At 53.9% G+C, this 1,136,609-nt stretch overlaps 11 protein-coding genes, 3 long non-coding RNA genes and 1 other non-coding gene across 57 annotated transcripts; 8 read left to right on the top strand and 7 right to left on the bottom strand.

Moving 5' to 3' along the window:
* The first annotated feature begins 6,402 nt into the window (after nucleotides 1-6,402).
* LOC109460340 (membrane-spanning 4-domains subfamily A member 6C) lies at nucleotides 6,403-19,038 on the top strand. 4 transcript variants are annotated; one of them, XM_019755595.2, is made up of 8 exons: nucleotides 6,403-6,528; nucleotides 7,277-7,479; nucleotides 7,847-7,976; nucleotides 9,456-9,590; nucleotides 10,104-10,160; nucleotides 11,531-11,734; nucleotides 16,702-16,803; nucleotides 17,499-19,038. In XM_019755595.2, exons 2-8 carry the CDS (start codon nucleotides 7,475-7,477, stop codon nucleotides 17,634-17,636), a joined length of 771 nt encoding a protein of 256 aa, XP_019611154.2. In that variant the 5' UTR covers nucleotides 6,403-6,528; nucleotides 7,277-7,474; the 3' UTR covers nucleotides 17,637-19,038. The 4 variants fall into 4 exon arrangements, with proteins under 4 accessions (XP_019611154.2, XP_019611157.2, XP_019611155.2 ...); XM_019755598.2 differs by having other exon boundaries at nucleotides 6,427-6,528; nucleotides 7,371-7,479; XM_019755596.2 differs by having other exon boundaries at nucleotides 6,438-6,528; nucleotides 7,304-7,479.
* LOC141572302 (uncharacterized) lies at nucleotides 12,255-16,251 on the bottom strand. The gene is made up of 2 exons (XR_012497676.1): nucleotides 14,936-16,251; nucleotides 12,255-12,506 (listed from the first exon to the last, which is right to left on the bottom strand). It is a non-coding gene; the product is annotated as an uncharacterized LOC141572302 (long non-coding RNA).
* A 6,750-nt stretch (nucleotides 19,039-25,788) lies between the features above and the next one.
* On the bottom strand, nucleotides 25,789-55,799 carry NADSYN1 (NAD synthetase 1). Of its 4 annotated transcripts, none has more exons than XM_019755672.2 (21): nucleotides 55,628-55,799; nucleotides 54,360-54,420; nucleotides 51,525-51,641; nucleotides 49,376-49,429; nucleotides 48,864-48,953; nucleotides 45,546-45,597; nucleotides 44,406-44,494; nucleotides 44,141-44,258; nucleotides 43,188-43,319; nucleotides 40,365-40,439; nucleotides 39,344-39,468; nucleotides 38,798-38,846; nucleotides 38,210-38,312; nucleotides 37,590-37,758; nucleotides 35,950-36,085; nucleotides 34,742-34,848; nucleotides 31,437-31,568; nucleotides 30,994-31,063; nucleotides 27,799-27,927; nucleotides 27,118-27,294; nucleotides 25,789-26,042 (listed from the first exon to the last, which is right to left on the bottom strand). In XM_019755672.2, exons 1-21 carry the CDS (start codon nucleotides 55,710-55,712, stop codon nucleotides 25,992-25,994), a joined length of 2,121 nt encoding a protein of 706 aa, XP_019611231.2. In that variant the 5' UTR covers nucleotides 55,713-55,799; the 3' UTR covers nucleotides 25,789-25,991. The 4 variants fall into 4 exon arrangements, with proteins under 4 accessions (XP_019611231.2, XP_019611233.2, XP_074192997.1 ...); XM_019755674.2 differs by having other exon boundaries at nucleotides 54,327-54,420; nucleotides 55,628-55,751; XM_074336896.1 differs by lacking the exon at nucleotides 55,628-55,799 and adding an exon at nucleotides 55,398-55,569.
* Nucleotides 55,800-58,820: 3,021 nt separating this feature from the next.
* On the top strand, nucleotides 58,821-77,970 carry DHCR7 (7-dehydrocholesterol reductase). Of its 2 annotated transcripts, none has more exons than XM_019755651.2 (8): nucleotides 58,821-58,955; nucleotides 66,946-67,049; nucleotides 67,623-67,845; nucleotides 68,738-68,828; nucleotides 70,270-70,483; nucleotides 72,782-72,986; nucleotides 73,877-74,008; nucleotides 76,567-77,970. In XM_019755651.2, exons 2-8 carry the CDS (start codon nucleotides 66,952-66,954, stop codon nucleotides 77,029-77,031), a joined length of 1,428 nt encoding a protein of 475 aa, XP_019611210.2. In that variant the 5' UTR covers nucleotides 58,821-58,955; nucleotides 66,946-66,951; the 3' UTR covers nucleotides 77,032-77,970. The 2 variants fall into 2 exon arrangements, with proteins under 2 accessions (XP_019611210.2, XP_074192995.1); XM_074336894.1 differs by having other exon boundaries at nucleotides 58,951-58,971.
* Nucleotides 77,971-87,088: 9,118 nt separating this feature from the next.
* Nucleotides 87,089-112,760, top strand: LOC109460363 (actin-5). Its single transcript, XM_074336895.1, has 10 exons — nucleotides 87,089-87,414; nucleotides 89,775-89,911; nucleotides 91,548-91,676; nucleotides 93,744-93,854; nucleotides 97,725-97,809; nucleotides 101,297-101,458; nucleotides 103,314-103,522; nucleotides 104,589-104,730; nucleotides 111,138-111,245; nucleotides 112,465-112,760. Exons 2-10 carry the CDS (start codon nucleotides 89,798-89,800, stop codon nucleotides 112,560-112,562), a joined length of 1,158 nt encoding a protein of 385 aa, XP_074192996.1. The 5' UTR covers nucleotides 87,089-87,414; nucleotides 89,775-89,797; the 3' UTR covers nucleotides 112,563-112,760.
* Nucleotides 112,761-183,697: 70,937 nt separating this feature from the next.
* On the top strand, nucleotides 183,698-640,906 carry SHANK2 (SH3 and multiple ankyrin repeat domains 2). 15 transcript variants are annotated; one of them, XM_074336892.1, is made up of 28 exons: nucleotides 183,698-184,170; nucleotides 213,140-213,244; nucleotides 243,441-243,660; nucleotides 257,903-258,106; nucleotides 261,545-261,616; nucleotides 263,937-264,045; nucleotides 275,828-275,979; nucleotides 276,937-277,104; nucleotides 289,875-289,991; nucleotides 299,547-299,624; nucleotides 337,009-337,075; nucleotides 337,531-337,701; nucleotides 391,245-391,560; nucleotides 397,689-397,858; nucleotides 402,316-402,429; nucleotides 468,782-468,857; nucleotides 505,469-505,551; nucleotides 507,113-507,237; nucleotides 610,550-610,685; nucleotides 611,752-611,833; nucleotides 612,015-612,034; nucleotides 613,547-613,567; nucleotides 619,495-619,625; nucleotides 619,981-620,092; nucleotides 620,986-621,006; nucleotides 622,398-624,810; nucleotides 632,629-632,650; nucleotides 635,319-635,457. In XM_074336892.1, the coding sequence occupies exons 3-27, from the start codon at nucleotides 243,454-243,456 to the stop codon at nucleotides 632,642-632,644; spliced, it is 5,181 nt and encodes a 1,726-aa protein (XP_074192993.1). In that variant the 5' UTR covers nucleotides 183,698-184,170; nucleotides 213,140-213,244; nucleotides 243,441-243,453; the 3' UTR covers nucleotides 632,645-632,650; nucleotides 635,319-635,457. The 15 variants fall into 15 exon arrangements, with proteins under 15 accessions (XP_074192993.1, XP_074192983.1, XP_074192986.1 ...); XM_074336882.1 differs by lacking the exon at nucleotides 632,629-632,650 and having other exon boundaries at nucleotides 183,699-184,170; nucleotides 611,752-611,832; nucleotides 612,026-612,034; nucleotides 635,319-640,906; XM_074336885.1 differs by lacking the exon at nucleotides 632,629-632,650 and having other exon boundaries at nucleotides 183,699-184,170; nucleotides 619,981-620,065; nucleotides 635,319-640,906.
* Nucleotides 324,053-324,126, top strand: TRNAV-GAC (transfer RNA valine (anticodon GAC)). Its single transcript has one exon. It is a non-coding gene; the product is annotated as a tRNA-Val (tRNA).
* Nucleotides 343,258-345,262, top strand: LOC141572301 (uncharacterized). Its single transcript, XR_012497675.1, has 2 exons — nucleotides 343,258-344,062; nucleotides 345,055-345,262. It is a non-coding gene; the product is annotated as an uncharacterized LOC141572301 (long non-coding RNA).
* On the bottom strand, nucleotides 604,043-613,588 carry LOC141572300 (uncharacterized). 5 transcript variants are annotated; one of them, XR_012497673.1, is made up of 7 exons: nucleotides 613,454-613,588; nucleotides 613,138-613,309; nucleotides 610,345-610,543; nucleotides 609,254-609,551; nucleotides 607,133-607,323; nucleotides 606,562-606,897; nucleotides 604,043-605,457 (listed from the first exon to the last, which is right to left on the bottom strand). It is a non-coding gene; the product is annotated as an uncharacterized LOC141572300 (long non-coding RNA). The 5 variants fall into 5 exon arrangements; XR_012497674.1 differs by adding an exon at nucleotides 612,980-613,018 and having other exon boundaries at nucleotides 613,138-613,571; XR_012497672.1 differs by having other exon boundaries at nucleotides 612,980-613,571.
* Nucleotides 640,907-659,517: 18,611 nt separating the features above from the next.
* CTTN (cortactin) lies at nucleotides 659,518-689,070 on the bottom strand. Of its 2 annotated transcripts, XM_074336876.1 has the most exons (18): nucleotides 688,826-689,070; nucleotides 685,826-685,922; nucleotides 683,958-684,044; nucleotides 683,759-683,832; nucleotides 681,773-681,902; nucleotides 678,146-678,256; nucleotides 677,210-677,264; nucleotides 676,313-676,423; nucleotides 674,656-674,766; nucleotides 674,014-674,124; nucleotides 673,096-673,206; nucleotides 671,704-671,759; nucleotides 669,689-669,758; nucleotides 667,693-667,841; nucleotides 664,861-664,950; nucleotides 662,839-663,010; nucleotides 661,954-662,025; nucleotides 659,518-660,685 (listed from the first exon to the last, which is right to left on the bottom strand). In XM_074336876.1, exons 3-18 carry the CDS (start codon nucleotides 684,042-684,044, stop codon nucleotides 660,549-660,551), a joined length of 1,647 nt encoding a protein of 548 aa, XP_074192977.1. In that variant the 5' UTR covers nucleotides 685,826-685,922; nucleotides 688,826-689,070; the 3' UTR covers nucleotides 659,518-660,548. The 2 variants fall into 2 exon arrangements, with proteins under 2 accessions (XP_074192977.1, XP_074192978.1); XM_074336877.1 differs by lacking the exon at nucleotides 673,096-673,206 and having other exon boundaries at nucleotides 688,826-689,044.
* Nucleotides 689,071-700,648: 11,578 nt separating this feature from the next.
* PPFIA1 (PTPRF interacting protein alpha 1) lies at nucleotides 700,649-784,204 on the bottom strand. 7 transcript variants are annotated; one of them, XM_074336869.1, is made up of 32 exons: nucleotides 784,071-784,204; nucleotides 782,551-782,814; nucleotides 750,237-750,338; nucleotides 749,727-749,891; nucleotides 749,237-749,311; nucleotides 748,771-748,872; nucleotides 748,334-748,555; nucleotides 746,011-746,157; nucleotides 744,566-744,700; nucleotides 743,456-743,530; nucleotides 743,056-743,139; nucleotides 741,920-742,051; nucleotides 740,541-740,603; nucleotides 739,406-739,485; nucleotides 736,587-736,722; nucleotides 732,690-732,913; nucleotides 730,395-730,626; nucleotides 728,195-728,224; nucleotides 725,371-725,522; nucleotides 723,727-723,899; nucleotides 723,275-723,368; nucleotides 717,258-717,339; nucleotides 716,955-717,155; nucleotides 715,102-715,164; nucleotides 714,595-714,621; nucleotides 709,873-710,048; nucleotides 709,683-709,780; nucleotides 707,709-707,884; nucleotides 706,957-707,025; nucleotides 705,918-706,083; nucleotides 702,925-702,994; nucleotides 700,649-702,035 (listed from the first exon to the last, which is right to left on the bottom strand). In XM_074336869.1, the coding sequence occupies exons 2-31, from the start codon at nucleotides 782,812-782,814 to the stop codon at nucleotides 702,936-702,938; spliced, it is 3,804 nt and encodes a 1,267-aa protein (XP_074192970.1). In that variant the 5' UTR covers nucleotides 784,071-784,204; the 3' UTR covers nucleotides 700,649-702,035; nucleotides 702,925-702,935. The 7 variants fall into 7 exon arrangements, with proteins under 7 accessions (XP_074192970.1, XP_074192972.1, XP_074192971.1 ...); XM_074336871.1 differs by lacking the exons at nucleotides 702,925-702,994; nucleotides 784,071-784,204; XM_074336870.1 differs by lacking the exons at nucleotides 728,195-728,224; nucleotides 784,071-784,204.
* Nucleotides 784,205-789,908: 5,704 nt separating this feature from the next.
* Nucleotides 789,909-816,698, bottom strand: FADD (Fas associated via death domain). Of its 2 annotated transcripts, XR_012497669.1 has the most exons (10): nucleotides 816,223-816,644; nucleotides 812,028-813,830; nucleotides 806,475-806,576; nucleotides 804,400-806,164; nucleotides 802,138-803,940; nucleotides 800,165-800,210; nucleotides 799,281-799,381; nucleotides 792,664-793,510; nucleotides 791,590-791,688; nucleotides 789,909-790,174 (listed from the first exon to the last, which is right to left on the bottom strand). XR_012497669.1 is itself a non-coding variant. In XM_019755614.2 (2 exons), the coding sequence occupies exons 1-2, from the start codon at nucleotides 816,506-816,508 to the stop codon at nucleotides 813,478-813,480; spliced, it is 639 nt and encodes a 212-aa protein (XP_019611173.2). In that variant the 5' UTR covers nucleotides 816,509-816,698; the 3' UTR covers nucleotides 808,841-813,477. The 2 variants fall into 2 exon arrangements, 1 of the variants encoding a protein (XP_019611173.2); XM_019755614.2 differs by lacking the exons at nucleotides 789,909-790,174; nucleotides 791,590-791,688; nucleotides 792,664-793,510; ... (3 more) ...; nucleotides 804,400-806,164; nucleotides 806,475-806,576 and having other exon boundaries at nucleotides 808,841-813,830; nucleotides 816,223-816,698.
* A 7,893-nt stretch (nucleotides 816,699-824,591) lies between these two features.
* ANO1 (anoctamin 1) lies at nucleotides 824,592-980,073 on the bottom strand. 10 transcript variants are annotated; one of them, XM_019755675.2, is made up of 28 exons: nucleotides 979,903-980,073; nucleotides 902,388-902,560; nucleotides 893,820-894,152; nucleotides 881,813-881,911; nucleotides 880,972-881,123; nucleotides 879,221-879,275; nucleotides 876,927-876,978; nucleotides 874,545-874,610; nucleotides 874,012-874,067; nucleotides 871,027-871,068; nucleotides 865,715-865,779; nucleotides 864,728-864,862; nucleotides 860,600-860,760; nucleotides 854,420-854,502; nucleotides 852,444-852,455; nucleotides 851,789-851,860; nucleotides 849,555-849,632; nucleotides 848,516-848,590; nucleotides 845,273-845,474; nucleotides 845,024-845,135; nucleotides 843,608-843,665; nucleotides 841,585-841,685; nucleotides 840,749-840,894; nucleotides 838,202-838,354; nucleotides 833,173-833,225; nucleotides 832,431-832,615; nucleotides 828,125-828,230; nucleotides 824,592-826,382 (listed from the first exon to the last, which is right to left on the bottom strand). In XM_019755675.2, exons 1-28 carry the CDS (start codon nucleotides 979,994-979,996, stop codon nucleotides 826,137-826,139), a joined length of 3,165 nt encoding a protein of 1,054 aa, XP_019611234.2. In that variant the 5' UTR covers nucleotides 979,997-980,073; the 3' UTR covers nucleotides 824,592-826,136. The 10 variants fall into 10 exon arrangements, with proteins under 10 accessions (XP_019611234.2, XP_019611236.1, XP_019611240.1 ...); XM_019755677.2 differs by lacking the exon at nucleotides 979,903-980,073 and adding an exon at nucleotides 963,716-967,397; XM_019755681.2 differs by lacking the exon at nucleotides 979,903-980,073 and adding an exon at nucleotides 902,919-903,049.
* Nucleotides 980,074-1,081,061: 100,988 nt separating this feature from the next.
* On the top strand, nucleotides 1,081,062-1,088,749 carry FGF3 (fibroblast growth factor 3). Its single transcript, XM_019755612.2, has 3 exons — nucleotides 1,081,062-1,081,399; nucleotides 1,083,690-1,083,793; nucleotides 1,087,845-1,088,749. The coding sequence occupies exons 1-3, from the start codon at nucleotides 1,081,183-1,081,185 to the stop codon at nucleotides 1,088,205-1,088,207; spliced, it is 684 nt and encodes a 227-aa protein (XP_019611171.1). The 5' UTR covers nucleotides 1,081,062-1,081,182; the 3' UTR covers nucleotides 1,088,208-1,088,749.
* Nucleotides 1,088,750-1,114,668: 25,919 nt separating this feature from the next.
* FGF4 (fibroblast growth factor 4) lies at nucleotides 1,114,669-1,116,490 on the top strand. The gene is made up of 3 exons (XM_019755605.2): nucleotides 1,114,669-1,115,008; nucleotides 1,115,623-1,115,726; nucleotides 1,116,258-1,116,490. Exons 1-3 carry the CDS (start codon nucleotides 1,114,669-1,114,671, stop codon nucleotides 1,116,432-1,116,434), a joined length of 621 nt encoding a protein of 206 aa, XP_019611164.2. The 3' UTR covers nucleotides 1,116,435-1,116,490.
* The last annotated feature ends 20,119 nt before the right edge of the window (nucleotides 1,116,491-1,136,609 follow it).

Here is a 1,136,609-nt window from a genome sequence, read left to right as displayed (position 1 = left end):
GACCTCTGTTCTTATTTTCTTTTATTAGTTCCTTCCTTGTGCTTGCTTTGGATTTGATACCTGAAAGATAAACTTCTAATATATTTCATACACTATAAATGATTGTACATTACGTATTTGTATGGATTCCTTGGCAATGTCTGATTGAATGCCAGATATCAAGTATGAAACATCGTGGAAGAGGTGAACGATGTTATCTTCCTGCAGAGGTAACTGATTTGTCCTCTGTCAGCAGTTGGGATGGGGGTGGGTAACACAGATCCAGTCAGGAGTTGACATGACAGGAGGCAGATGTTATTCCTCACCAGGAGTCTGTCTTCCTGGCCTCACTGTCTCCCAGGATTTAGCCTTTAGGCATCTCAGTAGGAAGCCTTGCCGTCCTACCACATTCGTCCTTGATAGCTTCTGAAACCAAACTTTCATCTTTCGATAAGGCAAAACTACCCGAAGTTCTGCTTCACTTTTAAGGCTCCTATTTGATGCTTTCTGCTTGGTTTCTTGCCTTCTTGCTCCAAGCAGTTTAATAATTGGCAGATATTTCAAGGGCAGAAATTACAGAATATCAGGCTTGCTTCTCCCCGGTGCCCTTTTCTCTAGCATGTGTGCCCTGCGAGCTCTGGCTGCTTTGGTAACCTCCAGTCTGGGCTTGGTCTCTAAGCCCCATGGAAGTGCAGAAACACCTAGCTGTACTTTGGTTAATGCCTGCTAATATTTCCAGCAGCTGCTTCCTGCCTGTCCCTTGGTATCTCATTCTCTCTGCCACTAAGAAAAGGGCAGGTGCCATGGGGAAAGGCAGAGGCATATGTGGGCACTTGGCTGCACTTCCCCTCTCACCAGGCTCCAGACACCTCATGTCCTGGGTTCTCTCCTGTGCTTTCAACAGCTGTTTTTGTGTATTTTTTCTATCTTTCCCACTTGTTCTCAGTGATTTAGTTGGTCTGATATAAGCTCTTCTATCATAGACAGGAGAGGAAGCTGCAATACATTAAACATAAATTAATGAATGACCCGTGAATTAAAAACAACTCAGCTTTCTAGAAACGGCTTATTTATGTTTTGATTTGTTAAATCTGGACTACGTCAAAGGAATTCCCCTGCCCCCACCAAACTTTTTTTTTTTTTTTTGCAGGTATACATAATCTCCCCCTACCACCACCACTCTGAAAAGGTCCGCTAAATTGGATGGAATCATCATTTTATTTTAGCTTTTTATTATGGAAAAAAATTAACAATGAAAAAATATACAAAACTAGGTAAAGCAGCATGCTGAACCCCAATATACCCATCAGTCCCCAGCCAGGTTTGCTTCATCTAGGTCCCTACCCACTCTGTCCAGTATTACTTTGTAACAACTCCCAGGTATGATGTAATTTAACTTATACTTCCTTTAGCATGAATCTGTAAATGGCAAGTAACGGCTGTCAGAAAATCATAAACCCAATACCATTTCCACACCTAGAAATTATCAACAATTTCTTACTATCATCTAGCATCCAGTCAGTGGTCCACGAGGACCCTCCATGAAAAGCATTTTCCTTGGGTGAAGGACAAGCCCACGGGAGTCCGTGGGTATTGCAGGCGGGGTCTGACAGCGCACGAGTCCTTGGCTGGGGTGGGGACAGAGGCAGGAGTGCAGTTTCCAGGCTCTCGCCCTGACGTGGAAAGGTGCTCACTCGGGTAGTAAATGGCCATCAACTGTGATTGGATGGCCATCAGCTGTGGCTACTTGGCCCTCAGCTGTAACCAGTGAGCCATTGGCCACTAATATAATTGCCGTGGCTACGCCAGCAGAAAATGGAGGCTAGCAAGAAGATGGTGGCTGGCAAGTGGATTGCAGTTAGCAAGTGAGGTGGGTTGGCAGAGAAGTGGACGGCAGGCTGTGGATCGTGTGGCTCCTGCTTCCTGTGTCTCCAACCCAGCCGCCAGCGAGACTATAGTGGTGTGACTCCCCTATCTATGGCTCCATGGGTGTTCCCTTTTGGCGTCACCATGTCCTGCGTTCTTATGTGGGGAGCGGGACCAGAGACCCTGCATGACAACTGGGCTTCCAGCCTCCGGAGGCTTTCAAAAGTCCAATCTGAGAGTCTGTATAAAAAGTGCAAGCAAAGCAGACTTAAAAAGAGCCCATAGGGTCATCAGCCTTCTCACTGCCCCCATGTAAGTAATAGTGAGATTAGAGTTATTGTGCAAACACATTAGTCTGACTTTGTTTGTCTTTGGTAGGCATGGGAATGTTTGTCATGGGGGAGAGGTTGCTTCCACGGAACACTGTAACACACCCTTGTGTGCTCCCCTTGTGGGCTAATCCTGTTCATGGTTTCTAAGGTTTCGTAAACAACTGGATCTTGAATTCTTCTAGTTTCCTTCAAAATCTAGCTACACCTCCCCACCCACATGAACGTTCCAATTTTTCTCCCTTCTGACCTGGAATCTTTGGGAACAAAACGGCCCTTTGCCTGCCTAAAGCCTTGCACACTGCTGCTGACAACTTGATACAAACTCCTGGAAGTGGTCACAACAGCTCAGGTATGACAACCTTCACGCCTCCTGCTGTGTGGGCCACTCAGAAAGGTTAACGGACATGGAAGCTGCCAGCCAGGAGCTCACTGTCCTTACTCCACCATCTTAAGATGCTTTGAGCCTGGACATCTGGAAACACCTGGAAATCTTCTCAACCGGCTGCCTTCTAGACTCAGAACTGGCGTTTTTTGTGTTGTTGTTTTTTAAACGATTCCTCTTTGTTTTTCTTTTATTTTCATAGACACTCCCCTTATTAAATGCCTGACACCTAGCACCATCCTGCACATACCCTCTACTACCACGTCGCAAAGCATGGTCCAGCTGGTCCGAAATGAACAAGAGGCGACCGATTGCGAAACAATGTCTTTCCTCGAACGAGACGGGGGCTTGACAGAGGTTCTTTGCTTGACCAAACTCTAGTCAGGCTCCTAAACCTTCTCCTAGGCACACCTGTGCACTTACCTGTACAATCCAGTTTTAGCCAGAACCCTAAGTCACATGGCCACAGGCTGCTCGGCTCACAGCAACAGAAATCTATTAAGTCACCGCCATCCACCTGTCCACCCCCTTCCCCCTTCACACCTGCGTATTCCATTGACCCATTGAAGCTGCAGACATCAGCACAGCTGCTCTGAGACCTCAGTGTGCCGTCATTAATCGCAGTTCAGTGTGTACCTCAGTGTCTTGTGAGGCACATGCAGTGACTCACCTCCAAAAGTTCCCTAAGGCCGCTTCCCAGCCAATCTCTGTTCCCACGCCAGGGGCAATGACTGTTCTGATTTTTCTTACCAAAGATTAGTTTTGCCTGTTGGAAAACATCGCATAAGTGGGACTATATGGTATGATGCTCTTTTTGATTTACAATTTTATGAGTTTTGACAAAATACTTTGTCATATGATGATGGTAACACTCAAAATGCAGAATAAACCCCCCCCCCAATTCCTCCTTTGTAGTTACCTTTTCCCCCACCCCACGCCCTGGCTCCTGCTGACGGTGATGTGACATAGAGGCTGAGCTTGGGGTCCTGTGGCTGTGTGACTTCAGGCAAATGGATTCACCGTTCTGTGCCTCAGTTTACCTATCTATAGAATAAGGATAGGAAGAGCACTGGGTTGAATTGTGTCCCCCAAAAGATGGGTTCAAGTCCTACCTCCCTGTAACGCAGAGTCTCAGCTCCCGTTCCCCGCACAAGAACGCAGGACATGGTGAGGCCAAAAAGGAACACCCACAGAGCCATAGGTAGGGGAGTCATACTACTATATTCTCGCTGGCGGCTGGGTTGGAGACACAGGAAGCAGGAGCCACACAATTCTCAACCCTCATTGCTCCGCTTGCAGGCTCAGCCGCCATCTTCTTGCTAGCCCCCATTTTTTTCTCTCTCTCTGCTAGCGTAGCCACAGCAGTTATATTAGTGGCCAATGGCTCACTGGTTACAGCTGATGGCCAACTAGCCACAGCTGATGGCCATCCAATCACAGTTGATGGCCATTTACTACCTGAGCCAGCACCTTTCCACGTGAGGCCGAGAGCCTAGAAACTGCTCTCTGGGACTCCGTCCCCACACTCCCTCTATCTATGAATGTGACCTTATTTGCAAAAAGTGTAACGAGTTGAGATGACATCACACTGGAGCAGGGTGGGCCCTGCCTCCAATGACTGGGGTCCTTATAAGAAGATGAGACGAGGATGCAGGCAGACATTAGGGTGATGTGGGCACAAACCAAGAAACACCTGGAGCCCCCAGACGCTGGAAGAGGCAGGAAGGGCCATCTCCTGGAGGCTTCAGAGGGAGTGAGTTCCTGCCCACACCTTGATTTCCTACTTCCGGCCTCCAGACTGAGAGAATGAATTCCTGTTGTCGAAGCCCCCCAGTCTGTGGTCCTTGGTTAAGGTGGCCTCAGGAAACCAATATAACCACAAGGGTTGTCAGAAGGATTAAGTGAGTTAGCACGTAAATGGCCAAATGCAAACACAATGTCGCTGACTGTTACTATTATTAAAACTATTAAGACTCTGCAGATAAAGCAGCGTGAACATGTGGATGCTCTTGCCATTGGGGTTCCGGGATGCCTGAGGCTGCTGCATAGAGCTCACGGTTTACAAGGGCACGAGTGTGTGTGTGTGTGTGGGGGGGTAGGGGGTTGGGGGGAGGGGGGGCAGTGGAGGAAGCCATAGTGACCCTGTCATTCCCATGATAAGGTCTCAGGTGCCTAATTTCCTTTTACTTGATACCCTTTCCCCCAAGGTAGGAGGGCTCAGATGACTGGGCACTATTGTGTGTATGGTACTTGTCTGTATTAGAGAATTACATATATTACGAAGATGTAGTGACCGCTTGAGAGTGCTGTTGTCCAAGGATGGATAAAGAGACCGATGGGACAGAGCAGCGGGCCCAGAAACAGACCCACGCGCGTCCCAACACGATTTATAACCAAGATGCAGAGCCGTGGGAAGGACCCTAGTTATAATCAACGTGCCAGCACAGTTGGACAACCACCAGCTCAGATGGCCAAGTGGCCTTTGGTTTAGGCTGAAGTAGGGTAACAATAGGTCCGACTTCAAAGAGTTGTTAAAATTACCTGGCTAAATTTACAAACTGGTTAGGACGGTACTGAGAGGCAGGAAACAATGAATAAAGAAACACCTGCTACTCTTTAATTTCCCGCATCACCACGTGGGTTGTCTTAGGATGGTGATGACTCGAGCGCCCCCTAGTGGGGGCAGGAGGCATCACGGGGGAGATGGTCGACCCCCGGTTGAGCAGCCCAACTAAGGTTAGGAAGGAGTAGTGGAGCCCTGATAACAGCCAGTCCCTTCCCTGGTGGCAACACCCACAGCTCTGCTCCACTGAAAGGCTAATTGTCGAGTATCATCAATTTTGAAAAACCCAAACCAGGGAACAGGGGGAGGGGGGTACCCCCACTCCTTATACCTCATTTCCATGTGGGATTGCCCCCTGAGAAGTGGTTCTCGGGGTGTGGCCCCCAAGACCCTCCAAGGGTAAGAGACGTGAAAATTACCTTCACATAATACACGTTATCAACCTGCCTCACTGGGGTTTTCCAGAAGCTTCCAGGTGCGGGATGAAGCCGCCGATGGAATGCAGACGCAGATGTGCGGGTCCAGCCCTCTCCTGTGACGTCAGGCGTTAAAGACATCCGCAAACACGCAAAAGCATGTCGCTCTGCACACTCCATTCCTTTGGAAAGGACTATAGAGTTCTTTTTCATAAAAATAGGATTAATGTTTACATGGAATGGGTGTATGGTCATTTCAAATGATTTGATCAGTCCACATTTCAAAACTTCTGAGTTAGTTTCTAGTACAGGAAATATCGAGAGGTATCACACACATCGAGGAACGTTCTTTGGGCTCCTCAATGATTTTTAAGACCGAGGTCGAGGTCTCCCTGTCTGTCAAGCCAGCAGGCTCTTCCCACTGCTCCCCTTCCTCCCAGGGAAGAAGGGAGGGCTTGGGGGTGACAACTGGATTGGGTGCCGGTGGCTGTGGGGGGAGCAGAGGGGACCGTGGCAACTTCCTGAATACACCTGATGACAGTGGTGGTTAGGGGCAGCGGGGATGCAAGCAGGTGGTGAGTTTGACAGGTGGGAGCCTAGGAGGTGGGTCAAGGTGGGGTGACCAGGAGCTCAGAGCCATACAGAGTGGGGCATCCTGTCAGTTAGACAGGAAGGAATCTAAGACCTGGGAGCTTGAGACACTCCGCCTACCCACACGGCTTGAAGGAAGTGCCATCAGACAGGTTGCTGAGCAGGCAGCTGGCTTTCTCATTTAAATTAGTTCTACTTATGGCCATCCATTCAGAACTCAAAATGGGGAAGAAGGAAGCCATGCTCATTTCACAACACCCCGTCCCCCTTGAGAAGGGCCAGCACCACTTCTTGTGCAGTAACAGTGCCAGTTCAGAAGGGAAGTTGTTCGGGCCAGACCAGCTGGGGAGGTCCTGCACACCCTACCCCGACTGCAGCTCTGCAGAAGCCCAGGGACAGGTAGGCATCCAGGCATCGTCCTGGGCTGGGAGTCCCTTGTATTTTGGAAGTGCACTGGGGAGGGAGTGGCGGAGCTGGGCTCCCTCGTCTCTGCGTCCAAGGAGCTTCAGGAGTCAGTGAAGGTCTGCTCACCCGCCCGTCCAGTGGCCCCTGCAGCCCCAAGGGTCTAAGGTGCAGTGTGCTCTGTGCCTGTCATACACAGATCCAGGATCTCGCTGGCAATCTAGACTTGTGTTTGTGACTGTCACTTGCACCCGGTGGCCCTCTGCCTGGAGCCTGGTGTTATTTCCACTAGACTCCACCAGGCACCTAAGCTGGGGGTTCCTTCCGAGCTGTCCATGTTGCCTCTTCCAGCCTGGAGGTCTGGGGCGCCTGAAAGCTCTGAGACAGGTAGACAAAAGCCAGGAAGCAGAATGATGGCTTCTTGGGACAACCTCAGGCTTTTCTCTAACTGTGCCTGCTGTGCTGAGCTCTGGGGCTCCCCTGCGGGCCAAGGTCTGCCGTCAGGACTCATCAGCTGGGAGAATCTGACTAAGACTTGAAACTGAGACTGCTAACGTTTGTTACATGTAATTACGTGGCATTAGCCCATGTAAATTACATTTGGGGTGTAGCTGCTCACATTTACCCCGCAGTTATCATGTGCTACGTACTACGCTAGGTGCTTATGTGCTACAAGCGTTTCATGTCACTCAGAACCCGGAATTTCAACTCTCTGATTTGGGTTGCTGTGCTGGGGCTGGCACAGTACAGCCCAGAGCCTGGCACATCGCAGGGGCTTGGTAACCTGACCCTGAGAGCTACCTCATCAGTAAGTGGTACTATTCCCATGAGGACCACAGAAGCAGGACAAAGCTAAGGGTAGCACGTCCTGAGGGAGCCGGCCTCGTCTGAGAGAGGGAGGAGACCAGACTCGGAAAGCATCGACTCTCACTCGTGGGTTGGGATGAGGTGCGTCTGTCCTTATGCTATTCAGACTTGGTGGGAATTCCTGACGCGGATGGAGGTGGGGCTGGGGAGGGCGGGGAAGGGGAGTGGGAGATGGACGGAGCTGACCGGCCGGCTCCGTCTGGAACCCTTGCCCCTGACGCTCCTCCTGGCCAGGTTCTGACATCCAGGGAACTCTGATTACTGAGGTGACGGTGCTGTGAGAATTCTCACTGTCCCTGGATTTGAGGTGCCCTCTGTTCCAGGTCCCTTCCCCAAACCCAGGTCGCCCTGAGGTGAATGCAGGGTTTGGATCCAGGGGCACCTGAAATATGGGGCTTTGCCACGTGAAGGCCCTGGGGCCTCAGCCCGGTGTCCTGGCCTCTTCCAGGAGTATGGTGCCCCATAACATGCTTGGTGGGAACTTTGTGGTCCTTCCCCCGGCGGACGTCCTCATGCCCCATGCAGAGAACCAGGACAGCAGGAAACAAGGGCTGAAGGCTGAGGCCAAAATGCTTGGGGTAAGTGCAGCTGCCAGAGTGGACGGGCTGAGTGTGGGGGCACGTCCTCAGCGTGGCTCTGGGACCCAGGCTGCTCCAGAGGCTTGGGGGTGGGGGCTCTGAGACCGCCCAGGTCTTTTCCATGGCAGCCAGGGAGTTCCTACCTGTGTGTTCATGGGGAATGTTTAGCTGAGGTCTTTTATGAAACTTTGCTTTCTTAACTCATTTTAAATGAATGACAGCAGACGATATGGTATATTTGCACACACTTTATATTGGGGGTGCTCAAAATTCTGTTGAACAAACTCTTTTAGATTTTACCTCCCAGGGACATTTTCTTTCGAAAACTGTAGAAACTTTATCACCAACACCCCACTTGAAACTATTAAGTATTTTGAGAACAGAGGTGACATTTGCCCTTTGTCTGCCTTCTGACATCTCTCTCCGTGATTCCTCAATGAGACACCACTCCACTGAATGAGGGAAGGGGGGCAGGGAGAAAGGGGACTAGTGGCGGGTGGCAGCAGGGACCAGGAGTGGGGTCCTAATGCCTGGTCCCCCTCAGCGCCTCCTTGCCCACAAGAGCTGCTGTGGTTGCCTCATTCTCAAAATAAATCCGCCTAACGTTGGGTTGAAAAGGGCTTGCAGGCTGACTCATCTCTTACAAGTGAGAAATTGCTTAATAAATGTTATGTAAGAGTGAGAGCTTGTGGTGGAATTATTTGGGGGCCACTGGGGGCCCCATCACAGCTCCTGCGGTTCCTCCCAGCTAGGCAGCCATGGCCTGAACACAGGTCCGTGTGCCCATGCGTGTGGGGGAAGGTGGGAACCAGCTTCGGCACACCAGCTGTGTGCACAGAAAGGAGGCCGGGAAGCACAGAGCTTGGGGCTCCGCGGGCAGGGCCCACGGCCCTTGCCAGGAACCCGGGAAGCTGCACCCACCCAGCTACTAAGGAATGAGATGTCACCGTGCATGTCTCTGGGCCTTAACCTGGGGCAGTCCCCACACTGCTTGCCAAGGCCCCAGAGCCGCTAACAATTCCCCCGGGGTTACACCCAAAGTTCTGACCCTGGCTGCTTTGGCTGGCTCACCTGGTGTGTTGGGGTCCCCTGGCTGGTAACAAATGACCTCAAAGTGGGGGCTTAAAAGCTTAACCTCTCAGCCTTCTGGAGGCCACAAGTCGCCCATCGCGTGTCGGCGGGCTATGTTCCGCACCAGTGGCAGATGCTGCCACTTTACCTGGTTTGCAGCTGCACAAGCCCCGTCCTGCCTCCATGTTCTCCTGTGTATGGTCCGTCCCTGGGGCTCCCTCCTCTGCTTAGAACCACATCCATCATATGGGATTCAGGGCCCACCCCAGCTCACTGAGACCTCGACCACACCCACAAAAGCTCTAGTTGCACAGGAGTCACATTCCAAGTCCTGGGGTCAAGGCTGAAACACACGTTTCTGGGAGGATACAATTTGGCACCTGGTAACCCCCTTTTCTCTTCCGACAGACTGTCCAGATCGTCTCCAGCGTCATGGTCATGGTCTTGGGGCTCCTTATAGCGTGTTCTCCCTTCCCCTATCAGTTCAGCTCACTCATTGTCACCCTGGTGAAGTCTGGCTACCCGTTCGTCGGTGCCAAGTGTGTGAGTGAGTGGGCACTCATTGGGGGGTGGTCTCTGGGTTGGAGAGGGCGGGCTCAGGCTGCTCACCTGTGTCCCGGCAGAGTCTGTTGTTTGGAAAGTAAAGAGGACGCAGGTGTGGGACTTGTTTGGTGGTAAGATGGAGGTCCGTCCCCCCCCCCCCCCACGGGAGTGGCTCTGCAGGGGGCCAGTGTGACTCACTGGCTCCAAGGTCCGGTCTTCTGACATGATTGTATTGTCGTCCCCTGGGGCTCGGGGAGCGCAGTGGCTTCTCTCTGGGGGGACTGTAAAATTGGTAGCCCCAATAGGGATAGTTTTAAACATAAAAGGGTGCTATTGATCATAAGCTGTGACACAGGAATACCTGACTGTCCCTGACACCCCAGGACAGGCCCCAATGTCCCCAATGCCTTCAGTCCTACAGGAAAGCAAGGACGTGTCAGCTGGGTGGTGGGGACGTCGGGGCTGCCTCTTTGCATAGAAACCACCCTGCCCTGTTTCCCCTTTTCTGAGTAGTTTATCGTCTCCGGATTGCTGTCCGTCATCATGGAAAAAAGAACAAATAAGCATATGGTGAGTGCAGGCACGATGGCACCTTGCTGACTTCTAAGGGGCTTTGGAGGGTACTCGACTGAGCGGACCCCCAGGTCGGAACAGGTGCCCTCGGTCAATGGCCCAGGATGACCAGCCCAGAGCCGGTGCGTGCTTCTGCTCCTCACGCAATACCCACTCGGTAACCAGCACCGAGCCGTCGCCAGGCTCTGGGCCGCTTTATGGAGCAACCCTGCCCGGTCACGACATGCTGTGGTGCCAACTGGCCACCTGAATCTAGGTCCTCAGTGACCATAGGGGACAGGGCACGTGGAAATGATGAGGTGTTTGTAGCATGCGACCCGTTGGGCAAGAAAAGCAGAGACCACAAGAAACGCCCCTCCCTCAAGATGGAACACAGAACGGGGACTTGTTCAGGCCCAGGCTCACACTTGGTCACTGGCGGTGGCCCCGGCAGCAGGTCCCTGCATTCTCGTATAGCCAGGCCAGACAAGAATGGGGTAAAGGAGGGCACGGGGGCTGTTGAGGGATGGGACGCTTCTAAACTGCAAAGACTTCCCTTTTCTTCAAGACGCATGGGTGGGGGCTAGAGGTAGGTAAACTGAGTCTGAATGGCCTGAGACTAGAATCCAGGCTTCCTGCTTCCAGGGGCTTCCACGCCCGGAGTGCAGCTATGGTCTCTGCCCTCCTCTGGGCTCACCCCGGGGCTGGGCTATAAACGTCCACGTAGGGCCCCTCCCCTGCGTGGTCCTCGGTTCCCTCACCTGCCGAGGCGTGTCCCTCAGGCACCTTTTGGTTTGTGCAGGGGAATGGATGGAAAGAATCGGGGGAGCCCCAATTCTATTGCATCCCTGTGTGGGGTATCCATTGGAGACCCCTCTGCCTCTAGCCCTGCCGTGCGGGGGCCCCTCAGGCTGAGCTGGGGTGATGGTGCAGAATGTGCCCCCATGTGATGCCAGCCCAACCCTGGGACAGGGCTTCCTGCAGGCTTTGGGGAGATGGGGGAGGTGGGAACCTCTTCAGGGTGGCTGGGAGGGGCAGGGCAATGCCAGTGGGGAGACCTGGGGGACTAGGGTGGCAGTGGTTACCAAGCACTACGGGCACGTCGATATCCTACCTGCTCGGGTGGCCCAACTGGACATCGGTCCTGTGTGTGTTGCCATCCGGTCCTGCCCAGTCCTGAGTCCCTTGGTCCCACCCGGAAGCATATGCTTCACTCTCACATTCGTGCATTCTGCAAGCATTTCCCCGTGGGCTCGGGAGCTCTGCGGAGGGCAAACGGATCCTATCACGTGGACCCGTCCTGCCGTGGGACCCCGAGGTGGAAGCCCACGTTGGCAATGCAGAGGGGACGTGCTGCGCAGAAGCCCTGACCTGGAATCCCCCCGCAGGCCTGGGCAAGCCTGGCTACCAACCTCCTGAGTCTCGTCACTGCTTTTGTGGGCTTCGTGCTCATTACCTTCCACATGGCCGAGGTGCTTGTCGCCCGGGGACAGTGTGAGCTGGATGTGGTGCCCACACAGCCATCCGGGAGCAGCTTCTACAGTTCAGGAAGCACAATCCCTAAGTGTGCCTTCGCCAGCTCCATCTTGCTGGTGAGTATGTTCAGACAGAATGTTCCAGACTGGAGAAATCTGAGCGATTCCCAGCTTCTTGTCATCTGCACTTTCTTCGGAGGGAGAGGGGCTCTGGGGGAAGGTCCAAAGAGGCAGAGGAAAGGCAGCCAAGTGGGCTGTACGTAAACTAGCCTTTATCTATCAAAGGTTATCCCAGATCACGTGAACTTGACAAACATTTGGGTTAGTTTCTATCTTTCTGAGAGTTTGAGGAACACTAAATTTGTATAAATGCTTATTTTTCTTTAAGCCAATTAAATGGCTCTCAGCTTCACGTGGAAAGGTGCTGGCTCGGGTAGTAGATGGCCATCAGCTGTGACTAGTTGGCCATCAGCTGTTACCGGTTAGCCGTTAGCCACTGATATAACTGCCATCGCTGAACTACCATATCTTGTGTTCTTGCGTGGGGAACAGAGTCCCTGCATGACAAGCTCTTTTAAAAAATCACATACATAATACACACACAGATATAGAACAAACATATGTCCAGACACAGACGTCTTATAAACTTACGTTTTAAAATTGTAGCCATGTCTCAGGTACAATGACAGAGCTCAGACGAGCAGCTGGATCCATGGTGTGTTTCTGGCAGGCGGACAAAATGTTTCACTGAAGTTTTTTCATTGGTGCTGTAAGGATGCTTTGAGGGGAGCAATGTCTGGAGTCCCCCTGTCTTTCAGAGGCTTCTGCACAATCACAGAACGCAGTCCTTTGTCTCTGACAGGCTTGGGGTCCCTCTTCTCAAGGGTACCTGTCATGCGGGAGACCCTGCTCGCTGCGCCATTTGTCGTGTGGGGCAGCCTGCAGGGTCTCTGGTCCCGCTCCCCATACAAGAACGCAGGATATGGTGAGGCCAAAAAGGAACACACAAGGAGCCATAGATAGGGGAGTCATACTTAGTATATTCTCGCCGGCGGCACTATACTCTCACTGGAGGCTGGATCCACACTGTCCGCAACCAGCCATCCTAACTGCAATCCGCGCTTGCCAGCCCAGCCACCATCTTCTTGCTAGCCCCCATTTTCTTCTCTCTCCTCCTCTCTTCGTAGCCACAGCAGTTATATTGTGGCCAATGGCTCACTGGTTACAGCTGACGGCCAACTAGCCACAGCTGATGGCCATGCAATCACAGTTGGCCATTTACTACCTGAGCCAGCACCTGTCTATGTGAGGCCGAGAGCCTGGAAACTACTCTCTGGGGCTCCGCCCCCACACTCCACCCCTACAGGCTCTCGCCTCATAATCTACGCGACAAGCGTCTTCCGCGAGGGGACCTGTGCGAGGAGCCTGGGGGTGAATGCAATATCCTGGACACAGCCAGGCTCTCTGGGCACAGCCAGGGTTTCTCAGGGCACCACCAGTGCTTCTGGGCACGGCCAGACTTCCTGGACTTCTTAGGGTACCACCTGTCTTCCCGGACACAGCCAGGGTTTCTCAGGGCACCACCAGTACTCCTGGGCACTGCCAGACTTCCTGGACTTCTTAGGGTACCACCTGTCTTCCCGGACACAGCCAGGGTTTCTCAGGGCACCACCAGTACTCCTGGGCACAGCCAGACTTCCTGGACTTCTTAGGGTACCACCTGTCTTCCCGGACACAGCCAGGGTTTCTCAGGGCACCACCAGTACTCCTGGGCACAGCCAGACTTCCTGGACTTCTTAGGGTACCACCTGTCTTCCCGGACACAGCCAGGGTTTCTCAGGGCACCACCAGTACTCCTGGGCACGGCCAGACTTCCTGGACTTCTTAGGGTACCACCTGTTTCCCCGGGCACAGCTAGGATTTCTCAGGGCACTGCCACTTTCTCTGGGAACAGCCACACTTCCTGGACACAGCCAGGGCTTTCAGGGCACTGCCACTCTCTGTGGGCACAGCCACACTTCCTGGACACAGCCAGGGCTCTCAGGGCACTGCCACAGCCACACTTCCTGGACACAGCCAGGGCTCTCAGGGCACTGCCACAGCCACACTTCCTGGACACAGCCAGGGCTCTCAGGGCACTGCCACTCTCTCTGGGAACAGCCCGACTTCCTGGGCACAGCCAGGGTATCTTCAGGGCTCAGCCAGACTTCCTGGACTCAGCCAGGGCTCTCAGGGCACTGCCACTCTCTCTGTGCCTCTCAGGGTACCCTGCTGGAACAACAGCGACTCACAATCAAGGTGCTTACATATTCTCAATGGCGGCCAGTCAAGAGACAAAAGCAAATATCCCCCAGTTCCACTAACAACAGTTCCCAAACAAACAGTCAAGCGGTCCATTAAATTAGGGATGGAAGGCAATTCCCCATAGTCCATAGTCATTCACCAGGGCTGTCCTGGGGGTGAGGGATGACCTTGACCTCACCCTCATCTCCCACGGAGGACTCAGCAAGCGTTACCTCCTGGGACTATAAGTCCTGCATCCGGGCTGCCTGAGCAGGAACTTCCCCGGCCCACAGGGCTGCAACGACCTTTGCTTTCTCCGGCCTGTGCTGGTTGGGGAACCGTCCACATCTTTCCACCTCTCCACGGGGCTCCATCTCTCCAGCAGCTGCATGGCTTTTCCTGTGCTGGTGGAAGAACCGTCCACGTCCTCCCACTCCTCCACGGGGGTCCAGCTCTCCGGCAGCTGCTCCTCCTGGTCTTCCTCAGACTGGGTGTTCATACGCACAAACTGCTCCACCGTCCTTTGGAGAGCTTTGGCCGGCACCATATCCTGCTCGCTGTGCCATTTGTCATGCGGGAGACCCTGCTCGCTGCGCCATTTGTCGTGTGGGGCAGCCTGCAGGGTCTCTGGTCCCGCTCCCCATACAAGAACGCAGGATATGGTGAGGCCAAAAAGGAACACACAAGGAGCCATAGATAGGGGAGTCATACTTAGTATATTCTCGCCGGCGGCACTATACTCTCACTGGAGGCTGGATCCACACTGTCCGCAACCAGCCATCCTAACTGCAATCCGCGCTTGCCAGCCCAGCCACCATCTTCTTGCTAGCCCCCATTTTCTTCTCTCTCCTCCTCTCTCTTCGTAGCCACAGCAGTCATATTGTGGCCAATGGCTCACTGGTTACAGCTGACGGCCAACTAGCCACAGCTGATGGCCATGCAATCACAGTTGGCCATTTACTACCTGAGCCAACACCTGTCTATGTGAGGCCGAGAGCCTGGAAACTACTCTCTGGGGCTCCGCCCCCACAGTACCCCTTAAAGTGGACTATCTTTCCTAAGTCCAAGTTTCCCCCAAAGTCGCCACTACAGTTCCAAATTGTCCTTTAGAAAGTCCACCCATTTTCCAAGAAGGCACAAGATCCTGGTCCGTGGTGGGTGGACACACGGGAAGCCAGAGTTTTTTGGGAGGCGGAGAGATAGTCGCAGACCCGGTGGAAGGACCTTTGCCTTGGGGTTCCCTAGGACGTCTGCCCTCAGAGGCGCCCTGATTCTGAACAGCTGCTCCCACACCCGAGGCATCACGTGGTTCCCCTTTGGAACAGAATAGGGTGACTTACCGAGAAGCTTCAACAAACAAAGTACAGGCGCCCACAATAAAGCCAGAGAGCTCAACACGCAGAGTGTGGAACCGCGGGGGGCTATCCCGAGACAGGCTTTTACACTCTCACTGGCAAGCGGAACTTTACAGAAATCATGGAGGCTGCATCGCATTCCAGTTGTGTCAGGAAGCCTTTTAGTGGGTAAACTCAGGAGAACAGGTACAAGCCCACAGACACTGAGAAAAGGAGCTGGGACGAGGAGGACGGAGGCTTCCGTCCTCACAGCCAGGGAGGACGGAGGCGGCCGGGAGGGTGAGACGCGCCCAAGGACAGTGTCCCAAGGACAAATCTCAGGGCCTCATCCCAGCTCAGGCCTCCCCAGAGATGAAGCCAGCCGATAATGGGAGCTGCTGGGGGTGGTGCTGTGAGCGGTTTGGATGAGGTTTGTGCAGAGGTAAAGGGTGAGCTCACTTGCGGGGCATTTTCTCAGGGGTTGGGGGTCAGCGGCATCCCCTCCCCACTTGGTCCTTGAATGCAAAGGATCCCATGCTGGGCAGATGAGCGCAGCAGAAATTCATTCTCTCACCTTTGGAGACCAGAAGTCAGAAATCAAGGGGTCGCTGGGCTGTGCTCCCACTGAGGGCTCTGGTGAGGGTCTGTCCTGTCCCTTCCAGCTTCTGGGGGCTCCAGGGGTTCCTTGGCTTGGGGCCGCATCACCCCAGTCTCTGCCTCCATCCTCACCTGACCTCCTCTGTGCGTTTTTATGTTCTCTCTTTTTATAAGAACACCTGTCGTGGCATTTAGAACTCACCCTAAATCCAGGATAAACTCAGCTTAACTAATCAGCTGTACAAAGACCCTATTTCCAAACAGTGTCGCATCCTGAGCTTGCGGGTGGACATAGATTGGGGGGCACCATGCCACACCCTCAGTCATGGTCAGCATGAATGGATCCGATAGGCTGCACACCTGTGGCCTCACCTGTCCTACCTGCTGGCTCTCGCTCGGAGGCAGGTGACCCAGGGCTGGGGAGCTGTGGTGGTCCGCGTGGGCATTGACAGCTACACCAGCCGACCCCTTCTGCAGGTCACCGTGTGCCTTGCTGCCGGAGGGGAGGGGTGAGTAGAGGGTGATGGCACCAGTTTGCAAAGGTCTCCTGCACTTTCCACCCGTGTGGACCTGAGGGCGAAGCATCGGCGTGCCCACTTCACAGAGGGGGAAACCAAAGTTCAGACAAGTAAAGAGACTGGCCCTGGAGGCTCCACGCGACCCCCGGGCATCTGCCACCCGCTGTGGAACCCAGGGCTCGCCCCTGTCTCCCAGGAATCAGGAACAGGTGGGGGCAGGTATACCGCGAGCAGATTAAATGACGCCCACCCGCAGCAGGAGTGAGGGCAGCTGGCGAGGCTCTCTGAGGTCCGAGTCGGCGTGCGGCCCTCTGGCCATCTCAGTACCAGCCCCGTGTGCCCTGTGTTTCAGGGGGTGCTGTCTGCGATGCTGCTGTTCACGGTATTGGAATTCTGCATTGCCATCCCGACGTCCCTCCTCTGGTGGAGACGGGCCCGTTTAGGCGTCCCTGGGGTGAGTCTGGCGGGGCCCGGGGTTCGTGGTACAGGTGGCTTCTCAGGGGGTGGTCATGGGACTGTGGCAGGTGGCACTGGGCAGGCCCATGAGCGGGGGTCCCACTGAGAGTGAAGCAGCTGCTGGGAGGGCAGGACAGCGAGGGGGCAGGGGTCCAGGGCTGGGGGGCGGTGCTGCAGCTGAGGACCTGGTGGGCCTAGACAGCCGCTGTACAAACCACTGGCTTAGCAGAAGAGGAAACTGAGGCTCTGGAGGCCGGGCGACTTATCTGATGCCTAAGGTGCCTGAGTCGAGATGAGCCCCTCCCCCGGGAGGCTCAGGTTCCCCACCTGGGCTGGAGCAGGTGCCGGGCCCCCAGGATTTCCTCATCTTGGAACCCCTCCTCCCATGTCACACTTATTAAAAAGACCTTAACGCACCCCCTGAGAAACGAGAGCAAAATCATACTCAGACCAAATCCCACGGCTCAAACATGGAAGGAATGAACTGATTTGATTCACTCGAGACCTTGTCAAGGAAGAGCAGTGGGAGTCCTGCGCGCTCGCTGCGGCTGGACGGGCTCCTCTGCCGTCGCTATGGTCAGCCTGGGCCGACGACGGCTCCCTGTGTCACTCTGCGGGGTGTGGCTGGGCAAGACACGTGCCTACATCTCGGAACTGAGTTCAACGGGGGCTCACATGCTCTGTCTTCTCCAGGATGTGCGCTTCCGGACTCAGAATGAGACGATAACCATCAACGTGCTCCCGGAGACTTTTGCTGATCCTGACCCTGTATCTGCTCAACTGGCCACCTTGGTGGAGAGAGAGCAGGAAGGAAAGAGGGAGAGAGAGTGAGGGAGAGACAGAGAGTGAAAGAGAGAGATGTCAAAAAAAATACATGTGGAAAAGGAGCCACTTTAAACGGGAGCTGCTGCTCCAGGGGAAATGTCTGGCACGTCTTATACCTCGAGCCTTTGAAATGTCCAAACAGCAAACAACCTTTGCACTGGGCCTAAAGCAACCTTGCGCCCCAACGACCCGTTTGCAAAGATAGCAAGAGAGCACATATCATGACTACCAGACTGAAAACATTAATATTGTGTTTACAATTAGTGTCACTATGTTATCTGCACCAATGGCCTTTCTTCTACTGATGTAATTGCCCCCTTTCCTTTCTCGTAAACACCCCTGGCTTTTGTCTCCCCATCAGAACACTATTTGGGCTTCTGCCTGAATGAATCGGTGCTTCCCGAATAGCTGTTCTTTGATCTCAAATAAATGCTCATTGCCTCTCACTCAGGTGTCCCCAGGGTGAGTCTGGTGGGGCCCAGGGCTCATGGCTCAGGTGGCCACACAGGTGGTGGTGATGGGACCGTGGCAGGTAGCACTGGGCAGGCCCACGCGCGTGGTCCTGAGTTAACAGTGAGTTAGGGTGACCTGTGAAAACCAGTGCTCCTTGAGAGGGTGTGTGGACCTCGCTGAAAACTTGGGCCCAAGATCCTAAGGGACTTATGAACAAGTCTGTCTTCTAAGCGAATGTGTTCAGCGTGGGTCTCCTGGTTGCCTCACATGGATTCAGAGAAAATATGTTTGTGACAAATCCCTCAGGCCACCAGGATGCAGATGGGTCATGGCGGACCCCAGGAAGCCAGAATGGGACGTTGACATGGATGGGGACATCGGGGTGACACACCCTGTATTTTGAACTCCCAGACTCTGTACCCCCTGAGCATGCAGAGTGCTCAGCCCGCCCGACTGGGGACACTGCCCCCTTCCTGGAGACAATGCAGAGCTTTCAAATGTATCATTTGACTGTACAGTCGGGGGTTGGCCCAGCCCCCACTTTGGAACCTTGGTCTGTGGGGTAAGAGCGTCTGTCGAAAAGCCAAGTAGAAGCTGGAATGATCCCACCTTGACCTCAGCCAAGGCAGTTAATCAAATCACATCTCAGGGGGATGGCAGAAATTGGTGCCACCCTTACAGGCTGAAAGGATGCAGGGTCATTTTACGTTTCACTGTCTGAGGGTATTTCCTCCCTTCTCTGTTTTCTCACATACTCACCTCCAGATAAACTTCAGAACCGGCTTTCCAAGCTCCAAGCTTGTTACAAGGTAGAGATTAATTTCCACGTAGAGATTAATTTAGGATAGCGTTGATATTTTCAATTTTTGATTCTTTCAACAGAAGACCCTGGGAGAATTCCAGATCTTACTTTAAGTTGTATTTTTAAAAATAAACTTCTCTGTCTCATCCGAAAGTCTTGCCAGTTTGTTTCGTCCTGTTCAGTTTTTCTGATACCCATTTTCAAATATCATCTTCCAGTGGCTAGATCGTTGTACAACATTTCATGTTGGCATCAATAGTGAACATCTTCCTCTTGTCCTTGATTTTAATTGCCAAGCTTCTGATGTTTTAGCTTTAGCATGACCCTGGGGCCACTTGTACTATTACTTATTTGACATTTTTCTTTAAATCAACTTGCTTTTTTTTTTTTAAGATTTTTTTTTTAATTGGGGAAGGGGAACAGGACTTTATTGGGGAACAGTGTGTACTTCCAGGACTTTTTTTCCAAGTCAAGTTGTTGTTCTTTCAGTCTTAGTTGTGGAGGGTGCAGCTCAGCTCCGGGTCCAGTTGCCGTTACTAGTTGCAGGGGGCGCTGCCCACCGTCCCTTGCGGGAGTCGAACTGGCAACCTTGTGGTTGAGAGCCCACTGGCCCATGTGTGAATCGAACCGGCAGCCTTTGGAGTTAGGAGCATGGAGCTCTAACTGCCTGAGCCACCGGGCCGGCCCTCAACTTGCTTTTTCACTCAGCTCCACTCTAAGCAATCGATCGTCATGGGTTTTTTGTGCTGAATATGTTTTTATTATATGTCTACACACATTAAAACAAATACCTATTTAAACATCCTGTTTGAAAAGGTGCATTCACGCTCTGTGTTCTATCTGCACACAGGCAGAAAGAGACAAACATACTGAACAGTTTTGCCAGTTTCGTCCAGAGCATTTCAGTGCCACGTTCTTCCTCAAACAGTCAGGGTTCACCCTGAAATGTCTAAATATACTTTTCAGTTGCCAAGCATGGAACATACTATATATTGGTTGTAGAAAACCAAAAGTGCTCACTTATAAGAGAAGAGGGTTAACCTGGCCACTTGCAGTAAAAGGAAGCGCTTCTAAGCTTGAGAACCCCAGGCCTGGGTCCAGTTTTTCTCCTTTCTGGTTGCACAAGTCGGCTATAATCTGTGGCTTCCGCCGATTGAAACCCATGATCGGAAAAGTTCCTGTTTTGCTCACACTTACGTCACAGCCTCTGCGTGTTCCTACAGTAAAACATCCCGGGAAAACAGCCTTGTTTCTCGCCCCCCGGGCTCCCATTGTGAATGTCTTGTTTTTCTCCTCTGTGTACATAATGAGACGATAGTCTTTGTAGGCTGCCCTTTGTCTAGTTTTTGGTGTCAGAAATACACGAGCATCTTAAAAGGGGCTGATACATTTGATGTCCCTTTTCTAGGCCCTAGAAAGTTTTGTGTGGTGATAGCTATCATACGAGGTCTGACAATTAAGTTCACGAACTCATCCTAGAAAAACTGCTACAGACCTCATTGCTGAATATCCCTACAGTCACCTTCTAAGTACTCCCCTTGGGAAGCTATGCACCGATGCCAGTGCCTAGTCCACCCTTCAAAGCAATTTTGGAACTCTTTCTAGAATGGCCATCAGAGCTGTCATCATATTACCCTTGACGTCCTGAATGTCATCAAAATATCTTCCTTTCAATATTTCCTTTATCTTTGGGTAAAGAAAGAAGTCACTGGGGGCCAAATCAGGTGAGTAGGGAGGGTGTTCCAATACAGTTATTTGTTTACTGGCTAAAACTCCCTCACAGACAGTGCTATGTGAGTTGGTGCATTGTCGTGATGCAAGAGCCATGAATTATTGGCAAAAAGTTCAGGTCGTCTCACTTTTTCATGCAGTTTTTCAACACTTTCAAATAGTAAACTTGGTTAACTGTTTGTCCAGTTGTACAAATTCATGACAAATAATCTCTCTGATTTCAAAAAAAGGATAGCAACATTGTTGCCAAAACTTCATGAACTTACTTGTCAGACCTCGTAGGTGTATTGTAATTGTAAGTCGAATAGGAATTACCTACTGTTGACAGTTCTTTATTTCCATCCTGTGACGTCCAGCCCCCAAACTCCAGGATCTCAGTTGTGTATCAGTCAAGACATTAACTGTGAGTAACAAAAACAAAACTTAAAAAAAAAAAAAAAAAAAGAGAATGAAGTGTGGTTGAAACAGAGGAAGAGTTCATTTTCTCTTACAAGTGTGCAGGGGTTGCTGGCCCGGGGTGTCAGGTGAGTCGCCAATTTCCTGCCACTTTACTGCTGTGAATCACTACAAGAGCCGCAAGAGAAAAGGAGGAAAGCCAGAAGGAGGGAGGGACGGACCGCCAGCAGAAATCGCTGGCACCCATCGGGGGCAAACGTTACCTGCGAGCCCTGCAGATGCCCCAGGAGTGTCTGTGTCCTGACCTCCTACGTGACCGCCATCCCAACACAGCACGCGCTCATCTCTGGTGCGACTGGAGAATCTTCTCTCCCGCTCTGTCCTCTGGAGCAGTTTGTACGGAAAGAGTTGATGTGTTACCGTACTTGGAGGATTTTTCAATTGCCCTGAAATCAAGCAGGCCTGGGAACGCTGAGTTTTGAAACGACTGGTTTTGATTTAATTTAGTGATTCTAAGTCTGGTCCACCTATGTCTCCTGTGTGTGTATGTGTGTGTGTATATGCAGCTTCCACACATTTTTAATTCCCTCCATATTGACATCTATGCCGCCAGGTCTCCAAACACTACCTCACAAATCAACTTTTACAGCAGAACCACTTGAAGAAACTTTGTTTTGTCGGTGACAGAAAACACACAGGGAGCGGGCGTGAACTTGACATCATTTCTCTAGACTGTCTCTGGGAGAACTCATCTACTTACATATCTTCAGTTTATGCCTCCGAAAGTGACAGGCTTAACCTTATGTCGCCTAAGCTATCAACTGCAATTTCTAGATAACGCCACTTTTAACGTTCAAGCAGGACCTTGTTACGGGCTGAGTTGCATCCCCTCAAAGTTCGTGTGTCCAACTCCTGACCCCCAGCACCTCAGAATGTGACCACATTTGGACATAGAGAGAGGTGATTCAGGTGAAATGAGGTCACTGGGGTGGGCCCTCATCCACTGTGACTTGGGTCCTCATAAGCAGAGGTCAGGACACAGATACACACAGAGTGATGACCATGTGGGGACACAGGGAGGAGACGGCCGTCCACACGCTGAGGACAGAGACCTCAGAGAACCAACCCTGCTGACACCTGGCTCTCGGACTCCAGCCTCCAGGGTTGGGGACAGTGAGTGTCTGTGGTTTAACAAACGCTGTGGCATTTGTTATGGTGGCTAAGCAGATTCATACAGCCCTCAAACTCAATAAGGCCACCGTGGAACTCACCGTCTTCCCCTCAGCATGTTTCTTCTGCTTTCGTTAGGGTGTTAGTGTGGTCTCCCTTCCCGTCACTCGGCCTCTAAAAGTTCACATCGCCTCCCACCCGCTTCCTTCCTTCCTTACGATGAGATGGCCTAATAAGAGCGTTTTCTTCTGGGCTCTTCCCTTTTCACTTCTCATGTGGGGTAAGGCTGGCCCATTTGTGCCCTCCTACTCAGTCAGCATCACGCCATTTCACCCCCACCTGCACGAGGCAGTCTAGTGGTCATGGAGTCTAGACCTTTCTGCCGTCTGGAGGATTTACCCTTCTCTACTGCTCCTTCTGCAGCCTCATCTTCCTCAGATCCGGTGGGTTGTTAGTTTCCATACATACCTATGCTTTCCCCCAGATCACACTTTATCTGCATTGTACCCAATTCCTAAAATAGCTTCCCTTCCAGCACCTGCCGTCTTGTGTCCTACCCATCCTTTAGGACCCCTTCCTCCAGGGAGCTGTCTTTGATTGCACCTGCCAGGTGTCGTTACCCCAGCCTCTAAGGTGTGTGTTTTGCTCCCTCCCTATAAGAATGGTTTCATGCTAACTTGTGCCGTACACATGTGTTTTCTTTCCTCTCTCCGCAGCTAGCCTTGGGGACAAGGGAACATTCATTTGACAGAGCCTTCTGCCAGCCAGCATTGCTTTGCACAATACCAACCAAGAACCACCCCACATTGTCTTAATTTTGCATTTGAGGAAATTCAGGCTGGAAGGTGGGTGCAGTCATGAGTAACCGAGTCAGAGGACTTAAGTCTCATCTTCTAAATCCTTACACAGCAGGATGAAATGTAGTCAGAATGACAAACCTCGAAAACATGTTCCATGAAAGAAGCTGGATTTTGAAAGACCACATGTTGTCTGCTTCTATTTCTATGAAATGTCCAGAACGGGCAAATCCACAGAGACAAAAAGTCGGCCAGTGTTTGCCAGGGACTGGGGGAGAGGCGACGGGGAGGGACCACTAGCAGGTCTGGGGTTTCTTTTTGGGGTCATGGAAACATTCTGGAATGAGATAGTGGTAATAGCTGCACAATCTTGTGAACATACTGAAAACACTGATTTGTATAATTTAAAATAGTGAATTTTATCATATGTGAGTTATAGGTCAATAAAATAAAAGAAAGCCCATATCATTTCTTACCGCCGAATAGTATTCCATGGTGTATATGTACCACAACTTCTTTATCCATTCATCTATCGAAGGACATTTTGGTTGTTTCCATGTCTTGGTCACCGTAAACAAAGCTGCAATGAACATTGGAGCACACGTGTCTTTATGTATAAATGTTTTCAGACTTTTTGGGTAGATACCCAGGAGAGGGATTGCTGGGTCATATGGTAATTCTATTCATAATTTTTTGAGGAACCTCCACACTGCCTTCCATATGATATAGGAACATTTGTGACAACATGGATGGATCTTTAGAGTGTAATGCTGAGCGAAATAAGTCAGACAGAAAAGGCAGAGAACCATCTGATTTCACTGATATTTGGTATATAAACCAAAAACAACAAAAGAACAAGACAAACAAATGAGAAACAGAAATTCATAGACACAGACAATGGTTTGGTGGTTGCCAGAGGGTAAGGGAGGTGGGGGGTGGGAGATGAGGGTAAAGGGGATCAAATATATGGTGATGGAAGGAGAACTGACTCCGGGTGGTGAACACACAATGGGATTTATAGATGATGTAATACAGAATTGTACACCTGAAATCTGTGTAATTTTACTAACATTTGTCATCCCAATAAATTAAAAAAATAATAATAATAAAAAAGAAAGCCCAGTGCCTTCCTGGACTACGAGAGCCTTCCTTCCCGAGCAGGCTTCCTGCCATGGCTTGCTGTTCTGCACCTGGCCTCCCGTCTTCTCCGCAGGCTGCCCTTCTGCCCGAAGCCCTGACCCCTGCTCTCTGCATCCTTTCACTTGGGGTGCCCTCCTGACCCTGCTGTCCTCAGCTCAGGAGTCACCGCCCCAAGAGGCCTCCTACTCTCCACGTCGGGTTGTATTGACCCACGTACATGCTGTGCTTTTTTGGGTGCAGAAATGCTCCCTGACCTGACAGCTGTCTGCTCCCCTCTCCCCCCACCCCAAACTGCTCACCTCTCCCCTGACTTCTTTGATTGGGGCGCCCAGGTTCTAGAATTCAAGTGATGGAGTTTTTCAGAGCAAACACATATGCTTGATGGGAAGGTCATTGTCCCAAATAGCAGACCATGGACCCCAGACAGGTGTCTCCAGGGGTGACACGTGGAATGATTGACAGCTTGCTATATCCCTGGGTTAAACTTCCCATGAAGACCTCACAGGGGGAGTTATGGCAGCTTCCAGGACCCACCTTACGGCCCATTTCACTGGCCTTGTCCTACTTCTTGTTTTCACTTTTGGAGGAGAATATACAGAGGGTGCCAAAAAAAATGTATACACATTTTAAGAAAGGAAAACTGTGTTAAACTTATAATACTCAATATATACCGATAACAAAAGGTGATTACATGTTACACTTGACTTCTGCAATGACAAGAGGTGCTCAAAGTGGTTGCCATCAGCGTCCAGACACTTCTGATTACGACGAACTATTGCTTGAGCAACACTGACCAAAGTGTCCACTTATCTACATTTTTTGGCACCCCCAGTATTTATGGTATATTCTTCTAGACATCCACACTTTTCACATTTAGCAGTTAAGCCATGCTTGTCTAATTACGGCGGGTTTTCTGTGTTTTGTTTTGGATTTAGTGTTTCTACACCACTTGCCTCTCCCCGCCACTAGTTTTCCATTCCTTGCCTTCCTGTTGGCGTCTGCGTCATGACTGGTACCTTGAGCTCGTATATTAATATAGGACAGGACACCTGGAGGGGCAGGGACTGATGACGGCACAGCTGGTCCTGGGGACACCATGCGTTGAAGCCTTCCCCAGTGGCGTGGGATGGAAGAAAATCTGTGTCACTGCAGGTTTAGGGCCTTGGATGGATGATGACAATGACTGAGACAAATCAGGGAAGCAAGCCAGTTGAGAGGAAGGGGGACAGTGAGGTGAGTCATGAGCAAGGACAGAAAAGATAAGCAGAGCCGCGGTGCAGAACTGCCAAGACTGGGAGGGTGGGTGACGGGCGGGGTGAGCCAGCCTAGACCCCCACCCTGGGATCTCCTCCATCCCATCCTGTCTGCAAGTCTCCCTGGGCTCCGGACTGCGTCCACAGGGGGCTCTGCCGAGACTCAGGAGCATGACAGGCAGAGAGCCGGGGAAGCGCTTGCTTCAAGAGTGAGTTAAGGCGGGTGGGGGGTGGGGGGTGGGAGATGAGGGTAAAGGGGGATCGAATATATGGTGATGGAAGGAGAACTGACTCTGGGTGGTGAACACACAATGGGATTTATAGATGATGTAATACAGAATTGTATACCTGAAATCTATGTAATTTCACTAACAATTGTCACCCCAATAAATTAAAAAAAAAAAGAAAAAAAAGAGTGAGTTAAAAATCATTCTCTTTATTTCAGCCTTTTTTTGGGGGAAGGAACTAGACTTAAAAGATCCCTCTCCCTTGAAATGTGAAACGAGACTCGAGACTCGTTGACATTCCTCCAGGTAGGGAGTGGCTGAGCTCCGGCTCCAGGTCACCAGTGAGGGGCACACGGGGTCCTGGAGGGCGGGCCCTCCCCACGGACCCGGCATCAGTCCATGCCATCCAGGTTCTGCCGCTCCCGCCTCTCCAGCTGGAGAACCTGGGAAGAGAAGTCACGTGAAAACAGCGTCCACGGCAGACGTTTCACCACTACACAGTAGTCACGGACCTGAAAAAGCAGGTTACGAACGGTGTCTACAAGGCACTAAACGTGGTTGAATGCAGACACGTGCATGGAAAAGTCTGGAAGGGGCTGCCGCCACATCCACGTGGTCACTCCGGGGGGAAGACCACAGGCGATTTACACCTTTATCTCTCTGTGTCTTCTCGGGTTTCTACATTTGTTGATCTGGCTGTAGAGCCTCTGAACCCCATTCCTGGTTTGGGGGAACCCATCGCTGAGCGCATGCCGAGGGAGCCAAGCCCCGCCTGCTGCTAACTCTTCCCTGGGGGAGGGGGTGTCCCGCACTCTGCAGGACACAGAGGCGCCAGGGGCACAGACCCCATCCCCCAGGTGTGACAACCAAAAACATCTCCAGACATGGCCTGATGTCCCCGAGGTGACAACACCTCACCCTGAGGACTCGCAGTGCTCCCTTGTGCATCTCCCGTTTACATGTCGCCTCCTCAGACACCCCCTGACCACCAGACAGAAAGTGGGCTCCTGCCAGCCCCCAGCGTTCTCGAGCTCAGCGTTGCACTGCCCAGCTTATCACTTTCGGTGTATCCCTATGTCACTCATGGGCCGTCCTTCTCCTCCCAGCAGGTTAGCACTGGGGAGGGGGCTGCATGTAACTTGCTGTCTGTCATGCAGAAGGGAAGGGGGGAGGCTCTATACCTGCTTTATTAAATTGGTTTTATTAATCCTTCCTTTATTCTATTGTTCATTCACTAGAAAAAGGAAAAGCAGGGTGGTTTAGAAGATGGCACAGCCAGTTGTCTGGAGAGGATGGGAACTGGCCTATGACATAGCCCACCCCACCACCACTTTGGGGGCTCAGACCCAGTAGGTACAGCACAGCCCAAAGTGCACGTGCCAAATTCTGACCGGCTTTAAACATGCTGGTCCCTTTGCAGAAATAAGGATGGTATAAAAATGCCATCCTCAATGGAAAGGAGCTGCTATTTCCTCCATGGGTCTTTCACGTGAGAGGAATGGTTTTTGCCGGATTTACCTGATTTTCTATGCACCGAAACTGCCACGGCCAGCCAGCGTTGTACAGAAACGGCCGCAGGTCGAACCTGTTGTCGTCGGGGCTGTAGTTTTCGGCGTGATACGCGGGGGTGAGCGTGGTCATTTTGTGTCTGTTCATGGAGTACTTGGAGAAAAACCGCTTCACTTTGTCAGCCACCTGGTGGGCGGGGAACACACAAGGCGTCACATCCGCGAAGCGGGAGGGATCTGAGGCCGGGGTTCTTCCCCGTGTCACTCTGGGCCGTGCGAGCTCACGGTTCCCTGTCGCACCTGAGTGTCCAGAAGGCAGGACTGGACACAGCCAGAGCTCAGGCCTGGGCGGCTGGGGGAGTTACAACACTGTGGGCTTCTGACAGTAGCACCCCAGGACACTGCATCGGGAGACCTGAGCGGGGTTCCAGGAGGCTCTGTGGGGACCACCATGTCTGCAGGCTTCCGCTCTAACAAGCTAGCAGAAAAGCAGTGATCTTCCGACCTCAACGCTTATACTCTGCCCCCCCCAAAAGAAGGGAGCAGCTTGCTTGCTACGGGGTGGTCGAGCTCCGGGGCCGGGGGAAGGCCTGGGAGCGGGCAGTAGTCAGAGCGTTATGGTTGGGAGGTCACACCGCACATACTTGCCCCTGCGAGTCGAAGCCCCTGTGGAACGTCAGGTGCCGTGTACCTGTCGTGGGCTGCAGCTGTCTTTCCACATGTGGAGCAGCTTGCAGAACATGCTGTAGGGCCCCGTCTTGGCGACCTTCCGGAGCCTTCCGTAGACCGACAGCTCTGCGTATGTCATCCCCATGTCTTCCTGTGGAGCAAAGAGTGCTGAAAGCTTTGTGTGGAGACGGGAACCGAGACCCAGGGGACAGGTCAAAGGGCCAGGAGCAGATGCTGAGTGAGGCCTCGTATCCCCACACCAATGGGCCGACGAGGAGGTGGCACTCACAAAAAATGACAAAGAGCCCGACATTTGGTTTTGAGGACTGGGATGGGCGGAACTGTGGCCCCCACAAAAGATATGTCCACGTCTGAAGCCTCAGAACCTACAAATTGTGAATTTATTTGGAAAAGGGGTCTTTGCAGATGTAATTACGGATCTCAAGATGAGATGACCCCGGCTGGATTCGAGGTGGGTCTTAAATCCAGTGACAGTTATAAGAGACAAAAGAGGAGAAGACGCAGAGAGGAGACCAGGTGAAGAAGGCCACGAGCCCAGGGACGCCAGGAGCCCCCAGAAGCTGGAGGAGGCAGGAAGGACCCTCCCTGGAGCCTTAGGTGAGGGGAAGGGGAGTGAGGCCCCACAACACTTTGATTCCGGACTTCCGGGCCTCAGAACCGGGAGAGAACGCAGTTCTGTGGGTTAAGCCGTCCAGTCTGGGGTGTTTAGTTACAGCAGCCCCAGGAAACCAGCACAAGCCTCCATGTCCGGCCCTGGGCCTGCCTCAGTGAGCCCACCTCCCTGAAGGATGGAAGACGCAGAGAAAAGGGACCGGGCACATGGAAAGCTGGGCCACGTCAGAGGCTGAGGGAAGCCTCAGGCCTACTCACAAGTCAGCATCACGCTGAGGTTTACGCGAGCAGAACCCTTTCTCAACATTGGCTCCAATCCTCTCTCAATTCCTGCCCCGGAACAGACAGCCAGAGACTTCTCAGGGAGACACAGACGGTGATGCTGGCACTTGGTGACACAGCAGGACAGCTCTGACCTCTGCCTGGGGGCCTCCTGTGACCGGGCCCAGCCTCCTCCCACTGCCACCCAGGTCTTCCCTCAGGCCTCAGCTCCAATGTCACCACCTTGGGAGGCCTGTCCCGATCCCTTTCTAAGGGACACTGCCACCATCGGGTCACCCGGGTTGGTTTTGTGGACGGACTCATAGCTACCTGGGGCCATCACGGTTACTTCCTGATTGTCTGTCCCCTCCAGGGGACGGCGAGCATTTTGGGGAAAGTGACCATATGTGTCTCGCTCACCACTGAGCTGGCAGCACGTGATGGGTCCTGGCACAGGACCTCCTTTACTGCTTCCTTTTGCATGAAATATTTTCTAGTGTGACACTTTAATTCCTTAAATCCAACAATAATAGGTGGAAAGTTCAATTCCCCACTTTTAACAATGGCTAGAACAAGACAAAAAAAAAAATCACCCAGGGATGGAAGGCCTGCACACTACAAACCAACTGGACCTAGCAGACATCTACACAACACTCCAGTTGACAAGCACACACGTTCTTCTCACGGGCAGTGGACAATCTCCAGCACAGACCACAGGCTCAGCCATAAGACAGGCCTCAGTACATTTCAAAACACTGAAATCACACAAAGTGTGCTCACTGACCATAATGACACAGAATTAGAAATGCAGTAACAGGAAGACATTTCAGAAATTCACAAGTATGTGGAAATTAAGAAGCGCCCTCTGAAAAAGCCAATGGGTCAAAGAAGAAATCATAGGAAAACCAGAACATACTTGAAATGCGTTAAAATGAGGACGCAACACACCAAAACCTATGAGCTGCGGTGGAAATGGCACTGAGAGAGAAACTTTCAGTTGTAAACACCTATATCTAAATCAGTAACGGAAACTCCCATCTTCCAACATACGGAAAAGAGCAAACGAAACCTAAAGCACGTAAAAGAAAGGAAATAAGAAGGATAGAGGGGAAGTTAGTGACATAGAGAATAGAAAAACAGTAGAGAAAATCAGTGTGTTTCTAGACACTGGCAATGAATACTCAAAAATGAAATTAAGAAGAAAGTTCCATTTATAATGATAGCACCTACAAGAATAAGTTACTTAAGAAATAAATTTAACAAAAGAAGTGTACCATATACTCTGAAAATTAAAAACCATTGTTGAAGGACATTCACAAAGATTGAAGTAAATGGGAAGACACCCCACGTTCATAGGTCAGAGGTCTGAAGAGTATTAAGACGGCAACAACCACCAAACTGATCGACAGATTCAATGGAATAAAAATCCAAGCTGGATTTTTCTGCAATAACTGACAAGCTGATCTAAAAATTCATATAGAAATTCAAGGGACACAGAATTTCCAAAATTATCTTGAAAAAGAACCAAGGAGAGGATTTATACTTCCTGGTCTCCAAACTTACTATAAAGTTACAGTAATGAAGACTGTGGTTCTGAAAAACAAACACAGACACACAGGTCAGGGAACAGAATCCAGAAATAAACCCTCACATTTATAGTCAACTGATGTTCAACCAAGATGCCCAGACAACTCACCAGGAGAAAGAACTGTCTTTTCAACAAATGGTGCTGGCACACTTGGATTTCCACAAGCGAAAGGATGGACTCTGGATCCCTTCCTCACACCATTCACAAAAGCTAACTCAACTAGGTCATAGACCTCAATATAAGGGCCCAAACTATCAAGCTCTTGGAAGAAAATACAAGAGTAAATCTCTGTGACTAAAGGAGCTGGAGGCAGGAAGGTCAGTTGTCACGGATCTTATGACAGTCCACGGTCACTTCCATCCATGTCCACTACAGCTGCAAACTGCAGTCTATGACCCCAACCAGCCCGATCGTTCAAGGCCACCACGGGATAGAAGGGCCCACAGAGATTCTTCTCTGAGGTCACCCAACAGCACATGCGGACACTCCCCTCGTCCACGCTCTCCCTCCCCACTCACCTCATCCCCTCCTCCTCTCAGGCCTCAACCTCCACATAGCTGAGTGCAAAGGTCAAAGGCCAGCAGTGGACTGATGCTGAGCCCGGCTTCCAGGCCAGGAACCCAGCAATGGAGCACGGTTCCCCAGGGCAGAAGGGAGGTTGTGGAGGAACCCAGCACAGACACATCAGGAGTAGGGAGATGGGGAGAAGCATGGTGACAAAGCCACCACCATTACCTCGTCAGTCTGGGATACTTGTCCGTCGGTCAAGGGCTCCAGCTCTGCGGTGGCCGGCGCTGCCAGAATGCTACAGCCAAGACACACAGTCAGTTACGGCAACTGGGTACTAATCAATCCAACAGATACTATTAAAACACCAGACTCTCTGTGCAGCTTGGAGACGGACAGCGGCATCAGACTTCCCAGCCCGATGGAGGATGGGCGGTGAGGGGACGAGGGAGGCAGCGGCTGCCTGATCTGGCCAGAGCCATGGGACTGGGGAGCAAGAACAAGGAGGAAGGAAGGGGGTGGCCTGGGTGTGGGACCCCAAGTGCCTGCTGAACGGCAGGACTGCTTTCATCAGCTGGTAGGGAGAGATGGGAGGTGGCTGAGTGGGGTGAGGGGAGCCTGGGGCTCTGCGGGGACATGGCCGCATCTCTGGCCTTGAGGGTGGCGCTCACCCCTGCAGGGCGGGGAGCTGGAAGTGCTCAATGCAGTACTGGATGAAGGCTCTCAGGTCCGTCTTGCTGATCCCGCCTATGGGGTTGATGTCAGCACTGGAGCTGTCGTACTTGGTCAGGTAGCCGAGGAGGCTGCAGCGAGAGAACACGTGGTCTGGGCAGTGGGCCCGCCAACCTGGGGGCTGGGCCGTCCAGCCCCCCATCATCCCAAGACTTGCTTCCCCCAGAGTTTGGCCAACCGGAGGGTCTCGGAGACGTGTGGTACGGCTGGGCAGACCGTGACAAGGGCAGAGCTGCCAATGACCGAGGGGAGGTGTTCGGGGCCAGACGAGACGTGGGGCCGGGAAACAGGTCTGTCCTGAGCAGGGCAGGGTGGAGCCCAGCGCCAGGGCCACCTGCACACCTGTCCACTCCTAGATGCCTCCTACGGTGGGCGAAGAGTGGCCCCCAAAGATGCTCACGTCCTACCCCAGAACCTGTGACGGTGTGACCTTACAGAGCAAAAGGGACCTGCAGCTGTGATCAGGTGAGGATCCTGAGACGAGGCTTTTGTCCTGGATTTCTGGGTGGGCCCTAAGTGTAACCCGAAGGGTCCTTAAACGTGGAACAAAGAGGTGGGGGGGTCAGGGTCAGAGGGAGCTGTGACCACAGAGGACAGGCACAGACATGCTGCAGCGCTGGCTTTACAGACGCAGGAGGGGCCACGAAGCCAAGGGATGTGGCACGTCCAGAAGCTGGAAATGGCCAGGAACAAACCCTCCTCTGCGCTGCCCAGAGGAACCAGCCCTGCGACACGCTGCTTTTAGCCCAGTGAGACCCATGACGAACGTCGATCACACAGAAGTGCAAGAGGACACTAGCCACTGACTGGGCATTAGCTGCAGCAGCCGCAGGACACTCGGCCACCTTTCAGGGGACGCACCCCTCCCCATCTCCCACCCCCTAGCACCACGCAGGCACCATGTTCTCTCACAGGACCACTGGGTTACTGCAGGTCTCCATCCCCATCCCAAGCCCACCCACCTCCAAGGCCATCCCTGGCCACACCCATGTGGCTGTCTGAATCTCCTCAGTGCGGTCCTTCTTTACCAGGCCTTCCGGTGTCTGGCCCTGCTTATCTCACCAGGTGCCTTTCTCAACATTTTCAGAGCTCACACTTAAACACCGGCATCCCAGACAGCCGCTTCCCACTACCTGAAACACTCGCCTACACCTGATCTGGTTGAAAAGGCACCTGCCCTGTGAGCACCACTTGGCAGGAGCTGTTTCACGGATAAAGCCTTGAGAGAGGAAGGGTCTCACCTCAGGGCCTTTGCACAGGCTGTTTGAGCTGCATCTGCCCTCCTCACTGCCCGCAGACCTTTATAAACCAACAGTTCTCCGAGAGGCCTTCCCTGGCACCCCATGTACAATCCCACACTCCCAAACTCCCCCTTTCAGTTCTCTGTGCAATTTTCACATAATATGGGATTTGTTTTGTTATTATCTGTCTCCTTCCACTAGAGTAAAATGGGAATTATTTTTCTCTTTTGTTCACAGCACCAGGAATGCCTGGTACGTGGTAACTGTTTGATGCTTATCTGACGATGAGTGAATGGAACACAACAGGACCAAAAGCAGAATTAGAAGCAAGTAAGGCACAGAATTAGAAGCAACTTTTAAAAACAAATCAACATGATAGAAAACTATAAACCTGAGATTCTACCTCAACATGTAAAGGAAAAGAAGAAATGGCTATGACCAATGAGAAGACAGGGACGCAGCAAATAAAAATCGACCGGACACAGATATGATACAAATCGGACAGAAAAAGCACAATTACAATAATAGACAAAATGTTTCCCCAACGTGAGGAAGACTTCTGTCTACCCATGAGAGGCTTAGTAGCAAAGAGCAAAGAAAGAGGTGAATATTTAAGTGGGTGTCATAAATTTATTTTCTAAATAGACATCTAGAAATTTTAAGCACCTGGAACACAACCACTACCCAGAGAAAAAAATTTTTTTGCTAAAATATTAAATATCAGAAAACAATGGATAAGACTTGTGAAGGGGAATTGTTACAGTAACATAATTATGTAACAAATAAAATTCTTGTTCATTTACAAAAGCGAAACAAAGCAAAACACGCCAATATTCTCAACTACATCAGGGCTCAGAATACACACCAGCCATCAGACCCCTCCTGAAAAGTCATTCCCTTACAATAGCACCACAGGCAACAGACAAGCAATGAAATCTAACAAAATATGCATGGAGAGGGTGAGAATTGTTACCAGCTATAGGACGCTGATTTCAAATTTTTCTAATTAGGAAATAAAGTAGGAAATCAAAAGTCAAAAATATTTAACAGAGAACACATTTGCAGACACGCAAGGACGTAGAAAGATTAAAACACCCATACTATAGAGAGATGGATGGATGGATAAATGGTGGATGAATGGGTGGGTAGGTGGGTGGATGGATGGATGGATGAATGGATGGATGGATGGATGGATGGATGGATGATGGATGGATGGATGGATGATGGATGGACGATGGATGGATGGGTGGGTGGGTGGGTGGATGGTGGATGGATGGATGGATGGATGGATGGATGGTGGATGGATGGACCGGTGGATGGTGGATGGATGGATGGATGGTGGTAGATGGGTAGATGGCTAGGTGGATGATGGACACACTGATGCATATAATAGAGGAATGAATGACAAATAAAGTTTCTGAAATTTCTCAGGTAACAAGGAACACCTACAAGCATCAAAGAGAACAACTGAGAGAAGCGGGGTTAGGAAATGGGGAAACTGAGGCTGGAGAAGTTCTCGCAGCCTCCACTGCTTGGCTTGAAGGTCAGATGAAATTTATCTGGAAAAACCTGAATTGTTTTTCAACCAGGGTGCAATATGAGAAAGAGAGCACTTTCTGTGCCCATCACAAATGATCTACCTGGTTTGGAGGTGACAACTTGGCACAGAGAACAGATGTAAGAGGCAGTGGAATTGCCGAGGACAAAAAGGTGATCCTAAACACGCAGCTCAGGGGTGGGGAGCGGGTTCCAGACACACGTGAAGGAAGAACCACAAAGCTGGGTGAGGGCAGGGGCGGGGGAGGGGAGGGAGCCAGAGGAAGGGCCAGTCTTCACAGCCACTGCGAAGTGCTGGAGAAGAGATGCTACCGCAGGAGCCACACATGTCCTGCCAGACACGAGATGACAGATGCTGAGAGAGTCGGTGAGGTGCTGTGGAAGCACTCATGCTCTAAGATTCGGGGCACTCAGGACCCTTCCCGCTGCCCACCAGGCATACACACCTCTCGTCCACATTGGCGGACCCCAGCACCAGAAGTCCACCTCGAGCACCCCGAGACCAGAGGCTCAGCTGGGCAAAAAGATAGGCGACGACCATCCTCAGCCGAGCCTGGACGACAGGAGGGGAAACGTCACCCTGTGCAGGGGACACACGTGGGGGACACGTGTACTAACACCATGATCCCATCACAGCTCGAAAGAAAGGGTCTCCCCAAGCAACCTCTGGAAAACAGGAAAGTTAGAGGCATTTAGCAGCTTTCTGGTGTCCAAAGAAGACAGAGTAAGGTGTCCTGTGCATGCGCCTTGGGATGGCCCATCTCCATGGTGCCCGTGTGCGCTCAGCGGTAGCCGTGTCAGAGATGGAAGGACCTGGAACCGGGCACTGAGAGCGTGTCAGTGGCAGGACTGGGCTGCAAAGCCAGCTGGGAGAAATCTCGGCCACCTCATCCCTTTACCACTGGAGTTTCTGAAGAAGGGGAAGGCCACCCATGTCCAGCAGAAAGGGGACAGAGAGAGGACAGCTCTGAGCAGCTGGATGGAGCCCAGGGCCCCTTTCCCTCCACCAGCTGACCAGTGTCCAGCTCCCCTGCCGTAGCCCGGGGGTAGGGCAGTATTTGAGCCTCTCACCGAAGATATGGGAAATGTACAGACACACAAATGAGTGTGCAATGCACACCTCACTCGTACCAACGCACACATTCTCACAGCCACATACACACTCATTCCTGCGTGCACACTCATTCACTCACAAATCTTCCCAACCCACATGTACTCTCACTTATAGCCCCATCTCACTCACAAACTTTCAAATTCACATACACAGTCATGCTCACACATGTGCACCCAACACATTCTCATAAACACCTCACGTTCTTACACATGCACACACATGCACCCACACTCACATACTCACACTCACTCCCATCTCACTCTCACAAGTTTTCATACTCAGTTATGCTCACACATACTTTCACTCATACACTCTCAGACACCTTACTCTTGCACTTACACACTCCAACTCCTGTACATGCTATCTCGCATCCCCTTACGCTTGCACGCTCACGCACGTACACATACACACGCAGACCCCTAACCTGTCCAGGAGGCTGCAGGATCAGAGTCTCTGATGAGGCACACGGGCCGCTGGCCCCAGCACCGGCCGTCCCCAGGGTCCCCCCACGTGGTGAGAATGGCAGGCGGGGAGCCACACCTGTACGTTCTGCAGGGCCAGGTTTTCCCTGCTGCTTCCTCCGTGAACGGCAAACAGAGGGCTTCTCCCCGTCACCAGGCTGAAGATGCCTATGACGGCCCTCACGGCGGGGTCGATGCTGAGACTGATGTGATAGCTGAAGGACAAAGGGTGGGCATGGCAGGTGTGTGTGTGTGTGTGTGTGTGTGTGTGTGTGTGTGCGCGCGCGCACAGGGAAGCACACATCACACAAAACCTACCACTTTAACCACTGTAATGTGCACAGTTCAGTGACAGTAGATTCACAAGGTTGTGCAGCCAGCACCTCTGTCTAGTTCCAGAACATTCCTATCACCCCAAAAGGAGGCCCTGTGCTCACTAGCAGTCACTCCACACTGTCCTCTTCCAGCCCCTGACAATAATTACTCCACTTCCTATCTCAACGGATTTGCCTGTTCTGGACATTTCACAGAAACGGAATCACACAATAGGTGTCCTCCTGTGACAGGCTTGTTTCACTCAGCACAGTGTCCTCCAGGTCCAGCCACGTCGCAGCAGGTGTCAGGACGTCCTCCTTTTACGGCTGAATATGAGGTCGGACAATGAAGTTCATGAACTCATCCTAGAAAAAGTGCTCCATACCTCATTGCTGAATATCACTACAGTCACCTATGAAGGACTCCCTGTGGGAAGCTGTGCACCGACACTACTGCCTAGTCCATCTTTTAAAGCAACTTTGGAACTCTTTTTCTGGAATAGCCATCAGGGCTGTCGTCGTATTACCCTTGACGTCCTGAACGTCATCAAAATATCTTCCTTTCAATATTTCTTTTATCTCTGGATAAAGAAAGAAGTCACTGGGGGTCAGATCAGGTGAGTAGGGAGGGTGTTCCAATACAGTTATTTGTTTACTGGCTAAAAACTCCCTCACAGACAGTGCCGTGTGAGCTGGTGCATTGTCGTGATACATGAGCCATGAATTGTTGGCGAGAAGTTCAGGCCGTCTGACTTTTTCACGCAGCCTTTTCAGCACTTCCACATAATGAACAATCCCTGATACAAAAAAACATTAGCAACATCGTTGCAACAAGTTTGCGAACTTAATTGTCCGACCTCCTACGACTACACTGCTACTATCCGTTCCTCTGTGGATGGACACCTGGGCTGTATCTACCTTGTGGCTGCTGCGAATGCTGCTGCTATGAGCATGGGGGTACAGAGTCCCCGTGGTCAGTCCCTTTGGGTGTAGACCCAGGAGTGGGCTTGCTGGGGGGCAGCTTTCAGCTGAGCTCAGCAAACAGGATGAGCGCCTCATTTTTTCCTAAGAGGCAGAATAAATGGAACACTTGGAATGGAACTACCTGTCCCTCTCTAGGGAGATGCCCTCTCGCCACCTTCCCCAGGCACACAGCGGGCTGCACCTCGTCCCGTGCACATCGCCCTGGCAGCCTGTGCCTGGATGCAAGGGGGGGAAAGGCTGGGATCAGACAGCTAGGACTCAGGGTGGAACCGATGCAGTTTCCCTAAAATCTGGCTCAAACCAAGAAGGAATGAAAACCAGCTCCACTCCTGGATGTGCATTTTACCACAAACATCGTCACAGGCGGAGCTTCCCGTGCTTACAGCCACCGGGTGTGCCCAACACCAGTGACCAACTCTACCTTCCAATCTGCTGGGCCAAGTCTCTGGCCCTGTCGTTCGTCTCCCAGGAGGAGTTCTCGCTGGCCATGTAGCACGTCGTCAGTACGCGTCCACACAGCTCTCGGGGGTCCTCAGGGGTGTAGTTGATCTCGTTCACAATGGTCCGGACATCAGCCAGCACTTCTGGATCTGAAAATGGCCGGACAGAAGGGTGGCAGCCAGCTGCTGTGCGCAAGGCGCCTGCATAGCTAGTCTCTCTCCATCGCCCCAGGAATCTCGTCAGACAAGTAGCGTCAGCCCCGGGTCCCAGGTGTATATACTAAGGGGACATTCGATGGCACAGCGGGAGGCTTTGCCCGACCCCAGAGCCCTTGTGCCGTCCGTCGGGCCAGGCTGACAACAGACAGCAACAGCATGCACCTGTGGCTTCATGGACGCAGCCACATGGACCCAAACCCTTGGGAAGGGACGTTAATGGCCTTGCTGTCCCCAAGCCCCAGGACTTGGGCATGACGTTATGACATCTGAGTACGTCTGCAAAGCCTCCTCCGCCCACGACCTGAGTTTTTCCTCTGCTCCTCCCACAGGCGGCCCAAGGGCTGACCCCTGGGGCCTTCCTCAGGCCACAGATGTCACCTACTTCCGTTCTTCACAGCCTCGCAGACCTGGCGGCACATGGAGTAGACGAGGCAGGCGGTGGCTGCGCTGTCCACCCCACCACTCAGGGGCAGGAAAAACCCCGCCTGCAACAGGCCAACCAAACGCAGGTGTGAGCAGAGCCTCGGGAAAGCAACGTGCCCAAAGAGTAGCCCAGCTCCACCCGCAAACCCTGATGAGTGCCCACAAAAATGCTCGTGGGCATCCAAGCTCTCACTGAGGGAGCAAAAAAAGATGCCCTCCACATCCCACTATGATTTCTAAAGGGCAGAGACCTTTCCCTGTGGAAAGCAGCCACGTCTGACTCTGCATGGCAAATACAGATGGGCGTGATCCCAAACTAGCAGGAGATGGTGTCCCATAACTCTGAATGTCAGCGGCAGGAGACCCTCCCCCATAGGACTCCACGATGGCCCCTGGCTGGTGGAGACCAAGCTCCCGACTGACTCAGAGTGAAGAAATGCTTTTGGTTGCTTGCATTTAAAAAACAAAATCGCTAGTCTGCCATGGAATCAAACGCAAACCAACCAGCAGAAGGAGCAAGTCAGCTAGTGAGACGCCAAAGTCTTACCTGTTGGCTGCGTCTTAGGAAGTCCCAGAGCCAGCAAGCAGGTCCAAGGCTGGGGAATGATGGAAAGCGTTAGGTGTGGGAACCGTTGACTCGGTGAGCAGCTTCCCTGGGGCAGGTGCCGAGGTGGAGGCCGTGAGAGCCGCCAGCAGAGCTGGGCTCCCACGAGGCGCCAGCCTCTGTTTTAAGGACCTCACGTGAATGAACACATTTTAAGTCTTAAAAGAGCCCTGGCAGGTGGGTACTGTCATTAGCCCCCTTTTGAAATAGGAAAACTGAGTCACAGAAAGGAGAGGCAGAGCCTTTGTCTCAAGGTCTCAGTGCAGGGAAGCGGTGGGGCTGGCGTGGCACCCGGTGGTGTGGGTGCAGCGTCCTCACCCTCAGCCCCGACGACGTGTGGCTGCCTCCTGACCAAGTGGCTGCCCGGGCAGGTTCTGAAAACCAGCCATCACGCCTGCTCCATGCGGTCCCCAGTGCAGAGCGGACAGCTGCAGCGCAGGGTGAGGGGGAGACCCGTGGGCCCCCGCCTGCCCTGAAGGGGCCGCCCACCTGATCTCCTCGCCAGCACTGTGGTACTTCCACTCCACGGGCTCAGACAGTGGCTCTAGCAGGTCCTCGTGGCACGAGAGGGCAAAGTCCACCTTCACGCGGGGGTAGGGACTCACCCTGCTGGCCTGTAGATGGACAGGACGACACAATGACAACCTCTCTGTACCAAAACCCTCACAGGGTCCCGACACGGGCGGAGGAGCAGGACTCTGTCAGCCAGTGGGACGTGCACGTCTGACCTGCCGTGGGAGACCCTTCACGCCCACTGGGACGGCTAGACTCAGAAAGATGGACGGTCACAAGTGTTGGAGCAGACAGAGGAGTAGGGACCCTCAGACGCACGTCACTGGTGGGAATGTAAGATGGGGTGTGGGAATGTCTGGCAGCTCCTCAAAAGATGAGGACATAGACCTACCACATGACCCAGCAGTTCCACTCAAGAGAAATGGGAAAATGTATCCCCCAAATACCTGGGCACATGTTTGCAGCAGCATTAGTCACCACAGGCAAAACATGGTAACAACCCAAATGGTCAGCTGCAGATGAATAAACACACACACGTCCCATCAATGGAATATTATTTGGCCATAAAAAGGATGATGCACTGACACATGTGACGACATGGATGGACCCTGAAGACACTGCGTTTGGTGAAAGAGGCCAGACACACAAGAGCACATGTTGTGTGATTCCCTTTACATAAAACATCCAGAACAGGCACATCCATGGACGGAAAATAGATCAGTGGTTGCCAGGGACTGGGGAAGTGGGACGGGCAGTGACAGCCAATTGGTACCGGGTTTCTTTTCGGGATGCTAAAATGTTCTAACTGCTTACGGTAATAATGGCTGCATGGTACATGCGTGACTATGCCAAAGCCCACTGGGTCATGTGCTGAAACCAGTGAACTGTATGGTACGGGAATGATATCTCAATGAAGCCGTTATTTACAAAAAAAAAAAAAGGGGGGTTTCTGGGTCCTCGACCAGTGTCCTACATGGGTGTCTACTAATGTACTTACTGACAGGTTTCGGGATGAAATCTCCGCCCTGTAGCTTCTGACATCCTCCAAGTCCAACGTGGCGGTGAGAACTTCCTGCAGGAGTTTTCAAAGAGAGTGTGACTTCTTGTTTTTTATTCTCATGCGTGCAATTTGACTACTTTAGTAGGTGTGCCAAGTTGCACACAGCTGAGTCTCAGCTTCTAAGGCTGGGGCTGGGGACCTGTGGATTCCTAGGGGCCCAGGGACAGGGGAAGGCCAGTGCTGCTGACGACCCAATGCCCTTCCCTCTTACTGCTGCCACAGAACCTCCACTGAATCCAGACACTTCCCAGTGACCTGTCATCACGGCACAGGACACAACAAATGTCTGCTGGGGGCTTCTGAGACAGTGTCTCTGTTCTGAAAGACCCATGGGAGCAAGGGCCCCTTTTCTGCCTTGGAACGTGGCTGTGTGGGGATGGGAAGGGCTGGAGCGGCTGCAGCTGTCCTGGTGAGGCGAGGCAAGCCGAGAAGGAAGGCCAAGCTGGCGAATGGCAGACAAGCAGAGCCAGAGCCCCAGTGACCACGCCAGCGTCCTGGCTTGGACATGCTGCATGTGTTACAGGACGTGATGCTTCCCTGCCTTTGACCCCAGATGAGGTGGGGGAGGGGAGGTTCTGCTGCTTGCAACACATAGCAGAAAAGAGAATGGCTTTAATTCACAGATGTTATTCCTTTATGAAAAAAAATTTCCTAATCAAATCATGTTACTAGAATACTGCCTCACTACACGCAAGTGTGGGGCACCAGTGGGTGACATAGGACAGCCGTGGCCACTCTGCTCCTGCCACTTGGCCTGTGGACGCCTGCCTGTGTCAACACTGGGCCTCACTCAAGCTCAAAACCTCTGCAGAGAGAAAGAGAACAAGCATATGTGTCCCCTGGTTCTCCTGTCATTTCCCAAAGTGACGGGTCACCAAAGCCACCGTACTCCTTGTGTGACAAAGCCAAGGGAAACCTGGAGCTGCACACACAAAAATGAAAACCTGTGGAAAGTGCGGCTCTTTGCATGAGAATAAGGCCCCATTCCACTTCTTCCCCAAACTAGGTCGGCTTCAACACAACGTCTGATGGAGACGCCGAGAAGCACGTCCCCTAGAGAGGGCAGTGGGCTTGTGCTCAGAGAGGCAGGGCTGGGGGGGAAGGGCAGCTACGAGGCAACTCCCCACACTGATTTCTCTGGTCTGGTCGTTTGAGGCAGATTATACAGGAAATGGCAGAACGGCACTGCCTTCGGCCTGAGGACAGTGATGCCACCCCACGCCTGAACACTCGGGCAAAATCAGGGAATTCTAGCTTGAAAGCCCCCTCTGGGGAACGTGAGGCAGAAGCCCTCAGGTGTCAGTGTGCTGAGGAATCATGTGGGTGCGTGCTACACATCCAGGTCCCTAGCGGTCCGATGTGGGGGGCCGGGTGGCCCCGGCACCTGCACGGACCCGCACACCTGCTTATCCTGCTGCAGCTGACCCCCACCCCACCTGCCAGTCAATCCCATCCCCAGGGTGCCTGTGGCTTTGCGTCTGGCCGAGTGTCTTAGCCAAACCAACCTGGACTGACAGAAACGCGGCCATCTCTCAGAGCACAGGAATAAATACACTTAGCGACTCGCGTCAACATGACCTTTCCCTTAACCCCCTTCCGTCTTTCTTACGGTTAGTACTGAGCAACGGGAGGCCTTGGGGACACTGTCACTTGGACAGCAGAGCCTGGAGGACCATTAGGAGGACATCCACAGGGAGACGAGTGTCCCTGCTGCCGTAGCTCAGGCTGCCGAACTCTCACCTTCCCTCTGTGCTAGGAAACATGACAGGGCTCTTTTCAAGGTCCCTTTCGCTCGGTCCACCTTGCAACTGAAGTTTGGTTTCCCAACCACTTCCTTGCTGACAAGCCGCTCTGACGGAACGCCAAGGACGTGAAACAGCAGGAGTTATGCCAGAGGGTCCTGGAGAACTTAGTATCAATTCTGTGACTCGAGCCTGGCCCCCTCCAGCAGAGTCGCCCCTGGAAACTCATTTCCTTAGCTGCCAGCTGCCTCTGTGAAGGGGCATTTCCAATACTTGTTCCGTCCCCCAAAAAACAAGAGGTGAAAGCAGCTGAATCCAAAGATGAGAACAGCAATGCCCTGTGAGGGACCACTGTCACCCTTGGCATCTGAGCCATCGACAGTGACCCTCTCGCTCCAACCGACGTCCAGGCAGAACCAAAAGTGACTTTTTGCTGTATTTGCACAATCGGAATTCATGTTCATTTTGGCAGTGACAGCCGTTTTCCTTCTTTTTAGCTTCACAAAAACAAAAGTGAGGGCGACACAACTTTCTACAAGGACCTTTTCATCTTCTTATTCCCGAGTCGTGGCTTCCGGTCCCCACCAGCCATGGAATCATTTCGACACACCTGTCACATGCTCCTGGCGGAACCAGGGGTCACCCACCCTCTTGCTACTATAAAGCCTCCTCCTCCCACATCTCCTGCTTGTTCACTCTGCTCCCAAGTGCCACCTCAGGGTGACCCTGCGTGACGTGGTGTCCTCCTCCCGGGCGGTGTGCGGGTGTGACTGATAAACTGCTGTGGGTCTCATCTGTCCAGTGTCGGTGCCGCGTGCTGTGTGGGGACCATCCCTGTACACGTGGGTGGGCACCCCTCCCTCACCAACCGGGTGAGGAGGAAACGAATGGGCAGGACACCCATGGGGGCCACACTACCTACCCTGGTAAAGGGGGGGGCACAGGAAATGGCCTCTGAATGAGAACCGGCTTGGAAAGGACCAAATGCTGCTCCCACAGGGGCACGCGAGCTCCTTACCACGTCGTCCAGAGAGAACTGGGCCCCTTGAGCGAACACGCTGCCATTCATGGCGATCATGGCACAGCCGTCATAGTATAGCCGGTCCCCGTCACAGCCCTTCTGATTGGCCAGCAGGTAAATCCCACCATTCTGGAAGACGCAGAGTGGGCAGTGGGGTGTCACAAGTGCCACTCACCTCTGCTCCCACCAGCCCACAGACAAGAAGCTTGGCCGAGGTGGCTTCAGACCTGCCCCACCCCCACTAGGTCATGAGTGCCCCCCCCACCAGAGGAGATGCATGCATATGGGGTCACACACAGCCGTGCAGTGATGGTATACTTGGCCTCCCAGGGTGGCAGGAGTTATGTCAACGTCTATTTCCCCTCCCAGCAGCCCCACAAGGCAGGCGCTGTCCTCTCCGTCACACAGGGAGACACGGAGTGCAGAGAAGACAGACAGACCCCCACCTGACGAAGCTGAGAGCCAAACCCAGCTTTGCTGATGCAAATCTATCTTGCAAGTAACAAGCCACATGGCCCGCGCTGTGTCACGCTGCCCAACAAAAGCGGCAAACTCGGGGGTGTTCCCTGCACCCCACCACGATGCCAATGGGTTCCTAGTCACCATGTCACGTGTCCAGAGACACAGCATGGTGGTCGAGGGCCCGGATGTTGGGGTGTGAGCCCAGCAGCCACTTGACTGCCATGTGCCCAGTGTCCTGCTCTAGAGAGGGGATGACAACAGTGCCCGCTCACAGGGTGGATGCGAGGGTGACTGAGGTCGGCTGGGCAAGGGATCCCCGGGAGGAGTCAGTGCATGCTTGCTGGGCCCTGGCCACATCGAGGGGCACCAATTAGCCACCGTGTGTGGGCACACTGTGTGCGAGGCCCTGGGGACCGGGAGTGTGCAACACAGCAAGGTGCCAGGCCTGGGTGTACACGCACGCTCCGGCGTCCCAGCCTGACGCCTACCTTGGCGGTGGCCATGGTCACCAGGTCCACCCTGGCGTGGGCTTTGCGCAGCACGTGGTGGCTGCCCGAGGCATTGGTGAAGATCTCCACGCCGTCCAGGCCCATGTCCACGTGCGGGCTGCAGGCGGAAGTGGGTCAAGAGAAGGGACCGCTGTACCCCCCAACCTGCCCTCCCAGGGCATCTCCACAGCCCGAGGTCATGACTCCAAGCCCAGGATGTTTGCAAATCCCAGACCTCCTGAGAGGCTCGGAGGGGCGGGCTGACCTGTGGGGCGTCCAGAGCTCCTCGCAGATCTCACTCCCAAGGCAGGTGTCCCGCGTGGCCAGCACTGCGTCTCCAAAGGGCACGGTTTCCTGCAGTTGGGAGACCAGAGCACATGAGACCCCCTGCCATCCCCGTCTGGGTTACTTACTGACCTAGGAGCCCAGACGTCACTCAGAAGGGTTTCAGGAAGGCCTGAACGTGTCCTTCCTCCACTTGCAGCACACCCAGCCCAGGTGGCCCGGCGGCCGCTGGCATCTCCCTGCTCATCCTTATGGCTCTCTGCTCACACTTTCACCAGCCAGGACTTGCGCTCTGAGTGGCCTCGGAGCTTACTGTGGCTGGAAGAAACCGGCACAAATCGCCATCGTGGCTGGCGTTGTAACAGCTCTCATTTATCCAGGGTTACTCTAGGCTAGATATGGCGCTAAGCACTTTTCCCACGTCATCGATGCACTTGGCGGAGTTACTAGGAAGTGGTCCCGTACCTGCATCAGAAATGACCTGAGGCTTACAAAGTCCCAGAAGCCTGACAAAGGTCACCCAGCTCCTACATGGCAGGATGGGAAGCAGAAAGCAGGTGTGTCTGTCTCCGAGTCACATTCATAAACCCCAGTGGTGGCAGCTCCCAGGGCAGGGACAATGCCTCTCATCCAGAGCTGCCTGGGATCAATTCGTGCAGCCTGTCCCCCCACAGCTGGACCAAGCAGGATCCCTCAAACTGCAGACTGCACCCACCTCAGTTTAGTGGGTCACTGCTGGGTGTTTTTTAGGAAACAATAGGATCCTAGAAGACTGAAAAGGAATGCGGCTCACGGTAAGAGGATTGCTACTGAAACAGTCACACACACAGACACACACATATATACACACACACACATATACACAACATATACATGCACACAGATGCACACACGTGCAGACCACACACACACGCACACACTGTGCTCTGGGCTATGATGATTTCAACATGTGCTCAGTGCTGCAGTTCATGGTCAGAACTTTCCAGGCCACTTGGGAGGTGACCAGACCTGGCTGGGAGTTTGTTCCCCAAGTCTCGGCTACCTGCCCCTCATGGCCCACCCTCAGCCTGGAATAGTGACATTCGACTGAAAAGAATGCGCTTTCTTCCCCGAGACTCACCTGCTTTGTCAGGTCCTGGATCATCCGAGGGAGGAAATACTCCTCTGTTTGCCTGGAAAGGAAAGCAGCACAGGTTCGAGGACCATGTCAGAAGAATGGAGAGCGGCATCTAAAAACCAAACTGAACGCACGGACTGGAGTCCCCACCCTCTGTGTCAGTTTCCCCACGCCAGACAGACAGCGTCCCTTGGAGACGTGTCACGGGATCACCATTCCTCCCCACGGAGGATCAAAGCTCCTGCCTCAGAAAGGTCATCCTGCACACGCCCCACATACACTGTGTCATCACTGAAATGCTGAAATAACGTTCCAAATTTTGTAAGAGGGACAGAAAGGTCAAATACACAACTTGAGTACAGGACACCCCAAGGTGCTGCACGGAAAGGCAGAATCTAAAAAGGAGATGGATGGTTCACAAATTTGACCTCCAAGAAGCTGCTACCAGGTGCACACTGACACAGTTAATTAACTCTTTTTTCTTTTTCAGGATTCACAAGAGCTTCCGAGAGGATTTCTTGGCTCTCTTTCATTCAAGTAAAATTTAAAAGCTGAGAAATGGAGATGGCGATGCCTGGTCTCCCTCACTAATGATGGGAACAGGGCGTGCCGACCCCGCTGACCCCCGGACGGCCTGCGGACGCCGCTGACCCCCGGACGGCCTGCAGACGCCGCTGACTGCCAGGCGGCCGGGGGCCCACATGGAGCGTTCAAGTCCCCATCTGCAGGTTTGTTGATGGTGACGTAGCTCCTTTTGTTCACCATTGTCGTTCTGAGGTTTATCCAGGTTCACGCTGGGCTGTTGACCTTCCTGCACGGGTGACACTGGCACACGTCCCCTGGCACCTGGGGAATCCATGGCAGCTGGCAATGGGTGCATCTCTCCCTGTTCACACTGTTTTCTGAAGCGTTTTGTCCAGCAGCGGGGGAGGGGCTCTTTTGCTGGCATCCAGCCTCCATGCATTCACCACCTTTTTAATTCATTTACCCCGTGGGGCAAAGCGATGTTTCACTGTGATTTCAACTGACAGTGTCCTGAATTTTAATGATGTTGAGTCTTTTCGCACATTTATGGGTTTTTTTCTATTAAACGTGTATTGCCCTTTGTTTCTTTCATCTTTCTTCTTCTGTTTCTTTTATTGGATTTTTTTCCCGGTGACTTTTTCTTATTATTTTTTTTTTAAAGATTTTATTGGGGAAGGGGAACAGGACTTTATTGGGGAATACTATACTTCTAGGACTTTTTTTCCAAGTCAAGTTGTTGTCCTTTCAATCTCAGTTGTGGAGGGTGCTGTTCAGCTTCAAGTTGTTGTTTTTTCAGTCTTAGTTGTGGAGGGTGCAGCTCAGCTCCAGGTCGGTCCAGTTGCCGTTGCTAGTTGCAGGGGGCACAGCCCACCATCCCTTGCGGGAGTCGAACCGGCAACCTTGTGGTTGAGAGGATGCGCCCCAACCAACTGAGCCATCCGGGAGGCAGCTCAGCTCAAGGTGCCGTGTTCAACCTTAGATGCAGGGGACAGAGCCCACCATCCCTTGCGGGACTCGAGGAATCGAACTGGCAACCTTGTGGTTGAGAGCCCACTGGCCCATGTGGGAATCGAACTGGCAGCCTTCGGAGTTAGGAGCACGGAGCTCTAACCGCCTGAGCCACCGGGCCGGCCCCGACTTTTTCTTATTGATTCACAGTCCCATATAATCTACATTCAACACATGATGTTTACTCAGCGTCTACTACGTGAAGCACTGAGGAAAATAACTTTTCTCAGGACGGGGGAAAATAACAACAAATACAGACGCAGTGAGAACAGGCACCAGGCGCTGTGCTCGGTGCTCCACACACACGGACGGACATAACCTCAGCCCCACAGGACGGTGGCTGTAATTGTCCCTAAGGCACAGGGAGGTTGGGTCGCTTTGTTGGCCCAAAGCTGCTCAGCTGAGAAGTGGCAGAGCCAGGATTCGAGCCCGGGCCGCCCAGCTCCGGGGCCCCTGCCATTCTCCATCCCTCTCTCCCACGTCCACTACACGTTAGTGGGTGAAACAGACACACCTGCTCCGTATGAGCAGCAAAGGCTCTTCCCCGCGTGCGGCCAGCGCTGCGGGCTCCCTCGTGAGGGTGTCTCCCGATGCCACATTCTGAAGGCTGAATTTACCAATCTTTTACTTTATGGGTTGTGCTTCCTGTGTCTTGTTTACACATTTCTTTCCTGTCCCAAGGTTACCAAGATAGTCTCTGATGTTACCTTCTGAAAGATTGGCACTTGGACCTTTCATGTGTAAATGTTTGAGGCTTCCAGAGTTGTTCTGGGCCAATGATTTAATCATCACTTGTGCCTATGGAAGGAAGGCTCCATAAAACCCCAAAAGGATGGGGTTCGGAGGGCTTCCGGTTGGTGAGCACGTGGAGGGGTGGGAGAGTGGCACGTCTGGAGAGGGCAGGGAAGCTCTGCCCGCCCCCACACCTTGCCCTGTGCGCCTCTCCCATCGGGCTGTTCCTGAGTTCTATCCTTTTACAATCAACTGGTGACCTAGCAAGTAAGTGTTTCTCTGAGTTCTGTGAGGCGCTGTAGGAAATGAATCGAACCCAAGGAGGGGGTCCACATGTAGCTGTTCAGTCAGAAGCACAAGTGACAACCGGATTTGGCATTGGTGTCTGACATCTTGGGGGCAGGTGATCTCATAGGACTGAGCCTTTACCCTGTGGGGTCTGATGTGATCTCAGAACTGAATTAATTGCTTGGTGGCGTCAGAATCGTAGGAAGCTACTGGAAGCTGTGTTCCAGTGAATAAGCAAGTGACAAGAGAAAGGCAATAGACGCAGGGGCTAATCAAACCTGGGGGAGAAGGAAGAGCAGTCCCCGAGAGAAGTGACAGAAGGGGACGACTGTGCAGCAGGCCCGGGGAACATGAGACAGACTGGGCTGACAGTCTGCCGAACGGGAAGAGCGCTGGGTGAGTGTCCAGACAGCAGAGGTGGAAGGTGACGGGGATGTGACCGCTGGGTGATGCCGGGAGGAGGAACGGGTGTACAAGCCTGACTCGGCCGTGAACTTGCTCAGACGTGACTCCTGTGAACACCGAGCTGTGACCTAACCAGACAGCTGAGGGTCCATGTAGGTGAGGTGCAGAGACTGGAGTGGGGGGCTGCGTGCTAAACCTGACCTGCCAGAGCAGGAACTCACGAGATGGCAACACATGCACATTCCTTACAAATATGGACCCCGAGTTCTACGCGTCCCCCCCACAACCTGAACCAAAGCTGTGGCCGGCGAAGATGCATAACAAACATGGGGAGCGGTCACACACTGTGTGTCGGGGACTCACCGGCTCCTGGACCACGGCGTGAACCAGCGCAGCTCATGGTAGTTCCCTTCATTGGCCAAGGCCATCTTGGGTCTGATGAGCAGGATCTTCCTACAGGTCGGGGGACAAGAGTGTCCCTGAGATGGACACGCCAGGTAATGAGGTGCAGCCCCCCGACAGCGGACGATGTCAGAGCAGCTGAGACCCAGCAGGTATGTACCCTGCGGGTGTGCGAGGGGCACATTACAAGCCCACATGCCCTCAACTGACCTCCCAGCAACCCCACTGTGTGTCCCCAAACCCCACCCTCTGCTTTCTCTCTTTCTAAACTGGACGATGCCGTGTCAGTGGCAGCAGGAAGCTGGAGAAGCATGTCCCATGCATCGTCTGCCTGCTGCACCGGCCCTCGCGAAGGACTGGGTATTTCCAGAAGCCACCAGTCAGGGACCAGGTGACAGGTCACCAGCACAAGTGCGTGCAGCCCCAGAGCCTGAGAGAGCACACGGGTCGCTGCCGTCCCAGAGGTCACCTACCTGTTGAGAAATATCACCCTGCAGTTGTAGCGGACGTTTCGGTGCATCACGGGCCTGCAGAGAGAAGGGACGTACACGCCTGTCTGCAAACAGCAGTCATTCGTGTAATGTGAAGCATCCTCAGGTCCTTTAAGGGAATCAGAAGGCTGCCCTACAGCCTCTCAAATCCAAGTGAAACACGAGCAGAAAGCATCTGCCTCAGTAGAGGCTCTGCAGCGGGTGAGTCTCCTACATGGAGCACGAAGTCAGCCCTGCTCAGGGCTCCTCCTCGCCTCCTGGAATGTTCTCAGATTTCTAGTGGCCCCTTCCTCCCCATGCTCATGTCTAGCTGCCTTGTCACCTCTCCATCACCTATTGGCCTGGTGCACAGCCCCTGTGCCTTCCCAATTCTCCTTCAGAGCACCTTTCCCCATGGGAACTGGGAGCTGGAAGCCGGAAGAGGCAGGAAGGACCTTCCCCCCCGAACTCAGGCTGCAGGGCAGTGGCGATGGCCGTGCAGTGCTGGGCCCACAGGGCTGGGGCTCAGGCTTAACAGACCTGCTCACGCCTTGATTGGACGCTCTCAGCATAGCCACTGTGCTCACATCTTCCTGTAACCACGTGGCATCGTCCCCCTCTGTGGGAGAGGGGCCACAGCTGGAGAGCCTGGATGGCTGAGCCCGGCCCAGGGCGAGAACATGGGCACTCAGGGCCTAGTGTGGCCTGACCTACAGCTGTGGAACTACACCGTATATACCTACACCTGTGGAACTACACCGTATATATCAACACCTGTGGAACTGCACCGTATATACCTACACCTGTGGAACTACACCGTATATACCTACACCTGTGGAACTACACCATATATATCAACACCTGTGGAACTGCACCGTATATACCTACACCTGTGGAACTACACCGTATATACCTACACCTGTGGAACTACACCGTATATATCTACACCTGTGGAACTACACCGTATATATCAACACCTGTGGAACTGCACCGTATATACCTACACCTGTGGAACTACACCGTATATATCAACACCTGTGGAACTGCACCGTATATACCTACACCTGTGGAACTACACCGTATATATCTACACCTGTGGAACTACACCGTATATATCTACACCTGTGGAACTACACCGTATATATCTACACCTGTGGAACTGCACCGTATATATCGACACCTGTGGAACTACACTGTATATACCTACACCTGTGGAACTATACCGTATATATCGACACCTGTGGAACTACACCATATATACCTACACCTAGGGAACTACACCGTATATACCTACACCTGTGGCACTACACCGTATATATCTATACCTGTGGAACTACACCGTATATACCTACACCTGTGGCACTACACCGTATATACCTACACCTGTGGAACTATACCGTATATATCGACACCTGTGGAACTACACCGTATATACCTACACCTAGGGAACTACACCGTATATACCTACACCTGTGGCACTACACCGTATATATCTACACCTGTGGAACTACACCGTATATACCTACACCTGTGGCACTACACCATATATATCTACACCTGTGGAACTACATCGTATATATCTACACCTGTGGAACTACACCATATATACCTACACCTGTGGAACTACACCATATATACCTACACCTGTGGAACTACACCGTATATATCGACACCTGTGGAACTACACCGTATATACCTACACCTAGGGAACTACACCGTATAGATGTACATTCAGGGAACTACACCGCATATATCTACACCCAGGAAACCTACACCATCTGGAACCATATGGTTGGCATGTCGATATGGAGTGACGTGGAACCACCCCACACTTGCCATTAAGTGAAGAGAATGCTGTGCTTGTCACAGAGGGAACACTGTGCTCGCACTTGTGCAAAGTGTGTTCACAACACACAGGCGCTTCTGGAAGAACACACAAACACTGCTTCCAAGAGCTGCCTCTATTGGGGGAAATTAGGTGTCTGTGGGGCTGGAGCGGACCCAAACCCACTCTGCAAAATAAGGCCTTTGTATCTTTTGAGGTGTGCAGATCCCGCGTCCCTGACGCTGGCATGGTGCGGGCTGCATCCGTCCTTGAACTTCCCTCTCGTCTGAGCTCGCCATTCATCACTCGTGTGGGCACTGCACTTACATTCCCACATCACAGATGATGTCCTGCGTGACTGGCGATTCCAAGAGGGCAGCCAGGACTTGGAGCGAATGCAAGAGGGTGTCCGACTCATGATAGTGGTCCCAACATCCGTAGCCACTGTAGACAGAGGGAACGGGAAGTGAGCCCCTGAGACACAGCAGGGGAACCCAGGGTGGGGTGGGAGGCAGGGGCCTATGGGCCACTTGAGTCAGACGTGCAGGGGTACAACCCAGGCCCTGGGACCTTTTGAAAGCCTCCCAGGTGATTCTAGTACGCAGCCAGTGGTAGAATCACTGCTAAAAAAAAAGTGCTGCATTTTACTGGAAATTAAGACGCACTGGGCCCCATCCCTTTAGCTTAGTGTTAAGTTGCTATGAGACATTCTCTCTCATGTCAAAAAGTGTCTGCCTGTAGATTTTTTAAACCTTTAAGGTGGCCAAAATCACACCGATCTACAAGAAAGGAATGCAAAAGAAACAAGGCTGGACCCACAGAAAAACACTCCTCAGGCAAGGGAGTGCATTAGTAACCAACCATTCGAGTGCCCACTCACAGAGCTTCTCCTGAGCTTCTTGCCACAGATGCTGGTAGTGGGCTGAACGGTGTCCCCCAAAAGTTATGTTTGCATCCTAACCTCAGAACTGGTGAAATTGACCTTATTTGGGAAATGGGTTTTTATAGACGTAATTAAATTAAGGCTCTTGAGATGAGATGACCCTGGATGACCTGGGCGGGTTCTAAATCCAATGACAAGTGTCCTCACAAGAGACAGAGAAGGAAGAGACTCAGAGAAGAGGGGAAGGCAGGGGTCGGAGTGACCCAGCCACAAGACGAGGAACTGGGAACTGGAAGCCGGAAGAGGCAGGAAGGACCCTTTCTGGGAGTCTTCGCAGGAGGCACGGCCCTGTGGAACCCTGAGTTTGGACCTCTGGCCTCCTGATCTGTGAGAGAATCTATTTCTGCTGTTTTAAACCACCCGTTTATGGAACTTTGTTCCAGTGGCCCCAGAATGTCAGCAAGTGTGAAGACTGTGCTGAGAGCAATTTCTTAGTGTGGTGTTCCAATAATAAAATGCACAGTATTTGTCAACCCCTTTCAATCTTCACAAAGCTCTGCTTCCTATGGTGCAGCCTGGAAGCGATGTCTCGCTGCTGAGCAAACTGCACACACAAACATACACCCCAGAGCTGGCATTTGCCACTTTTACTGCCTGGAAAAGCGTTCCTCGTGGCTTCCGGCTCTGGTAAGAGGGAAAGCCCCGGTTCTCAGATGAAAACGGGGTCAAGAAGATGCCCCGTGAGGGAGGGAGACCTGGGATGACCTTTCCTCTCCAACAGACAGACTCCTGCCTCATGGCTTCTCATCCCCTGGAAGCTCCCAGGCCCCATGTGACACCAGATAAATAACGATACAATGCCAGATGGCCTGTGTCCAATGTCCAGCCACTGGCTGACCTCTCACCCTTTGGCTGGCCAACAGCTGGGAGAGTAGAAAGCCTACAAAACTAGCTCAAAGAAAACAGCGACGTTTCCGGGGTGGGGGAAGGGCCTCTAGGTCCATGACGCAGCGTAACCTGGGGGCACTGGCCCCTTATTCTCCTCCCAGGTGCCCCTTCTGGGGTGGGAGCTGGACTGCCCAGCAGGGACAGGAAGAGGCTGTGCTCGGAGTGGTGACTTGGCTCCTCTCCTGCCTCAGTTTCCTCTCTGTGAACTGCTGGAAGTAATACATGAGAGCCTGCTCAGCACGCTATAAACAGTTGGAGCCCAGCTCAGCGGGGCTCTCAGCCCTGCTGGATACAAATACACCTGCTGGGATCCTTTAGTTAAAACGTCCCCCTTTTGAATAGACTGGTCCAGATTTGGAGGCAGAGGTGAGAAAAAGAACAGGACAAAGAAAGGGGTGAGGGCCTAGCCTCAAAGTGTCTGGAGAGCAATTACGCCAGTGGGATGGGGTCAAGCCCTCCAGGGGGGGAGGGACAGACCAAACACAAAGGTGAAGCCGACCTCTGGAGGAGAGGTCACCACAAGGCACTGGCCTTGGCTCTAGGACCCCGAGGCTGGCCGTCAGGGGAGAGACTTCCTGAAGGACAAACTAAATGAGGGCATAAACACTCCTGGACATTACGGGAGACACAGCCCTCGCTGAAGTCGGGATTCTAAGGAGAAAATCAACCAAAGGAAGAAAATGAACTGGAAAGGACAGAGAAAGCTGCCTCGAGGACTAAAATGGAAATGCCGCAGAGAAGGCGGTGTCTGCTTACACTAAGTCCAGAGACAGAAGGAATGAAGGCGGGGGCCTGGACGGAGGGGGACTTGCAATGACACGAGTGGGCCAGAGCCCAGAGACATACAGTAAACTAGGGAAGTACAGACGGCAGTTGGCATCCACAGTCAGAAAAAAACCATAGGTTGTAAGAGACTTAGTGTGGCAACTAATTGATTGTTTTGAACAAGGGACAAGAGAAGAATCAAGGAATTAGCACTCTTGATTACTGCAAGACGGCAGAGCAGAGCTGATAAGCCGCTTGCTTGCAGAAAGGTGCTGATACCACCCACTGAAAGCTGTTCAAGGCCAAATATGGAAACAATCCCCTGACAGTTCAACAGAAGCAGCCAGCCTGGAAAACTCAGCTCCTCTAGTCACCTGACAGGGGATGCCAGGACACCCCAGCCTTGCCAGGCGTGCTCCTGCACAGGGGCGCTGAGCACGCCCCCTCGCGGGCTTCTCACAATCTCCTCCCTGGGTCGGCCCCTCCTTCCTCACCCTTTCAGCTGAGGGGAGCTGACACACACCTCCACCTACCCACTTTGGGGTCTTTGCGAGTTCTGCTCTCACCATATTTCCAGTTCTGGTCCAAGCCTGTATCTTGCTCCCTTCTGTTTGGCAATTTCAATGCCTACATGTACAGAGAGAGAAAGGCAATTTCAGCACCTATGACTTGTTCAGGCAGATAAAACACCCTGCAGCAGTAGGTATGATTTAAAAACCCAAACAACAAACAGAAGCATTCCAGGACCTCGCTGCCCCATGCAGCCAAGAAAGGCATGTCCCAGATCACGCATACACCTGCAGGAAATAACAAACGGGCAGGGCCCGCCCTGAGCACCACCAGGCGAGGAGGAGGTCACACCCTGGTAGTTGATTAACAAGCAGGTGCAGAAGACTAAGTGCAGGGGAGGCAGGACCTGGAGGCACCGGGTGAGCGCCAGGCCCCATCGACCCCGGGTTTGGGTAGCAGCTCCCAAGTGCATCCTGGCGGGGAGAGGCTAGCTGAGTGCAGACAGCTCTGGCCACCGGACAACGCCCTCTGCACCCCTACCAGCTCTGCTCAGAGCTCTGATGAGGTGAAAGCAGGTCAATATCAAAAAAATACATATTAATAAAAAGGATGAAGGTCCAAGGCACCTGGCCGATAAGATGTCCTCACTTGTACCATTCTGTTTTTACTGCTCCTGGCAAGCTTCGCGCAGGAAGCAGCTGAATACAAGACAACCCTACACCTGCAGGGCTGGCAGGGCAACCCTGCTTTAGGTGTAGGTAGGAACTGCAAACTTTCACAGTCAAAGGTGAGACAGTGCCCGTGATAACTCTGGAGAGCCCACCACACGCTGGTCTCTAAGCTCGCTGGCTCACCCTTATTTTACTTCACTCTGGGCCGCTTCTCCTAAATTCACCCCCAGGAAGGTCGTGGGGCACCAGAGACATCCACTGTAGCACACTTCACAGCACCCTCGCCACGGGTTGCCCCCCCCCATAAACACCTCCGAGGATGGGCAGCTCAGCTCTAGATACGACACAGGTGACCCCAGAGGTATATGAGGGCTGGTACCCCCAACCCTCCCATCTCCACCTCCACAGCCAGGTTTTTCTTACCATGCTGCACACCACGTGTCCCCAGGCAGTGTGAACCTCCGCTTCCACCACGCGAGAGGAGGACCTGGGCACTTACACGAGCGTGGTTATCATGCATGATCTTATCTGTTCCCCACGCCCACGACTGCGAGTTTCTCCAGGGCAAAGCTGTGTGTGCGTCAAGAGCAAGCCAGGCCAGCCAGAGGGGACCTTTGCTCCTCCCTCTGACCCCCGCGCTGCCCCAGACTCACTCTTTAAAATCCTTTGCAAATTGCCCTCAAAGTCCAGGGCCCACTGGTTGAGTGCGCAGGTGGCTACGGTCACTTTCCGGCCCATCGTGGCCACAATCGCCTGGACAGGAGGCTGCCGAACTGTGGGTCCTTCTGTTCTACAGAGAGCGACTGCGCCGGCGCAGGCCCCCGGGTGGTCACGCCCCGCAGGGCCGGGCCTGGCGGGGACTGGACTGCAGAGCCCGGGGTCAGGCCCCGCCCACGGATCGCCCCACCCCTCCCGCGTATCGCCCCGCCCCGCCCCGCCCCGCCCCGCCCGCGCAGCGACGGGGCTTCGCCAGCCGCGGATCAACGCCGAGGGCCCCACTCCTGCGGGCTCCACCGCGCGGCCCCAAAGCTAACGCAGGCAGGTTGGATAGTCGCCAGGTCCTGGAGTGCAGATGTAAGGACAGGCTGCCCCGACCCTCTATTTTATTCCACGTTCCCCCCCACACTGCACCTTAATGTGCTTCTGCCACTTGATATTTCCCCTGTAATATCAGACACATTCTTTTTATGATTTTTCTCCTTTGTAGGAATAAAGCACAATTTCTCCGTTCATTAACGGATGGTCATTGAAGATAGTCGCGTGCCAACACACAGGGGCTTCCACACACGCACTGCTGCTATTTACAGGCGTCTCCGTTGGGGCCACCGACAGTGTCTCCAGACCTGTCGTTGCCAGTTTCTCCGGGTCTATGCGCACGTACCTGCATCTTTGCCGCAGTAGTGACATGCACGCGTGCAACTTTACTAAACGCTGCCGAATTCCCTCTCTGAGTGTTTGACCTATTCACTACCTGCAGTTTTTCAGTTGTTCTTTTCATAGTTCACTCTTTAGTCCACTTAGGGTAGGAACCCAACATTTTTCCATATAAGAACCGGTTTACCATCATTGAATAGTCAGTCCATCCTTTTCTCCAGATTTGCCATGTACCTCTGTCGGACATATACATGTTTTCACATTTTAAATAGCTTTTTTCTTGTTTATAAAGTAATGCTTGTTCATGACAGACAATTTGGGAGCCCCAGAAAAGCACAAGAATGTTTGTTTATCTGATAATTCATTTAATCCTTCTGTCAACACTGTGGGGGAAATTTCCATTCCCAGAAACCCCTCAGTTCTTCCAGATCTCTGCTCAAATATCTCCTGTCAACAATGGATGACTCTAGGCCTGGAGCTAGGAGGGGGAGAATCCTCCAAAATCTAGTTGTAGCAGAAAATAAGTGCTCTAAGAATGTGGGGTGGGGGGAGCATGTTATTTGAAAAAAGGAGTCAGTTTGAAGGGGCTTCCACTGGCCAAATATGGGACAATTTGATGACTTCTATCCAAAAGATGACTTTTTAAAAAGAAGTTAATGACAGTACAGGATCATAAGTCAATGAGCAAAAAAATCTATTAGTCCATACTGACAAAAACCTATGTTAAAAAGGAGAGGGAAATTCTTTACAGAAGAATGTCAACTTACAGATTTTGAAGGAATGACAAAATTAGAAAATCACCCTTTTGCACCAAGAAGACAATGATTCAGGCAAGAGTCATCATTCAATGCGAAAGGTTGTTTGTGAACAAAGTGTGTTTACTCGGTCTCAAAGTATCACTCCACAGATTACTTATTAATCACCAGAGGAAAACTGAAGACTTCTGACAGAAACCACCTGAAACACACAGTCACACTTACCATCAACAATGGGACAGAGTGACATCGTGTTGCCTCCTGATGTGATGCAGGAAGACATTACATCATCTACGCAGCATATTATCCGGCCCTGAGTTGCACAACCTAAATGCAAGGGTTAGGAAAACAGCCCAACCCTAATCAAGAGATACAGTGCAGAAATCTAGCTTTGGCTCTGAAAACTGTCATGTCTGGAAGACCAAAAAGATACAATAAAACAGGATGTCAAGGCGGGGTCAGTGCTCTGGGTTAAGGAAAGCTAGGCAGCCATGACAACTAAATGCTCTGTGTGGTTTCTCAACTGGATCCTGGGTTTTTAAAAAGAGCTATAAAGGACATTACTGGGACGATTGGGGACACTGAATATGGACAATATATTAGATAGTAGCATTGAATTGTTGTGAGATTTCCAGAGTATGGTCATTTTAATTTAGTAAGGTAGGAGAATGTCCTTGTTTTTATGAGATGGATACTGAAGTATTCAAGCGGGAGGTGTCACCTATCGCTAATTCATGGTTCAGGGGGGAAATGGGGGAGTTTACACATACACACAGACTGAGGGAGAGAAAAGTTGACAGCTGCTTAATCTAGGTATATGGATGTCCTTTTACTATATATTCAACTGGTTTGTATGTTTGACATTTTTCACAATAAAAAACTGCAGGAAAAAATAAATGTCTGTGAGGGACACAGAAATGTGCCAACCAGACCCCTCTGCCAGGAACCCTGATGCCTCAGCTTAGGGAGTGGGGTCTACACACACCTTCAGCTGCCCACCCCTCCAGGGGTTGCCCGGGTTGTACGAATGCCCGGCCCAAGGTCATGTCCTGCAAGGGTGGCCCGTGTCCAATGACTGACGGAGGCAGGAGTATACATGCCCACGTGCCCACGGAACAACTCGGGGGCTCTCTTATCACTGGAGCTCCCGCGCGCGGTCGGCCAAAGCTGAGGGGCTCGCATTGCGCCCCAGCTGCTCCCTCTGTGCAACCCTGCTGCTTCCTCCGCTCCCATCTCTGCACAAGTGTGATCCCTGCCCTAAACTCCCTGCCCAGGTGACTTCCTGGGGAACTGACCTGTGACGGCCTCCTAGCAGAGCCCTGCCTGACACCCCTAAATAAAACTTGCTACCCACACTCTCAGTCTCCTGCCTTGCTTTAACCTTCTCAATACCACCACCTGACGCCCAACATACCTACTTGTTTGCTCATTATTGCGGGGCGCCCCTCTGCCCCTCACCGCAACCAACGTGAGCCCTAGGAGCAGGGATTTTACAACCCTCCAGTTGACCAGTGGCGGAGCCGCCGCGTGATCACGTGGCCGTCAGGGCACTCCTAGTTCCCCGCCCCCGCCCAACAGGCTGCCCATCACCCGTCAATCTCGCGCCCCGCTGCAGCGGAGTGGCGCGCGCGGTGGCCTGGAGTCAGCTCAGGGGGTGGGGCGAGGCGCTGCGGCCAATCGCCGGGCGCGGGGACGCCGGCCGCGCAGGACCCGCCTCGGATTGGTCGTCCACCGCAACACGTTAGCGTGGGGCGGGGCTACGACGGGGCTACACTACCCGTGTCCGGGTGGCTGCAGAGCTGGTGGGTGAGGTGAACGTTCGAGCGGTGTCTGCAGGTGGCGGAGCTCGCAGGTAGTTGGGCCCGCAGGTGGGGTCGCGTGCGCAGGTCTGCGGTGGGGTCGCGCTCAGGTCGAGGGGCCGGGAGCGGGTGAGGAGGCGGTGGGTGCGTGCGCGTGGGCGAGACTGGGGCCGTGGCTCTGGAGCCGCGCTCAGGTGAGGAGGGGGCGCGTGGGTTCAGGTGAGGAGAGGCTGGAGGGGCAGGGGCGCCGTGGGCCTCCCCGAGGCGGCCCTTCGGGGCTGCTCTGTCCCGCAGGCGTTCGGGAGCGCGACGCGGGCGGCCGTGGAGGGGCGGAGCCGGTGAGCGCCGCCTGGGCGCGGGGGCCCACGCCTTTCCCCCGGGCCCGCGCGAGCGGATGCAGTTTTCTGTTTGAGGAAATAACTGAGCAGCGGTCTGCACGCGGAGCAGCGGGACGCAGGTGGTGGGGACGCCGAACTGCTTTCCCAGAAATGTGTCCTTCGGCGGCGCCGGTGGGGGGAGGGGTGGGGGGCTGGGTGGGGGGAGGGGCGCGGGTGGACGCGCAGGAACTGTGCCCACGGAAGGCCCAGCGGGTCGTCTCGCCTTTGCCAGCCAGTCTCACTTTCCAGCTCCTAGCGGAATGATGCACCGCCCCGCTCCTGGATATATTATCATCTTATTGCGAAGGTTTAAAGGATGGGAATTGCTCTGGTGAGATTGCTGACGAAAGGTAAAGAAAGGACGGGAAAGCCAGAGGTGAAGAACGTTGTTCGTGACCGTGGTGCGTGAGCACTGTCGTTCACTGGGCGTGTCCTGTGTCAGGCGTGACGCTCAGTGCTTTAACCTGAATTCCCAGGACAACCTGCGATGTAGGCGTCGCCCCCGTTTTACAGGCTGAGGCTCCCGGAGGAGAAGTGGCCGGTAGAGTCACGTGCTTAGAGGGTGGCAGAGCCCAGGGTCACACCTACAACACTGCGAGCGACCCTGCTTTGTTTTGGGGGAACAGCTGCATCTGCAACGCCTTTAGGGGTGTGGGCGTGGGGGCTTTCGCACCCTGCAAACCCCCACACTGATGGTTTGAGGTGACTGGAGAGCAAAACTCCACGCTGACTGCCTGGTTTCTTTTGCCTAAAAGGTTGTGCTTCTCAACTGACTTTCTTCCCAGAGCTGAGAAGGAGCTGGGTGGTCTGCCCTCGGATGCACCTGACACCCCAGCACCCTACGCTTAGGGCGGGGTGCCTTCTTTGTGCCCATTTGAGCTCTTTTTACAGCTACTTAGGTACAGAAGCAGGAGCCAGGCCCACGGCACGCCACGTTGGGTGCCCAGATTTAAGACGTGACATCTGGGGGCTTCACAGTGGAGTGAAAAGGACCCTTTTGTCCACTCTTGGTGGAGCAGAACATCACCCGCTGTTTCTGAGTATGATCTGGCAAATCCCCTTTCAGTAGACTTTTGAAGTGTCCTGTTTATTCTGCCCAATATGTGGATGGCTGGGGTGAGGGAGCTGAGAGGCTTGGGGGCTGGAGAGGCCAGGTGTTTGAAGGTCCCCCAAGAGCGGGGCAGTCCTAGGGGGTGGAGTCCTTCCGCCTGCAGGATACTTCCACTGACAGACCAGGACGATTTGCAGGCAAAACTCAGAAACCTCCAAGCCCAATTAAATCTTGGACAACTTCTAACACAATCCTCTTATGTAACTTACAGCCCCCCCAAAAAAGTGGTAGGTTTATGTAGGAGATCTCTGTCAGAGGAAGCTGCATACCCAGGTAGGATAAAGTGAAGAATCAAGCTTGCAAACGAATCTGAATACGAAACAGCTCTTGAAAAACAGGGAGGGAGTGTGGGTGTGTATTGTGTAACAACTCATGAAACGATCTGGAAGAACACACACGAAAGTGACTGACTCCTGGGGACGGATTGGAGGAGAAAGGCGAGGGACTTTTAAACTTGTGTTACAGTGAGCGTAGATGGCACAGCTTTCACAAAGCAGACCCGTGCAGCTGCTTCAACGCTGCAGTTTACCCTTTAGAAGGAGAGGTCAGCGTCCCTGGGCATTTCCTTCCCCCAGCTGTGCATACCTATGTCTGGAGGCCTCCGAAACTGCCCCAGCCTGGACCCCAAGCCGGTCAAGGTCAGTTGGGCCAGAGCTGTCTAGCTCTACAAAGAGCTCAAAGGAGCCGCACACCTTGGGAGCAGCCCCTGCATTTGGCAAGTAAGGCTTGCGAATTGCTTGTGGGAGTGACCACACAGCCTGCAGAGGGCGCCAGGGAGTGGGGAGACAGAAAAGCTGCCTGGAAACCCAAGAATCACCCCAACGATCTTCTCGCTGACCCCGTTAGAGCTGCAAATATTCCTAGAATTCTGGATCTTATGACTCCCGGAGCTGTTAAAAAACTGTTGGTGTCAAATTATTTTATTATACAAGCACATTTCCACCAAAATTATTAGGAAAAGGGGCAGGGGAAAGAGGGATGTATTTTCAGTTAAAGGTTTTGGTGCTTAGCTTTTTCAATAGTCTTTCTAACGGTAGATTGTCTTGTAACTTGCCCTCATGCTGTGACATGTCAGGGAACGTTTTTCCACGCTGAGCTCATTTTTATAAAAAAAGGCTGAGTATTCCATTGTATGGGTGTGTCGTTATTGACCTGGTTTTATTGATGGTTATTTAGTTGTTGCCAGTATTTTGCAAATATATGCAGGAAACTACAGTGTAAGTTCTGACATCTGCGTGTTGACTCAGCCAGCTGTATATGGCCCCCGGACAAATTCCCATGGGAGATGCCAGTCGGCCTGGCTTCCAGAATGGTCTTCGCACCAGGAGAGAGATGCCCACCCCCTCACTGATTCTGAATTTTATCATTCATGTTCATCTGAGGTCCATTTCGGGACATGTCTGTATTTCTCAGTCTCTACCCTCCTTTGACGAACACATTGCTGAAGCAGGCCCCCTGCTGTTTGGTAATGTTCCAACAAAATGTGGCTCGGGGTGTATATTACAGTAGTGCCTGGGGCAGCACTCAGAACCGTTAGCGTCAGTCACCATCATCCCCATTAGTCTGAATTTTACTGCACGGCCTCCCAAGTGTGTCATGGAGGGTGGGGTTCCTGTGGGCCCAGCTCCATCCCGGGAGGTCTGTGTGAGCGGAACACAACTCATTCCACCTTCCTGGCCTCAACCTCTTCATCTGTAAAATGGACTTGATAACACCTACTCTCCAGGGCCAGTGTGGGAATTCAGTGAGCTCATGGGTGGCTGGATCTTGGTAGGCGCTCTATAAACTGGTTGTTATCTGTGATGGGTTGTATCATCCAGTGATGGCCCCGGCCGTATCTTGTGTTCTTCTAATGTCCTGCCACTCCTTGAAGGGCGGGGGCTTGTGACTCTGTAACCAGCAGAATGTGCTGGGAGTGGTGGATGGCGTGTGCCTTCCCAGGCCTGGTCAGAAAAGGCGGTGCACCTTCTGCCTTGTTTGCTGGAACCCCGCTGGGTCCTGCCCTGCCTGACCTGAGGCCATCATGCTGGGAGGAAGCCCGACAGCCCACGCGGAGACCACGCAAAGAGCTGGCGCTCCAGCACACCCCCATGCCGTAGCTACCGAGCCAGGGTCTCCCCAAATTCCTGACCCACAGAAACAGTGAGAGAGAACAAGACTTATTTCAGCCACTAAGTTGAGGGGGATTGGTAACCAGACACTCTGGGTTTGGGCACTGTGGGCGCGTCCCCCCTCAGACCTGGGGGCTGCTTGGTTTTGTCACCACCTCTGCCCACCAGAACCACACACTGCTGCCCTGCGTGAGCCCCGCTGCGCCTTCCTGAGGCCGGCATAGTGCCGACCGCTATACTGGTGACAGCTGACTCTCCCGTAGGCAAACTCGGGGGGTTGCAAGCACTTGGCACCGTGATCTCATTTCCTGTGCAGATGAGGAAACTGAGGCCTAACAAGTATAAAGAGTAGGAGCTGGCGGCCTTGGTGGTGACATTGAGCCTCCCGGGCCTTCCCCCAGCCCTCCCTGCGTGGTCCTAATACCTTCCCCCCGTTACCAAGCCCTCAGGGTGCCAGATGCTGCCATGGGGCTGACGGCACCAGTTATCTTGGTCCCAGCCTGTTGGTGGTGACGGGGGCCCTGGGGCACTTGCCCACAGGGCAGTGCTGGGGCCGGGCCAGCTCTCATGGTTCTTATGACCATAGGACACACTTCAGCACAAACCATAGAGGAGCTTTGAGGACAAGATTTGTTACTGATGGGTCCTGGAGGGCACCCGGCAAGCCCAGGTGCATAGTGAGGGCACGTGGGAGAGGGACAGAGACCTGGGCCTCTGCCTTTGCCACGGTCAGCAGTGGGGTGTCTGGGGTGTCACGGGTTCCCTCGCAGCTAATCCAAAGTATAGGAGTGGTCATTAGGGCACCAGAGGGAGACGCAGGGTCACCCAAGTGTCCGTAATCTAGGTGACCCTGGTTTCCGACTGCCGCTTTTGCTGGCAGCTGTGTCTTGAAGCTGGCAGTATGTTTACTTAAGATGGATGTCTTTGAAACGCTGCCTCAGCAACCAAAAGCTTAACGTCAGGCATTGGCCCTACAATCAAAACTTTACCCTCGGCCACTCTCACTATCTTGTCCCCAGACCCTCAGGGGCCGTGTTCCTTTTGTTTCTGCCTGTGGGACTCAAAAGCCAATGCAGGGAGCTGGTCAGGGTGCCGCACAGCCCACCCATGTCCCTGGCCTGTCTCCTTCCCCCCTGTGGTACCCTGCACCTCCTTTGTCCAGCTGTAGCGACAGCCGCAGGGCCGCGTGTGCGGAGGCTGTCGTTCCAACACTCAGGAAGGTCACTGGGCTCTGAGTGTACAGAGAGCCAGGCCCCGAGTCCAGACTGTCGCTGCCGCTCGTGTTCTCAGCCTCCCCGTGGCTCCTAGAAGGTGCTGATGGGAGTGAGCGCGCTCTGGAGGCCTTGAACAAGCTTCTAGAAAAGTCTCAGAGCGAGTCTGCAAAGAACACGCCGCGCGGTTCGTGGCTGCTGCTCAGGCCTGCCTCTGACTGGTATTGCTCACGGCAAGGCGGCCCGTCCATGAAGCCCTCTGCCCAGTCCACCTGTTGTGAGTAAGCGCTTACCGCGTGCCAGACCCTGTGTGTGCCGGGCAAAGGGGCTGTGTGGTCAGGTTGCCTATGGCGACGCCCCCTCTACGGGGTTTCCTCTGCTTTGGAATCCTGAGCGCCAAGCATGTACCTCTCCCTTGGTTCTCACAGTGGGCCGTGTGTAAATATCATTTGGGTTCTTCCCTGCCTTCCATCCTGAAATGTCGGCTCCCTGAGTGTCCTCCCCAGCTTGGTGTCCCCCTGCAGGCCTTTGCTCAGCGGGCTGAGAAGGACCACGCACGCCTTTGGATCATAAGCGTCTAGAGATTTTAAAGGGACCAGTTCAAGAAGGGGCACCTCCGTGCTGCTCTCAGTCCTCTTGACGAGAGGTTGGAAGCAGGCACTGTGCTTCATGGGAAACCTTTCCGCTTTGGAAAAGTCAAGGCAGCTGGGAACTCCGCTCTCGGTGTCAGCTCCTGTGTGGGAGCTACGGGAAAAAAAATAGAATTCACCCAAAATGCCTCCCTCCCCCCTAATTCCAGCCATCATTGCTGAGAACGTTACACGTATATTACAAAATTCAGTGCTTGCAACGCCTGGGTGAATGAGCGCTGTGATAAGCTCAGAATATGTATTTGGTGTCATTTTAATCCCTCGAAAGTACACTTTTTCCTTTTAGCAGCGTTCTCTGTTTGGCTTTCCCACACTTGGCTCCGAGGCTGTCCATTTCCTGGCCTTGTGCAGTCTCCCAGCGTGGAGATAACCCGGCGAGGATATTGGTGCTAGGCGTTGTCTCCACCAGGCTTATCCGTCCCTTGGGGCACAGAGCGTGCCAGTCCCTCTGCTTCCCCTTCCTCTATGGCAAACGCCTGTGTCGGTGCTCGAGTGGACCCAGCGTGGTGTGGAAACGGGGTCGGAGCGGGTGGGTGCTGAATGGGCCAGCTCTGGTTGGGGGATGGCAGGTGGGGCTGTACAGAGACATCAGACCTGAAGCGTGTGGGTGCCACTGCCCTGCCAGCGGCTTCGGAGCATCAGGCGGGGGCTGAAGCAAGGCAGGCGACGTGTCCAGGAGGCTCTGATCCTGAGATGGTTGTTGCTGGAGTGCAGCAGACGCTTCCCGGGGCGGTTGTCTTCTGTCCACTTCAGTTCTACAAGTAGAAGCAGCGTAATGCGACGCAGCCGGCTCTGTATTCTGTGTTTGGGGCTGAACACGTGGATGGTCCCTTCCCGTACAGAAGTCTTTATCCTGCTCGCATTGTAGACGCGCCACAAACTAACCTGTGTCGCTTAAATTAAATGATGTGCTGCGGGGCCCACACTGCAAATGCAAATGTCTTTCATCGTTGGACTTTTCTAACTGAATGTACATTCGTATTAAAGTCACGCACGTGCATGTTAAACAAATCCGTATTTAAAGGTATACATGTATATGTGTGTATACATATGCACGTATGTATAATTTTCTCTCCCCTACCTCCTCCCGTAGTTCGCTTCCCAGAAGCAAATATTTTCATTCCTTCAGCTACTTTCGTGTTGTTGTTTCTACCTGCTTATTTCTAAATAACTAGCTTTTACCACTCTCAGCTTTGCACATTTACCTGTGCACACCCAGTAGTCAGTGGAGATTCTATTGTTATGGCAAAGCTACTAATATTTACTGGTAAGCGAAGTAATGTACTTTCACTATGGGGTTTCTCCCGTGTGTGACTTTATTTTTCCTGGAGTTAAGGCTTGCCTCACTTTTTCCATTTGCTTCTGTGCATCACAGTATTTTTTTCTGAACGCTCTAAGAGCTATCACACGTATCAGTCCTTTTTCTTCTTCGCCACAAAATGTATCATTTCCATCCCCTCCCGCCATAGTCATTTTTGTCCCCATGTGGACTGTCCCTTCTACTTCACAAGTGTCGTCCTGGGTCTTCCCCTTGTGCCTTCACTGGGCGTTACCAGCTCTCTTGGCTCTTGGGTCTCCTCTGAGCAACAGCTAACCCGGGAATAGAGTTCTAAGTTTTCCTTAGAATTTTCAAGGTTTTCCATCATAGTCTTCCACAAGCCAGCCGGCTGTGAGCACGATTCTTAATCCAGGATTTTCTCTGAAAGCTTTTAAGATCATCTTCTTTTCATCCGTGATATTTTGAAACTTCACAGTTATGAACTGGTTCTGGGAGTGGGGCAGGTCACTGCTCCCCCGTATATAACCCTTAGAGCCGTGCAGGCACTCACACAAGTGTGTAGCGTGCTCACTGGTCGCCCACGCGTCTGTACCAGACACTGCCGGGCCCTGGCAGTAGAACGAGGACTAGGACACGTGAGTCCTGCCCTCGGGAGCTTATATTCTAAGGGCACAGACAGACGGACATGCACTGAAATCAAGACAAGAATTATTCACGGCGACAAGAGTTACTACGAAAGTGAAGTAGCAGGCAGGGCAGCTTGGCAGGGCACCTGGCTGTGAGCAGCGTCGCTTGGCTGGTCGGCCTGAACCTCGGCACAAGTATCGGCGATGGGGGGGGAGGGGGGGAATGACGCATTTGGTGGTGTTAGAGTGCGTAGAAAACCGGTCGATGCGTGTGACAGCTCTGTTAGAGCATTCCGAAAAAGAGTGCATAGAAACCGTAGCTACTAATAAAAAGGACAAGTAGTAATGGAAACGTACACCGTCGTGCTGAGGGAGGGGTCGCTTACATGAGACCTGAACGGGCAGCGAGAAGCATGTTCTGCCGCCATTTGGAGGCTGGGTTGAGACGAGCAAGAGCAGAAGCAGGAAGGCCAGGTGGGAGGTTGTCACGGGTTCCAGAAGAGAGTCTTGGTGTGGTGGTCTCTCCCCTGCCTGCAATCTGCTGTCCGGGACGAGGTTGAGAGAAGGTGAGGGATGGCGGCCAGGCCAGCAGGGCCCCTGAGCGCGGTGGATGTGGCAGGGACACGCGGTGTCTGGTCTTCCTGGGACAGTCTGACAGGGTGTCTCTCCTTCCCTCAGGGCCCAATGGCTGCAAAATACCAGCCCAACGCCCCCAAAACCAAGAGTCCGGGCAGCGTGGCCAATGGCGGGGCTGTGCCTCAAGGACAGTGGGGCCGTGCCTGGTAAGATCTCGTCCACGTTGCCAGCTAGAAAGCGATAGGGGGTAGGGAGGGGGCTTTGGTGAGGGGATGCCAGCCTTCAGGATTGTATGGACCTTAAATTGGTTTTTGTTGTCAATACTGATGAAAGGTAGGTAGCTTCCCACTTTAGAAAGTAAAGAATTAAAACAAGAAGGCGCTGAGAAAGCTGAGAGGCCCGCCGGTGCCCTAGCTCTGTACGTTGCCGTCGTGGTTCTCCCGGGCCATCGAGCAGTGGGCACTGGCACGTGGACGCGCGTCCCCCACAGCCTGCAGCGGGAAGCCTCAGCAGGCCTGTGGGCCAAGCAAGGCCTGCTTGTGGCCTGTTGTGGGCCCGGGTGTTCTGTGGGCCCGCGGCTCAATCAACCTCCCTATTGAGCTCAGTAGAGTGCGTGCTAAGTGGTTCTCCTGGCAACAGGGAGGCCTGTGCCCCAAGAGCTGGCACCTTCTGTCACGAGGTGCGGGCTGGCTTGACAAGGGACCCGTACGCACAAGCTCAGCATTGTGTGCGAGGTCAGAGGCACGGGGGCCGGTGGGACCGTCTGCCGCCTCTTCCAGGGAGGTGGACTGGTTTTCCTTGGCGAGCGTCATCTTCCTGCTGCTGTTTGCGCCCTTCATCGTCTACTTCTTCATCATGGCGTGTGACCAGTACAGCTGCTCGCTCACTGCCCCGGTGGTGGACCTCGCCACTGGGCATGCTCGACTCTCAGACATCTGGGCCAAGACGCCGTCTGTGACGAAGAAAGCAGCCCAGCTCTACACCTTGTGGGTCACGTTCCAGGTCAGCCTTCCCGGCCACCATGGTCAGGGCGTGGTGGGTGTGGGGTGTCCCCTCCTGCCACGATGGTCCTGGCCGTTTGTCTGGGAAGCGGAGTCCTGGCTCGGGTTGGCATTTTCATTCCCGGGACCTCGCAGGACAGCACCTGGAGCCAGGTGGACGTGGCCTGTTTAGGTGGAGGTCAGGATGCAGCTGGTGGCAGCATGGTGTCTGTCGTGCCTCCCGCAGCGCAGGAGGTGTCCAGCCCCACAGCGTCAGGCTGAGCAGTGGGAACCAGCCCTGCGGGAGGGCAGGAGGGCACGGCCAGCCCAGGGAGCTCCGTCCACAGCAGGGATCTTACCCCACAGCGGCCTGTGAGAAGGAGCACCCACCCTCAAGGGGAGCTCGGCTGCAAAGCCAAGGCCTGGGTTCCAGCCGGGGGTCGGGCCTGGCCAAGGGTGTCCTCAGCTCTGTTGAATGTCCTGGAACTGGATAGTAGTGATGGTTGTACAGCCTTGTGACTGGGCTGGATACCCCTGAATTGTGCTCCTTAAACGGAACATATTCTTGTGAATATGTCAATTGTTTCTCACTTTTAAAAAATGGCCCCAAAAAAGTGAGGGGGAAGGACTCGTGGGTTCTCCTGAGGGAAGTGCGTGAGCCCCCACGGAGAGGGCTCTGGTGCTCAGACCGCCGATTTCCTACCCGGCACCGCTTCGAAGCCCGCAGTCAGCCTGCAGCCACAGCTCCTGCCCACCGCTACAGACTCTTCTGGAAAAAGCAACTGGGCGTGATCAGGATTTCTGGCATTTGTACGGTGCCTTCACGTCTGTCACCTCAGCTAATAAGAGCAAGGCTGTGTCATCACAGCGAGGCCCTCCAGGCCTCGGGTAATTGAGCTGAAAATCTCTTTCAGGTGCTTTTGTACGTGTCACTTCCTGACTTCTGCCATAAGTTTCTGCCGGGCTACGTGGGCGGCGTTCAGGAGGGCGCCGTGACTCCCGCAGGTAACCTCCTGGGGCCAGCCTGCTGCCATCCCTTGTTGCTCCTGTGGCCAGCTGTGTCCTGTCCTTCATCCCTTGGGTCCTGCCCTCCCCTGCGCTTATGTCCAGAGCCAGCTCGCCACAAAATGAGCTGTGCTGGGGGGTTTTCCCAGAGCCTGGCCTCGTGACAACTGAGGGCAGTCGGGGACTGTCCCAGACGTGAAGTTGATCACATTCTTTGATTCAGAGGGACCGGAATGGCCCCTGGCCCCATGGCCAGTTGCTGTAACTGTGCTAATGGAGCCTGTCCCCACAGAAACACCACGTGTCCACCAGTGGCGTCGGGATCGACTTTGGTTCTGGGGCTGCCTGGTCCACTCGTTCCCCACAGTGTCTGAGAACCCGGGACCCTGGCAGGTGGAAGCCCGCCCCATCCCTGCCTGCAGAGAGCGCTGGGTCTGGGGCCCATTGGGGGCCAGGGCTCCCCGACAAGCCCCCCAGGGCCTCCTTGCTCCACTCCTGCTGCAGCCCAGCCCCAAACTAAGGTTACTCAACCCTGGTTGTGACTGAACTGAGGGTCCACCTGCGTGATGCATGTGAACCCGAGGTTTGCGGTGGAGAAATCAGGGCCGTTTATCTGCAGGGCACCAAGCACAGAGAACGGGGCGCTATCGCTTCAAACCCAAACTCCCTGATGGCTTTTAATTGGTTTTTGAGGGTCACAGGTGAAACTGTTTGGTTAGTTTTTGTGCTTTAGTGGTTTTCCTCGTCTGATTAATTTAGTTCCTGGTGTCATTGTGTCTGGAGCCTTCATAACTGGTCGGGTGATCTAACAGGTGAGGAACCAAGATTCTGCAAAACATCTCATGATCGTGCGCCAGCGGCGTTATCTTTAAAGCAAGAGACAGAAAGAAAACATCTTGTGACCTTGTGATTGCTTTATGCTCAACTAGCTACAGTTTTCTGTGACCTCGAGCAAAGTGTCCTTTTAAATACTTTTTTCTGGAACTTGCTTTCTGGGCTGGCCTCCAGGACCTGAAGGACGTACTTGAGCTCGGACTATAGACTACATGACAACCAAAGCGATGGAAACAGTTACATCTCGTGGTGAAACACTTAGTTATCCGCACCTCTCTAGACTGATCAATGCGTCCCCACGTTTATTGTTAATTGCCGGTTTCACGGCCAGGTCCGGAGAATCACAACCAAAGGAATCGTCTGTGACCTTTTCCTTTTCCCAGACTCAGCTGGAAGGAGCAGTTAGTCCCTAGATTAGCACTGTGAGGGGCACGCCTGGCATTTTGACCTGGGGCCCAGAATTGCAGAAGAAGCTGACCTGCTCTCCGGGCTGGAGCCCGGGGGGAGCCCAGACAAGGGCCTGAGCAGCTGAGACCCTGAAAGCAAGTGACTCCCAAAAGTTGTTACGGTCGGAAACACTCTTTGATTTTTAATCTTCCCTCCTCAGGGGTCGTCAACAAGTATGAAATCAATGGCCTGCAAGCGTGGCTCATCACGCACGCGCTCTGGTTCGCAAACGCCCACTTCCTGTCCTGGTTCTCGCCCACCATCATCTTCGACAACTGGATCCCGCTGCTGTGGTGCGCTAACATCCTGGGCTACGCTGTCTCCACCTTCGCGATGGTCAAGGGCTATTGCTTCCCCACCAGCGCCAGGGACTGGTACGTCCTGCAGTAGCTGCTCTAAAGTGGGAGCATTTCCACCCCTTGCCTTTTCTGTGACCTTGGGGCCAAGAGCTGGGAGAGCTCGAGGATGACAGCCCTTGATGGAGGAGCTTAATGGAACTTGTTTGGCTCAGAGAAGCATCCTTTCTAAATGTCTGGGTGGCTTCTGCCCTAGGAAGAATGCAGTGGAAGATGGCCAAGTCGGTCTTTGGTGGCAGAGTCATCCCATGTAGGGCTGTCATGGGAGCAGGGAGGTGGAACAGGCAACTTCTGGCCAGGACGGCAAAGGCAGCCCATTGCCTCTTTCTCTGGTACATGAGTGTGGCCAAAACAGTCTTAGTGAGGAGTCTGGTTATTTCAGCGGCTTTAATATAGCAGCTTCCCAGGGAGAGCCAACTGGTGGTTCCATGCTCATGGAAGCCTTGGGTTGTGTGGTTGTCATCCATCCATCCATCCATCCATCCATCCATCCATCATCCATCTGTCTGTCATCCATCCATCCATCCATCTACCCATCCATCCATCATCCATCCATCATCCATCCATCCATCCATCATCCATCCATCATCCATCCATCCATCCATCCATCCATCATCCATCCATCATCCATCCATCATCCATCCATCCATCCATCCATCTACCCATCCATCCACCCATCTACCCATCCATCCATCCATCCATCCATCCATCCACCCATCCTCCCACCCACCCACCCACCCACCCATCCATCATCCATCCATCATCCATCCATCCATCCATCCACCCACCCACCCACCCACCCATCCATCATCCATCCATCATCCATCCATCATCCATCCATCCATCCATCCATCCATCTACCCATCCATCCATCCATCCATCCATCCATCCACCCATCCACCCACCCACCCACCCACCCACCCATCCATCATCCATCCATCATCCATCCATCCATCCATCCATCCATCCACCCACCCACCCATCATCCATCCATCATCCATCCATCATCCATCCATCCTCCATCCATCCATCTACCCATCCATCCATCCATCTACCCATCCATCCATCCATCCATCCATCCATCCATCTACCCATCCACCCACCCACCCACCCATCCATCATCCATCCATCATCCATCCATCCATCCATCCATCCATCCATCTACCCACCATCCATCCATCCATCCACTCATCCATCATCCATCCATCCATCCAAACATCCAAAAATCCATTCGTCATCCATCTATCTACTCTCCCTCCCTCTCTTCTTCTCTCCTTCCATCCAGTTATCAACACACATCGGTTGGGTTCCTCCTGTAGACAGGTGTAGACGTGGGGCTTTGGGTGTGAACAAGGTTCTTGTTCTTGGGGTGCTTACATTTTAGTCTGGGGCCCAAATGAAAACAGCATGTTTCCTTTCACTCTTGCGTCCAGGCCCCTGGGACACGTCTGGGTGCTGGAGCGTTGCAGCGTGTGGTTACCGGGCGATGAGGCCTCCTGTGGCGCCTGGGGCTCAGTGCCGCTGCTTCATAAGCAGATCGCCTGTTGTAGACTTGGGCTATTTTGCTTCTGTCTGCTTGTCTTGAGGGAAACAGACACGCTGTGTTTTTCTAATTAACACAGGAATCCGTGTGTGTATACAGGAAGTTAGCCCTGTGTAGGTCTCCACAGGGGTTACCTTGGCTGACTCTGGGCAGCTCTGGAGGAGGCTGTGGGGTCAGGTAACCAGGGCAAAGAATGGTTAAGAAACTTGTCTGTCAAGGGAAGATGTGATCCGTGGAGCCAGACGTCTGGCTTGAGCCTGGTGCTTTTTATTACTCCTTGTGTGGCTTAGCTTATAATGTCCCTTGTCCACGGGAGGCGTACATGCCGTGTGAGTCCACTGCAAACCACATGTGTGGCTGCAGAATAAATCTGGGTCCAGTCGAGTCAGTGTTGCCCTCGCCCAGGCTGTGCCTCCAGGGACCCTGGAGAGGGGTGGAGAGAAACCCGGGTGCCGGCCCACGGAAGCCTTAGGCACGGGGACAGCGTTCCCTTCTTCCCGGGGCTGGAGCGAGCAGGTCCAGCGCTGCTTTCTGAGGGTGTCCGTGCTGAGCGGGAGCCGAATGGCAGAGGGAGTGGCCGGTTGTGTGTGGGGGAGCGGGCAGGATGGCCGCGTCCTCTGGCGGCGTGCTCTCTGCGGCGTACACCCGCCCTTGCCCCGTCACCTGTGCCGTGGGCACCGAGGCCGGGTTGAGTACCTGTATCCAGGCCGCCGACCCGGCCACGGCGAGTGATGGATCTTTGACTAAATGGATCTTTTCTTTACATTTTTAAGCAAATTCACAGGCAATTTCTTCTACAATTACATGATGGGCGTGGAGTTTAACCCCCGGATTGGGAAGTGGTTTGACTTCAAGCTCTTCTTCAACGGGCGCCCTGGCATCGTCGCCTGGACCCTTATCAATCTGTCCTTTGCCGCAAAGCAGCAGGAGCTCCACGGCCACGTGACCAACTCCATGGTCCTGGTCAACGTCCTGCAGGTAACTGTCTGGCCAGAGGGTGGACGCTGGGGAACCCCAGAGCCACGTGGTTTTCGAAAGACCTTAAGCCTCCGCTTTTAGAAGAGGGGTCGGCCCTTCCCACCTGTCTGTGGGGCACGGGCCGGCGAGCATGTAGGGCACAAACCCTGTTGGTGCGTGCCAGGTGGTGTGCTGGCCGGGGGACGTGGCCAAGGGACGCCTGCTCACGGCCAGAGCACATCCGTGGTCCTGGCGTCACGGCTCTGACTTCTCTGGAAAGGCCTAGAAAGGCCCAAATGCACAGTGCTGGCCACAGTTACGGCTGAGGGCCTTGGGGCGTTACCCCTCCCGTCCCTGTGGGTCTCAGGGGACCCCCCCAATGTGTGGAATGAGGAGCACGATTGATTGTCACCTTTGTCCCATCTGGATAAATGAGTATGAGTCTCCTCCACCCCCCAGGGCACAGCGGTCACCCGTCCTGCTGGTCATAGGGGCAGCTGGCAGGGCACACACTGGGACACAGCCCGTGGTAGAGGGCTTCCGTACGGGCGTGCGCTGAGGCGTGGATGCCCCCTCTTCCGTGGGCCGTCCCGAGCCCTTCTACCCTGGGCCATCTTGCTCTGCTGCGAACTCCACAGCCCTGGCGTCAGCTCCCGAGCATTGCGGGGTACCCCTCTTTCCGTCATCATTTGTGGGCCCTCCTTGCTGTCTCAGACCACAGACTCTCTGAGGACAAGGATGCCCTGCCCGCCCCTCACCCCCTGTGTCCCAGGCCGGGTGGGAAGTGCAGGAACAGCCCCGTGGTGTGTGTCACCGAAGGAGCTCAGTGTCACCTCTGCCTGCGCGAGTGGTTTTCCAGAGGCCCCCCGCCCCCGGTGCTGCCCGTGCTCATGGCCGCTCCTCTTTTGTAGGCCATCTATGTGCTGGACTTCTTCTGGAACGAAGCCTGGTATCTGAAAACCATTGACATCTGCCACGACCACTTTGGGTGGTACTTGGGCTGGGGGGACTGCGTCTGGCTGCCGTACCTTTACACGCTACAGGTGAGGAGTGGGGCACTCGGCTGTCCGGTTCCCAGGCACGGCCAGGGCTGCCCTCCCAGCAGACCCAGCCGAGCACATACTGAGCTCTGCTCCTGCACAGCTGTGTCCTGGAGGGGTGCAAAGCTGGAGAACAAGGCTGCTCCCCTGTTTCCAGGGAGACTTCGTGTATGAGTCAGTTCAGGCAGCTGTAGCAGAGTCCCACAGGTGGCGGCTTACAACGCAGACACTCACTGTCCCCAATCCTGGAGGCTGGAGTCCGAGAGCCAGGTGTCGGCAGGGCTGGTTCTGAGGCCTCTCTCCTCGGCGTGTGGACGGCCGGCTCCTCCCCGTGTCACCACACGGTCGTCCCTCTGTGCATGTCTGTGTCCTGACCTCTGCTTATGAGGACCCGTGTCACAGTGGATGAGAGCCCACCCCAGTGACCTCATTTTACCTTAATCACCCCTTTAAAATACCGATTTCCAAACACAGCCACATCCTGAGGTCCTGAGCATTAGGGCTCCCACATAGGAATTTGGGGGACACAGTTACACTTAGAGAACTGGATAAAAAGGAATGATTTGGGAGAACTGGATGGATGGAGGGGAGGTTTATGTTCTTATATATGCAAACCTCAATGCCTAAAGGACGAGAGGGAGTCTTTCTTACCTTTGTCTGCTCCTTGAATACGTCCCAAGGGTCTGCGCAGCACCAGGTCCGTGCTCCATACAAGAGTGAAGGAGATGGCAGGCCCTGCCCTCTCGGAGCTCACGGCTGGTGGGAAAGGCTCCCCGGAGTGGGGAGGGGGTGCTGACCCTGCGGGAGGGAGCCCCCCAGCTGCATTGGGGTCGGCCAGAGCATCAAGGGGCAGCTGCAGCTGGGCTAAGAGTAGAATAAGGCTGGGGTAAGAACATTCCAGAAAGGTGGAGGGGCAGGTGCAGAGTCTTCCAGGCGAGAGCACACATCAGGGAGATGTGTGGCTAGCAGAGTGGGCACGAAGCAGTTCATTACGGCCGGGACGCAGAGTGTGAGGGGTGGCAGGCGGAACAGCAGATGGGAGGCTGGAGAATAGAACAGCTAAACCCCAGTTGGGCAGGAGGTGATGTGGGAGGTGTGCGGGGGCGGGAGGTGATGGAAAAGGGCACTTACTGAGTGAGAGGGGGACTGGGTAGGGGCTCAGAGGATTAGATCCCGTGCCGTGCCTCACGAAGCAGGCTGAGGCAGGCCCGAGCGCTCACCTGAGGCCTGGGAGCCCGGTGTGCACCTCGGTGGGGCCACCAGCCGGGGCCAGGGCTGGAGCACTGAGCCAGCTGCCTCACTCCTGCCCTGAGCTGTGCGCTGCGACGAGAGAGGCCTCGTCATCTGGCTCCCCGTACCCACCCTGGCTCCCACGAGAGCAGCCCGGCTTTCATCTGTGGGCGTGCTGGGCTCCTATGTAAGGTGGCTGAGTGGAGGGCCTGGCCACCTGCCACCTGCTTGTTTCGTCAGGGACGAGGAGAGAACTTGTTCTAGGGACCTGTTTAGTTAGCACGGGCCGGATGGCCTGCCTGAACAGGTTGTACAAGAATGGAGAGAGCCCTGGAGGCAGACTTCCTAGGCTGTGCGGGAAACGCACTGGCCAGGCTAGCGGTGTTGACAGTCAGTCCTGCAGGGGGTGCTGGCACAGGTGATGTTTGCTGCCCGATCCCGTGTGGCTTTCTGAAGCCAGGGTCACAGCACAGGGAGCATGGGCGAAGGGCAAGACGTCCTGGGCTCCGGTGCCCATGCTGGATCCTCTGGGGGGTGTCCTATGCCCCCATTTCTCCACTGGCTGGTGGCAGGCTCACTGGTTCCCTGATTCTGTGAACTCCATTTTCGAGGTATTGTTACTGCAAAACTGTAACAATAGATTTTATGTACTATATATATGTTATAGTGTGTGTGTGTGTGTGTGTGTGTGTGTGTGTGTGTTTATGACTGTGGTCCTAGCAAGTCCAAGCTGTTCAGGGCAGATGGCAGGCTGGAGGTCCAGGGAAGAGTTGGTACTGCAGCTGGGTCTGAAGGCTGGAGCAATTCACTCTTGTTCTGGGGAGGCTGGTCTTTCCCCCCCCACCTTAAGGCTTTCAACTGATTAGATGAGGCCCACCCACAGTATGGCGGGCGACCTGCTTTGCTCCAAGTCTTCTGATGGAAATGTTAATCACATCTCCAAAACACCTTCGTAACATTGAAACTAGTGTCTGACCAAATATCTGGGTACCGTGGCCCAGCCCTGGTGACACGTAAGATTAACCATCACCAAATACACTGGAACGGTGTTTTATACTATATCACATATTTATATTATACATATTCTACATTTTATATTCTGGATAATATACGTGTGCATGTAGATAAGTAGATAGGTGGACAGACAGGAAGTAGATACACAAATTTGTGTATTAACTCATTTGATCCCCACAACAAGTCTCTGAGGCTGGTGCTTTGATTTAAAGAAGAGGAAACCGCAGCACCACACAGATAGGCAGCTGGTCAGGGGCAGAGCCAGGGCTCGAACCCTGGCCCGGGCCGCGCCTGACCTCTGCCCTCTGGCCCTGCAGGGCCTGTACCTGGTGTACCACCCCGTGCAGCTGTCCGTGCCCCACGCCGCGGGCGTCCTGCTGCTGGGCCTGTCGGGTTACTACGTCTTCCGGGTGGCCAACCACCAGAAGGATCTGTTCCGACGCACGGGCGGCCGCTGCCTGATCTGGGGCCGGAAGCCCAAGGCCATCGAGTGCGCGTACACGTCGGCGGACGGGCGGAAGCACCACAGCAAGCTGCTGGTGTCGGGCTTCTGGGGCGTGGCCCGCCACCTCAACTACACGGGCGACCTGATGGGCAGCCTGGCGTACTGCCTGGCCTGTGGCGGGGGCCACCTCCTGCCCTACTTCTATATTGTCTACATGACCATCCTGCTGACGCACCGCTGCCTCCGGGACGAGCACCGCTGCGCCAGCAAGTACGGCAGCGACTGGGAGCGCTACACCGCCGCCGTGCCTTACCGCCTGCTTCCCGGAATCTTCTAGAAGGTGGTCCCCTGGGGAAGCCCCCCCGAGGTGCTATAAGGAGCGTGCAGAGCCAGTCTTTTGGTGCAGACATTCCAGCTCTACCCTCCAGAAGCCTCAGTTTCCTTCTCTGCAAAATGGAAAGCCTGGCACTCGGCAGGCGTCTCGGAAACGTGGGCGTGCTTCCCATCCCCTCGTCCCACCCACACCAGCTGCCTTGTCACCAGCAGAAATGACCAGTGTGCAGTCTTCAGTGTTCTGAGTGTGTGAGGATGACCCGTCACCTTTGACAGCCCACTAATGACTGTTCCTCTTCTGTACTGGGGGCTGCGCTGCCACGCTGCCCGGACAGACTCGTGTCTGACGCTGAGTGGGACGCCCTCCAGTCCCGGGTCAGGACTGCGCGTGTGCTGACAGGTGCATGTGGAGGGTGTGCCGTGATCAGCTCCAGAGCCCCTGTCGTCACCTGCTCTGTGACAGTGGCTGCACCCTGTCTGCATTCCTGCTTCCAGGGCACACGCCGTTGATTTGTTGGGATTGCTGGGGGACAGTGCACGGGGGCGGGGCGTCTCCTGGCCCAGCGATTGATTCCCTTTTGTTTTCCTTGTTGTCGTGGCTGCCAGGGGTAAGGCGAGAGGGCAGCCAGGGCTCTGCCTGTGCGTTGGACCTGACATGGCTCCCAGCGCCCGACTCCCTCTGAGCACCCGCCCGTCAGCCTTGGGAAGGGCGTGTCCTGCTCACACGGTGACTGCACAACCCAGCGAGCCTGTCTACCCTCCAGGGGCTCACCCATGCCTTCTCCATTGAGGTCTGGACCCCAGCCTTAGGGACGGGACCCCCCTCAAGTGTTTGTGTATCTTGGGTACGCTCCTTCAACCCTACAGCATTCTGGAAAACTCCCTTTCGACGTGACTACCTTTGTAGAGTAAGAATTCTTTATATTAACCTCCCAAGTTCAAACTGCTGTGTGGTTTCTGTGTCTGCTTGCGCCTAGACATACATAAGGGCTCGGTTTCCAGGGCGTAGAAAGGATGCCCAGGCAATGTGGGATCAGATGCTGGGGCGCTGCCTCAAAGCTTTGGGGACCCACTGGAGGGACTCGGGGGGAGCGGTACCATGCTCCCCCGGCGTCGACCCTCCACTGGGGCCAGTCTTGTGCTGGGTGTGGGAGTCCGTTCCATTTGCCAAAGAAGAAATCCCAGCTTGGTCACAGCCCCCAGCAAGTGAAGGGAAATGCCAGGAAGCTGGTGCCAGGCTTACCTCACATCTGGAGAAACAAGAATGGAACAAGGTGGTGCCCATGCCCTGAGCAGGGAGGGGACAGGCAGGGCAGTGCCATCTGCATCAAGTAAGAACGGGCTGAACACGCACGTGGACCCTGGGCTTGGCCTCACCCAGGCCGGCTTTCGACCAGTTTTCCAGTACTGGTGCCCCACCCCTGCCCATTGGCACTCGTGGGCCTGAGCAGCTCCCAGGCACCTGTATTTGGCACAAACTACATGAGTGATTCAAATGCTGGCTGGACCAGGGACCCACTGCCCTGGATGGACCTGAGTACATGGACCCTACCTGTTCTTCCTCCTCAGATACTGGGCAAATTCATTTTAAGGAGGCTGGAGTGTGGTGGTTGTGAGCTCACATCCTGGCTCCACCGACCAACAGCTATGTGACCATGGGCAGGTGACTAACCCTCTCTGTGCGTCAGCTTTCTTGTTTGAAAAATCAGGGTAGTTACTAGTTTCCTGCCTTGCTGTCGGGGGCTGCTCCAGAGAGCTGTAGGTTCCCACCTCGGGCCTGCGTCTCAGGCAGCCAGGGTGGGTTTATGTCGGCGTCTCTGACCTGGGCTGCAGTGTGACTGGTGGTGCGGTGTGTTCAGCCAGTGCCAGGCCAGGCCGCGCTGCCCCTCCCCCGCTCACCCTGCTTTGTGTGCAGGTGAAGGCGACCCGGCCTCTCCCGGTAAGGACAGGATGACCCCGGAGCCCCACCTTTGTGCACAGGAGGTCAGGACTAGCTGGCTTCTGTCAGTCGCTGCTTACAAAATGCATTGAGTTTTCAGTGAGGCCACAGCCCCTGGACCTCCGAGTGGACGGCCAGGCGTTCTGCCCCGCCCCAGGGGAAGGGCTGCTGGACCGTGTACAGGACATGGTGAAGGCTTGGGGGGCCGGGCGGTGGGAGGTGGCGCTCCTCTGGAAAAGGGCCCTGTCCCCTCGGCCCCACCAGGTGTTGACAGGGCCAGGGCAGGAACCCAAGTGGGCACATGCAAAAGGGGCCATTGCCCGTCATATTAGAGTGTCCTGTACCCCCGTTCCTCCTCCCCCTGGGCCTCAGACAACAACAGCACCCCCACCCCAGCCCCACAGGAGCCACCCCTCAGCCCCAGCAGTGTGCCATGAAATGGCACCTCCAAACTGCTCTGTGATCCCCAGCCAGAGTCATGGCCTCTTGGACGTGCCTCTGCCCCCAGAGGCGCCGGCAGGAAACAGGGTGTCCCTCTGCTCGTACTAGGAAACAGGGTTTGAAGCCACACGTCCCCAGTGACAACCAGCAAGTGGCAGGGGCCACATTTAAACCCAAGTGCATTTGTTTCCAATCCTGCTGTCACCAACGGCCTCAAACTTGGTGGCTGAAAAACAGCACAAATTAATTTTCCTTCAGTTCCGGAGGCCAGAGTCCGACATGAGCCTTTATAGGACTAAATTCAAGGCATCAACAGGACTGTGCTCCTGGGGGCCTCGGGGCCCATCCTTCCTCTTGTCTCCCAGCTGCTGTGATCTCCACGTCCTCTACCTTCTCGCCTCTGGTCGGATGTCTTCGGCCCCCTTATGTGATGACATTGGGCCCACCTGGGTCATCTCCCATCTGAAGTTCATTAATCCCATCTGCAGTGGTCCTTTCACACTGTAAGGCGACACCTCGGGTTCCCGAGATCAGAACGTGGACGTCTTTGGGGGCTGTTACTCAGGCCCCCTCACCAAGGCCAGCCACCACTCTGTCGTGAAGCTGGGTCCTGCTCACTTTTTCTCCTTCAGTCACCCTGAGATAATCCCATTGTTCAGGGAAAGCCCATAAACCACACTGAAACACAGACAGACATCGAGGAAGAAACATAGTTATAATGTACTTGTCAAAGGCTGGCTGTCTCTAATATATAAAATCAGTCAAGATATTCTCTAAGACCAGATGAGCAAACGTCGTGAATAGGCAGTTCGGAAAAAACGCCAACAACCATGACGATCTGGGACCCTATTCAGTGTCTAGTCATTCAGGGAGTAACGGTGAACCCTGTTAGTCAGCAGACTTGGTCGGGCAGACTTGGTCAGGACAGCCAGCCCCAGTGCTGCCAAGGTCGGCAAGAGGCCGTCTTGCTGCTACAAACCCGTGGGGAGCCAACAAGGCCGTCTCTCTGGAGGGCAGTTTCCACCCGTGAATACAGACACTTCAGAGACGAACTCTGACCCCGTCATTCAGCTCAAGGAGTCACCTAAGGCATCGAAGGAGGAGCAATGTACTTATCGATGAGGATACTGATGCAAGAGTGACTGATACTGAAGGTTTCAGGTGAAGTGAGTCCCAGAGAGACGTGTAGACACTCAAGGCTGACACGCCCACTTCTGCACGGTGGGGTAGGAGGTGGTCTGTCGGGCTTGTTTGATTTTGTGTTTTCAGTGTTCCTTTACACTAACTCCCGTAAAGTTGTAGTACAGCTTTAAAATGCTGCACGTGTCTGGCACTCACTTTTAATAGAGGCATCACTTTTAATCAAGTGAACCTTCCACCCTGCAAGCCAGAGAGCAATGGGAGTTCTGGGGGGAGGGTTCCCACGCCGACCGGGCAGGCCTGCTGTCTGCGCAGGGAGAGCTGTTTGAGGAGGGACGAGGCCGGCTATGTGCTCATCCCCTTCTCCTCGGAGCTCCCTTTCTTGTCTGCAGGGAGATTTTGTTGGAAATGGGTATTGTTTGCCAGTTAGGTCGACGGAAGGCCGGGCTGCAACTCAGACAGGCCCTCTGGATAGGAGGCAAAGCTGAGTGGAACGCCATGTGCAAAATGAAGTCCACTTTGCACCTCTGTTTTCTGGGGGAGGGCAGGTTATTCCCACCCCACAGAACCACACTCTGCCCCTTACCAAACACAAATCTTCATATCCACCAGGAGCCCTGGAACGCATGCCCCGGGGTTGCGTGGGAAGGCCACCGTGCCTGGAGATGGGGATAGATGGGGCTGGCTTCCACAAACTCGGTGCCCACAACTGGCTTTTCATTGAGAAGAGACCTGCAAACACCAGCCGGCTCCTAGTGGTCGCAGAATGTGGGTGGGGTTGGAAGTCTGCACCAGGTCAGCATGATCAACCTGCACAAACACTATCACCGCGGACTCTTCTAGAGGGTTCTCAGGGCTTCAAATACCTCCATAGTGCTGGCAGCTCCCAACTGAAGGGGAAGAGACACAGGGCCTCTCTGTGTTATGTGAGGACACAGCGGGAAGGTGGCCGTCTGCAAACCAGGAAACAGCCCCTCTCCAGGAACCGAATCAGCCAGCACCTTGATCTTGGACTTCCAGCCTCCAGAGCCGTGAGGATACACTTCTATTGGTTAAGCCCCGGTCTGCGACATTGTTATAGCAGCCTGGACTAAGACGTGGGTTACTGCTCATCAATAAAAGGGAATGACCATCAAGCCACACAACTTGGGTGGAGCTCCGTGGCTCGAACGAGAAAACATATCCAGAAAGGCTTTGCATACTATGTGATTCTGTTTCTGTAAAACACCTACAGTTGTCACCTTGTGCAGAAACACCTGTCCTCCCAGGACACAAGCCAACAGGCCGATCACAGGCGCCAGGTCAGAGTCACCCGTGCTGGAGAGAAGCACCTGGCAGCACCTGGTCGTCCAGGCAGAAACCCACACGTGATCCCTGTGCCCTTGTTCTCTGAGCTGCCCGGCCTCTCCCGGGGGAGGATGCAGGCTCAGGCAGGGTTTGGTTCTGGGCTGTCCAGGACTGGTTTTCCCAGGTAAGGAGCGAGCCAGGTGTCCGTGGACGCGCTTCCCAGGGCTCTTCAAGTCCAGCTGCTGGCCTGGAGTGAGTCACCTCACACTCCCAGTGCCCCCATGGGTGGCAGGCACACGTTACCCTGTGAGTTGGTGTGGGTTCAGCAGTGAGCGCAGCTGCCTGCATACAATCTGCGGACTGACTGGGGATGTTGCCATGATTAGATACCAGAATCCACGTGGCAAGAATCAGAACGGGGAAGGCCAAGAGAGACCCTGCCCGTCCCGCTCCAACAAGCTAACCGCTACCTGGCGGCGGGCGCAGCCCAGAGCCCATCTCCATTTTCCACGAACTGAAAGTTGTATCAAATGAGATGTTATCGCAACCATTAGCTTCACCCCAGGTGGCTTTTCCTTTGCTGACTTTGATTTGTGTTCTTTCACTGTATGTGCGAGTCCCGGAAGGTCCCCCACTGAGCCATCGAAGCCGAGTGTGAGTTGGGGACCCCTGTACAATTGTGTGTGTAGAAAACACAAAGGCGTCTAGAAAACAGCTGCTAGAACTGTTAAGTGAATTTCCCAACACTGCAGGCTACTAGGTCAATGTGCAAACACCTGTTTTATTCCTACCCTGGCAAAAAAAAAGAAATTAGAAAATGAAGATTTTTTGATATTGTTTATGAAAACATCCAAAACCAAAACACACTTAGAACAAAATTTAATTTTAAAAAGCGCAAGACTTGCTGTGCCCGGAAAAGTCCAGAATGTTTCTGAGATAACAAAGAGAAGCTGCATGATGCAAGGGTATTCCAGGGGTTACTACTGAAGACCGCCAGCTGACAAGGAGCCCTGTGAGTGAGGGGAAAGAAGCGTTTTTTTTCAGTAAAAATTTTTAAATGAAAAAATAGTGAATACAAACTTTTAGGTCAGATGGACACGCATATGGAGAAAAATAAATCTCGACTCCAACTCACCTATAAAAAAAAGATTGAGATTGGATCACTCACGTACACATAAAAGGAAAACCAAGAAAATCTTTGATAAATAACAGGGTGATCTTTGTTGGGCAAAGAGCTCTTAGAAAGGACAAAAAGAAAATAAAAGTAATTGGATTTCGATGAAATCAAGAACTCATCATCAAAAGAAACAGTTCAGAGTGTGAAAAGGCCGTATTCAAGGCGAGAAAGTTATTTGCAGTGACGCTGCCGTCCACCAGGGGGCACTCGCATGCAGGCTGTATAAAGGACTCTTAGAAATAAATCGCCAAGAAAATGACTGATGGGTGAATTTTAAAAAATGAGAAAGAGACTTGAACAAAGAGACCAGTGAACATGAAAACGGGCCCAGCATCGTTAGTCATCAGGGAAATGCAAACGAGAACCAGCCTGAGCCACGTCCCCTCTCTCAGAAGGGCACAGAGACAGGGATGATGTCACGTCCCCACGTGAGGGGGGTGGGAATTGGCGTAGCCCCTGGGGAGAGTGTTTGTCAGCATCTCTTACAGCCAGGCACTCGTGTCCTGTGAGAGCCAGCTCTCCCTCCTGGTCACATTCCCAGCGATAGACACTCATGCTCCCCAAAAGTCCAAGGGTGCCCATGGCGGCATCGTCCGTAAACAGCAAAGTATATACACATGTCTGGAAACAGTTTGTGTCATGGCCACATGCGGAAGCCTACACAGCGATGGAAGGGGACCAGCAAACCCACCACTACGCACAGCGTGTGGGTGGCTGACACGATACTGAGTGAAGGAAGCCACACCAGGAGCACACACTCCAGGATTCCAGTGTATGGATCCAGGGACAGGACGCAGGACAGAGGGGTCACCTCCAGGGGCCGGGCAGTGGAGGGGACAGGGCACACCTTCCAGGGACTGGGAACATTCCATGTCTTGATCCAGTCACACAGATGTAGGCCAATGAAGAGCGTCATCCCTCCGTGCTCCTGAAACGTATGTGTCTTGTTACATGTACGTGGTTTCTTCGTACAGAGAAGGGAAACCAGGTAGCTCCCCCACATGAACCAACAGGATGGGGCCTGGTGGACAGTGACCGCTGGCACAGGAAGCAAAGCCATGCGGTGGGGCCTCCTGGAGAAAAACGCCAGGTGGGGGGCAGCTGTGGGTGCAGCTTTTTGCAGAGACCCTCTGGGTGCAGAGGGAGCTGATGGCGGGACAGAGTCCCTGCGCAGACGGCACACGGGGAGCCACGAGGCCCGTGGACATACTTGGTGACCAGCATTTATCGTGCGCTGACCACAGGACAGGCCTCTTCCAAGTCCTTTCCACGCGGTGGCCCACTCACTTGTCACCCCAGTTCTGGGAGATGGGGCTCATGCTCGCTGGAACCGAAGCTCCACGTCCAGGTCATTTCCTGCAGGTGACAGTGAAGCAGGATTTGAAGCCGCCCAGCCTGGCCCAGGAGCCCTCAGGCTTGTCGGGGAAGCTTCGCGCCCTCCCTGCTCCCAGGCTCCCATTAACAGCCTCCTTCCTACCTCTTCTTACACACAGAATTCTCACATGCCGGGCTCTGCTTTGCAAGCCCTTCGCACTTAGAGCACAGCAAATTGGAGGAAAGACAAGATGTGTCCGGTTTGGTCCTGGTCCCCAGAGATGAGGCCATCCAGGTGGCCATTCCGAAGCTGTTTACGGAGATGGCATTGACTTCTGCACATGTGAAAGTGAGGCTGTTGAAATTACATCCCCGTTGTGGCCCCCATGTCCACGTTCCGACTGGCAAAAGTAATGCTATGGTGCCAGTAAGTGTGCTCGGTGTTAGTCGGTCCTGACCTGCTGTTCTGCAGCCCCACCTACCCAGATGGGGTGTGTGCAGCGTCCACCCTGAGCTGGCCCAGCTGCCTTGCACACCTGGCATGCACTGTGCTTTCGATCAAGATGTCCCGCCCACTGAGGGGCTGCAGCTTCTTCCGGCCTGGCCTTGTCCGGGCCAGGACACCTGGGCCTCCTCCAGCCCCTGCCCAGCTCTGTCCAACTGTACATTGCAGGCGAAGGCCTCAGGGAGGTCAGGCTGGGGCTGGGGTCCCTGTTGTCCTACGCAGGACAGACCCCCAGAGGGCCATGAGCTCTAGGACTACGTTATGGGTAGACGCAGAAAAAGTGGGAAGGCAAACAAAAGCTAAGAGCTGACAGGCCAGTGTCATTTCAGGCTGGGACTGAGGGCCAGCTGCAAGGCCCCCTGAGGTCACCACTGTTACAACACAGTGTGATTGTTGTTCATGACACAGCCTGAAGCCACCAAGAAAAGGTTACCTTGCACCAGCATCCTGGTTTCAGAAGGCAGAGAGGTTTGTGATTTCCTTCAGAGATGCTATGTGTTTGCAAACGATATGTTCTGTGAGGCTTCAGTTACCTGGGTAACTCGGATGGCAGAACAGTCTGTCCCCTAATGGAAAGGGCTGGAGAGGTGGCTGATGGGTTCCACAGGACATGGCTTTCATATGGTTCTCTGTCTCAGTGGCTTTGGTTTGGCCTAGATGTTTTCACTGTTTAATCAAAGTGTCTCGGAATCATCTCTCTCTCTTTCTCTCTCTCTTTTTTTTAATAGGAAGAAAATGTCACTGAGCAAGACCAACAATTGCTGAAGAATCACAAATGCCCTTGAAAGTCAGGCCCACAGCTGCCACATCTCTTCCCAGGAACGCAAAGGTAAGGGAGGGGGCTGCTTCCCAGGGGTTGGGGCATCCTGAGCAAAGTGTGGTTCGGGGTTTCTCGGTGTAAAAGTTAATGGTTTTATGTCTTCTTTTGATGGTTCTTTTTACCTTCTTCCTTCAACTATTAAAAAAGACTTCTGACTGGGTGGGGATTGGGCCAAATTATTCTGCAGCCCCTTTCAATTCTAAAAGCAGCTGGAACGCCATCATTTCTGCAGATGTGAGCACACAGGCAGGCTCCAAGGTCCCCGAGTTGGGCTGCTGGCAGGACACTTAGGGAAGTGGCCTGGGTTTCTGTTAACAAGTTCATGCAGAGCAAAAAGTACACGTTTAAACTAAGGTTCTACTCAGAAAGCTCTCCCTCGCATTGCTTACGGCTGCTGGTAAAGAAAAGTGCGTTGGAATTTTCTCCCAAATATGTCTTCGGAATTCAAAGCATTTGCATCTCTCACCAGCACACAAGCCAGAGCAAGGCTTCTGCAAGTGAGCAAATCCCTCGTGAGATCTAACGTCTCTGTTTCACAACAGGAGCACAGCGGACCCAGATTTTGCCAGCATGCTCCTTCCTCGCCCCCCCTCTATGGCCATGGACAGGCAGGAATTGACACCCACTGTTGACATGCTCTACAGAAGGTGCATTTGGCCTCCAGCATTACCAGGAGATGCAGGCCAAGGTGGAGACACGGCCCCGGAGAAGTTTCAGTCTGGCAGAGAGGGGTCCCCTGTGCCGAAATGGCAAACCTTTGGTCTGGGTGGGCTCAGTGGTAGAAGCCAAGAAACGGGAGTGAGAAACTATTCTGTGTGGAAAATGCTGATAACTGATAACAACTATTGTCCAAAGTGAAAACCCTGGAGGTCTCTGAGTTTGAAAACATCAAAATCCTTTTTGGCCAGAAAGAAAGTCTAGAACACAGTAGGTCTGCACCAATTTTTTAAATGAATGCATCGATGGAAAAGAAAGTCCACACGGGAAGCTTCTCCCCAGGGGCACAGTAGCTCCCTTTTCCAGGTGCCTCTGTAGAACGTGGCTTGTTTCACATGCTCACCTCTTGGCTGGGGACCAAGGGCAGTTGTAACAAGTTACCACAAACCAAGGGACTTGAAACAATGCAATTTTATCATCTTTCAGTCCTGGAGGTCGGACTCTGGGATGGGCGTCACTGGGCCCAGTCAGCGTGTCGGCACAGCCACGGCCCCTCGGAGGCTCCGGGCTCCGTTTCCTTGCTTCTCCAGCTCCTAGAGGCGCCCGTGTCCCTGGCTCCTGGCCCCTTCATCCATCCTCAAAGCCAGCAGTGCAGCGTCTTCCCGTCTTTCTCTGGCTCTGCCACGCCTGCCTCGCTCTTTCCCTCGTAGGGACGTTGTGACTCAGGACCCACCAGGAAACACAGGCGGATCTGCTTGTGTCATGATCACACCTGCAAAGGCCCTTCTGCCATGTCCGGTGACAGGCTCACAGCTCTGGGCGTCAGATGGTGATGGGCATTAGGATGGCTCATCCAGCAGACCACAGTGGCCAAGGGTCATTGCCGGCACGGGTCACGTGGCCGTTGTGGGGTCAGGGGCCTGAGGGACCCTCCACCAGATCCCAAGAACAGAGCGTCATGGTAGAAAGAGAGAAGCAGAGGCCCTAGGAGGCTGACAACCAACTTGGAGAAGCCCTTCCTGGGTCAAGAAGACACACGCCTGCCAGTCACATTGCAGTGGCCTCGTTCAGGAGCCGTGACATGGAGGGACAGCAGCTGGGCTACAGGTGGGCGCCGGGTGTCCTTTGTCCCCAGTTCTCACTGATGCTGGGTAGGTGCCTGTGGTACTTCTTGAAATGTGGGGGCAGCTCAGCCTTTGCCGCCCTTTGCGTGTCAGTCACGTGGGTAAGCAGTTTCCTCTCGAACAGGCTGAATGTTTCCTTCCTAGTTTCTTCTGCGCTTTCCTTAGATTTCTGTTCCTGTGTGTTGGTACTGAATGTTTCCATTCACAAGGGAGTCCCAGGCCCACAGGATTTGGAGGAAAGCAGAAAAGCACCCTCCGCCCAGCATGCCACCCTGGGTCCTGCCACCCTAGTGGGTCTTCCGGTGGAGTGAAGGCCTTCCCCGCCCTGGACCTGTCTCATTCCACTCAGGACATCCCAGGTGGCCTGTGAGCTGGCTCAGGGACAGCAGTGTCATTATTCGTGGCCTAATTTTCCTCCTTTTGCTAGAGAAATGGAAACAGAAGCCAGCCTCAGAAGGTATAAAACAAAACAAAGGAAGAACCCCATTTTTGTCCCTCTGAGCTCAATGCCATTGTACCAAAGGAAGGAAAGGCATGGGACCAGCCCCAGAACGAATTCAATTCTGTGCCAAGAAGGCGGCCTTCGGGTCCTCCCTCCCAGGCCTGCCCTGGCTGGTCGGGGGATAAGGGACAAGCCCCTCACTTGTCAAGAGGTCTGTATGATGATGGGATGGTAGTACGTGCCACACCAATCGCACCTCAGCGTGACCGGGAAGCAGGTTCAGACACGTGCTTCTGCTCTGTGAAGTGCCCATGAACCTGACTGTAGTGGAGCCTGCCCCGCTCCCCGCACACCCTGTGATGGAGAAGGGGAGGCAGCCTGCGAGACGCTACACCTGCTGGAGATACCCGACCGTCATGCAGACAAGCAGGACACCCCCAGAAACTCCCAAGTGAGAGACTGTGAAGTCCCGCTCCCCTCAAGGATGGGCCAGGATTCCAAAGCGATTCTGAGGTGGCTACAGGGTGCTCACTGGGGACCCTAGGGCTCAGGGATGTGACAGGGCACAGTGGGGAAAGTGCCCTGATGTGGCAGCCATTTCTGGATGGCAGGTTGGCCCCACATTCCAGGAGCTTTAGAAGCTCTCCGTCCTCCCACTGGTGGTAAGGACGCACGTGACAAGGAGCCAACTCACCCGGAATTCAGGAGCAGGACGAGGGGTCGGGAAGCTCCTCACAAGCTCCTTCACAAAAACCAAAGGAGAGGCTGTACGCTTTCCACGGTGGGGGCAATTGAAGGAATCAGAGCAGGGACCGGCGGGCCCTGGGTTACCGGAAGCTGTCTCCGGTGACATGGGTGACACGGGGTGCTTGTCATGTTCAGAAGGAAGCCAGTGCACAGCTGTGTGTGCAGTGTTCCCGACAGAGCGTGTACAGGAAGCACACAGCTTGTCCCGCACGCAGAGGCCCCTGTGCGAGGCGGGAGACGGCCTCTGTGCTGTCAGTCAGGGCACCGGAAGGGTCAACACCCAGTGCAGGCAGAGACCACCTGTGACCAGCGGGGTCTGGCGAGGGTTTATGTTTCCTCCTAGTTTTCTCTGCTTTCTGTAATGAACCTGTAGTCTTTCGCTATCTGAAAAAGAATTCAAATCACCTTTAAATTGAAGGAACCATTTGTCGTGGTAAACATGTGGCTAAATGCAATATTCGAAAGAGCAAGAGGGTCCCTTCATTTGGAGGGTGATTCGTGTTTAAAAAGTGGTAGATAGAAGTAGGTTGAAAACAAACATCAAAATATAATGGGGCAACTGTAGGTGGTAGGAGTACAGGTGAGTATGATTTTCTTCTTCTTATTTTCTCATGTTTTTAAACCTGCAAAACCATGGAAGAAGCTGTCTCGAAGTGAAGTGGACGGAGGGCCTGCTTTCGACTCCGGGCCAGGGGGCCATGGAAATGCCCCAGGAGAGGCAGCGTTTGAGCTGGGAGAGGAAGGGGGCCTGGCTGTGAGCGGCTCCCCCTGGGGTGTCCCCCGGCCGGCCCCTGCCCAGAGCCCCTGCCTCAATGAATAGGAGAGGGGCCGCTTCACGTGACCCCAGTGGAGGATAACGGGCCAAGCCAGGACCTGGCGGAGGCTGTGTCGTCCCCACTATGTGAGCCCAGGAGGTCTCCCCGCTGGCTTCCCTTCTCCTGGACAGCCCCGTGTCAGCGGTCATCGGAGGGCCCACCTGTTCCAGCAAACTGCCCACAGCATCTAGATAGTGGCTCGTCGCCCAGGCAGGGCTCCATCCTGGGTGTGGGAAGCCACTGTGTGGCCATGCGAGGGGCACAGAGCCCGAGGGCACACCTGGCACAGCCTGCCCGAGCCGAGCGCCCTGCACGCTAACCGAGCTGTCTCCCCCGCAGCCCAATCCCGGCCACACAGCATCATGAGTGTGCCCCTCGTCTGCGACTACGGCTCCGGCTTCTGCAAGGTGGGCTTCTCAGGAACAGACGCACCCATGGCTGTGTTCCCGACCATCCTTGGGAAGCTTCGGCATGACGTGAGTGACAGGTGCCCGCCCCTGGGCGCTGCTCAGCCCGGAGGTGGCTGCGGCTGACAGCCCCGCCCCCTCCCACAGGCCTGGCCAAGCGAAACCCTTAGAGCAGGGGCGGCCGAGGCGAGCGAGTGCCAGAGTCACAGGGACCTGCTGGATAAAAGGCAGGGGACCGGCCCACGCCGAGTCACTGCTTCAGCAGGTCTGGGAGGGGCCAAAGGTCTGTACTTGTAACCACTTCTCAGGGGATGGTGACACCCCAAAGCCGGGGCCACGCTGAGAACCACGGACTTAGATGGAGCTGGCCGATTACATGAGTTAGAAAGCAGGCGGTTGTACAAAATGACCGCGGGGCCGTCTGTGTCCTGTTTGCTTTTCTCACCAAGATGGTGTGGCTGCTGAGAAGCAGTTCTCACCTGTAGGACCGTCGCTGGTACTAAGCAGCAACTGACACTCAGCCTCCAGGACAGGAAGACAGTAGGGAGGAGTGGCAGCTGCTCTGCCTACAGGGCGTTCTCTCCTGCCTACTGACGTGCCAGAGAGCGGGTGCTGTTGCCAGGTTGTGACCCCCCCAGTGGCACTGCTGTGAGAACGGGGATGACGTCCCTGTTCCCACCTGATGGAGGAGGCAAGCGGCTGCCCGGGGCTCATAGCAGTGGTTCTCACCCCACGGCAAACCTCTTCTGCCTAAAAGACAAATTCCTAAGATATCAAAACTCCGTGTTGATGAGCTGTGGCAGCCTCGAGAATGGGCGTCTCTAAAATCCACTGCACCACTGCACCCCGACCCCCTTGCATCATTACAGCATGGCCCCAGGGCACCATTGCACCATAGTAACATTTCGCTGTGACACCGAGGCCGTGCTTCCCACAGACTGCCTTAGCCAACAGCTGAGCATGGAGGGGTACCCAGCTTGACCCACTTCTGGGAGACACAGGCGTCCTCTGATAATGACTTTGGCTTAGGAACTCTCCAGCGGCCTGGCCAAACCTTTCTCCCAGGACACCCCACCAACCCTCTCCCCTGCACCTAGGATCTGACTCGGGCAGCAGCCAGCCTCTCCTGGCCTATCTGGTGCCCTCTGCATTTTCTCTCACACAGACGTCGTCCCTAATGAAATCCTTGAACCTTTAACCCCGTTGGGGTGTCTGCTTTTTGCTGCACCCAGATTGACACATGGACCCACCGGCAAATCCCCTCTGACTGACAGGACGCATGGTGCAATCTGCCACGGAAGCAGCTAGGTTCATCTTCCTAAAAATAACAGAAATTAAATAAATTGCAGACCTCTCCCCGCCAACATCCCAAAGCTAACGTGGAAGCAGGTGCCCTCCCCCCACCATTCCTTCCTCTGCTGCCTCCTCCACTGTCGCCTTCAGTGTCATCTAAGTGTGGGCAAGATGAGTGGCCCCGCCGTGGTCCCTTGGGAGCGCTTTTACTTGCAGGTCATTTGCTGAAGCCTCCCAGGGGCATGTGGAAATAGAGTACAGTCCTGAGGAGGCCACTGATGCCAGCCCTGTGGCCCGGAGCCGCCCCCGACAGCACGTCCCCACCAGCCATGGCGCACTGGAGCCAAACATGACCACTGAGTGCAGGTGAGTCAGTCCCGCGGACTCATCTGTCCTGGCCCGTGCGTTTCAGAATTGGCTGGTGGGAATGGAAGAGGAAGACTGGTTCATCGGGGAGGAGGTTCAGAGACGACGCGAGAAGCTCAGCCTGCAGTATCCCATCGCTCGGGCCACCGTTACCAACTGGGACGACATGGAGAAGGTAGGCTGCAGCAGCTTCTGTTGGGGTGGGACCTGCTCACAGGCCCCTGCTGCCTTGGCACCTGGGGTGGGGGTCCCACGGGCACCCAGGCGTCCTTCAGCGTCTCTAGACACTACATCGCAGTATTGACCACGTAGGTTCTGATCAGAGACCAGGGTCTGGACCCCCACTACTCATTCCCTACGGCCTTTTGGACGCAGAGCTCGGCCTCTCTGTCCCGTCTCCTTATCTCTAAGAAAGGGGTCCGATTTTCCTACCACCTAGCACTATTGTGACGATTAAAGCGGATGATGGATAAAAAGTCCTCAATCCACTTCTCACCGTTAGGATGGCTAGTAAGAAATAAACACCAACAGAAAATGACAAGTATTGGCGAGGGTGTGGGGATATTGGAACCCCATGCACCGCTGGTGGGAATGTAGCATGGGGCAGCTGCTCTGGAAAACAGGATGGAGGTTCCTCAAAGAATTAAACAGAACTGCCGTACGACCCAGCAACCCCTCTTCTGGGCACCCCTCATCTGTACCCCCATGTTCACGGTGGCATCTTTCACAGCAGCCCCAGGGTGGAAGCAACCCAGCTGTCCATCAGTGGGAACAGGTACACAAACGTGGTCTATTCATACAATGGGTATTAGTCAGCCTTACAAGGGGGACGTTCTGACACCTGCTGCAACATGGGTCACCTGGAGGACACTGTGCTAAGTGAAATAAGCCTTAAAAGGACACATACGAGGTCTGACCATTAAGTTCGCGAACTTGGGGCAACGATGTTGCTAACCGTTTTTTTTATATCAGAGGGATTGTTCATTATGAATTTGTACCCACTGGACAAACAGTTAATAAAGTTTGCTATTCGGAAGTGCTGAGAAGGCTGCGTGAAAAAGTTAGACAACCTGAACTTTTCGCCAACAATTCATGGCTCTTGCATCATGACAATGCACCAGCTCACACAGCACTGTCTGTGAGGGAGTTTTTAGCCAGGAAACAAATAACTGTATTGGAACACCCTCCCTACCCACTTGATCTGGCCCCCAATGACTTCTTTCTTTACCCAAAGATAAAGGAAATGTTGAAAGGAAGACATTTTGATGACATTCAGGACATCAAGGGTTAATACGATGACAGCTCTGATGGCCATTCCAGAAAGAGTTTGCAAATTGCTTTGAAGGGTGGACTAGGCGCTGGCGTCGGTGCACAGCTTCCCAAGGGGAGGACTTCCAAGGTGACCGTAGTGATATTCAGCAGTGAGGTGTGTGGCACTTTTTCTGGGATCAGTTCCCGAACTTCATTGTCGACCACATATTGTCCGATTTCACTCACAGGAGGTCCCTAGAGGAGTCAAGATTCACAGAGACAGGAAGTAGATGGTGGTGCCAGGGCTGGGGGAGGGGAAGGGCGTGTTTCATGGGGACAGAGTGTCAGTTTGGAATGATGGAACGTTCTGGAGACGGTGGTGGCGACAGTTGTACAACAGTGAGTGTGCTTGATGCCACTGAGCTGTGTGCTTAGAAAAGATTAAAATGGCAGACTTTACGTTATGTATGTTTCACACACTAAGGAATCCCTGAGTCCAGCAGAGTAAGGATGTAATGACCATGGCTAACGTGAACCACTGTCTTCATAGCTGAGGGTTCCGATAGAGGCCTCCGTGTACGGTTGGACAGGTTGCGCACTGCCTTCAAGGATGTAGTAATTACCTAAGCCGCATGATGGTTAGTCCCCACCATGTGCCAGTGTTCAGACAGGAGAAGACTGACACCCTTTTTCCCAAAGAGCGCGTGCCTTTTATCAGTGCTCAAAGCAGGTTATCGACTGAACTGTGTCCCCCTGTCATCTTGGGGCTTGGATCTGACCCCCAGTCAGGACATGAGGTCCTTGAGATGGGCCGTGCTCCCCTTCCTGATGCAAGCCCCGGCGCACAGATGGAGGCTCTGCGACTTGTCCCAAGCTGCGCTCTGCCTTCCCTGCGGACTCAGAAGCCGCTCCCCGGTGCAGACAGGCGGGTCCCATGTGTTGGTCAGCCGTGCGCACAGCCGCGCCTCACCATGCTGCCCTCCCTCCACAGATCTGGCATCACTCCTTCTACCAGCTGCTCCACACGGCCCCGGAGCAGCACCCTCTGATGCTCACAGAACCACCTTTAAACACGATGTCCAACAAAGAGAAAGTGTCAGAGGTAAGAAGCCAGGTGGTGGGCGGGGGTCAGGGAGCAGGCCGCAGGGGGCAGGGACACCCTCGGGACCTCACCTTTGCTTTGCTCAGTGAGATAAACTCACCAGTGAGAGCTGTCCGCGTAGACATTTGGGCAAGAACGTCAGCTGCCGTGCAGAGACCCCCAGGCAGTCAGAGAGGGGCTGGGTGTTTACTATTAATTATTTAATTTACACCTTACGGCTGCTCTCTGGGGCAGAGTGATTGGTTATTAGCCCCTTTGCACAGATGAAGAAATCGGAGTGGCCAGGCACATAAGTAATTTGGCCAAGGTCACAGGCGAGTGGCTGGCAGACCTGCCAGGACCCGCCTACTGTGGCTCTGTGGCCCCATTCTCAGCTCTGTTGTGTGGTGTTTCCTGCCCGGACGTCCAGCCCTGACTTAAAAGCCTCCAGACCCCCTCCTTCTCTGAGCCTCACCCGGGGCTGCCCCCGCCCCCCTCAGGAAGGAGTTGGTGGCCTGTGCTGATGAGAGATCGCACCAGATTGAACAGGATGGTGGGGCCTGTGACGGGCTCAGGCTGATGAAGAACGCAGCCCCCACCCCTGCCCCGACACCCTGCAGCGCCCTCCTCAGGGCTGGAGTGGGTGGGGGCTGCCAGGGCTGCTGCTGGCTGCCCGTGTTCCAGTCACGTCTTCAGGCTTTGCCTACTGAAGTCCTGGATGAACTAATTCAGCAAGCAGCAAGCTTCCACCAGCTGGCCCTGAGTCTGTGGAGGCCAGCGGTGTCTCCCTCAGGGAGCGGTGACCCTGGGAGCAGGCCCGGCGGCTCGTGCGTGGCCCAGAAACAGCACCATTGATCACAGCGCAGGTGCCAGCTGCCGCCTCATTTAACACAAAGCCCTGAGGGGGCCGATGAAACCTCCTCCGCACGTGGACAGAGCCACAGAAGTGAGCCACCGCTGGGCTCCATGTGGACTGGGCACACAGCCCATGGCCGGGAAACAGCAGGTCCCCGCTTTGAGAACGTACAGTGCCATCGGGGCCCCAGTGAGCTGGAGGAGGAAGAAGAGAGAGAGGGCGCCCCTCACCTGACTGTCTCGGTCAGGGTCCTCCAGAGAAACGGAACAGTAGGTGACACACGGAGAGATTTGTTGTAAGGAATTGGCCTATGCAGTTATGGAGGCTGACATGGCCCAGGGTGAGTCAGCCAGCTTGAGCCCCAAGACAGCCCATGGCGTCCGTTCCAGTCTAAAGGCAGGGAAATCGGATGTCCAGGTTCAAAGGTCACCAGGCAAGAGGAATTGTTCCCTCTTATCTGGGGGATGGTCAGGCCTTTTGTTCGATTCAGACCTTTGACTGATTGGACGACACCCACCCACACTGGTGAGGACCATCTGCTTTCCTCAGCCACTGAAATGTTAATCTCATCCAGACGCGCCCAGAATAACGATTGTGCAAGTGTCTGGCGCCCCGCCCCCATGGCCCAGTCACGTGGACACGTGAAAATAACCCTCACATACACCGTGGCGCCGGCCACACAGCCTGTCTGCAGCATGTCCCCACCTGCCCCAGGCCCATGGCCTGCCTCTCTGCCCTGGCTCCAAACTCACCCCCTAACTGTGTCGAGGTCCCAGCAGGAAAGCAGAGGCACACCCGCATGGGGTCATTTGGGTGACACTTTACTCAAGAGATTGCATACATAGGTGAGCAGAAGTTTTAGAAAAGCAGCACAAGACACTGCAGAGCTCTGGGCTAGTAACGGGGGGCTGTTACCCCAAACCTGAAATAGCAGCGCTGGGTACCAGCGCTGAGAGGACTGTCACCAAGGAGGGCCAGCAGGGAGGGTGGGAACCTCAGTGCTCCACCTCCTTCTCCCCCCTCCGTCGCACCCTTCTGGGGGGCCCTGTGGGCAGAGCCCATGGCTACACCCCAGGGCAGAGGGGGATGGAGCAAGGCGATGACCCTGCAGGCAAACCGAAGGCAGCCATCCGTGGTGGCCCAAACCTCAGCGGGCCACAAGGAGTGCCACCTCGCAGGACAGTGGACTGCACACTGGTGGCCTCTGCCCCAGCAGGGTCCCTGCCTGTGTCCGGCAGCCAACCTCCAGGGCCCCTCCCAGAGGCTGGAACCGACAGAGCAGCTCAGGGCTGATTTTCCTCCTGGAAGGAGTCTGTACCTGAAGGGGACCTGGTGTCCCTGTCCCAGAAGAGGGGCCAATGCGGGGAGCTCCCTGTGCACAGGGAAGGGCCCCGCCGGTTCTCGCATTGGCTGTCTCAGCACGCGTGACCTCGGGGGATGACTGGCCCTCGCTGTGTCTTGGTTTCCTCATCAGAAGGATGATAACGGTATCACCCAGGGGACCGTCATGGAAACAAGATGAGTCAGTGCCACACAGCGCTCGTCACAGCGCTTAGTGCCTGGCGCGCGTTCCGTAAATGCTGGTTCTCGCTGTCTCCGTGCCTCAGTTTCCTCCTCTGTAAAATGGGAGTTTGATCACAGGAACACTGAGGACCCTTCCAAGCTCTGTGACCTCTGGCCTCATGCCAGGCGGGGGGAGCTGAAGTTGGTTTGTGCCCTTGTGTTTTTTAGGGGGAGGGGGCTCTGGTGGGATCCCAAAAGCTGCCCTCCCACCTCCAGTGGTGCCCTCCTCATCCATGAGGATCCAATTCCAGGGGCAGCCGAGAGACGCCCAAACGCACAGGCGCTGCCATGCTCGTCCCTGCGGCCCTTCACGGTGGTACCGCTCCCACTCGTCACACTGCAGGTCCTTCACCTCGAATGCGCGTCTGTGGTGTCCAGTTTGGGCTGTTGTGAATAAAGCCGCTGTCAGTAGGCAAGAACTGATCTCTGTATGGACACGTCTTTCACTTCCCTTGGGCGACACCCCCACAGATGGCTGTCCCCTAGGCACACACTCAGTGGTGTATCCCAGACGTGGGTAATGTCAGTTTTCAAAATGCTGCTGTGACCCGGTTGTAAGGTCTTTGCTAGAGGCTGGTCCGTTCCCCTCTTGGGCAACGGATTAAACCCACATCCCAGCCACTTTCCTTCTTGTCCTGTCACTCAGGGCCACTATCCACCCGTCCTAATCACCCAGAGCCAGGTGCCAGCCCCTGTGCCCAGGAGCCTGCAAAATTACTGAAATAAGCCAGCCTACAGGGACCTCATAAGCCCCGTAACCCCATCCTGCTGGTCCTCCATGAGCTGGCCGCTGCTCCAGCTTGCTGTCCCTCTGTCCCCGGGTGCAATCCCTGTGGCCCTGCCAGGAAGCCTTCTCTGGTTTAGAGCTACCCCTGACAAAGTCGGCCTCTCATCAATCTGGGTGACACTGCCCTGGGTCCTGCCATCAAAAGAACCTGTAAGCCTATAGACGCCAGTGTCACCAGCTTGCAGAAGAATCTCCCATTCACCCAGCTGCCTTCATGGAGCCAGCGTCCAGGCGCCATGTTCATGCCCCACCTCTGCCACCTGCTCCCTCACGTCCCTGTCCCCTGGTCTCCTGTGTGGACAAGGGAGGAGTCCAATGTCACATACTTTGGTGTGGACAGTAAAAATGAGGCTGTGTCTCGTGTCGTTCCTCTGTCTGGTTGGAACGACAGCATGGTCCCCATCGTGATAAAACGGTGCTTTATAAGACGGTGAGGTGCTCTCTCGGCCACCCTGTCCCGCAAGGTACCTGGGAGGGGTGTCAGCCCATTTCACAGACTGGGAAACAGAGTCACACAGCTGGGCACGGCAGAGCTGGGAGGAGGAGTAGCAATGCTTCCTCACACATCTCTCTGGGGGGGCCAAGGGCCTCCTGCAAGCAGGACTCGTGCGCCCCCGGAAGTAAGAGCCACCCACTCCTCTGCCTGCTGGCCTGGGTGCCCTTGCTTCCCAATGCTCCTCCACAGATCCTGTTTGAGACTTTCAACGTGCCTGCCCTGTACTTAGCCAACCAAGGAGTCCTTTCTCTCTACGCCTCGGGCCTGACGACCGGTGAGTGGTCCTGCAGCAGCCCCGCCCCCTCCCGTGGGCTGCCCACGCCCACGCCCCGCCAGCAAATAACACAAGAAAAATCCACAAAACTCACACTCTCCAGCCCTTTTCTTGCTTCCTTCCCTTTTCATCCCTCCTGGTTAAACGGTTCGCTCCCTCTTGACTCACGGTTTTTTCTTGACAGCTTTAGTGAGGTGTGATTGACGCACAATAAACGGCACGAGATGAAGGTGTAGATGGCTGGGTACGCTCGTGAGACCGTCCTCACAGTCAGGATAATGAACATTCCTGCCACCTCCAATCGTCTCTCCCACCCCCGCACCCCCAGCATGCCCCCTCCCGTCTGTGCTCAACAACCACTAGTCTGTCCCCATAGATGATTTGCGTTTCCTGAAGTTTTGTATAAATGTGCTCACGCACGGTATGTGCTTATTTGTATGGCTTTTTTCCCCCCACGCAGCATAGTTATTTGGGGATGCATTTGTTTGTGTCAGTAGTTGATTTTCTGAGTTGCGTTCCACTGTATGAATGCACATGCTTTGGTTATCTAGTCACCTATGAATGGACATATGGGTTGTTTCCAGCTTGGGGCTGTTAGAAAGCTACTGTGAACGTGTGTACAAGCCTTTGCACGAACGCGTGCTTTCATTTCATTGCTGTAGATGTCTAGAAGTGAAATGGCTGTGTCATATGCCAAGTGTATGCTTAGCGTTTTAAAAAATCTGCCACACTGGTTGCCAAGGTGATTGCATGCACCGTTTTGCATTCCCACCGGTCGGCTGTGTGAGAGCATCCCAGTTCCTCCGCGTCCTCACCGATACTTGGTGTGGTTGGTCTTTTTAATTTTCTAGTGGGTGTGTGGTGGTATCTCCCTGTGGTCTTGGTTCCTATTTCCCGAACGACCAGTGATGTTGAGTACTTTTCATGTGTGTTTACCATCTACATGTCTACCTCAATGAAGTGTCTGTTCAAGTGTTTTACCCAATTTTAATATTGGGTTGTTTATATTTGAGTTTTGAGAATTCTTTCCATATCTTGGGTACGTCTTTTATCAGATACATGTTTTGCAAATATTTGCTCTGAGTCTATGGCTTGACTTTTCGTTCTCTCGCTGTGTCTTTTGAAGAGCAGAAGTTTTTAATTTCAATGAAGGCCAATTGATCAGTTTGGTTGTTTTGTGACTCTGGCTTTGGTGTCACGTCCAAGAAACAGATGCTGAACCCAAACGTGTCCTGCTGTGTTTTCTTCTAGGGGTTTATAATTTTTAGTTTTATATTTAGTTCTATGATCCATTTTGAATACATTTTTATATAGTATAAGGAGCAAATGAAGTTTTTAAAATATGTATAGATGTCCAAAGGTTTCCACGTTATTTATTGAAAAGACTATGCTTTCTTCATTGAATTGCCTTTGCACATTTTTTTGAAAATATGTATGTGAGGCCGATTTTTATATTCTTTGTTCTGTCCCATCTATTTGTGCAACTGTAGGTTACTACATATTGTCTTGATTACTGTAGCTTTATAAGTCTTGAAATGAAAGCGTAGTGCTACATTTTTGGTCTCTTGTTTTTGATAATGTTTTGGCCATCCTAGGTTCTTTGCATTACCATGTAAATGTTATAATCAGTTTGTCAATTTCTAATTTAAAAAAAAGCCTCTTTGGGTTTTGTTTGTTTCATTGGAACTGCACTGAACCTATAGATCAGTTTGGGGAGAACTGACATTTTAACAATATTGAGTCTTTGAACAAATGAATATGGTATATACTTCCTCAGTATTCTTTAATTTTTCTTGGCAATGTTTTGTGGTTTACAGTGTACGAATCATGCATATCTTTTGTCAGACTGATCTCGAAGTATTTCAATAGTATTTTGATTCTATTGTAAGTGATATCTTTATTTCAATTTCTGATTGTTCATTGCTAGTATATATAAATACAATTAGGGGCAGCCGGTTAACTCACGTGGTTAGAGCACTGTGCTCTTAACAAGGTTAGCGGTTCAATCCCCACATGGGCCACTGTGAGCTGCGCCCTCCACAAATAGATTGAAATAACCACTTGACTTGAAGCTGATGGGTCCTGGAAAAACACGGTTAAATAAGTTAAAAAAAATTTTTTTGAAAAAGAAATACAATTGATTTTTGTATATTGGTATTGTATCCTGGTACCCTAACTAAACTCATTTATCCATGCTGGTAGGTTTTGTTTTTGTTTTTGCTTTTGTTTTTGTTTTTTGTAGATTTCATAGGATTTTTCTACGTGGCAATCATGTTGTCTGTAGATAGCTTTACTTCTTTGTTTCCAGACCAGATGCTTCTTATTGTTTTTTCATGCCTGGTTGCTCTGGCTAGAACCTCAAGTACAAAACTTGTCTTATTCCTGATCTTCAAGGGAAATCACTCAGTCTTACCACTGAGTACAGTGTTAGCTGTGGGTTTTGCACAGACAACCTTCATCAATGTGAGGAAGTTCTTCTGTAGTCTTAGTTCATTGAGAGTTTTTTTTTTTTTTAATGAATGGATGTTGAATTTTGTCAAATGCATTTTATGCATCTGTGGATATAATCATATGGATTTTCTTTTTCAGCTTTTTATTATGGTGAATTACAGTGATTGATTTTTGAATGTTAAAACAACCTTCCGTACTTGAGATAAAACCCACTTGGTCACGACGTGTTATCCTTTCGATATGTGGTCAGATTCAATTTGCTAAAATTTTGCTTGGGAGTGTTGTGTCTGTGTGCATGAGGGACGCTGGCCAGCGATGTTTTCCTTGTGTCCTGCCTCTCAGGAACCGCTGTCCTTTGTTGCCCAGTGTCCAGCATCTTGAAAACTGTTGTTTCCTGTATTTTGTCCTCTTTTGTGGGTGTTCCAGTTGGAGTGGAGACCCGCTCTGTGTTCCCCACCTTAGGTAGACGTGGAGCTCTTCTCGACTCATTTTGCTTCCTTTAAATTTGAGATTCTTGGTTGCCAGATTCACCAGGTGAAAGAAGCCAACCACCCAGACCTTGATCAGCTCTGCAGTTCCAGAAGGCACCACTTCAGACAAAATGAGGCCATGTGTCCCACCTCACGTCACATCCTTTCGGAGTGGCCTTGCTACTGGAACGAGCGGCTCCTCCACGGCTCAGACTCGCCCTCTGCTCCAGTGCCACGCAGAGTCCCAGGGCCCCATCCACACAGATAGTTCCACAGAGAAAAAGGTGTTAGGGGCAGAGTGTTCTTCCTCTTTCACCTCTTTGGCAGCTGCTGCTGATAACCTGTATATCTGGTTTAATAGAAATAGCTGCAGGTTCCTGTGCAAAAAGTCAGCCCTTGGTCTGACCCAGATAAGCTCCACCCTGTGGAGGGAGAAAGTTGGTTCCTCACACCCATGACTTCCCGTCCAGTCTTTTCCGTCTCTACCATCTCTTCCTGCAGACTTGACTGCTGATAAGAGATACCGTGCACTTTGCATTCTGGTGCCAGAGTGTTCTCTTGTCTAGGAACGACCATCGAATCTGGAGAAGGAATGACATACTTCGTACCCATCACTGACGGCTGTCCTCTGCACCAGTCGACGATGAAGATGGACATGGCAGGCCAAGATATAACCTTGTACCTCCTGCAACGACTGTCAGAAAGGGGGCACTCATTTACGGGCACAGGTAGGAAATGGTTATTCTTGGCCAGATAAAGCAGTCCCTGCCTGGGGTGTAGTATCCTTTTTCGCTTGCTTAACCTACAGCCTTCAGTTTGTAAAGCTAAGGTTACTTGACCATCCAAGTTCTGAAAACAACCCGTCTATATCTAGACATTTAGTAGATTAATAATGACAATGAGGATGATGGTCATGATGATGGTGATGGTGGTGACGGTGGTGACGGTGGTGACGGTGGTGATGGTGGTGATGGTGGTGACGGTGGTGATGGTGACAATGGTGTGATTATGGTGGTGAAATGATGATGACGATGATGAGCTAAGCTTTACGGAGTACGTGCCCTGTTCAAGGTACTGGGCTAAGTAAACATTTCACATACATTCTCTCATCGCTTCAAGATACAACACCATGAGGGGACAGTTTTCTCCAGTGCAAGGGGAAGAGCCATAGGACGGTGAGGTGACTTCCACATCCCTTGACTAGGAGGTGTGGCAGCTGGGCTGTGAACCCCAGGACTCCAGATGAGGGTGTGCCTGTCCCACTGTTCACCCAGTTCCGGGACTGGGTTCCCAGACGGTGTAAACTTCATGACACTAATCCCCAACAACGCTGCAACCCTGCCTTCTACTTTCTGTTCTCAGGCAAGAAATCTGTGTCCAAAGCCACAAAAGCATGGAACCCTAAAGAATAGCAGTGATTAAAGGGGGAGGCAAGGGAAAGTGAGGATTGGCTGGGACAAAGTCAGACATTTTATCGACACCTCACGTTTAGCAAGATTTTTATGTGCATTATTTCATCTCATCCTTACAGCAGTCCTATGAGTGGTGATCAATCTCGTTCTTGAAGACTAAGGAAAAGAAAGGTTTAAGAGCAGAATAAACTTGCTTAAAGCCAGGCACTTGGTAAATGGCAGGGGTGAGATTCGAACAGAGAGCTGTCTCACCAAAACCCAAACGAGGCAAGGAAGGGAAAAATACCAGAGGTGTGCAGTGTCCCAGATGCCGGGGACAAAGAAGGGCGTGGGGAAAGAAGTCAAGAAAGGACCGAAGGATGTGGCCGTTTGGGAACAGGGACAGCCAGGGCACGTTCAGGTGGCGTGTGTGAAGGTAGAAGTCAGGAGTCAATGGGCGGAAGAATCGGTTCCATTTCCAGCTGAGCTGGGGCAGGGCCTTCCCTCTGACCCAGACTCAGAGACAGTGAGAAACAACATAGAAAAGCATAGCACCAAAAGACAGGGCTGGGTCTAAAACCTGTTCTCAGGGATGGAGGAGTAACCTTCCAGGTATTTCCAGATGAGGGGCTTTGATCGGCTTGGGCAGAGGACAGCTCAGCTGTGAGCTGTTTGCAGCCGATACTCACAGCACGTAGGGATGGGGCACCAACAAATCCTGCTGCTTTAATAGGTAATGAACTGAACTTGGGGCGGCCGGATGGCTCATTTGGTTAGAGCGTGGTGCTAGTAACACCAAGATTGCCGGCTCGATCCCTGAATGGGCCATTGTGAGCTGTGCCCCCTTTAAAACAAGCAAACAAACAAACAAAACTGAATTTGACTTTCCAGCCCCCACAACACACAGCGTATATAGTATCAGCCTATAAACGCAGACATTTTTCAAACACTTGTGTCTTAGTTCAGACATCTGGGTTCTACCTTCTCTTTCACAATCCCAGGCCCCCAACACGCATTTCAGATCAAGAGGGACTGGAATATGAGATGCAAACGGAAGTAGCTACAATCGCGCTGTTGCATCCTGGCCACAAGGAGTTGAATCTCCAGGATGGTGCTCCCGGGCGAGGGGAGGGGCAGTGGCAGTCCTTTGTTTATACCCGTTTCTATCTGGCCCGCTGCCTTTCTACCACAGGTGACCGGGAGTATATCCGGGACATGAAAGAGAAATGTTGCTATGTGGCTTTGGACTTTGACAAGGAAGAAAAGGAAGCCCAGTCGCCTCCCCCACCACAGAAATACCTGCTGCCTGATGGCCGGGAGATCGACCTTGGGCCAGAGAGGTTCTTCTGCCCTGAAGTGCTTTTCCAGGCAGACCTCATGGGTGAGCAGTGGGGAGGACAGGTGAGCCCTGACGGCCGGGCTCACTGTCAGGGGCAGGGGCTGGGGCCGCCGGGAAGGGATTCCACGTGGGGTAGCAAATAGGGCAATTTCAAAAGTTCCTCTGCTATCAGCTGCCACTTATTAAGCACCCACTATATGCCTGTCACTTTGCTGACCATTGCACATGGGTTCTATCCCATAATCCCCCCCCAAATCGCTTATTATCCCATTTTACAGATGAGGAAACCCACTGGGGAGTGTTAAATATTTGTCAAGTGTGGTTAAGTAGTGTGCTGGGCTGCAGGTCTTCTCTTTCGTGTGTGTTATTTATAGTCCACAGTGAGTGTGAGAAGAACCGTAATGATGACGGCAGCAGAGCGTTCACTGCACTCGTTGGGCTGGGCGCGTCCTAAAGGGTTCCTGTGAATCAGCCTTTTGGTCCTTATTCCAAGGTTATTCATAGGAACTATGACAGATGAGCAAAAACCAGGTCCCGACAGGCACCTCACCCCCAGAAGCTCAAATATTGACAAACGAGCACAAGGCACCTATCTTGAAAGGGCTGGTCTCATTATATTTGGGTTCATTTGTGGGGGACAAAGGACGCGTCAAGAAAGGACGCTAACTAGACTTACTGTGGAGATCATTTTGCAGTATACACAGATCCGGAGCCATTAAGCTGTACCCCTGAAACCAATAAAATGGTGCATGTCAGTTAGACCTCGATCAACAATAAATAAATAGAAAGAAAAAAAATCAAAGAAAGAAACAATCAGCATAACTTTTCCAAAGCTACCCGAGCAAGGGCATTGCCTCTACAGAAATCCTTGCATCGTGTGATTGGTACCAAGGCATTAAACACTCATACTTGTAAGTAGGGTCAAGAGGTGAATCAGTAGGTGTTGCTCAATCCCCAGCAGTTGAGTCCCACGACTGCTGGGCGGGGCTCATGTTTGCCCGCCGCACTGGCTGCTGAGACTTGGGGGCCCAGGCATGCAGCCAGCCACAGCCCTGTCCCCACATCCTCTCCTCCGCCCCCCGTGCCAGGGCGACACAGCCTGGGCATCCACATGACCGCCTTCCGCAGCATCAGCTCCTGCAGCCCCGCCCTCTGGAAGAGCCTCTTCGGCCACGTGGTGCTGTCTGGAGGTACTGGCTCCTGCGCGGGCCTGAGGTCCCGGATGCAGAGAGAGCTCTCGGCGCTGGTGTCCCCGACCATCCGCGTGAAGGTACGTCCTCCCACCCACCCACGTCATCCCACAGGTCATCCTGGAAGCCTCTGAGGTGCCAGGCACATGTCCGGGGCTTGGGGAACACCAACAATGGAAATGACCAGCTCCTGGAGCTTCCCTTCCAGCGGGGGAAGCAGCAGACAGTGCAGGTCAACGTTCCGTGGAAGTGTCTGTGTTAGAAGGGGCCACAAACCGCGGGGGAGGCAGCGGAGGAAGGGGCGGTCTGAGTGGTGGTGGGAAGGTGGCACGTGAGTAAACACATGAAGGGGGTGACACAGAGGCATGTGCCTGTGTGGGGAAGAGCATTTGGGCAGAGGGAACAGCCAAGGCAGCAGCCCAGAGGCTTCCTTCCTGAAGGAAGGGGCTGAGAGAGAGAGAAGGGGAGACGAGGTCGGAGAAGCTGTGGAAGGCTTTTACCTTGCGAGAAACTGGAAACCACCAGGAGGTCTGAGCGGAGCAATGACGTGATCCTGCCAGGCTCTGGGGGTCGGGGGCCGTCGTCGGGATGGGGACAGCAGGCTGTCAGGGTGCAGGTGGAGGGTGGTGCTATGATTCTGGCAAAGATGCTGGTGGGTCAGAGCAGACAGTACAGGGACAGAGGTGGCCGCCCTCCAAATGCACGTGAAGGTCAAGGCAACAAGATTTGCAGGGAGAGCTGACATAGGCTGTGAGAGGGAGAGGAGCCTGCACTCCGGGGACATGCAATGCCACCCCTGAGACGAGCAGGTTCATGGCAGCAGCAGCATCGGGAGATGTGACATGGCGCTTTGGACCCGTCGAGTTTGAGATGCCGTCTGTCATCGGACAGCAGATGTCGGGGTGGGATACGGAGAGTTTGGGGCACATGTGGCGTCTTCAGCGCAGGGTGGTGCTTACGGACAGACGGGATTGCACAGAGGCATGTAGACGATAGTGGCAAGGAACGAACTCAAGTGACCCCGCAGGGAGAGGGAGGTTGGCGACACAGAGAGACCACACTTGCAGGCGGGATGCAAAAGGCTTTCCTGGCTCTGGGTTCCCAGAAGGCCCCGCCTGCCTTAAAGCGCATCCTGACCGGCTGTAGGAAGTCAGTCACCCTGCCTGGCCCTCTGCCCGTTTGTGGGGCTCCCCCATCATCCCACCAGCTCTTCAAATTGTCTTTATATATTGTGACAACAATAGGCTTTATGTTTTAGAGCAGAAAGTAGTGTTCGCTTAGCTCCCCTTCCAGCACATGCGCAGTGTCTCCGGTGACACGCGGCCTCGTGTCTTGCGTGAGTGGGAGCATTCGTCACCACTGATGAACCGATGCCATCAGCACTGGCTGAAGTCACTGTACAGGAAGGCTCACTCCTGGTGTCATACACTCCATTGCTGTGGGGGGGCACAGTGTCCTGTAGCCACCATCACAGTGTCATCCTGCAGGCAGCCTCACTTCTGTCACTGGCACATGGGTCACCTCAAAATGCCCATGCTCCTCCTGTTCACCCCTCCCCGCTTCAACCTGCAACCTCTGACCCTTTACTGTCATCCCAACCTTGACCCGGTCCTTTGCTCTGTCGGCAAAGCTTTGCTCCCCCAAACGAGAACTGAGAACTGGGCTTGGTCACCCAGGGTGACGTTTGACAGTGAACACAGAGTAAAGATCCTGGTCTGGGTCCCATCTGTCCCTCCTGCAGAGTGGGGACTGTCACTGGGCAATGTGAGAGGGAGTTCTGGGGAAGGCAGATGCATCCGCTGGTACTGCGCACACACACGTGCACACATACAGACATATACATACACATATACATACATACACACACATACACAAATACACACACATACACCCATACACATGCATGCACACATACATACATACACATGCATAGACAGATACACACACACACATGCTACTGCCGCTCCCTTCTGAGATGGGCAACGCTCTATAACGTAAAAGTACACGTCATACGGGAGACCATCCCTGCTTTCCTAAGACTGCACCCCTGTATGAAATAGTTTATGCTGTACCACATATTTAGAGCAGAGAGTGTACCCCCGTCTTTGCACTTCCTGAGTCCGCTGCCTTCCTCATACGATCTTATGTGATGGTAAAAAAATGCACGTAATTTTGGAAAACTGCTCCCTACCTGCCTTCTCACCTGCTAAGTCTGTGTGATCTCCTGTCCTGGTTTTCTGACCACATTTGCAAAGGGCATCTCTCGGGCCATCTTTCCCCATCGGCTGCCAGCCTGTGGCTGAGCTGACTTCTGGACCAGGCTCCTCCACCCACCTCTCTTCTGAGTCCTCAAGGTCCCCCCAGGCCCTCAAAACCTCCATATGAAACTTGAGGGCAACACCCATTTTTTGTAACTTTATTGAAATGAATTTCTCTCCTGTCCTGTTTGGGGGTGAAGGAGGTGTGGATGCGCCTTTAATCATCCACAGAGCCCATTAAATTTTCCCCTAAAGAAGAGAAGAGTTCTCTCCCTAAAAGGAACTCATCCCCCATTAGGTTCCCATGGGGCCAACTTCAAAATAATAGTCTCTCCCAACAACCTAAATCCTGCGACAATAACGTTTTTGGGGAGACAATTTTCAGCCACCATTTCCCCTTATTTCTTTACAATGATTTTTTTCCCATTGAATCCACCTCACGATGTGGATTTCCTGAGCTGGGCATGTGTGCACAGTGCAAGGCTTTCGGAGCATATGGCTGAACTGCCCCCGGAAGCCTCCAGCCCCGACCTGTCACTGCAGGTGAGGCAGCTCACCCACCTGTGCTCTCCAGCTCGGGCGCCATCGATTTTCAGGTGCTTTTCCCAACTGGAGAGGTGGAAAGCAAATGACTGTTCTAACTTGTGTTCCTCTAAGTACTAACGAAGGTGAATAACTGTACTCATGTTTCCTAGCTGGCTGTAGTTTTTCCTCTCTCTCCTTTCATTTTTTAAAAAGATTTTTATTAAAATGTAGCTAACATACAATATTAGATTAGTTTCAAGGGTACAGCATAGTTATGCAACATTTATACACCTGAATAAGCGATCACCATGATAAGTCCTGCAACCATCTGACACCGTACCAGCTGTCACAATGTTATTGACTATATTCCCCGTGCTTATTTGATTTATACTTGGAAATTTGGACCTCTTATTTCCCTTCACCTTCCCTGCCCTTTTTAAATGTATCAGTTACAGTTGACATTCAGTATTATTTTATAGTAATTTCAGGTGTACAGCACAGTGGTTAGATGTTTATATAACTTAAGAAGTGATCCCTCTGACTAGTCTAGTACCCACCTGACACTATACGTAGTTATTACCATATTATTGACTACGCTTTACTTTACATCCCTGTGACTATTTTGTGACTATCAATTTGCACTTCTTAATCCCTTCCCCTTTTCACCCGCCTCAACCCCCCTCCCATCTGGCAACCATCAAAATTTCTCTGTTTATCTATGAGTTTGTTTCTATTTTGTTTGTTAATTTTGTTCTGAGATTTCACATATAAGTAAAATCACATTGCATCTGTCTTTCTCTGTCTGACATACTCCACTCAGCATAGTACTCTCCAGCTCCATCCATGCTGCTGCAAACGGCAAGAACCCATTCCCCTCCCTGGCCGAGCAATATTCCATTGTCTGTATGTACCACCTCCTCTTTATCCGTTAATCCATCCACAGACACCCAGGCTGCCTCCACATCTTGGCCATTGTAAACAACGCTGCAACGAACATATGGATGCACAGGTCCGCTAGAAGTAGCATTTTAGGATTTTTCAGATAGATACACTGAAGTGGGATTACTGGGTCCTTCATTGCCTCTTCTTGTAGCCTTTCTTTAAAGTCTATTTTGTCTGGTATAAACATTGCTACTCCAGTTTTTTGTTTTTTCCATTTCCATTTTCATGAAATATCTTTTTCCATCCCTTTACTTTCTGTCTGTGTGTGTCTTTCAATCTTACGTGTGTCTCTTGTAGGCAGCATATGTCAGGGTTTTGTTTGCTTATCCGTTCAGCCACCCTATATCTTTTGATTGGAGCATTTAATCCATTTACATTGAAAGTAATTGCAGCTATTGCCATTTTATTATTCATAATTTTTATCTTTTTTCCCATCTTAAAGAAGCCACTCTAAGATTTCTTGTAATACTGGTTTGGTGGTGATGAACTCTTTAGCTCTTTCTTGTCTGGGAAGCTCCTTATTGCTCCTTTAATTCTAAATGACAGCCTTGCTGGGTAGTGTAATCTTGGTTGTAGGTCCTTGCTTTTTATCATATTGAATATTTCCTGCAAATCCCTTCTGGCCTGCAAAGTGTCTGTTGAGAAATCAGCTGACAATCTTATGGGGGCTCCCTTATAAGTTACTAGTTGCCTTTCTCTTGCTGAATTTAGGATTCTCTCTTTGTCTTTAACCTTTGCCATTTTAATTGTAGAGTGTCTTGGTGTGGGCCTGTTTGGGTTCATCTTGTTTGGGACTCTCTGCTCTTCCTGGACTTGTATGTCTATTTCCTTCATCAGGTTAGGAAAGTTTTCAGTCATTATTTCTTCAAATAGGTTCTCAATCCCTTGCTTTCCCTCTTCTCCTTCTCATACCCCTATGATGTGAATGTTTTTACACTTGATGTTGTCCTGGAGGCCTCTTAAACTCTCCTCGTTTTCGGGGGGATTCTTTTTTCTAATTGCTGTTTCAATTGGGTGTTCTCTGCTGCAGTGTCTTCCAAGGCACTGACTCAGTCCTCTGCTTCATCCAGTCTGCTCGTGATTCCTTCTAGTGCATTCTCCATTTCAGCTAGTATATTCTTCACTTCTGACTGGTGGTTTTTTGTGGTTTCTAGGTCCTCTTTTTATGCTTCCTATCTCTCTGTGGAAGTTCTCACCAAGTTCCTTGAGCATCTTTAGAACCTTGTTTTGAACTCTGTCTCTGGTAGGTTGTTTGCTTTCATTTGATTTAGTTCATCTTCTGGAGTTTTCTCCTGTTCTTCCATTTGGGACACATTTCTTTGTTTCCTCATTTTGGCTGCCTCTTTGTGTTTGTTTCTACATATTAGGTAGATCTTCTATGTCTCCAGTCTTGGCTGGGTGGCCTTATGTAGTAGGTGCCCTGTGGGGCCCAGTGACACAGTCTCCCTGGTCACCTGCTCCAGAAGTGTCCCTTGGGTGTGTTGTGTGTGCCCTCCTGTTACAGTTAAGCCTTGATTGCTATTGGTATATCAGTGGGTAGGATTGACCCTCAAGCTGACTGGTTTGGCCACATCCACAGCTTATGGGCTGTAGTGCAGGGCCTTACTCCACTGAGTGGGATTTGCCCCAGTGGGCTCTGGTGCCTGTTGAGACTGACCTTTATGTGTTCCACTTGTGGGGCTAATTGGGCAGTGCTCTGCTATGGTCTGAAGCCAACCTCCATGTATGTTGGTCTGGGGTCTCTTGGGAGGGGCTCTGGTGCAGGCCCAGGTCAGCCACTGCCTGTGACTGACTGAGGGCTACCTGGTAGGAGCTACAAAGCAATCTGCAGTTGTTCACTGCCTGTGCTGGACCTAGAGGTGCAAGGGAGAGGCCACGCTGTGAACTGAGGAATCTGCCACCAGTACTGGGTCTGGGGTAGCTCTGCAAAAAGCCGAGGAAATCCTGAGGCCTGCTGCCACCTTCTGGCTTCCTTAAGGTTGAGCCACTGATAAAGCTTGTGCAGTAAACGAGTTGGGTGAGGCAGGGTCTCGGAGTCACTAGAATGGAAAGAATTGTGGTCACCAGGTTAATGTAGATTCTAGTGCCAGTGCTGAGCCTGGAGCCACTCAGCAAAAGTCTCAGAGCTCACTGAGGCCTGTTGCTTCCGCCATGGGGCTTGGCGACTTTGGTAGTTTTCCAAGAAAGAGTGCAGTGAGGCCAGGGTTGGTTGCTTAGGAGAAGGAGCCTCCAGCGTTGGATGAGTTGGGTGGAGCGAGGTCTCACAGAGTCAGCAGGGTGGAACCATGGAGCTCACCAGACCAAGCAGATTCAGATTTGGCTGTAAGCATAGGGGACAGGCTCAACACAGGAAAGATGGCGGCGCCCTGCTGGCTGAACAGGAGGAGGAGAACCTTCTCACAGGGAAAATGCTGACTGTCCTCCAGGCCTCCCCCTGAGGCCACACACCTCAGTCTGCCCCTCATGTCTCCAAGTCTCCTTGCATCACTATTGCTCTGCAAGAGGCCAAGGTGAGTGCCTGCGAGTGAGTGAGTCTGTGTGTGCAGCTGTTTAAGAGGACGCCTGGGTTTCCTGTAGCCTTCCGTCCCATCCGGACGGTTGGAATCCCCACTGTTTTTCACAGCCAGATGTTGTGGGGTCTCCTCTTCCCAGCATCAGTACTCTGGGCTGGGGAGGCTGGTGTGGGGCTGGGTTCTCTTGTTCCTCCAGGACGAACCTCCACGGCTGAGCTATCCCTCCTGATTCTCATCCACTGCATGCAGGTGTGGGACCTGTTTTGCATCTCCACCCCTCCTACCAGTCTCCACGTGGCTTCTTTATATCCTTAGTTATAGGACTTCTGTTCAGCCAGACTTCACATGGTTCTCCAGGTTGGTTGTTCTGTAATTCAGTTGTAATTTGAATGTGTTCACGGAAGGAAGCAGGCACAGTGCTTATCTACTCTGCCATCTTGGATCTCTCTTCTATTACTTTTTAAGCATATTTTTATGATTGCTTACTCCAACCGTCTAGCCATTTTTCTGTTGGTAGTTTTGCTTAACTCAGATGACTCAGTGTCTTCTGAGTGCACATATCAGCCCAGCTTTGTGCACCCTTTTGCTGGGTTTTGTGTGTCTGCTTAGTTAAGACATAGATGGGGTAAATGACCCATCTAGGGTGACAGCCCACTGATGGAAGGAATGGAGGCTCCAGTACCAGCTGTTGGCTTTTTTCTGTGCCTGTTGCCTGACCCTGAACATGCTCCCCCCAACCCCATCTTCTGACTCTTTTTCCTTAAAATTTCAGCAATATTTCTTCTCTTAACCAATATTGCAAATTGTTTCCAAGCTAAGCACGGTTCTGTGGTGCAACAGAGCCAATGGAATCTGGTAACTCATTTTCTATATTCCCCCACCTCTGCCTGCACCTTGGGTTTTCCAACTCCTCGTTCCCACCTCTTTTCCCTGCAGTGTTGCATTTGTCTTCCTTTCTTAGAATAATAAGTGTATTGTAATCAGGACATACCGAAGTGTCCTAAGGAAAGTCAGTGAACATGGGAGGAGGACAACTGTCTGACCTTAAGCAAGGGAATTTAACTTTCCAGAGCCTCAGTGGTCCCACCTGGCAAATGGGTGTGGAGATGCTCCCCTCCTCCCCTCCCAGAGGAAGCCTGATCTGAATCACAAGCACTTCTCTGTCCCAGAATCGAGAGTGAAGTGTGAGAGGAAGCGTGAAATGAGTGAGAATATCTTCAAAGTGATGCCTAAATGTAGACGGGCTTTCTCTAGGTGGTTAGATTACCTGTGACTTTTTTCTTTCTGTTTATCTGCATTTTCTAACTTTTCTACAAAACACATATGGTTTTCACATAGATGCTATATAAGTATAAATGTGTCATATACTTTAGAGTGAATTGGAGAGAGCTACAGGTGGGAAGATGTGGACTATTAAACATCTTTAAAGGGTAGAAGAAATTATATTTTCTGGGAGGAAGAAATGACTGCCCAATTTAGTGTGGTATTTTGATTCTGGTTTCTCGCCCTCTCTGCCCTCTGACCCCTCCACCCCTCCCTCCCTTCCCTCCTCTCTGCTTCCTTGACCCTCATCCAGGTGTGCACCTGTCCCTACTCCATATATGGCGCCTGGGTAGGTGGTTCCATCCTGTGCTCACTCTCTACCTTCAAGGACATGTGGGTCACCAGCAATGAGTATAAGGACATCGGTTCTTCTGTCATCAATAGGAAAGCCTTCTGATTTGTGGCTTTCTGGACGCTGTCACTTGCCCCATCAGTGCCAGCTCTCAGCTGAGCCTCGGCTCGGCTGAATTGATCAGAGCTTAGAATCAACTCAAACGCGATGCTGGCCTTTCCAACTCCAGACTTCAATAAAAAGAGTCACTAAAGGGCCGACTCTCTGTCTGGGCAAGGCTTACTCTATCTTGGGGAATGCTCACAGAGCCCTCGCCACATTAATGCAGAGTCATGAAAGGGAGGGAATTTCTGGTGCCCCCTGTGTATCAGTCAGTGTGGCTAAGCTGTGCTGCAGTAACAAACATCCCAAAAACTTCAGTGCCATAAAATGAGTCTATTTCTTACTCACACAGCATGTCTGCTGAAGGTCAACAGGGGCTCTCTCTTTTATCGTCCTCACTCCAGAACCTGGTTGATGGAACAGACAACATCTGAAACATCTGAAATTGTCATTGTGGGTGACCATCAGAGTGCCGTCATGGGCCCTTTATTGGTAATAAAATGCTCCAGCCAAGGAGCGACACACGCCACATCAGCTCACAATTAAGTGTCCAGAACAAGTCACAGGTCCCCAAACAAGCACGAGGGGCCGGGAAGGACCATCCTGCCACAGACCTGGCAGACCCATATGGGAGGAAGGGCACAGATGCTCTGTTCTGTGGGGGCACAGTCAGGGTGCGTCCAGAGCACACATGATCAAGGGGCGTTTGCTCGGTCCTGCACCGAATTTGATCCTCCTGATGTTCCTGTGAGATGGCTTTTATTAAAAAGTGGTTTCATGATGCAGAGACTGGAGCTAGAAGGAGTTAATTAACTTGATTGAGGCCATTTAGGCTGTGACAGGGAGTTTAAATCCATAGATAATGCCTAGAGGACACAGGAAGGAAGTAACCACGGACATCAGAACAGCTGTCTGCAGGACCACAGAGGGCTGGACGGAGTTACAGGGAGCCCTAGAGGCATGCTGTCTAATGCAGGTTCAGGATGGGAAAGACAAGGAATACATTCTGTTGGAGATGGTGACAGAAAACAACAACACAGACAGAGCAGCCAGTTAAGTGTGACTTTAGAAATACGTCAGTAACAGTTTGGAATAAGCATGCCCCAACGATCACACGTGTTTTTAGTCCCTAAATCTAGCAACTCTATATAAAGAGGTTCCAATGTGCACCAGAATTCCTACCTGCAAAACTGTCACTAAAAAATAAGGGAATAAAAGCCACAAAGATGAGAGGAAGGATTATATCGAACCAAACGTTCCATACCTAGTCCAACTAGGGATTGAAGTGGTGGGTGGGGGGAAATAATTTGGTGGCAGGCAAAGACTCAGAAAATTTACCATCCATACCCCCTCCCTAAAACAATGAATCCAAGATTGTGAGACGAATAAGCACACCAACCACAAAAAAGGAAGCGTGGTGAGCCAAGGCCAAGGAGCTAGCCAAACTTAGCGTCATTACAGAATTTTTAACATTAATAACAGTATGGATAAAACATCTCAGACGATTTTCAAAAGGGGCTAGTTTAGAGCTAGGGATGAGAAAGGAAGTGAAATTATGGAAAATATGGACATAAAGTAACTCTAAGTACTGACAGGAAAGAATCAGTTTCGGTGTGTGTTCCTGATTTAAGGATATCAGGCCAGTGCACCGTGTGGACCCAGCCTGAGCCTGCGAGGTTTTGTTCATTCCATTCAGCATGAAATACTGGCCTGTGTGTCTCCCCCAGACCCTCCTCACCTGCCCCAGGTAATGCAGGCAGGGGAAAGGCGCCGTTCCAGCAGCCACCAGTGTATTTCAGAGTAACGTTCAGCGGAATGCCACTGCAGGTGTCAAACACTGGTTCGCTGGTTTCTTCAGTCATCACGTTTTTAATTTTCTTCGGCTCAAAAACAAATATGATTCTTTCAATAAATTTGGAAATGTTAGCAAAAGCTGCTTGCCATTGTGCTTTCGTTAGTGACTCCCCTGGCACAATGCAGCTTGTGTGACAGTCCCACCCACTGACGTGCAGGCTTAGCACATAGACAGACGTCCCTCCCCTTGACAATGAGCTTCACTGGGACAGTGGCAGTTGGGTGAATAAGCCAGGACACTTTTCAGGCAGGAAACTTTTATGTGATGTTTTGAGTGCGTGGACAGTAGAGTCTGAAGGAATCTAAGGCAGAAGAGCCTGCACCCTTTGTGACTTCCTCCGTTTTGTACCGTGTGTGAAACTTTAAAAAATTAACTTAAGGGTAACCAATGGGAAAATAGCAAGAAGTGGGATATACAGAGGGTGCCAAAAAAATTATACACATTTTAAGAAAGGAAAAATCTGTATTAATTGTAAAACTCAATATATCGATAACAAAAGATGAATACAAGTCATGTTTGATTGCTGCAATGATAGGTGCTCAAAGTGGTTACCATCAGGGTCCAGACACTTCTAATTATGGCAAACTACTGCTTGGGCAATGTTGACCCAAGTGTCCACTTGTATACTTTTTTTTTGGTGCCCCTGGTATGTAACGTGCAACTGCACAAGAAAGTTGAAAATAAGGTGGATGTGCCAGGAACATGAGAACAAAGCCAACAGGTGTCAGAGAAATAAAATTCAAGCAAAATCATTGGAAGAGTGAAAGAGATCTTTCATTGATAAAGGGTGAGGGGCAGCCAGCAATGCTATAAATCATGAGCCTTTCCACCTTTGTACATTGCTTCAAAGTACATCAAGAAAGGAAATAAGACCTAGAACATTTCGAAAACTCGTTTAACTGAAGATAAGCATGCCTCAAGGTCAACCCTTCATTTTTGTCCCAGTAAGTGACCACGCCATTCACCCATTGCTTGACCAGAATCCTTAAAATAATCCCTGACTTCTGTCTTTCATGGCCCTTATGAAGTATCAGCAGACTGGCTGATTCGACCTTCAAATCAACCTTTGAACTCGACACAGAACCCAGCACTTCACCATGTGGCTGCTGTCCCCAAGGCAGCATTGTCATCGCCTCTCCTGGCTTTTGCAGCAGCCTCCTCCCCACCGGGGGTTCCTGCTTCCACCCAGCAGCCAGAGGGATCTTAGAAACAATGTGATCTCAGCAGTCCTTGGCTGAAAACCCTCTGTGGGACCAGGGTCGCAGTCAGACACCACCTCCCACCCCGCAGGAATGGCTGCTGTCAAAAAACAGGAAACAGGTATTGGCAGGAATGGGGGAAACGGAAACCTTGGGCACTGTTGGCGGGAAGGTAAAATGGGGCAGCCGCCATGGGACACAGTTTGGAGGCACCTCAGAAGGCTGAATATGGACTTACCATGTGACCCAGCAATTCCACTTCTGGGAAAACACCCAGACGATCAAAAACAGGGACTCGAAGGGGTCTTTGCACAGCCACATTCACGGCAGCAATAGTCACAACATCCACAGGTGGAAGCAACCCGAGTGTCTGTGGACGGAGGAACGGCTACAGAAGATGTGGTCCATCCACACAGTGGAATATTATTAAAAAGGAGGACATCCTGACACCTGCTGCAACGTGGATGGACGTTGAAGACGAAAGAAACCAGTCACGAGAGGACAAATCCCATGTGACCCCACTCACACGAGGTCCCTGGAGGAGTCAGATTCACAGAGACAGGAAATAGATGGTGGTGTCAGGGGCTGGGGGAGGGGAGGGGGAGTGAGTGTTTCATAAGGACAGAGTGTCAGTGTGGGACGATGGAGACGTCCTAGAGATGACGGCAGTGATGGTGGCACAACCACGTGAATGCCCCTAATGCCACAGAACTATATACTTTAAAATGGTTAAAATTTTAGGTTAGTAATTTGAATAATGTTAAATTTTATGTTATGTGTATTTTACCACAATGAGAAAAAGCTTTAAAGCCCTCCGTGGCCTCTCATCCTAGACGGAAATGTGAAGGCTTTAGCTGAGTCTTGTCTGCTTGACCTGCCCCGCTGCCCTCTGTGTAATGTCACCCCTCTCCCACTATCCCCTTGCTCATCCCACCCTGGGCACGCTGGCCTCCACACCGCTCCAGGAGCACCGACTCACCCACCTCAGGGCCTTTGCACGTGCCGAGCCCGCTGCCTGTACAAGACTTGCAGTCACGTCCCTGCTGGAACTGTCCTTCCCGTACGGTCCGACCCACATCACTCCGTCCGTGTCCTGCTCCCCTTGCTCTAGGAGCTCTTATCATCCGCCATAGTTTCCACTTGTCCCCACGAGACCAGGGCTGTGTGCTGCTGGGTCCCAGAACACTGGGCCGCCATGATGCCCAGCGTGCACTTGAACAGATGGATGAGTGAGTGAATGAAAGAAACCAACAAGAAAATAGGGAAAACTTACCAGAAAGTGGGCCAAGGGTGGGCCTCAGCAATCCCGGAAGAGAAAAACGCAAGTAGGTGACAAAGTTATGAGTCAATGCTCAAACTCACTGATCGAGCTCCTTGGACTTGGTAGAATTGTAGATTTTACAAGCCAATAAACACCCGAACAAACGGGGATGAGATTGTTTGACACCTACTTAGCAGGCAGATGCCAGGAAGGTAGAAGACCCCGAGGTCACAGGGCAGCTTGCAGGGAGACGGGAGCCCATACTCTGTCACAGGCACTCTGGGCAGCACAGGTAGGGCCCTCACCTTCACCTTCACCTTCACCTCAGAGCACTCACCCGTCCATAAGGGGACATTCCTGTGACACTCACTGCAGTATTGCCATGGATTCGGGGACAGACTAGGGAACTCAGTAAATAAAACATGGTCGATACAAACCCTCTAATTCTGTGCAACAGTGCAAAGCAGTGACGTGGATTGCACAGACCTGTTGATAGATCGTGAAGGTCTGTGTGGAGTTTTTAGTGAAAATGGGCAAAGGTCTCCAGTGCAGTATCACTCCTGTCTGTGTGAAGGTTCTGTGTGCACATAGTTTAAGGACTCAAATTGCTCTCAGTCAGAGCCAGGCCACCCTGCTCAGCTTTGGGGGCCACACGGTCTGTCCCAGCCATTCAATTCTGCCTTTGCAGCGCGACAGCTGCCATCGGCAGCACAGAAACCAACCCGTTCTGCTAGTTCGGGTGATGGCTGTCCCTGCCCAGCTTTCGGCCTGTGTGTCCCGCTTACACCGCCTTCCTGGCCTTCTCTGCTTTGTACCTCCTTCCGTTGCATTGGCTCCCGTTTCTTTAATTCTCGACTGACTTGGTGTGGATGTTACTCCCTTTCTTTCAGTGGTTCCCCTGAAGCCTCAGCAGGCTCCCTAAACTCACAAAGTCTGAGGGGAACGAACGCCACCACGTATGCGGGGGCTGTAGACACTTTACCCCAGGGTCTCCTTTCAAATTGTGTTTTCATTTGATACGAATTCAGAGGTTCCTGCAGCTATCCTTCCAGCAAGGGTGATAAACCCTTGCCAGTGATAAACGTGTCTACCTGAGAATGTCCACATTTGCCCACACGTAAAAAAAAATAAAAATAAAAAAAAATCTGTGTTGAGATAGAATTCACATACCATACAACCCATCCACTTAAAGTGTGTAAGTCAGTGTTTTTTAGTCTACTCACAGAGTTGTGCAACCATCGCTGTGACCCAAGCTTAGATCACCCCAGAGGAAACCCCATCTCTGTTCGCAGTCACTCCCCAATCCCCCCGACTGCTGGCACCCACAAGTCTGCTTCCTGTGTCTGTGGATTTCCCTCTTCTGGACACTCCATATAAATGGAAACACGCAATATGTGGTCTTTTGTGCCTGGCTTCTGTTACATACTAGAATATTTTCAAGGTGCCGCCATGCTGGAGCAGGAGTCAGTAATTCACTGCTCTTAATGGCTGAATTCATCCCATTGTCAGATGGATACACTGTGTTTATCCTCCATCCTCTGATGCTCAGAACCAGTGCGGACGCAGAGGCACCACCGGCTGCCGTCCTCCCTTGGTGCTGTCTCCCCCCTCAGCCTCCCTTCCCCACGGAGCTGCCTGGCGGGGAGCGGCGTGGGGGCATGAGCTCGTGAAAATCACACCTGCCCCTAGTCAGGCTCAAACCACAGCAGCGACACTGACCAAGGCAGGATGGTCTCCTCAGCCTGGAAGGTCAGGGAAGGAGCTGGCTGTCCTCCCCGCCTTCTCCCCACCCACACTGGGGCACCCAGGCCAGCACAGAGGGTGCGGCACAAGGTGAAAAGACCCTTCAACCCTCCTCAGCTGCTCGGCTGGCAGAAGTCAGGGCTGGGGCAGGGGAAGGGGCATCGATGGAGAAAGGCCTGGAATCATATATGACAGTAACATTTTTAAATGGGCAGGACCAAGTCGCAGGAAAAAGGGCGAGACTGCCTCCGCCCAATGGAAGCATAATTTGCTTTTGCCAGCCCCGTCCTGAGCACCTGCAGGGGTCACCGCCCTCAGTCTCACTGTGATCATGGAGAGAGAGATGCCGTGACCACCCCCATTTTAGAGAACATAAGTGGTCGCACAGCGGCGGCTCGACCCCGGGCAGCGGCAGGGCCGTGGTCTGCCTCTCCGTAGTAATAAGGAGTCTCTGCACAGTGAGAGAATCCGGGTGAGCTGGCCCTTGGCTTACCTGCTGCTCAGGGGGAGAGAGCAGGGGTGAGGGGGGTCTGACCGCACGATCAGAAGGAATTACTGGAGGAACGACCCATATTATGTCCCAGTGAGTCAAGAGGCCTCAGTAAGGGGTTCCGCGCACTGTCCCCAGCAGTCTGCCGTGCCAGGTTCTCCAAAGCAGTGTAATTATCAGCATTCGGCAGGTGATTTACGTTAACTGCTTGAGAGTGCCTGTGTTTTCCTATCAATTACACAACAATTAGCGCTCCTAATAGTCCATTACGACTTAATTGGATGCTGAAATTGCTTTGTTAAAAGCCAATTGAGAGATTGGGGTAAATAACTAGACTCAGCCCCCTGGTGACTTGCCTGTTCCTGGAGAGCAGGTCCTCACTGTGGGCTGGGTTCCCATCCCAGCCCAGGGGGTAACATGCCAAGGGCAGCCATTCCCCAGCTCAGCTTGACTCCAGGTCTCAGTCTAGGGGCTCATTATGCTCCAGCCTGGGCAGCAGCAGTGAGGCAGGGCTGTGGCAAGCCTCAACTGGGCCATTCTGTCATTCCCAAGGCTTCCTGACCCAATTGTAATTTTAACTGCAGCACCCCTCCCCCACTTACACAGGATGCTGCTGCATCTCTGGGTGCAGCCCCTGGTCCCAGCCCAGCCTGTATCTGTGTACTTTAGTGCTGGCTGCTCATCCATCCATCATTTATCTATCCACCATCCATCCATCCCTCTCTAACCATCACCTGTTCATTTCTCTCTTTAACCATCCATCCATCCATCCATCCATCCATCCATCCATCCATCCATCCATCCATTGATCCATCCCTCACTCATTTATTAAATATGGAGGTCATACTGCGTAAGTGGACAGGTTTGCAGTCAAAGCAGCTGTATTTAAAGTCTGGTTCAAATAGGCTGCCTGACCTTAAACAAGTTACCTAACTTCCTATACAGCACAGTTTCTTCATCTGTAAATGGGGGAAATAATATTAAGTGCAATGGATTCAAAGAGCCAGTCCGTGTAACAGGCTTAGAAAAGTGTCTTATGGGTAATAAGTGCTCAATAAATGTTAACTGTTGTATGATCATTATCAAATATTCACTGAGTCGTTGTAAGCCAGAGGCTGTGGTTTTAGAGATGCCCAGAAAAAGTCCTGGTGTGCAGAGAAGTCATTGGGGGAGCTTCGTGGAGGGGCAGAATGCTTAGGGGGCGTCCTCAAGTTTGTTCAGACTTCAGACTTCTGGAGAAAAGGAGCTTAACTTTGGAACCTGGTCATTAAACGTTCCCAGAGAAGCTTTCTTGTTTTTCGTTTTTGCTACTTTGGAATAAAGACAATATTATGATCTTATTCATGTTTTATTTCTGTTCAAGTCATTGCTAAGACTTGGTGATTTCTTTTTAGACAAAGCATGACATCGTGTTAACGCTCAAAACATCCTAGAGAAGAAAGCTGCTTTAACGTAGTGAAAGTGATTTTTAAATACAACAACCAGTTGACTCCCTGAAATTTAGTGAACAAAGGCACTCTCAGTTTCTGTCTCCAAAAGGAGCCAGGCCCACATGACAGTGTTTTCCCACTGGTCAAAATCGGTGTGCACACAGGATTTTCCAGCCCCGCGGTGCCTTGTGTGCCCCGAGGGAAGGGTGGGGCTTAGAAGAAAGCAGATGATTTAAAACTAAAAACTATGAATGTAGGAACTGACTTGGCAAGTGTTACTGAAGCTCTCAGGTTTTCCTTCTGCCTGTCCCCAGGGTAGCTGGCTGTCAGGCTCAGCAATCGGGAGGTGGAGGCAGGAGAAGAGCGAGGCTCCCGGAGCGGGAGGTGGGCGCGGTGGTACAGCGGTCATGGCGGTCGGGTGATAGTGCCATCTCAGGCGCAGGGCGGCCATGCTGGGGGGTGGCAGCCTGGACTTTAAGGAAAAGCGTGCACAACACAGAGGCGAAGCCACTGGCTTCTCCTACTTTCTGAAGAGGGAGGGAATAATGGGGAAAGAGGCACTTGCCAGTCCTGGCTCAGCCGTGTGACCTGATTTCAGGAGGTCGCAGCACCTCTCTGAGGTTCCCTCGGCTCATTAGTCATCCCGTCTCTGCTCCGTCTCTAGCTCCCTCTCTGTCTCCGTCTCTGTCTCTTCATTTCTGTCTCTGTCACTGTCTCCATCTCCATCTCTGTCTCTATCTCTGTCTCTGTCTCTCCATTTCTGTCTCTGTCACTGTCTCCATCTTCATCTCTGTCTCTATCTCTGTCTCTGTCTCTCCATTTCCGTCTCCGTCTCCATCTCTCTCTATCCCTCCCTCTGTCTCTACCAGCAAGGCTGTTACAAGAACAAGTAAAAACAGCGTGTGTATGGCATTTTGTAAATGGTGAAGCTCTCTGCAAGCACAGGGGTTGGCACAAACTGGTGGTTCTCACATTTGACGCCTCAGAGTCACCTGGAGGGCTTCTCCCCTCCCCCGCCAGCGTTTGCTGAGTCAGCAATCATTCCATTTCTAACCCCAGTTCCCATGGTGATGGTGACTGCTGTGGGCTGGGGACCACACTTTGGGGATCACTGGCATGAACGTTTCTTGTTGGTCTTTGTTGGTTATAGTCAGAGAGGCAGACACTTCCTGTCTGTCTCGACCGCCAAGTAGGAAATACTTTGTAAAGATTTAGAGTTCTTCTTAAGTGAGTTTGTGAATTGTCATCATTATGCAATGAAATAAAGAAGTATTTTATTTATTTAACAGATGGACTCACTAAGTTGACTAAAAATACCTTTGAGGTGCTCAGAGACAACAAAAAGTTCTAGAACTGCAGTCAACACCTGGCCCGTCCCAGCTCAGGGTCCCTGCAATAGCATGTCCCATCCCTGGTTGGACCCCAGCAGAGAACCCTGGTCGGTGGCCAGCTGCCCGCCTTAGCAAGTCCCCTCTGCTAACGCGCTGTGTCTAAAGCCTGGTCATTATCACTGGTCGTGGTCTGAAATCCGCCTGGTCCCCTCCTCCCGCTCCTGGGTAAATTTAGACACAAGCCCCCGTCCGCTCTAACCCGGCCTCCTGAGCTGCTTTCAGGAAGGCTGTGAGCAGGACGCAGGGCGGCTAGGACGATGCATGCCATGGAAAGACGAGCACACGTAACCCGTTTCTCAAGAACAAACCAAAAATTGTCACGCTGACGCCACGCTCTTTAATGCACTTCCAAATTCAGAAATTCAGGCCCAATGATACGTTCTTACTGGACTGCCTGCTTTAAAGATTTCCCTCTGACTTTTAATTCACAAGATCTATTTGTTGGCTTGGGGTTCATCTTCATCTGTTATGACAGAACCGTGAGGGACTGACATTGTTTGGGGAATGCGGAGGGAGAGAGACAGACAGACAGACAGACACTGGGAAGTGAGAGAGGCCGTCAGGGCCCAGTCTCCGTTTTCACCTCTAGTGTCTTCCTGGTCCGCATTTCCCAGAATTCCTCGCAGTGAGCTGTCTGGTTGTGGGTTGTGATTCGGGCACCATCCATGGGGCACTTGCATCCAACTGAAAGTGCATAGGAGGCCCTGCCACCACAGCTTGATGTCCTGTAAATGAGCCTGTGAACAGAGGTGTCTGGCTTTCCTCCGGCAGTTTCCCCAGCCAGGTGGCTCCTGGAAATGGCTGTGTTCCAGTTTTCTGATGGTGGCAGTAGTGGCCTGACGCTGGAGCCAGAGCATATAGCAGAAGATTCCCAGGTGAACAAGTGGCTTTGGTGAGCAGAGAGCAAAGAGCTCCTTTGCTGGGTCTTTGCTGGCCCAGTTTTGCTTTCAAAGCTGTGTCTTCCGCCTCTTTGGTGATTTTACCTTCCCCGTAATATCCCACGGTGGGTTCCTTCCTGCTTACAGTGACCGGTCGGGAACCTGTCCTCTGCAGCCGAGCCCTGACGCATACAATGAAAGTGTGCATTTTCCGGGTGAAGGCCTATGGGGACAGAGTCCCAGAGAGCAGTTTCCAGGCTCTCGGCCTTACATGGAAAGGTGCTGGCTTGGGTAGTAGATGGCCATCGGCTGTGACTAGTTGGCCATTAGCTGTTACCAGTTAGCCATTGGCCACTAATGTAACAGCCGTGGCTAAGCTAGCAAGTGGATTGCAGCTAGCAAGTGGGGTCGGTTGGCAGAGAAGCGGATGGCAGATTGCGAATTGTGTGGCTCCTGCTCCCTGCGTCTCCAACCCAGCCGCCAGCGAGACCATAGTGGTGTGACTCCCCTACCTATGGCTCCGTGGGTGTTCCTTTTTGGCCTCACCATGTCCCGCGTCCTGGTGCGGGGAGCGGGAGCTCTGACCCTGCATAACAAGGCCCCTCAGTGCCATCAGCTTCTCCATGGGGTTATGACGCAACAGAGGCCGGAAGCTGTGGCCATTGGTGATCCATCAGCAGCTCCACTGGGTCACAGCAGGCGTCCCAAGTGTTCCGAGTGTTCGAGGGGATTCAAGTTGCTTTGAACTTGTGGTTTCAGGGAATGCGTCCAAAAGGCGCTCCCGACTGGCATTCTGCTCGCCTGCAGTTTCAGACCCTGGGTCTAATTAATACATGGCTTGCCTGCAGCTGTTTTCACTTTCAATTCAATTCAACAAATTCAGTGACTTGTTTAATAGTCACCGAGTGAGCGTTCACCAGGCCCTTTGCTAGCTGCTAGGGAAACACACGTGCCATAATTCCTGCCTGGGGAGCTCAGCCACCACCTAAGGAGACACACCAGAAAACAAACCACTGCAATACCGGCCATTATGGCCACAAGGGACGTCTGTGCCGCTGGCGCGAGTGCAGAGGGCAGAGGACAAACACCCCATGTCTAGTGAGCACCTTCTATGGCGATGCCTGGAGCAGCCCACATCCTTCTCCTCCCATCAGGCTCTGAGTCGGCTGCTCCATCCCTGGAACGTGGGTTGGTGATGTGACTAGGTTGGGACAATAGGACAAGGGCACACATGACATGAGCAGGGGCTTGAGTGCACTTGGGCATTGGGCTTGCCCTTGGAGAGGCTGCAGCCACCACCAAACTGGAGCACGCACCTGGGAGGACGGGAAACACGTGGCCCAGGAGCCCCGTTAACGCTGTCTGACCATCAGCCAGTCAGCAGCCACCTGCAGACGTGGGAGTGAAACGGCTGCCCCAGCTGACCACAGAAGAGCTGCCTGGCTGTGTCCCCCTGAGCCGTCAGGGCACTGAATCACGAGATATAAGTGGTTGCTATTTTAGACCACCGGGCTGTGGGGCCACTGCACCTGCTCCGTGCCCAGGTTGCTACCAGGCCTCCAAGGAAGTTACAAAAGACACGGAAGGAATACCTCCTGCTTTCAGGTAACGCAGTCATCCCTGAAATATGCGTTTGGAATAGGGGCCTGACCACCTGCATGGCGTTAGTCTTCTGGAAACTTCTTCTCAGTCTAGAGAGGCCGACAGTTGCTGATGGCCCAAGTGCTGTGCAGGTTTGGTCCTTTGATGTAAAAAGCCACAGCCCAAGACAGGTTCAGAGGCAGCCTCAGCTGACACATGTCCGCCACGGCCAAAGAGGGGGCCTGGCAATGAGGTGGGTGCTGGTGGCAAGGTCCCCACTGTCTGTCTTGTCAGCACAGCCCAGCGGCTGTGGAAGGACAGTGACGCTTCACTAGGTGAACGTGCGTTTGAATTCCAGCCCTGCTGCTCCCTGTGGACTGGATCTTGGGAAGTCACGTCCCCCGTCAGAGCCTCTGCGTCTTTGCTGGCTCCGCAGGCAGGCTGATAACACCAGGTCCCAGGGCTCGGGGCACACGTGCCAGGGCCCCCACGCTCTCTTGCGCTGCTGTGTCTGAGAGACGTGAATGAGCAGAGAAGTGACCCTGAGCCTTGGTGGTGGGGATGGTCATTCTTGCCTCAATAACCAGGGGTCGCCAGGAGGACACCATGCTGAGTGAACTAAGCCAGACACAGGAAGACAAATACTGCACAGTCTCTCTTATGCGTGGAATCTAAAACAGTCGCACTCACAGGCACAGAGAGTAGAACGGTGGTTGGGGGAGGGGAGTTGGGGACCCGCTGGTCCAGCAGGAAGCTTCATTCCTTTGGGGCGTCGTCCTGCAGCTCAGAGCCCACCGGTAGGGGTCACCCTGACACAAGGCTGGCAGGTGGAGCCCTGCAGCCTGGCTCGCGGGACTGGTGAAGGTCGGCGGTGCGCAGGAAGGGAGGGGCGTGGCCGCCACCCCAGGAAGAGGTGCCTGTGAGTGTGTGTGCATCCAGCAGAGTGCCCTTCACAAGCACATCCCCGACATTGTCCCAAGGTCAGAGCACAAGGGCGGCTCGGGTCAATGCTGTCTCTGACCGTCACCCCTACGGGGAGGCGTGGCCTTTCTGGGACTCAGTTTCCCCAGCTTCCACAGAGTGCAGGGCAGGCCGAGAGGGGTGTGGAGGAGCCTGTGGCCTCGTCCCATGGGGGAATGCCAGTTGTGGTCATCATGGTGGCCTTGTGATTTTGTTTCATTTCGGGAACTGCGTCAAGTGCCAGGCACTGTGTTCCCTGGAGCTGGGGAAGGACTCTGCCCACCTTGTGCAGCTGAGCCCCGGGGAAGACAGCAAAGTGAGGGGGCTGGCATGGGGCGGGGCGGGGCGTGGAGGAGCCCAGCGAGGGCACCATGGCCTTGATTCTCCCTGACGCTCCCTGGCCTGGTGACAGCACCCAGTCTGCAGGCTCTGGTGCCTCTCGGTGCCTGTGCCCTTCACCCTGCCCAGACTTTGGTGCCCAACCCTTTGGTTAAAGGCTCAGCATGTGGACCATTTCCGGGTAAAATCCTGCGAGGACCCTGATGCAATCAGTGCAACTGGTCAAATTCGCATTCAGAACAGCTTTCCAGGGCGGTTTGGAGGATGGGCTGGGGCCAAGGCCACAGCAGGAACTGTGAACCACTTCTGACCGTCAAATGCCCAGGCCCGGACCACACCATGGCCCACTGTGCAGAGCCATCCCACCCAAAGAGGGCCAAGATCAGGCCCTTTCCTCACGGAGCTGGGGGCTGAGAGCAGGTAAGGGTCCTGTCATCACAGGTGGGAGGGCGGGGCATCCTGTTTGAACTGTGGCTTCATTCACTGGTGCTGACAGGCAGGTGACTCAGGCATCCCGTCCGAAGAGGCTCCATGGAGGCTCAGCTTTCCATCTGCAGGTTGGGGACAATGTCAGCCCCAGGGGATTCAAGAGCCAGCCTGTCCAGTGCCTAGCATGGCATCCGGGCCGTGGGGAGAGCCCCATGTGTGTACGTCCCTTTCTTTTCCCTTTGCTATGGGGCAGCAACTGTCCCCAGTCCCAGGTAGCAACCACAGACACTCACACAGGCCCGAGGCTTTGGAATCAGACTTTCTCCTTTTTATGCTCCAGGTTTAACGTAGGTTCCCCTAAATAAATCCTGAAAGAACCACACTCCTAAGGTGCTCTGAGCACATGTCCCTGGGAAACTCAGCAGCTCTGGTGTTTATTTTGCCTTAAGTCACCATCCTCCATGGGTTGAAAAGTCATGATGTGGCTCTGTTCCCTTGCACCAATGGCCTCCCCTTTTCTCTGTGACCCTCTTCCCCAAACTGAGTAGAGACACCTGTGATGGAGGGCTAGATTAGATGGATGTACGGATGTACAGGTGGGTGGATGATGGATGGACAGGTGAGTGATGGATAGAAGATAGATAGATGATAGATAGACAGACAGACAGACAGACAGACAGACAGACAGATAGATAGACAGACAGACAGGCAGATGCTGTGAAGGAGACCATCCCTGCCCTCTTGGTGCAGGCTGCACCTCCCAACCCTGGCCCCCAGGGCCCCTCCAGTCAGGGTCTCACTGACTGTTCTGCAGACTCAGGATACTCACCCTGTTCCCCCAGTGCAAGGCTCCTCTGTGAACGTGATGACGAGGCTCTAATCGCAGAGTAACTGTGCTTGCTAATGATACCCTTCGTCACCCAGGCAGGAGCTCGCGAGAAGCAAAGCTAAGCAGATACGTCCCAATGCTGGGAAGTCTCTGCAGCTGCTACCCTGCCCACAATCCGGGCTAACCAGGGCACGGTTTGGAGACAAGTCTCAACTGGACAGCACTGTCTCCTCTGGTCCTGGCTCTTACTGCTGACCTACTGTGCAACTTGAGGCCAGTGGCCCAACTTCTCTGAGCCTCAGTCCGCCCTTCCAAACGTTGGGCAATACCCACTGTGTTCCCTCAGTGTGTTGTTGGGAACAAAGGAACCAAATGCTCTATAGATTGTACAGTGTTTAGTAAATTAAGAGATATTGGTTATTATTACTTTGCTGACATATTCAGTGATGATCCCAAGACCAGTTATAAGAACAATGACAATGATGATTGATGATAATGATAATAATGACGCTGATGGTGGCGATGGTGGTGGTGGCGATGGTGATGTTGATGGTGATGGTGATGGTGATGGTGGTGATGGTGGTAATGGTGGTGATGGTGGTGATGGTGGTGATGGTGGTGATGGTGGCGATGGTGATGTTGATGGTGATGATGGTGATGGTGGTGGTGGTGGTGGTGGTGATGTTGATGGTGATGATGGTGATGGTGATGGTAATGATGGTGGTAGTGATAGTGGTGGTGGTGGCGATGGTGATGTTGATGGTGATGATGGTGATGGTGATGGTGGTGGTGGTGGTGATGTTGATGGTGATGATGGTGATGGTGATGGTAATGATGGTGGTAGTGATGGTGGTGGTGGTGGTGATGGTGATGTTGATGGTGATGATGGTGATGGTGATGGTGGTGGTGGTGGTGATGGTGGTGGTGGTGGTGATGGTGATGGTGATGATGGTGATGGTGATGGTGGTGGTGGTGGTGATGGTGATGGTGGTGATGGTGGTGATGATGGTGATGGTGGTGGTGATGATGGTGATGGTGGTGGTGATGATGGTGATGATGGTGATGGTGGTGGTGGTGATGGTGATGGTGATGGTGGTGATGGTGGTGATGATGATGATGATGGTGGTGATGATGGTGGTGGTGATGGTGGTGGTGATGATAGGTGTGATGGTGATGGTGATGGTGGTATTGGTGGGGATGATGGTGATGATGTTGGTGGTGATGATGGTGGTGGTGGTGGTGGTGATGATGGTGGTGATGGTGATGGTGGTGGTGGTGATGATGGTGGTGGTGGTAGTGGTGATGGTGGTGGTGGTGGTGATGGTGATGGTGGTGATGGTGGTGATGATGGTGATGGTGGTGGTGGTGATGATGGTGGTGGTGGTAGTGGTGATGATGGTGGTGATGGTGATGGTGGTGGTGGTGATGATGGTGATGGTGGTGGTGGTGATGATGGTGGTGGTGATGGTGATGGTGATGATGGTAGCGGTGGTGATGGTGGTGATGATGATGATGGTGGTGATGGTGGTGGTGATGGTGATGGTGGTGGTGGTGATGATGGTGATGATGGTGATGGTGATGGTGGTGGTGGTGGTGATGGTGGTGGGGGTGATGATGGTGATGATGGTGATGGTGATGGTGGTGGTGGTGGTGATGGTGATGGTGGTGATGATGGTGATGATGGTGATGGTGATGGTGGTGGTGGTGGTGATGGTGGTGGTGGTGGTGATGGTGATGGTGATGATGGTGGTGGTGATGGTGGTGATGGTGATGGTGGTGATGGTGGTGATGGTGATGGTGGTGGTGGTGGTGGTGATGATGGTGGTGATGGTGATGGTGATGGTGGTGATGGTGATGGTGGTGATGATGGTGATGGTGGTGATGGTAGCGGTGGTGATGGTGATGATGATGATGGTTGTGGTGATGGTGGTGGTGATGGTGATGGTGGTGGTGGTGATGATGGTGATGGTGGTGGTGGTGATGGTGATGATGGTGGTGATGGTGATGGTGGTGATGGTAGCGGTGGTGATGGTGATGATGATGATGGTTGTGGTGATGGTGATGGTGGTGGTGGTGATGATGGTGGTGGTGGTGGTGGTGATGGTGATGGTGGTGATGGTTGTGGTGATGGTGGTGATGGTGGTGATGATGGTGATGGTGATGGTGATGGTGATGGTGGTGATGGTGATGGTTGTGGTGATGGCAATGATAATGATAGTGATGATGATGCCGATGATGGTGATGGTGCCAATAATGGCATCAGCAATTGTATTATTTCCCATTATAGATGGCTTAGGAACTAGACAGACTAGTGGGGCCATTGGGCTGGGAGGCAAGAGGAGCCCCGTAGGGAGAGGTGCAGAGGAAGGGGACAGCTCATAGCCAGCCTGGCCTTGCTAGAGGGTGAGCAAGACAGGGGCTGAGAGGACCAGGCACACATTTCCAGCACTCATGGGCACTTGGGTATAATCCCCACCGGAGCATTTTTGTCCTTGTTTCTGATTTCCCAGCCCCTGAGGTGGGGAACCACCCCTCTTGCCCCCAGCACCCCCGTACCAGCTGTTGTTTGGAGATGCTGCCTGCCATTCCCTTCTCCCAGAGGGTCTGGTGCCACCACTGCCCCACTGGCCAGCCACACTGGCCTCTGACGAGCCCTGTTCCCTGAGCTGCTGCTGTGGGCTCCACTTGGAGCCGGCAGATTGGGAACCAAGACTCACTCAGGGCTGTTTCGAGGTGGAGAGGTAGGAGCAGATGCATGAAGCCGCACACCTCAGCAGACGGGGTGCAGGGAGCCATCCTGGCGCTGACGCTGGTGGCCCTCCGATTAGCATCTGGCTCAGTGCAGCCTTGGACCTCCCCTGGAGTGTCCCGTGGCCAGGTCAGCTTCAGCCTTGAACCCCCACATGCTTGCATTGGCCATGTCCTTCCACCGTCCACTCTAGGAGATACAGCCCCTGGACAGGCTGGGGACAGGATGGGATATTCGGGCTCTCCTGGGTGGGTCCTTTGTTGTGATCCCCGAAGACCAGTGGGTGCTGTGAGAGACTCCTCATTCTCAGCCTTCGGATCTGCCTTTGCAAGGGGAGCAGAAACTTTTGGCCTAGTGTGTCCGAGGCCCAGTTCTGGCCCAGTTAGGCCTAGAGGCTGGCCCCATACACACAGTATGTAAGGCATCCAATCACAAGCCTGGAAGTCTGCCAACCATGCAGGCCCGTTGTGAGTGACCCGGTGCTTCCTCTGTTCCAAGGGGAGGAAGGTAAGGCACTGAGTGAGGTCACCATGATTAATTATGAGCCCAGCATGGCCCAGAATCGGAGAGGAAATGGGTCACTCTCAGAGGACCTGGATGAGAGCACGCACATGTCACCTCTGAGTCTACACGTGTCACCGGCCAATGGGAGAAACTACTGGAAGGTGTCAGGAAGCAGGTGACGTTGAGCAAGAATTGGCTTAAAATCACAGAATGGTGACAAATGGCAGGTGAAACCGCTTGGTGTGACTAGGGCTGACAATAGAGACTAAGTTAGAACATTTTTTCTCTTGTTGGCTTTGTCCACAGGCGCCCACACTTTACATAAGATTTTGGCTACTCTAAAATGTTCATAGAGACCAATATATAGAGAAAGAGAGTCTCACACATATGTGGATTCAAGAAAGTTTTAGATAAACGCTTGCATGACCCTTAGACTGTTGCCAAGATGACATGGAAGAGGAGACAGCTCAGACTTTGGGTTTGTTCCTTGAAAGGACTACAAACCGCGCTAAATCAGGACAAAGCACAAGAAAGGGATTGCTCTGTCTTGTATAATTGACAAGTCCTGACATCGCTCTTGTGTATCAGTTACCTTTTGCTGTGTAACAAAACAGCCCCAAGCTGAGTGGCTTAATACAATCACTGCTGTGTCATGGTTCATGAGGCTGTAATTCAACCAGGCAGGCTGCCATTAGCTGGGGCCATTAGACTGGGGACCAGTGGTCCTGGATGTCCTGAGTCACATGGTGGCCACTTGGCTCTGGTCATCAGTTGGTGCTGGAGGTCAGTGTGGTGATGAGGGGACAGGGTCACGTGCCTCTCACCCTGCAGCAGGCTGGCCCAGGAGCAGTTGGAGAGAGCAGCCCTATACAGAGCACTTCTCCAGCTTCTGCTTGTGTCACATGTGCCACTGTTGCTTTGGCCCAAGTGAGTCACATGGCCAAGCCCAGGTTCAAGTGGGGTAGACCCATCCTTTGGTTGGGAGAGCTGTAAAATTCCAATCCAAAGAGGGATGCTCACAGAGATGGGAGAGCATGTGGACAGTTTTGTAATCTGTCACTTGGGGCTTCAGGCTAGGCTGGATCCAGGGGTGCAAGCAACATTTTGGGATTTGGCCTTGCTCACCTTGGCTCTTTCTTTCTTCATCAAATCCACTCTCAGACTAGCTGTTTCCGTGGTGTATCAAGCTGGCCACCAGCAGCTCTGGGATCACAGCTCTCCAGCTCAGGTCTAGTGGGATGAAAGACTGTCCATCCCAAGGTTCTGAAGAAAGTTCTGGAATTGCCTCTCCCTGGCTTGATTGGGTCATGTGCCCACCTCTGAGAAGACTTTGTATTAGAGGAACATGATGGTCTTATGGCCTCTGTCAGGGACCAGGAGGGAGAGTGCACAGAGAAGGAAAGCAGAATGGTTGGCCAAAAACAAACAAAAAAAAAAACAGGGGCCAACTCCAGAAGCCCAAAGAGGCTCAGTAGGCAATTGAAACAAACATCCATGGAGGGCCGGGTGGCTGTGGGAAGTGTCTGTTCATATATTTTGCCCATTTTGGGGGTTGGGGGGTTGTTTCTCTTTTTATTACTGAGTTACAGGAGTTCTTTACACAGGCTGGATACAAGCCTGTTGTCAGATATATACATGTGTATTGTGGATATTTTCTCTGAGCCTGTGGCTTTCCTTTCATTTTCTTAATGGCATCTTTTGATTTGATGAACAGAGTTTTCAAATTTGGTAAGGTCTACTAATTTAACTTTTTTGTGATTGCTTTCTACATGCTGTCTAAGAAATGTTTTTACCTATTTTCAAGTCACAAAGATACTCTCCTGGTGTTTCTTCCAGAGGTGTACAGTTTTTGTTTGTGCATTTAGAACTGCGATCTATAATTTTTAGAACTCTGACGTAATTTTTGTGTATAATGCGAGGTACATGATGAGTTTCTTTTCTTCCAAACAGATACCCAGTAGTTCCTGTACATCCCAACTACCTCCTGTGGCCACCGTGGAATTAGTTAGAACTCAAGAACTGAAAGACTGGAAAAACCCAAGTATTTATATGCTGAGCAACCCATTTCTAAATAACGTGCGGGTCCAAGAAGAAAGGACCACGGAAACCAGAAAAGGGATGATTCTGCCCTAATGGCCGCCACCCTCCGTGAACGCATGGTGTCTCCTTGACAAAGATGTAAGCTGCACACCTTCCAGAAAGCACAACAAGGTTCAAAGAACAGGTGCTGTGATGGAGGCTGATGCTTAGAGAAACATCTGAAGGTAAACTTCGTCTCCTCTTCATGTCCTCTCTTCTGTTTTACTCCGTCATTCAGCCACCCGTCCATCCCTCCAACACATTGCGAGCTTTCCTCGGGCTCTGGGAAGACAGAACCATCGGGGCCCTTGTTCACATGGGCTGCCAAGTGAGCGAGTCAGGCAAAAGTGCATCACCAGAGAAACAGAGCGATCGCAGACATGCTGCTGCATTCTAGCAGGACCCAGGGCCTCTGAGGAGGCCTGGGAGATGGCAGGATGGGGCAGCAGACGCAGCCCTTGGCGCCTGGTGGGTCCTGTAATGCCCTTGTCCCGTCCTCTGCCTCGTGGTTCAGAGCACGTCTGTCTGTCCCCAGGCCCTGAGAACCCCTAGAAGGCAGGGATGCTTTGACACTTCCACAGAGGCCATCCCCCCCCCCACCCCCAGCACAGGGTTGGTTCAGGGTCCCGCAGGGCCTCCTGCCTGCCCTGTTTCTGCTTTGGATTATAAGCCCCTTGCACAGGGCTTCGTTCTGGGTAGATGTTGTTACACTCGAATGGCATTCACTTGAGCCCCCCGTTCCTGCCGTCCCTGAGCCCTGGTCACTTGAGGTAAGGGGCATAGGGGCAGAGTGGCAGACAGCACCCCACTGCAGGGATCGGGGGTTGGTGTGTGGACTGGGGCTGACTGAGCTGGACTAACCTTTTTCCTTTAACCCCTTTGGCCTTCAGCATAGCAAGGGCCTCCAGGACTGGAAGGGAAATGGAGTCATTGATCTGAGCCTTCAGCCAAAGCTTGGGACCCCTTAGTCACCCCCCCCCCATGGGTGCTTACACACCACTGCATTACCTCTGTCAATGGGCCACTCTGGTCCCCGAGGCAGCCAGGCCCTCTTGTGGGAGCCTCGCGTGAGGGAAACCGAGGGTTCTGAGGGTGGGTAGAGCGTCCTCACTATACACCCAATACTAGGAAAAAACTTTGTATGTTTGCGAGCCTGCCCGTACATCCGTCAGAAAATTCTGCAACTTCTGTGTCATTCAGTGGACTCCTCAGGAAAGCCCAGCAGCCTCTCCCTTCTGTGAGCCTGGGGTGGGTGTTTCCCTGTCTGGCCCCGGGGGCTCTGGTGGAGCAGATGGTCCTGGGCCCCTTGCACGCACGGGCTTGGGCAAAGCGTTGAGTTGAGCTGAAAGTCGCGGCAGGTGCTGTCTCAGACCCAAGGGCCCAGGTGGGGGATCTGGGCCAACGCGTCTGCTCACACACCACCTATTTTGAGAAATGGGGACATTGGAAATAGAAAGGGCCTAATTCCATAGCCTGAAACCCTCATCTAGTGAGCTGGTAATCAGCTAAGACAATAACTCCCCTTGCTCTGACATTTTCACAATGGAATCTTTTTTTAAGTGCTTCAAAATCTTGGGGAAAAATTGGCTAAATTGTCTTTAAAGAAAGAGCAGACGTTACCAGCAGCTTCGGGGCAGAATCATCTGGCAAAGGCACGAAAGGGTGGCCCTGTTTGCTGTTCCACGGTGAGGCTGGTGTTTTTCGGGCCGAGGGACGCTTATGCCCTGATTTGACATGGCAGCCTGTAAATTCATTAGCAGGAGAGGGAGGCTGTTTGGGGAAATTCTGGTAGAAACCACTGAAATTAAACAGGTTTCTACTACTGTTTGGTCAATAGTGCCCCCCTCCCCCCAGTGTAGTCTCTTGCTTGCGACAAGCAATAAATATCCGCAGAAATGGAAGGTTTACTGGTTCCGGAACTCAGGGTGTTTTAATGATTGGTTTTCCTCATCCCAGACATTTCCTGGGAGACGTGCTTTGGGCCAGGCTAGATGGATGCCAGATGAAAGGAGTTTGCCCAGATCTGTGAGAACAATGAGCTCCTGTTTTCTCCGTCCCCCCTTCGCCCGCCATTTTCTAAGAGCACGGTGTGGCAGAGAGTCCTTCTGACGTCCCCTCACCACGCCACATGAAGGCTGTCAGTCATTAGTTATGACATAGTTATCACACCCGGGCTTCAGGCAAAGAACTGGATGGACACTGCCTGGTGTTGGACAGCTCCCTTTCCAGGGGGACGGAGATGACGTGTGTGTGGGGGGCGTGTGGGGGGACACGAGGGCGGCAGCCCCTCACAAAAACCCGTCCTGAGAGAGAAAAGAGGCTGAGCCTGGCCTGCATGGACTTCCATGGTGAGGGGACTCAAGGCTTCAGCGGCAGGGACGGGACGGAGGGGCTGTCCACGCGGGAGCACGGCGTGGGCAGAGGCGAGATGGGAAGGTGGCCAGTGTGTGTGATGAGGTGTGCCGGACGGCCTGGAGTCACTCAGGCAGGTACTTGCTGGTGCCAGGGTTGAGCTGGGCCTGGGGACAAAGTGACAGAAGACACCAGGAGCCCGGTGGTGCTCTGAAAATGGTGCCTGTGGGGGCTGCGTACTGAATGGGGACCCCGCCCCACCAGACCTCTGTGTCTGCGCAGCCCACAGGCCTCACTCAGGCCTGGAGAGCCAAGGTCCTGATGAAAACACCTGGATGAAGGGACCCTGGGGGGGGCACCAGGCTGATGCTGTGGGTCCCTGTTCAGGACAAAGAGAGGTCCTGGCAATCCCCCCCCCCTTTTGCCACCACCTCATGTGTCCTTCCCACCCCACCAGGGCTCCCCGCCGCCCCACTTGGCCTGGGCTCGTTACCCTGAGAAGGCACTGTCACTGGAGGCTGCTCGTACGGACCCTTCCGAGTGACAGGGCTTGTTCCAGCCTCCCATTCATGGCTGGGAGAGAGCAGCTTTGTGCCCAGGCCGAGCGCTGTTGGGACGCCCTGTGGCAGGAACCCGGACCAAGAGCCCCCCACCGGAGTGGATTCCGGCAGGACAAGGGACTGCAGCGCCCGTTGGCGGCCACAGCCCATGCACGGTCCTTGTGCAAACACAGGTAATGACCTGAAGTCCCCATTTCAGGACATTGACAGGGAACACTGCCCCGGCCGATGCTGTTCATTCTTTTAAAACAAAAACACTCGCTTTCCACTTGGGAGGCCGTGAGCTAGTGTTCTGCCATCACCCAGACGTGGTCTGACTCCCAGCTCAGGGTCTGACCAAACTCCCAGGGCCTCGGCTTCCTCTGTGAAACGGGAAGAATCTGACTCCCAAGGTTTCTGTTGTGAGAAGCCGTAAAAGTGGGAGACTCTCAAAGGGCAGGTGCTCAGGTGACAGGCTCCGGAAAGAGGTAACCCCCACCGCGCCCCGCACTCCCCCCATCTGCACTCAATTCTCTGCTGCTGCCTCTTCACTTTCTTTTCCTCTCGCACCTTCTCTTGGCCTCTTTTCTCTCTCTAAGGTAATCCTTGATACAATAGTTAATTCTCTGAGGTGAAGGAATAGACGAAATCACACATTTACAAAACACTACATTTCACGCGGGTAGGGAGCCTGGTGGTGTTTTCTAACACGTTTTTCTCTGGCTCAGCGGCTAAAGGAGCAGAGGCTCGTCAGAGGCCGCAGGGTGCAAGTCCTGCCGAGCTTCTTAATAGCTGTAAGTCCCAGCCAGCCACAGCAGTGACTCCCCAGCTTTGGGGGAAGGGCAGGGCCAGAGGGGACCAGGGCCCTGGAAAGTGAAGGCAGCTGAAGGTGTGGGAGGAGGTGCCCTGGCCTGGAGCCCACAGAATTGGCACAGGCTTGTGGGGTGCGTGCCAACACCCTGCGTTCCCCGCACGCAGCTCGGGCAGCATAGTGGTATCTGCACTGCATGCGTTGACTGAAATGAGTGCTTGTTTGATGACCAGGGTTCTTGTTCTACTGCCAGTCTCTCTCTCAGGGACAGGTGGCTTCTGGCTGCTTGGAGCAGTTTTCTAGGGAACCAGTAAGTGCCTGGAGGTGGCCTCGGGCTGTGGTAAGAGCCACCAAGACGAGCTGCAGGCCGGAGAGCTGTTTGCTCTCAGCTCAGCTGGGCTCCAGCTTCAGAGGAGTCTAATTCCACGGCCCAAAGGTGTCTGTTCTTGCTGACTCCACGATTGTACCTCCCGCCATCTCTGGAACCCCCTCCCAGCTGATTTTCTTCCCTGAAGATGTACCGAAACCACCTTTCTCAATGTCACCAACCAGTGCCATTTGGGCAGATCCGGGGCCAAGCTGCACCTTGCCTTTTCTAGAGCATTTGGTTCCACTGGTCACTCTTCCCTCAGGAGACACTTTATTCTTGTGGCTTCTAAGACACCGTAGTCTCCTGTGTCAGGAAAAACTGGGAAAGACTTTAAAATGGGCAAAAAAACAACACAAAAGCCCCCACACCTTTCCTGAGTGTCCTGTCCGTGCACCTGTGGGGGTTCTCTCTGTCTTTCAATGAGCTGCTTTATGTTGCAGAAAATGGAGTAGAACAGTCTTTTGGAAAACTAACAATAATGCAAATGGTTCTCGTCTATGAAAATGCAAATTAATTGTGTCTGCGGGAATGAAATTGGTTATTGTCCCGAGGATAGAACTGTCAGGAATAGATGTAAATGTATTTCCGGATTCCTTGCTGCCTCTATAAAGCTCTGAATTCTCCTTGGCACTTGGTCATCACATCTGATTGGTCCCCTCGTGATTAATGAGTTGAAGAAAATTTCAGGTGTTCATTTCTTTGTTCCTAGGAGAGTCGTGGTTTTGCCTTGTAAGATATGATTCTTTAGCACCTCTCTTTCCTCCTGCTTTTTCAGCTGTTCCTTCTTTTGCGGACTCGGCCTCTTCTCCCAACTCTAAGTGTGGCCCAGTCGTGTCCTCTGTGCGTACCTATCCCCCAGCCGCCCCCGGGGACCCAGGCTACCCACCGGCTGAAGGACCACAGAGATGCTGCTGCAGTCTCTATAAACTTCCATCTCCAGCTGCATCCTCGCCTGTGGACCCCAGACCAGCACATCCAGGCTCCTGGCCACGGCCACTGGGCCAGCTCGCAGGCATGTCAGATGGAGCGTGTGTGGGTCGCACTCTCCATGCCCTCTGACTCGCTCTGCCCCCGTGGTCCCCAGCGTGGCTTGTGGCTCCACTCCTAGATCTGGAGTCACCCTCAGTTCCTTTTCTTTCCGCACACCCACGTTTGGCCATATGCCAAGTAATCCTGTTAGCGCTCCTTTAAACAGGCCCCAAGTCGGACCTCTTAGCAGCACGTCCACTGCCACCACCCTGGCCCCAGCCACCATCCGCTCTCCCCCAGGACCCAAATGGCTTCCTGATTAGTCACCCACCCACCGGCCAGGGTGACCTTTTCGGCACCTTGTGTCCGGTGGGGCCCGGCATTCGGCTTTTCTAGCAGACTCCCAGGTGATGTGGGAGCAGCGGGGGCGGGGGGTCCCCTCCGCAGCTCGGGGCTGAGACCAGGGTGTGCCCCTCGCGGGTGCTGACAGTGAGGGCACAGCAGCCTCCTTACGCGCCCCTGCAGGCCGAGGGGCACTGTCTGAGAGCCCCCTCCCCCACAGCTGATCAGCTCCCTGTCCCCAGGCCACTGCGGGCAGCATCTGTCACTCGTGCTCTGATGACTCATGACAGTTTACGGAGTTAGTTTCTTAGAGCAGCCAGCTCAGGGCCACCTTGCTCCCTTTGAACCACGTGTCCCTGAGTCGTGCCCTTTGTGGGTGCCCCCAGGGGCAGCCATCCAGCTGTGAGCCGGTGGCTGCCAGGAGCCAAGGATGCTGCGGCCACTCTCGTGTTCATTGGACTTTTCAGCCCCTGCTCCCTGGTTGGGAAACAGCGCAGATGGGGGAGGGGACCTCACGCAGGTCCAGCATCAGGGATGGGCTGGGGTCCTTCATGGGCCTGGAGCAGGGACAGCTCCCCTGGAGGGGTGTGTGTACCCTCACGTTGTCTCCTTGCGCAGGCACGACTGTGAAGGGGAAACAGACTTGTCAGGAGGTCACTGCAGACGCCCAGGAGAGGTGACAGTGACACGCTAGGTAGGACACAGACACCTGGACAGACTAAGTCTATGCTTGAAAGAGAGACTGAGGGAACTTGCTGAGGTTACGTAAAGGTGGCGAGAGGAGAAGATGCAAGGTTAACTCATAACTCAGGGTTTTGACCTGAGCACCTGGCAGACCATCTCCTGGCAGGGCAAAGCGGGGCAGTGGGGCAGGGGGACTGGGATGGACAGGGCAGGAGCTGGGAAAGGCAGAGCACTGTCTTGTGTCCTGACGATGGAGCTGCCCTCAGGGACCCTGTCGTAAACACCCCTGGTGTTTCCCGTTCAGAGCGGTGAAGGTCACTTACATGGCAGGGAGCTTATCTCTTGTCGGATGTGCTCTTCTCCACCAGGTCATCATGGCGTGGGGCCCCCCTCTGTCCCATTGCGGTCACTGCAGCACCCAGCACTGCCGGCTCGGTACATGGAAGGTCCGCAGCAAATGTTTCTCAAGTGGATTATCAAAAGGATGGAAGGACAGAAGCATAACATGACTGTCATGGCTGGGTCACGTGGGAAAGTCAGCAGCCCTTTTTTGGCAACTTTAAAATGGGCTACAGTGAGGACTCGCTTTGGAAATAACCGGCTATGTATTTTATGCTTTATTCTCAGAAACCAGAATCACAGAGCCCGATGGCAGTTACGGTGAGTAACTAAGATCACACTGCAGGACAACCGCACCCCAGGCTCGCGTCCCCTTTGTATGTGGCTGCACCCCCTTCCCAGCACCAGGAAGCACACGAGATGCTTCCCCAGGGGTCGCGAGGAAGAGGGCATGGATGTATGCTCCACAAATATCCAAGGTCACACTGAGCAATCCTTATTTGAGTCAAGAACTCTGTGGCCTCAGGAGGAAGCACCCAGGTGGGGGTTGTGTCTGACTCACAGGCACGGCGGCCTTGGTTATCCCCTTGGCTACAGGCTGCCCTCGTGGTGCCACCTGAATCCCATATCCAGCAGGTATGTTCGGAGGGAGAGCCTGTTCCGGGCAGCAGACTCCGGGAGGAGGTCTCCCTCGGCCTTCTCTGGGCGATGCGTTAGGACTAAGAAGCTTCCGTGTCTGTCTGGGGGGAGACGAGGCTGTGGGGCCTGATCAAGCAAATGTGTTTCCCCTTTGGAAAATGGCGGCTCCCAGCAGGAACCTGCCAGGCAGAGGGAGGGCATAATGGGCCTGGGCTGAGCGGGAGCGAGTCAGGGGCCGGGAGGGTCAGAAGCGGCGGGAGACAGGCTCTTTGGAAGCTGAAAATGAGCCATAATGATCTGGAAGGCTGTTTATGCTCATGCCCGACTCCCGCTGCTGGAGTACGTGAGGACGCTTGCCATTTTGTTGTTGAGACACCATTGATTCTGGGACACGGCTGTGTGTGCCTGTGTGCTCCTCATGGCTGTGAAAATGGCTGGTCTTAATAAGCTCGGGAGCAAATGCCCCAGGCTCTCCGGGTCGCACGGCACAAAGCCATTTGGCTGTCACAGAGCTCCCCAAATCAAAGCAAATGCTCGATATGGGATTCAGGATTCAGGAGATGGAGCCGCAGAGGAAGGCAAGGTGTAGGGTGGCAAACGAGTACAGGGACCCTGGAATCTCAGGTAAACAACTAATGCTTTTAGTGTAAGCATGTCCCGAATAGTGCATGGGACATACGTACGCTTTTAAAAAAAATCATTGTTCAGTGGCGTTTCCCATGTAACTGGGTGTCCTGTATTTTACCTGGCAACCCTACCTGGGGAGCCAAGCTTGTCATGGAGGATCTTAAATGGGTTTGACAGATTGTTTCTGAAGGTTGGCTTATTGCTGAAATGGCAAATTTTAACCTCTTGACAGAAAGGAGGAGATAAGTCTAGTAAGTGGTCTAACAAGTGGCTGATTAGCACAGCAGCCTCCACTCCCTACACGTCTGCCAACACTGTACCCACAGCTTCTCCAGGGCCGTGGGGGCAGGCCCCCTGCTGCACATAAAGGGAAGTTTTCACCAGACCCTGCAGGGTATGAATTCTTGTCCCATTTCAAAGGTACCATGGAAGGCTCAGAGAGGTCAAGGATTACCCAAGCTCACACAGCACATCAGTCAAGGTTCTTTAGTTGTACGCAGGAGAAAAATGGATTCTGATTGGTGTAAGTGGAATAGAAATTGATTAGAAAAATGAGGGGCAGTCCACAACATTGCCAGAAGGAAGGGGATACACTGCTCCAAACTGTATAGCCAGAGCTGCAGAACGGATCAGGTAAGGGGGCTGCAGGTCAGGACCCCTGAGCACCAGATGTCCCAGCCAGGATACCTGCAGGCTGGTCCATATCTGGGCAGCCACACATGATTGGCCAAGTAGCTCAGGGCAGGCACATCTGATTGGCTGGAAGTTCAAAGGGAGTTGCCTCAGATTGGCTATAAGGTTCAGGACATACTTGATTGGCCAAGCAATGCAGGGCAAGAACACCTGATTGGCTGAGAAGTACAGCATAGGCTCATCTGATTGGCTGGATCAGGTCACATTCCCACGCCCAGCTCTTAGGAAGGCTGGGCAGCCAGGGGTCTGGTGCTTTCAGCTTCCTTAGTGGAAGGGCAGCTTCTTCTCACCAAGACCCAGAGGGCAGGAGTGGAGAAAAATTACACCACCAACGAACGTCTTCTGTGCCCAGCTAGTGAGCCGTGGAGTGGGGAACTGAAGTGAACCCAGGATGGCCTAAGTCTGAAGCACCCATTTCACTTGCTAGCAGCCCCTTCACAAACCTGGCTCCTAGGTGGACCCGCGAGCCACGGTTCTCCTCCCTCTGCAACCCACCCAGTGCCGCTCGGCCAGAGCTCAAATTGCAGAGCCTGTCTCCAGAGGATGCTGCCTGTGGGATGGTGTCATCCCCCACGAGGACGTCGTAAGTCTCGCATAGCAGAGCTGCTCCAATAACAGCACCTTCCCGTCCAATATCTGCCGTCCCTGCAAATCGGTCGATTGCACAGATACGGCCGGCAGCCATATGTTGCAGCCGGCCAGCACGAGCCCGCTGCACATCTGCTGCCCCGATGTAATTATTGATAGCACCGCCCTCATCCGCATAACTGCCTGGTTGGAATGACAAATGGTCACCCCACAGATGGGGAAACTCCTCAGAGAAACACTGAAGAAGGACTTTGTCACACCGGGGTACTAGGTCACCATAGCGTACCTGGGTGTCTGACGTGCTTGTGATTATTTTTCCCGTCGTGTACCCAACACGTCCTTTGTTATTTTTCCAGGAAACAGAGATAACCGAGGAAGACGTTTGGCCTCTGGTTGACGTGCTCACAACTCCTTCGCTGCGATCTTGTAACTCAGCATTTCCCTGCAGGGCTCTGCATTCAGTGCCGCTGTCCCGCAACCTGCATCTGGTGATGCTGCCAGGTCTTCACAGTGGCCAACGACAGTGTTTTTCTCAGAGCCGTCCTCTCACTGCCTCCTCCCTCTAGGGGCCCAGAGCAGAAGGTTCTAGGCCTGTCCTCCTGCATCCGGGTTCCGTTTCGGGTCTGGAACAGTGAGTGTTTGCAATGTCTACTCTTAAAACAAACAGTCTCTCCCTCTCGGGGGGCTGGGTGTCATGAGCCCACTCCCAGAGGGCAGCGTATGCCAGATGCACTCTCTCGTCCTGCCTCAGCCTGCCCTCCTTCCACCCAGGCTGGAAGGCCCTGCTCAGCCTGAGCGCTGGTAAAGCCGAGCAGGAGGCCAGCAGATCAGGGTACAGGGCTCAGCCAACCAAGGCCCTCGGCTCAGAAGGACTGAAGGTGTGTGTGTGTGGTGGGAGTGGGGGGCACTGTAGCCACACACCCCAGATGACAGCTAGCAGAAGCCAGTGCCAGCAGAGTGACCCTGCATCCATCTCATTGTGGAGGCTGAGTCATCACCTCTGCATGGTTGACTGTAAGCGCTGGGCCATCAACCACAGCATGAGGCTGCCCAAAACCTGGGTTGCATTAACAGGGGTATTATGTCCAGGACAAGGGAGGTGAGAGCCCACCTGGGCTCTAGGTGCACAGTTCCGAACTCTGTGAAGTACAGTATTCTCTTCCTAGCACCAAAGTCTGGAAGGGAGGCAGCGTGTTAGGGATGGATCCCAGTAAAGGGGCCCCCAGAGCAACAAAAGGCATGAAACCTTGAGCCTGGAGAAGGGCTGCTTCTGGGGACTGCAAAAGCTGTGTTCTCCTATGAGAGGTGATCTCTGGTCACGCACGAGGGCTCGGGCCTGTCCTGCACAGTCCAGGAGAGCCGAGCTGCAGGCTGGAGGTTCAGCTCAGCGTGACAACGCCACCCGTGCACAGCATTTGTAGGTGCCCAGCACCAAGGAGACCCTTGCTCACGCTTTATCTTTCAACGGCTGGTGACCTCCCTGCGCTGTCGTGGCCGCTCTGGGCGATGGGGTGTCATTCCCCACAGCAGGGAGTTTCTATAACTTGCTCACATTGTACAGCCAATGCCTGTCGTGCTGTCCGCTCAGGCACCACCATGCTCAGAACCACCGGTGCCTCTCTGTGTGGAGAACCTTCTGGTACTGACGCGGCCTCTGACTCCCCTAGGGAGCTGACAGGTCTGTGCTGCTTACCTGCCATCTACAGGCACACTCCCAGGGGTGACCAAGGACATGGCCAAGGAGACTGGCCCTGACCCTGAGTCACGGAGCTTTTGGGTTGGCCACAGAAGGGAGGGTATGGGGAAGCAGTGAGACTCCCATGGGGGGACTTGTTGCTGCCGCCATAGTGATAGTGGCTGGGCACGGGGATTCGTGTCCCCTGTTGGGCCTTGGAGCAGGCGGCTTCTCAGAACCACCTTCACATGGGGACCCTCTGAGAAGCTTCTAGAGAATCACAAAGAGCTCCAGACCCCCAGCCAAGGCCCAGCCCCCAGCTGGGAGCACAGTAGCATACCTTAGCTGCATCCTTGTAACCCAGCACGGTTTAGAGTGTGGACCTCATCCTCTGTGAGACCCGCCTACGCCCTTCCTCCAGGGCAGTGAAGGCAGAGAGGGAGACAGAGGCCGGACTAGCCCTCACTCCAGCACCACGTTGCCCCCCCCCCCCCCAGGTCCTCATTTCCTTCCGTCCACCATGGCTAGTGTTTACTGAGCACGCGCTGTGTGCCAGGCACAGAGCGAGGTGCTTAAGCATCTCCTCCACTTCTCCCAGCACATCTCTGCACGGCCGCTCTCATCCCCACCCCATTGTAGGGAGGGACTGAGGTTTGGAGGATTCCGGAGCTTGCCCCCAGGCAGCACAGTCAGGGCAAGTGCGGTATAAACGCAAGCCTGGTTCCCATCGCCCTGCATGGGATTGCCCCACCGCCCAGAGCTGCCTCGATGCAAGATGATGCCGTCCGTTCACAGTGCAGAGCTGGAGCGAGAGTCACTGCATCAGCCCCTCCCCAGTCTGGCAGCGCCCACTCGCTGGGTGTGGTTGTCCTGGTGGCTTGGCATTTGGCGGTTCCAGCTGTCATCTGGAGAAACTTCCTATATCACAGAGGTCGGAAAGCTAAGAAGTACATTTCCCAGGTGCCCTCGCGGCTGGGATTCTGAATTCAAATTGGGCGCTGTATGCAAACTAGTGTTCTGCAGTCCTACTCATGCAAGCCGTGGACACACATGCTTCTGCAGCGAGGCATCGCCATGGGGATGTGGGTTCCTGCAGTCCGGCCCCTGGCTTCACTGGTGTGGAGAGATGGCTGTGCAGGTGGCAGCAGCTGAGCCCTGAGGAAACACCACTTCTGAGGGCCCCATCCTCATCGGGCACCTCTCTGGCTCTGGGCTCTTCCAGACAGCCTTTCCGGGGGCCCAGCTTGAGCCTTGCGACCCTAGCAGGTGCAAAATCCCTTGTTTTAAAACCTAAATCCAGAGTGGTATTGGTTTCCTGCAGCTAAAGTGTGACTGATGGTTGTGGCAATTTCTGTAGCAACTGGAGAGGCAGGACGGAAGCAACTGAAATTGTGCCCACCGTACGGATTAGGGTGCCAAAGCGCCGAGAGGTTAACCCAGCCAGAGCCCCTCATGATGCTAAGAGGACGTGCCCGGCTCCTAACTACTGCAAGAAAGGGGTGCAGTGCAGGACAAAACGGGCTGTGTTGGTGCTTGGACCCCCCCTCGCCTTGCACCCCAAAGTAATTCCTTCCCAAAGGAGCTTTGGAGACAACTCTTTGTCTGGTCATCAGCATAACGTTGTATTGCAGGGCCACCAGGTAATTATTCACGTCGTTTGGAGGAAACAAATTAAAAAATACAGTAAGACAAACACCGAATATTTGGAGTTGATTATGCGATTATGACCTATTGAGTAAAGGCGTATGCTATGCAGGTTTATGCACACGCTTCCTCTAGCCTTGCCCCTTTAGTTCTCTGAAATGCAGTGTTTGTGTCAGGGTGTGCTTGGACAGCAAATGGAGCTTGAATAAGAAGATTAGAGAGAAGGGAGCTGCTGGCCCATCTTGTCCATCGCATTTTGGCTGCAATTTCACGGATCTATCTTAGGATCAAGCCGCAGAGCTTTCAATGTCCTTAATGCCAGCTACGAGGCTAGAGCAGCGCTGGCTGGCTCCATTTGCTGCTGTGGCCACAGCTGGGCTGCAGTGACAGACGACCAGGGGGCCCATCAGGCCTCACTCCTACTCAGGCGTGCAGGGCAGGGAGCCCCTGGTAGGGGGGATCCCCTGCTGTCCCATCCCTTCAGCCGGATCCCAGTTTGTTGGTGAGGAGCAGATAGGGCGTGCCTGGCACTATGGCTGGGGTGGGGGTGGGGCCCAGGATTTGCATTGAATCCAGTGCCTGGCGGGTCCTCCCAGGGCGTGGGTTGGGAGAGGCAGCTCTCTCTGCTCCCTGTCCCCAGGTGGAGCCTTAATTGGTGGCAGGAGAGAACTAGGATCTGCTCTCCTGCTGGTCTGCCCTGCCGTCCCCAGGGCCGGGCACCCAGGTCTACGAGGACAGCCTGGGAGCCCCTTTTCATGAAGGGCCTCCCAGTGCGGCCCAAGCACTCCTTTTAAGATGTAGGATGGGTGAGCAAGCCCAGCTCCCCCTACAGGTAGGAACCCAGGAGTGCAGAGCTGACATGACACAGGTCCCGACTCTGGGGCCTGCAGCAGCCCGTTGCCCGTGCTCCGCTGCCACGGGTCTGTTCCTTCACAGAGTCAGCTCCTGTTCAGCCAGCCCGCCTCCACCCCTGGTGCTCCAGTGGTAAGTGAGCACCCACCCACCTTCCTGTAGTCCGTGGTTGTCCCGAGAGGCCCGCCCCCAGCCCTTCCCTGAGCGCCCCTAACCAGGCTGGTCCTGGGGAACTGCCCTCCCTGCTGCCTGCCGCACAAGCTGCTCCTTCTCGGCCTCCTTTCCTGGGGCCCCCTCTTCCTTCCCCTGAAAGCGGGAGCCATCCAGCCTGGCCCTGTCTTTTCCTCCATCCACATCACTTCCTGTTGCTTTCATCCAGGCCTCGGCTTTCCACGTGCCACCAATTCCCGGCATTACATGTCCAGCCCAGACCTCCCTCCCGACCTCCAGACTTGCAGACCCACCTGCCCGTCTCCATGGATGCCCACAGCACCTGCAGCTCCGCGGGAGGCCAGCTCAGCTCCTGAACGTCCCCGCCAAGCCTGCTCTGTCCTGGGCGGTGGTACCTCAAACAAGCAGTGGCCCAGCTGGTAACTAACAGGCTCTCTCACGCTCTCAGACCCGGGAGCCACTGAGGGGGTGACAGGGGCTCATGTTGCCACACACCGCAGGGCCAACACAGTGGGAACTGAGCTGTCTGACATTTGGCAATGTGGGGGTCACTCGGTGACCTAGAGAAAAGCTCTCAGTGTGCCTTCTGGTCCTCACAGCCACCATAAGAGCTAGGGATGGTCGTTTGGCACTTTATACAGCTGGGAAACCGCAAGGCTCAGAAACATGGTAAGGTCCCACCAGGGGACCCAGGCAGGTGGGGTCTGCGGGGCCTGCCCCCAGATGGGGTCAGCGCCTAGACAGCGAGTGGGGCAGCAAAGGGTCTGAGGCTGAACCCCGGAGAACAGGGGCAAGGTGGGTCCTGGGCAGGTCCTCGTTCATGGTGGGTGGGGTGGACGACCAGGTGCAGGCAGGGCCCCAGCCTCACGGTTAGGAGTCAGAGCTCACGGGCAGAGCCAGCTGACGCTTGCTGTCCATGCGCTTCTTGGGGTGTGGCTGGGAGACAGTTAAAAATACAGGGTCTGGGTACATAAAGCGCATTCTGTTAAGTGTGGTACAGAAACAGCCCCAGGTGTGGGGACTTGGGGCCTCTGTGCTGTTCTGTGAGGCACCCCCTGCCCCTGCCAGCTCCCCACCTGCACCTGCTTCTGTCTAGGAGCTGGGGTGCCCAAAGGCAGTGGACCAGGGGCCCAACGTGCCAAGCTTGGCACTCAGCAGCCGGAAAAACACACCCAAATGGGTGCAGAATGGCCCCACCATGTGTCTGAGTGTCCTGGGGCAGGTGTAACAAATGATGCCAGGCTGGGCAGCTTAAACAGCTGGTTCTGTCACAGTTCTGGAGACCAGAAGTCCAAAATCAAGGGGTCGGCAGGACCGCGCTCCCTCCAGAGGCTCCAGGGGAGGTCCTCCCTGTCCCTTCCAGCTTTCGGGACCCTGGCTGTTCCAAACTGGTGGCCCCATCCCTCTAGTCTGTGCCCCATCTTCACATAGCTTCTCCCCTAGGTCTGTGTCTCAAATCTCCCTCCTCTGTCTCACACAAGGACACTTGTCATTGGATTCAGGGCCACCCAGAGAGTCCAGTATGATCTCATCTCAATGTCCTTAATTTAGTCACATCTGCAAAGACCCTTTTTCCAAATTAGGCCACAGCCACAGGTTCTGGAGAGCAGAACATGGACACGTCCCAGGGGCCACCACTCAGCCCCCCACAAGTGCAGTCTAGGCATCTTTCCCGACCCCTCCCCACTTAAATTGTGCTCTAAAGGCTGCTGGGTCCATACAGCGGGTCCTGGCTCTGTGTGCTTCTTTCTTTCTGTTCTTCTCGTTGGGGAGGCCGCCCAGACTTGAAGTTACAAAGAAGCTGAATGCTGACGCCTCTGGGATTTCTCTCTTCACTCTAACACCACCCCCGCCACACACACATACCCCTGCTGCTGTGTTTCCACATCTTTCTACTGGATAGCTTCATGTGGCTCTCTCCCTGATAGCCCCCAAGTGGAACCCTCTATTTACCCCTCACAGGAAAGGCAGATGCCCAGGTTGGCGAGGGCAGGGGTAGGAGCTGTTATGGGGTGAATCATGCCCTCCCCACAAACATAGGTTGGTATCTTAACCCCCAGGACCTGTTACCAGGGGGGATTCCCCCGGTGGGCTCTGGTACCTGTTGATACTGCCTTTTGTGTGTGCTGCTTATGGTGCTAATTGGGCAGTGCTCTGCTGTGATCTGAAGCCAACTTCTAAGTATATTGGTTCTGGGGTCTCTTGGGAGGGGCTCTGGCAGATGCCCAGGTCACTCACTGCCTGTGACTGGCCGGGGACTAACTGGTAGGAGCTATATAAAGTGAGTGATCCACGGTTGTTCCCTGCCTGTGCTAAAATTGGAGGCATGTGGAAGAGGCCATGCTGCAAACCGAGGACAGCTGCCACTAGTACCAGGCCTGGGGTGGCTCCGCAAAAAGTCAGGACACCCCAAGGCCTGCTGCCACCTGCCGGCTGCCTTAAGGTTCAGCCACTGATGAAGCCTCATGTGGTAAGCAAATTGGGTGAGGCAGGGTCTCAGGGAGTCACTAGAGTGGAAAGAGTACGGTCACCAGGTTAATGTAGACTCTGGTTTGGTGCCAGTGCTGAGCCTGGAGCTACTTAGCAAAAATCTCAGAGCTCACCGAGGACACTCACCACCTGCTTGGGGCCTGCAGACCCTGATAGTTTTCTGAGAAAGAGTGCAATGTGGGCAGGGCTGGCTGCTCAGGAGAAAGTGGGGAGTTGGGTGGGGCGGGGCCTCAGTGAGTCAGGAGGGCGGAGCCCCGGAGCTCATCAGACCAATCAGATTCAGATTTGGCCGTAAGCGTAGGGGGCGGGCTCAACACAAGAAAGATGGCGCCTGCCTGCTGGCTGCGTGGGAGGAAACGTCTTCACAGGGAAAATGCCGACTGTCCTCCAGCCCTGACACTGAGGTCACACACCTCAGTCTGCCTCTCCTATGCCTCTGATAGCCCCCGAGTCACCGTCCCTCCACTGGAGCCCAAGGTGAGTGCCTGCGAGCGAGTGCGTCTGTGCGCGGCTATTTAAGTGGACCTCTGGGTTTCTTGCCGCCTTCCATCCCACCCAAATGGTCGGAATCCCCGCTGTTTTTCACAACCAGATGTTGTGGGGGCTCCTCTTTCCAGCACCAGTTCCAGGGCTGGGTTCTCTCGTTCCTCCCGGGGTAACCTTCGCGGCCGAGATATCCCTCACGGTTCTCAACTGCCACACACAGGTGGGGCCTGTTTCGTGTCTCTGCCCCTCCTACCAGTCTCGACGAGGCTTCTTTATCTCCGTGGTTATAAAACTTATGTTCAGCCCGACTTTAGATGGTTCTCCAGGTTGATTGTTCTATAATTTAGTTGTAGTTTTGATGTGTTCTCTGGATGGGGTGAGCGCAGCGTTTAGCTACTCCGCCATCTTGGATCTCCAATCGACATGATAATATTTTGAATACATTGGTTTAAATAAAATATACTATTAATACATATTTAACCTGTTTCTTTTAATTTTTTAAATGAGGTTACCAGAAAATTTTAAATTATATATGTGGCCTGCATTGTATTGCTTTTGGTCAGTGCTGGCAGAGCAGAGGGAATGTGCACAGAGAAGCAAAGAGAAAAAAATAACAGTGGTGTATTTCTCAATATCATTAGTTGATGGGGAGTAATATCTACCAGCAGGGAGACTTGGGCTGCTTAGGGAAGACATACAAAGGGATAGCAGGAGCTGCTGAGAGTCTAACATTCAAAACTCGCCTTGACAAGGGCTGTTGTCTTGAGAAGGTGCTGTCAGACCTTTGTCTTCTTCTTTGGCACATCACGGGCAGTGCTGGGGGCGCCTCTGAGGCACAGAAAGGAACCTGGCTCTGCCTGGCGTCTGCTGACTGTTTGGCAAGAACACAGAATAAAGGGCCCTTCTGGAAGGTGAGCGGTGCCTTCGTCCCGCAGACACCCCGGCAATGGCTGGTCCCCAGAGCCTGGGGCTGGGCAAGCACAGAGTGGTTCACAGGCCAAGTACAGGAGCAGTGGCCGGAGTGGGTGTGCCATGGGGCGACTTTGGGCCCAGGGCCATAACTCATTCTTGATGGTGTTTACTTCCCGCCAGCAGTCCACACGCCCGTGCACGGCTTGTCTGCACTTGGCTTCTGCAAACCTCTCCCTGTAGGGTCATCTGGGGCTCGGAGAGATCGATCCCACATTCCAGCTGAGCAGCCCTTCCTCCAGACTTCTCGGCACCCTCCCCCGCCTGCCCAGCCTCCCTCAGGCTCCATGTACCCGCAGTCCATGGGGCAGTGGATGGGGCCTGGGCCTCCTGTTGCAGCCAGGAGTCCTGGCCTTGGCCCTTCTGATATAGCCTCCTCGTGTGGGCTCACTGCCGGGCGGCCACAGCCCACCCGTGTCCTCCCCAGACTGGCCTCTCGCTGGCTCCCTGGCCTCGTTCTCAGCTTGGGTGCGCCCAGCATCCACCTCCCTCAGCCTGGACTCCAGCCACACACATCGGTCTGCATGGGACCCGGCTGGAATGGGCCACAGGGTTGGGAGCCGAGGCAGGACTCCGAGAGCAGCCCTTGTGGTCAAGCGTCCAGCCCAGAATCTCCTCCAGGCAGTGAGCTGAGCAAAGCAGCTAATTATGCCCAGGCGCGAACACATCGTCTCCACCGAATCGATTGCTCCAAAGCCTGATTTAACAGCAGTCTTGACTCAGACGTGTGGCCTGGCTCATGTGACAACCGATTAACAGCTTAGTAACCTTGAGGCCACTGTCGCCCTGAGGAGTTTCATACTGGAATCATAATTTCTTCTGTAGTGGCTACAGTTTGCTACAGCAGTTGGTACAAAGGAGAAATTACCTTCCACAGACCACACACCAATGAGAAAAGGCTACATACTGTGTGATTCCAACTCTAAGACCTTCTGGAAAAGGCAAAACGAAGGAGACAGTAAAGCTCAGTGATTGTCAGGGGTGAGGGCGGGGAGGAGAGATGAACAGATGAGACACAGAGGATTTTTAGGGCAGTGACAGGATTTTATCCATCATTAATATTATAATAATGGATACGTGTCATTATACTTCTGTCCAAACTCACAGAATGTATAACACCAAGTGTGAACCTTAATGTAAACTGGACTTTAGGTGATTATGACATGTCAACGTAGCTTTGTGCTTGGTTAAAAAAAAAAAAAAAGTTCCTTTTCTGATACCTCCATTACACATGAAACATTGTAGTATATTTGAAGGTGAACTTAGATTCTTTTAAAATAAATATTATAAACTGTTGGGCAGGCACTAAAAATTTATGAAAGCAGTATAATTGGAAAGCCAGACAATGAGGAAAGGGGGAGGGGGCAATAAAAACACCAAACATATCGGTAGTCACTTACACGTGAACAGTCTACAGACACCAATGAAAATACAGAGCTCGTCAGCGTAGGTAGGAGAAAAAAGACACAGCTATATGTTGTCCACGAGGAATCCACTTCAGGTACAAAGACTTAGACAGGAAAGAAGTAAAGGGACAGAGACAGAAACACGATGCTGACACTGATCCAAAGAAAGCCGGCGTCGCCGTATGCGTGTCTGACAAAGCAGACTTCAGAACCCAAACATTGATGAGGGATAAAGAGGGGCTCGTGATAAGGGGGTCAGTTTCCCAAGGAAATGTAACAATCCCAAATGTGTACGTACCAGACAAAAGACCTGGAAAAATAAGGCAAAACACGAACAGCACTGACAGAGGAAGGAGACGCATCTGTGAAAGTTGGAGACTTCGGCGCTCCTCGGTCTCTGCTCCACCGAGCGGGCCAGGGAACCGCATACCTGACCTGCACCATCTGTCATCTTGATCTGATTGACTTCTGTGGAGTATTCGTCTCCAGCTCACGTGGAACTTGCACCAAGACAGACCACATTCTGGGCCACAGGACACATCTAGGTGTATTTAAAATGATACAAATCATACAAGGTATGTTTTCAGGCTCCAGTGGAATGAATCCACCTGGAGTCTGAAGTGTCAGTGAGGACATGGAGAAAAGTGACCCTCTAGTGCATTGTGGGTGGGAATGCAAAACAGGGCAGCTGCTGTGGGGAACAGGATGGAGGTTCCTCAAAAAATTAAACTGACCATAGGACCCAGCAATCCCTCTTCCGGGTGCTAATCCAGAAGAATTAAAACTGGGATATTAAAGCGGTGTCTCTTCCTGCACACCCAGCACAGCTGCGCTCACCATGGGCAAGATAGGGAAGCAGCCTCAATGCCTCAAGGAAAGCAAGGCGTGTACACCCAGGGGAATACCACTCAGCCATGAAAAAGGAGGACATCCAGCCGGATGGAGCGACGTGGACCCCGGGCTCCGTGAAATCAGTCAGTCACACAGGACAATGATTGCACTGTCCTACTTTTATGAGGAACCGAAAATAGTCAAACTCATAGAGACAAAGGGCAGACTGGAGTTCCCGGGAGCTGGGGGAGAGCGGATGGGGGTTGTTTAACGGGTGTAAGGTTTCAGGTGAACACGATGAGCAAAGTCTGTACAGCCCTGCGCCCACGATCAGTGAAACTGTACCAAGCACTTAAAATTCTGGTACGGAGCCAGGCCTCAGGCTGTCTAAAAAAAAAGGAAGAAATACCGATCAAGTATCAATGCAGTAGATTTTATTTGTTTATTTAAAGGAACCCCCAAATCCTCCCCCATTTTCTCTCCTGTCTTGTGGCACTACACTGACTAGCTGGAGCCACAGAGCCACGGTGTGCCACCGCTCCTGGAGTGGCGCGAGGACATTTAAGACGAGTATGGCTCAAGTCCAACGTCATCCTGAATGGCCTGGTCTTTTGCCCATCTGGGGTGCCCGTTGGGTAGCGGCCAGTTCCCAGGACGACTTTGGTTATTTGTGCTGAGAAGAGTGGCTCCTAGCCAGCCCCAGACATTCCAGAAGCATCTTCTCAAAATGCAAAGTGAGGGCAAGTTTAGGGAGGGCGCGCAGGCAGCCTGAGGGCCGAAAACCCCTCCCGCCTGGAGAGAGGGACACCAGAAATGGCAACGGCCGGGATTGGGGGGCCGGGTGGTCTCTCCACATGAGGGTCGTGTGCACAGGGTGATGTGTCCCCGTGAGTACTCCGTGTGCCTGGCACTGTGTGACGTGTGGGGTACACAAAGCGAGCACATGAGGCCCTAACTTGGAAAAACATGTGATGCCATTTCTCGGGTACCTATTCCCTCACAGCAGCTTTCTTATGTGCAGTGCCTGTGACTGCCAGGTGAAGCCAATGAGTATTCCTATCCCCATGAGGAAAACGCAAGGGAAGCGCAGAATGTTCTGGAATACGGACTAGGCCCATGGCCCCCAGTGCAGGAGCTTCCTTCAGACTCCGGGATGTCAGGCTGTGTCTGCCATCCCTTGTGCAGCAGTGGGTCTCAACTGGGGGCCGATCCTGCCCCCAGGGGACATTTGGCAATATCCGGAGATATTTTTGAGGATCACAGTTGCAGGGTGCCCCCAGCGTCTAGTGGGTGGGGCCAGGGGTGCTGTTGAACACCCTAGAGTGCCTGGGACGCCCCACCCTAGAGAATGACCCCCACATGCCAGGAGTGCCAAGTTGAGACAGCACTTTGCAATCCCCCTCCTCTCAGCCGTCATCCCTGAGAGGCTGGGGGCTGGTGAGCAGCACTTAGAGGGGAAGGGGGAGAAAAGCCTTAGAGGTGCTGTGCTGCACCTCCACCTGACTGCAGCCACGTGAGGGACCCCCAGGCTGAGCGCAGTCACCCCCGTGACGCATGAGGGAGAAAGTAAATGATGTTTTAAGCCACCGCTTTCTGGGGACGGCCTGTCCCCAGTGACAGAGTAAGTACTAGAGCACCGCTCTAACATGAGGTTCAGGATCCTGCAGCCCTTGGAGGCCGAGGGGGGCAGACGTGTAAAAACACGTAAAGGGGGCCCTCATTGGGTCACTGTTTCTGACATTGTCCGGGAGGCGGGTGTCCTGGCTACATGCGCCCCTCCCAGCTGGGCCACATCAGTCTGGGGAGCGGAGCCGACTCCCCCTCATCAGGCTTCTGTGAGCGTCCATCGGTGAGTCCCTGTTGTGGTGCCTCCCAGAAAGCTATGTCTGCATCCCAACCCTTGGACCTGCGAATGTAACCTTACTAGGGAAGGGGTCTTTGCAGGTGGCGTTAAGGGTCTCAAGGTGGGGTCATCCTGTGTCACTTGGGTGGGTCCCAAGTCCAGTGGCAGGTGTCCTTAGCAGAGACAGAGAGGAAAACGCAGACACAGAGAGAAGGCCGTGTGAAGACGGGGGCAGAGGCTGGAGGGATGAGCCACAGGCCAAAGAGCGCCTGGCACCCCAGCAGCTGCAAGAGGCAGGAAGGGTCCCTGGAGCCTCCAGGGGACCACAGCCCAGGCACCTCGATCCCACACGTATGGCCAGAACTGCGCGACAGTCAATGCCTGTTGTTTTCAGCTGCAGTCTGTGGTGTGTTGTCGTGACAGCCCCAGAAAACTGATAAAATGGTCTGGACTTTTGGTGTCAAGTCCTTGAAAGGATACTGCCCAGGGTAAGCATGGGCTCAGAGATATTAGTGAGGATTTTGATCGAGGCTCTAAGGTCCCTAATCCCCGGGCATCCTCCAGCTCCTTTGCGAATCAGCCGGCCCTGGAACTAGTAGGAGCATCTTCCTGGGGGCTGGAAGCAGCTGGTTCAGGTAGAAACAAGGGGGTGTTTGGTGCTGTGCCCTTCCCTGCTCGTTTAGTTGATGGCCAGTGGTGGCCTGCTGAAGACACGTCAGCGTCCTCCCTCCACAGATGGGGAGATCGGGGCCTGGGACCAGCGAAGTCCTCTGGGACTCGTCGTGCCATCAGGGCCAGGTGACCCAACTCCAAGTACTTCCAAGAAAGGGGCCCTGGAGGCTGGAGGCAGCGAGCAGAGCGCTCACCCTGGAGGACAAGTGGCAGAGTGGGACCAAGTGCAGAGCTTGCCTCAACGCTGCTTTTCCCTTCTAGATGATTCCACCAGTTGGCCTCAGTCTCATCTGAATAAGCATATCAGTCCTCCGTCGTGGTGGCACCAATTTATGTGGCTTGGCGTGGAGCGAGGCGCAGACCCAGAGGCTGGGTTATGATGTTGCCTGGCAGGCGCTTGGAAGGCCTATTAACGTTGACTTGAGCAGAATGTCAGCTTGGAGAATAACGGGCTGATATGTTGGATAAGCACGGAACCATTAAGCTCGCGCGTAATGCTGCTTCAGAAATTAGCCGATAATGCTCAAAACCTACTCATCAGACAGCTAATGGACCAGTGCAAAGTGGGAAGGGAGCTGACTTCCAGCAAACTGCTCATTCACCAGAGTGAATGGTGGGGGTGTGAGGTCCCCTGATTCCTGGCCAAGATTACCCTTTGCAGGTCCGTGGAGGCTTGGGGGAGGGTCTGCTCTGGTCCCCTGTATCGTCTGACTTGTGGGCTCTCCACTTCCACTGTTTTTGGAACACTGTCTGCGAAATCTGAGAGCTGCAAAGCTGAAGCTGACCTGCCTCACTTCCTTCTTCTAAACCCAGAAAGACAAGGCAGCAGCTTTAAACCATGTCTGCAAATTCACCCACACTCTGCCATCAAGAGTTGGAGCCTAAACCCCATCCCCCTGAATATCAGTTGACTCAGGGACTCGCTTCTCACGGAGAGAATGTGGCAATGCGACCTGTGTGACTTCTGAGGCTAGATCCCCAGAAGGGCTTGGGCTTCTGCCACTCACTTTCTCCCTGCCTCTTGTTGGAACCCAGCCACCATGCAGGGGGAAGACACAGGGTGAGTCGTCCGTAGCCCACAGCCAGCATCCAACTCCATGGGTGGGAGGAAGCCGCCCATGAAACCCCAGCACAGCCACCACCTGACTGCAGCCACGTGAGGGACCCCCAGGCTGAGCGCAGTCACCCCTGTCACGCATGAAGGAGAAAAGTAAACAATGTTTTAAGCCACCGCTTTCTGGGGACGGCCTGTCACCCAGTGACAGAGTAAGTACTAGAACACCGCTCTAACATGAGGTTCAGGATCCTGCAGCCCTTGGAGGCCGAGGGGGGCAGACGTGTAAAAACACGTAAAGGGGGCCCTCATTGGGTCGTGTTCTCCATGGCCCCCCCGCGTGACCCCTGAGGCTGAGTCAAGGGTGGACGGCTGCCCTTTGCGTCAGCACTTACCCTGTAACCACTTTCCATCCCGCCCGGTCACCAAGTCACCTGGAAAGTTTGGTTGGAAAGGTGGTCACGTTGAGAAGATGCGTTTGCCGCCCAGCCTGCATGTGGGTGTGGGCTGCGGCGGTGGTCTCCTGCAGAGCAGACCACCCTCCCCGCCACTCGCTGCCCCTTTTCGTGTTCGCACCAGGAAGCCAAGGCAAAGTCCTTTTTCCAGGAGTCGGTTCCCAGTGCTGCCCACGTCCAGATTCTGTGACTGCCACCGCACTCGGCGCTTCCCCGAGGAAATGTGTGTCTGCACGTAGAGGCTATGAAGACGTCTCCTTAAAATCCGTCCTCTGCCAGCACGTTCTCCTCTGCGTGGCTCCCGACTGTCCATGGAGGGACTTTGCGTCTAATCCCTGATAACCTAGACCGTACATTTCCACCGGGACTCGGCCATTGTCCCCCAGCTGTGTCGTGTTCATTTTCTCCTTGTTCCCTCATCCCTCTTGGTTCCTTCACCGAAAGAAAACGTTCTGGATGATTCTCGGGGCTGCTGTCCTGCCTGTGAAGCTGTGGGTGTGTTCACTCTGGGGTCCACCCTAGTGGGGGAGCAGCTGCGTTTTCTCCACTGTCCCCTATGTGGCCGGGTTATGTAGGGAGTGAACATACAGTCCCTCTCATCTGCTGAATTTGCCTGAAAATCCTTCCCCTCAGCGGCAAACGCTGGTTTGACCAGGGGTCCCACCGTGCTCCCCACTTACAGGTGCAGAGTCTCTCACCCCAATCCGGGGTCTCTCACCTCAAGCCGGGGGCTCGGCAGGCCCGGCTCCCCTTCCGGGGCTGGGTCCAGCTTGGCCCTCATTGCTGGCCCGGGTCAGCCCCCACCCAGGGGAAGGGTGTTCCCAGGGAGCTCAGCTCCCTCCTTTTTAGTACCTTCCTGGTCTCTCCTCTCCCCACACCTCCCTCTGCTGCCTGGCAGCCCCAGAAGGGTCCATTTCATCTGGACGGATGTCCCACTAGGCATGCGTAGGAGTTTTCTGTGGCTAGTACGGCAAATCACCACACGCTGGGTGGCTTACAAACCTCAGAAATTGGATCCCTCACAGTTCTGACCACAAGTCCAAAAAGAAGGTGTCATGGGGCCCCTCTGGAGGTTCTAGGGGAGGAGCCTTCCTGCCTCTCCCTGTATCGGGCGGTCGCCCCCAATCCTTGGCTCGCGGACATATCACGCCAATGTCTGCTCTGTCTTCACACCCTCTTCCCCTTCCTGTCTCTGTGTCTTTCCCAGTTCTTAGAGGACACCTGTCACTGGAATTAGGGGCTACCCCAAATACAGGGTGAGCTCATCTTGAGATCCTGAGTGCATCTGTAAGTAGCTTATTTTTATTTTATTTTTGCTATTGTATTTTTTAAATGTTATTAAAATATAGCCAACATACAATGCTGTATTAGCTTCAGGGGTGCACCATAGTTATTCAGCATTTATACACCTAAAGAAGCGATCACCATGGCAAGTCCAGCAACCGTCTGACACCTACCACACTATCACAATATTATCGACTGTATTCCCTGTGCTGTACATCACATCCCTACAACTTATTTGTTTCATACCTAGAAATTTGGACCTCTTATTCCCCTTCACCTTTTCTCTCCTTTTTAAAATTTTCAATTAGGTTGACATTCAATGTTATTTTATATTAGTTTTATGTGTACAGCATAGTGGTTAGACATTTATATAGTTTAAGAAGTGATCCCCCAGTTTAGTCTAGTACCCACCCGACACTATACATAGTTATTACCATATTATCGACTATATTCCTTCTGCTTTGCTTTACATCCCCATGACTATTTTGTAACTACCAATTTGTACTTCTTAATCCCTTCCCCTTTTTCACTCTGACCCCCAACCCACTCCCATCTATTATCCCAACAAATCTAGTACCCATTGGACCCCAAACATCATTATTACAATATTATTGACTGTATTCCTTATGCTATACCTTACATCCCCATGACAACTTTGTAGCAATTTGTACTTTTTAATTTCTTCCCCTTTTTATCCACCTCAACCCCCCTCCTATCTGGCAACTATCAAAATGTTCTATGAGATTTTTTCTGTTCTGTTTGTTTGTTTATATGTTATTTAAGCAAAATCACATTGCATTTGTCTTTCGCATCTGTCTGACACTCCACTCAGCCCAATGCCCTCCAGGGCCATCCATGCCACCGCAGATGGCAACAACCCATTCACTTCCCTGGCCAAGCGATATTCCATTCCATATACAAGGTCTGACCATTAAGTGTGCAAACTTGTTGCAACGACGTTGCTAACCTTTTTTTGATATTAGAGGGATTATTCGTTATGAATTTGTACCAACTGGACAAACAGTTAACCAAGTTTACTATTTGAAAGTGCTAAAAAGGCTGTGTGAAAAAGTTAGACGACCTGAACTTTTTGCCAACAAGTCATGGCTCTTGTATCATGACAATGCACCAGCTCACACGGCACTGTCTGTGAGGGAGTTTTTAGCCAGTAAACAAATAACTGTATTGGAACACCCTCCCTACTCACCTGATCTGGCCCCCAATGACTTCTTTCTTTACCTGAAGATAGAGGAAATATTGCAAGGAAGACATTTTGATGACATTCAGGACATCAAGGGTAATATGATGACAGCTCTAATGGCTATTCCAGAAAAAGAGTTCCAAAACTGCTTTGAAGGGTGGACTAGGCACTGGCATTGGTGCACAGCTTCCCAGGGGGAGTACTTCGAAGGTGACCATAGTGATATTCAGCAATAAAGTATGTAGCAATTTCTCTAGGATAAGTGCCCTAACTTAATTGTCAGACCTTGTATGTACCACCTCTTTATCCATTCATCCAGTGATGGACACCCAGGCTGCCGCCACATCTTGGCCATTGTAAACAATGATGCAATGAACATATGGATTCACACATCCCCTCAAAGTAGCATTTTGGGTTTCTTCAGATAAATACCCAGAAGTAGGATTATTGGGTCCTTCTTTGTCTCTTGTTATAGCCTTTGTTTTAAAGTCTATTTTGTCTGGTCTAAGTATTGCTACCCAAGCTTCTTTTTCTTTTTTTTCCCTTTCTTTTTTCCCATTTCCATTAAAATAACTTTTTTCATCCGTTTATTTCAGTCTGTGTGTGACTTTCAATCTGAAGTGAGTCTCTTATAGGCGGCATAAGTAAGGGTTTTGTTTCTTATCTATTCATCCCTCATATGTCTTTTGATTGGAGCATTTAACCCATTACATTGAAAGTAATTGTTGACAGATATGTAGCTATTGCCATTTTATTATTCATAATTTTGATCTCCCCCCCCCCATCTTAAAGAAATCCCTCTAACATTCCTTATAATACTGGTTTGGTGGCGAGGAACTCCCCCCAGAGTTTTCTTAACTCTCCTCATGTTTTTGGATTCTTTTTCTCTTTGCTGTTCCAACTGGGTGTTTTCTGCTACAGAGTCTTCCAAGTCACTGATTCGATCCTCTGCTTCCTCTACTCTGCTGGTGATTCCTTCTAGTGCATTCTTCATTCTAGTTATTGTATTCTCCACTTCTGACTCATTCTTTTTTATGGTTTCTATGTCCTTTTTATTGTTGCTATCTCCTTGTTGAAGTTCTCACTAACTTCCTTGAGCATCCTTATAACCATTGTGTTGAACTCTGTATCTGGTAGGTTGCTTGCCTCCATTTTGTTTAGTTCTTTTTCTGGAATTTTCTCCTGTTCTTTCATTTGGGATATATTTCTTCGTTTCCTCATTTTGGCTGTCTCTTTGTGTTTGTTTCTATGTATTAAGTAGATCTGCTATGTCTCCCAGTCTTGGCTGGGTGGCCTTATGTAGTAGCTGCCCTGTGGGGCCCAGTGATACAGTCTCTGTGGTCACCTGCTCCAGGTGCTCCAGGAGTGTCCCTTGTGTGGGTTGTGTGTGCCCCCCTGTTATAGTTGAGCCTTGGTTTCTATTGGCACATCAGTGGGTGGGATGGACCTTCAGGCTGATGGGCTGTGGGGTTTGGCCCATTGCTTATGGGCTGTTGTACAGGGGGCTTATCCACTGAACAGGATTCACCCCAGTGGGTTCTGGTGCCTGTTGAGACCGCCCTTTGTGTGTGCCATTTGTGGGGCTAATTGGGCAGTGCTCTGCTGTGATCTGAAGCCAACTTCTAAGTATACTGGTTCTGGGGTCTCTTGGGAGGTGTTCCAGTGCAGGCCAGGTCATGTATTGCCTGTGACCAGCCAGGGAGTACCTGGTAGGAGCTACAAAGCAATCTGCAGTTGTTCACTGCTTGTGCTAGACCTGGAGGCACATGGGAGAGGCCACACTGTGAACCGAGGACGTCTGTCACCAGTACCAACCCTGGGGTAGCTCTGCAAAAAGCCAGGACACCCCAAGGCCTGCTGCCACCTGCTGGCTGCCTTAAGGTTCAGCCACTGATAAAGCCTCATGTGGTAAGCAAGTTGGGTGAGGCAGGGCCTCAGGGAGTCACTAGAGTGGGAAGAGTTGTGGTCACCAGGTTAATGTCGACTCTGGTTTGGTGCCAGTGCTGAGCCTGGAGCTACTCAGCAAAAGTCTCAGAGCACATGGAGGCCAGTCACTGCCCCCCTCCTGGGACCCAGGGACTCAGATAGTTTTCTGAGAAAGAGTGTAATGTGAATGGGGCTGGCTGCTCTGGAGAAAGTGCCTCCGGTGCCTTGGGGGAGTTCGGAAGGGTGGGTGCCCAGTGAGTCAGCAGGGCGGAGCCCTGGAGTTCACCAAGCCAATCAGATTTAGATTTGGCTGTAAGCATAGGGGGCGGGCTCACCACAGGGAAGACGTTGCCCACTTGCAGGCTGCGTGGGACACAACTTAGGCTGCCCCCCCCCCATATGTCTCTGAGCCCCTGAGTCACCGTCCCTCTGCTGGAGCCCAAGGTGAGTGCCCGAGAGCGAGTGAGTCTGTGCATGGGACGTTTAAAAGGACGCCTGGGTTTCCTGTAGCCCTCCATCCCACCCAGATGGTCGGAATCCCCACTGTATTTCACAGCCAGATGTTGTGGGGGCTCCTCTTCCCAGCACCAGTGCTCTGGGCTGAGGAGGTAGGTGTGGGGCTGGGTCTGTCGCTTCTTCAGGGGGAAACCTCCATGGCTGAGATATCCCACCTGATTCTCAACCGCCTCACAGAGGTTTGGGGCCATTCCATGTCTCTGCCCCTCCTACCAGTCTCGACGTGGCTTCTTCTGTATATTCTTAGTTATAAAACTTCTGTTCGGCTAGACTTCAGATGGTTTTCTAGGTTGGTTGTTGTGTAATTTAGTTGTAATTTAATGCGTTCATGGAAGGAAGCAGGCACAATATTTATCTATACCTCCGTCTTGGATCTCTAAGATTTATTTTTAAATCAAGTGACATTCACAGGTACTGGGGGGTAGGACTTAGGCATATAACCCCACACCATTAAACCCAACCCAGCATGCTCTGTGCTTTCACACTATCCCTCCTCCCTTTCCCATTCTACTGTTTGATAGGAAATTTATGAACTAATTCCTATAGGGTATGAATTATTGATCATTTCTGCACAAAAGGGCTGTTAACATTCTGACTGCTTTATCAAAGAAATGTAATCCAATTGAAAAACACGTATTAATCTTTGATATGCTGGTGTCTGGGGACATGGATCTTATCATGGTTGGGTTTGAAAAGACAGCCGTGCACAGCTGCGTTTGCAAGAATTCACGGCCTTGTGTTTATTGAGTATCTTGCTGCGTCAGACTCTGAACAAGGACTTGGGGATTCATAAAAGAAGAATAGAGAGGAAGATGCAACGTTTCCGGCTTTAAAGACGGAGGGAAAGCCCACAAGCCAAGAAATGGGGCAGCTTCTAGAAGCTGGAAGAGGCACGGAAACTCATTGTCCCCTAGAGTCCCCTGGAGGCACACAGCACTGCTGGTTTTCGCCCAGCGTGACATTTGTTGGACTTCTGAGCCCCCAAACTGCAAGTTATGAATCCTCATGGTTTGAAGCCATTAAGTTTGGGACAGTTTATTTCAGCAGCCCTAGGAACTAGTCTAGATGGTGACTGAGTTTGAGAACCCTTTGACGGAGCCCAGAGTGTAGTGTGAGCACCTCCCTGGTGGATGCAGTGACTGGTGGATTCTTGTAGCTCCCGACTTTGGGGAGAGGGAGAGAAAGTCTTTATTTACAGGAAGGGTGTTAACTATCAGAAGCCTGTTAGGCAGGGACACAGCGCTGCCAGTTTTGGAGGGAAGTTCAAATGGTAGTAAAAGGGTGTGTGTGGACGCTGAGTCACCAAAGGACAGGACTCTGTCGGTTAAAAAACGGTGGGCTGCCAGCTCTAAGCCTCCTTCCCCGCTGGGGTTTGTGAAGCTGGGGCTGGGCCTGGCAGACCCCACGCTACGCCCTGCAGGGCTCTGCCGATAGGGGGCGCCCGAGGGAGGCTGCAGAGCTGGGGGAGGCAGGGGTGTGTCCTGCGGCTCCCCGCTGGGAGCGTGACACGCAGCACTCTTTGCTCTCACGGTGGCAGTTCCTTCCCACAGCACAGGTGGTCTAGTCTGCAGACTTCCCAGCACTCTGAACGGGTGATGCTGGGCCCCCTCAGTGGCACCACCCAGCTGGCGGGCAGGATTGAGCTCTGGGGGCTGCTCATCCCACCTGCCACGTGGCCAGGGCTCCAATCTCCTCTGTTTGTTGGAATAGCCGCTTCCTGCAGTTACTTCCTCCGTGATGCTTTGGCATTCTCACTTGGCTTTCATAAATTCTGCATAAATAACTTTATACCCACGTAGCAATCCTTCCACGTTCTTCTATAATCAGTTCTCTGCTGCTGAAATAATTCGCACGACTGGAGGCCTGGCAGCAAGCTAAGGATTGTGACAGGGTCACAAACCACACGTTGGAGGAGACCTAGAGAGGAAGCATCTCATTCCCTGTGTCCCCGGACACCTCCCTCCCTCCCCTACCCTGGCACCTTGTACATGGAGGATCTGTGGGGACCACCAGGAGGCCTTCTGAAAGGCTGAGAAATATTCGTTACATTTCTTAAGAAAATACACAGTTTCCAGGAAGGCTTTTGATAGGAAAGACCATTGATGCAGATAAATTCTAAATCTTGGCTCACACCAACCGCCTGCATTTTCTCTAGAACCTTCAATGAATTGGCACTGTCAGTACCTGTGTGTTTTGTTTCCCTGGTGGCAGCTGTGCCTAGCTCCCCCTGGGTGGTCAGCGATGCCCTCTGCCAACCCTCAGGATTAATAAACACCATCGGCCCCTAGCGTCTCACGGATGCCTTTGGAAAGCTGGGGCCACTTGCTTCACTGACTGGGCAGAGGTTTAGACCATGTTTTTCTGCCTTTCCCTGCTTATGCAACATGTTCTTTTTGGGTGGAAAAAAAAAGAAAAATCTTCATCGATCATTGAGACTGGGTGGCAGAACAGGCAAACTTGTGAAAGTAACATTTTTCCTATTTCTATCTGTGCCATGTAGCCACTTTTCCCTTCTTGTTCTTTAGTTTTCCTGTTATGATAAGCCATGCATATATCTACAAGGTCGGACAATTAAGTTTTTGAACTTGTTGCAACGATGTTGCTAACCTTTTTTGATATCAGAGGGATTATTCATTATGAATTTGTGCCAACTGGACAAACAGTTCACCAAGTTTACTATTTAGAAGAGCTGAAAAGGCTGCATGAAAAAGTTAGACGACCTGAACTTTTCACCAACAATTCATGGCTCTTGCATCACGTCAATGCACCAGCTCACACGGCATTGTCTGTGGGGGAGTTTTTAGCCAGTAAACAAATAACTGTATTGGAACATCCTCCCTACTCACCTGATCTGGCCCCCAGTGACTTCTTTCTTTACCCAAAGATAAAGGAAATATTGAAAGGAAGACATTTTGATGACATTCAGGACATCAAGGGTAACACAACGACAGCTCTGATGGCCATTCCAGAATAAGAGTTCCAAAATTGCCTTGAAGGGTGGACTAGGCGCTGGCGTCAGTGCATAGCTTCCCAAAGGGAGTCCTTCGAAGGTGACTGTAGTGATATTCAGCAATGAGGTATGTAGCACTTTTTCTAGGATGAGTTCGCAAACTTAATTGTCCGACCTCATGTTCCTTGGTCTACATTCTAGAAATGATTTGGGGTTCTTCACATCGTGACTAGTGTATGCAGAAGGCTCCGCCATCCCCACACTTTCCATGTTTATTTCCTGTTTCCTCATCACAGCTTGTCCTAATTTCCCCCGTAACAAGTGACCACTAGTTATGTGCCTTAAAACAATGGAAATGGAGTCTTCACAGTTCTGGACAGCAGAAGTCTGCAGTCAAGGCGTGGGCAGGGCTGGTTCCTTCTGGAGGCTCTGGGGAGGGTCCTCCCTGCTTGTCCCCCAGCCTCTGGTGACATCAGCCATCCTTGGTGTCCCTGGCTTGCAGCTGCATCCATCCGATCTCTGCCTCCACCTTCACGTCGCCCCCTCCTCTGTGTCATCTCCTCTCCTCTTCTAAGGACACTGGTCCCTCTGCCTCACCCAGGTGGACATATGTCGCTACATATTTGTCCAGACCCCCAGGACATGCAACATCCAGAGTGAACCCCACTGTAAACTGTGGGCTCTGGGTGATGACGTGTCCATGGAGGTTCATGGATTGTGACAAACGTCCCACCTGGGTGGTGGGGGAGGCTGTGTGTTGGGAAGACCGCGGGCGCTTGGGATGTGGGGATTCTCTGTATGTTCCACCCATTTTAAAACTGCTTTTTATAAAATAGGACATAGCTAAAATTTTAAAAAATACAGGATGCGCAGTCAAATTTCATTTCAGAGAAGCAATGAGTAATGTTTTAGTGAATCTCGTGCTGTGGTTGGGACACACTGATACCAACAATTTGGAGAGAGAGGTGATGTGAGGCAGCCACTGGAAGGAGTGACTGTTTCTTGTCGGACCAGAGGCCAAGGGGGGACCAACAGCTCCCCCTCTCGGGAGGGATAGTGCCACCACCATGCCGTTGGCTCCCGCCCCCAGACAGAGGTCGCAGGTCTCCGTGCACAGAAGGGGAGGCTGCAGCCCTGGGCTTTGGCTTCACACAGTCTCGGGGGCAGGCAGGCCTGCTGTGCTCCCCCTCCAGGCACCGAGTCACGACCCCAGTGGCTGTGGATGGTGTCCCCTGGCCTTGTGCTGCACAGCTGGAGGGGCTGGCCCCTGGGACAGGCTTTGTGGAACAACTTCACCAAATTGCAGCATTTCATCAGCCCTCTGGCCCCTGCCCTGTCCTCAGGGGAGCCCTTCCCTGGACTGAGACTGTGGCCGTGAGCCTTGCGCCAACAATTTAAAATGGACATTTTTAGATTCCCATGATCCAGCTGTTTTCGGATCCAGCCTTTAAAACTCCCGTGTTGTATCCCCCAGTGTCACAAGCCGGCTCTGAGCACCAGACCTGCCTGGCTACTGGGACAGTGGCTGGCCAGCCTGCCGAGTCACTGTACCCTCTTACTTGTCATTAGTTGAAGGAGCAACTGGGCCGAGCCCTGAGGGAATGTTTAAAAAGCACGGCGAGTCTCAGGGTACGGCTCTGCCAGCGCTGTGGGAGCGGGACCCTGGACGGCCATGTGGGAGCGGTACCTTGGACGGCTGTGTCACCTTTCCTGCATGACCAGCCTCTAACCTTCCCGGGCTGCATCCTGAGGACCCAGTGCCCAGCTTGCCAGGCTGTACAGCGGTGACAGGACAGAGAGCCCCTGGGAAGGCCACATTAGGGCCTGACCCGACCTTTGCCCGCACGTGGAACGCGCCTGGTGTCGCAAGTCTGCTTTTAATTAAAAATAACCAGTTTCCTCCTGTTTCAGTGACAGATGGCGGGATGGTGCTTTAAGGCACCATAGAAAAGAAAAGGCAAGCAAACAGGCCCTTCACAGGAGGGGACATGTGCGTCTGCACAGGGCGGCGAGGGGCTGCTCAAAGCCGCCCGTCGTCAGACATGCGGACTCAGACACGGGATTCCCTGTACAGTCGTCAGAGTGGTAAGTCTCAGGGTCTGGCCAGTACCAAGCGCTGGCAGGTGGTGGGACGCAGGAGCCCTCCAGGACCACAGTGGGGGCAGATGCAGAAAGTACCCGCCTGGAAGGACTCAGCAGGGCTGGCAACCCAGCGGTCCCACTCGTGAAGGAAGCCCTGAGAGACTCCCTGGGTCCGTCCCAGCAGGACGCCCAGCGCTGTGTGAGGGGTGCGGGCGTGCGGCAGCCCAGTGTCCAGCCATCTGCTGCCGGGTCAGGGCACCAGCGCACAGACTCTCACGCCACAGGTGGGTGTGCACACAGCAACGTGGGGACAGTTCCAGACGCAGTGAGGGCCCCTCACGCCCACAGGAAGACCACCATGGAAAAGACAGGAAATGGCAAGTGCTGACCAGGCGTGGAGAAGCTGGCAGCTTGGGCACTGTTGGTGGGGATGTAGGACGGTGTAGCTGCTGTGGGCGCAGTGTGGAGGGTCCCCAGAATAAAACGTAGAATTACCATGTGCTCCACTGTCCTGCCTCTGGCTGTACACCCACAAGAAGTGAAAGCAGGGACCTAAGAGATATTTGCACACCAGGCTCACAGCAGCAGTTTTTGCAACAGTCAGAGGTGGAAGCAAGCTGAGTGTCCGTGGACGGAGGAACGGATACAGGAGACGTGGTCCCTCCACACACTGGAGTGTCACCCGGCCTTAAAAGGAGGACATCCTGACACCTGCTACAGGGTGGATGGAACTGGAGGACACTGTGCTGAGTGAAAGGAGCCAGACACAGAAGGACACATCCTGTGTGACCCCATCACACGAGGTCCCTAGAGGAGTCAGATTCACAGAGACAGGAAGTAGATGGTGGTGCGGGGCCGGGGGAGGGGAGTGAGTGCTCAGTGGGGACAGAGTGTCAGTTGGGGAAGACGAGAAAGTTCTGGAAATGGATGGTGGGGATGGTTCATAACAACATGAATGTACTTAATGCCACTGAGTGGAGCACCTGGAAACGCTTAAGGCGGCACGTTGTGTGTTATGCGTGTTTTACCACAATTGTTTGGAAAAACTACCACCACTACCGACAGGCATCACAGGGTGAAAACAGTGTGAAACAACAGGACACAGTGACAGCAGCGCTTACTTCAGGGTGAAGCTCTGAGAACAGCAGACTCCGTCCTCTGCGTCATCACACATCCCACCCATGTGTCAGACGTTCTGAACGGGAAGGGGGTGACCGAGCATGGGAGTGGGCGGCAGGGGCCTGAGCTGCGTGTGGGGCCGGATGATGAGCACAGCCCCCCGCACCCGGGGCCCCAGGTAAAGGAGGCATAAAGGCTCGTTGCAGCTGCTGGATGGTTGGGAGGGATGGAAGTGAGTCAAGGGCCGGGACTCAGCCAGGTGAGCGCCACTTTCCAGAGCAGCTGCTGCGGTCACCTTCCATCAGATCACAATTTACAGGCCAGGGGAGAGGAGCAGCAAACGTCCTGACAGTCTTGCAACCAACTTGATATAAACTGTCTCTACCAGCAGCCACCTGGATGGCACGAGAGGAAACGGCCCGACACTGGAGCTCATCAGAGTGAAGCAAAGTGAGAGACAGAGTGGCATGACTTGCACCCCGGGTCCAGCCGTCCTATGTACCTGCATTTTCCAGATTTGTGAGCCAGTAAACTCATCATTTCTTTTTCTGAAATCAGTTGAGGGGAGTTCTGCCCCCAGGAGCCTAGGAACTATCTAATGTAAAGTGTCAGCAGACCTTTCTCCCGAAGCGAGGGCGCAGCGTGGGCTTTCACTTTATTTCTACGGAAGACGCGAGTGGAGACATTCACTGGCTCGACCTGTCCTGGGCAGAAGCACACTGTCCCACATCGTGTCCCAGCACCTTCCACGTGTCCAGCTCTGTCCTTGGCACTGAGGGTGGATGGGGGAAGACATGGGCATGCGATTAGAGACCTCACGGTGCCGTGGGGACCAGAGCATCCTCATGGATGAGAATGAGGGTAGACCCCAGCGAGGGGCAACCTGTGCCCAGAGGAAGTGACATCTCCCCACCTGTGCAGCATGGCTCCAGGTGACCCCTGAGGTCCGTTTCAGCTTAGTGATGGGTCACAGGTGGCCCCTAGAGAGGAGCCGTGGCCTTGTGTGGCCTGAGAAGGTCCCCGGGTGGCAGGGATGGTCCCTTGACTGTGGTGTGGGGCTGGTACACGGTTAACAGTGGCAGTGGAGGAGGGGCTATGTAGCACTTGCTGCTTCCCGTGGTGTAACTACTACCATGGACGATTTCAGGCAGTGCGGTGTGTCAGTCAGCGCTCTCCAGAGAAACAGAACCAATAGGATGGTTCGGGATCAATTATAAGGAATTGCCGCACGATTATGGACACTGACAAGTCCAGATCCAGCAGAGCCAACGGTGCAATTTCCAGCCCAAGTCCAAATCCAGAGAAGACGAAGGTCCCCGCTCAAAGACAGCCAGGCAGAGAGAAAGAATTGTCCCTCACTCAGCCTTTGTTCCATTCAGCCCCTCCCTCCACTGATGGATGAGCCCACCCACTTTGGCGAGCACCGCTGGCGTGACGCAGTACACCTATTCAAATGTTCGTCTCATCCAGAAACACCCTCGTGGGCGCACCCAGAATAACGTGTAGCCCACTGTCTGGTCCTCCGTGGCCCAGTTAAGTTGATACATAAAATTGACTATCACACATGGTGACATCATTGACTGCTGAGCTGGGGAGCAGTGCGCACACGTGCCAGGCGCTTGGGCAGAGCCCAGCCCCGGCCCGTCCTGTGTTCTCACAGCCGGACCCTGTTCCTCTCGGTTTCCCAGGCTCCGTGCATTCTTGGACAGACCTCTCGGTCCAGTGGGGTCTTTCTCATGGATGCCATCGGCATCTACGAACAATGCCACCCTGTTTTATTGTTTGTTGGATAAACAAGCTGGATTATGAAGAACAACCTCTTTCCTGATTCTGGCCCCACACAACCCACCCAACCAGCCTGGCCTGTTCTGTACCAGGCAGCTGGCACCCCGTCAACTTCCGATGGCACCTCCCGTCCAAAAGGAGCCGTGCAGCAGTGGCGGCTCTTAGTGGGCTCTGAGAAGTAGGCCTCTGCCCTCGGCACAGGCATCTGACCGCCCGTCAGTGGCCCCCTCTTTCTGCTTGACTCTTGAGATCGCAAGTTCCCTTATAAAAGCCAGTTTCGTTCAACCCTTACTGAGCACGTTTATTCCACACACAACAATCCAAGACTCTCTGTGCCAGGTCCTGGCCCTGGCCCTGAGGCATCAGAAGAGACGGAGCTATGGCCCCTCTCTCAGTCTAACTGGGGAGAGGGACGCCTGCCAGGAAGGCAGCCCCTGCAGTCAGTGCTGTGAGGCGAGGAATGTGGCTGCCCAGAGAGGTCACCCAGGCTGTCTGCCTGGAGACACTGTCCCAGGAGAGCCCTGAGGACTCTGGAATGGCCGAGGAGAAATGAGAGGAAACCCCAGTGGCAAAGAGGGTGCTTCAGAACATGTTTGGTACAAAACTGGGGGTTCGTGAGCCCCAGAGGTGGGGCCAGGCTGGTGGCCTCTCCCCATTCTGAGCACTTGGGGTTCACTCTGTATACGGCAAAGTCTCCTGGTCGGTACGGGGTGTGATAGGTGTGAGAGCTTCTCTCAGCCCCGTCACGGACCGGAATGGTCTCCACGGCCCAGACGCTCCTGCCTCGCATAGGAAGGTGGTGGCACCAGGGAGACGGGCAGCTGCCTGTGTCCTCCCTCCCAGAGGACAGATGGCTCTTAACACGCTGGAAACCAATGGGGCCTGAAGATGCCACCGGCTGGCTGTCACAGCGGGAAAGCCACACTGTCCCCCTCACCCCCTGGATTCTGAAAGGTCCTGGCACTGTGCGAAGACAAGTGTATGCGTTCCGGCTGCCAAGCCGTTCTGTCTCCGTCACCGGCCTTCCACGAGAACAAAGAGCCCATTGAGGACTCTCCACGCCTCCTCCTAAGTGCCTGCCTATTTATCTTCCTCAAGGTGCAGCCGATTCGAACGGGCCGATGGGGTGATGCCGTGGTTACTGGCTCTCGCCTGAAGTGCAGCAACGAGCCCATTAGTTACTCTCCCGCAGTGTCTCCAGGCGCAAAGCCCAGGTTCGCGGGGGGCCAGGAACTGTGGGCTTTGCTTTAAGGCTTTCCAGCCTCTTCAGTTTTCCTGAGTGTCTTTATGGCTGAAGCCCAGTGAATGAAAACCTTGGCCCCAAACAAAATTGATGTATTTTTACGTAAATCATATCGAAGTCATTATTTCCTGTTGGGGTCAGACTGAAAGCCAGACTCAAGGTCATCCCAAGGTCCTTGTTACCTACAGGCGAAGTGACTTCCAGTTTCTGTCTGGTGTTTCTCCTCTGTCCCACAGGCCTGGGACCATTACCTAAAAATTCAGAGGCCATTTTTACTGGGTCCATTGGTTTCTCCAAGGATTTGAGTCCAGTTAAATGCCCTTCCCGGGGGATGATTTATCAAGCCCCTCACCCCAGACCTGAAGTTGGTTCCGAGTCGCCTGGGACATGGAAGAGCTTACACCCCAGGATCTCAGCTCTTGCTAAACAGTGCTGGGCTATCAACATAATTATCCCCCATATTGTCAGAGTAGAAACAGGCTCAGAGACGTGACGTGAAATGACCAGCACGGGTAGCCAGCAAGTGGTGGGACTGTGATGCCGTTATTTTACAACTTTACTGATGGAGAATTGGTGCTCAAGAGACCGCCCACATTTAAAGTGTACGATTTGATAAGTTTTGACATATCGACCTACCAAGAGTTCAGCTTCAGCACTACAGGCGTTTGGGGCTGGAGAAGTCTTGGTGACGGGCGGGGTGGGGTGGGGGTGTCCTGTGCCTTATAGTATGTGCAGTGGCATCTCTGCTGGCTACACACCAGCAGCAACCCACCAGGCGTGGCAACATGAATCTTCCCCCTTGGGAATCACGAGTGCGCCCATGAAACCGTCACTTCCATCAAGATGGGGAACACATCCTTCACCCCTAAGGTTCCCTCATGCCCCTCTGTGATCACTCCCTCCTTCCCACATAGCCCGACCCCAGGCAACTGCCTGTTTTCTGTCACCATAGATTTTGCTGGTATTTTCTAGACCTTTATGTAAATGAAATCATACAGTATGGACTTTTTTTTTTTTAACTCTGGCCCTCACCAAGCATCATTATTTTGAATTGACCCAGATTGCTGGCTGTCCACAGCCCACTCAGGAGATTATGGATCACCTAGAAAAGTGCCAAGAAGAGGAGATGGACAGTCAGGATGTGAGGGACCCAAGACTTCACCTACCTGACAGGGACCCGTGTGGACCTAGCCAGACCCTTACCCCAGGTCCACAGCCCCTGCCTTGTACGTCCTGGATGGTGAAACTGCTGTCCTGAGAGCCTGGGGCCTCCCCTGACCCCGGCACAGGTCACATCAGCCACTTTCGAAGACCTAACTCAAACCAGGAGCGACGCTGCATTAGGAAAAGAGCTGATATCCTCCCGGGAACCTACCTCATGTGTCAATTTTCATATGGTTGTTTCATTGCTGATTTAGCGTCAAATTCTATGAACGTTGTACCCGTGAACAACATGGAAAATGAACATGGAAATGAACACACAGTAAACTTCCCGAGAACCTGGGATGTCGATTTACTTTCTTTCCATTCACGTGGCTTCAGATCTTGCTTCAAATCCCCTAAAATGGAAGAATTTTTCATCTACAGGTTCGGCCTAGAAGTGGCCTGCAGAGCTGACCAGATCTTAACAAAATTTTTTCCTTTCTTTAAAATCCTTTAATAAAGATTTAAACGTTGATCTAATGACATCGTAGATAATCCTGAATTCTTGCCTTGAATGAGATTTCTTGTTTCAAAGCAAAATATAAACCTTTCAACGAGGGAAACAAATAAATGTGTTTCTTGTTTCTGGAAATGTGGGGATTAAAATTTAATCCATAACCTTAATGAGAAGCAGATTTGTTCTGTGTGGTACATTGAGAATTCGTCCTGGATGTAATGTTATTTTACGTCATGATGTCTGTTCACCGGAGGCTGGTTAAACTTTAGTTTTTGGCTCGTTGGTGAATCGGAGTCGTTTGAAAGTGTGGACATTGGAGAACATCTCTAAAAAGCCACCAAGAAACTATGACTCCTGCTCAATGAGGCGGACCGAGAGCCAGAGTAGGAGAAACTTTTTTCATTGCATATCCCTTTCACAATGTGTGGATTTTTAAAAACACCTGTGTAATCATTTTATAAATTAAAAGGAACACAAAGCATGATGCGTGAAGAATCACCCATAATTCCCAGTATCAGGAGACAAACGCCATTGACCTTTTAGCATGCATCTTTACAGGTGAATTTTCATGTATTTATGTACGCATGCACGTGAAGTTAGGAATAGGTATTTCCTAGCACACTTATTTTCAAACTAGCCATGTCTCAATCTACCGTGTATTGGAGCCCCCGCCCTGCATTAACAAATGTATCTTATTCAGCGCTAAACTTGAACGCAAGCTGTGATCAGGCCACGGGCCGCCTTTTCATGTTCTAAGTGTACTCGCCCGCTTTTGCTGTGGTAACAAATGACCCTGAAATCTTAGCGGCTTTCCGACCCCAAGCATGTGTTTTTTACTCACTGGATGGCTGGTTGCCCGTAGCCTCCTGGGTTCCGCTGGTCGGGGGGTTCTGTGGCTTCACGTCAGTTCCACTGCACGTGTGTCTCATTCTGGGGCTGAGGCTGAAGGAGCAGCGGTGTCTGGGGTGTGTGCTTGTGGTGGACGTCAGAACGTGTGAGGGGGGCAGCCACCTGCACCCTGCTTCCCCTGTCGGCTCAGAGCGCTCCGTCCTGCCCAGAGGCCACTGAACAAAGCAAGCCAGACCAGTGGGGTGGGGAAGCGCGCTCCCCACAGACGCAGATGGCCCCAGGCGGGGGGTGCAGGATAGAGTCACCATTAGCCCAACAATTATACCATCCCGTGCGCTGCACGGAAAGGAAAAAGGGAGTTGGGGTTCTGCTGAGTGTGACTAACCTGAGAGTTACACACCAAGCCCTCCAGTTGATACTTTGTTGTGTGTAGAGCAGGTCTTCAAATTTTGCTCCTTACTGTTTTTCTGACTTGAACTGTGCTCCCTGTTAGTGAGTAGAATGTATCGTATACTATTAGTAACAATGTTAATAGCTGGTAACTCACCTTTGATCACTTAGTAGAAGCATTTCACTTAGATGATTTAATTCTCACCACAACCCGTAAGGTCATTGTCAGTATTCTTCCCATTTGATAGGTAAGAAAACTGAGATTTGGAAGATTATTACTTGTGTGAACTCACACAACTGGTGAGTAGGACTCAAGTTCAGATACATTTGACTCCTAGACCACGCTCTCCAACACACCGGTCTCAAAGGCCAGTATTTTAGGAGGGTGTGTGTGTGCGTGCATCTGATTTTAATATTCCCTTTTTTATTGATGTGGGAGGGAAGTAGATCGTGTACTCCTACAGAGCGGGAATTCCTGCTATCAGAGTAATCCAGCCGATGGGGGGAGCCACAAATGAAGGTTCAGTGCCCCTCGGAAAGTGGTTTCTAGATGAGACATGGCTGAACCCCAAGCATTAGTGAGGCTGGCCAGACCTAACCCGGCGTCTCCTCCCCTTCCTAAACCCCAAGAAATATTACATTTCCCTGCCCATCCCCCACCCCCTTGGTTAGGCTGGGCCACCTGACCTCCTTGGCCAATGGAGCATGAGTGGGAGCAGACATGGAGGCATTTAGGGGCCAGTGGGAGCCCTCCTGGCTCTCCCTTCCTTTGCCTTGACAGTTTTGGAGGCATGTGCAGGACAGTTGTGAGGGAGAGTCACCCGGACCCACAGTGGTGGGCAGGAAACAAGGCTGTTGTGTCAAGTCGCCTGGGGCTGGGGCCGTTCCTTATCACAGTGTCACCCGCCCGCACCCCGCCAACCACAGGGGCCCCCAGCTGCCTCTCTCCTCCTGCTCTCCCAGCACCACTGCTCTCTCCCGTTTGGAAGTTTTGTTCTCTAGCCAGGTCTTTTAAAAGAAAAACGTTCTTCATCTATTCTGTTAAGAAGGAAAATAGGAGCCCAGCCTACAGTGTCCCTCTCTGATCTGAGACCAGCCTAGCTCCCTGTTGGCAGCTTTTACTGGTGCAGGATGGGGTCGCCCCTGGAAGGAACACAGGGGATCCCCGTGGGTGACACGGCTGTCTCCAGACCAGACTGAGCTGCCCACCAGGACGCCTGGCCCAGCCCGCGGGTCCCTTCGTGCAGCTGTAACAGGGTTGGGGCTAACCTTTCTACCATCTATTGGAATCGGCACCCCAATGCCTGGCCACCTTCGGACACTCTGGTCAAACCACAGCGCTCAGCTCACCTCGTACAGTTACCATCCGTACGTCGGCCACGAATTGCTTGGCGAGCTGTTTTCCAGCAGCTTTACTGGTTAGTCACCCCCAGACTCAGACAGATGGGTCCCTTTAAAAATAAAGCAACCAGAGTCTTCGGAAGCGAGTCAGAGTTCCCAGGGGGACAGCGTCTCTGTCCTGACTTCTTGTTACCACCAGCAGGCACCCACATGACGACATCCGACTGACCGCGATGTACCCACCTCACTCACCCCTAAGACTCGGCGGGGAGGCTCTTAGGCCAGACAAGAAGCCAAATCCACCTAGCACTTTTATTTATTTATTTTTTAGCCTGCCTTCCATTTAATTTGCTATTTTAGCAACACATGTGGCAGCAGGAACACATACCCACACAAGTCTATGAAGCTTTCCAAGCTCTCATTATAGAATTAAAACATCATGTTAAAAAACAATCCAGGTAGGGAAGCGATCTATATTTAGTTGTTATTAAAATAATTGTTTGCATAGCCCCCCCCCCAATTGTCTTTGCATCTTTATTTTGTCTGTATTAAGGTTCACGGCTCCTTTTTCCCTCGTGCCTTTCCCAGCGGCAAAATGTGGTCATCTCTCGGCCTGGATAGCTCCTGATGGAGAGCCTCTGCAGTCTTGGCTTTGAAAGGCACTTAGGGAACATGTGAGAGAAGCTGAGGAGGAAGCACTAAGGCAGACGCACTGGTTATAATTCTTCGTAATGTACAGTCCGTAATTAAGTTATTACTGGGCCAATTAACCTTCAGTGCCAGGGTCTAGACCACAAAGACTCGTTTAGGAAGGGTGTTCATCATTGCTAATGGAGGAGGGGAGACGTGGGTGGGCCGAGGGTTGAGCTGAGCCACCGTTTTTTGTTCTCAGGCACCCAGCTCGTAGGGTCAGGGAAACCATTAGCCCTTCCTGCTCAGCCTCCAGCCAACAAGCGACCCCACTGCAGTGTCCACGCCAGCCCAGTGTGCTCCCCGGTGGTCCAGCCAGTGAGTTCCTGGGTGAGGCTGACTGGAGCGCCCCAGGGCTGTGCCCCGGTGGCCATGGGTGGGCCACACGCCTCCACAGAGGCACCACGTGACTTTTGGTCTTTTGTCCAGCAAATAGTGAAAGGGGTGTTTGCTGTAATGGTGGACACAGTAACGACACTGTCTTTCAGACAGAATCTTGGTGGGAAGGCTCATTGATGGAGGACAGGAACCACTTGCTGAGGGTGAGAAGGAAACATACAGTGAGGAGCAAGCGGCCGAGGAGGAAGCCCGCCGTTCCTGAAACGTGAAAACGGGGCGTCCTGAGTACACAGGACATCCAGTCAGGGCAGAGGCCGTGCCGCGCAGCAGACACATCCGCAAGAAGTGTAGGGAGACATTTTACTAGCATAAAAAAAAATCAATTTGCTTTCATGAAACATTTCATTTAAACATCAAATCATTGAACCCTCTACTCCAGGCTGTCAGCGGAGAAGGCATTCAGTCTCTTGTCAGAGAAAGTGAAATAATTTACCGCCTGACATTTCCTGCTGGCTTTTATGTACCCATTCCATCGAGAATCAATTTCCTTAACTCTGACGTGGGAGGGCAAATGAAGAAGGCCTTTTCTGAAGGGACAGCCCCGGACGGCCCCACCTGCTTTCCAGGCAGCTGCAGGAGGCCGGCTCATTGCTCTATCGACCACTAACTTAAAGTTTAAAATTTTTACTCTTTTAAAAACTCTTACCTCCAGAGCAGTAGATGACTAGGAGTTGATTCTTCGCACAAAAACCAACCCCATGCATTTGTACCAGTGAGATTGTTAGGCGCGTGGCTATTCTGAACTGTTCACGCAGAACGTGTGTCCGACTCCCCCCACCCCCACCCCCACCCCCACCCCGTGTCCTCCACAGCGCCTGGCACGCTGTGGTCCCCGAGCAGCTCAGCCATGGTTCTTACGTTAGATCATTCAGAGACCCGGGGTTGGAGGAGGTCGCCCTCGAGGAGCTCACCGGCTGACCCTGGAGCTGGCCTGTGAGCTGACCCCGGGCAGTGGGGGCCCCTCCCTGCCCCCTTGGACTGTGTGCTCTGCCCCACAGTGGGAGCTGTTTCAAGGACACAGACTTCAGAGAATAAGGTGGTGTTGAGACCTTCTGGAAGGTGTACATGACAGAAGTCTGTTTGGGCTTCCATATACACTTGTGAGCTTTGGCAGGAGGGGCGCAGATGTCCTCGTCGTGTGGCCACCAAGACAGGCCTCATCAGTTCCCCTGCTTCCCACTTGGAGGGCCACCTCCCACCTGGAGTGGCCCGCCTCTTCCTTCCATCCCTTCCTTGTCCTTTGTGTTCGGGGAGCCTGTTTGCAAACCCATAGCTGGACGTGGGCGCCAGCACTCACTGACCACGTGTTGATGTGAGTTATGGGGGGTAGGGAACACCGTTCCCCCAGGAGGTCCAGCCCAGTGGCAGGAGAGCAAGTGTCCCCGTGGATGGAGGGGCCCGTCCCACCTGGTGGGAGAGACCAGAGGCAGGAGCGGGAGCAGCAGGAAGGAGGTCTGAAGGGAGGGGACGTGGCAGCCACTCTTGAGAAGGGCTGAGGACAGAGACAGAGTGAGAAGGACCTCAGAGGAGCTTGGAGGTGACCCAGGAGGGGTGGGGGCCGGCAGGGGGCAATTCCACTGGGGCTGGCCCAGCCCTCTGGAGGCGTGGATGAGGCAAGTAGGGGACAGGGGTTCCAGGACATTCAGAACAAGTGGCAGATGGAAGGACAGCTTGCAGGCACCTGCTGGGGATGGGAGGACATGTTGGCTGCAAGACAGGAGAAGGAAGAGGTGAGGGGCTTGGAGGAGTGAGGTGCTGGCGTCCTGGACACCTCCGGGTCCCTGGCTGAGGGCTCTGCAGTGGCCACAAACATTCATCGCAGGTTTTAGTGTGAACATACGTTTTCCATTTCTTTTGGCTAAATACCCGAGTCGAACATGGTCTTAATTACAGGCTAATTTCGTGAGGAACTGCCACACTGTTTTCCAACTTGGCTCTGTCCCTTTACGTTGTCACCAGGACGTAGGGGTGTTCCAGGTGCTCCCATCCTCTCCAGCACTTTCTTCTTTCTAGTCATTCCAACAGGTGTGGAGCTTAATTTGCGTTTCTCTGGTGCTTGGTGATGTCGGCCCATTTGCCTTCTGTGTATCTTCTTTGGTGGAGAGACTGCCCAAATCTTGTGCCCATGTTTTCACTGAGCTGCTTGTTTTATTATTGCTGAGTTTTGAGTATTCTGGATGCGAGTCCTTTGTCAGATATGAGATTTGCAAGCATTTTCTCCCAGTGTGTGTCTTGTCTTTTCATTCTCTGTATAGTGTGTCTTTCAAAGAGCCAGAGTCTTAAACTTTGATGAGGTACAATTTAATCCATTTTCTTTTAGGGTTCATGCTTTTGTTGTCATAAGAACTCTGCCTAACTCAAGACCAAAAATATTTTCTCCTATGTTGTCCTCTAAAAGTTCTATAATTTTTGTCTTTTAAATTGATGTATGACCCGTTGTGAGATAGTTTTTAAAAGGTGTGAGGTTCCTTTTTTCTCATATGGATATTCATTTATTCCAGTACCACTTGTTGAAAAGACTTAGCACTTTTTACTATTTTTAAATAACTTTTCCTTTTCTGTCACTTGTCCCTTTTTTGGTTAGGGTTTTTGATGGTTTTTATTACTTTCTGAATAGATATTTACTTGGTAAAGATTCTTTATATATTTAGACTGTGTATTAACTGTTTAATGTGTTCTCTGGCCTCTCTCTTCGTTTAGCTTGATTTCGGGTTTTTTCGTTGTCATATGAGGTTCCAATCCACACGTGGTTAGACCTCAGCTTTCCCTCTCGAATTTCTGACGCGTTTCCAAAGGCCTTCCAGGCGTCCTCACCCAAACATTATGAGGCTAATCGTTGATGGCTTTTCTTTAATCTTTTATTAGTTTGCATTTAATAATTAAATCTTTATAATTTATTTTGTGATGAGAAGTGGGTTAGGATTTAGCTGTAATTTTCAAAAGTTGCTAGGCCTGTGTTACAAAACCATTTAGTGAATAGTCCTTTTTTATACATTTTTGAAAGCACATTTATGATGGACTAAATCCCTCCCCCTCCCTCCCGCTCTCCCTTCACTAGAAGCACACTGACTAGGGGCCACATGCCAGGTTCTGGGTAAGAGCTACGGGTTCAGGTGACCATGGGGAGTTCACATTTGGTCATTGGAGGGAGAGACCCAAGGTCGTCTAGAGGCACATACCGTACTAGAAGACCATATTTTAGCTTCGATGTAAAGGATGAATGACCAGCCGTCAGAGAGGTGTGGTGGGTGGGAATGGACGATGTGGGGGAAAGAGCCCTCTGCTGTGCTGAGCCCCCAGGAGATGGCTGTTGTGGTTGGAGCGCGTGTGCAGCCCATGTCAGGCTGGCTGTACATCTGTCGGGTCCATGGCTCTCAGTCTATTCCTGATAATTATCGTAGCTTTGTGGTGTATTTCATGTCAGGGCTTTCACTTGTCTTGTTTCTGAAGGTTTTCCTTGCTATTCTAACATCAATTTTTTATTGAAGATGAGCCTCTCTATAGAAAACACATAAATCACAAGTGCACCGCTCAACAAATTTTCCCAAAGTGAACACACCAGGTAAGCAGCCCCCGGATCAAGACACAGAACGTTCCCAGCGTCTAGAGGTTTCCCAGCGCTCCCTCCGAGTGCCAGCTTCCAATGCCACTGGCCGTTTGCGCTCATGTTTCAACCTCATACAGTGGAATTATACTGCACTCTGGATGGTGGATGTTTGGTGGCTGTCACATATGTCCTTCAGGGGTAATTAGAGGGATACCTGGAGGTCCAGCGTCTATCCAGGCATTAACCAGGACTGAAACATTCAAAAAAGTTTAGGTTCCCAGACAGTTAGGAAAGGACAGTCTTCCCTCATGCCTCAGCCTTCGTAATGTTCATGATGTTAGCAGCTTGGTTAAAATGACGCCAGATTACAGAGGTCGGACAATGAAGTTTGCGAACTCATCCTAGAAAAAGTGCTACACACCTCACTGCTGACTATCACTACGGTCACCTTCCAAGGACTCCCCTTGGGAAGCTATGCACCGACGCCAGCGCCTAGTCCACCCTTCAAAGCAATTCTGGAACTCTTTTTCTGGAATGGCCATCAGAGCTGTCATCGTATTACCCTTGATGTCCTGAATGTCATCAAAATGTCTTCCTTTCAATATTTCCTTTATCTTTGGGTAAAGAAAGAAGTCATTGGGGGCCAGATCAGGTGAGTAGGGAGGATGTTCCAACATAGTTATTTGTTTCCTGGCTAAAAACTCCCTCACAGACAGAGCCGTGTGAGCTGGTGCATTGTTGTGATGCAAGAGCCATGAATTGTTGGCGAAAAGTTCATGTCATCTAACTTTTTCATGCAGCCTTTTCAGCACTTCCAGATAGTAAACTTGGTTAACTGTTTGTCCAGTTGGTACAAATTCATAATGAATAATCCCTCTGATATCAAAAAGGTTAGCAACATGGTTGGAACAAGTTCGCGAACTTAATTGTCAGATCGCGTATATTCCCTATCTTTACTCTTTCCTCAGTTATAATGGGCTCGTCTGATGTATTTCATTTTCCAGTAATAATACCAAGTTGCTGGCATTGTTTTATGTCAGCTAAACCCTCTCTCCCTCATTTGACTTCCCTGTGACCTCTGCGTCATCTCCAGGGCTCTCTCCACTGTCCAGATTCCGGCTTCATCTCCGTCTGTCACACAGAATCACAAGGCAATGTTGACTTTATCTGTGTTTCCCCGACAGCTTTGCCTGATGTAAGGACTTGGATGCAGGCTACTGCATTTGAGAGTTGACCCTTGGAAGCAGGAGTGAGGGGCCCGGGAAAGGGAGACACCGAGAGGGACACCCCCCCATCCAGGCATTTTCTCAAGGTCGCTGCTGTGAGCCAGGGAGGGCCGATGGCGCTGCTTAGAAACCAGGGTCTGGTGGCTCCCAACCTTCCAGCTCTGCTTCCTCAGTGACTGGAGCTGCCCCTGGGCCGCTGACACCTCCATGCCTTAGGCTGCACACGCACCGCAAGCTTGGGAGAAGTCCCTGAGGGGAAAGAAAGACGCTTCCTGAGGCGGCCTAGGGGAAGAGGCCGTAGCCCCTCTGCCCCTCCACTGCCTGTCCTGCAGGGCACCCCACCCGGCTCTTGCCCAGCAGGAAAAGCCCGACTGGCCCCTCTGAATATGGCAGGTTCCAGCAGGAGCAGACTCGCCCTCCACTCTCCCAACCCTTATGTTCAGGCACGAGTCCCAGGAGGCTTTGTAAAACCAATCCAGGGAAAATCAATTCATGGAAAATTAATGGAGGGTAATAAAACTCCTTGTTAAGCAACAGACTGGCAACTTGGGAGCCCATCTGCCCAGGAGCTGCGAGATTTGTGAGGTCCGGGGATAGTTATACCACCAGCTCTTGTGCCTGAAATGATGGAGAAATGGGTGAACTGTCCAATATTTGATGTGGGGTGACCAGGAGGCAAGTAGACCTCTTGCTGTAGTGGAAAACATGTAGGAAGGAACCACAAAAGGATGGAGGATCTGGCAGGGACAGCAGAACGTGGCGCCTGGCTGGCTGGAGTCCCTACCTGTACCTCCATTTACCTGTGCACACCTGTATAACCCTGTCTTTCCCTGCTTTCTCCTGTGTACCGTCTTTACCTGGCTACGTCTGCACACCTGGCTCTGACCTCATATCCTTGGGCAAGTCCCACCCCTCCTTGCGCCTCAGTTTCCCACCTGTAAGCTGGAGAGATGGGTTAGGTCATTCCACATGGGCAGCCTACGAGCCCTTCTCTGAAGAAGTGCTGGCCTCCAGGGTCCCCAACCAGACACCTCTCCTTGGGACAGACAGGCGAGGGCCGCTGCCCAACGCCGTGAGCCTGTGTGTTCATCTAAGCCACAGAATATAATGCTTTTCCAGGACAGAGAAGTTGGGTACGTTTTGCCTCTCCTAACAGTATGATGTCCCAGTTTCTAGTTCTCTGTAAAATAGCTCCTCTTTCCGGGAACTCCCAGATGCTCTGTGCTCAGTGGGCAGACTGTAAGTGCCGTGACTGATGGCTGAGTACTTCGGGCTTTACAGGAGAGAGAAAAGCTCATCAGAGGGAAAACGGCCTCTTTCTGTAAACTCGTTCAAACGTCATCAGGCCAGTTGGGGGTGGGGTGGGGCAGCAAAAGGCAGGTTACAGAAGCAAAACCAGGGAGTCCTGAAATCGAGAAGCAAGAGAAGCATTCTCCTTTTCCTAAGCTCAAGTTTTGGATGCTCCGGGACATGGACTGCTCTGGGTCCCGCAGAAAGAAGATCGCTGAGAGAAGTCCTTTAAATGATGTCGGGGGCCACCCCACCAGCAGGGACTGGGGGGGGGGAGGTGCTCCCCAAGCTGACACACCTCAGGGCATTACGGAGTGAGCAAAGGCATGGCTGCCTGGTCTCCCATCCTGTTTCTCACAGAGGTTTTTAAACTTGAAGGATGTTCCTTAGCCAGCTTGGGTTGAGATGGCGCTCTCTAAAGGGACACAGAGAAAATGGGATGTAAGCAGGATACCATCCTTACCATGCCAAAGGATGGGGCTGTACAGATGATGTTGTGGGCCTCAAACACATCAGAGGGGACTGGAGGGGGTGGCCGAGGGGTGTCCACTGGGTGGACAGGCTGGCGGAGGCCTGGGTTCCTAGGGAAGTATTTCTGGACGACCGCAGAATGACTTTGGCGGTCGAGCCCTCTGTGGGGACAGCAGAAATGTGTTTGGGGCTGAATTCTGACCAGCTGCCTCCTTCGCTACCCTCAGGGCTGTTTCTAGAAATCTGGGGAGGGGTTTTGGAGGGGGGATGGGAACCTGGTTGGAGGTGGGTGATATCTTGGGGACTTGTCTTCCAACTGTAGGGCAAACATACCACTTTAGCTGACACACTTTATTTGGGGTCATGGGGGGACTGATGGATGTTATGGGAAGGTAAAGGCCTCCCCCACCCCCTGCATGCCACGCCTTGGATCTGTCATTGACAAACCCAGAGAACATTCTGCTGACAGCCCCGCCCCCAGCAGATCCCCTGCCTTCCATGTCAAAGGAATTATGCCTGCAAGATCCTGCCAGGGCTCCATTCTTACTGTTTTAAGGCTTATTATTATTTGATTGATTGTCTCCTTTATTCATTCAACAAATATTTCATTAAGTCTCATGCTTAAGCAAGCAGAGAAGAGAAAGAAGTTTGCATCTGGCAGCTGCTTTCAAGGAGTTATAGTATTTACTCCCTGTGTGTGTTCTGGAATATTCAGGCCCCAAACACAACTTGTTTTTTTTGTGTGTTTTTTTTTACCCAAGTGCTTTTAAAGACTTCTTTGAAATGTGGGACAATTATGCAAGCAGGAAAAAAAAAACAGAGTATCTAGAGCAAATATTTAACCTTGCCCTTGGTATGTGGAAGTCACTGGCCCATGTAAATCTCTCAAGCATGTCCCCTAAAATGGACTTAAACTTAAAATATGTTGTAAAATATGTGTTAAAATTATATATATATATATATATATATATATATATATATATATATAACATTGTATGCCATATTACATATGGTATGTGTATATGTATATATATTTACATATATTTATATTATATGTATACATGTGTATATATGTATTTTTTTTCTTCATAGGGAGACACAGATTGGGGTTTCGTCTGCGGAAGGGAAGCTCCCTATGCTGGAAGCGTGCTGTTTACATCACAGCCTGGACGCTGGTGTCCCCCCCACCCCTGTCAGACCGGAGATCTTGGAGGCAGGAAATACTGTCTCCTGCCAGAATATTGGACAGCTCAGGACACAGGAACCTCCATAGCTCGCTCAGACAGTCACAGCACCTGCAGGGTGCAGTTACCAGTCAAGTATTAGGGCCTTGAGAAAGGTATTAGTCGAAGGCTCAAGTGCAGGTTGGGAGGAGTACATTCGCCTGTCTCAGCTCCGAGCCGGGGGGACCAGGGGCTCAGGACAAGCCCCCTTGGGCTTTGGCAAACTTAGGGATCCCGGAGTCCTGGATGTGATAGCGTTCCCGGGCGTCTCCGGAGGGTTTCGCCTCTTGGATTCACCCAAGCGGTTGGCTTTTATCGTCCCCCCCCCCCATCTTTTCTTGGCTCGGAAGACACAGTTCTGCGCACCCCTGGATGGAGGGCGCCCAGGCCCAGGTGGAAGGTGGCTTGGGAGCAGATGGCAGCGCATAGCCAGGCACAAAGTTTCTCTGCGCTCTGCAAACCTCCTGACGTGCAGTGGCCTCTGTATTTCCGAATCCTATTAACGTTAAATACTCTGGGGCGGGAGCGGGCTGCGTTCGGGATAATCGCGGAGAGAAACCGGGCTTTACAAAATACGGGACTTTCTGGTCCGCTGGGTTTTTCCGGGGAGGGGGGCGGCTGCCGCGCTGCGGGGGCGGGGCGGGGCGGGGCGGGGCGGAGGAGGGGGCGGGGCGGGGCGGGGCTGCCAGGGCGCTGGCGGGCCGGGTTGCTACAACAGACCCTCACGCCGCGCGCGAGCCGCCGCCGCGGGCCGGAGCAGGTGGGGCAGGTGGGGCGGGGACCACGACTTCGAGCGGGGGATATCTGCGCGGGTAGCCCACGCAGGTCCTGGGCCGCCCTCGCCCTTGGGCGGCGAGAGGACCCCTCCCCCACTCTCGCCGGTCCCAACCGCCCGCGCCGGGCCAAGGGGAGGGACAGCCGAGCTGCCCCAGAGAGGAGCCCCCGGCCCCCAGCAGCAGCGCGGGGCGGGGCCGTGGCGTCCCCTTCCCCCCACCTCCGACACCTGAACGGCGGTGGCGGTGGCTCCCGCGCCCCGGCGTGGCTGGGCGCCGCTCGGGTCCCCGCGGCCGAGCCAGGTGCGCGCGGACGCGGGTGCTCCCCGAGGGGCTCCGACACGCCCCGACTCGCCGAAAGCCGGCAGAGGCCTGGCATAAGGTAAGGCGGCGGCCGGGGGCGTGGGGCGGGGATGGCTGGGATACCCCGCGCGGGACAGGAAGGACAGTAGGTGGCTCCCGGACGCAGGACCCTGCTAAGCAGCTGCTTTTTAGGTGCGTCTGGACTCAGGGAGCACGAAGTACCGGGTAAACGCAGTCCTGGACCCACAGAATCTGTGGATGGGGGTTGGGAAGACTGTTCCGCGTGTCCGGGTATGGGTCGCTTCTTTGTAGAAACCCGCCCTCCGCCTCGGTTTTCTTTTGGTTTAGGGACCGGTGTAAAATGCTTCTGAAGCGGCGTGGGCTCAGCGTGCAGGAGCACCACATTTGTCCACCTCGCGCGTGAAACCCCTCACCCCTAGCGCGCTCTGCGCCTCCCCCTGGGGCAATGCAGGTGGACCTACCTTCCTTCACCCCCTCAGCCCAGGGTCTTTTGGCTCTAGATCGCCGCCCGCCGGTGGGGTGACCTGGGCTTGCGTTCCCCGCGGAGGTGCGGGAGCGGAACCGCCAGGGGGCGCGCCGGGGGCGGACACCCGCCCAGCGGTCTCAAGGTCCCTGGAGACCCTGCTGCTCCTGCCCGGTACCAGTCCCCAAAGCCCCCATCCAGGTGAGCGCGGCTGGAGCAGCGGGCTTCGGAAGGCCGATCCCGGCGCAATCGGTGTAGGCACCTGTGTCGCGGGTCGGGCACCCGGGTTTCCCGGGTCACTCAGAGTCTCCGCCAGGTGTCCGACCTCTGCCCGCCGCGCGCCCCAGCCGGGGTGGGGGACCGGCTGCGCAGGTGAGCGGCCCCCGCGTCCCGCGGCGGCCGCCGCCGCCCGTGAATTATGCAGGAGGCTGGCACCGGTGCGCTCAAGTTGCTCAAGTTTCCCTGGCAACTTTCGCCCGGGCATCCCTCCCGGCCGCCGGGCAGCTCCGCCCGCGCAGCCCGGCCCAGGCGCCTCCGCAGGGCGGCCGGGGCTCCGGGCTCGGGGAGCGCGCCTGGAGACACCCACCGCGCACTCGCCACCTGAGCTGGGGCCGCTGGATCGCGCGAGCTGGTGCGACACCGACGGGGGGGCCTCGCGGTCCGGCTCCGGAGGACGCAGGCCGCTCCGAATGCCCTCACGGTGGGTCTGTGCGCCGCCCCTCTGCGCGGGATGGGAGGGCGGGCGCGCGGGCGAGGTTCGTGTTTCCCTGGGGCTGAGGGCGTCCAAAGGGGGCGAGGCCGGTGCTGGTGACCATGGGCTTTCGCGACCGAGCTTTTAAACCGACCTTGGGCGACTGGATGAGAAAGCGCTTGGGCCCCTTAGGTAGGAGTTCAGGCCGCGATGCTTAGGGGCCTCGGGACCCGCTGCTGTGGGCACGGTCTTGGGGGTCCTCAGAGGCCATCCGAAAATAAATGGTTTCCACGTGGAAATTCGAGGTAGTAAATTGGATAGCGTGGTGACCTCTTTTTGTTTGAAACTCAAGTTCGAATTAATGAGGTCAACCGCTAATTAAACTAAGCTCCAAGAAACTGAGGTAATTTCGAAAGTCCTCTGTCGGGGAATGGGGTTTGATCTCCACCTGGGCCGTGTCCCTAGGCCCTGCTGACTGTGGCTGGGAGAGCCCCTGGATTTAGCCTTGACCCAAGTGTCCTGCAGTTGCATTAAATAATAATTAGTGAGACCTGCCCGGCACCTGCCTGTGCCTGGCGCCCTGAGGCTGTGGGAGTCTGAAGAGCCCCTGCTTTTGGAGACCTGAGTTTTCAAACCACTGTGGGTGATAAGCTGGCTGCCTTGGATTAAAGAGTTGAAACTTCGTCTGTCTGGAGCTTTATGTCCACCTGCGTTTGGTGGTTATTAAGGGGGGACGTTGATGTGGCTACAGTAAGGGGTTAAAAAGTGGGAGCCAGGAAGTCACAGCATCCTTCTGGAGGCCTGCAGGGGTGGGGGGCATAGCGGGGGAGAGGACCCTTGTCTTAATAGGAGTTAGGTGTCTTCATTGTGGCGGGATGGAGAGCTCCCGGGCAGCTGTGTTCTAAAGGAACTGGGTTCCATTATTATGCTGAGGGATTTCTGGTTTTCCTAGAGGGAGGAATTGGGTGGACCCCTGTGCTTCTTTGGGCCCCGTGGAAGGAGACCCTAACCCTCCAAGTGTCTGAAGCAGCTCTTTATGAATAAGGCGATTTTGCCCATAAAGACAGTCTCGGTGGGCGCCTGGCTGCTTTGCACAAATGACTTCCCGCTGTGGTGGGGTGGTTCTGTCTCCCGGTTCCAAGGACAATTCATCTTCAGGTGAGTCTCCAGGAGGTTTTCACTCATTCATTTCTTTGGCAAGGGCTCCTTGTTGTGTTCAGGCACCCGCTCCCCTGGCCTCTGGGGTCACCGCATGCAGGTGAAGCAGGTGACTTGCTCCAGACCTGGGGGGGGGGGCAACCTAGGAGGAGCCTGGACCCTGGAGAGTTGGGGGTCGGGGGTGAGGAAGCCAGCTGGAAGAAGATAAAGGTGGTCCAAGATAGCCTGCGTTTATCTCATCAGCGATGGGCAAGAAGATGGGAGGGAAGCTTGGAACTAAGCAAACCAGGCCAGGAGTTAGCCAGCGTACAGGAAATCGCTGGTGAACCCGATTTTCATAGGGAAATCATTCTTTATCTTACCCGCTCTATTTCCAAATAGGTAACAGAGGCCTAATGATAGGGACCCTGGTGTCCTTGTCATCTCCGGGGAGTAATGGGGACTTTTCCAAAGTGGGGTTTAGTGTGGGAGTTGCCTAGGGGGCCGAGAGGGTGCCTCCTGCTCCACAGATATCTGGAGGTGACGCTCCCATTTGGACCCCAGGCTCTGACCCCTGAACGCTCTTCCTGGGACCCCAGCCTCCTGCTTTGTAAACTGAAGGCCCAGCTTCCCCTCAGGCCGTTGGGTCTGGACCCTGGGACCCCCCTCAGGGGAGCAGCCAAGGGGAAAAGCCTGTGGAAATATACCTGACAGTCTCTGACAGTCAGGGCTGGAGCCCCAAGGAGGGGACAGTTAGGATCTTTGTATCATCCAAGTGACCTCCGGCAAATGTACTGAATCCTCTCTGACTGAAAGGGGTTTGGGGGGGGCGTAGGGTGAGGAGGAAAGCTCCCCAGACAAAGCCTGGCCTTTTCCATCTTGGAGCCCCAGCCTTTCACTTAGGTGCTTGTTGAAAGACTGTGGACTGACTGGGTGCAGGCCCCCCACCCGGCTGGGTGACTCTTATGACCGGGTGACCCTCGTGACCACAGCACTGCACCTGACCCACACACCCAAATGAGAGGCCTGCCCCTCTGCCAGTCAGAGGTGATCTAGGGTACATCGGATTTTCGCTGCATGGTGCATACAAATGACCTCAGCAGAAAGTCACCTGAGGGCCTGCTGCTGGCACCAGGCCAGGAGCTGGCCACAGGTGGCCGGGGACTTCCAGGCTTGTGGGGAGGAAGCACACAGTGGGACAGGGGCTGTGATAGAGGTGACCACTGGGTATTGTCGGGCACAGAGAGGGTCCCTAACCCAGCCTGGGGGAAGTGGGGGGGATATAAGACACCTGGAAGAGGTCAGGTTGTCCTATTATTCCTTTGCTGGTCTTCACATGGTTTCCGTAGTTCCCTAGGTGGGCAGAGAGCTGCTGGGTAATGACAATCACACAATCACGGTAGTGACAGCAGCTGCAAAGGAAACGCCAGTGCTCTTATGTTTTCCCTGCTGGGCTGCACTCTTGCTGTAGGTGAACAGTTCTTATAACCCCCAGGGAGAGAGGGCGGTTATCATTCCCACTTTACAGATGGGGAGCCTGAGGCTCAGAGTGGGGAGCCACGTGCCCTGGGCCACACAGCTAGTGAGGGGGCAGCTGGCGTTGCACCCAGGCAGCCTGGGAGGGAGCCTAGCCCTTATTCCCCTCACCACATGCCGCTCGAAGATTCATCCGGTTAGAAAATTCTTGTTACGTGTAATGTATGATAAAGCGCTCCCGTCAGTGAAGGGAAACCAAAGTTTCTGATCGGACTTCTGGATGTTAAACACCTTTTTTTCTTTTCTTTGAAAGCAGAGTTAAGAACTTTTGAAATGGCTAAATGAATGTTAACAGCATTGGCTCCAGTGGTGTTGAGTCTGTCTTTGGGGTACAAGGATGCTTCTGGCATGAGCCTTCCTACCACGCAAGGGGTTTCCTGTCCTAATGGTGGGGGAAGGTGAGCCCAGGCTGAGCGAGAGCCTGCCCAGGGCTGAGGGACAGAGACCTGGATCACTCTTGATGGATGTGTCAGGGATGGGCCAGCTGAGGCACCTGTCACTTTTGGGGAGATTGAGGTCCCAAAAGCCTACAGTGCTGCTGGGAGTGTGGGAAGCTGCAGGAAAGAGCAGGGTCCCCTGATTGGCTGCCTGATGTCAGTGTGGGAGGGGCAGGACCGGCATCCGATGACTGAGTTGGACAGTGTTTGAAAACTTGTGTGGTTTGCCCAGGACTCTCGGGTGTGGCTCAGTGAGGTGTGTGCGGGTTGAATTAGGCCACGAGCTCCTAGTGCCAACACAGATTTCCATTGATGGTCCTTAGGGGTGAGGGGCTCCTGGCCACCCCCCCCCCCCAGAAATTCTGACTGAAGCAGTACTGGATCCTCCTCCCAGAGGGACTCCACCCTCAGACGGTTTAGGAGCAAGAAAGGCTGAAGGTTTCAGTGGGCGGGACACTTGACTGTAGTCCTGGGCTGCTGAACTTACAAGGCCTAACTTGGTAGACCCCCCGGAGGCATCCATTGGGCAGATAATTATCCACCCAGGGGCTGCTCCTGGCTGGGGCCAGTTTCTTCCCCAAATGTTTGCCTCTTAACTCCCTAAAAGGGTTGTTTTTATGAAAAGTTCCCTGCACTGTCTTTGTATAAAAAGTTCAAATACCCAGCAAGGCTGAAAGAATTACACAAGGAACGACATCATCCCCACCCCAGATTCTGACAATGACTGTTGTACTGGATTTCTCATGTGTTCGTAAGTCAGCATCTAAAACTGTTCTTCATAGATTTAAATGTTTGCAAAGGATGTAGAACCTCGTCTGGGAGGCAGATTTTGGCATTTTAAAGTAACAGTTCCCTATCTTGAGCTGTATCCACTGCAGTGTAACTCGGTGACCTGGCATCCACCTGTCCTTGACAAACCCGTGAGGGAGTCAAGGGATGGTCACTGTGCCTTTCCTTCCTCGAATTTATTCTGCTGCTGCCACAGAGAATTTTGTCTTCACGCTTGTACGTCTTTTATTAACCCACCCAATGTATTCCTCTGCAAGGAAAATATACATAAATTGACTTTTAAAAAATTTCCTGTGACCTCAGGTTGCTGAGTATTTAGAAACATTACTTCTGTATTGAGAAAGCGGTAAGCTCAGACACGAAATACATTTCCGAGTTTTAGAAATGGGAAAAGGGAGTGTTACTGGAAGTGCCTCTTTTAGAAGCAGGAGGTCATAAAAATGGTGGCGTGAGGTAAGCATCTTGAAATATCCCCTGGAATTTATAACAAACAGAACAACTATAACTCCACAAAGGACTCCCTGCACAGCAGACAGGCAAGACGAAGAAGCCCACTACTGAATTCACCTAAAGGTGGGTGAATCGCGCGAGCGGGGGATGAGGGAAAGGAGAAGTGAGGAGACAGAGCCACGCGGGCGCAGGACGCAGACCTAGCTCAGTGCTCCGAGCTCGCTGCATCCCGGAGCCACCACAGCTGCGGGAGATGGAAGAAGTCGGACTGCTAAGGCTCTGTTTATGGCCCACAGGGCTGAGGGGGCAGCATATAACACGGCTGAACCCAACGCTCATGGCAGAGACCTCGGAGAAAAGACTGAGGGAAGAAGGCTGAAAATGGTGGTTTAAGTCCTCACTGCCGAGCAGAGAACAGAAGCCTTAGGCACTGAGACTAGCCGCCCCCTCCCTCCCCTCCCAGAGCTCGCCCCGCCCCCACATGCCCGGTGCTAGAAGCGGAATAGTAGCAGTGTCAGATCAAAACAGAATATTTGCAGTTCTGAGAACTGTGGACCGCAGACATGGACTCGCAGCCCAGCTAGTTCCAGCAAATGGGAGCGAGCTGTGGAAGCAGGACTGGCTGTGGTGGTGGTCACCGCCATTGCTCTGGGCCACCTCTCACACCCCACCCCACCCCGGCCCCAGCTATCTGGGTGGGTCCCTGCAGGAGTAAACAGAGCTGCTGAAGCACACAGGCTCTGAATCTGGAGCTGGAAGAGCTTCGGAACTTCAGAAGCTCTCCACATCCCCTCACGAAGGTGGTGCCCTGAGACACAGGTGACCTGCTCACAGAGGAGAAGCCCACCTTCCATGGGATCCCCCTCATTGTGTGAGAAGTTAGAATAGTGCAGAGAAAACATAACTACAGTGTGAGAGAATAAAAGGCTGTAGTCGGAGAGAAAATAAAACATTCTACCAACACCTACTGGAAAACAAAAGAAAGACCTCTGTTGCAGAACCCACTCCTGTAGATGTCTGGGAAGAGATATAATAAATCATTAATTTCCATGAATAACCAAGGTAACAAGACAGCTCAGAATGAAAATGAAAAGTCTCCAGAAAGTGAACTTAAAGACATGGAAATATGTGACTTAAATGACAGAGAATTCAAGATTGCAGTTCTTAAAAATCTCAACGAGATGCAAGAAAACACAGACAGCTAGTTTAATGAACTCAGAAACACAATCGAAGAACAAAATGAATATTTTACCAAAGAGATTGAAATTTTAAAAAAGAGCCGAATAGAATTTCTGGAGATTAAGAACTCAGTAAAAGAAATGAAGAATGAAGTAGCCAGCTTAGGTAGTATAGTTGACCAGATGGAGGAAAGAATCAGTGACATAGAAGATAGAAATCTGGAAATGACACGGATAAAAGAAGAGACTTGAGACTTAAAAGAAATGAAAGAACGCTACAAGAACTTTCTGACACCACCAGAAAGAGCAATATAAGAATAATGGGCATACCAGAAGGAGAAGAAAGAGAGAAGGGAACAGAGAATATATTCAAACAAATTGTCGATGAGAACTTCCCAAATTTGTGGACAGAACTGGACCCTCGAATCCAAGAAGCAAATAGAACACCTAATTACCTCAATCCCAACAGGCCTTCTCCAAGGCACATTGTATTGAAGCTGTCTAAAATCAAGGACAAAGAAAGAATCCTCAAGGCAGCCAGGGAAAAGAAGACGGCAACCTACAAAGGAAAGCCCATTAGTTTATCATCAGATTTCTCAGCAGAAGCTCTACAAGCCAGGAGGGAGTGGAACCAAATATTCAAACTACTGAAAGAGAAATTATGAGCCAAGAATAATATATCCAGCAAAGATATCCTTTAGATATGAAGGAGGAATAAAGACCTTTCCAGACACACAGAAGCTGAGGGAATTTTCTAACACACGAGCTGCACTACAAGAAATACTGAAGGAGGCTATTCAACCAGCATAAATAGGGATAATTTGTGGCAACCAAAACTTAAAAGGGGGGGACAGTAAAGGCCTGAACCGGAATATGGGAATGGAGAAAGTAAGCGTGCTGAAGAAAATGGAATAATCTAAATATGAAACTTTCTTTTGCATAAACTTAATGGTAACCACTCAAAAAAAAAAAAATCCAGAACTGAAATATATAATGTAATAAAAGAAGAAACAGAGGCCAAAATCATAGAATACCACCACACAGAAATAATAGACAACAACAAAAAGGCAAAGAAACAATGGAGACACAGTCTTACCAGAAAACTAAAGATAGAATGACAGGAAATCCTCACATATCAATACTCACCCTAAATGTAAATGGACTGAACTCACCAATAAAAAGGCACAGAGTAACAGATTGGATTAAAAAACTAAACCTAACTATATGCTGCCTCCAAGAGACACATCTCAGCTACAAGGACAAACATAGACTCAAAGTGAAAGGGTGGAAATTGACACTCCAAGCAAATGGTACCCAGAGAAAATCAGGTGTAGCCATACTGATGTCAGATGAAACAGACTTCAGGATAAAAAAGGTAATGAGACAAAGATGGGCATTTCATCATGATAAAGGGGACTATACAACAAGAAGACATAACATTCATCAATATTTATGCCCCCAAACAGGGCTGTCCCCTATCATCTCTGATTTTCAACATAGTGTTGGAAGTCCTAGCCAGAGTAATCAGGCAAGAGAAAGAAATAAAAGACATCCGAATTGGGAATGAAGAAGTTAAATTGTCACTCTTTGCAGATGACATGATGCTATATATAGAAAACCTAAAGACTCTACCAAAAAGCTATTAGAAATAATACACGAATACAGTAAAGTTGCCGGCTACAAAATCAATGTACAAAAGTCCATTGCATTCCTATACACTAACAATGAAATCTCAGGAAAAAACAAACAAACAATTCCTCTTGCAATTGCAACAAAAAGAATAAAATACCTAGGAATAAACTTAACCAAGGATGTGAAAGACCTATATGCTGAAAGCTATAAGACATTTTTGAAAGAAATTGAAGAAGACACAAAGAAATGGAAAGACATTCTGTGCTCATGGATTGGACGAATCAACAGAGTTAAAATGCCCATATTACCCAAAGCAATATGGAGATTCAATGCAATCCCCATCAAAACCCCAATGGCATTTTTTAAAGAAATAAAACAAAAAAATCATCAGATTTGTTTGGAACCACAAAAGACCCCGAATAGCCAAAGCAATCCTAAGAAAAAAGAACAATGCTGGAGGTATCACATTTGTGGCCTGTACTACAGGGCTACAATAATCAAAACAGCATGGTATTGGCAGAAAAACAGACACATAGACAGATGGAATAGATTGAGAAACCAGAAATAAAACCATATAAATATGGAAAGATAATTTTTGACAAAGAAGCAAAAAACATACAATGGAGAAAAGACAGCCTCTTCAATAAATGGTGCTGGCAGAATTGGAAAACCCCGTGCAAAAGAATGAAACTGGACTGCTATCTGTCACCATGTACCCAAATTAATTCAAAATGGATCAAAGACCTAAGCATAAGACCTGAAACAATAAACTGCGTAGAAGAAACCATAGGTACTAAACTTATGGACTTTGGGTTCAAAGAGCATTTTATGAATTTGACTCTAAAGGCAAGGGAAGTAAAAGCTAAAATAAACAAATGGGACTATATGAAACTTAAAAGCTTCTGCCCAGCAAAAGAACTATCGACAAAATAAAGAGGCAACCAACTGAATGGGAGACGATTTTTGCAAACAGTGCCTCCAATAAGGGACCAATATCCAAAATATACAAGGAACTCATGAAACTCAACAACAAAAAAACAACCCGACTGAAAAATAGGCAGAGGACATGAAGAGACATTTCTCCAAAGAGGACACACAAATGGCAAATACGCGTTTGAAAAAATGCTCAAAGTCACTAATCAGAGAAATGCAACTAAAAACCACAATGAGATATCACCTTACCCCAGTCAGAATGGCTATCATCAACAAGACAAATAGTAACAAGTGTTGGAGAGGCTGTGGAGAAAAAGGAACCCTCATACACTGTTGGTGGGAATGCAGACTGGTGCAGCCGTCATGGAAGGCAGTGTGGTGCTTCCTCCAAAAATTAAGAATAGAATTACCATATGACCCTCAAAAATCTGACAACATTTATCCATAAAGACGTGTGCTCCAATGTTCATTGCAGCTTTGTTTACGGTGGCCAAGACATGGAAACAACCAAAGTGTCCTTCGATAGATGAATGGATAAAGAAGTTTTTGTATATATACACAATGGAATACTATTCGGCGGTAAGAAAAGATGATATAGGAACATTTGTGACAACATGGATGGATCTTGAAAGTATAATGCTAAGTGAAATAAATCAGACAGAAAAAGCAGAGAACCATATGTTTTCACTGATATGTGGTATATAAACCAAAACAACAAAAGACAAGGCAAACAAATGAAGGAACAAAAACTCATAGACACAGATAATAGTTTAGAGGTTACCAGAGGGTAAGGGGGGAGTGGGAGGGGGGCCTCTAGAAGAGGGTAAATGGGGTCTAATATACGGTGATACAAAGAGAACTGACTCTGGGTGGTGAACACACAATATGAGATATAGATGATGTAATACAGAATTGTACACCTGAAATCTATGTAACTTTACTAACAATTGTCACCCCAATAAACTTTAATTTTAAAAAAAGCAGGTGGTGGGTGTTTTCCAGGTTTAATTAAAGTCTTAGATGAGTTAGCCCCCTTTGTTTGGCTTCTGGGAGCCTGGTCACTGGGGCATGTCCCCTCCCACCGAGGCTCCCAGGGGACCTTTCGAATGTAAAAGATGATAGCGGCTGCTGGGAAAAAGGACAACCCAAGGCCTTTCCAGAGGAGCAGTTTGGGGAGACTCTGATGCCCTTTAGACTGTACCCCTTGGAAAGGGTCCGACCTGTTTGAAGCCCTGCGGGGGAGGACGGAGAAATGGACAAGATTCTGTCATGCCCTCAAGATTCCCTGGAGAGCCACGGTCTTGCAGATGGGGCTGTCCTGCCCCAGACTGTCTTGGGTTCCGGCCATTAGTCCTACTTCCTCTGGCTGCACAGGAGAAATCAGAGCCAGGGCCCAGATTCCTGGGTGGGGTGGGGGAGTGGCCGGCAGCCTGGACAGTGGGGCTGGCCCGATGCTTTCCAGGGACTCTGATGGATGCCTGAGGGAGGGCTGGATAGAGCCAGGGGACTGGCAGGTTAGGTCAGGGTGTGTGTGGGGGTGCCTGAGGCTCAGGGAGAGGGTCACATCCTGAGCTGAGCCGAAGACCTGCCTGGGACGTGGGAAGTGAGCCTTTGAACCTTCCTGAAAACTCACCATGGGATCCTTTCTTCCCTGGGGAGAAGGAAGCTGTGTGAGGGTGGTGGTGGGGCCCTTCTTACTTATAGCAGTAAGAGTACAGGACACACCGCTCCTGTCGGGGTTTTTCCTGCTCCCCCCAATCTTTCTCTTCTTGATTTCAATGATTGTTTTGCCCTCCCGTCAACTTGTGCCGGTGGCCTGACAAACCGCGGGCATTCCCCTGCTTCCTGTGGGGCCCAGGTCCCCAGGAAAGGACAGGGCCCGGCTTGTCTCTGTATCTCAGGGTCCTGAGTGGCCCCAGGGGATGTTTGCTGAATGGAACGCGTGGGCTGGAAGGCAGCATGGTCAGTGTGGCAGGAGCCAGTGGGGATGGTTCCAGACTTTCCCTCCCAAGTGTGGACGCAGCTCCCAGAAGTCACAAAACCAGTCAGGCCACAGGCCGGTTCTTCCTCGGCCTCCCTCGGAGGGTTTCAGATGTGGGCTGGCCCTGTGGCTGCACTCAGGCCTGGCAGCGTGGTGCCACAGGCCTCGGGGACGTCGGGTTTCTGGGCAGGTGGCACGAGGACTTCTGTGCACCAGGATTGTGCCTGGGGTGTGTACTGGAGCTGGGCACATGGGGACGGGGTGGGGGCTGCAAGTGGCTGTGCTTAAACAGCGACTCTTCTGTCCAACACGGAGTCCAGGTGCAGACAGGCCGGCGTGTGCTGTCCCTGCTGTCCCAGCACCAGCTGGGTGAATGCCACGTCCTTGGCCCCGGACCTGCTTTCCTGGAGCCACTCCGTGGTCTGGAGTTCGTGGAGTTAGGAGACGCTGCCAGTGGCTAAAGGGATTAAAGGACGGCCTGTCTGTCTTGCGGCCTCCTGGTTCTCGTATGTTCTGATTGTTGGGGTTCCCTTCCGGGGGTGTCCCTGGCCAGGTGAGTGACTCAGGCCTGGTGGCCGGCGGGCCTGTGCCGAAGCTGGCAGGATTCCTCCCAGATGCTGTCCTGTGTCTGCCCTGTAGTCCGGTGGATGGTCCCAGCAGCACCTGTCCCTTTACTTGTCGTTTAGGACGCACCTCTGAAGTTCATTTGGGGACTTGGGGGGTCATCAGGTGGCCCCACCCTGAGGGACAGGTCCGCTGATGGCAGAGTCTAGGATTGTAGGATATGGGCTCAGGGAAGGCAGCAGGTTCCATCCACACCTGGGTTTTGATAGAGGCCGGGGCACTTCACTGCGCAGGTGTAACCTGATGTCACCAAAAGCTACTTTGTGGGCAATGACAGTTGGGAAACAGGCATTTCCTTTGACAACACTGGAAAGGCAAGAAAGCCTGTTTTCAGACCCCAGTGAGGGGTCCACACGTGGAGGGAACTGCAGACAGGTGGGATCAGTGGGGACGGCCACCAGGAAGGAGGCAAATCTACCTGATGGGAGAGAGAAGTCCCCACGGCTTTGAAGCAGTGATGGCATGGGCGTCCTTGGTCCTCGCAGAGATGGGGCTGAGGGTGGAAAGGGGGGTCATGGACAGATGGCCCCCGAGTGTGTGACCTCCCAGGCCAGGGGCAGGGAGCACGCCGCCAGTGGTCCAGTCGTTTGCCAGGTCATTGCTGGCTTGGTTCTCAGTTTGCCTCAGGGCTCTGCTGGGTCTGGGCTCAGCAGCCATGACAGTTGTTTGGGGTGAAGATTGTCCCTGGAGCTGGAGGAGGGGGGTGTGGAGAAAGGGCTCAAAGCCCAGAAAACCCCAGACCATCCCTGTCCCCAAGCCACCCATGTCGCCGCCTGCAGTTTGAGGAGCGGCCTGTAATGGCCTGGCCGGTCCCTTCCCTTTGCTCCCCCGTGGGGACATCGGTAGAGGAGCTTAGGGTGCTCAGTGAGGGGCCTCGGAAGGTCCAGGGTGAGCAAGGGGCCCCTTGAGCCCTGGGAATCACAGAAACAAGCTTCCTCTTGTCCAAATGCTCAGGTTTCCAGGGGAGACCCCGGCACGGGGAGCAGAGCACGCTCAGGGCACTGGCCTACGCCGGGCATTTTCTCCCGGGCTTAGAGGACACGCCTGATATTTGGGTCGTTGACTAAGCTCTGTGGTGTCTCGTGGGGGGCAGGGTAGGGGGTGGTGGTGGTGGTGGGGTACGAGGGGGGGGGAAGCAGAGGCAGCTTTTAGAAATGAGACTGAACACTTTGCAGGGAGGGACCCTGCTGTTATGTGCTCCCCTGCCCTCCCGCTGCCCCCCAAGCTTGGATCAGTGTTTGTTGAACGGTAAGTGGGTGTTTGTCACCGAGTGCATACCTGACCACCTACCTCTGTATATATTTGGTCCTTTAATCGCCCCCAGCCCCTCTGTTGGACGTAAGGCTCCAGCTGGCCGGGCACCCTGCTTTGATCATGGTGATCGCGGAGGCAGACAGAGTGCAGTGGGCTTAAGTGTGGTTCAAGTTCTCTTGTGGAGTTTGGTTTGTTCTGCGTTAGACCCCTTGTTACGGAATGGTCCATTTCACGGGCTCTTGTAACTTCTTTCTAAACGTCAGTAACTTCTCAACCCTCAATAACAGGGTGACCTTTTTAGCTGAACTTGGAACGGTGTCAGGCAATGTCTTGACTTTGCGGGAAAAGCTGGGCTGACTCATAATGGCTGGGCTGGGGGGGCGTTTTCTCTCACCTCCCCCCACCCAGCGCATGTTGGGGTGAGGGCGCTGGGAGGAGACTGCCCCTCAGGTTGGTCCTTAGTATTTGGGGGTGTTGATTCTACTTGAGTAGCACGAATGTGCAAGGAGCCCAGATGAGGGAGTGAGGGTTGACGCCCCCACGCCCCCAGCCCCCACCATCCTGCTTTCTGTCTGTGAATCTCACCACTGTGGGGACTTAGAGTCTCCCTGGGTCTGGCTGCTTTCACTTCGTCTGACGTCTGCAAGGTTATTTGTGTTGTGGCAGCGGTTAGGGTGTCCTTCCCTTTTCAGGCTGATTGATACTCCATTGTATGCAAGGACCGTGTTTTGCTCATCCGAGCATGGACCCTCGGGTCGCTTCCACCCGGCTGTTGTGAGTCACGCTGCCAGGAACGTGGACGGGCACTCTCTTCAAGCCTCTGCTTCCTGAAAGCACGTCTGAAGCCGTGACCAGCCCAAGGCCATCTGGTCTTGGGGTTCCGAAGCTGAGACTCTCCCTCCTCACCTAGCCCCACACTGCTTTTTTAGCAGCCCGCCTTTCTTTTTGGACGTCTGGATAAAGCAGGGGTGGCCCCCGTATGTTGGAGAAATCGTGGAGCCTGACTCCTCTCACGTCCAGTGTTCTCGTTCCCCACGGAGGTCAGACGCTTCTTTCTGGGAACCTGATGGACGTCTCACCTGTGTGGGTCTAGTCCAGGTGTAGGGCAGGACCCAGGGAGGTGCTGGGCCAGAGGCGGTGGCAGCGGGGGCGTGTCCCCGGCAGGTGTTGCTCATTAACTAATTGGGTGCTGTCTGATTGCCTCGTCACCTGAAACGTGGGTAGCTTGTGCAATGTGTTGTGTGCTGATCTCAAGAGCCGTCCATGTTGGAGCGCGTTTGCTGGTCCAGTGGGACCCCAGGTGGCCTGTGTGGGGCAGGGCGAAGGGGGCCAGGACAGCCCCTGCTTCTGGAAGCTTTGTCGTGGTGACACCTCAATTAATAGCTACTAAAAAAAATCAGTTTTGACCAGGGGGTTCTAGTCTGCATGTTCCAACTGCTGTATAGTGTTTCAGGCAATGGGCAGTCCCGGTTTATCTGTTATGCCCCTGATGACGTTTAGGCTCCTTCTCGTGTTTGTCTCTTTCCGCTTGTGCTTCAGGGGACGGTGTCCTTGTCCAGGGTGTGTCATTAGAGCAGAGGTCGCAGAGGCTGTGGCCTGAGGGGACACTTTCCTGACCCTTTGTGGGGACAGAGCCCCAGAGAGTAGTTTACAGGCTCTTGGCCTCACGTGGAAGGGTGCTGGCTCGGGTGGTGGATGGCCGTCGGCTGTGGCTGATTGGCCGTCGGCTGTGGCCGGTTAGCCGATTGGCTGCTGGTATAACTGCTGCGGCTACGGAGGAGAGCCGAGGAGAGCCGAGGATTGCCGAGGATTGCCGAGGAGCTGAGCAGAGCCGAGGAGAGCGGAAGGGAGGAGAGGAACAGGGTCGAGAGAGTGGAGGAGAGTCGTTGGTCTGTCGGTTGGCGGAAAGGCGGACGGCAGGTCGCGCGTCCGGTGGGCCCAGCCTCCAGTGAGACCATAGTGGTATGAGTCCCCTACCTATGGCTCCGTGGGTGTTCCTTTTTGGCCTCACCATGTCCTGCGTTCTTGTGTGGGGAGCGGGAGCAGAGACCCCGCAGGCCGCCCCCCCTGAAAAATGGCACAGCGAGCAGGGTCTCCCGCACAACACCCTTCCTTCATTTGCTCTCGGATGGGGTGTGTCGTGTGGGGCGGCCTGTGGGTTCTCTGCTCCCGCTCCCCACATAAGAACGCAGGATATGGTGAGGCCAAAAAGGAACACCCACGGAGCCATAGGTAGGGGAGTCATACCACTATGGTCTCACTGGAGGCTGGGTTCACCGGACGTGCGCCCTGCTGTCCGTTTCTCTGCCAACCGACCGACGACTCTCCTCCACTCTCCTCGACTCTGCTCCTCCGCTCTCCTCCGCTCTCCTCTGTAGCCGCAGCAGTTATATTAGTGGCCAATGGCTCAATGGCTACAGCTGACGGCCAACTAGCCACAGCTGATGGCCATCTACCACCCGAGCCAGCACCCCTCCATGTGAGGCTGAGAGCCTGGAAATTGCTCTTTGGGGCTCTGTCCCCACAGGGTGGTACCACATTACCATCCCACCCGCCTGGCTGCAGGGATCTCTGTGCCCCCATCCTCACCGAGATGCTGTGTCACCTGCTTTCTGATGGTCTGACTGGTGGGCAAGTGCATGTGCGTTGGCGTTGCCTCTGTCACAGAGAGCACCTTCTGTGCATGGGTCATTCAGCTTCCCATTGCCTGCATTTCCTCAATTCCATATTCTTTACCGTGGGTCACTTGTCTGCTTCCTGCTGGTTTGTAGACGCTCTTTGGATATTCTGGATCCAGCTTCCACTGGCTTGGCTTGTCTTTCCACTTTTGCTTACAGTACGCAGACTTTTGCTGTAAAGAAGTTTTACATTTGGGTGTGGTACATCCTCTGTACCCTGTCTGATGTTTGTTTTTCAGATTATCCCTTCTCTGTTGTCAGAAGACATTATCCTGGATTCTCCTCTAATTTAACATTTTGCTTTTCATTCGTTTTTTTTTTTTAAATCCATGTGGAGTTAGCACCTGTGTCTAGTATTAGGTAGGGAGCCAATTTGTCTCTTTCCGCTCCAGCCCCTGATTGCTTTGTCCCCCCACCCCCATCTGTCATGGACCCAGTTCCCAAGTTCATTTTGGGGATTGGTTTCCAGGCTGGGCTGTCTCTTCTGTCCCATTGGTTATTGATCTGAGCTCTAAGTTCACACTGTGTGTTTACAATCCCTTAAAAACAAGCTTTGATCTTGGCTGTATTATCTCCTTTAGAACGCACACAGCCACATTGCAAATTACCCCATTTTGTGGTTGAGAAAAGGCCCCGGCTCAGAGGTGTGGGTCAGCCCAGGGCTCCCAGCTGGCACGTAGCACAGCCAATCCGACTCAGACACTGGGAGGCCGGTACTCAGACCCCTGGGTGACACTGACGTGCTGGGTGGTGTCTGAGGTTCAGCCTCTGGGACACGTGCTCCCCCCCACATGAGGGAACCAGGGCAGTGCTGAGCAGTTCTGTGTAATTGTGCCGTTTGGTGTGGCGGCCGCTAGCTGCACGTGGCCCCTGAGCACTTGAAACATGGCTAGTGCCACATGTTGCAACGATAATATTTTGCAGGTATCGGGGTAAATAAAATTTTCATATGTCCTGAATACTGATTTCAACTTAGTCTTTTTCTTTCATTTAAAAAAATGGGGCTACTAGGAAATTTAAAGTTGCGTTTGTGGCTTGAATTCTGTGCCTATGGGACAGCTCCGGTTTGTGACATTTCTTACTGGGGGCTGAAATCTGCTTCCATAGTTCTTGCTCCCCGCCCCCGCCCCAGGCTTCTTCCTTGTGGCCCCCACCTTCTTGTTGTCTGACACAGCTCCCTTCCAGAAAGATGTGCTTTCTGTGATTTAGCACCAAGGGCCTTCAGTGGAGGAACAGGAGAGATGTGTTAGAACCTCTGTCATCATCTGCCCAAGGGGGGATGCATTCCCCGCCTCAGAGAAACTTGAGGTTGGAGGGAACCCCGGAGGTTCAGAATGTTGGTGATGAAAGTCCAGCCCTTTCAGAGAATGTCGGGCCTCAGAAAGACACGAAGCCCTGGCCAGGGTCCTAGTAAGTTTCAAGGTGTCCCCAGGGCTGAGCGGCCCCTCTGTACCCTGTGGCCAGTGGGCTTAGTGTGGCATCCCAACCCTAGACGAAGCCCAGTGTAATAGCTTCTGGGGTTTACTCTCCTAGAGAACTCAATTCTTACCTGAAGTGTCCGGGGATAATATTATTACCATGACTTCACCTTCACTGCTGCCTCAGACATACAGTTCTCTGGACCCCTGTCATGTGGGGTCTCTGGTCCCACTCCTCACATAGGAACGCAGGACATGGTGAGGCCAAAAAGGAACACCCACGGAGCCATAGGTAGGGGAGTCATACCACTATATTCTCGCTGGCGGCTGGTTTGGAGACACAGGAAGCAGGAGCCACAATCCGCCGGCCGCTTCTCTGCCAACCAGCCAACCCCACTTGCTAGCTGCAATCCACACTTGCTAGCTCAGCCACAACAGATATATCGTGGCTAACAGCTAACTGGTTACAGCTGATGGCCATCTACTACCTGAGCCAGCACCTTTCCACGTGAGGCCGAGAGCCTGGACACTGCTCTCTGGGACTCTGTCCCCACACCCCCCTACAGCATTCTCACAGTCCTGCAACTGTCAGTGTGTGCGGTCACGTGAAACACCTGGGGGATTTCCCGGCAAAATGTAACCCACGCTCGGCTGCGGGGTCCGTGGCCTGGGGTGGGGTTCATGCTTTCGGGGAGAAAGGAAATACCTCCGAGGTAACAGACCAGCCGCCAGCCCCATGACGCCCCACACTTGGGGGCTAAAACGATTTCTTAAAAAGATGTCCTTAATAATGCCATAATAAATAAACTGCTGTTAAATATTTGCTATTACCGATGCCGCCACATAAAGTAGTTGTCTGTGTCTTTGTCGATTGGTTATTACTGTTATTATTTGCGTGTTCTCTCCAGACGTTGTCAGAATACACTTGATCGCCCACCTGTGCCGGGCAGGTTCAGGCCTGTGAGCTGGGGGAGTGTGGAGTGTACACCATCCTCTGGGACTGCGGGTCTCTGTGTCCGTCGTACAGAAGGGCCCTGAGGTCCAGAGAGTGGCGCCAGCTGGGGTTCTGAGCTCAGCTGGCGCATCATGTGTTTTAACCAGGCCAGTCTCACAACGGGGAGGACGAGAGCATTTTGTCCAGCTTCCCTCCCGCGTGTCCATCGCCTCTGGCGTGCCCAGTGGCCTCCATCTGTGGACAGTCCTCTCCGACAGACCTTTAGTTGGCTCCTCTCCTACTGACGAAATCTGTCCCCTGTAACTCTGTGTTTGGGTAGCCCCTCTCCCTAGACCTCTGGGAGGGCGGGGAGGGCACAGGTGGCTTCAGCTTTTCAAACATGCTCCTGAAGGACTCGGGCACGCCAGCACCTGGGAGACAGGAGTGTGTGTTTCAGCGAGTGCCCTGTGTGCACGGCCTCTCGTGGCACTGCTGTTCTGCCCAGAGGGTTTTGGGTGGTCTCCCCTCTCTGCTGTTGCGCCAGAATCTTGGGACTCTTTGCACTGTCCCCAGGTGCATGTCCCCGAGGTAGGTGGTGCATTGTGGTGCCTGGAAGGGCTCCCTGGCCAGGTCTGCCACGTAACTGCTGTGTGACCTTGTACAAGCCAGGGGCTGTCTCTGAACACCAGTTTGTTCATCCTTACAACGCAGGAATGACATATCTCAGATGGCTGTGGGCATTAAGAGAGTTTACTCACAGTCATGACTGTAACAAGCAGTTGTGTACTGTGATCTGCCTTCGTCATTGTGATTGGCAGTGTGTGCTAATCTGTTTAGAGACGGCCCGTGCCTCCTGTAGGTGTCTGAGTCTGAGGCTGTCAGCTCCCTTCCTCTGTCCTGTTGGGACCTCGGGGTCAGGGGCGGGACGTGTGTGAACTCCCGCCACCGCCTGTTCTCTGTGGAGCCTCTGGCCTGGGCTGTGGGAGTGTGGGCCGAATTCACAGAGGACCTCAGGGTGATGGCACCCCCGGCGGCCCCTCCCAGGGCACCTGTTGCCATTGTGGGGACATTGGCAGAGCTCCGCTCTCACCCCATGTGCACAGGGAGTGGGATGGAGGCGGCAGACTGTCCATCACAGGGTGGGTCCCACGGTGGGGTTCTCAGAGAGTGGGAACCTTCCCCACTTCCGTCCCTAGGAGCCCCAGATGGCGGGTGGGGGTGGGGCGGTGGAGTGTGCTATTCCATCTGGGCCTTTTTGGCCCTCACATGGATTTTCCTGACGTCGATGTGCTTTTGTTCATATGACATTTTATCCTGCCATCATTTATTGAAGAGGGAGAAGGGGAGGGCCTGGGAGGAGATGGGCTATTCATTAAGTTTGTAATTTGGTTAGAGGCCCTTTCTAGAAAGCCTGCATTATGGCGGGGTGGGGCCTCTGGTGTTGGACCAACCAGGGTAAAATCTGCTTTGCCAGGGTCACCTGTGTACTTACCTGGGTGCCCACCTGGGTGCCCACCTGTGTGCACCATCTGTGCCACCTTGGGAGTGGCTTCATCCTTATCTCATGATTCTGCAAGTTGGCCATTTGAGCGGGACTCACCTGGACGGTCCTTGTGGTCCCCTGAGTTCACCAGTGGTCAGCTGGTGGGCAGGCCTCACTCACGTGTCTGGGGTTGGCTGGTTGTTGGCTGGGGCCATCTGTCTCTTATCACCGGGCAGGCTAGCCCGGCTTGGTCGGTTGGTGGTCGTAGAGTTCCCAAGAACAGCAAGAGAGCGCGAGCTCCCATGTTCTGGCTGTTTGTAAGTCTCAAAATGACCAAGTCCAGGGTCACTGGGAGAGGACTTCCCCAGATGGAAGATCCCGGGAGGTGCAAAGTGATTGTCACCCTTCCTGTGACAACCCACCACGGGCAGTGTCCGAGAGAGAACCCATGTTAAGTCCCTCCCAGTGGCCCATGGACCCCCAGGCCCTTCACCCACATGACCCACCATGCAGATGCCAGGTTGGGTTTCAAGCTTTCACCTGTCACAGGATTCTGTGGCTCAGCCAGCAGGCGTCATTAATATTTTAACTTTGTTGCCGAATAATTTTACACGGTAACTGTTACTACCTGATTCCAGCCGGCACTGCTGTTCTCTCCTCCTCAGGTAATTGAGCTGGAGACGGAGGAGAACTATGGTAATAGCGTCCTGTGGCCCAGGAGCCGAGCTGTGGATGAGCCAGGCCCACAGCCACCTTCTTGCCCGTCCGACGTTTTGGACAAGCGATTTCCCAAAAGAGGCAGAGGGGCGAGTCCGGACCCCTTGCTCTGGTCCTGGCCGTGTCACACAACACCTGCGGGACCTCAGGCCTCGCTTATCTCATCAGGAGAATGGGCAAATCAGATGAAGCCACAGTCCTGACAGCACAGCTCTGCCTTGGTGTGGACAGCACGGTGGGGTGGGGAGGCGGTGTCCCCCCTCCGGCCACTGCCCCAGGGGTCGCCTGTGACAAAAGCTGGAGATGAGAGACTTCTTTTCCTCCCCTCCTCACCCCTGAGAATGTTGGCATTTTGCCCTGTTTTCAGTGTTTTCCCCCTTCCCCTCACTCGGTAAAGTAGATTCTGACCTTCGTGAGCTGTTTAGAATCAGAGGTTCTTTTATTATTATTATTATTATTATTATTATTATTATTATTATTATTGAGGTGAAATTCACATAATAAAATTAACCATTTTTAAGTGCACAGTTCAGTGGCGTTAAGCACACTGTCAACATTGTGCAACCGCCACCTCTGTCTCGTTCCCAGAATTCCAGTTTTCATCACCCCAAAGGGAAATCCCATACCCATTAGCAGTCACACCCGTGTCCCCTCCTTCCAGGCCTGGCAGCCACCAGCCTGCTGTCTGTCTCTGTGGATGTGCGCGTTCTGGGCGCTTCCCATAGTGGATCCCACAGGAGGAGGTCTTTTCTGTCTGGCTCCTTTCATTTAGCAGGATGATTAGGGCTCGGCCACAGTCGTGTGTGTCAGAGCTTCATTGCTTTTTACGGCTGAGTCAGCCACCGCGTGGATGGCCCACACGTCTGGCCATCCCCCTGTTCCTGGACCTTTGCTTGTTTCCACTTTTCGACACTGTGCGCGTTGCTGCCGTGAGCAGTTGTGGACAAGCTTCTGTTTGAACACCTGTTTTCACTTTGGGGCAGCAGGTCCCTCCTGACTCTGGGAAGGACCTGCAGGGAGGCGCTATTCCAGCTGCTTTTCTGGACGAGGGGAGAATGTTGGTATTTCCTCCGTTTCTGGGGGGCCTGAAAGGCGGTGCCCACCTGTGCTCGCTCATTTAATCCCCAGGACTCCAGGGGTGGCATCTCCTTTATTCCGTTTCACAGGATTAGCTGGATCGCAGGCAGCCCAAGTGACTGCAGAAACCATGCTCTTACCTTATGGCGCCTTCTAGAGAAAGGCCCCCAGGCTGGGGCAGGCTGCGTCTGCCCAGGGCACACGGCCCCGGGGTTGGCTTCCCGGAATCTGGCTCCCAGCCCAGGACACCGGGGCCCCTCTGTGCCCCGGGTGCTTCCTTAGGCATCCAGAGCTGTTTCAGAACGCTTCACAATTACGATTTCAGTCTCCCAGGAATCCTGAGCGTGTCTAAAAATAGGCAGCCTTTGAAGGTGAACATTTTTAAGTAGTTCAGTGATTTCCTTATTCTCGATGGGGGACAGTGAGGATCAGTCTACAAGGGATGCTTTGGAAGATTCCTAGAAGCCCATCCCCGCTTCGGTGTTCCCAGGGCTGTGTAGCCCCACCACAGTCAATTTGGGGACATTTCCATCCCCCTAAAGCCCCGTAGCCCTGAACAGTCGCTCCCCATTTGCACCCCCCCGTCCCAGACCCAGGCAACCCCTCTTCTCCTTTCTGTCCCGGTGGATGTAACTCGGATCATTCCATGTACGTGAAACCACACGGTACGTGGTCCTCCGTGCCTGGCTTCTTTCCCTGAACGCAGTGTCTTCAGGGTTCACCCCCTGCCGTGCGTCCTGCGGCCGGGTAATAGCCCACTTCATGGACAGACCATATTTTACTTATTTGTTTGTCAGTTGATGGACACTTAGGTTACTGCCAGTTTTTGGCTGTTGTGAACGGCGCAGCTGAGGGCATACTGGTGTACACGTGTTTGGCGTGGACACGTTTTTATCGGTTTTAGGTGTTTGCCTAGCAGTGGGATCGTGTGTTCCGGGTGACAGGGTAGTCCTGTTGAACTTATTTTCATTTGTTTTGTTTTGCACAATGTACTTCTGAAAATAATAAATCCTTGTCTTTTTAAAGTCGTTGCAATTGTAGGAAATAATACAGAGCCGCCCCTGTACCCTGTACAGTTTGCCCCAGGAGTCGTATCTTGCAACACTGGCCCGTGTTCCAGCAGGCAGGACACTCCCATCACACTGGGATTCCTCGCGCTGCCCGTGACAGCCACACAGACTTCCTCCCGCCCCCTGTCCCCCCAGCTTGTCACCCCCTGGCAACCCCTAATCTCTTCTCCATCACCATAGTTTTGTCACTTCAGTAATTACCCAGGAATGGAACACACAGTGAGTGACCTTTTGCGATGGGCTCTCTCTCTCACATGGCTCCGCAGGCTGTCGCGTGCAGCCCCGGCTCCCTTTCTTCTGCTGAGTTGCATCCCCTGTGCATGGAGCATCTGCCCTCTGAGGGACTCTGGGGTGGTTGGCAGGTTTGGGCTACTAGTGGATAAAGCTGCTATACGCATTCGTGTGAACATAAGCCTGCACTTCTCTGGGATATGTGCCCAGGAGTGCAATTTCTGGGGCACATGTCGCTGCAGGTTGAGATTTTAAAGAACCGCTACAGCATTTTCCTGAAGGGCTGTACCATTTTGTCCTCCCACGAGCCATGCATGAGCGAGCCACTTGATCCATTTCTCACCGGTGTTGTGATATCTCATTGTGCTTTTAATTTGCATTTTTTAAAAAGGCCAATGATGTTGAGCATCTTTTCAGGGGCTTATTTGCCACCGAGCCTTCCTCCTTTGCAAAATGTCCCTTTGTGCCTTCTGCTCATGTTTAAATTGGATCGACTGTTGTTGTTGTTTTAAAACTGTTGAGTTTTGAGAGTTCTTTGTATTCGAGACATGAGTCCTTTGTTAGGTAGGTGGTTTGCAAACATTTTCTCCCAGTCTGTGGTTTATGTTTTCACCCTCTTAACAGGGTCTCCCGTAGAACAAAAGTTTTTATTTCTGACGGGGCCCAGTTGATCAGCTTTTCTCTTTGTGGATTGTGCTTTCAGTATCAAGTCCAAGAACTTCTTGCCTAACCCTCGACCTGGAAGGTTTCCCACTATGAGTTGTTGGTGTTTTTCTAAACGTTTTATGGTTTTACATTTGACTTTAAAGTCCATGACCCATTTTGAGTTAATTTTTGTATAAGGCTTAAGCAGAGGTTCGTTACCTTGCCTCTGGACATCCAGTTGCCCCAGCTCCATTGGTTGAGAAGGCGATCCTTCCTTCATTGAATTGCTTTTATACCTTTGTCAAAAATCAGTTGTAGGTCTCTTTCTGGGCTCTCTATTGAGTTCTGTGGATCTTTACGCCTATCTTTCCCCCCAAATCCCATGGTTTTGCTTGCTGTAGTCATATAACTAAAATTGGGCAGAGTGATTCCTCTTGCTTTATTCTTTTTCAACATTGTTTTTAGCTATTCTTGTTTCTTTGCCTTTCCATGTACATTTTAGAATAATCTTCCCTATATGTACAAAAATGTCTTGCTGGGATTTTGGTTGGAATTGCGTTCAATCTGTCAATCAATTGCATTCAACCTTCTATCAGTTTGGGAAGAGCTGGCATCTTGACTGTTGAGTCTTCCAATTGATAAAACAGGGTATGTGTCTCTACTTAGATCCTCTTTGATCTCTTTCACCAGTGTTGTGTGGATTTCAGAATGCAGGTCTTGTATGTGTTTTGTTAGATTTACACCAAGTAACTTTTGTGAGTAATTATAAAAGTGGGTTTTTAATTTTGGTGTCCACGTGTTCACTGCTAGTGTGTGGCAGTACAGTGGATTTTTATATGTTTATCTTATATCATGTGACCTTACTCAATTTATTATTTCTAGGAGGTTTATTATTAATTTTTAGATTCTTTAGGATTTTCTAAAATCATGTTATTTGCAAATAGAGAATTTAAGTTCTTCCTTTATGATCTGTATGCTTTTTATTTCTTTTTCTTGCCTTATTGAGTTGGCTAGAACGTGCAGCACTACCGTGTTTCCCTGAAAATAAGACCCCGCTGGACAATCAGCTCTAATGCATCGTTTGGAGCAAAAATTAATACAAGACCCGGTCTTATTTTACTGTAAGACTGGGTCTTATATAATGTAATATAATATAATATGCTACCAGGTCTTATATTAATTTTTGCTCCAAAAGACGCATTAGAGCTGATTGTCCGGCTAGGTCTAATTTTCGGGGAAATATGTTATATTCGTAAGAGTGATGGCAATAGCCATCCTTACCTTGTTCCCGATTATGGAGGGAAAGCTTTTAGTTCTTCCCTCTTTGTAGTTATATTAGCTGATGCTTTTTTTGGTAGCTGCTCTTTATCAAAGTGGGGAAGTTCCCCCCTTCCTATTTTTGGGAGACTTTTTGTCATAGATGGATGCTGAATTCTGTCAGATGCTTTTCCTACGTTAATTAGTATGATTGTATGGTTTTTCTTCTTTAACCTGTTGATAATAGTGTATTACATTGTTTTATTAATTTTTTAAAAAAATATTGAACGAACCAGCTTTGCATCCCTGGAATAAATCCCATTTGGTCGTGGTTGTGTAATTCTTTTCATATGTTGCTGAATTCTATCTGCTAATGTTTTGTTAAGGAATTTTATGTCTCTATTCATGAGGGATATGGAACTGTAGTTTTCTTTTTTGTACTTTCTTTACCTGGTTTTAGTATCAGGGATGTGCTTGTCACATAAAATGGATTGGTAATATTCCCTCCTATTCTAGTTTCTGGAGGATATTGTGTAGGGTTGGTATTAATTCTTCTTTAAACATTTCATGGAATGCTCCAGCAAAACCATTTGGGTCTGGAGATTTTTTTCTTACAAAACTGTGAGCTTTAAAATGATGAACTCAATTTCCTTAATAGTGACAGGGCTCTTCCAAGTACCTATTCAGTATTGGATGAGTTGTGACAGTTTGTGTTTCTTGAAGAATTGGTTTATTTCATCGGTATTGTCAAATGTGTGTGTGTGTAGAGCTGTTCGTAGTATTCTTTTATTATCCTTTTGATGTTGGCAGTGTCCTCTGTTTCATTCCTGGTATTGCTAGTTTGATCTTCTGTCTTTTTTCTTTGTCAGTTATGCTAGAGTTTTGTCAATATTATTGACTTTTACAGAGAAACAACTCATTATTTCATTTACTTTACCTTTTTCAGTGTCATTCCACCCCCTGCCCCCAAGATTGTTATTTCCTTCTTTCTGCTTGCTTTGGGTTTTTTTGTCCTCTCCGTTTGCTGGCTTCTTGAGGTAGGTTCTTAGAATTTGATTTGAGATTTTTTTTCCTTCTGTGTGCATTTAGTGCTATAAATTTCTGTCTCAACACTGCTTTAGCTGTGTCCTCCAAAGTTTGATATGTCTTATTTTTATTTTCATTCAGTTCTATGTGTTTTTTAAAACATGTCCTTTGAAATGTCTTCCTTGACCCGTGGGTTACTTAGAAGTGTGTTGTTTTAGTCTCAAAGTATTTAGAGATTTCTGTTACCTTTCTGTTAGGGATTTGTGGTTTGAGTCTGTTGTGGTAACAGAACATACTCTGTATGATTTCATGTCTTTTAAATTTGTTGAGGTTTTAAGACTCTGGACATAGTCTACCTTGGTGAAGGTTTCACGAGCATTTGAAAAGGATGTGTATTCTGCTGTCGCTGTGTAGAGTGTTCTATAAATATTGCTTAGATCCTGTTGGCTGATGGGATGGTTGGGTTCTTCCATATGCTCGCTGGTTTTTCTGTCTAGTTATTTTATCAGTTTTTAAGCTAAGGCTGTTGAAGTCTCCAACTCTTAATTTTGGATTCATGTCTTTTCCCTTTCAGTTTTGTTCCTTTTTGCTTCACATAGTCTCCTGCTCTGTTGTTTGGCACCCATGCATTTAGGATTGCTGTGTCTTCTTAGTGGATTGCCCTTTAATCATAATATAACGTGCCTCTCTGTGGTAGTTTTCTTTGCCCTGAAGTCTACTTTATCTCATGTTAATACAGCCATGCCTGCTTTCCTTTGGCTAATGTTTGCACAATATAACTTTTTCTCATCCTTGTACTTTCATCTTCCCTGTGTCATTATGTTTGAAGTGAATATTTGTAGACTTCTTATAGTTGGCTCTTTTAAAGCCTTTTTAAATCCACTCTGCCAATCTCTATCTTTTATCTGGTGTATTTTGACCATTTACGTTTCATGCAATTACTGATACATTAGGGTTTAAGTCTTCCATTTTTGGTCTGTTTCATTTCTTTGTTATGTTTTTCCTGCCTTGTTGTGGGTTATTTCAGTATTTTTTTAGCATTCCATTTTGATTTATCTGTAATTTTGTTTTGGAGCTTTGTGTAACTTTCTAAGTGGTTGCTGTAGGCATTATATCCTGCACACATAACTATCACCATCCACTGTGATACCAGTTTGAGTAAAAATATACAAACTTTGTTTCCTTTTATGTATCTTTATCCTCTCTCTTTATGTCACAATATAAATGTCTTAAACATTTCCTCTAGCTACATTTCAAACCAACTCAGATTTCATTATAAATTTTGCTTCAGCTGTCCAACGTAATTTAGAAAATTTGAGAAGGGGAGGAAAAATTATTCAATTTACGCACACGGTTGTTTACTGTGTTCTTTTCCCTTCTTGATGTTCCAGGTTCTTTCTGTTATGGTTTCCTTTCTGTTTAGAGTTTTTAGCCGATCTTTTAGGATAAGTCTGCTGATGACAAATTCTCTTAGTTTTCCTTCATCTGAGAATATCTTGGTTTTCCCTTTATTCTTACTCGATATTTTTGCTGGACATAGAACTCTAGACCCATAGCTCTTTTCTTTCATCTCTTGAAAAAGTTTGTGCTACTTCCTTCTGGCCTCCATGGTTTCTGACGAGAAATACACCACCACTTCAGTTGTTTTCCCCCGTCTGTAAGGTATTTTTTTCTCTGCCTGCTTTCAAGTTTTTTCTTGGTCATTATTAGTTTTCAGAAGTTTAATTCTGATGCATCTTGGTGTACATTTCCTTGACTTTATTCTTTGAGGGTTCAGCTTCTTGAATCTGTAGATTATGTTTCTTGCCAAATTTGGAAAGTTTTTGACCATTGTATTTTTGAGTACTTTGTCTTATTTACCCCTCTCTTTCTTTCTGGGACTCCGATGAGTCGAATGTTGCATCTTTTGTTACAGTCACACAGGTCCCTGAGGCTCTATTTATTTTTAGTCTATTTTCTTTCTGTTGTTTCGTTTGGGTAATTTTATGTTTCAGGTTCTAGATCAGTGATCATTTATTTCTTCTATCCCCACCAATCTCCTCTTGAGTCCATTCACTGACTGAGTCCATTCAGTTATTGTATTTTTCAGTTTTAACATCCCCACTTGTTATTGTTCTGTTTGTTTGCTGAGCTTTTTCTCTTTCTTTGTGAGGTTTTCTGTGTTTTTTTTTCTTCAATCTGTTTCTAGCATGTTCATAATTGCTTATTGAAGCATTCTTATCTTGACTGCTTTAAATGTGTAGCTGCTTCTGACACCTCTATCAGTGATGGCTCCTGCTGGTTGTCTGTTTTCCATTTGAGATCTTCCTGGTTCTTGGGTCAATGAATGATTTCCAGTGGAAGCATGTGCTTTTTCGTATTATGTTATGGAACTGTGGGTCCTACTTAGACCTTCTGTTTCAGTTGGCTTATCTCTTTGACACTGCTCGCACACGTAAGGGGGCTGCTGCCGCGTTACTGCCAGATGGAGGTACAAGTCCAGGGTCCCCGATTGACCTGCTGTTACCCAAGGGGGAAGCATCTTGTTGCTGCTGGGGGGTGGTTGTGGGTTCCTGCTCCCCGTGTGGTCTCCACTGGAACCGTGGTGGGCGTGGCCTCATTATTGTTGGTGCTGGAGAAAGTCCTGACTCTGTGAGTCCTCTTCTGATACGCCAGCCCAGTGGGGTGAGGGTGGGGTGCCTTGTCAGTGCCATGTGGCTGTGGAAACCCAGGCTCCTGTGTGGCCTGTGCTAGCACAACAGAGTGACAGGAGCATTTGGTAGCACTCGCTGGTGGGGATGAAAGTCGCAGCTCCCTCCTTGGCCTTATTTGACACCACCCCAAGGGGGTTTGGGGAGCCTCCTTCCAGTCCCCCAAGGGTGGTGTCCAGGCTCCCTACTCGGCTCTGCCGTTTTGGGTCGGGGTTGGTAGTGTGGGTGCACCGTGTTTCCTGTGGTGCCTGGCTGGGGTTATTGTCTAATCATATTGTCTTGTTAGGCTGCCATGTTGCTGGTCCCTTCGCTAGAGAGAACAGTCATTTGTTGCAGCCTTTTTTGTCGGCTTCTGCTGCTGCTTCTGGGTTTCCAGCATCTTCAGCACCACGTCTGGGATATGAGGCAAAGAGCCAACCCAAAGGACTGACTGCCCTGTGTTTCCTCCGGTGCCACGGCCCCTGGCCTGGCTGCCTTCTCCTCTCCACCTTTCGAGGCATAGGTCCGATTTCTCTGCAGCATCCTGAGATTTTAGTTGTTCCTTCTGGGAAGAATCAGGGAAAGTGTGTGTACTCAGTCTTTCTGGAAGCAGAGTGTCATCCCTGGTTTTCAGCTCAGAGATGGCAGGATCCACCTGAAGTGACATTCTGCCTCTTGACAGCCTCTGACCATGTCCTGGTCCCCTTATTTTCACAGCTCTGGAAGCCACTTCCCCCCAGCCTCGTGCCTTGGCCCACTGGAGTGCACACAGTTCCTGTTTGAAGGACTCTTTCTGTGGGGCCCTGTCTGCCAGCCTCTCTGGTGAGTTACAACATTTGCTCCTTTGTCACCTGCGAGCCAGTCGCTGTTGACACGGTGTGGTCCCCTAACCCCTTTGCCCCATGTCCCGAAGACAGGCCCTCATGGTCAGGCCCCCAGTTTTGTGTTAGGGTAGGGAGAGGGTGGCTGGAGTTACTCGTGGTGCTGGGGAAACAAAGCTGCTTGTTGGTGCCCAGCTAATGTCACCTTGAGGGGACTTAGTGAGACCACGGCTCAAGGCCCCAGTTTTGGCTTTTTGTGTCCACTCAGCGCTGTCCTAGCTGCTGTGCCCATTATGGACTTGGCTAAGGAGAGATGGTGGAGGGGGTGCCACGGGTGCACTTCTCCATTTTTGCATAGACCAGGGAACATCTGTTTGTGCCCGGGTGCAGGGAGCAATGGAGGGAAGCCCATGACCTCTGGTTCCACAGAATCAAGACATGCCCTGAGCTCACTGTCTTGTGCCCTGTGCCGTGTGGAGCTCTTACTGTTTGCTCCACGGGTATCATTTTATCTGTAACAATGGCTTAAAATCGGAGTTTGCGGAACGCTGCCTGAACGTGGATGCTTACCATGACTGACTTCGTGAAGAAAGTGGAATTATCGCCGTTCGCAGGCGAGGAGGTGGGCTGCCAGCAGGTCGATGCCTTCCTCACGCACTCCGCGGTGGTGCTGAGAACTGCCCAGGCTCCGCACACGTTGGCTTCTTTCTGATGCCACGGCCTGCCTCCCAGCCTGTCCCCTGTGTACTGGGGACCACAAAAGGAAGATACATGAGGTTCAGACCCCTCTGGGCAGTGTTTCTCAATCATTTTCTATTATCGCCTGTCCAAGAAGATATAGACAATGTTTTCCTAATTGTCCACGCCAGTGAAATTATAATACTGTGGAAATCCTATGAAATGATAATACTATGAAAATTCTGTGTATATGTTTATATACACACACTGCTTGTATATCTGGGCTTTGTCCTGAAAACACTGAGACCCCAATGAGAGTGCGTGTCCTGGGGACATAGTACCTACTGCAGGCAAGAGCGGAATGTTGGAGCCCCTGCTCCCACCCTGGTCCTGGTCACCATGGGCTCTGGGGGTCGCCTGCTAGCAGCTCCGCAGAGCCCCGTCCTCTCTGAAATCCAGTTTGGACTCCCTCGTTGCCCTTGGCCAAGCCTTTCCCCGTGTTCCGTCCACGTGGCCTCTGCCCTTCCCACCCCCACCCCCGCCCCTTTGGGCACGGACAGGCGTTTTCTGGCAGGGGTAGGGCCTGGGTCTAGGCTCTGTGGAGCTGTGACGTAGGCAGGGCCTGTCTCCAGCTGATGGAGATGCTGCTCGCTTGTCAAGGAATCACCTGCTTGAACACTGGCAGGCACGCGGTCCCCGCTCATTTACAGGCGCTCAGCTGAGCCGTGTCATTTGGGTCCACACGAGAGCGCATGACTCTGGTGGAGGATGTGGTCCGCTCCTTTGTTCTAGAGGCAGGAGAGGCTCAGAGAGAGGACCCTTCTGCAGGCTCCTGGGGAGGTCCAGGTGCTGGTGGAACCACACGACGCTGTCAGTAACGGCTGCCTTTGACCTCCTTGGCGTGGCGCTTAGCGTGCATGGAGAGTGGCCTCTGGAGGCAGAGCTGGGGTCCCGCGGGGCACTGTGTTTCTGCCTTTGGGGACATCTGCCTCAGGCCAGCCTTGGTGGTTCATGACCAGATCAAGCCTCTGTCAGCCTCGGTGGGCACCCGGGCCCTCTCCCTCCTCCGGGTTTCTTCCTGAGAGAAGGACCTTGATCCGAGCTTCTGCTTATCACCGTTCTGGGGTCGGTGATGGCGTGCTGCCCCGTTCCCCTGGAAATCCTTTGGCAGGGCTGGGCCTCAAGCTTGTTCTTAGAGAACTGCTGTTGGTACCCACATGGTGGGGACACTCAGTCCCCACCATGTGATTGCCATCGATATACAAGGGGACAGATGGCAAGAAGCCAGTGTGGGCAGCTCACAAAGGCTGGGAGCAAGTTTATTGTCACCTTGGTTTGCAAACCAGGGCTCTTTGTGCCACACAGGTGGCCATCTCCAGGACGGGGAGTGGCTGTGCATTGGGAGGTTGGCCCAACAAGAGCTTCCCAGGGCCTCAGCTGGAGGAAGGATGGCGGCCCTGGGGGTGTGGACGGGGAAGGTCTCGGTCTCTTAGAGGCTGATCTGTGGACTCAGGCCGTGCGGGGGGGGGGGGGGCAGGGGGGGGCGGAGCCGGAGGCAGAATCATCCATCAGGCCAGGGTTGGTCTGGGTGCTTTTTCTCCGTCTCAGCTGCATCCTCAGGTGCCCCAGTTCTGCCCCCATGGAAGCCACAAAGGGACCCTGCTCCTTAGTGGCCTCCCAGTGTCCTAAGGGCCTCCATTCATGACGAGCTCCCCCTGTGGGTGCCTCATGTCCGCCCTACAGTGTCATCTCACAGTGGAGACAGTTATCATGTAATAAACCTGCGTGGGTTCAGGGTTTCGAGCCTTTTGTAATGATCACCTCCCACCGCCACTCAGAACAAAAAAGGAAACTCCCCCTCGCGTGGTAGCGTAGTAGCCCGGGTATCGTCTAATTAGTGGCAGCGGGGCTCCAGTTGGGAGTAACGGAATTAATTTACAGTGTTATGAAGTCTCAGGACCACTGAAGATGTTAGATGGACTGAATTCCAGGAGTCCGTTTTCCTGAAGTGCTCTTTGGTGTTGCTTTAAATTATTTTTCCCCACCCGAGGATATAATGAGACCGCCCTAGTGACGAGTCGGCAGGCACCAGAGGATGTCTGACATTCTGGGCGACCTTCCCGGGTGGAGATGTGAGATCAGACGGGATTCGCAAGGACAGGGCGTGGGCAGGAACTCGCTTCTTCCATGGCAATGCGCAAGTGATGTGATTCTCCCACAAGGGCGCCTCGGGGGTCAGTGGCAAACGATGGCTTGTGGGCCAAATCCACGTTTTTCTCGTGGAATCACATTCCGTTGTGTGGACGGACCCCCAGGGATGTTACGTACCTGCTCATCATCCCTGATGGCATGTGGGCTGTTAGGCGTAACGCTGCCATGGACACTCCTGGACGGGTGTTTGTGTGGACCCAGTTTTCACTGCGGCTGAGTACAAACCTCCGTGTGGTGTTTCTGGGTCAGCTGGTAGCCCGGGGTTTGACCTTGGAAGGAGCTGCCAGTCTGTTTTCCTAGTGGCTGTGCCATTGTACGTCCGTCCCCACCAGCATTGTCTGAGGCTCTGATTTCCCCACGCCCGTGCCCATGCCTGTTACCGTCTGTCTCCTTGATCCCAGCCGTCCTGGTGGGCCTGAAGGGCTCTCATCGTGGTTGTGACCCACTGGACTGGTCGTCAGCAGTGTGCCCAGTGTGTGGTGCCCTGGGAGGGACGGCCTCTCCCCGGGTCTGTAGTCCCGCCCCCAAATGTCACAACTGCACAAAGTACAGAAAATGAAAGACACGACAAATACACTTTGTCTGAAAAGCTGCTCACATGTTTCCGTGGGAGTTGGCGGGCTCACAAGAACCAGAAAGGGAAGGTCGCAGATCTGCTCCAGAGGAGCAGACAGTGTCCGGGTGCTCACGCTGGCCTTGCCCTGTGTCATACTGCGTGCTGGGGACGCTCTGATATTTCAGAAACGCTGTTGACGCCTAATGCCCCAAATGGCACATGTGATGACTTAACCCATGGCAAAGTGACAGCACTTTCCTTATGCAGTGTCGGAATCTCCGTGTAACAAGAGTGTGGTCACCCTCTCTGGTCCCCAAATCCTGTCCCTGGGGATTTATCCTGAGAGAAGAGTGAAGTGGGTTTGTGAGCCTAGATGTTCCACTTGGTACCATTTATGAGAGTGAGAAATTGGAACAAACTGTTTTCCGGAAGAGCGGAATAAAGGAATGAGGGAATCTGGGTGCCGTGATGGAACTGTGGGCAAAGGCTGAGTTTGTTGGCGCCTCTGTTCCCCACGTCAATCTCACTTCCAGCCCTGAGGCTGCTGGGTGTGTTTGCCGGAGCAGGTGAACCCGCGTCCAGGTGTGGAATGAGGCTGCTCTGGCTGGAGCCTGGGTCTTCTGTCTGCTGAGCCCGTGCCGAGTGGGTGGAAATTGCCCAGTGGAGCGAGGCTGATAGATCCAGCCTGCTGGGAAGACAGGTGTCGGAGGTGATGACTGAATCAGATCATATTAACGTGAATACAAATACAGGTATCAATTTCAAATGGAAAGTATCAGGTACCATGCCTGGAATTTCTAGGGTGGTGAGACCACACATTGTCAAGGGATGAATTTACAAGACAGCCCCCAGTGACACCTTAGGACTGAGGTGTGCAGCTGAAAGTCCCCTCGGAAGGTGTCTAACCCAACTGTTTGTCACATTTGAGGGTCACAGAGTTGTGAGCATCCGATGAGAGTTTTATGTGAAAAGTGTGCGTCCACGTGTGCACCCACAGTCTTGCACACGATTTTGGCAGGATTTATCCCCTTTCCCCACTAAGAGCTTTTGGGCAGGACTGTGACCTCTCCATGGCTGTGACGGATTCTGAGAGCAGGTGGGACCCCACGGAGGCCGAGCTCACGGTGGTGCTGTGTGACATGGGAAGGCCGACACCCTCCCGCACTGCGCTTGGCTGGTCCCCGCGCACCACCCTCCTCTCCAGGGTCATGTCAAAGCGAATCAGCATCCCGTTCCGCCACGCACACCCCATGGGGGCATCTGTGCGCACGTGGGTTTACTTGAGGCCAGAAGTGGGCTGGGTGCATTCTGATGGGCCCGGTTGGGGTGCTCCCCATCCAGTGCAAACGTGACTTGATCAGAACAGCACATTGCAGCCCCCGCCCTGCCGCCCACCATGTTCTGCCATCAGGTCCCCAACAGTACTTGGCAGACACATTTCTCACGCCCTGGGGATCGGCTTGGCTCCGGCTTCCAGGCTCTGCCCCCTGTCTGGCCTGTTCCTGACCAGCTTCCTCAGTCTGGGGTGCAGTGAGGAGAGTCAGGGCCTGAGAGGGAGTTCGTCATGAAGCTCGGTGGACTGGATTTGAAGGACTGGGCTGTACTCTATGAGTTTCCCCGACATCAGGGCGCGTGTCCTTCCTGTTAGGCACTGGTGGTGATAGAGCATCTCACTTCTCAAAATACCTTTACCTGGGAACGTAAAGGTCGGGCATCCTCACGGCATCATGACATTTCTTTTTCTTGATATTCCTGGCCCGTGATATGCCAAAATTTAGTAAACTCTTGTCTCAACCTCAGTAAGGGTGTATGTGTGTATATGTGCATGTGCATGCGTGTCTGCGTGCATGTGTACTTGTGTGTGCGTATGCATACTGTGGCCTCTGGTTGTTTCACGTTGTATTTGCTGAGCACTCATGTCTAGGGTTTGTGCTGAGTGTCTTACTACGTTGTTTCTGTAAGCCTCCCACCAGGCTTTCCGGGTGGGTGGCATTAAGCCCATTTGACAGATAAAGAAACTGAGGCTTGAGGTTAAATATCTCGCTGGAGGTCACACACAGGGGGAAGCAGAGTCAGTCTTTCTTGTCCCAAGATGGCCCCGTGGCCCCTTTGCTGTGCCCACCTCGCTCTCCCGTGAGCTGCTTCGAGGCGGACTGTCTCATGCCTGTCTGGGATGTCCCCCCACTCCTTCCCTGGACTCCACGAGGGAGGGTGGGGAAGCCCCGCCTTGGCAGCTAACATCCACTGGAGCTGCTGGGGTTTGTAAAACAGCCTCGGAGTAGGGTTTCCGGGTGGGACTCCGTCCCTGCCCTTGGACTTCCACCTCTGTGCCCTCTCCCTGCATGCACGCCCCTGTTGGGGCTCCCTCTTCCTGGGGTGGCAGCTCCCTGCCCTGGCCCTTTCCACCCACCTCACCTTGGTCCCCCAGCCACACCTGCCTCACGCCTGGAACTCACCAAGCACAGCTGCGTTTGCTTTCTGTACCCCTCCTGGGTTAAAATACAGCAATGCTGGTATAGGTGGACCTCCAGGCAGCTTTCTTCATATTTGGATTCTAGGCTTTTTATTTTTTAAAGCTTTTCAAAGTTTTCCTGGGGAGCCTCCAGACGGCCACCCCAGCATATCCTCAGGACTCTCATCTCTTTCTCTGTCTTATTTTTTTAATGGAATTCATTGAAATTCTGGTAAGGAACTCAAAAGCAGACAGGAACGAATACTGAGGGACTCTTTACTGTCACCCAGCCTTTCAGTCTGGAGAGGAGCAGTGCCCATGCACCAGGGGCCTACCTTCCAGAAAGTTCTGGCTTAGGGCTTCAGGGGAAATGGGTGCTGAGAATCGGGAAACAAGCACTAGAAGAGGAGAGCTGGTTCAGGGAGAGGAATTGGCCTCTGTCACCCTCTTCTTGGCAGTTAGTGTTGCTTCCTGGATGAAAACGTCACCTGTATTTCAGCAAAGCACTGAAAGTACTTAGAAACTTGCTAATTTTACCTTTTCTTGGATAGAACAAGGGAGAAATCAGAGACGATTAATTGTAAACCTTCTGACCTGGGGTTGGTTTGACCTAGCTCAGACTGTTGGAAATAACATTCAGGGTGTTTGGTTGAATCCAAATTGTCCCTTTTTTTTTCTTTGTTTTTTACTGTTGATGTTTTTATTATATTACAAATATAAGGAGACTGAGGGTCCCCAAATATTGTTTGCCTAGTTAGCAAGCAGGTATTTAGGAAGCAAATGGAGAGACACTGTAATTTTTGCTGTGGTTCCATAGGTGCTCCTATGAAAGTAATGTACCGTATTTTGCAGTGTATAATTTGCGCCCACGTTTTTCCCCCCAATTTTCAGGGAAACAATCTTTTGTTTTAATTTTTTAATTCAAGTATTTGTTTACATTTAGGTATTTGTTTTTTTGTATTATAAAGGAATTTTAGCGTTTATTTTTTAACATATTATGGTACAAGAAGTTTTATGTAACAAATAGTTACAAAACACAAGGACAGATACATGGTACAAGAAACTTTATGTACCGGTAACAAATTTACGATATTTACACATCATAGAAGGCCAAGAACTCTTCCTCATTGCAAGTTCGTCCTAAGTTCAACAAAACCGATTACCGTATTCCAGGATATTATTTTGCATACGGATATTGTTATTGATTTCTAGTTACACTTTTAACTCATAAGCATAAATAAAAGCATTAAAAACACTTATATAGATATGGAATTAGTACTACCCATGTATTACGTTCCCCTCACAAATTTCGGCAAAAAAGTGCACATTATATATGGCAACATACGGTAATTTACCTGTCAGAGCATAGCAGGGATGGGGGAGGGGCTGCTGGCCCCACGTTCTCTCAGTATTTTGCCTCTGTGTCTGTTTTATATTTCCTCCTTCCCGCCAATGGCCACTGCACACGCGTCTCCTGCTGCTCGTTCTCCCGGATGTTCTCAGAGAGCGCAGCCCGTCTAACAGGAGCTGTAACACTCATGGGATGGATTCAAAGTAATGTCTGATTAAAGTCGCAGGGGACTGCCAGGCACAGCGAATGTGTTGACGAGTTCCCGCCCGTCAGGGTGTTTTCTCTCTTGTGAGCTCAGCTCTCTGCAGAAATGGGGACGGAAGTCCGAATGTACCTGCCAGGGTGTCAGGGAAAACGCAGAAACTTGACATTGACACCCCGTCCTGCGCTTCCTTACCAGTCACACCTACTGGCGCAGGTGACACGAGCTGGTGTGGAGAGTTCGTGTGTTCATTTTTCCCTCTTCTGTTCCCTTCAGGAGACACGGAGGGTCCCCACACAGGCCGGCTCAGGACACAGACAAATCGGACAGGGGTCCCCTAGGATGGGGGTATGGGGCTGGCAAGACCATTCGTGCTGACTGGAGCCCCTTCTTCCTCTGCTGCATCCCGGGGGGCACAGATGTCGCCGGGCCTCTCTTGTCTCCCATTGCCCAAATCTCAGTGGCCCCCAAAATGATTCCGATGTGGCCCTGTGGGCACCCCTGCCTCCAAGTGACCCTGCCACTCCCCTGCCACCAACATGCTAACGAATGGTGCCTCCCTAATCCAGAATTCCAGATTGGCTTTAAGGGGCTTGGTAGTTTGGGGTGGGGGCATATGCAGATCTGCCTCTTTCCAGAACTTTCCTCCTGGTGGAATTTAGCGATATTCCCCAGGTTTCCCACCCACATTCGGGAACCTTTGGGCAGCTGACTTACCGTCCTAAAGTTTAATCCTAACAAACAGATGTGAGAAGACCCAGAGGGAGAATTGCTCTCTTGGGCGTGCAAGCAGGCAGACGCTGGTCAGAGGGAGGGGACGGTCGCCCCGTGGACGGGAGGCTGTGGCCATGCTGGGCTCTCGGGGCGACGGACGAGCTCTCCCTCCTACCGGGTTGGTTCATGGGAACCCAGCAAGAGTGAGTACATGGGGGCTGGAAGGAGGAGGTCCCTGCAGGAGTGTGTTCTGGGCCCGAGGCAGAGCCGGGTGTGTCCCTGGTCAGGGGTTGGGGAGGCTGGCGTGGAGGGTGGCCTGGTCATCCGCCAACAGAGAGGCTGTGATCGTTGGGTTGTCCGATGGCCCAAAGCTGGCAAGAGTGACGACAGAGGTACAGGATGGAGAATGGGAGACCAGGTGAGAGCTGGCAGGACCTGGACACTTCTGTGATCCACCCTCTGGCCACACCCGACGCAGATCCCCGGTCCGAGGAGGGGCGTGTGGGCCTGGGACTGCCAGGGCATGTGGGGACGCAGGTCTTTCCTCCCTGGCTACTTCCTGTTGCACCTCACTGGGGTGCCTTCATGGAAAGGAAGGAAGGGAGGGTGGGTGCAGACATCAGGCGACAACCCGTCAGCCCTGAGCTCTGTCCTCGGAGGGGCTGGGTCACATGCCCCATTCCTCTTCCTGGCGCCCCCGTCAGCAGTCCCGCGATGAGCCGGTGGGGAGACGGCATTTTCTGGGCATCTGCTCCTGCTCCCTTCCCCCAGACTCTGGCTTACCAAAGCTCGAGTGAGCTTTCCTCATTGGCAGCAGGTCGGTGGGTGATGGATAAATAAACTGGTCCAGCCAGACAGCGGAGTATTATTCAGCACCAAAGAGAAAGGAGCTATCAATCCATGAAAAGACATGGAGGGACCTTAAATGCATATGACTATGTGAAAGAAGCCAGTGTGAGAAGGCCACATACTGTGAATCCAATGATGTGACATTCTGGGGAAGGGACAACTGTGGGGACAGTAACAGGATCAGGTTGTCCAGGTGGGGGAGGGGTGAATAGATGGAGCACAGAGGATTTTTAGGGCAGTGAAAATTATAATGGTGGATATCTGTCAGTACACATCTGTCCAAACCCACAGAAAGTACAACTCCAAGAGTGGACCTGATGTAAACTGTGGACTCTGGGTGACAATGACATGTCTCTGTGGGTCCATTAATTATAATAAATGTGCCTCCCGGTGGCGGAGGCTGTGCAGGTGTGGGGGAGGGGGCAGGGGGGCGATGGGAAATCTCTGGACCTTCCTCTCAAGTTTGTTCACTTCAGACCCTGAGTGGGAACCCGCTGCTCTAAAAATAGTCTAAGAAGCAAACAAGACGACAGAAATGTTCCTTCCTTTTGGAAGAACATGTGTTGAAATGAAATTCCACTCTCTTGGCTTTGTCCTCGTGGCATTTTGCTGTCCTCTCACATCTTTAATGCCTGTGACACTGTCCCCAGCAACACTGACACAAGTGGTCACAGGGTCTGTGCATCCTGAGCTGGGTCGCTGGCTGTCTCTTCCGCTGCAGGTGGTCAGAATTCCATACAGCAAAGCCTGATGGTCACACGTGGGCTATTTTCCCTCCATGGTCCCCGGTGACTAACTTTCTTCAGTGGCACCCATGGAGGCCAGCACTAGGGACAGTCGGCTGGCGGTCACATCTGTTCTCTCCCTCCCTCTGCAGGCTGCCACCTGGAGAGAATGCACTTTTTAGAAAAGTCCTGGAGAACCAGGTCACCTCTTGCCACCTGTACCTGTCTCCTTCACGAAGTGGCTCTTACTGCGGCCATGACCGGAAGGAAGCAGATGGCCGTGAACTGCAGTCACCATGGCTGGAGGGCGTCCTCGGGCCCTGCGCTCTCCTTAGGTCACATCCACCCCATTCCGGGTCTGGGCTCTTGCTGCCCATTTGCGGAGCTGCAGATGCTGGCTGCATTCACTCCGTGACACCAAGTTGTTGCTGAGTGTTTTGTTTTCTAATACACAGGCTGTTTTCATCAACTGTTTTACATTGATTTGAGTCTGACTTTTGTGTGGCATTTGTTTTATTAACAAGAATCACAGAACTTGTCTCCTAATTGCAGTTTACATAGCGTGTGTGCAGACAGTGTCTGATTTAACCGTCATCACTCTGTCTACTGAGAATCAAAGTTCCATGTGACGGGAGAAGGGGCTGAAGTTCAGAGAGGTCTAGGGACTTCCTCAAAGCCACACAGCAGGTGGCAGGCAGTGCCAAGACTGGAATGCTGTCCCATGGGAAAGTGACACCCCAGGGGCATGGCCCCTTGTTGGCCGTGGTGGGATGGCAGCTGGCCAAGCAGAACAGGATGGAGTTGGCGGAAATGGGCACGTGCAGTCATCAATCCTGGGACGGCTCTGAGCCCAGCAGGATGAGCCTGCCACGGGTGTGTGGGCATCAGAAGCTACGGCCGTGGCTGCAGGCTGCAGAACCACCTCTGCCTCCGAAAACCCTGCCTTCTCTGAGACCTCGCTTGCTTGTAGACACCTGGCTTCTGCCTTCTGAATTTTGAATGTCACACAAGGACAGCGGCTGGGCGGGAGAGTCTGGTCTTGGCTTTCAGGCTGTGGCATGGAGTAAGCTGTGGCCAGGACTAGGGTGGGAGTGGAATGGAGCCCAGTGCTGGCCAGGGTCCCTTTCCTCTCCACGTTCCCAGACTGATAGCGAGAGGGTGGAAAGTTCTGACCGAGTCCTAAGGAAGAAGGAGCCTGTTTCCTGTGGTTCTCTCTTGGGGATGCAGAAACCTCCCTTGGAAGCCCCATAAGGGACTTCTCCTAACGCCACATGTGCCACCTCTGCCAGTGTCAGGCTGGGAGAACGGGCTGTTTTACTGAGAGCTGCAGGCTCCCTCCACCAGGTGAGGTCCTGTTGGGAAGGGTGCCAGGTAGGCCGCCCCAGTGCCCACTCCACTCGGATCATCCACAAAACTCCTAACATGGAAAGGCAAAAACGCGAACTCAGGTTTCCGTCCACGAAGGCTTGCTGTGAGGCCGATGCGAGATGGCGGCTGGTCAGGTGCTCTGTGAACTGTAACTCGCTGGACGTCACTAGCAGTTGTGGTCTCTGTGTGCAAATAGGGGCGGCTCTTTCATCGGAGTTCACAGCAGGGGAGCTCGCCTCCCAGCCCTTAGGGCCCAGGTTCGTCATTAAGTCCCTTTGCTTTAAATGCCCTTTCCTTGGGCCAAGAGCGGATGGCAGATGAGGCTCAGCAACTTCCTTCCGGTTAATCGAGCTGTTTCTAAAAAGCCCACCCAGGTGCCCACCCAGGTGCCCGGTAGGGAACAGAGGCCAAGTCCAGGATGGAGAGGGTCCCTGGCCTGGGGATTTACGGTGCAGTGGAGCAGACGGGATTTGCACAGTTGGAGAGACAGAGCAAGACGGTCTGTGAAGGCCGGGCATCCTAGACCCTCCTGTGCCACCTGACTGAGGCTGGGTCAGCCAGCCCTGAAGTTGGTGCCACCTGCTGCCTGGTGGAGTCTTGTAACCTCCCTACCCCTGATTGGGAAGGGCCAGAGATTTGCTCAGTGAATGAAATGCTTCCGAGGGTTCCGCATGCGGCAGCCGATGGCATGGACTCACCTAACTGAAAGGCTGTTCTCCCTTCACTTCTGTTACAATTCTCAGCAGAATGGACGCTCTCTGGCGCAGGGAGTTTTGTTGGCTTTGTTCAATGGTGTGTCCCTTAGGGAGAGAGCTAGGCTCGCAGTCTGTGCTCAGGTACTTGTAGGAAGGAAGGGATGGCTCCTCCGGGTCTTTCATGGGAGAGCCCGGGTTTGCCTGCTGGAGCCTTGGCAACTTCTAGGGTGTACGCTGACTTTCCTTTTTGGCAGAGAGAGGCAGAGGCGGGCCGAGCGCCCTGGCTGGATGGCAGTCCTGAGCTAGAGCTGCAGAGCCCTCAGATCTCTCTGTGGCTGGCTTTCCTTTGTGGCAAGCAGATTGCCAAGGCGAGTCTCTTATTGTTCCCCAGGGGAAAGTTTCCCACCCACAGAAGAGTATTTTTGGTTATTTGTGATTTCAGAATTAGTCGTTAATTTATTGGAGGTACCCATCCAAGAACCGAACTTTCTCAAAGCTTGCAAATGTGATTTACAGCCGTGATATTTATGAATCTGGCTGATGAGAGGACACACTAAGAGGGGGGCCTTGCTAACAGTGGGATCTTGTGTACAAACTCAGATTCCCTTAAATTCTGACAGGAAGTTCTGTTCGACGTATTTAAGTATTCTTGTAAGTCTTAATTACGCTGAAAATGGGGTCGGGGTGGGGGTCTTATGTTCTCTGAAACATTCTACAAATGTTTTCCGTTTTCTTAAAATTATACTTTCAGAGTAAGATCTCATGTCTAAATCTGGTTTGGTTGCATATTTTGACAGTAACAAGACTAATTTTTTAGGCAGTCTTCAGTGCCAAGGATAAACAGGTACATTTCTGGATTTAATGTCCCATACTAGTTAGGTGGCTTTGGTGGCTTTCTTTATGTCTGTCTCTAGGTTTAAGCCTTCTTGGGGTGACTGCACATTGACTCACCAAGGAGACAGACCAGCCCCAGGCGGGAAGACCAGGGCGTGTGGCCAGGACCAGGCTTTGTGTTTGCCCCGGGGTCCCGCCTGCAGGTGACGCTCTCCTAGCTCTGGCGGGTTCCTAAGTCAGAGGCCCGGCTCCTGCTGCAGTTAGAGAAGCCGGCATTGTTTTGTATGCAGTTTGTAAGAACGTTTATAGCCTACTTCCTCCATCCTCCATCACTTGGTACCGGTTTGCATCCCTTGGGCTCTCCTAAGACATTTAAATCACCTGCAGGTTGGCTCTGAAGACACTTTATGGCCATTTCAGCAGATGCTTCACGCCTGTCTGTGTAACAGCTTGTAATTTTTATGGTCCTGGAATTCTGAGATCTTGCACAGCTCTCTCTGCCTGGGCCGTGCCTTGGAACCTGCCTGTCCCGCCTTGGCATGGCCCCTCGGATCCAGCAGTGCAGTCATGCTTACTGGCTTGATTCTGGATTTTCTTTTTAAATAAAACCTGCACTTATAAAAGTGAGGTGATTGAGAGACGTCACCTTGGGGTATGCGGTCCCGTCAGTTAAGGTGGTTGGTGAATAGTTGAAGGTGGAGAGTGGGGCTGAAGCCCACATAGCGTGCCCCCTCCCCACACACACCTCACAGGCTCCCCGGGCCTCAGCCCTAACCCCCGGCCCTGATGCTGGGCCCAGGGAGCACCCTGGCTCACTGCACAGGGTGCCTTCTGTTTCGTTGTATCCATAGCCCAGCCACCTGCACCCAGCCCTCCTCAGATGCTTTTCCTGCGAGTTGTCTGGACACCTGCCCGTCCCATTCACCCCACCCTGGAGTTGGTGGTGATACGTTTGACGATGGTAGTCAGGCTTTGGGGTTTTTGGGGTTCCGTTTGTGCCGTGAGTTCCCTGTAACACAGGACTGGTGATACTCTCGGCCCAACCAATCCAGCTGGCAGTGTCGTCATGGGCCAAGCCGTGTCCTTGTGAAATTCGTGTGTTGCTGTCCTTCCCCAGAGCACGACAGTGTGTCTGCCGATGGGATTTTTACGGAGGTTATCGAGTCAACATGGAGTTATTAGGGGACCCTACTCCAGTGTGACTGGTGTTCTTATAAAAAGGGGAGATTTGGAGACAGACGTGCCCTGGGAGAATGTCACATGCACATTAGGACGGCCGTCTATGCACCGAGGAGAGGCCTGGAGCAGCGCCTTCCCTGCAGCCTCAGAAGGAAGCGGAAGCAGCTCTGCCATCGCCTTGATCTTGCACTTCAGCCTCCAGAGCTGAGAGTCAGTAAATGTTTGTCGTCACCCCATCTGTGGTGCTTAGTTTTGGCAGCCCTAGCAAACTAATACAGGTGCCGAGGGGCCCCCAAAAGGATGGAGACCTCCAGGGGAGAGCTCCCAGAGGGAGGCTGTGGTATCCAGGACACCGCGAGCCGGCCGGCCGGACTCCAGGCCTGACTGCCACGCCAGTGCCCTCCGACCTTGGCGGGTGTTCCCAAGGCTTGGTGTCCTGCTGTGATGGTGAGCCCAGTGCCTCCTCTCTGTGGGGTCAGGAGGTGTTGGAACGTGTAGCTCCAGGTCCAGCCCTAGGATACGGACTAGCTCTGCTGTCAGTGGGTGAGCCTGGGGACTAGGTACCTCTTTCCAGCGGTAAATGCACCTTTGACTGGGCCCTGCTGGAAGGCTGTGTTGGGGCGGCCACGGTATCCTGGGCAAGAATGCCCGGTGGGCCAGGGGAGGGGCGCCCAGCTGGTCTTTTGGGTCCAGCCTCTCACGTGAGTTGAGTCTAACCTGACAGAGGGGCCCGGCTTTGGCACAGCCATGGCTTGGATGTCCCGTCTTGGCTTTACCTGGAGGCATCTGCCTCTCTGGGCACCTGACAAGGTAAGCATGAGAAGGGTTTTATTCTCCCCTTTTCCTAGCACTTTCCTGGTAACAGGTTCGGTTTTCCTGACTTCTCTAAGGCAGTAGGAGAGGCGAGCAGTACAGCTTTCGTGTGAATCGGTGTCTGCCTTTCGCAGGGACATCCCCCGGCTGGAGCTGTAATCTTTCCTAAGAGGCACTTCGTTATTTCTCGGGTGCCTGCCTAGGACTTTGGGAACGAGGCTGGGCGGCTTTCTCTAGGTCTCGCTTTTTCCTGTCACATGTAAGAGCTAATGGCCTCCTGATGGCTTGATAAAAACGCTAGGAAAAAGGCTTAATGAATATAGATTTCCTTGCAATTTGCATTTATTAGGCGAACATTCTAGTAAGGACTGAAAGCAGAAAGTATAAAATTGGATTGATGAAGTCATTTTCCCGATAAAAGCAAGACGGTGCTGTGCATTGTTCCATGAACCTGACCTCTTCATTTACGATTCCTTCGTGAAGGTTCGCGTTCCTGTGGGGACAGCTTGGGGGGGTGGGATAGGTCATACATTACCTTGTTCCTTTCAGAGAGACTGGATTCCAGCCAGCGATTGGGGTGCACGCATCACCTATGTGAGTTGTGATGTGAAGAGAGCAGGTTTGTTTGCTGTGTTTGTGAACAGGCTCACAGATGCAGCCCCCAGGGCATTGATAGGCTGAACCGTGTCCCCCAGAATGACTGCGTTGGAGCCCTAACCCGCAGCACGTTAAGAGGAGACTCGGAAAAGAACCGAGGACGGGGTGTTAGAGCAAACGCCCGTTTGATGGTTTCGGGCCCAGAGCTGTGAATGGAACCATCTCACCATCGGCAGAGACGTGTCCGTGGGACCAGACACATCTCTTCTCTTTCCATCTGTGGTCACTGACTGCTGGCTGTTGGCAGCCATGCCCTGTGGTGTGGCAGCTTCCAGGGATTCAGACCCATCACTTGACTGAGAGAGGAGGTGACCCCCCTGCCCTGACAGCAAAAAGCACAGGGTTCCAGGAGACCTCATGGACCCGAGCTCCATCTGTGGGTTCAGCTTACTGAGACCAGGGGGCCGGCACCCACAGAGTGCAGGAGGGTCGGGGCCCCTAGCTGGTGAGTGAGGGTGTGGAGCGTGATGGATGGTGGGTGGGCCACCTGGGGCCAGCATGCTGCCTTCAGGCCCCGTACCCCAGCTTCGTGTTGACCTTCGAGTACAGCTGATTTCATTGTCTCCACTGGTTGCCAAGGCAGTTCGAGTGGCCTCAGTTATTTCTGTCTTTCAGTTACTCACATACCTGCCTTCTCGTACGTCAGCTATAAATATCAACCGTGTTTTCCCACACAGAAGCCCCCTTCCCTGGAGGGAGAATTCTGTCCCTGGCGGGACCCATGCAGGTCCTGACTGGCAGCCCTGTCTGCAGAGGGCCGGTGTGTTTGGGCGGGGGAGCTGCCTGAGTGGTTCTGGGCCCCCACTGATTCAGGACCAGAGACGGGGTGCAAGGCTGGGCTTGGAAGGGGCTGCTTTCCTCCTGTTCCTGAGATGCACTGAGTCACCCCTCAGCTGGGTGCTGGCTGTCCCCACAGTGGCTTCCTGGAGGTGTTGGAATGTCAGTCAAAGCCTCACTTTGTTCTCTGAGGACACATTGGTTGAAGGCCGGGCTCAGTGCCCAGGGCTGCTCAGCAGTGAGCAGAGACAAACAGCCCCTTTTCTCTCAGAGCAAATTCCAGGCTAGCCGAGAAGCAGATCTAGAATAATGTTCTCCAGTCGCCTACCACTACTTAAGAAACAACACCCAAACTTAGGGACTTAAAACACAATCGTTTACTTGCTCGTGATTCTGTGGGTCGGGCTCGGGGGCAGGTGTGAGCCGGCGTGATTCCTTTCACTCCAGAAGTCCCCGTGTCTGCACGTGCTGCCTGGGGCTTCCTCAGAGCAAGGTGGGCTCAGGCAGTGAGCTTTGGACATGGGCTGATCCCAAGAGGTGGGGATGGGAGTCTTGGCTCTCTGAAGGCACAGAAGTTATGTGGCGTGATTTCTACCATGTCCTGTTGGTTGGCACAAGCCACCGGACCAGCCCTGATTCTAGGAGATGGGAACTAAGACGCCACCTCTTGCTGGAAGGAGTTTGCAGACTTAATGGCCACCAGGACTCCATCACACTTACGTGTGTTTAGTACAAACTGGACAGTGGCAGGCACCTGTCAGGTTGTGGTGTCATGCGGTGACCTCTGAAACCAGCCCGTGGTTACACTCCGACCGCCGTCAGCCGGGGGCTGCGTGACCTTGGGAAGCCTTTGAACCTTGCTGTGCTTTTACTTCCATGGGAGGGCTGTCAGATGGGACACCTTTACCTGCCGCCATCGATTGCTGTCTAGGTGAAATAACACGTGGGAAGCACATGGGCCTCACGTAGTGTTAGGGACGGCTGACGGGAGGCGTGCATCTGCTGATGAGATGGAGCGAGCGAGCCTGGCCTGGTTTTGTCGTGGGTCCCTCCTCTGAGGAAGCGGTGACTCTGCAGTGACCTGGAGCTGTGACGCCTGCCGAACGCTTGAGCCAGGTGTTGACAGACGTTGGGGAGATGGCTGAGCAGACGTGGGCAGGATGGCGAGTGGCTGCTCCAGGTGACCCAGGCCAGAGAGCTGGCCACAGGACGGTGTGTGTGTGTGTGGGGGGGGGTGCGGGGGGGGTTGGCGGGATTTGAGAGCGACTGAGGAGGTGAAGTCGGCAGGGGACGGCTAGAATATGGGCATGTGGCATGTCAAGGCAGATGCCTTAGTTTCTAACTGGGGCGAATGGGTGGTGTGAAGAACTGGAGAGTTTGAGACCTGACCCTCCGGATGGGCCTGCCGGTTTCACAATGCTGCAAGGAGACACGCACACAGCGGGTCAGAGAGGAAGAGCAGGCTTTACCTGCAGCAGAGCAGCAGGCAGAACAGCGGCCTGGTGTCCTGGTCCCCCGAACCCAGAGTCCCACACCACGTGGGGATGCACAGAGGGCTGGCCACGTGGTGTGGCACCCACAGCGGCTGCATCATGCCAGGGAGACGCTGACCTTACGGAAACAGTCTAAACAGGACAGTTAGCATGCCGGCCCTTGGCTCCTGAGGGAAACCCTGTATCTTCTGTTTAGGGTTGAATTGGGTCCCCCCAAGACACATGCTGAGGTCCTAACCCCCATACCTGTGCATATGACCTAATTTGGAACTAGGGTCTTTGCAGCCGATTGGAAAAGATGAGGTCTTAGGGTGGGTCCTAATCCAGTGTGACTGGTGCCCTTAGAAAAGGGGCTCTGAGGGCACAGACACGGAGGGCAGACGGCCGTCTGCGAGCCGAGGGGCACCTGAGGCCACCTGCCAGAAGCCGGGGGAAGGCCTGGAACCGATGCTCTCACAGCTCTCGGAAGGAACATGCCAATGCCTTGATTTGGGGCTTCTAGCGTCCCGCACTGGGGAGCGTAACGTCTGCTGTCTTAGGCCCCCTGGTATGTGGGACTTGGCGATGGCAGCCCCAGGAGACAAGTGCAGCTTGAAGGCTGTTTGCTGTATGAACGTCAGTCGGGGGCGGGCGAGTCCGTGCTTCTCCTTGCTGGGTGTGCAGAAACTCGGGGCAGCCCAGGAGAAGCACCTCCCAGCGGATGGACGGAGGACGTGCGGAACCTGTGATGGGACCAGCGTGGGACGAGTGTTTCCTTTTGCCGGAAGGAAGGCTCTCCGTGGGAGGCAAAGGCTCTGGCCCTGCAGCTGAGCCAGCGCAGGACCTGGAAAATGCAGCAAAGTGGGGCTTTTTCCTCCTCCACAAAAGAGGAAAACCTTCTTACCACCACAGGCGTCCCCTGGAAGGGGGGAGGAAGTGGCACTAGAGGACACCTGGGGGGTTGATGAGGGGTCCCTGCCCGTGGTGGGAGGCTGGACCACACCCATGACGCTAAACCCAGGTGGAGCGTTGGAGCCCTGGGGGTAGAGTTCTTTCTAAAATCCCAGTTCTTCCTCATTCTCGCCCCAGCAGAGGTTGTGGTTCAGCCTATCTGAACCTGATGGGCCTTGGGTCTGAGCCTTTTAAAGCTCCCAGGTGGGTCTGACGGGGTCCGCATTTGAGGACCGGTGGTACGCACCACGCAGCCGAGCCCCCTGTTCTGCACCAATTGCATTCCTTTGGGGGGCGGGGGGCACCTGAAGCTCCCCCAGAAGGGAGCATCGCAGCATCACCTCCAGTGGGCATCTTGTCGGGACACCGTCTCTTCCTAGGACAGCTTCTAGGGCTTTCCTCTTGCTCTGGCCACTCAGGCCACTTTTCTCTGGTACCGACGCCTCTTCTTGCCTTTTGGTGGCTGATCTAAGGTTGCGTTGTCCTGGTCATTCTCGCGAGGGTCTGCATTGTGATTGTCATTCTTCAAGCCCACGTGCTGCGTGCCAGCGGTTGGTGTCTTTGCACTGAAGGCGATGGTGTGCGCCGTGGGTGCCCTTTCCTTCAGGAGCTCACGTCCTAATAAGGAAACCCGGATGACGAAATGCAGCCATTTCCCCCAGATGCAGGGTGTGTAGGGATTGATTATCTGTGCAAGAATAAGGTGTCCCCCAGGCGGCCACCCTGTGTGATCCATCTCAGGGTGAGACGGGTGAAAGTCACCCACTGCTGGGTCTCCCTCCCTCAGGAGGTGCGTCAGTGGGTCTCAAACATCATCGCACAAGAGAGTCCCCTGGGGAGTTAGTTTTGGGGTGTGGCCTGGGAGCCTTCACTTTTTGGAAGCATCCCCCACCCGCCCGATCCACCCTCTCCCTGCCCAGGTCATCCTGGGACAGGCGCTCCGGGTACCACACATGGAAATACCAGCGCCGTGTTTAAAATAAGTTTGAATCTGTGCTCACTTTCGGGCAGAAGTCTTCTCACGGATCACTTTCCTCGGTTGCATCTAAAGAAGCTTGTTGGTAAATCCCTCCCTCCATTTCCTGTGTCGTTTCCAGAACTTATTTCGGTTCCATGTGAAATGTCCTTGGACTGATTCTGGTATATTGTTACAGTTTTATCTCTTCTCTCCTGGTTCCCATCGCTCTGCCTTTCTGTTCTGATTTCTGGAAGATCCCTCAATTTTCTCTCTGCAAACATACTTTTATTTTGCTCAGTGCCGGGCATGTTTGGCTGTTTACAGGTATGACGGGCCCTGGCGCCATGATGGGGGTGGGCAGGGTTGGGGCTTGCAGGCTGCTGGGCATCCCATGGGGACCGAGGGGGTTGGGGCCATTTCACTGGGGTCTGTGCATCTCTTCTCGGGTTGGTCAGGTTCCCCAGAGACATCTTCAGTCCTGGTCCAAATGATGAGAAGGGGCCAGGACAGGGACGGAAATCCCCTTGCCCATTGTACAGACTCTGACTCCACCTTGTGTTACCTGTGTGGCCCCACATTCACGTGCAGGGTCGCACTCCTGCAGGTCACCTCTTCCTCTTTCACGCGGCCGGGACCAGGACAGTCACCCGGCTGCCATATGGCAGGACTGGACCTGGGAATCCAGCTGCGACCTGGACACACTCTGAACCAGTCTTCCTGCCTTCGGCCCGTTGCCTGAAACCTGTGATTCAATTCCTGAACCTTTCTGGAATTTTCTGCTGCAAACCGGCAGGCTTGGCTGGTCCGTCCCGGAAGCAGTGTGCTTGCTCACTAACCTGCCTTCTCTCCTTGGTTTTGCTGGCTTCTCCTTTCTGTTTGTCCTTGTGTTCAGGTGTGTGAACAATGAAATCCCTTTGCTGCCTTTCTCTGGGGAGTTCGGGAAAGGGCAGGAAAGTGGCCAGTCTGACACGTGGAAGTGGGAGGTTGCTTTGTAACAAAAGTTACACTGGACACCCAGGATGGGCCTATGCCCGGGGCCCTTCTAGAAAGAAGAGTGGGGCTGTATGACGTTCTGTCCTCACCTCATGATTTTCTGAGTCCTCTGCAGTGGTCTAAAGTGTTTTAGGGGGCGGCTGCAGATGGTGCCAGCCCTGCTGGGTTGTGGTTCCAGCACTTTCTAAGGGTTTGAGTTCCTGGGCTGAAATTAATTTGATCCATGTAGGCATGTGGGCTGCTGCGGTGTGGTGTATTTACGGGGATTGACAAGCTTTTTCAAACCTGCCATCTGTAGGTGTTTTCTAGAAGCCTTATCTCTTTTAATTAGGAACCAAACAATGTTGTCTTTGTTTCTTTTGCAACCTGGACTTGAGCCGTGGCCTTGTTTGTAGGAAGCATTCTTCGATGGGCTTAGGTAAGGAGTTTTGTGTTTTCTCGCTTTTCTTCTGCTTTCCTTCCCTGGTAGGAAAAGCTATTTTAACTACCCAGACCCTAAATTCACAAAGCTTGTCTCCCGCTCCACTTTTCTGCGTGGAAACTGCTTCTTCTGTTTTTTGCTTCCACCCTGTACCTGCTGATAAAGAATGCCAGCAGGTGGAGGCCACTGAAATAAAGAAAGGCTCGGATTGTGCGCCGTGTGGCTTGTTAGAGATACCGGGCGGGCGGGGACCTGGTCGTGGAGACCCAGGGTGTTTGCTTCTGGGTGACTTTTTTTTTCTGCAAGTGCAAAATGGATGTAATGACACTTGTCCCCAGAAGGCCCAGTCATTCCCAGGTGGCGGGCAGGTTGCAGGCAGGGACGTTGACCTTCAGCTCTGAGGAAGTCCTGGGCTGCTGGGTCCCAAAACGGCCAGCAGAGCTTTGCGAGAACTTGAAGAGGTGGTCTCCCATTTATGCAGGTCTGTCATTTCTCTCAGCAATGTTTAGTCATTTTCAGCGTGGAGGTCTTTCACATACAGATTTCCTCTTAAGCATATCCTATTTTTTTGTTGCTATTGTAAATGGTAATTGTTTTTAAATTTCCATTTCCAATTGTTCGTTGCAACTGGATTAGAAACACAGAGAATTGTTTTTATATGCATCTTGGTCTCCCAGTCTTGCTAAAGTCAGTTATTACTTCTAGTAATTTCAGAGTCACATGGATCCTTTAATATCGTCCAGTGTTCCTCAGATGCCGTGTGACCCTATTGTGACTGCTGACTGCTTCTAGAACTGGGGTTGCAAAGGAACGTGAGAAAAGCCGCTTCTCACGTACCAGGGAGCGCCGTGTCCTGGTACAAGAAAGGGCTCTTGCGTTTGTCCTGCCCGAAAAGCAGTGCCCCGCCGGACCTGCCTCTTCCCCAGGCACTTCCCCACGCACATTCTCTCCCTCCCAGGAGTCTTGTCCATCCGTCTGTCTATCCATCTCTGGTGGTCACAGGAGATGCTCGGTGAACATGGCCTGAGCTTGGTCCTGAGACCTGGGAGGGGATGGTAGTGAGGTCAGCCAGAGGAAGGCCTTCCAGGGGGTGCTGCTCACGGAGAGGAGGTGTCTGCTCCCAAGAGAAAGCCAGATGACAGTGTGAGAGGTGTCACCAGTTCTCAGCCTGGCTGAGCGTCCGTACCAACTGGAGGACATTTGCCCATGAGCGACTCCTGGGTCCCAGGCCCGCCTCCTGCATGCAGATGTCAGGTGGGGCTGGGGACCCCGGACAGACTGAGCCTAAGGAGGGAGCCCCTGGCCCGTGGGGTCACGCGGGGGGTCTGCCCAGGCCACACAGCTGTGAGTGAGAACCGGCTTCCCAGCTTGGCCTGTGGACGTCATTCTCTGTGCTGCGTGGGGGACACTGGAAGTCGCTGAGCTGGGCTGTTGGGCAGCCTGGTGTCCTTGGAATCTGATACAGGAAGGACAGACTTGTGGACCTAGGGGACACCCTCACAGGGAGCCTGCAAAAGCGTCTCCCTCTAGGAGGCTGGCTCAGTCATTTAAACATTTTACACTCCCCAGAGGGGAGGGGTGTTTCTTCAAGATCCTTCTTAGGAAAATGAGATGAACATGGAAGTGATGGTTGAGGAAGAGAGGTTCCCACCACCACTGGAATAATAGGAATTAGAGAAAATCCACCCTCAGCTTACGCACTGTCATTATGGATGATGGCAGGACTGGGGTAGCCGCAGCCCCACCCAAGGTGTGGTCAGGGGTGCTCCCCAGTGAGTGACTGCAAAGGTTTCTACAGACGGGAGGGGGGGGGGCTTGGCACCTGGACCCTGTGCCCGCCCCCGCCCCCACCCCCACCCCACAGGCCTGACACTTGGGAGCGGCACAGAAAGCTGGCGCGAGCCCCAGCGCTTGATTTGGAAAGTTGAAAGCGTTTTCGTCACTGACACTTCGTCGCCCCCGGACGTCTCAGAGCTCTGTAAGTTCATTCGATGTGCCCAGTTCCCAAACTCTGTCACTTGATTTAGCCGCTGGTAACCCCTAAGTGTGGAAGGTGCATCAGCCCTTCCAAAGCCCCCAGAGATCGCTGCTCCCTGAGCTGGAGCAGTCTTAGGTAGGTGACCTTGCCGCCACCCCTCAGGGCAGCACTTGGCGCCATGGAGGGTCCCTGGCTGGTGTCAGGAGGACCAGGCCTTCTCCACAGGCGGCAGGGAAGTTGAGTCTGTTTAATATTGAAAAGACCCTGAACTCCCTCCCCCAGCACCTCCCTGTTCTGGGTTCTGAGAGCTTGCATGCTCTTGCGGGTGTTTTCTCTGCGCTGGTGGCACCACCCATGAGCTCCCAGGAGGCCTCTTGCTGCCTTGCAGCTCGCTGCGCTTCCACGGTCGTCCAGCAGGGGGAGTGAGGGGAGGAGGTGTCGTGGGCCTGGACCCCACGCCCCTCCCCTGCATTGACAGCCAAGGCAGGAACTCAGAAGAGGGAGGGACCCCAACTAACTGCAGGATGCTGGGAAGTGCACCCCAGTACCAGACGGCACTAAACAGCAGGGCCACAGAGCCCGATTTTGCTCACATAAATAAATGCGTGTTATTCTTTGCTACAGTCTACAATTAATTTTGGTAACAGTGGAGGGGCCACAGGAGCGAATTATAATTGCCCCTGGAGTCTGAAAAGGGCAGGAGGTTGGGTTCTTTTCATTGCTTTCTAGAAGGAAGCAGCCCTGACGAGACCTTGGCGTGGCCCAGGGTAACTCACTTCGGACTTCTGCCCTCCAGAGCTGCAGGAGGATGTTTCTGTCGTTGTAACCACTGAGTCGGGGGTAATCGGTCACCACAGCACTAAGAGAACATTTAGGGAGCGTCCCAGCCCTTGCTCTGAGGGAGCTTACAGGAAAGTATCGCCTCTTGTGTTTTTCTTCCAGAACTTGGTGGTTTCCCTTTTTCACATTGAAGTCTGTGTCTGGCCAGATTTATAGGTGTGGGGTGATGTGGGCTCGAGTTCTCACGTTCTTCAGAGGAGCGGCCTGCTGTGTCAGCGCCCTGCACTGCTTGCTGCTTTCCCCTCGGTGCCCACATCTCCAGGCCGGTCCCAGGGGTCTCTGCTCTTTCCATCGGTCTGTTGGCCTGTCTTTGTAGCAACACCGTACTGCCTCCATATTATACCTGTTTAGAAAGCGTTGGCATTTGGTGGAGACATTCTCCTTCGTTTCCAAAGGTGCCCTGCTTATACGTGGCTCTTCCCACTCTTTTGGGAACATTGAGATCGGAATGTTTCGTTCTGTGAGCATTTCCGCCGGGACCTTCATTGGCAGATGCGTCAAATTTGTTATTTTGTGGTGCTTTTCCGTGTTTGAGATACTAAATCCTAACACGCATGATCAGAGTGTGGCTCTCCATTTATTTGCATCTTCCTTCAGTTCTTTCTAGTTTTTTTAAAAAAAATAAGGCTCTGTCGATTTTTTCCATAAAGCTCTAGCACATATTATCGTTTTAGACATTTTTTTTCCTTAGCGATCTTGGTTATTTTTGGTTCTACAATAACATTATTTAAAATGTTTTTCTAATGGTTTATTGCTAATGTAACAATTCAGTAAACTTTTGTGTAGTTATTTCTTACCAAGCATTTTGCTGGGCTTTTTCATGAGTTGAAATAATTTATCTCTAGGTTCTCTTGGCTCTTCCTTGCGGAAAAGCATATTATCTGAAAAATAATTATTTTTCCCCCTTCCTTTTAATCCTTAAACAGTTCACTCATTTATCTGTTTGCTTGTTTATTTATGATACTGTTTGCTATAGGATTTGGGTAGACACCCTGTTCAAGTTGAGGAAATTCTCTCTTACTTGCAGTTTTCCATGAGTGTTGATCCCGAGTTGGGGTCCTCCTTCCTTGGTGTCCACCCCGGGACGGTCCAGGGGCTGGGCCTCTGTTCTCTGACTCTCGCAGGAACCTGTGGACTCAGGTTTGACAGGTGGGTGGGGGCAGCGTCACCTGTGTCTAGCTTGTCTCCCATGGAGCCTTTCACTGTGCATGAGATGCTTCTCAGACTCTGCAAACATGTTGGCCGGTTGGCCAAGCGTTTTGTGACGAGATCAGGAGTTGGGTGCATACCAGTCGGTGAGAACCTCGTAAATGATACTCCAGGAAACTCAGCCAGGCTAAGGGTGCCCGACCCGAATCTGGCAGCTCCCTGCTCTCTGGTGTGTGCTCTGACCCCGGCCTCCCCCACCGGCTCCTGACTCAGCTCCCAGGGGTGCTGGTGCCTTCCTCCCGTCCAGTGTCAGGTATCTGGGGTGCCGTGTCGGAAGGCTTGCTGCTGCAGACACTTCTCAAGCTGCCCACCCCCTTGACATGTGCCCCGTGCCTTCCAGTTCCTTCTTAGTAGTGGGTGTGCTGTGCAGGTGCCTGGAGGACAAATGAGGAAAGGAACACCAAGGCAGCGACTTCCCACCGTGGGCAGAACCTCGTAGCTTCCTCCAGTGTTCAATTCCTCTTCCACAGGCTCCCATGGGCCTGCTCTCAATCCTGTGGCCTTGACCTTGACCCCCAGTGTCAATGTCAGTGCAGACCCCAGTACAGTCCCCTTGGGGGGCTTGCTGCTTTGGTGATGAGCGATTTCCCCCCCCCCAAAAAAAAAGCAATTCTAAACCTGAGCTGATGGAACTTCTGCATTTTTGGAGGCGGTCTTCGTAGGCCTTGCAGCTCTAACCTTGATAAAGTTAGCTTCAGACACGCGCTTTTGTGTTTATGTGTCTCTGTCCCAGGTCGGGTTTCATATTTGCACTGTGGCGAGTTGTAAAATCTACCTAGCTGTCCGTGAGACGTATTATTAAGTGGCCCGAGGTGCCAGTTTAAGATTTTATGATTCATCGGAATAATTTTAGGTTTCCTTGGAACACTTTCGCGGCAAAATATTGAGTCTCTGTGAAAATTGCTTTTACTGCCGTTAGTTTACCTTTTTCTCCTTATTAATCCGTATCGTGGATGGACCCATGAGTCAAAGACACGTCCCAAGAGTCACTGAAATTTACCGGCCTGTGTTTTGATAGCGTGAGATCGTTTTCCCCTGACATGTAGTTTGCCCGGGGTGGTGATAACCGTCCCTCCCAGACCTGGCACTGACTTTCCCCTGGGAAGCCGGTTTTCATGTTGAGTTTTGTACTTTCCTTTCCTTCCCTCTCTGCGGAGCCTCCCCACCCCCAGTCACGATGGGGTGATGGGTCAGAGAACCGATACAGCCCCTCTGTCCCCCAGGATGTTGCCGGGGCATGCAGCAGTGAGTGCCTGGTTCTGTTGGAATTTCAGATGAGTAATTGTTTAGCGTATGTCTCATGCACCATTTGGAAAATGCTTAGAGTAAAACGGATTCGTTGTTTATCTGAAATGCAGCTTTAACCGGATGCCCTCTGTGTTACCTGGCGGTTGGACCCAGGGGTTAATAATTAAATGTGTTACCAGGTGTTTGCTTTTCCCAGGATCTGCTGATCACCTTGCTCAAGCCTCTTGTTAAGGTCGGGACCCTCTCACCCTGCTCTCCGGCCTCGGACTCCCAAGACGGCCCTGGAAAGCACTGGGCTGCGGGTCCTTCCTTGCTTGTGGACGCTGTCCGGGCAGCTCTCAGACCCATGGGGCCTTCTGTCCTTGACCTCGGTTACAGATGTCACCCCCAAGCCCATATGCGCGGCCAGGACGGGTGTTCTCATGGCGGGCCACTTGCCGAGTGGGAGGTCTGAGGACAGCAGGAGGGGCTGCGGATGCAGGGGCCCTTCCTCTTTGCTTGTCAGTTTTGTTTCTGGAATTGAGTTTGAATTCAGGCTGGCATCAACATTCTCAAGCCACCACTCCTCTTTTTTCTGCACAGAAGGCCCTAAGGGTTGTGCTCACTTCATGATTCGTATCTATGAGTACACGGCGGGTGGCCAGCTATAGATGTGTTGTATGTGGCCTGCAAAGTGACCATTACAAAACCACTTCCTACCTTTCATACACTCCAAATGTTTGCCGAAAATCTGACCTATCTGAAAACTTTGCAGGTCTGGTCCCACGGCCGTGTCCTGCGGGTCAGGTCCCACGGCCGTGTCCTGCAGAGCAGCAGGACCTGCCTGGACGATCTGGGGCCTGTGCCTCGGCCTGTGCCTCGGCCCCACCCTGCCCACTTCTCCATGCCCGCGGCTTTCCTGGGCTTCCTGTGCTGTGTGTCTGCTCCGTGCCGGTGTCTGCTGTGGGCTCTGCACACGCCCAGCTTCAGATGGTGACATGGAGGCCTGTGCTGCTCCGGGTCCCACGGGCTTTCCGGGGCGAGTGCTTGTCCTGGGTGGGAATGCAGGCAGGGCAGCAGGTGTGCCCGCAGCACCTCAGGAGGGGACGCTCCTGCCTCCGTCTGCAGTGGGGGTTCTTTCTCCTTAGATACCGACCCTCCTGTGAGTGTGATGTGCCATCAGTTGTCATGCTTTCTCTCGGTCCCTGCTGGGTTCAGAGGCAGCACAGGTGAAGGGTGAGGCGGCTTTTACTGGAGCAGAAGCTACTCTGAGCCCACCTACACCCTCAGGGCAGAAAAGGCCACCAGAACCCCAGAGTGACAAGACCCAACACGTGTGTCTGTCCTGACCTGGGAGGTGGTGAGCGCTGCACCTCTCCCGCTGTCCAGAGCACTAGGCCCGGCTCCTTACTCCCAGGACATGGCCTCTGACCCCAGGACGTGGTCCTTGACCCCGGGACACGGCCTCTGACCCCAGGACGTGGTCCTTGACCCCGGGACATGGCCTCTGACCCCAGGACGTGGTCCTTGACCCCGGGACACGGCCTCTGACCCCAGGACATGGTCCTTGACCCTGGGACACGGCCTCTGACCCCAGGACGTGGTCCTTGACCCCGGGACACTGCCTCTGACCCCAGGACATGGTCCTTGACCCTGGGAGACGGCCTCTGACCCCAGGACGTGGTCCTTGATCCCGGCACACGGGCTCTGACCCCAGGACGTGGTCCTTGACCCCGGGACACGGCCCCTGATCCTGGCATACGGTCCTCACCCCAGAACATGGCCCCCACACGTGGGACACGGCCCTCAGTCCCGGGAATAGGCTGATTGTATCTCTGTGTCTCTGTGCTGCTGCCGAGCTCTTCAGCGTTACAGCCGCAGACTCGGCTGGAAGTGAACCTGGGCTGTGCTTCCCGTTGCAGGCCCCTGGGAGCCCTGAGAGAGGGCAGCGGCCCGGAGGCCCCATCCCGACCACTGAATCAGCTTCTGGCACTGTGTTTTTTGAAAGCTCCCCAAATAACTTGCCTGAGCAGCCAGGATGGAGAACCACTGTTCTAAAGGATACACTTCACTGGAGCCTGGCATATAGTTGGAAATAATTACATATACGTGTATGTAATTATACAGCGTATTTATATAATTTATATTTATGTTATATATTATAATACATTATAGCTACTTATATATAATCACATATACTGTATTATAGCACACTCTAATAACGTGCAATTATTTCTGTGGTATAATTGTAATTAGAACTGTATCATATAGTACAGAGGTACTTATGTGTGCTGTGTAATTCAGCTGGAAAGGATTTCTTCACGTGTGCTTGGTGAACGTGTTACCAGAAGGTACGGCTGGCTGGCTGGGCCCTCACTCAGATGGAGCCGGGAGCCGGAGCCTGTCCTCAGCCTCAGACCCATCCACTCGCTCCCGTTGCCTCCTCGTCAGTCCTTCCCCCGGTGTTGCGATCCACCGGGCGGTTAAGCCTCTCAAGCAGCAGATCACCCGAGCCACCTAGGAAGCCTTTATTCTTTAGAATGAAAGTTCCCAGGTTCACCCCAGTGGAACTCTGAACTGACGTTTCGGAACCAATGGCTGTTCCTGTCTTCACTGGCCAAAAGCCTCTGCAATTTCAGCTTAAGGTCTTCCCGGCCATGGAAGCACAACACCCCGAGCTGGCACTGGGTGAACTGCGTCCTACTTGGGACATTTTTGAGCCCTGCCCCTCCGCACCCGAGGCACCTGGGCCTGGGGTACATGGGGCCCCCTCCCTCCCACCCTCTCTATGAATATTTCCAACACAGAGACAGAAAAACAGAGACATAATGTAGCACACATCTGTGTCCCCATCTTTGTCAGAGTTTGACATTGTATCATCGCTGCTGCAACTGTTTTAAGGAAGTGAAACGTTCCAAGTGGTGTGAGCCACCCAGTGCTCTGTGCCCCCGTTCCACGTCCGTCGCCTGCAGTCAGCTCATCAGGACCAGGTGGCATCCTTCCCGCCTGGGTGTAAGCGCTGCCATGTGTTGGCCTCGTCCTGCAAATCACCCTCCTTTCGCTCAGTAGTGTTGTGTTTGGGGTCCTCCACGTGTAGCTGGGGTTCACTCAGCCCCACAGCTGTGCCGTCTGTGAGAGAAGAGACCACACCTTAGTCAGGCAGACTCTGGACGGTAGGGTGGCCCACGTTTGCCCTGTGTTGCAGGGAACAGTCTCGTCCGTGCATCTTTCCATGTGTGGACCTCCTTACAGAGTCCAAGTAGGAGAGGAATTGCTGGTTAGGCACGTCCTCCCCCACGCTCCCTGGCACCCCGGTCCATACTGGCTTTATGCTCAGTGTTCTGGGCCCTGCCCACAGAGCCGGGTGGCACAGTGGCTGGCCTGCTCCCAGAGTGATGTCCTCGTCGTTCTCTGCTCTGACAGCCGTGGCCCGAGGTGGAGTCGGCACCCCGACCTGGTTCACTGTACTTGATCGAGAGGAGGCTGTACCCCCAGCTCCCACGGACTCTCAGGGGCCCCGAGTCCCCGACTTCAGCCTTTGGGTTCAGCTCTGTCCTGGGCCCCGCGATGATCTCATTCCTGAGCCCGGCCTGCATTTGGTTTTGTTTTTGCACGTTCCCTGTCACTGCTCTGTGTTTGAGGCGGAGGGTTCACTGTAGCATGAACTTGGCTGCATTTCTTCCCCACCTGCCACTCTGTCCTGAAGACAAACAAAAGCCAGTCTCTTTGCTCATCTTGGAAAGTTTCAAGCTGCCCCAGCAGACCTGTGGTTAGTCCCTGCGAGCTGTGGTCACGGCCACAGCGGTGAGGGCTCCTTTGAAAGGCCAATTTCCCAGCACCAAGCAGAGCTCACTGGCGCCCCCACTCAGGTCCTGGCTCGGCTTGGGGAGGCGGTGGGGGTGCCACCTGCTCACTGCCTTCGAGATCTGTGTGTTACACACACACGGGCCCTGCCAGCCGTCATGCCAACAAACGCAGGGCGGTGAATCAGCCCACACTCATCCAAGCCCAGTGCCTACCGTGTCCCTGGGTTTTCTTCCCTTCTTCCATCTTCACACCCCCCATGCTTGTTTCCTTCTCCCCCCAGACGCAGGGCCGCCATGCCGCGCAGCCCCACCTCCAGCGAGGACGAGATGGCCCAGAGCTTCTCCGACTACTCCTTGGGCTCGGAGTCGGACAGCTCCAAGGAAGAGACCATTTACGACACGATCCGGGCCACCGCGGAGAAGCCCGGCAGTGCCAGGACGGAGGAGAGCCATGGCGACACGCTGGTCATTCGCGTTGTCATTCAGGACCTGCAGCAGACGGTGAGCCCCCCTGCGCGTCCCTGGTCGACGTCAGGCATGACATGAACGGGAGGACGCCCGCGCTCACCTCTGCACGGCCGCTCCTCCCCTCCCCACCAGGCGCCCTGCCGCTCCACTCCTGCCTCACAGCGTGCTGCTGGTGCCTCGGTCCACAGCATTCACTGAGCACCTACTATGTGCCTGGGCAGAGGCCGAGCCTTGCAGAGGAAACACACAGTGAGCGCATGAGTGGGCGGGGCTTCCAGCCCCAGCGGACCCTGCCTCTTCCCCTGCTGTGCTCAGTCAGGCATGGAGCCCCTGTGTTCCATGCTCTTTCCCACGTCCTGGGTGTGCGAGCTCTGTCTGGTGTGCCCTTCCCCTCCCTGCCCAACTCTGGTCGTCCTTAAGGCCTGGGCCCAATGCTGTGTCCTATGCCACCCCTGCCACGCACATGCCTGGTGCCTGTGGGTCCTTGCTGGCAGGTCCGCCACTGCCTCCGTGTGCGGGGTTGGCTCGTGGGAGCGTGGCAGGGCTTGGGTCGTGGGCCCTGTGGCATGTGTGGGGCCAGCACAGGGGGCGCTCTGAGTAGATCACCTACCACGCAACAGTGAGCGAGCCAGCGTCCCCAGGTCACACCCCCGTCCCTCCCTCCCAGGGCACTTTAAGACTCCACTCCCTGAGGACACGTTTCCTGTGTGCTCTCCTTCCCCGCCCTCTGACTTTACTTTTATTCCCTTCAGCAAGTCCATCTGGGCTTTCTGATGAAACGTGCGACTGCTCAAAGCAGAGATGAGCACATGCCAGTCTGACCTCTCCCTGTTCCCATGAAAGGCCTGGTCTCACACGTGCTCCGTCGGTGCTCCTGACTGGTGGCGTTTCTGGTGTGGGGTGTCAGGCAGTTCTCAGGGGCATCACAGCAATGTTGCCCTGAAGACCTTTTAACATTTCACAGATATTTTCTTATGTTCGAGTCCTCTTTCTGTGTTGTTGGTGGGTTCCCTACTTCAGAGACAGCAATTCCTCTTATAATGGCTTCCTTTTCCATGTCTGTTGTCTTTTCTCTGATTGCTTTACTGACTTGGTGGTTTTCCTCTTTGTGTCCTGCAGTTTTCTTGGTTGTGTTTTCCGTTGCATCCATTCTGTTCTTTGTGATTCCCCACTTACTGTGGTCGTGTTATTACAACTTTCCATTCGTTTTCATAGCCTTGTGCTTATTCTTTCTTTTCTTTTTTCTTTTTTTAAAGATCTTATTGGGGAAGGGAAACAGGAATTTATTGGGGAACAGTGTGCACTTCCAGGACTTTTTTCCAAGTCAAGTTGTTGTCCTTTCAGTCTTAGTTGTGGAGGGTGCAGCTCAGCTCCAGGTCCAGTTGCTGTTTTCTAGTTGCAGGGGGCGGAGCCCACCATCCCTTGCGGGACTCGAGGAGTTGAACTGGCAACCTTGTGGTTGAGAGCCCACTGGCCCATGTGAGAATTGAACCGGCACCTTCGGCGTTAGGAGCATGGAGCGCTAACCGCCTGAGCCACTGGGCCACCCTGTGCTTATTGTTTTTGACAATTATTCTTTTGAGTTGTTTATTTATTTAGTCGGTTTTATGTCTTAGTTTTCTCCCGAGCATAAATGACTCCTGGAGCGCTTTCTTCTTTTAACTGGAGTGTGTTTTCATCGAGAACAGAGGACTCAGATGTCTGGGTTTACATGCCATCCTCTCCCTTTTCTCACTTCTTTTTGGGCCGCGTCTCTGTTACTTCCCTGCTGTTTCTTGCCAACTCATCTGTTGGCCAACGTGGTGTCTTCCTGTTTGTTCTGATCGTGTGAGTGAATTTTCTTCTTTTCCGGCTGGAGCTAGACTTGCTGGGCTGCCTGTCCTTTTAAGGCCCAGGAGCTAAGAGTGTTGAGCCCTTTTAGAAGGCCTGGGCTCCCTTTTCTCTTCTGGGATTTTCTGGAATGCTCTGCACTGGTGTGTGTCCCATTCTCATGGGACCCCCCGCCCCGGCCCTTGGAGTGGCCCCCACTCAGCAAGCAGTCCTGTGGGGAGGGTCTCTGCTGGACAGTCAGTCCTGAGCCTCCGTTTATCTCCCAGCCCCTCCCCAGAGGAGGGGAGACAGAAGGACCCCCGTGTCCACATCTGTCCAGATCTGAGCGAATTGATGCAGGATGTCTAGATTTCCGTCCCCTCACGAGTACCACTTCCGAGAATGAAGGTGCCACTTGGCGTTTTCACTTTCTCTGGGGCATCTGTGAGGGATTTTCTGGTATTAGGTTATGCTTATTTTCTACTTTGGGTGCTTTTTGGGGTGGCTTTATTTATTTGGGGTCACTTGGCGGGACCTGGCTTCATCCCTTTTCAGCCCCTGGATGCTGCGTTGCTCGTCGAAAGCCCTTCACCGGTGGGGACCCTGGGATCTCCGCCACCCCAGCGTGGACCCATTTGACCCACCCTTATGTGACCGGGTTTTACCTACTTGAGACCCTGTGTTTTCTGTTACTGTTCGTTGATACTGGAGGGCTGAGGAGGACAGAAAAGCTCTTCTGGGATGTCACACTCCAGAACTAAAGATCGGAATTGGGAAGGCAGAGCCAATGGGCCTCACCACCCCAGGGTGGGCCGCCCGCTCAGCCCAGGGGGCACCCTGCGGCTTGCCACCGCCCCACCCTGGTGTCACACATCCCTGCAGACATATTCCCTATGTGGGGAAACCCCGTGTCCTATAACTGCACCAACACATCTTGTTATAACTTCCTGAACATTGAGCAGGGGCCAGACACTGCAGGAGGTCTGTACGTGCGGGATTTCATTTGGTTCTTGTAAGAGCCCCAAGGTAGGCCGTGCTTCTGAGCATTTTCACTGAAGTATAGCACACCTGCAGTCTACCCTCCCAGTCATGAGATAGGTTTACCATGGTCCCCATTTCCAGAGGGGAGCATTGAAGATCGGACACTTGATGGAGCTAGTGCGATGGCTCCGAGTGGCACCCACCTCACCCAGCGGTGGCCCCTCACCCTTGGGAGTGACTTCTGTTTGCAAGTGTTACTCCTCCGGTGGGACTGAAGCTTGAAAGCTTTGAGCGACAGCAGTAGCCTCTTGTGGGAGGTTCACAGCACTGTACAGGGAGTGGTTGGGCAGGGTGGCCCTGGGGACGTGGCAGGCATGCATTGTTCTGCTCTCGGGATTGTCACAGATGCACACAGGCCTTCCTGTGTGGTGGAGGGCTGGCACCAGTCCGGAAACTTGGCCTTTTAAGCAAGTGGCGTGTGCCAGAATCAATAGAAACTAATTCTTCTGGGATTCATGTTTTTGGGGGACAGGGAATGAGGAAGTGGGGACAAAGCTGGCGCCAGGGTGCAACAGTCCAGTTTCTAATCTACATGGAATGTGACATCACATTCAGAACTCAGAAGAGAACACAATGGGTGTGCTTTCAGGGGTCTCCTTGGCCGTGTACAGCATGGGCCTGGCGTCCACCTCCGGCCAAGGGTCTCACTGAGACCGGAACTGAGGCTGTCAGTCAAGTGTCCATCCCCACAACCCATCCCAGTGGGTTGGCGGAGGTGCAGGGGCCTGGCCCACGTCTGGGCCAGTGCTTTGGGAAAGTGAGTTTTCCCGGCATGTTTGCTTTAATTGGTGCTTCCATTTATTAAATAAGTGTGTCTCAAGTTGGATATCTCATTTAGGGGAAAGATTTCAGCAGCAGCCCTGACCCCTCAGGGTCAACTTATTGCTATGCACCCCCACCCCTTCAAATTTCTACCCCAAAGCAGCAGCCCTGCACCCCTGCCCCTCACATCTGCTGACAGAGATGCCCCCGAATTTATCACTTGCTTCCAAATGGACTCTCAGATGCGCTTGATTTGCAAGTGACCTTGGGTTCTTGCTTATCATTGAGGCTCCAAATAGAACTCACGCAGCAAAGCCGTCTTACCTCCTGCTTCATCTTCTTGCTGCAGATGCATCTTTGCTTATTTTGCTTTCTGTATCTGAGTTTCTTATAGTTTTGAATGTCAGGAGGGTCTTGGCAGTTTTGGAGCCCATCTCCTCGGATGGTGTCGGAGAATTTAGCCCCTATTGCTGGCCTCTTGTTCTGCAAGACCAGGTGGTGGCCCTCCATCGTGAGAGGGATCTGGAAGGCCGGTGCAGGAATAGCTTGTTACCCTGAAAAGCCCCCTTGGGCACATTGCTGGGTACGCATCCTTCTCATTCCTCTTGGCCCCTTGGGGGGTGAGAGCGATGTCTTCTTGCAGGACGTCATTGAGTCCAGGCTTCTGGATATTAGTGGCTTGACTGCAGCCTCTTAATGGCACTTTGAGGATTGGCCTTGATTTTCTGGGTGGCATCTTTCCAGAGGCGAAGCTGGGGTGCGTGTGCCTTCTGCCGTGTTCTCTACTGCATCCTATCACCGGGCGAGTGAAGAGTGTGGGGGGTCGGGCCGAGGAGGAGGCACAGGTCGGCCATGCCTGGCTCTGGTGTCCAGGGCTCGCTCCTGCCCCGGCTTGCCTCGCGTTCACACAGGGCTCCTTGGCCACCGGCTCATCTCTCCCAGGAAGCTCGGGAGGTCTCCCCAACCCTCCGGCTGGTGGGAGGCCCTGGGCTCACTCTATATGCTTCCCGTACCCAGGGTCTGTTACCACGTCTGTGCGAAGGACATCACCTCTCCAGCTGCGACCTCCCATGTGGGGGCCAGAACTCGTTTCCCTCTTGATATCTTCTCAGTTGAAAGCTCAAAAGCTTCTCAACGCATGATGACCAGAACGGATGCCGTGACCCTTCCCTTCCTCTCTCTGGCCCTCCCAGCCTGGCGCCCGATCCCTTCATAGCCAGTGGTTACCTTAAAAACCCAGTGTTACTGAGGTGCAATTTACAAGCCATAAAAGTTCTCATTTTGAGTATGCCCTTCCACGATTTTCAGTAAATTGGCTGAGTTGTGCAACTGCCCCCACCATCTGGATTTGGGGTCTAACGTCACCACCTTATGCCTGCTTACAGTTCATCCTGGGCCCCATTTCCAGCCCCAACAACCACTAGCCTGCTTTCTGTTTGTGGATTTCCTGTTCCGGCAACTCCATGTGAACGGAGTGAGTGGCCCTTGAGCCTGGCTTCCGTCACAGGGGATGAGAGTTGTGAGGTTGCCCACACCGTGGCTTTGCTCAGTGCTTCCTTCCTGTTGGTCGCCAGGTCCGCGTGGATGGACCACTTTGTCAATCATGCCCCAGGTCACGGCCAGTTGGGTTGTTTCCACTTTTAGGCCGTGAACCTTCTCCGATTCTGTTGTTCTGGCCACAACGCAGGAGCTGTCCCGAGCATTCCGTCTCCCTAGGGCATGTGGCACCCCTCCCCTGCTCCGTGTTTCTTTGTGTTGTCTGCTTCCCCTGATGGAGACAAGTCTATGCCCTCAAGTCTGGCCGCAGGAGCAGTGCTTACCCCGTTGATGCCCTAAATGTCACCACATGTCGTCCAGTAACCCAGGCAACGTACAGATGAAAAAACTCTTGTATCAAAAAATGTCGTTGTCTGTTGGGCTGCCATTTTGTCATCAGGTCTCCCTGCCCCAGAATGGATTCTTTCCCGCCTGCCTGTTTCATGATCGAAAGGAAATTCTCTGGGGATTTTAGACTGAATTAGAAAACTAGTGGTACATGACCCTGACTTGAGTGTACTGGGTAGAACTAACCCCTGGTCGTTCGTGGAAGGTGAAAAAATTCACAAGACTCCAAAGGAATAGAAGTTAGAAAGCTTATTCAAGAAGAAAGGTGCCAGCAGAGAGGTTGTCGGGGGACAGACAACTGCACCGAACTTGAGGTTAGCTTTTTCTTATATGGGAAAGCGGAGGTAATTTTCCTTACAGCAGCTGTGGCATCTAGCTGATGTATAGACTGGGGTCGTTTGATTGACATATGCAGGTTATATAACTCGTTTCTTGCTGTGCATGCTCTTACCCAGAATGCATATGGGAAAACCCACAGGGGAGGGGGACCAACCTTCATGTTCATTTTATTCTAATTATTACAATGAGGCTGGAGTTCACGCTGGGGCAGGCGTCAGCGATCTGCACTGCGATCTGCGCAGGCATCAAAAACTTGATTTTTCTTACCTCCTTTTTCTAAGGATGTTTTGACAGAAAAGTTTATCTCTAGGGGGCTGAGTCTGTGCGGTCCCTGGGGAGGGGATGCAGGCCTGGGCAGTCCCGCTCCGGCTTACTTTTATTAATTCTTTTTCTGCCTCATCATTGAGTACATGTTTTGCCCTAAAAAAATAAAAGTCATCAAAGAGGATTCAACGGGCAGAAGGAGAGCATGCGGAAGAGCTCTTCTTTCAAGAGCTTTGAGTCCATGACGCGTGGCCCAGGGTGACCCCAGCCCAGCCAGGGAGGCCCCAGGAGGCTGAGGACTGCCTTAGGTCTCGGCTCGATGCTGTTTCGTTTTTTTCTTTAATTCAGAGGAAATTAAAAATATAGAAAAATACAAAGAATAATATCGTAAATACCAGGGTATCTGTTATGCAGAATTTACAATGTTTGTCATTTTGTCATTTTTAATCATAGAATTAAAACATTACTGATAAAGTGAAAGTCTTCCTGGCCCTCCTGCCCAGTCCCTTCCCCCTCGAGGCAAACGCTGTCACGAATTCAGTGTGAATCCCTCTTGTCTATTGCCCTCTTTTTGTATGTATGAGTGATCGCTACATAGTGTTGTGCTGTTGTGTAAAAAAGAATGCGTATACCTGGTATCATACTGGGCTTCTCGTTTATAACTTACCCTTTCCACTTGGCATTATAAATTTGAGATTTGTCTTTATTGGTATTACTGATTTATCAGTCATTCACCCATCCATTCATCTATCCAGTTTTCCATCCTTCTTCTATCCATCCATCCATCCATCCACCCATCCACCCATCCATCTACCTACCATCCATCCTCCATTTATCCATCCATCCATTCATCCACTCACACCCCACCCACTCACCCATCTCTCCATCATCAATCCATTCATCCATCTTCTACCCATCCATGCATCCCTCCATCATCCATCCACCATCCATCCATCCATCCTTTTGCATTATAGAAATACATGCTTTGGATCTTTGATCTCTTCTTTGAGTGATCCTGCTATGTCCTTTATAGTCTGCATTTGGATCACCTTTTAGAGACAGAAGGCATGGACTCTGGTTGTCTTTGTGGTTTCATTAATTGGCTGCTGGGCCAAAGAGAACCACCCTTCTGCTGGCCCACAGCTTCCCTCTGCCTCTATCTCTGTGACGTGATGACAATCAACCTGTTGTCCTTAGATGGAGTGGCTTACATTTTATAGTTTTAATCAGGAAATCGGTGAGTCACAAATTGTTTAAAACAAAGGGCAATCAATCTCAGGGGCCCGTCAGTGGAAGGAAGGCACTGTAGAGTCAGGTTTTGAGCTTGCTAAAGCCTGAGAGATGCTTCATTTTCATATGTGCAATTAGAAAACAATAACAACATTGTAACCAGCATGAGTTTTGTGTGTTGTAAGGATTCTGTGCTGCACCTTCCTGTTAGATATTAAGTTAGCGTTTCCTGTGTGACGGACATGGCCCCGTTCGCCGGGGTCTCCATAGCCCACACGACACACGTCTGACCTTCTGCTTCAGCTTAGCATTAATACCCACTTAAATGTCTTTGAGAAAATGGTGTTTGGGGCAGGTGGCTTTGTTCTGGAATTATTGCACATTCTGGAGAAAAGCTTTGCGAGCCCCCAGTGTGCACGACTGTTCCGTCTCAGAGGCCCTGCTGGTGAGTGTCCCAGGCTGGTAAGAGTTATTGAGACGCTGACAACACCAGGGCCCAGAATCATCAATGTTTAATGTTCTGCCTTAAATCCACGGGCAAGGCTGTTTTCCAGCACCTTTGCTCTGCCGGGTGGATTTCTGTGATTCCTCACTCCTGGGTCTGACTCTCCTTTGGTCCCAGCTCTGACCTTCTCACTGCCCTCCTCCTGGGTGGGCGGGGGCTCTTATTCCTCAGAGTCTAATGCAGCCGTGGTCTCCCCCGCCCCCCACGCTGCTGCCGAGTTCATGGCTCCCTCCTGTGCTGGTGGAATCCAGTTGAAACGCGTTAGCTTAGCATCAGGACCCGTAACCCCAGCTACTCCCCTTGCTGCTCTGTGACTCAGGGAGCAGTCCTGAGGTTTCTCAGTGCCCCATTGGTCCTGGCCGGTGGGCACCATAAGTGCTGTGTCTGCGGTCAGGATTGCTTCATGACCCCTGCTGCTCACTGCACGTCATTACGGCTCTGAGCGGCTTCTCTAGCCGGCAGCATCCTGTCCTTGGCGGTGGGCTGGCCTGACATCGGGGGATCAAAAGGGGCAAATCAACTCCTCCAAGGAGGGCATGAATCACTGACCGAGCCTGAGTCAGTGCCTCCCAGGTCACAGTCACCTTGACAATGGCAGAGGACCCTTAAAAATCACCAGGGCACGCGTCTGCCTACCATGTCGCATCAGCGTCAGAGGACTGCTACTAGGCTTCTGTCGTTTGAAAATTATGCGGATTGGCAATATGAGTCCACGGCCCTTTATGCTTTGTTAGTGCTTACGCATTCAGAAGCGCTAGCTTGAGCCCTAGACTTCAGGGTCCACTGGCAGGTGTCCGTCTGGCCAAGGTCACCCGGCTTTCCCCAGTTCCATATGAATCCCTCATTTTAGGCTTCTTGTGTTGTCATTGGCAGTGGTTCAGGGTTTGCTGCCCCGAGTGCCAGCCTGGTGGGTCTTTGTCCACAGCAGGAAGCGTTATTTCATCTGGACAGTGGCATTTGGAACTCACTCAGCTGCATTTTGGGTTGCGCTTGGTGTTGGCGGTTTTTCAGAGGTGTGTGAACAAGCAGATTGCACACGGCAGCTGTTAAAGGCCAGAACTCCTCTGTGCACCTGGAAGGGGTCCCGGCACGTCCGTCCTGTGCGTTATGAGTGGAATTGATGACGGCATCAGCCGGGACCACAAAGGACCCACTTGCGTGGGAAATGCGCCTCTTTGCACTGAATGACATGGTCATAAATGTGGATTTCTTTCAGAATATCTGGAGTTCTTGCTGAATGTGGATCATAAGCGTTTGCAGAGCTGGGACATTTCCTCTCACTGGGGTCTGTTTCTAGCTCTGGGTCCTGAACGGGGAGATACAGGAGGACCCCCTTAGCACACTGCCCCCAAATGTTTGGCACTTCTCCCCCACATGCTTCTCGCTTTTTCTGGGTGGATGTCAAGAGTGAGGTGGATGGAAGGCTCACCTGAGGACCATGAATGAACAATGCAGCAGCGGTCATGGCACCGGAATGTCGTGTGGGATTCAACCTCGTGTCATTGGTAGTTCCCTACTTGGGCTTCGGACAGCCCGCCAGAACAATACGTATTTTATGGAGTATAATAGTTACCGTTCTTTTGAGATCTGTCTAGACATTCCCCTTACCCTTATACAATCCTACAAAACAACGCTTGTCACCATCTCCATTGTAAAGGGCCCAGGCAGATTTGGAAAGCAGTTGACTCTCCTACGTGAAGTTCTCCTGCCATGCTGTTGCAAATCAAAACTGCCTTGTCTACTTTCTGCCTACTTCTGCCCTGGCAGACCAGCCACCCTGGCACTGGTGGGCACATGATCCCAAATCAAAATGTTCTGTGACCCTCATGGATCATGTGAGATAGTTGACGTTATAGACGTGGCCCACTATGGGCACGTGGCTCTGGGTGTGTTGCAGAGACCTGGCCATGGTCACACGGTGTCATGGGCTGAATTGTGCCCCCCAAAATTCATGCGTTGGACTCCTGAAACCCAGAATCTCAGAATGTGACTATATATGGAGCTGGATCTTTAAAAGGGCAATTAAGGTAAAATGAGGTCACTGGGGTGGGTCCTTATCCACTGTGATTGGGGTTCTTATAAGAAGAGGAGATCAGGACACAGACACACACAGAGGGACAAGCGTGTGGAGACACAAGGAGAAGATGGCCAAGGAGAGAGGCCTCAGAGCCAGCCCTGCTGACACCTGGATATCAGACTTCCAGCCTCCAGGACTGGGGACAGTGAGTGTCTGTGGTTTAAGTGTCCCCCCAAACCAGAGTGCTAGGACAGCCCTAGAAAACTAACACACACAGCCGACATGGGGGACCTAGGCTGGGCATCCACCTCTGCCTGTTCTGTCTGTTCGCCGGTGTTCTTCCCGTTGTGTCTGGGTATTCACCGTTTTGAGCCTCACATCTTGCAGAACAGCTGTACCTCATGTTGGCCATGTAGAAGATTGGCTGTCTCTCACTCCCTTCATTTTAGATTTGAGCTTTGCCCATGGAAGGGCCAGAGTCTCATGAAGGTTGGCGACACGGCCGACCACAGCTTGTTGCTCACAGCCCTGCAAACGTTGCTGGTGCAGTGCCTCCCCTCTCAGGATCTACTCTGTGACTAAACGAGATCAGGCATTTGCAGCACACTCGGGACAAAGCAAGCCCTCAGTCCATGGCAGCTCTCACTTTCCTCATCATGACCAAGACCTGAGCTTACTTTGCCATCGGATTATATTACCTGGGGCTGTTCCATTTCTGGAACTTTGTATTCAGTGCATTCCCATTCCATCAGTTTTTACTGAACTTCAGATACAGGGACTCAAAGAAAGATACAAGCGCTTGTCCTCATGGAGCCCCTCATAGTGTGGAGTGTGGGGGGAGCTTAATCAGGTGAGTATTAGAGTGATGGGGAGTAAGGGGGAGAGAGAGACTGTGTCCTGGAAGAAGACATGGGTGGTTCAACTGTGCCAAGATGTGGATCAAGGCCTCGAGGGTGCTGAGAAACTTAGAACTGAAATTGGCCAGAAAGAATCCTGGGAGCCTTCCTGGACGTCGGGCTGCTGTACGTCTCATGAAATCAAGGCTGATGTCAGCGACAAGCCCCTTCTCTTACTGTTAGGGTTTTGCAATTTTCTGCCATGTCAGCCCCTCTCCCCTCCCCCAACCACCCAGGTCCCATGACGAAGGAAGGCCCTTCTTGGCAGGCAGTAAGGGAGAAGCCACTCTGATTTGAGTCTTGGGTCTCATTACATTCACTTGCAAGTTTTCCACTCAGCTCAGCCCAGACACACTGGGAGGTTTTCAGGTGGATCTGGACGTCTAAGTGTTTGGGATGTCACATCAGGAGATCCATGAGTGACGTTACTGAGTCCTGCCTGTCAGTTAGGAGAAAGTGGGGAGAAGCTTTCTAAGGCAAAAATACACGCTGGTCCCAACCCCTCGTAGGCAAGCAGCACAGAATAGAGAGGCTGTAACCCACAGGCTGGACAGGAAAGGGAGAAGGGGTCAGTCAGGACAGGTCCCTGGATTCAACTCAGGGTACTCAGTGGTCAGCTCAACCTGGGGAGACACCATTGAGAGGGCGAGTCCTGGCTCCGGTGGGAAGCGTGACTGTGATTTCATATTTTAGCTGACAGATGAGGAGGGGAGGGGATGGTCAGCTGGAGGCACGAGTGCACAGGGCATACACAGCCTGGAATTCCAGAGCTGCCCGTCAGTGGTTTGGCATTGCCAGGGGAGGGGGGGGAGACAAACAGAATGTTTGTATGTGTTTATATGTGTGACTTTGTGTGTTTGTATGTATGTGTGCATGGGGGAGGGGGAGAAGGGCAGAGGGGACATTGACAGGCAGGACATGTCCTGAATGTCCTGCGAAGGAGGCAGAGGCCAGACTGTGGTCAACTCTTCTATGTGTCTCTTTGGTAAAGGCACAGGCCCTGAACCCCTAGGCTGCGGAGTAATTGGATTGAGAAGGATCAGCACCATTGTCACCATTGTCATTATCATCACCATCATCACCACCATTATCACCACCATCACCATCACCACCATCACTGTCACCACCATCACCACCATCACTACCATCACTATCACCACCATCACCATCACCACCACCACCATCACCACCATCATCACCACCATCACTGTCACCACCATCACCACCATCACTATCACCACCATCACCACCACCATCACCACCATGACCATCACCACCACCACCATCACCACCATCATCATCACCACCATCACCATCACCACCATCACCACCATCACCACCATCACTATCACCACCATCACCACCATCACCACCATCACTATCACCACCATCACCATCACCACCATCACTATCACCACCATCACCACCACCATCACCATCACCACCACCATCACCACCATCACTATCACCACCATCATCACCATCACCACCATCACTATCACCACCATCACCACCACCATCACCATCACCACCATCACCACCACCACCACCACCACCATCACCACCACCACCATCACCACCACCATCACCACCATCACCATCACCACCATCATCACCACCACCACCATCACCACCATCATCACCACCATCACCACCACCACCATCACCACCACCACCATCACCACCACCATCACCACCACCACCATCACCACCATCATCACCACCATCATCACCACCATCACCACCATGACCATCACCACCAGCACCACCACCACCATCACCACCATTGTCATATCACCATCACCACCATCAGCACCATCAGCACCATCACCATCACCACCATCATTACCACCATCACCACCACCACCATCACCACCACCATCACTGTCACTGCCATGACCACCATCACCATCACCACCATCACATCACGCTCTAGGCCCTGAGCTCTTCAGGGGCAGAATCCCCATCTCAGTCATCTCCTGTTCCCTACCTACGCCCACCCCCATGCTGGTACATGCAGAAGACAGACAGAAACTAGAGGAAGACAGGCGTTTCCTCAAGCAGCCCTTCACTGGCAGTGGCCGAGGGCTGACACCAGCCTGTCTTTGCAGGCCTCCCTATACTGCCGGCGAGTCTTCCAGCAAATCACTCACCCTTTGAGAACACCTGTGACATGTCATGAAGGATGCCCATCTCACAGGGCTGTCAGGAGACGTGTCTGTGGTGCCAGTACTAGTCAAGCAGGACTTCACTGGGTGTCACACTAGTAGCACTGGGACCGGGGAGGGTCACGTAGGGTTCAGACTGTTGGCTGCGCCCATGCTGGATTCGGCACTGCTCCCAGGGTGCTCCCTGCTGGTCTTCGTGCTGAGCCCTCAACCTGAAATTCCCACCCCGCACTCCCGCATCCTTCTTCGTTCCTGGTTATTATTATGGTGCTCATGCCCTCCTGGGCAGCGTTACTCCTCCAAGGGTCAGTTGTTTGGCTGTTTCTTTTCACCTTTTCCATATCATATGATCGTTGAGACGTTCACCACTACAAATACAGCTTCGGGCTGCTTTGCCCATTCTTGTTCGTGCGGCTCCCAGCATGCGTGCGTGTATTCATCCCACAATTGTGGGTCTCCCAAACCGTCAGGGCTGGGGTTTGTTTGCCTGATCGGGGTGCTCGGTAAGCAAGGGAGCGAGTCAGTGATGGTACGGGAGGAGGGAAGAAGCAGTGTTTGTCCCGTGTCGTCTAAGCTGGTTACACCACAGGCTTCCCGTGGGCCGGGTGGGAGCATGAAGGCAGCACCGATCACTCATGAAGGAAGGTGCCAGGAAGCGGGGCGCTCAGCCCTCTGAGCTCTCATCTCAGAGAAGGTGACGGCAGTGATGCTGCCACTCTCAGTGGCATCCGTGGTTCGGGAGCAGCGGCGTCTGTGTGTGTGAATCTGTTATGTTCAGAGTTGGCGTGGGTTGTACACAGACACTCGTGGCCTGGACTTTCCCATCTGGGAGGTGACCCGACGAGACTGCCTCCTGCATGTGAAATGCCAAAGAGCAATCAATGTGAAAATTAAGTCACTCTGTAATTTGCTTTGGCTGTGGTTCTCAAAGTGTGTTCCCCGGAGCAGCAGCCCCGCATTGCCTTGAAACTTGTGAGAAATGCAGGTCCTGGGGCCCCATCCAGACCTCCTGAGTCAGACACTCAGCTGGCTGGGCGAGGGGTTGGCAATCTGTGTTCTAACAAACGCCAGAGTTGGAGAAGCTCCGTACAAGTGAGGGAAGTGCCCACGGCAATAGGTGGTCATTGATGACAGAGACTTGGGTCAATGGTGAGAGCCAAGGCCACAGGCTGAGTGCCAGTTTCTCCCCTCTCCTGTGTACCAAAGGTCTCCATCTCAGTGGCAAGAGGTCTGATTTTTCATCCTGAAAAGCCATGGGACGCAGGATGGAACCACCTTTTCCATCTCTGGCCACGTGACCAGAGTGGCTGCTCTGGTGGCGGCCGGGTCACTAATCACGTGTCTGTGTCCTTCCCTGCAGAAGTGTATCCGATTTAATCCGGACGCCACAGTGTGGGTGGCGAAGCAGCGGATTCTGTGTTCGCTGAACCAGAGCCTGAAGGACGTCCTGAATTACGGGCTATTCCAGCCGGCGAGCAACGGGCGCGACGGGAAGTTCTTGGACGAGGAGCGGCTGCTGCGCGAGTACCCGCAGCCCGTGGGCAAGGGCGTCCCCTCGCTGGAGGTACTGGGCACGGCGGGAGGGGGCCCTGCACCAAAACCCAAATGCGATCTGATTCAGAAATCCACCCCCCAGGTTAAGTCGTCAATGTGGGGGGATCCTGAGGTCGCACCTACATTTGCTGTGAATTGCCGGCGGTTGTGCAGCGTTTATCCATTTGTTTTCTGGCTCTCGATTTGACAAGCTTGTTGGGGAGAAGTCTTGGTCTGAGCAAGCCACGCGTCCCACTCAAGCCCGTGTCACCAGGACCTGAGTCCTGGAGGTGCAGAACAGGCGTGCTGCTCCCTCCCTCGCCAGCCTCCCTGCCCTCGGGCACAGGGTGGCCAGTGGCCATCCCGCTGTTACTAGAAGCACCCCTTCCCTTCTGGTTCTTGTCCCGGGAGAGACCAGCGGGCTCTCAGAGCTGCTAGAGCCAGCTATGTGGTCTTGGGCCTCCGCAGTGGCGTGGTAGGTGCATAAGGTGGGCGGCCCTACCCACGTCCACATGAAGTGCGGCCCCAGGCCCTGCCTTCCTGACCCTGGCGTGCTGCACCCCAAGTTTCCATGTAGTGTTTCCACGTGATGCATTAAGATAGTGACACAAGTAGCCAGAGTGTGGTCATTGCTCTTGCACAACACGTCGCTGGTATTAGGGGATTGCTTTCACGTCAGCTTGGTCAAACAGAGGACGTAAGCGTGGCTCGTAGCTGGCGTGTGAAGTCGTGGCGTCGCAGTGGATTCTACGATATTCTCAGTGACTGGAGATAACTCTGGTCAGACATCATGAACCCCAGTTCAGAGCCAAGGCCATGCCTCACCTGCACATTTCTGGGTCTGAAGGTGACCTTGCAGCTGAGATTCTTGAGCTCCCCACTTGGTGGGATATGTGTGGGACCAGGGAGAGGGTTTCAGTGGAGAAAAGAGGGGTGCTACTTGGGAGTTATGTGGTGCAGCTGCTCTGACCTCAGTTTGCTCACCTGTAAAATGGGCACCCATCGAAAAGTCACTTATTGAGGACCTACTAAATAAGCAGCAGGCACTCAGTAGGCATATGCAGCATGCACAGGACAGCAAAGGGTCTGGTTAGTGGAGCTGACACTCCAGTGGGAGGCGACCGACCAGGAACAATAAATAAACCTTCATTTCGGAGGCCAGTAATTTCCAGAGCGATAGTGAAACAGGGCAAGAAGAGTAGGTGGGCCAGGACCTACTCTTGATCAGGAAGTCTCTTAGAGGAAGCAGTGGGCCCCTCCCTGACATGAGGCCCCTTACCGCCTGCCCCCTCCTCCCTGAGAAGTGAACAAGCATGTGGAACCTGGGCGGGGCTGTGAGCAGCAGGCATGCATGTCCTCCCTCCGATGGCCTGTCCAGGCCCTCCTGGGAGCCCAGTCAGGGTGGGAGGTTTGCGCGTGAGCGTCCTGTCCCAAGTGTTCACCACCCCACGTAGGCACATGGGCTCGGAATCTGTCGGACTTGGTCCACTCTTGGCAGCCTTGCTGTGCAGCCTTGAGCCCGCCACCTAACCTCTCTGAGCCTCGGATGCCTGGCTGTGAAGTAGGGGGAACATTAGCACTGTCTTCTCGAGTGGCTATGAGGCTCACATGGGGCGTTCACAGAGCAGAGCCCTTAGCGAGCGAGTGGCGAGTGCCCCTAGTTGGCGCTGTGGCTGCTGCCATCACTAGTTCTTGCTGCCATGAATGGGTTGTTCATACTTACATTCATTCATCCCCTTGGGCCACTGTCCCCCCAGGTGCCCCACTGTGCAGAGTGGAGACGCCTGGAGATGGATGCGTTAGGGCCAGGTGTGGATCTGGCCTCGTTTCCTGGGCTGGTCTCGGAACTATGGCTGGCTGCTTAGGGAACACCGAGAAAAGAGCCAGAAAGGGGTGTGTAGCCATGGGCTGTACATGCATACGACTCTGGAAGCACTCTCCTCCTAAGTGCTTACCTTCCCCCGAAGGATGTCATCGGCCCCGGCATTTTCCAGTTATAGCTGAAAAATGTGCCCATAGATTTGCGTCCCTTTAGACTTTATAGGTTTAGGTGCGTGATTGTGAGCTCGTAGGTGTCCTGACGTCACTCTCAGTGGCTCCTGCCATCTTGACCAGAGGCATGACAGGAGAAGACAAGCCGTGGAAGAGTTTCCTAGAAGCCCCAGAGCGTGGGGCACACGGACACGCTCTCCCAGGCAACTCTGGAATCAGGACCAGGACGGTCTGAGAGCCTACGGGGGGCCCGGGTCCCCTCCCGCCAGGTCACCTCAGGGACATGGACACGTGCAGCCTGGGGACTGGGTGCGGCCTGCCGTTCACGAAACTTCCCGATTTCACGGCTGGTTGATTTGGGCACTTAAATCGAGTTTCGGTCTGTGCAACAAGGCATTTTGTGTGTTTATTCATTGCTGTTGCGTTTGGAGTAGAGGAGAGAGGAGAATGAGGCTGGCCCTTTGGAAACTTTATGTGGGATTAGACTTTCAGTGCCAGGCTTAGCTCAGGGACTGCCTTCACTTCACGATTCATGTGGGGACATTGTCGCCTACCCTGTGCTTGTTCAGGCTCTTTGGAGTGTGATGGGATGCAGGGAAGAGGAGGAGGGAGGGAGACAACAGCATTTGTCCAGCGCCAGGTCCATGCCTGGAAGCTCACATTCAGTCCTCGGGTCACCCCAGGAGTTTTGTATCCTTACTTCTGTGTGACAGATAAGGAAACTGAGTCCTGAGATGGGGAAAGTGTCCAGGCAAAGGTACCCCATGGACAGGACGGTGCAGGGGCTGGAACACAGGTCTCAACTCAGATTCTCAGTGACTCCCAGACTGCCAGCACCCTTCTGTAACATGGAGCGTCCCCAGCTCTTTGGGTGACAAAAGGGGTCAGGGTGCCTGGGGAATGAGGCCGCTGACTGAGAACCAGGCTTTGTTCTTGGGCAGACGGGGCTCCTCCCTTCCTAGGATGGAATTCCCAGTTCACAGGTGGCGTTGCTGGTTGAGGGAAAGAATGGTGGCTCCTCTGAGGCTGCAGGCACGGGAGGAGGTGGCCTCAGCAGCGGCTCCTTGTGCGGCTTTAATAAAGGCTGATGGCACCGAGGAAACACCGGCCTGCGAAGGGGCACCCTCATTTCTTGGCGAAGCCAGTTGAAGGCAGGCAGGTCCCACCACGGAGCTGCGATCACTAGTAACGCTGAGGGAGGGGCCCGGGGCAGGTGGCCTGCTCCTATGTCCCTGTGGGGCGCCCTCGTTCCCTCTCATGGCTTTGTAGCCCAGTGGCTGCGAAATCTCAGCAGAAGTCATTCTTGGGGTGTCCTGGGCTCTGCGTTCAGATAGACACAAGCCACGTATTGAATGCCAGAAGGGTTTAGGGTGGAGCCCCTGTGTCCGGTGAGCCGCCCAAGGAGAAGGCTGGTTTTCCTCTGGGCAGCCCCGGGAAATACTCACCTGGTATTCTTTTTTCCCTGTGTCTGTGCCAGTTCCGATACAAGAAGCGGGTGTACAAACAATCCAATCTGGACGAGAAGCAGCTGGCCAAACTACACAGCAAGGTACGCGGACGTGGTTGTCACCTGCACTGCTGGCGCTCTGGCTGCGGTATCGTCGTCCGAGATCAGGGGAGCTCACTGAGCAGAAGGTTCTTCCTCCTGGGAGGTGCTGACAGGGCACCTGCCGCGTATCTGGTGTGAGAGACGGGGCTGCAAGTACAGGTGGGCTGGGCCGCCTCACGCTGCCCGCGGCCGCCCTGCCGCCTGGGAGGCAGTGGACTTGCTTAGTGAAGCTGGTGGGCACTCGGGCAGGGGAGCAGATCCCAGTGGGGGCTCCGGAAGGGTTCCTGGAAGGCAGGGGCTTTGATGGGTGGCATTTGGACACGCCGTGGTGGGGGAAAGGGGCACACGTGAGCATAGTGGGTTCTCCCCCGGCGTCGCCCACATGGGTCCGACTGAAGCACGGAAGTGAAATACATCCTCCCCATGACACCCAGAAGGACGTCGGCCAGACCCCCACCCCCCTCAGATACCACAGCTGTCTCCTCCTGAAGAGTGAAAATACATTAGATGACAACCTAAGTGAAATAGCATCGCTTTAGAGAGTGGAACCCTGTTTGATGCTTGTCCCCTGGGTGTTTCTGGGAGGAGGGGTGGCCTTGCTGAGCCGTTGCTGCCGAAACAGAAGACAGCGCGCAGTAGGTTTCTGGCTGTTGTCACTCCTGAGATTAAGGTGCTGTTTACACCCAGGTGAGACATGCACGTGGGCAGTAGGTGACAGTGTAAGGAATGAGCCACGGGCTGCATTTGAAGCACTCAGTTCCTGGCTGGACGCACCATGTGTGCCTGTTCCCAGGGTGCCCAAGCCACCGGGCGGGTGTGCCGTGAGCACAGCTGCCCTTTGTCAGGGATGCTGTGTGTGTCCAGGGGTGCCAGAGCGTGTGGCGGGCACCTCGCTTAGTGCCTGTGTGTGATACCTGAGGGTCCTCCCAGCCCCGCCCCGTCCCACCTGGGGAGCCTGTAGCGCTCCCTGCAGAGCACAGGGAAAGCCAGAGTCAGGAAGCGACCTGGGCGGCTTCCCTCAGCCGGCCCTGATGCAATCCAGGTAAGCTCACCTGCACCACCAGCTCACAGAGGGTGACGCAACCAACAGGGTCCGCTGGTTTTTGTTTCGTCCCCCCGTTTGTGTCAGGATGGACGCGTGGAGTTTTGTCATAACGTGCATGGTCACTATTGGTTTCTGTGCTCACATTGTCCTGGTGAGGCTGGTAGTGGCCCTTCTGCCTGCTTCTCTGTCCTCGCGTGTCCCTCCCGGCCTTGAGCGCTGACGGCTTTCTGGAAGCACAAGATGCTCAGTCTCTGCTTGGACTTGCCCTGCCCAGCCCTGAATCCCCTGCGTGTGGTGTTCAGACCCCACAGTCTGGGTGCTTACGGATTTTTTGATTATCCTCTGATGTGTAGGTAAAAATAGGTTTGTGGATTAAAAAAAAAAAAAGTCTGTTAGTAAATAGCAATGAAGGCATTAAATGAAACCAAGTGCATCTTGTGTTTGTGGCATCTGTTAATTTCTGGTCCCAGAACGTATGGAAAACGTTCAGGTGGAAATCCAGCCTGTGCGAATGGGCCGAAGGGTCCAGAGCTTCAGTGGTTGGAGGCCATTGCTGTCCCCTCCGGAGCGTTTTGGAGACGTGTGGGTAAGGCTGGAGAATGAGGCCACACGGAGGCGCGTTTGATCAAATAGCCTGTCTGTCTGCTTGATGGACAGGACATCACTGTCTTCCTTGCAGGTGATTTGATTCTGGGCAAAGCTGGGGACACATCCCCCTCTGACAAAGTTGGCCCACTGACGTGAATGTCTCCCTTCACCTTGAATCGCTTGGTGACCAGGTGTCCCTGTTTTTGTCCACATGGCCACGGGGTGAACCAAAAGGTGGGGTAACCTGAGTGAGCGGCTACCTGATTTGCTGCCACGTGAGAGACGAGAAAACACAAACGTGGGTCCCTCGCCTCACTCTCCAGTGATGGAGTCAAGTCTGGGGCGGACCCTGGAAACTATAGCTGTCCACAGTGGTCAAGGTGGCTTGCCTTTCGAAAGGGAGGGAATGTCCCATGGCTTGTGGCAAGGACAGGCAGCAATGGGGATTTGTGACACATTCGTCCAGGATGGGTTGACTGCAGTGGTCACGTGCTGGGCTCCCTGCTTGGCCTGGGGTTCCAGAGGCAGAAAGTCACTGTGTGAAGAGCCCAGGGGTCGGCAGTGGGCCCCCATCAGGGGACAGCTCCCCCTCCGTAAAGGAGGCCAGAGAGTGCCCCATAAGGGACCTTTCCGTGGCCTGTAAAGACATTTCTTGTCAAGACATTCTTTGTTGTTTTTTCTCTTTAGACCAATCTGAAAAAATGCATGGATTACATTCAGCATCGCTCGGTGGAGAAAATCGTGAAGATGCTGGAACGAGGGCTGGACCCGAATTTCCATGACCTGGAGACTGGAGGTAGGGCTAGCTGAGAGGACCGCCCTGAGGTTTGCCCAGGGGTAGGCCCCACTAGGGTGGCTGATTCTGTTTCTGTCACGTGCATGTGCCCCCTCCATGCTTTCCGGGGCTTTTACAGGGCCTTTTTCACTCCTCTGTGAGCTCTGGATGAGCCTGTGTTTGCTCCCTCGGTATCTCCTGCTGTCATCGTGGGCCCGGCACGTAGTGGGTGCTCAGGACACATCTGCTGACTGAGCGAATGAATGAACCATAAACGACAACCCGCATGGAGCTTGTTGCATCCCAGCCTTGGGAGAGACTCAAACGTCTTGCTCCCCCTGCTGGAAACCAGATTCCTCAAATCCTGTGTGGGCTTAAATGGCCTGGGGTTCCCAGTCTCACCACCCCTGACATTTGGGGCCGGACAGTTCTTTTATTTATTGATTTAGTTTTTAACAATTCCAAATAAGCAATAACTTCTATGTATTAGCTTTCCTCTTTCTCTCAGTTTTAAATTGAGATTTAGTTGACTTACAGCGTTGTGTGTGTTTCAGATGTAGAACATAACGACTCAATGTGTGTGTATATTGTGAAAGGCTGACCACAGTCAGTCTAGCTAAAATCCTTCAGCTCACATAGTTACAATTTATTTCTTCTTGTGATGAGGACTTTTAAGATCCACTCTCTTCGCCACTTTCAAATACACCATGTGGTATGGCTGCCCGTAGTCAGCACGTGTACGTCACATCCCCAGGACTTACCATCTTAAAATTGGGAGTTAGCACCTTGACCACCTTCACCTGCCCCCCCCCCACCTCTGGCGACCACCAGTCAGTTCTCTGTATCTGTGTGCTCTGTATTTTTAGCTCTCACACAGTATAAGTGAGGTCATACAGTTTTTCTCTTTCTATGGCTGATTTCCTTCACTTATGAGCATAATGCTCTCAAGGTCCAGCCATTGGTCACAAATGGCAGAATTTCCTTTTTTATGTCTGATTAATAGTTTGTTGTGGGATTGGACAGTTCACGGTGGGAGCTGTCCCCTGCACTGTAGAGTATCCCTAGCCCTCACCCACAAATGCCAGTAGCATCCCCCCCCACCAGTCGTGACAGCCAAAAATGTTTCTAGAACTTGCCCCGTGTCTCCGGGGGTGGAGCACAGTCGCCCTGGATGGGAGCCCATATCAGTCAGTGGACTCGTTGAATTTGGCCCAGGTGGGCTGTGGTGGAGGGGAGGCTGAGGTGCGAGTCTCCATGGCAACTCGGAGCGTTCACGCGGGCAGGGGTTACTGTGGGCCTGAGAGCATTTCTCTTGGACTCGGTGAGTGGGGCTCTGTCCCGTCTCCTTGGGATGGGCGAGCCCTCCCTGTGTCATTGTCACACAGTAGGTGTCCCACCTCACAGTTACTGAACCGACAGCAAATGTGTGCATCAGCTCAAGAAGGGAGCGTTCTCATCATTCGTGGGGGTTCCTCTGGCCCCTAAAGCTGGGGCGGGACCCCCCACCTGTTGCTCCTCCAGCCGCACACGTCTCCAGTGGTGCACAGGTTTCTGTGTTGTGATCGCGTGACTCCCGAGTCTCCTAAATGTAACTGCGCGTAATACGAGAACAGGAGCTCTGACTGCGGCTGGGATGCCTGAGGTGCCAGGATACCCGGCAGTGCTAGCGGGGCATGTGGGGGGCACAGAGGGAGGGGGATGTGGGGAGCCCACGGGGAGGGGGTGTGGGGAGCCGCGTGCACGCGGAGGGGGACAGGCTCAAAGTCCTGACTGAAGACGAGTAGGGCGCCAGCCCAGGCTGACACTTTGTGAAATGGAAGCTGGGGTCTGTGTGTGGGGAGTGACATGCACAGGTTGGTCCTGGTCTGGTGTTCTCACGAGGCCCAGGTGGCTCTTGTTGGTGCAGACTCCCTGGTAGGAAGGAGCAGTGCGGTGCCCTGTAAGGTCAGGGTGTGGTGGGGTGAGGCCCTGAGGCTGGGGCGGAGGGGGTAGCAAGCGTCGGCAGTGGGCCCAGGCCTCTGCTGGGGTCTGGGTGGGTGTGGGGGCAGCTGCAGGCTTTGTTCTGGAAGCAGATGGAAGCGGGTGTGGGGCAGGGGCAGCTCTGACCACAGGTGGGGCCTGGGGTTCCTGAGCAGGACCCGGGCCTGGAGCCTCCGCCCAACCAGGTGCCTGTGCTCCCCTGACCTGGGCCTGCCTTTGGCCGCGGCTCCCACGACCTCGTCCATCACCTACTGGAGGACATCGTGGTTGCTTCCAAGTGTTGGCAATTATGAAAAAAAGCTGCTTATAAACATTTGTGTGCAGGTTATTGTGTGGACATAACTAACAATGATCAAACAATGGATTTTTTCAAGGCAAACAAAAGTATTTATAGCAAGCCAAGGGGGTAGGTGGGAATTATCAAAGAAAGTTCTGGAGCAGAGGCCCATGCGAGCCCGGCGGGGTTGCAGCCCAGGGAGGGGACCCAGCCTTGGAGAGTCGTGGGGGGGTCCCCTGTAACTGGCTTCTCCGAGGTTTGCTGTGGGAACCGCGGTGGAACGGACCTCTCTGAACTCCCAGCTGCTGCGTTTTCCCGGCTGGCAGTACCTACAGGGTAGGGATGTGAGTATCACGTGAGCAAGATGCATTCAGTGTCTCACATGCCGTGCCTGGCTGGGCTTGGCCGGGGCACTGGCTGGTGCAGAGGGGCTGGGCAGGGCCCATGGCCTGTGGGCAAGTCCAGCTCATGGTTTTGCAATAGAAGCACATCTGCAGGCAGTCCCGGCTGGGAGGGAAGAGCTGGCTCACTGCCCCTTTTATTCCAGAGGCTGCTGTGTCGGCCTCAGTGGCTCTGGAGACATTAGTGTGCTTTTGGGTTTTAGTGGCTCCACACTTGAGTCTGAAAGCAGCAGGATACACGACACTCAGCCCCGGCCACATCCCTGAACTTGGCCGTGTGGTTCCCAGGTGCGTCTGGGCCGCACGCGGGGCCCGTGTCGGGGAAGCAGCCTCGGATTGAGGGACATGCAGGAGATAATTAAGTCCCAGGGGAACGATGTGTCAGTTAAAGCAGCAGCCTGTGTTATTACACCGTCTGGTACCTGTCCTAATGGAGCCTTTATTAAGTGACGATGAAATTAGTATTAAAAAAGAAGGACTGTCTCCTGCTAGGCTTTGAACCTCTGGGGCAAAACAAATGGTGTTTTGGCAAGGAAGTAAAACTAACCATTTGAGCAAAAATCAGTTTAGCGCTTTTATTGCTCACCTTGTGCCCAAACATGAAAGACCCCAGGCAGGGGTCTCAGTAAAACTCGAAACGTCGTCTTCAGGAGTCAAAACAGTAGAGTTTTCACTGATGGAGCCGATTTTGCTGAGCACCCATGTGGCTGACTTCATGGCTGGGCCCCCATTACTGCATTAGTCTCCAGGGCTGACGGCTCACCAGCTTGTCAGGCTGACGCCGTTTGTCATCTGTGCCGAGATGAGGCTGGTTCTGCCACCCATCGCCGCAGCCAGGCGTCCGGGGACCCTTCCCAGCTCCCACGCGGCCCAATTAGAAGGTTTTGTGGACACTGGATCGCCGTGTACTGACAGCACCTCCTCCCTGCTGTGCTGTGAGAACACACGGATCGATGGTCCTTGTTGGCTGTCTCCAGAAGCAATAGCACCGGGGAGCCGGGGGGGTCCGAGGGGACACCGTTCTGGGACCTGGTCCACACCGGTGTGCACAGGGTGAGGGGCACAGAGCACCCTGTGCAAATGGAGCAGCTTGGGGACGGTGAGTCAGTGACCCCGGTGCCGCTGCCCAGGACGGGGTGACTGCGGTTGCTGCAGTTCCCAGCACAGACGTCTGTGACAAAGGGAACGCTCCCATGTTTCTGAAATACCCAGTTACGTCAGAATTGTTCACATTCACACCCCTCCATGTTTCAGAGAGGCTCACGAGGGACTCAGGAAGGTGCATGGGGTCGGGCAAGGTGCAAACATCGATCAAATTTGGAAACGAGGTAGAGGAACCCAGGGTGGGGGTGACGTGGAGGCAGGGGCGAGCCTCAGCACTGGGGGCATCGCCAAAGCTGGCCGGAGGGAGAGGGCCAGTCCGAGAACTCACAGTGGCCCTGATGTGCAGCACGCGGCCGGGGTGAGCCGTCTCCCCATGGCCCACGTGGAGCGGCCCAGCATTGTCACCTTACACCATTAGCTGCCACGCGGGCCTTGCGGCTGCCCTCCTGACACTTCACTATGGTTACAGGATGCCGTGAAGATGGTACACAGTGTACCCTGCACCCCACACCCATGTCCCCTGTTACCACCATCTTACAGGAGTAGTACATTTGTTACAATTCATGGACCAACATGACATGTTAATTAACTAAGGTCTGTACTTTCTTCATGTTTCACTAGTAGTGAATCAGTGTCCTTTTTCTGGTGCAGGACCCCACCCCACAGTGAGTCGTCACGTCTCCTTAGGCCCCTCTGGGCTGTGACATGTCCCAGACTTCCCTTGTTTCTCTTGACCTTGACAGTTTTGAGCAGGACTGGTCCGGTGTTTCGTAGGATGCCCTCTATTGGGGTTTGTCTGCTGTTTACCTCACGATTAGATGGGGCTGTGGGTGTGGGAGGAGGGGGACCGCAGCGGTGAGGTGGCCTTCCCGTCCTGTTGTATCAGGGCGCACGCTGTCAACATGGCCTCTCCCTGGGGCGCTGACCTTGCTCACCTGGCGGAGGTGTGCTTGGCAGGTTTTCCCCACTGTACAACGACTCTTGTTTTTGTTTGTTTGTTTGTTTTTTCATTTTACTGTGTTGTCCTGTTTGGAAGGATGTCACTTAACAGCCCACACTTAGGCCCCACCTCCGCAAGGGTGGAATAGCCGCATAAATCATTTGCAATTCTCCTGCAAAGGAGATTTGTCTCTTCTCCCCCATCTACTTACTTATTCAATCGCTTATTTTTATCAGCACGGATATTTAATTTATAACTTGAATTACAGTCCGATGCTACTTTGTATATTTTGTTGCTCGAATTGTTTCAGCTTTGCCCATGGGGGGCTCTCTCATTTGGCCTCTGTGTCCCTTTGACAGGCCCCATCAGTGTGAGTTATTAGTATTAGTATTTGGAATGACTTTCTTACTTCCTGGCACTTGAGGTGCCTGCCCCAGGCTCATCTGATGTATTTTCTGCTCCAGTCCTAGAATCAGCCATTCCGCCAAGGAGCCAAGGAAGAATGGTCATAGAAACCAAGATGTGGGTGCAGGTGTGCTCGTTGCTACTGGGGTGTAGTTGCTTCCAGGCCCCCTGAGCTGACAGCAAGGAGATGTATATCAGTATTTCCTTATGTAACCATCTGAATCTGTATTAAGTTAACTGTGAGTTCACACTGATGGCCCCAATCCTAATCCATTGCTACATGGATATTTCTGGTTTCCTTCCCTTGCTTTTTTGTAACGTCCTACACCAATTGTGACAAACCTGCCTGCCACTATCTGCCATTAGTTTAGTTAATTGTTGCACTCCAGTATACACGTGTGGTGGTCTCCGAATTCTTGACCTGCACCTCACAAGGGGAAGCAGCTTCATTAGCTAGAGAGCAATGCTGAGGTGCGGTCCTGTTGCCTGTCGTCCTGTAGGCTCCACTGATTTCCAAAGTCACGTAAGCCAGCACTCTCCGCCCCCACCCCTCCAGGGAGGTTGTGTCTTAACGTTTGTAATACAGGCAGACACTTGTCACATTCTGCAGTCCATCCTGGGATTCCCCCAGGCTCCTAAATGAATTTTTACAATTCATTTTTAAAAGTTTGCGTGTATTGGGTTCACTCTTTGTGCTGTAAAGTTTATGGTTTTGACAAGTGTTTCATTCTTGTATTTGTACGTATATACATTTGATTCATGTGTATGTATTTGTATGACATTACAGCATCACACAGAATACTTTCACTGTTTTGAAAAACCCTGTGTGCTTTTCCCCTGTTCACCCTGCACCCCTACCCCAGCCTCCGCAAACACTCATTGTTTACTGTGTCCACAGTTTTGCCTTTTCCAACATGTCCTGTAATTGGAACCACATAATTTTCCACACGTGCTTCTTGCACTTAGAACATGCATTTAAGATGTGGCCATATCTTGTCATGACTTGGTATTGCTTTTCTTTGTATCGTTAAATGATCACCCACCGTGCAGATGTCCCCATTGTGTTTGCCCATTTGTCAGCTGAAGGGCGGGCATCTGGCTGCTTCCAGTTTGGGGTTATTATGAATCGAGCTGCTATAATACAAACATTTGCGTGCAGGTTGTGGTGGGCACGTAAGCTTTCAAATCAGTTGGGTGCATACCAAGGAGTACGATGGTTGGATCATATGGTAAAACATTGTTTAGTTTAGTGGGAAACGGCCAAAACTGTGTTCCAAATTGGCTGGGCCGTTCTGCATTCCCATCAGCAGTGAGTGAGAGTTTCTTTGGCTCCACAATCTCACCAGCAGTTGGTGTCATCAGTGTCTGGATTTGGGCCATTCTAATACGTGTGTAGTGGGATCTTGTTGTGATTCTGAGACTTGAGTTTTTGCTTGCCTGAAATGTTCTTTCCAAGTTCCCGATCTGGTAGATGCCATTTGTTCGCTTCAAACCACACTAGTACAGGTGTGTGTGTGTACGTGTGTGTGTGCGTGTGCATGCATCACACACGTGTGTTTCATTGCCTAAGACTTCCGTTGCGAGAAGCAGGGGCCACAGATCACTTCTCAGAACCTGTCCTCCTTGATATTGCTTTGGAAAGACCAAAACCACAACCTGTCACCCATGCCCCCAACTTGGTTGACCGTGGGGCCCCATAGTCCAGTCCCCTCATGGTCCTTCTCTGTGGAACCAGCAGCCTCCAAGACACCTGTCTTGGGAGCAGGAACCATTCCCGTGTAAAGTGATTTGACCTGGAAGCAATGCCTGCATGCTGGTTGCCTTGCAGGCCCACGCGAATGGCATAATCCCATCCGGGAAGCTAGGACCTGGGGGCACGGCTCTACCTGGTACCAGTGGAGGTGCTGCCTTTGTGGTTCCCACGAACCCAGGTCTGATAGCTCTTCATAAAACCAGCCAGACCACCTTTTGGTCACAGATTTTTATTTGGAATGCAAGGCCCCAGATCTTTTTACGGAAATCTCTTCAGCTTGCCTCCATCTTATTGTCAAAGATTTCCTGACAGTAAAGAGATTTGTGCCTGTTCCTGCAGGTCAGTTTCTGGTCACGCAGCTCGTTTGTCAGAACCCTTGTGGGACTTGACTGTCTCCTCTGCAGGACAGCTGGTCACCGAAGCACATTGGGGAGACTGAGTAGGATGGTCGTGACTGTTCCATTTGTGGCAGATAGTGGGAAATAGACCTCCCACTGGTCATCCGACCTCCCCGCTGCCCCTGGGTGATGGCTGATGCGGTAGGCAGTTCCCAGAATGCTGAGCGGTGCCGACAGTCTGGGGAAGCCCTCCATCACCCTCCACACTTGCTCAGTGGCGTCAAAGGTCCAGGCGTCGTTTGGATGAGCCTGGGAAGTCTTCACGGGACAGTGGCCTCCTCACCGAGGACTGTGACCGGCCGGGGAAGATGCTGTGAATCTCAATCTCTTTTGTGGTTGGGGTGGGGTCTTCATTACGTGGTCCAGTGGGTAGGTGGCCCCTATGTTAACATGCTAGCAGATTTGTGATCTTGCATGATTCACTTGTAATGAAATACTTAACACTGAAAGACTGAATGCGGAATAATGCCAGAGTCGCTTGTGTATCCAAGAAGGAGGCGTCCATTCTGAAAAGAAGTGTTGTTTGTGCTTCCGGTGTCATGTCCAGCTGGGCAGGGCAGTCTTTGCAGTTTGCGGTGCAGATGGAGAACCAGGTCCTACCAGGTTCAAGGTTTCTGTGCAGTAGCAGCTGAGCCCAGACTGGAATTCACAGGTTCCGGGCCCAAGGCCAGGCCGCTCCCACACGTGCCGTTTTCCACCAGGCGTTCAGGCGTGTGATCTCTCAATTAGGAATAAGTCAATAATGAGTTTTATATTGGAAAACATTCTTGACTAAGATAAATTGAGTGCACAGTCTGTGCCCCACCGCCCCCTGTGAACCTTGAGCTCAAAAATTAACCTTCTGTTCTTTTGTTCAGTACATTTTGAGCTGTGTATGCGTATGTATGCGTCTGGTTACCTGTCGTCCTGGCTACCCTCTCACTTACCCGTCCTTTCCTTGCTCCCGTTTTCCTCCTCTCCCTAGATCTGTCCACCCACCCACCCATCATCTGCCCACCTACTCACCCCCTCATCCAGCTATCGACGTCTCTATCTATCTGTCTGTCTATCTATCAATCTATCATCTATCGTCCATCCATCCATTATCTATTATCATCTGTCACCTAACTATCTACCATCTATCATCCATCTATCTGCCTGTCTATTTATTATCTCTCTGTCTAACTAATAGCCCAAGGAGACCTTGCCTCAGTCTCCCGTTGGGACAGTGCCGTCCCCAGCAGCGGGCAGAGCACCGGGTAGGCGTGTGAGTATGTACTTGTGTCGCGCGCTGCACATTCTCAGTGAATTGAGACGATCTCTTGTTGAGAAAGAACGTCACGTGGGACTATGCCTGTCCAGGTGGGGGATGGGAACCACCCTACGTATTGACTTCATGGTTCATTTCAGAAATTACTTAGTATGGTGAAGTAATGAAATCATCACACAGGCTTTTAACAATACAGAGAGAATCCATAATGAGTCAAATACAGCGCACCTCTAGTTGCAATCCCTGGAGACACGCTGAGGACTCCAGCTGCCGTTTGCGCCCTGAGCCGGGCACTGTCCCAGCACTGGACGCGTTCCTTTGATCCTCACACAGCCCCACGAGGTGTGGGTCCTGTTTTTACCCCCACCTGGCCGGGGAGCGGTCTGAAGCCCAGAGGGTTTAGGAAACCTGCCCGAGGTCACCCAGCCGGCCCTTCAGGAGCAGAGCTGGGCTGTGCTGCCCTCAGTCACTGCCTCTCTAGGGGGAGTCGCTCACCCCCAGTTTGCTCCCAGGAGCATGCACACTCACTCACACGTGCCCTCCTGCCCGAGAGCACCCAGCCCACTGGTCATGGCGGCCGTTCTGTGCTTTCGCACTTGTGCCGCCTGCCCTCCTGCTGTGTCTGTAACCCCCCCGCCCCCCACGCTGAGAACCTTCCCGCTGTGCCTTTCCAAGCACGGCCAGGTCACTCCCTGGAGCGGGCATGCTGTCAGCAGTTTCTAGGTTAGAGGGTGTGAGGTCTTCAAGGTCACCTCCGAGGGTGCGAGCAGTTTCTCCTCGCACCGGTCAGTCCGCTCGGGAGAGACCGGAGGCTTTGAGGTTAGGCTTGTGGAGCTTCCAGTATATATTTTAAAACTGAAGACATCTCAAAATGCAAACATCAAGGAATATTTTCAAAGAATTACTGCGCCAGGGAGCTGCACAGTTCCCGAGCTCGTTAGAGGGGTGATCCCATGTTAATCTACTGTACGGGCAGAGTGACCCCATGAGGGTCACAGGCTTTCAGTTGATTGACAAGCAACTTCCCAGAGCCCCACGTGGGGCCTCACTGGACGTTGCTGTTCTGAATGTGTGGGCTGATCTAGGGGGCTCTCCTGACCTCTCGGGGTGGGTGCTGGCCAGGTCTGAAAGGCCGAGTCTGCAGTGTCATTTGAGGAGGGATTCTGGCACCCTCAGGAAAGCTGCCACGTGTCATTAGATGGTCCTGATGTCACCCAAGGGCTGGCGGTCCCCATCCCATACGTAAGACACACAACCATTAACCGGGTGGGGCAGTTTTCTCCGTCAGGCATTGACTCGGTGCTGCCTGCATGCCCGGCACTGTCCCACAGTGTAATTTGGCGTCTGAGGTCATGATTTTTTACCATTCACCGCCACCTCTTCCTGAGACCATATTCTCATTATAAAATGATACCGACATCATCAGCCATGAAAATAATGTGGTATAAACTTAAAAAGGATCTCCTCCACGCCACCTAATGTTTGCACTGGCCATGTGTGGACAGGCAAATAAAGAAAAACCCTAATCATTTTGAACATTATTGACTTTGTCGTAAACGTTCCTGGTTACCGAATTCCACGAGGCCGGCTTCCTTATGCAGCCGGGAGATTAGACTTTGAAAGCGCAGGTGCTGGAGGCTCCCGACCCTGCCCTCTTACGTCCTCCGCAGATCTCGCCTCACACCCATCACCCTCCCGCGGGCCTCCCGCTCCAAGGGACCGAGAACCCTCCATGCCTTTGGACACGTGAGGCTGGGTAGCCGCTGGGGGTGAGGTGGTGAGGGCCTGACAGCTCCCTCGCCTCTCTGGTGGGCAGGGGTCTTTCCCCATGTTTGCTTGTCTCTGCACGCCTGCCCCACTTCCACGTGTCTGCCCACACATGGAGCTCCTGCCACGTTCCAGGCCAGCCGTGATACCTGAACACCCCACGCCGGGCCATGCCTTCCCCGCCTTGATGTTTCCTGTGCAGGAAATGTCCCCACCATCACCATAGTGCGTCACTTGTCTCTAGAACTCCTATTTTTCTCTAAAATCCCTGCACGGGAGGGTTCCTCTCAGAGGTCTCTGTGTACAGCGGCATCCGTGAGCATTCTTTGTAGCTGAGGACGCGGGAGGTGTCCCATTTCCATCGGAGGCAAAGCACAAACTGTGTATCCCACATGGGCACTGGGACACGTCTACACACCACACAGCAGTTACTAGGAGCGCGTTAGGCCCCCACGGCTCACCACAAAAAGTCGAGGTGCCGAGTGATTCCCACAGCAGAATTACAAGGCACACAGAACAGGGCCCATTTATGGATAAATAAATACAGGAATTAAAACTAGGTGGCAGCAGTCGATCTAAATTCATGGTAAGGCTGCCTTTCGGGGGGATGTGACAGACGGTGGTCAGAGGGGCTCAGCGCCTTGCAGGTGCCTCAGTTCTGTTCTCAAAATTTGCTCAAAGACCGAACGAGTCCTTGGTAGCTGTCGGCATTTCTGGGTCTTGGGAACCTGCGTGGTGCCCTGTGACCCTTTGCACTTTTCTGTAACGGGAAAGCCTCTCCAGTTAACCACATCACAATAATGCTCCTTGCTCAACAGTGACGATGGTGGGCACGTGAACAAGACGGAGTGACAGGAAGGATGTGGGCTAGTCCATACTGACATCTGCAGTGACAGCCCCTACGCCCCGCTGTGGGGTCATCGCACAGGCTGTGGGGCGTCCTCATAACCTTTGTCCCCACCAAGGCAGCTTCATCGCATTGTCCACTGGGCTCCTGCCCCACCTTCTGTGTTGGTCCTTTATCCTGACCCATCACCATGGCTGTTTAGGTCTCTGCCCACCCAGGGGGTGACCTCCATGGGGCACGATGCCGTGTGTCACTCATGTTTGCAGCCCTGCAGCCCAATCCCTGGCATCTTCCAAGATGCCCGTGAACTTCGTGAAACTGCAGTGTGACATTTCTGCCCTGACTGATTTGCTCCTCCTGTGAGGGGAGACCAGGTGGCAATGCAGGGTTCTGTGCCCTGAGGGCAGCAGGGCAGCTTGTGTCACCAGCCCACAGAGTGACAATGTTGAAATGCAGCCTCTGCCCCTGTTTTGATTTGCACGTGTCCCCAAGCGTCACTGCCATCGTCATTGGGGTTGCCTGGGGCATGCTAACTGCGTGGACTGTTGGGTTTAGCAGGTGGGCGGGGGCCGTGAACCCCCCGGGGGTCACTTTTCACATTTGGACGCGGCCCAGTGAGCCGTGTGACTTGGCTGCTTTCCCCGAGTGCTGGTCCTAAGCTGCGTGTGTTTGGGCTCCTCAGAGACCCCGCTGACCTTGGCCGCTCAGCTGGACGACCCCGTGGAGGTGATCAAAGCGCTCAGAAATGGCGGGGCCCACCTGGACTTCCGCGCCAGAGACGGGATGACGGCCCTGCACAAAGCTGCCCGAACCAGGAACCAGGTGGCCCTGAAGGTACGTTCTGAGCCCGTTGCACATGGGCGAAGCCCCTTCCCCATCTGCTCCCCTGTGTCTCCCTCCCCCTCCCCATTCCCCATCTCACAATAGCCACCCCCAGGTGACCCCAAATCATTCCACAAGGAGCTGGGGGGTGCTTCCATTTCAGCCAGTACTGAAATCCCCTCTCCAGGGGAGGAGGCTACAAACCCAGCCCATGGTCGTGGGACCAGCCTTGCTGCCGTCACAGCCCTCGGGTCCGATGCCAGGGTGTGGATTTCACTCTCCTCTTCCTGCTGGCACTGTCCTGTGTAACATAGTCCTGTGGGCCTGCTTTACCTGCCCTGGCACTATGCCTGGGGGTCCTCTGGATCGAAGGGCGATGCACCAAGCCCACCCTCTCTCAGAGCCCCGGGAGGAGAGGGGGGACCCACTGCTGCAGGCTGACCCCCCAAGATGGTGCTTCTCTCCAAAGTCATAGATTTTTCGACTTCATATCAGCTGCACCTTGTTGGGGTGGTGTCCTCAGAAATCACATGTTCCTGATAACACTGGCTGGTTCCCCCACCCTCAGGATACACAGCGAGATGATTCTGGACCATATTTTTAGGTTAAATCACACACCTTGTCTCTTTCCTACAAATGGTGTCTTCACGTTGTTGCTCTCTGCTGGTACACAGAGGACGAGGGGGCACAAGCAGCTGTGTGAGTGTCACAGGTCCATGTCTACAGCGTGTCACCTTGTCTCCCGAAGTATAAGCCCATCCTGGGTGCCTGGTACCATGTGCTGTTTCAGAAAAGTCACTGTCCAAACTTGGGACCTCCTTCATTCTGGGAGGTGCAGGACAAACACCGGGACCCGAGGGCTGGGTCCGCCTTGGCTCGGGGAGCGACCCTCACACTTCTTTCTCGGGTGTGTCTCTCCCTGCGGAAGGGGCTGTGAGACCAGTGACCACACATTTGGTGTTTCTCTAGACCCTTTTGGAGCTTGGAGCCTCCCCGGATTATAAAGACAGCTACGGCCTCACGCCCCTGTATCACACCGCCATCGTCGGGGGTGACCCTTACTGCTGTGAACTGCTGCTCCACGAGCACGCCAGCGTGTGCTGCAAGGACGAAAACGGCTGGCACGAGATCCACCAGGTACCAGCTGTGCTCCTGCCGCCCTCCCACCCGCCAGCACCCGCCTCGTCCTCCGTCCCTCAGGCCGTGCCGGGCAGCCTGCAGGCCAGGTCCCGCCCCTGCCCGCCATTTCACTTGCCCTGTGCAGAGTTCCTAAAAACATTTGAATTAGTCACCAGCATTTAAAAACAGGGATACTTACCCAGGAATGCAGATTTCTGAGGTCTCTGGAGAAATTAGAAGTTCAGACAAGCCTGTTGGCATTTCTGTATGGCCACAGTCAACTGGAGTTGTGAGGTGAACACCCCTTCACAGGAGCCATGAGCCCTCCAGGTGCCCACCACCTGGGGTGCCCCTCACAAAGCAGGAGATCAGGTGCTTTCTGAGCGCAGGTGACCCAGCATAAGGCCTGATTTCTGTGCATAAGGTACACATTCCCAGGATCCCACCTGGCCACAGTGCACTTAGGGGCTGCGCTGGTTGCAGTGTCGGCAAGAAGCAGAGTGAACCTGTGGCTCAGAGGAGAGCCGTGGGCCGGGGGCGAGGAGAGGACATCGGGCTTCTGGGAGAACTGGGGTGGAGGAGGGTGCAGGCAAGAAATACCCGGCGTCTCTCTTCTCCTGCCCTCCTATTGGCTGAGCCCGGCCAGAGCCGGCCAACCAGGGAGCCCAGTGGTGCAGGTGGTGAGGTCTGTGTCTCCCGGTGGAGGGGGGAGGACAGCCGGTCTGGGAGAATAGACAGGGAGCACCTGGCCAGGGGTCCAGGGGAGAGGGCCGGGACAGGAAGAGGCTCTGCACCGTTCTCTCCATCGGCAGTGACTTCCGTCAGTTCCCGGGCTACCTCCACCACTATTACCTTACACACCTGCCCCACCCCTCAGCCCCACTGTGGTTAGAGGACCGAGGGGTGCTGAGAGGAGCGGCAGCTGGGCTCGGGGGTGCAGGCAGGGCCCTGCCGCCTGGCCTGCCTCACACTCATCTGTCCTGGTTCGTCAGCACCCCTGTGGCCTGGAAAGGCAGTTACGTCCCGTGGGGTGAGCAGGGGCTGTGGGAAGCTGCTCGCAGCAGCCTGAGCCTCCTCCCCAGATGGGCCCTCACAGGAGGGGTGTGACGAGTGCCCTGTGGGTCTCAGCTGGCTCATCTCTAAAGGGACGTCAGCAGGGCCACCCACGCCGTCTGGCTGTAGAAAGGATCAAGTATGATTCGTGTGCTCAGCTTCTCTCTGCTCTCGGTCAGAGCCTGTGGTTCTCGCATCCCCAGCCCTGCCCCTGTCACTGGCTGGTCCCCGCAGCTGTGTGTCTCAGCTATTTCAAGGTCCCCAACAGGTCTCTTGGCCAGGTCATGACCCACCTCTTCAGTCCACATCCGACCAACTTCCAGATGGGTTTCCTAAATCGGGGCTCTGGTCCTGCCCTTTCCTGGCTCCAGAACCGCCTGTGGCTCCCGTGTTGGGCCCTCGGCCTCTCGCTCTGTCCTCAGCATTTGCTTTACAGGAGCCAAAGCTCACGACTTTCTGTCTGGACTTCCCGCTTTGGTCTCTTGGCTGAAGCGCTGCTTGTCCACCGATCGTCATGTGCTTGGTTCCTGGTTCTCTCCCACCAAGGGGAATATCGGCACGTTCGCGAAGTCCATGCAAAACGAGGGCAACGACGGCCTACAGCCACTGGGCCATCGCCGTCACAAATGTCATCACTGTTGGTCTCTGGGTCGGGGAGGAGCTGCTGAGGGGATGAAGGGGTCGTGCGGCCCTGACCTCCTTGGTGACCATGGGTCCATGCTTCACTGAACAAGGTGCTGGAAGGAGTGGCCCCTCCCTCAGAGGGGTTGTCACCTGGCCGTCCGGCCGGACGCCATGGTCTGGGCAGTGGAGCTCCCAGCAGGCACTGCCAGCCTGGACCCCGGCCTGGCCAAACTGGAGCTGGCCTCACGCGTGGCTGAGCACGAGAGGCGTCCCGGGCCTAGAAGAGGTGAAGGGGTGGGATGCTAATCTCACATTTGGTTTCTCTTCCTCCTGGGCGAGGGTTCTGCTGTCCCTACACGCGTCCCTCTGAGGGCCGTTGGGAAAGGGCTGGGTTTTAGAGCCAGGGCCAAAGTCACTTTGTTCTGAGTTCTCACCACAGTCAGATGGGGCTGAAGCGCTGGACTCAGTCAGGTGACCAAGTCAGGTGACTGAGAGCTCAGGGACGAGTCCAGAATCCCAAGGCTTCATTCATGGGGACTCTCCCACCTCTGAACGAATGCAGGCGAGGGTCCTCTGGGGAGGTGGAATTTAAGTTTTGGTTGAACTTTTCAGTACTGAGTACGTATGCATTTGCAGAGTTCTTTATTTAACCCGAACAAGATATACTGGGCGGCCTTCCCCCCGGCCCGGCCCTGGCCCTGTAGGGGGCCATTACTACCAGCTCTGCGCATGTCTCCAAGGCTCTTCAAACAAAGACCAGCCCTGAGTGTGTATCTTCGTTTTCTCCTGCTGTGTGGATGCATCAGACGCTTGGTATGGGCTCTGCTCTGCGTTTGGTCTTCCCACGCGATGTGGCCTGGACATTGCGAGGTCTGCACGTACAGACGTCCGTGTCCTCCCTCCTAGCTGGTGGTTTGTGTGCAGTTATCTGTCCACCCGGGTGAGGCCCCCCCCAGCCCCCGTGGGTGCTCATTCAGCCACAGATGTCACTGGCTGTACGTGAGCACCTCCCAGGCGTGCTCAGTGTCCCTGGCACTGAGGACACAGCCGTGACCAGAAGCGCCCCTGATCCAGGAGCCCTATGTCCCAGTGGGGGAGCCACACGTCAGGGAGATAAGTGTAAAAAGCACTACAGGCTCGCACACATGTGCGTGCACATGGTTGTGTGTGTGCCCGTGCGTGTGGAGTGCACAGTGCCCTCATCTCCGTGCAGCAGGTTTACTGGGCGCACGCAGTGACCTGGTGGGCAGGAAAGGGGTGACCCTGTCCCTGGCAGGTCCTGCTCCTCTGCCCGTCTCTGCTTGTCGCTGCGCTTGGCCAAGCCTGTCCTCATGGGACGACATTGCTGAGGGTGTTGAAAGGGGCGTGTTTCAGGCTGAGCTGGCAGTGTCCCGAGGGGACCCCTGTGGCATAAGCGGCCCGTGGGGGCCATCCCAGCTCCTGAGGTGACTGACGGTGCTGATTCGGGCAGAGGGTAGCGTCCTGCATGTGAGAGTTGAGAGGGGAGCCGTGGGGCTCTGTGTGGTTGGTCAGTATTTGAAAGTCACACTCCCTGTGAGTCCTTTCTGGTCTCTGTCAGTTGGCTCACCCTGGGAGGGCCAGGCTCTCCCGGTCAGCAGGGCCTCAGACAGCAGGGCCTCAGGAGGGTAGAAAGTAGGAAAACAGTTACTCCAGCCCAGATGCAGCCGCAAGGCCCCTCAGCACAGCAGCCCCTGTGCCCCAACTTCCGAGAGCTGTCAGAGCTCAGCTGTCCCCTCGCCTCCCGGCCTCCACCAGGCAAACAGCCTTCACGGCCGCGTTGCGCCCACTTTCCTCGTCTAATGCATGTGACAGTAGTGGCTGCCCTGAGATGAGTGGCTGTGTTAGGGGGTGTGGGGGTCCTGACAGTCGCTTTCTGCAGTGCCGGCCCTCCATGATTTCCAGTCCCCGAGACCCCACGCATGGAGTGTGGATTCAGAGCGTCCCAGCCTCTCAGTCCCAGGGGCCCAGCCTTGGCTCTGCACTGGAGCTGGGACCGTTAACTAACTCCCAGGTCTCTGCCTCCTGCTGCCCGCCTCCCCCATCGGGATCCATCTGCCGCCCTCTGGTGGTGGGTCTCTTTCGCTCAAGCCTGGGAAAGCCCTTTTCCTGCTCGAGAACCTCAGTTGTCCACATGGAGTGACGGCAGGCAAGTCACTGCCTCCTGAGCTTTGCTGGCTGCCTCTGCTGGCGGCCGTGACTGTCTGTGAGGTGAGGGAGGCCAGGCCTGGTGTTTGCAAAGACCGGGGGCAGTCCTGGCCTCCGAGATTATCTCCCTCCCCGTTACCGAGCCAAACGCTGCACTAGCAACCCTAGCAGGTAGGTGCCTGCTTGTCTCCATTGGAGTGAACGGGGCTCAGAGAGGGTGAATCACTTGCCCCAGGTCACCGGGCGAGCAGATGCCTGAGCTGGACGCTCCAGCTCCTCTCACACGGAAGCCTGGTGTGGGGACGGAGCCAGAGAGCAGCTTCCAGGCTCTCGGCCTCACGTGCAAAGGTGCTGGCTCGGGTAGTAGATGGCCGTCAGCTGTGACTAGTTGGCCGTCAGCTGGTACCGGTTAGCCATTGGCCACTGATATAACTGCCGTGGCTAAGCTAGCAAGTGTGGGTTGTGGAGTGCAGAGAGGCCGATTGCATTTAGCACGGTGGATTGCAGCTAGCAAGTGAGTTTGGTTGGCAGAGAAGTAGACGGCAGGTTGTGGATCGTGTGGCTCCTGCTTCCTGTGTCTCTAATCCAGCCACCAGCGAGAATAGAGTGGTATGACTCCCCTATCTATGGCTCCATGGGTGTTCCTTTTTGGCCTCACCATGTCCTGCGTTCTTGTGCAGGGAGCGGGACCAGAGACCCCGCATGACTCCTGGCTTCTGTATCTGCCTCTCAGCTTACAAACAGAAGCCACCCCTAATATGACAACACACTTGTGGCAGGAGGAAATAGAGGGCCAGGTGGGGTTTACACGCATCCACTGGGCTGGTTCCGCCTCTCCCCTTTTCTGGGTTCTGCTTTGAGAGTCTGTTCCTCTGTCTAGCACCGTAAAGTGCTAGGACCCTGGGCACCCACAGGCAGGCCAGCCCACAGGAGGTGCAGGTGGCTGGCTGGTCGGCTGTCCTGGGCCAGGCCCAGCCTGGTGGCCCGTTCAGATCCAGCCCCGCCAGGCAACGTGCCTGGAGCGCCCCGCCCCCTGCAGGCTGACTGGGGAAGAGGGCTCTTTTGAGCTCCTGTCAGCAAACTATCCTAAAAGTTGTTACTCAGATACCCTAGAATATTTTTTCTGATTGTAAAAGAAATACCTGCGCAACATGGAAATCTCACAAACTGCAAGGAAGTGTAAAGAAGGAAGTAAAACCCAAATGCTTTCCCGCAGCCCAAGAACTTTGAGGATTCACTTTGCAGGTTTAGCTGCAAGTAGCTAGCTTCACGCCCACCTGTTGCATCTTCCCTGCACCTGGGCTCCCACCTGAGGGACAGTGGGTCTGGTGGTCTCAGGACTGCAGGATACTGCCGAGGGCTGAGGGCTGTGAGGCCGAGGGCTCTGGAGAGGATGGCGGCCCCAGTAAGAGGACGGGGCCAGCCCCAGTGAGAGGACAGCTGCTTGCAAAGGAGCTGGTCCCTGTTTCCATGTACCTTCATGTGCGGCTGTGCCTGTGTGACGGGCTCATGTGGGAGGTCTCACTCCCTTCCGCCCTCTGACTCTGTTTTGGGATAAGAGGCTCCATCCTAATGCTGCCAGAGTGTTCTGGCTGGGTGTTCTGCGGTCCGGTGTTGAAAACCCCCTTGGCATTACCTGCGCCACCTGAGCAAGTGACTTACCTTCTCTGAGCTTGTTTGCTAATCTCTGAAGTTGGTTGAGTGATAACTTATAGAGCTCTTGAGACAGTTAAGTGCAGCAAATCATGTGAGGCACTTACCACAGCGCCTGGCATCTAGTAAGTGTGCAAAAAATGCTGGCCACGCCCCCTTCACTGCCATTGGCGTCATCTGTCCAGTCTGGTGCTGTCACTAAGAAATGCTAGCTGACAGCCAGCAGGCACGAGACCCGTTTGCTTACAGGCCTTCATGTGCATCTCCTTTGATTCTCACAACAATTGCACGAAGGGCGTTTCATCATTCCATCTTCATTTTGTGACAGGTTGTTGTTTATTATCATTTTTAAATAAGGAAGTTTTAACCTTAAAGCTACGGACAGGCAGATGCCATCTCAGGTCAGGGAAGGTGGCCTGACTGGCCTCCTGGGCTGGGCGCGTCATGAGTGGGCCCGGAGGTGGCGTTCTTGAGGTACAGTCCATGGCGAGTCGCTGTGGCCACAGACGGCAATGGTCACCTGCATCTTTACGGACAAGGACCCCAGTGGGATCTGAGCTTCTGGGGCCCCCTGGCTTCTGTGGGAGGACCAGAGATTGGGAGCGCCCCCCACTGGCTCCTGTTGGTGCTCCAGCGCCCCCCCCCCCCACTCACACCCACCGCCAGCAGCTGAGGCCCCACGGCCCCGGCGATCAGAGCTGCAGGACGGCACCGCGTCCTGCGTGGGGGCTCTGCTCCTCAGTGACGTGGGAGGCCAGGTCTGTATCCTGTGCCCCCAGCCCCCCCGATGCACAGGCTTCCCTTGGAGAAATAAGCGAGGCCTCCTTGAGCCCTGGGCCTCCAGAGGGCGTGGGGACCACCAAGCAACTGCCTTTCTAATCAGCGCTGGCTCTTGGGGCCAAGGGCCAGGAGGGGCCAGGAGGAGGGAGGTGGGTGAGGATGCCGAGACCAAGACGGAAGAGACACCACCCTCTCCCCTTGGTCAGAGCCCGCGTTCTGCTGTAATGATGGACAAGAAACCGCTCGTGTCCAGAAACCATGTTATAAAACTGATGGCTCCATAGGGACAGTGGGCAGGGAGGGGCCGGAGCTTCTGATGCTGAGAAAGCTGTACAGTTATTGTACATCTTCTGCATTTTGCATTTCAGGCTGGACCTCACACCGTTGTTGACCCAAACTGATTGTGTTGGTTTGTTAGGGCTGCTGCAAGCAAGTCCCACAGCCCGCGTGGCATCACCAACAGGATTTACTGTCCCCAGGCCTGGAGGTGTATGTCCTTCTGCCCAGAGGCTAGGGCACCCCGGAATCTCAGACCCGGGGCGTGTAGACGGCTGTCTCCGCCCGTGTCCTCAACTGGTCGGCCCTCTGTGTGTCTCTACCGCCCAGTCTCCTCTTCCTCTAAGGACACAAGTCGTATTGGGTGAGGGTCCCACCCGTGACCTCATTTTACCTTCATCACGTCTCTAAAGCCCCGATCTCCAAATACAGTCACCTCTGGGGCACTGGGGTCACGACTCCAACACATGAATTTGGGGGCGACGCAGTTGAACTGATGACATTGATCAAAACAGAACTGCCCCTTTCTGGTTTGATCCGCAATCCACACACTCATGTTTTCCCAACTCCCCATTCGGCCGCAACAAGACCATAAACCGCCTCTGAAAACCACGGGACACGGGGCCAAGGGGGCAGCCAGCAGTGTGGGTGAAGCAAGCAAGGTGTATTTGCATGAACTTGGGCGAGAGCTTGTCTCTGTCTTGATGGGCAGCTCACTTCCTGATGAAGGTAGAGCTGAAACACTGGGAATGTTGTTTTCTAACTGGCTGTGATATTTCCAGCTCACACCATAAACACATGCTGTAGGAGACATGCCCAAGTGTGGTCTGGTCCTAGATCACTTTGCGTGTGGCGCAGATCCAAGCACAGGCATTTTTGCCCATTTTCAGTGCAGTGAGGTCTGTGTCACTCCAATTCCACTGCACAACCCCAGGGGGCGCTGTTTGGCTTGCTGTACATTTAGGCTTGTAGCTTTATTATGGCAGGTGTCCAGCAGGTGGCAGTAAAGTGCTTGAAGGAAGGAGCACCCTCTCCCCTAATTTACACGAATTGTGTGGTTGGCTAGCGATGGGGCAGATGCTCTTCTTGGCTGGGGTGAACCCCACATCTGGCGGGAGCCATCTCCCACTGCACGTGTCCTGGAGATTTGCAGGCTGTAGAGGTGGGGTGCTGCCCCACTCGTGTGCATTTTCCAAAAGGCATCTCAGGAAAATGGTTAAGCTACATGAGTTTAAGGGGCGCTGTTTTTTCTTACAGTCCAGTTACTCTGACCCCCCCCCCTCATCTCCCAAGGGCCAGAAATCACACCACCCTTTCCAAAAAAAAAAAAAAAAAGAAAGAAAAAGAAAAGAAAAGAAAGGAAGAAGGGCTAGCACGCCTTATCTCGGGGAGGACAGATGTCTAGCTTTGGTAAGCTTGGAGGTGTCTGTGTCAAGTCAGGAGTAATTTCTTTTTTCAAATCATAAATGACTATTTCCATTTCAAACTTACAGAGGGGTGGTGAGTGCAGAGAACTCCCATATACCCCTCACTCAGAGACCACATGTGAGTTTCGCCAGTTGTCCCAGTAACGTCCCTTTGGGTAAATGGATCCAGTTTGGGACACCGCACTGAACTCTTCCATCTGTGCGAGGTCATCTGTCTTCTCTTGATGCTCGTGGGGCCCTTTTGTAGATGACGGGCAGTCATCGGGGAGACTGTCTCTCCATGTGGGTTTGTTCCCGTTTCCTTGTGATGAGATCCAGGGTGTGCGTTTTGGCAGGAATGTAATGGAAATGATCCTGTCAGGTGGCCCTTGACTGCTGGTGTTCCCTCTCCTGTCCCCACCGTAGCTCGTTCAGCCTGTTGCTGTCTGTTGTATGCACACACGCATGAATGAATGAATGAATGAATGAATGAATTAATTAATTAATTAATTAATTGCTACTCCCGTCCTTGCTTCTACACTTGATAGTTGGCTCTTATCAGGAAGAGCTTTCTATTATTTAGTCTTTCATTTGTTTATTGACAGCAGTGTGGCCTTGTGGTCATGGTCTGTTACCACTGTCCCCCCTTGGCCATTGGGACCCCCGTTGGGATGGCTCCTTTGTCCTCTGGACACGTCTGCATTATTTTTTGAGCACTCCCTCTGGCTTATCTTCTCTGCCTCAGCACTGGAGTACTGGAGTCGGCCCTTTCTCCAAGGAGCCTGGTTCTTTTGCATAGAGAGTGGTATTTAGGACCCAAGATCCGGGCTGTTGCTAATTCCAGGCCTGCTTGGAAGGGCGAGTTGGGGTCGTGTGTCTGCTACCAGAGAGTGGGCCCTTCTCAGCGCGGTGTCCAGGTTCTTGGCTTCTCAAGCAAAGAATTGAACAAGACGCAGAAACACAGTGGTGAAAGGACAGTCTATTAGAAAAAGTGCACTCCAAAGGGATAGGAGCGGGCCTGAGCAACAGCGTGGCTCCAAAGATGCCGACTGGCCAGGACTTGGAGTTTTTATTTTCTTTCTTTTCTAGGATGGGCTGTTCCTCTCTGGGTGCGGGGCCACTTGACTGACACCTGTGATTGACAAGAGGCTATTACCTCATTCTCTTAGACTGCACATGTTCCTTCCCAGAATTCAGTCTGTTATAATGACATTAATGAGCTTCTGGGCATATGTCTGGTGTTATAATGATGGTATAACGAGGTTGTAGCCTTTACTGTGCAGGTGTGAGTGACCAGTCTGATCTAGGTAGGTAGATAAGGGAAGAATTTGGGCGTAGAGGGAGGTCTCTGGGCGGTGTTCCCCATGGGCCATGTTGAATGTGCAGCAATGTTTGGACACCCCATTCCTGTTTCTCTCTGCCTGCGTCATTTCGCCCTGAGAGGCGTGATCCCTGTAAATCTCTGTGCAGAGTTGAGGGGCAGGGGGGTCTCTCTTCTTCTGGATCTGCTTCCTGCTGAGTGTGGACATTGTTCCTGCCTTGCGGGGGTCCCCGGAACTCTCGCCCTGTCTGATCTTGAATGAGGGGTGGGGTATCTAGGTCCTCCTCGGTCAGGGTGCGCTGGGAGCCTTGCTGGGATATTAGCCATATCCCGATGGCCCCGAGATGAGGAGAGACAGGGTCTAGTTACTAGATTAAAGGTGCTGCCCCAGGAGCACGACTCAGAGTCCTGTTCAGCTTCATCTCAGGCGGCATTGATTACCCAGGAGTCAGGTCTGGAGAGAACGTTGGGCTGTAATGGTTACAGTCAGCTGGCTGAAGTCACAGGCTCCTGGGAAGTCGTTTGCAGTAGGAGCGAGAGACATTCTGTGGTTTAAGCCGGGAACAATCTTCAGTTTAGGATTAAGACACTGATTTAAAAAGCGATTAAGAGCAGGGACGAGGGAGCTAAGAAGCGAGAGAAAAAGAGACTTAACATTTGTTTAGTGGGGGCTCTCCCGTATCACGTCCACGTGCACACGCGTGTGCAGCATGTCTTCGTTTTCACTTCTCTGTGGGAAGCCGTGTGTTCAGACTGGTGCCGCCACGGCCGTCCAGTGTCCTGGCGCGGATCTCAGGTTTCCCCGGCACTGCGTTTGTGACAGCGAGAAGCCAGCTCCCACCTTCCTTCTTCTGTGTGCTTGTTGCTCAGCCCCCCTGAATGCAGCCGGCTTGGTCTGACGTCACCTCCTGGGCTCCCCCCACCCCACCCCCTGCGTCCCCAGTGATTGCCTATGCTTTAGCACCTGTATGCATTTTCCGGTTTTGTTTAAACAATAGGCATGGAGAAAGGATAGAATGGATGGAAGCCCTTCAGGCTGTCCTTTCTCAAGCTCTCTGCTCAGTTAACAACTCTAATCCGTCTCTTCCCGTTGGTCACATTGTGACCCTTGGTGACGTATGACACCATCCCACTGACGTTAAGTAAAGTCTCCTAAATGTAGATGAACTGGGGGGAGGGGACTAAGGAGTCTGGACTAATTGATAGCTCAGTGTGTTGATGGTAACGGGCCCTTCTTTCCTGACTACAGAGCAGTTCAGTTAAGCTGTGACCAAGTCTTGCCTCTGAGCGGCCCTTTGGGGAGAGCAGATTAGCCAGGAACCTCAGGAACAAAAATCCCAACTCAGCCGTTTAAGGGGAAAATATGAAAAAACATGATGCCTAGTCTCTATGTCCTGAAAGTCCAGGCGTAGTTGCAGCTTAGAGGGGCTGGAACCATTAATGACTCCTTGGCTGTGTGAGTGTGTGTGTGTGTGTGTGTGTGTGTGTGTGTGTGTGTGTGTGTGAGTGTGTGTGTGTGTGTGTGTGTGCGTGTGTGTGTGTGTGTGTGTCATACTGTCTTTGTCTCTCCCCCCCCCCCGACGCCCACCCCTTCCTTTTGCTCCCACACGTTACCTGTTGGGGGCCCTACCGGCTCTGAGGTGCTGTCAGTTTCCTGCTGGCCATCTGGGAAGAAACTTTCTTTTTCTTTTTTTTTTTACCTTTTACTTATTTTAAGTGTGTTTTTCCAGGACCCATCAGCTCCAAGTCAAGTAGTTGTCTCAATCTAGTTGTGGAGGGCGCAGCTCACAGTGGCCCATGTGGGGATCGAACCGGCAACCTTGTTGTCAAGTGCACCGCGCTGTAACCAACTGAGCTGACCGGCCACCCCATAACTGCTTTCTGGATAGTTCTGACAGTGTTGCAGTCTCGGGTCTTCACTCACCCTCGGGTTCCCCTCGGGGTCCCATGGGCCTCCCCAGACCATGCCTGTGGCCAGAAGATGGACTATGCTGATTGCTGAGGCCCCTGTTGGGTGCCTGCCTGCTGCAGGAGTGGGGTGGGGGGGGCACTCTTAGACCTCTGAGAGGGGAGCCGGGTGGCCCCAAAGGAAATGCAGGCACATGAAGGGGATGCTGGGGGCTGGGCAGGTACAAGCGACATTATCTGCAGTAATGACCTGCTTCATAAATTAATGAGATAATTTTACAGGAGCCATAACATTGTAAATGGATGCTCCTCAGGTTTTCCCCCCCTTAAACTAATCCAATTAATGGTTTCAATAACGTCTGTGTCCTCTGTCCTCACGATTAATTGGTGAGATGTAGCTCTTTCTCGTAGGCTGTGCCAAGGTGAGCTTCTCTCAGTCTGTCTCCATGATCAGAAACGTGGATGTGAGCTCCTTCCGCGGGTTCTGTGCAGCCCGGCCTTGCCCGCCACAGTGGCCAGCTCCCCGTGTGGCTGATCCCTTCCCAATGGGGCCGTCGCCACTGTCGGTGTGGGAAGTGTTGGGTCGGGAAGCCCGGTCCCTGGCCTTGCATTCTCCCCATCCAGGTCGTTACCCCGACATGTGGACAGTGGGTCTCATGCCCTCAGTTCTGCCCATCGCTGCCTCTCCCGAGGTGCCCAGAACGGGTGGGTGGACAGGCAGGGGTCAGTCAGATATTCCTTGCTGCCCAGGGCCAGGTGTGGCCCCAGTGTGGAGCAGCGTGCGCTGGCCATCTGCTGGAGCTGGACCGCAGCAGCCTGTCACCGCCTTGCCCGCTGAGAGCGGGTGGGCAGGGCTGTCCTCGCTCTGGGCGTCATGTGGGGTCCTTTGGGTCTCTTGTCCCACGTGATTCTCATAAGCACCTGCAAGGAGTGGGGTTCCATGTACACATAAAGACAGGCTCTGAGCGTAAGTTCTGGAACATGGGTCCAGATCTGTTTGGCCCTTGAGCCCTGTAGGTTCATGCATCACACACATCACCCCTCGAAGGGCTCGGAGAGGGGACAGTGCACTGGGGTCTGCTCCCTGCCTGCCTCGAGTGGGTTACGTCTTAAAGCATTGGGGGCTGCCCCCTGCCCTGACGAGGACAGCTGGGGTCTCCCTGGACTCAGTGGGGGTGTGTACCCCTCCTTCTGTTCTTACTCCTCTTCCTGGGGGAGGAGCTGGGAACAAGCCAGGATGGAGATGGAGCATCCAGTTTGCGTTTTGTGGGGCTCTCTGCTGACATGGAAAAGATGCCTGACTCTGGTCTCGGGTCCAATGGGTGGAAGGAAAGTGAGGTCCCTCCATAGACCCCTTGATGAACAGCTGAGCACATGTCCTCAAGCCTGGCACAAGCCCCCCGCCCCCACCCCCAGCCCCCGAGGGGACTCTGGCGTCCCCCTTGAGGCTCTGGGTGAGGTGGCGATGTGTTTGGGGCCCTGGCCCAGCACGGCGGGAGGGCTGGTGGGTGCCCCGTGGGGTTCCAGGTCGCAGCTGAGCGCCAGGTGGAGCTTGTGGGTCCCCAGTGGCGCCTGGGTCACAGCGTGGCTTCCTGTGTCAGGCCTGCAGGTACGGACACGTGCAGCACCTGGAGCATCTGCTGTTCTACGGGGCCGACATGGGGGCCCAGAACGCCTCAGGGAACACCGCCCTGCACATCTGCGCCCTCTACAACCAGGTGAGTGTCTTGGGCACGCTGCTGGGTGGGGCGGGCGGCTGGTGTGTCCTTGGAGCTCGAGGGCACGGTCAGTCCTGGACATCGCTGCTGAAGGCGTCCTCGGCCCCTTCTTTCTTTTATTCTCTGTCTCTCATTTCCAGGAACTCACGTTTGGAGGGTGGTGAGGTGTGGACACCAGCTATACTGAGCAGAAGGAGGTGGGGAGGTTGCACCGCCCGGAGATCACAGATTAGGGTGTTTGATGGGGTGGGGGCCCAAGCTGGGTGCACTTTGCTTGCCCTCTCTCTGCCATCAGCATTATCTTCCCAGTCCAAAGCGATGATTCTGTCTCTTTGGGTGAATTCTCCAGCCTTTGCCTAAACCCAGGTCCTTTCCCTGCCCACTCCATGGTCCCTCTGCAGCCCAGGACCCTCCAGCCACTCGGAAGTCCTCTTGGCTTCTAGCTATTAAACCCTCCTGGATTCTTTGCCATGGAAAACTCCTACACATCCTTCTAGACCCAATTCAGAAATCCCACCCTCAGGAGTCAGGCTTTCCCTTCATGAGCACCTGACAGACTTAGCTGTATTTTCCACTCTTCAGGGCTCTGCAAGTCAGCCCGGGACCAGGCCATAATTACGCCTCGTCCATTTCCCTGCTGGCATCCCCCGCCGCTTTGGGCCCCCCTTCTCAGGAGCATAGACTGACATCTTTCAGGGTCGCCATGTGCCTGGCACAGGAGAGCAGCTCAGCCAGATGGGGTTGGGGTAGCATTTCAGCTGGGCGTCAAGCAGTATTTGGGGGGCTGCTGGCTTCCTCCTCATGGAAGCACACCCACGCGATTGCGCGCAGCTGGGGCGCGAGCTGGCCCCACGGCATTCGGGCGTGAGTGGCTCCGTGAGCGCGGATACATTTTGAGCAGCTGCCCCAGGAAAACACGCTTTGTGAGGCTTGGCTGTGTCTGGTAAAACATCTGTGCCAACACGTGCGTCTTAATTACTGCCTGAGAGGAGAAAAACAGTCCTTAATTTCCCCCGTAGATTTCAAGCATATTTTATCATGAAAAAAAGAACAACAGAATAAAGATGTTTTCTGTCACTTGAAATAATTGTGGACAAGATGGTCCTTGAAAGTGTTCTTGGTTTTTCGTAATTAGAAAAGGTTAAAACCATTTTGGTCGTCTGTGTGCTGAGTTGTTAATGGGACTGGGTTTGACTCGTGTCACTCTGCCAGCTCCATGTCTGTCCCCACCCGCCTCTTGCCTGCCAGCTCCAGGAAACCCCCTCCCCCATGAGCCTTAGGTTAGAAGAGGGGTCAGCAAACGCTTCCTGTAAAGGGTCACACAGAGTTTGTCACGGCCATTCCACTCTGCCGTTGACAATATGTAGGTGAATGAGCGTGGCTGTGTGCCAATAAAACTTTATTTACAAAACGGGCAGTGGGCCAATTCAGTCTGTGGGCCATAGTTTGCCAAGCCTGGGCATAAAGGCTGCATCTATTCCCTCTCTAGACCTAAGTTTTAGATAAAGTCCCCACTGCAGGGCTGAACCACCAGTGTGCCGGGGGGCCTCTGTGCATGAGAGCTGGGATTTGGGGGGCCCAGGTTCTGGGATCATTGGGGCAGCTCCATCTCTAGGGTGCATGACCCTTCTGTGCAGCACAGGAAGAAATGCCTTAGGGGGCACCACCTGTGTTGACTCCTGCCTTGTTTTACCTCCAGTGGGCCAATGTGGAGGGTCAAAGGCTTGGGGCTTATGGGCCCCACAGCCCCTTAACACCCTGTCCAGTTGGGAGCTCAGCGAGTGGTCTGAGCTCCAGCTTCGTGAGTCCCTCGTGCCCCTCCCTGGAACCCTAGAGTGGTCTTTGTTCTCACTCAGGCCCTCCCCTCACGGTTGGGGGTGTCACTGATGCAGTGACAGAAGCCCATCTAGAAGGTGTCTTGGTGTGATACAGACGCACGTCCTCCAGGCGCTCGTGCTGGCTGTCTGGGAGGGATGGAGGTCCCAGCCTTCATCTAGCACGCCTGCACGTCCTACCCAACCCCAAGCTCTGTCCCCCCTGTCACCAGTGTATGGAGCTCCTCGCTGTGCCTGTTTCCTCTTCTCTATACATATGTGATGGTGTGGCTGCATCAGGCCAGGCTCAGTGCACACAAGACAGACCACTCTGCAATTCTAAGCAGAAAGGGGTATAATACAGGCCATTCTGGAGAATAATGTTGAAAAATAGGCTGTCCCAGGGGTGGGGGCTTAGTGCCTTTGAGTCAGGACAGGATTTGTGGCAGACTATATTTCATTTGGTTTAAATCATTACCTTGCTCTGCTGTCTTGGGCAGCCTACTGTTTCTCTGAGGCTCTGAATTCCCTCATTGGTAACATGGGGATAATTATACCTGACTAAGCTATGAGGCTTAAAGTGGGAAACAAACATAGGGTATGCCTGGCACACAGTAGGTGCTTAGTAAAAAGTGGCTATAATGGTGGCAGTGATGGTGGTAATGGTGGTGATGATGATGGCGGTGATGATGGTAATGATGGTGGTGATGGTGGTGATGGTGGTGATGGTGATGATGGTGATGGTGATGATGGTGGTGGTGATGGTGGTGGTGATGGTGGTGGTGGTGGTGATGGTGGTGGTGATGATGGTGGTGATGGTGGTGATGATGGTGGTGATGGTGGTGATGGTGGTGATGTGGTGATGATGGCGATGGTGATCATGATGGTGGTGATGGTGGTGATGATGGTGGTGGTGATGGTGGTGGTGATGGTGGTGGTGGTGGTGGTGGTGGTGATGGTGGTGGTGGTGGTGATGGTAATGATGGCGATGGTGATCATGATGGTGGTGATCATGATGGTGGTGATGATGGTGGTGGTGATGGTGGTGGTGATGGTGGTGGTGGTGGTGGTGGTGGTGGTGGTGATGGTGATCTGTTGGTGATGGTGATGGTGATGATGGTGGTGGTGATGGTGGTGATGGTGGTGGTGATGGTGGTGATGGTGGTGATGATGGTGGTGATGGTGGTGATGGTGGTGATGGTGATGATGGCGATGGTAATCATGATGGTGGTGATGGTGGTGATGATGGTGATGGTGGTGATGGTGATGGTGGTGATGGTGATGATGGTGGTGATGGTGATCTGTTGGTGATGGTACTGCTGCTGCTAATTTGCCTTACCAGGCCTCACTTTATTAAATCTAAACACATCCAGGCTTATGGATTGATATGTGTGTTTTATCAATTTTAGGCAGGCTGCATGTGCACATTTCTAATAAAACACACCATGATCAGAATATCTCTCCTTCTCTTATGAAATCAACTAATTAGGGCTCTGATTGTAAGCAGCAAATTGTGTCTAAGCTGCCACCTCCCTCAGCCTCCTGCTGGCTTTCCAGGAGCCCCAGAGGGATGATGGTGTTTGTTTTTCTGTCTTGGATAATGAAAGAAGGGAGGGAGTTTTAAATCCCTAGGCCAGGCTGATTTGTCTGGAAGACAAAAGGTAAGCCCTGCTTTTCTGGAGCAGTTAAGAAGAGATGGGCTTCCTTCGGTTTGTGTCTTGTGCCCTTTGTGATGTCCCATGCAGTAGTCGTCAGCTCAGCGACTGCCTCCCCGGGCTGTCACTGGGTGATACTCCTCCGTGCGTCTTGCTGGATGGAAGGCGTCCACACCCTCTTTCCCCAGAGATCCCCCAATGGGCCTCTGGTGGCCACTGTTGGTTGTCATTCCTGACACAGGTCAGGAGATCGAGGCTTGGCCCAGAGGAGCTCAGCTAGTAAGTGGAAAGCTGAGCTTCCAACCCATCCTCCCGTTCTTGTCCTCGAGGCTTCAGGACACATCCCTATACCCCCTGGATTGGGGTGGGGATGGGGCTCCACCAGGCACCCGTCAGGCCAGGGTGCTGTGTGCCCAGCACGGGCGAGCTGTGGTCTTTAGGGGAGGGCTGGTGACATTAATGTCCCACCTCGACACTTTACCGTTTCACTAATCTCATGCCCTTAGCTTCTCTGAGGTTTGTATCTGCCTCGACAGGCTCGTTTCAAAGGATAATTTAAACTGGAAATGAGTTCCTGACATAACTTGGAGTATTTAGTAATTCACGTCTGTGCCATTTTAGCGAAGATCACCTCAGTGCTTGGGAAAGGAAAGCACTGGGTGGGACTGGGCCATCGGAATGAAAGCCCTGGCTGCAATGTTGACTTGGTAGTTTTGGGCACGCCCGCCACCTGCATCTGTCCCCATGTCGCTCAGCCTCGGTGGCATCTTCTCCTGGGGTCCCTGCCCCATACTTCTGGTGTCCAGATTCTCCCATGCAGTGACGTCAGGCAGGCCTGTGTCCTTCGCTACTTTCTAGAAAACTTCAGTGACCCTCAGCAAGTATTGAGTAACCTCCCCTGAGCTCTGGCAGTGCTGTCCAGTCATGGTTGACATCCCACATGGAGACTCCAGGGGGCTCCTCCCCATGGTGCAGAGACACCCTCTCCGGGGCTCCAGCTGAGACCTGGGCCACCTCCTGTTTCTCCGGTCCCTCTTGTCCCAGGCCTGTCATCTCCCTCTGTCCCCTCCACCACTCCCATCCTCACCCAGGTCACTGGCATCTTTCCCCAGACGGCTGCGTCCACTATCCAGTGGTCTCCTTCCTCCAGTCTTTCTTCCCTCGAATCCACTTTCCGCTGAACAGGTCCTCGCAGCTCAGTTTGTGTTCCCCTGTGACGAGAAACCCCTTCCCAGGAACCCAGAGGTCCTGGTCCCCATCCAGCTTGTCTCCTCCTCCTCCTCGCCCCACTTCCTGCAGCCCAGCCCCAGGGCCTTTGCACTTGCTCCCTCTGCTGGGAATGCCTCCCTGGATTGTCACAGGGCTCTTTCTGGTTGCTGAGGTCACTCCCTCCGGGAGGCCTTCCTTGGCCACCTGTCCTCACTCTCTCCATTCCATGATCCTCTCCTATCGTTTGCATGGCGTTGTGTGTCCCCAGGGGCTAGGATGGTACCTGGCTTGGTCTGTGCTCAATGTCGATCCCTTGCGTGCATGAATGAATACGCTTTCTGGCTCTGTGTCCTCACGTATAAATGCAAATGATGACACTTGGGCTCCTGCAGGGGGTGGTGACCCAGAGGGATGGTATGCCTTGGTCGGGCCTTGAAAATGCTCCTCACAAAATGCTTGGGGAGGGGATGAGGGTACTTTTGTTAAGGGAAATGTCTCCTAAAAGTCACACGGAGAAGATACTTGGCAGTGAAATGATATCCCTGTGTTGTGGTGCTCAAGAAACCTGACATGAATGTTGCTTTTATTTCTGCACTTGATGGACTTAAAAGGACACAGACGCAGCTCCGCGTGCCATATAAGAAGGTACAGTGCAGAAAGAGCCCTGGGCAGGGCAGCTGGCAGCCGCGCAAGGCAGCCGTTAGGCTCCTCTTCGGAGCCCTTCTGGGTCCCAACTCGCCCTTTTTGTCCCCTTCTGAAGCTGCAGTTTTACACTGAGCCCTGCCCAGGACTCTGCTTCCTGACCTGTGCAATGAGCCTCCTGCCAGCCCTCAGCAGGGACGCTCTGAGGGTAACTCAGCAGGAACAGGCAGATGTTTTCTGAACTGCAAAGCACACGTGCGTGTGCAAACACGTACACAGACACACATGTACACAACTCACACACACAGACATGCACATAGCCCTCACAGACACACATGTACACAACTCACACACACACAGACATGCACATAGCCCCCACAGACACATGTGCACAGCACACGTACACCCACATACATGTACACACACACACACACACACACACACACAGCCCAGGTGTAATTGTTGCTAAGCTAGGTGAACCACCTGCTCTGTAATTGGGAAGTACCTGTCTAGAACATGATTTCACCAGGATCTCTGGGAAATATTAGAGTGACAGAGCATGTGTCTCCGGGGTTGGTTGTTATTGACTCAGAGTAATCCCTTTGTGGGTGAGTGAGGATTTTTTCTGAGCTCCTGGCTGGGTTCCACCTGGGAGGGTGTAACTGGCTGTGCCTGGAGAGGATTTATTCTCGCTTTTATAGGATATAAATGTCCTTTAGGATGGGAATGTTCAGTGAAAGTGCCTCGTGGGCAATCTGGAGCATTTACAAGGAATTGCAGAGGCGGGGTTCCAGGCCCCACCCCCCACCCCCCCAGGGCTCCTGTGTTCTGATTGGCCCAAGTGCTCCCTGCTGCTGGGAATGGACAGCTGATTCTCCCTGGCTGCTCACTCCCTGGGCGGGGCACACAGGGCCAAGTGCAAATTCAGTGCATGGTCAGGCCCCTGGGACAGATGTCCCCTGAGCCCCTGGTGGGGTCCCCTCTACTTGCTGTCCCAGGGGATTTGCTCTCTCTTCTCTCTTACCTGTACCCCTGTGCCCACATGGTTACTTGCAGAAACTCCCCCCTTCCTCCTAGCCCTGTGAGCCCGTCTCTGCCTGAGTTCTCTCAAATACCACGTCCTTTTGTTTTTGTTTCTCCCCACAAACTTTTTCCTCACTGAGCCTGATAATGTTGTTGTTTTAGTTAATTTAATCAATTTACTTAGGGTTGTAAGTAACAGGACCCAAGCGGGAGTCATTCAGAGGGAGTGGGAGAATGCTGGGGTGGGCTCTGGAAGCCAGGGCTGTGGTAGGGGGTCTTGGGCAGGACCAGAAAGCTCAGGGGCTGGTGTTCTAATAAAACTTTATTTATAAAAATCAGCGGAACCTGATTTGGCCCATGGGCTGTAGTTTGAGAGTCTGGAATAAAGAGACAAGTCTTGGATGGGGTCCTCACCTGCCTCTTGCCCAGGTGTGTGGCTTCAGGCTGGGTTTCTAGGGCTTGTCACCATGTGAATGAATCCCGGGGGTCTTTTAACAAAAATCCTGGGTTTACTTGTACCCCAGAATGAAAGATGTGTTTGCTGAGCATTGTTATATCTTTTTAAATTTTCTTAAACTGCTGTGGTCCTCAAAGCATCACATGAATGCAGTTCATGGACAAAATGGAGACCGTGTAGAGAGCAGTGTCAGATTTCCGCGGTTCCCTCCCCTAAGCCGTCATGTGTGTCCTCTGCCATCGTTTATATCACCACACGTGTTCTCACACCCCCACAGCTTTGATTCTAACACGGCGGGGCTCCCGGCCTGTGTTTTCTCTGCTTGCTGTCTCTCACCCAACCTTCCTCTCCCAGGTCTCCCCACGTCATCACACGGAGGATGCCCTCTCTGCTGCCGGAGTCCCACTGCTCCCCATTTCTCTAGGGACACCCCCTCTCCACCCCGTAGCGGTCCACAGAGGGCAGCCGCCATCCAGGCCTCAGACCCGGCCTGATGCCACGCACACACCTAAGCACCGGGTGACATTTACACAGGGACTGAAGTCGGCCATGGGGTGCAGCTGGGGCCCTAGGGACCCGACAGCCTGAGGACACAGAGGCTGGTAGTCTTTGTCACAGAACTCACATGTACCCCCACCCGTGGCCACGTGGTTTAGATGCAGCCACACCCTCTCAGGTACCATCCTGACTGCAGCTCAGAGAACCAGGGGCCTCGGCCTCGGCTTCCGTTTGCTCTGGCTCCCTCATTAATATCATCCTCACGCAGTGGAGGCCTCAGCTGGACGCCTGACCCACATCACGGGGATTGGGACAGCCCCCGCTGGCTGCTGAGAGCTCACTCTGTCCGCCAGATCTGACGGGCTCTTGGATTGGGGTCAGAGTTGTGGGAGGGTGACCTGCTAGTGCGGCCCGCTCTCTCTCTGTTCCTCTCTCGGTCTCTGTCTGTCTGCGTCTCTGTCTCCCTCTCTCTCTCTCTCTCTGTATCTCTCTGTCTCCGTGTCTCTCTGTCTCTTCTCAGTCTCTGTCTCTATGTCTCTGTCTCCCTCTCCGTGTCTCTCTCTGTCGCTGTCTCTCTCAGTCTCTGTGTCTCTGTCTGTCTCTCTCTGTCTCACTGTTCCTCTGTCTGTCTCTGTCTCTTTTCTGTCTGTCCCCCTCTCTCTTACTTTCCTAATATCTAACACCTTTCCTGAGATCTAATTTGCACACCATGTAATTTACCTGTCTATGTCTAAAATACACAATTGAATGATTTTTAGTCTCTTCACACAGCTGTGCACCCATCACCCCAAACGGAAACCCATCGGTTACTCCCGAGGCCCCTCCAGCCCTCCAGCCCTCCATCCCTGGGAGACCTATCATCCACTTTCTGTCTCTGTCTTGCCAGCTTGTCATCTTCAGTCTGCTGTCCTACCAGGACCTGTGACCTGTGCGGTGGGCACTCGCCTTGGCCCCTGCCTGTCCCCAGGGCAGCAGGGCCCCTTCTGGGCTGGGCTGGGGCCACTGGCCTGCCGTTCTAAGCAGTTTTCTGGGTGGGAGGTCCTGGTTGGTCATGCTTCCTCCTCACTCAACAGCTGCTTGCCGACGTTTGCCCTGGGTGGTCATGGCAAGGTGTCTACATTAGACTCTGTAGATAAAGGTGGGAAAGCCGAGGTGGGTCCAGCACGGGGCTTTGGCTGCAACCTGCACGGGGCCATTGGCCCAGTGTCCTGTGGTCGGGAAGGTGCCCAGCCCACGGCAGCTGTGACACACGAACACCAGTGTGCACTTGACCATTTAAATGGTCGTTGAAAAACATAATTTACTCATTCTAAACATTCCAGCTGCCTTCCTTAGGGACACGTGTGCTCACAATAGGCAGTCTTCATTCGTAGGCTGCCACCTGTCTTCTTATGGAAGGTCTTCGTCCCCGCTCTCCTCAGAAGGCTTGGTGGGCAGTTCTCTACCGGGCCCATGGGCAAGTTAGTAGATGCTCAACAAATGGACGGGAATATGGTTATTTTTATTGTGAAACGGCACAAGAAATGAATATTGCCTGCCTTTTGAAAATATTAAAGAATATTAGTAAATAATGAGATGAAGATTCCTCCTTTTTGCTCCCTGTTTCTTTTTTCTTCGTGCAAAAGTAAATCCTGTTAACTGGTACACAGCTTTCCAGACATACGAATTCTTTACTTTTTTCTGCAGTGAAACAAATGACATTAAGCTATGTTACTGCTCTGATACCTGCATTTTCTACTTAGAAGTTCTTGGCTATGTTTCTTGTCAGCTTTCATCAATCTGCCTTGTTTTTTCCTACAACTGCCTAGGTGAAGAATGTTCTAGAATGCAATTCTTTCTCTTGTTTTAGAGCATTTATACTGTCTTCCTGTTTTCTCCTTCTTTCTTTTTGGTTTCACTTAACGGTACTTCACTTATGGTATGGTTTATGCCCGTGTGCAAGACTGTAGAATACAGCCTTAAAAAGTAAAACTGTTGACATGGGGTGTATACATTTAAAATTGTTATAGATCCTGCCAAGTTGCTGTCCGAAGGATTTGCAGCAGTTAAACTTCAAATGGTAACATCGTGGGGCCAGGAGTGGGGGGTCGGGGGGTGTCACCCTGATCCTGGTCCCTCTGATGAACGAAAAACGCCCTTCCTTTTAACTCTGCGTTTACGTTTCTCTGAATTCTTGTGAGCTGGAGCCTCTGAACGGCTCTTTGGAGAATGTCTACACTACCGATTTACCAACAGATTTCTTCTTTTCACCGTGCAGGACAGCTGCGCAAGAGTGCTGCTGTTTCGAGGCGGAAATAAGGAGCTGAAGAACTACAACAGCCAGACGCCGTTTCAGGTAAAAGGAGCCCTCAGAGACAAGAAACGCGGTGTGCATTGCTGGGGGAGGCGACTGCGGGTGTCGGCACGTCCCGTCTGTATGTCGGACACCAGGTTGGCTGGTTCCGTGTGGGACGTTGTCTGTGTGTGGAGGTCGTGCCCCCGACCCCCATAATGCACCGCTCATGGATGTGGGGTGTTCACGGAAGGTGGCAAAGACGTGGAGGCTTTTAATTGTGCAGCTGTTGGGAAATGCTGGCTCCATGGCCTGTCCTTTCAGTGGGGAGAGCTCTGTGAGAACGGCATGGGGAGGTGGCTGTCACCCACCTGGCAGGCACCCCGACTGGGTCTGCTGTCCCCGAGTGGAGGGCGGGCCAGCCCGACCCAGCACTGGGCATGGTGGTCCACGGCAGAGCACACAGGCCAGCGTCCTCATTTAGTTTTCACTGGTGAGATGGGTATAACACAAAATTTACCATTTTAACCCTTTCAGTGGTCGTAAGTACACTCATGATGTGCTGGCATCGCTACTAAGAATTGCATTATCACCCCAAAAGGAAGCCCTATACCCACGGAGCAGTCCCCCCATCTCTCCCTCCCCCAGCTCCTAGCAACCACTAATCTATTCCCTGTGTCTATGGATGTGCTTATTCCGGACATTGCATGTAACCGGGATCACACAGCAGGTGGCCTTCTGTGTCTGACTCGGTTCACTCGCAGCGTGTTTCCAAGGCTCATCTGCGTTGTGGCCTGTGTCAGTGTCTCATTCATTTTCGTGGCTCAGTGACGCCCCATTGATAGAAGGCTCGTCTGAGTTTGATGCAGCTGACTAGATGGGTTAGGGTGGAAATAAAATTTTAGCGAAATGCTCTAAGTTACAGCGAGGCATTTTGCTCCCACATGAAGCCCAATTCTCCACTTGGACTGGAAATTGAAGTCCCTGTGATTCGTGTTTGCAAATAATTTTTACATCTTTTTGAGTTGAAAGAGGTCTTTAGAACTGGCTTCCATGGGTATTTTACTAACACTCTTCCTAGACGTTACTCATTTGCACAGTAGATTATTTTATATATTATAATCAGGCTTTCTATGTGGGCTTGGTGTCTTGGAAATGAACCAGTTCTAAAAATTGGGCCGGGCGTCTAATAACCACCATGAGAAAGTTTACTTGTTTCATGAGTGGGGGCAGGCCTGGATTTTAGTGCTGAATCTTGCAGCTTGTCGGCGTTTAACATAAGATGGATCATAGCCCTGAGCTCCTGGTTTGCTGATGGGTCTGTGAAGACTCCCATTACTCGTCACTCGCCCAGATGAAGTCCCCTTCCCAGTGTGATTGACAGCTCTGGGCCCTTCCGTGTCATTCTGGGACCACTTTGGGCTTAGCTGTGGGTCGGTGGTCTTGGTTTGAAGATTTTTTCCTGGCCATGAAATAGTATATTTCTCTAGTCCGTTTTCAAAGTCAGGATGTTGCTTAAATCGCTGACAGCACCAGCCTGTGCCCTTGGGTTCACGGTCAGCACTCGGATAGTACGAAGGGGCCTTTCTGACTCTGGGCAGTGGTTTGTAACCACCACGTGGCATCCAGGGCAGTGCCTGGCATCCAGGACGAAAGGTCACTGTGGTGGCCTGTCTCTCAGTCCCTGCTCCTGTCCCATCACCACCCTTCTCAGGGCCGCCCTGGTCCTGGCCGGTGCTCAGTACACCTTCCCACCAGCTAAACCGCAGCGGTCCAAACCCAGGGCCATCTGTCTCTATTTCTCTAATGAGAATCAAGTGCCATTGGCGGTTCTGGAAGACAATTAGGCAACACACCCTTGAACAATGGGATGTAGTTCTGTGCAAGCATCGCTCATATAATTAATCGGCAGAAGCAGAGCCCGAGCTGCTTGTTCTCATTGCCCAGGACGGACTCTGGGTGCACGTTGGGAGCTGCTGTCCTTCCTTGGGCCTCCCTATCCCCTGTGTCTGAATGAGACGGAGATTTAGTTCAGTCTGTGGCTCTTTGCCTCTAAAATGGCCCCAGTTCTTGTCTTTCATTCACCGTCCTTCCCCTCCCAGTTGTGAAAAAGGAATCACTTCCTGTTGTTTGAGGGGCAGTGATGGCTCACTGCGTCATTGAATGGGGATCCACCGTGCCCACCTGACAGTCGTGGTGCTTCTCAGCTGCTGCTGTGAACGTGGCCTTTCTAAGGAATCTCAGAATGTCTGACAGGGTTTATGTACACGCGTCTGCTTAATAATAGGACCTAAAGGCTGGCTCAGCAGCATCACCAGGACTGCCGACTTGAGAGAATGCAAACTGTCTGCCTCCCAGCCCCACTGAGTCAGAAGCTTGGGGGCAGGGCTGCTCTTCCGTGCTAATAAGCCTCTGGAGACTCGGATGCCTGCTCAGGTTTGAGAATCAGAAGAGACACAGAGGCGACTTTCTGAAGGCAGAGGACTAGGAAACGCACTTACAGCGTTACTTGGGTGTATCTGAAACAATGGTGGTTCTTAGTCAGCTCCGGCTAGCATAACAAAACCTCACAGATAGGGCGACTTCGACAGCAGACATTTACTTCTCACAGTTCTGGAGGCTGGAAATCTAAGATCAAGGTGCCAGCAGATTTAGTTTCTGGTGAAGGCTCTCTTCCTGGCTTGTAGACAGCCACCTACTCACTGGCCTTTCTTCTGTGCATGCGTGGAGCGAGAGGGCGAGAGAAAGGGGGAGACGGGGAGAGGGGGAAAGGGGGAGAGAGGGAGGGGGGATGAAGGGAGGGAGAGAGAGAGGAGGTGCTTCCTGGTGTTTCCTTCTCTTCTTGTGGGAACAATAATCCTGTCTCATTAGGGTCCCACGCTTATGACCTCACGCAACCTTAATTAGCTTCCTAAAGGCCCTGCCTCCAAATACCATCACATTAGGGGGTAGGGTTTCAACATATGAATTTTTGGGGGACATAGTCAGTCTGACAGTGATAATGGTGGTAATGATGGTCATAGGAATGATGATGGTGGTGATAACGATGGTGACGGTGGTAATGCTGATGAAGGTGGGTATGGTGGTGGTGATGGTGGTGGTGTTGCTATGGTGATGGTGGTGATGGTGGTGGTGTTGCTATGGTGATGGTGGTGGTATTGCTATGGTGATGGTGGTGATGGTTATATTGCTGATTATGGTGGTGATGGTGGTAATGGTGTTGAGCACGGTGATGGTGGTTATGATGGTGGTGTGGTGATGATAATGGTGGTAGTGGTGGTGAGGTCGATATCATAGTGATAGTGGTGATGACTGTGGTGATTAGAATATTGATGATGATAGTGAAGATTAATATTTCCAGTTGCACAGAAGTTTAAAGCTCACAGACCGTCTTCTGTATGTTCTCATTTGATGAACAACAATCCGATGAGGTCAGCATTTTTGATCCCAGTTTATAGGCGGAAGGGAATTACGGCGAGACGGATGCCTAGGTTGAATCAGATAGTGGCCGAGTCTGAGGTCTTCAGGCCTCCTAACTTCTGGTCCAGGGACCAGGGGCCCGAGTGAGGAAGACGCTTCCTCTGGCATGGAACCTCGCTCGCTTCTTGACATGGGTGCTCAGCATCAGGGAGTGCTTGCTTGGGAATCGCGCAGTCCAAGGGAGCAGACGAATCCTGATGCTGAACATAGAGAGAAACAAGTCTGTGAAGAAGCCCAAAGAAGGAGAGGCTCTAAGGGAAGGAGAGAGCAGCAGGGGAGAGAGGCGGGCACGGCTGTGGATGCGGCGTCAGCTTGGCCGGATGCCAGGCCCCGTTAGCTAGCGAATCAAACACCCGCACAGGCGTTGCCGTGAAGGTGTTGCCGTGGCTGAGCTTAATCCCCATGATCAGTTGTCAGTGAAGAGGCTGACCCTCCAGAGTGTGACTGGGCCTCACGTAATCAGTTGGGGGCCTTGGGAGCAAAACTCAGTTTCCCAGAGAAGAAGCAATTCTGCCTTCAGACGGTAACGGAGAAACCCTGCCTGAGTCTCCAGCCGGCCGGTGCCAGCGCCAAGAATTGCACGAGCCAATTTCTTAAAATGATCTCTTAATATGTGTGTGTGTATATGTGTGTGCCCACACGTGCGCACACACACACACACACATACACACACGCACACGCACACACATCCTGTTGGTCTGTTTCCTTAGAACTCCGGCTGATACACAGGAGAGGTGATTTGAGCCCTTCCATCCTCCCGGCAGCTCCATTCCAATTGGCTCCGTGGTTTGGGAGGTAATCACCCCCGCCCGGCATTGTATATTTAGAGGCCGCTTTGCTCCCCGTGTGTCCCTGTCGTATGGGTCTCCAGGCTGTATGCAGCAGCTGCTAATCAGGTGTCTAGATGCAGAGGGAGAAAGGAGGGGATAAGAGAAGGGAAGGCAGGGAGAGACACTCCGAGCTGTCTCACGCCCAGTTCTCGTACGGGTGTGAAGTGTGAGGACGAGGTGGGTGCGGAAACACGTTCTGGTCCTTGCGGTGGAAGACTTGGGGTGAAAGCGTCTCAGGAGGCTGGCTGCCTCCCAAGGAGGGGGCTGTCTGGTGAGCGGCCTGGGTGCCGCAGCTCAAAGGGTCAGCGGGGTTGCACACGGCCACGGGGCCCTCTGTTCTTCCTCCACCATCACGCTGGACGTGAGAGGAGGAGGAGAAAGGCTGGAGCCAGAAACGAGGCCCTGAGTTCTAAATTCCTCAGATCTTAGGCGATAAGTCCCCCGAGCGTGGCCGCCCACCTTGCAGGGCAGAGCCGGGCGTCGGCAGATGCCCTGAGTTCCGTCCAGCGATGGTTCTGTTTCCTCCAGCCCCTCGCCCAATAATTCGTGTTGATTTCCAGGCCTCGCCGTAGCGCATTCATGAAAATGACCGTCTGTCTCTCGGGTGTGTCACATCCGTCAGACCCCGTGAGCAGGTCACTCACCTTTGCATGGAGTGCCAAATCGAGTCCACACGCTTAGTGACATAGCCGCAGGGGAAGAATGAACAAGTTCTCGCTCATCACGTACAACGCTGGACGGGTGGTGGGCACCTTGTCGATGGCCGAGCGCGCTGCTTTCTTCAAGTTGTGCTCTTGTTGGGGCAGGTGCTTCTGAGTTGGGGCACGGGCCAGTGACAAAGGCAGTCGGACATTCTGGGGACATCCTGGTTCTGGCTGTTGCACTTTTTCTGGGACACCAATGAAATCCACTCAACAGCACGTCTATTCCTTATGAGGCCGAACAGCGGTCACGTGACTGGGCAAAGGCTTAGGGTTTCACTCTGTGTGAGACGTGAAGTATCGACAAGATGGAAGGAAACTCTAAAACGGAAATCAACGCATCCATCCGGCCACCAGTCATGATCCTGTGTGAAGAGCAGAGGGTGCCATGGGAGAGTGAGCAACAAAGATGAAATCTTGCGGAGATTATGAACAAGGCTTCTGGAGTCAGCAAAATAGCCTTGGGCTGTGCTGACCAGTACAGTGGCCGTAGGGCGCATGGGGCTTTTAGGTGTACTTGTAAGTAAATAAAACGTAAAGTTCTGTTCTTTGGTCACGTCACCTATATTTCAGGTTGTTCAGTACCCACTGTACTGGAACACACTGATCTGGAAACACCCGGGGCGCTCCCATCCCCCACACTGCAGGTTAATGGGTTTCACGGGTGTGGAGTGGTTGAGTCTGACCCCTAAGCCAACGACGTCCAGCCCTTATTGAAACTGTCCTCCCATCCCGGAGCATGTGGCCAAGGCTGGGGCTGGAGCCCGAGAGGTCTGTTTGCAGAAACCGCTGTCCGTGAGTGGAGGGAAGTAGGGAAGTGTGCTCAGACACGCCCAGGCTCCCTGCCAGGGTCATGTGTGTGGCGATCATGGAAGGTCATGCGCTCCTTACCCCGCCACGTACAATGAAGGACAAATGGTCCTCCGTCCGCGGCACCAGGAAGCGGGGAAGAAAGGTCAAGAGAATTAGGGGAACCATAAAGTAAGCGGACACCTGATAACTGGCCTGACAGCCCTGACCCCACGGGAGGGTGGGCGGCAGTGGGACCGGTATCGCCCGGAAACCAGGGAGAGGAGACCTGCCCTCTGCGATTTACACCTTTGTCGGAACCTGGCCATAATTTAAGTGCAGGTAAATAGCAAAGCAGGTTTTGAAATGTGGCCATTACTCACCCACGCAGGGGAAGTATAATCATAGTTGACGGGTGCTGTGGGCTGCGGGTAAGACGTGAATGGCCATCCTAACGTAAACACAGACAAGCGATGACTTAACCTAAGCCCGGCACACACCTGGCCAGGCGGCGTGATAAAGGACTGGAGCCCTTGTCTTTCCTGGCAGGATGTCTGTAACTAGTATTGAAATGGAAGGAAATCAGGGGAGATCCCCACAAGGGTGCTGTTTAGAAACAGGAGGTAAAGCACCGAGAAGCAGCTACGTGTGGGAGGAGGTTGGGGGGTGGAGGGGTTTGGACGGAGTGGCAACTACAACCTGTGTAGAAGGTTCGACGTTTTGAACCATTCATCCAGATCTATGGCGTTCATCAAGATAAAAATTCGATTTCATTGTTTGAAAGAAAATCGCGAGTAGTACCCCTCCCCCTTAGCACGATCTCACCTTTACGCGGAGATCGCCTACTCACCCTGCAAAACCGTAGCTGTTCCTCTGCAGGTGCTTTCCTGCAGCCCAGGGCAGTCCTTTTGGTTCCCTTGTTGCTTGATACTACCTTTTGTGAGACAGTGTGAGATTGTCTGCGATTGTATGAGAATGGACGGTGTCTGCACCCCCTAGAGACACTGTGAATTGCTGGAGGAGAGGGTGCACTGTCTGTCCCATCTTCGTATTCCAGGGCCCAGCACCGGACCTGTGGCCCGGCAGACGCCATTGATCTCGTGGCTCCCTGTCATTTCTCATGCCGGCCACTAAGTGGCAGCGTTAACACAGGACAGCTTGGTACCCATGTCAAAAGGCTGGGAGCCAAGGTGCTGACACTGATGTACGGTGTTCACAGATCAGCAGTTTCTGTCCCCAAGACATGTCTGTTCCTGAACCTAAGCCCTGGGGTTGTTCGTCAGTTAGAAGGGAAGAAGGAACGCCCCTGTATCGGTCGGCTGGAGCGGCTATAACGATGCTACACTCAGGGCGTAAATAACTGACATTTACTTGTCACAGTTCTGCAGGCTGGACGTCTGAGGTCCAGGCGCCGCCCCTTCAGTTTCTGATGAGGACGTTCTTTACCAGATGCGTGCATGGGGCTGTCCTCTGTCCGGGTCTGTGCACGGGCTTTCCTTGGTGTGTGTGCATGGAGAGAGAGGGAACACGGTGTCTCTGTTTTCCAGCTTTATGGAGATACAGTTGCCGTAGGACATTATTTAAGGTTAAGGTGTGAAAGGTGATGATTTGTAAGCATGTGCTTTGCGAGCCGACCACCAGCGCAAGGTCAGCGGACACCTCCGTCCCCTCACACGGTCACCTTTCCGTGCGTGTGCTGAGAACTTGGACGACCTCCTGTCTTAGCAGTTTTCCAGTGGGCAGTGCAGCATTGTCGATTGTCCTCGCCACGTCATGGGTCGTCCCAAAACTTACTCAGCTTGTAACTGGAAGCTCGTATCCTTTGGCCAATGTCTCCCCATGGCCCCACCCGCAGCCCCTGGAAACAGCCACTCTGCTCTCTGTGTCTCCAAGTGTCTTAGCCTCCACGTCCAAGAGAGATGACGTAGTGTTTGTGTCTGTGGGACTGTCCCTCTCAGTGTTGTTACTGCACCAGTCTCAGAACTTGGCCCCATCGGTGGCCAGCACTTCCCTGCTGGACCCTGACTGCCACGAGGCCTCGTGCATCCACAGGGGACGGTCTGCATCGGTGTTCTGGGGGACAGGTGGGGGAAAACTCTTATTCCACCCTGAAGCTCCGTTTGTCTTCTTACAAGGACACCCGTCCCTTCGTGGGGACTCCACCCCCCAAAGGTCCCCCTCCAGGTACCGTCCCCACAGGAGTCTGAGGGGGATGCACACGGTCAGTCCGTTAACAAACCCAAACGGCCAGTGTAGGGGCTGTTTCAGGCCACGGGTATTATGGCCTCTCCGTTTGCTGTCACGCTTCTCTTCTCTGAAGTTTCACAATTCGCTTTCCATGTGTGATTTGCTGTCATGCTTCCCACGTAACTGCGTGCAGGCGTGTGCACACGTGTGTATCGGCCTCCACATCCCCCCTGTGCCGTGTCCGTGTAGATCGCCACGAAGCTTTCTAGAAAGACAGAGAGCTGGCATTTCCTGAGTGTCCACTGCGGGCCACATGGGGGTTTACTGGCTGCATATTTGAGTGTCATCAGTCTGCCTTACATATCGGCTGGGAAGGCGGAATGGAAATGTGGGGCTCTCGGACCCCACACTCGCACCCCATCTCTGTCCCCTGAGCTGACCGCGGCACCCCACTAAGCTTTGTCTCTCAGCAGAATGAACGCAGCTCCGTGAGGGCAGAGACCAAATTCCCACTGTCATCGTCACATTCCCACGCGTGGCACTTGTAGGTCCCCAGCACCAACTTCATGGGCGAGTGGATGACGCCTCTGGTGACCCCGCTTGGTGCTAGCTCGGTTATGTTGGTGGCCCTCCGCTTTGTTTCCTCTTTGCCTCCCCGTGAAGTTTCAATGCTGTGGACACACGCTGGGAATCTTCTGTCCTGGCGGCTGTGTGGCCCCGAGTAAACCACCTTTGTGCCCTGAGAACCAGTTCTCAGTCCCTTGAGGAATGGATGAAAACGTGAGCTCCCTGGTTTGGGGAGAATGCCAGTTTTTGTAAAATCGAGTCACTTCTCTTGGGGATCCTCAAAGGACAAAAGGACAGAGGAGCTGCCTGGGGACGCCACAACCAATTGCCACACGCTTGGCGGCTTAAAACAACAGGAATTTATTCTCCCACAGTCTGGACGCCAGAAGTCGGAAATCCAGGTGTCGTCAGGACCACCCTCCCTCCTGGGACCCCAGGGGAGGCTCCTTCCTGCCTCTTCCGGCTTCTGGGGCTCCAGGTGCTCCTGGGCTGTGGCTGCTCCCCCAGAGTCTGCCTCCGACTTCCCTTGGCTCTTCCCCTTCCGTCGTCAAGTCTCCCCTGCCTTCCTCACGTCATACACTTGTGACAGCAGCTAGGGCCCACCTAGTCCTAGCGAATGTCCCATCCCGAGATCTTTCACTTTATCACATCTGCAGAGCCCCCTTTTTTGCCACGCAAGGTCACATGTTCATAGGTTTCAGGGATTCGGGCCCAATACATTTAGGGGGTCATTATTCTGCCCCCACAAGAGGGAAAGAGAGTAGGTGGGCAGACTAGTGGGTTCTGGTTGGGGACCGGGGCAGAGGGCCCCACGCCTTCCCAGACCTGTGCTGGGGACGGAAACCGAGGCCTGAGACGCCCTGGACGTGGTGAACGAGGCAGCTGGCGGCAGCAAAGCCCAGAAGCGTGAGCAGGTGGCCGAGACCCGCGCGCAGGGCACCGACCGACGGTGGTGACCTCGGGGCACAGCGGGTCCCCAACAGTTTCCAGCAAAGCCCAAAGCCAGGCGTGGGACTGCAAAGGAGCCGCCTGGCCCTGTCGTTTTATTTAGGATAATGGAACCGCACCCCTGGGTTCTGTCGGTGTCTGTCCTCTTCCCTTGGAGACCTGCTCTTCCCCCCTCTGTCGCCCCGTCTGTCCCGGCTGCTACCAGCGCAGCCGCAGACTCTGCAAACCTCCTGGCTTAGCCACCAGCTTCTCTCCTGCCTCTGTGCCCGGCCCTTCTCCCTGCGACTGGCATCTGTCCATACCACACAGGGGATGGTGCCCCTCGCGCCCCTGCCCGCCAAGAAGGGCCCCCGAGTGTGGCCGTCATTGTGTCTGCTTCCATCTCCCCCAGTCCACTCCTGCGTCCTGCGCTGTCCGCCGGCCTGACTCGGGCCTCCAAGATCGTGGGCTGTGTCCTCCACGACACGCAGGGCTGCCCCTGCTCCCGGGTCCTGAGCAGGTTGTAAGGTCTGGGAGACACCACGGGACTGACGAGGGCCTCCCCCCATCCGAGGCTCATCTGCAGGGAGGGTCGGTCTCACTCAGGTGCTCACTCAGGTGCCGCAGCAGCAGGTGGGGGGGCCTTGGGGCGGCCAGTCAGCAGACCTCAGGAAAAGGCTTTGCGGTTCCCGTTTGGTTGTAGATTTTGGGGGAGGACATTGTCCTGATTGCACACGACTTGGGGACTTTTTAAAGATTTTTGTGTTCTCTGTCGCTAGTTCTGCTCAAGGGACATTTTCTTCTATCTCGTCTGAGTTCTGGAAGCTTCGAGGCAGCTGTTCGGTGACCCTTAAACTTTTCTTCTAGATGTAACAATGTTGATCTATTACTTTATTTAAAGCTCGGAATCCCTCTGCATGCTGTCTTAGCTTGTCCGAGGCTGGCAGGTGTCCTGTTCTAAGGACAAATAGACAACCGGGGTTTGGCCAGGACACGAGTGCCAGTCTAACGCTACAAATCCCAGGCTCCCAGTTGAAAAGCAGTGACATTTCCACAAAGGTCGCCCCAAACAAGACATCCCAGGGAAGGAATGCGACACAGAAGAGTCGGTTCCAATGAGCAATGAATGACGTTCCTACCAGGAGATTCGGTGTTGACTCAATCACATCAGGGGCGACGTGGGTGCCAATGTAACTCACCCACCATCTGGGGTACTTGGTATGTGTTCCCTTGTCAGGGAATGCGAGGGGGGCACTTGGGCCAGGCAGGCGAGGCTGGATGGGACACAGCCTCACCCATAGCTCACCTGGCCAGCGCCAGCCCTCGGTGACGCAGAACCGTCTCCACCGTGTCCTCTCGTTGCTAACGAGGTCATCAGAAACCAAACGGATTGCTACCAAAACCGAAATGAATGCACTGGCACGTGGCTTCCTCTGCCGGTTGCTCTACAGGTATTTCTAAGCTCTCGGGTGGGTTTCAGCTTCTTCTCCATCGTTTTGGTTTAATGTTTTGAGAATAAGCTCCAGAGAGCTGGCATTTAAGGAATGATATTTATTCAAGACAGAGAACGCTCAGCCAGCTGTGACATTGATACGGCCAAATGGATTTCAATTAGTGTGTGACTTCAGCCACCGGCAAGCAAGAGTGGGACTCTCTGTGGTTCCGCCGCACGGCTGGGGTGGGGGTGCGAGCTTGGCTTCGTCCCTCTTAGAAGTGACCGCAAGCTGTCTGTGATGGACGCCTCCAAGTCTGTGCCTGACTAGGAACAATTCACAGTACAGGGCTCAGCTTACGATGCCTGTTACCATTACAAAGAAAGAGCCCAGGATAAAGATTCCTCCCGCCTTTCCCCGTGTGGAGTTTTCAAAGCACGCGCAAGCCGCCTTCTATCAGAGGGCTTTCGCATCTTAGAAAAGCGTCTTTTGGGGCAGAATCTGGTTTTATCCATCTCTTCATTGAAGCCAAGTGCCAAGCTCTGCACCTGGCACATAGTAGGTGTGCTTATTGATTAAATAAGTGAAGGAAAGTTAAGTTAGCGCCCTGGGTCCCCGGCAGACCTCGTGCCCAGATGGAATAGAATCAGTGTGGCTGTAGTTTTAGGGTTGGAATGCTCCCATGACCCCAGCGCCCTCCTTTGGTTTATATTTTTGCCCCTGAAAGATGAAGGCATCCAAGGAAGGAAAGTTCTAGAAGTTAAGTCCACTTGTTAAAATGACTGGCCCCAGTAAGTTGGATGAGCTTGTCCCCTTGGTCACCTCTCCTCTTCGCGACTCAGGTGTCTTGTCTGTTAACCAGTGACAGTTCTGCCATCTTGGGGAGTTCTTGTGACCCCTGCCGACCATTCACCTGTCGCCATTAAGGACGGATTACTGTAATACTAGTCAGCTTGGCCCGTGGCTGAGGGAAGGCATTTTGGCTCCCACAGTGCTGAGTTCTCTAATGCCAGTGAGCTCTCATGGGACCCCCTGCTGGTGCTCTGGAAGCCCAGGGGACCTTCGGCACCCACCTCTGCCAAGGGGACATCCTGCCAAAGCGGCGTGTCCCCAGGCACTTTGCGATTCTTCCTCTTGGGGAAACAACCCTTTACCTGGGTGGGTACACCTGTGAGGGTTCCTTCTACCTTGTGGCCCACTGGTCCCCTGACAGTTACCTGCTGTTCCAGGTTCATTCATCACTCAACAAACACTTCTTGTGAAGCTTCTGAGTCCCGAGGATGGGATGTCCACAGTGTCCCTGCTGTCACCGAGCACCCACTCGACCTCTGTCAGCAGGATCACACTGCCAAGTGCTTCATCACGTGCTGGGTCTTACCCAGCTGAAGGGGGTCCCTTCTCACGTGTGACGTTACCCTCAGGGGGACTTGCGAGATATATCAGCAGCCTCTGATCCCTGGGCACCTAAAACCATGAGCACCATGCATCCGCTGGGGACTTGCAGTTGGTGAAACAGTGACGTTGTCACAGTGGTTGTCAGGTGGTTGTCACAGTGACAACAAAGGCCAGGAGAGGGTGTCTGAGGGTCGCTGAGCCTGGGTCCAGGGCTGCCCTGGGAGCAGCACTGCATCTGCTTCTGAAAGCCAAGTAACTGCGCTCGGAGCAAGAAGGTGGGTGGAGAGGGTTGCTTCTCGGGGAGAGCCATGTGTCCGACGGTCCTGCCACTCGAGGTGCCAGCTTGAGTCACGGGGCTTGTGTTACATGTGGGCTGAAGGCAATGGAAGGATTCTGGATTTGCAATAAGAAGTGAACACCTGGTTTTAAAGGGCTGTTTGCTTGTTGTTATTTTGCCTTTAATTGTGATAAAATGTGCATACCCAGTGTTGCCAGATCTTCCCACTTTTTAAGAGAATTTAGAAATTCAGATCTTTTTCTATTGTGGTAAAGGATGCATAATGTACAAATGACCACCTTAATCATTTTGAGTGTGCAGTTCAGTAGCCCTAAGCACATTCACATTGTTGTACAGCCATCACCACCGTCATCTCCAGAACTTTCCATCGACCCAAACTGACACTCTGTCCCCGTGGAACACTCCCCTCCCCTCCCCCAGCCCCGCACCACCATCTACTTCCTGTCTCTGTGAATCTGACTCCCCTAGGGACCTCGTGTGATGGGGTCGCACAGGATGTGTCCTTCTGTGTCTGGCTCATTTCTCTCAGCACAGTGTCCTCCAGGTCCATCCACGTCGCAGCAGGTGTCAGGCTGTCCTCCTTTTAAGGCTGAGTGACACTCTAGTGTGTGGAGGGACCGCGTTTCGTTACCCAGTCATCCAATGATGGACACTCGGGTGGCTTCCCCCCCTTGGCTGTTGTGAATACTGCAGCTGTGAGCATGGTGTGCAAACATCTCTGTGTGTCCCTGTTTTCACTTCTTTTGGGTCAGTGCCCAGAAGTGGACTTGCCGGGTCACGTGGTAGTGCTATGTTTCATTGAGGAACCACCATGCTGTTTTCCACAGCGGCTGCCCCATTTTACATCCTCACCAACACTTGTTTCCATTTCTGTTTTGTTTATTCAGTAGCCATCCTGATGGGTGTGAGGTGGTGGCTTATGTGTTTTTAAATAGCTTTCTGTGGCAACCACCAGGCCACTATTGGAAGGAGGCCTTGTGCCTGAGCGGGGGCATGGTCAGGAGACCCCACCCCTCCTGGCGGTAGACCCCACGTGGGGTTTCTCAGCTGCCTCTGACCTTGGCTTTGCTCTGTACTAACAGAACATGGGACTTGGCTGAAGGGATGCCTGCTGACATCCTGGGGTAATATAGCCCGGCAGCCTCACTTGGAAAAGAGCTGGTTTCCTGGGAATCAGCCCGAAGTCAGTGACCTGGGTCCCGCCTGCTCTGTGGCCCATTTCTCGGTATCCGCTGCCCCCCTGGCCGGGACAGCACAGACATGGGACCCAGCAGTCTTGTTGCTTCTGCTGCTAATGGGGTTTGAAGGTCCCATTTCTGGAGTGCCTAAGGAGAGGCCTCGCGCTTTCATAGCCCGGGGTTTGAGAGAAACACTGGTGTGCCTGGCAGGGAAGAGTTCCTGGGGCTCTCGTTAGAGACTAGATCTTGTTTTCGTCATTACGTTCTCCAGAGCCCAGGCAGGAGGAACCAACACTTTTGTCCAGAATTAGATGTACCCAAAATGTTCCCTGCTTCCCTAAGAACTTCACAGTTTCAGCTTGAAAAAGACATTTCCAATGGAAGGTAAGGTGTCATAGAGATTATGGTAATTTTAAGACGTTTCAAGTGGGCTTATGGAAATGGGTAATAAATATTGCATATAGAGACTCTTTCAGAGTTTTTTTTTTTTTTTTTTTTAACAATATTTGTTATGCTGGTTTTGAATTGCTAGAATTTCCGCAGGCTTGAACATGGCTTATGTTTTCCATTCTTTTTTTAAGATGGTTGGTTAGGAGGAGGATTTTCATTTTGGAAAAGTAACCAGGGAAGTTGACAGGGTGTGTGTGTGCAGAAGAGGTGGGCCCGTGCCACAGGCCGCAGCTTCCAGGATGCGGGCGCCCGTTGCCGTGGCAGCACGCTGGCGCCCGGCTCCTTGCCTGGCCTGTCGGCAGCCAATAGCCTCTAACTTAGAGGTGGTGTGTCTTTGGCATCGAGACATGTTTTCTTCTTCCTCTGGAAGGAATAGGTGAGCTCTTGAAGGTGACCCAAGAAACGCTGCCCCTGGTGACCAGTGGCGAGTGTCAGCACCTGCAGCGGGCACACAAAGCCAGTGGGTACATTTGTATTGTTTTCAGCCACGGCATGTGTGGTCCTTTGTCACAGCAGCTGCAGGAAACCCGTGCTTGTGTCCTCGTCACTGAATCCTCACAGCAGCCCTTAGAGGCAAGTCCCATTGTGGTCGCCGTGTCTCAGATGAGGAAACTGCACGGCGAGACGTCGAGTGCTCTTTGGGGCAGTTGTGGGGTGGGGGCAGAGCTGCAGTGAAACCCAGACTCCCTGTACCCCTCTTATTTTTCCTGACTTGGAATACTTCCCTATTCTGATAGAAGCTCCTGAGTGGTGACCTTGGGTACAAATAATGGAAGGCGCACTACAGAAGATGCAAGTGCTGACAAGACGCTCAGACACGTGGCTGGCCTTCGGGGTGTCATTTCTTTGTTGATGCTTTAGCAGCTCCCTCTGAGCCCTCTCTTTCCACTTCACACCTGAGCTTCTGCAGCTCTGTTCCCCTTGGACGTGCTGTTAAAACTGCTCTGCTCCCTCTTCTTTTTTTTTTTTTTTGCTGTAGAAATATTCTTTGTTATCTATGGTATGGCTAAGTAACAAATTACTCCAAAACAGTGGCTTAAAACAACAAGTATTTATTACCTCATAGTTTCTGTGGGTTAAAAATCTGGGTTCAGTTTAGCTGGGAGCTTTTGACTCAATTCTCTCATGAGGTTGTAGTCACACTGCCAGCTGTTGCTTATCTGCCAGTGTAGCCCTACTGTCTAGCATAGCGTCTTGTGCCCAACTGGTAATAAATATTTGCAAAATGAATGAAGTATGCCAATGCCTTTAAGAGCCATTACCAGTGACTTCTTCCAGTCCTGCTCTGCTCCCTCTTCTGCCAGCCCCAGCCCCAAGGAGGTGCTGGGAGTCACTTTGGGGTCACCCCGCACACCCTGCCTTCTCTGTCACAGGCTGGGGGCGGGTTGAAGGTGGACCCACTGCCCACCTAGGTTCACGGCCTGGGCTGCACTGTACCTGCCTGCACTGTCCAACTCTGGCCATGACCTGTCTTGCCGAACTTGAGATTGTTTCCTTCCTTGGTCCTGTTTCTGCCCCGTGGGTGCTTTGGAGGGTGCTGTATCCTCCCTCAGGAACGTGCACCCCCAGAGCCCCACCCTGTTGTATTCTCCTCACAGCGATGAGCTGTGAAACATGCCCTCGCCTCATGCCACCTGCGTTCTCTCCGTCCCAGGGTCCCGTGAGCCCTTCTCATGTCCCAGACACAAGCCAGCAGGAGAGCCCTGCAGCATCGGCCCCCAGGAGGCCCTTTCCTGGGGTGAGGTTGCTCTGGCACCCACACTCTGCGTCCCATCTTGGCCCCGGCGCGAGGGCTTGAACCTGGCTACCCGAGAGCCGGCTCTTCAGTGAATTAGGCGTCCCGGCTGGTCGACCAGCTGTCTCAGATCTGTGGCCTCATCCATTCTCCCTTCAAATAGATAAGCTTTTCTTTCTAGATGTCTCTGGAACACGAGGGTGGAAAGGGGCAGTGCCGTGGTTTCTGGAGTCTCTCCTAAAGAACCGAGGAGCTGTGGGATCTGGGGACAGGTATTGCTAACAACGTCCCCACTCGTCTGAGTCTTGGGGCATGCGACTCATGGCGGTGCAAGAGCTCTAAGACCACCGGACGCTGCCTGTGTCTTAACGGCCATCGTCACATCCACAGGTGGTGCCTTCCATGGCATGAACCCCTTCAGAGATGGGGACTCATCACTTCCCGAGGTGACCGCTGTCTTGGGATCTCTTCCTTGCACTGACTTTCATCTCTCCTTCCTCTGCTGGCCTCCGTCACTCCCGCCTCAGCCCAAATCCATCAGCCCCACAGGACAAGCCCACACTCCGTCCTAACTCTGACAGCTCTGAGCCAGCCAGGCCCCCAGGCAGTGAACGGATCGTAGCACAGGGGCCGGCGGAACCGGTGTTTAATCATGAGATCCTTTAGCTGGGATTTAGTCAGGGTGCAGGGGACTCTTACTCATCTGACACCATGGGAAGTATTGTTTATAAAATAGTCTCCTGTCTCCATGTGTTTCCTCTGAGTCTGTTTCTTACTGTGGGTCCTATTTCGTTAAGCGAAGAAGCCACGATATTGGGATGCCCTAGCCAGCACATGAGGTCTGCCTGCCTGAGCCTCTCCTCTCCCTACCGTACGAGGCCGCAGAACATTCTGCTCACTGGTTTTCACCTTTCTGTTTCAAGCGGGTGGGGAGGAAGCGACCGGGAGGCAGAAGAGACCCTCGTGAGTAATGGGAGAAGGTGAGGCTCGGAGCCTCCCTGTACGAGAAGGGGTCAGCCCAGGGGACAGTGGACAGCTCTGTGCAGCCCATCTCGGTATTTGCAGATTCTCCATTTGCAAATTCACCTGCTCGCTAACATTCACTCGTAACCCCAAATAAAAACTTGCAGAGGTTTTCACGTGTGTGTGTGTGTGTGTGTGTGTGTGTGTGTGTGTGTGCTTTTTGTTGGTGGTTTTGCTGCTTACAGTTGCCCTCAGGTGTGATGCTGAAACTGTCTTCGGGCTTCCTCAGCGTGAAGGCTGTGACATGCCTTGCGGAGAAGGTCCGTGTTAGAGAAGCTTCGTCCCGGCCTGAGTTGTAGCGCTGCTTGGCTGTGAGTTCCAGTCCACGAGTCAGCAGTCTGTATGGGATCAGGCGTCTTTGCACAGAAACACCCATGAAGCCAGGCTGTGTGATTGTCGCGCGATGAACGTGTGGCCAGAGGCTTGCAGGAACCTGACCCTGTGTGTCCCCTAGGAGCACTGGTGGGTCCACTGTTCTCTAAATCAGTGCTCAGCTTCATGGGACGTACGGACCGTGAATAATGAGAACTGATCGTACGGTAGGAAGCTACGTGCGCACCGCGGGGCAAGCAGGGGACACCCAGTCCCGGTTCACGCATCCAGTAGGCTCTCCTGTGAGGGTCCGCTCCTCTTCCTGCCGGTCATGCGTGGTGGGTTTGCTTGTAGATTTGCGCCCTCACACAGGCGTGAGGCTTTGGGGTGGAAGCCCTGCACCCCAGATGTCTTTCCTACCAGGTTTTCAGTCTCCGCCTTTTGCACGGGCAGGTTTCCAGAGTTCCACTCCGTGTTGATAGCTGGTGCGTGGGGTGGGCACAGATACTGGAAGAGACGGAAACATGCCTTCTGCCATCGTGCCATCAGGTGACGAAGCAGCTTGGAGAAGACTCCCAGGTGGTACCTGCAGCGATCAGGTGCCTCATCTACAGGCGTTAAAAGGGTTCTCTTCCCTCTGGGGCAGTCTTGCAGGAAACACGTGTTTCTTAGCTCCGAGTCAGCGAAGCAGGATACCTGTGAAATGTTTGTCCCATAAAGTCTCTGATGGAATGGGGTATATATTTAACCATCGCTTTCTTAAACACACAGACACAGCTCAAGGCTGCTGATTCATGCAGATATAAATAGTGGCCCACTGTGAAGCCCCACGCGCCTTCCCGCTGTGTGGCCGACCGTCGTGTTCTCGCTGGCTTTGTGGCTTTTCTCCTCACCAACGGGAGAAAGGAAACTGAGCACAGCAGTCTGAGAGGGCAAGCGTGTTGAGCCCGTTTTCTGAAGGCTGCCCTCCTGTGAGCCGGGATGGTGGTGGGGAGGGCGGGTCCCGCTGAACTTGCAGAATTGGGGTGGGCACCGGCCAGAGAACCCTGCAGGACCGTCTGTGTCCTCAAAGTGCTGAGTTTGGGGTAAGGTGGAAGCTGGACTCCAGAGTTGTTTGCTACAGGTGCCATTTTGCAAAGGGGACCGCTGCCTTGCGTGTGACAGTCGTACACGAAGGTTCAAACTTGGAGGGAAAGAAAGAGCACAAAGCAGAGGGCGATGTCCGTCGTCCTCGGGCCTCTCCAGTGAGGAGAGGTGGTCTTTCACAGTCACGAGCCGTCCACTGCCATCTGCCTGGATGTAACTGGCTTGGCCGCCCACTGAAGGCGCTTGATTGATAGAGATGCTTCAGACATGACGTCAGGGGTCTCGCCCTGCCCTGTCCCAGAAGCAGGGTGACAGGTACTGACCCTTGCACCTTGGGAAAGCAGCACCTGGGACCTGGCATTCCTTTTCTGTGATGACGCTGACATCTGGGGAGCTAGCCAGCCTCCTGTCCCCCGTGGCAGACACAGGGTCCCCTGCTGTGGCTCTTGGTGAACGGTCACTGGCAGTGACAATGCATCTGCCTTCTCATAGGCTGGACGCCAAAGGCTGGAAGGGGAGAGGAGCTGCCCAGGTCAGCTTGTCCGGATGGAAATAGAATGAGGACCCCAAGGATCCAGGGGCTTGCTGAGGGTCCAGCAGTCATCTGTGTAATGAAACCACGTCTGCCACCTGTCACCTCCTCTGCTGTCATACACCCAACCCTGTCCTGGAACATCAGGGACCTGCATCGCTTATCAGCCCTTCCTGCCGTGCTGTGCAGACTTCTTCCTCCCCTTCCCCCGACATTTGATGGTTCTTACCACTCATTTGGCACCTGTTGATTCCTTGCTATGAAGAGGGCCCATTGGTTTTGCCTGTTTGGGGGTTTGGGCTTCTTTGTTTTAGGTTGGTATTGACATAATAGTTATTGTAACTCTTACCCACCATTGGTTAGATTTTTCCCCCCCAAATTTGTCCTTTCTTTTAACTTTGCTTGTAGTTTTTTAAAGCTTAGAAAAATGTGTTGTGTTTATTTTCATGTCACCAAGCCGGCTTTCCTCTCTGTGCCTCTGGCTTTGGTGACATATTCAGAAACTCACCACCCATATATTTTCATTCTCTTGATCACGTCTTCATTTATTTTCATCTGATTTCGTTCCTTCCTGAATTACATAGATGTTTTTGTGCGTGTATGTGTGAGACTACTTTTCTTTTGCTGGAAGTCCCCTTGAGATTTCAAGCTGACGATAGACTCTGCTTTGATTTTTTTCCCCCTCAAGATGATTAGATATTTAGCTTATTGTTAAGAGGATATTTTAGCTAGGTATAGATTCTAGATTGGCCATTATTCTCTTTTAGCATTTTCTTGTCCTCTGTCTTCTCTAGTTTCTTCTGAAAAGAATTCTGTCAACATAATTGTAGATAACGGTCATTTCCTCATTTGCTGTGGCAGCATTAGAAACTTTCTTTTTGCCCTTAATTTTCAGCATTTCTGTGCCTAGATATAGTTTTCCCTGTTTTTATCTTGCTTGAGATTCATACAACTTTTTGAATCTTTGGGTTCACACATTTCCTTAGTTTAGGCTTCGTATAGAATAGTATTTCTGCTCCATTATCCGGCTTCTCTCCTTAGTGTCCAGTTATGCATGTCAGAGCTTTTCAATGTGTTATGTGTCTCCTTTGCATATTTTCCATTCTTCCCTCTGTGCTTTAGTTGGTGCATTTTTTACTGACCTATTCTCCAATTTCCTTATGCATCTTCTATGTGTAATCTGATCTTAAAACCACCTTTTAGGTCCTTAATTATAGATACTATATTTTTAGGTCTGCAGTTTGCAATTGATTCCTTTTTACGCATATTTGTTCTCCAACTTTTCAGCCATTTTCTTTAGTTTTCTCTTTTTTTCCTAAAAGATACTAATTATTTTAAATTTTTTGGCTGCTGTCGCTAACGTCTGCATCATCATGGGTCTGTTTCTATTGACTGGTTTTTCTCTGTGTGCTCCACATGGTACCATCTCTGGGAATGAATAATAATTGTTTATAGAATGCTGGGCCTTGCATACATTTTAAAAAAAATTATAGGGACTCCAGATAATGCTCTTTTCTTTGAGAGAGGATTACCCTTTCTTGTGCTAGAGCGATAGAGTGGGGGCTTTTCACTTAATCTAGTTGGAGACTGAGCCGAGTCAAGGCTGGGTGGCAACTTGATGAGGACTCATTGTACGCATCTCTCCTTTTCTTCTCTAGTGTGGCGTTAAGATGCCCTCCCTGAGCGCCTGGCGTGTCTACTGTGACCCGCTCCCTGCTGTGTCTTACACTTGAGTTCTCATGCATCGCCTTTTAGGTTTCTGCCGCTCACAGTTTCAGAGTTCACCAAACGTCTTGAAAGGGAAAGCAGCTGAGTGTTTCACTCCCATTTTCCTCTCCTCCTTTCTCACCCAGACTTGGGCCCTTCAGGTCTGCCGTTATGACTGCTCATTAGTCCTACGCGAATTCTAAAAACTCCACCAATTTCTCTGCACCCAGCGTGGATCGGCCCTCAGAACTTCAGCCCTCTTCCTGAGTCCGGAATGCGCAGCTGACCCCAGGGGAAAGGCAGCTCTAGAATGCCAGCTCCCTTCTTCACTGCTGTCCCCTGTTGGAACCGTGGCTCCTCTGGGCTTGGACGCTTCAGTAGCTCTCTGCTGCTGTAAAGAGATGTCTGCTGTATTGTGTTTGTTTATTCTCTTCTCTTCTTTGTGGAAGCATTTGCCTGCCTCTAGCTACTTCATTGCACCTATGTGTGCACAGGGGAGGCTCATTTAGGTGATTTCCTGCGTCCTTTTGACAGGACGTTGCAGTCACTGCCAGCGTTCTTATTGCTGGTGCTGCGAGATGTGTCATGCTCCTCTGTGAAGTTTTTGTCTCAGACATGGGACCAGCCATTGTTTAGGCACGCTCCACTTCTTTTGGTGCAAATTGGTGTTGAGGGGCCACAGTCGAAGTATAAGAGGGGCATGATTTAAAGGGAACAGACATCACGAGTCATCTTGAAGTTGTTTCCCTTCGCAACTCAGGAGAGCAAGGTTTTAACCTATGTCTGTCTCCTTTAAAACTATGCTGAAAACATTCAGTTTTAATCAGCAATACCCCACTTCTGGTTTATTCCACCGTGCACCCTCGGCATTTTCCCCATCATAATAATGCCAACACTTCCACCAAAAATCTGATGCCCCAATGGCTTAAGGTTTTCATCTGTAGGTAGTTTTGTCATCGGAGTGGTTCCCATTAGGGACGTAGAATTACTGTCCCCGAAAGTCATTTCGAATAATTTTTCTCTGTTTGTTTATGCCAGCAGCTATGTGTGCATTTAGGTTCATCTGTTTAATTTTATTTTTGATTTTTAATGATTGCTTTTTAAACGTTTTAGTAATTATGTGAGATACCTGCACACCCCAAAATCAACCTATAAAAACGGGTACGTACAAAGGTAGCTCGCATTTCTCCCTTTCCTTCCTAATCTGTTCTCTTTCTTCTCCTTGGGTCATTGTATGTATATAATTTTTATATAAATATATTAATATATGTCATATAAATATGTATTATATATATTTTTTATAGAAAACAGAACTTTATTCCAAGGGCCAGAGGTTATTTAAAATTATTTGCAGTCATTGAAAATCGTGTGGAGGGGCCACGCCCTGGTAATAATTTTTCAAAACACACCCTTCTACTGTTGACAGAGGGTGCTTTTTAGAAATCATAATTATTACAGTAACACATACCGTTTATTGAGTGTGTGGTGCTGTGAATTACTCTGGATGCGCTGTCTCACTTGATTGACAAGGTACCCTCTGAGGTAGGGTCGTTATTGCTCCTGTTTGCAGATGATGAAACAGAGGCTCAGAGATGTCAAGTAACATAGCCAAAGCCACACAGCAGATAAACTAGACCCTGGGACTAGAAGTCAGGTCTTCTTCCAGCATGACTCTGAAGCTGTGTTCTCTGGAGCTTGGGAAACTGTTGGTTACGACGTTTTGGTTGATTGCTGTTGATGAATTATTTTAAGAAGATGCACATAGACTTTTGGCACTTTTTCTCTTGGTTCCTCCTCAGCTGACAGCCACCTGGGTTGTACCTGGCATGGAAGATGACACTAGGAGTGGGTGGTGGCCTCCTGATTCTGGGACATGATGCGTCAGTGAAATCGGTACCATTGGCTTCTGTCCGTAGAGAAGAAAGCTGTGACATGGGGACAGTATCTGACTTATGTCCTTGTAGCTCATTCAGAAGCCCCTGTAAGGAGACCCACGTGACCTTCCTACCCAGGCTCCTTCCCCGTGGAGCTCAGGTGAAGTTGGAGATGAACGTCTTGTGTCTTGGCTCTCGCCGTGGTTGGTGAGTGGGCGCCTGTATTTCAGGAGCTGCTTTTCTTTCCTGGTTCTCGCAGTGAAACAGTGTGACGTGTGGGTTGGCTTGCGATGCTCATCTGGCGGCTTTTTGACACCCAGGTGCCACCGTGACCAGCGGCCTCATTCCAAGCAGGCTGGGCTGTTGCGCTGTCCTCGGGGCCAGAGAGGTGGCCTGCTCCCTCCCTCGGAAGCCCTTGAGGCCCCGCTGCATGGTGGCTTTACTTGGCCACTTTCCCTCGTCACCTTGCTTCCCCCTTGTCTGTTTGCAAACAAAAATTAAGCAAAGCAACCCAAAGGAATGGCTTGGCACCCTGGGCCTCCCTAACACACACACACACACACTCATACTCACACACTCACACTCACGCACACACACTCACACACACACTCACACTCACGCACACACCTGGCATCAGGACCTCAGGTACCACGGAGATTTAGAAGTGAAGTGTTTGAGGGAGGAGATTTGCGTGTCACAGCACTGGAGCCTGCCGTGCCTCAGTTTCTTCTTGGATGCCCTTTGGTCCCGGCTCTCGTTTCCCCAGACTGCTGGCCCTGGGCGTGCTCACACGCGCACTTTGAGGAGAGGCCCTGCAGTTGTACCTGCTTTTATACAATCTCTTCTGACAGCAGCAAGATGCGGGGTGGGGTGCTGGCGATAGGGGGGGCAGGGGGCCTTCTTGCATTAAATGACACAGGTGGGTAATTATGTCACCGTCCTCTCCAGTGAATCACACTGCGTTAGAATTCTGGAAATAATCTCTGTGGCTTGCGTGCTACCTTAGGAAAGCAGGCGGGGGAGGGACTGTGTGTGTGTGTTGTGTGTGTGTGTGTGTAGCTGATGCGGGATTTAGCACTTCTGGTCTCTGCCAGGTTCACATTCAGGATTCTCATAATCACTAAGGGGTTTTCATGCCTCCGCCCACTGTGTGACCATGTGACAGGTCAGCGGGGTGGATGTAGAGAGGATCTTCTAGTTTGGCTCCCACCCCGTCCTTTCTCCATTGTTCCCACGTCCTCTGGCCTTCCCAGAGCAGCACCTGTGAGCATCACCCAGGAGGAAACGTTCCAGGTAGCCGAGGGAGTCATTTGTGCCAAAGAATTCACAGGAAGACCCCGCAGGATGTCCAGGATGGCGCCTGACCCAGCCTGCAGTGGCTTAGGGCAAACCAGTGACACAGCATTGCCACCATTTGTTCTTCTGTAGCCCTTTTCTGCAGGAAACTGGTCGGCCTCCCTAGGTGCTTCTGGTGCCAGAAAAGAAGGGTGGTCCTGCCTGGGGGGGAGCACAGTGGAGGGTGGCAGAGAGCGTGGCAGGGGAGCTGGTAAACATGGAAACCAGCTTCGGTGTCTGCAGGTCCAGCTGTGCTTCTAGGATAAAGGGAGCTGCAAGAAAACAGTGGAGTTGGTAAAAAGTAAAAATAGATGATTTGCTTCAGTGAGAGTAATCGAATAGTGCAGAAGGCAGTAAAGTGCAACCTCACTGTGACAATTGACAGACGCATCTTTCTAGCTGCCTCTAGGTGGCGCCCTTCTCATGTCCCCCCATCCCTCTCCCCCACCCACCCCCAGCAGGCATGGCGGCCCGCTGTGCAGGGTGAGTGCTTCCTGGGTGTCCTCACTTCCTCCTTGGATCCCGAAGCCGTGCTCGGGGTGTTCTCGGGGGTCGGAGGGTGGCGGGGGCACTGGTCACGGAGGTGGGCTCCTGGTGGCTGTCACCCAGGAAGGGCTCTTGCCCAATGCGCATAAAAGCCAATAGACTGGGCGGCCGGTTGGCTCAGTCGGTCAGAGCGTGGTGCTGACAACACCAAGGTTGCCGGTTCGATCCCTGCATGGGCCACTGTGAGCTGCGTCCGCCTTAAAAAAATAAAACCAAAAAACCAAAAATAAGCCGATAGACTACGGCCTCGGCTTTTGAGAAAAGGAGAAAGCTTTTATTGCGACGTGGACACCAGATCTTCCTGGATGGTGGACCCTTTGCCTCTGAGAGGGTCGCGGAGTTCAGGCTGGGTCAGTGCTAGCCCTTTGGTTTCACGGCAGCGGGGAGCAGTTAAGGCTCACAGATGTTACTCGTGAATGGCGTATCCCCACGTTTAAACTTGGGCTCCCAGTCTTGTTAGAAACAGGAGCAGACCAGTTTGAGCTGGTTTCTGCACCCGGGCCCTCCGCTAACTGGGACGTGTGGCTGCTGTAACTCTGTTGAACAAATGCCCACTAGCTATTCTTGGATCATTGTCTCTCATTATCTGTCCAAAGGCAGCACCATGAATCATAATGAAAAGAATTAAAATGGGCGCCAGGATGTAGTTGCTAAGGGATTTGTTTTGTTGGGGGTGGGGGGTTGGGGGTGTACAGTCTGCTAACATGTGCTGGCAGATTTTGGAACAGCAGCCGTGCACATCTGAGATTTCAGTGGCACTGAAGTGTCTCGAAGGGACCCAGGTCTGTGTTTCAAAGGAGACATCACTGTTTTGATCTGTCTCATCAAGACCAGGGATGAACTGCCACGCAAGCAAGAAATACCCAGAAGCCAAGGGAAGGGTCATTATAATCACAGGCCAGTAGCTGAGAGTGGTCGGCTTAACCCACACAGTGCAATTCAGCGATTCCGGAGGTCGGGCCCGGGGCAGCGTGCAGTGAGTAGAGGGCATTTCAGAAGTGAGCGGCACTGGTACCCAGAGGCTCCTTGGATGTTCAGTGAAGTGCGTTTAACAGCTGGATTTCTTCTTCATATACTCGGCCTCACACATTTGCCTACGAAACAGCTGGCTTTTTTGCAAAACCTTTCTGTGCTGACCCCACATCTCTGTCTTCCTCTGGGTTCTCTTGCAACTCCAGGATGGGCAGGTGGGTGTGAGTGCCTTTCCTCCCCCAGATGGCTTGGGGACGGCCAGGCTGAAGGGGCCTGGGCGCTGCTTCTCCTGGTGACAGGTGAATTGTGTCTCAGAGAGAGGGAGAGTTAAGGCTGATGGGCATCCAAGTGGGAGGCATCGAAAGCTTGTTCACGTGACTCCGTGCCAGCCCCCGAGGCTGAGGTCAGAAGTGGGCTGTTGAGTGCAGCTGGGCATTTGTCAAGGTCCCGGACAGAGAGGCTGGAGCGTCAGTGTGGCCGCATGGTGCTCTGTCTCCCGCTCTGAGGGCCTGACCGCCCCCAGCGGCAACCCTATGCTGCCAGCTTCCTCTGCGGGCCGCCACAGTGTAAATATGCTAACGCAAACAGTGGATTAATTGGAAAGCAATGCACATGCACGTAGGTGCTCTCATGATGACGTCCTGATGGCAGCTGTTTCCCTAATGAAGTGTGATGAGAGTCACCTGAGCGATTAGATGCCTGTGCAGGGAAATGGAGCGGTGTTTGCAGAGCGGAAATGAAAAGACCTGCTCTGATGGAAGCACACATGCAACCTGCGAGTCCATGGGTCCAAAATGCATCAAATCCCCTTTTCCTGGGAAAAGATCCTTTTTGGGGCTTGTTCGGTGGGAGCTGTGGGCAGGTCCCAAAAGGAACCAGCATCTAAACACAGACTCATCTCTTAACTCCCAGATCACAAAGTGGGAACTCTGAGTCCTTGGCTTATATTTTTAGTGGGTTTTAAGTTATTTACAGTGATCTTAGAAACTCATTTAGGAAAACCGCCCCTCCTTCCTCTGTTTTCCCCTGTCCTCGCACCTCGCTCCATTTTCTTCTTTCTCTTGGGAGAAAGTTACACCTTAAGTTACGTAAGTCCCCTCTCCTTTTTTTAAATCCTCATCGCTGCTATCTTTTCTTTAAAATAAAATGACTTTACCTGCTGGTCCCAAAGAACCAAAGTCACTATCCTCAGATTTTCCCTAATAAAGTAAATGCCTTTCTTTTTTTATTCCCAAAGGCACTAAAAAGCAATTTTATGTCATTTAATCGTGTTGGATTTAATTCACATCCACGTCGTACCTTTTAGCAGAGAGGACCCGCTGGGTATTCAGTATGTTCCCTGAGTGGTCAAAGTTTTAACAACGGGTTCTGTAATCTAGCACATACGCAGGAAAGGGAGGAAGAAAAACCTCTTTGTATAATAAGTCTCTCCTGTGGCACTGCGATTAATTATAAGTTGGATGTCTTTTTTTTACTAAAGGACATGCCCTCGCCTGAATGTATTTATAAACACCCCAGGAGGAGGTTGGTGAGAGGCTGGGGGTGGGGTGGGGCAGGAGGCTGGCTTGTCCCTTTCCTTTCCTTCGCTTGAGAGGTGGGGGAGACGTGCTGAGTCGAGGCCGTGCCTCGGACATTGGGAGTTCTGTTCCCTGAGCCTGTACAGTGACACGACAACAGCTAGGGAGCAGAACCAGAATGGATGGGACTGTTTCTACAGACAGTCTTTGTGTTTTGTGAGATGAGACAACTTTGGTTTGTAGCTCAGAAATCTTTCCCCCGTGTGACACATGACACTGATTTTTATGAAATTGTTTGGTTTCTTGTAGATGATCAGGTAAAGTTCCTTATAAACACCAAACTAACTCACTGCTTTTTTAAACATAGTTTTATGACAGCACACAGGCACGATTTCAGCCTCTGTAGTTTGTGAAACTTTCTTCATGTCTCCGAATAAAGGAAAATACTTGGTGAGAATGTAAGGCAGAGCCGTGTTACTGCTGCTCTCGTAGGCCGATCGTTACACCGCTGTCGTCCTTCTGGTTATTCTGGGGAAGGACATGCTGTTTCCGGGTATGTGGCAGTGGACCATTCCTCTGTCGCCGTCCTCAACCCTGTGGAACCTGCAGGCATAGTCGCTGCTTCACTGGCAGCAGCTTCCGTGAGGCTGATTTTCTCAGTTCTTGGCCTGAGTCTTGAAATCACTACTTTTTCAAACTTTTGAGAAATGGAAAGTTAATTTTGTTTTAAAGAGAAGATAGCGGATATGAGGTTATAAAAAGCAAGGGGACTTGTGTCACTTAAGGTGTAACTTTGAAGCGCCCATTGCATACCCACCAAAATAGGCCAAATTCAAAAATCAGGCAACACCAATGCCGGTGTGAACGTACAGTAACTGGAATTTTCTTATACTGGGGGGGGGGGGGGGAGGAGGAGTGTGAACTAGTGCCCGCCCCCCGTGCAGGGAAGGCAGTTCCTTACAAAGTTGTATGTGCACCGCTATGCACACCTGGTGCGTCAGCCAAGAGAAAACAAAAACGTGTGGCTACTAAAGTACATGGACCACAATGTGCAATGCAGCTTTATTCCTCAGGCAAAAATGGGGGAGCCCCGATGGCCAGGCGAATGGTGACTCGGGGTGGGGCAGACACGCGGCGGGATGGGAGCAGCAGGAAACAGAAGGACACCAGTGACTCCCGCAACACGGTGGGTGAGTGTCCACACGTGACACTGAGTGGAAGAAACCAGACAGCATGTCCTGTACGTGACACTCAGTGGACAGACAGGATTGATCTATGGCGAGAGACCAGGTCGTCGCTGTCTAGGCTGGGGGAGGAGTGGGGTGTGGGAGAACTTCTGGGGGCGGCTGGGGCTGTTCTGTTTGATTGGGGCGCTGGTGACATGGGCACAGATGTCCATCAGTATGTGCGTCTCATTGTATGCGCTTTTACCTAGAGGAGAATGCTTTAGAAATCGGGGGAAAGGGGCGTTTGAGAGCCGTAAGCCTGGAGCGGCTGTGAGAGGGTGTCTGGGAATGGAAGCTGATCTGATTGTGACTTGACGTAGGAGAATGGCCGCCGTTTCTTCAGGGCTGAGAGATTTGGAGGAGGAAGCATCGCAGTGCGTTTGCCAAAAACAGGTCACGTACACACATGTGCGTGTGCAGCGTGCCACACCGGGCCACATGTAAACAGTTGTGTCATGTAGATGGGTGGTATACTGATTTCTATTGCTCTGTTTTTTCAACTTTTGGCGTATGTTTGAAAATTTTCACAACAAAATCTTGAAGGCAGAGGAAATAAAGGCAACATATGAGGATAACATGGAGGAAGCAATTTCTGTTCATCTGTGGGAATGATATTCACAGCAGCCCCCAAACCTCACCTCTGGTACCCTGAAAACAGACCACGTGGGGAGAGAGTCTCCAGCAACTGTGTATATCCCAGGCACTTCCCATTGGCTGTTTGCTGGGGAATATGTGTGTCCACGAGGGAGGTAAAGACATTCTCCCAGCTCGTGAGCTAAGCGAGGGCTTACAGGCTGAGTTGTGTCTCCCAAAATCGATACGCTGTAGTCCTGACGCCCCGTCACTCAGAATGTGACTGTGTGTGGAGATCTGATCTTTAAAGAGGTGATTAAGGTAAAATGGAGTCATTGTGGTGGGCCCCGATTCCATGTGACCGGGGTCCTCAGCAGAACAGGAGATCAGGACACAGACACGCACAGAGGGACGACCGTGTGGGGACACAGGGAGGAGACGGCCGTCCACACGCCGAGGACAGAGGCCTCAGAACCAGCCCTGCCGACACCTGGCTCTCGGACTCCAGCCTCCAGGGCTAGGGACAGTGAGTGTCTGTGGTTCACGCTGCCCTGGCTGTGGGGCTTGGTTATGGCCGCCTGAACAAACTCATGCACTCAGCTGTCATTTTTTTCTGTGGATACTGTCCTAGTGTTGAATTTCTGCTTCTGAATCAAAAATCACATTATTAATCTCTCTCATGTCTCATTTCGAGCGTGGGGGCTGTGCGTGAGCTGAGGTGCTAGACAGTTTCCTGTAGTTAGAGCCACGTGAGGCCACGCGTGCAGTGCCAGCTCCCAGCCCCAGGCTTTGGGATCAAACGGACAAGCTCTACCTTTAGGTCAGGTTGAAATCTAACTTCCTTGAAGCCAATTCCTCTTCTGAGCAGCAGCAGCCATGACCGTTCTCCCTCCCAGGCGCCCAGTGAGGGTTGAGTCACTGTGTGTGGCGCTCTCGCTGTTACTAGCTCAGCTCACCACTGTAGTGACCATCATCGCGGTGCGGTCGAAGCCAGTCTAGAAGCATCTGTCATCCCCGAAATCTTAGATTGTCAGCACGCAAAGCTCTCTTTTGTTCTGTCCTGGGAGTTAGGGGCACCTGGTGGCTCAGAGAAATCTTACTGCCCCCTGAAATCCCCCACGGGCTGCTCCCTTGAAGACTGTTTGTCTGAAAACATTGAAGAACTCTTTGCTTTCTTTCAAGCCAGTGTTCTTTCTGTCTGTTCATTCAGTCAAGCATTTTCTGGGACCAAATGGTGTCCTTCAAAGCTGTGGCAATTTCAAAAGGAGAAATTTGCATTTTATGGGCAAATCCATCTGGGAGACAGGGTGATGCATTTGGCTGATGTAAAGTAATTACTTCCCGTTCTTTTGTGTGCATGTTCAACTTTTATGCCTCTCTCAGATGTTTTTCATGACTTTTTTCCCCCTCGACTATGATAAATATTATACATAACAGGACTGGATAATACTGTGCAGAGAGTCTCTAAACATAAGGGGTTGGGGCTGCGTGGCCCCCTCCACCAAGCTGGCAGGCTTTTCATCTGGACGGCGTTTCCACATCACGGCCAGGAGATGAACCTCTAAAGTGTGGTACAGCAGTTGTACCAGTCGCCTATTGATTAGAACAGAAACTTCTAAACATTGAAGATGGTTTTCTCCTTAACTAGGACTTCTCAGCGACAACCATGGGCTTCAGTGTCTCCTTTGTGACCAGAGGATAATTCTGGTGCTGAGTCTGCACCCCTGGGAGGCCCTGTTTTGAAACAGTCTTAACCCAACAGTGGTGTATGTAGCGCTTAGGAGTTCAGGCTGTGGGGCCCAGAGTCAGATTCCAAATGGCTGTGTGACCTTGGGGGCTTCCTCCTGACCTCAGGCCCAGAAGGACAAGGCCGACCAGAGCACCCCATGGCTCCCAATGAGAGTATCTGTGCTGTAGTCATCAAGCAGTGGCGTTTGGAGCTGTAGCAGGTGAAAAGCAAGGCCACAGTGTTTTGCAGCCTCTCCCCACACCCCCACCATCAAGAGCTGGAGTACATTTCCTCTCATGCCTGGAGTCTGGTCTTCTGTTGACCCATAGAATATTCCGAAAGTGCTGTTGCGTGGGTTCCAGAATCTACACTCAGGAGGCACTGCAGCTTTAGATTTTGCCCACATGGAAGGCTGTCCAGAGGCCACCATGTAGAGAAGCCACCAATCTCCTGTAGCACGGGAGGCCCGGTGGAAGGAAACAGATGAGACGCAGTCACTGCCGAGACACGCGGGTGAGGCCACCTGCAAGCAGCCCGTCCAGCTGAACCGCCACTTCCGTGCACAGGCTGGCCCAGGTGGGCCGTCCTCAGAACCGCGCCCCACTTGGCTTTGGGGTGGCTTCTTATGCAGTGAGATGTTTAACTGATACCATGTCAGGTTAAGTTCCCTTTTATTCCTAGTCTGCTAGGTTTTCTAATGAATTGCTATTGTTTTGTCACGTGCTTTTCTACAACGCGTTTATCAAAATTGATAATAGACCCTGCAACCGTCAAGATGGCTCATCTAGGTCTCCCGCTTTCTGTTAATACCATGCTGATTGGTTTGTTTTTCATTCCTGTCGTAAGCTCACCTGGTGATGATGGCTTTTCCTTTATGCGTAAGTCTGCATCTGATTTCCTAATATTTGGCATTTCTGCATCTGTGGGAGAGATGCACTCATCCATCCTGGTATCGGTGCAGGTTTTGAGGGCCTCCAACCCTGACTGCTTCCTCCGGCTCTGAGCCTGGCCTGCTGCCCCGGGGCTTCCTGTTGGTACACTTGCCACGTGCCTCCACTGCTGAGGGGGGGCTCTCTCCAGGCAGCCCCATCGAGGTTGGTGTGGGGTCCCTGAGCAAACCAAGGGCCTCCAGCTAACGCATCAGTTGACCGAGGCTCCGGGCCCTACATGGGATTTGGCGAAGCCTCGGAGGCTGCGGACTTGGAATCTGCAGGATGGGCCCCTGCCCCTCAGGGCCCTGGGCTCCAGGCTTCAGCCTAGGCGGTGGGGACTCCTTGGATTTGGTTCTGATGGAGTGTGGTGACCGCTGAGCTCACTGGGCCAGGTGCGCAGTGCCCTCCCCACGTCCTCACTGGGTGCTCATAATTATAGGTCCTCTCCGGGCTCCCAGGTCTCGGGTATCAGTCAGTCCCTAATTTGCCGGCAGAGTCTGAAGTAGGTGACATGATGTCATCGGGAAGAAGCCAGGATGGGGAGAAGCCGAGTCCTCGGCTTCCCTTGCTCTCTTTGAGAGGAGCCGTCTTCCAGCTGTGGTGAGGATGGCAGGATCCCAGAGCCCCTAAAATAGCGCCCTGTGTTGGGAGGCACATGTTGCTTTGGCGAGAGGAGGAGGCTGCCTGGGGCGGGGGTGGGTTTCCTCCGCGTTCTGGCTGCACACCCCAGGAGATGACTGTTTACTGAGTAATGAGGATTGAGGCAGCTTCTCCCCTTCCCCTGCAGCTAGCCCCAGCCAGACAAGTGGATGGCACCGTGGGCACCATAGCAAGGCAGCGGCACCTGCAAGGTACCAGCTGCCCAACTGAGAGCCAGGGAGACTCAGGGGAACGTCAAAGGGGCCGCCCAGCTCCTTCGTGTCTTTATCCTGTGAAAAGTGTCCTTGCGCAGCACCCCTCCCCCAGCCCTGACAGGAAGGCAGGGGCTTCTTGGCACTGGTTGGAGCCCAGCATTGGGCCAGGTTACAGGTGGAAAAAGATGGACGTGTCCTCGATATTGGGACATAGGTAAAGTCATTTCCCCATCTGAGTGCAAGCGTATGTACACAAACCAGGGAGAGCATCAAGACAGGTCAAAATTAGTGCTAGGTGGCATCGGGCAGGACGGGTGGATGGTCGAGTGAGTGGGTGAATGATGGCACGATGGATGGATGGACGGATGGACGGACGGACGGACGGACGGATGGCAGCATGGGTGGGTAAGTGGGTGAGTGAGAGGCCAGGTGAGTGGTTGAGTGGATAGGTGGCTTGAGCACGTGGAAGGTATTTTACACACAGTGCTGGAGTTGCCCCAGAAGCCCTTCGGAAAGGACTGCCCGATACAAGAGGGACAGAAATGGATCAGAAGAGTGTCAGTGAGAGCAAGCCAGGTCACTCTGCAGCGTCTTCCCTGCCTGTCTGTTGGATTAATTTTCCTGTGTCACATCTTCCCTGTCCTGAGTTCCTCCGGGGCTCTGCTTGTTCCTGGAGCTGCGTGGTGCTTGCCCCACCACTGCCACCGCAGCGAGCCCCACAGCACTCACTTTGTTCCTTGCATTCCACTGTGTGGGTCTGTGAGCCCCGTGGGGGGATTGCAGCCATCCGGCAGTAGGACGCCTGTCGGGGAGGGCTAGGGTTTCCCACAAGGCCTGGCACGTAGATTGTTGGAGAGCAAACACTTTGTTGGGGAACAGGGAGGTTGGCTTTAGGGTGGTACCTCACACCACCTGTGGGACCCCAGCAGAGGGCTCCCCTTGCTGCTCCACACACAGCCCCCAACCTGCCCTAGCACCTCCTAAACATGCTGGCCCCATGTGCATCTAGCACGATCCTTTGGCACAAGACTTGGGTAATTTTCAGTCACCCACGGCGGTGGCATCCTGGACCTTTCCCCCACTCGTTCATTGAGTCTTGTGTCTCTGGGTCTGCGGGACATACTCCACTGGTGTCTGCCCACTGGAGACCAAGTGTCCCTGATGAGAGGGGTGCAGGGATTGGGTAGATGAGACTCTACCTAATTCAAATGTAGACTATAGGATTGAAATAATCCCCAGAAGTGGGTGCAGTGATGGGAATTTGGGGTGCTGCTTCTCTAAATGCCCCCTCCTACTTACACAGATTGTTGCAAGTGGCAGCATTTGGAGGGGGAGTGAGGATTGGGGCTCAGCAGAATGTGCTGGTGACGTTTCTGTCGGGCTCTGAAGGACGTGTGGGGACGTGGGCTCATCTGTGCCAGGACGGGGTACATGTCTGCACTGGCACACACGTGAGGGGAAGAAAGGGGCCCAGGAGCCGAGGCCTCGAGACGTTGGCCGTGCGTGGCAGGTGAGGCAGGAGTCTGGACGATCCTCAGACGCTGGGACCCAGTGCCTCACGAACAAGGTGTCTCTGTCGCCACCTTCTCTGGAGACACCAACTCGTGCAGTGCTGTGGCACTTCCCATGAGGGGGTGTGGGGACCCCCGTCCCATCCTTCTACCACATAGCTGCTTGTAGGCTGTGATGGTCATATCGCAGCTTTTGAAAACGTGCTTTGAAAAGCGTGAGACCAAATCAGTGTTAGGTGTAAGCATCTGAGGTGCCAAAGAAACATGCTTGTCAACTTGTGAGTTATGCAAACAGATGAAAAACCCGCCCTTGCCCGGCCATTCATTCAGTTCTGCGAAGAGGGAGCTGCTCTCCGCACTTTGCTGCCCTGGTCTGTGGCCCTGCAGTGAAGATGCGGGCTCCCCGTGCCAACGCTCCCGCACCCTCAGGGCTCAGGTGGTCAGCGAGGCAGAGCCCGGGGTGGGGGGCGGGTGTGATCTGGTCTCGCTCTCCACAGGCTGAGATTTTGGTCAAACATCTGGGCACCCCAGGGCCCAGTCAAGATGACACACAGGACTAACCATCCTACCTGGTCCCAGTTCCTTTGGGTACATACCCAGGAATGGATTGTTGGATGAAGTCGTGAGTCTGTGTGTAATTTGCTGAGGAGCCTCAGCGCTGGTTTCCACGGCAGCTGTAGCTTTCCATGTTCCCTCCAGAGTGCCAGTGTCTCCACATAGTCGCCATCCGGAGGGGAGTAAGGGAGTTTGACCTTTGAGGATTTGGCTGGAAAGACAAGGAACGATTCTACTCAGCTGTCGCCTAAATGCCATTAGGTTGTGTGTCGTATATAACTCTGCAGACCCTTCCTTCTCCATTCATATCGTACATGCCAGCAGGCTGGGTCACCATGTTCTCGGGGGCTGTGTTGACCTCCCACCTGGGCTCCTCGTTTCTGTCCCTTTTCTGTATCCGGGTTCCAGCTGGAAGCCTGGGTCCCAAGCGGGTGATGGAGCTCAGTGAACCCAGTGGCTCCGGCCTTGTGTCTGTATCTGCAGAAACGGGCTGCCCCTGAAACAGCCTTCGCCTCCCATTGCTTTGCCCCCGGCTGGTACAGACAGGAGCCACTGTACCTCCTTCTGTCACTAGTAAGCCAGTGAGAGGCTGGGTCTGGCTGCCTGCTGCTCGTACCTGGCAGCCACCTTGGAGGGCACAGGGCAATAGTGGTGTCCAAGAGGGGACATGAACATCCCTCCTGAGGACAGGTGTCTGGGGTCTGTGGGTCTCAGTGGCTCCACAGCCCCCGGCCTCCATGCACAGCTGTACCAGTCAGTGCTCTCCAGGGAAACAGAACTGACAGTGTGAGTATGTGAGGTGTGAGCAAACAACATGGTGAATGTTAAAACAAATGTGTTACAGTAAAAGACACATTGCCATTAATTCCCCTCAAAAAAATTCCCCTTGCTTCGAACACACTTATCCCATTGTTCTTGCCACTTTCTGAAGGAGTTCTGGAAGTCCTCTTTCGTGTGTGTCTTTAGTTGCACTGTCATGGCTGCCTCGATGTCCTGAATCATTTTGACTTTGGGGAAGGGCCAGAAGTTGCACGGTGCTAGATCCGATGAATAAGGTGGATGAGGACACACTGTAATGTTTTTATTGGACAGAAATTGCCATATACCAGAAGCGATGTGTGACATGGAGCATTGTCACAATGGAGGATGATTTACGGCACACTTTAAAACACACCTTCTCTCAACCATAGCTCACACCCAACTGACTGCACCAAACAAGTTGAAACCCGTCACACACTGTTACTAAGGTTTGATGCATCGCTTCCCATATTGAAGGTCCCTGCCTTTCGTTGGGTGGCACTTGGCAGCAGCATGCGCCATGTTTTGTGATCACAACGGAAAGCCTGTCACACATCTGTTCCGGTACAGCCATTTCTACCAAATAAAAACATTACGGTGTGTCCTCATCCACCTTATTCATCGGATCTGGCACCATGTGACTTCTGGTTCTTCCCCAAAGTCAAAATGACCATGGAAGGTAAACGTCTGAATTGATTCAGGACATTGAGGCAGCCACAACAGCACAACTGCAGACACTCACAAAAGAGGACTTCCAGAACTGCTTCAGAAAGTGGCAGGAACTATGGGATAAGTGTATTTGAAGAGAGGGCGGATATTTTGAGGGGGATTAATGGCAATGTGCCTTTTACTGTAATAATTTTTTTTTTTCATTTAAACATTCTCCATATTGTTTGATCACACCTCGTACGTGTATTTGAGATGTTTCTTGTAAGGAGTTGGCTGACATGGTTTGTGGGGGTCGGTGCATCTGACACCTGCAGGGCAGGCTGGGATGTCAGGTGGAGTCGCTGCTGCAGCCTTGAGGTAGAATTTGTTCTCCAGGAAATCTCAGTTTTTGCTCTTAAGTCCGCAAATGATTGGAGAAGCCCTACCCACATTGTCGTTGGAAGTCATCTGCTTGCAGTTGTGTGTGTCTCCAGGCTGGCGTCTGAATGCCTGGCTCATCTGTGGTTGTAGACAGTGGCCTCCCAGCTCATGGTCTCTCCTTCTGGGGCACCGTGAGTGCTCTGAGCTCTGCCCACCTGGTTCTGGGTCAGGTCTCCCTGGGCGACCTCTCGGCCATCACAGGGATGCTGGCTTCATCTGCCTGGATGCCTCAGCAGTCAAGGGTCATGTGGCTTTTTTGCTTTGGTCACAGGCCTGTAGGGCTTGAGCTGGAGCCGCCACCTGCATGCCCTCCCACCTGCTGTGCACACATGTGCACGGACAGGAGTTTCATCCCTGAGCTGAGACCTGATGAAGAGCTTCAGTGTGTCTGTGAGGTCTCCCCCTCCCTCCAGTTCTGGGGACTGGCTCATGTCCAATCAGAAGAACGGACTCCCAGGCCTGGTGGGGACACAGGACAGTCCGTGGGGTTTCCAGGCTCTGACCTCATTCGCCCCTGTCCCCCCCCCCCACTATACATGTCTTTTCCACTGTTCGCCTCTTGAGCAGAGGCACTGTCTCACGTACATTCTTACCTGGATTTTTAGCCTTGTCGTCGCCAAATGGCCATGGCCTTCAAGAGGGGCACGTGTGGTGTTGGTAGAGTGGGAAGAGGGCTGATGGGTGTCGTGGCTGCCATTTTAAGAGTTATGGCCGATCCCACCATGGATGGACCTTGAGGACTTCATGCCGAGTGAAACAAGTCAGACAGAGAAAGACAAATCCTGTGTGATCTCATTATATGTGGGATCTAAGAACACCAAACGCCTAGAAAAGTTACCAGACTATGGTATCTAGAGGCGGGGGGATGGGGTTGGGGTGGAGAAATGGGTGAACTTGGCCAAAAGGTATAAATCTCCAGTGACCAGGTAGTTAGTCCTGGCGACATAGCGTACGGCTTGGCGATTACAGCTGACGCTGCTGTGTGGTACATCGGAGAGTTGTTAAGAGAGTGGATCCTAAGAGTTCTCATCAAGAGGAGAAACATTTTTTGTGTAACTACATGAGGTGATAGACGTTTACCAAACTTAACGTGGTGATCACTTCCTAATATATGTTTAAGTTAGGTCATTGTAACAGTGTTGTATGTCAGTTGTATCGTAATGGAGCTGGGGAAAAAGGTCTCTCTCTTGTTTCCAAAAGAAGAGCTGTGGTTGGGCTCGTGGTGCTGGCGGGCTGCCAGTGGTGTGGCGTGTGGGCGAGGGCTCGCTCTGCCATGGACACCTTAACGGGACTTCCTGTCTTGCAGGTGGCCATCATAGCGGGCAACTTTGAGCTGGCAGAGTACATCAAGAGCCACAAGGAGACGGACATCGGTGAGTAGGCGTGTATGTGGGCCCCGGGGGTCTCCATCCGGCTAAGGTGTCACTGCCAGTATTCGCACATCCTCACTGGGTTGGTTCAGAGTCTGTGTTTAGCGAAGCTTAACAGAAGCAGAGTAGTCACACCTCTTTCGTCTCTGTCTCTGTTCTTACATTTTCTCCACTCGCGTCAGGGTTGGGGCTGAGGAAGACCTCAGAAGTTAGGCGAGGAGATTAGCGAAGTGGCCGCAGTGGGTATAGGGCGTTGCTGTCTAGTTGGTGAACCCGTTCATTTGCAATGAATTTGGATGGGTTTCTGGAAGATTCTGTAACCTACACGCTCCACTTAAACAAAGCGATGGTGACTAAAGGAGGCAAGAGCCAGCCAGTGGCTTCCCCCTCGCCTCCCTTCCCTCTGCACCCGCCCCGCTGTCCCCAGCCGTGGTGCTGACGGCCACTCCTCCTTCTAGTGCCCCTTGTGCCAACCAGAAGGACTGTGTCTGGGGCTCCTCCTCTCTCCTGTCGCCCGGCCGGTGGCTGGGCCCAGTCTTGCATCTTGGAAGAGCCCGCTGGCCTGGTTCCTCCGGCCCTGGGCTTACACTGGACCTGCAGCGGGGAGCAGTCCCACTGGACCGGCAGTGGTGAGCTTTGGACGATGGCGCCATCGCATCGAGGGCGGTGGGCAGTGGGGCTCCAAGGCACCTGGCGAGGTAGCCGTGTGGCATCTGTGTCTTACCGCCTGCGCCCCTCCCCTTGTGTCTGGTGTTGGGGGTGGACGAGGCCACGCGCCTGGCTGTCGAGTCTGTACCGTGTGGCGTGAGTGGCTGGCACGCACCCTGCCCCTGAGAACCGTGCAAGGATGCAGAGCCAGACGCCGTGCTTGCATCCGCGGGCACCTGTGCTGAGCATGCGGCCTCACAACCCCTCCTGTGAGCAAAGGGCGAAGCACTTAATTGCTCTGAGACCCAGGCCTCCACTGTAGCCACATCAGCACCTGCGTGAGTGCATTGCCGAGATGGATGAGCTAATGTCTGCCAAGTGATTTAGGAAAGAAGTGCGCTCTCCCAGTGCCCACAACCCCCTCCCCCCCCCCCAGCTTTCTAATTCGAGAGAGAGTGAGCAGTGCAATAAGACGCGGCCAGGTCTAAAAATACCGCTTGGTGGAGAGGGAATTGGGAGATTGTGAAGCAGGGTACGCAGCAAACAAGAGAGGTGAGTGAGCGTGTGTGCAGATCCCACCCACGACTCTGGGCACCGTTAGTGGCCCCACGAGCTCCGTGGATCTGTGAGTTGCCTGCGCTGGTAACAAGCTCGGGCCCACCCTCATCCTTAGGAAGCGCTGGTCTTGACCGGGGCCCCTGCGGCGAAGAGGGAGGCGGCTGCCGCTTCCTCCGCTGGCTCTGGACACGGAGTGGAGGCCCTGGGAACGGGGACCCCTGCCTGCGGATCTGAACCCCTCCTGCCCCACCACTAACCTGTCTAACTCAGAAACCGTCCGACACCCGCCAAGTACCTCGCAGCACCGAGTTGATTTTAAAACTGAGGTTGGGGCGGTTCCTGGCCCGTCTCTTCCATTTTGAGATCTAATGTAGCTTTCCTGTCTGGGATGCAGATGCCTCTTGACAAACAGATGTTTTTCTTATTGTAAAAGTGATACCCGTTTGTTGGGTGAATCTGGTTTAGTTAGTACCCACCCATTCTGACCAGTGACTTAAACCGTATCGGGTACATACGTGACACCCTCTGGAGAGATGGGGTCCCCCCCGCAGGCTCCCACGACTCCCGCACGTCAGGTGCTGGGGTTGAGGTGGGAGGCCTTTTGCGTCTGCTGCTTTGTAAGCACCTGGGTCTGTGAGGAGGCAGAGCCATCAGCTGAGGAGGGAGTCCCTGCCTTGTGTCACTGTACTGGGTCCTTTCCCAGTGCGTGTCCCGAAGGGAAAAGGTGGCACAGAAAGTCTGCGCTTCCCAAGGGTCCCTTCAGCGTCTCCAAAGGGGGGAAAAGAGACCTCTCCCTTCCTCCGCGTTGTCAGACTAAGGATCTGTGTTGTGAACTGGGAAGTGGCACCAGTGAGAATGGGGCCGTTTAAATGGACTCTGTGGAGAATTTCCCGGAGAAAAGGAGGTGGAGGGCGTGCGGCTGTGGGCCCTTTGTGGACGCAGACGTCGCTCGGTGCATTAATTCATCGAAGCTCGGGAATCCGTTACACACCCTGGCAGCACCTTGCTCACGGAATCTCTAGGCGGGAGCCCATCGTGCACGGTCTGCCCGGTGGCCACCCCAGCCTCGCGTCTGCCTCATTCCTGGCGGGGCCAGATGCTGTGCGTGCGGCGGGGAGAGTTGTGCCAGCCCCTCCTTCCCGTAGCCCGAGCGTTGGTTGGTTTGCCTGCGTGGGTCTGGTAACTCCTGCATGTGGGTCTGTGTCCCCTGTCTGGGAAAGCTGCCCTCCTGGTGGCTGCCTGAGCACCCACAGCGGAAGCACTGCCACTTCCTGCGAGCTGCGGGCCTGTGTGTCACGTGCAACCTCATCCCTGCAGCCCCCAGGTCCTGCTGCCACCTGCCCTTTGGGTTGAGCCTCCCACTCCTCCCCCGAGGCCGACCTTGAGGCAAGGACATGAGGGCAAGTGGTGTGCTGCGGGGGTGATGCCAGGAAGTGACAAGGGGAGCGCAGGGACGTACGTCAGGCAAGGACGCAGCTCTGGTGTGTCTGAGCAGAAGGCACTGCAGCCACCGTGGCTTGGTCCCACCGGGGACCACTGGGGGATGGCGAGAGCCAGCCCAGGGGTGAGGCAGTTCATGCATTTACCCCCCAGTTCAAGTTCCTCATTAGCACTGGCGCCTCCCTAGTGCGAGGGAACACCCCCCACAGGCGGGGCGGAAGCCGCTGGGGAAGGCAGGTCTCACACACGGGCACTGGGTGCCGAGGGCATGCGGGCAGGGCACCAGTGCATCTCGGGTACAGGATTGTCCCCGCGTACGCTGGAGGAGGTAGCCCAGTGAGGCTTTGAAGCCAAGTCCATCTAACTCTGCAGCACTGTGGTCCCCCATGTCCCACTGCCTCCTTGTGGAGCCGAGAAGAGCACGCCACCACACGCGACATCTGCAGCCACCAGTGCAGGCTGGGACAGGCAAGGCTGCAGTCGTCACACTGGCTGGCCTGGAACCAGGGCTGGCCCGGGGCTGGAGGGAGGAAGAGGGTTCTGCAGTCACCACCCACTGCCGGGGTTGGGGGCTGGCCCCTCTTCCCGAGCACAGCTCCTGGTCGGCCTCCACCACTCTGGCCACCAGCTGCAGGGCTTAGCGCTCAGGGGCAGCGGCAGAGGGCAGTGCTTCAGCAGCAGCGCGAGGCTGAGCCTGGAGGCTGTCGGGAGGTCACCTGAGAGTCGATGGGACCCAGGACTGAGGAACGGGCCTCACAGGCCAGCAGCCCGAGCTGCACAGCAAGGTGGTCGGGCCCCTGGGACAGCTTTGCAGCTCACAGTGGCCTCTCACTGATGGTGGCTGTTCGAGTGGCACATCTTCCATCAGCAGGGAAGGCACGTGGTGGACAGAGCGGCCCCTGCAGGTCCCCGTCCTCGCCAGGGCCCCGAGCACCCTGTCCTGCAGAGCCCACCCGTCCCAGCCCTCCTTCCTCCTTGACTTCCAGACTCAGCGTGACATTTCAGGGACACGTCTCCCCTGACACCCGTGGAACTTTCCAAGGCACTGGGAATCCTCCTTTTCTGCGGGGTCAGGGGCACCTGTCAGGGCCATCAGGAGACCTTACGGACGAAGGAGGCGACCTTGTGGCCGCTGTCCCCAGGAGGACCGGCCACCTCCAGGGTGTCACCAAAGGGAGGAATTCTGACCGTGAGACCTGAGAACTCTGGACACACTGCTCCCCAACTCCTCCCCCCTCGAGAACTCGTGTGGTCCAAGGAGAGCAGCCTGCCAGCAGAGGGGACATCCTTTCCCTCTGGTGTTTAAGACACTGGGGCACTGAACATCCTTGGAGAGCCCGGGGGCACCTGAACGGGCAGGTCTCTAAGCTGCCCGGACTGTCACCCCCTCAGTCAGCGTGTTTCCATGACGGCTCTCATACTGTGCAGACCCCGTGCTAATTTGGGGGTTCAGAAACATCTGTCCGTCCCAGGCCTGGTCCTTTGGGAGGTGACGGCCACAGAGGGGTGTGTTCCCCTCGCCTCCCTGTGCCCTGGCTTTAGGGGCCGCGTGGAAACACCTTCCAAATCCGGGTGAGCCACTGGTCATCACTGTTTTGATGGAGTATGGAGACTGCTCAGAGAAAGTCTCTCCTGCATGTTGCCTCTTTGTTGCATCCCCCCAACTTACCCCATGGCCTGGTCCCCCTCACCCAGCTGCTGCTTCACCCCCACCCCCACCCCAGCGAGCCTCCCGTGCTGCTGGCAGCTGATGCCAAGACAGTGCTTGGGAACCACTTCCGTCCTATTCTTGACCGGCCCACGGGGGACATCCGAGTTGCCCCAGCGCCCAGCAGTGCGTGCAAGGTTTGGGGTGCTCCTGGGGAGTGTGTGTAAAATGCAGAGGCCCAAGCCACCCCCCAGAGAGCCTGGCTCGGTAGGTCGGGGGTGGCCTCTGTGGTTAGTGCCCTATGTCCCTCCAGCTGGACATCCAAGCACCAGCCCTGCCTGGTTCCCAGGACCCTCCATGCCCGCCCACCCATCCGTGGGCGTGTTAAAAACATGAGGGTTGGCCGAGTGTGGTGTCCTGGGGCTGCCGTAAAAATGCCACCAACTAGGGGAGTTAAAACAACTGAAATGTATTGTCTCGCAGTTCTGGAGGCCACAAGTCCAAAGTCAAGGTGTTGGCAGGGTTGGTGGCTTCTGCAGGTGCTAGGAGGCTCCTTCCCGCCTGTCTCCCAGCTTCTGACGGTGGCCGCAGTCCTGGTGTCCCTGGGGCTGCTGATGCATCACTCCCGTCTCTGCCTTCCCTTTACGTGGTCTCTATGTCTGCATCTCAAATCTCTGTGTCTGTGTCCTGTCTTGGAATTTGGGGCCCATTCTAAATCCAGGATCTCGTCTTGGATCCTTAAATTAATTACATCTGCAAAGCCCCTACTTCCAAATAACGTCACAATGATCGAATCCAGGGATTAAGGCTCACATGTGGGTTTTGGGGGCTGGCGTGGGCACGCAGTGGCTGTGCGACCGTCTCTCTTCCCCGCAGTGCCTGGTGCACAGTAGGGCCTCAGGAAATGTCTGCTGGATGAAGGACTCCTCTGTCTGCCAGTGCGCCCATTCCAGAGTCAGCCCCCACCCCCACCCCCTCTCCTCTTGACATAGAAACCGTCTTTCCCCCAACACTGGGTCTTGAGTGTCAAGGAGTAGAGAATTGTTACAGGCAGGTCAGTCCCTGGGTAGGATGTGTTTGCAGGATGTGCTGTTTCATCGCTCCTGCGCGTGTGTGGTCAGAGTCCAGGGGCGGAGGTCTCGGGGGCACCAGGAAGTGCCCGCCTGGGGCAGCAGGTTGTGCTGGTGTGGGGGGCACTGCTCACTCCATCCTCTCACCAGGGGGTTCCAGGGCCATATTAGCTTGTGGGTCTCCGATCTGCCACCTGTGAGGCTTTGTGGCTACGTGGTCACCTGTGAGGCTTTGTGGCTACGTGGCATTCTGATTCCAGCTGTCCCCCCCCCCCCCACATCCTCCGTGACCTGTGAGGGTTCTGTCACAACCCGGCTCGGTCAAGGCTAATTAACCTCCTGTCTGCTCCTGGCATCTTGGGTGCTGGGTGTCTGGGACTGTGGGGAGCCATGGTTACAGGAAACTCTGAGCTTTGCAGAATGGCTCGGTTTATGCTACCTGTTTCCTCCCCTTGAGGCAATTGTCTCTTCCTGCACCTGAGGGGAGCTTGAGCTTGTAAGCTGCTGAGGAATTTGGTGGGAGCGGCCCATTCCCAGACACAGAAGGCTGATGCCTATCAGGGCAATTGATAAGATAATTACTTGAGAGTTTCGGTGAATGTTGTATCCTCTATGTGAAAGTTAAAGAATTTACATTTGTTATGTTAATACATACTTGCACGTGTTCAAACTGCTTATATGGGTGCAGTAAAATAAACTTAGTGTCTTCAGGATCACTGAAGTCCCGCGATCGCCATCATATGTGAGAGTGTCTTTTATTCATTCCCACTCCCCCATTCGGGAACCCATCGACTCGTGACGGCTGGCCCGTCACATGGGACGAACACTACAGAACTTCACCTTGTCCGTGCCGTGGGTCTGTCACCGTGAGCTTCAAGCATTGTGGCGGGGAGTGCTGGGTGGGGGCTGCGTTTCCTCTGCTGTATGATTGTCAGCAAGTCTTGACCTAGAAGCTCCACCACAGCATAGGAGAAATACGGAAGATTGGGGGCTGGTGCGCTAACTCTGACGTGTTGGCCCTGCCCCTGTCCAGGACGAACCCGTGATGAGTTCTGTTTATCAGACACTTAGCAAGGCTGGGACCCCGTGTTGGAGCACCCAACCCCCCACGTCAGGCTCTGAACTCAGAGGAAATGCGGGCAAGACTCACCTTTGCCTGAATCATGTTGGGTCACATTTCTGAATATAGCCATGGTTGAAGGATCCCCAAATTCCAAGCTGGAGGTTGGGGGCGTGGGGGTGATGGTGACGCTTCAAAGTGAGGAAATTGAAACACCAAGCATTTTACTGACTTCCCACTTACAGCCTAATCAATGGGATGCCTGTCAAAAAAAAAAAAAAAAAAGTCCCTTTAAAGATCCAATAGCCTCTGCCTCGGAGTGACGGGTCCTTTGTTTTGCAGACACGGAAGTGCACAGCCCAGAAATCAGCACACTTACGAGGCTGCGATGTGGCGTTAGGGGGAGGACAGTAAGCGTGTTGGAACACAGGGAGGTGATGGATGGGCGCTCCGAGGTCTGTGGGCTCCGGAAAGGGACCCGGAACGCTGTGGGGATACGACTCCATCCCTTTAAAAGCGAGATTACATCTTGTCGCGAAACGCTCTGCACACCGTCCGGCCAGCATGTATGTTGCTTCTAACTGATGCTGTAGTTCTTTCCTTTATTTTTAACTCTCTTCCTCTTTAAAAAAATTAAACGTGACCTCCACTTGGTTATTTTATTTGCCAGCTTGGAGAAAGGGATGATTTAAACGCGACCGTGACTATCGAAGTTAATCCCCGTTTGTTGTCACCCAGTGGCTGAGGACATGAGCCCAGCAGGTCTTAACAGCTTTGCCATAGAGCATTTACGATGGCTTCTGTAGGCTGGAGGTCCCCCAAAGCCAGAGCAAAGCTGTCGGGGAGCTGGGGCGCTCGCGTCCGAAACAGTCATGCAAATATTAAGCGTGTTGCAAGCCGATTAGCTTTGCACTGGGATCACCTATTTTCCACAATCTCTCGTATTTTTGTTTTTGCCCGGCTTTATGGGGAGATGCACAGTCAGATGGACTAAATGACATGGGTTGTTCCTCTTCAACCGAACAAGGTTTGTTTTCATACATCTTGTCCTTCCGCAGCTGTGCAGAGAGAAGCGAGAGGTTTTTGTTTCTTAAAATGAAGCACATTGAGCTGATGTGTGAGTTGGGGTGTCTGATTAGCCAACTAAGGATACTTGGTTACTGTTGCTAGGTTTCAGAACGGAGTGTCTGCATAATTATGCTTTGGAGATGTATAGATGGTAGATGGAGGGTGGTGTTTTCAAACAGATTTCTTAATGCAATATTTGGGGTATGAGTGTGTGTGTGTGTGTGTGTGTGTGTCTGTGTGTGAGGATGTAAATCCATGCTGATAGAGAGCAATGATATTTTTCTTTTAAACACCGGCTTGGTAGATATCTCCTGCTGTGAAATAAAATAGACCTGATTTGAAAGAAGTGCTCAGTTTTTCTGGCATTTTGACTGTGAGATGTGCTACTGACCATCGCCGCTGATATAAGTAAACCTGACATCTTCCGTGTTTGCGAGTGGAGCCAGCAGGTCCCGGAAAACCCCAAGCCCGACCTCTTTTGTTTCATTAGGTTGGATCGATTTGGGTCAGCGTTGTCGAGTGTCTCCTTCACGAGCGTTAAGAATGAACCTCTCCGAGGAAAGCCAGGCTAGTATGTCACCTAGAATGCTGCAGCGGTCACCCAGCTGTTGTCTGGATTCTGGAGACTATTTCCAAAGCAAGATGCAGAGGGAGGGAGACATAATAAAGCCCAGCCACCTCATTGCGGATGTGAGCAACCCGCCCCTCCAGGTTAATTCTGTTCCCAGCCCTCCTCCCTCCTCGTGGGGGCCGCTCCTGCGAGGTCCCTGTCTGTGCTTGTGTGGCCCCCTCCCCCCGTACACGGGGGTTGCTTACTGTTGGGGCCCTGCCAGCCCCCCTCCTGGGTCTTGATGGTCATTTGTGTTTGTGTTTGCTGAAGGACTGGTCATGTGTTTGCTGCTGCAGTTCCCCTCCCCCCACCCCTATTAGCCTAGAAGTTTTGTTCCCAAATCCTACGCTGTGGCTTCCGGACGTGTCGGGACGTGAGCTAAGGTGCTGCCCTGTTTGTGATGCCGTGAGTTAGCTGCACGTGTGTTCTGTTGGGCTGGTGTTTTCACATGTGGCCAACTTCTGGCCCTGATGCCGGGTGGGTGTCGACTGGGAGAGCTACGTGGCCTCTGGTTGGTCCCCAATGCTGTTGTCACTGTCCTCCCAGGGACACTTGTTGTCTGTATCCCTGGAGGGAGCCACACTGACCATGAGGTCTTGACTCTGTGTTTTCACGTACGTTGTCTTCATTGCTGTGTTCTGTCCCTGCGACTCCCCCACACCCGCCCTCCCCCGAGCCTCCGAACAGCCTCTTCGGGGGCTCACACCTGTCACGTGGCCTAGGCATCCTGCTGGGGGAGGGCCTGGGCCGATGACATGTCCGGTTGTTTCTCGAGGACTCCCTGGCTGCGTGCCACACATGCAGTGGACGTGCCTGACCCCTGGTGAGCATGTCCCACGAGAGACGCTTGGCAAACCCTCCCCCTCCCCACACGTGTCTCCTTCCGTCCTCAGCGTTGAACTAGTCCCCAGACCTGAGCCTTTCCGGGCTGTTTGCTTCCTGGTCCTAGGCACTGGGGGCCCCTGGGTAGATGCCTACCCCCCTCCAGCCTCAGAGACCCGCCGTCACCCCCAGCCCCTCACCACGAGTTCTCTGCAAACTTCCGTTCGGGGCCAGCATGTCCTTGTTCTGTGGCTCCAACCACATCCAGCCCCAGCACCTTTTAGAACAAATACCGTGTAGCGTCACGTCCGTTATCCTCATGAAATTCATGGGGAACATAACCTAACAAAGACACGTAGCTTTCAAAATCGACGTGGTGTCCTCGCTGTCCTATAGAAGGGCGCAGAAGCAGAGAGAGCTGGCAGCGCAGTGCTCGGTGCTGCAGGGGCAGGCCCCAGGGAAGGGCAGTTGGGCGCTCCTTCTGGGCACACTCACCAGCAGCGCCGTGAGCGCCCCGGGCAGCTGGGACACCCAGGTCGCCCCACCACTGGACCTGGGGTTTCTGAACCGGTGAACACCTCCCAGTAGAGTTCCCCCCAAACACAACATCCACTTTCTTTCATGTACGCGGCAGTTTTGGTTGCATTCCCGGATAACTGAGTGAATGTCAAAACCATGTATAAAGTACATGTGTTTGTAAGTCAGACGGAGCAGGTTATGCGCTCAGATAACCAGGTTTCCCGTCTACGTGAATGTCTGCTGGGCCACTCCCGATTCATTTGGACTGTCCCACGTGCAGCTAGACACTGAGGGTGCCTGGCCCCTGGCCACCGCACGACAGGGGAACAACCCCAAGCCCCGTGAGCACCTACTTCCCGTAGGAATGGGGCCCAGGTAGGAGGCAGGCTGGACCCGGCACCTGCTCTCACCTCCAACAAGGCTCGTCTCCGGAGCCCTGGTTCTGACTGTGAGTGACGTGCCTCAGTACTCGTCCTGCTCAGATCCAGGGGTCATTGGCCCGAGGGTTTGCTTCCCATTCCTTGCCTCCCATCCCATGTCTCTGAGCTCCCACCCCGGGCCTCTGCACATGACAAAGGGCACCGGATCCAGGTGGTGGGCCAAGCAGGCAGAGCCAAGAGCAGGCCCCCTTGCGGAGGAGGAGGGGCGTGTCGGTGTGGCCTCTGCCCGGGGCTGGGATGCTGTGCCCTTCTTGCCCTTGCCCTCGCCGGCACCCCCTCTGCCCCTCCCTCCCCCTGGGGCCTCCCAGTCCTTCCTGCAACCCTACCTGCATTTCCAGGCACACTCCTCAGCCCCGGGGCAGGCTGGTTGCTGCCTATCCTTTCTTCTGTCTGCGGCTGTGCCCCGGGATGGGGGTCCAAGAGGGAGGTAAGGTGAGCCCTGGGGTCCCTGGCTTTGCCGCTCCCTCCTGCTTCCTAAAGCCCTGCTTGCCCCCCCCCCCCCCGCCATCCTCTTGGATTCTGGCTTTTCTCCACCCGATGCCATTCTTCTCCCACTGTGATCATCCCCCTGGTGGAGGCCTGAGGCCAGACTCGGGTCAGCGGGGACAGGACTAGCTGAAGACGTGGACTTGCAGGCATCGGTTCCCTGCAGAATATCTGTGCCGTGGGAGGGAGTGGAGTGGGGCTGAAGTCAGCACTGGGGGGCACTAAATGCCAGTGGGCTGTAGAGCCAGGAAGGCTTCCTGGAGGAGGTGGCAACAGGCTGTCTTGATCTGAACTACTCAAACAGCTACTGCTATTTTAGTGCCCTTTCCTCCTGGATTGCTCTTGGTGCTTTTATTCAACTGCAATGGCAGCCCTACTGGACTGTCCCCATTTTACAGATGGGGAGAGTGGGGCTTCCAGAGCTCAGAAACGTGGCATGTGTCGGGGTCACAGGGGGTTTGGACAAGGCCTCTGGCTCCGGAGCCCCCATCTCAGCTTACAGTACAGTTTTTGCCCTTTGCGCGTCCTGACCCTCCCCGCCCCCCCCCCCCGCCCCCGCGGGCCTCAGACAGGCCTGTCCCCCACACCTCCCCACTAGGCAGGGTTCTCCAGAGCTTTGCTGCTCACCTGCAGTCCTGCCTCCTGGGGGTCAGGCAGGCGGCTCCCCCTCCCATGCCCCCCACTCTGGGCCCTGGGGACCCCAGTCCTCCCCTTCACACCTGTCCCTAGTGCTCTTGGATGATTTTACGAGCAAGTTGCAGGTTCTGCCTGCCCAGCCCTAACCCCCCGCTCTGTACCGACAAGCCCTGTTGCACCAACCCTGTCCTGTCTACGGCGGTGCCAGGTCACCCACTCCCATCTCAGCCTCCCCTCAACGCCCCTCCTGGAGGTGGGACTTTCCAAGGAGAGCAATCTTTGGCTGCTTCCCTCTTGGTCTTTCTCTCTGGGCCATTTTATCCAGGAAAACCAGTTTCCGGCTGCTCTGAGATGTGCATTTGTCTGTGGCTTGTAGGACAAGGCACATGAACGCATTGCCTCTGGGCTCACCCAGCCCCCCGCCCCCCCCCCCCACGGGCAGTCCTGTGGCCTCCTGCCTCTTCCAGCGGAAACAGCCCTTTTGCCCGCGTCCACGGGAGCTCACGCCTCTCTCCTCCTCCTCTGTGGCAGCTGACTTGCCCCCTAACTGGTCCTCGGCATGTCCCTCTGTAGGGTTGGGGGGGTCCGTTTGAGGTCATTCAACTTCTCTTTAGCAGGGGTGAACTAAGCACATTCTCACCAGACTAAGGATCCCCGAGTTCTGGAACTCAGAGCTCACCCTGAATGCCCACCTGCCCACCTGCCCACCTGCAGGGAGAAACCTGGTGGGAGCTCCTGGAAAGGGAACAGTCGGGCCCCTTGGACATCAGCCATCGTTTTGAGATTTCACTGTGGAAGCCGCAGAGGGAGTCTCACAGTGTTGTCAGAAGTAATTGTCTCTTGAGGGTAACAGCTGGTGACTCCAGGGACAGTGGACTCCAAGGTCCCACAGAACCATGGACACACCCCGGGGCCTTGCAGGCTGCCCCCGGGACAGTCTGTGCCCAGCCTGAGCACCCGTCCTCTGTAGCCTCGGGGACCCCAACTCAGTCAGTCCCCACATCCTGTAGCTGGAAATTCCGTGATTCACAGGAGCGGGGGTCCTTACAGGCAGCCCTGGTCTAGTGGGAGCAGACACCCGAACCGCGCCCCACCCAGCCAAGGGCACCCCCTGTGGGGACAAAGACCAAAGCAGACCAGAATGGCCCCCGAGCTGGTCGGGCACTGAGGCCCCACTGAGAACTCCATGCCTGCCTCCAGGCGACCTGCCTGGAGCTCTCAGACGTTCCTTGCTTCCCACCTTCTCTTCCGGCCCCTTCCTCTCAGGTCAAAGAGCTGCCGTCCCCGTCCCACTCTCTGCTCCTTTGTTCAGGCTGTCCCCTTTTCTCAGAGCACCTTTCCCATCGCCCCAATGGCCAACCCCTCCTCTCGTCAAAGATCCATGCACCGCTTGCCCCAGCCCTGACACCCGTTTGCAGGACCTCCCTTTCATGTCAGACTTGTGGCTCATTTCCTAGAAATCGGGCGCACGGTTTATCCCCTGAGCTGGATGGGGCGCTCCAAGCCCAGGCTCAGGCCCTGGGTCTCTCCCTGTCCCCAGCACCCAGCTCCCGGGACCTTACTTTCCCTGGAGAGCTGCACAGCACATAATTACTGAGCGAACGACAGAGCAGATGGAATGCCGGGCTGTAAACTCAGTGGGTGGCGACTTCACCAACATCTGCTGCCCTTAAATGCCAGAAGGTTCCTTTCCTGACCCACAGGGAGTACTCTATCCATGTGCGCTGTGCTCTGCCCTGAGCCCTCACCTGGGAACCTGCCTGTGGTATCCGTGACCCACCAGGCCTGCGAACCACTGCAGGACCCAAACAAGGCCTGGATCGGAGAGGGGGTCCCTCCATGGCGTCCTGCTGCAAGGACCCCTTGTCCCTCAGAGAGCCTGAAAGTCCCAAGTAGCCTTTAGGAAAATTCTCTGACCCTGGAGTTTCTGGATTGCTGAGTAGAATCCCTTGTAGCGTGCACACTGGGAAACAATCACAGGAATCTTAACTTTTGTTACGATGTGAGAGCAGCTGGCTAGTGGAACCTAGAAAAAAACAGGCAACTGAGTACAGGAAGGACGTGGGTTCCAATCTGGAGTCTTCTGCGTCACCTTGGGCCAACCCCCATGGCTCTTTGGGGCTCTGCGGCCACTACAGACGTGAGTGCAGGCTGCATTCAGGGTTCTCTTCTGATCAGGGCTCAGCCCGAATCCAGACAGAGACCTGAGCGTCCTTCCTTGAAGTTCGTCGTGGGATTGCAAGTATCTGAGCCTCATCAGAGGGGCTGGGGGCTTGGCAGACGGCGCGGGGGAACACAGTCGAGTGCAGAAAGGTTTCTATTCTGGTTTTAATGAGCACAAGTGGAAAGACTTAAAGAAGTTCTAGAGACAGAAGAATTCGTACACGTGTGCACATACGTGGTGCCGATTTTAGCCGAGCCAGAAGGGACAAACTGAGAAGCAAATGAGCCGGCAGCAGTTGTCAGAAATGAGGCAGAAGAGGAGGACGTCATCCCATCCTGGTTCCTGGGGGGCCGTCTCAGGTTCACAGTCAGCTGGGCCCAGGCACAGAACTCGGACCTCCACACGCACTCTTGTCCCTGAGGCCGTTGGTCGGTCACATGGGCTGCCCTGACCAGCGAGGCCACCAGGATGGGGGCATCTGCAGTCGTAGGACAATAAGTAGCCCCAGAAAACGTTTTCCTTCCCTTGGACCAGACCCTTGGGAGGTCCCTGGGATGTTCTGAGGGAGAGCGGGGGCTGAGGGTGGGAGCTGGGACCCTCCTCCAATAGTGGGGCCGTCAACCACTTGTCGGCCGATGGCTGGTGCTAGGTCACATGGTCCTGCAGCCAGCAGTATGGGGGCGGCTGCTACGCCAAAGGAAAAAGCAGAAGACGGGCAGGTGACAAATGCTGCGGAGCATGGTAGACGGAGATGGGAGAAAGTTGGCTCAGAAACCTTGGTGACTTACCCAGGATCCCACTCTGCCCATTGGCGGGAGGTCGGGGTTCGAGCCCAGGTTCCCCGGCCCGGCCTCTTGCCACCATGTCTGTCCTCCGCTGTCTTACGAGCTGTCCCGCTGGTGGTGGAAGATAAATTCATGTGGACGCGCTGCAGAAGGGGACACACCATGTTGTCCTTTCACCGTGAATGATCGATGGTCTTTTTGGTGCCCGGCACTGATGAGGAAGAGGCAAGACAGCATTGTCTGGCTGGGAACAGACCGTAGTATTTGCTCTTTCGTCACCAGGGCCATGCTTGTCTCCCGGCTGTTAGACCGGCTCCGGGTTCTGTGGCGCTCTACCAGCCGCTGGCTCCCAGACCGAGGAGCTCCCTACTTGTACCAAGAGCTGCTGTGAAAGGTCTCACTGACCTTCTGGACTCTCCCAGGCCTGGGTAGTGAGGGCCTTTGTCAGTGTCCAGATGGACCAGGCTAAGAGGCAGTTGGGGCATTGGGGTGGCCAGCCCTCCCTCCCAGGTAGCCCAGACCCCACAACCCCAGGGTCCCATCTGTCATGGGCTGAATTGTGCCCCCCAAAAGTCATGTGTTGAAGTCTAACCCCAGCACCTCAGAATGTGACCTGATTTGGAAATAGGGTCATGACAGACGTGATCAAGTTAGGTCACTAGGATGGTCCCTAGTCCAATATAACTGGTGTGCTTATAAAAAGGGGAGATTTGGACCCAGACTTGCACGCAAGGGGCATGGCATATGAAGAGAGAGATGGGGTGATGCACCCACAAGCCGAGGAACCCCACAGCTCGCCGACAAGTCCCCAGAAGCTGTGGGAAAGGCAGGGAACAGATGCACTATCACAGCCAACCCTGCCGACACTGTACTTCCAGCCTTCAGGACTGTGAGAGACTCAATCTCTGCTGTTGTGGGACTTGGTCAGGGCACTCCACTCGGGAAATAACACGCCACCTTTCCTGGCCGACGGCCTGGTCCCGGGTGTTCTCAGCTACGGCCTGAGAACCAGAAGCCCATGACCTTCCTAGGTTCTTCCTGCCCCTCGCCCACCTCTTCCCCACCCAGTCCACAGGCCTCCCTTCTGTTTTCTATTTCCTGAGTCTGCCCCTTGCTCCCCACTGGTGTGCACCCTGGTTTCCTCTCACCTGGGCTGTAGCAACAAATAATAGGTGGGTGTTGCCCCTAGTTTTGTCTCCCTCAGACCTACCGAGCGCACTGCAGCCTCCAGGAGCGTCCAGTGCTCAGCTTCTGCTGTTCCACCCGTCCTCAAAACCCTTCCATGCAGCCCCGGCAGCCTCTCCTTATAAAAGCACCACTTATTGAATTAGGACTCACCCTTCTCCAGCGTGACCTCATCTTAACTAATCACATCTACAAAGACCGTATTTCCAAATAAGGTCCCATTCTGACGTTCCTGGTGGACATGAGTTTTGCAGGGACACCTCTGAGCCCAGTGTCATGTGCACCACACGAAGGGGTTTCCTGGAGGAGGGGCGCCACGTGTTTCGGGCAGAGGGAAGAGGTACAAACACTTAGAGCTAAGACCCCACGCACGTGCCCCGCGGTGGCCGAGTAGCCGTGGCCGTGGCTGGTGCTGTACGCTGGAGCTGTCATGCCACTTCCCAGCAACACTGCAACGTACTGCCTGTTCCCGTGTCCCCAAGAGCACAACTCCCAGGTCACTGAGCCCAGGCCGCTGCCCCAGGGAGGCCTCTGCTCAGAACCACTTGTTGAACATAGACACAGGGCAGGCAGGATGCCTGGGTGCCCCCCGAGCTCTGCGCCCTGGATCCTGGCTGGGAGGAGAGGCAGGCTGGGGAGGCCTGAAATCCACACAGGACTTTACCCCGAAACATTGCAGCCCTTCCCCATGCAAGCCTGGTTTGAAAGTGTTAATCGTCCCCCGGGTGGGACACGTGCAGTGTCAGTCCTGGCAGGATCATGCATCCCGGGCCCGTGGGCGCAATACCCGTGGATTCCCACTAGTCTAGGGGACTGGTCTAGGCTGTGGGTGTCTGCGGTGTGTCGGTCAGCACGGGCTGCTACCCCACAGACCAGGGCGGTTTAAATCCTAGACGTGTCTTGTCCGCAGTCCTGGAGGCTGGAAGTCTGAGGTCAAAGAGCTGGCGGGCTGGTCGTCCGTGCCCCAGTTTCCTCCTCTTGTGAGGACCCCAGTCACGTTGGGTGAAGCCCACCCGCTGACCTTCTTTTACCATAAGACCCTCATCTCCACGTGCAGTCACATTTGTAGTTACTGGGAATTAGGGCTCCAGTAGATGAATTTCATGGGGACACAGTTCAGCTGATAACATGTGGAGCCTACCTGGTCTCGGCCTCTGCTCTTGGGAGCCCCCTCCCGAGGTCCCCGGATACTGGCACTCTGGGTGAGAATCGGGGCAGAAAGAAACCTGCTAGTGAGAAGGAGGCAGGGCATTTCCAGTGCTTTCTGCCCTGGGAACCCCTTCCTGATGTGCTGGCCCAGGCAGTTCCTGTGAGGTGGTGTGTTAACTGACTGTGTCTACACAACCAGGTGTGGACATGGCACAGCTTAACACGTGGGCTATGAGTGTAGACTCTGGAGCCCATTTTCTGGGTTTACCTCTAGAGTCTGCCACTGATGGCTGTGTGACTTTGGACAAGTTACTTAACCTTTCTGTGCCATAGTTGCGTGTTCTGTATCACAGGGATAACAGTCAACCCCTTCCCGTGGTTGAGCCAGGCCTGGCTTGAAGCCATGGTGATAGAGCAACTCATTGTCATTATTGTAGTATTGTCCCCATGTGGGGACAGAGTCCCCGAGAGCAGTTTCCAGGCTCTCGGCCTCACGTGGAAAGGTGCTGGCTGGGGTAGTAGATGATCATCAGCTGTAACCAGTTAGCCATTGGCCACTAATATAACTGCTGTGGCTATGCTAGGGGCTTGGTTGGTTGGCAGAGAAGCAGACAGCAGATTGCAGCCAGCAAGTGCGCTTAGCAGGCGGATTGCGGATTGCAGATCGTGTGGCTCCTGCTTCGTGTGTCTCGCCCGGACTCCAGTGAGACTGGGGTGCAGGAAGCCCCCTCGTTGGGGTACTGGCAGATGTTTGCTTTTGTGTCTCAACCAGCTGCCATTGAGAATAGTGGTATGACTCCCCTACCTATGGCTCTGTTGGTGTTTATTTTTGGCCTCACCGTATCCTGCGTTCTTGTGTGGGAGCTGAGTCCCTGCATTACACCCCACTTTGCAGATGGAGAAACTGAGTCCTGGGAGTTTATGTAACTGGCCTGATTTGTCATAGTGGGTGCAGGGTGCAGAGTGGGAAGCCTGGTTTTCTGAGATCAGGTGACATACCTCCAGGTCCCCGACCTGGGCAGGTGGGGTCCTTTTCTAGCTGAGCCATCTTGCTCACCTGCAAGCTCCTGGCTACCCTGAGAAGCACGGAGCCTTCCCTGGGAAAAGAAGTCTTCCTGTTACGCTTCCGGTGTGTTGTCAGTTACGCTATCAAGTTATGCTAAGGAATAGAGACACCGCGTGCCGGTGCTGGGCGCTGGGGGACTGTCAGTGCCAGCGGGCGGCTGGTCGTGCCACCAAACGGGCCGCCAGAGTGGACACTGACCAGCGGGTGACGGAACTAAGTGGTGACAAACGTGCTGTCGGTTGTGCATTCTAGACGTTTGGGCGGGAAGCAGGGACCGGCTGTGGCAGGTACGTGCGTACCTGGGCGTTCTTGCTTTCTGCTAAAACCCTTCCTGGAACATGTTCCAGAGAGACATGGCAGTTGGGGTCAGAGCAGGGGCAGACTGTCCCAGAACCAGGCCGCTGTGCTGCTGGATGAATGCGGAAGTAAGGCTTTTGTAGGGGTGCGATGTGGGGGTCTGGCTGGCCCTGAGCTTGGGGCATATTGAACACCAGTCCACGGGCTTCATCCCCTAAAGGCGCCGTGTGTGGCCGTGCTCACCCCTCAGGCAGGGGCCCCGGGCCTGGGGACACGTCTGTGGCCTGCAGACCTGGACCGCGTGGCCAGTGCCGCATGTCCTGTGCCTCTCAGCGCGCCCGCCCACGCGGCTCTCCATCAGGGTACACACGCCGTTTGCTGCCACGTGCACTGTTGCCTCTGGTCCCCGGTAGCTGAGTCCTGGCCCTGGCTCTCGGCCTCTGGACCAGCTCTCACCCTGCCGCTCACGTGGAGCTGGGCTTCTCATTGATTCTCCCCACCTGTTCTGGATCCTTCCGAGTGCTGGGCTGAGAGCCCTCTCACGCCCCCTGGCCCTCCCTGGGTCAGTGTCTGTCTCAGCAGCATTTGAATACTCACCAGCACCCAGCTTAGGAGGGACACGTGTCCCTCTGGTTCACACGAGGTGGCACTCCCCTGGCAAGTGGCTTTTCTGAGTGCCAGCTCCTGCAGCTTTTGGAGTGAGCCACAGGGAGGGGGTGAAAGAAAACTCCAGTGGGGCCGCTGATGGGCCCTCCTCTCTCACCTAGAGCTGTCCTGGGGCTCTGTCCCCGTGGGACCACGTCCTCAGGGCGGGCGGGGCCTGCCTCACACCCAGGCTGTGTCCAGCCATGCAGCGGAGGGCTGCCTCTGGGAACACCTATGAAAACGTTCCCCTGGGGAAGCGCCCCAGGGTCCCCCGGGGGCCTGTGGGCCTTCGGGAGCCCAGGTCTCCAGCTTGTGTGGGCGTGGGCCTCACTGTAAGACGGGACAGGCCCACACCTGGAAACGGCTCCCTGTGCAGGGGGAGGAGGCGGAACGGTGGCTGCCTGGCCGGGGCTGGTGGGCTCACAGAAGAAGACATCGGAGAGTCACTTCCTGGGAAACGAGCAGTCTGTTGGGTGGAGGTCCGGTGTGGGGCCGCGCACTCTCTCCCTTGCCTGGAACGCGCCGCCCCCATTTGTAGGGATACTGTCCTTTATGCAGAAGCTGTGTGCTGTTGAGTTGCACCAGGTGACATGGTTGACACAGGAAACCTCCCGCAGAAAGAGAGCTTTGGTGATGGCTAAAATGTCTGCTTGTTTGTTTCCGGTTCCTTTGCGAACCGATGAGGAAAGCCATTCTTTCCGAGTTAGGACTTGGGATTTTCTCCTCCGTCCCTGCTGGTGGCTGCGCTCAGATCTGGCTGTGAACGCAGGACACCCTCGGGATGCAGCAAATCGTGACTGAGGCACACTGGGCATTTCCTTTGTAGCCACACCTGTGTCCTGGCTGTCTGGGTCCCCCTTGCCGCCTCGTTCACACCCTCCCTTCTTTCAGCTGCGCCTCTCTCCCAGGCTGGGCCCCCAAATGCTAATCACCCACTTCTCACAAAGGCGGGTCTGGCTGCTGCCTGCTCTTCTCCTGTGTGTGGGGTCCTCCAGCACCATTTCCCCCCATTGGGTGGCAAAGGAAGCAGTGAGACCCTGTCCCCCAGGTTTTCTCCTGCTCCTGCTTTCCAGTTGACAGGGGAGCGACCCGCTGTGCCGTTTGGGGTTGGAGCCTGCGTTTCCCCAGGAGGGTGCTGACTGGAGCTCTGCATGCCCAGCCCGCTCCTTTGCAATGTGTGCACTAGGGTCTAATCAAGGAAACGGGGCCATCCCGGGCCATCAGTCAGGGCAGGGGACTTTCCACAAACGTGCTGATGGCTGCAGGAGCCCAAAGGAACCCCCAAATGGGGTAACTGCAGAGACTGGAGGACAGGGGCTGCGGGAACCTGGGAGTGGGGGTGTGCATGTGACTGGGACCAGCAAGGAGCTGCCCCCTGATCAGTGCGCCAAATATTTTACATGGCAGGGCAGACACTTGGCTGTCACCTTTGCTGCTGGATCCCCTGGGTAGGGCGACGCTGGCGCAGGGTGGTGCTCGGTGCCTGTGCGTGAATGAATGACTGAATGACGCTGGGACTCCATTTGGTGATCGGCTTCAGTGCTGGAGAAGAAACAACCCTTTTCCTCCAGCTGCATCGGAAGGTGGTGTCAGGTGGTCTTCAGGGGGTTGAGGGTGACCTTGAGGATGCGTGGTTTCGCTGCACCTTTTGCCTGTTGAGCCTGCCCCGCCCGCCCCCAGGGATGCCATCCTGGGGCTGCCTCATGGAAGTAAGTCCCCAGGGAGCAGGCGGCCAGCGAGGCCCCGCCTGGGCGTGCTGGTCCCTGAAGGGAGGCGCCCCCACAGTTCAGTAGTGTGATGAGTCTGGAATATGCGATAACTTCCCTCCGGATGCTTGGCGGAGCCCGACAGCCAAAGTAAAGGGAGACATGCCGTCCCAGTTCAGCCACTTCCGGGCAGTTCGTTCTGCGTGGATGCTACTGGGCGTGGAATTTCCTTTTCTATCTAAGTAGCTGTTCAGTTCTTTCACTGGTGACTTTTTCTGGCATAGTGAAATAAAAATTAATTTTAACGAATCTATTCATATTTATTATATTTGTGTAAATACAATCGTTTATTAATTTTTATTAAATTTATTTAAATTGTTTAAATACATGAACTTAATTTTATCAAAATTATAAAAGTTAATAGTTTACAGAGGAGCAAACCAAGGCACTTACTACCTGAGTTTAGTTACTCGCCGCCTGAGTTCACGTTCTCTCGGATGGACGCAGTCACCAGTCTGCTTCAGGATAGGGTCTGTGTTCACACACTCTGGACTCTGTCAGACTAACTTGAGATGTTCTCCAGTTCTGCGTCTTCCTGTCTTTCGTATGTGATCATTCCTTCAGGTGCCCGTGCGCCAGCCCGTGCCGGGGCTGTGGGGCTGACTCCTGCAGCCGTCCCTGGCGTCTCCAGGACCCCTGGCACCCACTCCTGGGGTCTTGGAGGAAGATTGCATTCATCAGCTAGTGCTGCCATGACAAAGTGCCACAGACTGGGTGACTTAGAAACAACAGAAACTTATTTCTCACATCTGGAGGCTGGTGCCAGCCTGGTTGGGTTCCGGTGACAGCTCTCTCTTCCTGACTGGCAGGAGGCCCACTTCTTGTGTCCTCACGTGGTAGAAAGAGAACAAGCTAGCCGCCTGGTTTCTTCTTAGTGACACTGATCCCATTCTTCCTGGGGGCTCCACCCTTATGGCCTGATCACCTCCAAAGGCCCCACCCCCAGATACCGACACCACCATGGGATGAGGCTTTCAATGCAAGAATTCCGGGGAGCTGGAGGGGCAGGGCACGTTCAGGCCATTGCAAGGATAGAGCCCTTTCCCCCAGGCCAGCTGGTTCTCCTTGAGCGTTCCCCTGGGGTCTCTTGCCCAGGACACGTCTCGTTGGGCCTCGGTTTCCTCCTCTGACAGTGAGGGACCTGGGCTGATGTCGGGCCTGAGCCTCTGTCATTTCACTGTGGACAGTGTGTGTGCAGAGCGGCCTGACTGAAGTCTGCAGGCACAGACTGTCCATCTCACACAGTCCGAGGCTGGGCTTGTTCTTTTGCTTTCTTTTCTCTTGCCCCAACACTCCCATCTTCCACGTCCCTTCCCCCTTTTTCCTTCTCACACCCCCCACCCAATGTCAAATGTGCAAGTAGCTAGAGTCCCAGCAGGGTTGCCATGGCAGCAGAGCTGGTTTTCAATTTCGACCCGAGGGCCCCTTGGAAACATCTCTTCCCTTTGTGTTCTCTGCAATGAGAGCTCAAGGACGGAAGTGACCATCAGGGCGTGATATGGCCCATGGCAGGGTCCCCAGGTCACTAGCAAGGGGCCAGGAGGGGGGCCAGTGCCTCTGCCCGGTGGCTCCTTGTGTTAGTTTGTTAGGGCTGCTAAGAAAGCACCACAGATGGGGCCTGAAACAGCAGAAACTGGGGGACTCAGCTCTAGAGGCTGAAGTCCAAGATCAACATGTCTGCAGGGCTGCTTCCGCTTCCTCTGAGGCTGCAGGGAAGGCGCTGCTCCAGGCCTCCGCTTGGCGTGTAGACGGCCGTCTTCATGCTCACGTGGCCCCCTCTGTGTATGTGTCTGTGTCCACATCCCTCTTTCTGTAAGGACCTCCGTCGTGCTGGATGAGGGCCTACCCTCCTGACTTCATTTTAACTTGATCGCCTCTGTGAAGACCCTGTTTCCAAATAAAGTCCCGAGGTCCTGGGGGTTAGGACTTCAGTGCCTGAATTGGGAAGGGGCACAGTTCAATCCATCACGCTCCTGATGGTTGGTAGCAAAGGGCCAGAGTGGGGTGCTGGTGCCTCTTCCCCATGGCTGCAGCCCAAGGTGCCTGAGAGAGAATGTCCACATGTCTACAGCGAGCCCGAGGCAGGCCAGCCCACGTGACCCGAGACTCTAAATTGTACCTTTATTGGGATCCTGAAAATGCAGCTTTGGCGGCATAGCAGGTGGACGAGCCCTGGAGTAAAGGACTCATGTGTGTGCTGGGGGCAGGGGGTTCACTGGCATCTGAGGGGACATTCAAGGTACATCCAGGACCCCAGGGCACTCAGTGGCCTGGGCTAAGTGGCCAGCTGTGTGTGTGGACACCTGAGCCACTGGCAGCTCCTCAGGTCAGGGGCTCAGCTCAGCTGAGACAGAGACGGGCAGTTCGTAGGGAGTGTGTCACAGTGGGCAGCTGACCACAGGCCACCCCTCCTGACCCCAGGCCTCTCCCACCTATTGTCTGCCCCCCACAGGCCTTTTGCTTTTTGGTGGAAAAATTAGCTTTTCACCTCTACTTCGTGGGTTCCTACCAGACTTGTCCTTGGAGAGTGATGGCTTTCGGGGTTCTCCTAGGATTTCCTCAGGTTGAAAAAACCCCATTCAAGACCCTGCTTCTGACACAGATGTCTCCCGCTTCTGTGACCCCTGGGGAGTGGCCTCTGCCTGGTCAGCAAGCCCAGTGGCTGTGTCCACCGGGGTCACGACCATGTACTGATGGCTGTTGATCTCCCGCTGAGACCAGCGCCCTGACAGGCAGCGCCATGTCACCGTTTCTTGGCCGAACACCTGGAGCTGGCCTGGCCCTGTCATTCTTGGGCTGTGAGGACTGAAGACTCTGTGTCCAGTTGCCATTTCAGCCACTCCCATTGGGTCCCATAGCCTCCTCCAAAGCAGGGTGTCCCATTCCAACTCCCTCGTCCCCTCAGCACATGGATTTCCCTCCTTCCCTCCCGCCTCCCTCCTCCCTCCCTGCCTCACTCCTTCCCCTCCCCCCATGGTTTACCCAGTGTCCCAAGCTGGAAGCCTGAGCATCGTCTGCAGTCGTTCTGTCCTGTTACCCCTTGTCCAGCCCATCAGCCAGTCCCGTCCTAGCTCCAGACTCCAGACTCCAGCTGACATCCTGTTTCACTCCCGCTGTCTCCACTGAGGCCCACATGCCGGCATCCTACACACGACCAGTGCAGTAGCCGCTGAGCGGGGCTCTTTCCGTCCATTCCTTCCACCTACACCTCAGTCTCCACCCCAGCGGCTAGAAGAGGGATCTTCCCAAAAGGAACCGAAATCAGATCGTGTTCCCCCCACCCCACTCCATATCTCCAACCCCAACTGAAATGCTTCACTGGCCTCGAAGTGGGTTTAGCATCAACTCCAGAGTCCTTCCAGCCCAGGGGGCCCTGTGTGACCAGCTCCTTTCCAGCTCTCTGTCCCCATCTGATTTCTTGGCTGCAGCCGCATCCGTTTTGCTTCTAGACCAGTTTATCCAAATTGAACTCTGCTCTGTCCTTCACGGTCACAGCCGGCTGTTGCTCTTACAGTTCTGGTCTGCATTAGATCACCTGTTTCTTCATGTGCTTGTTTGTTACCTGATTTTAAGGCCAGGGACTGAGTCTGGCTTGTTCCCTGCCATGACCCCTGTGCCCGGCACATAGTAGGCCCTCAGCTGACTTTCTGGGTAGATGAATGGGCAGGTAGCTGCCACCCGCTGACCTTTTGGGCCTTGGGTTTGCACCTGCCAGGGCCTGCAGCCTGTAACGATGGCCGTGGGCCACTGAGTTCACAACTGGCTGGGAGATGCAAAGGGCCGAACCCCTTGCTCTGAGCTGAGGTTTGTGGAAGAGGCCGACTCAGTGCGATTGCGTCTGGGATGGGGAGTTACTTGCACAGGTGTTTGGTTTTTTTCAACAATTTTAATCTAAAAAACCTGCTTTCTGCCAAATAAGACTTCTGATGAGAAATATGATTGAAATCATATGTTTTGAAGGGAGTTCAGGCACCGGTCAGACTGGGAGTCTTTTCTCCTTCAGGAGGCAGTTGTTACAACTCTTGTTTCAGAGCTGCTTTGTTGCAGTGCTGGAAGGTTGGTTTTGGGTTTTTTTTAAGTGTTTTAAAAGCATTAGTCCTTCACGCCCATTTTAAAAGGACAGTTGGGGGAGTAAAACCATTAGTTGATTTGGGACCTATTTATTTTTAAGTATAAGAAAAGGTGCCATAAGGGGGCTATTAAGCAGGACAGTCCACCTGCAGGGTGAATACGGGTGGCGAGCGGCAGGGTAGTAACCTGGGCCCTGAGCAAGGTGCCTGGCGGCTCCCGCTACCTTCAACGTGCAGTGTCAGCGCGCTGCCCACTGTGTGCCAGCAGCTGGAGGGCTGGCTGATCTGTCATCTCCCTGAGCTCCGGAGACAGAGTATGTCTGAGCTGTGCTCCGGGCGCCTGGCGAAATGCGAGTGTGGATGGAAGACCAATTAGGGAATGGTTCACCTACCCGTTCTCTTCATTGGCTTTCACCTGAATACAAGCTCCTCGAAGGTGCTGAGTTCACGGTGTTAACCCAGGTGCCTAACACACTGCCTGGCACACAGTGGGTCCTCATTCACTATTTGTTGGATGAATGAAGGAGAGGATGGGGGGTGGATAGATGGATAGTTAGATAGATGGGTGTGTGGATGGATGGGTTGGGGGGGGGAAGGGATGGGGGTGGAGGAGATACTGATGGTGATTTAACCTGGTACAGTTTGGCTAGAATAAGCTTTTACCCAAAGTCATGATGAGGGCAAGGAGAGGAGTGAGATAAGAAAAGATACAGCAGTTAAGGACCTGGAAAAGCGTCCCCCATGTGCGCACACACATGCACACAGTAGGTGCCTATTTGTTGTCACGGAACAGAGTTAAGCAGCCAGGATCTCTTCTCAATGCCAATACCTTGTATATCTTTCTAAACTGTAATTCATGATTTCATATCCTTTTTCTATTTTAGCTTGACTCCATGTTGAAGGTGATGATATCTTATATTTACCCATCTTTCTATTTATCCATTTTTCCATCCATCCACTCACCCACCCACCCATCCACCACCCATGCAGCCAGCCCCTCGCCCACCTACCTTCTTATCCATCTATCCGTCATCTACTCACCTAGCTATCTATTTCCCCATCTACCCCCCGCCCCAGAGCAGTATGTACTAAGCTTTCGATGACCCTGTGCTGGCACTAGTGCTACAATAAGGGGAAGGACAGCTGAAGTAATGGGGAGACAGACTGCCCTCAACAGAAAAGAATTCTCAAGGAAGGCTTTAGTGAGGGTGGCATTTGGGCTGATAACCTTGCTGAGGAGTCAGCCGGCAGAGTTGTGCAGGTAACACATTCCCGAAACCAGCTTTGCCAACATCTTGTGGCGGAAGAAAGCTTGCTTGAGACCTCCTGGGCACGTGGGGTAGTCAGGTCTGGTGGTGTGATGGGATGGGCGTGCACAGTCCCGGAGAAGGGGCGGGAAGGTTAGGCTGGAGACAGGAGCTGGGCCCCCAGGGCCTCAGGGCTCAAAATCAGCAGTCGGACTTTGTTCCAGACATGGTGAAAAATCATCTTTTAGCAAAGCAGTCGCCGTGATTCGTATTTGAGGAAGAATCCTTTCACTGCCGTGTGGACAGTTGCCTTAAGGGGTTCCGGATGCAGGGTGACGCAGAAGGAGGCTGCGGCTGTGTCCAGGGAGACGCAGCAGTGGGCGTGGGGATGAGAGCTGTGGACACGTGGGCGGCTGCCGTGTGCCAGGAACCGGAGCTGGCGGGGTGACGCCTGGGTGTCTGGCGTGGCCGTCGAGGGCAAGGCCTGGAGGAAGCAGCGGGCTCTGCAGTGTGTGGTCACGGAGTGGTCTCAGACACAGCATCGGCCACCTCTGCCCGCCCGACGTGGTGTGTGTGGGATCAATGAAGAAGCAGCCCCACCCCACGACGCTATGCAAATGCGGTGGCCACGGCTGGTGTTGTTTTATAGGGACCTGGCAGTGAATGTTGGTGGCTCCATTTAAAGCACAGTATGAGCAGAGGACAGGAAACAGATGCTCTGGTGGCGTGTGAGTGGCACTCCACGCTTCCTTGACAGAGCCCAGGCTGGGGACAAGCTTCCCCCTGATTTCAGCTCCAAGCACATTTGGGCTGAGATGAAAGCCGAGAAGCACAGGTCACCCGTGCGCTAAGATTTAAATGATTCCCTCTCCGCCTGGTGTCTCGCAACTTGCCTGGGGTCCTGAGGCTCCTCCCTGGAGAGCAGATTCCAAGAAGGCAGGAGGGGCCTGCAGGTCACATGGGCCCCCTGGGTGGCGTGTCACTGCGTCTGGCCCACGGAAGCCCTTCATCACTGTTACCTGCTGTTGCCTTTTTTCATCTTCAGCAGAATTAACCGGACCTCTGAGCCGTCAGTGAAACTATGTCCCAGTGTCTTGTCAGGAAAGCATGACATTGGGAGTTGTCTCTCCTGCGCTGTGCTAAGGCTGCTGTGTGCCACGGGCTCTCACGATACCTCAGGAACTCAGATCTCTCCGTCATGCTCCATGCCACCCTGAGCAGCAAGCCCGGGGCCCCAGGTGGGGACTGGAGTGCGGGGGGTGGCAGGGTGGGCCACAGGACCCACTAGTCACCCGCTAGTGAAGTGAGGGGTGTCCATAGGGCCCCGTGATGCTGGTGGGGTGGGGGCTGGGGCAGCAGGCGGAGCAGAACCAGGGAAGGGCTGTGGGCACAGACAGACAGACAGACAGACAGATGTGGTTGTTTGAATCCCAGCTTTGCCACGGGCTTACTGGATGGGATTTTGTAAGTTCTTTGAAACTCTGATTCAACAAAGCAGGAGTCAGCTGCTTCCTTATAGGGTTGTTTGGATTGAAATGTTGCATCAAGTGAGGCCGCAGACTCACCAGGCAGAGGCAGGGAAATGGGTCCAGCTGGCCAAGCAAGGGCACTGCTGTGTTTACACACACAGCTGCTCTGTGTTTCTTTCTCCCTCTTTTGAGAGAGACATGGAAATAAAGCATCTCTCCCTCTCTTCCTAACCTGACAAGTTGTGGGGCAAAGGGTAATGTGACGACCCACAGGGCTCCCCCTTTTTGGGGGAGCTGGGCTGGTGGGTGCCAGCAGGGATGTGAACAGGGTGCCACCAAGTCCTCTGGCTGTACCAGTGTCACCAAAGTACAGGCTTTGTACATGAATTATCTCAATCTGTATATATCAGTGATTTATTAAAATAAATCTGTTTGATTTGGTCTCAGACCACCTATTGGCAGCCTCTCTAAAAGATGTTAGCATACAGCCTCACGTAAATAATTCTGTAGTTTTCAAAGTACTCATCCACCCACCCAGCCATCTGTCCTTCCATTATTTTCTCCTCTCACCCACACATCCACCCATTCACCCATCTGCCTGTTCACCTATCCATCCGTTTATCCACCCATTCACCAACCCACCCATCCACCCACCCATCTACCCATCCACTTATCCACCACATATCCATCCATCCATCCATCCCCTCCTTTTATCTACCCACTCACCCAACCATTCACTCTTCCAGCCATCCATTCCCCACCCACCCATTCATCCATCTATCCATTCATCCGTCTATCTTCCCACCTACCCATTCACCCATCCATTTATTCTTCCTTTTCCTTCCTGCCTTCCTGTCATTCACTCACCCACCATCTACCCTTTCATCTTTCCCTCCTTAATTCTTCCCTTTCTTCCTCTCCTACACCCATCCATCCATCATCCACCCATTTATCCACCCATCCATCCATCCATCCATCTGTCATCCATCCATCCATCCATCCATCCATCCGTCCGTCCATCCATCCATCATCCATCCATCTGTCATCCATCCATCCATCCGTCATCCATCCACCCACCCACCCACCATCCATCCATCCATCCATCCGTCATCCATCCATCCGTCATCCATCCATCCATCCATCCATCCATCCATCATCCATCCATCCATCATCTATCCATCCGTCATCCATCCATCCATCCATCCATCATCCATCCACCCACCCACCATCCATCCATCCATCATCCATCCTTTAATCATCCATCCATCCATCCATCTGTCATCCATCCATCTGTCATCCATCCATCCATCCATCATCCATCCATCCATCCATCCATCATCCATCCACCCACCCACCATCCATCCATCCATCATCCATCCATTAATCATCCATCCATCCATCCATCCATCCATCCATCCATCCATCATCCATCCATCCATCCATCATTCATCCACCATCCATCCATGCATCCATCCATCCATCCATCCATCCATCTATCCATCCATCATCCATCCATCCATTATCCGTCATCCATCCATCCACTCACCCACCATTCATCCATCCATCATCTATCCGTCCATCCGTCCATCCGTCATCCATCCCACATCTGTTTTGAACTTGTAGCCACATCTGTCAGGCCCTGTACTCGATGCTAAGGCGGTGCCATGCACACAGAAGGCAGCTTTCCTTCCTGCAAGGACTGCCAGTTGATCTTCACCCACTGTCTCCTGTGAGACGAGGTCCAACCCTTGAACCCAGCAATCCCTTCATCCTGTTTCTTACCACTGGGTTGTGTGGCTGGTCGGAAGCTCCCTGGGCTGGGCTGAGGCCCGAGCTCCTACTGCAGTTCCCGCTCACTGCATGCAGCTGGGCTCTCATCTTCCAGCCGGCCTTTGCTGTGATCTGTAGACGAGGTATCGAACACATGATTTCCAAGACCTCTCCAGCTACGACACATCCATGGTGATCCGAATCTTCTTCATTCCGCCCATAAGTCAGTGAGGCACTAGGTGGGCCCTTCAGGGGGACAGAGGAGGAGCCAGCGGGAGACGGGTGCTCAGGGTTTTAGTGCTCAGTCCCACTGGACCGCGTGTTCTGCGGGCTGTCGAGGGCCAGGCACTCCGTCCAGTGCTGGTGGCACGAGGATGTGCCAGACGTGGTCCTGTCCCGTGCTTCTGACGGGTGCCAGGCTGAGCCTCTGGACGTGGTGGGGAGCGGGGAGACACAGGCGCGGGGAATTCTGCTCCAATAGGCACTGAGTGCCGGGGGCTGCCTCCCAGGTGGGTGAGGTGTGGGGGTCACAGCTCCCAGGTTCTCGTGAGTGTCAGCCAAACACAGTTGTGAGAACATGCCGTGCCCGTCACACTGCTGAGCGTGTCTTACCGTCCTCATTGCTGCCGTCGTCGTCATGGCCCTGGAGCCGGAGGGGAGCACACACGCGCAGAGGCGGCAGTGGTGGTGCTGGGTGGTGGCCTTGGCTTGGGACCCGGCTATGATGGATTGTGCATGGGCACAGGGAACAGGCAGGTGGGCAGGCCTGGCGTCCCTCCAGGCGGTGGGAGCTGTGGAAGATTTCCAAAGCAGACACTCCAACTGGAGCTGCATTTGGTCCGGAGGCTGTTGGAATGGCTGAGAAGACAAGATCTGAGCGAGGGGCTGCAGGGGCGCAGAGGGAGGGTCCTGGAGTCCTCTGTGACTGAGGCGGGGCGGAGCCGTGGGGACGTGCTCACAACAACATTTGTCCAAGCAGCTGCAGCCGGCCGCATCCAGAAACCTGCCTTCATCCTCAGCAGCTAGGCATTGTCCAGGGGCTCAGAATTCCTTGTTTGTTTTCCCCAAGCTCTTTTTTCATGTGACCAAGTTGGATTAGGGAGGAGGGGAGTGCAGGGCAAGTCGTTTTTAATTATCCCTCGTAATGAAGTCGGTGACAAGCCACAAGCCTGCTGTGCACACAGCCAGGACCACAGGGGCACCTGTTGGCATCTGGCCACATGGCCGTCCTTTCTCTGCAGCGGGTCACCAAGAGCATGCAGACCCCTGAGACGACAGGGCCAGCCCCAGACCCCTGGCTGGATGGGCCCTGTTAGAATATCCAGGGCCAGGATCTCAGAGTGGAGGGTGAAACGTGCTTCTACACTTTTGTAAAAACAAAACTGAGTGTGGCCTACACTGCTCTCCCCTCACGATACGGGCCACCAGCGCAGGAGGGAGACCATGTGCAGGAAGACAAGTCTCGGCCCTTGTCAGGGCCCCTCTGCAGCCCTTTCCAGAAAGGCCTTTCCTCCAGTGCCTGAAGACTGAGTGTGTGGTGCTGTGGGCATCTTCACCTCTGCCCCTCCCCCCAGCCATGTACGTGCCAACCTGGGTGGATTTCAAGGTGGATGTTGGCGTCTGAGCCCTGACTCTGAGCTGCCAGCCAGCTCAGCCTGCTCCCCTGTCCTCTCCCCCAGCTCCGTGCATTATGTTTGCCAGGGTCTTCTCTGAGTGACAGTGGTCACCACAGTGACAAGGCACCGAGCTTTCTTGAACCATGAGCTGGTCACCTTTTCTTGGGCGGACTGACCAGGATTTATGTCAACGTCCTTGGGGGTGGTAACTTTCCTTCTCGTGAGAGTTAACAAGGACCTTTGGTTCACTGTCTTTGGTTAAGCTACTTGAAATAGTTTTGCTGTTTATCGAAACTATCTTATTAGTTGATTGATTGAGTTTTCTTAACAGAGAGGTAATATTTGGTCTTCCTAGAATTTGCACAAAAGCAATTGGTAAATATACATATTAGGTTGGTGTAAATGTAATGGCGGTTTAAAAGGTTAAGAGTAATTGTCGCAATTACTTTTGCACCAACCTAATATACAGGAACCTCGGCCAAGCCCCCTCCCTCCGAGATAGTCACTGTTCACACTGAAATGTCTCCGTCCCAGGAGGTTTCGCTGGGTTAAATAGTGTCCCCTGCAAAATTCATGTTTACCCAGATCCGATGTGACCTTATTTGGAACTCAGCTCTTTGCAGATTTAATTAGTTCAGGTAAAATTAGGTCATACTGGATTAGGATGGGCCCTACTCCTGGTGCCTGGTGTCTACATAAGAGAGAGGAGAGAACTTCAGATACAGAGACACACAGACACACAGAGAGAAGGCCGAGGGAGACAGGCAGAGGTTGGGGACATGCGGCCACAGCCCAGGGACACTGAGCCCCCAGAAGCTGGAAGAGGCTCCCTCCCCAGGAGCCCCGGGGGTAGCCCGGCCTGCCGACACCTCCTCTTGCCCTTCTGGCTCCAGAACTGGGAGCGAGCACATTTCTGCTGCTTGAAGCCGTTGGTTTATGGGGGTTTCTCCCGGAAGCCCCAGGACAGCAGTGAAGATAGAGGTCACGCCGTGTTTTAATGTTACCTGCCTCCCTCACCTGGGAGTGCGTGCAGGTGCCCAGAAATCGTCCACACGTGGCACACTCCATGTTGCCAGGTGCCGTTCGGGAGCGGCATCTGTCCTTGTCACGCCCAGCGACGGGCAGCCACGTGGGAGCCCTTTGGCCCGTGAAGAAGCTGGGAGATGGTGTGAGCTGCGCCCCACGCCCAGGCTTCACTTCACGTTCCTGCCCCTTACCCCCCTCGTCCTGTGTCACCTTGGCCACCACCATCGGCTGGAGCCTCGGGGTCTCGTCAGCCCCACGGTGGGGGGATGTCCCCTCAGGACTGGGCTGTGACAGACACGCCCTCCAGGACTCGGTCTCTCGGGAAGTGATGACCTGAAGCCTGGCCTGTGGGAGGTGCTGGGACCCCGGTAGCCCCATCCCCAGAAAGTCTGCCTCCATTTCAGGAATCTGGCCTGGAGGGTCTTGCTTCTAAGGAGCTGTTTTATTACTTTCAGGAGTGGGTAGTCACTGGGACGTACTGCCTCACAGACTGCCGTGGGTCAGTGGGTTGTGTCAGTGGATCACATTATAATTATTTGTTTGCGGGTCTGTCTCTCCACCAGACTGTGGGGCCAGGAGGGCTGTGACCCTAGCATCCACTCAGTATTATCAGGGAGAGCCGAACCTTACCCTCTGTGCTGCTGGCCCCAAAGCTCTGTTCTGCCTCTCTCAGTATTAGAGAACTAGTGTTGCCGGCCTCTAATAGCCATGGTCAGGTGTGGCTATGAGTAACCAATTAATTCTAAATTTTTAAAAAGTTTGCCCTGCCAAGAAGTGTCCACATAGGTGCCCCAGCGCCGGGGCAGCGTTCCATGGTGTCTGAGCCCCAGTTCTTTCTCTTATGTGCTCTGTCATGTGTGGACTTTATTCCCGATTCCCCTCGTCGTGCGAGGAGGCTGCTTCAGCTCCACCCTTCGCATCATCACGCTGGTCAGCAGGAGACAGACGCGTGCTCTGAAAGGACTCTTCTCACCAGTGGAAACATTGCATTTACTTGTATCCATTGGCTAGGACCTTCCACAAGGCTTCCTTCTAGAAGGGAAGTGCCATCTGCTTTCTGGGCGACCAGGCTTCCTGCTGTGGGGCCAGGTTCTATTACGGAGGAAGATGAGAGTATAGAAAGTGGGGGACAGGCAGGCGCCCGGGCCACACTAGCCCTTTCTTTTACCTTTAGTGGGGAGAACACCTCTTCCAGAGGAAAAACCTCTTCTTTTCCTGGGAGGCTCGGGGGTTGGGATCTAAAGTTTGGACCTACGTGATGCAGAGAGAGTCCAGTATGTCACCTAGAGGGCTAGGTTCCGCCTTCCTCCCAGAGCCTGGAGAGTGGCCATGTGCCCATTTTCCAGATGGAAAATGCGCGTGGGCTGGGGGATCTCTGCCCAGGGCTGAGTTGAGCGTCTAGCCTTGCGGGTCCTCCTTCGGCAACTGTCCCCCAGTCACAGGTTGCTCGCCGGGGTCCGGGGCGGCCCCTGGAGTCCTTCCTGAGTTGCTGTCCCCATCAACCGACGGGAGCTGCAGGCCGTTATCCCAGGCGCAGGTGGGGACTTGGGACCCGGAACCTGCAGACCTGCGGGCCCCACCAGGAGTGGTGAGGACTTGCGTTCTCAGCAGAGAGGGGAGCTGAGGCTGACCCCCACGACAGGTGCGGTTTCCGCGTTGCACCTGGATGGCTCCCTCGGGCTCTAGGGCTTCCGGGTGAGTAGGAGTTGGGGTGTAAAGCACCCAGGCCTGTCCTCCGTGAGTACCGGCTCTCATGCGGGGAAAACATGGGGGGACCCTTGCTCCCACCTGCTCCGGTGTGGCCATGGGGCTGGAGAGTGTCTGGGGTGGGGGCTTTCAGGGTCGAGTCCAGGTTGGAGCTGTGTGACCTTGAGCATGTTGCTTCCCTTCTCTGAGTCAGTCTCACCTTCTGAGGATCGGCTTCCTGATGCCCTTGTGAAGATTCAAGGAGCTAAGGGGGGACATTCTGACACGTGCTATCCGTGGGTGGACCTGGAGAGCTGATTATGCTGAGTGAACTAAGCCAGGCACAGAGGGACAATCCCGTGTGACCCCGTCACACGAGGTCCCTGGGGACTCAGATTCACAGACACAGGAAGAAGATGGTGGTGCCAGGGCTGGGGGAGGGGGAGGGGAGTGAGTGTTTCGTGGGGACAGAGTGTCCGTTGGGGACGATGGCAAGTTCTGGGGATGGCGGTGGTGATGGTGCCACAGCAGTGTGAGTGTGCTGGCTGCCAGTGAGCTGTGCGCTTGAAAGTGGCAAAAAGGATCAATTTTATGTGTGTTTTACCACATTTAAAAATCACGTCACTAAAAAGGAGGTAATGTAAGGAAACGTTTTCCCCAATCATCAGCCAGAAGACTCGGTACATTGCGGCCGGCAGTGGATTTGACACGATGTTTCTGTCTGCGTGTTTTTCGCTTTGGCTTCCTTGTTGCGTAGACGCCATCATTAGAGCATCAGAGAGAAGAGGCCACGACTAGTTACTGTGTCATCCTCACGCCATGAGCATGGTGTTTCCCGTGTCACAGAGGAAGGAACTGAGGCCCAGAGACGAGCTCGCCTGCCCCGGGCTGTGCCCCACTGGACGCCGGGGGCTGTGGAGGACTGAATGGTGGGCTTGGTCTTTGCACTCACCTTGGAGCCCACCTGTCACCGTATTTATCCACACCCCGTGGTGGACGTGCCTGGCCGCCTCATTGTCCCCAGCGTTTGGCCCGGGTGCAGGCGCCTCGTGCACACAGCTCAGGTCTCCTGGGACTCATTTACTCAGCATAAATCCTCCGGGCGCGGTCACCAGGTCAGGAGGCCTGAGTGTCCGTGGGCACCAGTTCCCTGAACTGCTCTCCCAGAATCAGGTCCTACTTTGCATTCCTGGCAGTCCTGAGAGCGGCAGGGGTCGGGCTCCCTGGGGCTCTGATTCTGACGTGAGACCGTGCCCTGTGTTGGGTGCGTCTCAGTGGCACACTGGCATATGCCACTTCCCTCAGCCTCTCGATGCTGTGCCCTTGATGGGTTCTAGTGAGTTCCATGCCACTGTGCAAAACACAGGTGTGGGGTCAAATCTGTTGGACATGCTGCCTGCTTTGTTCCCTTCTTGGACCCTCAGGATGCTCTTGACTTTGGAATTTTAAAGGCCCTGATAAGTCCTGCACTAAAGAAGCCACCTCATTCAGTTTGATTGGGCATTTCCCAAACTTGTCTATGGAACCTATTTGCACAGCCTGCCTCCAGGATCCCCAGGGTCCTGTGGGACGCACTTTGGGAGTAAGACACTGAGTCACTAGGGTCATCTTATAACTGCTGGGCCTAGCGGGTGCCTGGGTTGGGCTGGTGGCACCTGCTTTCCCCTGCAGGGAGCTGGCTGTCATCCAAGCCCCCAACCCCCAAATTCCTGGCGACTCATAGGCAGATTCTTTTAGCCATCTTGTAAGACTCATTTCATAAAATAGTAACTAGACGCCAGCATTTAGAGTTAGGAGATTTCATGTAGAAACCCCGGCTTCTTGCTTCTTTTTTAGGAAGGTAGTAACAATACTGCTGTAGCTAAGACTCAGGAGAAGCGGCCGTCCTGGGTGAGGCGCCCGCCTCCTGCCTCGTGGGCTGGAAAATGAGGGGCCGTGGCCCTTGAGTGCTTATCAGCAGCTGAAATGGATGGAGAGCCACCCCTAGCCCAGGCCCTGCCAGGCCTTCTAGCACCATAAGGGAGCCGGACCCCACACTGGCCGGCTGCCCCAGCCCACCAGCCCACCCCACAGCCTACGCCCCTGGTGCCCACTGTGCACGCCGAGGCCTGTTCAGTGGCTGGGGTATCCCCAGGCAGAGCTGAGTCCGTTCGTCTGTCTAAGGTCTGAGGGTGCATTTTCATGGTAGGGACATCTGTTTATGAAGCCCGAGCCGAGGGCTGAATTAATGGAGTTGAATGTGGGGTCTGGGACCTTGGGGGAGTGAGAGCAGGTGCCTGGTCTGCTAAGTGCAGAGAAACGTGCAGGCAGGATTTTGGTGCCCGTCTCCTTTCCAAGGCAGTTTAAGATCTAGGGGGACAGTGTCCTCCTCGGCAGGTGGTGAGGAAGCCAGGCGTGTCCCCCCACTTTTAACATTGACAGCAGATTCCAGGGTGGATGGCTGTGCTTCTGGTTGGCAGAGGTGTGGACATGGCCACTGTGGGTCAGCAGGAGGCCCGCCTCCTGTGGGTGCCCTGCTTGGCACAATCGCTCAGCTGAGGCTTGAAATGAAGGCCTGTGCCTCAGTGTCCCCAGGGCCTGCTCTGGGGGGGGGCCCTCGTCCTGTGCGGGCCTGCACCCTGCATCTACAAAATGAAGGGCTCCGCCCTCTTGTGTGGGGGGGCCCCGCTGACCCAGCTGGGGTCACCCCCTCCTTAGAGCATAGAAGGGAGCCCTGGCCCCATGGCTGGGTGGTCTTTTGCGAACACAGATAAATGCCCAAATAACGTCACGTGCTGGGAGTACATCCTCTGCTCCGGGGACTGCCCCCAGGGCTCCATGTTTGGGCTCAGGGCACCCACGGGGCACAGGTCCCCCAGGGATAAGAAAGTGTGCTGATTTAAATGAGCACACAGACCCCAGAGCCTCCACTGTGTGTCCTGCGGTGGGTCACTTGACCTCTCTGTGCTGAAGTCGCCTCCTTGGTATCACGGGATGATAACAGCACTCCTTGTTGGGTTAGTGCCCGGAAGAGACATGAAACACGGGGCTTGTGCTGAGACGCTCTGGGACCTCAGCGGCAGCTGTGTGTCAGCCAGTGTCGGCGCCGTCGGCGTTGCCATTGCTCGTGATTCACAGAGGGACAGCGGAGGCAGAGCAAGGCCCAGGGGGAGTGAGTCTGATTCCTGCCCGGATGGGTAGACAGCCCCCTCTCCCTGTCCTGACTTTGCATGAGGTCATCATCCTTCTGAAACGCAATCCCAGGCCCTCCTCTTGCTCCCCCGTCTCTTTACAAAGACACAGAATCTGATTCTGGTCTCGGGTTGCTCTGCACCCTGACGGCATCTGGAGACCCTGCCCTGGACCGCGGGGGGACATGGGACATCCATGGCGCTTCCCGTTCTGCAGGCCCCCATTTTCTGCCCCCTTGTGCGCGGTCTTGTTGTCTAGTGGCAGGAAGCTCAGGGCGACCCCACCCAGCACCACTCGCAAGGGGGCTCTTTTCAGCCTGAGCTGCAAACTCCCTGGAAATGTGCTGTCGGCTCCCTTTGTTCTGCTCCCTGATTGCCCGTCTCTCTAATTATGGGAAGTGCTTATTCATTCACGAGGCCCGTCCGTCCCTTTGATTCTTAATTTCACTGGGCTTCTCTCTAGTTTTCATCTCTTACATCCCGTTTCTCACGGGGATCAGGTCTCCCCCACCCGTCCAGTCCAGTCCTGGGGTTTCTGGGAACCGTCTTTGTGGACGACTCAGAGGTTTCGTAAAGCACGTCCCAGCAGCCCCCTGTGTCCTCGGCGTCTAGGACTGTTTCCTGCCCTGGGCGCCCGTCCAGCTCCAGGGCCAATGCCAGCAACTGGAGTGGCCGCCTCCCTCCCACGGCGCTGGCCGCAGGGCAGACGGCACAGTCCTCCCGCCGGACGTTCACAGAGCTGAGCTGAGGCTTCAGAGACTGACTCGGAGACTGTCAGGGGCGGCTGGTTCCCCGTCCACTTCTCCGCCTTCTGGGAAGGGGAGGGTGTTCAGAGTGTGACTCTCCCTGTGACACAAGCACGGTCATTACCACCCAGTGTCCTCGCTTATCTCAATTTATTGTTCCCTGGTAGAAATGCGTTCTCTTTGTTTCTCACTCCAGACAATGGTTTTGTTCTCTTAGGAGAAAATTTGGTTGCAGTCACCGGGTCACATAAGTTGGTGTGACTCTTTGGGGAAAGCAGTTTGCCAAAAGTATGTCTGGAGCCATAGAAACGTTCAGACCTGGCCATTCCTCTGCTGGGAATATAATTGGAGGATGCGATTCCAAGAAGAAAGTGGTGTATGCAGGAAGGTGTTCATGGCAGCGTTATTTATAAAAGCGACAAGCCCCGAACCGGCTCAGTCTGGCTCTGAGGAGTTTGTCACATGACTCGTAAAGCCCCAGCATGTGGACTCTAAATATTCTGGAATGTGGAACGGGTTAACTAAGATGCGGTGGCCGTAGGGACAGAGCCTTTCAAAGGGCAAAAGGCAGAACCAAGTCCGCTTGCGCGGCTTTCCTGAGCGTGCCTCTGAGCGCTGGGTCTGGGCGAGCTTGTCCGTGCTGGGGACGTGTGCGGCCTTTGCAACAGTCTCCTGACGAAGGTGGTGGTGCTGGTGGTGTGTGGCTCGGCTAAGGGTTTCGGGGGAGACACTTTCATGCCCCTAAAAGGAAAATGCACAACAGTTTCGGGGGAACCTGAGCAGCTTGGCGGTAACTTCAGCAGCTTGAGTTTGATTCAAGGCAGTGCCCTGCTGACCCCATTAGGAAAATGGGGCATTTGTTGGACTTTTTTAAGCAGAGTGTTAATGAGTTGAACTGGAGCTGTGGGGGCACCTTCAGCCAGGACGATGGTGCTGGAAGCTTCTTTCTGTCCAGAGGCATGAAAGGGGGCCAGCCGTGTGCTGGGAGGCCATGTGCTGGGAGGCCGTGTGCTGGGAGTCCATGTGCTGGGAGGCCGTGTGCTGGGCGTGCTGTGTGCTGGGAGGCCGTGTGCTGGGTGGCCGTGTGCTGGGAGGCCGTGTGCTGGGAGGCCGTGTGCTGGGAGGCCGTGTGCTGGGAGTCCATGTGCTGGGAGGCCGTGTGCTGGGCGTGCTGTGTGCTGGGAGGCCGTGTGCTGGGAGGCCGTGTGCTGGGCGTGCTGTGTGCTGGGAGGCCGTGTGCTGGGTGGCCGTGTGCTGGGCGTGCCGTGTGCTGGGAGGCCGTGTGCTGGGAGGCCGTGTGCTGGGAGGCCGTGTGCTGGGAGGCCGTGTGCTGGGCATGCTGTGTGCTGGGAGGCCGTGTGCTGGGCGTGCCGTGTGCTGGGAGGCCGTGTGCTGGGAGGCCGTGTGCTGGGAGGCCGTGTGCTGGGAGGCCGTGTGCTGAGCGTGCCGTGTGCTGGGAGGCCGTGTGCTGGGAGGCCGTGTGCTGGGAGGCCGTGTGCTGGGTGGCCGTGTGCTGGGCGTGCCGTGTGCTGGGAGGCCGTGTGCTGGGAGGCCGTGTGCTGGGAGGCCGTGTGCTGGGAGTCCATGTGCTGGGAGGCCGTGTGCTGGGCGTGCTGTGTGCTGGGCGGCCGTGTGCTGGGCGTGCCGTGTGCTGGGCGTGCCGTGTGCTGGGCGTGCTGTGTGCTGGGAGGCCGTGTGCTGGGAGTCCATGTGCTGGGAGGCCGTGTGCTGGGCGTGCTGTGTGCTGGGAGGCCGTGTGCTGGGCGTGCAGTGTGCTGGGCGTGCAGTGTGCTGGGCGTGCCGTGTGCTGGGAGGCCGTGTGCTGGGCGTGCTGTGTGCTGGGAGGCCGTGTGCTGGGCGTGCCGTGTGCTGGGCGTGCCGTGTGCTGGGAGGCCGTGTGCTGGGCGTGCCGTGTGCTGGGCGTGCAGTGTGCTGGGCGTGCCGTGTGCTGCGCGTGCCGTGTGCTGGGCGTGCCGTGTGCTGGGAGGCTGTGTGCTGGGCGTGCAGTGTGCTGGGCGTGCCGTGTGCTGCGCGTGCCGTGTGCTGGGCGTGCCGTGTGCTGGGAGGCCGTGTGCTGGGCGTGCCGTGTGCTGGGCGGCCGTGTGTACCTACTGAATGGCTCAGGGCTCCTCCCACCATACAGACGCCCACAGGGAACTATTGCATCGAGGCCCCTCCCCCGGAAAGGCAAGGGGTCCTTGGGGAAGGATTCGCTGAGGCCAAATCTCCGAGCCAAGAGGCAAGATGAGGGTGGTGCGGCCATCCACCCAGGGTTCTTCTGCTTCCGAGCAGGTTTCAGCCCCTTACTGCAGAGAATCTGATCCTGTCCAACGTGACCTCTCATGTCACAGGAGACATGTGCCAACATGGCCAGGCCAGGGCAGCTTCAGAAGACGTCCCCCAGCGGGGAGAGACGCTCTCCTGTTGTTCCCCCCCCTTGCTCCCCTGCTCTTCGGGGGTGGGTTATTCCTGGTTTGGGGGTTTTCCTGACGTTGGTGTCTAATGGGAGGGAGCCTTGCTGCCGGCTCTGCCCTGGAAGGAATGTGTTTGAAGGTTGTATCAGTCGCTGAGGCTTAATTAGTTCCCCAAATACAAGTCTGCGTTAGACTCTGTTAACGAGATGATGAACCAAGCTGAGTGGGGACCGACGGGGGCTCTCACAGCGTTGTTATGAGTGCTTCATTCTCCGGGCGTCCTGGCACCTGCACAGGTTTCAGTCGGCTAACACCTTCATCTACGAGGTGGGGGCCCCCCTGCATCTACCCTCAGCGTCCAGCTTCCTGGGGCTGCTGGAAATTCACACACATTGGGTTCCTGTGTGGAAATCAACCTCCTCAGTGTCTGGGATCCGTCCTGCAAGGGCACCCCCAGTACCAGGAGCAGCTGTTTGTCCCGGGCCTCCCTGCTTGTGAGGTCGGTGGTCAGGGCACAGCCAGGCCGCCTCACTCTGCCTCACTCTGCTTTGACACACTCACTGTCTCCACCCGGGCACACCTGTGGCCTCTGGACATGGACAGCAGGCACTGGCTGCTGGATACCACGTGTGTGTGCAGGTGTGCATGTGGGGGGGCACTGCTTGGCTTAATGTAGTTTATGAGCCCGGGACTTCTGCCTTCTGATAATGGCCGAGCAGCTCTTGTCATATGAACGCAAGCGTCCTGCTGATAACAATGACAAACTCTGGATAAACCATAAAAATAGCAACAGTGGCTCAATGGCATTGGCAGGCAACCAAAGGCTGACAGAACTGGAAGGGCTGGGACCCCTGACAGGAAGAGAGCCCGCCAGGGGAGGCCCACATGAACGAGGGGTTCCCCTGACAGAAAGTGGGTGTCACTGGGGTAAGGATTTGGTGGTTGGAGGTCGAGGTGAAGGCTGCCTGAGTGTCTGGAAATAGATGAGGGGGAACCTTTATGTGCAGAACCCCCACATCTGCACATACAATCCTCTCAGCTCCTTGACTAACTTCTGAACTATCATGAGACTCCCAGGGTCCCAGGGGAATGCAGCAGCTTAGCGCTCAAAGAGCCGAGGGGAGATTTTAGTAGCGCCCCCCCCCCCCCGAGGGGAGGCAGTGTCAGGTTGAGTCCTGCCACGTGAAAGGAGCTTGGCAAACACTTTGGGTTTTCTGCCAGAGCCCCAGAAGAGCCCCGGAAGTCAGGACCTCATCCAGGGACCAAGCCAACAGAGATTCTCCCCAAAAGCCCACAGCCGAGCCTTCCCAGAGCACGGTGTCCTACTTGTACTTTTCCTCTGTGCCAGGAAAGCTCAGCACGCTTCCCAGGATGGTAACAGGACCCAGGGACTACAACAGGTCGGAGGCAATGGCTGAGACAGAATAAAAAATGACTAGACATGCAAAGAAGCAGGAAAATGTAACGTGTGATATCAGAAACCACAATGAACAGAAACAGACCGACAGACAACCCAGATGTCAAGATGGGCAGACGGGAACCTACAGTCCTGTCTGTAGCAACTGGAACATGTGATTATAAGCTCCCACTTGGTGCCAGGTCTTGTGTTGTATCCTGAAGCTAGAAAGGTGTGTGGACCCCGCTCCTGCCCCATGCCTTCTGGAACATTCCAGTTGTGCGAAGGCGGTATTCACAGTGGGGAGAGTTCTGGAAACAGTCATTTCATGTAGTGAGGCAAACACAGGGAAAGACTCAATGACTGAGTGCCAGGTGGGGGGTGGGCAAGTGCCGTCCTTTTATTTATTCATTTGTTGAGTGAAGATTTGAAACAAGGGTTTCCTGTGAGGGGCCGAGCTCGGTTCTGGTGGTGAAGTGGTGAATAAGACAGATTCGGTCCCTGCAAATGTTTTACTGGAGGGGAAAAGATAGGATAAGCAAACTCGTAAATCATGTGATTTCAAATTTTGATAGATGCAATGAAAGACAGATAATGAGGGGTTCCAATGGAGAATAAGGGGGTTACCCTTTTAGAGAGGATGCCTCTCTGAGGAGGTGGCCCTGCGAGTGAGTGCTGAAGGCTGGAGTTAGGGGCCAGCCCGGGCAGGGCGGCTGCAGGGGTCCAGGTGGGGACACAGCGCAGGCAAAGCCCCCAGCTGTGTTCAGGGCATTGAGAGGCAGCTGGCAGGGGCCTGTGTGGGTGAGGGGCAGCGTGGAGGAGCAGGGGCACGGAGGAGGGGCACGGAGGAGATGGCATGAGGTCCCCAGAGGCCTGGAAGGGGAGAGTGACACATCGTGCCATATGCGGTGTCCTCGCCAGCTCAGGCAACTGTGACAACCACCGCAGGCCAGTGGCTTGCACAGCGGGCATTTACCTCTCACAGTGCTGGAGGCTGGAGTCTAAGATCAAGGTGCTGACCAGTTCAGACCCTAGAGAGCCCCCCCCCTGCCCCCCGCTGGCTTGCAGGCAGCCTCCTTGTCACTGTCCTCACGTGGCAGAGAAAGACGTCTCTCTCTGTGCCTCCTGCTCTGAGGGCACTCATCCCATCTTGAGGGCGTCACCCCCAGGGCCTACCTCCCAATACCGTCCCACTGGGGGTTAGGGTCTCACCGTATAAATCTGGGGACGCAGACATGCAGTCCGCAGCATGTGGTCACTCTGGTGACTCTGACCATCTTGGGAGCTGCCTTTGAGCTGCTGTGTGTGCTCAGCTTTCCAGTGTCCTTGGACACGTGGGCGTTGTGTGGCTGCCGTGATTCTGTGTGGTCCTGGCATCTGCAGTCCAGTCCCAAATGTCCAGGTGTCTGGGCGAGGAGCCCTTGAGGACAAAGCCATAGGCTGTGATGGAGGCAGGGGTCCCGCCCTGGTGGCTCATGGGAAACCAGCCAAGGCTGGAGAAGTGCCTCGTCCTCGGGCTGCCACTTCAGTTCGCCCCCGCGGGCTCCTCCGTGGGTCGTGCTTCCCGCTGTGCCAGAACTCCACGGTCACGTATGTGAACACTGCACTCTGCGGGGCTGACTCCCTTTGGGTGGGTGCAGTTGCTGCACCCCATCGAATGTGCAGCAGGAAGGCAACGTGTCCCAGGCAGGGAGGGGCCAATGGGGGGGCATGATTCCGACCCCCCTACACCCAAGCTTTGCTTCTGGGTGCTACCACGGCTGTGGTGAGCCGGGCTGAGAATCAGGGCCGCCTGGTGGCCCTGAAGGAGGGGGTCCCCCGACTCCCACTGAGGAGTGAAGCTGGGGCCTCCATGCACCCACATAGGTGAGCCAGCTCGCGACATCCAGGGCTCACTGACGGCTACTGGAACGGGGGCGCCCACTCTATGGCAGGAAACTAAGTGGAGCTCCTACCTGCGTCTTGTGGTCCCTCTTCCCCTTGCTGGGCCCCCTGCAGGGGAGGGAAGCTGATAGGCAACCCACCCCTGTGGGCTCCCAGATGCCCAGAAACCCAGTGGGTCAGGAAGATGCGCTATGCAGGTGGGGTATGCAGGGTGGGGGCCCACTCCCCAGCCTCCAGTAAGGTCCCAGAGTGAGCCCAGTGTGCCACTGGGTCATACAACCGCCCCCTCCCCAGGTTTCTGCAGCCTTGGGACCCTCTCAGAGACCTGACACCAGCAGGGCAGGGGCTGGCCTCCCAGTTTACAGGTGAAGACACTGAGTCCCAGCTCTCCCCTGAGAGTCCATTACTTGGTGCACGCTGGACAAGGGCCCAGTCAGGTCAGGTCCTGCAGGAAGGGGCGGTCCAGCCAGCGTCCGGCCCCGCAGTGGGAGGAGCCTGTGGTTCTCATCCAAACCGTTGGCACTCGTGTGTTTCCTATAGACTCAAGGTTTGCACAGAGCCCCCCGGTGTCCCGTCATTCTGGGGGGGGTTCTGGCGATCAGTCTCGGGGAGTCAGGGCTGGGTCAGAGGGACGGAGCCCAGGTCTTCTCTCCCGAGGGGCCTGAGTCTCTGCTGGGAGCCCTGGTGCAGTGGGTCCTGGCTCAGTCCTCAGGGTGGCCCGGGGAACACGCAGGAGGGATGTGGCACTGTGCCAGGGGGGAGGTGTCCTGTGACGCCTCATGGGCTCACGCGAGTCTGTTGAGCAGACAGGGCTGGTGGGCACTCTGAGCCTCAGTTTCCTCTGTGGGTGGTCCAGGGTCCTCAGTCTCTTGGTTCTCAGAAGGACCACAGGGGTGGCCCTTGCTGTCTCTAAGCAAAGGCACTGCCACGTGCCCCATGCCTCCGGTCAGAGCAGTTTGTGGAGTACGCAGCGTCCTTGGAGGACCCCCTTGGTGCAGGGTAAAGCTGCAGGGAGGCAGAGGGAGGAGGGCAGCATTTGGAGGCTGTGACCCTCCGAGACTGTGCCCTGGGACCCTCCCCCTGATTGTGGTCAGCCCCGGGCCTACCCTCCAAAACCCGTCTCCCTGACCCCACTCTGCCTTTGGTCTTGTACCTAAAGCCCGATCACTGTGTCAGCAGCCTGGTGCGGAGCACGTGCGGGAGCTTCTGTCCCCGTCTGCCAGCAGTGCCCTGTCTGGCCCCGCGCGGTTCTGAAGCTCCACCTCGGTGCCCCTCACCCCAATTCTCCACGGGCCCCGAGTCTCCACGGCCCCTCCAGGGGCAAAGCTTCCCTCCCTGAGCCCCGCTGACGGGGCCGGGGATGGTACACACGCTGCAGACACCTACGGCTTTGTTTAAAGATAACCCCGCATTACTGCCGAGACGCCTTTTTATATCCTGTGTTATTTATAAGAGCATGATTCATTTAGCTATGATTGTGAGATGGGGAAATGTTGTCTACTAATATTTAAATTGCAGTGATCCAAAGCTACGCAGAAAGGCAGCAAGGCCTGCTGTTTGGCTCAGGTGGGGGCAGGAGGAACCCTGGTCTGGGCACGCTGGACCCGCCGGCCGTCTCCCTGCCCCGGCCGAGCTGGGCAAGGCTCTCTTTCTCGGCATTTGGTTTTCAGTTCTGCGAGGTACAGGGGAGGGTGTGGCTGGTGAGCCACTGAGCCCTCTGGAGTTCCGTTTCCTCCTTTCAGTTCCCAGTGCGCCTCTTGTCTGATGGAGGCTGGATCCACCCCCGTGAGTTTGTGCTAAGACAGAAGTAGCCTCATGCCCTCCGCTGCCTCCATCCCAGCCTGCTCACCTTCTCCCGCCCACAGTAGGAGGTGGGGCCCGAGTAACTCCCCAGGCCACTTGAGGAGAAAAGGGAATCAATCACCCACCATCTGGGATTTCAGGGTCTCCAGACATTCCTGCCCGAGGCCCAGCGTCATCGGCTGTCTCGGTGGAAGCAAAGGTCCACTGTCGCTTGTTGACACAGGAAAGGAAGGTACTAAAGGATGTGGGTGGTTCACAGTGCGCCAAGGGACCAGAGAGCCAGGCTGGGACTGTGTGGCCAGCCTGGTGTCCAGCCACCCGTGGCTGCTCCGTGGAGCCAGCCCTGCCCTGATGTGAGGTGCCCCAGGGCAGCTTGGCCTCCAAGGGGCAGACAGGACCCTGGGTGGAAGTAGGGAGAGGTGGCTGCAGGCCCCAGGCGGCTGCAGTGCAACCAGGAGACCAGCCTTCTATGCCTGGAAACCTGCCCCAGGACACTCAGAACAAAATAGAAGCTGGGACTCGCGACCTGTCTCTTCATTGGTTCATTCATTCATTCATTCACTCATTCATTCATTCTCACCAGAGCTTTAGGGTACACCTGCAGTTTGCAAGGTAATGGGGTGGGCGGTCTGGGCATTGAACTTGCCTTCAAGGAGTTTAAAGTCTCCTAGAACCAGGAAATGCCCCAAGGCCAGACTGCTGTCATGGGAGCCCTGGGAAGGGGTCTGTCCGATGAATGGATCAGTCAGGGAGACTTCCTGGAGGAGGCGACACCAGAAAAAATAACATACATGCATCCAGAGGGACCTGGGAGGACTTATCACGGATGTGTGGTCAGGGTGGGGTGGGCAGATGGCCTCACCACCTGCTTCCAGATTTCTTACATTTAATATATGCAAATAGCCAACGCTGACAGCCCTAAAGTCCAGTTACAAATCCAGAGTGACATGACCCTCCTATGAGGCGGCACCATTCAGTCCTCGTCTGACAGATGAGGAAACAATGGCACCAAGAGACGTGGTGACTGTCCCGGGGTCACAGACCCGGAAAGTTGTGGGGCTGGGATTTGACCCGGAAGGTCAGTGCCCCCCTCCTTTGTGCTTCACACACGAGCTCGGTGATCCCACAACCAACACTGGCAATGAGTTGGGTTATTCCCACCTTACAGATGGGGAAACTGAGGGCTGGGGTGGCTGGCCAGTCCACAGCCACCGAGGGAGGAGGACAGAGCCAGCCTCTGCGTCATGCTGGGCTCCCACGTCTGGCTCTTTCCCTGTGCCGTCTCAGTGACTCCAGCAGGAGGAGGTGGGCTCACCACGGACACCCCCAAGCCATGTCCCTGGGACCTGCCAGCACGCCAGACTCCCGGGGTATGTTTACAACACCTGGCGCTTCCTCCCTGCCAGGATTTCAGAGTCTTGAAATGTTCTGATGTGCGAAGAGCCTTTTTTTATACAAGAGATGAAATTATTTTCAGCCTGTTGTCAGGCAGTTGTCAAAAGACGTGGCAAATAAAGGGCCAACGGAGTGAGGGTTTTGTGAGGGCGAAGCAGAGCTTGAGGGGAGCCTGTGGGTCGCAGAGGTGAAGCTCGGCAGGAACCGGGGGCTGGGAGGTGGACCGGCCTACACTTTCTCAGTTTTTATTGTTTGTGTGTTTATTGTTTCTTACGAAGGGTCTAGCAATGGGGTTGGGCTGGGTGCAGCCAAGGTGGGGAGCTAACGGGCCAGGCTAGGAGGCCGACCGTTTGGGGCTTTTGCGGGTGACCCTCTTTTCCTTCCTGGCGAGTTTCTGAGTTGGGGGCCTCCATCTAATCTTTCCTCCTGTTTCTTGGTCTTTTATTCAGCACCCAACTCAAAAGGCGCTCGCACGTCCTTTGGGATGGGGGGGGATGGTGGGGGGTGGGTAAGCAGGTGGACAAGTTCCCCACGTGCCCCCATCCAGCTCGGACCCAGCAGTTGCTCCCCTCCCATCTCCATCTTGTCTGGAATGAAATCCGTTTGAAATCAAACCTCGCTGGCACCCAGTCAGAAGGACTGCCCAGCATCGCATCTCGTGGTCTTCCCTGCGAGACCCTGTGTAAGGAACCAAGGGTCTCCAGGCCGGGGGAAGGCAAGATCAGCCATCTTTGGACATCTGGGCCTCGGACACCTGCAAACCCACGGCTGTGGGGCAAGGAGGCCTGACCCACGTGGGACCCTACCTGTCACATCCACAGGACCTTGCAGTGGGTCTCAGGAGCCTGATGGGGGCCCCACGGGAATGTCCCAGCGTCTGAGACCCATCACAGGATGAACTGCTTGGACTGAAAGATGTCTGGGAGCCTGCCGGGGAAATGGGGTTTAAATTTCGGCTTCCATCTTTGTCTTGATTTTCCTTTTGGGCCTCCAGCTCTCAGGGTTTCTAATCCCCTCGTCTTGGAGAATGGAGTCCGTGTTGCTTCATTCCTGCGGCTCTGCAGGAGGTTGGGGGTAGGAGACCAAGGGCAGGTCCACGTCCCTCTGCCTCTGCTGCCCAATTTCTAGATTCACTTGGGTCAGCCCCGGGTCTCTGTGGCTTCAGTGTGAAGGGCAGAGTGCAGTCTGGGCTTTTAGTGCCTCGGCTTTCCCTTCAAACTATGTGGCGGGTGCAGGCATATCATCTGTGCAAAGGGAAAGGAGATTTGTGCATGTGGCCCACAGCCAGGATTGTCAGCCTGCGTCTGACAGCGGGAACCACCGCACACAGGTAGTGAGCTCCCTGTTGCTGGAAGTGTTCGAGGAGAGCATGCCTGCCCGTGGCGAGGAGGCCTTCGTTGCTAGCGGAGGCCCACCTCCCCGACAGGGTTTCTGTGGGGCAGAGCCTGGCCCAGGGCCGGGCACATAGTAGGCCTGCACATACATGCCAGAGCTACGGCTCCTCATTTCTGTGACGTCTTTACTCAGATTCCTGGGAATGTGGGCTGGAAAAGTTGTCTGCTTACTAAAAGACTGGAAGGTGTCTGGAATAGGATTCCTTTGGTGTGGGCTATTTCCTGGGTTCCTCAAATCCTACTGTTTCCAGTCAGGTCTCATTTCCAGCTCCGCCCCTGTGCAGTCGAGAGGGGACCAGGAGCCTCTCCTGTTTACTCTGTATCCCCTGGACCCACACAGAGCCTGCCATCCACGAGTGCATGGGACTGGAATGTAGGGGTGCGTGGCCCCTCCACCCCAGGCCTGTTTGCTGGATACAAGGCCCCTTCTCGGGTGGGCAGCCCCAGGATGCTGTGTTTCTGACTCTGCCCCATGTGTGGGCAAAATCCACTGCGAGAAACAGTGGCTCTCCCACCTGGGCCACGTGTCCCTGCTGTTTGGGGAACTGGGGTTCTGCCCCCTCTGTCCTCAACTCAGAAAAGAGGTGGGATTTTTCCCTACATCCTCCACCCAAGGTCAGCAGCTGGGGGCGGGCCTACAATGTTGGGGGCTCCGCTGGCCTTTGGTGACGTCCCTACCACCATCGACCCTGGAATGCTGGCACTCGGCTCCGCTGGCAGCGAAGGTTGGCGTGGGAACTTGGCGCGGGACGAGGCTGCGTGTAGCTGGGAGGGCATCCATCACCGACAGATGGAGGCAGGGTTGAGCATCGCTGAGCCTCCCACGCCCCGGAGGCTTCCCTGAGCTGTGGCGAGTGCCCGGGGCCCACGTGGCACACAGGGCTCAGCCTCTGGAGGGGGCTCCCTTGGCTAGCCGTCACTGGCGTCCTGTGCCAGCCAGAAGACGGCCGGGCCTGTGGCCAGTGCACCCCCAGGAGCCAGACATGGCCATCTCGCAGACCCCCAGCCAGTCTGCCCGGGGACACAGCTTCAGCCTCCCACGGTGGCAGCCCGAGTCGAGTCCCTGTTGGTGACACTTCCTGCATCTGAGGGAGATGCTTCTGGAAGCTATGCTTCCTGTCCCACATGTGCAAGGACCCTGAGCTTCTCCAGTGCCACCTCTGTCCCCAAGGGTGTGAAGTGTGCGGGACAACTCGGTGGGGTCTTGGGTGATAAATGCGCAGTGACAGAATCACTTCTTAGGGCACATCTTAGAACCAGCTGGGGCTCCGGCCTGGGGGTTGGGACCTGGCGGGGTGGGCGGCGGGAGTCTCCCAGGCAGAGAGTGCCAGCAGCAGAGGGCATGTGACGTGATGCGGTGGGACTTAGAGAGATGGCATTTAGGTGCGTGGCTAATACAGGGCGCACGCTGGATGGTCCGAGGCAGATTTTGTTCTCACGCACTGGGAGACCGTCTGGCATGGCGTCCGCCAGTCTGGGCGTCCCATTGCTGCTTCTGCTGTCATTCTTGTCACAAGTATGTCAACCATACGGACTTCGTTTCACATGTTCCCGCTGCTTGTTCCTCATCTTCTCTCTCTCTCCTCCTCTCTCTGTGTTTTTTTTTTTTTTTTTTTTTTTTTTTTTTTAATTTCGGAAGCAGTTCTCTTAGCAACCGAAAAACTGCACACTTAATTACAGCCCCAGCAGCAGACGCAGCGGGTGACAGAGCCCGCTCCCCAGAGCCCCGTTTAGTGTTCAAGAAGACCCTTCTCCTCGTGTGGTGACCCCCTTCCAGACCCCTCTCCTCTGTGGTGACCCCCTTCCAGACCCCTCTCCTCGTGTGGTGACCCCCTTCCAGACCCCTGTCCTCTGTGGTGACCCCCTTCCAGACCCCTCTCCTCGTGTGGTGACCCCCTTCCAGACCCCTCTCCTCGTGTGGTGACCCCTTCCAGACCCCTCTCCTCTGTGGTGACCCCCTTCCAGACCCCTCTCCTCTGTGGTGCCCCCTGCCACCTGCCACAGGGCACACTGGTGACGCCCCTTCTACACAGTACACACTACTTTACAGGTAGCATTTCCTCACTGTCCCCTGCCCGGTGTCTCCTCAACTTCTGTCGGGTGGAGACACTAAAGAAATGTGCAAAGTGGCTCTGAAGATGCACATTTTTCTCAGCTGCCTGGATTCAGGGCTGGCCGTTGCTCGGCTGCCGTTTAATTGTTTCATCTCCCTTTAAAAAAGGGGGGGGGGACCTGTTTTCTCCAGGGTAATTACCACAATGGGGATGGGCCAGGGAGGTAATGGGTACTTGTGTCTGATTCTTTTGAACGGAAATCTGGGTCATGTGCAGAAATCCCGGAACGCAGGCGAAGGCTGCCCAGTGAACGTGGGTCCGGCGTGAAGCTATCTGGCACTGGGGAGGTTTGAGCCTCTGGACTTGCTCTCCGTATCTGCTGGCAGACAGACAAGTAGCATGAGAGGAAACTTGGCTTTTTCTTTACAAACAAGATTAGCAAAGCACAGCGCATTCTGTTTAGCCCCAGGTGTGTGTGAGCAGACGTGGCCCCAGCAGCAGCCCGGTTTCCTGCAATAATCGGGGCTCAGGCTCACACATGCCTCCCGAGTGTTCCGGCCGCCGGCTCCAGGATGCTCGGATCCTGTTAGCCCCCCTCCCCGGGCGGTGCGGATCCCAGAAGCAAAGTAGCGCTGCTCACATGACGGGCGCCGGGAGAGGCCGTGGGGCTTGAGCGTGGCCCCATCTACGCACAGTTGGTTCCCAGCTGACAGACAGACTATGGGGTGGGCTTTGTCACCAGCACGCTGGGTCTGGCATACCCAGCGATGCTTGGAGGCACGCCGTGCCCAGACGCCCGCGGCCGCTCCCCGGGTCCACTCCGCTCCAGCGCCGGGGGGCCGGGCAGTGCCGCTCCCCTTCCTCCCATCCGAGAAGGTTATATAATGAGCGGCGGACGGCTGCCAAAGTCGGAGGGAAAATGAAGTCTTTGTTAAATGCCTTCAGCAAAAAGGAAGGTAAGGCCACGCTGCAGGGAGCACGGTGCACGGGGATTAGCAGGGGAGCGGGGGCCTCCGGTTCCTCCAAAAATTGCTGGTTGTTCCTTCTTGGCATGTAAGTTGGTCTGCAATCTTCACCCACTTGAATGTGCCGTGTTATTTTGGTTTTGTCCCCCCAAGTCTCTAGCCCCTTGCAGAACGGCATTCCGGAACATGCATCCATGGTGACTGCCCAGGGCATAGTGGGGACTCAGTCCCAGGGAAAACAAAGGAAGCGCTGACTAGCCTGTCTGCTTCCTGGGGGCTCGTGAGCACTTCTTTGGGGTACGGAAGGAAGGTGAGGACGAGGACGGCACTGGCCACAGCGGCCAGGCGGGCGGTGTCGGGACCACATCCCGCTCTCCTGATGGTCCCTGGGTTCAAGTGCATGGGGTGGGCGGGAAGTAGCGAGTGTGGCAGACTTTAAAAGTGCACACGCTTTTTGTCACACCTTGTGTGATTTTTGTGGAAAAAGAATGTATAAATTAGTGCATGTAGACGGTTAAGAAAACACCCACCCACTTAGAGTTTGCAGATTGCCTGAAAGAAGGACACAGTTGGGTGGAATATTAATCATTTTCAGACGGGGAAAGAGTTATTTTTAACCCTTTTTAACAACAACAACAACAACAAAACACCACAAAAAACATTTCCTCCGAGGGCTCTGGTTACTTTGTCAGACGGAGAGCTCTCGTTTTTGTGAAATCGAAAGGTTTATGAAGACGTTACTTTGGAGGCATTAGGAAGGCGGCTCCCAGCCCAAGCCATAAACCAGATGCGGGGTGGGGGTGGGGCGGAGGGTTCCTGTGCAATTAAGTTGCACAGGAAACTAATTTAATGTTGAATCTTGGTAATTAAGCGAGACAATTTTCATTTGAATGTTCGCCCTAATGTCGCTGTGTGATTCCATTGGAGTAACTCACCGTCCTCAGGGCACAGTGTAAGATGTCTCCGCTGCTTTTTCCCTCAGCCTTGCGAGGGTGTGAATTCTCGGCGCTCTCCAAGCCCCACTCTCAGAAGGCCCTCTTCAGCCGTTTCTAGGGAATCTGTGTAAGACACAGCCTTCCTCCTGCTCCCTTTCTTACGTTAGTAACCCAGATTCACATTCGGAGACTCGGTTTTTGCAATCCATGCAGAGCGTGGACATTTTCCTGGGGAGTGTGACGTGAGGAGCTTTCTGTGTCCCTTCCGAGTCCATCTCAGCCACGGGCAGGATTCCCCCAAATTCCATCACTTTCTGTGGAGGGTATTCGGATCTTTCTCAGTTACACTGGTCAGAAAACAGATGCTATTGTATCATCAGGGACCCTGGGGGGCTTGGCGTGAGCCCCTGTCATGGACCACAGGCGTTTCCCTGTCCAGGAGCGTCCCCTTGGAGCAGGAGTGTCCCTGCCCCATGGTGGGCGTGAGCCCTGGCCTCTCCTTGGGTTGGGGGGCGGTGGAGATGACACGGGAAGCTGGGAGTGCTGTGGCTGCTCTACTTGGTGTGTCTGCTTGAGATGCCGGCGCTCTCGCTGTGAGTCTCCAGCCAGCAATCTCTGTGAGAGGGACACACTTGCTCTCTAAGGTGGTGGAAGCCTCAGCCCTCGCGGAGGTGTTTCAGTCCCCACCCCTGTGGCAGACAGGTCTCAGGTGGCCCCAAAGCACCCCCCACCCGCTGCATTGTCACCCTAACTGATGAGCTCTCACTCATCCTTAAAGTCTTTCTGGCCTCTGTCTGCTCTGGGGGAGTGACCCCCATGTGGTTTTCCCTCATGACCAGCAAAACACAGACTCGGGGACTTTGCCCCAAGATGAAATTTCTCTAGGAGTGGGGAGGCTGATTCCCGGGGGGGGGGGGGGGATGTGGGGGCGTGTCCCTGGAGAGAGCAGCCTCAGGCTCTGGACACGGGTCCCTGGAGAATGTCGCCAGCCTTTCCTGGTCCCCAGCCCTGTCCCGGCCAGGGGACTGGCCCTGCCCGCTATCTGTGAGTCCAACTACTTTGAGGAGTTAGAGTGGGTGCAGGTCCGAGCTGGGGAGCCCAGGGCATGCACACTGCGTCTTGCTCTCACATGAAATCTTCTCAGGGGAAACGGGGTGGACAAAACCTCACTGCTGCCTGATTGGAAAGAATGTGACCCCCCCCCCCATGTGTCATTTCCTAATTTTCACCAACTGTTCTGAACCAGAATGTGAATTCCGAGTATGTGTCCTCAGGAAGCCTCATGCCCTCCTGTGTGGCTTTCCCAGGGTGGCCCCGTCTCTGCTTCTCCAGGACAGCTGGGCGTCCTGGGATGTGGCAGACGGGTGCACTGGGTCACAACTGTCTCAGTGGAGCCCTGCCAGTGCCACCTCTCCCCAGTGCCCTGACAGTGTCACCTCTCCCCAGTGCCACCTCTCCCCAGTGTCCTGACAGTGTCACCTCTCCCCAGTGCCCTGCCAGTGCCACCTCTCCCCCAGGGTCCTCTGCCAGTGCCACTTCTGACCCCAGTGAGCTCTGCCAGGGCTCTCTGAGCCACCTGTGAGCTTAACCAGTTCCACCTCTGTCCCCAGTGAGTTTGGCAGCACACCTCTGCCTGCCTTCATGAGCCCCGCCAGCGCCACCTCTGTCCCCATGAGCCCTGCTGTCCACCATGGGCGGGGGCTGGTAGCAGGGCTGCTGTCCTTAGTTTTCATGAAGGACTTCACTGTGGCTCTGACTTGGGCAGCCGGCGGTGGGAGCTCATCCAGGACTCAGTCTTCTCCTGCGAGATTCCCGTCTCCAGATTGCTCTCCGGGAGGGTGCGGGTTTTCTGTAGCTCTGCAGCTCCAGGCTCTGGGGTCAGCCCTGGCCTCAGGCAGCACAGAGCTCGCTCAGCTGGGTATGCAGATCCTGGGGCGTGGGAAAGCTGCCTGGGCACCGAGGGTGTGAAGGAAGCGCGCGTCCTGTGCAGCCAGGAGTCACTGGCATGTTATTTCCCCTGCGGCCTGGGGGCTACTGTTCTCTAGATGCCTCTTCTTGGAAAGGACTCTTTCTCTCTCTTACTCCTGCCCTCGGAGCAACCCGGGCGGCTGCAGTGCTGGCCCTTCCACGTCCCCGGGGGCAGTGCCCTCATTCTGCGTCCCCAGGCTGGGTGGGCCTTGCCTCTCGTCTAGAACTTAGTGAGAAGCCAGGTGAGGCGTGCCCAGCCCTCCCGTGTCACGCTGCTGGGTCCCTGTGTGCTGGGTGAAGAAGGGAGCATGCTTGGGGTAGAGCCAAGTAATTCCACACAGTAGACGGAAGGGCTATGTGACTGTCCTGGTGCCACCGTAACACAGTCCCACAGACTGGGCAGCTTAAACAACTGACACTCACTGTCCCCAGTCCTGGAGGCTGGAGTCCGAGAGCCAGGTGTCGGCAGGGCTGGCTCTGAGGCCTCTGTCCTCGGCGTGCAGACGGCCGTCTCCTCCCTGTGTCCCCACATGGTTGTCCCTCTGTGTGTGTCTGTCCTGATCTCTGCCTGTTATAAGGACCCCAGTCACAGTGGATGAAGACCCACCCCAGTGACCTTGTTTGACCTTAATCACCCCTGTAAAGGCCCAGCTCCACATCCAGTCACCTTCTGATGTGCTGGGGCTCAGGACTTCAGTAATGAACTTGGGGGCGTGCGGACACCGTTCAGCCCACAGCAGGGGCCAAGTTTAGGTCAGAGCGAGGAGGAGCAGGAGCTCTGTGGCTGTGCAGTGTCCTGACCGCGCTGTGAGGCGGGGCCATCTGTCCTCACACGTGCCTGCCGCCAGTGCTGTCCTGGACGGAAGTCGGGCCCCGTGTCCCTTCCATCTCAAGTGTTAGCTTGACCCTTCCTGAGCTGCAGTCTCTACCCCATCTGTGCTTCTGTGTCGGGGTGAGTTCTGTGCACGTGGGGTCCTGCGGGGGCTCAACACAGAACGCACGGCGCCTTCCGCTCGGCTCGCATGTGCACCCCCCTACCCCCCCCCGCCCCAGCGCTGACAGTGCCACACACTCACCCGCCTCTCCGTTCTCTCTACCCCAGTGCCCTTCCGAGAGGCCCCGGCCTACTCCAACCGCAGGCGGCGGCCCCCCAGCACGCTGGCCGCCCCCCGGGTCCTGCTGCGCTCCAACAGCGACAACAACCTCAATTCCAGCGTGCCCGACTGGGCCGTCTGCTCTGCCGCCTCCCACCGCAGCCTCTCGCCCCAGCTGCTGCAGCAGGCGCCCGGCAAGGCCGATGGGGCCCTGAGGACCATCGGCAGCTACGTCCCCGGGCCCCGCAGCCGGTCCCCATCGCTCAACAGGCTCGGCGGGGCTGGCGACGATGGCAAGCGGCCCCAGCAGCCCTGGCACGTGGGGTAAGGAGCAGCTGGCAGGGTGGGAACAGGCACAGGGTCGGAGGGGCTCCCGTGGAGACCAGTGACACGAAGGCCGCACGCACTGCAGCCCCCGGTCCTAGACCCCGGGGCAGGCCCAGTGCTGGAGCAGACGCCTGTTTCATTCCATCTGTCCCCTGAGAGCAGGGGCCAGGGCCATCTTCACGAACACTGCACCCGTAGTGACCACTCGGACCCATGTGGGCACTGAGCAGCCGGGCGCTTGGAGCTTCCTGGGGGCTTGGGGCGGCTGCTGGTGTTTGGGACCTCGTTTCCTTCCTTGTGCGTTGGCTTCTGGGTCCTTAAAGGGACACGTGGACAGTGGGGGCCAAGGCCAGCAGCAGCTCTGTGCTGAGAGTTCTTCCTCATGCCTCATTGCAAACCTGCCACTGTTTCCGTTGCAAACGTGCCTTATCCAGAATGAGCGCTCATTCCCAGCAATGAGAAAGCCTGGCACAGATGAGGAAACTGAGGCTGAGAGGGGCCAAGGCAGGCACTGGAGGCTGCAAACCCCAGCAGTCATGCTGGCAGTCGCAGCTGGTCCTGTCGTGTCTGCCCATGCGTCGGGATATGGAGAGTCTCAGCGGTCTCTGAGCAGCCCCCAGCAGAAGGAACCCTGTCCCTTTTCTAGACGAGGACACAGGCCAGCCAGGTCAGACGGGGCATGGGACACCCCCTGGATATCCGACTCAGGGGTCTGCCCACCCCTCCCCCGCGGTGTCCCCACAGCCAGGGAAGCTGCATCCCCACGCAGAGCGCCAGCTCCCAAGCACACTCTCCACCTTGTCACGCCTCCTTCCAGGATTTCTCAGGCGAGGAGGCTGGGGGCAGGGGAGAGCTCATTGCCTGAGCCTTGGGGGTCCGTGAGCATCCAAGCAACGACCATCTGTGTCACCACAAACCCTGCCGTGCAGTCCTGTGGGCCCGGGCCTGTTCCATGCACTTCAGGTCTCCTGGCTCCTTCCCCCCGCAGAGCCTCTGAGGGGTGCTGCACCCTCCCATTTCTCAGATGAGAGGACTGAGGCCCGGGGTCACGTGGCCAGTATGTCGCCGGGGCAGGACTCTGACCTCGGCTGCTGGCTCTCACTCTGCAGCTGGGATTCGCCAGGGTTTCTCCTCCTTGCGCTCTGTCCTCACTCACAGTGGCCGGGAAGGGCGTGAGGACCTGTGTTTTCCTGGCTGGCATGGCGTTTCCGCTGAGATTTGAATGTGCCCTTTGTCCGGCCCTCAGTGCCCGGTCGCCCACATCCCCACCCACCTTCCACGTTTCCTCCTGGGTGTCCCAAGCCCTTGCAGTCACCAACCCCGCCTCTGGTGAGTCCTGCCTGACGCCGTACCCCAGCTAAGATCAGGATGTGGGAGGGGGCATATGGCCCCGTCCTGCAAGCTTGGTGTTTGTTTGGGGTGCGGGCTCAGGCAGGGCCCCCCGGGCCAAGGGCTCAGTGCTTCACGTGGCTGCGGAGGGGGCTGAGTGCCGTGACCGTGGGCAGCAGGCCAGGTCTCCGGGCTGCAGCCACAGAGGCGGTGGGGGGCATGTGCCCCTGGGGGCCACGGGCAGAATCCTCTCGTTGCTGGTACCCCACCCCACCCCCAAGCCCACATCAGTGCTTTAGCCCATCAACACTTCCCACCCGAGTCTCATTCTTCGAACGGTGAGATCCAGCTCCTGGCTCTGGTCTAGATTCTCACTCTGAGTCACCCCAAGGGAGGAGTCCCAGGTGCTAAGAGCAGTTTAAAGCTAAATTAAAGGATTCCCCAGAGGCAGAAAATTCCACTTCACACCATCGGCTAGAATTATGGCTATAATTTTAGGAAGAGTGTGCCCCCGTCCTCCAGCATGAAACCTAATAAGGTACCGAAGGCAGTGTGGCCAGGGGTTTGCAAAGCTACAAACAAAATGTTGCTTCTGAAGAGAGAAAAGCAACTGGCATGTGTGGCAGGGACCCTGTCTGATTGTCCCTGGTTTCCTGTGCAGGTGTGTGTGCGTGCGTGTGTGCGTGTGTGTGTGTGTGTGTGAGCACGTGTGTGTGAGATAATGGCAGCAGCCAGCCTGTCCTGAATGCCTGATCCCAGGACTTCCTGAGCACGTGCCCTGGACCCCACCTGGGGCCAGTCACCTCACCCTTTGTGCCACATCCCTGGCGACTGTAAGCTGAGGATCATGACTGTGCCCCGCTCCCTCGGGTTGTTCTCGAGACTGAATGAATGACTTCAGGGCAGTGCCTTGCATATAGTAGCTGCTCAGTCCACACTGGCTCTTAGATGAAGCCCAGATCCCTGTTCAACCCAAGGCCGGGCGCTTGGCCAGACCTGTTCCCTTTGTCACCCAGAGCTGTGGGCAGAGCAACCTAGTACCCAGCCTTGCCCGGGACACAGAACTATCAGAGCTAAGAGCAGGACAGTCAGTCCCCCAGCCGTGGTCCCGCGACCTATCCCGGTCAGGGAGAGCTGTCCTGGCCCGGCCAGCACCCGGCTTTGCTGTGTCTGGCTCATAGTAAGTTCCACAGAAGTGTTTGCCACCATCAGTGACACTTTAGAAGGACCCTCTGGCTGCTGTGGGGCAGGCACTGCAGGTGCCACCGCCTGGGTGACACGCTTGGCTCAGGGACAGGAGAAATGGAGAAAACCACGTCAGCTGGGTCGAGGGAGGCTTAGCATCCTCAGCACTGCCTCTGGATGCGGGCGCCCACCTTGTCCCTTCCGTTCTCTCTTGATGCGCACGGTTCGGAAAGCTGGCTGCCAGCACCCATCTCTCAGGCCCCAGAGACCTCAGCCAGGGTGTGATGGGTGCATCATTGTGGCTAGAACCAAACCCTCAGGTGCAGACTTGGTGGGAGGGGGCCAAGGCCCCTTCCTGCCTGGGCTCCTGCCGGCACCCGCTGACTGCCTCCCTCCCTCACCCGGGCTCTGTGCTGTGCTCAGAGTCAGCCTCCCCCTTGGAGCCGAGCCCTCATAGCCAGCTGGCCCAAGTGTAAGGCAGGAGAGGTGAGAGGGCCCAGAGTGATGGGGAGCCAGTGTATCTGCAGCATCTTTTTAGCGCCCTGGCTCAGGTGCAAGGAAGGCTCTGTGCACACACCTGCCTGAGACGCGCCCTCTAGTGGCGCCCGCTGGCATGGCTGGTCCGTGTCTCTAAGAACCATGGGAGATGGGGCTTTCATTGCATCCACTTGCCCCATCACCGACACCGAGTGTAGAGAGGGGGTTTGGGTCCTGCCAAGACCCCTCCCCAATAACCAGGGGGCTGATATCTCTTGCCAGGTCCAGAACAGCTCTTGATGTAGTTTTGCAAAGTTGGGGTGGCTGCTCCCCCTCCCCAATCTAATGAGCGTTTCTTGGGTGAAGTTAGCTCAGCAGAGTGGAAAGGCGCATGCTTTCGAGCCCAGGCAGAGGTTAAAGGCCCCCACAGCTCCCAGGCTGTGTCTCTCTGAGCCCCGTCTTTCTCGGGCTCACAGGGTGGGGGGACAGCCACACCGACCTTCCCCACAGGTAGGGGCTGAGCTGGAAAGTCTCCCACTCCCAGGCAGAACCTGGCAGGGGCTCGTGAGAGCCTGTCTATTACCCACGTCACTTTCATTTCCCTGAACTTGGCCATGGGAAGCTGATGCCAGGCGGGTGTTTAGGTTTCGGGTGGGTAGGGCGGACAGAGGGCCAACCCTGGACGGCGGGCTTGGCCGTCCCGGGAGAGTCCTGGTCAGGCAGGCAGGGCCAGCCTCGAGCCTGTGCCCGCAGCCCATCTGGAGGAAGGTGACATCGGCATCACCAGTGTCCCCCCCCTGAGTAGCGGCTGGTCTGCCCTGAGCACCCCCAGAAGGAACGCCAGCCCGAGGGGAGCGCCTCACGTCCAGTGGGTGGGGTGGGGGTTGCTCAGAGGGCAGAACCTCTTAGGTGGGGCCGCAGACCCCAGGGAGCCCAGCCTCCTCTGTGTGGGGCACTCAGCATTCAGGGGTGAACGCCACGTCCCCACCCGAGAAAGAAGAGTGGGCAAGGGCGGATATAGTCGAGGACATGGAACCCCAGAAGTCTCTAACAATGGTCCTGGAGTCAGAGGTCACACAAGTCAAGCGGGGTTCAGATGTCTGTGGGGGAGTTCAGGGGCCCCTGGTGGAGGGGATGGGGGCTGGCTGGGCGCCAGGGAGGGGCAGGGATGCGCCGTAACCAGAACAGACAGCAGACGGCAGGAGGTGGGAGGCAATTCAGAACTGGTCCCCAAAGCAGGAGGCTCTTGGCACCCTCCCCACTGCCCTGGAAGGGGTGTGCAGGGCGGGGTGGAGTCCCACCTGCCAGAACCCCTGTTTCCACTCCAAGCTGGGTGACCTTGTACTCGCAGAAGCCAGCGGCCGTGGCCCACGGTCACCATGGCGACTGTGGGGGCAGTGGGGCAGTGCCGGCGCCTGGCGGCGTCTCCCATCACCGTGGATCTCACCGTGGCGTCCACACACGGCCTGGGACACGCGGGTTGCCCCAGCCAGTGTCACCATGTCTACCAGGAGGGACATCCTGATGACTGTCCATCCCCGTCGTATCTCCTCAGGCCTCAGGGAAGGTGTGGAGGGCGAGGTACTGTCACAGGACAGCAGAGGCAAAGCTAAACCCAGATGCCCGCGGTGGGGCTGTGGAGCCCAGGGCTGCGTGCCAGCTGAGGACGCTGACGTTTCTGTCTGGCCCCAGGTCGGGGGGAGACAGTGCTGGCGGTACAGGTGACATGGGATCTGAGCTCTCATGCTTAAGACGCAGCTGCCAGTGGACAGTCAGGGCTCGGGGCCGTTTGTGTTGGATGTGCCACCCTTTCCCAGAGCCGTAGCCGGCATCTCTCAAACAGCCTCCTCCCTCTGTGTGAGGCAGGAGCCTGGGAACACCGATTTCCAACAGGCCTCCGGTGCAGGCAGTCCTGCTTCTTGCCGTATCTAACCCTCCCATCACTCTGCACGTCACCCTGACCTCGGGCACCCTGCCCTGCTGCAGTCCAGGGTGACCCAGAGCCCGTCCAGTCACATGGCTGCTCTCTGGGGCGTCAGGCCTGCCCAACACATCCCTGCAGAGCCTTTCCTGCAGCCTCTGCCTGAGTCACCTTGTCCTCGGTGCCGACCCATCAGACATGTAGAAAGGCGTCTTCCAAGTTGTCCTTCACCCCGTGAGGCTCATGCCTGTCTCATGTTCACGGGTGTCTCTGGACCCCCAGATACTTGCCGGATGAGTGGCTGGATGGATGTGTAAGTGACTGACCAGTGAACTGGGGAGAAAGTGCCGCGTGCGGGCAGGTCCATGTTCTCACAGGATGGCTGGGAAACGGCTCCGGTCACTCGCCCACGTTGACCCACGTTTCCTGATGTGGAGACTCGGGGCCGCAGCCGTCCTGCCCGTGGTTAAATCCCATCTGGCTGTGCTTCATCCCTTGGCCGAGTTTAAGTGCACAGCTCAGAGGCCTCAGGCATCCTCACGAGGTACAGCCAGCACCTCCACCCCCTCCGGGACTCTCTCCGTCACCCCAAACGGAAACTCTGTCCCCACTGAGCACTCACTCCCTTCCCCTCCCCCAGCCCCGCACCCCCATCTACTTCCTGTTTCTGTGAATCTGACTCCTCCAGGGACCTCATGCCTCATGTGATGGGGTCACACAGGATGTGTCCCTCTGTGTCTGATTCGTTTCACTCAGCACAGTGTCCTCCAGGTCCATCCACATGGCAGCAGGTGTCAGGATGTCCTCCTTTTAAGGCTGGGTGACACTCCAGTGTGGAGGGACCGCGTTTTGTGTACCCTTCATCGTCTGTGGATATCTGGGTGGTTCCCGCTTGGCGGCTTTGACTAAAGCCGCTGTGAACACAGGCAGACGTGCCTGTCGGAGCCCCTGCTCTGACTTCTTTGGGAATGTACGTGGGGTTACATTCCCCACGAATCGCGAAAAGATGCGATTAGACTCTTTTCATCTCAGATGCTGCCCCTGGGCCCTTACATGTCTTCAGCCCCGTCTAGAAGCGGGAGCCCCGATATGCCTGCCGTTGGCACACCTTTGCTGTGACTAGACTGGCCGCAGGTATGGCGTGTGGCCTGCTGTGTCTCCGGTGGTGACATTCTCTCTCTCTCTCTCTCTCTCTCTGCCCCGTCCCTCACAGGCCAACCTTCCCGCCTGGTGCCAACAAGGACACACTCTCCGCCTTTGAGTACCCGGGGCCCAAGCGGAAGCTGTACAGCGCGGTGCCCGGGAGGCTGTTCGTCGTCGTCAAGCCATACCAACCCCAGGTCGATGGCGAGATCCCCCTTCACCGTGGCGACAGGGTGAAAGGTCAGTCTCCACGGGTGTCCTCTGCTTCTGGGACAAGGTCAGGCTGGGGCCTCTGTGGAGATACGGAGCCCCGGGAGGCAGACAGGGCACAGAGGGATGCTTGCCAGCCATTCTCACAGGACACGGCTTCAGTGTCCCTGTCGTGTGTCAGGGATGACAACACGTGCATCTGGAATGAAATGCCATGTGGAGGGCACAGGGTGGGGCGGACGAGGGCATCCATGGCTCCTTTCCACATGGAAACCCCCAGGGCCTCCCGGCTCTCCCGGGAAGAAGAGGTGCTGGGACCAGTCCTAGCACAGACCGGATTTGGTAGCGTCTTGTTGGGAGTCGGGAGGGGGCCCCGGTGGACGGTGCAGTTTGAGCCAGCGCCCAGGGGTCTGCAGTGTCCAAGGCGAGCTGTCGCCGTGTTGGCAGGAGGGGGCCCCTCGGGGGAAGAGCAGGAAACGAGGCTGAAAGGCGTGAGGGCCACCAGGAATGCCAGGCCTCGGAGTGCGGCTGTGGTGCCAGCGTCGTGGGGACCAGCGATGGTCTGAGCAGGGAGACCAGGATGGCAGGCGCTTTGGGGAGATGGATGCAGAGGGGGCATGTGCGGGGCGGGGGCAGTCAGCAGTGGCTGCAGCCGAGCCCCATGGTGTGAGGCCACGGGAGGGTTGTGGAGAAGGCAGGAGTGGGCTGCAGGCCACGTGAGGCAGCGAACTCACCAGGGAGAAAAGAAAGGGCGCAGCACAGGTGCCAGCCAGGAGGGCAGGCTTTCGGGAGGTGCCTGGCATGCAGTAGAGGGCATGCCCCCTGGCGGTGGGTAGGCCAGGTTCACGTCCTGCCTTCCCCACCTAGTCGCTGTTTGGCCTTGGACTGGTAACTGACTCAGGTGCCCCCCTGTACCTGGCACTAACCCGGCCGACCTCACCTGGATTGTCCAAGTTCCTAGAGGCACGTGGAGCCCAGGTTCTGTCCAGGTCCCTTCTGCTCGCCCAGCCGCACGTAGCTGCCAGGGGCATCCAGTCCCAGGGGCTCTGTGCCGGTTCTCCCTGTCTTTGCCTTCACCTTACGTCATTTCTATTAAACTGGTTTCAAGTTCACTCACTCTTTCCTCTGAAACGTCCCGTTACTGTTAAGTCCATCTTATGAATCTTCTTACAGAAGTTACATGTTTAAACCCTAGCATTTCCACACGTGTATTTTTTTTTTTTCTTTTTATTTGCCAAGACTCCCCATTACTCTGTTGAGATTTTCTACACATCGACAGCACGGACTGTTTTTATGACATCGTGGGCTGGTATATGGTCCCTTTAAAATCCCTGTCTGTTATCCCACCCTCGGGGTTGCCTTGGGGTTGGCTCACCTGGTTTTCTTTTCTCCTGAGAACGGGCTCCTTCCTGTTAGGTCTCCATGTGTCTGCTGGTTTTCTGTTGCGTTCTGGACATCATGAGAGTTAGGTTGTGGAGATTTTGGCTTCTGTTCGTTTTTGGTCTTTCGCTTTGGCCGGTTTCCTGGGTGACAGCTCTGGGTGAGCTCAGATCTCCAAAGACGTGAGCTGAGTGGCCTTGTATCTATTCTGCGCATGTGTTGTCCTGGGGTCAGTCGGAGATGTGGGGAGGCTGTGTTTTTCCATCCTCTCCAGCGCTTTCCCTCGGGGGGATGCCCCCAGTCTCTCCAGACTGCACAGTTTCCTGACTCACCTGTGTAGCTCTCCAGGCCGCTGAGAACCAGGTCTTTCCCCTGGGTCCCTCCACCACCAGCCCTGCCGTGGGGACTCTACTTCATCAGGCCATGGGGAGAAGGGGCTTTTGTACGGCGGCCCCCCCGCCCCCCCCCAGCATGCCCCCCACCAGGCATGTCTTCTCTCCACGTTGTAGTACCTTCAGGTCGCGGCCCTCCTGCCCTTCAGGCTAAATTTACAGCTGCCTTCTGTGGTGTGGTCCAGCGGGGACTGTGACCGTCACACCCAGAAACGGGAGTCCCCGAATTGTCCCTGCATAGTTTAATGCGGTATTTTTGTAAATGTTAAAATACAAGTGTTCAGATTATAAATGTATAATAGAAATTCACCTGACCTGCCACTTTGAATCTTAATACTAGACGTGTCGTGAGGTCAGCGCTTTGGCCCTGCGTGTGCAGTAGTTCCATTGACCCCACAACAGTCATCGTCCTGACCAGGACACGGGGTGCCCGACCGGCAGCCATCAGAATGTGCCCTGACAGTGTGGGCAGACAGCCCCAGAGGGCAGGCCCACCTGTGTGAGCCAGCGTCCACGGCTTCAGGACTCACACGTGGCTACTTACAGACTGAAGAGCCAGTGATGCAGACCCCCTTAAATTAGGGTGTTCCCGATGGCACCCAAGTCCCTCCACCCCCCACACGTGCTCTCTTCTCTGCCTCTCACCTCTGTACAGAGGGCCACCAGCTTCCATTCGCTCTACCAGAAACCCAGGACCATCCCGGGCCCTTTCTCCGTCCCTCGGCACTGAGCCTGTTGTGTCCCCTCCTCCTAGTACCACTGATACCACCCCAGTGTGCAGGGTCCCCGAGCTGGTGGCTATAAATACATCTCCTCTGCTTCCTTGTCTTTTCCTCTCCCCTCCCTCCAGCCAGCCTGCCATCCTTCCTCTTGGTCTCATAACAACAGTCACACCCCAGAAGTGGACGCTTGATGCGCATGAAATGCGGAACTGGAATGTGTTCTGATGGGGGCTCGGGAGGAAGCGAGTGAGCTGTGATGGAGCCCCGTGCCGGGCTCGTGTGCTCTGTGAGCTAAAGCGTGTTGTCCCGCTCTGGCAAATGAGGAAACTGAGGCACGGAGCTTGAGCAGCTTTCCCGAGTGTCACATCAGTGAGATGTGGCAGAGTGCTTCCTGAGCGTTTCGTCCTCCCCAGACCCCCTGCAACAAGCAGAATGGCCTGCTCACAGCCTCAAGGAAAGCACGTGTGGTCCCTGCACTGGCCGCTGGCTCATGCCGTGCCCGGCCAGGCACCTGCCTCCCTTTGCCGTCCAGGGTTGGGCCTCCTGATGACCATCTCAGCTCTGGATTCTGCTGGGACCGCGGCCTGTGTCCCGGTCAGCTGGGGAGCGTGCCGTGGAAGGGGCTGGTGTTGGTTTCTGGGGGAGATGCTTCAAGTGGTCAGATCGTACCGGTCAGCTGGGGGGGTTGCTTGTCTGTTTCATTTAGGTCATTGTTGCAAATTATTAGGCAAAGACCTACAAAGCCAATCTGTTCTGTTCTGTCGACCTTCAAAAGTCACAGGTCCAGTTGCTGTTTATCTGGCCTCTGAGATTAAAATGCAGCCGGAAGAAAGCACTCAGGCTGCCCTGATCCCCGGGACTGCAGTCTGGTGCCTTTGCGTCCAGATCATTTAAAGAAGATTAAGGGGGTCAGAGGTTGTCTTGATTTCCCTGTTACACAGCCACATTCTGGGGGAGCCAGGCTGTTGGGGGCACCCCAGCCCAGCACCAAAGACCTACAATCTAAAGACCCCCACACACACATCTCGCCGCTGTGAGCTTGGCCCTTACGATGGTGCCTTGGGAAGCACGTGGGTCCTGCGGGGGCCCCCACCCTGTGTCTTTAGGCTGGCATTGCTCACTCATGTTCAGCAATGGTCAAGTTTAAAGACATGCTCACCTCGTGGCGGCTGTTCACTGAGGCCCTTTTGTGCACCCAGCTCTAAGCCCAGGGAGGGAGAACCCGTCGTGCAGACTGGGCTGTGTCTTCCGTCCGGCTTGTCTGCGTTTTCACTGTGGGCAAGCCCAGCGCCCCTTCTCTCTAAGGGGACTGTGCCCCCAGCACTGGCATATTCGTTATTAAGCCAGCACGCCCCAGAGCCAGCCCCTCCACCCCGTGCCAGCGTTGTCCAAATGCGTCTATGAATCCTGCCCTTTTCACTCGAGTCCAGAGAGTGCCATGTCATCAATAGACAGCCTGTCACTGCTTTTCTGTCTCCTGCTGTGAATTCTCTTTCCTCAAACAGGATCAAAAGATCCTGGGGAGCCGGACACTGGGGCCCCCTTCCCAGCTTGGGTGGGGGCAGACACAACCTCACCATTCTTTCTCTCCCGTGAAATGGCCTGCCCACCCCCACCCCCACCGAGTTACCCCTGAAATAATTGGTGGTGGGGACTTCCAGTGAGCACGCTTCTGTCTCAATTAGACCGAGAAAGGGGACAAAGTGGCCACGTGAAATATAGTGTAAGATGCAAAGATGCCAGTATGTCCGGTGTTTGCATTCTGTCCCCAAGGGCAAACAGCACAGGCGACGTGGGTACTGCAGTGCTCCGCCCGAGGCACTGGCCGTCCGAGGGACACTGCCAGGTCCCCTGGTTCATAGCCGAAGGGCGCGTGGTCAGCTGGCACACGTGGCCCACAGCATGGAGGCCCCTCTCCCGCGCTGGCCTCTCCCCCCGCCGCCCTCCGAGCCCGGCCCCTGCCTGCTAACACCACCCTTCTCTTTGTCTCCAGTTCTGAGCATCGGCGAAGGGGGCTTCTGGGAAGGCAGCGCCCGTGGTCACATCGGATGGTTCCCGGCCGAGTGCGTGGAGGAAGTCCAGTGCAAGCCCAAGGACAGCCAGGCAGGTAAGCGGGTGCCGCCCTGTGACCCCACCGTGCTTCCTGGACCTCTTGGGGCCAGGGCAGTGTTGTCGGTTCCCCCGAGTGTGGAGCGAGAACCAGCTGATGCGTTGTTCCAGGGACAGGCTGTTTCAGAACAAGGTCTTCTCTAGCAGGTCGATTCAGTTCCTCTGGGCTTTGTCCAAACCACAAATCAGTGCAAGACAGTGTGGAAGCTGTTAGTTAGAAGGCTGCTCGGTACACAGTCTAGAAAACGTGGATCGTACGGTCAATCCATGGGGAGATAAAAGGTTCTTTGGTTAAGTGCGGAAGCTCCCGTACGTCTCTCCTGTACTGTGTCATAGCAGGCGGCTTTGCCTTCACAGAAGGTCCCTCCCAGGCCCTCTGTGACAACTGTGCAGTTCCATGTGCCGATGAAGCTGCTCCCAAAAGGTCAGGGTTCGTGAGGGAAAACCACCCTGTGGCTCTCAGACGTCCCCAGCAGAGCTCTTGCTGACAGCTGCTTTCAAGTTCATTGCCAGAAGATTGGGTTGACTAATATGTTACGAGGCGACCACTTATCTAAAATGAAGTGAGAGAAAGGGATGAGATGGGGAGAAGCACCAAGCGTCTCAGGAGAAGGGCCTGGTCCACGTATGTGGGACGCAGCGCGAGTGGCCGTGTTTGCTTTGGGGCCGATGGCTTTGCTGCGTTTCCTTGTGCAGGCCAGAGGCCACCTGGCTGGCTCCCCGCACACGGTACAGAACGGCTCTGAGTAGCTTTCTTCACCCGGAAGTGCCGTGGTGTAACGTGAAGCCCGGAGGTGACGCAGGTGCAGGGCCAGGGAGGAGTGTAGCTGTAGGTTTGTTGTTTCCGTGCACAAGACACAGAGGTGTACCCCGGGGTACAGTGACTCACCGCTTTGCAGGCCTCGGCCCAGAGAAGGGGCCGCTAGGTGCTGTGTGTGACAGTGTCACTATGTGCAGAGGATGGCATCCTGCCGGAAGGTGCCAGTCAGTTGTGTGCGTGCCCCTCCCCCTGGTCCTAGCCCCCAGGCTCCCGAGCCAGGGACAGCGTCTCACCTTCCTGTGTGCTGCACGGCTCCTGATGCAGGAGAGAGCGTGCCCGTGGGTCCCTGTTTGTGTGCAGAGGGCCGTGCGGTTGCCCCGGAGGGCCGGCTTCGGTCTGACTGCAAAACATGCCCACTGTGTGTGTTTGCTGGGGCGACGTGGGCTGCTGTAACAAAGAGGCTCCGTGCAGCCCTTTTCCTTCCCGCCCGCTAACTGCAGGATGGTTACTGCAGGTCACGTGTGCTCCAGTGTGACTGAGGGGCCGGGCTGCGCCATGTTCAAGGGCCGTGGCAGCCGCTGCCTCCAGCCGGCAGACACGTGATGAGCAAGTGAGAGGCTCTGGCCCAGGAGGGACACACCACGCCCCTCAGTCCCCTTGTCCAGGGCCAGTCATGTGACCGGGATGCCATTGGTTCCAGGGCAAGTGGTCCCCAGCCAGGAGCCATCCCTCAGTGACTGACCAACCAGGGTTCTCCAGAGAAACAGACCAGAAGGACGTAGATATGGACATAGATACAGATGTATGTGTACGTGAACAGTTTCTTTTTAAGGAATTGGCTCACTCGCCTAACACCCGCAGGGCAGGCTGGGAACCCGGGTGGGGGCTGAGTCTTGAGGCAGAATTTCTCCCTCAGGTTTGCTCATAAGCCTTTCAGCTGATTGGAGGAGGCCCATCCACTTTCTGGGGGAGACTGGCCTGTTCCTAAAGTCAGCCGACTGCAGGTGTTAGCCGTGTTGACAGAGTACGTCCATGGCAGCACCCAGACTTGTGGTTGACTCCGTAACTGGCTGCCACGGCCTGGTCAGGTTGACACACAAAACTGACCATCACCGTGACAGGCCCACACTGTGGGTGGAGGAGAGACAGCTGCAGCCTGTGCCCTGTGGTGACCTTGGGCGACCTCCACCATCATCCAAGGCCTTGGTTTCTCGTCTGTAAGTCCCGGCTGCCGGATTAGACAATGGTTTAGCCCTTCATCCTTCGAATTCTACACATGAACTGAAATAAGGGACGCCCCCAGTGACGGATCTCAAACGAGAAACTAAGTTAAATGGTTCTAAAATCATTACTGGGACCCTGCTGCTGAGTCAGTATGAAAAACAAGCATATGGGTGCAGTTATCCGTGAGTGACACAGCTGATGTGGAAACAGAAATGGTGACACCAGAGCTCCCTGTCCATTCCTAAGGAAATGACAAGGCCAGGTCGCTCCCAGACTCACCAGATCCTAGTTCTGAAGCCGAGGCGCTGATGGGTGAACTTCGGACGAGGGGGGAGAGTCTGTGACAGACAAGCACCGCCCACCCTGTGCCAGCCTCCAGGGACTGGTCACCTGGCCAGACTCTGGTCACCTGGAGGCTGCTGACGTGTGCTTGGTGGCCTAGTGACGGGGCAGTTCAGGCCTCAGGTGCAGACGCCGCGTTCTTGCGTCCCCCCTCTCCCCTAGGAGGGGACCCAAAGAGCTGCCCAGTGTGATTTTGGGGTGCTGTGTCATGTGCACGCCCAGCCTGTCAGTGGTCAGGATGCTCAAGCAGCCACCGTGACCCCCAGGGGAGTGTCTTTGTGGGGCTCTCAGCAGAATGGGCTTCTAGGATTCTGGGGCACGTCTGTGACCCTGTAAAGGCCACACATGCAGGCTGTGCCCTCCCTTGGTTGACTGTTCTCCTAGGGACTGGGATACATCTAGATTTAGGAATTGGTCCCTGCGGCTCTCTAGAAGCTTCTAGAAGCTGTCCTTCAGAACAAGTCTAGATCAGGAAATCAGAGCATTGATGGGGAAACAGATGTGGTGTGTAACACGTGCTCTCTGCTTCCCATGGAGCCCCAAGCACAGAGAGAACAGACTCTCACCCAAGGCTTGTAGCCCTCCTTTGTGGGGGTGCTGTCAGGACCCCCTTGATCAATAAGGAAATACGGCGTGCTCTGTACATGTCCACACTGGGCCTTGACCCTGGATTTCCCAGCTGTCTCTTCACAGGGACTGTTCCAGTCCCAACCCCTGCTGGGACTCTGGATGCTAGCGGCTCTCCAGTGTACTGGAGTGGTGACGCCTGGCCAGAACCCCCTCTGCCAGCTCAGCGTTTCCACTTCCCTTGGGAGACGTCCCCCAGGACCTGGGCCCCGTACGCCGAGGGCCGGCAAGTGCTGGGTTCCTCGTGTCTGCTCAAAGCCCGCGAGGGCAGTGCCAGCGGGGAGTGGCTGGCTGCTCCCAGGAATTGGGTGTGCGAGCCTTGCCCGACTCGAGGCTGTGCTGGGTGTTTGTGACAATTGACAAGTGCCTACTGGTTGCCCTCCTTGGACACTTCAGGTCTGTGCCCACTGATAAGAAGGGAAAACAGAGCTGGGAGCGCCTCACCCACAGTGGCCCTGGCTGGGGACCACCTCGTCCAGCACTCGTCCATTTCCAGGATGGACCCGTCTTGCTCGCTGGACCGGCCACAGGTATCGGTGAGCACCTGCTGCTGCCAGCCACACCTGCCACCAGGCCATGTGACGTTTTTCTGGCCTTTCCAGAGCTCGCAGTCGGTACCCTGACCTTGTAGTCACATCCCTTCACCTCTAAACTGGTTTGGTTTCTACAGATAAGACACGTGACCTCACGGTGGACGTGGGAGGTGGGAGCGTGGTAATGCTCCCTGTTTTACAGATGGGGGTTCAGAGGAGCTAAGGGACTTGCTCAGACAAGCACATTGGACAGGTGGCTGGACATAGACACAGTGAGCTGAAGTCTGTTCCCTTCACCTACCAGCCTGGAGAGTCTCCAGGGACCAGCCACCCTCTAAGATGTTGATTTGGTGGCTGTGTTGTCGGGGAATGAGGCTGGTGGTCGTGGTGGTCGTATGGCGGTAGTCATGGTGGTGACGATAATGGTGATGTAGCTGATGGCAGTGAAGGTGAAGGTGATGGTGATGGCGGCAGTGGTGATGGCGGTGGTGATGGCGGTGGTGATGGTGGTGGTGATGGCGGTGGCGACACAGTTGGTGGTGGTGGCAGCAGAGGTTTTAAGGAGGTGGCAAAGGAATGACGATCCTCAGATCTGCCCCTCTAGCCTGATGAGCTCTGCGGCTCGGCCCACGGGCGGGCAGGATGCCCTCACTCATCCCAGCCCAGCAGCCTCCTGCTCCGTTCTGGAAAACTCCTGCTGCCCCTTCCAGTTCCTGAAATTTCCCTTCCTTCTTCGCATCTTCCTCTCGGTGTAGAGGCATCGATACTAGGTGCCCTTGAGAAAAATCATTTTACCATGTGTGTCTCAGTTTTCTCATCTGTAAACTGGGTTTATAGCAGCTCCTGAGTTACAGGCGTTCCTTGGGAGGAACGCAGAGGCACAAAGCTCCGTACATGTCGGGCGTTTCTTGTCATCGGCACCAGCGGGGCCTGTGCCCTGACAGTGGTGCCAGGGGCACTCGTAGGTGCATGTGGACCGTGGACAATGTGACAAATCTTCCTTGTACCTGCTTGCCCCTCCCCCCACCTGCGCCCCAGGTGGAGCAGTGCCCAGGCCTCGTACTTTCATGCTCATGTGACCAGGACCCGAGCCACCCACCTGGGCCCCCGAACGCCCTCCAGAGATCCCCTTTTCCCCACCAGCAGGCCACAGGCCCACCCCCAGGTTCACCCCTAAACTATTAGCAGCCACCTTCATGCCTCCTCGGGTTTGGAGGTCGGGTGGGTGTGGACGCAGGCAGGAGCAGCCCACACCCCAGCCCTCCCAGGGGCTGACCTGGCACTGAAGCCGCCTCCTGTGGTAGCAGCCAGCCAGGCCGGGCACACAGGTCTCTCGTGCCCTCCCCGCCGCTCCCTCGCACCCGCAGCCTGTGTCCTCCCTGGAAGCTCAGGTGCCCCCAGAGAGCGTTGGGGCTGGGCAGAGGTGAGCTGCAGGCCGGAGGCAGGGTTCCGGGGACACCTGTGGACTGGCCGTTGCCGCTCTCGACAGGCCCCTGGCACGTCTCCTTGCCCTCCTGTCTTCCGAGCTTTGTCTCGGGCGCTGCCAGTGGAGGACCACCTGTGGCTTCCTCCAGCCACTGAGGGCGGGCAGGACAGTGGCCCCCGATTGGACAACAGCCCTCAGAGGAGAGGCCCGTGGGCCCGCACCCTGGGGCTGAAGGATGCCTCAGGAAGGGCTTTGCTGTCACCTCCACACCTTTTGTCACCAGACACACACCAGGTGTCACCGAAAGGTAGAGGGCAAAGCATCCTTATTTTCCCACGCAGGAGACACAGCGTGTCCAGGGCAGGCAGTGCTGTGCAGCCCACTTCACACAGGAGACTGACCTCGTAGCTGGTCAGCAAAGGCAGAACAGAAGTGGGGGCTCCTGCAGCTTCTTCCAGGCCCCCACCCTCTGTGCCAAGTGGGCCCTGGGGGATGGGGGCCAAGATTCACACGAAGCCCCCACCGCACCCAGCCTGTCCCCCCAACATCCCCGCCCTGCGGCCCTCCCAGACCTGAGCCCCACTGCACGTGGGTTAAACTAATCTCAGGCATACACAGGGCCTGAGGGGGGGCATCCGGGAGGGACTTCACGTGGCCAGGCTCAGCCTTCAGTGACCCGTGAACGTCCCTCCTCTTTTACTGCGTCCTCTGCTGAGCCTTCAGAGTGGACAGGGCGACTCAGTTTGGTGCTTGTATGATTTTTGTATTTTTAATTTATTGAAAAAGTGAAATATAACAGAAAAGCTCGCAAACTGTAAACTTGTCACTTCGTGAAGGGTTGTAAAACAACCCCCACTCCGTGTCACCAGCACCCGGAGGTGCCCACGTGCCCTGTCTCCCCATTGCTGCCCCCACCCTTCTTGTGTGCCATTCACGCGTATGTTTTGTACGTCTGCTTCCTTGTTCTGCGTCCCCAAACAGTGCAGTCTGATTTTGCCCGTTTCTAGCCGTATGTACGTGGAATCAAGTTGTGTGTGTGTCAGGCCGTGTCCAGTTCTCTCCTGACAGCTGACCCTGCTGTCTGGCTGTGTGAGGGGCTCTGGGTCACCTGTTTCACTGTTAGGTCCGTCACGGTGGTTTTGTTCACCTGTCCTGCCGTGGACTGTCCCTTAGGTCGTCTCCAGCCTGGGGCTGGCGGGCAGCGTTCTGCGTCCATGTGCGTCTCCTGGAGCAGACATGTGTGCAGTGCTGTGTACGCAGCCCAGGAGTGACTCGTTGTCAGGGCCAGGCCTGCCCTCTGTTCTTCTAGATACTTCAGTCTCGTCCTAAGTGAATGTCTTAGTTTGCCCGAGCTGCTGTGACCAGTCCCACAGACTGGGCAGCTTAAACAGTAGTTCTCCCAGTTCTGGAGGCTGTCAGTCCACGTCGGGGTCAGGTTCTTGGTGAGGACTCTTCCTGGCTGCAGATGGCACTTTCTTCCTGTGTCCTCACGTGCTGGAGAGACAATTCTGTTGTCACCTCCACTTCTTTCTTATAAGCACTAATCCCATTACAAGCCCCCCGCCCCCGCAAGACCTCATCTCAGCCTAATACCTCCCAAAGGCCCCACCTCCAGAGACCTTCCCGTTGGGGGGTAGGGCTTCACCATATGCATTTTGGGGACAGACATTCAGTCCCTAACCATGGTCTCCACACGTACCAACCATCACTCGCTGCAGGCAGACTCTTCCCGCTGTTGGCCTTGTGTGCGTGCTGTGACAATGTTGCTGGATTTCAATTTGCGTGTCCCTTGGGACTTCTGAGTCTGGAAATATTTACTGCATGTTTATTGGCCATTTATTTTTCTGTCAAGTGCCAGTTCAGGTCTTTGGCCTGTTTGGCTTTAGGGCTGTTTGTTTCTTATTGATTTGTGGTCACTCATTATACATTCTACAAGCAAGCCATTTGTCAGGGATAAACATTTACAAACGTCTGTTCCCAGACCATGGCTGGTCTTTCCCCTGGGAGGCTGGGGACCCTTCCACACAGCGCTCGTGGCTGCCAATCCTCTTCTTCACGTGGAAAAGGCAGGTGTGGGCGCGGGCCTCTGCAGACCCCAGTGCCAGTTTGACTCTCGTTCGTTGTCTCCCACTTTTTTCATGTAACTGCTTGTGTCTAAGGCCGGGACGTTGGCTTCCCGTTCAGCGTGATGAATGAATGAGCTGCTTATGGAAATAAATGAACAGTGGCATTGAAAACCCTGCCCCTCTGCTTTGGGGGGCTGGCCGCTTTTCCAGACAGTCCCTTCCCCCATTACCCTAGGTGAACCCAGTTTCACAGGCCAGGTCATTCGAAGGCTCTCAGGAGGACTGGGTGGGGGAATTTCAGACCCGCGTGCGGGGGCTGTGGGTGCCGTGGGGCTCTGCGTGCTCCTTCCATGCGCGGGGCCCATCCTGGAATGTGACCCTAATTCCAGGCCAGGCCCTGAGATGGATGCATCCCATTGGTTTCCTCTAATTGCCAAACCAACACCACAAGCTATAGGTGTCATGGTTCCTGGTTTGCACATAAGGAAGCAGAGGCCCAGAGAAATGAAGCAACGCGTTCCAGGCCTCACAACCTGTGAGCTGTAGGCACAGGGAGTGCGTCTGGGTCACCTGACCCAGGGACCCACTGGGTTCTAGAACCCACGCATGCGTCACCAGCGTAGACGCCACCCAGAGAGGTGAGAACCGGGGCTGACGGTTACCTTAGTTCAGACTCTCACCCACTTTAGTAACCTGTGGATTACGCTAAAGAGAGACAACTCCCACGTTTATAAAAAGAAAACTTGGTTGTGAAAACTGAAGTTCCGTCTGTGAAAATGTCCACCATGGGGACAAAACACCTTTTCTTGCACAATAAGCGTGGGGTCATTTACTTAGGGTGTCACCTAAAGGAAAGCATAGCATGAAAGGGTCCCTGTAAGATGTCCCTGAGAAAAGTGGGGTTTCTAAGACCCCGTTTGAGAAATGCTGATTTAGGGTTCAGGCCTCTGTTTTTTGGAGGAGGAAGTCTGGCTCATGGTCGGTGAGGACCAAACAGTCCGCTGGTGGCAGAGCTGGGGTGGAAACGTGACCTAGACCCCTGACCCAGGACTTCTCCCTGCCCCATCCCAGCTCAGGGGCTGCTCTGCTCATTGTCTCTCTTTTAATTGGAGGTGACAAAGCCCCAGGGCTCCTGATAGCACTCCCCTCCCCCAAAAGTGAATTTATTAGCTTATATCATTGAAAAGCCTGGACTTCTGGCTTCAGGCATAGCTGGATCCAGGTGCTCACACGGTGTCCCCAGGGAGCTTTCTGTCCACCTCTGGGCACCGACTCCTCTGTGCTGGCTTTGTTCTCTGGCCAGCTCACCCCTCAGGTTGTCCTGACAGCCCAGGCTTGTGTCCTCCAGGACCAGCACAGACAGGTTCTCTCCCGCCTGCTCAGCAGACACCCAGGATTGGACCTGTCTGTGTGGACTTGAGTCATGTTCCAGCTGCTGTGGCTCAGAATGGGTGTGCTTAAGAAGTGTCACTGGCCAGACAGCCTCTGGGAGGGCACCCTGTGTGTCCCCTGGGTGCGGGGGCTGAGGGGTGGGGAGGGGTCTGCCAAGGACAGTCGGGATGCCACAGCCAGCAGAGGGAGGGGCAGCAGGGCCTCTGTGAGCTGCAGCGGTGGACGTCCTTTCAGCAGGGAGGCCTGAGTGTCCGGGCTCTTTGCACAGAAGAGAAGTCACTGCTGTGACCTGCTTTCACCCAGCTCGGAGCACTCCCCTGGGAGGCAAAGAAGGGGTGTGAGCTGTCACCCACATCCCTGGGCGGCTCTGCTTGGTGCCATCAGGGCAGCAGTTCGCGGAGTCCTGCTGTTAAACAGAAGTCCGTTAGTCGCAGTGGGGACAAACCCTCCGCGAACCCTCTGCGAGACATCACGATGGGCATGGTCGGTCCCAAAATAGCATGGTTTGTTATCTTTAGAACACTGAAGAATACCGGCCAATGACTCTTAGCACAGTTGCAATCTGAAATGTGAGTAAGCAACAAAAGAGCCAGCCTCCAGAGGAGTTCCTGTCTGCTCCCCAACGGAACATAAAATCAGCGCGAGGACGCATTGTCCTGGCCGCTAATGATTATGTTTTTGTTAAACAACCGTGGCAGAATCATACAGCCGCTGCCCTCCCCCTTCCTTTACGCCATTTTATTAAAATACACTCGGAGCCTTACTGCCTGGGTGTGTGTGCTCCCCGAGCAGCTGCTCCCCGGTTTAAATACCAGTCTCCACGCTCGGGCTCGCCCCCAGAATAGAGTTCTGCCGGGTCTGGTAACTCGGGAGGGTTCGGTTCTTGGATGGCTGTGAGTGTCTTCCCTGCCCCTTCCCTCCCAGCAGCGGTGACGGCCACCACAGGTTACCATGGCAACCTGGTGACGCTGGTACCAACCCTGCCCTCCTTCCCCACCGCCCCTCCTGCCAATAAAGGACGTGGTGCTGGCAGCTCCGCCCCGGAAAGTCACCTTGCACAGCGGTCACTGTGGGCTGCGGGTCCTGCAGGGAGGGGAGTGGGTGTGGCCCCGACTGTCCCAGCGGGTGGGGACATTCTTCCTCCTACATTGGGTGGATGGCAGTGGGCAGGAGAGTGTGTTATGTTAGTCTGCCAGGGCTGCGATAATGAAACATGACAGCCTGGGGGGCTTAAACAACAGACATTGATTTCTCACAGTTGTGGAGGTCGGAGGTTCCGATCAAGGTGTCAGCAGGGGTAGGTCCTCGCAGGCCTCGCTCCCTGGCGTGCGGGCGGCCACCTTCTCCCCGTGGCCTCGCTCCCTGGCGTGCGGGCGGCCACCTTCTCCCCGTGGCCTCGCTCCCTGGCGTGCGGGCGGCCACCTTCTCCCTGAGACCTCACACGTCTTCCGCTGTGCACGTCTCTGGTATCCCGTCTCTTCTTATAAGGATGCCCCACCCTTATGACCTCACTTAACCCTAACTACCTCCCTACAGGCCCCATCTCCAAATACAGCCATATTGGGGGGTAGGGCTTCAATAGATTAATCTGGGGAGACACGTAACCGTGGTGAAAAGGGATGGCCGTGAACTGAGGCCTGTTCCACGTGGCACTTTCTGTAGACACGGTCCCTTCATCCCCTACACAGTCCCATCCCCAGTGGGGCCATTTTGTTGTCCGAGTCGAGGGCTGTGACTGCCCTCTCTGACCTGTGACTGTTACCTGACCGGGCTGCATGCTGACCCATCAGCATTCGGGACCCTCTGGGTCAGCTTTGGGGCCCATCTTCTGTCCCGGAGATGAGGCTTGGAGCTCAAGTCCACAGAGCAGACAAACATCAAAGTCCATAACTCTGATTTAAAGCCGTGGGCCTGGAGCCAGAGCTTCACCGATTCCTTGCTGTGTGACCTCGGGCAAGTTTCTCAGCTTCTCTGAGCCAGCTGCCCTGTCGTCTGTGGAATGGCAATGGTGGCAGTGTTTACTGCAGCCTTGCTGTGAGGGTGGGGTGAATGCATCATGGAATACTGGAGCAGGCTGGGTCTTGGATGTGCTCACTGGACATTGGCTGTCAGATGGTTCTCCTATGTGCCACATCTGCAGGTGCCCACAGGACACGTGGGGACCTAAGTAAGGCCAGCCCATTGAAAGCGACAGGGCTCTCCCTCCACCTGACAAAACCAGAAAGTCTGGGTGAGAACTGGGAATCTGTATGTTTAAGCGACCCTGGGTGGTGTGTTTGATGAGCTAGGATCTGGAAAACTGAGGTGGAGAAGATATAATTGTGCAAATGGTATGAGCCAAGGGGATTGAAGGCAAGGACATGTATGTTAGTTTGTAAATACGTGTTTGTGAGGTGAATTGATTAACATGTGTCACCCTCCATGAAGCCAAAGAACCAGGAAGATACAACTGGCTCACATCGGTGTTCCCCACACCTAGCTTGGTGCCTGGACTGGAGCAGGTGCCAAGAAGTTGCTTCCTGGATGTACAGGTGCATGGATGGATGGGTGATGGATAGATGAATGCACAGGTGGATTGGGGGATGAGTGGATGGGTAAATGGATGTGTGGATGAAGGTATGAGTGGGTGGGTGAGTAGATGAGTGGGTGGGTGGGTGGATGGACGGATGGACAGGTGGACGACAGAGGGCCTTACGTGCTGGTGGTTGCAGACATCCAGTCTACCTGTCACGTACAGCTCATCCCAGCTGCAGTTGTATAGCCCCCTCCCACTTTAAGCCTCTCCAACACTCCTTGATGACATTTCTTGAAATCTGTAGAGTTTGTGAACAGCAGGGATGGCGGTGGGCTATTATGAGACCTGTGAAAAGTCCGCCATCGTTGGCATCCCAGGACAGGGTGTCTTTGGGGCTTCAGCCACTGGAGGTTGTGCAGGGAGCAGTTCCTTTCAGCCCACCCGCTGCACAGGGTTCTCAGTGGCCGCTTGCCTGCCCTCCTTATCCAGGGAGCAGACCTCACCCCTGCCTCTGCGCAGCTAGAGGAACAGCGGCCGGGGCTGGGGCTTCCTACCTGGGAAGTCGGCTCACCCGCCCTCCTTGCCCATGAGGGACCTGGGCTCACGGGGGCCCAGACGACAGATGTGGTTCTGTCCTGTAAGAGGTGGGACACAGGAGCTGTGCCCAGTACATGCAGGTGGCCACTGACCTCCCATCTGTGACACTGGTGAGGACAGACCTGTGGCCTCTTTCTTGGCACCTGAGTCCCCAGTTTGGGGACAGTTAGCCAGGGCCAGGAGCCCCACTCTAGCTGCGGCCTAGACAGGAGCCAAGGGCTGCTCCGCCCCCCCCACCCCCCCCCGAGCGCGCCGTGGCTCATTTTGGAAAATGAAAGCCGTCATATGGTGCTCTGCTACTGAGTGAGGATGTTGTTTTTGGCTTCTCTGAAATAGACGATAGGAAACAGATCCGGGGATAATGAATAAACATTGGCTTATGGGCCCTGTGCTGGAAAGGATGCAGTTGCACATGGCAGGTTAAACCAAGGCCTGTGTGAGGAGGTGTGTACGGCCAGGCTCCTGCTCCAGTAGCCGTGTAGCCAAGGACAGCCTCGGGGAGGGCACCCTGTGTGTCCCCTGGACAGCCAGTCAGGGAGGTGGGCCTGGGGGCACTGGGGTGAGGGGTCTGGCACAGGCAGCCAAGGAGGCAGGGCTGCAAGTGGGGGCGTGGGCACCGCCCACAGATTCAGATCGAGAGTCAGCACTCACGTTCCGCGAATGCAGACCCAGAAGCCTGACAATGGTTAATCAAGTTAGGTCAGCGGCAAGGTCAGGTGTTGGTGCGAACCCTCTCCTGTCCCATTTCACTTCTCTGCCATCTGAGGGACCTCAGACAGGCACCCACCTTTCTATCATCTTAAATTGAGGTAGACTTCCCGTACCCTACGGTTGACCTTTTTAAAGTGTATGATTCAGTGGTTTTTACTGCATTCACAAGGCTGTGCGAACATCACCACTATCTAATTCCAGAACATTCCCGTCAACCCAAAAAGAAACCCTGTGCCCATTAGCAGTCAGGCCCATTCCTCCAGCCCCAGGAAAATACTACTCCACCTTCTGTCCCTGTGGATTTTCCTGTGCTGGACCCTCCATATAAATGGACTCTACACTGTGTGGTCTTCTTTGCTTATGTTAGCACAGTGTCCTCAAGCTCCATCCATGGTGTAGCCTGTATCAGAATTTCGTTTCTTTTTAAGGCGGAACAATGTCCCATTTGTGTGGATGGACCTCATTTTCTGTATCCTTTCATCAGCTGACGGACATTTGGATTTTTGCACGCTGTGGCTTCTGTGAATAATAGTGCTATGAACATTTGTGTCAAAGTGTTTGTTCCAACACTTGCTTCCTGTGTGGGGGGAGGGGGGTGTATACCTAGGAGGGGAATTGCTGGGTCATAGGGTAACTCTGTTTAACTTCCCGAGGAACCAGACTGATTCCCACGCAGCCGCACCGGCTGGCGCTCCCACGGGCAGTGCCGAGGGTCCCCATGGCTCCACACCCTCGCCGACACTGCCTTTCTGGTTTTTGGTTATTGCCACCCTGCTGGTGTGAGGTGGTGTCTCACTGTGGTTTCGATTTGCATTTCCCTAGTGACTAACGGTGTTGAGCGCCTTTTCATGTGCATACTGGCCACTTGTGTATCTTTGGAGAGGCACGCGCTTTTTAAATGAATGTTATTATACATGTGGTGTCTGGTCCTGTAGTGAATTTGGCAAATGCAGACAGGAGAAAATAAAAATCACCCCTCATCCTAACCCGCTCTGATAACCTCCACCAAAATGTGGGTCCTTCTTTGAGCATAAATGTCTATTAACAAAATTGAATGCATCCTTTTAAATTGTAGATCTCCTTCCCCCCCCAAGTGACAAAGGACGTCATGTTGTGGATTGAAGATAGTGTTCCTGAACACTGTTTCCAATGGCTCTGCAAGATGTCAGCCGCATGACGGTGATGTGACATTGACATGACATTAGTAGGCTGTTTTCCCTCTTCTGCTTGTAGCCAGCGCAATAGTCCCCGTGTTTTGCTATTGCAGGTGGCACGACAGTGGACAGCCTTACGATAAAACCTCCATGTTGGCCTCCTTGGGACACTGTCCTTCCATCTGCTGGCCTTGGCATAGCATGAGGCCACCCCGTTTCTGTCCTCAGCCCTAGAAATGCACTGACGTCCTGGTGGGAGTCTGGCTGCCTCTTCCTGTCTCTTAGGGGTTCTAGAGGGTCCCTCTCAGGGTCCAGCTCTCTGTCCTCCCTAAAGATAGGACCTGCCCACAGCCCTTGGGGCAGGGGACTTGGGGACATGGAATAAACTTGTGTCACATTAACGGGCTGGCTTTGCGAGCCTGTGACATGCACAGCTGCAAGGGCCCTGAGCGTCTGCCCTGCTCTGCACTCACGGCCCCAAGACTCCTCATCATTTTTGAACAAGGGGCCCCAGGGGTCCCCGCAACATCCACGGTGGGTTCTGCCAGTGTGCTGGGGCTCACATTCGGAGACCTCACCCCACCCGGAGCGCTGCCAGCTTTAAACAAAAGCAGGCTGTTTAGGAAACCCCAGGGCTTCCCGCTCCTGATGGCACAGATGGGGTGGACGCGGGAGTCCTTCCTGCAGCTCGGCTGGGAGCTGGGACTTGCTCCAGGAAGTCAGCATTCACGCACCGTCCATACCCCAGGACAAGGCTCTAAGCTGTCGGTGGCCACGCTGGCCGCAGTGGGCCAGGCTAACCAGCATCGCAGGCCACCTGCTGGGACTGGCACAGAGGTGGCGCCCCCTCCTGGTGGAGGTTGCAGAAACACCTCTGGTGCCCCCGTGGTGGGAGCTCCTTCCTCCAGGTTGTTTAAAGGCTTGTTTTGAGAAATAATTGCCAAATTCAGCCAAATAGTTTGTGGTCCACCTCGGCGCAGCTGTCCCCACCACAAACGTGCTCCTAGCCACCCCTGCGTATTTAGCCAGGATGCAAATGTGCCCTTCGCCTGAATCCAGGAAGTTCTAATACTGTAGAGCACATGTGTATAGACAAGCGGCTGCCGGGCCCCTCTGTGGCCTGCGTTTCCCAGGCTGGGCACCCTCCCTCACCGGTGCCCAGGGAGCCACCTGCCCTCGCCTCCTTAGCGCTGGCCACTCGGGATGTGGCCACAGTGCTCTGGCCCTCCCTGTCTCTGAGCGGTGCCTGGGGGCTGGCCCCTCCCTCCCCACTTTCCCTTCGGGGACCCGTGGAGGGCCCTGCGATGGGTTGGGTGTGAGAAGGCACTGAGCTCAGAGCGGGGCGAAGGCTGCGGACGTCTTCCCGAGGAGATGGAGGCCCACGTCCCGGGTGGTTCTGACGACCTGACACTGGGTCACTCCCGTCAGCTCGGCGCTACTGCTCGTGTGCGAATGGGTCCAGCTTCTCAAAGTGCCCTGTTTTCTGCGGGATGAATCGGGCCAGCATCCCGTCTCACAGGGCTGGGCTGGTGGCTCCGTCTCCTGGAAGGAGACCCGAGGAGAGGAGGGGTGGCCCGGCTCAGAGTCCCTCGTCCGCGTATGGACTGGGGACTAGGACCTTTGTCCCCTAGGTGGGAGCTTTATCGGACACAGACGCCTGGTGGAGGAGGGTCATCCGCCCCCTCGGTGTGCTGGCCCATCAGGGAGTGCCCGGGCCAAGCTGTCCAGCTGCCACCACGCTGCCATGTGTCATACAGAGGCCACCCTCTCCCAGCTGGTCCCCCTGTGTGGCCCGAATCAGGGTGGGCAATGAGGGAAGACCACCACTCTGGCTTTAAGCCTCCAGCCTCCTGCGTCTGCCGGGCCCCAGGGTGCTGGTGCCTCTCCCGCGGGCACACGGAGCATGTGGGCATGACAGACCTCGCTGAGGAGGGAATGAAAACTGCACACACAGGTGCCCGTGCACTCACATGTTCACACACTCGCACACATATACACGCACATATGCACACGTGTGTGTGCACTCATGTTCACACGCACATATACACACATGCACACATGTACATGTGCCCGTGCACGCACGTTCATACACTCGCATGCACACACAGACCCTTTCACAGAGACACACAGGCACTTAGTCACACACACGCGTGTGTACACTCAGCTTTTTGTGCCCTTTCAGAGGCTCAAGGAGCCCCCTCCGCGAGCCCCAGGCTTGCAGCGGTGCCCACTGAGCCCTGGCTCAGGTACACGTGCGGTTCCAGCGCTGCTTCAGGGCCGTGCTGTCCTTGAGCCTGGCACAGATACGAAACCCCGGTGATGAACTGACCTAGTTCTCATTCCTGAAGCTCCCGGCTTTTCTCGTGGATGGTCCTAGAAGGAGTCTCATTGCCAAGGTGACTGTATCATTTATCATCCAAATGGGGACACTTCTGAGAGTAAAGGCGGGCGGGGCTGCCGAGTGTATCGGGGCTGCCCTACTTACCACCAGGAGCCGCCAGGAGCTGCCAGGAGCTGGGGCCTGGGGGTCCCGCTGCCTGGAGTTAGAATGTGCCCTCTCTATTAAAGGAGCCAGGCACCATGGCTGACGTTCACCCACTCACTGATTCATTCACTCACTCATTCCTTCACCCTCTCACACACTCACTCATTCACCACGCCTCCCTTTTACTGGCAAGCCCGTAGGGTGCTGGGCCCTGGCTTGCATGGAGGGGAGCCCGTCATGGACTCACAGGTGGGGAAAGAGAAATGACACATCAGCGTGCACGCCTTGAGGACTGTGAATGGTCCTAGAAGGACTCTCATTGCCAGGCTGACCATATGGTTTATCATCCAAATGGGGACACTTCGAGAGCAGAGGTGGACAGAGCAGATCTCCCGGCAGCACCTTGACACGCCGGGCACTCAGCACAGTGCCCTCGGCTCCAACATTGGCAGAGGAAGGCGAGCCCCTGGGAGACTCACCTGCAGACTCAGGCGGGGCTGGTGGTGCCAGAGCCCAGCAGGCTCCCGGCCTGTGCTGGCCTGACAAGTCCGAGAGTCGGGGGCCGGGCTCGGCTGAATGGGACCAGGGCTGTGGCTTAGACTCGTGACCAACCTTTGTGCCTGAGACACCCCAACCCCGATGTCACCTGCAGGGACCTCTTTGTAGGGACGGAGCTGCTTAGGTGTTCATGGCTCGGGACTGCTGGGGGTCCTGGCTTGGCTGAGTACCTGGAGGAAGTCACTTGCCATCTCTGCTCGGTCCTCTCACCGGCCGACGGGCATTGTGTCGACGGCACTGGGCTTTGGCGAGAACTCACATAATACCTGTAAAGGCACCTGACATCTCCTCATGGAGCCGTTGACCCCAGACAGTTAAGAGTCCAGCCGCACAGCACGGCCCTAGGTCCACAGTGACCCGCTAAGAGAGGGGCACCCGCTGCGGCTCCCACAGTGTGGCCAGGACATGCGTTGCACACACAGGGAAAGGCCCCTGGGGCCACAGGCTGGGGAAACTCAGGGCCCCGTTCAGACCTGGCCTGGCAGTGGCCCTGAGTGGGTTTTGCACACTGCACAGTGTAGCAGGGAGTGTGCCAATGCTCCCCCAGGACCTCTGGGGCCAACCTCGGGCCACTGTCTGGGCTGTGCTCATCCTATGGCACACGGCTCCTTCATCAAGCCTTGGCCCAGGGGCACCTCCTCCTGGAAGCTCTCCCTGCTTTTCCCTGGCACCCACTAGAGGCGCCAATGAGCCCAGTATGTTTGGCAGCCTGCTCTTTGCTCTTTGCTCTCTGCCGGCTCTGTGTGCAGGGCCAGGCCCAGGTACTCTATGGTCCAGACAAGTCAGAGCATACTAACCGGGCAGAAGGGAAGACCCACCCAGGCAGAGCAAATGCCCAGGGCAGTCGGGGATGTGCCAGAGCCACGTAGTTGGCCCCCTTTCCCATAGAAATCGGGCAACAGAGCTGAGGTCTCTACAGTGCAACCCACTGAGTCGCCCTGGGGCCCACCCCTGCCTGCAACCAGCACTGCTCACCTCTCCTCTCCTCCTTGGAGCTCCCGGAGGCCTGAGGTTTTTCCTCCAGCCTTGTTTCTCCTGGCCCCCGTCCAAGGCTTGTGGAGTAAGTCAGGAGTGCAGCGTGGTGCCAGCCAACTCCTGACATACCAGGGCCCTCGCTTCTGCCGTTACCCGGCCCCTCTTCTGGACCAGGCTTCCTGCCATGAGTCCCACGGGGCTCCCCTCCCCCCACACCCACTGCCTCTTGCAGCTGCCTCCCAGCCACCAAGCTTTGCCACCGGTGCTCTTCCCACTGCAGCGCCCTTCCCGCTGGTTGCTCCTGCGCAGGCTCCGCTGTCCACTGAGACGTCACCTCAAGGGCCTCCTCTTCATAGCACGAAAGCCTTGCTTGTTGAGGTCTGTTCTGTTCCTCGTCGGTCCCGCAGGTGAGAGCAGGGAACTTATCTGCCCTGCTCACTCTTTTGTCACCAGTTGGGGTCTGGCATGGAGTGTCAGCTCACTGCGTGGCTCTGTGTGATGCACGTGAGCCTGTCCTTATGCGTGGGCTGGAGGGGGCTCACATCACACCCCACACTCCTGTGTCACTAGGACCGTGGATGTGTGACTGTCTCCATTTCACAAAGAAGGAAACCCAGACTCCAAGCAGTGTGGGTCCCCAGCGAGCCAGTGGCCAGCGCTGGGTCTGAACGAGGCCTGTGCGCCACCCCACCCCACGGGGCTGCAGAGTTGGGCAGGAGAGACCCACACGGTCCCAGACAGCAGCCCGAGGAGTGGAGGCACCGGGGAAGGCAGTGGAGCCGATCAGAGCCCCAGGCAGAATGTTCTAGCATCTTTTCAGATTTTTAAAAATAGAGGTGAAATTCACATCATAAAAGTAACCATTTTAAAGTGAGCAGTTCAGTGGCATCCAGAACGCTCACCGAGTCGTGCAGCCGTCAAAACAGGCTGTCTAATTTTAGAGCGTTTTTACCAGCCCTCTGATCACTTCCTGCCTATAGCTATAAACAGGGTCACACACTTTGTGGTCCTTGGTATCTGGCTTCTTTCTCTGAGCGTAATGTTTTTCAGGTTCATCCGTGCTGCAGCATGTGTCAGCTACACATTCCTTTTTAGGGCTGAACAATATTGCATTTGTGTGTGTGTGCGCGCGCGGTGCCACACTTTCTTTATTTGTTGGCACTTGTGTCATGTCCACTCTTTGGGCTGCTGTGAATTAATGCTGCTGTGGGCATCATGTATCAGTGTCTGTCTGCATCCCCGTTTTCAGTGCATTTGGAGATGTAGCTGGGAGCGGAATTGCTGGGTCATATGGTCATTCCACATTTCATGTTTTGAGGAACTGCCAGACTTTACTACATCCTGGAATCTTGCCCTGACGGGGTCAGTGTAGCCTCTTGCCTCCTGGACCAGGGGCAGGAGCGGGGGCTGGAAGGTGGCAACAGTGGTCTCTCAGCTCCCGGTGGGCACCTGCCGTGGCCCTTCCCTGCGACGTGTCTCCGTCCCCTGACTGTGCGCTCCCCAGGGCAAGAACCCTGCCTGCCTGTTGCCTCCCTGTGACCCAGCCTGACACACAGTAGGCCCACCGCAAACGCCTGCCGTGTGGAGCTGGTGGGATGGACACGACTTTGAGGCAGCTCGTTACTCTCTACGGAGCACTAACCACCCGACACAGATTTAGAATTCACTGTGGTTAAAAATCATCAGTCTTATGCCATTTAAAAATTGCTTGTCATTGTGCGTGCCAAGAACTCTTTCAGCAGCCTGCTTTTCCAAAATGATTGCTGATTGGAACAAAAACATTGCCACTAAAATTAGAGTGACAAAATGGAGTTGTTATGAAACAAAAAGAAAATCGGCAGGTACCTGTGAAGCGTGGAGCAGCCCCCACCTGTGAGAGCAGCCTGGCACCACTGCCCAGTGTTCCGGGCGAGGTATCTCCACGTGTGGGGTCGCTTGTTTGATTAAACCATTGACGTGAACCCCTCTGAGAGACAGAGTGGTTGCTTAGGAGCGGGAACTATTTTCATGCCTTAACCAGAGCCTGGAGCTGTGTGAGGGAAGCCTTGCTGAAAAACCCTCACAAATAAGATGCTTTCGAATTAGCATAAAAATCCGGACACTCCCCTGTTGAAAAAAGAGACCCCACGTCCCCTTTGCCACCTCCTTTCCCCTCAGTTCAGGCTTCTGGACACACAGCTCGTTTCTCCACAGTGCCTGCGTCAGCTCAGATTTGGTTCAGCCACACATGACAGGACAAACACAAAAGAACCACGAGATAGAGGTTTGTTTCTACAGCGGTCTGGAAGACAGTCCAGAGCTGGGATGACGGCTCCTGGGTCATGGGGACCTAGGTGCTTCTTTTCCTGCTGCCCCACCATCCTTAACAGGCTGCCTCATGGCTCAAGGCAGCTGCTTAGATTCCACTCCTCATATCCACGTTCCAGGTGAGGAAGAGATGAAAAAAACAAACCCCACTTCCTCGTTTTAAGGACACGCGAAGTGTCCACTGCAATTGCCACTGTGGATTATTGGTCCCAGCATCATCTCAAGGGAGGCTGAGAGCTGTCGCCTTTACTCCAGGAAACCCGCTATTCAAAGTGGAGGAAAGCTGTTGGGTAGGCAGCTGGCCACTTGTCCGCACTATGCCCTAAGGCACAGCCTTCTTCCTGTTTCCACCCCGTCCAGACAACCTTCCCCTGCCGCCCCATCTCACCCAGAGCTGCTCAAGATGTAAGGTGCAAAATGTCATCGGAGTCAAGCTTTGGGATGCTTTAAGCAAGAAAACAAAATTTATGGGAAACTGAAGCCTGTAGGGGGGAAGGGACTCACCCAAGGCGGGTGAGTGACTGCGCACTGCCACACCAGCCGCCCTGGGGTCCCTGGCTGGGGCTTCCAGAGTCCCACCCAAGTCCTCTTCTTCTTCTGAGCTCCCGGACCTCTCACCAGCAAGGACTGTCATCTCGTGTGTCTGTCAGGCCTTTTGGTTACAAATGATAAACATCAACCTCAACCTGGCTGCAGTCAGAGAGGGGCTTGAATAGCTTTGAAGTTCAGGAAGTATGGCTTCAGGCATGGCTGGATCCAGGGGCTCCAAGCATGAGAAATCTGCCTTTCCATCCCTTTCCCCTGGTTTCCTCTGTAGGAACTCTGTTCTCAGGTGGGTTCTCCCCATGCTGTGTGGAGACGCAGCTCCTGACTTGAAGCGTATGCACATTCGTGACCCAATCATAGCGACTAAGAGATTCGGATGGAGCCACTGAGCAGACCAGGACCCCACACCCCTCCTCCGAGGGGCTGGTCACAGCACATCAGTAACTTGGGCTGAGTGTCTCCCCGGAAGGGGGACACAGACGCGGGCAGGCTGAGTGTGCCCTTCCCTCCGCCCTGCTCCTCCTCCCCGTGATTCCAGCCAAGCGGGGCCATCCTGGTCTCCTCCCCGGGACCTTGTTCACTGGCTGGTCTTTTCATTTATCCATCTCTTTCTCCCAGTGCCTGAGAATTTATTAGGAGAAGGGCTGTAATGCCCTCTCTGAATGCTCAGGGCTGGCCCTGCACAAAGTTGGGTGTAGAACAGGTGCTTGTAAATGTAGGGTGCCAGCTGGATGGAAAGGAGGAAGGCCAGGCAGATGGATGGACGGATGGATGGATGGATGATGGATGGAGGGAGGGAGGATGGATGGGTGATGTGTGAATGATGGGTGATGGGTGGATGATGGGTGGATGATGGATGGGTGGATTTGTGGATGACTTAGTAATCAGATGGCTAGCTGAAGGAATGGAAACTCTGCTTGTTGGTCACGCAGCCCTGACTAACGACGCGCAGTTTAATGTGATGTCATTTCATGCCAGTATTTAACTTGCGTACATCCAGCCCTTTGAAAAAGCGGTTAAAGAGTGGGGTGACGCCATGCCACACCCTTCTGCAGAGCATGACAGGAGCCCCAAACCAGCTGAGCATCCGTCCTGGGTCCACGTGAATGGGGCTCTGCTTCTTCTGGTCCCTTGGCGGGACTCGCGTCCCCTGGCCTTGCTGAGGCCTCTCCCCACTCCCAGAGTGTGATTCTGGTGGGAAATGCAGTCTGTCCCTGGGGTCTTTACTGCATGCAGCCCCCCGTGCATCATGCATGATGCATATGTGTGACCGGCCTTTCTGGGTTGTGGCGCGCTCTGTGGGTCATGCTGACCTGCAAACATATGCCGTCCACTCCCCATGTGGCCGTGGGCAGGGAGGTGCCCTTTCACTGACCACTGTGAGCGCAGCCCTGCGTGGCCGCCCAGCACTGAGCGGTACATGGAGTCATAGGGGCGTCCGACTTGTACAGCCCGTGTCAGGACCGGGGCCAGAGCTCCCCCGTCCTCAGGGCAGTCCATCCAAACCACTAGGCTCTGTACCAGCTCCACCCTTCCCTCCTGAACTGTGCCTCAGTTTCCCCTCTGGGCCATGTGGGCAGCAATAGTCCCCTCACACGACCTTGTTTGAGGATGATTAAATGACCCAACAATCACAAAGCTCCTGCCGCCCTGCACGTAGTAGGTGCTTGGTAAATGGTGTCCGCGGTTGTAGGCCCGCCCTCGATAGTCGCTGATTCTCTCAGTTCACCATGAAGAAAGGAGACTCGGTCAGGTGAAGTGACAGCTCCAGGTCACACAGCCAGTGAGTGGCAGAGGTGGGGCTTGGTCCAGAGCCCTCAGAGTTCCCAGTTCAGCACGTCCGTTGCTCCAGGCCGTGCTCCCTGCACAGTAGAGGTGGGGAGGGAGGTGTGTTTACAGCTTTGTCGTCGCTGGGATGGGATGTGCCCCAGGCCTCGAGCCTGACCCATGCGGGGTCTCCCCTTACCTGGGGCTGTGCGGCCTGGCTGGGCCTCGTGGTGGATGCGTGGCAGGCACGTGGCCTGTCCACGGGGCGTGACTTTGGAGACACCCTCCATTTCTCCTCTTTCCTTCTGAGCATCTCAAACAAGGCCACCGTCTGTCTGTCCTTCCTTCCTCCTTCTGGGCAAAATGAGGGCGCACGTTACAGGTGGCCTCGATCGCCCTCACCTCTTGCCACCACCTCAGGTGAGTGTGGTTTACCTGGAGGAGCCAGGGCACCTGCCCCCAATGTAGACAGATCCCAGGCCGTCCAGAGTGGCGTGCGCCACGGAGAAGCCATGGAGCCTGTGGACCAGGGCCAGGGCCGGGGCTGTGCACCTCCGTGGTGGGCCCCCAGCCTTGTCATAGAGTGACCATGCCTGGACGGAAGCAGGGCCACTCTGGGGTGCCTCCACCCCCACACACCTGAGAGCTTTGTTTGTGCCACCTGTGCCGTGCACAGACCCCTCACGGGCACTCACAGCACAGCTGCCCACACCTGCAGCCTTCAGATGCAAAGGATCCTCAGTGCCTTACTTCTCTAACTTCCGGCTCGCCCGGGGGGCCCTGACAGTAACGATATGACATGGGTCAGCCTCATGGGCCCTCTTCGCCCCGGCCACTCGAGAGGACAGCCATTGACAAGGGCCTGCTTCTCCCTCAGCTTAGAAACAGCTCTGTTTCAGGTCGTGTTTGGAGAACTGCAGCATTTTGATAACTACCGTGGTGGCTTGGGTTTCACTTTGTTGGAGTTTTGCTCTGTTCTGTCTGCTTCGAAGATGAAAAAGTCATGAGGCCAGGGTGGGCAGATTGAGGGGAAGGAAATCAGGGGTGTCGGAATTCCCCGGGGGGCCCTGAAGCACCCAGGGTGGGTTCTGTGTGAGTTGCCTGGGCGGGGCCAGCAGCTGTCCAGATGTGTTCCCGAAGGTGGCAGCAGCGTCACCTGGGGTCTCGTCAGAAGTGCAGGTGCTTGGGCTCCGCCCCAGAATCAGGAGCTCCGTGTTTTCTCCAGTCCACTAAGTGCCCCGGGGGCGGAAGGCCGGCCCTCGGGTGGGCGAGGTCTGTGCCAGTGCAGGGTGGGGTCTGTGTCATGCGGGAGACCCTGCTCGCTGCGCCATTTGTCGTGCGGGGAGGCCTGCAGGGTCTCTGGTCCCGCTCCCCATACAAGAACGCAGGACATGGTGAGGCCAAAAAGGAACACCCACGGAGCCACAGGTAGGGGAGTCATACCACTATACTCTCACTGGAGGCTGGATCCACACTGTCCGCAAACCGCCATCCACGCTTGCCAGCCCAGCCGCCATCTCCTTGCTAGCCACCCCCTTCTCTCTCTCTGCTAGTGTAGCCACAGCAGTTATATTGTGGCCAATGGCTCACTGGTTACAGCTGACGGCCAACTAGCCACAGCTGATGGCCATGCAATCACAGTTGATGGCCATTTACTACCTGAGCCAGCACCTGTCTATGTGAGGCCGAGAGCCTGGAAACTACTTTCTGGGGCTCTGCCCCCACAGTCTGGTTATTCAGATCCCAGAGTACCGAAAGCCCTGTGGTAACATGGAAATGACTTCCAGTTTCCAAGAATCGGAGTGCAGTGCAGAAGTTGTCCTACGGTACTCCACCTCCAGCGTGCCCCCAGCCCCAACCGGAAGCCGCCACGTTAGAGGAACCTCCAAATACAGTGGCCTGGCCTTCACTTAGTGTCACTGGCAGGACCTTTCAGGAAGCAGTTCTAGCCCTGTGCTCCCTTTCTCGGCCACTAGATGGCAGCCGCTGGGCGCAGAAGCCAGAGAGGGGGCGCTTGGGCGGGTCAGCATCCCGCTCCAAGCAGGAGCCTGGGGGGAGAACTTTCTCCAGGGAGTCTGATGGACGTCCCGCCCTGGGAACTGAGCAGGGGATGAGTTTTCAATATTAACATTATGAGCAGAGGTCCCTGGGCCCTGTCACCTGAACCTCTGCAGGGCCTGGCTGGGCTGAGGACACCCCAGGAGAGCCACCCACTCTGCCTGGGGTGTCCAGGAGGCCGGCAGGTGGGCAGTCACTGTGTGCAGTGACCAGACGTGGGGGCTGAGGGAGGAGGGGACATAGGACACCTGTCTGCACACATCCTCAGGGGAGCCCGTGGGAGGCTGGATGTCCGGGAAGAAGGCTGCAGGCGGACTTTCCGTCTGTCCTGGACTCCTCGCGACCTTCGGGGCAGCAGTCTCAGGAAGGCCGGCACCACACAGGCGAAACTGACCTTGGGTTTTCAGCTTCGACGGGCAGCGTGGGCCAGGCAGTGGAGGCTCAGAGCTTGTGTTCAGACCCCAGCCTCACCCCTCCTGGCCGCTCAATGTCATGTGGGCCAGTGACGCATCCCCTCTGTGCCCAGTTTCCTCACGTGTTAAATAGGGAGGACGATAGATCTTGCCTCATTCCGTTGCTACGAGCAACTGATTTAAGAAATGTAGTGCACTCGGGACAGTCCCTGGTACGCAGTAATAAATAATATTATTGCTGCTGTTAGACATTATGTTACATATTCACTAATTAACCATTCACTAAGTATCCACTGTGATTACTTACTGTTTTATATGTAGAAGCGATTCGGTTCCAGGCTTACACACAGGAGAGTTTTGCAGGACGTTTCCGAATACTTCTGGTATTCTGCTATCATTGTTGCCTGTTGTCATCATCGCATGATACTAACGGTGGTGGTGGACATTGCTGTTATTAGCACCTTCTTGGGGACCCAGAACCCCTGTAATTGAGTCTCTCTGTGTCTGTGGCTGTCTGAAAGCTAAACATTAGAAGCAAGCAGTCCTTGCCAGCCCTTTGAGTCTGTCATCATTTCCTGGGAACATGCTGTGTCTCCAGGGAGTTTAATGTTGCCCCCGGCACCCGGATTTTTCAAACTTTTGTCTTCCCCCTCTTGCCAGCAAGGCGCCTCCTCTGACCCTCGTTGACCCATGCAACTCAAGGAACAGCCGAGGGCTGGGGGGCCAGAAAGCTTCGTTCCCACATCCTCCTGCCTCAGCCTTCCCCGAGCCACTTGGAGCCCGAATGTGGGGGGACTGGGGCCTGGGGCCCAGGCCTTGGACTCAGCGCGAGGCCTGCAGCATGGCACACGCCTCTCCTTGTGGATACATTGAATTTTGTGAAATTCTGCATCAGTTGATATGATCACGCTTTTCTTCCTTAGTTTGTTTTTTATGGTCATTGATGTGAATCGATTTTTCAAATATTGAACCAGCCTTGCATTCCCAGGGTAAAATCTCATGGTGTGTGATGCTCTGTATATGTTGCTGGATTCACATCCCTAATACTGTGCTGAGGACGTCACAAAGGGTGTTGGTTTAGTGTCCGTGCACTGTCTTTGTCTTTGTCTGGTTTGGGTTTCAGGGTAGTGCTGCCCTCGTAAATTAATCTGGGGATTGTTCCCTCCAGTTTTCTTGTCTGGGAAATTGTGTGGAATTCGTATTATTTCTCCTTGAACTGACCAGTCACATTTACCAGTGAAACCCCCTGAGTCTGAAGATGGCTTCTTCAGATGTGTTTTTAAAACTACTAATTCAATATCTTTAACAGATAGATATAAGTTAGGTTATCTGTGTATTCCTGGGTGAGGTTGGGTAGTTTTAAATTAGTCCATTTTAAACTGGCAAATGTATCTGAGTAGGGCTGTTCCTGGAGTCCTTCCTGATCCTTTTAGCGTCTGTTCTGTAGTCAGTCCTGTCACCTCTTTCATTCCTGAAATCAGTAATTTGGGGCTTCTCTCTTTTCCCTTTTGTCAGTCTGGCTAAAATTTTAATCAATTCGGTGAACCTTTTCAAAGAACTAGCTTTTAGTTTCATTGAATTTTTTTCTATTCTTCTGTTTTCCTAGTTCACTGATTTCTTGTTATTATTTTCTTCCTTTGGGTGCTTTGAGTTTATTTTGCTCTTTTTCTAGTTTTATGAATCAGGATGTGGTCTGTCTTGGTGAGTATTCCACGTGCATTGAAAAGAATGTGTGTTCTGCTGTTGCTGGGGGACTTCTGTAAATGTCAATTAAGTTCTTTTGATGGTATCGTTTTTAGTGTTTATGGCTTTGCTGGTTTGCCCTCTACTAGTTCTATTGGTTATTGAGAGCAAAATGTTTACGTTTTCCAATGTGGTTGTGTGCTTGTCCACTTTTTCCTTTCAGTTCTGTCAGGTTTTCTTTGAGTATTTTGGCCTTCTGGTGTCAGGTGCTCACTCATTCAGGACTGTAAATTGATCTTTTTATCATTACTTAATGTTTTTCTTTGTTCTTGGTAGTAAATGAACAGTATTATTTTTTTGACATTTTACTTTTAACCATTAGATGTGAAATGGATTCCTTGTGGCCTGCACATCATGGTGGCTTTGGGAATATCCGTTCTGACAAACCCTTCATTGCATGGTTAGACTCCTTAAATTTAATGTAATTATTAAAGTGTTTGTACCTACCAGTATGTTTCTTGTTTTCTATTCTCTCTGTGCTTTGTTCTCTCCTGATTTGTTTATTTGAATATTTTACTTTTCCATTTAACTTCTTGAGATTTTCTTCTCTATTTCTATAGCTTTGTGCACATGTGGTGGCTCTGGGATTGCATTATACGTACTTAGCCTTTCACAGTGGATCTAAAGTGAACGTATTCCCACTGCAGGTGGAATGTCAAAACCTCACCACCTAGTTCTCTCTGTTCTCCTCTCATTAGACTGAAGTTTTCATAGGTATGAAATCTGCATGTATTGGGAAGCCCGCTGTGCAATGTAGTTAACTTTTACTTTTCAAGCATCATGAATATTTTCAAGGTTATTGGCTCTGCAGCCGTTTCACACCCCACGCTGACACTCAACTCCCCCTGCTGGCCTTTTACCGGGAACCGTCCCGAGAGTGTTTCTCCACTCCACTGGTGACAGCAGCAGGGCTGGTGGGACGGGACTCCTTGCTCATTCTGCATGTGTGGTGCAGTCACGGTGTCTCTATATATAGGTAGGAGTGTTTCATCCTGAAATACAGATCACTGTGAGCGCCTTCCTTCTTCCAGTGCCGGCGTCTTCCTGTTACAAGGTGCTATATTGGGATTGGGCAGACGGGAAGCATGTGTTATCAGTGAGTTTCATTTCAGGAGACGATGGGTGGTGTTGGAAAACATGCATTTTGAAGGTAGTCTGTCAGGTCTCAGGAGGTTAGGGACTGATGGCTCAGACGCCGACGCGGCCCCGTTTGAGCACGAACCCTCTGATTCCCCGCCGTGCCTCTTCCTGCCCCCCAACCAGCAGTCCCTCCAGGCAGCTGGAGATGAGCGAGGTCCCCCCCCCCATAAATGGACCTTGATCTCATGCTCATCCAAAGGACCTGATGCTCTGAGCCTTCTATCCGCGGGGACCTGCTTCACCAGCAGCTTGAGGAACTGCAGTGTCTCAGGGGACTTACTCTGGGGTGAGGCCACCACTGCCGGGCTGCGCCATTGCATTGGGCTGAGTCTGCTGGCAGGAGGTGTCTGGGAGCAGCTTGGGGTTCCTGGGAAGGGAAGAGCCCCGGGGCTGTGTGGTGCAGTGGGCGGGGCCTGTCTGCCGTGGGATCCTGGGAAGTCATGTCACCTCATTTTCCAGACTGTACGAGGGGCCGGTGGGCAAGAGGACCTCCAGGTTACTCCTACCTCTAAGGGTCTGCATGTCACTTTCTGTCCCCCCCTTCTTCCTCTAACTTTCACTGGTAATCACTGTCTGCGCATGTGTGTCATGCATCTGTGTGTATCTACCTAAGTGCACGTGTGTGCGCGTGTATACATGTGTGTGCATGTGTGTACATGCGTGCATGTGTGTAAGTGCATATCTGTGCACATGAATGCACCGAGCATGTGTGTGTGCACGTGTGTGTGAGCGTGTGCATGAGTGTGGACGTGTGTGTGCGCCCAGCACTGCCCGCACCCGCCAGACAGTCTCGCGGCCACTTGGACGCCTCTGTCCGACATCCCGGCCCTGACGCCCCTGGGCACGTGCACAGCTTTCTCTTCCCATGGCTCCCCGTGAGAGCCCCTCCTTGCAAGTTCTCCTGCGGCAGGGGAGCTTCTGGGCCCCGATCTGGCCGGCCAGAAGCCTGAGGGTGCTGGCTCAGCGCACACGGCTTCCTCTGCCTTTGAGGGGCTCGTGCTTTCATAAGTGTGCCCGAGCGGTGTCCCCCTTACGATCTTCTCTGAACTCTGGAGAAATTATGGCCGAGGGAGGAAGGGAGTAACACTTGCTTGAAACCTAGGACGTGACAAATTGCCGTGCGAGGCTGCCTTTCAAACCAATATTGCATTCCAGTCTTCAGATGTGCAGCTTCCTGGGGTGGCAGCGAAGGAAGGGGGGCAGCTCACAGGAGGGCAGGAGAGGCACCAGGCAAGGCAGGCACCAGGGCCACTTGGGCCACCCAGCTTCCTCTATTCAAGACCCACATTCCCAGGAGAGTGTCTGGGGGCCCCGCTGGGCTCCAGGCCCACCCAGCCTGAGGCAGGGCAGGCCGTTCCAGGGGCAGCCCCACCACAGCCCCTCACATGGATGGGACGCAGCCGAGGGTCCCGGGGCTGTAGCAAGACGGGGACACACAGTACAGGAGGGTTGTGTCCATGTGCCGTGAGGCCAGGCCACTGGAGTCTGACCCGGGATGTGACACTGAGCAGGTGCCGGGCCCCTCCTTGCAGATTGGGTGCTGTTGTCCACTCTGGGGCTGCCTGAGTGTGTTGTAAGGTGATGTTTGTGAGGTATTTAGTGCAGCTCTGGGTGAGCACGGACATGGTTTTTAGTGAAATGAACCCTTGGTTTCAGAAGCAGCTCTTTCTGAGTTCAGGTCCCACCCTGGCTGCCGACCTTGGCCCAGGCCCCGCGCCTCCGGCTGCTCTCTGTCCAACGGGAGCAGCAACTTTGCCCCGCGGTCTTCAGAGTCCGTCAGGGGTGAGTGAAAGACCACTGTCCAGGACGTCTTCTACTCCAAAGTAGTGTGCAGGTTTCAGTATTATCATCTTTGTGATTCTGTCACAGTCTGGTCAAGCTGATCCACAGACAGAGAAAGCCCACCAGGTGAGCAGGTGTGGATGGGGACCAGCCACGTGTCGCATGGACGCTGCTCCTGGGCCCCGTGTGCTGAGGGAGGCATGATGCCACAGCCCAGGGGCAAAGGGCATGTATAGGTGTTCAGGATAGCAGTGAACAGAGGAGGAAGAATGTTCTAGAACGAGGGCATAGCTTGAGCGGATGACACTGACAGGCCAAGAACCAGGCTGGCTGGAGGGTGGTACACAGGACGATGGGGTGGGAGATCTGACCGCATGGGCAGGCTGTACAGCGACCGGGGTCTTTCCCGCGATCACGGCCTGGCTCGGCCACCCTGCTGGCTCCGGGAATGGTGAGGGACTGGCTGGGGAGCCACGTCGGGTGGGTTTGCATCTCGATGCTTCGCCCTGTGTGTGCTGCTGCAGGCGTTGGGCACTGGGGGCTTGGCAAAGGCTGCACTGGTGCCCTGAGCGGCATCTCCGTGCTCTCGCTGCCCTCCCCTGCGGTGCTCGGCGGCCGTCGGCCTGTGGGGAGAACCTGCCCTTTGATTTGTGTAGCTGCGTGATTTTCCCAAAGTAAATGTTTGTGAGTGAAGCGCTGCTATTAATCGCGTCTTCTGTACCTGTCAGCTCCGGTGGCTATAACACAACACCGCAGATGGGGGTAACGCGACACACATTTCTTCTCCCAGTTCTGGAGGACGGACCCCCGAGATCAGGCTGCCGGCCATTTGGTTCTGGTGGGACCCCACTTCCCGGTGTGCAGGCGGCTACCTTGTCACTGTGCCCTCACATAGTGAGGGGAGAGAGGAAGCCCTTTCGTGTCCCTTCTTACAAGGGCACTGATCCCATCTTGGGGGCCCCACCCACATGACCTAATCACCCCAAAGGCCCTACCTCCAAATACCATCACGTTGGGGATGAATTTGTTGGGGGTCGGGGGGGACACAAACATGCATCCATGGCACCTCCCACCGGCATTCTGCAGAGCCACGTCCCCCAGCTCGTGTCCCCGGCCTGTGCTGTCACTCCGAGAGCCCCCGTCCCCGCCCCAGCCCTCCCTGGCCGCACACTGCAGCTCCAGGCGGGTGCACGCTGGTTCTTAGGGGTTCCTCCTCCCTCTCCCACGTCCGGATTCCCGTTCAGAGCTGCTCACCTCTACAGCCACGTGCTCACGTCCAGGCAGAAGGTGCCTGATGCTTCCTCTTAGAGTATCAGGGGCCTGGAGAGCTGGGACTCCAAGAGCTGGGCTTCTGAAGGCCGGGCACGTCATCAGAGGTGCTCATTTTCCCCCTGTAGCCGCGGCAGCCTGTCTTCTCATTGCTCTTCTCATGCTGGTCACCCCTGTGCAGGCAGACTTCAGCATGCAGGGCCATCCCCTCCCCTGCCGGCACAGCGAGAGGCCAGGAAGCCAGCAGCCCCCCATCCACTCCTCATCTCTGGCGCCAGGGAGCCGCGCTGCCCAGTGGGGGGGGCGCGGCTAGACCGCTCTGAGCTTGCATGTTTTTGAGCCCAAACAGATGAGTGCTGACATGAATCCCCATCTAGCCCTGCCTGTCTGTCATGCAGGGGGCTCTGGAATATGGGATGACAAAGCCAGTTGGTGGCCTGACAGTGTGCGATTTCTGAAATAGGGCTCCCAAGCCTCCTTCATATTGGGTCTCCGGTGGTTCCTAGCAAAAGAAATCTGCCAAGGATGGGCCCGGAGCTGGGCAGAGAAACAAAGCTCCTTAGAAAAAGCATCCAGGCTTTCACTCTGTGCATTGTCTTGAGGGGCAGGTACCTCTTGGCTTTCCTCAGCCCTGTGGGCTCAAGGCCAGACTGTGGACACCAGGAGAGAATAGGGCCTGAGTCCCAGAGGAGGCTTGAGTCCCAAGTGTCCCAGAGGAGGTGACACTTGGCCTGGGTTTTGAAGGATGAATAGGAGCTCACTAGAGGAGAAGAGGGAAAGAGGTCCGCTGAAGGGAGAACTGTGAGTTGTCTGCTTCCCTGGCTCATGAGGCCACAGAAAGTGTGGCTTTGGGGACAGAGCAGGGGCCTCCGGTGGTTGAAAGTTGTCAGAAATTTTTCTTTTAATAAATAATGTTTTTAAAAACTAAGGAAATTGTCAGAATTTGTGGCTGCCCAGGTGAATGGCTGAAGCAGCAGTGGGCCACACTGATCTTCTGAGATGAGTATCGATACCCGTCTTACAGAGGAGGAAGTGGAGACGGAGAGAGTGCAGGCCCTTCGCTGGGACAGTGCGGAAACCAGGGTGGGAAGCTGCAACTTTCGACAAGTGAGTGTCCTTGAGGCTCCTCAGAGTTCTGCCTGAGGCCACTAGGGAAGAGGAAGGAGTCCTGGATGGAGAATCCAGCGTGCGTTCCATCCTCATTCTTCTCCTCACCAGTCGTCTCCTGGGAAAAGCAGGATGGCACCTGGTGGACGTGGATACCCACATAATGAGAACACGGAAGCGGCGTGCCCAGTGTGTATTAGGTGTGCCGGGAGCTTCCTTCCTTCCCAGGGGTGGGAGAGCATCAGCCACTTAAGTTAAGATGAAGGGGGGAATGGAGAAGAGATCAGCAACTGGGCAGGGGACCAACGAGGGGGTGGGAAGGACGCAGAGAACCTCAGCAGCTGGGAGTAAAGAGGAGGCACCACCTCTCAGAAAGCAGGTGGGTTTAAAGGCAAAAGGGAAAGTACCCGGTAGGTGCTCAGTGGACAGTAGATGAATGTGTGGAATGGATAGATGGGCAGCTTGGTGGATGAATGGATGGATGGATGATGGATGGATGGATGGATGATGGATGGATGGATGGATGGATGGATGGATGATGGATGGATGGATGGATGGATGATGGATGGATGGATGATGGATGGATGGATGATGGATGGATGGATGGATGGATGGATGATGGATGGATGGATGGATGGATGGATGATGGATGGATGATGGATGGATGGATGGATGGATGGATGGATGGATGGATGGATGGATGATGGATGGATGATGGATGGATGGATGATGGATGGATGGATGATGGATGGATGGATGATGGATGGATGGATGATGGATGGATGGATGGATGGATGGATGGATGGATGGATGGATGATGGAAGGAAGGATTGGATGGATTGGATGGATGGATGGATGGATGGATGGATGGATGGATGGATGGATTGGATGGATGGATGGATGGATGGCTGGATGGAAGGATTGGATGGATTGGATGGATGGATGGATGGATGGATGGATGGGATGGATGGATGGATTGGATGGATGGATGGATGGATGGATGGATGGATGGATGGATGGATGGATGGATGGATGGGTGGATGGATGGATGGATGGATGGATGGATGGATGGATGGATGGATGGATGGATGGATGATGGATGAGGCATGGATGGATGGATGGATGGATGATGGAGGGATGGATGGATGATGGATGATGGATGGATGGATGGATGGATGGATGGATGGATGATGGATGGATGGATGGATGATGGATGGATGGATGATGGATGGATGATGGATGGATGGATGGATGGATGGATGGATGGATGATGGATGGATGATGGATGGATGGATGGATGGATGGATGGATGGATGGATGGGTGGATGGATGATGGATGGATGATGGATGGGTGGATGGATGGATAGATGGATGGAAGGATGGATGGATGGATGGATGGATGGATGGATGGATGGGTGGATGGATGATGGATGGGTGGGTGGATGGATGGATGGATGGATGGGTGGATGGATGATGAATGGATGGATGGGTGGATGGATGATAGATGGATGATGGATGGGTGGGTGGATGGATGGATGGATGGATGGGTGGATGGATGATAGATGGATGGATGGATGGATGGATGGCTGGATGGATGATGGATGGATGGATGGATGGATGGGTGGATGGATGATGGATGGATGATGGATGGGTGGGTGGATGGATGGATGAATAGCTAAGCAAGGGATAACACAGATAAACTTCATCCCCTCCACCTACTGCTAAACAAAACAGTCTCTGGCTGTGACTTGTCTCATGGCCAACACACTTGAACACTGTCTGCCCCAGGGCTGTAGGTCCTCACGGAGCTTCCCTTCAGTGGAGGGACTAGGCTCTCAGACTCTCTCTCCTGATGGGACCAGACAGGCTCTGGGTTCCTGGAGGGAAGGGGCTGGCTCTGGGGACAGGCCCCCTCCATCTGCTGCTGCCAGGATGTGCCAGCTGACATTTCCTCTAGCAGCTCTGCTGTAGGAGTGCCACAGCTCCCAATTAAACTGCTTAAGTGACAAAAGATCCTGGGTAATCATGTGATTAAAAATAACTTGGGCCGGGTGATGCTGTTGCCCGAGCTTATCAAACCGGGCAGGGGGTGGCAGGGATGACTTCTATCCCAGGCCCTCTGACGCCATTGCCCAAGGCCCGAGGGAGTGCTTCTGCTTCTCCCTGTTGGCAAGTGCAGGAGTTTAAACATCAAAAAGGGTTTCCCGAGGCTTCAGGGACTGGCGGCGTAGGGGGTGGCCCCAGTGCGGAGGCTCAGGCTACAGCAACACAGGGCAGAGATCAGGATAAATGCATCGGCATTGATCGGGCACCTACTGTGTTCCTGTCCCAGGTGGGTGTTTGGATGGATGGATGGATGGATAGATGGATGGGCCCTTTCTCGTGGGTTGTCACAAGAACTTAGTGCAGTCGATAGCTGGGATTTCATTCATACACATGTGAGGTGGAAGTTCAGAGAAGCCCACTCGGTCATTCTTTTAGTCAGTAGGTGTTCACTGAGCACCTGCTATGTGCAGGGCACTGTTCAAGGTACTGGGAATGGAGCCGTGAGCAAACACAAAAGTGTTGCCCTCTGGAGCCCTGGTCTGGCTGGTCATATGAGCCCAGGGTCTCCCTCGACAGAGGGGCCCCACGGGGGTTCTGTCCCCATTTGCCACCAAATCCCATGATCCTGGTTTATTACTTGAGACTCAGCGGCAACTCATTGGATAAGAGGGGTTCTGATGTGACAGTGACTGCTGTGCTTGGGAGATTTGGGGGGCCCTTCCTCTCTGTCTCCTTCACCAATTGAGAACAGACACAGGGAACCAGATGGCTTCGACCCAGGTTGTGGGGTCTCAGAAAGAGTCCGACCCAGCCTGAGCCCGCCTGCGACTGGACGCTTTCTGGTGTCCTTACCCATCGGCCAATTCTGTTTATATTAAGCCCAAATATGCCTCCAGATTCTTCTCACACGTTGGACCAAACTCTCTTCTAAAGTCATAAGCAAAACACTTAATGCACGTTTCACAGAACAAACTATGGTATTTTTCTTTTAATTCTCATTTATTACAATAGTTTTTCTTACTATAAAAATAGTGTGTTCCTCATAGGAAATCTGGAAAATATAAAAAATAAAATAAAATAAAGACCACCTGTTACCTCACCATTAGGAAACACACGTTGTTAACATTTTGACATATTTCCTTCCCAACTTTTTATTTTTTGACCAAAATGTCCCTCCTCCCTTCAGTAGCACCTCATCTGAAAAGGTTTCCAAACCATTTATCACCCTGACCAGCGTCTCATTCCAGCTGGTCTTCCATAAAATATGGCGACTCAGAGTGAAGGTGACGTTCCAGGTACTTTGTCTCGGACTGAAAGAAAGGGGACTTTTTTTCATTGACAAGTAAAATTGTAGCATATTTAAAGTGTGTACAAGGTGATTTGATACAAGTATATTTGTGAGAGGATTCCCCCAGTGGAATTAACACAGCCACCCATCACCTCACATGTTTACCTTTTGGGGTGTGTGTGGTAAGCATTTAAGTTCTTAGCTAGTGTCAATTATATGATACAATGTTACCAACGCTAGTTGCCCTGTTATACATTAGATCCTCAGACCTTACTCATAATTGAAAGTTTGTATCCTTTTACCAGCCTCTCCCTATTTCCCCTCCCCCTAGGACCTGGTGACCCCTTTTCTACTCTCTTTCTATGAGTTTGATTTTTTTTTTTTTTAAGGTTTCATCTAAAAATGAGACCATGCAGTATTTGTCTGACTTATCTCACTCAACGTAATGCCCTCCAGGTCCATCCGTGTTGTCACAAATGATAGGATTTCCTTCTTTTTTTAAGGCTGAATCATCTTCCATGTATATACGTACATTTCACCCATCCATCAGTGGACACTTAGGTGGTTTCCACACCTCGGCTGTTGTGACCAGTACTGCAATGAATATGGGGGTGCAGGTGTCTCTTTGAAATGTTGATTTTACTTTCTTTGGGTATGTGCCCAGGAGTGGGACTGATGGGTTGTATGCCAGTGTATTTTTAATTTCTTGAGGAGCCGCCATACTGCTTTGCATAGTGCCTGCACCTGTTTCCACTCTCGCCAGCAGTGCACAGGGTGGAAAGGGGACTTCTCGTGGGCACTGGGGAGTCACTGGAACAGGAGATCAGGGCCTTTGTGACACGACAGACCTGGGCTCCACTCCTGGTTCCATTGATTTGCGGTCTCTGAGTCCAGATTCTCGTCTCTAATGTGGTGGTAATTGCGTTCCTTTGAAAGAAGGCTGGAAGGCAGAAAGGGATGTGTATAAAGTGATCGTCTGTGATAGCTGCAAAGAAACTCCTAATAAGAGCTAAAAGTAAAAGCACGTAAAGGGGCTTCGAGGCGCAGTTCCTTGCAGGAATGCCGTAGTTCTGTGACCTTGGGGTGTGGTGGTTATTTTACTGCTTTTGCAGCAACTTCCCGCTTCCCTCCAAAGAGCGGGGTGTTCTGACAAGTTGGCCATCTGGGTCACCGCTCCGTCGTCCCCAGTGCGGAGGGCCTGTACGGTCGGGATTGGCGGGGTCGTGAGCTGCCCACTGTGGGAAGGCAGGAGGGGCACGTCTGCAGGCCGCCCCTCTGGCTGCCCCTGGATTTGTTGACACAGGAGGATGAGTTTGGGCCGACACGACCAGAACAGAACAGGGCAGGTTTGCAGACTCCAGAGGCTCCTGGGTTGAGCCTCTGTGGTCTTCCCCACAGAGGCCCCAGAAAACCTGCTGCTCCCCTCACTCCTGATCCCATGCAAGCCTCCTCTTTCTGTGCCGCCTCAGCTGTGCTGCGTCCCCTCCCCAAGGCTCAGAGAACAACTTCTGCAGGCTTTTGTGAAGGCTCGACAGGCCGTGCATTTATACTTAGGGTTGGCGCCGAGAAGGTGCCCGGGCTCGGGATGTGTGCCCGGCCACGCCCACATCCTTCCGACGCTTTGCTTGTTCTATGATGTAAGAATCTACCAGGTCTCTTGGTGGTTTTGAAACTCGACATTTCTGCCCTTCAGGTACCCATGCTGGTCCTGTTGGCCTGTCCCCATGGCTGCTTTGCTGTCAGGACAGATTTGGGGCCTTTTGTCCCCATGAAGGGTGACCCAGCTGTTGCCACGGAGTGTACACTTCCTCTTCCCACCGGGGCACCCTGGCTGCCTGTGGCGGGGCACGGCGCCCTCCGCTATGGGCATTGAGGCCACTGTGCTTCGAACACGTTTCCTGCATTTATCTCCCTCCAGACCCAAATGGGAGACACCTCCAGAAGGTTCCCTTCATGGGCTCTGTCTCCCTGACACTGGGAATTGGGGTGCAGGGGACCCGGGTCTCCCCAGTACTTCTCTCCTGCCATCGAGTGCCCGCCGCCATTGCTCTTGACTTTAGAACTTTCTTCATTATTCTAAAGAATCTTTAAAAAGCTCGGGAAACCCATTTGTCACTCACCCTTAGGAGCACAGGGCTTCGTTTTGCATGAAGATTTGGCTCTTCTCTGGGTGGGGGGAGCGAGAAGTCCAGGACAAGAGCTTACTGCTCAGGCAGCCTCTGCTCCAGACCGGAGACGTGGGCTCTGCCAGCCCCCACCTCGTCCTTCCTCCTCCATCTGGCCTTAAGATGCAGCAGGGAGGCAGGCTGATGGCTCTGGGTGTCGGCCCATGGAGGCTTCTAGAGAAGCAGCAGCTCACCCCCCACTTAGCTGCTGTGTGACCTGGGGCAAGTCAGTCAGCCTCTCTGGGCCTCAGGGTCCTGTCCCATCAGAAGGGGCCACGCCGTCCTTGCAGGACTTTGTAACGGGGCAGGGAGCGGATGCCAGTGTCATGAGGGCCTCGTACCTGGCACGTGGCGTCGGGAGCCCTGAGCCCCCGTCCGGGCTCATCGAGAGGCCAGCCCGGTGCTCAGTCACCGTGGTCACTGCACACTGTTGTCTTTGCGACACACACTCCCTGGGGAGCCTGGTGACAAATGTAGTGTCTGCTTTTTCATTTATGTGCCAACTTTTGTTACTGATGAGGAGCAAATGACAGGCCTTCTCACCATCTGTGTGCGGGAAAACCAGCCCCACGGAGCCTGTATTCTAGAATCATCAGCTCCCTGAGCGTTTGAGATGGAAGAGTGCGCGGGTGGAGCACGGCCGCGCCCTCCTGGACCTACTGGAGCTGGGCTTCCCGCCCAGGCCCCCTTGTGGGGCCAGGCCTCCCTCTCGGGCCACTCAGCACAAAGCAGCAGTTACAGGTGGTCTCCTAGGATGAAAACATCCCTTCATGTTGGTCAGCCCAACTCTTCCCCACCCAGGCCAGCCAGAATAACGCCTTTGCCAGGGCGAGGACGACCACCTCATAGCGGACTCGGGGCAGGGTGGGCGGCCACGCAGAATTCCTCTCCATGCCCCAGGGCCTGCGGAGTGTTCTCTGACGTGCAGACATCGGCCAGGGGCTGTGTGGGCTGCCGTGAGCACCCCCGGCGTGCTGCCACACCTTACCCTCCAGCTCGTGCTCCCCGCACTGAGTAGCCGTGCTCTAGAGGTGTGGTCTGGGAACAAAGGTTCCATCCGTTCCAAGTTTGCTTTGTCCCCAAGATGCCACTGTACAAAAGTGTGCAAGTCGACTCATCCAGCATGGGAGATAACGGGGAGAGGTCGTGTCTACACCGCAGGCTCAGGGACCTTTCCAGGCGCCCTCAGGCTCTGCCCCGCTGGACATGCCGCGTTGTTGTCATGAGGACATCAGCGTTGAGAGTCCGTGCTGTGTAGGTTACAACACGACACCAGAATCACCTGGCCGAGTGACTCTGCTTTGCTATGTTGGACCCTTATGAGCCTGCACAAGTCAGTCTTCCCATCTGTGAAATGGGTACAGCTCAGCCTCCCTCATGGGGCTGCTAGAGGAGCATATGGGCTAACAGAGGAGTAGCTCCCAGTTCAAGGTAGGTGCTGGGACAGCGATTGCACCCTCGGTGATGATTGGGGTATCCAGGAGGCGAGGCCTCACCAGGCCCTCGTGGGGCGGAGAGAAAACTCTGGTCTTTTCCTCTTCTTGCAGGAGACTAATCGTATCTTGCAGGTCTCACCCTTGTGACCTCATCTAACCCTAGTCACCCCTCAAAGGCCCCCCCTCCTAACACCATTACATTGGGGGGCAGGGCTTCAGTGTAGGACTTTGGGGACGCAAACCTTCAGTCTACAGCAATCGGTGACGGGATGCCAGGTCAGGGAGGCGTGGTGTGTGGAGCAGCCTGGTCATGGCATGAACTCGGGAGGATGGGGGGCGTGTGGGTCTGTGCCCAGGGCTGTTGTCACCAAGGAGGCAGCCTTTGAGCGAGCTGAGTGCCACAGCACAAATGGGAACAGCAGGAACAGGGCGGAACAGCACGGACATCCTGCAGCCTGTGCCTCTGAGGCCTGAGTAAGGGCACTGAGAAATACACCCGCGGCTGCGGTTTCCGCCCCTTCTGGAGGGCGGCCGTGCAGCAGCCCCGACCAGTCCTGTCAGACTTCCCAGTGGTGCCTTGGCCCTGCCCCCCGCTCCCCCAGATGCCTGGACCCGTACCTGCTCCTGTCACACCTTCCCAGGTCGTACTTGCCATCGATCGGTGACATCCTCTGATGATGTCCCCTCCCCTGTCCCAGGGTTCTCTTTGTGCAGGGATCTTAAGTGTGTCCCAGCGCCCAGCGTAGCCTCACCCGCGGGCATGACTTGGAGTTGCGTCCAGGTCCCCTCCTTCCTAGGGACGTGTCCTTGGCACTGGACCCCGAGGCCTCAGCGTGTTCATCTGTAGAATGGGCTCAGCAGCGGGAATGCCTGTGGGCTCAGAGAGCTCTGTGGCCACCCAGGGGTCAGTCGTTCCTGTACGGTGCTCACATGTGCCTGGCAGCCAAGAAACTCTTAATACATGGTGCCCACTGTGCCAGTGTCCTGGGGCTGTAGTGACAGGTGACCCCACCCTGGGCGGCTTAAAGTAACAGAAATTTATTCACTCCCAGTTCTGAGGCCAAAAATCAAGGTGTCACGGGGCTGTGCTCCCTCTGCAGGCTCCAGGGGAGGGTCCTTCCTACCTCTTCCGGCTTCTGGGGCTCCAGGTGCTCCTGGGCTGTGGCCACGTCACCCCGTCCCAGCCTCCGTGGTCACGTGGCCACCTCAGAGTGTGTGTGTGTGCCCTGTCTTCTGTCTCTTACAAGGACGCCTGTCAGAGATTTAGGACCCACCTGGGTAACCCAGCATGATCTTATCTCAAGATCACCTTAATTTAGTCACATCTGTAAAGACTCCATTTACAAATAAGGTCCCATTCACCAGTTCTGGGGGTTGGAGGGGGGTTATTGCTTCGCGGGACCACCATTCCACCCGCTACAGTTACCTGCCTCCGTACTGCCGGAGACTCCCAATTACTATTTACAGGGTGAGTGAACAGGCTGCCTGCGGTCACCATCTAGCCACACGTGGCCTGAACGTGAATGCAGGTGTTGGTTTCAGAGCCTAGCTGTCCTGGCCAGGGTCCACGGCCATTCCTCTGCCACTAGGTCCCACTGGATCTTTACCCACAAGCCTCAGACCTGGGCCAAGCTTGGGTCCAGCCTGTCCATGCCTCAGGTGGCCTGCTGGTGAGGATGGTACCATTTAATGAAGGCCTCCCTGGTGCCTGGAGGAAGGTAGATGGCCTGGGCCAGGAGAAACTAGTGAGCAGCAGAGTCTGAGGCCACATCATAAGGAGTACGTGTCCAGGATGAGGGAGGTGAGGAGACAACATCCCACCCTCGCTCCCTCTGCACACTTGCCTTCATGCTTGGCACAGGCTGGCCAGGGTTCCCTGGGTCAGTGGTTGCCCTCATAGAGCCGTGCAGAGCCCAGCCCAGGGGCAGCTGTGGCCACTTGTACCTTCCCACACTGACCCCCATGATGGAGGGGTCCCTTTAAGCCCCTGTGCAGGCCTCTTGCTGAGCACAGATGTGCTGCAGCCGTCCCATCTCCAGCGTAACTTACGCAGAATTCCCTCATGTGCACTTAAAATATCCTGCTTTTCCCAGCCACAGGCTGTGCTCTGTTCTTGGCAGGGCTGGGGGTAGGGGTGGTAGAAGAAAGACCTTCCCGGGGTCCTCCTGTCCCAGGCCGTCACTGGCAGGGCCCCGGGGTCCGGCCGCCCTCTCCGTGGCTGGCTGACACAGCTTCGTCCCCAGGCTGCCCTCCAGCCTTTAGGAGGCGCGCTTGGTGGCTGCAGGCCATGGTCTCACAGCCACTGCTGTGCCTCACAGCTGAAGGACGCTGTGTCCGTGGGCCCCTGGACTGACCTAGGTGAGGCCTGACCAAGTCTTGCAGGCCCGACCACAGGTGTGGCTGCTTTGGGCCGGGAGACCCAGGCTCCCTGTCACTCATTACCAGGTGGCCTCTAGGCACATCTAAGTGTGGCCTTCACACACATTCCCTTAGTGTCTCTCGGGTTTTAATTGCTCTGATTCTTCAATACCTGCTCAGAGTACTGGGGAGCAAAGCAGCTCAAATCCCTTGTCACTTAGAAAATACTCTGTCAGGGCGCCCGGTGGGGGTCGGGCCTCCACCCCTCTGCCAGGGCGGGGCCTCCCTCCTGGCAATGCTGCCCGGCCCCTCCCTGCGCCCACAGGGCCCGTTTGTCCTGACATCACACAGCTGCGAGGCGCTGCCCCACTCCCGGCTCACAGTGACCTCCCGGCTCCGGCTGGCTCTTCTCTCACTGCCCTCCTGCTTTCTGCCATGAGCACGTCAGCGGCGCAGACCCAGCTGCCATGTTGGGCCAGGTGCAGGCAGGGCCCGGCAGAGGCACCAAGGGGTAGCAAGTGTTGGGGGGGGGGTCCCTCCGAGGCCCGTGCTGCCTGTCCCACCAGTGGCTCCGCCCCAGTCCTAGTGGGCTCCACCTACCCCCAATTGACCTGTCCAGCCTCATCTCCAGCCCCGAGGCCAGGGCTCCACAAACTACCTTCAATGGCCAGCGAAGAAGTGCTTGGTCTCTGCAGGCCACGTCCTCTGTCACAGCTACCGCCTTGTTGGAACACAAACGTACCACAGACAGTACACAGGCGAACGGGGGTGGCCGCGTCCCAACAAAGCTTCAGTGACAAAGCAGGTGGCATCCCTAGTTTGCAGACCCCTGTCCTGGGCCCACCCACCTCCACTGCTCCACAGGAGCCGGTGGTGACCAAGTTCAGAACCCAGTTCCAATCCATCTCTGCCTCACAGTTGTGAAGCTTCCGGAAAGGGGTGGATCCTCTCAGAGTCTCAGTTTCCCCATCTTAAAATGAAGGGGTAATTCTACCTACCACACGGGGCTGGACCATCCACGTTAAGCATTAATTGTTCATAAGAATCGTTACTGTCAGTAATCCACCCTCGGCTCCTTGCCTCTGTGAAAATAGGCCCATGTTGTCACACGCCTGGGTCTCTGCTTGTACCTGCGATGCCCTTCCCTCGCTGTGCATCTGCCAAACTCCTACTCAGCCTGCACGACCCGGCTGAGAGAGCCCCTCCGCGCTCGCCTCCAGCACAGCCCCCCATCCCTGCTGTCTCGGCTGATCTCACCGTTACGATGATCTGTTCCGCGTCTGTCTGCCCCACCAGCCGATGCCCTCTTCGCGGCTTAGTCGTCTCTCTACCCATGATGTCTGACACGCAGAAGATGCTGAAGGTCATGCATTCATTCAGCAGACATGTGCTAGTGCGGGTGAGTGTGTCAGACTCTGTGCCAGGAGCCAGGGGCACAGCGGCAGAGGGAGGATCCCTGTCCTTGTGGAGCCAGCACACCTGTGTCGTGCAACTGCTGGGGTGGGGGGGGCTGTGCACCGCATGGCAGGAGTCACTGGAGGCGGGATATTTAGCACAAAGGAAGTGAAGGGGTGAGCCATGCCGACGTGGGGTGAGGACATTGCAGGCGGGTGGGAGCAGCAGGTGCAAAGGCCCTGAGGACAGAACAGGCTTGTTTCAGGACCAGCATGGAGAGCATCTTGGCTGTCGTGTGATGGGGAAGGCAGCGTGGCGGGTGGTCAGAGGCCGGAGGGGCACAGTAAGGACTCTGGGTTTGGTTCTATGTGTGGGGCCATTCAAGGGTTTGAGCAGAGAAGCAACATCATGTGTCAGGCTTTCCAGGGGTGCTCTGGGCGTCCTTTGGAGTTGAGGGCACAGGGCACCACAGCCATGCCCTGATGTGTGTCCAGGAGTTAGAGGGACAGCATCTGCCGAGACTGCACCTCGGCCCTTTACCTCTGCAGCATGCGCACCACTGGGCACCTTGTCGAGAGCTGGCATGAAATCTTGTTTTGAGGGTTCAGGAGAGAAGAGGTCCCAGAAGAATTTAGAATGGGGGTTCAAACATGTGCCTGGCCTCCCATGGCCATGGCTGCACTGTCCGCAGGAAACACAAGGTGGAAACAACCCAAATGTCCGCCACAGATGACGGATCCAAGGTGGTCTCTGCCGACCATGGAGTATCAGCCAGGAGGAGGAATGGGGCTGTGACACAGGCTGCAGCAGGGATGAACCGCCAGCCCTCTACGCCCAGTGGGAGAAGCCAGGCACAAAGGGCCAACTGTCGTATGATTCCGTGTATATGCAACAGTCGGAATAGGGAGATCCGTGGAGACAGAACACAGAGGAGTGGTTGCCAGGGAGTGTCTTGGTCGCTCGTGCTGCCACAAAATACCACAGACTGTGACTTACACCGGTCCTCTCTTGCTGTTATGGAGGTGGACGTCTAAGGTCCAGGAGTCAGTGAATTCGGTGCCTGGTGGGGGTCTCATCCCGGCTCACAGACGGCCACCTTCTCCCTGTGTCTTCACGTGGCCTTCCCTCCATGCTGCGTGGAGAGAGAGCAAGCTCTCATGTCTCTTCTTAGGGACACCAGTCCTATCAGATCAGGGCCCCACCTTTACGACGTAATTTAACCTTAATCACCCCCCTAATGTCCCTTTCCAGTCATAGTGACTTTGGGGGTTGGGGCTTCAACATAGGAATATGGGGGTGGGGGAGGGACGCAGTTCAGGCCATAGCAGGGAGGGACAGCTAATGGGCCCAGGGCCTCCTTCTGGGGAGATGGGAACGTTCTGGAACTAGACAGAAGTGGTGGTTGTACAAACTGAATGCATGAAATGCTACTAACTGTACTCGTTTGATGTTACATGACCGTCACCTCAGTTAAAAAGAATCACCAGGAGAAAGAAGGGTTGAGAGGAAAGGGCCGGGGCGCAGTGAGTGGGGCCATTCTTGGAAGGAGAGCATCTGATGTGGGGGCCATGAGTGCGTAGAGGAGTGGGGGTCTAGGAGGGGTACCTCGAGTGGCTGGGGAGCGGGAGGCCCCCCTGTTGTACCCGCGACCTTGAGGCGAGTGGAAGGGTCCTCCCTTCAGGCTAAGAAGCCCAGCCCCACTCCTCGCAGACGACCCAGAGTTGTGGTTTTCATTCCGGGCTCCTTGGAGCCCTGACACTGGCCCTGCTTTGCTCACGGCGTGTCCCAAGTCCGTGGGGAGCACAGGCAGCGTGATGGTGGACAGGCCTCCTCGAGTTACCCGGCAGCCGGGAGGGGGCACCTCCCACCAGACAGCTGACTGCGGTGGCTGGTGGACCTCAGTGCCTCGGGCCAGCCCACCGGCCCAGGACCTGCTGCCCCTTCTCCCAGACCACAGACGGCTGGGTAGCTCTGTGGCTCCTGCAACCCCCGTCTGCAGCCGTGGGGACGTGTGATACTCTGTCCTCGGCGAGCAGGTGGCATGCCCTGGGCATTCGTTGGGTGGGAAGCATCTTTCGTGTTAGTAACCAATGGCTGCCCTCACTGTAGGTGGGTTTCATCGTGCCGGTCTCCATGGTGATGGTAAACAGGGAGCGGGAGGGAGGTGCCGCCATTCTGGGCACACCTGCCAGTTGTTGCCCCTGTGTATCCATTTATTTTCCTGATTTAAACAACTGCAGCCCAGACCTGGAAACAGTAAATGTCTTCGTCCAGCCCTTGAATAACTTGTGGCAAATGTCGGCCAGTCACACGGTCAGAAGGCCTCTGCCATCTTCTCACCGTCGCCCTGTTGCTTGGTTAGCTTCCCTCTTAGTCCAGAGCAGCCCGCGGCCCCCACAGCGTGTTCCGGTGGGAGAGAAGTCTGTGTCTGCCGAACGTGTTAGACAAGGCTGATCTTCCTAGGAACTCAAGAGGCCATTTGTCTGGAGTCATAACTCAGGGTGGTCCCCGGTGTTGGCCTGCCCCACGTTGGGGTGCAGACCACGGGTGGTGGCGACATCTATTTTACAAATGAGGAAACAGCTTACCGAGAGGATGGGTCTTGTCCACGGGTATAAACCAGGAATTGGCTCCAAACCTGAGGCAGAATCCCAACTGTTCTCTATGCCTCCAGCTCCTAGGACACTCACTGCTCTGCCACAGTGCCTCCTATGTCATAAAGCATGTGGCCCGTCACCCTGGCAACAAGAAGGCCTTGGAAACCACACAGGAGTCAGTGGGCACTCAGCTTCCCACAGCGAGCCCCACAGGTGGCTCTGCCACTCTCTGGAAAAGGATGTTGACCATAACAGTTGATACATGAAGCATTGGCCAAACTCCCACCCCCCTCCATTTTCCAGACTGTCCTGAAGCTAATACTTCTACCCCCAGTTGCCTGGCACTTGAATCCATGATGCATTTTCACATAGTTCCCCATGTGACTCACAACTGCTCCGTGAAAGGGCCAAGATTTACCATCTCCATTTTATAGATGGGGAAACCATCGCTAAGTGACCACGTGACTTCCCCAAAGTCGGGTAATGTGTAACAGTTAGCAGTGGCTGCGTCACTGCTCCCAAAGCAGAGTGGCTTGACCCAGTGACCATTTATGTCACAATTGTGAAATCAGCAAATCCAGCAGGGCTCTGGTGGGAGGTTCTGCTCTTCTCAGTTCCACTCACCTGGCGTCTCTAGTGGCGGCTGGTGTACAGCTGGCCAGTGGGCGGCCGTGCTCTGCACATGAGTCTTCCAGCGGGCTAGGCCAGGCTCCTTGATGGCCGCTGTGCAGCGCTCAGACCGAACAGAAACACACAAGGCCCCCTGGCGTCTAGACTCAGGTCTGGCACAGGGTCACTGCCACTATGTGTTGGTCAGAGTCACAGAGCCAGCCCAGACCCAAGGACCGGCCAGATAGTCTTTGTCTCCTGCTGGGAGGAGTTCCAGGTCATACTGCAGGTGGGCGTGGATACGGGGAGGGGAATAAATGCCACTATTTTTGCACAGTCTCCTGCTGCCTTCCCGGGGAAGCTTAAGTTGCCTTCCCTGAAAACCTCCCATGAGCCTCCCGGACAGACACACTTGCTCCTGCCCTGTTGGTTCCCACCGGCTTTGTTCACACCCTGAAGTCCTGGTCCCAGGGGAGTCCAATTTTATCTGCTTCCCCAACCAGATGGGAGCTGCCTTAAGGCATGACCCTGAGTCTCCGGCCGCTGCCCGGCGCCTGGCACATAGGGCTCTGTGGAGCCCAAGGTGTAGCTGGCCTGCAGGTGTCTGTGCCTGTCCCGTAGCTGGACCTCTGCTCTCACTGCCTTTGAAGCAGCCAAGGGTCCTGCACCCCCAGCCCCGGGGAGCCCGGACCCCTCCAAGCTGCTGGTGGGAGGTGAGTGGGTGGGGCCTCTGCTTCCAGCTGCTTTCTGGGTAAGAATTCATTGCAGAGGAGGCACCCGTCCCTGCTGGGGGTGGGGGTGGGGAAGGAGGTTGAGTTCTCCATACACTTGACAGAAGTGGGGCTCTGAGCAGCTCTGCTGAGCACCAAGGAAATGCGTGGCGTGGAGACCAGTGTTCCCGAGTGACTCCACACACTCCCACGCAGGTGTGCGGCCCTGGCAGGTGCCTCATTGACTGTCAGACCACACGGGTTATAAGAACAAGCCTGGCTTGGGTGCCTGTGACGGTGGGGACAGATACTGCAGCCTAGGGGGGCATGCGTTCTTCCCCCCGCTGCTTAGGTTATTTCATTCATAGCGCATTCCATTTCAGCTGCAAGTCAACGGGGGGGTCCCGAAAGGTTGGAAATGAAACATACAGCATGCCTACAACGTGCTGGCAGAAAGCAGACCTCCGTACAGCCCCCTCGAGGCTGTGCGGATACTGATGTTTCTGTGCTGACAGTGTGACGTGTGTCCTCTCTCCACGCCCTCATGGGACAGTGGCCTGCATCGGAGTTGGGGGTGTGACAGGGGGATGCCCACTGGTCCGCATGGTACAGCCCGTCATGAGCCTTTTCGGGCACCAGGCCCTCGCTCTGACCGCGTTAACTATGCGACAGCCAGCTGGTGACAGAGGAGCTGAGGGGCCTCGTCCCGGCCACTGGGCACTGGCAGGCCCTCGCTCTCTGTATTCCTACACAGGTATCCAAGGAAATTCCTCCTGCCACACTCGGCTTTTAATAGTCCCCGCGTGTTGCCAAATGATTCACTTTAAACATGACACAGAACCAGCTGCAAATAAGTTAAATGTTGCTGGTTTGGGGTGTTAGTGGCATTTACGAATGTTGTAGGGAAACATTTACTCACTGAAATTCCACACAGTAGAAAGAAAATCAGTCCCTTTAGCACACTCTGCAGTACTGTACTTATTTTTGCCTGTGTTATTTAGGCTAATGACAGTTTTACAAGGGTCGTAGCTTAAGGATTCTCCCCCACCCCCAAAGCATCAAGCTTTGAAGCACCGTTTTCCAAGCACATACATATTTTTTATTTTCTCGTCTATGAAATCTCGTGACACCTAGTCCTCATTCAGCAAATACTGGTTTCCTTCCCTTTGGGCTGAAGTCTCTTCTGCTTTGGTTTTTACTATCGTGAAAGCTTTTCCTCAGACGCCCCCTTCCTGGGGGGCCATGTGGCATAAGCACACAGCCCCCTCCTCCTGACTGACGTTCGCTGCCTCATCAGCTCCTCAGACCTGGAGAACTTTCCATCCCCGACACTGAGCATGTGGCATCTGAGTGCAGGGGCAGCTGCACCCCCGCCGCCTCGGGGCCGGTGTTTGGACGCGGAGCAGCCCAGACATCACCCAGCACAGGTGCCGCACCGCTCTGCGCAGGGGTGGCCGGCAGCAGCCGTCGGTCCCCTTGATTTTGCGGGGAAATTCTGGGCCGTTGCGTCCTCTGAATGCCTGCGGCCTGCTCCTCCCAAAAGGACAACATGCTGCAGATGAAGGGGGGAGACAGCCCGGCAGAGGTCCTGAAGGGCTCTGAGAAGGCTGCGCACCCAGGGGCTCCTCGGGCAGCAGTAACGAGCATAGGAGTTCTTGGAAAATGCACACACTCACGAACATACACACACACACACACACACACACACACACCCCAAAACCTGCCCAATATTGGTTCTTTCTTCACCTGTCGAGTGTGATATTGGGGCCTCCAAACACACCTCTTGACAAGGAATCCAGGGTGTGATGTGATTTTGGGGTTTTTTCCCTTTTGTCCATTGATCAGGTTGGGGGTTAGGCTGTGCAAAGGCACCGTCTCCCCTTTCTGTCCCCAGTGTGCACAGAACAGTGCCTAGGAGGCCGGCCCATCATAGCTGCTCAGTAAAGCACAGTCTGGAGACGCCCCTCCTTGTTTCTCTTAGATTTGCTTCTCACCCATTGACTCTCTACACCCTCTACGTCTCTGCACTTCTAGAGCCTAGAAGTATCTCACCCACAAATGTTTGTATCATGTTGCACAATGATATAAAGGCCCGCGTGCGGTGCCTGTTAACATTCTCGCGGTGTCAGGCACTCCTTCCGAGAGGAAGTTCTCTTGCTTGCCTGTGTCCCCGATGGCGAAGCTGAGCCCCAGAGAGGGTGAGGGACTCCCCAAGGTCACAGCAAGCCTTCCACGCACAGCTCCACGTTCGCCCGCTGCCGGCTTCCCTAGGAGCCGACATGGCGAGTTGAACAACACAGAGGGAGGTGGGGATGCACTTTGATATGCAGCCTCCAGCTCCTCGGCCTCCCGGAGACGCGGAGACACGGGTGCCTCTATGGGGCTGAGGGCTGCACAGGCTCATGTGCCGCGTCTAGCGCCATCGTGGGAAACACGTGCTACTTTTATGGCCTGTCTCCGCTGCTGCCTCCCCTTGAAGTCCCTTCCCATGTGCCAGGCACAGGCCATTTTTGTGACCCCTGGTTTGCCCAGAGGTCAGTTAGGCCAAGGGTGGAAGGAAAGGGCTTTGGAGAGCCAGGAATCCTCTGAGGTCTGAGGGTCCATACCACCCACGGCACTGCAGGCGCTCAGGATGAGGGGACGGTTCAACATTTGCCAGGACACCCAATTAGAGACCCACGGTTTCCCCCAGCGGTCAGCTGACAGCTGTGCACATGGCGCCACAACACCCCACGTCCCCAGGAGTGCAAGGCAGGTAGACGGGCATAGAGCAGAGATGGGCAAGAGACCCAGGTTTCAGTCCCAGGTTTACCTTTACCTTGCTGTGTGACCTAGGGTCAGCCACTTAACTTCTCTGGACCCAGTTTCCCCATCTTTGAATCTTCAAGGGGCCTTTGTTCCAAAGTGGGTGATTGAACAGGAAGCAAAGGGTGAGTTATACCTCGAACTATGCGTAACCCTGTGCTGTGCTGTTGGAGCCTCGTCACGGTGAGTGCACAGGTGGCCGGGTTTCTGTGCTCTTCACGTTAGCAGTGGAAGTAAGAATGGCAAAGCTTCCTTCTTAAGGTCCCGCTGCATGCCAGGCACCCGGCTTCACGTCCCATGTTACAGATAATCTGTCGTCTCCCGCGTCTGACAAAGAGGGTGGGACCATGCCAGGTCAGGCAGTGGTGAGTGGTCACCCTGGGTGTGGCTCCTGGCACTCGCCTCGTCCCCCTCTCCAGGGGTACGAAGAACATTCATTGAGACTCACCAGCCCTTCCCATCCATTTTCTTCCCGAAGCCCAAGCCCGCAGCTCAGAAGGATGAGGGGTCTTATCTGAGGCCACACAATGAGCTCATGATGGCCATTTAAGAAAAGAAAGTGATGACAAATGACAAAAAGGAAGGAGGGCCCTGCCTGCTGATACATCCCTTTTGCAGCAGGGACTGAATGGTGGGGGGCGGGGGGTTGGGAACAATTTGAAAGCCGTGAAGCAAGAAGGACCTTGTTTGGAGGAGGCCGGCTCAGCACCCAGCCCCAGCCTGAGCCCCGGCTCTGCTCCTGCAGCCCATTCACGACCAGCCTCCAAACGGAATGTGCAGAGTGCCCCTGGGTTCCCCCAAATCCCTGTAAGCCACCTGAAGTCCCAAGCCTGCCTGCCTCCTCCCCAGGACACGGTCCCCCGACACACCATCCGGCAGAAAGCGCAGCGGGCGCCTTCGGCCAGGACCGACTCCACTGAGATGCAGCCCCTGCCTGTGGCATTGGTCCAGTGGGGATGAACGGACAAAATGGACTTCACTGCCTGTGGTCTACTGGAGAGCGCGGGGCTCAGAGACCGCGAGACCGAAAAATGCGGAGTGTTACAAATGAGAAAGCAATCAGCGGGCCGAGGGTGACAGCAGCCTCTAAGTGCAGGCTCAGCCCTGTGCTAATAGTCGGGTTGAATCATTTTCCACTCCCCGCTCATGTGTAATTGCACTGGTTTTTCAGGCGTCCTTCACCCGTACTTACTTAGACTAGTGACTGATGCATCGCCATGGAAACCAGCACTAGGGAAAAACTGTCCCTGGTACAGTGGGGAGTGGAAGGATTCGGGCTCCAATCTGGAGCTTACAACTTGTGTCAAAAAAATGAATTTTCCTCCGATCTGGACGTGCAGTCGGTCTCCAAAAGTGGAATTTGTGAAACCTCCCCGTGGATTAAACACCCTGGAGTCGTCTTTCTTCTTCCTCTGATCTTTTTCTCCCCCTTTTCTTCTGCAATTGCGACCCCGGAGGGCTGCAACTTTCTTCCTCTTGGATTAGCAGACAATAGTAGATGAAGCCGCCGCAGGGACCCGCTCTCCACACGGACCCAGAGGAGGGGCCGGGCCGGCCTCAGTGACATGGTCACACCCAGGCTGGAGACGATGGCTGAGCAGTCCCGGTTCAAGAAGAAAGTTCATTTCGGAGGTACGCTGCCGCCTCCCGAGCCTGCTCTGGGCTGGCGATGCCGAGCCTTTGTTCTTCCAAGAGCGTGGGGACTGGGGCATCGCGGGGTGCTCGGGGAGATGGGCGGCCGCCGCGTGCTTGGCGTGTCTAAGAATCGGCTGGGGTTCTGGTGTATGCGCCTCACCATAGAAGGCTATTTGCATAGCAGCGTTCTCTGCTTCCCACGGAGAGGGAAAGTCAAGGTGGCCGTCACATGCTGCAGGACCTGGGCGTGGCGGTTCTGTTAGCACCGTCGCCTTTCTGTATTCTGAAGAGTCCCTCTGAGCGGCTGCTGGGTTTTTAAGACCAACTCGAGCACCTATTGCTAGTAAGCACCGTTGTAAAACTCGAGGTGGGGGCGGGGGAGAGCGTTGTGAGTCACTGTGGCTTAAATGTGTAGCTTGTCCAGGATTGCGGTGTCCAGCCTTTCCAAACTGCGGAGTCCCCCCAAACTGGAGCAGGGCAGGGTGCCTTCTAATTGGTCCAGCCTGCTCTCTCTCCTTCAAAGAAAAGCATGGTCAGTTTGGTGTTTAGGTTTGGTTGTGGTGGTGGTGGTGGTTGTTTTAATCAAAGGGACCATGCAATCCCCCGGCGTTAGAACAGTTCAGACAGAAAAACCCGTATGGATTTTCAGATCGTTTTCTTCCACTTCAGTATAGGTTGTCACCCACTGGCTCGCAGAAGCTCCCTGTGGCTCACAGAAGCAGGGCAAGCCCTCGAGAGCTACCCTGCTTGGGTTCCAGTGGAGGAGCTTGGTGACCTGGTCACAGAAGAGGCGTCTCCTGAATGGAGCCCCTCCCAGGTGTCACTTTGAGAAGTGCAGTGAGAAGTCAAGCCCTCTGGTCCTTACCCAGCTGCCAACCCTGGTGTCTCAGGGACAAGTGGCCTCCCTAGGCCAGTGCCTGATCTCTTGCAGGTGCTGCCCAGGGCTGGTGGACTGCAGGGAGTGAGTGCCTGAGGGGCCAGCTGCCGCGGTAAGGTCATTGGGGACCCAGGTGGGTCCTAGTGTGCTGGGAGCCTCCGTGGTCCTGCTCGCCTTGCCGTCGGGGTCCCACGCCGGGCAGACTCGCCTCCCCACACGATCAGGGCGGTGTCCTTGAGCTCACAAGTCTTTTCTCTCCGTGTCCTATTTCCTAAGCCTCAGCTGCCAGCATCCTTAAAAAGGATTTTTACAAACTAAAAAGGATCCTGCCGCCCCCAGTCCATTCCTGGGTTTAAATCCGTCTCCGCTGCTCCCACTTGCATGCCCTTGGGCATCCACTTCCCCATGGGGTCACTTCTCTGGGGGGATAATAACCCTGCCTGTCAGGCCCGGGCTCCCTGCACATGGACAGAGATGCTTGAGGCAGCCGCTCTGCCAACGGGCTCTGGCTCTCAGGAGTTCTGTGCGAGACGCTCTGGCCAGGAAGACAGGCCACCATGAAGTAGGACCTCAGACAAGGCGTCCTTTGGGGTTAGGCCATGGGTGCTGCTGGAGCCAGTGTTGGGTGGACGCAGCCTGCTGGGGAAGTAAACTGAGGGTCTGCCCAGGTATCTTGGCACAGCAGAGAACAGGGCCCAGCTGGCGGAGTTGGTGCCAGAAAAGTCTTTTCAAGATCCTTTCGTGTTTTCAAACGCCCCGTCCCTCCTCCATCATGGTCAGTCCAGCCCTGAGCTGCCGGGGCCAGACGCGAGCCGGCTTCCCCAGCCAGCCAGTGTCCCCTGGATGGAGAGGGGAGAGAGCACTGTTCTGGGAGGTGGTACTGTCTTGGCCTGGCTGCGTCCTGCCAAGCTCAGCTTCATCCTGCCATCCAGGCACAGATTCCTCCATGTGCTGTAATTTCCACTTCAACTGTGGAGCCAGTCTGGCTCCCTGTATTGGTAGAAACGCTTCCACTGAGCTGCCTGGGCTGATTTTTTTTTTTTAAACATTCAAATTACTGTAGAGTAGAAACCAACTCATTGACAGCCAGCAGCTTTATTCATTTGTGCAACCAGTTTGGGAGGGTGGGGTCAGGAAACAGCGCCAACATCCACGTGTAATTAGCTTCCTTGCATTGGTGTGTCAGCCTCGCTTGGCCCAAGAGCAGCATAATGGGGACAGAGGGGACAAAACAGGGCTGTGGACTCCCCGCCATGAGTGCGGGGTGCCCGGGGTGGCAGGAGAGCAGGAACTGAGAGCCAACTATAGGGAGGTGGGTCCCCGCCACAATGTGACCTTGGACAAGTTTCTGCTCATCTCAGATGGAGCTCCTTAGCCCGGAAGCCTGTGATCCCACGCTTTTCCTACCTCCCCTAGTAATTCCCAGGTGTAGCACCGTAAAAGCATTATCTACAGGGAACTACTCCTCTCTGAGATCTGTCCTTTAAAAAATGCATGGGGAGCATGCAGTGGATTGCGTGGCGTGACCTTGAGTCACGGAGCCCAGGTTTCAATCCCAGCTCTGCCCCTTGCGAGCTGCGCGACCTTGGCAATCATCCAGTTGCACCTGGTTTTCTCCTGGGTAGAACGGACTTGCCTCTGGAGCTGCTGTGTGCTTACAGCAGAGGTGTTAAGGGGACAAGCAAAAAACCACTTCCATCACTCACAGAGGTGACTCGGGAGCGTCATTTGACCTCTACGCCTCTGTTTCCTCTGGTTACACGGTCATTATAACAGCAGCGCCCATCTCATGGTCTGTTAGGGGCTAAACCAGGTGAGACATGGCTTTGCATGTGGAGCCGTCACCTAAACACGCAGGGCTTCTCTCGCCCCATGCGAAGGCGGGGCCCGACCCCAGTCTCTCCTCCTGCCCGTCGTCCTCCGCACTCCCGAGGTGGCAGTGTGGCTTCTGAGCCAGTTCCACATTCCAGATAGGAAAAGAGGGACATGCTCTGGGTGGCCTGTTTGGGAAGGGGAGCGTCCCCCAGCAGCCGCCTGCTCCCGTCTCACTGGCCAAGACCAGGTCACGTGGCCACGCCTGCTGGAGGCTGGAAAAATGGGTTCTCTCCGTGGGAGAGAAAGGCGGCAGCTGCTGAGTGAGCCAACAGTATGTGTCGGAAGGCAGAAAGCGCTCGGCATAGGGCTGGCGTGCGAGGCAGTACCGGGCAGTGGTTAGGACCACCAGCTCCGGAGCTGGACCCCCGGGGCTGGAATCCCAGCCTGCCCAGCCTCACGGCTCCCGCTTCCTCACCTGTTCCGTGGAGGCCATGCGACCTGTCACATAGCATCGCCGGGAGCGCTAACAGGACTTCGTGTGTTTTGCACTTAGACTACCAGTGAGGCCAGTAATTTACCTGGGATGCTGAGGATGGTGACGTGTGTCCACAGATCACGACACGGGGGTGGCAATGCGCCAGCACCCGGGGTCGCCTCCCCCTCCCGCCCTGCTTCCGAGGCGGGCCTATGTCTCCCTTTGGGTCCTCCTGCTTTCTGACTGTGCTGAGCGCCCCGGCTGAGCCACAGCCAGCAGCCCACAGCGTTCGCACCGGGCGTCCCTGGGCTGCCCAATGTGAGCTCCCCCGTCCTGTGGCTGGAGCTGGAGCTGGTGCTGCTGGGCCTCGGCTGGTCGGCGCCCCAACCCCGCAGTCACAGGGGCTCCATGAGGTGGGGGATGCAGCTGCGCCTGGCCAGAAGACCACTTCGTAAAGTCACGGTTACAAAGACAGCTTCCTATTAACTCAATAGCACGACCAGTGTTGTTCTTTAAGGTATTTTCTGCCACCTTACAATACCACTGGCAATTCACTGGATGGCCGAGAAGAAAGCAAGCACGCTCGCGGGGAGAGTCCGGCTCTCTGAAGGGACTTCTGTTTATCAGGGAAGGGAAAGCAGCTGGCATCCGCATCTTATTCCACTGCCTTTGGTTTTTGGAGTCTGTAGATTCAGTGCCGGGGTGTTTGCGCCATGCAGGGTTGGCAGCGGCTGGCACTCCCTGTGCCCACACACACCTGTGCCAACTTTAAAGGAATCCAGAGCACGTAGTTCCTTTTGAGAACCTACCACGGTCCCTTGCCCCTGGGCCTTAGCCAGATGTGTGGCACAGGGCTGGTTTTTCTGGCACCGGGCAAGGGGGGAGAAGACAGCAAATGACTCACACCCCACACGTGCACAGGCTCTGGGAGAGGGAGCTGGGAATAAATAGAAACCAGCGACTCGGGTGCTCGTTGGTCCCACAGTCTGCCCTCTAGGCAGCTTCAGGTACTGGAAACCAAAAGCTTCGGGGACCAGAGTGTGGCCCCAGGGCACGTGGCCCTGCAGACCTTCCGGGGAAGGACTGTCGTTTGTGCCGGGCCAGTTCTGTTAGGGGAGGAGGGGTCATCATGCACGGGCTGCCAGACGCAGAGCAAAGCCTTGTGTCCGAGGTAAGGGCCGTTTGCCCGAGGCACAGAGAGCACGGAGTGTCGGAGGAGTGTGCGCCCACCTTGGGGATCCCCGCGATTCTGGCGGAGTCAGAACGGGAAGTGAGCTTTGTCTCATCCCTGCAAATGGGGACGTGCGTTTCCTGGAAAACCACTTCTCTTACTCGCGTCTCCTCCGATTTAAGGACAAGATTCTGAGTTCCATTAACTAACACGGACTTAAATAAGTATCCGAGCAAGTTTTGCCCAACTGTGTCCTGTCCGACAGGAAGGGTCTCTTTGTGGGTGTGGTGGCAGAATAATGGCCCCCAAAGATGAGCACGCCCTAATCCCTGGAACCTGTGAATGTGTTTGGGGAGGTGGCAAAGGGCCAGTAAGGTCACAGGTGACATCAAAGGTGCCAAGTAGCTCACTTAGATTCCCCTGAATGACCTGGGAGGGTCCGGTGCAATCCCAGGGTCCTTAAGTGGAACAGGGAGGCTCAGCGCTCTGAATCAGAGAGATGGGGTGTGAGGACTGACCCAGCAAAGTGGCGGGCTTCGGGGGAGGGGACCATGAGCTGAGCAATGGCTGGAAATGGCTCAGGAACGAATTCTCCCCGGAAGCCCCCAGCAGGCGCCAGCCTGCCCACGCAGTGACCACAGCCCAAGGAGACCCATGTGAGGTTTCTAACAGGCAGACCTGCAAGGAACTAAATTTCTGTTGCTTTAGGCCGCTAAGATGGCGGTGATTTCATTACAGCAGCCGCAGGAAACTCAGACACCCCGTCCTGCAGTCAGTGTGGTGTGAAGCCTGTGTGTGTGTGTTAAGAACAGGGTCCTCGTCTGCTCCCGCCGCCCCTGCGAGGCCAACACGGGCGTCCAGAGGTGCTGGACAACTGGCCTGCAGCAGACGTGGTGCCTGTTTGACAGCGTCTCTTCCCTGCAGAGCTCTGGGCCCCGTGTTGAGTTTCTCCGAGGGGAGGGCCTGACCTTCACCGCCGGGCAGCGGTCGGCCCAGCTGGCAGTGGCTGTGTGGTGCAGCGGGTCCTGGGATGGACACCCCGCCCCCGGCCCCCACTGAGCCCTGCTCTGGCACCGCGAGCCCTTCACGCTCTAGCTTGCCCCTCGTTCTGCCAGCCACCTCTGCCAGCCCCACACACCAGTGTCCAGTGGCCAGCTTCTCACTGAATTCCTGTCCACACGTTCCTTTGCTTTGCGAAGAACCCATCCGCATCTTTGGTTTTAAAAAAGAAAAGTGATTTCTGTCTTCATCCCCGACCGGTAATGTCTCCCTCCCTGTGTGTCCGATTCCGCATTTGGCTCACCAGCCCCAGCGGTGGCCTGAACCGCGTCCAATTTGAAATCCACTGGAAATCATGGCAGCTTCTGTGGGAGGCAGGTGTGTGCATGCAAAATGCTGGGGCTTTTGGAGTTGGGTGGCTCAGCCTCGCCATACAGCCAGGTGGCCCTAAGCCCTGTGACATGGCAGAAGGACACCGCCACACAAGGCTGTTTGTTCACCTCTAACTCGGGGACCAGGCACAGAGGAAGCGAGGCACTCAATAACTATAACTGCCGGATGAGGGGGTGCGGAGGCACCCCCACTCACACCACCCCCTGCTCGGGTGGCTACTGCGGCGATTTTGGCCTCTGAGCTTAGGAGACAGGAATGAGGGTCAAGAGAGGGTGTGGGGACAGAGTCCCAGAGAGCAGTTTCCAGGCTCTCGGCCTCACGTGGAAAGGTGCTGGCTCGGGTGGTAGATGGCCATCAGCTGTGGCTAGTTGGCCGTCAGCTGTAACCAGTTAGCCATTGGCCACTAATATAACTGCCGTGGCTGAGCTAGCAAGCGCAGATTGCGGTTAGCAAGTGGGGTTGGTTGACAGAGAAGTGGACGGCAGGTTGCAGATTGTGTGGCTCCTGCTTCCTGTGTCTCCAACCCAGCCGCCAGCGAGACTATAGTGGTCTGACTCCCCTACCTATGGCTCCTTTTTGGCCTCGCCATGTCCTGCGTTCTTGTGCGAGGAACAGGAGCTGAGACCCCACATGACACAGGGCATGGACTCCAAGGCAGGGAGGGGCACAGAGGGGAGAGGAGGGATGTTCAGAGACTTCACTCCCCCCTCTTCTCTCTTTCTGCCTCTGTCCTCCTTTCTGTCTCTGTGTGAGTGTGTGTCTCTCCTTTTGGTGGGATTAAGCTAAATCTTCAGAGAAACAAACAACTCTGAAGAAATCTGTAAGCCCAGCTGTGTCTGTTTTCTGTGCTGCGTAATGAGGGACCACACGCTCCGCAGGCCTGACACCAGCCATCAGGAGCTCAGGTGCTGTGGCCCAGCAGCGCAGGGGGCTCACCTGGCTCCGTGCTCAGGGACTCGTGGGGCCCACGTTGGGGTGTCAGTGGTGGGACTGCAGCTGGAGCCCCTGGGGGAGAAGCCACGCCCAGCATGCAGAGTTGCTGGTGGGGCTGCAGGACTGGGCCCCGTTTCCTGGGGGACTGTTGGCGGGGGCCGCTCTCAGCACCAGCCGCTCACCCACATTCCGGCTTCTGTGCCCCCTCCATCCTTAAACCAACAAGGGCACCTCGGGTCCTTCTCGGGCTTCGAATCACTCCTGCTTCCCCTTCAGAGAAAAGATTTCCTGTTAGAGGGTTCGTGGGATTCAATTCACCCCACCTGGATCCTTACCTTTGGCCACAACCTGACGTTCTCCTGGCAGTCACGCCAGGAGTGAAGGTCGCGGACTTGTCTCAGTAATGCCTGCCACGCAGGCCTCGCGTGCCGCTGGCAATGTCTGCTTCCCCCAGCTCTCTCTCCAGCCCTTCTTGGGTTTTAAACCCCTGCCCTGTTCCCTGCCATGGCCGGACTCACAGCAGTGGTCTCACCAGTCGGAGGAAACAGACTGCCTGGGACCTCGGGCCGTTTTCACACGTGTTCACGCTGTTTATGGACCTGATGTAGCTTCCTGTTATCTCGGCTTCAGGGCACGTGATGTGGTTTTACTGCTCTCCCATAGTTTCTGTGCTCGCTGCCAATAGCCAGTGTGGATTTGGGGTGCAACCCTAGGGGGGAAGAGCACAAAGCTGACTGTGTTATTATACACAGTCCTTCCCGCAAGGTGGGGAAATGAGGCAGCCCAACCCGACGTGTTCCATCGTCCTAGTCGTGAGTCTCGCATCCAGTGCCCTCGTCTGGTCATTTTAACTGCTCTTTGACCCAAGGTGAACGAGGCATGGTGTGTGTGGCTAGAACCATGGTTCTCAGGGATGGGTGTCCTCCCACCTGGGGGTGTTTGGAACTGTGTGACGTTGGTTGATTGTCACAATAAACACCAGTGTTTAGGGATTGGAGGCCGTGCAGTGTCTAGGAGCCAGGATGGCTCAGCCATCTCTCCAGGGCCGCACGTGGGTCATCGCTGCCCCAGGCCTCTTGCCTCAGTCTCCCTCCCTCCCTGTTTGCCCCCCACAGAGTTTCCTGCGGTGACAGCCTCTGTGCTGAGTGGAAATGTCCCCAGTTCAGACGGGGAGCAGGGTCTGTCCATTCTGTCGCACATTCCCAGGACAATGTCTGATGGGCTTGGCTGTGAGAGCCCGTGTACAGAGATGACTGGGGGGGGGGGGGTTCCTCTGTCCCGGGGGAAAGAAGGGTGCTTTCAAGAATAGGGGTTAGATAGGAAGAACCACAGCAGGTTCTCGGAGACTAGCCTCCCTGAGCGGGGCTGGGAAGGGGATGTGCTTAGAAGCATGGCTGCGTTTTGTCCTCACTCGGTGCTGTAAGGGTGATTCTGCCGCTGGTCCAATTCTACACGTCACAGGCTGGGGAAACTAACGCTTCGCAAGGTTCTTTTCTGCCCAGGGCCGTGCAGCTAGCAAGGGACCCCCTCACGTTTGACTTGTCTAAATGCTGCTGTGTCCTTCCGTCCCTGCCTGTCCCATTCACAGGTGTCTCATGAGCAAGGGGACCATCCCCCGTGGACCCTGGCTCAGGATAAGGGGGCCAGCTTGTGTCCTCATCTCCCCACCCGTCCTTGGGAATTATTTCTGGGCCTTTCAGAGTCCTAATAAGTTTCTTTGAGTAAACTCCACTAGTCTTCTGGAAACAGCCCCGCTCGAGGATCCGAGGCCATTGGATGCTCCATCCTGGCTCCCTCGCTGAGCCATATAGGATCCTCTTCCCAGCGGCCCCACGTAAAGGGCTATTTTAAATGCTGACAGTCTGAAGCTTGTCACTGTAATCCGTAACTCCCTTTCACGAGTCGCAAGAGATAATATGGAGTGGAATTTCTAACTTTTTTTTTTCAGTGTAGATATTTCTGGGCCATCCTCAGAGAAAACCTTTCAGGGCACATCCGCTTAAACACTGCCACTGAGGGGCACCCGGAGGCATGGCCCTGTCCTGGGAAGCGGGGTCAGCCCAGGAGCAGGGGGTGTGTCATGTAGAGAAGGAGAGAGCCCCGTGTCATGTCATCCAGCTGTCGGTTGTGGGGTGGAGAAGGTGAGGGCCCAGGGAGGTTGGGTCACATCGTGTCAGGCCGGTGTATCAGAGGGCACGTGCATGTAACTGATTCCACTGGGGAACTTTTGGGAAATGTGAAGCAGCAAAGTGGCATCACGTGATTTGCATTTTCGGAAGCTCATTCTGGTTGCACTGTGAACAGCAGGTTGCCGAGGGAGATACAGGCATGAAAGCAGGGGGACAAGAGGCTACGGCGACAGTCCAGGCAAGAGACGACTGGGGTCACCCAAGCCACTCGGGCTGGGGTGATGGGTGGCTGGCCTGCAGCTTGTGGGGCTGCAGACAGTCCTGCGTGCCTGCCGGACGAAGCTCCGGCCTGACACGGGACGGGGGGCGGGGTGGGCCTGGTGCAAACAACTTGGTTTTTGCCTGCAAGACGCATCTAGGTGGTTCAGGAAACAGCAAATACTTCCCTCTTGGTTGGTTAGTTTTATCTGCCTCCTTTATCATAAGCAGAGAGGCCTCCGTCTCTGAAACACACAAAGGCGTGTGCTGCTGTGCTTCTCCATCCACGTGGGGGTGCATTCCTATTGTCTGTCGTGTGGTGTCCCACTTTCTCCTGGAAGTGTGAGCGTTCTCCCAGGCAGGGGGCCAAACTCAGCCCTTGTGGTGGTTTCTGTCTGGTCTTTCTATACTTGACAGAACTCTTTCGGGTGTTGGTGATGGAAACCCAGCTCTGCTTGAGGACACGTGGGCTGGACCAGCTCACGTGACAGAGAAGGCCATGCGTGGTCTGCGTCAGTCAGCTTAGGCGAGGTGAAGCTGCGGTAACAAGCATGCCCCTAACCTCAGTGACTTAAAACCACAAAGACTTGTTTCTCATGGCGCTGCATGTCTGTCTTGTGTCCCAGGAGCTCACACTGATGGAACAATCACCATCTCAAACATTGCAGTTGCCGTGCCCAAGGGCAAAATAAGAAAAATGCTTGGGAGAGAGCTGGGGGCTGGTGTTGGGAATTACATGTTCCATCTACCCAGGAAGTGACCAAAGTCACTCTCTCTCAAAACTCATTGTCTGAAACTACTTTCCAGAATCTATCTGACCTCCAGTCCACCACAGCCGAGACCTTGGCATCGAGGTCTTCTGTGCTTGTCTGTCCCCACACCCACCTCTTGACCCTGTCTCCTGCCATGTGCTGCCACATTCGTAGGCTTGTTCTCTCTGTGGTGTGGTGTGATGGCCACTAGTTGGCCACAGCCTATGTCTGTGGGCCTCATGCCCCGTAACAAAGCCAAGGTCACCATCCTCAGCATTCAGACCTCAGAAAACCTCAGGAAAAGGCCAGCTGGTCCCTCGTGGGCCGTGCATTCCTCAGTACTAGTGACGGGTGCCTGGGCCACAGCCGGGCACGTGGTGGGCAGGGCCAGGCCTCATGGCGGCAGCTCCTCCACACCCCCATGTGCTGAAGGGGAGCAGTCCTTTCCCGGAAGGGATGTAGCACACATAATCAGTGTTTGTGTCACACCTTGGTGGCTGTTTCCTAGCCATCGGGTACAGCGTCACAAACAAATGCATTACAGTGCCATTCTGAGCTCTTTCAGCTATAAACAATGGAAAGCTAAATTGTCCTAAGCCAAAATGGAAATGTATTTGGTCGTATAATTGAAGAGTCGGGCCGGCTGTGTGCGGGAGTTCCCACCACATCGTGGGGACATCGGGCAGTTGGTCTCTGAGGCGTTCTGGCTCCATCCCCCTGCCTCTCTCTGCACAGCTGCTCCGATATTCTCCTGTGGGTCATTCATTCTCAGGCAGCCTGTCCCTCCACAGTGGCCTCAGGAGCTGGGATCCCAGAACAGGACCTCGTTGTCCCAACTGGGGTCACGTGCCCATCTCCTGCAGGATGGTTCACCTGGCTCCCACGACAACCACTGGAGCCCGGGCCGGTGGTGAAGGTGGGGAGGGACTGGGTGCCCTCACCCGACCACATGGCTGGGGCTGGGAAAGGGTTGGTCCCCCAAAGACAAGGGAGGCATGGTCCTGGGAGAAGGGGAATGTCTTCTCCACATGGACCAGGAAGGGTGTGGCGGGCCAGTCACTTTAATGCAAATGGAGGACAGAGGGTAGCAGTATAGGGTTTGGAGTGGAGTCAGATATGGGGCCCTGAGGTTTTTTTAGGGGGACCTCCGACTGCACCCAGGGTCCTAAGGTGGGACATGCTGGGTGTGTGGGAGCAGGCCAGCCGCCTGCGGCCTTAAATATGTGTGTCCACAGCTCCTTCAGCGTGATGGACAGCTGCCGGTGGTCGCAGGGTCCGTGCCCTTGCTTCTGTAGGTCTGCTGGAGGCCCCAGTTTCTCCAGGTCTGTGTCATGGGCAACCTTCAGGGTAAGACACTTACTCCTTTGCCCGATGTTGAGATGGGCAGCAGGAGCCCCCAGCGTCTGCCCTTGACAATGCCCTGGAACTGTGGGGTTTTTTAAGACAAACATCACTTACCCACCGTCCTGCAGGCCTGAGGCATTCTGGGAGGTTTGCAACAGCAGCACAGTAACCTCATTCCTGGTGTGGCAAGTGGTGTCTCCTCTTGCCCTGCTCTGGTGATGGACAAGGGCAGGGCAGACCCCGAGACGCAGAGTGGGGCCCATTGCTGCCGCAGGCCTGGGGCTGAGTGCGCCTCGCCTGGACACACCATCACGCACAGGCCTGCTGGGCTGGGTGCAGTGGCGTGCACCGAGGGCCCCAGGCCCCGCACCCTCCCCAGTTATAGAGAGGAGAGGGGCAGAGGCTGCAGGCAGACACCCAGGACCTGGGAAGTTGCCAGAACAGCAGGGCTTTCAGCTGAAGAGCCCGGTGTCCCTTCTGTCATTGACCCGCGGGACGCTGGCCTGGCCTCTGGCCTCCTCCTGACCCCCCTCTGCCCAGTCCACATGTTGTGTTTGTAATCCACACCAGCACCAGTGAGCTCCAGGGAGCCTTGGGAGGAGCTCGGCCCCAGCAGCCAGCAGGGGTCCCCGCACAATGGCAGCAGGTCCCAGGGAGCCAGCACAGGCCAAGGCTGGGCGTGATGTGAGGCACACACCATATCCATGGGGGAAGGGTCCCGAGAGCCATCTCGACCACCCCCTCTGTTCCCAGGTCAGAAACAGGCCAGGCGTGGCAAGGAGGCCACCTGGGTTTAGGCAGGTTTCTCAGAAGATGCCTCCTCCCAGACATGCAGGAGCTGCAGTGTGCAGTGGCTCGGCCACTTCCCGGCTGGGTGAATTTAGGTAACTCATTCAACCTCTCTGAGCCTCACCTGTAAACCAGGGACAGTAACAGCATTGAGCTCATGTAGGTAAAACACAGAGTATGTGTGGCCCTGGCGAATGTCTCAAAACACTGTAGCTGTTGGTTGCTGTTGGTCCAGGCTGTGGAGGCCCAAAGTCTGGGGTCAGAGGCCCTCAGTGCCACTTGTGGGTTCTGTAACCTTTGGTGATGGTGGTGATGATGGTGGTGATGATGATGGTGGTGGTGGTGGTGATGATGATGGTGATGGTGATGATGGTGATGATGGTGTCTCTCAGGACCTCTTCCCTGTCCCTTGGGGCCATATCCCAGAGCAGAAGGACAGGGAAGGGCTGTGCAGTGGGGGTTTTTCACAGCGTGGTCAGAGATAACATCCCGTCTAAAATGTCCCCTTTCTTGTATAAAATAACTGTGTAGCAGAGGGGAATTTATTGTTTTAATGTGCTTACTGAGCCAAATTAAAAACTTGGTAAGTCTTGTATTGGTCTGCCCCCTTCCCTCCTTTAAAATTGTGTTGTTGATGAAATCTCAAAATCTGGGAACCACTGGCTAACTGACCTAGCCTGGACGTGTGTACACACACACACAGACACACAGACACACAGACACACAGACACACACACACAGACACACAGACACACAGACACACACACACACACACACACAGACACACAGACACACAGACACACACACACACACACACACACACAGACACACAGACACACAGACACACAGACACACAGACACACACACACACACAGACACACAGACACACAGACACACAGACACACAGACACACACACACACAGACACACAGACACACAGACACACAGACACACACACACAGACACACAGACACACAGACACACAGACACACACACACACAGACACACAGACACACAGACACACAGACACACAGACACACACACACACAGACACACAGACACACACACACGTCCACTGGATACTCTCTCTACTCCAGGAACCTGGAACTCTGACCTCAGCCTGGGCCCTGCGCCAATCGGCTCTCAGCCCCCAGCAGTTCCCAAGACAACGAGCACAGAGCTGCCACATGGGGCTTAAGCAACAGAAGCATTAAGAGTAATAAGAACATTGAACAGCCAGTCCCCAGGGTCCTTCAGTGGCTTCATGAGCTACTTTGCTTAATCCCATGAAGAGGTTCAAATCTCACTTACCCTCCAGCGCCTGGCACACACATGGCCTGGCACACATGTGATCTCAGGGCTGGCCTGGCCTGGCCCATGGGCTCCCTCCACACAATTATCTGACTGCTGGGGCCCTCAGCCCAGCCCACGGAAGGTCAGTGTCCTCGGGCTTCATCCTGACCCACCCCCAGGGTTCTGAGCCCCAGAGAACAGAGCTGAGGTGTGCCCCCCCGAGTCTCCTTCTAATCCCTGTGTTGGGGGCACAGGACTCGCCTCCCAGGTGGGCTGATAACTGATGACTAGGATTGAACATGTGCGAGATGCAGGATGCCAGGGAGAAGGGGGAGGAAGGCATGAAACATCTTGGCTCATTTGGTCCAGGTGCCACGCACAGGGAGGTGTGTGCGGCATGGCTGGACCAGTGCCCGGCCCAGTGAGGGTCCCGTGCACTCAGGCCATGCTGACATGTGCAGTGTGTTTCTATTTGCTGATTGTACAATGCGTAGATTAGGTCGGCATGCATTTACATTGAGTGTCTATCAGGAGGGAGATACGGAGAAATAAGGCCGGGCCCCACCCTTGAGCCCTGGAGAGAACACAGGGGACTCGGCCCCTCTCCAGGGGTCAGACAGTGTGGTCGGGTGGTCCTAAGCCCGGGCGAGGGAGCTGTCTGCTGGTTGGGGTGCTCATCCTGGCACTGCCACTTAGTGGGGGTGACTTTTGCCTTTCTTACCGTCACTATCCATAAAATGGGTCCAGTTGTCCCACCTCCCTCGCTGGGCTGCTGAGACCAGCGAGTGGATGAGCCCAGGTGGCTGCGAATCAGGGCACAGAGGTAGGACTCAGTACATGTTAGGATGAAGACGGAGGTGATCAGCGCAGACAGAAGCGGAGTGGCCGGCTCCACGAGGTGGGTGCCCAGGGTGCTGAGCAGGGACTTGGAGGGTGGCATGAAACAGAGCAGAAAGCAGAGGCATTTTCCGCCCCGGCTGCACTTGGTCAAGACTGCAAGGCAGCATGTACACCCTCACAGGCGGCCATGAGTCTTAAATGAATGAATACAGGAGTGGTGCTTAGAACAGGGCCTGGTACACAGTAAGTGCTGGGTTAGTGTCGGTGATGACGGTGGAGGTGGTGAAGTCACTGTTCAGGGAATCGTATGTGTCATATTGTCTGAGCTGCAGGGGGAGCGATCGGAATGGGGTGGAGAGGCAGGTGGAAGCCAAGTCACAGAGGACTCTGGCCTGCAGTCAGGTAGGCAATGTTTGCTGCTGTAACAAATAAGTCCCTCGAGTCGCATAATGCCATAGACATGTAATTCTTGCTCACTTTAACAGTTCAATGCACAGGGACTCAGGCTTCTTCCAGGAATCCTACAGGATTCCACCATTCCGTAGGGCCTGGGAGTCCCAGCTTTGAGCTGGGAGAAGCAGAAAAGGTAGACACAATGGCTTCTGTAGAAGCCAAGCTTGGAAGGGACTCCCCCACACCCTTGCAATGGAATGTACTCATGTTCCATTGGTGGGAAATAGTCACATGACTATGCCTGGGTACAAGGAGAGCTGGGAAATGTAGTCCCGAGCTGAACCTCTGCTCCCCTTCCCACCCCCAACCCCCAAAGGCAACTCCACACTATAGAGAAAGGGAACGTGCATTTTTGCTGAATTAGCTGCCTCTGGGTATTAGCAGCCAACGGGTATCATGCTGACCTTTCTCAGTACCGTGACTTGTGTCCACTTTTGAACTGAAAATGTGTGTTTTGGGGGTTGAATAAAATGATACTCACCTTGGAATGTGGGATTGAGGAGACTGACAGCAGAAAGGGTTGCAGGAGTGTAAATGAGATATCAAGCCATTTTCTTGAAGCCAGTCAGATCATTTCTCTGTATTTTTTCCAGGGTTCAGGAAGGATATTGTCTGGGAGATTTTATTTTGAGGGGAAATATCTAAACAGTAAATCATGATTTCTTGGATTTGTGTCATTGTGGGGTTTTTTTTCCCCATCGCCCTGAGCTACCTACTAAATCTAATTACATCGTTCGTATCATTTCCCGTGAAATTTACGCCTGAATCTGCTGAGTAAGGGAAGCAAGCAGAGAACTTAATTAGGACCGTTAATCATGGTTGTTTGGTTTTTCTTTCTTTTTTTTTTTTTAGGAGAAAGCAGCAATAATCAGGAAAATAACAGTAAACATTTTTTCCCCAAAGGCAGTCATCTGCAGGTTCTCAGATTTTCTACCAGACTCGCAGCGTTATTTGAGAATATCACTCGGGCGGACCCCACATGCCGAGAGGGCTGCTGCCATTCCAGTTTGACCTTACCTGGCCTGTCTTCTTTGCAGAATGCTTCCTCCTGCATCCCCCACAAGCTCCTGACTCTTCAGTAGTCAGCCTTGGGGTCCCTATGTGTTCCCCAAATTTTGCAAACTTGAACCCCAGAACCAGGTCTCATCTTCCTCCCAGGTTTTTCCCCAGGAGAGTGGGTCTCGCCCGTCGTGGGTCAGATAGATGAGAGGCCGGGCCAGCCTTGCGTGGTTCCAGCGTGCAGGGACCCTGACTGTTCTAAGCCATGTTTCTCTTCCATCTCTGTACAGAAACTCGTGCAGACCGCAGCAAGAAGCTCTTCAGGCACTACACGGTCGGCTCGTACGACAGCTTTGATGCTTCCAGGTAAGACGCGATTCTTCCTCTGCCAGGCCCGCTCTGGGGTGTGTGTCGCCATGGCCCTGGACCATCTTGCATGGTGCCCTTGGACCCCCTCGGCTGGTTTCCCCTCTGCATCCATCGCGACCCCCTGAACATGGGCTAGCATTATGGGAGCCACCGTGTTCCAGAGAACCTGCCCTAGGGGGTGTTGGGTTCCTGCAGGGAGCCTTGTCAGGGCGCGTGGGTTTGAATTTCGTGGAGGATACATCCTGGGGTCTCGGTGTGTCTCTTCCTTGGCTCTCCTCCTTTTAACTCTGGGAGGCCCTGGGCAGGCGGGGGTCCAGCTGGGCGAGGGGCGGTGCCCTGTTTCAGAGCCGTGGCTCCGCGAACAGCTGGGAAGTGGGAAGAATTTCTGCCCAGTGGTCCTGTTTCCACTTCAGTGTCTCCTGCTCTACTGTCCCCAAGTATGAAGGTTATCTTCTTCTTTCTGTCACAGCACAAGTCTCCCTCCACTAGGGGCTGGAGGGGTGTGGAGAAGGCCCCTCGACATGGAAAACTTGTCCCCCACCCAGATGGAGGGTTCTTAGTGGACAGTGAGCTCAATGAGGGTCGGCTTGTGGTGCAGAGAACGGAAGGACAGGCAGGCTGCATGACCGACAGGACACAAGGGTCCTGCTCCCCACCCTGCTAGACGGGCATCCGTGGGGCCCTTTCTGAGAATCCCGCCAACCTCATCGCCCCCAGAGAAGGTCCAGGCTGGGGAAGGATCTGGACACCCTGCCCCGGGTGCCCCGTGGGGTCTGGGATGAGCAACTCAAATCTGACCTCTAAACGCCGCTCATCTGCCTGCCGAAGGATTTCACCTGGTCTTGTTTGTTGGTTTGTTGTTTTCACTGAGTTCACATCACATAAAATTACCATCTTAAAGAGCACAGTTCCGTGGCATGGAGCACATTCACAGGGTTGTGCAACCATGATCTTTGTCTAGTTTCAAACTATTTTCATCATCCCACAAGGAAACCCCATACGTATTAGCAGTCACCGCCCACTCTCCCTGCCCCGACCCCACCTCCTGGCAACCACCAATCCACTTTCCAGACATTTCATATCAATGGAGTCATCCAATGTGTGATCTTTTGTGTCTGGCTTCTTAGAATAATAGTTTCAAGGTTCATCCATGAGTGCTTCAGTCCTTTTCTCTCTAATTTTTTTTTCTATTGTGACAAGATATGTGTCCCGGGAGTGCCAAAAACATGTATACACATGACGTGTACTTATTCTTTGTTACCGGCATACATAGAGAATTGCAATTTTAATGCAGTTTTTTCCTTTCTTAAAATGTGTGTCCATGTTTTTGGCACCTTCTGTATATAACATAAAGCTCCCCATCGTAACCCTGTTACGTGCACGGCCAGTGGCCTTAGGTGCATTCACAGTGTTGTGTGGCCATCACCACCATCCGTCCACAGATCTTTATTTTCCCAAACTGAGACTCTGTCCTCATTGAACACCCACTTTCCTCCCCCTTCCCCGCCTGGCACCGGCTTCTGCTTCCTGTCTCTGTGAATTGGACTCTTCTGGGTACTGCATGAAGTAAGGTCACACAGGACGTGTCCCTCCGTGTCTGGCTCATTTCTCTCAGCACAGTGTCCTCCAGGTCCATCCCCGTTGTAGCGGGTGTCAGGACGTCCTCCCGTTTACAGCTGAATATCACCTCATTGCGTGTGTAGACCATGTTTTGTTGATCGACGCTTGGGTGGCTTCCACCTCTTGGTGCTTGGGAATGGTGCAGATATTCGTTTGACACCCGTCTCGGTTCTTTGGGGTATATGCCTAGGAGTGGACTTGCTGGTTATGCCTGGTTTTGGTGCTCACCTGTCCTGACCACCTTTCTCTCCCAAATAAGATGCGTTAGCAGAGGATGGGCCCCCACTTCCTGCAGCTTCGCAGACTCTGCACATCTTGCTAAGAGGGTCCACTTTCTGACCTTGAAAGGCCACATGGTGACCCCTGGCCTGGCCACCAGCACAGCCCAGAAAGGGCGCTCAGACGCAAGTGGCTTCCAGGGAGCCACGCCTGACCCCGGCTGCCTGATGAGTCCTGGCCTGGGTCAGAAGCGTTCCCTGCAGCAGCACAGGCTGCCTGTCCGGTGTGCTCTGGGCACGTGGTCACAGCCAGCATGCCTCTCCTACTTACCTTCCATTCTAACAAGGAGGGCGCCTGAGACAGGGTATGCGAGAGCTGTTGCCATGGTTACTTTGAGGGCTGTCCAGTCTGGGAGTGGGGCTTCGGGTAGAAAGAGGCGTCTGAAAGCAGAAAGGGTCCCAGCAGCAGCTCAGCTGCAGCCTGTGGCTTTTGCAGAGCTGTCCCCCACACTGGGCCTGTTGTTGGCACAGAGCAGCCAACAGCCCCCCCGGGTGTGCACACACGCTCAGCATTTGAAACAGGAAGCTCCACAGTCGGGATGCTTCCCCACAGAGGAAGGGTGGGAGGATCTGATGTGACCGAGCTGGGAAAAGAAAAGGCCAGGGGCCAGGCTGGGTCACATGTCATGTGTCACGTGGCTGGCAGCAGGACCAGAGCTAATGAGGGACGCATACTGCAGCTCAGCTGACAGAAGACGTGTGGAACCATGGTAGCTGTTCCGTGACAGGAAAGAGCTGTCTGAGGAAGTGATGAGCTCCCCGCCATTGGGGGGAATCAAGCAGGGTGGCCATTCTCTTGCCAGAATGCCATGGAAGGCTGACATTCCAAGACCCTGCCAGCTCTGCAACCCTGGATTTTGGTACCCAGACGAATGCTTTTGTTTGGCGTGTGTACTGACCTCGGTGCCAGGACCTGGGACCACTGAGCAGCGGGACATCTAGCCACACCCAGGCCACCTGGTGGCTTCTAAGCAAATGGTAAACGGTTTGGCCTTGACTGCAGCCCAGGAGTCAGTGCTGACTCCCCCAGTGATGGAATCTGACAAGCTGTGGGCCTCATGTGACAAGATATGATAGTGAAAGAAATAAGAGTAACAATTGCAGTGTTTGTGACTCTCCTGCCACGTGCCAGCCACCTTGCATCAATCATAGCACCACTGATGGCCGGCCCTCCCAGCGACCTTGTAAGTCGGGGAGGAGGACACAGACGAAGGAACGTGAAGGACCTGGACCTCGGCCACACGGGTGTCTAAGCTCGAGTGTGAGGCCTGGCCGGCCGGGATTTGGGGCCCTTGCCCGCAGCCACCCCCCCAAGATGAAGACGTTACTGCCCCAGTCTGGGCAGAGGACTGGCCTGGGATGGAGAGAAACCGGGGAAGCTGAGGATGCAGGTTTTCTGTGAGACAGTCATCATGTCCTGAAGTGTGTTGTGAGGATGGGTCAGTAGATGACCTTGGTTAGCACAGGACCACAGAGCTTTTCCAGAAAGGTGCAGGGGTTCACCTGTGGGAGCCTCCTGCCTCCCAGAATGACCTTATCCAGACTGCGAACTTGGCAGAGGCGATGGCAGGCGGACGGGCAGCGAGGGAGCTTGTGCGTCCCACATGCCATGGTAACCCAGGCAACTGGCACGTGTGGCTCTTGGGCAGGTACTGGCATGGGCTGCTGACCAGGTGCTCCTTTGATTGACCAGGCAGAAGGCATCTGGGGTGGCGTGCATGCTGCAGTGGGGTGCGAACCAGCCGGCCGTTCATTAGCCCACTTCAGAATCCACGTTAGAAATGGCCCAATGAGACGCAGAGACCTGGGCGCCCTGCCCGCCCTCAGGGCCAATTATCCACTGTAGGTGGCGAGGTCACGGTCTGTGTAGGCGGCTGATGGCTGAGGCCACCCCCACGAAATTGCAAATGTAATTAAAGAAAATATGATACTAGGAAGCTGGGCTCAGTGGAGACGGTTTCTGAATGAGTCCGGAGGTTTCTCCCCTTCCCACCTCCTTTATTCAGAAACTTCGCTTAGGGACTCGGAGCTGAAGAGCAGAACGGTCAGAAGACACCCGTTCGTTGTTGGCTGTGTCCCGCTGCTCCCTCAGAACCCCCTCCACCTGCCCAACATGCACATGATAGGAGGGTCGAGAAACATGGGCACATGGCCAAGGTCAGGAAGCAGAGAACCTGGGGCCATTTCCACATGGTCCCTTACAGATATTTCAATGTCATTTTTGAAAACACCCCTCAACACAGGGAATAGGGTCTCAAGTTCCCACTCCCCTTAAATCAGATCCCCGGCTTCATTAGCCCGGGGTATCCAGGCGGCATCTACCTGGCATAGGCAGAGACCTCAGGGTCTCACCATAGGCTGAACAGACTCCAGCCACCCACCCATCCACCCATCCATCCACCCACCCACCCGTTCATCCATTGAAGCACACACTCATCCATCCAACTACCTAAGTGTTCAGCCAGCCAGCCATCTACTCAGCAATCTATCCACTCATCCATTCATCCATTTATGCATCCGTCTCGCCACCTGTCCACCCATCCAGCTGTCCATATCCATCATTCACCCACTCATCTGTCATCCACCCATCCATCCATATCCATGTAGCCACCCATTTATCTGTCCATCTATCCATTCATTTATCCATCCCTTCATCTGCACACCTATCCATCCACCTGTCCACTCATCTGTCCATCCATCCAACTATCTACATACCCACCCATCAGCCACCCGCTTACCATCCATCCACCCGTCCCCTCATCCATCCATCCATCCACTTCCGCCATCTATCCATCTATTTAACCAATATTCATCAAAGCCTGACTTTTCAGGTAAAACAAGACAACCACAGTCTCCGACTTCATGTAGATTCAAGTTAATTAGAGCCAGTAAGACAAGGCCAACAAGCAAATAACCCAGAGACCCCTGTCTGTGGTGGATGCCGTGCAGCACACGCTAGCGGGGCTGTCGTGCAGGGTCTTGGGCAGACGGGAGCAGGCCAGCTTTACACCACGAGCCAGGGGAGTTCTCTGAGGAAGTGACTTTGGGGTTGAACCCTGAAGGTTGGGGAGGAATCAGCCCAGTACAGGAGGCCCAGCAAGTGCAAAGGTTCTGAGGTGAGAAAGAACCTGAGTGCAGGAGTAGCCGTGAACTAGAAGGGTCGAGAGAGTTATGTGAGAGAAAGACCTTGGGCTTCGTGCTTGAGTTTGTGTGTTTTCATACTTGCCGTGGGGGGTACTAGATGGCTTTAAGCAGAAGGGAGACACGATCTGATTAACTTTGCTGGAGGATAACACAAGGACGGATGGAGACCGGTTGTTAGACCCTTGCTGTGATCCTGGCCGGGGGGATGGTGGTTTGCGCTGGTGAGAGAGGAGAGGGTAGAGAGGTGGATGGACTTAGGTGTAGAGTGCAGTTAAAACAGACAGGACCCGCCAAGGAAATATGTACGCATGGTTTTAAAAATTCAGAACGTGAAGCAAGTGGTGTGGCATGAAGGACAGGTCTGCCTCTCATCCTTACCTTCCAGCCCCCGAGTTTCTCTCCCAGCGAGAACCTCAGTTACGGGTTTCCTGGGAATCTCTCCAGAGATGGACTCTGAGTACAGAAGCATGTGCGCGTCTTGTCTGATGCCTTCTATACCCCTGAGAAGATGGTGTCCTAACTTTTCTATCTAACGTTCCAGCTCTGTCCCTGTGTGTCCCTGGGCAGCTGGCCGGCCCTCTCTGTGCCGCAGGCCCTGGCCTCCAGCCGTGTCTGCAAAGTAGAGGTCATAGTTCCAACTCATGCGGTATCCCCAGTGGGGTTCGTGTAAGAATAAACGAGAAAATAGAGGCTTAGTGCTTGCGGCTCCTTGGAGGCGTGTGCTGCATAAATCCAGAGGGTGCTCAATTGTGACCGTGTGTGGGTAGCTGGCTTGCCTTTGAAAGCCTAACGTGTTCTAGAAGACTGCCTCAGCATGTAGGCAGTAAGAGCTGAATGGCAGGAAACACTGACTTCCCCCATCCTTCCTCCACCATTATTTTATATTTTCAGATTTTTCATTATTCCTTAGACTTGAAAAAGAGGGTTCACAGCCTGGGATCCTAAGGAAACATACTCTGTTTTCTCCTCTCCCTTAATTGATGGCTGCACCCAGCAGTAATAACAGCTTTCCAGGCAGCTCCCTTGGGGTAGGAGAGGAGGTGATTCCGCTTTTCAGTCCATACATTCCGTGTTTCCCCGAAAGTAAGACGCAGCCAGACAGTCGGCTCTAATATGTCTTTTGGAGCAAAAATTACTGTAAGACCCAGTCTTATTTTACTATAATATATTATATAAGACTGGGTCTTTAATATAATGTAGTATAATATAGTATACTATAATATAATTTAATATAAAATAATATAATATAGTATAATATATAACACGGTACTGGGTCTTATATTAATTTTTGCTCCAAAAGACACGTTAGAGCTGATTGTCCAGGTAGGTCTTAGTTTCGGGGAAACATGGCACCTGTATTTTTAACTTTCACAGGTACATACTACTGCTTGTGTAATTTCTTGAATCCAAGAAAGAGCGAGGTGACTCTCTGGGCTTAGGCACAGTAAGAAGTCACCCCAACTGTGTGTCCCCATGCCTGTCATGCTCCCCGCGTGACCATGCACCTGCGTATGGTGCCTGGGAGCCAGGTCTCCCTGTGGAAGAGTCAGAGCCCCAGGAATGGGCCCCAGTCTGAACCGGTCATGGTTTCCCTCAAAACCGCTCTTCTGTTGGCCTCTCCACCATGAGAACGGCACACCCACTGCCCACGGGGGAGACCTAGTACCCCCGTCTCTGTCTTCTCCCTCCCGCTGCCTCCCTGCTCAGCTCCTCGGCTCTCAACCACATTACCCGTCCCCACATTTTTCATCCCTTCCCCGATTTTGATGCAAGGACTCCATGCTTGTAACAAAATAAGTATGTAGTTAATGGAAGCAAACCACAAGACGGGGCTAGGAATGGAAAGAAACCACTGTCTTTCCACCTCCCCAACCTACGCACACACTCCCACTTGGCAGAGGAGCCGCCTGTAACCGGTTCTGCTTCACTCTCCTGACGGCTGCCTCCCTAACTCTGTGATTACCCCCTTACGTCTCAATGTAAACACTGTGAAGCAGCGACACTTGGCTGTCAAAGATGAGGGTCTCCTAGTCAGTCAGTCCTCTGTGTCACCCCCCGATTTTGAATAGTTACTGCTGACCTGCTAAGTGATGGATGTATTTTAGACAGTACCAGTTGATGCTTTGTTACATTTATATCCATATTTAAGTCTTCTAGCCTCTGTCTATAAGTCGGAATTGGAAGTTAGTCACCAGCGGAAAGTATGACTTTATTATGATCCCGCAAATGTTGGCGTCAGCTCCGGGGACGGGGCTCGGACACCCGATCTGTACAGACCCACGAAAGGAAAGGTCTTTCTAGCGTCACAGCCCAGGGGATTCTTTTCCCTCCCACTCCATCGGTTGTTCAAAGTAATGCCACATTTTACTGTTAGCATCATGTTTTCACATGAAGTCCGTGTCTCTTGCAGAGTTTCTGGTTACCTTCGTTTTGTCTGGTGGGAGAATTCTTCAGGCACGCACTGAGGTACCCTCCTTTCTCTCAGGCATCACTGGGGTCCAGTCCACTCCCTCGGGAGTCCTCTGGCGTCCCTGCTCCAGTTTGCAGTTCCCAGGGCACAGCTGTCATTCTGTGATTGGCCTTCATTGCGCTATCGGATAAGTGTTCCCGTTCTGCTGGGACACATACTCAAGTAGCAGCCTCAACAGCAGCCCCTGCAGTGTACACAGACATGTCTCTCGTTCTCAACGTGCTCAGTGTTGTCAAATTCTAGGTTCAAAGTACGTAGTTTTCCTTCTCAACAATGAAGATGTTGCTTCATGGTCACCTCGCCTCCACGTACAGCGGGCGAGGTGACGGTGTGGTCGGACCCTCATTCCAGGGAATGTGATCCCTGCTTTTCCCCTCTGGGACTCTAGGAACTGCATTGCATCGACTTTTCCTTGATGTTCTGACATGTCCTGACGGTGGGTCTGGTGTGAGTCACCCGTACTTACTTACTGGGTTTACTCTTCTGGAGCCTCCTTCAGACTGAAGCACCTTTGGCTGTAAAAACCCAGTCATGCTCCCTTTATCCATGGGGGATGCGTTCCAAGACCCCCAGTGGACGCCTGAAACTGCAGCTGGCACCAAACCCAATGTGTGTGCGTGCGTGTTCCTATACAGACATACCCATGATAACGTTTAATTTACAAATTAGGCACAGGAAGAGATTAACGACAGTAACAAATAATAAAATAGAACAGTTAGAACAATATGCTGTCATAAACGTTATGTGAATGTCACGTTATGAAGTAAGATGACGGTGACGTGAACATAAGCCCTGCAAAGCAAGACGGCCCTCTGATCACCGGGACGGCTCCTGAGTGGCTAACGGGCAGGGAGCGCGAACAGCGTGGAGACAGTGGACACGGGGAAGATTCCCGTCCCGGGCTGGATGGAGGGGGACCGCACGAGATTTCATCACACTATGCAGAACGACTCGTAGTTTAAAACTTACGAATTGTTTGTTTCTAGAACTTTCCATTCAATAGGTTGGTGCAAAAGTAATTGCGGTATAAAAGGGTAAAAATAATTGCAAGAAACTGCAATTACTTTTGCACCAACCTAATAATATTTCCAGGCTGCTGTTGACCACAAGTCGTTGAAAGCACAGAAAGCAAAACCACAGATACGGGGTGACTACTGTATCCTGCTCTATCCCTTTGAAAATTCCCTCACTTCCTGTCTCCGTCTTTCTGGATTTCCTCTTGGATTCCAATTGGTTCCATTTGCCCCTTATTCTTACGTTTTCTGGCTCTTTGCCTTTTGCTCTGTATTCTGGGACATTCCCTCAACTTCCAACCTGTCTGTGTGAGTTATTATTTTGACAATCAGATTGTTAAGTTCAAGAGCTCTTCCTTTCAATGATGGGCTGAGCATCTGCAGCCTGAGAGAAGTGGTTTCTGGATATCTGTGGGACCAGCCAGGAGTGGGCAGGTCTCTGCACCTAGCAGCTGTCAAGGCAGAGCCCAAGTTGGTGGCGTGTTTCTTGCCGCACTCCCCCCACCACCCTCCCAGCTCCAAAGCAGACGCATACAGGTTCTCGTGCATACCTGCAGAACAAGCAGTGGGGTCTGCATTGAAAACGGACGGTTCTGTCTGTTGTTTTGGAGTGAGCGTGTGCAGACGACCAGGGGGTGAGAAGACCAGGTCCCAGGAACGCTGGGTCCAAGCCAAGTGGAGAAAGTGGGGCGCTCTCAGGTCAGGGAGGGGTACGCGTCACCCAGGGCCTAGAGAGACCTGTGCTGTGTTCCTTCCAACCCTGTGACCCGGCAAGATCACGTCCTCTCTGCTCCACCTGGTGTCATCTGAAAAGCAGCACAGCAGCAGCTGCTTATGCCCCCTTCAGGGAGCGTGGAGATTCAGATTTCACAGATAATTAGGCAGGGAGCCCCGCACAGGCCTGGTGCGTCGTATATGTCCTGCATGGGCTCTAGTTCCGAGCCAGGTGAGGGCCCCTTCTTCTGCAGGACTCAGTGATCCCCCAGCGAGTGGACTCTGGCCTTGCCACAGCCAGTGCCCTCAGCAGCACCCTCATACTGTAACGTGCTGGTCTCTGGGGCTTGGACCCTCCCGAGTCCCCAGACCAAGGCATGGGGGGGGGCATGCTCAGACCGTCTAGAACGGCAGGAATCCCCCCCTGACCGGCCTGGGGACCCAGCTCAGAAACTGCTGTGTTTAGGGGTGGGAGCCCTTGGCCTGCTGGGTTGGGGGAGGGGCTCTTTACTGGAGCAGGTGAGCATGGCCCGTCCGTGGAGGCACCCAGGACCACCGGCTCAGGCCCGGGACACTCGCCCTCGTGTCCGCCTGTTCAGTGGGGCCAGGCAGGAGGCCTTGGCACCTTCTGTCCAGGCGCGGTGCCCTGCGTGGGGGCGGGGAGCCGAGTCCGTCAGCACAGGGAAGCTTCTGGCGTAAAGCACCCTCAGACCGCATTTAGCACATTCCCAGGTGGCGAGTGGGTGTGTGGGTGGGGGCAGCGCAGGGGATGGGTGGGCACGCTGAGACACAGCAGAGGAAGGGCCGGGGGAGGCTGGGTTCCGGACACGCCTCAGGCCGGGCCCCTCAGGCCGGGCCGTCAGCACACACCGCAGGCTGCCTCGGTCTCCACCTGGTGGGGCGGGTACCAGCCGGAGTGCGCATGTGTGTCCCATCTCCCCAAATGCCCAGCCACTCGGCAGCGGGAGGGTGGGCACTGGTCTCCCTAGTGTGGTCCGGGGTGGTGTCCGCCTGAAGCAGCCTCTGGCTCTGTGGCCCATCCCCCACCCCCGCTGTGTCTGGCCATTCTGCGCGAGTCTTATCTCCTCCCTGGTGTGTAGCTTTGCCGGTGTCCACAGTGTGAATGTTCCTTCCGTGGCTGATTCAAGCTGCCAGCATGAGGTCACTGAACCTGAAAAAGATGTCCACAGCTGGCCCTGTGAGCCGGCCCCAGCCCCCACCCCAGGGCCAACGTGCATGTCTCCCCACTCCCACCTTCTCCAACCCCACAGCCTGGCTCAGGGCCAGAACCAGGCCAGCCCTCAAAGGCGGCCTTGGCTTTACTCATCCGAGGTGCTGGGGGCCAGCTTGAAGCCTGACGAGGCCCAGGCCTGCCAGTTCAGAGGCCAGGGTCTTGTCCCAGCTCTGATGCTAGCTGCCTGCATGGGCCTCAGTTTCCCTACCTGTAAAATGGCTACATCATCCCCAAGGTCTCTTCTAGTTATGCCTGAAACCTCCATAACTACCAGCTGGTGGTCACCTGTGAATGGTCACCTTTGGTAACTGCAGACCCTGAGATTCAGGGTTTAGGCACAGGCTGCCAGTGGGGGTGCCAGGCCAATGGGGAGCGGAGGCCAGTTCTAGAAGTGTCTTCAACACTGGGCCTGGTGCCCAGTAGGCTCTTAGGAGATGATCACGCTGAGGCCCCGCCTCTGGCCCACGGCCTGCTCCCCCAGGAGGCAGGAGGGTCTCTGGTGTCCGACCGGGAGGCGCAAGCACACCTCTGCTCAGTGTCACCTGGGCCAGGCGGCAGCTGGGAGATGGCTCTGCCTTTGCCCCCCCCGCCCCTGCACCTCCCACTCTGTCTCCTCCAGGGTAGGATCAGGGCTGACTCTGACATGTCCCCTTTTCCCTGGCATCTGGCATAGGGCCTGGCAAGTGCTCAACCCTCAGAGCATGGGGTGGGGGGTGGGAGGTAGGTGGGTGGGTAGGTGGATGGATGGATGGATGGGAGAATGGGTGGATGGGTGGAGGGAAGGAAGGAAGGAAGGAAGGAAGGAAGGCAGGAAGGAAGGAAGGCAGGAAGGAAGGCAGGAAGGAAGGAAGGAAGGCAGGAAGGCAGGAAGGAAGGAAGGCAGGAAGGAAGGAAGGAAGGAAGGCAGGAAGGAAGGAAGGCAGGAAGGAAGGAAGGCAGGAAGGAAGGAAGGAAGGAAGGAAGGCAGGAAGGAAGGAAGGAAGGCAGGAAGGAAGGAAGGAAGGCAGGAAGGAAGGAAGGAAGGAAGGAAGGAAGGCAGGAAGGAAGGAAGGAAGGCAGGAAGGAAGGAAGGAAGGAAGGAAGGAAGGAAGGAGGAAGGAAGGAAGGCAGGAAGGAAGGAAGGAAGGAAGGAAGGAAGGAAGGCAGGCGGGAAGGAAGGCAGGCGGGAAGGAAGGAAGGAAGGAAGGAAGGAAGGCAGGAAGGAAGGCAGGTGGGAAGGAAGGAAGGAAGGAAGGGAAGGAGGAAGGCAGGAAGGAAGGAGGAAGGAAGGAAGGAAGGAAGGGAAGGCAGGAAGGAAGGAAGGAAGGAAGGGAAGGAAGGCAGGAAGGAAGGAAGGCAAGGAAGGAAGGAAGGCAGGAAGGAAGGAAGGAAGGCAGGAAGGAAGGCAGGAAGGAAGGAAGGCAGGAAGGCAGGAAGGAAGGAAGGGGGGAAGGAAGGAAGGGAGGAAGGAAGGAAGGAAGGGAAGGAAGGGGGGAAGGAAGGAAGGAAGGAAGGAAGGAAGGAAGGAAGGAAGGAAGGAAGGAAGGCGGGAAGGAAGGAAGGCAGGAAGGAAGGAAGGAAGGAGGAAGGAAGAAAGGCAGGAAGGAAGGCAGGAAGGCAGGAAGGAAGGCAGGAAGGAAGGAAGGAAGGAAGGCAGGAAGGAAGGCAGGAAGGAAGGAAGGAAGGCAGGAAGGAAGGAAGGAAGGAGGAAGGAAGGCAGGAAGGAAGGAAGGAAGGCAGGAAGGAAGGCAGGAAGGAAGGAAGGAAGGCAGGAAGGAAGGAAGGCAGGAAGGAAGGAAGGAAGGAAGGAAGGAAGGCAGGAAGGAAGGCAGGAAGGAAGGAAGGAAGGAAGGAAGGCAGGAAGGAAGGCAGGAAGGAAGGAAGGCAGGAAGGAAGGCAGGAAGGAAGGCAGGAAGGAAGGAAGGCAGGAAGGAAGGCAGGAAGGCAGGAAGGAAGGAAGGCAGGAAGGAAGGAAGGAAGGAAGGCAGGAAGGAAGGAAGGCAGGAAGGAAGGCAGGAAGGAAGGAAGGCAGGAAGGAAGGCAGGAAGGCAGGAAGGCAGGAAGGAAGGAAGGCAGGAAGGAAGGCAGGAAGGAAGGAAGGCAGGAAGGAAGGAAGGCAGGAAGGAAGGCAGGAAGGCAGGAAGGAAGGCAGGAAGGAAGGAAGGCAGGCAGGAAGGCAGGAAGGCAGGAAGGCAGGAAGGCAGGAAGGAAGGCAGGAAGGAAGGAAGGCAGGAAGGAAGGCAGGCAGGCAGGCTCCTGGTTGCACATTCTCCCCCATCGCTGCCGCCAGGGCTGGATTCAGATTCCCACCCGCCCTCTCTTACCTGGCTGGGCTTCGGCCCTCTGACTCATCTTACCAGGAGCTTTACCCACTCCCAGTCCACCCACTTGAGTGGTATTTCTGAAATGTGAGACTCCCTCGTGCTGGCAACCTGCAGTGGATAGTCAGTGCCCTGTGTGTTGTGATTCCAGGTCCCCCTGCTCCCCCACCCCCACCTTCTGGTTCCAGGTCCCCCGCTCCCCTACCCCCACCTTCTGGTTCCAGGTCCCCCCGCTCCCCTACCCCCACCTTCTGGTTCCAGGTCCCCCGCTCCCCCACCCCCACCTTCTGGTTCCAGGTCCCCCCGCTCCCCTACCCCCACCTTCTGGTTCCAGGTCTCCCTGCTCCCCCACCCCCACCTTCTGGTTCCAGGTCCCCCGCTCCCCTACCCCCACCTTCTGGTTCCAGGTCCCCGCTCCCCTACCCCCACCTTCTGGTTCCAGGTCCCCCGCTCCCCTACCCCCACCTTCTGGTTCCAGGTTCCCCGCTCCCCTACCCCCACCTTCTGGTTCCAGGTCCCCTGCTCCCCACCCCCACCTTCTGGTTCCAGGTCCCCCGCCCCTACCCCCACCTTCTGGTTCCAGGTCCCCCGCTCCCCACCCCCACCTTCTGGTTCCAGGTCCCCCTCCCCTACCCCCACCTTCTGGTTCCAGGTCCCCCGCTCCCCTACCCCCACCTTCTGGTTCCAGGTCCCCCGCTCCCCTACCCCCACCTTCTGGTTCCAGGTCCCCCGCTCCCCACCCCCACCTTCTGGTTCCAGGTCCCCTGCTCCCACACCCCCACCTTCTGGTTCCAGGTCCCCTGCTCCCCACCCCCACCTTCTGGTTCCAGGTCCCCCTGCTCCCACACCCCACCTTCTGGTTCCAGGTCCCCTGCTCCCCCACCCCCACCTTCTGGTTCCAGGTCCCCTGCTCCCACACCCCCACCTTCTGGTTCCAGGTCCCCCGCCCCCACCCCCACCTTCTGGTTCCAGGTCCCCCGCTCCCCTACCCGCACCTTCTGGTTCCAGGTCCCCCACTCCCCACCCCCACCTGCTGGTTCCAGGTCCCCCTGCTCCCCCACCTCCAGCCCCCACAGTCACACCCTGTGCCTCTGCCTGCACTGGGTTTGCTTTCTGTACACCCTCTTCTGTCTCGGCATTCACCCCTCCCCCAACCCTGTCCTGGGCCATTCTCCACGCACAGGGACCCCCTCCCCCTGCGAGCTTACCGTGGCGCCAGCACACTGGCTCAGGAGGACAGACGTTCACAAAAGCCATGTGTCCTGAGAAGAGCTCCTGGACACTGAGCCCGGCCTGGCCAGGGTGCCTTGTCCAGTGGTCCCCGTGTACTGTGGACAGTGGCCAAGATGACCGAGAGCTCTTCCTGGCTATGACACGTGGGCAAGCGCTTCCCTGCCTGGCCCTCAGGCTCCTCGTCTGTGCGATGAGCAGCTTCCTTCCATCTGCCCGCTCTCACCCTCGGTTTCCACATCTGTGTATCACGGGTTGGCGTGGGCCCTCTCCTGAGTCCTCCCACCTCTGCCTGGTCCCTGTGGCGTGTGGGCAGCCTCTGCCTGAGCCCCTCCCCCAACACAGGGGCCAATGCATTGAGCACCTACTACGTGCAGTGGGCTTTCCACGTGCCCTTATCCTGGTCCTCACGTTGCCTGGGAGGTGATGATCGTGCCCATTTCTCAGGTGTGGAAGCTGAGGCTCATTCCTGCACTTGCGTATCGCATCCCGCACCCTCTGCTCAGTACTTTTTCTTCTTCTCGTCTGGACCAGGGTGTGAGTCTGTGTCCTGCCCTCACAGATGAGGGGACTGCACAGAGGATTGGAACCCAGGCCAGGCGCTCTCAGCCTTGGCTGCACTCAGGTTCAAGGGCTTTTCTAATTGGGAGCCTCGTCTGCCCATCTGTGATGTCCTGTTCACACAGCTTCATTCTCCTCTGCGTCTTCAAGGCTCATTCCCCTGGGGCGCGCCCGCGCAGCAGGCACAGGGTCTCCTTTGCGGGTGAGGGTGGAAGCGCTTCGAGCTTAATTCAGGTGGGAGGGCACCGCCTGGCCAATGCTCTCAATGCCACTGGAGTGTGCACGCGAAACGGTTAAGTTCATGGTGTGTCGATTGCACCTCAGTTCGTTAAAAAAGACAACCCCACCTCTTTTTAAAAGTTGCTTTAGTCTGAGGAGCAGGCGGGCCCAGCCCACGACAGGCAGGTGGAGTGTGCAGGCGAGGAAGGGCAGGTCCAATGGCACGGGGAGAGGGGGGTGGGCCAGGCAGCGTGCCCCCACCCACAGGGCTGCCGCTGCCGTTTCCTCTGGGGCACAGGACTGCCAGGCCCCGGGAGGACCCAGCGAGCCCTGGCGCAGGTGCGGCTTAGAGAAACCTGCTGCCCTCTCCTCCCGCCTGGGAAGGGGGTCAGATGGTCAGCAGCTCCAGGACTCCTGTCCACACTGCAGGGCAGCTGCCAGGCAGCCAGCAGGGCTTTGCTCCTCGGGCACATGCTGATTCAAACCTCACTCCAACCCTCAAGGTCAAGGTGCAAGCTGGCACAGGGGCCGGAAGTCTGGCGTGGCAGATGGCGCTATCGTGTCCCCAGGTCCCTGGCCTGACGGCCCATGGAGCCCAGGCTGTTAGTGGATGAGCAAGAGCAAGGGAGGAACAAAGAGGAGGAGCCGGGCGCACAGGGCTCTGCTCGGGACGGGCCGGGAGGCCGGGGACCTGAGCTCAAAGGAAGCGGGGCAGGGAGCTTCCGTGGCCGCGGTTCCGGATGGAGGGCAGCAGCGTTTTCTGTCCCATGTTCCGAAAGCGTGACTCCTTTCTGCCCACAATTCGCGTTTTTCACCAAGGGCTCTCGGAAGGAAGGCGGGGGTCCCCCAGCAGCACCTCTGGGGGCGTGGCCAGGATTGAGGTCGGGTCGAGTCGGTGGGGGCGTGGCCAGGATTGAGGTCGGGTCGAGTCGGTGGGGGCGTGGCCAGGATTGAGGTCGGAGTTGGTGGGGGCGTGGCCAGGATTGAGGGCGGGGTCGGAGTTGGTGGGGGGTGGGGTTTTGGCTTCACCCCTTGGCAGCACAGTGTCGCCGTCTGTGAGATGCACCAGTGCCCCACCTCTTTCCACCTACTTCTCATCCCTGCATTTAGAGCTGCTTTTTCCTAATGGGGACAGTGAGACGAGAGACATGTGGCCCATGGGCAGTGCCCCCACCAATCAGTCCACCTGCACTGGGGCTGGGGGCTGCACTGGGTGTCTGCCTCCTAACCCGGCCTTCTTTCCCTGGCGGGAGAGAGCGGGGACAGGAGAGGGTGTCTTAGGAAACCAGCAAGTGGGTCTTTCAATGTGCGTGGTTTTAGGTTCTGGGAGCCGTTCCCATGTTTCGGGGTGATGTGATTGGGTAGGACGATGGGGCAATGAAGACCCTGGGAGAGGGGACGTGGATTCCAAGAGGGCAGAGCATGGGCAGGAACCACATGCGTCATTCAGAAAGTGTGGTTGGAGTGTGCAGACATGCTGTTCTAAGCGACTGGCAGGTGTGTCAGCTGGATGATGGCCCCAAGGACGTCCATGTCAAGTCCCTGGAACCAGTGACTGTCACCCGATATGGCAAAAGGGGCATCTTTGCAGGTGTGATGAAGTTCTGGATCTCGAGATGGGGAAATGACCTGAGATTATCTGGGTGGACCCTAAATGCCATCACCGGTGTCCTCAGAAGAGGGAGGCACAGGGAGATTGTATAAACAGAAGAGAAGGCCGTGTGACCACGCAGGCAGACACAGGAGGGGTGTGGGCACAAGCCCAGAATTCCTGAAGCCACCAGAAGCTGGAAGAGGCAGGAAGGACTCATGCTCGGGGTCCCAGAGGGAGCCAGCCCTGCCAATGCCTTGATTTGGTCCAGGGACAACTGATAATGGCCTCCAGGCATCCAGAACTGTGGGAAAATGAACTTCCGCTGCTTTAAGCCCCCCACTGTGTGGTCATTTGTTACGGCCCCAGGACGCTCGAGCCACACGCCTCAGCCAACCACCAGGGAAAGGTCCTCACACACACAGAGCACCACGTGATCGACAGATAGGAGGTGACAAGTTCTGTGGACGGACGGAGACGTGAGGGCAGCAAGGAGGGTGGTGCCGTGGCACGTGCAGTAGGACACATCGGTAGGCCCCCCTGAGAAGGTGGGAGGCGACCAAAGACGTGGGGAAGTAAGGAGTGAAGGGGGGGTTCCCAGGAGGAGAAGCAGCGGCTGTCGAACACCTGAGCCTGGCGTGACGGGGACACCACCCCTGGGGGCCGCTGCCTGGAAGGACGAGACACACTTGTACTGACCGTCTCCCCTGAGTCCCGGCTTGGCCCCTCTCCTGCTGTTTCACCTAAGATGTGTCACCCTCTGTGCCTCGTTTTCCTCACCTGCAGGCGACCCCTGACCCCCTAGGTCCTCGTAAGGATGCAAAGCACCGGGCCTATCCCACCCTCGGGAGGCGAGTGCGTGACCATCACATCATCCCTGGGGTCACATCGTCCTGTGACTTTAGCTCTTCCCTTCTGTCTTTTCATCCCCCTCCAACTGCTGCTTCTCCTGGGTCATGTCTGTGACAATGTGTGTCCCCAAGGAGTCCAGGCAGCTCCCCGCCTGCAAGAACCAGGCTGTAGGCTGCCTTCCTCCACGTGCGGCCCTGTGCCCTGCGTCCTGCCCTCCCTCCCTCTGCCATCATTGTCTTCGTAGAAAACAGTCGGTGCCCGCTTATCCATCTCAAGACGTGCAGACGCAGAGACACGTGAAGTAAATATCTCCCTCCCCAGTGCCACTGCCAGGAAGTGGCCGCTGTCGGTGGCGGCTGTGCCCTCCAGCTTCCTGCCATGCCAAGCGTCCTTTTGTGTGCATTTGTGTCACCGCAGAGAGCTACACCACACACACCGCCCTGCAGTTCACTTTGCACTTGCCATGGGGTGATCAGCTCCCACGTGGCGTGTGAAGAGATCCCCTTCCTCCTCCCCCATTTAGGGGGTGGGCCCATGGTCACCCGCTCTGCTCCTGATGGGTCACTCAGTATCTTCCAGTTGGATGCTTATAGGGTCGCCGTCACCGCACACACCTCACTGTGCCCATGACAGTGTCTTTCATCAGATCAGTTGCTCCAACCGCAGCCTCTGGGTCACCCTCCAGCAGGTTGGGGCTCCCCAGCCACTCCCCGAGTTTGCTGAGCTCCTGCTAACTGCCTCTCCCCTGGGGGACAGCCCTCCACGTCCAGGTGTGCTCCCCGCATGTTTCAAACTGCACTCGCCAGGTCCTGCTTTTACCAAACCATCAGCATCTTCGTCCTGCAGCCACGTGTTCCAGGCGGCGGTGGGGACTTGGGGGCTAAAACCAAGAGTCCAGACTAACAGACTAAGAAAGGGGGGCTTTTCTCTGTGTGGCAGTGTCCCCCTGCTGCCTGCCCCCACCCCGGGTCACTGTGTTAGGGGACTTGGCGTGGGCCACTTCTTGAACTAGAAGGACCAGCCAGGTAGGAAACCGAGTGATGTGAGAAACCCCGTGTGCTCCAAACGTCCTTTCCCTGCTTCCCCACATAAACGAGGGGTGTGTCCCCTATGGAGGCGCTGGGCACCATGGTGGGAACCCGAGATGTGACAGCCCGGGGTTGCCCAGGCAGCTCCGCTGGCAGATCGTTTCCCCGGCGTGTCGGGTGGATGTGGAGGGAAGCGGCCCTCACCGCCTCTGTGGAGACAGTTCCCGGGGGGCCCGAGTTTCATCTTTATCTAATTAGTTACTGCACTGGGAATCTGATAGACTCCTTAACCTTGCAATATAAGGTTACTGCCGGCCCGGCAGAAATTTGTCAGCATCACATGTTGGCGGGGGTTGGGCCTTGCAAAGAATTTCTATCTGAATCCTCTTCCTTTGTGAACCTGAAACACGGAGAAACAACGTCCTTGCAGCAGCCGTGTACTCGGCGTGTCCCATGGTCTGACTTCACAGAGAAATTGAGGTGCAGTACAGGCACCCTTCCTGGGGGCCATGAGTGACAGTGGCTCCCGGAGATGGAAACCAAAGTGTCCTTGAGCAGCCAATGTCCCTGCTCAGTTCTCATTCCGGTCAGGGCACCTGAGAGCACAGCCGTCAGCATGTGACAGCAGTGGCCATTTCAGTGGGTGATTGCATGGGATCTAATTATCAACACAGCTCTGTGCCTCCAAGCCGGGCGGAATGTGACTTGAGGGAACGCATGAGGATTTCCACCGCAATACCTGTCTGCTTGTTCCCTGGTACCCACGCCAGCATGCTCCTCCACCCGCCCCACCGTCTCCCGGGGCCATGCCTGGGATGTGATGAGTCAGCCCCACCATTGGCGAGGTTTCATGAAGACACCCCCAGCCTGCATGACAAGCCTGGTCTGTCTCGCCGTCTCACCGGGGAGGGGAGGGGCGGCTTGGGTGGTGTGCTGGGCGCATGATGCCCCCCCCCCCGAGGCAGCCCCTCCTAGTTCCTGGGACCTGTGAATATGTCCCGTGGCCATGGAAGTAAGGGGCACAGATGGGACCGTGTCGGTGAATCAGTTGACTTCATCATTGGAAGATGGTCCTGGTGTATCGGGTGAGCCCAGTGTGATCAAAATGGTTCTCATCAGAGGGACAAAGGAGTGTCAGAAGCAGAGAGAGGGCGGGTATGACGACAGAGCAGAGGTTAGAGTGACAGGAAGGGGGCACAAGCCAAGAAATGCAGGCGCCTCTCGAAACTGGAAAAGGCGAGAGCTGGATTTTCCCCGGATCCTCTCGTAGGAGCCGGTCCTGTACTCGGTGACACTAGACGTCGGACTAGGAGAGAATGAATTGGTGTTGGTTAAGTCACCACATTTGTGTTAGGAAAGTAATAGTGTCTGCGAGCATTCGATGCGCTGAGACTGGGGACGGCGAGGACAGACCCATGCGGGCAGTTTGGGTCAGTGTCAGCCTTGAGTCTATTACTCCGGGACAAGGAGTGAGAGCCCACTTTACAGATGGAGAAACTGAGGCCACCCAAGGCCAGAAAAGGCAACCAGGGAGGGCTTGGGACTAGGCTCCTGTCCCTCACTGTGCCGACCGTACCTCCTTCCCCAACCCCACCCCCACACTGGCTTCTGACGGGTCCCAAGTCATTCCCACAGGCTGCAGGATAGAAGATGAGGTCTGGGCTCATGTGCCCACTGGGAAAGTCCACCGCATGCCATGGCTATGAAATGTGGTCGGCTGCCCGGGACGAGGGTCAGCATTTGCTACCAAGAAGGCCCCCCAGCCCAGAGCCCATCCTGGGTCTGAGAACGGGGGCACTGACGGGCACAGCTCGCAGGACAGGGCTGGGCCGGCTGAGGCTGGACTCAGATGGCACCTAGAGCCAGGCCACCCTTGCCCAACATGGGGACAGGCAACACTCACCCTGCTCCTCACTAAGGATAGTGTGCCCTCTGCCCCCGGCTGGGAGCTGGTTGTCCTGGAGCCTCTGGAGACCTGTGGGCACTCAGGCCATGGTCTGCGGTTCCCTGCAGGCCCTTCCCACGTTCCCACGTGAGATGGCAAATTCTCTGTGCCCCGGGCCCCAAGGGACTCATCCCAGGCGCCAGCACCACATGCTGGTTTGTGCAGACCGGGCCTGGGGCCCGTGCAGGTGTGTAAATAGCCCATGCGGCCCGTGCAGGGTGTGTAAATAGCCCGTGTGACCTATGCGGGTGTGTAAATAGCCCGTGTGACCTATGCGGGTGTGTAAATAGCCCGTGTGACCTATGCGGGTGTGTAAATAGCCTGTGCAGCCCGTGCAGGTGTGTAAATAGCTGGTGTGGCCCATGCAAGTGTGTAAATAGCCTGTGGTGTGGCCCGTGCAGGGCGTGCAAATGCCTGACTCCCGCTTCTCACTCTATGTGCCAGGGTTCTGGGCTTGACCACAAGCTGGGCAGCTTAGAACAACACATTCATTCTCTCCCCGCTGTGGAGCCAGAGTCCAAGATGAAGGAGTCGCAGGGCCAGGCTCCCTCCTGGGACCCCAGGGAGGCTCCTTCCTGCCTCTTGCGGCTTCTCGGGCTCCAGGCGCTACTGGGCTGTGGCCACATCGCCCCAACCTCTGCCTCCACTTTCAGATCCCTTCCTCCTTTTCTCTTTAGGTCTCTCTTCCTCTGTCTCTCATAAGGGCACCTATCGTTGGATTTAGGGTCCCCCAACACCAGAATGATCTCCCCGCAATCCTTAATGCCATCTGCAAAGACCCTGTTTCCAATAATTCCCATTCAAGTTCTGGGCGGACACGGATTTGAGGGGACCCTCTCCAGCCATCACACCTCCACATATGTGTCTTCACTCCAGCGCACGAGTGCCAGGACTGAGCCCTGCCTACGGCCACCTTCCCGTCTTCCAGCCCCTTCTCTGGGCCTCCTGGGAAGGCGTGGGTCACCGTGGTCACGCGGCTCTGGGCGGGGCCTGTGCACACCTGGGGACAGAGCTCGCACCCCGGGCGGCCCCGCAGCTCTGTGGGTCGCTGTGCGTGTGGCGCCCGTGCTGCTGTGCACAGCGCTGAGGCATGGTGGCCGGCAGCGGTGGACTCCATCCACAACAGCAGAAAGGTCTGGGGCCAGGCGTGGGCTCTAACAGGGGACTCACTGAGGCTGCAAATAGAGGCTACCTGTGTGCCAGCTCCATTCCAGCCACTGGGGAGTGTGTGGCCAGCAGGACAGAGGGACAGCACCCCACCCTCCTCAGGCTCGCGTTCCAGGAGGGCCTCTGGGATGGCCGGGAACAAGGGAAGACGTTGCAGAGGGCGATCGGTGCTGTGCAATGAGCAAAACAGGCCAAAGGCATCGGGCAGGTGGCTGGACAGCAAGGGGGCTTTCAGGGGAGGCGACAGTAAGGCTGGACCAGCAGGGTGACCACAGGCTCCCGTCCTTCCCGACTCCCTCACTGCTCCCTCTGCAGCCCCAGGCCCAGCCCTGACCCGGTTCTCCCAGGGCATAGCGGCCTGTTGTATTAGTCAGGGAAGGACAGCAGGTGGCCTTAGGCCTCCAAGTACTATAGGGCCTGGAGGAGCTGGCCCAGGCGTGCATGTCCCACAGGAGGGTGCTGAGGGCCGGGGGTGTGCTCTGTGGCCTCCCTCCGAGGGCAGAGGACAGGCCTGTCCCATGCTCAGGGATGGGCTGTCCCCTTGTGTGCAAAAGAGGTTATCTGCACCAAGCTTCTGATGGCATGGCCAGATCTGCCTGTGCCGGCTGTGTGACTTCCAGGTAGTCAGTGAACCTCTCTGAGCCACTGCTTCCTCATTTGTAAAGTGGGGAAGAAAACAGTACCTCCTTCCCAAGTTTGTTGTGTGAGCGACAGGATGGGAGTAAGGGCTTCACACAGCGCCGGGCGTGTTGTGGACACAGGACGTTGTCGACGCTGGTACTTTTATCTGCATTCACATTCATAAGTCCGTGCAAGTCGCCTGTCCTGGGACTGTCATCCTGTTCTCAGTGATGTGGGAGGAAGGAGGCAGGAGGGAAATTCTAGTGAGTATAGTTTAGCTGAATTTGTTGTGATAAACTCAGACATCCTGAGATCCTGTGATGAATGAGAGTGTTTGGAGTTTGGGCGTAGAAGGGGAATAAACGGAGACTGGAAGTCAGGCTGGCTATCGTTCTGAAGACAGGGAGGGAGGGAGAAAGGGAAATACAGATGCCACCGGGTCGTGTAGACGGGCGCCTGGAAGCTGGAACCGCCCAGATTGCAGTTAGGAGAATATCTGTGCGGACAAGCTAGAAACAAGCAAATCACCAGTAGAGGCCTGAGGAGCCGGTCGGCTGCCCCAGCACAGCAGACGCAAGACAGACGGCCTGGAATGGGCCGCTGTGCGGTGGGACTCCAACTTTAATAAAGAATAATGAGGAAAATAAGGGGAGAATTAGAAAATCTTAAAGAACAGGGGACGTTAAGGAAAGCAACCAGCTAGGGCTTCAGCCCCTGGAAATTCAGACCAGCTGCAGCCTGGAGAGCAGCTGACTCGCGTGTCTGCAGGGTTAACCAACATGCTGCCGTGACGGCTTATCCAGATACCGTGGAAATGGCAGTGATAACTCACGCGGAGACGTGGAAGGGAGCTGATGGGGTGGGACCTCCTGCATGAGAGAGGGGCACATGGCAGGGGACACGTGCCTCGATCGGAAGATATTGTCTATCTTAGGGACAGACAAGAAGCCGCCCTGCTTAGAGGAGACCTGTCATGGCACTTCCTTTCCAGCAGCAGCTTGAGAGGGTGTGAGCGTCTCCCCAGCTCAAAAGAGACCTGGCTTCTAAAGCCCTGCCTGTGCCTACCCTGAAGTTTGGAGGGCATGTGGGGCTTGGTTTAAGGACGGTGAACTTCCGAAGTTGTGGGTGGCAGTCAGGTGTCCAGGGTCCCAGGACACCTCAAGGAGAGAGAAGGTTCAGGGACATGCAGAATTTTATTCAGGTGAATGGTTCGCAAACTGAGAAACAGCCTCTGGTGGAAATTGAAAGTGTGCTCTGGGGTGACGAAGGGGAAGCCGCTTTTGTAGATAAAGTTCCCGCCCTCTTTCCCAGTTGATCCATTTTTATGCAAATGTGGAATCTGAATTGCAAACTTGATTGGTCCAAATGACACCACTCTGATTAATCAGAATCATGTGTTCCGATTGGTCATCATGGAGCCGCTCTGATTGGTCAGTATAAATGCAAGTGAGGATATAACTGCGCAGTTCCGATTGGACTGGTCAGCCCATTGGTCAAACGACGATACCAGGAGCTCCCTTGAAAGGCCTGACTCAGCCAGCAGGACCACAATGCAGGGGGCTCACAGTAGCTCAGTCTGGCTTTTCCCTGAAACACAGAGTGTGTGAGAGGCAGGCATCTCCCAGCAATGGCTACTGGACTCTGGTTATGGATTTGGGCCCAGTTAACCACAAGGAGTCCTTCTTGGCAGATATATTTGTTCCCGAGATTCACACCATCTGTGTCTAAAATCTATCATTCTTTACTTCAGTTGGCTTGTTAGACACTTCCCAGCTCTGGTGTGTCTGTCTGTCCCCAACCACGTAACGAGGTACCAGTTATGGCCGCCGTACTCTGGGTTAGCAGTGTGCTTCGGCAGTCTGTGCTGTGGTTAACACGAAATTAGTCTTAGCTAAGACCAAGAAAACCACTTTTATTTAGCTCCCAACTTTCTGAACTGGGTCACTTCGAAACGAGGGCCTATAATCAAATCTTCCTCATAAAATTGAAGGTTGTGCAGGACCTCAAGTCTGTGTCACCAGGGCTCCTGGGTCCACACTGCCAGTGAGAAGTTGTCATGAGAATATGGGTCTGGGTGAATCTTTCCCAGCCCAGACCTAACGTGGAGGCAGCTTGATTTACCGGAAAGTCGTAGCATTCTGATCATTCACCCATATCTTCTAATTTATCATGAACCTGCCCACTGTCCCTGCTCCAGTCTCCAAATGTCCCTTAGGAAGCTTTCATCTGCAAATAATAAAACCCACTGATGGTGGCTGAGACCACAACGGCAAGCCCAGCAGGGGCACCTCCAGGGTTTGTTCCATGGGTCAGTGGCATCTCTGCAAGCCCCTGGGCCTTTCCCTCGTGGTTACAAGACGGCAGCCACAACTCCAGGCACCACATCCCAGAACAAATCCTGTGCAGGGATATAGAGGGAGAAAGCACCAGGAAGCACTCCTCTGAATCGCACTGTCAAGTAAAATATTCCGCAGAGAACCTCAAGAGACATGCCCTGGGGTTTCTTTGGCCAAAACCATGTCCTGTGACCACCCATAACTTCGGTAGAGGCTGGGAAAGCAGGTATCCAAGTTTTCCAGCCTCTGTAGTGGGAAGCAGGCCAGGCAAAGGACCAGGAGTCGGGTATGCGAGAGGGACATGTCTCAGTGCTGTGCCTCCAAGCACCATGTGCGTAGTCTCGTGAGGGACAGCCACAAGGGCCTCCTGGAAGCAGTGGCTGTTGAAGTGAGCTTTGAAGACTGAACAGGAGTTCAACACGTAGCGATAGCAAGCACAGAGAACGTATTCCAGGTAAAACTAGGAGTTCAAGAACAGCACACCTCGCTGTGCCCAGGAAGACTTCGTGTGGCAGACACGTTCATTAAAATGGGGAATCGTAAAGCACGGCACATACATAACTAAACATGGTGGATATGTACACAGATGTTCCTGCACCAGTTGGTAGGTGTTGGGCCTCTCTTTGCTTATGACTCTGTCATCCCACTGTGTTCTCCTTGCTTGTGCTAACCCTCTCCGCGGCGTGAGGTCCACCACCTCCGGGTCTGGTGTTTGACGTGGAGCAGGACCTACCAGCAGAATCTTCTCGGTGCATCTGGGGTACTCTCTGGGCAGCTCCAGTATTGACAGGAAGTCAGCGATTCCTTCTCTAGGATGTGCTGCTGAAGCCAACACCCCCCCTTCCACGTGTCTTTTCTCTCTGTCCATCATTGTCTGGGGTGGGGACTGCTCGCCACCTGGCCGGCAGCCGATAGGTGCGAGGACGCCACTTCCAGCCCCAGGTAGCCTGGCTTTGCCTCCAGCTGCGTGCTCTTGTGTCCATTTCCCTCATCCATAAAGTGGGGGTCATCACGGTACCTACCTCCTGGAGTCACCGTGAGGAGACACCAAAAGTGCCCAAAGACTGAACATAATAATTATCATTACACTTATTACTAGTTAAGCCAGAATTCAGATCCACCCCCACCTTGAGCCAACCCAGCATGGAAACCTAGAATCAGTAACAGGGGGGCAAAGGGGTGTTTCTTTGTCTTTCAGAAAGGGTTCTCTGTATGATCCTTCTGAATCTTTCTAGGACATCTCACAGATGACCCCATTTCTAAAATGTGTTTTCTTTGTGTCGTCTCTGAAGCTCAGATGTAGTGTCAAGCCAGGCACCTGTACACAGCGATGTAAGTGTGACGGGAGAATTAAGACTTTCTTAGTTTTTATTAATGTACCTATGTGTGGTTCATCTTGGGGCACTCGCACACACATATTATCGGTGTGTCGATTCAAGTGGCTTTAAAGCATTTAGAACGTGTTTTTAGAAACGATGGGCCACAAGCCAAATCCAGCCTGCTGCCTGTTTTTATAAATAAAGTTTTATTGGAACACAGCCGTGCCCATGCATTTGCATAGTTTCATGGCTGCCTTTGAGGCCCTACTAACAGAGCGAGTAATTGCAGCAGGGACCGTATGGCCCGCAAAGCCTGGAGTATTTACGCTCTGGTCCTTTACAGAAGAGTGTGTCAGCCCCTGGTCTAGAACCTTCACAGAGCCCCTTTCAAAGGACTTAGCAAGGTGCTTCCTGCGCTCAGTGACTTAGCCGTGCCCCTGTGTGCGGGCAACCTCTGATCTAAGCGTCAGCACCTAAAACAGGAACAAGATACAGTAGTACCTCGGTTTTCAAATGTCTCCATTGACGAATATTTTGGTTTACGAACATCGTAACCCAGAAGTAAGTGCTTCGGTTTTCCAACACGCCTGGGAAGTCGGACACGTCACACGGCTTCCGCTGAGTGCAAGATCCTGAGGCCTAACTGTCGGCTGTTTTTGATCGTTTCAGAAGGCGAACGGTCTTCCGGAACAGATTACGTTAAAAAACTGAGGTACCACTGTATTCTGTGGAGGGAGGTTGGTGATCTAGAGGTGGCCGGGCCCTTCACTTCAGCTGGGGCCTGGTCTGAGTTTCCCATGACCTCTCACCTTCTAAGGCAGTGCTGGCTGGGCAGGTTGGCCTGGTGGAGAACTCGGGCTTTGGGGAGCCCTGCAGCCCCTCACCCACCCCCAGCTCAGCCTCCTCTCCAAAGCATTGAGTACCGGGTGACATCACTCTCCGTCTTACTTCCATGAAAGGACACAGCTTCTGGATTTATAGCTGTGGGTGACGTCCACCTCCCCACCGGAGGGACTTGGGAACTGGCCTTTGAAGACAAGCCCAGTGACCTGTCCAAAATCCCACTTGGCGTGCTCTTTTGGGTCCAGTTTTGAGACCCACCAATGGGGCAGGCCTGGCCTGTCATTTTAGTTACCGAAGGAAGGAAAGTCACAAACTGCCACTTCCTGTACTCCTAGCAAAATGCCAAGCCCTTGTACAGCTCCCCTGATTTTTGTTTTGTTTTGTTTTAGAGAACATTCAGTTCAGGGTCAAAAGGTGACATGCGTTGGCCCTGCCCCTGGCCGAGCCACGTGACCCTGCACAAACCCTGTCCCCACTGACTTCATGGACTCCATGAAAATGACCCACCAGGCTACAGGGTTGTAAGGGTGGCAGACGGAAGCAGGGTGGAGGAATGCTTTAAATAGAGCTGTGGGTGCTGGGCTCTCTCCTGCAGGCAGTGTAGTGGGGGGGCCACCACTTCTTCTGGGAGCAGCCTGGTTTTAACACTGCAAGCCCACGTCCCAGGAAACCCCTCCACCCCAGGCAGCCCAGGAAGTGGATCACACCATCGGCATCCTAGACGGTACACAAGACTCCCAGCTTAGGTTTCATGCGTTGAGTCAGTAAGCATTAATTACGCACCTACTGGGATTTTCTGGTCTTCCATTTTGCAGTCAGGAAAACCCAGGCCCAGGGTGGGTGACGGTCCTGTCCAGGGTCCCACTGCCAGCTCTTGCCAGAGAGCACTCGCATGTTACTGGGAGAGTCAGAGACAGTAAGCAAACAAACAGTTCGCACTTTCAAATATGGTAATTGACGAGAGGAAAATAAAGCAGAAGGAAGTGCTGAGAACCAAGGACACGGAGGGCGTGTCTGGGCAGTAGGGAAGGCACCTCTTGGGAAGTGACCTTGGAGACCTGAGCAGTGTCAGCAGTCTGGCTCATGAAGACGTGGAGCAGGGAGAGCATGGGCCGTGCAAAGGCACTGAGGCAGAGATGAGGTTGGCCTGTTGGAGGAAGAGTAGACAGCAGCGTAGCTGGAACAGGCAGATTTAGGAGGAGGCAAGGCTTGGGTCAGATCACAGAGGGTCTTAGCCATGGTGGGGAATTTGGATTTTTATATCCAGTTCTGATGGGAAGCCATTGTAGTACTTTAAGCAGGAGAGATGTGCTCTGATTGAAGATTTTTATAATAAAGAGTGAATTCAGGCAGACACCAACTTATATTAAAAATATATTTATACTTTAAGTTTTATATTAAAATATGTATGATATAATATATAATATTTTACATTGAAATAATATGATTTTATTACACAAGTCTGGTGTTTTGCGGGTGAGGGTACTGACACCAAGGTCATGGAGCTGTTTGGGTGAAGCTGGGGTCCCCATCTGGCCTTTCCCTTCCGAGGCAGCGGGGCTCCCTTTCAGACCGCGTTTCCTTCTGTTCCCGTCCATGGGGAGCGGTGATTGCCTCCCGTCGTCATCCTGAGCACAGGTGAGCTGTATCTGTGTCTTCTCCACCAGCCGTTCTTGGCAGGTAACACGCCTGGTAGTGTTTAGGAAATGTTTTTGGGTGATTTATTACCAAATAATGAGACAATTTAATTTCAGTCGTCTTTGCACATTATGGCTTCTATTAGGAAAACCTCGCGCTGCCGATCGTGTTCGCGACGGGGAGGAAAGCGGGTGTGACGAAGGCTGGGCCGGGCGTTGTCTTAGCTGCCTGTCTGCGACATGGCTCCCGTAAGGCCGCCTCTCTCGGAGTGGGCGTGTGGCTCCACGGGGACGGAGCCCACGTCCTCGCCCATGTAGTGTGAAATGACACTGGCCCCTGCTCGTGCAGCCAGGTGGGCGCCCGGGAGCCGCCTCATTTGTGAATGAATCGCCCACATGCGTCATCTCCCCCACACAACGCGAACAGCCTTGCACAGATGTCTCTCAGAACAGCAAGATGTCCCCGGGCAGAGGGCTGCGTTTCCCCTGGGAACTGTGGCAGCCACCTCCCCGTACCAGGCAGGTGGGCGAGAGGGCAGCACCAAGTACTCACCTGACCGGGAACCAGGAAGCAGGATGCAGGAGTGGCGGTGTGTGTGCCCAAGGGTAAGGGGCCCGCCCGGCAGCAGCACGTGACAGGTGACTCGGGGAGCCCTCCTGCTTGCTCTCAGCCTCCACGCCTTCCCAAGAACGAGGCTGGCCCTGTCCCCGCCGCCCGTGGAGCGGCCCTCTGTGCCACTGTGCGGCCAGTGCTACCGCGGTGAGCTGGGCCGCCTGCCCACGCCTGGCATCTCTGCCCAGCTGGGACACCTGTTGAGTCCCCGACCCCCCCTCGAAGAGCTGACGGGCTCTCTGTTTAGTCGCATCCTTTCTGATTGGCAGAGCCTGGAAATTTCTAGGACAGCCACTGCCATCCCTGGTCCCTGGAGCTCCCTCTTTCTAATAGTGTCCCAGTTCCTGCCTCTCTCAGGTTGTCACCGAAATGCATTTACACGAGGAGAGATTTAGATGAGGCTTCTCTCAGGCTTCCGTTTCCTTGCCCTGGAGAAGGCGGGGTCCCCCGCCCACAGCGGCTCTGGGAAGGAGCTTTCTGGGGCGATGAATTCCCCTATCTCTCTTACGGGAGTCCTCCCGGGGCCTCCGCAGACACCTGAGCTCTAGCGGCGCCAGCCCAGATCTAAACAAACATATTCCGCACACTCAGTGTGCCTCTCCCCAGCACAAATGCTGAGCTGAGTCTGATGCTTCTGCCTTTGAACCCATCTATCTGCCCGTAAGTAGAACTCATTGCAGTAACTCCCCCGGCGGCTTCCGTGATTTCATCACCATCACCTGCATCCCCAGGAATTCTTTTAAAGTGAGAACATCTGACTTGCGAGTGGTTTCCATGTTCAGTGACATGTTCACGGACACGAAACGGAGCGAGTTGTGATGTTGACCCCACATTAGAATTTGGAAACACAGACTGATGTCCGTGTTTCCATTTCGTCTTTGGGTTTTGGAGCCAGTGGCTTGTGGGGCCAAGTTACTGAAATCTCCCGCAGACCTGAGGAGGGTCAACGTACCTGAGTCCAGGCTCCGCATCTGGTGCTTGTGGCCCATCCTGCTGGCCTCAGGCACGTCCTCCCAGGTCTGTGCCTCGTCTGACAGCAGCTCCTGCCCTGGGACCAGGCCATCCTGACCACGTGCACTGTCGCTCCCGCTTCATGCTCATGGTTAGGGAGAGTCACCATCGGCGATGGCAGACATGTGTGTGAATCACTTAGATGGAAACATGCTGCTGGGACCCAGTTCTTGCCACATGCAAGTCAACCCTGGGTCATTCCAGCGGGATGCAGGCCTGGTGGGATAAAAGCTGGGGGAAGGAGAAAGGGGGCAGTTGCTTTCCTATCATTTTGGCCTTTGCGTGATGCTGGGGAAAGCATGGGCTGTCCCGGGCCTGGCTGAAGCTGCATCCCGCCTCTCACCACCAGGCCAGTGTGTCCCTGGTGTGCAGGGGGCCGACACCCATGGCCCACGTGATCAGCTCATCCTGCCTCTCTGTTGTGCACCCGAACCTCTGTCCATGTGGTTCCAACTCTGTCTGGAATGTTCTCCTCTCCCTCCCCGCTTGCCCTCTCCAGCCTCCCAGCCCATTCACTCCTGCTCACGTGTGGGTCCTCCTCCTACAGGAAGCCCTCCGCCCCACTTGCAGTTCTCACAGCACCACATCCTGCACACTTCTGTGACTAGTGGATTAATACTTGTCTTCCCATCTGCCTGGTGTATGAGTTTCCAGAGGCTACTGTAACAAATTACTACAGACTGGTGGCTTCAAGCAACAGAAATGGGCTTTCCCCCAGTTCTGGTGGCCAGAAGTCTGAGATCCACCTGTGGCAGGGCCGCGCTCCCTCCAAAGGCCCTGGGGGGGGGGGGGCTTTCCTGCCTCCTCCAGCTTCCAGTGTTTGCCATGTGCTCCTTGGCCTGTGGCTGCATCGCTTCCTTCTCTGCCTCTGTCTTCACACAGACTTCTCCTCCGTGTCTCTGCGTTTCAAGTCTCCCTCTCTTTTCCTCATATAAGGACCAGTCACTGGTTTTAGGGCTCTTGTTAAATCTAAGGTGATCTCATCTGCAAAGACCCTATTTCCGAATAAGGTCACGTTCACAGAGACAGGGGGGTTAGGACTTGAGCATATCTTTTGGGGGGCCACCATGCAACCCACGACACCTGGCATCTCCGTAACGAGCAGACGGGGCCTGATACCCAGTCCCTCACCTGACATTGAGTAGGTGTTCAGTTTTAAGGAATGGCTGCCTTAATTCACTAATTAACGTGGTCGCTTAGTCACTGCCCCCACCCCCTCCTGAACTTAAGTCCCAGACCAAAACCAAGCCCCAGTGGAGCTGCGAAGAAATGTCACTGTTTGACTTGGCGGGGCTGTCCCAGCGGGGTCCTGAGTGCGCCAGGTAAAGCCACCTAGTCTACCCCAGCTGTCCTCAGCTTCACAAGTTCAATGTCAGCCGTGGTCCTTCCCATGTGGGGCAGGGCTCCTTCCCACCCCGGGGCCCCATGCTCACGCCTCTTGGCCGCCCCGGAACTGGCTTCCTGTGGCTCCATGTTTACACCTCCTCCAGGACCAGGTCTCGCTGCCAAGAGAGCTTGTTCAGTGACTGACCAGTCCTAAACGCCAGCTGTCATCGCTGGCCCCTGCTACCTCCTGGACCCAGGTGACGGGCAGCATTCTTTCAAGCCCATTGAGGCCCTGCTGGGAGAAGTGAACCTCGGACCACAGTTCAAAGCCACTCGATGCCTGGCCTGCCATGGTTGTGCAAGGCAGGCACCAGGAGACCATGAAAGGCCGGCCAGTGGGGTCGGGACCCTGATTTCTCAGGCCCGCCAGCGGGATGGGGACCCCGATTTCTCAGGCCGGCCAGTGGGGTGGGGTCCCTGATTTCTTAGGCCGGCCCATGGGGTAAGGACCCCGATTTCTCAGGCCGGCCAGTGGGTTGGGGACCCCTATTTCTCAGGCCCGCCCATGGGGTTGGGACCCCGATTTCTCAGGCCGGCCAGTGGGGTGGGGAGCCCGATTTCTCAGGCCGGCCAGTGGCGTGGGGTTCCCGATTTCTCAGGCCAGCCAGTGGGGTGGGGACCCCTATTTCTCAGGCCCACCCATGGGGTAAGGACCCCGGTTCCGCAGGCCTGCCAGTGGCCTGTATGCCACCTCTGTATGAACCAGAATGCCCCTTCCTTGAAGCACTGGACTTCCATCTGTGCCAAAATCGCCGTCGTAAGTACGTGGTTCCGTGATGGCCGTGATGTAGATGGTGTCCTTGGCAGGGGGACTTTCACGCCCTGCACTGCTGTACTTGGCAGGGCTGGACACCTACCCCCTTTACCTTCCACAGCTCCTGCTACATTGGGGTGCATTAAAGTGCCCCCCACACTGTTGAGAACACATTTGGAGCGAGCACGGCTGGATTACACTTTTGTGTTTAATCAACAAACACAGGTAGAATATCAGCAAGGGGAAACATGTCACGTCGGGAGATCTGACCAGCAGCGGGGCATGGAGCCCCAGCTAACGGGTCAGCGGGCACAGGGGCCCTGTCAGAGGCTTGGCAAGGCTCGAATGGACCCTGGGGGAGAAAATGTGTGACGCTACCCCGCGGTGGGAGGTTTGGGCCAGATGGCTTCTGCCCGGGTCAGAGGGCCTGTGAGCTGTCCAGCCCTGGGGGCGGCGTAGCAGGCAAAGGGCACATGACACCTGCGGCCGTGGGGTGTTCCGAAGGCCCAGGGTGCTCAGTTGGGTAAGGCTGCCTCAGCACATTTCAGGGGAGTGAAAATGAGCCAGAGACTGGACTGTGACCCTGGTCTGTGGTCCCAGGCAGCAAGGGGCAGGTGCAGAGGGGGTGTTGCGGGCCCTCTTTGGGGTGGGCTGTTTGTTTCATGAGGCCCCGCCCCCAGGGAGCAGGTGGCCGTGACTTCCCCAGGCTCACTCAGGTCAGCAGCGTAGAGACCCTGCAGGTGCCGAGGTTGAGCCCCAGTGAAGTGGGGTCGCAGGCGTCTGGGCTGTGTCTCAAGAACCGATCTGCTGGTGTGGGACAGGGTTGTCTGGGGCTGAGGTCAGGGTCGCCTCGGGATCTTGGGGTTCAACACGGCCCCCGCAGCCTCACCCAGAAGCCGCATCAGTGCCACAGCTTCCGGCCATGAGCGCGCCTGTCATGTTGAGACCATTTTTAGATTCTGAAACCAGCAGCAAGAGCCCCCTGAGAGTTCCTAATCTCCAGGAAGGTCCCTCCCTGAGGCCCACAGTATGGGGTTCCCAGTCTGATCAGTAGGGGGGAGAGAAAGGTGCATGGCGGTGCCATGAGGACAAAACTAGATGTCAGCTCCTGTTTTAAGGGACCAACCCTTCCGTTCGCGTTTCCTGTGGTTTTTCATGGGCTGCTACAGAGAGTGTAAGTTTCTAGGCCCGGGCCGACCTTTCTGCTTCGTCTCGGGGTTCCTGGGCCGGCCTGGCTGCGTGCAGTAGGTACTCCACAGAGCTGAGCTGCTCCTGCCCCTGGGTACGGCTGGGAATCGGGGTGTCCCTAAGTTGAAACCTCCTTCGGTCTTCCTTGGGCTGCCTTCCCTGCCACCCCTGTTCTCTCCTGGTTTCACACCCATTTGGTTCCGTCCCACAGACATCGTGGGGTGCGTTGTGCTGTGCTGGGTGCTCTGGGCGTCTGGGGGTGAGCTGCAAGATGAGGGCACTGCCTTTCAGGACTCCATGTCTCCTGGGGGATTAGTCCCTAGAGGGCATGTGGGGTGCTAACGGGCAGATGCCCTGTGTTCGGGGGGGTGGGGTGGGGAGTCTTGTCCTACTGGCTCCTCCAAGTCTCTACGAGGCAGGTACAATACTAGATATGCTGGTGGGGACACAGGCTCTGGGAAGCGAAGCCAGCAAATGGCTGAGTTGGGATTCAGACCCAGGTCTGCTGTGAATGACAGCGGGTCATGATGGGCAGGCAGCAGGGACATCAGGAGTTTGGCATCGACTCAGCAAACAGGACGTGGCCAGCAGAGTGCAGGGCAAGGCGGTGGCAGTCACAGGGATGAGTCAGAAAGTTCTTAGGCAGGTCAGGACTTGCTGAGAGGGGTAAGCTGGGCTCGGGAGCCGGCTCTGTGGTCAGCCCAGGAACGGTCCTTACGGGAGGAGGACAGGTGGGCACATGTAAACACCCGCCCTGCTCAGGGTGGTTGCTGGGTGCCTGCGCTGGGATAGGTTCATTCATGGCCACAAGGCATGTCTGCTATTATGCCCATTTTGCAGAGCGGGACCCTGAGGCTCCGAAGGTCACAGTGACCTTCAGGTCAGAGCACAGCTGGGGTTTGAGTTGAGCTCTGTATGATGCCAATGCCACCCTTGCCCACCAGGACAGAATGCCCCTGTTCGGTCAGTGGGGAGGGGCCAATAAGTGCCCAGCCAGCTGTACTGTCCCTAACCGGTGGGGGCACGGCTGGTAGGAAATGTGCAGGTCGTCTGCGAGGTACATGAAGCCCGAGGCAGGTCCGGGCAGCATTTGATTCTGCGGGCAGAGTTGGGCCACGGAAGGGCTGTGCGCCTGGTGCTGGGCAGAGGTGGGTGCTGGGGGGCCACGTGTGTCCCCAGGGAGAGCAGGCTCAGGACCCTCTGGGATTTGGGGGGCTGCTTGCCAGCGGCTACTCATGCGTAGAAAAGTGCAGGAGCAAAAGGCCGTGCCTTGGGCAGCTGGGGCCCTTGGGGAGCTTTTCCCTGGAGGAGGGGACAGGAGCTGGTTGTGGGGTTTGCACCTGTTAGGCACCAAGTGAACCACAGGGCCAGGGTGGCCCTTCCCCCGAGAGGGTCAGAGGGTGGTGGTGGGACAGCATTTTGTGCCTGCGTTCTTGCTGGGGAGGCCTGGGAGAGGATCTGATCCCCACAGAGCCCCTGCCCACCCCCACCCATTCCTGTGGTTCCAGGTCTGGCTAACGGCCAGGCCGGCTGCGGTTCCAGATGGCAGGTCAGGGGATGGCTCCCTGGGAGTCTCGCGTTCCCCCATACCATCACGGGTATCGACCCATATAACCTCACCAGATTCCCGGGAGGCCTGCGGCTTGTTCTCACCGCCTTGTAATGTGAAGGGAAACTGAGGTTTAGACAGCCCTGTGACTCACTAAGCATCGGGCAGGGCAGCAGCCACGTGACCCCGCTGGCTCCTGACCATGCTTCGGATCTCGTCTGGTGGGCTGTGCCGTCATGGCCGAGTTCCCAGAATGGGGGCTCCCTGCCCGTGGCAGGCTGTCCGAAGAGCGGGAGGTAGAGCAGGAGCCCAGGGACTGACTGAACTGCCCTCCCGAGTGGTTAGACCACACTGGGCAGTCATCCTGGATTGCATGGTCTGCCAGATGTCCAGGTGTGGGTCCCCACTGTACCGGCCCTTCTCTGGAAGACAGAGTCACCTGGCGAGTTCCTTTTTTCACGACCGTCTGATGTGGGGGCAGGGGGCAGGGGGCAGGAGTGTGTCAGGATATGTGCCCCCCTCCAGCTGTGTCCGCCCACGTCTCTGAAGCTCCCCTGCCTCATCTGCACCGTGGAAGCTGCCCACCACCTTGTCCGAGTGCCCCTGCCCCTCCTCTCCCAGGGGTCCCCAATCTTGCTTGGCTGTGCTGCTCCCAGGTGGCTGCATCCTGGGGCCACGTGCTTCCTGCAGGCGGCAAATCCAGTGCTGGGCAAAGCTGACCATCATTTGCCTGGGACTCGGAGCCCGTCAGTATGTCCCATCGCAAGCTCTCTGTCCCCCGGCCTGCGCCTCAGACAGAGGCCTGCTGGGTTCTTCCAGGCCCGCTGCAGCCTTTCCATGCGGGGGAGCTTGTGGGGGTGGGTGTCTTTCTGTTCACACCCCGTCCTCCCACCCAGCCCCTTAGGACCCTGGAGAAAACCTGTCCTCGGTGCTTCCACCCCCACCCCCCCTTCACACAGGCCTCCAGCTCCAGCTCCTGACTTACTTCCGGGGCAGCCCCCCACAGTGGGGCAGGGCCAGGTCTTGCAGCCGGCCTGGCCTGCTGGGAAGTCCACTTCGGTCGTGCACCCGGTGCTTCCGGGGATGGAGAACCATGTGGCAAAGCGCCCTTCCTGTAAATGACAGCAGCTGATGCAAAGTTGGGCCTTTGGGTTTCTTTCCTTAAAAAAAAAAAAAAAATGCTGTGCCAAGAGGCAGACGGTGTGGCTTTAGATTGTCTCTCAAAGGGGGAGCCCGGGCCCCCTTCTCCCCATCTCCACATCATCATCCCCCAAGGGAGGCCCGAGCCCGAGCACCGCCGCTGGCCCTGGTGGAGTGACCTGCCTCCTGCTGGAAGCCCCCGCCCGCCGCACGCTCCCGCCGCCCCTCCACCAGCCTGCAGTTTGTCTGCGCGGGTGACGCTGCTCACTGGAGGCACCACGTTCCCTCGGACGGAGGAGAGGGAGGGGTCGCTGCGTCTCCTGGTGCCGGCTCACGCAGGGAGCAAATAGAATTTGATTTTTTTAAAAAAACCTCTTCAAGAAGAAGGAAAAAAAAAAAGCAAAAGTGCTGCCTCATTTCTCCTCCGGCTGATTTCATTTGCTCCCTGGCAGATGCCTCCGGCCGGGGCTCCTTAGCGCACGGCGGGCGTGCGTTCCTCGCGGCCGCTCACTCTGCCTGCTTTCCGGTGCCTGGAGCCAGCCCGCCCAGCCAGCGCCCGGGCCTCCCCACCATGTATGACTCCTTCCTCCCGCTCACTCCTGCTCTGCCTCTGCCTGGCCCCCCCTCCGAGCCCCATTGTGCGGTGCCCGCCTATCCCGTTAGCCTGCCCCCCCAGCTGCCTCACTCCTCCTGCGCCCTGTGCCGCTCGCTCCCTCCATGCTGCCCGGATCCGGCGAGCTGGGTGATTAATTGGCTCTGATGATGAGCGTCCCCGTCGGAGGAGCAGCCACGGTGATGATGACGGGTCACAATAATGGTCGCTATCCCCGGACTTCTCTCTGCAGTGACTGCATCATCCAGGAGAAGACGGTGGTCCTGCAGAAAAGGGACAATGAGGGCTTTGGGTTTGTCCTGCGAGGGGCGAAAGGTAAGAGCCGCTGCGCCCAGGCTGGCTGCGTTCACATGTCGCGTGTGTGTGTGTGTGTGTGTGTGTGTGTGTGTGTGTGTGCACGCCTGTAGAAAAGACGCTCCCCAGCCCCGAAAGCAGCCTTTTTCCTGGGGGCACTTGGTTGCTAGGCAACCGTGTTCCTTAACTGCTGCCTTACTCAGAGAACCCCAGGGCCTCCTTTAGGAATATTTTTAATTTTCTGGACACAACATCACTCTGGACGAGCTCTCTCTGTCTCCCTCCCCCCACCCAGTTTTTTCTTTTCGATCATGGATATAATTTACGTTTTGTGGCTTAGTTCAGCCCAACTGTGGCTGCGTTCGGAGCTCCTGTCTCAGGCACCCAGAATTAGCCAGTCCTGAGTTCCAGGGTCTAGAAACCACCCCGTCCTGAGAGTGGGCTGCTGCTCCAAGTGCAGCAGACGTCCCTGTGCCTGCCTCTGAGGTGACTTTGCCAAGGAAATGTGGCAAGATGGTCCCCTCTGCTGTGGCCTGAGCCAGCAGCACTCACCATGGTGGGGGGCTCAGGGGACGTGTCCCACGGCCGTGCACTCACTGCCATTCTTTGACCTGGGGGCTCCCCTTTAGAAAGAAAACAAAATGGCATCGCCTCCCCACCAGAGGGGACAGCTGTCCACCGCATGTGTGGTGGGTAAGCCATGTGGAAGTTTCTACACTGGGGGCCCGGCACCTGTGCTGGGGGTGGCCTTCTTCCCTGAGCGGCAAGCCCACCTGCCCGAGGCTCAGGCTGTCCAGAGAGAGAAAGAAAACGTGACTCTGTCTCCATGTGTGTGTCCATGATTGTGTGTGATGTTCTCTCCCCTCCCCCTGCCGAGGCCATCTTCATCCTCCCACCCCACTCCCACCCCACCCCCCACCCCCACCTCGGCCCCTCAGCTCAACCCAGGAAAGTCCACCTCTTGCCCTGGAGTTTAGTCGGCAGCTGTGTAGGACGCGGAGGCCAGGCTCGCAGTGCTGTGCAGCGGGGGCCCTGCCCTCCCGTGGACACCGGCTGCAGGGTGGTCCCAGAGAGCCAGGCTCCCCCACACACAATTCGTAAGCAGGTTCCAAATCTCCAGCCCCCCACTGGGTCAGCGTTCTGTTCTGTCTGTGCCCCCACTTGGCTTCCCTTCATTGCGGGTCTTCGTAGCCTTAGATTTGGCAAGTGGTTCCGTGTGGTGTTTCTGTAGCTTTGTGTGGTTATGGGGGAAACTTTTCCATTTTTAGAACTGAAAATGTTTAGTCACGGACGCTTTTAAAGAAAATGACAGGCGTGTACATACAGACATGTACAGTGGGGCACATTACTCCGTGTTTTCAGCAGAGAGGCCGAAAGATAGGCTGGCCCCAGATGCCTTTGGCTCATTACGTGGGTGCTGACCTGTGACTTGAGTGGCCAGCCCTTCCCAGGGGAGCGCTGGCCTGCACCGCCCACTTCCAACAGGAGACACACGGGTCTTTCTCCCGAGGTCCCATGGGGGTGGGGCTGCCCACTTGGAAACCTCTCCCAGGCTTGTAACCAGGTGTCCTTGCCTTCCCAGCGGACACGCCCATTGAGGAGTTCACGCCGACGCCGGCGTTCCCGGCCCTGCAGTACTTGGAGTCCGTGGATGAAGGCGGGGTGGCATGGCAAGCCGGACTGAGGACTGGGGACTTCTTGATCGAGGTAGGGATGCAAGTAATTGTGTCTTTCTGCTGGGGGAGAGCGCCGACTCTCTTACGGCTGGGGTCCATGTCTTGGCAGCGTGGCCGAGGGGCCAGGACGCGGGTGCTTGTGGAGGCTGCGTGGACTCGGGCTTGCTTGTGTCTGTGCACTGTGGTGCCACTTCCTGTAGACGTGTGTGTTTGGGTTGTGTTCGAGGCCTTGGCTGTAAGTCTTTGGAGGGTGGGAATGAGTGTGGAGTTTGGCCATTGGTCTTGAACTCGCAGGAAGAAAAACGTGGCTGCCGTGATGTCAGGGCCACACAGAGGTCTGCAGAAAGTTTCGCCGTGACTGTGAATAGACACCACAAGGGCCCATCGGCCATCTGTGTGCCATCGGGGCCAGCTGGAAGGTGCAGGACTATGGCTGGCATGAGGTCTGTAATGGTGGTGGCTCAGAGTCTGTTGGTTCGTAAGTTGCGGTAACTGGCCTGTCTGTCGGTGGAAGACGGCCTTCAAACACCGAAGAGCTGCGCAGGAGAGGTGGCTGCGGTGGATGGCACTGAAAGGCAACTTAAAATTCAGGTGCTTTGAAAACCAGCTTCCGCTGGTAGGTAAAAGGAGGGCACATCGTCCTCACTGAAAGAATACCACGACATGCAAGAGCCCGTGTTTCTCAGGTAGCCGGAGCTGCCGCGTCGCTGTGTGTGAGCTGTCCAAGCTGCCCGCACACCTGAGCTCCCAGCCCTCGGTGGCTTTAGGTGTTACTTTCAATCTCATACAGGAATGTGTGACTCTTTGGAAATGTTAGGGGTAAGAGAGTCTGTTGCACCTGGGAATAGTCTTTGTAGGAGGTTGGGTAAGGGCAAATGGCCCTTGCTGGAGTTCGCGTTTCTTGGACAAGTGTTCTCGGTGCTAACCCTGAGCCCTTTGTCTTCGCATTGGAAATCCACGTGTGGGTGGAAGGAATGGCTGTGTGGTGTCCCACTCGCCACGTCGTGGTCCCTGCCATTGGGCCGGCCCGACACTTGTCCATTTCATAAAGGAGGACACCCCTGCTGTGGCGAGATGGCCACGTGAAGCCATTTCTGTCCCCTAGGCCTAGGTTCCCAGGGGTGCTTTTTGAGCTGTGCTTTTGCTCCTGGTCTCCTTAGCTCTGCAAGGCTGCTAGAGCAGCGGGAGTCGGAAGAAAGATACCGTTGGAGGGGAGGGAGCCAGGTGCAGTGGGGAAGGTGCCGTAACCTGTTCCAGGTACCTCGTGTCGTGTCATTTTATCTGCTGAGCGATGTATTTAAATTGCCACTGTCCCCTCAGAGCCTGGCTGGGATGGAGAAGGGAGCTCATTTGGATGCTTGTCCATTTAAACTGTGGGAATTGTATCCAGAATGATGGAGACTAGAACCCACTGTGGTTTCATGGGTTAACTCGATTTGTAACCTCATGAAAATGCAGAGAGATAGGGTTGAATCATCTTCTGTAGGATGTAGTTGTGATGTAAGTCCCCTTCGTGTGTGTGTGCGCACGCGTGTGCGTGCTGTGTGTGAGTGCGTGCGCATGCGTGTGTGTGTGTGTGTGTGTGTGTGTGTGTGTGTAAGAGGGGCTCCATTAGGTTGACAGAGCTGTTGTTGGTTTTAAATCATAAACGAGGGCTGCAGATGTAAGCACACCCCCGTTGTGAGGCTCCTCAGATTGTTTCCTTAATAAACTATTCACTAACAGAAACGGGGGACCCCCGTGGGTCCGTGGCCCAGGGAAGCAGAGCTGCATGGGGCTGGCGGATGTGGCCCCAGCACACCTGGGCTGGGTCCAGAAGGCTCGCCACCTGGTTGGGTGAACGCCTCCGTGGAATTGGGAGCATTAAGAGTTTCTGCACTTCTGTTTTCAAAGCATTTCCTTTGACATTGCTCCTAACCTCTGATATGCAAATATATTTGCCATTTTGGAACAGGCTTTATATTCTGGGTAACCTCTGCATTCCAGGATTCTAGGAGGGCCCCCGCACTGGAAGCGTTAGGCTGTGTTGGTGTTATTGTATCACAAATGACCTGCAGGAGGAGTGGGGTGTCCTTCGCCACAGCCCCTCCGAGGCTGCTCACCAGTGGTCCTGTAGTGACGAGGGCGGGGGCTGGACCCTGGGAGCCCAGCTCCTCCCAGTCCATTTCCAAGGCTACGTGGTGGGGCTCAGAAATCCTCCTTTAGGTACTTGGATTAAAAAGACTAAATCTCCATTGAATTGTTTTCCTAGCTACCGGATTCCACCACTAGAATCTTAATATCATTTATAGCTGCACGTTGTTTCCCACAGACAGTTGTTTTACATTTTTAGGGAAAAGCTGCCACCTTGGAGGGATTGTTTTAGATGGACTCGTGTCTCAGGTGGTCTTCGTCTGGCAGGAAGCCACCCCTGGAGTCGATGGGCTGTCTGAGCTCTTGGTGAGGTGCAGGGGCCCATATGGAAAGCTGCCCCAAGTGGGGACAAAGTGTCCTCATCCTCGCCACATCCCCCCGCAAGCCTTCCTTCCGCTCTGCTGTTGGAAAGGAACTCAGAGCATGTCACATGTTTATTTGCTCTTTGAAAACGCAGGCTGCGTTTGAAGTTGGGACCAAGGGGCCACTCTGAAGGAAATTTCTGCTCTTGGAAGCCCTTCTTGGACTTTGTCAGCGTGTCCTGGCCTTGGCCTCCAGCTGGCATCAGCTCCTGTCATGGAGGAATCCGCTGTGCATGCTCTTTTGGGTGCTGACCCTCTAAATTTGTGTCTGTCCTGCCCTGGCATTTGGGAGAATTTTGTTCTTTTGTTGTTGCTGTCGTTTCTTTGTTGACCACCCGCCACCAAGAAGCAAAGGCTTTGAGCCAAGTTCCACGTAAAAGGCCGTCTTCAAATAGGGACTTAGGGGCAAGGCGGATCTTAGTATGCCACTTGGGTTGTCATGAAACATTCGCTCAGCGGTGGAGAAGTGGAGGGGGCGTTTGATCATGGTGGCTCCATAGATTCTGAGGTTCACTGTTCCAGAGCAGCCCCATGTGCCAGAGTCCCCTGGAGGCTGATGATACTGGAGCTTTCCCAGAGAGGACGCAGGGCGCTGGCAGTTGTGTGCCCCTGCGGGGACCTGCAGGGGAGAGTGATGCCTATAGAGAAATGGGCCCAGGGACAGTGACAGCCCAGGGAGAGAAGCAAGCGGGGGACCAGGACAAGCTTTTCTCTCCTCACAGGTCAAATGTGAGGAGGGTCCTCCCCTGGCAAGGGGCAATGAAGGCCCACGTCCCTTTTGGCTGCAACAGGAAACCCAGTTCCAACTGGTTTTACTAATGATAGGAGTTTCCCAGTGCGTCTCCTCCTGTTTCCTTGAGATTGTCTTGGTAAGTCTGTCGCCCCCGCGAGAGGGGGCAGGAGAGGTCACTTACGGTGAGTCATAAGGAGGACATAGACAGCTCATGGGTGGCAGTTTCTCATCGAGTCATTAGGGAGACGTGGAGGTTGGGATGTCCTTTCGATGTCCTTCAGGGACTCACCAAACTGGACGGCCCGTCAGCCTCTTCAGTGAGACCTGGCAGACCTTTCAGACACAGACCTGGTGGCCGGCCCACACCTGCAGGATCTGAACCACAAGGCAGGAGCTCGGGGTCGGTGCTCCTAGAACTCGTGGTCCTACCGGGGCCTCCGATGGGCCGGCAGCGTGACGGCTGGCTCACCTCGTTGTGTGGGCTTTTTAACTGCAGAAAAGCAAGTAGTGTGTTGATCTCCTTGGACGGTCTTCCTTCCACAGGCTCCCCGTTTGGAAAGCTAAGTTCCGTTTGTTGTGTTACTTTCATAAACTAAAACACCTGATATCTCAAGAAGTGTTTGTACCAATACAAGTAGACAGTGAACATCAAAGGGGCAGGCAGCAATGCGAAACAAATCCGACCTGTGTCCTTCTTTGCAGTGATCAAGGTGTGTCTGCCAGGCACTGCACCGTCCCATCGGACCCCCACAATAGTTCTGTGAAAGAGCATCTGTTATTATCCCGTTTTACAGACGTGGAAACTGAGGCACAGGCAGGTTAAGCGGCAGATGGGTGGAGAAGCTGGGATCCCAACCCACGCCCTGTGACTCAATGACCCATAGCTCAGAGGTTCGTGAGAGACGCTTTGATGTGCTCGATGTATAAATTGACAAAGAGTAAGAATGAAAACGGGCGCGAAGGTGCCAATTCTTATTTTCCAATTAGCAAACGCTTTTTTTTATTACTATACCTATCAGAAGTGACAGTGTTCACATGTTGCGATGTGGAAGAATAAATTGCCGTAAACTTTTTAGAAATGAGTGTGACACTGTGTAATAACCGTCAAGCTGGCACAGGAATGTTACATTTACGAATCCATCCTAAGGGAGCGATCTCAAAAACAGGCAGAAATCACAGTGTAGCCAGAATATACAGGGGGGGCGGGCAATAGGGGAACGCTTAAGGGGACGCGCGTGCATCTGCCATGGACTCACAGGAAAGCACTGGAAATCATTCTTGCAAGTTCTTAGTGCCAGTGGGAAATGGTTACCTTACATTAGGTGAAAAGGGCTGAATCAAAATTATATGCACAGATCATTTAAATTATACCACCTCACCCCTTAAATAGGTATAGAAAAAGAAAAAGGAAAGGAGATATTAACCCCTCAGTGATGGGATCATGTGGGATAATTTTCTCTTTTTTCAGACCTTTCTCTATTTCTCCAATTTTCTGGAATGACAGTATTAATTTTTTGACAGGTATTAATTTCGTAAATAGAAAATTATTCCTTAGAACGGCGCTGTCTCACACAGGTGAGCGGTGTCTCAGCCTCCATGGTCAGGCTGTTACTGCCGGCTCTCCGAAGCTCCCTGGGCATTAATTATTTTCCTGGGGCCATCGCTCACCGCGCTGACGCCGCGCTGGAGGCTCCTGTGGTTTTTGTGATTGTTTCCTCAGCCCTGAAGTGGACAGTCGCATCTTGGTGTTAATTTCCCTAAATAGGGTTTTCCCTTGCAACTCGCGGCAGCAGTATCCTTCATCCTTGAACACTGATGCTTCAGTTGGCTACTTCCTTTTTCCCCGCATTAAATGCTGGCACCGGGGATGGCCTGGGTCTGGTTTATCATCTCGGTTTGCACGGAGGTGAGGACGCTGAGAGGGACGGCCTGGTGTTCTCCGCAGAGACCATTTGAGGAACTTATGAAACGTTTCCTAGGCAGGTGCTTGCGGACAGGACTTGTAACCCTAGTGTGGATTTTAATGCTTGGTCACCGGAACCATTGCTTTGGACTGAGCGGGAGCTGTGACTGAGTGTTACAACCTCCTGGGAATTGCCCCGCTTCCAAATTAAATATTGCACAGAGGAGACGACGTCCATGTTATTCCTGGTCATTCTTCTGCCTGCTCTTAACCAGCACATACTTCCTGGGGCTCAGTGTCTCGTCAGCGAAATGGGTGGTGGTGAGAACCAAGTCACCTGAGAGGAACCGTGTGCCGCCCGAGCCCTGCTCTCAGCCTTGGTCTTAAGAGAAGGCGGAGGACCAGCCGTGCTGGGCACAGAGCTGGCATCCCATCCGTGTTTGTTGTTGGTCCTCATCTTATCCTGCCTTGTCAGCAGAGGAAACCAGTGGCTGTTAGTTGAACAAGTAATAATAATGTCATAATAAGTTATAGTAATGGCCGGTGACTGCTGCCCCCATCGTTTCAAGCAGGGAGCAGTTACAGAGCACACCCGCCATGGGCCAAGCACGTACAGTCCGGCACTGCCAGCCAAGAGTGCACTGGCTTCTTGATGCCTCTCCCATGGAGGGGATCTCAGCTAACGCAGGCACCTGCTGCCCCCACCCCGAGCCTGGCAGGCCTGCCTCCAGATCTGGCTTGATCTCTGCTCCCAGGGCACTCACTGCCTTGCTCAATTCTGTGTTGGTGTGGGACCAGCTTTTAGGTGCTCTTAGAATTTCTATGCATCACTCTCATTTTGTTCTCCAGCGACACATCCCAGGGCTGAGGCCAGAGGCCTCCTGGGGTTTCTGCAGTGCCAGCCTCCTTGCGGTCCAGTTGTTGGGCCCCATAGCACAGCTCACACTTGTCTGTCTCACCTTTCAGGATATCATGAAAGGCTTATCACATGTCCTGCTGGTGGTCCTCAGGGCCTCCCCCAAAAAAACTTCTTAGTATCTTCTTTACATCATTTTAACTAGGTATTTATTTAATCCAATAACTAAGTTACAGACCAAACTCCAGCGGATGTTAACTGGAAGCTAACACGACTGGCAAATTCTCCACCTTGAGTAATGTTGATACTTTGATTGTCAAGTTTTCTTGGGTTCACATCAAAGACAAGCAGGTCCCAGTGGCTGTCCTGGTCCCTCCAAGTGTGGACTCCTTCTGTTCTGAAGCTCTGTGGCTTTGGAGAAGGCCTGGGCCCCCGGTCAGCTCTCCACTCCAGCTCCTCTGCTTCTTGGCTGCCTGCATCTGAGTCCGTGCAGGAAGAGAGGCCGTGGCCACCTTTACTTGCCCCTCTGTCCCCCTGCCCAGCCTTTGCTGAGGTCAAAGCTTCCAGCCAAATTCTCTCAGCGATGGTTGGAAAACATTCCTTTAATAGCAAATAAAATTCAGCACAGAGGAGCTCAGTTACTGCCATTGTTTGCCTTCAGCTGATGGCAGTGCCCAGGGCAAAGTGCTGTCATTACAGTCCTGGCCCTCCAGGGCTCCTAGCTTTGGGGGTCTTTGCTCTCTGAGGCTCTGAAGAGGCCACTGCTCTTGGGGGAACCCCTGGAAGGCTGGCAGGCTGGACCCTTTCCTGCTCATAGCCATGGCCCCTGCTAAGACTAGGGACTGGATCACGCCGTCCTCCATGTCGACTGGGAACAGGTGGCCCAGGCTGAGGAGCAGCCCAGAATCCTGCTGAGAAGGTGGAGGCAGGCGGCTTAGCGATGGCAGATCTGGTCTTGGCTCATTCATTTTGGGGCTCCAATTTGAAGCATCAGTGATTTCAATTTTAGGCTAAAAAAAGATTCAGAATCACTTCAGGGGACCATGGCTGCTGTGCTCAAGGTTCCGTGGGACTGGCAGATGGCAGTGCACTGGGTCGGAGAGAGATGGCAAGGAACCTCGGTCAAGGGCACAGGCCGTGCAGTGTGCTCTGGGTTTGAATTCAGGCTTTGCCACTTCTCAACTGTGTGGACCTGGAAAAATCCCTCATCTCCTGGCTTCAGTTTCTTAAATTGTAAATAAAAATATGTGGGAAGCACGCAGCACAGTTCCTGGCAGAGTGAGCTCCCGACAATTGGTAGCAGTTACACAAGTCATTTTTGCAACTTCATACATTCATTTCTGAAGCATATGAGGTGCTGGGGCTGGTGTGTGCTGTGTGGAGAAGGGACAGGAATCAGACAGTTCCGTGAGGGACTCACAGTCTGGAAGGAGAACAAAAAGCAGAGGGTGAAGGCCCCAAGATAAGTCAGAAAAAGGGCTTCATGAAAGACATGCTGTTGACACCACACTTTGACCAGGAAGTGGGGTTTCTATAGGCAGAACTGAGAAAGGAGAAAGAGGGAAGGCTCCAGGGAAAGCTTGCGGGGCCAGGAATGTTCCGTGTGGATCTGGGGAGTGGCCAGACGTTGTGGAGCTCGGGGTGACTGGGGCCGGTCCAGAGACAGCCTGGAATGTCTGTGTAAGTAGAAGCAACTACGTGTGTATGGCTGGTCGGTGGCAAGGAACCGAAGGAGGGTATGTGCAGCTGGCCCTCTCCTGGGTGCTGAAGCTCGTCCGGGTTCTGTCCGTGGTTCTGAATGTCGCTGTGGTGGTGGAGCTCTCCAGGGTGCTGAATCTCTGCGGGGTTCCTGGATCTCTCCAGGGTGCTGAAGTTCAGCGCCACGGCACGGGGCCTCCCTCAGGAGGAGGAGCCTGGTGGGAGGCCTCAGCACGTCCCCTCCCTGGTTGTCTTCACCTCCCGTCCCTGCGTCCTGTGCCGCTGGCCTTCCTGGGCACAGCAACGTATTATTCAGCGAGTGTGTTTGCTTGGTGGCGAAATCTCTTCTGTGAAGAGGTGGGATGCGTCTGCAATGTCTTGTGCTCCGAGCTTCCCTTCCCTTCGTCACTGAGGTTTGGCTCATGTCACCTTCTCAGAGAGACCTCCTCAGGCACGCTCTCTCGGACACCGGGTGTGTGCTTCCGTCATCATCAGAATCATCTCATGTGTTGGGTGGTTGACTTACTGCCCATCTCCCTCACGAGAATGCCTGCTCCCAACGTGCTGGGGACTTTGCTGATCTGGTCCCTACTGTGTGTCCAGTGCCCAGGACAGTGTCTGATGCATAGCAGACACCCCAAAACATGTGTTCAGTGATGGGCAGTCCTGGGTAGTAGGTGTTTCATGCCCATTTTGCAGGTGATGAAACTGGGAGATTGGGTAGCTTGCCAGGGCCCCACAGGGAGATCTGAATCTAGGCTGACCCCAAAGCTTGGGTCTGGCTGATGCCCCCAGGTAAGTCCTGATTCGTTGAGATGTAATCTTGTAATTGTCTTCTTCAACCCAGAGGGAGGCTGTAGACCCAGCCCCAGTCTACACAGGGTGAGGTCTGCTGGCGGTACGGTGGTGACCTGAGAGCCCCACATTGGAAGCTTCTGGTTCAGGGATCTCTGGTGTACCTCTGGCCTCCCCTGAAAGGACCCTCCTTGCTCCTCTCCACATGCCTCCCTCCCACTCGCCTGTCTCCCAGTGTGCTCAGCAGGCTCTCGTTAGCATTGATTTGTCTCTGTCTGCAGTGCCCTTTTGTGGGGAGTTTCATGATACAAGCAGTTAGGTTGGCAAATGAACTGAAGGAAGTCCTGTGCTAAACGCCCTGTAGGATCTTTTAATTGATGGAGATTGTCGGTCCTGGGAATTAGGGGGGTGGTGTGTGCCGACAACAAGTAGAGTTGAGATGAGAAGGTGTGGGGGTGGGATGTGAAGGCCATGTACTGTCCGATGCTGTCGAGTTCCGAGAATGATCTGTCCCCGTGCTTTGGTGCCATGAGACCAAACACCCACCAGCAGATTTTCCATTTCCCTGTACCCGGAACCTTTGGTTTCATTCAACGCACTTTTGGAGCCCCTCCTCTGTGGGTGGGGCTGGGCGTCATGGAGAGGAGCGGAGGCCATCCCTGCCCTTGAGGGTCAAAGTTAGGTGGGGGAGAGAGGCCCACAGACCTCTGTTGGGACTTGGGGCTGGGGCACAGAGGGGGAAACTGGTGATTTGGACTGGACAGGTGGGGGAGGTGGCACACACACTGGCCTGCAAGGAGACAGGTGGGCCTTGACCCTGACGCTCTCTCCCTGGTCTCCCGAATGTGCCACGTTGCTCGCTCGCTGGCTCTCCCTGTCCTCCTCCACTGGGGTAACTCTGGCTCACCCTCATATCTCTGCTCAGTGGCCCCTCCACAGGGAAGCCTTTCCTCAAAGCTCTGTGAGATAAGAGGCCAGCCAAAGCCAAGCACGTGGCAGGCATTTGGTCAGTATCTGTTAAATGATGCATGTTGGCACAGCCTAGGTAAAGGCAGGAATGTGCAGGAAATGCCAGGAGGCCCCCTGGTCAGGGAAGACCTTGAACGCTGAGCTGAGTGGTGTGGCCTCACTCTGTCGCTGGAGACCAGCTTCCTCGGGGGTTTTGGCAGGGATTTCTGTGGCCTGCCAATCACCAGGCTGGGACCTTCCTGGAGAAGGGAGGTGGACGTAGAGCCCAGACGGGGCCGCTGCCCTTGAGAAGCAGGTCAGAGCTGAGAGTATGGCTTAAAAGCACAGCCTCAGGAGGCATCTCACCTGGGTCCAAATCTACCTGTTCTATCTACATGCTGTGTGGCCTTGAGTGAGTTACACAACCCTTCTGTGTGTGTATTACCTCATCTGCAAGGTGGAAATAGGACTAGCTCCCATCTCTTTGTATCATGAGTGTGTGTGTGTGTGAAGCATGTAGGAAAAGCAGGGCAGGAGCTAAGTCGTATATGCAGGAAGAGCCATTCCTATTGCTGTTGCTGTTGCTGTTGCCCGTGGGAGGGGACAGCACCTCCCCGACCAGGCCAGATGCCCCTTCTCCCCAAGGCAGGGTCTCACCTCCCGAGGAAGCTCCCTGCTGGAACCCGCCATGGTGAGGTCAGATGTGAGCCGCCTGAGGTGGAACCAGCTGGGTCTGGCTCACAGAGGGAGCCCCAGCACCCAGCACGGGCCTGAAAAGATTGGGGTGAGAGAGGGACATGGAAGAGTGCCGATCTGCCCGTGAGCGAACCAGACAACAGGTGACCTTCGTGGCTGCTGGGCCCAGGAGGTGCTCCCTGGGCCTGAGCAGGGCCATGCCAGGACAGGCCAGTGCCCAGTGGCCTGGCTCCTGATAACTGATTTTCTGGATATGCCCTAAGCACGGTCATTAGACTGGAATCCTCGCCCACGCCATTCCTGCCATGTGTTCAGCGTCACTGTCACCGAGCGTTCTGTGTGTACTCACTCGTTTAAGCCTATCAGAACCTGTAAGGTGGCTTCTACTGTTGCCCCCATTTCTCGGATGAGGACATTGAGGCACAGAGAGGTCAGAAAAGCAGGCTGAGCATCGCAAAGCTCCTGTGTGGCCCCAGCACCATGCTCTAAGCACGTTGCGCTCACACTCCGTAACAGGGTGAAAAGTCACTCCTGAGACTGGTCGCTGCCTGGGGGGCTGTCCCAGATTCCTCTCCTGCTTCCGAGTCATTGCTTCATTCACAGCCAGGGACTGTCCCCTCGTCACACTGTCACTGCAGTGTAACCTGGTCCTTGCTCTGCGTGCAGGACTCCCTCCTCATCCTGGCTGATGTCTGCCGCCAGCCTTCTGCACACTCCCTCCTTCTTTCTGGGACTCTCCGCCTTGTGCCCACAGTGGCTCACTTATGTCAGCTGTTTGCTCCCCCTTTCCAGAGCCTTCCATGACCCTCTTCTCTAAACGGCGTAAACCTCCCCAAACCACACGCCTCTCTACGAAGGGGCATTTCTGTTCTCAGCATTGCCACTTGTTGCCCTAGGTCGCCCTAGCACCCAGAAGGACAGAGTCTGGCACAGAGCAGGAGCCCAGGTTAGGTTTTCCAATTGCATGGATGAGCTGAGTTCCCGGGAGTGGCCCAGAGGCCGGCCGACGCCACTGAGGAGATCAACAGGCTGTGCTGGAACCTTCTGTGTCGGAGAGGCGGCTCGTCTCTCCCAGACCCCTCCCTAGGCCCCTCCCTAGCCCCCATCGCAGCCAGGAAGTTGAGCCCCTTGCCTGACTTACATCAGAGCCCTCAAGCAGCCCTTCCCTGCAAAGCCCTGGGAGGCTCCCAGAACCCGCTCAGGGCTGGGCGAGGGCATGGGGCACGTATGCCCCTCCCCTTGGGAAATTTTAGGGAACTAGAGTGAACTCTGCCCCAGAGGTGCCTTGTGACCGGTTTTTACGTTCGTATTATGTCTTTATGGTTGGAGTAAGTCCCGTCCCCCAGGCATCACTGGGAATAGAGAAGCCATCGGAAAAGTCAGGTGGTGCCGCCAGGAGACAGGGTTACTGCCATGACGCTCATCTTCTCGGGGTTTATTGCTTTACATGTATCTGTCAGAGACACATTTTGTCAGGTGTGTGTACACGCGTACGTTTTTATTGTGTGTAGCGTTTTCATTGTGGTAAAATACACATACCATAAAATTTACCATTTAACCATTTTAAAGTACAATCCACTGGCATTTGGCACATTCACAAGGCTGTGGAGTCAACACGCCTGTCTAGTTCTAGAACATTCCCATCACCCCCAAAAGAAACCCCTGCCCATTAGCAGTCACTCCGTATGCCCCCACAACTTCCCTCAGCCTCAGACAACCACTAATCCACTTTCTGTCTGTATAGATTTGCATATTCTGGACCTTTCATATATGAATACGTGGGACCCTGTAACACGTGACCCTCTGTGTCTGGCTCTTTCACTCAGCATCATGTTTTCGAGGCTCATCCATGAGGCAGAGGGTGTCAGCACAGCACTTCCTTCTGTGGCCGGATAATATTCCACTGTGTGGATGGACCACATTTCGTCTGTCCATCTGTTGATGGACACTTGGGTTGTTTCTAGCTTCGGCGATTGTGAATGATACTGCTATGAACACGCGTGTACAGACATCTGTTTGAGTCCCTGCGTTCAGTTCTTTGGGGTCTATATAGCTGGGGGCATGGACTTGCTGGGTCATGTGGTAATTCTGTGTTTATCTAAACTGCTGACCCAGCCTTGGGGTGAATCGACAGGAGTCCACTGAGCACTTAGTAAATGACCATCTTTGTGCTCGGCCTGGCAGAAGGGCAGCAGAGCAGAGGGAAGGGAGCCAGCCCCGGGCATGGAGACAGAACCAAAACCTACGGGCACCTTCACTGCCGGACACACCTGCTGCCTGCAAATAACATAAACACAGCCATGACAGTCTCCATGGAGAAGGTCACCGTCCTGTGTGCCAGGCGCCGTTCTCAGGATTCCACGTGCACGGACTCGCTCATGCTCAGTGTAGGGCAGAGGTTCCCATCAGCTCCTCTTTCTGTACAAGGAGGCCGGGGCACAGAGAGGGGACTCACTTGCAGACACACGGGGAGTGAGTGGCAGAGTGGGGCAGAGCCCCAGGTAGGCGGCTATTTCAAAGCCCACACTGCGAACTTCACCATATGACCTGGAGTAAGGGCCAGAGTCAAGGGGCTGGCCAGGGAGAGACCCCAAGGGCTCGCGGGTTGTGAAACGCAGAGCTACTGAAAGATGCAGCTTGGATCCCTTTTCATAGCTGGAGAAGTTGCATTACAGACTGTCTGTCTGGGTACCTGGGCTATGGTTGTTTTGAAAATCATTTTGGGCCTGGACTGGACCACGTGGGACCATGGTGTATATGTGTATGTGGGTTATGGACTTAGTTTGAGCAGCTATGATATAGGGCGAGGCCTCGAGCTAGTGAGTGGCTGGGGAAACAGATGCGTCAGACCCGGTCCTTCTTCCCAGAGGTGGAGTCAGGCTCCCCCACGCCCCCACGGCCCCGTGCTCAGGTGTGCACAAGCCCGGCCCATCACAGTGTTTGGTCCGTCAGTGTTTTCAGAGGGAGGGAAGGGGTCAAAACAGGAAGTGGGGAACAGGTGGGGACCGCGTGTGTTGGGAGAGATGAGCTGTGGTCACACCACTGATTTTGAGGGGGGCGGCTCTGATTGGGCACCTTGCCTTGAGGTGCCCAAACTTGTGACAAGCGTGCACCTTGTTCTGCTCAGGCTGCTACAACAAATTACTGTAGAGGGGGGAGAGGGGGGTTAACCATCAGATGTTAATTTCTCATAGCTCTAGAGGCTGGGGGCAAGATCCAGCTGCCAGCAAGTCCGGGTGCCTGGGGACAGCCCTCTTTCTGTAGTTGGTGCCTTCTTCTCGGGCTCTCGCGTGGCAGAGAGAGACGTCTGGTCTCTTCCTCTTATAAGAACACTGACCCCATCGTGGGATCTGATGATGACCCCACCGAACCCTAACCACCTCCCAGAGCCCAGCCTCCAAACACCATCACACTGGGGCTTAGGGCTTCAACATAGTGTGAATGTGGGGGGACACACACATTCAGTGCATGAGAGAGTGCTTGGGGGACACGCTCCGGGGCCTGCGACCTGCTGTGTAGGGTAGGGGCGTGTCTGAAACAGCCGGATGGACTCACCCTTTCCTGCCTGCGGGGAACAATTCTTCCAGCCTTAGACTCAGTCACTTACACCGAATGGCGTAGGTTTTGGGGGCCACGGGAACAAGGGAGACCAGCACTGCTACCATCTCAGTAGTTAGCCGGTGGGTGGGGTCCACACAGTGCGGGGAGTAAGAGCAACAACGGTCGTGCCCACTGCTGAGCACCTACTGTGTGCTGGGACCTCCACCCTTGCCAGGCTCACAGGGGAGGCAGCAGGAGTACCCAGCTGAGGCTCGGGGAGCGTGATGACCTGAGAGGGGCTGATGGGGCCGGACTCAAACCCAAGTCTGGCTCAGGGTCCGTAGGTCTTGAACACTGTGTGTCCTCCTCCTGGGGCAGGAAGGTGGCCCCGAGGGCTGGCGGCGAGCCTGGCTGCCTGGCTGGGCACCGGCCCTGCCAGCTCTGCTTGGCCTAGCTCCCCAAGGGTCCTGCGGCCTCTTCTGGCTGGAAGTGAGACTGAGCCGTGTGGGTCAGTGAGCGCAGGGTGACCCGGCCTGGGGGCCTGGTGACAGGCGCAGGTGAAGGCCGTGGCCTCAGTAAGGGGGCAGCCCAGCCCCTGCACTGCCGTGTGGGTCGGCGGTGGTTGGTCTCCCTTCCCACATGGGGCCCGGCCTCAACTGTTCTGGGAAGAAATTTCGTTTGTGGTCAGTTAGTTTTCCAGGAGTTCTTTTTAATGAGCCTTCTGGATGGAATGGCCTGATCTGTTTTTGTTTTTCTGGAGAACAGGCTGTGTGCCCAGCATTCGCATGGCCAGCCCTGCCCCGGCCCGTGGCCACTCCCAGATGCGCTTGCCTTCACTCACCAGCTGCAGAATGGCCGTGTCCAGCGGGACGGAGCTAACCCACCCCTGCCAGGTGCTCTCGCTGAGACCTTTGGATTCACGGTGTGCTTGTCCCTCATTCCTGCCAGGCTGGGTCAGCTAAACAGCCACCCCTTTTTCGTTCGTTTATTGAGGGGCAAGTGCCAGCCGTGGTACGAGGCTCAGGCTGTGGTCCGCCGGATGACCGCATGATGGTGACACGCTGGCACTTGGTGACTGTGTGAGGTGTGCTGGCACTTCTGGTCATGGATTCTGGTGCCGTCCTCCCTCCGGTTTGGCTTAGATGAAGCCTGTCTCTGGGAATTCTCCTTAGAAAGGTGCGCCTTCAGAGACCAACCTGCCTCTGGCACTTACAGCAGGAAGGAGAACGTGGCCCCCTTTCTCAGAGCAGGAGCCCAGCTGGAGGAGGGGCTGGGGGCCCTGCCCTCTATGTGTCTAGGCTGGGGACCAGAGGGAAGGGGAGGGACAGGACAGGGGATGCACGGTTGGAGTAAAAGGCAAGGGACGCTGTGTGATCCCACCCACATGAGGTCCCTAGAGTCATCAAATTCATAGAGACAGAAAGTGGGATGGCCTACGCCCGGAGCTGGGGAGTGAGTGCTCAGTGGAGACGGTTTCTGTTTGGGAACATGGAAACGTTCCGGAGATGGGCGGTGGGGTGGCTGCACAGCAAAGGGAATATGTTTGGCCTGGCGGGCGGTGGGGGTGAGATGGGGGTGCTGCATGCATCCCTCTGGCTCTTCCTGCCTCGCGGGCCCAGCTCGGAAGCCCCCCCACGGCCTCCCCGCCCTCTGTCCCCTTTCCCTCCTCCATCCCAGTGCCTTCGTCAGCTCCTGTTTAGTCAGCACTCATTGGCACATGGCATAGTTTCTATTCATTCTTCGTTGTGGGTCAGTCTTCCCCCGCAGACCGTAAGCTCTCAGGGAGCAAAGACCGTCTTTCCTGCTCACCTACAACCAAAGGCACCTGGCACATAGCAGGCGCTCAGTAAATCCTGTCATGTGAACGCAAAAGAAAGAGGAAAGGGTAGGGTGTTCAAACAGGTACAAAGCGATCCACACACCTCCTCCTAAATGACAAACGTGAGCTTTAGAGCCTCGCGAGCCGTAAACAATAGCATTTATTCTGATTTTAAGTATGCAAATATACCATGTGTATTCTCCCTCCTGGATTTCCCGGGAACACAAATGGGTATGAAGGGTCTGGGCAGCTTGGGCCCCACGTGACAGCGGGGTCACCTGGGCGACTCAGAGGAGGACTCAGCTCTTTTGAACGTAACTTTTTAAAAACTTGTATTTCTTGCCTAATTAACACGGGATCCGCAGGCGAGGTGGCAGCTGGAACCTGAGGCACTGCCCCTGCATTATTCCTGGTCTCTCCCAGGACGTCCGTCATTCTTAGCTGCCTTCAGCGGACATTCTCCTGAGCCAGACAGAAATCTCCAGGAAATATGTGCCCCGTTTGTGTCATTTGCTATTTCCCAGCAGAGGAGGGGAGGTGTCGGGAGGTGAAGGCTAGGGCAGCCACCTCCGTTTGCATCTGGTGTGGGTACAGGGAACACTTCTCTGTGTCACCTCGGTTGCAATTGGAGGGACAGAGCTGCTGTCCCCACAAATCTAACAACTGTAACTGTGCACAAGCGGTTCGCCTGTGACAATCCAGTGTGTCACCTTCCCATGCAGTTCCACCCAGAGCCCCTTTGTCACCCACTCGGTGCTTTGTTCATTCAGTATCTCCCCCCAGCCCTGCAGTTATTAGGGATTTAAATTCAAATCAAGTGGAAAATCAAAGTCGTAAGGCTCATGGCATTTTTAACCAAGAAAATTTACCTGGAAACCAGCCCAATGGCCAGCTGCTCCCAGGACGGTTTGCGGTTGGGGTGGGGAGCAGTAAGTGTCGGCCTGGCTTATCTGGTTCCCTTTAAAGGGACCCCGAGGACAAAGCCTGTGACAAGGCCCAGCTGGATGCCTGTGAGACCCACCTCCCCACGCAGCTCTGGCAACCTGCAGCGGTGCCACCCCATCCTTCTGACCCTCCTCGTCCTAGCGTCCAGGCTCCCGTGACCCTCTCCCCGGCCCAGGAATCCCAAGAGAGTCTGAGCCTTGTTACCCAGCAGTCAGACCCGATGACAGCTGCTGGTGCCGGACCCTCAGCCAGGGACAGCTGCCTCCGTGGCTCGGGCCTCAGGCCTTTGCCGTCCACACCCGGCAGGAGGGGTGAGAGCGCTGTGGGGCCTGCCTTGTGAGGACACTGGTCCCATCCACGGGGCCCCCACGCTCACGACCCCGTCACCTGACAAAGGCCGCACCTCCACACACTATCACGGTGGGCGGTTAGGGTTTCAACACCGGAATCGGTCAAACACGCCGTCTGTAGCAGCCGGAAGTCAAGATTTTTCTAGGAAGTCTCCTCATTGCCTATGTTGGTAATTATTCAGATGTTTCATCATCGTTATACAAGAAACTCTGAGCAGATCTAACAAAGCAGGGCCATCAACAATACGAGGGAGCAGAGCCACCAGCCCAGGGACGCCTGGAGCCCCCAGAAGCTGGAAGAGGCAGGAAGGAGCTTCCCGTGGCGCCTCAGGAGGGAGCCTGGCCCTGCAGCACCCGGATTGCTGACTTCTGGCCCCTCCAGACTGTGGGAAGATATATTTCTGGTGTTTGAAGCCCCCAGCTTGTGGCGATTTGTTACAGCCGCCCCAGGAAACTGACATATAACACACGCGGCTGCTTGCACACGCACATGCTAGGGTGCCGTGACAGGGTGACAGCAGGGATAGCCTTCCTCAGCTGGTGGTCAGGAAAGGGCCCCCAAAGGGGAGACGTGGGCTGAATGCGAGGAGATGAGGGAAGGACTCCGGAAGGAGCCAGACAAGCAGAGCAGGTGGTGAGTGCGAAGGCCCTGCCTGGCCCAGGAACGAGCCGTGTGTTCCAGAACCTCTGCTGGAGACAGGTGAGCTCCCCCAGAGCATTTCAGGATGCAGTATGGCCCAGGCAGTGGGGGACAGGTTCACTGCCAAGACGGGAGGCTTCGAAGGGTGACGCGGTCATACAGCCCTGCAAAGGGGGGGCCTGGTGTCCGGCCTTCACTGCCCCAGAGGGCAAGCGTCATGAGGGCAGCAGTCCGTCTCCCCTGCTTTGAGCTGATGGTCACTGTGCCCAGGTCAGGAGCAGTTGGGGTGGCAATTGGGGGGTGCTGGGGGGAAGACAGGGAAGCAGAAGGGGGCCTGGAGTTTGCAGAGGACAGAGCCCCAGGGGACCCGCCTGTCACCATGTGAGTAGTGGGAGGCACCTCACTCTCTTGCCAGCTCAGGCCCCTGCCGTTCCCAGCACGCGTGGCCCTCAGGGCTGGTGCCCCACAGCTGGTCAGGAAGCAGGCTTGTGGAAAGCTTGCCTAGATGTGGATTCGCCCTCCAGGCAGACTCCCGCCTCTCCCCGCGAGGCCTGAGTCCTGTCACCAAGCTCAGGGTGCAATGACAGAAGAGCGATCGAAGTGCCCAGGGCATTTGCAAGAGATGGTCTCTGTTCGGCCCGCAGCCCCTTTCTCTGCCCTTTTCACCTGGTCGGTGGTGGGTAGTTTTAGTGGAAGGCGGAAGGGAAGGGGACATGGAAAGAAAATGGCTCAGTGGAAAACAGGTCCAAGACCTCCTGGGAGGGATGAGGGGCCAGGTGGGCTTCGAATGCTGACGGGAGAGAGTCCCCAGGGGCTCGCGCAGCGGCCAGGGACGCCGTGCACCGCCAGGCAAGCTTGATGGGCCCCTCTCCCCGCCCGAAACCAGCCCTCTCAGCGTTGGCAGTCCCCTCCCAGGCTGGAATCTGCTCTAGGATGAAAATTAATTTCTCCGCCACTTTACAACAACAATTGTGCCGCCTCTGTCAAGTACGTCGTCTCTGGTTGCACAAAACACACTCTGCCTTGCCCCGCAGGGGCCCAGAGCCCCAGAAGCAGGGCTCTTCACCCAGCTGGAGTCTCGAGTGTTTGGGCAATGCTTCGTTACTGCTCACTGTGCCAGTCAGGTGGCTGTCCCCAGAACCCGTCCTGGGGTGCAGGGCAGAGGTGCCGCGTGGCACCAGGTGTGAACTGCGCTGTGCCTGCATTGGGCTGGGGAACTCCGGCAATCTCCCGACCTCCCGTTTCCTCGTCTGCAGAATAAGGAGCCAGACACCACCTCTCAGGGCTGCCGTGAGGTCTGAATGACATCGCGGTGACCACACTCTCTGTATGTTGAAGCGCTCCCCCCGTGTGTACAGTGCCTTCCCATACAGGGTCCTCCATCCCTGTTTCGTTGGGTTCACACCAGGCTGTGTGCAAGGCATGAGTGACTGGGCCTACTTTGCAAACGGAGAAACTGAGGACCAGGAAGTTCAAGGGTATGACAGGAGTGGCCGGAGTAGGAGAGAAGAAGGGCACGTGTGTCTGCTACCCCACCCCACCCCCTCCGTCCCCCTCCACCCTGCCCCCGCCTGCAGCCGGAGTCCACGGGCAGCCCCTCCCTGTGCCACCTCCACCCGGGAACGCCCCTCACGCCTGACCCCATCAGAATGGTGCTCCCAAGTTCCATTCTCCCAGGCCCTCCCGGTTAACCTGTGGACCCCGCCATATGGAGGAGGGCTTCCCGGAGAAGACCTTCAGTGTTAAGCAATCTTCCCCTTGTTAGCGATGTTGGTGTTTTAAAGGGCCCGTGAGGTGTGCCACCCGCCGGCCTGTGGCAGGCAGGACAGCCTGCGTGAGGGTACAGGAGCAAACCACGCGGCAGTGGTGCCCGCGGCCGGGCCCGCGCTGCCCTCACATAGGAACCCAGGTGGGTGCACCCCACCCACGGATTGTCACCAGTGGCTGTGGCCGTGCAGGTTGAAGGGAACCGTGGAGACTAGCGTGTTCCCTTTCTCAGCTTTGCCTGGAGGGACACGCGTCACTTCTGCTCCCCTCATTGGCCACACCCAGCCTCACGCGTGGCACATGCGACCTCGCGTATACCCAGAGGAGGGAAACTGGATTCTGGTGACCAGCCCTAATGCCGCAGAACCTAAGCGCAAGAGCCTTTGGTGCTGGGATGTCTGACCAGAGGGAGGGCTGGTGAGCGGAGCGCTGCCCCCTCCCTGCCACCACTCTAACTTCCAGGCATCTGTGTGACCCGCCTGGCTATGCCAACGCCCCAGAGGGTTCCTGGGGTCCCTGGGGGGTCGGGGTCCCAAGAACATGTTGGGGGCTGAATTGCTGTGGCGGGCAGCTTGAGCCTTGCTGGCCCAGCTCAGCCCTCTTCCTCCTGCCCACTCTGGGCCTGTGGGTGTTGTGACATGGCTTGGGGTGTGGTGTTTCTCCATCTCAGCAGCAGAGACCCCCTGCCTCACTCCAGGGCACAAGCTGTCGGGCCCTCCTGCTCCTCCGTAAATGTGCTGGGCGCTGGGGTCAGTGGTGTGAAGCCAGCCACCTGGGGGTCACGGGGTTTGACCCGACGAGACAAGGCCCTAAATCAGCAGAGAGCACTGGGCCTGCCTGTGGGAAGAGGGGGGCTTGTCCTCACAGGGTCTCCTCGCCTCTTGGTCCCAGGCTTCCTGCCACATTCAGTGCAGATACAGTGGCTGTTTGTTTCGTAACCACTCCTAAATATAGTGCGTGCTAAGTGATCTCTAGAAACCAGGGGAAAGAAAGTGCTTGATTGAAATGTTTGCAGAGGCCGAGGCATTGAGTGGACAAGAAAACATGTGTCTCTAAATGGGCCTGGCAAACTGTGTTGCCGGGGGTGTGTGCCGTTGCCATCTGAGTTGTGACTCTCGGCAACGATCTCCTAGCAACTGTGGGTGTGTGGTACCAAGCTCACGGGGGATGGGAGGCTGGGATGGAGGCTGCTGGGGAAGAAAATGAGGCAGGGCTGCAAGGAAGGGAGGAGAGACCCCGGAGGCCTGAAGCCCTTGGCTCTGCTCTGCGAGCAGGCTGGGGTCCACTGAGACCCCCTGCCCCACGTCGTCTCAGTGGTCTCCACGGGTGTGAATGAATGGGGACCTGCCTTCCCCATTGCTCATTCCTCTATGTGCGCATTTTACACATACATGTCCTCCTTTTCCATTTTTATACGAAGGTCTTTTATTCCACTTCCTGGTTTTGCTGGCAAGCAGCTGGGCTGAGGTGACTCCCGGTGGAGGCACGATGGGCCTCTGGAAGGAGTGGGGCACAGGGCCTTGAGAGTCCTGGGGTGAAAGAACAGAGGCGCTGAGCGAGTCAGAGCCCACTTCCCCCAGACCCCGGGCCGGTTCCATGATGTCTGGGCCTCAGTCTCCTGATCTGTGAAGTGGAGGTAGCACTGTGCTGTGAAACGCTAGTGACCTGGAGTCTGGCCTTGCCTCCGGCTCCTGGGAGGGGACTCTGGGCCCCTGGGATGTCCTGCCTGACAGCAGTGTCTGTTTGCCTGGGGCTTTGGCCGCCGGACAGTCTGACAACGCGGTGTGGGCCACGCCATATCCATTTTGACCTCTGGAAGCGACAAGTCAGTCATTTTGACAAGTCAGTCAAATGACCAGGTGGAGCTGGTGATGGAAGGTCAGCCCAGTGGCAGTGCATGGTCGACCCCAGTAGAAACTGTGATGCCAGACTCAGGGAGCTTACCTGTTGGGGTACCACCCATGTGTATTGTCAGTCATTGCCAGGGGAGCCCGTCCTGGTGTCAGGGAGACATCGGGTATTCCGTGTCTGGACCCCTGCAATCTGCCCCACCCGTCTCTGCCCCTGGCTGATTTTCAGCCTTATCCTTTCCTGGAATAAACTGTAACCATGAGTAGAAGAGCTCTCCCTGAGCTCCGTGAGCGCTTCTTGCAAACCACTGACACTGAGGGTGCTCTGGAGGACCCCCGAGCTTGCCACTGGTGTCAGAGGTGAGGGCTGTCTTGTGGGGACTGTGCTAAACTCGCAAGGACCCATCCCTCCCCTTGTAAGCCAGCGTGTGCTGACACACGCGGGTCCGTGGGCAGCGTCCCGTCAGCTGTGCCTTCTTCCTTCCCCTCATGTGGGCGTTAGACCAGGCGCTGACCACAGTGAGGCTGGGACCCATGGGCCAACAAGCAGATACATACAGCGTTCCGGATGGCGTAGTTACCAGAACTGACCCGAGGGGTGTGAGCATGAGCGCAGGGCCCAGAGGGGTCTCTCTGGGAAGGGAGAGGGGGGCAGCCCCTCCAGGCAGAGGGAACAGCTTGGGCAAGGCCTCAAGGCACAGAAAGCGGCCCTGGGCACGTTCTGGGAGCCCAGAGAGCCCCGGGGTGGGGCTGACCGCTGAAGGGGTGGTAGAGGAAGCCTGGGACCCGAGTTGCACTTTGGAGGTGACAGAGGGGTCAGCAGGAGAGTCGGCCGGCTTGGGCAGCAAGCACAGGGACTTGGTGGGCAGGTGGTGGGAGGACGGGTCTGGAGGGAGGGCGCCCAGGGTTTGCCAATGGCTCTGAACTGCGGGGTGAAAAGAGGATGAGGCTGACCCCTTGGGTTTGGCCTTGAGCGGCTGGTGGATGGAGAGCCTGCTGAGGTGTGAAGGCCCGGCCAGGACAGGTCGGGGACGCACTCAGCTCAGTTCTCAGGCTGTGTGGTCCCAGGTGCTTCCTGGGCACCAGGTGAGGTGGAGTGAAGGCGTCCAGAGGACAGCGAGTCGGGCGTCCTGGCGGCCAGGCAGCCGGGGGATAAGCTGACTGGAGGTGCGGGCAGGGTGGGGAGGTCACGTCCACCACGGGAGGCAGCAGGTGAGGGGCCCCTGGGATGACCCAGTGTCACATGGGGCAAAAGGACAGTGGCTGGAAGCGAGAGAGGATCGTGGGAGCAGTGGGGACGGCGACCTGAGAGGAGGGCGGAGGAATGTGGGGGGGCCACTCTTCGACTGTCTCTGTGGAAGAGACCAGACGCGGGGCTGGGAGGGAGGGGGAACTGAGGCGGCCTCTCCTGCACCTGTGGGGCTGCTCATTCTCTGCTGGAGGGGAGTCCGCACAGCGTGGGGTACTGAGCGCCACCCTGGCTGCCGCCCGCCAGAAGCCAGTCGCACCTCCTGGTCGTGACCACCAGCAACGTCTCCAGACCGTGCAGACGTCCCCTGGGGGCGTGCGGGGGGGTGGCCCTGACTGAGGACCACCGTATTAAGGGAAAGATGGTTGGACGTTCTGCTGTGTTTAAGCCGGCTGGTGGCCACAGGGGCATTTATTTGAGAGGCAAGAATGGATGGCTGAGGAAGAACGGGTGAGCAGGTGAAGGCAGGAGGGAACGTTACTGCCCTGGGTGAGGGCGCCATGTGGCCAGCAGACCTAGAGGCACTGCCCCTGTCACCCGGATGCATGGGACTGAGGGGGCCGGCCACCTAGCTGAAAGCTTCTCTCCCATCTGTGCCCACCTCCCTGAGACTAGGCCTGGGAAATAAGATCACACGAGTGACATGCCAGCCCGTCCTCCTCACACCCCACCCAACCCCTGCCACATCCATCCATCAGCTCTCAGTAAACGCCCCCAGCCTCAGCCCCTCCTAAAGCCTGGAAGATAGTCCCAGGGCTTCTGGGCAAGCGGTGACTGTCCCCCCTGTCCCCGTCTCCACAGGACATGCCAGGGTCTCCTGCTCAAGGTCACCACAGTCAAAATCACCCCACCCCACGTTCAGGTAACAGTCCTCTGGTTCCACTTCTGGGGATGTCTTGCCCATTCTTGCTGGCAGGTCCTGCCTCATGCCCCCTCGGGACCAAGGCTGGGGACCGGACCCCCAGGTCCCTAGCATGGCGCAGCGGTGCCTCCCTCACACCCAGCCTGGCTCTCGCCTGTCTGGGAGGCGTCGGGAGGCTGAGGAGAGGCCCAGGGCCTCTAATTCTCTCACTTGTCAGTCTGGAGCAACCCTTCCAGTAGAATTTTCAGGAAGTGTCCCATCTGCCAGGTTTGGTGCCACTGGCCACACATGGCTGTTGACCCCTTAAAATGCAGCCCATGTGACTGAAGAACTGAACTTTTCATTGTATTTCATTTTAATTTGAATATAAGTAGCCAGAGGCAGCTAGGGCTACCGTATGGGACCTTCCATTAGTGAGGTCACCGTCCACTCAGAAAACGGAGCTGAGAAGAGTTTCCAGTTGGTCCTCCTGTTCCTTCCTTCCACCAGTCACCTGTCACTGGCCACACCCTCGCCGGGGCTGCCCACAGTGTGGTAATAAATAAACAAGATGACGCTCCACAAGGCAGATGCTGTGGACTGACCGGGTGTAGGCTGGCGGGGAAGGTCAGGGTCGTGTCTCCCAGAAGGTCACCCGGGAGCTCGGAGCTGAGAAGCCCGAGGCTGGGTTCCCCCCCCGCCCCCCCTCCCGGCGGAGGGAGCCGCTCCCAGAAAAGCCCAGAGGTGGAGACTGGCAGGGACCTTGAGGGGCAGAAGGTCCAAGCGTGGGGACTGAGGTGGGAGGGTCGGGAGGCAGGCACAGATGCGCCCCCTCCCCCCAAGGATGTGGTGAGGAATTCAGATTTTACTTACATGGGGACAAGGCTTTGCGGCAGGCAGTGCCACGTGGTGTGTGGGTGTGCATTTCAGCTTGTCTGACTCCAAAGGAAAGAATGGATCGGAGGGTGTGATGGGCTAGCTCGCATCCCCCCAGAACTCATGGCCACCAGGAACCTCTTTTGGAAATCGGGTCTTTGCAGACGTAATTACTTAAGGGACTTGAGATAAAATGATCCCGGGTTAGGGTGGACTCTGAATCCAGTGACAGGTGTCCTCATAAGGAGAGTCAGGACGCGGGGAGAAGGCCAAGTGCAGACACTGGAGGGACGCGTCTACACAAGGTGGACGCCACGGAACCCAGGGGTTGCCGGCAGCCCCAGAAGCTGGGGCAGAGGTTGGAACAGAGCCGCAGGCTTGATGGTGGACTTCTGGCCTCCAGACGGTGAGAGACTAGGTTTCTGTTGTTGGAAGCCACCTGGTTTGTGATCATTTGTTACGGCAGCCCCGGGACGCTCATACAAAGAGCCAGGAAGGCCCTCAAAAAGCTGTTTCCACATCCAAATGCTGGGGTGAGAGAGTCAGGCTGAGGGCCCATTCCGAGGATAAAACTCACAGATGAGGGGAACTTCTGGTTTTTTCACACAGCGAGGCGGCCATGGGGTCTTCGGGGACTTGGGGTGGGCGTGGGTTTGGAGTGGTGGACGCGGCATCCCACCATGTCCTGTTGGGTTGAGATGCCCAACAGACATCCTGCTGGTGCTGGATGGAGCCGGAAGGTGCCTTGGAGCCAGCTGCTCTCGTCAGGTCACCCACTGCCCCAGCGACACGCCTTCACCCTGTCCTGTCTGGGAAGAGCCCCGTAGGGTGAGCCACGGCCCCTGTTTGGAGGAACCAGGCTCAGCTCGCAAAGCTCCCACCATGGTGTGGACAGAACCAGCTCAGAGACCCCAGAGTCCAGAAGCCGGTCCTCTCCTGTGCTGAGGGAAGGGGCAGCAGGTGGCCTGAGGCGTGGTGTCCCAGCCCTCAAGTTCTTTCCACTGTCCCCAGTGGGGCCTGCAGCCTCCTATCTGCAGAAAGGCTCAGTGTGCTCCTCAGGCCTAGGGACAGACGTGACTCCCATTGGTGGAAGCTATCAGTCACACTTTATGGAGTTACGCCATGAAATCATGTGCTTCTTGGCTATTTTATGGTGTCACCGAGGAAGAGTGGCAGTAATGGTCCTCATCCACCTCCACCCGACCTCTTAAATCCTCCTCTTCTGCTCCAGTAAAGTCTCCTCCGTCTGCGACAGTCACCAGCCTGGGTTGTTTCAGGGACATTGCACTCCCAACTGGTCTAGGCCCCTGGAGCCGGAAGGCGTGGGTTTGAATCCCAGTCCTTCACTGTCATCTTGGGCGAGTTACGTGGCAGCTCCTGCCTCAGTTTCTTCCTCTGTAAAATGGGGGCTAGGACAGGGGGTCGTTGTGAGGGTGTCAGTGTGAGTAAGCATCTAGAACCCCTGTGGACACACAGAGCCCCAGAAATGGGGCCATCCTGGGAGATCACGGGCAGACTGGGCAGCGAGTTCCCATGGACCACTGTCATTTCTGTGAACACATAGAAATGAAATCAGGCTGTTTAATACCCCTGCAGCCTTGGGGACAGGTGCTGTTGCCGTCCCCTTTTATAGATGGGGAAACAGGCCTGGTGGGTGTCACACCTGCCACCACAAATGTCTCAGTCAGCTCAGACCACCATAACAAAATACCGGGGGCTTAAACAACAGACATTGATTTCTCACAGTTCTGGACGCCAGAAATCCGAGATGGACACTGAGTGGGCTCCCGGTGAGGGCTCCCTTCCTGGTTTGCAGACGGCTGCCTTCTCACTGACCTCAGGTGATGGAGAGAGGACAGGCATGCTCTGGTGTCTCTCCGTATGAGGTCCCCACCCTCATGCCCTCATGTAACCTTAATCACCTCCATAAAGGTTCCGTCTCCAAATAGTCACCTTAGGGGTTGGGGCTTCAACATAGGAATTTGGGGGACACAAACATTCAGTCCATAATAACAAACTTTGCACTTGGCCTGGGGGCAAGACAGGCATGAATGAAAAAGCCCAGGTAGTTATTTCGGAGCAGATGGGGAAGAAGGCCCCCGGTAGAGTCTCCAGGTAAGGAGGTAGGGTGCCAGGGAGGGGCCTCACCCCTCTGTGCTCGCCGGCGGCAGCATTGCTGTAGAACACGCAGCTCTCCGGGTTTCTGCAAAGCCGATGGGGTTACCCGTTCTGCCTAATTAAGTGCTTCACGGACAGCCACCCAAATCTGTGTTTCTCCCAGCCCAGCAGAGGCTTCCTAGGGGCAGAGCAATTACGTTTCATTCCGATGAGGCCCCAGCAGGGTAATGATGCTTCTGCTGTGGGAAAGCTAGGAACTGGCACGTCTGTGGGGAGATCCTCCCCGCGTCTCAGTTAGGTTGGCTCACGTTTATTCGGGTGGCTAATATTGATTCCAGCTTCTGAGGTACCAGGCGCTGTGGGAAGAGCGTAAGTGGCATTCTCCTGAAGTCTCAGAACCACCCCTATTTCACCTATGGGGAAACTGAGGCACCGAGAGGCGAGAGTGGGGTGAGTGCACCTTTGCCCTGCTCAGCTGGTAAATGCCAGAACTGTGGCCTGCTCCCACCAAGCATGGATACCAGAGCACCGGGCAGTGAAGCCACACGTCCGCTGTGGAACACCCCGGGCTCAGGTGCTCAGTGGGGCAGGTGGCATCCAGACCTCAGCCACACCAAGTCGAGATGTCTGCACAAGTGCCCACGGTGGTTCAGAGTCTTCAGCGTCCTTCCCCTGCCACGTAGAAGAAGGAGTGATGATGGAGGCGGGGGATACAGGCTCCCTGGGGCCCACACCCCGTGTTGACTGTGATGGAAGGCCCCCAGGCCCTTGGACCAGTGGGTCCTGGAGACCTCAAGTTATCAGCCACTCCTTTCTCCCCAGCCCTGAAGCCCCGCCTCCAACCCCATTTTCACTGTGGTATTACTCTCGTTTCTCACACTTAAAGATGCCCTGAGGTCATGCAATGCCCGAGGGTGACTTTACAAGTGGTCCAACCAGACAATGCCCTGACCTTGAGGGCTTGGTAGTTTCTGAAGTTGCTGGGGCAGCTTGTGCGTTGTCCATCCTGGTCGCTGAAGGCCCCGACCCCTGGACCCGAGCAAGCCCAGCAGGCAGGCTGGATGCTATTGTGCCATCTGTCACTCAGTCGCTCCCCGCATCTTTAGGGAGAGCTGCTTTCCTGGGAGAGGAAGGGCCGCTCCTCCGGGCACGCTCGCCCAGGGTGGTCCTGGCTGCCGCGGTGTCAGGGCTGTACCCAGTTTCCAGCTCTGTTAACTGAGGCCTAGGGCATCAGGAAGAGTGAGTTTTAAAGGAGCCACAAAATAACCAGAAGCTTAAATGAGAATTTTGAGGGTGACATTCAAGACTGGAGCAGAATGTCTGTGAAAGATGAGGACAGAAAACGTGAATCGAGGGGCCCCAGTGGGGTCCCTGGGCTGGGTATCCCCTTGGAGCCCTCTCTCCTGCTAAAAGAATGGCAGTGTCTCTCTGTGGTCAGCTGAAGAGTGGTCCCCAAGACGTCGTTCCCCCCAACCTGTCACTATGTGACCTGCCATGGCAGAAGGCACTTTGCAGATGTGATGACATTTTGGATCTTGAGATGGGGACATTACCTGGGATTATACAGATGGGCCCAATGGCATCACCAGAGTCCTAAGGGGGAGATGTGATTACGGAAGAGGGGCAGGCAGAGCTTGGGGGCAGTGGCCACAAACCAAGGAACACTGGTGGCCCCCGGGAGCTGGAAGAGGCAAGGAAGGACCCTCCTCTAGCGCCTCCAGAAGGAGCCAGACTTGCCCACACCTGGTTTCAGCCCGGTGAGACCGTGTCAGATCTATGGAAATGTAAGCCGAGTTTGTGTTGTTTTAAGCCACTGAATTTGTGGCAATCTGTTAAAGCCGCAGTGAGAATCTAGTACACTCCCGTCTGGGTTGTAAAGCTTAAGATTAATACACGGGAAGTGCTTAGAACAGGCCCTGGGCTGGGGGCTAGGGGCTTCCTCCTCTGAGGCATGGCCGTGGAGAAAGCTGGGGGTCCTGGAAGGGGTTCCCAGGCTGCAGGCGGGGAGAAGGTGGAGGGTGATGGATAATGGGCAAGTGGTGAATAGCTGCGGCAGTGATTCACCCCTCACCCGTCTCCTGGCTGCCTGTGGGGTGTCGCCGGCCCCCACAAAGCTCACCACCCTGGACACACCTCTCCAGATTGGGCGATCCGTTCCTTTTTACCTTGCAGGTCCTGGAGAGCCGGCCTCGGGGACACTGCCAGCCCTTTCCGAGGGTGTCCCTGCCCAGTTTTCCAGTCCTGGGTTTATTTTAACCACGCGCAATGAAAAGTGTTCTGCGTGGTGTCAGCGTTTCGATGTGGGCTGATGTCGCCCGGGGTTTGGTGTCACCCTGCGAGTCAGTGTCCTTTACCCCGGATTCCTGTGTTCATAAGCCGCAGGCCTGGTCAGTGTGCTCTGAGCAGCCGGACTTGTGTCCCGTGACCTAGTCCCTGAGTCCCAGGCCTGCACCTCACCTGCAGGGCAGGCACAGCCTGGGGTGGGGTTGCTGGCCGGGCCCCTGCTGCACGGCACCCTGGAGAGTTCGGCGGGATGCGAGTGCCAGCTAACGTGGGACTTTGGTCCTGAGGTCCGAGAACATTTCTCCCTCCCAGTGGTTTCATTCTTACCTTGCGCAGTGGCCTCCTCCATGCATCATGCAGGTAACACTGAGCTACAATCACCCCGTCATCTGCCAAATCAAACTTAAACGTGCCTGACCTGGTAGGCGTTCATATTCTGTGAAGTCTCTTTGAAGCTTTGGCCACGTGAGCTAGCGGCGGAGCCCACCTTGACAGTGAAACCTTCCCTCTTTACTCCTGCGCCGTCTTCTCCCAGCATTCATTCTGAACCGCCCCGGGGTCCGTGGGTCCTGGAAACCTGTGAGGGCTACTGTTGCCTCTGGTTCTAGCTGCAGCCCTCACCTTGCCCCCGGGAAGCCCAGAACCAAATCTGCGTCTTCACCAGAGTGGCTGTGTCATTTGTTCTGACATTCCCTCGTTTTGGCAGTCGCTCTGACTTAGGGTCTCCTAGCTCCAGCTTTTTAACATTCTCTTCTTTCGCAGCAGAGTTTGGCAAACGATGGCTAATGGGCCAAATTCAACCCCACTAACTGTTTTGGTGCATCCTGCAAGCTAAGAAAGGATTTTACAGTTGTGCAGGATTATAAAGAGAGAAAGAGGGAGAGAGAATATGTGGCTCTAAACTCTGGCTCTGCAGGTCACATTTGCCACCCTTTTTCCTGAGGGCACCAGTGATACGACTTTCCCTCCAGGTGGGCGTTCAGGAGGCCAGCTGCTCACCTGTGGGCCACGTTAGGGGCCGGCTTGGCAGAGGCTCACCTGGGACACAGCCGGGCCCTGGGCCTCCCCAGGCCTGGAAATGCATCCCAACATGCATTGCAAAGCCCCAGCCCCACCCCCTCCTCAGGTCTAGCCTTTTTACCTGGAAGGACTTGTCCAGGACCCAGAGCTAGGCACTGGGTCCCCGTCCTGGGCCCTCCCCACCCCCATGGCCTGGTCCTGCTGCCGCCCCTTCTTCCTGCACCTCTGCTCCCGCCCCCCCACCAGCCTCTCACCTTGGACACACTGGTATTTGAATATTAACCCTCTGCTTCGCTCCCCACCCCCTGGCCTGGGGAGGGCCTCCTCTCAGGGACCCCCAGGCTGGTGGTCCCCAAGTATCTGAGGGCGCTGGCCCCGTGTGGGGTCACCAAGGGCCTGCCTGCCACTGTGGATGGGGCGGGGCCTCAATAAATATTTGTTGGAGCAGAAACGATTGATCAAAGGGTCTGCTAAGTTGAACCTTATCAGACTGCCAATATTTCATCGTTTCTGACCTAGAAAAATGGCACTTTCCATGGCTGCACCCAGAGAAAGGCTGAAGGGCTGGAGTCTGGGGAGGGGGCCCTGGTTGGTCACCAAGACAAAGGCTGGGCCAGGGAAGGACGGACAGCACTGCATGTATCCGTTTCTTAGGGCTACTTTCATCGAGGGCCACAAACTGGGGGCTTCAGACAACAGAAAGGTATGGTCATCGTCTGGATGCTGGAAATCTGAGATCAAGGTGTCATGGGGGCCACACTCCCACTGAGGCGTGTGGGGAGGGTCCCTCCTGCCTCCTCCAGCTTCTGGGGGCCGCTGGTGCTCCACGACACCCTTCGTTTACAGCTGCATCTCTCCAGTCCCTGCCTCTGCTGTCACACGGTGTCACATGGTGTCTGTGTCCCAATGTCCCCCCCAAGCCAGTATGACCTCATCTTAACTTACATCGTAATCACATCTGCAAGGATCCTATTTCCAAATACGGCCACATTCACAGACGCCAGGGCTTGGGGCTGCTTCATCAGCCTGCTGGGGGACACATCGCCACCCTAGCACGGCCACACAGCGCCAGACCTTTCACAACCCTTTCAGGTTGATGCGCTTTGTTTCAAAAAAGAAAAATACAGGGAAAAGACCCCACCTGCAACCTCTTGGAGAACAGGTGTCATTATCCACTGCGATGGAAGGTACATCTCCTGTGAGCGCCAGCAGGCCACTGTGTGGCACACACACCACTGACAAGTCTCACACGTGTGCCCGGTGACACACGCGAGAAGATTCCTAGTGTTCACGGCACCAAGCGAGACTCCGTTCACATGCAGTGACCAGGAGACGGGGGGGTGTTCATACAGTCGTCGTGTCAGCGGTGGACCAGTCCGTGGGTGTCAGCCACGCACTTCCACGCGGCTCCGTGCAGTGAAAATGGAAGCCGGAGCCTGAGGCCAGGGAACCGGGTGTGGGATTCTGCAGAGGGCACCCCGGAAGCAAGCCTGGGAGTGACCTAAGGGGCGAGGGGGGGCACACCTCAGGATGTCCTGAAAGCAGGAGTGCGGGGCGGGCGCCCAGGGCTGTGGCAGCCCCAGGACCGGAGGCCCTGGCTGCTCTCAGCAGCACCCTGCAGCCTACCGGCCTCCCCTGCTCTGGGCTTAGCCCGTGCTCGGTGAGAAGGCAGCCTTCCAAACCCTGGGTACTCGCGCCTGAAGCCCTACCTGGGCACATATCTGTGCACGGCTTACTGGTGGCTGGCCCGCTGGTCCTACGGCAGTCTTGACTTGTGCCACCGATCAGCACTGGGGCTATGTGTGGCTTCCTTTGTGCTGTGTTGCCCTCATCAGCCTGACCTTGCCTGTTCTCGCACTCAGAGCCCATGAGCTCTGGTGGCCTGCTGCGGGGCACCTTCACGGCCCTTACTAAAATACGCACCTTTACAGGTGACACTCGAGGCTCCTCCCATCCCAGCACCGAGCCCTGTGGTCCCAGGCGGGAGTAACAAAGGGCTTCCCCGTCACCCCACCTCTCCACCCTGGCACCCATGTCACACCCAGCTGCCACCTCCTGCTCAGGTTATGAGCAGGACGCTGTCCTACTGAGGCACAGCCGCAGTATTCACGCCGCCGCCCCCCGCCCCCCACAGTGAGCTTCCGTGGTTAGCAGCGTGCAGGTAAATTTGGAACGAGGCTTTTCTTCCCTTTCAAAAGCAGCCCAGTTTCATGCTCCTTAGTACCTTGGGAGAACAACTGAAAATGGCCCTTTTTTTCTCCAGTCTCAGTAGAAGTGAAGACAGTTTTCTAAATTCCCCATTCATCCTGGAAGGCCCATCCTGAGTGCCCAGTGACTAGAAATTCTGCCTTCCAAAGCGAAAGGAATGCAGGATTCCCAGCTGCCACCTCCCCGAGAACACCCTCCTGATTGCCCCTGGCCAGTGGGTCCCCTCTCTCTGTGTATTTTTAACCTTTCCAAAACTAGGGCTGACATAAAGGACGGGAAGATAAACAAATGTGGAAACGGCCTTCAGGCTGGCAACCCTGTCCCTCTCCCATGTCGCTCTGCCCTAGACCACAGCCCAGGGGCCAGGGGATCCGTGAAGGATGGATCCGGGTGGTGGGGTGGTAACCAAGTGTCCGCGGCTGCTGGGGGCCAACGCAGGGAAGATAGGTGCGCAGGCGGGAGGCAGCGAGGGGTTCCGGTTGGACTGTTGAGTGGGGGGTGATGATGCCGGTGTGGACCGCCCTGGCCTGCCTCCCTGTGCCCTGGGAGAGCAGGACCAAAGCCAACCAGTGCCTGTGAACTTGCCCTTTGCAACATGAGTCAGTTTTCCATCGAGCCCTCTCTGCGCTGCTTTAGCACCAGCCTGGGAAATGGCACTTCCCACTTCATTCGGGAACCTCAAGCTCTCGTCTAAAGGACGCTGCTCCCATCAAATGCTGAAGCCTCGCGTTTGTGCACAAGCAGCTTTGGGGTTGTGAAAATTTGGAAACCCTCAGTTTGCCTCCTAATCACCATGGCAACAGGCTCAGCTGCCTCCCCAGGGTGCCCAGGGGTTCCGTTCAGAAGGAGCGCTCCTCTTAAAGGACCGCATGGGTTTCTCAGAGTTGGGGATTGTAAGTTGGGAAAGACTTGAGTAATTCTCGGCATGAGTCCTGTGGATCCCATGGGTCCTCGGGTCCTCGCATGCTGTCCCTGGGATCTGGGCACAGCTCCAAATCGCAAAGCCTAAGGAAGCTGGAAGGGTAGCCCTGGAGCCCCATGCAGGCCAGCACAGCGTCGTGTTTTCAGCTCCAGGTAGAAATTTTCCAGACCTGTTCCATCCACTGCTGCCAGTCAGCAGCTCTGGCTGGCAGTGACATTTACCTCTAATTACTCTAAAGTGGGGAATTACGTACTGCTTCACGAATGCAGCCTGCTTGGGAAGCCATCCTCCTTGGGGTGGGAGATGGGAACAGAGGGGTCCGTCCGAGGGGAGGGTGGGCCTGTTTGAAGCCTCTGCATTTGCACTTGAGCAGCCTGAGGCTGTGAGAGGTGCAGGGACCCGCCTGAGGTCACAGCGCATGACTTGTGCCACCCGACAGACCCCTGGCCATGTGCAGAGGGCCTCATAATAGCTGGCTCGGACGTGAATTCATTCTTCGTGCAGCAGGAAGGGTCTTGCACGGCCATCTGTATAAGAGGCGACCGCGTCCGCCGTCCACATCTAAGAAGGGGCCTGCTGACCGAATTGCAAGGCCACCGAAGCTCCCTCTCAGGCCCCTGTTGGCCCATAACTGTTTCTTTTTGTAATTGTGGCAAAATACATATCACATAAAATTTACTATTTGAGTTATTTAAAGGTGAACAGTTCAGTTCAGTGCATGTAAAGTGCTGTGCAGCCGTCCCCCCACCTTTTAGCTGCAGAGCGTTTTGATCACCCCAAAAGGAAACCCTGTCCCCACTAGCGGTCCCCCTTTATCCCCCCCCACTCCTGGCAACCACCAGTCTACTTCCCGTCTCTGTGGACTTACCTGTTTTGGACATTCTTACACATGGACTCGTACAGTTTGTGTCCTTTTGTGTCTGGCTTCCCTCGCTTAGCAGAATGTTGTCACGGGTCATCCACATTGTAAGCTGTGTCCGCGCTCCATCCTTTTTGAGGGCCAAGTAATATTCTACTTTGTGCGGAGACCACGTTTGGTTTATCCGTTCAGCCACTGATGGGCACTTGGGCTGTTTCCCACTTTGGGCCACTGTGAACGGTGCAGCTACGAACCTGTGTGAACAAGTAATTAGACACCGGTTTTCAGTTCTTTAGGGGCTGATACCCTGGGGTGGAACTACGGCTGTCGTCGTCATCCGGTAGTAACTGTGATTAACTGACTGAGAAGTACCACACTGTTTCCATGGCCTGTGGCTGGGTTTCCACACCCCCGGTGGCTCCTCTCATAGGGTCTCTGGCCTGAATAGATGCAGCTGCCTTCTGGAACTCTCGGCCCCCCTGAAGCAGAGTCCTCCAGGTTTCTCTTCTTTCATCCTGCAAATACCTGCCTTTTAAGATGGTCTGAGTATCCTTCCATTTTGTTTTCTTTTGTTTGGCAAACACTCGGAGTCTCACCTCTGCCTGGGGCATAGGAGGATTGAGAAGTGAGCAGACACCACCCTGCTCAGGAGGCGAGGTGAGCAAACAGAAGCACCCTCCTGGCGTTTCCTCTGCGGGGCCAGGTCCTCACGTGACCTGACCGTGTTTGCCTGGATGAGCCTCCCGTGTCCTCAGGGTTTTCTCGATTGCGTCCCACTGATCACAGCATTCTCTCTGAGCAGTGGCATTAATTAGCATCCGTTTGTGTTTCCAGTTTCTCGTCATCCCAAACCTCGCAGCATCCTTCCAGAGAATTCCTGGGGACTGCTTTGGGAGGGCTATTTGTAGCCATGGGGTGAGCCTTCACGTAACAGTCCGTTAGCTGAGAGGTTTGCCATGGGAGATCTAACGCTATGCACTGCTGTAAACAGATGAGATTAAACGGGATCGACTCAATTGTGAACAGGTCTCTGCAGGCCCCTGGCGTTCATCCCCAGCCCAGGTGGGTTGTGCAGGGATCAGAGTCCTGCAGAGAGAGGGCGGGGCAGAGTGATGCCCCGTCGCTGACCAAGGGCAGACATGGCCGCCAGGAAGAGAGAGGGCAGCCTCACTGGCTCTGCTGCCAAGCTCAGAGGGAGAGTGTGCCTGGCCCATCCTGCAAGGCCCTTACATCACCCCATTCTACAGATGAAGAAACTGAGGCTAAAGAAAGGTTGGAGACTCGCCCGAGCTCCCAGTACTCAGAGAAACAGAGCTGTGATTGAAGAGCTGCCTCCCAAGTCCGTGGATTCCTCCCCAGGAGCTGAGGTTTTCAGAGAGAATTTGTCACTGTCCCAAGATGGCCTCGAGGGGTCCCCCTCTCAAGACCTGTCTGAGTAAGCAGGTGCTCATGCAGCTGTCAGCGGCTGCAAAACTAGCTCTCTTTACAAAGAGAAGCAAGCAAAAGACCCTTGCACATTAGGGTAAGATTTCCAGCAAAAGCATCTGGGAAGTTTACTTTGTTTCTGTGGACAGTGCGGTGGGAAGTGGTCAGGAGACCTGGTGCTGCCTGCCCTGTGTGACCCTGGGTGAGTCACTTGCCCTCTCTGATCAGAATCGAGCAGAGAACAAGCAGCTGCTCACCCTGCCCCATGAGGACAGAACTGGAAATAGATTCTTCTTTCTAAGGGGGCAGGTGGAAGGGGCAAAACCACTGTCCGACAGAAGGAACCCTCCATGACTTCCTCCTGGCCTCTCACCCTTGATCCTGACCCTCGCTCTCCAGAGTGACATGTGGACTTTCATACTGGACTGGCCACACCAAAATCAGGCAGAGCTGCTGCTTCCCAACAAAGTAGGCTGGCCAGCGCCTGGTCACAGGTGGCGGTGGCAGGTTGAGCGGGCGGGCCTGAGGGGCAGGGAGTCCACAGTTGCCATTTCCCCTTGAACAGGCCAGGTACAGAGACACCAGCCCTTCTCCAGGCCAAGCCATTCGGTCCCCTGGTGTCTGTAGGCTTTTTCTGAGAAGTCTCTGGACCAGTGGGCCCAGGGAGGGAATGCTGGCCAGCAGGTCCCAGAGCCGTGGGGGGAGGACACAAATGGGAGCACCGGAAGGGGGTCCTATGGTGACCAGGTCCTCGGGTCCTGAGCCTCTGCCGAGTGGTTCCCTCTGACCTTCCAGGGAGGCCTGGCCCAGAGTTTAGCCCAGAAACCACCTTATCCAAGAAAGCACCCCAGGGCCCTTGGTGTGTGACCTGGGTTACTTGTGTTCAGGTTGGAGGAAGACACATGTCCCGTTGGTGCCAGGAGCTGAGACTGGAGGGTCCCAGCGGAAGGTCTCCCTTTGCCGGGCCTCAGATCCTTGTGTGGGTTTGGGGTCCCCATTGACTCCAGCTCCTCACTAGCCCCAGCCCCGCCCACTCCACCCAGGCACCTCGTCCGCGAGCTCAGTGTGGACATTGTGGCTTCGTGGTGCGGACAAGAAGTTGTGAGCAGAGGCTGAGCCACACCCTCACCAGGCATGAGAACCTTCCAAGAACAAAGCCCTCCGAGATACTGTCCAGCCTCCTCCCTCCCTGCAGCTCCTGCTGCTGCCTGACCCAGTAACGGGGATCAGGCTGTGTGTGTGGGGGGGGGGGGAGGCCGAGGCGCTAAGAACAGATGTCTGCTCCACTTGACTCCGCACTTGGGCACCTCATAGCCCTGGGCTGGATCCTTGAGCCTGGGCCCTCAAGGACATGGCAATCCTGGGGGTACCCAGGGTATCGTGGGCGGTCGGGGTGCAGTGTGGTCGGCATGAGGATGTTTGCAGACAGGTCAGTGAAAGAATGGAGCAGCCAGGGCTCTAGAAGCTCCAGCTCCAAGCACGGCCCCACACCAGCTGCCTCAGCATCTCCTGGGAGCCTGTTAGAAATGCAGGGCTCCGCTCCACCCCGATCCTGCTCGCTCAGACTGAATTCTAACAAGGTCCCAGGCGATTTGCCTGCATGTTAAGGTTGTAAATGCAAGCTAGGATTTTCAGAGTGGGTAGGAGTGAGTGTCTTAGATGGAAAAGGTGTGGGGGAGGGTGTTCAGGAGAGTCAGTATAGCATGTGCAAAGGCCCTGAAGCAGGAAGTAGCTAGACTCTCTAAAGCCCAGCTATTTCCTGGCAGTGGAGCTCTGAGAAGTAGTCCCAATTCAATATGGTCTGTTTGGGGACCCTCCAGCCCTCTGTTGGTTTTTTCTCAGAATTCCTGAATGATGATGTTCACAGCACCTTCTTATCCCAGGGAGAGAGAAAACAATCGATTATTTCCAAGGCCTTGTTTAAATCTTTCATTTCCTCCTGATGGCTTTCATAAAGCATGCTTCCTGCAGGGGAAGTCGGGGGAGGCGAAGTCACTGAAGCAATGGCTACGTTTCTCCTAAATCCAGCTCGAAGCAGGAATGTGGCTTTGGTGCCAGGCTTACAGCGCGACTGCCGTGGTGGCCGTGGGCCAGAGCCTGCCTGCCTGCTGTCGTGGGGCTGACCGCCATCAAATTACCCCAGGTTCCCTTTGCTCTGGCTCCAGGAGAAAAATGTCAAGAAATGGGTTGGAAGTCTGCATCTGTAGCTCAGTGTTTGTGCATTGAATCCAGGGGACCGACCGTTGGGGCCAGTTTTGTATCCCTCGCCGCCATCCGCCCCTTTGGGAGAAAGTATGATATGGAAAAGTTCCCGATATGTCTGTGCTTTCACTGAGCAGTAATTGGAGTGGAAATTGCTAAAAATAAGATCAGTGTAGGCCGAGGGCCATTAAGAACTCCGCAGGAGTTCACGCTGGGCCTGGCTCTTTGGTCCCAACGTGCTAATAGCCGAGGGTGAGAGACGAGATGCATTAGGAAAACTCGTTTGACCTAAAAAGGAGTGCTTGTCCGGGGGCCCCTTCAGGGCTCCGTGGCAGGCACACAGAAGCACCCCCGGGCTGTGCGAGCTCGGCTCCTGCCTGCCCTTGTGGCTTGGCTTCTCACCATGGTGTTCCCACCCCCAAGATGTGCGACCATGTGACAGGGCCAACCTGAGCAAGCACATCTTCCCAAAGAATCATCCTTATATAAGACTTGGAGTGGCCGGGAGGGCATTTTTATGTACAAAGAAAAGTGGCTCGGTTGGCAAGTGCTTAATTAAATGAATTCTTGAGTGTCAGTTTCTTGGAGAGCTGCTGCAGGCGTTGCCCCTGGCTGTCCGGCCCCGCCCCTGGATGCCCGGCCCCGCCCCGCCCCTGGATGCCCCGCCCACCCTGGATGCCCGGCTCCGCCCCTGGATGCCCCACCTACCCTGGATGCCCCGCCCCGCCCCTGGCTACCCCACTCCGCCCCTGGATGCCCCGCCTATCCTGGATGCCCCGCCCACCCCTGGATGCCCAGCTCCTCCCCTGGCTACCCCACTCCGCCCCTGGATGCCCCGCCTACCCTGGATGCCCCGCCCCGCCCCACGGCCCATCTGGACTCCTGCTGAATCAAGGGTTTGCTGCTGCAGGTGGTGCGGACAGCTCATCCCCGAAACCACGGAGCCTGCTCTGAAGCCCCATTGCCTCCCACTCTTGTATACACACGCACTTCCCTAGGCCCGCCACCCTCTGTGTCACGTTGTGGACAGGGATTAGGCAACGGGGCCCGAGCCAGACCTCCTGGTTTGAATCCCACCTGTACCTGTGCCAGCACGTACGTCCCTTAGGCTCTCTGGACCTCACTTTGTCATCTGTACAGTGGGGATGATGATGGCGTGACCCACCTCAGGGGCTGTTGTGAGAACTCAGGGGTCAGTATATAAGGCACATGGACCTGCTTTGTACCTGTGTTAATATTGCTGTATTTTGTATCTGTGTATGTGTAATAGCTAATATGTCATATACAAGGTCACATCATCTTCCTTACATAGTGCCCGCTCATTACCCTCCCAGGCTGAGGGTCCCTGTCCACACGTTGGGCGTACTCATGGTGCCCACCCCACCCCAGCCCAGGCCACCCTGTGGGCCCAGGGCGCTCCTGGACTTACTGTGCAAACCATCCAGAGGGCAGAGGGGCCCGCGGTGCCTGAGCATCTGTGTGCAGACAGGGCAGAGGTGCTGGGAGGGTGCAGGGGCCAAGGGGCAGGCGGGTGGTGGCACCACCTGGTGGACCACGTGCTTGAGCCCCTGGCCCTCTCCCTGAGCCTCGTGAGATCCTGTGCACCTTTCAGTAACAGCCCATTGCTCCATCCTGGGGAAGTGACCGCTGCCCTCAGGCCAGGCAGAACGTGCTCTGGGGACCCCACCCATCCCCACAAGCCTTAGGTCAGCCAAGGTCACAGTTGCGTGTCTGCTAGAGTCACTCTTGTCTGGCTGCAGTTGAGCCCCCCCCAAGTCATGGGTGGGAGAGCTGTAGGGTGACCTTTATGAAGGAGGGAGCAGAAGGGAGACTGTACGTGAGAGCAGGGACACTGCAGAGAGGTCCCTCGGGCTGGGAGGTCGGGGGCCGCACTCCTTCACTCTGGCTCCGCCTCCTCCTGGGCACCTGCACTGCCCGTGCCCTTAGATTTTATTTGTGTATTGCACGGTACCACAGTTAAAATATTTGCATAAGTAAATTAACTGGGTCATTTGGCTTCCCTGCCCCTCTCTGCTGGGCGCTGACCACCACCTTCTCAGCATTGCTGCAGCCTCCAGCGTCCGGGTGGGTCACTGGGTGTCCCTGGGAGGATAGGCTCCCTGTGAGCAGAGGACACCCCCTCACCTGCCAGTCAGGCTGCAAAGGGGGTGATGAGGGATGCAGCCGGCACCCGCCCTGAGCTGCCCTGAGTTCTTCCAGTGAAAGCACCAAAGCTTAAAGGGGGAGGGCAGGTCTGGCTTAGCATGGCGAAGGCATCTCCCATGGATCTCAGCTCTGCCTTACTAGCTGTGTGGCCTTAAGGAAGTTTCTCAACCTCTCTGTTCCCTGGTGTCATTATCATCATTACTATGACTCATCTGCTCAAGAACGATTTGTGCTCCCACTGAGTAAAGGCTCTGCTGGACTCTGGGTTTACAGCAGTGACAAAAATAGAAATATTTCCCATTGCTAATGAGCTTATCGTTTAAGGAGAGAAAATAAATAAGGAGGGAACACTGTCTACGAATTGTGAGAATGCCACACTCGGGCAGCTGGCGGGAAGGGGGCTCCCTGTACGGAACAGTGAAGGGTGTGGCTATGTGGATAGTGGTGAGCTCAGGGTGACGCCGACAGCCCCCCTTTTCTCCCCCCCCCCCCCGCCTGTGTGGCCTGAGCTTGGGCTCACTTGTCCTGGCCTGGACTCATCTGATGGACATTGCCCATCAGTGACAGGGTCTGTCCCACGCTCCCATGACCTGGAGACATCAGGGAGGTACTGGCCTGAGCCAAGGGACACTTTGAGGGGACAGCAGGGCCCTTGGGAGCCACTGCCTGTCCCATCTCCCAGATGTTTCACTACCTGTGTTCGCATCACTAAGCAGGGCTCACTTTGCCGGCTTCCCAACTTGACATGAAAGAAACACTTCCATGTAGGTTGTTTGATGGCCCACTTCTTTGGCTCAGCACTATGCTTTTGAGGTTTATCCTGATAGCTATGTTTCCCCGTCTGTAGAGGCTCCATCGTTGGACCGGACAGGTCCTTAGTCCCTCATCCAGAGCCCATGGGGCCAGGTGCATTTCAGAACAAAGGTGACACATCGTGCATGTACTTATTTTAGATTATACTATAAACTAAATTTTGTAAAACCTTAAATTCTGTGTATTTTGTGTGATCCCTACCGAGTGGCACCATGCAATCATGCCCAATGATTTTTCTGCATCCAGTGTCAGGATAGTCACGCTAAGTGGGACAAAACAGATGCCTAATGCCCTTGCATCTGCTCCGGCCAGGTTTCACCACCAGTCAAATTACCCCCAAAAAAGGGAGAAACGCATTTTGCTTTTCGAGCCTTTGTGATTTGGGACTTTGGGGCACGGCATCGTGCTGCTGACAGACAGTGGCGGCCCTCTGGGTTTTGTGGCCGTCAACGGCACACGTCTGAGTGCTCATGCACGTGTCTGCCGACATCCGTCGAGGGACGTAGAGAACAGGTGCTAGCTCACGGGACCTCTGAATATTCAGCTTTCTCAGGTGGTGGCAGAAAGCTTCCCGCAGTGACCCTCCTGCCACACTAGCAATCAGCATGGCACCTGCAGTTTTGCCAGTCTAGGAACATTGAGTGACTTTGCACTGCTGTGTCCACTTATGTGGCCTGATTGCTAAGGACTCGACCGTCTTTCCAAATGTTTATAGACGGTGTGGTGCTCCTTTTCTGTGAAATGCTTGTTTTCATCTTTTGCCCAGTTTCCTGTGGGGTTATCTTTTATTTACTGATTTGCGGTCCTTACGTAGTCTGTTGACTAACCCTTAGCTTGCTTTCTCAAATCTTTTTGTGACAAGCAATTCTTGATGTAATTGTAGATGAATTTGATCAAACTTTGCCTTTAGGATTTATGCCCTTTTTGTGTCTTATTTAAGACATTCTCTTCTACCAAGAGGTCCTAAAGGTATTTTCCAGGGTTACTTTCCAGGAATTTAATAAGTTTGGCTTTCGTGTATAAGTCTTTAACCCAGGAAATCATTTTATTTTGTATGTGTGTGGTGTGAGGTAGGGATCCAGTTTCATTTTCCTCCCATGTGGATAGCCCATGCTTCCAGCACCACGGTGTGTAGAAAATAATTTTCCCCAGGTTCCACGGCACTGACTTGGTCATCAGCCAAGCCAACCACATGGGTGCAGGCCATTGTCTGCTGTCACTGTCTCTCTCAGCATTGTCTTAACTGCGTCTGAGCAAGGTTCCCCTCCCCCACTCCACTCACCTTGCCCATCTTCAGGGTTATTTCAGCTATTCACTTTTCCAGATACATTTTTTTAATTAGTTTCAGGTGTAGAAAACAATGTACTAGTTAGACATTTCACCCCTCACAAAGTGATAACCCCACCCCCAATCTACTACCCCTCTGACATTGTATATGGCTGTTACAATTCCATTGACTCTATTCCCTCTGCTGTATTCCATATCTCATGACTACATGTGTATTTAATTATAGTTGACATTCAATATTATTCAGCTTCAGGTGTGCAGCGCAGTGGTGAGACATCTACACAAGTCCATGAAGTGGTCTCCTTAATAAGACAAGTCCATATACATTTTTAAATCAGCTTATCAAGTTACACACACACACACACACACACACACACACACACACACACACACGTCCCTGTTGATTAGACTTGCACTGACCCATTTGGGGAAGAATTAACACAACTGCATATTGTTTTCCCACCCAAAAACATGATCTATTTCTCTGTTTATTTAGGTCATCTGTAACGTCTTTCAAACAGATTTTATAATTGTCACCATCAAAAGCTTCTGCGTTTTTTTAGATTTATTCCTAGGTAGTTTAAATTTTGTTGTTTCATGGTGTTTCTTTCAAAACGTCTTTTGCTGATTGTTGCTGGAATGTAGAAATCAGCTGACTTAGATATATTGATTTTTTTTTTTAAATCAGCCACCTTGCTAAACTCTCTCACGAATTCTCATCTTTTGTCTGTTGGTTATGTCTTGTATTCTTTTTGTTCTCTACTAGCAAGGACTTGCCCTCAATAAAATGTTGAATAAAAGTGGTGATAGGGCCGGCCCGGTGGCTCAGGTGGTTGGAGCTCCGTGTTCCTAACTCCGAAGGCTGCCGTTTCCATTCCCACATGGGCCAGTGGGCTCTCAACCACAAGGTTGCCAGTTCAACTCCTCGAGTCCCGCAAGGGATGGTGGGCAGCGCCCCTTGCAACTAAGATTGAACACGGCACCTTGAGCTGAGCTGCCTCCTGGATGGCTCAGTTGGTTGGAGCGTGGGCTCTCAACCACAAGGTTGCCAGTTCAATTCCTCGACTCCCGCAAGGGATGGTGGGCTCTGCCCCCTGCAACTAGAAAACGGCAACTGGACCTGGAGCTGAGCTGCACCCTCCACAACTAAGACTGAAAGGACAACAACTTGACTTGGATAAAAAGTCCTGGAAGTACACGCTATTCCCCAATAAATCCTGTTCCCCTTCCCCAATAATAAATAAATAAATAAATAAATAAATAAATAAATAAATAAATAAATAAAATGAAATGAAATTAATGATGCGTTTAAAAAAAAAAGTGGTGATAATGGTCACACTTGTCTTGCTCCTGATCTTACAGAAATGCTTTCCAAATTTCTTTTGATTTCAGTATTTTTTTCAACATGCAGTCTCTCAGGTTAAGTAAAGCTTTCCATTCTCTTCCTAGTGTGCCGAGGGGTTTTGACTTAATTGCAAATGGATATCAAAGTTTATCAAGGGCTTTTGTACATCACTTGGGAATTTCATGTGGTTTTTCTCTTTTGCTAATTAATTACGTTGATTTTTCTAGTAGAGTCGTCCTAGGTTCCTAGCATTACGCACTTATAATGTAGTAATCTTTTTAATATGTTGCTAAATTCCATTTGCTAATATTTCATTGAGGATTTTTGCATCTAAGTTCATGAATGAGATTTGCCTGTAATTCTGCTTTCTTATACTATTCTTTTCTGATCTGAGAACTGACCTTATGCCAGTCTCACAAAGCAAACTGGGAAGCGTTCTCTCTTTTTCCTCTGGAAGACATTTTTGGGGTTAGGATTATTTGTTCCTTCCATGACAGGTCGACCCCGCTCAGAAAGCATCTGGGCCTCCTGTGTTCCTTCCTTGTGGAAGGAGTCGTATCTCCTGGTGCAGTTTCTTTCATGCTTACAGGGCTTTCCGGTTTTAATTTCTTCTTCAGTCACTGTGCGAGCTGTGGTTCCATTCTAAACTCCTTCCCAGTTATTCAAGGCCCCCAAGCCTGTATATCCAGCCTCTTCCTCCTCTGCCTCAAACACCCAACAGTCTACCTAACAAATCTGCATAGTCTACACGTCATTCATCCAACACACATTAAATGTCTGATGGAACCTTTCTGCCCCTCACCCACAGCTGGAAGTGGGCTCGCTGGCCCTCCCTGGGACCCTGGCCGCAGTGCATCTCCCTGCTGGCTTTGGACTCCACTGGGGGGGGTGGGGCCGGATCACTGCTGGGTTCCAGGCAGGCCCTGCCTGTGCCCAGCACGTGGCAGGAGTTCTGAAGGGTATCCAGAGGGTCAGCTGTGCAGCGGGAGTGCATGGGCTTCGGGGACAGCTGCCCTCAGGCCCTCCTGGATGGGGTGCCAGGAGGTGACATCTACTGCAGGACCTACAGGGGGAATGGGGACTTTGCCAGATGAAGGAGACTCTCGTCCCCACTGGTGCTGCACAGGCTGCCACTCATGTGGCTCTTCCAACAAGCCCTGAGCTCACAGCGTGGTCAGGAGAAAACTTTCTCTCAAGCTCCTTCCAGCTTCCTGTGCTGACTAAGGATTGCAGCCCTCCCATTTCCCAGGCTCGAGTCCCTGGAGTCGTGGGGACCTGGGCCCCTGCACTGTGCTGTGGAGGGAACGAGCTCAGAGGAGGCGGAGGGCCAGAGTGGAGAGCGAACAGGAGACAGGGCAGGGGCCGGAGCCCTTGTGCCTGTTACGTGCCCCAGCCCGTCCACCCCACCTGAGCCTGGAGGGAGGAACATCACACATGGGCACCAGGTGTGTTTCGGGCTCAGCTCTCTTCAGAGGGCCTGGGGATGTCAGTCTGGCCTTCTGAATGGACAGAAAATACCAATGTAGACACACCTCAGTCATGGGGATAAAAACAGCTTAGATCAGTACACGGCCATAGAAAGACTGAAATGAAGTAAACAGCATCCGAACAGGCTGCAGTGGCTGAATGGTAGCCCCTCAATTTCATGTCTACCCAGAACCTGTGATGTGACCTCATTTAGAGAAAAGGTCTTGGCAGGTGTTCTTAAGTGGAGGACCCCGAGACAAAAGCATCCTGGGCTACCCAGGAGGGTCCTACATCCAGTCAGCAGTTGGCGTCCTTAGAAGAGACAGGAGAGGGACACAGAGAAGGCAACGCGACCACTGAGGCAGAGACTGGGGTGGTGCGGCCACATGCCCAGGGACGCCTAGAGCCCCCTGAAGCCAGAAGGGGCAGGAAGGAGGCTCTCTTGGGGCCTCTGGAGGGAGCACGGCCCTGTGACACCTGGATTTCTGACTTCTGGTCTCCAGAACTTAGTGGAAATAAATACCTGTTGTTTTAAGCCTCCAGTTAGAGGCAATTTGTTACGGCCGCCCCAAGACACCGATATACAGGGCTGTCTCTGGCAGTGGCGTTGCGTGACTTGGCTTCATATCAGTGACATGTCCTGAGACAAGCCTCACCCTCCACTGCCCCGGATCCCTCCTATCCTCGACACCGCTGGTCATTCCCTTTAGACTCATGACCAGCTTTGAGCGTAGGCGTGGCTTCCCATTTTACAGGTGGGAAAACTGAGGCTCAGTGCATTTCGGTGGCCAGAATTACAGTAAATGAGTGGCAGGGCCAGGATTTGAACCCAAGACAGTCGGTTGGATAGTGGCGGCTCCTGGGACAACTGAGATGGTAGATCCTAGGGTCACGACAACCTCTGAGCACCCTCCCCCACCCCACCCCTTCCCAGTAGGTCCTCATAAAGCTATTTTCACTTGTCCCTTCACAGATGAGTCTGGTCTCCCCCAGAAAGACCCTCAGTGAAAGGGCCATGCCCTCCCCCGGGTACACCATCCGGTGGCAGCCTCAATACATGTGGCAGAGGTCAGCAGTTAGTGTCGCATGTAGGCTGCACGGCGGGGAGAGGACAGACACCCCTGTCCACTGCCCCCAGGATGAACCCCGGTGCCCGCAGTGGCCCCATGTCTCCTCCAGTCTTCTCTCAGCTGCACCAACCGCACCCCAGGCCCTTCACCTGCAGGCCTCTGCCCATGCCGTGCCCTCTGCCCGACACACCATCCCCAGCCCCCTGTTAGCCTTCAGGTTACAGCTTGGACGCCACTTCCTCTGAGAAGCATCCGTGATTTTCTTAGTGTGGGTGAGGGCCCAGCTCCAGACGCCCCCCCAGCCCCTCAGGGCCCTGGGCGTGCTATCAGAGGACCCATGACCCCAGGCCAAGACGAACTGTCTGGGGGTCCAGACGGTACCTTGCAGGAGGTGCAGAGGGAATGCGGGAGTGGAGAAGCAGCGGGGTGGGTGGGGTGGGAATGCCCGGCCCCTGTGAAGCACCAGCCCAGCTGGCCCGGGCAGTGCCTGCCAGACCCCCGCACCCACATGTGATTCTGCTCTGGGCATTTCTCGTTTCAGCTCTGCGGTGCTTTGGGCATAGCGAGGCCGGGGGTCGCATACCAGGACCCAGGCTGTGTCTGTGGACTGTGGTGTTTCCCATGGGCCCAGAACCTTAAAACGCCTGGGGGGGCAGGGACCTGGGAGGTTCTCCCCCTCGCCCTGCCCGACTGCAGCCCATCCCTCAGAAGCACCTGAAAGTGCCCACCCACCCACCCACGTGGCCTGTGGTTTTTCTGAAACCACCTGGCAGACATGCCACTTCCTTTTGGTTCCCAGTAACAAGGTGGGCTGGAGGGAAATGCAGTGGGTCCGAGGCCTGCAGGCACCCCTCAGGCCTCTACAGATGTGTGGCGAGCACCTGCTGTGTGCCAGGTGCTTCTCAGAGCTCGCTGGGGAGCACACTCACTTGGGGGTGAAGGACATGGGGTGGCCGTAACTAAAGACCACACGTTAGCTTAAAACAACACAAATGTATCCTCTCCATCCGGAGACCAGAATTCCAAACTCGAGGTGTCGGGAGGGTTGGTTGTCTCGGAGGCTGCAGGCGATGGTCATTCCTGCCTCTTCTGGCTTCTGGGGGCTCCAGGAGTCCCTGGGCTGGGGGCCACATCCCCCCAACCTCTGCCTCCGTCATCACACGGGCTTCTCCCCTTCATGTCTGTGCGTTCTCCCTTCGTACAGGGGCACCACTCATTAGACTGGGGGCCCACCCTACTCCAGCGTGACCTCAGCTTCACAGATCACATCTGCAGAGACCGTATGTCCACATAAGGTCCCATTCTGAGGTTCTGGGTGCACATGTCTCACGGGGGACACCACTTAACCCAGTACAGGGAGGCCCCTTGGCCCAGGAAAGGCCTATGGTTGTCATCTTTTCCTCACCTCTCCCTCACTAGGGGGTGTAAGCTGGGTGCCTTCCTGGAGCTGTGGTTCGGGGGCTGCTGGGCTGCAGAGCAAGTGGCCCCGGGCGGAGGGAGGGCACCGAGCCAGGTGAGTGTGGCTCCCTCTGGGCCACGGAAGCCCCATCTCCTGGATAAAAGCTCGTCTTTAAAACAAGCCTCAGTCACATTATAAATAAATGTATGGAATTCCACGTTGCTGCAGATGGCACTATGTATTTTTAACAAGCGCAAGCAGACTCAGGAGGCTGGGAGGGAGCCTGGGGAGGGTGGAGCTGGCACCGGGGCGTCAGGGGTGGCCAGGCTGCAGCCCTCCACCCGCCCGCAGGGGCCAGGAAGGATCCCTGCTCAGAACCCGGGGCCAGAGTGACGACGGCCTGCAGTTTTGGCACAGAGCAAGCGTCTGGGCGCCCTGGCTGTGGGAGGATGGAGGGGGGCCCGGAGGCTGCAGAAACCATGGCTGTGGCAGCCAGGCACTTCTGAGCCCCGCCTGTCACTGCTGCTGAGCGTGCAGCCCATGGAGGGGCCTGCCGCCCGCATCCCCAGCCGCACCGGAAGCAAGAAGTGTCAGATGAGTGTGGCCACGTGCGGCCTCCGTAAGGAAATGGGCTCCGGGAAGAGAACCCCCCTCCCCAGGCTGGAAGCCCTTCTTGGTCATCATGTGTTCAAGTTCACTTTTTAAATTCTTACTGAAAGGGAAATGAGCCATTTTGCAGTGTGCAATCAGTGGCCTTTTGTGAGTCCACGGTAACGTGCAGTCACCCCTCTAACAAGTCCCCAGACGTTTTCATGACCCCAAACTATAACCCTGTACTTACCAGTTGTCATTGCCCAGTGCCTCCCCGACAGCCTGGCACCCGCTCGTGGATTTTCCGTCTCTGTGGGTTTGCCTGTCCTGGGCGTTTTGTGCCCATGGAATCAATGTGATGTGTGGCCTCTTGCGTGGGCACTTTCTCTGAGCACGTTGTACAGGGTCACCCACATCTGTAGCGTGTTGGGGCTTCACGCCTCTTTATGGCTGAGTAATATCCTGCTGCGTGGATGGACGTTCGTGTTTTGTTCGTCTGTCCATCCATCGAGGGACCTTTGATGGGTGTGGAGCTCATCTTTAAAAAGGACCTATTTTCTATTGGCACAAACCACCCGTGGCCCTGAATGTTCTCCCTGTCTTCGTGGACAGGGAGGCGGGGCCCGTGAGGACAAGGGGATTCAGGTGGGACAGTGGCCATGGCCAGGGCAGTCTGGGGAGGGCGCAGTGTGGCCGCTGTCTCCCTGGGAGATCCATCCTGGCCCCTCCTTGTCTGGTGGCCCTGGGCTAGGTGGCTACAGAGCAGCCCTTGGTCACTGTCCCCACAAGTGGGTCTACGCCATGCCTGACACCACAGGCCCTGTGTCTTTTTCGCTCATCATTGCGTCAGAGAGGCCCAGAATGGTGTCCGGTGTGTACTTGCTGAATGAGTGAATGAATGAATGAACAAATGAACAAATGCAGGAACAAGCGATAATAGCTGCACAGACCCCTCAGCCCCGGCCTGCCCAACTGACACCCACAGCACGCCAGCTCTTGGTCTCGGCCCCTCTCCCTCCTTACGTGGGCAGTGGCTTAGGGCTTCGAGGCCCTGGGGGCCTGCCCACGACCAGGAGGTGGACGGGCCGTCCTACAGACGCCTGTCATGGGCACAGGTGCGGCCCGTTTGCACTTTGGTCGTCCTGTTCTTTTCTTCTTGCAGCCGGAGCCGGGAGAATGCACACTCCCGTCTGTCACACAGAGATGTAGGCTCTTGGCCTGTCGGGCATCTTGTGAAAGAAGTTCCCGTTCAAATGGCCCTTTTGTCTATGGAGGATTGGAGAGGGGACCCCAGTGCCCCCCCCACAATCTCCACCTGTCTCCTGGGGTCCATTCCCAGCTAATGTCCTGTTGAACCGCCTGGGCACCTCCCAACAGCCAGGGGCACCAGCCGCAGACTCAAGGGACAACATTTTCCTTTTGTCGCCCAAGAAGGTGGTATATTTCACATGGCCACAAAGACCCCCACGCCAGGCTTCCTGGCACTTAATGTCCATCACTCATTCATGCATTCATTCGTTCACCGAGCTAGTTGTGGACGACAGCCACATGGGATATTGGAGGAAGTGCTTTCTGAGCCCTTTGGTGTTTGCCAGCTTTCTTCCTCGGAAATTCCGTGAGGCAGGGGGCGGGCAGGAGAGCCACCTGCCCAGCAGAGGAAACAGGAGCTCAGGTTGGTGAAACGGCAATGGTGAACCTCCAGGACCCCTTTGGGGTTCATTAGCTTTCCGAGAACCAAAGAGTCTAGAAAAGACATTTTAAGGCTCTAGAATTCTCTAAAACGGTAATGGAGTCATTTAAATTACTAAATATTTAATAACGGGACACAAACGTCATTCGCGGTTAAATCAAATTTTCATCGTAAACTAATTCAAAGGTTAGATGGTCTCGCACTTGGCCAGAGGCTCAGGGAGGCACGTGACCACTGAGCGTCTGGCCCATCCTCAGTCCGGCCGCCCCAGCCCACGCACCTGCAGGAGCAGAAGTACACAGGTGTCTTCCAAACGTTTTCCAGCCAAAGAATCGCACTGGCTGGGAGTATATGCATCCGTGTTTGAAATGGCATCTAGAGATCACCAGAGCAGCAGACGGGGCCTCGGGCCTGCCCTGAGCGGGGGGGGGGGGGGGGGCTCCACCCATCGTCCTGGGCAAGAGCCGTGTGCAGTGTGGGGTGAGGCCTCCACCCCCTCACGGCGCCGCCCCAGGGAGCTGCTGGCTTCTGGCGGGAGTCTTTCTTCCTTTTAGTGGTGAGTGTTCACTGAATGACTTCTGCGTGGCAGCCTTGGTGGCAAGCTTGGGGCAAATGGCCTGAAGCCTCCCCGGCCACCCCATGTGAGCTGGAGGTGCCTGGGCTTCACGGTGTGGGAGGCTGCAGCCCCGAAGGGCGGGGGTGGGCGGCAGGACTGGCCGACCACGTGTGTGACTCATGTGTGGCACCTGCAGGCATGTAGGGAGTGCTTGGCACACAAATGTCAGCTGGTAGTTGGATGATGGGGGAAATGTGGGGCCAGGGAAAGGGCGTGAGGCTGTCCGGGAGCCTCGGCCTGGGTGCCGATAGCTTGCAGCTGAAGAGGGTCGATTCCCAGCTGCGGGGCTATCCCCAGCTGCTGGAGAACACGGGCTGTGCCCACATGCGCACGTGTGACACACACGCTGTCACGCTCCACCAGGCACAGCGCTCTGCTCTGTCATCGGCCCAGGCCTGGTCCACGTCGAGGCAGCAGAGGCCAGTGCCCCACGGTCCCACTTTTCACGAGGCAGCTGAATAGCAGGGTGGCCTGCGGACAATGGGAGCGGCCGCCCACCCACATCCCAGCAGACTTGCACTGGTGTCCCATGGCCTGTGTGCAGGGCCGAGGTGGAGGATGAAGTCCAGCCCCACAGTGGGGGGCAGAGGGACAAGCCACGAGCACAGGACAGTGTCTTAGGGAGAGAACATGTGATGGCACCGAAGGAAGGTGAGCTCTGATGAGGTCTGTGGTGGACTGAATGGCGTCCCCCTAACTTCCTGCGTTGCAGCCCTAACCCCGATGGGAGGGCATTTGGAGGTGGGGCGTTTGGGGGGAGGGGGGGCCAGAGCCCTCTCTCTGCCCCGTGAGGTCATGGGGGAAACCGCTGTCTCCGGAAAGAGAGCTCTCACCAGGGACCTGGCCGTGCTGACACCTGACCTTGGCCTCCCAGCCTCCGGATGGTGAGGCAGTAAATTCCGTGTTTTAAGTCCCCGGTCTGTGGTATCGTGTTGTGGCCTGAGGCTGGACATCTGAGAGAACTGCCTTCGGAGACCCCGGCACAGCTCTCCTCAGAACACTGCGTGGCCATGAGTAACGATGCCAGAAATCGGGGTGTCCTGGCCAAGACAGCCATGCCGCGTCCTAAGTGATAAGAGCAGGAGGGAGGGGTCACAGACTCGAGAGTGACCGCATTTTATGAAAAAGGACACCTATGTGTTTCGGTGTTCATACAAGTGCCAGAGATGCACAGGGAAATTCTGAATAATACCCGTTTGCTGTCGCCCCTGGGAACAGGCCTGAGACTGGGGGAGGCGAAAGGTGGGACTTCTGCTTCTCTGCATTCCTTGTGTAGTCAGTAGCAGTGCATTCTGGGACAACGTTTTTAAGCACCGCCCACTCTGGAAGGTGGGGCTCTCACCTGTCCCAGGTATTGGTCACCTGCAGGACACCCGCCCACGATCAGCATTGGCTGCAAGCTGTGCTTCCCTCGCCGTTCTCCTAGGAGAAGCAGCCCAGAGAAAGAAAGGAGAGGAAGGACATTCCTTTTTCAAAGTTTCAGATGTCTTGTGACCAGTCTTGCCAGTTGGTTTCCATGGAGATGTTGCTGCAGCCCAGGGATCGACGCTGACGGTACACGCACGCTCCCCCCACGTGCCACTTGGCTGGCCACACAGGTGCCGCCACCAGATCCCCATGGAGCTCCGGGAGCCCACGCGGCCTGCGTGAGCGGGCAGCAAGCCTCAGGGCCACCTGTGCGCTGGTTCCGGCTCTGCCTTAAGAGCAGCAAAACCAATAAATGAACGCAGCGGCGTCCTGCCAGCATTCCCACCCCCTGGCACCTCCCTCGCATCCACCTGCCACATCTGCCTGCAGGGGTCTCCCTACGATGCAAAGCTCATTGTGCCCCCATTTCCAAATATGCCCCAGATGCTCCCGTGGGGTGAGCTCTCTTGCCTCTGGGGTTCGGCCCTTCCTGGCCGACCTGGGCACTGGCCAGGCCTGATGGTCTCATGCTCAGAGAAGCCTCCCCTGACCGCCCTCCGTTAGAATGACCCCCACTGGGGCACACCCCCCCAGGGCAGCACCTGTGCCCTCCAAGAACCTGCACCACACTGAGGTTACTTGTTCATTCGTTGTTGCCGGAGGCTGGGAGCTCCACAGGGCAAGGGTCAAATCCTGTCTCCCTCTGGGAGGTGCTCGTAGTTCAAATAGCTGTTGGATGGATGATGGATGGATGGATGGATTGATGGATAGAATCTGTCCCTGTTCTTAGAAACAGAGAACAGAGACAGATTCTGGCTGACTCTTTTTAATGACAGTTGGGGGGTATTGTAAGGCAGTGTGGCCTGGGAATCAAAGCCGTGGGGACCCCGGGCAGCTCGGCAGAATGGCCGCTTTCCCGGCCCCTCCTCACGCTACCCCAGCTTCTCTCTGCTAGTCGTTTCCCTTGTCACTGGCCCTGAAATCTCTGATTCCAAAAGCAGCCAGGCCATCTGGCTCTACCAGTCATCTCTGCCCCATCGGCAGTGCCCTTTGCACCAGGTCCTGGCACCGGCCCGTGGCCAGCCCCTGGATGAGCCCCCGCCCGGGCCAGGAACCTCTCTGGGGTCAGTCATGCTGCCTGTGCACAGTGCACGGTGCTGTTTCCCTAAGCTGGGGGGCGGGTGCTGTGGCCTGAGCGGTCCCATCTGTCACATGCAACATCCACTGCAACCTCTACGGCACCCAGATCAAGCCTTGGCACCGACGCTGCCGGGGTCGTTGCAGTGGAGCCTGGGGCCAGCTCTGTCCCCTGTGCTGCCCCTCAGGCCAGGTGCCAGCTCTCGCAGGGAGAGTGACTGGTCTCAGATGTGACCAGGTGACGAGCACTCCAGGAAATGACAGGCAGGTGAGGGGTGGGGGCAGTATTAGCAGTAGGTCAGGGGACTTCGGTGTGAAGAGTGGGGGCGCCGTGCGGACCGGGGAGAACGTCGGGCCAGCCCCCGGGCAGCTGGAGGACAGTGGGGAGGCCCGTGGGCTGGCTGAGTGAGCAGGGAGAGCGGCAGGTGGTGAGGAAGAGGTGTGGCCACGACCTCATACGCCTGCGTGTGGGGTTGGCTTTTACTCCCAGTGGAATGGTTCGTGCCGTGGGCAGGAAGACCTTCGGCCGCTGGGTTGCGAATAAACTGCAGAGGGGCGAAGGCAGCCATGGGGAACCAGTTAGGAGGTCCCTGCCTGGATCCGAACATGAGGGGCCTGACAATGGGCATGTGGGTGGGCAGACTCAGGGGACTTTGAAGGCGGTGCCCAGCTGGTTTGCTCGTGGCTCGGGGTGGGGGAGTGAGAGGAGAGGACTCCAGCCTTTTTCCTGAGCAGCTCAGAAGAGAGGGAGCTAGGCCTGGGGACCTGGGGATGCGGTTACCAGAGCATCTGTGCCCTGCACCGTCTGGTGAGGCCTCCTGGCACTGCCCCGTCTGTAGCGCAGAAGTTAGCCGGCCCTTGCAATAGCGTGAGCTAATGAAAGTGAAGCCTGCCGGTATTTGCCAAGCAGTCACTAGGTTGTCAGCACTGGATGTGACTTAAGTGGTTCCGCCCACACAGCTACCGGGTGCTCTGAGTACTGACGTCCAGCTGGCCCTTGTCCCTCGCGGCCTGCCAGCCCCCAGCCCTCCCGTGTTCCTGCCTGCTAGCCTTCCTCCCACCCCTGCGTCAGTCAGGGAGACACTGCTGGACCACCCAGAGTCCACTTGGGGTCCCCTGTACATGGAGCACCACGCACCCCTCCCCTGGGACCAGGCAGACTCCCGCCGAATCTCCCACTGTGCCCGTCAGCCAGCCACCCGGGTTCACGCCCAGCACCAGCCCCGGCTGTCAGGTCACTTCCTGGCACCAGGCTTCACCCTGTCCATGCAGTGGCAGCTTGGGCAGAGTGAGGTCCTGCGTGTGCGAGCTCTGTAAATGGTTCCCCAAGTGTCCCCTGTTTGTTCAACACAGAGACCCCACTCACAGACCCAGCGATTCAGACTGTGCGGGGAACAGGGCCAGGGTTCCCCACTTTTCCAGACTCCCCCAGCTGGTTCTGCAGATTGCCAGATTCCTGCCCGGCATCACAGCAGCGCCTCTGAGCGTCCGTTCTTTGGCTGTGATGCTGGGTGACGCCCTTCCAGAGACTCACACTGCGTCAGAAGCCACTTGCAACATCCGACCTCAGACTGGGTGTCCTGAGCCCCATGTCATCTGGGAGCCACATTTGACTAAGCAGGAATTCAGGGACACGTTTGCCCAGGCCCCAGACAGCCCTGCCTGCACCACCTCGTCAGGCCAAAGTTGGCTCCTCTCTGTATTGTCACATGTTGTCTGCTGCATGTACACGGAGGCCATGGGGCTCCCAGATGAGAAGCAAAAGCGAACGGGTCCTCTCTGATAAGCATCTGAGCAGACAGAGTTTTGCCCCGGCGCCCCTTGTGCTGTTCAGACCCGTGTTACTAAGCTGATTGGATCTGGGGCCGGGCTTTGCTGCTCCACACACAGTCAGTCGGCACTAATGGAATTAGGGGGCTCGGAGGGACAGCGTGCTGGCAGGGGGCATTTAGGCGGTCCTCTCCGCTGACTTCTTCCCCCGGCCCGCCCCGGCGTCACACAGACACTTGGCCCCTCAGAAGGGTGGTGTTTCCTTCTGTGCTCTGCTCGAGTCTCCGGGAGTCTCATGAAGCAGGCACAGGCCCCCCTTGATGGCGCCCATCTCCATCTGCTCTCTCCTTCGGCCGAGGCCTCCCCAACTCCCCACTCTGGCTGGGAGGGGAGGCTGGATCTGGCCAAGGATCTGTCCCCACTCAGCAACCAGAGAGTCGCAGGGCCTCTGTGGGCCTGTGGGGCAGGCCAGACCTGGGGCAGACATTGCAGCCTCGCCCACGGCACCAGGTGCTTCTCTGGACTCGAGGTGAAACGGAAGCCCAGAGAGGTCGAGCAGCTTCCCAGGTGTCACACAGCTCAGAGCAAGAATGGAGACAGGCTCCTTCCATGAAAGTGCAGGCTCACTATGCCCCCACGTGCTGGCCTGGGCGCCAGTCTCCAAATTTGTCCTTTCTTCTCAATTAGCTTAAAAGATACAGTGAAGATACTGTGTCGGTTAGAATTGAAACAATAAAATAAGATAAAATACATAAAAACAAAGTCCCAAACAACCCTAAAGTGAAGCAGAATATGTTCTCCACGTGGAAAGACTGCCGCTTTGGAGAACACTTTCCTAGTCTGGTGGAAAGGCTGACCACACTTGTGCTTTATTTCCGTGACCACAAAAGCTTTTCCTCTCTGACTCCCCCAGTCCTGCCCACCCCCCGAGTCCTCGCGGGTGGCCCTGCTACGGCAAACGGAGCCTATTATATCTCCAATCCAGGCACTTCCTGTCTCCATCCAGCATCTTCCGTCCCCGGTTACGTCACTGAGGCTGTCTAACCAGGACACTATGTCCTGATGGCAGAAGGACCGGAGCTTCGAGGGTCCCCTGGCCATGCTGGGCTCCATGACAAGCAGAGCAGTGGAAGGGGAGGGCCCTGGGGTCACAGGGAGGACAGGGAGCCAGCACACCCGCCCCCACAGCCCTGCCGGCCTCCGGTGGCTCAAGCCCCACAGGCCTAGGGGTCTCGCTGTTTCTGCCTGTCCCAGCCTTGGCCGAGTCCAGGTTCTCTGTGGCTTTCTCCCTCAGGGAAGCCAGGCCAGGTGGCCACTGGTGGGGACAGAGGCTGGAAGCAAACTCGGAAGAGGCTTCGTATGTCTCCACGTGAGCCCCTGCCAAGGAGCCGTCCTGGTCCTGACAGAGACCGGCTCCCTCGCCTTCCCTCGCGAGCCCCATGGGTGCGTCCAGCTGCCTGGCGTCTTCCAGCTGGTGACAATGAGCAGACCCCAGATTGCCCAGGGTGAGGCTGTGTCACCAGCAGCACATCAGAGACTCAATTCCATTGTGAAAGTGGGTGATGGATGCGGTTGAGTGTTCTGGAGGCCCACGAGGTGTGTGATAATGCGGGGGCGTTCGGAGACGGCCTGCCGGTGGGCGCGTGGGCGCCGGGGCCGCTGTAGGGTGCGGGGCTGAGCGGAGGGGTACTCAAGCACAGAAGGGAGCCAGCCATCTCACACATCACCCCCACCAGCCGTCCCCACCAGCCCCCACCCCTGTTAGCAACCGAAAGGGGAGGAGCTGGTCTGCGAAGACCCTTCTGTCTGCCCTCAGCCGTGACCTTCACAGCTTGCTCTTGGCTTTTGTGGACGTCGCTGTGCCGCTGTCTGAGGTTCCCTGGTGGCGGTAACAGGTGACCCCACACGTGGTGGCCTACACATCGCACATTTATTATCTTGCAGTTCTCGAGATGGGGAGAACGGGGCTTACAAAATCAAGGCATCGCAGGGCTGTGTTCCTTCTCGAAGCTTGAGGGGAGAATCCATCCTTTGCCTCTTCCGCCCACCTGTCAGAGGCCCCCCGCACTCCTTGGCTCGTGGCCCTGTGTCACCCCAGCCTCTGTGTCATTGTCACATCTCCCTCTCTGACTCTGACCTTCCTACCTCCCTCTTACAAGGACACTTGTGGTTTTAGAGCCCAGAACATCCAGGATGACCTTGCATCTCCAGATCCTTGACTCGGTCACATCCACACCGTCCCTCTTGTCCTGTAAGGTCACGTAGCCTCAAGTCCCGGGGATGAGGACATGGGCAGCTTGGGGCGGGGCAGGGGGAGGCATTATTACTGATGCTGGCCTGCAGAGGACAGGATCGGGGCTGCCCATGGCCCTGGCCTCCAGCCCTGGAGACGCCACCAGGGCCCAGGGAGCCCCGCTCCTCCACAGCCTCTCAGATCTGTCTGTTGTGCAGCCTGGGGCCTTGCGGCACAGGGGTCTGCCAGCCCCCTTTCCCAGAGAGGATGGAGGGGAGGGACGCGCTGGGACCACAGGCTTTCCCGGCTGCACTCGCCTTCCCACCAGCTCAGGCTCAGTGCCTCTGAGTCGTTTGGTTCTGCCCTGCCAAGCCCGGCCAGGCCCTCCTCCCCAGGGAGGCCTTCTAAGTTCCCTCTGTTTCACCTCCTGTCAGGAAGTGAGGGCCCCACCACCTGCAGCTCCCCACGTGGCCGCCTCCCACAGCCCCACCCCCTCCGCTATGCTCTGCTCTCCCAGCCCTGCCAGCTCTATCCAGGGGCTGGGCTCTCCCAGGAGCCTGGTCAGACCTCCACGAGGTTCACGTCTCTGGGCTCCAGAGTCCAGGGAAACCCTTTTTGTCAGGGTCACTGGGTTTTAGGGGAGGAGATTGTGGGGGAGCCGTCGGCACAGAGGGAGCCCAATAGGTCTCAGCCAGTGCTTGCTCTCCCGCCCCCAAAATTCCACCCGCACCCCAGAATCCCGGGTGCCCCTCCTTCCCCAGTGCTGGTGCCCTTTCCCCCTGACCCTCACCCTTATTACGAAGTACGTGTGACTATCCTTCCTGCCACAGATGACAGTGTCTGTCTCGTTCTCCGCCATGTCCCCACAAGCACACGACTGGTGCTGACAGACTCAAGGAAAAGTATGCAGGTGACATCGGAGGGTCCTGGCCCAGGGGGCAGGCTGGGGAGATTGCTGTCACCTTGCACTCGAAGCCTGTGGGTATTTGTAGGCAGGTCTCCTCTGCCTGGCACAGTCAGGGGCTGGTTGTAAGGTTTGGCCACGAGAGCTGTGGTACCCAGTGTAAGCTTCCCCTAGGGCACGAGGTGTCGCCTAGACCTTCCACACAGGACCATCAATTGACTCAGTGGCAGATCCTTGTCACCACCACACAGCACGGGTGAAGGGCCAGCATGGGCTGCCACACGGGGATGGAGGGTCTTTGTGACAGGTGGCCAGTGCCACTCAAGCACCGTGCCACGAGCAGGGCGATGGCATTTGAGTTTACAGCCCTGGGCTGGGCACCGAGCCTACAGAGACCAGCTCCTTCCCTGCAGGCCTCTGCAGGGAACTTTCCTGTCTTACAAACATGGGCCTGGGTCCCCAGGGGCCCCGTTGAGGAAGACGTGTTTAAACCCCTGCCCCAACCTTGAGCACAGGGGAGCCAGGTCCCACCCCGCCGTCCTCTCCAGGCCGCTCCAGCAGCCACAGACACTCATGGGGGCGATCCTGGAGCCAGGTCCCACCGCCTGCCCGTCACGGGACCCCACGCCGGGGCCCTCCCTCTGGTTTGTCAGGAAGTCGCACCCTTGTTTTTTATTTAGCTGCTCGGTCATGGCTAACACGCTCACGGGCTTCAAATGCAGCTCTTGAAAAGTATGACGGCTCCAGCACAGCCGGCAGAGTGAGCCGGGCTGGGGTGGCATCCCCGCCCTCAGCATCCTCACATACATACCAGGCCTGGCTGGGGCGCAGGTTCAAGAAGGCCTGCTTTCTGTAAGTCGGAGTCAGGCCAAGGATGCTCAGGCTCACCTGTAGGCAGCAAAGGGCTCACACTCACCTGCATTCACACTCACCTGCATTCACTCTCACCTGCACTCACACTCACCTGTCTTTTGGCCCCCGTTTATGATGCACCTTAGAGTCTGGGAGATTGGGTGACCTTCCTGAGCCCAGAAGGCTGCCGGGGGGCTGAGCCATGCCTGTCCAACCCCAGCCTGCGGGCGGGTGGCTGTCCCCAGGGACCGGCACAGAGCTGTTCCTGCAGTGGGGTCCCCCTCACCCACAGCCTGTTTCAGTCACTCCCCTGATCCTGGGTCTGCTGAGACTGTCACCACCCAGCCCAGAGTTCAGGTGTCTGAGATATTGACAGCACCGTCATTGTGCTTTAAAATGTCAGTGTCACCAAAGGCATGGCTTTGAGTCACTCTTCCTTCTTCTAACTGGTGGGGATTGCTAGTCCCCTGGGAGCTCTGGGTTCTGCGGTGTCATGTCTGTGTCACAGTTTCCAGACTGAGGGGAGAGGGTGGCGCCAGGCCCCCGGGGTTCTCGGGGATGTGGGAAATGGGGCTGGGGGTGGGCGTGGAGGACGTCCCTGGGAGGGCAGGAGGGAGGCGCAGCCATGGGTCTGAGACCTTGCAGGCATGGCAGTTCCCTAGTAGTGTTTTCGGGCACCCGGCACGTCCCGCAGGGTATCTTGGGACCTGTGTATAATGAGCAGCCTTCGTTTCCAAGGCTGCATGACTATTGTCATTTCCAGGAGGCTGACCCTCACTGGGCGTTCACCGGCTGCAGGCTCTGTCTCCAGTGTGACAGTGACCACACCCGTGCCTCTGGGATGGCAGCTCCGCTGCCCGACTTCCCAGGGGAGGACAGAGAGGCCTAAGGGGACGATGGCTCACAGGGGTGTCCTCAGGGACCTGTGCTGGGCCTCACAGCGTCTTAGGCAGCCCCACCTTATAAACGGGAAAACTGAGGCCCTGGGAAGGCCCCTCGTTCAAGCCTCTGCTAAGGTCAGAGTTAGGACTGGGGGTGGGGTTTCTTGGCTTCGAGGTGCGGGGGCCGACTCGGCCACCCTCTTTCCCTGGCAGCCAGGGCTCACCACTCCGTTGCCTGAAGCTGCCCTGTCCCCCAGCCCCCAGCCCGCCACCCCTCAGTGGGGCTCCCCTCCTGTCCTGAGCTGGGTCACAGCGCCTGGAAGGACAAAGGGCACCTGAGAAGTACTGAGTCACAGACGCACTCGCGGTGGGCACGGTGGGCACGGCCGGCTCGCCGATCACGGACGCCACTGGTCTGCTTCCCAGAGTGCACGCCCCGGGGACACAGTGCCGCTTGCTCTCCAGGGTTCGACCTCAGTGCCTGAGGTCAGCAATGACTGAGCACTGACACGTGTCAGGCTGCGTGTGCAGAGCCCTGGGGACAATGCCCAGAAAGGAACTCAGGGCCCAGCTCTGAGGAGCCGAGCCCCTGGGAACTCACTTCCCAGCCCCCAGACCTCTCCGCCTGTCACCCAGCCGCGGGTCAGGGCTTCTCGGAACACACGTCAGGAAGTGCTCTGCAGCCCCACGTGTGTATATTTGCACGCTGTAAATCGTGCACACCTTATAACACGTGAGTGGAGTCACTGTGACAGTTGTCACACTTCTGGGTTCCCGCCCCAGTGGGTTGTCCTGTGTCTCCGCTTTGGGGCTGACTCTGTGTCTGTGGCTGTGTTTGCAGTGTGACGCGACCTCTGCTGATGGATGTCCATCTGCCCACAAGGGCCTTGGCCGCAGAGTCTCTGTCCCTCCCCCATTTGCTGCGCAGTCCTGGCTCCCAGCACAGGGCAGGGACAGCGGCGGGGATGGAGCATGGGGCTGGCTCTGCGGTGGGGTCCTGGGGAAACTTGTTCTGCCTGGGAGTACAGCTGGGGCAGTGGCGGGGGCCCACGAAGATCAGGATTTGCTGAGATGAGGGTTTTGAAACAGAAAGTGCCCTTTGTGTTTGCTGCTGTCTATCATCAAAAGAGGTGTGGCCTGCGCCCCCTACAACTCAGGATGTCGCAGCAACAGGGAAAGAAAGGAATGGAAAAGGCGGGGAGGGAATTCACTGACTAGTGAGGTGTCGGGGTCTGTGTGCTCTCAGGCTGCCAGCCACACGAGCTGGAGAGCAGCTATCATTTCTGGGTTCTCCCGCGCACCAGGCATTGTGGTAGCTTTGTAATGTAAGTGTCCTGGGGATACAACCGCCCAATTCAGACCTGTGAACTGAGACCCTGAGACAAAGCTCGTGTCTACAGGATGCCTGTGTCCTCTGCGCTTGCCGCCTTGCAGGCAGGACACTGGATGGATCCCTCAGATCCAGCCCCCAGGCTGGGGCCCAGGACTGGGTGCCTAGTGGGGGAAGGGATGGTGACCTTCAGGCCAAGCCCTCCTTGTGGGCAGAGGGACAATCAAGGCATCAGAAAGCCCCTGTCAGAGAGCAAAGTGGGAACATGGGAGGAGCCACGGGCCAGGAGTCAAATGTTGGATGGATGGAAGGATGGATGGATGGATGGATGGATGGATGGATGGATAGATGGATGGATGGGAGACGTTAGGTGACCAGTCAACAGTTGCAATATCAGGATCGGGACAGAGGTGGGCATCAAGCTGTCCTGTTCTCCTTCCTCCAAAGAACCCACACCCTGTGGTGTGAGCCCCCCAGCAGGATATGTATGGAACACCCAGCCTTGTACACCAGCACCTTCCCAAAAGGCCGGACAGCCTGGGATGGGTGACAATGTCCCAGCAGAAAGGCCCCAAACAAAGCTCGTGCTAGAGATTGATGATCCGGGGTAAACTGAGACAGGACCTTGAAGGATTGGGCAGGGGGCCGCTGTGAGCGCCGTGGGCCGTGAAGTCACAGACAGGAGGGGCTGGCTGGGTTCTCCAGCAGCGCCAAGCTGGGGGCATGGCTGTGCCAGGGGACTGGACTTGTCAGACTGTCGAGGTCTGGGCTGGGGGCTGAGGCGTGAGACAGGGCAGAGCCTAGGGAGGGCTGGTAGCTGGGAAGAGCCCGGCAGGGTGGAGTCAGCGGCGGGGAGGGTGCAGAGACCAAGGCTCTGCCAGACACCCTACAATGCTGGCCCAGGCGCTGCAGCAGCCTCCTGTCACCAGGGTGGGCGTGTGTCCCCAAGTTCTGTGACTGAGAAGGACTTTGCGGACACTAAGACAAAAATGCAAAAAAAAAAACACAGTCCTTCCTGAACTGATGTGAGGGGTTAAGGGCAGAAGTATCACAGTCCTATTTCCTGCCCTCAAGGCACATGCGGCAGGGCTGGCAAGGGACCGGGGCTCAGCCCTGAGTCCCAGAATTTTGAAACTGGATTCGGTGAACGTTGAAAGGGCCCTGAGGAGGTCATGTTCATGTCTCGGTGCTGCTCTCATGTGTTTTCTCCGCATGGAGGGCCCCTTGCCCGGAACTGACGCAGGGCAGCCCCTCTGGTGGTCTCCTGGGGAAAGCTCTATACAGAGAGCTTTGTGAGGTACGATTGACGTACAGTAAATTTCACATGTTTAAAGTGTCCAGTTTAAGTGTCCAGGGTGTGTGTACGCCCTCGTGAGACCATCACCAAGTTCAAGACAATCAATTCATCCATTGCCCCAAAGGCTTCCCGTGCTCCTGGGGGGCCCCACCTCCTGCTCCCCCCATCCCCACAGCACCTGTCACTCGGCTTTCAGCTGCTACAGAACAATCGGCATTTCCTAGAATTTCCCATAAATGAACTCACACTCTGCTCTTTTTTGGTCCGGTTTCTTTCACTCAGTGTCATTATTTCACAGTGTGTGTATATCGACCCTTCGTTCCTTTGTGTTTGAGAGCTGCCGGCTGTGGGTGTGCAGTGATGTGGTTGACCCCTCCCCTGTTCCACGCGAAGGTGCTGCGTGCGAACACTCTCACAGGTGTGCAGTGGTGTCTCCTTGCGGTTTGAATTTGCGTTTCTCTTATGACTCATGGTGCTAAGTGTCTTTTGGTGTCCTTATGGGCCATCACTATGTCTTCTGTGAAACCAGAACTAGAAAGCAGTGGGAAACACTTGTGTGGTCTCCTTATCTCTCTCTCTCTCTCTCTCTCTCTCTCTCTCTCTCTCTCTCTCTCTCCCCCCCCCCTTCCTCTTCTCTGGCTTGGGGTCCACTCATAGGACCTACGTCTTCCATTGTGTGACAAGCAAGGTCTTTGTCCCTGGAATCACACTGATTGCTCCAAAAGCGGAGCTGCATTTCAGGCCCTGGTGGGTGTGGGGCCCTGCGGCTTAGTGTCACTGGTTTCTGGGTCATCTCGGCAGCCTGCTCCCCTCTCCAGGACTCCCCATGTCCCTCGGCTGAGGGCGCCCCTTCGGCACTCCCTCTCAAGAAGCCAGCCCGGCCAAAGTGATGGGGGAAGGGGGCGCTGCCTGAGCAGCATCAGCCTGCCAGCTGAGCAGGAGCCAGCCCTGCCCACAGAGAAATGCAGGGAGCAGGCTGTTCGGAGCCCCTTCCAGGGCGAAGCCCCCATGGGAGCCTGGTGATGGGACAGGGTCCTGGTCCCCAGAAGCACACGGGGGGTGCCCTCGACCATGACTTCTAATGAGAGCCACGGCCACCTAGAGAGCGTTCCCCAGGGAGGCGCTGGGATCTGAGGCTCTACCATGAGGAATTTGAAATGCAGTTTTTAAAAATCTCATCCTCTAGGACAGAAGCACTGGGCCCCTCGTGAACCTAAGATCTAAAAGAGTGACGGACTTCAAAGGGCAGGGCCAGGGAGGCTCTGGATCCATTCTTACTCAGGGCTCTTCCAGCTGCGGGAGCTAGAAACCCCCTCACCATCCAGCGGAACCATACGAAGCTGTCATTTTTATAGGTCACAAAACAATCAGATAGAGGCCGCTCGTAAGATCCAAACAAGAGCTAAAGCGTCATGGGCAACTGACGTGCAGGTGACTAAACAACGTGGGTGTTGATCCCCCAGGTCCACAGCGGGGCTTCGCCCCACCCCCATCTGTCTCCCTGTCTCTTTTGTCTCCTCTCTATCTTTCTATCTCTCTCTCTCTCTCTCTCTCCTTCTCTCTGTCTTTCTGTCTCTCTGTGTCTCTGTGTCTTGATCTCTCTATCTCTGTCTCCCCTCACTGACTTGCCACCGTCCTGCTGCTGGCCTGTCTCCCCCACTGCTGAGAAGCTCCCTCCCTGCTCAGTGTTCCAGCCCAGGAAAGACAGGAGACTGTCTTCCCCAGGAGATGTGGCAGAAAAACCCAGGCAGGATTCTGATTGGCCTGACTTGGGTCACATGACCGTCCCTAACTCAATCACTGTGGCCTGGGAAGTGGGAAGCTCTGATTGGCTAGGATTGGGTCATGTGGGTGCTCCCATGACTAGAGAGGGTGTGTCTTCCCATTGACAGTATCCAGGGACCACCTGGGGAGCCCGCAGAAAGAAAAGGTCTGTAGTTACCAGCAGAAGAGAGATGGGAGCTGCTGGACAAACAGAACCCAGGCCCCTGTCACCACCATCACCACCACCTGGACCTCTTCTCCCTCCCGGGGTCTCATCCCTGTGTCAGCCCATGATCCACCCCTGCCAAAGGCAGGGACCTGGGCATTTCCTCCTGTGCCCTCACACACATCCACCCTCTGTAGCTCTGGGACCAATGAGACCAAATTCACTGCCACGCTGTGTCTGGAAACCAGGGCAGGGGACGTTCCAACCAGGGAACGAGCAGAGGAAAACCCAGATGCAGCCCCTGAGCGCCACCACCCAGGAACCCCACAGCCGTCCATCACGCAGGCTACAGCGCTTGGCCCTGATGTCTGCTCAGAGGACAGGGATGTTAAGTCTGGCCTTGTTTCCTCGGGTGCCATCACTCTAAGTTGAAAGGAGGGAATGGGGAGCCCATGCGCTGTGTGCTCCAAGCTGGTGAAAGGGCCAGTTGGTGGCTTCAAACATCCTCGGAATGGGAGCCACTGCTGGCCATGGCTTCCGGTCACTTATCACCCAGCTCTACTCTAGACACACAGCTGGGCTTCCCAGATGGCTCGTGAGCAGCTGCGGTGTGGTGTCAGGGGCAGGAGTCCCCAGTCAGGAAGGCAGGAGGGGGCTCTCCAGAGAGGGTGCATAAGAACGAAAGCCTGGAAGGCCACACCTGCAAACCGGCTCGATCTGCTTAGTTTAATTAAGAACCAGCACACCCAGATGGCCCACACCTAGCCTGCTCGCTCTGCCCGAAAAGAACAAACCCCTCTCCATCCAGGAGAAGTGGGCAGGCTGGCAAAAACCTGCTGCCCACACCGGGAGGAGGTGCTGAGTGGGTTCATCCAGGAGGAACAATCGCTGTCTTCACAGCCAACCGGCGTTGGGGAAATTCAAGTGTTCGCTCCAGCAGAAGGTTCTACCCAGGATAAGAAGTCCCCCAGTTCCGCGGAGCTCTGCGGGTTTCAGCCGCCTCCAAGAACCCATTACATGCATTCCTTGGAATCATTTTGAGTATTTTTTCTAGGTTAGTAAACTGAGAGCTCCCAGTGAGGAGCTTCAGGGAGCCAAGGGGGAGGGCAGGGCTGTTCGTGCCTCCTTCTTGGCACTCCTTTTTCCTGAGTTCTCTCCTGAAGCTCAGGGCCAGGGGATTTTCAAAGAGGGAGTCAGGACCCATCCTGGGCTGGAGACAGCTCTTCCCGCAGGACGCCTACCGCCCTCCTCAGGACACATGTGCCGTGGAAATGGAAGCAGCTGCAGTGCCCATGGAAACTGATTTCTAGGTGCCACCTGTTGGCAGGTCTCCTCTGTCCCCTCAGCAGAAACCGTCCCAGCCAGGAAGGATGGGGTGTCCCTGCCCCCGTCCCTGGAATGCACCCCCAGCCTGCAGTTCACCTGGACCCTCTCACTCTTGTCTCATTGTTCACTCTTTTGTGGGCTTCTCCTCATGAGTTTCAGCTTGAATAGCCTGTCCATGTTGAGCTGCTTGGGTTGGAAAACACACGCTCGCATCTGCAGCCTCCCTGCCAAGCAGAGCTTGGTACCCGAGCCTACGTGGGCTGCCCTAGCAAAACCACAGAATCTCTAAAAACAGGCACGTCCTGAGGTTCTGGGGGTCAGGACCTAACATAAGAATGGGGGGGGCACAATTCAGCCCATAGGAGTACCCAGCCCGGCTTTTTATCAGTTGCAGCCAAGTATGTTTGACATAGGGGTGGGGGGATGGACAGCGCCCTTGCTGACGGAAGTGGCACTCAGCAGCCCCTCAGAACATTCTAGCAGCATTCTGCTATCAGTGATGGGAAGCAGTACGTCTGGCTCACCAAGCAACCCACCGACGCCAGGCAGGTTCTTCGATCATGCTTAGCAGACATGTGGCCGAGTAGAGCTTTCTGTCCAGGTGCTTAAGGAGGGACGTCCAAGGCTTGCGGCTTTCCTGCTCAAATCAGTTATTCAGATGGACGCACCCAGAGGTCTCCAGAGAGGCAGTCGAGAGAAGGATTGCCAAGCGGTCGTGATAGAGACTAAATGGATTACTTGTTACCAGCCCACGTCTGGTCTCACAGCGTCTGTATAAGCGGGGATAGCGGCTAGGTGTGTGCTACTCACCAACGCTGTCTGGGAAGCGGGGCCAGGGTGAGGACGGCCTCTCAGTACACCAGCCAGCTCTCCCTTTTCCAAGACCCATGATCGCCTGTGTCTGTCAGTTGTGATTTCGGACCTCAGAGTGCGTCTAAGTGAATAGTCCTGGCATTCATTCTGGCATTCGGGCCGTGGGAGCCACCTCACACCCAGTGAGCCTGGGGGGTGGGGCTGTGAGTCTTCTCAGCCTTGGGCTGGGAGTAGGGGGTGACCAGTCCCTAACATGGGACAGCTGGCCATGCCGCTTTTGCACTCCCACTCGGGGTCAGCTCTAACAGCACCGTGAGAAACAAGGTCGTGTGGAGTGAAGGCAGGGAGCATGATTTTGTCTGAGTAAGAGCAATGCTACAAAATGGAAGAGTGTGGACGTCTCAGGAATGGTTGTGGGGTTCATTGTGGTACTGCTCTTTACTTGTGTTGGTGTCTGCAATTTTTCATAGAAAAAGGAAACCTAGACTTTTTTTTTTTAAACGCCTGCTTCTGCTACTTCTATTTGTGGCCATTGATAGCGAAACAAACACTGGCTTTACCTTCCGTAGGCAACAACCGAAACTCAGACAAAATGTACGAAACAATAGATTTCGAAGCCTGGGTACCGGGCCACAAGTGACAGTGATTGCTGAAAGATGGGAAACAAATGAGATGAGCCCTGCGGCTGCCCTGGCAGCCTGCATCGAGCGTTTCCAGGCTCAGCACAGGGAGACAGAACCCAAGAAGAGTCTAGAAAGACCCTAGCATAGAAGAAGTGGAATTGAGGGTCTGGGAGACCACGGCAGCTACAGTTTGCAGGATGACGTGCCAGAGAGGAAACAGCTGCACAAAGGGTCCCCCATGAGTACTCTGCGTGCTGATCCGTGCATGTATGTGAGGAAACCACCGAAGCTGGAGGAAGTATCACCAGAGGATTAGAGAACGGTGCCTGGAACTCACAGAGTGGGGAGCTAGTGTCTCTTCCCACCCACCAGGCTGAACAAAAAACAGAACAGATCAAAGAACCCTCGTAACTCATGGAGCCTGGGGAAGGGCACTCAGAAGAGTCTTGCGTCCATGCTGGAGAAGACGTAGCCTCAGGCTAATCAAGGCCCCAGTCTCACCTAATGAATCTGAAAACCAAGACCTGAAAGAGTCAGACTCTTCCCAGGTAACTTAGCTACACCCAGAACAAAGTTCAGGAATATTTATAAGAATACAGAAGTATCCAGCACCCAACAAAGTGAAATTTGCAACGTCTAGCATTCGGAGACTCCCAGGCATGCAAAGAGACAGGAAAATACAACTCACAAGGAGGAGAAAAATCTGTTACTCAAGACTGATGAGGGATTGACACACTAGCATTTGCAGTGTCAGATACTGGAGAATATTAATATTGGATATTAAGGAATATTAAAATCAGATATTAAAGAATCATTATAGCTGTATTCCATAGCTCAGAAAGTTAATAGAGACATGGAAGATATTTTTTAACTCACTGAATAAATGGTTAAGATGTCAAATTTTATGTAATATGTTTGACCACAATTAAAAAATTTTTAAAACTTTAACTTAAATCAAACTTCCAGGGATGAAAACTGCAATGTCTGAGATGAAAAGTACAAAGGATGGGATTAACGGAGAATCAGACATTGCAGAAGAGAAGAGTGGTGACCTTGAAGAAGCAGCATTAGAAATTATCCCAAAGGAAACAGAGAGAAAAAGGAATCTTTTTTTTTTTTAAAGATTTAATTGGGGAACAGGACTTTATTGGGGAACAGTGTGTACTTCCAGGATTTTTTCCAAGTCCAGTTGTTGTCCTTTCAATCTTAGTTGTGGAGGGTGCAGTTCAGCTCCAGGTCCAGTTGCCGTTGCTAGTTGCAGGGGGCACAGCCCACCATCCCTTGCGGGACTCGAGGAATTGAACTGGCAACCTTGTGGTTGAGAGCCCACTGGCCCATGTGGGAACCAAACCGGCAGCCTTCGGAGTTAGGAGCATGGAGCTCTAACCACCTGAGCCACCGGGCCGGCCTGGAATCACTTTCTTTTTTTCTTTTTCTTAAATAAAAAGAAAGCAGAGCATCAGTTGGACAATTTCCAGACCTATCGTGTCAGTATGAGTCCCTGAAGTGAAGATGGTTGTGGTGGAGAGAGGGGCAAACAAAAAAACTCTTAAAGAAATAATGACAGAAACTTTTCTGAAGTTAAGCTATGAAGTCACAGGTCCAAGAAACTCAATGAATCCCAAGCATGAGACACACTGGGAAAAAATGATACACCAAGGCACATGGTTTTCAGATTGCTCAAAACCAGAAATAAAGATAAAAATCTTAAAAGCCACCAGAGGGGGAAAACAATGCATCACATACGAAGAACAGAGACGAGGGTGAAAGCAGATGCATAGTCAGAAACAATGCCAATGAGAAGATGGGGGAATGTCTTTAAAGTTCTAAAAGGAAAGGAAAAAACAGATTAGTTAAAAAAAAAAAAAAAAAAATGAAGGTAAGGGGCGGCCGGATGGCTCAGTAGGTTAGAGCGCGAGCTCTCAACAACAAGGTTGCTGGTTCAATTCCCACATGGGACAGTGGGCTGCGCCCCCTGCAACTAAAGATTGAAAACGGCAACTGGACTTGGAGCTGAGCTGCACCCTCCACAGCTAGATTGAAGGACAACGACTTGGAGCTGATGGGCCCTGGAGAAACACACTGTCCCCCAATATTTGCCAATAAAAATTTTTTAAAAAGAAAAACCAAGGTGAAATAGAGCCTTCTTCAACATACAAAGGCTGGAGCACTTCGTCACTGGCAGGCCACACTGTAAGAAATGTTCAAGGATGTTTCAGGAAAAGGGAGAGTGACACGAGATGGAAATACTCAAGGAATGAAGGACACCAGAAGTGGTAACTGTGGACATATATCAAGACATTTCCTTACTAATTAGATCCCTTTAAAAGTCCTTGGTTTTAAACAGAAAGAACAAAGTAGTTTGGGGTTATAACATGGGAAGGTAACACGTGTGCTAAATGTATCACAAAGGCCGAAAGGCAAGGAACGTAAGTGTAGTGTGAAGGTTCTCTTGACGTGGTGGAGTATCACTTGGTTGCAAGGGAAGGGTGTATGCCATAAACCCTGCTGCTACAATGACAAAACAAAGAACTGCAGCTAATAAGCTGACACAGGAGATGAAAGGGAATCATAAAAATGCTCAATCAAAAGAAGAAAAACAGGAAACGGAGGACAAAATACACGTGGGACAAGCAAATGGAAGAGAAACAGTTAAATCTAGCCAATCAATAATCACATTAAATGTAAATGGTATTAAACATCCCCAATTAAACGCAGAATTCTCAAGTTGGATGAAAAGGCGAGCTCCTTGCCTCCAGGAATTATAACGACACAAATACACATATGTTAAGAAGGTGGCAAGGATATACCACCTTAACGCTAACCAAGGAAAACGAATGCCTGTGTGAGTGTCAAGGTCGATTTCTGGACAAAGATTGTTACCAGAATGAAAGAATGTCATTTCATAGTGGTAAAAGGGTTTGTTCTGTACAAGGACGTAAGAACCCTCACGTTTATGCACCTAATAACAGAGTTTCAAAATACAGGAAGGAAACCTGACAAAGTCACAAATTACATTCAGACACTTCAACGTCCCTCTTTCAGTAACTGTCAGAACAAATAGAAAATCGTAAGAAAACTGAAAATTTGAGCACCACCACCAACCAGCTTGGCTTAATTGGCATTTATAGAACTCTCTGTGCTTTCTTTTCAAGTGCGTTTGGAACCGTCATCAAGATAAACCCTATTCTGGTTCATAAAACAAGTCTCAATAAACTCAAAATTATTCAAGTCATACAAATGTGTTCTCTAACCACAGTGGACTCATATTATGAGCCAATGAGAGAAAGATCTCTGGAAAATCCCCAACTACTTGGAAACTAAAGAATATTGTTCTAAATACTGGTCAAAGTAGAAATCAACTGGGGAATTAGAAAGTATTTGAGCGAAACAAAAATGCAAGCACAACGTATCAAAATGTGTAACGTAAAGCACAAAATGCCTCCGTGAGAAGAGAAAGCACTCAAATCAGTGCCCTCAGCTTCCACTCTCAGAAGCGAACAGAAGCAGAGTACATTAAAGCCCAAATGAGCAGGAAAAAGGAAACGAAGATCACAACCATCAAGGAAATCGAGAATGGAAAAATAATAGGGCAAATGATGTCACCAAATGCTCTTTGAGAACATAAATAAAATTGGTGTCAATGAGCTCTAGCCAGGCTTATCCAGGAAAAAGGGGCATCGCCAACCAGTAGCAGAAATGAGCGTGGGGCCATCACTACACATCCTTTCTCCACTGAGTGGCCTTTGCGCTTGGTCAAAACCCAGCAGCTCCCAGGGCACGGGGCCGGGTCTGAGCCCTGTCTTCTGTCCATTGCCGATGTGGCCATCTTGGCAGTGGTGTCGTGTTGCTGCATCTCCATAGTGAGTCTTTACTTGAGTCCTTTCTCCAACTTAGTTCTTTCTCCAAGTGTTTTCGGCTGTTCCAGATGTTTTGCCTTTCCATCTGAACTTAACCCTCAGCTGTCTCCTCAAATCCTGCAGGGACGTGGGCTGGGAGTGCTCCAACCACAGGCCAGGTCAAGGAGAACTGATGTCTCCAAAGACGGTGTCGCGTCTCCCACGTGACTGGGGGGGTCTCTGCACTGGGTCAGGTCTCACTGCTCTCGGCAGCGTTTTTCCTGTCCAGGTCTTGCCCATCTTTGGCCACGTTTACCCCTAACCATTTTGTATTCTTTGAAAATATTACACAGGTATTCTTTTAAGTGTCTCTTTGTGGTGGTTTGTCGCTATACAGAATTACAACTGCTGCAGGGCCAGTGGTCTCTGCCGGATCCCATAGATCACTGGGGGTACAGCCCTGTGTGTGCACTGCAGCCGAGGTGGGGAGCGACCAGGCTATTCTGTCTCCCGACTTTTTACATCAGATTATCTGCCCCTCGGGCAGGGTTGGGGCAGGCGAGGGGCGCTATCTTACTTTTGGGGGAGACGTGATGTGGGCAGGTGCACCCAGGAGGGTGTTAGATAATCCACGGAGCCCCCAGGCAGGGGCGCGGCGTCCTGCTGGGGTGATTTCCCAAGTAAATGATTTGAAGTGAGAGAAGCAAGGAGCCCAGCGTGTCCACGCGTCGCTCTCAGTGCAGGGAGAGTGAAGTGCTGCCTGGAACTCGCTGTACTTCATGCGCTACTTTTCTGTAAACTTAAAACTGATCTAGAAAATAGTCCATTGTATTTAAGAAAAAAGCAGTCACTCGTCTGTACTGAGATGCACAGACTCGGGGGCCGAGTCCGAGGGGAAGCTGTGTGCCTTTGTTCCCGTTTACCTTCACATCCCCCAGGGAACCAGGGCCTTCTGTGTTCTCATCATGTCTGTCTGCCCGTCTCCCACTCGGGACAGCGGTGGCCAGTCTGTGTCACGTTCGGCTCACTCACCCACGCCTAGCTAGCACGTAGCTCGCTGCAGAACTGCAGGGGTCTCCAGGAGAGAGGTTGTGACCCAGGCACACACCCAGAGCCCAGCCCTGGGCTAAGTACTTTCCAGAAGGTTCTCATGACCCATCTCATATCCCGGGGAGGGGCAGAGGGGGCACAGATATTGTTCACCAAGGCACAGAGGGTAAGTCACTTGTCTCAGGTTGCGCAGCTGAGGGTGGCAGAGCTGGGATTTGAAACAGGCAGGCTGCTCAAGCCCGAGCTCTGAACCCCTGCCCAGGCAGCAGCTTTCTGACAGTGACAGGAGTCCACTGTGCTGTGCTGGGCATGTGTGCAGAGCGAGGCCGATGCTGGCTCAGAGGCGACCCCTGCCGCACCTGCCCGCCAGGAGCCCCCGTGCCGTTGTCCAGAGGGCAGGAATGAACGTCCCCCCGACACTGAGCTAGCGAGGCTGGGTGTGAGGCCTACCCTTGGGAGCCGCTGCACGGCGGGCTTTGGATGGAAACGCCCCTCCAGGGACCCCAGAAAGACCCAGGCCCCCTTGGCAGCGGCCACGCCCATGCCGTGTGAGTGCCAGAGGGACTGGACGCCCGGCCCCCACCCCAGCGGTTCTGCCTCACTTCCCAGCTCCATGTGACGTTTCTTTGCTTAAAAGATGAAGGATGATCACAGTCCCTGGTGGCTTTTATTCTCAATTGTATTTAATATACTTGCCAAGACTGTCATTTTGAAGGGGGAACATGTTCAAATAGTAGCAGTGACTCAGACCCCAGCATGGCGCCCTTGTCAGCCGGCCTGCACCCCTCGGCTGTGGGTGAGGGGCACCAGGACGTCCTCGCCCCACCCTGGGGGCGCCCGCAGCAGGGAGCCCAGCGCCAGGTCCAGGCTGGGCTCTGCTTCCTGGGAACCACTGTGCAGTGGGGTGACCCCAGAAAACTGCTTGCCTATCAGGGAATTTCCAGGCCTGGCTCTCTCAGTCTCTAGGGATCTCAGGCCAGGGGGCCCGTGCTGGGGGGGAGGGGCGAGTGGGGCTTTCCGCTTGTTTTTCAGACCTATAATGAGTGGCGGGCATGGCCAAGCGCGTGGGATCCAGGGTGGGGCATGGCCGTGAAAGCAGGGGCTCCCCATCACACCTGCGCTCCCCCACCAGCTCCCCACACCTTGCCGCTGCCTGGCCTCTCCCCCAGACGTGCTTGTCAGCACTGAGCCTCCTGGGGCCACCTTGGGCCTCAAAGCCAGGGCCGATGCCTCAATCCAGGATGCTCTCACCCACTGCTCCTCCAGAACACGCTTCCAGAAGCTTCCACGCACAGCCCCTGCCATGTCAGTCCCTCTTTTCAGGGTTAGAAGCAGGGACTTGAGGGTGAGCGGGCCTGGGTTCAGCCCTTGCTTGGGAACTCACTATGTGATAACATGTTTGTTTGCACGCATGCTTTTTGTTTGTAATTCATGAGAGCATGAGACCAGCTGGCGGCTCGGCCCCCAGCCCCTCGCACAGACCTGCGTGCAGGAAGCAAACAGTAAATGTGGGGTGAAGGAAGAACGCTTTCAGTGCAGTGCTTGGTGTGCAGTGAGCACGGGAAACGTGGACGCTGGGAGTCACAGCCCTGCTCCCACGTCACAGGCCTTGGCTGTGTGAGAATAGCAGCAGGGGCCACATGAGTGCTTATGGCAGCTTTCTTCATGATTGTCAAAACCTGGAAGCAACCAAGATGTCCTCCAGGAGGGGAATGGATGCCCAATGATAAAAAGATACGAGCTATCCAGCCATAAGAAGACATGGAGGAAATGTAAATGCATGTTACCAAGTGAGAGAAGCCAGTCTGAAAAGGCCACACACTGTGTGATTCCCACTCTCTGACATTCTGGAAAAGGCAAAACTATGGAAACAGTAAAAGGATCAAGGGTTGCCAGGAGTTGGGGAGATGAGGGGTGACTAGACGGAGCCCAGAGGATTCTTGGAGCAGTGAAACTATTCTGTATAATACAAGGGTAGAGACTGTCCTTATACAGTTGTGCAAACCCACAGAATGTATAGCACCAAGAGCGGACCCTCACGTAAACCGTGGACTTGCGTTAATAATAATGTTTCAGTGTTGATTCATCAATTGTAACAAATGTAGCGCAAGACGTGCATAACGGGACCAAGTGTGATGGGGGAGGGGCGTATGGGAACTCTGCTTGATTTTCCTATGTACCTAAACATGTGCCCAAATATAAAATTGTAATTAAAGTAAGATGTCATCAGGCACATCCGCTCAAGCTCCTATTCCTGGCAGAGCGTAGGATTCTTAGGGAACCCATCACCCAGAGGGGAAAAAAGAGCAGTTCCAGAACTTTCTGCAGAACTTCACAGGGGGTAATTATCAGTGTGTCCCTGACCTTTGCTTCTGTCTGAGGAGGATTCCCTTTGGATCCTCTCAGAGCCGAGGTCCCAGGAGGAAAGTGGGGCGTTTTAGAAGTGCTGGTGGGTTAGGGAGGTGCCTGAAATTTCTAATGAGGATTGGAGGGGGGGTTACAGATTTGGTGTTTCCTCTCCCCAGGCAGCTTGGGGGAGGTGCCGTGGACCCAGGAGTTCCTGGCATGCTAGCACAGGCTGCTAATGCCATCTGCTTCTCTCCCAAGGAGAAGTCATTCTGAGGCTGTCACCCACGCTAGGAACTTCCTGCAGCCAGCAGGCCCCATCCTCTCAGTGGCCCCACCCTGTTTCAGGTTCTCTTTCACAACTTTATTCAAGTTGCAATTTCCCTGCCCACACTGGCTTGCTGTCCACCCGGCCCACCACCTCTTCCTCTGTGGCACACGGCTCGGCACCGATGCCCAGAGGCCCATGCCCTGCAGTGAGGTGCCCCAGCTGTGGCCCTGGAATGGGAATGTGGCCTGTTCTAAACCTCCATGAGCCACCTCCAACTCTCCCTCCAGCCATCCCGTGGATGCAGACAGGTCCCAAACCCAGAAGCTCTGTGTTGAAAGTGGCAGCACCTGGAGCCCTGAGTCACCTCTTGGAAGCGAGCTGCCACTTCTTGGGGCCTCAGCTGGATGAGAACTAACTGCCAATGTGACTGAGCTCTTCTTCGCCGGGGGCTCTGGGTTTAGCAGTCGGTGTTAAGTAATACGTCATCCTGACTGTGAACCCATGTCACCCGGATAATCGCTTGACACCAGGAGAGTAGTGGCAAAAGGGACCTTTCACATTGCCCAGTTCAGCCCACTCGTCTCCCCCGGGGAGGGGACATGTCTTGCCAAATTCTCAAAGCCATGTGTAAAAGGCCCCAGTTCACTGCCCTTCCCCACACGTCACATGGGCTTGACGTCCAGTGACAAAAGAGTCAGGAGGGGAGCTTGGGTGAGAGGTCAGGATGAGAAAGAGAATGGTAGGAGATCATCGTGGCTGAACTGTATCCCCCCAAAATTCATATACTGAAGCCATACCCCCAGTTCCTCAGAACGTGACCATATTTGGAGATGGGGCCTTTACAGAGGTGATTAAGGTGAAATGAGGTCACACGGGTGGGGCCCTAACCCAGTGAGACCAGTGTCCTCATAAGCAGAGATCAGGACACAGACACACATAGAGGGACGACCGTGTGGGGACACGGGGAGAAGACGGCCGTCTACACGCTGAGGAGAGAGGCCTCAGAACCAGCCCTGCCGACACCTGGCTCTTGGACTCCAGCCTCCAGGGCTGGGGACAGTGAGTGTCTGTGGTTCAAGCCGCCCCGTGTGTGTCTTTGTTAGAGTAGCCCAGGCAGAGGCAGGGGGACCCCAGATCATCCAGGTGGACTTGGCTGGCCCGTCTTGCTTGTCTTGCGTTACGAGTGGTGCAGCACATCCAGTGGAGAACCTTTGGGCCACAGGTTTAACTGATGCCCAGCGAGGAGCCATGGCTGCTGCCCAAGGTGACCCACTCTTTGCCCAGCGGCCGTCTCCACCCTCATCGGCCCAGGTGGAAAGTGACAAATTGGCTTCAGGGCCACATGCCTGGAGATAGGTGCCTCGGAAATGAGGCATCACATCCCCTTGGAGAGTTAATCATTTGCTTTGGGGATTAATTTTTCAGTTGTTGCCTTTGAGTTGAAGCACTTGATAAATTACTTGTCATAATGTGGGACATGCAGGAGCTAAATTGAGCTATAAATCTCCCCAAGCTTGGTGTTAAAAGCCGAGCCTCAGCCCACGTTCACTCCGGGGGGGCTCACACGCTCTTGGCGGGGAGACCAGCAGATCAATGATGGCTCTCGGGGCCCCAGAGGGCCAGAACCCAGGCCGTCCTAAGGCCTGGCCTGGCCTGGAGGCCCTGCCAGTGGGTTTGAGTACATTCTGTTGTCCAGGAAAGGCCAGCCCACTGCTCGCTTGTCTGTGTGTCTGTCCCCAGTCAGAACTCTGCTCTCTGGACACGCCCTTCTCCCCTCCCAGCCGTCTGCTCATCCAGGACCTGTCACCGTCCAAAGCTGAAGTCGAGGCCACTCTCCCTATAATCACCCTGTCCTCGGGCTTCTTTCCCCACAAAATGTGACCTCAAATGCTGCCCCGAATTATTCATTTCACCTGGGTTTGTCTGCTGCGTCCAGTAGCTGTGCAGACCCCACGAGGGAAAGCCCGTGCACCATGGACTCCTTGTGCTGGGAAGGTTCCCAGCACAGGTGTGGTGAGTGGAGGGTCCCCGGGGTCGCTCGGCCATCTGCCAGCCTCCATGCAGCACTGACTGGGGTCCCAAGACCCAGCTCCCATCTGGTCACGTTCTCAGTAGGAGAACTTGGAGTCCAGTGCCCGAGCCCCACCCCTGGCACTTAGCATCCTGCATGCCAAGAGCCAGGTGGATGAGCACCGTGACATGTCCCCAGTTCCCCCACGTGCCCCTGTGGTTCTCAGGTGACCCTGGGAGGTCAGGGCCCACTGAGGGCATGTGCTCATTTTACAGTGAACCACAGACACGCCACCAGTGGTCGTCATAGCACCGGGCTCTGTTCACGCTACTGCTTAGGGGAGGCGAGGTTATTCGAGTTCAAACCGGAATCAATCGAAAGAAGTAATAATATATATGGAACCCAGGCAGGGTCCCAAAAGCATGATGGTGGTACCCAAATGCTAAAGTTTGGCGGAAATTGCTTTGTGGAAACATGATTACTACCAAAACTGGGCCTAAATCAGGGACAGCACCCTAGATGGAGTATGTTTGGAGCATTCTGTCCACAAACTTAAAGTAAGAGGTGGTAACCCCCTTGCCCGTCTGCATCCCTCAGGGTCGGACTGGCCATGGTGGGCTCAAGGTTGGGCGTGAAGCAGCCCTGGGGTTACGGTGCCGGCTGGAGGGCTGGGGGCTGGAGACAGCCTCAGGATTTCCTCCCCAGGCCGCAGGACAGAACCTGCAATGCCTTGGGGCTTGAAAGAGCCAGTTGTAGACAAAGAAAAGGGAAGGTTTCTTTGTTGTTCCCCAACAAGAACACTTGATACCCGCAAACACTGGAGTGAGTACAAGTCAGAAATGCCAGCCCAGCAGCTTTATCAGTCGCCGGCTGAAGCCCCCGGGAGTGAGGCTGGGGACACAGCCGGGTCCTCGGAGGCTGAGGTCGGGGAGGGTGGTGGCAGGAGGAAGGGCTGGCACTGCGACCCTCTCCCCTGCACCCCCAGGCCTTCCAGGACCCTCTCGGGCAGCGGCTGGTCTTCTGAATGGTGTGGGTTTGTGTCCACACGGGTCTCCACATAGGACTGAGTGACTGGGCCTTTCATTCTCCTGTCCAGCCACAAATATTCCCCGGTGCCTCTGGCCTGCCCATGGCGGCCCTGAATGGTTAGGGCTGGGGCACTGGGGGCGCTGAGTGCAGGACCCCCGTTTCTGCCCACTGCGGGCCCTCCTGGAGCTCACCTGCCCTGAGGCCAGGGAAGGCTTGGAGCTGAGGGGGATCCCAGGGCTGGGAGTTCCTCCAGGCCCTGGTGAGGGCCGTCACCTTTGTTCAATTCTCAGGCTGTATTCAGTGCCTCCTGTCCCCACCCTCACCCGTCAGGGCCTCCGCATGCGCTGGGCCCGTCCCACAGCCCCTGGATCCGCTGCTCAGGGACCCCCATGCTGTCCTTGCACCCCTCTACCACCCTGCAGCCCAGCCTGCTCTGTGAGGGAGCCACTTGCAGCAGTGCCTCTGGGAGGGGACAGATCCCTGCTGCCAACACCACTTCGGCCCCTCCTAGAGCCCCTCCCCCATGGCATTTAGGCAAAAGGAGTTTCTGGAGACGTGGTGGGGCCTGAGCGCCTCTTGTCCTGGGATGGTGGGCGAGAGCAGGTGTCTGTGCACAGCTGGCCTCCGAGCGGGTGCCCCCTTCCCACCCGTGGGCCCGCCGGGGTGGGTCAGTCTCCAGTCTTTGGTGAATGCTGCATTTCCCGTCATGGACCCCCCATTTCTCCACACTTTACCGGGGTCCTGCTCCTAAAGACAGCAGGTATTCTCCACTGCTGGGGCTGCAAGTCTGCGTGGACCTTAGGGCACAGCAGCCGCAGGGAGAGACCGGTGAAGGGGGCAGGGCACAGGTCCTGGCAGAGAGCCCCCCTCCTGGGCTGAGGGGTGGTCCCGGGGAGGGAGCTGTGGCCGTGGATGGCTGGGGAAGGTCGCGGTCTGAGTCTGAGGCTTGTCCCAGGAAGACCGTAGCTCGCCCTGGACTGGGTCCGCTCGGGCACGGAGCTCAGGCGTCTGCTTTCAGTGCCTTAAATTCTCCGTTTTCATTGTGATTGTCTGTTAAACCATTACGGGGACTAAGTGTCCCTTTCACAGAGATTGTTTGTGCTTGGAAGACTGTCATCTGGAACAAGCACTGTCTTTCAAGTCCGGCATGCGAGCTGGAGTCACTGAATTGTTTTTCTTTTCCAAGTGGCCCGTTTCTTCCTCAGGGCTGAGAGATGGCGGTAGTGGGACGTGGCCTTAGGCCCGATGTGGGAATTGCTGTGGCGGGATTCCACCAGAAGGTTCCATAGCTGGAGGGAGTTCAGGGCCTGCTCCGCTGGGGCCACAGGAGCCGTGGACACTGCTTGCTTCACCAACCAGGGGGGCCGTAGAGGCCAGCAGAGCAGGGGGCACGCAGCCTGCTCGGGGACCAACCAGCCCGGCCCAGGGAGCAGCTCGGGTAGGGTCAGGCAGAGTGAGAACCCCAACATGGGCTGCAGGGAGGGGCTGTTCCCAAGGATGGTGCAGGAGGAGGCAGGGCACCTGGGCAGATGACAGCTGGGGCATGATAGGAAACAAATGTTTGTCTTTGTCCTCAGTCCCTGGCACAGAGCTCCCCAAACCCTGATATTTACTGTCTTTTGGGTGCTAATGAGATAACTCAGGGGGGACCTAGTAGCTTCAGGATGGGGGCTGGTCAACAGTAAAACCAACTTTCAGCCCCACCCCCACCTCCCTCTGGGTCTGATGGGGGAGGGGAGCTGGAGGTCCAGTTCACTCCCATTGGCCAGTCGGCCAGTCATTCACGCGATCGATCTTAGGTGCCTGCAGAATGAAACTCTCTTTGAAACTCGGTGGTAGCAAGGGTGGGGAGACGGGGTGCTGGGGTGCTCACCCTCTATACCTCGCCCTGTGCATCTCTTTTACTTGGCTCTTCCTGAGTCGTGTCCTTTAGAATAAACTGATAATTGTAAGTAAAGCACTTTGTTGAATTCTGTGAACTATCCTAGCAAATTATCAAACCCGGGACATAGGTCTTGGGAACCCCATTCCTGGCCGGTTGGTCAGAAGTACGGTGGCTTGGACCTGCGATGTCAGAAGTGGGGCAGCCTTGTGGGACGGAACCGTTCACCTGTGGGGTCTGCGCTGCTGCCAGCATTGAAGTGTAGCCCCCCCCCAAGCTGGTATGGGACAGATTGGTGTTGGAATGACGGATTTGGTGTCAGACAGAAACTCACCACGCTAGCTGTGTACTGGGTATTGAACACCGTGTGTGGACTGCATGCGTCACCCCATCTAGTCACCTGGCAGCCTTGAGGCGACGGTCACGCAGCCACTCGGTAGGAAACTGACACCTAGAGGTTAGGACTCACCTCTGTGGTGGGCTTCCAGGCAGATGCTGTCACAGGGGAGCGGGCAGGGGCTTCCCAGGTGCGTCTCTGCGGGCCACCTGCGTGTGCCCACCTCCTGGCCAGTAAAGGCTGCAGGTGAGCAGAGGCGGCCTGGGTCTCGGGAGAAGTGGAGGCCGGGCGGCGGGAGTGGCCAGCTCCTTATGATGAGATGCACAGAAAAAAGCTGACTAACCCCGTGGGGCGACACTAGACAGCCAGGTGAGTCGTTCAGACAAAAGGAGACGTGGCCCAGGGCGGGGCTGTGGTCACTGACCAGGAGACAAAGCACCATTCATCAGGCAGGTATGTGGACAGGTGGTGTGGGTCACCCCCAGGCTCTCCTCGCCCTCCACCCTCCTGGCTGTGGTCCACGCTTGGCCTTTTCTGCGCGTGAACTGGAGTGTGCTGGGCACGCTCCCCCGGCCGCGGGGCCGCCCCATCCGAATGCAGACCCGGCAGCTCCACAGCACCGGCCGGCGGCCACACGGCCTGGGATGCCTGTGACTGCTCTCCCTGGTCTGTGTTCTCAGAAGGACCCAGTCCCAGCAGGGCTTCTGGGCAGGGGCACGGGCAACAGCAGTGCTGGGGCGTAGCTGGGGCCCTCCTGTGGTCGCCCCACAGGCTCCCCTCCCCACCTCGCAGCTCGAGGGTTCCCCTTCTAGACTTGGAAGCCGGTGGGGGTTCGTGTTCCAGGGAGCATCCGGTGACTGCTTAGAGTGGACGTGTGGGAGAGGACTGTCACAGACACTGCTAAGGGGGGCTGCAGGCTCAGGAGTCCTGCCGGTCTGGGGCTCGCTGGAGGCCGCCTGTGAGTCTGTAGGAGTGTCCGGGGCGGCTGTAACAAAGGGCCACCACCTGGTGGCTTCAGACCACGGAAATCCATTCTCTCGTAGTCTGGAGGCCGAGAGCTCCGAAATCAAAGTGCCCGCAGGCCACACTCCCTCCAAGAGCCCGGGGAGGGGCCTGCCCGCCTCTTCTGATTTCCGGGGGCCCAGGCCTCCTGTCTTCTGGCCACTTCCCTCCAGTCTGTGCCTTAACACCGCCTCCTCTGTCTGTGTCTCTTCTGAGGACACTGTCACTAGATTCAGGGCCCACCCAAGTCATCTACAGTCATCTCAGCGCCAGAGCTTTCACTTAAACACATCTGCAAAGACCCTATTTCCAGATAAGGTCACCTTCATAGGTTCCAGGCTTAATGTACTATAAGGGAGCAATTAGGAATGGTGTCACCCTTCTCACCCCAACTTCACAGAAGACAGTGGGGCCCACAGTCTGAGCACAGCAGGGCTGGCCTTGGTGTCTCTGGTGCCACAACCCGGTCGTGCCCTTCTGCCACCCAGCAGAGCCATTCCCCAAGGCCAAGGTGGCCTCCTGCCAGTCTCATTCTCGTTCTTGCCAAAATGGACGAGACCAGCCCTGCCCTCGGGAGGAGGGGTATAAAACAAGCATGTCCACAATTCACTGCTGTGGATGAATTGTGTCCCCCCGAATTCATATGGCAGAGTCCTAACCCCCCAGATACAGCTTTGTTTGGATGTGATTTCAGACATGGTTAGTTAAGATGAGGTCGTTGCGTGAGCCCTGGCAGGGAGAACGCCACACGGATACGAGGGCAGAAGAGGAGGCACCAAGGAGTGGCAAGGGTCACTGCCAGGGAAGAGGCGGGGGACCAGTCAGCCACGCTGTTAGAACTGTGTGTAAAGTAAGAGCACAGACGCCAAGGGAGACATGGGCTCGGTCGCTCTGCAAGCAAAGCGTGACCACATGGGCTTGTGACACTGGCTGGACCCTCAGGAGCTCCCTTGGCTGACGGCGGAGGAACTCATTATGGGGGGTGTGGGGCCCTGAAACGGCACCCAGGAGGCCCCACACTCAGGTGGATGGTTATCACCACGTGAGCTCAGCCTCTCTGCATGGGAGCCAGGCCTCGCCCTGGAGGCTGGCTCTGCCCATGGGGCAATTCTGATGAGGTGCTGTCAGATCTCGTCCCCACGGGTCCCCTCCATTGCTGGAATGGAAGTGACTTGTTTTCCTGCTCCTTATTTGTTTCCTGCTTTGGAAACGTCACCCTGGATCCCTCCTTCTGTCCTGGCTCCATACTGACCGGGGCCAGGACGCTGATCGGATTGTTTTACAGGGACGGCAGGGGCCACCTCCCAAGTATCCACTCAGGGCCGGGCCGGCTCCTCCAGACCCCATGTGAGCCATCCGCTGTGACCGTGCCCCATCCTGGGCCTGGCTCGGATCACAGCTGAGCCGTCTCTGGGAAGGACCTGGCGAGGCCATTTGGAGGATGGACGTTCCCAGGGTCCCTGTGGGCTCCGCTGGCTGTGTGTGCTGGCAGAGTTGCCAAATCTCATGGCGTGGGGGTCACACCAGACCCCAGCCCGTGTGCAGGCCTCAACCCCGTGGAGCTGACGGTGACACCTGACCCCACTCTTCCCCCACCTCCATGCTCCCTGCTGTCCCCGCCGTGGGTGTGCTGGACCCGGGACCAGGTGGCTGAGCAAGAGCAAGCCTGAAGCTCCAAGTCAATGAGCTTCACCGTGACTCAGCCACGTTGAACCCTTTCCGGAATCTGTGGAGCCGATGGCTTGCCCTCTAAATTTAAGTCCTAACCTGAGAATGACATGGGGCAAGTGCCCATCCAGTGGCCCTGGACACAGGCTGTCGGCTACACCAGCCCTGCTCCCCCCACCCCATCCCTGCTGCCAAGGGTGCCACCAGGGTCCCCGGAGCTGGCCGTGGCCTCTGCAGGACCAGGCAGTAGCAGTACGTGAGTGTCCTTGGGCGACCACAATAAATGACCACAAGCTGGGCAGCTTAAAACAACAGGAGTTTATTGTCTCACAGTCCTGGAGGCCAGATGTCCAGATCAGTTTCCCTGGGCTGAAATCAAGGGGTTGCAGGACCACACTGCCTCCAGGGGCCCCAGGGGAAGGTGCTTCCTGCCTCCCAGCTTCTGGGGCTCCAGGTGCTCGTGGGCTGTGGCCACACCTCCCAGCCTTCGCCTCTATCTTGACACGGCCTCCTCCCCCTGTGTCTCTTACAAGGACACCTGTCATTGGATTTAGGTCCTGCCTTCAATTCGGGGTCATCTTAAGATCCTTACCTTAGGTGGTTACATCTGCAAAGACTCTTCTTCCAAGTATAGTCTCATTCACAGGTTCCGGAGTTAGGGTGTGGACATGTGCTGGGGGGCACCTTCCTCGGCCCATCAGGCCTGAATTCTGGCTGGTGTTGGGGAGACCCCTGCAGGGGCTCCAGAGGAGGGATGCTTGAGACAACAGGGGCAGACTGTCCCGCCGCTGAGGCTGTGGACTTTGGACGGGCAGGAAGCCCAGGAAGCCTGCTGCTTCCTCTGCTGGACTCCTGCGACCATCCCAGCTTCATTCTCCCTCCTCAGGTCCCGCCACTTACTCGTTCTGCTGTCGCCCTGTCTGCTCTGCAAATCCTCCCGCTCTGCCCACCACCCACAGGACGAGGTCCCAGGCTCCTTACCCATCAGCCTCCATGAGTCCTTGCTGCCCTGGTGCCACCGTTCCGGCCTTGCTCAGGCTGTCCCCTTCACTCAGAATGCTTCCCCACCCTCCCCAGCACGGCCCCCGCCTCCCTGCCAGGCCCCCTCTGACCCTCTGTGTCTGCATCGCCTTCCCCTGGCATCAGGCCGTTTGGGCACATCTCTCGTCTGTGTGCTCCCTGTACCAGGCTGAAAGCAGGTCTTTCCTGGGCCAGCTGGCACTCACTTAGCAAATGTATTCAGTGGGGCGTGCCCAAGCCCAGCTGTGCCAGCCTATTCCTGGGGCCTGAAGAGAAGGGAACTGCGTCCACACAGGGCCATCGCTTGGCTCGCCCAGTGGGAAAGACTGGCCCCGGCTTAGACTTCATTTTCCCCCACGTGTCCTAGAAGGCTGGATTTCTTCTCCTGGCAGAGGAGAGGACTTGGACCCAGCCTTCCAGAAGAGCGAGGGTTTGTTAGGGGTTCTGACTCCTTATCAGGGGTGCGGGCCTAATGGTGTGAGAGAGCAAGCCCCAGGGGCGTGGCCACGTGCACCCTCGGAGCGGGGCAGAACCTTACGGAGTGTAGCAGTGAGGACTGACTTCCACGTCAGAGGTAACTGCAGGAAACAGCAGCTTTAGAACAGGTGGCAGGTGATTTGCTGTTTAACGCAAGAGATCTGTAGGCATTGCTTCAGCAGGTCGGGGAGCCACACTTAAGTCCTCTGGCCATCACCCCAGTGGCACAAGATGGCTGCTGAAGGTCCAGCCCTAGCATCCACATTCCAGGCAAGAAGGCCAAAGGAAGTGACAGACTGGCACCCATGTTAGAAAAGCTGAACTTTCCTAGAAATTCCCGGGAGATTCCCATGTGCATCTCATTGGCTACACGTCTCCCCCCAGTTTCACGGGCGGCCAGGAAATTGTTTATTTTAGAATCTGGAAGTGCTGCTGCCCCAAACAACATCAGGATTGTAGCAGGATGGAAGCAGCAGAGGGTAGCTGTTGGTTGGACGCCTGGCAGTGCCTGCCCCACCGGGCTCCTGGCGACATTTTCCAACTGTGTCCCTCAGCACCCCAGGGCCTGGGTGCCCCCGAGGGAAGGAGAAGAGACCGACACTCCAGCGCCCGCCTTAGCCTCCTCCGGGGAGCAGCACAGAGCCCGGCACATGAAGGGGCCCAGGGGACGCCATGTTTGTCTCCTTGGAGGAGAAGGTGTCCCCCGCTTTGTTGTGCCCATGGCTCCCTGGCAGCAGAAGTCAGAGTAGGATCGGGGTGCCTGGCCCCCAAGCCACCCTGAGACGCATCAGCGAGCCTCAACCCCAAGCAGTCATGGGGGGCGCTGGGTATGGGTAGTGGGTCCTGTGTCCACCGTCAGACACAGCCTGTGGGCTTGAGACTGGCTTCTTGGCCCTCAGTCTCCCAGGAGGTGGCAGTTGGGCTCCTGGGCAGCTCGGGGCCTGGGAGGTGACAGCCCCGGCCACAGGCAGCACCTCGCCCCCAGGCCCGCCGCCGTGGAGCCGGCCTCCAGCCGCAGAAGCAGCCCACACGCTGACGCAGCTTGGTTTTATTTTAGACCAAGCCTCATGCTCAGCACCGTCCAACAGACTGAACTTTAACAGAAAAAGAAACAGCAGGACGAGCCCAGCCGCACCCTGGCACTTACAGCTGGCCCAGCCCCCCACCCCCTGCTTCCGGCCACGTGGGGCTGGCTCAGCGCCAAGCTGGGCAGAGGCAGCGGGGGCCCGGGAGGGGTGGTGATGTCTGCTGGCCTGTACCTGGGGTTGCCGTGTGTGTCCTCGTGGCCCGGGAGGGTGTGTGTCTGCAGTCGGGCCCCGCCTTCGCCCAGCCCACCTCGGTCATGTGACCCTTTCCTGGGGACCCCAGCCAGTATCTGTGTCCTCCCCTGGCTGTGCAGGGGCCCTGAGCTGCCCACCTGCACCTCCTGACAGCACAGGGAACTCCCACAGCCCTGCTGTGTGGACAACCCAGCTGCGCTGGCCCAGGCTCCCCCAGTCGGCCCTCCTCCTGCTCAGCTGTGCCCCTGAGAAACAGGGCATTATGCTCGTGCATTATGTCTTTCCCAGTGTCTGGCTCAGTGCCCTTACAGAGGTGGCCTAACCGACACCAGAGGGACCAGTGAACGGAAGGACGGGTGGGTGGGTGGACGGACGGACAGACGGACCGATGGATGGATGGATCAGTGGATGGATGGATGGATAGATGTGTGGACAGATGGGTGGGTAGATGGACAGATGGAAGGATGGACAGACAGGCTAGTGGATAGATGGACAGATGGATGGATAATTGGTGGGAGGGAGACAGGAATTGCATCTACAGGAACTTCCTCTGGCTGTGAGCACAGCTCTGTGCCCTGAAGCTGGCCTGCCCTCCTGTGCCAGCCTGCCCCATTCAGCGTGGATGGGACAGGTGTCTGTAACAGCCGGGACCACCCTGCTCAGGGCACTGGAATTACGTCCCCTCTGTCAGTGTGTTTTCAGCCAGGGACACTTATCCACGTGTCGTCCTCTCCCTGGCCCCTTGCGTGGGTACCCGGCACCCCTTTCTGTAGGTGTAACACCTGGCGGTGTCGGCCCTGGTTAGTCTGGAGCCCGGGAGCAGCAGCCCCCGCCCCCATCTTCTCCTCCCGACTCAGCCTGAGTGTCACCTGGTCATTCCTGTTCAGCTGCACGTACTGTACCTGACAGGAGGAAATGACACTCCAGAGTGAGCGCCCCAATGTCAGGCCCTCCCAGCAGTCTTAGGACGAGGTCCTCGCTCGTCCAGCTGACATTTGTCGGAAGCCAGTCTGGCACAGTGGTGACAGCATGGACCCCAGAGCCAGACGCTGGGTCGAATCCTGGCCTGGCCCCTCTACATCAGCTTCCAGCCGTGAACAGGGACAGTAACAGGACCTGCCTCCCGATCCAGCGAGGATCCAGTCCTGCCCTCGTGGGTCACGCCCGGCACTCCTATCCTTCCTTCCCAAAGAGACAGAGTCGGGCAGGAGTCCGGGAGGCGGGCAGGCCGTGCACTGGGCTCCCACAGAAAGTTCGTGGGGTCTGATGCAGTGAAATATTACTCAGCTGTAAAGAGGGACAGAGCAGTGACATACACTGCAGTGGGGAACGAACCTCCAAAGATTAGGCCAAGTAAAAGAAGACAGATACGAAAGCTCGGCCCCCGAGGGAGGAGGCAGACGGGGGCTCACACCAGGCACCCACACCCTCTCTGGGGGGCCTAAGTCGAGGGGTCCTGAGGGCAGTAGTGGAGCTTTCTGAAGAGTCTGGTCTCTGAAGGAAAGCGCTGTGTCACGCATGTGGTCTCGGTGCCCCCTGCCCTGCCCCAGGCCATGCCGGAGGGAGAGGAAGCCAGGCCAGGCTGAGGAGGGGTCGGGAGCATCACATGGAGAAGCATTGGGGGACCTGGGGCGTCTGGTCTGCAGCCCAGGAGACTGCGTGGCTGGCACACCCCTCTGAGGGGAACAGGGTGCTGCTGGAGTGGGGGGCAGCATGGGGTGGGGCAGGGAGGTGAGCTGGGGCCCACATGGGCTCACACAGGAAGGAGGGAATCCCCATCACCACGGCTGATCTGAAGGTGGGGGTCCTCTTGTCCCAGGGGGCCAGCCTCCCTGGGAGACCACAGCCAGCCTCTGGGGCAACAGCTTGTCCCTGGACCAGATGCCCTCTCTTCCTCCTCCCTCCACCCCTCACTGACCCCACACCCGGGCTGGCACACACCAAGGCTGGGTGTGGACATTTATTTCGTAATGTTCTCAAGCTGGGCCGAGACAGAGACCCCTTCCACACAGGAACCCGGCTGGGGCCCAAGGGGAGGCAGCCAAGGCCCCTTCCTGAGAGGGACCAGTGGGCCAGCTGTCTGTGCCCAGGCTGTGGAGATACGGTGGGGACTTCATCGGAAGAACAGGGGGCCCCTGAGGGCAGAGGAGAGGCTTCCGGAAGCAGCACGTCCCCACCTTCGTGCCGACAAAACCAAAGGACCTCACCCCGGGGGCTGGGGCACGGAGCCCGGGCCCACATCCTGGCCGGTGGCCGATGGCCCTGCCCTGGGCTGAGTGTGTGCTCACCCGGCAGCAGTGAAGCCCCCCCCTCCTGGCCCCGTCCTGGGGACCTGTGTGCTCTCGCTCCGTCTCCACCAACGCCTTCATTTCGCCAGATGCTGTTCCCTCTGGCACTTATCTCAGTACGTCTGATGCTCTGGGAGAAGGATGAGGAGGGGCACAGCCCTCTGCCCTGCAGACCCGCGGCTGGGCTCCCAGATGGGGGCGAGCGGGCCTGGGAGCTGGGTGGTGCTGTGCCTAGCTTCCGGGTCTGGGGTCAGTGGCTTTGCTGAGTTCAGGGCTGGTGGCAGAGCTCACCACAGCAGTGTGACGAAATGGCTGGATGTTGGCAGGACACGCCAGCGCTCTGGCCTCAACCCCTCAAGGCCATAGCCAACCAGGAGGCATTTCTCACAGGCGGGGGGTTATCTGCAGAGGGCCCAGGTCGCCTGTGCTGAGATGGTGCTGCCGGCGTGCCAGAGGCTCCAAGCAGCATCCCTTTGCCATGGAAACTTCTAGCGTCGTGGGGTCTGCTGGATGACGAGGTCGAGGGGCAGGGTGGCCGGCACTGCAGCCTGGAACTTGCTGGAGACCATCCACACTCCCGCCGTGGCCCCCACTCAATGCGGGAGCCTCACAGAGGGCTCTGGATGGGCTGGGGACACATGCTCAAATGTGGCGCGTCTTAACCTCTGCGTCCCAGAAGGGGCGACGGCGCACCATGCTGGGCGTGCGTGCGTGCGTGCGTGCGTGCAAGCAACAGCAGTCACTGCCCTTTGGAGGGCAGATTCTGACACGTCCCAGACCCCCGAGCCCCCAGAAGCATCGCTGTCTGCCAGGCCCGTGCGTTTCGTGGGATTTTTCTCAGCGACTTGATGCTCTGTGTGGCTGCTGCTGGCACAGCATTCCCAGGACTTCACGACATAAGCATGTAAAGGCCTTAGCACAGGACACACCCTGGCTGCCCACTGAACAGTCTCTCTTGCTGTTACTTTGCGAGTCAACTCTCCACATGGGCCAGGCCTCCTCTGTCACCCCAGGGATTAAGCTTGGGCCCTGACGCCTCACGTGGGGCTTTGACACTGGCCCGCCCTGGCTGTGCAGAGCAAGGACAGTGAGGAAGGGGCCAGCTTTGGGAAAGGCGGGGATAAAGGCTGCTGTCACGTAAAGCCACCCTGGCTTGTCATTCCGGCCTCCGTGTAACACTTTTCCGCTGCTTTGAACAGAAATGATGGCTGTTCACCTGGAGAATGACAGCATCAGTGGCTGAGAGCACCCCCAAAGCCCCCGTGTGTGCCCGGTTCAGCCCCAGCTGGAGGGCTTTACCACCGACATAGGAAGTGATGAACGCCTGCCCAGGGCGGGCTGCTGGCAGAGGGGGACGCTGCTGGAACAGCGAGAGGGCGGAAGAGCTGGAGACGAGCCTGCTCAGATTAGAAAGGCCAGCCTGCGAGCCCACACCAGCTGAGAAGAGCTTCGGGGCGTGTGGGGTGCGGGGGCCCCTCCTTAGCTCAGCAGAGCCTACGCTAATGTCACACTGTCCTCACTGCATTGTCCCCGTGCAGTGGAGCTGCCGGGTCTCAAAGCCCCCCGTCCAATGTCACTCGCTTGGAAAGTGGGGAGCTGGGACTTGAACCCAGGCAGCCCGAGCCCCGGCGTTTTTCCACAGTTCCAGAGAGAACCGCTTGACCAGTATGCATTGAGCACCTGCCTGCTTTTTTGCAGGAAAGACCAGGGACCCACATGTGTGACCCTGATGCACGCTGAGAGTGAGGCCAGCGCCTGACGCCCTCTGTGTCCCCACAGCCACACAGCCAGCCCGGTGACCGTCAAGTGCCTCACTGCTGGGGGTGGGAGGTGAGCAGGAAGAAAGCCACCACCCCTCTGTGCCCCCACCAGGGTGGGGGGCTCGTGGGTTTGCCGGTGCAGGGAAGCCCTCGGCTTGTGACCTGCTGGCGTGAGCACCTTTGAGGGGGGGTGCAGAGTGGAGCTGCAGGGCTGGAGGGAGCCCCAATGAAGGCAGCCCACCCACTGTGCATGTTGCCAGGAGCAACCGAGGCTGTGAGCCAGGAGCTGCAGCATTTGGGGGCCAAAGCGCCTGGCAGGAGCCACGGGAGTGAGGCCTCCTGTTGGGCTTAAGCTGGGGGCTAATTTGGAGCTGGGGATGGTGGCTTTTTCTCTGCTCTCTGCCCCTCTGATGCCTTGTAGCTGTGGGAACAACCACGCTCGTTGGTGACAAGGGCAGACTAAGGGCATCCGTGAAAGAACTTGGTGTGAGCAGGTGGCCGGCCAACCTGTCCAAGGAGCTGGAGGTGGCTGAGGGGCCTGCTGTCACCGACCCAGGTCTCCAGGGACTCATGTCCCTGGGAAGGGTGTGAGTTGGCACAGGCACGCCATCAGAGAGCTTTCTAATCAGCAGAGATAAGATCGGGGTGTGACTGAACCGTGGCTGGAGAAGAGCTAAGAATTAATTACGACCCGTCCTTCAGCTGTGTTCACATAGCTCCCAGGGCCATGTAGCGGCTGCCTGCGGGGGGACAGCAGCGCCCGGGTCACAGAGGCGGGAATGTTCCCCTTTGGTCCCTTTTGAGTCGTGTCCCGTGTGTATTTTTTACGTAGTAAATGAGCTTTGGGAGATTTGATTAGCCGTCAGTCAGACAGCAGCGTGATGCCGTGCGTTTGGACTGGCTTCGTCCTGGAGCCCAGCAAGCAGCGGGAGAGCCGTCGCCAAGGGGCAGAAACCATGGGTGATGATGACAACAGCAACAGGAGACAGTAGAGGAGCCTGGGGCACGTGGAGTTAGAGACCTCAGGAAGCTGGATCCTAGGTTGCAGTGGGGAAAGCAGGAAAGGGCAGCGACCTCATAGGACCCCCCAGGCTGTGACCTCGCAGCTCCTGCTTCCTCCGGAGGTGGAGGTAACCTGGGGCCAGGCCAGGGCTTGTACCCTAGTCATGGGAGGGTGCCCTGAAGACACACGGAGAAACCTGGGGGAGGGGCGCATGGCCACTCGCTGCTGCTCTGTCTGTGATGGTGGAAGATGGGAAGTTCCACCAGGCCCTGAAGGACACGGCTGAGCACACCTGGAGCGGCCCCCACTGCAGGACCAGGGCTGTGGCCGGACAGAGGGACATCTCTGTGCCACCACGACGCCATCTCCAGGTGCATTGTTAAGTAGAAAAGACCGGGGTGAGAAAAGTCATTAGTACACCACCATCTGTGCAAGGAAGCTGGGGAGTGGGCACACACACATTCACACAGGCTTACACATGCGTACGTGCACATATACTCACACGGGCATGCACACACAGGGGCTTACACACGCAGGCACACACATACACACTTGCACATAAACAGGCATACACACACCTGCACTTACACACATGCACACACACAGGTATTTGCTCATCTCTGCTTTTTAATGGAAAGATAATCCACACACAAAAGTTTCTTTTACTGTTGTCTTGGGACTAGGGTACAGTAAGAGAAAGGCTTTCCTGAATATAAATTTTGTAGGTTAGATTTTTGAAATTGCGTAAATAATTCACATGATTACAAAACAATTAAATCAACATTTTTCTTAAATCTCTAAAAATCAAAAGCAAAATAATTTAAATGAACATAGTACAAATTAAAATGCTGACATTAACAGGGGCTGCCGGATGGCTCAGGCGGTTAGAACATGAGCTTTTGGCGGCAGGGTTGCCGGTTCAATTCCCTCATGGGATGGTGGGCTGCGCCCCCAACAACTTGATGGAAAACAGCGACTGGACGTGGAGCTGAGCTGTGCCCTCCACAACTAACAACTAGATTGAAGGACAATGACTTGACTTGGAGCTGATGGGCCCTGGAGAAACACACTGTTCCCCAATTTTTAAAAAAAAAAATTTTTTAATAAATAAATGGCATTAACAGAGAAATTATTTCAAGTGAGAATCTGTGTATCACTACAAACCAAAAAGAAATCTTAAGTTCTTTTCAGTAGTTTATGATTAGAAATGCTACTGGTGTCGTAAGCCTGAAAGTACCCGATACTGGTAATGATGGTTGATTAACAGCTGATGGTTAAGAGGATGAGCGAATGAGACATTACCTGAATGTCCGTCATTAGAAACCCAGATTTTTAGCAAAAAGAAGAAGATACAACTATAAAATCAAAGAGGTAAAAACCCTGCTATTCTAAGTTTCAGCAGAAATTATCAGTATAAACTCACGAGGAGCCCACATCGTGTCTCCCCAGCAAGCAGGAAAAGCATTGAAGATGCAGTCCCGTAAGAAGGGCTCAGGAGTGAGCATCAGGGGACGCCCCTGAGCAAACATGGACCCGGGAACCATGCGGAGAGCAGCCCAGAGCTTCCAGTGGTGCCAGGAAGTCAGGAAGTGGTGACAACACAAAAGAGCGGGGGCAGCGCCCAGTGGCTGAAGCTGGCACATTTGAGTGACAAAATAAACACAATCATATTGGGTTACAGTCCGAAGTATACATACAATACATGTCTGCGAGTTCTACCAATAGAAACAACCGAGTAAATAGGGAGGAGGAGAGACAGATCTTCCCCACGGAGATCCTACAATTTATGTGGCTGCCTCGCCCTCAGAAAAAGGGTCATAACTGCCCAGCCCTGGGTGTGCCTGTGTGAAGTGACTTCCTTCCAAAGAGGACAGTTGGGATTCAGAGGACAGAGGGACATGATACACAAAACCGAGGGGGTGTGGTGACTTTGTCTCTTCAGCAAATGAATGAATTGCAAGTGGACAAAAGAGGAACGAGGAAACCTGTAATTTAAAAGACAGAAGGCACAAGCCAACCAGATGGAACGCCGAGATCTCGCTCAGCTCATGGTTCCAAGAAGCCAGCTGTGCACTTGGGGACAGTGAGGAGACAGTGGGGGAAATCTCAGCCATGACGGGTATTTGATATGATATGAGGAAGTAGTTGCCTTTAGGTGTCATCATGGGATGGTGGTTATGTGTTTAGTGTGAGGCTTGTCTTTTAATAACAGCCATGCTGAGCTGCTTTGGGGCAGGGTAATAGGAAGCTGGACTCTGCTTCACGGAATGGGGAGCAGGGGGTGGCATGGAGGCGTGAAGACGCCTGAGTTAGTGATTGGTGGTGCTGGCTTACCAGGCTGCAGGGCTTCAGTACAATCGTCTCGCTGCTCTTGTATCCTTATGGGGCATTTTGCCCTAATAAAAAATTGTAGAAATGAGCTTCTTTTAATGAATGGATTTCATTTTTTAGCCAATTTAATTTACTGAAGCAAATGGAAGGCAAAGTACAGAGAGTTCCCATATATGCCTCACCCTCCCCACCCTCCCATTTCCCGTTTCTTAACACCTTGCTCTTGGGTCCTACATTTGTCAGAATGGATAAACCAACATTGCTACCTTATTGTTAACTCCAGTCCACAGTTTATACTAGGGCTCCCGCTTGGTGGTGTACATTCTGTGGGTTTAGACACATGTCTCAGTATACGTACCCACCATGACAGTATCACACAGAATAGTTCACGGCTTAAAAATCCGGTGACCCACCTGCTCATCCTTCCCTCCCCCCAACCCTGGCAGCCACTGATCTTTCTCTTGTCGCCATAATTTTGCCTTTTGCAGAATAACATAGTTGGCACCATACAGTATGTGGCCTTTTCAGACTGGCTTCATTCACTGAGCAAGATGCATGTCTTTTTGTGCCTTGATAAGCTTGTTTCTTTTCATCACTGAATAGTATTTCTTCGTTTGGATGGATCACTTTCCTATTAAAAACATCTGGGTGTGTCCGAGTTCTGTTAATTATGGATTGAGCTGCCATAGACATCCACGTGCAGGTTTTTGTCTGGACATCGGTTTTCAGCTTATTTAGGTAAATACCAAGGAGCGTGACTGCTGCATTGTGTGGTGAGTCTGTTTGGCTTTGTGAGAAACTGCCAGACTATCTCCCAAACTGCACCCTTATGCATTCCCACCAGCTGTGTATGAGAATTCCTGTTGCTCCACGTCCTCGCCAGCATTTGACAATGTCAGTGTTTTGGATTTTGGCTATTCTAACAGGTGTGTGTAGAGGTATGTTATTGTGCTTTTAGTTTGCAATCCCCAAATCACTTATGATGTGGTGCACATTTGTATATGCTTATGTGACATCTGTAAGTCTTCTTTGGTGAGATGTCTTTTCATATATTTTGCCCATTGTTTAATTGGGGTTTTTTTTCTTATTGTTGCGTTTTAACAGTTCTTTATGTATTGTGGGTGCCAGTTTATCTGATAAGTGTTTTGTGAAGATTTTCCCCCAGTCCATGATTTCTCCTAGTCTCTTGACACAGGACATTTTGCAGAGCAGTGTTTAATTTTCATGAAGTGTACTTATCAAGTTTTTTCTTTTATGGGTTGTGGTTTTGCTATTGTATCTAAGAAGTCACTGCCAAACTCAAGGTAACCTAGATGTTCTCTTACATTAAGTTTTAGGAGTTTTATAGTTTCACATTTTACATTTAGGTCCATGATCCATTTTGGGTTAATTTTTGTGAAAGGTATAAGGTCTGTGTCTAGATTTTTTTTTTTTTGCATGTGGGTGTCCTGTTTTTCCAGCACCATCTGTTGAAAAGACTATCTTTTCTCCACTGAATTGCCTTTGCTCCTTTGTCAAAGAGCAGTTGACTGTATTTGTGTGGTTCTATTTCTGGGCTCTCTGTTCTGTCCCGTTGATCTATTTGTCTATTCTTCCTCCACTACTTGATTACTGCAGCTTTCCAGGAAGTCCTAAAGTTGGATAACGTCAGTCATCTGACTTTGTTCTCCTTCAATAATATGTTGGCTATTTTGGGTCTTCTACCTGTCCATATAAAGTTTAGTAAAGTATTGTAAAGTTTATAAAGTATTCGTAAAATAACTGGCTGAGATAGAATTCAGCTTGCTTGGGGTCACTCTTAAATATGAGCAGCCTGCCCTGGAGCACCAGGCATTGGAAGAATCAGTGTCAGAGCAGGAGCCCTAAACAAATGTACCGTGAAAAAATCGAGGAAACAAATTTAAAAAAAAAATAGTGTCCATATACGCAGTGAGACAAAAGAAGAGAGGACATCCTTGAGGTAAGAACAGAAATGCTCTTTTTTAAAGCAGAGAACAAAATAAGACCACTTGAATTTAAAAGCATCGCAGCAGATGCCAAGATTTTGATAAATACATTGAAAGGTAAAATTGAAAGGAATCGCCCAGAAAGAGAAAGACGTGAAAATTTGAAGATGAAAGGTAATGCAATTAGAGGACCAGTCCAGAAGGTCCGCCATGTGCCAAATAAGGATGCCTCAAAGAGAAAATGCAAGAAAGGAAATGTTCAAGACATAATTGAAGGAAACGTTTTAGAACTAGGACATGAGGTTCCTGATGGAAAAGAAGTCACAAGTACCCAGTATAAGAGATGAAAACAGAGCCACACCAACACACATCAACAAATTTCAGAAAGCTCGAATGAAGAAATCATCTTCAGGTTCTCCAGTTTGGAGGACAGTCGGCAGCGGAGGGGGCTGGGGGTGTCTGTACAAAGTATTGAAACATGAATGATACCAGATTGCTCAATAACAAACCCAGAAACTAAAATAAATTAAGCACAACATTCAAATTTTGAGAGGAAAGTTATGTGCACCCTAGCATTTTGTGGCCTGGCATGTCATCTGTCTTGGTGGAAGTCCCATATGCACTTGGAGAGAACATACATTCTGTAGCTGTTGGGTATAGTGTTCTGTACGTATCAATTAGGTCAAGGTGTTTGCTCAGACCATCTGTCTTTATTCAATTTTTTGTCCAGCTGTTCTATCGGTTCCTGCTATGTTTGCAGAGTTGTCTATTTCTTTAATTCTGTTGAATTTTGCTTTATTATGTTGAGGCTCAGTTATTAGGTACATAAATATTTACTACTGTTATGTCCTCCTTATAAATTACCCCTTGTATAATTATGAAACGTCCCTCTTTATTTCTGGTAATGCCCTTTTCCTGAAGTCTTTTTTTAATGACTTTATTGAGATATAGTTCACATACCATAAAACTCAACCTTTCAGAGTATACAATCCAGAGGGTTTCAGTGTATTCACAGTTGTGCAACCACGGGCACAGTGTAATTTTAGAACATTTTGTCACTCCAAAAAGAAATCTCGTACCCGTTACAATCATGCCCATTCCTCCCACCCCACATTTTTGCCATTATGAATAATGCCGCTATGAACTTTTGTGTACAGGGATTTCTGTGAACAAATGTTTTCACTTCTCTTGAATATACCCAGGAGTGGAGTTCTGGGTCACGTCATAATTCTATGTTTAACATTTTGAGGAAATGCCGAACTGTTTTCCAAAGTGATTGAAGTTTCTTTTGTCAGATATTAATATAGCATTCTACCCGTGGAGTATCTTTCCCCATTTATCTACTTTCAACTTGTCTGCATCTTTGTATTTAAAATACACAGACAACATAGTTAGGTCTTTCTTTTTAATCCACTTTTATAATATCTGCTCTTTAACTGGAGTGTTATCCCATTAACACTTAATATAATTATTGATGCTGTTTAATGTAGATCTACCAGGTTATTTGTTTTCTGTTTATCTCTTCTGTTTTCCTCTCCTCCGCTTTTCTGCTTTATCTTGGATTATTTGAGTATTTTTAGAACTTCATTTTAATTTATCGGCTTTTAGCTGTACTTCCTTACATTCTTTGTACTGGTGGCTCTGGGATTATAAATCCTTAACTGCTCACAGTCTACTTAGAATTCTTATTGCACACTTCACATGAGCTATAAAAACTTTGCAACTCTATGGATATATCTACCTCACTCCTGCCTTCCTTTATGCAGCAATTGTTGTAGGTATTACATCTACTTACACTGTAAACCCCACAAAACAGTATTATTTTACCTCAAACAGTTATATCTATTTTTTAATAAGAGAAAAAATAATCTTTTATATTTTACCTAAGTTTTTTTTTACCATTTCTGATATCCATTATGTCTTCTGAAGACTTAGTACCATTCCCCTCCAGCTTGAGGACTTTCCTTTCTCATTTGTTATAGTGCAGGTCTGCTGGCGATATATTCTCTTGGTTTTTGTTTATCTATCAATGTCTATTTTGCTTTCACTCTTTAAAGATATTTTCACTGGATATAGAATTCTAGGTTGTTGTTTTAAGATGGTCTTCCACACGCTTCTTATCTCCATAGTTTCTAATGTGAAGTCCACAGTCATTCAAATATTTTTTCTGACCCATTTTCTTTCTCTATTCTGGGACTCGAATGTTCTCACTTTGTGGGATTCTAAGTATCCTTATGTTAGATCGTTTGACATTGTCCCACAAATCCTTAAGTCTTGGTTCACTTTTGAAAATCTTTTCTCTCTGTTTTACATATTGAATAAGCTCTACTGATGCATTTTCAAGTTCACTCTTTACTCATTCATATCCATTCAGTTATTAAGCCCATCCAGTGCATTTTTAAATTTTACATATTGTATTTTAGTTCTAAAATTTCCACTTAATTCTTTTTACATTTCTCTTTTGTTCTTTTTTTTTTTTTTTTTTTTGCTGAGATTTCCTATCTTTTATGCGTTATGAGTATATTTTCCTTAACCTAATTGAATATTGTTGTAAGAGCTGCTTAGAAGTCCTTGTCTGAGAATTTCATCATTGAGGTCATCTCTGGGTTCATCAAGTAAGTTTGTGTTGTAGTCTGAATATTGTGACTGTTGTATCGTGGCCACTCTGGAGTCTGTTACATTTCTTGGATAAGTGTCGATCCAAGACTGACATTTTCGCTGATAATTACCTTGGTTAGACTCAAATCGCAAACTGTCTGGCTTGCAGTAGCAACAGCTCAAATTTCAGTTCCGGCATTTTAGCCTTATCAGCAAGCTGTTTTGAGCAGCCCTGTGCTTGTACAGTTCAGATATCCACCAGAGATTTGGGGGAAGTTTGCACACAGAACATGAAACTACTCTTCTCTGGTTCTCTTTTCTGGGATTCTTCCCCACTTTGGCAGCTGTGGCCACCTTCAGCTCTGTCCTCTGATTTCTCAAGCCCAGAAAAGTTGGAGTTTTCTATCATCAGGTGACCTACACCACACTCTGTCCATGGCCCAAAGCTTCCAATTTCCCCTCCTGTCCAAAATCTGCCTTCCTTTGTTCATCCTCCAGAGCTTTCAGGGAACTGTGTTTGTTTGGGTTTAGGGGTGCAGGGGTATATTTTGTCCAGACTTTATAGTTGTTACCTGTAGAAGGGTCAGTCCTAAGAGCTTACTTTACCTTACCCTCCAACCTCAAATTTTGTACCCAGCCAAACTACCATTTAAGTATGTAAATAAAGCCGTTTTTCAAATAGGCAATGTCTCTAATAATAATAATAATAATAATAATATCCCAAAGTCCTTTTATTGGGAAACTACTGGAGAATAGCCTCTACCAATATAATGAGGTTTTGAACCAAATATATATATACATGGAGTCTAGGAGTCAGGAGATCCAACACAAGAAAAAAATCAGAAGGAATCCTGAGGGTGACAGCAATGGGGACACGGGCCTGGAGAACACAGAGCCACATTGTCCAGAGCAGAGTCTTCAGGAGCAATTTCTTCAAGAAGGCAAACAAAATACCCAATGTATTTGAAGATTTTTGAAAGAGACTTACATAATTAGGAAGTGTTTGGATTTGAATTACTGTTAAGTACACAGAAAATTAAACCAATAAACAAGCAACAGGAAATTATTTCACTCCAGGGAAAACAAAATGTATGGGGAAAAGAGAGTAATCATAGTATACTATGTCGTTTAGCTATGAATAGATATTGCATAGTAATGATGTAAATCTAGAATGTTGATATAGTTAAAATTATGATAGAACTGTAACTGGGGGATGGAAGCATTGGAAAAATGGTGGGGGGGAGGGGGGATGAAATAAAAAGCAAAATTAGTGGCTCGCAACTGAGGGTGACTTGACTCCCAGAGGACATTTGGGGCAATGCTTGGAAACACTTTTGGTTGTCACATTTAGGAGGAAGGGGATGTTGTCGTAAATGGGTGGAACCCAAGGATACTGCTAAACATCCTATAATGCACACCCACAGCAGAGCATTCATTGTTCCAAATTTGCAATAGTGCCGCTGTTGAGAAACCCTGAGCTAAGTCATCATTTTCCATAGCGGTGTGTCAGTAGATAATATCTACAATGTAAGCAAACATCAAGTAGCAATAGTATAAGCAGGTTTAGGGACGCAGTGATAAGTACCAAAAGAATGGCTGAAGGCTTTGGGAGTGACAAGTGGGGTGAGGTGGTAGGTCCTGTTGGTTTTGTCCCAAGCCTGTAGAATTCTTTAAACCACGGGCACATACAAGTTTGATATTTTAAATAACAAGTGGAAGAAGAGAATTATTTAGAAAGGTACAAAAGTGTGCTGAGGACAGCCTGTACCCCCACTGTTCACAGAAGTTCCCTGAATCGTGGTGGGGGCCAGGCTTGGGTTTTTGCCCTCTGTCAGCACATGGCCCATGGTTTCCTCCCTCCGTAACCACTCCACATCTGTATGGAAGGACGATGCATGGAGAAGTATGGTACTCCTTCACACAGAGAACTGGATCTGTGCCTTGTGAACAGTTTCTCTATTGCAAGGCTGTAACCCCAGGTGCCCCAGCACTTGGCTCAGCCTTCCGTAAATGTGGCAGGTGATCGAGGCACACACCTCCTCCTGGTGGCAGCATGCCAGAATTGCAGGTCCAGGTTTTTTGAGGGACACCGGAACCCCGTGAATGTTCAAGATGCCAACCTGGGCAGCTGAGGAAACAGCAAGCATTTCATCTAGTCAATCTCTGAGGTTTCCATCGCCACATGAGCAGTTTCCAGCATCGGTTTTAAGGACAGTGGCTGGTCCCAAAGCCCCATTGCAGGCTAAATACACTGAATTTTCAGTTTGTTTAAAGGCTGGGCAATTCAAAGCTCTGCTCTTTGCTGCTATGTCCCGCCCACACTAGGAAGGAGAATGTAGCTGAGTGTTCCCATCCCGCCTCAGTCAGTCCTGCTCTTGTCTACTCAAGGTTGCGGTGTGTCACCTTGTGCCTTTGCCTGCTCTTCCCATGGAAGGATATTTATAGGTATCGCAGCACACGCCAGTTGGCACCTCTGTGCCCACCTGCACACCAGCAGCTGATCCGCGAAAGCCTACACTGCCTGCGGCCCTGACCTTGGCATGGTTTTTGCTTTTGGGGAAAGACTCCATTCAAAGCTTATTTACTTTGCAAAGCAGGATGAGAATTTAAGGTGGGCGTGCTGAGGGGAGGATGAGGGGGAGAGGAGGAGGGTGAGGCCCGTGGTCAGAGCGGGCTCTGTGGCGGGGCTGTCGCCCCCTATGTGGGCTGGAGAGGCTGGTCCTCTGTCCAGGAATCAGCACCACCCTGTCTTCACGGGGAAGGGGAGGCAGCGGGAGTGTGGCTCCCAGCTGTGCGTGCCCCGCCCAGGGACACATGACACTCCTGAGGCAGGTGCTCCCCTGCAGGTAAGGAAGGGGGGAACTTGGACCCTGCCCCAGCACCCCATCCTGGAGGGTACCCCTCTTCCTGCAGAAGGGGCTCCCTCAGGACAGAGGACAGAGGAGGAGGAAGACAGGACCTGAGTCCAGTGGTGGCAATGGGGGAGCCTAGAAAGACAGCGTCTTCTTAGTGAGCTCAGCGAGCCACGTTCCGGGTGCAGTGAGGGCCCCACTGAAAGGGGACGGTTTCTGATAGGACCTCTGTGGGGTGGGGGAGGGGAGGCATTCTGTACAAACACATCCTTGGGCCAAAGGGCTCCTGCCAGTGCAGCCTGTCCCCACCCGGGCTCCTGCTTTCATTTGCCCTCGGTATTCCCTCTCCCTGCCGCCAGAATCCCACCCGCGACACTCACCCCGGCTTTGGTGCTGGATCTGCGGCAGCGGCGTCGGGCTGTGGCTCTCGCCAGCTGGAGTGCGTGCCCCACCTCTGTAGGTCTGGGGGTACCACAGCCCCAGGACCTGCGCCTTCAGCCCCTTTAACCAAACCAGTCATTCTGAGTCACCTGCTGGCTCCACCCCGCCTGCCTGGGGGCAAGAGATGTCACTGCACAGGCTGGAGGATAGTGGGCTGATCGGCAGAGGCCCCAGGGAGGGGCTGGGGCAGGTTCCTGGCAAGTGGGCACGGCTGCAGTTTGTCACATGAGGTGTCAGCTTCAGGTAGTGGCCGCCTGTCTGGCCAGGAAAGTGGCCTGGGTTTGAAGGAGAGGGAGGCAGAATGAGCCCATATACCCGGCTGTGTGAGAAAGGAGTCGTGTCACTGTCACCACGCTCACAGAGGCCCCAGCCCTGCAGGGCCTGGGAGGGAGTGGTTTCCAAGAAGGAGGGACACTGCTGCTGAGGCCGCAGGTGTCAAGGCCACCCGCTCGAGCAAGGCAAGGATGTTGTAGCAAAGCACCGGCTGGGCGGCTTACACAAGACACTCACTCCCAGTCCTGGGAGCCGGAAGTCAGGCGCGGGGGTGGCAGGGCTGGGTCCCCCAAGGCGAGGCCGTGAGGCAGCGTCTGGTCTGGGCACTCCCCGGCTCCCAGGGTTGCTGGCGCTCTGCCGCTCCTCGGCCTGTAGAGCCATCAGCCCGTCTCTGCTTCATCTTCTCATGGCGTTTCCGTGGACGTGTCCTTTATAAGGACACAGTCATTTAGGGTCAGGCACCCTAGCGACCTCACCTTAACTTGGCCATCTGCAAGGACCCCATTTCTAAACAGTCGCATCCTAAGGTGATGTCAGCATATGAATCTGGGGGGACGCAGCACGGCCCCTAACAGGTGTGTCTGGGGACGTGAGGAGACCCCCCAGGGCAGGTTGGGGGGCAGGATCCAGCCAGCCCTGGACTTAGTCCTGATGACCGACCCTTGAGGGCGGTTGGAGTGGAGGTTATGGGGCATTGGCGGGGGGGGGGGTGATCAGAGGAAAGGGCTGGTGTGGGCAGTGGGTCGGGATGGATCCTCTGTGCCCGGCCAGGCAGGCAGCTGGGTCACCGGGCACCATCGCTCCTGAGACCAGGACCCTGGCACCCCCCAGCCCCCAGCCCCAGTGTCCTGGGCGGCACAGGCTGTGCAGTGCAGTCAGGTTCCCTGTCAGGGCTGCTTCCTGCCGGGTCCTGCTGTGTGCTCTCAGCGTCTGCGTTGGCAGATCTCAGGGGCCCAAGGGGAGTCCGATGGCCAAGACTCCTGACCCCCCGCTCAGCCCCAGGCCGAGCCAGTCAAGCCCCTTTGTCATCAGGTTTTCTGAGAAGGCCAAGTAGCGTTTCCAGGGACTGTCAAGCATGTTTCCTCGAGCTCTCACCAGCACTTCCTGCCACGGCTGGGGTCATGCCCACAGGGCTGGGAGTGAGACATCGCTTCCCATGCCCATCACCCCTGGTCAGTCATCAGGAGCTCAGTGGGGGACAGCGGCTTCTCAGAAAGGCTGGGCCAGGGCCCCTCAGATATGGAGGTGCCAGGCTTGGGACAAGGAAGCTGCACGGGGGGGGCATCCCTGGGATGAGGTAACCCAGGAGGCAGGACCTGCGTCACCCACATTTCATGGGCCAGGCAGCGGGAGCACAGAGAGGTTGTGTGGTCACCCAGCACGTAGGGGATGCCGTCACGTGAGCTGGGGCCTGAAGGACGGGGATGGTGCTGGAGTCACTGAGGTCCTGAGAATCCACCACTAGCAACTCTTTCCTTTGGGAGAACCTTTCACAAAACAGTCCCTACATCACCGTTTCTGATACTTCAGACAAAAGGGATTCTCCAGTCGCTTGTGCCCAGCTTCTCCCCAGTGTGGCCCAGGCCCGGGTATCGGAGGGCAGCATCCAGCTGCCAAAACACGAAGACACAGAAGGTTCCAGAGAACCTGGGTTCTAGGGAGTCAGGCCCAAGGCTGCGGGGTCAGCAGGCCGCAGTGGGGCTGGTTGCGCAATGGCTGGACTGAGGTCAGAGGCCAGAGGTCAGGTCCCCAGTGGGCCTCCCTGCTGAGTGCCCTCCTGCCCCCCAGCCACGAGAGCCTGACTCCCCCATTTACCAGCGACTCGGCCTCGTGTCTCCCCGAGCGTCAGAATGCTGTGTGGCAGGATTAAATAAGGTGACACTGGCTTTCTTTGAGCCCCGCCCTGCCCTTGAGACCATCCTGAGTCAGGCAGCTGGTCCCCACCTGACGACAGCAGGGTCACGTCCTCGCCTGTCCCCACAGCCTCGCACAGGGCTGACCGGGAAGGCTCTGCAGATGGGCCTCTGGAGGCTGTTTGCTGCTGGGTCATCTCCCCAGGGCCTCAGGCCGCTCCCTGTGCTGTGCTCCCCGTGTCTGCGTGGTACCCCACACTCACAGCTGCTCGGGGAGGGGGGGATCCTGGCGGTGCCTTGTCCCAGCATTCCCTGTTCCCCCCCCGTGGAGCCACCGGTGGTTCCAGCCCTGGTCCTGGTCTCCCCACCTCTCCGGCCCCCCGCACCCTACTGCCCACCGTGCCCAGCACAGTCTGCCCTCCGGCTGCAGGGCCTGAGTGTGCCCCACGCGAGTCCTCCCGCCGGGCACCGAGCCTGGAAGAGCCATCAGAACAGACCCGCTCACCTGTGGGGAGCGGCCACCTTGTGCTTCTCACTGGGGTCTGATTAGACAGGGGTTCGGTGTGTGGAAGTGCACCGAGCCTGTGACACTGTCTGTGGGTACGCTGGACTTGAACCGTTTTTAAGGAATCCACAGCCGGAGAAAGTACAACAAGAGGGACTGGTACTGCTGCGTCTTCATTCCTTACAATCGGGGTGGTTTCCTTTCTTCAGAGACGGTGCCTGGAGTGTCATGAACTGGGAGCTGTGGGGGCGGCAGGTCCAGAGCCCCCTGGAGATGGTCTGTCCTGTGGGCCAAACACCTGTAACCGAGGGAGGCTGGGCTCAGGGTGAAGCGCTCTTCTCCCCAGTCTCTGTGCCCCTGCCCCCGCTCCCTCGTTGTTGCTCTGATTTAATGGTGGGGGTGGGGTGGGATGGGGGACAGAGCAGGTCTGCAGCTGGACAAGCTTTGTGAGCTGCAAGGGGCGAGGCACTGGGCTTCGAGGACCAGCCCCGCCCCTACCTGCAGATGTCACCTTGGGTCCATTTCTGCTTCTGTACCATGTGCATTCGTTACAGGGGGTACGAATGGAGGTGAAGGGGAGGGAACAGGATCCGAAAGGTGCTGAGAACTCCCAAACGCCACTGCGGAGGCAGCGTGGGGGTTCCCTGCAGCACAGTGCGCTCCCCCCACACCCCACACCATGAGCAGGGCAGAGGACTCACTGCTCTTGGCGCCTTGTTTCATGCCTTCTCTGGGGTCCAAGGTGGGAGAGGGGGAGGGTGGGTGCACCCAGAGGAAATAGGCCGTGTCAGTGTGATATGCAGCCCGAAATATGTGAGAAGCAATTAAGTGTGTGTTTCCTCCTGACTATGAAAAGAGAAAGCTTTTCACACGTAGCTGGTGGCCAGGACAATGCCCCTGGGTCTGCCCAAGTGAGCACCTAAGAACGCATGGGTGCCCGCGCAGCTGCCACAGAGCGCAAGCTGGCTCAGTGGGACAGTGCCCTGTGCCAGGGGAGTTGCCCGGGCCCCTCCCAGGCTCCCCAGCCGCCTAACCATGGTGACACTGCCAGCGGTTTCCTTCCAATTTCTTGCCAGTTTCCCTGAGAGCACCTTTGGTTCCAAAACCACGCAAGTCTCAGATGGCAGCCTGCCCTTGCCCCTTGGAGGGCGCTGCGTCTCCTGTGTCACGTGTGCACTTCACGGGGTGCTGCGTCTCCTGTCTGGGCTGATGACCCTTGGGGGGCGCTGCGTCTCGTCAGGGGTGCACTTCAGGGGCCGCTGCGTGTCCTGTCTCATGGCCGCCGTCTTCCTGCAGGTTAACAGTGAGAACGTGGTGAAGGTGGGCCACCGGCAGGTGGTGAACATGATCCGGCAGGGAGGGAATCACCTCGTCCTCAAGGTGGTCACAGTGACCAGGAATCTCGACCCAGACGACACCGCCAGGAAGAAAGGTGCCTGCTCCATGCCGCCCACCCCTCCCCCACTGGCCCAGCCATGAGCCCTGGCCTGGGAGGGAAGGGCTGGGGGTGGGTTTGGGTGTTTTCAGGTGTGTCCCCCATCTCCTCCCACTGGGGCGTCCGGGCCCCCTGAGAGCAGGAAAAGAAGCCAGAAGGGAGGTTAGGAGATGACTGTGGAGCTTGCCCATGGAGCAGTGGTGGCCTCAGGCAAGGGCTGTGCTCAGCAGAGGGGGACCTGGGGGGCTCCTGCTCCAACCTGACTGCATTGGTGACTGGCGATGGGTCTCGGCCACACTCAGCCTGTACCCATAGAAGGGCGAGGTCCACCCGTCCTCTCTACAGAGCTTGCTGCACCCCCGCGGTGACTCCGGCCCACCCTCCTTCCTGAGGGGTCGTAGCTGGGGGATACAGGAGCAGGGAGCAGGCACCCCCAGGTCCCCTTGGCAGGGAAGAGACTGGAGTAGCAGTTAGTTCTTCCAGCATCCCCGCATTTGTTTAACAAGAGCAAGGGTGGCCCCTCCCACCCAGCCCATCAGGAGCCCTCAGCCTGAGCTTGGGAGAGAGAGCAGGTGGCACAGCCAGGGAGGGCTGCCTGGAGGAGGGGCTGTGAGCTGTGGACAGGGGAGCCTGTGGGTGAAGGAGTGAGGAGAGCTGCTTGAGGGGCTGCAGGAGGGCAGCTCCCAGGCTTTGCTCAAAAGGGCCGAGGGACGCCTCGGAGGCCTGGGCTGCACAGGCTGCCGGATCCATCAGTCCCCACTGGTCGTTGGCACTGGACCAGCCCCCTCTGCAGGGTCCACACCGACAAGAGGGCAGGGACCCCGAGTGCCTGGTGTGGCCGGGGGCCTGTCCAGGTCCATCTGAGCTCCCTGCTTGGTCCCAAGCCATCACGGCCTGAGTGGAAGCAGCAGACACTGCCAGCTTCCCCACATCTGTCTGCCTTCCAGGCAGAGCCCCACCAGCCCGGGCCGCCTGCCGCCCAGGTGGTCCTGGAAGGTGGGTTGGGGTGGGCGGCATTGCAGCCAGGGTCGGCCTCACACTTGTCTCTCCTGTCTGCCTACAGCTCCCCCTCCCCCCAAGCGCGCCCCGACCACAGCGCTCACGCTGCGCTCCAAGTCCATGACGTCGGAGCTGGAGGAGCTCGGTAAGAGTCCCCGGCCGGGAAGCTCCCCCCCAACCCGCATGGCCCTGTGCACACTCGCCTGCCCCCCTCCCAGGCCCCACTTTGCTCTCTCCATGGGCACCTGCCAGCTTCGGGTGGGGCTACTAGTTTTGCCTCTTTCTCTTCTTGGTTCATCTAACATTGTTTTGTTTTCAATTTTTGGGCCTCTCACTAGTGGATAAAGGTAAGCTGCCCCATGGTGTCCCCCAGACAGCCCCCCCCCACTGACGAGGGCACCCCTTTGAAGCCCACCTCACCAGCCCTCCCTGCACACAGCTCAGACCAACTAGCAACGCCTGGGGCCTGGGGGACTTGACGCCAGTAGCGGAGCGATTGGCGGGCTTGGTGGGCCGCTCACCGAGCTTAGGGAGCTCCTGGCACCTTCTCGAAAGGTCTGCCAGGAGTAGAAGCACTCCGGCCATCGGACCCCATCGTGGGGGTGAGGACACGATCAGAGCAGCGTGGCCCTGGGTCCAGTGGCCCATGTGTCTGTTAAAGAGGGATGATGCCCCCGGAGCTGGTCAAATGTCATATTGGGGGGTCGCCATGGAGCCCAGGGACACTTTGGGAAGGACGATGACTGTGACCCACACAGAGGTGACGAGTGGGTTGAAATGCTTGCTCCACTGAGAGCACGAGAGTGCTGGTTAGGCCAGGGGGTTGGGCACCAATGAGCTCAGTGCCGGGCAGGTCACCTGGCACTCGCCCTGAGCCCAACACCCACGGTCAGGCCCAGCCGGCCCCAGGGGTTGGAATCTGGGCACCCCTAATGGGTGTTTGCCTAGCCTGAGTTCCCACCTGGTCCCGCCTTCACTGGGAGGTTTGGCCCTCCCCTCCTCCACCCCCCCAAAAAGGTACGGGGTGGCCTTTCTTCCTGCAGCTCCTCTGGGAGGATTCTCATACTCTCTGTCCACAGTGGACACGGTGGAGTGGGCAGCCGGCCCTCCCCCGCAGGCTGCCTCCTGGCAAGCACCCCTCACCATCACTATTCTGGGGCTGAATCTGCGGGTAGGCGCCCAGGCCCAGGCCTTCTAGGAAAGAGCACCCCTGCTGTGGTGCAGCCCAACCGCCAGAGTCAGCGCTTCCCCGCCAGCCCCTCTCCTGCTGGCCCGTCCTTGACAAGACTCACCAGGAAAACGCCACTGTCCCCCTGCGCCTGGTGTGGTACCTGATGGGGTGACAGTGAATTACTGCACGTCCTCTTCTGAAATGAGACAGCTTGGGCCACACTAGCTCCCTGAAGGGCCAGCGGCGAGCATCCCCGAGGGGAACTGGTGGGCAGCTCACCTTTAAAGGGGGGCTCCAGTGGGGTCGGCTTGGACAAGCAGGTGCTGCCCGGTCGGTCCCCAGAGTCCTCAGCCTCCGTCAGGCCCTCTCGCCGTGCGGGGCCTTCTTAGTTGGAAATCACCCTTCAGCTCGCACTTGCCCTAGTGGGATCCACTTCCCACTTGGCGGGGTGCTGGGAGGGGCGGGGGCCGAGAGGGAAGAAAAGCCCAGGGGAGCAGAATTAACCAGCCAGGCATGTGGGAAACGGAAGGTCCCTGGGAGGTGGCTTCCCGGGAAAGCATAGATGGTACCTCCTGCTCCCAGACGCCCCACTTACCTGTCACACTGAGGGCCGGGGTGGTCCAGCCCCAGGACACATGTGGGTGAGCGCTGCCAGCATGGGACTCACGCTCCCCTTTCTGTTTGCAAGCCTCCGTCCGGAAGAAGAAGGGTAAGAGGACAGCCCCGTGTCTGCTTCCTGCCCACACACACCCTGTGGAAGAGACACCTCTGTGCCGTCCGCGTGGCGTCTCGAATGTGCCGTGACCTTGTATTGTCTCTCCCTGTGCCGGCTCCTGCGAAGGGGCCCCAGCGCCAGGACACGTCCCCTTTCAGTCTGTTGCGTCTGCTTCACTTCTCCCGTCTGTGGTCCCCCCAACATGTTCTGCGTTTCCCACCCAGACGTGTCCTCATCATCATGACGGAAGCCCACGGGCTGGTCAGGGTGCAGGCAGGCGGCGCCCCTGGCGTGTGGATGGGGGCCTGACCGCTGGCCCCTCTGCCGTGGGCGGGGTGGTCCCTGGAATTCCCAGAAAGCCCCTCGCTCTGCAGGAGGCCTGCGGGAGCCGTGTCCTTGAGCTTGAGCCAGGAGGGAGCTGTCAGGCCACGCCTGTCCCTGCCCCTCCCCGGGGCCGCTGGGGTGGGAGGGCCGTTGTCACTGCGCTGTGAGCAGCAAAGGCCAGCCCCCCCTGTGCCTCCCACACACTCGGGCTCCTCCTTCAGCAGCACCCACATTTTGGGGTGTTTCTTGCCTGGCTGCTCGAGACAACTATCCCAACAGTGAAAAGAAACACTTTCAAGTCAAAACTGCTTTTCCAGTGGGGGGCGGTGGGAGCGGTCCCTGCCCCCCACCCTGGGCACTGACGCTAAAGCACAGCGCAGTGTCCAAAACACTGACACTTGGGTCCAGCGCGGCGACATCTGGGGCCAAGCCGTGGGTCCATGAGCACCGAGGCAGGAGCGCCTCCTGTCGCCCCTGATGGTGTCCCCAGGTGCAGGCTGGTCCTGGTGGCCTTTCCTCTCAATGGTCCTGGGCCCCCAAATCCCCAGGGGCTGCCAGGGCACTCCCAGCATCAGCCATGTGGTGGGTACCCAGGACCCAGAAAATGCCCTAAGATTCAGCTCCTCTCTGAGCCCCCCTTCAGTCCCAGCCAACCCCCAGGTGGCAGGAATGGCCCCTCTGTCCGTTCCACGGGCTTCCAGGACTCATTCCTGTAACAGAGCTGGCCCAGAAAGCCCGTTGGCAAGGAGAGCCTCAGGGGCCTGCGGCCTGCCCTCGGCCACCCCCCCACCTTCCCCCGGGGACACCTCCAGCAGCCAGATACCCCAAACTGGGTCCAGGGCACAACCCACACAGCAGACAGGCAGAGTCCTGAGAGGCCCATATTCCCTGACCCCCGCTGGAACTGGAGGCGGGTCCGTGGGCAAGGAGACCCCCAGTTCCTGCAGGGGCACGCGGCAGGGCCCGGGGGCTGTGGGGTCCAGTGCCCCGCAGCACATAGTAGGTGTGCAGTAACTCTCCAGGCCCTGTTACGCTGCCTCCACCAGTATCTCCTGGAGGATTGGCCTAACGTCCTAAGAAGCGTTCATCACACTCCAGAAAAGCCGTGTGGAATTGGAGAAAATTGGCCTTTATAGATGTGCTGGTTGAAGAGTATCCCCCAAAGTTCATGTCCACCCAGAACCTGTGAAAGAGACCTTATTTGGAAAAAGCTCTTTGCGGATGTCATCAGAATGAGGTCATACTGGAGTAGGTTGGGCCCTGACCCGATGACGGGTGTCCTCACAAGAGGAGAGGAAACCACAGACACACAGGAGAGGCACGCAGAGGCCACGTGAAGACAGACAGGCTGGAGGGATGCACACAGAAGCCGGAGAGGCAGGAAGCACCTCCCCTGGAGCCTCCTGACCCCTTGGTTTCAGAATCCCAGCCTCCGGACTATGTGAGAAGGAACTTGTCTCTCTAAAGCACCCAGTTAGTCATGATACGCGGCAGTTCTGGGCAACAGATGCAGCCGTACAACGGCCTCAGATCGCCGCTGGGAGCTGCCTCTTGCTTCCTGACAGCAGGCAAGTGACAACGTCCGTGAGTTTTCATTTCCTCGTCTCAAGCCCCTCCGCTGAGTCCTGGAGCACCCTGAGGACCTTCTCTAGTCCCCAGACCAGTGCTCTCGGGCCTGAGGGGGAACAGGACACGATAGCCACACGCCCTGGGCGGCTCGGGGCGGACGCCAGGCCGGCGGTGGTGGACCAGCATCATTGTGGCCTCCAGGCCACCAGCACCTCTGGCTGCAGCCCAGGCCCGTCCCTGGGAGGACGTGAGACTTCTCAGAGCCCGAGGGCCGGGCCCTGCTGGGCTCCCAGCACCACTCCCCACCGCATGGCTGCCTCCTGGGACGATGAGCCGCGGGCCGGCTGCCCAAGTGCTGCTTCCGCGTGCGGCCTGGCGTGACATCTGCTGCTGTTGACGCGTGTTTTCCTCTGGGAAGCTGTGCTTCGGGGGGAATCCCGCTCCGAGCCCTCTCACCCCGACGTCGGCGCACTGGGTGACGGTGTTTACCTCGGCCTGCGGGGGAGGGTGAACCACGAGCTGGGGGACTCGGGTGATGGGCAAGACACTGCCCTGCTCTGGTTCCCGAGAGACCTGGCCGCATGCGACCCAGCCGCACTGGACAGACCCCCCACCTCCCCCAGAGGGCGTTCGTCCCAATGCCAGGCCGTTTGCAGCTCAGGGACAGTGGGCATCCCGCCTGTCTTCCAGATGCGGGTAACTTCTAGAGCATTTTCATCAACTCACTACCCGATTGTAAGATTTGGCAGTTCTCACGTGTGTCTGCAGGGTTGTTTTCAGTCCCTGCGTCCCTCGTTTAAAGACTGCAGGGGGCTGGATCACTAATGCTCTCTACCCAGAGTCCCTGAATAGAGACCCAGCTCCGGGCTTTTATAAACGAGTCATAATGACCCTCACAAGCCTAGAATGAGAAGCAGGAAGCCACAGGGCAATGCTTTTCTTAAAAGCCAGCAAACACTCTCAGGGGCAGGGCTGAGCAGAGCCTCAGTCCGGCCACCAGGCTCCCTTTGAGCCAAGAGTGGGACAGGACCCAGGCCCCCATGGGGAAGCGATGCGGGGTGTCCCTCTTTTCATTTGAATCACACAGACCACACTCACTGAAAAGGGAACACGAGCAACATTACTCCCCCTACAAACGAGTGCCCTTGTATGCTTTGCTTCACAAGAACATTTGGGTGGGGTGGAGGCAGGAGGGCCAGGGCCTAAACCAAGGAGACAGGCTATCCACGTCCAAGATGGCCCCGGCTTAAGGCACACACCCTCAGCTACACCCCAAACCTGCCCCTCCATGCAGTGTGACTGGTGCAGACACTGCCCCGCTTTATGCACCGCCCCCTGCTTTCCAATCAGCTGCCCCTGGCAGACCACTCTGACAGTAACTGCCGCCCAGGACTCAGCATCCTGGCCCGAGGTGGGGGCGCCGAGACTGGGGAACCCAACTCTCACCCACACTCCCACCTGGTCCCAGACCTGAAGCATCTCTGAGCCCCAGCTGTTCTCTCCGCAAAATGGGACTCGCCCCCTGCCCGGCCCCACAGCCGGGTTCTTGTCAGGATGAGACGTGGGACAAAGGCCTTACAATGTCCACCAGGCTGGGACCCTTGTGATTACCCACCATGCCTCTGCCTCGCCTGGCACGCCCATCTTGTGAGCCAAGTGGTCAGGGTGCCTGCCACATGCCCCAGGGCCAGAGTCACAGGCTGCTGCCTGCTCATTCCAGGCATGAGAAGGTTCCAGGTGGCACTCTGGGATGCCACCCAAGGGGCCCTCGGCGTGCCAGTGGGGGGGTGAATCACCCCATCTGCTCGGGGAGGTTTAGCACCAAAGACACGGACTCTGAGTGCCCAGCTGGAAACGAGCCTCTGGAAGATCCAGCCAGTTGAACTCCGTCACAGGAGAGCGTCCCATCGGGGCCCCTCGCCGATTGGAAGGCCCAGACGTGGCCACACAGCAGAGCTGTCCATCTGCAGTGCCTCTCCCGGGTATCTTCCCGGGCGTCAGTCACTCTGTTCCCTCCAGGTGGGTCCAAGTTCCCGGACGCCCCAGGGGAGCCAGGCTGGGCTGCGCCTGGGGACAAACTCCCAGCACCCAGGAGACCCCACTCCCTGCCCTGCGCTCGGCTGAAGCAAGGCCGGCAGCCACTTCAAGGGGCTCGGCTTCCAGGGACGGGCCATGGGGACCCTTGGGTCCCCCTCACCTTACCAAGCAGGTCAACAGAGTGCCACTTGAGCCACTGCCGTGAGAGGACCCCAAGCCGTGCAGCGGTCAAGGGGAGCGAGGCCTGGCTGATGGGGTGGGGCAGGGAGCTGGGGTAGTGACCACAGCTGGAGGTGTCCCCACTGCAAGTGACAGCAGAGAGGTGGGTGTTTCTAACCAATTCCCTGAGAGGCGGAAAGGGCCAGGAGAGCTGTGACCAGCAGCACGGGGAGGAAGCCGGCGTGGGGGGTCTGCTCATCTTTAGCCCTGAAGGATCTGAGTGTAACACGTGTGTCACAGGGGAGCGCCTTCTGGATGCGCCTTCTGAGTAACAGCATTTCCTGGGCAGGTGAACTGGGACTTTGGCATTTCAGACTTTGCGGGTCACACGCGCTCTGTTGCACATTCTCTTTCCTGTCCTTTCAATGTCCGTTAAAAATGCAAACAGTGTCCTCAGACCGAGGACCAAACAAGAACAGGTGTGGCCCACGGCCGCAGTTTGCCAACCCCTGGAGCAGGACGGGACTGGAGGCAGCTCTCGTTAGGGATTCGGCAGGAAATCGCTTCCACGGATGTCAGTCCTACCTGTGGGTGCCCCACGAGGTTGGGGTGGCCCTGGAGGGCGCCTGCCTGGTCCCCAGCCCGGCTCACCCCCTCCCCATCCCGAGTTCCTCTTGTTGGTACCTCTGGTCTTGGTGACTCAGAGGCTGCTGTGGCTCTGGGGGCTCCTCCGGGGAGTCACAAGTGGCCGTCACGGTTCTTGGGACACCTTTCGGCCCAGAGCTCTTGGGCGCTGATGGCCTCTCCTGCCAGCCTTGCAGCAGGGCGTCTGGGCGACACCCCAGAGGCCTGGCCCTTTCTGACAGCGTGAGCTTCACAGGGAGTCACCAGACCCCGAAATGGGTCAAGGCTGCCTAGAAGTAGTCCTCACGCTTGAGGACAGAATGTTCTGGATGACCCGGGGGCCAGGGGAAGGGAGCACTGTGCTTGCAAGGTCCTAAGTGGATATTCCTGCTGAAACCTGGTGGCACCTCAGCGGAGGGGTCGGAGGCGGGTACGTGGCCAGCCCCCCTGAGGACTCGCTCTGGGGGTCTCCGTTTCAGCAGCTCCCACGGGCCCTCCGGTACCTGGACTTGGGCGTCCTACAGACACAGCCAGGGTGTTGGGTGGCTCGAGGCACGGCTTCCGTTTTCACATTCTCAAACGAATGTAATGTTTCCGATTTCAATTTTTAAAACAAATTTTCTCAATTTGTAGGGATCACTAATAACTAACACTTGGCTTTCTTTGTCACAAAGAAATGAGAATATTCTACTACTGGGGGAATGGTGGGGACTTGGCCACACAGCCCAGGCTCGATGTCCGCCGGGCTACTTCACACCCACGCCGCCTAGTGGCCTCCAGCTTTGGGTGCTGGGCCGTTAGGCCCTGGCACCTGCGTCTGGTCACAAAGGGATCACACCTCTGAGCTCTTAAGTCCAAGCGTTGGCTTAGTGGACACTTAATTGAGTGCCATCAGTATGAATGCAATGACTCCACGGACGACACGACTTTTAGGGCGTTCCAGGCCTCAGTGGCTGAGGGCCATCTTGTCCACGTATCTCCTCCTGGGCTGAGGGTTTGGGGAACGGGATCGTGTCGCTGTGAATGCATGTGACACAGAAGCATGCGTGCTCCACCCACGGTGCCCAGCACCCGTCCGCATGATTTTGGAGGCTGGGCTGTTAAATGCCAGGTTAACACACAGGAGGCCCTTTGGCATTTTCTGATTGACTGTGTTCTGGGGGCTTTGGTCACTGATGCCTGTTTCTGTCATCGTGTTCACGCTGCAGATAAGCCCGAGGAGATAGTCCCCGCCCCCAAGCCATCCCGCACGGCAGAGAACATGGCCATGGAGTCCAGGGTGGCCACCATCAAGCAGCGGCCCACCAGCCGGTGCTTTCCACCCGTCTCGGACATGAACGTGAGTGGCTGTGCCCTGGGGACCGGGGAAGTAGGCAGGACTCCCCGCTCAGCTGCACGGAGATGGCCGTCCTTGTAGTTTGGGGTCACACACCCTGTGCTGTCCGTACGCGGAGCCCAAATCCGGGCCCCACAAGAGGAGGAGGGTGCATCTTTCCGGGGTCTCAGGCCACAGCTGTTCCTTGGGGCTGGGAGCACAGGCACAGCTCAGGCCCCAGTGGGACACCTGGGTGCCCCATGGAAGCCACATGACAGGTGCCCACTGCCCGCCCAGTGCTTCTGTGCTGCCCTGTGGGCCTGGCCGCTGTGGGTGGGGCTGGTCCAGGCGCATCTCACCCCAGCCCTCTGGTTTGCAGTCCGTGTACGAACGCCAGGGGATCGCCGTGATGACGCCCACCGTTCCCGGGAGCCCGAAAGGCCCATTTCTGGGCCTCCCTCGAGGTACGATGCGAAGGCAGAAATCAATAGGTAAGAAGCGTGGCCACCCGCAGAGGTTGCCCTTGGCTCTCAGAGCCCACCCTAACCATCCCCCAGGCTCACCCACTAGATGGCGGGCACCCTGCCAGCCTCCCCCGCCAGGGAGCCCTCTGTATGTCTCGGCGGTCTGAAATGTTTCTTCCCCCCCGGACACAACATCCAGGGCGGCTTCTCCCGCCTTGCAAGCCAAGCTGTCCGAGAGAAGCCAGGGGAGGGGCCACAGGGCGGGAGGGAGACGGTGGGACGGGTGGTCCAGGACGCCCCCTCCTTGCGCTTCCGGTCAGAGTGGCAGCTGGAGTGAGTCCTATGTCACTGTGTCCCCCACCCCCTGCATTGCCAGCCACCACCTTTTGTAGGGTGAGCTCAGTGGACACACTTCTGAGGGTGGTTGGGTCAGGTTGTCGAATTCTAATAGAGTTGTCCTTACCGTGTGTCGTAGAAAACTCGTTACCTCTCCTGTTAATGTCACTGATCCCTACTGACTGTTAAGGCAGGGTAACCGTGACCCTCACGCAGTCCCCTTGTGAGATTACCCAGCACTGTCTTTACCATGGAAACTCTGAGAGGTCAAGGCCACTGCCGGACACCAGTGGACCCTTGCCATGTAGACAGAGGCGTGTGAGTGGCAGCCGCCCCGGGAGCCTGTCTGCCCTGGAGGACATCACTCTGTATGTTGTGGAAACGCCTCCTGGCACTGCTTCTTGGAGGCGTGGCTTCCTGGTCACTAGTTTGAGGCAGTAACTGAATAATCCGTGATTGCGGGGCTGCGTCTACTGTTCCCAAGACTCTCCCTTCCTGGTGCTCGGCCACGCCGAGTAGCACAGACGCCGTGTTGTGTCACTGGCTCTTTAACTGGTTAATAACAATTGATTTCCTCCTGTCAGACAGCAGAATCTTTCTATCAGGTTAGTGAACCTTATGGTTTGGAATCTATCATTGGAATGTAACCCAGTTTACTCTATAAGGTGTATTCTTAAATCATTACTCCTTGGGAACGTAGCTGTCAGGCAACCAACATGTGAAATGGTCAGGGATGGCCTGTCAGCAGCCCATCTTTGCAATGCCGCAATGCCCTCCTCCCACAAGGAGTAGCTGGATTTGGAATACCCTTATCGAATGGGAATTCTCATTGGAATAAGTTGTAGTTGCCTCTAGGAGTCTTTTTGATTCAAAGTGATTCCTTTGTCACCTCCCTGAAATACCTGCATGCTTCCGACGGGACATACGTGACTTCACGTCTGTCAGCGTCCGTGTCTGAGTGTTGCTCCCCATCTCCTGGAGTGCGTTCTGTTGATGCTTTTATATCTTGGACTGTTAGAAACAGTCCAAAAAGGTCACCTACTCAACACACACACAGAACTGCTGGGGCCGACGTAGCTGGGACGCCCGCCTGGCACACCCACTGTCACCACCACAGGCCCTCGTCTGGCATCCACGGGTTGCATTGGCTCATGTCCTGGAACACGACTTGACTTCATGCCACACCAGCCGGGCTCTGGCCCTGGTTCACCATGGCTGTGGTAATGGCCGCAGCCCTCAGCCCAGCCCACAGGCTCTTAGCTCCCTCCCCCCAATAATTCTGGCATCCTCCTGAGGGCCCAGAGAGCTCCAGAACCCTCAAGCCCTCAGGTGGCCTGCAGAAGTCAGGCCACAAAATGGGTTCCCGCCACATGGGCGAGACCACCCCAGGGTGACGGGTGGCAGGCTGAAGGGTGGCAGGCCTCCCTGCACACCTGGGCAGGACGACGGCACTCTGATGCTCCTTGCACTGCACACAGTGGCACCTGTCATGTCACATCAGCCAACGCAGCAGTGCCCTCAACCCGTGCGCCCTTTGCCTTGTTTAGATGGGCAGCGTGGCAGCCTCAGCCCCCAGACCCTGAAACACCCCCAGGGGCCCTGACAACCCTAAAAGGACGGATGGATGCCTCCTGATTCCTCCCAGCTCCCGCCCCCACACGTGCACACACACACGGACACACGCACGCTCATGCACGCACGCACACACGTGGCCCGAGGAGGCGGGGTGCCCGGCGCTCTGGGCAGCACAAGCGGAACACGTCAGCAGCACGCACTCCACGTCTGGTGCCTTTCCCCTTCGTTCTTCCCTTTTCCCTGTTCCCTTTTCCCTTTTCCCTTTCCCGGCTTGGAACCTCTTGGCATTGTGCAGTGCGGCCTGTGCTGCGTCCCGTGAGCAAGCGTGCATCGTGGTCATCTCTGGTGTGCACAACCCGAGGCGCAGAGCGGGGTGCTCGTCACGGTCCTGGTTCCAGACTGACCTGTCTTGTCCTTGCAGGAATCACGGAGGAAGAGCGGCAGTTCCTGGCTCCTCCGATGCTGAAGTTCACCAGAAGCCTGTCCATGCCGGACACCTCCGAGGACATCCCGCCCCCCCCGCAGTCCGTGCCCCCGTCCCCACCACCGCCCTCTCCCACTGCCTACAACTGCCCCAAGTCCCCGACTCCGCGAGTCTATGGGACGATTAAGCCCACGTTCACTCAGAATCCCGCCGCCAAGGTGTCCGCCGCGGCGCGCTCTGACACGGTGGCCACCATGATGAGGGAGAAGGGGATGTACTACCGCAGGGAGCTGGACCGCTACTCGCTGGACTCCGACGACCTGTACAGCCGCGCCCCCACGGCCCCAGCCAACGTCCGCAGCAGGCGGGGCCAGATGCCCGAAAACCCGTACTCGGAGGTGGGCAAGATCGCGAGCAAGGCCGTGTACGTGCCCGCCAAGCCCGCGCGGCGGAAGGGCGTGCTGGTGAAGCAGTCCAACGTGGAGGACAGCCCCGAGAAGACGTGCTCCATCGCCATCCCCACCATCATCGTCAAGGAGCCCTCCACCAGCAGCAGCGGCAAGAGCAGCCAGGGCAGCAGCGTGGAGACCGACCCGCAGGCCCCGGAGCCGCCGGGCCAGCTGCGGCCCGATGACGGCCTCACCGTCAGCAGCCCCTTCGCCGCCGCCATCGCCGGGGCCGTGCGCGACCGGGAGAAGCGGCTTGAAGCCAGGAGGAACTCGCCGGCCTTCCTCTCCACAGACCTGGGCGACGAGGACGTGGGTCTGGGGCCGCCTGCCCCCCGAATGCGGCCCTCGAAGTTCACCGAGGAGGGCGGCTTCGGCGAGGAGGAGGGCACCGAGCAGCTGTCGTCGCCCACGACACCCGGGGCGCCGCCCAGGGAGTCTGAGAGCCATTTTGTGGGTGGTGGCGATGCCGGAGCTCAGGGTGATGCCGGCAGGCCACCAAATTCCACGTCCAAAGCCAAGGGGCCTGAGAGCAGCCCTGCAGTGCCCCCCAAGAGCGGTGGCGTGGCTGGCCCCGAGAACTACGTCCACCCACTCACGGGGAGGCCGCTGGACCCCAGCTCCCCGCTGGCCCTGGCACTTTCCGCGAGGGACCGAGCCATGAAGGAGTCCCAGCTGGGCCCCAAGGGGGAGGCCCCCAAGGCCGACCTCAACAAACCTCTCTATATCGATACCAAAATGCGGCCCAGCGTGGAGGCCGGCTTCCTTACGGGCACGAGGCAGAACACACGGGGGCCCCTGAGGCGGCAAGAGACCGAGAACAAGTACGAGAGCGACCTGGGCAAGGACCGGAGGGGCGATGACAAGAAGAACATGCTGATCAACATCGTGGACACGTCCCAGCAGAAGTCGGCCGGTCTGCTGATGGTTCACACTGTGGACGCTGCCAAGCCGGAAGACTTCCTGGAGGAAGAGGATGAGAAAGCGGATGTGGAAATGAAGCCGGACAACTCGCCGCCTGAGGTGCCAGAAAGTGTTCCCAAAACCGAAGGTGCTTTACAGATCTCCGCCGGCCCCGAGCCCGCCACCACCACCGCCGGCAGGACCATGGTGACGGCGGGCTCCATGGAGGAGGCGGTGATCTTGCCATTCCGCATCCCTCCCCCCCCTCTGGCCTCCGTGGACCTGGATGAGGATTTTGTTTTTACAGAGCCATTGCCTCCTCCCCTGGAGTTCGCAAACAGTTTTGATATCCCTGACGACCGCCTTGCTTCTGTCCCCGCTCTCACAGACTTGGTCAAGCAGAAAAAAAATGACGCCTCCCCGTCCCCTTCGTTGAACTCCAGCCAACCAACCAACTCTGCAGACAGCAAGAAGCCGGCTGGCCTTTCCAACTGTCTGCCCGCCTCATTCCTGCCACCGCCCGAAAGCTTTGACACCGTCACGGACTCCGGGATCGAGGAGGTGGACAGCCGGAGCAGCAGCGACCACCACCTGGAGACCACCAGCACCATCTCCACGGTGTCCAGCATCTCCACGCTGTCCTCTGAAGGCGGGGAGAATGTGGATACCTGCACCGTCTATGCAGATGGACAGGCACTGATGGCTGACAAGCCCCCTGTCCCTCCCAAGCCGAAGATGAAGCCCCTCATCCCCAAGAGCAATGCACTTCACCAGGACGCGCTCATGGAAGAGGACGTGGACAGCTTTGTCATCCCCCCACCCGCACCCCCACCGCCACCTGGCAGTGCCCAGCCCTTGACCGTGAAGGGGATCCAGCCAAGGACCTCCAAGTTGTGGGGCGACGTCCCGGAGGTCAAGAGTCCCATTCTCTCAGGCCCAAAAGCAAACGTGATCAGCGAATTGAACTCGATCCTGCAGCAAATGAACCGAGAGAAATCGGCCAAGCCGGGGGAAGGACTAGACTCGCCGACGGGGACCAAGCCGGCTGGCCTCGCTCCAAGGTAAGTCCCGCACTTGGTCAGACGCAGCCTCTCCACGCCGGGCATCCCTCTGCCCCGTCTGGGCAGTGTGACCAGGAAATGCCTGGGGAGCAGCCACAGCGGCCGTGAAGAGGGGGTTCATGGAGCCTCTTGCGTCGCGCTTCTTTCTCGTTCTCCTGGACTCTGGTGCAGCTGAGCACAGACCCCAGCCCTCCTGGCAGGACGGGCACTCCCAAGTGCAGACTCATGGTCAAGTGCAGCTGTGCAAGCCAGCCCCACGTGGGCTTCCAGAGTGTGGCTCTGATGTCTCCCATCCTGTGTCCTCCACATCTCAGCCAGGACCCCCCGAAGGGCCTCTGGAGGCCGGCAGGAGCCAAAACCAAGTCCCGCCGCGGTGGTCCGGGAGGGCAGCCATGCCGGCTGGGCTGGGAGCGGGTGGTGGTGTGGTGGGGATGTGAACGTGTGCGTGGGCCTTCTTCCTCCTCCCCTCGGTCACTGGTTGAGGGCTGGGGAGGTGCTGGCTTCTGGCTTCACCAGTGAATTCCGGGCAAACGTCATGGGAGGAATGCTTCCATGTCCGCAGGTCGCCAATCAGTAACCCCCAGTTTAGGTTATTGCTCTTGGAACTGAGGGTAGACTAGGAGGGGTCATTTCTAAACCCGACCAGCAGGCTCTGCCGAGGTGGCCACACTCGACAAGCCCCTCGACCGTCTGCTACAGCTTCTGGGGAATTCTCACCAGAGCTTTTTCGCTCCCTGATTCTTCCTGGTTGTCGGTTTTCTAACCCGTGACACGCACCATTTGGCTGGTCCCAGACAGCAGTGTTCGTCAGTTTCTCCCACGATGTTTACGCTCCGGTGTCACCGCCCTGACTAATGACGTCCAGGCCCCGCACAAACACCCAAGTCCATTAATCAGTGACATCACTGTACGGTCGGTTCTTGAGACATGGCCGGGCACCAGTTTTCCCAGTGAGCCTCCGTGCGGATGTAAACCAGTTACTTGGACGGCTCCCCAGGGAAATGCCGATAGGCCAGCCTCGGGAGGGAGAAGCAAGTTGAGATACCGGCTCCTAATAGGTCACCCACCACTAAGTGTGACGTTCAGACAGTAACTCCACTTGCAGGGGAAGTCCTTAAAGGGCCCATTTCCGGTGGACGTATGTACGCACATACCCACACAGATCACGTACTCACACGTCTCACGGAAATCTGAACGCACTGGATTAGCCCTTTCTCCTTATGTAATAATATACTTCTTTAGTTGTAGTGAAGGTACAACAATTAAGATGCTTTATGTCAAGTGTTTCATGTTTTACAAAATGCTTCCACACGCTGACTCACCTTCATGACAGCTGGGGAGCAGGGGAGCAGGTACTGAGTATCCCCATTTTTCAGGGATACAGAGAGAGGCCAAGTGGCTTGTCCCTGGGCCATACCAGCAGGAGACCCGGCCAGGACACAGGCAGTTTTCTGACTGGCGCGTCCCCTCGTTAGCAATACCCGAATATGAATCTTGCTGAAGGGGGTGATTCTAGGGCTGTTGAGGCCTGAGGGGCAGCTGGCACCGAGCTGTGCTCCCCTGAGCAACCCCATCAGCAGGAGTGCACCCCGGGGCCTCTCTGAACAGCGTCTGGGTTTCTCTCCATCTCTACTCCTCCCGACTGGATGAGCTCCCGGGGGCTCTAGAAGAGTGGGTTTCCGAGGCACACGTCCCTCTAGGGCTTCCCTGCCCTCATCCCCAAGGTGGGCAGGACCTCAGAGCCCGCATCACCTGGCAGCATCCTGTTGGATCCTTCAGAGCAGCTGCAGAACCACCTCCAACTCATGCACGGTTGCTGCGAACAGCCACCTGGTCCGTTCTGTTACTTAAAACCCAGTCCAGCCGACATCTGTTAAGCACTCACTCCATGGGCACCATCGAGGCAGGGCCTGTAGCTGTTCACACTGCGCAGAGGAGCGAGCTGGGAGCCAGCGGTCAGGCCCTCGGCCGGAGCTCAGGTGCTCAGCCGGAGGACATAGGCCAGCCCTCCACCCGGGAGCTGTCAGGCTTCCGCTGCCGGCCTCTGGCTGCACCAGGGACGAACCTGGAGGGGCAGCTCCCTGACTGTGCCACAGCGCTGAGCTCACCGGGGGCAGGGCTGATAGCAGGCAAGGTCAGTCACCAGGCAGTCATGGCCAACTAGGAATAGGATGGCCCTGAAGCCCCAGGACAGAGGAAGGCCGCTGACCGCGGGAAATGACTGCCTTGGCTTTTCTGACCTCACAGCCTCACCAGACTAAGCCCTGTATGGATAGGGGCTGCAGCCACGTGGCGTACTGGATAAGCCAGGGTGGGCCTACTGGGCAGAGCTACCCAGTTGTGACACAGCTCGTCCTCATGTGAACAGGCAGCAACCTGCGTGTTCCCTCCCCCACAGACACACCCGCAGGGACGAGCCTCTCCAGTGCCCTGATGGGCTGGCTAGTTACCCATTTGGAGAGCAGATTAAGCCCAGAACTCTCAGCCTGGGCCCCCTGCCTGGGCGGCTCCCTGCCATTTTTAAATGCATCAAAATTAAGAGCTGTGCCTGGCCCTGGGCAAAACAAAGCACAAAATTGGATGAAGAGAATTCCTACTGAGGGAAGAGAAATGAGGTTTTCTAGGGAAAACTGAAAAGTGGCCCTGCTCTTTGAAGATACACAAGCAGCACTGCCGAAATCCCACTGCCCTGGAAAGACTTTTTGGTCGCCTAAGAAAGGGACAGTTTTCAGAGCTGCCCACAGCTGTTCGATCACTAAAGGGACTGGAGCACCACTGAAACTGCCCCTTGTAAAGTCGCTTTCTCCCTCGGGTTCTCGCTTAACACAACTGGGTGAGACCACGCCCACTCATTGCGGGAACTGGGTCTGATGGGAAGAAGAGAGAGACCAGACCAGTGCTTACCTGGGGACCTTTGATTAACTTGGCCGTGACTGAGCTGCTGCTGCTGATGGCTGTTCCCGGAAATTGGAACGACATGAGATGTGGAGGTGATTACAAATACAGTGACAAAAAGAGGACGGAGCCGTGCGCTTTCCACACAGTGTTAGAGGCATCTCCTCAGGCCTGGTGTGGAAACACCCGCTAAGATGGGAGCCGCCGGGCACTCCTGGGCACAGTGCTCCCAGGAAGCTATCTCAGCTTTGAAGAGAGCGTCAGACTAGAGCCACGTGAAGGAAGCTATGGTCTGAGGGGAGCGCAAGTCTCTGTGATGAGCTGGCTGGTTCTCCCATTTGGTGGAACCCCAAAGCGAACCCATAGGGTTCCCCACCACATCCGTGCCACTGGCTGGAGGCTCCAGCCCAGGACCGGGCACTCTGCAGGCCCTGGCCCTTTGAAGCTTGGAGCCAGGACAACGACTGTCGGTGTCGGCGACAGCACACTCAACGTGTGCACAGGCGTGATCGGCGATTACAAGATTTCCTTTCAAAGCCCTTTGGTCAGGAACCTGCAACACCTGTGGTTTTCACAGCATCGGAGGTGTCAGTGACCGGCGGCATTCTCGTGTTAGAGCACTCGATGTCTTCCTCAAAGGTGCAGTGCTGGGGAGCCAACGAGACACTCGGTCCTTGGGCCTGGAACCAGCCCAGCCCGTGGCCTGAGTTCATAGGTCAGTTCTTCAGGGGCCCAGTGCCCAACCTGGGGTGGACGACAGGAGGGGTGCCCAGCTGTTAGGCACATTTTACTCAGCAGGGAGTTACTGGTCTGACAATTAACTTCACGAACTCATCGTAGGAAAAAGTGCTACTCACCTCATTGCTCAATATCACTACGGTCACCTTCGAAGGACTCCCCTTGGGAAGCTGTGCACCAACGCCAGCACCTAGTCCACCCTTCAAAGCAATTTTGAACTTTTTCTAGAATGGCCATCAGAGCTGTCGTTGTGTTACCCTTGACGTCCTGAATGTCATCAAAATGTCTTCCTTTCAATATGTCCTTTATCTTCAGGTCATTGGGGGAAAGAAAGAAGTCATTGGGGGCCAGATCAGGTGAGTAGGGAGGGTGTTCCAATACAGTTATTTGTTTACTGGCTAAAAACTCCCTCACAGACAGTGCCGTGTGAGCTGGTGCATTGTCTTGATGCAAGAGCCATGAATTGTTGACGAAAAGTTCAGGTGGTCTAACTTTTTCACACAGCCTTCTCAGCACTTCCAAATAGTAAACTTGGTTAACTGTGTGTCCAGTTGGTACAAATTCGTAATGAAGAATCCCTCTGACATCAAAAAAGGTTAGCAACATTGACTCTTGGACTGACGGAACATTTTTGGTCATGGAGAATTGGCTGACTTCCATTGTGCACTTTGATGCTTTGTTTCAGGGTCGTATTGGTACACCCATGTTTTACCGTTGGTGATAACACGGCCCAAAACATCATCTTGCCTCTCCAAAAGGTCGTGGCAAACTTCTCTCTCCTTTGTTTTTGTTCATCGGTGAGCTCCTTCGGGACCATTTTTGCACATACCTTTCTCATGCTAAGATTTTCCTGTTTTTCTATCGATGTTTACTTGCTCTGCTGTGCTTCTCACAGTCAGCCAACAATTTTGACACACTATTTGATGAATTTTTGCAATGTTTTCATCAATTCTGCACGTTACTGGCCGCCCTGACTTCTCTTCATCAGTGACACGTTCTCTCCCCTCAGACAAATGTTTAATCCATTTGTACACAGCCGTTTTCTTCATGGCATTATCCCCATAAACTTGGACTAACAAGTCCCTGATTTCATTTCCACTCTTGCCAACTTTAACAAGAAACTTAATGTCTGTTCGTTGCTCTAATTCAAGCTCAGACATTCTCGCGATGGGACACAAAAACACGCAACAACAATAATGAATGCCACTCAGCAAGACAGCGCCACATGTCGACACGAACACAGCTGTGAGGCACTGATATACCAAGGTTATGAAACCTCACCGAGCTGTTTGTACAGTGCTGCCCAAGTAAGCGCACGGTGGCAAGTTTGTGAACTTAACTGTCAGCCTCGTATGTGCCAGGCCCCTGCCATCCCCAGGATTAATTGCTGAACAAGAATATATGCAAGGTCTGTCCTCCCGTGGGGCGCTGCCTTCTTGAGGGAGGAAATGGACAACAAATGACAAACGAGACAAACACGAAGCGTGCCGAGAGCTGCAGAGGAACAAGGACAAGTCAGGCTGACCATGTGCCAGGAAGAAGACACTCAAGGAAGTGACATCTGAACAGACCTGAAACACAAGAACCCAGCAATGCAGAAAACCAGACCTGGAGCACATCGAGCGCAAAGCCCAGAGGCCAGAAAGTGCTTCCGTGCTGAAGAGACTGTGGCCGGACGGGAGGCTGGCTGCCGCGGGGCCAGGCACAAGACCAGGGCCTGCGCTCCGTGGACAAGCCAGGAACCCACCAAAACATGGCGGCGTGCCTGACTCACCCATTTGGCACAAAGCAATGGGGCCACGACCCAGGACACTAGGCATCATTTTCACAGCACGATAAAACTGTTCCTTGTCACACGTGTGTGGGGGTGGAAAGGCACCATCACGTTCACTCTGTCTGGGGGCACAGAGCAGAGACACTGTAAGCATGTGGTATCGTCCTTTGGCTTCCATCCAGAGGGCATGGTTGGGTCCCCCAGGAGCCCCTCTAGGTCACCTCTGAGTCCACAGGTGAATTGAGTCCACCGGTGACTCGCCTGCACCTCTCGGAGGCACAGATGGGCTGGGGGGAGCGTCATCCCATGGACCCCCATGTCCCAGAGGCCCCTGAGGGGTCCGGGCTGCCTGGGGGTGTGAGCACAGCCAGTTCTCAGGAAAGTCACTCTCCGGCCTCTGGCTGCCCTCCCGAGGCCCCCCCCCACCTTGCTGGTACCTCCAGCTCTTCCCCCGTCTCCACAGTATAAACCTGAAGGCCTCTTGATTGTGATGTGAATCGTTGGGAGTTGTTAAAGACCACCTCTGTCCAGCGGGGCCCAGAGCAGACTTCACATAGTACAAGTGGCATTCTGCGACCTCAAGCCTAACAGTGGCTTTATCATTTCAGGCCCCGATGGAAATGTTACGGTAATGTCAGTGAATGTAGATAATTAGAGGGATCGTGGAATTCACTTTCAGTGTGTTTCCTCGTGGACTGGTACTCGAAGGGGTTATTCTAGTCCGGCCTCAGCGTTTTATCATTGCTCATCAAACAGCCGATTTCAGGTCCGATTCTCATATTCTCACTTCCCAGTCTGGACCGTAGGACCATTCAGCAAAAGCGATTCCGGGGTGAACACTTCTCCCCGAAAACTGGGCAGCTTCTGGATCTGCTCAGATGTGAACATTCCCGCGGGAGGATCCGTGTGCCCCCGCACTCCCAGGTCTGGCGGTAACGTCGGTCAGGCCGGGAAATGAGCTTAGTAATATCCACCCTCCACCCATTCAATGGTTCCTGATGAACAGCGTGTGGGCCAGGCCCTGGGGGCTGCAGACAGAGCAGTGTCCCGCATGGGCTCACAGCCCGGAGGCAACTGTGAGGGCTCAGTGGGTAGACGCCAGCATAGAACAAGTGCCTGCACGGGCCTTGGGCGGCTTGTTGACGACAGTGCCCCTCCCCCTTCTGTCTCTTAACACCCCACCTATGGAGATGCTGTAAAGACAGAATAACTTAAGAGGGCAGTTTGGACATAAGTGCCATTTTATGTGCAAGACAGCAGTTCATCACAGAGACTAGTTACTAAAATGCAGAGGTGCGACTGCGCGGGCTGAGGAGACTCGTGCTGTCGGGGTTCGGATCCCGGGCCCCAGCTCATGAGGGACAGAATAAACAGACAGAGCAGCCTCTGGCCCAAACCCAGTCATCCTTCAAGAGCCAAACTGAGTTTGTAAACATGATGGCAAGACCACTTGAAAATTACGCCACCCGTTAACTTGTGCTGACTGGTGAATAATGCGTCTCTGAGTGTCAATAGCTGATTTTTGTTCTAATTCCGTGCTGCCACATGGATTGGATTTAAAAGGCAGGAGAGAGTGATCATCCAAGAGAGGGTGTGTGTGTGCGTGCGCGAGTGTGTATGCGTCTGTTCTAAATCAGGACAGCAGATTCCGAGTGTTCCACCCAGGAACCCAGTGGTTGCCTAGCAACGTAATGATCTCGGCAGCCAGGAGGACCCGTGAAGAATATGAGTGTGATTAACCCGGAGTAAATCAAGCGACCGAGGAGGAGGGCAGGACAGGCCGGCCCAGGGCAGGCCTCCTTCTGCTTCGCAAACTGCGGCTTTTGCACAGCGACATCCAGCGGGAATGTGGACAGGCCCCAAGCTCGGGCCAGTTCGGACGGCCCCCATTAGCAGCTGCTGGGCTCTGTCTGGTGGTGTAGACTCGAAGCAGAGTAAGCACAGGTGGAGGCCCTCCCCAGCAGGAACGCTGGCTCACCCTTCCAAAGCTGCAGAAGGTAAAGGCGGCTCCGCCAGGGCCAGGGTACCAGCTGGTGGTCAGAGGGCTTTGAGCAGCGGCCATCATCACTCCCATGATGCTGTTTTTTCCTAACAACTTTTTCCTGGATACTTTTCTTCACTATATTCACAGTATCCCCGACCGGAAAGGGCATGGTCTTGACATTCCCGTTCTAAATAGGAAAGGGATGCCCGTATTGGTTTTCTATGTGGGCAGTTTGGGGACTGCCCGCTGTCCCTCCCTCCTTGGCCGGGAGGGGACCAGCATGGATAGCTTCTCAGCCGGTGTCCGTATGTACCACCGCTCGTATTCCATCCATCGAAATATGCGTCTTTTTAAATTAATTTTTCAGTGTTGTCTCAAGCCATTCCATTTTGTCCTTTTCATTTGCTCCCATGATGGGTGTTAACAGAAGAGGGTCGTGCTGAACAGACGTAAGTGCCGCCTGCAGGAGTGCTCTTGACCTCTAGTGTGCTGTCTCTCCTTCCCGCTGCCCACTGATGTGTTTGGAGAGCCTTCTCTCGGCTTCTGACAACAAACACAGCCCTGCAGAGCCTGCCTTTGAACCGTCCCAGCTCCCCAGGAATGGTTGGGGTTTTTCCAAAGGAGGGTGGCGCTGTCACCGGTCTGGGGCTCAAAGGAGCCCACTGTTAAGTGCTGCCCAGTTTAAAACAGCCGCTGTCCCCCTGGAGGGCTCCCCAGGGTCACCGGCACAGTCAGCATGCAAGGTCACCGTTAGAGAAAGCACATGGGACTGTGAGTGCGAGGCAGGACTCGGCTGGGCAGACGTGCTCTCGCAGGCTGTGTAACCACTGTACAGAAGGCCTCTGTCCCCAAAGGGCCTCAGCCCTCATTAACAACTCAGGACACCTCTAAGTGGAGTGGCTTTACACTTAGGATTTTACTTCAACTATCTCAGCTTAACTACCAAAGGGGAACAAATGAGCCTTCCCCGAAACAGATGTTGCGCACAGCTGTGCGGCAGACGGGGCTTTGGAGGACACTGCACTGCAGACCCTACGTTTTAGCTTCTCCCCAGTCGGCCCTGGGGTGGGTCTTCTGGTCCTTCCTGGGCACCAGTGCGCAGGCTTCTTGCCCTGGCTGTGTCCACAGCCCACCTCTCTCGCACCTGATACTAGAGGAGCAGCCCCTGCCTGAGCAGCCCCGGAGCCGGAGCCCAGCCGGGCGCGTTCTGATTCTCAATAACTGAGCCCAGCAGCAGTGGAATCGTTCCTCAGTCTCACCTGGGGCTGCCTCTGGACCTTTACCTGGTGGTGTAACCAAGACGACCACGAGCCAATACCCCACCCCCATTCTGGACGGGGCTCTCTTGTAACAAATGCCACCCTGGCCCCTCAGACCCCCAGAAAACTGTATATGGACGCTCTGTGGGTGGATGGGTGTCCCCGGCCCAGTGTGCAGCCACCTGGCCATGTTGCACTGCTGCTCCTTATGACACGATCAAAGCGTGAATCCTGCACAGGTCCCTCTGCAGATCTGCTGCTTCCTCACGTGGCATGTTCCATACATGAAGGGACAATGTCTACCGTCAAGTGGGGGTGTGTCACAAGGCTTAGGGGCACCCAGGTAACCAATTGGTGGTTTCACCCCATTGCTTATCAGTGGCAGAGAAAACTAACAGCCACAAAAGACAGGACAGACCAGGAGCAGGCAGACGGGGCCGTCTCCAGCTCACTCCTCTCCTGACCTTGTCCCTCAGACTCTGCAGCTGACACAGCCACCCCGCGGTCTCTCCACTGGGGGCAGGGGGAGCCCATCTTGGACATAGAGACATGGCGACCCACAGGCTAAAACGTGCCACACTGCTAGTTGGCGGATGCAGGATTCCAACACAGCCCTCAAGTCCAGATTCGGAGGAAGGACCCCTGGTAGGATGGATCCTTCCAGAAGGGGGCAGATCTGTCCACATTCATGTGGGTGAGCCCCAAAGGCCAGACACACCCCTACTCTTGCCCCTCCCCAGTGGCTGTGGCTTTGTCAGGTTGTAGGATGGCCATGCCTTCAGTCTGGGGACAGCAGAGACGAGCACATGCCAGGGCCCAAAGGAGCGGGTGTCGTCCTCTCAGTGTGGCTGGAAAGCCTGCCGTGGGCCCTGGCCAAAAGCTGTGAGGGTGCTGGATATAAAAAGGCCATCTCCGCGCAGCTGAGTACGAAGACCAGAGATTTGTCTGGCACTGAGGCGACCTCCTGCCTCAGAGCCATCCAGCCATCTCACTGCGGCCAGGAGGGGTTGAACCTAGAGCTGAGTATGTCCCCCCTCCAGCCCCAAGAGCAGGAGGGACACAAGGACTCCCGTGGCCACCACTGGCAGAGTGGGATTGCTTTCAGGTTTTCGGTAAGGATTATGCATCCCGAGCCCCTCACACGATCTTCGGTGGGGCTCCAGAAAGCTGTGTGACCCAGCTCATTCTGGACTGCAATGGCCCAGCCGACGCTGGACAGCGTCACTGAGGAGCCGGCCCTGCTTTTACGCTGGGTCAGTACAGGCTGAACTTGGGCGAATCCCTCCTTGTTCTCTGGTGGTGTGGGTTTCTTCAAACCCTGAGTGCCCCAAGTAGCTGTGGGGCTCCCACTTCCTGAAACAGGGCCAGCCCTCGCGGCACCCCGCCCTGGACGGTCTTTTTCAGCCGCAAAGCTGAGGCCTGACAGGCAGTTAAGAGGGCCAGCTCTCCTCCTATGTGCTGACTCGGAGGCCAGAGGTGTCCTTTCCTCCAACATATTGCTGATGTCACCAGACACGCCACCAGGTGCAGGACTCCCTTCTGGCCCCGTCTTCAAGTGAGCCCTTAAGCACCTCTCCGGCCACACTCACTGCCCCTCGTGCTCTGCCTGCACAGGCCGACCCGTCCAGCGCCCCAGCCTGGGGTCGGGTGGGTGGGCTGCCGTGTGATTTGGTGTCTCCTCACACTCCGCCTGCCTCCTGCCCGTCTCCCTGTCCCAGTCCTGGCATGGCACATCACATGCTCACTGCCAGCGCAGCTGTCACTCGACGCTCGCTCTTGTGTGCTTTGGGTGTCTGCCTCCTGCTGACCTGCTCTGTCACCTGGCTTGTGACAGTTTTCTCTCTTGTTGCTGTTTCAGAAGCCCAGAGGTCCTGAGCACTGTCTCAGGTACACGGAGCACGACGGTTACCTTCACCGTTCGCCCTGGGACCTCCCAGCCCATCACCCTGCAGAGCCGGCCCCCTGACTATGACAGTAGGACCTCAGGAACAAGACGTGCCCCAAGCCCTGTGGTCTCGCCAACAGAGATGAGCAAAGAGATTCTGCCTGGGCCCCTGTGTGCTGCCGTCGCATCTCCTGCCCCCTCTCTCTCCGATGTCTTCAGCCTTCCGAGCCAGCCCCCTTCCGGGGACCTGTTTGGCTTGAACCCAGCGGGACGTAGCAGGTCACCATCTCCCTCGATACTGCAACAGCCAATCTCAAATAAGCCTTTTACAACTAAACCTGTCCACCTGTGGACTAAACCAGATGTGGCGGATTGGCTGGAAAGTCTAAACTTGGGTGAACATAAGGAGACCTTCATGGACAATGAGATCGATGGCAGTCATTTACCAAACCTGCAGAAGGAAGACCTAATAGATCTCGGGGTGACTCGAGTCGGACACAGAATGAACATAGAAAGGGCTTTGAAACAGCTGCTGGACAGATAAGGGTGGCTGCTCTTGACCTTCACAGACTTCTTGTTATAAGTAGAGATGGGCTTACACTGAAATGTTTGGAAGGCCAAGCAAGGTCTGGGAGCTCCACCCCCATTCCACGGGTGTCTCCTGGGACCCAAAGAAATGCTGGGTGTGCCCATGACGTGGCTGAACGAAGGCCCTGAAACTCGCCTACTCTCTCTCTGGGGGCGGGTTTCTTGGGCTGTTCTGTCCACCGGGACAAGGGGGGGAGCTTTTCTAACTTGGGAAGAAATTCACAGCTTGCCTCCCAGCATGCAGGTGACCTCACTTTGGCAGGCCCCGGAGACTCCCGTCCATGAGCTCGGGGCCCTGGCTCTTGCAGGCAGACACCATGTACTCCAGATACCTCCTGAGACCTCCCTCCTCCGCTCTCGGGGCAGCTGCGGCTCCCCAGGCCCCGCACGGGCCCGCCTCAGGCTGGGGCCCCTCGGATGGCGCTCAGCGCTCACGCTCTTTCTTCCCTGTCCTTTGCTGTGCAGTGGGACACCCCCACGTGTTTGTCCGGTGCCCTTTCCGGGCCTGAATTGTAGAGGAACTGTTTCCCTGTAGGAACTGTTGGGCCGCCCCTTCCTGCGATGTGCGTCCACGGTTCTTGGCCACGAGGGTCTTGGCAGTGGTGGGAGTTTGAATGGGATCGTGCCAGCTTTGCTTAGCTTTCTTTCTTTATTTCTGCAAATCTCTTAGCATAATTCCAAAGTGGCCAAACAGATGTCACGTGGAGTTAGTCAAAGCACAAAGTCACGATTCCAAGCAGGAGAGGAGACCTGGCCATGGGAACCAACCAGCATGCAGCTGCCTGGGTCCTAAGTCTCCTCGAGGACGAGAGCAGCTGTCTGCCAGGAGTGTCCTTCCAGGACTGAGGACGGGGCTCCCCACCAGTCCGAATCGGTTTAAAATCGAAAGTGTGTTCAATGCTGCGCAGATCAGAGCAGGCGAGCTCCCGTTCCGACACGAAGGACGAGACACCAGGTTGGCGTGGCGGTCTGTGCCACTGCCAGCCGGCTGCTCTCTCTGCCGGGAGCTGGGTGGGCACAGTGACCTCCGTTCCAAGTCCGGCCAAGGGTAAGTCAGCACCTCAGCCTCTCTGAGCAGCCCTTTTGCTCCGAGGCCAGGGAAGGTGGTACTTCAGGGGTCTTCCCCTTTCCCTCTAGCGTCCAGGAACTCCCCAGCTTGTCTTACTAGTACAGCAGGTTTTTGGAGAACCCAGCGGGTATGGCAGGACCCGAACTTGAGAAGAAAAGGTGGGCCGCAGAGCAGATAAATGGAGACAAAGCAGGGAGGTCTCCTGTACAGCTAGTCGGGCCTCTCTAGCCAGGCTTTCTGGAGCCCTGCCCCATTCTTTTCCCTGGAGTGCCCTGTCTCCTGTACCAATACCTCTAATTTCCCAGGGAGGTCACCAATTGCACATGGGCCGCAAAACATCCAGTCACGCTTCCAGCACATTCTGTCACATTTGGAAGAAACTAGAATGTCAGATTTTTGGCTTTTATTATGATTTCAGAACTAGCCTAGCCCATCTCTAATTATAAAAACATGATTTTTTTTCCCTTTTTTTCTTTATGCTCACAATCAAAGTGTCTGATTAGGTCTGGAACAGCTCTAGAATGAACACGTAAAATTTAGCAATTTAAAATCTCTCTTTCCTGCAAGTTTAAATAGTTGTACAGATAGTTTATAAGCACAATATTTTAAGGAGAAAAAAACAGTGGCTGGTCTACTAGGCAGCCTTTGTGCCACTTCAGTGCTAGAAAGTTAAAGAAAAACAACTTTTGTGATTTAATAATACTATTTCTGTGGAATAATTCTAAAAGTATGACCTTTTTAAATCAACCTTATTTGGACACACCTGAACCTGAACCAGCAGAGCTGTGTTATATTTTATATCTTTGCTAGATCTTCATCACTGAAGGACAGTTATTTCCTCAAAAGTGGTTACAACTCACAATGCAGCAGTTTCTCCAAAACATACACACAACACACACACACACACACAAATTTCCCAGCCACATGCCCCTGAATTGAAAACTGAGTTTCGGACCTTTCTCTCTGTCCCAAAACCTTTTACACATCAATCTTTGTCTTTGATCCAATCCAGCCTGAAATCAATTGAATATTAAGGCGCGGTACTTCCATGTCCTTTCAATTTTTGCATCACGAGATGAATATTACTCTAAAGAAACGTCAAGCCAAGATGCAGTCGGTGGCCCACCGAGGCTGCCCGGTAGCTCGGAACACGTCACAATGGTGGTTTGGCCATTATTCGTCTTCCATTTGGTAACAGGCAAAAGCTCGTCAGTTCACCACTGCACCATGGTGGCGCTCTTCTCCTTTCCCTCCCGTTGGCGTTACCTCTATGCTCAGTGTCAGGCGAACGGCTAAGTAGAATGGGAGTCAAGGAAACCACTGGGAGATCGTAACCGATTGCAATGGTGGCTTTAGGTTTCCTGAGCGTAGGTAGCCAGTCGGTGCGAGCTGGCTAACTCCCCTTCCTCATACGTCAAGTCACCTGCGGCCGACCAGGCTCCAGCAGGCTGAAAGACCACAGGGCTGATGAGGTCGTTGATTTGCACATTGTCTTACAGCACCGGAACAGAACCCATCAGACCCTGCACTGACCAACAAAATACACATGGCCAAAATGGGCCAGTCCGCTCCACCTGTGGATTTCATTACACAAAGCAATAGTTCCCCATCTGAACCGCCACCCACTCACTGTTCTCCTCCTCGGGACACGTTAGGACAAGGCCCTAGTCCACAAACCCTCTTTAATGGTGGAACAAATGTTAAACTGCTCACATAAAGACCATGTTAATACTACTCCAGGTTTTCAGATCAACTTTTGTTATATACTGTAATTTAAATAAATTGCATTTCATTCCTACTTTCTGTAATATTGTGTATACAAACCAAAATCTCTCGAGATGTAAATTATGTATACCGGCCAAGATACCTTCTCCAGGGTGTCTGTGCATTTTAAGGTAACACATAATATAAAAATGACTCAATGTGACTGTTGATTTGCCGAACTTTACATGTCACAAAGTGAATTATTTGTGGTACTTTAGTTAATAAAATGGTGATTTTTTTTTTCCTGAGTTATTGAGCAAGCAAGCATTACCCAGTTGATCTGGCAATGACTTTTTTTGTGTGGGCCACAAATAACTGATTTTTTCCCATTAGCAAATTTTTTTTTTTGTTTTTTAGAAACTAATGTTTCACACTATAGTTTTTGTAATGTGTTCGCATTATCTATGTTTCTGTTACTTTTGTGCTTTTATTTTTTGACTTTATTAAAGACAGAAAACAAGCTCCTGTAATTTGCACTTTCTCCCAATCCTTAAATCTCTTGTATGGCAACCAAAATTACTGTAAAAAAAAAATAAATATACTATTGCACTAAGGTTGTGGTTCTGATTGCAAACAGTGATAACTGAATTAAACAAACAAAAAGTTGCCAAACTTGCAATCTAATGTAGGTTATTTGAACATCATAGCCTCTTTACCTCTGTCAAATTGACCAGGTGATCTTTCCGCAAAGAGTAAAAATTCCCCTTTCATTGAGCTGATTTGCATTGGTTCCATTTTCCTTCACGGATTCCCAATGTGTGGGGTGGAAACAGGCGGCTTAGCGCAGAACGTGGCTGTCTGTGAATACTGCTGTCAGAGGGTAGCTGAAGCTTGGTTTGCCTTTGGTTTGGGGATGGAGGCAGGGGAGTCATGGAGGGTGAGCCAAGTTGGCTCTTTCTCCGGGGAGTACAGGTCTCCCACACACCCACAACTTGTCTTCTTGCTGTCAGGCCATGAGGGTGCAGAACCGGGCAGCCTGCCTGGCCGAGGTAAAGCTAACGGTGTCTTGATAAGCAAGTGCGCACTGAGGCTAGGGGCAAGAGAACGCGTGTCTTTTGGAAAAGAGCTGAGTCGGGAAGACATGGGCTCCCCTCCCGCTGCAGGAAGGCGTATTTTAAACTTCAAATTGAACCCCTTCTTTGGCCTCTTCAGTGAAAACTTGTCATTAGTTGCCAACAATCTCTTCTATTGGGTACATTCTCCATTTAAACAGCAGCCACTATGTTTCAATGTTCATGAAAAATTCCAATCCTCACACCTTTTGTAGTTCCCCTCAGGTGCCTCCCCCACCATCCAGTGGTTTCTCCCACATCTTAACACCCCCGCCAGCTTCACCTCCCAATGATTTCCCTCTAGAGCTCTTTTCCTAGATAAATGCATCAGTTTGTCTTGTTAAGATACAAATATTGTTGGAGACTTTTTTCTTTTACTTGTACTTTGAGGCATTTTGATAACCGGGGAACTGGAATGTCATTCCGTATTTGTAGACATCCACGTACACACCCAGGCGGGTGGAAATCCCACAGTGGCTGGGTGAGCACAGCCACTGCGTGGACACAGGACGGCCTGCACGTGCTTTGCGGGGAAGCGGGTAATTTCCAACCTTGTTTCTCAGACTTCAGCAGCTCTGATCACTTCGGTTTTTTAATCCACGCTGTATCAGTGATTTTGTTTATTGTTCCTGTAAATGTTTCTACGTTTCACAGTCTTTACCGTTTTATGTTTAAAATTACAACAATCACTGTCCACTGCTTCTACTCTGGAACTCTTTGTCTATAGCAATTCTGGAACTTTAATATGAGCCTTCAAATAAATACAGAAACAAAAAAAAACAGAAAAAAATAAAGTGTGTGCCTTGGGTGTTTTGAACCTGATCTGCATAAAACCATATTGTATTCAAATGCTGTATATTTAATGAAAGGATAAATATATCTTCAATGTATTGATGTAGCTGATAAAATAGTTATAGTGCCTTGTTTTCTGAACTGAGAAGCCCATATCAATGCACAACGTAAAGTCAAAAACGACTCGAGAAATGAAATGTTGAGAAGACCTAGACGTGGTCCTGGAGCCTTTCTCATCACAGGACTGTGGAATAAACAGTCATTTAAGTTAAAAAATAAAAAGAAAATTGAAATAAGATTGTGTTATCAGTTACTTTTCCGTTACAAATGCTCTCTATCATTTTCAGTATTTTCATTTAGTTCAGATACAAAACGTGTTTGAGATTTCCACCGAAAAGCCAAAGGGCGTTCCGTCCCAGCCTCCTGGGCTTTCAGACCGGCCTCGCCTTGTGTTGTCTCGCCCCCTGGTGGTCCTTGCTGGTAATGCTGACTCAAGTCAGCAGTACTGATCATTTTCACATTTTGTTAAAAATCAAGTATTTATTTTTAGTGATTGAGGCCACTCATCCCAGAACGATTTCCATTTTTCGTAAGTTAAAGGAGTGGCAATACAGTGTGTTTTCCTTTTAAGAAAGAAAACGATGTAAGAAGAACACCAGTCTAACTCTCATCTCCACGCGGTCATGCTCCATTCACTGGAAGTTAAATGTCAGTCTCCCTGAGCAGCCTGTGGCATCGTACATGCGTCTGGAGTGCAGTCAGTGTGTCAGGAACTGCCGCTCTGCCTGTGGGACTAGACCTCTCACAGCGGTAGTGCAGGTCTGGGACGGCTCCGCCAGCTCAGAGCAGTGGCTGCCCCATCTTGGGACCCCTCCACCAGCAGGCCACTGACCTACCCAGGGGGCAGACGCCACGTGCTATTCCATCGGCACGTCTTTGGGCTCCTCTGCTAACCACACATCTCGGGAAGCAGGAGCTACACCCTGCGCCTGCTGGCCACACAGACAATCGCCAGGGCCCCGTTTGCCAAGCCAAAGCCAAGTGCATATCCGATGTGTTCATTTCAGGCAACAAGTACTGCTAATAATCTGAGAATCAAACGCGGTGTTTTGGGAGAGCCTGGGGTTTCTTGAGGGCCCCCATTCCAATGCTTCTGCCTCTGCTGGGAATACATACGTGTCCAGGAGTCACAGGTGAGCCAGACTACTGACCGTGGCCATGAGGTAAGACAGACGGGCGGCCAAGCCCTGGGCCTGTGTGGGATGCAGAGCAGGGAGCTGGCTGGCGGGTCGCCAGTGCAGCCAGGTTAGTGTGACAGTGGGGCCGGCTGATCCCTTGCCTGCGCTGGTGCTCTGACGTGCCGAGCCCTCCTGCCACCGCCCACTCCTCGTCTTCCTCACCAAGTGACTTCAATGTGTTCTATGAACCCCAGAATCCAGAGCAGCAGGAGAACACAGCCCCCAAAGATCCAGGCAGGTCTCATTTCTGTGTGTGGTCCCAGGCGCTAGTAGTACAGGCTGGAAATAACAGTAAATCTATGGGGTGCTCTTCCGCCAGGCGCCACTCAGAGCGCTGCACCCACTAGTGTTGCACAGTCCCGTGAAGTAGAAACGAATAGCCCCCATTTTACAGATGAGGAAACCAAGTCTTGCCAAGGTCCACAGCGAGTGTAGAACCAGGATTTACTGTAGAACGTCCGTGGCCAAGTCCATCTGTCAGAAAGAAAAGCCCCAGCAGACGCCCCGCAAATGCTGCTGGTGTCAGGATCTACCAGGTGACAAGGACACATCCCTCTCTGCTCCCCTCCAGTCATTTGTCCCCTCCAGGCCAGGGCCTAGGAGGCCAGGCAAGGCAGCAGCTCCTCCCAGCAGAACCACCTCAGGTGGTGAAAAACGGAGGCAGGCCGGTCGCCATACTTCCCCCGACCAGAGCGAGCCAGGACCTAGGGACCCCAGGGTGTCAGAGCAGACTTGATACTTGTAAAAGGCCCCACGGCTTTGAGATGTGTGACACGTGGCACCTGCTTTAAATGTCCCAAGAATCCCACAAGGTAAGTATCACACAGGTGATCATCCCCTTTACTGATGAGGAAACAAGCTCAGAGAAACAAGCTGCCGTCTCCCGCGGCCCACGGGCAGCTGCAGACAGTCCACACTGCGGGAGCACGGCTGCCACGGGCACATCCTCCCCAGGCCTCCCAGGCGCGGAGCTACCCACAGTCCTCCCAACGCACCCCCTGTGGTCTCTCAGCCAGAGCCGTGGCCGCTGCAGCAGGATTCCTGGGTGCCAGCTCCTGAGCCCAACAGCAGTGGGTTTCCTCCTACACCCTAACTGCCTTCTGCGCTAGAATTGGGGGGCCCCTTCCTCTTCCCTCACTATCACTGTCAGTGGCCGAGGAGAAAGGCCACACGAGTGAGAGATGAGGTAAGGAGTCACGTGGCTGCAGGATGAGTTTGAAACTGATTCTAACAGCCCCACAGCTTTGAGACTTTCCATAAAGCCAAAGGCAGGGAGAGCGGCAGCCTCCCGCGTCGCCCTTGGAGCCTGCCATCTGGGCAAGCTGCAAGTCCAAGCAAGTCAGTCAATGTGATCACAAAGGCCCCGATAAAGGGGCCTGGGAACAGGCCTGGCAACCGCATGGCCGGAAGCCTTTAGCAGCCGCAGGCGTGCCAGGACGGCCAGCGCCACTCGCCCACAGGCACTGGGAACCAGCCTTTCCTGGTAGCAGCCAAGAGGACTAGGTGGAGTGTGGTGGCTCTTTCTGGGAGGAGGGAAGGAGACCATAAAGAGACACTGGGTGTACATGAAGCGCAGGCCGTGCTGTCGTTGCAGCAGCGACCCAGAAACAGCCCTGCCGATCCCAGTTGGGGTCCACCTCGTCCTGAGCACTTTGACACCCACTCACCCCTCCAAGCTTTTCGTCCTTGCTCACCTTGCTCCAGCCACACTCCCACCTGGGGGCCTCCTCTCCCTTCTCCTGGTATCTGGAATGTTCTTCCCTTGTGTCTGCATGGCTTCCTGGACCACTGGATTTAGAGCCGAGCTCACCCCAATCAGATGCTCACATCTCCCGTGTGTGTGTGTGTGTGTGTGTGTGTGTGTGTGTCACTTATCACTACCTCATGTTGGCTTATGAATGTGCTTACTGATGACCCACACACACACCTCTGGAAGATAAGCCCCCCGAGGACAAGAGCTCTGCCTACGTCACACTCTGCTGCCCCCGCACACACGGCCTGCAGAGCAGCCCCTCCTTCATCCACGGGCGCCATGGCCACCCTTTAGCCTCAGCCCCACTGCAGCTCCTGCAGCTTCCACCTGGTCCTCGAGGGACAGAGATGTCCCTAGAGCCTCCAGGGACCCCTCCTGGGCACAGCCTGCCCCTGTACTGACCTCCTTGTGCCCTGGCCTGGAAAGTTGCTGGGAATCCTCCCCTTGTGCCATCCATTCCTCTGCGGCTCTAACTGTCTGTGGCCACTGCTCCCTCCCCCATGAAACCAGGCACCTGCTATGCAGAGCTGCACACCTCACAGGTTCTGCCCCAGGAGGTGCTGCTGGAGCAGGACCTGGAGCCATTCCCGGGGGGAGGGGTGGCAGCTCCCCAGGGAGCCGGCGGTTCCCAGGTGGGAAGGAAACGCTTCCCAAGTTCCTCTCCAGCGGCCAGTGGCCTGAGCAAGCCGTGTCCGGGGCAGGGCCTGGGCTCGGCCTCTCCTGGCCTCTCCTGGCCTCTCCCTCGCCCGCCCGGCCGCCCGCTGCCACAGAACCGTGGGGGCTCAGGGGGTTGCAGGGAGGCGGGCGCTGGGGCACGTGGGGGCCTCCACGAGGCTGGGCTGGGACGGCAGCGACGCTCCCAGGACTGGCGTTCGGGGTAACTTACCTCAATTCCCAGCTGCTGCAACAGGGCCCTCGGGCCGCTGCGAGCAGCTGTACGGACGACAGAGGTGCGCTCGCGAGGGCGAGGCCCTCCCCGCCTTGTCACCCGCCGCCCGGCGCGTTTGCCAGGGCCCTGAAGGCACAAGGCCGGGAACCAGGGCGCACGTGACCCAGGGACCTGCTGGGCGTGGCGGGGCCTCGCGCTCGCAGCCTCCGGCGCCATCTTGGCCGCGGCCCGCACCCCTGCTGGCCCTGGGCACTGCCAACGCCAGGACTAGGCCCCTGCGCCATTTCGGACTCGGTCAACGCCCAAAGGCACAGTCGGCGTGGCCGTGCCAACGACCCAGCACCAGGTGGAACCCACAGCCTGCGCTCACCTCCACCGCGCGCTCCCACTTAGCGCTCGAGCACGCAGGGAATGCTGGGCCCGCTGGTCACGTGCCCCGCATAGACCAATCGTGAATGGCCAAGAAGCCTGGTCGTCACGTGACCCACGTGGCCCAATCCTGACCGGGATAGGGGTGCAAACCCATGACTGGCCCGGATGGAGCAGACAGGGCAGATTTGGGCCAATCCCTGGGGCCAGGAGGCGGTCCATGGACTAGGCCCCGCCCACCTGCATCTGTGGCTCACGGGTGGGTGTCGCGGGTTTCACTGGGCCACGGGTGTTCCCAGGAAGCTGGCCATCGAGGAAACGGTGGGAACTCCGCCCTGGGTCCCTTTCCTTGCAGAAGCCATGGTCTCAGCTGGGACCCGGCCGTGTGGACCGTGGGAAGCAGGCTCCACAAGGCCGTGTCCGCCTCCAACCTGCTGCCACGCCCGTTCCTCAGTCGTCCCACGGGGGTGGGGGGCTCCGTGGGCCCGAGGTCTCTCGCCTCTGTCGTGCGGCCCCGCAGCGAAGCGATTTCGCTTTCCCACTGGGGGGCACACGCTGGAGGCTCATCGTCCTAGTAGTTGTTCTGCGGCGTTTTGTCGCCTCCCACGCGCGTTAAGTGCACACTGAGCAACGGAGAGTGACCCGCGGTCCTGCCAGCGACCTGTTTCAGCATCTCGGCCTACAGAACGCTTTCCTCTTTTAACACCCACCTTCTCTTACGGTGAGTGGAATCGTAACGCATTTGCTCCGTCTCCAGCTCTGCTTCCCTTCATGCCCGGTCTTCGTGGCGGTGCCCCCAGCTCTTCACGGTCATGGTGGTGTGACACCCCACTGAGCGGCATTTCTTGACGGGCCTCTTCGTTGGGCATTAAGGGTAATTTCCGACTTCCCTATTACAGCCTTGCCTTGCGTCCAGCTCGCTGAGGGCGTGGTCTCAGGTCGCCACCGTGCGGCTGGCACACGCCTCAGCCCTGGGGACAGACAGACACGGGCAGCTCCTGTGCAGACGGGTCGGGAGCATATCAGTAAGACTGTGAGAAATAGAGTCTGGGGTCCAGTCTCAGGCCACTCGTGCCACATCCCAGCTCAGGGGCTTGTTGGCTATACGGCCGGGACAGCTTAATGCTGCTGGGAATATCACTCTTCTCCCTGAGCGCAGACCGATTTAAATTGTAGTTGGATACTGCCTTTGGCTGCAAATAACACAAACCCCACTTAAGAGCAGCTTAAACAAATGGTGCTTTATTCCTTTCATGTGATACCAAAATGTAAGCTCCAGCAGTGCAGGAATTGTGTCTGTCTTGTTTGCTGCCCCAGCACCTAGAACAGAATGTTCTCAAATAAGTATATGGTGGAGAAGTGGATGGAAGACAGGACACTACGTGGGGGGTCCCTGGCTGTGGTCTGACAGCTCAATATTGTCAAATCTGAGATTCTCCAGCCCTGCCCTCAAACTCATCAGCCTCAGGGCAACAAAAGGCTGCTGCCACTCCACACACCACATTCTCTTCCAAGGCAGGAAGAAGAGGGGAAGACCATGTCAGCCGTGTCTGTCCCCCTTTAACAAGGAAGCCAACACTTTCCCAGAAACGTCTACCAACGTATCATCAACCATAATGGTGCCTATAGCCATCCCTAGAAACGAGGCAGACTGGGACGAGGCGCCGTTAGCCTGGCAGTGCTGCCAGGAACAAAACTGGGGCTGTGTTAAAAGGCAGAAGGTAAGTGGAGAATGGGTGGGTAAGTGACAGATGCAGTCACAAGTGTCTGGGTAGTGTCCTCCCTGAGCATTTTCAAGTGCACAATCCAGTGGCATTAAATTTACTCCCAATGTTGTACAACCATCACCCCAAACAGAAACCCCGTCCCCATTAGCACTCACTCCCATTTCCCCACTGTGCCCCGCCCCAGGCCACCGCTAACCTACTTTCTGTCTGTACGGATTGGCCTATTCTGGGCATTTCATACAGAGTCCTCCAATAGGTGGCCTTTTGGGTCTGGTTTCTTTCACTTGGCAGAATGTTTTCAAGTGTCCTCCATGTTGTAGCTGCAACCCTCTGATGGCTGAATAATATTCTATGATATGGCTAGATCACACTTTGTTTAGCCATTTGTCACTCGATGGACATGGGGTTGTCGCCACCTTCTGGTGATTGTGAGTAGTGCTGCTATGCACGTGGGCAGACAGGTATTTATTTGAGTCCCAGTCTTGTTCTTTTGGGCATATACCCTGTGAGAGGAATTGCTGGGTCACATGGTAGCTCTCTGTTGAACTTGTGGAGGAAGCACCAGACTGATTCCGTGATGGCTGTGCCATTTTACATTCCCAGTAGCAGCACGTGAGGTCCCCCTGGAGACTTTTGCGGGCTCCCATTTCTGTAGGCTGCACCTCCCTGGGGGACAGGTCTGAAGCTGGAAGGAGCTGAGCTCTATCTCACATTTCCACGTAAGGCCCAGGCCCCTGGGGACAGGTGAGGGTTCAAAGACTGCATGTCCAACCAGCCCCGGTGCCGCTGGTGACTCAGGTCTGCAGGCTGCCTCTCACCCCGCTGAGGTCAGCGGGACTGTCTGTGAGCAGGCAGATGACCAGGCTTCCTCCAGGGCATCCAGGTTCAGCAGGAAGTAGCAAAACACAGCGAGCTTTATTCATCTGAGAACTTTGTGAAGGAGAAACAAACTGTTCTGGAACATGGAGACTGCCAACCTGAGAGGGCTACACAGCTCAGGGTCATGCATGTTGTTACAGGACGGCTTAGAAAGAGAATGCTTGGTTCTTCCAGTGGGGGTGTCCAGATGCCAGGGGACTGGCTCAAATGGTTACCTTACACCATTTCGGGAAGACGCTTTGGCTTCATTGAAGGTTATCAGAGGCACTCACGATAAATAAGCCACGTTTCGCTTCCTTTCATGAAATAAGCTAGATTAGGTTTTGCTTACACGGCTGAACTGGCTTTGTCTGGCCGGAATCTTCAAGCCAGATCTGCATTTTAACAGAAGGAAGCCTGGGAATCCAATCTGTGTAGCTAACACACTCCCAGCTGGGTCTTGAGGGAAGTTTGAGAAACTGCCTCATGCAACCATTATCCACAGTCGACCAGGGCGGGCGAGGGGTGGGTGACAGACAACCATGCTAAGGCCACCACTCTCCAGAAGGCAGCCGGAGCACAGGTGGCTTCCACCGCAGGGGCAGTTTGTGTATCTGCTGTCTGGAATCACCGGTCAGGATGGTCCCCTAGCTCCATCAGTCCACAGTTTATAGAAGGGGACGCTCTAAGGCAGTGGTTCCCAGAGACCAGCAGCATCAGGGTCATCTGGGACCTCGTTAGAGATACAAGTTCTGGGTCAACAAGCCTTCCAGGTGACCCCCACTCCTGCTGAAGTCTGAGAGCCCCTCCTCTTAAGCAACCCCCAACCCTCCAGCTGTAGAGCATTTGGGGACAGCTAAAGTGCCACCGTGTCCCATGTGGCACTGCGTACATGCCCCACTCTCCTAGAGGCCGTGGTCCTGCAGGTCACCATGCTGTATGTGTGGACACCTCTGAGGGCAGCTCCTGTGGCCATGCTGAATGCCAAGAGGGAGGGCACTGTTGCCTGAGGCCACTTCCTCCCTGTGCCCAGGAGCCGGAGGCTTTGCCCTGGGTGACCCACCTGCCGAGCCTCACTGTCCAGGGGGACAAACACATCTGGGACGCAGCCGCCCAGTTCCGCCCGCACCAGCAACCAGTCAACGAACCCAGCAACGACTGGGCTCCTCTGTGTTCTCATCTGAAATATGAGCTGGCGGCTGCTGTGCCCCAAGACCTTTGTGGGGATAAACGGGGGCCTGCGTGGGAAATTGCTTGGCAGCACAAAAGGGAAGGCACAAATACAGGTTGGACTATGTTTTTAATCAAGAGGTGAAAATACATGTAGTACAGAATTCAGAAATTACCAGGAAAGTGTGTCTCCTGCCCTCCCCTGCCCCCCGGGGCTCCCCAGACCCCGGGCCTCTCCTAAAGCTCATGCCTGTTTCAGATTCCTTGTGGCTCTTTCCTGGCCTGTGCAGACATCTACAAGCATATGCGTAGGAATCATTTAAAAACCCAAATACAGCTCACACTACCCAGTGTTCAGTATTAGACTAGCTCTTTTAAAAGTTGTTATGAAATCAACCGGGCACACCTCAAGTCCAGGGAAGAAGGAACACCCATGGCCACCACCCAGCTTAAGACATCCAACGTCACAGGTGCACTGAAATCCCTCCCACCCCTCCTGACTCCAGAGGTTGCCGCGGCCCTGAACTTGGTGTTTATCATTTCTGTGCATGTTTTTATACATTCACTGCTGCTGTGTGCCCGTGCACAGTATGTAGTTGTATTGCGCCATTTTAAAACCTTATATAATGCACGACAAATTAACAATCCTCGTGAAGAGAACAGCGCCCAGCACTCAGTCCCCACTCAGTTCAGCGTTGGCTGCCGTCATCGTGGATGGTACGATAATACTGGCGTCCGTGTTCTGCAGCTGGCTTGTTCGGCTCAGTATCACCTTCAAGAGTCATCGAAGGTGACAGATGTGGCTCTAAATCATTCGTGTTCACGGTTGAATCGTATTTCATTCTATGAATATATCAAACGTATTTATCCATTCAGCTGTTGATTGATCTTTAGATTATTTCCAGTTTTGTTTTTCTTTTGCTCTAAAAACAATGTGTTGAAAAACAGTGTTGAAAAGCATAAGCATTCCCTTATGACTGGCTAAGTGAAAGGAGCCAGTCATAAATTACCACATAGTGGAGGATTCCATTTATATGAAATTTCCAGAAGAGACTAATCCATAGACACGGAAAGTAGGTTAGTGAGTGGCTGCCGAGGCTGGGGGAGGGGAGGACAGCGTGTGACTGCTAACAGGTATGGGGTTGCTTTCTGGGGTGATGGGAATGTTCTGGAATTAGGTAGTGGGGATGTTTGCATAACTCTGCACTAAGAGCCACTGAATTGTACACTCTTAACAGGTGAATTATATGGCGGGCAAATTAGATTTCAGTACAACCAGGTTTTTTTGTTTTGTTTTTTTTTTAGAAAAAACCCTTTTCTAAATGTAACGAGGGATTCCAGATTGGATCCTGAGACAGAAAAAGGGCGTTCGTGGGAAATTTTATGAAATCCAAATAGCCTGTCATTTAGGTACAGTGTGGTGCCAATGTTAATTTCTCAGTTTTAATAAGTGGACTCTGGGTAAGTCCGGTTACTCTTAGGGGAAACCGGTTAGAGGTATACAAGAATTCTCTGTATTAAACTCACAACTTTCCTATGAATCTAAAATAATTTGAAGATTAAAAGTTTCTTGGGGGAAAAAAAAGCAGTGCGCTGTGAATGCCACTTGTGTGAGGGCCCCAGGGGGGCCTGGGACCGCTGAGTGGTAGGGCGTGTATGTGCGTCTCCCACACTGCTGGCTCCCACGCGGCCGATCGCGGCTGCTCCCAGGGGCGCGTGTTCTCTGTAAGCTGCCCGTTCCTTTGCGCCGATGGAGTCACTGTATCTAACAGACCCAGGGATGGACATTCAGGTTCTGTCCTCGATCACACATCCAGGCTCGATCCTTGCAAGTATTTAAGGATTGTCTACGTTAAAGGGTATTTTGTACATTTTGATAAATGTTTGCAGGGGCACGCCGGACAGCATAGCAACATTTTCTAAGAGAGAGCCCATGCCTGTGCTTTGCTGGATTCAAATAAGAAATTAAATTGTCTCCAATGGTTACATTTTGCTGCCTTAAAAATTCCCCCAAACTCAGTGGCCTAAAGTAGCAATAAACATTGATTATCTCACGCTGTTTCTGGGGTCAGGAATTTGGAGCAGCTCAGCTGAGCGGTCTGGTTCAGTCTCTCGTGAAATTTCAATAGGGGTGTTGGCTGGTATTTGCTGGGGATGGAGGGTTCGTTTCCAGGGTGACACATCCACAGGCTGTTGGCAGGAGGCCCCACTCGTGCCACCCTGACCTCTCCATAGGGCTGTTGGAGCTTCCTTACGACAGGCTGCTGGCTTCTCTCAGAGCAAATGATCTAAGAGAGCAAGACAGAAACTGCAGTGTCTCTCAGGACCGACGTTTGGAAGTGCCACGGCTCTTTTCACAGTTATCGTGTGGTTGTGGAGGTTGGCCCTATTCCGTGTGGGAGGGAGCTCACAGGGTGCTCCCTGTGAGGAGGCAAGGACCACTGGAAGCCATCTTTAGGTGGGCTGTGACAACATCACAGTTTAACGATGGAGGTGGGAGTAGAGGAAATCTTTAAGTCGATACTAATATATAGGGGGAGGGTGACAGTCTGTAAGAGGCTACAGGAGGGTTGACCTCCCGTTTAATAAAGAGCATCTACACAAAACCTACAGGTAACACTCTACTTAATGGTGAAAGACGGAACGCTTTCCTCCTAAGACGGGAACAAGGGTGTCTGCTCTTACGCAGCCTGGTGTCTGGCAGAGGTCGTGGCCCATGCGGTACAGCAAGAAAAGGAGAGAAAAGGCACACAGATCAGATGGAAGAAATAGAACTGTCCCGTTTTGAAGAGGATCCGATTGTCTATGTAGAAAATACCAAGAAACCTACCCAGAAAAAGCTTTCGAAAACTTACAGGGAGCTCAGCAAGGTTTCAGGACACAAGCTAAATGCACAACAATCAGCTGCACTTCTGCAGGCTAGTAATGAATATGTGTACACTGAAAATGACAATGCGGGTCACAATGGCTAAAATATGTGAACTACTTAGATGTAGACCTAACAAAACACACAAAGACTGGGACCCTGAAAACTACAACATGCAGATGAAATAAATGAAAGAACATCTAAATAAATGGAGAGAAATACCATGTTTATGTATGGAAGTCTCTACATAGTGAAAATGTCAACTGTCCTCAAATTGATATACAGGTTTAACGCGTTTCTCATTGAAATCCCAGCAAGATTTTCTGCAGATACAAACAAGATTATTCTAAAACGTATAAGGGAAAGCAAGGGAACTGTAATAGCTAAAACAATTTTGAAAAAGAAGAAAAGAGTGGGAGAAGTCAGTCTACCCAATTTCAACACTTACACAGCCACAGTAATCAAGACTGTGGTATTGGTGGAAAGACAGACACATAGACGACTGGCACAGAGGAGAGAACCCAGAGACAGACTGACTTTTGATGAAGGTGCAAACACAGTTCCACAGAGGCATGACTGCCTTTCCAACCAATGGTGCCGGAGCAAGTGGACATCAATAGACTAAAAATGAATTTTGACCTCAGTCTGACCCCTTATGCAAAAATTAACTCAAAATGGATGACAGGCTTAAATGTAAAACGCAAAACTATAAAATCTAAACAAAAAATAGAGGAGTAAAGTCTTTAGGATCTAGGGCTAGCCAGAGTTCTTAAACTTGACACCAAAATCGCAATCTGAAAAAAGGAACAACTGGTCAATTGGACTTGACCACAATTTAAAACATTTGCTCTCTAGTAGCTCCGGTCAAGATGAAAACACAAGCTACAGACCGGGAGAGAATATTTACAAACCAAGGATGCGACGAAGGACTACTGTCTACAGCATATCAGGAAATCTCAACACTCAACAGTAAAAAAAATGATCCAACTAGACGTGGGCAAGAGACATGGACATGTCACAGAAGAGGACACACAGATGACAATGTCAGGCGCTCAGTGGAGTCACTAACCACCAGGGAAAGGCAAATCCAAAGCTCAGTGAGATGCCTCTGAGCCTCAGAATCAGCGGGAAGTTCCCGCTGTGCCATCAGCAGGAAACTGCCTTTCTCTGCAAATGTCATCAAATGAAACTAGTTTTGGAACTTAACCCTTTCTGTTCCAAGGGTCATTACCTTCCCCCGTGTGTGCTCTCACAGGGAGAAAAGCCTCACTTCATTTACTGAAAGCTGGGGGGGGGGGGGGGGCCCACATTACTATTTATGTTTGTTTTTTTTAAACCCACTTTCCATTGGTGGGAATGAGGCTGGAGTTGATACTGGTGGGGGGTCTCAGCCAAGCTCCGACCATTTATATCCCTCAGAATGTGAAGGAAAGTCTGGACTGTCACAGCTGGCCACACGCAAAGCAACTCCCGGGCCTTATGAAAACATGAAAATATAACCAAACACGACTGTCCCAACACAATGGAGAGGACCTCCGGTCTCTGCCTCCCCATCACACGTCCCCCCTCCTGCTAAGGCCACCTTGCTTTTCTTGGCAGGAGCCCCTCCACCTCCACACTCAGGCCCCCCTTTTATGGCTGGCCTACACACCAGGCCTGGTCAGTCAGTGTATTCCATCCCCTGCTAGAGATTCATTTGGGAATGGGCACACGACCAAAGTCAAATCAATAAGGCCACATTCTGAGGTGTGTGCTGGGACCGTTGGGCTGAGAGGTACTCTTGCCAATGGGGCTGCCGTGCCGTGAGGACATGAGCCGGGCCACTAGAAACTGCTTGTCCCTGTCTTAGAATACAGCAGCACAGAGCAAAGCAGACCTATGAGAGAGAGAGAGACACCAAGGCCTGAGGACACCAGAGAGAGCCTGGATCCAGCCCTACCTGACACCGCAGTCTACCTCTGGCTTTCCAGTTCATGAGCCAATACATTCCCTTCTTTGCTTCAGCCCATTTCCCTGGAATTCTGGGACTTGCCTTCTGTCTGGTGCAGGAGGTTGAGCCCCCCGCCGTGTGCGTCAGCCTGAGGCTGCAGCGATGCTCGCAGGAGAGGAGCAGTGAATGTGATGATGGTCAGATGCCAGACGGCCGGCCCCACTCCACTGGGGCCACTGAGCCCCAGCTTAGCTGCCACTTGTTAGGTGACATAGATGGCCATTTGTAGGGTCTCCCACAGCAGCCATCTTGGTTATGCCACTGAGCGAGCGTATCCTAGCCGACATCTGGGCTACACGTCACCCCCTACTCTGCCACCCAGCTACATCCTGAGGCCCAGTGACATCAGAAACACTACACAACCATACACGCATGTCATTATAAATGTACGATGTCATTATAAATGTACGATGTCATTATAAATGTACGATGTCATTATAAATGTACGATGTACTCCTGGAACTAATACGCGATTATAGCAAAGTTGCAAGATACGAGTCTGACGTACAAACGTCAGCAATGAACAGGTAGAGTATGAGGTTATTTATAAAATAAAACCCCAACAGTATCTTGGCCGCCACGTGCCCCATACGACACCCCCGGGGTCCTGCAGAGCCTCCCAATAGGACCGTTCCGTCTTTGGGCTTTGCAAACCTTCCACGTCAGTGCCCGAAGGATCCTTCCAGAAAACAGGTCGGATCGCGTCGGGGCTCAAAAGTCTCAAGAACGCCTCGCCACACTTGGACTACCACACACCTTCTTTGTTGGCCCAAAGCCCTTTCTGATCTGGCCCTGCCTGTATCTAGCCTCAGCGGTTCCCATCCTCGCCCTGCCCCTGAGGTTTCGGGGACACCCAATTCCTGGTCCACACAGTCTCTGCCCTGCTTCTCCCGGTTTCCTTGGAAACTCAGCTCAAGCCTGACGTCACCCCGGAACCTTACTGGCTCTGCCCACACACCTGTCCTCCTCTGGCTGCCCATGGCACCTGTGTCTTTCACACGGTACCAAGGTCTCCTGTTCCTACACCCACAGACCTCAGGATTGAGACTCCCTCTCTTTTTAAACCATTCACTCTCAGTGTACAATTTAACGGCAGTGCGTTCAGTGTTGTGCAGCCACCAGCTCTAGGTCTAGAACATTCCCATCGCCCCGCAGCCATGAGCAGTCACTCCACCCCCAGCCCCCAGCCCCTGGCAACCACTAGCAGAGAGGCAAGGATGTAGTAGGAAATGATTTGCTGAGAGGGCAACCAAGCTGTGCTGTGTTGATGGCACCACCTCGGGGCTCATCTGGGGAATGTCTCGCGTCACCTCTTGCCCTGCTCATTCTCTCCACGCCCTTTAGGGGATCCTGGCAAGCCTGCCATCTCTACTGCCTTTCACTGCTGTCAATCTCCTTTAGGCAAAATCTTGACCAGATATCACACATCATGGTTTTCCCACCCACATCGGAGGACTGGACACACACGTCACTATACCTCTTTGCCAAAAGGCAGATGTCATCTCCCACCCGAGGCAACGTCCCGCTCAGGCCCCAGCCTTCATCGGTCCTGTTCCAGCTGTTCCAGCTGTGCACTGCGCTGGGGCTAAGCCTCAAGTCCTGGGCCCGTGTGCCCAGCAACCCCGTGGCTCCAGGTCCCATGTCCTGCAAACAGAGGGCCTCGTGGCAATGAGGACTTGGGGTGTCTGCCTGACTGCCTCTTCTGTTTTGGCCCCTGAACGTGCTCTTTACCTCCCGACCAGCCAAACTTGACACTTACAAGATGTTGGTTACAGTTTATCTAACATTTGTGGTGCTTTCTAGCAAGAGGGTTTTCATAATGTCTAGTCCCAAATACAGTCGTACCTCGGTTTTCGAACGTAACATGTTCCAGAAGACCGTTTGAGTTCTGAAACATACGAAAACAGCCGACAGCTCGGCCTCAGGATCTTGCACTCAGCGGAAGCCACGTGACATGTTAGACTTCTGAGGCGTGTTTGAAAACTGAAGCACTTACTTCTGGGTTACGGCGTTCGTAAACCGAAATGTTCGTCAACGGAGACGTTCGAAAACTGAGGCACTGTATTTCCACAATTGAAAGTCCTCGTTTGAGTTTTCACCGTGCGCATATAGGATGCCACTCATGCATTTGTAAGACAGGAAACAAACATGACAAAAAGGAGAGAAGGGAGGACAGCAGGGGCCAATCACTGGAGCTAAAATTAAACATAAGCAACAAAAATATGCATTTTCACTTATTAGATTGTCCGATTTAAGACTTTTAAAATACTCGAACTCGGCAAGTGTGAGAAGAAACACGCTCTCCTGTGTAAGCTAGGGCAGACCTTTTGAGAGGGAAATTTCATATTCAGTGACCCAGGGAGTCCATCCCCCACCTTTCCCAGCTTCTAGAGGCTCCCACGTTCCGTGGCGCGTGGCCCCTCCCTCCACTTGCAGGACCAGCCAGGGTGGGTCTGTCCTGCCACTCCATCACTTGGATCCCTTCTCCGGCCTCCCTTCCACTTTGAAGCCCTCTTGGGATGACACTGGGCCCTTGGGGAATCCCAAATAGTCTCCCTGGTTGGTGACCTGATACCCCCTGCCATGTAGGGTGACACAGTCCCAGGTTCCCAGGACCTTTGGGAGGTAGCTGTTCTGCCCACCGAGGGTTACCAGCCCACTCGGAAGGCAGTGTTACAGTATTTCCCAGGAAGTTTAAGTAACACCAAGTATTGACAGACGTTAAATCTCGAGGGGGCTTCCATTAGTGGGAAATCTCACAGCTCACCAATGACAATTCCCCCAGGTGGCATTAAACATTAACTGAATAAGCAATATTACAACAATGGTAGTGGGTAGGAAAGAAACTTAACGTGTTTCCCCGAAAATAAGACCTAGCCAGACCATCAGCTCTAATGCGTCTTTTGGAGCAAACATCAACATAAAACCCGGTGTTGTGTTGTGTTGTGTTGACCTAGCCTTATAGTAAAATAAGACCAGGTCTTATGTTAATTTTTGCTCCAAAAGACGCATTAGAGCTGATGGTCTGTCTAGGTCTTATTTTCACGGAAACATGGTAGCATTCAGCCTATCTTTATTTGTCAACATTCCTTTCCATGTGTCATTTTCACAGTCTTCCCAGGGGAGAACAAACAGGTCAGAAGAAATAACCAAAAGGATAACGGGAAAAGAACAAAAGCAGAATTTAAATCACGGGACTGAGATTGTAAGATTAGGGCAGCCTAGTGTTTTCAAGGAAAATAAGTATGAATCCCTGAAACGCACTGTTGAAATACAGTTTAGTCCGTCAGCTCACTAAAGCGCATCCAGGCAAAACATTTCCAAAAAATCAAGTGGGAACGACTGCTGCAAGTACCTAACCAGGAAGGGGAGGTTAGATTTATTCTTTCTCAGAGGGAGACGCCGAGCCTAACGTCAGCCAAGCAGTGCCAGGTATCAAAATGTGCGCCCCACGCAGCGTGTCCAACGGGCCTCTGGAGAAGCGGAACGGGGCTCCTTCTGAGCTGGGCTCCCTGATGTGCCCACCCGTCTCCGGGGTCACACCTATCGGTCATATCCTCGGATGTGGCACCACTCCCCCGTGGGAATAAAACACAATGACACGCTCATTCCCTGCATCCAGGCTCAGGTAGCACTGGCCCTTCCAGAAGCAAATGCACTTGCCCGACCAGGCACACCCCACTGCAGGGGCACATGCGAGCTGCCCAGAGGCTGCCCCCTGCAGGCCACAGTCACCTCCCCATCTGGAGCGTCAGCAGAGAAGCTGTCCCCTGGATCGCCCTCACACCAGAGGGGCCCAGGGATGATGGTGACCTCCACACAGGAGGTGGTGTGTCGAGTTTAAAACCACCAATCTGAAAGGAAAGTGGGTAAGATTAAGAGGGGGTGACTGAGGTGACAGGCCGCCTGGCCATGCTTGGTCAGTAGCACACACACAGATGCGGCCAAAATGTGTCCGTCCCTGTTGAGCTTCTGGCACGCCCTCATCCCACCGTGGTCACAGGCAGGGCCCGAGCAGGCACTGAGCCAGCAAGGGCTTCCTGTCCCATCCTGTACCCACCCCACCATGGGGAAGCTCCTTGCCCCAATTCCTCAGGACCAGCGTCGCCCACAGGAGGCTGCAATGACACCCGCTGGGCAGCACCTGCTCCCACCCGCGTAACTGCAGGACACTCCCGACTTGCAGCCCGGGGCCTCCTGTTGGGCCCCCACACCTCAAGCATGGGGCGTGTGCCATTGTCGTGGGAGGAGAGCAGGGGCGCTCTCAGGCATGGCTCCTGTGCGCACAGATGGCACAGTGTCGTATAGGGAGGGTGCAGTGTCCGGGGGACACCGGGGATCTGTTGTCCCCAGGCTTGAAGGGGCCCCGGGTGGGGCACAAGTCAGCACAGCCAGAAGGCTCGTGGGGGGTCCTGGCAGGCAGGGGATGACCCCAGGGAACCCAGGCCCCCTGCCCTGATCCCCGCTGCTGTAGACGAGCCCAGGTGGCCACGGAGCCACCGGTCAGCTCCCGCCAGCATGGGGAGCAGGCCTGCAGAGGCAGAGGGGCCACAGCCAGTGCCGACTTGATTCCTGAATTTGAAGGGGACAGCGCCTCTGTCACCCTGGCTGACCCCTGCCTGAGTCGCTGTGGACACTCCCTCAGCTTTACCTTGACAAGGATGCAGCCACACCTACCTGAGTATGTAGGCCGCCCCCAGGCAAGGGCCAAAGCCAGGGGGCCAAAGCCAGGCCCAGAGGGGCCCAGCTCGCCTGGGAGGGTCGGCTCGGCCCCGGGAGCTGCGAGACCACCCACAGGACACAGCTAGCAGGGTGTCGAGAAGAACCCCCCAGGATCAGGAAGAGCAGTGGCCGCAGCTGGGACTTGGGGTGTGTCCCTGTCCCTACAATTACCTGTGGTGGCCGTGGGTGACCCCCAGCTCCTGTGAAGGGAAGGGCAGTCATTTGGAGTGTCTGTGATCTGCACTGTCCCATACCTTCTGGGGACGGGGAGAGCAGCTTTTCCAGAAGCCTCCACATCCTCGCTCTGCCACACGACGGCCCATGAGAAGCCTGCCCCTCACCATGGAAACTGGGACAACACCTGGTCCCTCCGGCGTCTGGGGGGCTCCAAAGCAGGAACCTGCCATGACCAGGAGCGGCGACCACTCAGCCCGTGGCGGCCCTGCCAGCGCCCCCCATCCCGCATCTGCTTCCTGCTCGTCTAACCAGCCAGCGGGTGGCCCGCCCAGGGCAGGTCCAGGAGCCGGGGTGCAGGCCTCCGAGCCCACCAAAGCCCCTGCTCAGAGCTGCTATTTCCCTCCATGTTCCTTCCTGCATCCCAAGGAAAACACTGCTTTTGGCTCCAGTGCAACCACCTGGGGATTTAGTTTGAGAATGGTAATTCAGAAATGACTTTAATACGTTTTTCCCCCTTTCTTCCTCTCCTCCCCCTCCAGTTCGAGCCGTTGTTTCTCAGTCTAGTTGTGCAGGACGCAGCTCCTTGGCCCATGGGATTATGAGCCTTGCGCTCCCCTCCCCGCCCCCCCGGGCTGAGGCAGTGGGTCGCCGGTCATTGGTCAGCTGCTCACAGCATCTCATGGCAGCTCTCGTCTGCCGGCCACTCACCGCGTCACACGGCAGCCCACCGCAGCCCACACCGACCTCCCGCTGCTCATGGCAGCCCAGCTGCAGGGAGCCGTTGTTCACAATCTTAGCTGCAGAGGGCGCAGCTCACTGGCCCATGTGGGAATCGGCGGCCTTGGCGTTAGGAGCACGGCGCTCCTACCACCTGAGCCACTGGGCCGGCCCTCAGAAATGATTTTAAATAGAGCATTTCCTATTCTGCGTGGAACACTTGTCCAAAAAACTGACGATGTGTGAGAGTAATACATTCCACCTCATAAAGATCGCCTTTTAGGGAGCACGCCGTTAGTGGGCTCCGTTAGTTGGTCGGAGCTGACAGAGGGGAGATGCTACCACTGGGGTCGGGGGCCAGCAAGCAGCGTGGGGCTGCCAGTAAAGCCGCCTTCTTCCTCATCAACCAAAGGCCAGAGCGGGTGAGCAGCCAGTGGATCAAAAAGATTTTATTTTGAATATTTAATTTAAAAAATCATACCTATGACGTGTGCTACAGAAATTTACATACGGTGATTGCATATAAACCCGACCAAATTGTGGGAAAGCGAGGATGACACAACTGCCCCTCAGGGAAGAAAACGCCTGCCAGTCACTGTCCCAGACGCCAGGAGAACCGCTCCTGCTCGCTTCCTGTTTTCAGCAAGTCAGTCACATCTTACTGTCACTCAACATGATGCTTTGGCAAAACAGCACGGCTCCCTCGCTGGGAAGGCGTTCCTGGCAGTTTACGAGAAGGAAGGCACCTGTGTCCGGCAGCAAAGTGGCCTATTTTCCGTCCAACAGATACGTGTCCGAGTGACATCAGCCACGTGTAGGCCCCCAAATCCCGGAGACGGAGAAAACGGCGGGGGCAGCCTTGAAGGGACTGGGTGACACTGCACGCGGGGCAGGGGCTCAGCAGCCCCGGGTGGCAGGGGCGTCAGGGGAGCTGAGGGACCGACAAGAAGGGGACACGCAGGACAAAGCGCGGGGTCGCTGCTGAACTCGTCTGTGGGATTTCAGAGAATGAAAGCTTCCCACCTGGCGTTAAAGCTCGCCTACCTTCTAGCAATTTCCTCGATTCGGACTGTCGTGCCCTTCCCTCCTCCTCCCAACACTGAGACTCGAGGGACTTCCTTCCGGGGACAGTGATCCTGGCCTAACAGCCACAAGGCCGTCGTCGGAGCGGCAGGATGAAGTGAAAGATGGTGAGTTTGTCACGGGCCCCCCCGCTGGCCACGGGGTGCACTCAGGAGAACTAAGCGTCCCTGAAGTGGCTCCACGTGACACTCAATTTGGCAACAAAAGAAAACACCTTAAATGCATAAAAACAATTCCCCAAGTCCTCCTAAGGAACACGATTACAATATATTAGCAAATTCTGTGGCATAAACATTTTCAAAAGCATCGGCGAGAGTATTAAATACAAACGCAGGACGTGCACGCCCCTCCCCGCCCAGAGGGCCGCGGCGCCCGGCGCCTACTGCCGCAGCTCCACGTAGTTGGCCGGGAAGAGGCCGAACCTGCCCTTGCACAGGCCGCGCCACCAGCCGTCATCGATCATCTCGATGTTGGTGATGACATCGTCAGGGTCGAAGGAGATTTCATCATCGCCCGCTAAGGAAGAGGCACAGAGAGACGGTGACCTTCAGCATGTCCTGCCCTGCCAGGAGGAGGCCCACCGGCCCACAGGAGCCAGCGGCATCCACCACGAGCTGGTCTGCGCTGGGGCAAGGGCATAGTCTGCCACACACCCAGCGGTACAGCCAAGATGCCGCAGAGCCCTTCCCATGCTTCGAGCACTGAGCCCACCCTCTCTCAGGCCTGAAACGGTGTGCGGGGCAGGGAAGTGAGCGTGCCCACTCCTGACAGCCAGGCTTCTCGCTGCAGACGGGCACTGCGGAAGAAGCCGAGGCTGGCATGGGGAGAGCAGGGCAACTGGTGATGTTTGAAAAATGATGTCGCCCCCTAAATCTCCCAGAATCCACTCACGTATAAATAAATGTACATGTACGTACATACATGGGGTGGGGGGTGCCAGCCACCAAGACAGGAGGCAGGACGGGAGTGGAGAAGCACCCCAGCAGGGCTGGGGCTGCCAGTCTGAGGTGAAAGGACGTAGGGGGGCCACCAGCCTCATCAGCTGCAAAGGGAGAAACGGGGCCTGTGCGGGAGCGTTTGGCCGACACCCGTGGACCAGGTGACAGTGCATAGCACTGTGTGGGACGGAAGGAGGGGTGACAGGTGTCGTGGGCCCCGGTGCTGCAGGGTGCAGAGGACAAAGCATGTCTGGGGCCTCCCTGCCAGGAGAGCAGGGCCTCAGCTGGGCCGTGGGTCACCCCAGAGTGACAGGTGCCAAGGACCTGAAGGGCAGGCAGAGGCTACGGGCTACTGCAGGTGGAGGGGACCAGGGGTGACAGGGAAATGCAGGGAACTGGCCCAAACGGGACAAGAGGTGGTGTTGGGACAGCCAATAAAATGTGACCAGTCTGTAGATGTGTTTCAATGGTGACTTTCTCACCTGGAGGCTGCAGTGTCCTTTTACGGGGCACAGTGTCCTGTTTGGGGGAATTCTCACTAGGGTCTTAGGGGGCATTGGGCATCCCTACAACTGTAGCTGCAGATGGTTCAGAAAATGACCAAAGGTAACGGGTGTGTGTACGTGCATGTATACGTGTGTGTGCGTGTGTGTCTACAGAGAGAGGGGACTTCTGTAACTCTGAAATTATTTCAAAATAAATTATTTTTTTTTAATTGTAAGTTATCATTTAAAAAACTGTAGTAACGCTCTAAGTCAGATGCTTACGCGACGAGCTCCTGGGAAAGGAGCGTAAGGTGGGAAACGGCGCTGAGCCCCCTCGCCCGTGCCGCCGTGGGTCCCTCACCTGCTTGGTAGTCATAGAGCGCGATGGCTGTGATCCCGAGGTCATTTTCATACTCATCATAGGTGTTCTCCTCTAAAGAGAAACCGACACAAGACCTGAGACGTCGACAGAGTTGCATGCAGCCGTTCTCACTGTCAGAGCCCTGCTCACGGGCGGGTCAGGAAGCGTCAGGAGACACGTGGCTGGGAGCGCTGGGAGCTACTGGGGACAGTGGGCTGTGGGGCGTCAGGCACCTTCCAGCCACAGGACTCCAGGTGTAAGGAGCACACCCGTTCCCAGCGCTGACACCCCCCGGTGACACCGTTATCGTGACAGGTATCGAGACAGCTTCCAGGGTGTGGTTTTTAAATTTTTAAGGTGTAGCACTTTCAGGAAGGGCATATCATGGAAAGTAAATGGCCAGCGGGAGGCAGAGCTGATCAAACGCCTCCCGCCCCCTCGGGGAAAAGGTCCTGGCTCTGCTGATCCCAGTTCTCCTGTTACTCCCGGTGGGTGAGGGGCCTGGTTAAGTCTGGCGGAACACATTACAGGAAAGCTTGCCTTTGAAAATAAGAGGCCGAGTGTACTGTTCACCCACCTAGACTACCTGTGAGGATTCAGAGGGCACGGAAACCACCTTTGAGGACGCCAGGACCCTCGGGCCGCCTAGGGCTGGGCTCTCTGCTCTGGAACATGCTCAACAGCAGAAGCCCCTTCCTCCTTCACACCCACGTCTACCCAGCACCCCCAACACAAGCAGGGAGCTTCCTGGAACCCCCACAGGAGGCCGTACCAAGCCCCCTGAGGTCTAGGGGGGCAGGTTAGTCAACGGGGACGTGAGACCATGTTTACAGAGGAACTTAACGGGCACCCCTCCCCCGGGATCAGCGCAGGAGACCCCCATACCTCCTTGGTAGTGGCCCGGGGCCTCCGTGGTTTCGTAGACGGCCTCGGGGGCGTAGGCCAGGCCCTGCTGGCTGCCAGCCTCTCGGTAGTCGGTGGGACCCTGGCTGTACTCAGGCTCAGGCTGGCTCACGGGGCCTCTGCTGCTCGGCTCGGCCTTGAACGGGACCGCATCCTGGGGGAAGAGTCAGGGAGACAGTTCACGTGACCTGTGCTGGGTCTCTGACACATGGACCTCTAAGGCCCAGGTGGGACTGAGAAAACAGGCTCAGGAGTCACTATCAGCTCGGATTCTAATCGTGCACAGTACTGTCGGGAAGACCATGCGCACTTCCTCCTGAAAAACCCCTCCTCACACCCCAACACCCCGAAGTCCTGCAGGAACTAGGCCCACACGCCTGCCAGGAACCGATGCCTGCGTCACAGCGGCCGTTTCCAGGCCCCCCAAAGCAGCGGAGGGCCAGCCGGCCAGCCCTCCTTCCTCTCACAGCAGCTTCACAGCGTCACCCTTCGCGCTGCCTGCCCAGAGCAGCCCAGCGCGCAGGCGGCAGGACTGTCCTAACCGAACCCCCAAGTGGAGGGTGTGACCAACGGGCTACCTACAAGTGCAGAGGAAATCCACAGCACTGACCGCTCACCATGACTTCTGAGCCCTAACCGAAGTTCTGAGCTATCTGTCATCAACAGTGGCTTCAGGCAGCCTTTTTGACCAGAGTCCATCTGAAGGCACCCCGGTGGCTCGGACAAAGCGAGGCCTACACGGAGAGGCCCCAGTAAGAGCCAGTGTCAGGCACAGGCTTCTCACGGAGGCCAGAGAGCAAGGGGACGCCACCTCCGGGCCACTGAACGGTTAAACTGCTAGGAAGTGACAGGCCCCTGAGTCTCCTCTGGGCGAAGGGAAGACTGGACGTTAGAAGCCAGTCATGGCGTGGGGCGACATCAAAAGGACCATGGTGTGGGGACATCGCCCTCCTCCACCTTCTGGCAACAGCCCTGCCCTCTGCACATCACGTGACCCGCCAGGGCTGCCGATCACAGGACGCACCTCCCTCCACGCTAAGGACAGCACGTCATCCGGACTTCTCAAAGGAACAGCTTCTCAGTGACTGGCCCAGCAGTGGAACATGACGAGGACGGACGGCTCAAGGCCGCCCTTTCCACTGGATGAGAGCTACCAGGCCACGTCCACACCTGCCCAGCAGGCCGGAGGACACAGCTGCCACACAGAGGACGCAGCAGCTCAAGGAGAAGACCCCAGTGGTGACGAGGCCGCGGCCTCCCCCTCGCAGGCCCCCCAGGCCCCCTGCCCCGGCCCCGAGCTCTCCACAGCCCCCGTCCCTCTTATGGCTCAGGTGAGCTGAGTTAGTTTTCGTCCCTTGTGACTCAACGACCTCTGAGTGATGACATCCAGGTGAAAGAAGACAGGTGTGTGAACCAGGACAGTGGCTGCGGGGACACAGAGGGGACAGGATTCAGGTCTCGACCGGGCGTGGTTATAGACGGTGGTGGCAGAGGGGCTCCTGGGAGAGGCAGGTGCACATACAGCCCGTGCAGGAGGCTAGAGACTGAGGTGGAGTGAGGGAGGGAGGGTGGGAGGCCGCTGGTCACAAGGCTCTGACGACAGGACAGAAGAGAAAGGGCCGAGGACAGTCTCCGGGCGAAGGAGACGAGGGAGCTGGAGGGGCAGCCAGTGAAGGTAGGTCTCATGGGAAAGCAGCAGCTCAGTGCTGGGTGTGGGTTCTAGAAGGGAGTGTGGTCAGTGTCACAACAGCAGAGGAAGAGAGACCAGAAATCGTGACCCCGTGGCATCAGGAGACCTCACTGGGGGACAGCAGCTGGGGGAAGTGGGGGGGCCCAGCTGGGGGCCGCGGGGGGTGAGAGGCGTGCCGTGCGCTCCCCAACACCGAGGGCCACTCTCCAGGCCGCCCTCTCAGGACGGGCAAAGCAGAGCGGTGCAGGGGATCCCTCTGTCCACGCGGCACGAGCTGGGAAGCGTGTCTGCGGAGTCGGAATGGTGACACCAACCTCATAGATGGGGCTCGAAGGCGGCCTCTCCTGGGCGGGCTGTGGAGTGGGGGACGCAGGTGGGGTTTGCTTCTGGGCTCTGGCTTGCTCCTGTAACAGAAAGACAAGCAGCCGTCAGAACACTGCCGGGTCCCCTGGATCACTGACAGTGGCCAGGAGATGGGCACCCCGATCAGGGCACATTCACTCCCAGAGGAAAGAGCAGATCCCCGCATGGAGCTGAAGTACCCGGGGGTATAAGTGTAACTGCTTTGCGTGAAGGTCATGCCGTCAGCCAAGCGCTGCCAACAGAGCCTCAGGGGCCCACAGGCCTCCTGCCACCACCATGTAAACAGATTTATGTGGCTCAGTCAGAAGGCAAGCGTGCTGTCACCAAGCTGTGACTGTGTCCCCCCATTCCTGACTCGGCTGATTTAGATGAGATCTGGGGCTTTGAGCTGATGCTGTAATGCACCGAGGCTTTGGGGACCTTTCAAGTGGGGTGAATGTATTTTGCACATAGGAGAATGTATTTTGCACATAGGACGGACGGACATGAACCTTTGGGGGCCAGAGGCAGACTGTGGTGGACAGAATACTGGCCCCTCAAAGATGTCGACGACCCAATCCCAGATCCTGTGAGTACGTGACCTCACGTGGCAAAAGGGAATGCAGACGAGAGGAAGTGAAGCTCAGGAAAAGTGCTGATGAACGCAGAGGCGGGAAGGGGCCACAGCCGGGACTGGGGGCGCCTCTAGCGGCTGGGAAGGCAGGGAACGGACTATCCCTAGAGCCTCCGCAGGAACGCGACATCTGTCAGAACCACGTGTTGTTTTAACCAAGTTGTGGTCATGAGATGCAGCAGCCACATGGTTCTGGAGCTGACGGCCAGGGGGTTGGCTTCTCCTCCATGTTACAGTTGGGGAAACTAAGGTGCAAGAGCGGTGAGTGGCGCGCCTGGGACACCCACCAGGGAGCAGCAGCAGGCCCCTTGGCCAAGCTGCCTCGGGAACAGGGACTACGGAAGTGCTGTCTCGTAATGAACATCATCGGGCACAGCTCTCCACCCGGGGGACCCTGCCTGATGGCACCACCAGCAGTCACAAATCTGTCATCACTCGGAACCATCAAACACGGGAGGCAGGAGAGTGTTTTCCTGAAGGGCCTGCGCCAGGACGGGGCGGGGGTGGGGGGGCTTCCAGAGAGGCCGCCCGTTTACACCTGAGTCACCTGGACAAGAGTCTGTGACAGCCCCGGCTGGTACGGAGACACTCCTTCTTGGGGGCAGGCTACCAAGCCTGAGTCACGCCCATGGGGCCCATGTTGGTGTCCCACATGCCAGGGCTACTCAGACGTGTGCCACTGGCGATCCTACTTGTGGAGCGTCTTCCCACAACCACGAGGGTCCTGGGTAAGCAGTGCTCTGCTGGGCGGGGAGACGCTGGTGACAGGCTGGAAACAGGACAACACAGCAGAAGGGACAGCAAGGGAAGCGTGCAAGGAAAGTGGCTGGATAGTGACCGAAGCCGCCTTCTCAAGCAGCCGATCCTGTGCATCGTTTGGATGCTGAAGGGACTTGGGGGCAGGGGTTCCAACACCAAGGTACAGAATGAGGAACACATCAATTATTCAAAAACACGACCAGGATTTCAGGAAAACGTGACTTAGAGTGTCTATCTGTGTGTTAAACAACAAAGAAACACCAACAAACATCTTACTAAAGACCACAAAGGACAGAGATCTTTAAGTTTCTAGCAATTTAAGGACTGATAAATGGTAACTATACAAATTCATTATTCCAACTTCTGTGCGCGTAACCAGTCACGAGCCAGCCCAGATGACAGGTGTGCCACGCAGCCCAGGGGTGCGGTGTGGCTACCCATGCAGGTGCGTGCACGTGCCCTCTGCGGTGCCCGCACCCCACATCGCCTACGACACGCTTCTCAGAGCGCGTCGCTGTGGTTAAGCGGCACGAGAGTGTACATCCGGGCTTATTTCATTCACTTCCTGCCTGTTGCACTTTAGTTTTCTCAACCCTCCACTCTCCTCAATGGCGTTTTCAGAGGCTCAGCCACTGACTGATCTGGGGAACGAAACGCCCACCAGGTTAAGTAGGGCTTTCCAGTTTACCAAACAACTGCGTGTCGTTATTTCAGATTCTATGTCTTAACTACCCCAGCGAGAGTTGTGCAAGTGTTTCCACCCACATTTTACAGATCAGTGAGCTGACCTGCCACCAATAGTGGCTGCCCAGTTAGTAGGAAAGCGTGAGAACCAGAGCCATCAGCCATCAGCAATCCAGACCATCAGGGAAGCTCCAGGAAGGCCAAAGCCCACGCTGTCCTGTGTACTTCCTCCTCTCCCACCCTACGTTCTCTAGTGGACAACAGTACGGAGCCCTACGAAGCAGTAGCTGGCCAGGTGACAGGAGCAAGGGCTGCAAAGGAGACCACGCTGCTTCTAACGGGGACCTCTCTTCTGTCCCCAACTTCCTCTGGGAAAGAGCGCGGGCTGCAAGGCGACGGGGGAGGACAGGGGCTGCTGGAGACACCGGGACAGGAGCTCAGTGCAGGGAGAGGGCAACAGCGAGAGCCAGACACGAAGGCTGACAGCTGGGAAAGACGCGCGGGCCACGGCACACAGAACAGCAAGCTCAGCTGTCTACTAGTACCTGGTGGCCCCCAGACTCGATAGCGCGGCTACAAGTTCAAGGTTCTAAGAGCACAGCCTTAAGCGGGAGTTCAAAGTGCTTCCTAGTGAAACCCTCGGGCCCACAGAGAGAGGAGCCCAAGCCGAGGCCCAGGGCAGGCGCACGCACGCTCGCAGGAGCCCGGCCCGCCGCCTCTCACTCACCTCCAGCTGCCGACGGGCCTCCTCCTGCTCCCGCCGCTCCTTCGCCATCCTCTGCGCCCTCTCCGCTTCCGCCTTCCGCCTGTCTTCTTGTTCTTTCTCCTTCGCGAGGTTTTCAAAGTTAGCTCTGATGTTGCTGGTTTTGCTGTTGACTAGAGGGGAGGGGAGGAGAGATTTCCATCTGACATCAACACCACCGTCTCCCCGGACCAACGCCACTCACGGGGTGACCACCCGTGGGAACAACAGCAAAGGGAGACGTCCCCGGATGCCGGCCCAGCCCAGCCACCACAAACCAGCCCTGTGCCTTTCTGTCCACTGCAGTCAGGGGGATGGACGAATAGCACGAGCCTGGTATTCGGGGCACTTTTATATTCCAAACGGCGCTGTATTCACCACCACCACACACTCAGGAAAACCAACCCAACTTCCCGTAGTGATGCCCTTGATACGACAGCAGAAAGTACTGACGCTGACCGAATCCCAGCCCTTCAGCACCTGGCTCTGGATCTTTACAGTGACAAATGGGAGGGCACACACACTACTGCTGCTCAGCGGGGACCCTCGGCACTTGGCACAAGGAAAACCGTGTGGACGGTCTGAGCAGCAAGTTGAACTCACGGACTCATGTCCGCTTGTTTCTGTGGCAGATATTTTTTCCAAAATGAACGAACAGAAAAGCCACAGCAGTAACTGCTGTCAATGGGACAATTCAGTTTTCAAGCCCCATCTGGAAAACGTGGACCTGCCACCATGAGCATGGCCATCTCCCAATTTTACTTAAAGACTTTCTGATACGATTGGCGGTAACCTTAATGAATGTAGTTTTTTGGATACTGTATAATGAACTGAAATTCACCATTGGGCGATCACAGAAGTCAGTGATCCAGTATTTCCCGAATGACCAGTACGGGTTACAAACCACGCTGTGAGGGAACCACTCAGGCACTGCCTGGGTGACCTCAAAGGAGAGCGCCCACAGGACCCAAGGAGCCTATGGTGACACCCTTCTCTTTCGCAGCGGCAGATCGGGATGAGTCCGTATTTTCTTCCTGAACAACCTGATTTGTCACAGCAACAACAGCTGTCAAAATCCAACTGTCTCGTATGAAGGACATTTACAGAAATGCAAAACGGTACCATCCTCCTCCGTGTTCTGTTTTGAAAATGTAGTTCTTTCCTCGTGAACAGTGTTAACACGTGATGGTTTTATCACTTTGAATTAATAGAACTTGAGCACCTTCTGTTTACATCCTAGTCCATTAAAGACGAGCAGACACAACCCACGGCCACAGCTTCTCTCTGGGCTCCTCTATGCCCCACGCAAGCCCCTGTCCTGACCACCGAGTCTGAGCACCGCTGCCCTGGGCACCCAGCTGACAACGGTGACTTTCTTCCTACTTTCGGTTTATCACCACTTTCAATCACGGGTAACGTTTTCTCCGGCTAACCATACCGTGGAGGGCAGGGCCCCGTGATGGGACTGTGTGCCCCGCAGGCGCCTTTACACGCAGCCGTCCCCTCAAGGTCGGACCACAAGCAGCCTGGCGCTGGGCCCATGAGTGGGGACAGGAGAGCTCGTCCCCGTCAGCGCGGGCGTCAGGGCACAGGCATCCGGTCCTGGCCACGGCTGACAGGCGCACTGGCTGGCGGGGACTGTAGGGCACAGGACCCTCGCAGAACCTGGTCCCCGGCAGTCAGGAGGCGACTGCAGATGTGCCAGGGACCAGCTCTGCTTCGGGAAGCACCCCCCAGAACAGACCCTACCGCCAGGGAGCTGCCACACGCTGTGTCTGAAAGGCGCGCTGACCCTCCGCGACACCTTCCATCAAAAGGGTCACCAAGACTCTCCTGAAGCTACGCTCCCATCAATGCTCCACCTCGCCCGCTCCCATCTGCCAATGACCCTCTGTCGTCGGCGTTTTCCCGGGAACAACCCCCAGCATGGAATTTCCTCCTGGGAAAACCGTAGTGTTGTTGGGGGTCTGCTAGGACTTACCTGCTTCCACGGGGACCGTCTTCTGGTAAGTGGAGGCTACCTTGGTGACATCCTCAAAGGTGGAAGCATTCTACCAAGATAGGAAAGGCAGATCAGGGGGGCGCTTTCTCTCCTCTTCACACGCCGTGACCCATACCTCCCGCCCAGAGGCAGGTGGTTCCCTCTATCATGGTTAACAGGAGCCACACTAACCGCCACACACATGCCTCTCAACCTCCTGCCCGAGGCCACCTCCCAGGGACCCCACGCTCCTCGTGTCCCCCCCCGGGGTCTCCCTACACATCCCCAACATGCTCTGGTCTCTTCCAACTTAAAGCAGCACCCCCCCATTTGGGCAACCACTGCGCAGCTTACCTGGAGCACAGGGTGAAGGAGGCCGAAAGCGGCCGACTCCGTGGCTCCAATCCCCACACAGCCCAGACCCCTCCAAGCTCCCCCTCCAGGCCTCCAAAAACGCCCTCTCCAGGACTCGAAGGGCCACCGCATCACTCACCCAGACATGACCACACCCGCAGAACCAATGCAGGGTGACCCCTCAGACCAGCACCGCCGGCCCCGCGGGTGCCCCCATCTCACTGGGCGCCCTTCCCAGTCTCCTGCCACCAGCCCCCACTCCACACCTGTACACACACCTGTCTGGCTGCACTGTCCTCACCTACATGTCTGACCGGCAGCACCACAGCCCATCTTCCAGCAACCAGACCTCGCCACACCCACACCTGCTCCTCTACCGCCCCCCTGCGGTGGCCCTGCCTTTCTCCCCTTCACCCATAAAGCCCGCTGGCCACGCCACCCATGCTGCTGAGGTCAGGGCTTCATTTCCACTGCCCCAACCCCGGCCTGAGCCGTCACCGCACCCAGTTAAACCACAGAAGCCACCTTCCAACTGGGGCCCCAGCCTCACAGGTCTGCTCTCCCCCAATCCAATGCCACACTACAGCCAGGAGCTTCTAAATTGGGTCCCATTCATGTCACTTGCCTACCAAACCTTTGCGGGCCACTCAGAGCTCGCTATGAAGTGGAAACCTCACAGGGTCTGGTCTGCAGGCTCCGGGGAGGGATCCCTAGCAGCGCCTCACTCCTGCCGTCCTCTGCAGTGCACCCCTAACAAGCTTCTCTTAGACCTTCTTATCTGCAATGCCCCCCACCCGTCCCACCATGAGCCTCTGCTCCCATCTCCCAGCCCCACTTCTCTGGCAACCTCCCCCCACCCCCCACAATTGAACTCACACTCACTTCCTGAGGATCTTCCCAGACTGAGCCGGAGCCCCGTGCCCTGCCACATGCTCCCGGGGCCCACACAGGGTCAAGTGGGGGTGTCCCTGAATGACAGCTGTCTGTGTGGGCAGCTCCGAACCCAATGGGAGCGGAGCTCCGTGAGGACCAGCTCTGCTGTCCGTGACCTTGGGCCAGGCAGAGGACTGAGCAGGGGCCTGCGTCTCTGTTCAGCTGAAATGACAGGAGATGGAAGCCACACCCACTCCCAAGTCTGATACTCGGACATGGCTGCACTGGAGTCTAGAACAATCATCTGACGTGCTGAAGACCAGCCGATTGGGACACTGGGACCAGTCGGAAGTGACAAGCCCAGCAGAGGAGCCCCTGCTGAAGGAAACAAGTGTTTCCACGGAGCAGCTGCAAGAGGCAGCCGAGGGGTTAGGACCCGGCTTCTAGGCGGACGCTATCCAAGGACGCAAATGTGCTGGGTCTGCGCGCGTCCATCGTGTGTGGTACTGAGCTCTCCGGACATGGCCAGTGTGGCCAGGAACTTCCTCTCCAACATGGTTTACAGCTTACGACTTTGAATTCAAATAGCCACGGGTCCTAGAGGCTCCTGTGTTGACCCTTGAGCCGAAGTGCCTGGCTTGCAATGGCGGCCCCGCCCCCACCACTGGGCCTGCCTGGCAGGGACTGACTGAAATGGGACAGGAATAGGACCTGCCTCACAGAGGCCGGCACACGTGGAAGCTACCTCAGCACCACGGCAATGACACAGCCCCGGGCGGCACGCCTACCTTGTCCATGCGATCCTTCTGTACCCCGTACTTCCCGCCGAAGCCTCTGGCATAGTCTGGAAGGTGGCACAACACAGCACTTACGTCTCAGGCTGAGGCAAGCACGGCGCCAACGGCACACGCATGCACACAGTCCACAAACAGCCCTGAAGACGCCCCCCGAGCCAGAAGAAATGACAAGCCCCAAATGCTGCGCGAGAGTGTGTGCTTGCAGGTCGGACAGGGCGTTTCGTTTCTCCTGGCAGCCCTCAGGCGGTGAGGCAGGAGAGGCGTGTGCATGCTTTCCGCGTCCTCCAGGGGGTTCGGGGGGGGGGGGGGGCAGCATGAGCCAAGGGGACGCGCGCGGGCCCCGCAGCGAGCCACTTCCCAGCACAGTCTTCCCCCAGCCCCGGCCTCGGCCTGCCCTCCCCCCACCCTGCCTCTGTGGGGCGCTAAAAAGGGGGCTCAACCAGGTTTTCTCTTGCTTTTTCAAAAAACAATTCCACAGGAAATTCTACCAGCCAAATACTTATGTGGTAGCCACACAGATCTATCTACGTGACAGTCACTGTCACGCAGAGTTAACGCCACGTGGGGCCGAGGCCATCGCCACGCGGTCTCCTTCCCCCGCCCGAACACTGATGCGTGTCTCTGACACTGTGACCGAAAGCCTGAATTCTGCCCTGTACTCGTTTTCCCATCACGTGTCCAGGTTCTAAAACCCAAGTCCAAATTTTGACAGTAATTGTAATAAATAGTTGCTCTAAGGAAAATTGCGTTTGCCATTTGGACAATCAACCAATATATACACCCTGAAACATCTGTCTCCTTCTAGCTTGTGTACATACTACTTGGCTCTGTGTGAACTATACATAGACGGTGTCACCGAAAAACAAAATAAACAAAAAACAAAAACACCCCTCACTCTGAGCCAAAAAAACAAAAAAAAAAACCACCACCACAAATCACACACAGAAACCACATGGAACACGCCTGCCACCGAGCCTGCGGTGGGAGCCCGTGGTCTGGGTGAACCGAACACATTCTCCTTGTCTCGGAGGCAATAAGGCGGCTTCCTCAGTTACTCACAGAAGTCACGGTCACAGCAAGAGCTCCTGTAGGAGGCTGCTAGGACACCCCACGCCAGAAACTAGTCACGTTACGAGGTTGGGACAACATAACCTGGAAACTACGATCACGTTTTACCACAGATCCCAAAGGTTACAGGGAGAATGGGGGCAGAAGGGCTGCGAGTCAGCATCGCTGCACATAGAGCTGGGCCTAAAATGCCCATGTGCCCCAACAAGGGACAGTGGGTGGCTCGGAGGGCTGAGCCCTGAAGTCTGTGCTCGAAGTGGCTGCACTGCAGGGGTGGGACGCGGGGTGGGGGTGGGGGGCTGATGAGCACTGTGCCTTGCTGGGACTCGTGCTTGGCCAGTCTCTCCTTGTAATCAAACCCCACAGCACTGGAGTCCTGCCTCTCGGACTGAACACCAAATCTGCCTCCGAAACCAGTCTTATAATCTGAAAATCCACAAGTGACAGTGGAGAAAACACCGAGAGAGGAAACACAGTTTGGTTAAAATCGCATGAGCTGGTTTAGAGAAAGCAGAAGCTCTCCCGAGGTCGGTGCTGAAGAGCCAGCTCCCAGGGTCATGGTCCAAAGTGACTTCAAAAGATTCCAGAATAAACTTAACATCTGAACACTTCAGCCCAGATCTGTATTTGAAATGACTCAGTAAAGCCACTCCACGTTCGAGGTCTTTCTAGGGCCCTACCACGCTGCAGACAAGAGAATGCGTCTCTGTGCACGTGAAGAGACATCACACGCGGTCTTACACAGCAGCATCACGAGCCCCACTCCTGACTGTGCTGGGTAAAGGCTGGGGGGACGTCTGGGTCCCACGTGACATCTTCCCCCCAAGGGACCAGGTTCCGTTATGGTGAGCAAGTACTTCCGGGTAGAGAGAAAGGTCTCCTTTCACCAACTGCTGCACTTGATCAACAAGAGTTCACGGGCTGGGGACACTGTCGCCCCTTCAGCTGAACAAGGGCAGGAAACAGCAGTCCCAGAACGCACCGGCGGGACTGGCTTCCTAAGGAGGTGACCACCCCGCCTTTCCACCAGCAGCTCTCCCGCTCGGGAGGGGATGGTGAATCCTACACTGGCTGAAGGGTTTTCTCAAAACTGTGGGAGGCCCAGGACATCCCCAAACATTAGGACAAAACACTGCACAGAAATACAGCGAGAACACAGCATGTCAAGACCAGTGACTGACAACCAGCCAACCTCCGAAAGGGCCCCGAGAACAAGTGTGAACATGGACGTACCTTTCTGGGAGTCGTGCAGCTGCAGCTTCTCCTGGTGGTCCCAGCCCAGGGCACACTTGTCTTGTCTGTCTGTCTGCACACCAAACTTGCCTCCGAACCCTTTCACATAGTCTACACGGACGAGACAAGGCCATGACCCAGGGTTAGTGGCAGCGCGGGTAACAGGCAGAAGGCAGGTTGTCAATGCAGTGAATACGGACCACTGGCTACCTGTGTCCTCTCTCTCAGATCTTTGCTAAAACTCTGGATGATGTTAAAAGGACTTCCTACAGGATGTCCGGGAGAAAACCTCACCTCTAATCTGTTTTGTGAGGAAACACAGGTGGGGCCCCACCTCAGAAGCTCCAAGGCATGCGGCTTCAGCCAGCACTAATGGGCCACCACGGCGTCACCATTTACAAACAGACGTGCGACCCACGGCTGTCAGCACAAGCGACACTCCTGGGCTGCTGCATGCCCCCAAACGTGTGAGGATTTGTCTCTTATTTAACAGCTGTGTTTTGGGATTTGCTGTTTGAAACTGAATATTTAATTAGAGAGAGACAGCCTGTCTGGGGTTGCTGGCGAGTTCCGGCTTCCATTTCTGCTCTGGTTACCACCCCGCCCCGTAAAGCTGCCGGCCGGGGAGTAAGAGCGAAGCACCTTTCTGGGACTCGTGCTTCTCCGTTTTGCCTTGATATTCAAAGCCGACGGCGCTTTTGTCCACCTTGTCTTTGTCGACGCCGTACTTGCCCCCGAAGCCTCTGGAGTAATCTGCAAACCAGAAGAGCACGTTTACACGGCAGCGACAAAACCCGTGCGCACGCACGGTCTCAGCAGGCCCTGGGACGTCTAGCACTCAGCTGAGCAAAACGGAACAGAACTGTCTTAGGCTCACGATACAGTCACTGAGGAACACGGAAACCCGCAGAGGTACGACCTCTGAGGAACACCAGAAACACGAAGAGCAGCAGCCATGGCAGATTAACAGCTGAGCGCCCTTTGCCTGAAGACGGCACCAAATACTGGGTCATTACGGAGTCTGAGGTCAGGAGCCGTCAGTGTGGCTCAAAGGTGACGGTGCCTCTGGAACGAAAGCGAGCAGAAGCGTGCCCGCCCGGGAGCGCCTTCAAAGAAACAGGAGAGACATGGAGCATCTTCCAGAAACAGCAGTGCTGCTCAGCGCTAAGTCATTTAAATAGTTCCCGTGACACTAAAGCACAGACACGTTAATGAAACAGGATGCGAAGATCAAGTCCTTCCCGGAGGGCCTGGGGCTGAGGAGGGGACTGAGGCGCCAGGGCACACTGGCTGGGCTCCGGGCTTCCCAGAGGTCACGGGGACGGGGATGGACAGCGGGACCTGACACGCGGTGCGCGACTGGGCAAAGGAGTACAGGTTCCAGTAAAGCAGGTGAAGCCAGCGAAGACAGAGCAACCAGGGTTTAAAGTAACCCCGCGCAGCAGGCAGAGGGTGCAAACCAAGTGCCAAGAAAGGGCCGTGTGGCCTACGGGCCGGTGTGCCGGCAAGTGACAGCAAGTGACGTCCGCAGCACATCAGGCTGAGCGGTCCCTCGGGCCCACCGGCCTTTCCAGGGGAAATGCCAAGCCAGTGGTGTTTCCAGAGTTGGTTTTGGTTTGTTTTTAAAAGAAACCTGGGTTTTTCCAATATGCAAGCTATTTTTCAATGTTGACAATTATTTTTTTAAAATTTAAATGTGCAGGCGGACGAAACAAACACTGCAAAGGACCAACAAACGTGACCTCTGTAGTGGGTGGCGAATCTTGCAGACATCCTCCACGACACCCCTCCCAGGGCCAAATGGACCAAGGCTCAAAACTGATCGCCCAGAGGACCGCGCCGTGAAGGGAAGCGTCAGCAGGCTCGAGGGACAGTGGCCCATCGACATTTTAAATTCGGTGTCTTTGAACTCAGCAATGCCGTTTCTAGGAACGTGTCATTTGAATATTCGCTTATGTATGTAAGACACAGGTACAAAAACATCCTCTGCACTTGAAACACTAAAGAACTGGAAATAACCTATATTCTACATTCAAAAGAGGAATGATTAAATGGATTACAGAATTGTCACACAATGGAGGACCGAGCCATCATTAGAAATGACAAACCCGCCACACTGACCTGAAAAGAACTCGGGCGTCCAAACATCTTAAGTTCAAAATACTTCAGGTTAAGTGTAAGTGGTAAGTAACCCTATCCGTACCACGGGAGAAATTCCTAGGTGTTTGTGTGTGAATGAGCAACGCGACGGGAAGGGGCACCCATGGGTGAGCGCAGGAGCCGCGTGGACTGGACTGACCTCTCTGCGACTCGTGCTTCTCCGTCTTGCCCTGGTAGTCGAAGCCCACGGCGCTCTTGTCCACCCGGTCAGCCTGCACGCCATACTTGCCGCCGAAGCCACTCGAGTAGTCTGCGGGGACAGGGCGGCAGGCGGTGAGGGAGCCCAATGACAGACACGCCGTGGCTTTGGTGAAACTAAGTCGGCATGCGTCTCACCAAGACACCAAGCACACACGTTAAGACACACGAGAAGCCACCCACTGTCACACAGGAGTGACACAGGACAACAGGCCATCAGGGGGCACCTCTGTCACGACCGCAGGATGAAGCTGCACTCCCACTTGGGAAACTAACATTCGGATGAAGGTCAGTGGGTAAAGAAAGCTACGCAGCGAGACTTTCCAGAAAAGGCCCCACCCCTCCCACACGCCCATGCCGGGCTGACGGGGCCAGAGTGCTCACAGACTGAGCGCTTGTCCCTGGGTCACGCAATGACACACAGAGTCAGGAGTAAAGAAAGAAGCTTACAAAACAAACAAAAATATACCTCAAGTGCTTTGAGGAAGGGATATGCTTGCATTTTCAAAAATGGCTTTCTGAGACCAACGTGACCTAACAAAGGCCAGCCAACATCATGTAAAGACTGGGGGGACATATTGGCCTGCTTTCTAACCCGGGGGGATGTTAGCTTTTAACCAACCAAGTCAGAGCATGAGCTTTGCGGGGGCAATACAGCTCGGAGGAAGGGAAGGCGGCTTCTGCAGCCACGTCGGAGGTACCACGATGACAGCAGAAGCCAGAGCTTCACGAGCTGGTGACGGGGATGCACTGTCACTACACCAGGTGACCCAGACACTTACGGAGGGGCAGAGTCCTCCGTGATACCCCGTCACCATCTGCCTGCTCCGCATCTTACCTTTCTGGGAGGCGTGCTTCTCGGTTTTCCCCTGGTATTCGAAGCCTACAGCAGACTGCAGGGACAAGATAAGTGAAATGCATTTTTAAACGCCTCCACAACACGGACGCAATTCTTAAAGACACAGACCACATTATCTTTCTCACTTTGGTTTCCCGAGCCAGGTGCAGGGTCTAATGAACACCAAGAACGCTGGCTTTGGAAGCTGCAGGCCACACCCCATCTAACAAAGCCCGGGCTGCCCAGGGGAGGCCGCGTCCCAGCCAGCCTGTGCCAGTTATGCTCGTGGGTCTCAGCCACCTCCATCCTCCAGGTCGATCCCCTACGGCCAAAGAGACACTCGCTTTTCAGATGACATTAGTGGACCCAACGCTGTGGGGGTGTCCTCGAGCACAGCTCCAGGGGATGGGCCCTGTCACCCCACTTTACAGACAGGGAAGTGTGAACCACGGCTGGCCAGCAGGTAGCCAGGCCAGAAGGTGGACTGAGGTCAGACTCCAAACCCAGGCTCTTGACTGAGTCAGGCCGAGGCCCAGCCGCCACACAGCATCTAGGCGTAAGCGCAGCACTGGAAATGGCGTGTGCGCCACGCTCTGCCGTATGGGCTCTGAACCTCGCTCCGTCACAGTGACAGCCATGCAGGAGGGTGGACAGAAATGGCCTCCACTGGCACATTCCTGGGCACATCTAAGCTGTGCCTGGTCCGTCTGATGAGCAGATACCGACACGGCGACTCTGCAGCCAACACGGAGAAGGCCTTCCTACTGTCCTGTCCTCGTGTCTTAGAGCAGTCACCTCGGAGCAGCTCAGAGACAGGGCCACCTTCGTGCCCCCTCCAGAGGCCCAGAGGACACACCGGGCAGCACATCAAGGCTGGCAGTCGGCTCTGAGCTACAGGGAGTGGTCCCCTGCTGGTCCCCAGGGCACATCACTCACCTGGTCAACTCTGTCCAGCTGGACCCCGAACTTGCCCCCGAAGCCGCGGACGGAGTCGACCTGCGAGCAGTGCTTGGAAAGGCTGGCCTGGTACTCATGGCCGACGGCAGACTGCACAGGACAGACAGACAGTCAGGCGCCCGCTGCGGTGCAGGGTCTGCAGGGTGCTCCTTCAACACCCTCAGCACGAAGTCGGCAAGGGGCTGCTGATTCCCGGGACACCGCCCCACCCCGGCCTGTGCAGGCAGTCACTGCGCTCCCGCGGCCTTGGTCCCAGGAGGCCACCCAAGAACCCTGGCCACGTGGGGCTTCTAACACGACTGGGTGTGAAGAAAGGACCAGGAGGCCAATCCCCGCCCAGAAACCACAGAACCAGCAGCCGGCAACACAACACCAAAGGTCCGTTCACAGGATGACAGTTGGCGATCTGGCTACTCGGCCAAAGTGAGACATTTTCATACCACGTGACCCAGGAATCGGGACCAAGAATACTTACTTTGCTAACAAACTGAAATAGACATGTGCTTTCGTTACAATATGTATTCAGAGTCAACACCTACTGAGCATATGCCCCACCCAGGAATGGAGCGGGCCTGTCACCCATGGGCTCATCCAATGTCCCAACTCTGTCATCCCCACTGGCAGACGGAAGCAGGTTCAGCCACCTTCTGCTCAAGGTGTCATGTCTACCGAACAGTAAACCCTGGGCTTCCCACACTCTTCCCGCCAGACGGAGTGAGCCCCCCGGCATGTGGGCCACACCCACACCTCAGCCCTTTGTGAGTCAAGCTTTTGGGAACCCAGCCACATCTGTCATTCACGCAATGTCTACGGCCGCGTCGGTGATTCGACCATCCGGGTCAGTAGTCACGTCAGAGACCCGAGGGCCCACAAGCTGAAAATAGTCCTACCCAAACTCAGGGGCCCTCGGCCCTGCCCAGCCTCACGGGACCCCCGCTGGCTCCCGGGTCAGAGTGGACAGTGGTCACGGACCCCTCCAGGGCAGTGAGGACATGACTGACACGTGACCCAGCGCGGGGCGTGGAGAAGGCACATGCAAACCTTTGGTCTCACTCAGCAAGTCACCACCGCCTGGGAAGTGCCCCCCACCCCCCACCACAGCTGCCTCCTACAGTTAGGGGCCTGCGGGCCCCACCATAAACACGCTTCCGGTCTGTTCATCTCCAACTTCACCGCCTGGGTTTGGGGTCAGAGTAAAGCAGGGTCAACACGCAACTCAGTGTCCATTCTTCCCGTGTCCCAGGGAAAAAGCAGGTTTTACTCTGAACTTCGGAGCTGTGTTACTTTCTTTTCTTCCCGGGTTCCAACGTCTGTAGCCAACTGCCGATGTGTGGGGCCCCACGGCGTCTGAAAACCTCTGTGGCGGACACTGCCCACCATGGCCTCCAGGGTCACATGTGAAAAACATCAACAAAGCAACACCCACAGGCGGTGTGCCAAAGGGCTCCCAGCACGACTAATCCGAAAGAACTTGGAAGAAAATGGTTCCATAACTATGGCCAGAGTGACAGCTTGGCAATTCTTCCAGCTTTTTGATTGACACAGATTACCCCCAAATTGCCTGTGACCTTATACTGACAACACTCCGTCTATAACTAGACAGTCAGCACGGGGCAGGGCGCTGAATGGACTCTGGGTCTCGGATGTGGCTGACACGAGGGAGGGTGCCCACGCCATGCAGCACGGCCACCTCTGGTCCTGGAGGCTGCAAGTGCCCAGACTGCAGTGCAGACAGGACCTGACAGCGGCTCCGCCTCCTGTCCACATGCCCCTCACAAACAGGCGTTCGCCGAGGTGGGTTTGTTCTGGAAGTCTCCATCACACTGTCCTCAAGTCTCAACAGACCTCCGGGTTGTTTTCAATTTCTGGACAGGACAAGTTAGATAACTTAAGCCACTTATGTTTGGGTTTGAATCTTAGCTATTTCTGACAACAGGTTGGTCCAACCGTGCTCACAGAGTTGACAGCTAACCTTCCCTCATGCGCTGAGGCACTGAGGGACTAACCTTTGGGGAGCACGGCCCAGCTCGCCCACTGGGAAGGACAGAGCACGTCTCTGAGCCGTCTAGGTACCAATGACGCATCGGCCAGAGACAGCAGCTCTGGGCACCCAAGAGATGTCCATTCAGAGCCGTCACGGTGCCAGGCCGGGGACGATGAGTCTCAGCCCCTAAGAGCCTCCATGGAGAGGACAGCACGATGTGGCAGCACGGATGAGAGAGAGAAGCCGAGGGTGGCAGGAGTGGGCACAGGGAGAGGCAGCCGCAGGCTCGTGGGAGGGCGGAGGGGGAAAAGGGGACCCTTCAGAGAAGCTCGGGACTAGACAGGCCCAAGGCGAGGTGCTACGAGTGACATGGTCCCAGCACCAACAGAGAAGCAGGAAGTCACAGCGCTGTGGCTGCTGTTCTCCAGCTCTTCCTTGATAGATTTTCCCCAACGTGCCATCTTTCCAACCCGGAGTTGGGGGTGCAAACTTCTACTGAATTTCTCTTTAACTCCCCACAATCCCGCGAGCACAAGCTTCACTGGGGTGGGAAAGGCTTCCACTTACTTGGTTCTCTCACCGCCCTAAACACAGGGAGTTTTGTCTGTTTGCACCACTAAAAGCTACCATATTTTTTTTTAGAATGCAAAGATAATTCTGCCCCCCCCTTTCCCTGTTTCAGTGTTAAGACGTCTCCACGAGTGACAGCCACACTGTGAAAAGTCCCTGTCTCTTTCCTGCAGCTCGCTTTTTATCTGATTCCAGCTCCGGGCTAATTCTGGACACAGTCTGTGGTGCCCACAGGCCCCCACATATCTCCTGTGTGGTGACAGTGTGGGGCAGTGCAGTGTGACGCAGACGTGACAGCTCAGACGCTGAATCCGATCCATGCGCGAGGGGCCAGGTGTGGAATTACAGACCAGAACCCAACACCAGCGGATACTTGCACACAGAAGGCAGGCAGACCTCTGCTGGGTCAGAACCTCCCTGCGCGGCTCAGGGACATTCGCAGAATGCAAAGGTCAGCCTGACTGGGAAGCTAACCCACAACAGTCCACTGTCTTCGCTCCAGGAGAGGGGGCGGGGAGAGGGATTCAGGCCTGTACGTCAAAGGCTGATGCATTCAGCCAGCACTTCCATTGCTGTTGTACTTGGACTTGGTTGGGGGGCAGTGACGTCACGCCAAGTACCGGGCTGCTCTCTGAAGGTCAGTAAATACGTGGAGGCTGCATGTTCACACCCATGACGTGGAACATGGGGCCCACAGACCTGGTTCTGGTCCGTGGATGGGCACGCGCAAGTCGGGCAGTGCTGACACCAACACTGCTGACACCACATGCTTCTGGAGTCCCGTCCTGGTCCCAGCGCTGGCCCCGGGGCTGACCTCCCGCTCTGGGCCTCCCTGCGCATCCGCCGCGCTCCAGCATCTGAGGGTCTTACACAGGCGTCTACACAGCAGGAGTATTTCACGAGCGCGGCCAATCAGCAGAGGACCAGTCTGGGCAAATCTCGCCCTCAACCAATCAGCTCAAAGCTTAACCTGAGGACCAGGCTGGCGTGGCTCCTGTGCTGACCGCGGGCGAGCGCAGGGCACGCGGGAGCCTGCAGCGAAGCGCACTTACTTTGTCCATTCTGTCCCGCTCCACGCCGAACTTCCCTCCGTAGCCGTGCGAGGCTTTCGGCCCTGTCTGCAGCTCCCTCTCCTTGAGGGTCTGGTGTTCCTGGAAAACGTTCTCTCGCAGCTTGTGCACGCTGGAGGCAGGAAAGGAAACGGGCAAAGCTGTCAGACACCTGCGCCGCCCTTCCTTCCGGCTCAGGGAAGGACAGGAGACGGCATCTTGGTACATGTGCAGGTGGCGCCATCTGGGGCCCCCCAAACTCTGCCTTCCCCGCACTTTCTCACGGTCCTGCCAGCTGGCCCACCTGTTCCTGTTCTCAGAGGCAAATGCAAGTCCATTTAGGGGACACAGATCTGAATCCGCACCTGAGGCCCCCAGGTCACCCTAAGACAGCTGCCTTGACATGTGAACTCCCCGTATTTATTTCACATGGAGAAAAGCGTCTCCATCTTATTATATAACCGAGTTAGGAGAGCTGGCTCTGTCAATGTCACCCCTGAGGCAGAGGGGGAAACAAAGTCAGACGTCCCTTCCCCAGGTATTGCTAGGACACCGGTCGAAACATTTGATCAGCTTCTCCTTACCTGGAGTACTCCAGCTTTTTATATACTCAAAGGCTTTCAGGATCTACAACCTAAAGGCCATGATTTGCTTTAAACACCTGGGATAGTGAAAGCGATCCCAAATGTGGCTAAACGCTGGCAGGCCAGGAAGCCTCTACAGCCGTCACCACCAGGAGACCCCGGGGAGCCCAGGGGACACCTTCAGTATCTGCATAACAATCCCAGAAGTGCTGCCAGGAAGCAAGACCAACTGGGAGACCGCCCAACCCCCACAAGCAGGGGACACCACTCCCCAAATCCTGGAGGGCCCACAGGTCCCAGGAACGGTCCCATTCCCCTTGTGGGCTCTGAATTCCAGCCAACCCAGAAGCTGCCTGCTTACACCAGAGTTCTTTTGTTCTCCAATCTGCCCTCTCCTGCATGTGTCCAGGCCATGGGGACAGAAATGACAAAGGGAACGGGTGATTGAACCAGTTTGGGAGTTAGCCCAACGCCACAGCCAATAACCCAGGCAGCGCCAGACCCCCGGCGGCCCCCAGGCCCAGCTCCTCTCTGCAGACCCAGGGCCCTTTACGGCCTCCAGTGGCTTCTGTGCTGGGTGGGGGCGCAGGGGGTGGGGGGCTCAAACACTTGTGTCTGAAATGGCCACACTGCAGACTCCCCTTCTCTGGATGACTTCCTGTAACGCTCTCAGACGAGAACAGCCTCTTCCTCCCGGGGCCGAGGAAGGTCCCCTGGTCAGTGACGGCGCCCTCACGATTGGGAAACGGGAGGGGACGCCCGAATCCAGGTGGCCGAAAAAAAGTCTGAGCACATTTTCTAAGTCCCTCTTATCTACACTTCCTGACAAGAGGACAAACTACCCCAGAAATGGCAGTTTACGACACTGCCAAGGCAGGGACAATGCCACACTTCTCAGTTCTCCTATTCAGGGCCTTTTGTGAGGACACAATGCTGGGAATTCAGCTCACAGTACCCAATGGACAATGATAACATCACAAAACTGTAATAAAATAATAAAAATTAAGGAGGGGTGTTTAAAGTCGAAGGTAGTCAAACACATCTCCTATGTCAGAAACGGCCCCATGTAGGAAGAGTTTAGGTGAGTACGTCCTTGATAAAAACCACAACATTGAAAAGCAGACGCTCTAGAATTCTAAGCACACATACACATGTATGTGCGCGCACACACACACACACACGTCTCATGCTCATCGGTAAGACTGTTAGGATACAGACACGTATGCACACACACAAGCATACACATCGTGTCCTGTCTCCACCTACTGCACAACTATCAGGTCATCAGATAAAACAAAGGCAATTCCAACATGCCAGGCCATCCCATGGACCAGCCAGACATATAAATGTATTTCTTCATCTTTCAGAACACCCTTTTCACACCGATACTGAGAAAGCCTCTTACTTGATGTGTTCCTGGTGTCCAGAGCCTTGCACGGTTTTGGCCCCCCATCTTTGTTCCTTTTCACTTACATCATTCTGAAAGGAAAAGTCAGTGATGAGTCAATTCCACAGCCCGCCTGTAACACAAACAGTGACCCCCAACAAAACGCCCGGAAAGTCACTGTCAGGAGAACCAGCACCGAGGAGGCTGGTGCTCGTACCACAAAGTCAGGGTCGGTCTCCCAGTCATCAGCGCCCCCGTCGTCCTGCGTGATGGTCACGGCGTGGCCTGCCGACGCTTTCCACATCTGAAAGAGCAGCCAGAGGGTTACGGAGACCTGGGGAGCCGTCCTCAGACGCCAGCAGATGTGTCCTTTGGCCCAAAGTACCCACACTCTAAGACAACACAGGGAGAGCTGGGGAGCTTACGATCAAACGGTCATCAAAATGCCGGTGCTTGAATGACATGGCAGGAACAAAAGAAACGTCCTGTTCAAGTTTTAACACTGTTGGCACCAGAAACACACCAGAAATACTCTGGCTTCAGCTCAAGAAAATGTTCTGGAAAATAGCTGATGTGTGCACTTACTTCATTTATTAGAAATACATCCCTAGTCCACTAAGTCTTATGACAAAAGTGTGGTCCATGAGAAAAGCACCTATTTTGGGTTGTCCAACACACGAATATAGTAAATGTCACCAAAGGTAAAACTTCCTGTTACATGTACTTCATCAATTTTTTTTTAAAAGCACCCATTTTGACTTCAAATACTTACTGGAAATGTAACAGTGACTTTTTTAACTCAGACTGACAATTCAGTGGGCATTTCAAGTAATTAATTAAAGGGTTGCTTTACCACCTGTGTAGGGAAACACCCAGTATGTCACATGCCAACTTTTCCTGTGTCAGACAATTCTCCACATGGGCCACCACCTTGCTCCCTCAGCACCTGAACTCTGCAAGGTTTTACCTGGTACAGAGAACAGTGACACAGATTGACACCTGAGCAAGCTCATTCTGCGTGAAACCGCAAGGGTAAAATCCAACCTTTAAGTGTCTCAAGAGAAAACCACATATGAGAATGGGTTCGGCTTCCACAGAAGTACTAATCCATTTTCACACAGGTCGGGAAGCAACTGAAAGATCCGTTTAATTCAATCAACCAGAAGCTCCAGCCAGGTGTCTGAAGGGAGGACGTCCAAGTCTCACCCGGGACGGCGCCACACTGGTGCTTTTGTGCTTGAATTAAGACAGGACAAAAGCTCCTCACAGCTTGAGACTCTCCCATCTAGATACGCCCCCTCCAGCTCTGTTGGGTCTCAAGTCCAAATTCAAGGTGGTATCGAACGTGAATCAGGGCACAGTGCTCTCAGGTTTCCAGATTCGACTCCTACCACAGTCACCTGGGTGGACCGTCTGCGGCTGGGTGGAGCAGGGCCAGCAATGCCCCTTCCGGGCCACCTCGAACCTCATTCCCTCTGTCTAGGTGTCCCAAAGCAAGAACGTCCCAGATGTGATCTGCTACTGACACAATTTTAGAGAGCAAACAGACTTCCAATCTCAACCTGGGAAGCACTGCCAGCCAGTCTCGCCCCAGTGAGCCCAAACGAACGCCACCAACGAAGCAACAGCTGCCTGAAAGTGAACTGACTGCCCACAGCCTCTGCCTCCCCAAGCCACGTCTGCCCCAGACAGGCTCACATCCCCCACGGCAAAGGTGAAAGCAGATGTCTTTGCCTGATACTTTTTCAGATTCATCAGGAAGACAGGAGCAGAGCCCAAGCTTCCCGGATCTTTCTGGATGCCTGCTTCACCAGTGGGCGGGGTGAGCAGACCGTCAGGCCTCGTGGCTCCTCCCGCCTTCCACAGAGCAGGTGGAGGAGGCCAGGCCGCTCCTCTGGGAGGACAGAGGTGCTTCCTGTTCCTCCAGCCGAGTTTTCTGGAACCCCCTCATTTTTCTAAAGCACAGGCAGAAATTTCCTCCCAGAAAATGACTGCCCCTATCTCTGCAAACCCAGTGGGAGAACAACCCCCCCGCCCTCGTATAGGGAGGGGTTCACCCTGACCATCCAAAGGGAGAGAACAAACCTTTCTTTCCGGCTGAAGATGAAACGCTGTTCACAAAAGTCTGTTTAAAACACAGCAATCCAATGAGGGATTTCCAGGCATTTGGGAATGATTCTGTCTGTAAAAAGATTAAGGGCGAACAGCTCAGAAGATGTCTGTTGACAGGTGCTCTGGGCAAATCCTTACGTGTGGAGATCCCTTTAGAATACCTCTGAAACCTTCCCAAACAACCAGGTTTTATAAAGAAATCTGAGAGGAGGATGGGCAATTGGCATTTCACTCACCAAAAAGCTCAACCGCTTTTCAGACACATTGAGAGACTACAGAAAATCAGAAGTTTCAAAGTTTTACAACCGTATGAAGTGTCTTCTTAACGCAAACAGAAATTATTGCCTGAATTGGTGGCACACACATTCCCTGTTTGCTACCATCCCGGTAAATTTCCATTTTTGGTTCATTCTAATTCATGACATTGCTAAAAATAATAAAATTCTAATACTGTGAGTTTTAAAAAACAATAATGTAAGGAAAAGACTCCGTGAAGGGGTCATAATGTATGTGTGTGGGGGAGGGGGGAAGGGGCAGATGCGATTACTGCCCGAGATCAAGACACAGCTCCCGAAGCCACAAGCTCCCCACGCCACCAACGCACGACCTCTCCCACAGGACGACACCCCAGCCTCGCCTGCAGGCCCTACTGCTGGACAGTGCACAGCAGACAACTCAAATCCCCTTGTTCCTGGGACAGCCCAGTCACAGGCTGGAGCCCCTTAGGTCGGCAGCAGCTTGTCAGGAATTCGGAACTGGACGGAGGGATCTCTATTGGCCCTTCCTGTGCGCAACTACCCAACAGCTCCCCAACCCACTGTTCGCGCCTTCCATCCATCCCCTCAGGCCGCTCAGTGCTCTCACTTGTGCAGGTTGCTCAGTACAAGTCTGGGTACGGCAGTCATCGCTGTAATCAGCATCTATAAAGCTACCCAAGAGCCACTAGTGATAGGCTCAAATCTAACATCACTTATTATCCTCTCAATATTTTAAATCAAAAAAAAGATAATACCCCTAGCTGCCATTAATAGTGCATTGATAGTAAACCTTCCTTGCAAACGTCACCCGTACAAATCAAGCTGCACAAGTGTGAAGTAATCCTGCACTTCCACATAAACAGAGTGAAAAAGTCCTCCAGCCAGGAATGCATCAAGTGCAGAACTGACTTTCCATTAAGCTCACTATCTGGGGTAGCAGAAAACCAACAGCCAGAGCACGAGGCCATTCCCTACACCAGTCACTCAGAGGAAACGCCTCCCTGTGCCCCGCTCAGTTTACTCAAAGTACCTGCCTGCACCCTGACAACTGAAAGGCAGGACCTCTGACAGGCACTTCCCAGCTCCAGACTGGCCCAGGACACAGGCTGTCGCAATACCAGGCAGGCGGTCCCAGCGCTCAGTGACTCACTCAGCCGTGCACTTTGAGCACCTACCATGTTTCCCTGAAAATAAGCCCTAGCCAGACAACCAGTTCTAATGGAGCAAAAATTAATATAAGACCCGGTCTAATATTAATTTTTGCTCCAAAAGACGCATTAGAGCTGGTTGTCTGGCTGGGTCGTATTTTCGGGGAAACAGGGTACTGCACACAGCCTGGACCAACGGTCTGACTCACCAATTCCCATCACTTCAAAGTGATTTAAAGATAAGTTCATCGAAATGCTTTAACTAAGTCAGCTGTAGTCGGGGGTAAACTCCAGTTACTGGGGGAGAGCATCAAAACACCACCCTGCACGACCCTGGCTCTTTCTACTGGGGTCTGAAAGTCGCCTTTGGGGCGCTTCCTTGCTCCCGGAGTGTGTGGCGCAGGTTCCTCCCCAGGACTGCCTCAGGGCCTGGTGACTCACCGCGGTCTAACACAGGAATGGGGGTAGGGGCAGGACCCACAGCCCTTCCAGCCCTAGGCTGGCCCGGCTACTACGCTGGATCACGAGGTCTGGATCCAGCTGGATCTAGCCCCCTGACAAAGCCAGAGAGGGGGAGGGAGCAAGTGAACTCAGAGCCCAATGCGTCACCCAGGAGCGAGCGATCATTCCCAGCGGCTCCAGAGCTGTGACCAGAGGAAGATGGAGGTTCCCCGGGAGGCCGACAGGTCCTCAGATCCCAGTGGGAGGAAGCCTGTCCCCTCTTCACCTGAGATGCTCCAGCAGGAGAGCAAGCTCCCATCGGAACATTCAGGCGACAGAAACACAACAGAAAAACCAAAAGCACCTTTCTGGTGACTTCCAACACACCCAGTGGAGGGGCTGTTCCAAATTTAGAGCCGCTCAACGAGCTGCAGCTCCGCGTGTCCATGCATTTCCATTGACCTGATTGCAAAACCTCCCTGTAGGTGTGGCCCCTCCCAGGCGGACGGCGACCCCTCCGTCTCCAGTGCCACTCGATCCGAAACCGACCCTTAGAGGCCCCAGCACCTTCCCCCTCGGCTTTCCACGCCTTTCCCCTAAACCCCGGGGTGCTGGGCCCCGTCCCCCGCCCCGTCCCAGAACCCCCTCCCCGTGGGCCCGTCCCCCACCTCCGCCCGCTCAGACCTCCGGCCTCTTCCCCGGTGGACACTAAGCCTCTCCCCATCTGACCCCGCTCCTCCCCGCTTCCTCCAGCAGGCCCGCCCCTGCCTGCGGGCGCCGGCCCCCTCCCTCCGACCCCTGGCCCCCTCCCTGCGCCCCGGCCCCTCCCCGCGCCCCCGGCCCCTCCCCGCGCCCCCAGTTCCCACAGTCCCGCCCCTCCCTCCGACCCCAGCCCCTTCCCCGCGCCCCCGGCCCCCAGCCCCCTTCCCCGCCCCCTCCCTCCGACCCCAGCCCGCCCCCGGTCGGGGAAGCCTCGCCCGCGCTCCCCCCACGCCCGAAACCGCGAGCGGAAGAGCGGCGAGACCGCGGCGGCCGCCGCTTCCTTCCCGTTTCGGGGCCTGGCGGCGCCCCGGGACCACAAGAGAAGAACAGGCCCTCCCCGCCCGGCGGAAGCCGCACTCGCTTACCGCCGCCTGGGGTCGGTCCGGCCCGGCTCGGCCCTGGCTTCGCTACACCCGCCGCTCCCAAGCTCCAGCTCCACTTCCGGTTCCGCGGGCGGGGGCGGGGCCGCGGCCGCATCCGGGTCCCGGCGAGGCTCCGCCCCCGCCCGGCACGCCCCCCCGCCTTCGGGTCCGCAGCTGCGGGATCCCTGGTGACTGCGCGGCAGCCGCCGCAGCTGTCGGGCCCAGGCTTCCTGGCGGCGCGGCTCCCTGCCGCCTCCCTGGGCCACGTGGCACGCCCACCGCCAGCGCAAGCGCGAACCCCGCCTGGTGCGAGCCTGCAAAGCATGCTTTAAAACGAAGTGCTTATTTCTGCAGCGTAAATTTACAGAGCTCCCGTCCTGTGCAGACAATCGAGGTGGTATTCCAGCACTGCCCTGGGTGAGAAAGGGAAAGTGAGCCAAGCGTAGGGTCAATGCAAGTGCCTTGAGCCCTGAGGACTCACTCACAGGTGACTTCATCCTCCATGCGTCTTTCCATCCATCACCCACACATCCATCCATCCATCCACCCTCCAAAACCCACTCTTCCATCCATCCATCCATCCATCCATCCATCCATCCATCCATCCACCATCAGTCACACATCCATCCATCCATCCATCCACCCTCCATTCATCCACTCTTCCATCCATCCATCCATCCATCCACCATCAGTCACACATCCATCCATCCATCCATCCACCCTCCATTGTGACGGGCCAGCCGTCACGAGTCGATGGGTTCCCGAATGGGGGAGTGGGAATGAATAAAAGACACTCTCACATATGATGGCGATCGCGGAACTTCAGTGATCCTGAAGACACTAAGTTTATTTTACTGCTCCCATATAAGCAGTTTGAGCACATGCAAGTGTGTATTAACATAACAAATGTAAATTCTTTAGCTTTCACATAGAGGATACAAAATTCACCGAAACTCACAAGTAATTATCTTATCAATTGCCCTGATAGGCATCAGCCTTCTGTGTCTGGGAACTGGCCACTCCCACCAAATTCCTCAGCAGCTTACAAGCTCAAGCTCCCCTCAGGTGCAGGCAGAGACAATTGCCTCAGGGGGAGGAAACAGGTAGCATAAACCGAGCCATTCTGCAAAGCTCAGAGTTTCCTGTAACCATGGCTCCCCACACTCCATTCACCCACTCTTCCATCCATCCATCCATCCATCCATCCACCATCAGTCACACATCCATCCATCCATCCATCCACCCTCCATTCACCCACTCTTCCATCCATCCATCCATCAGTCACACATCCATCCATCCATCCACCCTCCATTCATCACCCACCCATGCATCCATTAATCATCCATTCATCCATCCATCCACCCATCCATCCATCCATCCATCCATCAGTCACACATCCATCCATCCATCCACCCTCCATTCACCCACTCTTCCATCCACCCACCCATCCATCCAAAAAGGGCCAGCTATATGTTAGGGATAGAAGGTCAGCAGAACAAAATGGGCCTTTTCCTCACAGCCCTTGCAGCCTAGAAGAGAACTAAGGCATTAATCGCATAGATATATAATTAGAAAACAAGGTAAATGCTATGACGAAGTCTAAGATGTCATGAAATCATACTGAAGAGAAGGTAGGACCTGAACTCCTCCTGGAGATCAGAGGTTGCTTTGAGCAATTAAATTAACATTTGCGTGAACATCTAAAGACCCAATGGGAATGAACATAGGAAGAAGAGAAGAATTTTCCAGGCAGGAAACGTCTTGCCACAGAGGAACTGAAGGAAGGTCAGTGTAACGGAAGTGTGGCGATGAAGCAGGGCAGTGCAGTGCGATGGGGCCAGGTCATGTAGAGGTTGGCAGGGCGCAGCAAGGACTTTGGCTTTTATTTTTAAAGAAATAGGAAGTCCTTGGAGGAAGTTAAGTAGAGGAGAGAGCTCATCAAGTGTATTGTAATAAGATTCCTCTGGCTGCTGAGCCGGGAATGGATGGGAAGAGGGCCAGGTAGGAGGGGCCTAGTACAACCAATTCAGGCAAACTGTCGGTAGCAGGTGAGATGGAGAGAAGTGAGGAGACACAGGAGACATTTAAAAAGTTAAGTTGTCACACTTGAGAATGGATTGGGGGTGTGGAGTGGGGAAGGAGATGTCAGGTGTCAAAGGATAATTTTTTTAAAAAGATAAAGTCACAATTTTCATACACATATAAAATGAACACGTCAAAGATTTATGAAGTCTGACAATTAAGTTCACAAATTTGTTGCAATGATGTTGCTAACCTCTTTTTTATATCAGAGAGATTGTTCATTATTAATTTAACTAGACAGTTAACCAAGTTTACTATTGGGAAGTGCTGAAAAGGCTGCATGAAAAAGTTAGACAACCTGAACTTCTTGCCAACAATTCATGGCTCTTGCATCACGACAATGCACCAGCTCACACGGCACTGTCTGGGAGGGAGTTTTTAGCCAGTAAACAAATGACTGTATTGGAACACCCTCCCTACTCACCTGATATGATGACTTCTTTCTTTATGCAAAGATAATGGAAATAGTGAAAGGAATACAGTTTGATGACATTCAGGACATCAAAGGTAATACGACAGCTCTGATGGCCATTCCAGAAAAAGAGTTCCAAAACTGCTTTGAAGGATGGACTAGGTGCTGGCGTCGGTGCATAGCTTCCCAAGGGGAGACCTTCAAAGGTGACTGTAGTGATATTCAGCAATGGGGTATGTTACAGTTTTTCTAGGATGAGTTCACGAACTTCATTATCAGACCTCGTAATAATGAGTGAAGCAATAAGGTGTTAACAACTTCTTCAAAGGAAGTCAAAGGAATGCTGAAATGAATTTGCAAAAACTGATCTACCCATAGGGCACTATTCCATTGTATTTCACTAGACCCAGCTAATTTGCATGTCTGTGGACAAGAATTATTTGCAGTGCTGTCTGTTTTCTACAGGTTGACTGTTACCTCTACTGAGGTATGAGACCCTCTAGGCGAAAACAAAGGCAGGCATCCTATAGAATCAGCTGGTTGTCAGAGGCTCCAGCATTTTCAAAGGAATGTCCAAAAATCAGTTACCATTCTAAAGTCTGAAATTTTTCCTTACACAAGGATGACTCCTACCATCTGAGTCACTTCTCAGACAAGGAAAGTTAGGGGCAGGGGGAGACGCCGTAAGATAGAGGGGAGAGAGTGAGAATACAGTTTTGGACTCGGTACATTGATGGGCCTGTGGCACATCAAGGTGTGGTCCTCGAAGTGATGCTGGAGAGAAGGCTCTTCAGCTGGGGCGTTAAGAGTAAGTAGGGTTAGGACATAAAAGGTAGGACGGGGCTCCCAGGAAGAGGGAGAAATTCAAGCAAAGGCACAGAGGTGGCAAAGAATGGCGTGTGCACGGGGGCACAAGGCCAGACAGAAAGAACTTAAGTATTTTCACATCCACCATTATTACCGGCAGTGCAGTGGTGTGTGCAGCCAAGCAAAAGGCAAGACTCGCTTTCAGTGACAACTTGCATGGAGCACTTTACTCACTGCATGAAGACAGGAACAGGTGCTGTGCACAAAGGCTCTGGAGGCTGAGCACCTGCCTGGAAACCCCAGCTCCACCGCCTACTAGCTGTGCGACAGTGGAGTCTCACTGCCTTTCCGTGCTTCAGTTTCGCTACCTGTGCAGCTAGCACCTGCATCCTGGAGTTGTAATATGAAAACCACATGTCGTTTGGTTAGCACAGGGCCTGGCGTGCAGAAATGCCCAGTAAGGGTTGGCCTTTAGCTATAACAGGAAGGGAAAGCCCTGGCAAGCCTGGCAAGGTATCTCCATTTCACTTGAGGCACTGGAGATCAGAGAGGCTGGATGCCACACAGCAAGTGGGTGAGACCTGTTGTGACCCACACCTGTGGCCTGGGATCAATTATTCAGAACACCCTCTTTCACTTGGGAGATTGTGGCTACCTCAGTTCGGCCCCCGGGGTCCCCCACCTCCAGGTACAACTTGTGGAGGGGGCCTCCTCTGGTCTCCAAGGCGCTGCCCACGACCCAGGCCTCAGCCAATCAGCACACTGCACTCCTCTAGCGCTGATTGGCTCAGGGATGGGCACGTGCTCCAACTTGGTCCAATGGGACATAGTTGAGGCTTCCTGGAGACAGGAGACAGGCCCCATCACACACACCGAGGGAAGAGAGAAAAGGCAAAACAGAATACTTTCCACTTAAAATGAGCCTACAAGATAAATGCCAAAGCAAATTCTAAGAACTAACATTAAACAAGAAAACCAATACAATGAACAATGAGAATGTGAATTATTAAAGTTGAATTTTATGTTGTAGCACAATATGGGTATGATTTAAAAATATTAATGTTTTGACAAGGAACACATACAATAGTCAAAACTAATAAACAAAGACAGGCAGTTATGAAAAATTATTTAAAATCTCACACATGTGCTACAGCTTCGATTGTGTCCCCCACTCAAATTCACAGGTTGAAGCACTAGCCTTCAGTGTGATGGCATTTGGAAGTGGGGCCCTTAGGAGGTAACTATGTTTAGATGAGGTCACGAGGGTGGGGCCTCCATGCTGAGATTTGTACCCTTGTAAGAGACACCAGAGAGCTTGCTTCCTGTCTCCATGTGAAGTCACAGCAAGAAAGTGGCCATCTGCAAGCCTGGAATGGAGCCCCTCACGAGGGAACCCAATCAGTCGGCACCTTCGACTTAGCCTCCAGAATCGTGGGAAATAAATTCCCATTGTTTAAGCCACCCAGCCTGTGGCATTTTGTTACAGCAGCCTCAGCCGACTAATACAATATGGAAAATACGGTTATTGAAACGAAAAACTCGATAGAGTATGTGAACTCTAGATTTACATGGTTAAGGAGAAACTTGGTGATTTGGAAGATATTACCAAGGGATAGCACAGAATAAAAAACAGATTCAAAGCAATAAAAACAATAATAAGACACAGCATGTACATCACATGGAAGAGTGAGAGACTATAATCTGTATTGAACAGAGTTCCAAGAGCAGAGAATGATAGAATGCAGAAGTGATAGCTGAGGAATGATAGGTGAGAAATGTCTGTAATCAAAGACAGATGAGAGCATTCACACCAAAAGTGCTCTCCAATTCAAAGGATGATATTTATAATAAAAATGAAAATACACCTAGAAACATGATAGTAAAACTGCAAACTCTCCAGGAAAGTCATAAAAGCCACCAGAATGTAAAGACAGATGGTTTGCCAAAGAATGACGATTAGCCTCACTACACACTTGCCCTATGCCCACTGGGTATCAGAAGACCGTGGAGTAATAATATCCAAGAGAAAATAACTGTCAACCTGAAAGGTGAGAAACAGGGTTTCCAACAGTGTGTCATAGATTGCCATGATAATGGCCCTGATTATGTACTGAATTGTGTCCCTGACCCCCAGAACCTCAGAATGTACCGTGTTTGGAGACAGGGGCCTTTTCAGAGGTGATGAAGGTTAAATTAGGTCCCAAGAGTGGGGCCGTGATCCAATATGACCAGTGTCCTTATTACGAAGAGGAAGAGTTACCAGGGATGTGTATGCATAGAGGAAATTCCGTGTGAAGACACAGGGAGGAGACGGCTGCCTGCAAGCCAGGAAAAGAGGCCTCAGGAGAAACCAGCCCTGCCGACACTTTGGCCTTGGAATTTCCAGCCTCCAGGACTGTGAGGACATAAATATCTGTTTTTTGAAGTCACCCAGTCTGTGGTATTTGTTGTGGTAGAACGAGCTGACTACTACAGCCCTCAGTGGACCGTTCTCCCGTGTCCACGCCTCTTTGATATGCGACCGTCCTAGTCAGTTCAGCCTCCTATAATACTATAGACTAGATGGCTTATAAACAACAGAAATGTACTTTCACAGTTCTAGACACGGGAAGTCCAAGATCAAGGTGTCAGCAGATTCAGTGTCTGGCCTTCTGGTTCAGATGGCCAACTTCTCATCATATCCTCACGTGGTGCAGGGGGTCTTTTCTACAAGAACATGAATCCCGTTCATGAGGTCCCCACCCTCAGGACCTAAGCACGCCCCACGGCCCCATGTCTTGAGCGTTAGGTTTCAGCGTACGGATATGGACACACTGAGTCCATAGCAGTGAACAGCTGTTCCTCCCATAAAGAGATGAGTAGGGTCTATTTCTCCATCCTCTTGAATCTGGGCCGGCCCTGTGAGCTACTCTGGTCCATAGGATGCAGCAGACATGACACTGGGGTCGGTCTGTTAAGATCCATCTCACAGCTTCTCATGCTGTTCTCTCGGAGCTGAAGCTGAGGTTACAGAGGTGTGAGGAAGCCCCGTGTAGAGAGTGAGAGAGAGGCCCCAGGAAGGAGAACTGAGGCCCCCAGCCAACAGCCGGCACTAGTGGCAGGCACTTGACTGAAGCCACCTCAGACCTTCCAGCCCCCATGTAGCCATTACATGAGCGATTCCAAGAAAGACCAGGAGGAGAACCACCCAGGTTGCTAATTCACCACACAGAGAGAGAAAAATATCAGTAAATCATGGCTGTTTTTTACCACTAAGTCTTGGGGTGCATTTTTACACAGCAGCAGATAAGCCATGGCAGATGGTGATCTTTTAGTGGATTGTGAAATCAATTTGCTGGGGGGAAAAACAGTCTAAAAAACAAGAAGAAGACAGAATAGAAAATGTAAGAGTACATTTCCTACTTAAGAGTTCCAATTATCTATTGCTGTGTAATAAACTGCCCCAAACGTCGGTGGTAAAAACCCCCGCCATTTCATCATGCAGACAGTTTTGTGGGTCAAAAGTCTGGACAGGGCACAGCCGGCATGGCTCATCTTTGTTTTCAACGGAGCTTCATTGGTGGTCTCTCAAATGGTGGCCCACGGCTGGGGCAAGGTACCTGCGCCTGGTCCTGCCTGTCAGGTCAGCATCTCACTTCTCCCCACCACGTTCTGGGACTGGAATGTCCAAACTGGCTGCTTCACTTACGTGTCCGGCACCTACAGTTGGATGGCAGGAGCATGTGGGACCTCCCGCCCCGCAGTCTTTCCATGTGGGGAGCTTGGGGTTCCTTACAGCATGGTGGTCTCAGGACTTCTTATTTGGGGGCTGGTTTCTTTCAGAGCAAGAATGCCACAAAGGCCAGGTGGTATCTGCATGATTTGATGACCTTGTTTCAGAGGTCCCCAAACATGACATCTGTCACATTCATTTGGTCCACCAAGTCACGGAGGCCGGCCCAGGCTTATGGGTGAGGGTTAGAGCCCACCCTCAATGGGAGGGGCAGCAAAGAGTCTGCAGCTCACGTGATGTTTTGTCATGTGCTGTGTTTCGCCAAGTCTAAGATGTCATTGCTTGGAAGATGCATCCCGATGCCACAGATATCAAAATGTGAAACAGTGTTCAAGACAGAATTGATGAAATGTAGCGTGTACATGCTGGGTGGTGGTAATCAAATATGGTTCTGCTGCGGATTGCAGTTCAAGTTCAAAACTGGGCTAGATGACATTCCAAAGTGAGGGCCAAGTTGCAATATTTCCAGATGGCTAAAGACTAAGTTTATCACACACAGGGTCTCCCTAAAATAAGTATTAATGTTTATAATAGAAAATTTCACACAAGTGCAAAAGTAGGTAACATAATAAACCCTTACAAAGCCCGCCATCTTCAGCAATTGTCAACCCACGCAGTCAAGTTTGTTTGAGCCACCTTCTGACCTAGCCTGCCCCGGACACTGCATCACTTCATCTGTAAATCCTGTGGAACAGTTTTACCAGGGGTCCTTTTTATTGTAATTGTAGTAATCCACTTGGCTCAGCAATACTTAATATTTATACTCTTGCTCATGAAAACAGTGGACATTGATTGAATTCTGTTGGGAGATTGGGAGAGGGAAAGAGGTACAGAAATGCTATGATTCCCATCTCCACAGAGATGCCAGAAGGCAACCTCTAAACTGGATGAGCCGAGAGAGCGCGCTGAGCACGCACGGAATGGGAGTAAGGAAGCAGGCAGAGGACAGTTAAAGCAGGTCCACCTGCACTTGGGAGGGGCAGAGAGTGAGGACCAGCTGCTGGTGTCTTCTGTGATGTGCATGTTGTTACTCTAAAACAAAAAATTATAAAGGAAGTAGGTATTGGAGAATTGACGATTGAAGTCTTCTGCAATAGCACAATTCCTGTTACATTGCTTTTATTTAAAAGCATTCGTAAAAATTTATTTACCTGGCTTTTATAATTAAAATTTGTCCGGAGGGCAGCCGGTTAGCTCAGTAGGTTAGAGCGCGGTGCTCTTAACACCAAGGTCGCCGGTTTGCTCCCCAAAGGGGCCACTGTGAACTGCGCCCTCCACAACTAGATGGAACAACTACTTGACTTAGAGCTGACGGGTCCTGAAAAAACGCTTAAATAGAAGTTAAAAAAAAATTTGTTCTGAAATTGCTTTAAATGTATGAGAGCATTTTGTGCCTCCTGAAGACTATATAGTTGACACCAGGAAGCCATGCTTGTCAACTGTCTGCCATCAAGAGTGAAGAGCTGTATCTGGTTGGCTTCTGAAGATGATGTGATAAAAAAAAAAATACGGTGAATGTCTAAATAAAAAAAATTATTACAGTGAAAGACCCATTGCCATGAATCCCCCTCAAAATACTCCCCTCGCTTCAAACACACTCACCCCATCGTTCCTGCCACTTTCTGAAGCAGTTCTGGAAGTCCTCTTTCGTGAGTGTTTACTTCATCCTTCATCATGACAACACTCTGGGTCACACATTGCTCCTGGGATACGGCAATTTCTGTCCAATAAAAACATTACGGTGTGTCCTCAACCACCTTATTCCCTGGATCTGGCACCGTGAGACTTCTGGCTCTTCCCAAAGTCAAACTGACCATGAAAGGTAAACATTTTGAATTGATTCAGGACATCGGGGCAGCCACGACAGCACAAATAAAGACAACTCATGAAAGAGGACTTCCAGAACCGCTTCAGAAAGTGGCAAGAACAATGGGATGTGTTCAAAGCGAGAGGGAGTATTTTGAGGGGGGTTAATGGTAATGTGTCTTTTACTGCAACACATTTTTTAAATTTAAACATGCACAGTATTGTTTGATCACACGCATATTTAAACTGCTCGGGAGTCGCCTCACAGGAGTGACTGCACAGAGCAGCCACATGGAGAGTGAGGGTAGCATCTAACAGGCGGATTTGCACTGATGTCCCTTGAAACCGTTTGGGTGCAGGACACGTGTACTCTTCATAGTAGGTGGGGTGTATGTCGTGTGAACAGGGACAAAATCCTCAGGCGCCCCTCACTCCACTGCGGCCCCCGAGGTGGGCAGTTACAAGTGTCCTTACCAGGAGGGTGGGGTCATTGGTCTTACCTGTGTGCCCAGCACCTCCATGTGCCTGGGGCTTCAGGAAGCAATGGTCACATTGCTTCTCAATAGAGCAGCCCCCTCACCCCCACCTGCTAGGTGGTGCTCTGTACACTCACGTTTATGACGTTCTAGAAGTCAAACCAGTTTGCACGCCAAGGGGCGTCTTATTGATTTTAAAATGTCTTCCACTGTCTCCTTGGTCAGCCTCTGCCCCCACCCCACGGTGTCACTGCGAATGGGTCTGGAACACTCCTCTTCCCCAGGATCCCAGCACAGGCACGTGACCTTGGCTCAGTGCCCTTTATGACATTGGGAGTCCTGTTCCTACAGGCTGGGTCCCTTGGGGGTAGGGCCCATTGTACCCGTCATCTCCAGGGCAGGGCAGGTCCTCTCCAGAAACAGAGTGGTGTTGTGGGGCAAGTGGTGGCCCCAAAAGGTGTATCTATGTCCAAATCTGTGGGACCAGTGAATGGGACTCTATTTGGAAAAGGGGTCTTTGTAGATGTAATTAAGTGAAGCACCTTGAGATGACATCATCCTGGGTTAGCTTTAGCTGGGTGGGCCGATGACCAGTGTTCTCATGAGACAGACGATAACACACAGAGAGGAGAGGCCACATGCACACAGAGGCAGAGATTGGAGGGATGGGCCACAGCCAAAGAAGCCAGCAACCGCCAAAAGTTGGACAGGCACATGGTTCCTCCAAGAGGAGGAACCCCACCTTCTTCCCACCATGTTACTGCTCTGCCTGGGAGCCAGGCACGAAGAGCTGGCCTCCAACAGCAGGACTTGCAAAGGTGCACGAGAAGCTAGGTCACGAAATCGCAGAATCACTGGCCAGTTGGCCTCACCCAGGGATGAGGCTAAGGAAACACAAGTCCCTGAGGTATTTAGAAGTGCACCAACCAGTGTTTGGGGAGATGGTAGCAGCTGGATGTCCACCTACCTGTCTGCCAAAGAACAGAAGACGGGACTTAGGTAGAAAAAGCAAAGAACACAACCCAAACCCCACAATTACCTTAAAATGCATGATGCGAAACGTGACAAGAGGAAGATAAGGGCCGCAATTCTGAGGCTACAGTAGCCTTAACGGAGTTTTTAGTGAAGGGAGGAGCCAAGACAGTCTTTATCGTGACCACACCTGTGCCCCCTGCTTCGGGCAAGCCCTGGGACATTCAATGTGAGCCAAACAGACCTAAGCGGGACAGCTAACAGGCTTTCTTAGAAAGGCAACACTACGAAACATCTTACCACTTCCTTTGGGTGGTTCTCCACTGACTTTTTCAAAAGGCATAAACCAAGTTTTAAGAAAACACCTGCAAGTTAACGAATCAGTGCTAACTTGGTTTGTTTCCGGAAGCTTTAAGGTACCCAAGGCGTGACTGGGTTTGGTCAGGCATAAGAAAGCCAGGACGCACTAGTGTTTTAAATCTCACACTTGTTAACCCCACGACCTAGGAAATGCAGAAAATAAGGCTACCCGTACATCAAATTGGAAGACCCGCGAGCACAGGTCCTAAACAGGAAAACGGTTACCTGGGAGCTAAGCCCTCACAGAAATGAGCTGGAATGTGTTAATCCACGGACAGAAAACACGCACCATTCAGGAGTCCGTCAGCCCTGGAGGGACACACAGAAAAATGAAAACCCAGGTGACTGCAGCAGAGCCACCCAACACGGCCTTGGTGGGGGGTGGGGATGTGTCAGCCACGGGCCTTGTGCGTCCCCAGACCTGATGACACTGTGTGGAGGGAGGGAAACACTACCCAGCAGGCTGAGGTTGGAGCTGCCACCCACTCGCGCGGGCTCCCCGGCCATGTCTGGGTGTGGCCCTGCCCACCTGCCTGAGCCACTTGGCATGTTTCCTCCCCTGTGCCAGCTGGGCTGCTACGTTGACTCAGGGCTTGGTCTGAGCTATCAGAGAAGTAGCTCCCTGGTTCCCAGGGGCCATGAAAATGGGAGGACACATCTCGGGGTGCCGCCGTGTGATCACGTGGCGAGGACAGCAAGGAAGGAAGCTGAGAAACAGCACGTGCACGCAGCGCGTGCGCACGCTGACACACACACTCTGTCACTCCCCCTCACCCTCCTACTCCCCGCACCATTTGAGCCCGAGGTCAAGGGCCCCGTTTACATGAGCCTACACACTTCCACTTCTGCTTGACGGTCAGTTGCCTCCTGGGCCTCTGGTTCTCTCAGGGTCCGGTTCCCCGTAGGTGTCGATGAGGCAGAGTGTCTGGGCCTCCAGAACCAAGGGCAGGAACCACCTGGGCCTCCTCTGAATGACACCCAAGCCTACACTTCCATCCTCCAGATTCTTTATTGTCTCAGTTGACTTCTAGGACAGAATATCCACCTTATGACACTGCTGCCACCGTGGGCCTAGAGCCCGACCCAGAGCAGCAGCAGGAAACTTGCAATGGGCTACAGCTTACTTTCAGGTTCATTACTGGCAGTGGGAAATGCTTCAGCACTTTATTGAGAGAAAGCAATAAATAACACTGTGATAAAAAGAGTTCAAAAGTAGACTGTACATACTTTGTTACATAATCAGGAAATTCACAAAAGATTAATAGAAAAACAGAACGGAAACAGTGACTGGTACAAATCCAAAGCAGAAACCAAATGTAAGGACATGCCATCCACCTGTGCACCGGCTGCATAATAAATAACGCTCCTTGATCTGAACACATTTCCTGCTGGCTTTTTAATATGCCATTTACAAAGTAAAAGTTACGGCGGCTACTCAGACAATCCAAAATGGCTATATCATCAAAATCTAAAAATGTAAGACTAGGTCCATTCTTTAAACATGTTTACAAACAAATGTAAAAAGATGATTTACCTAAGAAAAATAAGGCCTTTGTTAGAGTCGCACTACATAATTTTCAGGATCCCTCGCTGCCGTCTCCTCTGCACCACCGGCTTTGCGATGAGAGCACGGCGCCCGTGATTGGTCCTCTGAGTGGTTGTGTGGGCGCCCTGCCACCCTGGTTCCCAGGGGAGAGCGCGGGAAGCCGGCCCCAGGCCCCTCACCCAAGTCTTTCTCTTCTGGCTGAGAACGGTCCCCAGCGCATGGCTTCTGTCAGTCACTGCAGACAAGCGAAGCCCGCAGAGTCAAGGCTGTGAAAGTGTGACAGGTCCTAAGAAATTGTCTAGTGTTCTGCTAATCCTTTCAGTCCGAGTTTTATCAGCAGCTCATAGCTAACACCAGGTACTTTTAATCTGTTCACATCGCAGAACAAAGCATTTCGTGCTAGAAAAAGTACTGTAAGGTTAGTCATTAAAATACAACAATATTGCCTGACATCAGGTCTGCTTATTTCAAAGTGATTGTAGTGAGCTCGGGAACGTTCGTCAAGGATGATCGCTGTGTCTCGATGATTTCACAAACGCAGTAAAATCCTTTTCTCTGTCGTGGTTTATTATTACAAAATTAAACAATGATAATTACAAGAAATGCATAATTTACAAAAGCCCTATATCTGTTCATAAGATTTATACATACAAGCATTACAGTACATTCATTTCAAAGACTAAAATTAGATAAAGAACATGAATTGATTTGAAAGGATATTTATAGCCTGGATATACATGAAAAAGTAAGTAACTATATAAATGAAGGCATAAGTTTACATAAATATAAGAAACATTAAATTCTAAAATATTTTCTCTATGGTATTCATGAATTTTTCACTAATTAAAAACTCTGTAATAAAATATCTCAGGGTCCATATAACAAGTATTAACAGATTAAGGATTCCATTGAATTCTAAAATGCAGTCTTTGCTGGATTCAAAACGCTGCAGAGTCACCGGTAGAAGTAGTGTGGATAAACTGGAAAATAAAAACAGACAAAAAGCAGGTTTGAGCGTCGCCACACCGGGACGGGCTGCCCGCTCCGGTGCCCCCCCACCCCATCGCGGGCACCCACGCCTCCCTGACACCTCGATTCAGCCCCTTTGAGAATTTAGAATAAACATCAAGGACTACACATATCGAGGAGAGAATGCCTTCACTGACTTCCATTTGGCCTATGTCTAAAAGTCAATTAAAAAAAAGACAAAACCAATCAAAGATTCCAGCTGAGGTCTGAAAGCAGAGCAGAGCAGAACAGGGCCCCTCCCCCAGGGCCCCACACCACTACCTCCATGGGGGGCGGGGTCCCTCAGGCACTGATCCCTGGGGTGGCAATGCAGTTTTGTTTTGAAAAGCCAATCTCTAAGTGGAAAGGTTATTAGTGTCACAGACGGTAGAGTCGCATGGAACTCATACTTGGGGGCTTCTCTCACTCCAGAACGTGTTTACACAAAGCGAGCTCGCACCGCCCACTCGGGAATCACACGGATGCCCCTCCAGGTGTCAGAGCGGGGGGCTTGCCAGGTGCTCTCAACTCCGGAGGCAGCTGGCTCAGGGCTGAGTTCATGTTCTCTTCTGCCCAGTTCTGCTTTCCTGCCTCCCCACCCCCAAAAGAACATTGACAGACACTTCAAATGAGGCGGCAGTTTTAGGTTTAAGGACAAAGTGGAAATCCATGTTTTCTCCTTAAATACCAGGACACACTAACGTCTGTAGGACAAATTGGAAGCATCCAGCATGCCAAAATCCCCCTAACAGGTGCGGAAAGGCTGGTGTGTCTGCACTTTTTAAGCCCCTGCACTAGCTAGAGCGGGCTCCCGGCCCGAGCACATGTGCACACACCAGGGACCGCCATCGTCCTACTCACCACAGGAGGCCTCAGCAGGAGTAAGTCCTGACTGTAGCAGAATCCAACCTCTGCGTTCCTGACACGTTGCCTGTTCCGACAACCAGGAGAGGCGTGCAAACACAGCATGCAGTTAGTCTTGGAAGTCACACCAGGGCACAGGCACACACACACATTTTCACACCTACAACAGCTCCTATTGAGGGCTCCAAGGGAAACTTCTAGAGTGGGACTGGGTGAGCCAGACGGAGAATCGAAGTGGCACCAAGTGGGGTTTCACCCAGTGTCTCTTCATCTCCCAACAGCCCTGGGAGTCACGGGAAGTTCATTCCAAAACAGCAGCGACACATCAGATGATATAAAATCAATTTCGTGACGTCCATGTACACACACGACGCCTGCTCAATGTGATAAACTCTAGATGAACAGAGCAACTGGACTACTTCCCTGTCAGCCTGAAATACTGTACCTGCAGGAATGGCCTCATGGGAAACCCAGCAGTAACGCGAGCCGGCCCAGCCCACTGAGGGCGAGGGCGAGACTTCAGCAGGCGTGTGGCTTGAGGGAAGGGGAGGACACCTCACGGCAGGTAAGAGACCCCAGGGCGTGGTTTCAGGGGTGGCCAGAGGACAATGATTTGTCGAAGAAAACCGAAGCCCAACCTCAGTTTCTCCCGGGAACAATGTTCACCACTGATTTTCTCTGGTTAAGAAATACAGCGCATGGCCCAACAGATAAGCCCCCATTCCTCGCTGCGAACTGGACTAAGACACTTTAAGAAAATCTGTAGCAGTTATTCGCTGTTCCCAGTTACACATTTTCTGGTTTCCACCAGGAACACATTTTATTAATATTCTGCCGTGGTTCCAGAAAGGATGTTAAGACAGCTGGTGCTGCCGGAGAGAAAGGGGAAGCTTTATAAATCTTTCTGATTCTGAGAGCCCAGGAAACCTGCTGCAAGTGACCTCACTCCCTTATTCAAAAAGCCATTAAAATAATCAATCTTTACCAGGTTTATGCCTTAGCTATCATACAGGGGAAGTTACCTTCTATGTAACATGCTCCCCATGCCCTTTTCTAGCATTAGTTTTAATTTATCTAAATTCTAATCTCAATATTCTGCTAACATTTAACAGGAAAATGTGATTTGTAATGACGAAAATAGGAATGAAGCTATGAGGAAATAAGAAAGCACTCTGATTATTTAATAATTCAAAGGCCAAATTACAGTTAAAATTTATAAGAAATTATCTGCATGCTTCTTAAAAGAAAAATGCTACTTTTAAAAAGTTACTGGCTTTTCCTCCCATTGGGCATATTATTAAACACTGGCAGGCAGATGTGGCTTTTTAATAAAAGTGCTGCCTTGTAAGCCATTTTCATTAGGTATTCAGCTTAGCAAAGGCTTTGTATAAATGACTGCCTCTGATTTTTACACAGACAAGTGAGAGCTAAACTTATAAACCTGCTTATGGGGAGGGCTGATAACGGGAAAGCTAGTAAAACCACCACAGTGCATTGGAAAACCGCTCCCGTTCCTAGAGCGCACCCGACTGTGCCAGAAGAGAAGGAAGTCATCTGTAACTGCAGGGCGGCTCCAGCGGGCCGCCCCAGCTGACACGCACAAGGACGCGCGGCAAGCGACACTTTGTGAGTCAGCTTGTGGGACCGAGTCCTGGACCAGCAGCAGCAGCAGCAAAGGAGGAAACCAGGGTGACGGTGGAACAGCCAGGAGCTGAGGCGCAGCGCTCAAGGGCGGCACCTCCTCAGTGGGGACACTCACAGCCAGGGGCCCGCCAGTAACGCACGGCAGACTCTAAGGAGAATGTACGCAAAGCACCGTGTTGTCAAGGGAGGGTCACAGGCGCAATGTGAAACCGCCACGGCAGAGCTGCCAGAGCCGACAGGACCGGCTGCCCTGCAGTGAGGACTCCCAGAGTTGCCTCCTTGCTTCTCTCCATCCCTTTGTGACACAGAGGGACAAGGACAAATCACAGCAGGGACAGAGGGAAGAAAGGAAAGGCGGAGCTCACAGAGGTAGCAACCATGTCATTTAAAATGGACTGAGTCACCTTTCCAGTGTGGAGAGCGGTCCTGGGGCTAAGTACGCAGTGTGAAAGCTACTGCACTGGTGGAAGCTTCTCGTGCCGCCTGGTGCGCGCACACACACACCCACTCACACACACACCCACCTGGCACACGCACACCCACCTGGCACACGCACACCCACCTGGCACACGCACACACCTGGCACACGCACACTCACACATACCACACACACGCACTCACACACAGCACACGCATACACACACTCACACACACACACACTCACACACACCCCCACCTGGCACACGCACACCCACCTGGCACACGCACACACCTGGCACACGCACACTCACACATACCACACACACGCACTCACACACAGCACACGCATACACACACTCACACACACACCCACTCACACACCCCCCCACCTGGCACATGCATACCCACCTGGCACACGCACACCCACCTGGCACACACACACACACACCTGGCACACGCACATACCTGGCACACGCACACTCACACATACCACACACTCACACACACACCCACTCACACACACAGCACACACATACACACACACACTCACACACCACACATACACACTCACACACCACACACACCACAGACACACACACCGCACGTACACACACACCACACACACACATCCTTACAAGTTGGAGGTCAATCCAACACTCTGAGAACACGCAGTGCTTACCTTCACTAGCTGGAAGAATAGGAATATTCAACCAGACAAGAACTTAAAAAAAAAAAAAAATCTGTATTATCGTTAATCTTTTATCAACAGATGTTAGGACTGATTTTAAAACATGGAAACCTGGGCATGCGCAGTCCTCAGCTGCCTCTAACCTATTAAACCGGCCATTCTAGACGAGCACCACCGTGCCAGCCAAAACACTGCTCGTGCTGCCTACAGGCGGCGGGCTGGCCTGGCCATCACATACCATCCAGCTGCATCTTCTTTGGCTGCATAGGGGGTGAGGACAGAGAGGAGGTGACCCGGAAGTTTGCGGGGAGAGTCTCTGCTGACCCGGCAGCTAAACCACGAACGTCCTTTGGTCTAAATTTTTTTCTCCAAGAAGGTGCTCTCCTAAAGCTTTTATCATCATCCTGGTAAGTTAAAGGGCAGAAAACAAAACTGATTTTAAAATAAAGGACAAAAACATAAAGTTACCAGCCCTTCAACATTTCTTTTGAACTTGTCACTGCATTTCTGTTCACCTGTATCCAGCCCTGTTCTTGACAACCGTGTGATTTATGACCAAACCGGGCGCTTCTGAGAGTGCAGGGAGGCCTGGCAACACTTATGCTGGGATGTGTCTGGGCAAACAGGGTGGTCCTGGGCAAGGGGGGGTGTGCTCCGCCTCTCACCGTGCTCCACTTCTCACCTTGCAAACACCACCTTCTTACTGTATAATGTTTTTTATTTGTACTAAAAACCGTTTCAAGCTGTCAATAATTCCATCTTACGCTGAGCTAAAGCCAGCAAGTGCCTCTGTAGGGAACCTATTCTTTGTCAAACTCAGCTTTTCTAAGATCCAATCAAGAGAATAATGAATGACAGTGTGGGAATAAATGAGTCGTGGTTTTGTACAAGAGGACGTAACATTTTGTGCTTTTGAATATGCTTCTGAAACATTCCCCCAAAGCACCGGGCTCTGGGTGGGGAAAGACACCCAGGTGTCCCCAAAACAACTAACAGACAGACTCCATTCCTAGGCTGCAACCAGTGTTTCGTGATGTGGAAAACACTCTGAGGGGTATCAAAAATGACAACGGCAACAACAACAAAAACCCCTATCTTATTGAAAATATTAGTTTCTTAATAGATGACTTGCTAATAAAATGTAAGAGCGATGTGTAACTTGTAATGTAAAATTATCTCCACATTTAGAAGAGGTACCTGACTAAACAGTTCATACAAGTGTGACAAAATAATTCACATTTAAGGGAAATTTCAGAATCGTTAGGCTGAAAGCTTACTTCATCGAACCGTCTGTCAGTTCCCATGACCAAAAGGTTGTTAAACTCTCTTTCCAAGACAGCACGAGCCTGAAATGAGAACAGAACAACAGGCTGACATTTTCATCACTCTAATCTGAAGGCTGTCAGCACATCACAACTGTTCCTCAAACCAACTTTTAAAAACCTGTTTGAAAGGCGATGAGAGCCTTGAACCACGACTGTTCTAAATCCAGAAAAGTGGAGTCTGTGGATGCGCTTCTGTGAACAGGGATCCACAGTCTCTTGGAAATTAAACTCTGTGCTGTGTGGGCTGGTGCATGTGGGAAGGTCAGGGGTACTGGCGAAAGATACACCCTCTTCTGTCACATGAAACATTTCCTGATCCTCTAATAAGCCCATGAATCAAAAAGAGGTACACAGGGCAATTACCCACTGACACACAACTAATAGCCTCCACCTGGCATACCTACGAACATTTCTCTTTCCACATAAGAATTAAATATGTCACTCGTATGAGCATACGCACTTGAAGCTCCCCCTTATTTTATTGAAGACTCTCAGGCTTGCGATAGAAAATGGAAAGAGGACAGGCCGAAGTACTGAAGAACGAAGCGCTGCTGACTGGAACTGTGATTACGGATTCAGTGTGGAGACAGACTGCTGGTTGTCTGAGCTTCCGTACGCCTGGTCTCCATTCGGACACTGGCTCAGTGTCTCAGCAGGAGAACCGCCTGAGCGCGGGCGGTGAAGGCCCGGCGGCTCGGTGTTACCTGTGTGTTCTGCGTGGGAATCTGTAACAGCAGGGCCAGCGCGCTGAAGTCGAAGGTCTCATCTAAGGCCAGCAGGGCGCCATGCACGCCGCTCTCCAGCAGGTTGTTCGCGTACTCTTTAAGGCCAATCGACAGGATCCAGCGAATCACTCGATCGTTGCTCCAAACAAGCACATCTGCAGGTGAGTAAGAACAATGGTAGAACCCCCTACAACTAAGATTGAAAGGACAACAATTTGACCATTGTTCCCCCAATAAAGTCCTGTTCCCCTTCCCCAATAAAATCTTTAAAAAAAAAAAAAAAAAAAAAAAAAAAGAACAATGGTAAACGTGGCTCTGGAAAGCTGCCTTCATCACGCACGTGCTGTGACAAGGGCCAAGGGTCCTACACGGTCCTGGCCCTTCAGTTCCCGACAAGACAGGCTCCACGGGAGCTGGGGCACAGTGCTGCGCTTAGACATGGACGCCTCGGCCCTTGTCTAGTCTTGGAAACCTTCCACTAGGACTCGTTCTTCTAGTGAACCCGAAAGGAATAGAGTTATGTCCATTCGGTGTCTAGAGAGCAGGCAATGAGAAGGATGCAGGGTCGGAAAGCAGCAGCGCAGACAGGGATGGGAATGCACGCCAGGTGCCCACACAGACTTCAGAGCACTGGAAACACTTGCTTCCCACCACGGGGTGGGCACCAACTCGAGCACCTTGCTCCATTCAATGCAAACCTCTCCCTTAGAGTCCTGAAGCCTTTGTTGTCGTCTCATTGTAAACAGAGAGACACTTAAAGATATTCTCAGCATACCAGAGACTTTGGGGGAAGAGCTTGTATTATGCAAAGCAGTGAACGATTACGTTTGCTCTAGAAGAGATCTGAAAATAGTCTCTTTGCAAAATACGGACAGATGATCACCAATTACTTTCAAAGGCAGCTTTTGTCAACTTTAAAGATTTAAAATGGACACAGAAAACAAATGAGAGTTTTACAAATTTCATTTCCAATATCCTTTTCTGGATAAAGGGTGTGCACGCACACACACACGCACAGTAAGCACTGGCCATCGGTTTTCCTCGTGACTCACAGTAACTCAAGTCTGACTAGACTATCCTTCCAATGGGCCATTGCCCCGACCACATTTTCATATCCCATTCCTTTCTTAGGAAGAACTGGAGGTGAAAGCGGCACTCACAGGTTTGTGGTAAGAATTAAATGAATCCACCTATGAAAGTTCTTGGAGTTGTTCAGTAAGTTCTTTCTCTTATTATCACAGTTAGTAGTGGTATCTTATCACCAGTGCTAGTGATTTCTGTATGTTCTGAGCATTCTGAGAGATCTGACGTCGAGCTCAATCGCCAGCACCTCACTTCAAAGCACACTGCTGTCCCCGATCAGTCAGAGGCGCTGCGAGAGGCTCCCCGTCGGAGAAGAGCAGCCTTGTCTCGGGCTGAACACCCAGGCCCTCTGACACGCCCGCCCGCTTTCTAACTGAAAGGCCTCTGCCTTCTTCCTGCTGCAAGGAGCTCCCACTCCATCTCAAGGCCCAGCTGACATGTAAACCCCGGGAGCAGAAGCAGCGTTGTCAGTCTGTGCTTCTGAAGTCCTTGCACGAACGGCCAGAGCCATCCTCCTCACACTTCAACTGAGTAGCCGCAGCAGGGCCTGTTCGTCCGCGTGCGTGGCAGCACTGTCAGGGACAGGCCCATGTCCTCACAACAGGAAATCACTGACGTTGTCGGGAAATGCTCACCTGGACACGGTCAGCCTACACACTGATGGGAACACGAGAAAACAGGCAGAAGCTCTGGCCACACGGGAAGAGCTGAGCAGCACTCCCTCTACCCGGGATCCCCCCTCCGTGATCACGGCAGACTCGTCTTCTCCACTTAAAGGCTTTCCTCGTTTTTCAAAACTAGGAAATCACTGAAGCTGTGAACATACTGGGAAGCAGACATATGCTGAAGCAATAAACATCATGTACTAGCCTTTTATTTCATTCTGGCTTTCTTCTCTTCTTCTTTCCAGTTCTTTTCTATCATAATTTAACCTTCTCAGGCACATAATTCCGCACTGGAAACTGTTTCTATTTCCAAAAGAAAAAAATAAATAAAATCAGAGATGGCAACAGGCACAGGTCTCTCCGCCAACTAGTAAGGAGTGCTCACAGTGCTTTACCTGTGAAAACTGTCCACCATCTTCAGCTGCCCTCGCAGGTCTTTCTTCGTCAGGTGGTCCAGCATGCGGGCGTCCACCAGACACTCCATGAAGTAGCTGCGGTACTGCGGGAGCCCCAGGCTGGGCAGCCACTCGTTGCCGATCCACTCGTGGTTCATGTCCCCGTAGGCCAGCGTCTGCTCGCAGTAATGAAGCATCATCAGTGCAGAGAACACTCGTGGAAGAGGTCACAAGAGCAGTTTAAATAATCTCTAACTGGAATTCAAATCTATTACATATTTTCAAAGGCTAAACTAACTAATGGCAACACTGTTCATTACAATTTCAAAATAACCTGCTCTTATTAACTACCTTTGAAATGTGCTAGTAAAATTGTATGCAAAAGGAATTATACTCTTAAAAACCTGTGACTGGTTGTTTATAAATTTAACCTATTAACCAAACCACAATAAAACTGTAACTGACTACACATTATCTTTCTGCAATAGTTTTATGTATAATAACATAACACCAAAGAATGACCACGGCTCATGAACAAGTTTGAAGGATCAATCTAATGCTACTTATTAAAATGTCTCTGGCTGGTTTTAACTTTACTTTTAATACTTCATTTTCCAAATTTCCTTAATAAAACGTGTTAATTCCAAAATCAGTTAAACTGAATTAAAAAATAGTTTTAAAAGAAGAGATAAACAACAACTGATGGGACTGAAAAGAGAAACAGAGAGACGCACAACTGGTCAGAAGACCTCAACCCTCCTCTCTCAGTAAGTCAACCATGGATGGAACAAGGAAGCCCAAATAAACAACCTCAGAAGGGGTGGGAGCCCTAAACAACACTGTCAACCAACCTGACTTGACATTTTATAGATCACTCTACTCCATAATAGCAGAATACATTCTTTTCAAGTACGCATGGAACATTCTCCACGATAGACAAATCTCAACATACATCGAGAGGCTGAAATCATACAAATTATGTTCTTTTATCTCAAAGAATTAAATTAGAAATCAATAATAAAAAGGTATCTGGAAAACTGCTAAATATTTGGAACTCGGCATACTTCTAATAACCCATGTGTCAAAGAAGAAATTACAAGGGAAATGAGAAAATATTTCTAATTGAATGAGTGAAACACAATATATTCAAAAATTGTGGGACGCAGCTAAAGCAGTGTCTTGAGTGAAATTTATAGTATTATATAATATTAGATGCTTATGTTATAAATGGAGAAAGGTCACAAATCAAGACTTTATCATTCTATGTTAAAAAACTTGAAAAAGAAGAGCAAATGAAATCTACAGCAAGGAGAAGAAAGAAAATAAAAGAGCAGAAACCAATGAAACAGAAACCGGAAAAACAACAGAAAATAAAATAATGAAACTAAAACCTGATTCATCAATAAAATTGACTAACCCCTCACCAAAGTAATCCAGAAAAAAAAGACGTTACCAATATCAAGAATGAAAGAGGGGGCATAAATACCGATCCTACAGACATTGAAAGGCTAATAAGGGAAAACTGTGGACAACTGCTAAGCAACTTAAATAAAATGGGCATATTTCTTGAAAGACATTGTCTACAAAAGCCACTCAGTAAGAAACTGATAACCTGTATCTACTAGAATTCTAATTTATACTTATAAAACTTCTCACACATAAAATCATACTAAATGGCTTTACTGGTGAATCCTACCAAACGTTTATGGAAAAAAAAAAGCAATTCTACACAAACTATTCCAAAACAGTGAAGAAGAAATGCCTAAATCATTCTATAAGGCCAGCATCAGTCTGATAACAAACTAGACAAACGTGTTACAAGAAAACTACAGACCAATATCCCTCATAGACACAGATGCAAAATTCCTTACAAAACATTAGCAAATCAAATCAGTAATATATTAAAGGGATAAGATGTCATGACAAATAGCGTTTCTCTCAGGAACGAACGTAAAGTTGGGTCAACATTTGAGAAAAAAAATCCATGAAATTCACCATATCAACGGATTGAAAAGAAAAACCACGATATCATCTCAAAATATGAGGAAAAGGCATTTGACAAAATTCATCATTCATTTACGGAAATCTCAGTATTTTTGGAATGGAAGAAAACTGCCTCAATCTGATAAAGGGCATCTACAAACAACGGAATGCTGACACCATCTGTAATGGCGAAAGACTAGGTATTTCTCCCTAAGCTCAAGAGCAAAGTAAGGATGTCTGCTCTCAGCACTTTTACTCAGCAATACTGGAGCTCCTGGCCACTGTAGTAATAAGGCAAGAAAAATAAATCAAAAGCATATGAATTGGTAAAGAAAAAAACTGTGCTTATTTGCGGATGACCAGATGATCAACGTAGAAAGTGCATCTACAGAACAGCTGTCAGAACTAAAGTGAATTTAGTCAAGTTGCAGGGTATAAGGTCACTATATTAAAAGGAACTGTATTTCCAAATACTAGAAATGAACTGGAAATTGAAATTTTAAAAATACCATTTACAATGTCATCAAAAACTCTGAAACCCTTAGGGTTAAATCTAACAGAATACATGCAAGCTGTGTACAATGAAACAGAAATAAGCACATTATATGTATAAACATACATATCAAAGAAAGGGAAGATGACGAAGCCACGTTCACAGGAATTCTGTCCACTATGGAGTCCTTGGGAACAGGAACTCTCACCTACCACCATGTTGTGTTGAAAATACGGCCTCGAATCTAATTTATTATTTATACCAACCAAGCTGGAAGGAACAGCTCAAACGCCAACAAAAGTGCTCAGATTCTAATGGGGGAAAAAAAAGTTTCACTATTTGCTCTAAACAACCATGACTGAGAAAAACAGCAAGCTTTTTGGGGGCTTCACCACAGTATCATGTTTTTTCACTCTTGCAAACCTTACTCTCATCTTGCAGGCCTGCCACCCACAGCATGACTGTCTGCTGTTGTCTAAACACGTATTTCCAGGGAAGCAGGACCCTCCTCATTTTTGTTTCCTCACTGTCTGCTCTACTCACGCGTCTTCAACGGTCAGTAACGTGAGCTCCTGGGAGGGCCAGGCCCACCAATCCCAGGGAGAACCACGTCTCCTCGGCGGCCATGACAGCCTTCTGGAAAGAGCGCGTGCCAGGGCTCTCATGGGCTACAAGGGGCAGCCATGGCACAGGCTCTGTAAACGACTACAAGTACAACTCCGTGTTCTGAACTCTACAGTGTGATACGGCAGACACTGGCTGCTCTGTTCAGCCCGGTGTTTCTGCAAGCGGCAGTCTCGCACAGAGAGCGAGCGTGCTGGCGCTACGCGCTCAGTGGAAGCCCCCAAGGCCTGGAACACACTGATGTGTTCTTCCCCTGAGCACCCAAGGGCATCGCACACTTCCCCTGGGCTTGCAAGCTGGCCACCGCGCGGCAGCACGCAAAGGCGCAGGTGTGCCTCCTGCGCTTGGCAGCACCTGGCAGTTACAGATCCCGGGAAGCCGTCGTCCTCGCTTCTGCCGAAGATCGAACATTGGCTAATGCTAGCACCATCGGCACGGCTCGTCCTTGGTTCTATTTCCATTGCAAAGAGCAAATGTTCAGTTGATTTAATTTACACTTCACATCCCAGTGCAGGGAATTTCATAATAAGGCGCTGACAACGCTCTGCTTCTCAGTGTAAAATATACTGACATTTAAGTAATTATGAAATGTACCCTTTTAATTCACTAATGGTCCTTACTGGCCCTGGAAAGAGATGTCTGACTAGGTTAAGTAATTAATGGGGACATTTATCTGGAGTAGTGGCACATAAATGGGGGAGCTCAGAGAATCACATTATAGCTCCTCTCTACTTCCATTAAGAAAAGAAAAAACACGGTACAACTGGCTTTGCTTTAGAAGCACAGAGAGAGGGAAACAGGTGTTTCAACTAGCAACTTGTAATCAGGAAAACTCTGATTGAAAATTGTTGTGGTTTTCTTCAGGTACACAATTAATCTCGAGTCCTGTACACAATGCCACTAACGAGAGCCTCAGGGGACGTTGCCTGTCCACACCTTGCAGCCTTCGGTCTGTCGCTGAAACGGACAGCATGGCACACGGCGGGGCTGGTGGAATCACAGGTAGGAACGCCACTGTTTTGAGGTGGGTTGTCTGAAAGTAAGGCTGCAGAACAGTCAGGACAAAGCTTTTTGTGAGTTGAGGAACTGGGAAGCTGAAAACTCAGAAGGACATTAGCGAGAAGAGGCTTCATTTCTGAGAATTCCGTTAGGAGGAAAGTCTTTAGTTCACACAGCATTTAGGACAGTTCTTAGTAAAATACTGACTCGAGGACCTACTGATGTATTGGAAACGTGTGAGAACACAGTTTTCCCATCCGCAGATCTCATAACTAAAGTTTACCACTGGGATTGACATATATAATCTCAGGCAGGAGCGGCCGAAGCCACAGGACTTTATATAAAAGACCGTACATTAAACAAAGCGATCCACGTTAATTAGAATGAACTACCATGGCTCCACACGAGAAATGCTGACGAGTCTTCAAAATTGTCCATGAGACGTACTCTTTGTAGTCTTTGTTCCTATGCTTTGCTCTGACTAACGCTTTCACGTCATTAACAATATTCTGAATATAGTGAGATATTAAAAATGCCAAGAAAAGAAAATTACAAGGTTTCATACTCCAATTCTTTTTGTTGCTGTACATATAGTGAAGAATATATTATAGAGAGTCTCCAACCTGAGCCCAGCTTCCCTCCTCATCCTCCTGATGTTACGTGGTTAGGGATGCAAAAGAACACAACCATTAGTATTGGTGAGCTTAGTCACGCACACAGATTAACTTGGGAGGGAGGGTGCAGCTGAACTGAGTGAAAAGTTCAAAAAATCAAAAGCATCATGCAAAACTCATGCAAAACCAACAATTCCAATGTCTCATGCAAGGAGCCGACGCCCCACGACAAGCATGTCCATAAAAGGAGAGAGCTAGGGCCAGACCGTCCCAATGGGGGCTATTCTGAGGGCGCTCCTGGCTCAATCTACTCTGAACGGGGCCCGCCTACCATCTTTAAGCTCCTGAACAAAACCTGACGTAAGATCAAATGCGAATTCGATTTTACACATTTCACTAGGACCTAAGGGAAGTACTTATCCGGAACAATTTAATGTGATACGAGATTTTGTTTCTGCTGCGCGGCTCTTAAGTGGGTGCGCACGGAGGGGAAGGTGAGCCTGGGCCGTGACTGACCGTTTGTGGCGTGGCTGTGAGCGTCTCCATCTCCTCGTGCGTTAACCAGACATTTCCTGTGGTCTAGGGTGACCCCAGTGACCAAGCACATCCAGGGCAAGGGAAGCAGTGACAAAGAGGAAAGGTGGCAGACATGTAAGCCATGGGCACGTAGAGGAACAGTGGAGGCAAAGCTTCCGTTAGATGCCCACACAGAAAACAGAGCATTAGCACAAGCTCGTAACCACATCTTATTAACCCCACGTTGTCAGTAACAAGGAGAACACGATTTCTAGAGCTGTCAGGCTTACCACCTGAGGTATGTGACACACAGAGAGAAGAGAACACATTTCTTACTTCTGCAAATTGTGCTTCTCAGGTAACTCTTCATTCAGTGTGTTTCATACAGTCTTACCCAAACAAAGCCTCGCTCTGGCTGGGCTATCAGAACATGGTTTCTGGGAGGCCCCGTCACTCGCGGCCCGGGGGAAATGAAGGGGCAGGGAGCCGGAGGGCTAAGTGTGTCCAAAAGAATGCTGAACACGTTCAGTGTGCCAAATAACGGCACCACCGACCCATCACACCAGAGGGACGCAGGCTGTGTGGTCACTGAGCAGGCCTCCGAGCAAGGTGCACCCTGTGTCTTAACTGTAAGGTGCACTCTGCATCACTGCCCGTCAAGAACTGCCTTTATCAGGACAGTTTACAAAACCTTTGGGAAAACCACCCCAGAACCTTCATTTCTAGAAAGGCCACGCTGATGGGAAACTACTGGGGAACACGGACCAGATCAACACTGCGATACTGTGGCCGAACCTGCCACTGGGCCAAGAGCTATCTGTGTAGTAGGTGAGAGCACAGCATCACTGCCCATCACCACAGGCCGTTCACCAAGAAACAAAATAAAACAAATAGAAATACTCTTAACACTTACTGTGTGGAGTAACTGAGCCTGGAATCGGGCCCTGACCTGCTACGCAGAGAAGTGTGTCTGTGAGGCTCTGGGTTTCTCAGCCAGAGTTCTTCTCTCCAGAATAGACCAAAAGCAGAAGTGGAAAGAGCCTACCCTGTCTCCCAATTACCATTAATGTGTTCCTTAGTTTTGTTTTTAACTTTTTCAACGAGGAGGACCCTTTATAAGGACTTTCCAGGTCTTCCCATGGGAAGCAGACTGTCTGAGCACAGATGTACACAGATGTGACGCTTGGTACACACGTGCAGGTTTGCGGACTGCTTAAAACCCTGAGCTCCCCAAATGGAAAGCACCAGTAGGCCAAACAAATCAACAGAGCAAAACACTGGCTACAGTGCAACTGGGGATCTAAGCCTCTCCCCTTCACTTTTCATACATTTATATTTAAATGCGATCATTTCTTTTCCACATTTTCAAAAACTCCTAGTTCTATATTACAGTGCCTCTGTAGTCAAGCTATTATAACAGCATTGAATAAAGTATATTTTAAGCACCCAATTGTCACAGATTAAAAGTTGTAATGTTTTGGGGCAGCCGGGTAGCTCAGTTGGTTAGAGCATGGGCTCTGAACAACAGGGTTGCCGGTTCAATTCCCACATGGGATGGTGGGCTGCGGCCCTGCAACTAAAGATTGAAAATGGCAACGGGGCTTGGAGCTGAGCTGTGCCCTCCACGACTAGATTGAAGGACAATGACTTGGAGCTGACGGGCCCTGGAGAAACACACTGTTCCCCAATACTCCCCAATAAAAATTTAAAGAAAAAAAAAAAGTTGTAATGTTTTGAATGCTACAATTTTAATTTGGACACTGGATGTATTGAGAAGCAACATAAATAGACAACGCTTCCTGTAAAGGCATTTTCCTTCTTCCAAAGAAGCGACTCTTGGGACGGACACGTACCGTTCTTGACGTGGGAGGGGCTGACGGGCTGGTGAGGGACATGATTTCCTGAATGGCCAGCCGCAGCTTCAGCCTGTGCAGGGGGTTGCTGATGCCGATCTCCCGCTGGATCTCCGTGTCTGACAGGGCCGACATGATGGCCCCGCTTTTCACGTTGGCTCGGCAGGCGGCCACATACCAGGCTGGCATCCCAACCCAGAGCTGGAGACAGGGAGTGCCAAGGTCAGAGGTCAGGCTCAGGGGACGCCATGGACTACAGCGTCACATGTGTAACCCACTCAACCCAGGGTTAAAAGGAGGTACCTCCAGCCAGACGACAACAGTGGGCCCATCCCATTGTGCAAAAGGTAAACCTTGCCTCCGGGCTTCCTCAAGCAACTCATGCCTGCAAACAACAAGACAGTCAAAATTAAAGAATCCCTATTACATGCACAGGTAAAACAATACTCATTGGAAATTTCACAAGTGTTAAGAGCATCTCATCATTTCCTGTTCATCTTCTACACTGTCTGTCGAAAGCTGCTTTGGTCCATAGTACAAGGAATGCCTGACGGATGGAATGCTGACTGACTCCACGATTCTCTATACAAGCATCTGCTTGCAGAATTAAAGTTATTACCAATTTTCAAAAATCCCAGCAGTCTTCATATCCAAGGTAGGATGCCCAAGGGAAAACATAATCACTTCCCTTTTCTAAACAATGAGGAGGAATATGGAGGAAGAGGAAACTAGACCTGGGTTTGCCTCTGAGAGCTTCAAAAATCTTCAGTTTTTACACCACAAAGAACAATGCAGATTTTTAACACTTAAGAATGGTCCAATGGAGCAAGCAAGTGATCGACTGGATTTTGGCTGTTTCTTCTATTCTCTACTATTTAGCTAACTGGGTATTTGCTAAATTATGACATTGCATCATCCCGTGGTTTAATCCACAGGCTTCATATCCAGAAAATTTCAATCCCAACCACTTCTCCCACGCACACAGGGTGGGTCGTGAACGTAAGAGACTGACGCACCACAGGGGCTAAGGGTCCTCGGCCTCTTGTGGGCCTGATTTTAAAACAGCCAAACCACAATTTTACCATATTAACATCTTGAGACATGACCCTACTGCTAACATAGTTATGTAAGAGATAACACAATAAGCTTTATGAAGCTTATCTCACATTATCGGTGTTGTCTACTTACAAAGCTTTCTAAAAGACACTAACTCTTTTTAAAAATGAAAAGCCTAGAAGAGGCAATGGGATCAGCAGAAGACAGGCCCATTTAGCTCACATGCCCGGAGATCACTGAGACGTTTTTAAATTCCTTGGTCAGTTTTAGTCAGTTATTTTCTGTAATCATTCCTGCAGAACATACCACTAAATGTTTTCATTTCTAAACATACATATCAGATCTTCAATATATTTAAACAGTATCCCACTTTTCTTAAGACTGTCAAGTCTATGTACAATTAAAGCTCAAAGTGTTCACATAAGATTGCAAATGAGTGTTCCTTAAGTCACCCTCAGGTTTCCTGGGAATAATAAATATGGTCATTATCTAGGAATAAATATACTGAGATTGTAACACACATCTTAACAGATCGAGAATAAAAAAAAGGCAAACTTTTCCAATTAAAATAAGTAAAGCTACTTATAAATAAAGAAGACACTGAGCCCACCCAGAATCGAGCTCGTGGGACAACAATGCTGGAGGGAGGGAGGGAGGGCAGAACGGCCTGGCGAGTAAACGAACCATCCTTGTACTGAATTAAATGCCCCTTTGTTTCCTAAGGACAAATTCTGCTCAGATAAGGCTGTGTCGGTGCCAGCACTCACAAAAAGAAGCCTTCTGAGCCACAGGAGCAGCACAAGTGAGTCCCTGGCAGGTGGACAGGACCTGACAGCACGATCACGTGCTCCATCCCCAACAGCCTGGCCTGCCCGCCCAGAGGGTGTCCAGACCCCCTGACTCTGAAGTGCACTGCACCAGAGACTTCATGTTTCATCTGAAACAAGGGATATCGCGTGTGAGTCAGTCCTTTAATTGCAGCAGTGGAGACTGGGGCACCTCCCCCGACCACCTGTAGTGGGCGCTCTGTCTCACAGGACGCCTTGTCTAGTAGGGACGGACTTCTGGGTCCTGACCATGCAGCTAGGAGATGCAGGAAGTTAGGGAGGAGGTTGAGGAGACACCAGCGGGGCGGCTGGCCGGTCTGTGGGCTTCCTTCCCCTTCTCCCCCGGCCCCCAATCAAGCCAGTCCATGACCTAGAAGACCAAACTCGGGACCTTACCCCTGGGCTATCACCCCAGGTGGAAACACTAGCACCCCTTTTTTCTCTGGGGGTGATTGTTCCCAATCATGTGAAGAGGTCCCTGCGCCACAGGAGTGAGACGGGGTCACCTGGGAGCTGTGGGGAGGGGCGGCTGAGACCACACCTGGAGATGCGAGGCCAGCTCCACTCCGGCCCTTTCTGTCACTTGGTTTCATGAACAAATACGTTCCTTTCTCACTTGATCTAGGAACTGCGTGTCTTTTACTTGCTACTGAGAAAGGCCTAACGCAGGCAGCCCGTTTCCTTCACCTGCAACTGGTGTAAATGAAATGGCGACCACAACTCACAGCCCACCCACCGATCCCTTTCTAATGATCACTGGAACCGTCTACTTTCCTACTTTACTAAAACTCCCGAAATACACGTGACAGCATTTATTTAATCCTCAGCAACAGTTAACCGGAAGGGAACGAGGTGTGCTTTTACAGGTCAATTTTCCAGCAAACAAGAACTCTTCCGGCCATTAGCTCCAAAGCCTAACGGGCGAGAACGAAGGTGACGGACTCCAGGAGCCTGCCACCTGAGTCTCCCCAGAGCCGCTAACACTGTCCTGCGGAATCGGAGTGACAAGCCCACATCCTGGGGCACGAGGCATACACCGTTTCCCCGATGCCACAGCCCCAAAAGCAAATGGAGGCCTGATTTGGTTTTGCTGTCATTTCCTCCCTCTGCTGGAAGAGGCTGCACTGTCTCTGCTGTCGCTCTGTCCCACTGCTAGGAACGGTGACCTAGCTTTCAGCCTCCTCGCGGAGTAGAATGGATGAGTGCAGTGACCGCCATGGTCAGGACTTGATCTTCTCCCTCGAGGATCAATTCTAGACCCAGGGCTGACTGATAAAATACCTGCTCTGGCAGCAAACCGAGGCACATGCTCCCTAGGCTTAACATTACATTCGGAGGACGGAGACATTTAGAAATGCGCTCACTTCTCTGGGGCACAGCACACGTATGAGGAAGGTGGCGTCGCCTGTGAGCAGTGAGGGCCCAGGGTAAAGCTCTTTCCTAAGGAGAAGCCCGTGTGAGCTTTTGCGGTCACGCACCGGGTAGGTGCTGCCGTCCCCAGGACAGCCCCGGCCCCCTTTCTCTGAGGCGGGCACTCTCAACACTGTGGCGACCTGTCCGAAGATGTACCAGCTCAACTCCACAAGCACGGCTCTGCGGCGGCAAAGCACTACCCAGCCCCACGGCCACGGCAAAGCACGGGCGAGCGGACTGAGGCACGATATCCCGTCTAAGTCTGCGAGGCGGTGAGGGTGGGGTAGGGACGCGCTGTTTGGCACCCATACGGCGCCGCAGGTTTCCGAGCAAACCAGGGAACCACCGCAGGAAGGGACCCCACACGCACTAGCCATCCTTGGGGAGAGAGCATTTAAAACACAGGTTAAAGAGGCTGTGCTCAAACAGTAGGGGGACTCTGCAGACATCACAGAAACACCATCAAGTGTGACAACGGTTAGTGACAGCTCGTTCACCACAGCTGTGCCCTCCAGGCTTTCACTAAGCATGTCAAGCACCAAGCGTGCCCACCACACCATTTTAAGTAGCTTCATAAAATCTCAACATCGCCACCAAACTCACCAAGTTCTAGAAAATTCTCTAAAAGTGAATGCATTTATTAACCCCTGATTTACCTCAAAGTGTGCCTTAAACTGCTAAACTTTAAGGCACACTATGAGATAAATCAGGGGTTAATAAAAAGACTATTTCTGAGAAAAGTATTTTGATTCTTACATCTATCACGCCATAAAGGTTAAACTGTATTCAAACAAAGCTCGTTTTGGATAACTCAAACATTTTTCACATTTATAAATAAAGCATTTTCCTGAAGTCAATTTTATCTCTGGTTAACTGACGGAACTAAAATTACCCACTGTAGTCAGACAAATAACCTTCGTACTTAAAATTTTCCCCTATTAACCTACTCGCACATTCTAGAACTTGCCCTGCATGATCACAGGGTTCAGCCAACAATCCACTCTTAAGACACTCACAGCTATGGTAACACAGAGCTACAAGTTCAGAGCCAATGCCACCAATTTGAACATCAGAGCCACACAGAAACCTACCTACCACCAACACTTACACGAAGGCACATGTACACGCACACACCCCAGTGTGAAATGTAATCACACATTGGGGCAACTGGCTCAATAAAGGGTGTCCTCACACAGCCAAGTAAGTAATCAAGCATGCATACCTCCCGAGAATACAAAATTAATTTTAAAAAGAGACATTTTTACTTCCGGGAGCAGGGGGTGGGAGGACCACGGTGCCGCCACAAATCTTACTGTTTTTTATTACAGTAAGAATGAGGATGTAACATGAAACACAGCAGCAAAATCTAAGCGACAAAGATTTCCTAGCACGGTTCCAGGAGGCAAAGGCCTGGCTGTGCCATTAAGCTTCACAGAGCCAATGGCAGTCACCCAAGTTCTATCACGTTTTTATACAGTCCCCAGGCAGCAACTTCAAATCAGCATTGCCATTACGTGGTTTCTACACATTTCCACTTACGCTTCCTGTGGTCCTGTGAGCAATGATAGAGACAACAGCCCTTCACTGAAGTTGAGTCAATAGTGTGCCAGTCAAGACAACTACAATGAGTTCTGAAAAGAGCGCAGCAACGGGGCGTATTTCACAAAAAAAAGCAACCGGCAACTCCAGGGGCTGACGGCAGAGGGGCCTCAAGTGGAGAGGGTCCCCATGGGCTCAAGTGCGATGGGGGCCATGCCTTGAGGCCTGGGTTCCTGACCAGCGTGGGTTTCTCAGGGTACTCGAGGGTGGACCGTGACCTTGCCCCCATCAGGTTCCTCACAGAACCCACCAGGTTTCAGCCCATCTCTAGCACTGTCTCACCACCACTCCTCACGGTCTTCCGGTTCCCAAGGCCACGGCTGACCTCTCGGGCTATAAACCGCCTCTTATTGTAGATGAGGGCTTGGTTTTATTTTTCAGTTGTCAGTTCACTGGGCTATTGTTTCAACCCCTCTAGCTCATCTGCTAACCTTTGGTCTGAATATGGCCCACCCACCAACACGTGACCTGTTCCGGGTCGGGAAAGACCCAGAGGGCTGTGCTCCTACAACTCCCTCGTGCCCCCTCCTGGGGCGACACAAGGCCTGGGCTCTCTGTAGAAAACTAGTCCCACCGTGGGGCGGCCGGTTGGCTCAGTTGGTTAGAGCGTGGTGCTGGTAACATCAAGATTGCCAGTTCAATCCCTGCATGGGCCACTGTGAGCTGTGCCCTCCTTAAAAAACTAAAATAAAACAAAAATAAAATAAAATGGAGAATGTTTAAATAAAAAGAAAACTAGTCCCACCGTTATTACTTATTTTCAGAAGCAAGGCAATTCAGAATGAAAATTTAGTAATAAACAGATTACAAAACAGTCTATTTAAGGTAAAAACCAACATCTAGTGGAGGAGGGAAGAAGGGCAAAGCCATGGCTACTTCCTGACAGGTCACTATATGAACAGCCCATTCTGAGTGCTGGTGAGTCCCAAGTGGCTGCAGCTGCGCATGCAGTCACACACACCTCCCGCGTGTGGCGCTGTCTGAAGGGCTTCCTCGGTACTTCTGCAGATGCGCTCGCACTGCTACGGCTCAAAAGCCATGAGGGATGGACTGCTACTACTCCCATGTCACAGAGGACAACACGGAAGCACCGGAATGCCAAGGAACTTTCCTAATGCCTCAGAGCTCTGTGTGTGGGGCCAGGATTCACATTCAAGTGCTCTGAGGCCTCTCGACCACCTTCCACCCTCACGTCCTCGTGAGACAACTTTCTAAGGTGGGCCGGGAGCCCATGTGTGAGCCCTTTCAGAATTTCATAAATGCCGTCAGTCCTCCAGGAAACAGAGTTTAATAAAGGCTCCAGATTAATCACTTCAGAAGATAATATACACACACAGCTAGATAGGCCATTTAATAAATAAACATTAGGTAAAAATCAGACACAGCTGAAAACGGTTCAGTGAGTTGGACAAATAGAAATCTTACTTTTTTTGAAGTTTACGATTTTTTTCAGCCTGTCCTCCCAATTTGCTGAGTCCCAAGGCATCTTGAGATGAGTTTTCTGTCTCTGACACACCAGCTAGGAGGAAGCAGAATGAAAACACTGAGCAAGTTCATCACGGCCAGGTTAAGTGTTTCCATAAGAGGTGGCAGAGTTTGCAGGGAGAGTGAAAAACCCTGCAGGCTGAGCTGCTGACTGGACCAGCACCACGTGAGGACGCTCGAGGCGGCCAGCCCGCAAGCACCAGGCCGTTACTGACGGCACACGACTGCTAACCATGGCTCTTGGGTTCGTATGTGCGCCCACTGAGAAACGTGGCCCTCCGTGGCTTCTGCCCAACAACACCCACGGGTGTGACAGGCCCCAGCGGGAAGGACTGGGGGCACACAGCAGGCACGCACACGGCCATTCCCCCTCCCCGACCGCCCCCACCAACCTTGTCCCAGAGCCTCCTTGCCGCCGAGCCCAGGGCGGCCCTTTTCTTTCTTGCCGAACAAGCGGCCGATGGAGGACTTGATGCCCTTCTTCTTGGGGGCTTTGTGCAGCGAGTCCTGGCTGCTGTTACTGCTGCTGGGGTTGCTCACCGGGCCATCCTGGGAGCCTGTCGAGCTTCGGGACAAAAAAGGACCTTTAACATGCGCCTGCATCACAACAAAATGTTTCATTCCAATGAACTAGAAATCTGCACATTTTTAACACCCGCTCTTCAAATTTCACAACAAACGTTGCAAGTCTCCTGTATGGCACCTTCGTCACCAAACGTGCTCCCAGTGACACCACTGGAGCAGTGCTCGTGGGAGGCTGGGGTTGTCTGACCTGGAGTCTCCCTCCGAGGAAGGCCCTGACTCCAAATCCTGCCGCAGAGGGCTCTACTGACCGTGCCTCAGGGTTCCCTCAGCTAGTGGAGACGCGCCCACAAAACCGGAGCTGCCCCACTCTCAGAGCTCCGACAACCCCCCGCCCCAAGGCTGACTGTTGTCGGCCTGGCAATGAGAGTGCGGGTAGCTAGCTGCAGGGTGGCTGTCAAGGTGAACACGATGCCCTCCAGACCACTGCCTGGTGCAGACAAACACGACAGGCAGCAGGTCTGGGAAGGATGGCATTAGGCACAGCAGAGCTGGCGGGCTTCCTGCAGGAGGCACTCTGAGAGCCAAGGATGTGGAGAGCTCAACAGCGGAAAGGCACAAGGGCACTCGCGCGGCACTGACTGGCCCACTGGGACGCAACCATCGGAAACATGCCAGGCGTTCGGCAAATGCTCCATCAAGAACAGAAACAAAGTTCTCAAATAGTCAATCTGTGGAATCTCAAGAAATGCTGAAGAAACGATGGTTTTTCTAAAACTGCTGATACCATTTCACTCCTTTCTTTCCAAACTAACTTTCCTCAGATACGCATCTTTTGCTGGATTTTGCTGCGGCTCAAGGTCAGTGGCAAGCATCCCAAGAATGTCATTTAAATAAATGCAAATGAATTAACTGTATTTCTTTAAAATCATTGTTTTGACTTTCTTTTTCAAGAAAAGATTATTGGGTTTCTTTTTCTTTCTTTCTTCTTTTTTTTTTTTTAAGATTTTATTGGGGAAGGGGAACAGGACTTTATTGGGGAACTGTTTGTACTTCTGGGACTTTTTTCCAAGTCAAGTTGTTGTCCTTTCAGTCTTAGTTGTGGAGGGTGCAGCTCAGCTCTAGGTCCAGTTGCCGTTTCTAGTTGCAGAGGATGCAGCCCACCATCCTTTGCGGGAGTTGAACTGGCAACCTTGTGGTTGAGAAGACGCGCTCCAACCAACTGAGTCATCTGGGAGCTCAGCGGCAGCTCAGCTCAAGGTGCCATGTTCAATCTTAGTTGCAGAGGGCGCTGCCCACCATCCCTTGCGGGACTCGAGGAATCAAACTGGCAACCTTGTGGTTGAGAGCCCACTGGCCCATGTGGGAATCGAACCGGCAGCCTTCGGCGTTAGGAGCACGGAACTCTAACCACCTGAGCCACCGGGCCGGCCCTATTGGGTTTCTTAAGGCTGAAAATGAAAAGACAAGCATGTTTCTAAGTGGGGCTACAGGCCGCCCAGCCGCATCCTTACTTTCTGACGTCCCTGACGTCCTCGTGGCTGACCGTGTGCAGAGCCCCTTTGTGCAGCCTGTCCAATCGAAGGGACCTCGGGGAGGGTGGGGGAGAGGTTTCACATTTGATGGTTGTCTTGTCATCTCGTACCTCTTCTCGGGAAGCTGGCAACTGAGTGGTCGAGATAGCGCAAAATTAGTTAACAATAAACTTGATAAAAACAACAAAAATCACACAGGCTTTCAATTACAACCACAAATTTGTGTGAAATCTATCAGTTATGCTTTGCCGAGTACACCACGTGTTTGGTCCCGTGCGCTTTCCCAGGGTGGCTTGTTTAGGACACACAGGACCACGGGGCAGGGCAGGGACAGCGCAGAGCCCGGCTCCTAGGCCGCCTGGGCAGGACCCAGGGACGCTCCTTTTCCGGGGTGTCCTCGCAGCCAAGGGGTGGCCCTCCCTGGAGTCCTAGGACCCTGTGAGGACAGCCACTGAGGGGGCAGCAGACATCTGCATGCGGCACGACAGGCCGCAGGCCGCACGCGCGCTACCGATGACAGGCAGGGGAGGACGGTGCGGATGTCCTGTGACCATTCAAAACCAACAGCAGCGAAAACAGACCCCTCCTGGCACACGTGTCCAGGCCTTTCGGGGTGGGGGAGGGGGAGAAACAGCTTGTACCTCGACCCAGGTCGTCTTTAACAATCATGCAAATTACTGGGCTCTGTAACAACAGTTACAGGGGAAAAGGCGGCTGACCCGCCACCCCGAACCCCCACGTCTGGCTTGTGTCTCTCGATCACACTTAGTTAGATGGGGTGTTTGAAATTGAAGTCTCAGTTGCGGTTTAAAAACATCGTGCTCTCACTACGCTTAGATAAAGTAATCCCAGGCTTGCATGAAAGAGGATCTCTTCAGGTCCCCAGCTTGTCTGCAAGGATGAGAGGATGGGGAACAGATGAACCCCTTCAGCACTTACTTGCAAACTTGGGTTGTGCCGTTAGGGTAAGGCTGGATTTCATGAAACATGCATGGCTAGCATGTGAGGGAATGAGACTTAGCAGCCAACTTGTGCTTTTTTTAGCGGGATGGCGTAAGGAGGCCCGAGCCACTGTGGGGCCACAGTGATTCGTGCAAAATGAAGCCGAACTTATTCAAGACACAACCTCAGCAACAGCTGGATACCCGCATCGTCTCCTGATTTCTACTTACAATCGTCAGGCAACTAAAGGCTGTCACAGCCAGAAATTATCAATGTGAAACTTAGGGACAGATTTCAAATTCAAGTTGAAACAATGATTTATTAAAAAAAAACAACCCGAACCAAATCAAAAAGGACAGCATGGGGAGTGACAGCCGTGCCTGAAATTAATAAACAGTGGAGACAAGCAGCTCCCCGAGCCAAGACCCGCCCCCCTTCAAAGCCACCTGGCTGCCCGCCGCCCCCTCCGCTTTCCTCCAGGAAGGGCACCCCACCCAGACGTGTGCCTACATGCCATTCCAGACTCAACTAGACGGGGAGCTGCATGAGGCTGAAAGTCATCTGGGCGCACGGCCATGACACTGATAGGAAGAGGGTGACCGCGCATGCACACGCTGGCCGTGTCTGCACGGACGCCTGGTTCCATCCTCAAGCCGCCCTGAGTAAGGCCAATCAGCGAGTTCAGGTTCCCGCCAAGAACAGAACCAGGCTATCCTGTGGATATAACGCGACACACTACTTCCTTCACTGAGGCAGTCTTGTAACAGGAAAATGCAAACACAAGCCGCAGGACAGACGGGGGGGGGGGGGGGGGCGCTGTGCCACGGCCGTGCAGGCCCCTCATCCCCTTGAGGATCGTGCAGACAGGCACCGCCCAGGGTCCCCTGAGGAATGGGATTCTATTGGTGTTTTCACCTCCCGGGAGGGCAAGCCAGGGCTCAAAGAGGGTGAGTAGCACACGCAGGTCACAATCTGACAGCGCTGGGACCCGAGCCCAAGTTTGGCTAGATGACCATACTGCTCTGGGCCGTGGAGGGACCCACACGGCTGTGGCCCAGCTCACGTGCCCCCTGACCAGTGCACACCAGGCAGGTGTGGGGAGGGGCCACAGCCTGGGCCGGGCCGTGAAAGTGCTGAGGAAGGCATCTGGGTCAACAGCTCTGTTCCCTAACGCACTGTACTTCCTCGGAGACACGGGGCCCGGTTCCTGGTCATCTCTAAGGAGAAGAGGCCCTGATCGCCTCCTTCTGTTGGGGAAGCTGGAAAGGCGCTAAGAGCATCTGAAGAAAAGGCAGGCGGGGTGGGGAAGTGGCTCCGTGTCCGGGCTTGGAAACCAGACAGATCCGTACTGCACTGTTTACTGGCTGCGACCTTGCGCAGAGTGTGGCTCTCTAAGCCTCAGTTTCCACATCTGTAAAATGCGGTAACAGTACCCTGTAAGGGTGTTTGAGGGTCAGACAACAGATTCATAAAGCACTCAGCACAGGCCAGAGCTTACTATAGGCTGCCAGCTTTGAGTCTTAAAATTGGTGTTTTCCAAAGTTTCAAACTATGGCTCTGCTTCAATAAATCCACATTTTTAAAGTTGCTATGTCTCTTGTAATAAGAATGCGACAACTAGAAGGCAAACAGGTAGGAGAAAGGCAAATTCTTCTGCGTGTCCCAATGTTCTGCGCACACCACCAATGGCCTGCGTCCAGCAGCACAATCGCTACTGACATGCCGCACGCGTGCCAACACTTCCATCAAAGCTCCAGTCACTCGTTCTCACACAGCTTCACAGCGTCCGTTGGTATAAAACGGTGAGTACCCTTCAGTACTTCACAGGGAAACAGGTACATGAAACTACTAAATAGTTTACCTTTCTGCGATGTTTCCTTAAATCACTAGGCTGATAGACGCATGCAAAGAAATGAAGAGAAACCAGATTTACTGCACACTTGGAAGGTAAAAATGCAACAATCCGTACAGGCAAATATGTTAAACAGAGAACGACAGGACACATAGAAGTGAGGCAAGATTTAGAGAAAACGTCACCGGAAATAAAACTTTTTCAACCATAAAATTTAAACACAGATTTACTAGAGAAACACTACAAATTATTACTCAGGGAGATAAAATTCTATTACAACATATGCAATTTACGTGGTAGGCATTCTACATAACAAAGGGCCCTAATAGTTGTCTGTTCTAAGCCAAACCTCTCTATCACTTAGTTTTCCTTAGTGGAAAACATATACTTTAAAATATCAATCTAATTGATGAGGACATTACTGTAATACCTATTATAAAACGGGAACAAACCTACTTTTGGTTAATCACCTACTGTACATTAACGTAAAATCCTTACTCAGAATTTGATTTAAATCTTCTCAAAAATAAATTTGTTGCTTAAAGCAAGATACCCTGTGAAAATATGTAAGAATTAAAGTAGCAGTACACCTGAGACGAATATAAAACAAGGCTGGATGTCAACTGTAATTTAAAATTGTTTTAAACAAATAAAAGCCCACACGATAGCAGGTGGAATCTTTACATTCCATAACTCACGTGGTATTTTAATTAAAATAGTCTATTAAAGGCATTAATTACGCATGCTCAGTAAGTTGATGAGATTTATGGTTTTGAATATAAACACCAGAACTGAAGGCATATTGTCTGTGTCAAGATGTCATTAATTCTACACTGAGCGGATTACTTCTTTATGCAAGAAGCACTTCATTAGGAATCATACACATCCTACATCGTTTTGAGTAAAACCACTCCGATCCATCTACAGCATGCCTGTATCCACATCAACGATACAGTGACAGCTAAAAGTATCGCTATTCGATGAGAAATGAAGCTAGAGCAGAAACCCCACTGAGCGGTGATGGCACGTGCGCGCGCACACACACTGCAGACAGCACTGAGGCTGTTACCTGAGCATGCTGTGGAGGGGTGTGAAATGTGGGTGGAGAGGGGAGGGCAGCTGGACGGATAAACTACAGACTGGGGGAGCTGAGGTCTGGAGTCACAGTAACTAAACAAACAAAAGGATGACACAGGAAATCAAAACCAAATGAGGAAGCAGCATGCAGCCAGCATGCAGAATTACAAAAACAAGGGGAAGATATACAGAACTGTTTTTCACAAATCCTCTGAAAGGAAATAAGCATGACACCACAAATAAAATAGTTCAAAATACTAGGTATTAGCTAACGATGTGCATTATAAAAAGAGTACATCAAATACTTCAAAATGGACCAGTTACCACTTACTTACAAATGGACCATCTGCCACTAAGATGATTCACAGTTGATTTAATTACATGCTGGCTAACGATGCAAGTAAAAATGAAAATGGATGGTAACAGGAAAAATTATAACACAAGTACAATTAAAAAGCAGAATGTTTTCAGTGTGTGTGAAGCAATGCTCTCCTAAAACCTAAACTAAATCCATGAGCAAGTTATAAAACATTCTTCAGAGCTGCACACTGTGTCACTGCATTTCCAGATGCTTCCCTAGGAAGCCACAAAGAACTTGGCTTTCAAGCGACGTAATCCTGGTTTCACATGCAGAGCTGTGCTGAGCAGGCCACAGAGTGTGAGACGAGGTGGCCCGGTCTAGCTTTCGTTGTTTTGCTGTGTGATGCTGGCCCTAAACGCTCCAGCTAGGCATCCACAGCGTAAAGGACAACGGCACGGACTGCACATTTTTCGATGTGCTAGGAAGGCTCCCTACACTTCCTTTCGTTAAACCGTCTATTCCTAGGAAATGAAAACACTTCCCCTTCTAGCTGCCTGTGCCCAAAGTTACACAAGCAAAAGCTTCTGATGAATTCATGATGACATGCTAAACTGGTCCTCCAAATATTAAAATTAACTTGCCACTGGGCTATTGTTGAATGATTAAATACTCGCTGGTTTTCAAAATCTTGAACCTCTAAGCTGAACAAACGCAAAGCAAAGTCCCTGATTTCTTAGGGATAAAAGAACAAAAAGCACATTCGTCCAGTTCGGGACTTAACTTGGGTGTGATGGGGGAGGGGGTTGGCAGGGAGCAAAGGCCAGTACTTACTAGAGTCATGATACCTAGTCTGTCCACTTCCCGGGCTGGACTGTGTGGGATCCTTCGTGGGGTGGACCGCCCGCTGTTAGGGGGGGAGGAGCCAGCGAGCGAGGAAGCAGGGTACGGGGGGATGGAGCTCATTGATCTAAAACGACCAAGGTTGTCTAAGCTTCCGCTGCCGACGCGACTCTCAATCTCCTCGGCCCGCTGCTCCGTGCTCTCCTTTTCTTCCTGTATCAACCTGCAATGAACAAGGCCCCTTGACTTGACCAGCAGACACGTTACCGTTTTTGGATAGAAAGTCTGTGCAGCATTCTGTATTACAGTAAGTACACTCCAGCAGTGGTTGCTGCAACAATGAACACTTCGGCAAAAATGTTCTGTTTTTCAGTTTTTCAATCTGCTCAATTTTAGAACAACATGAAGGAAATCTTCCACTGAGTCTTACAGAGTTGCGTCTGATAACTCGTGTCCGATTTTCCTTAGTGGCACTGTAATTCCGATGGGCTTCCTCAGCCCTTACGCCCCCCATTCTTACAGCAAAGCTGCACACTTCTCTGCCACTTTTTTCAACTGGAAACCGGGAACTTGGACACTACAAAGCAATCCACAAAGCAATTAGGAGCCCCTGAACACTTAGGTCTCTAGGCTAGATGAGAATGTTGAGCTGATTTTTTTTTTAAGGATGAATTCGAACGGAAGTTATCAGTTGATGGAATCCTCTCCCAGCCTCATCTGAAGTCCTGGCTTCGTGTCAGCTGGAATGCAGGATTAATGCCCTTCTCCCTTAAGGAGCAGTTTTAGTTTGTGACTATGCAAATAATTATTCTAATGTTCACATACAGGACCCTTGTAGTAACCTTTCTAATTAAAGTTCCACTTACATCCCCTGAAAGTATTTCTTTGTCATTGATTCAGTGGATAGAATGTACCATTTGTATCAGGTCGACTTGTCGCATGAAGAAAAACCACTTGTACCTAACAATACCCTGCGAGGGAGAGAAGCTGACGGATGGAATCCTTCCTCATTTCCCACGATGAGGGGAAAGACAGTGTCTCGGAGCGCTTCCGTGATTAAACACGGCTCATGAAAAGTCAGCTTATAAAGTCAAAAAGGTAGGCAGCACAACTTCCTCTTACTTCAAAGCCTCAGCTCTTTTCGATGTAGATTCCAACCTTTCTTTCCCTCCTGCCTGTGGTAACTTTACAAGCATAAGATTTGGGCAGCAGCTCTACCGGGACCCACCGGGGACCCACGGGGGTCACTGGCACGTGGATGGCCTTCAGTGGCCTCAGGCGAGGGGTGGTACCGGGAGGGCCTGGGGTCCCCGCTAGTCACCACCTGGACAATTCTTTGGATTCCACCCTACAGCGGGCCCATCGTTTTGTAAATTTACACCATAGTTGCTGAGGTTTCTAAAGAAAACACCCTGAAAATGCTGATGAGGCAAAAAAGATTCAAACACACATCCTTTACCCACTCACGGTCCTACAATGAACCAACCTCCACCTGAGGGATAATTTAATTCAGCAAAATACAAGTGTGACCAGTTGTTGTCCAGCCATAAAACCTCAGCTTTTCCGTCCAGGCGGCCGTGTGACACACCGGAAAACGTGAGGCTCCCAAGGCCACACACTGGTTCTCTTCAGGGCTGGGGGATGCCCACTCTGGGGGTCAGGGCTGGGGGACACTCAGGCTGGCAGGGGGGTGACAAGGGGCCCTCCCTCAACTGCCCACTGACACTCACCCTTGCTTGCCCATGGGCTGAGCTGACACCTCGCCTAGTAAGTCACTGGAATCCTGGGCTTCTTACTCCCAAGCGTGCGGCCAGGGGAGGGGGGTGCTGGTGGACCTTTCCCTGCCTCTCAGAGTGCCAGCCCACGCACACCTCTCCTCTGCACCCCGGATTAGGGAGACGCACTCCAATGCATTCTCAGCTCTCTGCAGCCCAGCCGCTTTGCTGCTGGAAGCCCCGTCTGCTCCAGGCAGTGGCACAGGTGGGCACAGTTGAGCTGTCAGCAGAGCTCTCCAGCTGTGTCCTCTGCTCTCTGGGGAGGGGATGGAATGCCTGTCACCCTTTCACAGTACCTTCCACCAACGTGCCGAGACCACAGTTGTGGAGAGAATGCCCTGGCTGACCCAATATTATAACCAAGGGCAACTGCAGAGCTTCAAGTTCTTAAAGTAAGTTACTACTGTAGAACATTTAGGAAACATTCGTCATATGTGTTCCAGATGTTTCTGAGTAGCATACAGTTCCCCAGAGGCACTCCCGTCTCCGGTGCGTGTATCATCACGCGTACCTGATCTCTTTGTTTATGGCGTCCAGCTGCTCCTGAAGCATCATGGCCAGCGTCTGGGCATCGGCCTGCCCACTGGGGGACAACAGAGCAGCTGAGCTGAAGAGAGTGTCCCGGTCATCCTCGCCATCAGACACGTCGACATCACTCTCAAATGCTTGTGCCACGTTTGCCAGGACACTGGCTTGCTGGGCCCGTTCCCAATCCTGCTCATTAAGAGTCTGTACCTATAAACAAGAAAACCGTGTTTCAGCAGAGCCGGAAAAGAACAGCCCTCGTTACAGCGACGTAAAAGAAACCTATCAGAAGGTTACAAAACTGTTAAATGGAAGCCCAAAGAATTTGGAAAAAGGGGTCATGTGTATAAGCTGCTGGCATCCATTAAGCGAGCAGCATTTCAGAAACAGAAGGAGACACATCTGTCAGACGGCCCCGTGACAGCCACGTCTCAGCGTGATGTGAGGCATTTCTATGACATCACGCACCATGGGTATACGGCCGAGTCAGAGACGCAAACGGAACATTAAGGCACTACAGTCACACCACAACCAGCCATGCTGATGGGGAGAGAAAGAATTCCTCCCTCAGCTCAGAGCAGTTGGGCTCACCTGAGGGGCGTCACACGTCCTGTGTTCTAAGCAACACACAACCCGCGTCACTGGACGGCCCAAGCTCCCATGTCTACAGCTGATGGCAACAAGCACACAGAGAAGCAAGAAGGGGCAGCAGAGCCAAAGGCGGGCTGGCAGGCCCTTCTGAGGGGTCCCCTCAGTGCCAGGGAGTAACCACGTTTTCTGGGGAGTGCTGCTCACGGAGAAAGGCGCCTCGACGCTGAGTCAAAGCCTTCTGGGAACGCGGGAAGCACACCATGTGTAATTGTGTGCGTGTTGGGGGCTCGGGGGTCCCTCCTGTGTGCTCATTTCATGCCCCACCCCCACCCCAGCGAGGGTCCTGCCTCCCAGCTCACTGATGCACCATAAGAGCCAGGAGGGAGCCCTTCTAGACGCCTGAGCACTGGTGTCCCCTGCCAGCCCCACCTAAGGCTCACCCCTGCGGCTTACTCCAGGATCGCCTACCATTCCTCCCCCTTGGGATAATCCACTTTCCACTGGTTCATTCCCATCACCTAAGAACGCTTTCTCCCTTCTCCCTCCTTAAAACACTACAAGAGCAACCACAAATCTTTACGCCACGTCTCCTTCCAGCTACCACTGCATTTCTGTTCCCAATTAGAGTCCAAGTTCTCCAAGGAGCTGCCTCTATTGTTTCCATGTCCCTTCCTCCCAGTGTGTCAAACATGCTGCCAGCAGGCTCTGCACAGTCGTCCCTCCAGCAGCACCACCGTCCTTGACCTTCACCTGGTCTGGCCCACTGACCGGCCGGCTCACTTGGCTCCACGCCCCACCCTCCAGGTCCCCGCCGACCTCACTCCTCGGGCTCCTGCTGTCCCTTGTCAATCTCCACCCCTGGAAAACTGCAGTGCCCCATGGCTCTATCACCTCCTCTATCAACAGGCACCCACTTGGTGACTTCGTCTTGTCCCCTGCCTTACATACCACCTGTGTGCTCACGACCTCAAGTCTTTCTCTCTAGCTGACACCTCTGTCTTCGTTCCAAGCTGGAACACCCAGCGTCTATCTGCCACGTGCCCTTGGCTGTCTGACAGGCCTGCCAACCTGACCACCACCACGGCCCAGCACCGTGTCCCCTGCCGCAGTGTCCCCATCTCAGGAGACAGACCCCATCCTTCAGCTGCTGCAGCAGACGTCGCAGTCCTCTCTACCCACTCGTCTCTCCCACTCTACCCACTGGAGCAACCTGCTGACATGACCGTGCGGCTCCAAACGGCTACTTCTCTTCCCTCCTCCAGGTGTTTGCTCAAATGTCACCTCCTGGTGACACCTCACTGGTCACCCTATTTAAAATTATTATTCCCCTCGTCATGCTCCAACGCCGGGTACCCCCGATTTCCTTTCCCTGCTTGTTACCACCTGACATACTGTGGTGGTTTAAACTATGTCCATGAATTCTCCACTCCTCCTCCCTTGGAGAGGTGGAGGCTAATTCCTCCCACCCGCCGTGGGTGGGGCACGAGTTAATGATTCACCCTACGAGGTAGCACACGTGGATGTGAAGGGGTGCAGTGTCCAAGACTCGGGCATCACAGGCTCCGGGGCTCTCTCCTTGCTCTCTCAGAATGAGTTCTGAGGGTAGCTGCCCCCATGTCATGAAGACACTCACACGAAAGGAACTGAGCCCTCCAGCCCACTGCCCGGTGAGTGAGCCGGCCGCGTACCCTCCGGCCACTGCACCCTCCGGCCAGCTGAGCCTTCCGAGGGCTGCAGCCCAGGAGGCATCGAGGCAGAATCACCCTGCCGACAGGCTCCTGGCTCCTGCGGTCACACAACTGTGAAGTAGTCATGTCCGTCATCAAGCCATTAAGCGTGATAGTAATGTGTTGCCATAGCAATAGATAATTAACACACATACCATATTTTACTTTTTACTCACTGCGATGTGTGCACCGGGGGTACAGGCATTCTGTCTGCTTTTTATTTACTGCTGTAACCCTGAGGGTTTAATGACGCCTGGCCCAAACTAGTTGTTCAATGAACACAGGGGCTCAGGATATAGAAGTGTATATAAAAACACATGCTGTTAAATAGACAAAAGTATGATGGTACTTAAACTGCCAAGTGTGAATTCTTCTCACTGAAAGATGAATGCTGCTGATCCTTGAGCGACACGGGGTTAGGGACGTCTGAGAAGTCAAACGTCGACATGACTTCTGACTTAACCACTACTACTCTACTGTTGACCAGAAGCCTTACTATAACACGAACTGTCGATTAGCACATATCCTGTATGTTGTAAGTAGGCTAGAGAAAAGAAAATGTCATTAAGAAAATCAGAAGGAAGAGAAAATCCACTTACGGCCCTGTGCGTATTCATTGCTACCATAAGTTCACGTCGTCGTCTGTCCACAAGCTGAAAACTCCCACGTATATGTGGACCTGCACAGTTCACACCTGTCTTGGTCATGGTCAACTGCACCTGTATTCACTTACCCCCCCCCCCGCCCAATTTCTTTTGCCTTCCCTTCCCCCTACTCCAGTACAAGCCATTGTTTCTCAGTCTAGTTGTGTAGCACACAGCTCCCTGGCCCATGCTGGGATTATGAGCCTTGCGCTCCCCAGGCTGAGGCAGTCTGTCGCTGGTCGTCGGTCGGCCACTCACAGCAACTCATGGCAGCTCTCGCCGGCTGCCGGTCACTCACGATGGCTGCTGCCCACTCACAATGGCTGGCGGCCATTCACACTGGCCACTGGCCACTCAAGGCAGCACACAGCAGCCCTCGGCAGCTCACTCCAACCTCTGGCTGCTCACAGCAGCCCAGCTCCAGGGAGAGCTGTTGTTCACAGTCTTAGCTGTAGAGGGCGCAGCTCACTGGTCCACATGGGAATCGAACCAGTGACCTCAGCATTAAGAGCACGGGGCTCCAACCACCTGAGCCACCGGGCCGCCCTCACTTCCGCTTAATTACTACTTCAAAGCTGTACTCGTTAGCACTGAGCTGTGTTTAAGAGGTCACATTTTATCAGAATTTCCATTCTTTAAAAACTTTGAAGAAAAGTACACTCTAAAAGTAAACGCTTAGCCAGAGGAAGGAAAATGGGAGGCGGAGAGAGAGAGAGAGAGAGAGTGAAGTATCAGCACTTTCATCCAAACCAGTGGCACAGCCTACAGCACACAGGGGTGGGGGCAGGTGCCGGCCAGGGAGGCCGGGAGGCAGGGGGGTCAGGGAGGCAGGGGGGTCAGGGAGGCAGGGGGGTCAGGGAGGCAGGGGTGTCAGGGAGGCAGGGGGGTCAGGGAGGCAAGGGGAGACAGGGAGGCCCTTGCCTTGGAGGGCTCATCTCGCAGCGCTGCCAGGCGGCCTTTCTGGGGGCGCCGTAACACGGCACTGCTGCTGTAGGAATCTGTGGGACCGTCGGCCACGGGGAACCTGAAATCCGGGACACTGCCCAAGTGGGGTCGGCTGAAACATGAAAAAAAAAAAAAAGGTCGTTATTAGAAGAAAAGTGAACTAACTTTGTTAGTCAAGCCAGAACGAGTCCACTTGGGAAATAAATCATTTCACAGACAAAGGTCACCACGGAGGGCACGTCTTCCACTCCCCACCAACATTTATTGCTCCAGCCCCACCAGGAGGAAAACCAAAGCGGACGCTACAGACATGAAGAGGAGATGGAGTCCAGCCGCCTGGGACCATCTCAGAACTCTCCCTCCCTCAGGTGGAGGCCTCCTTGGCTGACTGGGACGCACACCGACATGTCACTTCCGGCCTTCACCTGCTGTATTTCCCCGTGTGCCTGGTCCTCACGCCCCCCCATCTGAGGTTGCAGGAGCCCTTCAACCACAGCTGGAGCTTACAGAAACGGATCTGGCAGCTTGCTTTCATGTTTCTGAACAGCAAACGCGCAGATCTGCGTGCACGCAGGCTGACAGACAGACGCCCTGGCTGAAGTCCACAGAACACGTGGTCGGGGCCTGAGCACCCATGACGGAGACGCCGCAGTGAGCCGTTAGCAGTTCACCTCATGAAAGGCCCTGCAGGGGACCCGCCTTAGCTGTGGGCACACCCCACACTGTAATCTAACAGGTCCCTGCTCTCTGGGAAACAAGGGTGGCTGCCTTCATTTTCAGAAGTCCTTAAGATCTGGGGCGACAAAACCCACGCATCTGGTAACAGTTAGAGGGTCTCCTCCTGCTTGTCCACACCTCTGCACACAGGGCCAGTGTGACACGCCGCCTCACCTACTTCTGGTTCACTCACCTGTGCAGTCATTAGAGAAATGGCGTTTTGAAGCGCTGCATACGATTTTATTACTAGTTTATAAAATATCCCAGTCTGGAATTTCCCTGTCGTTGTACTTCCTCTATCCCCTTATTCCTGAAGACACTGCTCAGTCTGTTTCAGCCGGACGTGTAGCAGTGGCTTTGGGGCGATGACGCATTTCAAAAGCAGATGAAAGCTACACATACAGCACCTCCTGCACGTCATGTTGGAGCTTCATGGAGTCTCTGCAGTCCACAAGTGCCTCCTAATTCTGATACCTTTCCAGGCTTGCTTTCCTCCCAAACCCACTGCCACTCTGCAGCCAGTCATTTCCAGACCCACGGCCCTTTCCTGTACTATATGCCCAATCTATTTATGGAAGCCCGTCCATCAGCTTGGCTTCCACTCCTCAAGCTGGGCTATCTTTTTTGCTGGAGAAGATCAGAAAACCAAGCTGACTGACTGCACTGTGAAGTCACGCCAAGTAAACTGAGCTACTCGGCCGGCTGCTTTTCACGCCTCCCCACCCGACGCCTCAGCCCACGCCCACTCTGACTCCTCACAACTGCTCTTCTAGGCCCCCTGACAGGAGACCTCTAGATCTCATTGCTCCTTGAAGCAAACCCCGTCCTCCGTGCCCTGCCTCTCCTGCCCACTGTCTCCGGACCACACAGCCATGTGTGACCTTGGCCAGGACTGGATCCCGCACCGGCTCGGCTCCCTTCCTCACTCAAACTCCCCAGAGAGTAATATACACTGTGTCCGCTGCTCCTTCCTCCATTTACCGGCAAATCAAACCCACATCTCATCTTCTTTAATCCCTTAGCAGGGGGCCTGCCTCTGCCACACTGATTACACTGGCCTTTCACCTTCGATGACCTTAATGGGCAAATCAATGATCTTTGTCCTGATTTGCCTCCTGTGTCCCTCTCTGGAAGCATAATACGCTCTTCCATGAAGTCCTACCCCAGTGGTTCCGGAGACAGGGAAAGTCCTGGATCTGCATCGCTGTGCCCATCTTCGCTGATCTCTCGTTTTCTAGAAGTAGGTCCAGTAGGGACAGCCCTAAGATCCCCAGACCTCCCTGGTGCCCTAAGTTCGCAAATGCACAGGCTCTGAGCTTCCTCCTAAATGCTATTTCCAGCAGGAGTCTGTTTCCTGCAGCCTCACGAATGTCGGCATCGCCAGTTAACCAGGAAATAACTTCTGCTGAAGTTTAACTCCCACTTGATGACCAGTTGCCAAAAAGAATCAAAAGAAGATTTTAAACGCCTTAACGGGAATGACTGCTCTATAACGATGAGTAAGAAGAAAACCCGGATGCTGGGCAGTCATTCAAAGCCGGGGGGTTCACCCCCACAGCAGCCAGCTCAGTCAGGTTTCAATAGATTTTAAAATGACTCCATGTCATTAAGCTTCAGAGTCTCTTAAGAAATATAAAAAAGGGTAAGTACTGCACTGAACACACGGATTTCAGGGACTCCCTCCCATCCCTGCGGTGCAGTCGCCCCCTTGGTGACCCCAGTGTCCTGTAGACGTGGCTGTCACTCCCAGGTACACGGTGCGTCACCCGGTGCCTTGGGCTCCGTCCTCCTCCCCACACGGCCAATCCCTCAGTGAACACACCCAGCCATGACCTGATCAGCCCACCTTCCAAACGTCCTCCTGTGTTTGGGTTCTGTCACTGACATGACTCCCACTGCCGGAGGCACCAAACCTGACCTCTGGAGTGACATCCTCTGCCGCTCGCCTGCTAGTAAGCTCCAAGCGCCCTGGGGCCGGACCACGAGCTCTGTCCAGTGACACTGCCCACAGGCCAAGGACATGCCCTGTGCACACACGCCAGGTGCCGAGATGGATCGGTCATTGGTGAATATCGTACCCGTGATGAAGGGAAGCACCTCTTAGCCTCATCTGGTCCAGCTCAGCCCTCAAAGCTTCGATGTTTAGTACGAGCTGATCCTACAAAACAGCAAATGACACAGTGCAGCTATCTCATGATTTAGAATTATTTGCATCAAGTGTGCTCAAGTGTTGAACCTCACCACAGTGGGTTAAATTAGCAGTTATACATATCAAACATTTCAATTCTGAGACAGTTTTCTCCAGGAGTCCTAAACAGAAACACTCAGAGCTGCAAACTAACTTTAGAAGCCCTAATCGTAAAGACACATCTCAGTCACAGAAGCTTTCAGAGGAGAAACACCAAGCCACTAACTGATAACTGTAAAGGGAAGCAGAGCTTTTTTTTTGGGGGGGGAGTGTGTGTGTGAACGACGCTCCCTTTCCCCTGCCCAGCTCTCCCCGTTTGTCTCACATGCAGCGCACACACACACACACACACACACACACACACACACACAGAGTATCGGAAGGTATCTGTATCGTCTGTATGCTCCACCTCACTCTGTCCAGAGCACAGCAACAGTAAGACTGACAAGCGCTTTTAAAGTCACCCAGAAAGCTGGGGGTCCACGCTGTCCCACACAGGAGCCGCTGGCCACATGCGGCTACGGAGCACCCCAAAGGGGGCCGCTCCACAGTGGGATGTGCTGAGACTGGAGAACTCACAGTGGATTTCAAAGACTTAGAATGAGAAAAAGACTGTAAAGTAGCTCATTAATTTTTATATGAATTACACGACAAAGTAACATTCTGACTGCATTGGGTTAAAGTTAAATGCACCTGTTTCTTTTTACTGTTTAAAACGTGGCTACTAGAAAATTTTAGATTGCCTACATGGCTCACATTCTCTTTCTGTTGGACAGAATTGTACTACATGAAAGGTTCGTCAGTGTTTCAGATTTCAAACGAACCCAGAAAGGAATCACAACTCTGAACCACACACACCGCCACGCTCCAAATCCACAGGAGTGCTAGAAATCCTACAGCCGCGGCCTAGGCGTAAGGAAAGGCTAACGCAGCGTCTGCCCTGCATCTCTAGTGATTACAGTAACGACGAACTCCACTCGATTCAGCTCGGAACGCGTTTCCAAATGATTCAGAGGTTTAAATACCTTATCATGTTGAGTTTCTTCTAACTGCTTTTTTGCATTTTCAACTTCTCGTAATAGAGAATTCTGAAAAAGATACAGATAGTCCTTTAGTGTTGACTCTTGAAGACATTCCATGTAATACCATGTGGCTACGTTTCTGTTTAAACTAAAAAGTACACCTCAGAAAAGGAATGGACCATATGAACGTACTAATGGGCAGTACCACACTCCCAGAGGGAAATGCTGACGATGAGGCCAGAATAACTTGTAATAATAATTTGTACATACTAAATTTTCTTCTCTGATCGATTTTCAAAATGTTAGGTTATGTCAAGTTCATGGTGTAAGTTCGTTTTAATCAGTTAAACTGGTTTGTACTAGCTCCTGCAATTCACTGGTCACGGGGAAACCTGACACAAGTTTCAAATGCATAATTCAAATCTCAGATAAAAATATTCCTTCCTACCTTAGGTTGGCCCACTGATCCAGGATGACGTGAGATAACTGAGCTATGTGGTTGGTCTCTTAATAATGCATCTCATAATGGGCATTGTGTAAACGTCTCATATAAATCATAGTGGCAACTGGTCTCCCTCAACGAGCATGACCCCAGGTAACACCTCAGGGAAGGCTCTGGGCCTCCTCTCGAGGCACACTGGTGACGTGAGGCCGGGTCTTATCGAATCTGAACCCCACTGGCCCCATTCGAGCTTCTCTGATACAGATTCTAGGCCACCTCTGCTCTCTGGTTACACCTAGAATATTCCATGATGACAGGAGCACAAGTCTGGGCTGAGACGTTTTCCAAACCAAAGGAAAAGAGAGAAGGCAGGAGATGGAATGTGAAGCTGTTTGTTTTCAGTTGATTACATCCTCTCTATTCCACCAGACTCCTATGATGTTATGTTTATAAATGAGACAGAAATTAACTTCCAATGCAAGACCAACAAAGGGGTGATGAGGGTTGGCCCCCAAAAGGATTCTAGTGCAGGGACTGGCAAATGAGGGCCTGTGGGCCAAACTTGGCCCACGGCCTCTCGCAGCAAATATAATGTTACTGAACGCAGCCACACCGATTCATTTACATATTGTCTACGGCTGCTTTGTGTTCATTATTAATTAGCATGACATTATTTCAGTCATCAACATTTACTACCTGCTCCTTTAGGGAACAGTTTACTGACTCCTGTTCTAGAGAATAAGAAGGATAAATAATTTTCTGTGTACATGAACTGTGCAGGGCATGACAAACGGTAAGGCAATTCAGTGAGTGGCTAACAGCTGTATTCTCCCACTTTAAAGGATACTTTATGTTCTTTCTAACGGTTAAGTACTGCCGAACACTGGTCCCCACGCGTCTGTCAGCGGGGGGGAAGCGTCAGTGGCGTGGGGACCCCCACCTTATCTTCTAGGGCAGCCATCCTCTCCTTAAGGTGAAGCTGAAGCCTCTCGTTAGATTCTGAAAGAAGCTTGTCAACAGTGTCTGACAACCGTTTATTGTGTTCTTCATTCATTTTTTCTCTCTGCCTTGCCTAAAATAAGAGAAACAAAACCTTAGCAGCTTCAAGCAAAGGCATGGGAATCACTTCCCAAGTGCCAAGGGCGAGTGCCGGGAGTGGCACGTGCTGGCATTCCCGAGGTCGTGCCTCCCACTGCCCTCACAGTGGACTCTGCACGGTTACCAGGATGGACACGGGCACAGGGAAACGCTGGGACACGTCTCAACGAGCTCGCTAATGGGAAGGTCCCACTGCTTCTGTTCAGAGGGACACTGATGTGGCCGCAGGAACGTCGCCCATCAGTAACAGGCAGGCGGACCCAGGAGGCAGCCTTACATGCAGAAAAGAGCGTATTTTTATGGGGATCAGCTTATCTACATGCTGGCGGAGGAATTTCCCCACGTGTCAATAGGAGCTTGGGTCTGGATTCGGGCAGTGGGAGGAAGAATTTAATCTACAAAGCAAAAGGTAAAAAAGTTCACTTCGGGAAAAAAAACCGGTGGAAACAGAGGCTTTCGCCTGTTTTTCTTTATACGCCTACATCCCTTGAGTTTTTGTAATGAAAATTTGTATTAAAAAGTTACAAATAATTACCTCAAGTCATTTTAAAATGTAGAAACAAAGTTGGTAAGTCTATGTTTTACAAAACTACCATTAATTTCATGGATTAAAAAGCTTGTTTTCGTCCCCAATCCTGCAGGAACACAAAAGACAAGTGGAGGGGACAGGCAGGGCGATCAGGCAGCCACACCCGTCAGGAGGGGTGGCCTGAGCCCAGCCTGCGATGGTGGGCGTGGTGGGCAGTGCTCGGGGCTCCTCCTGGGCGGAGGGCAGCGTGGCCGGGCGGAGACGCGCGCTGCAGCCCAGGCAGGAGGAGCGAGCGCACAAGGATCCGCCGTGGGACTGGGCACTGCAGTCATCCTTGCACTTCGGTCTCCTCACCTGTAAAGTGTGGGTGCCAGAGCCCCCCTTTTTTCATGGCGTAAGGATTAAACAGAAAGCACTCAGAATCGAGGTCCCAGCTCGAGGTCACATACCCGCTGCAGTTCCTGATTCTTCTCCTCCAGCTGCGCCTCCATTTGGCGTAGCCTCTCCTCAATGTTGCCATGTCTCTCCTCCGCCTGTCAGCAAACACAGTGTAAGTTCAGCCGCCGACGCACGCCCGCGGAGCGCATGCGCACTGCCGGGTAGGACATGCACCACATGCTCGCGGGGCCACTTCCAGCCACGCAGGTCACACGGCCAACGTCCTCCGTGGCCTGGGGCGCACGCACTCTCGTGTGGGTGGTCTGGGGCATGGCTGGTGCGGGTGATGAGCTTGGTGCGAGTGTGCTTGCCCCGCCCCGTGCCCGGTGTCCGTGTCTTCCCATGTCCCCCATCCTCAGTCCACGGAGAGCGGGAAGCGGCAAGCGCACGACAGCCATGGGCGCGGTCTACCTTCCTAAGCTGGGAAGTGAGCTCGCACAGTTTAGCTTCCTTAGCAGCAGAGCTTCCAGAAGACAAAAGGTCAGACTACAAGGCCAACCAGGGACAGGAGAGATGCCAGGGAGAAAAGAAACCGAGACTTTAAACGCAGATCACGACGGAAGACGAGAGGCTCTGTCACTGCTGTCAGCAACGAGCCAGCTCTAAGGAAGGTCGGACAGCTGCACCATCTGACCGACCAACGTCAGCCTGCACGAGAGCGGCCTGTCCCTGCCCTAGGCGCACTGATCTCAGCCAGGTCAAGTGGCAGAGGTGCCCCTAGGGGCTCCCCGGCCCGGGGCATGCTCCTTTGTCCGGCTGGCGCCGACTGGCACTGCAGGGCTGCCGCTGCTAAGCCCAGGAGGGCTGGCTGTGGCTGTGTACCACCTCCCGTGCAGACCAGCCAGTCCCAATTATTCTGAAACGCCTGGTCACCTGCAGGCCGCCGCTGCACGGGGGGCACAGGGAGGCCGGCACTGTGTCTTGCACATGTCCAAGCAATATTTTTTTAAATAAGTGAATGAATAAATTACTTTAAAATCTGTTTATTACGAATTTACTTTGCTTGTCTTGAGAAGAGAATGGTCTTTTCCTATTTGAGAAAAACTCTATCCTTCTTTTACATAAAGCTTCTAGTTTTTGCTTTGAGTTGCTGACTTAACTCTACCGTGTTTCCCCGAAAATAAGACCTAACCAGAAAATTAGCCCTAGCATGATTTTTCAGGATGACAGCCCCTGAACATAAGCCCTAATGTGCCTTTTGGAGCAAAACTTAATGTAAGATCCAGTCTTATTTTTGGGGAAACACAGTAAGAAGCAGTGACTCTTAGATCAAGCACACTGGGGACAAACAGAACAGATCTGACATACTGGAGGAAAATTAATTTAGGGACAACAAAGAGGGTAATGCCTGACATTTAAAGAGTGCACCAATCTCAAACAGAATGACATTAAAAAGAAGGCTGAGCTATTTCATAGACTTAGGCGAGCAGACACAAGAACAAGGATCACAAACAAACCACCACCACCACCACCACCACCACCACAACCCCATGCGTTGCCCGAGGGGACCCAGGGCAGCACCTTGGAGAGCGCCGCCACCCTCTGGGCCAGCTCAGCCTCCACCTCAGGGAGTGTCTCCGCTTTCCGCAGAGTCTGCTGCAACTTCTGCTCCGCCAGCTCTAGCCGTTCTTGTAGCTGCCGGTTTTTATCCTCAGTCTGTGAAGAGAGCACAGCATCAACTGTAGCAAATCCAGCTATTTCTGTTTTTAATAAATTAGAACAAAATCTTCATGCAGACACTGAAATGAGTTCCGCGGGAAGCACTGCTGTTCAGGTGGCAGCTCCCAGCGACACTTTTCTCCCTGTGAGGACACACCCAATTTCTTGGGCCTGATGTCAATGTGCAAAACACCTCCTGCCAAAGTGTTTGCTTTTCCTAAATATCTTTAAAGAAGTCTTCCAAAGAAAAGTTCCTATACATTAGAGAAAATCCATTTTCTGTAGGAACTGACTCATTCTTATCGACAAGTTCAGGAAAGAAGGGGTCAGCACTAACCCTTCTTAAAGGGAATCAGACCCATCCTCACAGAAGGGAGCCACACCACGGCTCCCATCTCCTCTGAAAAACTGACCCTCCAAGAGTGTGCCTCATCAAATGCCACTCCAGTTATTTTTGTAAACATGTGATTATTCTTTTTAAAAAATCCTTACTCTAGAAAAACTTCAATGTAGAAAATGTAGCCAAAAGATTTTTTTTTTTAAAGAAAATTTAGAAATCATCTGTAAGTTCAGGCTCCTGAGAGGTTAGTATTTGTTTATATGCAGCTTTCTCCTTGTTCCTGTGTGCATATAACTGTGTATAAACGTCACACAACATGCTATGCCTTAAACCCCTCAGAAAATGTCGTACGTAGAAGTTTGTGAGCTGCCTTTTAACGTCACCACTGTGCGCATCTTACCTGCCCTTAAACATCCTTCCACAACGTAATTACAACAGCTTCCTAGTATTTTATTTTTCATTTTTCTTTTGGGTCTAACGATACACTCTATACCCTAACAGACAAACTCACTGCATTTTCAAGAAGCTGGATCTGGTTTTCCCACGTGACTCGGGATTAGCTGAGACGGCAGAGAAAGCGCTGCAGTGATGGCTTACCACAGATCGCGTTTCTGCGTTTTCCTCTAATTACACTGAGCCCAGCTATTAACAAGTAGCCAGCCAACTGCCTTGAAGTTCTCTGCTACTCTCTGCTCACTTGGTAAAAAAGTTGACAAGCAACAAATTAACGTTCAGTTAAAACAAAACAAAACACAAGAAAGAATCAAGGAGTGTAGCTCCACAAAATGGTTATAGAAAATGCTACATGATTAAAACTTGTCCGTTGAAGTAACCCCCACTTTCAAATATAACCGTTTAACATCATACAAACTTTACATTTGGACTTGATTTCCACCATGAAAATCACAGGAAAAAGGTCTTTAACTGTATCAGGCAAAGCCTGACAAAGTTCCATAAGAACCACTACCTGTCGATGCATGGAGTCTTTATTAGCAATTTCATTTTCAAGTTTATCATTAAGGTCGTGCACAGAGGTGGCTTCACGCTGTGCTGCGAGGTAGCGTTTCTCAAGGGTAGTGATTCTCTCCTCCATGTCTTCCTTCTGGGCCATGGCCTACGTTAGGTATTTCAGAGGGAAAAAAGGTAAATAATATAGAACACTTTAGTATACTTAAGAGAGAAAAAAACTGGACTAAATCCTAGTTTTCAAATCCAATATAAAATTAGTGTTCCCAAAACTACGCTGCTAGAGAGGCCAATGTTCTCCAGTGTGAACGAAACACGCCTGCCTCGCACATAAATATGCACCGAAATACTATTAGCAAAGACTCATCTGTCTTAATACTATGTCTGGCCACAGTTAACCAAGCTTGGCCTTTTCTACATAATACAGTCGTATTATGTTTTCGAACGTGATCCATTCCGGAAGACCGTTCGAGTTCTGAAACATTCGAAGACAGCCGACAGCTCGGCCTCAGGATCTTGCACTCAGCGGAAGCCGCATGACACGTTTGACTTCTGAGGCGTGTTTGAAAACTGAAGCACTTACTTCTGGGTTACGGCGTTCGTAAACTGAAATGTTCGCCAACGGAGACGTTCGAAAACTGAGGTACAACTGTATTTTAAAAACTGTGTATAATAAAATAGCCCAGCGCTGCTAGAATTCCACGTGAAGGTCTTTGCAACGAAGATGCCACTGTTGGCGTCACGATACAAGCAGATTCACACAGGACAGGGCGTGGCCCCTCAAGGGACACAATAGTGGAACCTCACTGTCTTTTTCTTGGATAACAGTTGGATGAAATCTTATCCAATTACCACAAAATTAAAGTGATAATACTAACAATGGAAACCGAAGTCAAAGTTTGACCTCCTAAAGCCTAATTTCGTAACAAAGTTATATCACATAGTATCAAACACTGAAACCAGCCAAGTGCACCTCCCTGTTTACTAAGTAACTAATGCTAGAGAAGTCTTAATATTAAAAGGGATGTGTCCTGTATCACTTTGTGAGGGGTATAAACATCTAACTAGTACATTATTTTGTACACCTAAAACTAATTAAAAACTATAAAAAAAACTTAAAAAAAAATAAAACCTGCGAAGTTACGGCTGCATTTCGGATAAACAAGTAATTCTGTAGTTATCTCATGCAATATTTGGGACATACTTATACTAAAAAAAAAATCTGTTGTTTATCTGAAATTCAAGTTTAACTGGGTGCTTTGTGTTCTGACGCCAAAAAAAAAAAAAAAAAAGTGATGGGTCTTAAAATAAGAATTTCAAAATTCTCTGCATATTAAACTTTGCCATATAAATAATCTCCTCTTGCCAAAGAATCATGTAACTAAACAGGTTTTACTATACATGCAAATATTGTGCTTTGTTTTGAATTCTTACACAAATCAGCCTCACTGAGCTACTAAACAGAAAGCACACCTGGTCCACGTACACGCTCAAGGTCTGAAAGGGTCTTCCTGAGAGGTTCTGTCTGACATGGTCTCATGGGGGAGGGCGTTGGGGGGTGTTTTGTTTTGTTTACAGTGGACAGGTTAACGCGACAGGAGGAGGTGCCACAGAAAAGTATCAGCTGTCATTGGTTTTTATGACAGTTACAGAGTTGCTCATACATCCTTATAGATACACATCGTGTGCCAGAAATGAGTGCATTTCTACATTTTTTTTCAGCGTGACCCTGACGACCCAAGAGTGAGCAAACTCCACTCCACTATTTGTGTGACCACCAATATTCAATATCATTATTAATTCCTTCAAGGAGTAGGACGTCAGAAGACTAGACCACCAATGACGCTCGCTCCCTGAACGGTCAATGGACGGTGGTCACACCACTTTAACTGAACTAGCAGACAACAGATGTCAACACTGCCTTGCTTAAGTGTGCAGGAGACGGAAATCTGAGCATACGAAGCATAAACTCAGACAGCCGAGAACTCATAGGAACGAGGAATCCACAAAGCAGGGAGGGCATGACAGTCACACAGCAGCTCAGCCAGAAAGGTGGCTGCATGTCCATTCTGTGGCCGCCAGTCCGAGGGACCAGCAGGACCAGGTGTCCACCTTTAAAGACCTCGGGGAAGGGAGACTGCGCCACAAAATGGGAGGTGGCCTGTCAGTCTCACAGCACTATTCCATTTTGCTGTTAACTTACACGATCTCGCAAAGGTTGAAAGCAACTGAGGGAGTCAGGGACAAAATGAGCAAAACCATCAGACCAAAACACCCCAAACATTCAACTCAGTGACAGCACTGCAGCTGCTCTTCTCACTCACTTCACGAACATCTCGCTGCAGTTTTGTGTTCACTTCCTCAGATTTGATGAGGTCTTTCCTCGCGGTGTCCAGGTCTTCTTCCAGCTCGGTCACACGACCGGAGAGGGCAGCCAGACGCTCCTTCATCTGGCTCTGCTCCCGTGACTGCTTATCAATGACCTCCTGTAGCTCGATGACTTTGGCGAGGTCTTCCTCATGGCTTAACGAACCATCCGAAGATCTCTGATGGGGAAACACATTCTTAAACAGCTGTTTGGGGGGCTAGGAAAGAAGGCACTTCTGGGAAACAGGGAGAATCAAAATTAATTGGTGCAATCTTTTGGACGACACACAGTCATGACCACTCGAGGTCCAAACAGGCTGTGGCAAGTTTCCCAGACAGTCGCGCACGTGGACTGTGGACCCAGGAATTAGAAAAAGAGGGAGAAAGGACTTGCCTTTCCATTCGTGCTCGGCGTATTTTCTTGTTCATGGTTTATGTCCAGCACCCCATCTGTCAGTGTTTTTTTCTGATTATTCTGTTCTTTAAGAATCATTAGCTAAAACCAAAAAGTCGAGTATGAGAGTCAAGAAATAAGACAGCAAAACTCCTTTTGGAAAAACATAACTGTAAACATAGCATAAGAAGAATCTATATAGTGATGTTATCCATCCTGAATATAACCAGGTTATTAAAATCAGAATTTATTATCTATTGGACAAATGGGGACTTAAGAGATTCTGCGACTTGCAAATGAAAGTCTAGTTTACTAGTCATTAAAATGACCCAGTGGAGTGTGTCCTACATCAGAAAGACAAATAACAGCTGATAATCCACTACTACAGCCTCCATAATTTTTTTTAAATTAATGGATAAAATTAAAAACCCTCAATTCAAACTATATGATGATTTATTGAGCTTACCTCTTTGTGTGTGGCACCTAATTCTTCTTCTAACAAACTACACCTTTCAAGTGCTACTCGTAGCCGCTCTCTCACCTGAAAATAAAAGGGCTGAGTCTGTATATGTGTTTATTTAGTTCTTACCGTACAGCCACCCTAATACACCACCAGTGTAACAAAACAGAACCTCACTGTCTTTCACTGATGCTAATGTCAAGAACATGCCTTGTTCATAGCTTTAAATCTTAAGTTTGAGAACAATCTTCCCCCTAAATAGATTATATCACCCAATGCTTAATGACAAATCAATTTACAGAATATAATAAATTTTAAGACATTTATGCCAACTACTACTTTTACCTATACAGAACTCTGTCTTCTTACAGGAAAAATTTCTTTATAAGAATTCAAAAAGCTACTAAAAGTAAACTAAAGCTGCACCAACAAACTTGACGCCCGCCCAGCAACACGGCCCATGTTCCAACCCAGAGCGACTCCGTGGCACCGGCACCTTTTCATCCAGAGCTTTGTGGTGCTCGAATAACGACTTGAGAGCTTTCAGTACTTCCACCTCGCTGGACACGCCCGCTGGGGACTGCGCCTGCCTCTTCACCACTGTCATCCTGAGAGACCGCTCGTGCCTGGACACGAGGCATTCCAAATGTTCTAACAGCAGCTGCAAGGAAAGGGAGAACACGTTTACGGGACACTTTCCCTTGCACATGTGATTCTGGGGCAAACAACTGCCTTCCATCTCACGCTGAAAGCAGTCTGACTCCCTTTCAGTCTAGAGTTTCAGAACCCACCACCCCTAATGTTAAAATATCACTCATTCTCACCATGAATTTCAAGCAAGGTATGAGAACGCTCAACTGATCAGTCACAGTCGAGTCAGTGGGAAAACGCTGCAATTGTGTTTAAAACCAGAGTGGATGGTCTCTTGAGTTTAAAGACGGCCGGCAACACTGACCCCAACAGTGACCCCGAGGAAACGTCAAACGACAAGAATGCACCAACTAACCCTGGTGTTGTTTCTTTCTGCTTTCAGTTCAGCAATTTCTTCTTCCCTTTCAAGGAGCTGTTCCCGGCATACATTGAGTTCTTTAGTAAGTGCTGCGAATTCCTAGAAAACAGAACAGAGAAAGATCCCTTAGGACAGACTCTCATCAGGCCTCTTCCGCCCTGACACAAAGGCACCCGCAGCTGTAGAGGCCTCTGACCCTGCAGAGAAAGGAGGGCGAGCCACCAGCCTAAGACCACCTGCTACCTTAACTCAGACCACCTGCCCCCCGCCACCTGAGCCCTGACACATGGCCAGCCCGCCTTCTCAGGATCCAGGGAAGTTCTAGGCATTCTTCTGAACGTGGATCCTGACGCCAAGTGGATAAAGACATTTTCAGCTGACTAGCAGACACGTGACCTAGAAGCACTGGAGAGAGCAAACTAAGAGTCCGAGAAGGCCACAACCCTGTACGCAGCCTCCTTCTCTGACTAAGCTGATTCTCCTCGGGGGAGGTCCGCAAGGCTATGGGGCGCCCCGGGAAAAGGCTGCTGGTACCCCCAGGCCAACCTGTTAGCCTGAGTAATTGGTTCAAAGTCAACTACATAAAATGGGCTTTTCACAAATGCTAAGCCTTCTGTAGAAAGGGGAAGCTTGAGAAGACTTACTTCTTTAGCCAAGTGGGAAAGCCTCCAGAGGACATCACCGAGCAGAGTGAAGCCAGACCTGCAGCCCCACTCTGGGCTCGTCCTGACTGCAATGTGACGGCCGCACATGAACACGGCCATGAGCTGCGTCACAGGAAATGGACTGTTCTCCTGCCTCCTGTCAGGTTTCAACGGCGCAAAACCCTTCTGAAACGACTGAAATCATCTGCCACCATTTCACCGTAAGCTTTTCTCTTTAGAGGACAAAGGAAGGCATACAGGTACACTTCAGAAATAATCAAGCTGACATTCAAAATAAGAAAAGTGGCTGATGTAGGTAATGCTAGAAAATCAGTTTATAAACAGGTGGTGTATTCAAGTTCATTCGTAAACTAACCCTTTGCAAGCCCAAGTTAACTTCACCACGTATCAGAATCTGACTTCCCAGGCTTAGAAAGCCTATGTGAGCCATTACAGAATCGGAACACTCGGCCGTGGTGATCAGAAGCAGCAGTGGAAGAGAGTAAAATTCAAATACGTATTTTTCCCTGAATGTTCTCATTTTGGGGGAAGCAGATAATTTACAGAGATCTTAAAGGACACTTGAAAACACTGACACGGATAGAGGAAGCTAATGGTCACTTCATCGAATTTCTCTTCTAAACTAGTATTTCCTCCTCAAGAATCCTCGATTGTGGGTGATCAACTTCCAGCTGACAGCATGAGGACCTCGGCTAACCCCAGTGAAACTGGTGAAAACTACATTTTAAAAAACTCACAACTATTCAAAGCCTCTGACGATCCTAAGAGCAAACAACAAATGAAGAAACACCTATTCAAGAAAATCTGTGAAGGCTGATAAGGGCAAAAGGCTGTGGTATCTGAACCAAGACGGCCCCCTCGCACCCACCCGCACGCCAGCTCAGGCAGGTGGGGCTCTACTCCAGAGGCAGAGGCTGCAGCCGGGAACAGGTTCCCCTCACCTTACCCCGCAACAAGAACACAGGGCCCCTGGGCACCCCCCCCCCCCGAACCCAGGCAGAGGGTCTCTTCCTGGGAGGAGCAGGACCGCAGCAGGTGTCATCTTGGTCCCCTGGTGGAGAGGTGGGGGCTCGCTGGGCAGCCCAACCCCCATCAAGAAACGGAAGCTCCGGAGCGCTGATCGTCCGCCCCTGCTCCCTACGGCAGTGATTCCCCGGCTGCAGAGGACCCCCAGCTGCTGCTGCCCACCCCACCCCCACCCTCACCGAGGGCTCAGCTCCTAGAGCAGGGGTGTCACTCAGAGGAGCTGGCCCTTGTCCCTACCCCAGCTCCAGAGCCCTGTTTTAGAGAAGCGCCTGATCTCTTCCCAAAGGAACCGACTTCAGGGCCAAGTGGACGCTAAGGACGCGCTCTCAGGAACAGTGGAGGCTGCGGGGAAGGGCAGCTGGGAGGAAACTTATTGACCGAAAGAGGACGCGGTCTACACTGCAGGCTGGCCAGTCTGCAGGAAAGAACCCCAGAGGAAGGCAGCTCCGTGGACCCTTCCAGGATCAGAACAAATTTCCAGCACTCACCTCGGCCACAACTCCTGACAGGATTCTTTGTACAGAAATGTGTACCCCAGGGCATTGTTGAAGACAGCGGAGCACTTGGCTGGCAATCAGTGGGGTTTAACAGCGGGTGTGGTCAGGGAAGGAGTGGGAGAGCCCTACCAGTGCAGTGTCACTGTCACTCGGGTAACGGGGCATGCCCAGAGCTGCACCACCCTGGGGAGCCGCGTCACAGGCTGATGGGGTCACGCAGCCACTCAATACTCTGTTTTAAAGGGTAACTGTTACGTTAGGATACAGCTGACCGCCGAACAACATGGTTTGAACTGTGCAGGCCCACTCATATGTGGACTATTTCACCTGACCCGTTCAGTTCAGACCTTGTTGCTCAAGGGCCGGCTGTAGTCGCCTGGAGATTGAACTGTGAGGGTGGTCGGCAGCCCAACTCCTGTGCTGTTCAGGGATCAACTGTATTTTACCACAATTTACACACACACACACAAGGCTGCTCCCGAGAGCATAAGATTAGCTCAAGACTAAGGACGACGCTTTGCTCCGGGGTTTCCGTGCAGACCTGCAAACACAAACAGATTCCAGTAACACTAATGGAAACAATCCCAGTGTGTCTAAAACCTGACAAAGATCCTGTCAAGTGTGAACCATCTTCAGAGCCCAAGCAGGCAGCATTCAGAAATGGGCTTCCCGGAACACGTCTCCTTTCTGTGTTCTCCCATCCAATTCATTTTCCTTCCTGACGTTCAGAGATTTCTTTCCTGTGTGACAATATTAATCACACTGAACTCTCTAATACGCATCTCCTCTGGGAAGTAACTTGTGTGGACGCTCGATCACCGAATGCCTAACATTAACGACAGATTGGCGTCTCATTATGGATCTCGTACCAGAAAATATTGTCTGCTGCAGGTGAAAGAAACCTGCCTGCAACTAGCCCAAGTGGAAAGGCAGCTTTGACGCACGTGACGGGTGGCGGGGGGCTGGCCCCAGGCATCCAGGGCCTGACTCACCTGATCACTCTGTCCCCCTTGTGTTGCCATCTGGGTCAGTTCTATGAGGAAACCGCCAACTCACTGATTGTGTCCAGTCCCAAGTTTATCATGCTGGCCAGTATCTTTCTCATTCACTAGATTTCAGACTGTGTGTGTCATGCCTTCCTGCTCAACTCCTGTCTGTCCTGTTGTACGATGCCTTGCTCGTTTGAACGCTTACACTGACAGCTGCCCCAGACTATACACAAGGAGCAGACCGACCGGTAAACGTTCTCTGAGGTGAGGACTGTACCCTGGGCGACGGCTCTGTGTGACCAATCTCCAGATGGGGGCCAGGCTCCCGGCTCTTCCTGACTAGGTTTTGTGGTTGGCACTCCCCCCTCCTAGTGTCCCACGGTCGCCCCCGAAGGCCTCAGGCCAGAACTAGGTTCCCACGGGGACTCAGGGCTCCTGCTGCCTGGTTCCACGGCAGATCCTGGTAAGAGAGCCACCTCGGTGGTGTGTCCTGGCCTCCCCAGGCCCACACTTCCCAGAAAGCCCCAATGTATGGGGGACAGAGGCCTTAGGCGACGGACGTTCCTCCAACCCCAGCTTCAAAGAGGGAGTTCTAACTGCACTGAACACGTCAGGCCCTATCCGCGGGCCTACAGAGCCTCACCCACGCCTGCTTATCACGGTCCTCTCGTTTCTGTGCTGAAGGGCTCTGTTTTCCTTCTCTTTTCAGGGCCTGGCTCTGCTCTATGATTTGGTGTATTTGCTTCCCTGTTTAAATTCTATCTTTCATGCTGCGTGAGGAAAAGCAATGCAGCGAAGCATCAGTTTACGCCGCCGTCCTGACTGAAGTCAGCTCACTCAGGCAGCAGCTGCACAAGCCGTAGGGCTGGGGCCAAGGAGAGCCTGGCCGCCCTCGGGGCGCTCCCACAGGGCAGCCCGACAAGCTGGCCATGACCCCAGGGTGCTCAGTGCGCTCGGGAGGTACTGCCAGGGGAGCGGAGGTGAGCGCGCTGACCCAGATTCACCCACGGAGATGGCCCCTGGGGTGAATCCCGAAGAGGAACCGGCCATCTGCACAAAAGCCTGAAGGCATGTGCTCAGGGAGCCGGCGCGAGCGGCGGGGGCAGGGCCATGTGCAGGAAGGACAGCAAGGCTGGCAGTGAGGGGCAGGACCGTACTGCCGTGTGCACCAGTGGGGAGCCCGACAGCATCCTGAAGGCTCTGGGGGTTTCTATCTACAGACGCTGAGAGGCCTGACCAGGGAGCGCACAGAACTGCAAGTCCCAGGCAGTGCCGGGTACAAATATGTGCTCGAAGTGGGTCCGCGGGACACACGAAAGGCCCTGGGGCGCCGCCGACGCTGGGCTGGAGAGGGGAGCAAGAGAGCCAGCGACGAGTCTACAGCGATAACCCCAGGGAGGAGTAGGGTCTGAATTAAGACCAGTACTAGGAGCTGGAGACCAAGAAAGCGTTCTCAAAACCCGAGCGCCCACTATGCGCCACCCCCCGGGCTGAGACCGTCATCGGTCGCAGAAGGCCGCCCTGCACACTGTGCTCAGAAGAGCCTGTCCGAGGGTGAGGCCCGAAGCGGGAGGCCGGCCAGGTGCTGCATGAAGCCGGCAAGCCCAGGGCAGCTTCTGCACGTGTGTGACAGCAAGTGGAGCCAACAGGATCTGCGGACAGGCTGAGCAGATCCGAGAACAAGGCCAGGACGACGCTGGGGATACTGGCAGGAAGGAGCGAGTGAAGGATGGAGTCACCGTTTTCTGAGAAGGGCGCGACAGCGGGAAGAACACATTTTGAAGGGAGATCTAAAAGCCCAGTTCTGAACACACTTAATTTGAGACATTATTAGACATTCAAGCCGCAGTATCAAGTAGACAACTGCAGTTCCCAGTCTGGAGTTCTTGGGAACGCCGGCGGAAGTCGGGGATCAGCTCTACTCCACGCCAGGCAACGAGGCCCTGATGCAGAGAGGAAGACACGAGGTGCAGGCCCGGTGGCGAGGTAACGCTGGGCGGCTGGGGGACGAGGGCACAGGACAGGAGCCTGGGGTGGGCGGCAGGCAGGAGCACATCGTGGCAGGACGACCAAGCACATCACATGACACCAGTGAACGAAGTCAGCTGACATGGCGGTCAGCGGGGACGTGACAACCCCAGGGAGCAGTGCTGGGGCCAAAAGGCTGACTACGCAGCTCAGTAGAGAATGGGGCGGGGGTGGGGGGGGGAGAATGGGAGGAGCAGGCGTAGAGCAGTGAGTGATTGCACAGAAATTCTTCCCAGAAACTGTGCAGTAAAAGCAGGAAGGGAACCAGGGCAGCAGCTACAGCAGACATGGGCCAAGAAGCACCTTCTGTAGGAGGAGACACGTCTGCACGCTGAGGGCGAGAAGCCGGGGCAGAGGTGGCAACCGACAGTCACCGCTGTGAGTGGCTGAGAGCGCCTGCCTAACGGGGTCCGTGCAGAGGGGCCTTTCCCGGAAGCACATGGTTCGCCCACAGGAGGAGAAAAGGCAGCCGAACGCCGGCACGGATACAGACACACGTAGGTAGACGTGCGGTGGGAATTTATGGAAGTCCGCTCCCGGTTCCTTCCATGTCACTGAGAAAACAAAGGACTCTGCATTCGGTTGGGGACGGGCTTGGGGACAGGCGAGGAACACTGGGGAGGGGGACGAGAAGGAATGAAAAAGCCATCCGAAGACAGGGGTGGTGGGAGGCCAGCCAGTCACACCACGGTGCCAGCGTGCGGGTCCACTTCAGGTCACTCGGTCACGAACGTGGACGGAGAATGGACTCACTCACTGGGTACCGGTTTCCGCAGATACGTCTGATGATGGAAAGAGGCGAGGAAGCTGAAGGGCTTGCAAGGCTGTGGTGATCACGGACCAGGGAACTTCAGGGGGGTGAGGAAGTAGGGGAGACATGAGAAGGGTAGGGTCGCAGGACTGAAGGTCCCGGAAGGTTGAGTATCAGTGTTGTGTTTTTAAGAGCCTTACCACCTGCCGGGAACACATTTCACTGCCTTTACTTGAAGTACCAGCCAGAGCATAATGGGGTGAACACTTGGGGGCGGGGGGCGCCGTGCATCCTCACTCACACACACTAGCAACAAGGAGTTAGTTATTACACTCACATCTTGGAAACAGAAAGGATCCCCGTGGAGCCCCATTTTCACTTACAAGCCCCTTATTCCATATTCCCATTGCCTTGATTTTCCTTTAACCCTTTCATCACCAGAAGCAATGTCTTTCTCAACAGTTCCTTTAAGTTTTTCTAAACAGTCCAAACCATCTTCATATACCAATGAAAAAAGTATATTTCATTCCCATCATTTTGGTCAACTCTAAGTGTTTCTGACAATAAATGTAACAGCCCAAAACATTCTATGATATCCTACACTGGCTTTGGTAGAAAACAAATTTATAGAACTTAACAATTATTTTTACTCCTTAAAGAAAAACCTCTCTTTGCTCAAAAGAATTCAACAACTGAAAAGTATCAAAGTAAATTTAAACTGAGGAGTTTAGATAAACATTAGACAGGAAATTCCAAAGTTTAAGATTCCAAAAGCATGTTCGAATGTGTACTGTGTTTGTATTATTATTGCAAAAAAACCCAGTACAGCCTGAACAACACCCAAATATGTACAATGATCTACTCTATTACCATCACAGGAATCTAAGTGTCAGCATCTAAATTTTTTCCTCCTTAGGAAAAAGTGTTTGCTTAAAAGATACCGTAAGCTAAATATACTACTTGTGTAAAGTGACATTCTATTTACTATAATTAAAGTTTGAAGTCCTTTTTGAAAATGAATAGCTACAATCATCATTGAAATATTTTCATTTTAAAGTGTAAGTCCGAGCAATACAGGTTTGTGTTTCTGTTTGACATTTTCTAGGACTGAGACGAGGGAAAATAACATTTAACCATTAAAATCAGTTCAAGAACTTAGTTTCACATAATGCTTAAAAATGTCAATATTTACCATTTCTGGACAAAAGCTTCCATCTGGATAAAAGGTTCAGAGTATACAAAGCAGACACTATGGATCAAAACCCGCCATCAGGCAAATTTTAAGCTAATCCTGTGGTTCCATCCGCTCCTCTCCTCGCAGCTCCCAGCAGGTCCCCCCCTCGCATGCTCCCGACCTGTCCCTTCTCCTGCCTCTTCCTCTTCTCTCCTTAGTCATCCCACAGTACATTTCTACATCTTTTATTCCCTAGAATCTCCATCAGTAGTTCTGTTTTATTCTTAAATTACTTTTCATTATCTTCACTAACCTGCTGCTGGAACGGGAATAAAGCTTCACTGGAGGCAAAAAGCCTGTGCTCTTAGTGTAGGGACATGGAGTGTGACAGAGCAATGGAAACGGTCCAATTTTTAGCAAACCAAGGTGTCCTTCGAGCAGGTGAGTGGATCAATAGATTGTGGTCCATCCAGACAGTGGAAATTATTCAGCGCTAAAAAGAGCTCCCAAGCCATGGAGAGACATGGAGGCAACGTAAATGCATGTGACTAAGTGAGAGGAGCCAGTCTAAAAGGGCCACATATGTGTGACTACCTCAGGGACATGCTGGAAAAGGCGAAACTGTGGAGACAGTGAAAAGCTCAGTGGTTGCTAAGGGTTGGGGGAGGGGTGAACACGTGGGGCGCAGAGAATTCCTGGGGCCGTGAGATACACAGTGCAGGACACTGTCATAGTGGATACGTGTCCTCAGACAATTGTCCAAACACACAGAATGTCCAACACCAAGATGTGACCTCGTGTAAACTGTGGGCTCCGGGTGACAATGACGTGTCAGTGCAGGCCATCGACTGCAACACATGTCCCAGCTGGGAGGGGCGGGGTACCTGGGAAATCTTGGCACCTTCCCCTCAATTTTGCTGTGAAACCAAAACTGCTCCAAAAAATAAACTCTATTTAAAAACAAACAAACAAACAAAGACCCTGTGCCTCTTTGTGAAGTTTTGGCCTAGCAACTAAGGAGGGTGCACTTTGTGTGTGTCCAGTTCCAAACCAGCGTCATTTAAGGCTGAACCTGAAAACCTTACTGTAGGACGTGGTCTGTTCACCAGTCATAAGGGCACTGCCAGGTGGTAGTAACAGAAACACAACTGACAATTAACCTGGCCTGCCCACTCTGAAATTTGGTCATTTTGACAATTTAACTTTTTTTTATTCTTGCGAGAACTGCATTAGCTCAGAATAACTGAAATATTCATGTGAATATTTTACAAAACTATTTTAAATTAACGTCATTCAAATTCATAAAAAACGAGACCACCCTGCTTTTCTTTCATTTTTAAAATACTTACCGAGATAAGTCACTAGCATAACATCCACTGTCTCAACCATTTTCAAGTGTACAATTCAGTGGTTTGTAGTATAGTCACAGTGTTGTGTTACCATCACCACTGCCTAATTTCAGAACATTTTGGACACCCCCTCCCAAAAGAAACCCTGACCCATTAGCAGTCACTCCCCGTTACCCTGCCCCCACCCGTGGCAGGCATCCATCTGCTCTGTCTCTATGGATTTGCTTATTCTAGACATTTCATATAAATGATATCATGCAACATTTGTCCTTCTGTGTCTGGATTTTTCCCCCCAGCGTGATGTTTACCAGGTTCGTCCCTGTTGCAGCACGTGCCAGCTTCATTCTTTTTTACAGCTGAGTAATATTCCACTCCACATTTTGTCTATCTGTTCATCAGTGACGGACACTTGGGTAGCTTCCCCTTCCAGCCGGGGGGAATAACGCTGCTGTGAACATTCCTGCACAAGTTTCTTACGTGGATTTAGGCTTTCTTTCCTTTTGGGCATACCCAGGAGTAGCTTCACAACATACACGAGCGAAGCGTTCCATTCCTGTTGCTAACTCCAATCTAAGTGTCCGGCTCTGAGCTGGTATGCCTTCCTTCTTGGGAAGGCTTTTCCTTTACGCAAAAACTGGGATTTTCTCCCGGGCAGTATGTTTAAGTTTTGCTTCACATATTTTTATCTTTCTGCTAAAGAGCAAACTTAATTGGTTCTGGTTGTCGTTAGAATTTCAGTAAACACAAATTCTTACAATTAGTCAAGACAATCTAAAATATGAATGCACATGTATATTTCAAAACAACTTGAAATTTTAGTATGAATGTATAGTTCATACATTTCATAAGTAAATGTATATGTAGTATTAGTGAAATATTCGCAGGCAACAACATTCTAATTAAACATTTTTTTTTTTTTTTTTTTAAGATTTTATTGGGGAGGGGGAACAGGACTTTATTGGGGAACAGTGTGTACTTCCAGGACTTTTTTCCAAGTCAAGTTGTTGTCCTTTCAATCTTAGTTGTGGAGGGTGCTGTTCAGCTTCAAGTTGTTGTCCTTTCAGTCTTAGTTGTGGAGGGCGCAGCTCAGCTCCAGGTCCAGTTGCCGTTTTCTAGTTGCAGGGGGCACAGCCCACCATCCCTTGCGGGAGTCGAAATGGTAACCTTGTGGTTGAGAGGATGCACTCCAACCAACTGAACCATCTGGGAGCTCAGTGGCAGCTCAGCTCAAGGTGCTGTGTTCAATCTTAGTTGCAGGGGGCGGAACCCACCATCCCTTGTGGGACTCGAGGAGTTGAACTGGCAGCCTTGTGGTTGAGAGCCCACTCGCCCATGTGGGAATCGAACCGGCAGCCTTCGGAGTTAGGAGCACGGAGCTCTAACCGCCTGAGCCACTGGGCCGGCCCCTAATTAAACATTTTAAACTGAGCCTGGCGTGGGGGAGAATCAAACCAATGAAATAAAAAAATCAAAGGCAGAAATCCTTTATTCAAATAGGAATGATGCATTCTAGAATCTTCTAGGTAGGGTTTTTTTTAACATTACAATATTAGCTTAAAAGAGTTTCAGATAAATTAAAAATGTTACATAATAATAAAATGAAAACAACATAAAGTACATTAATGTCCAGTTTATATTTATACTATGTTTCAAACTTCCCAATAAAGTATGTGATTTCTGGCATGACTCATTCTTGCTGGAGTAAAAAATATTTTCGTTTTCAAGTATTTCATTTCCTAGATGCATACATGTGACAAGAAATTACTGAATCATGAAGAAACTATCCCTAAAGTATGAGACCAGAAACCGCCTGTCTGACGCTGATAGTCCAAAGCCATCATCAGGAATAGGGTAAAATCTGTACTTCCAAGGAGATGTTTTAGCCATAACAAACTTTTAAAAAACAGTAAGGGTGGCAGCAACGGAAAGGGGCTTGGGACAGAGCTTTCCCCCCAAGCCTTTTAAAGATTGTTTTTAAAAACGGTAATAAAGGTACATAGACAATTCTCCTGTGCTTCCTCACAACAGGTAACTAAGTTACGGGTTTCCTGTTCACCCAGCTTTTTATGCATATACGGGGGGGTGGGGGTGGCAAAAAAATGTACACAAGTGGACACTCTGGTCAGCGTTGCTCAAGCCGTAGTTCGTTGTCATCAGAAGTGTCCGGACAGTGATGGGAACCACTTTGAGCACCTCTTGTCATTGCAGAAGTCAAACGTGACTTGTATTCATCTTTTGCTATCGGTATATGTTATTACAATTTTGATAGCTTTCCTTTCTTAAAATGTGTGTACATTTTTTGGCACCCTCTGTATAAACCCATAAATAAATTCATTTGCACTTGCTTTTCCTCAGTTAAGGATACAACCGGAAGACATTTCTGTATCAGTTCATAATGTCCTCTCCCTTTTTTAATAGTAGCTGCATTGAGTGCATCTGTAACACAACAGCCGTCATTTCTTTATCATTCACTTATGACGGATATTTACGTTTGTGCTTCTAATCTTTTGCTGTAACAACTTGGCAACAAATAACCTTGTACGTGCCTGTACCTGCAGGATAAAAATCTTAGAATTTCTGAGGCAAAGGACAGCTGTAATTTTAATAGATACTGCTAAGTCATCCCTCAGGGGCCAGCAATCCACGGAAACGCCTATCTCCTTATACCGAGCCCTGCCCTCCTGGTGTGCTACTAAACTTGGGTGTTGATTTTTCTTTTTAGTATCCATCCTCCATTCCCTTATCGTACATGTGCCTCCAAAATCTTTTTTTTTTAAAAGATTTTATTGGGAAAGGGGAACAGGACTTTATTGGGGAACAGTGTGTACTTCCAGGACTTCTTTTTTCAAAGTCAAGTTGTTGTCCTTTCAATCTTAGTTGTGGAGGGTACCATTCAGCTTCAAGTTGTTGTCCTTTCAGTCTTAGTTGTGAAGGGCGCAGCTCAGCTCCAGGTCCAGTTGCCGTTGCTAGTTGCAGGGGGCACAACCCACCATCCCTTGTGGGAATTGAACCGGCAGCCTTGTGGTTGAGAGGACGCACTCCAAACAACTGAGCCATCCGGGAGCTCAGTGGTAGCTCAGCTCAAGGTGCTGTGTTCAATTTTAGTTGCAGGGGGCGCTGCCCACCATCCCTTGCGGGACTCAAGGAATTGAACTGGCAACCTTGTGGTTGAGAGGATGCACTCCAACCAACTGAGCCATCCGGGAGGCAGCTCAGCTCAAGGTGCCGTGTTCAATCTTAGTTGCAGGGGACAGAGCCCACCATCCCTTGCAGGACTCGAGGAATTGAACCGGCAACCTTGTGGTTGAGAGCCCACTGGCCCATGTGGGAATCAAACCGGCAGCCTTTGGAGTTAAGAGCACGGAGCTCTAACCGTCTGAGCCACCGGGCCGGCCCCTCCAAAATCTTTTTATATGCTGAAGACGGAATGCACGCCTGGGTACTTGGTGAGAGTTCAAAAGGCAGTATGTTCTCTGCAACACGCTGTCACTCCCCCAGCCCTCTCCGACCAAGGGAATTAAATTATTCCGACATTTCACTTGCAAAGCAGGCTGAGTTCATTTGTGAAAATATGCTTCCTCATTTCTCCACTTGACAGTCTGTAATAGGAATGGCGTGCTAGCCTTCTTTCGGTTCCAGTTACTTCTTTTTCTCTCACCAAGTACCAATAAGACTGGTCTGTTTTCACTTATCCTAACATATTTTTATACAGTGGCCACCTCTTCTTCTATGTTCCTGTATATTTCCATAGAATGCCTTCTGACCAGCTACTCTTAAACTCACTCACTCACCAGCAGCAGGTACAACATCTGCTTAGGTCTTCTAGCGTAGTCATGCCCAAATATTTACATAACAAAATATTTTACTGTAAACTAACTTCATTTTTTATTTTATAATGAGGGTATTGTATTGATTTTCTAAAATCATGTGTTTAGGTAGTTTTTAATGAATATCATTTTATGATATCAAAGACTGTAATTTAAAATATTACAAAAAGGACGTACTGGATTGCTCTAAGGTATACACCTAGAAACGGGACCTGCTGGGTCAAGGGGTTATGTGATTTAATTCTCAGTGCGTCTGATGTTATAAATTACGGCGTACTAAATAAATATTAGTTTTACTGCTTTTGTCATTTCCTCCTATATTTATAATTTACAGTAAGAGAGTTTTTAATGTCCTGACCAACAAAAACGCAAAGCTCACAGCCAACCATAATTATCTCCACTGATGAAAACACTGCTCGGCACCATCTCATTTGCACGGTCATTTTCACAGATCTGTATCAACTGAGGGCTGCCTTACCACTTTTTAAACATAATATGTTACTTGTAAAAAAAAAAAAAAAAAAAAAGCATTTCTTTTGTTCAAATATCACCACAATTTTTCCATTTAGAATCTTTGTCTTCTTAACCTACCCACAGCAATAAGGGACAAGTTAAAATATTATCCTACTATACGCGTATATAACAGTAAAAATAATCGTAAACCTGTAATTACTTACCTTGATAGCCAAATTATTAATTTTATGTAAACATTACATACATACTGTATATGCCCAAATAAAAGGCCATTTTAAGTAAAAATCAATTCCCCCACTTTCCTATTAAGGCAACTGCCAAAAGCTTTTTGGCCATTTTAATATACACTTTTAGGAATGTGATTAAACAGTAACTCTGACTCGGACTTAGCCCTACATATTCATTAAAAATAAACAGACAGATACAACTTTATTCTAGTTGCATGCTAAGGCCCTATACACACGCACTTATTTCCCACCCAGTTACGTCACCTGGTTTTAAACCATCCCGACCCACTCCGCTGCTTTCGCTCACCCTGTCACCAGCCACTGGGACTCGTGTGACACCAGCCACCATGTGGGCATCCCCATCTGCCTACGTTAAAAAACCAAACCAGTGTCCTTAGCGGTGGGACAGCAGTGGATCACTGCTCCGCCACTCACTGCCACGTTCCAGAACTGGTGGCCTTAGGATGTGATGGCATCACTCCTGGCAACAATGGCTCCCGGAGAGTGGGAACAGATAATGTACGGAAGTGAGGGGAGGGTGCCGGTGCTCGAGGCACCCCGACTTTGAGAAGGGAGCCCATGCCACACTGAGGGAAGGCCAGGAAACCTGAGCAGCGTCCCACTGCTCTAGTAAAATTAGCGAGTCTTCTGGAAAGGCTTCTCTGATTTAGTTACAACTTCAGCATTATTCAGACTTGTCATCAGTTCATATTAGCACTTCAATCTGCATAGAAAGCCACAATCAACTCTGACAACGTGATTCGGGGCTCTGTGAAATTATGCCGTGACTCTGACTAAATCAGAACGAGCGTTCCGACACCACCTTCCGGGCCCTCGGAGGTACGGCCAGGCACAACTGGACAGAAAAGGCTGCACCGGTGACAGGAACAGAAGTTTCAAACCAGACCCCTGCAGGTCCTGCTGAGAGCAGCAGTAGCCCGACTGGGGTCTGGAGCCACAGTGCAGTGCAGAAGGAGCTCAGGAAGCCGCGATGGGGAGCCCTGGCCAGCATCCATCCTCACACAGACGGGGACCCGACGGCCCACTCCGCCTCAGCACCCAGCGGGCCGAGGACAGCAGCGCAGGCTGCTTTCGTTTCAGTCTCCTGAACACACCAGCCTGAAGGCGGACATGTCAGAAAGCACCAAAGGTCTACGAGGTGGGAAACTGCAACTGGAAATGCTTCTTGGGGCTTTCCTCTCGGGGCTCTGTGGTGCTTGGGTAACGGAACACGAGTTTAAGAATGAGGGCTCCAGGGGACCGCCGGCTCCATTTACAGCACCTGTGACACTGCAGACAAGTCCAAGCCACAGAGGCGGCCGTGCTTCAGGCCACACAGCTACGGCTGAAAGAACAACGGCATCGGAAAAAGCCTCTGTTCTCTCTCGGGCAGTTTTCATCACAAGAATGACACTGCCTCTGAGCAAACTACGGAGCTGACTGGTGGAAACGACAAAGAAAGGGCTTTACTGTCACCAAAGGAAGCGTCTCTGCCGGCCGCAGCGCCCGCCCGTTGCCTGTCCAGGCGCCACCCGTCGATCACCATCCTCCATGAGAAGCGCTGTCAGAGGACTGACTGCAGCCCCTGGGAACCACTTTCCTGGGAGCTCACACCCTCCGTGCCCACACTGCCTCTCTGTCAACCATTCTCCTCCCACCCCTCCGGGCGAAACACCAGCCTCCCATGGACCAACCAGCTGATGCTGGCGAGTCCGCCAGCGGCTTCACAGCCGCACACCTGTGCTTCTCCACCTGCTGGCCCAGCCCCACGACCGTCTGAACGCTGAACATCGCAGGTGAGTGCAGCCCTCGCACCTCTCCGTGAAGCCTCTCCAGCGCCCAGGGGAGATGGGACGTGTCTTCCATTCTCCCCCACTCAGTTCCTGCCAACACGTCACTGTGTCACTGCACGTCCCCAAGTCTATTCAGGGGACAGACCTGCTTCCCCACTGTGAAAACCCCAAGTCCTGGCCAAGAACCTAGCGAAGTGTAAGTGTTCACACAACAGGTCTGTATGAAACCAAACCAGCATCACTCTCCCGCAGACAGTGACTATGACTGCTCTGTGATCTTCTCAAACTTTCATGGTGCTGTGTATTCATGTCTGACAGGAGCCCTCGGTTACAGTTGCACCCTGATTTAACAGAAGCTACCTCAGAATGAGCCAAAGGTCTAGGTACAAAGCCATACCTGAATGTGCTTTATCAGGGATCTCCTCTCGTGGTTCCATTAAGTTCAGCAGATAGAACACACGCTTAAGAGTGAGCACCCTACTGATTCAGACAAACACTTTCCTGAACCAACAATTTCTGAGGCACTAAGCTAAGCACTCACAAGATATAAAAATTAATTGCGGTAACTGTGTATTTGTCTAATACTTTATGGTTTTCAAAGTATTTTCATATGTTTGATCCCAGTTCATTCTCAGCCACCCAGAAAGGCACACATAATTACCTCACTTTACAAATTAGAACACAGGCCCAGGCAGGGTAGTGGTGTGCAAAGGTCGCTCGGTTAATAAGTGGCTTGGGACTCAGAACTCAATACAGACGTTACCTTCAGGGGCCGATCCCACGGAAGCAGCAGGAGCCAGCGCTCGCATGGGCTGCGGGCGCCCAGCCCAGCCAAGTGTGTTGGGGACGGTGTTAAAGGCTCCGAGGACGGCTGCCTCGCACCTAATGAACACCTACCTTGTGCAGGTACTGGGCTAGGTGTTTAGTTCAGTTCTCACTAAATCTGCCCATAACGTTGGGAAACACATAGGATCTCTATTTTAGGTAATAAAAGTCTCAGAGGTGAAATATCTTGGCCAAGATCAGAAAGTTAGCAAGCAGAGGATCCAAGACTTGAGACAGGTGTGGAGGGGGAGGGAGAGGAGGAGGCTGTGTGGGAAAGAACAGAAAACCATCAGCAGTTAGTGGAAAAGAAGGGGCTGTGACACAGGCAGCCAATAACCCAACCCGCCATCCCCGTTACGTGGGAGGGAAGAGGCTGGTCACCTGCCCCCCCTCCCCCCCACGCCGGTGTCTCTCTGTGACTCTTTCTGCCTCAAGGATGACGTTGAGCTCCACTTGATCCTCCTACTCCACCTGTGGTTTTCTGAAAGCTGGTGGTATTTTTTAAGCTAGAGAAAAGACGAAAGGAATGAGAAGGAAAGCAGCCGCGGCATCAGACCCCGACTCCGCACAGGAGCTGGAGGAGACCCGGGCAGGCCTCACAGGGCTGAGCCACCTCGGCCTGGAGACACCGGACGGGTCTGTGAAGGGCAGTGGCCAGGCATTTCAGGAGAAGGGAACCGTGCAGGCCAAGGTGGAAGGGAAGGGAGCCAAGTGCACGGACTGGTTTGGCCAGAACAGGGGTATGTACAGAGGGAGCCGGTGTGGGCAAGCTGAACACAGCCCGAGTGTGGAGCAGCGTGTGCCACACTAAGGGCGCTAGCTCCTGCCCCTGCTACACGGAGGCACCGCAACAAACCTCCCACAGCAACGGGCAGGTCACGTGGGGCACGGCGTGCGGGTGGACTGGAAGACCAGAGGTGCGGCAAAGCCTCCTCGTGTAGGCACGAGCATGAAGGGCCACACGAAGACGCAGGAACATGAAAGTGACGTCAAGAAAGAAAAATGGACAGAAACTGCGCTGAGCCGTCCTGGGGGAGAGGCAGGCAAGAGGACGCTGGATAAAGCCCGGAGGGGATGCTGGGGACACAGAGGCTGACTGAGGAGGGATAAGCACATGTCAGGATGTGAGATGTAGCAGGAGATCTATCCACAGGCCGCGTGTGAAGGACACAGAACAAAGCGTGGGGCTGGCGCCCGAAAGGGGCACCACAAACACGGGCTGAGCACACACACTGCGATCATCTTCCAAGACGTCCCCACGGAAGTGAACGAATCCCTGACACGACGACTACTGACGAGAGCACAGGGCTAGGGTTTGAATGTATTTCCGAGTTGTGGCGCGACACTTCTGCTCAAATGAAAACACTCACCCAAACATCTTTGCATAACACATGCTTCCTGCCCACGGAGGAAAACCTCCCCTGCCGGTGAGCACAGCAAATCCACACAGACGTGAGGAGGAGCACCGCGCCCTCTACCTGCCTGACACTTCCCACGTCACCTTCCCTCAGTATTACGGGTGGCAGGATCTTGACGTGCTGCTTCTGCAGAGCTCCCCATAAGGATCTTAAGACGAGCAGTGTTTCAAAGCACAGGAAAACCCGCCCTGGAAGTCAAGACCCCAAGTGGGTTCTTCACTGAGGGCCACGAGCCCCGGGCACACTGCCGTTTCCAGGCTGGTGCCAGGGGATGTGCCAGCCTGCGGGTCACTTAACACACGGGTACTATGCGAACACTTTCAGGTCCTCTAGAGGACGCCCACTGCCAGGCAGCACCTGACCCTTTTAACCACCATCCATGATACTGAAAACTCAGTTGGGAAACACGAAGAGGAAAGCCCTGCACATTTAAGGGTTTGTGCACAGCACGGAGAAGCCGTCAACAGGAATGTGCTTTCAAGCCATCTCTGAATTCACTGTTCAACTTTTCTGAGAAGTATTTCTATGGTTTGCGTAAGAAAACTGTGGAATGTACATTCTCTCCAACTTCACCCCTTTGCTCTAACCACGCACGCCTTCCTCCCGCACGGGCCTTTCCGCCACGCGGGGAGGCAGGCGCCAGAAAGGCTTTGCTGCCGGTCTGTGAAACCTTCTTGGACCTCCTCCTTGAAATGGAGTCGAGCACCAGGAACAGGAATACAAATACCACAGGGCAGTGATGGAACAGAGCGGTCGATGGGGGGAAGCTTATCCAAACACCTACTTTAAATCTTCATTTCATGTGTGTTCTTTTTTCTTTCCAGGGAGAAGTCGGGGCAATTGTTCCCGAAAATCCCAGCCAGATGTGGCACTGCCATCTGCTATATAAATGCTAAACTGCTTTCTTCAGTTTCACAGGCACAACTGTCACTGATTTCAGTCACGTTGTTGCCATATGTCATCGACACTGACCACCCAGCCTCTGCACCCCCTCCCAAGGCGGGCGACGGTCCCCTGGCCCAGAGGAGGGGCTGAGAGACGCGCACCAGCCACTTGCTCTCCCAGCCTCTCCTGTCCCTGGGCTCAGTGCGGGATGGGCCAAGGCTCGCTTGGAGCCCAGCCTTGGAGTGGGAAGAACTGAGCAGCATCCGGAAGTGGTCACCTAACCTGCAGCACCCGGGCCAGTGACATGGGCAAGGCAGGTGCGGTTTCCGGGCCGAAGGGCTTCACCTCCTAGAGCAGGCCCGGGCTCGGGGCCTCCAGCTCCAGGCCTGATTCTCCCACCTTCCCAGAGACACTGGGAACTACTCAGAGTCCCTGCGACAGGTTATTTTCTGCATGGCTCACTCAGGCAGCTTGCACCTCAGCCCGACGCAGAACACTTATTTGACGCACTCCTTAGATTCTCACAACGTAGAACTGAATCCATTTTCCTCACCATAAAGTACGAGCCCACACTAAACACCACTGCCCTCCAGAGAAGACCCACCTGGACATACTGGGTGGGGCTCTGGAGAGACCGTGCATTACTCAGCTCCACACTGTTAGCACTTGTTTTGTTCATTTCCCTCCTTTTCTCCCCTGCGGGTCACGGTTAACTTCGGGAACCATGCTCTGCCATAACCAAACGTCCTATGCCACGCAGTAACGACCGACAGAACATACAGCGTCTCCCGAGGGCTTCGTGGAGCGCCCGTCCTTCTCCCCGCCGCCGGCGAGGCAGCTCAGCGTGCACCCGGCCCCGGCCCACGCTCTTAGGCACGACCTCCAAGTCATGCTGCATGAAAATGCATCATACCCCCCACAAATCGCAAAAACAAATGCAATTTGGAAAATCCTTGCGATTTCCTTTATATCATTTGACTTCTTGCCCTTCTCACAAAACCTCTATTCTTACACTCAGGGGAGGCACTAGGTCCCCATTCAAATACACCAAGAGCCTGTTTCCGTCGAGTGGCTGGAGGACAGGGACGTGCCCCTACAACAGAAACGCGCCAGGAGAGGGCAGACCACCGCTTATTCAGGTACCCCACCCACCCAGCAGCACCTCACTTCTCCGGCCACTCACGCAGGTCTTCTTTCTGCAGGTGAGTACTTTCCCTACCACTTGCAGAGAAGAACTGTGCAGGGACCACAGAAACGTATGGAATCCCAGCGCTGACAGGGGTGTTCAAAACCATCTAGTCCCCGGGGCTTTCCAACCGTCCTCCTAGGGCCCCTTCAAGGCCCAGGGGTCCCAGCACATGAGGCCCCAGGCAGCTCTGCACCCGCTGGTGAACTGGCCCCTCACAGACCCGAGCGTCCCCTGAACCACAGGGCCCAGTCCCCCCTTTATTCTACAGAGAAGTGACCTGAGGCTCCTAGAGGCTCCCTGGCAACAGCCCCCAACAGCCCCCGCCCCAGGGCTGAGCCCCATGCCGCCACACTCTGCCATGCTGTCACCCTGTGCACGCGTGTCAGAGGCAGGGGACTGAGGACAGGCCTCACCACCGTGACATGCAAACTGCCAACTGACTTGTCACATCCCAAAGCCACAGCCTTTTCTTTATGTACCGTTCCAGTAATTTGTCTAGTTATCTTAAAAGTACTGATGCAATCGCAGGTTACTGAATTTTAATTTTACGATGCGTCAAGCGTTGACTGTTGGGAAAGAAAAATAATAGTGTGACACACATTTGCTGTGAAACACACTTAACCCCCTTGTTATACGGGCGGGGGGAGTTTCTAGGAAAAGCAACAAAGGAGAGAAATTCTAAATGTCCCGCGTGAATCAGGTAAAAGAGCTGAAAGAAGAGCGAAAAACAGAATTTGACATCTTTAAAAGAGTCTGGGCAGCAGAGAAACCAGCTGAAGATGTTAGGAAATCATTTAATTCGTCCCGTGACGCTGTACTTGGTGCCAGGCTCTCGGCTACGCACCAGGGCCCGAGCAGCAGGCCGGCTCTATGGGGACACAGTGTGGGGACATCACTCAGACTCAGGTTCCCAAGTCAAGTGCAGCTGCCCTGACACGAGAACCACCTGCTCAGAGGGGGCGCTCAGTGGGACACAGAGGTGGGAGACCAACCCCCACGTCCAGGACCCCCGGGGGCCCTCTGAGGGCGAAGTGCTGTGCCCCATCCTTCCCTGCAGGGGCAGGGGGGCTCTGGGGGAGCTCCCAAACCTCTCTGTGCCTCAGTTTCTTCATCTATAAAACAGGGTATATACAGTACCCTGCTCTCTAGTACTGCCGATAGTATAAAGTGTACTTTATAGGACTGTTACGAGCTTTCTATGGGATAATTCATATAAAGAGGCACCAAGGCAGTAATACATGTTGGCTATAATCTCGTTCAATCCCCCAAACATCCATCTACCCAGCCTTTGGTCAGTGCCTAACCCCTGGCAGATGCTTAATAAATATTTGGTAAATAAAATGAACACTGTAGTTACTGTCCCTAATTGACTGATGAGAGCACTGAAGGCTCAGAGATGAGGGGAAGGACGGGGTGTGAGTCCCCCAACTCCTGAACAGGCTGCTTTCCTTGAAAACAGACCCACCTTGACCTGGGGAGCTGGGGGCGGGAGAAGGTTCGGTGGAATCTACCTGCAGCCTGCGTGTAAATTATTCGTTTAAGTCAATTTGCTTGCTCGAGAAGGGAGATGCACTTATTATTTTTGTAAAATGCCTTTGAACAGCACAAGGAAGAAATACGCTTTGCTGAGTATCTCTTCCGTGAGAGTCGGCTGGAGGTAAATGAGCTGCCACAGAACCGCAAAGTAAATCTATACAGAATTTCTTTAACCCTGTGCATCAACTGGGTTTCACGTTTGGTCACAAATGAAGCCCTTTATATTTTAATTTGCACAAAAATAAATACCACTATCCAAATTAATACTCAGACCGTTCAAAATAATCTCCTCTTGCCACATGTTTCTATTTTAGGGTGCACAGAATACCATGCCCTTACCTGCCTGTCATTCGTGGTTTCCCAATTATTTCGAGGGTGGAAGAAAGAGCGTGCCCTAGCTTCTTAACAGCACCTCAAGATTTCAAGAGCTCAATGCTCAGAAGTATCAATTAGTCTCAAGCAGAACTTTAACCTTTACATACATGACCCAACAACTCCAGCATGCTGCTACACGAAATCAATTTTTATATCACTACTGGCAAAGGTTTAAAACTACACAGGCAGCAGGGAGAATAGGCCCATTTGCAAAGCAGAAAAACTTGGATATGCAAGATATGCTCCAAGCTTCCAGATTTATTTTCAGAGCGAAATGAAATTTCCTCCGGAATAAGAATGAGCCTCTGAGAGCCAGGCGAGCCCTCCACGGCTGGACCTTCCCTGCCAAGTCTGCCGAATTCAGCCAAGAGCTTACTTCTAGCTACAGGGAAAAAGCCTACAAAGTGGAAACATTTTGTCCACCTCCCTAAATTAGCATCAGCAAGTGCCAACAAAGCCTTCCTGTGCTTCATCTCGGAGTGCAAGGGGCCAATTCCGAACTGCTTCAGGATAACGGGCAACCAGGCCTGGCGCATGCAAACCGGGACAGGTGGTCACCCCGCCTACAAAGGGCGTGGGCAGGCACACGAGGAGCAACACTTCTGAGTATGCCTGATTCTTGAACCTTATAAATGATTCATGTATTTAAAAAAATAATTAGAAAAGATACAAACCCTAAAATTAAGAATAAACAAAAACAAGTGGACGTAATTGTATATCAAATTTTTACGGGGTTATGTTACTTACTTCACATTGCTTTAAAACCCATTACTCTAAGTACACTTGACCCTGGAACAATGGGAATCTTAGGGGCGTTGACACCCCCAGTCGAAAATCTGCATATAACTTGTGACTCCACCCAAACTTAACTACTAATAGCCTTCTGCTAACTGGAGGCCTTACCAGTAACATAAACAGCAGATTAACACATATTTTGTATGTTATATTACATACGTAATATATTCTTACAATAAAGTAAGCTAGAGAAAAAATGTTAAGAAAATCATAAAGAGGAGAAAATAAATTTATAGGACTGCATGTATTTATTGAAAGAAATCCATGTATAAGTGGACCCATGCAGTTCAAACCCGTGTTGTTCAAGGGCCAACTTGCCTATATTCTTAAGATATATTTATTCTGAGACCCAAAAGGATCGCAAGAAAAAAATCTAAAACTTCTCTCAGTAGGATGATTCTAACAATATGGTACAAAAACTTTGAAACTATTTTATGACTATCATAGGATTTAAAAAAAGCTAATATCATTAGTCAGCAAAACTGTCCATGTAACACAAGCAAAATAAAATAAACTAAGGGGTAAAACTGAGTTTTAATTTGTGAAGGAAACAGCGACGTGCGATCAGGTTTTTCCTGTTAGGAACGTGTCTGTGGAGCTCTGTCCCCCGAAAGGGCCTAAAAGAAGCCACCCCCAGATAATGATTCCTAAATGTCATCCCCCACCAAAAGAAACCAGGGCTCCTCAGAGGAATGATTTCAGATGAGGCAGGAAAAACACCAAGTGGGCCTAGGACAAATTTTTGTGCCAGAAAACAATGGTGTATTCAGACAACTAGGGCCTTGGCCAAAAGACACAGGAGCCAGTCTGAGGGGGACAACATGAGCATCCAAGGGATGACGATGATAATTGATTGCGATACACTGAATACATACAGATCCAAGAGTCCGCAGTGGCTAAGAGAGAGAAAGCACAGCAGGGGATGCTCTACAGAGGGGCAGCACCAGTGAGCAAGTGAAGGACTGAAAGGTGGGACAGTCACCACTTGGCGCCTCCCGATGTCAGCACAACCAGGGCAGGAACCGCGAGGGACGCCGGCACGAGTAGAAGTGCCCCAGTGACGAGGAAGGTCTCGGGGGCATAGGCTCCCCACGGCCCTCCGCAGATTCCCTACCACGAGGAGGGGACCACTGGAAATCGTGTCCCTCCCAAAGTGATGCCAAGAACAGGGAAATGAGGTATGCCTGGGAGGCAGAGGTGTTAAACCCGTGACGTGGGAACTGCACATTATTTATATTTTAACACGGCACGTGTTACTCTCACAAATTTCTAACTAATAAAAAGTGTCAATATAGCAAGCAGCTAGTGACCATTGTTATGCATAAAATTCCCTCCAGATAAGAACCATTTCCTGAGCAGAAGTAAAACCGCTGGGTCAGAATGTGAGCAGTTTTGAGGATCTTTACACACTGGTTCTCCAAAAGTCAGCAGATTACTCAGTGGTAGCTAGTCCAGACGGGTAACTCAGAAAGCCTTCCCTGAGAGCAGCTCTTCACAGAGAAGTGGAGGGGCTGCCCACAACTCAGCACCGGCGGGGCAGAGGGACAGGCCGAAGGACAAAAAGGGTCCAGATCTCACCAGCAGACCTGGGAGGTGGCCTCTCAGACAGGAAAGGTCCTCTCCACAGGACCCGGAGACTAGCAGGACGAGGCAGGTGCAGAAAAGATGCCAAGCTGTCTCTGGATTCTACCACCTGACTAGGTAGAACACTAAACCGCTCACAGCAGGAGGGGCTGTGGTGGGGAAAAGATGGTTTGGGCCCAAGCTGAATTTAAGGAGCCTAAAGTGCACCCACATGGAGGGATGCAACATGGGGCTCAGCAAGGTGGCTGCAGAAAGAGCAGTGAGAGCGGAGGAGCTGAGCGGGCAGCTGAGCTGAAACTAGCGAGGACCCCCACCCGCCCTGCCCGGCCCCGCCAGGCCCTGCCCACACAGAGGAAAAAAACGGCCCCTGCTCTGCAGCTGCACCGTCCATGCATTTAATTTGCTCAAACTGAACCGCGCAGTCTTTCATGCTTGTTTCTCTTTGCACAACTAAAGGCACATTTGGGCTGCGTACCCCTGACTACACAGTGGACGTTCAGCACCTAGAACAGTGCCTGGCCCGGAGCACGCACTTCTACGTACACGGATACATTAACGCACATGGACGCCTAGACACATAAACACTACGCACAGGGCATCAAATAGCTTGTGTTTCTGTACATAATGTAAAAGTGCGGACTGTTCCGTGCTTTATGGGATGGGTCATGTTAAAGTTTTCCACTTTTGCCTAAAGCACTAACTTGATAGCTCACCTGTGCAGAAGTGACTACTCTAACCCCCAGTTTCTACCCTGCGGCCATTCTTGCCCCACCCCCAACCCATTCTCCAAGCAGCATCAGTACGATCTCGCAAAAATTTCAACCAAATCACGTCAGTCCCTCCCCGCTGAGGCCACAATGCCTGCGGGCCCTCCACCGTACTTACAACAAAAAACCCACCTCCGCCAGTAAGGCTCCATCGGACCGGCCCTGCCCACGTGGCCACCTGTTCCACTCTCCCCTTCCTCCAGGAACAATGGCCCCACTTCCAGGGCTGGAAGCAAGGCCAAGTCTTTCCTTGCCTCCGGCCTTAGCCCCGCAGCCACAGCGCTGGGAAAGCTGTCTCACAGGTGGCTCCTTGCCTCAGTCTTCTGATCTCAGCTCCAATGTAAGGCCTTTCCTGGATCTGGGCAGGCCAGCAGGCACCGCCCCACACAACCCTGGCCCTGCTTTTCCGCTTAACTCCTCACTGGCCAGGCTGCGCCTCACAAGCTGTATAGGCTAAGGAGGGGTATGTGAGTTATGTCAGCTCTCTGAGGACAGGGACCCTGCCTGCCTTGCCCACTGTCTCCAGGGAGCATGGAACCCGGAACTTGAAACCTGGAAGAGTATAAAGTCCCAGAGGGGCTCAACCAAGAGTGGAAGACTGTCCCGCGCAGACAATTAAAGGTCAGAGAGTGGAAGACAAGGAGGTCGGGCTGCTTTCAGAAAGATGGCAGGCTGAGTATGCGCAAAAGAGAGAGAAGATGCAAATGGGCCAGTGCTACTTTGAAAGGACATGGTTAATTGTCCGTGAGGCACAAACAAAGGCAACAAGCACAGTCTTCTAAGAGGGGTTCTGCCAACTCCTGCTACAAAGGCCGTCAGCAGGCACACGGCAGGGGCACCACGGGAACTCCCGGCTCTCAGCGGAACTGACCCTCAGCAGCGTCCACTGACTCATGTCAGCCCCTCCTGACTATGAGCGAAGTCGCCCTGATCTCCTCACTCACTGCAGCTCGTCAAGGACGTGCGTGACAGAACCCCACTCAGAGCACCAGCACTGCACTATGACGGCGGAGTACGTACGCGGCACTCGGGATCACACGTTTGGGAAAGGCTTGTGCTGCTTTCCACCAGGGCTCCTCCACCTGGGCCCCAGCGGCAGGTAATTCCTTGCCTGTAGAATGCTCAGGAGCATCCCTGCCCCACTCCTGTCTCCCTGTCTCCCCAGCATCCGAGCTCCCCCTGCTCTCGCATCCACCTTCTTGCCTTTCCAATGCACCCAGCACGCTTTACACTGCTGTCAGCTCACCTAAACCTCTGCTGTGACAATCCACACACTTGACCCAGGTAGACTTACTTTTCACCAAGTTGGAATTTTCAGACCTTATTGCCTCAGGTGTTCCGGGTCCGACATATAGCACGGACCCAGTGATTAGCAGACTCTGGGAGCGACATGGACAAAGTCTGGGGCCCCACCCACAATTCAACCTAAACAGATACTGTTTTCTTGGTTTCATATACTGCAGTTCTCTGCGTGTGACATCTTTAAAAAATCTCGTTTGTTGCTTTCAAACAGACTTGATCTAACTGATATACAGAAAACACTGTATTCCCATCAATGACATTCTTTTCAAGTGCCCGAGGAATATTTCACAAAAAAATGAATATATGCTGGGCCATTAGGAAAGCTGAACACATCTCTAACGAATGAAATAATGCAGAGTATATTTAGGAATTGCTGTAGATTGACAGTTTATGTCCCCCCCCCACCAAATTCATTACCCCCAAGGTGATGGTATTAAGAGGCAGGGACTTTGATAGGTGATTAGGTCCTGAGTGGAGAGAGCTCCTTCACCCCTGCCATCATGTGAGGACAGTGAGGAGCTGGTTGTCTATGAACCAGGAAACAGACCCTCACCCAACATCGATTCTGCTGACACCTTGACCTTGGACTTCCCAGCCCCCGGAACTGTGAGAAATAAATATCTGTCGCTTATAAGACAGCTCGTCTATAGTATTTTGTTATAGCAGCCCAAAAGAGTTATCTTCATGAAATTAAACTAGAAATCAACAAAAAGATAACTAGAAAATCCACCCAAACACTGGGAAGTTAAGTGATACATTTTTTAAAAACTTTATGAATAAAAAATGATACAACAGAAAAATTTAAATATGTTTACCTAAAAGAAGAAAAATTTGGCTTATCAAAACTTAAGAATGCAACTAAAGCTGTGCTTAGAGGGAAATTTATAGCCTTAAATGCATATACTAGAAAAGAAGAAAGGCTAAAAATTAAGCATCTATCTCAAGAAACTAGAAACAAGTACAGCAAACAGAACACAAAGTGGATGAAAGAAAAAAGAGCAAAAATTAATGAAATTGAAAATAAATGTTAAATAGAAAAAAAATCAATAAAGCCAAAAGTTGGTTCTTTGGAAGCACTAATAAAAGTGATAAACCTCTAGCAAGAATGATAAGAAACAGACGAAGCACAAGTTACCAATATAAAAAAAAATTTAAAGGGGACATTACAACAGAGCTTTCAGATAATAAGGCTATTATGAACCACTTTACATGCATTAACTGGAAAGTTTGGGTGGCCTGAACAAATTCCTAGAGAAAAAAAATGCCTTACCTAAACAGATATAAGATTAAATAGAAAATCAGAAAAATCCTATTTCTACATAAAAAGTGTATCTGAATTTAAAGCCTCTCACAAAGAAAACCCTACACTAGCTGGCTTTGCCAATCAAGTCTTCCAAAAATCTAAGGAAGGAAACACCAGTCTCACAAGAACCGTTCCGGGAATAAACAAGGAACACTCTCCACCTTGTTTTATGAGACCAGAATAACCTTGATACCAAACCCAACAAAGACAATACAAGAAAGTAAAATTACAGACCCACCTCTCTCATGAAGGCAGATTTAAGAATCCTCAACAAAATAGTAACCAAAGAATCCAGTGAAAGAAGACTATACTGAAATCAGGTTGGGATTATTCTAGAATTACAAATTAAAAAAAAAAAAAGTAAAATCACCACATAAAAGAAAAATCAGGGCAGGCCCGTTGGCTCCGGTGGTTGGAGCCCCGTGCTCCTAATGCCGAGGTCGCCGGTTCGATTCCCACATGGGCCAGTGAGCTGCGCCCTCTACAGCTAAGATTGTGAACAACAGCTCTCCCTGGAGCTGGGCTGCCATGAGCAGCCGGAGGTCAGCGTGAGCTGCTGTGAGCTGCTACGGGCTGCTGTATGCTGCCAGGAGTGGCTGGTGGCCAGTGTGAGTGGCCGGCAGCCAGTGTGAGTGGCCGTGGGCTGCTGTGTGCTGCCGTGGGCTACCATGTGCTGCCATGAGCGGCCAGTGGCCAGCGTGAGTGGCCGGCAGCCAGCGTGAGTGGCCGGCAGCCAGCATGAGTGGCCGGCAGCCATTGTGAGCAGCCGGCAGCCAGCAAGTGAGAGGCCGACCATGCTGTGAGTGGCCGACCAATGACTGGGGACTGACTTGGGGGCTGGGGGGTAGAGCGCAAGGCTCATAACACCAACACGGGCCAGGGAGCTGTGTCCTACACAACTAGACTGAGAAACAACGGCTTGAACTGGAGTTTGGGGGCGGGCGGCAGAAGTGGGGGGACGAAAAAGAAAAATCAGTTGGTTGTCTCTGAAGATGCAGAAAACACTTCTAAGTTAATATATACAGAGAACAAATCGATGGTAGCCAGATGGGAGAGGGGTTGGGAGGTGGGTGAAAAAGGTGAAGGGATTAAGAAGTACAAGCTGACGGTTACAAAACAGTCACGCAGGAGAATGTAAAGTACAGCATAGGAAATATAGTCGATAATATCGTAATAACTCTGCGGTGCTAGGCAGGTTCCAGTCTTATCAGGGGATCACTTTGTAAGTTATACAAATGTCTAACCACTATTCTGTACACCTGAAACTAATATAATATTGAACGTCAACTGTAATTGAAAAAGAAAAAGAAAAAATTTTAAAGGAAAATTAATATAATAATTTAACTCATGTTTTTTAAAAAACTCTTAGCAAACTAAGAATAAAAAAGTTATACTTTGATAAAAATATCTACAAAGAGGCTACATCAAATATATGTGAAATACTGAAAGCTTTCCCTCTGATATTGGGAACAACACAAGGCTACCTAGTTTCACCACTTCTATTCCACACTGTATTGGAGATCCTAGCCTGTACAATACGGTAAGAAAAGAAAAATGGTTACAGCACTGGGAAAGAAAAAAAAAAAGAAACTGTCATTTGCAGACATAATTGTACACATAGAAAATACAAGAATTATTATTAGAAATAAATGGATTTAGCAAGTGGATACACAAAAATCAATTTTATCTCTATATACTAGTAATACATAATTTATAAAGATATAATTTTTAATGACATCAAAACATCAAATACCTATGAATAAATTAAACATGTATAAGGTATATATAGATATGTATATATAACTGCAAAATATTAAGAAAAATTAAAGATCTAAATAAATGAAAGGCTATACTGTGTTCATGGATTATAAAAGCAGTATTAAAAAGATGTCACTTCTCCCACACTGATCTACAGGTTAAATGCAACCTCAATTAAAATCCCACCATAGTTTCTGGGGAGAAATTGCCATACAAATCCTAAAATTTATCTGAAAATACAAAGAGTCAAGAGTAGCCAGGTAATCGTGAATAAGAGCAAAGCTGGAGGACTTACATCACCAGATACCAAGACTGACTTAATCTACAGTAATTCAGACACTGTGGCATTTGTGCAAAGATAAGAGAAAGATCAATGGAACAGAGGGGAGTGCAGAAACAGATCCATACATCTACAGTCGCGTGATGTATGACAGAGATGACACTGCAGTGCACTCGGGAAACGATGGTCTTTTTAATAAATTACTGTATTTTGCCGTGTATGATGTGTACTTTTTTTGCCCAGATTTGTGAGGGGGAAATAAGGATGCACGTTACACATGGGTAGTACTAATTCCGTACCTACATAATGTTTTTAATTCTTTCAGTTATGCTTATGAGTTAAAAGTGTAACTAGAAATCAATAGCGATATCCATATGCAAAATAATATCCTGGAATATGATAATCGATTTTGGACTTATGACAATCTTCCAACGATGAAGAGTTCTTGGCCTTCTATGATGCGTTAAGTTTGTTACTGTACACAAAATTTCTTGTACCTCTATCTGTTCTTGTGATTTGTAATTATTTGTTACATAAAATTTCTTGTACCATAATATGCTAAAAAATAAATGTTAAAATTCCTTTATAATACAAAAAACAAGTACCTAAATGTAAACAGATAAAAATTTGAATTAAAATATAAAAACGAAAGATTTTTTCCCTGAAAGTTTGTGCCAAAAACGTGGGTGCTCATTATACGTGGGAGCGCATTACACACGGCAAAATACTGTGTGTGAGGTCAACTGGATATCCACATATTTAAGAGAAAAAAAAGGAATATTGGCCCCTATCTTACACCATAAACAAAAATCAATTTCAGATAGATTACAGATCTAAATGTGACAGGTAAAAAAATAAAGCTTTTACAGGATAGTATCTTGATGAACTTCATGACACTGAACAAAGAGTATCAAGGAGGCTACACTAAAATTAAAACTTCTGTTTATCAAGACCAGTGCAAGAGTGAAAAGGCAAACATACAAGAATGCAAAAAAAAACCAAACTGCCATACATATATGTACTCAATATATAAAAAGAACTCCTTCAAATGAGTAAGAAACAAAACAACCCAATCCAAAAATGAGCAAAAGGCAATCATCTCCCAGGAGGAGACACCCAATGGCCGACAAACACACGCCGGGCAGGTCTGCCTCCGCATGTCGGGAGCTGCAAGTTCCCACCTTACGGAGGTCTTTCCACTCAACACCGACAGCGAGAGGGAAAGAACTGACAAAACCAAGTCCTAGAGAATTGACTGCTCACACTCTGCTGGTGCTGGTACAAACTGGCACCACCACCACCACTTTGGGCAGTGCCTACTGAGGCTGACCACGTGCACACTCCATCACTCGGCAACGTCACTCCTTTGAACACACCTAGTAAAAATGGTTACATATCTGCACCAAAACAGAAAAAAACAAAAACCAAAAAAACAAGCAAGGATATTCAGGGCAGCACTTGCAAAAACTAGCAACAACCCAAGTACCCCCAAACAGTAGAAAGAATAAATGATGGTACGCCCATGCATACACTGGCCTCCTAGACTGCAGATGACAATGAACAAGTGACATGAGACAACATGGATAGAGCTCACAAACATACCACTGAATCAAAGAGTCAAGAAACAAAATACACGTCTTACTTTATTTCATTTATATAAAGTTGACAGCACAAACCAATATAATAATCTGACAAAATAATCTGACAAAAGTCAAGAGCGTGGTTAGCATTGGGGGACAATTACTGGGAGTGGAGAGGAGGAGCTTCTGGGAAGCTTGGTAATGTTCTACTCCTTGTTCTAGGTGGTGGTTACGAGCGTGTGTTCATTTTGGGAAGCATTCAGAGATGAACATTTATGATTTGTGAATTTTTCTGATGTATATTATAGCTACAGTTTTTAAAGTATATTATTACTTGGCTACATAATGTGCCAGAAGTACAAATGCACTTACTTTACTCATGTGTCTGTCTGGTTACACTACTGGCCACTGAACATGAGACAAAGAAAAGGGAAGGGTCCAAAACACGTTTACCTAATGGTTCCTGTTTCTGCAATGCTGGACTCAGGTGCTCAGGCCATGATGTGAACAGGTGACATCACCGCATTCTCTACTCAATGAGGCATTTCCAGGTTACCACACTGAGCAGTAGCTAGAAACAAATCATTGAGCAACTGTCTCACCCCACTGGTGTGACACCCTGTACCGCGTGAGACCGTAGTGTAGAAAACGCCTGTCCCTTCCTTGTTATGTCCTGTGCTCCTTCTTTCAAAAAACTACCTTATCAAATACCTATTTGATTATACTTGAGTACGTGTTCCTTGAATTACGTTAAAACAAATACAATCACATACACACACACAGAAAAGATTTACAAACACAATTAAATCCAGGTAAAAGATAATTTGGCCAATCCTTTTAAGCTTCTTGTAATAAAATGTGACCTAAACAAACTTGGTAATTTAGAAAATAAGAATGAGAAAAATCTTAATGATTCTCTGATCCAAAAAAGGGAACATTACTGCATTGACATCAAATTATTGTTGCTAAAAAGGAAATCCAAATGCTTGGCTTATCAATCTTTCACGAGGACTGACTAAAGCCAAGAAACGCATTAAGGCTAGTAATTATTCATTTACTAATTTACCACTGCAGCCCCACCATGAGACTATCAATGTATGCTTATTCAGGTCTACCTGGAAGCAAAGAGGCACCTCTTATGAATAAGTAACACGGCACCTAGACAGCTCATAAACACCCAAGTACCCTTCCTGTCTCCCACTATGCTCTGTGCCATTAACCTTACATTTCAGTTGACACTTTCTCCCTTCACCTCTCATTAAATCCTCACTCAGCTCCATAAGAAAAGGCTTTGAAACACTGGGCCAAATGTAATATACTTAGATGAACAACTCCAGTGTGATTCTAAGCTTTATAATTCTCATCTGCCAAGGAGAACGCTACAAAGGAATCCATCTCCAGTATTCTAGTCCCTAAAACAAATTTGATTTACAAAATGCAGGTGTTCTGATAAAGGTAGGCTGTAAAAATATTTTTCCTGTGAAACCAATCCTATTTGTCCATTGAATGTCATTAGGAAACTGGAAATACAAGATACAATCCATGGGAAATACATATTTAGCACCAAATGCCTTAAGACAACAATCGAAAGGCACCACATAGCTGCTTCATGGCCCATTTTCAAAAACTTTGGAGAACCATCCCAAATCTAGGCAGTTCCTTCTGCGGCCTCGAAGAAAGGAACGCGAGTCATGAGGTGTTTTCACACAACTTAGAGGACCACAGAGTTTGTTCCCCCTAAGTGTAATCCTCAGGACCTTCATGTATACGTGACTGACTTACAAATGCCAGAACCATTTCACAAATGATTATGTAAAATACTCATCTAAAATATCAACACCAAAGAAAATGACACCGTAAAAAAAAAATTAGTGAAAAACAATGTGTAAAGCTGCCCGTGAAAAGCATCCATACCTGTGGAAGTGCAGTGTTGAGCTGCCTCTGCAAGGAATCTCTTTCATGACCAACCTCGTGTAATTTCCCCTGGGTTAATGCCAGCGTTTCTTGAGTCTCTCTCAGCGTGTCAAGAAGACGGTCCCTCTCCTCCAGCATGGAGACCATCAACTGTTCAAAATGTGAGTCTGCATCTGGCTGCGAAGGGGAACCGGACCCATGGCCCCCACTTCCTCCTGGGGGGCCTTCTGCTTCACTGATGGTCGGCATCACCTCGCACATCATCTTGAAATGAAAGACCCAGACTACAGTTACTAAGTGCCTCTCCCACAAATCTGCAAATTTACACCCATCTGTAGCTAAAAAAATGAAAGGATGACGACCTCTTTATTCTCAGGTCTGACAATTATGCCCTGAACATCAACAACCTGGGAAAACATACACACGCAAATCCTAAGCGATGGGACACACAAGATAAAGGAAGACACAAATAGACAATAATTCAAGGAAGGGGTAAAGACCAAAGACTACCCCTCACATAAAGAACAAACCCTTGGTATTTTGTTTGCAAGGCTGTACTTCCAGTTGTTGAAAACAAGTGTGCTTCTGTAACCTATTTTTTTTCCTATTTCCCGGTGGGGGAGAGAAAGTCAAAACACATGCCACCCAATCACTTTTCAGGAAAAGCACAGAAGGAGCATACAGCCAGTAAAACTGACAAGTACAAAACCCATCAGGCATCTTACAGGAATGTGTGCAGTCAGCTCCTGGGAAGAACTGACGGCTCCCTGAATTCCGGGCTGGGTTTGGGGCGCCCCAAAAGGGCTGGATTCGTTAAGGGTTGGGAGAGGAGTTTTTCAACGGCTTTCGTGGTTGGTCAGACAACCTAACTTATGTAAGTTAACAGACAAAAAAAAAAAAATTCCACAGTGGAAATACAGCAGGTCGATGCAGCCGAGGACGGCTGGAAGGAAGGAAAAGTGAAAGATGAGATTACGCGAGGCTACTAAGTGTCTCAAACACAACGGTGGGGCGAGGAGCGAGGGAGCGGTTCCCGAGGCTGCGGCGCATCCCGGGCTTGGCGAAGCCCCGAGGGAGATGCCCACGACCGCGCACCTGACGCCGAGAACCTCCAGCCCACTCCCACCCGCCCTGGTGCTGCAGGGACCCCAGAGCCCCGCCGGGATGGTGAGAACCACCGACAGCAGCAGCGCTGCCTACGTGAGGCTCCCAGCGGCCACAGGTGCTCGCCCCCGGCGCTGGGGGCAGCCGGGCGCTGCGGTCAGGGCTGGGGGCAGCGGGCGGTCCCGACAGCCCGTCCCTGAGGGCAGGGGCGCGTCCCCCGGGAGTCCGCGGGCGCTCGCAGGGCGCTCCCGCCGGGCCCGGCGCCGCGGGCCTCGTCCCCGGCCCCCGCCCGCCACCCCCCGCAGGGCACCCTTCACCCCGGGCGGACACTAATCGGCCGCGCAGCCGCCGCGGAGAGGGCCGGCGCCCGGGGCTCCGCTCCGCCCCGAGCCTGCCTCAGTCTCCCGCTCCCTTACCTTGCTCGCCGGCGGGAGCGGGCGAGAAGGCTCCGCGGCGGCTCGCGGGCGGCCGCTCGCTCCGGGCGAGCTCGGAGCCCGACGAAGGCAGCCCGCGCCCGCGCCCGCCGCCCGCCCCGCGCCCGCGGCCCCGGGCCCGCTGCCCCCAGTCACTAAGGCCGGCCCGCGGCCGGACACTGGAGGAGTGCAGGAGCGGGCCCGGCTGCGCGACGCCGGCGTCAACGTGCCCGACGTCGGGCGCGACGGCACAGCGTCAGCGCCGAGCGCCGCCGACCCGCCCCGCCCCCCAGGAGGGGCGACGGGGAAGCGCCGCGGCGGCCGACTGCGCAAGCGCCGCCTCCCCAGGTGGGTGGGCTGCGCCTCCCGGGCGCCGATTGGATGGGCGCGGCCGGAGCCCCGCCCCTCCGGGCCCCACCTGTATGGGGTCGCCTCGGCCCAGCAGTGGCTTCGGGCACTGGTCCTCGCGCCCCATCAGCATCTTCCACCTCTGGGCTTCCCCAAACTCTCCAACTACGGCGCGGGGACGCCAAAGCCATCACTGAGCGTCTACTGTGCATCAGGTTCTGAGCCAGACACCTGCCCAATGTCACGTCTACACACCTTGTGGGAGAGCGCGCCCGGGCGGAAGTCACCGGCTGGCAGCAGGTCGGAGCCCGCGGTGTCACCTCCAGAGCCTCCTGGGAACTGAGCCTTCAGGACTCGGAAGGACGCGGTTTCTACGCGAGACCCACTGGCCGCGCTTCACCTGCTGGGCGGCAGAGAGGCAGCGTTTGGTGTTGGGGCTTCTGGGGCCGTGTCGAGAGGCAGGCCTCGGAGCAGGCACGCCGGGTGCAACTCCCAGCACATACTTCTCCCTGCGGTGTGCGCCTGGGCCACTGGGGAATTCGTCTGGGACTCACCTCGTTTCTAGGATGGGAAAGTGATGCAGACCTACCCCAGGGCTGGTAGAAAAAACAGAACATATGCAAAGAGCAAGGAGTCGAGAACCTGGCTGGGGAGGCGCTCTGGAATGGTAGTCATTTTTATCCGTCTCAGACATTTCTACACATATTCATACTTATCCTTATGCAAACTTTTGAAAACATGAGCCATGTGCCAGTCCTGTGCTGGATCCCGCAGATACGGAGATTAACAAATACAGCCTTAATAAATAAAAACAGGTGCTCGCCCCTCAGGATCTGACTCCTGGAGCACAAACTTTTCACCAACCAGCCAGGGCATTGTTGCCAGGCACCACTGGGCACCGTCCAGCTGTCCGTGGTGGGGCAGCCAGCAGCCCCTGAACTAATCACGTTTAAGTAAAGGCTGCTTGGAAGGGTGGGTGAACCCTTTGGATTCCTTGATTCTCCTTTGTGAGCCCAGCAAGTCGAGATGCTACCTCTGATTGGCTTTCTCGCCTCCCAGAGTCCAGGACCACACCTTTTTCATTCATGTCTATTCACTCAATATTTAGTGAGTGACTACACATACATACGAATTTGCACCCCTGAGCCAAGGTCTGAAACAGAGGAAAGTTTCCGGCTCTCCAAATATGTACCAGCTGAATTCATCCCGCTCATATTTGCACCATGCTCCTAAAGTACCTGTCTCTTAAGAAATCGACAAAATACCAAAATTTAGTTCAACAGGGCAGAATGTTCATTTACATCTGAATGTTTGTAGGGCACTATGAGCCAGGCATGGCCTAGGTTTGGGGAGGACAGAATTAAGGCATCACTTCCCCCCAGTTCACAGCCTGGAAGAGAGAAGAGAAACAGACTATTGCAATGTTTGTCCTATGAACACTGTGTGACTGGTGCTGTGGGACCTTAGAATAAGAAGGAGCAAACGCTCCAGCTGGCATCACCAGGGCTTCGCAGAGGAGAAAACATTTTAGCTGGTTCTCGAAGGATGAGCAGTTTCCCCAGCAGGGAAGGGAGAAGCCCGTTTGGTATACCTCCAGGGAAATGCGATCCCAGATTTCACTTTTCATTCATTCATTCATTTATCCCTCCCCCCCCCCCAATTGCAAAATCAGTAAGAGGAAAATGGTAAACAACCTAAATGGTCAACAATAAGAGATTGGTTAAATCACTGCACTTCCAAATGACAGAAAGCTTGGTGACGTTCACAATTATATTTTAGATAACTAGCTAATGACAGGCAAAATTCTGTATCTTGATTGTGGTGGTGGTTACAAGACTATATGCATTTATGGAAACCACAGAATTCTACATTAACATGTAAAATGTGTCCTATTTTTTAAAAATGGGAAAAAAACTTTTTTAAAAACAGCAAGTTACAAACAAGTATACAAGGTGTGATCAGACAACACAGTGAATGTTTAAATTTTAAAAAATTATTACAGTAAAAGACACATTGACATTAATCCCCCTCAAAACACTCCCCCTCACTTCAAACACACTTATCCCATGTTCTTGCCACTTTCTGAAGCAGTTCTGGAAGTCCTCTTTCCTGAGTGTCTTTAGTTGCGCTGTCGTGGCTGCCCCGATGTCCTGAATCGATTCAGACATTTTCCTTTCATGGTCATTTTGACTTGGGAAGAGCCAGATGCCACATGGTGCCACATCCAGTGAATAAGGTGGATGAGGACACACTATAATGTTTTTATTTGACAGAAACTGTCTTATTCCAGAAGCGATATGTGACAGAACGTTGTCATGATGGAGGATGATTTATGGCACACTTTAAAACACACCTTCTCTTAACCGTAGCTCACATCTGACTGATTACACCGAACAAGTTGAAACTTGCCACACACTGTTCCTAAGTTTCAATGTGCCATTTCCCATATTTCTGGCTCTGCCCCAAAGTCAAAATGATTCAGGACATCGAGGCAGCCATGACAGCACAACTAAAGACACTCACTAAAGAGGACTTCCAGAACTGCTTCAGAAAGTGGCAAGAATGATGGGATAAGTGTGTTTGAAGCGAGGGGGAGTATTTTGAAGGGGATTAATGGCAATATGTATTTTACTATAATATTTTTTTTTATTTAGACATTCACCATATTGTTTGGTCACACCTTGTATACAATGAGCCCAAATTCAAAAAAGAAAGCAGTCTGTGTTTAGATGAAGCATGTATTATGTAAAATTTACTTTGTACATTAAAAACTCTAGAATGTTGTTAATCAAAATAATAGAATTTTCAGAAAATGAGTTTTACATGAAATGAAATATTCTTGAAAGTGAAATTAAATTTTAAGTCTCAAATTTGTAAAAGAAAAACATACATCTATATGTGAAGATATTGTTACTATATGCAATTAGTGTTTTATGTTTCTCTGTATAAACATATATTTTCTTGGAAAGAGATACATCAGGATGTTGGCACTGGTTGCCTTTGGGTGGGATCGTGGGTAGTTTTCATGTCCTTCTTTGTGCTGCTCTGTACTTTCTAGATACTTTATGGCGAATGTGCATTGTTTTTATTATTGGGGGGGGGAATCCTACAAGTGGCACTTTAATAAAAACTAGGCAAGAATGAACCATGGAGAATTGCTCAGGGAGCTAAAATGACTTTTCGGTGTCGTTGTGTATACCACCCAGCTAAACTACCTCCCAGAAGTATTTATCTGAACAACACTGCAGAGATTGGGAGGCTTCCGTATAAGCTTCAGTAGGGAAGACAATGAACATGGAAAAAAACCAGAAGAAAAGCTAGTTCTTCTGTTAAAGTTTTGGTACAGAAAATAGGGTAATATGGGTGGTGAGGGGTAGAGTTTATTACTATGCCTAGGGTTGTGTCTTCACAAATGTGCTGCCAGCCTCGGCTCTGGATGATGTAGCCGGTTGTCAACTTTGGGTATGACCCGGGCCACCTCTCCTTTCTAGAGAGGTAGGCAACTCACAGAGGAGGGTTCCTGTGAGATCAGAGTGTGTCACAGAGATGTGGATGTGTCTCAAGTTTATCTAGATTATGTAAGCAACCTAATGATGGTGGCGTGACAATGCCATTCGGGGAAGTTCTGAGCTGGGAGAGCAGTGTGGGGGTGGATGGTGGGAGATGTGGTCCTCCCTGTAGGAGGAAGAGACTGAAACCAGAGAGGCAAAAGGGACTTGCCCATAGGCACTGGTTTGGGGTAGAGATGGGACTGGAGCCTGGAGTGAACCGAGGGCTCCTAGTTCCTGAGTCCACCCCGCTTGGGTTTGCTGTGTACCCTGCTAAGGTGGGGGGTCGGGAAATGACGGGAAAGGGAAAGAGAGCTACCATTTGACTTATTAATCTCATTTAATTCTCAAAATAATTCCCCACGTGGGTTCCTGTATCTTTCCAGTTCGCAGATGAGGAAACAGGTCTGAGTGGCCACTAAGCAGGGGAGGTCATCAGCCTGAGTATTCCAGTTTCCAAGGCAGTTCTATGTCTCATGGTCAATCAGTTAACTGAAATTTTGGACCATCAATGAGCCTGTTGGGAGTGTGCTTGGTGTGTGTCAATCCCCAAGAACATGGATGAGAAAATCACATTTGCAGAGCATTTTACAGAAAAGCCCTTACCCGTATAACCTCACTCAATCCCACATCCTTTTGTGGAGAACACTGAGACTTGCAGAGAGGAGATAATCTGCCCAACACCCCGCAGCCTATGATTTGGTAGAAGCTGGGGCTTGAACCCAAGACTGGCTCCAGAGCCAGGGGTCGTGATGCTACATCCAAAGGTGTCCCCAGACCCCCAAGGCTGGGACAAAACCCCTGGACCTGTGCCGGGCCCCCAAGGGACTGGCCCCCGATGCCCACTGAGGGTCTGTGCTGCCTCCCGGCCGCCCCATTGTCCCAGCACAGTACCCGTATCCCGCCCGAGAGCGTCTCACAGCCTCCCATACACGGGGGATGATTTCTGTCCCTTTCATTTATATAATTATGTTCCAAAAGCAAGTCATAAGCTTCCTGAAACTTGCTTCTCTGGACGATTTCATTGCATTCATCAGACGGGACAATCTAATAAAAATGCCCAGCTATTGTGGGGAGAAGGGCCCAGAGGCAGTTCAAATTTCCTGAGGGCTGAGCCGAGCCCCAGCTCTTCCCTTAACCTTGACTCAGGCAAGGTATGTAAACCATACGAAGACTCAATCTCCTCATCTCTCAGATGGGGATAATAAACACTAACTACCACTCTGGGACATTAAAATGAAAGGGGACAGCCCTGGCACCCCACCCCTGTGGTCCGGTCACCATGTCCCTCTTTGAAAGTCACTTTCACACAGTAGTTATAAAGGTAGACTCTGGAGCTGGGGGGCCTGCTTCACATCTTGGCTCTGCTTCTTTTGGCCGTGGCTGTGTACTCTTAGGTAAGTTGGTTGACCTCTCTGTGCCTCAGTTTCCTCATTCCTAAAGTGTGGATGATAGTACTCATACACTGGCCGTGAGGGCTAAGTGTCTGCAGAACGTCTGTACAGTATGACTGATGGCTATTGTCACCCACAGAAATACCTTTTATTTGGGCGGTGCCCATCTCCCCTGAAGAGAATTGGGATTGGTCTGCGTCTGCTGGCATCTTGTACACCTGTGTCCCGATAGGCTAAGAGAGGGCCTGGGGCCGAGTTCCCATTAATGCCACATAAGGGACAGTGTGCAGGGTCTTCTGGGGTTTTCCTCTGATAAAAGAGAGAGTGGTATGGGAGAAAGCCCTGTGGCCCCCATCCTTTCTGTCCTATTTGCAGCCTGCACTCGAGGATGTGTGGCTAGGAGCTGTGACAACTGTCTTGAGGCCACAAGAAGAGGCACTGCCCACCGTGTTTCCAGGCCAGAATTCCTTCCTGCCATGTTTCAGAAAACTTATGTTTTTCCCAATTCCAAAGAGTGAGAAAAATCATCAAGAAATCGAGAAAAAGAGAGAAGCATTATACGTAATTCTCTTTGGAGATTTAAACTTAGCAATCAACAGAAGTGGTTACTGGTTGGAAGGAATCCATTGATCAAGTCCAAAGCAAGGGCAGGAAACGCTGTCACGTGCAGCTGAAGGATGAGGTTGACATTTCGGGAATGGGACGGAAGCACGTGGGACCCAACTGCCACCAAGGGACCAGTCAGTCTTGCGTGTAGCTGCATGCGGCTGGTTGTAAGTGCTTGCTCTTGGCCTTACCCTGCCAATGGTGAGTCATCCTTGCAAGTCAAATAAATATTAATGAGTTTATACACACAATGTACTTCATACAAACCCTACGAGTGGTGTTCTAAGGAATAAGCAAAGGAAGCACTTAAACTGGCCACTTCAATGTGTGATTCTGTGCAGAGCTATTAAGGTTGCTAAGAGATCTAAATGTTACACTATTTGAATCCCACTCAATAATACTTGCCGGCATTTTCCAGTGTTTGAATATTCACTGGAGGCTATGGTTTTTGGGGAAGCAGATAAAATAGTTTCATCATGGAAAAAGTAACCTCGTGGATAAAGCTTGAGGACATTATGCTCAGCGAAATGAGCCAGCCACAAAATTCCACTCAAAGGAGGTCCCTAAAGTAGTTCAATTCATAGAGACTGGAAGTAGGATGGGGGCGGGGGTGGGGTGGGCTGGGGAGGGACTGAGCGTCTCATGGGGACCGAGTTTCAGTTTGGGAAGATGAAAAAGTTCTGGAGGTGATGGTGGTGACTACGGCAAACGTGCTCGATGCCACTGAGCTGTGCACTTACAATGGTTAAGACGGGAAATTTCATGCTATATATCATGCTATATATATATATATATATATATATATATATATACACACACACACATATTCCCACAACGGTGAAAAACAACCTGTCGCCCAACTCAGAGAAGCTTTGGACAGACTCCTAAAATCGTGATCAACATCAATGCCAAATAAAAGAAATTTTTCTACGTCTGGAATATTTGTCATGAAACAAAGTACGTATAAGATTATTGGAAGGGGCAATGAATGCTTTAAATATGAGATATTTGTGGAATTATCTTTACATTTTCAAAATGATTTTTATTTGGCATTTATTTTTGTTAATCCCTTCTTTTGATGTTTTCTATTCTCATGTGTCTATGTCAGACAGAGGCCATTTTCATGTTATTAAAATATGGAATATTATCAAAATATATTGATTTATAATAAAAAGCCATGCGTTTACATTACTTTTTACTGAAAACCTCTGAACATGCTTCTTGTGGTCACCCATTATTTAAAAACATGTAAACATGGTGTTTTGAAAAACACTGAATAATAAGGGTTTGGGGGTATTCCAATTTCTCGCTCCCACTTCTCGAAGATAAACACCTGTTAGAAATGTGGAAAACATGGCTGCTGACATACTGCGGAAAGAAGGTCATGCTGAGAGGCCGTGTCAACGAGCACCCCCCCCCCACGAGGCTGGTTGAGCAGAACAGTAAATGAGTGTGTTGTTTGAGTGTGTTTAGTTCAATGACCTTTGGCACGTGGGTAATAGCAGCACAACTTGGAAAGACTTTGTCTTTCCTCCTGACTCGTCCTTAAAATCACTTTAACTTTTCCAGATGATATGACCACTGTTAGGTGTTGCAATTTTTATACATTTATACAATGAACATTACCTGTTTTTGTTCATTTATTCAGCAGACACTATAGGGTTGAGTCACTTTCTGCCCGGCACTGGAAATCCATCAGTAAATCAAGATGTCAGAATCCATTGTCTAAGCAGAGAAATAGACACATAAGTAAAAAAAATGGCACCTGCTTTGGAGCAAGTACTATGTGCTGTGGCCAGTGATGGCTCTTCCGATGGGCTCATATCACCTGGACCCCCTAAGTCAAGAGGGAGAGGTGAGGCCACCCATGGCCACAAGGTCCTTTCAGCCCTTCTGCTCTCCGATTACATGGGAAAGGAACTGAGGTTTTCCGGGAGGAGCCAGAGAGAGGTGGACAGACATGCACTCACAATGGATTAACTGGTGAATCCATTTGTCAAGCTAAGAGCTCTTGCGTGCAATTTGGATCTTTGTGTTGGAGTCTGGTTGTCAACCTTCACTGCCAACACCAAGTTAGCGTGGAATCAAAGTTTTAGCATTTCATGTAAAAAAACTGAAAACGCTGAAAAACTTTTTGTTTGAGATTGACATGTGTATTAACCTGCTAGGGTGGCTGTCACACAGTCCCCCAGACTGAGGGGCTTAAACCATAGACATTCACTGTCCCCGGTCCTGGAGCCCAAGAGCCAGGTGTCAACAGGGCTGGTTGTCTGAGGCCTCTCTCCTCGGCGTGTAGACGGCCGTCTTCTCCCCATGTCCCCACACGGTGGCCCCTCTGTGTGTGTGTGTCCTGATCTCCTCTTCTTAAAGGACCCCAGTCACAGTGGATGAGGGCCCACCCTAGTGACCTCATTTCACCTTAATCACCCTTTAAAGACCCAGCTCCACACATAGCCACATTCTGAGGTCCTGGGGGTCAGGACTCCAACCTATGAATTTGGGGGATGCAGTACAGCCCATCCCAGGCTCCCTGGGCAGTGTGCTTGGCTGTCTGGGTGCAAATACAGTGTTAGCTGCTTATCTGCCACATGTCCATTTCCAAGGAGTGACAGCTGACCGACCTAAGCTGGAATGGCCGGGCGCACTCAAGGATCACAGAATGCAGCTTACTTCACTGAGAGACTTGTTTTAGAAACAAACCTGAAAACACTCGAGCTGGGAGTCGCCTCTTTCATCTCCGTGTTAAAGTATATTTTCACCACCATGCCCATTTCTTCACGCCACATCAGGGGAGCTGTGAGTTGTCAGGGACAGGAGGCCTTTTTGTGTAACTGGCAGCACAGATCCCTTTACCCTGGCCCTTGGCTTTCTCTAATTGTGTGTATGCGTACCGTGTTCAGGGAGGAACCTGTGGGTTCTCGTGCTTTATAGGTTTTCACACATCGATGCTTAGGACAAGTTCCTTCTTGATGTAGCGTGTGAGTGTAGGTCAGAATAGTTGGGTGGGTCAGACAGAATGTGAAAAGAAAAATGTTCCCACGCACGAGGGGAGCTTATGTTCCAAGCATGGAGCTTGGCCTGCTCTAGCCATCCCACGTCGGCACCCTCCACCCTCTTCACCTGCCCCGGGTGCCCTGCTGCCCAGATGCCCTCTCTTGCTGTACCTTCTCCTGGCCCTGGGATGATGAATGGCAGCTCACCGCGTGGCCGGGACGGGATGAGAACGTTGTCACTGGCCCCTCCAGCCCAGCCTTCTCAGAGCCCACTGGTTGTGACTCAGAGCAAAGGAGGGGAAAAGGGGCCTGTTTCTTGGGGAGTGGGGTTTTTTAAATTTGAATTGAAATATTTGGCTCTGAGTAATGCTATCCTTGAAGCAGGCCAGGTGGCAGCAGCCGCTGAGGATCCTGATGAGGCCAAGAAGGCCTGAGGCAGGGCGTGGGGCGCAGCTCGGAGAAGCAGGGCAGTGAAGGAGTTTCCATCTCCTGGGAGAAGCAAGGGTCCCGTCATGTCAAGTGACCAGCCCACACCAATCCAGAGACAGTTCCGACTGCAACACAAAAAAACCACAATTGTGCTGGGAGTGCTGCCACGAGGGATTGATTCCCAGGAACCGATCGACACAGAAGGGCCAGGCCACTCGAAGCCCGGGGTCTGGGAGCCCAGGGTCACAGCCTGTTCATGTTAGTTCACGGTGCTTGGGAGTTTGGCCTTTTCACAGCAGGCAGCATGAGAACGTGAGCAGTCTTTTTACGGGGATCCCCCACAGGTGTCCCGTGGGAAGTCGCAGAGCAGAGCCTTCCCACTGCAGACCAGAACAGGCCCTTCCCCAAGTCTGAGCACAGACAGGGTTCCAGCAGGTGTGGGGGCGGGCGAGGCCGGGAGGCAGGACCCTTCCCTTGGCTGTGGGCGCGGCCGGGGAGCAGTCTGTCCTACTGTCTGTCTCCAGGTGCTCAGGCATCATTTGTGGGGCACTTTCTGCCTACGGAGCCTCCTAACTGCCCAGTCAAGGTGGCAAGGCCGGAGATAGTGACAGCGCTGCCGCTCTCAACTGCTGTAAGAAGTGAGAAAGGTCTCCATGAGACCAGGTGGAGTAATTCCTTCTTCCTAGCCTGGTTGAGAGCCGCCCTGTGACCCAGACCACCCTGCGGGCTCCTTTGGACCAGGACAAGAAGGGGCTATAGCACCCTTGCAGGACCTCATTCTTTCAGCCCACTATCTCTGGAGGGCCAACAGGAAAGAAGGAACAGGACAGGCAGGTCTTGGGGAGGCGATAAGCCAAGTAATTACCCGCCATTTCTTTAATTGCAAGGTGAGACATGCCCCAGAGGAAAGGACAGGGTGCCAGGAGAACTGACAGCAGTGGCAAACCACACTGGACCAAAGCTAGTCTGATGGGGGAGGGTGGCGGGCCGCAGCGGGGTGCTGTGGGTGGCAGGTGGGGTGGGTGGGGGTGAGGACTGACTGCCCCTACAGGCTCAGCTGCATCTTAACAGACCTGCACAGGCTCCTGAGGAAGCTTCCAGAAGCCTGGATGAGACCCCTTCTCCTCCATCACATTGAGCAGCAGGGAGAGGCACTGCCAGAAGCACCCCCACTCTTAGGGGGCCCCAAACTTTGGATCGATCACCCCGATCACTAAGTAACCTTTGAGCACCTTCCTCTCCATAGTGGGGGAATAGTGGCCCCCAAAAGATACGTCCATGTCCTAACCTCTGGGGCCTGGGGCTGCCATCTTTTTTAGACAAGGGTCTTTGCAGATGTGAAGAAGGAACGCAAGGATGTCAAGGGCCCTTCACAGAATGACTGTGTCCTTAGAAAGAGGAGAGACAGACACGGGGAGAGGGCCGTGTGACACAGAGGCAGAGACTGTAGTGACGCAGCCATGGGCCCAGGGACACCCAGGCTTTGGGCAACCACAAGAAGCTGGGAGAGGGGACATGGACGCATTCTCCCTCGGAGCCTCTGGAAGGAACCAGCCCTGCCCACACCTTGATTTCGGACTCCTGGCCTCACAGAAATGTGAGACGATGCATTTTGGGTGTTTTAAGAGATCGGTTTGTTTGTTACAGGAAAGCAATACACTCTAATACTCATGTATTTATATATTTATCCATTAAACGTAACAACGCATGTTAATACTCTCTGTACACTCTAAAATCATAAAGCAGCTGGCACGAAGCAAGCGGCGCACAGGAAGAGGGAGCATGAAGACAAAACCTGGGGTCCTGGTTCCCTGCGGGTGGGGTGGCAGGAGGGGCAATTAGTCCTGACGTGATATGTATGAGGTCAGACAATGAAGTTCGTGAACTCACCCTAGAAAAAGTGCTACACACCTCACTGCTGAATATGACAACAGTCACCTTCGAAGGACTCCCTGTGGGAAGCTATGCACCGACGCCAGCACCTAGTCCACCCTTCAAAGCAACTTTGGAACTCTTTTTCTGGAATGGCCATCAGAGCTGTCGTATTACCCTTGATGTCCTGAGTGTCATCAAAATGGCTTCCTTTCAATATTTCCTTTATCTTTGGGTAAAGACAGAAGTCATGGGGGGCCAGGTGAGTAAGGAGGGTGTTCCAATACAGTTATTTGTTTACTGGCTAAAAACTCCCTCCCAGACAGAGCCGTGTGAGCGGGTGCACTGTCGTGATGCAAGAGCCATGAATTGTTGGCGAAAAGTTCAGGTCGTCTAACTTTTTCACGCAGCCTTTTCAGCTCTTCCCAATAGTAAACTTGGTTAACTGTTTGTCCAGTTGGTACAAATTCATAATGAATAATCCCTCTGATGTGAAGAAAGGTTAGCAACATCGTTGCAGCAAGTTCGCAACCTCAATTGTCAGACCTCGTATTTCCCAAGTGGGCGATGGTATGTGGATGTCCATTTATTAATATCTTATTATTTTCACCTCTATTCTTTTGTGTGAATGAACTATTTCATAAAAAAAGGTTTTTTTTAAGGGCACAGGACTCAGGGTCATAGTCTGCACGTCCTGGCGTGTGGCTGGGGGAGGTCTCCCAAGCCTGCGAGCCTCAGTTTGCTCATGTGATTATGCAGGGGTAGGTGATGGCGCCACCTCACAGAGGTGGAGACATGGGAGTGCGTGGCGGAGATGGGTATGACGTGTTGGTCACCCAGGGCCAGGGCTGGGACCCCAGCCGGGAGGGTGGCATCCAGACATGCAGCTGGTCCCTACGGCAGTTCAGCTCTTTTCCAATAAGATAGAAAAAGAACGGTCCTTTTGGTCACATAACTTAATACCGTTTTACAATATAATTTACACCTTTGTGTACGCGTAAACCCAGCCACACTGCTTTGGCTTAAAGTTGAGAATGCCAATTGCGCCACTGTCTCCATCCCTGTGGGTGGCTGAGAAGCAGGTTTTCTCCAGCCTCCGACCTGTTTCACACCAGGTGACATTAACTGTAGGAACCGGAAGGTGAGTCGAGCTCTGTGTCCCCACCCACAGGACGCTTTCTTCCTCACTGTGCTTTCTGTGACTATCTGCAGGTTATGGCCATCGTCTGCAGGATGGCGAAGGCGGCTGGGGCCAGAGAGGCCTTGCAACCACCGTGATCCCCCTCCCCCCAGCCCTGTCCGTCAGCCTGCCCTGCGTCAGGAAAGCCTGCCCACAGGCATGCTGGCTGAGTCAGGTTGTGTTGTTCCCCGGCTTTCAACACACCTGGAATAAAATGTACAGCTCACTCAGCTCCACTCCTACTGGCCTTCAAACCTGCCAAGCTGGTTCCTGCCTCAGGGCCTTTGCACTGGTTGCTCCTCCTTGCCCAGAACACGGACCTGGCTCTTCACCTGGCTGACGTCTCCCAGTCACTGAGTTCTCACGCCATAAAGTCACCTCTTCCGGAGGCCACCCTGCCAGGGAGCCCCATTGGTCCAGCTTGCCTCTTCTGCTCCCTCTGCACAGGAGCTGTGTGCCCTGCTCCTGGCTGGCCTTGGTCCCAGTGGGCAAGGGAGAAGCCAGGAGCCTCAGGCAGTAAAGCTAGGTCCTGGCAGAGGAAGCAGGGAGACAGAACCAGCCCATATCCCCTTCCAGCTACTGCAAGACTCTGGTGTTCTGTGAGGTCAGGTGTGAGCACACAGGGTGGGAAGAAGGCACCATCCCGAGCCTAGGGAAAGCAGGGCGGCTTCCTGGAAGAAGCAACATTAAAGGTAGGACAGAAAGAATGAGTAGGACTGTCACGTGAGGAGAGTGAGGGAAGAAGGTCCAGGCAGAGGGACAAGCCAGGACAAAGGCTCAGGAGGTCATGCATCCCTTCGACCCAAAGATCCGGGGAACTCAGATTTGCTCTGCCCGAGGGAAGGGGAGCTCTGCAGAAGGAAGAAGGGGGCTCTTCCCTACCAGCCCCTCCTCTGCAGAGGGGCCTCTCCTGCCCCCTTTCCCACGCCCAGTGGTGCCATCGCAGCCCCAGGGGAGAGTGGGAGAGGGCCAGATGCTGCGGCTGCCACCCACCAGCCAAGCAGCAACCTGCCTGGAGATAACAAGCGTCAGTCACTCGTGAAAAAGGTAATGAAGACCGCTAATAAAAACTGAGAAAACCAAACCAGACCAGACCAGAACACCTCACTGCTGGCACCGGTGAGCCAGGAAGAGCTGGCAATGGTTTCTCCTGGGCTTTCGGCTGAACAAAGGCTGTCTGAGACACCAGGTGGAGAGAGAAGAGCTGGGCAGGCTGCTCCTGCTCACAGGGCCCAAGTCCCAGGTCTGGGGGACTCTGCTGGGAGAACACAGAACCGTCGCAGCCACACTGAGGTCTGGAAGCGCCTGTTCTTCTGAGCCTGGAGCTGAGGCTCCTGTCTTGTGCTCTCAGGCGCCCAGGGAGCCCCTGGGCCAGATCCACAGGCCCGGCCAAGACAGCTTCCACAGTCCCCCTGAAATCAGCTGGTGACATTCCAGCCCCTTCGGAGACAAGTGGTCGCAGTCAGTCCAAAGCCGAACGCTCCGGGATGCACTGACTCTCTGGAGCCGGACCAGCCAGGTGTGGGTCCTGGCTCTCCAACTTCCTGTGTGACCTTGGCGAGGCGACTTCGCCTCTCTGTGCCTGGTCTCTTTTGCAGGGTAGGGGTGACAACAGTACTCCTGCAGTACTATTACTGCTCCAGTACCCCAGTACTCCTACAGGTGGCCATACGATTCAATTAGGGGGTCCACAGGGGTGAGGTGTGCAGGGTAGCGCCTGGCACGCAGTAAGGGGTCACTCGTCACCAGCAGCAATAGGTGCCTTCCACCCCTTCTGGGCACAGGTGGTGGCCGTTGGGGACAGACGCTCTAAGGCTGCCAGGGCCATGAGTGCCACCGCCCACGGGGGCTGAGTGCCCTGCAGGCCCAGCCTGGGATTTTCAGAAGGGGCCCCGCTAATGTGGCTGAGAATCAGAAGAGACTTTGGGGACCAGGGGTCTTGCCAAGTGAAAATGGAAGTGAAGGAACAGAAATGAAAGCCACAGACGGGAGCAGGCGGCCATCGTCCCCCACGTGGTGTCACTCAGCTGCCTCTGCTCTGTGCCTGGGTCCCTGAGTTGAGAGCTCCCTCCTGGAGGTGTCATTAGTATTGTCATTAGTATTGTCGTTGCTGTTATTCTGGCTTAGTCTTCCTCAAGCAATAGGAAAGAGCAAAGGGGGAGCAGGTAGAGGGAGGGATAGGTTTTGCCCCCCAATGTCTCCACATGCTCCCTCATCATAGAGATGGAAAATGAGGGGGACTAGTATCGGGGTGAACAGCGAGAAGGGGGGCCCCTTTTCCAACACTCGGGACCTTGGACACATCCCACGCCCGCGCTGGCCAGGAGGCCAGACCCCAGTCATCGTTCACTTCACATTCACGCACCGAGTGTCCGCTACCTGCCGGACACTGTCCTGGGGGTGGCAGGTGTCACGGTGAACAAACTCAGGGGAGTGTCCCAAACCTGGAGGGGCTTCCAGTCCTGTGGGAAGAGCTGACAGCATCAGCAAAACTAATACATAAAAACCGTGACTTACTCCACTTGCCTGAAAGACGTCTCCGAGGCCAGTGTGTGAAACTTACGAACGAAATTCCGTGCGGCCTGGGTTTTCCCCAAGCATCCCCCCAAAACCACTCTCTTCCTGAAAAGCAGGGCACCCAGCTCAGCACCCGTCTTACTTAACACCCCACAGCATTGACCCTGCCCTCCCAGCTGTGACCAAACCCCTGGCTCCGTTTTAGGGCTCCTCGCCCTGTGGGGACCCCGTAAGCACTAGGACGCCTTAGGGCTCCGTCCGAGGCCCCATCTCCTCTTCATCTGTACCCCCTGTGCACGCTCGTCCTTTCCTGGGGTGTCACTTACCATCTAGAAGCTGACAGCCCCCAAACTAGGTTGCACTGTGTTGTCCCAAATTCATGTCCATGTGGCACCTCGGGATGTGAGCACATTTGGAAGTGGGGTCTCTGCAGATGGAATTAGGCAAAATGAAGTCACACTGGAGGAGGGTGGGGCCTAAAGCCAATGACCAGTGTCCTTATAAGAGGACCGTGTGAGGACACCAGGGAGGCGGCCACGGGCCCCGAGGAGGCAGGGGGTGGATGACGCAGCTGCAAGCTACAGACCCCCAGGATTGCTGGAAACTGCCAAAGCTGGAAGAGGCCGGCGCGACTCTTTCCTTGCACCTGTCCGACTTTGGTCTCCAGAACGGGGGGAGAATAACCATCTGTTGTTTAAGGCGCCCAGTTTGTGGGCGTTTGTTATGGCAGCCCCAGGACAATGTCTCCCATCATGACCTGTCTCCTGAACTTCACACCTGTCTTCTCACCTGCCTGCCAGGCAGCTCCTCTCTCGTGAGATCTGTTCCCACTCTGCGACCCCTCAGCTGGGGGACTGCACCCCTGGCGCCCAAGTCAGAGCCCAGCGGTCACCCGGGACCCTCCCCGACCCCACCCTGCCACTGCCACCCAATGACTCAGCCGTCTCTGAGCATTCCACCTTCTCACTTGTTTCTGGACACCGAACAGATGCAACCAAGGGCGGCCCTGCAAACTTGATGGGACCGTGGCTGCCCGAACAAACAAAACCCATCTATGAAAGGCATTCCTGGAATAATGGGGGAAACCTGAACGCAGATGGCGCAGCCAATGCCGAGGCTGCTGAACTTGTGCTTAGGAGGGAACTGTCTTTTTTCAGGGAGGTGCAGTGGAAGGGCTCGGGGACAAAGTGTCTCCGTGTCTGCAACTTACTTTCAAACGGTTCAGAAAAGGGGAAGCTGTCTGTCTTGCTGTCCATCTAATGAGAGAAAACAAAAGGGGAAATACATTAATGACTGTTGAACCAAGGTGGGCACAGTGTTCACCAGCCGTTCCTTCAACTTTTGGGCAGGGTGGAGCGCTTTCTAATAAAAAGTTCGGGGTGGAATCTTCTGATCCATCCATCCTCCTGGGCCCACTGCCTGCATACGGCCCTAGACTCCACCCCCCTCTCCCGCCTAGGTCATCGCTGCTCCAGCTTTCTAGCTGGCTTCCTGGCACCGTTACTGCTCCCCCTCACCTCCCACCCACTCCAAGCCATTGTCCACACTGCAGCCAACTGATCGCTCCCAAACCAGAAACTTACCATGACCAGCCTGCTCTTGGGACAAAGTTCAAATTCCTTCAGTGGCCTACGAGGTGCTTTGTTAGCCCTCCAGGCCCGCTCTCCTCTCCACATCAAGGTTAACGCTCCATCTGCATTCCATCACTTCCCTTCCTACCTGCTCTCCTTTACAGGGAACGTCCTTCCCATCTTTACCTGCGTCTTCTGCCTTCAGGGCTCAACTTAGATGCCTCTTTTCTGCAAGGCACATGCCTGCACCATGTGCTCTGGGGTGGACATTTACTCTGTACGTGATCTACCAAAGCTAGGATGCTGTACAGTCAGTCCTTTCTGCTGGCATCTGTCCCCCACCTGACAGTGATCTCCACGACAGGAAGGACGGGGACTGTATTGTCATTACCTCCTACCCACCTGGCAGGGGATCTGGCACATTGTGGGTATGCAATAAATAATGGGTGAGTGGATGACTGTATTGGGGCTGGACATGTGGAGGGATGGGTCGATGATGGTGGATGGATGGATGGATGGATGATGGATGGTTGGATGGATGGACGGATGGTGGGTGGATAGATGGATAAATGGATGGATAGATGGGTGGGTGGATAAGTGGAAGCACAGATGGGTAGATGGGTCGTTGGCTGGCTGGCTGGGTAATGGGTGGATAAATGGAAGGGTAGAGGTGTAGATGTGTGGATGACTGGATGGATGGATGGATGATGGATGATGATGGATGGACAGCCTGGTGGCCGGGTGGATGGATGGATGGTTGGATGGATGAATGGACAGCTGGGTGGCTGGGTGGATGGATGGATGGATGGATGGATGGATGGATGGATGGATGAATGGACAGCTGCGTGGCTGGGTGGATGGATGGATGGATGGATGGATGATGGATGATGATGGATGGACAGCCGGGTGGCCGGGTGGATGGATGGATGGTTGGATGGATGAATGGACAGCTGGGTGGCTGGGTGGATGGATGGATGGATGGATGGATGGATGGATGGATGATGGATGATGATGGATGGACAGCCGGGTGGCTGGGTGGATGGATGGATGGATGGATGGATGAATGGACAGCTGGGTGGCTGGGTGGATGGATGGATGGATGGATGGATGGATGGATGAATGGACAGCTGCGTGGCTGGGTGGATGGATGGATGGATGGATGGATGGATGGATGGACAGCTGGGTGGCTGGGTGGATGGATGGATGGATGGACAGCTGTGTGGATGGATGAAATAGTACAAAGTGCCCTGAGGAAACTGGGGTCAGGTTTAACCGCAGGAGGCTTATTCGAGGAGCTGAGGGGGTAGCGTTTCGGCGATAGCTGCAGTTTAATGAGCGCCTCCTCCTTGCTGGGCCCGACCTGACATTCTCCATTTGTTACCTCCCTTCACCCTCCTGGCCGCCCTTGACTGAGACATCTTCCCCTTTTCTAAGTCTCGCCTCATTGGTTAATATTATTTTAACAACAAAAAAATTAAATAAGCAACCCTTGCATTTGAAACAGCATTTAAAAGGTACGACAGTGTAGACAGTAACAAAAACACACGCTTTCCCCACTGCCGACACCCCAGACCACCGTGGACACAGCAGGAGCTCAGCAAAACGCACTCACCTATTTCACACGAGGAGAAACTGAAGCTCAGAGTTTAAGAACACGCCCAACGTCTCAGAGTCTGGACGTCTGCGTGCGTGGTCAGGACGTCTGCGTGCGTGGTCAGGACGTCTGCGTGCGTGGTCAGGGCGTCAGCGTGCGTGGCCAGGACGTCAGCGTGCGTGGTCAGGACGTCAGCGCCGCGTGGTCAGGGCGTCTGCGCCCCGTGGTCAGGACGTCTGCGTGCGTGGTCAGGACGTCTGCGTGCGTGGTCAGGACGTCACCGTGCGTGGCCAGGGCGTCAGCGTGTGTGGTCAGGACGTCTGCGCCCCGTGGCCAGGACGTCTGCGTGCGTGGTCAGGACGTCTGCGCCCCGTGGCCAGGACGTCTGCGTGCGTGGTCAGGACGTCTGCGCCCCGTGGTCAGGGCGTCAGCGTGCGTGGCCAGGACGTCAGCGTGCGTGGCCAGGACGTCTGCGTGCGTGGTCAGGCTCCTCCCACCACAACCGGCCCTGTCACCCAGGGAGCAGGAGTGGGGGAGGGGGGCAGGCATGGGTGGGCCGGTGGGCGATGGCCCACGAGGCTCAGGGACAGGAAAGTCATGGCGTGTTCCGGGGACGGGATGAACCTGCCCAGTGTGGAGGACGGTGTCAGGGAGCGGGAGCTGACGCTGGCTCCGAGGCCTGGGAGGCCAGGCTGGGGAGCAGGCACCGGCCGGCCGGGCCGAGCGGAAGGGCCGCTGTGGTCTCTTCAGAGCCGGGAAGGCAGGGGCTGGTGTCGAAGCCGGGGAGCCGGGTGCTGCCGAGCAGAGCCCCGGCCTCGCAGCCTCAGCTGGGGCGTCTGCGGGGGCGCCCCGGCCTTCCTCACCGACTGCGCGTTGTCACCTCCAGGCCCGCGGGAAGAACCGTCTGCTGCTGGCCGCTGGGCCCCTTGGCGGGCTGAGCTGCTGGCTCGGGGGCAGCGGCCGGAAGGCTGGGCCCGGGCTCGCAGTGGGGCTGCCCACGGGGCGCCGGGAGCAGGCTGTCCCCCGGCGCGGCGCCTCCGGCCTCCCGGGGACTGTGGGGCCTGGCACCGCACGGCACTGAGCGACGTGCTGAGACCGTCCTTCCCTTTTCAGTGTCCATCGGTCCTGAGCAAACTGAGACTCAGCCTCAGGCCAACGACGCCTCGTGGGTGGTGGGTTTTTGTTGTTGTTTTTTACCATTTCTCCAAACAAAAAGAGCAGCTTTCAGGTTCAGAGCCTTGAAGGGCAGGGGACTCGATCAATAGTCTCAGAAAATTACTTTTTCACGGCCTTCGTTGTTATAACCACCTCTGCTTACTCCGCGTGATGGTGTTTCGGTCAGTACTTGGCTCGTGGGAAGCCTGTGACATCCCCGAGCACAGAGGCTTCCGCGAGAGCAGCTCATTTCTCTCCCACAAACGCAGCTGCGAGGGAAGCCTGTCAGGGCTGGTAGCGGCTCCGTGGCCCGGGCTCCTTTGATCCTGTCGCCTTCCTCCGCTCGTCATGGTCCCAAATGGCTGCCAGGGCTCCAGCCATCGCGCTTGCGTTTCAGCCGGAAGGAAGAAGGCGCTGACGTGCACAGCCCTCTCCCTTTACACTTCCAGGAAGTTCCAAATGCCACTTGTGCTCACACGCAGAACTTCATCCAACGGCCACCCCACTTCAAGGGAGGTTGGGAAGCACAGCCTGGATTCTGGGCAGCCGCGCGCTCCGCCAAACATTAGGGGTCTCACGTGAAGCGAGGTGTGAACAGGCACTGGGGGGGCTCTAGCCATGTCTGCTTCAGGCTGCTTTCCTCCCCTGACGGAGACATCCACTCTCCTATTTAAAGGTGAGGAAAGAGTCACTAAGGACAAAGCTAAGGAAATGAAAGAACAGGTGGGACATGGCTAAGGCAGAAGCAGCCAGGCTGGCCCTGGGCCCACTGATTCAGGAAGCGAGCTGTGAACACAGAAAAACAAAAGAGGTAACGGAAGCAGCAGGGCGGGGGCAGGTTTCATTTTCAGGATGAGCTCTCAGGCCCAGGTGTGGAGGGGCCTGGAGCGAGAGATGGGAGGCAGGAGCCCCGGAGGACGGAGGATGTCAGTGCTGGTTCCAGAAGAGACAGACAGGGTCCGAGTCAGGCAGGGGAGCTGGGAGCCTGACGCAGGTGGGGCGAGGGGGAAGGCGCATGGCTGTCCCGGGGTCTGCTGAGCAAAGCCCACAGGTGATCCCGAGCGAGTGAACAAAGCACTGACTAGGGCGGTACGTGGGGTGAGGGCTCACGTGCCCACCACTGACCTCAGCGCATCCTCCCAGCATGGAAAACCTGTCCCCATCTGTCCCCATCGTACAGTGAGAGGAAGCGTCCCCCATGGTGTCCGGCTTGTAAACAGCGGAGCAGAGCCACACGAAGTCCGGCTGCTTCCTGCACCTTTGTGGGCCGTCCTCAGGGCTGTGCCCGATGCCCAGCACAGTGCCAGGCACATGAAGGTTAGCTCGACCGGTGTGCTGCTGAGTGAGTGAGTGAGTGAGTGAGGCTTCTGTGCCCAAACATTCTCCAGCAAGAGTCTCCTGGGACAATACCACCCCTCCCTTCGGCAGGGAGCCCTGGTGGTGGTGGTGGTGGGGCGTTTGATTTTTCCCAAAATAAAAGGGTGTGGGGACCGGAAGTGTGGCTCTCTGTGCTCCACCCCGACTTCTCTGGGCGGGAAGCCAGCAGCCGGGTTTATTTCCAGCGGCAGCCAATGCTTTCAGCAGAGTATTTTTGGAGCACACACAGGCCTTATTTTAGCTCTCGGGGTTGTTCTGTGCTGGCCAGAGATGCCTGGCCACCCATATGCTACCTGTGACTGCCTGCCTGCGGTGAGCTGGGACAATGGCCGTGGGGCAGCCTTCCCTGGGAGCCCCAGGACAGGACGCAAGCGGGCTGGGATGGGCTTCTCCCCACACTGAGCTGGGCCACTTTCTGGGCCCGCTCTGCCTGTCTAGGACTAGAAGATTCTGCAGGGTAGGCCAGCTCTCAGTCTGGCAGTGACGGAAGACTTCTTTCTTCCACCTCCTACCGCGAAGCCCCGGGCCAGTCACCGAACCCCTCGGCACCTGTCTGTTCTTAGCTGTCAAAAGGGGAAAACCACCTCCCTTAACTACAGTCCGAGGTTCCTGGGAGGCTAACACAAAGCACTTTGACAAAAATGGAGCTGCTCTACGCCTTATCAGACACCACATTCTTCCTAAGTGATAACACGGAAGCGGTGAGTGCTTACGAGCGAGGCGTCCCTGCTCAGAATGGGTCCCGGCACTGGGTGCACAGGGCCCTAAGGACTCGGAGCCCAGCTGCAGGGGGGACTCGGGGTGTCACACATAGCCCCAGGCCGTCCTCCTCAGGAGGCTGTGAGCACTGCGCCGCCTTCCAGAGCCCAGACAGGGAACGAGGAAGGTCAATCACACCCCCTCCGTTTATTTTACAAACTGGATGGCGGAGCCTCTTAGATTAATCTGAAAACAGAAAGAAAACCCCAAAACACCAAAAGTCACTCCCAGCCTGGAGGAAGGTGGGGTTTAAATCTAGGGCTCAGCTATCGCATCCAAGCATTCCGTTCGCCCTGGCGGTGACTACCCGCCTTCTTGGGGAAACACCCTCCCTGTCCCCTAAGCTCAGAGTTTGCAGCGTGTGTGTGTGTGTGTGTGTGTGTGTCTGGATTGTCATCTGGGGGCCAGAACCTCATGAGGCCACTGGGAGACTCTGCCACATCCACATGAAAGACAGTCAAGATGGTTCCAGCCTGTCCTAAGCAATTAGATTGGGAGGAATGGGCAATTAGTGACACTTAACAGTTGGGATGGAAGAGTCATCCTGCCTGGGGGGCGGGGGGGGGCAATGCCAGGGCTCCACCCAGGACTGACTCACACTCTCTGGGGGCGGGGCCTGGGCTTCTGCAGTTTGAACACATTTCCAGAAGCTTCTTCCTTGGGAGCAAGGTGCTCTGATTCTCCCCCTGGCCAGCTGGCACCCACTCTGTTATCAATCCAGCTCCGTGGACACACCTCCTCGCCCACTGGACACCTTCCACAGACACCAAGGGCCCCCCATTCAAGGTCATCAGAACCGAGCATCCCTTTGTGGGCTGGCCCTGCCCACACCCAGCCCTTGGGTCCCCTTCTCAGGGTGCCACCCCCTCCCCTGGCACCTCCCAGCGCTGCCCCCTCTCTCTTGCCCCACGCACATTTCAGGCCCCAAATACCCTGGAATCTATTCCTGCTGTTCCCGGCATCACCACACACCATCCCAAGCCAGCCGCCACCGTCCCCTACCCTCTCCCCCAGCCTGTTTGCACCCTCTCCCACTAGTCCGTCCACCTCAGCCTGAGCAGCACCTGGGGGATGCCAGTCTGATGTCAGCCTCCACTCTCTGCCTGGACCTCTTCAGAGCCCTCCCCTTGCTCCTGGGACAAAATCACAGTCATGACAGTTTCCAGCTGCAAAACAAAGAAAACAAACTGCAGCCAGGGTTGGCATGGTTGGCGCAGCAAAGCAAGCTGTTCAAAGACAGAGGGTGGCTTGTGGGCCTCAGGGGGACAAGTGCCCCAGGACTCGTGCGCAGGGGCTCCAGGGAACCTTCAAGCTGGCAGTGCCACCAAAACCCACGAGACCTCTGCTGTGCTGCTCTAGCCCATGCAATGGGCTCGCTTGTGTCACCAGCGTGTGACTCAATGCCCCATCGGGTCCCGGGCCAACTCTGAGCTGCCGGGAGGCAGAGGCTTGGCAGGTGCCTCCGCTCGAGGACAAGTCTCTCAGGTACGTGTTGGCTCAGTGACAGGAGCCTGGAGGCAGAGCGAGTCGATTCAGCCACTCACGATGGTCATCGCTAGGCTCTACTGTCAGCCACACAAATGTCATTGTGAACGTGAGGTAGTGCCAGGAACGAGGCGGACGCGTCTTCACTTGTGTCCTTACCGTCTGCTCTATGAGCAAGTCACCGAATCCTCATGGCACCTTGGAGGTGGGGGCCGGAAGAATCCATTTGCAGACGAGTTCCTTTGCCAACGGCACATAGCTGCCAAGTGGCAGAGCTGGGATTTGAACCTGGGCGGTCGGCTCCAGAGCCAGGCCTCTGGGATGCCACGCCCGCAGTGGCACTGGTCACTGTCCCTGTTAGTTCTGCCTACTGTTACCCTGTCACTACAGGGTCCCCTTTCTTGGCCACCCGAGCTTGGATCTGTGCTGGAAACGATGAGTTGGTCTCCCAGTCTTGTCAATCCACATACACTGATTTTTTCCCCCCATGGTCTTTGTTTTATGACCTGGGCTACGGACACCATCAGTGGGGTCAGATGACAGAAGTCCCATTTCGTGCCAACAGGACTGGGTGGGCAGCCTGGGTTACACGCTCCCACGTGAGAGATCCAGGGCTGGTTCCCCTGGCAACACCCAGGACCTCAGAAGGTCTCCGGGAACAATCACGTGATCTGAGAGTTTATACCCAGGCAAGCCGTAGAGGTGTAAAGGCAAGTCACTTAGGAATAAACAATGACATTTAGTGACTTTACCGTGTGCCACTCTCAAGACACCACACATCTCCCTGAATCTCTCAGCAACCCTGGGAGAGGGAGGGTCCTATCAGGTGAGAAAGGGAGGTTGTGGAGGAGAGGCTGCATTGTGGGGTCCCCCAGCCAGAGGAGGTGAAGTGGGCCGCCCCAGGCTGAGCGCTTTGCTAAGAATCTCCTGAATGAAAGAAAGGGCGGGTGGATGAATGGAGCCTACAGCTCTGAGCGACCAGAGCTAAGAGGTGTGTCCTTTGCACAGGGTATCGACTTTGCCTGGGGAGGGGGACCCAGGGAGACTTGTGGCGATTCAGGGGCTGGGGGCGCCTCCCTGGCTGACCTGCTGGGACCAGGGGCTGTGTCTTGGTCACCGCAGGGCACTCTGGCTGGGGGCCTGGGTGTCGGCGATGGCCTGCCACACCCACCCTGGCACGAACTCCACAGCCTGACTGGCTCGAGTCCAGGGAAAGCGAAGTCCACTGGGGAATCCAAACACCTCAGATGACAAACTTTCGTGCCTGCAGGTAACTCCGGTCCCCACGGGAGCCCTGGGCCCGGCCCTTATTATTGCAGTTTATTCATTCATTCGTTCAGCAAACCCACCGTCAGCCCGGACTCCCAAAGCCTGTGGATGGACAGTGCTGGAAGCAGCAGTAAAGAGGAAGCCGGGAGGGTAGGGGGTGGGGGACCACTGTGAGCTGCACCCCCAACTAGATTGAACCAGCTACTTGACTTGGAGCTGACGGGGCCTGGAAAAACACAAATAAATCAAAGTTTAAAACAAAAAAGAGGAAGCCAGGGGTGGGGGCCCTTAGGGCATGAGCCTGCTGGGGGGGGCGGGGGGGGGAGGACCGGCTGCGGGTAGTGGGGTAGGGGGGTCGGGCAAGGCTGCCCTCGGACTGGGGTGGAGGGCCGAGAAGCCGCTTGGGCAGGCTGCTGGGCACCCCTCCTGGGCCTCATGAAGCTGCGGGTCAGGGCTGACCCTGAGGGGCCTGGGCTCCCTGGGAACCCGGTCTCTCCAGCCAGAGATCCCTCTGGGAGAGTCACACACTTACGTTACTTCCACACACACAAATGTAAGGCCCGATCTAAGCTTAGGCTTGTAGGCCTCGTAAGCTGTAAAACATCAGTAAACATACAAATGAGGGAGATACTCCTACAAAATGGATAAGACTTCAATTAATAACGTAATCAAACGGTTTAGTGTTAAGTATGGTTTTTTAATGGGGGTTAAGACATATGTAAGATTTACCCTTTTTTCCATTTTCGTGTCACTGAGCACATTCAGTGTCATGTGACCACCACCACCACCCATCACCGCTCACCTTCCCACACAATAGCTCTGTCCCATCAAACGTGATGATGATGTCATGTGTCTACACTGTCATCAGGCAGGTTTGGGAGGTCAGGAGGCCGTGCACCCGCCTGGAGTCTGGGGTGACTCAAACGGCCCACATTTTTCTATTCAACCCTTTCCAGGAAAGCTGTACCCACATGTCACATGGCTCTCACTCCATGATGACCCCATTCACCCCCTGAATAGGCCTCTGTTCCTTGGTGACAATTAATGTGGTTGGAATACATGTGTGACTCTTGCCACAGTATCTTTAGTCAGACTTAAACACTGAGAGCTTCTTTGATGAAAACGGGTTTCAACTGAAAATTTTCCTGTAGAAGACACGTTCTTCCTTTGCACTAGCAGACGGATGGTGACAGGCATTTTCACAGAAGCACACGCGACCCCGGCACGCTCGCCTGGCGGGTTCCAGACGCAAGGCACACAGTGATCCCGCGGTTAGAAAGCAGCCAGCAAGACAACTCAGAGTAGTTATCGTGGAAATAAAAACACAACCCCTCAAAATACGTATAGCTTGTGGTTTCTAAGAATCCAGTAGGGGTCTGCAGATGGGGGATGGGTTAGTGGGGGTGGGAGGGGCAGGGAAGAGCAGAGCTGAGGGGAAGGGGTGAGGCTCATTGCGGGGAGAAGGGTGGGGAAGGAGACATGCTGTGAGGTACCCCAGGAGCTGGTGGGTTCCCGTTAGGTTAAGATTAAGTATGGGAGGGCAGGAGGGGCCAGGCAGGGAACTGGGCAGGGATGCCTGCCCCCACAGTGCCCACGTCCTAACCCCAGAAGCTGTGAGCTTGTTTCCTTGTGTGGCAAAAGGTGCTGCCCCTCAGTGCTGACAATACGGGTCTGGGTGCCTCGGGGCGATGTGAGGCACCAGGGACCTGAGAGAGGGGGCCGAGGCCCTGTGCTCCCTGGTGGTTCAGAGAGGAGGGATGTGGACGGGTGCTGGGAGAGGCTGTGCCGGAGTGGCCGGGCGGGCGGGAAGGAAAACCGGGACAGAATTTCATGGAGAGAACAGTCAAGCGGTGTCCAAGGCCCTGAGGTCAAAGAGAAAGGTCAGGAGGTGTCAAGGCCCTGAGGTCAAAGAGAAAGGTCAGGAGGTGTCCAAGGCCCTGAGGTCAAAGAGAAAGGTCAGGAGGTGTCCAAGGCCCTGAGGTCAAAGAGAAAGGTCAGGAGGTGTCTAAGGCCCCGAGGTTGAACAAGACAGAACAAACGTGTGCACAATGGGCTTGGCAACCTGCAACCTCAGCTAGTGCAGACTGGGGGGTGGTGGTGGGGGTGCTCGGGAGGAAGAGGCAGTGGGTGCAGAACGGTGAGTGAACGGGGAGAGCACGGGATGGAGAGGACCTGCCATGACCCCACCCACCCAGTGCTCAGCGACGCTGCAGGTGGGTGACCGCCAGATCCCCGTGTGCGCGTGTCCAGGGAGCGGGGCTGGATAGCGTGGGGCGGGGTGTGAAACTGGGTAACTTGTGGGGGGCAAAAGGCAGGGGGGCTGACCCTTTGGTCCAGGAAACACTTCATCAAACTCCTCTTTATTGGCCTGAAATCTGCACAACACTCTCTCAGAGGAAAAGGGAGAGCAACACGCGGCCTTAACTCCACCTTTCAAGTAAATCACATGACTTGTCTGCACCTTTACCAGAAACATAAATTTTACATGATTGCAAAACAAACAAAAAACAAAAAGGAACAAGGATTTCCTGTAAAATTGCTATGAGAAATCCTTGGCCAAAACTTAGAGCAGCCCCTACTGAGGGCCTGTTAATTGATCCTGTCCTCGGGGCTCAGCACCCATTATGTGGCAATTGTATCTGTCCCAGGAGAGGTTATGAAAAGTTCCAGAACACTCCGCCTTGAAGTAGCGGTAGGGAAATGCTGTGTGCAGGTCAGTTCAGAAGTGAGAGGAGGAAGGGACATCTCAGGACCACAGGCTCAAGCGTTCTGAGGCCATAGAGAGCAGCCTTCTGACAGACCTCGGGTGGCATTGCACTGCTTGCTGTTAAGGAACCTGAGAAGCCAGTTACCACAGATTTGGGCAAACACTTATAATGGCCCCTGTGCAAGGTGGCAGAGCCACAGGGAGCGGCCCAAGATTCGAACCCAGGTCAGACTCGAAAGCCACATGCTCCACTGCTCTAGGGACACTCCCCGCACAACAGTCCAGGTTACCAAAAACCCCACCATAGAAGACGTGGCGAGTGCAGAGTATAAACAACCGCCGTAAGAGTGATGGTTCTCAAACGCTCGCTGTGTGTACTTCCACATCTAGTGCCCATATAAGCATTTGGGCTGTTGGTACACCCTGTGTGCACATTTAATATGCGTTCCCTTGTTTCACAAAGCTGGGGACACTGCTTCCAGAGGCCAGGCCGCCTGGACAGGTGGATGCGGCTATCGGGCTCCGACCCCCATCTCCTGGGGGCAGTTTCTCCTGCAAGTTGACCCCACACTCCAGCTTTAAGCTGGTGGCACTCCTCACCCACTCCGGGCCCTGGAAGTAGACACCTGCCGGGCCCAGCACAGGATGGGGGCACTTCCTCACTCATCTCCTTTCCTGGGTCTTGTAACCCAAGGTCTAGGCTTGTGCCGGTGAGATGAGGTCACACGGCAGGTCACGGTCACGGGAGGCTGCTCCCAGGTCCCGGCTCCTCCCTGCTCAGCACACGACAGCATCTGCTCTCTGCAAGTCCTGGGATGGCAGTGCCTGAGCAGGCCGTGCCTCACCACACATGGGAGTGATGGGGTGCAGGGTGAGCAGGCACAGCTGGGGACTGAGCCCTGGCTAATTCCGGGCACAGTGTTGTCAAAGCCTGTCAGAGCACCTGCTGTGATGGAGGGTCAGGGGTCTCTCCAGCTATGACCAGCACGCAGGGGGAGGTTGGGTGCTGTCAGGATGTTAGGTAGTCCCAGGTTAGCAGCTTTTGCCATAAACCATAAGGGAATGGCAGACATCTGAATTCTGCCCCTGCTCAAAAAATACGGACGTTTCCCAGAAGACCTACTTCCCGAAGCTACCCATCCACCAAGCCACTCACGTTTATAGATGGTGGGGAAGTGTCTCATCCACAGAACGAGCCCCGACCCGAGGCTTGAAGAGGCAGGTGCTTCTGGCCGGCGGGGGCCCTGCAGTGCGTCGGGCCACAGCATCGGGCCTGAACGCGGCCTAGGCTGGCACCGCCTGGAACCTGTGATGAACCAGTTAACACTGTGCTCCAGCCAGGCTTTCGGGGTCTCCAGGACAGTGCCACCTCTGTCCCGTGTGCTGCCCCGGCCCCGGCTCCCAGCAGTTCCCCGCATCAGGAAGTCTATCTGCAAAGGTGCAGCGGGGCTCAAAGGCCGGCTCCACAGCTTCGCGGGGACAGTGCGGCTAGAATCTTAGCAACCCAAGGTCAAGACAGTGTGGCAGGACATCCCAGCACGTGTGGCTTTCCCAAGGCCACAGCTGGAAGGCCGGGAAAGGGGCAGACACTTGGTTCCCTGCTTCTTGGTGGCCACGGCCCAAGCTGGCACAAGCTGCCCTGGCAGATGGGTGTGCTGAGGTCACCTCCCCCGCTGGAAGTCAGTGCAGCAGCAGGAAACCCCCCACCCATGATGAGCTGCACCAGAGACTGAAATCACCTGCCAGGGGACTTCTGAGAATATGTGCACTGGAACCATCGACGGGAATGGAAAATTCTGTAATATGGAGGGCTGTGCTGGAGAGGCGTTTGCTTTGCCAAGATTACCTTAGAAGCTGGAAGGAAGGCTGCTTTTTCAAATTACAGGATTTAGCTCCTGTGCCAATTCTGTTATCACAGAGAGTTTGACACAAGATAGGAACAAACTGTGGAATCACAGGAATTATAACACGTTCAGCAACTGACACTTCCAGAGGGCACTTCTGAGCATTTGACAGGCATTACCTTGGAGGAAACCTAACTCACTCAGGGCCGAGGGCTGGGGCATGGGCGTGGCAGGCCCCCAAGGCCAGGTCAGGGCTCTTCTCACCCCGCGCCACGTGCCTTGGCCAACTGTGGGGGTGGCAGAACGACCCAGTGTGGGCTCTGGGGCCAGAGCGTTTGCTTCCAAGCCCAGCTCTGCTATTTGTATCCCACTTTCCCTCCAGCTCCTTAACTGTGCTCTTTTCCTCCCCTGTAGGATCGTAATGGTAAGAACTGCTCATTTTCACAGATTTCTTCTGCGTGCTGACATGGTTCTGAAACGTCCTCCCGTAGGAACTCATTTAATGGGGACACGACCATCCGGACAGAGGTCACCATGAGGAATGAACGGAGGCATGTGCAGGATGCCCAAGCCCCGCCTGGCACAGAGAGTCGCCGCCTACATGCCAGCTTTCACAGAGAAGTCAGTCTGGCCGAGCGCTGGGGTCCCTCCCCCAGGCTCACAAAGGGCTGGCACCGGAAGGCACCCGGTCAACCTCAGTGGATGGAACCAACATTCCAACTGCGCCGATGCCCTCGGTCCCCCAGGAGAGCAGCCGGGGCATCAGAAGGCTGTCGAGGAGGGCACATCTGAGGCCCACGACATCTGGGACAGACTGCTGCTCCCAGTGTGCCCGCTGCTCTGGAGGGCCCGGGCCTGCTGACGCTCCTCCACGAGGTCTGCCACCAGGTTCAGCTGGCACGCCCTGAGCACCGCCACCAGGTGTGACACTGTCGCGTCCTCTCGCTGGGCGTTCTTCCAGACTCGCAGCGACTCCCTCACCTGTTCTGTCAGGTTTCGGGGATACTTCACCTCGATGGCATCGATCTTGCTGTCTGACACTCTGAGCTGACGAGCCAGCCTTCTCCAGTCCCTCCCCACATGTTCAGAGATGACGTCAAACGCTGCCTGCAGGTCTGGGGACGGAAAGAACACAATGATTTACCAGGTTTGGAGGCTCTCTAGGAGCCAGGTACCCCCATATTCTCCGACGGGCTTCTCCGTGCTGACCCAAGTGCTGCGTACACAGAGGTCCTCTTGCAGAGGCTGAAATCACCCGTAGCAGAGGGGCTGGGAGGTCACAGAAGGATCAAGAGTGGCCTCTAACCCTACCCCAGCCAACCCCAGCCCAAAACACTACCCAAGAGCTGGGCCTGCTGAAGACTGATGGCTGCGGAGGCTGTAGTGGGGGCTGAGGGACGGGCTGGGAGTTTCCAGAAGGACACAGGTTGCTCCCCTGCCATCCTGAATGGTGGTCACTAAAAGGATGTGTCCGTGCCGAATCCTGGACCGTGAATGTTAACTTGCTTAGAAAAGGGTCTCTGAAGATGTGATAAAGCTGAGGATCTGGAGATGAGGTCATTCTGCGTTATCCAAAGGTCCCCGAACTAGTGACAAGTGTCTTTAGGAGACAGACACTCACAGAGAGGCCGTGTGACCATGGAGGCAGAGACTGGAGGGGTGTGACCACAGCCCAGGGACACCTGGCACCCCAGAAGCCAGAAGAGCCTCCGGAAGAAGCGTGGCCCTGTGACACCTGGATTTCTGAAGGTGGTTCCAGAACAGTCAATCAACTTCCGTTGCTTTAAGCCTCCAAGTCTGTGGATGGCAGCCCCGGAACCTAACACATACCCCGATTCTCATTTTGGAAGCTGCCCTGACTGACCAGCAGTCTTTGGCCCATGGCGACCATGTCCTCATCTGCTGAAATCACCACTGAGATGAGTGATCTGGGCACTACAGACCATGAAAAGCTGTTTCTGGAATGCGAAGAGGAGAAAGGACAAACGCTGCTTGGAGGTCTCCTGCAAATGTGTATCTCCAGCTACAAACCCCCGAGACACATGTCAGCCTGGGTGCCATCCCCGCCAGCCCTGACAGCCCTGTGAGGTGGTCACTTGTCATTATGACCATTGGCACAGGTGAGGAAACTGAGGCATACAGCTGGGCAATGGCAGACCACGATGTGAAACCCTGACATGTGATGCCAGAGCCCTTCTAACTGTAATGTGAAATTGTCTTCTGTAAAAGAGTGACACACATTGCTCCGTATCAAGCCACACACACCTGCTGTTCACCTTCCGGTGTACTTTCCTCCAACATACAGTAACTACATAAATAAAAACACGCACAGCACATACAAATCTAAACTGCTATCTATAATTTGTGGACTGCCTTTTAAAAGTATATTTTTATATCAGCATTCTCCCCCAGTGAATAGCCCCGAAAATGTGATTTTCCTATGTTTCATCTATAGTTTGTCTAGCACTGTGTGTGTGTGTGTGTGTGTGTGTGTGTGTGTGCGTGTGTCTGCTTTCAGGCGGAGCTGCGCTGTCCAGCTTGCCACCAAGAAACACCCGCCCTTATGGAGTGGTACCTGTGGTGTCACGTTTATATCCTCTTTGGTTCAGTGACTGAACGACCATTTCCAGGCCACAGCCTGAAGCCTGTGAAGGGTGCCCCCAAAGCACTTCCCAGCCCCCTCCCCAGGCTCTGAGGACACAGGGGTGTGGCTGGGAAACGCTGCTGTACTCAGGTCTCCCTTTTACTCCTGGAAGCCTCTGCAAGCCACAGGCTAGGGTGGAAGCCGGGGGTGCCCGAGAGGAGGGTAGGAAGCCAGTACAGAGTGGATTTGATGAGAGGGGCAGTTTAGTGGCTAAAACCACCCCCCCAAGGCCACACTGCCTGGGTTCAACCCGAGCTCCGTTAGTTACTGACTATGCGAGTCACTTAACATCCCTCTGAGCCACAGTCCTCTCATCGTCAAGAGTGAAATAGTAACAGACAACAGTATGTAACTAACGGGGTCACTGTGCGGAGAACACAGGCCGCGCGCTCACACAGCAGCGGGCACCGCGCCCGGGACGCCTTCTCACTGTCTGTCCTCGCGCTGTGGTGTGAAGGGCGCAGGCCGGACACACTCCCGGAGGCACAAGGGCACCTTCCGCCCCACCTTCCGCGCCCACCCTGCCCCACCCAGGGGTAGTTTCTAATTTACGTGTTGGGAGTGGGGTGGTGGAGAAAACACTGAGGGGGGGGGTGTCCATGTTCTGTCATCGAGGGAGAGTTAATGTTCTGAGTTTCGATTCTCCCACCTGCAGAGTGGGCAGGCCACCTGTCTCCCAGGACTGTTTAGGGAAAACGCACGCAAACGACACCTGGGCAAGGTTTGCTACCCGGCAGACTGGCTCTGCCTTCCTGGGGCCCCCGCCCCCGACTCCTGCCCCGTCTCGGGCCCTGGCCCCGTTCTGTCCCCGACCCACCTCTCCCCACCGCCGTGCTCCGCTCCGGCCCCCGGCCCGCGCCCACCTTGCTCCTCGGGCGCGGCCCCGCTCGTGGCGCCCGCGTCGAAGTCGTCCAGGAGCCGCAGCAGGTCTTGGCGCCGCAGGGAGGCGAGCAGCTCGCGCAGCAGCTCGGTGCGCTCAGGGTCCAGCTCGTTCTGCTCCAGCAGCACCGAGAAGAGGTCGAGGCCGCTCTGCACGCGCTCCAGCTTCCTCTTGCTCACGCGACGCTGGCACAGAAACTTGAGGTCGGTGAGCTCGCTGCTCGACAGGCCGGCCGACACCGAGTGCAGCAGCACCAGGAACGGGTCCATGGCGGAGGGCGACGGCGACCTGCGCGCGCGGCGGGACCCGGGCCAAGCCTTCCGCGCGCGCCCCCCGCCCCGGCCCGCCGCCCGCTCAGCAGCCCGTGCTCCCGGGACCCCACAGCCCCGGTTTCCTCCTTATGCGCCCCGGACCTAGGCCCCACTACCGGAAGTCCACTCAGGGGCCCATTCGTCCGGCATCTCGCGACAACTCCGGGTCCCGCGCATGCGCTCCGAGTCCGACCGTTGCCGTTTCCGCCCGGGAGGCGCGGAGCCGCCGCCAGGGGGCGCCTCAGACAGGCCGGCGGCACGGGGCTGGAATGGCCTCTGCGCCTGCGCCCCGCGCTCCCTCGTGGTGGGAACGTCTGGCCTTGAGGGGTCCCGAGATCCCTAAGCGCCGGCTGGGACTGCGGGCCTGCGTTTCCTGTGGAATGTTGCACAGCGGATGTCGATAATAAATGCACTTCTGATTAACATTTGTGATAATGCATGTCCTTTAGTGCCCCCTGTACACCTGTTTGTGGAGAAAAAATACTCGAGTTTTATTTAGGTATTAATGTTTAATATTTGATTTTTAAAGTTGTAGTCATTGATACTTTGAACACTTTTTAGCATTTATTGAGCGCCTACTGTGTACCAGGCCTACTGCTGGTGCTGAGGACAGATTCGGGAACACATTGGGGAAGTCCCGGCCTGCCAGAGCTTAGTTTTCAGTACACAAGCTCACAGAACACAGGTGAAGTGCAGTGTGCTGGCAGTCTGTACAGCCAGGGCCAGGAGGATAGGGCATGCGGGTGCGTGGAGATAAGGGCCCCGCACGTTTAGCAGTGTGGTCAGAGCAGGTCTCCTGTTGCAGGTGCAGGGGGTGAGGGGCAGATATGTAGGTGGGGAGGGGTCGTGGACCGTGCTGGGTAGGGCACAGCGAGAGGAGAGCAGAGGCACAGAGAAAGCCCAGGTTCCAGGAGGGGGTGGGGGGTGGGGGGAGTGTGGGGACAGAGTCCCAGAAAGCAGTTTCCAGGCTCTCGGCCTCACTTGGGGGGGTGCTGGCTCAGGTAGTTAATGGCCATCAGCTGTGGCTAGTTGGCCGTCAGCTGTAACCAGTGAGCCATTGGCCACTAATATAACTGCTGTGGCTACGCTAGCAGCAAATGGGGGCTAGCAAGGAGGTGGTGGCTGAGCCAGCAAGAGCGGATTGCAGAGAAACAGATGCCGCCAGAGAGAATATAGTGCTATGACTCCCCTGCCTATGGTTCTGTGGGTGTTCCTTGTTGGCCTCACCATGTCCTGCGTTCCCTTGTGGGGAGCGGGAGCAGAGACCCCGCAGGCCGCCCTGCACGACACATGGTGCAGCGAGCAGGGTCCCCCGCAGGACAGGGAGATGTGTGTGTGTGTGTGGGGGGGGCAGCAGGTCTGCAGCAGAGGGGAGGCAGTGAGAGGTCAGGGAGGGGAGGGGCAGATTAGGAGGACCTCACAGGCCACATAACAACCCCGCTTTTCTGCCCCTGGAGAAGTGAGACAGAAACCAAGTTACTTTTTAAAAATTATATATAAATTATATATCTATTTGAGGGATAATTCATATTCCATATAACTCACCCTTTTAAAGTGTACAATTCAGTGGTTTTTAGTACCATGTTCTGCCAAAAATGAGACGTAGCTGGACCATCAGACCGGGTCTTATATTAATTTTTGCTCCAAAAGACGCATTAGAGCTGATGGTCCGCTAGGTCTCATTTTCAGGGAAACAAAGTATATCCATAAGGTTGTACAACCCTCAATTAATTAATTTTTAAACATTTTTATCACCCCAAGTAGGAACCTGGTAACCATTAGCCGTCACTTCCTTCTCCCTCCTCCCCCCATTGCCTGGCAACTGCTAATTTACTGTCTCTTTGGATTTGACTGTTGTGGACATTTCCTATAGATGGAACCAAACACTACGTGACTTTTTGTGCCTGGTTTCTTTCACTGACCAGAATATTGTAGCTTGTAAGCACAGTGTTGTAGTTTGTGACAGTGCTTTGTTTATGCCTTTTTTTATTCCCCCTGCTTCCTCTTCGCACCCCACCCACCCAGTTCAAGCCATTGTTTCTCAGTCTAGTTGTGTAGGACACAGCTCCCTGGCCCATGCTGGTATTGTGAGCCTTGCACTTCCCCGGCTGAGGCAATTGGTCGCCTGTCTACGGTCAGCCGCTCATGGTAGCTCTTGCCGGCAGCTCTCGCCGGCCGGCCGCTCATAGCTGCACACAGTAGCCCATGGCAGCACTCAGCAGCCCATGGCAGCTCACGCTGACATCTGGCTGCTCACGGCAGCCCAGCTCCAGGGAGAGCCGTCGTTCACAATCTTACCTGTAGAGGGCACAGCTCACTAGCCCATGTGGGAATCGAACTGGCGACTTCGGCGTTAGGAGCACGCTGCTCCAACCACCTGAGCCACCAGGCCAGCCCACTTTATGCCTTTTTATGGGTCAACAATAGTATTCCATCGATGGATGGACCATATCTGTTAATCCAGCCATCAGCTGATGGACATTTCGGTGGTTCCCACCTTTTGGCCATTATGAACGATGAACTCTGAGTTACATTTTTAAGGAATCACTCTGTCCCTGGGCAGAAGCCAGGGGACTCGTGACGATGAAAGGAGGGCACCTGGACTGAGTCAGCAGAGGGGGTGAGAAGGAAGCAGCCTCCTTTGGATTTGGGGGTGAACATGAAGGAGCTGAGGATGGGTGTCCATTGACTGACCTGGGGAAGGTGCAGGTGGGTGGGTTTAGGAGAGGACCTAGCAGAAATGTGGTCGGGAAAATGGGACGCACAGGCTAGGGTTTGGGACAGAGACCTGGGTGGGTGATGTGAATCTGGGAGTATTCTGCAGATAGATGGGGTTTGTGATGGTAACTTTTGCACATCAACTTGACTGGGCTGCTGGGATAGCTGGTAAAACATATTTCTGGGTGTGTCCGTGAAGATGCTTCTGGAAGACATCAGCGTTTGAATCAGTATACTGAGTCACGCAGAGGGCGCACGTGGGCCTCGTCCAATCTGTCGAGGATCCGAATAGAACAAAAAGGTGAGGAAGGGCAAATTCATTGTCTCTGCTGGAGCTGGGCCCGTCATCCTCTCCTGCCTTCGGACAATGGTGCTCCTGGTTCTTGGGTTTTGGGACTCAGTCATGTAGGGACTCACGCGAGGTCTCTGGTCCCGCTCCCCACATAAGAACACAGGATACGGTGAGGCCAAAAAGGAACACCCACGGAGCTATAGATAAGGACGTCATACCGTTATATTCTTGCTGGCAGCTGAGATGGAGACACAGGAAGCAGGATCCACATGGTCCGTAGTCTGCCATTCACCCTTCTGCCTGCCACCCAACCAACCAATCAGAACAGTCCAGCAGTTACATCGGTGGGGAGCCGGAGCTGAGACCCCGCATGAGTCCCTGCGTGACAGACTCACACCATTGACATCTTCTCCCCCCCACCCTCCCCACTCCCCGGTTGACAGGCCTGTGGACTCAGACTGAACTACACCACTGGCTTTCCTGCTTCCCCAGCTTGCAGACAGCAGATGGTGGGATGTCCTGGCCTCCATAACAGTGTGAGCCAATTCCTATAACAAATGTCATGTATGTGTGCACATTTACTGTTGGTTCTATTTCCCTGGAACACCTTGACTAATATGGTATTTAGGGCATCCTCAGAATACGGGCACCTATGGAGAGCAAAAAGAAAAGGGGACCAATGACTGAGCCCCGGGGGTGTCCATTCGTATGTTTTCTCTGCAGAAATGTCTATTCAAGTCCTCTGCCCATTTTCAGTTGGGGTGGTTGTCCTTTTGCTGTTGAGTTGAAGGAGTTCATATCAGATATGAATCCCTTATCAGAAATATGATTTGCAAAAATTTTCTCCCATTTTGTGAATTGCCGTTTCACTCTGTTGATTATGTCCTTTGATGTACAAACGTTTTAAATTTTGATGAAGTCCAGTTTATGTTTTTTTCATTCACTTGGCATTGTGTCTTAAAAAAAAGAAAGAAAAAGCATCTTTTACTGGTTTCATGGATGCAAATTGATCTTTATTTGTGTGGATGATGAGCAGAATTATTTTCCTTTCTTTCCTTGTGTTGTCTTGGTGTCCCCTGGGGTCTTTTCTTTTCCTTTTTCTGTTTGTTTTGGTCTCTCTTATTTTTTTTTTAATCTTTTTTTTCTTTTTAAAAATTGCATTGGGGAATATTAGGGAACAGTGTGTTTCTCCAGGGCCCGTCAACTCCAAGTCGTTGTCCTTCAATCTAGTTGTGGAGGGCGCAGCTCAGCTCCAAGTCCAGTTGCCATTTTCCATCTTTAGTTGCAGGGGGTGTAGCCCATCATCCCATGCGGGAATCGAACCAGAAACCCTGTTGTTCAGAGCTTGCACTGTAACCAACTGAGCCATCCGGCTGCCCCCTGGTCTCTTTCATTCATGTTGACATCTTTCCTCGACTATCTGGGGACTCTGGGCTTTGCTGGGGGTAGTTATTCTTTTCTAAAGAAAAAGCCTCCGTCCTGGGGGACAGGGGTGTGTGGCGGCCGGAATAATGGTTCCTTAAGATGCCCACATCCTAATCCCCAGACCTGGGAATACAGCAGTTTACATGGCCGAAGCGGCTTTGCAGATGTGATGAAGATGAAGGACTTTGAGATGGGAGGTTATCCTGGATTATTCCCGGGGACCCAATCTCGTGATGAGTCCTCATCAATGAAGGACTAGAGACAGCCTGAGAGGGAGGGCCCGCCATTGCTGGCTTGAAGATTGCGTAAGGGATCCAGCCTGCTGACACCTTGATTTCGGCCCAGGGAGGCCTGTGTCAGACGTCTCACCTGCAGAACTGTAAGTGAATAAATGTGTGTTGTTTTAAGCCACTAAATTTGCCATGGCAGGAAATAAAACGAAACCAGCCCCCACGTGCCGGGCCTTCCTCCCCGAGTGCAGCTCCCACAGGCGGCCAGCAGAGGGCAGCAGCCACCAACAGGGAAAACCAGGGACCGGGCTCTTCCGCTGCGGGAAATCAGGACAGTGTGTCAAGACCCCGTGACAGTTAGATGAGGAGGGGTGACCAGAAGGGAGCACCAAGGGAGGCTTCGGAGGTGCAGTGTCATTCTATTTCTGAGTCCTGGCTACAGAGGTGTGTGGTTTTTGTGCAAGTTGATTGACTTAAGGTATGTGCACTTTTCTGTACGTTATTCTTCATTAAAAATGTGTGGAGAGAGGGAGAGAAGGGGGCAGAGATAGGAGGACAAAGAGGAGGGGAGAGTGAGAATGGAGCACCGTAAATGAGTCACTTGGCAGAGCGGAAGAGCTCAGACCTCAGTGTCTGCACGGGTGCCTCTCTTCAGGGTGCGTCCCCAGCGGGTCCTTGCAAGGGCAGCACACACACCAACCTGGCTGAGGGAGCAGGGCCAAGATGTCTGTGCTGGTCCAAGTCAGCGTTCCAGGTGTAAGCCCATCTCCCCAAGGCTGTGTGAGTGAGCAGCTGTGGGCATATCGTGGGCGGCAGACCTAACCTCCCACATTCCCACTTACCTCTTCCACCAGTACCCTTGCCAGCTTGATTCCAAAGTCCACTCAGCTCAAAGGCAGAAAAACCCAGTTGTCAGTCTATTTACCTGCCATCCATCCATCCATCCATCCACCATCCATCCATCCATCCATCCACCATCCATCCATCCATCCACCATCCATCCATCCATCCATCCATCCTTCATCCATCCATCCATCCATCCATCCATCATCCATCCACCATCCATCCACCATCCATCCATCCTTCATCCATCCATCCATCCATCCATCCATCCATCCATCCATCCATCCATCCATAAAGTGGTATGGGGCCACTTTAAGGGGCATGCAAATGGCTGCTGGGTACCTGCAGATAGACTGTGTGGGAGGTGGTCATGTGGGTGCCTTGGGGCAGTTCTGAGTCACCCTGGAGTGGAGACAAGCCTATCTCAGGCACTCACCTTGGCCACGCTCCATTCCAGGGCCTCCCACAGCTGGTCCTGCATCTAGGGGAGAGAACGGCCCCAAGGCTGATCTAGAAAAGCCAGTGTCTCCAGGAGCCACAGTCTCAGCTGCCCCCTTGACCAATGGGTAGGCACATCTGGGAGGGTGGGAAGGCGGACTGTGATGGGTGGCAAGGGCACGCACCATCTAAAGAGGGGCGGCCACCACTGGGCTCCAGTCCCATGTCAGAATGTACATGGTGAAAAATGGGGCTGTGTAGTCAGATGGTGTGATTTTTCAAGAGAACATGCAAACCTGGGGTTTTATTTGGATTTAACTGGTTTTTATGTATTAACTAAAAAAAAAAAAATCAACAGATACTGAACCTATCAAAGGGAGATTGCCTTGGGCTGGATGCAGCTTGCACCAGCCTCCACTGTCGGGGGAGGGCAGCAGACACCAGTAGGAATGCCTGCCCCATTCCCACCACACTACTCCTGGGACCAGTAAAAAAAATGTTGGGCCCTAGCTGCCACAGGGCCAGTTTGCTGTGTGACCACAGCAGAGTCCTGACCCTCTGGGCCTCCTTGTGCCTGTCTGTGAAATAATGGTGGCGGCTGACCAGCTGAGGGAATGCCTGCATTGTGAGCTTGCAGGTCTTTTTGACATTATCTGTTGCTTTTTTCCCACAACCTCTGCCACTCTTGTCCAAGCCCCCATCAATATCCTCAGTATCCTCTCTGGCTTCCCACCCAATGGCTGAAGTGACCTCAAAATGTCAATCAGATCCATCACTGCCCTGGTGAAAACCACCCAGCCTCTGTTGTGGCCCTTGGCACCAAGCTTGCAGTCCTCACATGGCTGGGGAGCCCTGCGTGAGTGGGTTGCGGCTGCCTCCCTTTCCCTCTGCTCCTGCCACCCTGTCCTCGGTGCTCCTGGGGCTCACCCAGCATGTTCCTGCTTCAGGACATTTGCATGTACCGTTCTATCTGCCTGAACCATGCTGCCTTCCTCCAGGATTTTATGTTCTGGCTCCATTGCTCAGGTCGCCAGGGGTTTCTCTGACCAACTCAGTGACTCTCCGTCGTACCCTGTTAGATTTCCATCAGCACCCTTTTCTTCCTCTGAAGTTATCTGGTTCTGGGGTTCACTTTCTGGTTCAGCATCTGACGCCCTCTACAAGAATTCATCCCTGTGGGGGGGGGGGGGTTCACTGCTCTCTTCTTGAACGTTGCATGGATGAATGTCTGTAAGGTCTGGGTGTCAGTCTCTGTAAGGCCTCGGCTTAGGTGCTCAACAGGCTGTAATCTCGGATAAGTCACCTTCCCTCTGCTGAGCCTGTGTCCTCATCTATCAAATGGGGCTGAGGGTCCCGCGTGAGCCCTCATGGGCTGCTGGGATGACCCATGGAGGGGGAGGGACTCCTGTGACGCCGACTTGTGTGCTGCCCTTGTTACAGGACTAAGGACATGGCTCCAAAGCTTTAGGAGGACGTTCTGGACCGAAGGCAGCCAGGACATCATGGGCTTGTGGTCTGCTGAGATTTTCGGGGGCGCCCGAGGCTTGGGCTGTGCTGCTCTGCTGATGTTCACTGTTACAAATGCTCCTTCTTTCACGAGATGATGGTGATTCTCCAGGTGGTTTAAAAACAGGTGGCCCCACTTGGCCAGATGAAAACACTGATAACCCTAGATTGGTCCCCAAAAGCGTGGGGGGAAATTTTAGGGCCATGAAATCCTAAAGACTATTCTGCTGGGTTGGTGGGACCAGGGGTCAGGATTTGGGGCTCATGGGAGAGGCTGCTGGGAAGGTGTGACAACTCCCATCTCAACACACACGGATACACAAGCACATATGCACACGTGCATACAGACACAAGCGCACATATAAACATATGCACACATGTACACACAAAGCACATACACACACATGCGCACACACACGCACAGACAGATGAAGTCCCAAGAACATCTAGAACAATTCATGTGTCTATCAGCAAAGGAAATGGGTGCCTGTAAATCCGTCTTGAATTTGCAGCTCAACCATGGGGTTTGGGGACATTGGGGATGGCCTCTGGAGCTTCCTCGGGCAAATGTCACCAGACAGCATTCAGTGAGGAAAGTGTCATGTATCCACATTTATTCAGATGAATGTTCAGCCACGGCCGTCTGTGGATTTGTGTACATTCACTTAAAAATAAAAAAAGGTTTCCGTAAAAGGATTTTTGGTAATCACCTAATTTTTAATATAATATTTATATACAAAACTCCCATTTCAAACGACTTACTGTACAAGAGAAAACAGAAGCATCAGATTGCATGATTTTAGCAAATAATGAACGTCTACAATGCTTATAGACTCTGATCAGAATTGGAGGCTTCCGGGAATGTCAACATCACACCAACCACGTGTTCAACAAAACGCGTTTGTTTCCTTCCCTCCCTTTGGTGAAACATTTCTTTTCATGTTTCTCTAGGCGCTTGAGAAATTTCAGATGAGAAGTTCAGGCTAGACTGATCAATGCAAGCTTAGATCACCCATATCACCTATGAGACCTGTTTTTTTAACAAGCTTTTAAAATCATAATTGTCCAACAGTAATGTTCCTGTAAGTAAAAATATAGAGAAGTGTTACCAAAATAGAAAGCTTTATTAATAAAAATCTTTGGTAGTAACAGTATTTTAAATTCCTCTCAATGATATTTGGTTAACTAATAAAATAAATTCCTTCCACCTTTGGGCTACAGGAAAAAAAAAAAAAAACACCCTCAAATCCACCGTGGAATCGATTTGGAAAAAAAAGGAAAAAAAAACACTCAGTAAATATCTTAAAGCTGCGGATGTTCCCGGGAGGCTTTAAGATTCCGTGAAACCCCTACGCCATCGTTAGAAATACCTCCGAGGTCATCTCTCTCTCACTACCCGTCGCCCTGGCTTTGTCCCACAAAGAGGACGAACATTTGTGAGGTCAGTTCACTGCACTGCGGGGAGGCGTGTGGCTGACGGTGGAGACCCCAAAGGTGTTGGTGACCTGCTTACTCAGGGTCACCTGCACCCCGCTAGTTCTCCAGGAGTAAACCTGACGCGCGCACGCCCTCTGGTGGACCGGCCAGGCCACCTCTCTTTTTGGCCAGAGTGTCCGATTCTGAACCTACAGAAGGAAGAGGATGCAAAGTCGGCTGGCTCCCGTCGCGGACCCAGAGGCAGGCGGCCCCTGGATCCGGGCTCAGCATCGTTCATTCCTCCTCCGCGTCTTGGTTCTCCCTTCAGCACCGGCACTGGCCCGGTGCCTTGGGCCGCCCTCGCATCTCTCTCTGGGCACCAGGAGGATAAACGGAGGTGATTTCCGGACGCCTCTGCTCACCTTCCACTGCCGACGACAGCCCAGGCTTCCAAGCACTGCTTCTGCGCAGCGCCGGCCGGCGTCCTCCGTGGGTCACCACCCTGTCCCCAGCAATCATCTGATTCACCTTGAATGTTAAAGATTAAAAAATTCCCTGCATAACGGTTTTGTGCAAAAACAAGGAAGAAAAGGAAACCAGAAAAATAGACCAAAAAATGTCCTATTAGAAGGTGGCCGTCCAGGTTTGCGACAAACACAGGAGCCACTGGGCCTGTGGGGGCGAGACGCCGCCCGCCCGGGAGAGGGCGCCCGCGGCACTACAGGGCGCCGCCGCCGGGGTGCGCGGGGCTGTCCAGGCCGGCCCGCGGGCTGTGGCTGTTGTGCGGCCCGTCGTCCTTCCGGTCCTTCTCCATCCAGGTGTCCAGCAGCCGCCGCTTGCCCTGCTCCTCCCGCATGAAGAGCTCCACCATGAGCACTTTCTCCTTGACGATCTGCTGGCTGATGTCCTTGGGAATGTCCGGGATGATCCAGTCCACAAAGTCGCTCATGAACATGACCAGGTTCTGGGGGGACAGTGCATGCGGTGGGAGGAGGGCCCCGGGGAGCGGGAGCGCCCCCCACCTCTACCTGCCTGTCCCCCGCCCCCCTGGGAGCTCCCGCGGCCTCGGTTTCCAAAAGGCACCAGCGAGGCAGGAAGGCGGGCAGCAGGCCATCCGGAAGTGTCGGCCAGCTTCTTGAAAGAGCAGGACAAATAGGCAAAGACTCTGAAGGGTTCGGAATTCATTGGCTGGGAGGCTTAAGAAATGACCCAGCTGGTCACGTGTCACCCACTATGAAAAGGACTAAGGCTTTCTAGAAAATACCGGGGGTGCCAAAAAAGTGTATACACATGGACACTTTGGTCAGCGTTGCTCAAGCAGTAGCTCGCCGTCATCAGCAGTGTCTGGACGCTGATGGCAACCACTTTGAGCACCTCTTGTCATGGCAGAAGTCAAACGTGACTTGTATTCATCTTTCGTTATCGGTAGATACTGAGTATTACAATTTTAATCGTTTTTTTCTGTTCTTAAAATGTGCGTACATTTCTTTAGCACCCTCTGTCATTAAAAAACAGCAGAAAAAGGTATGGAACTAAACCCACTGCGCTGATTCTGCGGGCCCTTCGGCAGTTTGCAAGGCCTCGCCCGAGCACCCTCAACGACAGTTGCCCCTGAAGCTTTCTCACTAGAGAAATTTCTGGTTCATAGAATGCAAATGAGTCACTTTTACAGAATAACCAAAATCTCTAGACCACCTGCTGGCTTGTTGTGGGTGCTAATGGTGGCCCAAACCCCTATTCCCAGTCGGGGCTCCCAACCCCCCCACTGTGGCCAGGGTTGGCTGCTAATGCTCACAGCTGCCCCTTCTCCAGGGAACTGCTCCCTCCTGCCCCCGTCTTCCCCTCCACCACAGCCCACAGTCAATGAAAGGCCAACGTGGGCGGGCGGACAAAGGGCCCTCTCTTGCCTCAAGGTGGGCCCAGGGCTCCAGGGCTCTCTGCAGTCTCAGGCCAGACCATCTCTAGCCCAGACGCCCTCCTGGCTGAGCTCCCTCCCTGTGCTGGGATCTCCCTTCAATAACCCATTTGCAACAATGCATCTGCTTTTGGGGAGCCCGGCCCGGACACTTGTGACTGCTGTGTTCTGGAAAGCTGACAGAGGCGGCAGCGGAGCCTCGAGGCTGGATGTCCTGCCTGATGCCACCTGTGTGTCAGGGCAGCTGGACTTGACCCAGTTTTGGGGACACCTGTGCATGGAGCCCCAGCAGGGCCCACATGGCTGGGACCCCAGCCCCGTGGGTACCAGACGGGTCCCCAGTCTCGGGTCCTGTCCACTGGGAATCACTCTGCCCTCAGCCCACCCCACTCCCTAGAGATGGGCTGGGTGAGGCTGCGTTCCCTGGCTGCTGGCGGGGCCTGGGGTCCGTCAGGAGCCCACTGCCCTCCTATGCAGTGGAGGACAGTGGGGAGGGGAGGGGAGAGGAGAAACCCAGGTGGATCCCTTATCCTGAACTACGCCTGCTTTCCCCAGTGTCCAAGTCCTTCACCAGTGCTGGTCCGCCACTCAGTTACTCATGGGGTTCTCCAGGGACCTGGCCTTGCACAGGCCTGGGCGGCCAGGCTCCGTGGGGCAGTCAGAACAAGCTCTCCAGGCCCTGAACCCCAATTCCAGCCGGCCGGCTCCTGCCTTCCTAACCCTGTTCTGAGCACAGAGCTTCCTCAGGGCCCCAGTTCGCAAACTCCTGGGATAGGGACCCATCGTCGTACCTGGAAGACGATGACGAAGGCCAGCCGTGCTGCCAGGACGGCCCAGAAGTCCTTGGAGATGTCATACTTGTGCTCAGACCACGGGGGCTCCCGGTAGTCTTTGTACCTGCAGGAGACGGTGGGGCTCAAGGTGGGTCTGCAAGAGGAACCTGGGGTCCTGCCCGGGGCGTGTAGCTCCTGAGAGAACGTCAGGAATGTCTCAGCCGGGCGGGCAGCCCTCTCTGGGGGGAGACGCCCCAGGCAAGCCAGCCCAGGGGGACAGTGAGTCTCTCTCCACGTTGGAGCAGGCTGGCTGGGACCCATCCTGGGCTGGGAAGGGCCCGAGGGGCTGCATGGAAAATGCAGACCCCAGGAAGTGTCCCCGTAGGCCCAGCTGTGGGCCCACAGATGTGGGCTCTGGGACCATCTGGTGAAGGAAGCCAACTTTTCCCACAAGAAGTCCCACCTGAGACCCCAGTAGGTCACACTAAGCAAGTGGGGTCTCCCTGGTTGGGTGGCGTGAGGTTCCCTAAGGTTGGACGCCCCTAACCTCAACCCAATCACCATCATCCACAAACTCCAGGCAGAGTTCCACTTGGAAAAGCACCTGTCCAGCCTTTCCCCTCTTTGCGGGTCAAATTATTGGAAAAAATGAACCATTTTCTCCAAGTAGTCTGTGTAGGACATTAAACATACAATGGGCTGGGTTGGGACCTGCCGGGCAACTGTCCCCACGGGGCCCAGCGCCCAAGGACACCTCCTCCCTCTCTTGCAGCTGCAGCCTCGTTACCTCGTCATCTCTCCATAACACCTGTCCCTTTGTCCTTGTTCTCAGTGTTAGACACTGCCTATTGACCTACTGCTCGGAGGGGAGGCTCCTTCGCCCCCCGTTTTGTGAGCACGATCTTTATTTCTCGTCCGTCTGTTCCTCCACCAGCGGGTAAAATGGGCACGTCCCGTGCTTCACGTCTGCCCATTCCCTTCCTCTTTCTCACGGAGGCCCAGAGATGCCCAGGGTGAAAATCGGGCATCCTGTCTCCACCTACGCCCCCTCCTGCTCCCTGAGCTTGGGGGATGTTTGGGTTTTATGGAGCTGACACCATTCTGCATTGAAAAACCATCAGGAAAAGCCTGTGGCAAGGGCACTTTCCAGGTGCTGGGCCACAGGTGTGTTCCTACTGATTCTGAAAAGCTGAGTTCCTGTGGGGGACACCAGGAGAGGTGGCACCTGGCTCTGTGGGCATAGCCCTGGCCTGGACCCAGAACCAGCTAAGGCTTTGCCTTGCTGTGTGTCCCAGTGCAATGCTTGGCCTCTCTGGGCCTCAGTCTAGCATTCCCTCATTAAGTCACATTGCAAGCATTTATTGAGCAGCTGCCATGTGCCAGACCCCATTCTGGGGTGCAGATTCAGAGGGGAACATGACGGGCAGGGCCCTTCACCCACAGAGCGGAATGTCTGGAAGGAGCTGGATGGGAGTCTCTGAGGGCTGTTCAGCACTGTGCTGCCAACCTGAGAGACAGGATTGGGCTGGGAACACGTGCTTTGGTGCCAGCTGCCGAGTGACACAGAAATTGCACAACCTGACCTCTGATGGGAACAGGCAGCCCCTGTTCTCCCAGAGTCAGAAGCCGCACGATCTATTCCTCCCTCTTCTTTCTGTGCTCAAGGCCAGCTGCATCGGGAGGCTGGGAGACCAGGTATTTGGGTCACCTGGAAAACTCCTATGCAACCCTCAACGCCCACTCACAGACCTGTCCAGATGCCACCTCCCCCCACCTGCACTGACCTCTATCAGAGATAATGTTATTTTTTGCCTTGCTTAGCTCTTGTTTGCAGCCTGCCAGCCCCCCCCCCCCGGGGGAGAATAATAATGCCCTCTCTAGGGGTGGCTGTGACCATTAAATGAGACAATGCCTGTTTAGCAGGAATACATGGTAGCCAGCAGTGAGCACAGCTCTCAGCTCTGCTATGCTGCCTCTCCCACACCCGCCTCCCCAGGCTGGGCTGGGTGCTGGGCCTCCTGCCACCAGCTCTTGTGGGAGGCGGCCTGACAGGCGTAGCCGGTAGTGGCTGGGAGCATGTAGCACCTGCAGCCCATGGTCATGGCCAATGGATGGGGGAGGCCCTGGCTGAAACCTGAATCCTAAGGAGCAGGGACGTCTTCTGCCTCCATGTAAAAGCAACAAGACGCTTACAAAATGGGTCTTTGCCCTGTCTTCTTGGCCTCTCCCCCACGCGGCCAGGACACCCCAACGACACAGGAGCCGGGGGGCTGCTTCCTTAACCAATGCCTGCGACCCGATGCCTGATTCTTAAAAGCTGAGGCTCACCCATGAGTCCGCACGGCCACCTCTGAGGGGAGTGCTAATGAAAGGACCACCTATCTCCCTGCCTTCTTTGTCCTTAGTCATTCTGCCTCTAAAATTCACTTTTAGTGAACAGGTCAAGCTTGAGTGTGTGCTGGGTCACGACGTTCGAATAATACAAAGGTGCTGGTGCTGCCCGACTCGTGGGAGAGCCCTGACTAGAAGCTGGGAGGTTGGTTCTGCCTGCGGGTGCCTGGAGCAGTGCCAGCGGGAGGACAGCAGGGAATGGCTCTGCAGCCCCTCCCCCGGCTCCCAGCTCCGCAACGCCGCGTACTGCGCCTGGGGACCACGTGGGGGGAGAGCCCATCATCCCAGGCCCTCCTCGTGACTTATGTACACGCTGACGTGTACACTGAAACGTGCAGCAGGGGCGGGGGGGGGGATTCTGTAAACCGGGAACGGTGTTGTTTTGCTGTCTGTGTGTCACCTGCCCTCTCTAGTTGGCACACCTGGCTGTAGCTGGTCCTTCACTGCTGACCCGGGTCCCAGAGCAGGTGCGGTCCCCTCCCTGGCAGAGAACACTGGGGCACTGTGTCACTGTTCTCTGATGACTCCGGGCCACCTGGGAGCGTCTGCCCTATCAGCAGCGCCTATGCTGTGGAGGTCGGCCTGCCTTCCCAGTGTCCTGTCTCTACTGTTTTTCTAGTTCTTGAGCCTGTTTTTTTTCTGCAGTGAAATGCACTTGTTGCTGTCACTGCCCTGGACCCTAGCAATCTTTTCACTCCCTGCTGCTTGGTCAAGGGTGACAGAGACAAGGTGACATAAGCTTACAAGAACTATGTGTAAAGTAAGAGGAACCAGCACCCCGTGTGAAAGGGCCGAGCTTCACTGCGTGGCTGTGGGACATGTGTGCTGGCCCTGACGTCGTTTGAGTTCTAGCTGGCGGTGACAGTCGGACTGTCACCGGATGTTGAGCACGCTGTGATCACACTGTCTGGACTCTGCTTCCCTGCCCTCAGCCTCATTTCAAAGCTACACGGGACACTCCATCCCTCATGCTCCTTCAGTCTTGTCGGCCCGTGTCCCTCTACACTTCATGCTCTAGGACAAGGGATCGCGCTGCAGTCTCCCTCCCACAGACACACCCATTCTCAGCTCGGCTCTTACCTGCGTCTGTGGTCCCCTGGACTGCCCCCCACTGCCTCTACCCTTCACCTGGGCTTCCAGCTACTATCACCCCTTCACACTGATCTGCTTATGCTTCCGTCGTCCCCCTGCATGAGGTCCTTGGATAGTGGGGATCATGCCACCTAGTCCCTAGCCCCAAACCCAGGCTGCCACGTGGAAGATACACAGCGAATGGCCAGGTCCCGCCTCCGTGTTTCCTGGGGGCTCCCTGCACGTCCCGAGCGTCTGGACAGCTGATGGGGCCCCACAGGTCTGGCTAGCTCAGACATCTGTTGCTTCTGCCTGTCTAGTATCCATCACCCGTTCTTCCCATCACAGCACCCCAGTTTTCCTTGGGTTCCCCCGATTCCCCACACCCCGCTACATAACCCAGGCCTAGCCAATAAGAGCCCTCTACCCTCTGGCAATAGGATAGGTCAGGGCCTGGCCTGTGACCCACGTCAGGCCAGCGAGACTCCATCCTGAGACGGTTGCTGACTATTGGGAAGAGACTTTCTTCCCACCGGGGCGGCTGGGCAGAGAGGCTGCAAAGCAGGAGCTGCTGGGGTCCTTCTGCCTGCTAGGAAACGGTGCCAGCACGCAGGAAAGCAACATCGGACACAGGGCCCAGTGGGGCCAGCTGGCACGCTGTAGTGCCTGCATCCAGCTGTGCCTGAGGCTGCCCTGAACTTCTGAATGCCCTCCTACCCTCACCCCAGGGGTACTTTCTTTTTCCTTGAAGCAAGATTGAACTGTTCCGTGACTCGCCCCTGAGAGAATCCCGGCTCGAACCGGGGGTTTCCCGGCAACCCAGCAAGTGTGGCTCGTCAGCGAGAGTTGGCGAGAGCGGTACCTGCAGATCTGCACCTTGTAGCCCAGGTCCAGGGGGTCATTGGGGGCAGTGCCATTCTGGAAGTCGCTGACGTCAAAGGATGAGAGGGTGTGGTTGACGAAGCCGTGCATGGTCCCATCCTTGCTGTACATGTACAGGTACACCAGCCGCGGGATGAAGTCAGACGTGAAGGAGATCACGAACGCCTGGGCCGGGAACAGTGGGGTGAGCGCGGCCCAGCTGGCAGGGACAGGATGCCCCGCAGCCCGGGGCCTGGCCAGGGGACACTCTGCCCACGACTTGGAAATGTGACTGAAACGTCCAGTGAGCAAATGAAGGGTGGGGGCACTCCTGTCAGCCCCTCCGGCAGCCTGAAGAGCAGTCTGTCACTGGCTGTGTGGCCTCGGGCAAATTACCTGACCTCTCTGTGCCTCGGTTGTCTCACCTCTTAGATGGGGTGATAAGGCCCTGCCACTGAGGGCTGTGTGTCCAATAATCAGTGGGTGCACTGAAGGAGGTTAGAAGGGCCTGGAACATTTTAGATGCTCCATAAACAGTAGCTGCCATTATTATTCCCACCCAGATGTCACTGCAACGTCTCAATATGACCAAGAGACACTTCTAAAGAGGACACAGACGGTCCGGCAAGCTGGGGCCACACCCAGGTTGGAGGCAGAGACCTGCCCAGCTCCCCTGGAAGGGGTCCCCGTCTGGGGGCGGTTCAGCCTGGGCTTCTATTGGTCGAGGTCCCGAGGTCACTTACGTTGATAATGACCGCAAGCTTCCCGACGCCTCTGAGAATATTGTACCAGATTCCTGGGGGAAAGAGAAGCACAGTGTGAAAGACCATCCTACAGCTGGCTCTGTCACTCCAGCTGGCAAGGGCCGCATGGATCCTCTGCTGGGGTGCCTTCGGACCTGTGGTAATGGGGAGTTGTTCGCGGGAGGACCTGGGGGAGCCGGGCTGATGCCCATGGCTGTGGCACTCATCAGCTGTTTGTAAGCAAATCGTAGCTTCTGAAAGAGGTGCTTAAAAACGGCTGGTGCCTAAGTGGCGCTGAAAATCTTCCGTGAACCTGTTCATACACTAACTGGCTTAGATGATGCCTTTTTTCTTAGGAGACAAAGATTCATTTGGGGACAGCTCCTGCCCCATAGAGCCGACGTAACAGTAACTGGAGACCAAACCCATGAGGCTGGCTGTCCTGGAAGGGTCTCGTAGCTCCAGCACTAGGGTAACTGTACTTAGGGACAGGCCAGAGGTAGCACGGGGTCAGAGAGCAAAGCCAGGGCTCTCTGCTGGGGAGGCCAGGTCATGTCCTGGGTAAAAATGATAAAATGACCTGACAGCAGTGAGGTGCAAACCGTTTCCTGTCTAGACGCCCCTTTGCTTATCACCCCACGGCACACCGTTGCACCCGCTCCCAGGTAAGTAAAGGATCACTGCACTGCACCTGGAAAAACATGTGTTCCTCCATTGGCCTCCCCAGCAGACGTGAGAAATGGCCAGGCCCAGGGAGGAAGCGTCTTACCCAAGGGCCCAGGGCAGGCCCTGCTTATTAGGGCCTCGATGTTGTGACTCATGGAAAGGGGCCCAGCGCTGCTGGCCTGGCCTCCACCCCTCTCTAACCGAGTCCTATCAGGCCAGGACCCTGCCCCAGGGGCTCTCCCTCCCCGCCCTGAGCCAGATCTGAGGTGGCGATTACCAGCACTTCTCAGAAAGGGCGGGAGGGGACAAAGCCTGTCACTGGGTATTGTCATCACAGAGGAATGTGGTGGGCTGAGCTTTCTCTGTCCAGGCCAGGAGAGCGATGAGCGCATGGGGGCGCCACTTAGGCCCCGTTTTGGGGGTACATGCTGCTGGTCTGCAAAAACATGTGGCCCAGAGGCTGCAAGCCACAGGCCTGGAGGCAGCGCCCTAGGTCAGCGCACGAGGAGCAGGATCTCTCGCTCCCCAGCCCCGGATGGTGACAATTCTGTGACAGCAAGCATTTGGTGTCCTTGCAGACCCACTTCTGCTGGCCCTTCCTGAGTCCTGTGCTGGCGTGGTGCGAGCTATGACCTCATCCGAGATGGCAAGTTTACGGCGCTCTCTTTGGTCTTCCCCACGGGAGCGGGAAAATGGTGACAACCACACAGCTCCAGGGCTGTGAGAACATTCCCTGTGCAGACGGTTCACTCACTCATGCAGCCCACCTGGCCCTGTGGGGCCTGAGCTTGAGACCTCCCAGTTGGGGTGCTGGGGCACAGGGGAGCCTGGGCAAGTTGAAGTCTCTGGGCAGGGAGCTCCCACGGGAAGCAGCACGGGAGCTCAGCATGAGTGACAGGTCTGTGGCTGGCCCCAGTGACCGGCCCAATGAGCCAAGAAAGGTGACAGAGGACAACGAGGGGGGTCAGGGAGAGTCTGCAGAGCCGGGACCTAAGCCTGTCTTTATATCCAGACGGATGGTCCTCTGCATGATCCCCCCACCAGAATCGGGGTCGGGTTTGAAAAATGCAAAACCAGGACTCCAGCCCCGGCCTGCGGAACCACCCTCTCTTGCAGTCTTGACCTTCTTCTTCCAGTTATTTGGATGCACACTGCAGCGTGAGAACCACTGCTCTGATGGTCTCCAGGAAAAAGGGGATGATGCTCTTTGGAAAAATCTATGGGCTTCCTGCAGAAAATCTCGCAGGGGGACGGGGAAGTTGCCCTCTTCTTCAAGGCGCTTCTGTCCCTCCAGGGACGCTGAGCCCCTTTTTCAAGAACACGGAAAAGGAGGTGTTTCATCAGCCCTGACCATGCAGTGCCCAGGAGCTGAATGCAGGCAGAAGTTTGTGGCTGAGACACGGAAGGAGAAGGGTAAGAGCAGGAAGCTTGTTAATCTGGCCTCAAAGGTCAGGGCTTGGAAGCTGAAGCCGGTCCCACTTGCACAGGGCTGGTGCGGCCAGCAACTGGCCACGCCCCCTCTCCTCGCCAGGCAGGGAGATCAAAGCACATGTGCTTGGTGATAGAGCTTCTGCCCTATGGGTACAGGGCATGGGGGCCACTGGGGCCCTCTGTCCCCTGGGGCCCCGCAGGGATCGCAGGAGGAATACAAAAGCCTCTTCAAGGCAAGGCGATTGTGAGGGAGCCCATAAATACCGTGTGAAAGAAGAGCAGATTATGCCTTCACCCAGCCAGGCAGAAACAGGAAGTGAGCTCTGACCCAGAAGAAGTGGGACAAAATGAGGACTCCTGAGCAACAATCCCAAAGACATGCATCCAAGCCTTGCTCGTGGCGGGCACCACGGCCACAGTGGGCCGTGGAGGCGGGGAGGCTGTCCCAGGCGCTCTCACCCCGGTGGGTTTTGCAAGTTTTAGGATGTGGCCGCAGGGGATGGCCAGGGCTCTGCCAAGCAAAGGCGCCAAAGCAAACACACGCCACTGTGGACTCGCCCGGGGCCTCTGCGCACCTGAGAATCGGGCCTTTGTAAGGAACTAGTGACAGGGAGGCCACACTCTCTACTGTTATTGGATACAGAGCTCCAGAATTCCCAAGGACTGTCCAGGGTGTGCCTGGCGGGCTGGTCCATCCGCCCCTTCCTTCTGAGGCCTTTGCTGTGCCATGGAAGCTTTTCAAGGCAAACCCTCTTCTTAGGGGGGTACACGGGGCGAGGAGGGGATGGCGGGGGGAGGGAGACTGCTCCGGGAGGGGCCGAGGGCTTGGTGTTCTCTGGTTCCAGCTCAGCTGTTAATCACCTGACCTCAGTCTCCCCATCCAGAAAGTGGGACCAAGCTCCTCAGAGGACCTGGCAGCGAACACCCCAGGAGACGTTCAATACCAGGCACCGCTCTCTGGGCTCCGACCTCCGAGCAGGCGTGGTGTCCTTACTTACAGGAAGCCTGGTGCAGTGTCACCTTGGTCTCCAGAGGGAATCTGCAAACCCAGCCTGTGGCCTGTGTTTGGATGGCCCACGGGTGAAGAATCGCTTCTTACATTTGAAGTGTGAGATGAAGGAAACACGGGCGACGTGGCCTTTCTGTGAAAATGGTTGTCCTGGCTCAAGGATGTGACCTCTGGGTCCACAGAGCCCAAAACGTTGACTCGGTGGCCCTTCCCGGAAACTGTGTGCTGAGCGCCGCCCCGTGTGAGGATGAGGCACCAAGGATGAGGCAGAATCTGTGGCCAGAAGGGACTTCAGAAGGCCAGCTAGTTCAGGGGCCTTAATGACCGTTTCAAATCGTACCCAGGTCTTACAGGAAGTCCAGTGGGGAGGTGTCTGCTTGCAGAGTCTTCACTGATGGCTAAAGCGCCGCGTCACAGGGCAGTGACAGTTATACTTGGTCCTGGCTCCACATCCCTCCCCACAGAACGCCCCTCTCACAGGAGGTCCCACCGCAGGTCTCACCATGGATCCCGCTGCACAAGTGGGGGGCGCACTGGATGAAATCACTGACACATGGCCATGTCTGAGCTGTGCAAATGTCCAGGTCATGCAGTTTAACCTAGGAGGCTGCCTGTGCAGAAGCCAGAGTTCATGCCATCTTGGAGGTGGATGGCGGAGAGCAGTGGGCACCCACAGAGCCTGCGGCCCCAGCGGGGCCCCTGCTGGGATGGGATGGCCCCAGGGGCATTTCCAACGAGGACCACCCAATGCCAAGGGCTGGAGAAGCTCCTGGAAGGAGCCCCCGCAGGTTAGCAAGATCACGTCTGGGCTACGGAAGTCCCACCTGGAGGTATGCTAGCACGCTGCTCTCCAATCCTAATTTTGATAAAATGACAAATAACACTTCTAACATGCAATTCAATCTGCTTACTCCAAAAAGTAGCCCAGAAGTGCTGTTCTCACTCACCGTGTGGTAAGTGGGAGATAAAATTAATACAATTTTGTAATTTTCTATCTCATTTCAGAATAAAATCCCAATAAAGACTTTTTTATTTTCAGCCTGAACACCGGGTTTCAGGTTTGAGTTGATTCACTTTAAGATGAGATGGGCCTGGTCCTTGTAGGTGTGGGCCGGCTTTGGCCGAGGCTTGCGTGGGGCTCTGAGCCCTGCCCGGAGTGGGCACACATCCCTTACGACTTCCGGACAGACAGGCACCCACATCTGCTTGAATGCCTCTGGTGACAGGGAGCTCAGCACTCCACAAGGAAGTCGGCTCCATTTCTGACATCTCTATTAGAAAGTTATTCTTTATGCTGACATTACATGGGCCATTCCCCACGGCCCAGCCCCTCCATCACATGGATGAGGAGCCCCTTAGTGACTTGGGGTTAAAAAGCTCAGCCCTGACCCCTACGGGCAATGTTCTTCCTTCATCAGTGGAAGGGAGCTCTCCCCACCCTCCTTCCCTCCCTCCTTTCCTCCTTCCTTTCTTTTCTGTGAACATGAAATGATTAAATGATACACTATGTGGGAAGGTACTTGCTAAGCAGCTAATATGAGCTTTCCCATTGGTCCATCTCTGTGCTCTGGGGATGGGGGGCACACAACACCCCTTGTGAGGAGGGGTGTTGAGGACCACCTGAGAGAAAGCACCTGGTGGACTGTCTGGGGCAGCAGACTGGTGACAGATACCTGGGCTAACTCTTCCAGCGGCCAATATGTCTCAGGAGTTAGGAGGTCGGGGTGGCATGTGAAGGAGCCTTGGGGCCTTCCCTCACCCCCGCCCAAGTCTCTGAGTCTCCACGCAGGCAAGGCGCAGCAAGGAGCCTGTGGGGACCTAGACCTGGCCCCATTTTGCCCACTCAGGCTCTAGCTTCCGGAGAACAGGAGCCCTTCCCCCAACCCAACCCATGCGCAGAAGCCACTCCCATGGGTTACTCACCGATGTCTTTGGCTCTGACGGCCACCGGCCTTCGCAGCTCAGTGACAAACTTTTTGGCATCCAGGCGGATCTCAATGATATTATTCAGCAGTGCAAACAGCGGGGCCAGGGGGAAGGACGCGACGAACAAGGTGACAAAGCCAAACTGGATGACTGCAAAGAGAATGGGGGTCAGCACACGTCGCGCCCCGCCTCCCACATGGTGGGTCCCCACTACCTCCCAAGCCCTATGAGCTGAATGGCTCTGGGTCTGGCTGGGGCCCTGCCTCCCATGTGCTCTCTGCACATGTAGGGTGACCCCAGGCTAGGAAGGGGCAGGGGGAGGGTTCCACATTTTGCTCTGCACCTCAGTGTTGCTTCCTGAACAATGGGCGTGTACTCACTTATTATATCTCATCTTTAAAAATCACAAATAGTGGGGAAAAGGCCACCATGAGCACGAAGGCCCAGCCTCAGCCATCCACGTCCCGGCTGGGAAGGGCCCCAATGCTCCCATCAGCTAGATGGTGTTGGACCTGGGGGGCCTGCCAGCAACACTGCGTCCCCTCCCATCGGGCCTCGGGAGCCACTGAGGACAATTTCAGCCCTGCCTCACGGTCCTCCCTCTCACTCCTCCTTCTCATCCTCAGCAGGCCAGCCCTGGGGCTTCTCTGCCTGGACCACAGCAGCCAGCACACGGCTGGCCGGCTCCCCCGAGGGTCAGGAAAAGGCTGCTGAGCAGAAGAACCATGGGAGCAGCTGGAACAGGAAGTACACAGCAGCACCCATCCAAGGCGCCCGGGCCAGGTGGTAAACAAGGACGCAGCACCAGGTCACCCTGTGCCTGGCCATTAGCACGGCAGGTGGGGGGCTCCACATGGCCTCTGGGCCCTAGGGTGCTTCTGTGGCCACTGGTCTCATTTGAAGGCTCTGGGGGTACTGGGGGCCCTCGAACAAGCTCGGTGTGCAGGCTCTGTGTGTGGGCTGGGGCTGCTGAAGCTAAGGCTGTGGGTCCGCTCTCCCTTACACTGATGGCCCAGGAGGAAAGCTGGAGCCTCCATGGGGCTGGGGTGGGACATGCCTGGCTGGGCCTTTTCTTCCCGTCTGTGAACACCTGCGTGCTCTAGGTGCCCAGCTGGAGCTGGCCTCCAGGAGACCGGGTGGGTGTGGCAGGGTGAAAGCCAGCGGGTGGCAGGGTGTGGCATGGGCCGTGGGTGGGCCGTTCCTGGGTGGGCAGCAGGAGCCCGTCCTGGGATCTACTTCCATCAGACCCGAAAGGAACATGGGACTCAACCTCTGGCCTTCACATAAATTCAAGTCTGGGAAATGACCTCCGGTCTCTCAGCCTGTCGCAGGTTGCCTCTCTCGATGTCCAGCCTCCCACAGTGGCCGGCAGGGGAGGCCCTCCTCCCAGAGCCCACACTGAATGTAAATAGCCCACCTGCCTCTGGTTCAGCTGGGATTTTACTCCAGGAGAAAACAGAATGTCATCCAAACACAACACCGTTTCCTCATTTTAGTCTCAGGTTCTTTTCTGTCCGAGCCAAAGGCAAGTGCTCCCTGCACACTCACCTGGGAAGCTGGGAGTGACTTATATGGACTGGCTGGGCCAACAGGAGGGCAGGGGAGGCTCGCGGTGCCATGAGACAGACACCTCCCAACCCAAGGTCACGCTGCCGCTCTCTGCTGCACCACGGCAGAGCAGCCCTTGGCTGCGTTTGCCCAGGGGGTCGTTAAAAAATACAGAGTCCCAGGTCTCATCCTGCACAGACCAGGGATGGGCCAAGGAACCAGCATTTTAAATAAGCTCTCCATGGTGGCCAGGGGGCCCTACATCTGGGACCCCTCTGTATGAGTCTTCCTAGCCTCCTTCGCTCATCCATGTATTCAGCAAACACACATTGAGCACCCACTGTATACCTGGGCCTGTTCTAGGTGCAGGGGGGCGTGGCAGTGAAGAGAAAAATGAAAAGGTCCTGCTTCCACAGACTTTGGCTTCTACCGGGACAGACAGCAGGAAAAGGAATGAGCAGGGCTGACGATGAGAGGGTGATGGGGAACAGGAAGCAGGGGGAGGGCAGAGCTTAGGGGCTGTGCCTGGGAGGGGCTGCCCCTTTTCAACACTGGGGCCAGGAAAACTCCTGTGGTGGGGACATTGGGAGCAGGACCCTGGGGAAGGGAGAGGGGACTCATGCAGGTGTTAGGGGGACAGTGTTCCGGGCAGAGCACAGCTAGGGCAAGCGCCAGCAGCAGGCCTGTGTCCGGGTGACAGCGGGAGGCCAGTGTGGCCGGAGCAGAGGGAGGCAGGTGGGGAGGGGAAGATGGGGTCAGGAGGCTCCAGGTGGCTGCCATGCTGGCCACACCTGGTCTCATCCCATCTCTCCCCGACCCCTGAGAGTTATGTGCCACGTCTGGTCATCCTCTTCCCATCCAGTGACATGACTGCAGGTGACAAGGCTCTGTCCCTAAGTGTGTGCTGCTCGCCTGCTGTGTGTCAGGGGCCCAGCGAGCCCAGGGCAGCTGCGGCCGCATGTGTCCCGCCCGTCCCCCCACGGCCCCCACGCTCACTCATCTCCATGTACTCGGGGGTGAGGCCCGCGAACGGCTCCAGCGTGAAGTCTGCCTCGTACCGCTGCTTCCTCTTCACATGCTCGTCGTGGTCAGAGAGGCTCTGGCGCTTCAGCCGCAGGTAGCGAATGAATTTCTTCATCTTCCTGAAAGGAACGTGGTGGCGTCACCTGCCAGGCTGCCGGCAGGGTGGGTGTTGGGGGCCTCGGGCCTGCACCTCGGGTTGTGTTCCTACTCCTCTGAGCTGTGCGTTTCGCGCCGTGTTTGCCGTGACTTCTGTCCACGACCCCGTTTGCCCTTTCCCCCGAGACAGGGGTCAAGTGTCACCGCTTTGCTTTGTTGGCGACATAAGGAAACAGGTGCACAGAGGGCAACTGGCCACCACAAAGCACGGGGAGACCCTGAAGGTGCAGGGGTCGGGCTGTGCCCAAGCGGACACCAGGGGCGGGGGAAGTCGTGGGGGAGGAGGCGGGCCTGGGGAGAGGAAGTGGATCATGGAAAACTGTGGAAAATGTCCCCACCTGCAGAGGGCCAGCTGCCTTGGGGAGGGAACGGGCCACGATTCCTGAAGGGCACCAGGTAAGGAGGCACAGCCTCCACCTGCCAGCCGCAGAAGTGGGCAGGTGGGTCGGTTCCCCCCATCCTCAGCTTGTCTGGGGACAGTCACTGGCTCCTTCCTCTCCCCGTCCACCATGGGGTGGCTCCTGATCCGTCCTCCCTCGTCCTCACCACCTCCCTGTCTCACGCCCCCGTCCAGGCCCAGGCCCCACATCGCCTGTCACTCTGGTCACCCCCGCGGCCCCAGATCCCCTGCGCATGCGCCCGGAGGTACTCACGGGATGCCAATCTCGAACAGGTTGTTCTGGATGAGCTGCTTGCCCAGCATGATGATACTGAGCTGGATGCACAGCTCCATCAGGCAGCCGCCGGGGGCGCACTGCGGACAGAGAGCAGGCACTTGAGCCCCGCCCCGCCCGGTCTGACGGACAGCTGCATCAGGCAGCCCCGCCCCCCGGGGCACGCAGTGGGCGGAGAGCCAGGACGTGAGCCCCGCCCCTCCTGGGCTGATGGACAGCTCCATCAGGCAACCTGGAGGGTGGGCCGCACTGGAGCAGAGAGCGGAAGCGTGAGCCCCGCCCCAATCGGTGTGGGCCCTGGCAAAGAGAACCGCAGCCCCCACGGATGGGAGCGCACCCCTACTGGGATGGGTTGGATTGCATTCTCCACAAAGAGGTCCGTGTCCCAACCCCGGAACCTCAGAATGGGGTCTTATTTGGAAATAGGGTTTTGCAGATGTGACCAAGCTAACATGAGGTCACACTGGAGGAGAGTGGGCTGTGATCCAGTGACTGGTGTCCTTATAAGAGGAACATAGACACACAGAGGAGAGGTTGTGTGAAGATGGAGGCAGAGATAGGAGTGATGTGTCCACGTGCAGGGGAGTGCCACGGATTGCCAGCAGCCACCAGAAGGCGGGGGAGAGGCCTGGAAGAACCCTGCCTAGGACCTTCGCACGGAGTGCAGCCCTGTTGACACCTTGGTTTTGGACGCCTGCCCTCCAGAACCGTGAGAGAATGAACTTCTGTTGTTGAGCCACCCCGGAAGCTAACGCACCTGGCCTGCAGGCTGCTGGGGTGCAGTCAGGCTGGAGAGGGGGGCACACTGCCAGGGAGGGGGCAGCGGTGGGCTGGACCTTGGGGCTCCTCCTGCTCCCCAAGTCAGTGCCCGGTGCCTGGCACCAGCTGCCTGTTCACAAGCCCCGCACACCCACAGCAGTCAGGCCCCTGTAGTGGGGAAGCCACATGGGGAGGCAGCAGGCCACCCCATCCGAGGCCTCATGCCCGTCCTCAGTGGGCTTTGCTGCCTTAGCCTGGGAGCCCGGCAGGCACGTGATGGGTGAGAAGCTTACCTTGTCCTAGCAAAGAGAACTCAAGGGACGCTGGGTGACCCCCCCTGGGTGCCACTGACTCCTCTGAGTCCCTAGCAACACTTTTTATACTGTTATCAAAAAATGTATCTTGGAGAGCCATCATTTCATTAAAAAATAAATAAATAAAAGAGGATGTCCTTTGCTTTATTCTGTCCTACAAAGGCACATCCCCAACGTCTCCAAACATTAGAGTTCGACAGGGTGCCATTTAAGTAAAGGCCGTGTCATAACGGGGCTTTTCGCAAACATGCATCACTGTGAATGACGCCCACATCCGGGGATGTTCAGGGGCCAGCACTCGGGTGGTCAGACGTGTAGGCTGCACCCCAGGCGTCCAGGTCCCCTGCCCAACGCGCACCCTGGCCCTCTCCGCCCTGCTTTGCGGGGTGTTTATCAGGAAGACCTAGTCCCTTATTTTCCCGTAAGATGAATTATTCTGGGAGTTGGAATACTCTGAGGCCTGAACCACTGAGTGGCCCTGCAGCCCTGGCTTGGTCTGATGAGCCAGGACTCAGCTACTGCACTAACCAGACCTGCGGTGGCCTGAGCACTCACTGAGCAGAAGCCAAAGGTCACCAGCATTGAGTGTGGGAAGAGAAGTGGGCATTTCAATAGGAAAGTAAAGAAAAGTAGCTGAGTTCTCTTTCCCGCTCATTAATTCATCTTAACCAAAGAGAAAAACATTCAAGGTCTTATGAAAAAAGAAAGAAAACATTGGTGTAACTTTTTCATTCCACTGACTCTGAAGAGACTTTTAGGGCAATCCTGTTTGGACACACTAATAAGATCAAAGCCCGCCACAATGCTGGAGGAGAGAAGAGGGTTCTCAGGAAAAGGAAGGAAGCTCTCGCCTGACAAGGAATCGTTTGCTGTAGGACAAAGCCAGGAGAGTGGAATCAGAGGGTGCAGGAAATATCCAGCTCAGTTACCTCCTCCATGCGGAACGAACGGAAAATGTACACGTAGTCGCCCGGGCGTCCGACGAACCTGCAATGGTTTGAGGGGCATTAGAGAGCAGAGACCAGCCCAGGGAGAGCCCGGGTGGGGCCCCAGCTGAGCTGTGATTCCTGAAGTTGGAGCCTTGAGTGTATTTACGGGCTTCTTCCCTGCCTGTTTCATCAGCTAAAAAACAAGCACAGGGTTTTCTGTTGGTAGGGTGTTGATGTGATTTCCAAACCCACATGGGGGTAAGAAATGCAACTTCAACAGGAAAGCAAGGGGCTGAGGGACAGATGGAGGGAGCCAGCCCAGGACGGGACTAAGGCCAAGCTGTGTGAGCACAGACCGTGGCACTTGCCGCTACCACCATCACCGCAGTACCCCGGAACCCCCAAGGACTTCGAACACTGGGGTAAGGGTGGTCCCTGAGGCCGTCTCTCAGCTTCCTGTGGGATGTGTGGGGTAAGGGGTCTTCTGAGGGCCTGCTGTATTGTTATAGATATTCTCAGGGGGCCTGGACCCCTTGGCTGGGCTCTGGGACCCTGGGGTGGGAGGGCAGCCGTAGGTCTTGTAAATCACATAATGCTGAAGAGCGTTCGGGCAGGGTTCTGGGGTCAGACCCTGTGAGCCCCAGCAGGATGGTTGGTGGGGAGTTTTTGCGGGGGGGGGGCACAGGCCCCTCTAAGCCCAGAACAGCTCTAGAGAGTCCAGGCATGGGGTTCACCCGGCCACCAGCCCGGAACACCAAGGTGACCTTCTGTGGCACTCGCCCATTTGAGTCACGCCTACCCACTGTGGGAGCACCTGGAGCTCGCTGCCTGGGGTCCTTGCTATCTGCGGTCAGTCCTGCTGCCCAGAGTTCCCACTGCCCAGCGCCCCTGCTACCCGGGGCCCCTGCTGCCTGGGGTCCCTGTGGCCTGGGGGGTCCCTGTGGCCTGGGGTACCTGCTGTCTGGGGTCCCTGTGGCCTGGGGGTCCCTGTGGCATGGGGTCCCTGTGGCACAGAGTCCCTGCTGGCCAGGGTCCCTGTGGTCTGGGGTCCCTGTGGTCTGGGGTCCCTGTGGCCTGGGGTCCCTATGGTCCAGGTCCCTCTGGCCTGGGGTACCTGTGGCACAGGGTCCCTACTGCCTGAGGTCCCTAATGCCCAGGGTCCCTGCTGCCTGGCGTCCCTACTGCCTGGGGTCCCTGTGGCCTGGGGTCCCCACTGCCCGGGGCCCCCGCTGCCTCATACCCAATAGCTGCCAGGCTTCTCTCTGAACTCGGTGGCAGTGGAACCACTGACTGCTCTGCCCTGGGCCCAGGTGCCTCCCACCTGCAGGACACGGGAGGGGAGCCTCCCATCTGGATTGGGAGGGGCAAGTGGGGCAAAGAAAGGCAGTGAGTTTCAGTAGCTGAAGAAGTCCTTACCGGCCTTTGAAGAAAGCCACGTAAAAGATGGGGGTGTAGGAATTGACGAACTTCAGCAGGAAAGCCTTGAAGATCAGCCTCTCTTCAAAGCTCTTCTCGGTCTTGGGCACCTCTGGAAGGAGCGAGATGCACACTGCTGAGGGTCCAGGCTGACCGCTCCACTCAGCTCTCATGGGAGGGGGCTCAGCGGACGGCAGTGACCAGGGGACGCAGGGCTGCCTGCTCCCGGGCTCGGCCCGGGCCACTCACCAATCTTGGTGAGCCACCTGGCTATGCAGCCGTACACCTCGTCTAGGAGGATGATGACCACCAGGTTGATAATGACCGCAGTGGCCGTGACCGTGACCCGGATGTTGGATCGCACGGAGGGCGAGGAGTTCATGGCTAAGGCGGCGGCTGTGGAGATTCTGTAGATGATGACACCCAGGACGATGGCAAAGGTCACCGCAACCTGCACAGGAGAGAGGGGAGGGGACGCCTTAGCTGGCCCCCCGGGTCTCATCGGGCTCCCTCAGCCCAGCTCTCCTTTCACCCACTAGCTCTTCAGCTTCAAAACAAACAGGGACATTTCTTGTCACCCACCACTTGCCATGGGCCTTATGGCATTAACATCACAGACAGATGACAAGGGACTGGTTTCTGTTTTACAGAAGAGGAGACTGAAGTTCAGAGAGGTCAGGTAACCAGACCAGGTCACCCAGCACATGAGCTGGGATTTACAAACCCTGGCTTGTGGGACAGCAGCCTGACCACTGGGTGGGAGCTTCTCCCCACAACTTGGTGACTTTGAGCGGAAGCAGTGACATCTAGGGTGGAGTGCTGTTTAATGGAGATGGGTGGGGCGTGGGCGGTCCGATCCCAGTGGGCAGTGCTGCAGGCCTGGCTGAGACAGTCATATTGGGACCCTTCTCTCAACCTCCCAGGAGCCACCAACACGCTTCTGGCTCGTCCTGGAGAGCGAGCCCCTCGTCTTGCCAAACCCACTGTTGGACTAGAACATTCCATAAAACTCGAGCTGGCGGTTGCCTGAGAGATGGTTGGGAGCTGGCTGTGATGACAAGTTTGTTCTGTGTGCAGCTGTCTTTCTGCCTGGGTTCCCTTTGCTTTTCCTCAAAGACCCTAACTCAACTGGGAAGACCCTTGTCCTCACCCTGTCCTGCCCGAGGGGTGAGGCCACTGGTCAACTGCAACCCAGAGGACAGCTCCAGGCTATCCGCCAGGCCGACCCCTGTGTGTCCCATTAAAGGTGTGGAGGGCAGGCTGTCCTCCCTGCTAGGACAGTCCCTGTGGCTCCCAGGAGGGTCCTGGAGAGGCACGGGGCTGTGTATGCTGTGTCTTTGCAGCTTGAAAGTCTGCGGTTGGTTCACCCCAGAGGGAGACCGCGGCCATGAGAAATCTCCTAGGAGAGCTCTTATTTTGAACTTTGGGCCAGTGACTCCCCTCCTGCACACATCTGCCAGTGACTAAAGGGTGACTACACCCTACCCAGGAAAACTGTCCAGGGCCACACCACACCCTGATGAAGGGGAGGCCCCACTGTGAGGTGTGGGTACCCCTCCCAGCCAGCTCTGGGAATGAGGGCTTTCCTCGGAAAATCCCTGACCCCTGCCAAGAGGGCCCTCCTGGGGGAAGGCACCGCCCAGGCCTTGGAGACGTGCCTGCGTGGGGGAGGGGGGGCCGGGCCTGTAGGGTGACTCAGCAAGGTGCCCCCCTTTCCCAGCCAACGGGCTGGCAGTTCCCCATGGTACACAAGCCCTACAAGCAGTGTCCCTTTCTGGGTGCAATGCCCCTCTGGAAGGCAAGGGCCCCCAGGGCCCGGCTGTGGCTGGGGGTTCACCCCAGGACCTATGACCCCGAGCACTGGGCACATAGAAGGTACTCAGCCACAAGCTGTTCACTGAATGGAGTTCCTGAGTGTGGGACAAAGTTGACTGATTCACCGAGGGCCAGCTCTTTCCCTCCCCACAACACCGCCTTGGCTGGGAGCCCCAGTGCGAGCATTCCTCAGGCAGCTGGGGAGGACGAGGAGGGGGGTACGTGAAACAGTCTGACCAGTGGGAAGTAGAGGCTGTGGGCTGGCCTTCTGGAAAGCACCTTCAGAGAGGGGCTGCCTGCACTGGCATCGTCCCCTTCCCCTTGGCCCTTCCCTTCCTCCTGCCTGGAAAGTGGAGGTGATGTTGGAGGAGGGGTAGCCATGTTGTGACCAAGAGGGGACAGAGGCACAGGACGGGTGAGGAGGTCAGAGAAGCCTGATGGCATCACGGAGTTGCTGGCCAATCCAACACTGCCCACCTCCCTGCGTCTGATCACACAAGGAACTTAAAGTTCCACGAAGACCATCTAAGGAGGTGACGTGGAGCCCCAGGCTCTTGTGCCAGATCCCTGCTGTGGTCAGGAGAAGGGTGCGGCCAGCTTTGCACCTCCGCCCCCCACATTGCTCCTTCTGCGGTGACACTACTGAGTGGCTCCATGGTCTTGGGGTCCCCACCACAGGTTCCTTTACATGAACTAAGGTCCCTCTTACTGTGTGTGAGAGCGTGAGGGGAAACTGAGGCCTGACTCTGCTTCTAATTACTCAGATTAGGGAACCCTGGCCCCCTTCCAACCTGGAAAACCAAGACAAGCCTTTGGCTCCATGTCTCCAAGTTCACACAGGACAGCGGGCTCTCAGGGCAGAGGGCCCGGCTGGCATCTGGCTCCATCACCTACTGGCTGGTGGCCTGGGAGAGGGGCCAGACCTTCGGGCCTCAGTTTCCTCCTCAGCAGGAGGGGACAGTATTGGGACAGGCAGATGGTGAAGACTAATGAGATGCTTCCGGCCGGGTGGGCACACGCTCAGCCCTCTGCCCACAGCAGCCCACCCGGGGTCTCTGGCGGTCAGGCCACACGGTGGGGGGGGCCATACAGGACTCTAACGTAAAGCTCCAGGGCGGGACACGGGGACAGTCATTTGTACAGTGACCACAGGTGGCCCTGACCTCTTGGGAAGGATGACAGCACAGCGAGCCAGGGGCAGAGGCTTTCCCGGCAGGAGGCTGACCGTGGGATTAAAACCCCTACATGCTGAGGCGGTGGCTGAGCATTCAAATCAGCAACAATGACCAGCCCGGAATCACAGCCCCTGGTCACCTGAGAAGCGCCGTCTGACTTTTGTCCTGTGCAAATTTAACGGTTTTCTTTAAAAAACAACAACTCCTCAGTTTTGTCTTCAACGTGTCTGTGAAATCCTGGGGCTGAATGACTAGTTACTTAAATGTGTCCCTGTCAGAATGAAAGAGCTCATCCCACTGGGCCCGGGCGCAAGCAGCCCCTTTGGGGGCCACTGAGGAGCCCTGGCCCCTTCCCATTTGAGGGGCAGTGGTGGACTCTCTCCCACCCCCACCACCTCCCGCGAATGCACCTGCCATGGTGACAGCTGACCCCCGTCCAGGGCGCTGCACCGCTCCCTGCGGGTTCCCTGATGTCCTCCCACCTTAGCCTTCCAGAACTTACCATGAAGACAATGGAGACCAAGTTGGTCAAGTAGGCTGGGAACCGGTCTCTCCAGGTCAGCTTCACCTTGTCCGTCTACAACATAAAACAATGCTGGGTCAGCCGTGGGGACCATCACAGCCGGGGGGAGGTGTGTGTGTGCCCGTGTGTGTGTGTGTGTGTGTGTGTGTGTGTGTGTGTGAACTTGGACAACAGAAATACTCAGAAACACCTTTAAGAAAATGTGCAGGTGATGAGCGCATGTAAACATCTAGTATTCAAAGAAACATCTGGGGTCTCATTACCTATGAAATGATGTCACATAGGTAATAGAGAAAACAGTCATTTAAACGTGATTCATCCACGCATGGGGCATAATAGTGCCACACGCTTTTCTAAATGAGACGATTAAATCCACGTCGGGGAGAAGCCCGTATCTAGAATCCATTGCTTTGGCTGAAAGTCTTACTCCTAAGGTGGGTTTGCCCTTGGCCACCCAGACCATAATAGTTATTTTTCCTTTGCAGAGCAAGTTGAAACAAGCAACTAGCATGACAAGTTCAAACGCTGTTTGCCACGTAGCAACGTGGACCTTGGTGACATACGGCCTGAAGGCTTTCTTGGTCCTGAGGAACCTAAAGTAGAAGCTTGTCTCTAACCTGGGATGTTTCAAGAATCGGGGTGGATTTTTCAATGGGAGAATGCATGGATTGGGTCAATGAGTGCTGCTGACATGACACTGGAAGCCACTTGTTCTGGGGCGGGTCGCATGCATGTTAACAAGAAGACCGAGAACCGCTGGCAGGCAGTGGTGACAGGCACGTTTCACAAGCTCCAAATAAAGCAGAGCCCCCCCACCCTACGAACCCAGTGTAGCCATGCAGCAGTGACATCTCAACACGCGTCACAGCTCGCTGGGTGTGGCAAGAAGGGAAGGAAACATGGATGTGATGTTAACAAAAATACAGAGTTTGTTGAGCAAAAAAAACACACAACAAAAATGGACTTTGGTCGTCTGCAAACAGTCAAGGCTCGCGTTGCCCCCGAAATAGAAAAGTACCAATTTCACCCCCGCCATGGCTGTCTTAACCCTCTGCTTCCATTTGTTTGTTGACTCCTCTGGAATATTCCGGTGCTTCTGAGGGTGGGGGAGGGAACAAGAGAGCACCGTGGGGTGAGGGGTGAGGAGGTGCTGGCAGACGGTGGGGCCCAGGTCACCACTGACCCCTCGTGTGCTTGTTGCCAAGGCTGATCCAGGTTCTGGGTGTTTTACACCAGTGAGAGATGGCAGAGACCCATGCTCTTAACAGAAAGGCTGCCACACAGGTAGTGAAGCAGCAGACAGGCTTCCAACACCAAGACTCCAGCGCAGAAGCCCGCTCACCAGCCAGCCGCCGCTGTAATGTAGACGGTCTGTTTACGCAGACGTGGAGTGGCCGCCAACACAAAGGAAGCCACACTCAGAATCGAACGTTAACCAATTAAGGAGTGGATTTTTTTTTAAAAATGAATCTGGTGCCATAGCTGGGGGTGGAAATGAAAACTATAAAGTGGCCGCTGGGAGCCAGTGAAATGGAGGAGAAAATAAAGGGTTGGACCGCCATCCTGGGCCTGGGTCTGCATCATGGCCTGCAAAACCGACCCCCGTACCTTGTTGCTGTCATGTGACAAAGACCTTGGGTCCCAGCCAGAAGACGAGTCCCTAGGAGTCTGAAGGGCACTTGTGGCACAGCTGCCCAGACCCACTGCTGGGGCTTGGTTAGGTCCCTTGATGTAAATGGACGTGACGTGTGCCACTAAGCCTCTTTGTCACGTAGGAAGGGATGAAGGACCCATCCACGCTCACGCTAAGAGGTGCCACCGTGAAGCCACGCGTGGGCTGTCCTGGGGCCGTCATCTCAACACAGTCTTGGGGCGGAGGCTGCTGCACTGAGCACGGGTCTTAGCGGCCCCCGTGGAGGCCTATGGGGCTTCAGAGCCATTGGCATCCACGCCTGTCCCTTTAGGAGGGGGAAACAGGGCACAGAGCGGGTAATGGAGCCATTCAAGGCCACAGGGTGACTGCTCAGAAGGCAGCCTGCACTGGGACAGGCGGAACTTCTGATTTGTTACATTGAGAAAAGACAGTGTCCTGACCAGGGAACCACTCACGCGTCCGTGGTTATTTTCTTTGCAGCCTTGAGTCCTACTCAGACTCTAAGAGGGTGTATGGAGAAGTGCAACTCCTTTCTGGCTGCAGCAGGACTAAGCTGTATTTTTGCTGTGTTACGGGAAGTGGGACCCGAGAGGGGGCTTTTGGTGCACCCACTTCACCCCCTAGATGCGATGTCAGCCATTGCGACCCCTGGCCACTTTGAACCAGCAAACTCTGTCCACGTGACACATGACAAGGAAAGATAAGCCCTGGCTTTTATCCTGATCGGCCCAGAGGCTAAGTGTGCCAAGGGGAGAGCAAACACTGGCGCCCAGACACGCATCCTTTAACGGTCTCCCATCCCTTCGAGAACTGATGCAAACTTCCCCAGCTGCAGTTTGGTGCCAAGGGCCCAGGCGCTCTGTGCTTGTCCCAGGTCATGTATAAAACCTATTAAAAAAACAGCCAAGCACCTCTGGAGGTTTGTGAGAACTCAGGTTGCCTATGTAAGACCGCCAATTCAAATGAGAGGATTGGGGAGAAAGAAAGGCATTTATTATAAAAAGATGATGGCCTCAAGAACATCACAAAAGGAACACTCCTCTCTCCCATTGTTATTGTCTGTGAGTAAAACAAGGAATTTGCCATTTGCTCAGGGGCCCTGGTTAGGCAAACCCTTGCTTTTCATCCTTCAACACAGAACACAGAGCAGTAGACACAACGAAATGTCTAGTGTACTGTGAAGCAGTTGCAAAGCTGCCCAGTTCTTGATGTTGAAATGTTGGCTGAAGTTTGAGATCTCCCTCAGGATAGATCAAGAAGGTAGATCTATATAGCAGGTTGGACAAACTACAGCCTCTGACCAAATCTGGCCCCCTGCTTGTCTTTATAAATAAAGTTTTATTGGAACACAAGCCAGCCCCACCCCTCCTTTTTTTTCCCCCAACCTGTTGCCTATGGCTGCCTTTGAGCTACAATGGCAGAATTGAGTAGTTGTGACAGGCCTGCAGAGTCTAATTATTTACTATCTGGCCCTTGTCTGGGGGCTAGCCCCTGGTCTATACTGTTGAACATACAGCATTTGCTGACCCACGGTCTACACTGCTGATGAATATACACTGTTTTCCTGCTGGGAAAGCCACCAGCAGTGGCCACCATACCTCTTTGTTCTTGGATTCTTTCCTAAGTGACTTCTCCAAAACTCTGGCTTCATATTCAGCTCTGGGATGGTCCTGTGAGAGAAACCAAGTGGGCACAGAGACTTGTGAATTGTGAATTTGAGACCCTCACCATGAGCACGCATGGCAAGTGCAGTCCCTACATTCATCCTGGGCACCCTTTGGGGCCAGTTCGTAGCTGGCTGTTTATACCATTTCTAATTTAGGACTCCCCATACGCGGCCCGCCCAGGATTCCCCCCCTTTTTGGGAACCCCACCCCATTGGGAAGATCACAGAGCCTGGCTGTGCCCTGCACCCCACTTTCTCATTGTGAACACCCAGCCATGAACTGGCCCTGAGAACGTTCTATCAGGAGCTGTGGGGGTTGGAAGAGACGGCAGTAAGTGTCAGCAAGCGCGGGCAGACCAGAGGCGCCAGGCCTCGGGGGAGCCCAGAGCAGGTCAGTGAAGGCACTGGAACAGAAGAATGGGGTTAAGGAGAGACTCGGAGGTGGGGGAGAAAGCGGAGACCCCCAGCCACGGTGGAAGCGCTGCAGGGAGCTGCACGGTAGAAACAGACGGATCAGGTGCCCGAAAAGATCCCTCTCCCAGGGAGAGGCTATGGGAAGATAGAAGAGTGACAAAAAAATTCCAAACCTTGATGGCCTCCTTCAGGGAACCAGAAACGTGAAAACAAAACAAAAAGATTTCATTACTTGTGTTGTTTTTAAAGAAACAGGGCACATCCTCTAAAGGTCATTTACTCAAGAACCAGGACGAAGGTAAAGGATTGGGGTGGACAGGAAACCTCAGGGAATCCGAGATCCGCTGACGGCCACGGCTGCTTTAGGATTAACCATGGGTGTGGATGCTTTTGTAGTTCTCGTGGTTTTGGAAATTCCCAAGGGAGTGCTGGAGTGCGCTGTCTCAGATTCAGCTAAGGGGCACACGGGCCCAGTGGCTACAGGCTTCTCCTGCTCCCAGTGCCAACACCTGGGGTTCACCTCACATGATAAACTCCCAGAAGAGGCCCTGGCCAGCCATGGAGCGGGGAGGCAGACTCGCCTTAGGGGACTCAGTCAGGACCCTTGGGCCCCTGCCCAATGGCTCCAATTGCCACGCCAAAACCAAGTACTGGGCATCAGGGTGAAGAGATTATGCAATGGACCCCAAGGGGTTGAACAAACGGGACTGGCCCTCCTCCCCCAACTTCCCCCACCCCAGGGACATCATGAAAAGGACATTCTAAAGCTACTTCTAGAATATGACATAGTCTACTCTTTGTTGTATTACAATCTTTCTAATTGAAACAATAACAAGGAAAGAACACGCCCAGGTAACTGCTGTCTGCCACAGGGCACAGAGGGTTCCATGCCCAGCTCTGTCCCTAAAGAGCCGCGCGTTGGTGAACAGTTGCATCTGTCTCGGTGCCACCATGTATGAAACGGGACAATGAGACCCGCTGTGGAAGAGGGTTGAGCCTAGAGGCGGCTAGCCAGGTGACAGGGCACCTCCTGCTCTAAGCGTTTTCTATCTGACCCACTGAGACCCCTCAGTGAGGGCTATTCCCATTCCCCGTGAGAAAGGAGGACACTGAGACACAGAGATGTGAAACAACTGGCCCGGGTCACACAGTGTAGGCAGTGCCTGGTCAGGGTGGGAGCCAGGCAGCCTGGCTGCAGAGGGCGAGCCGTCACCATGAGGCTGCCACACCTCCTCCAGCAGACCCTGGTCCCTGGCCCACGGACAGCCTGTTAGCACGGAGCCCGCACACCAGCTTCTCGGACTGGACGGAACACTTGGCTCAAGACTGACCAACAGACTCAGCCTCAGGAGGGAGCATGTTGTGTGGGGAATATTACAAAATCCAGACACTAGGAATGTTAAAAAAAAATAACGGAGACATTTCCACATTACAGTGAGAATGCAGGAGAGCTTTCTCTTTTAAAAAATGAGCGCAGTGTTTTATAAAATTAAGTCACGGTCAGCGTGGTCACACCTTACAGCTCTGCTCTTTTCATGCTACTTGTGGGCACCGGTTTTCCTTTTCATTCCCACTCCTCCCATGGGGAATTCTGGCTGGAGCTGCCCACTCAGGGTTCCCCCGAGGAATCCCGGGGAGAGGATTCCCCACCACCCCAGAGCCCATTCGATCCTGAACGCCCCTCTCTTGGGAACACAAAGACGCCCAGCCAGCATCTGGTTTTCCCTCTTAGGAAAAGCTCTGCTCCCACTTCTCAGCCACGCCCGCCGGCTGGCTCTGTGGAGTGCGGCCTTGGCACCTAGGGCAAAGGCTCATGGCTGCTTTTGGGGACTTCGATTCCCTCCCAGACCCGCCCGGCCTCCCCCAGCCACGATGAGGTCAGTGTGGTGAGCCGTGGCGAGTGTCCCTGACCACACTGGTGGGTGGTGCACCCATGTGAGCTCTGAGATGAGTAACACTCCACTGGACATCAAACGGTCGCCCTGGCAACCACAGGCAACTCTTATACCAAAGAATAGGCGGGGAGCAGCCTTGCCTGGACACCACGACCCTCCTGGGCTTCCCTGTGAGTCCCTAGGAAGTAATGGGACCGGGGTGGGGCAGAAGGACACGACAGAGGGTATGGGGGTGCAGTGCCAAAGCCACTCACCTCCTCCTCCTCGAAGCCTGTGAGGTCCCAGCGGTAATTGAGCCGCATCTGTTTCCGCTTCCAGTGCTCCATGAAGGTGGCAGCTGCAGTCAGGGAGGGGACAACCAGAAGGTCAGGGGCCAAGAAGCCCTCAAATCACTGGTGACAGAGACAGTCTCTTCTTCTGCACCATTTGGTGAGTGAGGGCGACAACATACTGGACTAAGAACTTCACACAAATTGACCCGTTCAGCCCTCTCACCCACCTGTGAGGCAGAGACTGGATCACTTTCCTATTTTACAGATGAAGAAACTGAGGCACAGGTAAATCAACTCATAGCCAGCCAGTGAGAGGCGAGGCAGGCTGGTCCAAGAGCCTGTGCTCTTAACCATCCTGGGGACCCCAGGTCACAGGAGGAGTCCCTGTGGGCCAAGGCCACTCCCTCAAGCTTCAAACCCACACGGGGGTCTGACTGCTGAGCTGCACTCTTAGCTGCTACATCCTGCTTTGTATTCCCAACAGACTAGAGTTCAAAGGCCACCTCCTCCAGGAAGCCTCTGAAAATCCTCCTCAGTGTCAGAAAGAAATCAACTCCTCTTGGGACCAGAGGTATCTGTGGGTTGACCAGGACCAAGACTGGACCCTGCGGGGGAGGAGTGGAGACAGTGGCTTGTTTGGCTTGGCTGTATTTAAGACACAAAGACATTTGAGATAAAATTATGACTTTCCTACCTCTGCTTTAAAAATCGGAAGCATTGGCACCAGAAGACTGGAAGTGAGAAGTGACCATCCCCGTTCGGCATACCTTCCCTACCTGGCCACAGACCCCACTGTGCCCTTCTGCCTGGACTCTGTGGTACTGAACTTGCCATGTCTGCTTTGGAGCGAAAAGGTGGAGTTGTGGAGGGGGGAGGGGAGATGTGAAGGTTCACGCAGAGCCCAGGGCAGCGCCCGTCTCAGCTCAGAGCCGGGCACTATGAGCAGTGTGGTCCTCCACCTTCTACTGGGCTGGGCAAAGGCGGGGAGAAAACCGAGTGTCCAGCCTTTGCAACTGTGCTCCTGCAGCCCTCCCTCTTACACCAGCCACGAGAACAGCAGTGAACTTTCCCTTTCAGGTTCCCAATGATGGTTCTCCTTGTCGACATGCCAACTGCATCATATGAGTGTTATACAGCGTCTAGCTGACACCAGGCCCCGGCGTGGTGCCTTTGCACGCCCAGTGGCTACATCCCACCCCCAAGCCCTCAATGCGAGTATAACGCACTCCTTTTACAGATGGGTAAACTGAGGAGTCAAGTGACTGGTTAATAAACCTGGCAGAAACCTGGACCTAGGACTGAAGAGCAGTCGGGGTCGGGGCGATGGCTTCCCACCCACCTGAGGACAAGCTGTGTGCCCAGCTCCATCAGTGGCACAGAGATGGACAAGTGGCCTTGACCTCAACAGCCATACAAAGGGGCCAGAGAGACAAGCCTATCACCCTGAAATCCAGAGCCCAGCAGACACCACAGCACACAGACGCAGAGGGGAAGGGAGACCAGCCCAGGGCAGGAGCAGGTGGCTAAGCTATTGTCCTTCAGTCCTCAAACATTTGCTTAATGACACGATGTTAGACAAACACATACTTGTGCAGGAGCCCAGAGGTGGCAGGTGAGTGACGGTGTCTGGATGTATCCTGGGTCAAGTCCACGTGGGAGCGCAGGCAGGTGACCACCCGTCTCGGCCAGCCTCAGTCCCCAGGTATGTACAGTGGGCTTGAGAACAGTGCCGACTGGGGGACTCCATGGCTCAGCCCCCAGCAGTGCTTAGGGCCACCAAGGGGCGTGCTCACCTGGCAGGGTCGCCACCGTGTCTCCTTAAGAGGCTGGTCATAGAACAAAAGGCCACCTATTGGATGATGCCCTTTCTAGGAAACATCTGGAATATTTACAGGGAAATCCACAGAGACAGGAAGCAGACTGGCGGATGCCAGGGGCAGGGGGTGGGCAGGGAGAACGGGACTGCCTGCTCCTTGGGTCTGGGTTCCCATCTGGGCTGAAGATGTTGTAGAACTGGATGGTGGCAGTGGCCACACAACACGGTCAAGGTACTAAATGCCGCTGAACTGTGCACTTAAAATGGTGAGTTTACGTGAGTGAATTTCACCTCGATACCAGAAATCAAACCGCAGAACAATGGGGACGGAGGCTCTGTGTGTTCACCTGCCGTATGCTAGAAGCTCAGAGAAAACGGCAATTGCCCATTTTCCTCCAGGGTTTCTCAGAGTTTGGGCATGGGATCTCCCAGGGAGCTTGTTAGTATAGAGATTCCTGGGCTCCACGCCTGGGCACCACAGACTCTGCGTTTTCAACAAGCTGTGCAGGTCGCCCTTCTCCACACGAGGCATCTAGAAGCACCGATTTATCCACTGTCGGTCTGTCTTTCCTTCCATCCATCTCTACCCATCAGATTAGCTGGTGGCCGATCCTCCCTGCACTCACCTCTCCCTTCCCCTGCCCCCCCCCCGCCCCCGCCACACCCACCCTACCCACCTCGGGCCCTGTCTTGACCCGCCTCACACCTAGGCCTCACTCCAGTCTCCCTAATTCTGGATGCCTCCTCGGCTAGTGCTGAACCCCCTTCCTGAAACCCCCTCCCCTAAAATGCTTCCACACTTCATTAGATGCCCGTGGTTTGGCTGCCAGCTGGATGTCGGACTCTCAGACCTTACGTCAGAGTCGCAGAGGCCACAGGGGCAAGGCTCTGACAGATGCGGGCACTTCTGCAGCTGCCCACAGAGCAGCCCCGAGTCCCCAGTGAGGTCCAAGCTCCTGGGAACTGGGGTCTTGTCTCCCAGACCTCTGCCACCCCCTCCTGAGCCGGAGGGTCCTGGGGGCGGGCAGGGCTCAGCCGCTCAGACACCATCACAATGCGCCCCCCGAGAGTAGAGACCAGCTTCAAGGAAAGCTGGCTCACAGCTCCGTCAAACGTTTGCTCAACACACACCCCATTTTCTCACAGTGGAGAGCAGACCCGTCTCCTTGGGAGGCACAGGCTGGATCCCGCCTGTCAGCACACGGTGAACACCAGGTTCAGGCACAAAGGCGTCCAGCCCTTCATTTTCTCCCTGAGTCACCAGGCACCCTACTTATTTATGCTCTGAACACGTGTTAGCTCGAGAACCCGCCACTGGCCGTTTAATTCCAGCAGAGAATCACAGTGGAACTCTCCCTACGTCCCCACCTGGCTCAGGGGTGACTCAGCCAGTGACTTGTCGACTCCATTCAGCCCCAGGGGAAGGGGTTTCAATTGCGCCCCTGCCATTTCATTAAAGCTGGGACCATCTTTCTCCAGCTTCTTGCGGGCCCGGCTCACATGCGATAACCTTTGTTCTGTACGAAACTGACAAGCAGTTAAACCCCGTTATTATGCCACAATTTCAGAAAATTGATCCCGCAGAACGGCTAAATGGGCTCCAAGTTGCTTCATGTGACACCTGATTTGAGGCTTTGAAATGTTGTAAGTCCCAAGGAGCAGTGAGCGGAGGACCAGGGTGGCAGTCCCGGGGGAAGCCGGACCCCAAGGCAGAGAGAAGCAAGACTGCAACAGCAGCTGGAGGCAATTCCTCCGGGGCCGACAGCCTGGCTCTGTCATTGTGGGAGCAGAAACGGTAACAGCTGGAGGAGAGAAGAAGAAAGGACCCAGTGGGAGAAGAAACACCAGCCGGAGGATGCTCCCTTAGTGGGTAATGAAAAAATAATTGAGTAATGGATTAAAAAACCCCACGACGGGGAGATCTCTGCTAACTACCCCTGACAGCAAGTGTGAAATGGCGGGGACAGAGGGGCTGTCTCCCTCCCTCGCCCTTTGAAGGGGGCGGAGTCCGCATACCCCTCTCAGGCCCAGCAGGCTCTGTCCTGCTGCTTCTGTCTGATTTATAATCAACGCTCCCTTTTCTTAAGTAACTGCTTCATAGGAGTGGTTTGGCTTTTGTGTTCTTTTTCTCCACGTGGGAGGCATAGACTGAATCTGCACTTGACTCTGTTTGACAGGTACATTTGTCGTCTCCCACAGTGGAACTGGAGCTGGAGGAGGCATGGGGCAAATAGCGGAATACAGACTTGCCTCTTTCCCTCCGTCTCTGTCTCGGGGGACATAACCATGTTTCAGTCCCAAGAATGGGGCGGCTGGTAAGGGCTGGCCAACACCTTTGGAGGTGTGAAGTGGCTTGCACATAGTAGGTGCTTAATAAAGAAGTGTGAAATGAACAAGTTGGCTTCATGGACCGGGATGCACTGGATTGAATAAATTTAATCAAATCCCTGACGTCCTGGCTGGCTGAACAGTATTACTGCCTGTGTGTCTCTCACTTCCAGCTTTGGGTAAATCTCTGCTCCCTCAAGAGGGCACAGGGCAGAGCTTGGAGGGTGTCTGGATGGAGAGGTGTGGCCAGGGCACGGATCTGTCATGTCTGTTATGAATCTGTTAGCTGTGTGATCACTTAACCTCTCTGTGCTTCAGTGTCCTCATCAGAGAATACTGACAGAGCCTCCCTCTGCTGTGGGCTGTTGTGGGGTCACTGAGATAAGCTGTGCAGAGCTCTTACCCCAGGGTGGGGCACAGTCAGCCCTCAGTGCAGGTTCTGGAGGAGAAGGGGGGAGTATCTGGAGACAGATGAGGAACCGATTCCAGGTGAGAATAAATGCGAGGTCATCCCATCAGGAATAAGCCAGGCAGGTGTTCAGCGTGGGTTTCAGCCAGAGCCCATCAGGGAGTGGGGCCCAGGGGTAGAGTATTTGGGGTGGGGAATCAGATGCAGAGTTCCTGTCTTGCCCCTGCCTCTTATTAGTGGTATCAGCTTGGGAAACTTGCCTCTGTGTTCGTCTGCCAAATGGGGTCATGAAGATATTCACCTCCTAGAACCATTGGAGGAATGAATGAGCCACCACATGTCACAAGCTTAGAACAGTGCCTGGCACAGAGTGGGGGGCCCAGCTCACTGAAGCTAGTGTTCTTTTCTAGAGGAGATGAAGTGATGTAATTCACAGAGGCCCCAAGCATAGGTGAGAGGTTAGGTTTGAGCTCCAGTTTCCTGGGGTCCAGGCTGTTTTCACATTTTCAAAAGCAAGTGCTCACTGAATTGATGTAGCAGCTAGTACAACATACCAGCTAGCACGACGTGACAAGCAGCACCAGGCACAGAGAGAACGTCACAAGCAGTGACTCATTCCAGGTTCCCCCAACCCCGAGGTGGTGCTATTGCTAGCTCAATTTTACAGATGGGAAACTTTGGGGACCAGAGACTAGAAGCAACTTGCTTGAGGTCCCACAGCTGGTAGGTGACACAGCTGGGAATTGAACTTGAGTTTGGCCCAGGACCTGGCACCACCCTGGCACACAGCCAGCCCAGCTGAGTTGTCCGACTGGAGCAGACTGTTAAGCGGGCAGTCGGTGCAGCTGAGCTCCACCACGGGGCTGTGCAGGCCAGGTGAGCCTTCCCAGTTCGGGCAGGGGAAGCAGGAGGCCTCAGCTGGAGCTTCCTGGGCCCAGATGAGGGACGGGGAGCTGACCAGTGCTGAGGTCTTGAAAAAGGCCAGACAGGCTGGGATGAGTTGCTGAGGGGGGTGGAGGGGTGTCGGTGGGATGGTTCCCATGCATGCAGGGTCCAGAGAGGCGGGGTGGTCAGTGGAGGGAGCACAGTCTCAGGCAGATGAGGGCTCAGTTCCTGGCCCTGACAGTTCAATCCTTGCCTTGCCCGCTCAGGAGCTCAGTAACCCTGGGCACCCCACATTAACTCTCAGGGCCTCAGCTTCCTTACCTGTAAAATGGGCATGTTGGAGCCTACAGGTATGCTACAAGGATCTAATGAGAGACGTGCCCTGGGCCAGCCCAGGTCAGGCCCTCCCTGCTGGAAAAAAGCTGCCTTCCTGGGCCAACAGATCCTGGTCCCATGAAAGAGGACCTGTTCTAAGAGCAAATCACCCTCCTCGGCTTTTCACAGGGGCTCCTGGCTGGCTCAGAACAACTTGTCTGCAACTGCGACACAGCACAGATCCTGGGAACCCACAGACAAAGTGGGGGCTTATTTCCACCTCCCTCCCTCTGTGTTCATTCCCAGCACACGTGGCCTGTGGATACTCCTAAGAAGAAGGAAATTAGGGACCCACCCCAAATCGCCTCTGCGGCCTCCAAGGGCCTGGCGGCACAGGTACTCTGCTTACCCCAGAGGGCCATGAAGACAGAGAAAAAGACAGTGGCGGGGTTGTCGAAGAGGTGGCTGGCCCGGGCCGTGGCACACGCCGAGCTCATCTTCCAGTAGCTGCAGGTCTTGTCACACAGCGGACACATGGTGATGTTGTGTCTCTGGTCACACATCTCCATGCTGGAAGAGAGGGGCTGCCGAGAGTGCTGGGCCGGAACGTGCAGGGCCTCCTCTGGCCCACGTGGACCAGACGTGTCCTGGGAGCCACAGTGGGGTGGGGGAAGTGCTGGGCCCGAGCTGGGGGTTGGTGAGGGCCCCTTGGTCCTGCCATAGTGGACACCGGGAAGGCACACCAACCAGCTGCCAGTGCCACGTCCCTCCTCTCCATCGAGGTCTTGCTTCAGAGATGTGAGACAGGCGCTGTCACACAGGCCCCGCACTCAAGAGGGCCCTGCACTCTGGGTTTCATGCTTGGCTGTTCCCACCTTAAAATTCTTTATGACTTTGTAATAAGAGTGCCGCATTTTCATTCTGCATGGGGCCACAACTGCTGGAGCTGACAACTTCTGGGTTCTGTGGACTCCCACCCAGACTTGCTGCGTGGTCACCTCTGGGGGTACCCTTGGTTGGCGGCACCCACAGCCTGCGCTGGAGCTACCTCCAGGAGAAGCCGAGCTTCCCCAGCCAGCTTCCCTCTAATAACTGGGTGCTGTCAAGGCTTGTGCTAATAGTGGACGCTATCCAGGTCTTTACATGTTAAGTCCCTGGAAACTGAAAGAGGAATAGGGTGAAACCACAAGAACACCGCGCCCTTCCTGAGACCTGGCCACGTGCCAGGCACCGTGCAGGTCTCCATGAGTCCTCGTGGGGACGCTGTGAAGAGGGACACATCCACCAGCTGCTGGGGTTGGGTGAGACCCACCCCACGGGGTACGCTCAGGAAATGACGGGTGTCTGGCCAGGATGGTGGGTTCTGCTCAGTGTAGGCTTTTGCTCTGCTGAGCAGACACAAAGTCTGGGGCAAGCGCTCAGCCGCTACAGTAGGACGGGAGAGGGGAGCTGTGTAAACCCCAGCAGCCTTCCTCCTCCACCCTGCCCACCAGCATGCGAGCTCTCTGAAAAACACCAATATTTAAAGGTCGTCAGCTGTACAAGCAGGAGCTTGCACAGAGTGTCCACCTGGCCCACAGCAGCTTTGGGGACTAGCTCAAGCCTGCCTTCACAGATGAGGAAAGGAGCCCAGAAGGGGAAGTGACTTGCTCAGGGCCACACAGCAGAGTGGGGACTGAGCCCTGGTCTCTGTAACTGCAAAGTTGGTGGCCTGCATGGCTCATCGGCTGCCCAGAGACCACAGGAGGGCCCCATGCTGAGACCCCCTGGTTGGGGCGTGCTCAGCTATGCCTGCCTCTGTGTCACTGCCCAGGTGTTTTCACCTCAGACTTACTTTCTCCTTCTGGAACATGAGGGGAGGGGCCAGAATAAGGCCCTTCCAGCTCTGGCCTGCCCTGCCCATCTCCTCCCCACCAGCTTGGACAAGACTTTGAGCTATAAATAGACACAGCTGGAGTGTTCACTCAGGGGTGAGCCGGTTACCTGCAAGCAGGCTGAAAAGGCAAGGGTGCCGTTTTGGGTTTCTTTGCTTTTAATTTCTGATGCACCTGAATTTATGCACAGAATCATGCCTGGCCCACAGCGGTCAGTGTTTAAACATCAGCTGAAGGGCTCTGATGGATCTTCCTCTGCCCAGCTCAGTGGGCATTCTGGCTCAATTCTCTGGTACTCACCAAATGTTTATTAAAAAACTGCACATGCCATAGGTACCAGGCACTGTGTTGGACACAGGAGATGGAATGACCAATGGTGGCCAGCGTCACGGGCTTGAAGCACCCGGGAAAGTGAGCACCGATGGGTGTGACAGGCGGGTACACGCAGGCGGCCGGGCAGCGTGCAGCCGGAGCTGGGATGTGAATCTCAGCTCTAGCACTCGGGATCAGTGTGGCCTCGGGCAGGTTACTTGAACTCTCTGGGTCTCAGTTTCCCCATCTGTAGACTGGGGATGCTGAGAATGAAGAGCGCCCATGTGACTGGGTTGTCAAGAGGGTTAAACAGAGAACGCAGCATGTGAATCGTGGGCCACCCTTCTGTTCTCATTATTATTGTCATGGGCATAACCAGGCACCAGGCAGCTACAGTGGTTTTAAAAGGAGGTGCAGGAGCCGTCTTGAGGCGTCCATCTCTTGCCCTCTCTGAGCTTCCTGCGTTCTGGGGGCCTCTCCTGGGAGGCAGAAGAGGCCAGTGTGTGGGGCAGTACATGACCCGAGCCCCTCTCAGGGGAACAGCCCATAGAAGACCCCCCCACTCCCCGCCACCGTTAGCATGCCTCCTGAGGTCACAGTGACTGCCTGGCCCGAAGGTCAGGGGCCTGGAGCCCTGAGGTGGGCAGGGCCAGGGAGGGCCAGGGCCCCACATGTCAGACTGCTGTGAGCCCCATGGCTGCCCCAGCCCTCTGCCCTGCCAGCACCAACACCAGCCAGACAAAAAGCCTTTTTCTGCCAATTTTAAACCCTGTGCCTCTCCCTTCGCCACCTTCAGCCAAAGTAAAGACAAGGAACTGGAAGGCCTGGTGTTTGGAGCGGGTGCAGGGGTGGGTCAGCCTCCAAGGGAAACAAGACCTCCCACTTCCTCCAAAGCCCCAACCAGGCCAAGGCCCAGGTCGGACAGGCCTCAGGGATCCCCTCTAAGTGCTGTGTGCCTCTCTGGCCGTGTGACAGGAGGCTGTGGTGCTGGCCTAGCCTAGGGAGCTCAGCGCCCTTGTTGGGGCGTCCATGCCTGCCTGAGCAGAGCCTTCCGGCCGAGGCAGCTGGCAGGGCCATGAGGACGGAAGGTGGAGCAGTCCCCAGCTGCCTCCCAGGGGACCATGAGGGCTCCACTGACCTCATCCTTCCGGGGTTTGGAGTTCAATCTCCACCAGGTCTAGGCTACTTTGATCTTCACCACAGTCAAACCCCAGCACAGGGACCTCCTGTCATACTATTAGCAAACAAAGGGACAAGCTTTCTCCTGCCTAAGCCCAAAATAACTCTGGAGGAGACATAAGCCAGATTCCTTTAATGTTTGATTCTGGGTGGGGGGAATATTTTAGGTGTTATTCATGTAGTAAAATGTAATTTACACAAAAATGTACCGGCTACGGCCTTTCTGTGCCAAGGGTCCTAACAGGCCAGTTTCCTCGCCAGGTAAAGGCCCACTTGCTCTTTACTGCCTGGAACGTCTGGTGTATTTTCCAAGCCATAGCTCTGCTTTAGAGATACTGGGCTGAGTCGTAAGAGATGTAACCGATTAATGTTGTGGGACTTTTCCCGAGACCGTGAGCTCCTGGGAGACAGGGCCAGCGGGCAGTCAGCTTTCTAAACACCGGTTTGCCCATCAGCACAGTGGCCTGTGGGCCTAACACGCAACAAAGTTGTCTTGGGGTCATTGCTAGCAGGCCTAGGAAATAGCTAGAAAGGACGGGAGACTTCTACGCATGTGAGGACGGCGTCCGCCAAGCTCATAAGGCTTCCCTTCTGTTCTGGCTGCCATTCTGGGAAAGGCTCAGCCCCGCAGAAGGCCGGCCTGTCTCTTGGGTCCTGGCCTTCATCCCAGAGCCCCCACACCTGCCTGAACTCTTGGTCAACAGCAGAAGGAGCATGAGCTCCGCGATCCGAGGCCTGGGTCTGCGGTTCCTGCCATACATCCCAGAGCCCTGAGGACCAGGGGAGCTGCGTGGAGAGACTGACAGGCTGGGTATCCTGCCCTGAGGCCTCTGAACATCATCTGTCTCATTTCCTGACCTCAAGAGGAAGAAGTGCATGATCCTGTCACACAGTGACTAACAACTAAAAGGGGAGGGGAGAAAAGAAGTGAAAAGGAGCTGCATATTTGTTTTCTGTGTCCTTTCAACAATAAAACGTCTCCTAGGGCATATACACCTGAGAAGGATGCCTGGTCTTCGATGCCAATTACAGCCCTTGCACAGCGCCTCTCGTCCCGACGGTGTGTGGCCTGGCATGCCCTGTCCGGGGCTGGGTGTGTGTGGGGGGCGGGCTGAGAGCCCCAGTGCAAGGCTCGGGAACGTGGCTCCTTCCTAAGGAGAGTGGCCACCTACCTGGGGATGTTTTCATTGACAGTGGCGCATCCGTAGAGGAAAACGATGACCCCGACCACGGAGGCGGGGATGAGCATCTGGGTATACACGCCCAGCCAGGCGAAGTACAGGCCAATCTTCTCCCCGAAATACTTCCTGCACCGTGAGGCAAAGCCAAACGTAGACAAGCTGATTCTCATTCTGTACCAGTGAGGAGACATGTCACGTCCCCTCCCCAGCCCAATTCAGGGTCACTAATTCTCTAGACCAAGAAGTAGGGAGTGGGTGGGGCTCTGAGCGAGGCCATCAGGTTTGGGGGTGCTCTCTGCTTTTCCTCTGCCCGCCCCTCTTTTCTGTACCCCCAGGAAGGTGGGAACATTTCCGTCTGGGACGCCCACACGGGTGGATGGGACGGATGGCCCAGGGAAGCTGCCAGCTCCATTTCAAGTCCTGTTCAGCTAAGAACTGGAATGAACTCTGGCCTGGAGGCATCAGGAGAACCAACAGCTCATCATTAAGCATTTTGGCACCTTGATGGGTTTAAATTAATTTTCATGGGCTGAATACTGGTCTACATGTTCCCACAGGACACACATGGCTTAGTCCAGTCTGCCCCACTTCCTGCCTTTGGGACAGAGGTCTCCTTGGGAGAGGACGAATTGTGAGGCAGCTCTTCTGTTCCTCCCCACACAGCAATGCAAGAAACCCCCACCAGCTGCCCAACTGCTGGGCTCTGAATGCAGGAGGAGGCGGTGAATGTGATGGGAGAAACCATCCTCCAGTGCGTTCGAATAAACTGCTGAAACTAAGGCTGGCCCAGGCTTCTGGTCCCGCTAGAGACCTTGGGCCTTCTGCACAAGCTCTTCAAGTTCAAACAGGTTCCTAGATACTGAATACTCAGTGCAGTTGAAACCTATGGGGACATTTATCCAACTGACATTCACGTAGGGACTCACCTCCTACAACCTCTGCCTGAGGGGCCAGGCCTGCTCTGGGGGTTCCTCTTACCTGACCAGGTCGATGGGCTGGTACTTATAAAAGACCCCGTAACTCGCCCACTCTTCGTACAGGAGCTGGGAGAGAGAAAACAGTGAGGGGCCGGTGAGAATGGGATATTCCCAGTTCACTCCCCAGGACACAGAACTACCAGGACGCTGATGAATTCGTGGTCTCAGTTAATAGCTACATCATTCATTCATTCATTCATTCATTCACTCACTCAGAGTTGGCCATGTGCCAAGTACCCTGCTTCCAAAGGGGAGTTTGGTAAACACAGTCCTGAGCCCTGAATTCCCATTCTGGCAGGGGAGACGGATATGAAAAAGTGGATCACACCTTTCAGCTCTGGTAAGGATCCCTGACAACCCCCCGCCTGAGCTGAGCTGGTACTGGAGGCCGGCAGTGGGGTGCGGGCACTCCCCGAGAAAGAATGAGCCTACATTTCTAGGTGAAGGTGGGGATGGGAAAGAGGCTTCGGGCATCATTATGAAATCCTCACTCTTCCTAATTTGATTCAGATTTCATCTAAAATGGTCGGATGCTGTAAGGCTTTTCTGTGTAGGTTTCCTGGTCATACCTGTCACACACCAAACCATCTTTATGAAGGACAAAATCCACCAGTCTCTGGAACAGAGAAATACAAGTGGCAAGATTTTTAAGTCTCATGGGATGCAAAGAGCTCAACATTTATCTCCTGAGATGGGTTGTCTGATTAACATGCTTAGTGAAATAAATGAAATCTACACACACCCCATTATCCCCCAGGCTTTGGGCAGGGACAGTAATGAGTGTGACAGATCGGAAGCCTTGTATGAACACGTAGAGGGTGTCCTAGGAAAGACTCCATGTCAGGACTGCTGGTTCTAAGAAAGAAATCCCACGCATGTGGGTAATTAGTGCTTTACCGACCATAACTCAACGCCTAAGGTCAGACAGCGGGGTGGAGGGGAGCTGGGACCCTCCTGGGACCTTCTGTGCCTCGGCCACCTGTCTGCTGGATCAGACGAGAAATGGGCAGGAGGCAGGCAGGGGCACGCCCGTGAGGCCTCGCCAGTCCTCTTCTGTACACTGCAGCTTGCCTTGGGTCCTTTTTCCTTTTCTTAACACCAAACTGAAACATATTTTTTGGGGGGTCACCTATATTCAGATTCGGCTGTGGCCCCATGAAAACACGGACCATCTTGTCACCCCAAACATGCTATGCTATGAACGGAACATTTGTGTCCCCAAAATTCATATTGAAGCCCGAACCCCCACTGTGCCTGCATTTGGAGATGGGGTCTTTATGGAAGGAAGTGGGGTTTTGATCTGAGAGGGCTGGTGTCCTTACAAGGAGACATCTGAGCTTTCTTTCTCCATGCACACACACGGAGGAAAGGCCACGTGAGGACACAGCGAGAAGGTGGCCGTCTGCAAGCCAGAAAGACAGCCTTCACCAGAAGTCAACACTGCCAGCACCTTGATCTTGGACTTCCAGCCTCCAGAAGTGAGAGAAATAAACGTCTGTTGCTCTGTTACCAGCCTGAGCTAATGCATTCTCCCCCACTGACTTTGTGCATTTCTGTGCACAAAGATATCTTCAAGGAAGTCTTTGAAACTTAAAAATGTGTAGGAGGCTCGCTGGGTGGGTTCCACAGACCAGGGAGTCAGGGGTCCCTAGCAGTGGCCCTCTAGTGAATGGATCCATTTCCTCAGGCTCCTTCTGCACGTCTGAGAAAAAACACTCAGGAGAGTACAAGTGCTGTCTTCCATCAAATTTCAACACACATGCCTCTGAAAAGCAGGAGGGAAGTAGCTTAGAAAAGCAAAACACATTCTTAATACATTAAAAGTGACCCTTGCTGTCAGAATCCTGGGTTTTGCCTGCTCTGATCTTTATAAGAGTAGCTGTCTTTAGGTTTTCAGTCCTTCTCTAAGTGGTACAAACAGGATGTATTCAGCAGGATTCCGAGTTCTGACAGACGGACGCAAGGCTTGCTGCTAGCAGGTGAGCCTTTGCAGCTTCCCGTAAGGAACCGGGATGCACGGGGCCTCCCCCGTTGTCTCAGAGGGGAAAGCGTCCAGGAATGAGAGCTGTGCTCCTGGGCTGGGACGTTGGCTCTGCCGAGTGTGGAGTGGGCAGACTCTCCCTCTCTGAGCCCCTAGTGGTGGTCCTGGGCAGGCCCCACTGGGAGTCCTGCGTGGTCACCTGGGCAGGCCCTCCGCTCTGAGCCCCACTGTCTCCTTCGTACTGAAGGGTGCTGTTCTTCCTGCCAGTCACTGAGTGAGCCCAGACGGGCTCGTGCCTGTCAGAGCGCTTTCTAAAGGCAGAGTGCTGGTGGTTCCGATGTCTCACTCTCCTGGCAATGCAGCAAATGACGAAAAGCCTACACTTTCACTCTGCAAATAGGGAGGTCTAAGCCAGCAAACCTTGATGAGATTGCACAGCATTTTGGGAAAAGCAAAGTGGCCAACACTCCTGGGCAGCTTCCTCCCCTTTGCTGAAATCAAGTCGCTGATTTATACCACAGATGGACTGAAACTGGGAGATGCATCAGAGGCAGGGAGGGAGGGAGGGAGGGAGAGAGGGAGGGAGGGAGGGAGGGAGGGAGGGAAGGAGGGAGGGGACAGGGAGAGAGTGAAGGCACGAGGGGAGAAGCCATGACAGAGCTTCTGGAAGGCATGGTCACGTCACACTGGTCACTCTGCTCACAGGCCTGCCCACAGCAGGCTGGCTACCATCCACTGACAATTGTGACAGTTGGGGGCACACCCAGCCTGCTCCATAAGCCATTTTACCTCTGGGATTTTCTACCTGTCAAGAAGCGAACATCTATCACGGCAGCCATCAGCATAAAGAAATCTGACTTTAGATTTTCCTGTTACCAGTGGCAGAATTCTCAGGCTGCATCTCAGCCTTGTGAGCAGGGTGGGGGCGCTGGGGCCCTGGGTGTGCTTATAGGGGCTGCTGGCTCCAGTCACAGTGACCCGGAACCTTCCAGCACACAGACCTCGGAGGGATCGCAGCCCAACCCGCCAGCATTCCTCCTGCCCAGACCTCCCAGCTGGGCCTCCACACCGGGCAGGCCCATCACGGCGCTGCCGTCTCCTTAGTGACTGAGACTTGCCCCTTCCCATCTGCCCCCATAATGCAGGTCCCAGGAGGACAGCTCTGCCTGGTCTGTGTCATCCCCACCACCGCGAACGAGGCCTGGGGCAGATAACAGGTTTCCAGTGAGTAACTGCTGAATGAATGAATGAATGAATGAATGAATGAATGAATGAATGAATGAATGAAGAGTCAGGCCCTGTGCCTCCCAGTCCAGCAGAGGATGGAGCAACCTCAGCCCACATCTGGAGGAGGGGAGCCCCCGCCCCCGTTACAGCCACGCCTGCCTCTTCCTTGAACTTTCCTACCTGTGCCCCTGCCCCTCCAGCTCAGTACAACGCAATGGCCTTGGCTCGGCTGTGTCTCCCTTTCTGTCCTGTGAGGCACCTGGGGAGAGGCACCCGGGGTGCCTGCACTGATAGGATGCCACAGATGCTGTCATTGGAAAGACAAAATACTTAGAACCAGGTCATTTAAGGTGGGGTCACCATGGCAGAGTAAGTTCTCCAAGGTTCGAGTTAGGACCCAAACTTATCTGAGGCATCCTCCCTCCCTCAATTTTTTCCCTTAATCCATCCACCCACTCATCTGTCCATCCATCCATCCATCCATCCATCCATCCATCCGTCCGTCCATCCATCTGTATACCCACCCATCCACCTATCCAAGACTCCCTGACTACCCCCATGGCCAGGCCTTGTGTCCATTGCTGGTACATGAAAAGGGGGTGGGCAGAGGGTGGGCAGCATGCCAGGCAAAGAGCAGATGGGTCTGGATAAACCTGGAGCTGTGTTTGCTGGGCCTGGCACACAGTCGTGCCCAGTCAATAGTGCCTGAAAAAGTAACTGGATGAGATCGTCTTGGCACTGACGTGACCACGGGCTGAGTTGTCTTCAGATTAGCAAGGCGGCCGGCCAGTGTGGCTGGAGCAAGGGGAGGCGGGTAGGGGATCGGGGTGGAGGGGCCGCTATGGCCTGGAGCACTGAATTAGGCCAGCGGGGGTCGCTGGTACCCATGAGGGAGGGCTTCAGCGAGTGGCAGAGGGGTGCAGAGGGCGACACGCTGACCAGAGTTGTCCGGGCAGGCCGTGCAAGGATGGGGGAGTGCTGTAAGTCGTGGGGTCTCAGACGAATGCCAGATGTTCCACTAAAAATAACCAAATATGTAATTTTTGTGCTAACGCAGATAGCATCTTCAGCTGGATTCCTGAGCGGGCAAGTTGTGTCAAGTACCAAAAGTTTAAAAACACGTATGGGGGGCTGGACAGAGGCACGAATGGAGAACATTCCAGACACAGAGGTTCCCGGCCCCTGCGATTTGGGACAAGGCTACCATTGTGAAGTTCTCAGGGAAGCGTCTCCACCCACCACCTCAGAAGGATGCCCTCTCGGGGCAAGAGGCAGGACAAGGGGGGCTGAGATGGATACAGGTACAGGGGGGCTGCTCCCCGAGGTGAGGGAGGTTTGTGCTCATTTGGGGAACCAACAGGGACTGACGTGGAAGTGGGGACCAAGGCTAGTACCCAGGCGTGGGGACATGTGTGGGGGGCAGGAAAGAACCTTCTTGAGCGTGGAGGGGCGGATGAGAAATGGCTGTGGTGGGGGAGACGCTCACGTGGGCGTGGGGTGGAAGAAAAGAGATTCCAGGAAAAGCCACGCTGAGGAGGAAGGGGGTCACTCAGTGTTTCCCAAAGAGCGTCCCACGGAACACTAACTCAATAACTTTTCCATTAGAAAGGGCTCCAGGTCAAGTAAGTTTGAGAAACACTGGGTTCAACACCATCCAACAAGTGTCCCCAGGGTGCTGCTGGGGGCTGTGGCTCTCTGTGTGGCTGGCCACAGTGGTTCCCAAACTTATTTGCCCAGGAGGAGGGCAGGATTAGGCCAGGTGTCAGCAAAGGTGGCTGGAGGTTGGTTACCCCGGTTACGACACAGGTTTGAGCCTGGTCAGGTCCGGTGGAGGGAGAGCAAAGAGGACAGGGCAGTCTCTGAGGAGTACACCCTTTCTTTCACACGTTCACCAGAAACGGCCACGGACACTTCTGAGAATCAGAAAGAGCACAGCGAACCGACGAACCGGAAGTCACCAATGTTCTCCCTCAGATGTGGGAGGAGAAGCGTGGTTCCCGCGATGGCCACTACGCACCCTGGCGGGAGCGCCCTGACCCTCCCGCGGGCCCCGGGGTCCCTCCAGGCCCCGACCGAGCACGTTCCGCTCCGAGTCTTCAACTTACCTTTCTGTCATTGAACTCCACGTTCTCACCTTCATAGTCTCCCTGTTCAAAAAGAGAAAAGGGACCTTCTTATCATCCAAGGGAGCTTTCGAGTAGCTCAGACTCCTCATTTTCCCGGACGAACTTCACACCCCCTCACTGATACGGTGAAGATAATCCTAGCACAAAACTTCACACAGAATGGAAGACAGACCAGGCCTCCTTCCCCGATGCAAAGTGCTCTGTGTGTCCCGTGGCTGCTGGGCGTCACCAGCCACCAGCGGGAAAGCCCAAACCGCCCCAAGACCGACACAAAGTCCAGGAAAGGACCCATGGTCAGGACCTCGGAACTGGTAACACAAAAGAAAGGGGGCTTCTGGGGCTGGAGGAGTCGTATCAATAGGGTGAACATACGTCCCACGCTGTGTCTTGTTCCCAGTGCCCTGTCCCGGTGGTGCCCCCTTTCACGTTCAGTGTCCCAGGAAGGATGGTAAATAATGTGGTCCCTGTACATAGACATCAGAGCCCAACACTCCCATTTTATAGATGGAAACATTGAGTCTCAGAGAAGCAAACTGACTTTCCTGAGGACAGATGGCTGAATTTCGTCAGACCTGGGACTCAGATCTAGTCTCCAAGTCCAATGGAAGAGAGGGAGGGTCTAAAAGTCAAAAGTGAGCCCCGTGTACCAGCAGTTGACACGAGTGACTAAGCAAGAGCCACAACAGAGGCGCTGTGAGCCAGCCCCGGCATGGCGGGCATGACCGCTGGTCCAGAGGCTCGCCAGGCAGATAAGGCTGAGGCCTCGTGGAGGTGCCTGCTGCCTGTTGCAGGTCCTTGCCTGACTCCCGCCAGCCCTGCCAGCCCCTCCAGGCGGGGGGGACTTGACCACCAGGCTGGCAACCCCACGCCCTGCTCTTTGAATGGAGACCCTCAGAGCAGTTTAACCAGTTTCCTCCAAAGTTTTCAGGGACCCCCCCCCGCCCACGCCCAACCTTTTAGCATTTCCCACGTTTCTCCTCAGGGGAAACAGCCACACGATCCCAGCAGCACCTCATTGATCCAGAGGTCAGTTAGCTGGTGACCTCCAGGGGGGTAGATGCCAAACGTGAAGGAAGGTCAAAAGCCGCTGAGTGGCCAGCTGAAATGTCAAAGTCCTTTCTCTGTGTTTGACACACTAGTTACAGGAGACCCCCTGGGGTCTCCCTCAGAGCAGAGCACGCTTCCTCCACACATGATTCCAGTAGGTTGTTATCTGCCTGGCACCAGCACCCTGTATCCTGCTCACAGACACTCTCATCGAATGAAATAATGCAGTAAGCAAGGCACTGGAGGGGGTGGCGATGCCATGGGCCATGCATGGAGGGCAGCAAGCAGTGACGTCAGACAACTTAGTGGTGAGGGAGACAGATGATGAAAACTTTCGAGCCAGAACTGCCGAGCACACAGAGGCCAAGTTCCCGGCGGGCAGTGTTCTGTTGGAGAGCATGGGGTGTACTTGGCCCCAGTCAGAGTGATGTAGTTCCCTAAATGTTTGAACACAGCTTAGGTACTTAAGGAGGTGGGTACCCTTCAAGTGCGTGGAAAATTCACGGATATAAAATTCTATATTCCCTCAAGATGCCTCAAGTCCATCATCCAGCTGGAAAGGACCCTGGAAGGAGAGCCAGAGGGCCTGGGCTTCTCGGAAGGAGCCGGGAGTGACAGCCAGGGTCTGCGGGGCCTGAACCCTGTCCTTGAAACATTGTCCAGCAACAGGTTGCTCACCAAGGCCACTTGAGAAGATCCAACCCAAATCAACACCGCACTTACGGAGCACCCACTAGGAACGAGCGTGGGGCTTTCATGAGCTACACTTACAAGGAATGGTGCCCAAACAGTGGTGTCTTTGTGGGACAGGGAGCATCAGAAGCCCAGAGGAGGAAGGAAGAGATCAACTGTGCCGGAGAAGGGAGGACAAGGAAAAGCTTGGAGCGGATGTGATGCTGAGTCTGCCCTGGGGAGTGGAGAGGCGCTGTCTAGGCAGAGGCGGCGAGGAAGAGCATTGCAGGCAGAAGGAACGGCAAACAGGAAGTTACAAAGGTGGGAGAGCTGGTCAGTCGACCCCAGATTCCTACAGTGAGTGACGAGGGGATGGGCAGCCGGTCATGGTCCAGGGGGTGGCCCTCTGCTGTGCTGGCCCCCTCTGTTTGTCCAGTCTAGTGTTACTGAAAACCCTTTCATTTCTGTATTCCCTCTGACACCCCCTGCGACCCTGGCCATGGGACAGGGCAGGTATCATTCCTGACTCACAGGTGGGGACGCTGGGACTCAGAGGCAACAAGGGAATGCCTCCATTCAAGGATGCAGAGTGAGTGGCCAGGACTAGAATCTGGGTCCCCGGCCCCCAGGCCCGCCCTCTCTTTCCAGCTTCTTGGCTCCTAGTCTTTGCAGTAACACAATTTGGAAAGTTCCAGAGATCCTGTCCAGGCTTCCCACACTGCTCGAGCCTCACAGCCCATTCCCAGTGCCCTGCTGAACTCTAGTCCCTGTTTCCATAGAGATAATAAGAAGAAAATCATCCCGCTCTCTCTACCCCGAGCCAAGACAACACGCGGCCATGGCCACAGGCTATATTTGTCAGGAGGATCCCAGTGGGATTTGGAGATTCAGCTCAGGAAGCTGGCCACTTGCTCTGAGGAGACAGAGACATACAGAGCCCTGGTCGTTGGCCAACCCGGAGGGGCCAGGGACGACATTTCATGCCCAGCTGGCCGCAGCGTTTCTGCCACAAACGTCCCTGTTTGAGTGGAACCGTTCTGCAAGAAACGGTGGGCCCGCGTGTAACTTCTCAGTCCCCACCTGGGGGAACAGAGAAGGCCTGCGCACAATTGACATTTAAGGGAGAACCAAAGCAGGAAGCCAGACCACAGGATAATTACAGCTCCCTGGGTGGGGGCGGGGTGGCCCGTGGGGATGTGAGGAGGCAAACAACGCAGACATCAGTTGTGGGTCCAGGTCACTTACGTCGTGTAGGGGGTAGGCCGCTGAGTAAACGCCATTGGCCAGCAGGCTTGTGATACCTTAAAAATAAAGGCAGAGAGAGGATTATGGACCAGGCACATCCCCTGCTGCTCCTCCGTCAGAGCGGTCCCACGACTGTCTCAATCACCGAGAATTTTCTCAAAGCGAACCACACCTGGCTGCACAGAGCCCGGCAACCTTCCTGGGGTTTCCTCCCCAGGTTCGACTAGATGACAAAAACATGCTCTATTGGCAGAATTAGGAAGACACAGAGGAAACCCCAAGAGGAAGTTACGTCGGGGAGGAAGGAGGAACCCCCAAACCTGCAATTCACCAACTACCCCGCCTGCTTGAGGGCAAGCCTGCAGATCAGAAAGACGGATTTTAAGTGGTTAGAAAAGCTGAATCATGAGAAAAATATGATGGGAAAATTGATGGTGTCAGAAACACACATACAATTTGGAATTAGATTTTAGGTTGATTGGAAAAGCCAAAGAGGAGGCCTGTGGGCCCCGTGCTGGGGCAGAGGCACTTACCGTATTTACCACATTTTCGCCTTTTACTTAAAAGGGCAGAGTCCTTCTTTCTTCCCTCTCCTTGCCCTGTTTATACATCGGCTATTAGTTACATGCAAAAGGGCCTGAAAGGATCAAAGCTGCATTTGGGGGAGAAAGTGCACTGTGGTCCAGTGCTCCGGGGGCAGCGGGATGAGAGCCGGGCCGTTATTTGCAGACCCCAGGCCCTGCACCTCCTGGACTCTGAAGGTGTGGATTCGGGCATAAGGCAGATGGGGCAGTGCCTGGGGACGGGGTTCCTGGGAGTCTGGTGTTGCTCCACACACATCCTTGGGGGCCAGCCCTGCTGAGAAGTTTCCATGAAGCCCCTGTTAGTCACGGAACCCTCTGCCTAGCCCAAGAGGCTTTCTAGGTAATAAGTGAGTCAGATTTTTCAGGGGCTTGGCTGGCCCACTCTCTGCTACTGTGAAAGTGGTGGGAGCGTGACTTCCTGAAGTCCGCTGAAAAACAGACCACTTCCTTGGTTAGTGATCTGGATGGTCAGGGCACCTGAGAGATGCTGAGAGAGAGGTGGGAGCACATGGCCAAAGCCACACGTGAGCGAGACGTTCATCTGCAGTAAAAGATGGACATGGGGTCCGGTCCAGGTAGACTCCTCCTTCCTGTTCTCCCAGGAGCTGCCAGTGTGCAGCTGCTTCCCCTGTCTGCAGGGCTCGCCCCTCACCGTCTTCCGGTCTAGGCCTTTTCCAACCACTGCTTCTAATCCCCCAAGCGATCCCCACCCCCTTCAACTGCAAGTTATGTTCTGGTTTATCTGATTATTTACTGTGTTTTCGTCCCCGAATACAGACCCCCTGAGGGCAGGGAGCTCCTGAGAAGAGGCTGGGCGTGTGACAGAATCCATCACTTGCTGCAAATGGAATGAATGATTCGGAGGCCCGCACGGCCTAGGCAAGGCAGTAACATGAAATGGGGGTACAGAGAAGGCCCCTCGATCCATCTGCTCTGTCACCAGGCACTGGGAACCAGCCCTCCCAGACAACCGGCAGGCACAGAGCGCCCACCCCCAGGGAGCACCCCGAGCAGGGTTCAGTTCCCGAGATCAGCCCTCAGACCCTGGAGTCTGCAAACCCTCACAGCAACCACGGCAGTTTCCTCGCAGAGGGACTCAAGGGGCCCCACGGGGACGCTGAGGTCTGGACACAGCATGGGACTAGGACCACGCTTCCTCCCCACTCTGGTGACCTGGGCCATTCTGGAGGCTCTCCCTCGGTCGGAGGTGGGCCAGGCCTATGGGGACAGTTTTCCTGGGCTCCTCTTGACCCCTGGATGAGACCCTCCACTCCCACTGTCTCAGGATACAGCTTAGAAATATCAGGCCTGGAAGGGTGTCCCTGTGACCGGCCAGAAGCCATACCAGCTAGGGGACATGCAGCCCACCTGACCGTGGAGGGTTCATCCTCTCCACCCTGTATCCTGGGCTTGTCCCCGGGCCTTCAGCTGCTGAGCATTTTACTCCTTCTCCTGTTCTCCATTTCCCCGCCCATGGCGTCTTTCCCTCCACAGGAAGACAGATGCGTGTGGAAGGACCCTCTGTCCCGGAAGGGTGCACAGACTCAGGCTGTTACCAGGCCTGCCCTGCGGCCCTGCGGCCACAGCCCTGGAACTTGAGACGCCCCTGATGGCACTGTTAGCACAGTGCTCGTCCGGCCATAACACAGCTCAAGGAGAAGAGGGGAAAGGCGAGAAAGGCATTCCTTTGCTCTGAAATGTGCCACATTATCAAACACCCGCGTGGGGGCGGTTCCCGTCCACAGGCTTTAATCAGAAAGGTTTTGCATCTGTGGCTTCAGGTGTTCTGTAAACTGGGACCTGAGGAGCCTGGCTGGGGTGGTCCTGTGGCAGCTTCCGGAATCAGGGCATGTGTCGAGGGGAGTGCCTTCCAGCAAGGCCTGCTGTGGGGCTGCATGGGCCCGCGGGGCGCCCTCCACTCTGCCGTGAGACAGCCTGGCTGCATCCGGCCTGGGGTGCTGTTTTGGTCTATCGCCCCGGCTGGAGCCCTAACGACTCCCTGCTGGACTGTGAGGGACAAGAGAGGGTTAAGACACCTGGTTCCCCTACAGCTTCCAGAAGCCAGGATTTACTGCGCGTGTCTGTCTCCACGCACCACCACAAATGCCTCAAGACAAAGAGACGCAGACCAGGGTGTAAAAAGTGCCAGGCTTTGGTAAAACAGCCCCTCGGTCCCGGAACGGCTCTCCTGTCTGAAACTGTCACACAGGCTTAAATCAAAACCCTCTAAGAAACCCCAAGGGGGCCGCCCACCCCCCACAGAGATGATTCTGAGGCAAGATTACTACTGGGAAAACCAGCGCTGATGTCAAGCCCCAAAAATGTCCTTACCCATGCTGTACTTGGCTTTGGTACACGTTGTTCTTTTCAGAATTTCATAGACCTAGTGTGGAGACAAAAAGGGGCGGACTGTCACTCAGGCTGCAATGGCACGCAGCAGCTGCCGTGCGATCGCCGAGAAGGGACGTGGTCCAGTGTGACTAGTGATGACCTCCCACCCCTCTCCAGGGACAGTGGCAGACTTTTCTGAGGATGCTTGGTCAGCAGCTTCAGGGGCTCGATGTTCTCAGGGACAAGTAAGTATATCTCGATACTTCCCTTCGTGCAGCACCGACTCTGTGTCACGCTGCCGTTCAGGGTTAGGAGTTGTCCCATGTGCCCTGCTTGATGGGCTATTGTTCCTATGGCTGAGAGGTGAGTTGGAATTCGGAGGTACAAGGACACAGCCAATAGGACAACTCCCAGGTACAGCCCTGAATGTTCTAGAAACCCAGGCGCAAGTCTCAGGATTCCATTCCATACTGTGTGAGGAGGCAGCAGAGTGTGGGGTGTCTGGCAGAAGCCCCCCTGAACAGCCACACAGCCCCCCAGTTCCATGCCCTCTTCACTAATGACACATTTAGCTTGGAGGCCTCAGGAGTCCCCGCTGGGGAGTCTACCTGCCTGGGTCTGAGTTCTGGCTCCACCACTTGTAGCTGTGTGGTCTTGGGCAAACTATCTCACCGCCCTGTGCCTCAGTTTCCCCACCTGCCAAATGGGATGAAAATAATCGGCCCTACACTATAGAGACGCGGGTCAGAGCACACCAATCCCCCTCAGAACCCTCTGTGCTCCCACTCACTTGGATCTTTCCCCTGCTGTTCCCAACTCCTAGCTACTGGCACACTGGGCGACCCTGGTGCCAGGAGCTCAGGGAAGGAGGCCGGAGGGGCTGTCGCATTTCAATACCTTTGCCTATAACGAACTCACCCCAAGCTTTCTTGCGGATCACGGACTGAACTCAATTTTATAGCAGATCCCCAATGAGATGGGGACTAGAGTTTTCAATTCACATATGTTCCCCCGCCTCCCACCTCGGCCACCTCCCTGATAGCAAGCACCTGGCCTGTGCTTCTGGGGAGCATTTGGCAGCCTCAGATAATGTAAAAAGATGGGGTGGACATGCATATTGGAACACGGGCACATGACTCAGTGAATTCAGTTGGCCATTGTCTTGTATCTCACACCAGCACAGGAAAGGGAAACCATCGAGGTTAAACTGGGGCTGGTTCTCCCACATCTGAGGGACAGGATCACCTCTTGTGGACATGGCCACCCCAAGCTACATCAGGCGGCTGATGATTTTGCATAAACAAGTTCCTTATGGTTTATAATTATTCTATGTAATTGCTCAAATTAATCAGCAACACGGTCAATAATAAAAATCACAGCAGCAGCTCTGTTCCTGGAACTGCGTCCTGGTCACCCTCAGTGGGGGACACGGCCGCCCTTTGAACAGAAAGCCAGGGTCAGCCTTGATCAGGTGCCGGCTCAGTGACTCCCGAGGTCATGAGGCTGGCAGGGAATGAACGGTGACGGTACCCGGATCTGCCCGTCCTGGCAGCGGCCTTGAGCCCCTCACGCCAATGGGACCTGCACCACTCTCTCACCTGGCCACCTGCCAGTCTCAGGATGTGGTCATGAGAGGCACTTATTTACTCAAGGTCAAGCTCTGCACCTCTCCCCACCAGGCTGGGCTTTCGGGGCAGGGAGGAGAGAGCAGCAACAACGGCTTGGCTGCGAGGTTCATTTCTTGTTTAGATAAAAGCTGGGTCCTGAGCCGTGCACAGCCCAGCCTGGCTAGCGGACAAGTTGGCAGCCAATGGATAAACATTCAACCAATACCTTGACTAGGGTAGGGTGGCCTGATCAGGTTTCAAACCTCAGTCAGCTCGCCTGGCAAAGCCCCCGATATCTACCCCAACCCTACCGCCACTGCCCCTTCACTCCTGCCAGGCCTGCCTGCTGGGCACCCTCAGGGTCTGGGGCCCGACAGCTGGGAGCATACAAGGTGGGAGGCAAGGAGGCCGGGGAGGTGGGTGGGGAGCGGCCAAGACTGGACCCCGCGGAAATCACCCAAGGAACCCCTCTGCCTCTTTCCTGCTGTATCTCCTCTCCTCCTCCCCGGCCTGGGCTGGGCCATCCCCTGGGCCCCTCGCAGCCCTCCTGGTTATATTATTCTAATTATTTCAGTCACAGACAATTAGAGCCTCTTCCACCCGGAGGAATTTCTCTGAAATGAAATTATCATCGGTTTCCCCGGGGCCACCTTGCTGGTGACGAGCAAATCCCTCCATGACACTTACTATTGTGCTCCGGGTTTTGCTGTCGAAAAAGGAATCCTTGTCAGACAGGTCAAATCTGTTGAAATACCGGGAAGAAAAAGAGACACAGATCACGGGAGTCAGCTCTCCAGGTTTCTAAGGCCTCGGGGACCACGCTGTCCCCATGAGCAGCAACTGTGAGATCGGTGAAACTGCGGGCCAGGTGTGATGCAACCTGGGCACTTGGAACAGTCTGTTTCGTCTGCCCTCACCCCTCCGGGAGGCTGGGAGACCTACAGAGATGGGAGCGACCCTAATGGCCAGTGTGCTCAGACCTCCCCCTCAAGGGTCCCGTCTCCTCCTGATGATAAAATTAGTGGCCAGTTTTTGGTCTCTGTCTCACTACTGCTGGGTGTGGCGATGGTATCACTTCACCATCACACTTCCAATATTTAAGAAAATCTCATGGGCCGGGCGGATGGCTCAGGTGGTTAGAGCTCAAGCTCTGAGCAACGGGGTTGCTGGTTCAATTCCCACATGGGCCAATGAGCTGCGCCCTCTACAACTAGATTGAAGGACAACGACTTGGAGCTGATGGGCCCTGGAAAAACACACTGTCCCCCAATACTCCCCAATAAAATTTTTTGAAAAAGGAAAATCTCCCTGTGACTTCCAAACGGCTTTGGTCCTGAGGTCTGGGGGCTGCACGGACATCACCTGTGGCTTTCTGAGGGCACAGGGACATCTGTGGGAAAGGTCACCCACTCCCCAAGGTAGAGTTGGGGAAGGTGGCTGTGGGGGGGGGGGCTGTGTCCCCATGGAACCTGGAGGTGAGCCTGCCTTGCCAGGCCAGGGGGTCCAAGGGACTTGTCCAAGGCAGAGCGAGGGAGGCCAGGCCATGGGGATCTGGAGGGCGGGGTGTCCTTCTAATGTCCGGGAATTCTGTCCTGGAGTTGGTGACAGGAGCAGGGCTGGATGCACTGTCTTATCCCTATTGCTTATCCCAGTAGGATCAGGACACACAGCGGAGTGACACACGTGGCCTCTGCGCTGCGACTTACACATTTGCCAGGCAGAGGCCCCAGTTCTGAGCCTAAGCACAGCTCTCCACATCCCATGAGGCCAGGCTGTGCAGGAACTCCCATCAAAGTCCACCGTGTTCCCAGAGCCCAAGCCTTCTCTTCCCACCCCTGCTCATGCTCTAGCTCTGCCCAGCAGCCAGCGACCCAGGTGGCTACGCCCCACTGCCCCGAGGGAGTGAGGGAAGAGGGAAGGTTCTAGACAGGTGCAGACACTGCCAGGCAACCTGGCTGGCTGCGAGTCCCCGAGGCCTCAGGATTCCAGCTGGGGCTGCTTTTCAGCTCCTGCATCCTGGAGCCTCCGGGAGGCCACTAACCAGACCCAAGAGGCACAGAGCTGGGTTGGAGCGAGGGGGGCCCAGACCACTGCTTTGGGGCTCTGACCCAAGGCCCATGCCTTCCCTCCCCCGTGCATACACGAGCTTTCCTCAGTGTCACCTGGAAAAACGACAAGACTATCTGCCCCCTCACTCTCTCAGTTAACAGTGACCTCGGAAAGCATTTTCAGGGCCTCTTCTGTGCGCGACAACTACAAGCTTTTATGAAAACAGGCTCCAAGGGCTGAAGGGACCACTTCTCCAGGGAACGGAGAAGTCCCTTTGGCCTTCAGAGGACTTCATCCCACAACCTGCATTTCTCATGTCATGTACGCTGCACAGGGGAGGTCACCACACAGCAGGGTCCTCCAGGGAGGGACTGGGGGTCGCCACTTACAGGTGCTGCTTCTCCCTGGAGAAGGGGTAGGACAGCCTCTTCATGGTCTGGGGTCTGTGCTCCGCCACCTTGGGCTGGATGGGGTCCGTGATTTTCTGGAGCACGGAGTTGATCTTTTTCAGGAGGCCACGGGTCTCGTTAATGTGATACAGCTGCAGACGAGACCCGAAGGAGGCATCCACGTCATCTGCTGAGCTGTGACCCTTGGGATCTATCCTCAGATGGTCCCCGAACTGTCCCCCCCCACCGGGTGGCACGTCCTGGGAACAGCATGCCGGACGGGCCAGGATGTCCCCCTCCACCCCGGGTTCCAGATAAACCCTGAAAGCCTGCAGTTTCAGGAGAGCCCAGCCAAAAGTACAATTATAATACATTCCAGAAAACTCCCCCCAAACTTTATTTTTGTTTCAAAAGAGATAATCCAAAGGATTCCAGTGGATTTGAGGAGCGGGGCTGACTTACTCTGGGCACAGCCTCCCCCCACTTTCCTCTTCGTGCCCAGCTAAGCTTCGGGGGCTCCCAGTCAGACAGCGTCTGAGCTGTAACATTTTCAGAGATTAAAAAGAAAACGCCAGCCAGCTAGGAAATGCAATGACAATGAGTCTGACGAGCTAGCAGAGACGCCACAAGTATGAAACTCCTGAGCGGGAAGTCTACTTGTATTTGTGTTCACAGCACGCCCCTCCGGGTGGGTTTGGTCTGGGGTCTAGTGCCCTCCCTGGGTGTCACTGAGCTCACTGGCTTTCATGACAACTCAGAGCCTCCTGACGGCCTCTGCCTGTGGTGTCTGTGTGGCACTGGGACCCGGGGACCCGCTCAGAGCAGACGCGTCGCCACCAACCTTCTTGGTCGGCATCTTTAGTTTCAAAAACTCAGCCTCTCTGCACAGCACGTTCCAGGGCGCGTGGATCTTGACAAACCCAACCCCGTGGATCTTAGTCTGGAAAAAAGAGACAAGTTCTCAGTCAGCCTGGGCTGGCGCTTGGGCTGAAAACCGTTCTCACCTTTGGCGCAACTACAGTTTGTCAGGAGCCGCTGCACAGGGCGGCTCCCACCTGTCACCTCCCCGGCTCCTCTTGATGACGCTTTGAGGCGCTGTTAGAATCCTCTCCTTGCGGATGTCACTAGGGAGCTCGGGGTTGAGCCTCACGGGAACGGTGAAGAGCCAGAGGGCCTGCAGGCGGGGCCCAGACTTCACAACCCCTGGGAAGTTTTCAGGGGGCTTAGCCGAGGGCCCCAGAGCAGCCCCTCCACAAAAGGGGAGCTTTCACAGCACAGGGCCCAGGCCCTTTGGCCTCCTCCTGGGGGCCCTGTTGTCACCGAGCAGGGACAAGGAGGTGATGGTGAAGATGGCCCCTCTGGGCATCTTCCCTCTGTGGGGACAAGCCACACACCTAGCATCTTGCAGCTAGCAGGTGTGGGAGCCCACATTGAAATGCAGGCCGTGAGGCCCTGTCTGCACTCTTCATCACGAATGAGATCCAAGATGCCCCTAACGACTCTACTTTCCCATTTTTCTCTACCCGCCCCCACCCTCAGCCTCGGATCTCATGTTTAGGAGATTCCCTTTATCAAGTGACCGGCGTCAATGCAGCAATCACACGTTTCCCCACCAAAGGCATGTGCAACATCAACAGACACTCCAGTCACCCTAAGATAACTGGGGGGCCCCGTGGCGTTGATGGCATTACAACAAAAAGCAAACGAAACACAAGGCTTCTCGGAGCCAGAGCTGCCCTCCGGCAGTGCAGTCCGTGGGATCCACCAGACTTCAAGGGGACCCCAGGGGCTGGGAGCCCAGGCTGGCCCCCAGGCTGGCCTGCCTCTGCCTCTCCTCCCAACAGTGCTGAGGCTGAAGGAACTGAGTGGGCGTCTTGGCCAAAGGGGACCTGGCTAGGGAAGGGAGGGTACGGCCGGTACGGGGACACTCTCGGGACCCACGGAGCCAGGCCAAACCAAGGCCAGCCACTCTCTTCCAGGTCCCACGTCACGTCACCAGCCTGAGAGTACAGGCACCGCATGTGGGATCTTTGCAGGTTTTTTAAGAAACGGAGCAGAGCCAAAGTCACTGGGGATGGCTTTTAAGGAAAAAAAAGTCAAGTGGGCCAAATACAATCACCCAGCACGATCCCGAGCTGAAGCCCATGAAAGCGACATTCACAGGAACCCAGGGGACCCCGAGTGGTCGGGCCCTGCTGGGGATGGGTCCCTCCCTGACGCTGAGCTCCACTGGGGCTTCCTCCTCCTCCCAAGGGAAGGGCAAGCTCACACCTCCTGGGTGAATCCCAGCTGATTGCGCCTCTATGGACACTGACACCGAGGCCCTATGTCACCCCAGGGAGCAGGGAACCCCAGCTTTGGTGCCCCTCCACAGGCCTCCCTGTGCAGCCCCGGCTCGGGGACCCACTGTCAAATGGGTGGGCAAAAGCCGATGGTAATGGTGATCATGGTGGGGGCTACCTGCCAGCCTCTGCTTTACACATTCACAGACATTAACTCACTTAACCCCCACAACAGCCTGTGAGGCTGACCCTTCCACCGTCCTCATTCTGGATGGAGCTGAGGAAACTGAGGCACAGAGGTGCAGTGTGCAAGCTCCTCACAGGAGTTTCCTGGGGCTGCTGTCACACACAGCCACACGCTGGGCGGCCTAAACACAGTCATTCTCTTCCAGTTCTGGAGCCAGAAGTCCGAGATCAAGGTGTCAGGAGGACCGAGCGCCCACCTGGGGCTCTAGGGAGGCTCCTTCCTGCCTCCTCCAGCTTTTGGGGGCTCCAGGCTTCCCTGGGCTGTGGCCACATCCCTCCATCTCTGCCTCAGTCTTCACTCGGCCCCTCCCCTCTATGTATCTCTGTGTCAAATCTCCCCCTGCTTTCTCTTCTAAGGACTCCTATCCTTGGATCTGGCGCCCACCCTAAATCCAGGATGATCCGGTCCAGAGATCCTTAACTTACATATGCAAAGACACTTCTTCCAAATAAAGTCACGTTAGAAGGTTCCGGAAGCACACAGCTACACCGGTCACGGAGCTGCAGCTCAAGCCCCACAGGTGTCTGTGCACAGGGCTGTCTGGCTAAGCCGTCCAGAAGCTTCAGGGAAGCATGGGCCCGGAAGCTGGGGCTGGAGGCTGCTCCAGGACACAGCCAGGAATAGAGAGCTCAGGCACCAGGACCCGATGGGCAAGGACTCGGAAGTATGACGGTGCGGGGCCGCCTGTGGGGAGCCGGAGCCCTGACACATCAGCCCCGGGCTGGGGGACTCGGGGTAGGGGGGCACTGGGCCACACGACTTAGGGTCCTTAGGTCGAGCAAATAACTCACCCTCTCTGAGTCCCCACATCATCATCTGCCAATCAGGGCAACACAGAACTTGCTTCCCATTTGGGGGAGCCCCTGGCACCCAGCCTCTCAGCTGGTGGGAGAGGTCAGACAATGAGGGGCTGCTGCCGCTGCTCAGGACCATCTTCCCCCCCGCCCCCCCAGCCATGAGGCAGCAGAGACCAGAGTTACTAGGAGGACAAACTCCTTTGGCCAAGAAGCTTGAAGCCGCCTCCCCAGGCCTGGGAAGCTCTGGCGGGCCCCGAGGCACGAGCCCTCCTCGTGGGGCACCCCTGAGCAGAGAGAAGCGACCATGGACAGCCCACGTGCGGCAGAGCCCGTCTCTTCCTGTTGCAGACCAGGTTTATTTCTAGCACTGCTCATCTGCACGCAAAGACCCAAAATACATCCTTCCGAGTCCATGGAGATTTCTCTTGATGGTGGTCAAGGAGCTGGTGCCGCGGCCGGCCTCCCTGGGAAAACACGCTCCTCTGTTTACGTGAGCAACGGGGTCTCTCCCAGGAAAACATCTGGTGGATTTAGGAAAAGGGTCATGGGACCAGTTCAGCGAGAGCCCACATGGGATGTTTGCAAACGTGGTGCCCGGCTTGATGGCAGCCCACCCCCGCAGGAAGACACCGTGAGACACAGGGTCCCCTTTTCCACCAGCCAGAGGTCCCAGAGCACCATCTGTCCTGACTCTGGCCCTCGTGCTGGGGGGAATTTGGAGGTCACAGACCAGCCAGGGCCAGGAGACATGGCAGGGGGCTCCCTGAGGGGACAGTCAGGGCCCTGACATGGCCCCCAACCAGAGGGGAGGGCGGGAGGGTGGAGAGAGCTGTTCCCCTCTGTGCAGAACTCTCCCAGCACAAACTAAATACTTATAAACCTCCATTCCAAGCCCATCTCACAAAGGGTGATCTCACCAGAACTCTTTCCAGCATTTTCCTTTCAGAAGGAAGAAGAAAATCACAAACCAAACAAACAAGACACCCTCGTGGTGCATTCGTGGTAGCTAAAGACGCTAAGGGGTCCCCTCTATACCCCCTGGACCTTCTAAATCACAGGCTGGACCACAGGCTCCACCATCCATTCATGGCTATCTACTGTGGCGGAAGCATGGGCTCAGAAATTGCTGGAAGGTTTGCACCACTAAGAGCCAAGTGTGGCCGTTTCTGGTGGCCCCTGGCTCCCTGAGGGCTCTGCGGCACGACCCCTTCAGCCCCGCCCTCACCCCACAGGCCACCTCACACCCCGAAGGGCACCTTTCACTGTAGATGCACAGTCCTGAAATCAGAGAATTAGGGATCCCCGGGTCCTGGTGCCACTAGGCGGGGTCACCCTGGACAGCGTCCTGTGTGTGTGACTCTGTCCTAGCTATGGTCATGTGGGAGCCCTGGGGTGCATGCTACAGACACAGCAGGGAGACAAAGACCCTCCCTGAGGCAGGTGGCCAGCAGCCCAGGAGGGGCTCAGGCACCACGGGGGCCTGGGCAAATTCCAGGCTCTCTCCATCTGTCCTCAGCTCCCAGGGGGACAGTACCACCCCCGTGGGCATCGGAGGCCCAAGCGGGAGGGCGCAGTCCTCTCCTGGACCCTGCCCTCTGGGAGGGTTCAAGTTTCCTGCAGCAAATAGGCTTTTAAGGCATGTGATGCCCAGTGCCGCATCCCCTCTTGGTCCCTTATGACGAGGCATGTTTTCGGTGGCACTGACATCTGCCTGCTGTTTCTGTTCACACTGGCTTCCCACATGGATGTGAGCTACAACGCTGCTTCTGGGGGCTGTATTTGTCTGTCTAAGTGACCGATGTGTCCTTACGATGGAGACAGAGCCTGGCATGGAGTAGGTGCTCAATAGTGTTTACTGAGTGAGCCGTGAAGGAAGAGGGGGACAGTCCCTGCTGAGGACCTACTGTGCGCCAGCCGAGGGCAGCCCTGGCATTTGGACCTCCCCCCAGCCTCCTGACAGGAAACCGGTGCCCACTCTAATACACAAGGACAAGGGCCTGAGAAAGGCCTATAGTCTGACCCTGGGGTTGGCCCTGAAAAGCTCCCGACTGCCCTCTGCCCAGATGGCTCCCTGGAGAGGGCAGGAGATGCTCAGTCAGGGGTGTGGTTCTGTGTGGCGAGGCCGCCCACTAACTGGCACTTCCTAGGTTGCGGTTACGCTGACCGTGTCTGCACTGCCCAGGAGGAGTGGCTTTGACCACTTGGGCACCATCACACCGTCACTGGTGCGACCACGCATTCCCAGAGTCGTGGTGTCCTTTCAACGTGCATCAAGCGACTCAGGGATCCAGCAAGTGCTGTCTCTGTGGGAGTCCGGGAGCTCACACAGGGGCCGGCCGGGGGCGCCTTTCCCCACCCTCCACTCAGCGTCTGGCCTCCACGGCCTGTCTGGTTGAAGAAACAAATGGTGGGTAAATCAGCAGAAAATACTCGTTCACAGGCCTGCTCTGCGACAGGCAGGTGGATCACTGAGACCCACCTTCCCATGGAAAATGATAAAAAAAAATTCTGGATAAAATAAAGTGAAGTGAAGTGAAATGAAATGTTGTGGCCTTCAAGATGCTGAAGAGGTGAGACGACAACAGGGCACTGCCAGGCCCAGGGGAGTTCCCCGGGGGCATGTGTTGACACAGCCACTTGGCCTGTGGGGGAGGGGGGAGGCAGAAGTTTTAGTCCCAGACCCGTCAAGGTAGGGAGTCTAACAGGAGACACCATGGAACTGGGTCCCCTGGAGACGACACTTCCAGGTGACCCAGGGAATTGCAAAGACAGCAGCCCCGGTGCGAAAGGAGCAGAAGGGAAGGGACAGGAGGTGATGACAACCACCGGTAAATCAAGGCCCCAAAGGCCACAGCCATCGTGGGCCTGGGGACTTCAGCCATGACCTTGGTTCAAAGTGGTTCCATCTATAATGCCCTCGGATGTGTGACGGCCATAGCCCCAGGTCTCTCTGGACAAAAGCACCTTCCTCCCAGGCCTTGGGGACCCCGCCATGGGTTATGTAGGGTGGTGACCAGTGGACAGGACAGCCAGGCCCACCAGGCCGGAAGATGGCTGGGGGAGAACCCCAGAAGCGAGCCCTCAACCTTGGGGTTCTAAAGGGACTATATGGATAAGAAATCAGCTGTGATTACCTCACTTACAGAGACACACCTCTAGATAGAAAGGTTCTGTAAAGGACAGGAAACTATTAAAACAACACAGCCAATGTGGAAAAGAACCTAACAAAACTTCCAGAAATAGAGTGTCATAACGTGAATTAAAAACTCAACAGACATGTTTGAAAATAGTTAACCCCTCTGAGGAAAGGAAGACAAAGAGGAAGAGCAAGGAGATGCTGGTAACCTGGCTTTCCAGAGAGACTACAAAACAAACAAACAAACAAACAACTGGTCCTGACCTGCAGCTGTAGCTCTGCCCATTTCCATGGTGTAAATACTCCTGCCACGGCCTACTGCGCGCTACCGAAAGGTTAGCAACTGGCTGGCAGATTCCTGAAGAGCCAGAAAGAGCCTATGCTGGCACGCCAGGGCCTGGGACACACGAGGACATCAGAACTACAGCCAGAGTGGCACAGATTTCACCTTAACCACCTGTCACCAAGGCAGAGCCGTGCAACCATCTTTGGGAGACTTTAAAGACTTTGCTTTAAAAAAAAAAAATGTCCAGAATTCACTTTAAAAGAAGTGTGTTTCCACAAACCAAGACAGGCCCAAAGGAAGTCAGGCGGGTGTATAAAAGCTGTAGCAGAAGACTTAAGAGACTTTAGTGCCAAACAAATGAATGTGTAATGGTGGAATTATGAATGGAGAAATGGTAGCTTCAGAACTAGACCAGAGCCCTTAACATCCCATCACGTGAGATGCCCACGGCGGGGGCACTCGCCTGGGAATGGAGGTGGGGAGCTAGAGACCGCATGGTTCAGGGCAAACAACACGAGGAGCCAGGACTCAAGTTCAAGGGCTAGTCCTGACCCCCTCAGGTCCTATGGGCTCCGTCTCCTTGCCCACCTCTCAGAGCCTCAGTTTCTTTCTTTCCATCTGTACAGGGATCTGATTCCTGCACAACCTACTCATGGTGGGGTTAGGGAGCCCACACGGGGTGGGGTGGGGGCTGCGTCCACATCAACAGTCCCCTGAGAACGTGTGTCGCTCATTTGTCCCTTACATATGGAGATGTTGGGATTAGACCTCAGGTTCCTCAAAGTCAAAGACCCTCCACCCTCAGTGTCCAGGGCTGTGAGGAGGGGCCGCCCCCACCCCCTCCAATGCTAAGGGCCAAGCTCATCCCCACAGGTAGCCGAACCCCAGGACTGCTGGGGATACCCGCCCAGGCCCCCAGGCCCTCCCTGTGACCATGGCCACAGCAGCCCTGCCACCACCACCACCCCATCACCTAGCGGTGTCTCCACAGGCAAGGAGACCCTTCCTTTCCTGGATTTGCCTTCTGATTCCCAACTGGCAGGAAGACGGGCAGGAGCTGTGAAGGGGCGTCTGGGCCCGAGGGCTGCGGGAGAGGGTTGTTAACGCTCCTCTCAGCTCTTGCCCACCATTCCTTGAGGAAGCAAATGCCGTCACCTCCATTTCACAGATGGAAAAACTGAGGTCCAGCCTTTGCCTGAGGTTGCTCAGCCAGGAAGTGGCCGAGGGGATCTAAATCTGCACGGGGAGCTCCGAGCCTACGTCTCCACCGGCCCACGACGCACCCCGCACCCTGAAGCTGACCGGCCATTCTCCCACAGTCAGTTCCTCACTCCTTTCTCAAAAGGAACACTCACAATAACGAAGATGGGAAGCAGATACGCCAAGGGAGCCCAGGCTCCGTGGGAGGGGTGCCCAGGAACGAGCCAGCCAGCTGCGGCGCACGGCGAGCCCCAGATGGCAGCATGAAAGCAGACCGACTTTATAGGGTTCTAGTGTCCATGGCCTTCATGATGCTGCTAAAGCTGGGGTCAGGTTCAACCTCAGGGCAGTGGGGGCCTCGGCCACCCCCAGCACACACAGCCGGGATTTTAGTGTGTGGCCTTCTCGGCAATGACCCGTGGACATAAATAATGTCCAGCGGCCTTTGAGGTTGGACTTGAAAAATGCTGATGGGTTTCAGTTGTTGGCTCAAAGCGCTCTTGTCCATTTGATGGGAACCCTGAACGCTGAGCCCACTGCTGTCAGAGGGATGGGGGAGGTAAAGGGGGTCTTTCCTTGAGAAGGAAGGCTGGGCCTCTGCCTCAATGACCCTTTTCTTCCCGTCATTTCCTATCATGCGTGACGTCCTAGGGGGTCTCTAATGGGACCCCTCTTAGACCCCCTCATGTGTGAAATCTTCTTTTAGGGCCGTCCTCTGAATAAGGCGCCAGAGCCTATCGTGACACCCAGGGTAGGTCTCCGTCTTCCAGGTGTCCTGGGGAGCATTTTTCAAATTAGGTTCCTCTGAGCACACAGTGCCTGGGTGAGGGTAGTGGGGAGGGGGAGAATGGGGGAACCGTAGTCACAGCCTGTTGGCCAGGCTCAACCTTGATCTGTCCTATGCGGGGAAGAGGGGGGATAGGAGCAGAGTATCGTCCCTTAAGCTGCCAGCATGCTTCTCAGACACCCATCCGCCCCCCTCCACAGGCTCTCAGCCCAGCATGGCCAGTGTTGGGGGCTCTGTCAGGGGCTACCTCTGGGGTGCCAAGCAGTGGATCGGGTGCTTAAATGTTGGGGGCCCTTCTCTAAGGATGCCTCTGCTGGCATGTGGAAAAGAAGGCTTGAACACTCCTCACGCCTCAAAGTGTGGTTCCGGACCAGCAGCCTCCGCGCGCCCTGTGAGCAGGTCAGAAATTCAGTCCTGGGCCCACCCCAGGCCTGCTGAGTCAGAGCCTGCATTCGACAGGACCACAGGGAGTTCCCGTGCACATTCAGGGCCCTGCGGCCAAGGCTGGACCCCTCGCTCCAGACCCCCTGCTGTGTTCTGCCCCACCCATGCCCTCCAATCACGAGCCATGTCTCCCTGACCCACTGGGGTCCCTCTGTGAGTCCCCCCCTCCCCGAGATCACCACTCTAGTGCACAGTCTCAGCTGTTGTGGTGGGGTGAATGGGGTCTCCCCAAAAGAGATGTACGTGTCCTAATGGCCCGTCTCTGTGACTGAATGGGACCTTATTTGGAAGTAGGGTCTTTGCAGATGTCATTAGGTTAAGATAAAGTCATACTAGGTTAGGTGGGGCCCTACATCCAATGGCTGGTGACCTTATAAGAAGAGGAGAGACCACAAAGATACACATAGGAGGCCGTGTGAAGGCGGAGGCAGAGGCTGGAGTGCTGCAGCCACGGCCAGGACTGCCTGGAGCCCCGGAAGCCGGAAGGGGCAGGAAGGACCCTCCCCTGGGGTCTTGGGGTGGGGGGAGGCAGGGCCCTGTGGACACGCTGATCACAGACTCCTGGCCTCCAGAAATGAAAAAAAAGGTACTTGTGTTGTTTCAGCCACCCAGTTTGTGGCCATTTGTTGTGGCAGCGCCAGGAAACTAACCATTATATGTCCCTACGAACTGGCCCCCACTGTGCCTTCAGCCGGACTGGCCTTCCATATGTCAGCACGGATGTCACAAAAATAAACCTCCTGACTTGGGGGGAAAGGCAAGCACAGAGGGGCCCCAACTGTGTGGGGCTCATAGCCCATTCTGCCGAGAGCAGCACAGCATAAACACACGCGCTGGCCCCTCTGGGAGCAAAGGCAGGTCACATCTGTGCCACTGGTGACCTCCACACGAAGGCTGGGCCAGCAGACGGTTCAGGAGGGGGCTGCCAGGAGGCCTTGTTTATTTGTCCCCTGTGCCTCTCTCTTTAGCTTCCTCTTTTCCTTTTGTCCCCTCATCCAGTCATTAAAGCAGGGCTTCTCAATGTTGCGCCGCAGGTGACATTTAGCAATCTCTGGGGACATTTTTGGTGGCATGACATGGGGATGCTCCTGGCCAGAGAGAGGCGAGGGGTGCTGCTAAATATCACATGCCAACAGCACCGAGGCTGAGAAGCCCTGGTTTAAAGCAACGATCCCTCATCTTTTGGGGTCACTGAGCATTTGAGTATCTACTGGATGGTTCTCCCCAGGAAAGTGCACATAAGCCCCCAATTTTGCATCAAATGGGGTAAGACCGTGCAACTGGGCTTTCTGGGAGCTATCTTGTTTCCAGAACTGCAAAGCCTTTCACTCCCTGTAATCTGAGTATACATACCCCGGGGCCAGCTTACTCACAGGGGCAGCTCTCCCCCTGAAATAAATATGGCAGCCACTGTCTGCTAATCACACTGGCAGGGGCCTACACACACCTCCTAAGAGGCATGCGCCCAAGCGGCCTTTGAATGGACTCTGGTCCTGCTGGTCTGGGGAGAGCAGGGGAGATCTCTGGGCCGGCTGCAGCGGATGAAGGCTTCCCCACCCACCCTGGGCCTGGCTCACTGCGGTGAGAGCTCCGGAATTACAGGTGCCCTTCTACAACGTGGTATATAATGGAGACTTTACTGGGAGATGGCACACATCAACTGCAGCTGCCTGGCAAACTCGAACCATCCAGTCTACACCACCGTAGCATTTTTATTTAAAAATGGCCCAATCCACGGCTGATTAGCTACAGAGCCAAATTATCAATGAAGTTTTCGGTCCCTTCTAGGGAGCACTAGATCTTTTCTTGGTGACAGTAACTAACGCCTTGACGTTTGCTTGTTATGTCTAAGTCATAATGGAGAATATAAAGTTTTTGAAAAGATACGGCTCTCTTCTCCTTCCCGGGCACTGCTATTCCCACTTTCGTATGAGCAGTAATATCTGATATAATATTAACATCACTCAGGAAGAATTTGCTGTGTGCCAGATTCCAAGGTAAGCACTTTGCACTTTACTCACGATAACCCAGTGATGTAAACTGTTATTTCCACTTGACACACAGGGAAACTGAGGCCTGCATAGCTCGATACCTTGCAAAGGACAGATAGTCTGGGATCGGGCCAGGGTAGTGTGAACGACCAGACCTCGGAGGTCCTTTCAAGCCTCGTGAGGCTGCATAATTGTAGCCAGGAAAGAACGACAGAGACAGACAGTAAATCCCTTGGTCAACAGACAAAGCACACATCGCACTGAGCTCAAGGCCACAGCTCTGAAAGCCCCCTCCCGCGAAACGCCTCTCCTGCCTCGGATGGAGCCCGTCTGTCCCTCCAGTTATACAACGACATGCGGAAGGCAGGTCTGCATAGTAGCAGCATTGTTCCCGCAAAAAGTCGTAGGGCTGGCCGGACACAACAATGCAAAAGGTCAGTAAGAATCTCCTGCTCTCCTCCGAGCGGCCCCAGCTCAAGCCACAGAAATGCCAACACACACCTGCCTGCAGCTGCTGCCCCGAGTCAGGCACAGAGGCTCTCTGTAACCTCGTCAGGACCGAATCTTTGCTTCTAGATCGTCAGCGTGTTTTTAGGCCCCTCACACACCCTTGAAACTCCAAAGTTCCTGCGGCAGAAGTCACCACCCTGCTAGGCAGGCAGCCCCACCTCCAAAGGTGAACGGGACCCAGAGAGGTGCTCCGTGGGGAACACACAGTCCCTCGACCACAAGCTCAAGGTAGAAAGATGCCCCACCGTGCATGTCTATTGCTTTCAGGGGAAGTCCTCCGAACGGCATGAAATAGACTTCACACCCCAGGCTCCCTAACTGACCCTCAAAGGTATTTGTTATTTAAGGACACGGTGGGTCTCATCAGTGGAATAGCAAATCAGTACCAGCTTTTACTTTACACACTCACGGGTGACTGCTGACCTTCTCAGTTAGCCTGCTGACCCCTTGTTCTGCTCTTAGAGCGTTGGACAGACTTTCGCTGATTCTCAGTTAACACGCACAGGGAGGGCTCGCTGGGCTGGGGGCCTGTCCCCCAGTGCTCATGGAAGGCAGGGCCCCCATGCACAGAGAGGCTCAGGGGGTGGTGGGGAAGCAACAGCAAAGCAAGGGCTGCCGAAGTCCTTCTGTCCATCACCAGGGCAGCCCTGCTCACCAGGGTGTCGGCTTTCTGCTCTCCCCCGAAATCCTTCCCTTAGAAAGGTTCTCAGGCTTTGCCAGGGAACGGAGGTCCAGAAAACAGTGTTACTGTTGAGGGGTTTCAGCGCCCGAGGGCCCCAGCGATCAGTCAGACCCACCTCCTCATTTGACAGATGGAGAAACTGAGGCCCTGAGAAGGGCCAAGGTCGACTGCCAGGAAGCCTCCCAGGGGAGTCAGTTGGTCCTCTGCCCCTCTGACCAGGGAAGGAACTGACCAGAGCAGGAAATGCCTTGACCCCACAAGTCATCATTGCTAGGTCAGCCCCTTCCCTGGAGCACACGTGGCCCGGAGGGGGCTGGCCGGGGGCCCTCCAAAGCCGCCCGGGAGCAACTTGTGCCCAACCTCAACCAGAGCAGCATTGCCCTCCGCCATCTCTAAGCCCAGCTTAGAGCGAGGACAGACCCTGCGCTGCACGGCCCGCGCCAGCCACCCCGCCGCACCCGTGCCCACGAGAAGCAGGATACTTACGTCCTCGTCGTGCTCCAGCTCCAGGCCGGCCTCCCGGAGGTTCCCCTCGTACTCCTCCCTGCGGAACCGCTTGTCGTCCTCGTGGAAGTCTGCTGGGGGCTGCGGCTCGCCCGCTCCCACGGGGCCCCCCTTGCCGGGCAGCGGCTGGTCCTGCCGGAGGCTGCGGGCGGCCAGCGCCGTGTCGTTGTGTGGGACCCTCCTGGCCAGAGTGCGGTTGCCCGAGGGCCTCTTGTGATGGTACACCAGGACGTAGTCCACCTTGCGCTTCCCGTCCCTGAAGTACAGGCCATACTTGCACTCGGCGTCAGGGTCCACGGACAAAGAGTTCAGCAGCTGAGGGGGAAGAAAAGGCAAAGCCACTCACCGTCACGTTGTCCGCGACGGGTCTTCACGGGGCACGTGCTTCAAAGAGAACCACTTTGGCCACTCGCTCCTGCAATCACTCAACAAACAGCAAATGCCCACCAAGGGCCGAGGCAGCGTGAACACAGCACACAGGCCCTGCCTTCAGGCTGCTGCCATTCCAGAAAGGACATGTGCTGCGAGTGACACATGAAGATGTCACACATGCCAGGCATTCCCCCCCTCGGATCCAGAGCGGGCCGGCCATGAGGGACTGGGCAGCTCGCGAAAGGCCACGGCAAACCTGAGGGGTTGATGCCCAGAAAGTGCTGCTCACACACGGCGACAGGGTGGCAGGCAGACCAGAGCCTGCACGTCTCACCGTCTGGAGGCCAGCGTGTGCACAAGGTCGTGCCGAGGTGGCCGCAGGACCGTGACGGTGCCTGGGCCGGCTCTGCCTCTCACCAGCTCAGTGGTCGAGAAGCCAGGCACTCCCTGCGTTCATTTGGGTTCTCTCAAAAGCAGACCCCCAGGTGAGTGGTGGGGCTCAGCTGTTTATGTGGGAGGCGGTCTCAGGGGCCAGAGTGAAGATCAGGGGCCAGAGGTGGGGAACAGAGAGGGTCACTGCATGTATAGCCCTGCCTCGGTTTCCTTATCTGCCTGGGCAGCTCTGGGGGCCAATGAGGTAGGGACAGCAGGTGAAAAAGCAAGACCGCCACGCAGCTGCAGTGACGTCAGCTTCTGCTAATGTTAAACTCGAGTTTCTAGACCTCCCGTGGGACTTTGCTGGTTATGGAGGGCACGTGGGTTCATCGCAGGCTGGTCTTCAGAACTAAGAGAAGATAAATAAATCCATGCTGAGAAGTAGCCTGAGGGTGACTCCACACCGGGACCGTCCTCAGAGCTGAGCCCCAGCCCTACCCCGGCCCTCCTGGCTCCCTCACCACACACCAACACACACACTTCCCCTTCCTGCTGTCTGTCCTCAAGAAGCATGGAGTATGAGGCTGGCAGGTGGCTGAAGGCAGGCTCCCAACCCCGGTGGCCTGAGGACGGAGCTGTGCTGGGACTTCGCTGGCCTGGAGAGTCTCCCCACAGGCTCACTGGAGCCCAGATCAGAGATCGGGGTGGGGAGGGGTTTCCCTGCTGCACGAGGCCACAAAGGGCTGTGCATTTGTTCAGGAGAAGCAAGAGTCCCTCACTCCAGTAGTTAGTGGCAGGCTGTGCTGGCCAAAAGTGCCACCAGAACACCTGGAGGTGGGTCCCCATGTGATCAGGGTTAAAACTGTCAAGCATTCAGGGCAGCCAGAAGACAGGAGAGGAAGGAGACTGGGCGATGGTGGCGGCTGCACGGGGAAGGAGGAAGAAGGGGCGTTTGGGCAGGGCCTGGTGGCTGAGGTCTGCCCTGCCTTTTGGGGGTCAGGATGCTTTCACTCCCGGTTAGGGAGGACGCTGCCTCCTGGAGACTGGGTACTGCTCACAGCCTGGCAGGGCATGGCCAGCATCTGGAGCCTGCAGGGGGTAGACATAAGCAATCAACTTCGATGCACTGTAACACACGGCTCAGCACCGTCTTGGTGGTCTTCACAGGACCCGATACTGTGGACGCCTGGCTGGCCTGCTCCCACATGTCTCCCAGTCCAGAGACTGCCTGGTGCTTAGGGGCTAGGACCACACCCTTGAGGGTGGGCGACACTGGGAGGGCTCAGGGGGCAGGGAGTCCCAGCGTGGCCAGGGCAGCATTCGTGGAAGACCCCAGTATCTTTGGTGGGTCATATTTCGGGAGAGGTGGGAAAGAGTTGTTCTTCTCAATGCGTCAGGGAGGAAACTGAGGCCCAGTGAGGTGAAGGGCACCCGAGGTTACAGCCCAGCCTTGAATCCCATCTACACCCCTGAGGCACTCTGCCCCTCAATAGTAATGGGGACTCGGGGTGGTGCTGTTCCTTAGCACAGAGTAAGGACAGGACTGCGAAGGGCAGCAGCCGAGCCCAAGGCCCTGCATTCAGCCAGACCTGGCTCTCCGTTTGCGCTTGGTCCCTCTGCATCAACAAGGCCTCTACTGCTTTGGGCCTCAGTGTCCGCCTCTGTGAAATGGGAGGATAATGTACGTGGCCCCACTAGCGGCCAGGAGGGTTAACCAAGTCAAAGCATGCCAGTGCTGGGCAGACTCTCCATCTAATTCCTGGGACAGGTGCATGGGGGTCATCCCGGCACCGTGCCCTCGATCCTGGTGCCAATGTCAGAGGTTCATTGTCCTCCATATCTCAGGAATGTCAGAGAATTGCAGAGTCACGGTGAGTTGGCGGCTAGAGGTGGTTTCTCTCCTCCCAGTGCAGCGGGCAGAGGAGACAGACGTGTGGGCTGCCCAGGGAAGCCACCGGCCGGCACTCAGGAAATGAAGGTGCTGCCAGGCAGGGCAAGAGCGTGGGAGGCGGTCAGGCCATGGGGGACTCTCGGTCTCTGGTCAGGGCAGGGTGCGAGGGCACACCACCTGCTGCCAGCATCCTGGGCACTCCACACTCCAGCATCTCTACGAGAGGCTCATCTCTATTTTCCAAATGAAGACCTGCGATCTTCCGAGCTGAGCCATGTACAGCTTCCACGGGCTGAATGTCCACCTCGTGTCCTGCCTGCACCGCCCCCTGCTTCCTCCCCTGCCTCCTGCCACCTGGGGCTACACTGGAGTCAGGACATCCTCCTCGCTTTGCACGGGCTGCGTTCCTTACCTGCATGTCCTTCCTTCCTTCTCTGTGCTTTGTAATTTTATCCAGCTTCCAGGGCACGGGACAAACCTCCCTGACCACTCCAGTCGGGCAGGTCTCATGTGCTGGGACTGCCTTGGAACCTTCCACACATGAGCTCCTAACTCACAGGGGCCACTAAGCTGGGTGACAGGATCCCTGAGGCCTGACACACCTCCATCCGGAAACTGCTATGCACATGGCGGGCTCGCCACCTGGCCCCGTCGATGCCCCTGGTTGGCTGGCGTAATGGCTAATACTGAACAAAGTAGGACAAACAACCCCTTAGAGAATGGGGAGGAAATTCAGAGAGACCCATCAAGCCAGAGAGCAGGGGAATCATCGTAGGGAGCAGCCCCAAACTCCCCACCAGCACGAGACAGGAAGTCGTTACCAAGTTCAACACTGAACGATGACTGTGCACTGGGGCCTGATTGAGGACACTCAGGCCTGACAGTCTGGGGAGCACGGAAACATCCCCTCAACATCTCCTCCCACCTGAGCAGCAGCACAGACGCCTGATCAAGAGTGGGTGTCCTCCTGCCTGGTTCGAAGACCAGCTCTGCCACTGTATGTCTTCCCAGACATACATGACAATGTCACTGTCCTCTGGATCCAGCCCTCTTTGTAAAATGAGGGCCAGGGGAATAACAGACCCCCCTCATCGGCTATGACTTCCCTTATACGGTTGTTGGAAGGATTGAACTTGTTAATATGAAGGCCTGACAATTAAGTTTGTGAACTCGTTGCAACACTGTTGCTAACCTTTTTTGATATCAAAGGGATTATTCATTATGCATTTGTACCAACTGGACAAACAGTTAACCAAGTTTACTATTTAGAAGCGCTGAAAAGGCTGCATGAAAAAGTTAGACGACCTCAACTTTTCGCCAACAATTCACGGCTCTTGCATCACGACAATGCACCAGCTCACACAGCACTGTCTGTGAGGGAGTTTTCAGCCAGTAAACAAATAACTGTATTGGAACACCCTCCCTACCCACCTGATCTGGCCCCAACGACTTCTTTCTTTACCTGAAGATAAAAGAAATATCAAAAGGAAGACATTTTGATGACACTCAGGACATCAAGGGTAATATGACGACAGCTCTGATGGCCATTCCAGAAAAAGAGTTCCAAAACTGCTTTGAAGGGTGGACTAGGCGCTGGCGTTGGTGCATAGCTTCCCAAGGGGAGTACTTCGAAGGTGACCATTGTGATATTCAGCAATGAGGTATGAGGCACATTTTCTAGGATAGTTCACAAACTTAATTGTCAGACCTCATATGTGTAGCATTTACCATAGGGCCTGGCATATGGTGAACCCTCAACAGCAGTTTGATCTAATTGGGATCTGAGACACAGCACAAAGAACTAGGGGAGGACAGGGGAAAACAATCTCATGGTCAAAATGGACCACAAGTGAAAGATGGTGGCAGTGCCAAACTTAGATTTTAAAGTTACAGAAAGGGAGCTGGATGCATTGCCGGGATCAGCAGGAGGCAGAACCAAGCACTGATATGAGAGTCCCCAATCTAACCCCTAACACACACACATACACACACACACACACACACACACACACCCCTGGCCCTGTCACTGATTTGTTGCACAATCCCAAGCAAGTTGCTTTGTGTTTTTAGTGTTGGCTTTATAAAATGGGGATAATCCTGCCTGACTAAGTGTAAGGGGAAGTTAGCAACCTTTGAACAGAAAGTATGGACTCTCTTCTTACCCTACTAGACATGGGCTGGGAGTTCCTCAGGGTCTGGAGAGAAATTCTGAGTGGGCTTAGAGGGGGTGGGGAGGTAGCCACACCATGAGGACCACAGAGGTCGCCGTGGAGGCCATGTGACCTTACGGACCCTCCCACGGAACAGTGGAGTGGGTACTTTTCCTATGGCGGACAGGACGAAAGTGTAGATTTAACTTGCAGTGGGATGATGTGGGTTAGACTGCATGCATAACTTCCCACCTCAAAGCTTGAGAAAGCTTTAGAATGTTCTCCTTTCTTGTCCTTAAGAAAGAGGCAGGCAACCCCACAGGGCACCGTGCTTGTGGAATGAATGAATGCATGTGAGTGAATGACAGAGGCTTGGCTTTTGCACACTGTTACTGGTGGGGGCCCCCAGATCAAGGATACAGAAGCTGAGACCCAGCCAGACCAGCAACTTAAACATGATTCTCCCCAGCGCTGAGCCTCAGTTTTTCTCATATCGGTGAGATGGGGACAAAACGGCTCCTGGACATAGGTCACCGATTCTTGTGAGGGCTAAGAGTGAGGGGAGTTCTGGAAGTATTTGAAGATTAGCCCCCGGAATATTTGGGTGGAAGTGCTCCTGGATAGAGCTTCCCGGGGGAACAGAAAAATGGTGGAAGAGAAATAGCTCCCTGAGGTCCTGTGGGACGATGGCAGGGGACAAAGGTCCTACCACAAACAGGGAGAGGGCAGCCTACATATGTCTGATCCACACCTGCCTGTCCAAACTCTTTCCCTTAACCTGGAGAACAGGGCGGAAGAGGGGACCGAAGCCCTGTGTCCACCTGAGATGCTGGACTGGGACCCCATGCATTCGTTTATTTGGCTTCTGACCTGGAGTTGGCGCTCCAGGAGCTGAATTCACACATTCTTGTGACATAGCCAAAGTTGGGTAAGTGTCAATGACCATTCCTGGGGAACCTCCTACACTTGCTTTTTCTGAAAGGGGGGAAATGAAATCAGTGACCTGCACATTTTCTTTTGGTTTTGATTTCAGATCTGAGGGCTACATCCCTCTTAGACTTCATTTTATGCCCCCAATGTTTCAATTAAGTCACTAGCACTACATCACAATTTCTGATGATCGGGCCAATTCCGTAACCTATCAACACATCGCCTGCAGTTGCAGATAAGCAGGGAAGCGCTCTTATCTCGCAGGCAGGCAGTTCCCAGCAGGTGCCTGGCTGGGGTGTCTGGACTTGTCAGGCACACAGGTCCCGGGCCACTGACACATGTCAATTTGAAGGAAGAAAGTGGAAACACTCAAAGATGAACAAAGGACACTTAATAAAATAAATTGCATCCAACCTGGCCTCTGGCTTTTGAGTCATTTCTTACACCTCTTTGTACAGAAACGATGAAGTGACTTTTACCCCTGAACTTGGGAATGGCAGAGAGGAGAGGCACAGAGACATGAGTGGGGAACCACAGCCTGCATGGGATAGGCTTATTCTGACAGCCGATTTAAATCACGTCGTATTTGGGGTGCCTGTCTGGAACCCTGCGCATATGGGGTGCCTGTCTGGGAACCTGTAGGAACTTTCTGAAATGCAGCCCACGCCCTCTGGCCTTTACATGCACAGAACCGCTGTCACTGGGTGACTCAAAATAACGACTGAGCAATAATTATTGGCTTCGGCTGTGGCAGGGATGCCCTGGGAGGTTCTCCCGTCATGCTGCCTGCCTGCACAGACAGGCCCCCGGCTCCGGGAACTGCTGCTTCCAGCCTGTTACAGCCACTGCTCCTTCTGCAGTCAGTGCCACAATTCACAGCCCTTCAAGCCTGTGAGACCTGAAACCTGTGTGTGCACAATAAGAGTCTCATCTGGGCTTGTCTGCGTGTTTCCAGACTGTGAAGACCTTGAAGGAAGGGCCCAGTTGCAGGCTTTGAGGCCCTCACTAGGGTTTGGGGGAGGCAGTTTCGGGATCCGGATAAACACGAGGTCCCGGAACTAAGACTCCAGAGCAAAGGGCCATTGGTGAAGATCTCCATTTCTTATTTCAGGTTGAATAGGACCTACCTCTGGAATGCCCGTTTCTCTCCATGTCCTTGGCTGCCACCATTATCTCAGGCCTCCTAACTGGTGTCCCATGTTCCTACCTCTGGGTCTTCGCATGTTCAAGTTCTTTGTCAGAACCCCCACCACCCCAGCACGAGTATAACTAGCCCCTTCTCCACAATGTCCATTCCTCTGGCAGGCTGCCGATGGCCACCTCCTTTTGTGTCTTGGTCCCTCCTACCTCTCTTCCCAGCTGATGGGTGACTGGGAACAGGTCATCTGTCCCTTCTTGGTTCCAGTTTCCTCATCTGTAGTAAGAGCACCTACCCCATACAGTTGTTCTAAGAATTAAATGAGCTAATATGCAGTGACTGGCCCAGCGCTATGGAAGTGTCCCTTGCCACTCTCCTGGGTAAGGTCCCATCACTGCTCCTTAAGCCCCAGATGGGCACAGCTTCCCTGTCTCAACGCCTGTGGGGTGCCCAGTGTCCAGTACGGCCTGGCACATAGCAGGCACTCCGTGTTGTTGAAATGATGCCCCTGAACTTCTCACGCCTAACAGTATTTCTCTTAGGCAGACACCCTCTCCATCAGTGCTGCTTCCCGACGCTCCCTGCACCTCTGTGCAAGTCCAGCTGCAGAAGAGCCCCCAAATGCCCACAAGGAGTCCCAGTTGTGACCCCAGAGTGGGAGGAGGCCTGCCGGTCTCTGCCCTGCATCGGTCCCACCCTGCAGGCACTTCCCTGGATGCCCATGTCCAGCCCTGAGGTTAGAGCAGCAGGGTAGGGCAATCCTCTGCTTGGTCAGCCTGAGCAAAGGGCTGGGGTGTTGGCATCGCCTGGGCGGGGGCCTTGGCAGTGGCTGTAGGGGGATGGGGAGTCTGTTCTCTGGTCCCAGAGGAGCAGATGTGGGTTCCCCCAGCTGAGGGTTCTGGTCTCAGCCGGTCCCTCTTTGGGGCAAACCTTGTTCTAACATTAAGCCAAATCCCTTATGAGAGAATTCTGCCCTCTAGGTATCCCTACCACAGCTGGGAGAGGCCGCAGGGAGAATGGTGGGGGCAGCGGGGGACCCCTACTCCCCAGCCGCGTGGCCGGCTCGACGCTGGCCCACGTGCCCCGGGTACCACCCGGATGGGGTGTGGGCGCAGGGTTGGGTCGGGACCAGCGCGTAAAGAAGTCTGACAGGCCAGCGCCCCCCTGCTGCCCTGGGCGTTGGGAACTCCATACCGGGCCCCACGCTCTGGGAACTCCCCACACCCCGGGCAGGTGAGGGAGACACCAGCGGGTTGAGCCCCAGAGGGTCGCAGCTGTCGCCAGAGGGTGGCGGCGCGGAGGGGCCTAGAGGCTGCCACCCTCCCCCGGCGATGCGGCTCCCCCAACCCCCACCTCGGCTGCCCCAATGGGCACCAACGGGAAGGGAGTGTCCCACCCAGGGCCCAAGCCACGCGCTAGGGCTAGGACTCCCGGCCCCGGGCAAAGCGGCGGCGAGGCGAGCCAGGACGCGGAGCCCAGCGGCCGGTCAGGGACGCCGCGGTGACCCGGTGGGCGCCGCGCCTCGGACGCGTAGAGCGCAGACCGTGTGCTTGTCGGCCGCCAGTTCCCACGTGCGCGAGTGGAAGCCCCCCCACGTCCCGCGCCCCGCGAGGCGCGGCCATCCCCGTGCTGCTTTCCCCGGGCGCGGCGCAGGTGCGCGGCCCTCCTGCCCGGTCGCGGCCGCCCGCACTCACCGTGCCCTCGGACGGCAGGTAGCCGATGTCCTCGATGGCGCAGATGTTGATGATATGGACGCTGCGGTCCTCGGCCGGGAGCGTCGAGTACTTCTCGTTGACCCTCATCGTGGCCGCCTGTGCGCCGGGACCGCCGGGCGGCGCGCCCTCCCCATCCACGGCCCCGGCGGCCTCTGCAAGCGGACACGGCAGCGTTCGCGGCGGGCGCGCTCGCTCGCTCCCTCGCAGGGGGCCGGGCCTCCCGCTCCGCCCGCCGCCCTCGGCCTCCCGCGGCCCCGCACCCCGTGCGCCCACCCTGCCGGGCAGCCCGCCCGACTCCTTTCCTTAAAGATACAAGCGCTCTGCGCCCGCTCGGGGCCCGGGCGGCGGCCGCGGGTCAGATTTTCCGTAGAAATTTAAACACAGGAAGAAAGTATTACGTTCCTGCGGGCCCCCTCCAAGTTTTATTTTTATCCGGGGAAGGAGCCCCTTGGATTTTTTTGAGGGTGGCCAAGGTTTCATACTTGGGAGGAAACTTCCTGCAGCCCCCACCTTAAATAAAAGTCTCCAAAACTCTCACTTCTGTGTGGAGTCGGCTTGCAGGGGAGAGCCGCTTCTGAGAATGTAGTCAGGAATGTTCTCCCTGCCCCTTCCCCCTCCACCCGCTGGCGTACTCCTGCTGTCACTCAGTCTCACCTCCTCCGAGGAGCCTCCCCTGCTTTCTTCAGGCCCGCCCTCCCCAGCTTGTCCTGGCCCCTTGCGCGGCCTTAGCATCTATCCAGGACCCCTCAGGTTGCCGGCAGCCCCCACGTATGGAATGATTAGAAATCTGTGAGCAGGCACGACCAGAATCCTTACACAGCTCATCTCATTTAACCCCACACCTGGTCCTTATTTTGTAGAAGGGGATGGGGGCTTCCAAGGCCAAGGAAAGGGTGGGGTTCATGCCCAGTTGCCTGTGAGTACTCCTTGAACGACTCGCTACTGCCTCCCTGAGGGAGGGATGGTGCGTTTGAACGCTCTCCTCCCAGGATCAGCAGGGGCCTGGCACACAGTAGGTACTCCTCAGGACGGGTTTTTAATCCTCCGCCCTGGCACAGGGTGGGTGAAAGTCTCCAGGGGCAGCCACACCAGGTTTAGCCCCCAGGGACCACACTGGCAATGCTGCCCAGTGGGAATTGTCTCCCTTTCCTCTGACTCTCTGTATCCTGTTAGTTCGTCAAAGTGTGTGCCAAATGCCACCTCCTCCAGGAAGCCGTCCTGGATTTCCCTTTACCCAAGCACTCAGGCCCAAGAACCTGCCTGCACTTCAACTACAGTACTTCCTTTATGCTACCTCATTTTACAGAGGGTTCATACAGTTGGTGTTCAATAACTGCTTGTTGGATGGCCGCTGAGGAACAGTCAGGGCCTACAGAGCCCTGAATGTTACAAAACTGCCTTCCAAGGTCATGATGTCATCAGCATGCCGTGGTTCCAAGGGTGGATTCTGGAATTAGGCTGGGGTGGGGGCAATGGGATGGAGCCTGGTTCCAGCTCTGGCACTTCCCAGCCCTGTGACCTTGGGAGAGTCTCCTTAGCCTCACAGAGCCTCTGCCTTCTCCCCCACAGCCTCCAGGGTGTGTCTGGCTGCAGCTCCACACCCAACACAAGGGGAAGCTGGGCAGTGGTGGCCACTGTTACTACTGCTGTCATCCTGTCACTGTCATGGTCTCCCCTCCCCCCTCTGCCTCTCATGCAGGTTCAAGTTTGTGAATTTCTTGAACTTGGAGAGATGCAGGAAGGTTAGCCCGTCCTTGGGCTGGCCTTGCCAAGAGGCGCTGCATGGCCCTAAAGGACCCTTTGTCTGCACCTTGGACAGCGAGAGCAGCGTTGGAGACATGCGCTAGGCGGGCCAAGTCCCCGCCGGAAACAGCTGTCCACGGTCTCTGCCATGCCAGGGAGACCCGGTCCCTAAAAGTTCAAGTTTTCAGGACAGGGAAGAATCACACACACACACACACACACACAGTATTATATAACTTCATTGTCTTATCCTTGCTGGTAAAGAACAAAGATTGTGTAGCTGTAATATCGTCTTTCTAAATTTATTTTCAAGTCGCAAAGGGTTTTGCAGAAATATACAACGTATAATTTGTGAAAAAGAGTAAATATAATTCCTTAGTTCTGGGTACATTGGCATTCCCAAATGTTTAGGAAGTGACACTTGACTTCTGACCCTGAGAGGGCTCTGGGGCTTCGTGTTTGGGCCATTTTGGGCGCTACAGGGTGGGCGACAGTCTCTTAGGCATCGCAGCTCCCTGCTTCCTCCTGGGGCAGTGACTGTATGGCTTTGCCCAAGAAATTGTTTCACTTCTTGTTTCCGTAATTTATGTTGTAGCCAGGTATTCAGCACATCTGCTTGCTGTAAAGCATCATTTCCTTGGCCATATCTCAGTCGACTCCCTTGCTTTGCCTTCTCCTGCCGTCTGCTTCCCTTCGCCCCTCCCCCAGTCTTCCCAGGTGGACAGTGTGGAATTGCTTCAGCAAAGGGAGGGGAGATGCAGGCAGGGTGGCCTCTGCACAGGACAGGTGAGAGGATGGGCCAGAAAGGACCAATTCTGTCCCCAGGCCACTTATAGCCAGGCCAGGAGTTCTTGGATGTCGGGATTTCAGGGACAAACAAAAAATAAAAACGACATGCCCCCAAAATCGTGGAGGAGGAATGAGATTCTTCTACGTTATTTCCCAAGTTAGAGGACTTGAAAGAGTTCGTTTCATTCTGGTGGTGGTTTCGGCTGTCTCACGTGGGCTACCTTTTGGGATTCTGTCTTTACTCCGAGTCTCTGACTGCTTATAAACAGGCCCTATAGATCAACTGTTGCATTAATACGGAATGTTCTGCTTTTTGACTCAATGATTCTCATCATTAAAAATCCAAAGGGACAGATTTTACCAGTAGAATTAATTCCTGGCTCATGAATTAGTAAAAACCAGTCTCATTAGTTTAAATGCTATATTTGATTAAGGGACGTTCTGGGCTGTTGTTTTGCCACCCGTTGCCCTTCCGTGTCACTGGGATCTCACCCACAGTTAGCCATTTACGTCTTTGCTGACATTTCAATACTCACCATGAGTACAGGCACAGAGTGACAGGGACATAGGAGACAACTGAGCAAATGTCGGGAGAATGTCACCCTTGTTAGCGGCCCTTTCCAGCAGTGTTTTATTTTCAACATCAGTTTCTCCTCCTTGGCTGCCCACAAGAAAGAACATCTTGCTCTCTGCCTCGCGGCACATGTCTGAGCACTCCCCAGGCCATCTCCATCTTAGTGAAAAGGTGACCAAACCACGCTCTGCAAAGCGTGGCAGAACCATACCCTCTGCCTTGCCTGGCCGGGGGACCTGGGTCAGGCGTTACTTCAGCGGTGGTCTCTTCTAATATGGAGGTCTGGGGCTTCTCAAGCTCGGCACTGCCGCAAGTGAGGCCGGAGAGGCCTTTGTCTTAGGGGCCGGCCTGTGTCCTGTGGCATGTGGAGCTGGTAGCACCTTCCCCTCCCAGGGTGACAGCCAAAAATGTTTCCAGACATTGTTACATGTCCTCTAGGGGCATGCACCCTCAGGGAAGACCTGGGGGAGGGGGAGAAGGGGATGATCTGCTTATCCTATATTTGTCAGATGAGAATGCGCAGGCCTGGGGAGGTGACGTGCTGGGCTTGAGGTCACAGTCCAGAAAGCTTTGGCCTTAAATCTAGGTCTCCTCACCACCCCCTCTGTGCCGCCAAACTAGGGCTCTTTCCTTGAAGTGAACACACACACACACACACACACACACACACACACGGAATTAGAGAGGTGGGCATTTGGTTTGTTCTGCCCTCCGTTGGTGGAGGGGTGGTACCATGTCCAGGGGGCTCTGTCCCTTGGCCCTGGCCACCCCTGCACAGGACAGCTTTGTCCCCAGCACGGATCTCTGCACTCAGAGGTGCTAAATAAATGCTACTGACTCACCACCAGTCCAGGGTGGGGAAGGAGCATGGAAGAAGTGATCGGCTCATGACTCAGGGCTACTGTGAGCACCAACGGCCACCATCCAGCTCCCGCGCTGGCTCTGTGCCCCTTTAGAGCTTCCGGTGGGCAACCCATGTAGGAAAGCAACAAACCCCAAACAGGTATGTGACTTAATGCGCTAAAAGTGACTGGGGATGTAATTACACCCGGGGAAGACGTGCCTGGGGAATTTATAACAGAGATGGTGGGCGGGAGACCGGACCGCTGTCATTTCCTTCCCTTGCATGATGTCAGAACCCCCGAGCCGAGAACTGCAAGCTGAGCTGGACGGGGAGGCTCTGCGGGCACAGAAACTGCCAGCCCAGCGTCCTGGAACGCAGCCCAAGCATGAAGTTCTGTCTGGGGGATTTTTTCCCCCCAACAGAATCCATGGGTGTTGTTTCCATCCCAGGGTTTTCAGAAGCTTTATGTGTTTCCTTAACCCAAGGCCCGCCTTCTGAGAATTCCTAAGAACTCTAAAACACACCCTGGTTAGGTTAGAACCCACCAGCTCAGCCGGCCGCCACCTCCTCCTGGAAGCCTCCCTGGTCCCGTCCACTCAGTTGCATTACTCGCGTTTGTTCTGCTGGCTCCTCTTGGGGCTCTGTCCAGGCACTCCGGCCCGTTTCTGTCCCCCCACCCTCATGTCTCCTTCGTACTTTCTGCACTCAGCACCCCTTCCCCGTCCTGGTCCTGGCACACTACAGATGTCCCGTTTGTGTTTATTTTACAAGCAGTGGTATAGGGCTTCCTGCTCAGCACTGTGCTAAGCTGTCTACAAATACTCGGTTTCTTAGGCAATTAACCCCGTCTGCAAGTGGCTTCACACAGAGGCCCCCAGCCCGGAGGGGGGGTCCCTGCCTTGGAGGTGTGGGGAGAAGTCAGACTGTCTCAATAGCTCCTTCCTCCCGAGTGACCCTGCGGGAATCACAGCATTAACTCCATGAGGACAGACACCTCGCCTCCCTTAAGCATCCCGGCCAGTGGGGGATGGGGGTGAGGGTGGGGGACTGGGACACCCTCCCTGCAGCAGAACAAGGCTGAGCCAGCGGCTGGACCACTCTGCCCAGCAGAGTGTGGAAACTCCGCGTCACGGCTCGCTGACTCCACGCTTCTCAAAAGGAAAGTCTTGTCCGCTGGTTAATTCCTCTTCCAGGCTCTTGAAAGAATAAAAGAACTTCAGACTGCCCTGCTCTGAGTAACAGCGATCGCCTTTCTTTCTTTATTTCATGGAGGCCCCCAAGAGAACAAAGGACGTCCGTGTCCCAGGCAGAAGGAATCTCCTTCTGAGCTTGACCCACTCTGCAGAGGCAGGGCCTTCCTCCCGAGATGTGCGGTCTCCCCAGCCCCACGAGCCTCTGACGGGTCAGGACCAGGTCCGCTGGCTGAAGGCTGCTTGAGGCCCCTAGGCTGGGAGCCAGGATGGAACTGGAGGTGCTGCCCTGCGGAGAGTGTGTGCACACAACTGAAGTGGCTCTTGTCACACAGCCCCACTGTCCTGCATCCTGTACTGGGTGCTGGGGCAGGGGTGGGGGTGGGGGCACCACACCTCGTCACTGCTCCCCTGGGGTCAGTGACTCTGAGCAGCTTCCCTAAAGATCCATTTCTAGGGAGGCCGGACCCTGTGTCACAGGCACTGGCTGCAGCCTGTCTTGCTCCAGAGGGGATCCTCTTGGACCAGTGTGGCCTCATGCAGCTTTCCCAAAGACCAAGCAAAGCCCGAGCTCCCTGGACAGACAGGACAAGGCTTAGGTGTCCGTATGGGACGATCCGGATGCTTTCCTGTGAGACCCCAAAAGCGGAATAAAAGATCTTCCGGGTTTCTGTGGGGCCACGGATGGTCTTTCCCTGGAAGCCTTGGCCTCCATCTGTGCCTTCATGTGCCTATGACTTGGGGCCAGTTCTGTTTTGTGTCAGGGCCGCCGCTAGGTCTAGGGTCTCCGTCCTGCCGCTGAGTGGGCCGCGGGCGTCTGTGGGGCGGTGGGGGGGACACTCCGCGCCCTGTATTCCCAGGGCCTGCCTGCTGGGTACCCAGCCCAAAGCAGTGGCCCAGTGTTTGCGGGAGACATGAAGGAGCCAATGAACCAGAAGCCTCAGCAGCACGGCTACCGATCTTCCTGACCCCACACTGCGGATCAGAATCTTGAACCTCCACCAGGTTCCACTCAGGAATCATCCCCTCAAGGGAACTTTTCAGTGTCCTCGCGGAGGGCGTGCCTGGGCCCTACAGCATGTCACTGTCCAACAGGAACGTGACAGGAGACACACAGGTAATGGAGATATTCCAGCAGCCCCATTAGAAAGTAAAAGTAATCAGGTGCGATTAATAAAAACATGCATGTAGCCTAGTCTATAAAAATACTATCTTTTCAGCATATAATCAACATAAAAAGTATCAATGAGGCATTCGACCTTCTTCGTCCCCCAGTGTGTATTTTACACTCACAGCACACCCTGGTTCAGACAAGCCATGTGTCAAGGGCTCAAAGCCACGCGTGACCCGGGGACAGTTTAGCCACAGAGCCTCTTCCTATTACTGACGGAAAACCAATTGATGGCTTTTAATTTCTGCTTTCTGTTTCTTTCTGTTGTCTAAGATTTCTGCAATGAACACAGATTGGTTTTATCATCAGGAAAAGGGTGACTATTATTGAAAACACTGACATGCTGTGTACCCTGCAGGCTTACACCAGACCCTTTTATTGTTTAAGGAAAAATGGCCAATGTATCGGATTTTTATCTGTACAGCACCAATTTAGAGAAAACCACTCCTGCCTAAGGGCCAGTTGGCCGCACATTCCTGAAACATTTTGACAGAGTAGTGTTCAGTTTCAAAACATATCTGATTACACAGCTGGTCACATGGGCTTTCCATGGAGGAGGTGAGCGAGCTCTCTGTGTCGAGACCAAGAGAAGTCCACCTGGCCCCCTAAGGGTTCCCGTGCTAAGTGTCTGCAGCACGGATCAGCTGTGCGCCTCCCCGTGAAGGGAACCAATGCTGCAGCGGGGTGCGGACAGCGGTGTGGGGGGGCAGGCTGGCTGAAAGGACAGGCCAAGTGCACGAGGTAGGGTTGTCTGACCAAGCCGCCTCCCCGAGGACTCCTGGGCACGGGGGTCCGGCCAGTGCTCAAGCAGGTAGGTGCCCGAGAAGGAGACAGCCCAGGCGCCTGTGCCCTGGTTCTTTTGATCGCACCACGATGGCTGGCTGGGGGTTCATTCATTCTCTCACCCGTGATTTACTCACTCATTCATTAACTCATTCATCCAATTCATCTGCTTACCCATCATTTGTTCATTAATCCACTCATTTACGCGCGCATCCCCTGGCTCATGCGTTCACTCACTCACCCATCAGTCGTTCGCTCACACGTTAGTGGGCTCACCCACTCACTCTCACGCACTCGCTGTCTTACTACCCCCCCCCCCCGTCCCCTTCCCAGCTTCACTCTTCTCCATAGACTTTACCGCCTTCCATCTACCGCATAAGTCACTTCATGATCTTGTTTGTTCTCTGCCCACCCCCCACGTCAGATCCAGGCTATTTTGTCATGATTTAATGGCTCCAGATTCTAGCCTGAAAATGACACCAGAAGTGTGCTCTAGGAGCCTAGGGAAAAGGCACAGAGTTGGGCCAGTTATTCAACGAGTTTTCCTCTTAAGCATATTTACTAAGGTCCGACTATGTGCAACCCCTGGGCTGTGAGCCATGGCCACTGAGGGAAAGACAGACCTGCCTGCACAGGGCTTACCGTCACCTGGGAAAGTCAGACAACTGACGGGCTACAGAAGTACAGAAGGGCCTGAGAAAGAAAGGTCATGGGAGGTTCTGGAAGGTTCCCCAGAGGGAGTGGCTTCACAGCTGAGCCCTAACGTGTCCCCAGGAGCCAGGAAGATGAAGAGGAGGGGATAGCGGCTCCGAGAAGGGAGAAGGCCTGGGCCTGGAGGGGACTCGGGTGGCGGCTGGGGGGCGGGGAGATGGAGGGGCGAGAGGGGAGGGCAGCTGGGAAGGGGCCATTGTACATCCCTCCGATCGTTGCCCCTGCGGCATTGCCATCGCGTGACACAACGTGACACAGATGACACAGCACTTAGAAGGCTGTAACAGTCGCACTGGAGCAGGGCACAGGGGACCGAAAGTACCCGGAATGGCCAACATGGACAGTGCCCATCATCAGCCCGGATGCCAGCAGCAAATGGCCTCCACGTTGTCGCACAGCCTTTCCTCGCTTCGGGCGCCTCGGCATGTTGTTCACAGGTGGGCGGGTGTTTCCTGGCTGACCTAACAGTGTCTGTGGGCCCAGGGCTGGACATGTCTCTGTGATGTTGGCGCCCCCTCCCTTCGTGTGCCTGGGTAGCCACTGGGGTCCTTCCATCCACAGTGCAATGTCTCAGTGATGGGCCAGCCTGTATCCCGGGGCCAGGAAGTATTTCAGACTCCTTGGGACAGAAGTCTTCTCTGTGCCATTACCAGGGGAGCCCAAAGTTGGGCTGCCCCTGCACTGCCGCCCATCACCAAGGAAAGGAAGATGCAACATGCCTTTGGACCCGACAAATAGCAGGTGCTCAACAGGTGCTCGTGGAAGAGCTGGTCCCAGAGGACTCATAAAAGTCTCTACCTATCAGAATAGAGCTTTCCAGAGAATTCAATGATGGTGCCAGGCGTCAGCCATCTCTTTCCGGGTCCCTGCATGTGTCACGGGTGGCCTTGGACAAATTATGTAGCATCTGGGGCCTGTTTCCTCCTTGGTCCCAATACTAGACAGGCTGCTGGGGTGCTAGACCCAGAGCACCCAGCACGGGTCCCCCACGTAAAGCAAGCTCAGCACCTGGACACCAGTGGTCACCACTGTGATGACCCGAGAAGCTGGCATCTGGCTGTCTGCTTGTAATAGCTGTTTATTAGGACAATTATTACAGGTGCAGAGGGGCTGAACAGAGGGAGCCCTCAGCCACCTGGGCCAGCAACTCCCACACCTGGCCGCTCAGCCATTCATTTGTTCACACAATGGACATTCATTCATTCATTCATTCACTGAACCTGTCTAAGAGCCAGGCCCAGAGCAGGTGCTGGAGACACAAAGTGAACGCTGCCGATGAGTCCCTGTTCCCACAGGCTTCCCTTCCCATGGGGGGGAGGCAGACAGAGAACAAGCAAACAAACAGGTAAACAAGTATCAGAGGGGGATGGCTGCTATGGGGGAGGTCACTCAGGATGGCAGGCTATCAAATGTGGGGGTGGGGCAGGATGGGTGGGAACTGGGATGTGTATTTTAGCCAAGGGCTGCCAAGTACCTGGTCCGGCACAACTCCTGACAACATGCAAGGCCTCTCCTCTAGTGACAGCTGACCCTAAGAGAGCCTACCCTCTGTGACAGAGACCTCACTGCCTCTGGGGGGGGGAGCAGCTCTGCCTGTCTCAGAGGGAAGCTGTTCTACAAAATCAGCCCTGCTTCTACGCTTCACACAAAATCACTTCTTCAGAAGAATAACCTAAGCGATTTAGTGTTCGCTGTCTTAGGCCGCTCCCGGGATCTCCTCTTTGCCCAGTTCTCTCTATGCTCTGTCCCTGCTGATGCCACAAATCACTCTCAGATGGTGAGAGTGATTTTCAAAGTCCGTTGTCCATGGACAGTGCAAAGTAAGGGAGGTATTGGGGGTAGCAGCTTGCGTGTGTAAGTACCTGGGCTCTGGCTATGACCTTCCTCAGCCTCCCCCCACCCCGCACTCCTGTTCTCCTATAGCTGCCCCAACTGTCTATATGGCAGCCCTAAACTTTTCCTTGACTTAGAGCACAAATAACCTGAGAAAAGGCAAATTAGTCAGCTAATTCATACTAAGGTGTAAATGACTTTCTTTTCCCAAATAATTCTGATAGGTGAACAGGGTTACCATCATGAGGCCAGCAGACATCTGGAGACGGGGGAAGTGGAGAAAGGGGAAGAACTTCCCACAGCTAAGGGAAAGGGAAGAAGGAAGAGGTCTGGGGGGAGGGGGACAAGGGAAACCTTTATTTCCTGCTGGCCTGGCCTGGACTGGCTCAGGCCTTCCCTGCCCACCACCTTAACAGTGGAGGCCAGCACAGCCAGGGAGAGGATCGGCATCTGTCTGATCTCCGGGGGCAATTTTAAGCTCCCTTCAGTCTGAAAAATCTCTGCAGAGCAAAACTAGGACCCAGAACAAAGGAGAAAATGGTTCAGAGCAACAGAGGGCTAGGTGGGGACTGAGAAACCTGTTTCTCAGATAAGCATCTGGCCTTTGGAGACATTTTCCTTTTCATTTGTGGGGCTGAGGCCAGAGAACCAGCCCTGGTGGGGGCAGGCGGGGGCAGGGGGAGTGAAGGAGTGATTTGGGGCTCTTCCCAACAGACGACAGGTGTGCCTGCACGCAAGATGCAGAGGCTGAGTGGTCACCAGGCTCCAGCTGGGCACAGGCTGCGTGACCCCCACCCTGGGCCCAGATCTACCTCTGTGGGCAGGTTTTCCAAGACATCAACATGCTAGACGGGGCCCCAACAGCAGCAGGAAGGACCCCGCCTGGTATTTCACTGTCCTTCCCTCAACAAGTCATGAATCTGCTGGCCTGGAATGAGAACCCTCTCAGCTGGACCCATCCTGAAACCACCTGCATGCTGGGAAAAGTGACGAGGGAAGGCTGCACCCTCCCTCCTGTAGTCACCCGTCCACTTTCAAAGTGTGAAGACTTTTCTTTATCAGATAAAGAAGAAGAATCAAATTAGGAAAGGGAAGAGAAAAGAAAGGAATGAGAACAAGGGGAATGAAGACAGAGCAAGATTCGCAGAGAGACCTGGGTCTCTGAGAAAGGATGGTCCCTAAGGGGCCGATTCAGAACCCTCAATGTCATATCTCGGTACCGGCGGTGCCCTGATTTTGATTCATCAAAAAATGAACAAAAGGGTGGGGGGTTAATGAAGACTTGATATGACCGGGTCCTATTTCTACAGAACAAATGGGGTTCTGAAGGCCGGGGTGGGTGGGGTCCGGAACACCCATTCTTCAGAAAATCACGGTGATGTTCTCAGGTTAATGGCATTTTCCTTATCACGGGTAAGGAGACACTAAGAAAGCAGCAGGTGAGGCACTTGGGGAAGGCTGCATTTCCCAGCATAGTAAGACCTGCATTAATATAAATGTAGTCTTATCTCTAAGAAAGGCAGGAATTACTCAGCTAAAATGCCAGCTCCTGCTGCAAGGCCCACCACAGAGGAGCTGGGCTTGTTCTGATAGGATGAGAGGCTCTGGGCCCCAGGCCCACTGATGTTACCTGCCACTCCCCTCCCCTCCCTGCTTGCAATCCTCCCCTCCCCTCCCCTCCCTGCTTCCAACTCTCCCCTCCCCTCCCCTCCCTGCTTCCAACCCTCCCCTCCCTTCCCCTCCCTGCTTCCAACTCTCCCCTCCCCTCCCCTGCCTGCTTCCAACCCTCCCCTCCCCTCCCCTTCTCGCCTTCATTCAACCAGGCCCACTCTGGCCTCTGGTGGTTTCCTAGTCCAAGGAAGCTGAATATCTTGGCCAGTGTCTCGGACAGTCCCTGCTTCACCTGGGAACTTTAAAAAATGTGGGGCTTCACATTCAGAGATTTTCAACTGTCCCCAGGGGCTCCAAGGGCAGTCAGGTTTGGGACCAGTCTCATGCATGCACGCAGGAGGACACACATACACATGGGTGACTGTGGCACCGTGGGACCAGTAGACCCTTATCGAGACAGGCTGGGAGTCCAATGGAAGCCCCGAGAAGGGAACGCTGGGCAAGGCTCCCGAGAAAAGCCAGCTTCCGGGCCATTCGCCCGCCTCGCTCCACCTGACCTTTCAGAACGTGCGGCCCTAGTGCACATTCTGTTGTTCTGCTTCTGCTCCATGAGATTCAGCTCATCGGGAAAGTGTGTTTGGTGTCTTGTGGAAGATGGGCCCCCTGGGGAAGGTTTCCTGGAGCACTCGCCACCCCTTGCAGATTATTCGTAAATGTCTATCAAGGGTTTGGTAACTTCACACAGCAAAAGGCTCTTGTTCTGACTCTGTTCCTTTATTTGGGGCCCACGGCATCTTCTTTATGAAACAAAAAAGTCACTTCTTCATTCTCCCAGTACACTGGGCTGCATTCCCCATGGCTCATCCTCACACAAAGTCTATGACACACACAGCACAGGTCACATTAGACCCACTTTGCAGAGGAGAAAACTAAGGCCCTGACAGATCCAGCAGCTTCCTCAAGGTCATGCAGTTGGAAGCAACAGAGGTAGGGACCCTCCCCTAACTAGTAGACCCCCAAGAGCTGTCAATCTGAGGCTCCAACTCTCACAGCCACTCTGTGTGTCCACCTCTCAGGCATAAAAGAGTCTGCAGGGGGCAGATATTAAGACACATAATGGGAACTCTGCTTCCAACCACATAGAGTAGTGACTGTGTCCAGGGTACTCTTTCAGCTAAGAACAACCATAGAAGTTGGATAAAAACAAAAACAGAAAAACCTAGGTGTGGAAAAGACTTGGAGGATAGCCAAGGCAGCCAGGACTCAAGGGTTAAGGTCCCAGAGAGAAGGGAACCACAGAGAAATGAGCTCAACATTTTGCTCAGTTGATTTCAGCAGCCTCTTGATCCTGGGGAAGCAAAAGTTGGAGTTCAGGGCCTACCAAGGAGGTGGGGGTCCTGGTAAATGCTTCAGCTTTCAATCAAGAACCCTGAAAGGCTATGTCCCAGAAAGAGACACAAAATCATGAAGTGTAGCCTCGAACCATGTCCGACCCTGACAACAGCGAGCTGATCCATCTGTGTTCCATGTACCAAAGGAACAAACATCCCCTTTGGAAGAAATGAGCATCATCCAGATATTCACACACAATATCCAAGAGTCAATGAAAAATTACCACAAGTGCCAGGAAGCAGGGTCAAACAATTAAAAATCAAGCAAAACAAACAAACAAAAAAAACAAACAAATGACAATAGAAACAGACCAACAGCAGACCCAAATACTGGGGGTTATCAGAAACATGCATTCATATGTTGAAGAAAATAAATGAAAAGATGGAGAATTTCACCAGAGAACAGGAACCTACAAATAGAATCGAATGGCTCTCAAGTCAGAAACAAGAATTCAAAAGGTGGTTAGAATAGCAGAGAAGAATACGTGGAAGAGATCAGTAAACAGGAAGCTAGGTTAGCAGAAAATACTTGATTTGAAGCACACAGAGAAAAAAAGGACGTAAAACAGAAAAGACCAAGGACGGCAAGTTTGGGTGAACGTGCCTGACATAAGTACAGTGGGAGTTCCAGAGAAAGACAAGAGAGAGAAAGGGGTCAGAAGCAATATTTGAAGAGAGTTTGATCAAGAATTTCCCACAACTGGGGAAACGTGCCAGGTCATGTTTAATTATGGATATCAGGAGCTCTGTAAAAGCTCAAGTGGAGACATACAAAGGAAAACCACATGTAGGTACACCACAGTGAAACTGGTGAAAACAAAGGAGAAGGAAAAAATCGTAAAAGCAGCAAAAAGGGGAAAAATACTATTTTCAAAAGGTCAATAATAAGACTAATTAATGGCTGAAATTTCCACAGAAACAATGGAAGCCAAAGACAATAGAACTGTCTATTTAAGCTGCTGGAGGAAAACACTGACCAACTTAGGATTCTATACCTAGAGAAAGTATCTTTCAAAAATGAAAGAGTAACTATGTGGGAAAATCCAAATGCATATTGATTGTCTAGGATGGCGTGTGGGAATTAAGACATAAATGGAATTAATACATAACAACAGGTAAGAGAGGTCAATGAAGTGAAAGACATTTAAGGTTTCTTGCACCGTCCAAAGTGGTAAAAGAACTATTTTGAGATACATCCCAAAAAGCCAGGGGTGCATTTGATAATTTCTAGTGCAACCACTGGAAGAAGAATAAAGGAATGGATAACTAACCAGACAATAAAAGAGAAATTGGAATTTAAAAAATAATTAATAAAAAAGAAGTTAAAAATGTCCAAAACACAATTGAGACAAATAGAAATGAAGAGAAAGGTGGTGGGTATAAACCCAGATATATAAAAATAATTATATTAAATATAAATGGGCTATAAAAATTCCAAAATATTTGGAAATCAAGTGTAACTGTTCTCAGTAATCTATAGGTAGGGAACAAATCACAATGAAAATCTGAAGATATTTTGAACTGGATATAATAAAGATACGCTGTCTCATACCATATTATATTATCATATGCAGGGAAATCTGTGCTTGAAGATAATTGCAGAGACTTAGATGTACATATCAAAAAGAAAAAAGGCTGAGAATCAATGATTTAAGTGCTCATATCAAGAAGCAAGGGGGGAAAAAACCAGCAAGTCGAACCCAAAGTGGAAGGAAGCAAATAATAAAGATAAAAACATACATCCGTGATTTAGAAAACAAATGTATCATGGAGAAATTAACAGAACTAAAAGCTGGTTCTTTGAAAAGACTCAATATTGATAAACCTCTATCAAGACTCACAAGCGTAGACCATATGCCCTATTTCCAATACTTAAGTTATAAAGCTAACAAACTATTAAATATTTTCTATCCTCCTACTTTAAGAGCTACACCTTCACACAACAGAGAAGGTTCAATGTCAGAGGTCACAAACTACTTGGAGCTCTGTGCCGGAAAATGGGGTGATGGGGTATGGTGCCTGCCCCCTCCACTCCTGCCACTTTGGCACCATCTCATACCATGAGGTCTGCACCTCCCCACTCTGACCACAAGCCCACAGACAGCTGCCCACGTGCTCTGTGCCATTGAGAGGGGCAGGGAGGAGGCCATGCAAGCTCTGGGCATGGGCCAGGGGTATTGGGGTGGGATCTTGGGATCCCAAGCGGCCAAGCACGGTCTCAGAAGTTACCAGAGTGTAGTATGTGCAAGGACTGGTAAATGGACAAATGCAGCAAAGCAGAGTCCAGAGACAGACCTACACATATACTCTTATTTCATTTATTGTAAGATCACCACTGGGGGAAAAGGCTCACCTTTCCCATAAATGGAGTGGAATCAGTCAATGGTGTGGACAGCCGTAGGGAGAAAGAGGAACCTTGACCTCTTCCCTTACACCGTACACAAAGCCAGTCCCAGATAAGGAAAGTAAAACAACAAAGCTTCTAGAAGATACCATAGGAGGCTATCTTTGTGACCGCAGGATGGACAAACATCTCTTAAACAGGACACAGGAAACAGTAACCACAAAGGAAAACATTACACATTAAACTCCATTAAAGTTTAGAACGTCTGTTGATCAGAAGCCATCACCAAGTCAGTGAAAAGAATCAAGAAGCAGGAGAAGATATTTGCAATACATGTACCTCCAAGGACTTGTATTTAAAATATACTTAAAAAACAAAAACAAAACAAAACAACAAACCTCCTACAAAGGAAGAGGCTCTTCCTTCCCCCAAAAAGGCTCTCCCAATGGCCCATGCATCGGTAACATGGTGATCGCCACCATCGGTGCTCAGAGAGATGCAAATTAAAACCACAGTGAGATTCCACTGTACACTCACCAGATGGGCTCGAAGCGAAGCAAAACATAATGGAAAACCTCGAACCTCACAGTCCCACATGTCGGGAGGGTGTGGGGTTCCTGGACATCTCATGGTGCTGACACAAGTTTTGATTGGTACGACCACCTTGGAAAACTGGCAGTAATGACGAAAGCCGAATAACGGCGTGTCTGATGACTCAGCAATTCCGCTCCCAGGCGGGAGCCCAACGGAAAGCATGCAGACACTCACTAAAAGACCAGTGCAAGCGTTCACAGCAGCAATGTTCATCACAGCCCCCGCCTGGAAACAGCTCAGATGCCCACTAGCAGGAGAACTGGGTGTGTTTACACAACGGAACATTCGAGAGAGATGAGAATGAACGGCCGCCATAGTCAACAGCATGGCTGAATCTCGCAGACCTAATACTGAGCAAAAGCCAGAGTCCACTGAGTTCCGTAGCAGGTGAACTGAACGCACAGTGATGGGTGGGGAGGCGAGCACTGGGGCATCCTGAAGGGGGTTTCTGGGGAGCTGAGAGCTTCTTAGCCTGGTCTGGGTGGTACTTACCAGGTGCATGAGTTTGTACAAACGCATCAACTATGAACTTAGGATCTGGGCACGTTTATAACCATCTGCTTCACTTCAATAGAAAATGTTTCCCCCAAGACAAAAGCCTGCAGAAGACAGTGGTAGGTTCTCGGAGCACAAAGGGGTCCAGTTAATGCTGGCAACAGTTACCAGCCAGGGATTACTTTTCTATCCTTCTAAGAACTTCCAAAGACGTCCCCTCTCTTAGTTTTCCCCTAGCCCTGCTAGTATCCCCATTTTACAGATCAGGAGCGTGTGGTCAGAGACGTGAAGGAACTTGCCCAAGGTCACACAGCTAGGGATGGCAGAGCAGGATTCGAACCTAGGCCTTTCACCTTCAAATACCCTGTCCTCTCTGCCTTTCTAAAGTGAACCACCCCTGAGGAGAGACAGAGCTGTGAGCCTCAGGCAAGTATTAATTTGTTAATTTAAGCACTAGCCATCGGTGAGACACCCATGGGGTGCACTGTTCTTAATGTTCCTGAAGAAGAAAGGTGGCAAGTGTGGGGCCGGCCCTGAGGCGCTCCGAGACCACCAGGAGAGAAGACCCAGGCCCCACAGTGGGGCAGCAGTGCCCAGGCAAGGTGCAGACGTGGGCACCAGGGCACCTTGGTGGGGAACAAGGGCCAAGGTCTCCAGAGAAAGGGGAGAAGCACAGGGGGTGAGGAGAGTCAGAGAAGGCTCTGGAAGGAGGAGGCATGAGACTGGGCTCCGGGTGGATTGGGGCCAGAAGAAGGGGGCTCCGTGCAAGGGACAAGCAGGAGACATGTCCCCGGATGTGGACTAAGGAGGTGGCCTGCAGCTGCACTGGGAGCTGTCCCCTGTGGGGAGGACCCAGGCCACCTACTTCACGAGGCTGTGCTTCCCAGTTCTTCTCTGTCAACAGTCATACAATTCCGACACCACCTGTCGCAGGTACAGAAAGAGCTGTGTTATCACAGCTGCTATGGATTCTCCAGGATTAGGCTACTTTTGTCATTATGTAACTTGTACCACAAGGCGGATACTGGTTTCCATGTTAAGGGACTGGGGCCAGGAGGACAATCTCCAAGTAACGTTCAAGTGATTTTCCCAGAATGCAGTCTGTCTTCTGCAAGGATGGAAGAATCACTTCCGAAATGGTCCAGGTGCCGTGTCTGTTGCTTTAAACACAGGTAGCACATGTATTTGTAGGAGACGAGGGGCGTATATTCTCATTCATTCATTCATTCACTTATTCACTCACTCCCTGGGAGAGTTATCCTGACTATTACCTTTCAGCACTTGTCCAATGAGGTAAAGTCAAGACTAATATTTATAAAATCCGGCCCCAGTGCCCATAACAGTGCCTGGAACATAGTAGGTGCTCAAAGCACCACCTGCTGAATGAGTGAACCAACTACCATTTATTTAGTACCTACTATGTGACAGGCACTGTACTTTATATCCTTTGCTTTGGTCATCTTTGAGAAAATCATTAGGCAGGACTCTTATCCCCACTTGACAGATGAAACTGAGGCACAGAGAGGCAGAGTAACCTGGCCAAGGCCACCGGCTGTAAACAGCCAAGTCAGGGCTTGAAACTACAAAGGTCACGAGGCTGCCAGGATGCCTGCTGCCCCCACTGGGTGACATGGGGAGCAGCGGGAGTACAGGTCGTGGGGCTGAGGTGCCTGATCCTGTTTCATGCCAGGTCATGGCTTTCTCTGCTGAGCTGGGCTTTTGGCACCTTGTTGGACCTTGGATTTTTACTTGCCAGGTGTTGCAGCCAGCTCCCAACGTAAGCCACCCAAAAGTACAGTGGCAACTGCTGTGAACAACAGCCATGGTTCGGGAAGAAAGCACATCCTGCTGGTCCGGGAAGCTTACATCCAGGTGCTCACAGGACACACACAAACCCAAAGAAACAAGGCATAGCCCTTGACATTCAAGAAGAACCTGTTTCTGCTGGCAAACACAGCGCCCAGAACCCTGTCCGTCCACTTTCTGCTGTGGCAGCGAGGCCCCAGGTATACCATTTCCTGACGAGCAGAAACCAACTGCCAATTTGGAGGTCTCTAGTATGCACTAAACAGCACCTAGTGGCCTGAAAGGTAACTGTGTCTATCTATGCCTACCTCTGAGGACAGGACAGAGAGGGGAGAGAAGGGGCCAGGAGAGGAGGTGAGAGGAGAGAGAGGGGAGGGGGGGAAGAGAGGGAGAGAGAGAGAGGAAAGAGAGGGAGAGAGGGAGGTAGGGAGAGGGTGGGAAGGAGAGAGGGAGAGAGAGAAGGATGGGTGGATGGATGGATGGGGGGAGAGAGAGAAAGAGAGAGGGAGAAAGAGAGGGGGAGAGGGAGAGACAACAAAAACCAAGGACATAGTTTATTTCCAGTCTTGGATTTCCTGACGTTCAATCTTACATCTAGTCAATAACCGCCCCCCACCACTGCCTAACCTCAAACACTGGATTAAACACGAGCAGAGACGGTGTCTAGAACCATTTTTGAAGCAAGATGGGGAGAAAAGAATACAAACTCATCTTTAAAACATATTCTGCATGAACCTTAAACTTTATTCAACCTTAAAAGAAGCAAAACATCTAATAAATTGATACAGTTTAGAGAAACTAGATAGATTATTAAATAGAAAAATGTTTACTATGCTTCAAAAATTCAAATCCACCCGTTCATCCATTGGGTAAATGTTTAGCTAAAAGTTCAGGGGCAAAGTTAAACAGTTGAAATAAAATGGAATTAAGCCTTAATATTTTGTTTTACTTGCGTACAGATGGAAGACAAAAATAATGTCTCATAAAACGGAAAGTTTCTATTTTCACCAAAATATTTGGAAAAGTGATTTTATTTTTAATTTGGATACCTAGATTCAATGTAACTTTTGCAAGGGGGGGGTTTCTGTTGAATCCTGTGAGCTGGAGTGTATCTGGAAACTGGCTTTGGATATTATTTAAAATATTCATTCCACAAAGATACAATTTGTTTCAAAAAGTGTCAGACCAGCCAGAAACTGCCTGTAAAAGCAGCCTTGTAAAATCCTGATGACTCCAGGGGAAATTTCACCCTCCCCTTCTTTCATTTGACCTTATCTCAGGTAAAAAGGCAGGTCCTGGGTCTTTACATCTAAGGCTCTATTGGGTCAAGTCCCTCGTTTCTGAGTTTCTCCTGGGTCTTTTTATGATGACGATTTTATAGGCAATCATCAAAATTATTTTCAAGAGTGTCATTGGCAATGCTGAATAACAAGAAAAGGTGATTATAATTCAAAGAACTGCACAGAAAACTTTGTTCTCAGGTGAGAAGAAAGTCGTCAGAGACCCAGAAAGCAAACAGAAGTTATTCTTAGCGGAGTCCTTCTTTGATCTTTTTTCCCCTCTAACCCAATTGCAGAAAGAGTTCTTTGCTCTGTTTTTCTGTCTTTATCCTCCATCAAGCCTCGGCCTCACACGTTAGCTGTCTCTCTGATCATTCAAAGATTCTTATAGCTTTGATAGGTTTCAATCTATTGTGGCCATTATTCTTATTTTCCCATAGAATTAAAAATTGTAATTCTTAGCTTTATGGAAAAATTGAGGAGATGGTACAGAGTTCCCATCTCCCCAGCACCCGATTTCTCATGACAAACAGCTTATATTAGGATTAGCTACTTGTAACAAATGTCTACAATTAATGAACCCATATTGATACATTTTTATTAAAGTCAATACTTCATTCAGATTTTCTTAGTTTTTACTTAATGTCCCATTTCTGTTCCAGGGCCCCACCCAGGACACCACATAACATCATTATTTTTTCTGATGCTCCAGTGTCTTCCTCTCTGGCCAGTGAGGGCCCCTGTGACCTCCTGACCCATCCACTAAACTGTGAGCTGTGAGCACACAACCAGCGGCCCCGGGCTTATTTGGGTCCTTTCTCACCCTGGCACCTGGAATCAGCCATTTCACACAGGATCCCGGGTGTTTTCATTTACCTTAAATTGCCATATTCCTGGAAAAGCTGCAAGTAACAACCAGCTGTCTTCCCAACGTGGAATCTGCTTTTGTGACATTCTTAGCCTGTTCTGGACCAGGTAAGGTCTGCTAAACTCTCTGGAACACAGACGACCCCGAGCCGCATGCATTGTTAAAAGACTCCCAGAGATGTCAAGTGACAAACAGTTATTGTGTGTGCCACCCTTAGGCTTTGCGTGCTGACACGCGAGTAAATAAAGAGAAACCTGTATGTGCTCCCACGTCACTTAAAAGAACAGGAAGTGGGCATGCAACACACGCAGGCACTGGGGGGTTCACGCGGAGTCTGAAGAGCTCCCTGCTCTCGTCACGGTCCCCCACCACCCCTTTCTCGTGCCTCAGTCCTTCTGCTTTTCCCTGTGTTCGCTGGCACTATGGCCAGGCTCACTCAAAGACGGGGTCCGAGTGACCTGGGGACCAAGCGCCCTGTTCTTCTCCTGCACCTGGGCCCCAAACACAATCATCTAAGCCGACATCACATATTCCAGACAAGAAAAGACTGGAGGGCGGACTGACAGGCATTCCTTTCTCTCTGAGGCCCAGATTCCAAATGCAGGAAAACCTCACACCTGGCCTCCACATCTGGCCAGCTGTCTGGTGTCGCACACAGGGAGCCCTCCTTCCCATAAGATCACTTGGTGTCCCAGCTCTGTGCTTTTGCTCCCCTGGTGGGAGAGCTTATCCTGGAATGCCTTGTCACATGGATGGGAGGGGGAGGGGTGAGGTCGTGGGAAAGTAACGCTTCGTCCCTCTTATATGACACGGAAAACATCTACTGTGTAAGTCTGGTTCAACTTCACACCCTGGCAAATTGATTAACTGATTGAACGTTGTTCCTGGCGGCCTGGCCTGGAATGTTCGCTGATTCTTTTGCTGGTGTTTGTCTAGAGTGTTCCAATCATGACATTTGAGGACCCACTGGAGGACCATGGGCTACCGTTTGTTCTAAAACAGCCTTATTCGTCAGGTTTGCTTTCTTGCTACATGAATGCAGCTTCTTGACATCCAGCCAGGCCCAGAAATTCTGCGATCAGACTGCATTTGGAATGAACTGCCACTTTTGAATAAAGGAAGCGTTGGATTTTTGTGCTTGTCTTTTTTATTTTGGGGAAAAGAATTAATATTGAATAATTTCAATTTTGCAGAGAAGTTGCAAGGATGGGACAAGGAACAGCTGTCTACCTTTTACCCAGATTCATAGATCGCCACTTACGTTTTGCCCCATTTTCTTTCCCATTCCCTCCATCTTCCCATAGACCCTCTCTATTTCTATCTCTAGGGCCACGTGTGTATATCTACAAGTTATTTCTTTTCTGAACCACTGGAAAGTCAGGTGGAAACAAAACACTTCTGTGTGTGTTTCCTAAGTGTAACGACATCCTCTTACATAACCACGGTACGGTGATCAAAGTGGGGACACTGTACACTGAGACAATGCCACTACCTACCCCACAGCCCACGTTCAAATTTCATCACCGTCCCAACGTCCACTCCCTCAGATCTGGAATTCGACCTAAGACCAAGTATTGCATTTAGCTGTCACTTCTCTGTAGTCCCTTTCAATCTGGATCAGTTCCCCAGTCTTTCTTCGTCGTTCCTGATCTTAACAGCTTTTAAGCCTACAGGCCAGTCACTATTTTTTCCTTTTTATCAGTAAGACATTTGTAAGGAGACACCTTATGACTGTGCAAGAGCTCGGCTCCTCATCAAACATTCACCATCAATAGTAGCTTTCACTGCTCACACTTCTGTATTTACAACTGGGTGTTCAATTGTAAGAAAAATCTGCCCCATCTTTCTCTCTTTCTCTCCCCCCGATAAACTCTCTATTGTACTCAGTGGATCATAATTGTTATTATATTACTTATTTTGATGCTCTAATCGTTCTAGAATTGGCAGGTGAGAGCCCCTTCAAGCTGGGTCATAGTTTCCTGCTTCTTTGTTTGCCTGGTAATTTTTGATTAGATGCCAGATATTGTGATTTTATGTGGCTGGGCGCAAGATTTTGCTGCTTATTCCTTTAAGTAGTGTTTGCCTCTGTTCTGGCCATCAAGTTGGTTCGCTTCTGCTGCTGCCTTTCAAAGTTTGCGCCTACACTTTTGATAGTGCAGGGGGCACCCTCGGAGGACCCAGCAGCAGCTCTGTGGTGCCTCATGTGTTATGGGATCCCCACTTCAGCGGGTGGGCACATGAGCTATTTCCAGCCATGTGTGAGTCCTCAGAGGTGTCTCGTCTACTGCTTTCTGATGGTTCCCCCCCGCCTCAGGTAGTTTGCACTCATGCCTGGGCAGGTCAGTAGTCGGACAAAGACTCAAGGGCACTCTGCAGATCTCTCCTTTCCGAGCGAATAAATATTGTAGTGAGGAGCAAACCCGGGTTTGTTACTCAGGGGTCGAGGTCGACCCTGAGTGTTGATCTGCTTGCACTCTCACTGTTGCAACTGCAACATAGCACTCACAAAACCCCATGTTTTTTACAGTCAAATTGAAATGTGATGTGAATGCAAATGTTGCTTGTGATGCAGCATCTGGGGTGGGCAGCCCCTCCTCCACGATGCCCTGTGTGGGGGGCAGGCCAAGCACACAGCTCCGTGGAGTCTCAGGGCTGTGAGGGAACCGACAGCCCACCTACGTGAAGGCTTTAGTCAATGCCAGGCCCCCACCAACCTGCTGGAACATCTCCCCCGACAGAGCCCCTCGAGCTGTGATGTTTAGAAAGTTCTTTCTTGGTTCAATTCAACGTTCGCTGACGGCTTCTTTCTAACGTGGGCCTGCTGCTCCGTGTGCTGCTTTCTGGAGCCCCGTGGACACCTGCACCTTCACAGAACTGCCCTCTCATGGCTTCACAGCCTCCCTCACTGAGACTCTGTCCACGTCTACTGACCAGTCTTCGTGGGACATGGTTCCAAATCCTCCCGCATCTGAACAGCCTCATCCAATGGTCCCATTTTCATCCTGATTCTCACGTGCCTATTCTTTTGCCACACGAGGACCATTTGCTGTGTTCTCCTTGGTTTGCATCCATAACTCCCACACACAACAAGCTCTGTGACCCAGACATGGTTCTGACCTGCTCTCACTGCCTCAGTTTCCCCATCTGCAAATGGACGTGACTGTGCTCAACCAGAGCTGGTGTGAATTAGGAGGTAGTAATGTCTCTGCAGAGCCAGCCCCTAGCAAGCAGTCAGCACACATCAGCTGAATAGCTGTGGGCTACCTTAGCTGGAGGCTGTTTCACTATGTGCTGTGGGTATATTCTTTCAAGTCTTCAAACAGCCTGGTCAGAAGTTATGATAGGCTCAGAGAGGCTGGGTAACCTCCCCAAGGTCCCACAGCTAACATGCTGTGCTGAAACTCTTTTTCCTGTGTACAGTTTGGAAAGAATGTCTGCTCCCTGCTCATCTTCTCAAGGTTTTTTGTTTTGTTTTGTTTTTCCTTCTGATGTGTCCAGTTTATCCAGTCTGTCCTTACGAGCAGGGCCGCAGGCAGTGAGACCACCCCAGCTGGTGGCTGCCACAGCAGCTGAAACGCCAGGGGAGGGGAACAGAAATCAATGCGTAATTGCTCTCTTTTCCTTTCACGATGAATAATTTACGTTGGTTTTGGACACTGCATTTGATCAGGAAAGTCAACTCTCCCTCCTGGCCCGGTGGTGCCCAGCTGACCTGTGGTCAGTGCCCATCTGCTTCCCCACAGCCCCCAAGCTCTGGCCAGCTGCAGGCACCAAGGGCTAGAGAGCTTTCTGGGTCGCTGGGCCAGGAGGGATTTTTCTGCCCTCCAAGCTCCTGAGACAACATGCCTGCCCCTTCCAAACGGCATGTGACACTCTCTACCTTGAATTTGTCATGAGCCGGGTGCTTGTCTTATTTTCCAGACCAGGCGTTGGCCACCATTTTCTGTAAAGGACCAGATAGTACATATTTTAGGCATGGGCTCCCCTGGCGAGGATAAAGGAAGACTGGATGGGAGAAGCCAGCTTTGAGCACAGAGCTGACACCTGGCACACACCACCTGAGTCTCCTTCCTCCCCTGGGCCCAGCACCCGGCAGCCCTGAGGAAAGCGTGCTGGGCTTGGGGATAAAAGGAGATGGCATTAAAGGGACTTGGCTTATATTTGTACATCCACAGAGAAAAGTCTGGAAGACAGCAGTCTGCACTGTGTGCTGTGGTCTTTTCTCTCCTGTAACGGTTGAGTTTCTCTGCCTCCCTTCCTCCATTCATCCTTTTTCCTTCCATCTTTTCATCCCCCTACCCCTCCCTCTCTCCCTTCGGTTGTCCTTTTTTCTTTTTCTTACCACGAGCATGCATCCCCATTCTGAGTTGAAAAAACAAAAGCCAGCCCTCTTTCATTCCCACATGAATAGATTGGGTTGAGATACATGCACAAGGATCCCGGAACTGTTCCTTCTTTTTCCAGTAAAAGCAGAAGCTGCAGAGGCAGCCAGACTTCTCTCAGTAAATAGCACCACCGACCAGAAACTGGGAAACTACCGTGGACGCCTCCTCTCCGCCCCCACCCGGTGGGTTCTGTGGATTAGACCCTCAGAGGTGCCCCGGATCCACCCACCTCCTTCACGACCACTGGCCTCTTCCACCTCCCCTGACCCCACTTCCTGCCAGGCTCCTGACTCCCTCCCACCTCAACCCCCTCCCACCCAGAGTGACCTTTCAAGACACAATTGTTGAACTAAGTAACGTCCAAACCTGTAGATAATTTTTATGAGTTTATTTGAGCCAAACGGATGACAATTGCTGGGAAGCAGAATCTCAATGGATTGAGAAATGCCTTGGAGAATGGCAGCTTTGCAGCTTATTTTATACATTACAGCTGGGATTATGCATTAGCCTCAAAGGAGGAGGCGTAAGGAGGGCTACATGAACTCCATTGGTTAAGGGGACAGGAGGAAGCGAAGTGGGGAAATCTCTGGGATTGGATAAAAGAAGTAAAACGGAGAGACACATTTACACTGGTGGGTGCAGGACAGTAAATAACCATTTAGGGCGCACAGAGATGGTATTTGGGGAGCAAGGTAACAATGAGGGGTCCTGTGGTCTCTGCTCTGGTGGGAGGTTGTGCCCTGAGGGGTGTGGAAAAAGAGATGACTGACATTTCAACGGTATGTTATCTTAGACGCAAAAAGAGAACAGACGGGCTCACTTAAGGTAAAGACTGACCTTTGTCAAGGAAGCTACAGGCTAGGACGTGACTACCCACCATGAGCGCTTATAGTCTGGAATTTTTATGTTCAGACCATCCTGTGTGGTTACTTTAGTCTCTGGCTTTGTAGGGCCTCCCCCCCCCATGCAGCCCCTCCCCTTCTCCCCCCAGTTTATCAGGTTTTTCGTCCTGACAATCAGGTCTGGTCCTTCTGCTGCTTTAAAAGTCCAGGCTTCCCACTGCCTCAGCAGTAGCGGCCCAGCTTCTCAGAGGGCAGCACACCCACCTCCTTCTCCGCCTCCACCCTCTTCCTGACAAGTGCTCTCCTGTCACGAGGCCTCTTTTCTGGTCCTCAGACTTGCCAGCCCTTCCTCGGCCCGTGCTGCTCCACTGGGCTCCCTCCTTCCTCCGAGCCTTCCTGACCTCTGACTCAGGGCAACCCCAGCATCCTCGCCTCAGCCCCATGTTCACACCCGTCACGCATGGAGCACGTCAGAACTGTCCTAGTTGGCGGGTCCTTCCCTGACCTCTCACTCACACACTGCCTGCTCCAAGGGGTAGAACCACATGCGTCTGGCTCTTCTCTGAGCTTCTGGAGCCAAGCAGAGAGCCTAGCGTGTGGTCAGCCCTCAATAAACATTACTGAGTGAATGAATGAGCAAATGAACGGACAGTGGGTGAGGGGGTGAGTCGGGTGGGGGTGAGTGGACGAGGTGCCGCTTTGATTCCCTGGGAGTCTAAGGTGCTTCCGTAGGCAGAAAGGAAGCCCCACAAGGGCTCCGGACCCCCAAGGAGTCCTCTCGGGCGGCAGGGGCACGAGTCCGAAGCTTCCTGGGCTGTCACACCTGGGGACGCGATGGCTGAGCATCAGTGGGGCGGCCTGACCAGAGCTTGTCAGGTCCACGCTGCTCCCGTACCTGTGATGACGGCCATGGTGACCGAGGGCGCTGAAGGGTCTTCGCAGGGTCTCCTGCTCACCGCTTCAACCCCGGCTGTCTTTGTCCTCCCACCTTAAACACAAGACCCCTCCCTCCCCCACTCCCACCAATCTCTTGGTCTCCTGGGATCTCGCCACTCTGGCTCTCAATGGCTCCTCTCACAGGGGCCTTTCTCCTCTGTGCCTCCTTCTTCTGCCCCAGCGGGTCCCTTGTAGCTGGAACACTGGCTGCAGCCAGCTGGTGATGGCTGTCCTAATCCCGTGGATTTGTGAATATGTCACCTTACATGGCAACGGCATTTAGCAGATGTGAGGGATTTAAGGCTCTTGGAAGGGACAGATTATCCTGGATTATCTGGGTGGGGCCTAAAAGCCATCACGTGTGTCCTTGTAAGAAGGATGCAGAGGGGCATTTGACTACAGACCAAGGCAGAGGCTGGAGAGATGTGGCCACCAGCCCAGGGATGCCTGGAGCCCCCAGAAGCTGGAAGAGGCAGGAAGGAGCCGTCCCTGGACTTCCGGCCTCCAGACTGTGAGAGAATCAGTGCTGTTGTCTGAAGCCATCGGTTTGTGGTCGTTTGTTGCAGTGGCCACAGGAAGCCAGTTGTACTCCCAGCAGGAGCACCAGGGAGCCCTCAGAGGCCTGGGCCTGACCCCTGACCTTCACAGCTTTGACCCTTCCTGGCTGCGTCACAAATCACTGCCGCGGTCGGGACTGCTTGCTGGGAGAGACCATGGAGGCCGTCTGCAGAGGAAGCCCCGCCCTGGCAGCAGCTCCAGTGGGTTCTTGGTTCTGGGAAGCCCTGACAAGGGTGTTGGGGCCCCGAGCCCCAGGGGCGGCTGAATACCCGGGCCTCCCTGCTGCTGGGCCACAGGGCGTCTCGCCTCCTCCTACCTTCAAGGGGAGGCCGACCCTCATGATGGTCCCTCGTCTGCTTAAGCTGTGGGGGGCAGGGGAGGGCACACCCGTTGAATTTGAAGGAGTGGGGAGCATCGCGCACCTCGGGTGCTCCACGCGCAGCACCCCGCACCCCGAAACAGGCAGCACCACCTTCCGCACATCAAGTCTTCTGGTCCAGCGCCCACGGAGCCAGCACTCCTGCCTACAGGAAACTTGGAGCCCGAAAGGCCCTGGACCCCCAGCTTGTCTTCCTCTGACTGGGAAACAAAACGAAATACCCTACAACCAGCCTGTTCCTTGGAATGTTGTCATTGCACCAGTGGAAGATTTTCAACATGACTAAATTCTGGATCCTATTATATTTTGCAAGCATATAAAACAACGCCAACTAAGGCAAAGACATTGGGCGGGGGGGGGCCCTGATGGGTTCCAGCCACCCTGGGACACGGAGGCTCTCCACGCACAGTCCCATGCGCATGGACTCAAGGCACGCACGCCTGCCCCTCACCTTAGCTCAGCATTCTGGAAGCGAGAGGAAGATGATGGCTGGAGGAGGAGACTACACCTAACAGGCACCCCTACGATCAACTCTACAACCCCAGGCAGGGCCTGTTAGTTACCCAAGTATTAGGGCTTCAGTGTGACACACCTGTCTTTAAAAACACCTCATTCTTATAAAAACGTATCAAGCTCTTAAAACATATCATCCTCTCTTTGGTAAACAGGGTCGCTGTTTATTCAGACAGACTTCTTCTGAGAAAAGTAAGTAGTACCTTAGCTTTTAATGAAATAATCTGCTTTTTAAAGAAAATAAAAAATACTTTCGACTTTTAAAAAAAAAAAAACACAAAAAAACCCAAGAATGCATTGAGCTCAATTATGTTACATAAAATTGAAAACCACGGAAGTTCAAGACCCAGATGACTTAGAACAACACAAATGCCCAAACGACATTACGCAGAGACTGGGATTTTCACGGTGCGCTTGGGACAGCGCTTTAAAAATGTGCAGCAATGGTGGGAGTTTCCACAGTTTCAGCTAAAGAGGAGCACGAGTCACACCTTCCCAGCCCTGGGAAGTCCACCCCCTGCAGCAAGGACCACAGTGGCACTTCCTGTCAGGTCGGTCTGTGTCCTGTTTCCAGGTTACGATGCAGGCAGCTGCTATGGATTCAAGCACAGACTGCAGCCTACCACAGGTGAGGCACTGTTCCAGGTCCCGGGGACAGGGTCCTCACCTCCCTGTGGCTAACGAGTTAGTGGCGGAGACAGACAATAAATCACACATTTCTTCTGAGAAAAATTAGTAAGTAGTACCTTAATTTTTAATGAAATAATCTGCTTTTTTAAGAAAATAAAAATAACTTTCTACTTAAAAAAACAAAACACCCAAGAATGCACTGAGCTCAATTATGTTACATACAAATGTCTGGAAGTGGGAGGGCTGCGGAGAAAAGCAAAGCAGAAAACGCACCTGGAAAGTTATGATGGGGTGCGAATTGGGGGCTTCTGTCACACCTGGAGGTGTCAGGGGACATTTGGGCAGAGACCTGAAGGAGGGCAGGACATGAGCCACGTGGGAAACTTGAGGAAAGGTGTTGCCGGCAGAGGGAAAAGCAAGTGTGAAGGTCTGAGGTGGAAACACACCAGGGGTGTCTGAGGGGCCTGTTGATGAGGGGTGGACCCTGCACCCTGTGTGAGAACCCCCTGCCCAGCTTCCTTGAGGATTCACCACTGTCCCCTCCCAACCAACATGGTTCCAGGGCACCAGGTCCCCCAGGCTCCAGGAGTGGCTGTGGGGTCTGCTTCTGGCCAATCACAACTTAGCATCCCAGCCATGGTGACTCACTTAGGGATGGTCACAGACCCAAGTCGGGACAAGTAGAGCTGACCTTGGAACTCATGCTCAAGGGCCCAGGAGACAAGCGTTCTCAGTCCCCTGGGGCTGCCCAGGGTGGAGGCCAGAAGGTATGCTGAGGGTAGACCCAACCCAAAGAACAGCAAAGTCCAGAAGAGATGGAGAAAGATGAAACTTTGGCGATGTGGAGTCCTGGATCCAGCTATGCCTGAAGCTGGCTTGGGTTTTCTGTCACTTACAACCCAAACACTCCTGATCCATAGGGAAGGGTGACACCAAACCACCTCCGTTCTCTTGTTTAGTGTCTGTGTGACGAACTCCCTAGATTTAAAGCACAAACTTTAATTGCCGGCTAGTTTTCTTTATTGTCTTCCTTCCAACCCCCCACAGACAGCCTAGAGACACACACTCCTATGCAGATTCTAGAAGTAAAGTTCTACATGAATTCACTAACAGAGAGTCATGCGGGGTCTCTGGTCCCGCTCCCCACACAAGAACGCAGGATATAGTGAGGCCAAAAAGGAACACCAACGGAGCCATAGATACGGGAGTCATACCACTATATTCTCGCTGGTGGCTGGTCGGAGATATAGGAAGCAGGAGCCACACGATCCACAATCCTCCACCCACGTTTCTAACCACACTTGCTAGCCGCAATCCACCGTCCACTTCTCTGCCAACCAACTAACCGCCTAGCGGAGCCACAGCAGTTATATTAGTAACTAATGGCTAACCGGTAACAGTTGATGGCCACCCAGCCACAGTGGATGGTGATCTGATTACAGCTGACGGCCATCTAATAACTGAGCCAGCACTTTTCTACGTGAGGCCGAGAGCCTGGACACTGCTCTCTGGGACTCTGTCCCCACACAGAGCCTTTATTATTATAAGCCATCTAGTGATGGTTTAAATCTTTGGCATTTCTTAAAATAAACTGAAATCTTCCTAGATGGGTCGTCTTGTTGTTTGGGTGTAAGGATGTGACTCTAAAACCAGGACAGAATAAAAGCCAATCACCCCATGCCCTGATGTTGGCAGCGGCTGGGCCACCTCAGGGTGGGTCCAACTTCACCCCTGGAGGAAAACCAAGTGAGCCCTGCTCCCACCCAAAGGTGGCTGGGACCATCTGCATTTGGGAAAGGCTGCACTCTGCCTCTTCCTCGTGGGCCTTTCTCGCGGACGTCAGCAATGAGAAGACACATAATGGAGACATCGACTGCACGTGGTTGGATCTGGGCTCCCCCAAGCTGGTCTGCTCCTGAGGGCAGGGATGTGTCGGCCATAGTCCTGGTCCACGAAACAGCAGAAGTACGGAGCCTGGAAGCTCCTCTCCCCTCAACTGATGATGTAGCTTAAAATAACACACATTTACTGTCTTCCAGTGTTGGAAGCCAGAAGTCAGAAATTGGCTGAAATCAAGGCATGAGCAGGGGGTTCCTTCTGGAGGCTCTAAGGGAATATCCAGTCCCTGACCTTTTCCAGCCTCTAGAGGCACCTGCATTCCTTGGCTCGTGGCCCCTTTTCCCTCCTTCAAAGCTACCAGATCCTCACTGCAGCTCCCGCTTCCAGGTCATGTCTCCTCTGAGTCTGACCCCTCTGCCACCTTTGAGGACCCTACGATTCCATGAGACCCGCCTACATCATCCAGGCTCATCTCCCCATGTCAAGGTCAGCTGCTTCGCAGCCCTTAGTCCATCTGCCACCTTAACTCCTCACTGACTGTAAAGGAAGCTGTTCCCAGGTTCCAGGGATTAGCACGGGGCATCTTTGGGGGCTGTCTTCTGCCCGCCACACCTACCAAAACTTGGAGAAAAAGAGAAACGAACAGAGGGGGTCGAAGGCCATTCATTCAATAAGTATTTGTGGAGTGCTTCTCGTGTGCCAGGCCCTGATGGGTACGGGGTTTACAGCAGGAGGAAGCCAGCCCAAGTCCCGACACTTGTGGGGTCTTTCAGTAGAAATAGAGGGGCTAAAAGAGACAATTCTGAATACACAGGAGAGGGCCGGCTGCTGTCTCGCCCAGCCCTGAAGCTGTCCATGGACCCGTCTCAGAAATCCTTGTTTTCCTCTGGAATCCTTGTTTTTCTGCCTCTCAGCATGATGTCAGAGGGCCAGGAAGTGGAGGGGGTGAGGGGAGGGGACACCGTTCTGAGGAAAAGCAGCGTTTTCTCAGTTTGGGTTGCTAAGCACACAGCCCAGCCCACCTGTCCTTGGTTTTGTCTCCTGGTTTCTTCTGACATTCTGGTCTTTTGGGGGAAGAAGCTCTCCTGTGAGGGCACCGCGGGTTTAAGCCACTCGCGGCCCTCCTTGGTTCGGTTCACACGCTCCTGACTTGGGAAGTCAGCGCGGTGGAAGCAGAGGGGCCACGTGTAGGGCTCAGGGTCAGGGTTTTACGGGCTCTCTCTTCACGTCTCTGGAGCCTTCCTGGGTAAGAGCCCGGATCCGGAGGCCTGGGCCAGCCATTGGCCAATGTTTAATACATCTCATCACTGGGCTTTCTCAGACAATTAACATGGGAAAAACGGAGGGGCGAGCGGGCTGAGGAAGTGGGTGCAATAAAAATAATAAAGCTGCTTTAAACGGACACCGGTTCCAGGGAGAATGTGCACCAAGCCGCTGGTTTATTTTAGAATACACTTTATTTTCCATTCTGTCTCTGTTTAATCTCTTCTGATAGAGCTAAGGAAAAAAAAACCCTCCTTCTTCTAAAAACTGACATTTATATATAGCTTGAAAAAGAAAAAGGGGGGTTTAAATATAGGTCAAAACAGCACCCACAACAACCATGTTTCTCTCAGCACAATGGAGCCGAATAAATAAATATTCGTCAGAACAAGGAGAAAATTGCTCCTTGAAGTTTACAATGAAGCCCAGACTCCTGGTCCCTACATGGGATGACGGCATCGGGCACATTTGAAAGTTCCATCCTGTTCTTTGATCTTTTTTCAGATCCGTAGTTTTCCTTTTCTAGATAATTCTATGGTGATACGGTGAGGATAAGCTCTAACTTTGGAATCAGGGAGATCGGGGTTCGAGTCCTGCTCTCCCTTAGCAGCCCAATGAGCTGGGGCAAGTCTTTTTACTTCTCTGAGAAATAAATGCGAATTCTCACAGGTAGGTCCTGGTGCCAACACACGACATGTTTGGGAAGGAAGCACCCGGCACCCCGCCCGGCTCAGAGTAACTGCGCAGTAAATACAGTTACAACCGCCATCAGGAATCATGCCATGAAAGTAATAACAATAACCCAGCCTGTTTTTCTAATAAAGCTAGCTCCTGGCCTCTGAACAGTCAAGTCTTTTAACGCACAAAGAATAATCCGCTTTTGTGCCTCGCTCTGATTTAGACTAACAAACGGCTCCTGCTCGGACAGACACCAGGGGACCAGCACCGTGCAGAACACTGCTCCGTCCTCAAGGGTGTTGCAGGGCTGAAGTGCCAATGAGCAGGGACAGAGGACTTCTTGGGGGACAGCTGTCTGAGTGAGGAGGTGCTCGCCCTCGTCTGAGACTAGGGGAGACTCCAGGAGACGCCTGGGGGGGCTTGGCTCAGGTCCCTGGGGTTGGGGCAAAGTGGACCAGACCCCAACTTGTGCTTCAAAACCATCTCTGGCTAGAGGCTGGCTGGAGAGCCCTGGGTAGTGCTGACCATGGGGGGGAATAGGGGGAAGGAGGGCAAGGGTATCCGAGAGGGTCCTAGAGACCAGAAATGAGCCTTTGGGAGGGAGGTGGCAGGAGTGAAGAGACCCCTGTATCGCTATTAGTTGCAGATGCTCAGGTGGGGTTGGAGGTCCAAGTGGGATGTTTCCATCACACCACGGTCTAAAAGACCCACAAAAGGATTCTCGAAGGAGTAGCATCAAACACCCTCCCCAGTTGGGAGATAGAAGCCCACCGAGCTGGTGCCCCCTGCCCATCCAGCCTCCACCCCCTCACCCCTGTCCTGGAGGGTCTGAGGGCTCAAACTGTGGTGGCAGGCGGAGGAGAAGCATGGCACAGAAATGACAGAAGGGGCAGCACCCCCAAGTTGCGGCCTCAGCCTGAAATTGCTGGGCTGGTGGAGAGAGAAAAGGTTGTTTTCAGGTGAAATCTCACATGGGACTGGACGTTTTAATTCTGCTTATGAGAACTCATGCTTTTGTGACTAAACATGGCTGGGAAAACTTTTATTATGACAGTGATTAGAAAGTCATGAGGCCGACCCTAGCATTACCCAGGGGCTGGGAAGAAGCAGCTCCAGACAGTGGTGGGTGGGTCGGCTGGTTCTTAGAAACAAACAAATCAGACCTGATTTACAGTGTTTGCTGATTACGTGGTATAAATACTCCCACCATGGTGATTTCAGGCTACCAGCGTGATGTCACCAAAAGCAGAGCTGGGAAGAGATACACACAGTTGGCTCTTGTGGTTGGGTGTGAGCCAGTGTGAGCCTATGTGAGCTGGTGTGAGCCGGTGTGAGCTGGTGTGAGCCTGTGTGAGCTGGTGTGAGCCTGTGTGAGCTGGTGTGAGCCTGTGTGAGCTGGTGTGAGCTGCTGAGCTGGTGTGAGCCTGTGTGAACTGGTGTGAGCCAGTGTGAGCTGGTGTGAGCTGCTGAGCTGGTGTGAGCCTGTGTGAGCTGGTGTGAGCTGGCTCCAGCACACCCAGGGAGCAGTGCGGAAAGCGTGGGACCTTTCCTGCTGTGCCCTCTGGAGTCCTGATCCTTTAATGTCATGACTTGTCTGCTTTACTTCCCTTCAGAACGCTCCTCCACGCCTCATGTTTTGTGCGTGTGTGTGTGTGTGGGGGGGGGGTCTACTTTCTCTCCCCTGCACCCTGAGGTACATGAGAGCAGGCACACTGTTTTGATTACTGCTAACCCCCCTGCATAGGCTGCATAGGTCTGGCTCCGAGCAGGCTCTCAGTGTTTGTTGAATGAATACATAAATGAATGAATGGGGCACCTCCTCCAAGCCCTCCGGACCTGGGACAGGTCTCCCTGCCACACATTCACACAAGGCTATGCACTTTGCAGCAGATGACGCAGCAGCGTTTAGCAATCTGTGGGCTCCAGATGTGTACATCAGCTGGAAGCAAAGCCCCGTCAGGCCGGGGCCACAGCTGCCTGACTGACGGCCACATCCCAAGCTCTCGCTCCGAGCCCAGCGCTTAGCCGACCCTCAGTAAATATTCCTGAACAGATGAACACATGCATAAGTAACGTCTGGTCTCTCGCTGGTGCAAACACAGGCATAGGCTCCGGTGTGAGCCCACAGGTCCCCTCCGCCTGTGGTCACACTGGGCTGCCTGTCAGATAGGCAGGTTCTGCTCAAGGAACAAACAAGGCCCAGCTCTCAGGACTTCGGACGGTACTTTATTTCTTGCTTCCAACCCAGGCTGGAAGGGGCTGTGCTTGCTGGAGTCATGCAGGGTCCGGGCAGAGGGGGCAGCCACCACCCCAAACATTGCCAGAGGGATGAGGACTTGGGAGAGTAGGGAAACAGCCAAGAAACACTCCCGCCCAGAAAAGACCCACTGCCACCTCCACTCAATCCTTGACAGTCAGGCTAGTCCACAGCCCTCCACCAAGGAGGGGTCAGGAGACCCAGTCCCCATGTCCCGGAAGGAGGGAGACCTGGCAGTGCTTGGCGAACACAGATCCCTGCCTGCAGTAACTAGCATCCTAGTGAAAGGAAGGACCAGGAAAAGAAGACGGGGGACAGGTAGGATGTACCCTGTGAAAGGCAGCGGTTGCGCGGGGGCAGGGCATTGCAGGGGGCAGAGGGCTGCCATCTGGGATGGGTGCCCAGCAAATGGCCCGATCATTGATGGCACGCGGCAGACACTGGACACACTGGCTCCTTCCGTTTCTCCTTTGCCCACAATGTCCCGGGTGCAGCCAGCTGAAGCTCACAGCCGTGCCCAGGCCAGGCCTGCTCCGCGACCCCTTCAGTCCCTCCACAGGCCTGACAGCCTAGACAGAAAATCATGCAGGAAGACAAGTGGACGTGCCGCCCAAAGTGTCCGCCCCACACCCCCCGGAGTCCCCAGGCTCAGAGCAGCAGCGGGGCAGGGCCCTGACAACGTCCCTCTTCTGCCCCCATGCAATTTCTGTCCTCAGCATCTGGGCATCACTCCATCCTTCGATCCAAATCCAATGACCGGGGTGGGGCAGGAGGATGGGGGCTCGGTCCACCTTGTCCTCTCTTTGCCTCCAAACTGAAGGTGAAAGGCACAAACTGTGGCGGTTTTCCATCGTCCTTTTGGCTCCCACCGCACTCGCCTTAACTGTATCTCGTTTTTGCTAACATGCACATTGCAAAAGCTGAGAAACAGAGCCGTGCATCCTGTGTGTCATTATTTCTAGAGCAGCTCACTCAGCGGTACATCCTTTTACCCTCCTGCCATCTCATAAGAAGAGACGGCTTAGAATGTGTCCTTGGAAGCTGTGCAGCCCTGGATGAGTCTCCTGACGTCTGTGGGGTCGTGTGGTCCCTGCCTTACTCCCTCTCCCGTCCTCCTGTGTCCTGGCCCCCTAGGGGCTGCGGGATGATGCAGACCCCAGGATATCACAAGCCGTTGCTCCACTCTGGTGCTGAGCAGGTGGCAGAGGCAGCGCGCTCTGAACCAGTTCAGCACAGCTCAATGTGCAGCACTGGGAAGACGGAGCAAAAACAGCTGGTTGCAGGGCCGAGTTAGCGACGTGGGATGCTGCGGCCAGCGGCGCCAGGAGCCAGCGTCACGGCAGCTGAGCAGACGCAGCCACGAGGAGCGAGGTCCCCTCCATCCTTGGAAGGGCCGAGAAGGCCGTCCTCTTGATACTCCCCAGCCAGGGTCCCGCTCCCTCAAAGTCAGTAAGTGATACACACAGAGATGATGCTCAACTTTTGGGGGGACACATCCTGGCGCCCCTTGGGATTATAACCCCGCTGAGGGCAGGGGGCATATTTTAATCCCCTGGATTAAAAAAAAAAGCCCAGCACACAATAGGTCCTCAATAAATTAATATCTAGTTATAGGGAAATGACTCACTGGTTTTTAACCTGCTTTGCTCCTTGGTTTGAGGGTTTTAAGACTTTAAGAAAATAATCACAACAATGAAAAGTCAACAAAGGCTCTGAGAGTGGAACAATGAAAAGACAGAAGAAACGGAGACTAGCCCCCAAACTTAGTAAATAAAAGGGGCAGCTGGGCCTCTTATGAAATAAGGCACCGCAGAGCCCTGGGCAAGAGGCTTACACACGTCAGTGGCCCACGTGTCCAGGTCTCCTGGGCCACGCCCTCCTCTCCTCTGGGTTCCCAGAAAAGCCCCACTCTGGTCCCACCTCAGCTGCCTGATTGCCACACGCCACAGGGTAGCCAAAGGGACCTCCTAGAGAGGGAAATTGGAGGTGAGGCCCTGGAGCCCCCGGAACCCCCTCACGGTGCTGGGCAGAGCGTCACTTGGTACAGGGACTTCAGAACATGGTGAAGTATCATCTACTCGAGTGCCACCTGTATGCCCCTGGGACCTGGCAGTTCTACTCCCTGACCGGGACCTGACGGCACTGTACCCGCGTGTTTGCCAACAGACTTGCATCAGAATGAGCAGAGCTGCGCTGTTCCCAGTACCCCCACACCGGGTGCCCGGCGGCACAGGGCGCGTCAGGATGTGTGGTGGGTACAGAGGCAGCGGCAGGAATGCAGCGAGTGAACTAAACGGCACGCAGCAGCGCTGATGCATCCCGCGTGCTGGCACGCAGCGAGGGAAGGCCTGACACGCACAAACGTTCTGTTGGTATACAGTTCAAAACTGGCATGAGAGTAGTGAGGGGGGGCGGGGTAGGGAACGGGGCCGGGGAGGTGACTGGAAGAAGCCATGAGGAGGCTCGATGGGGGAATCACATCCTTTTTCTCTGTTTGGGTGCTTGTTACATGGGTGTGTTCGCGCTGCGAAAATCCATTGGGTTGTCTGTTACCGACTGAATCGTGTCCCCTACCCTCACCCCCAATCCACATGCTGAAGCCTTATTCCTCAGTGTGAGTGAGTGTGGAGACGAGACCTTTACAGAACGAATTAAGGTGGAATGAGGTCATAAAGGAGAGACCCGATTCCCGTAGGGCTAGCGTCTTATACAGGAAAGAGACACCAGAGAGCTCGCTCTGCACGAGCTGACTAATCTCTATATGCTGGGATGTGTGCGTTTTCCTCTATGTGTAGCATATCCAATTAAAACTTGATTTTAAAAGGCAGACCTGCTCATAATCCTCCTCTGTTTGAGATTCCTGACTTCTCATCTGCTCTGATCAAGTCAGAATTCAGTGTGGTCTGCAGACCCCGCCTGACCAAGCCCCCATTGGCCTCTCCAGCCGGGGGCTACGTGGCTGCAGCCACTCTGACTTTGTCTTAGTTGTCTGAACGCACCAAGACTCACCTGCCTCAGGGCCTTTGCACTTGCTGGTCCCACTGCCTGAAACACTTTCTCCATCTTTTTGCCTGGCAAACTCCTACCCATCCTTCAGGTCTGGCTTCAACATGTTTTCCTGACCCCAAGCTAGGTCAGATCCCTCAGGTGTAAACTCTTGAAGCATCTGCCTTTTCCTTCATTGGAAATAAATGAAATATTGCTGCCTCTTGTCTGTCTTCCCCACGAGACTGCGAACTCCCCAAGGGCAGGGGCTGATCTTGTTCTCCAGTGGGACCACAGTGCCCACTGTGAATGAAAGCATGGATGAAGAGATGGACAAATGAGTGGATGGATGGATGGATGAATGGATGAGTGGGTGGATGATGGATGGATGGATGGGTGGGTGGATGAATAGATGGATGGACAAATGGATGGATGATGGATGGTGGATAGATGGATGAATGGATAATTGAATAGATGGACAGATGGATGGATGGATATCAATCCCCAGTAAAAATATTTCCAACAGACCACAATTCTGTTTACAACTGTGATTCTAGCCATCTACTGAACCTCTGAGTTGTGTGGACACTGCAAAAATGAGTCAGCAGTCTGCACTCTGCTGATTTTTAAGAAGTGATCTAAGAATACATCTCGGAGGCTTTCATCGATGAGGCAAATGGTGGATGTCTTTAAATATTTATGTTTCTAAAGTGCTAAAGTTTGGAAACACCTAAAAAATACTCCCAACTGTGATGTATTGCCTTAGAATGCCTACTCGAGGCCATCCAGCTCTATGGAAAGGGGGGAAAAGAATGTTTTGTGAGTGGACGGGGACATTTTCCCAGCACCGTGGGGGAACGTGAGAAGATTCTTGTCCCCAGTTGTGTGGGCAGCGGGCACATTCCAGGGCGGTGGCTGCTGTGGTTATCAGAATCCCAAGGGGTGGTGCTCTAAGAACTGCAAGGTCAGACAGGCAGAGGTAGGGCTGGAGCGGAGGTGGGGGTAGTCTTAGACCCAGCTTACAAGGCACTGAATGTTCTGATACCTGCATAACCTCCGAAGGTCACTTTCCACCCTCCATCCCACCCTCACATGCCCTACTTCAGCCAAACGCCTTGTCTTTTATTTCCTCCATCCTGCTCTCTCTCCCTTCCAGGCCTTCGCATGTACGTTCCCTCTGCTTAGAACACCCTTCCTGCATCTTCCTGCCTGACTAACTCCTACTCATCCTGTACGTTGTCAGCAGAAAGGTCACTCCCTCCAGGAGGCCCTTCTGAGATGCCCCCCAACACATTACATCAGGCTCTCCTCCCACTGCTCCGTGGCACCTGGCACTTCCCCTGTACATTCACTCCACACTCGCAGAGCACCTACTGTGTGCAGGCGCGTGTCAAGGCACTGGGAGTGAGGTAGTGAGCAAGACAGCCCCTACCCCCAGGGAACTTATGTCCTAGCGGAGGAAATAATAACAGCCACTGCATGCTGTGAACAAAATCAAACAGGCTGGGAACCCGGCCAGGTAGGTGGTCAGGAAGGTGTCTGAGCATGTGCAGTGCGGAGTACACCTCAGTCCCAGGCAGGAAGGACAGCAAGGACCAGGGTCCAAGGTGGGAGCGGCGATGAGGCCCGTGGGCCCCTTCCACCTGCTTCTAGTGTCGCTTGGGTGTCTGTCTGTCTCTGTCACCTCGGGGCCTCCTGCTGCCCCTGCTCTCAGAGAAGCTTCTGGCAGCTTCAGTGTGGGCTGTGCTGGGCTGCCAGCCCCTCGCCTGCACATGGAGGCCCGCCTGGCCTTTTCCAAGAGTTTCCCCAGTCTCCTGAACTGTACCCTGGGAGGATGGAAAAGCTCAGGCCTAGAGGAGGAAGCTGCTTTCTGTGGTCAGATATTACCAGCAGTAGCCGCAGGAGAATCTGGCGATGCCTGCAGAAACCCCAAATGTGTGTTCACCCCCAACCGCAGGCCCCAAGGGGCAACCTGGGGTAAGTGGGTGCAAAGATGCTGGGTTCGTGGGTGAATGTGTGGATGCCTTGGCTGAGCGGCTGAAACGAGAGCTCTCTTAGGGCTGAGTTGTGTCTCCTCAAAAGTCCTATGCTGGAGTCCTGACCCCCAGCACCTCAGAATGGGACTGTGTGTGGAGCTGGGTCTTTAAAGAGGTGATTAAGGTGAAATGAGGTCACTGGGGTGGGGCCTCATCCACTGTGACTGGGGTCCTTATAAGATGAGGAGGTCAGGACACAGACACGCACAGAGGACGACCTGGGAAGAAGACGGTCATCTACACACCAAGAAGAGAGGCCTCAGACAACCAGCCCTGCCGATTCCTTGACTTTGGATTTCTAGCCTCTGGGGCTGGGGACAGTAAGTGTCTGTTTAAACCGTCCTGGCTGTGGGGCTTCGTTATGGCTGCTGAGCAGATTCATACATTTCCCTTTAAAGGACAAAATGAACGCGAAATGCAAGGTGCCCAGATTTCTGTGACGTGTAAGGAAACAACCTAAGGCTTGAACCTGTGGGCAGCCCGAACTGCAGAGATGGTTCCCAGCTCTCCTTCTGGGTGGCCTGTGAGTGAGAGAGCGCTTTCCATTGTTCTGGGGAAAATAATCACATATAAGCAGAGGTTTGTGGAGGCTGCTTTCCTGCACTTCCTACGCAGCCCTCCACGAGGGGCCTCTCCAACCCCATCTCACACCTCAGGAGACGGCGCACAGGGAGGGAGTAATTGCGGGTCCTTGCTATCCCAATCTCAGGCCCAGCCACTTCCCTAGGTGTGGCCTGTGTCCCGCCTGGAGCGTCCCCAACGTCTGCAAAGACTTTCTCACAACTCTCGTGGCGGGGGTGTTACTTTCCCCTGTGGAAGAGCTGCTTGGCTCACACGCTGACATCCAGGGCTGCTAGAAATGACTGGCAGGACGTGCCCACCCCAAAGGATCCGACAAATCCAGACCCTCCCCTATCAGTGGGTCCTGCTTGTCATGACTCAAGCTCAGTGGCACAGGGAAGTCATTCAATCATGCTTTCTGTCCTTTGGTCCCCAATTGGCATAAATTCTGCTGGGTGTTATGAGGAGGAAATAATAAAACCTGCCAGGACCAGGTCATCATTCCCAGACGTCTGGGGGCACGTGTGGGAAAGGCCTGTGGCGTCTGGCCCCAAGAGGACTGTCTGGGCGCCTGGGTGCATGGCTAATCGCCTACGGAATGTGACTTTGTCTCGCTGGAGACTTTGGCTGGGCCACACTCATCCCTCAACATCTTGATGACTCCCCACTGAGACGTGTGGGACAGGATGCTGAGTGCTGCACTCACGTGGGCTTCCTGGAAGTGGTATTCCTGCTCTCAGGCAGGGGAGGCTGGGACATGGTCCACCACGGACAGTGACCCAGACACCACTCAGGACAGTTTCCCTTTGTAAGGTCTCTGCGGCCGTAACCCGCTACGAAGTCTAAAGGGTGCTTGCTTTGTTCAAAGTTGGAGAACAAGTGGAAGCACATGTTGCAAAGATGAAAGGAAACACCACACCTTTCACAAAGAGCTCATAGCTCACAAACGGTGTGGCAGCAGCATAGACACAGACACACAGCCCCGTGGCACAGACGAGAGAGAACAGAAAGAATCCTTGTGTATACAATCAAATCATATTCGACAGTAATCCAAGACCATTCAGTGGGGACAGGATAGTCTTTTCATCAAATGGTGGTGGGAGACCTGGACATCCACATGCCAGAGAGTGAACTTGGACCCTTACCTCACGCCACATACAAAAATTAATGCAAAATGGGAGGTCCGAGATGGCGGAATAGATAAAACACTATGCCTGCCTCCTCCTGTGAACACATTCAAGTTACAACTAAATTATAGAACAGTCAACCTGAAGAACCATCTGAAGTCGAGCTGAACATAAGTTTTATAACTAAGGATATAAAGAAGAAGCCAGGTCGAGACTGATAGGAGGGGTGGAGACGTGAAACCGGTCGGCCCCACACCTACGTGTAGCAGTTGAGAATCAGGTGGGATATCTCAGCTGCGGAGGTTCCCCCTGGAGGAACAAGAGACCCCAGCCCCACACCAGCCTCCCCAGCCCAGAGCACTGGTGCTGAGAAGAGGAGCCCCCACAACATCTGGCTGTGAAAAACAGTGGGGATTCCGACCTTCCGGGTGGGATGGAAGCTGCAGGAAACCAGGCGTCCTCTTAAAGGAACCGCACACAGACTCACAGGCTCGCAGGCACTCACCTTGGGCTCCAGCGGAGGGAAGGTGACTCAGGGAGCCTCGGAGACATATGGGGGCATACTGAGGTGTCTGGCTTCGAGGGCAGGGCTGGAGGACAGTCACCATTTTCTGTGTGGGGTCCTCCTTCCGAGCAGCCAGCATGCAGGCGCCATCTTTCTTGTGTTGAGCCCGCCCCCTACGCTTACGGCCAAATCTGAATCTGATTGGCCTGATGAGTTCTGCAGCTCCACCCTGCTGACTCACTGAGGCCCCCCCCCCCCAACTCCCCACTTTCTCCTGAGCAGCCAGCCCTGCCCACATTGCACTCTTTCTCAGAAAACTATCAGGGTCTGCAGGCCCAAGCAGGTGGTGAGTGTCCTCGGTGAGCTCTGAGACTTTTGCTGAGTAGCTTCAGGCTCAGCCCCGGCACCAAACCAGAGTCTACATTAACCTGATGACCATACTCTTTCCACTCTAGTGACTCCCTGAGACCCTGCCTCACCTAACTTGCTTACCACACGAGGCTTTACAGGTGGCTGAACCTTAAGGCAGCCGGCAGGTAGCAGCTGGCCTCGGGGTGTCCTGGCTTTTTGCGGAGCCACCCCAGGCCTGGTACTGGTGACAGACGTCCTCGGTTTGCAGCGTGGCCTCTTCCACATGCCTCCAATTTTAGCACAGGCAGGGAACAACTGTGGATCGCTCACTTTATATAGCTCCTACCAGTTAGTCCCCGGCCAGTCACAGGCAGTGGCTGACCTGGGCCTGCACCAGAGTCCCTCCCAAGAGGCCCCAGAACCAACATACATGGAGGTTGGCTTCAGATCACAGCACAGCACCACCCAATTAGCCCACAAGTGGCATATCCAAAGGGTGGTCTCAACAGGCACCAGAGCCCTCTGGGGAAAATCCCATTCACTGGGGTAAGCCCCTCACACAGCAGCCTGTTAGCTGTGGATGTGGCCAAACCCCACAGCCAGTCAGCCTGAGGGTCAATCCCACCCACTGTTGTGCCAATAGCAATCAAGGCTCAACTATAGCAGGAGGGCACATACAACCCACACAAGGGACACTCCTGGAGCACCTGGAGAAGGTGACCAGGGAGACTGAGCCAGGGCCCCACAGGGCACCTACTACATAAGGCCACCCAGCCAAGACTGGGAGACATACAGATCTACCTAATACATAGGGGAAAAAAACCAGAGAGACAGCCAAAATGAGGAAACAAAGAAATGTGTCCCAAATGAAAGAACAGGAGAAAACTCCAGAAAAAGAACTAAATGAAATGAAGGCAAGCAACCTACCAGAGACAGAATTTAAAACACTGGTTATAAGGATGCTCAAGGAACTTAGTGAGAACTTCAACAAAGAGAGAGCAAGCATAAAGAGGACATAGAAACCATAAAAAGCAAGAACCAGTCAGAAGTAAAGAATACAGTAACTGAAATGAAGAATGCACTAGAAGGAATCACCAGCAGACCAGAAGCAGAGGATCAGATCAGCGATTTGAAAGACAAGGCAGCAGAAAACACCCAGTGGGAACAGCAAAAAGAAGAAAGAATCCAAAAAAAATGAGGATAGTGTAAGAGACCTCTGGGACATCAAACGTAATAACATTGACATCATAGGGGTTCCAGAAGGGGAGGGAGAAAGCAAAGGATTGAGAACCTATTTGACGAAATAATATAATAACTGAAAACTTTCCTAACCTGGCAAAGGAAATAGACATAGAAGCCCAGGAAGCACAGAGGGTTCCCCTCAAAAATGAACCCCAATAAGCCCACACCAAGACACATTACAATTAGAGAGAATCTTAAAAGCAGCAAGAAAAAGGCAACTAGTAACTTATAAGGGAGCCCTCATAAGATTGTCAGCTGATTTCTCCATAGAAACTTTGCAGGCCAGAAGGGATTGGCACAAAACACTCAGTGATGAAAAGCAAGGACCTACAACCAAGGATACTCTACACAGAAAGGCTATCATTTAAAATCAAAGGACAGATAAAGAGCTTCAAACTTAAAATCTTTCGTGTGTCAAAGGAAACCATCAACAGAGTGACAGGCAACCCACGCAATGGGAGAAAATATTTGCAAACTATTTATCTGACAATTGGTTAATATTTAGATTACATAAGAAACTTCTACAATGCAACAACAGAAAGAATCCGATTAAAAAAAATAGGTGGAGGACTTGAATAGACATTTCTTCAAATAAGATATATAAATGACCGACAAGCTCATGAAAAATTGCTCAACATCACTAATCATCAAGGAAACGCAAATAAAAAGCACAACGAGATACCACCTCACACCCGTTACAATGGCTCCCATCACAAAAAAACAAACAAACAGAATATAATGGGTGGCGAGTAGGTAGAGAAATTGAAGCTTTGGGCACTACTGGTGGGAATGTAAAATGGGGCAGCCGCTCTGGAAAACAGGATGGAGGTTCCTCAAAGAATTAAACAAAACTGCCGTACGACCCAGTGATCCCACTGGTGGGTATTTATACAAAAAAACTGAAGGCAGCATCCCGAAGAGATATTTGTATCCCCACATTCATAGATGCATTATTCACAGTAGCCACGAGGAGGTAGCAACTCGAGCAAGGATCCTCGACAGATGAACGGATACAGAACGTGTGGTCCATCCACACAATGGAATATTATTCAGCCTTGAAAAGGAAGGAAACCCTGACACATGCGACAACGTGGATGGACCTTGAAGACATGCTGAAATAAGCCCGTCACAGAGGGACACGTGCTGTGTGATTCTGCTTTACAGGCGGTGTCTAAAGTAGGCAAACTATTGAAACAAAAAGTAGCACGGTGGTGGCCAGGGGCTGGGATGGGGTGGGGGGCGGGGGAGGGATAGGGAGAAGCTTCTGCTGCTGCATGGGGACAGTTTCAGTTTCGCAGAATGAACGAGGTCTAGCGGCAAACTGAACGACAGTGCCCACGGTTAACCGTGCTGTGCTGCCTGCTTACACATGGTCAAGACGGTACATTTTATGTCCTGATCCTTCGCAGGATCAGAATTTGCAGGAGAGGGTGGTGCATGGGGGTTAGGGACAGAGAGCAGAGCTGAGGAGAGCTAGGCGGGCAAGCACGAGGCACGCCGAGGTGGCATGCGCCCAGCTAACCCAGGCTCTCCTTGTACTTGGCAAGTTCGCTAAACAGAGTTGGGGTCAGACAAGGTTTTGAGTTAATACAGGGAAGACACAGGTAGGCAGGCAGGAAGCCACAGGGATAAAGTGTGGTGATGGGAGGGAGGGGACAAGGTTGGCAATTGGGACAGAGGCTTGGGTGGGAGAAAGTCTGGGTATTAAATCGGATGCAAACTCCTGGAGCACCTGCTATGTGCTGGGTTGTGGACACAAGTGGAGATGAGATAACTCAGGGGACAGGTAGACAGAATTAGGCACCAGGCCTTGTCTCCAAGTGCACGCACGTAGTCTTGAAAGGGTCCTCTTCCCAGGAACGTCATCTTTGGTTTCGTGAACAATGGCAATGCCAGCCGAGAGCTACTACAATTGTCCCCACTAACGTTTGTTGGGAGTCTGCATGTGACCTTCAATGGCCGAGGTTTCAAGGGGGCCTCGGGTGCCCGGTACCGGGAGGGGAACCCCTTCTGGGCTTGCTCGGATCCTCGGAGACCAGGAACTCAGAGCAGTGCAAATCTTGGGGTGTCGGTGCTCTGTGACCCCACATTGGCACAGACTGTCTTACAAACTGAGAAACGGAAGCAGATGTACCTCTTGATCCAGCACTGTTTCCAATTCAAAAAGCGGATTGCTTTCCGTGGAAAGAGCAACTGTCCTTAACTAGTAGGCCCTTCACGTAACTAGCATTACAAATGATAGAAGTGCACTGCTGACAGGACGGACCCACGCTCTCCCAAGGCACCTAACGCCACCTCCGGGTGCTCTCTCAAGATGCAGACTGTCCCTTCTCCGTTACTCACGGGAACTTTCCATTTTGAGTTCTCTGGAACTGGTACACTCACTTGATTGGTCCATTCATTTGTGAATCATGCACAGGAAGTAAAATGAGGGGGGAGGGGAAAGCCATGGCTTTATTTATAGAAAACTCATTTTTGCTATTCATCAAAAAAAAAAATAAACACAACCCACCTCACACTAAAAATATGCATCTGAAGATCAACAATGAGGCCATGTTTGGCTGACTCCACAGAGAAGTGGAGATTTCAAACCCTAGGAATTTCTCACAGACGTTCCTAGAATAATCCAGAATAGTGTGCCAACAAGCCCGTTTTTTTTTTTTCTCATTGACATTTTGAGCAACATGTCACCTCCTCCCTGAGGCTGGCAAAGAAAAGCCTCATGCTCTGATATATTAGTACAAGCTGTGTGACCTTTGCTAAGTTACTTAACCTCTCTGAACTGCAGTTTCTTTGTAGAATGGGGTTAATCATAGCTACTTTTCAGGGATGCTGTGAGGAGTAAATGAGAAAATAAACCCATAACAAAGTCTGGACACAAAAGAGATGCTCAATAACCAGTAGTGACAAGCATCATGCATGCACGGCAGGAATTTCTGTGGAATTCTAATTCCAGCAGTCAAGGGCCATTCTCAGCCATGCTGGTAGTCAGCCTTATGTGGGGCCACCATGTTGCACCTCGCCTAGCTGCACTGAAAGATTGTTTGCTGAGTCTAAAAGAAACCTAGGCAGTTATGAAAAGGACAGCCTATGCTCCATGGTGTATTTAGAAGACAGAGCAATGGAGGGGTCTGTGGTTACAAGCCCTAAAGACAGAGGGTGCCACACAATGTCTTGATGGATTTTTATCCTGAGCATCCATCCCATGGTGGCCTGGAGTGCTGCCAAGTGCATGGTCCCGCGTGTGGATATGAACCCTGACCCCACCCCTTCCTAACCCTGCGACCTTCACTGTTCCCTCATGTGTGAAGGGGGAAGGAGCAGCACCTCCATGGTCAAGTTCAATGACAAACGATGAGATGACCCATGGAAAGTGCACACAGCAGCACCTATAAATTTTAGCCACCGTAATTGTTAATAGTGATAGCATTTTATAATCTATTCTCTCTCTCTCTCTCTCTCTCCACTTAACTGTGTTCCAGGCCACGTCTGTTTTATTCACCATTGTAACCCCCACCCCTAGCACACTCCAGATGGGTGCTCAACAAACATCTTGCCAACACGGCAGGAACACGCCCTGCCCGCATGCAGATGAAGCCTAGTGAGGTGGGGGTGATGAGTAAGGCGGATGTGGGGGGGGGCATGATGAGCTTCAGGGGTCAGGAAGGTGTGAGGAGGGAAGAGCAGGTACTGCCCCTTGTGAGGTGTCCCAGGTAATCACACATCCCGCATTGTGAACACCTAGGGGGTTTCCTGTTTTTCACTGTTCTATGCAAAATATCCATTGCCCACCGCCTGCTCAATTAATTCCTTAGGATGTGTTTCTAGGATTGGAGTGATTGGATCAAGTGTAAACACCTGTTTTATTCATTCCATCGTTCATCCATCACCCATCCATCCATCCATCCACCCACCCACCCACCCACCAACCACTTATTAAGCCCCTATTACATCTGGAGACAGAGGGTGAGAGGGCCCAGCTGACCACTGCCCTCCTAGCACATAGCAAGTTTCCTGATGCCTGGAGAGGACTATAGAAGGGAAGGTTTTTCATATAAGAGCACCTGGCACATAGTAGGTCTGCAGTAAATCTGTGGAAATGAATAGTCACAGCAGTCACTGTCAGGCTGCTGTGAGATGCCGGGACCATGTCAGAGTCAAGAGTTGTTTGGGAAGGAGCTAGTTTTCTACAGGCTCAGCCAGTGGGATTCTGACCAACATGGCCAAAAAAGGACAACTCGGATGCTGTAATTTGCATTTCCCGGATTACTAGGAAAGCTGTCTTTTCTAGAAATTCAGCCTTTTAGGGGTAAGTTGCCTATTTTGGTCTTGTGCTAATTTTCCTATTGCGGTCTTTTTTTTAATTAATCTGTAAATACTTCTATTTTAGAGTGACAAAAGCAATTCTTTACCAGTACTCAGCAAATAATTATCCCAAGCTTATTTTTTTATATTTGTTTATATTCATTTTTTCCTTAATCTGTAAAAGTTAATTTTTTTTCCTTTATAGTTTTTGGGTTTAGTATTGTGCTTAGAAAATCTTTCCCCAAGATCTCATAAATATCAATCTTATTTTCTTCTAGAATATTTATGATTTTTTTTTTTTTTTTACACTTAAGTCTTCAATGCATCTGGAATTCATTTTGGTGTATTTCGGGTTTTGGTGTAAGACAGGAATCAGATTTGCTTTTTCTTCAGTGGTTGTTGGTTATTGCCAATCGATGAAGGGCTAGGGCCTCTCTCTGTCCTCAACTTCATACAAAGTTTCTTTAAAACTATTTCCTTACTTGTATCTTCCAGTTGTTTGGGAATTTGAAAATAATTTAAACACCCCTTCAGAAACTGAACATTTTATTGGAATTACGTTTCACTTATGGATCATCTTAGAAATAATTTGTGTCTTTACAATATTGATTGTCTCATTCAGGCATGAAGTGTGACTCTCCATTTATTTGAATTTTGGGGGATTTCTTGTTTGGTTGTTTTTTTTTTGTTGTTGTTGTTTTTGTCCCTCAATACAACTTCGCACTTTTGTTCATATTAGTATTCTATTCCTCTTAAGTTTATTGCGAGACAGTTTTTTTCCCCTGCTCTTCGGAATTGGATCTTTACCCATTATAATTTCTAGTAGTTTCACCTGTTCAGGCCACCGATTGACTCTGGAGAGTTATTTAGAACTTGACTTGGTTACTGAGCTCTCCTGTGAGTTCTCACCATGTTTCAGCTGATACGTCTGGATTTTTCAGGTAGGCCATCATACCATCTTCAATCAGGGATCACTTTATTTCCCTCTTTCAGTGAGTATAATTATTATTGGATTTTCTTGCCCCGTAGCACATTCTAGAACTTCCTAGAACTAACACAGCTGATCACAGCATCCTTGATTTGTCCCCAACTTTAATGAGACTGCTTTTACCATGTCACTATTCAGTGTGGTGATATTGGCCCTTGCCTTGAAATAGATAATTTAATCCCATTACAAAGGTGTCCTTTTTGCTTTTTAAAAGAGTTTTGAATGGGCAGAGGTGCTGAGTTCTATCAAATGTCTTTTTTGGCATCAAGTCAAGGTCACAAGGGTAGTGGATTGCAGAAAGGCCACAGTTCTCCGACCTGACCTTGTCTACACCCTTTGCCACATCACTTTGCAGTGCCTTCCATCAAGAGGCAGGGGTATTTCTGTACTTTGAGTCTGGGATGGCCTTGTGACTTGCCTTGGCCAATAGAATGAGGCAAAGTCACAGACAGGCCTCTTGAGGTCTGTGTGCGTTGATTCTCCATCTGGGATCAAGCCACTACCATGTGAATAAGCCCAGGCCAGCCTTCTAGAGGATGAGAGCCATATGGCCCAGTCACCCATCATCTTAGCCAACAGCCAGCTCACCTGCCACTGCCGTGTGAACTAACCCGGGCCAGCCTGCTGGAGGATGAGAGCCACATCACCACCGTCACCCCAGCCAACAGCCAGCTTGTCTATCATTAACTACAGCCGACCATAGGACAGCCCATCCCAGCTGACCTGCCAGCTGACTGTGGATGCAGGAGCGAGCCCAGCTGAGAACAACCAAGCCCGGCCCAAAGCAGCCCTCTGACCCACAGCCTGATGAGCGATGACACATGGTTGTTGTTTGAAGCTACTCCGTTTTGGGCTGGTCATTGTGCAACAATAGAAAACTATACGATGCCTCCTATCTGACCTACCCTGTTTCCCCAAAAATATGACCTAGCCAGACAATCAGCTCTAATGCGTCTTTTGGAGCAAAAATTAATATAAGACCCGGTCTTACTTTACTGTAAGATAGGGTATAACGTAACGTAACATAACGTAACATAAAACATAACACAACATAACACTGGGTCTTATTTTAATTTTTGCTCCAAAAGACGCATTAGAGCTGATTGTCTGGCTACGTCTTATTTTCGGGGAAACATGTTATCTAACACAAACTGAGGCTCCTGTGGTGTCCTGGAAGTCACAGGATGAGTCCGCACATGTGATGGTGCCCAGTCCTTCTAGCAAATTGTTGAGTTGCCAAAACCTAAGCAGGTGTGACCAGGCACTCTGTCAGAATTGGCTATCTGAGACCTCATGAAATTTAAGGCTCATTTATAAATGTCTTGTTGCCTGCCCCCCCATGACCCTACAATCAACTCGTGGGAAAGGACAGGTGTGGTTTCTGGATTTGCCCACTAGCCTGGCTTCTGGCTGTGCCACGTGAGAGGACAGTGAGCATAATGTCCCCAATGAGGACATGGTGTTGACACCTAGGTCCCCTGAGGCCCCACAGACACAGGCCAGCTGAGGCCACTTTCTGAAGGGGCCTAGGGACCATTGGTTCCCTTCCACTGCTGGTCACAGAATCTAAGCTGAACAGAGCCCCCAGAATACTGCTGTCCCTGGAGCTTTGCTGTGTTTTAAAATATGTCCACCAATTCAGAGACTCTTTTATTCAGAAAGCAGAGCCTAATCTCCCTTGGAGTGTGGGCTGGACTTAGTGACTCACTTCTAACAGAGTAAGATAGCAGTGACAGTGTGTGACATTGAAACTGGGTCATGACAGGCCTGTCAGCCTCTTTCTCGCGCTCTCTGGGACCACCGCTCTGGGGGATGCCAGCCGCCATGTTGTGGGGACACTCCAGCGGCCCTGTGGGGGGGCCATGTGGTGAGGCACCAAGGCCTCTTGTCACAGCCCGACAGCTGCACAAGCGTGACGTCTTGGCCCCAGGCCGGCCTTCAGGTGCCAGCAGCCCTGGCTGACACCCTGACTGCAACCTCCTGGGAGACCCTTAGCCAGAATCACCCAACGAAGTCATTCTTGAATTTGTGACCCACAGAAAGAAACTGAGATATTAAATATGTACTGTGTTAAGCCACTAGGTTTTAAGGTAGTTTGTTACATGGCGCCAGATAAATGGCACCTTTTTATGGTGGCTCTGAGTGGTGAGCTCATCCTTGTCAGCTTGCTCTCGGTCACCAACTCAAGTACTTGGCGCTGTCTTCTCGGCTCTAACCTCCCACTAGTGGAGACTTCTTACTTTTCTAGACACTCTGCCTAAAATGCATGCGGCAGGTTGCTTGGCGAGGAGCAGGCCTGGGTTTCTGGAACCAGTGCTGCACAGGAGAAGCAAGAGGTCTCTGAGCACTTCTACAGACCACTGCAGGGAAAGCTGCCCCAACATTTGTTCCAACTGCCCTTTGCATTGGCCTCTCACCCCCTTTGCAGTGATTGGCGGTAGGCGGAGCCCCCCACAGAGCTGGGGGTACCTGCGTGCAGGCAGAACCACCCCCACTCCGTAATTCCACAGAGGGAGTTGGCCCGAAAGGACGCTGTTCTGTAGAGCTGCTTCCGGTGGCTCAAAGCAGGGGTGGCTTCTGGCAGTGCCCTCTCCATGCTTCTTAAAAACATGTCATGGAAGTATCGCACACGTACCAGAAAATGTGCAGCTTGGAAACTTCTCGCTAACTAAACACACATCTGCGCCAGCCCCCAGACGAGTCGCCTTCCTTACCCCAGAGGGAAACCACTGTCCCAACTCCTGCCACACCGATGGTGATGCACGTTTTATAAACAGGACCATGAAGTGTGCGCCTTTGTTCTGGCCCTTTGCGCATCAGGACTTTTGAGATTCTCTCCCCAAGGTGGGGGCAGTTGGGGGCGATGCACCCCTGTGGCTGTATAGGGCCAGCCATGGTGGGAATGGACTCCATATGTGTCCCTCCTCGTGTTGGTGTACATTCGGGGAGCTTCCAGTTTGGGGCTATTGTGGATGGTGCGGTGAGGAACGCCCACCATCTTTGGATGAGCAAGTGTGTGATTCCAGGGGAGAGTTTGCCCACGAGTGGCTATAGAGTCTGCATTTATTTTACAAAGGAAATGCCGCCTATTGATTTTCCAGAGTGGTTTCAGCTCACATTTCCTGAAGGCGAGTGTACTTGAGTGCCTTTTCATATGCTTATTAGGTCCTATCTTTTAAAATGCTTTCTAATGACCTGCCCTGATTTTCCTGATTAATGGGATTCTCTCTCTCTCTCTCTCAGCTTTCCCCTATAAGCAGGCAACACATTTCCTTTTCTGCCTTTGTGAGGAGCCCAAACACAGGAACGAAACTGCTAGCTAATTATTGACAGAAAGAAGGCTTATCAGACAAATATTTTCCCCCAAGGGCTCACTTTGCAAAGCTCTGTTCCGGCTTTAATCCCACCATTCAACAAGTAATCTCATTTAGTTACAGTTACGAAAGTTTTCTCATGAGAAGTCCCCTGGGGGTTCTCTGTAAGTGCCGTCCTGAGACCTCACTCGGCACAGGTGAGCATCTGGTTACACCTGACTCAGAACCTTTTCAGCACACAACAGTGCAGGCCATGCTGTGGGGAGGACACACAGGGCTTCCCTGGCCTTTTGTCCTGGAGGAAACCCTTAGCACTGTCATCAGACACTCCCAGGCTGCCTCTGAGTGGACATGGGACCAGCCTGCTCCAGCTCCCACTATCTCCGCTTTTCACAAAAGGACGTGGGTCCCTGGGCAATTAGAAGCAGAAAACAGGCTAAAGTACAGGGATTTCCTTCATTTGGCAAACGTGTACCGAGCACCTGCCACGTGCCTGGTACTGAGCTGGGCGCTCAAGATTCAGGACGTGCAAGAGACTCAATCGATCCTTGAACACCTGGCGGTTACCTCAGGGAAAGGGGCGGGGCACAATAGTAAATAAGTCCGGTAAACAAAAACCCAATTGCGAGTCTCAGACACTGTGGGGGCGGGGGGAGGGTGCCGAAGCTCTTTGGCCAACTGTTTGGCAGTTTCTGAAATAATAAACACACTTCTATCCTATGACCCAGATTCCAGATGTAGGCATTTATCAGAGAAAGGAAAACATATGTCCATCAAAAGCTGTGTTCCTTGCAGTTTTATTCATAATGGCTCCAAACTGCAAATAAGCAACCTTTCTAAGAGGATGCATTGGCAGACTGTGGTCCGTCCACACCATGGGACAGACTCAGCAAGAAACCCACTACGGGTGTGCACGAAATGTCATGTTGAACACCAGAAACTGGACGCGAGAGAGTGCAGAGGTAGGCTTTTATGTCTATGAAGTTTAGAACAGGCGGAATTATCCCATGGTGATGGGGATGGGGGCAGAATGGAAATGGGCACGAGGCCCCTTTCTGGGGGTGATGGGAATAACCTATGTCTGAATGGAGTGTGAGTTACACAGATGGATGAATCTGTGTGAAAACTGATGGAACCATGCACCTAAGATCTGGCCCTTTCACTGTATGTAGATTACACCACAATTTAAAACATCTAATTACGAAGCATGATCAGAGTTATAAAGGAGACGGGCCGGTGTCGAAAGCGCAGCTAATGGGCACTCCCAGTTAGATGGAGTGGACGGGAAGGTCTCTCTGTCAGAAGACGTCTTAGGTAAGAAGGTGAGAAGCAGACAGAACGCAAAGCGTCCCAGGGGACGGGGCTACTTGTACAGACTCCTTGTGGCTGCCATTCACGGGGCTGGAGACAGCCTTTCCGGAGCCACCGGTTGATTTTCATTTCATGGCCCGGTGGCCTGTGTGACCAGCAGGTCCGGCTTCTCAGAGCCCAGGTGAGCACTGCCTGCCATGGGCCTCGGCTCACGCCTGGCCCTTCTCTGTCCCCACCCTTTGCTTCCTTCATTGTGTTGTTTTTTTTCACCCTGGTGTTAATGTACGCTATTTTCTTATATTTTATCCACATGTATAAGCAGATTGTAATCTTTTATTTGGAAGATGAGGGGACAAAGCAGGCTCTTTTTTTTTTCTTTTTTTAAAGCCAGAGTTAAGTGTAAAATGTGAATCAGCCCCGGTATGCTTTGGGGGCCATGCATATTCCCCTTGTGGGTACAGTGAACTCATAGAGATTCAAGTAAACTGGCTGGTCCCCGCCCCCAAGAAAAGAACCGTGACAAGAGCAAACATTTAAATACTGTAGGTGGTTCCACCCACCACCCACTTTCCAGGGAGGGAGCATCCTGGGGGAGCCTCGTTGAGAGAAGTGAACTTGGCGTCCCTTGTTCAGGGCTTATGCCTTCATACCTTTCAGTATGTGGGCATCGTCCACTCCCTCGGATCCCAGCCCCCTAGGAGCTTCCTGCATTTTCAGAACTAGCTGCCCTCCAAAGCCAAGCTGAACTTTAGCTGGCATTCAGCTGGAAGAGACAGACGTGTTTCCGGTGGCAGGAAACAGGTGGCACTAGACTGAACTTAAAGGTTGGTTCCCAGTGTAGCCTTCTAAAGGGCCTTTCAAGTGTCACTGTCCTTACCCTCAAACCTCCTCATCAGATTCAGGAGATGGGGAGACAGTACCAGCCGTGGATAAGCACACGTGTGCTCTAGTCCCATCTCTGCCACCAAACTGCTCTGTGATCTTAGGAATATGACTCAACTTCTCTGAGCCCCCGTTTCCTTCTGTAACTAGGAAAGTAAGGGAGTTGGACCTGGCTTTCTCATTCCAGGGTCTCTGGAGGAAATCTGGGACATTCATTACCTCTGTAAGGGGCAGAAAAGGACCTGTCCTGAGGAATAGTTATTAAAATCCATGACGTAATTATTTAAAGATTTCCTTTTGAAATGGAAGTTCGAGAGCCTCTGTGTACAAATGAGGGGTCAGTTGAGGTCAAGACTCAATTTGTCGCCCAGCTGAACCCTTCTGACTACTCTGGAACTGTGGCCCGGCGAGAGTTTTAAATGGTTTGTATTCTTCATCAGCTATTGTTTAATTTATAACCATATGAACTGTCGGCCGTGTTTAAGGAATGCTGACATTACAATATTCGTTAAGGAAGAGTGTGACAGCAACTCAGCAAAGTCAGTTTAGGAGGTTTCCGTAAGTCGATGGCTCTGATCTAAAACCTTCTATGGCCCATTAATAAATCTCCAGAACTGCAAACACCGGAGTTCAAAAGAGAAACAAGCAACCACAGGGGAGAAGCCTGCCAAGCATACCTCCGCCAGGTGAGCAAGGTCAGCGCCCCAGGGAGAGGTCATGTTGAGAGCGTGCGCCCAGATATGACGGGATGAGAAGGCACCTCACCTCTGCGGTCCCCCTACGCCCACACCCACAGCCCCGTCTAATCGTGAGAAAAAAGTTCCTATTAAGGGACATTCCACAAAAGACTGCACAGTCCTCTTCCAAACTGTCAAGGTCATCCAAACCAAAGGCAGTCTGAGAAGCCGTCACAGCCACGAGGAGCCTGAAGAGACACGACGATGAAAGGCAACATCATTGATGGGTGGGGGCCTGGGACAGACAAGGACGTTAGGCAAAAGCCAAGGAAATCTGCAGAAAGGACAGACTTCCGTGAATCCTACGTGCACCTGTGTCGGTTCATTACTTGTGACAATACACCACATTGACATAAGATGTTAACAGCAGGGAAACCTGGTGTGTGGTATTTGGGAACGTTCTGTGCTATCTTTGCAATAATTCAGTAAATCTAAAACTGTTCTAAAAGCAAAAGTTTATTTAAACAAAAACAGAGTAACGATGGTGACAATTATCCAATTATGACCGCTGGGACTGAGCCCTGCTTTCGCCTGCCGTGTGCCCCGGTGGGAAGAGCTTCGGAGAAGCAGTCTGAACCCACCCCTTCCTCTTAGCTTACCAGCCGGAAACATACAAAACTGGCTGGCTGGTTTCTAAAACGCATCATGTCAGATGATAAAAGTAGTTTGGAGCTATTTTTTTAATGTGACAACATATCCCCCAAATCAGTCATATTGATCACAAATTTTAATTTATATATAAATATATATATATGTGTATATATATATATATATATATATATATATAGAGAGAGAGAGAGAGAGAGAGAGAGAGAGAGAGAGAGATTATATATGTTACACAAAATCATGATATAGAGATCTAACTACCTATGTCCACCCATCCATCCATTTATCTGTCTATCCAGGAAGCGGAAACCTTTCCATACTATATCGAAATCCAAAATGAAATATTTTTCACTTAAAATCACTTCTTTCTTATACGGCTCACAAACGAAGCACGCTGGTGTGCCTAACTCCCAGAAGCCCTTCGGAGACTGAGGACACTGAAAGGGTGGGTGACACCCAGCAAGAAGGGGATCCAGAGAGGCAGGAGCTCCACCTGCAGGGAGGAAAGGAGGAAGGGGCGGGGCGAGGTGGACAGCCAGCCAGGGCGGGGGCGGCAGTGAACGTGAGGTGACAGGTGTGGGAAGCAGTGGGCATTGTGACACATGTGTAGGAACTGCCATTAACCGAGCCAGGCAAAGGGTGGAATGTGGGGGCAAAGTGCAAATGGGGACAAAACACCGCTCACAGCTGCTCACAGCTTTGTGACTTCCGTAAGGCCCACGTGGAGGCAGGAGGGGTCTGAGCCCCCTCACGCAGAGGAGAGAGCCGGGACGAGGAACTAAACACTCCAAGCTCCAGCACAGGGCCACCTCCACAGACCCACCTCCACAGAATGTGCAAATAGGGACCCGGGCACAGTCCTGGGCCCTCTGCCCACCCCCTTTGCCCCACACCCCCAATCGGCTCCGGGCAGGGGCTGTTCACTGCCCAGGGAACACATTGCAGGAAAAATTATGGCCGATTACGCCTCCTCTCTGACAGCTCACATGAATAGCTCCATTTCCACCACAAACAGTGTGTTCAGACTTTTGCACTGAAAAGTGCCATGTCAATGCATTAAAAATTCATTATATACCCGAGGCCCTACGTGGGCAGAAGTCATTCCAGTTAGTGTGAAAGGGGAAGGATTCAATCTTGGGTGTTAACGGTAATGTTTGCATACCATGCCCAGAGGCAAACAGGGGTGCAGCTGGAGATAGGAGATCTCTCGGGAGGCAGAGACGGCCACCGGAATGTCTGGGGCCTGGGGGTTTGGTTGTGTGGGAACCCGGAGCCCAGCCCAGTCTCTGTGAAAGGCGCAGAGGGGAGCTAAGTGTCCCCCTGGGCTGCAACAAGAACACAGGCTCGTTGCAGCCCCCTCTGAAGGCTAAGTGCATGAAACTAATAATTTGTCTACCTAATGGCCACGTGACATTGTCAAATGGGTTTCAGAGGATCAGAAGGCGTTTAATACTTCATTAAGCAGCATGGAGACCCTGACACGTGCTGGTGCTGACGGCTGAGGGCCGTGACTGACAGACGTTCAGTGGGAACCAACACGCCAGGCAAAGCTCTCCTGAGCCACCAGGGTCCCTGCTGGAGCTCCAGCAGCAGTGAGGCCCCCCACAGGGGACTGCCTTCTCCCTGGACAGCTGGGCAAGAGCTGACTTGGGGAGGACCCTGGGGGGGGAGGGCTGGGGGCCCAGTTCCAGTCCTCACCTGGTTGCCCCGAATTCTGGTCTGAATATCAGGGTCTCCATTCCCTCCCCCCATGCCCCCCCCCAGCCCCAGCACAATCAGGTATGGCCCATCCACCTCAATGGATTCACAGGGAACTCTTGACTGTGTGAGTGTGGGCACGTTACTTGGTTTTTTGGGTGCCTTGGTTTCTTCATCTGTCAAAAGGGGTTCATAATATTACCAATTGAACAAATGGGCATTAAAGGATGTGACATATATAAAGGGTTTGCAACAGTGCAAGGAACATAATGAGTTGGCAAAACTGTCAGCTACCATCCATCCATCCATCCATCCACCCATGGAGCCCTGCCATGTCAGGCCCTGTGCTTGGGCTAGAAAAATACGTCCATCAGGGGAGGCAGACATGATAGACCTGCTGTGTGCTTTAAGGGAAGTGACAGCTGAGCCCCCATGGCAGCAGGGAATGGCTTGAGATGAGGAGGTGGGGCTGTCAGGTTGGATCCCTCCCTCAGCACACAGAGCTTACTTAGCCAGAATCAGGAACACGCACAAGGTAAACGACAGCATACAGCTACAGAGGCTGTGAACTCCACGATAGCAAGGACCGCAGTCACCCTGCAGCTCCAGCCCCTGACACTGTAACTGGCTCAAAATGGAGATTCGTCTGTTTAAGTTGAATTGAATCGTGCATCAAACTGCAGTGGTACAAGACAGCTTCCTCAGTTTGTCACATCGCAGCATAGAAATACATTGTATGTGTGAGTACATCAAAGAGAATTATCGAGAAAGTGAAAAGACAAGCTACAGTTTGGGAGGAAATATTTGCAAATCATATAACTGGGAAGGGTTTACTATCAAGAATATATAAAAAGCTCCTACAATTCAACAACCAAAAGGCAACCCATAAAAACCAGGCAAAGGAACTGAACATATACAAACAGCCAATAAGCACACAATAAAGATGCCGGACATTAAGAGTCGTCAGACAAACGTAAATCAAGCCCACTACCAGCTACCATTCCACACCTGGGAGGATGGCTGCAATAAAACAACAACAACAGCAACAACAAAAACCCGTAAGATAGCAAGTGTTGGTTAGGATGTGGAGAAACTGGAACCCTGGTACCAACTGGGAACGTAAATGATGGGACTCCAGCCCATAAAATGGCGTGGTCGCTGTGGAAACAATTTAGTGGTTCCTCAGAGAGTTACAGATATGACGCAGCTAACTGAAAACAGGAACTCAAACACGTATCTGTAATGCAAACGTCCATTGTGTCATTATAAACAACAGCCAAAAGGTGGAAATAACTCAAGTGTCCATGGACAGGTGAATGGATAAACAAAATGTGGTCTCTACATACGATGGAATACTATTCAGCCTTAAAAAAAAAAAGGCATGCTACAACATGGATGAACCTTGAAAACATGTGAAGTGTAATAGGCCAGACACAGATGGACAAATAATGTGTGGTTCCACTTACATAAAGTCCCTAGAATAGTCAAATTCATGGAGGCAGAAAGTAGACTAGAGGTTCCCAGGGGCTGGGGGCAGGGGAGGCAAATGGCATTATTGCTTACCGGGTCCAAACTTTCTGTTTGGGAAAAAACAAACAAACACAAAAGTTTTAGAAATCGGTGGTGGTGGTGGTTTCATAACGTTGTGAATGGACTTAATGCCACTGAATTGTACACTTAAAAATGATTAAAATGTTATGATATATATATATATATATATATATATATATATATATATATACACACACATACATACACTCAACCTCAATTTAAAAGAACAAAAACAAAACACCAAAAGTCAACCTCTCACCTAACCCACCGAACTCTTTGTCCTGATCCATCCAGAACTCTTGGCGTTGTTCTTGACGCCTCTCTGACCCGCACACCCCACATGCAGTGTGTGAGCAATTCCTGTCTGCTCAGATTTTCAACATACAGCCAGAACCTGACCTCCACCTCTCCCCCCACCCACGTCTCCAGCATCTCTCACCTGCGTTATTCCAAGAGCCTCTGAGGCCACTTCTGCCCTTGCCCGCTCAGCCTGTTCTTTGAGGAGCAGCCAAAGGGATCCTGCCCAAACCTGTCAGCTCCCGCTGCTCTCTGCTCGAGACCCTTCCTTGAGCTCTTCCCTCACCCAGCCCAAGTCCTTACAGTGAGCAGAGGTCCCTCACGATCTGCTCACACCTCCTGCTCCCTCCCTCTCTCCATTCTCCCCAGTCTCCATGAACCCACCTGGCGTGTCTCAGTCACTGCAGTGCAGGGCTTTGCACTGGCTGTTCCCTCTGCCCAGAATGCTCTTCCCTCACTTCCTCTGGGTGTGTGTTTCCATACTGCCCATCGGTGAGTGCTTCCCTGGCCACCCTATTTAGAATTGCCCCAGTTCCTGTTTCACTTTTCTTTGTGATGAGACACATTGCTAAGCCAACATATTAGAGTCTTCTACATGGTCAAGAAAGCTTCAGGAGGGCCAGGCCTTGGTCTGCTCTGTCCCCTGCTGTGTCCCAAGCCCCAGGGACACAGTGCCAGGTGCCCAGCAGGCGCTCCATAACTGTTCATTGAACAGCTGAATGCATGAAAGATTCAGGAGAGACAGCTCCCCTGTCCCCACTGAGGGGGTAGAACAGCACAGCCCGCCTGGGCTTCAGATCCTGCCTCTGCCACTTGTCAGCTATCTGACCTTGAGTAATCAGTCCATGCCTCAGTCTCCTCATCCATAAATAGGGAAAACAATGGGGCCCACCTTGTAGAGTGAGTGAGGACCGCAAGTGATGATGCAGTAAGAGGACTTCCACATGCCTGCCCACAGTGACCTGCTCAGCCAGTTAGCTATCTGTACTCTGCCTCCCTCCCTCCCTTCCTCTTTTCTTCCTTCCTCCCTCCCTTCCTTCCTCCCTCCATACCCAGGGTGCCATCCGTGTACACAGGCACATGGGACATTTCAATAGGGTTTTGAGGGATGAGCAGGAGTGCGTTGGGCAATGGAACTACCCACCTCCACCTCACCCTACCTCTCCACCTGCCCTTGCAGGAGGTACAGACCATGTACATGGGCTTATGAACAAAGAGCTTCTTAACAAATAATGAGGAAGCTGGTGAAGAAGCCAGTATGGGAGGCGGCATCTGCAACCATCAATTGCCCAGGGAAGTGAGAATGAGCAGGTCCTAGGATTCGCCACAGAACGTCGGGTATGACCTCACATCTGGGTCTCACAGACCAGGCTTATTTCGAGGAAGCCACTCGTGAAAGCAGGACAGTTTGGCCAGGCCCTCCAGGCTGACTTCCCAAGCCACCCCTTCCCTCCTGTGCCCAGCTGTTGCCTTCCCACTTTGGCTGGCACAGACCCTCTCTCTTCCTCCTGGGCCCTTAACTTGATGAGTGCACAGTCACTTCTAGAAAGAAGTCAAATTGGGCCGTTTAAGCAGATGTCAAGATAAGCTTTTCCTTGGAAATCCAAAAAGAAAAAACGGGGGGTGGGGAGGAGTGAGGGAGAAAGACAGAACAAAAAGGAGGGCTTCCCATGCTATAGTTAGCAGCTCCCAGTCCGAGGTGGCGTCCTGATTGCAGGGCACAGAGTCCTAACCAGGGCGCTCCAGGAGGGTGGAACGCAGCTGTATAATTAAATCAAGGGAGTGCGGGCTGCAGCCCCTCGTCACTGTCCCGCTCACTCCCGGGTTTATTTAATAACCTCTGAACTGGGAGGGGGGAAATCATCCAGGAAACATTGCTTGGGTCATTTATTTTAAAGTTATTGGTATAAAAATATCCAGGGTCGTGATTTATGTGCAGGGAGGGGCCCAGGAAGTGAGGGACACCCCCTCCCAGCCTCATTTATCCACCCCCCCAAGTTCCTCTGCAGTTTCCATTATGACTTCAAGCCATAGTAGTAACTTTATATCGCAAATAAATCTCCAGAATAGCACGGAAATATTATGTGTATTAATAGCGCCTGTAAAAACATCCGAAATCCTTCCATCCGCCTGGCGGTGGACGGGGCAAGGCTGGGGGATGCTCTCCCGGGACTGGGGAACCGCTGGGCGCCCTGGCAGTGCCCACAGGGGGGCGCGGCCACCCCCAGCCCCAACCCAGCTCCATCCTGGCCCCAACCCAGCCCGCGGTCTGTCTGCTGTCTGTCCCTCCGTGGGTGCCCCCAATGACCTGCGGCCGACAAAGTATCCCTCCTCACCAGGGAACAGCGCGGGGGCGGTCCTCCGACACCGAGACAGGGGTCCCTGTCTCCTGCCCCTTGTGTGCCCCTCTGTCCCCGAGAAGCCGCCATCCCCCGGCGTCCCCGACGCCGCTGCGGCCGGGCTGGGGGCACCCTCCCCACCCTGCGCCGCCCCTGGATACTCACGGGCCGCGGGGTCTTCCTTGGGGGACAACCCCTCGAGACCGATGTCTCCCTCCAGCATGGCGCAGCTCGTGCGGGGCTCCGGTGAGCCGGGCGCACGGGATCCAGGAGAGGGGGGGACTTCGGCTTGTCGACTCCAAGGGCCGGGGTCCAGCGCGGGAGGGGACAGTCCCCCTCCTCCTCCCCAGACGCAGGACGCGAAGCCGCGCGCGCGCGCCGGGAGCCAAACTTGGCCGCCCTGGCGCACCACCGCGCCGCTCCTCCCCTCGGCTTTTTGGGCTGGGGGTCCCGGGCCGGCCTCTTGCCCCCGGGGCTACCTGCGGACACCGCCCTCGCCCCGCCCCGCGGTCACCCCGACACAGAGCGAGCGCGCGGGACACTAGAGACTAACAGCCGCCGTGCTCGGCCCGCGGGTCCCGCCTGCGCCTCGCCTCCCCTCTGCGGTCGCGTCTCCACCGGCTCCGGACCGTCCTATCAGTCGGGTTGGCCAGTGGGGCCCTGAGCGGCGGTGCGCAGCGCGCCCCTAGTCAGGGCCCCAGGGAAGGGTGCCCACTGAGAGGAGGGGGGTAGCGACCCAGCACTGAGAGACTGGCTCAGCGTGGGGTGATTCCGTGGGTGGCCCGTCCAGCGTCAGTGAGCGCACTCCAGCCCCCTCCTCCAAGCGGCAGGACCCTAATTCATCACTCAATTTGTCGGAGGAGGAGAAGGTGAAGCCGTTGCATGGCAAGGAGAGCTGAGGTCACAGGTCAAGTGCCAGCCAGGACTTGAACCCCAGCCTATGCAGAACTTGGGGTCTTAGTAAAGGGAGCACTGCCCCCCAAATAGGAGAAAAATCCTGTTACTTTAGGACTCCAGTGAAGTGAGGCTAAGAGAACTTGACTGGCATTGCGGCAGGGGCGTCTGACTCACGTCCTGCAGCCCTGCTTGGGGCTGGGAGCTGGACTTGCCGTGCTCCAGCCCTGTCGCTGTTTAGAAGGCCAGGTCTGGACAATTCAGCATCCTTGCAGACAGCAGAGATGTGGGCACCAGGAGAGTGCTGAGAGCCTCAGGGAAGGCACCTCCTGTGTCTGCAAACCTCAGGCCCATGACACCTCAAATAAATACAATAAATTCTGAGCAGAACTGCCATCAACAAAACACTAATTTAAGCTGGTCTCTGACCACAACACAGCGGTGGCAGGACAGGAGCAGCCTGCCTGACCTTTTGAAAGGTCATCTCCCACTTTCTGCACCCCAAGGAGCTAGGCTGGGAGCCCTCCCATGCCAGGGCCCCCTGGGTCACATGCCAAGTTAACATGCCACAAGCCACTGGCTTTGTAGAGACATACCCAGCACTCTGAGGGGACAGTTCACATTCACAAGAACTCGTGGGTGCCAGTCCTCCCTGATGCAGCCAGGCCTGCCAAGTTGGTACCCACATGCCCAGCTCTGGGCAGAAATGCTCCTACTCGCAGCAAAACCACAAAGAAATGTCTCCGGTTGGGAATGTTCTACCCTGCTCCCCACCCAAAGTGCTGTCTGTGCACAGAGGGGAGAGTCAAGCCTCCTTCCTCCCAAGGAGTCAGGGAGAAAGGTGACCTGCCACTGTCTTTAGTATTTATCTTGTTCCAGTCTCGACTAAGAAATTGGGAGACGAGGCATCTGGTGGGCCTTATTCTGCGTAGACGAAGTCTCACTCGAGAAGGGTCTGCTTAGAAGCCCTGGGGCGTGAGCTGTGTACCCCAGATACCTGCCCCAGGAGGGCAGAGCGGCCTGTGCTGGGGCCACATGCATTTCTCAGAGCTTTTCCACCTGACCCAAACCATTGTTGTGCGGGAATCGAGATCAAAACTCATTTTTCTTGGAAGGGCCTGATAGCCAACATGATACATAGCAATAGCTCAGTTGTGTAAATACACAGAGAAAATTTTAGAATTCTAACCCCTGGAATGATGAACTATAAACCAAAAAGACTCAGGGGGAAAGAAATGTAAATACCTACTGGGGCTATTTTTAACCATCATTGTTTACCTTTTTGGGATAGGGATGGGCTATTGTGTTAAGCCAGCTTCGAAATGCACATTATTTAATGCATTGTTATTAGCAGAAATATGTTAAACAGCCATTAATAGATGTTGATTCATTCCGATTGAAGCCATTTTTTTTCCTTTTCACTTTCTTGGCTCCAATTAAGTTGTGTTCTGATGAAACCCTTCAGCCGAGTCCAACATATGCAAAAGAGCTGATTGTAGATGGAGACCATTTAAGAAGCTATTTAATTCTATCCAGTTTAAAAAGATATTTTGGTAAATACCCGAAACAGCTCATTTTTACAAAGATTAGTTTCGGCTGCTATTTTGGTCAATGTTGCCGAGTGAGGAAGGATATCAGGCTGGCGGGACATTGGGCTGCCGTGTGGCCTGAACGGGGAGACAGTGCCCCGGGAGAAGGAGACGGAACGCCCGGAGCCCCCCAACCTATATTCCAGGGAGCCCCGTGAGGCAGTCAGGAACAGCATGCATATGTCAGGAATATGTTTATGTCAAAAGCAGAGTGGGGCAAGTGGACTGGCGCAGGGAGGTGGCACGCCTGTCATCACTGCCAGAGCCATCATTATAGGATACAGCAATCACGCCGTACAATGCTTATAATTATGGGAAATGGTTTCCTTTTTTGGGGAGGCAGCGAGGGAGGAGAGAAAGCAGCTCCTGGCGAGCTCTGGCCCTGGGGTTGGCCCAGGTTTAAAATAGGCATTGCAGGGTGAGGCCAGCCCAGCTGGGTGGGACAGGCTCAGCCCTCCCAGGCTCTGGGGCCTTATCAGACGCTTGGGCCTCATACAGACTCTGAACTTGTGCATGACTCAAGGCCTCCAGCAACAGTACCCAAGTCTCCGCTGCTGCCCACTGCAGCTCAGAGGCCAGAGCTGACGCTGCAAGCAGAGTGTCACCATGCGTGCCCAAAGCCACCCTGTCTGTAGCCCTCTCAGTGCATCACCTACAGTAACCCAGCCCCTCCCATAAACCAGGAGAGGCCCAGAGTGTCATATACACCCTGCCCCCACTGTCGTTTGTTCTCAGAACAGCTACAGGGTCACAGGTCATTTCAATACTGATTCCTTGTCGTCTCAGGGAATCTGTATTCAGTTCAACCTGGTTCTTTGAGCACCTGCTGTGGGTAGGGCCCCAACTCAGGGTTGGCAGGGGGTGAGGGTGCAAATAAGCAAGATGAGGCCCCAGCCCCCCACAGCTGGCATATGGTGGGAGGAGATAAGCCAGAGCCCCGCAGTGAAAGACAGGAGATAAATCGGGGACAAGTTGCCTTTCGCACCTGGCTTTGTGCATCCACAAAAGAGGCCTTCGCTGCCTCGTGGGGTTTTGTGAACCGGGAAAGAGAATCCAGCTTCCAACCCAGGAGCTGGCTCTCGTAAGCACTGGGCTAGCGGTGTTACTACTCTGCGTGTCACCCTCAGGTCAGGCAGGGCCTGGGTGGAGGCCTCTCCCAGCCGAGCAGCGGGAAGCCGGCAGTGGCCCCTGACCTGGGGGTCAGAGTGAGGGGCGGTTCTCTAGGTTGAAAGTGGTTTAGGGCAGAGGCAAGGAGAAGGCACAAGGTGGGGGAGTGGGCAGGTGTTAGGAGTACAGTGAGTGGTGAGGCGGAAGGCAGTGGGGGTCAGACCTGGGGCCCCAGGCAACTGCGCTGAGCAGGATTCAAGGGTTTTTTTTTGAAAATTAAAAAAAAATTGTATTGAGGTGAAAGTCACATAGCATAAAATTAACCATTTTAAAGTAATGATTCAGTGGCTTAAAGTACATTCACGGTGTCGTGCAGCCATAGACACTGTCTAGTTCCAGAGCATTTCTGTCACCCCGGAGTAACACCCAGAACCCTAGAGCTGTCACTGTCCATACCCCGCCCCACCCCCACTCCAGCCTCTGGCAACAACCCATCTGCTTCCTGTCTCTGTGGATTTATCTCTTTTGGACATTTCCTATACATGGACTCATCCAGTATATGGTCTTTTGTGCCCTGCTTCTTTCACCGTGTTTTTCTTTTTTCATAATTCAGAATGTTCTTGACGCTCATCCATATTATAGCATGTATCACAACTTAATTTCTTTTTGTGGCTGAGTCATAGTCCATGCTCTGGCTATGCCACATTTGGTTATCCATTCCTCCATGGACGGTCTTTTGGGCTGTTCCCAAAGGGTCCCATCAAGGAGCTTGCAGGGGTGGGGGTTCCTCGATGGCCCGAGGTTCCCTGACAAGGCCAGGCAGAGGGCTCAGCAACTGTACCAGAAGAGGGGGACCAGGGAGCAAGCAGGGAGCTGGGGAGAAACCAACCCAGCTTTCCTGGCAGCTGGAGACACGAGGCAGCTGCTCATTGCTGATTCTGCGGGCTCCAGACTGGCACGCAGTTGCTGGAGTGAGCCCTGGGCCCCACACCCAAGTAGACGACCCACTTCATCTCCGTGGGCTTCACCTGCAAGGGGCCCCGCAGATGAGGCTGGCCACTGGCTGGGCTTCCCCTTGGAGCCTGTGGATTTAACAAGCACTTAGCGACACCTACTACTGTGCCCGGCCCTGTTCCAAGCATTTTATAAAACCAGCTCTCTACCATTCATGCTAGGATCACTCCCAGTTACAGGTGAGGAAACTGAGGCTCAGAGAGGTGACATCACACAGCGGCACGTGTGAGAGCTGGGACTCAGTGCAGCCAGCCTGGCTCCGGAGTCTGTGCCTGAACTGATGTGCGCTAAGGTAGAAATCCAGACTTTCCCAAACATCGGTCATCCAAGTCCCACGGCCCTGGTTTGAGCCTGAGCTGGGATCCCCCTGGGCTCTAATGTACTTCATGTTTCTTTTTAATGCAGTTCACTTTTCCAAACTTTTTTTGGTTAGTTTTATTTTTTTTAATTGTGGTAAAATGTATGTGACATAAAATGTACTGTTTTAACCATTTTTAGGTGTACTGTTCTGTGGTATCAAGCACATTCACGTACTGTTGTGCAACCGTCATCCATCCTCAGGACTTTCCATCATCCCAAACTGAAACTCTGTCCCAATGGAACACTCAAACTGTCTCCATGGAACACTCCCCTCCCCTCCCCCAGCCCTGGCACCACCATCTACTTCCTGTCTCTGTGAATCTGACTCCTCTAGGGACCTCCCTCGTGTGATGGGGTCACACGGGATTTGTCCTGCTGTGACTGGCTCATTTCACTCAGCAGTGTCCGCCAGGTTCATCCACGTTACAGTGGGTGCCAGCATTTCCTTCTTTTTTTTTCTTTCTTTTTTTTTTAAGGCTCATCAAACTTTATTTTTAAAGAACCCAGTATCGCTATTGGAAATGGAAAACTAGAACCACTGGCCATAAACAGAAGGTGATGGTTTAATAAAGCACAACAAAAATACAGCAATGTTTGCTGCTACCTGGCAGTTGTCGGGGCCTGAGCCTGGATGGTGCCACTGACAAGGAGACTGGAGTGAGAGAGAGGTGACAGACCTCCTGACCCTAAGCCGAGACTCTCTCCTTGACATACTTGAAAAGGCTGTAGGAGAAGTGAAAACTGAACCTCATTCTCACCACGTGCTGCCAGCCCTCTGTCCCCGAGTCTTCGTGCCACCTGAAATTGGTTCCCTTTGCATTGAAAGTAGGTTTGCAGCACACCAGGGACTGGGGTGCCGCATTGAGAGAAATTTTAAAAATAGCAACAATCACTTCTGTGCATTACACAGGTTTTGTGAGCTGACACTGCGGCCCCATCACATTCACTGTCTTCCCTTTTAGACGTAAGAGGGGGCCGCGGGCTCGGAGACCACAGGCAGCACATTGTCACCGGAATTAAATATTCACGCTATTATTTGTATCTGTTACCTCAACCACACGCGGTATGAGTTATTATTCCCACTTACAGCTGAGGAAACTGCCACCCAGAGAGGAGGAATGACTTGCCCAAGTCCACACAGCCGGTAAGCGGCAGAACTGGGAATCAAATCCAAGTGCAACCGATTCTAGAACTTTCTAGTTAATTCCAGAATTCTTCCCACCACACCATACCAACCATCTGCTTGTTTCTCTAGAGTTTGGAATTAGCATGGATAGGCCCAGCACATCAGATGCAGCACATCATTATGGAAACAATAAGAAGGTTGTGGAAACAATAGGAAAAACGCTTGTTTAGTCCCTTTAATTTGCTATGTCCAAAATCCGGGCTTGGGGCAGCTTGGCCTCTCCTTCACCTTCCGCCTGTTTGTTGGTTTGCAGGAGAACAGGGCAGAGGCCCTACAGGAAGACACTCAGCTCGCAGTCTTCCAGGTATGACTAACATCTCATGGCCCTGTTTACCCTTCGAGGCTGCTCATATGGCTTGAGTTTTTGGAATTAAATGGACTCTAATTAATGGTGCAAATATTTACGCTCAAAGCTCCATCAAAGAAAACACAGCCTGTTTTTTTCAGAGTAAATATCACAGATGCCAAGGCTGTTGGCAACAGGCCAGAGGCGAGATCGCGGACTCTAGGTAAGTGTTCAAGCTGTCTGAGGATGGTAGGTTTCTAGAGAAAGTCCCTTCTGTAATTCAACACACCTGGCGGGTTTTGTCCCCAAATGGCCAAAGTTCTATTCAGGCGGCCCTCAGCGAAGACATCAGGCTTTCATTCAGGAGTCGGTGGTGAAATGCCTCAGTGGCCAAGGATCACTTTACACTGCGTTTAGTTACAAATACAGCAATCGAGCGAGCGGTCTGTAGTCACCCGGGACCTGCTTCTTAAGGCTGGGCCTTTTTCAGGTGCATTTGCCAATGAAAACTTTAGACATTGCCATCTGATCGCAGGGGCTTGCCTGGCGAAACGGCCCATCAGACGGCGTGGGGTGCTGGCCCCTGCTAAGAGCTGGAGGGCAAGCCTTAGTGTCACTTGGGGTCTTTTGCACAAGGGAGCCGTTTTGTCCCAAATGCCTCACCCTCTTCTTCATCATGGGTTGGGGGTGATGATTTCCAGGAAAGGAGAACAAGGAGTCACCCGCTGCCCGCCTCCGCTCTGAGGGCCCTTGAGCAAGGCTCCTCGAGTGTCCCCTGGGGGCTTTCCTTCCCCCTTTCAGTCACAGTATACAAGACAGAGAAGGCTGTGCACAAACGTTCCTCTCGGGCGAGATAACGCTTTCCCAGACATTCAGAGGGAACCTGAGAAGGGAAAGCAGAACTGACTCCATTTATCTCCAAAGGGCTGGGGGCCGCGGCGACACTGAGCCCACGGCACCCTGGGCCCTGGGGTGCACAAAGCCACGGTCTTCTCGGGGAACAGCCTGATGAGGAGTCAGTGTCCTTTGTCCTTGAAAAGCAGAGGGGAAGGCATGTCCCCAGGCCACCTTAAGCCGCCATTTATGACACATTGGACTGAAAAATCTCACACTCAGAATACCAACCAATGTCCACCCTAAGCCCAGGGCCAGGCAGGCTGGCCTGGCGGTCGAGTCCACTGTGACAGCGGCATGGACCATGGCGTAACCCTGCCACCCACCCTGCCAGCCCTGGGACTGTCAGTAGTTGTGCCTAAAGCGCAGGGGGCCTTCCTGGGCTCTGAACCGTCAGGCCACCGTGCACGGGCTCCGGAGGCTGGGGGCAGGACCATCCATCCACAGCCACGACGTGTGTTTGGAACAACATCTAACTGTCAGCACCCCGTTTCCTGTTTCTGTGGTCTCTGAGCGTGGCATTGTTTGGGAGTAGAATGAGCTTTTCTGGATGCTACTGTGCACGCAGGTGGGACTCCCCTGGGCCAGGGTTGGTTTGACAAGTAGGTTGCTCCCAGAGCTGTGTTCTGTCGCCTCTGTTTACTTCAGCCTAAAGGATTTAGTGCCTCTGTGGGCCTCCCACTGGGGATGATGAGTCCTGTCACACTCTGAGACGCAGGAGTCAGCAGGGTGCGGGTGGGACCACCTGGGCCCACGTCCGGTCTGTGCTGCTCACCACGGCACCCTTCAAAGCCTTCTCAAAAGGAGCACCCTTCTCAAATGGAGGGGTTGAGCATGAAGAACCCATGAGGGGAGCCCCTGGTCCAGGCGCGTTTAAGCCCACCGTACATCTGAGCTGTCGCGAGACCGTTGTGGAGTGCGCCAGTCAGCACCCGGCCGCAAACAGATGGCTCCCTCCAGGCGGGTGTGAATGAGACAGCCCACAACAAATGCCACGGAGTAGGGGCTCACACACAGACACTCACTGTCCCCAGTCCTGGAGGCTGGAGTCCGAGAGCCAGGTGTCGGCAGGGCTGGCTCTGAGGCCTCTCTCCTCGGCGTGTGGACGGCCGTCTCCTCCCCGTGTCCCCACACGGTCGTCCCTCTGTGCATGTCCGTGTCCTGACCTCTGCTTATGAGGACCCCTGTCACAGTGGATGAGGGCCCACCCCAGTGACCTCATTTCACCTTAATTACCTCCTTAAAGGCCCAGCTCCCCACACAGTCACATTCTGAGGTGCTGGGGTTAGGATTCCAACACATGAATTTGGGGGGACACTATTCAGCCCATGACAAGGTGTAATAAAAGGGTAGTTTACAGAAGCAGAGGACAGGTTAGGGGAAATTGACAAGGAGGGATGAGACACTGGGCCCCTAGCAGCAGTGGGGAACCAACACCCGAAGGGCCCTTAAGAGAGAGGGTTAGAGCAGGACCAGAGGGCTGCCTGGGGGGCACTGTGTGCTTCAGGAAAGGGACCTCAGCCTGGCAGGAGTGGCCAGAAAGGTAGGCCCCCAGGTCCTCTGGTCCTGATGGCTGAGTGTTCAGAATCCAGAGGGTGGTGGGGACAAGCGGACACAGTCCACAAAGCCCTCACCCCCAGCACCGAGCAGAGCAGGGTGGCAAGGGAGCGGGGGCCACAGAGCTGTGGCACTGTGTCCGAATGCTTGACCCCAACTGTGTGGACAGCTTAAGAAACCAAACAAACCAGAGCAAACTAAAACAAGCAAACTGGTCACCCCCCCCCCCCGGGCCTGCCAGCGCCAGGGTGTGAATGAACCACCCTAAGGGACAGTCACCCCACCCAGTCGAGGTCCTCCAGCTTCTCACTGGCTCACGGGAAGGACATTGGTTCTGGGACCAGGGTGGCTGTTGGGAAAGCCCTGGGCCCAGAGACGGAGCCCACAGCTGTCACGAGCACGATGAACCCCGTACAGATGCTTCTGCACGTTTCTGAGGACCAGAAGAGGGGCTGTCCCTTTCGGGCCCTAATCACCCACAAGTCTCTATGCTACAGGAGCCCAAGTCACCCCTGAAGGGGGATCGTGGACCTGCGCTCAGGCCCACTCAGCTCCCTGCGCTCAGAGGCCTCCTTTCCACAGAAAGGCAACCCTCTTACCACCAGCTTCTCACTTAGAATCTGTGCTTCTCAGTGGAGCACTGTCGTGGAGGCGTCTGCAGGGAGGTGGGGGTGAGCTTTGGTCATTCTGGGCAGGGGGCTGCCCAGCACCTAACTCTCCTTCCAATCAGAGGGTCCCCCAGGTGTGATACTGGTAGATACAGAGCCCACACCTATGTAAGGGGTTGTGAAATCTTCCAGCTCCAAATCCCTGGCAACTGGGCCACAGACATGTGACCCAGGCTTGGCCAATCAGACGCACCAGTGAGTGGCTCGGCCTCTGGACCAGAGAGGGCAGTGTTAGGGTTCTCTCAGGACAGCGTGGCACTGTCCAGGGGCTATGGCAGCCGTGTGCAGTGGCAGGGGTCCTGCAGCAGCATGGGGGTGGAACACTTGCCCCTCCTGCTCACGGCTCTCGCAGGCTGTCTTCATTCCTGCGTCTCCTAGGGCCTCCCCTCATGTTCTTTTCCACATAGGGAACCAGACTTGGTGTCTGTTACTTATAGCCAGGAACTTGACCCATGGAAAGTGAAACGTGCACTCATACCCAGAAGCCCGCTGGTCTCTGACATCTTCCTTCCAAGCTCCTGGTGTGGTCTTATTTCGTGGACACTGTGGATTGTACAGTGGCTCTTGTTTCCTCTTAGAACTGGCTGCTGGGAGGCTCTGAGATGACTTGGGAAGGTGCTCTGAGCAGGTGCTTAGAACTCTGTGTCACCTGCACCTGGATCCAAGCATCAGGGCCGTCTTGGGCGAAGAGATGACTGATCCACACCCGCCTGCCCTCTGCCAGCTCAGCGAGCTTGGGCAAGTGCCTTTTTCTTCCCGTGCCTCAGTTTCCTTATCTGTAACATGGGGGTCCAGTGCCTCCCCCCAGCATGACTTGTCGTCATGGACAGTAAGTGAGCAAAACAGTTAAAACACTCCATGTCTTGCGCACAGAAACCATTCGGTAAGTGTTGACGATTATTTTTAACCATCTTACTTCTAGAACCTTATTTTCCCTATGCCCCTTTTTCCCTACAAACTTCTGAATTATTTTACTTCTTGGGGAATATTAAAGATCTTGGGAAGCTCCTTTCACGCCCTATTAGAACAAGATGGAATCTAAAAGCATATGCTCCAGTAAAGCGCACACTCTGATGTCTTGTACCACCTGAGAAGAACAAGCCGTGAGAATTGCCAACCCAGGGAATTAAAAGCATCTTTCATCTTTAATAGAGTCTTGAAGGACCAACAGGAAATATTTAGGAAAGTGGAAGACTTCAAACAATGAATATTTATTGAGCAGCTCATATTGTCCTGGCACTGGTCTAAGGGCTGAGGATATAGGGCTTTGAAAAAGTCTTGCCGCTTTGGAAATTATATTCCTATGTGGGAGAAAGAGAATAAAGCAAATAATGTCTTGCTGGAGAGCAAGGGAGGGGGTTGGAGAAAAAAGCAGCTGAGGGGATAGAAAAATGACAAGATACCATAGACGTGGGTCAGGGAGGGGACTTGTGCGTGGAGGTCTCCGTAAAGGAGGGGAAGGAGTCCGCAGGCGCCTGGAGACGGACTTTCCAGGCCCAGGGACCAGCCGTGGAAAGGCCCTGCGGGCAGCCGTCTGTTACTTTTACAACATGCTTAACTGTCCTCACAGTGCTGGTGTAGAGGAAGGACATAGAATCCTCCTGGATTTAGGAACACGTCTTCGGGCACAATCCCAGGCAGATATTGACACAGCCTATTTACCCAGAACTATCTTATCACACTACAGTGCGAAAGTGACCAAAAAAATCCCGCTGGTCACAGATTGTTTTACAGCTCCAGGAAGATTACACATATGATGTTAATTACAGCATTTTACAGTTTCCAACACGAGGAAGTAACACAGACATGTATGTAAAACCTTCCCAGGAAATAAGCAGCCCAGTTGTGCGTGAGGCAGTTGTCTCATAATTGATTCAGTGCCAGCCGCCTATGCACTTGAAAGAATGCTCACATTTTACCGGGACTGAAAAATACTTATCCAAGGGACTATGTCCCCACCTGACAAAAAAATGTCTAGGCTTGCATGGCTCACCCTGTACATGGGAGCGTGAGATAACGCCGGCATTTCCAAACATGGCCTAGTGGTCAAATACCCCAGCGGTTTCTCTGAACTCGCTTTTCTTTCCAATGGAGTCATTTATCCGAAGCAGAGGCCGTGGGGGTCACCCACCCCATTTTACAGATGACAGACCAAGGCTCAGAGGGAGGAGGGGAACCCAGGTCCCTGGCCAGCTGACGGTCCGTCAGCACCAGGACTAGAAATTGTCCTGAACTTGTGCCACAGACTGCCAGTCGCCCCACCCCTCTATATTTATTCTTTGTCTTTTTCCTAGTGAAAGAACTCCTAGTTTTCAACTTGTACGTGACTACCCAGAACAAAGGCTGCGTGTCCTCGTCTTCCTTGCAGCTCAGTGTGGGACCAAGTTCAGGCCCGTGGGAATGAGTGAAAGCGTGAGGGCAACTTTCAGGGCGGGACCGTGCCCTTCTTTGCCTTTTCTCTTTCCTGTACTGGAATGCTGATTTGATGGCTTGAGCTCAGGCAGTCATTTTGGGCCATGAGGTGGATGCCTTTGCTGAGCAGGGCAGAACAGACTGAGAGAAGGACCCTCCCTGGATCTCTGATGACGTCGGGAAACCCCTCACCAGCCTGGAACCCTGAAATGCCCACCTCTGGACTTCTCTTCTATGACAGGAAATCACTTCCACCTTTTTCAAGACAGTTTTTTTGTCCCTCGCTGCTGAACCAACATAGGCCTTCCCTGGGTCTCCTCTCCCTGCAATGCGGCTGTTTGTGCAAGATGAAGAAACAGTCCCAGGGAGGGGGGTGTGAAACAATTGCTAAAGCAAACAGCCCCTGCCTCCAGGGTGGGGGCTGAGACTGAGGCCTGGGGCGCATTCGCAGCAGGACTAATCAGTGAGGCTCACGACACAGTGGAGGCCTTGGCCACCGTGGCTGCTGTCAGCCCAGCCGTGCCCTGCCCTCCCTGAGGACACACTGCAGGGGCTCTGAGAAAACACTTCCCTCAAAGGTCCCTCGAGGCTCAGCATTGGGGACAGTTGGGTGCACCGATCCATTGAGCTCTGGTCAGGCTTCGGATGTGCAGCCATCCTGGGTTCCCTCGGGAGCTAACGTTCCTTCAGGCCTCCCTCACCCCCCTTCCTATCTGCCCACACTTCCTACCTCCTCCTAAGGACCTGATTGGCGAGGAGTGACCAATCAACCTGTCACGTTCCTGCCATGGGGTCTCACAGAGCCCCCGAGCTGTCTCCTCTCCTTGCCCTGAGAGTAGGGTTTCCAGGCGGGAATTCCCACCCATTTTCAGGATTTTTTTCGCTTTCCTGTTCCCGAATCCCAAGAAAAGTTGGTCAGGAAATCGCAAAAATCAACTCCTTGAACCCAGTAATACCCACAATGGGAAATAAGCGTACTACTCACAATGTATCTCTTAGACATTTTTTCTATTTATCGCTAGGGTTTCCTGATGGGAATTTCCACCCGTTCTCGGGAATTCTTTTCGCTATTCCGTTCCCGAATCCTGAGAAAAGTTGGTTGGGAAATTGGGAAAATCGGCTCCTCGAACCCAGGTCATTTGTAGTATTGGCTGTCACTTTGTGGAAACAATTCATCACGGAGAACAGAAAACGGTTTATATTTCGGGATTCGGGAACGGGAAAGCGAAAAAATCACTGAGAACGGGCGGGAATTCCCACCTGGAAACCCCACCTGAGAGCCCACAGTGGCGCTTCACAACTCCTCTGGGCGAGGAGAGAGGCACAGGCTCTCAGTGGGGTCGGATACTGAAGAGGAAATAGAGGCAGCAGCCAGAGAGAGGCACTTTCCAGCTCCAGTATCAGACAATGAACAGGAAAAATGTTGCCACATGCATCCTGTTCTTCTAGGAGCTCTCTGGGAGGGGCCTTGGGAGAACAGGCCCATTTTACAGAAGAGGAAGCTGAGAACTGGGAGATTCATTTGCCCCAGCGAGGCAGTCCCAGCACCCAGATCTAGCCCTGCCTCAGACCAGAGCCTGGGGTCTCCTTACCACCCTTTCCGGCCTCCATCCTGGGAGGAAAGGGAAACCCTGGATCTTAGGTGACGCCTGGAGGAGAGCAGCTTCTCACTGCCTGCCATGTACCCCCATCCCTTGCCAAGGACTCCCCCACGGTCTCTGCAACCCATGCTGTCCCATGGATGCCCAACACCCTCATCCATTAAGCAGCAGTCACCAGGAAAGTCTTGTGCTAACCTCATTTGTAGTAGGGTGTGACTGATTGATACATGTCTGTTTCCCTTTGGAGATGCTGGAATTATGATCAAGGGCTCTGAGAACCTAGCGCTTAATGACAAAGGAAAGACGGAAAGATGCAGATTCCAACGGTAGAACAACAGGTCTTTTCAGGGGACTCTCGCTCAAGTTACAGCCCTGTGCTGCCAGTAGGGTGGTACTTAAAGCCAAGTCAGAGGACCGTGGGCTGTGCAGTTGGCACAGGAGTATCATCTACTCTGCAGTTCCTGGTCAGAAATCCCAGCCAGGAAATGTTCCTGGGAGAAGTGGAGGCTGGCATCCGAGGCTGGAGGTCTACGGCCTTATCCCCTCCAGATACAGATGGCACAGACCACTGCATCCCAGCCCTTCCCTGAAAGGACCCCAGGACAGCCCCTCTGTTCCTGCTTTCCTTCTCTATTAAAGGGCTCACGTGTTTGCTCTAAGATTTGGCATTTCCCAGAATCCTTAGCCCGGATTCCCTGCCTCCTCTGCATCAGGCTGGCCCCTCCCACCTGGACTCTGCCTTATGGATGATGATGACAGCGATGCCACCATGCCTCTTGGCTGGCCAGCCGAAGAGGAAACAGGTCCTCGGACAATCTCAGTGTAGGGATCTCAAAAATTTGGCAACGCTTTGTAGCTATTTGAGGGCTCCGCTGTAAACATTTGATTGCTCAATTTGCATTCTTCCGCCCTCTGTCTTGACTCTCAGGCACTTTGAGATCAAGCCAAAAATAAAAATTAGTTGTTTTCCAGCTAATTCGCTCATTTTTGCAAATCCTCACTCTGTCCCCCTCTGCCCTTGGAACTTGTCTCCCAAAGGAGGCCAGAGGGCCCAGGAGACAGAGAGTCATCCTGGGGGCTGTTCCAGCTTTAAGGGAGTCTCTGGGAAGACAGCTACCCCCAGGACTCTGAATTCTGACCTCTGACCTCTGAGGAGGAAGCGGAGTGGGGGCCACTGAGAACCACCTCCTGCCCCCTCTGTCCTGCAGGAGAGGATGCCCCAGCTCCTGTCTTGAAGTTCCCACTGTGGGGCCAGAGGAGGTGAGTCAGCTTCCTCATTCATTCATTCATTCATTCATTCACTCACTCACTCAATCACTCGTAGGTGGAGTGATGTCATTCATTCATTCACTAGTCAAAGGACAGAGGGTGGGGCTGGTCAGATGGAACCAAGTCTTGGACGTGGTGGCTGGATTCCTGTGAGACAAGAGAGGGCTCTGCTTTCAGACACGCCCTCCACCCTGGCCCGAAGCATCCCCAGCTGGTCCCTGATGCCAGGAGGGCCCTCAGGTCCCCCGCTTCCCAAGCAGGGCCCTCCCTCTAGGGATCGCAGGCAGGACATTACTGGCTGGGAGAGCAGAGCGAGTTGTTGTTCCTTTTTGAGCTTCCTGGTCTTACCCACCTGGCGGGGAGGGTGTGAGAGATGCCGCCTGCCTCACCAGGATGACCATAACCACTCCACACGTGTTGCTCAGAATGGAATCTGCTCGTCGTGCTGGAGGCCGAAGCCTGGAGTCAGGTCTCAGGCTGCCCGTGCCCCATGGTGAGGAGAGGGTGGGGCTGGGACCAGGCCCCAGTCTCTGAATTCTCAGCCCCCCTTTATGGTCCCCTCTTCCTACATGAGGGGCGGCTTAGTGGTTACAGGAGGAGTCTCTGGAGAGAGGCAGTCACTCACAGCCCTAACACCACATGCTCTGTGACCCTCGGGGATGACTTCATCTCTCTGGGCCTCAGCTTTACCATTATGTGAAATGGGATCATAACAGCACTTTAGGTACCAGACCCTGTGCTTACAGCCCTTAACACATTGTAACTCAAGTCTTTCCCCACCCTAGAGTGCTGTGGGATGGACACTATTATTAGCCCCATTTTACTGATGAGTACACCAAGGCACAGAGAGGTGAAGCAACTTGCTCTAGGCAGCACAGCTGGGAAACAAGAGAGCAGAGGTCTCACACAGGGCCTGGCCCCAAAGCTTTGGCATTGGGCGACCTCACAGGGTCCCGGGAGGCCCCAGTACATTGCGGCCTGAAGGCTCACCTGGATGTCCAGTACACAGTTAGCACTCAATGCAGATAGTAGGTGGTTCTCAGTGGATGGAGGTGGGATTGTGCCTTCAAGGGACATTGGGCAATGTCTGGAGACATTTTGGGTTGTCACGCCACACAGAAGGTGGCCTCTAATGGGTGGGAGCCAGAGATGAGGCTCCATACGCCACAGAGCACAGGACCGCCCTCCCCCTCGCCCCCAACGACAAGAACAAGCCAGCCCACATGTCAACAAAGCCAAGGCTGAGAAGCCGGGAGTTGTCATCTAGAAGGGTCTTGCCATCCAGAAGGCGACTTCACCGACCCACTGATGAGCCTCCCCACACCAGGGAGGGCGGGAGGGCGCTTTCCCCAGCCCCGCTGGTCTGGGCACCCCTAGAAGCCTCATTCCCTGGGTCCTCCCTGCAGGCTTCCAGGGTCCCAGAGGGCAGACTGGGTGTCCAGCCTGGGCTGGCTGGGCTGGCAGCAAGCGGCGTTCCCCTGGCCCCCACCCCTGTGGACCCCGCATGCTCCTTACTCGCCAGCAGAGGGTCCAGAGCCGTCTCCTCCATTGGAGCACCTCCCGTGCCCTGGTCTCCGGTGGGCGCCGGGCTCTTGCAGCCAGGCTGCATGACACCTCTGCCCCGGAATCTCAGGCAAGGTGACAGAGGCGGCCCTTGAGGGTGAGCAGAGTTTGCAAAGTGAGTCAGCAGGACAGAGTGTTCACAGCCAGGTGTTGCCCGGGGGTTGATTATTAACATGCAGCTCAGACACTCCCCCAGGATCCCCCTGCATGGCATGTGCCAGCCTTAATCGTGGTCCGGAGTGACACACACAGTCAGGGCCCTGATTATCTACTGAAGGGGAGGGGTGGTGCCCAGGGACCCTCTTCCCTTCACCTACAGGGCTTCAGTTCTGAAAAGTCAGGGTCGCTGAAGGAGAGTGGTCCCATTTCATAGCCGGCACTAACCCCCTGGTCAGCAGTGGTCCCTTCAGATCACCCTGCTGCCCTTTCATAAGCACCTTTTCTGTTCCCCATGCTGTGCCAGGCACTCGGCATATGTCTTCTCCTTGAATATTCTCTCCACCCTGCAAATGAAGGTTTGGGCATCTCTGTGTCACAGGTCGAGTGAAGCAAGGCCCAGGCAGGTCGCTGTCCAGCAACAGGTCTGGTGATGAGCAAGGAAGAAGAAGAGCAAATCATTTCTTCTCTTGGGGTCTCTGTTTTCTTAACTGATAAATGAGCTCACAGTATTGCCTGCACCACAGGGCTATTGTGAGGGTTAAATGCAGGAGAAAAGCTGAGCCTGGATGTCTGAGCACACAGTGGGTGCTCAATAAATGTTGGCTGTTTATTATGTCACTGGGCCATGTCTCGAGACCAAGGATCCTTGCCTTCTCTGCTCACTGGTGTGTCAGCACATGGCAGGTGTTGGATGAATGGTTATGTCAGGTGACCTGGCCCAGGCCACAGGGCAGGACAGAGTCTCCACCCAGGAGGGTCTGACTCCATTCAGGCCCCAAGATATCATTCATCACTTGGGAAAGTGAATCACACTTCCTTTAGGTAGGAAGTTTGAAAGCAGCAGCTCTAGGCGTGTCTGCAGGCTGGTCCACATGGGCCCCAGGCCAGGAAACTGCCTGACATTCCACCATTGGTGCAGATGATAGCAGAGCCCTGGCTCTGGTGACAGAGTGGCTGCTCGGCACTCACTCCTATGGCTCTCCTGATTGGAGGAGACTCTGAGGGTGTGGACCAGGGTGGTGGCTTGGTGAAGGAATGTGGGGAGACCTCCCTTGTGCGAGTGGGGGAAGCTCGGAGGGCAGGGGACTCTTGAGGGGGGCAGGGCAGGGGAGCTGAGAACACATTGCATTGTTGTCCTCCCTGAAAGTCCACTCTGGGCGCAAACATTTCATTCCAAAGCTGGCCCTGGCTCTCTCAGCCACGGCAGCCCCATCCTACAGGACCTCAAGTGAGACTCAAGGAAGGTAAGTCAGAGGCTGCCATTGGAGAGATGCAATGATACATCCAATTCACTCATTCCCTCACTCACTCACTCCCTCATTCATTCCACTGTTCACGCTTCTCTCCAGAAAGCGTTTTCTGAGCTCCCATGATGTCTGGAAAGGATGTTTTGGGGTAAAGAGCAGAGATGAAAGTAGGCACGTTCCTGCTATCAAGCAGTGCCTGGGGTGGTCTCGCAGGGAGAAAGCCAGGTTACGACATTCCATTTTGAAGGTGAAATAGATGCCCTCCTGTTGTCCCCCTTTTATAAGATTAGTGCCCTCATCCTGGGCGCTAGATGTGGTCTACACAGACAGCACTGGGTCATGCCGAAGCTGCAGAATCCCTCAGGGTCAGAATTTTCTTAGCTGTAGGTGAGGTTAGTCCAGAGGGACGGTGCAAATGCCAGGCAGTTGAAGCTTTGTTTGGCATTTAAAGCCTCCTAATGGGTTTTCAACATTTACACTTGTCTTATTATTAATAATCCCAATTACTAAGGCTTGGCCCTGCCAACTGCATATCGTTTTATAAATACTGTCGGGACAGGAAGGTCATCCACAGCTCTTTGCAGCAGCAGCAACGGTCCTATGGGTGAAAGAAAGTTTGAAATAAATTCTCAGGGCAGAAAAAGTCACCTCCCAAATGGAGGGCTGAGGTTTGCCCTTTAAGAAGTGCCTCTGTTTTCACTCAGGTGCTAGAGTAAAACTTTTAGGGGCTCTCCTGACCTTTAAATCATGCATGTGGACGTTCAAAGCCAGGCTCTGCAGGGCCCCGGCTGCCTGAGGGCGAGACTGGGCCACCTCTTGGGTTTGTATTTAAAAAGTGACAAATGGTCAGAGTTACTGGTGCGGGGAATGGAAAGACTGGGGAACTGCACTTCTCCGGGTGCCCTCTGAGCCGCTGGCTTCGTGTGAGCCGGGCGGGCGTTGTAAACAGTGAAATGTAATATTGCCTTATTTGGTCACAGAGGCAAGTTATCACTTGCTGAGGCCTCTTTGGCTTTGACTGTGTGAGCCAGGACCAGGCAGTGGGAGTGTGGGGGCTGCCGGGCGGGGCTCCAGGACCCCCCATTTGGACGGAGCCCCTGGGGTCTGGCATTGACAGGCTGCTTATGCTGGGGCACTGCCGGAGTTAGGGGGTGTCTGCGGGGCCCCTGGCTGGCTTTGCAGTAGACTAGGAGTCTAGTGCAGGGGACTAGGTGTTAGAACCGCCTTCTACTTCTCTGTGGTTTGTATGGCACCCACACAGAGTTGAAACAACAAAACCGATCGTCTCGGAGCAGAGCGGGGTTGAGACATGGCAGGGGCCCCTGGATTTCAGGGGTGCCAAGGAAAGGAAGAGCCAGGGGTCACTGTAGTGGGGGTCACTGGGGTGCCACGCTTGCGACTCAGCACCTGCCACGTGTCCTGAACACTGAAGTGCTTGACTTCTGTTGGAGGGACAGATGGCTGGGGTCCTGGTGCTTGAGCCGGAGCTTGGTGACAGCCACAGAGAGGACAGTCCCTCTCTCCAGGAGCTGCCCGCAGGCTGCCCAGAGATAGCCCAGTGGATACCCCCTTGGTCCAGGGACAGGAGCGCGCCACATACCCCTCTGGGAGATGATGGCCGCCATGGGAAAGGCAGCCGCCTGCTTAGTCACCACTCTCCATGCCTGGGCATTGCCTCTGAGGGGTGACCTGGGGAGGACCGGACAGCATGAGTCACAGGAAACAAAGAGGAAACACAAAGGGGCCATGACTCACAGATTGCCCAGAGTGGAGAGGAAAGGCCAGTGCACAAAGTGGTGGGTGGGGTGTTGGAGCCGTGGCCTGGCATCAGAGGAGCTTGGGCTCAGGGCACCCAGGCAGCGCCACACAGGCCACGGGGTGGAGTTTGGCATGTTTCAGGTGAAAAGGCAACTTCTGCTGAATCTTGATGGCCTTGAGCAGCCTTCCAACTTCACCCTGGCCCAAGTCTGGACCTCTTCCCCTGGCTCCCCGTCTACTGGATGGTTAGTTCCAGGTGAGCAGACATAGCTGTCTGGAGCACCCGTTTCTTGTCCTGGAACCTGCTGTCTCGAACAGGTGGGACATGGGCTCATTGGGGCGCAGCCCTGCACTGGGGAAGAGTTCGCCGGGGTCCCCCATAGCTCAAGGGGCCATCCCCTGGGCAAGTTTTACTTCCCTGGACACTGGTGTCCTTATCTGTCGAATGGAGAGGTGTGATGGTTCTTCTAGGGACATTGTCACGTCCAAAGCAGTAGAAAGCCTGAGGACACAGTTTGTGCCGAGCTGGCCCAGGTGAGCAGCAGAAGAGGCAGAGCGGCTGGAGGCGGCCCCACGTGGGGCGATCTTAGTGTGGACGCCCGTGACCTCAGCCTCTGCATCTGGAAAACCAGTGAGGCTTGATGACGGCCAAGATGGTGGATGGTAGATTCTGTGAGCTTCCCAATGGGTCTGGCCCATTTTAAACCTCATCGTCTCATCAGGTGATTAAACCCATTGCACCAATTTGGCTGCTGAGAGAGCTGACACCTGAAGAAATGAAGCAACTTGGCTGAAGTCACTAAGACCTGGATGCTGGTCTCTGGGCTTGTCCTGTGGCAGCGAAACCCTGCGGGGTGTCTGAGCTGGGGAGGCCCAAGACCATCGGCCCCCTACCAGCGAGGCTGGGCTCCTTCTGGGTAAGGAGAGGAGGTTGGGTCTCCAGAAACATCTCTTTGGAAAGTTTTAAAAATTCCCATCATGAAACAATTCAGTTTGGGGGTGTGGGGGGGAGCAGGCACGATGTGAACGTCTGATCTGAGAGTTGTTCCTCCTCCAAAAATCCTTCCAATAACTAAGAATAGTGGATTCTGTTCTGACCATTAAACTTGAACCCCACTTATCATTTTCCGACACGTTATGCCATTATTTTGAATTGTCGGCAAGAGCGCCTGGAGCTGCAGGGGTTGGCGGGCGTCCCGTTAGGCGCTTTTGTTTGGGCCTAGAGATAGGATTGCAGCTGTCTTATAAAGAGAGATGTGAGGAAAGGAGAAGAGTGGCTTTTTTTTTTTCCCTCCTCCTTCTGAGATATGTTCTGAGTTCTGTCTTCTGGGCTGGGTTCCTGGGGAAATGCATAGGAGGCCTTATTTGGGATTATTGAGTTCCTTGGATTTTATGGGCATTAAATACTTGCTCTCAGCACCGTGTCTGAGCTTCAGTTTCTGCAGTGGGCGATGGTGGTCTTGTGGGAGGCTGCGTGTGACGGCGAGAAGCTGGCGGACCCAGTCACCAAAGTTGCTCGACTGAGCCATCTGCTCTCCTGCACGGTGGCAATGATGACAGCCCCAGATGCAGGATGAGATGAGATGCTGTGTGTGTGTGTGTGTGTGTGTGTGTGTGTGTGTGTGTGTGTAGGGGGTGCGGAGCGCATGTGGCAGCCTCTAGGGCCAAGCCTGCGTTGCATGGTGGGCTGAGAATAAAGAGTAGAGGTTTGCCGAGCGCTCACTGTGGCCCCAGAGCTGATAGAGGCACAGCAATGCTCAGTGAACCCTGTTGGATGGATGAGGAAAGTAAGGCTCAGACAGGTTTAGTTACTCTCTCAAGGGCACACAGCCTGTGAGTGGTCACACCAGAGTTTGAGTCTAGATCAGTACTCGTACAGATTGTCCTTTCTCTCTCTGCTCTCTATCAAATGCCCACAGGTGCCAGAGACGTGGACCCATTGCTGGTGGTCTCCCTGCGACATTATAAGCCAGGCTTTTCAAAAAGACCCAAAACCTTTTGGGAATGGAAAATGGTGCAGCCGTTGCAGAAAACAGTTTGATTCCTCACTAAGTTAAACATAGAATAGTCCCATGACCTAGCACTTCCACTCCTGGGTAGACACCCCAAAGAATTGAAAATGGGGTCGAACAAAAGATGGTACACTAATGTTCACAGCAGCGTTATTCACAACAGCCCAAAGGGGGACACAACCCACGCCCATCGACAGATGATGGGTAAAGCAAACATGGTCCATCCGCACAATGGAATGCTACTCAGCCGTGAACAGGAATGAAGCACGGGCACGCTACAACACAGACGGACCTTGAGGACATTATGCTGAGTGAAAAAGCTGATCAAAAAGACCTCAAAATGCACGTTTCCATTTATATGCAATTCCAGAATAGTCGAACCTATAGGACAGAAAGCAAGTTGGTGGCTGCCAGGGGCTGGGGGGCGGGGGGCAGTGGGGAGTGATGGCCAATGGGCCCGGGTTTCCTTTTGGGGTGATGACGATATTCTGGGACTAGATGGTGGCTATAGTTCTATAACATGATGAAGGCACAAAATGCCACTGAACTGTGCACCTTAAAATAGTTAAAATGCTGAATGGGTCAGAGTCGGTATGTGCGGTCCCCAGGGGATGTGTGGCTTCTGCTTCCTGGCAGCCTGTCCTCCCTTTGAAACAGGGCCCCCACTTTCCCTGGGGCCACCGTCCCCACTCTGGTCATGAGGACAAGAAGGGGCCGACCCCTCTGTCCAGCTTTAGGGTGACCTGTGACCCGGGCTGGCCTTGAGGTCTGCCAGTCCTGGGCCACAGTGATAGGTCCGGGGATGGCCGTGCGGCTCAGACTGGTCTAGTGGAAGTTAGTCCTGGGAGTTTTGCTGGAATCTGGATAAGACAGAAGCCTGGAGCTGCTGGTGGCATCTTCACCACCCCTTGGGGACAGCACAGGGGTAGCAGAGCTAAAAGCTGAAGGCAGTCCTACCCTGGGTCCACCTGGGCCCCGTTAGTGGACACTTGACTGTCCAGAAATGTGACCTGATCATTATTCCGTTGTCTAAGTGTCCGTTCGGTTTCTGTCTCTTGCAGACAGGGCATCCTGAGGAATGCAGGAGGGGTGCAAATTTCAGCTGCCCCTCGGGCTGGGGGTGGGAGCTGTTTGGATTAGCACTAGCTGACTGACCAGGAGGGCACTGGGGCCTGTCCTGCTAAAGAAAGGGTATGTGGCAGGGCCCCCGGACAGGGCAGCGTGGGGCCACCCCCTCCCTCACTGCGCCTTTGGGGCCCACGCCTCCTCAGAGGGCCAGCCTTCCCGCCACACAGCTGGGAAGAAGTCCTGGCTTTGGCTTCAGGCACCTGCGTGTGGCGCCTCCCAGCCACCTGCCAACCGTGTGACCTTGCGCTGGACTCTTGTCCTTACGGCCTCAGTGTCCTAACCTGCAAGTTGGGGATCATGATGTCCACCCCAGGTACCACGCCCTGAGTGCCACCTCGGTCTCTGGGCAGCCTGGCCAGATCCTGGCTCCATCATGTGCCCCCGCCTGCCTCCATTTCCCCATCGGTCACCTAGGAGGAATGAGCTGTCTCCTTCCGGGGCTGCTGCCCAGCAGAAGAATCTGTGAGTATAAATGCTCAAAACAGTGGCTGGGTGACACTTGGTGAACATTGCTAGCCCCGGGCCGGGCTATGGTGAAGAGTAAGGGGACAATCTGGGAAGGGCACGGGTCCCCCTGTTCACCCCGCTCCCAAGCCGTTCCAAGCATTAGAGTGGCTGCAGCTGGCCTCCCTCCAGAGTGGGCTGATCTGTCACCCAGTGACAGCTGTGCCTGCACCCTTGCCCGGTCCTTAGCTGTGATGCCAGCGTCCAGGAATGCCCCGGCCCACAGCCTTCAGTCTCTTCTCTGGGAGCTCATGCATTACGGCTGCAAAAATAAATAAATGCCGTAAGCTGCGCTCCGGCTGCCTACCCGCTGATGTGGCCTCTGCAAACACAGGGTGCCACCAGCCACACGCTGGTGCCACACAATGGATCTGACTGCTCCATGTTCAAATGGGGTGTGAAGGAGGCCCAGGGAGGGCCTGGTGGCTCCCTCCTTTATCCTGGTGGGTGGGGCACTGGCCTGACCCAGACTGACCCTGACCTGGTGTGACACTGGCTCATCTCTCTGCCCTACACCTGCCCCCAGCCCCCCTTCCTAACCCACCCTCTAACTCTCCCCACTGCTTCTCTTCTCTCTTCTTCCCTGCCCCTCTCCCTCTGTCCTCTGTCTCTCCCCCACCCCACTCTCGGTTACACCAAAGCTCCCTGGAGACTTGGGCTGGCAGCAGGTTCCGTGGTGGCTGAGGGAGAGAGAAGGACAGAAAATTCTCCTGCTGGTCTCTGGGGATTTGGAGAAAGGCAGATTTGAATTAAAATGAGACCTGACTAGATCTAGAAACCTTGATGTCAGAAAGAAAAAAAGGACAGGAAGACGCTACATTAAGTCTGTGGCCCTAATTGTACCCCAGCGGGAAGAAACTGTACTCATTAACAAGGAACGTATCACTTATAAGATTTTTGACCTAGATAGACTCCAAAGGCACTCGGATCCCCAATAAATCCACTGCACTGAGTACAGGCCAAGGGTTCCAGGCGACGGTGGGAAAAATGCCTGCTTCAGAGCCAGTTTCCAGGCAGCGACCCCCACAGTCACACAGAGCCCCACGCTTGGTTTAATGTTCTGCTGTCCCCGTCCTGCTATTCTCAACTGTTTTATCTTTGAACTTGTGTTTTTAGATGAAGTCCTATGGGGCATGTGTCTGAGCAGGGAGCCAGGTGAGGCTCTCCCTGCCGTGCTGCCCTTTCCAGAACACACCTGAGCACTGAGTTCTGAGGCAAGGTAAGCGGGTTCCGTCCAGACCCAGACATACTTCAGTCTCAGAGAGAAGGCACTGCCATCCTAGGAACTCACGCGGTTCTCCCTTCCCCACGTCAGCCCCCTATTCCAGCCAGGCACACCGCCACTGACAGAGTGGAAGGAAAGGGACAGATGTGATGGAAACACAGCTGAGACAGGTGTGCAGTCTTCCCGCTGCTCTGGTTAGACACAGAAATGCACCTGTGTGTGTGAGCGACGAAATGTGAGTGGTGTAATTTTGGTGGCTCTGCACGCGTGTTCGGTGCTCTTGCATTTGCATTCCCCTCCTCCCCTCCCCCACTTCACACTCAGGGTCCCCTCTCAGGACGGGATTCCCACAGTTACGGCCAGCAGCAGAATCCAGCCCCACCTGGCAGGCGGGTGTCAGATAGATGAAGCGTCACGTTTTTGTCCTCGTTAAGGCTGAGAAGGGCTACCTGTTTTTCTGACCATGTGATAGAGAGGGCAGTACAAGGAGGGTCTGGCGCATGCGCTTGGGGGCAGGGGGGTAAAAGGACCCTTTGTGGCTGGACCAGCTCTCCCTCCGGTGCTCTTAGGGAGGAGATGGACACACCTGTCCAGGGAGCAGGCTTCTCCTGGGCAAGGGGATGGAATCCCGGGCCCCTGGAGACACTCTCGGATGGGAATGGCTCCAGCTAAGGCCATGGACAAAAGAGGGCCCCGGTTCTCAAGGGGACCCCCACCCTGCTGGCTTCATAGCCGAGTCTAAGGTTGAGGGAGCTGGTCCTGCCAAGCTGGGGCTCCTGATGGGGAACAGTCACAGCCTTTCAATCCATAGGCCCGTTGGGACACGTGGAGGACCTGAGCGGGCCTCCCCATACACAGCGGGGATGCGCGGGACCGGTGTTCCACAGCGCCACCTTGTGGAGGCAATGGGAGCCGTCAGTCCAACTTGGGCTCTGGGGCCCATGGAGCCCCCTCAGCCTCCCATTGGAGAAAGACCATAGCCTTCGGGCTATGAAATCTCCCAAGGTCCTCAGACAATTCACGGCAGTGGAGGAAGTTTCCCGAGGAAAATGCTCGACTTCCAGCTAAGGTGGGCAATGTCGGAATGCACAGAGAATTGGAAGACTACAAAGGGAGCCGGTTTCTGTGTCTGGGTGGGTTCTAGGCACGCAGGTCGCAGCGTCATGGGTGACACCAGCCTGGTGTGTGCAGGGTGGGCCTGGGCTTCAGCAGCAGTTTGGCACAGAAACAGAAATGCATTTTCCTGCCGGAGCAAACAGTCCTCTCCCAGTGAGCTGTGCCCCTCAGCCAGCCCCCTCCAGGGCTCAGGACCTTCTGCTCTCTGACAAGGCCCCTTTCACTCACCTGCCTCACTGGTGCGAACTGTGGGCTGACAAGCCCGCTGCCCTGCCTCCACCCGGCTCCCCTGGGGATCACTGTGGGCACCCCCTCTGCTCTGAAGCACCCAGATTGGAGCCCAGTCGTGTCTAAGGCGAGGACTTCCCTAGACTTGCACTTGGAAGGGAAACCAGTTGGTTCTCAAGAATGTCAGCCCGGGTGTCTCATTCTTCTGCCCAGGTTTGTCCTTCAAAGACCTGCCCCCTCTCCAGGAGAGGGTTGGCCTGCTTGAGTCCCTGGGAAGTCCCCAGTGGGGTGCCTGAACCTCAGCCGTGGGGACAGCTGTCACTTAACATGTCCAAACTGACGGGCAAGACCTGATCGTCAAGTGCACAGGTGGCGTCACACCCCTGGAGCCAGATCCTGGGCAGGCGTCCTGCATCTTGCACCCACAGGAACAGGACTTGGCTTGCCCCAAATTCTTTCCTCCAGCAGACATGACAGGTCACTGAGACCCACACCCGTCCTGGGACAGGGGTGGGTCAGAAACCGTCTGGTGTCCCTCAGAGCCACCTTTCACCAGCCCAGTGTCCTGGGGGGCTGACATACACAGGCAGCCTGTGGCCCTCGTGTCGTTGCCCTCTGGCTTTCACTCGGGTTGGCTGATAGCCTGGCAATAGCAGGGGAGGGAGAGGTTGGGGAATTTGTCCCTAGTTCCTCCCCTGCAGTGGCTGAGCTCCTCTAGCAGAGGTGGCAGCATTGTTGGGTGGCCCATCCCACAGCCACAGCTTCGTCCTGTTCTGATAACACCAGCCCCTGGCGCTTTCAGTCTGGGGACACATGGGCTACCCACCTACTGCTGCCAGCAGGGGACCCTGGGTACCCCCCCATCGTTGGTTTCTCTTCTCTCTGTTCACACCTTTAAAAAGTTCCATTCATTAAACGCTCTTGGACTCCCCTTCTGAGAGGGATGTGTCATCTCTCTTCATTTGAGCACTTCTGGAGAGGGTTTCGGCCCTTGGAGAGGCAGAGGTGGGGGCTGGGCAGGGCAGGCTAGGGAACGGTTTTCTATGTCTAAAATTGTCCCGTGTCAGAGCCACTCCTCATCTTGAGGACTGACCAGCTCCCTCTGCTCTCTCTGCCATGAGTCAGTCCTGCAGATGGCGGGAGCCAGCCGTGCTGTCCCCTTCCATCTCTTTCCCTACAGCCTGGAGGTTCCGGCCCCTCCCTTTCCCCGTCTTTGTTCTCCACTCACACCCAGTGACTCAGGGTCCTCTTGACAAGCAGGCCCAGACGTGAACTTGTGCCCTGCTGTCTGATGCCAGGTGATGTGGGGCACAGATGTATAGGGAAAGCCCAGGCCTTGGAGACAGGGCGAGGTGCGGTGTTAGGGGACGCCCCTCCTTTTCATCTCTTTGCAAGCCCAGAGGGGCAAGTCCAGGGGGCCTCCCGTCTCAGTTGTCCAGGGGAGGACGCTGGTCTGGCAGCCAGGAGGCCCTGCAGCCGCCCTGGGGTGGCCCAGCCCCAGCTGTGAATCGGAATCACCTGGAGAGTTTTTAAAAGCACAGATGCCCAGGACGGTCCACAGTTACACAGAACCAGACTCACCGAGGATTTCAAGGAAACACCTGGGGGCTGGGGACATGCCTGGGCGAGGCCGGTCGGCTCAAGGAGGACGGTGGGATGGGCCGAGGCAGGGCAGTTTCTCTGTGCCAGGAACTCCCGGGTCAACAGGAATGGTTATTACTCAGAAACACAAGCTGCTGCCTGGGGATATTTCCATGAACTGTGATGTTTAGAGCATCAGGGACTGGGGTTTCCGGAATGTCCAGTGTGCCTGTGGGGACCACAAACCACAGTGGGGTTTCACCCCTTTTTTTAAATAATTGTAGAAACGTGGAAATGTTGGGATCTGGATGTACAGCTGTCCCCTTGTCCACGCGGCTGGGCTCTGCCTTGGGTGGCCTCTAGCCGTGGGGCAGCTTCACGCAAAATCAGGTTGAGGTGCCCCTTTTACCTGACAGAGAACTGCACAGATGTTTGTCTGCAAGGTCTATGCAGCAAGAGACGTCCCCGAGGGGCCACGCCCTCATGCAGCACAGACAGGGAACAATGCCACGGCCACTGAATGCCACAGAAGTCCCAACCTGGTCGTTTCATTTTTAGACTATATGGGTAATTTATTTCCTTCCTTCCTTCCTTCCTTCCTTCCTTCCTTCCTTCCTTCCTTCCTTTCTTCCTTCCTTCCTTCCTTCCTTCCTTCCTTCCAGTAAATAGTTGCTGAGCACCTGCCGTCTCTACTACCCCTGATCAGTGTCTCCTAAGAAACGAGTCTTTCTTGATTGAGGCCTTGATTGAGGCCCATAGAAGCCAAACACCAGCCCCCAGGACGGCCTCACAGGAGCCGCAGATTACACGGGCGGGCCCCACTCCCTGACTCCCATGGATTCTGCTTTGGGATTGTTTTCTCCTGACTTGCTTTCGTTAAATTCTGGAGGGCAATAGCCCAGCCTCACGGGGAGTCCCAGCTGTTGAAATTGTGGTTAGTCCAAGTTTAATCTGTTACTCAGTTTCCATCAAGTGAGTGGAGCCAGCTGGATTCTGGGTAGGAAATGACGCCTGAGGTGGGGGGGAGAGGTGTCCCAGGAGAAGACGCGGGTGGGCAAGGAGGGGGTGTCTGCATTTTGCCAGACGGGGGCCTCCCTTCTATTCCAGGAGCAGGACGCCCCACAGAGAACAGGCAGGGGGTCCTGAGAGTATATTCCTCCATGGTCTGGGGGTGCAGTCTCTTCCCAGCCCCAGGCCCATCTGACCAGAGGAGGCCAGACCCAGAGCCCTGGCCCCTGTGGGTGGTGCCGCCACGGGTCAACTCAGCAAGAACCTTGGCCACCTGTCATGCAGGGTCTCTAGTCCCACTCCCCACACAAGAACGCAGGACATGGTGAGGCCAAAAAGGAACAGCCACGGAGCCATAGGTAGGGGAGTCAGACCACTATATTCTCGCTGGCGACCGGGTTAGAGACATAGGAAGCAGGATCCACATGATGTACAATCCGCCGTCTGTTTCTCTGCCAACCGACCCCACTTGCTAACTGCAATCCGCTTGCTAGCTCAGCCACGGCAGTTATATCAGTGGCTAATGGCTAAGCGGTAACAGCTGATGGCCAACTAGTCACAGCCGATGGCCATCTGCTACCCAAGCCAGCACCTTTCCATGTGAGGCCAAGAGCCTGGAAACTGCTCTCTGGCTCTGTCCCCACACCACCTACGCCCTGGAAGGTGACAGTCCTTCAGAAACCTCCACTGTGCACGCTCATTCTGCTCACTGGGCTTCTGCCTTAGTTTCCCTCAGTGCTGAATGGCCACACCTCCCACCCTGGCTGGGAACCACTCCCAAACCCTGTCCAGCTTACCTGGGGTCCTCCTGCAGCCCTTTCCATCCCAGGCACTGCTGTGGCTCTGGCATGTGACCCTCTTGCCCTGTCCACCGAGCTCAGGCCCCTGAGCAGAAACAGTGCCAAGGAGAATTAAAAGGAGGGCCCATGCTTTGATGAGAGCCCACGGCTTAAATCAGCACTCAGTGTTTCCGGGGAAATGCTTGTTCATTGGGAGGTGGAAACACACCAGGTGACCATTCCCAACCATCTTTGCTTCACGAGGCATGATTAGATTCCTCTCTACGGATGGATTTCAGCCCTGGCCATGCAGGAAGGACGTCACAGTTCTGTGTGGTCACTCACCCCTTTGCTGACCTGGAAGAACTCAGAAGGCCGCTCACCTGGTGCCCTTAAAAATGACTGACATTTTGGGGGCCAGCCTCAGAGGAGAAGCAGGGTACCCGAGTAATGGGTCCCCGATGGGGATTGAGTTTCTCAAGTCTTCCAGTGACAAGCCCACAGGTATGAAATCAGAGGGGCCTTGCTGGGTCCTGAAACCAAGACCTGGAGAGGAGCCCGGTGGCCCTTCCAGGGCAGGACCCCCTCCCTGCCAGCGCCGCCCTGTGGTACAGATTGGCCGTCAAGGAGGACGTCCCAAAGCCTCTCAGCGGGAGTCTTCCGCTGCTGCCGCTGCTGCTCTCTCAGGGCCCCTCCTGGGGAGCTTCCCAGCGCTGGCTTCCGGGTTTGGCCTAGGTCAGTCCCTGTAATAGCTTCCCCGTGGGAAGGAGGCGGCGGCGTGGGAAATGGCTGGGTTGGCCACAGGGCACAGTCTGATGCAGACCCCCACCTCCCTCTGGCCTGGTCCCCATGGGAGGAGGGAGGGACGCCTGGCAGAGCAAGCTTTCTGTCCTCGAAGACTTTTGTATGTGCAGTGGGATTGTCCTATTCCCCACGGCTATTTCCACGGGCCACTCGGCTTCCTCCGGACCCACACTCAGGAGGAATTCCACAGGCAAAGTTCTCCTCTTTCAGGGTCCCTTTTAGGCCCTGCTTCCCGCCTGCGAGACCGGCCTCTCCCAAGGGCCACAAGGTCTTAGCAGTGACTGAACTCGCCTGGTGTCCTTGTGGCCAGCAGTGTCCTGTCCGCCTCTGGGGTAGGTCCTTTGTGGGGTCAGGGCTCATCCTCAGCCCCTTCCTTACACCCCTGGAAACTGCCAGGCTGCCAGTCGGTCTTTGCCCTCCAACCCTGGCCTGTGGGAGCCTCTATAGGTCACCAGCAGGCTTGGTTTCATCCTCTAGGGTAGAAGCCGCTTGCGGGGCCAGTGGCTGGGCTGGGCAGCACCCTGATGCCACCCCATCTGGAGTTCTGTCTTCTGCCACCAGGCGAGAGGCAGCCTGCAGCAGTGTTGGTGTCGTTCATTCCTTTATCCACCAGTTATTGTGTCCCACCTGCTGTTAGGTACACACCCAGTCCTACCCTCTCGGGGACTCAGCTCTGATGGAGGAGATGGACACTGATCAATGAAAACTGGCATCTTGGACTCACAGTGATGGGGAGGTCCCTGGTGCCATGAGACTGTGCCCCACAGAAATTGGTCCTTGCCAGGGAGACCAGAGGACACCTCCCGTACACGATCACACATGGGCTGAGATCTGAAAACTGTGGAGGAGGATGGGAGCGAGCCGCCCACTGAAGCCTTGACACCAGGGCGAAGCCGGTTTGCTTTTTGAATGGAGCATGGATTGGGGGGGGGGGGTTCACGTGGAGGTAGGGAGAACAGTCAGGGAGCAGGGAAGCTGTCCAGGTGAGAAGCGACGGGTCCCGGGTGGTATGGATGCAGAGGGCAGAAATGGGCACAACTGTAGTTTTGCAACCACTTTCTCTTCTACCATGTTTCACCGAAAATAAGACCTAGCCGGACAATCAGCTCTAATGCATCTTTTGGAGCAAAAATTAATATAAGACCCGGTCTTATTTTACTATAATATGAGACTGGGTCTTATATAATGTAATGTAATTTAATGTAATATAATATAATACCAGGTCTTATATTAATTTTCGTTATAAAAAATGCAGTAGAGCTGATTGTCCGGCTAGGTCTTATTTTCGGGGAAACAGGTAGGATGGACCAAGCCATCGCAGCCACTGGTGGAGCTCTAGTCCCCAGTGCAGTGCAGCCTGGCCCCACCTGTGGCTCCCCACTCCCTCGCCATCTGGGCCATCACTCCACTGGCTTCTCAAGGGTCTTCTTTGTGTGGATTTGGACTTGGGAGAAAACCGCTGCTTTTCCCCCATGAGCTCACCGATGCCGCCCACTTGGTGGTCCTGAGGAGCCTGGCACCTGCCGTGGTTTTGTTTGGTGGGCCCATCCTGCATCTGGCTCCTTTGTTCCTCTTTGTGGTAAAGGCCTTCTATTGTCTGAGTGATTTTGTCTGAGGTGTCCCTTTGCAGACCCACAGAGGGAGATCCAAGGTCCCGGGTAGGTGGGATCAGGGCCAGATTCACACCTGCTCCCAACGCCTGCCCCTGGCCTGGCTGGCCGCACCTGCCCCATGTGCACTGAGCTCCCCTTCCTGTCGAGTGGAGAGGAAAGAGGCGGCCAGTCCTGGGCATGGGGAGGCCAAGCTTGACATCAGGACCGACCCTCGTTCTCAATGGGACCAGGTGGGGTTGGAGGAAGGGGACAGGGATTTTGCCCCCCAGGGGACACTTGGTGATGTCTGGAGACATTTTTGGCTGCCACAGGTGGGAGTGGGGTGCTAGTGGCATAGAGTGGGTGGAGCCTGGAGTGATGCTTAACACCCTATAGAGCACAGGACAACCCCCACTCCAAGCAAAGAGTGTTCTGGCCCAAACGTCAGTCGTGCTGAGGGGAAGGACTCCTCCCCTGGGGGAAGCCCGTCCCAGCCTCCGTGATGGGTTGACTTTGGGGTTCCTGGCACTCACTCTGCCCCTGTGGGCTGAGAGCGCTGGCCCTGTGTTTTTCCATCTTTAATAAAGATTTGCTGTGGGTACTGGGTTATACTATTGAAATAGAATAGAGAGTAAGAATTGGGACACAGCCCATGTCACCAGGGGCAGAGGCCAGCACAGGGGCAGTTACAGCTCAGGGTGGTCCCTGCCCTTGTGGGGGTGGTGGAGGGCAGCCTCCTGAACAAGGAAGGGGCTGGATCTGCCCCAGGGATGTGGCTTTGGGATGGGCCAGGACAAACCAGGCCAAAGGACATAGCATGCGCAAAGGCCCTGAGGCATGGCCCCTCCACAGGTTAAAACTCATCTGTCTGAGCTGAGAAGTTGGAAGACAGAAAGGTCCTCCCTGGGGCCTTGTCCCTCCTGGGTGCCCTGGGTCCCCAACCCACGTTTATCCAGCCTTTTTACTTCCCTATCTCTGGGGGAAGAATGCTGATGGCAGCCAAGCCATCAACATGGACTTTCAACATGAAAGAAAGGGCAAATCCCAGGACTGCCACCCCTGTGACAGGGAGAGGACATCCCCCACTCCTGCACTGTGGCCGGAAATACAGCCCAGGATGGCTACGCGAAGCAAGTCTTGGAGCCGACCCAGTGCCCTGGCCTTGGCCATCCCACAGTCTCTCCCAGGACTGAGTCACCCATTCTGACAGCACACAGGACCAGGAGGGGCTGTTCACCCAGGATCTGGCAGCCAACTGACCCTGGTCGTCAGGGAAGCTATGCCCGCCACGTCCTCCTGCGGGCACACCGGGGAGGGCTGGCTGGGAGGACCGGCTTTCATTGTTTGCAGATATGTCCACTTTCTCTGTTCACAGCCACGCTGTTGGTCTTCAAACTTGGCAGATGAACTTCCCGGCGGAGATAATATCCTAGCAACGTCCTGGGTAACCCGGACACCCGTGGTTAGAGCTGCAAAGTTGTTTACATTGCGTTTAATGGCATTTGAGAGAACTTGGCTGTTTTGAAGCCTGGAGCATGGCCCTTCAGAACTTCCAAAAGTCGATCCTAGGGCAGCGAGGTCTAAAAACAGATGGGCTGACTTTGTAGGACGGTGAACTCTAAACTTCAAACACAGCCCTGGGCGTTTGGAGGCTGCTGGGCTGGGAGAGTCTGTGTGTCCTCTGTGGAGCCGCGTCTCCTGTGAGAGCCTCCCGTGCTGTGGATGTGGGCTCAGGGCTGCTGGTCTCAGCTGGAAATGTGTATGTGTGTCTAGGGGCAGGGTAGGGTGACGGGGGGGTGGATCAGAAAAAGACGTGAAAGATTCCACAAACTTAATAAGAATAACGTCTAACTTTAAGTGTACTTTTAATAATGATGACGATTATGCCATTGTGGTGACTGTTCTTTTACTGTTATTAGTGTGTTGAAGAGATCCAGTGACAAGGTAAAAAAACAAACAAAGAAGACAACAACCCACAAATAAATAAGAAAAAGAATAAGTTCCTGGAAGAAGAATCGCTGGTTCAAGTGGACGGCTATTGTTCAGTGACATCTGTAGAGCAGATTTAGACTCCGGGCAGCAATACTGAGAGTTTTCCCCAAACCCTCCCCAGCCCTGTGCACTATCCACCTTTTCCATCTTTGATCGGTAAAGACGTGTAGTTTTCTTCTGCAAATCTTGATTTCAACTGAAGTTGCCCTTTCTTTCACACACGTAAGAGTGATTTTTATTACTTTTCTGCGAGGTCTCTGTGCACCCTTTGCCCATTTTCCCCTGGGCATTTGGTCTTTTCCTATGACCCTCACAAATGCTCCTTGCCAAACAGTTTCAGTTCATGTCACATCGAGAATGTGGTTAAGCCACACTTTCTAGCCATGTGGTGAGTACGGGGCCATATGTTGTTACAAAAGGAAGTTCCTGCATTACTACCAGCATCTGATCGCTAGTTTGAGGCCCTCAGAACTCTCCTTCCTGCCTGGCAATGCAGACTGGCAACATCTGAGGTGTTCCCTGAGTAACTAAGAGGAGACCAGGATGTCCACACACGCTAGCTGGACGTGTCTCATGAGCTAGACATAAACCATGGTCGTTTTAGGCCATGACAATTTGGGGATTGTTTTGTTCCTGAAGCATAACCTGTCCTAGATTGACTAATACATTTTCTTATTGATTCATAAAAGCTGTTTATTCATTAAGGAAATTAACTCTTAGTCTATGGTACGAATGACAAATATTTTATATAGGTTTTTTTTTTACATTCAGAGATTACAAGTTTTGTATGATCAACCTTATTAATCTTTTTCTCACGGATTGTTTTTTTCACCTATAAGAAGGCCTTTTCTATTCCAAAAACCTTTTTTTTTAAATCCTCCCTGTTTCCTTTTTCCTTTTTCTTTTTATGACTTTATTAAGAGATAATTCAAATACCATAAAAGCTACCCATTTAAAGTGTATATTCACAGAGTTGTACAAATCAACCACAATCTAATTTTAGAATATTTTCATCCCCTCCCCAAAGAGAAACCTAGTCCCAACTAGTAGTCATTTCCGATTCCTAACATAGCCCCAACCTCAGGCAAACACTGATTCACTTTCTGGCTCTATACATTTTCTGAATCAGATGGAATCATCTAATTTGTGGTCTTTTGAGACTGGCTTCTTTCACTTAGCATACTTATTTTGAGTTTCATCAATACTGTAGCATATATCAGTACTCCATTCCTTTTTATGACTGAATAATATTCCATTTTATCAGTTGTTGGACATTTGGGTTGTTTCTGATTTGGGGCTATTATAAATAATGCTGTTATGAACATGCATGTACAAGTTTTTTCATAGATATATGTTTTCATTTCTCTTGGGTATTGGAATTTCTGGGTCATATGGTAACTCTATGTTTAGTATTTTGAGGAACTGCTAAAATGTTTTCCAAAGCAGTTGCACCATTTTACATTCCCACCAGCCACGTATGAGGGTTCCAGTTTCTCTACGTCCTCACCAACATTTGATATTGTCTGTTTTTTAAATCTGAGCCATCCAAGTAAGTGTGAAGTTGTTTCTCATTGTGGTTTTGATTAACATTTATCTAATGACTCATATTCAGAATCTTTTTATATGCTTATCGACCATTTGTATATCTTCTTTGGAGAAATGTCTATTCAAATACTGTGCCCATTTCCAAATTGGATTATTTGTTGTTATTTTGAGTTTTAAGAAATTTTTATATGATTCACAAATCTTTTTCTCCCATTCTGTAGGTTGTGTTTCCAATTTCTTGACATTATTGTTTGCAACACAAAAGGTTTTGATTTTGATGATGTCCAATTTATCTATTCTTTCTTTTGTTGCTTGTGCTTTTGGTATTATATCCAAGAAGGCTTTGTCTAACTCAAGGTTGTAAAGATTTAGTCCTATATTTTCTTCTAGGGGTTTTATAATTTTAGCTCTTGCGTATAGCTCTGTGGTCCATGTTTAGTTAATTTTTGTATACGGTGTGAGGAAGGGATCCAAAGTCATCCATTTGCATGTAGATATCCAGTTATGCCAGCACCAAGTGTTGAAAAGATGATTCCCACCCCCCCACCCCCCTACCCCACTGAATGGTGCCTTTGTCAAAAATCAAATGACTGTACATGTGAGGGTCTATTTCAGGACTCTCTTCCATTCCGTTGATCCCTAACTCTATCCCTATGCCACTGCCACCACTCTGCCTTACTACTGTAGCTTTACTGAAATTAGGAAGTGTGAGTCCCCCAACTTTGTCCTTCTTTTTCAAGATTGTTTTGGCTATTCTGGGTCCATATGAATATTAGGATCAGTTTGTCAATTTGCAAAAAACGAAAAACAAAACCTAGCTTGCATTTCAACTGCATTGAATCTGTAAATCAATTAGGGGAATATTGCCATCTCAACAATACTGAATCTTCTGATGCATAAACATGGAATGTCTTCCCATTTATTTAGATCTTCTTTAAGTTCTTACATTTCAACAATGTTGTATAGTTTTTAGTGTATACTAAGTCTTGCACTTCTTTTGTTAAATATCTTCCTAAGTGTTTTATTTTTCTTGCTGCTATTATATAATAAATGGGGTTGTTTTCCTACTTCTATTTTCAGATTGTTCATTTCTGGTATATAGAAATGCAAATGACTTTTTGTATACTGATCTTGTCTCCTGCTACATTGATGCACTAGATTATTAGTTCAAATAATTTTCTTAGTGCTTTCCTTCCTATTTTCTACATACAAGATCTGGATGCCTTTTATGTCTTTTCTGCCTGGAATCTCCAGTATAATCTTGAGTCAAAGTGGTGAGGGCAGACATCTTTGTCTTGTTCCTGATCGTAAGGGGAAAGCAGCCAGTATTTCACTGTTAAATGTGAGTTTTTCATAGATACCTTATCGGGCTGAGGAAGTTCTGTTCCTAGTTTGTTGCGTGTTTTCATCACAAAAGAGTGATTTATATTGTTAAATGCTTTTCCCACATGTATCGAGACGAACTTGTGGTTTTTATCTTTCATTCTGACAACGTGGTGTATTACACTGATTGATTTTCATACGTCAAACCAACATGGCATCCTGGGACTCATGCCATGTGGTCATGGTATACAATCTTTTAAATGTTTCTGGATTTGATTTGCTAGTATTTCCTTGAGGGTTTTTGCACCTGTATTCACAAGGATTTTATAATGCTTGCTAATATTCCATTTCAGGTTTTCGCATTAATATTCTAGAGATTGGCCTGTGGTTTTCACAATTTTGTTCTATCATTTTTGAATTTGGTATCAGCGTTGCACTAGCTTTTTCTAAAGATTTTTGAAACTTTTCTACTTTTTCCAAGCCTTGAAACAGTGCAAATGGTCTCGGAATGACCTGTTCCCTAAAATTGTGTTAGAATTCCCATGTGAAGTCACATAACTTGGTACCATCTGGGCACAGGACAGAGGCATCTACTTAAGGACTTTATGTTATTTTTTTTTAATGGTATTTGGGTCATTTTTTTTTTCTGTCTCTTCTGGGGTTAAGTTTTATAATTTACATTTTCTTAGAAAGGATCTGTTTCATCCAAGTTTACAAATTTATTTGCACAGAGTTGATCAAAGCATTCTCTGTGGTTCTGTTCCTTTTCTGTCTGCTGGTACTTCTCTGTTTGTATTTTCTTATTCTGTATATTTGTGCGCACGAGTATTCCCTTTTTCCTTAATGAATTTAGCGAGTGTAACTGCCTTTTGCCCTCCAAAGGGCCAGCTTGGCTGACCTTTCCTTGGAACGATGCTGCAGTTGGAGACTCATCCTGCACAGACAGTCCTATCTTACCTCTCTCCTTCCACAGGTGACAGCCCTGCACTGTGGTCTGAAGGCTCTTCGTACTTTCTCCTACTTCCCCCTCTGTAAATCTCTCCAATGTCAAATCTTGTCTTTGGATCTGGCTCTTGGCAGACCCAAACAAGCCCCAAGCATTCCCTGCTGCAGTGTGGAGAATGAACTAGAAGGGGCAGAATGGAGGAGGAGGCCGTCTGCCTGGCTGTTGCAGTGGTCTGGGAGCCCAACCTCGGCCCCATCCCAGAAGGTGGGGAGTGGGAGGGAGTGTACTGTCAGGATGAGCCTGAGCTCTTTGGGATCAACAGGACGTGGGGGTCAAAACGCATAGCTGACATGTTACCATTTATTGCTTTAAACGTTCCTCCCCAGGCTGATAGGAGTCAGGCAAAACTACCAAACCGAAAACAGACTTGAAATGTTTATTCACAATTTCTCAACTTTGCCTTCAACCCCTCGTCATATCTCAACGAGATCTTGCATGAGAAGGAAAGAGACGTGGCTCTCAAGGTGACTGCGAATGTTATTAAACAGCCTGGAAGGGGCAGAGCACCCAGAGGACCCCGCCTGCCCTGCACACAGGGGCTGGGGGGCACTGGTTGGCTGGGGAGGGTCCAGCCAGCTCTGGCGAGGCCTGGACAAGGTATCTGGACCCAGGGCATCAACGTGGGAGGGCTGGTGGCCAGCAGCCCACCTTCCCCCAAATGCTAAAAGAAGGAAAAATCCAGCAAAACCTAGCACTTTCCAGGTGGGTTTGTGTCATTTGTCTAGTTTTTTCGGCCATCCTGTACATTGTCTCTGTTTGGAAATAGAATGTTCTGGTGAAAGGAGACCTTAGAGACCATCTTAATTCCTTGGTCTTCAAGCCGCTCAGCAGAGAAGAGACAAGGGGGGGCAGCTGGGGGTCTTCCTGCCACCCAGTGCCCCCCACCTGCAACTCTAGCTTACCCTGTGGTCCGCACTGGACCCCCCTACCGCACGGATGGGCAGGCGTTTGCCCCAAAAGCAGACACGGCACCCCAAGCAGGTGCATGTATCCCCAGTGTTAAGGTTCACCAGGCTAAATTAAGCCACAGAGGTTGAGCCCGTTGCACACAAAATGCCTTGTGCGTGACCGACAGCCCTCAGGGCCAGGGGTGCGGCGGGGAGAGTGACTCCAGCCGGTGGACTGGAGACCTCCCAGCGACTCCCCGAGGGGCGCCTGTGCCCCAGGGCCCCTCCCACAGGATTGCTGCCCAGCTCGTCTCCTCCCTCACTGCTCCCTTCATTTCCTGTTCCTGCAGCCGCTGCATGTAGCCGGGGTCAGGCCTGAACCAGCTGCCGGTCATCCGGGTGAAGGCGCTCACAGTCAAGGGCCAGCGAGACCCAGAACCTGAGTGCACTCAGGTGAGGGTCCCCCAGATGCGGGGGCGGGGGCGCACTGGGGATTCACACAGTAGTCATCTCCTGGGTACTTTCCGTGTGCCGGTTCCGATAAAGGTAGATCAGGGCTGGGAGCACCAAGACAGATGACGGTGAAGGGTCTGTGGGGCCTGGCAAAGTGAGCGCTGTCAGTCATTGTCACCTCCAGACCGGCTTTGAGCTCCCCAAGGGAAGCTACTAGGGACAGCTTGGACTTCACAGGGTTTCCCACGTTGGCTCCTCCCCTGAACTTAGAGATTTTTCTTCTTGGGTAGTATGTACAGAGGGTGCCAAAAATATACACTTTTTAAGCAAGGAAAACTGTATTAAACTTATAATACTCAATATATACCGATAACAAAAGGTGAATACACGTCACACTTGACTTCTGCAATGACAAGAGGTGCTCAAAGTGCTTACCATCAGTGTCCAGACACTTCTGATTACGGCGAACTCCTGCTGGAGCAACGCTGACCAAAGTGTCCACTTGTGTACATTTTTTTGGCACCCCCGGTATACGTTACCAGCTGCCTCTTTTAAATCCCTTCATCCTATTATGCCTTTGTGGGAAGGCACCAGACATTCTTTTATATGTGTGTGTGTGTGTGTGTGTGTGTGTGTGTGTGTATGTGTGTGTGTATATATATATATGAAATATATATATAAAAACCCAAACCTGACAAGTTTCTTAAATAGCATTCTTTTTTTATGCCTGATTTCCATTAGGATTGCTCCTGTTGGGGCTAAGGATGGGTGCTGCTGGCTGGTAAGGAGTTGAAAGCAATCCTCAAACAGGGTCTCCCTGAGGCCTGGGGTCTGCTGCACCTGCAGCCAGCCCAGGTGACAGAACGCAAGCTGTCTGCAAGCTAAAGCCCAAGCAAATGCCTTGTCCCTTCCAGTCCCCTTTTCCACGCCCCGCTGACAGGGCAGAGGGCAGAAGGTTCCTGAACCTGGCTGTCCAGTCAGGTTAGAGGCACTTGCTAGAAGGCATAGCTCTACACCCCACCTTAGATGCACCCACGCTCAAGGTCGGGCAAGGGAGCTGAGGAACCTGAGTTTTTAGCAGGTGGCCCTGCGGGATGCTGACGCAGTCTGTTCACGGCCTGGCATTTGGGAAGCCTGGCTACAGGGGACAGTGAGGCGAGACAGACACGGCCCTATCTCTGGGAAGCTGGCCGTCTGGCAGGGAGGGTAAGACATGGACCCACCTGAGTCACATACATCATCCCGGGAAAAAGGTGGTGACAGTCTGGCCCCGGCGCCACGTGCTGTCTGGCACTGAGTCTGTGGGTTCCATGTAGAGATGGGGAGATGGAGAGCTCCTCAAGTACAGTCATCTGGCCCAGTTACCGTGCGCTATGGGGCCGGGTTCGAGTCCCGAAGTACCTCCACTCGTGGCCTTGGAACTCGGACCGTAGGATGTGTGAAAAGAGGGGCTGCCCTTGAAGGTGGCGATCTGCGTGTCTCCACCTGGGCTACCTGCCTGAGTTGAGAAGCCAGGTGTCCCTATGCAGGTCCCTCCCAGAGGCCCCGCTGTTCCCTAAACACACTTAAAAGAAAAAATTGAAGGGAAATTCACATAACATAAAATTAACCATTTTAAGGTGAACAATTCGGTGGCAGTTAGTACGTTCACAGTGTTGTATGACCACCCCCCTCCATCAAGTCCTAAACATTTTTGTCACCCCAAAAGGAAACCCTGTACCCATGAAGCAACCACTCCCATTCCCCCCACTCCAAACTCTGGCAATCACCAATCTGCGTCATCCCCCTGGGTTTGCCCGTTCAAGACATTTCCTATCAATGGGATCGAGTGACATGTGGCCTTTTGAGTCTGGCTACTTTCACTGAGCGTGATGGTTTCAAGGGTCATCCGTGTGGTAGCGTCCGTCACTGCTCTATTCCTTGCCAGGATTCCCACACATACTCTTGTGCCCTCCATTGCAGAGCAGGGAGCAAGGGCCCAGCAAAACAGCAGGCTGGACTCAGCTCGGGAGGAGGGAGGTCTCCTGAAGATCAGGCCTCTTTCCTGCCTTCTGCCCAAACCCTGCCCCTCCTACACCCGCAGGCGAGCACGGGGACAGGAAACCTCAAATGCATCTCGGGTGTCGAGGACAGATGGAGGCAGCAGGTGACCACTGCGAGCCCAAGCTGGGGGTCCACCCCCTTCCTCTCCTCCAGCCCTGAGGCCTGCATCTGCCGGTAGAGTGGCATTTTATAAATAACCTCGTTTGGACTTTGCTTAAAAGTACTGTTGGGTGGATTGCTCCAGGCCCTGCCTGTCCTTTAAACTAATTTCCTTCTGAAATTGCCCCGGGGCTGAGCGGCCATGCGTGTGTGATGTGGGGTGATCCTCTTCCCACCAGACTGGGCACAAGGACTTCAACCAAAGCCAGTCCTGGGGAGAGGGAAGCCCTGAGACAAAGCTGGACCCTGGCTTCCAAAAGGAGGGCCACACCAGCCTCCTGCTGGTGGACTGGGCAAGCGGCTTCCTGCCCAGCTCCTCTCCTTCTGGAATCCAGCCTGTCTTGGGAGGCCCTTGAATCCCACAGCCCCTGGTTGGGCAGGATGTCATAGCTGTTTCCCCCCATCCCCTCTGTGTCTTCTTCCTGTATTATGAGACTCGTGGGGGGTCTGGAGTGAGATAAGTGACATCCTGGTGCCTGGAGACGGCAGGATTGGAGGACCTCTGAGGTAGGAGCCTCGTTCTGCCTCTGCTCTTCCCCGAGGCCTTGGATGGGCCACAGGTTCCCGCCAGTCATGAGGCGTGACCCCCCCCCACACACACACACACACACACACGCACACACACACTGGTGGCAGGAGGAAACCATTTATCATCACGGAAGGATCTGGCTGCTAGTATGTTTATTTAGAGGAAGGAAATGAACTCTTTTCATCTCCTCCAAGTGGCGTCTGGACCGCTCGAAGCCCCATCTGTCAGCCCGGGGAATTTTAAATAACGCATCTCACATTTGTCAGTACCTGTTTTGTGTCTCCCACAGAGCTGTCTGCTCATCACTCCTGGGGTGTCACACTTTATTGCTCCTTCCTCCTTTAAATAAACTTTCTCATAAATTTCATTCTTGTTGGAGCCGAGTTTAGAAGTCTGTCCCAGCCACATGGGCCAGCAGGCAAGGCTGTCTTCTTGGCCAGTGTCCACCATGGACTGCCCAAGACACCTGGGGGCCCGCGGGGTGCGAGCTGAGATGCCTGCATTGGTCTGGGAGGCTGCTATCCTTCAGGCTCAAGGATAACACTTGTTTTTCCAGATTTCCAAGCCAAGGAATGAGTAGTAAAAAAGAAAAATCTCACCTGGCAACTGGCATGGAAATTGCTGAAGTGCAAGGGCACAAACCCAGCAGCCTGCACCAGACCGGAGACTGCTGGGCAATAGGATCATTCAGCTAAGAGTGCCTTGCAAATTAACAACCATGGCATGTGCTCATCTCCTCCAAGGCAAAGTGACACTACAGTGAGACCCTAGGGCAAGCAGCTTCCCATCCATCCATCCATCCACCCACCCACCCACCCATCCATTTATTCATCATCCATCCACCTATCGAAGGAGTGAGGGGGGTTGTTTCAAAGAACAGATGTCTTTCTGCCCCCACCCCACTTGCTATCACAGGTCTGGGGTAACTAGAGTTAATGGTGGGTTCTCCACATCTGTTGCATTAGTGTCTAGGGGCAGAACATAGTATCACAAACAGAGTGGTTTAAACAACAGAAACTTCTTTGATGGTTCTTGAGGTCAAGGTGTCAGCAGGGCCACGCTCCCCCTGAAGGCACCTCGGAAGGCCTGTCCGGGGCCTCTGCTGACTTCTGGCTTGTGGCAGCTTCACTCCAGCTTTCACATGCTGCTCTCCCTGTGTGGGCATCTGTCCCTGTTTCTCCTGTTATACACCAGTCAGACTGGACCAGAGGCCACCCTACTCCAGTGTGACATCACCTTGACTGATCACCTCTGCAATGACTCTTTCTGCAAATAAGACCACATTCATGGATTAGGACGTCGACGTAGGAATTTGGGGTGTGGGGGACACAATTCAGCCCATAGCTTGCTGAGGCTAAAATCCCTTTTAGGAAAAAGACCCTGGAGAACCGCCACCCTCTGTTATCTGACAGTCCTCACACTAGAGCCTCCGGGGAGCCAGCTCTCAGTCACAGCGTTGCTGAGCTTCCTTCCTACTGTCTCCCAGCACTCACGACCAGCGGGGTCAGGGCACCCAGAGCCCGTGGGGGTTCAGGCTGGGCTCCCTGCGGAGCCCAGGGACCTCTTGCAGGGAAGGTGTCAGGCCAGACTCAGGATACCCAGCTCTGTCTTCCACTGCCCACCTCTCCACTCGCTGCCTCCCACAGGTTATTCCCAGCAGCCTCAGGTCCCCCTGGCCCTTCCGGTGTCCCGAGTTCCCAGAACTAACCCAAGGGTGCTGTTCCCGGGCCACACTCTGCCCAATCTCAGGTGCCCTGACCTGAGGCAGCTCCAGGAGGCCGTAGCGCTCTAGGAGCTTGGAGGGTCCGGAGCTACGTCCAGAGCCACTAGTTGGCCTGAGGCCCCTCTTGGCCTCTCAGAGAAACTGAGTGGGGGAAGGAGGACAGCTGATGAAGCCACATAGAAGAGATGCCAGGGGCCGGGCAGTTAACAGTCCCTCTCATCGTGAATCACCTCCTTCCACCTTCTGCGAAGGGCAGCAAGCTCACACCAAGCCCTCACAATGAAGACTGCTTTCCACACGCCCATTGTCTAGAAAGAATTATTCCAGGTGGGTGTGGGGACAGGACACACTCTTCCTGCCTCACCCACCTGCTCCTGATCCCTGGGCACGCCTGGAACTTTCCAGTCTGTCCCTGCTGTGCTCGGCCTGCAGCTAAGCTCTGCCCATCAGGGAGCCCCGGGGTCCCCAGGCCCCACAAGCCGGCACATGCAGGCTCCACAGAAGCTGGCTGGGGTGGGGGGATTAGAGAAGGACGCCAGGCAGGGGGACTCACCAGGGAGCCTCCAGGAGTCCCTGGGGAGAGGTGACTCCTGGGGCGGCTGGTGACAGCACAGAGAGGACCCTGCCCTAGAAGACTGGAGGAGTGTGGTGTGTCACTGTGTGCATGTGTGAGTGTGTGTGTGGGCACAAGTATGTGTGTGCGAGTGTTAGTGTGAATTTGTGTGTACAAAAGTGTGTGTGGCATGTAATCAAGTGTACATGCATGTGTGCTCATGCATTTCTGTGTGTACATGTGTGTGTGTGTGTGCGTGCTCATGAACATGTGTGAGTGCAGGTGTGAGGACACGTGTGTGTGAGAGTTTATGTACCTGAGTGAGCACTGCGTATGCACTCACATAGAAGGGGATCTATATGTGTATGGGTGGCCATGTGTGCATGCACGTGTAGGTATGTGTGTGCAGGCATGTGCATGAGTGTGTGTGTGAGTGCACATACATGTGTGTTAGTGTGCTGCACGTGTGCACGTGTGATTGCGCCGCACCTGTGTGGAGTTAAGGAGCTCTGAGGCCCTCCGACGTTCCAACACCCTGTCGGTGACAGGTGTGAAAGGGGCACAGTGGCCTGGGGGAGGAGGGAAACCAGGACTCAGGGAAGGAGGTGGGTCCTGACTCCAGGCTGCCGCGGGGGCGGGGAGCACAGAACCCAGGAGCATCCGTGGGATTCCCAGTGGGACCCAGGTGGGGAGGGCCGTCCACCCTGGCTTTTCATGAGAGTGTACTCTTGGGAGCCACTCCTTAGGTTTACAGGAACAGGGAAACGGGGTGTGGGTAGGGCCAGGCCGGCTTTCACCGCCCACGCTCTATAAACCCGGGACCTCTGCCCTTCTAGGGAGTGGGGGAGGCGGACAGCGCTCCCTACGGAAGACTCCGTGGTGGGAACCGATGCTGCCCCCTGGTGGTGGGTGAGCCTCCATCCTGCCGTTCGTAAATTTAAAATTCCCATTGCACCCTGGGAGGCTGAGGTAGAGAGAGATGCGTTATACACTAGACCTTCTGGGCGAGGCTGAATGATCCAGTGGCCTCGAGATGTGAGACGGTGGGGGGGCATCACTACTATTTATCCCCTGACACCCTCTAAGGCCAGGGCTGTGGGCCTGTTTACCAGCCAGTGCTGGTGGCTCTGCCAATAGCCAACAAATCCAGACTTGAACCCCAATCTTTCCACCTGATCCCATAGCCCTATCCTTCACATTTAATAGCATGGGAAACTGAGGCTCACAGGGTGGAGTGGCCATCCCAAATACCAGCACTGGGAGGTCACCCTGCCCCTAAGCTGTTCACCCCAATGGTCCAGAGCCCTGGGGTTCTGGGGTGAGGGACCACGCTGCATGGGGGAGGGGGGCTGAGATCGTTCCCTACAGTGGAAAGCCTGAGGTAAGTCCCTGCTCGCTGAGCACTTGGGTTCCTGTGGCCGAAAGCCCTGGCCTTGCTGAGCGTGTGTCCACTGGGATCGGGAAACCACACCTGCCGCCCCAAACTGGAGTCCAGATAGAAATCCCCAGGAGAGGGAGCCCTAGTATGCAGTTGGTGCTCAATGCTCTAATCCAGGGGTGTCCAAACTGCGGCCCGCGGGCCAACTGCGGCCCACAACCCATTTTTTATTGGCCCGCAGCAAATTCCAAAAATATATTTAGTTTACTTAAATAAACCAGGTGAGGCAATACGTACTTCACCTCGAGTGAGTGGCCGGCTGTTTGTGTATTTTACCGCATATGGCCCTTGGTGAAAAACGTTAAAAACGTTTGGACACCCCACTCTAATCAGTCCTTTGAGCCCCAAGTGTGTTCAGAGTCTATGGTAGCCCGAAAACAATGGACACCTGCCGCCAAGGTAATCCATATCTTAGTGCACAGAACCTGTGAATGCGGCCGTACGTGGCAAAGGGCCACAGTACAGATGTGATCCTGAGTTAAAGAGCCTGAGACAGAGATTATCCCAAGTGATCTGGGTGGCCTGATGTCATCGCAAAGGTCCGCATAAGACGGACGCAGCAAGGTCAGAGTCAGAGAAAAGACGTGACCATGAAGCAGAGGCCAGAGGGAGGGAAGAAGGTTGGAAAATGCTGCACTGCTGACCTTGCAGACGGAAGGGGGGCCCCACGAGCTGAGGACTGTGGGTGCCTCTGGACGCTGGAAAAAGCAGGGAATGGATTCTCCCCTGGAATCCCCGAAAGGAACCAGCCCTGTGACCCCTTGATTTTAGCCCATCAGACTTCTGACCTCCAGACCGGTAGAGAGCAAATCAGTGTGGTTTCAAGCCAGTAAATTTGTGGTGATTTATTATTACAGCCGTGATAGGAAACTAAGTCAGGTGCCATTCTAGGATGTGATTTAGTGAACTGTGAATGAAAGAGGTCACTTGGGCTTATTCCACAGTACTCACGTCATGCCCGTGCCCCTTGGGAGGGACTCCAGTCCCGCTCTGCCCAGACCCCAAAGCTGGGGGGAGGCAGCTGGACGGCCTCACGGGGTGCTGGAGCAGCCTCCGTTCTCCCGGGAAAGCAGGCAGCTGAGCACTGCTCTCGTTGATCTGTCAGAGGCCAGGAATCGGAGCTGAGATCTCAGAGCCCCCAAAGAGCTCTCACTAGCGAGACGGCCTCGCCACAGCCAGAGCCTGCCAAGAGCCACCCCGCGGGAAATAGTAGAACATTCCTTGTGGACGTGTTTTCTCCTATTTTTAAATTGTTGGTTTTTCCCCATACCTTTTTGAATACTGAAAAGGGCCAGGAGTGAAGCTATCTGGTCTATCTGGAATGATCTCGGGTGGCATAGAGTCCTGACCCATCACACCCACTGCCTCCCCAGCCAGCACATCCCACCCAGCATGTTGATTCTTAGCCCCACTTTATGGAGGGGAACACTGAGGCTCGGGAGCGGAAGTGACTCAGCCAGTGTCACTCAGCTATTGAAGCAAGCCGGGGCTGGATCCAGACCCACGTCCCCTGAAGCCAGCAGCTTTTTCCCACAACACCATGCTGCCCCCCAGAGGTGACTCTGCTTTTCCAGAGAGTGCTAAGCAGTGTGATGCCTATGGGCGTCCCTCTTCAGCTCCCACGGTCAGATCTACAGCTGGACATGACATGATGGGTTAATCAGGGAATATGGTTTGTGTTGCTCAAACACAGCCGGTCTCAATGGGTAATGACTGGGAGCTGGCACCCCCTACGTGGGGAAACAGGGCACAAGCAGAGTGAAAGCCCAGGAGTCTGGGAACTGGGCTGCAGTTTATGTCCATCTGGGGCCTTAAATATATAACAATGCGTGCTTTGTATCTTTGCTCAATGAAAAGATATTGAGTCCTACTATGTGATGGGCCTGCACATACAGCAGAGAATGGCCTCACTGTAATGGAAAGACTCCAGATCCAGTGTCATGGAGACTGAGAGGCAGAGGGTGACATTTAAGTGAAGACCGGCTTTGGAGGAAAAGCAAGTGCAAAGGTCCTGAAGCAAGAAAGAGCCAGCCATGTTGGAGGACCAGCAAGAAAGCCTGGATGGCCGGTGCAGGGTGGGGGCACATTGCGGGGGTGTGAGGTAATGCAGAGGTGGGCAGAGGCTGGAGTGTATGGGGGGGGTGCTTGGAGGCCATGGTGAAGAGTTGGGCGGTGAGTGGGGCTCTACAGGATGTGGCCATGCAGTCTCTCTAGAGCCGCACGCTCTCTGGGATGTTAAGATTTGGGCAGTTCTGGTGAATGCAGTCATTTTCTTTGACCTTGCAAAAGTGGGCTTATTGCTGCAACTCCTGCCTGTAGTACTGAGATTCCCATGAGAAGAATACAATACTTTTCCAACCTGACCTGCAGCCACTTGCCTCTGTCTCCCCTTGAAAGCAGGTTTTCAGTTGATGCAGTCTGATAACGCAGAATGTCCTTACAGAGAAGCTCTGCTCTGGCACAACGGGCACCTTTAATAGTTCATGCATCCGTGTGCCTCCTGCCCCTCCCCCCAGCCACAGAGCCTGGCTGAGCCCCTCCATCGGTGGGTGTCTCCTGGATTCCCCAAGGATGTGGACTGGAGGAGGGTCAGCCCACTCACCCAGGCTGACGTCCACCCCACACAGCTCTCTTTACTCCCCTAAACCTTCCTGACGCAGGGCTGTAAGCCTCTATCGGTCCTGAAGGTTTGGGGAGAACAGAAAGGAAGAAGAGAGCGGGATGGGAGAAAATTCAAATTCACCGTCAGACACCTGTATCCCCAGAAACAGAGTCGACTCACGCTTACTGTGCACTTGCCACACCCCAGACCCCAACCTAAGTACTATGCCTGTATTACCTTACAGAATCCTCACAGCGGCTTCTTACAGACGAGGGAACCGAGGCACAGAGAGATTAATGATTGGCCGAAGTCCTGCCACAGGTGGTGCCCGGAAGTCTGGGTGGAGAGACACGTTCTCCCTTGGCCTCTCGGATGGCGGGGGTCACACCCCTCCAGGTACCCCCCGGATGGGGTGGGGTCACACCTCTCCAGGGCCCGGCTCCTCACCTCTCGCCTCCCTTCCCTGCCCTGGCTGAGTGCCCCGGCCCTGGTCCCAACTGCTCACACCTTCATCTCTGTTGCGGGCCCAGCGTCTTGTGCTCTTGTTCCAGACGTGCCTGGAACCTTGGCTCCCCCAGGCACAAGAAGCAGTGGTATCAAATGTTTGATGATATGTAATTGTTTTTCTTTGTGTTATTTGTTTACTGTCATCTTCCTCCAAGATGGTTAGGTCCCCAAGGGTAGAGACCATGCCTGTCTTGCTGACCACTATCTCCCCAGCACCTAGCACAGGCCTAGCACATAGTAGGTGCTCAGTGAGTGTTTGCTGAATGTAAGGTTGTATAAACAAACACGCAGGGGCACACACACATATCACCTGCCATGAAATGTGTCATTTGCTCGGTCTCATTCTTTTGGAAGAAGGTTCACGCCAGGGAAGGATGTTGGGAGTAAGGATCAGTGAAACAACTTCTGGGGAATGTTCTAGGCGCCGTGCATCACACTAGTCTCCTGTACCACCTCCCCCTTTCTTCAACGGCTTTCCCTTTTGCCTTGGCTGCTAGAAAGCTCTGACCAGCTTGTGTAACCAAGGATTAAATGATCTCCCTCAGACCCTGGAGAACTTCCTGCCTTCTTCTCCCTCCCCTGCTTTCTTTCTGCTTTCCTTTCTAACTCCCCTTCATGACTTGCCACCTCCAATGCTGCAGAGAGCAGGCCGGTGACAGTGACGAACAGGGCAAGACGGAAAGGCATCTAGGGAAGCAGTGCTGGGGCAAGGAGACAGAGGCTGGGTCCTGAGGCAGGAGGTCCCACCCCCTGGGCCAGTCCGGACGCGCTGACTCCCCAGCTGGGCCTCCTGTACCTGCAGGGGCCAGCTCCAGAATCCACAAGGACACAGATAAGATCTCAACAGATAAGGATCTGTTGACCCCGGGGGCATGAAGGAAACAGCAGGGCCTCGAGCTTTAACCACATCTTCTGGCATCAGACTCATATGGGATTAAAATATCAGGTGAGGGTGGGTGTGGAACCTCTGGAGAGACTTCCCAGCCTGGCACCACCCTGCCAGGGTCACCACACAAAGGTGAGGAGCAACAGGAAATTCCAAACGTGGCCCCACCCAGCAGGAGAGGCCTGCCACCGGCCTGTGAATGCCCGCTGTGACCTTAAACAGCTGCCTGGCCTCCTTGGGCCTCGGTTTCCTCATCTGAAAAATGGAGCCACAAGCAGCCCCTGCCCCAGGTGGGTGTGAGGCTCAGAGGAGAGAGCCCACGGGAGGTGCCTTGTAAACTGTGGAGCGCTGTGCTCCTGCCTCGGGCCTGGGTTGCTCTCTGAGGACCCTCTGCTTGGAGCAGCCTCTCTAAGGTGATCACCCCTCTCCACAGCTGCCGGGTCCTGGACCAGCAGCAAAGGGTGAGGGCTCCCCGGCTCAAGGTGACTCCTGGGTGCTGCCCCAAGGGCTCCGGAGGTCAGCTGATGGGCCCAGTCATCCTCAGTTTGAGACCATCTTGTTCCCAGGGAGGGGACTCATAGGGCCAAGCTGCAAAGCTGAGCCCAGCCTGGATGCTGTGCCCCGATTCCGGAAGCCGGGCGGGAGAAGGGGCTGATGTTCACAGAGACGCAGGGTTCAGACTCATGCCGGGCACCACCCTCTCTGCCGCGTGGGTGGGCGTGTTCCGTCCGCTGGGCCTGGGTTCGAGAAGGGGGAGCCTGCTTGAGCTCAGGCCTGGGTCCGAGTGCGCGAGCACAGGTGCGAATCCTGCCCCGTCCCCACACCTGAGCAGGTCCCCAGGGCGCAGCCCCACGGCTTCCCACTCAGCAGGTGTGGGTGGCCAGGCTGCGGCACTGTGAGAGGTGTGCTCAGGGAGAGGGTGCTGCTCTGTACCCCCTCTGCCTGGCCCAGTACTGGGCACACAGGGCAGGTGAGCAGATGCTCTTTGCCTGTGCATGAAGGATGCTGCTTGGGTACTTCCCCATGACCTTGGGGGCCCTGTCCCAGAGAGGGCACTCTTGGAGTCCCAGGAGGCCTGAGGCATCCCCCTGGCAGGTGAACGGGCCTTGAGTGCCGCCTGGGAGTATCTTGGGCAGCGGTTGACACCTCCACCCCCAGGAAACAGAGATCCCAGAGGCTTCCTGCTTGGACGGGAGCCCCTGGGGAGCATTCTGTTTGCATCAGCAGACTCCTTCCTGCCCTGAGCTGGCCTGGAGCCAAGCCGCTGCTCACACAGTTCCAAGATTGCCGTCCAGGGGGCAGTGCCTGCCTGGGGACTGGTCCTCCAGAGGACAGGGCTCCTCTTCCCTCCCTCCGTCCCTCCCTCCCACTCTCTGACTCTTCTGGAATCTCACATCGGGCTGGAGCCTCAGGAACAGGCTAACAGCCTCTGCACCAGCATGGAGGAGCTGGGAGACACGTCCAAAGGGAAGTGCCCAGAGCCAAAGGGACTGGAAGCTCAGAGGGTGGCACCCCCTCTCCCCACTCCCAGGCTTGGGGACAGCTCTGAGGGCGAGGGCTCCTAACCCGTGCTCAGGTCCTGTCTGCTGAGGGGCTCTCTCAGAATCAAGCCCACCCTCCGAGCTCTGCTTCCCACTGGCCCCTGTGGCCTCGGCTGCACTGTCCTCTGTCCTCTCCTTGTCTCCCTGGCTCATGCTCACACCTGCCAGTCTGTCTTCTTGACCCACTTGAGGCCCCAGAGGAGATGCCGTCACTCAGCTGTTCCAGCTCCTGGGACCCTTGTCATGTTGTTGGGACAGAAGGAGAGGACCGGGGGTCTCCTGGCTCCCCTGCTCCTTGAGATGTGACCTCTGTCCCACCGGCCCTTCAGTGTTGTCCAGAGGGTGGTGACGTGGTGACGTCCAGTCTCCCTGGACCTGCTCCATCTCACTCCCCACGCCAAGGAGGGCAGGGGACACGTGCTCTATCTGTAGCCCCATCACACCGCTATTGTGATTCGAAGCCCCTTTGTGGGGGGCGGGGGGGTGCACATGTGGAGATGGAGGACAGATGGATGGTCCCTCTGGCTTTGCCATATCATGCTGAGTGCCCTGGGCCAGGCCATGGCGGACCGCCGTCCTACCAGCAGCACTCTGTGTAACCTCATGTGGGGCGGGTGCCATCCTCACCCCCACTATGCAGAGTGGGAACAGAGGCCTCTCCCCCCTCAGTCCCCAGAGCAGAGGGAGGGGCCGTCAGCATCACTGGGGACAGCAGGGACCCCCATGGGGGTGGCAGTAGGAATGGGGGAGGGAGAGAAGCAGGAGAAGAGTGGGAGACCGCCACAGAGGGGGCTGTCTGCAGTGGACGCTGCAGCTCCAGGTTGGCTGCCCTGGGGACTGAGGAGAAGCACTTTCTTTGGTCCACCTTCTGAATCGAGGGGTGGGGATGAGGACAGGCTGGGCCACCATGCCCTTTCCTGCTCCTGGGCGGGAGACTGTATTGCTCAGACTGTGGGTGGCCACAGCTGCAGCCTCGGACTGAACTGGACGCTGACTCTTCCCCAACCCTCTCTGAATACACCCCAGCTAGAAGACGGCCCTGGCCTGACTCAGGAGAAGCCCAGATGTGAGTCCTTGATCCAGGTCCCAGCTGGCCCTCGCTGCTCCAGGAGGTATGTCCTCTGTCCAGCCACGGCAGGCCAGCACCCCCACCCCGGACTGTAGGGAGAGCAGAGCACGCCATTTGTCATGCGTGCCTGTGAGCCCCAGGTCCCACCTGGGAAGCTGCAGCCTCTGGCTCAGGGCCAGAAGCCCCTGGTGGCTGGGTGCCTGCCACCTGCTGCTGGGTCTCACTCCCAGAGCCTACCTTCGGGACCCTCTGGAAGAGGCTCGGGGTTGCCCAGCCTCTCTGCTCCCAGACAGAACCCCATCCAGGCTCTCTCCTGGACAACTGCACCTGAGGCCACTTCTGTCATTGACTGGCAAATTCTTCATATTTCATGCCTCAGTTTCCTGCTCTGTTAAATGGGGGTAGTGACAATACCTGCCTCCTGGGGGTTTTGTGACGACTACCTTAGTATCTGTAGGTCAAGCACTTGGCATGGCACCATGCACACAGTTGGTGCTTACTAATTAGCATCGTCATTCGGCTGAGCCACGAGCACCTTGGAGCATTAACTCAGCCAGCACCACCACGTGCCCGTACCACGGTTCCTTCCCCTGGGACTCCTGAGCCAGTCAGATTTTTCGGAAGCGGAGGCAGCGGCTCAGGGAGATTACTCAATCTGCGCAGGTCACATAGCACGTTGGGGACAGACCTGGGGTCTGCCCAGGCTGGGGGATTCTAAGCCCAGGTTGCCTCTTCCTTACCTGGGCACCAGGCTACCTGCTGCCCACCTGGCCCGCTATCTGTGTCTTATAAGGACACTTGTCATTGGATTTAGGGTCACCCTGACCCAGGATGATCTCATCTCGAGACCTGACCTTAGTTACATCTGCCAAGAGTCTTGCGTCAAATAAAGTCACATTCGTTCTGAGGGTGAAGACGTGTACAGGTGTGCCATTTTTTATCTTTTATACTGTATTTTGCTGAACCTTTCCTGTATTTAGTCACACAAATACTCACCATCGTGTAACAGTTGGTTACAGTATTCAGTGCAGGAACACGCTGTCCAGGTGTATAGCCCAGGAGCACCAGGCTGCCCCATCTAGGTGTGCGGAAGTGCCTTCTGTGATGTTCGCACAACAACGAAATTGCCGACAACGCATTTCTCAGAAAGGATCCCCTTCGTGAGGCAGCACGTGACCATAACTTGTGAGGAAGAGAAGGGTATGACTCACCACTACAGCCCCTCATATGAAACCCGGGATAAAAACAAGGTCACATGATTAACTCAGTTCCAGGGACGTCTGTCTGTATGCGTGTTATGTGTATTTTAAAAACAACAAAAACAAAAAACACTTTTTAAAATACTTTCTATTCTCATCTTTGTCTTTCTCACCCATCCCCTCTCTTGCACATGCGGCCTGTTGAACACCTTTGCACCACGCGTGCAGGTCGCAGAGTGGGCCAACCATGACATAGAGACAGGCCTGTGAGACACACAGCACTTACCTGGCACATGGTTTTAAAGGAAACTAAGGTCGCCCGGAGGTCATTGTCAGGTATGGAGCAACGTGGGGCTGAGGGGGTCCAGGAAAAGGATGGCTGAAGGGGCAGGGACCCAGACCTGACCTCAGGTCCTTCAGTATGTCCGGCTGCCAACTTGCCCGCGTCATTAGTTAACACCAGTCTCTTCCTCTCACACCATGTCCCAGCTTGCGCAATAACTGCCATTGGAGTTGGCAAACTGGGCCTTGGGTGGAACCCACCCACCACCTGTTTTGGTCCAGCCAGTGAGCGAAGAACAGCTCTTACGTTTTCAAATGCGTGAGAAAAATCAAAGAGAGAATGCTATTTCACGACACATGAAAATGATACGATCTTCAAAGTCAGTGGCCGTCCTTCCGTGAGTCTTCTGGGCACTCAGCCACCTGTTCACGGACTCTTGTCTGTGGCTGCTTTCCTGCTACAAGGCGGGAAACTGAGTAGATGCCACAGGACCATGGAGGCCGCAAAGCCAAAAATCTTCCCTCCCTGGCCCTTTACAGACCATTTTCAGGGCCCTGACCTGGTGGTCGTCCACATGGGGAAATGGGGGGCTCTGTGTGGATTGTGGCCAACGTCCCTGCATCTTAACACGAGATATGGACAGAAATACCACCAGTGGGTAAGGTCTGCTCAGCAAGGGGGCACCACCCTAATCATTGTGCACAGCTGGGGTGGCCTTGTGGTTAAGGGCACAGGCTCTGTAGCCCTTCTGTGCCTCAGTGTCCCCATCTTGAAAGTGAAATAATTGCACCGCTTTGGGAGAAAGGATTCTGTGAGTCAAGGGCCCATGAAATGCTTAGAACGATGCTGCTCCCTGGTGAGGAGGGCTCGATGCCGTGCTCACCTCCAGGTCTCACCCCGCCCCCCGCCGCTCCCCCCCTCACCCAACTGCTGTGCTCATACAGCAGCAAACCCCACTCCACCCTCCATGGAGACCAGCATGCAGCCCCTCCCACCACCTCTGGCTACCACGGGCCTCAGTGCCACCCACTCTCCCCCGGATGATGCAAGAGTCCACTAGCTGGGCTCCTGCTTCTGTCCTGCCCCTCCGTCTCCTGACCACTCAGCAGTGAGTGAATCTTTCAAAAAGCAGAAAGATCATTATGTCTCCTGGGCTCAAAATGTCCCAGGTTCCATTCCACTCAAAGTCAAAGCCAAGTCCATGTACTGGCCTTTTACCTCCCTGCTTCCTCTCCTGACCTTCTCACTGATCCCTCCCCTGCAGCCCCCCGGCGATTCTCTGCACACGCCAGCCTCCTGCCCGGGGCCTTTGCACAGGCTGTGACCTCTGCCTAGACCACGCTTCCCGGATCACCATGTCTCACTTCCTCATCTCCTTCGGGTCTCAACTCAGATGTCCCCTGCCTTCCCTGGCCACACAACTGAAAGCTGAGGCTCTGTGCCCGCCCTAGACGTACTTGTCTCCACTCCCTCCGGAAGTTTCCTGTTTGGCTCTCATCACCATGTGACAGACCATGCATTCTACTTAGCTGTCACGTTTATCGTCTGTTTACTCCCGCCCACTGGAGTCTAGGGGCTGTGTCTGTTTTGGCCCCTGCTGTGTCCCCAGCTTCCCTGCATGCCACATAGGAGATGCTCAACAGGGATTTCCTGAACAAAGGAATCCAGGGAACTGGAGTTAGAAACTCTCACCTGACGGAACACACATCCCGGGGGCTCAGCCTGACCTTGAACATCCTGTGGGGAGAGGTCAGGGATCAGACTTCTACAACCTTCCCTGAAGGATGCCACGTGGGTTGGACCACTCTGGCTGGTTTCTAGGACCCGGGATGCTGCCACCTCCGTGCTTCCCCACAGCCACCCTGCAGGTGGGGGCCCTACGTCTTATGCTCATTTTACAGGTGAGGAAATTGAGGCTGGGAGGACAGTGGAGGCACCAGTGCAGGGAGGGGGAGACCCAGCTCCTGGGATCCAAGTGTGCTGTGAAGGACAGGAGATCAAAGGGGGCAGAAGAAGAGGCGTGGGGCACAGGAACACCACGGGGTCTCCCTCCCAGGGGCCCCTCTTCCTGTCACCTCCCTGGCTCTGCTCCCACTTCAGGGCTGGTGAGCCTGGGTCATCCTTGCCCTTCCTGGCCTCTGCTCTGCTTCCCCCACCCCCCCATGCAAGGTTTCTTTAGGGCCCACGCAGCCAGCCGCTGAGCCAGGGCTGGCACAGGGCCCACTGCTTTATAAGGAAGAAATCTTGCCCGTCCCCCGCCCCCCAACTAGGCACTTTTGAAGATCGCTCCTACTTCCCCAGAAGAAGCAAACTGCCCTCGTAAAAGCATAAACCAGTGACTGGCAGTGAATGGTGGCTGGAGATAAGACAGACCTTTATGATCAAATAAGCTGACAATAGCGTCTAGTCCCCGAAATTTGGTCTAGCACCAGGCACAGGGTGGAGCTAAGGCCCAGCTGGGCTTGTAAAAGATAAGAGGACAGAGGTGGGCTTCCTGGGCTGACCCCTTCCCTGGGGGCAGGGACAGGGACAGGGGACCGAGGGGCCAACAGCGGAACCTCCGCATAGGGGCTCGGCTGGGGAACAGGCCACTTGAAAGCAGGTGACATTTGGGGTAAGTTCTCTAGGTGGAGGGCTCTGGGCCCAGTGAACCTTGTGCTTGGGGGTTTGTTTTGTTTTTCTGTCTTGGTTGCGAATGAAGAAACCCCTTAAAATGGCGTGGAGGGCATCTGGGCCCTGTAGCTCCACCGTGTGACTTGGGTCTGCCTGGTCTCTGCGGTCATTCTGAAGCAGCGGCCCCTTCCCATCACCCCACGTGAAGGCCCCAGTAACTCTAGGCTGGCATTTCCCACCTTCACGTCCTGGGGAAGGAGAGCATGTCTCCCTCACATTTCCACAAAGGCCCCTAGAAGGAGACCCCCCACTGACCTCAAGGTCAGGCATGCACCCCACCCCATGGCATGCCTGGGCACAGGACGTGTGCTAGAGCAGGGGGCAGGGTGTGGCCAGCCACACATCACATTGATGGGGAGGGGGCGGGTGGTTCTCCATAAGAAAGTCAGACAGGGTGGGGGTGGCCCCTGTGGTGCTGAGCAAGCTGACCTCAGGTTGAAGGTGAGAGATGCCCCACAGAAGTCAGAGGTGTGGGCGTAGCTAGGGGTGGGGGGCCTGGCATGGCCGCTATCCCAGGACCCCGGCCCTGGGCTAGAGGTGACTGTGGGTCGGTGCTTGCCAGGCAGCACTGGGTAAGGGTCATTGTCCTGTCTGAGACAATTCATCACTCGTAGCTTGCTTCGTCTTACAGCCTGGGAGGTGGTTCTCAAACTAGTGTGCCTTGGAACCCCCAGGCTCTCATCGTGCAGCTGACTCAGGGTTTCACCCCTACAGTTTTGGATTCTGTGAGGCTGAGGTGAGGCCTCTGATTCGCAGCACCGCAGGGATACCCTTGAACCACCTTGAGGGGCTCTGCCCTGGCCATTTCTCTCTCTGTATTTGCTTTCCAAAGGGGAAGTGGACAAATAAGATGACGTGGTCAGGGAGGCAGCATCCCACTGGGCCCCCATGTGACAAGTCCGCTACAAGGCCCACAGGACTTAGGCCACGGCTCCAGGGCGGCTGTGGCCACCACTGCCTGGCCCCTGCAGCGCACAGGACAGAGGGTGAGGCCTTCTTCCAACACCCTGGGAGGCAGGAGTCACGTCCCCACTTTGACGAGAGGAAATTGGGGCCAGAGAGGAAGGGGACTTGCCCTGGTTGGTATGGGGTGCACCTGGGATTGCTCCCCAGGCCCTGCGCACTTGGAACCTGCTCAGGCATCGACCCTGCACATCCGAAGCCCCCCCTCTTTAAAGTCCCCCCCCCCCCAATAGCTCCACTACAGAAAAGAAAGCCCTTCACGGGGCTGCTTGCCCATTTACCTGGCTCACTGTTGCTCCGTGAGATAACCTGGATCCTGTTCGCAACGGCTCCCCCTAGAGGAGGCTGAGGGAACGGTATCGCTGGAGGCGAGGCTTTCCAGAGGGACCTCCCTGAGCTCCACAGATGTCATCCCATGATTTATGGGAAGAAAATACATTAAAAAAAAAAAAAAGACTAGAAATAAATAAGCTAACAGGTTAAAAGTGACTAATTCTAGGTGGGAATATAAATGGTTGCTACTTTTTAGTTGGTTCCTTTCTGAAGTAGTCAGGTTTTAAAATATATTGTAATAACTCCCCACCCCCTTTCTCTGCCACTGGAGGTGGCATGGGCATGTGTGGCAGCCTCCGGGTCTGGGCTCCCCGGGGCTGGAACTGGCAGGTAATTTATTACCCAAACCACCCAAAACAGGGAAGCTAGCCAGGAGAAGGGGTCTGCTTGTAGTTTGGCCCAGTGATTCAACAGGGGCTTCCGGACCCCCCAGTGCTGGCCAGGGATTGCCTTACAGGTCAGCGATCCCTGCCAGCCTCCCCGGAGCTCGCTGTCCTCTCACAGCTACCTTGGGAACCAGTCCCAGCTCTGACCCAGCTCTGCACGGTGGCCCTGGCATCGCCGTGGTTATCGCCATCTGGCCGGGGGATGGCATGGGGTGTGGTGGTGGCCGGGACCCAGGCAGGATGGCATAGCATTCTCCCCTTTCCTTGCCCAGGACTGATGAATAATTGATAATAGAAATGAGCTGGGAGCCACAGGCAATATTAAATTTTATACTCACCACATTAAGAAAAAAAAGTAAAACACAACAGATGAAGTTAATTTTGATGATATATTCTATTTAGTCCAATATATCCAACATGTTCTGATTTCAACATACAATCAACAATAAAACATTGTGAGAGAGCTATTTTACATTCTTACTTTCACGCTAAGTCTTTAAGATCTGGCGTGGGTCACACTCAGAACACATCTCAATTCGAACTTGCCACAGTTCAGGGCTCCACAGGCACAGGTGGACCAGTGGCCACCATTGTGGTCCCCACAGGTGTCGCTGTCCTGGCCTGAGGTGACCACTAACACCTTTCAGATAAAGCAATCGGAAATAGTTATGGTGACAGGGGAGATCCAGGCCACCTCCCCCGGCTCTCTCCTTGGTTAGAAGGTGTGTGCATGTCTGATGTCTGATTTGGCAGGTCTGACACCTGGGCAAGGGGGCACTGGCCCGGTGTCAATCCCTGGGGAAGTGAACAGCTGAGACACGGCAGGTGCACATCTAGAGTCTCCATACCTGTGACATGGAGGCTCTTAAACATGCAGCACTCGTGAAAAAAGGTGGGGTTCAGAGTTGAGACAAAGCACTGCCTGTGTTGACCTCTTAGTTTTGTAAGATTGGGTTATGTGAGATGTTAGCATTTCGGGTAAACTGAGTGAAGGGCATATGAGGACTCTCTCAGACCATCTTAGCCACTTTTCAGTAACTCCAAAATTATTCCAAAACAAAACGTTTATTTAAAAGACAGCACTCTATCAAAAGTGATGAACTGAGTGAAATCTATGACAAAATCTCATTCACATCAGTTAAGAATATACATGATCCCTTCTGCTGTTGGCTACGGGAGAGTAATAGGGGTTGGATTTACACTCCTGTCAAGAACCCAGATAAAATGTAGAGACCATAGTTCTCAAAACGCTGACTATCAGGCAACAAAAGACAGTGATTCCTAAGAGATGGTGATTTCCTTCACTTGCAGCCTTGAAAGTTTCCAGGATTTTTTACAGGGTAGAGGGCTCCCCAAGTTGAGACAAAGCTCAGAGTTTAGGGAGACAGGATCTGCAGAGGGCTTCCCATTAGTATTCAGCAAAGAACATACCACCGTGTGTGTGAAGAAATTACCCAGAGTCAAGGAAAGAACTAGCCAAAAGAATACATGAGAAATAATGCCTGTTTTCCCCAGACAGACTGGAAAACCTCATAATTTATAAGGTTTTGGGTTGAGTATTTAGAAAGGCTTTGCTTCCTTAGCTCTGGCCCATCTAAAAAAAATTAAGGCAAGACCCCAAATGATCAAACATAACTACATACGAGTGACTTAACTACACCCCAAACTCAAAGAATATTTATAGAAAAAAAAATACCCAGCACCTAACAACATAAAATTCACAGTGTCAGGTATCCAACCCAAAATTGCCAGCCATGCAAAGATGGACAATATGACACATAATGAGAAGGAAAAAAACAACAAAATGAAACTGACCCAGAATGGACACAGATGTTAGATTTAGCAGATAAGGACATGCAAATGGTTGCTATGACTCTATTCCATATGCCCAAAAGGCTCTAGGAAAGATTGAACATGTCAAGTAGAGATATGGAAGATAGAGAAAAGACTGCTTTGGTTAGCCATTGCTGTAGAATAAATTATCCCAAGCCTTAGTGGCTTCGATGTTGAATATGTTTTTTGTGGGGCAGGAATCTGGGTGTGGCTTAGCTGAGGCCTCTGACTCGGGGTCATTGACCAGGCTGCAGTCAGGGTGTCAGCTGGGGCTGCAGCTATCTCAAGGCTGACTGGGGAACATGGGTCCCAAACTCCCTTGTGTAGCTGTTGCGGCCCTCAGGTCATCAGTGGCTATTGCCCGGAGACAGCAGTGCCTTGGCTTCTTGCCAAGGAGCCTCTCCATGGGGCAGCTCACAATATGGCACCTTGATTTCCCCAAAGTGATGACTCCAGGAGAAACAGTGCAAGAAAGGGCAAACAAGATAGAAGGTATAGTCTTTTCGAAACCTAATCTTGAAAATGACTGTTCATCACTTTGTCATATTTTATTCGCTAGAAGACACTATTCAAAGGGAAGGACTTGCCAACAGGGTGCATACCAGGAGGCGGGATCATTGAGGGCTATTCTGGACACTGCCTACCCCAAACACCCAAATCAAACTTTCAGAGATGAAAATGATAATGTCTGCGATGAATAATGCACTTGATGGCATTAACAGATTAGACGTGAAAGAAAAGGTTAGTGAACTTGGAGGTATGACAATAGAAACTGTCGAAAATGAAACAGAGAATAAAAGGGAAAAAAAGAACCAAGAATTAGTGGGCCATGGGACTACTACATATATTATACGTGTGTGTGTGTGTGTGTGTGTGTGTGTGTGTGTAATTGGAATCCCCTAAAACAACGAAAGAAAGGGAGTAAAGGGGGAAAAACTAAAAACCTGACGACCGAACATTTTTCTAAAGTGATAAAAAATATAAACTCACAGATCCAAGAAGCTTGATGAACCCCAAGCATAAGAGAAATAAAGAAAACTATACCAAAGCACGTCATAATAAAATTGCTCAAAACTAGTGATAAAGAGAACATTTTTAAATTGACAGAGAAAAAAAGCTATGTTCAGAGAAACAAAGATAAGAATGACAGCAGATTTCTTTTCAGAAACAATTTGAGTGAGAGAACAGTGCACCAACATCTTGAAAGCACAGAAAGAAAAGTCTGTCAACCTGGAATTTTCTACCTAGTGAAAATATTTTTCAAAAATGGAAGTGAAAGAGAGAGTTTCTCAGATATACAAAAACTGAAAGAATTAATCACCAGCAGACCCACCCTCCCACAAATGTTTAAAGATAGGTTTTTAGGCAGAAAGAAAGTGATACCTGATAGATTTCTGAATCTGCATAAAGAAATGTGAGCATCAGAAATGATAACCATATGAGACAATGTACAACTTGTTTCTTACTATTTAAATACCTTTAAGAGATAATTAAGTATATAAGCAAAAATAACAACATAATGTAGGGTTATAACACAGGTATAAGTAAGATGTATGACAACAGGAGCAGAAGGGGAGAAATAGAATAGAAATATACTATTGGAAGATTCTTATATTAATGAAGTGATATGCTATCACTTGAAAGTAGATCACGATAAGTTTAAGATACATACAATAAGCTATAAATCAACCACTAAAATTACAAAACAAGGTGTTAGAGCTAATAAAGCAACAAAGGAGATAAAACCAAGTCATACAAAGTACTCAATTAATCAAAAATATAGCAGAAAAAGAGGGAAAAGGGAACCAAGCACAGATGGGACAAATAGAAAACAACAGGAAGATGGTAGATGAAAACCCAACCATATCGATGATTACATTAAATGTAAATTATCCAAATACCTCAGTTAAATGGCAGAGACTTCAGCATGAGTAAAAAACCCAAACCCAACTGTATACTGTGTACAAGAAACTCATTTTAGACATACGGGTATAAATAGGTTAAAAAGTAAAAGGATGGAAAAAGATATATCGTGCTACACTAATCATAATACAGCTGAAGCGGTTAGGTTAATATCAGAACAGACAGATATACAACACTATCAACCAACTTGACGTCAGTTACATTTACACAATACTCTACCCCATTCCCCCCCTAAAAAAAAAAAAACTAAAGAAAACAAACAAACAAACAAAAAAACAGGATATACGAACATTATTCTGGTCTGGGTGCAGAAACTCTGATGGCAGGATGTTCGTCAGGCCCCACCATCAGACCATCAGACGGCATGCTTCATGGGGCAGGGACTAGGTCTGTGCTATTCACCAACAGAGCTCCATGCCTGGCACCGACACAGAGAAAGATTTATTTTAAGAAATTGGCTCACGCAATTGTGGGGGCTGGCGTGTGTGAGACTTGTGGGGCCGGCCGGCAGACTGGAGACTTGGGCAGGCTTTCTCCGTTACAGTCTGAAGGCAGAATTCCTACTTCTCTGGGAAACCTCAGGTTTTCACCTTAAAGCCTCCAACTGACTGGGTGAAGCTCATTGAGATTAATTTCCTTTACTTAAAGCCAACTGATTGCAACTGTTAATCACATGTACAAAACACCTTCACAGCAACCCCTGGACTAATGTTTGACCAAACAATTGGGCACTGTGGCCTGCCCAACTGACACATGAAATGAACCATCACAATAGATGAGCCATGTTGGGTGGTGGGGCTGAGGGTGGAGGAAGGCATTCCGATGTCTCACTCTGATGGACAGACCCCGTGAGGCCCTGCTGTGGGCCCCCTCCCCCACCCAGGGGCCAGGCTTGGAACCTAGGGTCTGCGAGCCTTGAGATTATAGATAAAAATATGGTGTCTATGCACAAACCTCCTTCCCTATTTTGAGTAGAGGTTTTCTAGCTTTCATCAGATTCTCAAAAGGACTCATGACCCTCGAAGGGTAAGGACCATAGCTGTCTGGGATCCATGGGACCGGAACCAGGTCAAAAGCCCCTGGATAGGGTGGTTGTCACGACCTCCAGCTCTAAGATTGATCGGAGCATCTCTGAAATGGCTGTGCCATCTTGGTAGGACTGTTCTGAAATCTTCAAACATTCAATTTGCCCTCTGCCTGATGGCCGGAAGCACCCCTGACCATCAGCATAACAAATAAGGACAAACCCCATCCTGCAAAAATGGGTCTATGAGCAGCTTTTCCAGCTGGAGGCAACAGAGGGGACATTCTGGAATCTTATTTCTGATTGCTATTCAGCACTGAGGAGGAACGTCGGGCTGAGAGGTGGTCAGCGCTCTAGTCCCCGGGACACGGGCTGCACCATCTTGCACCAGCCGATCTCCTTTGAGGGCCATCCCAGAGGCTGGCTGGCTTCCTGGGCCAGACTGCAGCTCCTGCCACTTGCTGACTGTCACATTCCTACTCCCGAAGGGGTTGACTCATTGCACACAGAGCCCTGCTTCAGAAGGTCAAGGAGAGGCTATCCGCCTCCACTGAAGTCCTGGCCTTCCTCCCGAGGCCGATGACCCCACCTGTCCACACATGTCCTGGGCAGGGAGCTTGCCCTGCCTGAGGGATGAGAGGGCCAGACCCAGGACCTGTTTGCCCACGAGGCTCCGGCCTCCCCAGGCCCAGACCCAGAGCCCTCCTTGGCTGCAGAACTTGGGGTGTGCCAGAGGGGCGGCCCCAGGCGCAGGAGGGCCCCTAGGCCTACCTAGGGCTGCGCTGGCTATTCTCTGCTGGCTCCCCAGGTCCAGCTTCCTAGCCTCTGGGTTCCAGTTGGGTTCAGCCAGTGGGAGGAGCCAGTGACAGATCAGAGTGTGGAAGGAGAGGGGCTGGTGGCTTTCTTGCTGGGCCATGGGGGCAGCTGGTGCCCTCTCTACCCAAGGCCACAGCTCCTATTGGCACCTCCCACAGCCCCTCTCTCGCCGGGTTCCGTAACCACTTGGGAAAGTAACCAGGTAGGTATTCTACCTTCCTTCACCATCGATTCCCACTCACAGTGGGCCGTCTGCTTCTGCCAGGACCCTGATGGACACAAGTGTTGTTGGAACAAATAATAACAACAATAATAACAATAATTGCCACCCCTTGCAGGGCCCTTTATTTAATCCTCTGAGCAGTGTGGGGAGTAGGTACTCTTGTTAGCTTTACAAATGGTGAAGCTGAGGCCCTGGGGGGGCAGAGTAGCAGGCTCAGCATCCAAGTCAAGGACTTCAGGGCCGGGAGGAGGCAGGGTTTCCTCTCCGAAATGTGGGTGTGGGGGTCACACCCAACCTTGCGTGAAATGTCGGGTGGTCAGCCCTGGAACTCATGCAGGGGTCCTGTTTGGGTTCACAGGCCCCAGGTTTGACACCACTGGGTGGGACAGTGCTGTGAACTGCTTCCCCCTCCAGGCTCAGACCAGCGCTGGGTCCCTGGAGGGACACCTTGGTCCTGGCCTCTGGCCAGGCCTGGGTCCGCTCACACACCCATGCCCTCAAGGGCTGAGTGCCATTTGCCAACTGTGGCAGGCTTGTCACGGGCAGAAGCTTGACCTCGGTGGCCCAAGCATTGCCCGAAAGTTACCCCGGTGTTCAAGTGGCAAGCGTGTTGCTCTCGGTTTCCTTTCTATTCAAATAGAGCATTAAAAAGGAAAGGCAGCGATCCCAAGGTGAAAGTACAAGCTAAAAATACTCCCCATAAACAAACAGAGCAGGTCAGTGATCAACGATTCCGGATGCTCAAAGGCCGCCGTTTATGGCTACACATCTGAGGGGGTTGCCCAAAGAATGCCGTGCCCGAGATAATGGCAGGCAGTGCCCCACTGGGTAAGCACGCCCACATGAAGTCATTAACCTCTGCCAGAGGCGTCACCTTCCCAGGCTGCAATGCCTTCCCCAGGCCTTCCTGGAAAGGGCACTGGGCCCCTGACCCAGAGGGGATGCGGCTGCCGCTGGGCATTGAACCAAGATGGAGACACATCTGGCCCGGTGGTTTATTATCCGTGACAGACAGAACAGTTAGGGAGCCGCTGTGATGTGATGACTCTCGGCGTGTTATCAGTGTGAACTCTTGGGGACAGAGCTACACTGTGTGCCAAGGAGCCAGGACTAGTCACCAGGGAGGGCCCTCTCTGCACACTGCCCCGTGGGGCCCAGGGCATGGGTGCCTGACTGCAGGACTAAGGGCGGGGCAACTATTTTGGTCTTCAATATCAGGGTTTTAACCAAAAAGAAATGCATCGGTTACCATTTCAGCGGGTTGATCCTCAATAGCCTCCGGAAAGCTGTCAAAGCTTTCAGAGCCTCCATTTCTGTCAAATAGGGGTGATAACAGAGCCTGTTCCCTTGGTGTATTGAGAACATTCCAGGGGATCCCGTAGGATAAAGTGCCTGCACAGTGCCTGGGCACAGGACGTGCCTGGTGAGGGACACTTGCGTCTGTGATTGCTATGGCTATCGTTTGGCTAATTTCACAGACTTCAGAAATCAGGATGGAACACAAAGGTCTCTGCCCCGTGGGTTCCCCGGGGAAAGCTAAGATGGTCGTGTTCCCTGCTTTATTTCTCAGGCCTTCCCTCTCATTAGTCTGCATAATGAGCTGGGACTGCTTCTCCTTGGCAATTAGGCATGCTCGCTCCCTGGGGACCCCGCATCTCTGGAGGGGGCTGCCACGGCTGAGTGGGGGGATGACGCAGGTGCCAAGAGGGACGGGGGCTGTCAGGGAGGGGCCTCAGATTCCCCTTGGAGCCAAGCCAGGCATGGCCGGTGCCTGTGGGGGCGATGGTGGGGCTGCCCGGACTGAGGGAGGGGCGCTGAGCACCGGTGCTGTGGTCACCCCACCTGGGCACACCCCCAGATCTGCAAGTAATGGGCGTCCACTGTGTGTCCAGCTCACAGCAGGGACATTGTATTTGGGAGAGGGCCAAGGGGCAACAGTCTGGGTGGTGAACTAGGGAAATTGTCAGAAAGTGGAGGTGAGCCCTTTTCACTCCAATTGTGTTTGTTCAGAGCTGCAGGTGGGGACTGGGGGAGCTAAGGCCACCATCATGGCCACCAGAGAACCCCGTAAGGCTGCCAGACCATCTTCTGTGGATGCGGGCACGCATGCTCTGCCCCAGGACTGCCCGTGCCCTGGGCCTGCCGTGCTACCTGGTCTGCACTTGATGTCCTGGGTGCATTGTCACTGCAGTTACTGCTGGAAGTTGCCAGAAGAGTTCGAAGCCTGACTTGAGTGCAGCTTCGGCCGGCACGGCCAGCGTCCTCTACACTTTGCATTGTCACCAGGATGTGGGAGTCGGTTAGAGGCCAGGCTGTTCCCCCTGATTCCTAAATAGGGGAAGGAGCCTGGAATCTCTACATGGGGCACCCCAGGGCACAGTCTGGTGGTGGGGAGGGACAGGAGGATGGGTCTTGCAGAGCGAGCCCCCCGAGCCCCCATTCCTGTTATTTGGCAGTTTACTTGGGGGTGGGGTGGAGGCTGATGGGCCACAGTAACCCCCAAACATCCCACAGCTTGGCCTTTCAAAGCGCTCCCATTGGAAGGATGTGGCTGCTGGGGCTGGCCCAGCTTTTCTACACCAAACACTTGACACTCGAGTGCTTTTAAAAGCCAAGTTTGCACACGACCTCAGAGCTTCGGCTTGGAGGTTTTGTCTTGACTGTGTGTCCACCAAGCCCCCAGAAGGCAGACCATGGGGCAGGCCTCCTTTGGGGATCCTTGTGGGGAGGTTTGGATGTAGGGCTCTGAGACCCATAAAACTGATTCTGCACGTCCTTTGACAAAGGAGAGCCTTCAGCCAAAAGCCAGCGGCTGGGAGCTGGGGCAGGTGGACCACCAGGAAGGCTGAGGCCCTCATCTCCCAGATTCCCGGGTAGAGAAGGGTCGTGCCCTCAGTTACCCAGCCGGTTTTCAGCAGAGGTGACTTTAGAACACAAGCTGCCCAGTTCTGATTTTTGCTTTTTGTTTCTCTTCTTAGATCCAAGAAGGATTCAGACCAACAGCAAAGTATCATGTGCCCATCGCTGTATCTTCGGCCAGGAAACCAGAGCAGGCTGAGCAGACGGCAACTTGTTTTCAAGCGTCTCAGTGCTCACATTAGTGCTCGATTGGCAATTAGCAAATGTCGCAACCCCTCCTCTCTGTGCGAAGGCTGTTTCAGATGTCAGATTCCTGCCAAGCTTCACGTCTTGTTCTAAAACCTCTTTCCAGGGGGACTCGGGGGAAATTAACATTATGCCAGACAGGAGAAAACCCCTCAGAGCCTGAGCATGTCACGTTCTCCCAGGGAGGGAATTCAGGCGCCGCAGGACAAACGTTCGTTCCCATCGACAGTGAAAGATTAATTGGTGTGGAGCGAATTATGGAAATGCACAAAGCTATTCCCACCTCCGATGCCTTTGAAACCGGGTCCGCGGTCATGACACCGCACACGCCAGGTCCACGGTGGGGCTGCAGAAGTCCCAGCCTCCTCCTTTTGTCCCTCCGAGAGGCCTGTCCCCAAGACTCTGGGGATGAAGCCCAAAGTGAAATGTGTTAGAACTGGGGAGGGGACTTGAGCAAGGGTGTGAAGCCAGCACCACCTCCGTGCCTAACACTTACCGAGCACTTGCTGTAGGCCACGTGCTGGGCCGAGCACTTTGAATGAAATAAATTGCATTTACTCCTTCCAACAGCTCTGTAAGTTCTGTGGTTGTTCCCAGTACAGACGAAGGCTCTAATGCACAGAGACATTTACCCACCTGGTGAGTGAGTGACAGAACCGGGAGTCACCCAGGCAGCGTAAGCAAAGCTGAGTGCTTCCCCCTCACTGCCAGGCAAGTGTGGGGAAGGGCAGGTGGGACAGATGCCATGCCTCCTGGTCCACCATTCAGGCTTCAGGGTCACTTGTTCAATGAATAGTTACGAGCTCTCGTCCCTGCAGGTACGGGGCTGGGGACGGGGATAGGGAACAGAGCCCCTGCCTCAGAACTCGGGGTATCCTGGGGGCAGGGAATGCCCAGAGGAGGTGAGGGGTGCTGAAGGGTATTCTGGGGCTGTTGCCCAAATTCCCTGCCATCAGATTGTCTGGGTGGGGCCCAACATCCTGCATTTCTCACAAGCTCCCAGGGGGCCTGCAGAGGAGAAAGGGGGCCCCTGGTGCCGATTCCCAGCTAATCTCTAACATCCAGGTGGAGACCCCCAGGCAGTCTCGGCTTCAGGCCTCATGTAAGAAGGCAGCCCAGTCTATTCACAGAGGTCCCAGAGCAGGATAGGAGGCTCTAGATACAGGTGAGCATGTGTAATGGTCCCATTTCACAGATGAGGCAAGTGAAGTCCAAGGGGAGAAAAGGCTTCCTAAAACCCCCAGAGCAGGACTCAGTGCCCAAGTGACCCCAGGCCCATCAGGAGCCAGTGTGGGAGGGATGGGGTGTGGCTCCAAACCAGAGCACCCCACCACTCCCAAATAAAAGGGTGCCTGAGCGCCTGCCCCCGGCTCCCATCCCCTCTTCCCCTGGGGAAAAAGGGGTGGTTACAATTGATGTCAGCCCACCTCAGAAGTGGCTCTAGGCAAAACCATTCCCCAAGGAAAGAGGCTGCCCACTTCTTGCCTTGTCCAGCTGCCACCACAAGATGGTGCTGTTCTGTGGGGTTTGTGGTTTTTGTCTCGTTTATTTGCAACCTAAAAGTGACCACCACCCCAGGGATCTTCCCCAGGTTAGATGAGGTTCTCAGGCTTACGGGGCTGAAGGTAATTCTATCATCCCGCTGCAGAGCACAAAAGACACTTTCCTGTGTGTGCACACGTGTGAGTATGTGGACTTCTGCATCGTGTGCACACATCCACGTGTGGGTCCCTTTGCATGCATGGTGTCCGTTCTTGTCCATTTGTGCATGCATACATGTGTGTGCACCTGTGTGCGTACCTACATATGTGTGCTTGCATGTGTGGCCTCGTCTGTGTGTGCACATCTGCCTGCGCCTGTGTGCTTCTGTTTGCAGATGTACGTGTGTGGATATTCACATGCTTGGTGCATACTCATCTGTGCACACGTGTATTGTGTTTTTGTGTGAATGAATAAGTGTGTGCATACATGCATGTGTGTTTGTGTGCACGGTGATTTCCTGTCTTGTGCACACATGTGTTCAGGTGTACGCGTGTGTATATTTGTATGCATGGGGTACACTCAATTCTACTGGCCTGTGCGTGTGTACATGTGTGTGCATGTTAGTGTGGTATACAGTCGTGTCTGTGTGTGTGTCTGCATGTGTGTGTTGGAAGCAGTGAGGCCTGTCACCTTTCCTTAGCTGCCCTTCTCCTCTTCTACTCCGGCTAGTACCACTTATTCTTCAAGACTCTACTCAGAGACCAGGTCCCCGGGAGAGAGCCCACCCGGATGCCAGGGGCTGGGTGGGGACTTCTCATTGTTACAGGTACCACGTATGGACGTCTTCTCTTACTATGCCCAGAGCTCGGTGAGGCTCAGGTCTGGGTGGTTTCAAAGGGCTCCCAGATTTGGGCCTGGGACCTGGCCTCCAGTAAGCACCGTCTTCTCGAGGCCAATAGATGCTGAATACTGAGTGGCGCTTCCTCTCTGCCAGGCCCTGCTCTGAGCAGTCTCTGAGTTGCATTTATTCTTCCAACAACCCTCTGAGGCAAGTTCTGTGACAACCCATCTTATGATGAGAAACAGGTCCACAGAGGTTTCGGGTGAGTCACCCGAAACCACCAGCTGAGAAGTGGAGGGCTGGCATCTCACCCAAGATCAGAGTAGGTTGGTTTACGGGGTGAAGTGAATTAACGATTCCACTGGCCGGAACACGTTTTTGGTCAGGATGCTTCACCAGTATCTTATCGCCACAGGGAGCTTCACCGCTGTGTCCACGGAGCAGGAGGCCACGGGCAGTCCTTCTCAAGTGCTCTTTCCTTCAAGAAGGTTCTTGACTTCATCAGAGTGAGTCCCGGCCTCCCCTGTGTGCCCACAGCCTGTGGAGGTCCAGCTGGTGGTCCTGGGGCTGGAAGCCAGGGGCTTGGGGAATGACTGACCCCTTTGAGATTCTGAAGAGACCTGTGGAAAGCCCTGTACACTGGGATAATATAGGGGCCCAGGTAATTGCCCCTGGTCTTAGGGGCTTCACTAATGACACTCTCTCAAAACACCCAGGCTGGATGCCGACTGCGGGGCCTCTCCCAAAGGGAAGTCGTCCCAGGGGCGCTGCACTGCCAGCACCCGTCTGGGGTCAGCCGAATCCTGCACTCAGTTTCTTTATCTGTAAAATGGGAGCTGCAGTCGTCGTAACCCCCACACTGTGCGCTGACTGGACCAGGGGCTCCACGGTACTGGAGTGACTGGCCCTGCTTGTTCTGTGTGCAGGATGAAAGTAGCCGAGTGTGACAGTGTGAGCTGTGAGATGAGGAAGCAGCTGACCGCCTGCCGCCTGGAGGTGAAATCAAAGGGGAGCTTCACCCTGTGCTTTGTGGAAAACGGAGAAAGAAAAAAATTCCTCCCGCAGAGAACGCATGTACGAAAAGCCCTCCAGGATCTCTCTCCAGTGACCTCTGATCTCAGCCCGGGGCTGGCGTGGCATCATCCGCCCCCATGCCCTGGCTGCCCCTCCTCCCACTGGCCTTTTGCCGCTGCCATCGCCCTCACATCGTGTCACCCCACTTTCCCCTGCACTTCCTGTGTCCCTGCCCGCTGGTTATCTTCACCTGGAGCCCACCCAACCTGAGATGCTCTCGCTCCCCAGGGCTCAGACACTGTACACCCCTGCAGATTTGGACATCGCTGTGCCTTCTCCTTTAGGACACACGCTGCCCGCTCCGGGATCTACCTAGTACTTGGCAGACAGTTGGTGCTCAATAAATGTGTGCTGATTGAACGAAATTTGCATTTGAAAAAAACCTCTGGAAACCCAGAACATTCTGCACCCTGTCGTCTCCAGGCCCCACCTGGGAAAAGGACCGGGCTATGGGCAGAATCCTGCCAGAGCGGGAGGCGCTTGGGTGGAGGTCCCAGGGATTAATCGCGGCTGGTGGAGAACTCTGCGAAGTCCTATTTGGTGACTGCTCCGGCCCTTGGAATGTCCCGGTTGGTATAAATTAATGGTTTGGAGGTCCCGAGTGCTGTGAGGTCTGCGTCTGGATGCACGGAAAGAGGCGAGCTCCACTGAGATGCATTCTGACCCCGGACTCAGAGGCATTAATTACTTAAATGAATAAGTATTAAATCAAAGGCCTGGCTTCAAAAATTAAACTCAGATTAGCCCCTTGCTCTGCTTCCTGTAAAATCAAAACCATTTGGTTGAAGAATGGACACCCGGGAGGGGAGTGCTGAGAAGAAAGGCCTGGTGGCCGGCCTTGTCTCCCGAGGCAGGGCCGTGGGTGCCTTCCAGGGAGGGGCTGCTATTCCCCCCCCACCCCCACCCCCGCCGCCTCCCACACCCAAGGCCTTGAATGAAAACCCCAGGCTCTGGAGAAGTCGGTTCACCGCAATGGTCTCTCCTCCCTGTGCTCCTGCATCCAGCCACGTCTGGGGCTCCAAGTTTCTGGAATACCGAGGAGGTGCAATCCCAGCCAGGCTGCCAGGTCTAACTTGGTGGCTCAGGTGAATTCTTGGGCATGCAGTCTCTGTCTTGGTGTCACTTAGGTACCAGGCTGCTCTAGGGGCCACATGCCACCTGAGCTGGCCCTGCGGTGGCCGGGGCAGCCCTGGTGACCACAGCAAATGGGAACAGATTGTTTCTGGGGCCCTGAGAGAGCGCACCCTTGCCCCATGGTGGGTCTGAAGGCAAATCTGCCCTGAGCCAGCTGCCTGGTTGGGAGTGACTGGGCTCACAGTGCCACGTGGGTGGGCCACAGGGACCCACACAGACACCTTCTGATGCCTCTGAGGAAAACCTGGGGCTGCAGGAGCACCGTTCTGAGATCTGGCCAGAAGAGTCGTCCGTCCGGGGGCTGGAGGGCTGGCATGGCTCCATCGGTGGGACTTGAAGGCTGAGGGCAAGGGGCAGCGGGCAGGGCCATGCTCTACGGGGCTGCCGTGGGAGGTGGATTGTTGGGGAGCCCAAGGGGCTTTCAGTAGGAGGCTAAGGTGGGTAAGGATGGGCCTGGATGGGGCAGGGAGTAATTTCAGTTCAAAACCGCCCTGCCCGTAGCCCACTTCCCTTCCTGCAGAGTCCACAGGGTCGACGAGAGGCCCCCAAGAGAGAGGAGGGGCAATACATGGTAGGGATGGGGAAGGACCCGATTGTCCCATCTGTGCAATGGGCAAGGACCGACCCTGCTCACCCACCTCATGGCATCCGAGATGCCCAGGAAAGGACTGGGTCAGTCCGGCTTCCACTAAACAGATGAAGTGTTATGCTGAGGGCAGGAATGAGGTCCAGGACCCTGACCCCCGACTTCAAGAGCCAGGGGTGCTCTGGGAACCTCAGCTCCCTGGCTTCTCCTGAGACCCTAGAAAAGGCCTCGAGATGCATCACCGTCGGGTTATTTATTTTTTAAATTTTATTGGGGAATATTGGAGAACAGTGTGTTTCTCCAGGGCCCATCAGCTCCAAGTCGTTGTCCTTCAATCTAGTTGTGGAGGGCGCCGCTCAGCTCCAAGTCCATTCCCATTTTCAATTTTTAGTTGCAAGGGGCACAGCCCACCATCCCATGCAGGAACTGAACCAGCAACCTTATTGAGAGCTCGCGCTCTAACCAACTGATCCATCCGGCTGGCCATTTTTTTATTTTTTTTTAAATTTTATTGGGGAAGGGGAACAGGACTTTATTGGGGAACAGTGTGTACTTCCAGGACTTTTTTTTTTTTCCAAGTCAAGTTGTTCTCCTTTCAGTCTTAGTTGTGGAGGGCGCAGCTCAGCTCCAGGTCCAGTTGCCGTTGCTAGTTGCAGGGGCGCAGCCCACCATCCCTTGCAGGAGTTGAACCGGCAACCTTGTGGTTGAGAGGACACGCTCCAACCAACTGAGCCATCTGGGAGCTCAGCGGCAGCTCAGCTCAAGGTGCCGTGTTCAATCTTAGTTGCAAGGGGTGGAGCCCACCATCCCTTGCGGGATTCAAGGAATTGAACTGACCACCGTGTGGTTGAGAGCCCACTGGCCCATGTGGGAATCGAACCGGCAGCCTTCGGAGTTAGCACAGAGCTCCAACTGTCTGAGCCACCGGCTGGCCCCCGGCTGCCCATTTTTTTAAGAAACATTTTGGTCCTGTGAGCATGCCTGCCCATTCTCTTTTAAAGCCCCACCCTCAGGGAAGGCAGACCCTAATCTCTGTGCCCTGTGAGGGGCTAGGCCTGGCAGCCAAGCCCCTGCTCTTGGAAGAGGCCCGGTCAGGTTGCTGCCTTGGGTGGAGCAGGAGGGGACAGGAGGCTCATAAAAGAAACCCTTCTCACCCCTTCTAGGAATTGAGTCTCCACAGGACACTGTGCCTGGGTTGTATCCAATGCCTCCCCCAAACACAAACAAAAAAAAGATACCATGCCATTTGGCTCATCAAAGCCATTTTGTCCCTGGCTGGGCCCAATTCGCACCTGGTCACAGGTCATTGAACAGGCAGGGGTGGGGGGGTAAGTGTAGCTGGAATGGGTTTATGATGGGCAGGGCGGGCCACACAGCCTTCAGCTGGGGGTCCTGGCCCCGGGAAGCTGCAGAGCTCACACCTTTTGGGGGCCCCACGTTGGGATCTGTCTCCCCTGCAGGTCCCCACCCCGCCCCAGAACCAGCAGGTCTAGGAAGTGGCCGGCCAGGTGGGGTGGCAGGCCCCACCCCTACAGGGACAGGGGCGGCCCCTGGGTGTGCACCTCTGTACATGGCAGCCAGTGTGGTGTTTCCAAAAGCAGACTGGGTCACAACACCCCCAGCTTATAGCCTTCCAGAGCTTTCTATCCGGCAGAGTCCTGCTGCTCCCTCCCCCAGCTCACAGGGCCCTGCTCTGTCCCTTCCAGCCTCATGCCAGAAACACCCTCCCCAGCTCAATTATCACGTCCCCAGGTAGGTGTTCCCATATCTTCCTGCAGTCACCCCCTCCTAAGGACCTCACAGCCCAGATTCCATGATGAGATCAACAGCTGTCTTCCCAGCTGAACTCGGGGCTCCCTGGGGGAGAGGCCCCACTGCTGTTTGCTTACCTCTGTGTCCCCAACCCCATAACAAGCCTTGGGACAGAGTGGGATCCCCAGAAATGTGTGTGGGTGAAATGAGGATGGTGGAGGGTGTTTGCAAGTGTCCTGGATGAGCACGTGGGGGACCTGCTGGGCTCTGACAGGCTGAGAGGACCCAGCTTTTCCTCCCCTTGTCCTGGTGAGAGGGGCTGGGGCTGCTGAGGCCCAAGGAGAGGAGACCTCAATCGGCTCAGGACTCTGATGGCCCCGCCTGAGCAGAGCTCTGGGTCCAGCTTGAGAGCCTCCTCCAATCCTGCCCACACGGGGGCAGGGAGCCAGGGCACTGGCCCAGCTGGCGTGACGAGGGAGAGGTGCTTTACAGCTTACACAGCACCCCGAGGGCCCCCGCAAGGAGACTGGCTCTGCGCGTGTCCCCGTCAGACACAAGTTGGAGAGGAGAGGCCCAGGGCACCTCTTAGCTATCATGCCTCTTATTCCCCTCTCCTCCCAGCCCCAGGCACCACTTGTCCACCTTCCGTCTGCGGATTTGCCTGTTCTGGGCATTTCATAGGGATAGAATCACACAACATGAGGCCTTTCGTGCCTGGCTCCTGTGACTTAGCAGAACGTCTTCAAGGTTCATCCGCGCTATAGTGTCAGCACTTCCTTCCTTTCTGTGGCTGAGTAATATTCCATTGCACGGCTAGAGCACATTTTGCTTGTCCTTTGTTAGCTGATGGACACCTGGGCTGTGTCTACTTTGGGGCTATCTTGAATACTGCTGCTATGAGCATTCGTGTACACATTTCTGTGGGGACCTATGTTTTTATGTCTAGGAAGGGAATTGCTGGGCCCTCATAGTCACTCTTGATTTAAGCATTTGGGAGTTTTCAGGCTGTTTTCCAAAGCAGCTGCGCCTTTTTCCATCCCATCCAGGAATGTACGAGGCTCTGAGTTCCCTACATCCTCACCAACCCTTGGTATTATCTGACTTTTTTATTCTAGCCGTCCTGGTGGGAGTGGGTGCAAGACCTCACCCTTGCCTGGACGTGTAGGTTCCAACCCTGACAGGGCCCCTTGGAGGGCAGAGTTTCTCTCCAGCACGGGGCAGGACTGGGGTCACCTCCCCACAGCCCGGGCTGGGTCTAGGACTACCTGGCTGCCTGGCCAACAGCCCCAGCAGCACCTCCTTGATTTTCAGTGAGCTGCTCATCAGAGGCTGTCTCAAAAGACTTTGGTTTCCAAACAGGAGCGAGAAACTCAGCACCTATTGACTGAGCACCAGCGGTATACCCAGCGATGTCCGAGAATCTAGCGATTCCGGATGAACAGGGAGGTGACGGCGGAGATGAACTGGACCCCACATTCTGGAGGGACAGACACATAGACACGAGAGACCAGTTCAAATTGTGGAAAGTGCCTCCCAGCCAGCAGGGGGCGATGTACAGAGGATGTCCAGACCTGGGACGGCCCCGGTGGGTTGCTGGAGAGCAGGCTTGCTCAGTGCTGTATGGCCACGCTGGTGTCCATGGAAGCACCATCAGTAACATCAGTAGCGCAGGTGAGGATACAGGGCATGGATTTTTAGGCAAAAATGGCCTTTTCAGTGGCAGCCAGGCCTGCGAGCCTCGGACCACAAATTCCTGGGCCTGGACCTTCAAGCTGTGTGTCCGAGCGAGGAGGTGGGTTGGTGGAACTTTTAATCAGGCCGAAATTACGCCAGCTGCCTCCGGGACGCACACAAGAGGAGCCGCGAGGCTGGCCCAGCCATTACTTCCAGTTTGAGCTGGTTTAATAAATAGCTAAATAAAGCAACTGAGAACACTTCACAATTAGCCTGGATTCCTTGCTAAGTGGTAGGTGGTTTCCCGTTTTCCTAAAATAAGTTCTTTCCATTGCTTGGTGGCGAGGCAGTCAGAGTCCCCTGTAGGACGAAAGCCCGTCCTGGCTGCTGGGATACAGCTTTGGGACAGAAAAGTTCCCTGCAGTTGAAGCAAATGACCGAGTCCTTGGAGTTGAACACACACCCAGCGGTGCCGAGCCCAGCATCTCCTCAGGCAACGCAAAGACCCCCCGACCCTGCCAATCTGTCAACCTTGAACCGCTTCCCAGGTGCCGGGGTCCCTGTCCCTATGAGACCCCTGCAGAGCTCCCTCTATGCGGCTTGGAGAACCCTGCAAATCTTTCCACCTCTCCACGGAGGTCCGGCTCATGAGAACAGCGGCCACCAGGCACCACACACTGTGTGGGGGCCACCTGTCCTCCTGCCCAGAGTCAGACTCCATTCCTACCTGGCCTGAATCCTGCTCACTGCGCCAGGCATCCGATTGGGTGGAGGGCTTGGTGTAAGATGCCCACAACCCTCGGAGCCTACAGCAGCAGCGGACCACCAAAAGGAAGGAAGGTGACGCCTGCCACGGCCAACAGGGTGGTGTGCCATCCGGAGGCTTGAGAGGACCACCGATTCACCGAGGGGTCACGTTTCTCCCAGGCAGATTGCGTTTCCTGTTCCCAGCGCCGCTCCTCGCGGGCTTCCCGAAGCTGAGCTTTCACACATATAAACTGCTCCATTACCCCTTTGAAAATTCTGGCCAGCACCATACCCTGCTCGCTGCGCCACGGTCATGCGGGGTCTCAGCTCCCGCTCCCCGCATGAGAACGCAGGACAAGGTGAGGCCAAAAAGGAACACCCACGGAGCCATGGATGGGGGGTTCCACTATAGTCTCGCTGGCGGCTGGGTTGGGGACACAGGAAACAGGAGCCACACGATCCGCAACCCACCGTCCACTTCTCTGCCAACCGACCCCACTTGCTAACTGCAATCCGCACTTGTTAGCATAGCCACGGCAGTTATATTAGTGGCTAATGGCTAACTTGTTACAGCTGACGGCCAACGAATTACAGTTCAAGACATGTCCCAGGGGGTGTCCCTCGATGTCTACGATGTCTACCTACTTTCTGGGCACAGCCAGGGTTTTTCAAGGTACCACCAGTCTTTCTGGGCACAGCCAGGGTTCTCAGGGTACCGTGCTGGAACAATAGTGGCTCATCGCCAAGGTCATTACATATTCTCGATGGTGGCCGGTCAAGACACAGGAAGCAAACATCCACCAGTACCCCAACATGGTGGTACGTTCCCAAGCAAACAGTCAAGCTGTCCAGTCAAAACAGGGATGGAAGGCAATTCCCCATAGTCCACAGTCATTTGCCAGGGCTGTGCGTTGGCCTCTGTCATGCAGGGTGTCATGCGGGGTCTCTGGTCCTGCTCCCCACATAAGAACACAGGATATGGTGAGGCCCAAAAAGGAACACCCACGGAGCCATAGACAGGGGAGTCATACCACTATAGTCTCACTGGCGGCTGGGTTGGAGACATAGGAAGCAGGAGCCACACTATGCGCAACCTGCCGTCCATTTCTCTCTGTCAACCAACCCCACTTGCTAGCTGCAATCCGCCATGCTAACTGCAATCTGCCCTTGCTAGCTCAGCCACCATCTTCTTGATAGCCCCCATTTGCTGCCAGCATAGCCACAGCAGTTATATTTGTGGCCAATGGCTCACTGGTTACAGCTGACGGCCATCCAATCACAGTTGATGGCCATTTACCACCAGAGTGAGCACCTTTCCACGTGAGGCTGAGAGCCTGGAAACTGAACTCCTGGCTCTGTCTTCACGCTCCACCCCTACAGGCTCTCGCCTCACAATCTACGCGACAAGCGTCTTCCGCATGGGGCCCTGTGCGAGGAGCCTGGAGGTGAATGCAATATCCTGGACACAGCCAGGCTTTATGGGCACAGCCAGGGTTTCTCAGGGCACCACCAGTCCTTCTGGGCACAACCAGACTTCCTGGGCTTCTTAGGGCCCCACCAGTCTTCTCGGGCACAGCCAGGGCCTCTCAGGGCACTGCCACTCTCTCTGGGCACAGCCAGACTTCCTGGACACAGCCAGGGTCTCTCAGGGTACCTCCAGTCTTTCTGGGCACAGCCAGTCTTCCTGGGCACCGCCAGTCTTTCTGGGCACAGCCAGGGTTCTCACATATTCTTGACGGCGGCCGGTCGAGACACAAAAGCAAACATCTATCAGTTCCACTACATGGTGGTAGGTTCCCAAGCAAACAGTCAAGCGGTCCATTAAACTAGTGATGGAGCCAATTCCCCATAGTCCATAGTCATTCGCCAGGGCTGTGCACCAGCCCCACAATGTGTGCCCTCTCCACAGGGCGAGGGCTCCAAGTCCTCCCCAACCTGGGGGTGAGGGACGACCTTGACCTCACCCGCATCTCCCACTGAGGACTCAGCAAACATTTCCTCCTGGGACTACAAGTCCCGCAATGCGGGCCGCCTCAGCAAGCACTTCTCAGCCCACACGGCCACAACGACCTTCGCTTTCTCTGGCCTATGCTGGTTGGAGAACCGTCCACGTCTTCCCACCCCTCCACAGGGGTCCAGCTCTCCGACAACTGCACGGCTCTTTCTATGCGGGTTGGAGAACCATCCAGATCTTTCCACCTCTCCACGGAGGTCCGGCTCATGAGAACAGCGGCCACCAGGCACCACACACTGTGTGGGGGCCACCTGTCCTCCTGCCCAGAGTCAGACTCCATTCCTACCTGGCCTGAATCCTGCTCACTGCGCCAGGCATCCGATTGGGTGGAGGGCTCGGTGTAAGATGCCCACAACCCTCGGAGCCTACAGCAGCAGCGGACCACCAAAAGGAAGGAAGGTGACGCCTGCCACGGCCAACAGGGTGGTGTGCCATCCGGAGGCTTGAGAGGACCACCGATTCACCGAGGGGTCACGTTTCTCCCAGGCAGATTGCGTTTCCTGTTCCCAGCGCCGCTCCTCGCGGGCTTCCCGAAGCTGAGCTTTCACACATATAAACTGCTCCATTACCCCTTTGAAAATTCTGGCCAGCACCATACCCTGCTCGCTGCGCCATGTGTCATGTGGGGACTCTGGTCCCACTCCCCACATAAGAACGCAGGACATGGAGAGGCCAAAAAGGAACACCCACGGAGCCATGGATGGGGGGGTTCCACTATAGTCTCGCTGGCGGCTGGGCTGGAGACACAGGAAGCAGGAGCCACACGATGCACAATCCGCCGTCCACTTCTCTACCAACCAACCCACTCCACTTGCTAGCTGCAAACTGCAGTTATATCAGTGGCTAATGGCTCACTGGTTACAGCTGATGGCCAACTAGTCACAGCTGATGGCCGTCTACTAGCCCAGCCAGCACCTTTCCACGTGAGGCCAAGAGCCTGGAATCTGCTCCCTGGGACGCTGTCCCCACCCCCACTCTAGGACGGAGCCTCACAGGAGCTCCCATCCCTCCCCCCACCTGGGCTCCCGTCTCAGCTGCTCACCATCATCCTCTGCATGGGGTCAGGTCCGTGGGCACCTCCTAGGAATTCACTAATGTTACGGGCCCCAAATTCCTCTGTTGGAGTCCTGACCCCCAGAACTCCAGAATGTGATGTATTTGGAGCTGGGGTCTTTACAGGGGTGATTAAGTTAAAAGGAGGTCACTGGGGTAGGGCCCTCATCCACTGTGACTGGGGTCCTTATAACAGGAGGAGATCAGGACACAGACATGCACACGGGGCGACCGTGTGGGGACACAGGGAGAAGACGGCCGTCTACACACCAAGGACAGAGGCCTCAGAACCAGCCCTGCCGACACCTGGCTCTCGGATTCCAGCCTCCAGGGCTGGGGACAGTGAGTGTCTGTGGTTTAAACCCCCAGGCTGTGGGACTTTGTTGTGGTGGGTTTCTCCTTGCCAACTCCAACATGGGCTGTCAAAAAAGACCCTTGTTGGGGGTGCTGGTTGGCTCAGTTGGTTAGAGCCTGGCGCTAATAACACCAAGGCTGCTGGTTCGATCCGTCTATGGGCCACTGTGAGCTGTGCCCTCCTTAAAAAAAACACAAAACACCACGTGTTATTAAGTTCTCGAGATGTGCTGACCACATGCTCTCCCCATTAACCCTGTGATCCAGGGGCCACCTTTTAAATAAGACCTGAGCACAGAGAGGCTGAGCAATGGCCTAGCCTCACACAGCATCAGAGCCCTGCTTCTAGCCTCTCGCCTCCGAGCTGCCCGGGGCTGCAGAGCAGGGCAGGGTGAGACAGGCCGACTATCTCCTGGCCAGGGAGGGCCTGGGCCCCCATGATGTCTTACAGAAACCGCTCTTGGTGCCCATCTGTCGGAGCGTCTGTGCCTTGATGCCAGTGGGCACGGGGACACTAAGGTGAGGCCGGCCTGAGGCAAAATTGGGGCTGGAAGTTTCTGGAAACTCGCTCCAGCCACCCCAGCATTAGCAGGTACCCCAGCAACGTGCCCACACGTTGTTTGTTGATAAGCTACTGAAATGGGGAGGAACTGTGATAATTAATGCTATTAAGTGACAGGTGTAGAGGTGTGTGGAGTTGCCCACGTGAACTTGGCTAAGAATCAGAAAGCCAGCAGCTGCGGCCAGAGTTTGGCTGTAAATGGGCCTGGGCCTGGGTGGGGGGGTCCTCCGCTTCCTACATCAAGCTTCTGCCTCTTCCAGGCCCAGATTCTCTGCACCATCTTTTTTCAATTGGTTGGTTTGTTTTTAAACTATTAATAGACAATTTTTAATACAGTTTTAGATGTACAGGGCAATTGAGCTGCCCCCCACCCCACCGTCCTCCTCTATGGTTAACATCTCACATTAGTGTGACACGCTTGTTACAACTCATGGAGCAATACTGATACATTGTCGCCAGCTGAAGTCTGCAGTTTACATGAGGGTTCGCTCCCTGTGTGGTACTGTCACGCCCCGTGGGTTTGCCAAATGTGAGACGAAGTGCCCTGTAGGACAGAATATTTCTCCCCTATATTTCCCGCTTCACACCGTCCTTAATGTGGGCAGAAAGCCAGACTCCCAGGTGACAGGAGAGCCAGGTGGGTGCACGTCAGCACCTGGTCGGAATGATCCTGATACACAAGGGCCGGGGTCTGGGGGAGCGTGAGGGGACCAGGCGACCAGAGTCCAGTTTTCTCTCCCTGTACTTTTCTCATTTAACGTGGTTAGATGTAGATGGCCAGGGCTGCGTCTTACTGTTGTATCCATTCGGACCTCTTCCGCCTTTTATTTGGGGCATTTAGACCATTCAAGTTTAGTGTGAGATGGTTGAGCCAATGTCTGCCTCTGTCTCTGTTCTCTGTCTCGCTTTCCTCTCCCTCTGCCTTCCCGTGAATTAATTGAGCATTTATGATTCCATTCTACTTCCTCCATTTGCTCATTAGCTTTACGTCTTTGTTTTGTTTTTGTTTAGCGCTTGCTTTGACGGTTACGTGTCACAACCTGCCATCACGTCATACACATGTCACACACATAGAATATTACTATGATACCCCTCCCTACCTCTCGTGCTCTGCTGTCATACGTTTACTCGTACATATTTTGTAAACCCCAGAATAAGCCATTTTTATAATTCCTTTAAACTAGACACCCAATGATATTTTAAGGAGATTTTCAAAAATAAAAGGAAAAAGTTGTTTATTTCACTTCATGAAAGGATCTGTTACCCCAGTGTCTTGCTAATTCTGGGTAGTGTGACTTCTTTGGAGGGTAGGGGAGGCTGCAAAAACTGTAGTATTAATAGGCAGTCCTTTGATTATAGAGCACTGTGTGTTTTATATTTTGTATAGAAATAATGTTTAACATTTACTGTGCATTCTCCGTGCATTGGGGTCTCTGCCATTGCTTTATGGCAAAGAAGTCGTCCATTCGCTAAAACAACTCAGTGACGTGGATTCTGTTATTATGTTGGTATAGATGAGGAAACTGAGGCAGGAGAGGATCACTGCTCTGGCCCTTCCTTCCCCACACGGGCCAGACCAGCCAGGGCACACAGACCCACATCCTGGCCATCTTCCCTGTCTCAGGGACTGTTTCTTGGCCACTGGTGGGACCCGCAGCAAAATGAAAATGCAAGCCCCTTGTTTAAAAACGATTAAAAGTATCCAGAATACGTAAAGAACTTTCCAACTCAACAACAGAAAAAACAAAAACTCATCTAAAAAATGGGCAAAGGACTTGAATAGATACCTCTCCAAAGAAGACACACACCTGCATGTGAAAAGACATTCAACATCATTAGTCACTAGGGAAATGCAGATCAAACCCACAGTGAGACACCACCTCACACCCACTGGGGTGGCAATAATCAAAAACAGAAAATAACAAGTGTTGGTGAGGATGTGGAAAAATTGGGCCCCGCATGCATGGCCAGTGGGAGTATAAAATGGTACACACGTTGTGGGAAACAGTCTAGCAGTCCACAAAAAATTAAACATAGAATGAGCATTTGACCCAGCAATTCTACTTCTGGGTATAGACCCAAAAGAATTAACACAGGGACTCACACAAGTACAAGCACACGCGTGTTGACAGCAGCATTATTCACATGGCCAAACGGCAGAAACGGCCCAAATGTCCATCAAAGGATGAACGGGTAGACAAATTGGGGTCCATCCGTACAACAAATACTATTCAGCCGTAAAAAGGAGTGACTCACTGACTCACGCGACCACATGGATGAACCTTAAAAACCTTACACTCAGTGGAAGCAGCCAGGCACAAAAGGTTCCATTTATATGAAATGTCCACCTGTGCAGGTGAGCTGACCCATTGGGTTCATGAACAGGTGACTTTGAAGGCAGCCATCATGCACCTGGGGTGAGGCTACAGGACAGAGGACGGGACAGTCTCAGAGCCCACAGGTCTGGGGTGACATAGCCCTGGGTGCCAGCAGCAGCTCTAACTTTCATGGTCCCTGTGGCCTTGGGCCAGTCACTCCATCTCTTTAAGCCTCAGTTACTTCATCTGCAAAGTGAGGAGAGTATCCACGCTCCCCTTATTCCATCGGTGGGGGAGACGATGGGACCTGTGGGAAGGTCTTGATTCTCTCCAAACACAAGCACAGGTGGCAGAATCCGGCGGGCGTCACTTGGAGAAGAGAAAGTAGCTGTTGGTTTTGTGTTTTTTTCATGGAGAAGTGACCAGGCAGGCAGTGCTGGGCAGTAGTCAGCGCCTTGGGCCAGGACCTGCTCTTCTGTCCACATCGCAGAGTGAGTGAGGCAGGAACCCAGGCGGCAGACGTCTGGGCAGCAGTCTGCCCAGCGCTGACCTGCTTCTTGCCAGAGTCCTGGACCATCAGAGCCTGAGAGAATATCTGTGTTTCTCGTTTGCCTGGACACTGGGGAACATGAGAGTGAGGAGGCAGCCACAGCCTGGTGGGGTGGGCACCCGGACCTTCCTGCCCACAGCGTATCTCGTTTTCTCTGCTTTATTTGCAGTTGCTGTGTTTCATTTGGTAACCGGCCCTCCTGCTAAAGCAACACTTTTTTACTTTTTTTTTAATTAAAATAATGTATTTTAGAAGTAATCTTCTTGTTGGCGGGAGGTGGGGGAACAGGACTTTATTGGGGAACAGTGTGTACTTCCAGGACTTTTTCCAAGTCAAGTTGTTGTCCTTTCAATCTTAGTTGTGGAGGGCACAGCTCAGCTCCAGGTCCAGTTGCCATTGCTAGTTACAGGGGGCGCAGCCCACCATTCCTTGTGGGACTCGAGGAATTGAACCGGCAACCTTGTGGTTGAGAGCCCACTGGCCCATGTGGGAATTGAATCTGCAGCCTTTGGCATTAGGAGCACGGAGCTCTAACCGCCTGAGCCACCGGGCTGGGCCCAAAGCAACACTTTTAAACGGTCGGTCACTTGCAACCGCGTTTTAAAGCGCTTGTCTTAAAGAAGGAAAGAGTGAGTCTCAAGGAAGGGAAGTGGCCCATCCAGGGCTCTGAAGGGCTCACGCTCAGTGAGAAGCTGTGTCTCAGAGCCGTGCTGATCGTCTTGTCCGGGTGCCCTGACGCCCAGTTACCCCACCCAGGGAAGCCGACAGCACTCGGTGAAGCAGACCCTGCAGTGACTGGCACTCAGACTGATCTCCCTGCCACAGGAAGCCTTGGGGTCCACATTCCACCCCCCAGAACCCACTGTGTTCCTCCTTGTCCAGTGCGGGAGATCCAGGGTCCCTCTCTGGTAAGGGAACCGTCTTTGCATCACTTAACCATGCCTGTCAGATCTCAGGGACCTTCCTGCGAGTTCCCCTCCTGCCCAAACTGCAGGCCACCTCTCCTTGCACACAGAGGTACTCAGCACCCACATACCTGGGACTTCCTAAGAGAAGCTGAGGCCTGGGCTCAGCACGGCAGAGTGGGCATTTGGAAACGGAGCCCTGATACATGCCCCATCCAGCTAAGAACCCACCCCTAGGCCAGGGACCAAAACCCTCTGTGGTCGCCCTGCCTCCTGCTGTGCTCAGCCCTCAGCTTTCGCCTCTCCAGTCTGGCCTCCAGTTGTGGCCACACTCTGCTGCCACTGGACCTTTGCACATGCTGGCCTCTTAGTTTAGAGAGATCCTGCCTCTCCTCACCCGGCTAGCACCCTTCCTTCAGTTAGGCCAGGCTGCTGTGTGTTTTGTGTCCTGTCCTCCAGGGCTCTTCTCTCACCCAAGTCTGTCTTTATCTCGTCTCCCTCATCAGACGTGAGTTGATGTGTGAGGACTGAGGCAGGGGTTGCCTGTCATTGGGTCCCCAGGAGTGGATGAAGCTAGCCAAGGGGACATCAGTGCTACTCAAATGGCCTCAGGAGGTAAGCAGCCTGGAACAGGGGGCCGTCACTAGCCGGACCACCTGGCGCTGTGTGTGCCCCTCGTCACCCGGCCATTGTGTGGATGTTGGTAAGTCAGGAGCTAGTTGTCACTCTTGAATGACAAGCGTCTTTCTGTTGCCAGCCTGTGAGCAATCATAGAGCACAGGTAGGGAGCATGTCCATGGCCAAGGCACTTGACCTCCCTGAGCCTCAGTTTCCCCATCTATAAAATGGGGATCATGATTCTCATCCCACTTGACAGGGTTGGTAAATAGAGGCATCTAGGTGAAGGGTTCATGCCTGGTGTTGGGAGCATTCAGTAAATGTGTCCCCAGTTTAATACAGGGTCCGGATCCACTGGGAATAGGACCGCACAAGGTACTAACCACAGACCCCAGTGTCCCCTGCCCACACCACTCAGGACAGCAAAGACCCCCAAGGGGTGGGGGTCTAATGCTGAGGCTTTGGTGTCACTTCAGCGCTGTGATGGCCCCTTTGAAGGTGCCGAGACTGATGGCCCCTTTTTTGGCCTATGTGGAGCTTGGCCTGGGAGCTGGCACCCTGTCACTGGGGCGTGACCAGGGGAGAGGGCCTCCCCTCTGAGGCCTGGGGCTTTTTGCTGGCCGGCCGTGTGCTGGCTGGGCGGCCGGAGACAATGGGGGGCTGCGGCCAGCAGGGCTGGCATAGCGGGCTGGCAGGGAAGCGGAACCTTCCTGTACCTCCGCCCTCGCGAGAGAAACCTAATCCGGGGGGAGCAGGGCCGCAGCCCGGGGTGGGGGCGCCCCTTCAGCCTTCAGGCTGCAGTGTGTGTTCACGGTAATTTGAGGGCTTCCACTGGGGGGTTCCCGATCATTTGATGTGGCAATTAGCGAGGGGACTTTTGTCGTCCGGAAAGACACAGCCGCCCACTTCAATCACCCTGTTTATGCCCCACAGAAGCCAAACAGCCCCGGCGCAGATAACGGGTGGACTTCAAACGGCCCCAGGTCGGTGGCTTCTGGAACTGCCAGGCTGCACTGCGCCCTCCGCCTTTTATGCAGCCAAAGCGTTACTTTTCCCATGAGAAGTTCCGGCCCTAATGGCATCGGATGACATAGGCAGGCGCTCGCCCACCCAAGCCCTTTTTATGTGGGTACCTGGCTCTGGAGGTGGGTGGGGGAAGGGCTAAGTCCTTTCTCCCTGATTCAAAGGGTGTGTTGTCCCCCCCAAGTGGGGCAGGACAGGTGTCCCCTGGATGCCCACGAGGGCCTGGGTCCCTGTCCCTGTGCAAGGGTGGCAGCTCAAGTTTTCCCGCATGCTCATAGGGGGTCCTCCTTTCAGAGCAAGTTCTACTGTGGCTCAGACGACGATGACGACGATGACATTATCAGCCTCAACTGTTTCAGAGCCCAGTGGGTGGTGCCAGGTCCCATGCCAGCATGGCACCTGAGCCTCAGCCTGGAGACAACCTGTCCCCAACACCTGCTGGTTTACAGACCCATCTGGAGAAGGTTTCGGGATTTGCCTGAGGTCACACGTCATCTGGCAGCTGGAGCAGCTGAGCCCAGGGAAGGGAGGCCCGTGCGAGCCCACGGACGGGCACACAGCCTGCCTGCTGCCCTGGCTCCTGAGGCTGAGGATAAGTCGAGGCCCTGCTCAACCTCGTCACGGGGAAAACAGACCTTCTTCCCAAACCTTGACCATAGCTAGAGCACGAGGGTGTTTTGAGGGTCGAGCAGAGAAAGGCCTCAGCCCAAGCTCAAGCTCAGCAGTTAGCACAGCTCTGTCACTGTCCGTCTGGGAGTCAGTTCCCTCCCCTGGGAGTTGGAGCACCAGAGGGAGAAGAGATGCAAAATGCCCAGTTTGATGCCCGCTGGGGCTTACACCATGTCAGTCTTACCCTGCGCTCCGCACTCTCCTAGGCCGGCCTCTGACGTCTAACCCCAGGCCCCTCACAGGCTGCCATGAGCAGGACTGGATAGGTGGGGGAAGAAACCAGCTGCCGGGACATCTGTGCCCACCTTGTCCTAGCCAGGTGCCGCCTGAGGGCTCATGCAACAGACACAGACACGCCCTGATTGATTGGTGGAATCCATTCACCTGTTCATCCATTGATGGATTCATTCCTTCTAGGCCACCCAGGGTGCCACGCTGCTGGGGACAGGTTGGTGACAAGACAGAAGAGGGAGCTACTCTGCCAGAAGTCATACTTGGAGGGGGGGATTGCAGGCGACTTCTGAGTAGAGGCCTGGAGGAAACTGGGCCCACCCCCTACCCCTGGGGCCATGGTGCAGCAGTAGAGGTAACAAAATAAACAGGGGAGCTCGCTGGAGCACCAGCTGGCGGGCTTCCTGGAGGAGGTCATTGTGGTCTCTTGGACTTTCGTGGATGGTCATCTGCAGTAGGCCGAGGCCTCTGCCTGGACACACAGACAGGGCTGCTCTCCCCGGGCCTCAGTCGGCTCTGGTCCTGGTTTCTTTATTCAACATCCTCAGCCACGTTGGGCAGCTTGAGTGTCAGCCCAGGGGCTCGAGTTCCTTATCCACAGGCAGCAGCTGTGTGCTGAGCCCCCACGCTGTGTCATGGTCTGGGAAGGAGACAGGAAACAGGGGTGGGGACCCAGCTCTGTGACTTGCTTGCTGTGTGACCCTGGGTAGGAAGCCACCCTTCTCTGGGCTGGCAATTTCTCTCTTCCTGACACCCAGAGAACAAATTGTCAGTGAATGAGGAGGTGGGTGCTAATCTGGGGCTCTGACCCCAAAGCCCAGGCACTTTTCCCTCCCTCCCCTGCCCGCCCTGTGTGGCAGCCCCTCGCCAGCCCTCCCCATCCCCCACAGCCCCTTGCCAGGTGCAAGGGCTCAGTCCCACCACAGGGAACTGGTGCCCAGCCAGTCCTGTTCTCTGCCCCAGCAGGAGCCTCTGCCTTCCTCGCTCTGCACCCCACCCAGCCACTCCCACGCACGCTGGTTTCTTCCAACATTTAGGCCTCAACCAGAAGTCACCTGCTCAGAGCAGTTCTTCCCTGACCTAACGTCACCCTGTCCACCCCATCCGCCGGGTCTAACTCCTCATTCCTTGTGCACGGCGCCCACTTGAAACCAACTCTCACTCGTGGGACGGGGTTGGAGGGGACCTTGCGAGTCAGTCAGGCACCTCCAGCCCTCAGAACACACCCAGCGAGATGCGAGATGCGAGCGTGACACGGATTGACAGGTCATGCCCCAAGGGGGACAGCGTGGGGAATGTTTTTGGAGGGGATTTGATCCTGTCCCTGAGCTCGGAAAAGCAGAAAGGCGGGCACTTTTCAGCTTGTACAGAAGATAGCCAAAGGTGGGCAGGCCACTCACAAACCGCAGGCTCGTGAATTCCAGCTCCTTCCCTGCTCGGGCAACACGATCACACTTGGGAGTTGAAAGGTGGTTTTGAATGTTTTGTTAAGGCCTGTGAGAGACCTGAGCAATGACAGACCTCCCAGCCTGCAGCTGGGGACGGAAAGGAGACACCACGGCACAACCTGCCGGGGGCCCATCGCCTTTTCCACAGCTCTGCCCACCTCTGTCTATGTGATCCCACCCCAGAGCCCAGTGAGGCATGAGGCCAGGGCCGGTGATGCCACCATGCTCCTGGCCCCAGGCACATGAGCCCCAGCCCAGACTGACCACTCGCCAAGGGGAGTGTCCCTCCCTAATTTCAACATTGCCAAAAGGTGGGGCCTGGGCCCCAGCCCTGCCTGGCCTGCCACCAAGGAGACCTGAAGACCCTGCCTGGGAGGGTGGCCCTGGCAGGAAGGACTAGGAGGAGAGTTGGAGGAAAGGCCCTGCCATCCACACATCCGCTGGGTGAGTCCACAAGGGTCAGGGGTCACCCCAGGGGACGTGGGGCCGGGCAGGATGCTGGTGTCTTCTCGGTCTGGGTGGTGATTTATTTCGTGGGTGACATCTCACAACTCATCATTAACTGGTCCAAGCGAGTGAACGGGTGCCTGGGCTCCTGGTGGGTCCAGAGCTGGCTCTGCCCCTTGCTCTGTGTTGGGGCAGCTCACTAACGGCTCCCTTTCTCATTTGGGAAATGGGAAGACGGCACTACTTCCCTCCTGGGTGGTCGTGAGGATCCCACGGGTGGTGTTTACGGAGAACAGGGGACAGAATGAACAGAGCTGCTGCCCCCACCCCACCCCCTACCGTCGTCATTGGTGTCACATCAAATGCCAGCAAAGGGCTTGGCCTCGGCTCTGCTGGGCTGCCACTGAGGTTCTGTTGCTTGAAGGGGAAGAGGAGGCCTTCTCAGCTGACCACAGCCCGGGTATGGAGGACAGGAAGGTGACAGGCCAGGGAGGTGCCCAGAGGTACAGCTTGGCCGGCTGGATCTCTTAAAGCCAACTCTGAAGTTAGCAAGGATTCGGGGCCTCAGGTACCCTGGGGGGTGTTGGATACCGCTGGTTCGATGCCATAGGGCAGTAACAGGGCCCCTGCAGCCCAACCCCCAGGACACCAGGGAGGTGCTGGTAGCTGCTGCAGCTTCTTTATTGATCAGTAAAGTCTTCTGCATTCTGCCCCCACAGAAAGGCTCCCGGGAGGGGACGTCCCCCAGGGACAGGCCTTTGACACCTTGGGCAGTGCTGAAGTGCTGGCCTTTGAGCATGTCTCTAAGACAGCAATTTGTCACTTCATTATGAGTTTGATGGATGAGCATGGGTGGGACAGTCATCCCCTTGGAGGAGCAGCAGCTCCTGGCCCACCCGCCTGAGGCTGGAAAAAGGCCGCTGCCCTCATGACAGAACGTTTTCTTACCGCCCGCCCGCAGGGTGCCTGTGACACGTCCCCTCAAAGGAAATGCAGTCACTGCAGAAGCGCTTCACCATCGGTCTTTTTGTGGCGCTGAGGTCGGCTTTTATTTGGCGGTTGAAGAAAGGGCCACCGGCTCCTTGTTGTCCCTGGGAATGCCGTCCCCGTGGGCCACCAGCTGCCCAGCCAGCACGCACGAGGCCACTCTTCATTTTGATGAGGTTTCAAAAAGCCCTGGCTGCAGCCGGGGACCGCCACCTCACCCCGGTCCCACACCCAGGGCTGCGCTTGATTCTGGAAGACAGGAAGAGGCTCCTGCATCACAGCGGTGACCCAAGAGAGCACCAGGTCCCCAAAGTGCCCTATGCCCACCCCATGGTAATCGAGTAATGAATTGGATCATTGGTCGATTGGCATCTTGCTCCTGCTAAAATGTAACCTCCACGTGGGCTGTTCCTATTGGCATTTGGTTCCAGCCATCGTCCCCCACCCCCCTTTAGGTTTGCTTTGCTGGGAAGACCCGACCAGGCTCCGAACGCTCCACGAGGGCTGGGCGCACAAGTCGACACATTTGCCAAAATCCACAGGACTGGACACCACAGAGTGAATTGTACTGTGTGTAAATTTAAAGAATGGTTACCGCTATTGTGGAAGGAGGCAGGGATGGAAGCCAGAGTTCTCTGAACATACCTCCTGTGGTAGACAAAATAAAGCCCCCCAAAGATGCCCGCATCCTAACCCCCAGAACCCAGGAATATGTGGGGACGGCAATAGGGACTTTGCAAGTGTAATTGAGTTGAAGATGCTGAGATGCGAGATTGTTCTGGATTCCCCGGGTGGGGCCAGTGTCATCACAGGTCCTTATAAGAGGGAGGTAGGAGGGTCGGAGTGAGAGGAGCTGTGACAACAGGAGCAGAGGTCAGAGTGATTTGGGAAAGGGCCACGAACCAAGGGTGCAGGCAGCCTCGAGAAGGAAACACATTGTTTTCTGGAGACTCCAGGAGGAGCCGACCCTGAGAGCTTGGTTTTAGGACCTCTGATCTCCAGAACTGTGCTGTTTTAAGCCACCAAATTTGTGGTCTTTTGTTTCAAGAGCCATAGGAAATGCATATGACCTTGTTTGGTAAATCTGACTTTGGAACCAACGACATATTCCATGAAAATAACAACAACAACAACAACAAAAACAGATTAAATTACAAAAGGAGTCCCTGAAAGTCAAAAATAAAGTGGAAAAGCAAAGGTCGCTGCAGGCACCAAGCTCGCCTGCAGCAGACCCTGATGTGGGAATAGCTGCTGTCTGGTCCCAGGGCTAAGCCCACGCTCACCACATTCAAGGCACCTGATGACCCAGGCACTGCACCGAAATCCCCTCACAAGTAAGGAAACAGGCAGGATGAGCATGGGGCCACCCACCTGGAGACTTTGTCCCACCTCCCTATGCCTACTCCTGGCAGCTCAGCGGGATTTTACAGACTTGATTTGCAAATGCAACCAAGTCCCCTTCTGAGTCCTTCTTGACAGAGGACCTTATGGGACAGCTGTGACCTGCTGCATGGTGCGGGTTGCCCAGAAGGTGGGGGTTTCCCTGTCCAAAGCCAGGCTCCAGCTCCAGCACTTCCCAGAGCAGACCACTCACTCCACGGGCCTTGGGTGCTGCTGTGAGCAGGACACATGGAGCTGGTGGGCACATATCCCAGAGGGGACACGGGTGAAGTGTTTGGTGTGACCAGTGCCAGGGGCAGGCAGTGCACGGGCTTGCTGCTCCCATTGGGGTGGTTGGGAAAGCTTCTCTGAGGCAGTGATGACGTGTGATTAAACTCCCCCTGCCTCTTTCTTGTAAGGACACCTGTCGTTATCTTTAGGGTCCGCCTGGGTAATCCAGGATAATGTCCCATCTCAATATGTTTAACTTCATCATATCTGCAAAGTCCCTTTCCCTATAGGTGGCCACATTCACAGGTTTCAGAGATTTGGTCCTGGACGTTTTGGGGGCCTTAACTCAGCTGACCGCAGCTCGGTTATGGGCCACCACACGTCAGGAGGTAACCTCCGTGAAGGCAGGGATTCCATTTTTTCTTTAGGTACGGTAAATGCACAGATGATGAGGGCAGACCTTGGTGATTTTCAAACTGAACACATTTGTGTTCGAGAATCAGAACGTTCCAGCACCAGAGGCCTCCCTCAGGAAGCAGGGTTTCACATGTGTGTCTGTTATGTTTGCTACAATATTCTTGGAACAGGGCCGGGCCCCAAGCAGCATTCAGTGAATACTTGGAAAGTAAGATGGATTCGGAGTCTGGGGGAGGCAGCGTGATGTGAGGACAGGCTGACATGAGTCCACGCAAGTGTCCATCTCTCTGAGCCTCAGCTTTCTCAAGTGGAGGTTATCATAGCTCCTGTTGTACAAGATATGGGCAGAATTAAGAGATATGAAACATGCAAAGCCCCGGCACAGAGCCTGGCACACAGTAGGTGTTCAGCATGTGTGACCATGAGTGCTCTCCTTCCACTGGTGAGCGCTGAAGGGACCCAAGAAGAGGGAATCTGAGCGCAGTGTGGGGTGGTGTGTCATGGAGAAGGTGGCTTGGATGTTGACACATAGGGCGTGGCTGAGAGCAGTCTGGGCCATGGGGGAGCTCTTGCGTGCCCTTAAAAGCTCCCCCACTATAAGGAGTACAGCAGCCATGTTGTTGAGGTGTAGGGCAGCCGCCAGGCTCTGCAGGGCTTCTCTCAACCCCTTAGCTGGACGTCCCAGGGGCTCTCCCTGTCTTGATGGGCTGATTTTCTCCCCCGCTTGGGTGGCCCAAGGAAAGTCCTCTTGCACGCACAGCCCAGGGTTACCTGAATACTACACTCGCCTTGAGTCACTGCTCGCCTAGAGCCAGGAATTGGGCAGGTGAAGAGCAGACAAGAGGTGATGTGATGTGAGGAAAGGTGGACAAGGGAAGAGGCAGGAACTTGGAGAAAAAGTGGTTTCCTCTACAAACTAAGTTTAGGTGAGGTAGATTTGCCTCCTCACCCAGCTGCAAAGGTCTCTGATTTCACTTGATTGACAAGAGCACTTACCTGTGGATTCTGTGTCTCACAGTTGGTCTTTGTCCCATGTAACTCCCATTGGTGACTGTGCCTTGTGTGTTCCTGAGGGTCAGTGTGGGGACAGAGCCCCAGAAAGAAGTTTCCAGGCTCTCGGCCTCACATAGACAGGTGCCTGGCTCAGGTAGTAAATGGCCATCAACTGTGATTGCATGGCCATCAGCTGTGGCTGTGCCCAGGAAGTTGGGCTGTGCCCAGAGAGAGTGGCAGTGCGCTGAGAGCCCTGGCTGAGTCCAGGAAGTCTGGCTGAGTCCAGAGAGAGTGGCAGTGCCCTGAAAGCCCTGGCTGAGTCCAGGAAGTCTGGCTGTGCCCAGAAGCACTGGTGGTGCCCTGAGAAACCCTGGCTGTGTCCGGGAAGACAGGTGGTACCCTAAGAAGTCCAGGAAGTCTGGCTGTGCTTAGAAGTACTGGTGGTGCCCTGAGAAACCCTAGCTGTGCCCAGAGAGCCTGGCTATGTCCAGGATATTGCATTCACCTCCAGGCTCCTCACACAGGGCCCTTCACAGAAGACGCTTGTCACGTAGATTGTGAGGCAAGAGCCTGTAGGGGTGGAGTGTGGGGACAGAGCCCCAGAAAGAAGTTTCCAGGCTCTCGGCCTCACATAGACAGGTGCCTGGCTCAGGTAGTAAATGGCCATCAATGTGATTGCATGGCCATCAGCTGTGGCTAGTTGGCCGTCAGCTGTAACCAGTGAGCCATTGGCCACTAATATAACTGCTGTGGCTACGCTAGAGAAGAGAGAGAGAAGAATGGGGGCTAGCAAGGAGATGGCGGCTGGGCTGGCAAGCGTGGATGGCGGTTTGTGGACAGTGTGGATCCAGCCTCCAGTGAGAGTATAGTGGTATGACTCCCCCACCTATGGCTCCGTGGGTGTTCCTTTCTGGCCTCACCATATCCTGCGTTCTTATGTGGGGAGCGGGAGCAGAGACACCACAGGCCGCCCTGCATGACAGTCAGCTAAGCCCAGCATCTGTTGTCACCTGATGGAAGGCTGCTGGTTGAAATCTACTAAGCCACCCTCTCCCCTTTCTCCTCCTCTGCCTCAGTCCACTGGAAGTCACTGACCCACCTGTACATTGGTGTAAAAACAATTGGCTGTTTCCATTTTGTCCTTCAAAGAATCGTTCAAAGAAAGGGAAGTAATTTTTTTATAGGAACACATCACACCCAGTTTTCTAAATATTTACACACAACCTGTGTCTCTGCCCTTAGAGCACATGGTCTCTTGTTTTCCATTAAAAACACATCTGGTCGGTTTGGCTGGTCAGGCGCCCAGCCAGGCCCTTCTCCTGCCCCCAGAGCACTCGGAACACCTAATGCCACTGCCACATTACACGTCAGGTAGCCCTGGGCAGGGCTCCGCGAGGCCAGGAACAGCCTCTCATATCTGGATGAGACGTCCTCCGATGGCTTCTCTTCACACCTGGCACAGTATGCAGAGTCCTCAAGGTGGCTTACGAGGTCCTATGTGATTGCCCCCCACCTCAGTCTCATACCTCAGCACCACCACTCACTCCCGTATTGGTTTATCGTGGCTGCTGTAACAAATGACCATAAACTCAGTGGCTTAAAACAGTAAGAATTTATCCTCTCACAACCGAATGCCACAATTTCAAATCCAAGGTGTTGGCAGGGCTGTGCTCCCTGCAAAGGCTCCCGGGGAGGATCCTTTATTGTCTCTTCCAGCCCTTGGCTTGTGGCCCCATCACTCCAATCGCTCCCTCCATGGTCACGTGGCCTCCTGTTCCTCTCTGTCTCTCCTCCGTGTGTCTCTCCTCTAAGGACATGTGTGATTGCACTCAGGGCCCAGCCAGATAATCCAGGATAAATCCTCATCTCAAGATCCTTAACTTCATCACACTTTTTTTGCCATATAAGGGATTCTCACAGGTTCTAGGAGCTAGGACGTGGACATATCTTTGGGTGGGGGCACATCCACTCCACGCACACCCCAATGTTCACTCACCCCACCTCCCTGACCCCTGGCGGTCCTCAAACACGTGAAGCACACTTCCAAGGTCCTACTCCCCTCTGATGGACTGCCCCTCCCACCCCCACCCCAAGCGGCTTGCTCTAGCCCTTTAGGCAGGACTTAAAGGTCGCCTCCACTCTTTCTAAAGCAGAAATACCTGGCCTTTCTCCACCCCTTTTCTTGGGTTTATTATATCCTGACTTGGTCATATTTGCTTGTTTATTTTTTAATTTCTTGTCTCCCTCAACCAGCATGCATGTTCCACGGGGCAGGGGCTTCATTTCTGCAGCACAGGTGAGCATTCTGGCACTAGAGTGATGGTGCATGCCCATCAGGGACCCTGGCCCTTTCTATCTTTCTGCTCCTCCTTCCTCAGCATGCGATTTCCTTTCTTGTGGTCTCTTGATCCAAGATGGCTGCTCTAGCTCCATCTATCGTGTTGCCATCCCAGGCAGGGGAAGAAAGAGCAAAAGGAATTTTCTGAAAAACCCCATCCAGTAACTTCTGCTCAGATCCCATGGGCTGCATCATCCCACAGGGCTTCTGTTACTAAAGACAGGGAGGAGGCGTGGAGGAGGCAACTGGCAGACTGCACTCATCTGGGGATCGAAGCCCAAGTCATCTAATTCTGAGCACCCATGAATCTCAGGAATCTAACCAAGGACTAGACCAGTTGCTTCAATTCAAGGTGGTATCAAGGGATGTGGGGTCAGAGGAAAGAGCACAAGAATGGGAGCCAGGAGCCTGGGATGCCAGTTTGGACTCTACCACTCATTGCTTTGTCACTTTGGGTTTGTCCCTCCCGTTTCTATGCTTGTAAACAGGGAAATGGAAAAGATATTGAGCAGTAGGTGGACCTTAATCTTCACCATCTTCATCTTCACCATCATCTTCTTAACATCATCATCACCTTTCTCAGCAGCAGCATCTCCACCACCTTCACTGATACCATTATCTGCTCCCCCCATCAATCAGCCACCACCATCGTCACCTTCTTCACATCACTAGCATTATCCTTTGTCATTATCCCCTGTTGGTCTTCACAGCCATCATACCTTCGTCAGCATCTTCACCACCACTGTCTCCATCATTATCGCCACCATCATCACCCCGCCCCTCCTGGGCACCTCCTGTATACCAGGCCTTGTACAAGTCATCTCACTTAATTCTCACTGTAATGGTGCCAGGAGGTACAAGTTTCTACCACCACTTCCGCTTTTAAAATGAGGACACTGTGTCTCACGAAGGATGAGACCTGCCACAGGCATGTGGCTGGGAAGTGCCAGAGCCAAAATGCAAACCAAATCTGTGTGTCTCCAAATGCCCAGTGCAGTGTTCCCTCCGTGAGGTTCCATCCTCAGCTGCCATCCACCCCGTGACCCGTGACCCGTGACCTGGGGGACCTTGGAGCCCTGACCTTACCCAAGTGCTGACTGAGCCACCATGCGAATTGCTTCATAGCCAGATAGACCTTCCCCCTCCCACTCCTTTGCCTCCCAAGGCTTGAGACAGGAGCCCATTCCTTTCTTGCAGTTTGGACGAGAGGGCTCCCTGCTTCAAAGTCAGCCTCCCCATGCAGGGCCTGCCTATTGATGACGCCAAATTATCAAAGGGCCACATCAAAGCCTGCCAACGTGGCTTTCAAAAAGGCAATTTACAAAACAAAAAAGGAAGCCTGGGCTGTGGGGAGTGGTGGGGCCAGGTTGGTGAAGCCCTGCTCAAAAATGTTGGCTAAGCAGTTGGTTTTGGGCTCAAGGTGAGAGGTCACAGAGCCACTCCCCAGGCAAGCATAATCAGCACCTTCAGACTTGGGAACTTGACTCTAGGCTGCTCCTGCCCACATGGGACTCTAGGTACTGGGAAGGGGAGCCTCTGGTTCTGTGGGAGCTGGGGAACCGAGTAAGATGCAAAGCCTGCTCCTCCTCTGAATTCCGAGGTGGCTGTGGCTCCCTTGGCCCAGCTTCAATTGACCTTGGGTACAAGTGGCCCGGGAGTCCCTAGAACTAAGGGCCTAGGCCTATGGCTCTTTGCAGTTGCCATTGCGGTGCTACAAGGTGGCTCCTAAACTTTCCATCTCCTTCTAGATCACTGCTGGGCCAACAAAGCCCACCTGGCTCCTTCTGGTGAGGAGCCAGCTGCTGCTAAGTGCAGCACCAGGACTGGGCTCCTCGCGGGGTCCCCCCACCCTGAAAGTCAGGCTGTCCTGTAGCCCACCTTCTACTTGCCACTGCCAGCAGGTATAGTTTTCTGAGAGCTTAAAATAGGCTAAACACTGGAATTATCATTGTGACCATCATCCTCACCGTTATCACCACCACCATCACCACCACCATCACCACCATCATCATCATCACCACCATCACCATCACCACCATCATCATCACCACCATCACCACCATCACCACCATCACCATCATCCATCATCACCATCATCATCACCATCACCATCACCACCATCACCATCACCACCATCACCATCACCACCATCACCATCACCACCATCACCACCATCACCACCATCATCACCACCATCACCATCACCACCATCACCATCATCATCACCACCATCACCATCATCCATCATCACCATCATCATCACCACCATCACCACCATCACCATCACCACCATCACCATCACCACCATCATCACCACCATCATCATCACCACCATCACCATCACCACCATCATCATCACCACCATCACCACCATCACCATCATCCATCATCACCATCATCATCACCACCATCACCACCATCAGCATCACCATCACCATTCTCTTATTGTTGTTAGCTAAGATCATGTGTGCTCTCTGCCAACACTATTATGTGGATTAAGTCATTGATCCTGTCAACAGCCCTGCAAGGTGGGTGCCTTTATCATGACACCCATTTTATAGATGGGGAACTGAGGCCCAGATTAGGTAAATAGCCGGGCCCAAACCACTCAGCTGGTAAGTGGCAGAGCCAGGACTGGAACTCAAGTCTGTCTAACTCCAAACATCTGCTCTGTGGCTTTTGGATTCTGCCTAATGCAGGTCTGACCACCTCAGACATGGCCATGCTGGACTTCACTCTGGATGGGAAGTTGGTGCGATGAGCAAGAATATGAAGGCTTCTGTAGAACCGTCCTCTCTTACCCTGAAAGGACAGAGACAAAGCACCTGGCTGAGGACATGGACCTGGGACTTCCTGGGGCATTATGGGGGCTGCCTCTTGGTGAGTATGAGAAATGTTGCAAAGCAGCAAAAGCATCCATTGGTCACCAGGCTGGGAGCTATAGCCTGGGAACCCATCTGTTCAGGGGTTGTGTGTTGATCACGGAGAAAAATGATTATGCTAATAACCCATACACAGAGGGTGCCAAAAAAAAGTATATGCATTTTAAGAAAGGAAAAAACTGTATTAAAATGGTAATACTCAATATAAACCAAAAACAAAAGTTTAATACAAATCATGTTTGACTTTTGCAATTAGAATCTTTTGACCGAACGTCATTCTACACACTGCCACCGTAATTCAATTCAACTTCAGAAAGTAATACATAGATAACATCTCTTAAAATGTGTACATTTTTATGGCACCCTCTGTATATGGGTTAATTATATATATGTATATATAATTATATATATAATCATATATATTATATATATACAGATATATAGATATATATATCAAGGATAAATCAAGGATATCTATATATTTATATATCCACGAATACATATATATTTATATATCTACAAATGTATATATATTCGTAAATATATACATATCCTTGATTTACTCAAGGAATTGTCTCCTGTGATTGTGGGGCTAGCAGGTCTGAAATCCATAAGGCCAGCAGCTGGAGGGTCTCAGATTGTTCCTACATGGGAGATCACGTTGGAACACTTCTGTAAGAGTCCATCTCCTGGACAGATATCCTGTTGGCCCTGGAGGGGTAGTGGTGGGTGTGCACTGGGCAGAGGCTTGGGGTTACTCTGCTGGAGGGTATGGCCTCCTTTGCATACTGGACCCTCCTGGCTCACTCTCTTGGGAGGCAGCCTGGTAGCCTGGTTTGGCCACAGGCTCTGGAATCAGCTCCCCTGTGATCAGACTCCAGGTGCCCGACCTCGCAGCTGAGGGCACTGTCCTCAACCTCTCCAGCATCCTCATCTGTAAAATGGGAATTATGACAACAGCATCGCTCTCTGGAGGGACTGTCTTGAGTCGGGTGTTCAGAAGAGAGCCTGGCACAGAGCAAATGCGTCTTCAGTGCTGGCTGCCCTCTGCCCACACGATTTTTGTTTGGATTTTGTTTGGACTTTGTTTGGATTCACGCATTCAATTCTGACAACAGCCCTGCGAGGCAGGCACCACTGTCATCGCCCCTATTTTACAGACGAGGGGCCAGGGTTGTGTTGTTCCTGCTGCTACCGGTGCTGCTGCTGGTGGTGGTACTGCTGGTGCTGGCGGTGTTACTGGTGGTGCTACTGGTGGTGCTGGTGGTGCTGGTGGTGCTGGTGGTGGTAGTGCTGCTGTTGCCCTTTGTTGGTGGTGATGCTGTCGGTGTTTCTGCTGCTGCTGCTGGTGTTGCTACTGTTGATGTTGGTATTGTTTTTGGTGTTGTTGCTGCTGTTGGTGTTGCTGTTGCTGTCGGTACTGCTATTGTTGCTGGCTTTCGTGCTGTTGCTGTTGCTATGAGTGTTGCTCTCCTGTTTTGCTGCTGTGGTGGTGGTGGTGGTGGTGGTGGTGTCAGTTCCTGGTAGGAGGCTGGTGGCCGGCTGCCCATGAGCATTTCATTCACATCTGCTGTCAGGCTCCAGAGGGTGCCTCCGCTTGGCTCCATGTGACCCCACCCGGCCCTGCTCTTCCTCCCACTGCAGAGGTTCTGGAAAAGCCCAGGGCTGCCAGGGAGGCAGTGGAGGAGGGGCTGCCTCTGCCAGTGGGCGCTGTGGGCCGGCCTGGCATGCCGGGCTGTTCAAGGTGCGCCAGACTGCAGCTGGCCCCCCGCCCCCGGCCCTTTCTTCTCTCTCCTTTTTGTTCAGGCCCTTTTGATTTGGGAACAAGGCCCCTTTATGTGGCGCTGGGCCTGGCTAGGCCTCTCCGTCCCACCCAGGGCTGGGGATTTCCTTTTCATCTGGTGCTAGGAGCCCCAAGCTCGGAGCGAGACAGCAGGAGGGGTTTGGTGGTGTCACAAAACCTGGGTGACTCAGCTTTCAGTGGGGCATTGTGGCCCCGCAGCTTTGATATTTTAAGTGGGAATGGCAACAAAGGGGAGCCAGGGGTAGCGGGAAGGTAATGCTGCTCGCGAGGCCTCTTAATGGCACGGCCTTCTCAGGCTCGTCCGCTGAAAGGAGACTCCTCTCCCAGGAGGACTATTCCATTTCGGTGGGAGGACTGGCCTGTGACCCCAGCCTCTTAAGGACGACATTGAGTAGGGCTGCCGTCTCGGGGTTGGGGGGGGTCAGCCGCCAGCTCCTTGCCCCCACCCAGCCAGCTCCTCACCTGCCCTTAGTTCCCGAAGCTTCCCACAGGGCACGGCAGCAGGCTGCTCTGGCCAGAAGTTCCCAGGCAGAGAGGTGCTTGGTGGGCCTCTAGCCTCAGTTCAGTGAGTCAGCCTGGAGGGATGGAAGCTCCAGGCCCCCAGCAGCTCGGGAGCCTGACCAGACAGAAGGAACCTGGAGGGAGGTGGCCAGTGTGGACTCGGAGACATCATGTCCACACAAGGCAGAGAGGACAGAACCCTTTCCCCTTGTTGTCACACCTGCCTATCCGTGGTGCAGGGCCAGGGCGGAAATTAACATGGATGGGACCTTTAGATTCTCTGGCCTCAGTTTCCTCATCTGCAGAATGGAGATCCTAGGAGATCCTAGTCTCAACAGGGCGCTGTGAGGGTGAATGATTAAAGCCCGCGCAGTGCTTAGAAAACCACGTGATAAGTCGACAGCACAAATGGACTAGTTTTTGGGTGGTGATTCTGCATTTTTAAATCATCCCGTCTGCCTGCTTGCTGGACGTCGTGCAGGATGGCTTAGTTATGAACAACACAAGCCCAAGCAGTGCAGGTGCAAACCGCGCCCAGGAGCCTCAGGCTGCAGAGCCCGGCTCCATGTCAGGTCCCTTCTCTACTGAGGGGGCGTGGTGACCGGATCGACCCAATCACGTTGTTGAAGGACCCAGTGGGATATTCTGCCGCGAGGGTTTGCTGCCTTCCCTGGCCCACAGGTGCTGTTCCCTTGACCATGGTTTTGCTGTGTGCCCGGAGGGCTGTGGGTGGACTTAAGGTTGGTGGGAGGCAGGAGAGCCCAGTGGCTATGAGCGCTGGCTTCAGTGTCACCCTCTCAGCTTCAGACCCTGGGGCTTCCTTTCTGCTGCTGAGTGACCTTGGGCAGGTCACTTTGCATCTCTGTAAAATGGAGGTGCTGACACGTGCAGCAACTCGAGCATTGCTGCGGGACTCAATGTGATCGCACGCGGTGCCTGAGGCTCTCAAGACCAGGCGAAGCATGTTGTCACTGTAGGGAAGGGTGTGGAGATCCAGAGAATCCTGGGCACACTGTCTGGGAGGCAAAGGTCCTTCTGTTAAGTCAACGGAGACTCTTTGAGGCAGACACCTTGTTCCAAAGAAGGTTATGGATTCAGGACATATGGAAGACCACGGGAAGGGTCCAGGAAATGCCGGAAGTCTGATCTTTCTGACGATGATAACAGCTGATGTTTGTCACGTGCTTGCTGTGTCCCAGGCCATGTGCTGAGCAGCTCACTTACATGACCCCTGAACCCTCCCCCAGAGGGAAGAAGGGTCATTATCTCCATGTAACCAACGAAGCAACTGAAGCCTCCCTGTGAGCTGTGAGTTACAGCGCGGGCTTCGCAGGGACCCCGTGTCTGTGCGTAACTAGGGAAGACAGCTGTGTGGCCACTCTGCGCACCACGCGGTCTGTCCTGAGTGGGCAAGGATGCCCCACTGCCCCCACCCACCAGGCTGAGTGAGGGAGCACCCCAGGGCTGGGAACACTGAGACCCCACCTGCTGGAAGGGCAGGGACAGGGAGCCTCGGGATGCCCTGTGAACCAGTGGTCGTGGCATAGGAGGCTCTCTGGTCCCTGGGCATCTGGGAAGCCCCTCCATTGGGACCCATCACCCTGGCAGGATCCTGCTGAGTGGGTGTGGCTCCCTGGAGGCTTTAAAAACACTGCAAGGTCTTTGACACCCTCCCATCAGGAGACGGGGTCTATGCCCCCTCACCTTGGATCTGGGGAGCTTGTGCCCACCAGTAAAACGCAGTGGGAGTGATGCTGTCTGACTGCGCGGTGAGGGCAGAAATTGCGCTACGTCAAAGGGTGCACATTGCAGGTATACGAATAAGTTCTGAGAATCTAATGTACGACTGACTGTCGTTAATAACACCGTGTTGTATATAGAAAGTTGCTGGGAGTGGATCTGAAGTGTCCTCACCACAACATTAAAACAAAAAAAAAGTTAACTATGTGAGGTGATGGATGGATTGGTTGTGCTGATCTTGCAAATTAATCCACAATGTACATGTCTACCACTTTACACACACACAATTATATTTGTCAATTATTCCACAGTAAAGTTTTTCGAGGTGGGGGTACTGCTGCATTTCCTGCCTCGTTCTCCGTGGGTGCTGCTCCGGGAACGCCCTCCAGAACCCAGTGGCCATGTTGAGAGCAGCTCAAGCCACACAGCGAGCCACACACAAGCACTCCATCAGCCGACCCAGTGAGTCACCCCCACCCAGGTGCTAGAAAATTCCAAGGGCCCAGGCATCCAGCTGCCCTCGGCCTTCTGGTCTCCCCAGCTGAGACCCCAGACACTGGGAGGAAGGGACAAGCCACCTCCACTCTGTCCAGTACAGGTTCCTGTCCCATAGACTCTGAGAGCACAGTAAAATGACTGATATGTGCCATTGAGTGTCGGGGCTGTTTGTTACGCAGCACGGAAGCCGGGATAATCTTCCACTGCGAAGAAGAGACTTAACACCAGGCCCTTAGCTTGGGCTTTCCAACAGCCCCTTGATTCCTGCAGCCCGGAGGGGGCTTGCAGTGTAAATGGGGGTTCCATGGATGGACCAGAAACAAGCGTGTGTGAACACACTGCAATTACACCCAAAACACTGTGTGCACATATACCTGGGTGTTTGGGTGAGGCAGGTCCACAGCGTCCTTCATATTCTCAGGAGGGTGTATGGGATGGATGGTGTACAAAGGAGCAGCTGTGATTCCTCTGTCCCTGTAGCCACACCCCATTGCCATGTGACTGAAGCTCCTCCCACAAGAGGTGGAGCCTATTTCCTCGTCCCACTCCTGAATCTGGTCAGGCCTTTGACTTATTTCTACCAGCAGAATGTGCCAAAGGGACAATGAGTAGTTTTGGAGGCTAGATATTAAGGAGGCTTGCAGCTTCCACTTGTCATCTTGGAATGTGGCTCTGAGACCATGTGAGGCCTTGAGGCCGTGAGAAAGTCAGGGCTGGCTGTGGAGGAAGAGGCCTCCTAGAGAACCCAGGGGCCCCAGCCAAGAGCCAGCACTGACCACCCACGTAGTGGTGACGCGGGCTGGGCTCCCCAGCCCCAGTTGAACTGTCAGATGAATGCAGCCACAGGAGAGGCCCAAGCCAAACTCACCCAGATTGCCAACACCCAGAATTATAAGAAATAATGAATTGTGGTGGGTTTATGTTTATTTTTTTTTAGTGTTACATTGTTTGTAAACCACTGAATTTCAGGGTGGTTTGTTACACAGCCAGAGACAACCAAGATGGTGCGTGATCTTGACTCTGGCCTGTTTTGCCCTCCCAACCCCTCTGTGAGGCAGATGGAGCAGAACAAAAGTAATAATTGAAACCTGGAGGCAACGGGGGTGGGGGGGTGGGAGGGTGTCAAACATATGTTGATGGAAGGAGATTTGATTTTGGGTGCTGAACACACAATGCAATATATAGATGATATCTTATAGAAATGTACACTTGAAACCTATGTAATTTTATTAACTAGTGTCATCCCAATACATTTAATTTAAAAATAATTTTTAAGAAACCAAACCAACCAACCTGTGGAAGGCCCTTCCTGTGGGCCAGGCACTGTTCTGAACTCTTAGCCTGAGGGTACCCTTTAATCTTCAGGCAACCCTACCAGGAAAGTGTTATAGTGGTCTCTATTTTACAGAGCAGAGGCCAAGGCACAGGGAGGTTAAGGAAGCTGCCTGAGGCCACACAGCCAGCAAGCACAGTGCTGGAACTCGAATGCTGGTTGTCAGGTCTCCTAGAGATCTTACCCCCATGCCGCAACATACCAGCGCAAGAAAATAGTGGGCTTGCCTCACTCGCGGTCAGGCAGCTAGGAGGAAAGCCTCCTTCCTCTCCTCTCACCCCATGGCTGCCCACTGATGGGGAGTGACAGGGGTGTGGACATGTGTGTTTAGTGTTTTGCAGGTGGAAGTTATGCCTGAGATGGGGCCAAATTGCATTTTTTGGTTTGTGACGTTCACCTTTATGAATTCATAACTCATTCCATCCACCACGACTAAGAGCTCTACTGGCTGGGATGCAGTGTGGTGTGGTGGGCAGTGCCCAGGGCATGGGCTAGCGAGTCGGAGCAGGGCTCTGAGGCTTGGCTTCTTCTTCTGTAAAATTGGAACAATAATCATAATGACAATATGTTTCCCTTGCAGGGCGACTGCATGGAAAAGGTTCCCTGCAGTGATGCCTGTGAGAGGATTGGCTACCATGGACATCATATAATAGTGTGGGATAGAATGGTGCCCCCCAAAAGATTTCTCCAAGTCCCAAATCCCAAACGTGTGACTGGGACCTTGTTTGGAAAGAGGGTCTGTGCAGATGGAATCAAGTCGAGATGAGGTCACACTGGAATAGAGCGGCCCTAATCCAATGACTGGTATCCTTAGGTGCAGACACATGCAGGACAGAAGGCCATGTGATGATGGAGGCGGAGACTGGGTGTTGCAGCTCCCAGCTGAGGACCGCCCAGAGCCCCCAGAAGCTGAAAGAGACAAGAAAGGATTCTCTTCCGGAGCCTCCGGTGGGAGCCTTTGCCTGCTGACACCTTAATTTCAGACGTTCAGCCTCCAGAACTGCAAGAAAAGGAATTTCTGTTGTCTTAAGCCCCCCAATGTATGGTGCTTTGTTACAGCGGCCCCAGGAAACTAAGACAGAAAGTTAATTGTTGCTATTACGGCCCCATCCCAGCAGGCACCCCAGGACAGTTGCTGTCCACTCAGGAGCCCACGCCCGGTGGGTCTCTCCAAAGCCGCCGAATGTCTGACGTGGGGCTGTGAACACTGCTTAGCAGGACTGTTGTGGGGACACAGTGGCAGCTGCCGCCCTCCGACCCTCCCGAGACTTGACCAGCTCCTCCAGTTACAGCACTCACAATGCCAGCGGCTCCTTGAAAGTGGCCACCGGGCTCCAATTAGTCATCATTTCAGGTACTTAAGCAAAGTTCTCCCAGCCACTCACAAGGCCCGCTCGGCCCCTCCAGAGCCTTTTCTCTTCCAGCTTTGAAGGTGAATGAATGTTAAAGACTACAGTATCCCTTTAAAACCAGACAAGTGGGGGCAGGGAGGTTGGAGTCCAGAATGTTCTAAAGAAGGCCAGAGCTGGGCTCGGCTGATCCTGTTCCTGCCCCATAGGGCCCCCCACCCCCAGGAGTGCGGGCCAAGGGAGAACACGAGCTAGGGGGTTGGGCCTGGGTCCAAGGCCTGGACCCCACTTCCTGGTATTGAGACTCTGAGCATGTCACTCCACCCTCTGAGCCCATCTCCACCTGTGCCCCGGTTTGAGGGGATTAGATATGACCATAATGCAGCTAAGGTTGTTGCTGCCACCATCGCTAAGTACAGAACCCAGCTTGGAGGAGTAGGGGAGGCTTGAGACCCTCGGGTCCCTTTGCTCACTGTGTGACTTTCCTAAGTCTCTTGCCCTCTCTGGGCCTCTGGCTTTGAAGGTAAATAAGGAAGCAGTGGAGGTGGTAAAGGAAAACACTGCCTAGAAGGGAGGTGGGAGGGGCAGCAGGAGCTCCCCCCCCCCCCAGCGCCCTCTCCCTTGTGGAAGGGCAGCCTCCGGGGGACATGGGGGCCGTGCCCACTGGGGATTCCTCAGGCCAGTGACTCAGACACTTGGAACACTTTCCACTCTCCCGTACCAGCTGGTAGGCGCATCAAAGGCATGAGGAAGAAGCTGGCTGTGGGACGGGGCTCCGCGGGACCAAGGACAGCTCTTCTGGAGCCTGGGACAGGGGCGTGCAATGGGGTGCTCCCTCCAGTCTCTTCTCTTCCAAGTTTTCTGAATCGCAGTCCACCTTTGCCCTCCCCCCATCACCTGCTGCTCCCCTCTCTACACAGCAAGAGCAGGTGCCCCTGTCCTGCCTGGGGTTAGTTCGAACTGAATACCGCCCTTTTGTTGAACTTATTTTTATAGTTACATTTTAATTAGGTAAGTGACGCTGGTCTCTATTCTGCAGAAGGGTGTGCAGTTTCCTTGGAAGTACGAGTAAATTTAAATAAAAAATAAAAATAAATCCTTTTGTTCTTTGCAGATGTTTTCATTGTCGCAGTGTCTGGTGGGTTGTTTTTCACCATGAGCTCTATGGGGTGTGCCCACGGCACCCCAGGACCTGGGATCTGGCGATGATCATAGGGAGGTGGTCTGAATCCAGGGACGGTCCAAACACACCTAAAGCTGCGGCCCAGTGACCTTGGGCCGGTTACTTACTTTCTCTGCACTTGCATTCCTTAGCTGCGAAGGATGGTTGACCAGAAGGCACCTCAGGGGGGTGTTGTAAGGATTATAAAGTCATAGCTTTGACATTGTTCTAATTCTCACTACCTGTGGGACCACTCTAAGGGGTCTGTCATCACAAAAGCCCTATGGAGTAAGTGCTATTATGTGTCCATTTTACAGATGAGAAAACTGAGGCATTGAGTGGTTAGCTCACAGAACGAGTCGGTCTGAGCCCAGAGGCTGATTTCTGAGCTGGTGTGCTGTGTAAACCATGTTAAGACTCACGTGGGCATGTGGGTGTTCACCTGTGGCAGTAAGGTAGCTTTCCATGTGCGACCCCATGCCGTGCACTGCAGCTATGACAGAGGTGTTCCCAAATCCTTCAAACCCATATAAACAGCGCCGGTGGCTGCAGCCTCTTCATAGACTGGCCCTGCAGAATGTCTGGGGGTTCCCATTGTATGGAGGCCCAGCCTCAACTTCCTTGGCACCCACAGCTGCCTGCCTGTCCCCTCCCCAAAGCAGGTCCTCAGGGAACATTTGAGTTTAGTGCAGTTTGCCTGGTAGGTTTAGGGGTGGGGAAATGCCCGGTGGAATTACTCCAGGTGAAACTGGAGTCTGCTGGAGCCGGGAGCTCAGAGGCTCATCACCCGGGGTCTGGTTACCTTGGATGTCCCGGGGTGCCCATTGCAATGACATGTTTCTTTCAGGGGATGCGCTCTGAGCAGCATCAAAGCCCAGCAAGGGTGGGACTCTGGTCCCTGGGTCCTGGGCCCGGATAATGGGCCCCTTCCTCCCATTCCTGGCACCTGAGTGAGCCTAGAGAATCCGAAAGGAATTTTGAAGTGACACTTTAAAGAAACCCATTCATGGGGAAATGAGTTATTTTTGTTGTAAAGACAATGGGGTGGTCGGAAGGAGAGGAAATAGAGAAAAAGACCCCTCTCAGCCCCATTCCTCCACGCTAATCACTCTTAACTCTTGTGTTTTTGTGTCTGCCCCCTGCCAGGACCTGAGCCCAGGTAACAGACCAATAGTGTGTGTTTTTTATATAAAATAGGGGTATATTTTTCTCCCATTTGTGAACAAAATATGCGTACAATGTTGAACGCTACCTTTTCATTTATTTTATCACCAGCGTTTCTCCATGCAGCACATAATCTTAGTAGGATCCTTAACGGGGTGCTGTAAACCATCCTGAGAGAGGAGCCTGGATGGTCCGGCACAAACTCCGGAGCTGGCTCCCTGCCGAGGCATCCTGGCTCAGCCCCTTTGCTACTGAGCACCTGCAGGCCAGTGGCTTGGCCTCTCTGTGCCTCTGTTCTCTTATCTTTGAAATGAGGCTACTCATAGCTCCTACCCACTAGGGCTGTGATGGGGATTAAATGAGTTAATATTTATAACATGCTTAGGAGGGCACGTTATGTGTAGCAAGCTCTATATGAACATCGGGCAAGTAGGTGTTCACCTTTCGTCAGCCTCTGGGTGTGCCCAGCCCCACTGGCTACAAATCCCAAGCAGAAGAAGAGCATTGTCTGGTTTCCTTTCTGGTTGATGGTACTCATCCACTCACCGCAGTGAGCACACCCATTACTTTCTGGGCCTCAGTTTCCTCGTCTGTGAAATGGAGCAGCTACTCTCTACACTGTCTGTTGCACTGAACTTGGACGCGAGTAAACAGAGAGTGGGCAGGAAAAGGAAGGCACGGCCCAAACATGGAACAATTTGGGGGAAAATGACAGTTGAGAGACCTGGAGTATCGGGGGACCCACCATGCTTGCTGAATGGTTAAGTGAAGGTCCAAAGCTGGCCAGCACGAGGGGAGCAGGGCTGCTTCCTCACCCTGCCCAAGCCCATGTGGCCTGGATGCGTCACTCACCTTTGTCACCCACATTTTCCCTGGTTGTAGCTGTTTGTTGGGTCTCCACACCCCCACCTTTCCCCAGGAAAGCAATGAGTCCTGCTCATCACCGCGTCCTCAGCTCACAGCCTGGCACGAAGCCGGACCTCAAAACGTGGCTGAATGAATGAGTGAGTATGTGCACGAACGACAGCATTTTAACAGAGGAACTATCAGGCTGTAGTTTGGTCTCACAGATGGTCTAAGATGGCAATTCCCATACCTGGTAGGTGTCAGATTGGCCTGGGGAATCTTCTTAGACCCTTGGAAGCAGCTGAAGCCAGGGCACTTGTCATGAAGATGGCAGTGGCTCCTCAAACCATGTGCCTTCGGAGGACCCTGCGATAAGTGCGGTCTCCAGGTGGTGTCAGTGGCCTCAAGGTCTGCTCTGTCTGATTTCAATTACACAGTTGAGTCACCAGTGGTTTGAACAAACACTCCTGAGGCTATTTTAACAGGTGGCACCCTGCAGAGTCATCCCAGGAAGATGGGCAGAGACAGGTGCTGACTGGCTCTGCACAAACTCTCTTTAGGGAAGGAATTAAGGTCCGATGTGTTGAGGACACATTTACAGAGGTTTGTGATGAGAAAGGCAGTTCCTTCCCGGGCGTCCTCCCAGATGGTCCTGCGCCTTCCAGGCATGTGGGGACAGGTCCTGGGATCTGGGTCCTCACACACCAGTCCAGCTTCTGGCTCCTCTGGCTTTCCTGTCCTTTCCCCATCCCAAGGCCCGCAGTGGGGTTACATCTCAGAACAGAGATGGCCTGTGGGAAGCTAAGGCCACTCCCTGCATCCAACAGCGGATTGAAAGCAGAAAGTAAAAATCAGAGAGATAAAAGTGCATGAGGGTGGTCTAGTTGCAAGTTGGAGAAGCCGGCCCTTCTACAGGGTGGGGTCCCCCTTCTCCTCCCCCTGGTCTGTCAGGCGTCCATCACAAAAGGTTCTGAGCTCCTCTGGGGCCAGTGAGGGCCTGTGGTTGCTCTCTGCCTCTTGTCTATAAGGGCTAGGAATGAGGACGGCTTGTAAGGTCTGCATCCCAGACTCTAGATGTAAAACCAACCTGGCAACCTGAAACTTGTGGGTGGGAAGGCAGAAGGAGGGAGGCAGAGAGGTGGAGGGAAGCAGGAGGGACATCTGGAGATGTCGGTGGTTTTCCAAGGCACAGGGCCAATGAATTTTGGCCCTCCGGTTGGTTTCGCTCTGGGAAAGGTGGATTTGTAGAGTCCCAACCTCAGCAGATGCTGGAGTGGCACTGGGGCAGCTGGGAGACAGAAGCCATAGAGAAGCTCCCGGCTTCCCTGGGCGTGGGGCGGTGCCGGCGGGTCTGACAGTCACAGCCGTGGCTCACACAGTACAGTTATGTTAGAGGCAATGTGGCTGCAGTGAGAGGCGACCAACGCTGAAAGGTGAGGGGAGAGAGGGAAAAGGAAACCAGAGCAGAGAGAGCAGGTGCTTGCTGAGTGCCTCCCCAGCGCTGCAATTCTAACAACAGCCTCACGAGGGCGCTGCTGATGTGCCCATTTTTCAGATGCGAACACTGGGTGAAGGTTTCCTCATTTCCCAGCTTCTGGATTTGGAAAGAGGAGGTGCTGGGGAATGTGGGCAGGGGGACAGAAGAAGAGGCTCCTTGCGTCTGGGACAACAACCTGGACTCCTGGCCTAAGCCTGCTGAGGAGGGAGCCCAGCTGTGGGCAGAGCACAGATGTGAGAATAAGGTGATGGAAGTCCACACCGGTTCGGGCGCAGGGCAGGCAGGGACTCTTACTGTGCTCACTATTAGGACTATTTCTGTGCTTTCCTTTGGAATTCAGCCAGCCTGGCCTGAAATGGCCAGCCCCGCCCTAAAGGTCTCTGACCAGACCACTGTTTTTCAGGGTCTAGTGCAAAAGAAGTGGCCAAAATGCCACTTGTCTCCATACCAGGCGGGCCCTGGGGCCCTGCCACCCTACTGCCTGCCACCTGTGAGTGGCTCATAGGTGCTAAGATGGGAAGGGGAGCGTCCCCTTTCTTTGTTTCAAGACTAGGTTTGGCCTGTCACAGAAGACCACCTATCGTGTTGTCCATTTCTATAAAATTTGCAGAACAGGCAAATCCATACAGGTAGGAAATAGATGAGTGGTGACTGGTGGCCGGAGAATTTAGGAGAAAAGGAAGTGACTGCTCACGGGTGGAGGGCGTTTGAGGGGTGAATAAAATGTTCTAATGTTGATGCGATAGCTGCATGCACTGAACACCCTAAACCCACCAAATCGCACACCATAAATGGGTGAACGGTGTGGTATCTGAGTTACAGCTCAATAAAGGTGCTATAAAAACAAATGGGGCTGTGTGTCGGCACCGTGGCAAGTGCCAGGTATTGGCCGGAGAGTCCCATGCCTGCCCCAGCAAGGACCGGGCAAGGTGTGCAGCCCCTTCAGACCACCCCCCAGACGCTGGCCAAGGCACCAGATAGAGCAGGGGGAACCTGTGTCTCTCTTTGCTGCGGTGCCAAGTTGTCAAAATTTGGCTTTGTCTGGGTACAAGGCAGATTGTATTTAAAAGCTCATCAGCGGTGATGAAAACGCAGCTGAGTAAATCGCAGTTTTGCAAATGAGGCTACAAAGCCGCCAGGGAAAGACGGAAGCCACCGGAGGGGTGCACCGCTGTGGGACAAAGTGTTTCCTCTTCTGCCTTTACCAGGAGATCTGTTTTAGGGGATCCGTGCTCCCCAAACCCTCCTGTGAACCCCACACTCGTATGGGAAGCAGTGGGAAGAGGCTTAGGACTCTGGGCAGAATTCTTTCCTAGATCTGGTTTGATGGGGCCCAGAGTTCCCCACCCCATGCCATGACCCCAGCACCCTGGAGGCGGCTTTGGGGCGGGCCTTGCCAGTCAGGGAAAGGGGTGTCTGGGGGGCAATTGCTGCCAATTTGCAGGCTAATGGGGAGAGGGCAGTTCTTCCCCGTGACAGGCAGGTGAGATCAAAAGCTGCAGGGACAAAAGGGACCAAACGCAGGAGGGCTGGGAGAGCAGTGCAGCCCAACCCAGGCCCAGAGCCCAAAAGAGCCTCTCCCTGGGGACAAGTGCTGCGTGCGGGGCAAAGGTCAGGGGTGTTTGACTTTGATTCTGGTGCCTGCTTTTCACCTAGAGCAAGAGAGCCGAAGAGCAGACTAAGAACCTTCTGGATCGTGGGCCCTGAGCCCAGGGAAAGGCTCCTTTGTGAGGGCAGCCGTAATGAAAATGCCACTGTGGCTCAGAGATCCTCTTACATCTGCATGCACGTCCCCAGGACAGGCACACGGCACCACCAAATAACCCAGTAAAGAGGCTCGCCCAGCCATGGCCCAGCCTGCGCTTCCCGCCAGCCTAATGGCGCTCCCGTGAACTCGGCCCATTGTCCCATAATCTGTTGCTAAAAGGATTTAAAATTCAAGAGAGAAAAATGTTGAGGCCAATTAGCTGCATTGTTCAGGCTTCAAACAGACAGTGGCCATGGCTACGTGGAACCCGACTTCCCCTCTTAAGTCAAGTGGGGGCTTTACTTAAGCCCGTCCCTCTGTCCACCGGCTGTCGGCTGTCGAGTTGGGTCCAATTCCATCTTGCAGCGTCAGTTTTTTGTGTGCAAGATGGGAGAGCAGGTCTGGGGCCTGGGGTCTCCAAGGAGTCTGCCTGCCCTGTCAGTTCTACACAAGCGTCATTATTCCAAGGCTGTGGGGCGGGGGGGGGGGGGGGGCAGGTGGGCACATGTTTATGCTGAGATGTCCACCTAAGGTCGTTCGTGCCACCTGGCCTTCTACGAGTCGTAGCCTCCGTACAGCGGAGCTGCTGTCAGAGGAAAAAGAGCGTGTCCAGTGCACAGAGTGGGAAGTCACTGCCCCCATCCGCTTCCTTCCGTCTCATCTCTGCAGGTGGATGGACGTTGGTCCTGGTCGTCGTCCTGGCGCCTCTGCCCCAGCTGGAGGGTGTCCCTGATGAACCCCCAAAGCAATACACACAGGCAGTAAAATTCAAAACAACAACGAAGTGTAGAAGGGAAAATTCCTTTTCACCCCTTCGGTGTACCTCCTTCCCCAGGTAGCAAGTGGCGCAATCTAGACGGGAACCCAGCAGGTCACACAAGGGGTTGCCCTCTCCACACTGTTGCTGCCTTGCCGTTTCCCTTCCAGGCCACCCAACAACCATGGCGACGGCTGCATGCTATTGTGTGACCACAGCATTTGAGTTTTGCCAAATGAAAATGTTCCAGAAATTCTTCTCCATCCCTGTTGAAAACAGGGACTCTACATGGGCCACCCCACCGGGCCAGGTGGTGAGAAGGGATGTTGCTGTTTTGTCCTCTGCTCCCTATATACCAGCAGCGTCAGGACCCACATTAGGACCTGCTTTTCTCCATTTTTTTAATTCAAATGACCAACATTATCAGGTCAAGGGATCGTAGGAAGATGTCATTCATTCATTCATTCATTCATTCACCATTCATAATCTACAAGGGATTGGCTCAGGCCAAGCTGGGGGCGGGGCAAGGGGGGCACTGAAGAAACAGAGAAAAGCAGAGCCGTCCTGCCTCCTTGGGAGCTCACGGCTCAGAAGTGAGATGGACACAGAGAGCCAGGAGAGGGACCCCTGACCCAGCTGGGTAGTGTGGGAAGGGAGGGGGTGCAGGGACACCCCCTTTACACCCCCTTTGAGGAGGGACTGTCTCAGCTGGATAGCCAAAAACAATGTAGACAAGCCCAAAATGGGAGCAGGGGAGGGGACAGGGCGCTGTGAGCAGTGGGGACAAGCAATGCAGAGGCCCCAACATGGGGCACACTCCACGGGTTCTGTGACGACTTCACTTTGATGGTCAAGGGCCTGCATGCTGTGTGGGGGAGAAGCAGCCGGACAGGTGGGCAGGAGCCAGACCATGTCCAAGGGCAAGCGAGGGGCATGGCCTTCACCCCACAGGTGACGGGGTGCAGCACAGGTCAAGAATGGAGTCTACAGCAGGCTTGACAGCAATACTGGCATTGGCTTGGCAGCTGGCAGTGATGGAGGTGGAGGCAGGCAACCCCTGGGAACCTGTCTTGCTCTGTTGATGAGGGCAGCTGGACGGGCGGGTGAGGAAGGCCATCAGCTGAGTCTGTGGGAGGTGAGCAGTCTCTTCGGTTTCTCCGGCCTCTTGAAGTGGGGGAATGAGAACCGTTTCTTATTAACAAAAGCAAGCGTGTGCCCAGCCAGCTGCTTCCTGACCTGGCCCCCTAACCCCTTTGCTGGCCTGGGGCTTCCGGCCACAGGGTTGCATCCTAGGGCAGCCAGGTGGCTGAACAGCTTCCCTCACAGTCACAGTCATGAAATCAAGGGGGCGCTTGGGGCAGCCACATCTGAAGGGCTTGCCTCTGGTTTGTGGGGTGGGAGGAGCTGGGCCTGACACAGAGTGAGAAGACGGAAGTGCACCCCTGGTCAACGATGTGGTCCGAGGTTGGTCCACCCAATTGGCCGGGCCAGCATCCTCAGACCTCATCAAGAGAAGCGGAGGGAACACCAGCCCCTGCAGCCTGAGTGCCTATGGCTGGTCACAGGGATGCAGGCCACTCCAGGTCACATGGCCCAGCAGGGCCCGGACAGCCCTTTGGCCCTGGCTCTCCTCCCTGGAACCAACACATCTGGGGTACGGATGGCACGCGGGGGGAGGGGGAGACTCCTTGGCCTGGGGAGGTGGGAGCTTCCAGGTGTGATGCATTGGGTCTTGCAGGAACAGCAGGAGTTTCTAGAAGGAAAGGGCCAAGGGTACCCCAGGTGGAGTGACAGGAATGTGTAAAGGCTGGGCTGGGGACGGGGGGCAGGGGTGATTTTGTGAGGGTGGGTTTGCTTCCGTAGCTCTTATGAAGCTCTGCCGTGCCACAATCGAGGGGGGTGCAAACCGCAGCCCCAGCCCCCACCCCACCCCATCTGCAGGCCTGAGGCACATTGTTAGCACTTATTATGGGCTGAGTTGTGTCCCCCCACCCCAATTCTTATATTCAAGTCATAACCCCCAGGACCTCAGAATGTGACCGTATTTGGAGAGAGGATCTTTAAAGCGGTAAATAAGTTAAAATGAGGTCACTGGGGTGGGCCCTACTCCCATATGACTGGGGTCCTTATAACAAGAGAGCAGGACACAGACACGCACAGAGGGACCGCCGTCTACAGGCTGAGGACAGAGGCCTCAGAACCAGCCCTGCCGACACCTGGCCCTCGGACTCCAGCCTCCAGGACTGGGGACAGTGAGTGTCAGTGGTTTACACCCCACACTGTGGCATTTGTTACAGCAGCTGAGCTGACTCGTGTAGCCCTCACCACATCCTGCCCTTCCCCCCACATTTCAAGATGGTCTGGAGATGCTGGCTCCTGCCCGGGGCCATAGTCACTGAGGGTGAGTCGACTGCTTCCCGCAGGCCCTGATCTGTGTGCTCACTCCTTGAATCCTCAGACCCAGGACGAGCAGTGGGATTTACTGTCACTCCTGTCCCAGGTGAGGACATTGAGGCACACAGAGGTCTGGCCACGTGCCAAAGGTCAAAGTCACAGGCCACCATCTCCAGGGGCCACACTGCTGGTCATGTCTGCTAGTCCATGCATGGCCTAATGCCAGGCACCAAGGGGAGGGCAGAGAGGCTGAAGGCTGCCCTTGGACTTGCGGGGAGGAAGGAGGGCAGCTCGAGATTTGTGTCCCTGTCCCCTCCGCCCCCCCAATCCTGAGTGTTCCTCCTCCTCCTGTAAGACTCAGCCTGGAGCCAAATAGTAGGGAAAACCCAAAGGTCCATCAGCAGATGGATGGATATACAAAGTATGGTCCATCCACTCAGTGGAACTTTACTCGGCCATGAAAAGGAAAGAAGCTCCGACACACCTGCTGCAACATGGATGAACCTCCAAACATGCTGAGTGAAGGAAGCCGGACACAAAGGACACATATTGTGTGCTTCCATCTGTATGGAATGCCCAGACCAGGAAAATCCATAGAGTCAGAAAGTAAATAGTATTGCTTCGGGCTGAGGGGGAACGAGTGGGGAGAGATAGCTAAAGGGTAGAGGCTTCTTTTCCGGGGGATTTAAAGGTTGCCAAATTATGAAAGGTGATGGCTGCACAGTCTGTGAATACATTAAAAGCCATTGAATTTGTACACTTTAAACGAGTGAATTATATTCACGTATATTATATCTCAGTAAAGCTCTTTAAAATTTAAAACATACAGTGAACACACAATGTGATATACAGATGATGTATTACAGAATTGTACACCTGAAATCTATGTAACTTTACTAACAATTGTCACCCCAATAAGCTTTAATTAAAAAACAATTGTTTTTAACATACAAATAAATATAATTTTAAAAAGCCTCAGCTTAGGTGGTCACACCCTTAGGCCCTCAGATTGCAAGACACCCTTCTGGGTGTCTCATTTGCCCCCTCGGTGAGCCACTGTGCACTTGGGGTACTCCTGGCCTGCAATGTCAGATCTAGAGCTGGACCCAACCCAAGCTCCTCTGGCATCTAGGATAAGGGGGTCCCCACTCCTCTCCGGGCCTAGCAGCCCTCACTCTCCTTGGGTACAGGCAGTGTTCAAGTCCCCACAGGAGCCAGCGGCCCTACCCCCTCTCTGGCCCAGGGTTCCTGGGATATTTGGCACTAAGGAAGCCGCTAGCTGGGTGCCATTCAGGAGCACCCCACGAGGGAACTGTGCCCCCACAACCAGTAAGCTCCTGTCTGGTGATGAAACCGGGCTCTGCCCTTAGGAGTGGGGTGGACTTGTCTGGGGAGGGTGGCCAGACAAGGTCTACCCAGAGGCACCATCTACCCAGAGGAGAACTGGCTGGCCTCTGCCTGGAAATCCTGCCTTCAGGTCCCATGCCTGTGGCTCGAGGCTTCTAACGTTGCCTGAAGCAAAAGCAGAGGCTGAGAGCAAAGATTCTCTGCTTAGGCTCTGGACCCCACAGCTTTTCAGGGTCAAAGGACCAGGTGGCCAAGCTGAGGCAGAGACAGCCCTCCCAGGTGCCTTGCCTCACCTGCCAGCTGTGTGCATGCACCTCTCTGGGCCTCCCTTTCTCCTCTGTAAGGTGGGGCTGGGCAGAGCTGCCCATAGGATTTCAGGGCTGATGGATCCGGGCTGGCACACTGTGGGCCTGGGCTCTCTCCTGGGCTGCTCTTGGGAGCGCAATTAGAGTAACTTTGGGGCCTGGAGCCAGCACCACATCTGATAGTCACCCCTGGTGGCAGGCTGGGACCACATCACAGGACACTGTTCTCTGTCCTGTCCCCTTCCCTGGCTCCCTCTCCAGGGGAAGGGGCTGGAGGTGTGAGGCCTGGACCTGAGGGCGGGGTCACAGGGTGTCACCCAGGTACCCGATAAGTCTGGAAGGGGATTTGGGGGTGGGGGCACCCAGAGCAGAGGTCTCAGGACTGCTGGTGAGGCGGGCTGGGGCCAGGCCCGGGGGTGTCCAGGCCAGGGTCTGGAAGAGACCAATTAGTCAAATGGTTACAGTGACCATTTGGAAGCAATTAAGAGGGTCCGCTATTACCACATTACACCCCCCCACCTGGTTCCGTGCTGGGGGGAGGGGTGGAGGTCACCGGGGTGTGGGTTGTGTGGGTGCCTCAGCCCAGCCCAGCCAAGGAGGGCTTCGTGAATGAGATTCCCTGCCCTGCCAGGAAGATGCCAGGAAATTAGGTACCCCTCCCTCAGCTGAGACCAAACCTCTGAGGCCTGGCAGCCCAGCAATGTCCGATGTCCGGAGCCAAGCCCAGGCCCTGGGGGGTGGGGGGCAGGGGCCTTCCTGGGTCAGGGAAGATTGGGGGTCAGAGAGAGTTAGGTGAAGATGAGGGCCTCAGTGGGTGGGTGAACAGAGGACTGGAGCCTTGGAAGGAGAGCTTGTGGGCAGTGGACTACGGGTAGGGGAGTGGGCGAGTGCTCCCCAACACCAGCAAAGGCTGGGGCTGCCGCAGGGCCTGGTGCAGGGTGGGAGGGAAGGCAGCTTTGGGTTTTAGACAACACCCCCTGATTTCAGGGTGGCCCACAGGGGAGAAGAACCCACAGCCCAGGGAGTTTTGCTGCCTCGGAAAACACACACTGGAAGGGACCTAAAGCCATGGGTGCCCACTGTCCCAGCGTAACTGTTAATAGTGCCCTAGTTCACTCTCAAAGGCATCGCAGTTTGCACAGTAAACAGTGGTCCCCTATTGCTGGGCCTGTTCTGCGCTGACAGGCGTCAGGGACCTTTGCTGCGGTAACTTTACTGAGACTGTCTCACTATATTTGAGGCATTTTATACACGAGGAGCCAGCATCTCAGCAGAGCAATGCTACGTGGCCAAAGCCACATGGCAAGGAAGTGGCTGAGCCGTTTATTCATTCATTCATTCATTCATTCATTCATTCATTCATTCATTCATTCCAGGAGTAGGTACTGAGGGGGTACTGTGTGCTAGGCACTGTCTAGGAACTGAGGGTACAACAGTGAACTAAGCCAGTAGACCCCCTGCCCTCCTGGCTTCCCGCCGTTCTCGGAGCCTGCTCTACGGCCGCTCCTCTCCCAGTCCCAGGGCCAAGCAGACCTGGAGGCGGGCACAGGCTGGCCCACAGTGGGCAGCATCGAAAGTTATCCTAGGGCACCACTGGAGCACAAGCAAGGCTGCAAACCCAGAGTTTCTTCCATAGGATTCTTCTGGTCTTCCCAAAAGGACGTCAGGGAAGGAGGCTGAGGCCTATACACGAAGGGGGTCCGAAACCCTGTGCTTCCCTGACCCAGCAGATCGCGCGTGCTCCCACACTCTCTCTAAAATTTATTCTCTCTCCTCCCCCCCTTTCTGCGGAGCCGGAGTCGGCACCGCCAGGCGCGGGAGCCGGCTCCACGCGCCTCGCCCGGCTCCGCTGTCGCCCCTTCCATGGGCGCCACGCTCGCCTGCAGCCGCCGCCGCCGCGGAGCGGGCGCGATGCCACGATGGGCCTGATTTGGCTTCTGCTGCTAAGCCTGCTGGAGCCCGGCTGGCCCGCGGGCCCCGGGGCGAGGCTGCGGCGCGATGCGGGCGGCCGCGGCGGCGTCTATGAACACCTCGGCGGGGCGCCCCGGCGCCGCAAGCTCTACTGCGCCACCAAGTACCACCTCCAGCTGCACCCGAGCGGCCGCGTCAACGGCAGCCTGGAAAACAGCGCCTACAGTGAGTGTCCGGTCCCGCGGCGCCGCGGCTCGGGCCCCCGGGGAGGAGCGGTGCCCAGGAGGGGTCGGTACTCGAAGGGTGCCGGGGAAAGCGGACCACTCCTCGCGGCCAAAGGGAGGCAGCCGGGGTCCCCGGGTTTCCCTCCACGTCTAGGAGAAGAGCGCGAGAGGAGCTGGGATGGGGTAGGGCTCACGTCCGCAGGGGGCGCGGGCAGCCACTGGCCGCTGTCCCAGCGAGTTGGCCTGGCGGAGTCTGCATGCCCCCCCGCCCCTCCCGCTGGTCAGAAGGGGCGCGCGGTAGGCGGCTCTGGGCTCCCCACTCGGCTGAGTTCGGTGGCCCTGACAAGTTTGAGCCCTTTGAGGTTTTTGGAGAAAAGGCACCGGACAAGGCATTTATCATCCTCTTTATTATTTTGACGACTTCTCCTCCTGCCAACCCCGGGGCGCCCCGCCGTCCCCTCTGCCCCCCTGCTCTCGGCCGCCCAGGTGGCCGCCCCGCGCCTCTGCGTCCGCGTGGAAGATGCTCGCCCCGGCAGAGCCGGGATCCCCGGCCGCGGCTGCCACCTATAAGACCGCCATTTCCACGGGCAGAACACGCAGCCCTCCCTCATCCGCCCTTGGCCGCTGAGCGACCACCAGGGTGGGTGCCCCCGCCGCCGGGTGGGGGCCTCGGGATAGGAGTTAGGAGTACCGAGAGTCGTCCGCTTGGGCCTGGGGGCACAGAGACACCCTCACCCCGTCCCGCAGCCAGGACCCGTGGCCTGGACTGTATTTGAGCCGAAGTACCGCAAGGCTCCCGCGTTTGGCTCCTCCGGCCCCCGGCACCCAAGCTTGTGCCTGAGCCTCCCTCCTGCGAGAAGCGCAGAGCGAGGGGGACTCGATGCGGCTCCTATCGCTGGAGAGCAGGAGACCCGAGCTCCGGGCCTGGCAGGACTGCAGTGGGGAGCGTGGGAGTATGGCCGGGGCCTCGGGGGTCTTCCGATGAGATGCGCGGCGCTTGGCCTCCGCCCTGGTGCAGGAAGCTGTGCGGTGGATTCAAGGCATTGGCGAGAAACCGCTCCTTCCTCGAGGAAAGCCTCAGCCTTGCGAGGGCGTTTTCGGAGGGCGCCTCTGGAGCCGCACGGTGGAGACCAGCTGTCGCCAAGGCGTCCCAGTGCGCAGGGCCCAGCCACGGAAGCGCCCGCGCTAGACTCGCAGGGACACCCGGCTTCTCTCTGAATCCAGTCTCCCCCTGGAGTCGCAGAGCATCAAAATTCTTAGGGCAACCAAAGCTGGGAGCACGGAGACGGAGTAGGGCGCGCACCTGCAGCCGCTCGCGTCCCGTATAGGCTTCTCTGGTCCGCCGGCGGGCGCTGTGGAATCCTCCCAGTCTGCGTGGGTCCCAGGGACACAGGCTGCACCCTCGCACCCTGGGCCAAGCCTCCAGCGGCCGGCATCTGAGCTCTGTGATCACTGCCGTGCTGGGGGCCAGGCAGGGGAGAAGCATACCCTGGAGAGTTCCCCTGTGCCCCAGTTCCCCTTGGAGCAGTTCTCAGGGGACAATGGCCCCACCCCAGCCTTTGTTGCAGGTCCCCGTGAAAAAGTGCTCTTGTGTCCAGAAGGAAAGGCGTTAGGGGAGATTTAAACTTTCTTACCCCCCGAGTGGGGAGTGGGTGAGCCCTGCCCACTTCCCTTTGTGAGTTGCAGGGTCTAACCTGGCCTCCTGCCAACGGGGTGTATCCCTCCCACATCACTGGGTAATTATCTCCCGCGCAGGTCCAATGCCAGCGGGTTTGGGTGACACCCTCAAGGTGCTGTATATGGGTTATATTATCAACCTGCTTCAATCAGGGCCCCCAGCTTTCCCTACTCGCGTATTCCATGGGCACCGGAGAACTGGCAGTTCAGCCTGGTGTCTGCAGCCCTGCCTTGAATCCCAGCTCAAACACGCGTGCGGGCTTGGGCAAGTCACTCGATGTCAGCAGTTTCATGAAAACTCTCTGGCAAAGCTGTTGAAAGTCTCCAATGAGCTCCATGGCCTGCAAAAACAGGGTACCTGGCACCAAGTCAGCATGTAGAAATGTTAGCTGTGTTATACCCCCGCCCCATTTTGGATTTTTCTCCTTGGAGAAGCCTTTCCTGATGCTCCAGCGCCTTCACCTCCTGTCCGGTAATTTCTTTTTCCCCTGAATTTCCGAAGTCACCCCTCTTGGGTGTGTGTTTCAGCTTTGGACAGGGCCCGTGGGCGCTCAGCCCTGTCCCTTGTGCTCTAGGAAGCTGAGGGAGTGATATGCATTCCCAACTCTTCCCAGGTATCCTGGAGATAACGGCCGTGGAGGTGGGCGTTGTGGCCATCAAGGGGCTGTTCTCCGGACGGTACCTGGCCATGAACAAGAGGGGACGGCTCTACGCTTCGGTAAGTCCAGTCCTTCTGTGTGCAGGCACGGATGGAGCAGCCAGCTCCCCTGGACGTCACATCAGGGGACAGAGGGCCCATGGGCAGTACAGTGCTTTGCCCAGGGATGTGGAGGACATGAGCCAGCCCCGGGGACTCCACACCTAGGGCTCTTTGGGCAGCTTTTGGCAGAGGCAGCTGCCAACTTGAGTGACTTGGAGCACATTCCACAGGGAGGTTCACACTGGGAGTTAGACATGTCTTCCGTTGTCCAGTGCTGTTGATTTGAAAATGTTTCTCCAAACATTTTGTGGTCACCGCTATTGCTCTTCCCTCAAGGTAGCAGAGGATAGTGGAGAGAGTGTCCCTCAAGTTTCCACTGAAATAAGTGGGCCCAAGCAAACCAAGGGTGTGTACTGCACAAGAGCTCCCCTGTGGGCTCACCCATAGCTCTCCTGGGAGCGAGGAGAGAATGAAGCAAGGGGAGGCATGGCCAGTTCTCCCCAAGGGCAGAAAGTTCTTAGGCGGGACCCAGAGGAAGGGAGACGGGACGTGTTGTCGGCAGGCAGGCTTGGAACCCAGTCTATCCACCGCCTGGGCTTCCACAGCAAAAAGGGGTCCCATGACTCTGTGGGTGTGTTCCCCAAGGGTAGGGGCGGGGACTACATGGAGTAAAATACATAGAATTAGGAAATGTGCTGCCTCCAACTAGTCATTACATGCAATTCAGCTGATACCTTCTTGGGCCATGAAAAGTCTTCCATCCACACGTAACCTCGACGATGCAGCCCAAGGACCATCTCCCCACAGTTACGTCCCTCCGTTCAGTGTTTGCAGGGGAAACACACCGCCATCTCCCTGCCCCCTTTGCAGTCAGGCAAAGCGTGATCAAGAAGAGTTGCAGAAAAACTTGCCTTATGCGCGTTACTTCATCGCAGATTATTTTGCTAAAGGAAATGCAAAAGTTGGACGGCACTTCTGACCCCGGGGCCATGTGATCGACGCTGTGTCTGAGAGGAGGACCCACTGGGGCCCAGCCTCCTCTGTATGTGCTTCTAGCATCTCCAAACACCAATTGTGGTTTATAAGGACATGCCCTCGGCCCAGGGTTCGGTCTGAGTTTTTCTTTTCTTTTTTTTTAACTTTTAAAAATTTATTTCAAGTGTGTTTTTCCAGGACCCATCAGCTCCAAGTCAAGTAGTTTCAATCTAGTTGTGGAGGGCACAGCTCAGCTCCAGGTCCAGTTGCCATTGCTAGTTACAGGGGGCGCAGCCCACCATTCCTTGTGGGACTCGAGGAATTGAACCGGCAACCTTGTGGTTGAGAGCCCACTGGCCCATGTGGGAATTGAATCTGCAGCCTTTGGCATTAGGAGCACGGAGCTCTAACCGCCTGAGCCACCGGGCTGGGCCCAAAGCAACACTTTTAAACGGTCGGTCACTTGCAACCGCGTTTTAAAGCGCTTGTCTTAAAGAAGGAAAGAGTGAGTCTCAAGGAAGGGAAGTGGCCCATCCAGGGCTCTGAAGGGCTCACGCTCAGTGAGAAGCTGTGTCTCAGAGCCGTGCTGATCGTCTTGTCCGGGTGCCCTGACGCCCAGTTACCCCACCCAGGGAAGCCGACAGCACTCGGTGAAGCAGACCCTGCAGTGACTGGCACTCAGACTGATCTCCCTGCCACAGGAAGCCTTGGGGTCCACATTCCACCCCCCAGAACCCACTGTGTTCCTCCTTGTCCAGTGCGGGAGATCCAGGGTCCCTCTCTGGTAAGGGAACCGTCTTTGCATCACTTAACCATGCCTGTCAGATCTCAGGGACCTTCCTGCGAGTTCCCCTCCTGCCCAAACTGCAGGCCACCTCTCCTTGCACACAGAGGTACTCAGCACCCACATACCTGGGACTTCCTAAGAGAAGCTGAGGCCTGGGCTCAGCACGGCAGAGTGGGCATTTGGAAACGGAGCCCTGATACATGCCCCATCCAGCTAAGAACCCACCCCTAGGCCAGGGACCAAAACCCTCTGTGGTCGCCCTGCCTCCTGCTGTGCTCAGCCCTCAGCTTTCGCCTCTCCAGTCTGGCCTCCAGTTGTGGCCACACTCTGCTGCCACTGGACCTTTGCACATGCTGGCCTCTTAGTTTAGAGAGATCCTGCCTCTCCTCACCCGGCTAGCACCCTTCCTTCAGTTAGGCCAGGCTGCTGTGTGTTTTGTGTCCTGTCCTCCAGGGCTCTTCTCTCACCAAGTCTGTCTTTATCTCGTCTCCCTCATCAGACGTGAGTTGATGTGTGAGGACTGAGGCAGGGGTTGCCTGTCATTGGGTCCCCAGGAGTGGATGAAGCTAGCCAAGGGACATCAGTGCTACTCAAATGGCCTCAGGAGGTAAGCAGCCTGGAACAGGGGGCCGTCACTAGCCGGACCACCTGGCTGTGTGTGCCCCTCGTCACCCGGCCATTGTGTGGATGTTGGTAAGTCAGGAGCTAGTTGTCACTCTTGAATGACAAGCGTCTTTCTGTTGCCAGCCTGTGAGCAATCGTAGAGCACAGGTAGGGAGCATGTCCATGGCCAAGGCACTTGACCACCCTGGGCCTCAGTTTCCCCATCTCTAAAGTGCGGAGGTTGGTCTTGGGCATCCAATCTCTGAGCCACTGCTGAGTGGCGGGAGAACAGAAGAGGGATTTGGCTTATGGGGCGAGGCAGCCCCCACCCCGATTCAGCCAGAGGGCTCCCCCCACACCCTCAGCCCTCACTTCTGGATTTCCATGCCACTGGGAAACAGGTGTTCTGTGCTTAAACGTCTTCCTTCCTGGTTCTTCCAGTCACACATTGCCCAATTCATGGGTCTGGCCCCTGCCAGCCTGTGACCTCTGAGAATGGACCTGTGACCTCTGAGAATGACCCTGTGGCCCTGTGGGCCACCTGTACTCAGAGACAAACCCCGGGGGTCTCTTCCTCCTGCCCTGGGGCCAGTCCCGGGAAGGAGGCCAGGTCCATCTGCCCACCTTACCCTGGCCCCAGCCCAGCCCCTTGGCATGTTGCCAGGAGTCAAGCACTGTGGGGGTGGCCCTTGGCATACCCACCCACCTACGGTTGGGATGGAAGCCACACCTGGGTCAGCCTAAGGCATACCCCCTCTTTATCACCCCTGACCAGGAGACCCCACAGGGGTCCCTGTGAGGAAAGCTCTTTCAGTTCCAAGCTTTCACCTCTGTCCTTCCAGAGCCCTCCCCACAGAGGGCAGGGACCCACATCCCCCACCCTGTCCCAGGGTGACAGACGTTCCATTCATCCCCAATGACGACCTCAACCTCCTGTACCTCTGCTGGTGGCGGGACCACTGACGCCACAGCGTGCTCAGAGCAGGGTCTGCGCCATGTACCAGCTCGAGTCCAGCCGGGTGCCTGGCTCTCTTCCATGCGGCTCCGTCCGTCCTTCAACCTGGGGTGCCGGGACCGCGAGGCCCCAACTGACTCCCTGAGTTCAAAGCCCAGAGCTGGGACCCAAACTCGACCTGTAACAGGCTCGTTAAAAACCTGGCTGTGTTACCCTTCCTTCCACTTTTGATGTTCTTTTTCCTTCTCGTTTATGCGATTTCTTCTGGGGAGCCATCCACTTCCTTTGTCCAAATGTCCAGTCCTGCTGACATCCATACTGCCAGCACTTAGGGCACCTGGGTCGGGCAGGCCCTGTGTCTGTTGTCCCTGTGCTGGGGACATTCTCCAAAGTACCCATGGAGGAGGGTGGGAGGCTGGGGGACCAGAGACGGGAGACAGGGCGAGCCAGGCTTCCCAAGGTGCTCAAGAAACATCAGAGGAAGAAACACTTGAGCTGAATCTCAAAGGCCAAGTTCACCAGACACGGGTGGGAGGAAGCACAACACCTGGCAGAGGGCACGGCCTGGGCAAGGGTGTGGAGGGTGAGAGTGCACGTGTCTGGGCAGGATATGCAGCCAGACTGGGCAGGAGCAAAGGAGGAAGGGACGTGTTGAGAAGGAGAGGTCCCTGTGCCCCTTGCCCCCTCTGTGTGGCCTCCCGGGCCCGCTGCTGACCCACTGACCACAGCGTCTTGCCCTGCACCCGCAGGAGAACTACAACGCCGAGTGCGAGTTTGTGGAGCGGATCCACGAGCTGGGTTATAACACATACGCCTCCCGGCTGTACCCGACGGTGCCCAGCGGGCCAGGGGCCCGGCGCCAGCCCAGCGCCGAGAGACTGTGGTACGTGTCCGTCAACGGTAAGGGCCGGCCCCGCAGGGGCTTCAAGACGCGCCGCACACAGAAGTCCTCGCTCTTCCTGCCCCGTGTGCTGGACCACAAGGACCACGAGATGGTGCGGCTGCTCCAGAGCGCGGCTGGGCTCCGCGGGGGCCTGCCCAGGCCACCGGGCAAGGGCGCCCAGCCACGGCGGCAGGCTCAGCGGCAGAGGAGACGGGGAGGCCATGCTTAGCCCCGGCCCAGGGGAGCAGAGGCCTCACGCTTTCCAGACCCATGGCTGGCCCGGCAGTGTGGACCGGCCGCTGGCCGAGCCTCCACTCTCATAGCTGACCGTCACAGCATGGCAGGTTTCCAAAGCTGACTCTCCCCTCGTCCCTGCCCCCTTTCCTGCTGCTGGGCTGATGCTCTTTCGAGGGCCAACAGAACACATCCCCAGCTCTTCCTGATTCTCTCAAACAAGGGTCCATCAAACTGAAACTGGGGGCCAAGCCAGGAGTGGGAGGAAGTGCCGCTTTAAAGGAAGACACTTGTGGGTTTGCGCTGGCCAGGGGCCCCCGGCGGCCCACAGGGGAGACCAGCTGAAGTTTGGGATCCTAGCCAACCGGGGAGCCTCCCTGCAGCACAGCTGGGGGACCACGTGGGGGTTTGAGTAATTGAAACATTAAAGTATTTTATTCTACGTTGTTATTTAATAGATTATAATGCAGCCTGAAGAAAAAGAAACACTTGCAGTTTTTACTTGAACGTATTTGCTTGTGATGAAAGCAGAGTCTGTGCCGAATCACTGTTTTAAGTTGTAAGACTGTATTCTGAGAAATTGGGCTAAACATGCATTTAATCTCCTGGTTTTGAAAGTTGTTATTTTTTGAAACCAATAGATGGTCCGTGTGATGGAAAGAACAGGCTGATGCATGTGGGAGCGCGTGTGTGTGCGTGTGCACATGTGTGAATTCCTGTGTCTGTAGGCATCAGTATGTGTGTGTTCCTGTGTGTGTCCCTGTGTACATGCATGAGTGTGTGCGTGTCTGTGTTCCTGGGTATATCTGTATTGTGCATGTGTGTGCATGCACACAGGTGGAAAGAGAGACAGAGAGAGAGAGAGAGAGAGAGAGAGAGAGGCTTACTCTGTTTAAAGCTCAAAAAAACTCTCTCCATTGTGAAGCTGTGTGCTTCTCCATGGACCATTTGAGCACCTGTGCTGTGTGCCAGGTACGGCTCTCCCAGGACCCCTTTATCCTTGCAACCTGCCATCGGGGCCTTGAGCATTTCTGTCTTTGCCTAAGAAAGCGAGGCTCAGCGAGGCAACATTTGCTGGAGTCTATAGCCAGTAGGGCGCCAAGCTCATCTTGGACCACGTGCCATCCCTGCCCCTCCACCTGCTCCCCAGCACTGGTGGTGGGCGGGGCCACCTGGGGCAGGCCCAGGTGAGAGCCAAAGGGTAGGGCAGAGTGCTCACCCTTACTACACTTTGCAGGAGGCAGCCGTCCCTGGTGGGCCAGCCCAGGAGAGGGCTGTGGCCTGGGTCTCTGCTCCCCCACCCCTGGCTGGGGTCTCAGCACCAACACCTGTGCAATAAATGTGAAAATCTTGGGGAAGACATGCTGGGGCAGTGGGGTGTCGGGGGGTTGGCAAGTCAGATTCCCAGGAATTGTCCCCCTGCATGAAGGAACATTTGTGGTGATGATCAGGAGCTGAGCTTTGGCAGCGGATTCCGTCATTTATCTGGAATGAGAAGGAGCAGGTGCTACCATCACGCCCATTCTGCAGGTGAGGAAACTGAGGCTCGGGGTGAACATGCCCGGGACATGTAGTTAGAGGAGTGCATCAGCGTCCCATCCACGCCTGCACTCAATGCCACATGATCAACAGATGATCCGTGAAGAAGGTAGACAGCGGCATTTAGGGCTCTTGGTTAATACGTAAGAGATTTGACAAGACAACCTCTGTTTTCTGACCCCCTCTGCAGGTCAAGCAGCTTCATTTCGGGCATGGGTTAGGAGAGAGTGACGGGTTCAATTGTGTCCCCCAAGATTCATATGTTGGAGTCCTAAGACCCCCAGTGCCTCAGACTGTGGCCTTATTTGGAAATAAGGTTGTTGCAGATATCATCAAGTTAAGATGAGGTCATAGTGGAGAAGGGGGGCCCTAACCCAGTATGGCTGTGTCCTTGTAAGAAGGGGAAGTTTGAAGACAGACTCGCACACAGAGAGAACACCATGAAAGCATAGATGATGGGGAGATGCTTCTACAAGCCACGTACCACCAGCAATCCCCAGGAGCTGGGGGGGACGCCTGGCCCAGATTGTCCCTCATGGTCTCAGGGGAACTGGCCCTGCTGATACCTAGATCTTGGACTTACAGCCCCCAGGACAGGCAGAACATAGCACAGCAAGTGCCCACCTCATAGCCGGGGAAGCTGAGGCCCAGGAGGAGGCGGGACTTGCTAGGCACGCAGCTCCTGGGTGGTCTGACCCTGGACACCCACGGGTGCCTGCTGCAGGCGGCAGAGTGAGGGCCTGTGCCAAGTCAGGTTCACAGGGAAGGTGGCATTGCCACTGGTACCCCTTCTGGGCGAGGCACTGCTCCTCCCACACAGGGAGCCAGGCCCACCCGCCCCAGGCCTCCCCCTGTCCAGTCTGCATGTTTGCAGGACACCAAGCTGGCAGGGTTCTCCTCTGGAAGAGGCCCTGGTCTGGCACCCCCAGGTCGTCCTTGTCCACACCCAGAGCTTTATCCCCCCTCCCATCTTCTCTCACTGCCCCCCCCCCCACAGCCTAAGGCTGAGTCAGAGGGAGGTCATCTATGCAAGGGACACTGAGGAGACCCCAGAAGCCAGTGCACCTCCCCCCAGACTGCAACGTGCCTCCTAGCCCACCTTCAAGGCCTGTATTAATCACTGTCTTCTCTCCTTTGGGGAATGGCAAGTCCCCAAAGAGCCCTTGTGGGGACGGGCAGTGGGCTGCATGCATGGGGGGACAGGAGCAGGTAGGATCCCCCAGAAAAAAAAATTGGGACCAGGGGACTCCATGAACCCCTCCATGAGCAGATGCCATCTGCGCCAGGACAGGGCATCCCAGAGGCTCCAGAGACGGCAGACTCCCTCCTTCCCCCAAGCTGCCTAATGGGATGGGGAAGGAGGGGGAGGAAGAGAGGTGGAGGGTGTGGGGCAGGCCCCTGGACATCAAGGGTCTGTGGGACTTTGGGCCAAAAATCTGCAAGAATGGGAATGCAAAATGGGACAGCTGCTGTGGAAAACGGGGCAGTGGTCCCTCAAAGAGTTAAACAGAGTAAGCATGTGACCCAGCAGTTTCCACCTCTGCGAATATCCCCCAAAGGAAGCAAAAGCAGGGCTTCCTACCGATATGTGATAGCAGCGCTAGTCACAGTCACCAAAAGGTAGAAATAACCCATGTGTCCATGATGGATGAACGGCTCCACGAAATGCGGTCCATCCAGACAATGAAATATCACTCAGCCTTAAAAAGGGAGGGCATGCTGACACCTGCTACAATGTGCACAAACCTTAAGGACAAGTTGCTACGTTAGATCAGCCTGTCACAAAAGGGCAAATCCTGTACGATTCCACTTAGATGAGGCCCCCTAGTGTCTTCAAATTCACGCAGACAGGAAGTAGAATAGAGGTAACTAGGAGTGGGGGAAGGGAGTTGGGAAGTGAGTGTTTCATGGGGAGAGTTTCTGTCTGGGAAGATGGAAAGTTCTGGAAATGGATTGGAGTGACGGTTAGCAAGACTGTGAGTGTGCTTAAAGCCATGAATTGGTACACTAAAAAATGGATAAAATGGTAAAAAGAACATCAGAAAACACTGCAATGCCTTAATTGTGGGAGTCATGGGCCCTCCCCACCAAACGCAGAGAAGTGGATGGGGCGGCTGGTTAGCTCGGTTGGTTAGAGCGTGGTGCTGATAACACCAAGGTTGCCGGTTCAATCCCCGCATGGGCCCCTGTGAGCTGCGCCCTCCTTAAAAAAACAAAAACAAAAACAAACACACAAACAAAAAACATAGAGGGGTGGGAGCATCAAAGATGCTTAATAAACAATGCTGAGTACATCTTTTTAAAAAAGGAAAAGAACCTCTTGGGAGTGGCCAGCCAGTCGCCCTTCCTGCACGGAGCTGACAGGAGAGGCAGCCAGCTGGCTTTGGAAGCTGTGGGCCACTCTGCTCACCCAGGCCTGGTCCACCCCCTACCTGTCCCGGGGAAAAGGCAGCCCTGCCTGTGTGAAGCCAACAGACCAGGACCTACCGCCTGGCCCCTGAGCTCCAGCCCTGGGCCCTTTCTGAGGGGGAGGCAGGAAGGGCCCTGGGTGACTGAGCTTCAGCTGCTCCAAGCGGGCCTTTGAACCCCTCAGCGGGTTCAGAGGCCACCCGCTTCCCTGGGGGTTGAAGGACTCAAAAAGGTGAGCAAGCACGTCTATAATTAGCGCCCACCCATCGGAGGGCAACATTGCCGGGGCCGCATTCCAGGGCCCAGCCAGATATAGCCCCAGAGCTGACCCGTCCCCTCTGAGGCTGCAACAGCTGGACTAGCAGGGTGGCCCACGCTGTGCCTGAGGGCCCTGCCGGGCTATGTGTCCACACCTCAGAATGGGATCTGGGGAGCGGGGCTGCTGCGTGGGAAAAGGGGCATTACAGTGCTGGATTCAGACGTGGCTGCGGCCACTTCTGCTGTGTCACGAGCCATCGCAAGAGCCCAGGATCAGCCTCTGTCTCGCCCCTGCCTCGGTCTCCCCAACCATCAAGGGGCTCCCACAGTGGTCCTTGGGCTCCTCTGAGGAGATGCAGATCGTAACTGGTCTATGAATAAGAATTGGTCTATGAATAATAGCTGACAGGACAGCGGAGAAGGCTGGGCCCTGCTCTTTCCAGAAAGATCTGGGAGCTGTACCAGGAACAGTGTTCCTCCCCCAAGGTACCTGCTCTGCAGCACCTTGTTTGATGAGCTCAAAGGTGGAAGGACTGGAAAGTCTCGTGGGCAGGGCTGATGGCCAGCTGAGAATTCCTGGAAAATCCCATGCCTTTGGCAGGCTAATTTCAAGTTAGAAATTGCAAAATTCATTTATTGTCACTGACAAAATAAATGCATTGATCTGCCTTTTGTATAGTTCAGAAGAATAGCATCATAATTCTCCATCCATCCATCCGTCCATCTATCCACCTCTCCATCCAGCCATCCATCCATCCATCCATCCTTCATCCACCCACCCACCCACCAGCCACCTACTGCTCTAACATCCATCCATTGAGCATAGGCCAGCCAAATAAATGCCAGACCTTCTGCTGGGCAGGGCAGCCACACAGGTAAAAGCAGCTTATCCTGGTCTGTCAGGAGATTGCAGCCTCGTGGAGGCCAGAGGCACAGCTCTAAAATAGCAGGTTGGGAGCAGTGACCTGGAGAAATTCAAGAAAAGCTGGGGGAGCTCTCTGTTGGTGAGGACGATGGGAGACACCACCAGTCAGGACCCTGTTCTTCAGAGCCGGTGCCTTGTGGCCAGTCAGATACCATCTAGATGACAATCTGACATCCTCATCTGCCCTCAGAGCTGCACTGGGACATGGAAGCGTCCAGATAGAAGGGCGGGGTGCAGAGTGAGGGGAGATGAGGCAGAGAAAAAACTGCCTTCGTGATGATGGGTGTTTGGGATCACAGGCCTTGGAGTTAGGACAACCTGAGTCTCCACTGAGGCTGACCCAGTCTCGATGCCCCCTCACCCACGACACCCTGCAGCCTCAGAGAGCCCCTTGCCAGGCCAGGCTGCCCACACTTAGAGAGATGGAGCTCCCGGGCTCTCCAAGGAAAATGGGTCCATCCTGGACACCCCACTCCTGGCCTGCCCTTAGCTGCTGGGGGACGCTGGCTGAATATGTGAAGGGGAGGAGGTGTTGGGGAACCGTACCCCGCCCGTTTGATTCCTAGTGTGAGGTTCCTTTTTCCCTACAAGACATTCCCCTCTGACCTCCTCCATCCATGAACTCTTACCATGCAAGAGCAAGTTCATTTGAAAGCTCAAATTCTTGTCTCAGGAGAGCAGACGGACCCTCCAAGCAAGCAGGAAGACTTGGCAGTGTTTTCAAGAGTGGTCTCTTCACCAGCATGCTCTTCTGGCCTCCCCCGCTTCCCCTTCTATGCCTCTCAGCCTTGCTCCCTTTTCGCACTCCAGCCTCGCTGCCCTGTCTATCCCAGGCTCTTTCTTGCCCCAGGACCTCTGCACACACCACTGCCTGCTGGGACAGTCTTCTCTTTTCACCTGGCTGGCTGCTTCTCCAGCTTCACTTCTCAGGGTGTCACCTCCTCAAAGAGACCTTCTGTGACTATCCCATCCAAAACTGGGTCCCCTCTCATTTTTTCTCACAATGCCTTGATATTTTTGTTCACAGACCCCCTACACAATCTATAATTATCTAGTTAATTGTACAGTCACTGCTGGTCCCCTACCAATCACCCACCTGAGGGGTGAGGCACCTGGCCTATTTATCCATCATCTCAAGTCTGCCTTTGGTTGAGGGCTGCTCCCAGAGATAGTTCCCTTGGGCACAGAGCCTGCTCCCCTCAGGCACAGAGCCCGGGGGCTTGTGGTGGGAAGCTTGGGGGGCATGTGCACTGGGTGGTGAGGACCCAGGGGATGTGGGTGGAACACCAAGCATCTGATGTAAAAGGCATCTCTCATTGCCTTTTACGGATGAGAAAACTGAGGCTCAGAGAGGTTCGCGGTTTTCTTAAGGTCACACAGCCGGCAAGGGTCATGTCAGGGCTGGTCCCAGGGTCTCTCAGGCTCCAACACTTGTCCTACCTAGGACAGGGAGGACATCCAGGGGGGCAGGCCACAATGGCACAGCCACTTTGGGAAGCAGTCTGGCAGTTCTTTAAAATGTTACACATCGAGTTACACAGGACCCAGCGATTCCACTCCTAGGTGTAGACTCAGGAGGATTGAAAATGTATGGCCCCACCAAACCTGCACACAAGTATTCATGGCAGCATTATTCACAACAGTCAAAGAGTGGAAAGAACCCCAAAGTCCATCAGTTGATGAATAGATGAGCGAAATGTGCTCTAGCCGTGCATGCAATGGCATATCATTTGGCCATAAAAAGGACAGATGTACTGGCACACACTACAGCATGGGTGAACCCTGAAATCGTGATGCAGAGTGAAGGAAGCCAGACACAGAAGGCCGTATACTGTATGATTCCATTTATACGCAATGTCCAGAACTGCGAAATCCGTGCAGACAAAGATTGGTGGTTGCCAGGGGCTGGAGGGAGTTGGGGGAAGGAGAGACTGGTAATAGGTACGGGGCCCCTTTTTAGGGTGATGAGAATGTTGTCACACTGAGGTGGTGATGGCTGCACAACGCCCTCCATCCAAACCCACTGAATTGTACACCCTAAATGGGTGAATTGTATGTGAGGTATGTAGGTTGTATCTCAATAAGTTTGATCATCACAGTCACGTCTGAAAGTCATTCTGTGAGACTGGGACTGGTCAGGCCCTCCCCAGGCTTTGGGGACAAGTCGGGGGACAGGAAGTGGGGGCTGGGTTGTCCCAAGCTGTCCGGGAGGGCATCCCTTCCTGCAGTACCACGGCCTACCAGCAGATGGCAGTAACCTCAGCGACAAGCCCTAGATGGACCCAGCTGACTGAGGACCTGGTCTGCCCGAGTCTGGTGGGTGACCAGTGACTCTATTGGTGACGTGCTCACAGTGTCTGCTTAGTCACTGTGGGTCAGGCATTTGGGGAGAAGTTGCCCATCAGTTCAGGACTGACTAAACCTGGGGGGATGGGCCATGATAACCATCCCAGTATGCCCGCCGAGGATGACGCATGGAGGGCAGAGGACCCCTCCCCAGACATAGGGCCAGGGCAGGTGGTGGGCCTGGGTCCTGGATCGCCTGTGCAGCAGGTACCCACTCTTGCTGACTGGCCAGGAAAGAGAGAGCTGCTCTCCCTGCTGAAAACGTGTTTAATCCGTACAAACTGATGACAATAATGACAGAGAGAAGGAAGAGGAGGTGGCACTGGGCCCTTGCCCAGCTCGGCGCCGTGTCACTTTTATTGAGCTCCCTGTCAGTAATCTCAGCGGGATACAAATTCTCCCCATGTGATACATAGGGAGCCAGGGCTCAGAGAACGGAGGCAACTTGCCCAAACTGCACGGCTTCCAAGGGGTGGAGCCAGATTTAAACCCAGTCACCTGGCTCCAGAGCCCTGCTGGTATTGGGCTCAGGTGGTCTTAAGGAGGGGCTCACACCTGCTTTTGTTTTAGGGCCCTTGATTTAAACCAGTGATGCTCAAAAAGTGATCACCTGACTTGGGATCTGGCTAGAGGTGTGTCCAGGGCTCCATTCCAGTCCTGCTGAATCAGAACCCTGGGAGAGGGGCCCAGCCCCCCAGGTGAGTCCATGCTCTAGCATTTAGGAACCTCTGATTTAAAGGGACATCCCTCCGGGTTGCTCACATTTATTAAGTTAGCACATAAAGCACTTTACTGTGGGCTGGGTGCTTTCTACCCGTCGTCACTCAGAATTCTCCCCGTCACTCTGCAAGGCTGGCCATTCTGATCCCCATTTTACTGGTGGGGAGACTGAAGCTCAGGTCCCTAGTGGTAAGGCATGAGCTTAGACTGGAAACTAGGTCTGAGGTCACTGTGTCTGCTGCCCTGTGGACAGACAATGGCCCTGGGGAACACAGCTGCAGCTCCAGCATGCACACACTCTCTCTGTGGGCTAGAGGGCAGGTAGAGAGCTGGGTAAAGAAGTGCTACCTCCACCCAGGTATGCAGGTCTCAGCAATGCCACTGAAATACAGGCGTCGTTGTCTGGGACCACCTCAGACCTTCTGCTGGACAGAGACAGGCCAGAGTGGGGCTTGGGGGCCACAGCTCCCTGAAGTTCACCAACACTTCGTCTGGGGCACCCCGGCCCCGTCAGCAGCAGGTAGGGTCCTCCCAATGCTCCCCCCACCTCCACCTCCACATCAAGGTTGCTTTTGGAACCAAATGGGTTTGAATTCATAACCCGACTTGGTCCCATTTGAACCTCTCAGAGTACGGAGTATCTGTTTTCCTTCTATGAGCTAGAATTCAGCTCAGCTACAAGGGTCAGAAAACAAAAGATGAATGTATTTTTAAAAAGACAAAATGTATATTTTCATGTAAAAGAGGTCCAGGGTGACGAGGCTGCTCCACGTTCATCAGGGACCCAACTTCCTCCCATCTTTTTCCCTCCATATTCATATGGTTTTGACCTCATGGTAAAAATGGCTGCTTGGGCTCCAGCCATCCCATCCACATTCCACCCAACAACAACAACAAAGAAAACAGGCATGTGTCCATCTTCACAGGACATCTCCCAGAAGCTGCACCCACTAGTGTTACTTACCTCCCATTGGCCAGGCTTCAGTCACATGGTGGTTCCCAGCTGCCAGGGAAGCTGGGAAATGCAGTCTCTACTCCTAACAGTGCTACACCAGGAAAAACTCAGGGTTTCTATTACCAAAGAGCAAAGAGAGAAAGGATCAGGGGTCTCTGCCTCCTTAAAGTGGACACTGTGATTCCTCTCCCACCTGTGTGCTTCCCGGGGCCTCCAAGTCCTTCCTTCTCTGGTGGCTTCTTCAAATGTCAGGAACACAGGAGGAGAATACTTGGCCCATTGGATGTCCTCCCTGCTGCAGAAGTGGTGTAAAGATTTATTGCCATCCCAGCCTGAGGCCACCTGCTGGAGGTCAGAGCCCCTGCTGGTCCCACCCCAAGCCTGCCATGGGCCCAGGGATGCAGAGGCTTTTCCAACAGGACCCTGAACGGCTGTCACCAGAGGCCCTTCCCTGGGTGGGGGCAGGAGCTGGTGCCCTCACCTGTTGCTCCCACCCTCACCCCGGGGTGGGGCCATTTAGAGCTGCTAGCCAGGTCAGCACCTTCCTCTAAACCACACCCCAAGGGAGTGGGGAAGTTGGAGGGTGTTGCTGGGCCCTGAGGGGGCTGCATGCCAGGCATGTGACGCTGGCTGCACACTTTGCTGAGCTGACCCAGCTGTGGGCCCTGGAGGTTCTGGTCACCAGCCCACCTTGTACGGTGGGAAAGGTGGAGGGTCTCAGTCTGCCCCATCTCCTCCTGGGCCCAGCACTCTCAGCACCTTGCAAAGCGAGGCCGGCATGGCAGGCACAGGGCAATGGCTTGTCTGCCTTCTAGACAGCCCTCCGTGGGACAGTCCTCATGGAGCTTCAGCCGGGGGCCAGCACTGGGCACTCAGCGGGGCCTGCAGCAGAACCAGTCCCCGTGTGGACTTTGGCTGCAGCCCAGTAGGTTTTCCCTGGCAGAGGGCACCGGGCAGCATTCTTCCCCCTGAACATAAAGCTGCCACGACTCCGGAGGGGCTAAGGTGGGCAAGGGCGGAAGAGGACACTGGACCAGGAATGAGGGTTCTCAGCTCCGTGGCTGGCAGCCCCGTGAGATGCCTGCCTCACTGCGCCCGAAGCACATGTTCTCTTGCGTGGGCCTCACGATTCTCCCAGGAGGTAGGTGCTGTTATTATCATGTCCGTTTTGCCCATGAAAAACCACTTCAGAGAGGTGAAGCCATCTGCCTAGGTCCCACATCACTGGGTCTTCATGGTCAGAGCACGGCCCGGCAGTCAGACAGCCCTGCGTTCCAATCTGCCTCCACCTAGAGCTCCATGCGCGGGACAGTTGCTCTGTCCCTCTGAGCCTGTTTCTCCCTATAAGATCGGGGTGCCCATTTGTGTCCCACGCCCCTCATAGAGAACCTTGTGAACTAGGCAGGGAAGATACTCAGGTGAGAAGGTCTTTGGGTCTCTAGGCAGACAGACCCCACAGGTCATTGGCTGCAGCCCCTGAGGTGATGTCCGCAAGACGGGCCAGCTGGGCTCCTGGAGAGCTGGCCGCCCTGAGATCCTGAGGGACGCTGCTGAGGAGAATGAGGCTGGGACTCTGATTCTAGGCAAAGACACAGTGACCTCTTGTCATTGGGGAAAAGTCAGCGATGTCCAATGCCAGACCCTCCTCACGGTGCCACACCACATGGGCAGAGCCTGTCCTCAGGCCTGCCACTGTGCATGGCTGAGCACGGTGGCCGCCCCCAGCAGCAGGTGGTGCTGTCTCGTTGACAGCGGGGAAGTCCCACCTGGTGCCACCTATGCTCCTCTCACAGGTGCCAGCCTGGCCCTGGCCCTGGCAGACAGAGAGGGGCACAGCCAACTCCACGGGGCCCCCCGAACGATATATGAGGGACAAATAGCTACCTTCCGATGGTGCAAGTGTTTCCCATTTCATAAAGCCAGCCTCGGCGTGGGCTTGAGAGTGACGTGGTGGGGGAGCAGCTGACACTTTGGCCAAGAAGATCTGTCTGGCGAGGTATCATCCATGCTGGGACCTGAATGATGAGAAGGAGTCACTGTGCAAAGAGGATGGCTGGCAAGTGTGATGTCCCTGTCGGGGGGACAGTCCTGGCCCCGGCCCCAGGCAGCCAGGCCTGCTGAGCGGCCACCTAGAGCATGAGCAAAGGGGCACGAAGCGAGGGTGGGCAGGGCCCCGTCGGAGACTCTGCATTTTGTCCTGAGTGTGGTCAGGGGGTGAATCTGGGGCCATGGCTCTGAGGGCAGGGGCAGGGCCCCCATATGCTTATGGGGAGGAGCTGGCCTGTGGCCCACCTGGGAAAGAGAGCCCCGGCTCTCAAAGGACTGCCTGTGCAGAGCTGTAGCTGCACCCCGCCCCCAGAGTTTCACGCCCACCCCTGCCAGGCCGAGGAATATGAATATCGACTCAGCCTTGTCTCCTAACCCTCCTGCACCCATCTACTCAAAAGCTCATGAGCAAGTACCACAAAATGACAACCCAAGTGAGAAGGAGAATAGGTGTGTGTGAAGCAAGGTCATGCTGACAATCGCCAGTCGCTCAGACTTCTGGGAAAACGGTCAAGACCCCAAGAGATAAAGGGATATCGAGGAGAGGACACCCACAGCAAAGCAACGCATGGACACATCATCGGCTGTCACGGAGTGGAAATAAAAGCCAAGCATCACTTCAGAGCTGTCCAGGTTATCAAAATAAGGCAAGTCTGAGAAAGCTGTCACAGCCAAAAGGAGCGTAAGGAGACGGGACGGCTAGATGTGATGTGGTGTCCTGGATGGGGTCCCATGACAAAAGAGGGACACACTCGGGGAAAACTAAGGAAATCTGTTTAAAGTATCCATTGTTGGCTGTTAATAACGTGTCAAAATTGGTTCCTTAATTGTTACAAATGTGCCATAATGCAAGATGCTAATAACAGGGGAATCTGAGTGTGGGATACACAGGACCTCTCCATACTGTTATAAAATGAAAAGTTTATTAACGAATGAAATAAAAGTCCAGGGGCCGGCCCGGTGGCTCAGGCAGTTAGAGCTCCATGCTCCTAACTCTGAAGGCTGCCGGTTCGATTCCCACATGGGCCAGTGGGCTCTCAACCACAAGGTTGCCAGTTCAACTCCTCGAGTCCCGCAAGGGATGGTGGGCTCTGCCCCCTGCAACTAAGATTGAACACGGCACTTTGAGCTGAGCTGCCACTGAGCTCCCAGATGGCTCAGTTGGTTGGAGCGCGTCCTCTCAACCACAAGGTTGCCGGTTCGACTCCCACAAGGGATGGTGGGCTGAGCCCCCTGCAACTAGAAACGGCAACTGGACCTGGAGCTGAGCTGCGCCCTCCACAACTAAGATTGAAAGGACAACAACTTGACTTGGAAAAAAAGTCCTGGAAGTACACACTGTTCCCCAATAAAGTCCTGTTCCCCTAAAAAAAAGAAAGAAAGAAATAAAAGTCCAGTGTCATTGCTTGCCAGCCAAATTAGTAAAGACTAGCAGGAAACAAAATGAAACAAAACAAAAAATGAATTACCCAGTGCTGGTGAGGATGTGGTTAAACGGACAGATGGCAACGTACTGCTGTCAGCATAAACGGGTCAATTTACAGCCCCAAATTCTTGGTCTGAATCCAGAGATTCTGCTTCTGAAGTTCACATCCCAGATACAGGGGGAAAAAAGAAAGAAGAAAAAAACAACAGTGTTTATGGACAAGGCTATTCAACACAGCATTGTTTACAATAGGAAAGAAAAAACATCTCGGAAACCACCTAATATTAGAAACGGAACAGAGTGGTTAAATAAACCCTGGTGTCTCCATCCTCTCTACAGAAGTCATGGCATTTAGTGGGAAAATGGCAGGGGGTATTTATTAAGTGAAAACAAAAACTGTATCTGCAAAATGATTCATTCATTCATCAGTTCATTCAGCAAGTAAATATTTATTGAGGCCTGGGCTGCACCAGGCAGCCCCTACACTTAGGCGCTCGGTGTCATGGAATTCCTAAGTGGAGCCAGAAGTGGAGCCAACTGTTATCAGCCCCTGGGGTGGGGGCAAAGATGCAGGTGACCATGCTGGACCTTGGGGCTGGTGGGATAGGGGAGGGGGGATGGCTGGACCTTCTGAAGATGAGCTGCTTTTGAAGCCATCATCACAGAGAAGGTGGGATGGGCTTTCCAGGGGGAGCACAGAGGGCATAGAGCAAGTGTGGCTGGCTGTCCCTTTGGGTGGGGACTGTGCAGGGAGACCAGATCTAGAGGTACAGCCAAGGCCATCGGACCTTTTCCGTCTGGCATGGGGAGCCATAGAGGGTTAAAGAGGCAATGGCCAGATCGGGTTGCTTCCCAGCGTCTCTCAGGAGCCACTGCCAGGGTTCTGGCCCCCAGCCCGCCCTCCCGCATTGTGGCGAGCCCACTCACCGTGACCGCGCCCTCGGACAGAGGAAGCGGCCCCTCCCTTCAGGCCCTATCGGGGCCTCCATCTCAAGGGGCGTTTCTGCTGCCGGATTCCTGGCCTGGGTGATCAAGATGGACAGAGGCCGGGCCCCTTCCGAGTGCCACGGTCACTGCTTCTGGCATGTCCACATCCCCTGCCCCCTGGGACCACAATGGCTCGTGAGAAACCAAACATCCCGGGGCCGACTTGACGGCCGTCCACGGCTGAGGCCTGGGTCCTGGGAAGCAGAATCGCACAGTCACAGGAGGCACAGGCATGACAGCGGAGGACGGCAGAAAGTCCGTTTTGCCCTGTCCGCGAGCATCCGTGCTGAAGAGGACCCCCAGGTCCCTCCATGGTGTTCCAGGGCAGAAACCTGCTGCCAGCAAATGCCACGCCACTCCCCAAAGTGCCCAGTGGATGGAGATCAGATCACCAACTGGCCTCGCACAGGGGTCTCGCTTTCCTCACTCACGTTTTTGTTGAATCCCTACCATGAGGGTAGGAGTGGACTAAGGCTCAGAGAGGGTGAGTGACTTGCCCTCTGTCACACAGCAAGTGATTGGCAGAGTGGAGCTCCCCAGAATTCTCTCATCAATATGCTCACAACGCCTCAAAGCCACATTGAGCTGGGTTTATTCCCAAGCTCCCCTGGGACCATTGTGCTTGTAAGGCCAACCGGGAAATGAAACAAGCTGTAAAACAGAGGAATGAAATACGAATGCAAAAAGAGAGCTGGTGCACCCACGAAAACTTTGCTTTGGAAAGACTTGGTGAAGACATTGACTAAAAGTGTAATGCTTTCAAATTAGGGGTGGGTGGGACCCCAGAAAAGAATGAGGGAGACTTCACAAGCATCGAGGACTTGGAGCTCCGAATTCTTTGCAACGTCTTAAAAGGGTTTGTGTTGAACAACCCGGGCTAACTTACGTGTGGCTCCTTGTTCCTCGGTTCCCTCTGTGGGTTTTGATTATTTACATGATATAAGGGGATTTCTGTGACATGTATGGCACCGGAGGACCAGCATGGCTCCCTTGTTTCCTTGAATGACAGCAAATCATCATCGCAGTTTGCATATGCCTGACCTCATTGCCTCAGTTTCCCCCTCGGCTCCCAGCTATTGTGAGGTCTGCACAAGATAAGAAAAAATGCCTGTGATACTTGCTCAGTTAATGGTGGCTATTATCGTGACGTTATGCCTATTATTACTGTTCCTGGATTCTATAAGTCTCTAGAGGGCTGAGATGGTGTTTTAACTTGGTGACCATAAGGGCAGAAGGGCCACTCACAGAGAGACAGAGAGGCTGGAGGGGGCAAGCTGTGGAATGAGGCCACATGACCAATCCGTCCACCAGGGCTCTGCACACCCCTGAACCCCAACCAGCCTACCACCTGTTCTGAGAAATGGCGTCTTCCAGGCACACAACCACACCCATCATTCACCTGTTTTCTGTGGCAGAATTGAGTGGCGGAGAGAGGCTGCATGGCTCCAAAAGCTGCAAATATATCTTACCTGGCTCCTCCCAGAATGGGGTGCCCCCACCCCCATTCCATGGCAGCGAGCTCTTAGACAGATGGGTGGAGCCATTCCCCAGCTTGTATTCTCCAATCTCATCTCTTGCTCTCCAGATAAAAATGCCTCTCCCGGGCTCATGAGACCCTGTAACCCTCCTCCCATGTCTCCAGCCCCACCGTGTGCCGTGGGGTACAGGCAGGTCCAGGCTGGCCATTAGGTTGCACAGGTCAAGGACAAATTCCAAGGCACAGACTAAGCCCTTGGGTCCTAGCAGGACATTCAGACCTGGGGCTGCCCCAGCACTACAGGGCGGAGACAGGGCTGATGGCCATCAGAGGACCAGAACCCACCACAAGCTTGGTTTGACATCGGATAAAAGGGAGAAGCCTTTTGTGCTGCACCCATGTCTGGCTCTGTGCTGGGAGCTGGGACTGAAGCTTTTGCCCCACCTGAAGGTGCTCACAGCAGCCAGAGAGCCCTGCCTCTAACACGAAGCTACTGTGCGCCCCCCCCCCCCCAGCGGCTTTGCAAAGCCCTGTACCTCCCTGGGCTGCCTGCCCTTTCCCCAGAGGCCCCCTGAGTCTCACCTCCAGGCCTTGCCGTGCTATGTTCTCTGCCCACGCCACCCACCCCACCCCACTCCAACCCAAGCTTCAGGTCGACCAGATGCCTCACCTTTATCACAGAACCTCTGGCTCTCGCTTCTGAATCCTTACCCTGTGGGTAACTCCTTGCTCAGTGTCTGCTTCTCCCCAGCTCCATCTCTGCCGCATCCCTGTATCTGGGACAGAGTCTGCACGTGCAGAAGCACAGCCAACGTTTGTTGAATGACTTACTGGCCTTCGAAGTGGACAAAATGCTCCCTGTGCTCCAGGCCAGACACCATCACAAAGCCAAGGTAGGAACGTGAGGACAGAGCGGTGAGGTGGGTAAGATAGTTAGTAAAAGCCCTCGAGCTGAAGGGAGGGGACCCACTGAATTTAGAGGATGGCCAGCGTTACCAAGTGGCAGGTTACACACCTGAACCGTTTTACAACTTGATGTCTTTGGAAGACGACCTGCCACCTTTAATACAACGGGAATTTCTTTCTGGTTTTTTAAAAAGTTTCCACCATTATTACATGTATATGATATTAAATGGTTTAGGTGAGCAAAGGCTTAGCTCCTCTGGCAGTGGAAATCAGGGGAAGTGGGGCTCGCTGATCAGAGCTGCTTTTCAGGAGCTCAGCCGTGGTGAGGGTGCCCGGGACCCAGGGAGATTGTCAGGCATACCTTTCTGAACAGGAGACTTTTCTCCCAAGATGCACGTTCATGGCGTAGCCCCGAGTTGGAGCTGCTGGGCCTGCTGTCACTGCTGCAAATCCACTCTGGCATTCTGGCTGCCTCTGGCAGCTGGCCCCTATGATTTCACACACAAAAAACAGAGCTTTTGTGAAACTGAGATGCCAGAGGCACCTTGGAGGACCACCCGAATTTTATTTTGGCTTCAGCCCCACATTTGCCATCGGTATTTTGGAGGGGCCTTCATCACAGCTACACATGGCAGGGTCTCAGTTGGGCTTGAATGAGCGGCGGGGAAGAACCCCGGGCCGATCTGACCTGGTTCTCAGGGAATGACCTCTGGGCTGGGAGCGTCTATTTTAAAGGTGGCTGCCATTTGGTCTTTGCCAAAATAGTTGAAAGAAGACCCCAGAATAGCAGGCTGGGTCTGCTCCGGCTTAAAAGCCGCATCTGGGCTTAGAGGCAGGCATGTGGGACGTCAACGAGCAGGCGGCAGAGGCAGAGAAAGGCCTCTTGTCACTGAGGCCAGAGGCCCAGGAATGGCCTTTGGGCCACCTTGGAGGGTCAGCGTCCCTGACTTTGAAGAAGTAGAAGGGTCCCATGAGGTGAGGTCAGAGGCGGGACTGGTTCCAGAGAGCAAACATGGTTGGAGCGCCTGCTCCTTTAGGCATTAACTCGTGTCAGCCTCTCATTGCTATCCATTTTACAGATAGGAAGACTGAGGATATGAATCTGCCTAAGGCCTCACAGCCAGAGTAGGAGGTAGAGCCAGACAGTCCTCACAGCCCCCAGAGTGGACCATGTGAGCCTGTGTGGCTCCACCATCCGTGGCAGCAATAACAACAATGCTGGTGAGTGGCGAAACAATAACTTACCTTCTGCAGTGGGTGATGCCTTTTGCTGTTCCCAGAGCCCGAGGGGCCCCCTGTCCCTACCGTCAGGGCCTGGGCTTGGCAACTCCTACCAGAGTAGGAGACTAGTGTACAGCAGGGGGTACTTTTCATCCAACATGGGCCCTAAAATCAGGGGTGACCGCTCAGGATGCGGCCAGGGAACCGACACTGGAGGAAAAATGGCCTGCTGGGACCTGACAGGTGCTGGCTTCTAGAAGGCTTTTCTCCTAGACGCATTTGCCTCAGTGAGGGTTTGCTTTGCCCATATTGACCATAGATCCCATGTAAGATACAGCTCAGCGTGCCATGAGAACTTGGGATGTCACCGCCCTCTGGACCTCAGGTCCCTCGTTGGTAAAAGTGATTGAAGACACCTGCCCACCTCGGGTTTCTGAGGAGCGAATGAGAAACGGGCCCCATCGGTGTGCCAGCCTGAAGCTCTGCCACCTTCCCCAATCACCCTTTGCTCTGCCCTTGATTCAGCCCCGTCCCCTGGGTGACGCTTACGATGGGTCAAGTGCAGCACTCTAAACCGCCAGCCTCGTAGCCACACCCCAGCCGGCCCAGGGGAATCGGGTACGCTGAGTCCTTCCCAGGAGCGCCTGGCTCCCGCCACGGAGGCACATGGCAGCAACCAGGCTACTCTCAGGGACTCACAGTGCATGGTGGGTGACAGGGAACAAGGAAGGCGATACAGGTCCCCATCTGCCCAGAAATGCCCAGGTGTGCACCTTGGGTCCCAGTGCCGTAATCAAGAGCACCCTGTTTGTCCATCAAAAGGCCTGAGCTAAGCTTTCCTATGGTCATCCTATGATGGGGGTTGGATTGCAGAGGTCAGGCAAGGCTTCCCTGAAAGGTCAAGGTTGAGCTGAGGTCTGAAATGTGATTAGCTAACTAGGCAAGAAGGGGAAGGAATGCTCCTCCAAAAGTTCTCCACTGCATCCCAGCACCACCACCCCCCCATCTCCCAGCCCCCATCTCCCCAGACTGGTGAACAGAAGGAACAGATGACCTGCTGCCAAATGTGTGCTGTCCAGAATAGACCCCTCCCTGAGAAGGCTTCAGGCCCCAGGGGGCTCCCCTCGCCCACCCCCCTTCACAGTGGTCTTTCTCCAACTTTACAAAAGAAAAGTTAAACTTTGCACCCTGCCCAGACCTCACAGGGAACTCTCCTTAATTGCAAAAGCCTCCAGGCAGCAAACAAAGGGACAAGGTGACAAATCAGGTGACACTCCTTCTAGCTCTTCCAGACCTGGAAGCAGACCCCTGCTAGGGTGAGGGGCAGCTCAGGCAGTTTGGCCTGCACTAGGCAGCTGTGAATGCAGATGTCTTGGGGAGGGGAGGGCCGGAGGCATGACAATTTCATGCAATGACCTTGCCTCTTAAATTCCACACAGTTGACATTTCTCCTGCCAAAGAGGCCAGGACAGCCAAGATGGTGGCAGCTCCTGAGACCAGCAGGCAGCCAGCTCAAGGCAGAGATTTGGCCCCTTCTCTCTTGTGCATCTACCAGCCCTCAGAGTTAGAGGTCAGAAATAGGGAGTTTGCTATAGAGACGCATATTAACTTGATTGTCAGAATTGAAAAGTGCTGTCAGATGTCTCCTCGTTGTAATCTGACGTGGTGGCCTCTCACCCTGAAGAATGGCTTTCCAGATTATCTTGTTACCTGGCAGAAATGTTCTACATGTTGGAGGAATGACATCTGTAGCTCCCAAGTGTGGAAAGAAATATATGTAAAACATAATAGTAAGTGCATTAGAAGCATTTTATCACCATGGTGTTGGCCAAGCCGCCTTGAAATTAGCAATAGTTCCATTTCCACTCCTTTTTTCTCCCCACCCCCCATCTCATTGGGTTTAATGGACCACCAATTAAAACAAAAACTGGCACAATCATAATTCTTTTACAGGTCTTGGTGAAAACACCTTTGGATAAACTTTCCAGAAGCTGAAAAATGTGACTCCAATGACTGACGATAAATCCTTTGCCAACTTGGGCAGCTTCTGGGGCTTTGCACTCAACCAATTTGAAAAAGATCTAGTGAGGTGTCCGTAGACAGAGCAGGAAAAAAAACATAAACCGTATGTGATTCGGAACATATGCCTTGATCGGCGTTCCAATCCCTACGTGACATCAGCGTAACAAACTTCCATTCTCTCTCCTTTTTCTATGAATAAGGCTCCTAAGTTTCTACATCAGTAGAAATGGAAAATCAGAATGAAACTGAGGTCAATCCCATATTAGTCCAGCAATTAGCAATGATGACCGTACGAATTATTTGGGGGGGAAAAATCCAAACCCTTCCTCCTTCAAACTGAGTCATTTGCAATGGAATTTCGTTTGTACTGTTTACTTGTCCATTATTTGATATTGCACATGATATTTTGATCGATATGTATTAATGATAATTGTGATGAAAACAAAATCCAGAACAAGAATATTAAATGGCAACTGTCACAAGAAATTCATTTTTTAAAATATTTTCTTTCATAGAAGTATTTTGGTTCTAGAGAATTATGATAGAATGATCAAAAAAGATTTTCAAGGTTAAAAGTACCTTAAACTTGGGTAAAATTGGTGAGGGAAATAGAATGGAAATATAAATGCGAAGAAAAAAGACTAGGATTTATGATATTTGGCAGTTGGAGTAAAGCTCATTCATCTCATTTTTAAAAAATAAAGGCTGGCAGATAACGAATCGCTATAGTTTTTTAGTCGTCATTGGATACATTTAAAAGAGTAATAGAAGAATTTTATTTTAAAATGTCAATATTTAACATGCACTAGAGATTATGTCGTCTGCAACTATGTATGACAAATTTTGGATTTCAACTTGAAAAAGCCCAAAGGGAGCCAGCACATTCACAGCCATGAGAACAAACTGACCCTGAAGAAGGTAGGCTAGTGCGGAAACGGAGCTGGGGTCCCTGACAGACACCTGCCACCTGTGAAGGAAAGAAGCCTGATGGAAGAACTGACTCTGGGTGATGAACATACAATGGGATTTATAGATGATGTAATACAGAATTGTACACCTGAAATCTATGTAATTTTACTAACAATTGTCACCCCAATAAATTTAATTTAAAAAAAAAAAAAAAAAAAGAAAAAAAGAAAGAAGCCTGGGCTGAGGCGGCATAGTGGGCAGGCTGCCCAACCTAAGGGAGTGAGGCCCTGGCCCCCTCCCCTCCGAAGTCCTCTCCCCTGAAACAAAGAAACACACGTGTCTCCCAAGAAAAAAAGAATACTTTTCAGACCAAGGTCAACCCAAATCCAAATCTGAGGGAGTCGTATTTATCGGTCCCTTTGGGGGTACACTCCTGGGGTTGCTAAATGGACCAAAGTGTGTTGTGCAGGTGACAACACAAAGCTTAGAACTGCCCAGGAGCAGAGCCATGACTCCTGTGCTAACGAGACGGAGGGAGGGATCGGCCCCAAAGCGGGAGCCTCGTTTTGCCCGAGACGCCCACCCTAGTGGGAAAACGTGCAGCCTCAATGAAACGCCCCTGTCCAGGTGCTACAGCAGATTCCTTCCCTAGGGATCCCCCCACGTCTGGAGCCGTGGCAACACCTCTCCCAGGGAGGGGGCAGAACCCCAGGGGAGAAGGCAGAGAAGCCCCAGGCCCATGCCCACTGGCCTCTGCAGGGAAGAGACAGCCAGGAACTCCAAACATGCCAGGTCAGGGCTTCCTCCGTTCCAGCCAGAGAGCTGAGGTCTGCTGTAGAAACCCACCTTCTCAGAGAACGCAAGACCTCTCCTCTCCCCTCTCCTCCCTGCCATTTCCTTTGACAGAAGATCCCTAATGTCCCCAGGAAGCCACGAACCCATTTTACAGAAGAGGAAACTGAGGTAGGGAGCAGAGCTGCTGAGAGCCCGGGCGTGGCATCCAGCTGTGGGTTTGAGTTCTGGCTTCTGCTATTTGCTGGCCCCGTGACCTTGAGTGCGCTGCTCAGGCTGAGCTTCAGTTGGTTAATTCTTCTGTAAAATGATGGTGAAAGCAGGGCCCCACCCTCCAGGGCTGGGAAGAACAGCCTCAGGTACACAAAGCTCAGCCCGGCATAATAGCCTGGCTCCCCAGAGTGTCGAATAAATGTCCTGGCCTTGGCTTTTATCTGGAGAGGTGCTGGTAACCCCTAATGGGTCACACTCATGGATAGCACCCCAGCACTAGTTCTCCCGACAGCCCCATGAAGGTTGATACTGGGCACTGAGGGACTGAGCCAACGGCCATGGTCACCTGGTGAGTGAGGCAGGGGTGGCACGCACATCAGACACGGCTTCCCCAGCTCAGCCTGGGCGGCACGACCTGTGAAAGAACAGCTATGTCCCACTAAATGGGTGTGTGCCTGCCTCTCTAAGCGCTAAACACGGGTCATCTCATTTAATTCTCCCAGGTGCCCTCCGAAGTGAGAACTCTGAGTCCTCTGTTTACAGATAAGGACACTGAGGCCCATTTTCTCTCTAGTTCTCCCAGGCTTGAGTGTCTGACAGGTGCAGACATCCATACACCTGTGCCTCTGCATGGTGAACTGCTGTATTGATTTGCGGTTGTAAAAACAGTCCCTGCGCCCGTCACTCAGACCTGGCTGGGTCAGCTTCCAGGTAAAAGAGAAACCAGAAGAATAACCAGAGAGAGGGCAATCTAGTGGGCACAGAGCCACCTCTGGGCAGGTTTCTGTCTACCCTGGACGCCTCTGTGAGCCAAGAAGGACCTGCTGTCCCGTCTCCTTGATGCCCCAAGGTCAAGGTGACTTAAAAGAAAAAAGCTGTGGAAAACAGTTTGGCAGGTCCTCAAAAAACTGCACATAGAATTACCAGGATCCAGCAATTCTGCTTCTGGGTATAGACCCAAAAGAACTGAAAGCGGGGCTTTGGAGATATATGTGCACGCCTGTGTTCATAGCAGCATAATTCACAACAGCCAAAATGTGGAAGCAACATGAGTGTCCATTGATGGGTGAACGGATAAGCAAAATGTGCAATATACATAATGGAATATCATTCAACCTTAAAAAGGACAGAAATTGTGGCACGTGCTACACCATGGATGGACCTGGAGGACATTATGCTGAGTGAAAGAATCCAGTCCCAAAAGGACAAATACTGAGTGATTACACTTATATAAGTTTCCTAGAGTAGACAAATTCATATAGGCAGAAAGTAGGATGGTGAGTGCCAGGGGCTGGGGGAGGAGGTGGGGAGTTATTATTTAATGGGGACAGTTTCCGTTTGGGAAGATGAGAAAGTTCTGCAGATGGATGGTGGGGATGGTGGTACAGAAATATGAAGGTACTTAACGCCACTGAACCATACACTTAAAGATGGTTAAATGGCAAAAGTTATGTTATGTGTATTTTACCACAATAAAAAAAAAAAAAAAAAAGCTACAAAACATTGCCTGAATCCTTTCTTTGGGCGTTCTGAAGAAAAAGGTGTAAAAAACCCCACAAACAAACAGTTTCTTAGGGTGCTTTGGCTCCGTAAATGCATCTATAGCCATGGCGTTACCCTTCTCTGTGACTTTGCAGAAAGACACTGTTGTGAGGGTCTTCTCTCAGAAGACAAGAAAGGGAAGTTAAGGAGAGAAGACAGGTCAGGCATTTGCAAATTTCCTCATGGGAACCCTGCCCCAGGCTCCCTTCTGTCATTCCGCCCTGAGGACTACAAGTGAATTTTTATGGAGTGCTTTTTTTATTATTATTATTACTATTAAGCCAAATACGTCCTTCACAGCTGGGTTGGTGGTTCTGGGAAGCACTGTCACTCCTTTATGGGAGAAGAAACCGTGCGTGGGAAGATAGGACGTTGTGGATTTTCTTTGTAGGTTCAGAAAGGTCACAACCAGGAGGGTGTGTAGATCCCAGACTGGTCAGCTTCAGTCTGAGCCTTTGTTCCGCCAACGGATAAAAACATGGGTTTGTGTATTTCACAAATGCCATTAGCCAGGCCCTGTCTGGACCACCCCCAAGGGGCTTGCCATCTAAAGGGCTGACCCTGGTCGAGTTAAGGTTGCCATCAACCCCTAAGAGTAATTGTTGTTATGCCCATTTTATAGATGGAGAAACTGAGCCTGATCAGAGGTGAGATAGCCTCATGGCATGTGGCTGATGGGAAAGGGCCTGGATGGGAACCCACTGCAGGAGACCAGAGCCCAGGGCCTCCCCGCGGCCTGCAGGCTTCCCCTGTGCCCAGGTTCTTGGTAAACCGAGCTCCTTGGGGTGCAACAGGGCCTATTTCAAGTATTCAAGAGAGCGGATCTGGAAAAATTAGTCACCTTGGTCCAACTGTTCCTTTCAAATAAAAGGAAAAAGAACCCCACAAAAAACAGTGTGGAGCTTCTGGTGGGGAACTGGCAGCTGGATCCAAGGCCCCTGCAGGCACCTACTATCATCCCAGGCAGAGTGAGGTGTTGGCACTGGCACTGCACCTGGAATTGGAGGGGGTGCCCTTAGCCAAGCAGCCAAGTACTCACAGACACCTACTGAGCCTCAGCCTCCTGTGTGCCACGCACTGTTGAGGGCGCGGGGGGATACGGCTGGGAGCTAGACAGACCTGCACTCGCTCCATAGACGTGACAGTCTAAAGGACTGGAGGGTCAGCAAGCATAGGCTGGGGAAGAGGGAGGTTGTCCAGAGGGACGGCTGGGAGGAGGCTGCTTTGGGGGGCGTGGGGCACATGGGAGGTCTCCCCACGTAGCTGCTAGTTGAGGGGAGACCTGCATGGGGAGAACACTGAGGAAGTGTCTTCCAGCCAGAAGGTTGGAAGGAAGGAAAAAAGATGAGTGTGGCTGGTATGCAGCCGCCAAGGGGACATAGGTAGAGGAGGGGGCCTCGGAGAGGGGTTCAGAAACACTGTGTGCTACCTGTTGCGTCCTTCACCTGCAGTCACTGGATTAACCCTCACTGGGCTTTGCTGGCTCCACTGGACGGTTGAGGAGGCCGAGGACTGCAGAAGTCCGGATGGGCTCAGGAACCCATGGTGAGTCGTGGTGAAGTGGGAACCGGATCTCAGGTCAGTGAGCCCCAGAATTCCCAGCTCCTAACACCCTTGCCAGCTGTAAGCCCTTCCAAGGACAGTCACTAAGAGCACCTACTGTGTGCAGGTGGGTGGAAGTTCTGGGAGATAAACCAGCTGCCAAGGTGCTTCACTGAACTTACCAGCAAATAGGAGACACAGGGAGGGGGTCCCTGTGGGGGTCCTGGGAAGACAGGAGCCACCCTCTGCCAGGAGCTGCGGAAAGCATCAGAGGCTCTGGGTCCCACCTCCCCACGGGAGATGCCCCCCTGGACCTGGACTGAAGTGGGGCAGCCCACCTTGCATGCTGTTTTGTGAATGGGGAGTCAGGGGCCCACAGATGGAAAGGACTTGCCAGGGCCACACAGAAACCAATGGGCAAGTTCTAGGTCTCCTGTGTTTGAACCCTGGCCAGAATTGTCGTCTTGGCACCAGATCTGCACGTCCATCGGGGGAGGCCCAGCGTCCCAGTGTCCCGGCAGCAGCTGTGAGCCCACACCCTACAGCCCAGGAAGGCCCTGGCTTGGGTGGGTGCTGTTCACGAGGGCTACAGGCCCAGAGGGGAGCACAGAGCTCATGGAGGAGTCTGGAGACTGGGTTCTGGTCATGCCAAGGCCACTCACTGACCCCTGAGGACCTCCCCCCTCTGGACCTTAGGACAGAGATCTCAAACCTCCCAGGGCCCCTCCCGGGTTCAGAGGTTGCATCCAAGGGCACCTCAGGCAGGAACTGGGTGGGAGGTGGGGGACGCTGAAATGGTCGCGGGTGTCGGTGGCAGCAGGAGTTGGGGTGGGCTCCAAGGCCCCTGCTGTTGTGGCTGGGCGGGGCCTGCTGGGCGGGGCCTGCTGGGCGGGGCCTGCTGGGAGGGGCCTGCTGGGAGGGGCCTGCTGGGAGGGGCCTGCTGGGAGGGGCCTGCTGGGAGGGGCCTGCTGGGAGGGCCTGCAAGGCTCCTCAGGGACAACAGAGAACAGGGATTTTCACACCTAGGTGAGCCAGCACCCAGCTGGGCCTCTGGCCCGTCCCACCGCCATCAGGCCATAATGGGCACAGTGCCGATGCGGACAGTGGGGGTGAGAGGGGTGTCTTCCAGGGGCCTGGCCTGGGTCCCTGCCACATTGGGAGCTCTGGTTAAAGGACTTGACTGTGCCTGCGGAAGAATCGAAGGGGAGAGGGGCAGTGAACGTCCACTATGGCCCTGGGCCTACCACCTGTCCTTGCATGGAGGTGTGGGGTGGGGTACAAGCATTTGGGGTGCACCCCCACCTACCTTCCCTTAGGAGCACCCACCCGAGGGCCCCAGCCTAGGTGATGCCTCCACCTGGCTTACAGAACTCCGTTTCTGAATCACCCAGAGTGCAGGACGCAGAGCCCAGGGCTTTGCCTCCCTCCAGCCCACCGCGCTGGGTTCTCCCTTCCCGGGCTTGCCCTCGTGTTACTTACTGTCCTGTCCTACCTGTCATTCCCAGGCTGCCCGCATGGCCTAAGAAAAAGAACCAGGTTCCTGAGAGTCCCTGAGAGGCAGGGCGCAAGGACCGGCTGCTCGGAGCTGAGGGTGCCCGGTTAGGGCGGCACCCAGGCTGCTCAAGCAGAGGCAGCGGCGAAGGGGAGAGACTGAGAAGGGACAGGCAGGGACAAAGTGAAAGAGGCAAAACTTTGGCTGAAGGCAGAAGTGGAGGAGACGCAAGGGGCGGGACAAACAGGTCCGTAGGCCGGGCGAAGCCAGGGGTGGGGGCCAGGACCCTCCAGGTGGCACTCGCGGCACTCGTCCCCGGCCGCCTCCCCTCCCCCAGTCCTGATTGGCAGGCGGCCTGCGACCAGCCGCGAGCGCCACAGCGCCCCGGGCGCCCAGGCGAACGCGAACGGCCCCCCGCAGGAGTAGGAGGGGGCGCCCGGCTATATATAGCGGCTCGGCCCGGGGCTGGCCCAGCGCGCAAGGAGGCGCGCGCCGCTTCGCAGGGTCTCATCCTCGCCGTGCGTCCCTCACGGCTGCCCGCCGCTCCATGCAGCCCCGGTAGTTCCGGGCACCTGGGGGCCCCGTCGCTCGCCTCCCGCTCCACCCTCGGCCACGCACTCCCTGTCCCGGCCCAGGCCGTGTGCTCCCGCGGACCGCCACAGGAGCAGCTCGGCCCCCGGCTGCCCGGGCGCACAGACCGCCTGACGGACGCACGGCCCGAGGGCGGGGATGGCGGGGCCCGGGGCGGCCGCGGCGGCGCTGCTCCCGGCGGTCCTGCTGGCGGTACTGGCGCCTTGGGTCGGCCGTGGGGGCGCCGCCGCGCCCACCGCACCCAACGGCACGCTGGAGGCCGAGCTGGAGCGCCGCTGGGAGAGCCTGGTGGCGCGATCGCTGGCGCGTCTGCCGGTGGCCGCTCAGCCCAAAGAGGCGGCCGTCCAGAGCGGCGCGGGCGACTACCTGCTGGGCATCAAACGGCTGCGGCGTCTCTACTGCAACGTGGGTATCGGCTTCCACCTCCAGGTGCTGCGCGACGGCCGCATCGGCGGCGTGCACGCGGACACGAGCGACAGTGAGTGGGCTGGGCCAGGCGGGAAGGGCTGGGGGCCCCGGCAGCGGCCGCCCCTGCCAATTCGCCCAAACGCACGCGGAGGCCTCGGGCTGACACCTGCTCGCGGGCTCTGGGAACCCGGGCGAACTACGGTTCCGGTCCCTCTGGTGCGGAGATGCGGGGACGCAAACACTCTTCGCTCTGGGCGTCACCGCAGGGACCGGCTTTGCGCACCACGGCGGCCGAGCCCCGCCTCCCCGCCTTCGGAAGTTAGGGCTCCGGATGCCGAATTCCAGCGCCTTCGCCCGTAGGCATAGGGCGCGCGGCGCAGCCACTGGCACCCGGGACTCAAGCCCAGGTCCCGGCCGGACTCGGGGGCCGCCGGGCCAGCTTTGATCCTATGGTCCGGGACTGGGCGCGGCCGCCGCGGGGTCTGCACCAGAGGAGAGCGAGTCCGCGCCCGCGCACGCTGTGCTCTGGGGTTTCCTTGGGGGTGGCCTGCGCTAGGGAGCTCGGGCCATTTATACCCACTCCAGAAATGGGGTCCCGAAGGCGCGCAGGCCGAGGAGGGGGCTGGAGAGGGAGGCACGGACCCAGGGTCCCCTGCCCCGGAATGACCCGTGCCCCTCCCCCAGGCCTGCTGGAACTCTCGCCGGTGGAGCGGGGCGTGGTGAGCATCTTCGGCGTGGCCAGTCGGTTTTTCGTGGCCATGAGCAACAAGGGCAAGCTGTACGGCTCGGTGAGTGTCACAGGGGCTGGCAGAGCACCAGCTGAGTAACGCGGGCAGGATCCTGACCGCTCCAGGCCCACGGCACTGAGGCTGGGGCCTGGGTCACAGGATTGGCAGAGCCTCCTCACCCCCACCCCGCCTCGCCAAATGCCTGTGACAAGGGCCAGCCTACACAAGGGGTGCAGCCCCAAGACAGGAACTACGAGGTTTGTGCCCTCCCTCGTGGGTGCCTCCTAGTCCCTCACAAAGTGCCATTGGGAGCCCTTCTCTGAGCCCCCGGGGCGTGTCCCAGCCGGCAGGACTGCAGCCTGGAAGGTGGACACAGTGGAGCGAAATTCTCTGGCTGCCAGGTGTTGGGCGGGTGGTTGGAGCACCACCTGCTGTGGGCTGGCCATGTCCCTCTCCTCACCCTAGGAGGGTCTTGGCTCCTGACCTGTCAGCCCAAGTGGGGCTGGGACACAAAGAGGCCCCTGACCATGGCTCCCAGCGTCCCTGGGCCAGGAGGAGGTCCAGCCTAACACTGTTCCTCCTTCCTCCCAGCCTTTCTTCACGGATGAGTGCAAGTTCAAGGAGATACTTCTCCCCAACAACTACAACGCCTATGAGTGCCACAGGTACCCCGGCATGTTCATCGCCCTGAGCAAGACCGGGAAGACCAAGAAGGGGAACCGAGTGTCCCCCACCATGAAGGTTACCCACTTCCTCCCCAGGCTGTGACCTACGGAGCCTTCCCTCAGCCTCCGGCAGCTCTCACAGTGGAGCGCCGAGGGCCACCTTGGTGCACCTCTATCTATGGACAGTTTGATGCAAGAGTCGGTGTAAGATATTTAAATTAATTATTTAAATATGTATATATTGCCACCAAATTATTTATGGTTCTGTGGGTGTGTTTTGTATTTTTCTGAAAAAAAAGGCAAAAAAATAGAAACAAACTATATATATATATGTATATATATATATACATATATATATGTATATATATACCCCCTGAATTCTGGTAAAACAGTGGAGACCCTTCCATTGGATTTATTTAACTTGTCAGAAACTTGTCACAAGTGTGCTGCTACTCTGTGTTTTAAAAGCCAGTGACATCCGCCTGCTTTGCACCACCGTCCCATACGTTTGTCAGGGAGCTCCCCCGTGTCGGGGAAAGGCCCTCCTGGGGCTTTGGCAGCCGCTAAGGAAGCTCCCAGGCGAGGCTCCTCTCCTCGCACCCTCCAGCGCCCCACTCCCTTTGTGCCCTGTTGCTATTAATTGGGGCATATCGGTTTACTTCGGGTACAGAAAGTGCGCTGTCCAGTCCTCCGCTGCCACTCCGTTTTTAGATCTGCCAAGACTGACCTTTGAACTTTGCTGTAGTCAATCTTCCTCCATCTACCAGATGGGAGAGACCTTTAGACAACTTTAAAAACTCCCGTTTTCCTTTTTTGGATCAGCCACAGCCACATTTCTGTGGCCATTGGGGGTGGAGGGGAGGCAAAAAGCACAGCGATTTTGTAAATCGGATGAAAATGCATCAATATCTCACTGCAAGGCCAGAAATGGACGAGATGGGTATACTGGCAGCCACAAAACAACTCTAGTGATGAAATACCGTTTATGACCGCAGTTCCTCCTGACAGATAGTAGAATAGATACATATTGAAAAGCACACTTCCCTGTGCTGGGGAAACTTTGGGCTAGTACTCACTGTTAATTTTAGGTGGAATGTCCTTGCAATTGTACAAAACACTTAATGCAGAGTTTGTACCGAGGAAGATGCTGCTTCTCTCGGTTGCATTCCCTGATTAAGTGGATTTAACATCTACCTCGAAAGTTTTTAAACCGCTCATCTGGCGAAATCTGCAGAAAGCTCAGACCGACGGGTGCAGAAGTTCGCCATCCCAAGTGGCTTTTTTTTCCATCTGTAGCCAAAAAGGATTGCAGATCGCGTCGGTGCGTCCCATTCGAACCTTGGCACGTTTGAGCTATCTTTACCCCGTGATTTACTTTTAGTAAGGATAATCATGGTGAAAATATTTGCAGACAGCTGTTAGAGTGCAGTATATGGTCACCAAGTAACCTTATATTTTTCTTTATATATTTTACAAATGTAACCCCTGTCGTTGGAGCAAAGATGGAAGAGGCAGGGTCGGGGATGTTTAAAAAAAGTTCCGAGGTGATGGCAAACATTTAATTTTAATGAATGACTTTTTAGAGTTTATACAAAATGACCTTAGCTTGCTACCAGAAATGCTCCGGATGTCTCATGAAGACTTTAATACTCTCCTAGATGTTTCTGAACTGTCTCCCGAATTAACTTTATGGGAGTCTACAGACAGCAAGACTGGAAAATCTGATTGGAGTTTTTGTCTTTCACATTCCTTTTTAAAACGCTTTGTTCGGATGCTAATCGTCTATTTAAAATACTATTCTTAAACCGAGGCCTAGAAGGGAGAAGCCACTTGCGAAACTGTAAGATAGGACCACTCAGCTGAAACTGCTGTCCATGCACTGTAATACTTTTTTTGTTTTAATTTTAAACCATGCCCTAGACTGAATCTAGAAAGTCTTGAGGAAAGGTGATGCTCAGAGATCTCATGCTGCCTGGGGAGGGCACAGGGATGGAATTTGGTCATCCTGTGTTTAATGCAGTCTCGTAGTAACGAACCACGATTGTCTTAGGTGCCTTATATTATCACACGTTGTCTTGTCTCAGAGCCCAATCAAATTGCCAGGAATTAAGATGTCTGAAGTACAGAATTCGGTCCTCCTTGACCTCTTGTATATAGTCAGCGAATCACATGGGAAGCATATAGAGATGTAACGGGACCTTTGAAATATCGGAAAGTGTTTCTATTGCTGTGATGGGGGTTTGAGGTTTCTGTATACCGCTGTTTTCAGACTCTGTAGTTTTATACAGGTGCCGACCGTATTGTGATGTATGTGCTGTGCACATTGAAATGCCGAATAAATGGACAACATTTATCATGTAAAAGAGAACCCCAGTGGACTAGATGTAAATAATCGGGGGAAGGTATTGAAAACGATTAAAACCTGCCTTGAAATGCCAAGACGTGGCTTCCTCCCCCTGTCTCCCAGTGTCTATTTGAGGCCTTGAGCCCCACTGGCTGGGGCTCGAGCTGGGGGTGGGGGTGGGGGAGATGAATTTTAGCCAGCTGTGTCCACACAAATGTGGCCTTGAAGACAGGAGCCTGGGCGGGGGTATGTGTCACAAAGTTTCGTGATGACTCTGAATCTTGCAGTTTATTCTCATGATGGGGTAATTCACGCCATTCCCACACTGGAACTAACCAGAGCTCTGCCCCTTGCCTTGGCCCATGCCAACGAAGGCGATTGACACTTTCCTGGGGGGGGGGGGAGTGGAACCCCCATAGCTGGTCTTCAGAAGACTGACTCAAGCATGTTTTTCAAACTCTTGGAGTAGATGCCACCAATGCGTCTTAGAATAAATATAATGAACTGCAACTAGCCTTTTGTAAAAAGGGAAACAGAATAAAATCCCACAGAAGAGAAAATCCAGAGTACGTCAATCACAGTAAGGGTAGAGATTGTCTTCTGAATATCATATACACTATATATATATATATATAACTAGTCTCTACCAGGATGTGGTATGGAATATGTTTATTCGTGTGGATTGCAATAAAAATAAGCGTTGACCAAATGGGCCTAGAATCCGGGTTTCCCCTCCCCCCACAAAATACATCCAATCACTTGAGAAAAGACCCAAAAGAGGCAATCAGGGCTTTGGGGTCCTTAGTTGTACCTATTTGCTCTCCAAGTCATCACCGCCTGCCCTTCTTTTTGACACCCCTGATCTAGGTGTGAAAACTACATGGGCAGTGGTATGGGTTCAGTCGTGCGCTTCCCCAAAAGATGGAGTTGGGAGCCCCACTACCTGTCATATGGTCTTATTTGGAAATAAGGTCTTTACAGAGGTAACTGAGTGAAAGTGGAGGTTATTAGGTGGGCTGTAACCCTCTATGATTGGTGTGCTTATAAAAGGAAGGTCATGTAAAGAGACAAAGGGAGAAGGTTGTGGGAAGGAGGAGGGCTGGGGGCTGAGCAGCGCCTCACATCACCAGCAGCTGGGGAGAGGCCTGGCCCAGCCTCCCTCACAGCCTCAGAAGGAACCAACCTGCTGGCACCTTGACCCCAGGCTTCTGGCCCCCAGCACTGAGTGTACATTCTTGGTTTAAGCCCCCGAGTTTGTGGTACTTTGTTACTGCAGCCCTACAGAAAGGAACATGGGTAGTTACTCACAGGGTGGGGGTGGGGAGGGAAAGCCTGACCGATGTCCAGCCTTGGGCTTTTCTGCTGGCCCGTGTGGTCCTGGCCAAACATGGCCTTGTCCCGCTGGGGCGAAAACCTTCCAGCCTCTAGTACAGACCGATGATGGGTCCAAAGAGGGACTGAAAAGTCACTCATGCACTTCACACATATCTGTTGCGTGCCTACTATGTGCCAAGAAGGCACAGTCCCCAAAGCTCAGAAACCCATGTAAGGAAAATGAAGATCCTGCCCAATGGGGCTTTTGCTGTAATGAGGGAGGACGACACGCATGGGGAACGTCCCTTCTGGCACGGTGGATGGTGCTGGCAGTGTCACAGAAAGAAAGCAGGATTGGGAGGCACCTGGCCGCTGGCCTGACCTCACTGGGAAGGTGACGCTTGAAGGTGCTGAGGGAGGAAGCCGTGTGTGTGGGGGGAACGGGAAGCATTCCCAGCAGAGGCAACAGCCCATGCAAACAAAGATGCTGAGTAGGGAGCAGGCCTGGCACATTGGAGGAGCCTCCAGGAGGCCAGTGTGGCTGGAGTCTTGGGAGGGAGTCGGGAAGAGGCAAGGTCCGAGAAGCCTGATCACGGGGTCCCTGTCATAGTCCTGAGGACCAAGCCGAGAAGCGACACTGCCGATCAGGCTGAGACTGCATGATGGCGGAAAGCGCTGGGGATTCGGGCCTCGGGGGTTGCCCGGGGAAGGTGGCACGATAGCAGTAGCACCTAACTGACACCTACTTCGTTTTTCTCACACCTGCTCTCCTCAGTGAGGAGCACCCAGGCCTCGTCTCACTGCCTCCCAGGTGTGTGACCTTGGACAAACCAGGTGACTGCTCTGTGCCTCAGGGACCCCACCTGAGGGGTGGGTGGGTGGGGGGTGTGAGGATTGAGCAGATAATACCAGTAAAGTGCTTGGCCCAGCCAACCAAAGCTATTTCCTATTGTTATTATTATTCCCCCCAAGAGACTTCATTATGGTCTTAATGTCCCAATTCTGTTTATCTTTGTGCTGTCCCAGCGCTAGGCGTCACTCGTGTAGAGCACAGGCCTTCATTGGGTGTGGCCCTCTCCTCTGAGGGCTGGGTCCCTGGGACCCTGCACTGGCTGACCTGCCCTGCTTCCAAGACCACCCGCTGTTAGGGACACTCAGGGAACACCCCACCTCCAGGCAGCCTGTAATGCTTGGCTCTGGTCTGATCTATGGTGTGAAGGGTCGAGGGCTCCTGAGTTCAGATTCTTTCTTCCATGATAACAATGTGTAATTGTTCTGGATTCATAATCTGAATCCTAAATTCTTCTTTTAAAAAATAGTGGGGAGAGGGAGAGGTGTCCATGCTAGGCTGTGTCCGCGGTCGGGGAGGGACCAATGCCTGCGCTGGAAAAGCTGGGCCCTGAGAGAACTGGACAGCCTCAGGAGACCCAGGGCCTCCGACACCCTCGCCTGACAATGCGACATCATTTCCCTGCTTTCCTTTGCTAAAAATCCTCCCACCCACCTCCCACATTGCAATTAAGGTCAAGATCACAACCCTCAACACAGCCTAACGGGCTGTTCTCACTTACTGCTGCATAACAACCTACCCCAAAATGAGAGACTTAACACAACCATTTCATTAAACCCACAATTCGGTGGGGAGGGAACTTGGACCCGACCCAGGGGAGTGATTCTTCTGCTTTTCATGGCATCAAAAGACTCAGCTGTTGGGTGGCTCATCTGAGGCTCCTAATTCCTACATGGCTTCATAAGGCCTGGCCTGAAACGTTCCAGAACATGACTTCTGCCACTGATCACACAAACCACCAGACCAGCCTAGATTCCAGGAGACAGTGTAGCACAGAATTTGCCGCCATCTTTAATCTACTGCACAGGTCCTGTTTGCTCTTGCCCCTGACTGCCCCACAACTCTCCCCCACATCACACCTTGGTTCGCTCAGAGCTCAAAGGCACCATATACTCAGCTGTGGGGCCTTTGCACATACTCCTCCCAGCCTGGAAGGGTCTTACCTCACCCCAAGCTCTTTACCCAGGTGTACCGTGTTCTGAGGCTGCCCTAACAATGACCACAGAGTAGGAGGCTTAAAACAACAGAAATGTATTATTTCACAGTCTGGAGGGTGGGCTGTCTGGAATGGAGGAGTCGCAGAGCCAGGCTCCCTCCCGAGGCTGCAGGGGACGCTCCTTCCTGCCTCTCCAGGCCTCTGGGGCTCCAGGCGTCCCTGGGCGGGTGGCTGCTTCACTCCAGCCCCTGCCTCCATCTTCACACTGCTTCTCCTCCGTGCCTCTGTCCAAATGTCACTCTTCTACGACATCAGTCATTAGACAGAGGGACCACCCTAAGCCAGTATGACCCCACCTTAACTACGTAATTACACCTGCAAAGATCCTATTTTAAATAAAGTCACATGCACAGGTTCTGGGAGGACGTGAATTTGGGGGAAGGCAATAATAAGCCCAGATTACCAGTTAATTCTGATGTGTTACTAAAATCACCACTCAAAGGTCATTTGCTCTAAGGACTAAAGACATGAACACCTGTCAAGTGTGTGGAAGGTGAGGGGCCTGGTCTGCAGGAGGCTGTCACTCAGCTCCTCCCGTCTGTCCCCAGAACCTCCCCTGGCCGGCCGCACCCTACACTAAGCCACGTTCCCCACACAGGCTCCCTCATCTCCGTCAGGTTCCCCAGAAGCCAAACCCAAGATGGCGATTCCTGAGCAAGGGGTTTATCAAGGGAGGGGTCCTGGGGGGGGGAACCTGAAAGGAAATGAGGGAGGCCAGGCAGGGACAGGAAACGCAGGAACCCAAGACATGATCCCAGAGAAATCTAGTCCAGCCAGACCCCATGAGGTGCTCTGGGCTTGAATGGCACCCTAGAGCCATCCCACCTTTAAAATATTGGGTCCCCACTTTTATACCCCCTTCTCAGTCAGTCATTGCATGCAGGCTACCCCCAGGGGAAATGGACCCTCCCGGCGTGTTCAGGCAAGTTGGCTCCTTTCTGGGAACGTAAGGAACTGGGATTGTAAGCTATTGGCAGCTGGGGGAGGGAGGCGCCATCCTGGGAAAGGGGCCTGGGGGCGGGGACCACTAGCCCCGACCACACCTGCTCTTCTTACCCCTCCGCAGTTATTCACTGATGGATGAGTTATGCAGTCACTTGTGGGGGCCTGCTTTCCCTCTCTCCCCAAGACTTGAATCTTTGAGGGCAGGGGTGGGCCCGGTTTGGCTCCCCATTTGTGTTTCCCCAGGACCAGCATCACCCTAGGACCCACCAATGCTCCACCCAAGCACAACAAGGAGCCGTTCCTGAGATCGGCATATGTGTAAAGGCAGCGTGTGTGCTGTCCCCAAGGGCAAGTCCACGTGCCAGCCCCTGCTGACGAGCAAAAGCCAGTGTCAGCTGCTGAAGGAGCGTGGGGGCTAGTGGCACAGAAGAAGTGCTTAGCGTCCGCGTCAGCCCATAAGACGGTGCCCAGGACTAGAGCCAGCACTCAGCTACTCGCTCCATGCCCCCCTTTTTCTTACTGTCATAAAATACATAAAACATAAATTTACCGCCTTAACCATTTTCAGTGCACAATTCAGTGGCCTTAAGTACATTTACATTGTTGTGCAACCATCACCACCATCCATCTCCAGAATTTATTCATCTTCCCAAACTGAAACTCTGTTCCCATGAAACCTTAGCTCCCCCTCCCCCTCCCCCAGGTCCCCTTCACCCCGCCACCCACCACCCTACTTTGTCTCTGTGACTCTGACCACTCTAGGGACCTCATATGAGTGGAATCGGACAATATGTGTCCTTCGTGACTGGCTCATTTCGCTCGGCATAATGTCCTCAAGGTTATTCCATGTTGCACCACGTGTCAGAGCTTCCTTCATTTTTAAGGCTGAATATTATTCCATTGTACAAATGGACCATGATTTGGTAATCCTCTCCTCCACTGATGGACACTTGAGTTGCTACCACACATTTTGGCTGTCACAAATAATGCTGCCGCGACCATGGTGTGCAAATATCTCTTCAAGATGCTGCTTTCTCTTCTTCTTTTTTTTTTAATTCAAGTTTATTGGGGTGACAAATGTTAGTAAAGTTACATAGGTTTCAGGTATACAATTCTGTAATACATCATCGATATATCACATTGTGTTGCTTTCACTTCTTTTGGGTCTTACCGAGAAGTGGGATTGTTGGGTCGTAAGGTGATTCTGCGTGCAATTTGTTGAGGAAACTCCCTACTGCCTTCCACAATGGCTGTACCATTTTACATCCCCACCAACCATGCACAGGGATCCAATTTTTCCACATCCTCACCAACATGTGTTTTCTTTCTTTCTTTTTTTTAATTTTTTTTTTATTTTTGATGGTAGCCGTCCTAACGGGTATGCTATGGTATCTCATTGTGGTTTGGGGTTTCATTGCCCTGATGACTAGTGACGTTGAGCATCTTTTCATGTGTTTATTGGCCATTTGTATGTCTTCTTTGGAGAAATGTCTATTCAAGTCCTCTGCCCATTTTTGAATCAGGTTGTTGGCTTGTTGTTGAGCTTTAGGAGTTCTGTATGTATTATGGACATTAATCCCTGATCAGATATATGCCTTGCAAATGCTTTCTCTCATTCTGTGGGTTGCCTTTCTACTCTGTGGATAATACTTTTTGATACACAGCGTGTTTTTATTTTCATGAAGTCCAGTTTGTCTCTATTGTTGTCAGTGCCTTTGCTGTCATGCCCGAGAAATCATCACCAAATGCAAAGTTATGAAGATTTTGCCCTGTTTTCTTCTAAGAGGTTTGTAGTCTTAGGGCTTAACATTTAAGTCTTTGACCCATTTTAAGTGCATTTTTGTATATGGTGTTAGATGGGGGGGGCCTCATTTTGTAAAATAGCATTTAGCTCAGTTATTTCCATGTCTTTCTTTTCCTCTGACTCTTGCATTTAGAAGTGAACTGGGTTTTCCTTTCGATGGGACAGAATGGAGGGTGTCCCCTGGGGTGAAGCGGAGCCGATGCAGTTACTTCTTCCTGGTCTTGTCCACCTTGTGGGTTATCCCAATGCTGGTGGGCGGACACCTCCTTTCTCAGAGGCCACATCCAAAGTCGGCCTCATCAGACAATTTTCACTCCATCCAGCAGCTTCCGGCAGGAGGCACGTGCCACGTGCCTCAGGGGGCAGGTGGACTTTGACTGTAGTATCCTTAGTCCCCAGGGCCCCTGCCTCAGGCCCCACACCTCAAAGGGTCTCACACTTGGACTGCAGCCTCAGTCTCCATTTCTTCCATTGGGGGAGGGGGTGCTCTGTGACCTCCACTTGCCCTACACACACACAGACTCAGAGTTGACCAGAAGACCCAAGGAGCTTCAGGACTTGTACTTATGGACTCATCTTGGGACCCTGTGGCCAGGTCCTCTCTCAGGTGGGTCTCTTGCGACCCCGAACCTCCCCCACACCTGTGTTTCTGGACTGCCCCCACTCCCGGGGCAGTTACCATCTCTGGAGCTTCCCCACATGGGTCTTGAAATGTCCGTCTGTGTCAGCCAGGACTCTCTAGCACGGGACCCGTAGATCGGCAGCAGGGGGGGCAGGACGGCTGGTGGGGGAGCCTGGTTGTAGGAGGCAGACAGCACTTCTGGTGTGACCCCCACCTGCTGTCAGTTTTGAGCAATGAGATTGAACCTCACTGAGTCCCGTTCCTTCAACCGCAGGATGGAAATAACAGTAATAAGCCCTTCTCATGGGTTGCTAGGAGGGTTAAGAGAGGCGAGGCGGCATTTCTGAGACCTTGGACGTTTAGGTCCCAGAAGGGCTGCCGCTGCACACCCCAGAAGAGACCCTGTTTCATCTTGGGCTCTGGGTTCCACCTTTATGATTTTAACCATATGTACGTACATGCCAGCTGAACTTCGAGGTACCTGATATTTTTGTCTCCACCAATCTCTTTGTTATTGAAATAATTTTGTTTTAAAACTTTACAGCATCAATCCAATGGAAAACTATTGTCACCTGCCATGGACCAAAGGCAACCCATGAAAATAAACACAAAATGATGCTAAGAAAAAGTTCTTGCATGATGCAGTTGCCTGCCCAAAGCTCTGAGCCCGGGGCTTGCCTTTGTTGTTTTTTTTTCGTTTTTGTTATTTTTTTATTATTATTTTTTTTTTTTTTAGGGAGATTTGCAAATGTTAGTGATGTGTTAAAAACTTACCATCACCAAACAGAAATGTTCTCCTCTTAGTAAGAATGGCCAAAAGGGAAGCATTGTGAGATCCTGTGTGATTTAATGCCACCCAGGTCCCACCTAAAATTACCTTTCTTGCTGGGGACCAGCGGGACACTCTGCACTTGGAGAACACGCTGTTCGTATACAGAAAGTGCAAAAGCAGCAGAGACGCTGGGCAGAGTGCCCTCTCCACAATGACCTGCTGGCGTGTGCCTCTGGTGCAGATGTCCAGGCTGTTGGATAAAATGATAGCCAAGTCTCTGTGGAGGCTTGAAAATTAGCTGTGACTTCCTTGACTCTCTTCCCACTGAAAGGTGGGCATCGATGTCCCCTCCCCTTCAGACTGAGTGGGCTTCGGACTGCTCCCACCAGTAGACATACCACTGTGTACTTTCATCATGAAAGGTGATCCAGCTTCTTGTTCACTGGGCCCCTCGCCTTGGAGCCCTGGACCACCAGGGCAGAATCCCAACCACCCGCGGCTGCCATATTGGGAGGAAGCCCAAGCTGCATGAAGAGGCCACGTGTTCCAGCTGTCCAGCAACAGTCCTTGATGGAGCTGGAGTTAAAATCATCCCAGTCCAGGTACCAGACAGGTAAAGAGGTCTCCAGATGGTTCCAGATCCCAGCCACTTGAGTCTGCTAAATTGGGGCTCCAGATATCATGGAACAGAGACAGACAAGCCATCCTGGGTGTGTGTTCTGTCCAAGTTCCTTCCAATAGAACCGGCCAACCCCATAAAATGCCTGTTGGCCTATGCCACTAAGTTTGGGGGAGTTGCTAGATGGCAGGAAATAATGGAAGCAGGTGCCACCAGAGAGGCAGGGAAGGTGGGGTGAAGCATGCACCTAGCACTCTTTGTAGCCCACTCGCGCCCTGGGACCACAGGACATCCAGGGCAGGCAGGCCAGCTGGCATTTTGTTCCTTTGGTGTTGGGAGGACAGCAATGGAGAACCAGGCTTGCTCATTTTAGAGTCCAGGATTTCTCTGTGTCCTGAGGGAACTGTGCAAAACCTTGATGGGTCTCCTGGATGATACACAGCCCTTTCTGAGCCCTGAGGACCAGGAGGGGGACCCCATAACAGGATAAACTCATCCCATCCTCAGGAACTGGCAGAGGGCTGCCACTTGCACCAGGGCCCAAGGGCCCAACGTGTCTCTCCCTGGAGTCAGCAGAAAGGGGACGGTTGGGCCTTCTTCCCTCCACGCTCCTGCATCTCCTGCTCTGGGACCCATGTTGCTGGGCCTCCACAGCCCCCGTCACCCTCCGCTGTTAAGCCTGAGCAGATAGGGGCTAAAGAGCAGACAAAATCATGAGCAAGAAAGAAAAAAAATGTGACCATGTGCCCCACCTGCCTGGGGAGGAAGACCCTGCCAGCCTGTGATGAAGACACGCATGGAAATCTGGCCAGGAAAACCAAAGGACAGTAGTTCTGGAAGAATTGCAATTAAAGCACACGGAATGATTAATTTCAAAAATGAGTTTTAAGTGTTCTGTAGATGGATTTTTTTTTTTAAGGATGATTGATTGAGTCTGAGACCTGCAAGGTCGTCCAGAAGAAATGTCTTACAACTCACCCTCCTGCTGCACTCGCCTGCCCATCCACAGCCCGCCCACTGCCTCACCAGCCTGCTTTCTGTCTTGCTCCTGCCCCTGGGTCTCTGCACCTGCTGGCCCTCGAGTGGCTGGCACCTCTTTTCACTCTTGTCTCTCAGCTCTGGCTCAGGGAAGTTTGTTTTCACAGACCACACTGAATAAGCTGGTCCTCCCCGTCACTCTCCCCGTGTGGCAACTGTCTTGTCTGAAATGACTGTATTCGTTTGTTTTTACACATATTTGCAGGCTGCCCACCTCAGCAGTGAGCTCCTGGGTCAGACCTTACCTTCCTGGGTCAGTGCTATAGCCCAGAGGGAGGGCGATGCATACAGACCCCTCAGCATGTGCTTGTCGAATGACTAACTGACTGAACACATGGCATCTGAAGTGTCACATATGGTTAAGGGCAGATCTTGGAAGCAGAAGGAACCTGCTTTGAGGGAATGTAAAGAACCATTTGTGCTGGCGCTAGCCACGTCTGCATAACCCATTCTAGTATGAATCTTTTCCTTTTAATCAACTCATTTTTTGTTTTAAGGAAACTCTATATCCAGCCTGTAATTAGAAGATTGCTATCCGCTAACACAAGAAGGATGGACATAGACACAGGTCAGTTTATAGAAAATCATGACTACGCTCGGGACACAGCGGGCCCTCCCAGAGCACCAGCCTGCGTCTTGGCTGCCTCTGTGTTAAAAAGTGACTGGTGAGTCTCAGAAAGGCAATGTGAGGTGTCCTGGCATTGAGACCTTCCCATTTCCATCTGAAGGAGAATGCACAGGGATGCAGTGTGCTACCGTACAACTGAGTGCGACCTATTGCTACGTCTGTGACTCATATACAACCATTTCCTACACCAGCAGGTGTAGGTGCCTGACACTTGGGGAAGCACTGAAGTAGAGCCCCCCCCCAAATCAACAAAGACATAAAGGAAGTGAATTGAAGTAATCCATCAACAAGAGACCACTGTGCCCTTAAGAAAGAGCTTCTATATGTGGTCCTCACTGCCACAGAATATTCTCGTAGGTGGACTGGATTGTGTATCTGGACACAAAGAAAGCTTAATAAATAAATACCTGCCCCCTCCACACACATTATCATGTAATAAGACAATAAACAAATCATGCTAAGGTGAATTTTTAAATGTCTACCACTTGGAAAGTTATAAAGAAAAAGAAGACTGGTAGATTGCTAGAAGAGTCACAGATTCTTCCAATTCCTGTGCCGTCTCCCTTTGGAATACGACTTTGCAGTTCTCTCAGGAAGGGGTGGGCGCTGCTTCTCCTTGACTCGGGCATGGTCATGTGACTTGCTGTGGTCAATGGAACAGTGAGCCGATGGGATGCAAGCAGAGTCTCGAGCATCCGTCTGAGCTTGCTTTTTCTTACCTCTCATGGGAGGCCTGGGGGCTCTCATCACCAAGAAGCCCAGGCTAGCTTGCCTGAGGATGAAACGCATGGTCCAATTATGCCTCCCTGTCTCCTAACAGTTTGTCAGTTGCCAGACTCTCACTCACGACAGTGAGGCCATCTTTGATAAACATCACGAATACGTCCCGGGCCCCAGGTTGAGAAGGGAGTGCTCATGAGCCAACATAGAGGGCAGAAGCCCAGGTCAGGGTGCAGGGGTCCCAGGCTGCAGAGCCAGGCACAGGCCCCCAGACATGCCCTGGTGGGGTAGATGGTCTCTGTCCCTGCCCAACTTCCCCAGACACACTCACACTTCCCAGGGAAGCCTCTGGCTTCTTCCCAGCTCCTTGACACCAGCCCAGGAGGTTGTAGGTTCCAAGAGAGAAGCAAAATGCCTGGAGATACCTCAGAACCGGACATATCCCCTGGCTCTTTGAAACCAGCCCCAGGGCCGGCCTGATTTGTACTTCAGAGCTAATGTGATTAGGGCTGCGTTTGTCTCCAGAGTTTGTTAATGGCTCAAACAGCCCCGTCCCCTTCCCAGGGTGCTGCCCAGGAGGAAGGGAGCCTACCGCGGGGCCACCATCCCCAGAGCTCGAGAGCTTTGCCGAGATCCTTGCTTTGGGGGCTTCTGGAGAAACCCTGCTGCCCCTGGGAGGTGGGTGCTGTGGTCACCTCACTTCACAGGGGAAGCCTGAAAGTGAAGTCACCTGCACAAGTTTGCCTAACTGGTGTGGGGGGGGGGACAATTTGACCCCCAAATTCCTTTAACCCTAGACTCTCCTTAGGCGCCTTCTCCCAATGAGAAGTTCAAGAGATTATCCAGGAAATATAAGGAGATGAGGAGGTCACCCCTATCCCTACGAGTCAGGTTAAAGAGAGGTCAAAGGCTGGTGTATGAGAGCGCTGGGCTGCTGTAACAGGTGATGACACGCAGCGTGGCTTACAACATTAGATATGTAATCTCTCACGGTTCTGAGGCCAGAAGTCTGAACTCAAGGTGTCGCAGGGTCGTGCTCCCTTCAGAGGCTCTGAGGCGGGTCCTTCCTGCCTTTTCTGGCATCTGAAGGCTCCAGGCGTCCCTGGGCTGTGGGCCCATCCCTCTAACCTCTACCTCCATGGTCACCTTGTCTTCTCTGTTCTGTCTCTGTTTGTTTCCCCTTCTCTTCTAAAGACACCTGTCCTTAGATTTAGGGTCTATTGTAAATCCAAGATAGTTTCATCTCAATATCCTTACTGTAATTACATCTGCAAAGACCCTCTTTTCAAGCGAGGTCACATTCACAGGTACCAAGGGATAGGACTTGGACAGATTTTTGCAGGGTTTGGGGTGGGGTGGGGTGGGAGATGGCACCATTCAATCCATTACAGGTTGGGAAGAAAAGCCCATCCCCATTTTGGACAGTCTGGCTGGGCTGTGGGCCAATCTCCTGGGCTCTGGATAGAAGAGAGAGGAATGACCTGGCTGACCCCATTCAATGCCACAGGCCAGACACAGCAGACAGAGGAGTAAGCCAGGCATGGGCAGTGTGTGCCATGAGACATAATCTGGAAGAAGGCAGAACCTGCTAGCTAGCGTCCCTCAGCCCACAAGGTCCCTGTCACCTCCCCAGCCTCACCTTCTACCTTGTTGTCCCTTGTCTTCTTTCTACAACTCGCCAAACCAACCAGCCCCAGGGCCTTTGCACTTGCTCCCTCAGCCTAGTGTGTTCTTGCCCCAGATTGTCACAGGTGAGCTCCCGACCCCAGCGAAAACTCCCTCTAACAGCGCTAGCCTCGGTGCCTCCCCAGCCCCTATAAGCCACCCAAACCATCACATCTATTGTGTGTGCCCCACCCTGAGCCCCTTGAGAGTAGGTCCTTGCCCGTCATCTCCTTCACCCATGCGTCCCCAGCACAGCAGTGTTTATTGAGTGAAGGAGTGAGCATGGAGGCATGGGTTCTAAGGCTGTGGTTCACCAACAGCCACGATGGTCTGCTCCCAGGCAGCAACCTGCAGGGCCCCGCACTCCTGTTCCCTTCTGTTCCCTGGGAACGTTTGAGGGCCTCAGGAGCCTGGGTCCCTGCAGGCTTGCTTGTTCCATCCAGGTCTGACGAGCCAGGCAGACCCCTGGGAGGGCCCAGCCACCTCCACCCCTGGGGACAGGATCAGCCTGGCTGCTTGCTAGAGTCTGTGCTGCCCTAGACTTGGAGCCTTTTGGTGAGAAATGTGCATTTTTGTGGGCAAAATGGCTTCAGGAAATCTCTACCTATTCATGTGCAAATGTGGGAGTGAGGTGGAGAGGGGCCTGAAGGCCAGGCAGACACAGGCTGAAGGGGCGCAGCTGCTGCAGAACCCCCTTTCCGGCCCTGCCACACTGGACCTCGGCCCACACTCCCTCCAGGCAGTGTACTTGTGCAGAAAGCAGGGAGTCCGGATGCCAGCCCGTCAGTCCATCTCCCTGCCTCAGTTTCCTCATCTGTGAAATGAGATTTAGTTCCTTCTACAGTCTGTTTCACGCCCTGAAAAATCATAGGATTCCAGGACTGCCATCTCTTGCACAGCACAGAATCCTTCCGCTTATTCCTTGAATACTCCCAGTGACGGGGCACTCACTCTTGAGGCCAGATGGGCTGTATTCATTAGACAGAGATGGCTCAGCTGGTCTCTCTGGTCCCTGACACGTGCTCTCTGTGGATGCACATGGGCTCCTGTCCGAGTCACCTCAGGGACTGTCAAATAAAACCCAGGATGCCCCGTGTAATTTGAGTTTTAAATGAACAAATACCCAAAGTTTATGTACTCAAACTGAATTCGGGATATACTAAAATTAACAAATTATCTGATATGTCTCTGAAATCCAAGTTTGACTGGCACCCTGCTTCTGCTTTCTAAGTCTGACCACCCTGATTCTCAGCTCTTCTTTCTGGGGCCTCGGGGACTCTTCTGCACCCTTTTCTCCAGGGCAGGTCTTAGGGAGGGACTGTGACCCTCAAGATCAGGACAGGAAGGACGAGGTCCACCTGGGCTGTGGGATTGGCCGACCTGCTGGGACCCCACATCCGGGTGGTCCTGGCCGCAGGGCTCTGCATAAGCCATTTTACAGCTCACTGTATGCAGCTCGAGAGACACGTGTGTTTCTCAAGGGGCTGTGCTGCGGGTCCCTTGGGACCACAGATGTCTGGTGCCGGGGACACAACCAGGTGTCCTGAGTGTTGGCCTGCATCTCTCTGTCCCTCTTCTCCCCTGGGACCACCCAACACAGCTTGCCCTGCTGCTCTCTTGTCTCCTGGAATCTCCTTGTCTCTGGCTGGGCCGCCACTCTCCAAATCTTGGTGCGGGGGGCGATTCCCCTGGTCACCCACCGTGCCGTCCTGCCTGCCCTGGGATGTTTGGGGTCTGCCTTCACTCCTGACTCTGTTTCATCCCTGGAGACCCCGCTGGCTCATGATTCTGAACAAACTGTCCCACAGCTGACTCTGGAAATGTAACATAGTGAGGACCTCCCAGGCTCCAGGGCACACGTCAGTTCTTGGCTTGGAGGGGCCATGGGGCACTTAAAGTTGGGCAGACGTTTCCTGCCACCCATGGTACACCGGGCACTCTTCTGGTGACGTGGTGACTCTCCTGGCCTCACGGGGCCTCCGTTCCAGTTTGGGGGACAGGCGACAAATGAAACAAACAAAGTGACAGCATCCTACATGGCAATGAGAAAAGAAGCAGGAGGGATCACGGGCAATGCTGTGCGGACAGGATGGAGGGCACAGCGGTCTCACGCAGGTGGTTAGGAAAGGGCTTGCTGAGAAAGAAAGTGGTCTTTGAGCGCTGATGTGCGGGCAGAAGCCAGCAAGTAGGCAGGGGGTGCCAGGCAGAGGGCACGGCTGAGGCAAGGGCCAGGCTGGACTGGAAAAGTAAGGAGGCCAGTGGCTGCAGGGTGGGGTGAGGAGTGGGGTGAGGGAGCAGCAGGTGAGGGAGCAGCAGGTGAGGAGAGGCAGGGGTGGAGGCAGAGAACCAGGGCTGTGGGGACCATGCGGGCTGTGGGCTTCCACTTGGAGTGAATTGAGAGCCATTGGAGGGCGGAGCAGGAGTCCGTGTGACTTGTGCTGTCAGAGGCTCACCGTGGCTGTGGACTGAGAACAGGCCACCCTGGGACAAGAAGCAGAGACCAGCCCAGAGGCTCCTGACATCATCCAGGCAGCGGGTTAGGGCCTGGGACGAAGGGCTGCCGAGCAGGTGCAGGGGTGGAGCAGGGAGCTAGTGTGTTGCAAACACTGAGCTGGTCCAGCTCCTGGGGACGGCTGGGCCGCCTCTCTGTCCTTCACTTTGATGACCACTGGCCCTTCAGATTGGAAATTCATTTGTTTTTCTCCTTTTCAATGAATGATTTATTTTCCGGTTTATAAAATGCACCCACCACACTTGCGCATGAGCTCACAGACCTAAAGAAAGAACGTAAGGAATTTCCTAGCAGGAGGGAAGCCAATCTCACCCCCCACCACAGCCAGGCATCTCTGCCTGGCCCCCTCACCCCTGTCCAGCCCAGTGCCCAGAGGCCCTGAGCCAGCGGCAGCCCTGTGGGGGCCCCACAGGCCCTGTGGGAGCAGATTCCAGGCCCAAAGATCCACCCTCGCCTTCAGCCACTGTATCCCGGAAAGGTCCCTTGCCCGGCTCACCGTGGGCTGGCCGCTGGCAAGCAGGGCCAGAATGGATTTTCAGGGGCTGCAGGCCACTGGCTGAGTGCCCAGGGCCCAGCAGAACGAGACCCAACAAGAAGAGAGGGAAGGCGGCAGGCAGAGGCCAGGGAGCGGTCTGCCCAGCGCTGCTGTGCGGTCTTGGACAAATCACTTAATCCCTCTGTTCTGTACGCCATCCAGCTGCAAAACAGCACTTAGGAGGCTGGGTGCTGGGAGCCTTAATTAAGCCGGGCTTGCAAAGGCGTCCAAGCAGATGAAAGTGCCTATTGAAGTACAAAGTGTTGTCTCCAGTGATGCTCTCAGTCCTTGGCAAGAGTGGAAAACCCTGAAAGGAGGAGGGAGGCGGTCAAGGTCATCTGGCCCCCAGGCTGTTCTGAGGGGATCCTGGGCTCCTGCGCCCCTCAGGGCAGGGCTGGGGCAGGGGCTCTCAGCTGCAGGACCCTGAGGCCACCCCTCCCTGTCCCCTCGCTGTCCCTCACCGGGCAGGCCATCCTCAGGGCAGAGCAAGGGGTGTCCCTCTGAGCAGAGGCTGGTGGACGCCCGTCTCAGACAGGCATTCAAGGCTCCAGTACATGGTCCCCAGCCAGCCTGGTCCTCTCCTTGCACAGGGCCACCTCCACACCTCTGCTCTGCTCTTCCCCTGCCCAGATGTCCCTCTTCTCTCCTCCCTCCTAATTTCTGCTCGTCCTTCAGGACCCACCTCTGGAGAGAGAGGTGGGGTGCAGATGTGACCTGTGTCCTCCACGGCCTGGCTCCTGGGTGCTCAGGGACCCCTGCCTGGGCTTGTCGGCATGTGTATTCCCTCCCCACAGGGGTCCTCAGAATCGAGTCCCTGGACCCCAGCAGCCACAGACACCAGCTCTGGTTCCTCTGATTCCCGGCTGGCCCACGCCCACCTCACAGGGCTGAGAGGCCAGTGTTCTCCGAGCATTTTCTCCCCAGAAGCAGTACCGTTCCCTCTGTCTAGAAGACTCTGAACTCCCCTTCTTCACCTCTCTGGTCCTCAGTCCTCGCCCCAGCTCCCAGCCACTGCACTTGGCATTCTGAAATGCCTCACATGTCACCCCCATGGCAATCGGCTCAGGTCCCCTCCCTCAGCCACCACCCAGAGGGGCTGGAGACCCTATCCAGCCCTCCACAACAGCCATCTAGAAAGAACAGCAGTCCTGGGTATGACCAGGGCTTCCCAGGAAGACTATGCACACAGAGGGCTCTCCCCACACCCCCTGAGCAGGCCAGCCTTCCCCTCCAGCCCCCCAGCCTGTGCCACCTGCCAACTTCTCCCCAAAGTGGCACAGCCTCGGGATGTACCAGTGTCAGCCCAGACTCCAGAGGCTAAAACAAGGTCCCCAAGAAGGGTGGGATGTGTCACTGTCACCCAGGGCCATCCATGTCCTCTCAGGGTACCTGTCACCCAGAGGGGACCCAGCAGTGGGGCAGCGTGAGGCAGAACGAGGAGAGTGTGTGCCAGCCCTCAGCCTCCAGCCCTTTTGCCTGAGGCAGGAGTCATCCTGGCTGCCCACCGCACTTGTGCTGGAGGGAGGGCGTGTGGGACCGGCAGTCACTGTGGAAAACAGCCTGGCGGTCCCTCCACACGTCAGAGGTACCGTTATGATCCAGCAATTCCACTCCTGGGTGTGGGCCCCAGAAGAACTGAAAACATGGCCACACAAAAACCTGTACACAAATGTTCATCCAACACTACTTACCATAATCAAAAGGTCCAAACAACCCAAATGCCCAAACAATGAACAGATCAACACGGGGTGGGGAGGGGCCATCCAGACAAGGAATACTACTCCGCCATGAAAAGGAATGAGGCACCGACACGAGCTACAACAGGGACGAGTCTTAAAAACATTCTGCCACGTGAATGGGGCCAGACAAAAGGCCACGCGGTGTGTGGCTCCATTGATATGAAATGTCTGTAGGCACAGGAAGCAGACTGGTGGTAGCTGGGGTGGGGGAGGGGAGGTGTGGAGTGACCGCTAATGGAGGCTGGGTAATTGACTCCTCCAGGCTGATGACAGTGTTCTGGAATTACACAGTGGTGATAGTTATGTGACATTCTGAATGTACTAAATACCACTGACTTGTGCACTTTAAAATTGTTAAAATGATAAACTTGTGTTACATGTACCTTCCACAACAAGAAAAATGGTTACACTCAAAAGAGAAACCACCTCAGTGCCTGCCAGTGTGGAGAGTTACATAACACCGAGTTCCCATCCTGTGCCATTCAAAATGATGCAGAAAGGTGCTCCCAAGAAATGAAGTGGGAAAAGCAGGTTAACAATGGTTTGAATAGAAAGGTGAATAGAAAACTATAAATATATGTCATTACGCTCAGAAGAAGCCGTGGAAGGACGGACACACAAGTCAAACACTGATTATATCTCGGTGATGGGCTGATGGAGGGTTTTTGTCCGTGAGTGTCTGTGGGTGCTCACATTCACTCTCACTTATGTCCTTTTTGTTTTTAATTCTTTTTATTGGGGAATATTGGGGAACAGTGTGTTTCTCCAGGGCCCATCAGCTCCAGATTGTTGTCCTTCAATCTAGTTGTGGAAGGCGCAGCTCAGCTCCAAGTCCAGTCACCATTTTCAATCTTTAGTTGCAGGGGGCACAGCCACCATCCCATGCGGGAATCGAACCGGCAACCTTGTTGTTGAGAGCTGGCGCTCTAACCAACTGAGCCATCCGGCTGCCCCT

The sequence above is a fragment of the Rhinolophus sinicus genome, linkage group LG06 (assembly GCF_036562045.2).
Source record: "Rhinolophus sinicus isolate RSC01 linkage group LG06, ASM3656204v1, whole genome shotgun sequence".
NCBI lineage: Eukaryota > Metazoa > Chordata > Mammalia > Chiroptera > Rhinolophidae > Rhinolophus > Rhinolophus sinicus.
The sequence above is the reverse complement of the archived record's forward strand: the minus strand, read 5'-3'. Positions and strand labels throughout refer to the sequence as shown.

What these genes read in the sequence shown, in the direction of transcription:
- FADD (XM_019755614.2), bottom strand. Translation starts at nt 816,508, where the DNA reads ATGGACCCGTTCCTGGTGCTGCTGCACTCGGTGTCGGCCGGCCTGTCG. An exon ending in GGCCGCGCCCGAGGAGCAAG is followed by an intron (nt 813,831 to 816,222) that starts GTGGGCGCGGGC and finishes TTCCGTCCCCAG; the next exon opens with ACCTGCAGGCAGCGTTTGAC.
- LOC109460340 (XM_019755595.2), top strand. An exon ending in CTGAGGCCAAAATGCTTGGG is followed by an intron (nt 7,977 to 9,455) that starts GTAAGTGCAGCT and finishes CTCTTCCGACAG; the next exon opens with ACTGTCCAGATCGTCTCCAG. An exon ending in CGTTCGTCGGTGCCAAGTGT is followed by an intron (nt 9,591 to 10,103) that starts GTGAGTGAGTGG and finishes TTTTCTGAGTAG; the next exon opens with TTTATCGTCTCCGGATTGCT.
- FGF4 (XM_019755605.2), top strand. Translation starts at nt 1,114,669, where the DNA reads ATGGCGGGGCCCGGGGCGGCCGCGGCGGCGCTGCTCCCGGCGGTCCTG. An exon ending in GCACGCGGACACGAGCGACA is followed by an intron (nt 1,115,009 to 1,115,622) that starts GTGAGTGGGCTG and finishes CCCCTCCCCCAG; the next exon opens with GCCTGCTGGAACTCTCGCCG. An exon ending in AGGGCAAGCTGTACGGCTCG is followed by an intron (nt 1,115,727 to 1,116,257) that starts GTGAGTGTCACA and finishes CCTTCCTCCCAG; the next exon opens with CCTTTCTTCACGGATGAGTG.
- PPFIA1 (XM_074336869.1), bottom strand. Translation starts at nt 782,814, where the DNA reads ATGATGTGCGAGGTGATGCCGACCATCAGTGAAGCAGAAGGCCCCCCA. An exon ending in AAGACTCCATGCATCGACAG is followed by an intron (nt 744,701 to 746,010) that starts GTAGTGGTTCTT and finishes CTCTCTTCACAG; the next exon opens with ACTGAGGATAAAAACCGGCA. An exon ending in GACTAGGTATCATGACTCTA is followed by an intron (nt 728,225 to 730,394) that starts GTAAGTACTGGC and finishes TGCGTCTATCAG; the next exon opens with CCTAGTGATTTAAGGAAACA.
- CTTN (XM_074336876.1), bottom strand. Translation starts at nt 684,044, where the DNA reads ATGTGGAAAGCGTCGGCAGGCCACGCCGTGACCATCACGCAGGACGAC. An exon ending in AGCGGGACAGAATGGACAAA is followed by an intron (nt 678,257 to 681,772) that starts GTAAGTGCGCTT and finishes TGTCCTGTGCAG; the next exon opens with TCTGCCGTCGGCCATGAGTA. An exon ending in AGCTGGACAGAGTTGACCAG is followed by an intron (nt 677,265 to 678,145) that starts GTGAGTGATGTG and finishes TTGTCCCTGCAG; the next exon opens with TCTGCTGTAGGCTTCGAATA.
- FGF3 (XM_019755612.2), top strand. Translation starts at nt 1,081,183, where the DNA reads ATGGGCCTGATTTGGCTTCTGCTGCTAAGCCTGCTGGAGCCCGGCTGG. An exon ending in CCTGGAAAACAGCGCCTACA is followed by an intron (nt 1,081,400 to 1,083,689) that starts GTGAGTGTCCGG and finishes AACTCTTCCCAG; the next exon opens with GTATCCTGGAGATAACGGCC. An exon ending in GGGGACGGCTCTACGCTTCG is followed by an intron (nt 1,083,794 to 1,087,844) that starts GTAAGTCCAGTC and finishes CTGCACCCGCAG; the next exon opens with GAGAACTACAACGCCGAGTG.
- DHCR7 (XM_019755651.2), top strand. Translation starts at nt 66,952, where the DNA reads ATGGCTGCAAAATACCAGCCCAACGCCCCCAAAACCAAGAGTCCGGGC. An exon ending in CCCACCAGCGCCAGGGACTG is followed by an intron (nt 70,484 to 72,781) that starts GTACGTCCTGCA and finishes TACATTTTTAAG; the next exon opens with CAAATTCACAGGCAATTTCT. An exon ending in CGTACCTTTACACGCTACAG is followed by an intron (nt 74,009 to 76,566) that starts GTGAGGAGTGGG and finishes CTGGCCCTGCAG; the next exon opens with GGCCTGTACCTGGTGTACCA.
- NADSYN1 (XM_074336896.1), bottom strand. Translation starts at nt 55,494, where the DNA reads ATGCATGATAACCACGCTCGTGTAAGTGCCCAGGTCCTCCTCTCGCGT. An exon ending in AGTGCTGGCGAGGAGATCAG is followed by an intron (nt 38,847 to 39,343) that starts GTGGGCGGCCCC and finishes ATCATTCCCCAG; the next exon opens with CCTTGGACCTGCTTGCTGGC. An exon ending in TCCGCCAATGTGGACGAGAG is followed by an intron (nt 31,569 to 34,741) that starts GTGTGTATGCCT and finishes CTCTCGCTGCAG; the next exon opens with CCTCCTCGGCTACCTGACCA.
- SHANK2 (XM_074336881.1), top strand. Translation starts at nt 243,454, where the DNA reads ATGCCGCGCAGCCCCACCTCCAGCGAGGACGAGATGGCCCAGAGCTTC. An exon ending in AGGGCGTCCCCTCGCTGGAG is followed by an intron (nt 258,107 to 261,544) that starts GTACTGGGCACG and finishes TGTCTGTGCCAG; the next exon opens with TTCCGATACAAGAAGCGGGT. An exon ending in CTCCGTCCGGAAGAAGAAGG is followed by an intron (nt 613,568 to 619,494) that starts GTAAGAGGACAG and finishes TTCACGCTGCAG; the next exon opens with ATAAGCCCGAGGAGATAGTC.
- ANO1 (XM_019755675.2), bottom strand. Translation starts at nt 979,996, where the DNA reads ATGCAGCCTGGCTGCAAGAGCCCGGCGCCCACCGGAGACCAGGGCACG. An exon ending in CCCCGAGTACATGGAGATGA is followed by an intron (nt 838,355 to 840,748) that starts GTGAGCGTGGGG and finishes TTCTCTTTGCAG; the next exon opens with TCATCCAGTTTGGCTTTGTC. An exon ending in AGCTTGCGGTCATTATCAAC is followed by an intron (nt 832,616 to 833,172) that starts GTAAGTGACCTC and finishes TTCCCGGCCCAG; the next exon opens with GCGTTCGTGATCTCCTTCAC.
- LOC109460363 (XM_074336895.1), top strand. Translation starts at nt 89,798, where the DNA reads ATGAGTGTGCCCCTCGTCTGCGACTACGGCTCCGGCTTCTGCAAGGTG. An exon ending in TTGGGAAGCTTCGGCATGAC is followed by an intron (nt 89,912 to 91,547) that starts GTGAGTGACAGG and finishes CGTGCGTTTCAG; the next exon opens with AATTGGCTGGTGGGAATGGA. An exon ending in GACTTCACATGGTTCTCCAG is followed by an intron (nt 111,246 to 112,464) that starts GTTGGTTGTTCT and finishes ACCCTCATCCAG; the next exon opens with GTGTGCACCTGTCCCTACTC.